At 42.5% G+C, this 1153433-nt stretch overlaps 3 protein-coding genes, 2 long non-coding RNA genes, 1 other non-coding gene and 1 pseudogene across 9 annotated transcripts; 5 read left to right on the top strand and 2 right to left on the bottom strand.

The window, feature by feature from the left end:
- Positions 1-201062: 201062 nt before the first annotated feature.
- On the bottom strand, positions 201063-343378 carry BRINP2 (BMP/retinoic acid inducible neural specific 2). Of its 2 annotated transcripts, none has more exons than XM_024976864.2 (8): positions 342535-343378; positions 260370-260719; positions 225341-225531; positions 223384-223592; positions 211049-211154; positions 207746-207982; positions 204855-205077; positions 201063-203027 (listed from the first exon to the last, which is right to left on the bottom strand). In XM_024976864.2, the coding sequence occupies exons 2-8, from the start codon at positions 260639-260641 to the stop codon at positions 201911-201913; spliced, it is 2355 nt and encodes a 784-aa protein (XP_024832632.1). In that variant the 5' UTR covers positions 260642-260719; positions 342535-343378; the 3' UTR covers positions 201063-201910. The 2 variants fall into 2 exon arrangements, with proteins under 2 accessions (XP_024832632.1, XP_059731791.1); XM_059875808.1 differs by lacking the exon at positions 342535-343378 and adding an exon at positions 335157-335610.
- Positions 343379-349964: 6586 nt separating this feature from the next.
- Positions 349965-706486, top strand: ASTN1 (astrotactin 1). Of its 2 annotated transcripts, XM_024976862.2 has the most exons (23): positions 349965-350858; positions 474469-474656; positions 509166-509559; positions 511544-511690; positions 512975-513082; positions 517714-517863; positions 519201-519368; positions 530148-530232; positions 583792-583866; positions 590714-590851; positions 591361-591511; positions 600112-600278; positions 603422-603616; positions 604961-605088; positions 613309-613413; positions 615726-615914; positions 659947-660215; positions 667495-667628; positions 671289-671440; positions 673080-673215; positions 679866-679966; positions 694443-694626; positions 701713-706486. In XM_024976862.2, the coding sequence occupies exons 1-23, from the start codon at positions 350576-350578 to the stop codon at positions 701948-701950; spliced, it is 3885 nt and encodes a 1294-aa protein (XP_024832630.1). In that variant the 5' UTR covers positions 349965-350575; the 3' UTR covers positions 701951-706486. The 2 variants fall into 2 exon arrangements, with proteins under 2 accessions (XP_024832630.1, XP_024832631.1); XM_024976863.2 differs by lacking the exon at positions 511544-511690.
- On the top strand, positions 513252-513347 carry MIR488 (microRNA mir-488). The gene has a single exon (NR_031156.1). It is a non-coding gene; the product is annotated as a microRNA mir-488 (primary transcript).
- Positions 706487-712309: 5823 nt separating the features above from the next.
- LOC112441790 (uncharacterized) lies at positions 712310-715098 on the top strand. Of its 2 annotated transcripts, XR_003029656.2 has the most exons (3): positions 712331-713358; positions 713623-713853; positions 714856-715098. It is a non-coding gene; the product is annotated as an uncharacterized lncRNA (long non-coding RNA). The 2 variants fall into 2 exon arrangements; XR_009490888.1 differs by having other exon boundaries at positions 712310-713853.
- A 6438-nt stretch (positions 715099-721536) lies between these two features.
- On the bottom strand, positions 721537-1037860 carry PAPPA2 (pappalysin 2). The gene is made up of 22 exons (XM_010813486.4): positions 1035491-1037860; positions 987284-988355; positions 924009-924154; positions 901820-902113; positions 900014-900206; positions 895020-895141; positions 890903-891392; positions 886893-887021; positions 883301-883392; positions 878819-879012; positions 876586-876732; positions 847465-847600; positions 847042-847261; positions 817880-818051; positions 814334-814511; positions 812725-812938; positions 788129-788297; positions 786619-786754; positions 783593-783702; positions 766008-766079; positions 727174-727272; positions 721537-724865 (listed from the first exon to the last, which is right to left on the bottom strand). The coding sequence occupies exons 1-22, from the start codon at positions 1036404-1036406 to the stop codon at positions 724791-724793; spliced, it is 5376 nt and encodes a 1791-aa protein (XP_010811788.2). The 5' UTR covers positions 1036407-1037860; the 3' UTR covers positions 721537-724790.
- LOC101902104 (uncharacterized) lies at positions 891148-899311 on the top strand. The gene is made up of 3 exons (XR_237853.5): positions 891148-891222; positions 894181-894264; positions 898751-899311. It is a non-coding gene; the product is annotated as an uncharacterized lncRNA (long non-coding RNA).
- Positions 1037861-1102689: 64829 nt separating the features above from the next.
- Positions 1102690-1104201, top strand: LOC112441772 (small nuclear ribonucleoprotein Sm D2-like; annotated as a pseudogene).
- The last annotated feature ends 49232 nt before the right edge of the window (positions 1104202-1153433 follow it).

Here is a 1153433-nt window from a genome sequence, read left to right as displayed (position 1 = left end):
CACTTACAGAAATGAAGTCCTTTGTCTAAAATGATACAACTGGTGAGTGTTAAACCAAACTTTGAACCCAGACAGACTGCTCTAAGACATTCACTTTTAACCTGTGTTAATTCCACTCAATGACCATACTTCTTTCTCAGTGCCCTTTGTAACACTAGCATGTTGCTGTTGTTAAGTCGGAGTCGTGTCTGACTCTTTGTGACCCCATAAACTGTTGCCTGCCAGGCTCCTATGTCTATGGGATTTGCCAGGCAAGAATACTGGAGTGGGTTGCCATTTCCTTCTCCATGGGACCTTCCTGACCCAGGGATCTAACTCATGTTTCCTGCATTGGCAGGTGAATTCTTTCTGCTGAGCTATGAGGGAAGCCCTTAATGGTAGCATACTATAAACTCAATGCGTATTTACTGAAAGGAAGTATTTATTCAAGAAAAAAAAAAACAACTGTTAGATCTCATCAGAGGAGGGTGTGAAGGATGCAGGATGCTGTCAACAGTGACTTCATCTCCTCAGGACTATAGTTTCAACTGGGTGAAGTGCTGGGTGTGGGATTTTACACAGCACTGTGGAAAGGATCAAGATGTCCCACCCCTGTCTCAAAGGTCAAAACCTCAGTTAGGACATAGCTTCTCCATTCTAGCCACTCCACACTCTTTACTGTTATTTCTTAGCCACACCTCCACACACTGGCTTTTGTCTGCATTGATTAGAATGTGCCCTTCTATTTGTCCACAGGACAACTCGATCATTGTTCAAAGATCACCACTCCTCAATCATTTTCTCTGACCCTCCGTTTGTCCTCTTGATTAAGAAGTAGCTATCTTTCCACATTTCAATTTCTATAGTTGTTTAGGTGACAAAGGTCCATATAGTCAAAGCTATGGTTTTTCCAGTAGTCATGCACAGATGTGAGAGCTGGACCATAAAGAAGGCAGAGCACTCAAGAATTGATGCTTTCGAGCTGTGGTGCTGGAGAAGACTCTCGAGAGTCCCTGGACAGTAAGGAGATCAAACCAGTCAATCCTAAAGGAAATCAACCATGAATATTCATTGGAAGGGCTAATGCTGAAGCTGAAGATCCAATACTTTGGCCACCTGATGCAAAGAGCCAGCTTATTGAGAAAGACCCTGATGCTGGAAAAGATTGAGGGCAAGAGGAGAAGGGGGCAACAGAGGATGAGATAGTTGGATGGAATCTTCAACTCAAAGGACATGAGTCTAAGCAAACTCCAGGAGATAGTGAAAGACAGGGAAGCCTGGAGTGCTGCAGTTCATGGGGTCGAAAAGAGTGGGACACAGCCTAATGATGGAACAACATCCTTTGACATTTCAGTTTCTATAGTTCTTTATAGCCAATGTTACCATTTCACAATGTAACTGTCGGTTTCCCATCTGTTTTTCCCACTCAACAATGAGCTCTTTGCAGGCAGAATCATGTTTTATTCACCCATGTATCCACAATACCGAGCACAGAGCCAGATGTATACTGGGCACTCATTAATACATGTGGTCTACAATACAAACGGGACATCCTGCTAGTTATATTTCTTTTTAAAGCTTCAAAAGCTTAGTAGTTCTGCCAGGTGTTGAGGGCCAGAACCGTTGCAGGGCATGCGTTTACCTGTACCTCTTATCTTAGCTGGCCATTGGTTACTGCATCCAAGGGATGCTCAACTTGATTTAAAGGTGCAGGATTAAGGAAGAATATGTCAGGAACTTGACTAAATGATTCTCTTAATGTGTCAGCCCATTGAGCTGTCCTTTCAATTTTTAACTGTTCCATCAGCCAAACAGCTTACTCAGCTTTTCAGAGACCTATTACTTGATCTGAAAACACTGACAACATTTTGGCTTCCAATCTGACTTTAAGCCTGTTACAGATAATGTGTTTTCTCTGGATTAGGTGAAGCATCTTGGTTGTATTGGAGAAACATCAGTTATGTCTATGTCTTGGCTAGTATCAGCCAGAATTGGGAGCGTGCCAGCTCTCACATCATTGCTAACAGACTCCTTAATTAACCTGCTAAATCTAACACACAATTCACTCTTGTTTTAGAAACGAGATGCAGAATATGCACTCTTTTTTTTCCCCACTATGTCTTTTTAAAAATTTGTTCAAGGTTGTTAGATAGTTAAATTCTCTTGGGCTGTGAGTTAAACCAGTTCAGAAAAAGCGAGGATTTGAGAAATACCCAAATGGGTTTGTTTTCTTTTGACAAGACTTACTGTTGCCATGTTTGCTGCTGCTGCTGCTAAGTCTCTTCAGTCGTGTCCGACTCTGTGCGACCCCATAGACGGCAGCCCACCAGGTTCCCCCGTCCCTGGGATTCTCCAGGCAAGAACACTGGAGTGGGTTGCCACCTCCTTCTCCAATGCATGGAAGTGAAAAGTGAAAGTGAAGTTGCTCAGTCGTGTCTGACTTTTAGCGACCCCATGGACTGCAGCCCACCAGGCTCCTCCGTCCATGGGATCTTCCAGGCAAGAGTACTGGAATGGGGTGCCATTGCCTTCTCCATGTTTACCCCTTGGTAATTGAGTTCTTCCCCCTAATCTTTAAAGCAATCAACTCACTTAATCTAAAGTGTCTACCTTCCTTATAATGTCTCCATTTCCATAAACTATTATTTGTAATATGAAAGGCTGGAGAAGCCTTTTAAGGGAGTTTTTTTTTTTACAGAGGTCTGTACATTGAGAGTAGAGGCTCTGGCTTTTCGTGTTTCTTGGACTATGCATACACATGCCTCCGTTTGTCATGCCTGAAATAAACCTGCTACCTGTATTTTTTACTTCATGCTTTGCACATAGTGCCCAAATTGCTACTCCTTGGGAGACTAAGCCAAGGACATTGTGTTCCATTTTCATGATGAAATGCAGATTTCCCATTGAACCTAATCAACCTTCATTTCAAAAGGTTGACAAGGTGGATACTTAAAGAATTCAGTTGGGTAAATTTATGGTACTGAAAAGAGTCCATTCCAAGAATATTCTCTGTTTCCAAGGCTATAGAATTTTTATTTGATTGTGAATTAAATTACATTTTCATTCACTTCAAGTTCTTGCTTCTCAATTTTGTGTCCCTCAAAGAGAGACAAACTTGTCGACAGTCACATTGGTCTCTGTAATATTTTGGCCCAGATTGAAAAGATCTACAGTGTTTTTTCAGTCTTTAATTTTCCTTTTTATTGAAGTCTAAGTAATTTACAATATTACATTAGTTTCAGGTGTGCAACATAATGATTTGATATTTTCATACATTACTAAATGGTCACCATGATAAGTCTAGTTACCATCTACTTACCATCTATTGTACACAATTATTATATTATTGACTCTATTTCCTGTTCTGTACATTACATGCCCATGACTTGCCTACTTTATAACCAGAAGTTTGTCTCCTAATCTCCCTCTCCTGTTTCACTCATTGCCCACCCCCTCTTGCAAGAGCTTGTTTGTTCCTGTATCTATGAGTCTGTTTCTGCTTCATTTATTTATTCATTTGCTTTATGGTTTTCTAGACTGCATATTTAAGTGAAGTCATGCAGTGCTTGTCTTTCTCTGCCTGACTTATTTCACGTAGCACAATGCCCTCTTGGTCCATCCGTATTGTTGCAAATGGCAAGATTTCAATCTTGTTGGTGTCTGAGTAATTTTCCTATTTATACGTATACACCCATCTTTTGCACTCATCTCACACGCTAGTCAAGTAATGCTCAAAATTCTCCAAGCCAGGCTTCAGCAATATATGAACCGTGAACTTCCTGATGTTCAAGCTGGTTTTAGAAAAGGCAGAGGAACCAGAGATCAAATTGCCAACATCCACTGGATCATGGAAAAAGCAAGAAACTTCCAGAAAAACATCTATTTCTGCCTTATTGACTCTGCCAAAGCCTTTGACTGTGTGGATCACAATAAACTGTGGAAAATTCTGAAAGAGATGGGGATACCAGACCACCTGATCTGCCTTTTGAGAAATCTATATGCAGGTCAGAAAGCAACAGTTAGAACTGGACATGGAACAACAAGACTGGTTCCAAATAGGAAAAGGAGTTCGTCAAGGCTATATATTGTCACCCTGCTTATTTAATTTATATGCAGAGTACATCATGAGAAACGCTGGACTGGAATCAAGATTGCCGGGAGAAATATCAATAACCTCAGGTATGCAGATGACACCACCCTTATGGCAGAAAGTGAAAAGGAACTAAAAAGCCTCTTGATGAAAGTGAAAGTGGAGAGTGAAAAAGTTGGCTTAAAGCTCAACATTCAGAAAATGAAGATCATGGCATCCAGTCCCATCACTTCATGGGAAATAGATAGGGAAACAGTGGAAACAGTGTCAGACTTTATGTTTTTGGGCTCCAAAATCACTGCAGATGGTGACTGCAGCCATGAAATTAGAAGATGCTTACTCCTTGGAAGGAAAGTTATGACCAACCTAGATAGCATATTCAAAAGCAGAGACATTACTTTGCAATAAAGGTTCGTCTAGTCAAGGCTATGGTTTTTCCTGTGGTCATGTATGGATGTGAGAGTTGGACTGTGAAGAAGGCTGAGCGCCGAAGAATTGATGCTTTTGAACTGTGGTGTTGGAGAAGACTCTTGAGAGTCCCTTGGACTGCAAGGAGATCCAACCAGTCCATTCTGAAGGAGATCAGCCCTGGGATTTCTTTGGAAGGAATGATGCTAAAGCTGAAACTCCAGTACTTTGGCCACGTCATGAGAAGAGTTGACTCATTGGAAAAGACTCTGATGCTGGTAGGGATTGGGAGCAGGAGGAGAAGGGGACGACAGAGGATGAGATGGCTGGATGGCATCACTGACTTGATGGACGTGAGTCTGAGTGAACTCCGGGAGTTGGTGATGGACAGGGAGGCCTGGCGTGCTGCGATTCATGGGGTCGCAAAGAGTCGGACATGACTGAGTGACTGAACTGAACTGAACCCATCTTTTTATCCATTTATTTATCAATAGACACCTTCGTTTCTTCCATCTTGGCTATTGTAAATAATGCTGCAGTGAACATAGAGGAATATATATCTTGGAAAAATCTACAGTCTTGAATCAAGGTTTCCATCACGTGATTTTTATACCAGTTGATAGAACTGAGATTTTTGGATGGAAGAGCATGGTATCTTTGTGGTCAGAAAGGGGAACTACCATACTTTGAGTTACTAGCCATGTGCCAGGGACTGTGCTAGATATCAACATATGAGAAATCATTTTTAGCAACTCCATGAGTAGCTGCTATTGTCACCATGACACAAATAAAGGTATCTGAACTCAGAGAGGCTTTTAAGCTCTTTGCCTAAAACACAAATACTAAATGGAAGAGCCAGCATTCAAACAGAAGCTTGTTTTTCTCCAAAGCAGTCACTTTCTCTTTATTCAACCAAACTCATCCTTGAAAATCCTTGATAGCATGGGAAGGCCACAAGTACTTAGAATACTAAAAGGGCCAAACTTTTACCTACTTACCCTTGATGTAACCTTAGAATCCCTCTTAACACAGCATTTAAATAGCCATTACCAGCCAATTCGTGTTATTATGCAAGTTGAGAGCTATTTGCTATTACTTTCTCTAAAGTTATCTCCAAATTCTGAAAGTATGGACTTTGCTCCTTGATTGTAAAGATGAAAACCCTAAGCCACTCTGCCAAAGAAGCAGCTCTAACGACGGTGGGGATGCTAGCACAGAATCCTAAAGTATGAAGTCCCAATGACAAGGAGAAGTAAGGTGGGTGTCAGCAGAAGGCACTGATGAAACAAACAAGAGACACAGAACAAAATAGTCTTGTTTTTTTATTCAGCCAGTTCTGATTTCCTTTTTATATGAGGTTCATTAAACCTTCAAACTATCCCAAAAGTGTATAAAAACCAGATTTCTCTCCAGTCGAATTCAATCTTTCAGGTTAATTTAAACATGGTGTATAATCATGCACTAAATCATTTGTACATGATCACACACTTCTCATATAGTTTGCCCATGCTCCCTCACATCATTGTATTCAGTGACTCACCCAGGATCCATTTTCTCTTTTCTAGCTCACACCAGCATCCCCTGGTGTGATCACATCATCTCTCACTCTAGCAGCCTCAGGATCCTAGTCATACAGCTTGTGCATCAGACCCTCACCAGCCTGGAAGATTTCTCCAGGATTCAGAACATCCTACACTATGTGTGGTGTCAGGATTCAGGACATCCTACACTATGTGTGGTGTCTACAGCTTGAGTCACAAGGTTGAACAGCACGGTTTATAGATAACATGAATAGTAAAAATACATGGTGCTTTTTTTCCCTCCATACACACACACAAACTTTAGAATGCTTGACAGAGTATAGCTGTATAACGAGAAGGTTTATTTCCCACCTTTAAGCTTGCTTCATAGCAGAGTATACTTGCTTCAACAGCAAGGCCTCAGTTTTTCTTAAGTCTAGGATAGACTTGGTGATGTGAAGTTGAAGGTACAGCCCTGGAGCCAAGGAGGATAGCTTTGCATAATAAAGAGGAAAGATGGTTGAAGGTTGGAGTCCAGGCAAGATCCAGGAGTAAGTAACAGGCAAAAGGGCAGTTGTGCAATTATTGCAGCAAACCCCCAGGATTGACATGGCTGAGAAGGGAATTTGAGGTATAGATAGATTCTAGTGGGAACGTTTAAGATATTTGTGGTGACAGGGAGCTCAGCTTGGTGCTCTGTGATGACCTAGAGGGGTGGAATGGGTGGGGTGGGAGGGAGGTTCAAGAGGTTCATATATGTATATGTATACACATATACATAAGTATGTGTATACTTATAGCTGATTCACATTGTTACAGAGCAGAAATGAATACAACATTGTAAAGCAATTACCCTCCAATTAAAAATAAACATTAAAAAAAAAAAGAAGTTTGTGGTGAGATGTATGTAAAAGTCCAACTTTATGACTTGTTGATGCCAGCCCCTGTCTTAGGGTCATTGAACTCCTTTGGAATTTGAAGAGGTTTCAACTTCTACAACCAGGATAAAGCAAAAATAGAAGGAGCTGTAGGAAAGGCAGTGCTAGAGTCGGGGAGCTCACATGTTTTCAGAGAGAGACATTTTTGAGTTTGTGTGGGATTATTTGAGTTAAGGTGTCTACACTATTAAGTATAGCCTTTCCCACCCTAATATTCCTTGTCTGAAGCATAGAGCCCTGAAAATTATTTGAGGAACTCTTTTCTCAGTTTCCTCAAAGTTTGTATAACTAGTATTATTCTAGATGCACTTAGAGGGGCTTAGTTAGTACATATTGGCTTGGCCAAAAAGTTTGTTCGGTTCCCCATACTCTCTTACAGGAAAACACCAAATGATCTCGGCCAACCTGATATATTAAACACTTCAGAGCAAGAGCTGACCAACTACTACTGGAGGCAGGCCAGTGCCTGATCTTGTAAATAAAATTTTATTGCAATGTGGCTACTCTTATTTGTTTATATATTACATATGGTGGCATTCATGCTATAATGGTAGGGTTGAGAAGCCGGGACAGAAAATCAAAGGTCCACTGTTTTGTATTCTTTCATGAAACGATCACTTAGGTGCTACCACAAGAGGAGACAGAGGAGAGGCCCAGGGAAACAAAGTGCATAATGCTTACAAGTCTTAGAAGCAGGAGGCACAACGTGCGCGCATGGTCACATGACTAGGGTGGTCAGGAAGCAGAAAACAGGAGTGAAGGGTCAGGTGTGATTGCTCTGGTCACTTGCCAACTTTACTATTAATAGGGTTTCTGTTGGGAAGGCAGAGCGAGTCAGAGTGAACAGTTTAGCGTTGGTGAGTTTGCATAATTTCAGCAGGCTTTGGGCTATTGCTGTGCTGTGCCGTGTGCTTAGTCACTCATTCATATCCAACTCTTTGTAACCCCATGGACTGTAGCTCGCCAGGCTCCTCTGTCCATGGGGATTCTCTAGGCGAGAATACTGGAGTAGGTTGCCATGCCCTCCTCCAGGGGATCTTCCCAACCCAAGGACTGAACCCAGATCTCTTACATTGTAGGTGGATTCTTTACCATCTGAGTCACCAAGGAAGCCCAAGAATACTGGAGTGGGTAGCCTATCCCTTCTCTAGGGGACCTTCCTGACCCAGGAGTCAAACCGGGGTCTCCTGCAGGTGGATTCTGAGGTGGTCTCTAATTATCTGACATCTGGTTCTGGGATAGTTAAGGCAGAGATGTATTTCCTCCAGAGGTTCACAGAAGCCAGTTTCTGAAGGGTAGCATATATATGGAAGGCCTGCTCCTGGCTGGGCCCTTTACTTTTTCTAAGAACTGGCTACTCCTGAGAGGGACAGTCTCTCCCCAACCAGAAAGAGTTTTTTAAGATGTTAAAACATCATAATATGAAGAAAATAAAAAATACGTACAGTGCACCCACAAAACCTAAATTATGTTCTCTCTGAGCCTTTAATAAAGTGTGCCCGCTTTAGAGCAGTAGATCTTCATTGGGTCTTAATATTTTTAGGGAGCTCTGGTTGTGAAAAGCTGACCTAGTACATCTAGTAGCATCTTAAACAACCAGCTTAGAACTGAGTCTGGAGTGTGTCCTCATCAGGAATGCCAAACTCTCAGATGTACACTGCCAGGGAATCGGGATTAGCTCTACAGACGATACTGGCTTCTGCCAATGACTATACCGGAGACTTAGTCATATCTGGAAGAATCTAGACCCAAAAGGGAAATTTCATAGTTGCAACTTTGCCAGGATGCCAGTCAGTTTATATACCATGACCTATGAATTTAAACCCAGCTGGGGAAAAAAAAAATTTTTTAATGGCAATGGATTTATCAGAGCTTAGGGGAAATTTGAATCTACATGTAGTCCCCTTTCTCAGAAAAACAGAGTTCTTCTTATGTAGAAATATGCAGTGGTGGCAGTCACAAGCATCACTTTTATTTGAGAACTCTTTTTTTTACCCATCCTGCATATATAAAACCTCTTACTTTGCCTTTCTTTATTGGAGTCCTTGTACCTGCCTCCTGAGAGCCACATCTGGTGTGGGCTCTGTTTAAGGAGATTACCTCTTTGAGGCTTTCTGTGCAGATATTTATCAGTCCTGTGGCCTCAACATTGCTTTTCCCTCTGGCATTATTTATCCTAAGAAATCCATCATTTAAGAAGATTTTGACCCTTGCCCTGACATCCTTTTAGCCAGAGCATTACCCTGGGAAAATGCCTAAAGACAGAAGCTGCAGTTGACATTTCTGAAGTCTGCACCTCTGAGCACATCTGCCATGTGATTCTTATTTCCCCCCTATATCTGCGTGTAAATGTTACAGGCTTTAAGTAACATTTCTTTCCCCCATATTTTTTTTTCCTGCAGTCATGGGCTAGGCCTCCAGTGCTTCATTTTCCTTGCTAGTTCTCCTGTGCCTTTTAGAAAGGCTCAGCTGAGGTTCTGACAGTTTAACCTCCTTCTGTAGTTAGTTCCTTTCCTTCTCTACCACATGGAAGGTCGGCAGCATTTACTAGACTAAGTGCTTTCTTTTCTCTCTACTTTTTGATTTCTAGCCCAGACAGGAATCATACTCAAATATTTAACCTTCAGTATAGCACAGGCACTGACCAATCAAAAGAGAGGCTGGCTGTAAATAAGGCCTATGGGCGTGTTGTTACATACCTGTGCCTTCTAGCTAAATATCCATCCGGCCCCAGATATTGGCTTTTTAAAAATTTATGCTTGTGTATTTTTTTTTTTCTTATGGGAACCCTCACTGTGAGACATGAAAAGTTGGTACATTCTGATCAATAACATCATCTATTATTCAAACAAATCCTCTTTACCTTCTACCCCCAAGTTGGTTAACCTTACCCAAGAAGTATTATTGCAGCATATCAGCATCTAAGGCAGTCCAGGACTCACTTTTCTGTAGTTTCCCCCAAGTCCCTGTTAGGATGCTTTATTTGTTCCCCACATTCCGTTGGAGGCCAAATTTCACACAATTCTGAGCATACTTCAGTAGCTGTATGCCCGCAGTGGGGTGCTGGAGTGGGCTCGCATAGGCTCACAAAAGCTAGCCGTGTGCATCTATTCCCCAACCCATGTTCAGTGATACTGAATTCCAAGTTTGAAATTGGCCATGGAGGCAGTATTCATATCACAGAAATTGGCAAATGCTACCAATAAGGTTAGGATTTTTTTCAGAGAGTGGGTTGTTATATATTAACCATCACCAAAGTGCATTCCCACCTACACTAACTGTGTTACCTTGAAACTCACCGCAATATATGCTATGAGTATTTATGCTGGTCTTTTTAAAGTTATCTACTTTTCCCCCCCTTGAAATCCTTTTCTATAGCTATCACAACTTTGTAGAGTGGTTCCTCGACTCCATTTAAAGACTAACTTCAGCTTTAAAATGGGCAGTTCCTGAATCCAAGCTCCTTTGAGGGAAAAATGACAGGTAAGACTGCACTCTTATTCTCTTGTTCTGTGGGATTTCTTTGGGTTGTAGCAATTCTTTTGAGTCTAGAACAAGTAAAACTTCTCCTCTCCTTTTCTAATCCAGGAACATCTCTTTTTCCCTGTCATATCTGCCAAATGGCCCCCAAGACTGTATTTTCACATTCAGGTATCCCTAGGCAGTCTTCTAAGATCTTCCAAGGAAAGCATTCCTTCTTTCTCCCAGAGCTCCAGTTATGATAATAAGATGATGCCTATTTTTAAAGTAAATTTGTCTTCTTTCCTGAACAAATTTGATTCCTTGAAACTCATCCAGACACAGGCCTTTCTAGTCTTTCAAACTCAAAAAACACTGATTTTTTTCAGTTCCCTAATCCAAAAAGATACTGTATCTTTTATAAACTAAGAGTTTTTAGTCTTTTAAAAATGTCCATTAATAAAATCTACCCTCTTAGAATCTAATATACAGAGTGATGAGTATAGTTAATAATACTTTATCATATACTTTCAAGCTGATAAGAGTAGATTGTAAGTGTTCTCACCATAAAAATGGTGATTATGTGTATGAGGAAGGTGTTAACTAGTGCTTTATTGGTAATCATTTTGCAATATGTAAGTATAGCAAATCAAGACATTTTATACCTTAAATTTACACAGTGTTACATGTCAATTACATATCAATAAAACTGGAAAATAAAAATTTACAGTGGGTCTTTAAAACCTGATGCCATGGTCAAAACTTATGTATTTAAGGATTAACAAATCTGAAGCCAACCTAATATCATGAAACATGGGAATCAATTGGAAACCTATGAATGTGCTATACAACCTAGAAAATTCACCCTCCCCACTTTTCATATTAGGTCCTGAATGCAATTCAAAATAACATAAAAGAACTGACTTCTAGAATGTGCCTTTAGCTCTTTCCTCCTAGTCATCTTTCAAGTTTAAGATCAAATACCACCTCTGTAAAGATCTCTCTGACTCTCCTGGCAGAATCTTTCCTCGGTACTTTGTTCATTCTGTTTAATTATACTTGTATTGTGTAATAATTGTTTCATTAATTTCATTCTTCTACAGTACGCTTAGACCAAGTAATCTTAGACCAAGATACCTTTTATTCTTTATATTTCCAGGACTTATGACAATGCCTATTGTATAGATGGAACTTCCTAATGTTTGATTGATTAATCATAGAATGCAAATGTCTTTCTAGGATTTATAAAGTTTACATAAAAAATTAAGAAGTGTGATGGAAAGCTAAAGTCAGTGGCTGCAGTGTTCCCTTTGAAAACTATTGCTCCTTTGGTGTGATCTGCAGTAGAGCAAACTGAAGGTAGTGATGCTACCGTTGAGATGAATCCTTTAGTTTTCTTGTCCTTCTCTAATGGATCAAAAATCTACTTTGAGTTTTACAACCCTGGTTATGGTAGTAGGTAGATGCAGAATCGCATCTTGCTTTGTTGATCCAATGACTTATTGTACTCATTCTTTTATACTTTAACGAAATGGGCCCAGATCTTGAAGTCAGAAAGGTTGGATTTCCACTTTTGGTGGTGCCAATTAACATCTCTGTGTCCCGAGGCAGGTCATTTAATCTTGGTGAGCTTCTGCTTCCTTATTCATAAAAATGGCCTTAATAATACCTATATTTAAGGGTTGATTTGAGGGTCATGTTTGAGACCTTGCAGACAAGGATTCCTTAGAAATCAGTGTTTTTTTATGTGAGTGATTTCAGCTAGAGTCAGCTAGAGTTAACTGTGGACTTGGATCCTGAACAATAGAGAAGCTCTGTATAATTATGAACCATTGCCATTTCTCCTCTGACATTTCAGGATATTCATCTTTCTCATCATAAAAAAGCTAGCCTGAAAATGGCCATGCTTCATGGCTCATCCTGAAGTGAGTTTTTTTTTTTCTTTTGAAAGTTTGAACTGTTACAATTTTACCAGTTTCTCTGCCACCAAGTCAGACCACACAGGCTTTTTCCTCCCTTCAAGTCTCCCTCTCAAAGAAAATACTTCAATCTCTTTCTTGTGATTGTGTAGCTCAGAAAATGTCTAAAGCTATAAGCTTCAAACTTGGCAGAGTTATCGTCTTTGCCAAGAAAGAAAAATCAAGGAAAATCTGAAGGATAAACCTTTCACTGAATTTTTTTAGGTTAGGTAAATTTGAAAAATAATGGCTATTATTTACATGTTTTCATTCTCCTTGATAATAACATTGTGTGTTACCTAAGGAGATTTCAATATCACCATCTTATTGACACATATAGGATGGAGACACATTCCTATTATAATCAGGGATCATGTGTAAAGCTTGTTATTGTCCTGCGAACAATGAATGCTTTTCGTCTTCTTTTAGAGTAATTGTACACAGGTCTTATATTGAAGTCAATGATAATAAGTAGAAGAGGTGATTATTTTTAAGGTACATCCCTACCCTAGAGGGAGGGTACTCCCCTACTTATAAGCACAAATGAAATTTTAACTTCAGATCTTCCTTTACCTAAATAGCTATACTTATGTGAAAAGACAAAAGGTGATTATTACCTAAGGACTGCTCTGAATGAATAGAGAATCTGAAAAGAGTCTTTGAAGGGAGTTGGAGGAGGTTGTATATATAGACTGTGTAAGCAAAGTTAGCAAAAAAAAAAGAGAGAGACAGACTCAGAACAAAGAAGATGAAGCAATTGCCTTTTAATTGATCTATTTTATATATGAAGGAAGGAATATACTTAACTGCAATTCACTAAACACACCAGAGGACACTCTCAAAAATATAAGAAAGAAAGGAATAGTAAGAGTCTGGGTCAAGAGTATGGGATATGCAAAGCAACATGTGGATGTGAAATGAAGAGCAGAAAGATGCCCAGAGGATTTACATCTTAGCCTGTGCTCAAGAGTGACAAACACGTGAGCCTGCATGACAGGCTTGGCTGGCTGAAGTTTGCTTAGGCATATTTGTAGTCAGCGGCCAGGTCTCCATGTGCTAAACACATAAAAGATAGAGCTCCAGGTAGTGTGCTAACCTTCACTTTACTCTTTTTCTAGATCTCCTCAACATTCACAATTTGTATGCCCTGGTGTGGCTTAGAAGTAAAAAGTCTACCTGCAGTGCAAGAGACCCAGGTTTAACCCCTGTGTTGGGAAAATCCGCTGGAGAAGGGAATGGCAACCCACTCCAGTATTCTTGCCTGGAGAATCCCATGGACAGAGGAGCCTGGCAAGCTACAGCCCACGGGGTCACAAGGAGTCGGACATGACTGAGTGAGTTTACTTCACTTCACAGAGAGAAAAAAGTAAGAGAAAGATGTTTTTTTAAAATATTGTTGTAAAAGATACAACTTATAAGTTATAAATTCTAGAATTTTATGAATGGTGAACTCATAGATGAAAAAGAGTGTTAGGCATTTTGGCTGCAGGAAACAGTTACCTTAGTAATGGAAGTTTCTAGAAAGGGCATATGAGAAAATAGAGAAGAGAGTATTCTCACAGGAATCGAAGAACATCCATTACCCGAGATCCCACATAGTCCTGAGCACTAGTGTTATATCTGTTGTCTCTGTAGGAGCAAGAATTTATAGATCTATGCTCTGATACCATTAATAAGGCTCTATTATTCTGTGTTTATACTTCTCATTGTGTCCTTTATAATTTCTCTTCCCACTATTTGGAGATCCAAAGTGATGAAGACCATAGATTCTACAATTAAAATACCTGGTTTCAAACATCAACTCTATAACTTAGTAACTGTGCAAATCATTTAACCTCAATCTCCTCATCTGTAAATGGGAATAATAATGGTACTTTCCTCATTGGTTGTTCTGAATACTTAATAAGTTCATATACTTAAAGCCCTTAAGGCTAAAATATTCTATCAGTTTCCCGTATTCTTTTTTTTTTTTTTTTAAACTTTACATAATTGTATTAGTTTTGCCAAATATCAAAATGAATCCACCACAGGTATACATGTGTTCCCCCTCCTGAACCCTCCTCCCTCCTCCCTCCCCATACCATCCCTCTGGGTCGTCCCAGTGCACTAGCCCCAAGCAACCAGTATCGTGCATCGAACCTGGACTGGCGACTTGTTTCTTACATGTAATCTGGAGAAAGATATTGAATGTCTTGGAAAATTATATTACTGCGTAGAGTTTTTCTTTTTTCTTTTTCTCCTTTTTCCTTCATTAAAAAAAAATGAGTTGATTTACAATGTTGTGCTAGTTTCAGATGTACAACAAAGTGAATCTATTATGCATATACATATATCTATTTTTTTAAGATTCTTTTCCCATATAAGTAAGTCATTATAGAATATTGAGTAGATTTCCCTGTGCTACACTGTAGATCCTTTTTATGTATTTTTGAAATTTTTATTTTATATTGGCACATAGTTGATTAACAATGTTATGTTTCAGGTATACAGCAAGTTACCTTCTTTACATATGCATACATACATATGTATATATAGATATGTGTATGTTATACATATCTCTTCTTTTTCAGATCCTTGTCTCATTTAGGCTATTACAGAATATTTAGTAGAGTTCCCTGTGCTATACAGTAGGTCCTTGTTGATTATTTATTTTAAATACAGCAGTGTGTACATGTCAATCTCAAACTCTCAGTCTATTCCTCCCCCTTACCCTGCCCCTCTGTGGAGCTTTTCTTACAAAAGTATTGGATGATTGGTGACCATTGTGCATAGATTGACCACATTTGGGTCAGATGTCTATGTTGTTCAATCAGTGGCCAATCCTTATTTATGAAACACGCCAGGGCGATTACCCTCAGGAAAAGATTGTGGTATAGATAGTTTTCCTTAGAAGGAATGGTGAGTGTGGAAGCTCCATGACTGACAAGCCCATTTTAAGAGGGATTAGTGTAAAGAGAATGCCTTACCTAATTAACTGAATCCATCCATCACGCTGCTATTAAAATCTCTGACCCTTCTTTCTTTCTCATTTAACTCCTGTAATTACTTCAATTAGGCATTTCTTCAATTATTATAATTACATATTTTATTGAAGACATTCTCAGATGCTGTGATGTTGGTGAAATGATCTCTAAGGTTCCTTCCTGTCTTGATATTCAGTTAGAATGTCTTTACAATGATGCCTGTTAGTTTTGAGGGCAAGGACCCTGTCTTCTTGTTTGCTGCCATATTCCCAGCATTAGAGTAGTGACTGACATGTGGTAAGTGCTCAATAAATATAAGTTGAATAAATGAATAGAAAGGAGACTTGGTAGAGAAAAATGGTCAAACTCGATGACTGGACATATATTTCATCAGTCTTCCCTCCATGTTTAATGTCTAATATCCTATTATAAGATAGAAAATTATCCATCACTCATATTTTACTGGCATATTTTTCTTATTAGACTAAAATAAACTTCTGGAGGTCAGTGAAGTGAGCTGCCGCTGCTAAGTCGCTTCAGTCGTGTCCGACTCTGTGGGACCCCATAGATGGCAGCCCACCAGACTCCCCCGTCCCTGGGATTCTCCAGGCAAGAACACTGGAGTGGGTTGCCATTTCCTTCTCCAATGCATGAAAGTGAAAAGTGAAAGTGAAGTCGCTCAGTCGTGTCCGACTCTTGGAGATCCCATGGACTGCAGCCTACCAGGCTCCTCCGTCCATGGGATTTACCAGGCAAGAGTGCTGGAGTGGGGTGCCATTGCCTTCTCCAGTGAAATGAGCTAGCCAAGCTTTAAACAGGAATAGGAGATGGAGATGTACTTACCTAGAGTTGAACTAGCATGATGCTGATAACTAGAAAAGCCTCCACCAAAGTTGCTCTGCAGTTGCCATGGATACTATTTTGGGTGCTCTGAGGTGTCATTACATAGTGGAAAGAGTCAGGTATAGTTGGGCTCAAATCCAAGGCCTGTTCTTCACTGGCTCTATGTCCTCGAACAAGTTATTCAAACTCTATGGAGCCTCAGTTTTCTTACTTTTAAAATGCATAGAAAGAGTTGGATTGAAGATGATAATAATGATAGTTACCATCGTTTTCCATTAAGCAACACAAACCCACCTCAGTTACTTTATAAAGTAAGTATTATTATTCCTATTAACAGAAGAGATAACCAAGGTGCAAAGAGGCAAACTAGTTTGTTAAGATCATACAGCTAACAACAGTTGGAGCTAAAATTGAAACCCAGATTTGGCCTGAAGCTCACACCTTGAGTAGAGCTCTTTTATATAAAGTGCCTGGCATATAACAAGCATTTACTAAGTGGAAATGTTAAGATTACTTTCCAATACATGCTGCCCTCTGGACTTTCTCATCTTCACATTTCTCTCCTTTTATGAGAGCTTTTAAAATCCCCCCTTCCCCTTTCTGCCCCACCTTATTTCCTTACACAAACTCATGAATTTCAAAGACCTTGTAAATGAAGTGAGAAAACAGTCAATACAACTGGCTCCTTTCTAGTCAATGTCAGAGAAAGAAAGTCTATTTCCTTAGTGTAGGATCATCCAGGGGTTAATCTGTATCTTATAGTACTGTGCTCAGACCCCCAGCATCTGGGTAAAAATGGGTCAGGTAATCTTCTCTACTCAAGTAAACACTGAGAAGTGGGTGTTAGAAGCTTTCTCCCAATCTGCATTGCTTTTTTCTAGTGTTCTGAGCTCCAGCCATGAGAGATTCTTTATAAAACCAAATTTGATTCTGTCCTCTGGATCAAAGAAATGATTACACCCTGGAGGGCTAAAACTATTATACAAGAAGAAAGGGAAGAAGAGGGTAAATGCTGAGATAGGGAATAATTACTGCCAAAGGTGAAGGAGATTGACTGGGAGTATGATACCTGTATAATTGAGGCAGAGAGAATATAAAAATCTGTGCTTGCTCATAGCATGCGCATTCAGAGGTCCTTGGTGGCCTGTATGTACAGCAGGTGGGGTGCTTAAATGTCTGCTTCTTTTGGATCTTTGCTTTTATAATCTGCTTTTACAAGGGCTATTTAAGGAGTCTACTTTACTGCTGGCAGGGGAGTAGAGCACAATAAAGCTATCTTTAAAAAATAATTCCAGTTATCTTAAATTTCTTACGGCATTCTTTGAGTATTAAATCCACAGAGGAGGGTGATGTGCAACTCTCTCTTGACCTTAAAAATAATTTCTGATAATGGTTGAGTTTCCCAATGTAAGCTCAGATGGTGGGGTGACTGGGATGGGAAATCAGAGAACCATATAGATGTGAATCTACATATGTAATTTCCTGCCTCTGTGGGTTCTGTTCTTTTCTGGAAGCTGGAGTTTTTTTCTGGTTTTTCTAGAAACCTATTTCAAGTTATCCTGGATTTTGGAGAGACTTGCATCCCCTCCAACAAGCTGTTGTTGTTGTTGTTTAGTCGCTAAGTTGTGTCTGACTCTTTGTGACCCCATGAACTGCAGCATACCAGGCTTCCCTGTCCTTCACCATCTCCCAGAGTTTGTTCAAACTCATGTCCATTGAGTCAGTGATGCTATCCAGCCATCTCATCCTCTGTCGTCTCCTTCTCCTTCTGCTCTCAATCTTCCCCAGCATCAGGGTCCTTTCCAAGGAGTCAGCTCTTTGCATCAAGTGGCCAAAGTATTGGAGCTTCAGCTTCAGCATCAGTCCTTCCAGTGAATATTCAGGACTAATTTCCTTTAGGATCAACTGGCTGGATCTTCTTGCAGTCCAAGGGACTCTCAAGAGTCTTCTCCAAGACCACAGTTCAAAAGCATCAGTTCTTCGGTGCTCAGCCTTCCTATGTCCGACTCTCACATCCATACACAACTACTGGAAAAACCATACTTTTGACTATTCAGACCTTTGTTGCCAAAGTGATGTCTCTGCTTTTTAATATGCTGTCTAGGTTTGTCATAGCTTTTCTTTCAAGGAGCAAGCTGTATTGGACCAATAAACAAGGAGCAAGGAAGAGTTGTAGCTGAGGAAATTCTAAGATCTTTACTTCCTCATTGACCTTCATTTTCTCGATTGCTAGTTTTATTTCTATGATAAGATGCATGCTCAGTTTGGATGTGATGTGGTTTGTTAGAGAGAACGTGTTGCTCTGCTTGAAGTTTAGAGCTTGTACTGGTCCTTCCTAACCCTCTTTTTTTCTCTTTTCCTCTTCTTCTTCCTCTTTGTGGTCATGTTTCTCCTTCTGCTTTCTCCTTTTCTCTTTTTCCTCCTCTTTTTCAATGTCCCCACCTGTATTTTATTTTTTGTCCATTCTATTTCCTCTGCTTCAACTTTTATTTTACTTTGTTTTCCTTCTTCCATATTTCAAACTTAACTCTTCTTTAGTTTTGTCCTGAATAGTCCCCCTTTACAATATTTTCTTTTTCTCCAAAATAAGGCTACTTGGGTATCATCTTTTCAAAAAAGCATGCATCTTTAATGGTCATCAAACCCCCAAAGGACAGAAGTAGAGGTGAAAAGCTCGATTCCTCAACATTCAGACGGGCTGATAAAGGGTTGAGAGGTGGAGTTAGAGCCTGAAGACTTAGCTGGAGCACCGAACCATTAGTTCAGGATGCACACTGCCTACTTATCTCTGGATAACTCTCTTGGTCCCACTCAATAGGAGACCATTTTGTCAACCATCTGACCATTTATACCAGAGTTTTGAATTTATATATCTGTTGATTTCTGTTCCCACTGCCCAACAAATCTGTAATTATTTTCTTTTGAAGAAAAATATTAATACAGTTAAAAGCCTCCCATAGGTGCTTACTCGCTCACCGTGCTTAGTAACATAATGGGAGTACAGCAGAGATAACACTGCAAATCATTATTAATGAGGACCCTGACTGAGAGAAGTAGAAAATCAGTGTGAGAGCTGGACAAAGTATCTGTGTATCAGTCATCAGAAGAAGAAGGGAGCATGGGGTACAGACCTTGTGAAAAGTGTTGTGAAATGTACTGCAGCCAGAATCAGTGAAGAGGCAAAAGCAAAGCCAGTGGGAGTGGTAAGGGACCAACAGATGGGTGAAGCAGGAAGAGGGAGTTTGGGGGGTAAAAGGGCTAAGCTGAAGGCTGTGATGTATACTTAGATATGCACTGCCCAGTCCTTCAAAGAAACATAGTCAACCCTTGAACAACAGAGTTTGAGTCTTGGGAGCCTTGTGGGTCCAATTACATACATGTGGATAAATACTGCAATACTACACGATCTGAGGTTGTTTGAATCTGCAGATGCAGAACCACAAATGTGGAAGAACCATATATATAATGGGGAACTGAATATGGAATTTAACTATAATTAAAGACAGGTTTTTCAACTGGGCTGAAGGTCAGTACCTCTGAGACGCACATTGTTCAGGGATCAGCAGTCATTGCCCTAGTTTCAGGGAGCACTGTCTGTAGACAGCCTTCAGTTCTCAGTCCATTTATGGATTGGATCAACTACAGAGAGCACCTTGTGTGAAATGACATGCATCTAATTACTGATAGAAGTGGGAGGAAAAGTATTTAGTCAGTGCAGAACAACTCCATTGATATATTTTAGCCCCAGGGCTCCCCATGGGACTGTCCACGGCTGAATTGCAGCTCAGCTTCTCCCTTTGCTCAATCTTCTTTCCTTTCCCCTCCACAGTTGCTTTCCTAATGAGAATCCTCCACACTAACCCTCATCTTAGTCTGTTTCCCAGAAAACTCAACCAGGGAAGTCAGTGCCAGGGTAGTCCAAGAAAGCAGGGATTAAGATGGAATTTTGGAGCTGAATGATTGACTACCCACCTGGCAATGAGTCTTCCATCACTAGCAGAGCAGAGAGAACCCCTGGCACAAGGAGAAAGTTCAGTTATTAAGAATTTTACCAGGGTTGGATGGTATACCAGTGAAGGAAATGCTATGCTTCAAATGTGAGAAATACAGGGAAAAATCTTAATTAGAAGAACAATGGAATTGAGTGGCTATTACTAAGCTTGATTTATGTAGTGAGTTAGGATATAGCAAACCAGGGCCCATGGGTGAAATTCTGCCCACTGCTTATTTTTATAAATAAAGTTTGATTGGAGCAAAGCCCTCTTTATCATTTACATATTGTTTATAGCTATTTTTGCACTACAAAGGCAAGTTGAATAGTTGTGATAGAGACTTTATGGTTTCAAAGCTTAAAGTGTCCATTATATAGCCCTGTAAAGAAAAGTTTGCTGACCTCTGCATAAGAAAAAGGAGAAAGCAATGGCACCCACTCCAGTACTCTTGCCTGGAAAATCCCATGGACGGAGGAGCCTGGTAGGCTGCTGTCCATGAGGTCACTAAGAGTCCGACATGACTGAGCGACTTCACTTTCACGTTTCACTTTCGTGCATTGGAGAAGGAAATGGCAACCCACTCCAGTGTTCTTGCCTGGAGAATCCCAGGGATGGCAGAGCCTGCTGGGCTGCCGTCTATGGGGTCACACAGAGTCAGACACGACTGAAGTGACTCAGCAGCAGCAGCAGCATAAGAAAAAAGAGGAAGAGTTAGAATGATTAACAAGCAATTTCAGAACCAAATGTGAGACCCAGAAAGCCTTTTGATAGACTACTCTCATCTCATGTAGTTGGAGGGCAGATAAAGCTATGGAGCTAAATCAGGACATCATCAGTGGAGTGACTAAACTTCAAAGAAGGTTAAACTCCCAACCAAGGAAGGTCTATTATGCTAAGGTCAGGACTCGGGTTAGGAAAGAAGGGATCACTGACACATAAGATAGAAACATATAGATTTATGCCCCTAATAAAGTTGAAACTCCAATACTTTGGCCACCTCATGCGAAGAGTTGACTCATTGGAAAAGACTCTGATGCTGGGAGGGATTGGGAGCAGGAGGAGAAGGGGATGACAGAGGATAAGATGGCTTGATGGCATCACTGACTCGATGGATGTGAGTCTGAGTGAACTCCGGGAGTTGGTGATGGACAGGGAGGCCTGGCGTGCTGTGATTCATGGGGTCACAAAGAGTCAGACACGACTGAGTGACTGATCTGATCTGATCTGAATAATGTTAAATTTCTAGATAATCCTGAATCTTTTGAGCCTGTAGAGGTGGCCCACCCATCCCTATTAATAGATAACATACTCCTTTTCTTGCTTGAAGAAAATGGAGCCAGCTGTCCCCTGAGAAACATATGCTGTCCTCAGGATCTGTCCCATCTTCCTTTTTGGTCAGTAGACTTTGTAACTGGCAGCCAGAAGTGTACAGAGCCTGCAAAGGAAGAAAAGAAGCTATACTTTAAAAGAGATGCAGGACTTAGAATGTACTGACAGGAACTGGGAGAGTATATGTGAGACTGGATTCTGAGGGTGCTTGATCAAGGGGACTAAATATATTGCTGGATAAGGGAGATTTTATTGCATTAGGACCATTCCTCTGAGATACAGGATTTAATACTATGTCAAGAACCCTAGTAATATGGCTGACTTGCTACAAAGCCTAGAAGCATGAAAAATCAATAGCCTATGCTGAGTGAGGCTGAAATGCCAGAATTTCTGTGGAAGAGGAATGAGAAAATTATTAAAAGACCCAGGAAAGGAGGCATGCTGAAATGGATATACTGTGTAAAGCCACACCACCTACCAGCTGATTATGTTCCTTGGGAAGGCCCAGAAGATATACAATTTACCAAAGTCTCAAGGAAAGCTCTGATGAGGTCACCAGCATCAAGAATTTCAGTGATACCTCTCACATATATAGGTCATGGATAATGACAGAAGAAGCTGTCACAGGACAAAACTCATTAATAGCAAAGGGATGATTGGATCCCTAAAACAAATGAGGACAGGTGGCTGTGTTTAACAGTCAGAAGCCAGGTGGATGTAATTTTCATAAAGATCAGCAAGGTTGAAATAGCAAGAAGACGGGACCTGAATGAATTGTTAACAGACTCTGGCACCCAGTAGATGTGGGTGAATAGATGTGCACTAAACAAAATTATTATTCAACTTGTACCATCAGAGGATAAGGCAGAGGATAAGATGGTTGGATTGCATTATTGACTCAATGGACATGAGTTTGAGCAAACTCCAGGAGATGGTGAAGGACAGGGAAGCCTGGTGTGCTGCCATCCATATGGTCACAAAGAGCTGGACACGACTGAGTGACTAAACAACAACCATCAGAGGAAATCAAGAGGCTGAGGGCAGTCACCCAAATAAAAAGTCATGATTCTTTGCCTGTTTTCTGGATCTGAACCAGTTTTTGGATCCTGAATTTGTTGATTGAAGAGGAAATAGGACCTCCTGAATGAAAGACTGCAATACCATAGCAAGTTACGCAGTAATGTCACTCCAAGTTTCCTCAGAGCAATATATAGCAATTTACTCAGGAACCTTGTGAAAAAAATAATACTCAACTAATTTGAAGACTGTTGGATTCCATGTTGAAGTTAACATTGACACCTGGAAACATGACATACTGTAGTCCCTCTATTAAGACAGAGACTATGGGGTCCAGGTAAAATATTGACTTTGACACAGGTATAGCTTGTTTTTTCCTTGAGTTTGTGAATCATCCAATAGCAATCTCCCCAGTCTCCAAAAGTACAGTTGCTACTTGGGGCAACCTCCACATTGGGTCCTTGGCCAACTGAGTAAGAGCTTTCTATAGTAACAGAGGTCCAAGTGCAAGTGCCTAAACTTCCCCTATCTGTGCAAAAGACATTAACTTCTAAAAAGTATTGTGTTCCAGGGGTGGGAAGAACAGAAGTTAATGCTACTATTAAGGATCTAAAGGAAATGAGTGGTGGTCTCAATTATATCTCCATGTAAGTCACCATATGACACTTATAGCAAAACCAGACTGATCCTACCACAAATCAATCAAATTGTAGTCCTTATTGCACCTGCATGCCAAGTGAGGTATCTCTTGCTAAGAAAGGTTAAAATGGCCTAGATACATGAATATAACATGGATTTAGCCAATGTTTGGTTTCCTATCCCTGTTGGAAGAGCAGATCAGAACAGTTTATATTTCTGCAGACTAGACAATAATACATTGGCATTTTATCCTCAGTTCAGTTCACTTCAGTCACTCAGTTGTGTCCGACTCTTTGCGACCCCCTGAATCGCAGCACACCAGGCCTCCCTGTCCATCACCAACTCCCGGAGTTCACTCAAACTCATGTCCATCGAGTCGGTGATGCCATCCAGCCATCTTGTCCTCTGTCGTCCCCTTTTCCTCCTGCCCCCAATCCCTCCCAGCATCAGAGTCTTTTCCAATGAGTCAACTCTTCGCATCATGTGGCCAAAGTACTGGAGTTTCAGCTTTAGCATCATTCCTTCCAAAGAACACCCAGGACTGATCTCCTTTAGGATGGACTGGTTGGATCTCCTTGTAGTCCAAGGGACTCTCAAGAGTCTTCTCCAACACCACAGTTCAAAAGCATCAATTCTTTGGTGCTCAGTTTTCTTCACAGTCCAGCTCTTATATCCATACATGACCACTGGAAAAACCATAACCTTGACTAGACAGACCTTTGTTGGCAAAGTAATGTCTCTGCTTTTGAATATGCTATCTAGGTTGGTCATAACCTTTCTTCCAAGGAGTAAGCATCTTTTAATTTCATGGCTACAATCACCATCTGCAGTGATTTTGAAGCCCCAAAAAATAAAGTCTGGCACTGTTTCCCCATCTATTTGCCATGAAGTGATGGGCCCAGATGCCATGATCTTCGTTTTCTGAATGTTTTATCCTCAGGGCTATGTTAATTCTTCTATCTTCTGATGTCAGTAAAATTTGCAAGAGTCCAGTGATCAGGAGCTTTCTTGGATATTCCCTCAAAAATAAATGCAAATAATGGCATCTTGCTCTTCCCATCACAAAGAAGGATGCATAGGCCTTTTGAGGCCCTAATGAATGGAAGTCAATCAATCCTGTCCAACTCTTTGTGACCCCATGGGTTGTAGCCTGCCAGGCTCCTTTATCCATGGAATTCTCCAGGCCAGAATACTGGAGTGGGTAGCCATTCCTTCTCTAGGGGGTCTTCCCAACCCAGGGATCGAACCCAGGTCTCCTGCATTGCAGGTGGATTCTTTACTGTCTGAGCCACCAGGGAAGCTTAAGAATACTGGAGTGAGTAGCCTATCCTATCTCCAGTGGATCTTCCCAACCCAGGAATTGAACCAGGTTCTCCTGCATTGTAGGCAGATTCTTTACCAGCTGAGCTACCAGGGAAGCCCTGGAAGTAGCATATTTTACATCCAAGAACACTGCTTCATCTATTATACAAAAAAATTTGTATAATAAAGAAAGTCCCAGCTTTGAATCAGGCCCAGAGCAGGAAAGGATTCTTCAGAAGATCTGGGCTTTGGGCCAGGTAGCCTGCCACTTGGGTCATTCAGTATGGCAGACTTTATGGTATTAGAGATCAGTGATGAGAAAACATACCATGTGGAGTTTGTGGCAACATCCAATAAAAGAATCAAAAGGCACCTTGGGGTTCTGGAGCTGGGTCCATGCTACCTTCAGTAAAAAGTTATGTGCTGTTTAGTTGCTAAGTTACGTCCAACTCATTTGTGACCCCATGCATTGTAGCCCACCAGGCTCCTCTGTCCATGGGATTTCCCAGTCAAGAATACTGAAGCGCATTGCAATTTCCTTCTCCAGGGGATCTTCCCAACCCAGGGACTGAACCTACGTCTCCTCCATTGGCAGGCAGATTCTTTACTGCTGAGCCACCAGGGAAACCATACTGTTTCCAAAAAACAACTTCTGATGTGTCTTTGGGCCCTGATAGAGACAGAATAGAGATAGAACATGGAACGTCAAATGATCATTTGTTTAGAACTGCCATTAGGATTCGAGTTTGCTCGGGCCTACCAAATCATAGGATTACAATTTATTGTAAAATTTACAGGTACATTGTCCATTTTGGATCAAGTACAGGAAGGACAGGGCATGAGCAGGTAGTGTGAACAAGTAGCCTAGATTCCATGACATTAACCACTGTTACAAGAGTGTCCTTCCATAAGTCCATGTCAGTAACCTACATGTCATCTTACAACTAGCTCATGGGAGAGAAAAATAACTTAGCTTGATTTAAGGATGGATCAGCTTTTTATATAAAGGTATGTTGAAAATGTGTACCCACTGCAAAGCATGGTGTCTCAGGAGTGAATGTGCAAAACAGTGGCAAGGAAAGTCTGTCCCAAATGCTTGTGCACTGTTGTGGGAATGTAAACTGGTACAGTCATCATGCAGAATACTATAGTTAATCATCAAAAAATTAAAAATAGAACTACCATATCATCCAGCAATCCTACTTCTGGATATCTATCAGAAAAAAATGAAAACAAATAATTCAAAAAATATATACACATCCCTGTATTTATTGCGGTATTATTTACAATAGCCAAGACATAGAAGCAACCTGTGTCCACTGATAGCTAAATAAATAAAGAAGATATGGTGATCTTTTGCCCCAGAGGGAAAACACTTTCATCATTGAACTATAAGTTATGGCTACTACCTGGGAACTTGGAATTCTTTGAGTCCAGCTACCAGCAGGCATGAAGAGGTATAATCTTCATTATAATCTTGCCTTCAAAGAGGCAAGAGTAACTGACTCTGCTCAAAAAGAAAGTCTGTGCCTGTTACAGAATCTAATCTATGAAAGTATGACATTTATTTGGCATCTAGGTGATCTATTTGGATACTTCTTTGCCTAATCATGATGGGAAACAGATAAGTGAAGACAATTTAGCCCGAGAAAAGCATAGTGATCAGGAACTCAGACCACTCAGGGATGAGGATCTGTGGTACATCATCAGATGAATCACTGGGAAGAACTGAAAAACTAGCTAAGGGTGAGGGGAATCTGGATTGAATAGTATAGTAGTGAGGTGATTAGTATCAGTTGTCACTCTGAGACTTACAGAAGTTTATTCTAGCCAGGGCCAGGACTAGAGTGAGTCAGCAAAATATCTAGGGTGGAAAATTCAGAGATGGTCTCTTTCAGGGTCATGTAAGTGCTGAATGTATACTTTATGACTCTGGGAATGAGTGTGTACTTAAGAAAGAAGAACCTACAATCCATCAGGAAGACATAGCAATTAAAAATATACATGAACATAACAGTAGAGCCCCCAAATACAGAATTAAAAGGAGAAATGTACAATTCTGCAATAATATTGGGTTGGCCAAAAAGTTTGTTTTTCATAAGCTCTTATAGAAAAGCCCTAACAAACTTTTTGGCCAACTCAATAGTTGAAAATTTTAGTACCTCATTTTCAATAATACAGCATTTGAGTACAAGCTCAACAAGGAAACAAGACTTAAACAACGCTATACTCCAATTCCCAGGGCCTCCCAGGCGGCGCTAGTGGTAAAGAACCCACCTGCCAATATAGGAAACACAGTAGATGTGGGTTTGATCCCTAGGATGGGAAGATCCCCTGGAGAAGGACATGGCAAACCACTCCAGTGTTCTTGCCTGGAGAATCCCATGGACAGAGGAGCCTGGTAGGCCACAGTCCATAGGTCACAAAGAGTTGGACATGACTGAAGCGACTTAGCCCATACTCCAAGTAGACCTAAATGATACCAACAGAGCACTCTATCAACAACGTAACACATATTCTTTTTAGCTGCATACTAAACTGTGTGGATCACAATAAACTGTGGAAAATTCTGAAAGAGATGGGAATACCAGACAACCTGACCTGCCTCTTAGGAAACCTGTATGCAGGTCAGGAAGCAACAGTTAGAACTGGGCATGGAACAACAGACTGGTTCCAAATAGGAAAGGGAGTACGTCAAGGCTATATATTGTCACCATACTTATTTAACTTCTATGCAGAGTACATCATGAGAAATGCTGGACTGGAAGAAACACAAGCTGGAATCAAGTTTGCGGGGAGAAATATCAATAACCTCAGATATGCAGATGACACCACCCTTATGGCAGAAAGTGAAGAGAAACTAAAAAGCCTCTTGATGAAAGTGAAAGTGGAGAGTGAAAAAGTTGGTGGTTGGATGGCCTCAACAACTCAATGGACATGAGTTTGGGTGGACTCTGGGAGTTGGTGATGGACAGGGAGGCCTGGTGTTCTGCAATTCATGGGGTCGCAACGAGTCAGACATGACTGAGCGACTGGACTGAATGAAACATTCTCCAGGATAGATCATATGTGAGGCATAAAATTAGTATCAATTTAATTTAAAAAGATTGAAATTTTTAATAGTGTGGTCTTCTGCTACAATGGAATGAAGTTAGAAATCAGTATCAGGATAAACTTGGGGAAATTCATGAATATATAGTAATTAAACAACACAAACAAATAATGGGTCAAAAAAGAAATCACAGGTAAGTTAGAAAATACATTGCGATGAATGAAAACAATTCAGTTCAGTTCAGTTCAGTTCAGTCACTCAGTCGTGTCCGACCCTCTGCGACCCCATGAATCACAGCACACCAGGCCTCCCTGTCCATCACCAACTCCTGGAGTTCACTCAGACTCATGTCCATCGAGTCAGTGATGTCATCCAGCCATCTCATCCTCTGTCGTCCCCTTCTCCTCCTGCCCCCAATCCCTCCCAGCATCAGAGTTTTTTCCAATGAGTCAACTCTTCTCATGAGGTAGCCAAAGTACTGGAGTTTCAGCTTTAGCATCATTCCTTCCAAAGAAATCCCAGGGCTGATCTCCTTCAGAATGGACTGGTTGGATCTCCTTGCAGTCCAAGGGACTCTCAAGAGTCTTCTCCAATACCACAGTTCAAAAGCATCAATTCTTTGGCTCTCAGCTTTCTTCACAGTCCAACTCTCACATCCATACATGACTACTGGAAAAACCATAGCCTTGACTAGATGGACATTTGTTGGCAAAGTAATGTCTCTGCTTTTTAATATGATCTAGGTTGGTCATAACTTTCCTTCCAAGGAGTAAGCATCTTTTAATTTCATGGTTGCAATCACCATCTGCAGTGATTTTGGAGCCCCCAAAAATAAAGTCTGACACTGTTTCCACTGTTTCCCCATCTATTTGCCATGAAGTGATGGGACCAGATGCCATGATCTTAGTTTTCTGAATGTGAGCTTTTTTCTGTTACTAATAGTATATTTTAATTTTTAAATCTTTATTTCTTTACTTCTCTTATGCAGTAATTCCATAGGTCTTTTACATTGCTTTAACAGTAATAAAAATAGTTAACATTATATAATGCTCACTATGTGCAAGTACCCTTCTGTATTCTTTTAAAATTTTTTAATTGAAGTATAGTTTAATTACATTGTTGTATTAGTTACAGATGTACAGCAAAGTGATTCAGATATATGTTTATATAGTCTTTTACATATTCTTTTCCTTTATCACAGAATATTAAATATAGTTCCCTGTCCTATACAGGAGGCCCTGTTGTTTATCTCTTCCATATATGTTGTTGTTCAGTCGCTCAGTTGTGTCCAACTCTGCAACCCCAAGGACTGCAGCACACCGCGCTCCCCTGTCCTTCACTATCTCCCAGAGCTTACTCAAACTCATGTCCATTGAGTTGGTGATGCCATCCAACCATCTCACCCTCTGTGGTCCCCTTCTCTTCCTGCCTTCAATCTTGACCAACATCAGGGTCTTTTCCAGTGAGTTGGCTCTTTGCATCAGATAGCCAAAGTATTGGAGCTTCAGCATCAGTCCTTCCCATGAATATTCTGTGTTGATTTCCTTTAGAATTGACTGATTTGATCTTCTTGCTCTACAAGGGACTCTTGAGTCCTCTCCAGCACGTCAGTTTGAAAGCATCAATTTCTTCAGCATTGTCTTCTTTATGGCCCAACTCTCACATCCATACACGCCTACTGGAAAACCCATAACTTTGACAATATGGACCTTTGTTGGCAAAGTGATGTCTCTGATTTTTAATACACTCTCTAGGTTTGTCATAGTTTTTCTTCCAAGGAGAAGCATCTCTTAATTTCAAGACTGCAGTCACTGTCTACAGTGATTTTGGAGCCCAAGAAAATAAAATCTGTCACTGTTTCCATTTTTCCCGATTTATTTGCCATGAAGTGATGGGACCAGATGCCATAATTTTAGTTTTTTTGCATGTCAAGTTTTAAGCCAGCTCTTTCACTTTTCTCTTTCACCTTCAAGAGGCTCTTTAGTTCCTCTTCACTTTCTGCCATTAAGGTGGTATCATCTGCATATCTGAGGTTGTAGATATTCCATATACAGTAGTTTATGTCTGCTAATTCCTCCCTGTTCCTTTCCCCTTTGGTACCACGTTTGTCCTTTTTTTTTTTACTAAAAAATAAGATAAAGAATACAATGATGATTTACAATATTGTGTTAGTTTCTGGTGCACAACAGATCAGTTATATATACATATATATATTCTTTTCATATTATTTTCCATTATAGTTTATTACAAGATACTGTATATAATTCCCAGTGCTATGTAGAAGGACCTTGTTGCTTATCTATTTTACATATAGTAGTTTATATTTGCAAATCCCAAATGTCTAATTTATCCCTGCTCCTCCCCACTCCTTTCCCCTTTGATAATCATCAGGTTATTTTTTTTCTATTTGTCAGTCTTTGTTTTTTATATAAGTTCATTTGTATGTGATATGATTATATAATTTCATATTTTAGATTCCACATATGAGTGATATGGTATGATATTTGTGTTTCTCTTTCTGACTTACTTCACTTAGTATGGTAATCTCTAGGCCCACACTTGTTGCCACAAATGGCATTATTTCATTCCTTTTTATGGCTGAGAAGTATTTGATTATAGATATATATCCCACAAATAAAGGTCTTTTTTGTGTATTCATCTGTTGGTGAACATGTAGCTTGTTTTCATGTCTTGGCTACTGTGAATGGTGTTGCTGTGAGCATGGGGATGCATGCAGTTTTTTGAAACGTAGTTTTGTCTGCACACATGCCCAGAACTGGGATTGTGGGATCATATTTTTAATTTTTTGAAGAACCCCTATACTGTTCTACATAGTGGCTGCACCAATTTACATTCTGGTTTAGAAAGGTTTCCTTTTCACTACACTCTCTCCAGTGTTTATTATTTATAAACTTTTTAATGACAGCCATACTGATGATGTGAGGTAATACCTCATTGTAATTTTAACTTGCATTTCTCTGATATTCAGCAATGTTAAGCATCTTTTTATGTGCCTGTTGGCCATCTGTATGTCTTCTTTGGAGAAATGTCTGTTTAGGTCTTCTGCCTGTTTTGTGATTGTTTTTTGTTGTTGTTGTTGTTTTTCTTATTGAGTTGTATGAGGTATTTGTATATTTTGAAAATTAAACCCTTGTCAGAAAAATTAACAAATATTTAACCAGACTGACCAAAGGAGAAAAGGAGAAGACCCAAATTACTAAAATCAAGAATGATATAGAGGACATTACTGCAACCTCATAGAAATGGAAAGGATTATAAGGAAATAATACAACTTAATATATGCCAATAAATTGCATAACCTAAATTAAATGAGTAAATTCCTACAAAGGTAAAAATTCCTATTAAAAAAAACTGAAACTGACTCAAGAAGAAATAAAATATGAATAGATGTTAAAACAAGTATGAGATTAAGTTAGCTTTTAAAAAGCCTAAAATTAAAGCCCAGGCCCAGTTGGCTTCAGTAGCAACCTCTAAAAAATTTTAAGGTAGAATTAACACCAAACCTTCACAAACTCTTTCCAAAACCTAGAAGAGGAGAGGATAGTTCTCAACCCATCCTAGGAGGCCAGCACCGCTGCTGCTGCTGCTGCTGCTGCTAAGTCACTTCATTTGTGTCCGACTCTGTGCTAACGCAATACAAAAATTATGTAAAAATTGAGGTACTACCTAAATGAAAAAGCCAAATTTTCAATAATCATTCATGGAAAAGACCTAAATTTGTCTTCAGAATGAAAGGGGGAAGGCGGCAGTCAATAAGGAAATGATTGTTGGAAAAGACCCTGATGCTGGGAAAGATTGGAAGCAGGAGGAGAAATGGATGACAGAGGGTGAAATGGTTGGATGGCATCACTGACTCGATGGACATGAGTTTGAGCAAGCTACAGGAGTTGGTGATGGACAGGGAAGCCTGGCATGCTGCAGGCCACGGGGTCACAAAGAGTTCATTACGACTGAGTGACTCAACTGAACTTATAGGTGTTAAGAGCAGCCTCAGATGCTGGCAGGGGTGGTAGACCATGGTGGGAGAGATGTGGTGTAGGCGCTGCTCTAAAGGGGCTTAGAGTCTTTTGATAGATGTGGGTGATAATCTCTCTAATCATATAACTGTTGTGCAGGATTAATGATGAGAATTTGGAACTTCTTTTCTCAGAGTATTTCAGCTACCCATTCTTATTTCTTCTCTGCTTGCAGCCTCCTCACTCACTGACTTACTCTAGATACCCTGGTTCCTACTGCACATATATTTTGCCTGAGGGTTAGGATAGCCTCCCAAAATGTCTGTAGGGCAGACGATTGCATCATGGACTTGGATACAGGTTCTGGGATAAATCTATGTGTGATGAGAAGTTGCGGGTTTTTGATGAGCAGGTCATGGACTTCAGGGCATCAGCCAAGACCCTTAGTCAACATAATGTGGTTTTGTAAAACATTTCCCACATCTCATCTCTTATTCCATGAAAGTTGCTTAAAGACTGACTCTCACTATATACTACAACCTTCTGAAAAATGAAAAGGAAAAAGAGTATGAATTGAAATTCTACTGCTTATTACTTATATGATTCTGGCAAAGTTACAAAACAACTGTGAGCTAAAGTTTTCTCAGATATAAAATGAAATGGGAATAGCTGTGCAGCCCACCTCTCAAGGATTGTTGAAAATATAAAAGTATTGAAAGTGAGCATTTCATAAACTATAAAACACTATGTAATTGTAAGGTTTATTATTTTCAGCTGTTCCTACTTCATTGTAAATATTGTAAATGATATTGCCTGTCAGTTTTCTTTCTGTATCTCAGGATACAAAAGGAAAAAAGGAAGGGATGATTTGGGAGAAGCTACATGATTTAGTTGTTAAGGCTGAATCTGAGCATGTGTCTAACTGGGAGGGAGATTGTACCGGATCAGCTTGAGAGATGTGAATTGGTGGTAGAGAAATCTGGCAGCATTAAATTAATTACCTTGCAGTTCTCCAAGAGAGAGCTATGGACCATACAGTGTCCAAAAAGATATGAGTACTGTAACTTCATTCATTCGTTCATTCATTCATTTAAAAAACATTCAGCCATATTTCACTTTGTGCTCAATCCCAGGAGACTTGAATAAGACAAAATTACTCAGAGTGATGGCGGAGACAGACCAACACCTATTTCAGTGTAACGTGTCAAAGCCAAGACAGAGGTAGCAAGGCTGTGAGAGGAGCCAGAGGAGCAGCATCTATATTGGATTAGGAAGCTCAAGGAACATTTCTTGGAAGAAGTGATGCTTGAGCTGCATTTAGAAGAATGAGTAAGTCTTAGATGACGTAGGGACAAAGAGAGTGTTTTCCTGGAAGAGGGAACAATATGTGCAAAGATTTGGAAGCCTGAAGAAGTCTGTTGTATTTTAAGGAATCACAAGTAGTTTCAAATGACTCTTTTGAAAATGTGTGGTGAAGGGTGGGCGGAAGAAGAGAGGTGTGTATGGAGGTGGGACAAGAGAGAAATAGAGGAGCACATAACCAGAATATCTGAGCTTGATCCTGAGAGCTGTGTGGGACCTGAAAACAGGGCAACAGTGACATGGTCAGAATTACATTTTAGGAAGAGGGTGGAACTGATAGGAAAGAGTTAGGTCCAGAGGCAGGAAGCTCAGTTAGACATGTGAACAGCAGGTACAAGGGCAAGAATAAGGCTGTAGGCTGGCTGTGGGACGGAGAGGAGGGAACAAAGCTAAAAGAGGCTGCACAAGTTGATAGCACAGGGTTCTGTGGTTGAATACAGAAGGACATGTGTGACAAGACAAGACAAGACAAGACAGCCTCTCAGAAGCTGGAAAGTGCAGATCATTTAAGTTTGGTCACTTAACTCCTTCTATTAAAACCTTTCTAGTATAGGTATTGGAGAAGGCAATGGCACCCCACTCCAATACTCTTGCCTGGAAAATCCCTCAGACGGAGGAGCCTGGTAGGCTGCAGTCCATGGGGTCGCTAAGAGTCGGACACGACTGAGCGACTTCACTTACACTTTTCACTTTCATGCATTGGAGGAGGAAATGGCAACCCACTCCAGTGTTCTTGCCTGGAGAATCCCAGGGACGGCGGGGCCTGGTGGGCTGCCGTCTATGGGGTCGCACAGAGTCGGACATGACTGAAGCAACTTAGCAGCAGCAGCAGCAGCGCACCATCAATCATGCCCAGTCCATTATTTACTCTAAGAAATGGAGCTCATTTAAAGCAGACCCGGGTCTCCAGGTTCTTACATTCCCTGCAAGGTCCCAGATTCTCTGCCTTGCATCCTCCATAGAGCAGTGGGCAATGACCCAGTGCAGACTTCACCAAAGGATCATCCTCTTCAGCTGATGCTCCCCCTCCCAGCATCATGCCATACTCTGTCGGAAGTGACGGATGACTATTTTGGTCTTGGGATTTCCTTTCCGGAGTGTCTGTCACTTCTGCAGTCTGTGATGAATGCATTTTAAAGAGCTTAAAGGCTGTTTGACTGGGGCTGAGGCGTCTATTTTAGGTTGAGAATTGCTGACATCTAGGAGTGTGTCTGTTTTTTTTTTTAAATAGAAAGAAGAGTATTAGAAAGAGATGCCTGCTCTTTTACACAGCAACATTTCTATGTTACCTAGTGATCTGGGATGGCATGGTGCACCTTGCAATCTGTAAATTGTGGCCCGTGGTGGATTACAGAAATGACCACAATGTCCTCCTAGAATCCACTCCCTTGCAATGTGACCTTGTGGTTCTTCCTATCAAGCCAGGAAGACTTTTTCTCATGACATTGAAAAAATGGGGATTTTAAAGGGAAAGAAGAAAGGGAATATTTGGGAGACATGATTGACTTGGCACAGTGCTCAGGGTGGGCAGGTCTTAGTGTGTGTCTTCTAACTAGGAGGCAGAATGTACTGGATCAATGTAGGAGATAGTTTTGGGGCATTTCTGGGGAAAATAACTTTTTTTGCAGTTCTCCAAGAGACAGCCCTATGCCAAACAGTGTCCAAGAGGAGCTAAGTGGAGATAACTTCACTTAGTCATCCATTAATTCATCTATTTATAAACTCAAAAAAACATCTATTAGCTTTTAATTTATACCCCCAGGCACTATGAAAGTTGAGGCAAGTTCATAGGTCATTCATTTCAATATAATGTACAATCATAACTGAGATTCAAGGAACCTACGCCAGCTGAGGCCAAAAGAATCACCTAGAAGGATTGTGAATTACATAAATGGAGATGTTTCTAAGCCTCTAAGTTTTGGGGCTGGTTGTGCAGTGAAAGCTAACTTAAGCAAGATCTAAATCTGAGGAATAAGTATTTTGGTCCTTATTTTTCTAGAAACCTCCCTAGGGCTCCCCTGAAGATGGGTGATGCCAAATTTTAAAATAAAAGCATTCCATGCACTACAGCAGAGCAGAAAATTCATGAAAGCAGATGAAAATGCTTGAGCCATCACTGTTTGAAATATAGAATACAACCAGGATTAATTTTTAAGTGATGCAAGGAAGGCTAGACCCCAGTAACCTTTAGAATTTAGAAGCTTACAAATGTAATTAAAGATACTCCTTTAATATTTTTATTTCCCCAGGTAACAATCGATTTGATGATTTTTTTCTATTGCCTCTTTATTAAACATTTTCAGCTCATAAACACCTTATGCTAAGCTTATTTATCACAGAAAAATTACCTTTCCATTTCTTCTGAGTAATCTTCAAATTCTCTGTGCTTTGCCAAAATGAACCATGTGATATCCTGGGATAATGTGAAACCTTTCAAAGGTTCTCTTTGAAAATAATAATATAAAATGTAAGAATAAAATAGCTATAGCTGTTAATATAAAGTTAATATGGATTGGACACTTGGCTTAAGACTCTACATTCACTGTTGCATTCAGTCATTTCCTTAGCTCATCTAAGGTTGAAATTACTTTCATCAGTGATTCCACTTCTCAGGTGACTGAGACACAGAGAGGAAGTTATAATAGGAGGAGGCATTTGTAGCATCCCAGGGCGTTGGATCATGGATACCATGCTCCTAGCTGTCATTTTGTATTGCCATATCTGACTGGGGTTGAATTCACACTCTGCCATTATTTTTTTGGTATAGCCATTCGCATTTTCTGCACTTCAATTTCTTCATCTATAACATTTGGTGAGAAAATACAGGTGCAGAAACGGAGGACTAAAAATGCCATTTTATATTAGTATAGTAGTAGATATGGAAGTGCTCTGAGAATATAAAACAGCTCTTTGCACACAGTAGGAAGTTCAGTTTTGTCCCTACAAAGATTGTCAAGGCAAGCAGTTAGAGCTTTGATTTCAACAGGTCTCCATATGTTTCTGTCTCTTCCCTCTTTCTCCACACTATATTTTAGAGATGTTCCAGAAATCTGAATGTCTTGAACAATTCCTGGTTCTGATCCACTAGACTGAACCCTAGCCACCTTTGACCTCAATGGAAGACAAACCTAGAAGCTCAGGGACACCAAACAATGTGGCATTCTCCTGTGAGAGTTGCAGAAACTGGTAGCAACAAGAATGTTTAGTGAGTGAGCGTGGAGGCAAGATGTCTGTGAAGGCAAATGGCACTCAGTGAGAGGGAAAGTTTAGGAACCTCGCAGATGGGGCCAGTGTGTACAGAGGAAATAGCCACTCCCTTTGTGCCTCCTGAAGAATGTCAACCTCCTTCATGCACACCGTGGATGAATGGGATGGATGCTTAGAGGAAACGATTTTTTTTTTTAATGTAGCACTAGGATTTGTCCCTTGTGTGGTTCCAAGTAGTCCCAGCCACTTAAACACACAGGCAAGTGTTCGTGCAAGGCTACATTCGTCCACACTCATACACCCTCATGTGAATAGGGACACACATGCATACAGACCCATGCACATATCACAAATGATAAGCCTCAGCAGGATTTACCTATTATAGGAAACATTTAGCAAATATGGCAGAAGCAAAGGAAAATCAGTGGCTAACACAAGGTAAAATGAAGCCTCAATTGCTTAACAAAGAAGAAGGGAAAACGCATGAAACATCAGGCTCCAAGGCCGGTGAGGAGGACTGCCCCTCTGGTCTCATAAATCCTATGTAACAAGACAGAGATTACCAGCCATAACGCATCTCTTTCTCATATGATGTCACTTCCATAAATATAGTGTTTAAAGAACACAATGATGAGTGCTAACTCAGGCCGCTGGGGGAAAGACAAATGTGTTCAGAAAGGAGTTTTTGTTGTCAAAGTGAGGTTTTAGAACTTGTCTCAAAAGGATGTTACAAAACTGCTTTGAAGAAATAAATACACACATATGCATGAATTATTATTTTTCCTTCAGTTTTCCCACATTAGCAGGAATCTAGACTGCTGAATAAGGAAGCCAAAGGGGCATGATCTTTGAGTTCATGGAAGTATTTGCTGTTTTTTTCTTTGCGTGTGCCCTAAATCAGGCCACACCTGGGTACTACTGGAATACAGTTCAGGCCTGTTGGATGACTTGTCCAGGTCACCACAGTCACCTTTGTGTTGTTGATGGTCTTTCTAATTAAGAGAACTTCCATCAACATTCCATGCCCGTGAACAAAAGGGGCACCCTCTACTCTAAAAGGAAGTGAAACCAATCTTCATGTCTGTTATCTCCTAGTGTTTCTAAGCCTTTGTCACACCTACTCTACCTGTTGTCTACCTACTACTTTATTCTTCTAACTTGAGTCTTATGGCAATAACAGACACCAGACTATGGGGCTTAGGTTGCACTCCCATCTTCCCTAAGCACTGCTTAAATTAGTTGTGAAGTGAAGTCGCTCAGTCGTGTTCTACTCTTTGCGATCCCATAGACTGTAGCCTACCAGGATCCTTTGTCCATGGAATTCTCCAGGCAAGAATACTGGAGTGGGTTGCCATTTCCTTCTCCAGAGGATCTTTCTGACCCAGGGATCGAACCCAGGTCTCCTGCATTGCAGGCAGACACTTTACCATCTGAGCTACCAGGGAAGTTTAAATTAGTTGTAGGAGGAATTATAACCAACTTAGGAAACCAGGACATTTGACAGCAGACTCATATCCCTTTCCATTTAAATCTGTGTTTCCTCCCCTCCCCACAACACCCACCTGAAATGTGTGCCATTACACACATAAACAGTCCATGTAGAGCATATAGACACCTAAGCAAGCTAGGTTTCAAGAAGGATTTCAGTGTGGGCTTACACACATCCACTAATTCTTTTACTTATCCATCCAAGGGAAATTTATCCCAGGCTGGGTGCTGTGAAGTTTCGAATATAAAGATGTTATGCCTCTGCTTTCAATAAGCTTTAAGCTCTGATAGTTATTTGGGATTCCATTATACCTGAACTTTCCTGAAATTTTTAAGGACTCATTAAAAGGGGGAAAACGCATTTAAAGGGGCCACTGATGGAAAGGACATATAAATCTGAAGGATTGGAAAATGGAGACTATTTGGGAGAACCAGAGGAGACACTATTATTTAGCACAGAAAAAAAAAAAAGAGCTGAAATGATGACTGAATAAGAACATTTAAGTATACAGAAGACAGACTCCATTATGGATCTATCATCCATGAATTTATCTAAAACCCTTTTCAATCAAATTATCTTCTTTTAGTTTGCTCTATCTCTTGGGATAATGAGTTCCTTTTTTCGGCTGCCTGCTGTGTGGAATAACATTCTTTTGTTTCTGAAATTTCTTCTTGTAAGTTTATAGGGACTCATAGGATTTGGTGAGTAGGTCATTGTGTGCCTTACCTGTACCCTGCATGATTTTGCGGGTGTCTTTCATATCCATGGGCTTCCCTTGTGGTTCAGCTGGTAAAGAATCCGCCTGCAATACAGGAGACCTGAGTTCCATCCCTGGGTTGGGAAGATCCTCTGGAGAAGGAAAGGCTACCCACTCCAGAATTCTGACCTGGAGAATTCCATGGACTGTATGCTGCTGCTGCTGCTGCTAAGTCGCTTCAGTTGTGTCCGACTCTGTGCGACCCCATAGACGGCAGCCCACCAGGCTCCCCCGTCCTTGGGATTCTCCAGGCAAGAACACTGGAGTGGGTTGCCAGTCTATGGGATTGCAAAGGGTCAGACATGACTGAGAGACCTTCACTTTCACTTTTATATCCATGGGCTTCCCTGGTAACTCAGATGGTAAAGAATCTGCCTGCAATATGGGAGACCTGGGTTTAATCCCTGGGTTGTTGGGAAGATCCCCTGGAGAAGAGAAAGGCTACCCACTCCAGTATTCTTGCCTGGAGAATTCCATGGACAGAGGAGCCTGGCAGGCTACAGTCCATGGGGTCACAAAGAGTTGGACATGACTGAGTGACTAACACTTTCATTTCTACCCTCAAGCTCCTATTTTTTCCAAAGAGTCCTTGTTTTTCCTTATAGAGGAGACCTTCTAATTTTGTTACAAAATTAGCTGCACAATTTCCTGAGATTTCCCTAGTGTGTCTTTTTGAGAGTATGCTACAAATGACAAATTTATCAATTAATCTAAGAGACATCCCCCACCCGCCTCATTTTAACATCTCTAAAATCAATATTTGTCCTACAGTTAATGTTAAGAAAGCAGTGTGTCAAATTTTGATTGGCAGATTTTTTTCCTTGATGGTAAAGAAAGATAATGGTGTGTCTTGACTGTCACTTTCAATTTCATGAAATACAATATTGATACATTGTTGGTCTTTTGGAACCATGGATGGTAGGACACAGCAGTAATGTTTATGGGATAATTCTTGGATACTCTAGGTTTAAGTTTATTTGGGTATTTGTTCAATGATTATTCAGATGTTTTTTCCCCCACTGACTTCTTTGTGGTCTCAAAGACTAGATCACCTTCTCTGCTATTTATAAGTTTTGGTATATCACCACATGGGCTTCCCTGTTGGCTCAAATGGTAAAGAATCTGCCTGCAGTGTGGGAGACCCAGGTTCAATCCCTGGGTTGGGAAGATCCCCTGGAGAAGGAAATGGCAACCCACTCCAATATTCTTGCCTGGAGAATTCCATGGGCAGAGGAGCTTGTGGGCTACAGTCCATGGGGTCACAGAATTGGACACGACCAAGTGACTAATACTTTCACCACATACCTGTAAGTACTTCAAAGATACTAACCAATAAGACTGGTGAGGAAGCCCCTGGACCCTGGCCTCAATTCCTAATCTGGCTCCCCATGCAAACCCTACAGGATTTTCCTCCCATTGGTTCTGTCTAGAAGACAGAGGCATAGAGAAAAGAGTCTCTGTCCCTCATCTTCCCAACTGGGTTCGAAGATAAAAGCTAAGACAATGTCAGGATGGTACTCCGAGTTCCTTGGGAAAAGGAATTATAGAGAACAGCATGATATCATTATTATTATCATGTTGACCATGTCCCTTGAAATCTAAGTCATTCTGGAGAATGGATTTTCAACTAAAGTACAGCTCTATAATCTGAGCTTAATTGGAAGCAGAGTCTGTTCGGCAAGCTTCTCTGCATGATTCTCATTTCTAAGGTGGATTGTATTTCACTTTGCATAATGAGGCAATCTTTCTATTTACTGATTATTTCCTTATATAACTTGATCACTGAAAAGAAGTCACCACCAAGACCTAAAACAACTGACTCACGAACATGTTCCCAACTCCTGATGTGCAGAGCACTTAAGATGCCTCTCTTGCTCGCAGATTGAAGTTTGCATGCACTGTGTATCAGAGGGTGCAGATTCCTGGCATTTTATATAGAAAGTCAGAAGGAAAAGAATGGGATAATAGCTGGCATCTGGAAGATAAGAGAAAGAATGCAAAATTCCTAGGGTTGATTAATAATGGCAAAGTCACATTTGTATACCACCTTATAATTCATATTAACTTGCTCCTCTCTTCCACTATAATAGAAAAAAGCAAAATAGGTGTTATCCACCTTGTGTGAGAAAAGCAGTAATTAAAGTTGTTGACTTGCCCTAAATCACAATTAACAATGGGCAGAACCAAGAATTGAGTCCAGCTGGACTTCCCTGGTGGCCCAGAGGTTAAGACTCCATGCTTCCACTACCGAGGGCATGAATTCGATCCCTGGAGGGGAACTAAGATCATGCATGCTGTGCAGTGCATCCAAAAGAATTGAGTCCAGATATTTTGATTCATAACCTTGAGTGTCTTGCTGCTTCTTTGTGAAAGCTGAATATGTTTCAGGCCTTACCCCAGCCCCCATGACAGCCATAGAGGCAGCTACCAATACTGTGTCGCCAGTGATTCAGATAAGGAACCAAAAGACTTATACTGGTTTCCTTAGATAATTTCCTTAGTCATCCAGTTTGTTTTGGTAGCACAGGTTGGAAACACTGCCTTTCTCCATTATTCCTAAGATTATCTCCTTGCTTGTTTTCTGTGTAGAACTTATCTTGATATATAACTTTTCTACATATTAGTGCATTTGCTTAGTGTCTCCCCTATAGAATGCAAAGGTGCATGTGGGTATATACTGTTCCATGTTCAGGGCCCGGCACAATGCCTGACACACAGTAGGTGTCCAAAAAATATTTATTAAGTGAACTAATGGAGAAAAAATGCTTGTAAAGACTAAATTTCCCAATCAACACCAAAGTTAATAGAATGGACTTTTATAAGTGACCCTTTTACTAGAGATTTTATTTTCTTGAACAACAAATCTGTGTTCAAAGGAATCATGATATTTTGTTGTGTAAACCCAGAATCTTAAATTGTGCTGCCAGGAATACCATATCATCTGCATTTAATTATACATTTACTGTATTACAAACCTTGGTTATCTCATTACAACTGGAGGGAAATTAAAAGGAATGCCAAATAGCACACTAGGGACCACTGCAGGGATATAGTCTGGACTTCAGAATAGCCGGGGCCCTATTTATGGTCTTCTTCCTGGGTTCAACTACCTTCATAATTCTTGATATTAACTCAATGAACCCTCCAATCTTCCTAAACTCATGTAAGCAACCTTGGTAATGTGGTAAGAAAAAAACCTGTATTCAATGTAGCATGCATCTTGTACATTCAGCAAAGCTGGCTCTCTTCTGCTCATAAACTATCTCTTGTAAATCTCAGCAAAGCTTCAGGAAAAATTTCTATCTTTTGCAATAGCATCAAGTCCCTCTGTGCAGACATTGTGCTGCGTTGGTCGATGTGCTTGTTAAATTGATCCAGTGCTTATGTTTTAGTTAGAACTGATGACACTGACACAAGTCAGTGTCACTTATCACTCTCCTTGATCTGCTCCTTAGGTTAGTGGCTGCATACATCTGCTTCTAACAGGTTGGACGAACATCAGTAGTAAATAATAAATTATAAATATAGATCATCTGCCACTGTCAACTATAAGCTTTCTTCCTGGACATTTGCACCAATATCTCCTTCATCCATCTTTCCAAACCACCCCCTTTCTAAGTGTATCATGTTGCTTTTTAAAGAATCTTATTCATCTCCCAGTATGAAAACACAAAATCTAAATTTCACCTCATCTGCCCCCAAGAATGTGATCCCTAATGCCAAGACACATTGGAGTGTATAGATATGTTTTTTGCTTAAAAAAAAAGTAATAATAAAGTGGCTTAGGGTCCTCAAGTTATGTGAATAAATATGAATTTTTGAATCTAAAAAAATGAAACTACACCTATCCTTGTTTTCTTAAAGCTCTATTTCATTTAGTTTTGACTGTGCTGGGTCTTTGTTGATCACACGGACTTTCTCTAGTTGCAAAGAGTGGGGGCTACTCTTTGTCATGGTGCCCAGGCTTTCCATTGCAACTATTTCTCTTGTTGAGGAGCATGGCCCCTAGAGCACATGGGCTTCAGGAGTTGTGGTGTGTGGGCTCAGTAGTTGTGTGCACAGGCTTAGTTGCCTCAAGGCATGTGGGATCTTTCCGGACCAGGGATTGAACCTGTGTTCCCTGCATTGGCAGGTGGATTCTTAACCACTGGAAAACCAGGGAAGTCCCTGTGCCTATCTTTAGAATCATATGTTTGAGGAGGAGAAATCCTTGGTCATCCATCCAATCTGATAATCCAGCGTCCTCTCATTATGGATGAGGAAATGGAGACCCGGAGAAGAGAAGTGGTTTGTCTGAGGTTGTGAGGTTACTTAAACACAGGAATGGTGCTTCTTTATGTCCAATTCAGTCTGATTTGTGGATGCCAGAAGAGAAGATACAGCTGGTTTTTTAGACTTGTCAGGTTTCGGTTTGTTCTACTCACTGGGAGCAATATTTCTAAAGTTTCTTTCTCAGTATTTGTGAAACTGTGGTTCACTGACTCCAACATCAAAGCTGCCTGGAATTAAGTTGGTCTTTGAGAACCCTAGAGGGTCTTTGTTGTCATCCTAGAATGTAGTTATCTGAGTGCATTGCCTTGGGTTGGTGGAGGGGGGGAATGATGATGGGTGAGGGGAGGGAGGAGTCAAAGGAAAATGAAGAAAGAGCAAGGCCTTTGTGGATACGGAGGAATAATCCCTGGTGGCAGAGATTGCCCATTCCTTGCCCCAGCTGTGTTACAAGAACAGACACAAAGAAAAATTCCTTATTATAGCTCCTGTTTGGCCCAACACAGGAATGCTGCTGCTGCTTCTAAGTCGCTTCAGTCGTGTCCGACTCTGTGCGACCCCATAGACAGTAGCCCACCAGGCTCCCCCGTCCCTGGGATTCTCCAGGCAAGAACACTGGAGTGGGTTGCCATTTCCTTCCCCAATGCATGAAAGTGAAAAGTGAAAGTGAAGTCGCTCAGTCATGCCCGACTCTTCACGACCCCATGGACTGCAGCCCACCAGGCTCCTCCATCCATGGGATTTTCCAGGCAAGAGTACTGGAGTAGGACTGGCTTAAAAGGAAAAGCTTACCTGTTATGTTCTGGATGACTCTCTTCAATTTCAGGCTGATTTGCAAAGACTTCATCTGCTGATCAGTGCCCTGAATTTCAAAAAGCAGCTGCTCTTTGCGGGGGAAAACTTTTTTTAGACCCACCTTCAGCATAGTTTAGTTATATCTTTGGGTTGCTCTTGAACATTTAATGAAAAATACTATTTCTGATGCTTATTAAATGGTTACAATAAAATAAAAATATTTTATTTATGGTATCCACATGAGAGGTCACCAAAAAATTAAATTTCAGTATCCTATTTAAGGATTACTCTCATGTTTAGTTTTGAGGACAGGGCAAGAGTAGAGCTTTTACGGAGGTGGATAGAGGAGAAGTTAAACAGAGATTCTTTGACACTTTGATTCATCTCTACCTGACTTTGGTCTCCTCTTATTTACCCAGAGGATTTTGCCTTTCATATTTTATGCATCTGAAATTTTAACGATTCTATCTGGTTCGCCTATTGATCCACCTTACAGTATATTGTGCCAGTGGGTTGAACTGTGTCATGGACTCTTTGAAGTTTCTTAAAATGTCAGCATCTAGTGACTTTGAGCAGGGTGATGATCAGTAAGGTGATCAAACTTGGTGTGATCAACATCTGTTAAGTCTTTCTTTAACATAAGAAAACCAGACCACCATCTAAAACATTCCAAACAATGATTACATTAAGAAGACAAAAAGCACAGCCATGTCACCAATTATTAGTTTGTGTATAGGAAAGCACCAGAATTTACACAATTCAAATCAATACAGAATTTGCCAGAGTTACTTTGCTGGTGATGAACGTCTAGGATGTGATAGGAGAAGGCAATGGCAACCCACTCCAGTACTCTTGCCTGGAAAATCCCATGGACAGAGGAGCCTGGTAGGCTGCAGTCCATGCAGTCACTAAGATTCGGACACGACTGAGCGACTTCACTTTCACTTTTCACTTTCATGCATTGGAGGAGGAAATGGCAACCCACTCCAGTATTCATGCCTGGAGAATCCCAGGGACAGCGGGGCCTGGTGGGCTGCCATCTATGGGGTCGCACAGAGTTGGACACAACTGAAGCGACTTAGCAGCAGCAGCAGGATGTAATAAATTCGTTCAGAGATATCCTTCTCTTCTGTCGTAGAGACTGGCTGGTCTTTGGCAGCCCTGGTAGATTTTGGAGAGACGATATAGCAAAGCATATAAGAACCTAGAATGAGGCTGCCAAATATGAAATGTAGACCTGCTGGCTATTAAGTATATGACTTTACATAAGTTATTTGTGCTTAAATTTCCCATCCATTGTCCATAAGACAAGAACAGTAATATCAGTAACCTCAGAGGGATGTTGAAATAATTAAATATACTAACATGTGTAAAGAATTAGAGCGATGCCCAGCACATAGTAAGTGCTAAAAAAAAAAGTTACACTTACTATTAATGATAATTAGATCCAACTGTTGAAGAAGCAGCGAACCATGAAAATTAACCAATTTATTAGCCTTCATGAGCACTGCTCCACAGGCACAATGGAAACGTCATTGACTTAGACATTACTTTTGGCTGTGCTCTCTTGGGCTCACTGCCTTACCTCTGTAAGATCCAGTTTCTTATCTGTACAATGGAGTAATAATATCTACCTCACAGCATTGGTATGAGGACTAAATCACATCCCATACAGGAAATACTGTGCCTGATACATAATGGCCAATGGATCTCATTTCCCTTCCCTTCTCCTGCTCAGCCAAACTGAGTTGACTAGGGAAAGAATGCAACACTTTTGAGTCAGAATTTTCAAAATGAGAAGGAAATTTATCTAATTATTAATCCAACGCATATTTATTAAGAACTACAGTGTGCCAGCCCTTATGCTAGTCACTTGAGGTGCTTGAGAATGGTTCCTGCTCTCTTAGAGTTTGCAATGTGCTGGGAATAGATAGCCTCAGTAGACAAGAAATCCTCACTTTGACATTCAAGGTATGGAAGGAAACATTGCTGATTGTCATCTCATAAAAGAGAAGACCAGGGAAGTTTTTGTTTGAGAAGGGAGATGTCTTTGGATTCCTCTGTCTCCTTGAATTGGACTGCCAAACCCTATCAGAGCACAGCACCTGACCTGGGGCTTCACTCTCCATGGAGAAAATAGAAATCTAGAAGAACTGCATGTCACTGATTAGGTTAATTTCAATGCCCCATCTGTCTCCATGGCTCAAGATCCTCAGTTGGAGTTCCAGAAGCCTTCAGAACTTAAGACCAAATATTCATTCTCACTAAGAGCTTACTGGCTGATTTAGCAGAAATTTGTAAAGGTGGCTACATGCCAAAGTTCTCTGTGGAGTTTCAGAATCACAAAATTCTTCCCTGTGGAGCTGAAAGTTTAACTTCAACAAAGCCATCTCAAACCAAATGAGGAGTTTATAGGAAGAAAAATTCATCTGTAAATTGGAGGGCTATGTTCATGTGGAAAAGTATGAGCCTGGAATTGGATGGACCTGGAATCAGGAGGGGAGAATAGTTAGAGATATAGACTCTGGAATTGGAAATGCCTTGTTTCCATTATCTTAAGAGCTGTATGTCTTGTAAGATGTTACTCAACCATCCTGTGCCTCAGTTTCTTGAACTGAAATGTGGGGATATTAACATTAACAACTTCATTAGGTTGTTGGGAGGACAAAGTAAATCTAATTAAGATCCACTTGAAATTGACTAGGGGAGAAGAAGGAGAAGCTGGATAGTGCAAGTAGGGAGGATGCTACAGTAGGGTGCTACAGGGGAAAGCCACATGTTTATTGAGCATCTGGTATGTATTACATTCTTTGCTGTGTGCCAATGAAAGAGGAGATACAGGGTAAAAATATTAATTGAGCATCTGAGTACCAGGCACCTTCTGCACGTTATTTAATTAAATCCAAACAACATCCTTAAATGTGGTAACTTATATGGTCTAAAGTTTGCAGATGAGCAAACAGAGACTACAAAAGCTTAAACAGACAATAAATGACAGAGCTAAAACTCTAAACGCCCAGCTCAGTTCAGTTCAGTTCAGTCGCTCAGTCATGTCCGACTCTTTGCGACCCCATGAACTGTAGCACGCCTGGCCTCCCTGTCCTTCACCAACTCTTGGAGTCCACCCAGACCCATGTCCATTGTATCAGTGATGCCATCCAAGCATCTCATCCTCTGTCACCCCCTTCTCCTCCTGCCCTCAATCTTTCCCAGCATCAGGGTCTTTTCAAATGAGTCAGCTTTCCGCATCAGGTGGCCAAAGTATTGGAGTTTCAGCTTCAACATCAGTCCCTCCAATGAACACCCAGAACTGATCTCCTTTAGGATGGACTGGTTGGATCTCCTTGCAGTCCAAGTGACTCTCAAGAGTCTTCTCCAACACCACAGTTCAAAAGCATCAATTCTTCGGTGCTCAGCTTTCTTTATAGTCCAACTGTCACATCCATACATGACCACTGGAAAAACCATAGCCTTGACTAGTTGGACATTTGTTGACAAAGTAATGTCTCTGCTTTTTAATATGCTCTCTAGGTTGGTCATAACTTTCCTTCCAAGGAGTAAGTGTCTTTTAATTTCATGGCTGCAATCACCATCTGCAGTGATTTTGGAGCCCCAAAAAATAAAGTCAGCCACTGTTTCCCCATCTATTTGCCATGAAGTGATAGGACTGGATGCCATGATCTTAGTTTTCTGAACCGTGAGCTTTACACCATTTTAAACTAAATGCCCAACTTATTCCTAAAATACATACTCTGCCCACTCTCCAAAAGATGAACAAATCTAAATCTTTCTTCCAAGGAGCTCACAGTCTAGTGCAGTAAAAAACAAAACCAGCCTACTGTAGTTATGTAGATGGCATGAATTTCATAGTTACAGACTCTACTGTATAAATGGAACTGTATTGTCTTATATCTGAGTTCACCTTAGTTCATAAATCTCAGACTCTACCAAGGGAAGAAATTTAAGGTAACAACATCATTTCTACCATTTTTTCCCTCAACTCTTTTGGATAAAGATTCCGTCAGTTCAGGATTTTTTTGTTCCCCCTTAATTGAAAGGAGGTGTAAATGTCAAGAACTCTGATAGTCTCTGGTACTTTTATTTTGGGTCTGTGGCTCTTCCCTGATCTTGCTCACCATTGTTGAGAAATTCACCCATTACTGTACCCACTGCTCCTCTGCTTATCCCCATGCTTCCATCATGGTTCACACCCCATCTTCCAGCTTTATGACACTCACATGAATGCCTTTTTCTCATTAGGCTTTTCAACTTGCTATAGTTCTTTGGGGAAATGCCAGGTTCAACACATAAGATAGTTGATGATTGGGAGTATAAACTATCAGCTCCTAAGCTGTGACTCTATGCTTCACTTGAAACACAGAGAACTCTCTAGATGCCTGCATCCATCAAAGAATTATTTTACTGTCCTGTCACATTTAATGAATGGCATGAAAGTTCTCTTTTACATCTCAGTCTGCCCCATAGAAAGTCTTCAGGATAAGGATTATGAATGTCTAGCATGAAACTGAGTGAGTGTCACATGATGAATGCTCAGTCAATTGTCTATTTTAAAACAATGTATAAATGAATTCACAAATACTGAACAAATACTTAAAAACCAAAAGTAACTTCTCCTGGGTACATATTAGTGATATATTTAGAGTTCTTCTTTGATAATCTTATTTTCAGTCATCTCAAATGAGAACATTGAGGCTAAGTTAAGGAAAACAGATAGAAAATAATAACTGGGAAGATTAATTGGGGAAAGAAACACAGAGATCAATATTGAGCACTAATTATGTTTGAGATCCAATGTCAAGTCACCTGCACTGATTTCTTTGAGGAAGCTTTGCCTGTGCTGGTCAAGTTATGATTTTTAAAATATAGCCAGCAATTTTTCATTCTTAGTTCAGAGAAAGTGATTTTGGACTTCTTTTTAAATGCCTTTTACTAAAACTCAAGGGACAACATCATGACAAACTATCTCACTTAGGGAAGGATACAGATTTTCCAAAATATAGGTGGTAATCTAATTCTGGATAAAATCTAGCTAAAACCTGGCTCTGATGTGAATACTTCCAAACTACTATACTTTAAGTCAAAATCACGAAATCCTGAAACCCAAAGGTTTTATTTCTGGGTGGATTTTCTCTGGTGAATTGTGACTCTGGGAGGAAAAGTTGTCAGAGTTAACATGAACAACCATGCTTGAATGCTAAGCAATGACCAAATAGAATATTCAAGAAAAAGAAGAAGGAAATAATGTTTCTCTGGTCCCTATTAATAACTGGGCATCTGAAGCCATCTCACCCTTAAACAACTGTATAAGATGGGCTAATTACAATGTTGTAGTGATTTTTGCCATACATTGACATGAAGCAGCCACAGGTGTACATGTGTCCCCCCGTCCTGAACCTCCCCACCTCTCTCCCCATCCCATCCCTCTGGTTTGTCCCAGAGCACGGGCTTTGAGGGCCCTGCTTTGTGCATTGAACTTGTACTGGTCATAAGATGGGTATTATTATACTTATTTTGCTGCTGCTGCTAAGTCACTTCAGTTGTGTCCGACTCTGTGTGACTCCATAGAGGGCAGCCTACTAGGCTTCCCAGACCCTGGGATTCTCCAGGCAAGAACACTGGAGTGGGTTGCCTTTTCCTTCTCCAATGCATGAAAGTGAAAAGTGAAGAGTGAAATTGAAGTCGCTCAGTCGTGTCCGATTCTTAGCGACCCCATGGACTGCAGCCCACCAGGCTCCTCCGTCCATGAGATTTTCCAGGCAAGAGTACTGAAGTGGGGTGCCATTGCCTACTCATTTTACACATAGGGAAAATAAGGGTCAGAGAGTTGAGAAAATTTGCTCAGTAAGTGGCAAAGTTTTGTACCTGAGGTCACTGTGTGGAGGGCTAAGACATGCTAAGAGTCATGGCAGGGGCTGAGGGCCTAATTTGGAAAGGCCAGTTGGACACTAAGCACAGGCAGAAATATGGCCAAAGCAGAGCTCAAGATCCAGAATCAGAATTTACGTACAGATGAAGCCTGATGAGAGGATTCAAGCTAAGTACAAGATAAAAGGGAGAATCCAGACTTCACCAGCTTGGAATACGATGCACCGGGACTTAGAACAGTCCATAGTGTATCTGCTGCACTGAGTATTAATTGCAGGGAAGAAACTAAAGAGCTCAGAAACTGGAATGAGACTGCCTAGATAGGAAATGTGAACCCACTGCCTATTAGATAAATGACTATAAATAAGTTGTTTGTGCTCAAATTTTCCATCCTCCATTCATAAGATAGGAACAGTAATATCACCAACCTCAACAGGGAAGTTGAAATAATTAAATGTATAAATACATGCAAAACATTAGAACAATACCTGGCACACAGTAAGTGCTAAGCAAGTGTTGCATGCCTTGTATGAAAGCTGCTTTCTTGACATAAACAAGTAAGGCAGGTAGGTGGATGAGGCTAGGGTCTACAAATGACCCTCCTCTTAGGAGGCCTCATACCTCTGTGGGTGACACAAAAATGAGTTTGATGATATATAGTAGTAGCTTTGGCATTAGAGATGTTAATTTAGATAAAAGCTTGTCTCCAAGTTAGGAAACAGAAATTTGGAAGTCAGGGGCAGGGCAAGGCCCATGAATTAGCTTAATGAGGGTGATGAGGAGGAGTTAGGTCAGTGATATTTAAGTCAGTGAACTTCTGACCTGGACGTGAAAGGTTCAGGGTTGTTCAATGATACTGGAGTATGGGATGTAATTTACCTATCAGGTAACTGACAAAAGAGGACATTTTTATCCTGTTGAAAATTACCTGGATTTTGAAGGTATATAAAAAGCCTGTAAAAGCCAATAACTTACTCTTTCTCCAGGGTTGGAGTCTGAATCAAATGAGTGAGCCATTTCCGTGTGAATTAGTTATAATTTGGTAGAGAGTGTTACGATATGGATCATTCACTATAGAGACAGGGGTACAGTGAAGACTAGGTTATAGGTCCAGATGCAGAAAGGAGTGCTCTCCTCACCCTTCATTTATGATGTTGAGGAGCCTTTCATTTGAGAATTACCTAGTTTTTATAAAAGACTAAACTCTTCCATTTTGCCAGGATCTGCTCCCGGGTTTTTCCTTTTGAGAAGTGAGATGGTACTACCTTTTCCTATGTCCAATAAAATACAGGAAACGCATCCACACGGCCATTTTTAAGACTCTAACACATTAGCCCACAACAGGCTTGCCTGGTACCTCCTACAGTTAGTGATGTTAGCATAAGCCTTCCTTTAATGGTGGCAAAGCTATCACCCAAAGAACATACCTTGCCCTTGGGATAAGTTTTTCAATTTTCTATGAAACATCCAACTTACAATCCAGTTTCTTCCTGATCCCCAGGCTGGGGTGTTGATATTAGTTTGACTGGAGATGTGGTGTTCTCCTCAGGTGGCGTTTGCAACCGCTGTACTGCCTTATTGAATACCAGGCAGAGCCGCAAGTCTCTGCTCTGATTCTTTACACATCTACCACCAGCATCAGGTTTTATTAACAGGGGAGACAGCTTCTAATGAAATATAGCCCTTAACTTCCTTTTATATTTGGTAATATCCTGAACACTTTATCCAAATGAAGCATAAAGCACTTACAACTGTGTTTTGCCATTGCACTGACCGAGGAATATATTCATTTGCAGTAACATGGGATTCAATGGAGTGGAAAATAAGCTCTGAAAATTGCTCTTGCCACGAAATTGTATCAATAAATAGGAAAAGCCCATTTAGATTTCACTGACCAATCTCCCCCCTGTGACAGAAATTAATTTGGCCAAGTGGTGTGTATTGAAGATAAGAAGCCAGAGGTACCAGAGGCTGGGTGAGCCATGTGTCAAGACCTGTCTGGCGCAGCTAACCCATTTGACTGCTCACAGGGCCAATGGAGGGTGGCTTTGTGGATGTTTGTTGGGGGCAATGAGTGGGAGACAGGTGAAGGAGGAGGAGAAGGGCTGGAAGTAGTCCCCTGAGGGTCATTGACCCTGCTCTTCCTAAAGTATCTCTGAGTCTGCTGAAAACTTTCCCCAAAGGAGTCCAGCCCAAGCTAAGAAAATGAAAAGTAGTACAAAATGAATATTGAACTTCTTTGAGTCAGTATGGCTTCTGGCTGTTAATTTCAATACACCATATTCTCATAATAAAATCCTAGCAGACACATTGGAAAATAAACACATGGTTGATCTGAAGCTTATCCATGTGGAGATGAATAAAACATCAAGTTCAGGTGTGAAGTAGTCAATTATGATGTTAAAATTTGTGGAAAATACAAAGACTTGTGATAGATGATATGGAAATAAAGTTAAACCAAGAGTCAGAACTGACAGTTTGTGCCTGATTTTAAACAAGCCATATAATCTCAGGAACTCAGTCACCATATTTGGAAAATGGGCTTAATAAGGATGCTTGCCTATCAGGGTTGCAATCAAGAGAAGTTGTATATGTGAAACTATGGTAATTGTAATGATCTGAAAATATTTTAGATCATCCACATTGATTTTGAACATTAATCCTGATGGTCAATTGTACTTTTTAGAACTACTTCTTTGTGCCACTAGAAGCAGATTTGTGATGAAAGATGAAGCACATGGGAATCTAAGGAGCTGGATTTGAGTACGGTACTGCCTCTCTTGCTGTAACACAGTGAGCCCTCAAGCAACTAACTTACCATCTCATTTTTCATATCTGCAAAATGAGATGGCTATATGGATAATCTTTCAAATTCTTTCCAGCACCAAATTATATATGTCTTAGATCAAAGAGGTATAATGGAAACCCAGAGAGTAAACTAGGAATAAAACAGCACATGTTGTAATTTCTAAAACAAACAAAATACCACAGCTCTCATAGTTTGATGTTAAAGGACAAGATCATGGGGGAGATTTTGGAACTGTTTTTAGACATCTGTACTCTCTAGGGTAAACTTGAACTAAAATCACATTACTTGGACTACCATCTGAAACTTTCAGATTTCTCTTTTTCCCTCTCTTTTGAATCTTCTGTTCAATGTCAGTGAAGCCTGATAGAGATTACTATCTCTAAACTTCTCTCCTTTCCAGGTACCCACTGAGATTCTTACGTTTTGGCAAAGATGTAAAAACTATGTTTTCATGTGCCCAGTGCCACCCTTGTTGAAGCTAGCTGTATTACTTCCTCTCCTTGCCAGGAGAGCTGCCTTGGGGACCCTCCTCTTACTCTGTATGTGCAGAAAAACACACAGGAGAGCATTCCCGGGCTCTTGCTTGCTAACTAAATCCCCCTAGCCCCACACCCCTGTCCTCTAAATGCTTGTCAAGGAACCCGAACAAGTGATAACTCTAAGTGGCTCCAAGTATAGCAGAACAAGGCTGTCTTCTCCCTCTGAATACTCTTGCCAGACTCTTGCCCCTTCCACCCTGCAGGGTTTCCACTGCTCTCATCAGTCAGAGTCTAGCAGATGATCACACAGAATTGTAGCAGGTGGAACATAGAGGAAAACATTAACTTGTAGTCTGTGTCCCTTTAGCAACGTGGGTGAAGAGAGTCTGTGTTCCATGGCTCCACTTGCCAGTTTCTACTCCTGGGGAAAGTGAACTCCTCCATCAAACTTTAAGAAGATCTATCAGTGCAGAGTCAATAGTGCTTAGCACAAAATGGTAGTCAGGTTTGAGGCTCCAACCTCAGCTTCCTTGGTTAAGTCACCCACGGTATCTATAGCAGCAAGCCAGTTTTCTTTTGAATTACTGAATTAAATATATAAAAACATTCTCTTTGCAAAAGCCCAAATAATACAGGCAAACTAAAGCCTATTTGGGCTTCCCAGATGGCACAGTGGTAAAGAATCTGCCTGCCAGTGCAAGAGATGCAAGAGAGGCCCGTTCAATCCCTAGGTCAGGAAGATCCCCTGGAGTCAGGAATGGCAACCCATTCCAGAATTCTTGCCTGGAAAATTCCACGGACAGAGGAGCCTGATGGGCTACTCTACAGTTCATAGTGTCACGAAGAATCAGCCATGACTCAAGCACACATACAAAGCCCATCTACCACAGCTTATCATGCCGTGTTCCTACCCAGAGAAAAACTGTCAATTATTTTTTACAAAATGTAGCTGTATGTTATAGGATGATAGGTGGGCATGCAGCTGAGGAGTCACTGGGAACCTCCCTGTGGTTTTTTAAGAAGCAATAGAACTGACCAGGTTACCACCACCCTGTAAGTCCCTCCTCAATATTTATAAGAAAAGAAGTGGGATTGTGATTTGTTAGTTTAGAGAGGGTGCTGTGGGTTTCCCGTCCATCTCTGTGGGAAATAGAGGAGGTACTTTGGCCTAATCCTCAAGTCAAAGGAGGAAAGCTCCAAGAAAACCACTTTTATATTTTGAGGATGTCTACAAGAAGAGGAAACTGACTTCTAATTTCCTGATTGGACATCTGCTCAGGGAGTGGACTTGTTGATCTTCACTCAGCACCTGTTGGGGAAAGGTGAAAATATATTGATAGAGAGGGCAAAGTGGACATGGAGGTTTCTATGCCTGAAGTGGACATGGAGGAAGGGGGCTTAAATGCTCTCGTTGCTGCTCTGACTGAAGCAGCTGACTTCCACGAGAGGAGACTCTGTCAATAGGAGAGTGTGGTTTGGACCACTTGGAAGGTGGGTCAGTAGAGGTCAAGCCAGAGCTTTTCATGTTTTTCAGGAAGACTTCTTCCTAATGCCTGTCAGCTCAGTGGCTTCAGAGGCCAGACTGTGTCAACCAAGAACATATTTCAAAGACACAGCAACTTCAGCTCCACCTCTCTACTCCAGTACACTGGAGCTGAAAGAGAGACCTAGAAGAGACAGAAGAAGAAAAAAAAGAACAGACCAGGCATTCTCCTCACTCTAAGTTCCCCAGACAGGGTCAGGCTGAATGAGGTAGAAGGAAAGATGTGAGACTGATGATTTAAAATGGGAAACAAGTTCATTTGTATCATTTTTTTAAAATTCTGCACATAAGCAGATATCATAAAATATTTTTCTTTCTCTGACTTACTTTATTCAGTGTAACAATCTTGAAGTTCGTCCATGTTGCACAGATGGCAGTATTTCATTCTTTTTAATGGTTGAATAATATTCTATTGTATATATGTACCACATCTTCTTTATCCATTCCTCTGTCAACGGATATTTAGATTGCTTCTATGTCTTGGCTATTGCAAACAACGCTGCAACGAACATTAGGGTACATATATCCTCTATAATCATATTTTTCTCTGGGTATATACCCAGGAGTGGGATTGCAAGATCATATGATAACTTTAGTTTTAGTTTTTAAGGAAACTGCATACCGTTCTCCACAGTGGTTGTACCAATTTACATTCCTACCAACAGTATAGGAGGGTTCCCTTCTCTCCACACCCTTTCCAGCATTTATTGTTTATGAATTTTTTGATGATGCCCTTTCTGACTGGTGTGCAGTGATATCTCACTGCAGTTTTGATTTGCATTTCTCTAATAATTAATGATGTCGAGCATCTTTCATGTGCTTCTTAACCATCTGTATGTCTTCTTTGGAGAAATGTCTGTTTAGGTATTCTGCCCATTAAAAAAACATGCTAGGTATACTCAGGAATATAAATCTTAAAAGATACACTCAACTTCAAAGGTTTACAAACTGTTCAATAAATAATCTCTATTTGGAGGGTCAGAATTGCTAATTAAATTGTTTGAATATTAAAAAATTAATAAACTGGGATACAGGTATAGGACTAAACTGAAGTATTAATATGTGAAAGTGATCAAAAAGCTGTGAGTTCTGTGCTGCATATCATTAAGGGTTTGAACACAGAGATTCAATGTCATTAAAGATAGCTATTGAAAAAAATAAAGCAATTCCATATTTGTATCCCAATGAACTGAACTCTTCAATAAACCAGGTAGGTGCAGAAGGATCTTGGGTTATTTTTAACATTAATAATACCATAATGTATATATCATACTGTAACTTGCTTTTTCTCATTGGGCAATATGTCTCCAAGATCTTCATATGTTAATACACTTGTATTTTGTTGTAATTTATAACTGCTGCATAGACTTCCACAGTCTGGTGTTCCTAGAGTTTGTTTAGCCATTCTGTGGTTGATGGGTTTTCAGCTGTCATGAAATAGCCTGATGATTAGCCCAGTTAGACTGTGAGAGACAGCAAAGTTTGACACAGATCTCTAAAGTAGGACCATGCCTTCTGAACCACCTAAGGACATGCCCATAATTTCTGAATCCCTGGTCCTCTCTAAGGCTAGGTTTTAAGGACATGAAGATTGGGGAAAGTGAGAACAGGTTCCCTAGGGGGAGTACTGTCTTCTTCAACTTCCTAGTTATTGTTCTTCAAAACTCTGTTTTAATGAGGTAGAGCAAGGCCAGTTATTTCAGGTCAAAACTTTTTTTTCTCACCTAAGAACTGAAGTGAATTCATTCCTTCTTCCAAATTTTGGTTCTGTGGCAATTAACCACTAATGTTAGAAAAGTATTCCTAAAATCTTGAAATAGAGATTTACTGCAAACTCAAGGATTTATTAAAACAAATTTGCTTACAGTTAGATATAATATTTAGATATAATATTTCATGTGCATTTGTCAAATACATATATTTTAACCTCTAATTTATGTTTTCAAAGTAATACATCTTCATAACAGGAGGGTATTTTTCTGGTGATACTTTGCCTCATTGCCATAATTACTGAATAGGTATAAGGGTATCCAAATAACTACATGCAATATTAAACATACATATTAAAAATTCTGAGTTCAGAATACATTAATGATTTCACATTCTGTAGGCCTTTGGTCATCATGGTCAAATATCTATAAATATATCTTAAAATTTAGTGAGCTCCTTCTCCTAAGAATTTTTGAATATAGATTCCAGGTGGTACAGCATTATAGTTCGACATCTATATACACCACAAGTCTAGTTGTAAGCCATCACCATACAGTTGACTTCCTTCACTCTCACCTCCCCCAACCCCCTTCTAACTAACAGATTCATATCTGTTCTCTGAGTTTGATTTTGTTTTATTTTGTCTTGGCTTTTTTTTTAGACTCCACATATGAGTGAAATTATACAGTATCTGTCTTTTTCCATCTGACATATATCACTTGGTATGTTTCTTTAGATTCTCTGCCCATTTTAAATTATGTTTGTCTGTGTTATTGAGTTCTTTATATTTTTGGATATTAACTCCTTATTGGATATGTGATTTGTAAATGTGTTCTCTCAGTTAGTAGGCCGGAGTCAGTTCCACAGAAGTCACCACTTACATTTTCTCATAGAAATTTTATGGTTTCAGGTCTTACATTCAAGTCTTTAATATACTGTGAGTTAATTTTTGTAAAAGGTATATGATACACATGATCTCTGCCAAAAGGCCAGGAAGCGATGCATATGGTTTAAGATTATAGCCTAGTTTCATTCTTTTGCATTTTTCCCATTGTCCAGTTTTCCCAGGACAGTTTATTGAAGGGATATGCTTTTCTGAATTGCATTATATTCCTTTTCATAATTATCTGCATTTGTGTGAGTTTATTTTGGGGATGTCAGTTCTATTCTATTTATCTCTGTGTGATTTTGGGCCAGTACCATACTTCTTGATTACTATACTTTTGTAGTATAATTTGAAATAAAGGATCATGTTACCTCCAGCTTTGATATTCTTTCTCAAGTTTGTTTTGGCTATTCAGGATCTTTTGTGATTTAATACAAAATTTAGAATTATTTGTTCTAGTTCTGTGAAATAGGCCATCAGGATTTTGGTAGACATTGCATTGACTCTGTAGATTGCTTTGGGTAGTATGGCCATTTTAATTATTTTAATTCCTCCAATCCATTAACAAGTTATTATTAACAATATTTTTTTGTTTCATTAACAATATTTTTCTTTAATTTTTTTTATCAGAAACTTTTAGTTTTCAGTGTACAAGTCTTTCACCTCCTTTATCAAAATTCACTGCTGGGTATATTATGCTTTTTGATACAATTGTAAATGGGATTGTTTTTTCACTGTGCATTATTTATGTATGGAAATACCATAGATTTATGTCTGTTGATTTTATATCCTATAACTTTACAGAATTCATTGATTGATTCTAACAGTTTTTGATGGAGTCTTAAGGGTTGTTTATACACAGTATCATGTCATCTGTGAATAATGATGGTTTTACTTCTTTGTCTCCAATTTGGGTGCCTTTATTTTTCTTGCCTAATTTTACTGGAATTTCTAATGCCAAATTGATTAAGTGTGATGAGAGTGGGTATCCTTATCTTCTTCCTGATGTTAGAGGAAAAGTTTTTAGCCTTTCACCATTGAATATGATGTTGGCTGTGTGTTTTTTACACATGGTCTTAATAATGTTGAGGTAGGTTTTATCAATACTAACTGTGTTGAGAATTTTTATCATAAATAAAAGTTGAATTTTGTCAAATGCTTTTTCTGCTTCTTTAACACATTAATGACCAGGGGAATTTTGCAGAAACTAATGCCTGTGGGTAGCAGTTTATTATCTAAGTGAATATTTAAATGTCTCCAATTAATAGCATTTCGTTAACAAAAGACATAATACATCTCTGGTCATTGATGTGTTAAGATGATCGTATGATTTTTTCCTTCATTTTGTTAATATGATGTATTATGTTGATTGATTTGTGGATGTTGAACCATCCTTGCATCCTTGGGATAAATCCTGCTTGATTGTGGTGTATGATCCTTTTAAAGTATTATTGGATTTGGTGTGCTAATATTTTGTTGAGAATTTTTGCATCTATGTTGATCAAGGATAATAGCCTGCATTTTTACTTTTTGTAGTGTCTTTGTCTGGTTTTGGTACAAGGGTAATAGTGCTCCAAAAATAGGTTTGGTAGGTTTCTCTTCTCAAGTTTTTAAAAAGAGATTTTGAAAATAGAAATTAAATCTTCTTTGAATATTTTGTAGAAACCTTAAGTGAAAACATCTGGTCCTGGGTTTTTGTATTTTGGGAAATTTTTATTACTGTTTCAATGTCCTTACTAGTAATCAGTCTATTCAGATTTCTTCATGATTTTAGTCTTAGAAGATGGTATGTTTTCCATAAACTTAGCCATTTATTTAATGTCCAGTGTATTGGCATATAATTTTGTATTAGTCTCTTATGATCATTTATAATTTTTGTGGTATCAGTTGTAACTTCTCTTTCATCCCTGATTTTATTCAAGTTCTTTCTCTCTTTCCCTTGATGAGTTTGGCTAAAGGTTTATCAGTTTCATTTTTCTTTTCAAAAAACAGTTCTTAGATCATTGATCTTTGATAAGTCTCTTTTATTTATGCTCTGATCTTTAAAATTTCCTTAATTCTACTAATTTGGGGCTTTTATTTCTAGATTCTTTAGATGTAAGGTTAGATTGCTTACTTAGGATTTTTCTTATTTCTTGAAGTAGACAGTATTGCTGTAAATTTATTTCTTAGATTTTAGCATGTAATATTTCTGTTATCATTTGTCTGTAGTGTTTTTTTTTTTTAATTTCTCTTTTGGCTTTTCAGATGGCCCATTGATGTTCAGTAACATGTTGTTTAATCTCCATTTTTTTCTTGATTGATTTCTAATTTCATAGCATATGATTGGAGAAAGTGCTTGATATGATTTTAGTCTTCTTGGACTTAACTTAAGTGATCTATTCTGGAAAATGTTCCTTGGGCACTGCAGAAGAATATATTATACTGCCTTTGAATGAAATGTTCTACATAGATCTTTTAAGTCTATCTGATCTGATGTTTCATTTATAGCCAATGTTTCCTTATTGACTTTCTGTCTAGAATGATATATCCATTGTTATATGGGATATTAAAGTCCCTTACTATTATTGTATTGCTTTCAATATTTTCCTTTAAGTCTATTAATATTTGCTTTATATATCTTGATGATCCTCTGTTGGGTGCATATACATATATAAATGTTGTATCATTTGCTGAATTGACCCATTTCTCTTTGTATTTTATTACAGTCTTCTTTTTAAAGTCTATTTAATCTGATATGAATATTGCTTCTCCAACTTTCTTTTCATTCCATTTGCTAATGGAATATCTTTTTCCATCCCTTCATTTTCAATTTGTTTTTTCTTCTGAAGTAATTCTCTTACAGGCTGCATATAGATGGATCTTAGTTTTTTACATCTGTTTGGCCACTCTATGTCTTTTGACTGGTGAATTTAGTCTAGTCAGTTTTAAAGGAATTCCTGGTAGTTATTCAGGCTTTCCTGATAGCCCAGTTGGTAAAGAATCTGCCTGCAATGCAGGAGACTTGGATTTGATCCCTGGGTTGGGAAGATCCCCTGGAGAAGGGAAAGGCTACTCACTCCAGTATTCTGGCCTGGAGAATTCCATGGACTGTATAGTCCATGGGGTCACAAAGAGTTGGACTCCACTGAGCCACTTTCACTTTCATGTACTTATTTGGGTTTCCCTGGTGGCTCAGCAGTAAGGAATCCTCTTGCCAATGCAGCAGACACAGGTTCAGCCCCTGTGTTGGGAAGATCCCCTGGAAAAGGAAATGCAACCTACTCCTGTATCCTTGCCTGGGTAATCACATGGACAGAGGGGCCTGGTAAGTTACAGGTCATGGGGTTGCACACGTACTTATTCACATTTTATTAATTATGTTTGTAGTTCCTCTCTGTTTCTTTCATTTCTTTCTTACTTTCCTTGTGCTTTGGTGGTTTTCTTTAGTTTTATGCTTAGATTTCTTTCTTATTTTCTTTTGTATATTCACTATAAATCTTTTCTTTTTGGTTACTGTGAAGTTCACATATGATATCCTATGTAAGTAGTAGCCTGTTTTAAGTTTGTTGAAACTTAAATTTGAACATTTTCCAAAGCTTTATCTTTTTACTCCCCACCATGTTTTATGTTTTTGATAATACATTTTGCATCTTTTTCTTTTATACATCCCTTAAATGATTACTGTAAATTATTTTGTTATTTCTACTACTTTTATCTTTTAGCCAACTTGATGGACATGAGTTTGAGTAAACTCTGGGAGTTGGTAATGGACAGGGAAGCCTGGTGTGCTGCAGTCCATGGGGTCGCAAAGAGTCAGACACGACTGAGCAACTGAACTGAACTGATATTTTAGCCATTATGCTTGCTTTATAAATTATTGGCCCACTACCCTTATTATATATTTATCTCTTCCAGAGAGATTTTTGTTTTTGTATTATTGATTAGTGCCATTTCTTTTCAGCTTAAAAATGTCTCATTAGTATTTCTAGTAGGGCTGATTTAGTGGTGATAAACTCCCTTAATTTTTTCTCTCTTGGAAACTCTTGATCTCTCCTTAAATTCTGAATGATAACCTTGTTTGATAGAGAAATCTTGGTTGGAAGCTTTTTTTTTTCCTTTTGGCACTCTGAATATATCATGCCACTCCCTTCTGGCCTGTAAAGTTTCTGATGAAAATCTGCTAGTAGCCGTATGGCATTTCCCTTGTACATAACAAGTTGTTTTTCTTTTGCTGCTTTTAGGATCTTCTTTTTCCTTAACTTTTACCATTTTAATTTTTATATGCTTTGGTGTGTCTATTTGAATGCTTCTCTGGGTTTCCTGGACCTGGATGTTTGTTCCCCTCCCTGAATTAGGAATGTTTTCAGCCATTATTGTTTCAAATAATTTTTCTGGCCATTTCCTTCTTCTCCTTCTGACACTCCTATTATGTGAATGTTATTCCACCTGATGTTGTCCCAAAGGTCCTATAATTTTTCTTCACTTTTTGAAAATTGAAAAAAAAAAATGCTGCTCTGCTGGGATGAGTTCCATTGTTTTGTCTTCTAGCTTACTGATTCATTCTTGTACCTCACTGTATCTGCAATTGAACCCCTCTAATGTGCTTTTCAGTTTAGTTATAACTTCTGTTTGGTACTTATTTTCTATCTGTTGAAGTGCACGCTGTGTTCAACCATTCTTCTCCTGAGTTCAGTGAGCATCTTTATGACCATGACTTTGAACCCTTTATCAGAGGGATTGTTTATCTCCATTTTGGTCAGTTCTTTTTTGAGGTTTTTTAAATTTTTTTTCTCTTCCTTTGATTGGAATATATTCCTCTGTGTCCTCATTTTGCTTAATTCTCTGTGTTTTTTCTATGTATTAGGTATATCAGTCATCTCCCAGTCTTGAAAGAGTGGCCTGACCTGTGGGGCTCAGAAGCTCAACCCTGCTTGTCCATCTTGTCCTCTTATTGTTATGGGGCTGCAGATATCATGGAGCACTAGCTGGCCCACACCAGCTATGGGGCCCAGCAGCTGCTGCCACAGCGTGCTGGAGGGAAGAGCTCTTAGTAGGGTGCCCCCACTGGCATAATAGGTTAAACGAAGACTTCCAAAATGGCTCCTGTTAGTGGCAATATTAACAAGGTAGCCTGAACGTACATAATGGCTCTCACCAGTGACCCATTCCTGGGGAGTGACCCAGCTGGCTCCTGCTTCTTTGGCAGACACTTCAAAATTAGTAAGTGGGTCACATTCATCTATGGTTCACGTGCTTTTCAAACTGGTGTTTTTGCACTGGTTTGGGTTTGAATGAGTCTGCTTGTGAACCCTTGAAGAGTGGGTTTTCTGTTCCCTGCAGTTCTATAATTTTCCTGGGCATATTTTCTGTTGGTTTTCAAAGTCATATGTTCTAGGGGCTCATCTATCCAACAAAGGATCAAAAGGTTGAGGTGTTTGATGTTGGACTCATCTCTCACTCCTTTGTGGATCACTGCAGCTGGGGTGTGGGCTTTTCCTTAGCAAGCCCATGTCTCTGCCTCTCCTACCCATCTCAATGTTGCCCTTCACCCTTTGTTGTGGAGGCTCTGTTGATCCAGTTTTCATTCCCCTCCTGAGGGGATTAATCTATATATAGTTTTAGATTTGTTGTCTCTGTGGGAGGAGGTAAACTCAGGATCTTACTACACTGTCATCTTGAACCTTCTTTCTAGGAATTTTCTATTTTTTTGGCCTTTGCAACCTACCTCATGAAACTTTAGAATGAGTGCATCACACTATTCACCCAATAGATTTTTCTTAGAAATATCTCTTCTTTGTTTTCCCCTAAGAGAAGAAAAATATGACATAATCCTTTTCTCATCTATGAATGGGGCATTTTTGTAAAAATACAATTTGAGCATTTGTATTGATTTTCTGATTGTCTCTTGTATTTGGTTCTTAGTGTTAAATTTTTAGCAACAAATACATTATTGTTATTATTATGTACCAACCCAGGTTGCCTGATGGAGTGATTGTGTTCCTAGTCACTGTTAGAAAGAATGGCTGCTTCAGATATTTTCTCCTGATTTATAATTGTATTCTAAGCTCCATTTGCAGGTGTCAGTCAAGTGGCCACTATATATTTTACAGATAATATAATATCTGTATTTTATATATATATATATATATATATATATATATATATATATATATATATAATCTGTATATATCTCCTTTCTCCCGAAAACTTGGCTCTCAGATGAACCAACTGCCAGTGGCTTTTAGCACTTTTTTCCTTTAAGGAAAAAGTAAAAACAAATCACTTAGTATATTTGGAAAATCTTCTGTTGGAAGGATTTATAGAACCACGGGACCATAAGGGAAACTAAGCCCATAGAGTCCATTCCCCTGCCCCAGGCAGGTCAGCAGTTGGTATCCCAAGTATACTGACCCTCCTCTTCTTATCGCTTTTCAGAATAAGAGATTGTATTTCTCACTCTGGATGATCCATTCTAATATTTAATAATCCTCAATGTAGGCTATTTCTCTTTTAGCCTCTCTAAGAGATAGAGTTGGAAACTATCGGTTTCTTGTCTGTATGTATCTACAGTACTTGGCTGAGACTTGGCATTGGTAGGTGAGGTAATTTGCTACATTTGAAGACATTATCTTTCTTTAACACAGTTTGTGTTTTTATCATTTGTGTGGTTTTCTTCGATGCTTTCTCCAAGTGCTCAGGGTCAGATCCAGAAAAGCTACCCGTGTCGTGTTGCTGTGGGCATATAGTGGGCCAAATGCTAAGAGGACCCTCAAGATTTCCTAACAATAGACGTGTGTGGAAAAGACAGATGGCTTCCTTTGTATCTGATAGATTCCCACTGACTGAACATCTGCGAGAGGAATGAAAGGTATTTACTTTGAGATCCCATTTGTATCAGTAGGAAATCAAATGTAAGCCTTTGAACAGTTTCCAGAAGTAAAGGCGGAAGGCTTTGCAAGTCTGTTGCTTCATTCCCCCTTCTAACCACCATTTCCCTCACTGCTTGACATTAAGCAGAGCTTGCTCTATTGTCTCATCTTTTGTGATGATACCAGCCACCTAAAGCTAGTTAGCCACAGGACACAGGTCAAACCAATAGAACATTCTGGCAGGGTCACATGGCCTACATCCTGGAGATGTATACCACAGTACAGAGTGACTTTTCCTTTTTTTTTTAACCTCTCACCTTCATCTGTTCATCACAGGGAAGCAATTCTGGGATTGATATATGGTAAGAGAGTCCTGGGAGAAGGAAATGGCAACCCTCTCCAGTACTCTTGCCTGGAAAATACCATGGACGGAGGAGCCTGGTGGGCTGCCGTCAATGGGGTCGACAGAGTCAGACATGACTGAAGCGACTTAGCAGCAGCAGCAGCAAGACAGTCCCAGATGGCCCAGTAGTAAAGAATGTACATGCCAGTGCAAGAGATGCAAGAGACACAGTTTCCATCCCTGGGTCGGAAAGATCCCCTGGAGTAGGAAATGGCAACCCACTCCAGTATTCTTGCCTGGAAAATTCCATGGACAGAAAAGCCTGGTGGGCTACAGTTTGTGGATCTCAAGGATTTAGACATGACTGAGTACACACAAGGGATTATGCATAGATTTTGTTGATAACTCAGATTATTTTTCATAATGAAAATATACATAGAATTAGGGATGCTTTTACCCTCTAGATTTCTTCCCAATATCGAGGTAACAGGGTACAGGAATAGTAACTTGAAGTTTCTCAGAAAGCACAGACTAAAAACGAGTTGAAAAGTTTTTGAAGAAATCTCACATAGTCTACAAAAGATAAGAATTCTTAAATTAAGCATATTCTTATTGAGCCTTTGTTATGGCACTGTGTTATGTGCCACACAAGATGTGGTAGCTATCTTCAATAACTTACTTAGCCTAGTCAAAGAAGACCCTTACAGTAAGTGATATTAAGTAATAACAGTTATTGCAAATCAGGTGTGCCTACATTTAGTCTTGAAAAATTAGTGAAATCCAGTTAGGTAAAAGAGAAGAGGAGGGGCAAGAGAAGGCGGTAAGAAAAAGAATAGCTTCTGCAAGGAACCACAAATTATCCAGGATGGTGGAATATATACTACAAGGAGGAGAGATGATAAGATGTCAGGATGGATAGGCATGATGGGTGGGGAACAGTTTACAAAGCATTTAGGAGTTAACCTGAAGACAATAATAAATCATTGCTGGCAAAGGCATAATCATATTTGTGGTTTAATAGTCATTTGTGTGGGTGGGAGGAGAGAGGTTTGAAGAAGAATAAATTGATGGAGACAAAGTTGGAGTCAGGGAAACCATTAGAAAAATTGTTGAAATAATTGATGAGATAGACTTAAACTAAGGTAGTATCATTTATGATGGAAAGAGTTTTATTGGAGATGGAATGTGAACCATAATTCCGAGGAAGAACAAATAGAATTTCATTGATTGACTATGGCAGTTGAGGGAGAAGAACCTCCAAATTTTGGTTTCAGAAGAGAAGACACTGAATTTAGTTTTCACTTTATGAATTGTACAGTGTCTATGGGATATCCAAGTGGCAATGGCCAGTGAGTCTGGAGCTTTCTTTGATGGTCCTCAGTATATATCTATAAATGAAGTCATAACAGTAGGTGAAATTACAAAGGAATTTTACACTGCACTTGCCTTACCCTAGAGCACACCTATCCTGGTATTGATTATGGTGTTCTACGTCTTCAGGATCACTTTTTTCTTGGACATTAGTGAGCAAATCCTTCCATTGTTTCTGCTTTCTGAACTCTATGAACTCTCACCTTCTATTATTACAATCTCATCAATATTTCATGATCCATTCTAGTTTTCATGAGGATATGGACAAATGTCATCTTCTTTGTGGCATAAATAAATGTCTTAATTTGGGTATTAGCCATGCTCATACATCAAAGTAAAATGAGATTAAAGAAAAGCCCTTCTACTGTATGTTGATGCTTCTGAGGTAGCTTCATCAGTGACAGTTCCTTGCCTTGTTACTAGATGTGGAGGCGGTTGTTTTACTTGTAATTCTATTCCTTGACTACAAGAACTAGAATCTGAAAACCTTTGTCACTGTTGTTTTCCGCAGAATAGTCTATATATCTATTCATCCCTGACCGTGAGTTGTGAGTGTTTATAGAAATGGGGGTGGGGAAGAGGAGGGGCTTTCAGAACTTGATTTTCTAAGGCCTGACAAAAGAGTAAATATTTTTAGATTAAAAAAAAAAAACCAACAATTTAGAGCAGCAACTAAATGCATCTCAGTGTTCTGATGATTTGAATGTTCTAAATGAGGAAGCACTGGAGCAGCATCTGTGCTTGTCTCCTTGCCACATCTCTGATTCCCTTTGAGTCCCTGGGAAGTAAGATGACTCTGAGCACCAATTGCTCACAAATTTCTTCTTCTCTTCTGAAATAAATCTGTGCTAGCAAGTCTCCTAATATGCAGATGCTGCTCTGTTGAGTCAAAGAACATTCTAAGTAGAGGCATTTGCATTCTGATGACGAGTTTCTGCACTTTTAAAATGAGACTCTTGAGGAGTCAGGTATGTTTCCTGAATCTATTAGAATAGATGGAATAGATTCCATGCCCATTTTTCTGCTATTTTATTTGTTCTGGGGTTAAGACCCTATTGGAGATGTATGGCTCTATATAAAAAGATGAGCTTTGCCACAAATATCTAGATGATTATACCAGTTCTCTGCTTTCTTTGACTAGTGAAGACAGAGCACAGCTCTCCTTGAACACATGGGGGATGTGGGTATGGGAGGAAGTTGCTGATGTGAACTGGATTCTCATGGTTCACCCTAGCTCATTTGATTTTAGGGGTAAGGCTTCTGTATTAGTAAAAAAAAAAAAAAAAAAAAAAGCTGCCAATTGGAGTTCATGTTGAAGGTTCCAGTACATTGTATTCAGGATAGTTTTTATTTAGATGGTAAAAGAGTCAAAAATTCTAATGAGTCTGATGGACTTATAGAACTTGAGAGAGGTAACCGTCTGGGAGCAGGAGAATGAAGGGTGAAAGAGTAGGTTTGAGGCAGAAATATGGCCATCAGGATGGGCTCTGGAGATGGACCAATCATTTATCATGGCAAGAGGGTCATGCAAACTATTTTGGAGTTCAGAGTGGTACTGAAAACAGAAATTTGAAAAATGTAAAAATTACTCAAAATTGGGTAGGATTTATCTGGTCTGGTACTTACATCAGAACATTTAACTACAAAGATTAAGAAATGACCATCTTTATAACCAATGTGAAGCTAATTCACCCAGAAGCAGCAGCCTGGTATTAATGGTGGCATTGGTGCCAAAGAAGTTGGCAGGCAGCTTTCTGGGTACTGCCATAACCAGGGGTGTTGTTAGCATGTACCTTCATAGACTTTTGCATAAGTTGTAGTAGCAGCAGTTAAGTGCAGTGACCGGAAAACTAAGAGCAGTCTCAATGAATAATTGTCTTTCTTGATGTTATTCCCAGGCTCAACCTGGCAAATTATTTTTTACCTCCATTTATCTACTGTGGTTATATGCACTGTTGTAGCAGGGCATGTTTAGGGTTCTCTCTGTCTCTCTCTTTCTTTCTTTCTCTTTCACATACATCTACAGACCCCTATAGGTCAGATGGCATTGTTTAGAGGCTGTAAGATTTATCTGATGACCCAGAATTTTGCTGATACAGGTCACCACAGAATATAATGTGGCCATTTTAGGATAGATCATGACCATCTAAACAGAAGGCAGGGGTCTGAAACACTTTTGAGCCTGGTGGACCAAGAAAAGTCAACTTAAGTGGCAAGATCAGCTCCATAAACCAGGACAGTTAGGGTACAAAATAATTCTATGGGCTCAAGTCAGAAATGGTAAGAAAACTACTGCAACTCTTTTACCTCTAAACTATACCAAGTTACATTTCATTGTCATGCTCTGGGGCAGCTATTGTTCACTGTCTCCGGTTAGGTCTCTTAAAGTCAGAGCCCAAGTCAGAGATTTGAGTGCACATGATTTATAAGGGGGATGTTCTCAGGAGAAAGGGAGAGAAGGTAGTAAGATAGTGTCAAGGAAAGAGTTAAGCAAACATTTGGGCTCAGCTTGATCCTGTGGGAGCCCTGGAACATAAAATGCACCGTGGAGTTCTACCTTGAAGGGAAGGGATTGCATTTTTGTACACTGATTCCCCCCAGTTCACTTAGCATAGGCGTAGGCATGGCCTAACACCTTGGGCGAAGTGGCTTTTGCCTGGATGTGGGCAATTACCCAGAGAGGATCACTCACAGCTGCAGGCAAAGATTCTCTGTCTATAACACAGGATAGAGGAGTTAGCAGGTAAACAGAAGTGTTGACCCCACCCTGTGTTTTCAGATGAGATAACTGAGACACAAAGTGAGGCTTTTTTAAGAAAATGTTTAATTGGAGTATAATTGCTTTAGAAGGTTGTGTTAGTTTCTGCAAAGTGAATCAGATATATGTATTACATATATCACCTCCCTCTTGAGCCTCGTTCCCAGCTCCCTCCCGCATCCCACCCTCTAAGTCATCACTGAGCGCTGAGCTGAGCTCCTTGCATTATACAGCAGCTTCCCACAAGCTGTCTGTTTTACACATGATGGTGTTTATATGTCAGTGCTGCTCTCTCAATTCAGCTCTTCCACCAGTCAGTGGCAGAGCACAGACGTATATGGAGCTATGAACATAGATTACAGGATAGAGGTTGACTGGTTTTTACCCTCTACTGTTCTGTCTATGCACGTGTCCCTGGGTATATAACTAGTGTGTGCGTGCTCAGTCACGTAGTGTCCTACCATTTGCAACCCCATGGACTGCAGCCCACCAGGTTCCTCTATCCTTGGTATTCTCCAGGCAGGAATACTGGAGAGTGTGGGTTGCCATGCCCTCCTCCAGGGGATCTTCTTGACCCAGGGATTGAACCCAAGTTTCCTGTGTCCCCTGCATCGCAGGCAGATTCTTTACCACTTGAGTCCACCAGAGAAGTAGGTACCAAAAACAGAAATTAAAGCATGGAATGGAATTCCTGGAATCTTGGATGTACCTGAGGTACACACGGAAGCACCAGCATTACTTCAGTTGGTCAAGACGCAGTTCTCCATGAATCTCTTGCATTTCCCTAAGTCTTGTGAGAAGAAGCACTGACTGCCTTTACTCCTAACTATCTTTTCAGTAATGTTGTATAGTCAAAGTCTTGGAAGATGGAGATAGTGTCTCTTTCCCTCTGAGCAGGGGCAGGCATGCTTGCTCTCTATTATATAAGGTTTGGGTTTCCTAAGCTCAGTTTTTCTCTCTGGTAATGTAAAATATTGAGTACATAGATGTCACTTGGCCCAGTATGCATTGCCTGATGAGAACTGGGCTCAGGGAACTGATGCAAAAGTGATATACTCTAGCCACTATTGCTATGAGGAATAAAACCTCCTTTGTTTCTGACCCAGAAGTCTCATGTCTTCTGCCAGTGCCCATGAAACTGTGGCGGGCTAACTTGTTACTTGTTAGCATGCAAGTAGTGTAAAATCTTAGACCTGTCAAGTGATTGACCAATATATTACCACTTCTTGATTAATGAAAGGAGCTTTAACTTTGTGATTGGTAATTTGACTGTCTAGGAAAGCTTTAGAAGTTGCTTTTCCCCCAGAAAAAAGTATTCATGACAGTGCCAAACAATGATATGTCTACAATGTGCCTTTAAAATAATTTGCTCTCACAAGGATGAAGAGCCTCTTCATTAGATTAGTCAATTAAATTAATGTAATTAGATGGATTGCTTAATGGCCCCAGTTCTTCATCCCCTAGATCAGTAAGATGTTAACAGGTGTTCCGCAAGCAGAGTTTTAAAAATGCTTGCATGATTTAGGTTTGCCCTTTTATCTCTGCCATTACCACGAAATAACAAGCCCACTAGTCCTAGGATGTAATCTGAGGCACATGGAGTCGACACTGTCCCAGGCTTACCCAGACGAGGCCAGCTGACCCCTCGCTGTCCAAAAGCATGTGAGAGTACAAGCCAAGGCTAGCCAAACATCTCTGCTAAGGCCATTCTAGATCAATCAACCTACAAACTTGACAGTTAAGTGAATGGCTGTTTTGTTTATCTTATTAATTTGGGGGATAGTTTATTACACAGAAAAAAAAAATTGTCACAGCTTTCCAAATGAATACATTGCTTTCATTTTTTTTTTTTTTTTTTAGTAGACTTGGGGGCGGTGTTGCTCAGAGTTAGCTGTTGCAGCTCCAAACTACACATCTCAACTTTCAAAGCTACATGAACTCTGCTCTCTCTCTATTTGTTTTATATGGACAGACTAGGAGGCTTCCTTCCTTCCCTGCCTCCCTCCTTCCTTCCTCCTTTCTCCCTTCTTGGCCTCCCTTCTTTCCCTCCCTCCCTTCTTTCATTTGTTGGTTAATTTATTAAAGATTAATAAACTAACTTTTAGCAGACAGGTCCTGAGCATACAAAGATGAAAAGCTCATATATATGAGTTTTTTTTGAGGCAGGCAGATTCTTTACCACTGCCCCACCTGGGAAGCCCTTTGAGGACATACACAGAGGAAAATATAAGTAGATATAAGTATTAACAGGATGTGTGCCTGCTGGGAACACAAAGGGCCAGTCAAAAGCCTCTGAGACATGGGCATGGGCAGCTTCACTAAAGAGGCATGGACTCAGGATTGAATAGGGACTGCCACAGTTACCCCTGAGTTCATGCTGGTACAATCAACATGGATTTTCCTACTCAGGAACCTACTCTATGCTATGCACTTTGCTAGGCATGACTTGTATTCAGTTCTTTCAAGGACTTTATCTTTTTAGCTTAATTGCAGTAGCTTGGCATGCCTCCTTTATTTATGGGATAGCTATCTCTGAGATAAGTTGCACTTTAATCTGATGTCAATATTTAAACCTTATTGTGAGTCTTTCAGTTCCTTCCATCCTCCCTTCCTTCCTTCAATTGTTTTTTTTTTTTTTGGAATTGATATGATCTTTATTTTTTTTTTTAATTCTCTTTTCAATTTTATTTTATTTTATTATTATTTTTTTAATTTAATTTTATTTTTAAACTTTACATAATTGTATTAGTTTTGCCAAATATCAAAATGAATCCATCACAGGTATACATGTGCTCCCCATCCTGAACCCTCCTCCCTCCTCCCTCTCCATACCATCCCTCTGGGTCGTCCCAGTGCACTAGCCCCAAGCATCCAGTATCGTGCATTGAACCTGGACTGGCATCTCGTTTCATACATGATATTTTACATGTTTCAATGCCATTCTCCCAAATCTTCCCACCCTCTCCCTCTCCCACAGAGTCCATAAGACTGTTCCATACATCAGTGTCTCTTTTGCTGTCTCGTACACAGGGTTGACAGAAAGGGTCAGACTGGATTATTGCAGGATGCACCCCTACACACACACACACACATACCACACTGGAGAAAGGCAGGGGTCCGGTGACTGATTTGCTGGGTCTAAGTAATCAAAAGGAAGGTCTCCATTATGGACTGGAAAATCTGTTTTTACATCCTTTCCCTTATGAATGTTCAAGGTGCTATAAATACACCATTCTCTGTCTTATCAACTTGGCCCCTATAATCGAGGAAGTAGTCCTCATTCTCAAACCTAAGGTACCATGAGATGGTGTCTCCGGGACTATTGTCTTGAAAGCGGGTTCCTTCACTGGTGTGCGTAACCTCAGCTCACACATTCTCTGCCCATTAATAAGACTACCTAAGGCTGTACCAATAATGGCTATTCTTAAACTTCCTTTTTTTGCTATAAAAAGATACTCATTTATTGCATTACTGGAATTATTAGAAAAATATCAGCCTCACATATTCAAGGACTCAAAAAGTGTAACAGATATTCCCATGAAATGAAAGAAATTCTCAAATACATAGTCTACTCATCACAGAAAGTTTCCTTTTTTGCCTCAGCTAATCACTAACTCCAAAACTTTATGCACCTTATTTGTTACCATTTGAAGGAATAAACACATCCTATACATACACAAATTAATTTTATTTAGTTGTAACTGGTAGAATTCTTTTAAGCAAACAAACAATAGATTGATCTACAACAACCAAATCATAAGCTGGTAGCTCTGGCCTTAGGATACACTGGAAACAGAGCTGTTGTGTGCATTTGCACATTATGTCCCTGGACAAGGGAGCAAGTAGAAGCTGGTATCCAATCCTTGCTTCATTCCCCAAGCTGTGCTCTTTAACATGATTTTATGTCAGTCCAAGGTATCTTCTGTTCATCTTCAGGGCAAGGTCTTCTCAGAGGCAGCACATTCCTCTAATTGGTTCTCTCAAAGGAGATGTCCATTTTCTCCCTCTCATCTGCTCGTTCTTTGCTCTTTTAGCTCAATAAGAGTCTCACTGTAGAGCTTAAGTCAACTAGATTCTCACAGCTCAAGCATGTTTGCAGGATATACCTCACTAGCTAACCGAGTGTGATAATTGAGTTGGCGTGGCAATAGCATTAGTGATGGTGTCATTCACAGTCATTAACTAAACTTTAATATTAGTTTAGATCATTACTGTGATCATGCTAAGAATAATCATAGCAACTGTGGGAATGAGGAAGTACAAGTCTCTTAACTATAAATCAGAATCTCCTGTAGATGGATTTGAGTCTGCATCAGAAGCACCGAGGAATAGAATTGATTCTGCAGGGGAAAAAATGTGAATCACAATTCACAAGAGCAATGTGAGAAGCTCTTCAGGTATGCAGAGGAAATAGGGGGAAGATAAGAAATATGACTATGAATGTACAGGAAAGAAGGCAACAGCTTTACCAGATAACTAAAAGTGCTTCTGAATAGGGAACCCAAACTATGGGAACCAGATTAATTTAGGAAAAAAAATATTGAAAATGTTTCTTGATTCAAGAAAAGATCTCACACTGGGGTGACCAAAAAGTCTTACTTATATTGGCAAAATTAATAAAATGATTCCTACATCTAGATATAGTCAAGCACAACTTTTGAATTATAAAGAGGAGAAAATATCCTATGGGTACCTCCAAAAAAGGAAGAAAACAAATAGAATGTTTATCCACAGAGCCATTAATAGTAGAATGGTGACAATTGATTTCCTCCAGAAATAAATGCTAGAACACAATGGAACAACATCTGGAATTTTGGTAGCTGTGAGAATAAAGATTATTAGCCCAAATTTTATACCCAACCAAACAGTTGTTCAAAATGTTTTCATATAGGAACTAGTAAATACACTACCCTTTAATCCTTTTTTAAAAAGCTACTTGAAGACCCTCTCCAACTGACTAATGAATTTGTAATAATTACATGAGAATTAATTATTAAAATACAAATCAATACAAAACTGCCAAGAGAAACTTCTGGTATTGGTAGAGTTCATAATTATGGTTTTAATACTTTTCAAGAAATCCCAAAGGCCTGTGATATGTAGCAGTTTTTAATTGTGTTAAAGCTGAAAGCTGAAGAGTGGATCACAAAGCTAAGGAGCTATTCTGATCAGTACTGCAGCATCTATAACTTTGTATGTGCAGTGTCTTCCTTAACAGAGTAAACCTAGTGTCCTAGTTTAAAATATGTCATTTCTTTGTTTTAAAAATGGACATCAGTTGAGAGAAAAATCATAGAAAAAGTCAACAAAGCAAGTAATGCTGTGAAGATTGGCTCAGAAAGAGACCTACTAGATATATGTCAATTATTTCATTCCATAAATTACTGAACACTTATTACATTCTTGTCATTGTCTTGAATCTGGGAAAATGATGATGGAGGCAGTTGGGGGCCTTTTACATTGCATGGATTTGGCATTTGTACAATCATTAAGCAAATAAATAGTGAGATACGATGACCTGGTTTACACTTTGAAAGACTACTTTGCCATAAGGATGAAGGCAAACATGGAATCTGAGTTCCATTTGCGAGATGATGACATCCACATGATAGGTAAAAAATAATGGCATAGAAAAGTGTAGTAGCAGTGGAGAAAATGAGAGAAAGTGTTCTAGTCTAGCACACAACAAATCTGAGATGTCTGTGAGACATTCAGGTGGAGATATCCATCTGAATAGTTGGGGATTCAATTCTTGAGTTCAGAAATGTTGAAGATACAAGCACAGAATATAGTTGAGAACCATCAGCATATAGATGACATTTGAACCCATAGAAATTGATGATGTCATTAAAAGAGAGAGCACAGGGAAAGAAAAGGAGACCAGAACTGATTACTGAGGACCATGAAAAACAGGACAAACAGCAATCGTATTTCATATTTCTGAGGGAAAAAGCTCTCTTGAATATAGGCATTGTAGCAGGTATTCAGGTTCCCCATTGTTTGTTACAGTCATGGTCAAGGCTCTGAAACTTAACAGGGTCAAATTCTGGGCTCCAGCCTTGGACTATGGGACTTTTCAATTGTCTGACCGAGAAAGCATAACCCCTTCATTTGGCAGTCAGTGGCATTTATTTGATAGAATGCGAGTTAGCCCAGTTCTGCCAGTTCCATGTTTAAGGGTGATAACTCACTAGCCGCACTCCTGATGTGAATAGGGAACTGGGATCTAAGACTTGGTTACAACTGTATAACTTAGTAAATTACTGGAAAGATTACCTATGTTAGCATTCTGAATTGGAGAAGCATCATACCCTCCTATGGTCTGATAAGGTTCTCGGTGTCCAAGTCTTTTGGCTGACTTGTGTTGACTGCTTGAAGCCCTGAGCTCTAGCCAGTTTCTGTGAATGTGGTTGCTAGGGTCCCACAGGAGATGCTTTCAACCTACATTCTGATTCTGAAAGTTCATGTCTATGTACTATATCCAACTGTCAGAAACATACCTTTTCAATCCTGAGAGCTATGAGGCTAGTCACTGGCATCACTTTTAGAGACACTGGAAGTTAATTAGTAATGGTCAATTGACTACCCTCAGGAGGCTGGTCCTTTTCACCTAAGGCAGCCAAAAGAGTTCGTTCCTAAGAACAGTCAGGAGAGGAATATTCTTAAGTCTGAAGAATATAGCTGGATCAATAGCATCCTCAGCTGTAGCTCAGAGGTTGAGAAAATGCTAACAGAATTCACAGCATTACTCTCAAGCCTTCTCCAGTGACTCCTGAAGAGAGATGAGACATCTTATATAGCTTTCTAGTCTCTTCTTCTATGATTCATTGTTGCTAGTTTCATTAGCAGGGTACTTGTATGTGAAATTTGGACTGTGAAGAAAGCTGAGCGCCGAAGAATTGATGCTTTTGAACTGTGGTGTTGGAGAAGACTCTTGAGAGTCCCTTGGACTGAAAGGAGATCCAACCAGTCCATCCTAAAGGAGATCAGTCCTGGGTGTTCTTTGGAAGGACTGATGCTAAAGCTGAAACTCCAATACTTTGGCCACCTCATGAGAAGAGTTGACTCATTGGAAAAGACTCTGATGCTGGGAGGGATTGGGGGCAGGAGGAGAAAGGGACAACAGAGGATGAGATGGCTGGATGGCATCACTGACTCGATGGACAGGAGTTTGGGTGAACTCCAGGAGTTGGTGATGGACAGGGAGGCCTGGCGTGCTGCGATTCATGGGGTCGCAAAGAGTTGGACACGACTGAATGACTGAACTGAACTGTTGTGGTTATAGGAATCAGCAAACTAAAATCGACTGGAATGGATGAATTTAACTCAGATGACCATTATATCTACTACCGTGGGCAAGAATCCCTTAGAAAAAATGGAATAGCCATCATAGTTAACAAAAGATTCTTAAATGTAGTACTTGGATGCAATCTCAAAAACGAGAGAATGATTTCTGTCCATTTCCAAGGCAAACCATTAAATATCACAGTAATCCAAGTCTATGCCCCAACCAGTCATGCTGAAGTTGAGCAGTTCTATGAAGACCTAAAAGGCCTTCTAAAACTAACACACAGAAAAGATGTCCTTTTCATTATAGGGGACTAGAATGCAAAAGTAGGAAGTCAAGAAACACCTGGAGTAACAGACAAATTTGGCCTTGGAGTATAGAATGAAGCAGGGCAAAGGCTAACAGTTTTGTCAAGAGAAGGCACTGGTCATAGCAAACACCCTCTTCCAACAGCACAAGAGAAGACTCTACACATGGACATCACCAGATGGGTCAACACTGAAATCAGATTGATTACATTCTTTGCAGCCAAAGATGGAGAAGCAATACACAGTCAGCGAAAACAAGACCGGGATCTGACTGTGGCCCAGATCATGAACTCCTTATTGCCAAATTCAGACTTAAATTGGATAAAATGGGGAAAACCACTAGACCATTCAGGTATGACCTAAATCAAGTCCCTTATGACTATACAGCAGAAGTGAGAAATAGATTCAAGGGATTATATCTGATAGACAGAGTGCCTGAAGAACTATGGACAGAGGTTTGTGACATTATACAGGAGAAAGAGATCAAGACCATCCCCAAGAAAAAGAAATACAGAAAGGCAAGATGGTTGTCTGAGGAGGCCTTACAAATAGCTGTGAAAAGAAGAGAAGCAAAAGGCAAAGGAGAAAAGGAAAGATATACCTATTTGAATGCAGAGTTCCAAAGAATAGCAAGGAGAGATAAGAAAGCCTTCCTCAGTGATCAGTGCAAAGAAATAGAGGAAAACAATAGAATGGGAAAGACTAGAGATCTCTTCAAGAAAATTAGAGATACCAAGGGAACATCTCCTGCAAAGATGGGCACAATAAAGGACAGAAATGGTATGAACCTAACAGAAGCAAAATATATTAAGAAGAGGTGGCAAGAATACACAGAACTATACAAAAAGATATTCACGACCCAGATAATCATGATGGTGTGATTACTCACCTAGAGCCAGACATCCTGGAATGTGAAGATTAGTTGCAGAGGTCACCACCTGTGAGAAACACACCAAAGGGCTGAGAACGGCTTAGGTGACAATCCTTTAGGAAGTATTGAAGTTAAGTTATTATGGACCCCCTCTGTCTCATGATTTCAGATATTTCCTTTTGAATAGTCAAAGGGCCTCTTCTAGAATACTCTTACTGTCTGTTCCATACTTGGAGTCAGTCACCTTGGCAGGGACCTTAGAATTGTCCCATCACCTCCATACAGCTCCTGCCCCAAGGTGCTCTGATTGCTGAATTCATACATTTGCACTCAAGGTGAACAAAGTGGCATGGTGTACCTGGAAAGCCTGTGGCAAGAGTCTGGGTCCAGAATTTCAGCATCGCATGAGATAAGGGAAATGTAGCATGGGTTCCCTTGAGTCATCTGGTTGGCTGGACTAGGACCAGTCAGGAGAAAGCAATGCCTCTCTGTGGTGTCTGCCTGTTCCTTAGCACAGTGTGTAGTTTGCAATTCGCAACCTCTGAAGGAATCCAGATTAGTCCTACTAGTGCCTCTAATTAGCAGAATCTAATTGGAAACTATCTTTTAAGTAAGTCTGAAAGATGCTATTTTAGGCTCTACAATCTTAAGTAGTGAGAAGAGCTGAGAATGGCAGCAAAGGTACAGAGTTTAATAAATAATACCTGGTACAGTCTACTTCTTCGGATTTTCAGTATCCAAACACACCCTTATATCCACATCTAACTCCTAAATAACAGCAATATCAGAATCAAGCATTCATCTAACAGTATACATTTATGTATTACATGCTGCTGCTGCTGCTAAGTCGCTTCAGTAGTGTTCGACTCTGTGCGACCCCATAGACGGCAGCCCACCAGGCTCCTCTGTCCCTGGGATTCTCCAGGCAAGAACACTGGAGTGGGTTGCCATTTCCTTCTCCAATGCATGAAAGTAAAAAGTGAAGGTGAAAGTGAAGTCGTGCCTGACTCTTTGAGACCCCATGGCCTGCAGCCTACCAGGGTCTTCTGTCCATGGGATTCTCCAGGCAAGAGTACTGGAGTGGGGTGCCATTGCCTTCTCCTAAAGAGTTATTCTACCTCTCCCCCCAAAAAGGAGATAAGAATTCCATGTCTCTATGTAGGAAGGATATTTGCCTTTTCCTGGCACAGCCAAAATTCCCTTTGAAATCCTGTACTCTAAAGACCAAATAATAATTACTACCAATATACCATGTATAAGATGGTGGGGAAGAGAGACCATCATCAAAGTGGCATAAATCATTTCTGCTCACATTGTATTGGCCAGAACGAGTCACCTAGGTCAGAACCCAGATACAACCAGCTGAAAGGAAAATGAAGATTGTTGGGTGAACAATAGCACTGCCTCTGTCATACTAAGAGTGCAGAATATTTTAGCAAAGAGGAACTTCTGATTAAACACATATATTTATCTCTCATTTCCTTAACCTTGGAATAAGCCTCTAAAATGAAAATAAAGGAATAAAAAATAAAAAGGTAGAAGTTGAGAAGGGTAAAGAGAATGTGTGGCAAACAATGAGAGATAGTAACAAAATGTGGACGTGATGATCAGATGAGTTAGATGAAAAAATGGTAAATGTTTGAAAAGACAACAAAGAGAAAATAGACGAGATTCCCACCCACCCCCAGCCCTGCTGTATTGGAGACAGCCAAGTGCATGGATTAAGTTTAGTCACAGTAAAAATGTATAACAATCCTAAAACCTCAGCAGCATGCAGGAACCTTCTGTCGTTCACACGTCTGAAGATTAGCTGGATTGCTCATGCATTTGTGGGTGGGCTGGGGGGCATTTCTCGAGGCTGGGTTTGGCTGGGGCTCCTTGAGGGGGAGGCTGTGCTCAACATCCTTTGCTCAAGGCCAGTTTACTAGCGCAGTCATGTCTTTCCCTGCCCAGGGCAGAGGCCTGGGAGCACAGGGGGCAATTCTAGACCCCCTAAGGATGGAGCTCTGAGCTGGGATGCTCACTCAGCTCTCATTGTATTGGCCAAAGCAAGTCATATAACCCAGCCTAAATTTAAGGGATGAAGAAGAGACTCTTTGGTGAGAGGAGCTGTGGCAAGGCCACGTGGCAAAGGCCATAGATCAAGGGAGGGGAGAAAAGAATTAGGTCCATTTACGGCAGCAGGACTGAGAGGATGAGCTGAAAATGAGAGAACTGCCTTGAAGTCCTGTGAAGAGCAATTAGACCCCCAGATTTTCCTCCAGCCCCATGAACAACAGAGGTGATTGCTAACACAAGGTGGGACGGTGGGAGTAAAAGCCTGCATTTTGCAAAGTGAGGCATCAGCCTCCTTTCCCTATTTATTTCCCAGAACTCTAGGAGGTCTGGAGAAGAAATCAGTAGTTTTTTCTGAAGAAACTAAATAAACCCCGAGATAAGAGCTACAGATAATGCTCACTTGGGGCTGAAATTATGGAGGTACATGAAGGAAATTTTGAAAACAAGCAATCACTAATTATATATAACTATGTAATTAATCAACAGGTGCAATTATTTAATTAAATGAATAATAAATTATGAAATGAATTAATAACAAGATATCTATAAATTATAAATACAATAATTTTTAAATAGGAATGAATTAGCGATGAAGTGGCATCAGCCTATGAAAACAATTCTCTCAAGAGGGGGATATGAGAAATGAGGTGGTAGATGGAGGACTGTGTGTGTTTAACATTTTATAAGTCTATTTTACTGTCTTTTTAATGGCATGCTGATTTATAAGCACATGGAAGTATGCTACACAAGGGGAAAAAGTGCCCCAATTATAAGTAGATTTTGTTCTTGTTATTGGATCATCACAAGTGAAAATAAATGTTGCCAGTAATGGAAAAAAACAAAGTCTATTTCGTGATGCAGAAGCAATAGGGCATAAATGAAGGCTGAAAAATCTTGGGTAGTTCTGGAGAGTACAAGGGTGTGAGGAACGCTGATTTCTATTTGGGTATTTAGAGATTCGTAAACGTTTCTGTTTGTTACTTTGCCACATCATGGATTTATCATATATATGTATGTATATATATACACACACACATATATATAGGCTTCCCAGGTGGAACCAGTGGTGAAGAACTCACCTGCCAGTACAGGAGACATAAGAGATGTGGGTTCAGTCTTTGGATCAGGAAGATCCCCTGGAAGAGAGCATGGCAACCCACTCCAGTATTCTTGTCTGGAGAATCCCATGGACAGAGGAGCCAGGTGGGCTATAGTCCATATACACATACACACACACACACATGCACACACATATACACACATAGGGAGCATGGAATCAATATATAAAATGCTAGTAATGGTAATATTTATGTGGTGGAATGAGTGATTTTGTTCATAATGGTTTTCTGTACTTTCTAAATGTTATATAATAAGCCTGCATGAATTTCAAATCTGGGGGGGGGGGGTTGGAAATATTATCTCTCTCCCTACTTATTTATTTTCTTCATAAAATAGATGTTCCTAAAAGGGCAGGTTGACTACCAGGAAAGTGGTGCTTTAACTAAGCTGGCATAATTTAAAATGCCCTGCCTTTTTTAGGAATGGTCTGCCTGAGGGGATGAATGGCTGGTTTAAGAACCCTGAAGGAGAAGCAGCCCATCTCGCCCTGGCTGCCCCTCTCCCTGCCTCCTGCCCTTTCCTCCCACATCACGGTTGTCTCCGCCTTCCTTTCACTGTCTCACTTGTTTTGTCTCTCACTCCCTCAGGCTATTTTTGGGTTGCCCCCTCCCACGGCCTGATCTATTTTCATGTAAGGAACATGATTTCTGAGAGTCCTGTTTCATTCTTTCTGGTCCCCCTGTGGACTGGCCTAAATGCAGGTTGTCAGAGAATTCTGTTGCACCAACTGCAGGGAATGGATTAAATTAGTAATAGAGCATTCTCTCTCAGGACCCAGGAAAAAATGCAAATAGACCAGCTATGTAGTCTTAGCTCCCTATGACTGCACTCTGGTGTGCTGCAGCTCCGGACTGTCTCTAATTCTCAGGCTCTCTGGCCTCCCTCTTGAGCTCTTACACCAAATGGACTTGGATAAGAAACTCTACCCCTGATTAGCTGTGTGAGGAAGTTCTTAGGCTCCCTGTCTAGGAGTCCTTTATTGTAAGATGGGCATAATTACACCCATCCCACTGACAGCTGCTCCAGTCAGAAGAGGGATTCAGCAAATGGCCATTTCATCCTTTCACCCAGCTTCTTCTCTTCCGGTTTAGTTTAACTAGCTCACTCCTGTGCTCCTGTCACAACCTAACGGGTGCCCTGCCTTCATCTCCACAACTGTGTTAGGGCTAAGCTCAGAAAGAAACCAAGGATCCTAACGGAATGACAGTAGAGAGCTGCTCTGTTAAGGGAATCGTTCTCAGTTAAAACAAACATGTAACAACCTCACTACTTCCCACACTTCCTGAAGGATCTTAGGCATTTACTTACCCACGTACCAGGATAAGTTCTTTTTATTTTGATCTTGTTTAAACTTCAGGCAATCGTATTGAGATAGCACCAGTCTGATAGAAAAGAAGGTGACGCTCAGAAAGGTTGCTCAAAGCCCAGTTGCTATAAGTTTTAGAGACATGGTTTTATCCTGCAAGAAATCTGTAGTCTGTGTAAGCTCTTGGGTAGATTCACCTGCCTGGATTTTACTGCAGTTTCCTGTGCCTGTTGCAAGTACAGCCACAATAGGAAACTGAGTTTAAAGATACTAATTAATCCAAAATACTGACATCTCTTCAGTTATTAACCTGTTCTCTTTGAAAAGGCTCTTCTTTCTCTTTGTTTCTTATTTATTACCTTCCTCTTAATACCAGCTCACTGGGAAAAAAACCTGATAATGGGAAAGATTGAAGGCAAGAAGGAGATGGGGGCGATAAATTGTGACTTGTTGGATTGGCTTTTCAGGATTATCACGGGATTTATCCATTCATCTGTTCATACCTTATACATTCATCAGCCGATGGTGTGCAGGGAACTGTACGAGACACTAAAGATATTGATGAGGTCATAGTCTGTAAATTGCTATGACATACTCCAGTGTTGGGGGGTGGGGAGCATCATGGAATGCGAACTCTCTCCAGGTTAAGGAGAGAGGATACATTATGTAGGAAGCATTCAGCTGCAAGTACCGGAAAACCCAATTCAAATTGAGTTAAACAATAAGAAAATCATCTCTCACAAAACACAACATCCAAGTCATGGAAAGCAAAAATTATAGTCTGACCAGGGTACCAGCTCCATTTCTCTGCTATTCTCTCAGCTCTGCCCTCCTTTAAAGGCTGAATGTGACCTCAGCTTCCCTAACTGGCTGCAAGATAATGGCCAGCAGCTTCTTTGTTTGTATCCGGTAGGAATGAGAGTCAAAATTCTGCTTCAACTCTAGAAAAACATTTCCTTCCTTCAGTCATTTCAGGTCATATACTCACTCTAAGGACAATAAGAGTCATCTGAAACATTGACGAGGATGGAGGTTATCTTGATGGGCTTTAACTGAAAAGGTCCTTTCCCTGAAGTGAACTTTTCTTGAGTCATATGCATGGCTTCCCAGGTGGCTCAGTGGTGAAGAAGATGCCTGCCAATGCAGGAGATGTGGGTTCAACCCTAGGTTTGGGAAGATTCCCTGCGGGAGGAAATAGCTACCCCATCCAGTATTCTTGCCTCAAGAATCCCATGGACAGAGGAGCCTGGTGGGCTATAATCCATGGCGCCTCAAAGAGTCAGATACCACTTAGTGACTGAGCACACGCATGCGTGCTGTAGGAAGTGCTATACAGGAAGAAGGAAATAGATGCTGGGTGAATAACCAACAAAGTCCACAGCAGTAGGATTCAGAGGGAAAATGACATTTGAGCTGGGTATTAATGATAAATAAGAGTTTGTGAGGCAAAGAAGGTTCAGAGTATGTTTTCAGACTAGGAAATAGCTGTGCTTTTGCCCAAGGACGAGACACGCTGGGCACCTGTGGTGGCAGCTATGAGGCAGCAAAATGGAAGGAGACAAAGAGGGCTTAAAAGAGGTGGGGGCACTCTAGGAATGGTCTTGCATCCCATGTAAGGTCTCAGTTTTCAGTCTATAGGCCATGGAGAACCAGTGGCAGATTCTGTTTTATCACAGGAAATGTGGGGTAAAATTTCTCTCAGGCTGGTTATCTCCATAAACTGGAGCATAGAAGAATGGAGAGACTAGCAGCAAAAAGACTGCAGGAAGTTTCAGGTAGAAGATACTGCATTCCTAGCTAAATCACACTGGACGTGGATGCAGTGCTAAAGAGGTAGGGTGGCCTGTGTGAGGTCACATTTCATCCTGAAGTCCCTAGCCAGGGTCGCCAATACACAGAAGTGAATTGATGGTGATGACTGGGTGGCAGAGTGAGGCTAGTTGGGCACATATCAAACCCCATGACCCAGGAGGCCAGAGCCCTCTGTGTAGGGAGGGATGAGAGGTTTGCATTCAACTTCCTTACTTCCTGGGCTTACCAGGGTTCTGTCATGTTCATCCTTTGCACAGAGACTCCCAAGTTATTAATAATTCATGGTCTCAGAAAGAGATGGAGGGAGCCTCTGCACCTCAGTGGAGCATGGAGTTCATTGTTCTCTTTCAGGGTCGGATGTTTCTTCCCTTCACTTTCACTCTGACACTGGCCAGTTCCTGATCTTGTTACCAGAGGCAGCGGCTGTTTCTGCAATTCCTGAGGCTGATGTAACAGTTGGTTAGGAAGGGTCTCGGAGTTGAGGATTGGGTCAGTTAGATCGTTTCTCAGGCAAAACCCACTGCCAGTGGGTAGCAGAGGAGAAGATGCTCATCTACTCCTGACTCATGGTCTACATAGAGGTGCCAAGACTGGAGTATTGTTCCTCGGTGGTCTTCTATTTTAGAATTCTAAGTACTGTGGAATTTTTTTTCCCACCCTAATAACTGAGCAGCTCCTACAACTCTATTCTAGGAGGGAAATTTGATGGCAAGATATTTACTAACTGGAATGGGAGTAGTGTCCCACCCATCGTGTAGCAAGGGTTCCCTGTTGACTCAGTCGTAAAGAATCTGCCGGCAATGCAGGAGCCTCGGGAGAAGTAGGTTTGATCCCTGGGTCAGGAAGATCTCCTGGAGAAGGAAATGGCAACCTACTCCAGTACTGTTGCCTGGAGAATCCCATGGACAGAGGAGCCTGGCAGGCTACAGTCCATAGGGTCCCGAAGAGTCAGACACAACTGAAGCGACTTAGCACACACATGGTGTAGCAGCAAGATGGGGTGCTCACCTGACTTCATATCTTCTCCGAGGTGGATCAGTCCTGCTGGCGTACAGACAGTCTGTTGCCTCACATGGTACAAATAACAACAACCCAAATGAATGCCTCCTAGACCACTTGTACTCTCCAACTGCCACTCCATTCCTCTTTTTCCTTCCATAGGAAACGATTCCAAAGAGTTGTGCAGACTCTGCTTCTACTTCCCTGCTCCTCATTTTCTCCTTAATCCACTCCAATCTGGTTTCTGTCTCTGTCCATATGGGAACCATCCCTGTCAGAACGTCAATCATTTCAATCTGAGAAAACAAAATGGTCAGTTCTCAATCTCATTACCTAATCTCTTGGAACATTTGACATTTTTGCTCATTTCTCTTTTTTGAACCGTTTTTCACTTAGCTTTCCTGTCAACAAACTTTTCGGACCATCTGCCTACATCACTGGCCACTTCTTGATCTCCTTGGCTATACATTTTTAGTTTAATTGACTCCTACAAGTTGCAGTGTCCCAGATCTCAGTCGACTGCTTTCCTTCTTATATGTTCTCACTCCCTGGATGAGCTCATGTAGCTCCATGGCTTTAAACATGATTCGTATGCTGAGGACTCAGAAATTACCCCTGCAGTCCTGAGCATCGTTCTTGTGTATCCAACCACCTCTAACAGCCTCCATGAGGATATCTATGAAGCCACTTGTGATATTGTCTGTCATCTGCTGTATAATACTGCAACCAAGAGAGAGTTCTCCAATACTTGCTTCAAGGTAAAGACAGTCACTCTAATCAGGACTGTGCACTACAGCTGCTTCGTTACAGAGAGGCCATTCTCCAGAGGCAGCTCCTACAAGCACTTCAGCTATCTTTAACTCTGATCAACACCAGACATTTTGCTAATTAGCATGCTGAAGTCAAAACTGGGTTTTCATTTGTGAAATTAGTGGCTTGTTAATCAGCATAATGGATGTTAGAAATGGGCTTTCATAGGTCAAATTAGAGGTAATCAAGATATGGGAATTGGCTGAAATATTTTAGGGACATTCTCTACCCATATGAAAACAAGATGTAAGTGTCTAACAAAGCTGATAGGCTGTCCCTTTAGGGATAGGACCTGATTCTTACAATCAGTTCTTAAACAGTTCTGTTTCCAGCCATTAAAGCAAAGGATTTCTGGATGTCTGACTGCCCTGAAATATGGTCTTCTGCAGGGTGAACACCCCACACAATGCAGGCCTTGGAGTACTGGGAGGCCAGTGAGTTGGGACTACATCAGGCTTACAAAGCAGGTGTATACATTGCTTTATGCCTCCTTGTTATGTCTGCATATGGGGTAAAATCTGATCTGAGCCTGCTTTCATTACAACTTGGTAATGAGGTTGCTGATTTATCCTTTGCAGCTTTTCCGAGTCTATAGTTGTGTACCGCAGTGAACCTAAGAGTTGTGCATTATCAAACTGGTTTATGTCAGGTTTCAATACAGCTCAAACGTAACATGGCCAAATTAGAACTCTTTATTCACCACCACCCTCCACAATAAATACCCGTGCTCTCCCGCAGGTTTCCCCTCCACAGTAAATGCCAGCAGAATTCATCCAGTTGCTCTGGCCCAAATACAGCGCCTTGCCTCACACCCACAGCCTTTCCACCAATGGTTGTCTGGATCCTGCCTTCAAAGAATTTCCTCAGCTTGTGCACTTTTCTCTGTGTTCACAGCTCATCTCTGCACTCTAATACTACAACAATCTCCTAGCCCTTCTTCCTGTTTCTACTCCTGCCTTTGGTCTGTTCCCAGAGGGCTGCCGGAGAGTTTGTCCAAGATATCAAAGAGATCACATTACTCTCCCTCTCTAACCCCTGCAAAGTTTCCTATCATACTCAGAATAAAATCCCAACATGTTATTGTGTCCTTTAAGATTCCTTGTAATCAGCCCCCTAACCACCTCTTCAACCTCATCCTCTCCCACTCTTCCCTCACTCCACACTCACAGTCTTCACACGTCCCTCTATTCCTTTAACTTCTCAAACTCCTTCTTGTGTCACGGCCTTTAAGTTTGCTGCTTCCTTATCCGAAGTGCTCTTTCTCTGCATCTTTATTCATGTTTCCTCTTCAGAGAGGACTTTCTTACCAAGCACCTTGTCTAAAACAGCCCCATTCCCGTCATTTTCTATCCTGCTGCCTGCTTTACTTTTATTCTTAACATATACATATATCTCATGAGATGACAAGATAATAGATCTCTGTTGTCAAATACATTGTGATATATTTCCTCCATGAGGGCAGACACTACACTGACACTTTGTTAACTGCAACCCCAGTGAAGATAACAGTGGTGGGCACATAGGAAATAAATATTCCTTCAACCTTTGTGGAATGAATTAATGCTTCCAATATTCTGACATATTTCTCCCATGTTATAATGTCCAAACCCAATGCAATGAGAAAGGCAATTGGGAGGAGATGTCTTTCTGTGAGATACGCTAATATTCACCCAATAATTGATGAAACTAAACTTTTTTACTTGCCTTCTATCAATCAGACCCTGTAGTAGGTAAGGATGCAACTGTGAGCCAACCAGACACACTTTCTACCTTCATGGGACTTACCATCCTCTGGGAATTATAAATGTTAAACAGCAACAAATAATTATGCTGTTGCTGAGAAGAGGTATAGAGTGCGGAGACAGAGAATGGTAATGGAACATTATAAAAGCTAGTTACAAGTAGCATGTCTGAAGAGATGACTTTATGCTGAGGCCTGCAGGATGAAAATGAGCAGTAAAGGGTAAAAAGTATGTCAAGGGAAAAGATTCTGAGGCAGGAAAGAGAGAAGCTTGTTCAGAGGACTAAGTGACCTACATGGCTAGACAGTTGTGACTGAGGGACAGCTAGAAATGAAAAGAGAAGCAGAGCTAGATAACCAGGGCTTACCCACAATGGGTATTATATTTTATATTAATTGTAAAACATTGAAATATTTTGGGTTTAGTGAAATCATTCTGTGGTAAATATTTCTGTGGAGGCTGGGTGAAAAAAAGGATGGGTGTGAGGCTGGGATCAGAATGAAAGCAAGGAGATCAGTTAGAAGGTGAGTGTGATGTTTGAACTGGAAATGATGGAGGCTTGAAAAAAAGTGGAGGCCAGGGAAGGGAAAGATGTAGTCACATTAGAGGTAGATTTTGGAGGTAAAATCAATAGGAGCTGGAGAAGAATGGAATGTGGGTACCCTGGGCTAGGGACATGACAGATCATCAAAAAAAATGTGTGATCAAATTGAAACCAGGGCAGGGGAGGCAGGAAAAAAAAAAAAAAAGATTTCCCAAATTTTTGGATTTCACAACAAGGAGGAAGGGTATTGTTGTTTCCAGAGAAGATGGGGAAGAAGCTTGGAGAGGAAAATTCACTTCTGATTTGAACATATAAAGTACAAGATGGCTATTGCTCATCATGTCACGTTGACAGTTGAATATGCAAGTGGGGAGCAGAAGGGAAGTCTGAACTGGAGATTGCAACTTCGTTTCCATAAGAATATAGACGGTATTTGTGGCTATGAAATGAAGGTCATCACCTAGGAAAGACTAGAGAAGAGGATACATGCCCGAAAGAGGGGCTGGGGAAGTCTAACAGCCTCGGTCAAGTAGAAGACGAGAGACGTGGGGGGTAATTTGACAAAGGTGAGTAAGAGGAAATCCAGGACTGTGTGATATCCTGGGGACAAAAGAGGAAAATGTTGCTAATGGGGAGTTTGTCAGGTTGAATACTGGTACACTCCAAAAGATGAGGAAAGAGCAGTGTCGATTGCATTTGGCAACATGAAGATTGTTAACTTTGACAAGAGTAGTTTCAGTTGAGCAATGGAGACGGAATCAGACTTGGGTGAAGAGTAAATTGCAGACATAGAGAGTGGAGATGGCTTGTGTGGAAAAACCTTTTTAGGAAGTTTGTGAAGAGGAGCAGAAAAATGTTGCAATAATAGAGAGGTACATGGGGTGGAGGAAGATTTACCAATGTTTTTTTGTTTTTTAAGATGGGAGATTATAGAGCTTGCTTTAAACTGACAGTACTGTTTCAGTAGAGAGGGAGAGCTTGTGTAGAAAATGAGGGGAGGATGCCTTTGAAACTTCACAGAGAACAGGATCCAAAGTAGAAGCAAAGTGATTAGATATGGGAAGGAGAAATTTTATTTCACTGATGCAGGGTCTCAAGAGTACTTACATCTCTTATTTTGTTGCTTAGGCCCCAAATCTGAAAATAAGAGATGGTGAATATTCCTACATTCTGAACTAAGGCATGGCATCATTTATGCAGGGTCTAGAAAGAGGCAGATCCAAGCCTGTCTTGTCCCATTAGCCCATCAACCAACTCCAGGGAATGTAGCAGAAGTTGGCAGTGAGTTTGGAATCTTGGGAGAGCGTCAATTTGCTGTTCCCCCCAGACATGAGAGGTCAGGGCATGTTTTCTTCTCCACTTCAAGTTAATGAGGGAAAGTCTTCATATAACAACCCAAGAAACTTGATATGTATTCCCTGAAGCTTGGTGCACTCAGGGGCCTACCTGACTACACCCAAAAAAGTCAACAGCTGAAAGGCTGCATGAAGTGACTGGTAGCAGCAGAATAAAGAGGGCCTCATGGAGGATGGCTTGGACTTCCATATTCACCAGATTTAAAATATTTTCCCCCCATGAGTCATATGTGCGTGCTCAGTTGCTAAGTTATGCCCGACTCTTTGCAACCCCATGGACTGTAACCACCAGGCTCTCTGTCCATGGGATTTCCCAGGCAAGAATACTAGAGTGGGTTGATATTTCCTCTTTCAGGGATCAAACCTGCATCACCTGTGTCTTCTGCCTGAGTACTCAGATTCTTTACCAGTGAACGACCTGGGAAGCCCTGTCAGTCATATATCAATCTCACAAATAAGTAGGTAGTCTTAGGATTTTGTAAGAGAAACTTTCCTATTGGGACACTCCGGAGAAATAAGGTACTATTTTCAAGAGACAAAGTCTGTGCTAATGGGCCAGGATCGAGAAATGATAAAGGAATCATAAAAATCCCTTTGGAGAAGATATCTCCCACAAATGGGAAGCCGTGGGTGGGAATTATGTGACAGACACACCCACAAATTTGACTTTTAAGGAAAAGACTCAAATGTGGGCTTCTGATACCCTAATACAAACATACCATCAAAGGAATACTGTGACCTTTTCTCTGATCACTCTTCTCCTGTGTCCAGCCTGTGAGGAGAGCACAAATAGGATTTAGAGAGTTGGAAAGAGGTAGAGAAGAAAAAAGTAGAGGAGGACAAAGAATGAAGAAAGTAATCTCAGCCTGCTTCATCCCAGGCTTTTGGACCTGAGTGAGCCTCCAGTTGATGTATAAGGCCAGCAGTGGGGCACTTCAGTTGGACAAGAAATTGAAGTTTCAGTGTCAGACTGGACTGGACTTTCTACATACTATATAAGTCAGGTTTTTCATTAATGCCTTAAAGTGATGGAAAAAATAAGGACATGCCCAAGAGTCATCCAATGGTGGGGAAGAATAATTCCACAGAGGGAGTAAAGGGGGCAGTGGTAAGAGAACAGAGCTGCTTTCTGCCTTCCCCTTTCTCATTCCAGCTGGATCAGTAAACTGAACTGGTTATCGTTTACATTCATTTCTGTCTTGAAACTCTGTTTACAGAGTTTTCTGTCTTACACTGTTGCAGTCCAAATAAAACCTGGGTATGGCAATTTATAAGTATTGCCATATTTCCTGTTTTATCATGTTTTAGACCAGGTTTGCACATTGAAAAGCATCCTAAACATAGCAGGTAGAAAAAATGAATGATTCAGGCCAAGAGCAATACAGTGGAAAAGAATAGAACCTGGACAACTCTTGGCTCCTAAATGTTTTAGGAACCTTCTGTCGGTCAAGTGCCCTAAACATGGAGACCACTGGTTGATGACTTCTATGTGAGGTGTTAGACATAACCCTTCCCCTACCCCGGACACTGCAAGCTAACACTGTGCCAAATGTGGCCGTGGGATGGGCACAAGGGACAAGGCAGTGTCACATGAACCCACCTCACATTCTGACATACTAAGCTAATGCCATTTTCTAGGTAAGTGTATAAATATTTTGGAATTTTCCAAATCTATAATTTATAATTTCTTGTCAACATTCTCAGTACAAATAAGAAAGCATCAACCTGTCATTTCCACATTAAGAGGTTAGATGAGGGAAGGAACAGAAAGTGTGCTCATCAAGATGCCTTTCCCCATCCTCTGCTAGGTCCTGGTAATGAACACCAACACAAGCCATTTGCTTTAGTAAGGAAACCACTTTTAAAAAGGTTTATGTTCAACTCATTAACTATTTACCAAGCACCTACTATGTGCAAGCAAATATTAGGTTAGTTTTGACCAAAAGGATCTGAACTCTCTAGTGTACAATTTTGGAATTATGCCTGAGTAGCAATATGCTAGCCTCCAGCGAAATCTCATGCCGGCCTAATAAGAGCTCCGTCAACCCCTCCTCCTCCCCAAAATGAAAGAAATCAAAAAACAGAATTTCAGGATGAGAATAGACATACACTAGGGAAAAATAAATAATTTTATTTCATGAAATGTCTGCTTTCAAAATGATTCCCCCAAAATGACCCAGGATTTGTTATTCTACATAGTGTCTGAAAATATCACAGAATCTTGGGTGTTGGAAGGGTCTTCAAAGGCCATCCATACTTCACCCCCATGTGGGGCAAGTGTCCTCCTAAGAGTAGGATCCTTTCCACATTCTTCATCCCACCTAAGCTTGGCCACTCATGATGATGACAACCTGGTTCTAGTGCCATGAGTAGCCCCAGACCAAATGCAACCCAGTGATGGGATCTAGAAAGATTTGTGATGCTGGGCAAAGGTTAAGGCTCTTTTACAAGACACATGACATGAGTCTGAGAGTTGGTCTATAATCAGGATGCAACCCTAATTGTAATGATGGGTTGTAATGAAGGACTTGAGAAGTTAGACCATCATAGAAGTGGTGGTGGTAGTGAGATCTGACAGCAGAAATCAGAATCTAACTGAGGGTACAGTCCTGCAATAGACGAGAAAAACCTTCCTGGGACCTGAAAACAAGGAAGGGACCCAGCTTTAGGGAAATGAGTTTCCAAGGGTTCAGTAATGTCTCTTAACAATACTTCCCAGAGGCCAAGTCTTGAACAACCAGTAAGAGTCTCTCTGTCCCTTCTTCAGCACCAGTCCTGGTCTGGGTGCTCTTTGCCTGCTGGCAAAGTTGTCTTCATCATCCAGAAGAGGAGAGATAGGGAACAGTAAGGTCTTCACAGGGGACTGTGAATTTCCTTCTACAGTAGGAAAAAATCTAATTTTCATGGAATTTTCCTTAAATAGAGTGACTTCTTCTTCAAACACTTTCTTCTTTCAATTTTCATTATTCTGTTAATACCTTCTCCTGGTTTGTCTCTTATCTCATTCAGTTCAGTTCAGTTGCTCAGTTGTGTCCCACTCTTTGTGACCCCATGAATCGCAGCACGCCAGGCCTCCCTGTCCATCACCAACTCCTGGAGTTCACCCAGACTCACGTCCATCGAGTCAGTGATTCCATCCTGCCTTCTCATCCTCTGTCGTCCCCTTCTCCTTCTGTCCCCAATCCCTCCCAGCATCAGAGTCTTTTCCAGTGAGTCAACTCTTCGCATGAGGTGGCCAAAGTATTGGAGTTTCAGCTTTAGCATCATTCCTTCCAAAGAACACTCAGGACCAATCTCCTTTAGAATGGACTGGTTGGATCTCCTTGAAGTCCAAGGGACTCTCAAGAGTCTTCTCCAACATCACAGTTCAAAAGCATCAATTCTTCAGTGCTCAGCTTTCTTCACAGTCCAACTCTCACATCCATACATAATCACTGGAAAAACCATAGCCTTGACTAGATGAACATTTGTTGGTAAAGTAATGTCTCTGCTTTTTAATATGCTATCTAGGGTGGTCATAAATTTCCTTCCAAGGAGTAAGCGTCTTTTAATTTCATGGCTGCAGTCACCATCTGCAGAGATTTTGGAGCCCTCAAAAATAAAGTCTGACACTGTTTCCCCATCTATTTCCCATGAAGTGATGGGACCAGAATACTATGATCTTCGTTTTCTGAATGTTGAGCTTTAAGCCAACTTTTTCATTCTCCTCTTTCACTTTCATCAAGAGGCTTTTTAGTTCCTCTTCACTTTCTGCCATAATGGTGGTGTCATCTGCATATCTGAGGTTACTGATATTTCTCCCGGCAATCTTGATTCAAGCTTGTGCTTCTTCCAGCCCAGCGTTTCTCATGATGTACTCTGCATAGAAGTTAAATAAGCAGGGTGACAATATACAGCCTTGATGTACTCCTTTTCCTATTTGGAACCAGTCTGTTGTTCCATGTCCAGTTCTAACTGTTGCTTCCTGACCTGCGTGTCTCATTAGTTATCCTTTTTACTGATTCTGCCTTCTGTAACTGATCTCTAAATAGTAAAAGTCCCTAAAGCTCAGTTTGGTGTCTCTTTTATTTCCTCCTATTCCTGGTCCCATGAATCATGTCTCATCTATGTGTTGATGATTTCCAATCTTTATTTCTGCAGCTGTGACCTCTCTTGTGAGCTCCAGACTCCTGTATTTGACTTCCTACATGATATATTCCCTTGAGAGTCAATTGAGATTTCAGCACAATATATCCAAAACATAACTCTTAACCCTGTTTAGTGTCCACAATTTGTTCCTCCTAGTATTTCTTCATCTTAATAAGGGTCAGCACCATTCAACTGAATAGTTTAGCCAAAAACCCAAGAGTCATCCTTAATTTTCCCTTTTCTTCACCAATACCTCCCCACAACATTGAATTCACCAGCAGCTCCTCACATTTCTATTTTTAAATGTTTCTGGAATCCATTCATTTTTCTCTTTCTACAGTATTACCAACTTGTTTCAAGCTACTGGCTTTTTTTCCCCTGGAATTCTTCCATAGCATCAACCCCCACATTCCATTCTATGCCCAATGGCCAGAGTGATCATTCAAAATAGAGTTTTGATCATTTTACTTCTTGAACAAATCCTATCCAAAACTTTCACAATACATAGTCTCCCATCACACTTGGGGAAAAAACAAAAGAGAGACTGGATGAGCATTATCTATCTAATATCTGACTTCATCTGATTCCCCATTCTCCTCCTTCAATCACATTGACCTACTTTCTTGTCTTCATGAGCTCGGGCTCAATCCTGAGTTGTAGCCTTTCACTGCATGTCGACGCTGCCCAGATAGCTCTTCCTAAGACTGGCTTCTTCTTGTCATTCTGACTTCAGCATGTCACTTCCTCGGAAGGTCTTCTCCAGCATCCCATCTAAGGAGTGTGTCCCCCATTTTGTACCCCCCCTCCACTCTCTTTCTTTGTATGCACTCCTTTCCTCATAGTTCTTACCAATACCTAAAGCCATTTATCATCTTGATTATCTGTCTAGTCCTATCACTAGAATATGGACTTCAGGAGAAAAGGGACTTTATCTATCAAGTTCCTCATTAGAGTCCTGTACCTGTACCTAGAAACAGTGCTTACTAAACATAGGCCCTTAATATTTATTTATTGAATTAATATTAACTCTTCCTGCATATGACTTTCATTCATTGATCTGCTGGAGATATGTTCAATAAACAATTGTTTCTTCTATGTGATGACCATTTAAATGTTTGGAGGATGATGGTAAAGCGTCTGCCTACAGTGCGGGAGACCCAGGTTCAATCCCTAGGTTGGGAAGATCTCCTGGAGAAGGAAATGGTAACCCACTCCAGTATTCTTGCCTGGAAAATCCCATGGACAGAGAAGCCTGGTAGGCTATAGGCCATGGGGTCACAAAGATTCGGACACGACTGAGTGACTTCACTTCACTTTTATTATATATGCAACTATCTGTGTGAGTGTTTGTGTCTGTCTGTGTGTGTGTTTCTCTGGATGAATATCTGAAAGTGTTTAAATCGATCCTAATATGAAAAGATTCCCAGATAGTTCACTATCCAGGTCACCTTCCCCTGGATAAAATTCAAGAGGAGATTCTCCAAAATTAATTCCAATGGTGTCTAAAAATAAACTGAATGACACCAAAAATAGGTAAAGGGGAAAAAAAATGCTTTCAGGCTGGGATTAACAGCCAACTCCTGTCCTGGTCTAAAGTATATTTTTCTGTACTTGAGAATCTAAGGCATAGAAAATCTTAAAAGATTTTCTTTACTCTCCTTTTCTATAGCAAATAGCTCTGTCCTTTGGCCCCGAAGAAGTCAGCCTTAAACTTGTAACATTTCCTTCCTTCCTTCCTACCTCCCAAGCTCTGATCTAAGAGAGGAGAATTAGAAGACAAGTTCTCTGCTTGTATTTCCAGCCCTAGCCTCTCCTCTGAACTTTTGACTTGTCCATCCAATATCCTATTTGGTATCTCCCACAGTTGTCTGTCGGGTGCCTCAGATTCAACACATATCCCAACGCGGACTTCTCTTCCTCGCCCTATCCTTTCTGTTCTTTCATTTCTTCCAGTGCCTGTAAATTATACCACCATCCACCTTGTCCTCCAAGCACTCAACTTCAGAGTCATTAGACTCCTTCTTCCTCAATAGTCACACCCAGTTTTCACCTCCAAAGTTTTACCCTTCTCTTCCCCTTTATTGTCACAGCCTAGCTCACATCTTCACAGTCTCAAGTGTCTGCCTACAATGCGGGAGACCCAGGTTCGATCCCTGGGTCGGGAAGATCCTCTGGAGAAGGCAATGGCAACCCACTCCAGTACTCTTGCCTGGAAAATCTCGTGGTTGGAGGAGCCTGGTGGGTACAGTCCATGGGGTCACAGAGTTGGATGCGCTAAACTTTCAACTTTCCTGAACCAAGCTCCATTTCCCACCCACTGCTTTGCTCCGTTTAACCCCATTCCCTATATTACAATCTCAGTGACTTTCAGGGCAGCTCCTCTATCATGGGACCTAAACTTCCTTCCATGGTACCAAAACCTCCTTAAGCCTGGCCCACCTATCTTTCCAGGAGCATCCACCATGTCCTGACATGCACTTCATTCAAAAAAAAATAACTAATTAGGAATCCTCCCCAAAACACCATATACATTTTTTTGGTTGATGATTTTTTGGTTGATGATTGCTTTATAATACTGGTTTGATTTCTGACACCACATACTTTTATCCTCCGTGGCTTGTCTTCCCCCTGTACCTAGACTTCCCTTCACACCTTTCTTCACCTGACCAAACCTCAAGGCCTAGAAGAACAGCTGCGTCTTCAGCAAACCTTTCAAACCCTCTGCCTGGACTATGCACTCCCTTTTTCTGCTAGGATAGTGTACTGTGTGCTTCTCTGCCTAACTATCTAACATTAGTTATTGAAATTATGTTTTTGCACCACTTGCAAGGTTGTAAACTCCTTTGAGGCAGGAAATGTGTCTTAATTATCTTAGTACCTACTCCCCAGGACCCAGCTAAATGGGCAGCTCATGGTAGGTAGTCCACAAATGTTTGCTGATCCAAAAGATGCTTTAGGAGGGAGAAACTTTGAGTTCTAGATATGGCATCTTTACACCTAAGATAACATCAGGACATCCCTAACCTACAAATTAAAAGTGTCTGTAGTTCTCCAGATTTCATAGTTTCTAATATTTCAAACCTTGTATTCAAAAACACTTTCATGACTTCTCCCCACCACCACAGCAGGATTCAGAGGCCTTAGCATATAGTTATAGCACTAACCAGGGCTTCCCAAGTGGCTCAGTGATAAAGAATCCACCTGCAATGCAGAAGACACAGGAGATGTGGGTTTGATCCCTAGGTCAGGAAGATCCCCTGGAGGAAGGCATGGCAACCCACTGCAGTATTGTTGCCTGGAGAATCCCATGGACAGAGGAGCCTGGCAGGCTACAGTCCATGGGGTCGCAAAGAGTCGGACAAGACTGTGCAGAAATTGCAGAGCACTAACTGCTCTTTTTTACCTTTTTATTTGTGGTGTCCGTACTAAGTGACTTCAGTGTGTCCAGCTCTTTGCGACTCTATAGACTGTAGCCTGCCAGGCTCCTCTGTCCATGGGATTCTCCAGGCAAGAATACTAGAGCAAGTTGACATTTCCTACTCTAGAGGATCTTCCAGACCTAGGGATGAAAGCCACATCTCTTATGTCTCCTGCATTGGCAGGCCAGGTTCTTTACCAGTAGAGCCACCTGGAAAACCCTGTGGCTAAACCTATATTAAATAAGAGGTTGGTAAGATACATGTCCATGGCCTGGGCGATGAAACTTCCCATGATCTAACTGTGTCGAGTTATTAGACAGTAGAGGCTCCAGTGTTCTCTTGTTATTTATGTAACATGTCTTAGTGTCTGCTCCAGTGTTTCCACCTGGAAGACAAGGCTCAGGACTCATTTATCCTTGAGACTCTGAGAGACTCTATCACAGTGTCCCACACAGAGAATGGCCTCCATAAATGCGGACTGAATTGAACTGAGACTACAAAGTGGGACAAAGTTACTTTGAGGTACCACTTTCGTTGCCATCAGTCATGGGAAAAAGTGGAGCGACCATTTCCTTCTCGTTACAGTGAGTTTCCTTGTCAAGTGCCTCTTTAAAAGCCAGGTAAGGATAATTGCAAGTCAGCTGGAAGTACTGCCAAGATATGACCTCTGGGAAGGCCTGGAAGACAAGTGGTATTGTGCTGCACGGCTAACACGCAATGTCTAACTGCTGCAAAGTGAAGAATCAGTTTGAAATTAAGATGAGGAATGGCATCAAGTACTTACAGTCATAGTGAAGGTCTTGGTGGCCAGGCCCTGGGGGAGAGGAGGACCCTTTCTTCCCTTCTCAGCTTCCCCTTGTGCTGTCAGACTCCAGCTGCTCAGACCCTCCCATGCTCTAAAATATCTCCTAAGTGAAGCACAGTATCTCTGCCACCTTTTGAATTCAAAAATATGAATCTTCCCCAACATTCACTCACTCATTCATTTGGTCAAAAGTCACCCATTAAATGCAAGTCACAAATGTAAATTTAAGGAATTTATGGCCGACATTCTTCATGGTATTTCCCATGGATTGTCTGAAGGCACATAATACATAAAATGAGGATACTTGTCTAAGGGACACATGCAATTAAATTAGAGAAACGAGTGACTCTGCGTTCAAAAAGTTCTCACAGTCTTCAGAGACTCCATAGACTGCTTGGAGAACACATTTTTGGAGAGTATCAATGTTAACTTACTCTCGCCTTCATGTAAGGAATTCCAGTAATGTATAGAAGAGAAACAGTGACTTTTCTGGGAAATAGAGCATAGCAAGAATTCTCAAGCTGGTAAAGCCCTATCTCTATACATCACAAAGGCAATTTGTACGCAGCACTTCCAGAGGACTTAAGAATCATACCTTTGTCCTCCTTGTCCTTAAAGTCCATGAGCACCTTTAAGTTGGTGTTATAAAATTGAAACAGAGCCGGATATGGAAACAGAACAACTCTTTACTTTTCATCCTTCTTTTGTTAAAAGCTGACAGAAATATTATTTAACTTCTCCAAACCTCAGACTTCTCATCTGCAAAATGGGATCATAAATTCACCTCACTCTGTAGCTATGAGGGTTAAATAAAAAGAAAAAAAAATTTGTTTGGTATTGAATCCTGATTTGGGGTCTGGTGACCAGTAAAACTCATTAAGATACATTGTTCAGAAATCCACAACTTTTTTTTCCTTTATTGCCAATTACTGATATTTGGTCCAGTGGCTAAGACTCTGTGCCCCCAATACAGGAAGGCTGGGTCCCATCCCTGGTCAGGGAACTAGATCCCACATGCTGCAACTAAGAGTCTGCGTGCCACAGCTGAAGATCCCAAAAAAGTTTCTGCATGCTGCAAGTAAGACCCAGCGCAGTCAAATAAATTCAAAAGAATAAATATTTTTAAATGGACTAAAACTACCTGGAATTTCTGCAAAACTGTTAGTTTGTGATAATCCATGTAAATCTCCACTTTCACGCAGGTGAATCAGAGCTCACAGCAAACTAGCCAGGCTAAGGCTTTGTTGCTGTAGTTTCTGTGGCTTCCCCAAACAAACAGGAGCATCTAACATCTAATAAGGAGAAGGCAATGGCACCCCACTCCAGTACTCTTGCCTGGAAAATCCCATGGATGGAGGAGCCTGGTAGGCTGCAGTCCATGGGGTCGCTAGGAGTCGGATACGACTGAGCGACTTCACTTTCACTTTTCACTTTCATGCACTGGAGAAGGAAATGGCAACCCACTCCAGTGTTCTTGCCTGGAGAATCCCAGGGATGGCGGAGCCTAGTGGGCTGCCGTCTATGGGGTCACACAGAGTCAAACATGACTGAAGCAACTTAGCAGCAGCTTAGCAGCAGCAAAATTTAATAAAGACATCCTCTTTGCCAGGCTCTAGGCTGTGGCCCTGATAGACATCCTCTCCTCTAATCCTCAGTATAACCCCAGGGAACTTGAGCTCCTCAGTGCAGAACCCCAGCACCCAGTGTGGCCAAGGCAGACCACAGACAGCCTGCTTGAAAAAGGAAGGTTTGTTATTCCAAGTCTGAAACTGGAAGGATGCTCATTAATGAGCAGTCTGTGTCCCTAGCTGCCTGGCTTCCTTTTTACTTTATTCTCTCTCAATCTATAGTAACCTCTTGGGTCATCAGCCTTCCTCTTATTGCCTCTTCCACAACTGCCAGGGTGACCTTCTGAACCTGGGCCCCCATGGTCCTGGGAAGGTCTCTGAAATCCTGGGTCTTTTGTCTTTCTACCCTCTGAGTGCCAGTGCACTCAGCAAAGGGCACTGTGGTTGCTTTTGTGACTTAGTCTCAGGAGAGTGAGAGATTCTGGAAGAGAGGGACTGTCCCTCATGTATCTTTATAACATCTGGACTTCCCCGATGGCTCAGATGGTAAAGAATCTGCCTGCAATGCAGGAGACACAGGAGACGTGGGTTCAATCCCTGGGTCAGGAAAATCCCCTGGAGAAGAAAATAGCAACCCACTCCAGTATTTTTGCCTGGAAAACCCCATGGACAGAGAAGCCTGGCAGGCTATGGTCCATGGACTCCCAAAAAGTCAGACACAACTAAGCTTGCAGGCAGGCTGTGCAGAATGGGGGCTCTTTTCCCCTCACTCCCTATTAGGTGATGCTCAACCCCTGATGCACATAGAATTATGAGGGGAGTTTAAAAAATTCACACCTATGCACAATCAATGTCTGATAGAATCAGAAGCTCTGGTTTGGGGGACTGAATCTATGTTTTGCTAAAGCTCCCAGGTGATCCTAACCTACAGGTGGGTCAGAGAGTCAGAGTGTTTGTGTGTATGTTCTGGTCTTTCCCTGTTACTCTCTCACTCATCTGAGTAGAAGAGGAAGACTGGCCTGTAGCCACTCCTAGCCGTCCTCTCCTCCCCTGCCCTGCTGACCTGCTCTGCTCCTGGAGAGGCCTTGAGATAAACAGTCAGGGCTCTGCCCTTGTGGGTAAGCTTGCTGTCCTCCAGTGCTGTCTGCATCAGGGCAGATGGACTTGTCTAATCCTAGAGTTTACCATTAGGAAACCCATTCTTACCCCAACCCAATAATGGATACTTGAGAATTTGTTTTCAGTAACAAATTAGGCATTTATATCTTCATTTTCCTGATCTTCACTCCATCAATTTATTTAGAATTTTGGAAGGGAAGATATTTATTATCTCCCTCTTTTTCTTGCCTGGTTCCCAGGCCATAATAGATGTTCAATAAATATTTGTTGAACGAGTCAATTCCCTATGCACCTCTAGTAATATCCATTCTCTGTATTTCAGCCTCACTTTCTCTCTGTCTCTTCCTTCCTTCGCAAGCTACAGATGGTATAAATGCTGCAGTCCTTGTGAAGACAGCAAAAGCAGTCAGACAGATGTGTTGTTCATAGCTCCCTAGTCAGGCATAACTAAACATTTACATTTATTACCAATTAGAGGGGAAACAGACTGTAGTTTTATGCACTGTATGTGGCTGGATATATTTCTTTTTGGGATCTCACTAAAAACTTCAAAATGTATCACTGCATCTCCCTCTCTTACCACCTCAAACCTCATTGAAAATGCCATTTAAATAGAGGTCTGCCAATGACAGCACAAATCTACATATAATTCTCCTATCCACCCATAGAACACCATGAAGGTGGCAAAACAATGTCGCAGAAGGGCCCCTGACCCAGTGTGATTGAGTTGAGCGCGCTCCACCAGGAGTCTGTAGCACACGCAGAATAGAGGGAGTTATGGGAGACTTTATTCAAGGCGATGCATGTTAATTTGTTGATGGTATCCAGTGTACAACACCGTGTGTGGGCACACAGTGCTTTTTGCTGTGTTTACAGCCCTTTTTCTATGTAGAACAAAAACAGAATGAGTTAAAATAGTGCTACAGATAGCTTTGGATTCATCAGTTCCACAGAACATCAGACCTGACACTGAAGAATTCACTGTTTTTTAGCTGAGTTTCACCCAATTTGCAACACATCTGACATGTGAAAAACTGACCCAACCTCATAAAAAAAAATCAATGGAAAGCACAGGCTGAGGTATAAGGCAACCCAAGTTATGGTCCCAGCAAATGTTAGCTTCTTCATCTGCAAAATCAGATGACTGCCCCCAAGAACTTTCACTAAGAAATAATGAGATTTAATTAAAGATTTATGTATTGTGTAAGGATTTCATCACTGCAGATGGTGATTGCAGCCATGAAATTAAAAGACGCTTACTCCTTGGAAGGAAAGTTATGACCAACCTAGACAGTATATTAAAAAGCAGAGACATTACTTTGCCAACAAAGGTCCATCTAGTCAAGGCTATGGTTTTTCCAGGGGTCACGTATGGATGTAAGAGTTGGACTGTGAAGAAAGCTGAGCACCGAAGAATTGATGCTTTTGAACTGTGGTGTTGGAGAAGACTCTTGAGAGTCCCTTGGACTGCAAGGACATCCAACCAGTCCATCCTAAAGGAGATCAGTCCTGGGTGTTCATTGGAAGGGATGATGCTAAAGCTGAAACTCCAGTACTTTGGCCACCTCATGCGAAGAGTTGACTTATTGGAAAAGACCCTGATGCTGGGAGGGACTGGGGGCAGAAGGAGAAGGGGATGACAGAGGATGAGATGGCTTGATGGCATCACCGACTTGATGGACATGACTTTGGGTAAACTCTGGGAGTTGGTAATGGACAGGGAGGCCTGGCGTGCTGCGATTCATGGGGTCGCAAAGAGTAAGATACGACCGAGTGACTGTACTGAACTGAACCAAAGGATTTCATCATATAGCTATTTACAGTAGGGACAATTTCAATACAAACTAAATGCCAAGAAAGGATAGGAACTGGTTAACATATTATGGAAAAACCAGTTGACATTTAAAAATTGTGGTTTTACCATAATGAGGTACCACTTAATGCCCACAATAAGAGATGGCTACTATAGATTTTTTTAAAAACATAAGATAGCAAGTAATGGTGAGGATGTGGAGAAAATATAACCCTTGTGCATTGCTGGAAAGTGTGAAAGCGAAAGTGTTAGTTGCTCAGTTGTATCCAACTGTTTGTGACCCCATGGACTATGGCCCGCCAGGCTCCTCTGTCCATGGGCTTTTCCAGGCAAGAATACTAGAATGGTTTGTCATTTCCTCCTCCAGGAGATCTTCCCGACCCAAGGATCAAACCCAGGTCTCCTGCACTGCAGGCAGATTCTTTACCATTTCAGCCACCAGGGAAGCCTCTGGTACATTGCTGGTAGAAATGTTAAATGATCCAAAAGCTATGAAAAATAATTTCATGGTTACTTAAGGAGTTAAATGGAATTATCATATGATCCTATAATACCTCTCTTCCATATTTACCCGAAAAAACTGAAAACAAGGACTCAAAGAAGTTTATGTATACACGTGTTCACAGCAGCGCTGTTCACAGTAACCAAAAGGTGGAAACAGCCCAAATACCACTAACTGGTGAATGGCAGAGTGAATTGTGATATACACATGCTGTGAACGGCTTCTCAGCCATAACAAAGTATGAAGTACTGATACACTGTACAATATGGATGAACCTCAAAAATTTTATTCTGAGGGAAGAAAGTCAGACACAAAAGGGTCACATCTTGCATGATTCCATGTATATGAAATATTCAGAATAGGTAATTCATAGGGACAGAATGTAGAGTGGTAGTGCACAGGTTATGGAAGCAGGGGAGGGCAGAATGGAGAGAGACTCTTTAATGGATGTGGGGTTTTATCTTGGAGTGACAAAAATGCGGTGGAGCTGGAGACAGGTGGCAGTTGCACAGCGTGGTGAATGTGCTGGATGCCACTAAATTGTTCATTTTCAAAAGGTTAACTTTATACTATGTGTATTTCACCTCACTTAATTATATTTTTAATTGTGGCTTTTGAAGAATATTTACTGATATAGGAAAATTCACATCATGTACGTATTGTTAAAAGCTGGACTTACAGTATAATCTCAATTTTGTAAACTTAAAAATGTGTGAGCATGTGCATATGCATATGTTTGTATATATATATATATATGCACACATATATATTTACCATATATGCAAATATTTTTATATGTATATACACCATCCTCCCACCAAAAAAACCTAAGAGGAAATTCAGAAAGGATTAGTGAATTCTAGGTTATTTCACTTTTACACTGTTTTTCATATTCCATAAAATGAGTCCATGCCAATTTTATAATTTGAGAGAAATACATGTTATTGAATAAGAATTGAGTTTTAAAGTATCTCTAAGGTTTTCTCCAGCCTACAATTCTAGGAGTCCAAATGCATTACATCTAAGTGATTGCCCATTAGATGTTGGGTCAGAGCAGATAAGCCTTTTGGGTAGGTACCTAGGAAATGGTGATTTAAGGCAGGCAGGCAATAGAGGAGCACAGAGACATTTAATATGCAAACAGTTGTATCGGCAATCTGCATGCAGAACTTCAGTCCTTGTCACATTGTTCATAAGTGGGACTGCTAGAAGGACATACACATCCGTCATCCAGCTCCATAACCCATTCTCTTTGATGGCTCCTTCAAGAATTATGGTAACATTCATGGCTCTCATGTGGACTCTTTCCATAATATGTGCATCTGAAAATAAAATAGATGTCCCTATCCTGCACAGCTACCCTAGCTGAATCCCACTCGTAAAAGGAAATTGAGTTGCTTGACTTTTTCTTTTCTTTATTTTTAAGCAATAGCATATTCCAGCTGATGTATTCCAAGTGGTGGCTTCCTAAAAGGATCATTTCATGTTTGGCTTGTCGCTCACCATAGGAAACTGAACTTTTTACATCCTCAATTCAACCCATCTCTTTCTTTTTCTGCCACTCTGTATCAAGTGACTTATTAACAATACTGAGGCTTAAGAAGGAGAGTTTGGTTAATGCTCACACAGTCTGAACATTTTAGTCCATATTAACAGATTTTTTAAATGTGTCTTTTTTTTTTTTCATTTTTGAAATCTTCAATGATTCTCTCTAAGCTAAATTTTCTTTATAGATAAAGAATTCCCACTTTTCACCCCACTACTGTTGGGTCAGTAGATATAAGAAAAAAAAAAAGCAGGGTTATTAAAATATTTGCACTGAGGTTTGTTTCCACTGGTGGAAAATCCCTGTATAGAAGGAACATGTGCTTGGACCTAAGAGAAGTGCAAAACTTCATCTAGTGTTCAGCAGAGAGAACATTCTTAAAATAGATGAATTTGGGTGCGGTCACTTTCTGACTGTGAGTCAAAAAGTGTGAAGTAATTCGTAACAGAAGAAGATACAAAAGGTTGACAGTATGTTCACAAACACCCCAAAACACAGACACTTCTGGGGTTCAGAGAAGTTCTGTGGACAGAAGGTAGGAATGTGTCCAGGCTGAGTTCTGAGCGAATGGGAGGTGAGTCAGCTGAGTATGGGTTCTACAAAACTGAGACACAATTGAGTTGAATTCCTCAGTCACTAAGAAGATTGAGGCATTGCTCTAGATTTCTACCTATAGAAAAGCCTGGAAGGAAAAACGGAGGTATCAAAAACCTGATGTGTGTGGACTTCATGGCTGCCAAACTGAACTGAATAATGAGTCATTACTTCCTATAGTCTCAGATATGGTTGTATCTCAAGTAAGATCCAGCCAGGGCAGTGGTGTGTGCCCTCTGATGTCTGGATGTGCATGTGCATCCTAAAAGTTGGGAGTGGGAGCTTCTGGTTAAAGGGAAAACCTGGGAATTTTGTTCTAAATTTTTTTTTATCACATTTGCATTTTGTCTCCTGTCTCTCAATAGATAGATCAAGCAATCAATCAATAGATTTTTTTTCTATATATTTCTTGTATGTGGAATTTGTTTATTTAAAATTTTATTTTATATTGGGGCCAAAGTACTGGAGTTTCAGCTTTAGCATCATTCCTTCCAAAGAAATCCCAGGGCTGATCTCCTTCAGAATGGACTGATTGGATCTCCTTGCAGTCCAAGGGACTCTCAAGAGTCTTCTCCAACACCACAGTTCAAAAGCATCAATTCTTCGGCACCTTCTTCACAGTCCAACTCTCACATCCATACATGATCACTGGAAAAACCATAGCCTTGACTAGACGGACCTTTGTTGGCAAAGTAATCTCTCTGCTTTTCAATATGCTATCTAGGTTGGTCATAACTTTCCTTCCAAGGAGTAAGCGTCTTTTAATTTCATGGCTGCAGTCACCATCTGCAGTGATTTTGGAGCCCCCAAAAATAAAGTCTGACACTGTTTCAACTGTTTCCCCATCTATTTCCCATGAAGTGATGGGGCCGGATGCCATGATCTTCGTTTTCTGAATGTTGAGCTTTAAGCCAACTTTTTCACTCTCCACTTTCACCTTCATCAAGAGGCTTTTTAGTTCCTCTTCATTTTCTGCCATAAGGGTGGTGTCATCTGCATATCTGAGGTTATTGATATTTCTCCTGGCAATCTTGATTCCAGCTTGTGTTTCTTCTAGTCCAGCATGCGAAGAGTTGACTCATTGGAAAAGATTCTGATGCTGGGAGGGATTGGGGGCAGGAGGAGAAGGGGATGACAGAGGATGAGATGGCTGGATGGCATCACTGACTCAATGGACGTGAGTCTGAGTGAACTCCGGGAGTTGGTGATGGACAGGGAGGCCTGGCGTGCTGTGATTCGTGGGGTCACAAAGAGTCGGACATGACTAAGCAACTGAACTGAACTGAACTGATAGTTGATTTACAATGTTATCTTACTTTCAGTTATATAGCAAAGTGATTTGGTTATACATACACATATATCCGGGACTTCCCTGGTGGCTCAGCAGAAAAGACTCTGCCTTCAATGCAGGAGATGCAGGTTCAACCCCAGGGTCGGGAAGATCCCCTGGAGGAGGGCATGGCACCCCTAGAAAAACTTGCCTAGAAAATCTCATGGACTGAGGAGCCTGGTGGGCTACAGTCCATAGGGTGGCAAAGAGTTGGACATAACTGAAGCGAATGAGCATGCACACATGCACCCATATATCTATTCTTTTCCCATTTAAGTTATTACAGATTATTGAGCAGTTTCCTGTGCCAGACAGTAGGTCTTTGTTTGTTATCTATTTTAAATATAGGAGTGTACTATGTCAATCCCAAATTCCCAATCTGTCCCTAGCCCTCACCTTTTCTCTGGTGACCATAAGCTTGTTTTCTATGTCTATGAATCTGTTTCTGTTTGTAAGTAAATTCATCTGTATCACTGCTTTTAGATTTCTCATATAAATTATATCATATGATATTTATCTTTCTCTGTCTAACTTACTTCGTTTAGTATAATAATCTCCAGGTCCATCTGTGTTGCTACAAATGGCATTATTTCCTTTTTTAATGGCTGAGTAATATTCCGTTGTATATATGCACCACATATTCTTTATCCACTCATCTGTAGATGGACATTTAGGTTGCTTCCATGTCTTGGCTGTAGTAAAGTTGTGCTGCAATAAACCTTGAGGTGCATGCAACCTTTGAACCATGGTTTTCTCTGGATATATGCCCAGGAGTAGATCATGAGGTAGCTCTATTTTTAGTTTTTTAGGGAACATACTGTTCTCCATAGTGGCTGCACCAATTTACATTCATGGCGTTTTAAAAGAGACTACATCCCTACCTAAGATCGCCCTTGAGTGACTGTTATTTGTTGAATGGTAAAGCTGTGAGCCCTCAGTTGATAAGCTGACACACTGATTTCTGTTTTTCTGGCTCTTTCTTTGAAAGGACACTAATCCAACCCCAGGGGAAATAGGTAGCACTGGGATTAACAAACAAAAGATATTTCTTCCCTCACCTTGACCCAGATCTCCAAAGGAGGTCAGCCTTTGTCTGGAGGACACTCTGGTAGTGTAACTAGCCAAGCAAAACATTCACTCATTTGCCTGGCCCACTCTGGACCCATAAACTCTCACACTGGGCTCACTCCATGTATCCCCTGCCAAAGTCAACACTTCACAGTTGTCTACACTAAATTGCCCATTGTTTTCTCCAGGCTCAGGTTACCCTGGAAAAAAAAAAAAAGATTATTTTAAAGTTCCTCTGCATTCAGCACATGGGACCTAATTAGTTGCCCCATCTGCAAGGGTAGTTTATCGGAGGAAGATTTGGTATTCTAGAGCTGATAGGCTCCTCCAGCGTCATTTCTATGGACAGGTTTTGTGAGGTGTTGTACTACAAGAATGGCATATCGCATGCTTTAAGCAACGTGAAAAGCAGTCTATGTTGTCACTTGCAGCATCATAGATGAATTCCTCTCCAGTTGCATTACTCAGGGAGCCTTCATCACTTGATTTCTGGAAACTCATTATTAAGGCAAAGAGACAGGAAGCAGTGTCAGACATGACAGCTCTGAATGGACATCACCTCAATGGTAACAAAACTTCCTCTTGTTTCCCAGGATCTCTCTGTGTTAGTAACACCAGGACATATTTCTCCCACGGTGCTGTCTTTCCATTTCGAAGAATTAGTTGAGGGCAAAGAACAAGAGAAATCTGCGAGATTTGCTTCCCCATAAAGTGTCTCGATTTTTAAAAATGAATTGGCCTGCCCTCACACAGGAGCGTGATGTGATGGGCTTATTCTTCATACAGCATGTGTTGTGCTTTGTTTTTCTAGCAGCCAGGATGGTTTTACGCAGAATCAGAAACATACTCTCCTGGTCTCCCTTGTGACCAATGCTGTAAGATAGCTGGTTGGAATTAGAGTCAGAGTATGTTATCACTGGAAGAAAGAGAAGCTGCCTTGCCCAGGCTTACACAGAAATAAGGTCAACACTATGGGATATTCAGGTGTGCCCTAGAGTACCAGAAAGATGTTGACCTTAGTTCATGATCCAAAACGCAGGGTCAAAGGGTGGGAGTGCACTGGGAGATGATGAGACAAGCCAGATCAGTCTCCAGACATAACAGGAGAAAGACCTGGGAAGCAGAAAGGGGAAAACAGCTGGGACTCTGGGAGACAGGACCTAGGGAGACCCTATGGCTCCACTTGACAGCCTCGCCTTGGCCCAGCTTGGTTTTTGATGTGCTGGATATAATTTAGCTACTGATATGTTTTTCAACATGTGGTTTTTCAACATCAGACAAGCAAGAGTGGTTAGGAGATTGGCGGCAGCAGTCAGGTCTCTGTGGGGGCGTGTGGGGTCATGAGTACCAGATTCCTGACTCTCAAGCCAAGTGTTCTGATGCAGAGCTAACCTAGGGCTGAGAGTAGAGTTTTCCTTCTGGGAAAAGGTAACATCGAAGCTCGTGGCATCTGAGGAGGTTAGTTATCTGTGGCCCAGCTCTGGAAGACCTATACATCTTTCCTCTTCCTCATAGGCAGAGTGAAACTGAAGCCTGATACTGTGTCAGAAATCTCCAGAAGCACCCTAGGGTCAAGATAGAAATGGCTGCATTTGACTCTAGATACATTTGTCTCTGATAAGCAACAAGGATACTGTGGCCAGAGAAGCCTGCTTCCTGTTCATAAGCTGAGGTTTCAAGACCCTCCCATCAGACCCTCTCTTATTTTTTCACCAGCTCTTTTTTCTCTTCTTCTCTGCCCTTCCCCCCACCTCCTGGCCTATGAGCTTGTTCTTTCCTTCTATTGATTTTTAGGCCTGGTTCCCCAAAGCTCTAAGTTTATCTTTGGATTTTAGCTTTATCACACTCTTACATCTTTTAACTCCACATTTTAATCTCTTGACTTGATAGCTCAGGGCTTTTGTTTTCTCACCAGTTATTTGGCTCCGCCTTATTTTCTAGCCCTTAATCATTTGAGATTTTTAGCCTAAACTTTAAGTTTATTGTCTTGTTGCTTCCCGTTATCTGTTATTCTTTTTAACATTTCTGGTCTTTTACTTCTAGTCTGCATTTTATCTGGGTTTTTTTTTTTTTTGGCCCTGCTGAGTCTTCATTGCTATGCGTGGGCTTTCTCTAGTTATGGAGAGCAGGGGCTACTCTGTAGTTGCTGTGGGCGGTTTTCTCACTGCAGCGACTTCTCTTGTTGTGGAGCCGGGGTTCCAGGACCCTCAGGCTTCAGTATTTACAGCACATGGGCTCTGTAGTTGTGGTTCACCACTTACTTGCCAGAACAGGAACCAAACCCGTATTTCCTGCATTGGCAGGCAACTCCCAGCCACTGGACCACCAGGGAAACCCTCATCTGTTTTTTTAAACTATCTTTTATTTTTTATTTTTTCCCTTTAAAATTTTTGTCTTTATTGATTTGTTGGTTTCAGATATGTTTATTTTTTATTGAATATAGTTAATTTAAAATGTTGTGCCCATCTCTGCTGTACAGCAAAGTGGCTCAGTTATACACATATACATATTCTTTTTCTTCCTTCTTACCATTTTCTACATTCTGTAATGCCTCAGCAGAATACCGGTCTGAAGCTATGCAGGTGATCAAGAGCTCCTGTGCTAACTTTCTCACTCCCACTTGCTCCCAGCCGCCCCTATACGTGTCTTTTCCATTTCTCTTCATAGATTTCCTAGCTTAGTTGAAGATGACTTTGTAAAGACACTTGCCTTGGGAGACTTGGGAGACTTATGGATAGAATCTCCTAAGAGCCAAAAATCCTACTGTTCAAGTAGCAGGTTTTATTTGCTGAGTATTAGTTATTTACAGCTCATGTTATCCAGGCATTTTCAGAAAAGTCAAGCATTTTAAAATCTATGTTCTCCAACATTTACGCCATTGGCTTATGAGTAAATCATCTGAGTAACTTGGGGCTGGAGCAAGTAGTACTTCTAGTCTGACTTGGTAAAGAGCCAGGTAGGGCTGAGGGGAGGGAACGAGGGTGGGTCTCTGATACCACACTGCCATCTCTCTGCTCCTCCCTGAGCTGGTTCTCTGCTCTCTCTGGGGAGGATCATTGGACAAGCCCATCTGAATGTGGGCATCATCCTTCTACCTCCTTTTCCTAATCATGAGAACAAAAAGAAGCTCTTTAGAACAGACATGATTACGAATAGGTTCCTAAGTGGGAGTAGATAGCAACCTTTCTAGGTGCTTCTTTCACACTACAGGCCCTGCGCCAGGCAACAGAGGCCTGCAAAAGGGTCTTAAGACATGGCTGTCCTCACTTTCTGATGTGGCTAGGTTTCCCAGATCTCCTGACTTCCCTGTCTCAGCATATTGCCAGTGTACAGGATTATAGTTGAAGGTGGAGATGTCCCATTCTCTTCTAGACCCTCTAACAAAGAAAGAGTGGAGGATTCCCCGTCATCTGCATATTATGACCATCTTTTTTTGTCAGTTATGGCAGTGGATGAGCAGGCTGTCTCCCCTGAAGGCTAGTACTTTTCCTCAGAATTTGACAACTAAGACACATCAAAATGAGATTCTCACAGTCGCCAGTAGATACAGTTTGCCTGTTAGAGACAGGTCTTCATATTAGGTGCCAAGGAAGTGACATAATATGTGTTTTAGTTCCTGCCTTTAGGGACCTTACGATGAAGTTGGTGATACATGAAATATGCATAACATAGTTACATGGCTTACAAATCCCTTACATCTTCAGGTGTTTCTCTCCTTCTCCCTGTATCTCACTAAAGACTTATTCATCCTCAGATCAAATTTTGTGGCTACCTTTTTGAGGAAATCCACCCTTCCTGGATTAGGTCCCCCACTTATTGGCTTTAATTGAACTCTTTTCCTACCTTCACCTTTGCACTTTGAGTTTCCTGTGTTTTTAGCTGTTTTTCTCACTAGACAGTAAGCTATTTATTTTTTTGGACACTGAATTATTTTCATCAGAGATGACCATGTTGTTTTTATCACCAGTGTACAATATAGAGAGATAATAAATATTTTTGAATGAATCAGTCAATCAACTAGGAGGTAATGTATGTCATGTGTTAAGAGCATAAGAGAAACAACATATTCTGAAAGAATTTAGAAGGGGATGGAGAAAGCAATTTCTTGAAGAACTATGGTAAAATTGTGGAGATTTTTGTGATCCTAGGCACCTGATTGCAGGCATAGTCATATCTCAAAATCTGGTGTCAGATTAAGTTATGGAGTCCCTCAATCATAAGGAAGTTGATATGAGTTGATTAACATTCTTCTGGAAAGGGTGACATTGAGATTCTGCTGCTAAGTTGCTTCAGTCATGTCTGACCCTGTGCGACCTCATAGACGGCAGCCCACGAGGCTCCCCCGTCCCTGGGATTCTCCAGGCAAGAACACTGGAGTAGGTTGCCATTTCCTTCTCCTAATGGAGGTCAATGCTTCCAGATCTGTGTGTGTGTGACAATGATAACAAGGTCAGATTACCTCTTTTAGCCAGCTTCCATCACCAGCACTTCCTGAAAGCCATTGCATGTAGCAGTCTGTGGGGTGACAGAAAGGACCTAAGTGTAACAACCCTCTACTTCTGTTCTGGTAGGAGAGTTTAGGCATTCATAAAAAAAAAAAAAAAAAAAATTTACACAGCGGGGTAGGCAGGAGGTTCAAGAGGGAGGGAACATATGTATCCTTATAGCTGATTCACATTTTTGTACAGCAGGAACCAATACAATATTGTAAAGCAATTATCCTCCAATTAAAAATGTATACAAAGACCCCTGAGTAGAACTGACACTCAGAAATCTTTACAAACAAGCAGACTGCAGAAGGAATACAGATACAAAAACAACCAGTGGGCAGCTGGCTCCAGCTGCATAAATAGATCCCATGTAAAGGTCAAAAAGAAATGGATTCATTTTGATATTTGGCAAAACTAATACAATTATGTAAAGTTTAAAAATAAAATAAAATAAAAAAAAAAGAGAATGAAAAACCAAGTGAAAAAAAAAAAAAAAAGAAATGCCTACACATGTAAGGACCTTGTAAGCCATCATAACTATCTGATGTACCCTTCTTGTATCACCAACTTCATCTTAAGGTCCCCAAAGGGGGATTAAAACACACATCAAGTAGCTTTCTTGGCATCTCATAGTAGGACCTGTAAATAACAGGCACTCAATACCAATTGGCTGCTGTGGAAGAGAGTCCCATTTTGAAATAGACCCCATGGAAGAATATTTGGGAGGGTGTTTGGAGGGGCTTCTGCTAGAGGGGACTCAAACACAGTTCTAACTGGGAGATGGGCCCATCTCTTGCTGGAGAAGACTAGGGAGGGTGGTTCTGTGGGGTGACAGCAAGCATATTGTGCAAAATGTGAAGGATAATGGATGCCTGTGTGGGATTGGTGGGTGAGGGAATTGCTGCCACCAAGCCAGGGAAGGTGATGAATAAGAGGGCAGCTACTGGTATACAGGAAAGGAGAAGAAGGGTAAATATCATGAATTACCACCCTCATTGGAGATGCCTGTATCAAGTATTTTTTTGAATACCTGCTATGAAATTTGTGGATATGAGGTGTGGCTGGGAATTTGTGAGCTTGTGTATAAGGACACAGAGGGGAAGTTGGAAGAGTGGCTGCTGTGTAGGGTTCAATCTGATTCCTCTAAGTGAATAAATTCATATCAAGGATCTAGTGGGGACTAGTACTCTGCAAGGAGATGGTAAATACAATGCTAACTGGACAGTCCCACCCCACCTAAACTCTGGGCTCTGAGAGCTGGAGAGCATCCAGTTAAAGGTTCAAATTCCATGAACGGGGCTTTTAGGAAAAGAAGCAAGCTGAAGCTGCTTGAAGGGGTTGAGAAGGGCAGTCACATGTTCACATGATGCTTGATAAAGCTAACTTAACATCAGAGTCCAGACTGGAGTGTGATAGGGGAAGGAGTCCAACTCAGAGGCTGACTGAGGGCTGCCACAGTCTTTAGTAAAGAGGAGCAGCATCTGGCCTTGAGTGAGGACAGAGACAAGAAACAACTGAAAAAATGTTTCCAATCCTGCTTTGATGTGGTGACACTGAGAGATGAGAACAGAGAAGGGAGAAAGGCAAACATTCAGCTTCTATCCTTACAACAGAATCTGCTAAATTGGCCTTCTAGGAGCTGCTTTGTGGAAGGGGTTCAGGCCAGGAGTCTGAAACGTGACTCCACTTTTGGCTGTTAGACCTTGGAACAAAATAATTTTACATCAACTTTGACTTACTTATCTTAAATGACCTGTGATATATGACAGTACTTTGGTGGGGAAAGTATGGAACACATGACATCAATTCATGGCATGCTAAGTTACATTATTGATGGCAATAATGACTGAGATTTGTACACTGTTTTACAGTTTGCAAGGCATCTTTGCATGCATTATTTAATTTCATCCCTACCAAAACCACTGAGGTAAATATAATTATTTCATTCATAATTTATAAAGGAAGAGGCAGAGACTTGGAGGCTTGTCCTAAAGACATAAGGGTATAAAGGGGCAGAGGCAAGACTCAGATCCCCCAGATCTTGGCCTTCTGTACTGTGTGAGAACTTAGAGGTCTCATTAATTGAGTATCAGCTATGAATTTCTGATGCAATGGAAAGTAGCATTATGTGATGGTGTTGGTCATGCTGATGATGCTGACGGTGATGACTGTCTTGGGATGTTGATTCACCCATCCATTTATTCATCATATGTTTTCACTGAAGCACACGTGAAAGATACTGTGAAATGGTGTGCGTACAGATCTGTTTCATCTGTGGCTGGTGCCATATGATTCCATTCAGAGGACGAGCCTCTGACAGTTGGTTCAAGGACCCCTCCTTGATCAAGGCTCCCCTGGCTTCAAGTCCCAATACTCCACTTTTTCAGAACCCTGCTGCACTCTGCCATATGGTCTATGGTGTCTTCGTTTTCATTTTCTCTTTATTTATTGTTCACTACATGTTTTTAGTACTTCTTCTGTAGAAGGCTCTGTGGTAGATATATAGTATTTTGGGGCAGGAGAGTACCAAAGCTAACATTTGTTATTTAGTCATAGCACTAGGTCTGAACATGGTAGGAAATCAATAAACATTTGTTTATTGATTAAGATTCCCAGATTGAGAATCCGCATGGTTGGGAGGTGCCAAAATGAATCCCCTAAAATTACTGCCAGTAAACCAGGAGAGCAAAGTCCAAAGCAGCTGCAGGACTATTCAGGGACATTTTCATGTGATCTCTGTAGTCCACAAGCCCACCCTTGACCCGCCTCTCCGTCCGCAGTGTCAGGGCTTAAACAATTACATTCAGAGAATATAAAGTCACCTTGTTGGGGGAAAAGGAAGAATCTGGCTCTTTAAACTCGTTTTGTGAACTAGATCTTGATCCAGTAGGGAAGATGTTAAGAAGCAACAAAAAAGAGAAAGAAATGTATTGTTATTTTTACCTGCATCCTGTTTCTGGCTATGCCACTGCTTTGTGAATGGGCCTTGGCACATATGCTGCTTTTGAGTGCCAGCTTTCCCATCTGTAATATAATCCCCACCCTTGATCTGCTGAGGCTCACAGGGGTGTTTGGAAGCCCAGGGAGGTAATATCTATTCTGTGCTTGCAGGATCCTGGACAAAGGGCATTGTAGAAATAAAGGCAGTCACTCCTATTAGAGTGTACACCATGTTCAGAAGTGTGTTTAATGCCCTGCCACCTTTTCTTGTGTCTCCTTGCCCTAAAGTCTTCCCTCTGCTTGTTCCCACAAGCACAGCTGTTCTGATCTGCCCGCAGTCAGATTAATTGAACGAGATCCTTTGAAATCCCATTTTGTTTACCCAACCTGCCCTCTTTCAGGGCTTTCACAAGCTCTTCTCTTTATTGAGAAAGAGATAAAGCTATCCCTTGGAATGACAAATCCTTGGTTCCTTTATCACGGCAGCTTTTCTCCTGAAGGGTCCCCTTGCTCCTCAAGTGAGCTCATCTCAAACTCCCTTCACACCCTGTTGGCTGGATGCAGGACTCTCTGGTGCGGTTGCCTTGGCAACAACTTCTGTTTGTTGCAAGTGCAGATGAGTGTTGGGTCACTGTTATTTTCCCCTCTGCCTCATAGTACAAGAGGGGCAAACAAACTGTGGATTAGGCGAAACAAAGGAAGTGGTCCAGTGAGTGTGAGGAGGAGGGGGAGAGCAGGCAAGGAGGCCTCTGGGAAGACGTCTGTTGGTCCTTGGGAACCTATCGGGTAGTTAGACGTTTAACAAAAATATTAACGCCAAGAAGCAATTTTTTTTTTTCCAAGAAGCAATTTATCTAGAGTGAGTTAAGGCAAACACGTAGAGACCGTGACACGAAGGACTAATTCCTATGAGACTCATAAGAAGAAGCGGCTTCATAGGCAGAGCTGAGGATCTCCTCAGGGTAGTAGAACTATACTTGGTATGTTTTTCTCATCCTCAAGGAACTTAGACTTTGGGAATCCACTGACATTTACTGAGCACCAGGGCCTGCTTTGAAGGTAGACCCTGAGGTTATTTTTTTAAATAGCATTTTATTTATTTATTTATTGCCTTACATGCAAATTATAAATGCTTCTCACATAGTAGGCATTCATAATTACTAACTGAATTTTAAAAAATTATCCTCTTTAGCAACTCCAGGAGTGACAGGGGACTCTGTACAAGGGTCCTCCAATGTATATATTATTCTAGCACTTTGCTTATTTTTTTCTTATATTGTGCACAATGTTTTCTCCCTGTAACATCCACCCATTGGACTTTGTTTTGTTACATGAAATCAATCCATTTATTATCTATGTAAATTCTTCTAAATACTTCATGTAGCTTTTGTGTCTCACCACATTTTCTGTTTTCCAAGCTAAACTTAGTTTCTTTAGCCATTTGACCTGTGTTGACTTTAAAATCCTTCTCTGACTTGCTTCTTTTTCCCTTAAAACCTACCAATTTGCCTGGTTCTCTCTTAAAGTGCAGCAATTGTTCTAGTTACATATCACAGCTACCGAGGGAAGACAGGATGAGCCGATTAACAGGAAACGTTTGGCTAGTGAATCAGAAACTTGATCCAATGTTATAAAATGTTTATCGATCACTTACATGAAACTAGTTTAATGTCTAACCAATTAAACCTAATTGAAGGCAGTCTTCTGCCAAGCCAACTATACCTTTCATTGGATTTTGAGCAATGAACCAATGTGCATATTAGTGAGAAGAGGTGAAACTAATTCTCTGTTCTTAATCACTCATAATACATGCTGGTCCTCAATAAATATGATATCAAAATAATTATAATAAGATTATGTGAAATCTAAGACATGGTAATTAATGAAGAAGTATTTGAACTGTCAGTGGTATCTTGAGTCCTTAAGGGAAAAATAATAACCTGACAATACAAGTGAAATATGAGATCAACCAATTAATTAGCAGAATAATTTAATCTGATGCTCTGAAAGTAGGTCAATTAAAATGCACTGTTACTATTTAACATTGATTAAGCAAGGTGCTAGATCCTGAACACAGTTTGAAAATAGACCTTATTTCTATCTTCTGGGAACATAAAGCTAATTTAAGCAGTTGTATATAAAAGGACAAAGGAATGAGAGGTGTGGTGTTGTCTTGGTTATGTATTGAAGCTCCTTCCTCTAGTGCTAGGCACGAGTAGGGAAAGGCTGTGAATACCATGATATTCTTCCAACCTTCTCACTTCCTCTCCAGCCTCCTCCTCTTTCTAATGTTCATTGGAGGGTGGGGAGGGATCAATTTGAGGCCAAATGAAGATCAAAGAAATGAGTTTGGGGGAAAAAAAAAAAAAGATTTCCAAAAAATACTGTTTTCTACACTTGAGAGAGTGGAAAAGAGGAACCTGGTATCATCAGTGCCTTTGTTAATTCTTTAGGAGTAATTCATTGGATATTAATGAAAGAACAATAACAATAAATACAAAAAACTGAAACCATCTTGCCTTCCAGCATCCTTAAGAGAAAACTCTCTAATTTAATGATGATACAAAGATAAAACATAAAGTAGCCCATTAACTGTTCATTTAACTTTAACAAATTCTGATCTCTGGAATAAACAATAATAATATAAATGTATTTATAATTTGAAAAAAGTTCTTTAACCTCTTATAAGCCTTTTCCTTGTGAGATATTGAAGTCTTATGGTCTCCTCTCCCATACCTTGCTTATGTACTGGATGATCAGTATGTTGGTGTTATAACACTCTCCCTGAAAAGAGAATCCTCCATTCCTTCCATCTCATGAGAAGAATATACAAAAGGGCCCCTCCCCCCCTTCCTGGATTAAAAGCATCCTATTGGGCTGCCCTTTGAATAACTTTTTAGTAGTTCAAGTAGGTATGTTGAGGCATTAATCTTCTTGTCTTCTCCTTGGGAACCAGTGGCATTTCTATCATAGAGATTGGAGAGACCTGGTTTAGCTGGACACCAACCATGGCTCTTTGAATCAAATGAGACTCACCCTAAGGCTTAGGACTGACAAGCATGCTTTTGTTAGAGTATTCCATCATGTAATATACCATAATGAATAATAATTTGCTGAAAGTTATTGTGGGTTTTTCAAACACACTAAATTATTGTGCTTAAACACAAAAGAGCTCTGCACTCACCTGCTAAAACTATTACCAATTCACTGTAGGTTAAGAAGTATGAGTATTTGCCTAACAATAGCACTCTCCTCAGCTTGACTTTATTTCTCAGTGCACATTTACATGAAAACAGGATAATAACACTATGATGATAAAGTTATGAGTAATTGGATTCTTACTAAAGTCTACTAAAGCTAAGTGCTTTCCATGCATTATTTCACTAAATCCTTACGACTTATGAGGTAGACATCATCATTAATTCCCATGTTGTAGAGATAAAGAAGCTGAAACCTAAAAATGAAGTAATATGGCAATTGGTGATGGAAAAGCACAACTCCAAGCCTGTCTGAACCTCACTGCTCTATCATCCCTTTGGGAATAAAGTGTCAGTGTGTAGAGCTTACAAACATCACTTGGACATGGATGGTTTTGACATCTGAAACATCATTGCTGTCCTAATGGATGCATCAGGCTTGTGTCCCCTGACTTAATCTTTACATACATTATATGTATAACTTGATTATTATAATAATTTTACAACAAATTGCTGAGACCCAGACCCTGATGCTGGGAGGGATTGGGGGTAGGAGGAGAAGGGGAAGACAGAGGATGAGATGGCTGGATGGCATCACCGACTTGATGGACGTGAGTTTGAGTGAACTCTGGGAGTTGGTGATGGACAAGGAGGCCTGGCGTGCTGCAATTCATGGGGTCACAAAGAGTTGGACACGACTGAGTGACTGGACTGGACTGAGCTGAAAGGTATGGAGCATCTCCTTGGTGACCACTCTTTCTCTGCTGTGTCTTTCTCTATGGTCATGTTTGCATTGTTCCCAATCATCTAACTAAATTAGTTTACTTATTTAAATCTCTACATTATCTTTCTCATCAACCTAGTCTGAAATTAGCAATTTTTACCTGTACTTCTACTCAGGAAGAAGAAATAGAAAAAAAAATGAAATAGGGGCTGCTTTGTTGTTGTTCTGAAGGTTGCAATGTATCACTTTCTTTGTCTTGAGGGATAAAATAATGTTTGAAATTGCAAGAAATTAGGATTTCAGAGCCAAATCAATCTTCCTCTGTAATTCTGTATACTTCCTTGGAATTCCTTGGGGTCTCCCATTTATTTAGTGTTGTGAATTTAAAGTCTGGATTCCCCAAGTTAACTGTCCAAAAGCCCCTCTCTACCTCAGTTCCCCAACCCAGCAGCCCCAAGCTAAACAGCCCCCAGGGAAGGCTTTGTCCGCTTATTTTTTTACCTGATGCTCTTGAATTTGAAGGGGCTTCCCTCATGTCTCAGACGGTAAAGAATCTGCCTGCAATGCAGGAGACCCAGTTCAACCCCTGGATCAGGAAGATCCCCTGGAGAAGGAAATGGCAACCTACTCCAGTACTTGCCTGGGAAATACTATGGACAGAGGAGCCTGGTGGGCTACAGTCCATGGGGGTGTAAAGAGTTGGACACGACTGAGTGACTAACACTTGCATTTTTTCACTCTACCACTCAAAGGGCACAAATGTTATGGAACATGGGGAAATTCATCAGTGTCTTCCTTGGGCTAGTGAAGTAAGAGTGCATTCAGATAATAAGGGGTAAATTATCTTGTGATTGTCTCTATTTTCTGACCCTGTGGCTGGAGAGAAATTATTAAGAAATGATGAGAAAACCTTGGCAACTGATGAAATATAGAAGAAAAGGGAAAAAGGAGTCCAGGATGATGCGCATATTGAATTTCAGTTCCTGTGAGAAGGACGATACTATTAATGGAGTACAAAAGTCAGATGGAAGAACCACAAGGGTTGAAGGGAGGAGGGGAAAGAAATGATGAATTCAGTTATAAAGTAGTTGAGTTTGAGGTCAGGCTGCAAAATTAAGTAGCAGGTGTCCATCTGGCAGTTTGAATAGTGGAAGTAGAGTTTAGAGAAAAGGTCCAGGTAGGAGATAAAAATGTGGTCATTAGTGGGAAAATGGATGATGTTTCTGGGATAGAGAAGAGACATGAGGCTTGGGCCTTGAGAAATGCTCACCCTTAAACAAGCAGCCGACACAGAAAAGCCTGTTAGGAAGTTAGAGAAGGAATGTACCATGAAAAGGAGAATAAATAGAATAGTGCCATGTGTTGGGAGCCCAGAAATGATAATGGGGTTTTTTCTGATAAGGCTGTGAGGATTCAATCAGATTAAATGTGTTGAAGCAATTCATAAGCTATCAAATGCTATACCAGCTTTTACTTATAAAGTTGTTATTTAAAACCAACATATATTGAGAAAATGTATTGAAGGAGATCAGCATCTGAACCTCTAAGACCCAGTTAGGAAACTCCAGCAAAACACATTTTATAACTAAATTGAACCATATAAAATGGCCACTTGTTTTCTCAGAGAAAAATGTACTTTTCATATGATTCATTCTGATACTTGAGCAGGGTTCTCCAAACCCACTCTGATGAGCTCAGCCACATTCAGGCTTTAGGAAGTGATTTTATCTAATCCAGATCCTTTCCCTTGGCCCTCACTTTGGTACCTCTGGTCATTCTACCTAAGGTCTTCTGAGGGATGGAGAAGGGGACATGACTGATGAGAGTTACACAGCCCAGTAGCCACAAACTTTAGATCAAAAATATATTCTCTTAACTTCTACATGGTCCACTCTTTTGGCCTCCCTTCCACACTCTTTTCCTGAGTTCAATGACTGTAGTCAAGAAATCAAGACTCAAAACTTGTGACTCTGACTCTGTGTTTCCCCAAACTAAAAGTAAGAGAAAAATCCTCAGTGATCTAGTATACTGGGTACATCACAGGGAAATAACCAAATAACCTGCAGGTACAATTTGGGCAGGGAAAGGGTTAAGATCTGTCATCATTCTGATTGACACTTAGACCCTTTTCCATGGTCTAGTGAATTTTATGGTCAGACTAAAGCAGGACACCAAGGGAATTGCTTTAATTATGCAAATCAATGACCCAATTAAGAACTTTCTTTTGTACATAGAGTCCCAGCATTTGCATGCCTGGTCAGTTGTTCAAATTACCAAATTTTACTTGGTCTCATTAATGTGTAATCTTTAAAATGCATATTCACCCAACTAATGTTGTAGCGTGGTCCCTGCAAATGGAATTCTTCCCAAATGTGTAAGTGGCTCTAAGTAGTTTTAAAAGTTTTAAAAGCACAGTAAGTACCTTGTATATAGCCTGTTGATCATTAAAAGAAGTTCTGCAAAATGGAAGTCAGCAGAAAGAACCATTAAAGTGCAAATGGGGCAATTACAGACTGCCAGCCTGACTCTCCCTGTCACTCTGCATGACTGCCGCCCCTTTGCCAACTCCACAGTAGTCTGAAGAAGCTGACATGTATTCTTGATTCTTTGGTGTGGTTTCAGGGAAGGGAGATATTCCAAGGCACAGCTTTATATCTAGGACAATACACAAGAGGTTGAGAAAATGCCTGGTTTTAAAACAAAAATTAAGCCCGGCCTTATATTTGCCCTTTGAAATGACCATTGGTTTCAAACTTTATCTTTGCCTCCTCATCTCAGATTCCTATAATACCTACCCCCATGACTGCTGATTTTCATAAATGCAATTTCTTAAGGAAAATGTGAAAAGAATGTGGCAGCGGTTGATGGCCAGCCAGGGAAGGCAGTTGCCTCTGTGTTTCTCTTCTTAGAGATACAGCAATAAAACATCAGTGAGATTTTTCATTTTAAATAATCAGAGAGAAAGATGCTTATGTAGAGAAACTGAATCAATCTCAGATATGGAATATAAAATTATCATATAATTCTATTAAGAACTGCATCTATATGCAGGTCAGGAAGCAATAGATAGAACTGGACATGGAACAACAGACTGCTTCCAAATCAGGAAAGGAGTACGTATGTTCTATATATATTGTCACCCTGCTTATTTAACTTAATATACACAGTACATCATGAGAAACGCTGGGCTGGATGAAGTGCAAGCTGGAATCAAGATTGCTGAGAGAAATATCAATAACCTCAGATATGCAGATGACATCACCCTTATGGCAGAAAGGGAAAAAGAACTAAAGAGCCTCTTGATGAAAGTGAAAGAGGAGAGTGAAAAAGTTGGTTTAAAGGTCAACATTCAGAAAACTAAGATCATGGCATCTGGTCCCATCACTTCATGGGAATAGATGGGGAAACAGTGGAAACAGTGAGAGACTTTATTTTGGGGTGCTTCAAAATCATTGCAGATGGTGACTGTAGCCATGAAATTAAAAGACGCTTGCTCCTTGGAAGAAAAGTTATGACAAACTTAGACAGCATACTAAAAAGCAGAAACATTACTTTGCCAACAAAGGTCCATCTAGTCAAAACTGGTTTTTCCCTAGTCATGTATGGATGTGAGAGTTGGACTATAAAGAAAGCTGAGCACCGAAGAATTGATGCTTTTAAACTATGGTGTTGAAGACTCTTGAGAGTCCCTTGGACAGCAAGGAGATCCAGTCAGTTCTGAAGGAAATCAGTCCTGAATATCCATTGGAAGGACTGATGATGAAGCTGAAACTCCAATACTTTGGCCACCTGATGCGAAGAACTGACTCGTTTGAAAAGACCCTGATGCTGGGAAAGATTGAAGGTAGGAGGAGACAGGGACGACAGAGGATGAGACAGTTGGATGGCATCACCAACTCAATGGACATGAGTTTGAGTGAACTCTGGGAGTTGGCAATGGACAGGGAGGCCTGGAGTGCTGCAGTCCATGGGGTCACAAAGAGTCGAACACGACTGAGAGACTGATCTGATCTGATTTTATTCCAAAGCACAGTCTTAGGAAACCCAGCAATATATTTCAGAAAATTGAATGCTAATTTTAAAACTTAAATTTTTGCACCTATGGGATACGTTAGAAAGCTAATTTTCACCACAGACTGTGGTAATTTTAATAAGAATATCCTAATATGACTGATGCTCATGAACAACTTCCATGTATTGAAAATTGGGCTTGAAATGGGATTTGAGGCTGTCATTTTTATAAATGAGATATATTTTGTGCATGTAGTCCCATTTTTAATAATTTTAAAATTGGAAATTAATAAAAAAAAAAAACTCCATAGCAGTTTTTTTAAGGGAAAGGGCACTGTTTATCTTCATTTGATTGCTTTACTTTATAAAATTCCCTTAGGGCTTCATCCAGACATTGCATCTTTTCAGCAGCCATATTGCTATTACTTTGTTAATGTATTTTATAAAGACAGCAAAGCTAAGTGTATAGATTTACCACAGGCTGAAAGTCGCCTAGTGAGTTGTCTGGCAAGTGGTAGCTTGTTTCTGAAAATATCATAATTATGCTTTGTGGCTATTCTATGTAGCTTGTTTTGTCTATATTTCTTTATTAATAATTGCAATTTTTATCATAATCAAGTACTTCTTTGTAAGGTTTGGGCTGAGATCACTAGATTGCCAGGATCACAGATGCTAATCTTTGCTCCTGAAGGTCAAAGTCTTGATTGGTAGACCAGCCTCCCTGTCTTTGCTGCAAATGAAACAAGGATGAGTCAGAAGTAGTAACCAGGCTCAGAAAGAGAACGTTTGTATGGGATTAATTTCTCAGTCTTTACAGTAACATCACACCTTTATTTTAATGATGTATGTGAAATACAAACCTGCATAGATGGCCTGTAAAGTAGGCATTGTTACTTCTGTCCTCTCCACTTCAAAATTCCTCTGGTGGCCTTCTCTCAGGATGGGTTCAGGCATTCCTGGTTTCTGGGCATGCCTACTCTTTGAGGTGGATATACCACCTCAAACCATATCAAACCTGTTTGTCTATTATATATGTATTTAATGCACCATACCTCACATGAAATCACATTTATGTATGATTATCAAAGAGAGAACTTGAATTTTCTCAGACTATTCGATATAATAACATTTGTAGATACTTAAAGCTCAACATTCAGAAAACAAAGATCATGGTATCCGGTCCCATCACTTCATAGGAAATAGATGGGGAAACAGTGGAAACAGTGTCAGATTTTATTTTTGGGGGCTCCAAAATCACTGCACATGGTGATTGCAGCTATGAAATTAAAAGACACTTACTCCTTGGAAGGAAAGTTATGACCAACCTAGATAGCATATTCAAAAGCAGAGACATTACTTTGCCAACAAAGGTCCGTCTAGTCAAAGCTATGGTTTTTCCAGTGGTCATGTATGGATGTGAGAGTTGGACTGTGAAGAAAACTGAGCGCCGAAGAATTGATGCTTTTGAACTATGGTGTTGGAGAAGACTCTTGCAAGTCCCTTGGACTGCAAGAAGATCCAACCAGTCCACTCTGAAGGAGATCAGCCCTGGGATTTCTTTGGAGGGAATGATGCTGAAGCTGAAACTCCAGTACTTTGGTCACCTCATGTGAAGAGTTGACTCATTGGAAAAGACGCTGATGCTGGGAGGGATTGGGGGCAGGAGGAGAAGGGGATGACAGAGGATGAGATGGCTGGATGGCATCACTGACTCAATGGATGTGGGTCTGGGTGAACTCCGGGAGTTGGTGATGGACAGGGAGGCCTGGCATGCTGTGATTCATGGGGTCGCGAACAGTCGGACACGACTGAGCGACTCAACTGAACTTAACTGAAACATTTATTATTTTTCCTTTTCATTTTTTCACATTTTGGAGGGATTTTTTTTTTTTTTTTGGTTTGTTTTTTGGTCCCAAATATTATGGAAGCCCTTGAAAAGCCTATCAACCCTAGATACTAAGCATAGAAGACTTCCCTTGTCTCCTATATTAGAATAAAAGTATCTTTCCTACTGGCCAAGACTAGCTCCTTCTCTTATGCCTTCAATCCTGGCCCTGCTCCCATCAACAAGCATTTGGAGAAAGTCTACCATATGATCACATGACTGGAAGCAAGTCTACATGATAATGTAGACTGAGAATTCCTGTAACAGAGAGAGGACAAGATCACTTTTTCTTAGGACCTGGCTTAGGATGGTTTCACAGAGGAGGTGGCATTCACAGTGAGCCTCATAGTTTAATTGGACTTGGATAGATGGAGGAAAGTGGAGGTGAGGTAGGCATTCTAGACAGAAACAGCATTGGCAAAAGCAACAGCTTTCTGTTAGATCTTGGCCTGTAAAATAGCTCTGCCTTCCTCATTTTCAAAGACTAGAGACAATGGACAAGTTTCAGTTTCCTTCTATTTCTCAGACTACCCTTGTTAGTCTACTCTTGCTGCTACTGCTGCTGCTAAGTCGTTTCAGTCATGTCCGACTCTGCGCGAACCCACAGATGGCAGCCCATCAGGCTCCCCCGTCCCTGGGATTCTCCAGGCAAGAACACTGGAGTGGCTTGCCATTTCCTTCTCCAAGGCATGAATTACCTCTATGAAATCAGACGTTGCCACCTAGAGCCTGCCTGTCTCCTCTTTTTCTTTCTCGTTGTAGTTCCCTTAGTAATCTGAGTTTTCTCAAGGCTAAAAACCATTACCTTTTGCAGAATACTATTTCCTATCTCCAAGGTCAAGCTTTCTTCTAAACTAAGGGTGTTTTGTTTTCATTTGTATGGTGGGCATCTCTTTGCATCCCTAACTAAGCATAGCAATTCCTCCAGATGAGTCTACTCTTTGTTCTGTGCTCCTTATTCTTGTTACTACCAGAAGTTTTTCTTGGGCATCCTTGGACCACAACATCTCCTGGCTCTTCCTTCTTATCTTTCACTCCCTTCCCACCTCACTCTCTCCTGGCTAGCTGATCATTCATTTTCCTTTCACTTAGATGATGACCAAGCCTCCTACATGGCCCTTCTGTTTCCATTCCCACCAACACAGGCTACACCCTCAAGTTACAAAATGCCCATTTCCGATCATATCTCTGCTCCATTAAGGGTGTTAAGGACATCAGTATCTAACAAATAGGTTCAAAATGCTCAGGTAATATGTGAGCTCTCTATTACCTACCTGTCCAATAGCAAATCAAATATTCACTTTTATATACTCTTTGCCTCATCAAAACAAACTTATTTGCTACTTCCCACAGTCACCTAGAATTTTTGGTTCTATCTTTTTGTGTAGAAAACTCTTGCTTCCCATGTTGAAATCTGCCTTCTCCTTTAAGGTTCAACTGGAAACTACCTCCTTTGCAGAGTATCTCTGTATGCTATACTTTCTTCCCCATCATTCATTTCCCCTCCCCCAGTCCCATAAAGTATTGGAAAGGAATTCTCCCTCTTTTGAATTCACATTTTTCTAATTAACAAACTTGACTGTGTTATTTCTCTTTATAATCCCATAGCATTTTACTCAAAACTCTTAGGGCAATTATTGTACTTTGCATTGATTCTGGAGACATTCCTCCATAAATATCTAGTGGATGAATGAGTGTAGCCTTTATAGATTTTTTTCCCCCTCTAACAAGTCTGCCTTCCCATCTCTAAGTCAATTGAAAGAATATTATACATGGAGTGAATTTATGTATGCTCGCAACAAGTTATTTTAAAGGATAATTTGAAAGGGTGCTTATTTCTGGTGTGGAATTACAATTCTCTGTGTAACTATAAAAAGAGAAATTAAACTGGTGATTGGATAATTTTCATTATATCCTCTTACAGAATATTTGAATTAAATTTTTATATGATAAAATCGGGAAGAGTCAGGACAATGAACAACAGTGATAGTAATTATTTAATAGCTATTGTTTATTAGGAACCAGATGTGTGCTACAACCTGATCATATGATATGTACACATTATTTCTATTCTCACATTTTGTAGATTTGAAAATTGAGTCTCAAAGAGACTAAATTCAATTATCTAAACACTGATGATTACTATTTAACATCCACTCTTAGATCTTATTTCTCTGGATCAGAATCAACTTCTCAAAATATTTCTGGTTACTTAAACATCAGATGATTCTAGGTGTTTTTCTTTTCTCTAGTAAAGCCTATCACAGTACTGATCAACTGTGCTTTGCCTCTACTCTGTTCATGTGAAGTTATATTTTCCTTACTTCATACATTCGTGTGGTGGTTATTCCCAGAGTCTGAAAAACATCAAGTTATCAGTGCATGAATTGAGACTCTCCTCATGATGATTCAGGGTACAGTTCCATAGTGCCTGCATCTGAGAGTGATGTGCATTTGCCCACCAAGCACTGCTCTTTCTGTAATATTGGCAGGATTTTGCCTAAAATATTAAATTTTTAAAACTTGGCCATTGTTAAAAAAAAATGTTTGCACTGATCTGTTCTAACAATAGGAGATTCCCACCTTCAGAGCTGCTTTGTGGAGCTAAGGAAGCTCAGCGTTATATTACAAGAGCTTATTTGAGGAAGTTCCATATGAGCAGGGTGGTGAGAAGAAAAAGCGTGGGCTTCAAATTGTTGCTGAAATCTGGCCTCTGTTCACAGATGCCTAATAGAAACACAAAGACAGGGTTTGGGGCAGAGTAGAGAAGAATATCTGTTAATTGCTTTGCCAGGCAAAGGGGGCCACAGTGGCCTCATGCCCTTGAGACTGTTTGACCCACCCTGGAGGGGGTAGTGAGAAGTTTTACAGTGTTCAAGGAGCAGGGTGTGATCAGCTCATGGACAGTGCTTGGATTGATTGGCATCAAAGTGAAGTTTCAAGCATCATCTACCTTCTGGTTTCAACTAGCCTGGGCTCTATGTTCTTGTGGTCAGCAGTTTCCATCTAGAGGGGGTCTGCTTCATACAAAAACAATTTAGAAATGTGTGTCAGGCCTTTATTTCTATCTTTCAGGGAACTGGGAGTTCACTGATTCTGCTATGTGACAGAATTATGGTCTAAATTGCTACCAGCTCCCCAGCCCAGTAGCTGTTGTTTGTTTCTACATCTTCACAGTTCCCAATCATTAACGCTGGAGTCAGTCTTTTCCTTTAAAAGACAAGGACACAGGGGCTGTACACAGTTTCAAAACCTTGGCTCTACTGCTTAGGAGCTGTGGGCTTCTCCATTTCCCTGTTTGTGTCATGAGTTGGCGTTAGGGGTGGGAGAAGAGATAACACCTATCATAAAAAGTTACATGTCTCCTTAATTGCTCAGTGGTGTCCAACTCTTTGTGACCCCATGGACTGCAGCCCACCAGGCTCCTCTGTCCATGGGATTCTCCAGGCAAGAATACTGGAGTGGGTTGCCCTGCCTTCCTTCAGGCAATGAGTGATATGGGGATTGGAAAAAACATATGTGCCCGGTATAAATGAAGTAGTCAACAAATTGTTTTTAGTCTCACAGGAAATTCCTATTCCCTGGAGAAGGAAGCATCCTGTGTTGGTTTTCTGTGGCTGCCATAACAAATCACAATTTATTCTCTCATAGTTCTAGAGGCCAGATTTGTCAAGGTTTGGCAGGGATGTACTTCCCCTGGAGGACCTGGAGGAAATGCACACTTTGCCTCTTCTCGCTGCTGGTGGCTGCCAGCATTCCTTAACTTAGGGCCACATCACTCCAACCTCCATCTTTGTTGTCCACGTAATCTTCTTTCGCCTCCCTCTTATAAGAATGCTCATCAATGGGTTTCAGGCCCACATGGCTAACCCCAAATTATCTCATCTCAACATCTTTAACTTGACATGTGCAAAGATACTCCTTGTACATAAGATGGCATTTATAGGTTCTGAGGATTAGGACATGAATATCTTTAGGGGGCATCATTTAAACCACTGTAGGTCCTGGAGGAATGGGTAAATTATCTTGTTTTGTTTCCTTTTGGCATGTAGAATGTGTGAGGTACACAGAAGATTCCTGAGTGGGGTTTTTGTTGTTCAGTCACTCAGTCATGTCTGACACTTTGTGACCCCCATGAACTGTAGGACGCCAAGCATCCCTATCCATCACCATCAGCTGGAGCTTGCTCAGACTCATGAGTCAGTGATGCCATCCAGCTATCTCATCCTCTGTAATCCCCTTCTCCTCCCGCCTTCAATCTTCCCCAGCATCAGGGTCTTTCCTAATGAGTTGGCTCTTCACATCAGGTGGCCAAAGTATTGGAGTTTCAGCTTCAGCAACAGTCCTTGCAATGAACACCCAGGACTGATCTCCTTGAGGATGGACTGGTTGGATCTCCTTGCAGTCCAAGGGACTCTCAAGAGTCTTCTCCAACACTACAGTTCAAAAGCATCAATTCTTTGGCGCTCAGCCTTCTTTGTGGTTCAACTGTTACATCCATACATGACTACTGGGAAAATCATAGCTTGGATTAGACGGACCTTTGTTGACAAAGTTATGTCTCTGCTTTTTAATATGCTGTCTAGGTTTGTCATGGTTTTTCTTTCAAGAAGCAAGCATGTTTTAATTCCATGGCTGCAATCACCATCTGCAGTGATTCTGGAGCCCCCACATTAAGCTCTGTCTCTGTTTCCATTGTTTCCCCATCTATTTGCCACGGAGTGGAGTAGTGCAATGATGCTTCTGACTGCCAGGGGGCAGTAAAGAGGCTGAAACAGATTATGAGAGGATCCTAATGCAGCCAGAGAAGCTGGGAGATGGCAGGAGGCCTGCAGAAGGGAAGATCTAAGCTCTAGGTGTAGCCTTGGCCTCAATTCACAGTGTAGCAGAAGATCAGACACTTCTCCATGGGCCTCAGTTTTCTTATTTATAAAATGAGAGTATTGAACCAGATAAGAAATTTAAAACTGACTGCATACAGGTTGAATGCAACCTTCCTAGGTGTTTTATTTCTACCTTTAAAATCTGAACTTTTTAAAAATTGGCAGACACCATATGAAAATTAGTACAGCTTCTTTTGACAGTTGGATGTGGCAGCCATAGGCCACTCAATCTCCTTTGCTGGCAGTAGGTTGTAGGGAGTGTGGCCGCATCATTACCATCCAGCTTGCCACCTCTCCCTCCACATCCTATTGGTTTCCAACACTGAGGCTGAGTGCCAGGGGCCCGCGGCCACTCTCTCACACTGCAGATTTCCTGATGGTAGAGAAATATTTGTCTGCATCCACATTTCCATCAATTGTGAAATCCAGATAAATGGCTTTTCCTGTGCCTAACTGGGTTCACTCACTTGGCCTGCCTAGAGTCTTGCTTCTGTGATGTCTGAGTTGGAGGCTGCTCATCTCTATGACACTGATGATCTAGATGCCAGAGAAGGAGGTTGGGGTTGCCAGGGGTGATCTGACCTGTGTCTGCAAGTAAGCTCTTCATACGCCCTTCAAGGCACACCAATCCACCATGATCCAGACCTGTTACAGGGATACCTTGCAGTTCGTAGGATGAGATTCATGACCTCTGTTATTGCTCCTTATAACCTGATCCTCCCGCCTCCCCCACCCCCAATTTTCTCAGTCCTCAGGTTTCTTGCCCTTGTCTTTCTGTACATTTCCACAACTCTCACTGCACAATGTTTTACCCTTCAACTCCTGCCGGCAGTAGCCTTCCTGAGGTTTTTCTGGGAGTTTATTACAGCAGCCTGCCCTTCGTCTGGACTTTACTGCTCTCTCTTGCATGATTCATGATTTAGTTCTGCAGAGCATTTTTAAAGCCTTGTTTGCCATGGAAGAGAACTAGGAAACAAAGCAGCATATTGCCTTCAATCTGGTCCCTCTCATAAGGGGGTTAGTTAATTTTTAAAATTGTAATCCTCCAGTAATGGACCATCTGAAAAGACAGCCTCTCTCTCGGTTGGAGCCTCCTGTGACACAGGAGCCTGTCACATGTCCTGTCCTGGGCTTGCCTGCTCACCTTTCAAGGAAGCTGTCTTCTCCCATTCCCCTGGTCTCCAAGTCTCAATGTTCCTTGTCTTTCCCAGGATATTTCTAACTGAAGGTGGACAGTGATGCCATCTCATCACCTCTCCATCCCCAACAATATTCTTAACCTCCCAGGAGCTACCAACTCACTTTGAAGACCAGGTTCTACTGAGGTAGTTACCTGAATATGCTAATAATGGAGAAGGCCAAGATCTCTCAAAAGAAACCTTGGCTTTTATTTTAGTTTCTATTTAATTTTTGATATTCTGGAGCTTCCCTAGTAGCTATCAAGCTAACAAAGTTTTAAACACTATTAAAGCTACAGAAAAGCTTGGATCTGTCTTAGATCCTTAGTTGTATGGAGTTCAAGTCAGCAAACAGCTGCTCCGGATGCCCTGGCTGTGCTTGCATTCAGTGTGAGCTAACAGACTGTGGAGATAATGCTGCCTTAACAGGAAGGGTACATGATCACTGAGGTGGGGTGCTCAAAAGACAGGATAGAAAGAGAAGCCTGGTAGACACAGAGGAAGACAGATCAAGAGATAGGAAACTGATTAAAGCATATTAGAAGCATGCTTTATTATATTCTTGGTAGTTCAAAGTGTGAATGATGGTAGACATAAGGCTTTTGCAGACTCTGAAGACAGAAAATATTTATTGAAGACCCATGTAGTTTCCTGAAAAGCATACACTTGTTTCAAATGATGTCCCATCAACTTTGCTTTCATTTTTCTCTATTATATATTTTATTTTTAATTGGAGGATAATTGCTTTACAATATTTTGTTGATTTCTGTCATACAACTTTGCAAATCAGTCTATAACTGTATATATATATATATATGTATATGTATATATATGCTCAGTTGCTCAGTCATGTCCGACTCTTTGTAACCCCATGGGCTGTAGCCCACCAGGTTCCTCTGTCCATGGGATTTTCCAGCAAGAATACTTGAGTGAGTTGCCATGCCCTGTTTATATACATATACATACACACACACACACACACACACACACACATATGTGTGTATATATATATATATATATATATATATATATATATCCACTCCCTCTTGAACCTCCCTCCCACCCATCCCATCCTGCCCCTTTGGGGGCCGCTATTCACCCAGCTGCTCAAGTCACAAGCTCAGATGCCTCCTGACGTCCACTCCCCACCTCTCTTTCCCCAGTCACCTGATTCAGTTGCCTCTGTTTACTAAGTACTGAATCCATTCCTGCTTCTTCCCACCAGTGCCCTGCTGGGTCCTACCATTCCTTCTCCTTGGGGATTTTAATCTGGTATAAAGGTCACTCAGGCAACCTGGCTTATGTCAGGATTCCTTCCAGCATCACACACACACACACACACACACACACACACACACACTTACCATCCACTCTCTCACACAACCCTCACAACACCCTCTCACATATATGCACACACACTCAGTCTCTCACACTTATTCTCACGCACACTCCCCTTCACACGCATGCTCTCACACATACCAAGGTCCCTATGATAGAACCTCACTGATGCTGTGCAGCTTATAATGGGCCCTTGAAGAAGGGCCCCGGGGCAGTGATATCCCAGAACCAGCTGTCTGTCAGCTTTTCCTTCCTCGGGCTCTCATTTGGGGGTACGTAACTTAAGGACTGGTCTTGGGTCACAGGTCAGTTTTCATGTTGCATCTGAAGCTCCTTCTGCTCACTCTGCTCTGCATGAATTCTGGTCTGTGACATTACCCTTTCTCACCTACGGCTACCTGCCTCTGAGTTCCTTTTCCCAGGAGAATAACTCTCATGTTGTGGAGAACTCCCACACCTGTGATGTATAGGGGAACCTCCACCACTGCCCTGGGAAGACTTCCGAGCACGACACTGCTCTCTGATGCAGGAACAGCTCTATTCTCTTAGAGTGGAACTCTCATTTCTGGGCTATGCCCCCACCCTGCACCCCCCACCCCCTGCCAAGAGGGCAAGGACTTTTCTGATCTGACCAAGTGACCCTGACTGGTATTATCTAGTGAAACTTCACTTCATTGACCAGAGACATTATCATCCGGTCAAGGAAGAAATGAAATTACTCCGAAGTTAGAAATTGAATTAATTAAAACAATTATCACTATCATCCCCGGGAGTGAGATGGAGCTGTTAGGTAAGATTGTGGTTGTTTTTTTTTTTTTTTTTCTTCTTCTTCTTCCTCTCTCTGGATGAAAGAAGAATCTTCTCTTTTTCTTTCCATTTTGAGCCTCAGTAAGTAGAAAAGTAGGGCCACATTTCTGAAGAGGGCTGGAAAATGGAAAAAGAACGATAATTCATTATTCAGTAATCAACTTCCCTGACAAAAGCAGCAGATTCTGCAGAGAACACAGGGCTGTGGTGGAGGGGAGGGAAGGCAAACTCAGACTCTGCCCAGCTCACACCTCTGGGGCAGATGCTCTCCACAGAGACCTTATTAAGAGGAGAAAGACGGGGAACCAGCATGGGGCACCGCTCTTCACAGCCTCTACCTCTGTACAGCACATTAATATGCAGAGTCATTGTTTTATGGGCCAGCACTCCCTCCTTCCCGAATCCCACTCTCAGATTAAGAAGTCACTGTATAATCACATGCCTTAAGGTTCCAGAATGGATTCCTCTCCACTGGGACCTCTGAGTACAGAGAAAGGGAGCATCTTTGTAAGAGGACATGCCTATGAAGCAGCTTCTGTTCTTCAGTCTCTTCTGTGCTCTCCTGCTGGGCAGGATTCCAGGATGGTCTCCAAGATCCCCATCCTCTCCCACATATTCAGGCAAGCACCGATCTAGGTGTTTGAAGGAATTGTGTTTGAAGCGTGTTGTGAAGAGATCTTGCAGACATCATTAAGGTCCAAAATCAATTGACTTTAAAGAAAAGAGTATGCTGGGGAAATCTGATCTAATCAGAGGAACTCTTAACAGGCACTGGGTTGTTCCTAAAGAGTTTGAAGTGCGAAAGGGATTTAACAGCAGGGTGGCTCTCCATCACTAGCTTTGAAAATGGAGGGGCCAGGGAATGAGAATTATGGGTGACCTCTAGGAGCTCTGAGGAGCCTGTGGCTGATAGTCAACAAGGACCCAGGGGCCTTAGTCAGTGCTGTGACCTCAAGAAACTGAATTCTGCCACAACCACACGAGCTTAGAAAAGGTCCCTGAGCTTCAGATGAGATTGCAGCCTGGCTGATACCTTGATTTTAGCCTTGAGGGACCCATGTTCAGAGAACACACCCATGCTGTGCTAGGACCTCCGACATTCAGAACTGTGAGCTAATGAATGAGTTTTTAAAACCATTAATACTGTAGTTAAATGGTTGGATGGCATCACCAACTCAATGGACATGAGTTTGAGCAAGTTCTGGGAGTTGGTGATGAACAGGAAAGCCTGGCATGCTGAAGTCCATGGGGTCTCAAAGAGTCAGACATGACTGAGCAACTGAACTGAAGACTGTGGTTGTTTGCTATGAAGCAACAGTCAACTGATTCAGCTCTCATGGACCCCCACAGCCATCTGCCAGCAGAGCCAGACCACTGACACAGTCCACTCTGTGCAATATTCCCAGGTATGTACTTGTGCCATGGCTTTCACAGGTTTGTTGTTTTTCAGTTGCTAAGTCATGTCTCTTTGCAACTTCATGATCTGCAGCAAGCCAAGCTTTCCTGTCCTTCACCATCTTCTAGAGTTTGCTCAAACTCATGTCAGTTGAGTCAGTGATGCCATTTAACCATCTCATCCTCTGTTGTCCCCTTATCCCACCTTCACTCTTTCCCAGCATCAGGGTATTTTCCAGTGAGTTGACTCTTCACATCAGGTGGCCAAAGAATTGGAGCTTCAGCATCAGCATCAATCCTTCCACTGAATATTCAGGGTTGATTTCCTTTAGGATTGATTGGTTTGATATCCTTGCTGTCCAAGGTACTCTCAAGAGTTTTCTCCAGCATCACAGTTCAAAAGCATCAATTCTTCGGCACTCAGATTTCTTTATGGTCCAACTCTCACATCTATACATGACTACTGGAAAAACCGTAGCTTTGACAATGTGGATATTTGTCAGCAAAGTGGTGTCTCTGCTTTTTAATATGCTGTCTAGGTTTGTCATAGCTTTGAAGCCCCTCAAAGTTGGGGACTATGAATGTGTCACCCAAGCGGGGATTGTGGGGTGGTTATGAACACTAAAGTCAGGCATTTTATCTGAATAGCTGGTCCTGTTCTATGAGCTACCTCAGGCAAATTCTGGGAGTTGAATACCCTGAATTTTATGTTTGTTATTCTTAAGATAAAGTAAATAACAACTACCTCTGAGGATCACTGTAAGGATTAAATGAAATAATCATAGGAAACTAAATGCTAGGATGAAATAAATTATCAACAGGTATATGGTAATTATTACTTGCTTTTAACCCATAAGCATGTATTAAGCAATTACTCTGTGCCCAGTTAGGATCCATGCTAGGTGCTAGGGTAGGATGACAAATGACCCCAAGACCCAGCCTTCAGGTATTTACAATCAGTCCAGTCTCCCACAGTGCCTGGGGAAGGGTTCTGTCCAAAGAAGGCACTCAGTGTCTTGGAGTGACTAGTATTGGGCAGTGGGCTATGGCCACACCCAGGCCTTACCTAGAGTCCTCCAGAAGGTACAACAGAAGAATCTAGGTGCTTTTATGCGTGATCCCAAGCATATTTCAGAAAGTCATAGAGTCACTGTGAAGATTAATTCTCCAACTTGTTTGAGAATATGAATCACCTGAAGGGCCTTATTAAAATATAGATTCAGGGCACCACCCAAGACAGAGGAAGCTCCTGATGTGTATTTCATTAGCACTGCACACTGGTCCTATTCCAGTTATCTCTTATTATATGACAGACTCCCCCAAAACATAGAGGGTCTATACAACAGTCATGTTATTACATGTACAGGTTTTGTGGGTCATGAATTTAGGCAAGACTTGACTAGCTAGATCTTCTGTTCCATGTGATTCTGACCGAGGATCCTTGGTGGCGGTCAGGTAGCAGATGAGCCAGTCTGGAGGGCCCAGGTGGCTTCACTTCATACATACAGATGTCTCCTATCTGGGAATTTCAGGCTCCCAGAAAGGGTGTCCCAAGAAACAGAAAGAGGGACCTGCCAATTTCTCAAGGCCTTGGTCCCAACACTGGCTTAGTACATGTCCTCAGTGTCTTATTGGAGTCACAGATCCCCCCCAGAGCCAACAGGCAGAGACACAAACCAATGGGAAGAATGTAAAAAAATTATGATCATATTTAATCTGTCACATAACCTAAGAAAAGTTAGGAAATAACTGTTTTTCAAGAATATTAAATGACTAAAGCCTCCAATATGGACAGTTTCTGGGTATTCTAGAGCAGAGATCAGCAAAGTTTTTTGTGTAAAGGGCCAAATAGTAAATATATTATGCTTTGTGAGCCACATATAGTCTCTGTCACATATTCTTTTTTGTTTTATTTTTAATTTTTTTAATGTGTGTTTAGTGACAACCTCTACCCATTGTATTCCCTGAGTAATTCCCTCAGAATCTTAGAGCCAGAAAGGACCATGAGAGTGACCTATGCCAATCTATCCATTCTACAGATGTGGAAACCAAGGTCCAGAGAGGTTAAGAGACAAGGCAGGAAAATGATGCTAATTAATGGTAGACCCACGGATGTGGGTGGACCTCCACAGATGGACCTCTTCACTTCTAATCCAGTGCTCTTCCCAATGCATCAGACTGTTCTAAAAATGCTGCTTCCCTAGTCAACAGAAATATCAGGTTTCTAGGGGTAAGGGTTAGATGTAACAGTTGGTAAATATGCTTGGACCCTAGGCCCTCAGGGAGAAGGCAATGGCACCCCACTCCAGTACTCTTGCCTGGAGAATCCCAGGGACGAGGGAGCCTGGTAGGCTGTAGTCCATGGGGTCGTGAAGAGTTGGACATGACTGAGTGGCTTCACTTTCACTTTTCACTTTCCTGCACTGGAGAAGGAAATGGCAACCCACTCCACTGTTCTTGCCTGGAGAATCCCAGAGACGGGGGAGCCTGGTGGGCTGCTGTCTATGGGGTTGCACAGAGTTGGACACGACTGAAGTGACTTAGCAGCAGCAGGCCCTTGGAGCATGTTTTTCCATGGCTGTGGTCAAAGATGTGAGTGTGGGGCAAGTTTGTGGCAGTACTGCTTGGCCTGTCGCTGCCTCAGTTGAGTTCAGCTGCTCAGTTGTGTCTGACTCTTTGTGACCCCATGGACTGCAGCATGCCAGGCTTTCCTGTTCATCACCAACTCCCAGAACTTGCTCAAACTCACATCTATCGAGTCAGTGATGCCATCCAACCATCTCATCCTCTGTCGTCCCCTTCTCCTCCTGCCTTCAATCTTTCCCAGCATCAGCATCTTTTCCAATGAGTCAGTTCTTCACATCAGGTATCCAAAATATTGGAGCTTCAGCATCAGTCCTTCCAGTGAATATTCAGGACTGATTTCCTTTAGGATAGGCTGGTTTGATCTCCTTGCAGTCCAGAGGACACTCAAGAGTCTTTTCCAACACCACAGTTCAAAAGCATCAATTCTGTGATGCTCAGCTTTCTTTATGGTCCAACTCCCACATCCATACATAACTACTGGAAAAACCATAGCCTTGACTAGATAGACCTTTGTCAGCAATGTCTCTGCTTTTTAATATGCTATCCAGGTTTGTTATAGCTTTTCTTCCGAGGAGCAAGAATCTTTTAATTTCATGGCTGCAATCACCATATGCAGTGATTTGGGGACCCAAAAAATAAAGTCTGTCACTGTTTCCGTTGTTTCTCCATCTATTTGCCATGAAGTGATGGGACCAAATGCCATGATCTTAGTTTTCTGAATGTTGAGCTTTAAGCCAACTTTTTTCACTTTCACTTTCCTCAAGAGGCTCTTTAGTTTTTCTTCTCTTTCTGCCCTAAGGGTGGTGTCATCTGCATATCTGAGGTTATTGATATTTCTCCTGGCAATCTTGATGCCAGCTTGTGCTTCATCCAGCCCGGCATTTCACATGATGTACTGTGCATATAAGTTAAATAAGCAGGGTGGCAGTATACAGCCTTGACATACTCCTTTCCCAATTTGGAACCAGTCTATTTTTCCATGTCTGGTTCTAACTGTTGCTTCTTGACCTGCATACTGATTTCTCAGGAGGCAGGTAAGGTGGTCTGGTATTCCCATCTCTTTAAGAGTTTTCCACAATTTGTTGTAGTCCACACAGTCAAAGGCTTTGACAGTCAATAAAGCAGAAGCGTATGTTTTTTTGGAACTCTTGCTTTTTTTTTTGATCCAGCAGATGTTGGCAATTTGATCTCTGGTTCATCTGCCTTTTCTAAATCCAGCTTGAAAATCTGGAAATTCACAGTTCACATACTATTGAAACCTGGCTTGAAGAATTTTGAGCATTACATTGCTAGCATGTGAGATGAGTTCAATTGTGCAGTAGTTTGAACATTCTTTGGCATTGCCTTTCTTTGGGATTGGAATGAAAACTGACCTTTTTCAGTCATGTGGCCACTGCTGAGTTTTCCAAATTTGCTGGCATATTGAGTGCAGCATTTACAGAGCATCATCTTTTAGGATTTGAAATAGCTTGATTATCTCTGCCTACTTGCTGAAAAACAGCATGCAATCTATTGCTTCTACCAGGACAGATCATCACCAGCTAGGGGTAGAGAACAGGTAAAGAAACAGGGTATGGGGGCGCGGCCGGAAAGGCGGCCGCCCCCTCGCCCGTCACGCACCACACATTCGTGGGGCGCCTGGTGCTAAACCATTCGTAGACGACCTGCTTCTGGGTCGGGGTTTCGTACGTAGCAGAGCAGCTCCCTCGCTGCGATCTATTGAAAGTCAGCCCTCGACACAAGGGTTTGTATAAAAAAAAAAAAAGAAAGAAACAGGGTATGGAGAGCTTACTTATGGATCTGCAAGAAATCAACTGGGATAACCATGCCTCCCACTGGAGAAAAGCTGTCAGGGTTTGAAGAATCATTTATGCCCTTCCCAGGTGGCTCAATAGTAAAGAATCCACCTGCCAGTGCAGGAGACACAGGTTCGATCCCTGAGCTGGAAAGTTCCTCTGGAGGAGGAAACTGAAACCCACCCCAGTATTCTTCCCTAGGAAATCTCATGAACAGAGGAACCTCGCGGGCCCCAATCCACAGGGTAGCAAAAGAGTTAGACACAGCTTAGAGACTAAACAGCAACAAATGTCCTTAGAGGGAAGAATCACATAGGGGAGATTCTCACTTTGCTAAGTTCCTTCAGAAGCCTCTGATGTACTAGGAATTGCTCTATGCACCATGCTCTTGTGTCACCATGCCTTCGTGTGTGCGGTCTCTTCTGTCTGGGAGGCAGCCTGCATGCCTTTTTGGAAAACTTAAGTAGTATCTCCTCTAAGAAGCCTTCCCTGACCTTCCTAGGAAGATTAAGGCACTTATCCTAGATTCTCATACCTTTTAAATTTTATGTAAATAATATAAATAATCTGTCCCTAAGTCACTTGCTGAGCTTAACACTAATGGTAGCTATTTCCGTTTCATGCCTTTTTTGGTAGATATTATCTAATTGTGTTGTACTATAATTGTTTATTTTCATGTCGGCTTCCATATTAGACTGTAAGCTAATTGATGGCAGAGACAAGTGTTTTTTCTTCATGTCAACATTTTTTCATTGCTGGTTTTGTAATCAATTGAAATATTCCCATGAGGAATTTATTAAGTATAGTTGACCCTTGAACCACATGACTTTGAACTGCGTGGGTTCACTTACAAGTGAATTTTTTTTTTTTTTTTTTTTTTTACTAAATGCATACTACACAATCTGAGGTTGACTGAATATGTAGATGCAGAACCCCAGCTGCCCAGAGCAGACTGTAACTCAGATTTTCACTGCATGGAAAATGGAGGGATGGGGTGCCATGTTGTCTGAAAGTAAACTGCATTCTCATTTGGGTCTTAAATGTTAGAACCATTTCTTTAAAGAGATGCTTAGGCATAATTCTGTTCCACTGGCCTTGCAAGTCTTACCTTTTAAGTTGTGATTTGGGTATACCCATATCTCGTCCTCCATGTCCTAAATATTGAGCCTCTGAACTAATCATAAAATACATTCTGTTTCTTTCAAAGGAAAGCACACGCGGTCAACAGTTGGCTTTTGATAGCTTGTTTCATGAAGTATTTGAGGACATTTGCTTAACATATAACTCATACTGTAGAGGAATATCATTACAAACTCCTGCTGGGGTCTTCTCGGATGTATCTTGGCAATCCTAGCTGCTCTTCACAGGATCATGTGCTTTGATTCAGAGTAACCAGACACTGGCCGATCATTACCCCTTTCTACATATCAGTTTTGTTGCTTACATTGATTCCTGCATCTTACTCACATGATGAGAGCTTTGATTAAATCCACCTTGACCTCTTGCAATGGCAATGCAGAGTAGCAAGGCACCTTTGTTTTTCCAACCGTTTGAGTAGATGACCAGTTGGTTAATATTGATATGGATTCTAGGCCCTTGGAGAGATGAGTTCTCATTCAAAAGAAGGACGCTTTGCTTGTCTGCTTGCAGGCAGAAGGGAGGTTTGGCGGTTGGTACAGCACTTCCCGGCTGCCCATCCCTACAGCTATGCTGCTGCTGTTTTGCTGTTGTTAAAAATAACTAGTTGGAGGGAGAGTGTGGGCTTGCAGTGATATCAGACTATGTAGAGAGATTTACAATGCTGTGAACATGTTCAGACTTTCCCCAGCTCGCAGGAACCTCCCATCGCTTATTGGCTTCTCACAGGCGAGTATCGTTAAGCAGACAACATAGATCACAGGGGAAGGACAGCACCAGAGTAGGGACGAAGACTTTTTGTTTACAACGTGTACTTGTCTTTAGTTCAGTGATTTTGCTTGTTTTAGATCTAGTAGAATTTCTCCCATTCCCAGAACCTGGGGGTGGAAGAGGGGCTGCTTCGTGTATGACATTTATTAACCTCGTGCCATTGCGTTTTGGCAAATGTCATGGCTATAGAAATGCTAGAGTGCTCACAGTGGACAAATAAAGTAACAGATATTTATACAGGACTCCTATAATAGAGACCAAGGACTGCTGATAGAGAGAAGTCTTTGTGATTTCCTACAGCAGCAGCTGTATCTCACGTTGTGACTGTGGACATTTTACTTCCTGACTTTGAACCTCAGTGTCCCTGTTTACAAATTAGGGGCAATTTAGCACTTTGCTTGGCTCCTCACATATCATTTAGCTCATTATAGCCAATTAAGGTCAGGGTTGGCCTGAGGCAAAAGTGTACCCCACGTGAAGTTCACATGCACTTTGCTTGGAGGTCCACTTCTAATGCCAATTCTGTGCTTCTGGATGAGAACTCAGAGACAAGACACAGTGAGCCTCTGAATGTCTCCACTTTACCTCCAGCTCTCGGGTGCGGAGTGAATGTCAAATCGGATTCCAGGGATTCCCCCAGCAGGGAATTGGCATGGGACATGGGTGATACGATTTGGGAATTGGTAAGACTGGTATAGGGAGCAGCTGCCCATATGGTGGTGCAGTAAAGAGTCTGCCTGCCAATGCAGGAGAAGCAGTTTCAATCTCTGGATTGGGAAGATCCCCTGGAGGAGGAAATGGCAACCCACTCCAGTATTCTTGCCTAAAAAATTCCATGGACAGAGAGCCTGCCAGGCTACAGTCCATGGGGTGGCAAAGAGTTGGCCGCAACTGAGCAACGAAGCACACACATATGTGGGTGATGGTACCTATGCTTCGTGAGTCCCTATTCAGGGGCCCAAATGACTGACCAGGTCCCCATCCTCCTCCACACACTTTCTGAAGCGCTGGCTGTGGTTGTCTGGTAGGAACATGTAGAGAAACATGGCTGATGCTAAGACACAAGATCTGTGAAGGCTTTTGCCCCCTCCCCACTCCTGAACAGGAGTAAGAGTTCCCATTCTCTGGAGGTGAGAAGAAGGAGCTTCTTTGAGAAGGGTATCTAGAAAGGTATCTCCTCAGTGTTATTTTCCCCTAGAAGAAATAACAGAAATCCCCACTCTTTGGAAATAGAATAGAGAAAAAACAGAGAAGGATTCCATAGATACACTATCTGGCATATCAGGATGCCCTTGATAACTTTTGGAGGTGAAACAGGCACAAGCTGGAGGTAGAGAAAGAAAAGAGAGAGAAGAAGTAGAGAGGGGCGAGAGAAGAGGGCAGGGCAGGGAGGGAGTTAGACAGTCGGTAAACGTCTGCAATATAACACTTGAAATCAGAGTCAGCAACCGCAGCCCGTGTGCCAAATCCAGCCCACCACCTGTTTCTCCACAGCCCATGAGCTACAAATCGTTTCTGCATATTTAAATGAAAAAAATCAACTGAGGAATAATATTTGGTGCCGTGTGAAAATTATATGAAATCCGAATATCAGTGTCCATAAATAAAGTTCTCTTGGAGTGGGGCTCTACCCATTGATTATTGACTATCACCGCCTTTGCACCTCGGCAGCAGAGTTGAGCAGGTGTGACAGGGGCCATATGGCCCCCAAATCAACACATTTACTATCTGCCCCTTTCCTGGCAGATTTGCTGTCTGCTGACCCCTGCAGTAGATAGCATCTTAAACGTTGGCCTGTCAATTGAATTTAGTAGTCTCAGTTTCCCACAGCAAGAAGCGCTTAGCAGTTCTTTGTTATTGCGTATCTTTTCTGAAAGGCCTTCCGATTCTCTCTCTGGCTCTGCCCTGCCCCTCAGCACCTGCATTCCTCGTAGGTACATCTCACACTGCTCTTTTTGGAAGCCAGCCTGCTTCCAATGTACGCGAGACTTTTATTTGAGCAGTCCCATGAGGACAATATCCAACTTCTTGAAATATCACAGAAAAATAAAGTTATATATGGAAATATGTGTGAAACGTGTTACAATGATTTCCATTTCTTACAAAGAAACTATAAGCGCAGCACAGCCATATTTGAATAATTGAATGTATATTAATCACAGTGCGATATGTCATGTTATTAAACTTCATATAATAGTGACTGTCTGATAGCATATGGTATAGATCGTCTCTGGCTAATTAATCACACTTGTGGTATATGTTTTGTATTGCTACAGTGAATACTGCTATATTTGAACAGTTGCTGTACCTCGGAAAGCACATATTAGGTATTCAAAGATGCCTCTTCCCCCCAGTGGCATTTTTCATCCTGTTAATGCTTGCAAAATGGCTGTCGGATAAGAAACTAACATTCCCCAACCTAGAACTGTCTTGATTCCCACTACTTTCCACCAACTAGATCTCTCTCTAATTAGGTTCCTATGTAAACTAGCCATTTTTTTTAATAGGTTTTTTTTTTTTTTTTTTTTGGCAGTTCGCTTTACTTTTGACTGGCTGAATCCTCATGTATTCCCTGAGGAACTTGTTACATAATCCAAAGGCAGGTTTTTTAACTCAGGGGAATCTAGTTCAGTTGGAAGGACAGGAATATATTGAGAGAGAGAGAGAGGGAGCAATAAAATAGTTATAAGACTGCCTCGCATAGAAGCTTCTTGTGAGCTCCAGGAGGAGAGTGGGCAGGTGCTGAATTGGCCGCTGAGAGGTGGAGGGAAATTAGAGCCATGGTGGAGGGTTGGGTTAGGGAAGGAAGAGAGGCAGGGATGTTTTTCTGAACGATTGTGTATGAAAAGAAGATGGGAGCAGGTTCAAGGTCAGGGAGATGAAATGGCAAATGAATGTGTGCTGAGTGCTCAATTGTGTTCGACTCCTTGCAACCCATGGCCCATAGTCCACTAGGCTCATCTGTCCATGGAATTTTCCAGACAAGAATACTGGAGTGGGCTGCCATTTCCTTTTCCAGGGGATCTTCCCAATCCAGGGATTGAATCTGCATCCATGTCTCTTCTGTCTCCTGCATTGGCAGGCAATTGTTTACAGCTGCACCAGAACCTGTTTAGACGTAAGTGTGGATGGAAAAGAAGGAAGAGTCTGTGAGTCTAGATGTGATCTGAGACGGAGAGGTCCACATGTAAATATGGTTTTTCCTGCTAGGTGTGCTCTGAGAGAACCACTGTGCAAGGAGCTTGGGTGGGCCAGAGAAAGCTTGTCAAAGAGTATTTAAGGCCAGGGATGGAGTTGGGTTTGTGAGCACGCATTGGGTAGGAGGGAGAAAATAGAAGGAAAGGGGCTGTGGGGAAAGGCATTGTTTCCCGCCTGTTCTGTAACCTGGCCATAAACACAGTTTCCCCATCAGGCTTTTTAATGGACCGTTGAGGTGGACGCGTGGCTCTGTGCCCTGTCAGGAGTGATGGTATTGAGGTGGACAGCCCTGGGGCTTTGCTTCTCCCCTGCTGTTCATCATGTCTGAATTAAAAAGGGAATTGTTTGGACAAGCCTGCTAAGTGAATGTTTTTCCAGCATTAGTGGGAGAGCATAAGGAGCTCCCATTGGATAGAAACAGCATCTAACCACCTCGGGCTGTGCTGGGAGAGAAAATTTATATAACATCATTCACATAGCATCTTTCCTTTGCTTCCCTGGTTTCCCTGCATCTCAGATTAGTCTAAAGCATCTGTCCAAAACTGCCCAGGGTTGACCTTACCCTGCATCCATCTCCTAAATTGTCCAAAACCATCAGTCCTGTTTGGACACTCTGATTTGGTCCTGCTCCAGCAAGATTGTGAGTGACCATGTTTTCATTTGAACGTGTGTGTGTGTGCGCGTGTGTATATACACGTGTGTGCTGGCAAAACACGTGTGCACTTTCAGTCCCTCAGTCATGTCTGACTCTTTGTGATTCCCTGGACTGTAGCCCACCAGGCTCTTCTCTCCAAGCAAGAATGCTGGAGTTGGTTGCCATTTCCTACTCCAGAGAATCTGCTTGACCCAGGGATTGAACCCTCGTCTCTAGCGACTTCTGCATTGGCAGGCATATTCTTTACCACTGTGCCACCTGGGAAGCCACACACAAACACACACACACACACACACACACACACACAAGTGTGTACTGCTGAAGAGAGGAACTCTGGTTGTAGAGGCTCTCCAAAGATTCAGTTCCTATAGGAAAGTGTTCAAGCAATATTATCTGCATGAGTTTTTTTCTTCTCTGTAAAAGTTACATTGAACCACAGGAACCCCTACTCCAGGGATATTTGTAGTTATTCCATCCTGTCTGTTTTCCAGCAGAATATACTGAGGAAGCCAAATAAAAGTAAGCAGAATTGTCCAAGGCTATGTTATGCAGGACAAAGTCCAGTGAATAGTTTTGGGTCTGTACATTTGGAAGGGGAAGAAGAAGCCACTTGGCAAGGGAGAGACCAGCAGCTCATCTCAGGGGAGAGGTGCTGGGATTCTTGTGTGTCTTGGAGCAGGTCTCTCTGAGGCTACCTAGTAGGTGGAGTGGGGGACCAGCGTGGAGACTACACACCTCAGCAGCAGAGAGGCCTGGAAGGAGAAGCTGACATGGGGCTGGAGAGAAACCTGCTCTGCCAGTAGAGAGGGTGGGGCCAAGGAGGAGAGAAATGGTTGTCGTGGCCAAAAGCATTCCTCGGTTCTGCTTGCTCCATTAACTCTGCGGAAGGAGGGCCTCGGTCCCAGCCAGTGCAGGTGTGAACACTCAAGTCATCAGTCGGAAAATTGGGCCCTGGAGGCGGGAGCCGCCAGCTGCTCCGTGATGGGCTCTAATGCTTTCCAAGTCAAGGCTGAGCCCAGTATCCTACCCTGGCGCCCCTTTCCCAGCAGTGTACTTGGCCCCCCACTGCCATCCTCCTCCCTCCAACCCTTTGCAGCTTCCCATGTAATTTGCTTGTAACAAGCCTCATAAAGTTTGATCGTGTTGCTAGGCTAGGACTGCAGACAGACCAGTGGACTGAGCCCGTTTCTGGCAGTGGAGCACTTGGGTTAATGCAAGTCCCAGAGGGAGCTGTCTGACTGGGCTTTTTCAGGAATGGGAGGCAATTTACCAACCTTCAGGCTTTCAGAGTGCTGGGAAAGTAAAACCTGACCTGCTCTTGGTGGGCTATATAGCCACGTTCTTTGAATTCTTATGGTTTTTCAGCTCCTTTGACAAGTCCCCTCTCTCTTCTGGACTTCCTTGGTGGCTCAGACGGTAAAGCGCCTGTCTACAATGTGGGAGACTCGGGTTCGATCCCTGGGTTGGGAAGAATCCCTTGGAGAAGGAAATGGCAATCCACTCCAGTACTATTGCCTGGAAAATCCCATGGACAGAGAAGCCTGGTAGGCTACAGTCCATGGGGTTGCAAAGAGTTGGACACGACTGAGCGACTTCACGTTCTCCTCTCTTCTCGGCCCTCATCTCCTGGGACCTTCAAATCATCATGAAACCAAACCTTTATTGTCATCTCATTGCCTTGAATCATTGGCCCAGCCAGCATTTCCCTGTCTCTTCCATCACTCTCCATCCTCCCAACCTCTCTTAATTCCTTCTTGGTATGCTGTCGTACCCGCCTCTTCCTCCTTTACCAAAAATCCTCACCTCCTACTACCCACCGCCCCCTACTCCTGTCTTCTCCCTCCTTTCCTCTCCCTCCCCCCATCTCTCTAGCTTTCCCATATCCTCTGTACTTTCCTGGACATCTGCCATAGGCTTATTGGCTTGGCATCTCAGTGGTACATGGACAGATGGACAGAGACCAGAGCAATGAAGCAGATCATTTCCCAAGGTGAACTAAAAGGCTTTACTCTTGATTCTTTCAATCCACCCAAGGCACTTCTCAATTTAGCAAACATGTGTGGTACATCATTATGAACAGCCACCATGTTAAACCCTGGGCCTTAACTCTACTGTTTACCTTGGAATCTGAATCACCACAACTTTTACTACGGATATTGTCACTAAACCACCTTTTGCAAATAATACTGCTATTAATTTTCAAGCTTATTAAATAACTCTTCCAATATCATCCATTCAAATAAATGCATCTTTGTTGGGTACCTTCTATGCGGCAGTCATTATGCTAATCATTGGAGACATAAAGTGCTCTTAATGGGACTTACAAAAATCTTTGAAATAGTCAGGCCCCAGAATTATCATTGGCTAGTCCAAGATTACAGAGCTAATGAATGTACAGCTTGGATTTTTTTCTCCATTAGAGCTAGTTTTTCAGTTAGAGCATGGTTTCTCAAACTTGGTTGTAAGACACTGGAATCACTTGGGCAACTAAAATATACTGATGTCTGGGTTCCACTCCCAGAGATTCTGATTTCACCTCGATGGGGTATAGCCTGGGCTCATGATTTTTAAAAGTTCCCCCAACCAGTTCTAATATGCAACAAAGAACTGCCATCTAGAGCACTTTGTGAACTGCACCATCTCAAATTGTTTCTGTTTTTCTAGTGCTCGCTTACACAGGAATGAGCCCTGTTCCCTCTGTGAAGCTAGAAACTTAGGTACATACCTGTGTCTCCTATATTTTCTATATGACCCATAAGGTTTAGCACAATGCTTAATGTGCCAGAAAGAGTCATCACTACTTGTTGGATGACTACGAGTAGTATAACAAGTTGGAGGGTGGGGTTTGGTGGCAGGAAAGATTAGCAAATGAGTTTTCCGCTCCTCACCTGGTGGCAATGGACCTGAGCCATCTGACAACTCTTAAAAACACCGCACAACAAAATGGCTCCTTGTTTTATTTGTTTGCTTGTTTGTTTTTGGCTGCACTGGGTCTTCGTTGCTGTGCGCAATCTTTTCTAGTTGTGGGGCACAGGCTTCTATCGTGGTAGCTTCTCTTGTTGCAGAGCATGGGTTCTAGAGCACGTGGGCTTCAGTAGTTGTGGTGAATGCGTTTAGTTGCCCCACAGCATGTGGGGGACAAGCCCTGACTAGGAATTGAACTCATGGCCCCTACATTGGTAGATGGATTCTTAACCACTGGACTACTAGGGAAGTCCCTGGCTCTCCTTTAGAGTCCATTCCTTTACTTGCCCTCTCTCTCTCAATTTTCCCCACTTTTATCTCTTGCAAGATTCCCCAGAAATTGTCTCTTTCCATTTAAAATGTTCTGTTTTCCAGACTAGACCAATTCCAAGTTAGCTTTCTAGAACACTATCCCCCTATCAAAGCTAGCACCTGGAAGCCAGGCGTTGCCACCAGCACAAGGAGGATCCAGTCCCTCTGCTTTTCCACTGTTGCCATGTTGCCCAAGGGCCTCCGTGTAAAGGAGCCATGGATGTGAGCAGATCTCAAAGCCTTTGAGGAACACAGCCACGCTCTTTGTTCCACACTGTCTGAGCCCGCACCAGAATACCTTTAACTCTCCTTTCTTGGCAATATGGGCTCTTTCCAGCAAGCACCTCAAGACTCTTCCAGTTCCTGCTCTCTGCCCAGTTCCACATCCATATTGTTAGGTACTTGTTACAGCAGTATCCCATGATCAATACCAATTTCTGTCTTAGTCTGCTGAGGCTGCTATAACAAAATACCACAGACTGGGCAGCTTATATAACAGGAATTTATTTCTCACCATTCTGGGAGCTGGGAAATCTAAGATCGAGGTGCTATCATAGTTGGTTCTGTTTGGGGAGGGCTCCCTTGCAGATGGCTGTCTTCTTGCTGTACCTCACATGGCAGACAAAGATCTCGTGTCTCTTCCTTTCCCTATAAGGGCAGTAGTCCCATCATGAGATCATAACCTCATGTAACTCTAATGCCTCTCCCAAAGGCCTTTTCTCCGAGTGCTAGTGCAGTGGGGATTAGGGCTTCAGTGCATGAATTTTTGAGGAGACACAAATATTCACTCTATACTCATAGGTAAGGGCTTCCCAGGTGGCTCAGTGGTAAAGAATCCATCTACCAATGCAGGAGATGCAAATTGAATCCCTGGATCAGGAACATCCCCTGGAGGAGGAAATGGCAACCCACTCCAGTATTCTTGCCTGAAAAATCCCAGGGACAGAGGAGCCTAGCAGACTACAGTCCATGGGGTCACAAAGAGTTGAATGCAGCTAAGCACACGTGCACATAGATAAGATATGTTCTATATCTATGGTTGGGTAATGGGATTAGAGTCTTTATCTCACAAGAACTCAAAGGACCATTTGTCAGCAAATCCTTACCCCTCAAAACTTCTTGGTTCTAGAACAAAGTACCATAGTTGCATCTTTCAAAATGTAGAGTTGTGAGAGATGGAGGTAGGGAAGGGTCGGATTTTTGCTTTTAAGGAGTTACTGGAAATGATCCATTCATTTATTCATACATTCGGTGAGGGGGACAGTGGGTTGTGGAAGAGGGGCAAGTAAAGGATAAGTTAGAGAGGAAAGCCTGTGGCATATCAGGAAAGCCCTCAGGTGTCACACTGGAGAGTCTGGGCTTCTTGTCACACCCCTACACTCAGGGAAGTGACCAGCCAGTCTCTGCCACAGAATCTCTTCTGCCACTAAGCATTTGGGATACAAGGGTGGCTTCAAAAACAACTTCTCAAGTGCCTAATTGATTGTCAGATGGCAATGCCATCTCCACCTATGAAGGCACTCAGGTCAATGCTTCAAGGACATTTCTCCCATCATATTGAGCTTGTCTGCAATAAAAGAAAAGAGTAGGCGATCTCTAGTTGGGTATTATACTCTCTTTGAGGACTGCAGTTATATCACTAACCTATTTTGAACAAGGACTCACCCACCCCACTGCCAAAAAAAAAGAAAACTTATGTTTCCAGAAGCACCTGCTGTATCTATTCTCTGTTGATGCCAGAGATTTTTAGGAATGAAGTGTTCCATAGCTGTAATTTTTAAATCCCACCTAAAACATGGCTCCATTGTTCTTCTGTCTGACACTACAGCTTCTATTCTCTCTCATAAGTCCCTTCTTAACAGAAAAAGGGCAAGAATCATTCCAGAGCTGAGGCCAGAAAAGACCTCACTGAATATATCTGTTTGCTTTTTAAACATCATTATAGGAGCCTCTAGAAATTCCATGTGTTCTGTTTGCCAAAGAGCCTTGAGTTCTCAATGAAGTTGAGTTTACAGATGCTCCGAGGGAATTTTATGTCCCTCACCACACACCCAGGGACAGGCACCACTGACTCTTTTCTCAATGTGTGTGTGTGTGTGTGTGTGTGTGTGTTAGTCGCTCATTCATGTCCAACTCTTTGTGACCCTCATGGACTGTAGCCCTCCAGGCCTCTCCATCCATGGGATTTTCCAGGCAAGAATACTGGAGTGGGTTGCCATTTCCTTCTCAAATATATATATATATATAGCTTTCGGAGAAAGTAAAACACTTATTTCTGTTAATTCTAGGCCATTTTCTGTTCACCTTAACTTTTTTCCAGTCCAATTTTGCCATTCAGTCTCTGCCATAAGACAGTCACATTCAAAAGTAGAAGAAGGAACTATTGAAAGAGAAGGAAAGGATTTCTGGGCGAGAAGACCCAGACTGCTCTGAAGGATAGCAAGAACTTTACAGGTTTCATCCTCATGACAACTGGGCTGCTAAGTCACTTCAGTCGTGTCCGACTCTGTGCGACCCCATAGACGGCAGCCTACCAGGCTCCCCCGTCCCTGGGATTCTCCAGGCAAGAACACTGGAGTGGGTTGCCATTTCCTTCTCCAATGCAGGAAAGTGAAAAGTGAAAGTGAAGTCGTTCAGTCGTGTCTGACCCTCAGCGACCCCATGGACTGCAGCCCACCAGGCTCCTCCGTCCATGGGATTTTCCAGGCAAGAGCACTGGAGTGGGGTTCCATTGCCTTAGGGCAAGTAAAAGCATCTCCATTTCACAAATGAGGTTACAGAAACTCGGAAAATTTGAATAATTTCCCTGAGATCACAAAGGTGGAAAGTAGCAGACTGGGTTCTACAGGTGTGCTCACAGGGCAGGCTCCTAATTAGTATCTGTGGATTTGCAATCCCCTGTATCATATTAGCTGGGGGAAGAGAAGGCTTTCTCTGATTAATTTGGGAGAGTGATTAATGGGGGATGTAAAATTTGATAAAAAGAATATGCCATCAGATTTGTAAAGTGCTTTTCTACCTTAGAAAACCTTCTGCAGCTCTTTTCTCATGAGACAGAAGGACCAAGTGAAATATGGATGTTCTAGGCAAAGAAACTGCCACTTGCCAGGATCATTTCATGAATTAGGGACAGACTAGGGGATGAACCCAGGCTCCTGGCACCTAAGTCAGAGACTTCAGCACTGCATCTGTGCTTCACAAGTTTTGTTATTCTTCAAAAGCAGTACAGATTTCCAGAGACCACGCCACATCTACTGTATCACTGTTTCTGGGATTGGGGATGCTTTGTCCTGGCACCAAGTTTGTGAACATTTGCACTATTTTCTTGTTTTTTGGCTACTTAGACATGTCCCCAGAGAAGGCAATGGCACCCCACTCCAGTACACTTGCCTGGAGAATCCCAGGGCCGGGGGAGCCTGGTGGGCTGCTGTCTATGGGGTCGCACAGAGTCAGACACGACTGAAGGGACTTAGCAGCAGCAGCAGCAATGCCCCTTCTGTGCACTGAGGTGAAACCCGTAAGCCTCTTCTAAGACACTGGTGTCTTTAATCCATATACTGACTATTCAAGAACAGAAACAGGAAAATACCCCTTGTTGGCTCTCATTTTCCACAAACATCACTGTTAGCTCACTCTTCCTTATGTCTAGCTAGCTCTTCTTTATTCAAGTGTTTTTTTAAATTAATTTTCTCATCATTAGGAATAGAGAACATATGATTGCCATCTTTCTTGTAATAGCAGTCCCTGTAATTGAAAGCACCTCTTCTTTCTTCAGAATCTTCTACCTCAGACTGAATTGTTGCCCTTGTAGCATTAGAGTTATGAAGTATTTTTAGACTAAGGAATTCTGAGTTCTGGATCCTGAGGAGAACTTCAGAGAGACATGCCGAAGATATACTTTTTTTTTTTTTTTGATATGATAAATTGTGATTAATATTATTAAAGATTCACACTAATTTCACTTAAGAAAACATACATTTCAATTTCCTTTTGTTGCCCTATATTTCATTTTTTAAAAACCTAACCTAAAGTTATAAAGCATATAAAATTGAAAACAATTTTTAAAATCACAGATCACAGTGATATACTACAAAAATCACTGAAAGTGACCAGACTTCTTTTACGCATTGCTCAATCCAGATTTACAGCTGCCCAATACCTAGAGGGAAGGGTGGGTCAGACAAGCTCATATGTTTTCTCACGTTTCTGTAACCTTTTCCCCCTCTTACAAGAAAGAAAGTGTCAAGTAAAAAGTGAGAAAACACCCTCTCTCTCTCTACCCCCATCCAAAATAACCCAAACTGTTTGTTTTACCAAATCCCTAGGAGATAATTTTAGTTTGGACTTAAAAAGAATGTTCTTGTGTATATTTCCTCATGTCATGAAAGATCACAGGAGTGCCCTGGGTCGGGGGAGGACATATCTTTGGGAGCTACAACAAGGTTAACAGAAAGGAGTAGAGATCTCCATCCACAATCAAGTCACTTTGACCACATGTTCCTCCTCTTGTTGTTTAGTCATTAGGTTGTGTCCAGCTCCTTTATGACCCCATGGCCTATGGCCCCTCTGGCCATGGAATTCTCCAGGCAAGAATACTAGAGTGGGTTGCCATTTCCTTCCCCAGGGGATCTTCCCTACCCAGGGATTGAACCCACATCACCTTCACTGGCAGGTGGATTTTTTACCACCTGCACCTCCTGGGAAGCCCACTCCTCTTCCAGCACTTGGATAGTAGTTGTGTTCACTTAGTCAGTGACACCTCTGGTACCACTAGGGGCTTGGGACTTTCTTGTCTCTCTTGTTGGATTCTAAAAAGTTTATTAAATGTATGCATTAGCACCAGATTCAATACCTAGTCAAATTCTAAGTTCTGAATCCAGCAAAAAAAAAAAAAAATTATAATAATTTGTAGTTAAATGCTGTTTATTTCCTTTTATTCTACCTTTTCCTTCTGCTTGTTAGAAATTTTTAAATATTTGGAAATAGCCAACTAAAAAAATAAACTCACTGAAGAAGGTGTTCATGTCAGCACAGTTTTCCTTCCCAGTTCTACCAACAGAAGCTCCACAGGCAGAATTATTCAGCAAAGAAACCTTGAAGCCCCATGGAGAAGGAAGTGGTGACATTAACACATGGGGTTGGCACACAGAGTAAGTGCCTGTCGGCAGGAAATATGTACAGACATGGTGCTTTATGACCCGTAGACGCCACTCTTCCCATCACCAGCCAACTTTATCTGGAAAGACCATTCTGCCTGATGTCCTAAATGTCACAGACAAAAAAGAGCTTTTTTGTTCCTAAAGAATCGTTTCTTTACTCAAGGCTTTGGGCTGTCAATGCATAAAATCTACAAAAGAAAAAAACAAACAAAAAAAATGTACCTGGGAAAGACATCAATGGCAACACCTTCCTCTAGCTCAGGGGATCAGAGCTGGAAAGGAAGACACGACAGACATAGCCAACCCCTTTCCATCACAGCCAAAAAGCAAATGTGCCTTGCAGATGCCTTGGACTGCAATGGACATTTGGCTCAGGACTGCCTACATTTGTTTCACAGTCAACCTCACACATACCCTGACAGGAGCAATCAAATGGTCTCTCTTCTGCTGTACTCTGAGCATATACACACTCAACTGAGCAGATCGGATGTTCCACTATCCACCCTAGGAAACTTCAGGAAGGGAAAATGCACAAACATCCCTTCCACCCAGTAAGTCTTCTTTGAGAACCATGGTTATAATGGTTTTACAGAAAGAGATGGATGATTGAAAAGCAGTTTCTTCAAATTAAGACATCACTATTCTGTTGCAGCCTAGAATGCCAATCAGATCAAGACAACACAAGCAAACTCCTTGACTCCTTAGACTATGAATTGATGAGATATTATCTGGTGTCTCCTGCTGGAGGAAATGTCTTGAATCTCCACATGCACATGTTATCACAAAAATGTACTCAAGAGGCATCCCCAAAGGTTGGCCTAATGACACACAGTTTCTGGGGGCTTTCTGCCTTCCTTTTTTGGCATTCCTCCTTTCCAGCCTACCCACCTTCTGTGTTGTTGTCCAAGAATGACTCCCTCTTTAGACCTGACCTTTTGTTCCTTCCTGTGGTGATTCCCATGGGGATCTAACTTTCTGCTTGCTTTCTACCAGCCTAATTGGAATTGAGTTAACCATGGCTGGCTGTTTCATGTTGCAAGTTTTTGTGCTGGTATCATTCCCAGGTGACATTATCCTTTAAAACTTTTGTTGATTTTGCAATCTGAAGAAATGGCGATTGTGGCTGTGACAACAGAGTTAGGTCTGTAGGAGCCTACATGCAAATGGTGATCAGGAGTTCTCATTTCTACAAAGACTCCTGAGTTCTAAAGCTTTTCTTCAAAAGATGATACCTGTATGCAATTCTTCTTTTCAATCTAATCCAGCAAATATGTTGCTGGTAGTAACAGAACTGTGTTCTGGTACATCACTGACCCAGGTGCTACAGAGGAATAAAAGAGGTATGTCTTGTTTTCTTCAAGGCACCTGTCGGTGCAGATTAGATCTGACAACACGTGAAACGGCCACAGAGCAGTAGGATAAAACTCAAAATCAGACACTAAATTCTGTTGCAGAGCTGACAATACTACACAAGTTCAAAGTGGGATCGATCGATGTGAATGGCTATTCTGGAGGGTGAGCGGGTTAGCAGTTGACAGGCAGAAGGGGCAAGCCATTCAACCTATGGAAAATGTGCTCAGCTATAGTAGGAACCAGAGCTAACCGAAAGCTGATACTCTGAGCTGTCTCTAAGCACTGAGTGAAAGGCTGCCTCTTTTGAACTGTATTTTGTACCTTCAGATGGCTCCCCAGGGGAAGGTGAGACAAGAAGCCATTTGCCCACGAGCAGGCCATCAACACTGTCCGTGCTGGTGATCTCAAAGCCTGGTTCTCCAGGCACAGCATGAGCAAATAGCTGCCCCAAATGGGAAGTGAAATATTTCCAAATGATCAAGTGCCCAAGGTCAACTGTTCAATCCTGGGTAGGCCAGTTAGCTTTGCCTGTTTCACGACATAAGTGTGTGCTTTCTAACACCAGGTCAACTGTTCCATGTTAGTTATAAGAAATCTAGAGAAGAACATAAATGAGTTGTGAAGAATCTGCCACCACTGTAAAAATATCCAGTTTTACACTGGCTGTTTACCCATGTTGTGTTGGCAATCTCAAAGCTTTTTTTTTTTATCTGTTTGTTTTTGTTTCTATAGAGCACATAATTAAAACATACTCATAATAGCAGTATAGCATAGTGGCTGAGTGTAGGCAACCCACATTGCTGGGTTAAAATCCTAGCTCTTCTTTTTAGCTGAATGACTTTAGACAAGCTGCTTGATGCAATTGTGCCTCAGCTTCTGTCAATTTGAAAAATAGGGATGATGATAATAATATTTGAATAAGATTATTTTGGGGAATAAATGAGATAGTACATGTACAAGGGTTAGAAGACTGCCCTAGTATGTTGGGCATGCAATAAATAGCAAGTCATCACTAGGATGATGGTCATTATTCATCCAGAAGGGATCTTACAGAGCATCTAGTTAAATAATACCATTTTTACAAATACAGAAACGCAATTCTCCAGAGGTAAAGTGACTTTCTGAGGCGCATTAGTTAAGTGGGTATTAGTACCCTTGGCTCCTGACTCATTAAAAATACAATGTACATGCACGCGTTATCTCATTCATTAACAAAACACACTCACATATATTATTCCCCAAACTCTCCCTGTTACACCACGTTGCCTCTCCTAAACTGAGTGCTGAAGCATTTTTCAGACACCCAAGTATCAGAGTTCCACAAGCTATGGTTCTCAGTGAGATCCGGAAAGAGGTACTTGTGTAGTGAGATGAGGGAAGGGCATGGAGAGGCCACGTCCCAACATGGCAGCAGACAAATGTGAGGCCTTTGGTGCTGTGGCAAAGTTATGTTCCATTATTAATTTGGTCCTGTGTTGCTGCTGCTGCTAAGTCGCTTCAGTCGTGTCCAACTCTGTGCGACCCCATCAATGGAAGCCCACCAGGCTTCCGCTGTCCCTGGGATTCTCCAGGCAAGAATACTGGAGTGGGTTGCCATTTCCTTCTCCAATGCATGAAAGAGAAAAGTGAAAGTGAAGTCGCTCAGTCCTGTCTGACTCTTAGCGACCCCATGGACTACAGCCTACCAGGCTCCTCCGTCCATGGATTTTCCAGGCAAGAGTACTGGAGTGGGGTGCCATTGCCTTCTCCGGCTCCTGTGTTAATTTGGTCATTTAAGGCAATGGCACCCCACTCCAGTACTCTTGCCTGGAAAATCCCATGGGCAGAGGAGCCTGGTAGGCTGCAGTCCATGGGGTCGCTAAGAGTCGGGCATGACTGAGCGACTTCCCTTTCACTTTTCACTCTCATGCATTGGAGAAGGAAATGGCAACTCACTCCAGTGTTCTTGCCTGGAGAATCCCAAGGACAGGGGAGCCTGGTGGGCTTCCGACTATGGGGTCACACAGAGTCGGACACGACTGAAGCGACTTAGCAGCAGTAGCAGCAGCATAAGCAGCAGAGAGGATTCCTTCAGGGGGAGCTGCATGAGATATGCCGTGAACCCAACTGTCCCAACAGGCTGTCAAGACAGTGCCTGTTTCTCTTTGATGATTAGGAGCCATGGCTACAATGACACCAGGTTTGCTGCACTTTTTTATTTCTTTTTTAAAAATATTTATTTAGGGTCTTGTGGCACGTGGGATCTTTAGTTGCTGCTTGTGAATTCTGAGTTGAGGCTTGTGGCATATAGTTCCCTGATCAGGGATTGAACCTGGGCCCCCTGCTTTGGGAGTGCAGAGTCCTAGCCACTGAACCACCAAGGAAGCCTTATTTCTTCTTTCTTAGAGAACTTAATCTGGCCTTCATGAAACAATATCAGCTTGTCTTTGGTCACTTGAAGTCCACCTCTTCCTCCGCCCTGTCCCTTGCCTGAATCATCCCACCTCCACCAGTGACTAACCAGCTGTGTCACAGTCATCCATTTAAGGGTGTCCTTTTGATGGAGTGTAGCTGTCTTGTACAGGCCTCAAACTCCTTGAACACTTCTATTTTTCTTCAAGTAGAAGGAGAAACTATGTTTTACCAGAACTTTTTCAAGGGAGACCATTGTGCATTTGAAACGAATCACTTAGGCTGGTGAGATGAGACTTCACATTTATGTTATATTACATAACAGCAACCTGGTGGAGTATTCAAATTAGGGGCAGAATTACATGGGACATTAGAGGAAAAAAGGGATGACTCCAGGTGTGGGAATTCTGTATGAGGCCCACAGTGGAAATATAAGAGAGTTATATCTGGTAAGAAGAGGTACTTTGCTATGGGGCGGGGGGTGAAATATAAACTCTGCTTTCTGTTTTGCTATGATTCTTCAATAAAATCTATTCACAAACATGAACAGGATTTCTTTTGAAAAACAATGAAGAAGCTGATATTGACATACAATCTGGTAAAGACAAGACAAAGACATTCTGCCCAGTTGATGGAAACCCAGGGCAGGAGAGAAGTTGAATAAAAATGAGCTGAGCTGCCCAGTGACAATGTAAACAGTAGAACTCTTCTTTCCAACAATGATTAGCTAATCCTTAGTAGGAATGACTGTCCTAATTTTGGAAACATTTTTCTTCTTTTTGTTCACAAGATGTACATTATAGATTGAACTGGGTCCTTCCAAAATACATAAGTTGAAACCTTGATCTTCAATGTGATAGAGAGTGGAGATAGAGACTTCAGTGAGGTAACCAGTTCAATGAGGTTGTAAGAGTGGGGCCCTAATCTGACAAGATTGGTGTCCTTATAAGCAGAAGAAGAGACACCAGAGAGTTCTCTTTGCACACACAAAGGAAAGGCTGTGAGAGGACAAAATGAGAAGGAGCTGTATACAAGGCAGAAGGAGGAGCCCCTTCCTAAAACCAGCCCTGACGGCAACTTGACCTTGGACTTCCAGCCTCCACAACTGTGAGAGAAGACGTTTCTATTGGTTGAACCACTAGGTCTCTGGTATTTTGTTATGGCAGCCTGAGCAGACCAATACAATGTGCTGTTCCATTTAAAGAACATGCTCTCTGTCACTGTTGGACATGGATTTATATTAATTTTTCCCACTTACTCTTTTACCTAGAATACTGTTCCAATCAGTCCTCTCCTCTCCTGTCATCTTAACTCTTTATATAAGCCTATTTAGCTGGTGGACAGCAATGGTTTTCAAATGTGCTGCAGTTCTCCTGTCTCTCAGTATTTGTATCAGAGTGCCACCAGAGGAGCTTGTGTATGTAGCTGTGTATATCTATGTATAAGTTTGTATGTATTAATCGTATACATATGATTAGTTACAAGACATAGGCTTATGTACTATAGGAGCTGGCTTCATAATCCTGAAGTCCACAGGGCAGGCAATCAGGAAGGAAGAGAGCAGTTGTAGCTCCAGCTGCTGCTTCATGTCAATGAGGTGAGTTGGCAGATCTGCAACAATGATGTGAGTGTAGAAATCTCAGAATGTGGCGATATTTTACTGTTTACTTTCTCTACTGCCTGGAATCTTTGCTATTCAAGGAGGGCTTAGTCTTCAAAAGGCTTCCACCTAATTCAGTCAGGCCCATCCACAATACTCTTGCTTTTCATTAGTTCAAAATCAACTGATGTGGGGGTTCAATTGCATCTGAAAAATCCTTTCACTGTAGCACCTAAGACACGTTTGGTTAAATAACTGGGAGCGGATGTTTGTATGTAATAAAAAGGCTCTTGTCTCCCTTTGACACTCCGGTTCTCCTGAAAGAATCTCCCTTGTAGCCCACCATGGCCAGAAGCATACTAGAAAAGGAATTCTAGGGAATGTAGTTTAGTTTAGCCAACTTGACATGTTACAAAACCATCATAAGGTTCAACACTTACATATGTTCTGCGCTCTCAGGGTTTTAATCCCACCGCAGATGGAGGGCTGGTCTATCAAGAAGAAATTCTTCCCTGAATTCCATGGGAAGAACCATTAACCTTTAGAAAGACACATTCTTCTCTCCTGTTCTTCCTTTAGTTGTCCTTCTTGGGTGTGAATCCTGCCTGGTTTCACCATGTATGTTTTTGACTCTGTTTGCTGGAATGTCCTAGAAAGGATGGGCCAATCCTCTTCTCCTTGTGGTTTGCTTTGTTGCAGTCCTTCCAGGTATGAACTGGGCTTGAATAGTGGCTTTTCCACTTACAAGCTATAAAGTTGGGCCAATCCCTTACATCCCCAGGGTTCAAAGAATAATCCCCTCTTAGGGTTGCTCTGTAGCTCAAGTGACAAAATAGAGGTAAAACACTGTGCTGCCTACACTGAGCATCATAATCATCATCTCAATACTTTTTAATTTTCTTTAAGTCTTTAAGGACAGCCATAGAATAAGTTCTTTACCCAAAGCCAGAGCTCAGAATTTCTATCAGCTGGTTTTCTCCTCACCCCACCAAGAGTTATCTCCAATTTCTAGTTACTTGAAGGGCTCTAACTGATATCAGCCCTTCACCATTTTCTCCGAAATATTGCCTACAGCACTAGCAGAGGCAGTGATAAATATAATAATGATAATTTCACAAAACCTCAGTGTGTGCTAAAGGATCCAATGACAATCTGAACAGCAGGAGAGAAAGTTTCTTCCTACCAATTAATGGGAAGCCACGTCTAATTTGCCACCTGCTCAGCACTTTTGAACCTGTCAGGAAAAAGGAAACCAGCGAACCTTGATCTTGTCACTAGTCTTCTTGGGGACTTCTCTCTAACACAAATGGAAATAGCGTTCATTAGAGTAAAAAATAGAAAGCCTGTGTCAGCTCCCTCTATTCTCTTCTTGGCTAGAAGTAAAATCCATCCTTGTCAGTGAGGAGGTGGTTCCGAAAGCCCACTGGACCCATATGCTCATCTCCTGATGCTGGAGAATGAATATCGCCTTAAACTTTCTAGAAACGTTTAGAGTGTTATTAGTTCTCCTGTGACTTATGAGTCAAGGGATATTATAAGAAAGAGTTCTACTGTTTCAAAACTTCTATATATGAGAAAATGCTCCAGAAGCCAAGATAAATTCCAAGTAAATAAGGTAGGACTTCAGAGATCATTTTTTTCTTTTGGCTCTCCTGATCATTTCAAATAATAATACAAGCCTTTATACAACCTATCATTAGTATGTACTTAGTCACTCAGTCGTGTCTGACTCTTTGTGACCCCATGGACTGTAGCCTGGCAGGCTTCTCTGTCCATGGGATCTCCCAGGCAAGAATACTGGAGTGGGTTGCCATTTCCTTCTCCGAGGGATCTTCCCGACCCAAGGATCAACACTAGTCTCCTGTGTCCCTTGCATTGCGGATGGATTCTTTACCCGCTGAGCCATTGGGAAAGCCTTCGTTAGTGTATTTCTTGTTAAACACAAACAAAAATAAAACAAACCCACAAACCCCTTGCCAGTATTATTTACTAATACGTCAATGTTATTACATTTCTTCTCATCTGGCACTTTTTGCTTACAATTAGTGAAGCAGCCAGTAGTTTCTTAGGCTACCTGGATCTCATTAGGTATATCATTTAGGCCTGTTTGTGTATTGAATCAGAACATATCATATGATCACTTGTTTAAGACTCTGGGCTACTCATGGTCATAAAACCATGAGGTTAAAAATACAGATTAGATCTTATTCATTTAGCAAGTCACTAATTCAATGGATATTTAGTAAACCTACCATGTGCCTGGAACATTGCCAGGCAAAATTACTTACATCCTAGAAATTTTGCCTGACATGAAAGTAATCATATACTTATGGCAATAATATAGAAACTTTATACTATCAATTTCTAATTTATTGATGATGCACCTAATCAGAAAGAACAGGCTCTTAGGGAGCATTTCTCACAAATTATGATAATCTAATTCTCATCTTATCCTCATACCTTGATTAAAATTGCCTCCTTCCTTTGTAATGAACTCTGAATCCCATCATGGTGCCATTCTTCGGAACTGGCATATTAGTTTGGAATCTTTTTGCAACAGCAACCCCTCAGGGGCTGGGACTCCCAGAGATTCAGGGACTTCTTTCCTTTGTCCCCTTTATTATTGGTCTATTCACCCTGTCTGCAGTTTAGAGCTGGATTCTCGGCTCAGGAGTAACCAGATGTCCTCTCTGCCAGCTTCTCCCCTGACTTACCCCATCCCATAGTGAAGAAGGGATGATGTGATATAATCAACCCAAGTCAAGGAATTTATAGAGCTGCAGTCTGAGTCTACTCATCTCTTTGGGGATCTTTCTTTCGCGGTCCTCTTTTTCATAGGATGTCAGTTAGAGTACGGACTGCTCTGAGAAGGCCTGAAGTGTGTGGCTTCCACCACTTCTAGTGTTAGGCACTGGGGGCTCTTGAATCTCACACCTCAGGAATAGCACAGGGCATAGTGGTTGAGGAAAGACAGAAGCTGAGTCCTGATTGTGTCTCTAGCTCTTTATTACCAACAACCCGACTTCTTTTAAATTAGAGGGACAAACTTCATTTGTCTTTTAAATCTGTGTCTCATATTCTTCCTGACAGCCCTGTGTGTTCTCTCCCATAGGCTAGGCTGACATAGAAAGGGTGAGAAAAGCCGCATAACAGAGCCTTAAGACCACTTCCTCTGAAATGATGATATATATATTCTCCGCCCCACCTTGGGAAGTCCTTCAAGTTTCTGTCTTTCTGATCAGTACTTTATTTGCAATCAGTGACTCAGGTTGCCTCTAGAAACAGTTTTAACTTAAGCATATCATCAGGCATACCTTCTCCTTTCAAGATTTGTTTTCCATAAGCTTGTATCTCTTACCACAGAACATTTTCCAACCTGTATAAATAGGAGACAATGAATCTTAACAAATGGGAGACAAAGTATTTTTTTTTTTTTTTTGGTCAGATCAAATTGCCATGACAGGGACATGTTATTGGACTGAAATATTTATTATAGGATTACCTCTCAATTTCATGTTATATATATATATATATGTGTGTGTGTGTGTGTATATATATATATATATATATGGAGAAGGCAATGGCACCCCACTCCAGTACTCTTGCCTGGAAAATCACATGGATGGAGGAGCCTGGTAGGCTGCAGTCCATGGGGTCGCTAAGAATTGGACACAACTGAGCAACTTCACTTTCACTTTTCACTTTCATGCATTGGAGAAGGAAACGGCAAGCCACTCCAGTGTTCTTGCCTGGAGAATCCCAGGGACAGGGGTGCCTGGTGGGCTTCCGTCTATGGGGTCGCACAGAGTCGGACACGACTGAAGCGACTTAGCAGCAGCAGGATACACACACACACACACACATATATATGTGTGTGTGTGCTCAGTAGCTAAGTCATGTCTGACTCTTTGCAACCTCATATACTGTAGCCTACCAGGCTCCTCTGTCCATGGGATTTTATATAATATTACATAAGACAATGTAAGTATTGCTTTTGCCTGTCTATAATATTAGATACAGCATGGACAAAATAGAAATAGACTCAGTTCACAAGATATTAGGATGGAAACATAAAAATTAAGGTAAAATAGGAAAAGCTAATTGAATACATTTATCTTGCTACATGTTTTCTTCATGTGTAGAGCATGAACCCAGCCAATAGTTTTCTTAGGCTACCTAGACATCATTAGGTATAACATTTAGGCCCATTTATGTATTAAATCAGCATATTCCATATTATCATCTGTTTAAGACTCTGGTCTGCTCAGGTCCAAGGAAATTCAGGGTAAGAAGGATAAGAATTTCCTGAAATTCAAAAAAGTCTACTGTTAGGGCAGTCTGTCCCTAGACCTCTCCTCTCAGGAAGGAGAGATGAAAGAAAATACTCCAAATTCAGAATACTCTAATTTGGAACACCACTTGCAATTGGAGATATAATTTTCAAATGCCATTTACAGCTCTGCCTTAAATAAGTCTCATATATGATCATATATATTTTATGATTCATATATATATGATTATATATAAATATGATTCACAGGCAGAATGCTTTTAAGGCAATGAGTCACAATGGGTAAAACCTTTATAAACTTCACATCTCAAACTAGGGAAGTCTAAGAATGACTTTGAACTACTTAAGAGCCTTACAGGTCAAGTATAGTTGGGCTAAATTCAAAATCCCATGAGAACAAAACCTCCCATGATTGGTTTTGTCCCTTGTCTTTGTCCTGGCAGGGCCATCTAAGACAGATGGTCATAGATCTTTCTAGATCCAGAGGTGGCCATTTAATCTCAGTTGTATCATCTAGCTGCAGTTTTACTCATTAACTCTGTAAGACATAGCATAGACTCTTCCTAGAACTATGGTTAAAAACTCCAGAGAATCCACCTAGACTGTGGATGAGGATTATTTCTATCAAAATATAAAACTTTTAAAAGGTATATGGATATTAATTTTTAAATGCAGAATGTCATGAGGCCTTGAAGGAGAAATCCCAAGGGAAAAATGATCTCTAAATTGAAGGAAGAGTTGAGAAGTGAGTGTTACTGCTTCCTTTTGGACAGAGAGACAGAGAGTAACAAAAGCAAACTGGAATGTGGAAGGAGTGAAGAAACGAAAGATAGGGTTGAATACACTGACATGGCAAATAATATCTGAAACGGTGCCTGGATTGTGTAGAAACTCAACACAGTCTGTGTGAGAACTCGTGTCACAGGTTGCAGAAAGGCAACAGAAAAGTCAAAATGTCCCTGGTAAGAGCCAGGTTCACATGCTAGTCTGGGAAGCCCCACTGTAATCAACATTCTGTTGATCAAGAGCTGACTGGTGATTTAATGAAGCAGAGGGAAAGAGATCCCTGGAGGAGTATTACTTGTTGAGCTATTGACCAATATTAGCAAACAGAGCTATTACATGGTTTAATACCTAAAGGTGTAACAAAAATTTTTCTTTTATAGAAAACAGTAACTTCATTAATTGATTCAACAGATACTTACAAAGGACTTGCTATGAGCAAGGCATTATGGTAGATGCTGGAAACAATAAAGAATAAGATAAAGCCCCTGCCCCATAGAGTTTTGATCATATAGGGCAGATTTAACACAATACATCAATAAATATGTAAGAATATATGCTATCATTAGCACCATAAGGATAACACACAGAGAGCCATGATTAAGAAAAATGAGTAGAGATAGGTTTATGAGATAGAGTGGTTTGGGAAGACCTCCCTGGGAGAACTGAAAAGTAACGATCAGTCATAAAAAGGGTTGTGAGGAGGGAGTTCCAAACCATGAAGGCAAAGGAGACAGCAGGCACAGTGGCCCAGAGGGTAAGACAGCTTGGTATGTTCTAGAAACTAGCAGCAGGCAGCCTGGTGGGAGATATGTGATACTGTTGAAGGATGAGGGAACAGTAGGCAGTTGGAGATAAAAATGGAAGCTTTATAGCCGAAAAAAAGGCAGATTAGAGGGTATGGCCTGGCTCTCTGGGCAAGGAGCTTGCCTATACACCTCAGAATTAAACTTGCCTATCCAAGCCTGGTTTAAAGACACCAGCATCCCACTGAAATGCGTGTACGTGCTGAGTCACTTCAGTCATGTTTGACTCTTCATGACCCTATGAACTGTAAGCCACCAGGCTCCTCTGTCCTTGGGATTCTCCAGGAACGAATACTAGAGAATTGCCATGCCCTCCTCCAAGAGATCTTCCCCACCCAGGGATCAAACTCATGTCTCTTATGTCTCCTGCATTGGCAGGCAAGTTCTTTACCACTAGTGCCCCCTGGGAAGCCCTCCTGGACCTGGATCTGCAATTTACCCCATGGAGAAACAGAGGGTGAGGCTTGCCACTGAGTAGGCTGCTAACCCCAAAAGAGAGAAAAAAGAAGACTGGACCACATACATAACTCAGTTCCTTCTCCCAAACCCACCAAACAAAGAGATCATTGTTCCTGAAAGCAGAGGCCAGGAGGCTTACGCATTTGGTAGTTTATGCATTACCAAATGAGGTCCCTTCATTTGGAAACTTGAAACCAAATAAGGTGTTTCCTCCACAACAGCTCCTTGGGTTAGTACCTCACTGTGTGTTTGGTCTGGAGAAGGCAGAAAGGAAGAAATGAGATACTGCAATGAAATGGGAAAAGACTGTGGCTTTTGATGGGTGAAATCCCTCACAATCTTCACCAATATTTTTCTCTTTGGATGGTGCCAACCAAAGGCACCCATCAGAGATGATGGCAGAGATGGATAAAGTAGAGCTCTGTTTCAGTTTTAATCCAGTTATGGCTAAACTGGATGTGCAAGGGGAAACACTGTCCATCAGGATTTAAGTTAAGTGTCTAAGATGATTCCTATGCCTACTGTGGTTATATGCATGCAGGTGTGTGCCTGGGCCACGTGCATTCCCTGTCCCTCCATTAGTGTGAAAACCTCATTGGCTGCTTTTATATCTATCCATAGTGTCTCATTCCATTATAGAAATTCCATCTTTGCTGTTTGACCTACTGATTAATAAGGTTAAGAACAGAGCTGGTCTACCTTGTTGGGCTCAGGCCAACGAGAAAAATAACCTCTTCCCTATTTCATTCAAAACATTAATCCGTCTTCCTTAGTATTGTGGTTGCTGTGAAACAACCTGCCTTGAAAGGGGAGAAAAAATCCTAGTTAGAGTGAAAAGAGCCCTTTATCCTTTGGGAAAGCAGGCCAGGCTCGCTCTGATTCACATGCAATGAAATCCTGCTTATCCCAGTGTTTCCTGTTGCGTCCCCCAGGATCCATTAGCAGTGAATTTCTTGGCATTTGTGGCTGGCAGAAATGAGATCACCCAGGCCCAGCAAGCTCCAGTCCACCGAGGGTTGAATTTCAGCACAGAGAAGCTCCCTGGTAACTAGTTGGAAGCAGTGTTCTCACAAAAGAAACTGTAGTAGTCCAGTCAAAATGACCCTTTAGTGTCCACTGGATACTGCCCTCAGTAAGACAAGTATTGTTCTTTAAAAAAAAAAAAGTTTTAATTTTGACAAGATGTACACGATTCAGAAAGCCCACATAGTTCTGTGAGGTTTACAATAGAACCCTCACTGCCCTGCCCCAGCTCCAAATTCTTACTCCCCAGAGACAATTTTTGCTTTCAATTATTTAATCCTTCCTTTGGTAGTTACCTCAGTAATTTTAAATAACATGCTTACACTGCTAGTTTTTCAATGGTATGCATAATCTACTGATTTTGCTACTACTAAACATTGAAATTTAACTCTCTGATGCATACCTATACACACACACACATGTGCTCACGAGCATGCACGTGTGTGCATACACACACACACACACACCCCTCTTCCCTTCATTATCCTACTACATTTATGGCTTTTTTTTAATTGGCAGGTAATTACTTTACAATATTGTGATGGTTTTTGCCATACATCAACATGAATCCGTCATAGGCTTACGTTTGTCCCCTCCCTCCAGAACCAGCCCCCCTACCCCTCACCTCATCCCTCCAGGTTGTCATAGAGCCCCAGCTTTGGGTGCCCTGCATCATGTATCAAACTCCCACTGGCTGTCTGTTGTACATATGGTAGCATTTATGTTTCAGTACTATTCTCTCAAATCATCCCACCCTCTCCTTCTTCCCAATGAATGGATAAGGAAGTTGTGGTATATATACACAATGAAGTATTACTCAGCTATAAAAAGGAATGCATTTGAGTCAGTTCTAATGAGGTGGATGAACCTAGAGCCTATTATACAGAATGAAATAAGTCAGAAAGAGAAAGACAAATATTGTATGTTACTATATATATGTGAATATATATATGGAATCTAGAAACATGGTCACAGTCCTACATGCAGGGCAGCAAGGGAGACACAAAGAACAGGCTTTTGGACTCAGTGGAGGAAGGAGACTGTGGGATGATTTGAAAGAATATCGTGACTTTTCATGGGATCAATACACATTGTTTACTTACTGTGAAGTTATAAATAAGATGCTTATACTGTTGAATCATATAGAACACTAGGATTTTTTTTTCTTGTAGTTTTTTCCCTAAAGTGAGTATTTTGACTAGGTTATCCTTTCAATCAGTTATACATGTAACCACCTTTAATTCATCGCCCAACCAGATCCCCTCTCAAACGTTTCAAAGCACATGGGGTATAATCTCTCCTTGTCACTCCTTTTTTTGGAAGCATCCTTCGTGGAGCCTGCATCCTCTCCTGCCATTAGATAGCTGCTCTCTGGATCTGCTTCCAGCTGCCCTCCTGACAGCATCTTTAACTTACAGTTGCACACAGGAATGACACTTTCCTCTGTGCTGGGGTCCCTGATTCCCTAGATCCCTTATTTCCCCTCTTTCTCAGTTTACTCTCAAATCTACGCAGTAGTTTTCCAAAAAGGGTACACGAATTGAAGATAAATTTTAGATAACTTTTATATCTGAAAAAAATCATTATTCTATTCAAATAGATTGAGTGCCATCTATTTGAAATAGTTTTTCCTCAAGAACTTGAACTCATCTATCTATCCATTGTCTTCTAGTTGCCTATGTCACTATCAAAAAAAATCTCAGACTGTTTTTAATCCCACTTTTTAACATTTAATCTATTTTTTTTCTTTTTGGAAAGCATTTAAGATCTTATCACTTTCCCAGAAACCCTCGCATTTCATTATAGAGTGTCTGCATGTCCTTTTTCATTCTAGTAGGTACTTTCATTCTAGAAACTCAGGCCTTTGTGTTCTGGAAAATTTTCTCAAATTACTTCTCTAATAATTTCTTCCTTTCACATTCTCTTTTCTTTTTTTGGAGTATTAATTGTTTGTTGTCCCCCCGCCCCTTTTTTTCAGATGGGGTTGCTGGGTTGGTCCTAGAGATTTAGGGGCAGGGAAGTGGGTTATTTTGTTTGTTTGTTCTTACATGTTCCCTCCTATTGTTTCTCATTCTATATCTCTGTGTTTTGCTTTCCGGAAGATTTCCTTGACTTTATTTTTCAGTAATGAATGTTTCATTTCTGCAATTGTAGTTTTAATTCCCAGTAACTCTTTTTTGTTCTCTGAATGTTCCCTTTTATGGCCTCTTAGAGCAGCATAGTTTGCATGATGGTTGAGCTCATAAACTGAACAAGCAGATTGCCTGGGTGAAAACTGCAGCTCAACTGCTTAACCAGCTGTGTTAACATTTGACAACATACTTACACCCTCTGTGGCTCAGTTTTCTCAGCTGTAAAATAGGGATAGTAACAGCATCCACTTCATGCAGGTTAGTGTGAGGACTCAGTAAGTTACTTTGAGAGTACTTGCCCAGCATATAGAGTGCTCAGTACATGTCAGCCCTTATTATGATGTATGTTATCTCTTCTTTCATCTTTGTACAAATATTAATTACAAGGACTTTTTTCCTTGAAAATTCATTTATGCTTCCTGCTTTGTCTCTGCTTTTTTTCCTGTTTGTTTTGGTTTCTCTCTCTCTCTCTCTCTCTCTTTTTTTTTTTCCATGAGGCTTTCCTCCAGCATTTCAGGATCTTGTAACAGTGAGAAATTCACATGATGATTTCATACTCTGGTGTTTATACTTGGCTTGTGCATAGGTGGGTTTCACCGTGGGTAATCTGGACATTTCGTTGTAGAGTCCCTGAGGGGTATAGGTCTTAGGCTGCTTAATCTCTTGCCTGGATTGTGGGGGTCTAAACCTGATAGCCAGAGTTCTTGACACTGAGCTGGGTAAGGGGCCCAGATGCTCCAGGGCACTCTGCTGGCTTTCCTACAGCCCACTGTGTTCCACACGTTGGCTTGTTGCCTCTGCTGAGCCTTGTATTCCTTAGCTAGACGCATCTCTTCACAGACTGCACATCTGACCACATCTGGTTTTGAGTTGACCGTCGCCTAGTTTTGCAGAGTAAGAGAGGGGCTCTGGGAACTTACCTGCTTCTTACATAGTCATTTAACAAATGCTTTTTTTGTTTGTTTTTTAGCCTTGCCTGTACTCCCACTTCTGAAAGTATCACTGCTTACTATTCCTGGGCTTTTCTAGGCTTCAGGGGTATAGACCTGCTTGCTTCTGAACTTTTCTCATGGCAAGCTCTGTTTTTGCCCTCCTCTGACATGCTAAGTTTATTACCACTTGTTCATCTATTCCCTCTAGAGCTAAAGTTTTGTGGCCTTCTTCCCCACTTTATTTTTCTTGACTCTTATGACCAAATGCTGCCTTTAAAAAATCATCTTATTTATGGGTTTTCAGGAAGATGCAGAAATATGCAAGTGTGTTTGTCTGCCACTCTTCACAATTATACTTCTCAATGCATTTCTCATGATTCTGGTTCTGCCTTTTTGGGCTATAAATAATGAGGGCTGCCATCCAGATAATTAATAAATGGGTTACCTTAGTCTATGAAGCTGCTGCTGCAAGTCATTGGTGAGGGATTTGAGCTATGAGTCTTGAGAGGGAATTTTTCTGATCAGCCGACAGGCTCTCGGTGTGTGATCAGCAGTTCACACGTGTAAACTGGTTAGCAAGGCTCAGGGGAACAGTCTGTTTTCCCATGATGGTGATTCATGTCTCTGTGACCTTGGACAATTAAAACATCTGACGTCAGTTCTTTCCCTTGTGAAGCAAACACACCTCTGCTTCCATATTTTGTGTTAGGCTTAGAAATTGTAAACTGTAATTGAAACTGAAAGTGTTAGTCGTGTCCGATTCTTTGTGACCCATGGATTGCAGGCTGCCAGGGTGCTCTGCCTGTGAAATTCTCCAGGCAAGAATACTGGAGTGGGTTGCCATGCCCTTCTCCAGGGGATCTTCCCTACCCAGAAATCAAACCCAGACCTCCTGCATTGCAGGCAGATTCTTTACCCACTGAGCTACCAGGTAAAGCTCTGTATAATTGATAGGAAACATTATATTTTCATTGCTCCCCTTTCTTGGCTCCCAAACTTATCAATCTATACACATTTATTTATTTTACAATAGAAACCACACTAGAGTGAAATGCCTATTTTCTGTCCTTCTCCTATGTTAGACTGAGCAGCTTCTGGGCAGGCATATCGGTCATGATTTACTTAGCCTGGTATCATCAAGTCCTAGCCCTGGGCATGGTATATAATAGTTGTTCACTAAAATGTTGACTGAATACAGAGGAGACAAAGCTATCTGACACCAGGATTGAACCCATAACCTTGACCTCCTTAGTTGGAACTTCTAACCATCTGCTGCTAAGTCGCTTCAGTTGTGTCCGACTTTGTGCGACCCCAGAGATAGCAGCCCACCAGGCTCCCCCATCCATGGGATTCTCCAGGCAAGAACACTGGAGTGGGTTGTCATTTCCTTCTCAAATGCATGGAAGTGAAAAGTGAAAGTGAAGTCGCTCAGTCGTGTCCAACTCCCAGCGACCCCATGGACTTCAGCCTACCAGGCCCCTCCATCCATGGGATTTGCCAGGCAAGAGTACTGGAGTGGGATGCCATTGCCTTCTCCGTCTAACCATCTACATACAGCCTTATGAGAACCCACTTCCATGACAGAGAAGATCCATTCTTCGCTGGCTCTGAGCAGTGGTAAGCTGCTTCGCACTGCCTGCCTTGAATACCTGGGGGGAAGACCTGAAAAATGATCTTCCTGCTAAGCCTGACTCCACATCCTATTACCCATCCCTTGAGCCATATGTTTAGCAACTTATATTTAATAAATACAGCAGCAGAATCCGATTAGAGTGAGCCCAGTGATAGTTAAACTCGATTGCCAGGGAAATCAAGTTAGAATCCTGAATTGTTTTTATGTATTGCAATGGGCAACTGGAATGCCTGTTCCATATGGCGCGGACTCTGTCTGCGAATTGCACAGCCCATTCCCTGTCAGATGGTCCCATTTGGGGTCAGTGACGATGGCAGGAAATAGTGTGGAGAGGCAGGTGAGCCCCAGGGGCGTCCATTAGATTTCAGTTGTCTCCCCTCCATCACTGGCCCACTGCAGACCCACGGACTCTGGCACAGTTGCACTTGCATCCTTACATTTCTAATTGGCATGTTGGTATTTACGACACTAGCTCCATCCAGGGCTTCAGAAAGGCAGAGACAATGATGGGGAGAGAACAAATGCCTCATATAAAGGTTAGTGGAGAGTGTTTCCCTGTTTCCAGAGGTAGGGTGGGCTCTTTTATCTGCACCAATCCACCTGTTTCCAGCTGTCACCATTCTGAGGCACATCCACAAAGCTGCCAAGTGCTCAGCCAGAGAGGAGGGGGTTGCCTGCTGCTCAGCCTCCAGAGTGATATTTTTTCCTTCTCTCACCACCCTCCCCGCCCCTAGAATGTACTCTCCTTCCTTCTTGAGGCTGCCTGGGGAGTTTGCCCTCCTTTACCCTGGCAGGAAGAAGTGGCTTCCTCTCCCATCATTGAATGGAAATTATAGAAACTTCTTTAAAGATGTACCCCTTGGGCTGACCTGTTCAGATTTATTAATAAAGCAATTCTGTAGCTTCTGGGGGTGAAATGGCCTTCCAGGAGCCTGAGGTCACTCTGAAAAAAGGATTCCATTCAGATCTCAAGAAGGGATGCACGCGCCTCTCAGTGCCCCTTGCTAAGGCTTTTGTGAATGCTTTTAGAGTCTATTACCAGGAGGCTGGCTTCTGCACATTACAAATATCAATCGAGTTCACATAGCCATTCTCCCTATCATAAAGGAGCATTCATAGAATATTCAGCAGCCTGGTGGAGACAATAAGTCTGTTTCCCTCCCTGGGCCCTTTCCCTTCCTTGTCAAGAGGAATCAGCTCAGTGAAGAGCATGGGCAGCCTAGCTTTAAGTAATTGTCCTGAAACCTGGCCTCTTGAGCCCTGCAGCCACTTTTCTTCTGTCTGTCACATGTCCTTTGTGGGTCCCTTCTTCTGTAAACATTCTTCCATCTTGAAGTCATCTTGCTCTGTTTCTTGCTTTCTTTCCAAATGTTTTCCTAAAAATCCATAGGCAGGAGAACTCATATAGCGGCTGCTAGAAGGTCGTGGTCAAAGACTCAGTGGCCAGGACACCAAGTCCTTTGTCCTTCACAAAAAGGCCAGATGCCTTCCAGCTGGAGTGTACAAATGTCTTGAAGTCATAACACGTTCTTATTTAAAAATCAAGTTAGGCCTCCTTGCTTGAGTGGTAAAGTCTTAATGGCCTACATAAGGCAAATGGCCATAAAGAAAACGAGTACTGCTTTATAGCCAGCCATTCATGTGAAAGAGGTGTGTAAAATAATGCTAATAGTCACAACAGCAAGCAGATATTAGAGAAGTCAGGCTGGAAACAGGGGGCTGTAATAAAACACATCTTCCCATTATTGCAATTCTGTATGTAACTCCTACAAAACAAGAGGGAGGCGTTTCCTTCCTGGGCTGGGGGACGACCACACTGACCTTATGCCTTGTGTTTTGACTTGGTCCTTGATTATGCACAGATGCGTGGTGAGGATGAGGGTGTCATCTGGAGTTAGATGAAAGGAAGGAGTGGGTTGCATTGCTTTCTGCCATGTTTATCTCTTGCACTACTACTAAAGATACCCCACCATGGTTGGACACAGTTATTATGCGAGGCCCAGCAACCACTGAACAGGTCTTGTTACTGCAGAAGAGCCGTCTCAGACAGACTCTTTTTTTTTTTTTTTTCAGGAGCTGTGCAGAAATCCTTTATTCACATGTCTAAAATATTATGAAACATCTATGCAAAGTGAAGTTTCACAGGAAAACAAAAGATGTTGACAGATTTACTTCTTTTTAGGTCATTGATAAATTTTGTCTTTCAGAAGCCCTCTGCACAATGTTGTTTTATTATTATTATTATTATTATTATTTTTTACTTTACAATATAGTATTGGTTTGCCATACATCAACATGAATCTGCCACGGGTGTACACATGTTCCCCATCCTGAACCCCCCTCCCACCTCCCTCCCCATACCATCCCTCTGGGTCATCCCAGTGCACCAGCCCCAAGCTTCCTGTATCCTGCATCGAACCTGGACTGGCGATTCATTTCTTATATGATATTATACATGTTTTAATGCCATTCTCCCAAATCATACCCCCCTCCCTCTCCCACAGAGTCCAAAAGACTGTTCTATACATCTGTGTCTCTTTTGCTGAGACGGACTCTTTTTTAAAAAATTTGTTTTATTGAAGTATAGTTGATTTACAATGTCATGTTTATAGTGTACAGCAAAATGATTCAGTTATATATATGTGTATATATATTCTTTTTCATATTCTTTTCATTATGTTTTTTTCTTTATTTTTAATTAAAGGGTAATTACAATATTATGTTGGTTTCTGCCATACATCAACATGGATCAGCCATAGGTATACATATGTCCCCTCCCTCCCATCTCCCACCCCATCCCATCCATTTTGATTTATTACAGGATACTGAATATATCAATAGTTCCCTGTGCTTTAGAGTAGGACCTTGTTGTTTACACACTCTCTCCCTTCTTTTTTTTTTTTTTTATTGGAGTATAATTGCTTTACAGTGTTAGTTTCCGCTGTACAACAAAGTGAATCAGCCATATATATCCTCTCCCTCTTGGACCTTCCTCCCTCTCCCCTCCCACCCCACCATCTAGGTCAGCACAGAGCACCTCTTTCTTTACAGGTGGGTTTTTCTCTCTAGAGCAAAGCCTAGAGGCATTTCAATATGCTCTAGGGTATTGGGTTTATATTTGGGGCCCTATGCCATTGGTAAGATACTAAGCAAGGCAATATCCCATCAGGGAACGCTGATGGACCCTCCCTGCAAAGTTCTTTGGCAGCATCATCATCTAGTTTTATGTTTATAGCCCTCTTGGTATTCTCCTTTTGTTGTCCCCAGCCTTCAGAAAGTCTTGTTTAAATACTCCCCCTGGTTTTAGCTGTGCTATAGAGTTGGCAGGACAGTATCCTGGCTCATGTTTGGTCAGAAAATGAAGTAGGAGCAGCTCTGTCCCCAGATGAGCAGTGGTGGCCCTGGTAATTAACAAAAGATTTCCCTTAGGCAGTGTTTTCCAAAGTGGGTTGCATATAATGTGAGTTCCGTTTGGATATTAATAAGCCTTGTAGGGAAAAAGAGCACCATGGCTAACCAGGTTTGGGGAATGCTGGGTAAAGCATGTTAAACGAGTTGATTCCTAGCAAGACTCCTCAAGGCTTTTTCCACTAGTTTTCTGTAGCTCCTGTAACTAACTGCTTACACTTGGTGACTTTCATTCTCACAGGTCTGGAGCTCAGAAGTCTCAAGTCAGTATAACTGACCTGAAATCAAGGTGTTGGCAGGGCTGTATCCTCCACACAAGCTCTAAGAGAGAATCTTTTCCTTGCCTCTTTCAGCTCTGGTAGGTGTCCATATTTTTTGGCTTATGTCCTCATCATTTCAATCTTCAATAGCATCTTCAAATCTCTCTCTTTTCTCTATCTTCACAGCATCTTTTTCTCTGTGTGTCCGTGTGTGTGTATTTAACCTCCCTTTGCTTCTCTCTTATGAGGATACATGTGATTGCATTTAGAGCCCACCTAAGGATAAACTACTCCTCTCTAGATCCTTAATTTAATCACATCTTTTGCTGTATTAAGTAATATTCACAGGCACCAGGGGTTTGGAAGTGAATATGTCTTTTCACAGGGTCACCATTTAACACACTAAAGCCCAGACTACATTGTAAGCAGTGTGCATCTCTAGGATGAGGTAAGTGTTGTGAAGTGTTCCTTAAACCTCTGTGATAAAACAACCCTCTTTTCAGGAAATTTTTGTAGCATCAGTGTTTTGAAGAACACACTTTAAGAAATTTTGCAAAGGGAAGATGGATCTTGGGGGAAAATGAAGGCCAATCTGTCTTGCTGCCCTTCTCCTTGTAGATCTAGGTTTTATTTTACTGAGGAAGATGGCACTTTCCTTGCCTTAGGAGATGATATTATTGCACAGATAAAATATGAAAAAAATATCAGCAATTTCACAGGGACATCTAAGCCAAACTCCACAGATGAAGTGTCTCTAGGGAATAGTTAAAATAGCATTGTATTTGGAGTTTCAAAACCTGGATTGGATTCCTGGTCCTCCTACATAAGAGCTAAATGATGCTGGGGAAGTAATTAAACTTTTCTAAGCCTTGGTTTTCTCATATATGAAGTTAGGATAATAACCATAGCTGCCTTGTTGTAACATGTAACTGCTGTGTGTAAAAGCACTTTATTAAATGTGAAAGTTTATATGATCTAACTAATTATTTCTATTTTCTGAGACCCAAAGTTGAAAAAAAAAATCTTGTCCTTTGGTTGATGATAATGATGGTGGTGGGAGTAGATTTCTCCTGGACTTCTCTGGAGGTCAGGCTGTTTTTACTCAGCGAGAGGCCGTAGAAACCTGGTTATACTTCCTTATCTACTATTGTATTTCCAATACTTGGCATCTAGTGTATGCTCATGTGGCATGAATGAACTCCCCTTGCCTGGATCTCTACCCCCAGTGTCAGTTTTACACAATTGTGGAATCCTTGGGTTGGAAAGGCCCTTGAGATGTCATCTAGAACAGTAGTTCCCCAGTGCTGATCTGGGAACTGTTAATGGATGGCTACATGAGAACCAGCTGGAAGTGTATTAAATACAGTTGCCAGGCACCACTCTGAGGATTCTGATTCAGTAGATCCAAGGTGGCACCCGGGAACCTGTACTTTTATTAAGTTCCCTGGGAGATGTGATACAGCTTGTCCATATACTAATCAAGCCTTCCCACTATCTTCATAAGGAACCACTCCTAAAGCATCACACGAAATAGTCTATTTCTTTTTAAAGATCTCCATGGAATTTTTGCAACTTCCTTTACTAGAGATGCTCTTTTTATCAAGTAGTCATATGAGTCAGCCACAGCTCAGTGCATCTTCATGATTCATGTATTCATTCATTTGTCCATTCATACAGACATTTATTTTGCACCTATGATGTGCCTGGCACAGTGCTAATTTATTCCACTGTATTCCTTTTCAGAAGCTCCTTAGTCAACATGAGGCCCATGATTTAAAGCCTTTGATTTCTTCTTTTCTGACTTGAATAAGTAGAGAAGTAAGACGACGTGACTTTCTGCTTCACTGTTTGCTTTTCTCTTTCCGGGGATTATCTTTAATGTAAGAAGGAAGCTTTTCTTCCCTTCAGTGGTGAAATCTTGAATGCCTCGGATTCATGGATCAGACAGTTGGGAGGGGCCTCAAGAGACCCAGTCCTCAAAAAGGTAAGGGACCATCAGCCTCATTTCCCCATTCACAAAATAAACTAAATAGAAGTCAGGAGCCCTAAATGATTTTCCCAGCATCAGAATCAAGAAATGTAGGGCTTAGATCTCTCCGTTTTATTTCTTAAAATAATGTTTATTCAGAACTTTTTATTCTAAAATAAAGTATGTGGAAGCAATATTCTCCCATTTAAAAAATAGTTCCTTTCATATATTCATCTAGCTGGCTTAGGGAACGGGCCTTCTTCTTCAGGGTTCATAATTACTTATCTGATATTCTCCCTGTCGGCTTATAAATAAATATCACATTCTCCCAGACTGAGCCAGCCAATGTCTATTACATGGTGGATAAGTGAAATGTTCGCTGAACCTTATTTTCCTAGGCTACACGGGGCCGCAAATGTTTTTCAGAGAGTCTCTCTAGCCCTAGAGGATGACAGTGCTTCCCCAAGCTCTGCTCCTCCCCTTTTTACTGTGTTTCTGTTCCAAGATGCTCTGCTCACCTGTCACCAGCAGTCTCCAACACTGATGCGGAAGCAGGTCTCCAGGCAGTTCCAGAAGCTGTCCGGGGTTCTGCTGGAGTGGGGCTGCAGCAGTTGGAGCCCTGCTGTCCCTGTTCCTCTGGGTCCTCAATAGGAACTTCACAGGGTCGAATGCTGCTGCCATCCTGTGGCAAATCACACCCTTTGGAGGGTGAGGGAGTGGACCCACATCTCTGACCTGTGTGTCGGGATTGAGCTAATCAGAGACTTGATATTTCTCAGTTTAAACAAAGTCTACCGTATCGCATTGTGTTCTTGTTAAAAAGAGTTTCTGGACGGAGTAGATTCTGTAAGCTGCCCTTTGCTCACATCCATCCAGACGTCAACAGGGGGATGTGTAAGCACCAAAGGCCCTGGGGCCATCAACTGTGGACTCAAATCCTGGGATAGCTTATGGGAACAGGATTGTAATGGTCTTTGTAAGGGCAATGAGAAGTTGGAGATTTGCTGCATTGTCTGAGCCAAATATAATTAGATGCCTGTTGGCCCCAGGAAAAGGCAAGATACTCTGCTTTGTGTGTGTGTGTGTGCACCTAGCTAGCATATGGAAGAGACTCTTGATTAGATGAAGGTGGATTCTTTTTTCTTTTTCTTTCAATATTTCTTTTAAATTACTGATATTTGTATACACCATTAGTATCATGAATTTTCACTCCATTTTCTGGAAATCTAATCATTAAGAATCCACCTGCAATGCAGTAGCCACAGGAGATACAAGTTTGATCCCTGGGTTGGGAAGATCCCCTGGAGGAGGAAATGGCAACCCACTCCAGTATTCTTGTCTGGGGAATCTCATGGACAGAGAAGGTTACAGTCCATGGGGTCGCAAAGAGTCGGACACAACTGAAGCAACTTAATATACATGTAGTCATTCAAAATAGTCCCTTCATGCTGTTAGCAGTGAAATCTGAAGTTCAGAGAATCTAAAGAAATTAACTGAATGCCAACAAGTAGGACCATTTATGAAACATATAAAATTCCCATCTTTTCTCTCTCTCTCCTACTCTCTCACTTCACCCAGTTTGTCCAAATCACTTGAAAGGGGATAAAACTGTTTTGTGTACAAATATACAAAGCCTTCCTTTTCTTCCCTTTCCCCAGCCCACTGTCCTCTCCCACCACCTCCCTGATCCCAAGAGAGCCTAGATTAAGCAACTTTTGGCTCTATTCGTAAACCTGTGAATTTGGGACCAGCCCAGCAGCAGACCAGTCCCTTGGTGTTTGTCTCCCAGAGTGTTCACAGAGCTATCTGCATATGTCCCGAGGGAGAAGCATTCTAGGAAGCCACCAGCGTCAGCGGCCATGGCCACCCTTCTAGGATAACTGGAGTGGAAGGACATGTCTCATGGAGTCTCAGCTTTGGATTTATTCTGATGCCAGGAAATAGGGGGTGGAAGGCGAAAGTGTCGGGCAGAAGGAAGACAGATGAATGGTTAATGGGGGCTGAAGTGGCAGATTGAGAGAGAGCACAAACACAATAGACAGAAGGATGGATTGATGGATTGGACCCGGAGATGTAAATAGGATAGTTTATCTAAGCTGTTTAGGGTCTCTCCTTCTTATCTATCCGTCTATTTATCTATCTGTCGTAAGCACGGACCAATAGGGGGACAGACAGATAACATGAGTAGGATGGATTAGTGGCGGGCACAGGTGCCTCCTGGCATCCCAGACTTCAGGACAGGGAAGGGGATTGGGGACCTGGAGGACAGGTTCCAAACACTTCCCTGAAGGATTCCCACCCTGTACCCCGAATAAAAAGACAACTAGCACCCAGACAGAGAGGGTTCCTCAGGCATCTCAGTGACCGCTCACCTTCGTACTCCAGACCTTTCCTCTAACAATCGGCAGTTGTTCTGTTCTCAGACCCGGAAAGTGGGCAGCTGTCAATCTGAATTGGGAGGCTGGGAGAGCACGGCTTGGTGCTAGCATACATTTTTATCCCAAAGCCTTGCTTTAAATTCCAGTCAGGCTTCCAGTCTTGCAACAACACCAGGGGAAAGGAAGAGCAGGAAAAAAAAAAAGAGAGAAGGAACGCTAACTGGGCTCCGGCTGCTCCGGAAAGCTGTCAGCTGTCAGGGCTGCTTAACTGACAACCAGAGCCCTGGGAGCCCAGCCCCGGGAGAGGACAGGGCTGGCTGCCAACCAGTGGGCAGTGAGGTGGGGGTGTGGTCTGTGGTCAACCAGGGGAAGCAGGGGGCTCAGGGTATAAAGGTAGCTGTGTGGAGGGGAGTCAGGACCTCTCCGGACACCCTCTCTTAGCTGGAATAGGACAGGTGCCTCAAAACTAGGGAGGGTGGAAGTGAAGGAGGCAAGGGGGCAGAGGAAGTTGAGAGATTTCCAGAGCTCACTCCAGGCACACAGCTGCAGGGACCCCACCTTTGACCCCTGTCACCTCAGGACTGAATAACAATAGCCTTCCGGTTAGCTAGCAGTCACTACAGGAAAGAGCTGGCCTTTCCCTTTTCTTATCCACACACCCCAGGATCCCTCTATCTTTCTCCTCCTCCCTTTCTTTCTGCTGGACCCAAATTCCTAGGTTTGAAATTCCAGTCAATCTCAAGATCACCTTTTGAGAGCAGACTCTTGTGTTAATTGGGAAGATGTAGCTGGGCTCTGTTCCAGTTCCCACCATGTAATGGCTCTGTGACCTTGATCCTAGTCCCCACTGCTTATTATGTGACCTTCATCCTATCCCCCAGTTTATTCACTGCGACCCTGATCCCAGTCTCCACCACTGATTTTGTGACCTTGGTCTCAGTCCCCACTACTGACTATGTGACCTTCAGCCTAGTTCCCACTACCTACTTATGTGTGATTTTGAGCAAATAAGCCTTATCTCTAAGAGGGAGATAATCCTTAATCCACTGAGCGAACAAAATACATGTACAGAGACATTTCATAAACTATAGGAGTCTTATATAAGACAGCATTCTTCCCTGATTTATCTTTGTTTTTCCCTGACAGCCCTGGCACAAAGACTTACACAGAGTAGGCACTCAATAACAGTCAAATGAGCAAATAAATAAGTGGATGAAGGGATGTAGGCGAGAAATGTTTCTCTAAATTTGATTGTGGAATGTCTGAACTCACAGAAACCCTAGACTTGGGAACTCTGAAATGGGACCTGGGAATCTGTATGTCAGCTGGTTACATGGGTAGTCAGTGTTTCAAACCTGGGAAATTTCTCCTCCAAATGGGAAAGTGGAGAATGTATAACAGGGTTTTGGGATTTTGTTGTTATTGCTGTTAAAGGGCATGGAACATCATTGTTGAATCCCCAGCACACAGCACAGTGCCTGAAAAACAACAGATTGACATTCAGGACAAATTTTTATTTTACAATGTTTTGGTGGAAAGCAGGTTTCTGGAGTTTCAGTAATGATTGATGCAAAAAACTCAGCCTCTGTGTACCAGTGCTAAATTGAATTTTGGAGACAGAGTTTTGGGCGATGAAGAAAAGAATAAGTATTGCTTTACCAGGCAAGAGGGACATAGTGGGCTTGTGCCTTCAAAATTGTGCATCCCAACCTGAGAGGTTTTGGTGAGGAGTTTTATAGCAGTGGGTCAAGGGCAGGACAGGATTGCTGATAAAGGTCAGGGTTGGTGCCGGGCATGAACTCTTTTATCTAGCCTCAGGTGGTCTCCTGATGAATTTCTGTGGTTCTCAAGGTTATCACACTGTACCATCTCTCTGGAATGAAATGTTTTATCAAGTATTAACATCTTCTGTTGGTTGGGGTTATTAGTTCTTCAGTCAGTTCAGTTCAGTCACTGAGTCGTGCCCAACTCTGCAAACTCCTGGACTGCAGCATGCCAGGCTTCCCTGTCCATCACCAACTCCTGGAACTTGCTCAAACTCATGTCCATCAAGTTGGTGATGCCATACAACCATCTCATCCTCTGTTGTCCCCTTCTCCTCCTGCCTTCAATCTTTCCCAGCATCAGGGTCTTTTCCAATGAGTCAGTTCTTCCATCAGGTGGCCAACATATTGGAGCTTTAGTTTCAGCATCAGTCCTTCCAATGAATATTCAGGACTGATATCCTTTAGGATTGACTGGTTTGATCTCCTTGCAGTCCAAGGGATGCTCAAAAGTCTTCTCCAACACCACAGTTCAAAAGCATCAATTCTTCGGCGCTCAGCTTCCTTTAGAGTCCAACTCTCACATCCATACATGACTGCTGGAAAAACCATAGCTTTGACCAGAGGACCTTTGTTGGCAAAGTAATGTCCCTGCTTTTTAATATGCTGTCCAGGTTTGTCATAGCTTTTCTTCCAAGGCACAAACGTCTTTTAATTTCATGGCCACAGTCACCATCCACAGTGATTTTGGAGCCCAAGAAAATAAAATCTGTCACTGTTTCCATTGCTTCCCCATCTATTTGGCATGAAGTGATGGGACCAGATGCCATGATCTTCATTTTTTGAACGTTGAGTTTTAAAACAACTTTTTCACTTTCCTCTTTCACTTTCATCAAGAGGCTCTTTAGTTCCTCTTCACTTTCTGCCATAAGGGTGATGTCATCTGCATATCTGAAGTTATTAATATTTCTCCCAGAAATCTTGATTCCAGCTTGTCCTTCATCTAGCCTGGCATTTCTCATGATATATTCTGCATATAAGTTAAATAAGCAGGGTGGCAATATACAGCCTTGACATACTCCTTTCCCAGTTTGGAACCAGTACATTCTTCCATGTCCAGTTCTAACTGTTGCTTCCTGACCCACATACAAATTTCTCAGGAGGCAGGTAAGATGGTCTGGTATTTCCATCTCTTAAAGAATTTTCCACAGTTTGTTGTGACCCAAACAGTCAAAGGCTTTGATGTAGTCAATAAAGCAGACATAGATGTTTTTCTGGAATTCTGTTGCTTTTTCTATGATCCAATGGCTATTGGAAATTTGATTTCTGGTTCCTCTGCCTTTTCTAAATCCAGCTTGAACATCTGGAAGTTCTTGGTTCACATAGTATTGAAGCCTGGCTTGGAGAATTTTGAACATTACTTTGCTGGTATGTGAGATGAGGGCAATTGTGCGGTAGTTTAAACATTCTTTGGCATTGCCCTTCTTTGGGATTGGAATGAAAACTGACCTTTTCCAGTCCTGTGGCCACTGCTGGGTTTTCCAAATTTGCTGGCATATTGAGTGCAGCACTTTCACAGCATCATCTCTGAGGATTTGAAATAGCTCAGCAGGAATTCCATCACTTTCACTAGGTTTGTTTGTAGTGATGCTTTCTAAGGCCCACTTGACTTCACATTCCAGGATGTCTGGCTCTAGGTAAGTGATCACATCATCGTGGTTATCTGGGTCATGAAGATCTTCTTTTGTACAGTTCTTCTGTGTATTCTTGCCATCTCTTCTTAATATCTTCTGTTTCTGTTAGGTCCATACCATTTCTGTCCTTTATTGTGTTTATCTTTGCATTAAATGTTTTCTTGGTATCTCTAATTTTCTTAAAGAGATCCCTAGTCTTTCACATTCTATTGTTTTCCTCTATTTCTTTTCACTGATCACTGAGGAAGGCTTTCTTATCTCTCCTTGCTATTCTTTGGAACTCTGCATTCAGATGGGTATTCTTTCCTTTTCTTCTTTGGCTTTCGCTTCTTTTTTTTTCTCAGCTATTTGTAAGGCCTCCTCAGACAACCATTTTGCCTTTTTGCATTTCTTTTTCCTGGGGATGGTCTTGATCACCGCCTCCTGTACAATGTCACAAACCTCCACCCATAGTTCTTCAGGCACTCTGTCTATCAGATCTAATCCCTTGAATCTGTTTGTCACTTCCACTGTTTAATAGTAAGGGATTTGATTTAGGTAATACCTGAGTGGTCTAGTGGTTTTCCCTACTTTCTCCCTTTTTGCACAAGGAGCTCATGATCTGAGCCACAGTCAGCTCCCAGTCTTATTTTTGCTGACTGTATCAAGCTTCTCCATCTTCAGCTGCAAAGAACATGATTAATCTGATTGTTCTGAGTTCTTCAGAAAAGCTCAAAGACAGTGTTCTGTTATCCCTTGAGGTGGAGCCAGGACCCTGCCCCAAGGCTACACTATTGTTTCTTGGCTGCTCCTCCCTTGTCTCTGTATTGCCCCCTTTACCTGATTAACAACTGTTTGAATCTGCCCTTTGGAACTCAGGAAAGGTCTTAGAGGTTGGAGTCTATTCCCTGCTACAAGAGATGGGAGACACAGAAAGAATTCTGTTTCCAGGACCCTGTGTCACACTGAAAGATGATTTTAAGACATGGCTACAGTGCAGCCATAGACTTACATAGGGACGTTACTCCAAGGGGGAGAATATCCAACAAGATGGTGCTGGGCTGGCTAGGCTGAGGCCAGCTGGGTGTCTGGGGCAACAGGGTTAAGGAGGCGCTCCTCTTAGATTTGTGGAACAACCCATTTACATTTTGTGCTATAGGTGCCCTACCTCCCTTACCCTAGGTCTGGCCCTGAGGTAAGGAGAAGGGTTAGAGAAGGTTTCTGGAAGGAGTCTTTCAGTCTGAAAAAATGAATAGGAAGTAGTCTTGCAAGGGTCTCTTAGGAGAAAGTTATTTCAGGCAGAAGGAAGAATATAAACAAAGCAGAGGCACTAGAAACATTATGATGTGAGTGAAGAATGACCCCCCTCGTTGAGGTAGCAGAAGCATAAAATTAAAGGTGGAGGGTGAGGAGACATGAGACAGGTGAGAAAGAGAACATGGTGGGGTCTTGTCAGTCTTGGTAATGACCTTGGGATTTATCCTGCTGGCTGTGGAAGCAGAAGAGTAACATGCTCTGTCTGTGCGTCAAACAGAACATTCTGGTCAACCTCTGTGCCATCCGATTCACAGATATTATGCACCATAAACGCAAGCCACGTGTATAAACTTAAATTTGGTAGTGGCCGCATTTAAAAAGGGAGAGGAAAAGGAGAAACTACTTTGAATATTTTATTTGACTTGACATTCAAATATAATCATTATAACCATTTCAGCATGTAATCAATATTAAACATTATTAATGAGATATTTTATATGCCTTTTTTATTGTACCAAGACCTCAAAATCCAGTGTGTAATTCATGCTTATAGCACATCTCAATTCTGAAGAACCACATTTCCAATGCTCGGTAGCTGGCTAGCGGCTACAAGGCTACAATATTGAATTATGCATGTCTCAAGGATGGACACCAGATGCTAAAATACTGAAGCAGACTTTTACAAGGTTTGGGGGAAGATGGTAGGTTTCTAATCCAGCGTGTTGCTAATGGAAATGGAGAGAAAGTGATAGATTGTCCAGTGACTTAGCTTCTTCTAGCTTCTTTTTTTGTGAAATCAGGGTACAGCATTTACCTTCCTGGATGATGCAAAGAATCTCTGAGATGATGTATATAAAGCACTGAGCTTCCCAGGTGGAGCTAGTGATAAAGAATCTGCCTACTAATACAGAAGATGCAAGAGAGGCAGTTTCGATCCCTGGGCTGGAAAGATCCCTTGGAGGGGTAAATGGCAACCCACTCTAGTATTCTTGCCTGGAAAATTCCATGGGCAGTGGAACCTGGTGGGCTACAGTTTCTGAGGCCACCAAGAGTCAGATATGACTGAGCAATTGAGCACATATAAAGCACCAGCCCAGGCAGACAGGGAAAGTAGGTTCAGCCATCATTCTTCCCACAACCCAAGCTGTATGCTCTCTCAGAAATAAGGATTGACATCTGACTTGGACAAGGTGGGGTTTTAAAGCACCGGAATGGTGCAGTAACATGCATAGACTGTGGTCCCTAAAACAAATGATGGCACAGTAACCCCACTGCACCTTCAAAGGTGTCTCCCTTGATATCACCCAAGTGAAGGGAAGTTTGTTCCTGACTGTCATGGGAAGGCTGGAAGAGTACATGAAGCCAGTCCAGAACAGGCAGAAAAGTGGAATTGCTGACATTCTGGGCAGCAGCCACTCTGACTATCAGCAGCCAGCAGTTGGCAGCAAGCTCCAGATGATTGAGAACTGAACAGCTTAATTGGAAGAGTACAGACACTGTGGAGTGTCAGCCTGGCATGGCTAAGTGCAAGTGTTTCCCTGCAGCCCACTTTCCTTGCCTTAGGTTGATAAATGTGTATTTTCTTGGGAAATACCCCCAGCCCAAAACCCTGTGAACAGATCTATGTTCCTTGGAATTATTTTTAAAAAGCAAAACAAAACCCTTTCCGGGTAGATGCAAGATACAGCCCTCCAGATAGAGCTGATTATATTGAAGAAAGGGGTGGGGCGTAGGATGGAGAGGAGATAGGTCATTCTGTGCTCCGTGAGAACTCCATCTGCATGTGGGGTGTCCAAAGAGTAAGACAGGGGCTGCACAGAAACCTCAGCCTCCTTAAGACCCTTCTCATCACAGGAAACTCCAACTTACCTCATCTTTCCACCAGGGTAACTTTCAGATGAATCTTTGTTCATTTCCAAAATGATGATTTTGATCAGCTGAAGTCACTGAGTAGGTGCTGAGGATTTTTAAAAGTGACTGAGTAATAAACACCTAGAGCTGCAGAGAAGTACAGCTCAGGTTCCTTTGGGTTCCCTCTGATTCACATGAATTGCTTATCTCTGTATTAGTCAGTGTAAGCCAACTGTTGTAACAAACAACCTCCAAATTCCACTGGGATATAGCCTAACAAATGATTGTGTCACAGTCTGATTTAGAGGAGCAGTTTCCCTGGACAGCTTTCTTCCAAGGAGACCTTACATGTCATGGCTCTAACCATCAGCCCTCAGAACAGTTTCCTGCCTTCTCATAGAAGAGGAAAGAAAAAAGAGAATTGCATTTGTGGAGTGTCCATGGGGCAGGCATGGGAGGAGGTGCATCATCTCTGCCCGATTCCTTTGTCCACAATTCAGGCACATGGGTGTGCTTAACTCAAGGAGGCTGGCAAAATATACAGACTATGTGTGAAGGAGAAATAGGAAAAGGTTTGCTAGCATCTAGTAGGTCTTTGTCACTCTTTCTTTCTCTCTTTCTCTGATGAGAATAAAATGGACAGTTTCGGGCTCTGACTTGACCCTGAAGGTTTGGGGGTCAGAAGACTGCAGGAGAGGGGCAACTTTAATTAGAGGGCGATGATCTGTAGTTTCAAGGTGATTATTAATCAGCAAAATGTCATGGGCAAGAGGTTGAAATGCCAATTTATTTTTTTCCTCGTATTCCAGACCTATTTTGTCAGTTTCTGGGCCAAAGAAAGGAAAGGTGTTGCAACCAGTGTGCCAACAGAGTGGTGGGCTGGTCTAGTCTTTCATCACTAATTGGCACCATGTTGTCATCTAGGGTTCTAGGTACTTTTGCCATAAGCATCTTTGCTGCAAATATTTTCACCACATAATTAACAGGCCATAAGGCAATTTTGCTGTAGAAGATAAGATAACTGGTTGATGGGTTTTAGCTTAACAGTTTGGTGTCAACTGATGGAAACGAGTTAGTATTTCTTCCAGTTAGCAGCTTTATTGATGGCTTTATCCAGCTGTCAAGTGATAATAAATCACCCCCCAGTTCAGTTCAGTTCAGTCGCTCAGTTGTGTCCGACTCTGCAACCCATGGACTATAGCACACCAGGCCTCCCTGTCCATCACCAACTCCCGGAGTTTACTCAAACTCATGTCCATTGAGTCAGTGATGTCATCCAACCATCTCATCCTCTGTCATCCCCTTCTCCTTCTCCTCCCACCTTCAGTTTTTCCCAGCATCAGGGTCTTTTCTAATGAGTCAGTTTTTCACATCAGGTGGCCAAAGTATTGGAGTTTCAGCATCAGTCCTTCCAATGAATATTCAGGACCAATCTCCTTTAAGATGGACTGGTTGATCTCCTTGCAGTCCAAGGGACTCTCAAGAGTCTTCTCTAATACCACAGTTCAAACTGGTTTCTTAGTTTGAAACTCACTACATTGGAGGAAAGAGAAACCAAGGGCCCCGAAGACACAGGGTTGAGCCTACATTTCCCATAGCACTTTGGAAAGTCTATGAAGTTGCCTTCATTGACAAGATGTTAAGGACAAACAACAGTTCAGAGGCTTTCACAACACAATATAAAGCTTGGTTACAAACATTCATCCTAGTATTGGGAAACTGATACCTCTTCTTAATGAAGGAAGAAATTTAAGCAAAAAAGAAAAAGTGCAATGCTGAATGAGGAGACAAATCAATGAGCAAAAAATAAATGTTTATATATACACATATATATATACACACACACAATACACACACACATATATAAAAACTAGGAACAAAAGACTTGGAAGACAACCCACAAAATAAAATCAGTTATTTACACACTCTTGCCATGAATCTTTACCCATTTAAAATATACTCAAATACTTTGTATTTTTTAATAGTCTTTTTAATTTTGTTCCTCGTTTTTCATGTTTCATTATGGCCTTCTTTTATGTTTTATTATTTTATTTTTTACAACGAAATCACTTTATGTCCAATTAGTTGTGGTGAAAATATCTGTGGCAGAAACACTCACAGTAAAAATGCTTTTGGCAAAAATACCTGATATGATCACACCCAGGACCCCTATTGCCAGCCAAGTATCTTTTGGATCCAGCCAAGTGGATCTTTTGTGATGGTACTATGGCAGCAGAGTATTTTCTTTTTACTAAAAAAAAATCTATCCTGGGGGGGAAGAAAGCACCCCAAATGTCTAGAATAAACAGCTATAGCTGCAAGGGTGCAGAGATGCCAGTCTAGTAAGATACTGTGAAATGCAGGCAGTGGTCCTGGTTGGGTGATAATAGAGATGTCATTGTAACAGATGCTGTAATGTGCCATGGAGGTTTCCTCTTCAGGGTTGATGACGTATCCCCTTACTTCTTGGGGTACTAACTGCTGGCTGCTCACAGATCACAGCTATGCCTCTCACTCAGAATTGCCTTGACCAAAGTTATGCCTCCTCCCATGCATAGCTCCTTCCAGGTAACCTGTGGCTAATGACTGTCTACCTAGAGATTTAAAAGCCTGGCTGTCTTTCCTCAATTTGGGACAACTCTGAAAGGCCATTCAAGCTCCAAAACTCCTCATAGAGTCTGCTTAGGTCTCAGTTGAAAAGTGAAAGTATTAGTTGCTCAGTTGTATCTGACTCTTTGTGACCCCATGAACTGTAGCCTGCCAGGCTCCTCTGTCCATGGAATTCTCCAGGCAAGAATACTGGAGTGGGTTGCCATTCCCTTCTCCAGAGGATCTTCCCAATGCAGGGATCGAGTCACGGCAGGCAGATTCTTTACTGTCTGAGCCATCAGGGACAACCTCATTATAAGTCATCCATTGCTTCTGCTCAAACTTTGTCTTCACTTGCTTACATATGTATCCCTCAAGAATTGCTCCCATTAAAGCTTCTGCATGAAGCTTCTACCCTAGGAATTCATTGTTACAACGAGCAGTTGTAGGAAGCTGACTTTCAAAATGGGTTTTGAAGATAGATCTGTCGTTGGATCTCTGGCAAGGAAAAACTCATCTCTGGTAGTAGATAGAGTTGAATTTACCCCTGAGATGCTGTGGCAGTACAGTTGTTAGAATCAGCGAGATTTCTGTGCAATTGTTAAGATGATCACCAGCAGTAGAATGATATGGGATATCCATAGAAGGGGATACATGCCCTGGTGCAATGTTTCTCATGATTGAAGGGATAAGGGAAATGTAATTATAAGGACCATGGAATTGGGTGCCTATTGCTGAGCACCATTGATTTTTAAAAGATAAATAATGACAGGCTCAGATGATTAATCACCATTTCAAGACAAAACATGAAAGCTAGAGGGCCTTCTTAGCTGCACTTAGAGAAACCCTGGTCTCCTACAACCAGAGTACATAGCAAGAGAATAAAAACCTAGGTTCAGGACTTAATCATTAAAGTAGTAGAACTTCAGATTGGATTGAATTCTCAGCCTCAGTAAGTCCCTATGCCAAATACAGGGCCCTAATGGGGAAGAAATAGGATGCTGAGACTTGAAATGGGCTAAGTAGATACAGTAAAGACCTTGACTTGCTAGGCCTTCAGAAGTCCCCTCCTCCCATCTGCCTTGTTAGGAGACAGTATCCCTGCCTTTGCTTGAAGATGTTGCAGAGACCTCAAATGAGACACTCACTTTATAAGGCAATGCTTGCCTGCCTCAGGATCACTCCCAGAACCCCTCTTGGCAACCAATCCAATAAGGAAGATTGAATCTCAGTAAATCAAACTAGAGATGTGCTAAGCTTGCTGTAGAAGAGAGAGGGAATATTCCAAAGGATCTGTAAGGCATGGCTAATTGATACTTGTAGTAGCTGATACCAAATGCACGGGACTGAATCCTGGAGTCCTGGGTCTAGAAGGACAGAATATAAGATTAGATAATACAGGCTAGTAAAGCTAGCCTGATTAGCTAGATTGATGAAGCTTATCAATACAGGAACAGTCTTCTTTTTATATGATTTAACACCCTTACAAAGACCTAAGAGATGTTACCAACCTATTGCTAGAAGGACTTTAGGATCTGGAAAAAGGCTGCTGCTAAGTTGCTTCAGTCGTGTTCAACTCTGTGTGACCCAATAGATGGTAGCCCACCAGGCTCCACCATCCCTGTGATTCTCCAGGCAAGAACACTGGAGTGGGTTGCCATTTCCTTCTCCAATGCATGAAAGTGAAAAGTGAAAGGGAAGTTGCTCAGTCATGTCTAACTCTTTGCGACCCCATGGACTGCAGCCTACCAGGCTCCTCTGCCCATGGGATTTTCCAGGCAAGAGTACTGGAGTAGGGTGCCATTGCCTTCTCCAGAAAAAGGCTAGGCACACGTATTGTGAATTAGAAATGCTAAAATTTCCATGGAGTTTGTTGAAGGAACAGATCAAAAATTTCAAGGAAGTTGACACATGAGACTTCATATACTATATAAGGTTGGAAACCCACCTGTTGAATATGTTCCATGAGAGGGCCTGAATGATACTCCAAGTGTCATACCAATAAGGAATACACGGGTGAAAGTCAGATCAGCTTGGTGATGACAGTTCTCTATAGATCAAGACTGATGAAACGAAAGGCTACTGTAGAGACTAGACCCCCAAACAATAAAGGTTCACATGGTGACACTCAAACCCTCTGAAGCAAGGTAGTTGCAATTATTGTAACTAAGAAAGATGCCCACAGATACCACATTATGTGGCAAAATCCAAGGGCCTTTAGATTGGGCTGGAGAGGGAATTTAATTTCCAAATAGCTAAGGAAATATTAATGGGAACTTGATGTTTTCAGAAGAAAGTTAGGGGATAATTAGGCAAAGTGGATATTTCTTAGTTAACATATACAAAAGGTATCTAGGATGGATGATAGGAAGGGATGAAGGCAACTTCTCAAATTAAAATTCTTATTTATTTTGTCATTTCCAAACTTTTTTGGGGGTTGTGCTGGGTCTTGTTGCCGTGTGTAGGCTTTCTCTAGTTGTGGCAAGTGGGGGCTACTCTTCACTGCTGTGCGTGGTTCTCATTGCAGTGGCTTCTCTTGTTGCAGAGCGCAGGCTTTAGGCGCATGAGCTTTTTGCAGCACGCGGGCTCAGTAGTTGTGGCTTGTGGGTCCTAGGGCACGTGGGTCCTAGGGCACGTGGTAGGTCCTAGGGCACGTGGGACCTAGGGCACGTGGGTCCCAGGGCACATGGGTCCCATGGCACATGGGTCCCAGGGCATGTGGGTCCCAGGGCATGTGGGTCCCAGGGCACGTGGGTCCCAGGGCACGTGGGACCTAGGGCACATGGGTCCCAGGGCACGTGGGTCCTAGGGCACTAGGGCACGTGGGTCCCAGGGCACGTGGGTCCCAGGGCACGTGGGTTTCAGTAGTTGTGGTGTGCGGGCTCAGTAGTTGTGGCAGCTGGTGGTCTCTAGAGTGTGGGTTCAATAGGTAAGTTATACAGGTCTAGTTACTCTGCAGGATGTGGAATCTTCCCGGGTCCAGGGGTCAAGTCCGTGTCCACTGCACTGGCAGGTGGATTTGTATCCACTGTGCTACCAGAGAAATCCTCAAGTTTCCAAACTGGAGTCAGTTCTCAGAACCAGAACACCAAAGGCAGAAAGAGATTCTGGTTCCCTGTGAAAAGGAATCATGCGATTGTGTTCAGTTGAAACCTCCTCTAGTCCTCTCAGGAACCATAGCTGTTTTATTTCTTGACATGCATTTGGTAGAAGAGAATACCCAGTCTTTAATGTGGTAAAAGAGCTTTTCTGTTAGAGTTGAATTCAGAGGTCAATTTGGGGAGCATTGCCATACAGTGATGCTGTATGTGCCAGAAAATAAATGAAATTCTGGAATCCTTGGTCTGGCTCACAGTGGGTCTACAGGATTTAAAGATACACCTGATGGTCATCTGCTGGTATAATTGAAATTAGCATGCTTGGCATTTGGCAGAAATTTGGATTTGGCATTCGTTCTTTAATCCATAGAGTAAGAAATATAGGGAAAAGAGTGAAGGCAGGAGGAGAAGGGGATGACAGAGTACAAAATGGCTGGATGGCATCACAGACTCAATGGATATGCGTTTGAACAAGCTCCAGGAGATGGTGAAGGACAAGGAAGCCTGGCATGCTGCAGTCCATGGGGTCGCAAAGAGTTGGACACAACTGAGTCAGTAAACAACAACAACAATGAAATATAGTAGTAAAAACTGGATGGAAGTCTCTGCAACTTCTAATCAATAGTAAATAAAACAATGATATTGCAACCTGGGGAGAAGAGCAAACATTAGTGTTATCTTAAAAGAAGTAAGGAATATAAGGGTGATGGTCTGTGACAAATCCCCATTTAATTCAATAGAATGTCCCACACAAAAATAGAATGAATTGCAACTGAATGATGCAAATCAAGTAGTGGCTCCAATTGCAGCTGCTTCCCCAGATGTGATTTTACTAAAGCAGATTAATATAGCCTCCAACACATACTAAGTGGCCATTGATCTGATGAGTGCATTCTTTTCTATCCCTGTAGGAAGAAGACCAGATACAGTTCATATTTATGTGAGATGGTCAGAAGTATACAGTTATGGGTCTTGTGTCAGTTTATATTAACACTTTGACTCCCTGTTATAATATTGCTAGTAGGGATATGAAGTGTCTGGCATTCTACAGGATATCATGTTGGCCCATTATATTGACAGCGTCATGCTAATCAGGCCAGATGAGCAAGAAATAGCAGGTATGTTGGAAGCCTTGGCAAAACAGATGTGCCCTGGAGGGTGGAGATTAAAACTTCAGAACCCCAGCACGTTAATCAACTATTTAGGGATCCAAATGTTTGGATCTGAAGAAAGCTAGACCATCCTCTCCAAATTAAACAACAAGATATTATATATCCCACTACTACTAAGTTGCTTCAGTCATGTCTGACTCTGTGCAACCCCATAGACGGCAGCCCATCAGGCTCCTCTATCCCTGGGATTCTCCAGGCAAGAATACTGGAGTGGGTTGCCATTTCTTTCTCCAATGAATGAAAGTGAAAAGTGAAAGTGAAAGTGCTCAGTCATGTCTGACTCTTTGAGACCCCATGGACTGTAGCCTACCAGGCTCCTCAATCCATGGGATTTTCCAGGCAAGAGTACTGGAGTTCTCCCACTACTAAGAGAGCATAAATGTTAGTAGCCTTTTCAGGTTCTAGAGGGAGCATATTCCATCCCTGGCAGTACTGCTTCCCTGTTTACTGAGTGACATTAGAATAGTGTCTCAGTCAGGAAAACTTATCAGAAGGGCCAGGCCGTGCACATTGGTCTTGACACTTGAGCCGTATGCCCCAGGAGACCCTATAAGACTAACAGCATCTATGGTGGGTGAAGATAGTGTGTAGAGTTTATAGAAAACCTAAATAGAAGAATCCCAATATGGACCTCTGAGGTTCTGAAGAGAGTCCCTACCATCTACAGCAGAGGACTATCAGCCTTAGGAAGCAGTTTCTGATGTGCTAATTGACTTTAGTAAATACAGAGCTGCTCACTATGAGATACCAAAGACACTGTGACCAGAGTATCCATCATGAGCTGGATTCAGTCAAAGCTGCCTCGTCCCCAGTAGTCCACTCTAATGTGGATGTGGTATACCCAAGATTGGGAACAAGCAAAGTTAAGAGAGCGCAAGTAAACCAGTTGAGTAGCTGTCCAGAGCCAAGTGGCATCCATCAGTGTTGCACTAGTGTACTTCCCATAGCTCATATCTGTGGCCTAATCGGAGGCCTTTATGACCAGATAACAGAGAAATTAAAAGGCCAATCTTAATTTGTAGGGTGGTGGTGATAGATCGTGATGAGGGCATATCCTCTTAGTGAGAAGAATTTTGATGTCAGGTGCAGTCAGTAGGTCATCAACTTTTGGTAGAAAGAGAAGTGGTCTGAGATTAAAATATAGAGAAACTCATGGGTAGTCATGAATGGCATGGTTGGTCAGACATGGTCCTGGAAGGAGAAAGATTGAAAGATCAGAGACAGAGAAGTCTAGAAAAGAGGTGTGTGGATGGATCTGTAGACGTGAACAGGAAGTGTGAAGGTTTTTGAACTACATATTAATGCTCAGCAGAGAACTACTATGGAACAGATACTATACTTTTAGACATATGAATTGGTCAGCTGGTCAAAGCCAATATCTGTCATTTGACACTCTAGTGCTGGCACAATGGCTGCATGAACTAAAGAGTCATGGGAATAAGTATGGAGGCTGTGTGTGTGATTTCCCATGCTGATCTGGTCACTGCTGCTGTTGAATGGTTCTTGGAGGCAGCTGAGAACTTTGGAGATGGGCTAAGAGTATTGATCATTCCCACTCTTTCATCATGTTAGCTTTCGGATGCATTTGTGTAGGTGTGCTCAATTGCTCAGTTGTGTCTGACTCTTTGTGACCCCAGAGACTGAAGCCCACCAGGCTCTTCTGTCCATGGGCTTCTCCAGACAAGGATACTGGAGTGGGTTGCCATTTCCTCCTCCAAGGGATCTTCCTGACCCAGGGATTGAACCCACATCTCCTGCATTGGCAGGCAGATTCTTTACCACTGAGCCACCTGAGCAGCCCTTTGGATGCATCTGTGTGCTCACAAATAGTGCTAAGAGTGATATATTTTTCTATAGACCAGTCTGACTCTGCAGTAAAACAATTTTCTCAGGTGCTCCCAGTAGGATCATAAAGAAAAAATTCTTTTGCCTTCACAGGAGGCAACAAGAACAAGAATGCATCTTGACAGCAAAAGCAAGAATGCATTGGCTGAGGAAGAGTCATTAAAAATAAGGGGCACAGTAAGACTGTGTTTGAAGATGATATGCCTTTGTAAATAGAAAATTCTGAAGGATCCACAAAAAATTAGAACTTATTAGTTCAGCAAGGTTTCAGGTTGTAAGATCAATGTATGGAAATCTATTTTAGTTCTATATATGGTACAAACACTGAACAATCCAAAAACAAAATTAAGGAAGAAAACCCATTTATAATAGCATCAAAAAGAATAAAATATTTAGGAATAAATTTAGCAGAAGTGTGAGGATTTAAGACCAAAACTACAAATTCATTTTGATATTTGGCAAAACTAATACAATTATGTAAAGTTTAAAAATAAAATAAAATTAAAAAAAAAAAAATTAAAAATTTAAATGGAAAGACGTTCCATATTTATAGACCAGAAGATTTAATGTTGTTAAGATGGCAATACTGGGCAAATTGATTTACAGATTCACCACAATTCCTATCAAATTTCAGCTGTATTTTTTATAGAAAATGACAAGGTGAACTTCAAAAAAAACCCAGAATAGTCATAATATATTGACAAAGAAAAAGTTGGAGGTCACACATTTCCTGATTTCCAAACTCAGTACAAAGTTACAGTAATGAATGCAGTGTGGTACTGGCATTAAGATAGACATAGAGATCAATCAAATATAATTGAGCTATACATATACGGTCAATAAATAAATTTTTAGCACATGTGCTAAGACAATTCCATGGGGGGAAAAAATCTTTTCAACAAATTTTGGGACAACTGGATATACACATATAAAAGTATAAAGTTGGACTCCCATCTCAAACTGTATACAAACATTAACTCAAAATGGATCAGAAGTCTAAATATAATAGCTATAAGACTCTTAAAGGAAAACACAGGTATAAATCTATATGACTTTAGATTAGGCAGTAGAGTTTTAGATACGACACCAAAGCAACAAAAGAAAAAAAACAAATTGGACTTCATCAAAATTTTAGTGTGTGCTTCAAAGGATTCTCTCAAGCAAGTGAAAAGAAAATCATACATATTATATGATTCCATTTATATGAAATGTTCAAAATAGGCAAACCCACTGAAACAGAAAAGAGATTAGTCGTTGTCAAGGGCTGAGGGTCAGGGAGGTATGCAGAGTGACTGCTGATAGTAGTCACAGGATTTCTTTCTTGGGGCAGGTGAATGTTCTGGAATTAGAGAGTGGTGCTTGATGTACAAAGTTTTGAATAAGAACTACTGAACTGTATACTTTAGAGAGGTGAAATTTATAGTATGTGAATTGTATCTCAATAAAGCTAGTATTTTGTTTCAATATTTACTTATTGGGCTGTGCCAGGTCTTAGCTGCAGCATATGGGACCTTTGATCTTCATTGCACGATGCAGGATCTTCTGGTCGTGGCATGTGAGATCTATTTAGTTCCCCAACCAGGAAACGAACCCAGGCCTCCTGCATTGGAAGCATGGAGCCTTAGCCACTGAACCACCAGGGAAGTCCCAGAGCTGGTGTTTTAAAAAGAAAAGAATGGAGGGCAGGAGGATGGGTCTGGGATGTGAACATCAGGCTGACTTGTCATTGTGTCTAGGAACATGGGCCTAGGCTCATGGTGCTACCACTTCTTAGGTACCACTTTCCCACCTTTCTGTCTATTCACATATGTCTTCTACTTCTAATGGAACTGGAGGAGACACTCTGCCTCCCTCATGTCGGTATCTAAAAATATTATGGTAGAACTATATTCTGGTTTTCCATCACGGAATTCAACTAGGAATTGCCTGCAATCTGGTACTCGCTAGAAGTGCACTTAGGATGTGCACTCTTGAAAGAGACGCACATCTTTGAAAGAGATGGTCTAATGGGAATGTTAACTAGCCATTCTCTCTGATGCTTCAAGCTCTATCATTCTAATAATTTATATCATCAGAAACAATGTACCTGGGCCATGTAACCTAGTCAGACACGGGCATTTTGGTGATAGGTGATGTTATAATATTATATTCTCTGCCTTTTTAGAGGATTTATCTAAGAAATATCTGTTTGAATGACTTATCTATGTCTGCCACAAAACTGTCATTGAAGACCTTTCTATTATATTAGCCAGTGACCCTGATGTAAGGGCCCCAGATGATAAATTTCTCTGTTTCGAGGATGAAGTTTGCTGTGAGTAGTATGAATATTCCTTTTACCTTTCCTTTGCTTCCCTTTCCTTTCTTTCCTCTAAACACGGAGACTATCTATATGTGCTGTGAGCTTGGGCCTCCCTGATGGCTCAGCAGGTAAATAATCCATCTGCAATGCAGAACATACAGAAGACATAGGTTCAATCCCTGGGTTAGGAAGATACCCTGGAGGAGGAAATGGTAACCCATTCCAGTATTCTTGCCTGAAAAATCTCATGGACAGAGGAGCCTAGGGGGCTATGGTCCATGGAGTTGCAAAGAGTAGGACACGACTTAGCAACTAAACGACAATGCACATCTAATGCAATATGTGCTGTGCACTTACTCTACCCTTTATAGGATTTACCTTATTTGACCATCACAACATCCTATGATGTACACAAAGTTATCACCCCTCTTTTACAGATGTGCAGACTGAGGCTAAAACAGAAATAATGACATATCCCGCCCTTCACAATCGTAAAGGACAGGGATGGGATTTGAACCAAAGCAGCCTGACTGCCGAAAGCATGCTAAGTTCAGCTTCTGCTTTCACTTAGCTGCATAGCCTCTCCCACGTTTCATTCTATAATTCACCTGCACAATTTTTGAATTAAGGGAATGTACATACTAAATACATGGGTGTTTTTAACTCCCCACTTCTCCTATCTGAAAATGCTCAATAAATAACACTGATTGATGCATTCCTCCAAGTTTGAGATCCTTGGAAGAATGACCCTACATAAATCCTGGTGGCTGTTTTTATTAATGATGCAAGGGCAGTAATCACACAGACTGGAGGAGAGGAGGACAGAATTGAAAAGCAGAAATAATTCATTTTATTTCTTAGATTAGGTGCCTGGAGGTGGCATGGCACCTTAGCAGTCTAAAGTCTGGGGCCTCTGGTGCTTGCACATTGCTGCTGCAGATTTAATCATCTCATCTGATGTATGTTTCTGTAGAGTGACAGGTACTCCCTATCCCACTTCTGAACAGATTTACTCTGATAGGCTTGGGGGGAAAAGCCTTTTACTCAGCCAGCATGATTCAGCCAGTCTGCGAGGCTGCTTACCTGTAAACACATTCACAAGCAGGCTAGCTCTCAGCCCATAGCATTTTGATTTAGTTAAGTTTCCTTTCTCCTTTCTCTCTTTTTTTTTTTCTTGGACTACCAGTATATATAGGTCAGGCATCTGCCCCCTAACCAGTTGAGAGATTAAAGGCTAAGGGAGCTCCAAGATTTTCATAAGCAAGTCATCACACCATTGACCCTTTGCTCCCTTAGCCCCTGTTCTTTCTTGGAGGCTCTGTTTTTTTTTTTTTGTTTTTTTTTTTTGAGTCCTGAGCACTACAGGAGGATGAGAGACATTCTCTCTAAAAGAGTGCTCCTCCAAGTGTGATCTTCAGCTCAGCAGCAGCAGCAGCAGCAGCACCTGGGAGCTGCTTAGAAGCACAGAATCTGGGCGCCTACAGACCAGCTGAGTTCAAATTACAGGTGAATCATACACACATTAAAGTCGGGGAGCCTTGATTTTAGAACTCTTCACCCTCCAGGGGAGGAGGCATCTCCTCCACAAAACAGATCTCCCAGGGCAGTGCTGTGAGTGTCTTGGAGTGCATAACAAGCTGCTGACATGGGGCTCAGGAGCTGCAAATAAGGGCACCAGCCAGATGAAGTGTGAGCCTTCAGTGAGGCTCCGCTACTGTCGTTGCTCTTCTCTGCCCTCTGAGAGGGGAGATACATGTTAGGTGCTCAGTCTTTGCCTCATAACTATGTAGATCATCTGGAGACCTGGAGTATTGCTTCCATAATTATTAGAAGGTTCATAACAGATGTCACCTATGTGTCATCCAGGAAGGGATTTGCTCTCTTCCTGTGCTCCATCAAGACTGCATATCTCCACTAGAGAATGCACCACTGTGATTGGTTTATGCATCCCCATCCCTTACTTTATATTGTACAACCCTTCATGACCCAGATGAATACATAAGAGGAGGAAAGGAAGAAAGGAGAGAGGGAGAGAAGTAATAGACTTGAGTTTTAGAGAACTGAAGGTACACATATATCCTGGATGTTGGAGAGTATGATGAAAGTATGCTGTGAAGTGAGTGTTCAGAAAGAAAAAAAAAAAAAACACCTTAGGGAGGTAGGGATGAAGCTGTTGGGTTACAGATAAGAGAATAAACTAGGAATTAAGGTCACTTGAATATAAGTGTGGAGCCAACATGGGAATCCAGGTCTGTCTGATGGATGGCTTATGTGTCTTCTGTATCACCCTGCTTTGAATGTCATAAAAGGATAGCCCTAGAAGTTTTGGCCAGTACCTGCAGAGCACACCCAACTCCCTCATCCACAGGGACACAAAATCCCAGAGAGGTGGAGTGACTTGTCCACAGTTACAGAACTGGCTGGTGGCAGAACCAGAACAAGAAACCAGAAGAAAGGTATGTGTCTTCAGCCTAGTCATACCACCTGAATTTCCCCATCTTATCTTTCCAGATCTGGAGTGCAGGCCTTAGTTCCGTGTCTTGGATGGCTCCTTCAGTCCACAGTCTCTTGCTGTTCCTCTGCAAGAAGCAAGGACTCTTAGTGCACAGCAGAGTGTTGCCATGGTGATTATATAGTTTAAGGCCTTTGGAGGTTAGTGGTACCCAGATGCCTTTAACTTTTACATGGAAGATGTTTTGCAGAAACTATCAGATTTATAAAGATATTCAAAGTCTAATTAGTGACAGGATGCTATAATTAAAAACCACTGAGCTGATAGAGTCATCAGGAAACTAGAAAGTTCATCCCTCCATCTCAGATGGAAACGTGTCTACTCTGTTTAGAGCTTCCCAGGGGAGAAACTTAAGTCTTTTGTCTTTCACTTGTTATAGCCACTGATTATTTTTGCTAGAAAAAAATCCCAGGAAAAGATGTAAGGATTCTTTCACCTATTTACTTATTTAGTCTGTGCTGGGTTTTCATTGTAGTGTACAGGGGTTTCTCTAGTTGCAGTGCATGGGCTTAGTAGCCCTGTGGCATGTGGGACCTCAATTTTCTGACCAGGAATCGAACCTGTGTTCTCTGCATTATTACAAGACAAATTCTTAACCACTGGGCCACCAGGGAAGTCCCATTCTTGCCTCTTTAGTAGTCCTCTTCTGCTTTCTGGAAAATGGTCTTTGCTTCTCCACCCTCATACTTCCAAGCCCTGAACTGAGTCCTTGTCATCTCCCAAGATGCAGATGTCATTTACTGGCAGAGAGAGAGGTAGAGAAAGCAGATCCGACTGCTATTCCTAGTCCTGTTAATAGATACAACCTTGGCAAAGTTCCGTCACCTCTTGCTTGTGTCAGAAATCAGTAGACTGGATGATCTCTAAAAAACTTCCAGTTCCAAAAATCTAATCCTCTAGTTTGCCATTGAGCTAAACTTGACTATTTCTTCCTCAGTGTTATTTTATTTTTAAACAAAAATAATAGCAAAAAGGTCTCTTTTGTATGCAAGAGAATAAACTTACATGATGAAATTACATATACTAGAAGTGCTATTTTGGGGCAAGTCACCATGTAGGCAATGTCTTCTGTCCACTCAAGGCAGTTCTGCCCATCATGACCACTATTTTCATATTTAGTGAAATTTAGAAAAAATTCACTATTTTCATATTTCATATCAGGAACCAGATCTGAACTATATTTGATACCCAGTATTAGAAGCAATCTTCATTTCTGTTTTTGGCTATGCATGCATAAGTATGCATTATATTATCAGCTGCTGCTGCAGCTAAGTCGCTTCAGTCATGTCTGACTCTGTGCGACCCCAGAGATGGCAGCCCACCAGGCTCCTCCATCTATGGGATTCTCCAGGCAAGAGTACTGGAGTGGGGTGCCATTGCCTTCTGCATATTATCAGCAGAAGATGTTAAATATATAATTTAGTATTAGTGGTTTTAGTCTTGAGTATTAGGGCAGATTAGCATTTGATGTATTAGTTCTCCAGGGGTTACAATTAAAGCTTGAATTTCCAATTGTTATATCCACTAACTGAATTGTGATTTGGCTTTTAATTCCACAATGAGTTCACCAACACTGACAACCTAGTACTAATTAGTGACGATTCTTTATTTGCAACTGTCTGAGAATAGGTAAGTCACATCTTCTGATTATTGTAGACTCTTCAGGCAGACATTTGGAGATGGCCTTTCCTTATTATGGCATTTCTCAGCCTAGCTGTCTGAGAAACACATACTGAATTCAAGCCTTTAAAAGCCTCATAAGAAAACCTACACATTGTTTACTCTCCCTCTTCTTCCCACCCGCCTTCTAGAAGCTGAGTCTTTGGTCTGCTGCTTTGATCCAAACTCTTCTATACCAGCTACCCCATCACTGTCTCAGAACAGAGGCATCAGGCATCCATCACAGATGACAGGTGAGTAGGTCAAATATAAACTTGTCTACTACTATAATTAGTAATGTCTTTTAGGCCTTCTATCAATATGGTGCTTACTTCTTGGCTCAGATGGGCACTCCTAAATACTTACCAACCTGTAATAGTACTTTGGGGCTTCCCTGGTGGCTCAGCGGTAAAGAATATACCTCCCAATGCAGGAGATGCATGTTGAATTCCTGGGTTGGGAAGATCTCCTGGAGGAGGAAATAGCAATCTGCTGTAGTAGTCTTGCCTGGTAAGTCCCATGGACAGTGGGACCTGGTGGGCTACAGTCCATGGGGCCGCATAAGAGTCAAACACAACTTAGCAACCAAACAACAAAAATAAATACTACTTTCAGATGGAGTCGATACACTCAGCTTCATGGTTTAAACCTTGATGCAAGCAAGAGTTGCAAATCTTTGTAACTGAATGCATATATTTTCAAAACCATGTCACACCAGAATCTTCCCAGAGCTTTCCTAAGACAGAGTCTGAGATACGGAGATGTAGCATCCTTCCTAATAACCCTGTAGGTGGGCTCTTCCCTGGTCTGCTCTCCAATTCAGAGACTGACAGCTGAAGTCTCCCCCACCCTCAGCTGGGACACTGGCTCAGGCGGGATGTGAGCCCTCACATGCTGACTCAGTTCCCACTGGGACAATGACCTTCATGCTACTGAGGATCCAACTGCTACTTTTGTGCACAACACTTTCTCAATTGCTGTCCTCCACACTCTGAACATTGCTGTGTACAACGTGCCTTTCATCTGTGGGTGAAACCCTCTGCCCACCCATTCTGATGGCATGCAGGCAACCAGACTCTCCTGTCTGCCTTACACCTCTCAAACCCCATCCAGGAAAGCTATCAAAGCCTTACAACTAGTTGCAATCCCTTTCTCAACAAAAGCACACTGCTCTGGCACATCCACACCCCCACTGATGAAAATGACATCTGATGGCTCCATGTTCCACAGAAGAGGAACTTGATACAAACTCCCTGGAGCAAGCAGTGATTGAAGCATTAATAGGCACCCAATACCTGCGTTCGTCCCCACATCATTCCATCACTCTGGATTTCTACACTAAAAGCCTTTAGGGGAATTGTAAAGAATGAAATGCCCTAGGCTGCTTATGTGTACCAAGGATTTCAGGTCCTCTTGGATTGATGGTATAGTAATAGAATGCTGAATTCTTCTCTCTATACAACAATAAATGTAGATAGCCCTGGGAAGAGACACATGACCATCCTTTCTGTCTCCCAGTTCATTTTGTACCAACCGAGATGTACCACAGGTAGGGAATGAGGTACTTAGTATGTACCTGGTGACTTCTGCCTGAATAAAATGGGGGTTGTCATGCCTACTCATTGTACTTGGATCACGTGGAGAATAGATAGGGAATTGTTCTCCAAAAGATTTGCTATGAAATGCTTCTCATACCACCTGAGGGAGGCACTAAGGCAGAATGATGAATTATTCTGTGTGGCTTATGTCAAACCTGCTTTTTAGGCTGGGGAAGTAGTCATCAGACAGAAGGGAGAAAACCAAGGCCATCATTGCATGGTTCCCAATTTTAGCAAAGGGAGATCCCAGACCATAAGATGCAGAGTATGGAAAAGTCTCCTGATGTCCGCAGCATGGTGGGCAAAGGCCCACCCCCCCCCCCTTGGCAGGCATCTACCCTAGACCAATAGCTGCAGTTTTCCTAGAGAGTAGGAGCTTTCATACTCTTCTCTGGATAGTAGGAGGTCTTGGTTCTAGGACCTGTGTCAGCCCTCACACCTGGGATAAAAGGTGTGGGATGAGCCGATAATTCTCTGGAAGAGTTCTGCCTCACTCCATTCTTTATCGAATGTCCATCTCAACCTGTCTCTCTTGCACACACACAGTCAAGCCAGACATGTCTTCACTTGTGTGTTCACTAATCACCCAGCCTCCTACACAGCAATATCCTCCATCCATGGGACACCCACATGTCACACACAGAGCAATTTTTAAAAATCCAAGCAGCCCAGGAAACTATCCTTTTCTTCTTTTCACTCTCATTTTTCCCCTAAAAAAAGGTCTTTTTAAAAAATATATGTATTAAACCACATCAGTTTTACCTCATATGTTCATGTTGCTGGAGCTGATTGACAAGAAAAACAATCACAAAATAAATATTTTTGTTGTTTTTTTCTTTTTTCTTAAAAAAAAGAAAAACATTTCCCTATACATGGTCTCTAACTTGACAGAGCTGCTTTCTTGGACAGAACAGATGCTGTTGGAAGAGGCGCTCTGACTGGACCATGAGCAGAACATGGAGGCAGCCAGGCCCTGAAACTGGGGAGGTCGAGGAAGCAGAGGAGCTAAGGGAGCGGGTGGGAAACACGGCTGCCTGCCTGCCCTGAGCGGTCCTCTGTGGGCAGGGGCCGGGGGTGGGGGGGCTGTCGCTTGTTTCCCAAGGGAGCCAGCTTGAGGGGCAGTCTGTGTCTGGAGAGCTCAGTGGAGGCAGCATACAAAAGAGTAAGAACCAACGTGGGGAAATCACGAAACAGCGCCATTTTAAGAAATCTGGTTAAAAAGAATACAAAAGTGACTCCACAGAGGGGGAGGTGGTGTTCCTACCCCTCCCGTTGTTCTGTGTTGTTCTCTTAAATGATAAGAATCACTTTCAAGGATTTGTGTGTTGCTGGGTTTGGCTGGTTCTTTTACTGAATCTCTCCCTTGGCTCCTCTCCTTCAACTGCATTCATTTGAGAAAGCACCGACTTTACAGCTTCAGGGCTGCTGAGTGGCCGCCTCCTGGTGCGAGTGTGTGTGTGTGTGTGTGGGCACGTGTGTTGTGCATGTGTGCAGTGGTTGCTTCTCTCTCTCCTGCCTGCTTCAGTCCAAGCCCCGAGGTCCCATCTGCTGGGTTCTGACAGTCTTCAGGGAGCACCCTGTTGGCACTAAGATCAGGGCTTGGATGAACTCCGCACCCTGGATTCATGGGTCCCTTCCCTGCCCGGTGCTGGAGTGGGTCCCCCATTAGCTACAGAGTTTGCCAGTCTCATATTCCACAGGGTTTGGCAGCTTGGAGTTGAAAGCCCTCAGAGAAGACTGGATCCTGCCCACCTCGTTGTTGGCCAGCTTGAGCCGATGCCGGAGCAAGCAGGAGAAAAGGTCAAGCCGGACCTTGCCAGGTGGAGAAAGCTGGTTGACTCGGTCCCTAAGCTCAATGAGCTGCAAGAGGGCGGAGTCCTGGGAACCTTGCGTGTATGGGTAGTCTAACTGGAGAATTAAGTCCCGGATGGCATCTGGGTCAAAGGGCAGGCTGTAACCAAAGACCTGCAAGGTGTTGATTTTCATATAGCCCAAGTTCTTGGAGGGATCGGTCATCTCCAGGGGCTCATAGTAGATTGTCTCGTTGGAGTTGTCATCCAGGGACTTGATTCGGCTCCGTAGATAAACGTGGACCGTCTCAAAGAAGGTCTTCCACCTGTTGCCCAAGGTGATAGTCCAATTTTGGCACTGGGCGGCTGCGTCCACGTTAGTCCTCTCCCAGTCAGGGAAGTTGCCCTCACTCACGGGCATGAACCAGCTCTCAGAGTGGCTGCCCCCGAAGGGGTTGACATAGATGGCCATGACAGGCTCCAGGGTGCTGTTCTTGGTGAGGCAGATCTGCAGGGACAGGGCCAGCATCACGTGCACCAGCCCAGGCTTGTACTTGTTGCTCTTGAGGGTGAGCAGCATGCGCTTCCTCCAGGAGGGGTCGAACCAGCTGCCCAGACGCATGTCGTTGCTGATGAAGATGGAGTGCACCTCGATGCGGCTGTCCCGCTTCTGCAGCAGGTACTTCAGCTCTAGGTCCTGCAGGTCTGTCTCCAGCCCCAGAAAGTTCTCCAGGGACTCGGCTACCTCGGGGCGGCACAACCCCTGGGCGAGCACGTAGCCCGGGTTGCAGCTCCCGCAGCGGGTACTGTTGTCTGGGGCACAGTGGGCACAGGCGGGCCCTTCGCCCAAGGCACAGGGGATGGGGCCCTGGCAGGAAGACTGGTCATAGGGGCAGGTGCAGCTGTGGCTCTGTTCCAGGAAGGTTCCAGGGAAGGTGCTCTCCCCACAGTAGAGGAGGGACTGGATACGGTTCCACCAGTAGGGCAAGGACCTGTGGGAGGGGAGACAGAAATGAAACAAGAGTCATAGGAAGCCACACACTGCTGCTTCCCTGAGGGTGGCAGGAGGCTGCCTAAAAGGGAAGTTGATGAGGAAGATAAGAGCCCCAGGTTCTCTGAATGAGGGAAACCCTACTGTACCACTTTGGGATGACCAGCACGGCCTGGAGCTGGGTATCTGATGGATCAGCATCAGAAAGGTCTGACATCAAATTTGCACTCATCCCTCCCAAGTACCACCTCATTCCCTCATTCAAAAGCCTGCAGAAGAGCTCAATGTCTTCCATATCCAATCTAGTTTTCAGCCTCTTACGTAAGATCTTCCAACAACTGGCTCTCCAAACTTCCCAATGATGTGCCCACCTCGTTCCCTCTTCACAATCCAGATCTGTCCTTTCTAGAACTCTCCGGTCAAGGACAGGACTTCTCTATGGTTGGCTCCCTCATTTCAGTTCTTATGATACCTCCTCAAAGAGGTCTTCCATGACTCCCCTCAAAAGCACCACCCAGCCCCTCTCTGTCATATCACGCTGCTTTGATGTGATCCACAGCCATGATCAGTATCAAAATGGATTGTGTTTGTTTACCATTGACTTGTTCAGAGATGGCTCCCCTGCAAATGCCACAAGAGCAGGGAACTACATTCTTCACCAACACATCTTCAGAAACTAGGACTGTTCCTGGTGCCTGGTAAGCATTTCTTAACTATTACTTGGGGGGGAAAAAAACCTTTCTCAAAAGCCCTTGCTGGTCTGTCCTCTCCACTCATGTGTCCCTTGTCACCTGGGCCTCAGTTAGAGGTGCACCTCTGGGTTCCTGTGAGGGCAGCACCCTCTCCTGGAAGGCTCTGGCTCACAAGCACCAGCCCACTTTCATCTCCTCCTGGACAATCTGGTCAAGACGTCCTTCTCCCAGATGGCTTTTCTCTTGGACCTTTGCTATTATTAGGACATGTCTTCGATTTATGTTCTACCAACATGAATTTGAGCTTCCCAGGTGGAGCTAGTGGGAAAGAACCTGCCTGCCAATGCAAGAGACATGAGAGATGCTGCTTCGATACCTGGGTCGGCAAGATCCCCTGGAGGAGGGCATGACAACCCACTCCAGTAGTCTTGTCTGGAGAATCCCCATGAACAGAGGAGCCTGGCGGGCTACAGTCCATGGGGTCACAAGAGTTGAATACAACTGAAGCGACTGAGCACGCAACATGAAATTAAGTAGCTGCTGCATAGTAATAATTTTCTAGCTTTGATGTTCCTATATATTTATTATATCTTTCCAATTAACAAATGCTCTCACTGCTTAATCTTAGGCCATATAAGGTAGACTCAACAAAGGCTTGTTGAATGCATGTGTGAATGAGTGATGGATGCTTGAAGGCCAGTGATGACCCAGCCCCCTCTGTTCCTAAGGACACAGCTCCCTTCGCTCCTGTGACTCAGAGCAGAGTTGCTGTTGGAAATGATCTATTGTGTGTGTTTCTCATCATACATAATCAGTGTGTGAGCTTTAACTCCACCCTTTCCTTTCCTCAAAGACTTATTAAAATGGAAATGAGTGAGTGAGAATTAGAGTATTATTAGAGTAACATTCGAATCGACTATAATTTATATAAAAGTAAAATTAGCTTCTCTCTTTTTTTCACTTCAGACACATCTCATAATTGAGACTGAAGCACAAGTAGGTCAAGATAACGGGAGCCTCTGAAAGGCCACATGTGCGTCCGCAAGCCCAGCTCTGCCGTGTTGGACAGGGGCCCTCCAGGGCCTCAGCCACTGTCGTGGGCGGCATGGCTCTGGCTCAGACACAGGGGTGCTCACCTCTCCTTGGGCAGACGGAAGCGGGGCTGCCGGTGACAGCGCTTGCAGAGGTTGAAGAGCCGGCGGACGATGCGATGGGTCTTCTTGAACAGCACTCGCAAGCTGGCTCCCAGCTGCTGGTAGCGGTGCTGGAGGCTGGTGTCCACCGCCCAGAACTGGGAGATGGCTGTGGAGTTCAGGAATCTGTCATCTGGCAGCCGCTTCAGCAGGGCCTGGAATTCCTCTGTGGTAAGGACACATGGGCTGAGCTGAGGGGGTGCCCTTCAGACCCTGGGTGGGCAAGAGCCCCCTCTACCCCCAAGACCCAGCTTGCCCATCCATCACTGTATGAGGCAGGAGGCTTCACACCATTCTCCCAGGACTTTTGATTTCCTTCTTTTTAAACAGCTTTACTGAGAAAGCTGTTTATGATTGACATACCATAAGATAAGGCTCCAGGATTCTTTCCCCTCTATCCTAATATACTTCTGAATTTCAAAAAACATCTCTGTCACCACCCATGTGGCCAGTGACCTTGGGACGCATCTCTTTTGCCATTAATACCTCCTTATAAATTATGCACAACCTTCTTGGATCACACCACAGCCCCCTTAGGGAAGCTGGTTAAGGTGAGGGTGGGCAAGACTGGCAAATGTGGGCACAGAAGACAGAACACCCACCTCAGAAGTCTTAGAAGGCTTTCAGTTCCTGAGACCAGCCTCTCCCACAACATCCTTCTCTCTGACTCTAGCACATCCTTCCTCTTTTGAGATTCACCCCTTGACCAGATTAAGGACTTCCTGTAGCTCAAACAGCAAAGAATCTGCATGTACTGCAGGAGACCAGGGTTCGATCCCTGGGTCGGGAAGATCCTCTGGAGAAGGGAACGGCAAACCATCTAGTGTTCCTGACTGGAGAATCCCATGGACAGAGGAGCCTGTCAGGCTACAGTCTGTGGGGTTGCAAAGAGTCAGACGTGACTGAGCGACGAACACACACACCTTGGCTAGATATCCATACTGTTTTGAAGTTAGTCCAGAAGCAGAGTGCTTTCTGGTTCTTAGCTCCTACTACAGGTCTGAGTTCTCCTCAGAGCTTCCTGGGAACAATGTGTTTTCTGAAGTCATGCTCAGATCTCTGTCCACAAATCTGCTTTCACTTAGGACCTGCAGCCATCAGGTCTCCTGATAGCAGTCCGAATAGCCTTCCTTCACTCGTTAGCAGTAACTCAGTGCTGAGAGCCCATAGTCCTTGCCTCCATACTCGAGCATCCCACTACCGTCTGAACTACCTTCCCATACTACCATCCCAATGCCACCACCCCGGTCCAGTGCAGCCAGGGTTGCTACTCTCCTCAGCTACTGAATACCTTGTCTAAGACTTGAGCTGGCAGTGCCTGGGTCCTCCACTCTGATTCTGATTTCTCCAGCCCCTGGTTCTTCATCCCCCACCCAGATAACTGGAAAAATCACACCTAGTAATGACATTAACAACTAGGATATGCATAATTCTTCTTATAAAACACTTAAGTATACAAAACGGCACAGAGAATATCAAAATAAACTCCCACAAGTCCACCACCTAGATCTTGCCATCTTGCTATATTGAATTCAGATTTTTTTTGAAGAAATGGGCAAAGCAAATATACTTGAAGGCCCTAAACTTCCCCTCTGTCTTTATCTAGATGTAACTACTCTCTTGAATGTTTTCTTTATCGTTATCATATATTTTTTAACATTTTCTATGAATACATTTATCCATGAAAATATTAAGTATTGGCTAGTATGTTTTTAAACATCAAGTAAATAGTACTAAATATGCATTATGTTAATAATGTATTATAGTATTATATATAAGTATTACATACATATAAATATGTAACACATAGCCTTTTTCATTTGCCTTGTTTTATCCAATATTGTTTTCTGAGACATAACTACTATTCATGTAGTAGTGAAATGTATATCATGCAGAGTTCTTTATAATTTCATCCACATTGTTCCATATGAGTCTTCCATCCACCGATTGCTATCATTTTCCTACATTTACAGATGAAGAAATGGAGGCACTGAGTGGCTGCATGGCTAAACCAGTCATACAAAGGGTCAGTAATAGAGAGTATTAGGTCTGCCCAAGATGTTACAGCAAAATACAACAGAATGGATGGCTTATAAACAACCAAAATACATTTCCAGGGGCTGGAAGTCTAAGGTCAAGAGGCTGTGGCCAGGTTCTGGTGAAGGTCCTCTCCTGAGCTGAAAATGGCCGAATTCCTGCTGGATCCTCACGTGGTGGAAGAGGTAAGGGATCTCTCTGGGACTCCTTTTATATGAGAGTGCCAGTCCCATTCATGAGGATTCTGCTCTCATGACCTAATCACTTCCCCAGGTCCCCACCTCCTAATACCATCACCTTGGGCATTAGATTTTCAACATATGAATTGGGGGCAGAGACACAGACATTCAATCTGTAACACAGAATAAGAACTCAAAACCCAGTCCTCTGAGTCTAAGTCTCAAGGTGACACTGATATCAGTTATACTGGCACTAAGTAAGCAGTCACCAGCATGAACTAGTGACTCTAGAAACATGCTATGCACCTCACTCATTCAACCAATATTCACCGTGCACCTGACGTGCAGGGACGGTGGACTCGGTGGCAAACAAGATAGATGAGGTTTATGGCCTTGATTATATTTACCTTAGCTTGAAATGGATCTCTTTGGTAGGTATTAGGTCTATTTGCATATACAACAAAAGAAAACGACTGAGACTTGGGGTGGTGATATAACCTGCTGGAGGTCACAGGCCAGTGACGTGGCTGAGTCAGGAACCAACCTGAGTGTCCCGTGGAGTACCTCATGGCCTCCTCCCATTCACAGGGAGGAAATCTGGGCCAACCCACTGCTCACCTGACTCCTCAAACTGCCGGTTGTGAGTCGCCCAGGAGTCCTGGATCTGCAGCAGGCTGTCCTCCATGGCCTGGATGTCGGCGTCAGGACAGTTGCATTCTGGGAAGGTGGGGCTGCACTTGCACCAACAGTCATTCCCCTTGCAGATGAGCTCGCCCTCGGAGCTGCAAGTGATGTAGCTGAGTGCAGCGGCCACAAAGCGCTCACGCAGGTACTCAGGCAGCAGCACCTGCAGGCCTAAGGAAAAGATGGATCAGGGAAAACTGCCAGGCAGGACCCGTGGGTACTCGCCTTCCCACACCCGAGGCTGCAGAGTCCCTGGCTGGAGTTCTGCTGACTTGTGCACCCTGGGTCCAACAACGGGCACCCCAGGCCCAATCCTGCTAAGTTGGTTGGGACAGAGGGTTACTGCTACCCCTGTGACAGATGGGGTACGTCAACGCTCAAGGCTTGGTTGAACCCCCACATCAGCCAAATTGAGAACATGCCTATCAAATGAATGGGCTTCTTGGCTACACCTCAGCATTTCTAGGATAGAAATGCAACAGTGTTTCAGATAAAGGAAGAGCTTAGAGTCCTCATGGGGGAAAAACATCAAGGCTTGTTGGACTTTTTGCTCTGCTTCCAAGGGCCATTCTATCTCTAACTTCTCTGAGATGAGCAGCGGGCCTCCTAGGATATTACTAAATGCTGACCCTCCTGGGCCTCCCACCTTAGCCCTGAAGATCAAGGAGGCTGCCCTGCTTAGGAGGTACGGACAGGTGTTGTGGGTATGTAGTGGCCAGGTATGACACCAAGTAATACTTCCCATATATGACTGCAGGTAACACTTGTGGTCATACCGAGGCTCTTACAGGTGAGGAAGTCCAATCCTCATGAGCACAGTGGTCTGCCCAAGTCACAGTGCTAGTAAAGCCACTTGGTGTCAGACTGTGCCCTTGTCCCCTTGGGTCCTACCCAAGGGGTGTCAGACTGGCTGCCCATCTCAGGCTTTCACTCTTGATGAGACATGAAAACAAGGTGGTGGTAGATGCCCCAAGTTAGATATAAATGCTCAGCTCCTTTCTAATTAGCTGCCTCTGGTCTTGAATATAATCCACTCAGTTACTCCAAGATTCAGTTTTCCTACCCATCTGTGGTGCCTGCTTGCAAAGTCACTTCAGTCATGTCTGACTCTTTGCAATCCTATGGACTGTAGCCCACCAGGCCCCTCTGTTCATAGGATTTCCCAGGCATGAATACTGGAGTGGGTTGCCATGCCCTTCTCCCAATCCAGAGATTGAAACCATGTCTCTTGTGTCTCCTGATTGGCAGGCGGGTTCTTTAACACTAGCACCGCTGGAGTGGTGGACATTGGTTTATCAGCAGCAGGATAGACTCCTAGTTGGCTTCTAGCTAGACGTGGTGGCTGTTGGAAGCCTATGAAGAGGTGAATGAATCACAGGCATGCCTTGGGATGCAAGCTAGCCACGTTCGAGGTAAGACCCACAGGAGGCTCCCTGAATAGGGACCCTAGGAGACACTGTGCCAGGAGAGTGAGGGACAAGAGGACTTCTGGATGGGATGGGCTCCCCTTTCATCAAATATCTGCCGGCTCTTTATCGTCACAACCTTGACCTTGGCAGGAAATCAGAGTCCAAAGGATGTATCCTGGTGTCAGCAGACCTTAAAATAAAACTTAGAATTGCAGCTGTAGTAGATGTTTGTTGCTCTTGTTTGAGATCTACTCCTGTTCAGAACTGCTCCTATGTTTCTCTTTCCTGACGATGTCCCTGCAGTGGCACTTGGGCAGCCCTCCCCATGTACCCTGTCCACACGTGCTTGCTTCCCACACTCACCCCTCTCCAAGCCCTTTCCTCTCACCTCCCCCATTAGCTCCCTCCTCCTCCCCATAACATTTCCCATTGCTATAAAATAAGTGCCCTGAGCAATGTCTGCATGAGTGATGGGCTATAAAATTAAATGGCATAAACTATTCCAAATGAACCACCAGACACTCTGAACTTCACTCATCGCTAATTTCCAGACACAAACCCAGTCCACCCAGGGACCTAGGAGAAGAGGGATGCTAATTGCATTGTGAGGCTTTTAAGAAAGGAGGCTTTTCCTCCTTTTTATTATGTTTCTTGATGCCTAAAGCATTCAGGGGTTGCATCTGACTTAGGTTGGCTGGAATTTGTCATCGTAGATCCTGGGTGAGGGCTATTGATTTTATAATACCAAGACAATCATATCTTAAACAGAGTTCAATTCCATTAGGCCTTAAGAAGAATGAATGTTCCCCACTGCCAAACAGCTCTGACTCCATCTACATAGCTCTGCCCCTGGGATGCTTGGGGGACACCTGAGTGCATCCCCTTATCTCCCAGCATCCAGACCTAGTGTCATTCCTGTTCCTTTTGCCTTTCTGTTTCTGCTTGTTCTGTCCCCGGTTGAGGCTCCCATTCCTTTCAAACTCTTCTCCTGGCTTTGATCTCCCATGGAAGGATGCAGACTAGTAACAAAAGGTAGGGACCATTCTCAGGATAACCAGTAGCCCCACATTTTGTGTAGCTCTTAGTTGAGCTAGAGACGATGTCCCATGATCACTCTGCAAAGACCAGCTGTTCCCCACTGTGTCCTTAGGATAAAGCAGAGGGTTCTTTGGACAACAAGGGAGATTGCCCAGCTAGATCAAGGCATAGAAGGATGGGTGTGCTCTTACAGTAGCATAGTGACAGAGATCTTGGGCAGGACTGGGAGGTAGGAGGATTCAGGCGTCAAGTGGTTTGAGCAATGATTGAGGTGTAAAGTAAACCATGAAAACCAGAAGTTTTCTCCAAAGAGTGATGGGAAGTTGTTAATTACAGGTCCCAGAACTAGGGGTTCAGTTCAATTCAGTCACTCAGTCGTGTCCGACTCTTTGCGACCCCATGAATCGCAGCACGCCAGGCCTCCCTGTCCATCACCAACTCCTGGAGTTCACTCAGACTCACGTCCATTGAGTCAGTGATGCCATCCAGCCATCTCATCCTCTGTCGTCCCCTTCTCCTCCTGCCCCCAATCCCTCCCAGCATCAGAGTCTTTTCCAATGAGTCAACTCTTTGCATGAGGTGGCCAAAGTACTGGAGTTTCAGCTTTAGCATCATTCCTTCCAAAGAAATCCCAGGGCTGATCTCCTTCAGAATGAACTAGGGGTAGTTCTTGTCTTTGGAAGGGTTTAGCCAAATGGGGCAGATGGGACCTTTTCCTTTGGGTGATCTAAACTTTTTCTTTTTTTTAACCAGCTATGGAAAGTGTGAAAATCACCACAGGGTACCTTACCGAGCAGCTGCACCTTGTTCTCTGGACTCTGTACCAGAACAGAGCTGACTGAGTCCAGGTTGTCGTAGTTGCTGCAGCCCAGGGGGCCAGTTCTGGTCTCCGTGACCTAGAGAAGGAAGGGCGGGTTTAGACAACAAGCCAAGGCTTTCCCTTTGCCCTGCTCTCTTCCGGTCAGCCATTCTCAGGCTCTGTGTCCTGTCCTGGACTGGCCCAAGGAAGGACATGGCTCGTCCTACCCTGGGAGCATGAAGCCACTTTTCCCCTTGTTCTGAGACAGGGAATATCAGTGGTGTAGGGCTGGCAGCAGCAGCTGTCCAGAAGTGCAAGCCTTTCAGAGAAGCCAGGGGGACTTTGTGTCTGAAAAAAAGAAACTCAGTGTAGGAAGAGGAAGCTGAGCCTCCACACTGGAGTTCCCCCATCTCCTCCCCCAGAGGAAGACCGGAGGCCAGATGCAGATGCTGTCAGCCCACTGGCCAGCCCAGCTGTAGCCACTTGATGTGGTGCTCACAGGCTTTAGGGATCCCAAAGATGAAACACACTAGAGAAATATGAGTTATGAGTATTATTATTAATATTAAACATTTAAGTTCCACCTCGGCACTGAGACGTCCTTAGAGAAAATCAGCCGTGGGCTTACTGCATATTTTAATAAGTATATTAAATATACATAATCTCTTATAGCTATGTAATATTCCAAAACACCACAGAGTCATGTTAAAATATTATAAAGTTGGACTATCAGTTTTTCCCTGATGTTTAAAGTATAAGATGAAAAATGGGGAGCTTTAAATGCACTGAAATAATTATGTAATAAGACTGATGGGGACCTGAGGCCCTTTCTTTTCAGGATCTCTGGAGGCTCTGCCAACAATCAATCAACCAATCAACTGGTATTTATTGGGCAGCCACTGTTCAATTCCCTGCAATTTATCAAACATTCATAGAGTGCCTTTCTCAGAGTTCTTCAAGGAAGTCGGCTCTGATACCTCTGACCTTCTCGCCTAGCTCCAGGCACCTCTGCTCTGCAGCAAGCAGATGACTTGGAGTTTTTCATCCTTTTCTGCAAGTATTTAAAGCCTGAGTCCTCCACACATGAAAGGCTCCATAGAGGTCATTCATAGTTATTTTGCTCATGAGGTTGTCAACAGCAATTAACGCAGTGGCTGGCACCTAATACATACTCAATAAATTAGAGTGTGTGTGAGTAATATGTTTCAGGCTTTGAGGGGTGGAGAGGTAGACACAAAGATGTACAGGTTATATTGTGTATCCTCCAGGAGGTTACAACCTATGGGAAGACAGGTACATACCCAACTGATTGATACACCTCCAGGTGGGGAAGAGGCAACGTGTCATAATGAGCCCTGAGGAAAGTGCAGTTCTAAGCAAGGGAAGGAGTTTCAGAGGAGAGAGGAACTGAGTTGTTCCTTCAAGATGAGTAAAACATGGACAGGAAGAGAATGGAGGGGAAGTACTCTCAGAAAAAGAAGGGGCGGCATGATCTACAACATATGGGCTTGATAGTGTGAGATGTAATGTGTCTGCCACTCTGCCAGTTATCACAGTGAATTCCAAAGTGTAAGTGACATCATTAAAGAGAATTTAGTATAGTTAGTCCTGAAAACTACATTTGGAACACAGTAAATGAGAGATGGTGTGATACTAATACAGTGAAGAGAGAAAAGGGAAAAAAACGTTGTTGCTTAAAGTAATAGGAAAAGGCTTCATGGAGGAGGTGATCCATAAATTGGTCTTAAAGGATAAGAGCAAAGAGGAGAATTGGAAGAGAAAGACTACAGGGCAAGCAATAGATCCTGGGCATGAGAAGCAGCAAGACCCAGCCTGGATGGGGAATAGGATCAAGGCCATGACAGAGGCAGGAAACCCCTCTACAGTTCCCAGGCTCATCCTCCAAGATCGTCCCATTTAACCTTCACACTAACTCTGAGACAGATTGCACTACTATCATGTTTCAGGGAAAGATACAAGGTTTAGGAAGATACTGGGCCCAAAGACTCAGCACTATTGAGTAGATGAGACAGGATTTTGACTTCTGAATCCTCAGACTTCAGTTCCTGGCCCCAGTGTCTCCTTTGAGGGCATATCAAAGGGCTGCTGAAAATGGAGTTAAATGCATGTAGATGACATCACTCTAAAAAACAAGTGTCAACAGACCAGCTCATCCAAAACATTTTAGTGATCTACCCTCTCTGCAGAAGGTGAACAAGGCATAAGACAAATTGTATAGACTTCTTTTATTTTTTATTGGAATATATTTGCTTCACAGTGTTGTGTTAATTTCTACTGTACAGCAAAGTGAATCTGCTATAAATATACCCATATCCCCTCTTTTTTGGATTTCTTTTCCCATTTAAGTCACCGCAGAGCATTGTATAGAGTTCCCTGCTATATAGTAGGTTCTCACGAGTCATCTAATTTGTGCATTGTATCAGAAGACTTTAGATATTATGATTACAGATGAGGAAATCAAGACCAGATAGGTTAAGTGATTTCTTCAAGGTCACACAGTCAGCTGCAGGGCTACGGTTCATTTGATTCACTCATTCTTTCTTTCACTCATTTATTCATTTATGAAATATTCCAGGAGAATCCAAAACTCACAGTGAGCCAGTCACAACCATAAGGAGTTTACAGACAAGTGGAAACATGTTTATACTGACATAATCCCAGTGTTACACATGAGCCTCCCTCCCTCTACAGGTGGGCACTTGGTGCTGAATAATGTCTCTGTATTGAGTGAGTTGGCGACTGGCTACTGCAGTGGGAAGGCAGAACCAGGATTATTTCAAGGTAAAGCTTTCTTTATCTATATGGTGCAAAAATTCCTATAGGAGCTGTGGCCAAGGACTAGCCCAGCTATTCGGGGAAGCCTGTCTCTCTTGGAATGGAGTGGGCTGAAAGACAGAGTGGGATGGGGGTGTGTGGTATTTGGGAGGTTTGCCTGTCCCCGCCTCCAGGTAAGCTGGCCACCACACTGCCACTGAGTTCTGCACTGGCTTTTCTACCCACCCACTCCCAGCATCGGGTCCATGCAGGGAGAAAGCTACATGCCTTATGCAGAAGTAGGACAACTCCCAAGGGGGTGAACAGAGCACAGCAACTTTCCGCTCTTTCATTCCACCCTGTCCCTCCCTCCCTACCACTGATTCATCTGCCCCCTCCCCAACCCCACCACCATCTTGTTCAACATTCTAGGGCCGGCTCCCATGCAATTTTCTGACCTTTACTTGCCCATTTCCGAAGATCAGTTCTAAAGAGAATAATCAATTAGGTGAGTCATTGAAAGGGTGTGTGTAGCTCTACTTTGTTAATTGCAGCACAAGGATGGGAACAAGGAACAGATAGAAACTGCGATCCCCCTGTTCATTTCTTGTTAGAGGGAATGATTCAAGCCAGATCTCCACAAGTGAGGAAGGCTCACTCAGGTTTTACCAGATCCCAGAGTCACTGCCCTTTCCATGGCTCCTCTGCCCTGAGCCACCTCTGACCTCCCACAGAAGCAAGGAGGTGGGAAGCAGGAGGGGAGCTGTAGAGGGTCCTCTTGCAGATGGTGCCTGAGCACTGACTTGACAAGCGGGATGAGCCAAGGACCCCCGAACCTGCGGAGTGATGAAAGTCCCAGAGTCCCTGGCAGGTTGATCCAGGAAACCCTGTGTCTCTTCCTGTAGAAGAGGCAGACAGCTTTGGCGGATTATAAAGAGGGCCAGCAGAGGTAATGGAAAGTGCAGCTCAAAGAGAGCCTCAGATAAGCTTTCAGAAAGAGAAAATAATTGTGTGCTAATTGGTCTGTTGACAGAAACCGTCCTGCCTTCAGAAAGCCCTGATGGATCTCAGGTTCATTAGCACATCCAATTTTCCATAAATGCCGGATTGTGCAAAGCCTCATTCGGGTGAGCCTGCTCTCCTCCCCTTGCCCTTCACTCTCTGGCTGCTCCCATCCTACCTGGTGGGGAGGGGGGCTGGCTTGCTGCACAGCTAAGCTCCAGTAAAATGGGCTTCTAATTGTGGCGATAGGGCTGGCCAGAGAAGCACATCTGAGAGTGTGTGGGATTCAAAGAGCTGCAAATTGAATCCCAGGCTGCTACAGGCAGGAATCTGGACAAGTCACTTTAAGGATGCTTATGAGAACAGCTCCCTCTTGCCATCCTGAGGTCTATGCAAAATTGTGTGTGGGTTCTTTTCAGGCAGTTCAGGAGCCTCTCAGACTCCCCGCCAATTCCTTCCTCAGTCTTCAATTAAGTAGAGGGTGAGTCACAACTGGGGTTTCCCAGGTGGCGCTAGTGACAAAGAACCTGCCTGCCAGTGCAGGAGATAAAAGAGGTACAGGTTCAACTCCTGGATGGGGAAGATCCCCTGGAGGAGGACCTGGCAACCAACTCCGATATTCTTGCCTGGAGAATCTCTAGGACACAGGAGCCTGGAAGGTCACAGGCCATAGGGTCTGCAAAGAGTCGGACACAACTGCAGTGACTTAGCATGCACACATGAGCTACAACTACAAAATACGCCCCTGCCCTCTTCTGGGCTTTTATCCCTTCCCAGGAATTACGGATAGGATGAATCTGTGTTCAGCCCTTTCCAGTTTGCAAAGTGTTTTCATGTAAACCATATCATTTGGTGCCACCCGATCCTACAGCAGAGTAAGGGGTGATATTCACCATATGTTATTCACAGTGTGTATCAGCAGGGAGGACAGGGGTGTGCTCACTAATCAGAAGAAGTGTCAGCTATAGGGCCATAGTGAGGTGCAATGATCCCAACGTGCATCAGTCCTCTGGTTATTATTCGAGGAGATCCTGGGGTTCCAGGGTAGGGATAAAGGTGGTTAGAGCGGCACATAGCAGACTACATGAAGATGACTCACCACTGTATGGTGGCCAAGTCAGCTGAATCTCAGTCCTGTACAGGTGAGTCAAATAGTTGGTAAATCCAGGTCATGGAGTTTAATAACTAACGTCTCAAGGTCACAGGAATAGTAAATATCAAGGCTGAAACCCAGTCCCTATCTTCTCACTTGAGGAAGTTTCTCTCCCATTAAACCGGGCAGCCTGCCAGCCCCATCAGGCACTTTAGTGGGTGTCTCACCACACACCCAGCACAGCGAAGAGACCTGGAACTGTATGCGTATGACACTCCCTGCTGCCTAAGCCCGATGTTGCGTGTGGGGAGGTGGAGACAGGCGCAGAAACAGCTGCAGTCTAACGTGACACATCCTGGAACAGAGATGCGTACTGCCCACGGCAAACCTTGCACCAGAGGGGGTGTTCAGTGGGGTCTTGGGCATGTGTTAGATAAACAAAAGGGGGTAGGGTGCCTCTTTCTTGCCGTTAGTGAAAAGAAGTTGCTAACAAAGGGTAGAAAGTAAGAGCACCTCTGCTTAGAGAAACAAGAAACCGGCAGATTGACTCGAGAGTTTTTCCTTCACCAAAATTGAGCAGGTGGGCAGACCCCCTCACCCCCACCTACCTCCACCCAGAATACTGACTGCGCTGGAAGCCAGCTCATCCCCTGCAAAGGAGCCTTCAGTAGAGGAAGCAGGTGGCAGGGGCTGCAGCACCAGCAGCAGAGTTTGAGCTCGCAAGGGTGTGCTACTGTTGGGGGGTGGGGTGTGGGGGGGTGCTGTCTGGATTTGCAAGTGCTGGGTGTTAAAGCAAAGAAGTGGTCTCCAGTGGGGTACCATTACTATCAGGATGGAATGGTCAGGTCAACCATATGGAGGGAGCAGAGCCATGGGATGGGATGCCAACACCTCCCTTTGCTCCCTAGTCTAGGGTATGCCCTTTAACAAGGACTGTGGGTTATACTGAGAGGTGGAATAAGACACTAAATGCCTTTTTTTTTTCATGGTTCTCTGAACTATATAGCCCATGGGGAGCACCCATGGTGCTCCCAAACAGAAATAACTCCAGGTCAAGTAGCCCAGTGGAAACTGAACAAGTCATCTTCCCACCTGTGACTCAGGAATTCCAAGAATAGGCTTCTGAGGATGGTGGCCCCTCTTTGGAGAAGATGGACAGCGACTCTACTTCTAGGACGTGCATCTACAGGCGTATAACAGACAGGATTTGAGTGCCTGCCCACCTCTCACTGTCACCACAGTCCTTGCTAAAGAGGTGAGTCCAGGAAGCCATGGCTGAGATAACTCCCAGTCTTTGTGCTGGACTAAGGTGAATCCTGAACCAGGTTCCTCTGGGGAATTCAGAACTATGATACTGGCCGGGTGAGGGAAAACTTAAGCAGTGATTATGGAGACTTATGAAATTCAGAGTAACTAAAGCACCTACTATGTACCAGGAGGAGAAGGCAATGGCAGCCCACTCCAGTACTCTTGCCTGGCAAATCCCATGGACCGAAGAGCCTGGTGGGCTGCAGTCCATGGGGTCGCTAAGAGTTGGACACGACTGAGCGACTTCACTTTCACTTTTCACTTTCATGCATTGGAGAAGGAAATGGCAACCCACTCCAGTGTTCTTGCCTGGAGAATCCCAGGGACAGCGGAGCCTGGTGGGCTGCCGTCTATGGGGTCGCACAGAGTCGGACACGACTGAAGCAACTTAGCAGCAAGAGCAGCAGCATGATGGGAAATGGGCTTTCCTGGTGGCTCAGTGGTAAAGAATCCACCAGCCAATGCAGGAGATGCGGGTTTGAGCCTGGGTTGGGAAGATCCCCTTGGAGAGGGAAATGGTAACCCACTCCAGTATTCTTGCCTGGAGAATCCCAGGGACAGCGGAGCCTGGTGGGCTGCCGTCTATGGGGTTGCACAGAGTCGGACACGACTGAAGCGACTTAGCAGCATGTACCAGGAACTGAGACTGCTACAGTGAACAAGAGAGGGCTCTTTGTCCTGATGGCACTGGCTGAGACAAAACAGAAAGATAACGTTCAGCCAGGTCCAGCTTCAGAGCAAGAAAAAGCTAAATGCAGGCCGAAGTCCGTGGCATACAGAAAGTCTAGAATAAACAGAGGAAAGAACTTGAACTAGAGAAGCAGGAAGGTGAAGCAGGTAGAGATGAAAATGTAGAGATGTATTACAACAAGAAACAGAGCATCTTGGGAGTGTTACTGTCCTTTTACTATGCCCATGGGTCTACACTGGATCCAGTGTCTTGTTTTTAAGAGCTCTGTTATCCTTCACCAGAATCCTCTTAGCAGACAATCCTGACATTCAAGCTACCTTTTTCTTTCAACTTAACATGCTCACATGCAGTTGCACACACACTGAGCCCAACCTTTGTGATAAGTGGGGTCCGTGACTCATTCACCCAACGAACCTTGACTCATGACCCATAATGTGGCAAGCTCTGTACTCCTACTGGGAACCAAAGATGCCTAAGACCCAGTCCCTCCCATAAGGACCTCAGAGTCTCAGAGGTCCTCTTGTTAATGAGCACTCAGTTCAAATGACAATCCCTATAAAGGAGGCATGCTTGAAATACCGAAGAGGGGCATTTAACTACCTTGGCAGTCAGGAATGGCTTCATGAAAGAGTTACCTTTTTGAGCCAAACAAAGAAGGGGTAGGAAGAGCCACTCAGGTAAACATACAACCATTGCAAGCAAAAAAGAGCAGGTGCTGGGGAAGGGAGACACAAGAAAATGGTATAAATGGTTAGTGAAGGGTTGTGACAGGGGCCAGGGCAGCGGGGGAAGCAAGGGTTGAGAAGAGTGTAAAAGGATTGCTTGGAGCTAAAACTAAGAAGACAACAGGCACAGTAGGTCTTCAATTGCCTTCCCATCTTGTTAAGCAGAAGAATTATTCCTTTTCAAGGTCCAGTTGCTCATGCTGTCTATATATTTTCTTATTAGATCTTCCCAGAAATCCTTCACAGTAGAAATTATTCTGATTGTTCAATGATTTTAGAAGGAACTAATTGGAGTTCAGAGAAGTTTGGTAAGTTGTTCAAAGCCTTGCCATGAGCTGAGCTCAGACTCTTGGGTTCTTTCCCATGCATCACACTACCTCCCTGAATGGGAGATGAGCCATACCCCATGTATAGTCAGGAACCACTGAAGGAGTTTAAGCAGTGGAATGATGATTTGTACTCATGCAAGCAGCATAGATGATGAATCAGGGAGCAGAGTGGAGAATGAGGATGGGAAGACTAATTATGCAAGAAAATCAGGTAAGAGTTGATGACATTCTGAATGGCCATGAGCACAGAGAGGAGGCAATAAGTGAGCTGAAGACATGACATGCAAGGGAGTAATTCTAGTGATGGATCTAGGGATCTAAGATGGACAACGAGGCCCTGGAGGAATGATAGAGAAAAGTTGGTCAGGTCAAAGGCTAGAAAGGGACATTAATGGGACCATGGGGTTATTCATCCAGGTCTACCTTTCATGAATGGATAAGGCCAATTCTTCTTCAACTTTAACACAGCCCACTAGAGGGTTGGAGAGGGGGCTTCTACATAGCTCTGTCTTCTTAGTAAAACCCACTCCATGCTATTACAGTCCTTCTTTTATCAGTTTAAGCTGAGACACCAGCCTCCAAAATGTACCCCAAGTCTGCCTGAACATCTGTCTTCCTCCTCTCTCAGACTCTCACCCCAGACCCTGGACATCCCCCAACCTGACCCCTCCTCTCCACTTATGCTCCATCATGCCCTCTGAATCTCATGATCAGTCCTGGCAAGAACATCTATAACCTCAATCTATTCTCAGGAGTCCACCTCACCTTTTTGTCCTAAGCACAACTTGGCAGCTTCTGAGGACATGTCTCCCCCACAGTCTTCTCTAGGACCAATGGTCCTCCTTCCTCTCTAACCTCTGGCCCCTCTGAGGTCAGAACCCTCAGGACTATCATTCACTACACCTCCATATCGCAATCTATTTTTCTTGTTACTCCCTCTCCCTCACTAAGGACTTTCAGAGTTTAGCTTGCTTATCACCATCTTTCTTACCACAAACAGATCTGAATCATTCCTGATGACTTCAGCATCCACGTAGGTGATCCTTTAATACCCTGCCCTCCCCACCTCCTCATCTTGTCCTCCAGTGAACCCCATCTTGGCCTCCCATGCCTATGGTCATGCCCCAGAACCTGACCCTCTGTAACTGCTATATTAAACATCACACACTTGTACCTCCTCTAGTCTCTTCCCTGTAACAAGTCATCAAACCTATTTAGACTTCCAATCTTTTGACCTAGTCAACTTTTCACTTTCTATCATCCCCTAATGGTTTCAAATCCCTTGATCCATCACTATAATCACTCTTTCTATATACTTTCAACTCTCTTGCCTATTTTTCCTCTCATCTTGTACACATACACACACACACACACACACATCTTGGTTTAATTCAACTCTCCATCTATCTCATGCTTGTCTGAACATGAAGGGCTGAATATAGCTGATAAAACTCACAACTCTGCTGATTGGCCTCATGTAACAATTATGACCATGGGCCTCAAATGGGCCTTTTGTGCCCCTCGACAATTCACTCCATTTATCTAGTCAATTGATAACCTTAACTCTCTGAAAAACCATTTCATACATTCTTTTCTCAGCAATTCCTTCTTCCATTTAGCCACGGACTTTGCTTGTTTCATCAAGGAAATGGAATACATCAGAAGAGGATACCGGTATCCCCCACCGTCACAGCTGTCCTCTCACTGCGTGTGTGCTGTGTGCTCTGTACTGCCTCATGCTACAAGGGATGCAGTGTCTGTGCTCCTATGTGAGGCCTGCCACGCCACTCCTGCCTGGAGTAACCACCTCTCTCACCTCCTCAATTGCTTCTGCAGTCATCTCCCGTCTCTCCTGCACCATGATTTCCCCCCTCTCTACTGAGTCATTGTAATCAACATACCAATATCTTGGAATATCTCCCATTTTTAAAACAAAAACACAAGCTCCCTTGATCCCACATCACTCTCCAGCCATCACCTATTTTACTATTTGCCTTTATAGCACAACTTTTCAAGGACTGTCTCCACGATTCTAATGCTCACTCCACTCTCTCTATTGAACCTTTTCTACTCAGCCTTTTATACCTTTCATGCCACTGAAACTACTCTTATTTAGGTTACCAGTTACCTCCACATTGCCAAGTTGAAGGTCATATTCACAATCTGACTGCTTAAGTTGCCTGCTCCTTCTTTTGGAAAGCCCTTTCTTCACATGGCTTTGTAATCCAACTTTGGTTCTCCTCTTACCTTTATGCTCTGTCTCAGCTTCCTTTGTTGAATCCTCCTCATTTGGCCCATTGCTGAAAACTGATGTACTTCATGATCCAAAGCCCTAGGTCCAGTTTATCAGCAGCATTCAGTCCTCAAGTGATCTCACTTCATCCTTTCCTATAGTTTTAAATGCCACCTACACATGTGGATATATTTGCATGCCAAACTTACATCTCCAATATCGACCTCTCTCTTGAAATCCTGGTGTGTATAGCTGATCGCCTGTTAGATATCTAATAGGAATGTCAAATCCAGTGTGTCTAAAACTGAACTCTTGATTCCTCATTTCTTTCAGATCGGCACCTCGCCCCAGTGTTATCTGTTAATGAAATCACTGTTCATCATGTTACTCAGGCCAAAAATCGTGTGGTTAATCTTGACTCCTTTCTTCCAGTTTCTTACCTGGATAGGCTCTACCATCAAGTATAACCTGAACCTGGGAGCTTCACATCAGCACTATTGCACCAACTTCATCCAAGTCACTGTTGTTCATCTTGGCCAGTGCAGTAATGGGTCCACTGGGCTCCAGGAACCCCCTTCTGTCATCAGCAATGCCCTCATGGTCTGGCCCCTGCAACCACTGTTGCCTCATCTGCCTCTTCACTCTGACTCCACTCCAGCCACACTACCGGTGCTCCTGGATCATACCAAGCACACTCCCACTTAGGGCAGTTGCACTCCCTCCCTGCTCTGTCTTGAATGCAGTCACTCAAGATACCCTTGTGACTCACGCCCTCGCTTCACTGATACCTCTGATCTGGTCTTCCCTAAAGTACCATGTTCCCATCACCCTCTATACTCGTCCCCGACTTTGTGTCTTTCCATCAATAATCCCATCCAACATTATCTATGTGTTTAATTATGTCTCCACCACTAGAATTTCAGCTTCATGAGGGGAGAGACCTTATATGTTGTAACTCACTTTTGGATTCTCAGTGTACCCAGAAGAGTGCCTGACACATAACAGGTGTTCAGTAAGGTTGAATTGGCATATGCACATTGCTGTATGTAAAACAGATAGCCAAAGAGGACCAACTGTATAGCACAAGGAGCTCTACTCAATACTCTGTAATAACTTATATGGGAAAAGGATCTGAAAAAGAATAGATATATGAATGTGTATAACTAAATCACTTTGCTGTACACCTGAAACTAACACAACATTGTGAATCAACTATAATATAAAATTTAAAAAATTTTGAATACTTATTGAATGAATGAATGAATGAACAAAACTTCCTTGTGAATCTTGGGTGGGATAAAAGCAGAGTATAAGACTGATTCTGAACAGCCTCACTCTATGTTTAGAAGTAGAATCTCCAGTGATCCCAAGTATCATCACTACTCTTCTCTTCCCTTATACAACATGAACTGTCCTAGAAATCTTCTAGAGAACATGGGATGGACGTTACAGTTATTTAAATCATAGGAAGTATTGAGCTTTTCAAATATACATGAAATCCCATCACTCCTCTGCTTGTTTTCTACTGTGCTTTGACTTATATTAAAAGTCTTATCCCAGCCATGTGAGCCGGCTCCAGCCTACCTCTGAACGTCATCTTGCACCAGCATCTTTCTTGCTCACCTCTCTGGAGTCACAGCAGTCCTGGCTTTCACCATGGTTCCTGCCTCAGCACCTTAGCACTTACCATTCCCTCCTCCTGAACACCCTTCCCTCAGATCTACACACAGCTGGCTTCTAAGGATTCAGACCCCAGTCTAAACCCCAAGTGCCCTCCCCTGCCCCTCTCGCCTCAGAAGTCTGCACCTATGACCCTGTTTTCCCCTTACATCATAACCTGGAGTGACTCTGCTGACTTTTACAAGTTTATTATGTTCATTCCCCCACTATAATGTGACCTCTGGAAAGCAGTGGCCCTGGTTGCCTTTCGCTGAGGTTCCCTCAGTGGGAGCCTGCCTTAGGGAAGATGCCATGTGGCTCTTTGCTGCAGAAGGAAGCGCCTGCCCAGGCTTTAGGGCTGGTTTAGGGCTGTGCCCACATCAGAAAGTTGCTTTCCGACTACCTTCAGTCAGGCCCGGCTGACGTGGAGCTGGCGAAGACCCAGGCCTCCGCCTGGTGTCTCTGCCTGCCTGTCTCTGCCTGCCTCCCCCAGGACCTCTCAGGCCCTTACCTTGATGGCCCCCGTGGCTATCTGGATGTGGTGTAGCCGCCGCAGGGTGCTCTCTCTGTCGATGAAGTAGGAGGCTGCCAGCTGGTGCAGGGTCTCCAAGGACACAGCGGAGCTGTTCCCACTGCCCCCGATCACAGAGGCACTTCCTGCCGTCTCCGACTTCCGGCTCAGTTTCCGCTTGTCCACAAAGATGGTCAGGGACTCTTCTCCTACAGCAAACAACATGGGTGTCCTGGTGAGGCCCCCAGCTCCCCAAGCCCCTACCCGTAAGAACATGAAACCCTCAGACTGAGCCTTAGCTCAGTCTGTGGAGCCTGTGGCCCCTGCTGACAGGCTTTTCCCATCCCTACCATGCTCGGAGCACTCTCATCAAACTGCACCACAGCAGAAGGGCATTACTGCATGAGAGGCCAGCCTCCTCCTCCTCACTTCTGTAATCTCCCAAAGCTCATCCCCCGCCCCTCCAGCTTATCCATTTAACATCCTTTATTGATCTCTGTCTCAGGCAATCTACCTCTATGGGGAAGATAAAATTCTCTCTCTCAAGTTGTTTATAAAGAATCACCATGGATATTTCTGCTCCCTAAGAAAGGGCAAAAGCCTTGAAGCTCAACCTCCCTTTTCCCCTCAAACGCTCAACACCTATGACATGTCAGCAGCTGGCCTGAATCCTTGGCGTGTTCCTTTGTAGTCCATAAGACAGTGAGCTAAATGTTATAATAAAGCCTGCTTTCTTCTTTCCAGGACAGAGAGAACTCTGCCTCTTTCCAGCTCTCAATTCTGCTCTGGGTCCTAGCCAGAGGTTGTACCACCCGACCTTTGCCTCCATCCAGCCCAGGATCATTGGAATCTGTTTGGCTGGTTACCAGTCTCTACAGAGTGGTAGCAGAGAGATCAGGAACTTAATGAACATTTACTTTTTTGCCTATGTGTCTGGGCTTCCCTGGTGGCTCAGGCTGTAAAGAGTCTACCTGCAATGCAGGAGTGCGTGGGTGCTAAGTCACTTCAGTCGCGTCCAACTCTGTGTGACCCTGTGGACAGTAGCCAGCCAGGCTCCTCTGTCCCTGGACAAGAATAATGGAGTGGGTTGCCATTTCCTCCTCCAGGGGATCTTCCCCACCAGGGATTGAACCCAGGTTTCTTATGTCTCCTACATTGGCAGGCTGGTTCTTTACCACTAGTGCCACCTAGGCTGCCATGCAGGCGACGCAGGTTCAATTCCTGGGTTGGGAAGATCCCCTGGAGGAGGAAATGGCTACTCATTCCAGTATTCTTGCCTGGAGAATGCCATGGACAGAGGAGCTTGGCAGGCTACAGTCCATGGAGTCACAAAGCACTGAACATGACTGAGCGGACATACTACTGTAGCCACAGTCAATATTAGGATATGGAGAAACTTCAGGGTTAGATGGCTCAGTCAAAAGAAAACTGGGAGCGCCCCCTGCTGGCAAGTTCTTAGTAAACGTCTGTCCCCCAACCTCCTTACGCTACAACCCCCTCCCCAAGAGGATGCTTATAAGCAAAGAGCAATGTTCTGGCAATGAAATTGGATGTCAAGAGATTACACTGTTGACAAATGCACCAGAAGGAGAACATTTCCCAGTAAAAAAAAAAAAATGATGGGGAACACATGTATACCTGTGGTGGATTCATTTTGATATTTGGCAAAACTAATACAATTATGTAAAGTTTAAAAATAAAATAAAATTAATTAAAAAAATTTAAAAAAAAATGGATGTGCCGACACTTAGATGTGTAGTGTAAACAGTTGCTTCTTGATTCACTTTTTCTTAAAAATATTATGATTAGGTTTTTAAAAAAAAAGAAAAAAAAAAAAAAAGGAAGAATAAAAGATCCAGGAAAAGTATCGAAGCTGTAGTCAATAGGTGTTAGAAAGCTATTTCCAATGGTCTGGCAACCAGCGAGTGTAGGATGGTAGGATCAAGGTACTGCTTACCTCCAAGGGTGGCAGAAAGTAGGAAGTGAGTGCCATACTTTTTGATCAGGCTTTCGGTGACCTGTTGCAGGTTGGGTCTCCTTCCCAGGAGGCGTATGTTCCGGATAAACTCTGGGGCAAGAGGCAGTGGCAAACTAAAGAAGTCCTTTCTTTCCAGAGCCAGGTTGTTCACTTTCCAACGTGCAAACTCCCTGAAGGGAAAGACAAGGGAAAGTTCATTGTATTCTGGGACAAGAGGAATAAAGTTGGGAGCAGGCGCGGTTCTTTCTTCACTCGCACAGCCTCATTTCCTCTCAGCACACATCTCTGCAGATGCAGGCACCAGTGCCTAAAAGAGGCCCTCTGGCGTCTCATTCCCAGGTGGTAAGAAATCCCTATCCCAGTTGACCTCCCAGAATATGCTCCCACCTGGCCTTCTCATTGGAGAGTGGCTTCCCTTCTCCCGAAGGCAGTCATGGTAGTAGTGTGTAGTAGGGGAAAAACAAACAATGAAAATATTGGAAGTGGTTTTCAGAAATAGGAAAATGAAAGAAAGTGTAGTCACTTAGTCATGTCCGACTCTTTGCAACCCCATGGACTGTAGCCCACCAGGCTCCTCTGTCCATGGGGTTCTCCAGGCAAATATACTAGAATGGGTTGCCATTCCCTTCTCCAGAGGATCTTCCCAACCCAGGGATCGAGCCCAGGTCTCCTGCACTGCAGGCAGATTCTTTACCATCTGAGCCACCAGAGAAGCAGAAATAAGACCTAGTCACAATTGCAACTCAGTGGATGAGTCACCTCACGACCTCTGTTACCCATTTTTGAAGTCAGAAGATTGGTTTAGAACAATAGTTCTTAAACTTTTCGGTCTCAAGATACTACCACACTCTTAAAAATGAAGAGCCCCCTGTATTCATGTGGCTTATATCTAATGATAATTACAACTTTAGAAATTTAAACTGAGAAATTTAAATCCACTTTTTCATTATAACAGAAATAAAGCCATTACAAGCAACATAAATAACATATTTGTGTGACAATCACTGTATGTTCTGAAGCAAAACAGATTTAGTAAGAAGAATGGCATTTTCTTTGCCTTTTGGCAAATCTCTTGAGTTTCTGGCTTAGCAGAAGAGAGCTGCATTCTTGTATTCTGTGTTCAATCTGTTGTGATAATTGTGAATATTCTTCTTTGGGACCACACTACACTCAACAAGCATACTTTCTTAAAGGTTAATTACTGTGTGGACTCTGAAACCATACCAATAAATTTTTCATACTCAGTTACATTAAAATCCAGTGTTCTATTATGCACTTCGAATGCATCTTTTTACTCTGTGATTTTGAAACATCATATACTGGTCATCCATCTGCAAAATATAGGACCATTGAGTTATTCAGATCTTCCATATTTTGACATTTTTTATTATATAATATCAAAACATCATATTTGTTAATATCACCACAAATCTCATCAAAAAAGTCCTTAAATATTGGAAAGCTGTCAAGCTTATGATGACAAATACAAGTTTTCCAAAATTCTAATTTTCATTTGAAAGCTTACATTTTATCACTGGTAATAAATACTGCCCGTTGTTTCCCTTAAAGAAGCAGGCTTGCTTCATTCTTTTATTTATTTATTTTTGAGAAACTGTCTGCCAAACACTACAATCTGAATAACCATAGTTTGTCTCTTGGTTGTTCAAGAAAATTTAAGTCGTTCCATGAAAAAAATGGCTATTTCAACTCAACTCAATCAGAAAACTATTTTTCTCTGAGACCACCATTCTTCAGTAACCTCAAACATGCCTTTATGTGTACTTTTCACTTTATCATACAAAATATTAAAAAGACATGAGCTCAAGGTCAAGATCCAATAAAAATAGATTTTACTGCTTTAGGGGCATTCGTGAAGCTAACACGCATGTATATGTGTATGCATTTTGGTTCAAGTATGTAATGATGACTATATGACTACCAGCATCATTGAGTGAGACTGCCCTTATTCAATTTAAGATGCCAGCAGTTTCATTCACCATTACTTTTGCACATTTACTGCAATGTCAACATGGACATCTTGAAAGGAACTAAGGGGATATGCATTTTAAGAACCTTTATACTAAATGATGGCAAAGTTCCTTTCTAGTCCCATCTGGAACGTTAATATTCATGCTTTTCTCCTCACTGAAATATTTGTATTTTAAAGGATGAAATTTAAATGAATATATCCACTAGTAAGAAGAAAAAAAAAAAAAAAAGAGGGAGTTCTTTTCCATTGCCTCCCAAATTATAGTAGAAAGGATCAGCTCCACTGCCTTAGAAAACCACAACATGTAAATAAAGTCTTAACATTCTCACTCAACTCTGCTCTTTATAATAGTGCCAAACCTTGGTCTAACCTTCCCTCCAAATCTATGAAGCAAAAATGACAAGGCCACAGAAAAAAATAATTCAGAATAAATAAATAAAGAGCATGTCCACTGGAGACTATAGAATCCTCCTATCTAATTCCAGAAACTAAGAGAGGGGGCATGTTCCAAACATTACCAGAGAAATAAAGGAAAAGAGATGACTAATAATTCATGGGTTCCCACAAAACCTTTTACAATTCCCATTGTGTGGTTTTATTTATCTAAGCAGACAAGTTCATAATAATGCATTATCATTTATTTCCTTTGTGTGGGAAATGCTAAACTTTAATTAAAGTAGGGTATTTGTGAAAAGTATTTTCTATCTCAAATCCCACTGCAGCATAATGAACAGTTGCTTGGTTTCACTTCTTACTGGCTGGACAGCCAATCAAACACATAGAGGAGCTTACTAAAAAAACAAAAACAAAACAAGACCCAGCCATGTTCTGCACACAAGACTCATTTCAGCTTTAAGGACACATATTGAAAGTAGGGCTTCCCTGGTGGCTTAGACAGTAAAGAATCTTCCTGCAATGCAGGAGATCTGGGCTCCATCCCTGAGTGGGGAAGATCCACTGAAGGAGGAAATGGCAATCTACTCCAGTATTCTTGCCTGGAGAATCCCATGGACAGAGGAGCCTGGCAGGCTGCAGTCCATGGGGTTACAGAGAGTCAGACACGACTACACACACACAAGGACTACACTGAAAGTGAAGGGATGATCAAAGATATCCCATGCAAATGGAAACTAAAAGAAAGCTGGGGTAGCTTATTTAAAAAAAAATAGGTGTAAAGTCAAAGACTATAATAAGAGACAAAGAAAGTCATTACATAATGATAAAGAGATCGATTCATCAAGAAAATATAACATTTATAAATATTTATGCACCCAACATAGAAGCATCTAAATATGGAAAGCAAATAATAATAGATCTGAAAGGAAAAATAGACAGCAATGCAATAATAGAAGGCAACTTCAGTACCCCACTTTCAAAAATGGAAAGATCATCCAGACAGAAATCAGCAAGTAAACACTGGACTTAAACTACATGTTAGACTAAGTGGACATAACAGATATTTATTTATAGAATATCCCATTCATCAGCAGAATATATTTCTCAAACACACATGGATCATTCTCCAGGATAGCGCATATATTAAGCCACTAAACAAACCTTCATAAATTGAAGAAGACTAAAATCATATCACACATCTTCTCTGACCATAATGGTATGAACTTAGAAATCAATTACCAAAAGAAAAATGGAAAATTCAAATTCACTAATGCGTAGAGATTAAACAGCAGGCTCCCAAACAACCAGTGAATCAAAGAATATATCAAAAAAATAAAATCTTGAGACAAATGAAAATGGAAACACAAATGCAAAAACCTGTGGGAAGTAGTAAGGGCAGTTCTAAGAGGAAAATTTATAGCAATAAATACCTACATTAAGAAAAAATAAAGACCTTAAATAAACAATCTAACTTTATACCACAAGGCACCAGAAAAAAAGAACAAACTAAGCCCAACGTTAGTAGAAGAAAGAAAATAACAAGATCAGAGTGGAAATGAATGACATAGTAACTAAGAAGACAACAGAAAAGACCAATGAAACTTAGACTATTTTTTGAAAGGTTAAATAGACAAATTGTTAACTAGACTAAATGAAGGCAGAACCAAAAAAAAGACTCAAATTAGAAATGAAAGAAGAGACATTAAAAATGATACCACACAAAGGATAAAAGACTACTACAGAAATTAGGCAACCTAGAAGGGATAGATAAATCTACCAATACAGAATCATTAAGAAATAGAAAACCTTAACAGTCAAATTACTAATAAAACCAAAAACAAAATTCCCAATGCACAAAAGTACAGGACCAGATGGCTTCAATGGCAAACTCTACCAAACATTTAGAGAAGAATTAACCTGATCCTTCTCAAACTCTTTCAGGCAAATAGAAGAGGAGGGAAACTTTCATACTCATTTTATTAGGCCACCTTTATCCTGATACCAAAACCAGACAAGGACATTATAAAAAAGAAAATAGCAGGCCAATATCCCCAATAAACATAGATGCAAAAAATTCTCAACAAAATGTTAGCAAACTGAATTCAATAGTACATTAAAAGGATAAAACACCTTAATCAAATGGGATTTATTCCAAAGATGCAAGGAACAATATGATACACCATATTAACAAAACAAAGGATAAAAATCATATGATTATCTCCATAGATGTAGAAAAAGCATGTGACAAAATTCAACATTCGTTTGTGATAAAAATTCTCAGCAAAGTGGGTACAGAGGGAACAAGTGAAAGCCTGCATGCTTAGTTACTCAGTCGTGTCTGACTTCATGACTCCACAGACTGTAGCCCACCAAACTCCTCTGTCCACAGGATTCTCCAGACAATAATACTGGAGTGGCTTGCCATTTCCTCCTCTAGGGGATCTTCCCAGCCCAGGGATAAAAGCCAGGTCTCCTGCTTTGCAGGTGGATTCTTTACCATCTGAGCTACCAGGAAAGCCTCAACATTATAATGGCCATCAATAACAAGCCCACAGATAATATCATATTCAATGATGAAAAGCTGAAAGCTTTTTCTCTAGCATCAGAAATAACACAACATTGTCCATTCTCTTCACTTTTATCCAAGATAGTACTGTAAGCACTATCAAGAAATAACAGGCAAGAAATAAGTCACTCAAATCGGAAAGAAATAAGTAAAATTGTCTCTACTGGTAGATGGCATAATATTATACATAGAAAACCCTAAAAACTTCACCCAAAACTGTTAGAACTAATAAATTCAATAAAGATGAAGGATACAAAAATATACAAATACAGTTGGATTTCTATAAACTAATGGTGAAATATCAGAGAAATTAAGGAAACAATCCCCATTTACATTTGCATTAAAAAGAATAAAATACCTAGGAATAAATTAAATGAAGGAGGTAAAATATTCAAACACTGCAAACTAAGTCACTGATGAAAGAAATTAAGAAGACACAAATAAATAGGAAAATATTCCATGTTCACGCATTGGAAAAATCAGTATTGTTAAAATGCCCATATGACCCAAAGCAATTGCAATCCCTATGAAAATTCCAATGGTATTTTTTACTACTTTCTACCAAAGTAGAAAAGACAATCCTAAAATTAGTATGGAACCCCCAAATACTATGACCAGCCACAGCAACCCTGAGTAAGAGGACAAAACTGGAAGTATCACACTTCTTGTTTCAAATTATACTACAAAGCTATAGTAGTCAAAACAGTATGATATTGACATTAAAAAATAGACACAATTGATTGAAGGAACAAAACAGAGAGCCTAGAAATAAACCCACACATGTAAGGGGCCAAAAATATTCAACGGAGAAAAGATAGTCTTCTTTGAGATAATGGGAATGATAATTGGAAAATCGGATAACTATATGCTAACAAATTAAACTGGACCCCTAAATTACATTATACATAAAATCAATTCAAAATGGATTACAGAATTGAACTTAAAACTTGATACTATAAAACTCTTAGAAGAAAACCTAGGCAATAAGCTCGTTGACATGAATCTTGGTGATGTTGTTTGTTTCTGGCACCAAACAATTGTCCCTGATTTGTTCAAGACCACATTTAGATGTTATTAAATAACAAAGAATTTCTATCCTATCAATTTCTATTCTATTAAATTGTTAGAGGGTGAAAAACACAAGGACTCTTCTATTTTCCACAGTTTCTTACAGTGGTGAAATACCCTCACTGAAAGGTAAAACCATCTTAAAAAAGAGGTGGCTCCCACTTTAATTAAATCTAGTAAATAAAAACTGGTGGTCACATTGCTTACTCAGTGCACTTCATTCAAGACTGCTGACTAGTATCTCCTTCAAGAAACTTGCCCTGACTACCCCATCCAAAAGGGCATCCCCATCACTCACTCTCTGTCTCTATGCTTTATAAATCTTTTTAGCACTTATCACTAGCTGAAATAATACATATTTTCAATTCTCTTTCTCTCCCGCTAGAACATAAATTCTGTGAGGGCAGGAATGATTCTGTCTTATCCAGCAGCAATAAAATAATGCTAGATATTCCAAAACAGAACAACAGTAGATATTCAGTAGATGTTGTTGAATGCTTCTCTCATTTATTTTGTTTATTTAAAATAAACAATCATTTATGTCACAGCTCTCCTAATCCTCTAGTTGTTTGCAAATTATTGACAACTTGATAAAAGAACTTACAGGATGAGAATACATAGAAGCAAAAAGCACTTAATGATTGACGTGAAATAAAAGTAAAGCATTCTAAATGTGTATGCATATCAAAGGGAAAATTAAATTTGACTTATAAAAATGTAACTTAAGGGCATACTTCTGTGACTTCTTATATATAAATCAAGGCACTGATATTTTCTTATGCTTTGGTAAACTGAGTCTGGGTCCTCTTCCATTGTTGTCAGTGGACATGGACAACTTCCGATGACTGTCCACAGTCCACACACACAAGTCCAGTGAGTACAGAGCGCCCATTCGGACTCGGCTGTGCTTTACACTCAGTGGTAATGATCTCGAGCTCCAACCCTCTATACTGTGTCTAACAACAATTTTTGCCACACTCACAGAGTTAAAGATCCCCAAAGAGGCAATGATCCTGAAGTCTTGTACTTTTCCTTAGTCTTAACCTTCTGTTGTCCAACATGAGACTTGACGTATTTTATTGTATCACGTATTTTATCCAAACCAAACCAAAGATCTGACTGTATCTTACGTAAGTTGAATATACTGAAGTTCAGAAAACTTAGTCAGTTGCCTGATGTCACAGGACTACCAAGAGGGAAACTGGGGCTGTTAGAAGAAGCATTTGAGTACGATTCGCCAATCGTTCTCCTGTCGTTGTGTACACTCACAATTCTCTGTATGTTTTGAACTGGGATCAATGAATGAGGCTTCTCAGGCCTGAGGAGACAAGCACAGGTAGTTCTGCCGCCCCAGACCCTGCCCAACTGCCCCAAGGGCTGAGGGCATCAATACATGGACACACCTGTCCATGATGCATTTGTAGCAGCACACATGCCAGCCTGCACAGAAGCTGAGACCCTCTCTTCCATTCCTCTTGCATCACAAGAAAACCATGAATTAGTTTCCCGAAAGCAATATAACCATTTGGTGTTAGAACCAGAACAAAATCTAGTGTCCTAACCCTCTCTCAGAGCTATTAACAGCAACTATGATTATGACGACAATCATAACAATGAGACCCAGAGAAGTTAATAACTTGCAAAAAATCACACAGTAAGTGGCAGAGCTGAGATCAAAACCCAGGTCAATACCATACTGCTGTTTCTATAACACAGTTTTCCTTTGTGTACTTTCAATTAAGTGTATTTTACTTTATGCTAATTCTTTTTAAGTGTTTACTGTCTTTTAACAAAATATTTTCATTGCCCAGAACACTTACTTCCTTTTATTACCTACACTAAACAGAATGTACTATATATCCAAAGCACAGTGCGAGGCATACGCCAAAGCAAAACCCTCTTTGGACAAAGGTAGTTTCAAGACACCCATTTGTGGGAGGAAAATTGAGACCTAGGAAAAAAAAAAAAATCAAGTCCATGCACCGGGTACCATGCAAGGAATCAGAGATGAAGGCCTGAATCCGGTGCCTATGCCTGCTCTGGAAATCATAACACAGAATAACAAACGACTTAGAAAATGAATGATACTGTCTTAGGAAGCTTTTTATGAGCCAATAATAAAAAAAATAATGGTTAACATTTAATGAATTCTTAGCATGTGCCAGGCATTCCAAGTATCTTGCAAGTATTAACCAACATAATAGTCAAAATAGTCAATATAATATTGAAAATATTCGATATAATATTCAAAAGACCCCTATAAGTAATAAAATATAATTATCCTCATTTTACAGACAAGGAAATTGAGGCACAGATAATTTGCCCAGTAGGTAATACCCAAAGTCAGGAATTAAACACAGGCTGCCTGGCCCCAAGATCCACAGTATTCACCAAGATGTTATACCACCTCCCCTGCGAAACTCAAAGGAGCAGTTGTGATTTTATGAGTGGAAGCACACGTGTGCAGGCAGGTACGCTGTGCGTGTGTAAGTGGTAGGAGCATGTCACTGGAGAAAAATACTCTCCCCAAACAAAAACCTCCTCCATAAACTGGTAGGGCACCGAATCAGAAATAAGCATCAGGCTTCTGCTGGTGGCAAGAAGGTTCAGGCTGCGAGGGCACCCAGCGGTTTTCCCTTCTACTTCACTAAATTTCCTGCCTGCCCTTTGGGGCCCTTCACTGAATCAAAATAATGGAGAAAACATCTGTGAATGGAGTTTGAGCCAAAGTGGTAGAAATTGTGCTTACAGAACTTATTAACCTGGTTCCTTCCAGCATCTGAAAACCTCAGAAGGCAATACTGGAAGGCAGCCTGAGCTATTCAAAGAGTAAATGTTCATTTCCAATTTTTCATTTAGTAGTGGGTTTTTTTTTTCATAATAAAATAATCAAGGCTCTTTTTTTCCCTAGGAAAAGGATGTTTTCTATATATCAATTACATTAACACATACTACTTCAATTAAGCCATCATCTTTGTTTCAATTAAGACATCAAGTAAATTTCCATTTCAATTTAGCCATTTCTCCTAAAATCTTCTCCTACTGTGACTGTTTCACAGTCAACAGTATGTGAAAGCAAACATTTTAAGCACTAGGGAAGCCCATTTGGAAAGGACCCTTAAAGCAGCAAAGGGCGAAATCAAGGGCGACCAGAGCTCTCCAGTGTGGACTCTGCCTGCAAAGGTGTACATCCAGCACTTCAAAAAGGTGCTGGAATTAACAGAAGTTTAGGCCATTTGCTATTGCATTTTAAATTAGCCTAGAGTGAATCACACATATTTCTGTAAAAGGATTTAGCATACCCATACAATCATTAATAACCAAAACAAAGTTTAGGGAAGATATGATCCAGACTGGGCTTCTGAGGTGGCACTGGTGGTAAAGAGAGTGCAAAGTCGCTCAGTCGTGTCCGACTCTTTGCGACCCCATGGACTGTAGCCCACCAGGCTCCTCTGTCTGTGGAAATTTTCAGGCAAGAGTACTGGAGTGGGTTGCCATTTCCTTCTCCAAAAGTGGTAAAGAACCCGCCTGCCAATGCAGGACACATGAGACTCGGGTTCCACCCCTCGGTTGGGAAGATCCCCTGGAGGAGGGCATGGCAACCACTCCAGTATTCTTGCCTGGAGAACTCCTTGGACAGAGGAGCCTGGCAGGCTACAGTCCATAGGATCGCACAGTCAGACACAACTGAAGTGACCTAGCAGAAGTGATTATAGTTATCTTTGCCTCAAACTGCTTAACACTACTGGTCCAGATTGCCAATACATGATGCTTCTGCTTATACATGAGTTGAGGGATTTTTCTGGGATCCAAAGGGGCCTGTGACAGGAGAGCTAAACCGGCAGCCGAGTGCCAAGCCTCAGGCGATGGGAGCTTCAGCAGGGCCTGGGGAGCAGGCCAGCTCTGGATCTGAAGAAAAAGGGCCTCTGATTAGAAGACTAAATGGCTACAAGGTGTTCCCAGTTTGAAAACTGTAAATGAAAAGGGGTGCCCCCACGTCACAGCTACCGACACGTGTGTCACCCTCCCCCGAAGTACTGTGTTCCTCTGTCACACACAAGGTCAACAAGAACTGCTAGCAAGAGTCCCCCACCCTGCAGAGTCCTGTACTCTTAGTCATGAAAGAGGCAAAGAGCACAGCTGGTGGCTTCCATCCAGGTGAGATTTCCAGCAGCAATGTGCTGAAGAACCACTTTTTGGGCTTGTAAACTGAGAATCTGAGAATCTCTTATAAATTGAGAATATCAATCCAGCCCCCTTGAAGAGTCATGATCCATGAGCTTCCCTCCCTATGAAACCTTAAGGGAGAAAGTATTTTTTAAAAAATCCATAGTTTAATCAGAAATAGAGTTAAAGATGTAGAAAATAAACTAATGGTTATCAGGGGTCAGTTGTTCAGTCACCCAGTCGTGTCTGACTCTTTGTGGTCCCATAGACTGCAACATGCCAGGCCTCCCCGTCCCTCACCATCTCCCTAAATTTGCCATTGGGGTGCCATTGAAGGTAACTAATAAGGACCTACTGTATAGCACAGGAAACTCTACTCAATACTCTGTAATGACCTATATTGGAAAATAATCCAAAAAAGAATGAATATATGCATACGTGAGCTTCCCTTGTGGCTCAGCTGGTAAAGAATTCACCTGCAGTTCTGGCAGGGTTTGATTCCTGGGTTGGGAAGATTCCCTGAAGAAGAGAAAGGCTACTCACTCCAGTATTCTGGCCTGCAGAATTCCATGGACTGTATAATCCATGGGGTCACAAAGAGTTGGACACGACTGAGCAACTTTCACTGTCACTTTCATAACTGATTTACTTTGCTATATGGCAGAAACTAACACAACACTCAGAGAAGGCAATGGCACCCTACTCCAGTACTCTTGCCTGGAAAATCCCATGGACAGAGGAGCCTGGTAGGCTGCAGTCCATGGGGTCGCTAAGAGTTGGACACGACTGGGCGACTTCACTTTCACTTTTCACTTTCATGCATTAGAGAAGGAAATGGCAACCCACTCCAGTGTTCTTGCCTGGAGAATCCCAGGGACAAGGGAGCCTGGTAGGCTGCCGTCTCTGGGATTGCAGAGTCGGACACGACTGAAGTGACTTAGCAGCAGCAGCAGCAACACAACACTATAAGCCAACTATACTCCAATAATTTTTTTTAATCCATAGTTTAAAAACAAAAACAAAACTATACCTCAGTGAGGCTGAAACTTAGTAGTAATGAGCACTGCAACCTACAATATGGGTGATGGTACTGAGACCTCATGTTAAGAGCCGATTATTATTACCAGTTTTCCACATCTTTTCCTCTGCGTGGGAAGCACATTTAGGCTCATTTCCAAGACCACTAATATGGCTGCCATTTGGAAAATCACATTTCCTGTATCCCGAGAGAGTGGCTTAGCCCAGCCCCCTCCTCAGCCCAGTCCAGCTCTGCACTCCTGCCAACTTGTTCCATCCTGTCCCAGTGTCAGTGTGCCCCTGAGTGCCCAGAGCCCATTTGTTCCCCCTAAATTAGAATCCAGCCTGGTTTTACCGGGGAGGGATTCCATGCTGTTTCCAGCAGAGCCAATTGATCATCACCTGCTCACTCAGGCAGCAGTTCTAAAAGAGGTTCTGGTACTACCTGAGAGGCTGGGAGAGGCCTTAAGGTCACCTGTAAGTTCACCTGTAAGTCCAAGATGCTCAACTCCAGCTCTACTTTGAACACAATGGCGGAAACAGTGGGCTGGTGTGGTCAGCAATGTCTCCCTTTTCTAGTCCTTATCCCTCCTTATCCATTTCCAACAACTTCTCTTTGGGGGGTAACCACCTCCGAACTTTAGTATTTAAAGGGCTGCAGTGATAATAGGGACTGAACTATCATCCTCCAAAAGGCTGTTTTGATATGAACCATACTTTTAAGAAAAAATACATAACTGATTTTCCTTGAAAAATGAAGGAAGACACAGGCCAGGTCATCAAATAAAGTAGTTAAGAACTTTGGAGAGAAAAAGATGGGTTGGCTTTAAGCCAAGTACAAAAATAGATTTCCTGTCATTTTTCCTGTGACTTGACATTGTCTATGGAAATTGTCAACCAATGACTATGGGAAAACTTCTTACATACCACCCAGTTCTAGATGAATGCAAATATCTTTGTTCTCAGAGCCCACCTATCTCTTGGAGAGTTGCCTTTTTCCGACTAGCTTGATACTAGCCAATATGACATGAGTCAACACTGAGTGTTGGACTGTTGATTTTCCTAAGGATTCTAGGAAAGAAGCATTCTCTTTCTTCATCTTTCCACCAATATTCTTTGTATTTCAGGCTATTTCTCTCTTCACAGAACTCAATCCATCAAGCTAAGGCATCATCATGTTTTCCTTTTCATAGGACTCATATTCTTTGCCTTAGGAAATTCACAGGAAAAAGAACAGCCAAAGCCAACATATACATTGAAGGATGCCTGTTATTTACCTCAGTGACTCAGTCAAGGTGGTTTCATGCTCTTAAGGTGGATATTTTAGAGACTGAGGGATATATCATGCTTTGGCTCCTGTACAGAAGCCAGTATTTCTAAATACATCATATCATCAAGAGATTTCCATCTCAACAACAGCTCACTATAATGTACTTGGCTATTAGAGTCTTTACTGCTATAATGAATAAGACATGATTAATCTGAGCTATAAAAATAAATTATAATAAAACCATAACCTCTTGTATTGGCATAGAGTTTTCCCTTAGTTTTGTAAAAAAAAAAGAAAACTGTACACAATTTTTACACAAGCTCAACAATTTTAGAAATGCAAGGACTTCAAAAAAGAGGAAATGGATTTATCACTACTTGACTTTTTATGAACTTTTTAGAGGTTAACAAACGAAGAGATAGAAATTGAGAAAAAGGACCAAGTCTCCATTGATCGGCTGTAGAGTTTGGTGAGCACCCACGTCATGGCACAAGTGGTTTTCTACCTTTGTCTATGACCTGTGTTCAAGTTCAAAGACCACTGTCCCTCTTTGTCATGTTGACACTTCCCAGGAAATTCTTTTGTCCCGTTTACCACTGTGGCTGGGAGAAATCTCCAGGCAGAAAAACTCCAGTCCAGAAGCATTTGGTTAAATAATGTCTCGGCCCCTGCAACTCTAGGAGGCACAGAAGCAGAAAGAAGTCCAGCCCACCCCACATGCTCCAGTGCCCCCAGTCCACCCACTGGAAGAATTCAAGAAGCCTGGCATGGAGGTAATTCAGCAGCCTGCTGTGTTCTCAAACAACGGTCCGTAAACAATGATTGGCCAATTTCATTCTAATCTTCCCAATTTTGCTCTAATTAAAATCAAGCTGTAGCTTTCAAACAGTTTAATTAAGGCTGATTGGGAGAAATGGGGAGGGGAGACTCAAGTTTAAAGGAGGAGGACGGGATCCCTGGTGAACCTCGCACCGCACAGTCCGGGCTCAGGGGTGTGGAGAGGGTGCTGAGAGTGGTTATGCCTGCGGAATCAATAAGATATACAGCAGACACATTGAAATGAAGGACCAGTGGATCTAGGAGACTAGAAGGAACTGAAAATGGAGCTAAGGCCTGTGTTTTCCAAGGCACAGAAACCTCAGCTCTGCCCTGACCTCCAAACCTGCTCCCCACAGCTCATCTTTTTAACTGAGGAGAAAATAGCTTTGTTCACTACTCTTCACCTCCTGTTGTGGTTGTCTTTGCTCAGCAAGCTGACAGCCCATGCCAGGCTTCTCCCCAGCAAACACCCACGGGCTTCCAATCATCTATTTAACCCCAAGAGAAATCCCCCTGACTGGCAGTTCCTTCTGTTATTTGACAAGTTTATTCCTGTTGCAATGAGAAAGCCCTTCTGGTATTTGGGTGCATTTGCTTTTTATACAGGTCACTCTTCTTTGGATTAACTATTTTTAGTTCCTTCAATACAGCTTCCAGATCCCTAGACTGTCTAGTCAAAGCTATGGTTTTTCCAGTAATCATGCATGGATGTGAGAGTTGGACCATAAAGAAGGCTGAGTGCTGAAGAATTGATGCTTTCAAACTGTGGTGCTGGAGAAGACTCTTGAGACTCCCTTGGACAGCAAGGAAATCAAACCAGTCAATCCAAAAGGAAATTAACCCTGAATATTCATTGGAAAGACCGATGCTGAAGCTCTAATACTTTGGCCACCTGATGCAAAGAGCTGACTCACTGGAAAAGAAGCTGATGCTAGGAAAGATTGAAGGCAGAAGGAGAGGGGGATGACAGGATGAGATGGTTGGATGGCATCACCGACTCAACGGGCATGAGTTTGAGCAAATTTGGGGATATAGTGAAGGAGAGGGAAGCCTGGTGTGTTGCAGTCCATCGGGCCGTAAAGTCAGACACAACTTAGCAACTGAACAACAAAAAATGTAGCTATAAGATACTGCCTTTTAGCCTGAGACCCATAATAAGCATCACTGGAGGAAAGACCTAATGGCCCTTGTGCAGACGCACAACCTGTAGTATAGATAACTCAGCCAACCTACAGGCGCTGAGTGAGCAAAATGATTATTGTTTTGAGCTACTGAGAGTGGGGGATCTTATTATATCCATGGCCATAATTAACTGATACACACCACAAACTTGTCTTATTTTATAGACAAGCTAGCTGAGACTCAGATAATTAAAGTATCTTCATCAAAGATAATAACCAACCAAAATTGAGGATAGGTCTTCCCTAGTGGTCCAGTGGTTAAGAATCTGTCTGCCAATGCAGAGGACACAGGTTTGATCCCTGGTCCAGGAAGATTCCACATGCCATGTAGCAACTAAGCCTGTGTGCCACAATTATTGAGCTCATGAAGCCACCAGAATGAGAAGCCTGCACACCACAACTAGAGAGTAACCCCTGCTCACTGCAACTAGAGATAGCTCACACATAGTAACAAAGACCCAGTGCCTGCAAAAATAGATAAATATAATTTTCTTAAAAGTGAAGATAGACTGTGATCTTTCTCCTATATACATTTCCTTCACTGATGCACCTGAATATTGCATTTTTTTTGAGACAAACATTCTGGGCTAACAGTAATCTCATGGTGAACCAGACACCTCCACATTTTTTCCAACCTTAGACATTTTTTCCACAGCTAAGCCAGGATTCCTGTACTCTATTTATGCAGTTGACATTTTGAACTTAAACTCAGGGCTCTCCATTTCCCCCTTTTCTTGCATTTCTCTCCTTTGTGGAAGAGACTGGAAAGTTGTTCTGTAAGTAATTTAATTTTCCTCCTGAACTCACAGAGAGCTTTCCCAGCTTCCTCTGCATTTTAGCATAAGCACATGACTGAGTTTTGGCCAGTGGAATATCAACCAAGATCTAGCCCACAAGACTGCCTATGAAATCATTCATGTTCTCTCTCTTTCCTTGTTTAGTAGGACCCACAGGGGAACTCTGAGGCCTGAAGTAATGACAGTGACTGGATAGACAGAAAGAGTCTTGGTTCTGAATGATTTCACAGGGCAGTCTCCTCTTAATCCAATCACAAATTGCACTGGACATGAGCAAAAATAAAAAAAATAAACAAACATGATTTAAGTCACTGAGATTTGGGGACCCTTTGTGCCAGCAGTTAGCCAACTCTAATTCCACCCTGATCGTGCAGATGCACAACTTGTGCACACACACAACCTGAGCATGGTTAACTCAGCCAACCTACAGATGCTGCATGAGAAAAATGACGGTTTTAAGCTACAGAGTCTGCGGGATATTTCTATAACCATATTCCTGGTCGCAATCTCATATCACAGCCTGGCAAGTAATCTTCACTTGATATTATTACTTACCTGGATAAGTGTGTGTTGTGTGTGTTAAGTCGCTTTAGTTATGTCTGACTCTCTGCAGTCCTATGTACTATAGCCCACGCACAGGGTTTCTCTGTCCATGGGATTCTCCAGGCAAAAATACTGGAGTAGGTAGCCATTTCCTCCTTTAGGGGATCTTCCTGACCCCGGGATCGAACCTGTGTCTCTTATGTCTCCTGCATTGGCAGGCAGGTTCTTTAGCACTAGCATCTGGATAAGGGTCCCTTTCAATTATCTAATTTTATTGCCTATGTGGTCAAGCATCCATGCTCTCATATTGCCCCAGTTCAGTAACATTCCCGTATGTGCGTCTTTCATCCTTACTTTGTGAGTCCAGATGGAAATGATGTTGGTCTTGAGGCCTTGACTTCAATGCTGTGGGATCGTGGTGCATGAGTTGTGTTCCACAGGGAAACCACCTGTCACTGTTAAGGATTTATTTGGGACTATCTACTCCTTGGAAGGAAAGTTATGACCAACCTAGATAGCATATTCAAAAGCAAAGACATTACTATGCCAACAAAGGTCCATCTAGTCAAGGCTATGGTTTTTCCAGTGGTCATTATGGATGTGAGAGTTGGACTGTGAAGAAAGCTGAGTGCCGAAGAATTGATGCTTTTGAACTGTGGTGCTGGAGAAGACTCTTGAGAGTCCCTTGGACTGCAAGGAGATCCAACCAGTCCACCCTAAAGGAGATCAGTCCTGGATGTTCATTGGAAGGACTGATGCTAAAGCTGAAACTCCAATACTTTGGTCACCTCATGCAAAGAGCTGACTCATTGGAAAAGACCCTGATGCTGGGAGGGATTGGGGGCAGGAGGAGTAGGGGATGACAGAGGAAGAGATGGCTGGATGGTATCACTGACTTGATGCACATGAGTTTGAGTGAACTCTGGGAGTTGGTGATGGACAGGGAGGCCTGGCGTGCTGCGATTTATGGGATCGCAAGGAGTTGGACACAACCTTGACTGAACTGAACTGAAACTATAAAATCATTGGATAAATTAACTCAGGATACAGTTCGGGAGAACAATATGTAGATTTGAAGTGATAAATTTGATTAATGCATGAAGATTGCAGTAGAAAGAGTTTGAAGGGCTTCCCCTTCTTTGTTACATCTTTTTCAATGAATCTTTCTTCATTTTCTCTTTCTTCCTAAGATTTTCCACTCTATTGTTTTCCATATTTATTCTCAAGAGATCCCTCACAAGAAGAATATGCACTTATCTTTAAATAAAACAAATTTATTTTTTAGTTATCACCAAATAAGCCTATAAAAAAAGTCCTATTATTCTACCCATTTGATTGATGAGAAATATGAAGCTCAGATATGAAACAACTTGTACAAGTTCACACAGCTAGAAGTAGTAGAAGGTCAGTTTAAACCCACATAGTATAAATGTAGAGCCTGAAGCCTTACCTGCTTGCTTTCTGCTTCATCTAATTCAGTCCCAGATCACCCTACTCTTAGGGAGTGACTTCGTTCTCTTATTATATCCTTACATGTGTTAGACATAGTACAGGAATCTAAAGCTACAAAGGTGAAATACATGTTTTTTGTCTTCAGGAGCTCAGAGCCAAGTGAAGAGCAAACAGAGATAGTCAAATAAATAATTAACTAAATGTACAAAATAAGTTCTAAAGCAGAAATATGAACAGTTGTCGTGGAACCAGAAGTAGGAATAACTAACTTGTCTGTGGGAGCCAAAGAAGATGCTATAGGGAGGTGATATTTGGATACGGGTTTGAAAGGTGAGTTAGAGCTTAGCTGGTAGAGAAAATGACAAGAGCTTTGCTGGAAGACGAAATGGGATATGGAAAGACACATGGGATCTTAGGAAGTCTTCTGCATCTGGGCAAATCTGGAGATGCTCACTGAGACTGAAACAGAGTTATCCTGCTTATCCTCTGCAGGAAGAAATACAGAGGATAAGCAGGTGGGGTATGATCAGTGGCACAAGGTCAGAATTCAAGGAATAACTATTGGAACAGTGAATGGATGGATTTAGAAGAGACTTTCATGTTTAGAAAGCACACTGGGTTTTATCCTTTGGGCACAGAGGGCCCAACAGAAGATTTTAGGCAGGTTGGATTAGAGAAGAGAGAAAAGGCCAAGTGGTAAATGAAGCTGCGACAAGAGAGAAGAGCCTGGCTTTGAAAGGCAGTGCTGAGATGAAAGCCGCACAAGTCAAATGGAAGATGGGGAAGAGGTGGAAGTTATAGGTGACTGGTCATGCTATGAAGCACAGCAAATAATATGGGAAATGCAATAATTGTGTAGAGAACAGGATGAGGGCCATTCTGGCTATGACTTTAACACAAATAAGCCTAGGTGTACAAAATCAAATCAAGTGGGAGGCGCAATTCTTTGAGAAGCTGAGGAAAAAAGTCAGGACTTCCTTCCCCCCGCTACATTTCACTTGAATGAAAAACCTAGATTCATTCTCTCACCATAAACCCAGAAAGAGAAATGCCAGGCTGGATGAATCACAAGCTGGAATCAAGATTGCTGGGATAAATATCAATAACCTCAGATATGCAGATGATACCACCCTAATGGCAGCAAGCAGAGAGGAAATAAAGAGGCTCTTGATGAAGATGAAAGAGGAGAATTAAAAAGTTGGCTTAAAACTCAAGATTCAAAAAACTACAATCATGACATCCAGTCCCATCACTTCATGGCAAATAGATGAATAAAAAATGGAAACAGTGACAGACTTTATTTGGGGGGAGGGGCTCCAAAATCACTGTGGATGGTGACTACAGCCATGAAGTTAAAAGACATTTGCTCCTTGGAAGAAAAGTTAGGACAAACCTAGACAGCATATTAAAAAATAGAGATATCACTTTGTCAACACAGGTCCATCTAGCCAGAGCTATGATTTTTCCGGTAGTGATGTATGCATGTGAGAGTTGGACCATAAAGAAGTCTGAGTGCCTAAGAATTGATGCATACTTTCTAACTGTGGTGCTGGAGAAGACTCTTGAGAGCCCCTTGGACTGCAAGGAGATCCAACCAGTCAATCCTAAAGAAAATTAACCCTTAATATTAATTGGAAAGACTGATGCTGAAACTCCAATATTTTGGCCACCTGATACAAAGAGCTGATCCATTGGGAAAGACCCTGATGCTGGAAAATATTGAGGGTGGGAGGAGAAGAGGATGAGAGAGGATGAGATGGTTGGATGGCATCACTGACTCGATGGACATGAGTTTGAGCAAAGTTCAGGAGATAGTGAAGGACAGCGAAGCCAGGCGTGCGGTATAGTCCATGGGGTCAGAAAGCACTGGACACGACTTAGCAGCTAAATAGCAACAAAAACCCACAACATATTTCCCACTTTTCTTGTAGAACTGATGCTTCAGGTCCTGAATAGAGTCACCACATTTTCTGAGGTGCACCATGACCTATATCACTAATTTTCAAGAACTGCACAGAATACAAGAAGTTAAAGAAAATCTGTGGAGAGGGAAAGTGCTTGGTCTGAGAAACTCCAGAATGGTGAATTGATACTGATCTGTGACAAAAGTCTTGAGCACTTTGAAAGCTGACTAAGCAAGCAAGCTCTCCAGGAGCCAGGAAAAAAAAAAAAAAAAAAAAAACCTTATGTTGACATCAATTTCTTGTTTATTATCTCTTTCCTTGTTTACCAGGGCCCAGTAAAGAACTCAGAGGCCCTAGGTGATGACAGAGTGATGGGATATGAGTCTTAGTCCTGAATGATATCATGAAGGTCCAAGATGGAAAAGAGAGAGGAGGGAAAAAAGAAACAAGGACAACAAACAAGTTTGAGAGACATAACATGAAAAAGGGGAAAGAGAGAGAAAAGAACTTCTGGAGGGAAGTCTCAGTATGCTAGTAAGTCAAAGAAGCGCGGAGAATAACAACTGTTTTCAAGCATCTGGAGAACTTTTTGTGAAGAAGAGGCATTTTCACTTATTCTAGATACACAGGAGAAAGAAGACTCAGAAACAATGAGTAGAATTATGAAAAGGAAAAAAAAGACAAAAAACTGAGATTCAGTTTCATAAAAATCTGTAGCATGTTTGGGGCTACTGGATGGAAATTGGCTTCAGGACTGGACCTCCCTGAGCCAGGTTGATCACTTTCTTGGGGATTTGTGGAGTGGTTGTCTGCCTTGGGTAGGAAATAAATGATTTTAAAGTTTGCTTCTGGAACTCTCTTCTACTGTTGGTGGGAATGTAAATTGGTACACCCACTATGTATGACAGTATGGAGGTTCCTTAAAAAAGAAAAAAAAAATAGAATTACCATATGATTCAACAACCCCACCCCTGGGCATATATCCAGAAAAATACAAAAGCTCTAATTCAAAAAGATACATGTACCCCAACATTCACAGCAGCACTAGTTACAGTAGCCAAGGCATGGAAACAACCTAAATACCCATCAACAGAGGAATGGATAGAGAAGACGTGGTACAGATGCACAGTGGAGAATTACTTGGCCCATAAAAATGAACGAAATAATGCCATTTGCAGCAATGTGGATGAACCTAGAAACTATCATGCTTAGTAAAGTCAGAAGAGAAAGACAAATACAATATACACTTAGTATACGATAACACTTATATGTAGAATCTTAAAAAGTGATACAAATGAACTTATTTACAAAACAGAAACAGACTCACAGACATAGGAAACACACGAATGGTTACCAAAGGAGTATGGCAAGGCTGTATATGTCACCCGGCTTATTTAAATTATATGCACAAAATCCTTCAAACTCGGCTTCAACAGTATGTGAACTGAGAACTTCCAGATGTACAGCTGGACTTAGAAAATGGAGAGGAACCAGAGATCAAATTGCCCAAATCTGTTGGATCCTAGGAAAAGCAAAGGAATTTCATAAAAACATCTAATTCTGCTTCATTGACTACACTAGAGCCTTTGACTGTGTGGATCACAACACACTGTGGAAAATTCTTAAAGAGATGGGAATACAAGACCACCTTACCTCCTCCTGAGAAACCTATATGCAGGTCAAGAAGCAACAGTTAGAACTGGACATGGAGCAACAAACTGGGAAAATTGGGAAAGGAGTACATCAAGGCTGTATACTGTCATCCTGCTTATTTAACTTATATGCAGAGTACATCAAGCAAAATGCTGGGCTGGATCAAGCTGGCATCAAGACTGAAATATCAATAATCTCAGATATGCAGATGATACCACCCTAATGGCAGAAAGTGAAGAGGAACTAAAGAACCTCTTGGAGAAGGTGAAAGAGGAGAATTTAAAAGCTATCTTAAAACTCAAGATTCAAAAACTAAGATCATGCATCTTGTCCCACCACTTCATGGTAAATAGATGGGGGAAAATGGAAACAATGACAGACTTTATTTTGGGGGGCTCCAAAATCACTGTGGACAGTGACTGCAGCCATGAAATCAAAAGATACTTGCTCCTTAGAAGAAAATCTATGACAAACCTAGACAGCATATTAACAAGCAGAGATATCACTTTGTAAACAAAGGTCTGTAAAGTCAAAGCTATGGTTACTCCAGTAGTCATGTACGGATGTCAGAGCTGGACCACAAAGAAGGCTGAGGGCCGAAGAATTTATCTTTTCTAACTGTGGTGCTGGAGGACTCTTGAGAGTCTCTTGGACTGCAAGGAGATCAAACCAGTCAATCTTAAAGGAAATCAACCTGAATATTCATTGAAATGACTGATGCTGAAGCTCCAATACTTCGCCCACCTGATGCAAAGAGCCAACTCATTGGAAAAAAACCCTGATGCTAAGAAAAATTGAAGGCAAAATGAGAAGGGGGCAGCAGAGAATGAAATGGTTAGATAGCATCACTGACTCGATGGACATGAATTTGAGCAAACTCAGATATAGTGAAGGATAGGGGAATCTGGCATGCTGCAGTCCATGGGGTCACAAAGAATTGGACACGACTTAGGGACTGAGCAACAACAACGTGTGGTGTGTGTGTGTAACTGAATCACTGTGCTGTACACTTGAAACTAACACAATATTGTAAATCAACTAAACTTTAATAAAAAATAAAAATAAACTTTCCTTCTAATTCACATTTCTGGGCACCTTGGCTCCATTCTGCCATCCCATGTTGCCAGGCTGCCCTACATCCTCAGACACTGTTTCTGTAGCTCTGGGCTCTTAGTCTAGACCAACCACTAAATCTGTGGTTCTTTGATTTAGTCTCCAGGGCTGCAGGCACCAGAATGGACATCACCCTACTTGGTGGAAACAGAAGGCAGACGAATGTATTATCAGCCTCTAGAGCCACATTTCCTCTATGGAGTCCCATTTGAGCATCAATTTTCAGATGACTGAGGCTGACCTTCAAGGACTTGAAAACCTCCTTTCCTCTGCATGTGGTCTTTATTAGACTCACCCTTTAGAACATAAACAGAACACAGCTAAGCAAAGCCTGGCTCATCACACTGAAGTTTACCTCTGTTACTAATACACCAACTATGTGACCCCCGTTGAGGGATCATTAGGTATTTACATGCCTCTGTGGCTTCAGGAGAGCTCACTCCCCAAAGAGTCTTCCTTCCTCTTCCTCCTCCGTCACTAGTGTGTCCCCAGTGAGGCGCAGGCACTGCCAACACGCATGGAAGATGAGAATTCTCCCAGGCAGCAAGGCTAGTAATGAAGGTCTGGTGCAAAGCTAGTTCTGGCTACCTCATTTTAATCCCTCTAGGGCCTCCTGCCTGGCCCGTGAGACTATGTGTTCATACTGACGTCCACAGCCTGTTTTTTTTTTTTTTTTTTTCCCGCAAGGGGGAGGGATAAAGAGGCACATTTCTGGGCTCAGGGGAGAACCTGGCATGGTGGCAGAACTAGGGAGCATTAAATAAGTGCAGAGGGAATCACACAGCACCAAGGAGGAGCTCTGCCTCTAAGCCATGGTCCAGGTGGCTAATCTGCTCACCCTATTCCTACAAATTCTAAAGCTGACTTGGGAGTCCCAGCCTCTAGGTCTCTTTCACTGCTTCATCTGATTCCATGATACGCTGTGGACACAAAGGGTAAGTGGGAATGACCCAGAGCATATACCAATCTTGTCGTTACATGAAACTCCACATTTACACAGTGGCCCAATAAGCAGAGGTTATATCCATCACCCATGGTTTCTTCTGGCTGGATGGAAATATTCCTTGAAATATAAGACATTTCCAAGTGGATAGTGTGTGCTTATGAATCAGTAGCTACTGGATCCTAAAGTCAGGGGCTAGAGATTGGCTTAGCACTGGATTTTTATAAGCCATTGCCAGGGAAAAAAAATAAGATACTGCATTTTGGAAATGGCATTAAGTGTTCCTCCAGTAGAGGATTTGATTTGCAGAAATTCAATTTACACCGCACCCTTAGAGAAATACACCACAGTGCAAAGCCGACACATACAAAATTCTCTGTGGGTGAGCTGCTCCAGGAAGGTTCATCTGTAGCTTCCTCCCACTAAGGGTTCCCCAGAGCCCAAGTACAGATGGAGAGCTCAGGTGGAAACACAGAACTACAGGGTCTTTGAGTGGGATGAGACACCTTCTAGCCCCCTGAGACCTAGCTCTCCATCCCAAAGATCTGCCAGAATGCCAGAAGGAAGAGTAGGAGGGGCAGAGAGCAGAAGTAGTTATAAGAGAAGGCCCCATTTCTCTTGGAGCATTAAGAATCCCAGGTTCAGATTTTATTCAATAATAATCATATAATGGTCAGATCCTCTACTGTATTGACTGCTGACTCTTCCTCTTACCAGTTGCATTAACACCCTCAAAAACCCAGTGTCTTCATCTGTAAAAATGTACACCAAAAGTATCTCCCTGGTACATTTCTCATAATGATAATTTTAACGTATATGAGACTCTTAATCTCAGGGTTGTGGGTTTGAGCCCCACATTGGGTGCATGCTTCAGGGCTTCCTAGATGGCACAGTGGTAAATAACCCACCTGCCAATGCAGGATACACAGGTGAACTGGGTTCAATCCCGGGGTCAGAAAGATCCCCTGGAGTGGGAAATGGCAACACACTCCGGTATTCTTGCCTGGAAAATTCCATGGACAGAGGAGCCTGGTGGCCTACAGTCCACAAGGTCACAAACAGTTGGACACGACTGAGCATGCACATGCAAAATTACATATTATTATGCATTTAGTATGCTTTTGAACTGTGGTGTTGGAGAAGACTCTTGAGAGTCCCTTGGACTGCAAGGAGATCCAACCAGTCCATTCTGAAGGAGATCAGCCCTGGGATTTCTTTGGAAGGAATGATGCTAAAGCTGAAACTTCGGTACTTTGGCCACCTCATGCAAAGAGTTGACTCATTGGAAAAGACACTGATGCTGGGAGGGATTGGGGGCAGGAGGAGAAGGGGATGACAGAGGATGAGATGGCTGGATGGCATCACCGACTCAATAGACATGAGTTTGAGTGAACTCCAGGAGTTGGTGATGGACAAGGAGGCCTGGCATGCTGCGATTCATGGGGTCTCAAAGAATCGGACATGACTGAGTGACTGAACTGGCACTTAATAAGATGTTAGGAACATTGTGAATATTCAATATATATAGTCAATATTTATTATTGTTATTACTACGTCACAATATAGAGAGAACACTTTCTTATAATTTATGCATTTGCCTTTCAAAACAATCTTCCTTCTTTGCCCCCTTACTCCTTTCATCCCATGAAGAAACTGGGAAGGTTAGTGACAGCCTGATGCCTGTGGCCCGCACTTTAATATTGTGTAGTCTACACCTTTCTCAGGAGGTCTAGCATTCCCATCTCTTTAAGAGCTTTCAAGAGTTTGTTATGATCCACACAGTCAAAGGTTTTGGCGTAGTCAATGAAACAGTTCTGTTGCTGAGTTGTGTTTTGCTCTTTGCAATAACATGGACTGCAGCACACCAGGCTTCCCTGTTCATCACTGTCTTCAGAAGCTTGCTCAAACTCACATTCATCAAGTTGGGGATGCCATCCAACCACCTCATCCTCTGTCATCCCCTTCTCGTCCTGCCCTCAGTCTTTCCCAGAATCAGGGTCTTTTCCAATGAGTCGGCTCTTCTCATCAAGTGTCCAAAGTATTGGAGCTTCAGCTTCAGCATCAGTCCTTCCAATGAATATTCAGGATTTCCTTTAGGACTGACTAGTTTGATTTCCTTTCAGTCCAAGGGACTCTCAAGAATCTTCTCCAGCACCACAGTTCAGAAGCATCAGTTCTTCGGTGCTCAGTTTTCTTTATGGTACAACTACTTACATCCATACAAACTACCATAGCTTTGACTAGATGGAACTTTGTCGGCTATACAGCTATATATAGTTTGTTGGCTATATATAGCTCTAAATATATAGACCTTTGAAACAGGGGTAGATGTTTTCCTGGAATTCCCTTGCTTTCTCTATGATCCAGTGAATGTTGGCAATTTGATCTCTGGTTCTGAGATGATACCAGTCTAATGGCAGAAAGCGAAGAGGAATTAAAGAACCTCTTGATGAGGGTGAAGGAGGAGAGTGAAAAGGCTGGCTTAAAACTCAATATTTAAAAAAAAACCCAAGATCGTGGCATCTGGCCCCATCACTTCATGGCAAATAGAAGGGGAAAATGTGGAAGCAGTGACAGAGTTCCTCTTCTTGGATTCTTAAATCACTGCGGGTGGTGACTGCAGTCATGAAATCAGAAGATGATTGCTTCTTGGCAGGAAATCTATGACAAACCTGGACAGTGTGTTAAAAAGCAAAGACATCACTTTGCTGACAAAGGTCTGTATAGTCAAAGCTACAGTTTTTCCAGTAGTCATGTACAGATGTGAGAACTGGACAATAAAGAAGGCAGAGTACTGAAGAATTGATACCTTACTGTGGTGTTGGAGAAGACCCTTGAGGGTCCCTTGGACAGCAAGGAGATCAAACCAGTCAATCTTAAAGGAAATCAACCCTGAATACTCTTTGGAAGACTGACACTGAAGCTGAAGCTCCAATACTTGGCCATCTGATGCTAACAGCTGACTTATTGGAAAAGACCCTGATGCTAGGAAAGATTGAAGGCAGGAGAAGAAAGAAATAATGATGAGATTGTTGGATAGCATCACTGATTCAATGGACATGGACTTGGGTAAACTCCAGGGGATGGTGAGGGACAGGGAAGCCTGGCATGTTGCAGTCCATGAGGTGGCAGAGTTGGACACGACTTGGTGACTGAACAGCAACAACAGTCAATGCTTTGAGATCCCTGTACACAGAAAGCTTCTGTCTCTTGTATACCCACACCCTCCAGTCAGCAATCCCTTCCAGGGTTTTCTCCTGCTCAGCTGGTAGAGCTCCATCTGAGGTCACCTGCCCAGCCCATCTGCAGTATCCAATGATGCCTTCTCCGGTTGCTTCATGTCGGATTGGGCAAATCAGTCTGAAAGACCAGAAAGCTGTCTTTGAGTCAGGACAGATTGTGAGAAGAGGAATTCACACAACTGTCTCAGACTCAGGTCCAAACCTTCATCTCCAGCCCTGCTTTATGGTGATAAATCTGTCCCACTGGCTTTAAGCACCTTGCGAGCACTCTCACCTGTTTCAAATCCCGGAGGAGAAAATGGATAACTGGCATTGGGAACCAAACTCACACCCAGCGTTTTGGTCGGCCGCACAGACCTCAGCCCACTTCCAACCATTTGCTCCCATGGGTCTGCCTTCCTGGAGGGCAGAGCTCCCTGAGGCCTGGGCCGCATCTCATTCACAGCTGTGCCCCCTGCCCTTGGGGAGCGGCCAGCACACAGAGGTAATAAACATACATGAGCGAATAAATGCCCCACCACATGCCACTCACTGTTCTAAACAATGTGGACTGACATAATTTTCTTGTAGGAGATGTGGGAAGCCCTGAGGTGGGATAAATGTGCCAGAAGCTGAATAGCAGGAAGAAAAACGGAGAATCCCTGACCCAGAAAAAGCTCTTCTCTTGAGGGAAAAAAAAAAAAAAATGAAAAGACCACGTGGCTAGCCAGTGTCCCTGTCTACATCTGTGTCGCGACGGTTTCTAGATGAAGCCTACCTCATTCCTTTCTACATCTACGCGCCTCTAAGTAGCAATTCATTCATGAATAAAATTAATTATTTCTCAAAGCAAAAATTAATCCTCTTTTTCTCTGCCTGACTGACTCAAGATCTGTCTACTAAATCTCATCTGAAAACAAAACTGAACTGGCTTTCTCCCCCTGGCCTTCCTGGCTTTTTCCCTGCCTTTTTTGCACTTTTTTTTTTTTTTTTACATTTTCTATTCACAGACCACCTGTGCAATCCTATTTCAATCCCATGTGAATGACCTGGATATAGCCCCCCAGAAGACATGAGAAAATTTGGGGCAAGAGTCATTTTGCCCTTGGGGAGCATGGGACTGACATCCTGAGAATTTATTCTGATACGGCATTCATGGACCAAATCTATCCATCACTCACTGAGAGTGTGCTAAATACCTTCTTCTCCCCAGAGCCTGGGATGCTACATTCTAATGTGTTTTTCCCGTGAGTGTGCTGTCACTCAAACCGGACAGCTGAACCCCTGGAAACCAGTAGAATCCTGTTTTCTTTTTGGCAGCCTGCTATGGTGCCCAGAATAATGCTTTCCACAAAGTAGATGTTCCATAAATGCTTGCAAGAGGACCAAGTGAGCAAACACACCGTGTGGGAAGCTTACTCTAAATTCAATTTTTAAAGCATGGATGACACTGGATTTTCAGTTGAACAGGTGGCTTTATAAGATCTCAAAGCACAGCATATCATTTTCTCACCGGGTGCATATTCAAAGTCCATTTTTCCCCAGGTAGAAACACAAGGAATTGCCTTTGGTCCTACTTTCTACAGATATGTAATTACTTCTACTTCATTTTACTCATCGCTAATACAGGAAAATGACATGCCACTTCAGGAAAGAGGCTTTTTAAAACTGCACCGTGAAAGAAATCAGTGTCTAGGAGACCCTTTTGGCATGTTGGAGGACAAGATATGGCAGACATAAGGCAGTGGGGCAGAACAGGTGGAGGAGGGACAGTCACATGCTTCTCGGCATTTACAATGGATAACTGGAACTGGCTGCTCAGTTTCTAAAGCATACTTGGCGCTCCCACACCGTTGGTTATACCGCTTCTGTGTCCACGGCACAGTTCCTCAAGCTCTCCACCCGGATAGCTCCCACTCAGCCATGAGAGTCCAGCCAAGGCATTACTTCATTGCAGCTTTCCTCACCTTTCTGTTTAGAGCCATCTAGCACGTTCTCCAAATGCACTGGTCTTGTGAGTTCCAGATCAAGGGCCGTGTCCTCCCCATTAATGATTATTATCAGAGTCTTATAGAAGGATAAGCACAGAGTTGGCCTTCAATAAAACGGATGGAAGGGCTTCTGCTCTTCTCACGCTCTTGAACTGCCTTTGTCTGTTTCTGTGCTTCCTCCTTTCTCCAAGTGAGCAGCACACTTCCTCATTCACATGGGTTGGCTCTACTGGTCCCAGATGTTGCCATGTTAAGATGGAGAGGAAATGCTCTCCAAGGATGAGGGTCTGCAAGGCCTGATTCCAGAGCCTGTATGCCCTTGTAGTGCTCAACCTCCAGACACTTCTGGAGTAAAATTCCTTGGGTGAAGTCCTTGGGCTGGGTCTACAGCCTAGATTAGATAGTCTATGTCAGATATTGGGCTGTACATTTAGCCAGCAGTGAACTCTTGAGGAAAGTGGATTCTAGACATTTCATTCTGTTCCCCTCCCACCTCCTCACCTCTATGGACCAAGAAAGAGTACCTGTGATGAGTCTCTAGGCTCATCACTCTGCAATGCCTCTGTTTTGCTTTGCTTTGCTCTAGTTTTCATACTATTTCTTCCTCTTCTTCCATCTCAGGAAACTCCCTTGCCAAAATAGAAACCTAGCAAGAAGGGCAGAGATCAACCAGTTTGCTCAGGTGATGGTAGTGTTTCTGGCAGAGCTCACCTCCTTCCCTGCCTGTCCCATCCGCCTGAGAACCAGGGCTTCCCTGGTGGTGCTCTGCAGCTGTGTGATAACACAACCTTTCTCTACCTCTGCAGCCGTAATGAACACCTAGGAAATCACTGGGATTTACCCAGGCAGACTGAGGTTGCCGTTTATTTATGTGGATTGTGATCTCTTAATTGGAGATGCTGCCTCTCCCAGGGTTTGCTGTTTATTCAAATCAGTGTTTGTTAGTCCGTGAGACGTGGTCCGGATGATAAATCAGCTCTGGTGCTCCCTCTGTGATGGCTTCCACAGCTGCTCTCTGCTTCCTCACCTCTCCATCTCCCACAAGGCACCCACAGGCTGGTTCTAGGCCCTCCAGCCTTTTCTGCTTTTAAAAATCTTTTCCCCCAGCTGCTTGGATCTATTCTTATGAGTTTATGTGACTTGGCACTAATAGTTCCTAAATTCAACTTCCTATGACTCCGACTCTATTTGTAGCATCTCCTGTAAATATTCTCACTACCTCAAGTGCATCATGGAGGATGCTGCCCTACCGTGAAGCCTTCTGTCCTTCTCCACTCTGGCCACTCGGCTCTCCTCTCCATCTCCCAAGCACTTAATCTAATCAAGCGTTAGTGCTATATGGTTCGTGTGGGGCGCTTGCTAAAATGCATGTTCTGATTTTGTGGGCTGGGACAAGGCTTGAGGTTCTGCAGTTTTCACGAGCTCTCAGGTAATGCCAGTGCTGCCGGTCCATAGACCACACATGGAGCAGTATGGACAAAATATTGGGTTTTGCCTGTCTCACTTCCGTCTCAGGTACTATTGCCAAGCCTTGTTTTTCATCCTGATGAATCATAAACAGATTATCTTTCCTTAAGATAACTGCTCTGGTGCCCATGGAAAGGTCCTTTTAGCGGACGTCATCGTCTGATTCTACCCCAGTTTGTCCTGTTGGATGTCTCCAGATGCACCTCCTACAACACATTTCTGTTTCTACACTGCCCACCTTTGGGTACCACTCCGACCTCTTGGTTTTAAGCTTTGCTCTACTTTGGTTCTCAAAATTTGCAAACTCTGCCCAGAATATGATAAAAAATACAAAGGTCTTTTTAAAAATGAAGATATCTATTAATTTTTTATTTGTTCTCTCAAAAGACTTCTAATACACCCCCAGACCCCTTCTTTTCTAAAAGAGAGACAGATAGAAATGCAGGCATTAATGACTAAGATCAATAATTTGGAATTATACCTGGCCTTGCTTTTTTCTTCCAACCACCATATCACACTCATTGTTCTATACTATTTCTAACTTTCTCTCTTCGTTTTAATTTATTCTTTCCAAGTTTTAAGTGTTTCATCATAGCGGCTTGGATTTTTTCCAATCCCATGATTATCTCTCTATTAAAGCCTTAATACAAAAAGAAATTAAAAAAAAAAAAAAAACCCAGACTGCTCATTACTTTGATTTGTAGCAAAGAGAGAATGGAACATTACCACTAGAGTGTTTCGAGAAACCATATTTACATTTGCATCAGCTCAATTTAGGTGCCTGATTAGGTTGCGCATTATGAAGAAGATGCATTTACCAGTCAAAGGGAAGTGGCGTGGTCTAGAGTTATGAGCAGGAGATTTCAAGTCAGGAGCCCTGAGTGTTATTTCTGGCTGTGACTGGCTACCTCTCTGACCTTGAACAAGTCCAACTCACTACTTTGAACCCTAAGAGTCCCCACCTGCCTCACAGGGCTGGTGTGAGAGCAGATCACTTAAATGTTTATTGTACTGAGGGCTAGAGTGGAGCAAATGTGGGCATTCAGGGGTCACAAATGGAGTTAAGAGACAGGATCTCTGCTCTTACAGCTCTTACCACTAGCCTGTTAAGAGACAGTGTCTGAGAAGTGGGCTGATTGCTCAGATCCTGGTCTGACAGGTCTTGAGGAGTTGCTGAGAGGTCGGCTAATGGAATTTAAAAGCTGACCAAAAATTGAGTAAGATGGCCAAGCCCCATCCTGCTATTTAGAAAGTTTTCACAAGTATGTATATCGTCTCTTTTCTCATAATGGTGCCCCTGAGACTGTTCATGTTAGCCCTGGGACCAGGGAGCTGGCAGGGACCACTGACTCCCTTCTGTAGGACACCTCAAGGCAGGCCTGCTCAGTTGGCTATCCCCGACTTTAGAAGAAAGGTCATTCTCTGTGGTGACTCTAAAACAGGCTGGAAATAAGCTAGCTCTTCATGGTAGTCCATAAGACCAGTAAGAGTGTGCCCCAGAGAAGATACATTCATTCTCCAGTTGAGAGAGAGAGAGAAGGAATTAAGGTTAATACACTTTAAAAAAGAAAGCACGAGGGACTTCCCTTGTGATTCCATTGTTTGGGTCTCTGTGCTTGCAATGGAGGGGATATAGGTTTGACCCCTGGTTGGGGAAGTTCTGCATGCTCTGAGGTAGGGCCACAAATAAATTAATTAATTTAAAAAATAGAGAAGCATGAAACACTTCTCTATTAAAAAACACAAAACATGAGAACATTTTTTTTCTCCTTCTAATGCAAGTTGTCAAATGCTAAGTCCCCAGCAGATGTTATCACAAGGAGAGTACCCATGGCTCTCATCTCATTATAACTTTTCCATTGGTTAATATTTATTGAGGATATTCTAATAACAGGTAATATTTATTAAGCACTATTCTAAGTGTTTTACGTCTATCAACTCTTTAAATTTTCGCATCAGTCCATTAGAGGTGGGCACTATACCTGTCCCAAATTTACAAATAAAGAAAGTGAGGAACAAAGAAATTAAATAATTATCCCAACATTATAAAGCTAGTAAGCTGCAGCTCCAGGATTAGAGTTCAGGTCATTTGGCTCCAGAACCTTCACTTTGAAGCACCTGTGCCTACGTGAATACAAACCTAAATGGAGAGAGCAATGATCTCTGGGGACCCACGGTTAGAGAGGCCAGAGCTATTTTAGAAAAATCAGTCATCTCCTCCAAGTGAGAGAACACTCTGATTTCCAAATAAGAATGGAAAAAATGAAAAGAAGAGGTAGGATTCGGAGTTTAATCTTAGAATTTGGTTGTGTAATTGTTATGATATGCTCACACACAGCTAGAAGAGAAGAAGGGCCTCTCTTCTGCTATGAGAGAGAGCTTCGTGAAATTCTACACCAAATACTCTAACCCCACTGGAAAGTCTTATTCTTCCCCCACTACAGTTCACCTTCTTTCTTGTATGAAAGCACATGCAGATACCATACGATCTCCAAGCACCAAAAGCTTTCTTAAAATGTTGGATAAGAGACTTCCCTGGTGGTCCAGGGGTTAATAATCTGCCTTGCAATGCAGGGGATTCATGTCCGATCCCTGGTGGGGGGATTAAGATCTCACCTGCCTCAGAGCAACTGAGTTTTTGTGCTGCAACTACTGAGCCCACTGCCCTACCGGCCGTGTGCCACCATGGAAGAGCCCACATGACGTAATGAAGATGCTGCATGCCACAACTGAGCCCCAGCACAGCCAAATACAGAAAAAAAAGTGAATAAAAGACTAATTCTGTTCAAGGCTCAATCTCTCACTGCAGAGCATTTCTGATATTCTCTGTAAACTCTTTCTCCATCTGGCCTTCTAGACAAAATGCCCTTCTAGTCATCGGAGATGACCCTCAATATATATTCTACCAGTTTTCCATGACCTGTTCTCATCCCAGTAAGCAAGGTCTTGAGTTGCTTGAGGGAATCACCACTACAGACAAAAGGGGAAGGGATAAGAGTGAGTTCTCATGGGGATAATACAGACCCCTGCAACACTTGTGTACCTGGATCCAGCATCTTGCTTAAGAACTAAAAGCAGGACTCCCAGAATGCTCCTGGAGCAGCCGTGTGGGACCCTTCTCTCATTGCCCCCTCACAGGGTTGCAAATCAGAATGACTGGTTACTGTTTCCCCAAGCACAAGTTCAGGTGCAATAACTGACCCCAGAGAAACAGAGCGGCACAGTGTACGAGCTTGTCACATTAAATGATCAAAAAACTATTACCAACTGATAGAACGTTGGTGGTGCAGAAGTGATTCCAGACACTCCTGGGGGGCCAGCTCTGAGCTGCCACCCAGGCATTCAGTGGTTGCCAGGCTTGAGGCGGGGGCCTGATGACAAGAAACATCTGTGGACGGGAGAAGGAAACTGGTGCTTTAACTCCTCTAGATCCCAGAGTCCTTAGACATGAATGGTGGTGTTGGGATTCCCAGTCTGACATTTCAGTTCCCATTTACTTGAAAAAAAAAAAAAGAATATACATATATACATATATATATATATGTATATATATATTTGGTGATAACAGTGTTTTGAAAGATTTGGGGGTAAACTGAAAAGTCTGAGATGAATTAAATCTTGTTTTCCTGGACCAGAGGAATTCACCACTAAATGAATTCTAGGGTAGATTTTCTGTTTTCCTTTTTCTTTTTTTGGAGGGATGGAAAAGGAAATTCTTTGATAAGAAGCATCACCCTGAATTTACCTTATAGAAAATCTGTGGAGGATACAGTTCTAATTTACATATTTACTGAGATTCAAGTTAACCTCTCTCCCTGGAGCAGGCTTCGCTCAGTCACTCCGCTCGAGCTGGTCTCCGCCTCAATGGCCCTGAGAGAATCCCCACCATGGTGTGTGGAGGACGGCAAGGACCAGAGCTGCTGAATCAGAGAGCATCAGCTGCAGTCCTTTCTGAGACCAGATTGGGAGAGAAATGGCTTTTGTTTCTACAAACCTCTGCACTCATAAAGCACCAGCCCCTCAAACACCTCATCTTGTCTGTCTGTCTGCATCTGCCATGTGGGAAATCATGTACTAGGAGAATGGCCCCTATACATGAATCTCTCAGTGCTGAATATGTAAAACCCTCATTTCTAAGACTCCGTACTAACCCAAACAGGTTACTGTATAAGTAAAACAACAATAAATTAAAAAAAAAAAACCTAAAAACAGAAAAATATAATTTCTTTAAATATAATTTAAGGACCCAGACTTTGGAGTCTGACTGCTTGGGAGCTAATCCTGGCTTCACCATTTACCAGCTGTGTGCCCCTGGACAAGTTCCTTAACTTCTCTGGACCTCGATTTTCTCATCTGTATAATGGGGAGAATAATTGTTCCTCCCACAGAGGATTGTTAGAAAGAGTAAGTGAGTTCACATACATAAGGCATGTTAACTGCTAGATCTAGAAAGAGGGTGAAACCTTTAGCGTGTTCATAAGACTAAGAATGCATACACTCAGCTTACAGATAGCAACCTCTACCTGAAAAAAGAATAGGTGATTTTCTGATTCTGTTTCTCTTTGTGTTTTTTCATATTCCATCTCCACTCCTTTCATTAAGAAATAATCTGTAATTGAAAAGTAAATGTCTTTAATTAAAAAGAAAATTTTAGCAAAGCTCCTAGAGTTATCTGAAGACTACAGTCAATGTGAAGAGGAAAAGGGGTTGACACTTAAGGGAGAGACTGAGCCCAGGGATGAAGGGCAAGGTTGAATTCAGGGATACACTCCAGAGAGTGCTGAGGCTCACCAAGTCGCCCAAGGTGAGGGTTTCGAGGAGCCTTGTGCTTTTGAAGTGCTGCTCCAGCAGCCGGGAATTTGTGCCTAGTCAGAGGGACCAGGTAGGTCACTTGTTTGACTTTCAGCTCTGACGCTCCTGAGGGACATGCAGAGAGAGGGCAGGAAGACACAGCCCCTTTCCTGCACAAGGCCAGCTGAGGCTGTGGTGTTGACAAGGGTGAGGGCAGGCCCCTCCCTGCCCCTGTGGGGCTCCCCCCACTTCTAAGGCAGGAACTGGAGCTGCCCTGTCTTCATTTGCAAGTCGAGGTAATTACAACTCATAAACGTATCTCACCCATTAGTTAAAACCCGTCCCGAGCATTTGACTCTGACCTCCTGCAGCAGCGCAGGCCACATGCTGACTCCATGCCGCCTGATTTGTCCTCAATTTATAAGCAGTACAACCTATAAATAGAAACCCTTTTGCTAAGTTCCCCAGGAGGCATCAGCAGGTTTTCCAGCTTGTATGTGTTTTCTTCTTGCTTTAAAAAAAAAAAAAACATGGCAAGCTTGTTCGCCCTGCCTGCTACTCCTCCAGCTCTCTCCTAGAGCAGTCTGCGGTCTGCCAGCTGGCTTGGCGGTTGGCACCCGTGCAGACACAGACTGGCTTCGGAGGGGAGCCTCACTCACCTGTAGATCCTGTATCTGGTGGTGAAACCCTGGCGGTAGCGCTCCACAAAGTCCGTGTACTCCTGCGCGCGGTGGAAGGGGCCCCGATCGGTAAGAAGCCAGTCCAGGGGCGGCTGGCCGGCCGTGGAGGCATGATGCTCGGGAACCACAGCGGCCGCCGTGGCCGAGACAGCCAGCACCCAACCAGGGAGGCCTAGAGCCAGTAGAGTTGCCCATGGGGCCGTCGCCACCGGCCGAAGCCCTCTAAACCGAGCGCTGCTCTGCCACCTCATGCTTCTCCCGGGCGGTTGGTGTCTTCATTCTCTCGCCACACTCTCCCGCTCTGTGCCGCTCCTCCAGGGCTCCTGGAACTGGAAAAGGGCCACACGGAGATGTCAGTTGCACACCCTGATCTGACCCCGTGGGCCTGAGAACATCAAACCTCCCTGGGCAGGGACCCTTCTAGGAACCCTTCATCCGAGTGATACACCTTCATTCTAGGCCTTGAGCTAAGTGTCCGTGTACATTTCATGTAATTCTTAAAACAATCCTATGGGCAACACCATCATGATCATTTTACAGATAAGAAGATAAGGTATAGTGAGATGAACAAAGCTGCTTACGTTCATGCAGCTTTTGAAACCAGAATTTTGACATCAGCTGGTCTAACTCTAACTCTTATGGTGTGTTGCTTTCTTGTTTTTTATGTAAACTCGACACCATCCACATTTGTCTTCCTCTTTCAAAAATGTAAATGCTCACGGTGTACCAGTGATAGACTCATAGACTGTGTGCTGTCTCTGGAGGCTTGATGTAAAGCAAAGAGAAACCCCGTTTTTCTGATGGTGAATTGTGGGTAGAATAGTGAACTCCCATCACTGTTATGAAGCTGGATTAACTTGGGCAAATCACCACCTTTCTCTGAGTTATCTCTTACAGAAAATAGAGAGGCTTCTATGGAGAACAGTATGGGGGTTCCTTATAAAACAAAAAACAGAGTTACCATATCATCCCTCAATCCCATTCCTGGGCATATATCCAGAGAAAACCATAATTTGAAAAGATACAGTCACCCCAGTGTTCACATAAGCACTATTTATAAGAACCAAGACATGGAAGTAACCTAAACGTCCACTGACAGGTAAATGGATAAAGAAGATGTGGTATATGTGCATAGTGGTACATTACTCCATCAAAAAAAAAGAACGAAGTCATGCCATTAGCAGCAATACGGATGGATGTGGATATTATCATACAAAGTGAACTAAGTCAGAGAAAGACAAATATATCACTTATATGTGGATAAAAAAATAAAGACACAAATTAACTTATTTGCAAAACAGAAATAGACCCACAGACATAGAAAACAAACTTACGGTTACTAAAGGGGAAAGGGGTGGGGTTGGGATAAATCAGGAGTTTGGGATTAACATATACACACTACGATATATAAAATAGATGAGCACCAAGGACCTACTGTATAGCACAGGGAACTGTACTCAATATTTTGTAACAACTTATAAGAGAAAAATCTGAAAAATTATATACATATATATATATACACGCACATGTATATATGAAATAGCTGAGCTATTTCAAATCCTAAAAGATGATGCTATTAAAGTGGTGCACTCAATATGCCAGCAAAGTTGGAAACTCAGCAGTGGCCACAGGACTGGAAAAGGTCAGTTTTCTTTCCAAGCCCAAAGAAAGGCAATGCCAAATAAATGTTCAATCTACTGCACAATTGCACTCATTTCACACGCTAGCAAGGTAATGCTCAAAATCCTTCAGGTGAGGCTTCAACAGTATGTGAACCGAGAATTTCCAGATGTACCAGCTGGATTTAGAAAAGGCAGAAGAACCAGGGATCAAATTGCCAACATCTGGTAGATCATAGAAAAAGCAAAGGAATTCCAGAAAAACATCTACTTCTGCTTCACTGACTACGCTAGAACCTTTGACTGTGTGGATCACAAGCTGTGGAAAATTCTTAAAGAGATAGGAATACCAGACCACCTTATCTGCCTCCTGAGAAGCCTATATGCAGGTCAGGAAGCAACAGTTAGAACTAGACATGAAACAACAAACTGGTTCAAAATTGGGAAAGAAGGATATCAAGGCTGTATATTGTCACTCTGCTTATTTAACTTCTATGCAGAGTACATTATCCAAAATGCCAGGAAGGATGAAGCTTGAGCTGGAAATAAGATTGCCGGGAGAAATATCAGTAACCTCAGATATGCAGATGACACCACCTTAATGGCAGAAAGTGAAGAGGAACTAAAGAGCCTCTTGATGAAAGTGAAAGAGGAGAGTGAGAGAGCTGGCTTAAAACTCAACATTCAAAAAACTAAGATCATGGCATCTGGCCCCCACACTTCATAGCAAATAGATGGGAAATAAATGGAAACAGTGACAGACTTTGTTTTCTTGGGCTGCAAAATCACTGTGGATGGTGACTGTGGCCATAAAATTAAAAGATCTTTGCACCTTGGAAGAAAAACTATGACAAACCTAGACAGCATGTTAAAAAGCAGAGACATCACTTTGCCAATAAAGGTCCCTATAGTCAAAGCTATGTTTTTCCCAGTAGTCATTTATGGATGTGAGAGCTGGACCATAAAGAAGGCTGAGCACCAAAGAATTGATGCTTTCAAACTGTGGTACTGGAGAAGATTCTTGAGAGTCCCTTGGACAGTAAGGAGATCAAAGCAGTTAATTGTAAAGGAAATCAAACCTGAATATTCACTGAAGGACTGATGCTGAAGCTCCAATACTTTGGCCACCTGATGGAAACAGCTGACTCATTGGAAAAGACACTGATTCTAGGAAAGATTGAGTGCATGAAGATAAGGGGGCAACAGAGGATGAGATGGTTGGATGGCACCATCAGCTCAATGGACATGAGTTTGAGCAAACCCCAGGAGATACTGAAGGACAGGGAAGCCTGGTGTGCTGCAGTCCATGGGGTCACAAAGAGTTGTGGACTCTTAGGGACATGACTGAGTGACTAATCAACAGCAAATATATATATGGCTTCCCTGGTGGTTCAGACAGTAAAGAATCTGTCTGCAATGCAGGAGACCTGGGTTTGCTCCCCGAGTCAGGAAGATCTTCTGAAGAAGGGAATGGCAACCCACTTCAGTATTCTTGCCTGGAAAATTCCATGGACAGAGGAGCCTGGTGGGCTACAGTCCATGGGGTTGCAAAGAGATAGACATGACTGAGTGACTAACACGCACACATACGCACTTTATAAATAAAATACTTTATATATATATATATATATATACACACACACACACACACATATATATAGATAACTAAATCCTGTGCCATACACCTGAAACTAACACACCATTGTAAATCAACCATACTTCAACTAAAAAATAAAACAATGTAGGATTAAACTATGTTTTTTATTAAAAAATAAAAATAAAAAAGGAGGAGAGAAAAAGGCTTGACTAGATAATAGTCCAGCTTTTGACTTCTAGCTGTGAACATCTGATCTGTTCTTTCACAGAAGGCCATGCAGGGATATAGCTAGAGTGGGAAATCAAACTGCCTCATTGGCATCATCAGAGAGCAAATCCAGGAACATGAGGATGACCATCACGCTTTCTCCTCACTGTGTTATATGGAAGTTCTCTGAGGTCACAGCTGTCTATCCTCCTATCCTAGCTCCTGAGGGCACACAGTAGGCCTTCAGGGATGCTTCCTGTCCTGGCCTCTCTGAGTTGGAGGGAAAGTTCCAGGAAAGAAGTAAAGTTTTGGCCTTCAAAACTCCTGGCTCCCTATGACTCACCCCAGGACTTTGCTTTCTAGTGCTTGTACTTGTCTAAGGATAACTAGTCACCTTTATAAACCTCTGGGCAAGTGCACAAGACTAACTCAATACTGTGGGGGCTTTTGCAATCCAATACATGTCTTTCACCTTCAAAGTCTAGCACATGCTGTCAGAGTCTCGCCCATCTCTACCACCTCTGTCTGTGCTAGAATGACTTCCCATCGCCAACACCTGTAATTTGTGGACTGAAGCCTTTCTCTGGCTGCCAATCTAAAGATGGGCTCCCTGGGGATGAAGCAAAAGGTATTAATTCCCTGGCATTTCCTTTAAGGTTAGGTAAAGCGGATTTCAGCACTTTACTCACGCCCACTCCACAAGGCCCCCAGATCACTCTGAAATGACTCCAATTCAGCACAACCACCAGACTTCCCTTGAACCAGTGCAAACCCTGAAGAGGCTGCCCAGAGGCTGGGCCAAGTCTTAATCCTGGATACTCTAAGCCTAAAAGCTGGCCTGAGGCTGACAGATCCAAGCCTCAGCATTTGTACAAGAGGTTTTCAAAAGATTTGCCATGTCTGCTGATAAGGATGAAGGGACAGAAGCAAAGGTGCCTGGGCCTTCAGAGTCACTCCTCCACTCCAGATAGTAGGTATTGACCATCTACTATGTACTGGATCATTCTTAGGTGTTACTCCAGTTCATTATGACAATAAGTTTCTACTCTGAACATTTCACTGCCTGTTTACATATCCCTGAGATTGAGAGGCATTGAGCTAGGAAGCTGCAAAGGTAGACTATGAACCTAGATCTGGTTCCATGTCCAGACTTTGCCAAAGAATGCTTTGCTCTCAAAAGTACTAGAGTGGGCAGCAAGATAGACCTGTATTTAATGAACTGATGGAGAGAGGGGCTGAAGGAGGAATAGTGGGGCAATACCTGACCTGCCAGATCTTAAAACATATCATAAAATTCCAATAACTAGGTGATACTGACATACAAAGTGGGTGGGCACATCAATGAAACAGAACAGCTAGCTCAGAAATACACCTTATTATACATAAGAACTTAGTGTATATGCATATATATATATATATAAGCATCACGGATTAAATGGGTAGGGGATGGATTATTTTATACATAGTATTGGGAAATTAGTTCCAGATGGATTAAAAAAGTTAAATATAAAAAATAAAACCATAGAAAGAAGCAATATTTCCAAGAGTGTTTTTATAATAAGCAAGCATTACTTTTTAAACCAGGGGGTGGGGAAAGAGCTATAAACTAAAAGGAGGAATCAGCCTTGCATATGGGGAGGTAGGCATTTATTTTTATGGGATGTAATCTGATGAGGATGCCCAAAATATTTCTCATTTAATCATCTATGCATTCATTGCATGAGAAACAGAAATTGAGGACTCCTAAGTGCCAGACACTCTGCTGAGTCCTGACAACATGAAAACAAGTACTCGTTACATTGTCTGAAACACTGCCTACCATCAGTGATTAGTTCCTCTTAAAAAATACTGTTCTCTTTCTAAAGGCACAGTGGTGGAGGCACATTCTGGGGACTGGGGCTGCTTGACACAGTAGGCCAAAGCAGCAAACACAGTAGGGTGGACAAGCACTGACATGGGAAGGACACTGCAGAATGTCAGTTTCTGAAATGGTCCCCAACATTCCTGAGTCCTTCTGTTTATGTCCCATATCATCCCCTCCTGCTGAGTACAGGCAGGCCCTGTGAATGTGATGAGACACTCTTCCCATGATCAGGTTACCAATCAGTTGACTTTGAGTTAATGAAAAGGAAAAGTATCTTGGGTAGGCCTGGCTTAATCAGATGAACCTCCAAAAGAAAGTGAAGTGTCTGAGAACATGGCTCCTGCTGGCCTGGAAGAAAGCAAACAGCTATGCTATGTATGGTCTATGGGGCTTATGCAGCAAGGGATTGTGGGTAGCCTCTAGGAACTGAATACAATCCCCAGTCAATAGCCAGTAAGAATATGGGAACCACAGTGGAACCACCGCAAGAAATCCAGTTCGGCCAACGACCTCATGATCCTGGAAGAGACCTCTGAGCCCCAGAAGAGAACTGCTACCCTGACTGATGCTTTGATTTCAGTCTTGTGAGACCCTGAGCAGAGAACCCAGTTAACCTATACCTGCACTCCTAACCCACAGAAACTGTGACACAGTGAATTCGTATTGCTTTATGTCACTAACGTTGTGGTAATTCTTAACACAGCAATCAAAAAATAATAGACACATAAAAGACAATAAGGGACTTCTGTGGTGGTCCCTCAGTGGCTAAGACTCCGCAATTCCACTGCAGGGGGCCAGGGTTCAATCCCCGGTCAGGGAACTAGATCCCACATGCCGCAACTAAGAGTTTGCATGCTGCCACTGGAAAAAAAGAAAAAAGATCCCACATGCCACAACTAAAGATCTCGCCTGTGATAATGAAGATTCTGCGTACCACAACTAAGACCCAGCACAGCCAAAAAAAGACAATGATACCTCTCCCCCATTCTGCATGCCTGTGAGGGTTCTTGGTGCTTTCTGGAGAAAAAGGTAGCATGGCAGTTTCTTGAGTGCAGTGATGATGATCATTTCCCCCTCATCTGATCATCTCCACTGAGCCATACAACATCACCCCTCATCAGGTTAAAGACCTCTCAAGGTCAGGGCCGGGTCTTTCTTTTTATAAAAAAACTCTAGCACTTACATAGTCTTTAAAAAATACAGGGTGAATCAATTCCATGCATTTCATAGAGACAGCAATTTGAGCTGGTGACAACATGTGGCCCTGGCCCAGCCATCTTGGTGGCATCTTGGTGGCCTCTGCTATAACACAGGGGATGGCAGCCACCCCCTCCTCTGCTAATCAAGGGTTTCTAAGGACAGGTGTGAGCATGTGTGTGAAAAGCTGTGTGCTCTTTGAAAGAATCCAGCTATATTAAGTCAACGTGTGCTTCTTGTCAGTCTTTGTTTGTAATTATGCTTTTTCAGGGCTCACAATGTGCTGGAACCTGCCTGGTTATAGGAGTATCAGCTTTAGAATCAGTTTTGATTGCCGGGCTGGGTCTGCTGAGCACAGCAAGAATGCCTGAATTCAGTGCTGACAGCGCTTCTGAAAAACCTGGCCTCAGAATCATATGGTTTCCATTTCATTGGTTTTTCTCAGGATCTGAAGACAAAAAAATCCTTTTTTAAGAAAAATTTTAAACATGTTTAAAGATTTTCCTTAAAAAAAGGATACCTAGAACATGTCCCTTCACCTTAAAAAAAAAAAAAAAGATGACAGAATAATTGCTGCATTGACAGCTGTGTAAAAATTGGGCTTCTCAAAGAGAAGAGCTTTTGGCCATTTCCTGTTTATGCCCACAGGTTGTAATAGCAACCTGTCAAGCAAATTTTAAATATCTAGATTCTCACGTCCTGTGCTGGTACCGCTAATATTCAGCAGCTTAAAACAATTTGCACCTTCCTCATGATGCTTCAGTGTATCCACTTTGTCCTAAAACTGGCTGTGAAAGTAAAACTCCATGTTACATGTGAGTTTATCAAAGTCACAGCTAAGCCAGCTTATTGACGAAAAAAGTAGAAATTTACTTGTGAAAGCCAAATAATTTCACTTACTTAGACTCTACTCAGGACAGTAAGGAGATCAAACCAGTCAATTCTAAAGGAAATAAGGCCTGAATGTTCATTGGAAGGGCAGATGCTGAAGCTGAAGCTCCAGTACTTTGGCCACCTGATACAAAGAACTGACTCATTGGAAAAGACCCTGACGCTGGGAAAGATTGAAGGCAGGAGGAGAAGGGGGAAACAGAAGATGAGATGGTTGGATGGCATCACTGACTCAATGGACAAGACTTAGAGCAAACTCCAGGAGATAGTGAAGGACAGGGAAGCCTATTGTGCTGCTGTCCAATTGGACACAATTGAGCGACTAAACAACTTGTACTATGGTTACAAGATGGTGGAGTAGAAGGACGTGTGCTCATCTTCTGCAAGAACTCCAAAACTACAACCAGCTGCTGAACAACCATCGACAGGAGAATGTTGGATCCCACCAAAAAAATACCCCACATCCAGGGGCAAAGGAGAAGCCCCAACAAGACAGTAGGAGGAGCAAAATTATGTTTAGAATTAAATCTCTTCCCACCAGAGACACTCGGAGGGCACAAACAAAACCTTGAGCACAGCAGGACCCAGGGACCCCACAAGAGACTGAGTCAGACCTGCCTTTGAGTGTCTGAGTGTTGCCTACAGCAGCACAGGTCAGTAGAGACCTGCAGCAGGGACAGGGGCTCTGGCTGCAGCACATCTGGGAGGCACTACATGTAGTATAAGCCCTCTTGGAGGAGGTTACCATAGTCCCACCACAGAGCTGTGGGGCAGATGACCCACAAACTGCAGAACAACTTGCTGGATCCCTAACCTAGGGATCCAGCAAAGGGACTGAGAACCCCCAGAACCTCCAGGGAATATGACTTTGAAGGCCAGTGGGACTTGATTATAGAATTTCCACAGGACTGGGGAAACAGACTCCTGGAGGGCAAAAACAAAACCTGTGCGCACCAGGACCCAGGAGAAAGGAGCAGTGACCCCACAACAAACTGAGCCATACTTGCCTGTGAGTGTCCGGGAGTCTCCTGCAGAGGCATGGGTTGACAGTGGTCTGCCACAGCATCAGGGGCACTGATTACAACAGTCCTGGGAGCCATGGAATGCTGGTATAAGTCCTTTTGAAGGAGGTCACCATTACCCCTACCACAGTCAGGGAGGGAACACAGCCCCACACATCAGCAGAAGGTTGCATTAATGATTTACTGAGCATGGCCCACCCATCAGAGCAAGACTCAGTTTTCCCCAAAGCCAGTACCTCCCATAAGGAAGCCTCTGTAAACCTCTTATCCTTGTACATCAGAGGCCAGACAGAATGAAAATCACAATCCCAGAAAACTAACCAAACTGATCATATGGACCACAGCTTTGTCTAACTCAATGAAACTATGAGCCATACCATGTAGGGCCACCCAAGAAGGACAGGTCATGGTGGAGAGTTCTGACAAAACATGGTCCAGTGGAGGAGGAATGGCAAACCACTTCAGCATTCTTGCCTTAAGAACCCCATGAACAGCATGAAAAGGCAAAAAAAAATGAAAGATGAACTCCCCAGGCCATTAGGTGCCTAATATGCTACTGGAGAAGAGTAGAGAAATAGCTCCAGAAGAAATGAAGAGGCTGAGCCAAAGTGGAAACAATGCCCAGTTGTGGATTTGTCTGGTGGTGAAAGTAAAGTCCAATGCTGTAAAGAAAAATATTGCATAGGAACCTGGAATGTTAGGTCCATTCAGTTCAGTTCAGTCGCTCAGTCATGTCCGACTCTTTACGACCCCATGAATCGCAGCACACCAGGCCTCCCTGTCCATCACCAACTCCCGGAGTTCACTCAGACCCATGTCCATCGAGTCAGTGATGCAATCCAGCCATCTCATCCTCTGTCATCCCCTTCTCCTCCTGCCCTCAATCCCTCCAAGAATCAGAGTCTTTTCCAATGAGTCAACTCTTCGCATGAGGTGGCCAAAGTACTAGAGTTTCAGCTTTAGCATCACTCCTTCCAAAGAAATCCCAGGGCTGATCTCCTTCAGAATGGACAGGTTGGATCTCCTTGCAGTCCAAGGGACTCTCAAGAGTCTTCTCCAACACCAACAGTTCAAAAGCATCAATTCTTTGGCGCTCAGCTTTCTTCACAGTCCAACTCTCACATCCATACATGACCACTGGAAAAACCATAGCCTTGACTAGACAGGCCTTTGTTGGCAAAGTAATGTCTCTGCTTTTGAATATGCTATCTAGGTTGGTCATAACTTTCTTCCAAGGAATAAGCGTCTTTTAATTTCATGACTGCAGTCACCATCTGCAGTGATTTTGGAGCCCCCAAAAATAAAGTCTGACACTGTTTCCACTGTTTCCCCATCTATTACCCATGATGTGATGGGACCAGATGCCATGATCTTCATTTTCTGAATGTTGAGTTTTAAGCCAACTTTTTCACTCTCTTCTTTCACCTTCATCAAGAGGCTTTTTAGTCCCTCTTCACTTTCTGCCATAAGGGTGGTGTCATCTGCATATCTGAGGTGATTGATATTTCTCCCAGCAATCTTGATTCCAGCTTGTGCTTCTTCCAGCCAAGCCTTTCTCATGATGTACTCTGCATATAAGTTAAATAAGAAGGGTGTCAATATACAGCCTTGACGTACTCCTTTTCCTATTTGGAACCAGTCTGTTGTTCCATGTCCAGTTCTAACTCTTGCTTCCTGACCTGCATACAAATTTCTCAAGAGGCAGATCAGGTGGTCTGGTATTCCCATCTCTTTCAGAATTTTCCACAGTTTATTGTGATCCACACAGTCAAAGGCTTTGGCATAGTCAAGAAAGCAGAAATAGATGTTTTTCTGGAACTCTCTTGCTTTTTCCATGATCCAGTGGATGTTGGCAATTTGGTCTCTTGTTCCTCTGCCTTTTCTAAAGCCAGCTTGAACATCTGGAAGTTCATTGTTCACATACTGCTGAAGCCTGGCTTGAAGAATTTTGAGCATTACTTTACTAGCGTGTGAGATGAGTGCAATTGTGCGGTAGTTTGAGCATTCTTTGGCATTGCCTTTCTTTTGGATTGGAACGAAAACTGACCTTTTCCAAAATTTTTTTTCCCAAAGTTTTCCAAATTTGCTGGCATATTGAGTGCAGCACTTTCACAGCATCATCTTTCAGTATTTGAAAGAGCTCAACTGGAATTCCATCACCTCCACTAGCTTTGTTCATAGTGATGCTTTCTAAGGCTACTTGACTTCACATTCCAGGAAGTCTGGGTCTAGGTCAGCGATCACACCATCGTGATTATCTGGGTCGTGAAGGTCTTTTTTGTACAGTTCTTCTGTGTATTCTTGCCACCTCTTCTTAATATCTTCTGCTTCTGTTAGGTCCATACCATTTCTGTCCTTTATCAAGCCCATCTTTGCATGAAATGTCCCCTTGGTATCTCTAATTTTCTTGAAGAGATCTCTAGTCTTTCCCATTCTGTTGTTTTCCTCTATTTCTTTGCATTGATCACTGAAGAAGTCTTTCTTATCTCTTGCTATTCTTTGGAACTCTGCATTCAGATGCTTACATCTTTCCTTTTCTCCTTTGCTTTTCACTTCTTTTCTTTTCACAGCTAGTTGTAAGGCCTCCCCAGACAGCCATTTTGCTTTTTTGCATTTCTTTTCCATGCGGATGGTTTTGATCCCTGTCTCCTGTACAATGTCACGAACCTCAGTCCATAGTTCATCAGGCACTCTATCTATCAGATCTAGTCCCTTTGGTCAAACAGGAGATGACAACAGTGAACATTGACATTTTAGGAAACAGTGAGCTAAAATGGACCAAAATGGGCAAATTTAATTCACACGGCCATTATATCTACTACTGTGGGCAAGAATTCTTTAGAAGAAATGGAGTAGCCCTCATCATCAACAAAAGAGTATGAAATGCAGCATTTGGGTGCAATTTCAAAAATGACAGAATGATCTCTGTTCATTTCCTAGGCAAACCATTCAGTATCACAGTAATCCAAGTCTATGCCCCAACTACTAATGCCGAAGAAGCTGAAGTTGATGGGTTCTATGAAGATCTACAAGACCTTCTAGAACTAACACACAAAAAAAGTTGCCCCCCCCCCTTTTTTTTCATAGGGGACTGGAATGCAAAAGTAGGAAGTCAAGAGATAAATGGAGTAATAGGCAAGTTTGGTCTTTGAGTACCAAATGAAGCAGGACAAAGGTTAACAAAGTTTTGCTAAGAGAACACACTGGTCATAGCAAACACTCTCTTCCAACAACACAAGAGAAGACTCTACACATGGACGTCACCAGATGGTCAATACCGAAATCAGATTGATTATATTCTTTGCAGTCAAATATGGAGAAGCTCTATGCTGCTACTGCTAAGTCACTTCAGTCATGTCCAACTCTGTGCACCCCCATGGACTGCAGTCTACCAGGCTCCTCCATCCATGGGATTTTCCAGGCAAGAGTACTGGAGTGGGTTGCCATTGCCTTCTCTGGGAGAAGCTCTATACAGTCAGCAAAAACAAGACTGGGAGCTGACTGTCACTCAGATCATGAACTCCTTATTGCAAAATTCAGACTTAACTTGAAGAAAGTATGGAAAACCACTAGGCCACTTAGCCATGACCTAAATCGAATCCCTTATGATTATACAGTGGAAGTGAGAAATAGATTCAAGGGATTAGATCTGATAGAGTCCCGGAAAGAACTATAGATGGAGGTTCATAACACTGTACAGGAGGCGGTGATCAGAACTGTCCCCAAGAAAAAGAAATGCAAAAAGGCAAATTGCTCGTCTGAGGAGGTCTTGCAAACAGCTGAGAAAAGAAGACAAGTGAAAGGGAAAAGAGATAAGGAAAGATATACCCATCAGAATGCAGAGTTACAAAGTATAGCAAGGAAAGGTAAGAAAGCCTTCCTAAGTGACCAGTGCAAAGAGATAGAGGAAAATAATAGAATGGGTAATTCTAGAGATCTCTTCAAGAAAATTAGAGATACCAAGGGAACATTTCATGCAAAGATGGGCACAATAAAGGGTAAAAATGGTATGAACCTAACAGGAGCAGAACATATCAGGAAGAGGTGGCAAGAATACACAGAAGAATTGTACCAAAAAGATCTCAATGACCCAAGTAACCATAATGGTGTGATCACTCACCTAGAGTCAGATATCTAGGAGTACAAAGTCAAGCAGGCCTTAGGAAGCATCATTACAAAGTTAATGGAGGTGATGGAATTCCAGCTGATCTATTTCAAATCCTAAAGGATGATGATGATGCTGTAAAAGTGCTGCACTCAATATGCCAGCAAATTTGGAAAACTCAGCAGTGGCCACAGGACTGGAAAAGGTCAGTTTTCATGCCAATCCCAAAGAAAGGCAATGCCAAAGAATGCTCAAACTACTGCACAATTGCCCTCATCTCACAAACTAGACTTCCCTGGTGGCTCAGATGGTAAAGCATCTGCCTACAATGTGGGAGACCCAGATTCGATCCCTGAGTTGGGAAGATCCTCTGGAGAAGGAAATGGCAACCCACTCCAGTAGTCTTGCCTGGAAAATCCCATGGACGGAGCAGTGTTGTAGTCTACAGTCCATGGGGTCGCAGAGAGTCAGATACGACTGAGGGACTTCACTTTCACTTGCTAGCAAAGTAATGCTCAAAATTCCCCAAGCTAGGCTTCAACACTATGTGAACAGAGAATTTCCAGATGTTCAAGCTGGATTTAGAAAAGGCAGAGGAGCCAGAGATCAAATTGTCAACATGATGAATCATAGAAAAAGCAAGAGAATTCCAGAAAAACATCTACTTCCGCCTCACCCACTATGCTAAAACCTTTGACTGTGTCGATCACAACAAACTGGAAATTCTTAAAGAGATGGGAATACCAGACCACCTGACCTGCCTCCTGAGAAATCTGTATGCAGGTCAAGAAGCAACCGTTAGAACTGGACATGGAACAATGGACTGGTTAAAAATTGGGAAAGTACCTCAAGACTGTATATTGTCACCTTGCTTATTTAACTTATATTCAGAGTATAACGTGAAAAATGCCAGGCTGGATGAAGCACAAGCTGGAATCAAAATTTCCAGGAGAAACATCAATAACCTCAGATATGCAGATGACATCACCATTATGGCAGAAAGTGAGGAGGAACTAAGGAGCCTCTTGATGAAAGTGAAAGAGAAGAATGAAAAAGCTGACTTAAAACTCAATATTCAAAATACGAAGATCAAGGCATCCAGTCCCATCACTTCATGGCAAATAGATGGGGAAGCAATGGAAACAGTGACAGACTTTATGTTCTTGGGCTCTAAACTCACTGCAGATGGTGACTGCAGCCGTGAAATTAAAAGACACTTGCTCCTTGGAAGCAAAGCTATGCCAAACCTAGACAGCATATTAAAAAGCAGAGAGATTACTTTGCCAACAAAGGTCCTTTTAGTCAAAGCTATGGTTTTTCCAGTAGTCAGATATGGATGTGAGGGTTGGACCATAAAGAAGGCTGAGCACTGAAGAACTGATGCTTTTGAACTGTGGTGTTGGAGAAGACTCTTGAGAGTCCCTTGGACTGCAAGGAGATCAAACCAGTCAATCTTAAAGGAAATCAATCCTAAATATTCATTAAAAGCACTGATGCTGAAAGTGAAGCTCCAAAACTGCTGCCACCTGATGTGAAGTGCTGACTCATTAGAAAAGACCCTGATGCTGGGAAAGGTTGAAGGCAGGCAGAGAAGAGGATGACAGAGTATGAGACAGTTGAATGGCACCACAGACTCAATGGACATGAGTTTGTACAAGCTCCGGAAGATGGTGAAGGACAGGGAAGCCTGGTGTGCTGCAGTCCATGGGGTCACAGATTCAGACATGAATGAGCGACTGAACAACAAAAACAACAACAACTCAGGACAGAGTTTACACCAATACAAATAATAAAGTTTTAGCCCAAAGGTACTAGTAGAATTAATTAGTCATGACTTTTCCTTTGTGTGTTAGCTCAGATCTGTCCACTAAGCCATGATTTCAATGGGCTCCAGTTTTGTCAACTGAGAAAATAAGATGCAGATGAAATCACATGACAAGTGGGCAGTGTGGTCTCCAGGGGACAGCTTATAAGAATCACATCTCCATCAAGATGTCACCCAGTTGAAGACTTATGGGGACTCTTTTCTCTCCTCCTGCTGGTCTCCATCTTCATGCACGCTAGATCTGTCTACAGAACAATCAGAATCTGGGACATCAGCTGCTCAAGTACTAAATCTTGGCAAGGGAGCTAGAGTTGACTGATAAATACCATGCAGGGGACAGGTTGCGTGTTAGAGGAGGTAAGGACATGGCTAAGCCCAGGCGGCTCAGAGGTAAAGCATCTGCCTGCCAATGCAGGACATGCAGGTCCTACCCCTGGGTCAGGAAGATTCCCTGCAAAAAGAAACAGCAACTTACTCCACTATTCTTGCCTGGAGAATCCCATGGACAGAGGAGCCTGGCTGGCTATAGTCCATGGGGTCACAAAATAGACACAATTTGGCAACTAGACAACAACAACAAGCTACTGCAAGTCAAGGATATGCTAAGCTATTGCTATTTTATTATAATTAACCAAAGAGTTAATTTGTTAACAATTATCCTTAACACCAGCAGACATCATTTTCTATCTGTGTAGAAAATAGAATATACCAATAGTTACTGCTTAAGAAGCAAAAGATAATAAAATGATGCTCGATCTTTGTTTCTCAGATTTTAGGCTCCCCCTTTAACAGATGAGAACACTGAGCCTAGGAATAGATAAGCGAGTTGCACAAGGTCATGTATGTTGGTGGCAGATTTGGGTCTACCTATTCTGGTTCCGCTAGTATTTTTACTTTGTGCACCACTCACATGATTTACAGCTACAAAAATACACAGGCTTTTCCACTTACAAGTTTGTTCCCTTGGGAGCAAGTCACTTCGCTCTGAGAGCCTCCCTATGGTCATCCGTGAAATAATCCCTATGGTCCTGCCCAATGCTGAAATCCCTTAATTCTAAGCAGATAAAAGGAGGACAAATATAAGGGATGAGGCTCTGAGATTTTAGTCTTCTTTGGGAGGAGGCTCTTTGTTTTTGAAAGGGAGTGAAGCACAAGAGAAGCGAGGGGTAAAGCAGAGATTCTTGCCTGTTGGAGCAGTGACATTTAATAAAGTGATTAGGCAGTGACATTAAATAAGTTTTCAAGTCATTTGAGTGGTTAATTGGCCAACTCTATTGAAGAGATGTTTTCTTGAATAAATCTGAGGGCATCCATGGTACAAACTCACAGAAAATGTTATTCTTTTAATCTACGGCATCTTGATGTAAAACCTCTTTTAAATCCTCCTGTTTTGACTAGAAAGGGAGAGCAGACCAGAAAAATGACAGGACATCCTGCAGTGGAGGTTCCCCAAGGGGAGGATGGTGGAAGCACTGTCAGTTCAGATGAATGACTTGCATTCTCCTCTCTTGTTGGGATGATCTGCCAGCTTCAACACACACTAACCATGGTGTTTTTACCCTTATAACACACTCCTGGTAGCACATCAGAGAGCTTCAACAGTGCCCATCATTCCTCATGTGCACCCGGGGAAGATGTCACTCCCCAACTGCCACTGTCCCCTCCAGGCTCTGGATGTGGCTTTCAGTGTCACTCACCCCACCCCCAAAGTGGCATGGAACTGGCAGGGTACACTTGATGCATTCCCCCACTGCTAAACTTAACAGAAGCATAGGGACAGCCTCCCTGCACAGAATCAGGTTAACAGTGTTAACGATGATGTGTGCAAAGGTAAGTGCTAATCATGATGACTATTGGGTTGGCTAAAAAGTTCATTGGGGCTTTTCATCAGAGGTTACAGAAAAACCCAAACGAATTTTCTGGCCAACCCAATAATTACTAAATGGCCTTGTATTCATAGGAGACCTTTAAGAGGAGAGAGTGTGAGAGGTGAAGGGACTTGATGGAGACCATTCCACAAGAAAGCAAAAATCAAACTCACATATTCGTCTCTAAAACCTATCACTCAGCTCTTCTCACCCTCCCTCACCTCTGCCCATGGAATAGACAATCAGTTAATAAGCAGTTTCTATGCACAAGGACCGTACTGGATGACAGTACAAGTTAGACCCAATACTTGCCTTCAGGGAGCAACAAAAAATATAGAACTTGAAGATTCTGTAATGAGCTTAAAAGAATAATGTTCTCTCCCTCCCTCTTTCTCTCTCACACACATACTCACACAGAACTTTACTGACATGGGACCTCATAGGCTCCATCCCCTGAGGGCCCCCAGTTTACAAGTTTTTGCTGTGTGATAAGCAGCCCTTCACTCATCAAAGACGGATTCATCTGTCAGTGGCAGAAGCTTCAGACTTGCTTGCCAGGTGTCCTTGGCACTTTCCTTGGGGAGACAAGCTAACTGAGAGCCTCACCCAGAGCCTCATGTGATAAAGCCTGGGTCACTGTGTGCAGACCCGGGAGGCCCCTCTGGCCCAGAACTTCCCTTGAGGTCACAGGGTTCTCCAGAAGAGAGAAGGCAAGGCAGACCAGAATCTCTAAGCAAAAAGCTGCACATTTCAAAGCCTTTGAAACCTGATCTCCATGCAGATTAACCTTCCTCAAAACCACTTCCATGACACTCCAGTAGCTCCTTGTGCCTGAGAACAAACCTGTCTTCCTTCCTCCCCCAGGCACTGAGCCCCCATCAGCTGCTCCGCAGTGGAGGAGTAACGAGTAGAGACCACAGAGCCAGAATGCCTGGCTTCTCAGGCTGGCTCCACCTCTCTTGGCTCAGCCTCCTCAACTGTTTAAAAAAAAGAAGAACAAAATAATACTGCCTCCTCATAGGGCTGTGGGCATTAAATGCACTAACATTTGTAAAAGCCCGAAAAGTGCCTGGCCCTGGTGAGTGCTGTGTGTGTTCACTGCTGTTTCTTCCAAGGCGTCTATATAGGTTTTTGAAGCCCAAGAGTCCAGAGCCACCACCGCATTCAATGAGCCACCACCTCATTCAATGCGGGCACATTGTTTACAGGTAAGAAGCCTGGGAAGACAAAATCTCTGCTAAAAATGTGTCCTCATCAGCCCTCCAGGGTCTCTACATGTGACTCCAGTGGCCTAACTGGTCCTCTTCCCCCAACAGTCTCTAGTTAATGACAGCAGAGGTAGACAGGCCTTTTGCCCTTCTCTGTGGCCTCTGTCACTTGACCTCTGATAGTCCGGCCATGCGTTTCACCATACACTCACTCCTGTCTTCCTTTTTTCTCTGTAAGTCTATATCTCGCACATCTTTGAGACTCATGTTCTCCAAAGAATCTGTCAACACTAGCCTGTGTGTTGATTACTTGCTTCCTTTGCCTTCCTACAGTCTTTGGTCTCTGATAAATTTGCACCTGATCAGATCATGGAACTAGAGGCAAGGAGTGAGATCCTAGAGATTGCCTGGCCCCAGTGTTCTCAGCAGCCTGGAGTGTGTGTGTGGTATGTGTGCTGGAGGAAGGAGGAGTGGCATGGAGAAAAGGAAGGAGGAGAAGAGAGGAATAACTGATATCTTGGGTTGGGGTGTATTTCTATTTCTATATTTTATAATATTTGGAAAACCTCCAAGAAGATTTTGATGTAACTCTCCAGGCTGAGCCACTGATGGAACCCCCTTCACATTGTTTGATTGATAAGAAAATGTAGGGCCACAGAAGTTCAGTGAGTTACAATCCATTATTCAAGATTTGGAACAAAAACAGGACATGAAACTGGGTTTCTTAGCACTAAGCCTAGGGCACATTTTGTCTTTATATCACTTGTGTCAGAAGTTAATTGAAATTTTAAGAAGCTGAAATCCATAAATTCCAGAGCTTCCGTCATCATCGACAATTATGTTTTGATACCAATTATTATATGCCAGACATTGATCTAAAAACTTTCCATTCATTGGCTCACTTAATTCTTAAAACACTTTATGAAGTTGATGTTGCTGTTATGCCCATTTTTACAGAGGAACAAACTCAAGAACAGAGAAGTCAGTGATGGTATCCCAGAAATGTCCTTTGGACAGTGTAAACCACCTAAGATCCATAGATGTTAATCTTATAAGGGAACTGTGGCCACAGAAGGTTATACTAAATTCCTCTTGGTCACCCTCATTTTAAAAATCTCTATGGATTGACGACAAGCCTAAAAATCTTAGAGAACAAAAGCAACACTCACCTAAAATCAATTTCTTGGCTTGGAAAAGGATGCTTAAACCTTCTGCTTTGGGGGAAGCTTTGTGGCTCCTGTTCAGATGGTCTGTCAGCATGGGCCTTATAAGAAGGTAGCTATATATCCCTTGTACTATCTTAAAAAACCATAAGGTCAGGTGTGTTTCCCCAACCTGGGCCCTGATAGACAACCAACAACTGCTGGTATCCTGCATGCCCTGAGTTACAGTGCTCTTTCCTTAGATTCCCCCCAAACCCAACTGTTGTTGATGTTCAGTTGCTAAATCCTGTCCAACTCTTTGCAACCCCATGGATTACAGCACACCAGGCTTCCCTGTCCTTCACTATCTTCTGGAATTTACTCAAACTCATGTCCATTGAGTCAGTGATGCCATCCAACCACCTCATTCTCTGTTGCCCCCTTCTCCTCCTGCCCTCAGTCTTTGCCAATGAAAGCATCTGGGTCTTTTCCAATGAGTCAGCTCTTCTCATCAGGTGGCCAAAGTATTGGAGCTTCAGCTTTAGTCCTTTCAATAAATATTCAGGACTGATTTCCTTTAGGATCATCTAGTTTGATCTCCTTGCTGTCCAACAAACTCTCAAAAGTCTTCTGTAACACCAGTTTGAAAGCATCAGTTCTTCAGCACTCAGCCTTCTTTATGGTCCAACTCTCACATCTGTATGTGACTACTGGAAAAACCATATCTTTGACTAGATGGACCTTTGTCAGCAAAGTGATTTCTCTGCTTTTTAATAGTCTGTTATTTCTGGCTCCTGCACCCCTTGCTCTCAGTTTCCCATTTCCCACTGTAGGAGACAGATCTCCAAGAATTACCTGTCCCTTTGCCCAATTTGGAATTGTCCCACCAGCTCTTGATATAGCCCTCTTTATATATTCTGTTACCAAGACTGCCTGAATCATGCCATTTGGCACCTGCCCCTGGCTATGGCCAGCCACTCTCCCTGGTCCAGCTACTGACGCTGACTTAGTCATCCCCACCATATCCCTGGCAGACAGCTGGTTCCACCCTCCAGAGAGGAAGACTTTTCTGTTCCTGCCTCCTTCCCCATGGTCTGGCTTCCATTGTTGAAGCCCCAGCTCACTTCCCAGAGGAGCCAGCCTCTGTCTACATAGGCGAATTTAAGTGTTTCTCTCAGGACTGAGAAGCTGAAAGAAGTCGAGGCCAATGACATGGAGATTGGCCACCACTGTGCAGGCTGCAGCACTGACGAGGAACTCCATTGTGATCCACAACCCTCACAGTGACTCTCGCTCTTGGCTTTCTGCCACACCTGTCACGGAATCTGAACTTTTAGCCCCAGCTCTGCCCTACTGGGGCCTTGGCACAGATCAGAATGTAAAGTGATAATGCCCTGAGCTCTGCCAAACAGTACAGAGCTCCGGAGATGTTACAGATGCAGCTGTGACCAGCAAACAACAGTGTTTCCGGGATTGTGTTTGTAAATACATGAGTTGCCCGACAGCTTGTGGAATTAAATATAGATGCTACATCACAAACTCTAGCTAAAATAAACTATATGCTGCTCAATGAATGTCAATAAGTACACTGAGAAAGAATCATTATCCCTTTCTGTAGCAGGGTCCAAGAAACCCATCTCTAAGTGATTTTTCAGTTGTTTGTTTTTTGATGAAGGCAAATTTTTTTCTCCCTCGGGCCTTGGACTGGTATTGCAGGCAGCTGGGGGAGGGTGGTGTGAAGAGACAAAGTGGATGCCATCACTAAGTCAGGTATGTTGGGAGCAGTGTGTATGGTATGGTGACAGGAGCCAGCTGGGAGGTTACCAGGTAGACAAAGAAATCACTAGTCAACTTTTTTGGGGACTGATGACCAAGGGGCACCATTTCTAAAAGTATGGCGTGAGGCCATTGGTGGTTTGGAAAGATTGTTTAAGGGAAACATGCTTACCCATCACTATACATCTGCTCTTTGGTTCTCAAACTAAATTATTCACCTTCTTTTGCTAGGATTACTACAGGTGGCTCATATATTACCAACATCTTGTATTAATAATGGCAGGTTAACAGAAGCAGGTATTCCCACACTAAAATCAGCATTCTGCAAGAGTTTACTGAGCACTCTCTCTCCATCTGGCTTAAGCTGACATGGCTTATTGCCATGCAACCCTTTGTGCTGATGCAAAGCTCACTGTGCCCTACCCAGATCACCAAACCTCCACTCTAGGAAGTGGTACAGAAGGAGGGGTGCTTTGAATCTAGGGTCTCTTCAGTATTACCCTGAGGACTTAAGGTTTTTACTTGTGTTGATCATGTCATGTAACTGCTGCTTTTATTTGTTTGCTTGCTTTTTTATGATGTTCCTTTGCTTCCCTGGTGGCTCAGATGGTGAAGAATCTGCCTGCAATGAAGAGGACCCTGGTTTGATTCCTGGGTTGGGAAGATCCCCTGGAGAAGGGAATGGCAACCCACTCTGGTATTCTTGCCTGGAGAATTCTATGGACAGAGGAGCCTGGTGGGCTACAGTCCATGGGGTGGCAAAGACTCGGATACAACTGAGTGACTAACACTTTTACTCAATTATTTAACAGCAAGTTCTATCTCCACTGAAAGGAGAAGCTATATACTTAGACTGTAGCAATTCTGGTACTATCTGGAGATCCTTGTGCAAAAAGTTTTCAGAGACTTCAGTGGAAGAACTAGAGCAAAGCTTTTAAAGTCTTAATTCACAATTCATTCTGTCTCACACTGCTACTGACTATCTAAACTATTTTTGACAAATTAAGCCTTTTGTAAAATGTGGTAGCAAGTTTCCCACTTTCTTCCTTTTAGGAAAGTTAATAAATATCTGCACATTATTCCAACTAATGTTTATTGGACAAAGAACATTCCATTTAGCTAGAATGTAAAATGCATGTGGGGACTGTGGAAGAAAAGACTAGAAGGCAGTCCTTGGATTTCTTTGAAAGCAAGGTGAGTATGAATCTTTGTTACAACTTTCTTATAACAAGCCTTCTTAGCCAAAGTCACAGTGGGAAGACTCTATGCTAAACAGAATTTGCATGTGTCCACATCTTAGGGATAACTGAGGCTTGAATCAGCAACTTCCAAATCAAAACTGAGATAAAATTATTTTCAGCCCAATTTTGAATTGTGCTATTGTCAGTCTAAATCTTTAGAAAACTGCTGTGAGAGCATTAAAATTACAACTAGCTGTTGAACAACAATCAACAGGAGAATGCTGAAACCTACCAAAAAAAAAAAAAAAAAAGCCTATTAGCCTCCTCCATCAGAGGGCAGACAGAAGAAGCAAAAAGAATCATAATGCCACAGGGACTAAAATAAAAACCACATTATAGAATGTTAATCAGCATGAAAAAGCAGAAAATCCTGTCCCAGATGAAGGGACAAGATAAAACACCAGGAAAAAACCTAAACAAAGTGGAGATAGGCAGCCTTCCAGAAGAAGAATTCAGAATAATGATAGTGAAGATGATTCAGGATCTTGGAAAAAGCATGGAGGCAAAGATTAAAAAGATGCAAGAAATGTTTACCAAAGACCTAGAAGAATTAAAGAGCAAACAAACAGATGAGTGATACACCAGAAGGAATCAATAGGAGAATAACTGAGGCAGAAGAATAGATAAATGAGCTGGAGGACAGAATGGTGGAAATCACTGCTGCAGAACAGATTATAGAAAAAAAAGAATGGAAAGAAATGAAGACAACTTAAGAGACCTCTGGGACAACATTAAATGCACCAGTCAGTTCAGTTGCTCACTTGTGTCCAACTCTTTGTGACCCCAAGGACTGAAGCAAGCCAAGCCTCCCTGTCCATCACCAACTCCTGGAGTTTACCCAAACTCATGTCCATTGAGTCAGTGATGCCATCCAACCATCTCATCCTCTGTTGTCTGCTTCTCCTCCCACCTTCAATCTTTCCAAGCATCAGGGTCTTTTCAAATGAGTCAGCTCTTCACATCAGGTGGCCAAAGTATTGGAGTTTCAGCTTTAACATCAGTCCTTCCGATGAATATTCAGGACTCATTTCCTTTAGGCTGGACTGGTTGGATATCCTTGCAGTCCAAGGGACTCTCAAGAGTCTTCTCCAACACCACAGTTCAAAAGCATCAATTCTTTGGTGCTCAGCTTTCTTTATAGTCCAACTCTCACATCCATACATGACTACTGGAAAAACCATAGCCTTGACTAGACAGGCCTTGGTTGGCAAAGTAATGTGTCTGCTTTTTAATATGCTGTCTATATTGGTCATAACTTTCCTTCCAAGGAGTAAGTGTCTTCTAGTTTCATGGCTGCAGTCATAATCTGCAGTGATTTTGGAGCCAAAAAAATAAAATCTCTCACTGTTTCCACTGTTTCTCCATCTATATGCCATGAATTGATGGGACCCGATGCCAAGATCTTTGTTTTCTGAATGTTGAGCTTTAAACCAACTTTTTCACTCTCCTCTTTCAATTTAATCAAGAGGCTTTTTAATTCTTCTTTGCTTTCTGCCATAAGGGTGGTGTCATCTGCATATCTGAGGTTGATATTTCTCCAAGCAATCTTGATTCCAGCTTGTGCTTCTTCCAGCCCAGCCTTTCTCATGATGTACTCTGCATATAAGTTAAATAAGAAGGGTGTCAATATACAGCCTTGACATACTCCTTTTCCTATTTGGAACCAGTCTGTTGTTCCATGTCCAGTTCTAACTGTTGCTTCCTGGCCTGCATACAGATTTCTCAAGAGGCAGGTCAGGTGGTCTGGTATTCCCATCTCTTTCAGAATTTTGCACACAGTCAAAGGCTTTGGCACAGTCAATAAAGCAGAAATAGATGTTTTTCTGGAACTCTCTTGCTTTTTTGATGATCCAGCGGATGTTGGCAATTTGATCTCTGGTTCCTCTGCCTTTTCTAAAACCAGCTTGAACATCTGGAAGTTCATGGTTCATGTATTGTTGAAGCCTGGCTTGGAGAATTTTGAGCATTACTTTACTAGTGTGTGAGATGAGTACAATTGTGCAGTAATTTGAGCATTCTTTGGCACTGCCTTTCTTAGGGATTGGAATGGAAACTAATTTTTTCCAGTCCTGTGGCAACAGGAGTTTTCCAAATTTGCTGCCATATTGAATACAGCACTTTCACAGCATGGTCTTTCAGGATTTGAAATAGCTCAACTGGAATTCCATCACTTTTACTAGCTTTGTTCATAGTGATGCTTCCTAAGGCCCACTTGACTTCACATTTCAGGATGTCTGGTTCTAGGTGAATGATCACACCATCGTGATTATCTGGGTCGTGAAGATCTTTTTTGTACAGTTCTTCTGTGTATTCTTGTCATCCCTTCTTAATATCTTCTGCCTCTGTTAGGTCCATACCATTTCTGTCTTTTATTGAGCCCATGTTTGCATGAAATGTTCCCTTGGTATCTCTAATTTTCTTGAAGAGATCTCTAGTCTTTCCTATTCTATTGTCTTCCTCTATTTCTTTGCACTGATCACTGAGGAAGACTTTCTTATCTCTCCTTGCTATTCTTTGGAACTCTGCATTCAAATGGGTATATCTTTCCTTTTCTCCTTTGCTTTTTTGCTTCTCTTCTTTGGGCTTAGTGCACTGGGACGACCCAGAGGGGTGGTATGGGGAGGGAGGAGGAAGGAGTGTTCAGGATGGGGAACACATGTATACCTGTGGTGGATTCATTTTGATATATGGCAAAACCAATACAATATTGTAAAGTTAAAAAATAAAATTAAATTAAAAAAAAATAAATGCACCAACATTTGCATTATTGGGGTACCAGAAAGAGAAAAGTGAAAAGACCTGAGAAAATCCTTGAAGAGATAATAGCTGAAAACTTCTCTAACATAGCAAAGGAAAGAGTCAGCCAAGTACAGGAAGCACAGAGAGTCCCAGGCAGGATAAACCCAAGAAGGAACACACCAAGACACATAGTAATCTGACAAAAATTAAAGACAGAGCTAAAATATTAAAAGCAACAAGGGAAAATTGACAAATAACACACAAAGGAACTTCTATTAGCCTCTCAGCTGATTTCTCAACAGAAACTCTCCAAGCCAGAAGGGAATGGCATGATATATTTAAAGTGATGAAAGGGAACAACCTACAACCAAGGATATTCTACCCAGCAAGTCTCTTTCAGATTTGATGGAGAAATCAAAAGCTTTCCAGACAAGCAAAAGTTAAGAGAATTCGGCACTACCAAACCAACTTTACAACAAATGCTTCAGGAACTTCTCTAGGCAGGAAACAAGAGAAGGAAAAGACCTACCTACAGAAAATAAACCCAAAACAATTAAGAAAACAGTAATAGGATCAAACATATTGATAATTACCTTAAATGTAAATGGATAAATGGATTAAATGCACCAACCAAAAGACACAGACAGACTGAGCAGATGAAAACATGTGCACGTATGGTATGTACTTCCACGTGCCACATCACTCTGCTTGACCCCCAAATTGTATGTAATTATTTTATATTGTTAGGTTAATCATGGTACAAAGTCCTATTTACTGATGGCTTATTTTCTACTGGATGCTGTGCTAAGCACTTTACTTGCAACAAAGTGGGTATTATTGATCCCTGAGCACTAACAGAAGCAGAAGATATTAAGAAGAGATGGCAAGAATACACAGAAGAACTGTACAAAAAAGACCTTCATGACCCAGATAATCACGATGGTGTGATCACTGACCTAGACCCAGACTTCCTGGAATGTGAAGTCAAGTGGGCCTTAGAAAGCATCATTACGAACAAAGCTAGTGGAGGGGATGGAATTCCAGTTGAGCTATTTCAAATCCTCAAAGATGATGCTGTGAAAGTGCTGCACACAATATGCCAGCAAATTTGGAAAACTCAGCAGTGGCCACAGGACTGGAAAAGGTCAGTTTTCATTCCAATCCCAAAGAAAGGCAATGCCAAAGAATGCTCAAACTACTGCACAATTGCACTCATCTCACACGCTAGTAAAGTAATGCTCAAAATTCTCCAAGCCAGGCTTCAGCAGTATGTAAACCGTGAACTTCCAGATTTTCAAGCTGGTTTTAGAAAAGGCAGAGGAACCAGAGACCAAATTGCCAACATCCGCTGGATCATGGAAAAAGCAAGAGAGTTCCAGAAAAACATCTATTTCTGCTTTCTTGACTATGCCAAAGCCTTTGACTGTGTGGATCACAATAAACTGTGGAAAATTCTGAAAGAGATGGGAATACCAGACCACCTGACCTGCCTCTTGAGAAATTTGTATGCAGGTCAGGAAGCAAGAGTTAGAACTGGACATGGAACAACAGACTGGTTCCAAATAGGAAAAGGAGTACGTCAAGGCTGTATATTGACACCCTTCTTATTTAACTTATGTGCAGAGTACATCATGAGAAACGCTGGACTGGAAGAAACACAAGCTGGAATCAAGATTGCCGGGAGAAATATCAATCACCTCAGATATGCAGATGACACCACCCTTATGGCAGAAAGTGAAGAGAAACTAAAAAGCCTCTTGATGAAAGTGAAAGAGGAGAGTGAAAAAGTTGGCTTAAAACTCAACATTCAGAAAATGAAGATCATGGCATCCGGTTCCATCACTTCATGGGAAATAGATGGGGAAACAGTGGAAACAATGTCAGACTTTATTTTGGGGGGCTCCAAAATCACTGCAGATGGTGACTGCAGCCATGAAATTAAAAGACGCTTACTCCTTGGAAGGAAAGTTATGACCAACCTAGATAGCATATTCAAAAGCAGAGACATTACTTTGCCTACAAAGGTCTATCTAGTCAAGGGCTATGGTTTTTCCAGTGGTCATGTATGGATGTGAGAGTTGGACTGTGAAGAAAGCTGAGCGCCAAAGAATTGATGCTTTTGAACTGTTGGTGTTGGAGAAGATTCTTGAGAGTCCCTTGGACTGCAAGGAGATCCAACCAGTCCATTCTGAAGGAGATCAGCCCTGGGATTTCTTTGGAAAGAATGATGCTAAAGCTGAAGTACTTTGGCCACTTCATGAGAAGAGTTGACTCATTGGAAAAGACTCTGATGCTGGGAAGGATTGGGGGCAGGAGGAGAAGAGGACGACAGAGGATGAGATGGCTGGATGGCATCACTGACTCGATGGATGTGAGTCTGGGTGAACTCCATGAGTTGGTGATGGACAGGGAGGCCTGGCGTGCTGCGATTCATGGCGTCGCAAAGAGTCAGACACGACTGAGCGACTGAACTGAACTGAGCACTTAATAGAAGGAAAGTGAGATTCTAAGAGATTAAGAAAATTTTGCAACTTCTTGCCTTCCTACTTTCTTTCCTAATTCAGTCACAAAGTCAATAGTCCTATATGATAGGGGTGACATAGTAAGGGTCTTAAATCATGTGAGATAGGTGGTTGAAAGGGGCAACAACTAGTGGCAGAAGAAAACTGGTTACATACAGGGGCATCTAGGGGCTGTCCAGGTGGCTTAGTCGTAAAGAATCTCACTGCCAATGCAGGAGATGTGGGTACAATCCCTGGATCAGGAATATCCCCTGGAATAGGAAATGGCAACCCACTCCAGTATTCTTGCCTGGAAAATTTCATACACAGAGAGACCTGTCAGGCTACAGTCCATGAGGTCACAGAGAGTCAAACATGACTGACAGACTGAGCATGCACACAAAGGGGGTCTAGCCAATAAGTGAATATATTGAGGATAACAAGAGCTAAGTTTCTCATGGTTAAGAAAATTATAAATATGGGAAATACAAAAGCTAGGATAAACCCTGTGGCACAGCCTTGGGATTAGAGGTATAAACTTGTAGTTCTAAACATAGGTAGAGAAATAGAGGGTTATAAAGAGATGGAAAGATTCTGGACTTGGATTTCTTTGAAAGAAATAGATGGATAGAATAAAAGTATGTGTTTGTGTGTATATGTTAAATGTAATATATTCTGGATTGAATTCTGGAACAGAAAAATGATACTAGTGGAAAAACTGATGAAATCTAAGTAGTTTGAGTTTAGTTAATAGTACTCCACCAATGTTAATTTTGTTTTGATATATATTCCTCAGTTACATAAGATATTAAAATCAAAGAAAGCTACATGGAACTAGAGATCAATCACAGAAAGAGAAATAAGGGGGAAAAATAATTATATGGAGACTACACAACATGCTGGGTTTCCCAGGTGGTTCAATGGTAAAGAATCTGCCTGGCGATGCAAGAGAGGCAGGTTTGATCCCTGGGTTGGGAAGATTCCCTGGAGAAGGAAATGACAGCCCACTCTAGTATTCTTGCCTGGGAAATCCCATGGACAGAGAAGCCTGGCAGTCTACAGTCTATGGGGTCGTAAAGAATCACACATGACTCAGCAAGTAAACACCAACAAAACAATATGCTACTAAAAAAACCATGGGTAAAAGAAGAGATCAAAGGAAATTTAACAAATACATGGAGGCAAATGACAATGAAAACACAACTATACAAAATCTATTGTAAGCAGCATAAGTGGTTCTTATAGGGAACTTCATAACAATTCAGGCCTTCCTTATAAAACACACACACAAGAAAAATCTCAAATAAACAGCCTACCTATCACTTAAAATAATTAGAAAAAGAAGAAAAAATAAAACTTAAGGTCAGCAGAAGGAAGGAAATAAATAAAATAGAGATTCAAAAAACAATACAAAAAATCAATAAAACCAAAAGCTGGATCCTTGAAAGGGTAGACAAAATTGATAAATCTCTGGGCAGACTCACCAAGAAGAAAAGAGAGAGAACCAAAATAAACAATATATGGAATGAAAAAGGAGATAAATCAACTGATATAGAAATACAAAAGAACATAAGAGAATACTATGAACAATAATATGCCAACAAATTCAACAACCTAGAAGAAATGGACAAGTTTCTAGAAACAGAGCTCACCAAAACTGAACGAAGAAGAAATTAATAATTTGAACAGACCAATCACTAGAAGTGAAATATAATCTGTAATTTAAAAATGTCCCTACAAATTTGTTGTATGCCTCAGGGAACTCAAACAGGGGCTCTGTGCCCACCTAGGGGGTTGGATGGGGAGGGAGATGGGAAGGATGTTCAAGGGGGAGGGGACATATGTATACCTATGGCTGATTCATGTGGGGTTTGACAAAAAACAACAAAATTCTGTGAGGCAATTATCATTCAATTAAAAAAAATTAATTAAATTAAAAAAAAAAAACCTCCCCTACAAACAAAAGTCCAGGACTAGATGGCTTTACAGACAAGTTCAATCAAATATACAAGAAGAACTTATACCAATCCTTCCCAAAATCTTCAAAAAAATGAAAGGAACACTCTCAAAGATATTCTATGAAGCCACCATCACCCTGATATCAAAACCAGACATGATACCACCAAAACAGGAAATCACAGGCCAATATCTCCAATATAGATGCAATAATTCTCAAGAAACTATTAGCCAACTGACTCCAATGCATGAAAAATCACGCCCCACAACCAGGTGGGATGCATCCCAAGTTCACAAGGACTGTTCAACACGTGTACAATCAACGTGATACACCACACCAATAAAGCAAGCAACGAAAAACACCAGAGCATCTCAGTTGATTCAGAAAAGCATTTGACAAAATTCAACATCCATTAATGACAAAAACTCTTACCAAAGTGGGTATAAAGGGAACATACGTCAATATAATAAAAGTTACTTATGACAAATCCACAGCCAATATATCCAACAGTGAAAAGCTGAAAACCTTTCTGCTAAAATCTGGAACAAAACAAGGATACTCTCACCTCTTCTATTCATCACAGTATTAGAAGTCTCAGCCACAATAGTCAAACATGAAAAAGAAATAAAAGTATCCAAATTAGAAGGAGAGAGTAAAAATTGTCATTATATGCACATGACATGGTACTATATATAGAAAACCCTAAGGACTTCACACAGAAACTACTAGAACTGATAAACAAATTCAGCAAGGGAGCAGGAGACAAGATTAACAGACAGAAATCAGTTGATTTCATTGCACTGACAATGAAACATCAAAAATGGAATGTTAAAAGAAATACCTTTTAAAATCACATCACCCCAAAATTAAAATACTTAAAAACAAACCTGATCAAGGAGGTGAAAAACATACACTGAGAACAATAAGACTTTACCAAGAAAACTGAAGATGATTCAAAGAAACAAAAAGTTTTTGGATTGGAAGAATTAATATTGTTAAAATGGCCTTACTACCCAAAAGCATTCTAGGAATTTAGTGTGATCCCTATCAAATTATCCATGACATTTCTGACAAAATGATAACAGATATTCCTAAAATTTATATGGAATTATAAAACACCCAGAATTGCCAAAACAATCCTGAAGAAAAGAACAAAGCAAGAGGCATAACCCTCACAGACTTCAGACAACACTACAAAGCTACAGTAATCAAAACAGCATGATACACAAAAACAGACATATGGAACAGAAAAGAGTCTAGAAATAAACCCACATACCTATGGTCAATTAATCTTCACAAAGGAGACAAGAATAAACAATAGAAAAAAGACAGTCTCTTCAGCAAGTAGTACTGTGAAAGTTGGACAGCCACAAGTAAATTAATGAAGTTAGAACACACTCTCACACCATACACAAAAATAAATTCAAAATGGCTTAAAGCCTTAAACATAAAGACATGACACCATAAAACTCCTAGAAGAGATTATAAACAAAACATTCTTAGATATAAGTCACACCAACGTTTTAGGTCAGTCTCCCAAGGCAATAGAAATAAAAACAAAAATAAACAAATTTGACCTAATTAAACATGTAAGCTTTTACAAAGCAATGGAAACCGTGAACAAAACAAGAAGATAACCTACAGAATGGGAGAAAATATTTGCAAATGATGCAACCTATAAGAGCTTAATTTCCAAAACATACAAACAGTTCATACAACTCAACAACAACAAAACCCAGTTGAAGCATGGGTAGAAGACCTAAATAGACATTTCTCCAAAAAGGAAATATACCTGGCAAATAGGCACAAAAAACGATGTTCAATATAGCTAATTATTAGAGAAATGCAAATCAAAACTACAATGAGGTACCACCTCACACAAGTTAGAATAGCCATCATTAAAAAGTCCACAAGTAACAAATACCAGAGTGAATACAGAGGAAAGGAAACCCTCCTACACTATTTACGGGAATATATTTTGGTGCGGCCACTATGGAAGACATTATGGAGGTTCCTCAAAAAACTAAAAGTGGAATTACCGTATGATCCAGCAATCTCACTCCTGGCATACATCCAAATGAAACTGTAATTCAGAAAGACACATGCACCCCTATGTTCATAGCAGCATATTCACAACAGTCAAAATACGGAAACACTCTAATGCCTGTCAACAGATGAATGGATAAAAAGGATGTGGTATCTATACACAATGGAATACTACTCAGCCATAAAAGGAATGAAATAATGCTATCTGCAGCAACATGAATGCAACTACGAATTATTAAACTAAGTGAAGGCAAAAAGAGAAAGACAAATAACATATGATATCATTTATATGTGGAATCTAAAATACACAGAAATGAACCTATTGTACAAAACAGAAACAGGCTCACAGAGAACAAACTTGTTGACAGGGTCAGGGAGGGGTGAGAGGGAAGCGGGGGTTAGCAGATGTAAGCTATTATATATAGAATGGATAAACTACTGTCTGACAGTATAGCACAAAGAAATGCATTCAATATCCTGTGATAAACCACAATGGAAAATAATATTAAAAAGAAAGTGTGTGTGTGTGTGTGTGTGTGTGTGTGTGTGTGTGTGTGTGTAACTAAATTGGGGCTTCCTGGGTAGCTTGACTGGTAAACAATCCACCTACAATACAGGAGACACTGGTTCTATTCTTGGGCTGGGAAGCTCCCCTGGAGAAGGGATAAGCTACCCACTCTAGTATTCTTGGGTTCCCTGGTGGCTCAGACAGTAAAGAATCTGCCTGCAGTGTGGGAGACCTGGGTTGGGAAGACCCCCTGGAGGAAGGCATGGAAACCTACTCCAGTATTTTTGCCAGGAGAATCCCCATGGACAGAGGAGCCTGGTGGGCTACAGTCCCTGGGGTCATAGAGTCAGGTACAACTGAGTGATTAAGCACAGTACACATAACTGAATCACTTTACAGCAGAAATAACACAGCATTGTAAATCAACTATACTTCAATCAAAAAGATACAATTAGAGGAAGCTAGGTCAAGGATACACAGAATACTGCACTCTAACTTTTCTGTAAGTCTAAAATTACTCCAAAATAAAATGTTTATTTAAAATTAGAGTGTATGCATGCATATAGGTAAATTATACATAGGTTTCATAGCAATATATGTACATATACAAATACACACAAAGCAATCTTTCCCAGTTCAGTTCACCCAAGTACATCCTGTAGAATTCACTAGCTTCAGGATCTTGGTTTCTAAGTCCTGTTCTCCACTAAAAGGAATCAAAGATTCTTGGAGAAATGGATGATTACAGGTCTGTAGCAGTTAAGGTATAAGATTAGTCTGGAACATTTTTTTGTGACAGAAACTTTTTGTGTGCTGGCAAATTTTTAACAATTAGATCTTTGGAGGGAAAAGTTCTGGTTGCAGATTTTGCCCATTTCTATGAAGTAAGTGAATACTCCCAACGTGCTTGATTCTAAGCTACCAACTTGATGTTAGCTGTGCGGTTTGAGGTGTCAGTCGTCTGACTCTTTGCAACCCCATGGACTCTAGTCTGCCAGTTTCCTCTGTCCATGGAATTCTCCAGGCAAGAATACTGGAGTGGGTTGCTGTTTCCTTCTCCAGGAGATCTGCCTGACCAGGGATTGAACCCACATCTCTATGTCTCCTGCATTGGCAGGCAGGTTCGATAACACAAGCACCACCGATGTTAGTTAGCACTCGCAAATTTCCTGAGAAATTTCAAATGGGCTCTTACAAAACAGTTTAAGCCAGTTCTTGCAAACCACTGGATTAAAAAGTACCTAAAGAATGATGAGCGCATGTCAAAAGGACACAGAGCTCCTTAAAAGGCTTCCCCTCATGAATCTTGGGACAATTCGACACAACAATAGTAATGGATTATATTCCTTTGAACAAAGCAAGGATCCAAAAAGCCATACTATATTTACACAATACATGTGGGAAAAAGTAAAGAATATTTTCTAAATGATTATACAATTAGGCAAAAATTTAGAGTATAATTTCTAATAAATGTAGAAAAACTGAATTTTAAAGTCATTATATAGAGAGAAAAATAAATATAGAAAAATAATCATAATTTATAACTGAGAATGTGTGGGCTCGGTCGCTCAGTTGTGTCCAACTCTTTGCCACCCTTTGGACTGTAGCCTACCAGGGTCCTCTAGCATTTTTCAGGCAAAAATACTGGAGTGGGCTGTCATTTCCTCCTCCAGGGGTTCTTCCCAACCCAAGGATCAAACTTGCATCTCCTATGTCTCGCATTGCAGGCAGATTCTTTACCCACTGAACCCATTGGGGAAGCCCATAATTTAGTATATAATAATTAATTAATAATTTCTAATACAGATAGAAAAATTATGGAATTAGAAAATTATACTTTAGTAATTGTCATGGTTATAATCCACTCTGGCAAGAAATACAAATCAGTATAAACTAGGAGGTAAAATTTGGTGAAGAACAGGGTATTTCATAGCCTCAAAATATCTTACTTGAAGTGTTTATCCTTTATTCAGAGGAAAAATAACATTACGGTGAACAAAACTGGCAGCCACCATCTTATTCAAGTGATCAAAGTCAACGTCACTGGAAATTGGACAAATACAAATCATATCCACTAAATAGGATCCAATGGGATCACAACATCACTTCCATGACATTCTGACCAAAAATTCATAACTTGAATTCAACATGAGGAAATTGTCAGACAAACCTAAATTTAAGGACATCCTACAAATACAGCTTCCCCTGTGGTTCAGTTGGCAAAGAATCTGCCTGCAATGCAGAGACCTGGGTTCGATCCCTGGGTTGGGTAGATACCCTGGAGAAGGGAAAGGCCACCCATTCCAGCATTCTGGCCTGGAGAATTCCATGGACTGTATAGGCCATGGAGTTGCAAGATTCGGACACGACTGAGCTACTTTCACTTTACAAATAACAAGCCTGTAATCTTCAAAAGTATTAAGATTAGGAAGGTCTGAGATCTGAGGAACTAATCATTCTGATAGAAGGGCACTGGAGCGACAAGGTAACTTTGTGCCATGCACAGTCTGGGTTGGATCTTCTGTTGTAAGAGACATTATTGGGTCAGCTGCAACGTTTGAATGGGGTGGATGGAGAAAGGGCATATGAGAGTCCCCAGTGCTCCTGCATACCTTTCCTATAAGATTGAAATTATTATAATGTACAATTAATAGACACTTGCTCCTTGGAAGAAATGCTATGACAAACCCAGACAGCATATTAAAAATCAGAGACATCACTTTGCTGTCAAGGTTTCATATCATCAAAGCTATGGTTTTTCTAGTAGTCATGTACAGATATGAAAGTTGGACCATAAAGAAGGCTGAGCACCAAAGAATTGATGCTTTCTAACTGGTTTGATCTCCAGGAGAAGACTCTGAGAGTCCCTTGGATGGCAAGGAGATCAAACCAGTCAATCCTAAAGGAAATCAACTCTGAAGATTCATTGGAAGTACTGATGCTGAAGCTGAAGCTCCAATACTTAGGCCACCTGATACAAAGAGCCGACTCACTGGGAAAGACCCTGGGTGCTGGAAAAGATTGAGGGTAGGAGGAAAAGGGGACAACAGAGGATTAGATGGTTGGATAGCATCACCAACTCAATGGACATGAGTTTGGGCAAACTCTGGGAGATAGTGAAAGACAGGGAAGCCTGGCCTGCTGCAGTCCATGAGGCTGCAAAGAGTCAGACACAACTTAGTGAGTGAACATCAACAAAGGAAAAAATGAAAAATAGGAGCATATGTTGTTAGACAGTTAATGCAGCCCACACTGAACCTCCCGTTGTTTTACTTTGACACCTATGTCATTTACCAATCCGTGATTCTAAAATACGTTTGTCTACTGAACTCAAGGAGAGATGTTTAACACATAGTTTAAAAAAGACCTTCACTGCTCATTGCTTATAAGATACAACTGGGGACTTGCTACAGGTGGCTGTGTCCAGTGTCGTCCAATCAAAATATAATGCAAATCACATAAAAATTTTCAATGGATTAGCAGCTATATTAAAAAGATAAAATTGATGCAATTAATTTTAATAGTATATTTAACCTAATGAGTCCAAAATATTTTCATTGGATCATGTAATTAATATAAGAAAATCATTATCAAGACATTTTACATTATTTCACACCAAGTTTGAAATCCGGGGTGTACTTTACACCTAAAGCACATCTCAAAGTAGAGACTAATTTTTCACCAGAAATACTTGATTCTGTATTTAGCTTTGAATAATCTATAACTGAGAAAAATTCACATGCATAAGTTATTTCAAGCATACTTAAATTTTTTTCTAATAATTGAAGTACGAATTTTAACATTTAAATTAATTAAAATTAAATTAAATCTGAAAACAGTTTTTTATTTGCAAGAATCATATGCAGCTAGGAGCTACCATATTGGACAACGCACAGCTGCATAGGGGCATATAGGTCATCTGCTCTATTATACCCCTGTGAATGCAGTTGCTTATACTGTTCCCATGAAGATTTTGAGTGAAGCATGGTTTCACACAAGTGAAGGGATCGGAAGTCCTGGCTCCTAGTTATCTACCTTGAACTACTTTTGAGTGAGTGAGTGAATGAGTAAAAGTTGCTCAGTCATGTCTGATTCTTTGCAACCCCGTGGATTACACAGTTCATGGAGCTCTCCAGGCCAGAATACTGGAGTGGGTAGCCTTTCCCTTCTCCAGGGGATCTTCCCAACCCAGGGATCAAACCCAGCTCTCCTGCATTGAAGGCAGATTCTTTAACAGCTGAGCCACAAGGGAAGCCCTTTAAATCATGGCTGCAGCTGCCTAAAAGCTAGAATACAGGTGAATAAGTATGAAAGATACAAAGCAGAATGATGCTGCAAGGGAAAGTTCTTTCCAACTGAAAAACACTAGAAAAATACTCACTGTTCAGACCATTTTTGTTATTAGAAGCCAGAACCAGTGGACAGACGCCATTGCCATCACAAAGACTTTGAACAAGTCAGTGAATTTTCTATTTTGACTTCCCCAGAATAATAATAAAAGGAAGCACTACCCACTTGCAACCAACCCTAACACACCTGCACTACAGAATGAATTAGAACATATTCCCAAAATGCCTGGCTCTCCTGAAAGGAAAAAAAATGTTGCAAGTGAATTTATATTGATAATTGTTGCCAAGTAATGCAATTATGGGTACATCTTATTGTCTTTGTTATGAGTTTCTGTTTTTCCAAAGTTTCTACAAAACAATGCATGAGTTGTATAATCAGAAAAAAAAAAAACAAAACTTTTCCTAGTTAGAAAAATTGAGTACAAGGCATCAAGAGAACTTCTGTCTCCATTTTTCTCATCACGTATCTATGTGAGACCCAAGTCTTAGCTGTTCTGACTTGAAAGCTTCAACCACCAATTAGAACAGCTGGACCGACAAACCTTCCATTTCCAACCATCTCAGCTCCTCACACTCGGTTGCTCCACTAATGTGAGGCGGAGCTGGGGTTTAGTGGAAACAAACAGAAAGGATTCATCACACTCATTCACAAATGTCGCTCCTTCAGCTCTTAACTGGCTCCACCACCCTTGACATTTTGCCAACTCCCCAGCCTCGTCAGGCTTGTTCAGTCCTCAGCCAGACAGACTGTGGGGATGGCCTTGGCAGCTCCTGGAACTCGGGTTGGTGATTCAGCAGTTCAGGGCTTTCTATCTCAGCCAATCCATCCTCATGCCCTGCCCTAATGAGCTGTCCAAAGGCTGAAACTGCCCTCCTGACATCACAGCTGGCATGGAAGGCCTGGGGAGCAATTACCCATATGCTTTCTGTGCTCACTGTCCCCTGAAGTTTCAATGAAAGATGCTCCCAGTTCCTGGTTTTGGTGTTTTTTTTTTTTTTTTTTTCATCCTGATGTAGAACCCTTTTCTCCCCAGTGAGACTATCCCGTACTGGAGTTCAGACTGAGCTTGTACCACACCAAGACACACCACGCACGTCGTGGTCTAAGCGAATGGCATCCTGCATTGTTGAAAGGAACACAACCTATGCGGTCAGCCCTTCTCAGGTCCTGTGTTTTCCCTTTACCTTCAGAATGACAATTAAGCCTCCCTCTCTGTGACATGGCACAGTTGTACAGAAGTAGGGACCATATACAAGAAAACTCAAAGGGCAAAGGAAAAGAAAGATACATTTGTCTGATCATGAAGGACAATGCTGGGTACCATCGATACACCCCAAGAGCAGAGTCCCCTGAGCTTGCCAGGATTAAAACATCTGAATCTATGGTGCAAATATAGAACACGGTGGAGGAGGGCCCAAAGAGTCACTTGCGTGGTTTATAGATTCAGTACTTCTCTGGAGGGCAGTTATCAGCAGTTAATGGGTCATACTTGCTACCACACTGTGGAGAGGGGATGGTAAGCACACTTCTTAAAATACTCATCTTCCCACTTTTGTTTGTTCAGTTTATCTCAGAGACACAGAACTATCACTCCTTAAATTGTCAGCACATAGCTCTCGAACCTACACACAAACAGCCCTGTGCTCCAGCCCACGGACATCATTAAGTTTGACTTCTGCAAACCCGCCCCAAGTTTGCAATCTCCAAACTGGAGAGACTTTTTAGTACCTGTGGCAACTACTTTTTGAGTACTAACTGGGTGCCAGATGTTGTGTTCATTGCTTTACAGACACTGTCTCATTTGATCCGCAGGACAATAAATAGCATTGTGTTCTGTTATTTCCTTTTTATGGATGAGGAAATTTGGAGCTAAAGAGATCTAGTAATTTCTCAAGCTGTCAGCATCTTATGGCCAGGGTGGGCTGTCTAGCACCAGAGGACAGGTTGTAACCCCTCAGCCCCTTTCTCCCTCATGGCCCCTCTGCCTGACTTCTCTGTTCCCCTGTGCCTGAATTTCTGCCTCCCCTAGTTGTTCCTGCCTCTTCCTCCAAATCCAGCTTCCTGATCCCCTCACTTTCTGTCATCCTCCAACCATTCAGTGAAAAAAAGTGGAAGTGTTAGTCACTCAGTCATGTCTGACTCTTTGCGACCCCATGGACTAAAGCCCGCCAGGTTCCTCCATCCATGGAATTCTCCAGGCAAGAATACTGGAATGGGTTGCTATCTCCTTCTCCAGGGGATCTTCCTGACCCAGGGATTGAAACAGGGGTCTTCTGCATTACAGGCAGATTCTTTACCATCTGAGCCACCAGGATCTATTCTAATTCTCAGCCCTGAAAATCAGCTTTCTTTAGGGAGTGGCAAAAAGGAAACAACAGGAAAAACAAAACAAAAACCTAAATGATACAGGTAGAGAAAAATCCCAGGAAGATGGCTACCACATTAGCAACTGATATTTGGAATTCTAATTTTAGTATATGTGCTGCTGAAGTGAACACTGGGATTCTAGACTTGACAAAAGGCCCTTTGCTTCACAGAGGAACACCAGAGGCCAGGGTTGGTTACAAGGAGTCCGCTTATGTGGCCTGTTGCGGGGAGATCTGAGCTTAGAATCAAGACAGGCCTTTGCCACTCAGCCCAGGGACCCTTCACTGCACCCCACCCTTCTGACAAACCTATGGTTTCAACAAACCCTCGAGGGACCCCATTATCCACACGGGACTTCCACATGCCTGTCCTTACATATTTGGATCCTAGCATAAGCCTTATCTCAGCAGCCCCACTCTTCCCTGCCAAAGCCTCTTCCTTCCCTGCATTTCTCCCCTCCTTTTGTCTCAGGTGCTGAGTTTTCTCAGACCCTATCTTCTGTCTACCTGCGATTTGGGTTTTTCCAGGCTATTAGCCACTCCAGGGTCTAGGTAACATCTTTCTTCTTCTACAGGGTTGTTTTCAGCAGGATGTAAAGGCCATTAGTAAATCAATAAGCCTTTATTTAGAAAAGGGGGAGGGAAGGACCTGGAGTTTTTAATTCAGATCTAGCAACTCCTGGGGCATTATCAAGAGTATTCTAAAATTAGGCCTTTGAAAAGCATGAGGCTGCTACCGTTGGAACTTTATAGCTTCCTGCCCATAAACAGGAGCAGCTTGCTATGGGTGGGATCATTAGCTGAAAGCTCCCTCTCCCTGTGGTAGTTATGTCTTCCTCTAACTCGAACACCATATGTGTTATCTATTGCTGTGGGGCTCTTTGTTTCTTTTATTCTTGCCTCCTCTCTCTTCTCTCCACGCATCCCTTTCCTGGGCTCTGCATCTGTCCTTTTTCTTCTTTCCAGGAATTCTGCATTTCCATCTATCTAACACTCCAAATACTTCTGTCAGTGCATCAAGTCTCATTTTTCACTGTTGCCACACACAGCATACGTAAACAGATATCTTTCTGATATATTTACAAAGGTAATCCTCCAAAAGTCACCACATGCCCTAGGACCCTTCTTGCTTCCCTTAAACCTTTTGGGGGCTCCTGTCATTGTTCTGTCCTTCCTCCTGTTCCCATCCCAATCTCTCCACACAGAAAACAAAGACACAGTCCTGCTGGCAGCTGTGCGAAGGGGAACAGAGTAGTGATGGCATGACCACACACTTTAAGGCCAATGCCGTGATGTCTAAAAGAGCACATTTAAGATTTAACCATATAACACTGGAATTCTGCATTTCCTTCCATCTAGCAAGTCTACATCTAGACAGTTATTTCAAAAATATGCAGAAAGATTCAGCTACCAAGATATTTATTGGTTGGCAATTGAAAGAGAGAAAGAGCCATTTATGTTTCCAAAGTATATTAATGATCTATTACTGTGTAGCAAATGATCAGAAAACTTAGTGGCTGAAAACAATTTTTAAAAAAATGTACTATCTCATGCAATGTTTGTGGGTCAGGAATTTGGGTGGTTCTGGCTCTGGGTCTCTTGTGAGGCTGTAGTCATGATATCAGCTAAGGCTACAGGCATCTGAAGGCTTGACTGGGGATTCAGGCTCCGTGCCTAAGTAGCGTCATTTTCAAGGCTGGCAGCTTGGTTGATGCTGGCTGTGGTTGGAGGCCTCTGTTCCTTCTCATACAGACCTCTCCACAGGGAGACTGAGGATCCTCACAACGTGAGAGCCAGCTCTCCTCAGAGTGAATGATCCAAAAGAAAGCAAGGCACAAGCTGTAATGCCTTTTATGAGCTAGCCTGGCAAGTCACACCCCATCATCTCTGCTGTGTTTATTGTTCATGGAGACCAAGCCTGATACCCTGTGGGAGGGGGTTGCACAAAAAGGGGGTGGACACCAGAAATGAGAATCTCTGGAGGCCGTCTTGAAAGCTGGCTATCACATACGGGGAAGACTTCAACAAGAGAAGTACCCTCCAGGGATTGTTTGTACTGTGATTTTGAGAGAAGAACAGAGCTGCTCTGGCCCTGTTAATTCTAGACTTCCTGTTTGCCTGCAGGGGATGTGCATTATGCCTGTTCCATCCCAGGTGGCACTAGTGGTAAAGAATCTGCCTGCCAGTGCCGGAGACACCAGAGACATAGGTCCGATCCCTGGGTCAGGAGGATCCCCTGGAGTAGGAAGTGGAAACCCACTCCAGGATTCGTGCCTGGAAAATTCCATGGACAGAGGAACCTCATAGGCTACAGTCCACGGGGCTTCAAAGAGTGGGACATGACTGAGTGACTGAGCACATCTTCCAATAAGTTAGCAAGAGCAGGCTCTGCTTCTGTGGCATGGTGGTTAGTTTGGAGAAGTTGCAGTGGGAAGGCTTGTGTTGTCTATTCCTGATTTGGTTCCAGATCTAGGCCACATTCTCTACAAACTCTTTCAGAAATAAAGCTGCTCTTTACCTGTGTCTTACTCCTAAATTAGACCCCAAATCTTGAGTGCTTTTGTGACCCCTTATATTCACAATTATGTCTTTTATTTTATACTGTCATTTTAATAATAGTGGAAAACTCAAAACAACCTAAATGTCGAATGATAGATATGCTTGAACAAATTATGGCATATCCATACAATTCAATAAAATGTGACCATTTAAAAGTGTACTCTGTAGGAATATTTAATGATATGGAAAATTGCACAGGATATATTAAGTGAAAAACATAAATTATAAGCCAGTATGCAGATTATTATTCTGTTAAAAAATAATGTGTACTTGTTTAAAAAAGAACTCCAAAGAGATAGATATATACCAAATATACTTATTGGTTGGTAGGTTTCAGTTCAGTTCAGTTCATTCAGTCGTGTCTGACTCTTTGTGACCCCATGGACTGCAGCACACCAGGCTTCCCTGTCCATCACCAACTCCTGGAGCTTACTCAGACTCATGTCCATTGAGTCGGTGATGCCATCCAACCATCTCATCCTCTGTTGTCCCCTTCTCCTGCCTTCAATCTTTCCCAGAATCAGGTGCTTTTCAAATGAGTCAGTTCTTTGCATCAGGTGACCAAAGTATTGGAATTTCAGCTTCAGCATCAGTCCTTCCAATGAATATTCAGGACTGATTTCCTTTAGGACAGACCTGTTGGATCTCCTTGCAGTCCAAGGGACTCTCAAGGGTCTTCTCCAACACCACAGTTCAAAAGCATCAATTCTTCAGCGCTTAGCTTTCTTTATAGTCCAACTCTCACATCCATACAAGACTACTGGAAAAACCATAGCTTTGACTAGACAGACCTTTGTTGGCAAAGTAATGCCTCTGTTTTTTAATATGCTGTCTAGGTTGGTCATAGCTTTCCTTCCAAGGAGCAAGTGTCTTTTAATTTCATGGCTGCAGTCACCATCTGCAGTGATTTTGGAGCCCAGAAAAATAAAGTCTGACACTGTTTTCACCCTATTTGCCATGAAGTGATGGGACCAGATGACATGATCTTCATTTTCTGAATGTTGAGTTTTAAGCCAACTTTTTCACTCTCCTCTTTGATCAAGAGGCTCTTTAGGTCTTCTTTGCTTTCTGCCATAGGAGTAGTGTCATCTCCATATCTGAGGTTACTGATATTTCTCCTGGCAATCTTGATTCCAGTTTGTGCTTCTTCCAGTCCAGCATTTCTCAAGATATACTCTACATATAAGTTAAATAAGCAGGGTGGCAATATACAGCCTTGACATACTCCTTTTCCTATTTGGAACCAGTCTGTTGTTCCATGTCCAGTTCTAACTGTTGCTTCCTGACCTGCATACAGATTCCTCAGGAAGCAGGTAAGGTGGTCTGGTATTCCCATCTCTTGAAGAATTTTCCACAGTTTGTTGTGATCCACACAGTCAAAGGCTTTGGCATAGTCAATAAAGGAGAAATATATGCTTTTCTGGAACTCTCTTGATTTTTCGATGATCCAACAAATGTTGGCAATTTGATCTCTGGTTCCTCTGCCTTTTCGAATCCAGCTTGAACATCTGTAAGTTTACAGTTCACGTATTGCTGAAGCCTGGCTTGGAGAATTTTGAGCATTACTTTACTAGCGTGTGAAATGAGTACAATTGTATCGTAGTTTGAACATTCTTTGGCATTGCCTTTCTTTGGGATTGGAATGAACACTGACCTTTTCCAGTCCTGTGGCCACTGCTGAGTTTTCCAAATTTGCTGGCATATTGAGTGCAACACTTTCACAGCATCATCTTTGAGGATTTGAAATAGCTCAACTGGAATTCCATCACCTCCACTAGCTTTGTAGTGATGCTTTCTAAGGCCCACTTGACTTCACATTCCAGGATGTCTGGCTCTAGGTGAGTGACCACAGCATCGTGATTATCTGGGTCATGAAGATCTTTTTTGTATAGTTCTTCTGTGTATTCTTGCCACCTCTTAATATCTTCTGCTTCTGTTTGGTCCATACCATTTCTGTCCTTTATTGTGTCCTTCTTTGCATGAAAAGTTCCCTTAGTAGCTCTAATTTTCTTAATGAGATCTCTAGTCTCTCCCATTCTGTTGTTTTCCTCTATTTCTTTGCATTGATCACTGAGGAAGGCTTTCTTAATTCTCCTTGCTATTCTTTGGAACTCAGATCTGAATGTTTGTCACTCTCTTTTTCCTTCCTATGGTGGACGCACTCTAAGGTGGCCCCGAGGAGTCATACTCTTATGTCACTCCCTCCCCTTGAGTACAGGGAGGATCTGTAATTTATTTCTAACCAGTAGAATGCAGCAAAGGGAACAGGCTGTCATTCTCATGATTACAGTATATTATGTAAGACTCCACATTAGCAGAGAGAAGAGATTCTTCTGCAGCTTTGAAGAAGAAAACAACCATATCCTGAACTGCCTCTGCAGGGGCCATGGGGCAGGGATCAGAGGGCAGCCTCCAGCTGACAGCCAGTAAGAAACTAGGGTCTTCAGACCTGTAACTGCCAGGAAATACATTCTGTTATCACACTGAAAGCACTTGGAAGTGGATTCTTTCCTACCTGAGCTTCTAGGTAACAATGTAGCCAGATCAACAACACCCTGACTGTAGACTTGGGAGACCCTAAGCAGAGAATCTGGCTAAGTCATGCTCAGATTCCCAACCTGTGCAAACTGTGGGATTATTAATGTGAGTTTGTTTAAGTCACTAGATTTGGGGTAATTTGTTATGCAGCTCCTTACTCTCAACGCCCAAACATATCAATCATTCCATGGCTTCCCATCACTCTTTAGATATATGTGTAAGAAATTATTAAAACAACCTGGGAAGCTATGAATGACCTGGCCTCACCCACATCTCCAGCCTCATATGTTCTACCCTGCTCCATACACCCACCATGCAGACCTTATTTAGGACCCCAGACCCGTCCAATGTCCTTCAACCAGGGGGCATTTGTACCTCATGTTGCCTCTACCTCGAAGGCTCTGTTCTAATTCTTAGTCAATTCACTTCCCTAAGGAAGCCTTCCTTAAATCTCCCTATCAGGATCAAATTCCTGATTATAGCCTCCTGCAGCATCATGTCTCTTTTGCTCATAGCACTTACGAACTATGAATTTACATAACTGTTTGCATCATTGTTTCATCAAGGTCTGTCCCCCCAGTTAGTCTATAAGTTCCATGAAGGCTAGTGTGACTCCTTTGGGCTCATCATTTTTCTCCAGTACTTAGCATATTAACTAATACATAATAGGCACTTAAATGTTCCCTGAATGAATGGACATAAATTGGATGTGACTTTTGTTTAGAGCACTGGCTCTAATTTCATCTCAATGCATCCTGATTAGATCAAAGTTTATAAGACTGACCTTCATTCCAGATTCAAGCGTGGGAGTTCTAGACATGCCATAGGCTTTGGGGGAAACTAACTACAACCAGACAAAGAGCCAATAATTTTTACTCTTCAAGCAAACTATTTTTAATGACAACCAACTGCACATAAGGTAATGTGTTAGTTATCATGGGGGCTGCCAAGAGGTACAATGCAATGCAAAGTCTCTGACTTCCTATAACAGGGAAGAAAACTGTTTTAGGTTCTCAGAAGAAAACTGAAGACATATTACACCTTCTCTTTTATTAAAGAAATAGTCCCTTAGATCTGATGGATTAAGCTGAAAGACTCCTGTTTATGCTGATCCTAATTAAATGAGGGACAAGTTAGGAGAAAATAATCTGAAAGTACAGATATATCATCATAAATTTAGGCTTCTAGAACTCTTGAATATCTAAGTTCTATTCAACACCTACGTTATACACTATGAGGCACAACAAATATTTTTGTAGCTTATATTTATCCCACAAAATACCTACTAATTGTTAAATGCAAAGTACTAATCAACTACTTCCTTAATTTGCACTCTAATAGGCAAGGGTACACTCAGCAAGCATATCAACAAATACACACACAACGGATCAGGTAATAACAATTATATGCAGACTAAAGCAGGACAAGGGGATAGGGAACACCAGTGAGGGTTGCTGTTTTATATAGAGAAAGTTTTTTGTTTTTTTTTTTTAATCTCTGCTGGTCTCATGCTGTACAAAGTTTGCCCTGAAAAAGTCATGAAAGGGACTTCTCTAGTGGTGCAGTGGTTAGGAATCCATGCTTCCAATGCAGGGGGCATGGATTGGATCCCTGGTCAGGGTACTAAGATCCCACATGCCACCTGGCATGGCCAAAAAAATCACTGTAGATGGTGACTGCAGCCATGAAATTAAAATGTGCTTGCTCCTTGGAAGAAAAGCTATGAATAACCTAGACAGTGTATTCAAAAGCAGAGACATCACTTTGCCAACAAAGGTCCATCTAGTCAAGGCTATGGTTTTACTAGTAGTCATGTACGGATGTGAGGGTTAGACCATAAGGAAGGCTGAGAACTGAAGAACTGATGCTTTCGAACTGTGGTGTTGGAGAAGACTCTTGAGAGTCCCTTGGACAGCAAGCAGATCAAACCAGCCAGTTCTAAAGGAAATCAACCCTGAATCACTGGACTGATGCTGAAGCTCCGATACTTTGGCCCACCTGATGCAAAGAGACAACTCAATGGAAAAGACCCTGATGCTGGGAAAGATTGAGGGCAGGAGGAGAAGGGGATATCAGAGGATGAGATGCCTGGATGGCATCATCGATTCAATAGACATGAGTTTGAGCAAACTCCAGGAGATAGTGAAGGACAGGGAAGCCTGTTATGCTGCAGTCCATGGGGTCACAAAGAGTCAGACACAACTGAGTGGCTGAACAACAACAACAAGTTGAGTAATAGGGTATTTGAACAAAGATTCAAAGCAAGCGAGGGCATTTGAGGATAAAAGCATGCCAGGCCCAGGTAACAGTGAGAGCAGCAGGAGCTCTCTTTGGCAGCTAGGGGAACAGTAAAGAGGCCAGAGGGGCTATAGCACAGAGAGGGGATGAGAAAGTAGGAGAACGCAAGGTCAGAGAGGCAACAGCCAACTAGATCGTGTAGACTCTGTAAGGACTCGAGCTGAAATCTGAGTATAACATTCTGTTTACCAGTCTTGTTCCAGCTACTCTATTGAGAGTAACTTCTAGGATGCCCTGGGTGGAGCAGAGACCTGTTCAGAGGTCAGGACAATTGACCAGGCAAAAGATGATTACAGCTGTGGATATGGTGAAAAACGGTCAGATCTTCTCCCTATCTCACGTGTGGAGCCATTGGTATGCACTGATACATTGATTGGTTTGAGAGAATAAGGAAAAAAAGAGGAATCTGGCCATGTTCTAGGATTCAGTGCATTAAAAAAAAATAAAGTATCCTTAAATCTCTTTCTTACTCTGCTTTCATGCAACAACATCAACAAAACAATCTTGGGACATGCCTGCATCCTAAATTTCTCAATCTCAACAAAAATTTAAGAATCAGAATGCTAAGAAGCACTTTTTACCCTGAAAATGCTGTCGTTTTTGTATCTCCCCAAAGAAAGATGAGGGAAAGGGCTTCAGCTGGAGTGTGATGGAGAGCTGATGAATACAAGGAAACCAGATCAGATGCCGTGAGCAATGATCTGTGGGACTGAATCCTTAAAAGCCCTCATTCCAGTCTGTCTGGGACATCCAGGCAAGGGGTGGTGGCCCTCCAATCTCCTCTCACCTCTGTTGACTTGGGCTTTGGAGGAGCTGACAACAGTCCTTCTCTCTCCTGGTCTCATGCTGTGCAAATTTGCTCTTTAAGAGGCAAACAGAAAAGTGCTCCCACGCACGTGACCAAAGTTGGGAGCAGAAACCACCGCCCTGCTGTTAACAGGCCATTGATTTTCCTCACGCTTCTTCCTCCTGTCTCTGAGAGAACGATCATGCTGCCAAGACTAAAAGTTTATGATTTCAACAATACAGTAAGCATGAAAGATCTTTATATACACTTACTTATACCCCCCGTCCCTATCTTACAATAAGAAAAATATCTAAGGGTGTTTTTTTTTTTCTTTCCTAAAATATTACCTCAGGACCAAAACTAGGATACCCCATTCATGTGAATCTAGGTGTGTACGACGTGTGTTTATACACCTATGAGTGTGCATTTCTTTTAGGATTAAGAAAGGGGATATCAGATGAGAAATGACAGAGAAGAAAATAAAAGCTAACCATGACTTTTCTTTTGACTCAGAAACCTAACTCACCGATTTCAAGGGTGTTTCACGGGGCTCATCTGGCTCTCCCAGTACTGTGCTGACGTTGCTCCCCTTGTGAACACATGTTCTTTCAAACTTCAGCTCTTAAGTGGCTGTGTGAGCACATGTGACCTGGCAAGAAGGCTGGGGGGACCCCGGGGAGGACGAGTCTGCTTCCCTGGGGTCATGGACTCTTCCGGCGTCCCTTCTCTGAACTCCTTCTAGGCTCCCACGCTTTCCTCACCAGGCTTTATACAGGGTAGGTCCCCGCCTGTCATTCTTAGAGGACTTTTCTGCTCAGTTCCAAGGCTGTTCAACTCCCACAGTCTTCACTGATACCCCTTCAGCCATGTCACCCCAATTTACGCCTCGAGCCAAGCTCTCACACCTGAGCTCTAGAACCACATGGACGTCTCTGCATGTGATCATTATTAGGTTTGTTAAAAAATTAATTAGGGACTGCATGCTCATTGCAACAAGTATAATGCAGAGATATGAGGAAATAGTCATTATTTTTCCTTCCCTCTCCAATTTCTCTAGTCTGAACAAGAAATATGAACAACTTACTGTGTGCATCTTTAAGCAACTTTCTCCCATCCATATTCATATAAATCAATATGTAGATCTGTTTATATGTTACACACATATATGTTTATATATACATTTCCTATAGGCATCTTAATCTCAGTTTATCTTATATTTAAACTTTAGACCCAAATTTCTATGACTTTATGCTTGCTTTGCTTTGAACCTGGAGTGAGACAGGATTTTCCTAATGCATCAATCTACCCCTCAAATCACCATATACCTATCCATACACTTCTCTCCTGATAGTGTCCTAAAATGCAAATCTGATCTACTTAAACTCAGTGGTTCATCATTGCTCCTATGAAAAAGTGGAAACACATTTCCCTTACATACAAGGGCCTTCAGTATCTGACCTCAGTCCCTCAAGCCTTAGTTTTCATCACACATCATTCTCCATCCTGGGCCCCTTGTCCAGCACCTTCTCTCCCCTCCTATTCCTGTATGCTTTGGGAAATCTCAGGCTTTCTCTTGTTTTTGCTCCTTCCCATACAATGTTCCCTCTTCCTGGGTGGAAGTATGACAGAATATCATAAGCTGGGTGGTTTAAAGAACAGAAATTTTAAATCTAAGATCAGAGTATCAGCATGGCTGGGTTCTGTTGAGAGGCCCCTTCCTGGCTGGCAGATGCCATCTTCTTTCTGTGTCCTCACACAGGGCAGAGAGAGGTTGGGGAGGGAGAGAAGAGAGAGAGGGAGGGAAGGAAGGAGAAGGGAGATTTTTGTCTCTTCTTATAAGGCCACAGTCCTATGATATTAGAGCTCCACCCTATGATTTCATTTACTCTTAACTTCCTCCTAAAGATGTGAAGAACCGACTCATTGGAAAAGACCCTGATGCTGGGAAGGATTGAAGGCAGGGGGAGAAGGGGGCGACAGAGGATGAGATGGTTGGATGGCATGACTGACGCGATGGACGTGAGTTTAAGTAAGCTCTGGGAGTTGGTGATGGACAGGGAGGCCTGGTGTGCTACAGTCCAGTCAGACACAACTGAGCGACTGCACTGAACTGAAAGATGCTCTCTCCAGATATATTCACGTTAGGGGTTAAGATCTCAGTGCATGAATTTGGGGAGGACACAATTCAGTCCACAGTAGGACTGAGGATTTTGCTTTCAGCACGGAAGTTAAGAGTGGGGACCCTGTGCCAGGCCACCTGGCTTTGAATCCTTCTGCCATTTAGTCTCTGAGTGACTCTGAGCAGGTTATTTAATCTGTATCTTAGTTTCCCTATGGCCACAGTTTTCCAGAATGTAAGTGCATCAGAATCAGCTGGAGGGCTTATTAAAACACAAGTTACTGAAGCACACCCAGAGAACAGACCAGTGAATAGGTTGGGGTGGAAGGGGACTGAGAGCTTGCATTTCTTTCGAGGTCCATAGAGATGCTCTGCTGCTGCTGTTGGAGGCACTGCATCTAGAAAAACCACTTCCCTATAATAAAATGGGGTAAATATTAGCACCTACCTCCTAAGTTTGTCATCAGAATGATTGTGTGTGTGAAAGTCACTCAGTTATGTCCAACTCTCTGCAACCCCATGGACTATAGCCTGCCAGGCTCCTCTGTTCATGGAATTTTCCAGGAAAGAATACTGGAGTGGGTGGCCATTCCCTTCTCCAAGGGGTATCTTCCTGACCCAGGGGTTGAACCCAGGTCTCCTGCATTGCAGGCAGATTACTAAGGGAGGTGGCAGGTGGATGTACCGGGGGGTACTCAGAGGGATCCCTGGCTCTCAAGAAGGTGGCTCTGGGAGCCCAGGTCTATGGCTTGAAGCCAGGAAGCCTTGAACATGGGCCTGTTTGGTCTGGATGCATGTCCTCCCCAGGAGATGCCCCCGCTCCCACAATGTTCTCCAGGTCTGTCCATGAGAGCCAGTAAGGCTGGTCCCCCACAGAGCAGGGATCGAGTACCTGCACACATGTGGCCTTGGAGATGTGTGCAGAACTGGCATTCTGAGGCACCAGAGAAGCCCAAACATAAGTTGTTCAGAGCAGTGACTGGTTATGCTAATTGCCCAATGAATGCTAGTTATAATTATTCTGTCTGGCAAAATTGTACGTTTCTCATCACTCAGTTTCTGCTTCACACTTGCGGAAAAGCTTTCCTGATATTCCCTAGTAGAATATGCAGTCTTACACCTGTAGCCTCCCAACCTCATTATAGAACTTATCACTGCTGCTGCTAAGTCACTTCAGTCGTGTCTGACTCTGTGCGACCCCATAGACAGCAGCTCACCAGGCTCCCCCATCCCTGGGATTCTCCAGGCAAGAACACTGGAGTGGGTTGCCATTTCCTTCTCCAATGCATGAAAGTGAAAAGTGAAAGTGAAGTCGCTCAGTCGTGTCCGACTCTTAGCGACCCCATGGACTGCAGCCCACCAGGCTCCTCCGTCCATGTGATTTTCCAGGCAAGAGTACTGGAGTGGGGTGCCATTGCCTTCTCCGGAACTTATCACATGGAATCGTAACTATTTACAACTTACACAAAAGCCTACGTCTTCCACAGACTGAACTGCTTAAGGATAGGAATTTTGCATTATTTACCTTTGATTTCCCAGAATATGTGTGACACAGACCAGCTGCCCAGTGAATATATTTTTATTGAAGAAATTGATGCAGAGTCCCGTGCATTTGTGATAATCTATGCAGGGTTGCCTGGACTCCGTAAGAACAGCTGTCTGGTTATCATTTAGGTTTTCCCCTCAATTCTAACACAGGAGACTTCCTCTTTTGACAGGGGTTCTCAATTATGGCAACATATTAGAAGCACCTTTTATACCACGGTGCTACTTGAGCCCCTCCCCAGACGAAGCAGTGCAGAATCTCTGGGTGGAGGCCCTGGGCACCGGTAAAGCGTCAGAGTTCATCAGGTGATTCTAATGAATAGCCTGAGTTGGAAACAAACAAGCTGGGAGAATGCAATCTACTAAAATGTGCATTTCATTCACAATTATCAGTCTTCTACTCCTGACCATAAACTTCTTTCTCTTATCCCAATATAAATTGCCAGCTTTGAACAGTTTTGAAAAGGGGTAAATAGAGAAATTAGCATTTGTAGAGCACTTTACAGTTTTCAAAGCACTTTCATACTCAGTGTGTCATCAAAATCTTAAAATAACCCAGTGAGGAAGGTATCATTATTCTTTACAAATGCTTTGAGGCAACAGCCTGGAGAGGGGGGTACACACCAAACCCTTTTAAAAGAAGCAACAATTCAGCAAAATGCCATCTGCCAGGGGTTGTTTTTTTTTTTTTTTTTCTCTTGGCCGATCTGCTATTAACAATGCTACCTATAAGCCATCTCTGCTGCTCATCTAGGACTTGGATTCCAAATATTTTTCTCCACTTGGCATTGGAGACACTTCGTTCCATGGCTGGCCAGTGATGTCTGCTCTGCCCCTTGGCAACCCTAAGCTGGCATGGCTCTCTCCTAGGTGCTTTTCACGGATTAACCTCATCCCCTGCTTACAGGTGTTGGTTTGACTTCACTCTGCCCAAAGTCAGCAACTCACAATTTCCCCAATAGTATGATTAAAGAAACTTCAGTTGAGAGCAGTTAAATGACTTGCTTAGACAAAGTCAGTGAGGGAAGGATCAGGATTCAAACCCAGATCAAGCAGGAAACTGAGGAGGACTCAGTGCTTTGAGGGAAGGAGTGGGCACAGAAGAGGAGAGGATGCGGCAAGGGAGGAGAAGGCGCTGGGCACCTGCTTTATCCTATGCAAGTCCGCCCAGGGCCACATCTGAGTATGTGGGCCTAAGACTAAACTATAAATGAATAACAATACTAGTTTTAAATGGGTGACAGAGGTCAAAAGGTTAAAAGAAAAGATGTCAATTAGTTTTCACCCAGCATAATTAAGCTTCCTTCATAGCTCAGTTGGTAAAGAATCCACCTGCGATGCAGGAGACCTGGGTTCAATCCCTGGGTCGGGAAGATCCTCTGGAGAAGGAAATGGCAACACACTCCAGTATTCTTGCCCGGAGAATCCCACAGACGGAGGAGCCTGATGGGCTATAGTCCATAGGGTCGCAAAGAGTCAGACACAACTGAGCGATTGAGTACATAGCATAATTAAGGATTCATTATTAAGCAGTAAATCTAACTCTATTGGATGCTTATTTTGATATAGTTGTTAAGTGCTAAAATAAGAAAATACTATCAGCATAGAAATAAATATAGCACAGAGATGGGGCAAATACAGAAAGAAAAAAGTCATTGTGGTACATCGGCCGCACTTTTCTTCACCTAGGAATCGAGAATAGGGTAAAAACAGGGGAAGTAGCAATAGATCAATCCATTGATTGATAGATAATAAATAAAGAAGTACTACAAATGTGTAGTAAAGCTGTTTTTTAAGGTGATACTTCCAGGATACTTTGGAAGGTTGGAAGTTTGGAGAATAAATGTGATAATTCTCTATTGTATTAGGGAAGTGTTTAAAATATATGTAATAAAGAATAAGGACAGTGTCAGACTGAGTACTGTACACTGCAGTCAAGAGCCTCGAGTGGCCCATGAACTAAGTTGGTGGGTTATGTTAGGGCTTAAAAAAAACAAACAAGAAAAATATTAGAGAGCACCCATCCTTGTAAAGGTGAGTGTTGTTTCATGACCTGTTGGAATCAGTGTTGTGTATGTGTGTGCACTCTCAGCAGCTGAAGTTCGTACAGTACAGTCAAAAAAGCATGAAAACTAATGACATACATAAATATTTAAAGATATGAAATAGTTTAAAAAATAAGATAAAACAGTAACAATAGTTTGCTAAACATGCTAGAATTTAACCATCTAAAATGAGTATTTAGCTCATCAAACGGAGAAGGCAATGGCACCTCACTCCAGTACTCTTGCCTAGAAAATCCCATGGGTGGAGGAGCCTGGTGGGCTGCAGTCCATAGAGCTGCAAAGAGTCAGACACGACTGAGCACCTTCACTTTCACTTTTCACTTTCATGAACTGCAGAAGGAAATGGCAACCCACTCCAGTGTTCTTGCCTGGAGAATCCCAGGGACGGGGGAGCCTGGTGGGCTGCCGTCTCTGGGGTCGCACAGAGTCGGACACGACTGAAGCGACTTAGCAGCAGCAGCAGCAGCAGCTCATCAAAGAAATCCCTTAAGTACACTGCTTTATTCCAGGGATGTGGCAATGACCCAAAACACTTTTGGAAGTGCTTCCAAAACCTGAAGCACATCCTTGTAAATATAATTAATGGCGGCAAATATTTGTCCTTTGAGGAAATATTTTATATTTAAATAAAAAGTCACTTAGAACCAAATATGATGAATAAAAAAGATGACAATGAAGATGAATGGGATATGTTCAGAAAAACCCTGGGCTGTAACCTCAATAACAGTGAGAATGTCATTTCTAAATTTTATACCTCAGGTTCTGCCATATTGCTTGACATACGATAACTGACCGAAAGGTGTTTGATGAAACAGTGAACAAATGAACTAGAAAATACTTTGGTATGGGGCCCAAATGTGATATTTTTAAAAGGATATCCAAGATGTTCTAATTTAGTGATGAGCCTCTCAAGGGAATCAGAGGCTGTTTGAGGGCAAATCAGAGTGAGGAATACAGTTCTTGATGCAGTGACATATGCTGTATTCACATCCAGGCGTGCTCACACATACTCATAACTTACCTTTTCTATCCATATGCAAATATGTACAAGACATTCCTATATGTATGGAAAGAAAGTTAAATCTTCTTAGTCATGGGTAGCTGTTCAGGAGAGAGGGAAAAATGAAGGCTTATTAAAATCAAAAGGGGATAGAAGCAGATTTGATACACTAAGTGGTTATACGCAAGATTCTGCCTGCAAATTGAGAATGTGTCTTATCCCTATTGCCTGATATCAGGCAAATGATTATTTCTCAACTCCTTTGTGACCCAGTCCTGGATAGCCTGGTGAGGTGGAATTGGACATAGCACAGTGTCCTCAATCTCGACCTAGATTCTCAAAAACATATTAGGGGAAAGAACCCCACTATCTATCCTCTTTGAATTGTGGATGACAAAACAGAGGCAAAATAAAATATCCTGTTTATGGAAAGAAGCAGGACTAAGTCATATGATAGAGAGATTTTTAGGGCATCAAGAAGAGTAGAAAATTTGTCTTCTACAAGTTACCACAAAAATGCTATTGGAGAAAACAGAAAAACAAAAACAACCCTCCCATGTGTCTTCTGTTGAATAACAACGGGATATTCCTTTCTGCATGGTCCAAATAATTAAGATACATAACTAAATATCTCATAAGCATCACTATATTCTTTACATGTCAAACTCTGTCTAGGCCCAACACCAGCATTTCTATTGCAATAGCAGTATGGAAAAATCTAGGGTCATATCCTGGGAAGAGTGGGATCTGGGTTCTAGTTGCAGTTTTTATCCATAATTAGCTCTGTGACCTTGAACAAGCTACTCCCCTGAGTTTTTGTAGCCTCCTGAATAATAGGGTGATTGGAGTGGATAGTAGCTGATTCTCCTTCCAGGATTGGCAGGCTAATACTTGCTAAACACAGTTTCATCATGTGATAGGAAAGACGTGCATGCAATTCATTCTATAACTTCCTCAAGAATGTCTGCTGAAAAGACCTTGCCTTTGTAGAGGGCACATGATGGACCTGGCCAGGTTCTCACTGTTATATTCTACCTGAGGGATGTTTTAGTGGCCTGGCTCAAGTTCAAGAAAGCACACACTTTCATCTCCTTCCCCATGCAAAGAAAGACTGATAAAGCTTTTGTTAAACTGCCCAACAAAGAGGAAACTACGAATTTCATGCAATTATATGGTTCCTGAAGGTTCTTCTAATTGAATTATCATAGGCGCCTATTGGGCATTCCTGGCCACGTCCCCTATAATTCCATTAGTATTCTTTCTGTGGATCCTGTAAATGCCATTAACATAAGGCAGATATTTGCTTTCAATAAGATAACACAGATGATTTTGTCTAATTGTCTCTCTAATCCCTCCCCCTCACAGCCCATGCAATCCTTTGCAATTGTTCAAATCCAGCCATTTGTTATTGTTGATCAAAACTGCTTTGGAAACATGACAGTTACTGAGGAGGTTTGGCCCCTTCGCTTCACACATCACATGCTCTTGTCTTCCAGGTGGGTGAAATGAACAACTTGTACTGAGATCCATACTTTGAAACCTACGGGGAGGAAGGAAAAGGGTGGCCAGAACCTGCCCCAGTCCTCACTGCACTGCATCTGAACACAAGACTGATCTTGTGAAGAGATTATACTTCACAGACTAGGTGGGTTTCTTCTCCCAAGATTCTTCTGTCTCACATGGGCAGTGGTTGGCTATTTCTGGGAGGTTACATCTGCTGGAATGGGCTCACCATACAGCCTTTGCAGGCTGGCTCTTACCATTTCATCAAATCTTCATTATTCTTGGGCTATGCGGTCTTAGATATCCCTAAATCTAATTGGCTTTTAAGCTATTCAAAGTCTTCACTCGCTTACCTTATAGTTTCAGTTATCTGATTGCTTATTCATTTCTGATTATTGGCTGAGCAGGGTAAAACCTGATCTCTTTTGATCCTGATCTGATATCTTCATGGCTCCAGTGAGATATCTCTAGGAAGGCTTGGGCAAAATAAGTATTTTTGTGAATTGCATTTATTCATGTCTGACCCACCACTATAAATAATCCAAAGTGGAGCATAAGGTCCAGCCACTGGTCAGTGGTAGTAATAAAAGCTGAAACTCAGGTGGACCAGGGACATGAGTGATGTTCTTAATAAGAGTAGAGCTTGGATAGCCTCATTTCCTCTCCACAAAGCAACACATATGCACAGACCCAGGCATTGCAGTAAGAGAAAAGAAAATGTTAGACTGAGTTTGGGACCAGACGGCTTTCACAGTGGGCCTCTCTAATCTCATCTCCATTTCTGCAAATCACTTCCCTCTTAGACTAATCCTTTGATAATTACCAGGCCCATCCATTCACAGCTGAAGTGGAGATCCATCAGTATACTGAGAGGCATGGTGATATATGCAGTGGGCTGTCAGTGAAAGAAGCCAAGTCTCTTGTCTCAGCTGCAAAAGGTTTACCCTTTCCATGTTAAAGAAGGTTCAAATCAGAACACTTAACTTTGCAAGACTGGTTGAGGAACCTCCATCAAAAATGAGAAGTAACGAGAGGAGATGAAGTTTGCAGGAGACCCCTATTATCTCAGCTCATAGCAGAGCAATTATTGGAATAATCGCTCTACTGTGAACATGAATCCCACACTTAAAGTTGTTTCCCCATTATTTTCATTATTCCAATTGATCGAGGCCACTTCTAAAACTATTTGAAAGAAATATGGTCTTTCATTATAGTCTTCTATTTTTTAATGTAAGATTAAACCATGATAGGCATTAAAGAAAATATAAGAAGCACTAATTATGCTTCATACCATAGAAAATAGACCTGATTTTTGTAAGGGTTATTCACTGTAGATCTGTTTGCTTCAAAATATACAGCTAGAGAACTGAAAATTTTTGGTGTTTCCAATTTGGGTTTCCTCTATACACATTAAAGGTGAAAGACACAGGAATCAAGTGAACCAGATGTAGAAAGGGGCCACCAGGCCATTAAGTCCTATGTCCCTAAGGACCACTGTAGTTTGTCCCCCTCTTCAGAGTTTTAGCCAGTTTAGTTTGAAATGTATTAAGCAGTGTATCACCCAGAGGAAAAGTTCTGGATAACAAGAGTGTGCCATTAGAACACTTTCCTGATGACTGAAACCCTGGCTGTTCTTTAAAATGTAGCCCCAGAAATGCTCTAAGTGCAAATGTTCAATTAGAACATATTTTGATAGGGCTTCTTAGTAATGAGGTCCTTGGTTAGTAAATTACCACTCTGTGGCTAAAAAGTCAAGAGAGACATAGTTTCCTGGAGGGACAATGCTCTCTGGATACTGACACAGCCAGGGTCCTCTGCAATATGAAAGTGTTCAATATTTCTCTCAACTGTTGAGAGAAATACTTGGCTTATCAGCTTGGGATGACATAATAATAAGAGCAGGGGCTTCCCAGGTAGCACAGTAGTAAAGAATCCACCAGTCAATACAGGAGATGCAGAAGACACAGGTTCAATCCCTGGGTCGGGAAGACCCCTGGAGGAGGAAATGGTAACCCACTCCAGTACTCTTGCCTGGGAAATCCCATGGAGAGAGGAGCCTGGCGGGCTATAGCCCATGGGGTTGCAAAGAATCAGACACAACTGAGCACAGCATCACAGCACAAAAATTAAAGCTAACATTTATCGGCCAGGCGACTGTGCTAAGTAAGCTCTGAATTATCTCATTAACTCCTCACCATAAGCCCTATGAAGGAGACACATATACATTTTCTATATGAGGATGCTTATATGTGTTAAGTGACTCACCCATGATCACAGGACTAGTAGAGCCCAGAACTGAAACCAAAACTGTCTGACCCTGGAGTTCACTCCTAACCCTGTGTGTATCTCTTCACCTGGGTCTAAGTAGACAGACTGGTACCCAGGGCTCACTTCCGATCCTGTGAAACTGCCATCATTAGTGAAGAGGGAACCATCAGATGGGTCCAGTTTGCCTATAGCTGCTTCACAGGGGATCCACATGCTTTTCTTGACTGACTCCCACCAGGGGAAGAAAGAGAGGAGAGAACAGGAGCCTGCCAACCTCGACAGATGGTGTGTAGGCTGTTCTGGAGATGAGGAGAGAGAGATTTTTGCTGGCTGACAAAGAACAAGGGAAAGAGATTGGAGGGAAGTGTGACATAAGCAGAAAGAGCTAAACTTGAAATATACATGGAAGAGAAGAAGATTGAGGGATGGGGACTGATCTAGGAGACAGATGGGTAAATAGACTTGAAAGAACATTTTTTAAAATGCCACATAACTCCAATCTAGTGAGGAAAAGTGAGGCAGAACACACAGTCAGAAACGAGAGAAGCAGGCTACTCTCCATAGTGTTTCTGCAGTTTCCCAGTGGAAAGATACAAAAGACTCCCCCTACAAGGAATTAAAGATCCAAATCTACGTCCAAAGATAAACTTGCCCTAGTCACTCTAGTTTGGAGTTAGCCTCGTGGAAGAACAGAAGCTCGAAACATCTTGAAGAAGCTTAGGATTATCAGTTCCCATCCATTGTCAACTGAGTTCCAGAAAGAGGACAATAAGGTAAAACGGAATTTCTGTTCAGCTGAACCTCATGGATATATATCATCTATTACTAAGCTGCAAGGATCCTCTCAAATCTTGGCTGACAGACTACTGGTGGTGTGATCAGTGTCCCACATACTTGCCTTTCCTTTTCCCTCCCAAGCTAGCTTAAATTATTTATGCACATGACTTAACATTAAGATGGTTTATTCATGAGGTCGCCTTGGGAGACAGGAGATAGACAACCTGCTTTTGTGAGGGTCTCTCTGGAGAGCGGCAGCTGTAAAACGTGCTACTCCATCCAGCTCTATGAGGACAAAATATCTCAATGTAGAGCCCTCTGTTTAAAATAATGATCAATGTTGCATAGGTCCCAAGTTGAGAAGCATTTATATTGATATAGCTGCTTGGAGAGAAAAAAAAAAAAGATTCCTCAGCACCAGACAGGGTAGGTCTGTGTTAAGGAGGACAGATCAGTACCTCTGACTGGTTGGATCTGCAACAAGCCAGAAGGTAATTTACCATCCTGAAGGTAATTTACCTTTGTCGGCCATGGTTCTTCTCTGGAAGAGATCAGGGACAACCAAATGAATCATTCTGCCATCTCTCTATACCATTTACTGTGGCCAGGGGCTTGGCCAGAGGTGAGGCTGGCTTGGGCCCTATTCTGGGAGGTTTGGTTGCTAAAGAACCTGATTACTGAATAGACTTTGTTGACAAATAGTCTCACCAGTCAGATAACTCTGGAAGAAAATCCTGCTGATTGCATCATAAGAAAATCTTTTCTTTTTCAGGTATCTTTTTTTCAGCTTTCTTAATAGCATCCTTTGGTCATTTGTTTGCCTTTTTGGAATTAAATCTAACTGGAACTACTGCTTTCAATTAAGATCACATAATGTATAACTGCAATTCTCAACATGCAGCAAGATTTTAAAATGTTTTGTCATAGTTAAAACTGCATTAAAGACATCAGTTGTGTTTCTCCCTCCTCCTATACCCTGACCTTTTCCACCTCCCTGAGAATTCTCTTGTGCTACAGATTTCCCTACAATTAACCTGTGCTTTGTCCTGAGTTAGCTTAATTGAAAACATCAAGCCAATAAAACCTAGAAAAGACAAGTGTTTTATAAAGATACAGGGGAAAGAGAAGGGTTTTATGTAAACCTATACACTTCAATTTCTGCTCTTAAAAAAAAAATGTATTCTCAGGAAGATAGGTGTGGGTTTATTTTCTACAAACAACCTACGCATAGTACTGAGTATGCAGCTCTGAACTAGCACAGATATAAAGTATAATGCATGCTCTAAGCAATCAAGGAGACTACCCGGGGAAAAGACATGCATATCTCAGAAGCTAAGTGGTAATAAAAGAGTTAAATAGGTATCAAAGAGTTACTGGACAAAATATATTCATTTCCCATTGTGTGGAAATTTTTCCAGATATTCACAAGGCTCACTTCCTCACCTTCTTGCAGTCTTTCCTCAGTGTCACCTCTTCATTGAGCCCCACCCTGACTATCCCACTTAATTTTGGAATGCTCCTGTGGTGTTCCAATCTTCCCTACTATAGTTTTCCCATAGTGCTTTCTATCTTCTAACAAAAAACCCCCCAAAAAAGCTCATTAATTTATTAGGATTTGGGTTCTTTTCTGTCTCTCCCACAAAAACATAAGTTCCATAAGGGGCAGGAATTTTAATTTTCGTCCACTTTGTTCACTGTTAAATCTTTAGCTCCTAGAAAGTGAACAGCACTTTGGAGAAACAATAAATATGTGTTATTTGTATTGCATGACCTTGAAGTTGAGTTAGATAGAATGAACATAAAACTAAAGAGTCATACACCATGATCTAGTGGGGTTTATCCCAGGGATGCAAGGATTTTTCAGCATCCACAAGTAAATCAGTATGATATACCTCATTAACAAATTGATGAATAAAAACCATATGGTTATCTCAATAGATGCATAAAAAGCTTTTGATAAAATTCAACATCCATTTATCAAAAATGGAAAGTGGGCATAGAGGGAACATTCCTCAACATAATAGAAGTCCTATATGACAAACCCACATCTAACATCACACTCAGCAGTAAAAAACTGAAAGCATTTTCTCTAAGATCAGGAACAAAACAAGGATGTTCACTCTCACCACTTTTATTCAACATAGTTTTGGGAGTCCTACCCATGGTAATCAGAGAAGAAAAATAAATTTTAAAATCCAAGTTGGAAAAGAAGTAAAATTGTCACTGTTAGCTGATGACATGATACTATACATAGAAAAATCCTAAAGATGCTACCAGAAAGTTACTAGAGCTCATCAATGAATGCAATAAAGTTTCAGGATACAAAATTCATATACAAAAACATCTGCAGCATTTCTATACGCTAAGAACAAAAGCCCACGCACCACAGCCAGGGATGCCTGGGCGCCACAACTGCTGAGCCCATGCACCGCAACTAGAGAAGCCCAAGCAACACAACGAAGATCCGATGCAGCCAGAAAGAAAAAAAAAAAAGGGACCTAATTACATTTTAAAAGTGTTTACCCAGCAAAGAAAACCATCAACAAAATGAAAAGACAATCCACATAATGGGAGAAAATATTTGTAAACAATGTGACCCACAAGAGATTAATCTCCAAAATATACAAACAACTCATGCAGCTCAATACTAAGAAACAACATAGTCGAAAGTGGGTAGAATTACTCTTCAATCAAAAAAAAAAAAATTATTTTTTAAAAATGTGGGCAGAAGATCTAAATAGACATTTCTTTAAAGAAGATATACAAATGGCCAAAAAGTACATGAAAAGATGCTCAACATCATTACTTATCAGAGAAATGCAAATCAAATCTACGATGATCTCACACCAGTCAGAATGGTAATCACTGGAAAGTCTACAAACCTCTTCAATAAATTCTGGAGAGGATGTGGAGAAAAGGGAAACCTTCTATACTGTCGGTGGGAATGTAAATTGGTACAGCCACTATGGAGAACAGGATGGATGTTCCTTAAAAAACTAAAAATAGAATTACCATATGGTCCATCAATCTCAATCCTGGGCAGATATCCAGAGAAAACCATACTTCAAAAAGATACATGAACCCCAAAGTTCAAAGCAGCACTATTTACAATATCTAAGACATGGAAGCCAGCTAAATATTCATTGATGGATGAAAGGATAAAGAAAATGTGGTACATATATATAAAGAAATATTATTCAGCCATAAAAAGAATGAAATAATGACATTTCATTATGGATGGACCTAGAGATTTCACACCAAGTGAAGTCAAAGGAAGACAAATACATGTGATATCACTTATTTGCGGAATCTAAAAATCATGATAGAAATGAACTTATTTACAAAATAGACTCACAGATTTTGAAAGCAAACTTATGGTTACCAAAGGGGAAATGTTGGTGGGGGAATGAACTAGGAGTTTGGGATTAACATATATACACTACTATATACAAAATAGATAAGCAACAAAGACCTACTGTATAGCACAAGGAACTCTACACATATTCCATAATATTCCTAAATATTCCTAAATAATAAATATAAATAATTATATTATGGAATATAATGTTATATTCCATAATAACCTAAATGGGAAAAGAATCTGAAAAAGAATAGATATATGTATAGATGAATCACTTTGCTGTACATTTGAAACTAATAAAACATTGTAAATCAACTATAATTCAATATAAAATTTAAAAAATAAATAGAAAGGAAGAATGATTAGTTAACAGAACCTGCTGTAAGGAACTCAGAATGACACTAACAATCAAGAGAAACACTAATAGCAACAACAGTGATGGTTGTTATTTATGGAGCACTTATTTGGGGCCTGTCACTGTGCTAAGCTCATTATTTAATTTCCACCATAATCCTTTTAAATAGATATTTACTCCCTTATATTGATAAGAAAACAAAGGCTCAGAAAATTTAAATCATCCGTCCCAGATAACATAGCAGGAAAGTAGCTACTGTGTTGGAGTTTCAGTACAAGACTCTTTCACCTCAGAAGCCATAACTTTTCTATTGTTTTAATTATAGAACTTTTCCAAACATATATAAAATTAGAATCATGTTATGAAACCCTCTGTATTCACTGCTCATCTTCAACCAACAACCATAAATCCATAGCCAACCTGGTTGTCAGAGGTCATGATCTTAACCACTTACTATATGAAGAAACAAATGAAACAGAAATTTGACTCCTTATGAGCAGTCTACACATGAGAGTAGTCAGGAAAGCCTCCAGAAGGTCCACGTTGGTTAAACTCCCCTCCTTTCCTTTCTCAACTCCTCCTCACCAGCTCATCATCCAGGCTTCATGTGAGGCCACAGGGGATGGACTACCCTGTCTCTTCTGTTCCTAACCCTGTGCTCAGGATTCGTGAGGCCTGATCCAAAGGAAAACTGAGTGAGCACTCGTTAGGGTGAGTAGATATGCTTAGGTTGGCAAGAAAGAACTTTCCACTAAGCCTCATTACACAGGGTTCAGAGTCCAGAGGAACAAGTTCAGGAAAGGAGACCCTTGAAGTACCCAAGGACTAAGACCAGGTATCACTTTGGGGTGCTGGTGGCTGATGGTGAGCCTGGAGGGACCATCAGTATTTAGGGGCTAAGAGGTGGGTACACAATACTATGGCTGGACACAGCAGACTTAGGAAGTCACAGAACTTGGGTATAAAAGGGGTGCTGGGAAGGCTTACTTCCTAAAGATACTGATGTAATCTTGAGCAGCTCTTTCTAACGGGAGAGCAAGTCCACAGAGGTCCCTGCTGCTGTCTTTCCTCCCCTGACTTCTCCAAGCGGTTGAGAGGAAGAATCAGGAATTTATGTTCAGTTCAGTTCAGTCACTCAGTCGTGTCCAACTCTTTGCGACCCCATGAATCGCAGCACGCCAGGCCTCCCTGTCCATCACCAACTCCCGGAGTTCACTCAGACTCACGTCCATTGAGTGGGTGATGCTATCCAGCCATCTTATCCTCTGTTGTCCCCTTCTCCTCCTGCATCCAATCCCTCCCAGCATCAGAGTCCTTCCCAATGAGTCAACTCTTCACATGAGGTGGCCAAAGTACTGGAGTTTCAGCTTTCGCATCATTCCTTCCAAAGGAATCCCAGGGCTGATCTCCTTCAGAATGGACTGGTTGGATCTCCTTGCAGTCCAAGGGACTCTCAAGAGTCTTCTCCAACACCATAGTTCAAAAGCATCAATTCTTCGGTGCTCCGCCTTCTTCACAGTCCAACTCTCACATCCATACATGACCACAGGAAAAACCATAGCCTTGACTAGACGAACCTTTGTTGGCAAAGTAATGTCTCTGCTTTTGAATATGCTATCTAGGTTGGTCATAACTTTCCTTCCAAGGAGTGTCTTTTAATTTCATGGCTGCAGTCACCATCTGCAGTGATTTTGGAACCCAGAAAAATAAAGTCTGATACTGTTTCCACTGTTTCCCCATCTATTTGCCATGAAGTGATGGGACCAGATACCATGATCTTCGTTTTCTGAATGTTGAGCTTTAAGCCAACTTTTTCACTCTCCACTTTCACTTTCATCAAGAGGCTTTTGAGTTCCTCTTCACTTTCTGCCATAAGGGTGGTATCATCTGCATATCTGAGGTTATTGATATTTCTCCCAGCAATCTTGATTCCAGCTTGTGTTAGACAGACCTAACTTGGGATCATACCCTGCCTCTCATACTTATGTGACCTCAAACCAATAAAAAAAAAAAAAAACTTGCCTAAATCTCAGCTTCCTGATCTAAAGGGGGCAGCTTGTATAGTGCATATTTCAGGTGTCTAACATGATGCCAAACTCCGATCCTTTGGCCACCTGTTGTGAAGAACTGATTCATTGGAAAAGACCCTGATGATGGGAAAGATTGAATGCAGGAGGAGAAGGGGACAACAGAGGATAAGGTGGTTGGATGGCATCACTGACTTGATGGACAGGAGTTAGAGCAAGCTCTGGGAGTTGGTGAAGGACAAGGAAGCCTAGCATGCTGCAGTCCATGGGGTCACAAAGAGTCAGACACGACTGAGCGACTGAACTGAACATGATGCCTGGAACACGTTAATTCTCTAGGAATCGGGGTTGGAATGTTCTTCCTTTCTGTCACGTGACACTTTAGCATTCATTAATGAAGACAGGGTGGAGATCCCTGGTGAAATGTGTCTATAACTGATATTATTCATATTTTTACAAAGAAGGAAACTGAAGTAACAAGGAATCCTTATTGGATTGTAAGTCCCAGTGACCCACATCCCACCCGCATTTTGGAAGAGAGCCAGGATCTTGAGCCCAATTCCCTCTCACTTCTCAATTCTTTCTCACTCTCCAGGGTCATAACTCTGACTTTCTGTTATGTCCACATTAACACCTTTGAAGGCACTGACCCGTTCTCAGTGTTCTCCTACTGTACCATGTCATCCTCAGGCTGTAATAGTACAGGAACAAGAAACTGAACATCTTCCCTGTCCATAAGTACTGTAAGCCTGAGTGCTCAGTTGCTAAGTAATGTCCCACTCTTTGTGATCCCATGGACTGTAGGCCACCAGGGCCCTCTGTCCATGGGATTTCTCAGGCAAGAATACTGTAGTGGGTTGCCATTTCTTCCTCCAGGGGGATCTTCCTGACCCAGAGATCGAACCCACATCTCCTGCATTGGCAGACAGATTCTTTACCACTGAGTCACCTGGAAAGCCCCAAGAACTGTGTTTATGTCTATAAATACATGTACACACACAGACCCACAACGTATGTATAGATAAATACACACAGTGTATGTATATATATCATATATATGTGTGTTCAGTCACTACAGTTGTGTCCAACTCTTTGCAACTCGATGGACTGTAGCCCACCAGGCTCCTCTGTCTGTGGAACTCTCCAGGCAAGAATACTGGAGTGGGTTGCCATTTCTTCTCCAATATCATATCTATCTATCTATACACACATATATAATATATACATATATTGCTTATAGCAATGTGGTATCATTAGTCTCTCTTCTCCTTTCTTTCTGTTAATATTAGAACCAAGGGCCAAGGAGGTATTGTAACTTGCCAAAAGCCAGTGTTGGAATTGTGTCATCCAGCCAGCCCACCTTGGCCCTTCAGGGGTACTTCTCATGCTCAGAAACAATGAGGGAGTTGAGAGTAGGGTAGAGACACAAGGGCCAAGCTATTGCATTCCATACCAAGGTGTCAGCAGGATGGTCAGATCTTCAACTCAGTCTGACATTCTGTAGGCACAAAATTCTACACCTAATTGCTCTCCATGAATCATCATTGTCAGGTTGTTTTGCTAAGCATATTTTGTGTTTAAGTACAGCAAAATCTTTCAGAGGTTCAGGCGGTCATTATAATAAATTCTCTGATGAATAGGGGCAATGATCACAGGCCCACATATATAGGAGAGAATCCTCAGGGGCTGAGGCAGCATGGCTCCTGAACAGGCTATGTCTGCTGGAGCTGTTGTTCCTCCCAGAAATAAATTTCCAGAGCCTCATTACTGGAGGAGAGGCTGGCTGATAGAGTGGATAACAGGGTAGGCTCTAGAGGCAGATTGCCTGGGTTCAAATCCCACTCCACCACTTTCAAACTCTGGGATCTTGAGCACATTATTAGCCTCTCAGTATGTCAGTTTCATCCTCCGTGAATGGGGATAATAAAAATATTTGATTCATGGCTTGTTCTGAGAAGTAAATGAGTTAGTGCACATTAAAAACAAAATGTAGAGTCATGCCTGGGAAATAGTAAATGCTTAACAAATAATGGCTATTATACCAAACACATCTCCAGACTATGAGATATCCCCCATGTTTAGTGATTCCCTCAACTCCACACTCAACTTTGTTCATTCTCTCCTTGAGGAATTTAATTTGTAGTTGAGCTGGGCTGCAATATCACTCTTGCCCAGCAGGTATCAGTCACCCCCTCGTGGCAATGTTCTCCATACCAAATTCGTCACAATAAGCTTTTAGCAATAAAATAAACTTAACATCCAGACATTGGAGAAGGCAATGGCAACCCACTCCAGTACTCTTGCCTGGAAAATCCCATGGACGGAGGAGTCTGGTAGGCTGCAGTCCATGGGGTCGCTAAGAGTCAGACATGTACTGGAAATATTTGGTTAAACAAAACTGAAACCATTTCTTTATTGCAGAACTTTTCAGAACATCTAACATGTTACACATATTGCAAACCTATAATCGTGAAGGAGGGGATGGGCATAAGAGGGGAAGAATACTGCTGGGTTCCCCAACTTTTCCAAACCCAGACCTTTTCTTCTACATGACATTCACTCATTGCTTAAGGGACATTAACGTTCTACGAAACTGAGTTGGATAACACTTCATCTATGTGTGCTAAGTCACTTCAGTCGTGTCCAGCTATTTGCGACCCCATGGACTGTAGCCCACTAGGCTCCTCTGTCCATGGGATTCTCCAGGCGAGAGTACTGGAGTGGGTTGCCATGCCCTCCTTTGCCTTAAAGGGTAGTTTTTATATCATCTGGTTGTTAAAAATGCAGTTTTCTGAATTTCACACATGCCCTACAGAATCAGACTCTGAAGGAAGGGCTGAAGATTCTGCATTTTAACAAGCTCCCCAGGTGCACATTAAATTTTGAGAACGACGACCTTAAAGAAAACACAGCCCTAATTTTGGAATTCTATACATCTGAAATCTTGAATACTAAATTTTCCTTAACAGGAAGAATACTCATTAAGTTCCCAGAAGCCCCTATTTTAATAAAAAGGAGGTACAGTGGGATAACTAGCGAGGTTTGTCTGTTGGTTTAATTGCATAAACAGTAACGGTTTTCCCTGTGCTCGGTACTGTGCCAAGGAGCTGGAGATACAATGCCCAGACCCTGCCTTCAAGGTGTTTGCAGTCTATAATTATAAAGGGAACTGGGGACGCTTAGGGCCCCCCAGGTAGTGTTAGTGGTAAAGAACCCACCTGCCAACACAGGAGATGTAAGAGACAAGGGTTTGCTCCCTGGGTTGGGAAGATTCCCTGGAGGAGGGCATGGCAACCTACTCTAGTATTCTTGCCTGGAGAATCCTGTGGACAGAGGAGTATGGTGAGCAATAGTTCATAGGGTTGCACAGAGTCAGACACGACTGAAGCAATTTAGCATGCACACACGGAGACACTCAGCCTCCTGCCTGGAATCACTGGAGGGCTTTGGCTGCAGTCACTCAGTAGCCAAGTTCACATAGGATTCAAGGGACTCATCCTAGCAATTAAAGTAGGGAGTATGCACCTGTGCTCAGTCATGTCTGACTCTTTGTGACCCCACAGACTGTAGCCTGCCAGGCTCCCCTGTCCATAGGATTTCCTAGACAAGAAAACTGGAGTGGGTTGCCATTTCATACTCCAGGGATTCTTCCCGACCCAGGGATCGAACTCTTGCATCTCCTGCATTGGCAGGCAGATTCTTTACCACTGCACCACCTGGGAAGCTTCAAGTAGGGAGAAAAATAATTAATTTCTCTCTTAAATGGCTCAGTCACAAATGAAGATTGGGAGGAGGGTCTGTTTTTGATATCCTGGGGGAAAATGGAGTAGGAAACAGAAGAAAGCAAATGAAGTAAACGATGAGAGTGGGAAGTAATGGGCAAGGAAACCTAATAGGGAGATGAGTTCAGGGAAGGAAAAAACAAACAAACAAACAAACAAACAAAACCCTGCTGACTCTGTTCAGTTTAAGGTGAGAAACAACAGAAATAGAATGTCAAATTGCTGAGTCCTGCAGACCTAAACCATAAGCCTTCTCTGAACTGTTCAGCTTTTTCCCTCTATAGTCGCTAATTAAATATTGCCTAAAAATAAAGAAAAAAAATACAAAGGCTTTTTTTTTGAGTCAAACAGAATGCATATCCTGAGACTATAATGGGGTTGGTATCTGGCTGACCTACACAGGCATGAATGTGGAGCAGGTCAATAGAGGGCTTATCTCTGTTTTAAACTTTTCATAATCACTCCTGAATTCATGTGTTATTTTTAGAGCATTTTATTTTCATATGTAGTCTCTTTGCCCTAACTAGCAATAAATGAAAATATATGGAATTTCCCTTTCAGTGTGGTTTATGCAGAACTATAAACCAGAGGATCAGATGATTCTAAAGGACATCCTAAGTAGTATTTGAAATCCAAAAATCATCTACGTGTACAACAGGAGAACTGAGCAGGCAAAGCTCAGGAGTTTCCCCAAATCAAGGCAGCTCAATAATTCAGTGTCCTTTGCAATATTCTCCTCGTTTATCCAGGTGATATCTTTATAATAAGCTGTTCACTCTCTTGCACATGAAGCTTGCTATATTGGTAGGTTCCTGAGTCTCTTCCTACTCCTGTCATCACAACAGCGTCTGTGTCCCCAGCTCAGTCATAGGTATCTTTATGATCAAATATCTGACTCCAGCACCTGAAGCCACAGTGAGTCCATTTTCCTTTTTCCCTCTGTTCTCTGTGGAGCAGGGCTGCCACTAAATAAGAATTTAACCGTCGGAAGCTTAAGTCATTGGTTAACCAGTGAGCTATCACTGGCCCTGCGCTCTTCTGTTGTTTGCCTGAGCAAAATCTATCACGACTCTACGTGCATATGGCATGTGTCAACTGTTTTAAAATTAGCCAATTTTCCTAAGCATAAAAATGGATTTTTGTCATATCACACGCACCATATATCACAGAAACAAACCGGTTTTTGTTGTGGCTTTTTTTTCTTTCCAAAATGCATTAAGTCTTTTTAAGTCACTGCCAAATCCATTTTGCTCACTGCATTTTTGAGATACATTTAAAGAAACCAAGCAGAGGGGCAAAAAAGAAAAAAAACCTCATACGGTGCTGTCACCTGGAGAGAAATCTAGTTCATTATCAAGCCAACCATGCCTAAGAGGCTGGGTTGCTACACCTGCTTTTCAGTAATAAATACTGCATATGTATGCTGCCCTGCACTGAAAGTTTGGGATAGGGCAAAAATAATTAAAATGGTAAAAAATTATGGTGATTAAGAAAAAGAACTGTCACTTATTGAGCACTCTCTGTGTACCCAGACAGTAAATACTAATTCTGCATTATTTCATTTCATACTCAAAACTATCCTATGAGTACACAATACATCCATTTTACAGACGTGGAAACTGAGGCTTACATAGGTAACTTGGCAAGGTCACATACTTAGCACACGGCAAGGCTTACCAATGACTTAAACCCAAGTTATAGTCCCTGAGCCTGTTCTCTCGATGATTAGGTCATCTTATCTGTAAGTTAGAGCATATTCAACTTCTGGAGAGATAATACTGAGATATCAGTAAGCATCTAGGCCAATTCTTATGCTGCAGCTTTCTCTTAACAAAGGTTATAGGGGTGTTGTCACGGGCTCAGTTGCCTTAGGTTCCGTCAAATAAATCCCCACTTAGCTTGGCAAGAGGAAGAGAAGAAGATGAGGCGTCCTATGTCCTCCCACCAGCAGCACAAGGCACTGTTTTGAAGGACTGTGGATTAGAGCAAGCCTCTGGAAAATTCTGTGCGAAGCCCTGCATAATATTTCCAAACCTTGCTAAAGTCAAGAGTGAGGCAAATGTACTGAATAGGCAGCTGTCAGTGTGGTCCCTTTTAAGGGGCCTCCAGTTCCTCTCAAAAGGGGGGGAAAACACACCAAGTCTCCTACTTAGGTTAAAATCTGTGAATTTCTCTTTCAAAATGCTCAAGTGTTAATTGAGAGGGCAGCACATTAAATCGTTATTAGTCATTAATGCTTCAGCACAAATTAGTTGATCAGGTTACTGAGAGGTGTGAAGGGCCCTGAGGAAAAGATATCATTTTGATGGAGGTGGTGGGGAGTTGAATGGGTGGGGCAGGGAGGGAGGGAAGGAGGAAGGACCATAGTATATCTCACTCACTCACTCACTCACTCACATCCACATCCACAGGCACCCACACATACCCACACACATACATACATACACATACACACACACCCTCTGCTTTCCCTTTGGAGCCTGCAGGGACTGTACTCACAGGTAAGGCTTTTAAGAAAGGTCCAGCCACTCCTCAGCATCTTCTAGACAAGAATCTTGCCTGCGCCTCCACGGCCAGAGGGCGTGTAACACAGCCGTCTGCCTCTAGGGGTCTCCAGTGCCCTGAGGCTTCAGGAGGAAGCTGACCTTCCTCTGTTATCCCGCAGGGCTCACATCCCAGAGGGCGAAGATTGCGGAAAGGGAAAGCGGCGCGTGTTGGGAGCACCCCCCAGGACCCCCTCACCCGCCGGGAACAGTGCTCATCGACCTCCCCAGCTCCTGCCTGTCGGCGCATTTATAATATGCTAAATGGCTGAACAGAGAGTGAGGGGGAGGCAGACATTAACTGCCCCCGCACTCCGTACTGAGTGCTTAAGCGTTCTTATACCTCAAGGGGATTCCAAGGACTTCCCTCTGCAGCCCCACCCCGCACTCTTCCCGGAAGCCCCATCTCAGCTACTTCAGAGCGGGAATCGCCGCAGGCTCAGCCTGAACTCGGCTGCTGCCCCGAGTGAGGGTCAGAGCAAGGTCCCCCCACCCCCCCCGCCCCTTGCTGCTGAGGCTGGACTCGGATGGCCAGACCCTCTCTGAGGTTGGGTCTGAGGGAGGGAAAGGACAGATAATGGGCGAGGACCACAGCCTGGCTCCTGGGAGACCTGGGTGTCCTATGAAAGCAAAGTCACTGAAGGCCAGAGGGTCCAGAGATTTTTTTTGGAAAATCTCACAACTGAGGAGCATCAGGAAAAGCAAGAAACTTTGAGAGAGGCACTATTCTTCCCCACCCATGCTTGAACAGGCTGCAGGGTCGGCAGCAAGACTCCAGCTCTCTAACCCATCTCGTGTCTTGGGTTTGAATCGCAGCGCCACTAGCTGTGAGATCTTGGGTAACTGACTCAACCTCTGAGTACTCTTTTTTTTTTTTTTTTTTAATCTTTATAATGGGAATAGTGATATCTATTGCATGTGCAGGCTCAGCCACTCAGTTGTGTCTCACTCTTGGTCACCCCATGAACTGCAGCCTGTCAGGCTTTTTTGCACATGGGATTTTCCAGGCAAGAAGACTGGAGTGGCTTGCCATTTCCTCCTCCAGGGGATCTTCCAGACCCAGAGATCAAACTCTCGATTCTTTACCACTGAGCCACCTGGGAAGCCCATCTATTGCAAAGGAAGTAATTATAACTAAAAGATTGCGCAGCTGGTACATTGGGTGCCTAGCACTGTGTGTGACACACCACAGGCATTTGTGCATAGGCATTGAATTTCACACATCTTCAATGACCGAGAGCAAGAGGAATTCATCCTAGGCTCCCTCCACAGGTGTGTCAGCATTAATGATAATCTTATATTTTAAAATCAATTTTAGTAAATGAATCATAAGCCCGGTGTTTTAAAGGAACTCTGTAGCATGGTGATTTTCAACGCGTTTTTGAACAGCCTTTAGGTTCCAAGGAGGTGTCTCAAGGATCACTTGCAGGTGAAGAAAGAGAACTGACAGGTGGGGAAGCTCCGGGCCCCCAGACCTGCTCCAGTCAAAGACGTCTACTTTTATCTGTTTCACATATTGGGGTTCTGGGTAAGGATTTATTTGATTAGTCTTCTACTGCTTTTAAAAAAGGTTAAAACCGCTGGCAATATACCTTTGTGTAATTCAGGGAAACCTTTCCTCCAAGCGTAAGGACACTCACCTCTTATTTCATTTGAACGTGGAGTGCACCTGTATCCAGAAACAGAGGCACTTACATCCAGCCCATACATCTTAAGTACCCAATGTGTGTAAAGCATTGCACTTAAAACTTTGTAGCTCCAGCCTTGTGACCTGCTCCAGAAATACCCGAGGGTTTAACAATGCTTCCATCCCACTCCTAACCGATTTAGCCTTGTCCTCAGAGCAGCTACCCCGACCTTGACCACAAAGGCGCCCTTTCCCCTGCATGCTGCCTAAGACAATGATCACATTGAAAGTCCAGTGTCGAAGAGCATGGGCCTGGGGATCTCACAGATCTGAGTTCAAACGTGAGCTCTGCTGACCTCAGGTTATTTTATGTCCCCGAACTTAAATTTCTTCAACTATAAACAGAAGATAACAACCTTTCTCAAAGTGTTGTTAGATGATTAAATGAGCGATGCCTGGCGAGCACTTCACATGGTAACTGCTGCCAGGTGTCCAATAGCAAATCCTGAAGCTAGTACCTGACCCTCACTGACCGTAGCTAAATGCCATTTCTGTTCTCTAAGGAAGTCAACGTCTTGTGAGATTTAATACTTAGGGATACAAAACCAGCAGCTGTCATTTTCTCAAAGCCCATTGTGTGGCAGGCACATTGCTGATGTTTTTCAAACATCATCTTTAATCTTCATGATGTTTGCACTTCATGATATAAGGGGATAGCCTCTCCATCTTACTATATGGGCAAACTGAAGCTCAGAGAGGTTGTGTAATATATCCAAGGTCACACAGCTACCGAGTGACCAGGACTAGATCAAAGCCCAATTTGTCTGACCCCGAAATCAGGAGCCTTTTCTCCCCACCTTGCTGACTCTCAGAACTTTTCCTAGGAGGAAAGCAGAGGGCATGGCACAGGGGCAAGAATCTGTGGGTTTTTCCTTCCCCAATTTCAGTCTGTAAACAGGAATGATACTTCATAAGGTTATAGTAAAAAATTAAATGAGAAAATATAGGTTTCAAAAAAAGCCTAGTACAGTGTTTATCAAGTATGCTTCAGATGTATATTAAATAGGTATGAACTTGCCCCCTCCCAGGTTTTATCTGCTCTCCAAATCATTTATTTTTTTAATCTTTTTACCAGAAATATTTATAGAAAAGATACATATGTATGTATGTGTATCTATGTGGAGTAGTGCATGTGAACATATATGTATATATGTGCATGTATATATACATATATATGAAAAATTATAGCACAGACTACCATCCAGGTCAACTGTCAGCATCTCAGAAGCACTGCCCTCTGTATACCCCTCCCTGGTCAAATTCCCATTTCTCCCTCCAGTCCAATTCACTTCTTGTCTTGTTGAAAAATAATTTTCCTTTCCCCTTTCGCTCATGCCACCGGCTTGTCTCTGGCCTTTTTGCTGTGCCTGTGCCTGTCACTTGACTAAGATTCTGAGCGACACGTCATTCACAGGAGAGGCATGAAACCAAGTGGTTCGGCAGCAGGGACACACGTGCGTGCGTGCGTGTGTGTCCACACCTCCCACCTCTGTGGAGAGCAGCCAACCAGACATCCTGTGAGACATGTCTTAACCGCAAAGAACAGAAGGACAAGTGGACTGACGGGAGACAGGCTTGCAAACATTTGGGCTGCTTCCTAGCACTTGCACTGTACCCCCCCTCCCCCAGCCTGGACCAAATCCGGTGCCTTCAGTGGTGGCGGATGCTCATTACATTACAGCCACCAGAACTTGATTACTGAGTCCACAAGGTTTTTTTTTCCCTTTAGACCCCAGATTCTATCCCACCTGGAATTTCCAGGTGGCGCTAGTGCTAAAGAACCTGCCTGCCGATGCAGGAGACATAAGAGATACAGGTTCCATCCCTGGATCAGGAAGATCCCCTGGAGGAGGGCATGGCACCCCACTCCAGTATTCTTGCCTGGAGAATCCCATGGATGGAGGAGCCTGGTGGCTACAGTCCATGGGGTCTCACAGAGGCAGACATGAGTGAAGCGACTTAGCATGCACACATGCAAACGGACAGATCCATTTCCAATTTAAATGTTCCCTTCTCAAAGACATCTTCCTCAATCACTCTCTCCTACTGTGCTCTATTTTGATGCTTTTCTTCATTATCAGCACGGAAAATATCTCATTTATTTGTCTACATATTTCTCTTTATGGATATATAGTAATAAGCAATATAGACTCAGTATCTAAACTGGGTTAGAATGTCAGCCACCTCTTACTAGCTGTGTGACTTTGGACAAATGGTTTAACCTCCCTGGGCTTCCAATTCATCATCTGTAAAATGGGAATATAAGATTTATTAAAATGAGAATGATAAAATCATGACATGAAGGCAATGAGTTAATATACGTAAAACCTTCAGTATAGGGCCTGACACATAAGTCCTACAAAGTGTAAGTACTTCTGTGTAAGACAGATAAGGACTACACATAAAGTACCTCTTTTATCAGCCATGCCAATAGTAATCATCATCATGATTATCATCCTCTAGAGTGTAAGCATCTTGATGGCAGGGTTTTTATCTGTTATTCACTGCAGAACTCCCAGTGCCTAAGAAGAGTACCTGATACATACCGTATCCATAATATTCTGAATAAATAGTTCCTGACAAATGCATCTTAGAACTCCAACCCCAACAGTGCCTCTGAGCACAGGAGAGGGCCATAGGAACAGATCACTATAGTGTGCCGGGTATAGTACAAAAACAGAGTTTGAGTGAGACGTGCAGGGGTGTAGAAGAGGAGGCAGTTAATTCCTTGTCTTGGGCAAGTCTTCTCTTCCATAAGGAGAGTATCCTTACGTAGTGTTAAAGCTTAGTAACCCTCAGGAAACAGACCACAGGGCAAGGGAAGGTTCTCCACAAAAGCAACACAGCACATCTGACAGCTTGGGATACTGAGGAAACTGCCTGGAGTTCAGGTAGCTGGACTGAGAAGGGGTAAGGAAACAGAGACATGGAGAGGCTGCTGGACCAGATTGTGAAGGGCCTCCTCTTTGTGATGCTAACAAACTTGGGTTTTTCTCCTGATAGCCGCGAGGAGCCACAGGAGAACCATACTAAAGGAAAGAGCATAATGGTGTTTACCAGTTTGAAAGATCACTCCAGCCAGAGGCTGGGTTGGCTAGTCCTTAAAAAAAGGAGACAGGGAGACCAAGTACAGGGCAAATCCAGGTGAGAGGGATGAGAGCCAGATAGATAGGGGCTGGAGGAGGAGGGAAGGGGAGGATGGCTTTGAGAGATCAGCAGGAGGTAGATCTCCTTAAGTCCAAATTGATGGAATTGATTGGGTGTGGGGGTGGATTCAGATGGGTATATCTTTCCTTTTCTCCTTTGCCTTTCACTTCTTTTCTCAGCTATTTGTAAGGCTTCCTCAACCTACCATTTTGCCTTTGTGCATTTCCTTTTCTTGGGGATGGTCTTGATCACTGCCTCCTGTACAATGTCACGAACCTCCATCCATAGTTCTTCAGACCCTCTATCAGATCTAATCCCTTGACTCTGTTTGTCACTTTCACTGTATAATCGTAAGGGATTTGATTTAGGTCATACCTGAATGGTCTAGTGGTTTTCCCTACTTTCTTCAATTTAAGTCTGAACTTGGCAATAAGGAGTTCATGATCTGAGCCACAGTCAGCTCCTGGTCTTGTTTTTGCTGCTTGTATAGAGCTTCTCCATCTTTGGCTGCAAAGAATATAATCAATTTGATTTCAGTATTGACCATCTGGTGATGTCCATGTGTAGTCAAGTTTTCTTTTGTGTTGTTGGAAGAGGGTGTTTGCTATGATCAGTGCGTTCTCTTGGCAAACTCTGTTAGCCTTTGCCCTGCTTCATTTTGTACTCCAAAGCCAAATTTGCCTGTTAATCCAGTATCCCTTGACTTCCTACTTTTGGCATTCCAGTCCTCTATGATGAAAATGACATCTTTTTTGGGTGTTAGTTCTAGAAGGTCTTGTAGGTCTTCATAGAACCATTCAATTTCAGCTTCTTCAGCATTACTGGTTGGGACATAGACTTGGATTACTATGATACTGAATGGTTTGCTTTGAAAACGAAGAGATGATTCTGTCATTTTTGAGACTGAACACACATACTGCATTTCAGACTCTTCTTTGCTGACTATTAGGGTTACTCCATTTCTTGTAAAGGATTCTTGCCCACAGTAGTAGATATAATGGTCATATGAATTAAATTCGTCCATTCCAGCCCATTTTAGTTCGCTGATTCCTAAAATGTCAATGTTCACCCTTGCCATCTCCTGTTTGACGACTTCCAGTTTGCCTTGATTCACGGACCTAACATCCCAGGTTCCTATGCAATATTGCTCTTTACAGCATCAGACTTTACTTCCACCACCAGTCACATCCACAGCTGGGCGTTGTTTTCACTTTGACTCTGCTCTGCCTCTTCATTCTTTCTGGAGTTGTTTCTCCGCTGACCTCCAGTAGCATATTGGGCACCTACCTAGCTGGGGAGTTCATCTTTCAGTGTCCTATCTTTTTGCCTTTTCATACTGTTCATGGGGTTCTCAAGGCAAGAATACTGAAGTGGTTTGCCATTCCCTTCTCCAGTGGGCCACGTTTTGTCAGAACTCTTCACCATGACCCGTCCGTCTTGGGTGGCCCTACATGGAATGGCTCATAGTTTAATTGAGTTAGATAAGGTTGTGGTCCACCGACTTGATGGACATGAATTTTAGCAAGTTCCGGGAGCTGGTAATGGACAGGGAAGCCTGGCATGCTTCAGTCCATGGAGTCGCAAAGAGTCGGACATGACTGAGTGAATGAACTGAACTGGGGGTGAAGGGAGGAGCTGTGTGAGAGAAAGCAGAGCTCAGGACAACCTGTATGTCTTAAATTTGGCCCCGGGGGATTGGTCTTCCCATTAACCAAAGCAGGGAATTTGGAGAGAGGAATCATTGTGTATGTGAAATGGGTACATAATGTGTTAACCTATGAACATTTTAATCTTGGCAATCATCAAAGTGAAATATGTTTGGTTGGAAAGAATGTTGACATTTGTCATGTGCCTGGAACTGTGTTTGGCTTCTTATGTATTTCATCTCATTTAATATTTAGAACAGATTGAGATATGGGGCATTATTTTTTTTTTATAAATGATAAAACTGAGGTTCATTTAAGATCCCTACTTTACACAGTGAACACTGAAGAACAGTAAGAAAACCAGTTTGATTAAGCAAGATTGAATGAAGTGCATATAAAGAGAGGGATCAGAAAATAAAGTTTAGGGGCAGATCATGGAAAAATTTGAATTGAGATATTAACCACCCCACAGGGATGTTGTAAAAATTGGTTGAGAGAAAGCGTATAAAGCATTTTGTAAACTATAGAAGGCTAAGCAAATATGAGGAATTCCAGTTGTGGCCAAACCTTATTGCAACAAATAATAATAAAGAACATAACAATGGGTGGACTTTAGTGTTCAAATCTGTACTTAATAAATAAAATTCAACAATTATGCCTTCTCCCCATTCTTCTTACTGATAGGTCCACAAAAGAATCTCTAACACACAGCGGTAACTTTTCTTTCTCCCCACCAAACCATCAACACATATTGTTTGAAGGAAAACTCTCCCAAGGAAAGATGATGATATGATAGGCATGAGAAGGAAGAAGGGGATTTGAAAGTCAAACAGACCCAGCTGATCCCAACTACTGTGTCCTCACATGTTAGAGTGAGACCCTAAAGATATTTAACTTGGATATTTCTACTGTCAGGCAGAACCACAAAAAAATTAGGATAAAATTCCTAGGCCTCCTACCTGCTAATTGTTTCCATGTGAACTGGGAGCAGCAATGCTCTACAAATGCTTAAGACTGGGCTGAGTCACAGTTGGTAAGGTCACCATCAAACAAGCCAGCTTCAGCTATCTGTACCCTCCTTGACTTTCAACTTTGGAAATACATGACAGACATTCTTTGGGCTGCTCACCATCTTTCCATCCAAGTTCTCTCTCTTTATGTTTCTGGCCCCTCTTGTTTTAAGCCTCTGTTCTTTCTCCACATTAGCTGTCACTGCTCTGCAAAACTAGACCAGCACTGCCCAAAAGAAATATAATGTGAGCCACATAGCCACATTAGAAAGTAAAGGGAAATGGGTGAAACTAATCATAATATATCTTATTTAACCCAAAATATACAGTATAATTTTAATGTGTAATCAATATTAAAAGAAACTGTGGTATTTGAAATTCTCTTCCTTTAAGCCACGTCTTCAAAACTCAGTGTGCATTTTTACACTTTCAACACTCACTGCAAGTGCTCAAGAGTTACATGTGGCTGGTGGCTGCCATATGAGTACTACAGCGTGGGGCAGAGCTCAGTCCTGGGAGGTATCAGATTGCCCACCCTTCACCTAATCCAGCATGCCAGGTATATTTATGTTTCACGTGAGCTTCAGTGAAAGGAATGATAGAACATTTGGCTGTTGAGAATTCCATACTCTAATGATGTTTCTCAACTTTACTTCCATCTGCACGGCAGAGCAATAGTTTACAGAGACAGCAGCCTGCATCCTAGTCACTGAAATGAGACCCATCCCTCGCAGCCCCCAGGCTGAAGGACAACTGGGCTGCCTCTCTTCACCCCCAAATGGAAGGGGCTTTGGCCCACAGTCACTAACCACATGCCCATGGGCCTGGACCTCTAGGTTAGCCCCCAAACATGGCAGGCAATACTTGAGAATAAAATAAAGGGCCTCTGTCCCACCAACCAACTCAGGGTCACTTAACATAGGAAACAAAGGTGAAAACAAGGCCTAAGGGAGAATTTTCAAGAGAAAGTACATATCCCTGAGGACTTGTCCTCAGAGTGAACTCCTGGGGCTAAGCAATCACACACCCACCAGGTTCTTGGGGACCTTCCTTTTGACCTGAGAGCCACAATGAAGTGACTTTAGGTAAGTCATTCAGTTCTCAGGGCCCCACTGGAATTTTGTCCATGTCAGAATGGGGCCACCGAAGCAACCAGTGACAGGTAGAGTGAATGAAGGTCTCAAACCAAGTGAAGGCTGAGGAATAGGGTTTCACCAGTTCTGTGTTTGCCTTGACCCCTTCGCTAGAAAACAAGGCTCATGACTGGAGTCAGTGTGTGTGGCTGTCAGGTCGGAGCCATCTCCAGGTGCCAGGCAGCCCTTGGCCCTTCCTTGGCTGGCAGATTGACTCCCCCCCTCTGCTGTTCAGCTGAGCAATCACAGTTCCTCGTGGTACAGCTGCGGGCAATACCACACCCACCCTCTTGCTTTTGTGGTCTCCTCCTTGGTGACTGCTACAGCATATGTTTTATTAAAAAGGAAAAGGAGGGAAGATGAGAGGTTATGTACATGGGCACGCTCAAGAATCTTAAGATGGAAAGTCTCCTCAATGCTAAACGCCTGAGGGCTTTGGCGTTTTGCCGGCTCCAAGTAAACCTCAATAGGGATATTTGGGTGGTGAAACAGGAAATGAAGGAAAATCAAGGCTCTCGCTCTCAGGAGATTCTCAGTCTAAAAAAAAAAAAATATGAGATTTTCTCATATTCTCTTGAAATTTGCCTACTCCCCTCCCCAATATCTTTCTCCAAAATTTTTGATATGCTGTTGAAAAGCTCTCTGACCTTGAGCACTATTTTTCCTATAATATATGGATTAGACTTGAGGGTGGGTAGAAGGCTTAGGTAATTTTCAGTGTCTAATGAGATGTCCAACATTTCAAATCCCTCCGTCTCATGTGAGGGCAGCTTCCCCTAGGCCACTCTATGCTTCAAGTAATTAACCCAGATGTATGCAGTTACCAGGATCCAAGTGGAGAAGTGGCTTAGAGCAAATCCCATGGAAACATGCAAGCCTTGAAGTTTCCAGCTTCCTCAACTGTGCTGCAGTGAGCCTCTCTGTCAACTGGGATCTTTTTACCATCTCTTCCTCTCCAAACAAATCCCACTCTATCCCAAGGCACAATTCAAATTTTCCTTCCTTGGAATATTGAGAGCTCTTGTTATCTGCACAAATCGATTGTAGATGAATTAGGTCAGCCTTGTGAATTTCTTGTATTGAATGGCTGTTTAGAATGTATGTTGTCATTTAGCTTTTCCCCAGATGTAAGCCTATTTTCCTAACTAGAATGTAAGATCATTGAGGGCAAAGACAAGGTCTTAATAAGACTTCGTATCCCTCGTAGCTCTTAGGTCAGTGCTAGAGGCGAAGTCCTAGGTTACTGCAGCCTCCCATTCCTGCGAATTATAGAACAGCTGAGTCAAATCATGGCTACCACAATTAAACCATTCCCTAGGAGATACCTGGAGAGCCTGGGAGTGATTTAGGAGTGACGAGACCCAGACCCCATTCCGTAGTTTCCCTGAATTGTTTCAGAGTAAACTAGTTCATCTTCCAAGGTCCTCTGCCCTCCTTTTTCCAAGAAGGAGGCTAAACTCATTGTAGCTCTACTTGTTAGGGTAATCAAAGATAAATGAGACCATAAGGCATGTGAAGATTAATTAGATGAACTCCCTAAAATACCTTTAGCCCTTTGGAAAAGTATGCCATTGTAAAATGTACATACAAGGTCTTATTATTTAAGAGAAAGAGTTGAATCACCAAAAATAATCTGCACAGTGGAGAAAACAAAACACTAATCAGGAACCCTCAACACTAAGCATCCCACTCAGCAGAAAGTACCCACACAGATGTCTCCAGTCCCTCCAGATTACTTCTTGTTTATGAGCTGGGGAGGGATTTTGGAGCACCGTCTCAGAGGATGTTTTTGTGCCAGGCTCCCCAGTGGCCAGCCTGTGTCTTGGGAAAGGGGATCAGAAGGAGTTGATGACGCAGGTATGTTCTTTGCCCTCTGGTCTTGCTCAGTAAACAACCTGTTAGAAGTCCAGAAGGGAAAACCCAGAGGATGATCTTAAGGGCCTAAATGGGGGAAGACATCGCCCATCTCTGAGTCTGGCCCAATGCTAACAGAGCAGGAACCCTCCTCACTCCCCAGCCCATCCCTCCTTTCCTCCTTTCTTGTGGCCACACTGCAGCACACATCCCTCCATTCTTGGAGACAAAGCCAGCCCCATTTTTGGGGAGGAGTGAGAAGCAAGAGTCCGGGATGCTACTGTCTTCTCCATGGCTGCAGAACAGCTGTTAAACCCTTTGGTGCCAGCTGCCCTCCAGCAGGGAAAACCGTGGTCTGATATTTGCTTTTTCCTCAAACATTTCACAGTATCCAGGCTCTCTACCAACTCAAAACATATCCCTCCTCGAAGAAAAAAGCATGCGTTTTTCCCCACAGTAGGCAAGTAGTCAGAAGCTAAAAAGAAGGTATACACACACACACACACACACACACATATATATGTATAGCAGCAGCTGTGATGGAAAATTTCAGGATCATTGTGACAGCAGTGCTTGGTCATGCCCCCAGTGCTGCAAAGCAACTTATTTTGGATGGAAGGGAACTCCAGAGGGTCCTGCCATCAACAAATAACATACACATAACTGTATGAAACCAAGAGGGAAAACACACAAACTCCAGAATCACTTTGCTGTCGTCTGATGTCATCAGACTGCCCCCCAGGGGATTTTGTAAAATACTTTAGCTTCTTGGTTAACACTGGCAATTGCACGTATTCTAGGAAGCATGGTCAGAAAGAGAATCTCTTCGCCCTGCACATGTCTGGAGAAGACAGAGGCAGAAATACTTGACTTACAACATACCTTTTATTCTCCTGATGGCTCTATGCTGACAGATCATTGTCCCTGCTGGACGAGGCTCAGATTGCCCAGCTAGAAGCCTGGCCTGTTATAATTGCTCTCCTTTGAACAAAAACATTTGCTTCTGCTCAGGGCACCTGACTCCGAGAGCGAGGAAGAGCACACACAGTTCTTTATGGATGGGGTCTGTTCAGTCATGTTACAGTGCATTAGCTTGATTATTAGTTGATATTTGGCTTAGGTCTATATACCCTGGATAAATATGTACCATGCAGAGGGACTGCTTGGTGAGCAGAAAACTCCTCTGGGCTGGAAGAGCAGCTCCCAAGTTCATGTTCCTACTAGGCAGAACACTCCAGGCATCTGGGGCCTGGGCAGGGAGTTGCACATGCATGCTGCTTCTAGAGGCAGCCTGCTTCCTTCATATAGCTGTTAACAGGCACACACAAACACACACACACACATACCATAGGCAGCATTAGATGAGTACCCAGAAAGATGGCCAGATAATCTCAGCGTGCCCTTCCTTCCAGCATAGCAATTCTCTCCCCAGTGTCCCCAGCAAGCTACCAGTTTCCACTCAATCAGTGGGGTTCCTGCTGCCACCCTGGGGAGACTATTTGCAACCCACAGGGTTCACTCTTCAATCTTTATTTGTTCCTGGCTGTATGTGCGTGGGAGCAAGAGACAGGCCTCTACAGACATGCCAGGGAGCTCTATGGACATGTGAATAGAGCTCTAGGAATGTGTGAATATCTGTGAACGTGTGGATCGTGTATGCCGACCTCAGCTCTTGGGGGCCCGTCCCAAACATAGGGAACCATGTACAGTCCAATCCAGCATCCGCTGGGTAGGCAGAAGTCCTTGTCATCTTCTGCAATTATGCAGCCTGACAGGTTTTCTGAAGCTAATGGGAGTTGCACTAACTTTGAGGACTTAAACCAAGCAAAAGCAATATAGGTCAGGCAGAGTGCCCAAGTCGTGTGACAGCCATGCAACCAACACCAGGAGGCAATAACAGGACGGTCTCAAGCTAAACCCCAAAGTCCACTGCTCAGCCCCACAAGACAGAAACTAAGAGGCGAGGGGGATCATTCCCTCTGCCTGCAACTGCCAGGCACCAGGACAAGAAGGCTGTAGGAGAGCAAAAGCATCCCCTTATCAAGAGACACACCAAAAAGACAACGAAAAAGGGCGGTGGAGAAAAACCACCAACCCCCTGCACTGTTACCTTGAGTCCTGCAAGAGCCCTCCTTGCTCTATCAGCTGCTCCCCAAACCTCCACCGCCTGGGAGGAGACTCCTGAAAGGTTCCAGGTTTTTGTGCAACATCTCCAATGGCAGCTTTCCAAAGTTTTTACTTCATGATGTCTCGTGGCTCCTTCTCATTTGGGGAAAACGTGAATGCCTCCCGCTCAGCGTGTGAAAGGGAGCGGATGTCTCTTTTCAAATCTTGCTCCCCGCTTTGCTGCTGCCGCTGCCGCCGCCGCGCCGCCGTCAGACCACTTGCCTGCTGCCTTCTTCCAGCTGAGCAGCCAGGATGCCTGGCATCCACAGCATGTTTGAAGTGGGGCTCGGACGCTGGGTCGGGGCGCTCGCGGGTGGAGAGGGAAGGAAAGTACCAACCCCGACCCGGGGAGTCCTCTATCCCTGCACCGAAGAGAAAGCCAAGCTCGTGCCTTCCTCCCAACTCTGTAGAGACTCACTCGCCCTGTCTGTCTCCCGGAATTACTGCCTTGCCCATGGGTAGAGACAGTTCCTCCAGCTTCACTGCTCCCTCGGCTGCCTGCAGACCTGCCCGGACGCTCGCCGCGCACGGCAGGTGCACATCCCCGGGCAAATGCTAACGGTGTCCTCTGAGCTCAGCGAAGACGCTGCCCGAGCAGCCGCGAGCAGAGCAGCTTCCGAGGCGGGCGGATTCCATCCCAGGCTGTAGCCCAGCGTGTCCCCGCTCCGACTCCGCGCTTTTCACCTAAGCAGTTTCACCTGCAGGCTCACACACCAGATGAGTGTCTTAAGATAACAATGCTCCCCTGCCTGCCTCTCGCTTTCTTTCTAATGCACGTAGGTGGGCAGCCAATGAGACGCAGCTCCACACTCCCCACGGGCGCCCATTGGCTGGGAGGCTTGACTGGGGGCGGGCTCGGGGCCTCACCGGCTGTCTTCTTTGGTTAGCTGGCTGGCTGGGGTACCAGCTCTGTTAACCCTCCCAGCTTTGCAGCAGAGACTTTTTTTTTTTTTTTGGTATGGATAAGGGAGCCTTGGATAAATTCATGACTGGGGAGTTGGATAGTCGAAGAAGGCTGAGGAACAGAAAGACGCTTGGAAGCTAATTACATTTTCTTCTATTCTTCTGAGTTTCCATAATCATTTGTCCCAGACCATTTTGTTTGCTTGCTTAACTAGAACTTGCAGAGATAAGGACCCATTTGAACCATTTTCCTTCTAATTTGAGGTTTTATTTGGTTGTTTTGTGCATTTTAGCCTCTTGGTCACGGTCCTGAATTACTTAATTAGAAATCACTGCCCAGGTGAGAATCTTTATCTTATTGTATTTTCTGCCTCTCTCACATACATGTACACACATCATAGATCAAGGAGAGAGAGAGAGAGGCAAAAGACAGCAGGAACTCAGTGAGCAGACAGAGAAAGAGATCTAGAGACTCTGAACAGCTAAATCAAGAAACATTATGTCCCCAAACCAGGACTGTGAAGACAAAGGCAAAGTAAAGAACTTTAGGTTTCTGGGGCGAAATTAAGAGGAAAAAATGTCCTGCCTCCCCCAAAGTGAACTGTTTTGCCTGTGGTGTTTTCCTTGGGCATGCCTCTTTTCACTTTAGTGTGTGTCAGGAAGAGGGAATCTCCACTTGGTTTTTAAAGGAAGACTAGAGAAGTCAGAACAGGAACAGCCTTGTTTCTGTGTTTCTGTGAAGCAGGTGCTGTTGCTGAGCCTGTGAATTGAGAGAAGAGAGAGAAAAAGGAAGAATGAAAGAGAGAGAGAGATGGGGGTGGGAAGGAAAGAGTAAAGGAAAAAATATTAACTTTGAATCAAAAAATATGAAATATAGTTCTAAATGTCCTAATGAGGGTGCAAAACCGAATTAATATTTCCAGCTAACTAGCATACTGCACTAAATTTTGGCAGAGCATGGGAGCGTAATAGTTGAAGAAAGAATCCAATTCAACAGAAGAGCTGGGGGTTGGAGCTGGCAAAGGGATGTGAGGGGTTCACACTAACTTGTGTGATGGGGAAAATATGGAGAGGAAAATACGAAGTCAGAAAGGGAGAGAAGTCTTTTGATTTAGTTTCATTTAAAAATGGAAACCAACATTAAGGATTATTTTCATAAAGAAGCATAAAAAAGAAAAGCAGACAGAGGTTTACCGAATGTTGAAGTAGTATATACCAGGATTATCTAAAAAGCATCAGGAAGCCAGCTGTTCTGAGTGAATGGGGAAAATGAGAAATATTCCTCCCATACATACCCCTTAGCTCCACTCATCTCTTTCACCTCTACTCTCTCCTCTGCATCTTTTATAGCTTTGACCTTCCCTCTCTGGATTGTAGGTATCTTTTCGCCTTAAGCTACAAAACATGTCAGAGAGCAGTCCCGAGGATAAAAACATGGAAGTGGACCAGTGAAAGTCTAAATCTGTTACTATCCAACTGCTGAGTTATTTACTCCTGCGCTTCCTAGAGACAGAGGCCCCCTGAACTTTCCCTGGTGAAAAGACACCAAATTTCGAGACTCTTATAAAAAAAAATAGTAGAAAGGAGTGGTAAAGGAAAGGGGAAGTTGAACAAATGACTACCAATCTTCAGGGAAGGAAAGTTAAAATTTCCAAAACCTCTAAAGAAGAAGGAAAGGGTATAGAGTTGGGAGACAAGAAAACAACTTGTAGAAAGAAAAAAAATTGCATCTGCTTTCTTCTTCTATAGGGTCCGCTGCTGCTGCTGCTGCTAAGTTGCTTCAGTCGTGTCCAAAGCCATGTAAAAAACAGCTTAGTTAGGTATACTAGACATTACTAGACCACAAAGAAAGCTGAGCACTGAAGAATTGATGCTTTTGAACTGTGGTGTTGGAGAAGACTCTTGAGAGTACCTTGGACTGCAAGGATATCAAACCAGACCATCCTAAAGGAAACCGGTCCTGAATATTCATTGGAAGGACTGATACTGAAGCTGAAGCTCCAATACTTTGGCCACCTGATGTGAAGAACTAACTTACTGGAAAAGACCCTGATGCTGGGAAAGATTGAAGGCAGGAGGAGAAGGGGATGACAGAGGATGAGATGGTTGGATGGCATCAACAACTTGATGGATATGAGTTTGAGCAAGCTCCGGAAGTTGGTGATGGACAAGGAGGCCTGGGATGCTGCAGTCCGTGGGGTTGCAAAGAGTCAGACACAACTGAGCAACTGAACTGAACTAGACATTACAAATTCCATCAGTGTACAGTTTGATATATTTTGCCTATACATGCATCCATGTGATCACTACCCACAGCATTTCCAAGAAGCTTGTCCTGACATTCTCAGTCCAAACTCCCTTCCCTGCAGAGATAACCACTATTCTGACTTCCAGCATCAAAGAGTAATGTTACCTTGTCATGAATTTCATAAATATTTTATCTTAGAGGATAACCTCTTCTGTGTCTGGTTTCATTCCCCTATGTCTGCAAAATTCATCCACATTGTTGCACAATATTTTTTATTGCTGTGTAGTATTCCATCACATGACTGTATGCTATTTATTCATTCTCCTATTGATGCATAGTTGAGTTGTTTCCATTTTTGTTTTACATGAGTAAACATGCAATTAATGTTCTTGTACATTCTTTTGGTGGACATATCATTTATCCTGGGTATATGCCAAAGAGTATTAGTCACTTGATTTGCTTTTGGTTACTACCTGGGAAAAAAATCTCATGAAAAAAGTTCTGAAGCCTATTTTCTTTCTGAAATAATTGAAGAGTGGCAACGGCTATCACTCATGAGCACCAACTGTCAAAATTTTAGATCCTTTATATACATAGTCTCATTTCCTTCTCACACCTATTCTAAAAAGCATGCATTATTGTTTCTGTTTTGCTAATAAAAATGTTCTATTTTGCTAATAAAAATGTAAGACACTATGTTGGGAAATGGCCATTGACCTTCTAAGGTTTTGTGTGTGTGTGTGTGTGCATGTGTGTGCATGTGTGTGCACGTGTGCACGCACATAAGGGCTCTGTGAAGGGACCTATGGGTAAAGGGAGTGATGGAAAGTCTCACTTCATAGCTAAGGGCTGAGATTCGTCTGCAGATAAGAGAGGATCTGGAGAACACTGAGTGGTGGACAGAATGGCATGGGAGGAGTAAAAATGGGTTGCGGACTTTAATTTGGTGGGGATGTGTTTGTGTGTTGCGGGGGAATGGGAACCGGACAGTGTAGTAAGCACAACATCTAACAGAATAAAGAGTATGAAATTTGGAAAAGTTTTTGAATTTCCAAACTATGGTGTTTGAACTTTATCCTGTGGGAAAAGAAAAACTAGAATGGCATGAGGAAAGTAAGATTAATAAAGATCAACCTGGTAGCTGTCTAAGAAAGAGTTCAAAAGCAGGAGAAGCATTCAAAAGCTATTATGAGTCAGGGAGCAAGGCCATTGGAGCTGGAATATGGAAGTCAGACCTCAGGAAGAAAGTCAGGATTGGAGATGACAGAACCTGCTATTTTATAGTGTCTTAGTCAATATAAGTATTTGTACTTCTATAACCTGTGGGATGGGCAGAGATCAGTGGCCCCATTTTATTGAGGGGGACAATGAAGATAAGAATAGTCCAGGTTCAAACTGATTTGTCTCTAGGATGATATGCATGTTTAAAGTGGTATTAAAAGCTGCACTGATGGATATGTAGTAATAAACCTATCTGTTATTAATATGCAAAATAATAATGTTCCAGGCTCACCTCCAAAGAAGCAAATTATGGAGTTGAGACTTGACTTCAAGTCTATTGCTTCACTACATCATGTTGCCTGATTACAAAGGTAGTTATTTAGATGTATACAAATTTCTCCCAGTCCCATTTAAAAGTAAAACATCATACAGAAGAGATGCTCTAGTTCCTGTGAACTTCAACTTCTCCCCATCTCTAGGTGTTTACTTCCCTAAGAAAAGGCCACATCACAGTGTATGCATATTTACAGGAATCCAGTGCCCTGGCGATATACTATCTCTTTTTATGTGCATAGTCCTCTTGCTCGACCCTTCCACAAATTCCAAGTCTTTCCAATTCAATTTGTTGTTGTTCAGTCACTCAGTTGTGTCCGACTCTTTGATACCCCATGGATTGCAGCACGCTGGGCTTCCCTGTCCTTCCCTATGTCCTGGAGCTTGCTCAAATTCATATCCATTGAGTCGGTAATGCTATCTAACCGTCTCATCCTCTGCCGTCCTCTTCTAAATGGACGTTTAATCCATGTACCCTTTTTCTTGTGACTGTGAATGAGAAAGTATGTAAAAATGTAATCATGTAAAAACTATAGATAGGCAAAGTAAAGTCAATATTGACTTATCAGAAAATCAAATGGTTCACTTGGGTTTTCTAAAATGACTCAATACACTTCAGAAAATGAGGAAGAAAGATTTCAAAACAATAATAGATTATATGCTACTCAAAAGCAAGAAGAGTATTTTTCCTAGAATCTGTCCATGCTTAGTCTAATGCACAGCATATGGTAGGTATGCAAATGTTTACTGAATGAATTACTGGGAGCCATTAAAGTCCAGAAATTATCCATGGGTGTACCTAGATGTCCTGTAATTGTGTAGTGGAAAGGGCCCTAGGCAAAATCTTGTTTGTGGTCTTCACTCCCCCACTCCTTCTTGGCAGATTGATCTTGGGTAAACTGCTTCACTGGGGCTTCCTCCCCTGGCTCAGAGGTGAACAGTCAGCTGGCAACACATGAAGATCCCCTGGAGGAGGGCATGGCAGCCCGTCCCAGTATTCTTGCCTGGCGAATCCCATGGACAGGGGAGCCTGGCGGGCTGAAGTCCATGGGGTCGCACAGAATCGGACACGATTGAAGTGATTTAGCATGCATGCATGCATTGGAGAAGGAAATGGCAACCCACTCCAGTGTTCTTGCCTGGAGAATCTCAGGGACAGAGAAGCCTGGTGGGCTGCCGTCTATGGCGTCACATAGAGTCAGACACAACTGAAGCAACTTAGCAGCAGCAGCAGCAGAAGCGATTGACCACACGAAAGCATGCAAACTGCTTCACTGTTTCACTGTCCTCAGCTTCCTTAATCTGTCAAATGAGAAACTGGACTAATAGATGATCTGGTAGTTTCATGCTATTTCTCACATTCTAAGACCAAGTGTATTTTCTCGTTATCACTCTAATTTTTCAATGGGAAACCTTGAGTAACAAAGTTAATACTGGTTTTTATGCTAGAGAGAGTAGGCAAAAGAGACACCCTGGGGTCTTTATCTCAGTATCTCCTATGAAGAAGAGTTTAAAAAAGTCATTAGCTGATAAATGCTTTTTGCAGTAATTTGCAATGCTACATGGTAATAGTTCTTAGATATGTTAAAAAAAAAAAAAACTGTTATAAAGTCTTTATCTCTTTTCTTATAAGCAAGACCTTCACTCCTTAAATGTGACCTTAAATATATGACTCATTTTCTTTATTCCCATTCATCAACTAGAGTAACCTTGTCAAATATATGGCAAAAGCTTTTTTTGTTGTTTCTTTAAAAGGACATACATTCAGAGATGCCAATAAATTGACACTAGGTAGAATGAGAATGAAATTGTTCTAAAGTGGAAATCCTCTTTGAAAATGGTGGTGCATTAAATTCCCAGAGATTAGAAATTATTTATAACATAGTCTTACAGCACTTAGTATTTAAGTCAGCATTGAATAAATGTTTAAGGGCAAACTTTTTTTTTTAATTGAAGTATAGTTCATTTACAATGTTGTGTTAGTTTCGGCAAACTTTTGAAATGAGTTAAAGGTTATCCTGTAAGAGAAAGTTCAGTTAATCATCAGATACTAGCACATACAAAAATCACTTTTCTATCAGTTTATTGCATACTATCATCATTTTGTTAAGACTTAAGGCATTACTGCCCAGCACTAATGGAAACAAAACTTTCAAGGGTTTTTGTTGTTAGTGACGTTTTTATTATCTACCCTGTTCTACTCTTGATTGGACTGGGTTTGACCTGGCCCATGCCCAAGGATATTTTTTTATTCCTTTTCCGTTTGTTAAGGGTGTCTAGAAACTTTGTTTTTCTCACATTTTCTTCCAGCTCTGTTCTGTTTACTGGATTCTCTATAACTAAAAGCTCAACAATTCTTTGAGCTAGCTCTACTTTTTCTATCAATTATAGCCAGCTCCAAATGATCTTTATATTGCTCACCACAGATAAGATTGGTAACAGAAATGGAACGGAAAAGGGAAAGAGAAATAGCAAATAAAAGTTCTAATTCCCTGCTTAACTGTATGCAATACACTGACTTTGTTATTTGTCATTCACACAATCTATCTATATATATGTACATACAAAATATTCCCTCTAAACATATTTCTGCATCGTTAGTGCTGAGTAATAACACACACGTGCATTTATTCCAGCACACGTTTATCCAATATAAAAATCCAATTTTAGTGGGTAAAAAAAGACAAGAATGGAACCACCTATATCTACAAAACAACTGGGGGAGTATTTGCATCTACAGACCCCCCATCACTGGCTTTGAGGAAGCACATTTAAAGGGGTGTGCGCGCGCGCCCTTCCCAAGCCATCAGGAAGATAATGCGGGAGGGAAGATTTTGCATTGGAAAAACGGCTGGGGAAAAAAAAAAAAATGCTGTGCAGGTAGTTAATAGCCAAGAGCGTGCTCCTGCTGGGGGGATGCAAAGGAGGAAGGCGGCAGCACCGGCTGCCCGCTGGGGGCTGACCTGATTCCCCAGAATCTTCAGCTCCCTTCCTCTTTCCTCCGACGTCCTTCCTTCTCCTTTCTTCTCTCCCCACTTCCCCCCCACCTCCCCTCTTGCCTTCCCCAGATAAGCAGCTCCGGGAAACAAAGAGCGCGCGGGCTCTCCTCAGCCCTGCACCAGGCCAGCGGCATCTGGGTCCGGGGGACCCGGGCTTTCCCGGCTCCGCATCCCCTCCCCAACCTCCCCCGCCTCCCGCGCTCGCTCGCTCGCTCGCTCCCTCCCCGCTCGCTGCCTCCCCCACCTTCGCAGCGCTGGGAGGAAGGCGGCCGGGGCTCAAGATGGCTTTAGCCGGGCTCTGCGCCCTGCTCGCCTGCTGCTGGGGGCCGGCGACGGTGCTGGCCACGGCCGCCGGCGACGTGGATCCTTCCAAGGAGTTGGAGTGCAAGCTCAAGAGCATCACGGTGTCGGCGCTGCCCTTCCTGCGCGAGAACGACCTGAACATCATGCACAGCCCCTCGGCCTCCGAACCCAAGCTCCTCTTCTCCGTACGCAACGACTTCCCGGGAGAAATGGTCGTGGTGGACGACCTGGAGAACACGGAGCTGCCCTACTTCGTGTTGGGTGAGTCCCGGGGGAGGTCGAGGCGGCCCGAGGCGCTGGCCCGGCGCCCCCAGCCCCCCCACTCTGGCTCGCTCTCCACACCCACTCGCCGACTACCTCCCCTCCCCCACCCTACCTCCCTGGATCCGCCCCGTACCCAGACCATTCTCCTAGCCGACCTACAGGCGGGCGCTTCAGTGCACCTGACTTCTCCCCCGAATCCGACCCGGATGCTGGGCCTCCCACCTCCCCTGCGCTGCCTTGGCCCCCAAGGAACAGGTTGCCCGAGTCCCTCTGAAACCGTCCCCGGCTTTCATTCATAAGCACACGCACCGGAGCCCTTCTTGGCTGCTCCCAGCTCAACTCCCAGAAGCCCTTTTCCTGCTCCCAGGCCACAAGCTCAGTTCTTGGCTTCAAGCCCCCTGGACCACCCCCCCTCCCCCCCGACCCCAACAGCATCTCCTGGGGACAGTTAAAAATAGGTATCTACTGCTCACCTAGCCAGGCCTGTGCAGGGCAGATTGGGTGATTCTCAAGAATTCTCTCAGTGAGAGCTCTTTATCTGTCACTAGGCTGCTGACCCTGGGTTCCATCCCTGGGTTGGGAAGATCCCCTGGAGGAGGACATGGCAACCCACTCCAGTATTCTTGCCTGGAGAATCCCATGGGCAGAGGAGCCTGGCCGGCTGCAGTCCAGGGGGTCGCAAAGAGTCAGACAGGACTAAGCACACACAGGCTGCTGACACTCTGGCCTTCCTTCGGAACACAAGTTTCTTACAGCCTTGGTGTCCAATCTGGCAAGTCCTAGCTCCATGCTTTCGTGTAACAGACACCTCCAAGTCTCCAACTCCTTGAATAAAGAAATCATCCAGACTGTGGTCTGTTAACATTGGCATCTTTTTTCTCAACCTCCTTAGAGAGATAGACACGGGCATTCCTGCACAAAGAATGGCTTCCCTGGGTCAAGAAGCTCTTCCTTCCTTTGTTTACATCTCTCTCTTGGTATCCTATTTTAATTTTCTTAGCCCACAAAACTCCTTCAGATACTCGAACTTCTACATTACTTCTAGTCCACTCCTCTTTTTTTCACTACTGAGCTGCAAAAGATACTGTGGTCCTGCTTCTGCAGCTTGCATGCACAGGTGCATGTGACTTTGTTATCCAAAATTTCCTTCACTTCTCCCTGTGCAGATCCACCTCACCTTGCAGTGCAGGCCAGCCATGCAGTCCATTTCTTTAGTGCTGCTATAAACCACCATTCTTATTTTGCCAAGGAGAGAATTAACAGACAGCCACCAGTAAGTTTCTAGATCCAAGGAAAAAAATGTGAAAATGTCCAGGAAGCTTTCCATCCGTTTGACTACCCTACCAACTAAAGTTCACTTTGTAGGGACATGGCTTCCTGATGGCTATATGTAGGTTAGAACCACAAATGGAATGGTATTTCACATCCCTTTCATGTTCTTTCCTTATGAGACATGAAACATTAAGAAGTGGATGAGTAAACCCCCACTCTCCAGTCTGTGGAAAAACAATTTCAAAAACTGCCTGGTCCTTTGAAAAGTTGGTTTATAGTTCCTGGAGTAGAGCTCGGTAGATCTCATTAAGCCCAACCTATAGTCTTGATGGTGTTTACTTTTGCATTAGAAATGTACTAATAATACAAAAACTGGGGGCTGGCTGGGAATGCTGACATTGTGGATACGCTGTTCATTGAAATGTACAATTGCTGGGTTATTTGGTGGATGTAAATTTTGTGTTGGAAGTCATGCTGATGTGCAAGTAAGTACACAGTCTGTTCATCATCCAGTGTAAGAATGAGTGTAGGGAATTATATGTTTCTAAAGAGCCTATTTGGGGGCTCTACATGCAGTGCTTACTATGCATGAGAAGGGACATGTGTGGTACATGAAAAAAGGAAGATTGGATGAGCAGATATTCAATGTTCCACTTCCTTTTTTGCAGAATCCCAAAGGCAGGGCCTGAAGCCATGATGTGCCTGCTCAGATCCAATGTGTACAGCAAAAGCCCACATGTTAAAGAATGGGTTTTCTGCACCTCTGTGCAAAGCTGCCCACTGCAGCATCCTGCTGGAGTTGCTATGGTAACCTTCTGCAACTTGGCATTGACACACAGGAGCAGACACACACTTTTATTTCAGGGGCAGATGCATTTGCTAAATGCATTGATTGTCCCCAGCCCTCCCAGTCAGTGGGGGTATGTTCAGAGCCAGAGATATGCTCGTACCTCCCCTTTTGGCTCTAAATTCCCAGGGGAAATAGGAGTGAATCTCAGCTGGGGCAGTGGGCCAAAGCAGGGGACAAAAGGAGAGGAGTCCAAGTTCACAGAAGTCAAGTGTGGTTGCTTTTGAACTTAATTTTTGTAGTCCTGTATCCTGTCACTCGTGGTCAATAGTAAGGTCTATAGTGACCTTGACTTATAGAGTTTTTCCTACTCTTATCTCTAGAACCTGGTTTGTTTAATCCACCCCTAGAAGAATTTGAATCAGTCAGTTCTGGGAATTTACTGAGCATTTACTTGCTAAGCATTTTTAAGTGCTGTTAGGGTATAGAAGTTAAAAAGAAAAAGGTTCCTGCCCTGAGAACTGAGAGTAATAACACCTGATTGTGTGGTTCTTAAAGGTTCTTAAAGGCTGTAGGAATTCGGAGGAAGACACTTGCATGGCAAGAGCAGACTCCATGGAAGATATGGGATTGACTAGGGGCCTTGATCAGATCCTTCTGTCTCCAGGATCAAGTCCTATCACTTCATTGAGGCATCAAGGGTCTTCTGACCATAGCCTTCTCCAGCCTTTTATCTCTGCAAGCCTGCTCTGGCTCTCGGGATTCTATACACGCTCTTCCCTCTCCTCCACTTGGCGGCCTTCTTCCTTCTATACCCTGCTCACATGTCACCTTTCTGTGAAGCCTTCCCTACCCCAACCAAAGTAGTTTGGGTTCATTCATCCCTTTTCTGTGCTCTTTGCATGAATTTAAAAAAGTGCACATGCGTTGCGTGCACACACATACACAGACACGAACAAAATTAAAGATAGGTTAAATTTGGCTTGGCCTAGAAGTGGTGAAGCCATTTGAGGTCATGGAAAGGATGAGCCAAGGATGGTGGCAGGAATGAGTGTGGGACTAGCATGCATATGGAGTAGTACGGAGATTAGCCTGGTGGTCTGAGAGTATAGACAACCATGTCTGGCTCTGAGAGTGGGATGTGGCCCATGGCTTAAAAGCCAGGCAGGGGAGGGTTGACTTGACGTAAGAAGCACTGAAGCCTGACTTGCAGAGGCTGTCTCAGCCATCAAAACCACTGTCAATTTTGCTTGCAGGATAACTGAGGGACAGTGAAGGAGGTGGCATTATTTCCTGTTCTCTGAATTTGCAAATAGGATTTGCAAATTCTGGTGAAAGGGCCATATGTAACTTTCAGATGTGTTTTGTTTGGCTACACATAGTTTTGAATTTGAATGTTCTTAGTGAAGCTGTGCCATCTCTAGATTGCCATACTTCCTAGGAATATTGGTTGCACTATGGCTGCACCTCTTTTTATGGCACCTATCTGGCACCTCTTAGGTCATCTCAACCCCTGTTTTCAGAAGTGTTGTAAACTTTCTATAACATGCAAAATAACTGCAGTTCCTAATTCAAGATATTTAGATACAGAAGACAGGAAACTATAAAATTTTGCTGAACTAGCCAATTAAAATTTCGTATCTTAACTAAAATCGTGCATCTTCATCTTTCAAAACAGTAGACTTTCCAGATTTGGAGGCATATCTGATATTGAGACAACTGGTTAACCTGAAGTATGGCTTCTGTGCTGAAGTGTGGTTTTCTGTGATGTGAACAGAACATATTTATCAGTCTCATTACTATTTGAAAGGGATGCTCCTCTGTTTCAGACCCAGCTATTGAGCGTGTGTAAAACTTAGTGAAGAAAGCTGTTTCTCTTGTGCCTGGGAGTTTCGCTTTAGCTGTCATGGCTTTTGATTGAAGAAGGTATGCCTCAAGATAAATCAATCAGCCTGCGGAGATGTAGTGAGTTCCTGCATGCAAGGTGCTATTCAAAGTGTCTGGAGCAGGCCAGTGTGGTGGTTAAAAGAACAGGCTTTGAAGACAGATCTGGTGTCAACTCAGGAGGACTTTCCACTTATTCCATAGTGGAGAAAAAGGAAAGGATGGAGAGGTTAAGTAACTTACTCAGGGTTACATAGCTAATAACTGATGGATCTGTAACTCGAACTCAGGTCAATATGACATTTAAGTCTTTCTCTTAGTTACTATTTCATATATCTTAAAAGTTTTAAAAATCTATTCTTTTTCATGGTTTAATAAAAGGAGCCCTGGCAATGGATAGAGTAGGAAAATATATTCAGTTTGTATAAAGGAGTCCTTTGTGGCTTCTATGTAAATACCTTTTGAATATGTGTCCATTGAGTGACTTCTCACATAAGCCTTAATGCTGAAGAGGGTGAACTTCATCAAGAAGTATTTATCTAAGTAGGTGTACTTACCTAAGCAGAATCGGGGAATTCTTGCTTCATTCATAGTTTCCAGGTCTGAGTAGTCATGTTGTATGGCATGCAATGGCATCCACAGTCATGATGAACATGGTAGGGTAGGTAGGGATTAAGGGAACACTCTCTGTGCTTTTCTGAGAAAGGCCCCACAGAAATATAAACTGGGGATCCCAGAGAGCAGGCTCCGCTGTGAAACGGAGCCATCCAGAAGGCACTGTGCTTTCGGCTTCTTGACCAAGGCCACCGAAGTTTGTAGCGGGCGATCTTGTCCTTAGAATTCACCGTCAGAGCGCAGTGATGCTGCTTGAATAGCAGTTACTGAACTTTATGATTGGCTTCAAATATAACATCAGACATAGTTTTCTACTTACCTTTGAGCTTTGCCTAATAGGAAGTATTGCACTGTTTTTTCACATATCCATCCATCTTCCCATTCAAGAAGAAACTTGGAAATTTGTTCCTTTTCCTTCTTTTTGCTCTCTGCTACAGTGAGCTGCCCAGGTAAACAGCACACACATTCATATAGAGTGGCAGCCCCATCTAAAACATGGGAGGCTGACTGGTAGCAATCCTAAGGTAGGGAATTCAGCACTCATGTAACTCATACTAGCAGAATGCACTAATTTATGGTATTGAGAGGGTTACTATTTACTGTTTCTCTACAGAACTGTGGACTTTACATCAAAGGAATGTTGAATGCAAGAGTGATGAATTTTACAATGCTTCAAATGCTCTTCTAGATATACTGAGCTGGTCTGAATTCAAGTTTTTGAAAGAAAAGTAAAATACAAGCTTAATTTCTTTATATATCTTTGAAGGCAAGATTGAGGTCTTGTTTTACAGAATATATATATATCTATATATTTTATATACATATATTTTATACTTTATTTTTGAGGAATGTAATCAAAATGTAGTAGTTTCTCAGATTAAGGCCAGTTTACAAGAACAGAACTTGGCACCTTTTCAGCAGGAATATGCCAAGTCTTTATTTCTTCACTTTTATACCAAGTTCAAATACATGTACATGGATAGCAGAAAAAGCTCTATTTTGAGCAAGTTAATCTCCAAGGACAAGTTAAAGCCTATGGTAAATTTCAATATACCAAAACTTGCCATTTATCATCACTGTTACTATAAATATTATAAATAGAGTTAATATTTTTAAAATCATATATACTTTAAAGACTGAGAGAAAAAAACAAAGTGCCTCTATTGATCTCCACGTTTCCAAGGAACAAAATTTGGAAAAATTAAATTGTTCTTGATGGCAGTCTGAATTGACATGATGACTTTTGTAGAACAATTTGGTATATATTACATAGTAAAGTTAAAAATATACATGCTTCATGACCCAGTAATTCCACTTCTAAGTTTTTATTACACAGGACTTCTTACATGTATATACAAGAACATTTGTGGTGGCATTGTTGGTAGTAGCAAAACCTGGAAGCAACCCAACCTCTGTTAATAGAAGGCTAGACGTATACAAGGCGTATAGTCACTTGATAGTGTATTATCTAGCCACATTTACCAATAATGAGTTGCAGCTACATATACCAACATGAGGAGAAGGCAATGGCACCCCACTCCAGTACTCTTGCCTGGAAAATCCCATGGACGGAGGAGCCTGGTAGGCTGCAGTCCATGGAGTCGCTAAGAGTCGGACACGACTGAGTGACTTCACTTTCTCTTTTCACTTTCATGCGTTGGAGAAGGAAATGGCAACCCACTCCAGTGTTCTTGCCTGGAGAATCCCAGGGACGGGGAAGCCTGGTGGGCTGCCGTCTCTGGCGTCGCACAGAGTCGGACACGACTGAAGTGACTTAGCATAGCATAGCATAGCATACCAACATGGGGAAACCTCACAAATGTATCATTAAGTGAAAACAGCTACTAGCTTAAAAATACAAATGATACAATTCCATTTGTATAAAATTCAAACTAACAACATGTTTAGGTATACATGCGCATGTACAATTTGTATGAAAAGCAAGGTGTCAGAAAAACACAAAGGATGGGTGTTACTTCTGGTGAAAAGGTAGATGATGTGAAGGAAGAGGGAAAGAAAAGGGGCTTCAAACATTCTGGCAGTTCTTTTGGAATTAATTTTTATTGGAATATTGTTTATTTACAATGTTGTGTTACTTTCAATTGTGCTGCAAAGTGAGTCAGGTATACATATACCTATATCTACTAGTTTTATATTCTATGCCCATATAGGTCATTACAGAGTACTGAATGGAGTCCCCTGTGCTATCCAGCAGGTTCTTATTAGTTATCTCTTTTATATCTACTAGTGTGTACATGTCAATCCCAGTCTCCCAGTTTATCCCTCCCCATCCCTTTCCCCCTTGGTAACCACAAGTTTGTTCTACATCTGTGACTCAATTTCTACAATTTCTGTTTTGTAAATAGGTTCATTTGTACCAGTTTTTAGATTACACACATAGTGTAGTAGTAGTAGTAGTGGCTCAGTCGTGTCTGACTGTTTTCGACCCCACGGACCCCTTCAGTCTCCTCTGTCCATGGGATTCTCCAGGCAAGAATACTGGAGTGGATTGCCATTCCCTTCTCCAGAGGATCTTCCTGACCCAGGAATCGAACCCTGGTCTCCTGCATTGCAGGAGAACTCTTAACCCTTTGAGCTACAGGGAAGACCCTAAGGTTACACATATAAGCAATATCATATATTTGTCTTTCTTTGACTTACTTCATTCAGCATGACAGTCTCTAGGTCCATCATGTCACTCTGCAAGTGGCATTATTTCTTTCTTTTTAATGCAGTGTGTATGTGTGTGTGTGTGTGTTGTGGGTGTACCACACTGTCTTTATCCATTCCTCTGTCAAGAGACATTTAGATTCTTCCATGTTGTGCCTATTGTAAATAGTGCTACAGTGAACACTGGGGTGCATGTATCCTTTCAAAATAAGCTTTTCTCCAATATATGGCAGTTCTCAATTTTTTTTTGCCTTTTTGAAAGAAGTAAACAATTTTTATAGCAGATTTAGATTTAGAGAAAAATTATAAAGACCATACAGAGGTCCATATACCCTGCACCCAGCTCCTCCTGTTATTAACATCTTTATTAGTATGATACATTTAACAATTAAAGAACCAATATTGACATGTCACTATTAACTAAAGTCTATACTTTATTCAGATTTCCTTAATTTTTACCTAGTTTTTATCTTTAAAAACTAAGTTTCCTTAGTTTTTATCTTCTTTCTGCCTCAAGATCCTACCTGAATCTTAACATTGAATCATCACATCTCCTTAGGCATCTTTTTACTATGAGAGTTTCTTAAACTTCTTTTTGATGATTTTGGCAGTTTTGAGGAGTATTCCCCAGGTATTTTGTAGAATGTCCCTCAATTTGTTTGGATTGTCTAATGTTTGGATCTGTCTAACGTTTTCTCATGCTTAGATTCGGACTTTGAGTTTGGGGGAGGAAGCTGTAGTGTCATTTTCATTGCATCATGTCAAGGGTGCATTTCATCATTATGACCTGTTGACCTCGATCACCTGGCTGAATTTGTCACTTTTCTACACTGAGAAGTTACTTTTCTTTCCCCTTTTCCACGTTGTTCTCTTTGAAGGGAGTTCATTACGCATATCCCATACAAAAAGAATGGGGAAGTTATGGGTCTACCTTTTTGAAGGCCAAGAATCTATATAAATTGTTTTGAATTATTCTAGGAGAGAATCTTCCCTTATGTCTCATTAATGTATTGATTTAATCATTTATTTATATCATATGAACTCATGAATATTTATTTTATACGTTGGATCATACCCAATACTATTTTATTGATTTTATTGCTCAAATTGTTTGAGCTTTAGCTAATGTGAGCTCTTTCAGTTGCCTTCTGTGTTTCTTTGACATAACCCCATTAATACATATAGATTTTTGTTGTTTTTGATTTTTAAGCACTTTGCTATTTTTGTCACTACAAGCTGCTCCAAGCTCATCTTGTATATTGCTTCCCCATCCCACCACTGTCCATTCCTGCTGCTGCTGCTGCTACGTCGCTTCAGTCGTGTCCGACTCTGTGCGACCCCATAGACAGCAGCCCACCAGGCTCCCCCTGTCCCCGGGATTCTCCAGGCAAGAACAATGGAGTGGGTTGCCATTTCCTTCTCCAATGTATGAAAGTGAAAAGTGAAAGTGAAGTCGCTCAGTCGTGTCCTGACTCTTTGCGACCCCATGGACTGCAGCCTACCAGGCTCCTCCGTCCATGGGATTTTCCAGGCAAGAGTACTGGAGGGGGGTGCCATAGAATCAGCTATTTCTCCAATGAGCCCCAAGTTTGTTCACTGGAGAAACAATACTAAAAACCAAGATCTGGGGACTAGGTATACTGATTTATACTGAGTGTTAGTTGCTTCTAGGCCCTTTGAGTTAACAGAATGAAGAAATATATGTGTTACTAAGTCATAGGGATTCCCTTGGGGCTCAGACAGTAAAGAATCCGCCGGCAATGCAGGAGACCCAGGTTTAATCCCTGGGTCGGGAAGATCCCCTGGAGAAGGGAATGGCTACCCACTCCACTTATTCTTGCCTGGAGAATTCTATGGATAGAGAAGCCTGACTGGCTGCAGTCCATGGGGTTGCAAAGAGTCGGACATGACTGAGTGACTTAACACTTCCACTTTTCTCTCACTTTACTAAGTCATATGTATACACATACCTATAAATATTTCCATATGTAACCATCTGTATGTATATTGAGCATAACTTCATACTGATGTCTCCAGCTATAATCCATTATCTAATTATCTAATAACATCTACTATGTGTATCTAGTCTGTGGATCATTCTAGCCCCCTTCCCTTATTTATTCCACTCCAACAGTGAGAAAACCTGATTCCCACTGTCTTCCATCCATTTATTTAATTGTTCTACTCCACTATACATGTATGGAAGTATCAGAATTTCACTTATATCCCCATAGGGAAAAACTTTACCAGCTAGAGTACAGCTCCTGTGTACAGTTCCTTTAGTCTTACAGATCCTACTCATTTCTTTGGTCACTTAGTTACTTAGATCAATACCTTTACCTTCCTCTACTCCTGCAGAGAAGTTGTTTCATTTATTTATGAAACGGTTCATGTTTTGTCACATTCTGCATTCCATTCTGGGATCACCCCACCTCCTAAATGATATTTCTTAATTTGTTCTTTTCTCTTAATTTGTCATTTCTTTTCTCTGAACTTTTATACAAAGTTCTATGGGGTTTTAACAAATATACAGTGTCAAACATCCACAATTACATTATCATACAAAATAGTTGTACTGCCCCACAAAATCCTTCACCTTTCACCTATTCAGCCCTTTCTTCATTACCCCCAAACTCTGGCAACCACTGATCTTTTAGTCTCACTTTGTTTTGCCTTTTCTAGAATGTCTTATAATTGAAATTACACAGTATGTGGCCTCTTCAGACTTGCTCCTTTTACTTAACGTTATGCATTTAAGATTCATTCATATAGATTTTTTATGGCTTGTTAGTTCATTTGTTTTAGTGCTGAATAATATTACATTGTGTGGATATGCCACTGATTGTTTATCTGGTCACCTAGGAAAAGGCATTTTGGTTGCTTCCAGTTTTTAACAATTAAGAATAATACTGCTATAAATATTAGCAGGTGGTTTTCTTGAATGTTGCCGCTTTTTTTGGTTTGTTTTGCTTTTGTAATCTCAATGGAGAGGTTTGAGTTGATTGTACTCCCTAATCCAAATCCATTTTATCATAGATCTGAGAGAGCCCTGCTCCTACCGTGGCTCACTTGTTTTTTGGCTTTCTTTATCCCTGGCAGGCCACAGTCCATAGGGTCACAAAGAGTGGGACACGACTGAACACACATACACAACAGATCCCTACTTCCAATTTACAGCTACTCTTTCTCACAGGCCAGCGTTCTAATTTTTTTAATGTGTATCTTTTCTTAAATTTGTTCTTGTGAAATGTGGATAGTTTTTATGTGGCCGTGTATTTTTAATTTAACTAAATGGTGATGTGATAGAATGACATTCTGATTCTTACTCTTTTCAGTCAACACTATAGTTTAAGATCCACTCATGTTACTATGTGTGAACACAGCCCAACACTCTAGTCTGTAATTAAATTTCTGCAATAATGATAATGTTCTATACCTGCCTTATTCAATATGGTAGTCCGTAGCCTATGTGTGGCTTTTTAGCATTTGAAATTTAGCTAGTGCTGCTAAGGAACCAATTTTTTCTTTAAAAAATTAAGTAATCAATGTTTAAATAACCTTATGATAGGCTAGTGACCATCATTTTGAAAGTGCATATATAGAACATTTCCATCATTGCAGAAAGGCTAATTGGACAGCATAGGTCTAGCAATCCATGATGGCCATCCACCAGATTTTACCAGTCCATTCAATGATGTATGTCCAGACTGCCTCCAACTTCTTATCTCTATAAATAATTTTGCAGTAGCCATTTTTATGCACATTTCCTCAGAGATCATTGTGAAATTTCTCTGGGATATACAGCAGGAGTAGCGTTGCTGGCTCATGAGGATTATATACACTTAATTTGACTAAGCACTGTCAGAATGGCTGCCCCACTGTATATTCTCATTAGTAGTGTTTGAGAGTTCCTACATCCCTATACTCCTGCCAACAATTGGCATTGTCCAGTGTTCTAATTTTTGTCAGTCTACTAAGTATAAAGTGATGTGTCATTGTTACTTCACTTTGCATTTTTAGCAGCACTTTAAAACCCTGAGGCACTTATCTCTTTGATTATAATATGGGTTTCAGAGAAATTGTTTTCTCAAGTGGATGTATATGTATGTCTTCTGATATCACCTCTGTTTTTGTTTAGTTGGATGGTTTTCCAGAAGCTTTTGAATTTTATGTAATTTAATGATTATTTATTTTTGGCTTCTACATCTTAAGTCTTAGGGGAAGTTTATCAAGTGGTCAAAGTATTGGAGCTTCAGCTTCAGCATCAGTCTTTCTGATGAGTATTCAAGGTTGATTTTATTTAGGATTGACTGGTTTGATCTCCTTGGTGTCCAAGGGACTCTGAAGTCTTCTCCAGCACTACAGTTCAAAAGCATCAATTTTTTGGCGTTCTGCCTTTTTATGGTCAAACTCTCAATCTGTACATGACTACTGGAAAGTCCATAGCTTTGAATATATATATATATATGTGTGTGTGTGTGTGTGTGTGTGTGTGTGTATTTTTCAACAATTATATTTGTATATATGAAGGCTACTAATGTTTGTGTTAATTTTCAACCCCCATTACATTACTAAATCTCTAACCATAGTAGTGTTTCAGTTGCTTCTTCTGAATATTTTAGCTTCATAGACATATCATATGCAAATACTGATAATTTTATATCCTTTCCTCCAGTTTCTTTACCTCTAATTTCATTCTCTTATCTAATTGCACTGGTTGAACTCCAATATAAGGTCAAAAAACAATGTGATAATGTGAATTCTTGTCTTTTCCTGACTTTAATGGCAACAGCACTGCTGTCTTGCAATAATGTTAATGGCTTTTGGATTAAGGTAAGCAAAAATTACCATATTAAGGACGAATTAAGTGTTTTTTCCCTATTGATAATTTTTTTCTAAAAATTATATTTTCTGTATCTAGAGAGATAATCATGTGATTTCTCTCCTTAGATTTATTAAAAGGATACATTATATTAATAAACTTTCAAATACTGACCTATCTGCATTCATGTAATAATTCTTCCTTGGTGAATGATGCATTATCCCTTTAATATGCTGTTGGATTCTGTTTGCTAATATTTTATTATGAGTATTTGGCTACCTGATGTGAAGAAATGACTCATTGGAAAAGACCGTGATGCTGAGAAAGATTGAAGGTGGGAGGAGAAGGGCATGACAGAGGATGAGATGGTTGGATGGCATCACCAACTCGATGGACATGAGTTTGAGTAAGCTCCGGGAATTGGTGATGGACAGGGAAGCCTGGCGTGCTGCAGTCCATGGGGTCGCAAAGAATAGGACACAACTGAGCAACTAAACTGAACTGATTTTGCGTCAGTATTCCTAAGTGAGATAGACTTGGGTTTTCTTGTCTTTGTGTGTATAGTCTTTTTCAGGATAGGTCATCAATTTTATGATGGGTTTCCCTGGTGGATCAGATGGTAAAGAGTCTGCCCAAATGTGAGAGGCACGGGTTTGATCCCTGAGTTTGGGAGATCCCCTGGAAAAAGAAATGGCAACTCACTCCAGTATTCTTGCCTGGAAAATCACATGGATGGAGGAGCCTGGTAGGATACATTCAGGTGGATCCATCCTTGGGATGGATGGTGGATACATACTTTGTGACCATGGGGTCACAAAGATTTGCACATGACTGAGCCTAGATAGCATATTGAAAAGCAGAGATATTACTTTGCTGACAAAGGTCCATCTAGTCAAGGCTATGGTTTTTCCAGTGGTCATGTATGGATGTGAGAGTTGGACTGTAAAGAAAGCTGAGCACCAAAGAATTGATGCTTTTGAACTGTGGTGTTGGAGAAGACTCTTGAGAGTCCCTTGGACTGCAAGGAGATCCAACCAGTCCATCCTAAAGGAGATCAGTCCTGGGTGTTCATTGGAAGGACTGATGCTAAAGCTGAAACTCCAATACTTTGGCCACCTCATGCGAAGAGTTGACTCACTGGAAAAGACCCTGAAGCTGGGAGGGGTTGGGGGCAGGAGGAGAAGGGGACGGCAGAGGATGAGATGGCTGGATGGCATCACCAACTTGATGGGTGTGAGTTTAAGTAAACTCCGGGAATTGGTGATGGACAGGGAGGCCTGGTGTGCTGTGGTTCATGGGGTTGCAAAGAGTCAGACACGACTGAGCGACTGAACTGAACTGAACTGAGCGACTAAGCGACACATCAGTTTTATATTTGATATATTTACACTTTTAATAAAAATAGTTTTCAAATTTCCCTTCTTTGTTTGCTCTAGAATAATTTAAATAGCATTGAAATTATGTATGGGATTTGTAATCTTAATCACTGTACCACAAAGTATGGTGAGTGTAATGAATGAATCAAGAACTGACTACTTTGTTAGTAAACAATGAACAACTATATCAGACAGGATAATAGGGAACTCCTTCTAGAGACAGTGCTCTAAGTTGAGATTCAGAGAATGGTGGGAGTTAGTCTGCTGACTGGGTATTCTGAGTTTGGAAAAGAAATTACAGCCCTAGAAAACAGAAAGGCTAAAGTGCCAATCCTTTGGCCACCTGATATGAAGAGCCTACTCATTGGAAAAGACCCTGATGCTGGGAAAGATTGAAGGCAGGAGGAGAAGGGGGCGACAGAGGATGAGATGGTTGGATGGCATCATTGACTCAATGGACATGAGTTTCAGCAAACTCTGGGAGATGTTGAAGGACAGGGAAGCCTGGCGTGCTACAGTCCATAAGGTTGCAAAGAGTCGGACACGACTGAGCAACTGAACAACAAAACCAAAGTGGGTGAAAGGAAGTACAGTGTCACATTTGGTGCTTAAGTCAAAGTTGACAATCTTTGATTGAAGGGCTATGAAGCTGAGCGTGTAAACTGGAGAAGGCAATGGCACCCCACTCCAGTACTCTTGCCTGGAAAATCCCATGGACGGAAGAGCCTGGTAGGCAGCAGTCCATGGGGTCGCACAGAGTTGGACACGACTGAGCAACTTCACTTTCACTTTTCACTTTCATGCATTGGAGAAGGAAATGGCAACCCACTCTAGTGTTCTTGCCTGGGGAATCCCAGGGACGGGGGAGCCTGGTGGGCTGTCGTCTATGGGGTCGCACAGAGTCGGACACGACTGAAGCGACTTAGCAGCAGCAGCAGCAGCAGGTAGTTTTTACAATTCTAGGTAGTGAGGGAATACTCACAGTAAATCCACTTATATAGCTCCATGAGGCACCATTCCCACTGAAACTTATGTCCACGCAGCATCACCTGGAGTTGTGCAAAGTCTGTGTACCTTTAGTGGCCTTGACTGATGACTACAGATTGTCCTGTTCTCCCCTAGATATCTACTTTCCCCCAGGTATGAATTCTGAGGATTAAAATGCTCTGACTTATTTTCCTCCATCATTATCTATCCTGTGCCTTGACCTTATTCTCCTTCCCATAGCCCTTCTCCTTTCCTTCCCAGTGTCCTCTAGATGACTCTTTTCAGTAGCACTAATCAGGGATATAACCTAAAAGGGTGCAATGACAAACAGTGGCAATTTTATCAAAAAGTGGATACTTCCTGGATAGCTTCTCGGAATATTCCCCAAACACATGGGAGGAATGGCCATTTCCTATTTTCTTCACTGATGCCTCTATATAGCCTTAGGGCCACTTTTGATCCAGAGTCTATTGTGTATAGATCTTATGTGCAGTTTCTTGGAAAGTGAGTGTGTGCCCAGTTGCATCTGATTCTTTGCCATCTTATGGACTCTAGCCCACCAGTCTCCTCTATCCATGGGATTTTTCAGGCAAGAATACTGGAGTGAACTGCCATTTCCTTCTCCAGGGGATCTTTTGGACCCAGGGATTGAACTTGCATCTCCTGAGTCTCCTGCATTGCAGACAAATTCTTTACCACCGATTCTTTACCAGGTGCCACCTGGGAAGCCCCTGGAAAGTGAGTCTATAGCTTAAATCAGATTTTAAAGGGGGTACTGTAAGTAGGGAAGGAGTTAACCTTCTGGAATGAAGAGACCTTACAAACATGACTTAAAGAAGAAAAGTTTACTGTCAGATGATGACACTTTCAAGGTGAGTAGTTCAGTTTGAAAGGGCAGCTCCCCTTCCTGCAGTTGTTCAGAAATGCAGAATCCTTTCCTCTTGTTGCTCTTTAAATCCCCAGGTCTTTATCTTTTCTATATATGAAAGCAGGCTCACCAGCTTGTGTGTTTTAGCTCACACAAAGGAGAAGGGCATGAGTTCAGAGTAACAATTTTCTTAGTGTATTTTTTTTTAATTTAAGCAAATGAAGCACAAATTGCACATATCTAGCTTTTTCCCATGTCATTGTTTACCTGAATCAAATCTTGGGAAATGATGCTGGGAAATGCAGTCTTAGGTGGGTGGTTATGTGCTTGAGTTAAATGAGAGAGAGAAGTTAAATGAGAGAGAGAGACACACACACACAGGGAGAGAGAGAAGAAGGAGGGGGGAAGGGAAGGAGGAGAAGCAGGGGTGAGGAGGGAAGGGAAGGCAAGACAAGGCAAAGATTTTTTTGGGGGGGAAAGCAGTCTTTGGCAAAAGGATCTCAAAAACAGTTAACTACCATCCTTCTAGACCCATACAATTCCACGCTCCTTTCAGGAAGCACCTCCTTCTTGGAAGGACACAGCTTCAGGTTCGTCACCATCTGCCCCTCCTAGTTGTCTCCACTTACCAGCTTCCTAGACTTCCACCACTGGTTTTGCCCCTCTGGTTTTGCTCTCTTACCCAAGAACATGTCATTAACCATGTAGACCCAGGTCAACAAACCTAGTCTTAGAGGGCAAGACAGTAAATATTTTGGGTTTTTCAGGCCATATAGTCTCCATTGCAACTACTCAAATATATCTTTGTAGGAGAAAAGCAGCCATAGACAATATGTAAATAAGTGGATGTGGCTGTGTTCCATGAAAACTTTATTTTTAAAAGTAAGCAAGTAACTCCCAGACCGTAGTTTGTCAACGCCTGATGTGGACAGTACATCCAGTATCCTATTTTATAATTCAAACCTATATGCAGGTCAGGAAGCAACAGTTAGAACTGGACTTGGAACAACAGACTGGTTCCAAATAGGAAAAGGAGTACGTCAAGGCTGTATATTGTCACCCTGCTTATTTAACTTATATGCAGACTACATCATGATAAATGCTGGGCTGGAAGAAGCACAAGCTGGAATCAAGATTGCCAGGAGAAATATCAGTCACCTCAGATATGCAGATGACACCACCCTTATGGCAGAAAGTGAAGAGGAACTAAAAAGCCTCTTGATGAAAGTGAAAGTGGAGAGTGAAAAAGTTGGCTTAAAGCTCAACATTCAGAAAACGAAGATCATGGCATCTGGTCCCACCACTTCATGGGAAATAGATGGGAAAATAGTGGAAACAGTGTCACGCTTTATTTTCGGGGGCTCCAAAATCACTGCAGATGGTGACTGCAGCCATGAAATTAAAAGACGCTTACTCCTTGGAAGAAAAGTTATGACCAACCTAGATAGCATATTCAAAAGCATAGCCATTACTTTGCCTACAAAGGTCTATCTAGTCAAGGGCTATGGTTTTTCCAGTGGTCATGTATGGATGTGAGAGTTGGACTGTGAAGAAAGCTGAGCGCCGAAGAATTGATGCTTTTGAACTGTGGTGTTGGAGAAGACTCTTGAGAGTCCCTTGGACTGCAAGGAGATCCAACCAGTCCATTTTGAAGGAGATCAGCCCTGAGATTTCTTTGGAAGAAATGATGCTAAGGCTGAAACTCCAGTACTTAGGCCACCTCATGCGAAGAGTTGACTCATTGGAAAAGACTCTGATGCTGGAATGGTTGGGTGCAGGAGGAGAAGGGGACGACAGAGGATGAGCTGGCTGGATGGCATCACTGACTTGATGGATGTGAGTCTGAGTGAACTCCAGGAGTTGGTGATGGATAGGGAGGCCTGGTGTGCTGCGATTCATGGGGTTGCAAAGAGTCAGACACGACTGAGTGACTGAACTGAACTGAATTCCTTGACTCCTACAACTCCACTGACCATCAAAACTCCCACTTTATTCTCCTATGACAATGGTCACAACCCCTTGTCCCCAGAACTCAGCTCTGAAACCGGCCCTATTCAGACCACAACCTCTTCTTTTCAGCTCTCATGCTTTCCTTTTCCCTTGACTGATCTTTCCTCTTTGCAAATTCACCATTTCATTGATCTTTTTATTTTCTCCATATCTACTGGCATGTTTCTGGCATCTCCTCCTCTTCCTGAAGTGCCTTTTGATCAGAACCCTCAATTTCAGTGCTTCTTGTCATTCTATACCATCTACCAGTTAAGTGTCCAAATGTGGATCAGTTTCCCTGAACCACATGCTTTACTTCTGCCCCCGCACTGAGCGCTGAGATCTCTGTATAAATATTCCCATTTGCATGGATTTGTGGTACTATAAATATCTAGGTTCTAATCTAGTTTGGTTCTAAACATTGCTTACTTTTTATCATCCTTGATAAACTTCTTTCATTGCCCTCAGTGACTATTTCAAACCTTTAATAACACAGTTAAGCTCCCAACTTAATATATACATCTTTATACTTAGCATAAGACCTTGCCTCATGCTTTACCTAAAAAAATTCAGGCTATCAGACATAATCTCTGTACACCTCAACTCTCAAATGTGTAGACCTACTTCCATATTCATTCTTAGCTTCTCATCTCCAACTTCCAGAATTTTCTGAGCAGCTGTTAAGTACCAGTCATGATATTAAGTTCTCAGGATGCAAGGAGAAATGAAAAAGACACAATCCTGTCCTTATAGAACCTAGAATTCTGCCTCTTCTGGGCCCTCACCGTATTTTTCATTTGTCTCTTATAGCGTTTTACTTTTTCTTTCTCCTTTTTCCTCAAGCTTTCCGTCCAGCCTATCAATATATTCATGTCTCTCCTATTTTAAAAAATCATCCATTTACTTGTGTACCTTCTTAGTGAGTACCTTATCAGCCTCTCACTGATCACAATGGCTTTTGGCTTCTTGTCTACTTCATTGCATTGAAGTTGCCATTGACAGCTAACGTTTAATCCAAGGAATACTCTGCTATTATCATCTTAATGGCCCACTGTTGCATTTGCCACTGCTGATCTTCAATGAAATTGTTCTCCTCCTTTTCATGGATACTGTACAACCTCCTTACAGGTAGGAAGGTGCCTTGTAAAACTTAAAGAAAGCCACTGCAACCTGGGCATAAAAGTAGAAAGAGTTTTTCCAAAATCAGCTGGTGGTAACTTCAAAAGCCTTATTATTTCCCAGTTTGCAGTAGTGTAATAACTCCTAGAATTTGCTGGAGATGCTCAGGATTCTTAGCAAGGCATGCAAAATACTCCTGATCTGGTTCCTCTGTCACTAGCACCATCTCAAATTAACCTCATATTAATTTAGAATTTTTCCATTGCAAGTAAGAGAAAACTGAAATTGATGTAAATGATAAAAAGGATCCATAGACTTAGGTCAGTAAAAGTGGCCACCGGGCTTTCTTCTTTCAGGGCTCCAGGTGTGTGTCTTTGCAGTTCGGTGGGCTCTGGCCTCTTGGGTGGATACGTCCTTAGACTGGTGGTTAGAGAGCTGCAGCAGTTCTGGGCATCAAATTCATATGGAAAAGTATGGAAATATGTCTGGAGGAAGGATCAGAGTTGCTCCTGAGAGTTCTTTCATAAGAGGGAGAAGGCTGTTGTCTCCTAACACCCCCCCTGCAAGCCTCTCCTTGCAATTCTTTGGCATGAGTTGACTCAGACCTGCCCAGCCCTGTACCAATCTCCTGTATCAAGACAGGAGCAATAAACCAGTCAATAACAGCTACTCAGGGCCCATTCCTGGAGCTGGAATCAAAATTCCAGACTGGATGGGGAGAAGGAAATTGAGGAGGACACCTCAAAGTCACCTCAACAACTCTACTTCCTTCTTTGGGAATGGTGACCTATTTTTATCTCTTTAAAATTTCCCCCTAATTCTTTTCAGTATTCTGTATACATCTGAGATACCACCTCCTCTTCTGAGGGTTCTCGGCCCTTTTTTTTTTTCAAAGTTTTTATTTTGGGGTATAGCTGATTAACAGCATTGTCATGGTTTCAGGTGAACAGTGAAGGGACTGAGTCATACGTATACATGTATCCATTCTCCCCCAAACTCCCCTCCCATGCAGCCTGCCACATAACATTGAGCACAATTCCCTGTGCTATACAATAGGTCCTGGTTGATGATCCATTTTAAATATAGAAGTGTGTACCTGTCCATTCCAAACTCCCTAACTATCCCTTCCTCACATCCTTACTCCCAGCAACCATAACTTCCTTCACTAAGTTTGTTTCTGTAAATAAGTTCATTTGTATCATTTCCTTTTAGATTCCACATATAAGGGATGCCATACAATATTTCTCCTTCTCTGTCTGACTTACTTCACTCAGTATGATAATCTCTAGTTCCATCCATGTTGCTGTAAATGACATTATTTCATTCTTTTAAATTCTTTGCCCTTTTCCTGTATTCTCACGTGCATACCTATAATACACTATTATTCTAAATTACTTTCTTCCCTGTTTGCTTATCCCATGATATGATAAGCTCCTTAAAGGCAGACAACTTCTTATTCAGCTCAGTATCCTCGGCTTCTAGCACAGTGCTAGTTTGGCATGGAATATGTCCTTTGTGAATGTATGTTGAACTTGGTTCCTCTGAACTTCATGGGCTAATTCCTATGGAGCCTTCAAGTCCAGCTCAGTGGTTCTCAAAGTGTTCCACAGATCTTCCCATGGATTGATGAGGTCCTTTCCAGAGGCTTTTTGAAGTGGAAACTACTTTCCTCATAATATAAAGATCTTATTTGTCTTTTCCAGTGAGTGATGATGGTACATAAGCAGTGGTGGGAAAACCTGCAAACTGCAGATGCCTTAACAGGAATTGATTCATTGACACCAAACCATGCTAGCTGTCACTGCACTTGTCACCACACCTATAGTTTTTATTTTATTTTAATCTGGTTTTGCTAGGGGTATCCTAGATGGAGCAATTTATGAAACAGTGACCCTTGAGTACATGTCCTCTTAATATTCTAACTTGAAAATGGCAAGTATGCGTACAGCACTTATGCTCCAGGCTGAAGCGTGATTATTTTGAGTTGGAAGCTAAACTATTTCCCTTTGTCATGTGCCACAATTTTTGCCTGAAAGAACAGGAAAACTATATTTATTCAGAGTTGGGTACTTGTAATAGAAATTGTAATAGATATTTGGCTGCCATTTTCTTGAAAATGAACAAAGTGTGCTTGGAAAATGACTGACAATATTTGTAGCTAATGGTAAAGTCCAAGCTTTCAAGAGAAAAAATATTTTAAAAACACTCATAAATGCCACAGTGAACTTGACAGCTTTCCAATACTTATAGACTTTTCTCTGGAGACCAGCACTGCTATTAATGAATGAGAGTTTTTGAAATTGTGTAATGAAATCTGCCAACAGTTGGAAGATCTGTGTAAATCCATTAGCCAATATTTTCGAAATGACCAGTGCCTAATGTTTCAAAACCATGAATGAGTAAAAACAGTATGTTCAGATTTCAACATGGGAATGGGTTTTGCTGAAGCATGAGTTCAATGTTCAATGTATGGCTTCTATTTCCAAACTGCAGTGCACCTTTAAGATATAGAGTTTTCGTAATATTTTACTGAGTTTTGATATAGTATCAGAGACTGACCACAATTTTTTAAAGTGGCTATGAAAATACTCCTCCCTTTTCTAACTTTGTCTCTGTGTGGGTAAGATTTTCTTCATCAGTTCAGTTCAGTTCAGTCACTCAGTCGTGTCCGACTCTTTGCAACCCCATGAATCGCAGCGTGCCAGGCCTCCCTGTCCATCACCAACTCCTGGAGTTCACTCAGACTCATGTCCATCGAGTCAGTGATGCCATCCAGCCATCTCATCCTCTGTCATCCCCTTCTCCTCCTGCCCCCAATCCCTCACAGCATCAGAGTCTTTTCCAATGAGTCAACTCTTTGCATGAGGTGGCCAAAGTACTGGAGTTTCAGCCTTAGCATCATTCCTTCCAAAGAACACCCAGGACTGATCTCCTTCAGAATGGGCCGGTTGGATCTCCTTGCAGTCCAAGGGACGCTCAAGAGTCTTCTCCAACACCACAGTTCAAAAGCATCAATTCTTCGGTGCTCAGCTTTCTTCATAGTCCAACTCTCACATCCATACATGACCACAGGAAAAACCATAGCCTTGACTAGCCGGACCTTTGTTGGCAAAGTAATGTCTCTGCTTTTGAATATGCTGTCTAGGTTGGACATAACTTTCCTTCCAAGGAGTAAGCGTCTTTTAATTTCATGGCTGCAGTCACCATCTGCAGTGATTTTGGAGCCCCCCAAAATAAAGTCTGACACTGTTTCCACTGTTTCCCCATCTATTTTCTTCATATACTTTAGCCAAAATAATAAGCCGCAGTGTATTTAATGCAGAAGTATAGATGAGAAGCCTCTTTTATTAAGCTTGATAGTTTAAAAAGTTGCACAAAAAAATGTATGACAGTGTCACTCCTCTCACTGTTCCTTTTATCACAAACAGTATTTTTTTCATAAAATATATTGTTTATGTTAACATGTAGTGAGTTTCCTATTTTCAAATGAATTAATAAATACTCAAGACATTTCTCAGACTGGCTTCAAATACGGTAAACATTGATAGATTTAACCCACATAAACAAAAAGATCTGTGTTGTTCTCAATAATTTTTAAGAATGAAAAGGGTTGCTGAGACAAGATGTTTGAGAACCATTGATCTACCTCACTGGGCACCTCAACTGGGAACTGACCCTGGCATCCTAGGGAGAATTAATTACCTTTCATATGTGTGGGACCTCACTGGGCACCTCAACTGGGAACTGACCCTGGCATCCTAGGGAGAATTAATTACCTTTCATGTGTGTGGGACAGTGCTTGGTTTACAATTTCTGTGATATATCTGTTACCTTCCTTCCTATAGAGTAACATATTAGTTTGTATGCCTGTTTTTTCTAGCCTGTGAGCCTAGTGCTGGTACATGTCGATACTTTAGTGCTTGATGAATGAATGAAAGAAGTTTCCTGGTCTCCTCCTTCTACTCCAGGTGTTTGTTACTGAATTTCAAAGAGCATTTTGTGGTTCCTTTGGAGGGCAGAGCTGTACACACATTATGCACGCATGCTCAGTTGTGTCCAACTCTTTGCAATCCTGTAGACTGTAGCCTACCAGGCTCCTCTGTCCATGGGATTATCCAGGGACCACTGCTGGAGTTGCTATTGCCTTCCCCAGACACACAGTATAACTTCTACCAATTAGAGGTGCTATGCTTGGCCCCTGTACCCTTCAGCCATGCAGGGAGTTTCTAGAGATCAGGAAGGAAAAGTGGTCAGGGGACTAATGGCTGATTCACATTGCTGTATGGCAGAAACCAACACAACATTGTACATTACCCTCCAAATAAAAATAAATTTTAAAAAAAATCTCTGAATCATGGTGCCTCAATTGCTTTCAAAGGTGCATTTGTTTAGCCACTTTCTTTGGAGTTTTGGATGTACAGTGAGCCTGGAAGATACACTGTTATCATTACCTACAGGTCACAGGGGAGGCTGATTGAGAGACTATGACATTTAAAGCAACTTAGGCTTATTTCCCAGGGGTCTTGAGACTAAATGCAAAGGGCATGGTTATTGTTTTAGAGCCACATGGAAGAGTTCAAGCCACTCTAATACACAGACTAAATCCAAGGTGTTTTCAACTTCATTTGCCACCAGAGAAATAGCTGAAAGTTGATTTCAGATTAAAGCAATCTAGTGAAAAATCCAGCTTTCTTAAATCTTGGTCCTGGACTACTCAATCCTGGGGATTAGATACTTGGAGTCTCAGAGAGGTGGGGATTTAAGGCATTCTGAAAGATTCTAGATCAGAGCTTCACAAACTTTTCCATGGCAGGAGATCTCTAAAAATGATGATATGTGTCTTCTCATGGCTACAGGTGATGGTTTAGGGACCGTGGCTTATACTAGACCCCATCAGTTACCCTAAGGTAACTGAACATCACAGCACATCTGTAATCCATTTGTAGCATACCAATATGATATGAAGGCTTCACAGGTGGCGCAAGTGGTAAAGAACCTGTCTGCCAGGTAAGAGATGCAGATTCTTTCCTGGGTTGGAAAGATCCCATGGAGGAGGGCATGGCAATCCACTCCAGTATGTTTTGCCTGGAGAATCCCATGGACAGAGGAGCCTGGTGGGCTACAGTCCATAGGATCACAAAGAGTTGGACATGACTGAACTGGGAAATTCTTTTCTAATCTAAAATGTCTTTGTGGGAAGGAAGCAGAATCTCATTATACCCTATATGGATTCCTTATGTGAAGTGAGAGATCAATAACCTTCCTAAGATCTTCCCTGGGACCTGGGTTTGATCCCTAGGTTGGGAAGATTCTCTGGAGAAGGGAATGGCTACTCACTCCAGTATTCTTGCCTGGAGAATTCTATGGATAGAGGAGCCTGGTGGGCTACAGACCATAGGGTTGCAAAGAGTTGAACACCACTGAGTGACTAACGCACACACACACACACCCCTCCAGATTGAACCAGTTGCCCCTAAACCACTGGGCTGTTATCCATTGGGTTAAACCAGCTCAGAGATAACACCAAACCTCTGGACTCTTCTCCTGCTTCTGACCTGTTTTGGTCTCAGCTTTAGGTACTGTTCATATTTAGTCCAGTAATCTAGCTTAGAGACCATGCTCCAGAATTTCTCAAGACTTCATCAACAGTAAGTTATACTCTGTGGAAACTTGTAATAACCCATAATTTCCATTGGGACTTTAAAAAGTTCTAGCCAAACCTAAAGGAAAAGAAACTTGACATTTTGTTTACCTGTGGGACTTTGTTCAATGTCAGCACTGCCCAATAAATGATAACTTATTTTTGGGAAATAATGTTAGGCATGCAGAATAGTTGCAAAAATATTAATAATTCAGAGAATGCTCATACACCCTTCACTCAGCTTCTCCTAATTTACATGTTGCTCAAGTGTAATGAATGATCAAAATTAAGAAATTAGCATTCATTGGTATGAGAATATTTTTAGGTGGTACACGGCCTATTGTTTAAAAATATAATATTTATGCATATATTAGAACATATGCATATTATAAAATAAAATGCATTTCAAACTCATAATTTCATTGATTTTTGTGACAAAAATTCAGATTAAGCAAAAAAATTTAAAGTAAATTTTGGTTTAAAAACATGAAAGTGACTACCATTTTAGGTGGTTGGTGGACATGGCAAAATTAAATCAGGAAGATATTACTTGAATGAGTGACTTTGGGACTCTCTGTCAAAGTAACTGCATGACTTAGACATTTTAAGAATTTACTTCTGTCTTCCTACTATCTTGGGAGTCACTCCTGGGATGCTGGCTTCCCAGGGCAGGCTTTATGGCTTCTGAGTGCCACCCCTGAGTGATTTGCGCTCTCCATCCAGTAAGCTGACGATGGTCAAGACTAGAATAATGTCCCTGCCCATCTCCATAGCAAAGCTGACTTCCCTAGAATCCTCACATTACAATATAGATTGATGATTATGGTGGTGATGACGGAAGTTAATGTTCTTCCTAAGACTGGACATTGACAAAAACTTGGAAATGTTCATACCAGAGGGAGATTGGAGAGGGAAATGTAAATTATCCAGTTAATGGGTTTTCCCCAATATAAATGCAAAAACTGCCTTCATCTTCAGGTCACCATCTAAATCACATAGCTGCCTGGCAGTTTTATGTTCTCCCAGGTTCTGTGCCGAGGTGATTACTAAGAACTCTGGAGCTGGGTAGCTATTTGAGGAGTTTAGACAGTCATGAGGGCATGCAGAAGGCTAGGAGGACTTGTGTTGAATCTGGAAGGGAATTTGCTGACCACATCTCTCTTCTGAAGTTCAGTGTTTCTTCTCCCTTAGGAGTCAAACTCACTTTAACTAATTTGTCCTGAAGCTCAGCCTTCCTTTTGGTATTTCCTCCTTCCTTTCTCCCTGCTTTCGCAGGCATGTTCTTGTTGCTAGTGAAAGTTAGTGAGACAGAGGGCTTAAATAAGTCCCCCACTTTCCTTGTTGGATTAATCTGTTTGGATTAATCTGTTAAACCTAATCTGTTTGATTAAATCATGACCTCCAGAAATGCAAAAGTACTTTTTGTTACATGGTGTATTTTTGAATTTTTTTTTAACCAAAAGGAAAATAGACTCAGTTTCACTGACTTTCGGATGCCCTTGCTTTTCCCCATTTTTATTTTTTATAGAACATCTTGGACATGAAGAGTGACAGTGATGTATAATGGGATATTTGATTGGTAGCTGCCACTTGGCAGCCTTCTGTATTTTTTTTTTTTCTGTTTATATTTGCCTGGCTTTCCAGACCATTCCACATCTTCCAAAGTAACCCCGACTCCTGAGCTATTCAGGAATAACAGAAGGGTTCTGATTTCTAAACATCAAGCATATGTACTGCTGGTCCTCTGTTTTTGCTAGGACTCTTATTTGTTTATTAATATAAAAAAATCACTTAAAAAATTTAAATCATTAAAAACAAATTCTTTTATTAAAAAAATTATTTATTTTTTAATGTGTAACTTATCACATTACATACAACCACTGGCATTACAAGTGTCATTTAAAAAAAGACAATGGAAATTTGACGATTGGGCCACATGCTGACTACCTTGCCCAGAATTTGTAAATTTGCTGGCAATGTGTAATGATTATTTTTATTGCTTCAAACAGCAATTGCTACAGAAGGGAGTTGTCAGCAGAGCATGTCTGCATAACCATTAGAGCTGGGGTTCGTGCTATAATGAGGTGCACTGTCTCCTATCGCTGCCATTAGTCTGGTAGACGCAGATATTGCCCCCAGGACCCATGAGGGGCGTCCAGTAAACTGGCTTATTTATTCCCACAAACTTGGCAGGTAAACCGCTACACTTACGTGCCCTGTAATGTCTTGTAACCACGGACACAGTGTTGCGTCATTTCCTACCATCAGGTGAGACGTACTGCACGCAGCTAGGCTCTGGTTATGCCTCCAGGTGCCATGGGTGAAATACTTATTGTTGGGGGTGAGTGGACCCAATGAATGACCCTCCTCTTCTTCACCCAAGTTAAGGACCAACTGAGAAGCAGAGATAGGAGATAGGCAGTTGACTATGAAAGTACCAACTTTCAGTTCAGTCGCTTAGTCGTGTCTGACCCTTTGCAACCCCATGGGCTGCAGCACACCAGGCTTCCCTGTCTATGAACTCCCGGAGCTTGCTCAGTCTCATGTCCATCAAGTTGGTGATGCCATCCAACCATCTCATCCTCTGTCATCTCCTTTTCCTCCTACCTTCAATCTTTCTCAGCATCAGGGTCTTTTCCAATGAGTCAGTACTTTGCATCAGTGGCCAAAGTACCACCTTTATTACTGATGAAACTATGCTGGGGCACATGGCTTAGAGATGGTCAAAAGGCTTGCCTGACATTCTTTCCAGCTAAACTTTCATTCCTGAATGTCAGAAGTGAAGTGAAGTCGCTCAGTTGTGTCCAACTCTTTGTGACCCCATGGACTGTAGCCTACCAGGCTTCTCCGTCCATGGGATTTTCCAGGCAAGCGTACTGGAGTGGGTTGCCATTTCCTTCTCCGGGGGATCTTCCTGACCCAGGAATCAAATCTGAGTCTCCTGCATTGCAGGCAGATGCCTTACCCTCTGAGCCACCAGGGAAGCCTGGAAGTAGAGCTGGCCTTGCTGGAAAGCACAGCAGAGGGTGCACTTTTCTCAGGCCTGCAGACTTCAAACACACACACAGCCAGGCCTGGTGGGGCTGAGTCCTGCCCGCTCAGCTCTTTCCCCGTACTCACCACTCACACAGGGAGTGCTCGGGCAGAGAGAGACCAGCAGTCCTGCCTGATGGAGACCTCTCCCACGCGGAAGAACAGATCCAGTGGAAAAGAGGGTCCCCACCATCCTGGACACTCACTGTGTACCAGGGTCTGTGCTTAACCCACCACCTCCATGATCTCAACAATCCTATGAAATAACTGCTACTTTACTAAGGCAGAAACTAAGGCTTCACAAGGGTAGTTTCCCCAAGGTCACACAGCTGGAAAATGTGGACACAATTCATTCTTCAGCAATGTTGTTGTTGTTTGGTAGCTCAGTTGTGTCCGACTCTTTGCATGGACTGCAGCCTGCCAGGCTCCTATATCAATAGGATTCTCCAGGCAAGAATACTGGAGTGGGTTACCATTTCCTCCTCCAGGGGATCTTCCCAACCCAGGGATCAAACCTGTGTCTCCTGCATTGGCAGACAGATTCTGTACCACTGAGCTACCAGAGAGGCATTCTTCAGCCTATCTGACCCCAAGCCTATGCTCATAACCAAAGTACATGAGAAATCTCAAACATTTTACATTTAATAAGACTTCTCACCTTAGCATATCTGGACACAGAGTTGCACTGTTTCTTGGTTTCACTATCCGCTCAATGGGGAAAACAATCCTGACTTTGATGAAAGAAGTCATATAAGGAATACAGAGTATAGGATGATTGTAAACTATAGTTAGCTGGCACATCTGTGGATGCCCATGGACCCCATGTATGGAGGAAGGACACACATTTTAGATGCGGGAGTGAAGGGTGCCCATGCTTTTTGCAAAATGTTCTGTATCTGAGAGCTGCCACATGCTGGGTAAAGGAGGTTAGCCTTGCTTCCCATAAAGTGGTAAACTGGGGCACTTGTGCTTATGAGATTCTTTCACGCACTTGTCCATAAAATATTTATAAGGTATCCAATCTGTACCACTGACTCAATGGAAATGAGTTTAAGCAAGCTCTGGGAGATGGTAAAGGACAGGGAAGCCTGGCATGCTGCAGTCCGTGAGGTCACAGAGTCAGACAGGACTGAGCGACTGAACAACAACAACATTCTGTACCAGGAGGCTTGGGGCTATGTTAGGGGGATGCTTTGATGGGAGAAAGGATGCTCACATGACCTAAAATTATGAGGCTGTAGACACACCCATTGGAGAAGGCAATGGCACCCCACTCCAGTACTCTTGCCTGGAAAATCCCATGGATGGAGGAGCCTGGTAGACTGCAGTCCATGGGGTCGCTGAGGGTCGGACAGGACTGAGCGACTTCACTTTCACTTTTCACTTTCATACATTGGAAAAGGAAATGGCAACCCACTCCAGTGTTCTTGCCTGGAGAATCCCAGGGACGGGGGAGCCTGGTGGGCTGCCATCTATGGGGTTGCACAGAGTCGGACATGACTGATGCGACTTAGCAGCAGCAGCAGACATACCCATAAAAGGGAAGGTTGTTTAAAAGGCCAGGTGGCACAGTGGTAAAGAATCTGTCTGCCAGTGAAGGAGACACGGGTTCAATCCTTGGATCAGGAAGATCCCCTGGAGAAGGAAATGGCAACCCACTGCAGTATTCTTGCCTTGGAAATCCCATGGACAGGGGAGCTTGGTGGGCTATAGCCCTTGGGGTTACAAAAGAGTCAGATGTGACTTAGCGACTAAACAACACCAATAGTGTATATATGTCAATCCCAACCTCCCAATTCCTCTCACCCTCCCTTTTCCCTCTTGGTATCCATATATTTGTTCTCTATGTCTGTGTCTCTATTTCTGCTTTGCAAATAAGATCATCTATACCATTTTTTCTAGATTCCATGTATATGCATTAATATACTATGTTTTTCTCTTTCTGACTTACTTCACTCTGTACAACACTCTCTAGATCCATCCACATCTCTACAAATGACCCAATTTCATTCCTATATATGGCTGCGTAATATTCCATTGTATATATGCAAGCTATGGTGGATTCTTGACAGACCTATTTTTAGCTAGCTTAATTCTCATTCTTCTCAAAAACACTCTCATTGCATTAGACTGATAAAACAGCTTTTATCCTACTCACAACACTAATGCTAAATGTGTGGGTATTTTCCCCCACATTGACCAGTTTTTCAACTCTCTGGACAATAGCTGGGTATCCTGCAGTTATGACACTGACTACCTGGAGTTACTGGAAACTCCATAAGTTGAGGGCTCAACCCTGTAAGATTGGCCCCCACAGATGCAGTCGGAAGTCCCAGGTCATCACCTGTACTTCTGAACAACCAGCTATAGACTGGGGTTCCCAAAGCCCCGTCCTCGGTTTCAATAATTTACTCTAATAGCTCAAAGAATTCAGGGAAACACTAAAATTTGCCTATTTATTATGAAGAATAGAGGAAATAGGTGAACACCCAGAGGAAGAGGTACACAAGATGGAGCCTGAGGGTCCCAAGCACAGGGGTGTCTGTTCTTGAAAGTATGGTGCATCTCTCTCCTGACACATGAATGCTCACCATCCATGAGCTCCTCAAATGGTGTACTTTAGGGATTAAAAAAAATATATTTTATTTATTTACTTGGCAGAACTGGGTCTTAGTTGTAGCATGTGAACTGTTCATTGTGGCATGTGGGATCTAGTTCCCTGACCAGCGAATGGACCCAGGACCCTTGCATTGGGAGCCACAGTCTTACCCATTGGACCACCACAGAAGTCCCACTTCAGGGATTCTTTAAATGGAGGCTTCACCATGTGGACATCACTGATAATTAACTCAATCTTCAGGTCCTCTCCCTTTGCCAGAAGACAAGGAGTAGGGCTGAAAGTGCCAAGCATTGAATCATGGCCTCCTCTTTTTAGTGACCAGTTCCCACACAGGAGACCACCAAGAGTCACCTCACTAGAACAAAAGATGCTCCAAAACCCAGAAAATTCCAAAGGATTTAGGAGTTCGGTGTGACACTCCTGTTACCCTCATCACTCAGGATATTATAAGAATTTTAGGAGCTCTGGTTCAGGAACAAGTGGCAGAGACCAACACATATTTCTTCTTATGCCACAGGTACCTCTAGCATCACCACAGTGATGGAATCCATCCATTCATTCATTTGTTCAGTTACATGTTTAAAGGTGCCAGTGGAGTTATATGTTTATTTCTCATGATTCTGCCTGACTGGGGCCAGCTGCGACAAAAATTGGAGCTTCCCCAATGGCTTAGCAGGTAAAGAATCCACTTGTGATGCAGGAGACATAGGAGCTGCATGTTCGATTCCTGGGTCATGAAGATCCCTGGGAGAAGGGCATGGTAACCTACTCCAGTATTCTTGTCTGGGAAATCCCATGGACAAAGGAGCCTGGTGGGCTACAGCCCTAATGATCGCAAAGAGTCAACATGACTGAGTGACAAAAAATGAGCTTAAAATGGCAGTTGTTTTTGAGACACTCTCACTCACTTGGTGGTTAGTGAACTTTAGCTCATTTACAAGTATATTGTTTCCTTCCTAGGGACTTTCCAGGTGGCTCAGTGATATAGAATCTGTGACCAATGCAGAAAACTCGGGTTCAACCCTGGCTTGGGAAGATCCCTTGGAGAAGCAAATGGCAACCTGCTCCGGTATTCTTGTCTGGGAAATCCCAGGGACAGAGGAGCCCGGTGGGCTATCATCCATGGGGTTGCAAAGAGTCGGACTTGACTGAGCACGCATGCACACCTGTCTCCTTTCTATGCTCTCAGCTATATATGGAAAACTCTCCTAAAAAGATTTATTTTTAGGTGATAAAAATACCCTGATAAAGTAGTGAAAGTGCTTGGGATATTTAGATGGAACAGACCAAGGACTTGTGACTCATTTTGTTGGGATTCTCAGTGGGACCCCTGGAAGGTTAACAAGAAAGATGAGTAGAGTTTTCCTGGCTTTATCATACCCTCTGGCTGTTCTCTGTAGATGAAGCCATTGGATCTCTGTCCACTTTGAAAAGTCTAGTAAAACTCTACTTGTCAAGTTAGAATAATAAATAGTATCAGATAAATCTTAAAAACTCACTAGGTTTTTCCTTCATTCCCAATAGACTTTCTGACATTCAAGATTCTGTCAGTTCCACAGTATCTGTTCTCCAGCAAGGCTGTGCTCATCATTGCATCCGAAGTGCCTTCATGGATTCAAGCTCTGAGCTCCTGTTCAGGACACCTGTCGTGGTCCTGACTTGGTTCATATCACTTCGTTTTTGTCTGGGATGTTCTTTTCTACTTCTCTGTTTCCTGAAATACTAAAAGTTATTTAAAAGTTTATTAGTTCTAAGAGAACAGCCTGCGTCTCTCTGATAAAAGCTTCCCTTAATTACACTGTCTCACATAGACATCTCTCATTTCCAAAGTCCCACAGTCCTTGTTATCTAACGTGCATCATTTTATGTGACTTAAGTATTTGCTCTGTGTTCATTTTTCCTCCCGGCTAGATGGCAAGCCCGTATTAGGAAGTAGTATTTCCCATGTGTCTTTTGTTGGAGCCCAGAACAATACTCTGCTCATCAAAGATGCTCAACAGTTACAGAGTAAATGCAGGAGTCCTCATTTGCGGAGATGCACTAAATCCTGAGTGCTTTTTGTGATTCACATCGGGAAGGGTTTTTCAATGGATTGTCCTTTTTCTTTCTAGCTTTTCTTCATGGTGGAGTAGAAAGAGCCTGAACTTTGGTGTCAGAGACTTCAGCAGTTATTCATTAAATGACCACAGCCCAGTTTTATTCAAAGCCCATAAACATTGGCTGCCTCATCTGCGTTGTCCAGATAATGCTTTTCTCGTAAGAGTGCTAGAAATCACTTTTGTAAGGAAGCTGGCACAATGTCCAGCACTGAGGCGATGCTTCATGTTGTAGATCCACTTGGACGCCACCCAGGCTGCACCTTCTCCTCTGCCTTTAATCGGGTGGCTCCCAAGTACTGGTTCTGTTCAGTGATATCCTGATTAATGAAAAGCTTTCTAAGGAAGCTCAGCTTGGTTCTAACAAACTCATAAAACCTCCTCTAAATCTTGGGAAGCAGAGCTGTCTGGGTTCATTAGCATGACAAAGCCACCTTGAGACACAGCTATTTGTCCCAGTCCAGTTGAAGAGGGAGCCCTGTTGGCTCAGCAAAATGACCAAGTGTTCTAAATTTATCTGGATCCACAGCCTTTTCTTTCTGTGCTTTCCCTCTTTCTTCCCCTCCTCAGCAACCAGAGATTCCTCAATGACTTTGCTTCCATCCCACCACAAAAACTGTAAAGGTCTGACGCAATTAATGATTTTTATTTATTTATTTTGGCCATGCTGGGGCTTCACTGCTCTGAGGGCTTTTCTCTAATTGCGGCAAATGGGGCTACTCTCTAGTTGAGGTGCACGGGCTTCTCATTGTGGTGGCTTCTTGTGTTGCAGAGCACGGGCTCTAGGGCATGCGGGCTTCAGTTGATGCAGCATGGGCTTTGCAGTTGCAGCTCCCTGGCTCTCGAGCACAGGCTCAGCAGTTGTAGCACATGGGCTTAGCTGCTCTGTGGCATGTGGGATTTTCCTGGACAGGGATCAAACCCGAGTATCCTGCATTGGCAGGTGGATTCTTTACCACTGAGCCACCAGGGAAGCCCCAATTAATGCTTTTTTATTAACTGATGGTACTTGAATGAGATTGGATTTTAGCTAATGTGTTAGCCCAACCAGCAGTTATGTTTTAAGCCTTTTTGGTTTATGGTGGTATAAGAAACTTTGGTCTCATGATAAGAGTGCTCCCCTAGCAGAGAGATTTTCTGGAGCAGGAAAATTCTGAAATCCCAATCTGTCAGTTCCAAGGTTGACCTTGAACATAAACCAAAATTTAGCGTTTTTAAGGTTATAGGATATGACTGTTTCAAAAGGGGCATATCTTCTTTCTCCATGGCTCTGTTCCCTCTTCTCCCGGGGAGAGCTGACCTGGGCTGGGTTCTAGAACTTGCTCAGGTGGCTGGCAGGTACTGAATAGAGAAGTGAGTATTGGTGTGATAGGCATCTTCCAGCCTTGCTTCCCTGATGGCTCAGATGGTAAAGTATCTGCCTGTAATGCAAGAGACCCAGGTTTGATCCCTGGGTCGGCAAGATCCCCTGGAGAAGGGAATGGCGACCCACTCCAGTATTCTTGCCTGGAAATCTTACGGACAGAGGAGCCTGGCGGGCTAGAGTCCATGGGATTGAAGCGTCGGACACAAAACTGAGTGACTAACACTTAAACCTTCTTTTTAATTTCTAGCCTCTATTCCCTGCCACTATACCCTGGAAGGCATACAACTCACTCTCCCCTGGGTGAGGTATCTTAACCTCTCTCAACCCTATTCCTCTCATTTTCTATTGGAAGACCCACAGATGCACATTTTATGTTTTCCAGTACACTAGAATGCTATTTTAATTAGCATTTCACCAACGGACTTGCCACACTCTAAAAAGCCTCCTAAGTCCCAGCAGGTAGAGGGGCATGGCAGGAAGAGTATCAGGCTGTGCGGCCAGAGATCCAGGTTCGCTTTGACTACTCAACCATCCCTGGTCCTCAGGATTCTCCAGGCCCTGCTCTGGGTGCCGGGCAACAGAGACCAACACCAAGCCTGCGCCTCCATAGACAAGTGTCCCCACTCCGCCTCGAGGTAGCTGTAACTTGGACTAGTGCATTTGCCTCTCTGGGTTATGTGCAGGATGATGGCATTGGAGGAGGTGAATCTAAGGCCCATTCTAGCTGTAGATTTTATGAATCTCTGTGCAGCACACCTGCCTCTGAGAACTAATACTTCAGAGTATTGTAACAGTATACTTCAAATACTGTAACAGTATACTGTTACAGCCCTTCTTGTCTGACATCCTTGAACTCTTCTTTGTCTCTGACATTACTTCCATCTTTGTTAATAATGTCTGTGGCTGAGAAACAGCCTGTGATCAGGAACTCTGCTCTTCAATATGAGGTGTTTGCTGGAAGTAGAGGTAGCCTGTTCCCCTTGGGTTCTCCTTTCTGGGTCATGGATCTCACTTGATTCTTCCTCCTGTCCTCCCCGGCCTGTTGACTTGCATGTGTTATGAATACCTCATTGTTTATTTCACCATTAATATAATTGCTCAGCGTGTGTGTTGTGGTTGTTTTCAGTCACATCCTCATAGACGTCTTCCTTATGCTTTCCGGGTAGTCCTCACTAGTGTTTTCTAGTCCAGTGGTTCTCCACCAGGGGTGATTGTACCCCCCTTCCCCCAAGGAACGTTTGGCAGTGTCTGGAGACATCCTGGCTGCCACAGCTGAACGGTGACTGCTTCAGGCATCTGGTGGATACGGGCCAGAGATGCTGCTAAACAACCTCCAATGCACAGGACAGCCCCCGCAACAAAGAATTGTCAGGTCCGAAACGTCAGTAGTGCTGGCATTTAGACACTCTCATATAACCATTTTTAATTCTGTAAGTGCAGGGGCCAGATATGTCCATTTCCACGTGAATGTTCTGCAGCACAGGGCTACCTAACAAGAAAGAGAGGAATCATCTATTACTGTTAGACACACGAACCCCTGGGTTGGTAAACAGAGCCACTCCACCTGCAGATTTAGTCCTGTTACAATCGGGTAGTTGCATCCAGAAAGGGAGGTTTGCCTAAAACTGCTATTTGATACCTCATATAATATTGTATTTTCACGTGTGTGAAGGCTGTTCTGTTGAAATATTTACCGAATGCACTAAGACCTTTAAGCAAGGCAGCGGAGATATGTTCAAAAGAGGACACGCTGCCTGAGAAGCACTGGGACTACAGCGGTGCCTTCTGAGGCACGGGGCGCTTGCTCTGAGTAAAACAGCGAGTCAAAGCCTGGGATAAGGCTTAATTCGATGACAAGTTTTAAAGCACAGTGTCAGGTCCTATTAATGAGCTACAGTGATACTTTTTAAAGAAGACAGGTCATCTAGTCTGGCATTTGTTTTGCTTTATAATTCTCAACTTAGGATGGATGATTCTCTATAAACCTGTGATCAAATATTCTAGAACAATAATTGTAAAACTTTAATGTGCATATGAATCACCTGGAGATACTGTTAAAATGCAGGGTCTCTTTAAGTACTTCCGGGGTAGGGACCAGGACATTCCATGTCTAATAAGCTATCGTTATACACACTGTACACATGGGTGTTGCTGGGCCCTGGGTGTACCCAGAGTGACAAATTTTTAGAATGTTAAAGCTGGAAGTATTTTAAAGGTCACTGAATCTGAGCCTATATTTTATAAATGACAAAAGTGAGGCCTGCAGACTCTAGGGCAGTCATGGAAAGAGCGTGGTGACCAGATGTCTGTGTCCAGCCCAGTGCCCACACCTTCCCCACTCTGGCTGTGCTGTGCCATCTTTCATAGCTGTTGGGTCTTGAATTTCTCTTTTTAGAAACAAGTGGGCTGTGGTCCCTGTGAAGTGTGCTGTAGCCGAGATGTCTCTGTCATTTGGAGGCTGATGGTCATCACTGCTCACATCCTTTGTCCTGATGCCTCCTGCCTTCTTGGCAGTAAATCTGGGGGATGCAGGAAGCAGGGCTGGGTGGGCAGGAGACTGGTGATGGGCTACTGGCAGGAGAAGCAGGTGCCGTTTTCATTTGGTGAGCGTACTCCTTGAGATGGGCTCTAACTTTGGTCACAGATGCTGAGTCCCAGCACCCATCACATGCTGGCTCAGGGCCACGGCTGATGTGACAAGATGCACAGAGCTTAATGTGAACTGGCACTCCTTGCTGCTGAGACACAGGCAACATAGCCAAACCAGTCTCCTGTGGCAGTAAGCACAACTTCCTGCCCCTCCACATGCAGCAAAGGTTCTCTTAGGACCCCAGGGAACTCTTTTATTAATACTGCACTGGAGGGCGGTGAGAGAGGATGAGGAAGGAGAGAGGAGACCTAGGCCTTCATTTACTTGAAACTCCTCCTTATTCATTTGCTTATTCAAGGTCTTCCCTGGCATCTTGTTGCTTTTCAGTCATCATTATCACTAACCATTATGGTTACCTTTGGATAGCCCTCTGGGAATTCCTAAGACGTTTCTCAAAACTCATTTGAAAATAATGATTCTACCTCTTCTTGTTGTTGTTTTTTTGCTCAGTCATGTCCGACTCTATTGTGACCCCATGTGACCCCCTGTAGCCCGCCAGGCTCCTCTGTCCATGGGATTCTCCAGGCAAGGATACTGGAGTGGGTTCCCATTTCCTTCTCCAGGGGATCTTCCCAACCCAGCGATCAAACTTATGTCTCCTACATTGCAGGCAGATTCTTTACCAAAGAGTGGTTATTATTGCTAAAGTTTCCTCTCCATTCTCTATGCATTCTTGATATTTCCTCTTTGCATTCTATAGTAGCATCCAGTGTAGTCATTTTTAAAATTTGAGGGGAAAAAATCAATATTTTAAGCCATAAAAATCCATTGTTTTTCACAGGATTTTTCTGTGAGGATTTTTGCAGACATCAGACCATAAATCCCCTTTGTATTCCTTTAAAGTATTAGGGAGGGTAGCTCTTATTATTCCATTTTGAATAGTAGTAAGACTGACAGGTAGCAATTTAGTGTTGACCTAAATTCAGTCCTTGGGTTGGTGGGGTGGGGACCCACATCAGGAACAGAACGAGGGTATCCGGTTGGAATCTAGACACCTGGTGATTCTCAACTCCTGCGAGGTTGCGCCCAGTAGTGAATTAGGCAGGAGACCAGTGTTCTCTAACAAGATCAGAACCGTAAGAGCTGATTAGACCTTTGAGATGGAGCAGCGGTGGATAATGAGTGGCGCAGAGGTCAGAGAGGTGCGACCGCTTTCCCGGGCCCACGTTTCAGAGGCAAGAAGGCACTCAGTGGAATGAAAGTGTAACCCGTTTAGTGTTGATGAAATGACAGTCTTATGTTTGCAATCCATTACTAATCTGTGGATCTCTGCGCTCCTTGGAAGCTCAGAGGCCAGCTTCGTACACGGAATGATGAATTTTGTAGGTGTTAGAGCAATAGATCGGAATTTGTAGATCCAGACATCGGTGCCCTCATTTCTGCCACTCTTATCTGCAATCAATAAATGCTTTCAAGGCACAGTCCCTGGGTGACTTCTGTGGGCACAGCACCATCCTAGGCACATATGATTTTGTTCCCCTAGCATCTCATATGTGGTAGGTACTCAAAATAAGTTTGTTGAATAACTCAGTATATGAATAAACTGCATATAAACGAAAGCAGCTGGACCTATTCCTTACCCTCATGCAGCTTTCTGAAGCGTGTGCATGTGTGCGTGCTTAGCTGCTCAGTCATGTCCAGCTCTTTGTGACCCCATGGCCTGTAGCCTGCCAGGTTCCTCTGTCCATGGGATTTTTCAGGCAACAATACTGGAATGGGTTACCATTTCCTACTCCAGGGGATCTTCCCATCCCAGGGATTGAACCCATGTCTCTTGCATGTCCTACATTGGTAGGAGGACTCTTTACCACTGAGCCATTTGGGAAGCCCTCAGAAGTGTGTTGTCTGTAGAAAATCAGTCACATTCTTATGTCTCACTTTCCCCACCTCAAAAATAAAAAATAACTGACCTTTACAGGGCTAACCTGTGAACTCATCCATTTGGATAAGCAGAGATGCTTTCCTATAAACTACTATTAGATGTTTAAGTGTTTATGTTTGCTGGACTGCAGGCAAGAATAATGGCGTTCACCTTTGTTCTGATGGTATTCAACATGCAAGTTATATTCATCACAAAAGAATCCCCATTCCTGCCCTGTTGTTAAGTTCTGACCGTACTATTCTTGCTTTCCTATCACCAATTAGAGGGAAGAGAGAGGCAGTGATGAGGTGTTTGGATTATAGGGTAGTATGCTTGCATAACACATGGATTTTGTATGGTGTATTTTGTTAGGTAGAAGAGAAATGTTCCAGTCTCAGAAAAAAACAGTTTTTTTTTTGAGGTCACAGAATTTGGTGGAAAGAGAAGAGATTGGGCTTTGTACCCAATCAGAACCTGTTTTGAATTCAGTCTGTGGGTGATTGTCATCCATTTACTTAACTTCCCTGGGATGGAGTATTCTTTGGATGGTGGGGAAGCTTAGAAACTGTAAATTGCCTAGCATGTAATTGCTGATGAATAGCTCTTCTTCTTCTGATTATTACCTAGGTCAGTTACTTAGGTATCCTTGCACGTACCTCAGCTGGATGACTAATTGATGTGTGTGATTAAAAACAAGGCCCAATAGGATGAGCACAGATGTTCGTGGCTCTAGGATATTAAGGCCACCCTAAAAGCTGTCTTTAAAAGTGGACTGTTTGATCAGCTGGGGGGAAATCTGCCCCAAGCCAGGTGACTTAGAGAGGGAGTATCCCAACCTTGGAACATCTCCCTCATTTGTTTACCCTCTTCTCATTTTGGGTATGAATATCCAGCAGCACCTACAATCCTACTTGGAATGTGCAGAAGCAAACACACATGACTCCAGGTCTTCAATGAGCAGCTTTGTTGGCAGCATAGCAGTTACACCTGTTAAACACAGGCAGTCTGCTTAACAAGTGCTAGAACAGATACCAAGGCAGTCTACTGGGTGGCTTTCAGAGAGGAATGACATCAGCACTGTTTCCATCAGGGCTCTAGAGTCCAAGGAGCCAGCTCTCTCCTGGCTTATACTTGGTCCTCAGGAGAATTCTGGACTAATACTTCCAGACTCCTATCTTTAATATTTTGTTGGATTTATGATCTAAATGAGGAACTGAACTCCTGTTGCTTACATACCTGCACTTTCCTTCTGATGAGTGAGATTAGGAGATGTTGGGGTCAGTAGGAGACATAGGGAATCACAAAACCATGTGAATAAAACTATAGCGTGGGGAAAGCAAACTGTCACCATACCTATTTGGTGACTTCATTTGCTCCCAGTCATTGCTCCTTGGTGATGATTAAATCCAAATGGAAGATAGTAATTGGTAGCTTGAAAGAAGTGAGTCTTCTTAGCAAAGGTAAGAATCACATTTCCTACTCAGAGGGGAAAGGAGTTGGATATCTTTATATATTTTTGTTTGTGTGCATGTTTTTAGAAATGGAATATTTCCTCTACCTCCTTCAATTATAAAAGTAATGTATACTCACGGGCTTCTCCAGTGGTTCAGCGGTAAAGAATATGCCTGCAATGCAGGAGACTTGCAGGACATGTGGGTTCAGTCCCCGGGTCGGGAGGATCCCCTGGAATAGGAAATGGCAACCTGCTCCAGTATTCTTGCCTGGACAATTCCACAGACAGGGGAGACTGGTGGGCTATAGTCCATGGGGTTGCAAAGAGCTGGACATGACTGAGCACCCATGCAAAAAAAACCATCTGTGTTCATAATATTTGTCTCAGAATAAACAGGAAAGCATAAAAAAGAAAAAAATTGCTCTTAACTTCTTCAAACAGGTAACCCTGTTGACATGTAGATATAATTTCTTCTTTTTTGGCTATGCCACATAGCATGTGAGATCTTAGTTTCCCAACCAGGGATCGGACTTTCAATCCCTGCATTGGAAGTGCGAGGTCTTGACCACTTGTCCACCAGAGAAGTCCCCAAATCTTGGGTTTCCATTTGAAACTTTAATATAAACAAATTCCCATATTATCAACATTTAAAAACACTAACTTTATAAACTCTGAGAAGGCAGTGGAGAGGTATAGATGGTTTACCACTAAATTCTCAGTTCAGTTCAATTCAGTCGCTCAGTCGTGTCCGACTCTTTGCGACCCCATGAATCACAGCACGCCAGGCCTCCCTGTCCATCACCAACTCCCAGAGTTCACCCAGACTCACGTCCATCGAGTCAGTGATGCCATCCAGCCATCTCATCCTCTGTTTCTTAGTGCCTAGTAAATAAACATTTGCTGAATAAAATGAACAACGATATTCTAACCATATGAATGTTTGGTATTCTACTAAATAATACTGATGTTTCCAATTTGTTTTCTATTATACATAATGCTGCAGTGAACATCTCTGGTACAACAAACCTCTTTTGTATTTCTGATGGTTTTCTTCAGATATATTCCCAGCAGTGTAATTATATACTCAGTCAAAAAGGATATGAGCATTTTTAAAGTTCTTAGAAGATAATACCAAGTTGCTTTCCAGAAAGGTTGCATTAATTTACACTTCCACATGAGGTATGTGAGAGGCACATTTCACTGTACTCCAGACAGATAGCGAGTTAACAGATACCAAGGACCACACAGCCTGCTCTATCCATCTAAGATGGACAAGAACAACTTCTGGTGAATTGAGGAGAAGGTGTTTTTAAATAGAATCTTGAGAGTGAAATGTCATGTAGCTTAATTAAAAAGAAATCCAATAAGTGTAAAACGGGGTTCAGAGTAGAGAACGTGTGAGGAAAACGAAAATACGTAGTTTTCTTCTGCTCAAGGGACCTAACCGGCAGCCCCTGCCAGCCTCAGAGGAGGCTCCCTGCTGGGAGCCAACAGTAACCTTGTCTGCCCTCACCACTCAGAGTCACTCACTTTAACATGGACCAGGCTTCTGCCAAGCTCTCTGGGTGACACTAATCCCTGATTTAATTACCCTTGACAGTGTGTGATAGGCCTTAACGAGCTAGGGTCCGTAATGAGCTGCATCTTGAGGATTTAGAGCATTACCTGAAGGGGGTGGTCCTCACCCAGGCTAACTCTGGTGGGTGCAGAAAACCCGTTCCCAGCTCAGGGACCTCAATGCAGCTGACAAAGCACCATCTGCTGACCTGCAGGGTGATGCTTCTAAGTGAGGAGGTGACACATCACAGTTTCCAGGCCCTAAATCATTAGCCAGTAAGTACACAGGGAGAGTTTTAAGCATGTAGGCATTACGTGGGTGCCACGCCATTTTTCCTGCCATGCAGTTGTCTTCCTGAGGACGAGGACCATATTGCTTTTGTGCTGCTCATTAAAAGTCTCCTTACTGGCAAACCATACGGCTGGGTGGGAGGGTGGGTGTGCCTGCTGGCCACTCTGGAGGGGTCTTCTGACCAGGGTTACATAGACCAACCTATCCAACAAGATTTATCCCTGGTCTTCTTTGGTAAGCATGGCAAGATGACTGTTTTAAAAAAGGAATTTCAATAGGAAGAAACATTAGAAAGTGTCAAATGAATTTGAAAAAAAAAAAAAAAATAGCTGAGTTTGCAAAATAAGGTTTAGCCATGAATGAGATTGTCTGTTCACAAGTTCTGTGACCTTGGGGCCAGTTAGTTAACTGGTGTCCTCATCTGTGAAATGGAGCTCATAGTACTCACACAGCAAGATTCTTGTTAACATTAAAAGACAGAAGCACAATGAGGAGAAAGAAATTTGGTTTTTAACACCTTCTTGGGGCGCAGCAAATGGCAGGTGCTTTTTTGTTGTTGTTTTCCTATGTTTTTTCTTTAAGAGTTAAAATTTTTTTTTAACTTTTTGGCCATGGTGGGTCTTCGCTGCTGTTCATGGGCCTTATGAATAGTTGTGCAGAGCAGGGACTACTTTGTTTGGATGTGAGGGCTCTTGTTGCAGGGCTTCCCTTGTTGAGGAGCTCAGGCTCTAGGTGTGCAGCCTCAGTAGTTGTGGTGCGTGGGCTTAGTTGCTCCATGGCACGTGGGATCTTCCCGGAACAGGGATCAAACTCGTGTCCCTTGCACGGTCAGGTGGATGCAAAACCAGGGAAGCCCTGTTTTTTCCTTTACTCAGCTCTCTCCTCAGTGCATACTCTACACAGACATCCTGACTCCCAGTCTGAGGGAGATTTGGGTTGACAGGCGCTTCCAGGTCTGGTAGCAACGTAGACCCTTTCTAACAACCTGCTTCCTTGTTTGCCGGGATCCTCAGATCCTACAAAAGCTGCTGTCCAGTTTTACCTCTGCATCCGAACCTATTTCTGTGTCTTTAAACTGATTTTTAACTTGATGCTGAAACTATAATTATCTCTTTCATTCATATCTGGTTCTCAACATTCTGAATGTAAATTTCTCCCGTGGATCAATTTGTTCTATGAAGGAAATGATTATATATCCCTGGAAGTTATACTTTCATCCCTTACACATGCTTACTGGCATTTTTCATATTTCCTGAAGGCTATTTATGAATTTCCTTCCCTAGTAAGATAATCCTATCAGCTGGTGAAATGAGGCATCGTCACCTGCTGGTCTAGTTGGGCTCACTGACCTGCTAGTAAAGCATAACGGTGGCACCATCCTTCCTTGGAGCTCATTTTCTACCTCTGACAAACAGGCTGCTGGTTCTTTCTCTGTTCTTACACTGACACTTCTTTTTTGACTGTTTATCATATTCCTAATCCATGCTGATGAGAAATTACAGCCCTCATATTATATTCAGAGCTGAGACAAGATTGCAATGTCCTCAGGTCAGTGGCCGATCCAGACTTTACTGGGTTGAGTTGCTAGTTCTATCCACTTCTCCAGTTTCTCTTCAATCCATTGTAGAAAATGAAATAACTCTTTCTCTCAAGTGCCCCCTAAGGGCACTTTTGGTTCTTATCTAATACCTAAAGAGCATAAACATACTGTTGAAATCACAGAGGAAAGAGAAGAATCATTTTATCACAGATGTTTCTTCAAGATTTTAATTTAGGAGTTGCTTACAGGATCTTGAATTGAGCTAATATGCATACAATCAGACTTGTGTCAACTTTAAAAATAGCAGTGGTACTATGAGTTCCTCAAACTAAGGGCGATGCTGCTGCTGCTGCTGCTGCTGCTGCTAAGTCACTTCAGTCGTGTCTGACTCTATGCGACCCCATAGACGGCAGACTACCAGGCTCCTCCATCCCTGGGATTCTCCAGGCAAGAACACTGGAATGGGTTGCCATTTCCTTCTCCAATGCATGAAAGGGAAAAGTGAAAGTGAACTTGCTTAGTCACGTTCAACTCTTTGCAACCCCATGGACTACAGCCTACCAGGCTCCTCCGTCCAAGGGATTTTCCAGGCAAGAGTACTGGAATCGGGTGCCAGTGCCTTCTCCGAACTAAGGGCAATAATATTTTCAAATTTGTGGAATAATATTTTCCACAAATAATATTTTCAAATTTAAAAGTAACTTGACTTTTGAAAGCAATATATGGATAATTTGAGGGGAAAAATTTAATTCTATCCTCATAATGTTTGACTTTTAGAATTTTGATTCAATTAAGCAAATATTAAACGTGTGTTTGCAGTTTTTGAATTCACTATGGAAAGGCCAGTCCCAGGCATAGAGTTCCTATTGTGCATAATAAGAAAATCTGGGGAGAGTATACCTTACAGATTCAAGAAAGATTCTCTGGAGAGGCTTGTACAAAGATACAAGGTATCTGATGAATACCTCTTCTTTGTTTTCTTTTTATATTGTACTTTGAAATTATGACTCTTCTTCAAAAGTGCATTATTTGTTCAAATCCATCTAATGGCAAGTAATTTTGTGAATAATCTTAAATTCTCATGTAGAGTTGCAATTAAGAAATGTTGAAGGCCTCCAAACCGTTTCTGCTGTTCAGTTAAACATTACATTTATGTTATTATATTTTTTATTAGAACTTAATGATTGCTTCACCAGGGCATTGCAAGTTACTATTTGTAAAGAAATTGCATCGCTCTGGAATAAAGGTCATTTTCTGTTGGTGCAGAAGTTGACATGAAAAATTACATCTACAGCAAACATTTATGTTTTGAATCATATGCGTACAGGATGTGGTTGACCTGACAAACTGTTTAAATAAATCATCAAAATGGGATGCCATCCATCCAATAGCTTTGAAAGAACTTGAGAGTGGAATTGTAAAACTGGGGGTTGAATATGTCAGATGGCTCCTGTATGAGCAGCCTGACTCACTGGATTGCCTGGGTAACTGTCAGGGATGCCCAGGGATGGGCAGGAATGGACCTCTGGGCCTCTATTCCTTCTTATTCCTGCAAGAAAGAGGTGACGTGCTTATAAATAGACGGTCAGTGAATAGATACAAAGTCATATCCAGAACTGAAGGACAGTATGGTGGTTAGGATCCTGGGTTTCAGACCCAGATGCAGTGGGTCAGATGTGCTGAAGCTGTGGAGAAGGCACTGGGTGTGGGCAGAAGGGCAGAAATTCTTCACTGTGACATGGGTGAAGAGTGGGCTTAGATATCAGGGAGACGATAAATGGGTGTTTCTTAGAATAAAAAGCATTAACCATGGGGTATTCTAGAAATGAACACTTCAGAAGTTTTAATTTAACATGTTAATAGTTTGTGTCAAGCCAGTAGAATTTCAGAGAGAAGCTTTAGGTGAGGGAATGGAAAGGTAACTTTTGTAAACACTTGAAGCTTCATTCTTTGCTGCCCACATAATTAATGACCTACCTACACAAGGTTGTCTGACAGTTCCAACGATTGTTTACCCCTCTTCATGCCTTTGATCTTTGTTGTGTGTGCTCTTTTTTTGACGTGGGGCATATGGTAGCTTTAAAACATTACCTTTTCTTGTATGTATCTTGAATCTCCAGTCACACTGTCCTTTTCCTTGTGGTATGGTATCACTACAACCTATCACAGAACCCAGAAGCCACTAGATCCTTGGTCAGCCTTTAATGGTATTCTTGATGATTACCTTAGCTCAAATTCCCAAGAAAACAGGACCTAAGAAGCAAGTTCTAATGCTTTATTTACAAGGCAAGGACCTCAAAAGTGAGGAGGAGGGGGATGAGAGAGGGAAGACTGAGAAGAGATGTGAGAGGACACATTACCGTAATGGCCGTGGCTCCATGACACTGGCCAGAAGACAGCAGGCCAGCTGGCTGGCGCACACATTTGGCTCTGCCACACGGGGAGTTTTTGGACATGGCTGCACCACTCCCTGGACCAGTCTGTGGAAGGGAGGAAGGGGAGATTATCTGCCTGGCTCCTTCCCGTCTTCTGTTTCTCATTGGTCAAAGTCTGTACCAAGGAGTTACCTTCCCTGTGCTGCGGAGTTGCATCTCCTGGCCCCTGCAGTGGCCACTCGGCAAGCTAGATCTCACACCCTAAAATGTGGTGCTCCATCTGACCCAGACATTGCAAGAGATGCCAGGACTCAAGGGGTCCAGCTGGTTAGCCGGGTTGTAAGTCCCCAGCCAAGGTGGAGGTCTGTCATTCCTAGGCAGGAACTGCCTGGTTCCGTGCTGGTTTAGGTCAGTTCATCTGCCACAAAGATAGCTGGAGATGGAGCAAGCAGCTGAGGGTCTCCGAGGCAGGTAAGGCTAAGGGAATCAGATGAAGTTAATAAGAAGAATCTGATAGGATGATGATGATGATGATGATGATAAAGAACTGCAGCCAGCAAGAAGTGGTGTTAAGAAAGCACCAGAAGAGATCCACAAGAATAAACAAATAGAAGAAATATTTAATGTAAGGATAGGTTCAACAGTCTTCCATTTAGAAAGGTGAAAGCCAAGAGAAATTCTAATTATGTGAATATGGATTTGTTCACAATGTCTTGGAATATCAGAAATTAGGGGCATCCCTTGAAGCTTGAAGGAGAGACTTAATTTGGGAGAAGTGAAAGGGGGTATTACTATGACTTAATATAGTGGGCAGTAAACACATAGAATGTATTATCCTCGGAGGTGATGCTGTCAGAAAATACAAATTGGTTGGAGAATAATTTAGGTAAGTTTATATTTTATGGCACCATAATCGGCTACTAGGAGGAAATTAAGAGTGTTTAGGGTACAAGTCCTAACCTTTTGAGATTGAGATCACAGAAGACAGTAATGTCCTTCCTTGGTGTCATTTTCAATGACTGAATCCTGGTCTGAATGGATCATTGGTCTGAGTGTTTTACATTATCTATTTTTATCACTAATATCCATGGTAATTTCAGGGACCTTTTCCCTTGGGGAAAGTGGAGGGTGCTTTAGCATTGTGGTCTTTAGATCTAGAAAAGCATCCTGCCTTCTGACAGAAGGACAATGTTCACTTTAAGGAACATTTAAGGATGACTCTGCCTTTGTCAACACTGAGTCTTTTAGCATTTAATTCTCCTCTACAAACCAGTGGGGAATTAAATGGGCCATCAATTCACTTGATCTTTGCATAGTCATTTGAAACACAAATACAATAAAGTCATTAGTTTCCTCACACTCATTCTGAACTCTAGTCCTTTGCTTGCGTTAATCTCTATACTTGGATTGTCTCCTCTCTCTGTTTATCCAAATCCATGCACTGCAAGGCTTAGGCCAATTCCCATTTCTCCGTAAAACCTTCTCTGACCACTTCGTTCTTCACAGCCTTTTGCTGCTTTAAATCATTTGACATTTATTATCGCAATCATAAATACTCAGCTTTATGCTCTCCTGAATTGGCTGCTAATCACTTTGTTTGTACATAAATCACGTTGCGCTAACTGGATTTTAAGCCCTTTTGAGAGCAGCAGTGAGGTCACCTGGTCCTCTCAGGTTGCCCCTACATGTCGCACAATGCCAGGCACTCAGTGGACGCTTGATGAACATGTGCAGGGGGTGGTGGTTTGGCAGGTGAGAAGAGCATGTGTGCGCTGCCATCCAGATAGACTCAGGACTGCAGGCAGCTCGCTGTAGCTCCAGGTGAAAATGCTTCCTCATTGCGTTTGGATAATGAAGGCAGTCCTTAATTTTCACCAAGAGTAATAAAAGTTACTGCCCCCTTTTATGGTGTTAACTCCCCCCCACTCCCTCTCCTCCTCTATCAAAACATGCTGGGGAATCCTAAAGACCTCCTAATTGATAATAAAAAGAATTTATTCTCCTATCTGATTTCAGAAAAGGAATCTGCCTTCTCTACGTTTGTCCTCTTGTTCCTCTGGGCAGTGGCTTCTGTGGTCGCTGTTAGCCAGATGCTTCAGGCAAAATACATCAGATACAGAAATCCTTCATTACTATTAATAAATTCCTTCCAAGCTCAAATCTGAGACGATACTACTGAGTTTAGCCAAAGCAACATCGAGCTTCCCCTCACACTCTCACCACATCTGTGATGGGGTCTCAAGAGCCATCATCTTTTTAGTTTTGGAGTAAATGTGGAGGGAGTGGATCCATTTGTAATAGGCAGAGGAAAGACTGGAGCGAGAATGGCCTGAGCAGTTTGGCCTGGAACATGCTACTGAACGTCTATCAGCCCCACTTTTACTATTATTTTCCAGACGCTTCAAGTGAGGATGGAGTGAGATAAAAACATATAAATGTAGGGCAAGTGAGGAAAGTTTCTGGGGCCCCGCTGGTAGGTTGAATCTCCTACCCAGGATTCTGGCTACCTGCTTTAAACTCATGTGCTCATCTGGCAGAAAAAAAAAATGCTCAACTGTGCCATGTGCTTCTTAGAAGGAGGACTGTGGTATACTTGGAAGGAAAAGTTAAGCCCACAGTGGGAGGCAGCTCACAAAGCCCTAAGATAATCAGATGTGCAGCTGGAAGGCTTCCTTGAAAACATCTCTATCAGAGAGAACAAAATTAAATGCCCTTAAATCAAACCTTTTACACAATGGACCTGTCTCTTCCTAGGCAAGATGAAAACAGTCTCGCAACTCTGGGGCTTAATTCCCTTACTTCCCGTCTCCTCACTGATCAGCCACTGGATTTGGTTTCCTGCCCGGGATTAGCTTACAAGTGGATCCTGAGGCCTCCCAGTGGCTTGGCCATGCCAGCTGCTCTCTGCATCCATGGCCAAGATGTAATCAGCTCAGAGCCAGGGCAGGTAAGATGCAGCTTGGAATGAATAGCTGCTGTCTGTGGAGAAAGGCTATTGTAGAGAACCCTGAACTCCTAGCACAAATGAAGAAGGAGCCCATGGGCCACTGGGTGCCACTGGTTTGGGGGAAGGGTAGGGAGGTGAAGGTCTACCTTCCATGATTGCCATCTTTGGGATGCTGGCTTAGGTTGTGCATTTTAGAGCCTCTGTTGCCCATTTCATCTGTAAAAGGGAAAAAATAGTACCTACCCTACTTCCTCTCCATGGTTCTGATGAGGAGTAGATGTCCCTACATCTACTCCCCACATCTAAGAACTCGAAAGGTATTGGGCAGTTGTTGGATGTTAATTATCATTAGTGGAAATGGAAGTCCAATAATGATTATTATTTAGTCAGTTTTTCTCCTTTGTTTTAAAAGAGTGCTTTGAAAATTTTGGTAGAAGTTTGTATTGATCTTCCATATCTCCCACCGACTATTGAAGCCATGTCATGTACGGTGAGGGTTTGCTCAGGGCCACTCACAATGCATTCTATTCAGCACATACTTTTCCTCGACCCCCTCTATGAAACCGTGCAAAAGAATGGTAACTGACCCTGTGGTCAAGTCCAGCTGTATGGAGTTATGTGTGGTTTTAAACTAAGTTAGGCCGAGCCTACCACACTGGGTGTTCCCTGCGATGCTGAGAGGTGTCCTGACCTTGAAGCTGGGGGCTCGTGCTCCAGGGAGTGCTTCAGCCAGGGTCATCCATGGAAGGAAGAAGGGGGAGGGGTCCAGGTGAGGCAGTGCAGTTAAGTTAATTTTGATTCTCGCTTTCTATCTCAAGGGATCTTCTCTTTCAGCCTTTTCCATAATTTACTGCAAGCAGCTTGAGAAGACCTTAGATCTGGGGCCTTTCTGACTTCAGTTCTTTGAAATAAGGAGGATAATTCCCATCACCTCTCTTGTGGGAACACAGTGAATCTGATGAGTTAGGTAATGTCTGGACAGAACACTGGCTCCTGTGAAGTAAGGAGTGTGGGGTGGCCAAGTGCAAAATAAAACTCAAGGGGTGACATGAGTGGTCACCTCACCAGGATGAGGGGTGTGGTCACAGCCTGCCCAGCAGGCATCTGAGTGGCATATGGGGTTCGGAGCAGGGAGGAGTGGGAGAGGGCAGAGAGATGGGAGTGTCCCCACTCAACTCCATAAAAAATCTCTCTAGCACCCTTGACCTTGCAAGCTGAGGCCTGGCCTTGCTGCCACATTCTAGCACTCGTCAAGTACTTCTGAGCTGCGCTGCTCCACTCTAGCGTTCCCAGATATTATGACTAATCGAGTTGACAGGAAGCAAAGACAGCTCCACTCTCTTCGTTTTGCTTTGCGTAGCATCGGGCTCTGCCTCTCAAAGAACAGGCAAGACTTGGCTCCCATCACTTCTGGTCCCTGTCTCCTCCTGCTCCAAGCCTTCTGCTGTCCACATTCTCTCAGCCCCTCGGTCACACAGGGCTTACCCTCACTATCTCTTCATATCTCTTACAACTCATTTAAAAACCACCTGGGCTCAAGGAGAATAGGCCTTGGCAGGTAACAGTAGGGTGCCCATCGATCTCTTTTTAACCCCACAACCCCAAAGTGCCCCAGGTAGCAGCGATACTGCTCTCCCTCAGCATTTATCCCTCTGCTTGAACCAAGAAATCAGACTGCCAGCTCTGTGCTAAGTGGGTCGAGAGGTCCTCTCGTGTGCCTGCCTCTGCTTCAGCCCTGTTGACAGCATCCCTGAGCCGTTCTGGGAACGATTCCCGTCCTGCCCCGGCTTCAAATTCGACACGTTTAACCTCCCTCCCGGGTTACAGCTGGGTCCTCACCACGAAACCCAGACTCTTCAAAGGGATGTGCAGAACATTCGCCATAGCCTGTCTTTTCACCTGGTGTCAAGGCGTCTCGGATGTGAGAGCTAATAGAGGCTTTGGAGGAGCTGGGGGAAGGGGAGATGGAGGCGGAAGTGCTGACTTTCACAGATCATTTCTTTTCTGCTACAAATACGGAAAGGCTGTCTCCCTTTATTTTCACCCCAAACCTGAGAAAGTGACAGAGTGAGAGGATGAGAACCTTCAGACCCAGAGGGGACAGTATCCTGGCCACCGTCACATGGCCAGCCTGCTGTATACCCAGGTCCTTCTGACTTCAAGGGCCCTGTTTCTCCACAAATGTCCTTCTCCTGACTTAAAGTTCACCTGGGCTCATCCTTCTATTTCCCTGCTGAGCAAGCAGGGTGGGTATCACCTCTTCAAGGTCTTTGGCCTTTTTTAGGAGCACAGATCTCAAGCTTTTACCTGGTGTCCTTCCAGAACTCCCTCCACCGCTGCAGGATTATGAGGATGGCTGGTGGCCCTATCTCCGAGTCATTTGATTGAAACTGGAAGCCTTTTATCCTCATAAAGCTCACAGGTAGTTTACATGGTGTGTAAATGTCAACACCGATGTCTTGACACTGACATGGCTGCTCCTTATGTGAAGATGGCAGCAGCAGCAGTGACAGTCATTAAACCAAAGACAAACAAAACCGTGACCAGAGGACAGACTGGTATTAGATCTGCTGAGCTTGGTTCAGAAGAGAGAGAAGGGTCCTGGCTAAGGATCCCCACCAGGAAGCAGGAACCTGTGCCAAGGATCTGTCTTGACCCAGTGAAGCAGGACCACATCATCTGGTCAGGCAGAAGCCCTCTTCCTAATGGCTAGACATTTCTAATGGCTGGGGTTCTCCATCAAACTCCTGCAGCTAAGAGGCAAGCTAAAGGCAGATACCAACTTAGAAAAATTGAGAGGCAGAGCCTGTGTGAGGGAGATAGGAAGGGTGAAACTCATTGGAGAAGAAAGTGCTGTCTTTCTGCAATGGAGGACCCTCCTGTGTCTGGGAGTCATGAATATTGCATCAAACGCATAAGCTTATTTAAGAAAAGGAAAAAGAAACCTAGAAGCTGAGAGAACTAAATAACTCCTGGGAACTAGCCTTAGGAATGTCTTTTCAATTTGATTGTGGAAATACGTTTCTGTCAGGGTTTTGGCCTTGGATTTCCAGCTTTGCGTGAATCCAGATCAAGAAAACCCCTTTGAGATGCCTAAGGGGAGGAGAAATCCCTTCGTGGAAAGACAGTGGGTTATGTGACTTTGTAAGCAGCGGGGCTCTGGGCACCAACAGCCTTCTCAATGCCTGGTTTCCATACTGTTTTTATGTAAAATTTCCCAGTGTTTAACTTTCACCAGGGTAGTTGAGGATGTATTGAGTATCGATGTTGCAGCTCAGCATTTTAATACTTCAATTAAATATCAAGGAATCACAGAAACACTTCGAGGAGACTTTCCAGCACGAGACCAGAGACAGGAGCTTTAAACTGCTGCTCCCTGTTCCATCTCTGAGGCCATGCTGCTGCTGCTTTTGGTGTAGCAGGGAGCAAACACACATCAGCAAAACATGGCTGCTTCCTGGTGCCTCACAGAAAAGGAGGAGAAGGAGGAGCCTGTTTCCTGGAAGACTTGGTGAGTTTTTGACCATGGATCGTACAACAAAGCACCTGGCTTCAGAACCAGAGAACGGGTTCTTTCAACAGCTCCCCATGGCCTGGCCTGCCCCATTGCTTTCCCTGCTATTTTAGGACTGAGGTGGGTGGCTTCTGGTAGACAACGAGAAGATTGTTAGTGGACATACTTGGGGTAGTTCTTTGTGATACTGAGAATGAGACAAGGGAAGGCAGAGCAAGAATGACCACAAAAGGCAGAAGGAAAAGAGAAGCACAGAAGGCATTAAAAAGTGTCCAGAACTAACTGCGTATTGTTTCATGTGGGCAAGGCCTTTCCAGGAGTATATGGAGTTCTAGGAGAACTGGCTCTCAGAACTCAGCTGGCTTCAGCATTCAAGTTGCTCAAATGAGCGGAAGGTTTGGGAAAAGAGAAGGCGGGGAACTGAAATACCCTTTGCATTTCTGCAGCTTTGTCTGAGTTGAGAAGGGCTCTTTAGCCAGAGCCTCCAACCAGAACCTTGTTTCCATGGCAACCCACTTGCAGCCTGCAAAGCTGTGACAACCCACTCTGGATCTAGTGTTGCTGAACCAGAAAATGGAATAGGAGAAGTTTGGTTTCCTGCATTATTAATATTAAACATATTCACAGAGAGGTATGTAGGAATCTGCGTATTCAGTAGTGAATGCCATTTTTCTTCCTTGACCTTAAACATGAATGCACTGGGTAGGTTCTAGGACACCGGGATGAATAAGAAATAGCCTTTGACATTGATGAGGCTACCACCCCAGGGGATCTGTGCCATTTGGCATTTACGTGCTGGGCATTGCACAAGCACAGAGGAGGGTGTAGCTAACGCATAGGGGTTGGGACGGTTTCCCAGTGATAATAACATTCAAGAACTGACAAAGAAGAAATGAACAGGAATTGTCCAGGTGGAGAATGTGAGAAGAAGGGAATTCCTGTGGGAAAAATATCTTTACAGCAGGAAATAAAGCAAATTATGACTTTGTTTCTTGACATGGCTTTGAGATCCCCCCCAACCTGTCTCCCATTAGTTCTGCCCTCTCCGGAGCTTCTGCCCATCAGCCCGTGAGCTTCTGGCTGCAGCATTACTTCTTTGGGTTGATTTTAAATCTGTGGACTGGGACTTCCCTGCTGGTCCAGTGGTTAAGAATCCACCTGCCAACGCAGGGACACGAGTTCAATCCCTGGTCTGGGAAGAACCCACATGCCTCGGAGCAACTAAGCCCAGGAGCCACAACTGCTGAAGTCCATATGCCTAGAGCCTGTGCTCCCCAACAAGAGAAGCCACCAGAGTGAGAAGCCTGTGCACCACAGCCAGAGGGTAGCCACCCACCCTCGCTGCAGCTAGAGAAAGCCCATGGCAGCAATGAGCACCCAGCACAGCCAAAAATAAATAAACAAATACGTAAAAGGCTGTAGACTGACAGGATTTCCCAGTCCTTTATGGGGCTCACTTACACACTTGTTTTAACGGGGAAATGCATTTCTAGCCTTATGTGGAAAGATAATACTAGCAAAGCAAGTATGGTGAGAGGCTCAGAGGATGGTCAGGACTGCCTTTTAAAGACAGCTTAGAGTGAACTGTTTGAAAAGCCTTTTGTTTGGGGATTAGAATACTTTCTCCCTAAGACATTCCACCATTAGTTTGACTCTGCGTAATGACTTTTTTTAAAGAAAGACATACCTGTTCTGAACCACCTAGTGGTCTTTACTTTAACTAGCTGGTTTCTTTATGCTCCTAGGGATATACTAATTTGCATACTGACACCAAGAATATCAAGACAAATTACTTCTCTCAGAGCACTGGAGAGCGAGGCTCACCTCAGTAATAGTCCATAGAGCCCCCCCTAGGATCAGCACCAGTCATCCTGTGAACAGGCCATGCATATTAATTGGTGATAATTGAAAAATAACACCCATCATCCTTAAAGAAGAAAGTTGCCTCAACTGATTGCACTTTTATACAAAAACTATTTTATTACCTAGATTCACTAAATAATCAGATTATCATTATCACACTCAGTATTATTACTAATATATATTTGGTCTTTTATCCATTCATCTAACAGCTATGTTTAACACAATGTGATGGGGAAATAAATGCAGAAAAGAACAAGTCCTGTTCGGAAGAATCTTACCATTTACTGTGTTTATGGGATGGAGGGTGGGGCATTATAAATAAATATAATACAGAAAATGAAGTAGTTGCTGTATATGTATATATATATATATATATATTTGTGTGTATACATACATAAATATATATACATAGAGAGTGAGACCTATATCTAGTACCACGCTTCACATATAACACATTCTGTAAGTGTAAAGTGATTGATAGGATAAACATGCTGTAAACATGCATAAAAGAAAGGATTGACTTTGATGGGTGCCCAGGGCTTCCAGAACAGAAAAGCTTTACAGACAAAGTAACATCTATGTTGAATCTCAAAGGATGATGGCTGTTTTGTAGGTATGGAGGAGAAGGGCAGCCCAGGCTGAGGAAACAGCCTGGACAAAGGCTGGGAGGAGGCCTGTGGTGCGTGTGCCTGGGAAATGGTGAATGGTGCAGTGACGGGAGATGCAGTGTGAGGCACCTGGAGATCAGGCCCTCGGCTTTGGAGAATCTTGAACATCATCATGCCTCACAGTTTGGATTTTATTTTATGGTGCTGGTGGGGTAGGCAGAAACGAGTAGCCAGGGAAGCTGAGGAGGAAGTCCATGCTGGATGCTTATTGCTTATCCTGTGAGCTCCCACAGGACACGGGCTCCACCAGGGGAGGCTTTTTGTCACCTTTGTCCTCTCATATATCCCGAGGGCTAACCCGGGCCTGGCACACAGCAGATCCTCAGTAGATAGCTGGTGAATGGGGTTCTACCAATCGTGTAAATTCTTAAAACAAATTTAAGAATTTGTTTCTGGGCATGATGAAAAGGGAGATGGAAAGGATTTCAGGAAGTTCAGGTGAACACCTATGAGACTGAAGCTGAGAGTGATACGAGAAAGGACAAGAACTGTGAATGGGAGGTCTGGGGAGAGCTCCAGAGGACTTGGTCACTGAGTGAATGTGAGGGTGAGGGTCAAAGATGTCCTCTGTATGTTTAAAAATAACCAGCCTGCTGTTCACCAAGGCTCAGAACTGCAAGGGAGGAGTTGCTTCCAAGTTGAGGGTGGGGAGCAGCTGAGAAGAGAAAGACAATAGCTTTGCTTTTGGAAAAGTTGAATCTGAGGTGCAGCTGGGAAATTCATGTGCATACTCAAAGGGACAGCTGGGGAGCAGAGCTCAGTTTGGGAGAGAAGGTCTGGACTGAAGGGTGTGGGAGTTGTTAGGATAAAGGTAGTAACAAATACATACAGAGCAGGGGCCCCGGGTTTCCTGGGGAGGGCATGAGGACTGATAAGGATGGGACACGGAGTCCGAGGAAGGCTTGCTTCTCATGAGTAGGAAATTCAAAAGCTTGAGAACTGGGAAGGGAAGTTAGGGCTAAAAGTAGGAGAACGGAGAGTCAAAGAAGTCAGGGGAGTGTTTTCTGATTGAGAATGTGAGCAAATAACTGAGTCTGGTGGAAAACCATGAAGGGCGAAGGCTGATAAGAACCCCCTGGATTAGACAGTCAAGAGCTACCAGTCAGGTGAGTAGAATGGTGGAGGCAGGAAACACAGGAAGATGAAAATGTTAGATGACAAAATGGGGTGCAGAATGCAGAGTGCTTTAAGAAATTTGGCAGTGAATGAAAAGAGAGAGGAGGGTTTGGCTTCAGGGGAAATCAAAGTTGAGAAAAGACATTTTTTTTAAAGAAGAGAAGTAAGTTTGTGAGCTTGTGAGAGGCAAGCTTTTATGCCACAACTTAACAATAAGCTCTTAGCTGTTTCTATAAGAAAAATATTTTGATTTTGAGAAAAGAAGCTTAAGATACAGCTTTCATCTACACATAAAATTCAGTGAAGCATCTGAGAAGTTTTAGTGTAATAATGTCAAGCATGATACATAAAAACGATATTTAGTCTTACTGATAAAGTCTCAGATTTCATCTATGGAAAGAGGGTTTCTTTCTGGAAATGGCTGTGAGGCGGAAGAGGTACTCACATCACGATCTGCCTGTCCCTGTTTCGTCATTGCCTGGTGATGGCTGCAGAGTCCGAAGTGGGAGGAAAGTCAGCTTAGACAGAGTGAGGACTTGATAGTCCTACATTTGGGTTTCATGAATTCCTAGGAATTCTGGATGTCGAGGTACTTTGGAAGGTCATTGGATCTTTCACCTTGCCCTCCAGAAGCCTTCCATGAATACTGTCTCAGAATTATAATGTCCCACCCATGTTGGCGTGCCTGGGACCTAGTAGTAGTGGTATAGTTTATTTGGGAAAGGATCTCATGCAATTTTATGCGACTGCTTTGTTTTGGCCAGCCAGAGGGTAGAACTGGCATAGAAACAAATGGAAAAACATTTTCCCCCATGTTTTCTTAACCAAATCATATAGCCAAATAGAAACAAGCACATTTTTCTTTATCCCCTTCTTGAAAGTTGAAGATTTTTACCTTGTGTTTTCAGAGTTCTAGGAAAGAATTAGTGTTAAGAAACATTGTTGGCTGAAATGGGGGCAGAAAGAATTCTACACATTTCAAGGTCCTCTACTTATTGGAATCTCACAGCAACCATGATTAGATCAACTTGGATATGTGGGTATGTTACTGAGTGGAAAACCACACTGACAATACAAAAAATTCTTAGTTTTTTGCTTTTTTTTAAAAAAAAATCATCATTCAAAAACAAGACTAAAAGACAACTGAACATAAATGATGAAAGCAGCATTGATGCAGGTACACTGAGAAATAGAAGCGGATAAAATATCTAAGCAATATCAGGGGAATAGCTGAATAAACTATGCCGCTCTAAATTCACCTTACACCGTAATTAGCAGATTCAAAACATGGAGGAAACCCAATAAGACATTCCAGGGAAAATCCTTTTCATAATATTCAATTTGGAGAAGGCTCTTTTTGAGTCCCTTGGACCACGAGGAGATCAAACCAGACAATCCTAAAGGAAATCAGCCTTGAATATGGGAAGGACTGATGCTGAAGCTGAAGCTCCAATACCTTGATCATCTGATTTGAAGAGTTGACTTATTGAAAAAGACCCTGATGCTGGGAAGGATTGAGGGCAGGAGAAGTGGGTGACAGAGGATGAGATGGTTGGATGGCATGATTGACTCAATGGACATGATTTTGAGCAAACTCTGGGATATAGTGAAGGACAGGGAAGCCTGGCTTACTGCAGTCCCTGGAGTCCCAAATAGTCGGACATGACTTAGAAACTGAACAAGGGAAAATCCAGAATACACATTGCTATGTAGTACGATTCAAGTTTTATAAAATTCAGTGTTGCACATATAGATATATTTGCATAGAAAAAACCTGAGGGAGCATTGCTGCTGCTAAGTCGCTTCAGTCGTGTCCGACTCTGTGCGACCCCTGAGACGGCAGCCCGTGAGGCTCCCCCGTCCCTGGGATTCTCCAGGCAAGAACACTGGAGTGGGTTGCTATTTCCTTCTCCATGAGGGAGCATTACACTCCAGAAATGCTAATGATAGTTATCTATGGTGATAGGATTAGGAATGATTATTATTTTGCTTTTTCTATTTTTAGAAAATAGAAAAAAGGTACTTGCCAAGTATTTTTATAATTATAAAAAACTGTTTGAACCTGAACTTCAATCTCACAAAAGCATAATTGCACATGTGTTCTCCTATATGTGTCTTTCCATTTCATTTTCACCAGAATAGGGTCTGGATTGAGGGGTGCTAAATTCATAATCCCTATGGTTTTATGTTTATATTCAGACCTCAGTATGAGTCAGAACAGGCTCCCTTTAGACTCTGGACTAGAGCAAATCAGCAAATCAGAACTGACTGATCACCAGATACTCCCTGTGGGCGAAATGGGGGTTGGCATCAAGACTGGGGAGATGGGGGTGCTTCTCCTGACCTGGGCAGGGAAGGGGCTGCCATGCCTGCTCCTCTCTCTTCTCTGCCCTCACTCTTATTCCTCCCTCTCTTCCTCTTCCTCCTCCTACCCTTTCTCCCTCTCCTCCATTCCTCCTCTTCTTTTCATGGGCTCTGAATCTTTGATGGCCAAGTGCTGCACTGCTGCGCTTGAACCGCATGCATTGGAGGATAAAGAGCTGGCTCAGGAAAAATCTGTGAGCGTCACTGATAAAATGTACTAGGAACCAGAAGAAAGGCAGAAATGAGCATTTTGACTGTGGCCACCCAAATTAGGCTGTTTAAAATCCTGATTTAAAAAAAAAATACATAGCACAGGGAACTCTCACGTAATGCACTACGGGAACCTGAATGGGATGGAAGTCCAGAATGGAGGGATGTATGCATATGTATGGCCGATTCATCCTGCTGTACGGTAGCAACTAAGACCGCGAGGTACAGCAGCTACACTGCAATAAAAATTAATTTAAAAAGAAGAAAATAAAGCTAGAGGCCAAAACATGTATGTTTGTGGTAATGAAACCTCTACGCATCTTTTTGTTTTAAATTGGAGTACTGCTGCACATCTTGATTGTGGTGGTGGATGCCTGATGCTACACATGCAACCAAACTGCACAGGATAAACACACACACACGCGCACACACGCACACACTCGCACACACACACACACACGAGTGTAAGTAAAAGAGCAATTCTGAGTGAGATCAGTGCTTTGTTTACATCATTGTCAATATCCTGACTGCCATACTCTGAAACTGTAAAATGTTCTGCAAAATGCTACCACTGGGAAAGCTGAGTAGAGGACATGTGCCATCTCTACCATTTCTCCCAACAGCATGTCACGCCACAGTTATCTCAAAATAAAGTTCAACTAAAAAATAAAAAAGTATGTGTGAGCTATTCATGTCATGTAAGAGCCACAGTTCACATGGCTCAAGAGTCTGATCTGATAATAAGAACAAAGGGTTTTAAACAAATATCCATTATGGGATTATTATGCATTAGGCACAATGCTAAACAAGCACTTTGCAGTATTCTTTTAAGAAGTTCATCCACCTTATGATGGGTATTATTGTCCTTATGTGATATATAAGGAAACTGAGCTCAAAAAAATTAAGTAACTTGCCACACTCGCCCAGCTAGTAATTGCAAAGTAATGAACCAACCCAGGTGGTCTGGCTCCAAAGCAAACACACTTAATCCCTAAGCTGTACTCCTTTTGTGTTCTGTCAAGTAACACGTTTGCTTTGAATGATATTTAACTCAGATAGGGGGTGTCTTGTGACCTCCCAGCCATCATTTCTTTGCATCAATCCTTTGGGGCTGTTCCCCTAAGAGTTTATCTAAATACTTACAACACTTTTTTATATGACCAATTTTACTATCTCCAGTTCATTATATCAAATTTACCATCAATCAAGTTTATTCCCTGCTATGCAGAGAGTTATGTGTTTTTAAATTGGAACTCACTCTCTTAGGTTTCTTTGGGAAACTCCCCAATCCCTTACCACGTACTGAATAATTATGGAGATTAGGTGGGGCTTGTCTACATACTCAGTTAATGCAGGGCATTAATGGAATACAGATGAATCCTGTAGCCGGAATTGGGAGAGTGTGGCAAGGTTGGGAGGGCCTGAAAAATGGTATCAGGGCAGAGATTAGCTTCTGGAACCAGGGTGGTGGTTGAACACATGTGAGTGAGAGCAAAGAAGTGAGTTTAAGCCAGGGAGGTGCATGGGAAGTGGGGAGACAGAAAAGATAAAAAGCCACGCAAGTCCAGCTCCAGAACTGGCACATTCAGAGGAAACAAGATGGCAGTAGAGGGTGGTGTGGACGAGAGCAAACCCAAGGTCAAAAGGGTAACAGTGGAAAATGGCTTTCCAGCTGGAATGGTCTGATATGCTTCCCATGAGAAACAATCAATTCCAGAACAGACAGTAGACGTGTCACTCAGCTCATCCTGGCTCCAAGGTGTTTTAAGACTTTAATCACTGAACCTCGAGTGTCATAATATTACACGTGTGCTGTGTGCTCCGTCGCTTCAGTCGTGTCCAGCTCTTTGGGACCCTATGAACAGTAGCCCACCAGGCTCCTCTGTCCATGGGATTCTGTAGGCAAGAAGACTGGAGTGGGTTGCCATGCTCTTCTCCAGGGGATCTTCCCAGCCCAGGGATTGAACCTGTGTCTCTTACAACCCTGCATTGACAGGCAGGTTCTTTACCACTAGCGCCACCTGGGGAGCCCCCTAATATTATATATGATCCCTTTTAGTTCTGGAGGGAAAATGGTCTCTTTTCTTCCACATGGAAACCAGAAACAGCCTTAGGTGCTGATGGCCTGATTTGGAGCAAGTGCAGTGGTTATGACTTATTGTCTCTGTGCAGTGGCTATGACTTATTGTCTCCTATGGTGAACTGGCTGCCCGGTGCCACTTGGAGGCTGAACTACTTGTGATAAAGAGGCAGTTTCCAGGCCATCTCTGGGAAAAGGCTGAATGTTTGCAGAGAAGGATGGAGATAGGAGAGGGCTGCAGGCTTCACGTGGGTCGGCTCTGTCTTATGCTTGCCTGTCCCTTTTCATGAGATGCTTTGTAGAGGCTTGGGAAAGAATTGGTCGGCTAGTTAAAGTTAGCTCTACAAAGACTGCCTCAGAAAGAGAAATGAAAGAGAACCTTCACAACCAGTCACAGGGGAGAGAGGTCATAGCAGAGGGAGGAGCAGGAGATGATGTAGGGAAAAAAAAAAATTAATGAGGAGAGCACTGGGCATGATAACAGACTGACTTGAAAAGGGGAAACAAGGAAAGGATTCTGGGCTGCCCTGGGACTGTCTAAGCTGCATGAAATGTAGAGATAAAAGGTAACACAGCTATCTTATTAGAATAGGGGGATGTCTGCACCTCATGCGTTTCTCCTCCACCCCCCCTTTTCCCGGCTACATCTCAGACCCAGGGGCATTAGGGATGTGAGATGAAGAGAAAGCAGAGCTGCCTGTTTGGGAGGGAGCAAAATCTACTCGTTGTGGCAATATTGATCAAGAGCAGTTTGAAGCCATCTCCCCCATTGGACCTCATTACCCGCGTCTGCCTTTGAGTCCGTGTTCCCAGGCTGATTGTCGCCAGGTGGCACCCACCGCTGTCAGACACAGGTGGATGCCCAGTGTCCTCGAGGAACTCACTCCCGGTGAGCAGGGCCGCAGCTGGCCCACAGAGGAGGTGTGGCAGGGAGGGGCCAGCAGTTCTGGAAGCAGCTGGTATGTGTGTCGTCAACAGAGTCCTTTTGCCTTTGATGTGAAAGATTCTCTACACAAAAGCCACTGTGAGCTGCAAAAACATGGTAATAAGTTTTTTTTTTTTTTTCTGCTGAAATGAAGCAATTATCGCAGACTAGGTAGACACCTAAGTGACCGCAGTGGTATCCAAAGCAATCTTCTATGAAGTCGGTTTCCATTAAAATAGAGAACATTTGTGGAAGCTGCCTTGATGCCTGATTCATAGACATGGAGGAGGGTCCCTTGTCATTGGGCTTCTATAAGGGAGGGAGAGAGGGAATGGGGTGGGGCAGGGAGGAAGACGTGAAATGCAAAGCAGAGCAGAGGACCACGGTAAACAGTCACAAAACAACTTTGTAACAAACATTTCCAAGTGGCCAGCCCCTCCATCCCCTTCTATGGATGTGGGCCTGTCACATGGGATCTGGCTCATTGGAGAACTGCTGCAGCCTCCAGGATCTCAGGAGACACAGGGAAATTCTGCCTTACAAAAGGAACTGCTCACAGCTGCTCTGGAGTCCTTGCTTTGCTGCGCAGCTGGCCAGATGCTTGCAGAACTGAAGTGAGGGCCTAGGGTGATACACGTGTGTGTGTGTGTGTGTGTGTGTGTGTGTGTGTGTATATGAAGTCGCTCAGTCATGTCTGACTCTTTGCGACCCCGTGGACTGTAGCCCGCCAGACTCCTCTGTCCATGGGATTCTCCAGGCAAGAGTACTGGAGTGGGTTGCCATTTCCTTCTCCAGGGGATCTTCCCAACCCAGGGATTGAACCCAGGTCTCCTGCATCACAGGCAGATGCTTTATCCTCTGAGCCACCAAGGAAGCCAAGGTGATACACATGGGGAACACTTAATCCTTCAACCCCATCTTTTCTGTGTTCCCATTCTCTATCTTAGCATCTATAGCAAGACAATCACCATCCTCTCACTTAGAGCAGGGGGTCCCCAACCCCCGGTACCCATGCACACGGCCTGTTAGGAACTGGGCTGCATCGCAGGAGGTGAGGGAGCGAAGCTTTCCCTGCCGCTCCCCATCTGTCCTGGTACTGCCTGAACCATTCCTTCAGCCCGCACTCTGTCCATGGAAAGAGTGTCTTCCACAAAACCAGTCCCTGGTACCAAAAAAGTTGGGGGCTGCTGACTTAGAGCACTAACTGGATATTCTAGAAAGCACAAAGTTTCACTGAAGCCATCTGGCGAAGCACACCCGGGTTGGGAATATACTTGTAGGAGTCGCTTCGTAAATACATTGTCATCATTTCTAGCCTTAAGAGTGGCTGCAGACCAGCAGCATCACCTGGGAGCCTCTCAGAAATGTAGATTCTAAGGCTCCATCCCACACCGGGTGAACTAGACATGTGCTTCAACAAGATCCCAGGTGGTTTATATGCACTCTGAAGGCTGAGAAGCACTGCCACAACTGTCTTCAGCAGCCTTCTCTCCATGGTATTATAACAGAGCAAGCTTGGTCTTCGCACTTAGCCCTAGATCCACACCTTAGCTCCATTACTTCATGACACTGACCAAGAAATACTAATTTCTCTGAGACACAATCTCTCCAGTATAAAGTCATAGTGCCAGGGTGGTTGTGAGAACTCAGGGAACTAATTCATATCAAGTGGCTGCCAATGAGAACGAATGAACACACGGTCTCCCCACTAACCTAGTTTTCTTGTTAAAGAACCTTTGAGTGAAATACAGTATGCCCCCATTTCTAAAAGGCTAGCTTTTATAGAAGCTGGTCTGTTCAAGTGGTATAGGAGGGTTACACAGAATTCCACTTTGCTTGATCGATCTTCCCTCTCTCAAACTCAGCCAGGCTTTCACAGCAATCTTTTTCTAAATTATGTCTACTTCATAATTAAAGGCAAGATGCTGGCTTATTTCCTGGTCTGTTGAGCCCATACTCGAAGCAAGCTGGCATCAGGGCACCTTTCACGTTTCCTTTTCTCTAAAGTGGACAGTGGTGCACCTGCTCAGGGCTTGCATTCTGACAGTTTTGAGTCCAGATTCTCAGTTCAGTTTGGTTACTCAGTTGTGTTCAAAAACTTTGTGACCCTATGGACTGCAGCACAAGAGGCTTCCCTGTCCATCACCAACTCCTAGAACTTGCTCAAACTCATGTCCATAGAGTTGATGATGCCATCCAACTATCTCATTCTCTGTTGTCCCCTTCTCCTTCTACATTTGATCTTTCCCAGCATCAAGGTCTTTTCCAATGGGTCAGTTCTTTGCATCAGGTAGCCAAAGTGTTGGAGCTTCAGCTACAGCGTCAGTCCTTCCAATGAATATTCAGGACTGATTTCCTTTAGGATGGACTGGTTGGATCTCCTTGCAGTCCAGGGGACTCTCAAAAGTTTTCTCCAAGACCACAGTTCAAAAGCATCAGTTCTTTAGAGCTCAGCTTTCTTTATAGTCCAACTCTCATATTCATACATGACTACTGGAAAAAAACCATAGCTTTGACTAGACAGAACTTGGTTTGCAAAGTAATGTCTCTGCTTTTTAATATGCAATCTAGGTTTGTCATAGCTTTTCTTCCACGGAGCAAGCATCTTAATTTCATGGCTGCAGTCACCATCTGCAGTGATTTTGGAGCCTAAGAGAATAAAGTCTGTCACTATTTCCATTCCAAATAGATGCTTCCCCATCTATTTGCCATGAAATGATGGGACCAGATGCCATGATTTTCATTTTTTGAATGTTGAGTTTTAAGCCAGCTTTTTCACTCTTCTCTTTCACTTTCATCAAGAGGCTCTTCAGTTCCTCTTTGCTTTCTGCCATAAGGGTGGTGTCATCTGCATATCTGAGGTTATTGATATTTCTCCTGGCAATTTTGATTCCAGCTTGTGCTTCATCCAGCCTGGCATTTCTCATGATGTACTCTGAATATAAGTTAAATAAGCAGGGTGACAATATACAGCCTTGATGTACTCCTTTCCCAATTTGGAACCAGTTCCATGTCTGGTTCTAACTGTTGCTTCTTGACCCACATATAGATTTCTCAGGAGGCAGGTAAGGTGGTCTGGTATTGCCATCTCTTGAAGAATTTTCCACAGTTTGTTGTGATCCACACAGTCAAAGGCTTTGGTTTAGTCAATAAAGCAGAAGTAGACATTCTTCTGGAATTCTCTTTTTCTTAATTTTCCAACGGATGGTAGCAATTTGATCTCTGGTTCCTCTGCCTTTTCTAAATCCAGCTTGAACATCTGGAAGTTCTCAGTCTACATACTATTGAAGCCTTGCTTAGAGAATTTTGAGCATTTTTTTTTGCTAGCCTGTGAGATGAGTGCAATTGTGTGGTAGTTTCAATATTCTTTGGCCTTGCTTTTCTTTGGGATTGGAATGAAAACTGACCTTTTCCAGTCCTGTGACCACTGCTGAGTTTTCCAGATTTGTTGGTATATTGAACCAGATTCTAGTTCTGCGATTTACTAAAGTAGGACCTGGAGGAGTTATCTACTGTCTATGAACTTATGTACAACACAGCACTGAAAAGTCCTTATCTACTAGGGTCACTGTAAAGAGTAAGTCAAAATCTATATACACTGAAAGCATAGAACCTTGCACAGAGTACGTGTTACTGCATATTTATTTCCTCCTGCTTTGTATCTAGAAATAATTCTAAACCTTTTTGGAGGATAATCAAAATAATGAAAACTAATATTTACTCTGGAACATCACTGGAAAAAGGAAGGTTTGCCTGTCAGTGACACATGCATAATTTTTGATCCTCTATTACTCATTGACTATTTCAGAATTGGAGTTTATGTTAGGTTAGACACTCCAGCCCATAGAGTATACTGATGAATCAGTCTTATGGTTTTAATAAATTAACCATGAAATGTTACCTATTTGTACACCTAGGAAATCATGCTAACTTAGTCCTTGTTTGATCTTTATAACTTAAAGTTTTCTTTATATGTTCTCTTTCCTCTGTAAGTTTAGTGATGGCCTTTGACGAAAAGAATTAAAATTCTGACCTAGTAAAATTCTTATTACTAATTTTTCACATATTACAATATATGGTTTAAATTTACCTACCAACTTTGAGTTCTCAAACCAATAGACTTCAGTGAAAAAAAAAATCAAATATTAGTGTGTTTTATGGATAAATAAATAAGGTAGAGAAAGGATGGAGAAGGAAGGGCAAGTAACAAGTGAATGATAATAAGTAGTGTAAGAGGGAAATATTCAGAAGTAAAATTAAAGATGAAAGATGCCTTCAACTGAGCTTTTCAAGGAAGTGGAAAAATCAGTAAGTCTGAAAAACCTGGCCAGGCTATCTATTTTAGTAGTTTGGAAAGATGAAAGCTCTTCCACCAAAAGCAGTAAAACTGGAGAACATCATATAATCTTATGAAAGGAAGGAACCATGAGAGATCTTCAAGTCTGTCTTCTTTATCTTGAATCATCCCTGCACTTACAGTACCAGACAGATGAGAACCCATTTCTGCTTTTTAAACAATGTTAGAGGAAGATATGCTATAGCCTCTTGATTTCAGTTAGCATTCTACAATTTTGAAAGTTTTAAGCAAGTTCCAATCACAGGTTGCTTTTCCTGAAATCTAACTGAGGTCTCATGGGTTGGGAAGATCCCATGGAGAAGGAAATGGCAACCCACTCCAGTCTTCTTGCCTGGAGAATGCCATGGACAGAGGAGCCTGGTGGCTACAGTCCATGGGGTCACAAAGAGTCGGACACAACTGAGTGACTAACACTTTCCTTCTTCAACCAAGGTCTCAAGTTTCTTGTTCAACAGTGATTAAAAATAAAATACTTTTTTTGGCTGCACTGGGTCTTTGCTGCTCCACTGACTTTTCTCTAGTTGCAGAGAACAGAGGCTATTCTTGGTTGTGGTGCTTGGGTTTCTCATTGTGGTGGCATCTCCTGTTGCAGAGCACAGGCTCTAGGGTGCACAGGCTTCAGTAGCTGTGGCACTTGGGCTCAGCAGTTGCAGTTCCTGGGCTCTAGAGCACAGGCTCAACAGTTGTGGCACACAGACTTAGTTGCTCCGGAGCACGTGGAATCTTCCTGGATCAGGGATCAAACCCATGTCTCCTGCATTGGCAGGCGGATTCTTTACCACTGAGCCACTATGGAAGCCCTCAACAGTGATTTTTATAGACAGTATTCTGCTAAGCACTGGAGTTCAAAAATTGTATCCTAGAGCATTCTCACATCCAATGCAGTGAAGCCTTCTGTCCCCTGGGATAGTGTATGTGCATGTGTGTGTGTGTGAAACACAATTTAGCTCCTTTAAAACCACTTTGAGAGTTTTATCAGGTGTGTCTCAAACATCTTCTAACAATGTGTCACAAATGTAACATCAGCGATTTCATGCACACTTTCCTAGTAAGTATCTATATTCTTCTACTATTTCCTGAACAAATGAATTCCTTAGATTTACTACCTATTTTCTGTGAGCTTCAAGTAAATACTTTTAAATGTAGCAAACTATATTTGAAAAATCAATATTTGTAATTTAAAGAATTTCACTTATGTCTATTCTCAATTTTAATTTTTACCAAACTGATGAGGCCTGACATCCTCTGTCTATTCTAGATGTTGTGCAGAATCAAATAACCCCACATTTTGTTGAATTTCTTCTCATTTTTCTCTATGCTGTTCTATCTCCTTTTCTTGCTCATCATTCTTTTGTGGTGGTGGTTGTTGTTTAGTCGCTAAGTCATGTCCAACTCTTTTTGTGACCCCATGGACTGTAGCCTGCCAGGCTCCTCTATCCATGGCATTTTCCAGGCAAGAACACTGGAGTGGGCTGCCATTTCCTGCTCCAGGGGATCTTCCCAACCCAGGGATGGAACCTGTGTCGCCTGCATTGGCAGGTGGATTCTTTACCACTGAGCCACCTGGGAAGCCCTCATCCTTCTCTACCTCACCACCTTCAAGACTCAGTCCTAGATCTTCTGCTTGTTCTCCATAGGTTATCTCATTTACTCTGTTGATTTTATTGCTACCTAAATGCACACAACTGCTAAGTCTAGTCCTCCAGTTCAGATATTCTTCTGAACTCAAAAGCTGTATGTATAGTATTTGTATATCAAATATGAGCATTTTTATATCTCAGAGGCACAGAATGTTAACATGCTCCAAACTAGATTTACTGTTTCTCCCTTTACCTGCCATCCCTCTTCCTTCTGTTTTTCCCAACCTAATAATTGGCACTGCCCATTATTCACAATAACCAAAAGGTGGAAAGAACCCAATTTTCCATCAGCAGATGAATAGATAAAATGTGTTATACACATACAATGGAATATTATTCGGCCTTAAAAAGAAGGAAATGCTGACACATGCTACAGCATGGATAACCCTTGAGGACGTTATGCTACGTGAAATAAGCCAGTCACAAATAAGCCAGTCAATGATTCCACTTATTCCTAGAGTGATCAGATTCACAGACAGAAAATAGAGTGATCACTGCCACGGGTTGAGAGGAAGGGGCTATAGGAAAGAGAGGGTTGCTGTTTAACTGGTACAGAGATTCAGTTTAGGAAGATGAGAATTCTGGAGATGGATGGTGGGGGTAATGATTGTACAACAATGTGAATGTACTTTAGTGTCCTGTAAATGCCGACTTAAAAATAGTTAGAGATGTTAAATTTCATGCTATATGTATCTCACTACAAACTTTTAAAAGACAAAAAAAGTAAGGCAACATGTTAAAAGACACCACATAAAGCAATCCCAGAATGTGGAACATGCTCTAGGACAAATGACCAGGTTTTAGTAAAAAATCAAAGGCATAAAAAAGGAGGAGAGAGGGAGGGAAGAATGATTATGGAATAAAGGAGGCCTAAGAGATAAAAATAAAGAAAGGAGTAAACAACACCACCTTCCATCTGGGGTCTTAAGCCAGGAACCTAGAGGTTATGCCTGAATCTTCTTGCCCCATGTATCCATTTCTGTTTGCACATGTGCTTTGCTTACAGAAACCCCCTGGTTTCAAACTTAGAAGCAAGCACCAAAAAGAATTTTGATAAAGGAGGAATTTTTAGGTTTTAAAGTTGCAGGGAAGACTTACAAAGAAGGAGCCTGCTAAGGGCCTTGAATGCTGGGTGACTTAAGAACCGGTTGCTGGTGATAAGATTCTAGCTAGAGGGACAGAATGAAGATACGGTAGGAATAAGCTTGACACCCGAGTGGCAGTTATGGATGGGCAGCTGCAGGAAAGCCTTCTTACCTGACCAGTCTGGTCATGCTGACTCCTTGTAGAGGTGGGCCCTCTGGAGCGGTGTGGGCCAAACTCCACTCAGGGAGAGTAGCATGTGGTTTTGTAGATAGGCAAATGCATGTACACGTGTGACAGTCTGTGATGTAAAGGAGTCAGAAAGAAATTAGATCGTATCTAATCCTGGAAGCTCCTGCAAAATAGGGGTCATACTAAACAAAGGAATGGGGGACCTAAACACGTTGATTGTGAGAGGATAGGTCTTACAGGGAAAGGGCGGGCTTATCCAATCAATGCTGTACTTTAGGGAGAAGGGATGGAGAGGGGACACTTTCAAGAGATGACTTATCTTCAAAGGCTGTTTGTGGATGCAGGCCAGATGAGCATCTAAAGGGATGCTGAGACATAACTAGGATGCACTTATGGATTGAAATGCAATGGAAACCCCATTTTGAGAATTAGGATATCTTAACAGAAGACGGGTAAGCTTGCTATTAAACACATTCAGAGTCTGTTTCCTGTGTTTGACATCTGTGTGCTGGAACATGGCCCTTAGTTACAATTCGTTGCTATCTCTTTCCCCTGCTGCTGCTGCTAAGTTGCATCAGTTGTGTCCGACTCTGTGCGACCCCATAGACGGCAGCCCACCAGGCTCCTCTGTCCCTGGGATTCTCCAGGCAAGAATACTGGAGTGGGTTGCCATTTCCTTCTCCAATGCGTGAAAGTGAAAGTGAAAGTGAAGTCGTGTCCGACTCTTTGCGACTCTATGGACTCCATGGATTGCAGCCTACGAGGCTCCTCTGTCCATGGGATTTTCCAGGCAAGAGTACTGGAGTGGGGTGCCATTGCCTTCTCCTCTTTCACCTGGACCATTCTTATATTTTAAGTTCCCTCCCCTATGATTGGTTAATGTTCTCCACTCTCCTTTCTTCCTTTGAACCAACAGTTTTGTCTAAATCTATCAATCAAGGTGCCAGTAGAAAACAAGTTATATACTCCAGCTGAGTCTTACAGAATTTACTGAGGGATTATTTGACAGGTGCAAAAGGGAATAGTGCAGTATGCAGAGGCTGTTAAACAGTAAAGTGTTGTGACCAGTCTCAGGCCTGAAGAACAGCAGGAGGAGGAGGGGTTACCAGAACCCCGAGATGGTGAGGGCTGTTGGGACAGAGCTGTGACTTTCACTGAGGCATGAGGGGGCCCCTGAGGAATCTCAGCCTTCTTCATCCCTCTGCTCTCACAGAGGTCAGCCTCTCTGGTCTCAGAGCAGGATGAACAGTGAATGGTGCATCAGAACAGCAAATGGAATATTCCTATTGGGTTGCCATGTAGATCTTTTGCCATCTTCTTCTTTAATACTGCAGCTTTATTCTGAGCACAATTTAAACATTTTTCACTCTTGCTTAATTTTGCTTTTATATTATCATACGTTCTTACTTCGGAGAAGGCAATGGCACCCCACTCCAGTACTCTTGCCTGGAAAATCCCATGGACAGAGGAGCCTGGAAGGCTGCAGTCCATGGGATCGTGAAGAGTCGGACATGACTGAGTGACTTCACTTTCACTTTTCACTTTCATGCATTGGAGAAGGAAATGGCAACCCACTCCAGTGTTCTTGCCTGGAGAATCCCAGGGACAGGGGAGCCTGGTAGGCTGCCATCTATGGGATCACACAGAGTCGAACACTACTGAAGCGACTTAGCAGCAGCAGCAGCATGTTCTTACTTATTCAATGAAATTGCAAAATAGACTCTACTTTATAGCTAGGTCAGACCTGCTAGTCTTAACCTGAGCTATGAGCCCCCCACCAAAACTTCTCAAGACTCAGGAATAAGCAGCTTCCAATGCTGATTCAGACTCAGGAGGTCTGGGGAGGGACCTGAGAGTCTTTGTTTCAAACATCTTCCCAAGTGATGTACATGCAGCTGGTCCATGGACCACATTTTGAAGAGCAAGGCACTGCAGGATTTTAAAATGATCTTTAGATTAACTACCAGCTGCCCTGAAATTAGTTAGGTGTGGCAGTGGGAGGGTCCACCTTTCTGCTGACGGTCTGCCATCTGCTACTTCATTATTTCTTGGCTTTACCACCAGTTCCCAGGATTCAAGTGTATGATGTACTTCTCCAAGTTTCAAAATTTCTGCCTTCTACATGGGTTTTAATGCTACTCTTTTTCCTGGACTTGTGAGGGAATGATGACAGCAAATAACTATGATTATCTTCTGGGAATGGTGTCTTCTATGACCTGCTATCTGCCTCACCACTGCTGCCATTTGTTTGAACACCATTCAGCTTGATGCTCACCTGAGCCAAATAAGCTGATGATGTTTTAGTAACTGGATCAGTGAATTGCAGGAAATAAGGAGTCTGTAATCTTAAGGTGAGCTTTCTTTTACCAGGGTAAGGTATCGCAGCCTAAAATTTTATTGTATCTTAACATATCTTACAAAACAAGGGACCAGTTTGTCAGAGGCTGAAGCTGTACAAATAGTGATGGAGGCATAGGGAGAGGGGGAGAGACGTGTTCCTCTGAGTTTTATTTCAGACAGGAAGCTGAGTGATGAAGAGGTGGAACTCTGAGAGGCGGACCTGGGGAAGTTACCAGGTGACATTGGGAGAAGGTTCATGTCGATGGACGCCACCCAGCCTTGTGCCTGTGGACTGAGATAGCAGCGAGACCAGTGGAACTAAAGACGTGGGGAGTAAAAGTGGAGAAGAGGACTAGAAAGGATAAATCTTTGTCGTCATCAATTGGGAAAAGCTGCAGCATTTAAGAAAATAGAGGTTTTAACCTAAACAGTGTAGAAATGCTGTTCTCTGTGTGCCTTCGGTATGGCCAGTTCTCTACATATTGATATATTCTTTCAGATCATCCTGCCAGCTCTGGAGAGTAGCATAATTAAAAGCCCAGACGCTAAATTGCTTGGGTTTAAATCTGGTGTGCACCGATTCCTGGAAATGTGGCGTTCTGAAGCTTTTAACCTCCCTGCGCTGTGCGTTCTTTACACAGCGAAATGGACATGAAAATAGTAACAAGCTCATAGGGTTGTCTGGAGGAATAAAGGACTTGATAAGTGAAAATTTCTCAGAACAATGCAGGCATAGACTAATTTCTCAATCAGCACTAACAATAATTATTATCTTCATCTCATTGAGTTTGATTTCCTGCTTAAATGTGAGTTCTTTCCATGAAGCCAGGTTGTGTTCTCTGGATTACAGTGGGATGACCCAGTTCGTTATAGTGGAGAGGGAGTCTTAACAGTGTTGAAATACCCACAGGATATGTTCCCTTTATGTTTATAGCACAATAAGCATCTATCTGTAAAGGAACATGGGAACAATGATTTGAGAGTGTGAAACACAGTGACTGTGATTCGTCAGTGATTCTGAGGAACTAAGGTGAAGGAAATTCATGCTCGCAATGGTATATCAAGCTTTCAGTTTGTGGCACAGTTTTTTTCAGGAGTGAAAAGGAATTAAACCCTCTTATGGAACCATTTAGTCCTTGAATCAGGAAGGTATTTCAGGTAAGTTCTGGGAGACTCAAAAGGTAATTACTACCAAGTATCCAGTGTACCATCAAGTACTGGCTAAGTCCCATACAAGTATATTATTTAATCTTCTCTCACTCCTTCATAGTAGCTAAGTATCGTCACATAATCCCCCATCAGCGAGGAAATGATGGGCCTGGAATTCCTAAGGACTCTCTGATCAAGGGCAAACGGCAAGTCAGAGAGGAAGCCATCGCTTGTCTCCGTAGCCGGTGGGCCTCCTTCTGCCTATTAACTCTGTGAGCCAGGCTAAGCAGTCGAAGAGCAAGGCCCATTTGGGAAAACAAGAAACTCATTTCAAAAAGATCCTTGACAAAAGGTAGCAGTGATCAAGGAGGGATAAAGATAAGGCCCAAGGGAGTACTATTTCACAATTGGAAAGCAGGGGAAGACATGGCTATCGCCTCATCTAAATCTTTTCAGCCTACAGATGAAGAGGGAAGGGTCTAGACCTCAAGGTCATTTGCAGTTAGTGTCAGCATGGAGCCAAGAGCCCCTTCCTGGACTATGGCTCATTTCACTCTCTCTTCCCATAAAGTGCAATTGCTTTCACTGGGAATGAGAGGCTGTCAGTATAAGTGTCTATGGCATCCTTTTTATAGGAAATAGTTAAACTGGGAAAAATCATACTTTTTAATTATTGAAATCCTTTACCGATGCTGAGACATTGTTTGTTTGGTGAACATATGTGGAGAATATTAATAGATATTATATATTACTAAAGCTCCCTCTTATTGACTTCTGCGTCATAACATAAACACATAGAGCCCAATAAAACATGACTTTGTCTTAATAGCATTATGAATAAATTATTAAGAACTTTTTTCTTCTGCAGTAACTTTACTAGTTTCTTTTTTTCTTTCCAAAAAATAATATCAAACCTTTCATAGGACTGTAATTAAAAGTAAAGGAACGTGCAGCAGATTTTAGCTGCATAAGCCTCAGGAGATTAATATAGAACTGTCAAAACTCAGACTAAAGAATATTCTCTGTTTGCTGAGGGGCTCCTTGAGAATGGCTTCCAAGGGGCTAGAACCTCCGGTGGTTGCTTATGCATCTCGCCAACTATGGCTGAGGTTTGCGCTGTGGAGCACTTGCCCAGAATGGCTACCCCACCGTGCTTGTTGGAGCTGAAGGACATCACCAAAGTCAAGGAGTCGGTCTTCTTTTGCCTGCATTATACACATCTAGCACAAGCCTGTCCCATAGCAGGCCCTCTTCAAATGCTTGTTGGATGAGTTACTGCAGTTCAGGCCATACGCTTTAACTCTAAAGCCAGGTACCATGGTTTGGATGTTTAACTGAGCTGGCCTAGGTATGTGCTTAGAGCTAGTTGACATCGTGAATAACTGTGATGAGATGGACGACCCAGTTTAATGAGTAAGGGCTCCTGTGTCAGCCAGACCTATATTTTAGTAATGATGTCATTATCTTAGGCAAGCTACTTTTTCATTTTGAACTCATTTCTTGAAAAATGATAGTACCCACTTCTCAGGGGCTGGTGAACACTGTGTGATAAACGTTTTGTTCAGTCACTAAGTCAAGTCCAACTCTTTGCCACCCCACGGACTGCAGCCCACCAGGCTTCCCTGTCCTTTACCATCTCCCAGAACTTGCTGAAACTCACGTCCATTGAGTCAGTGATGTCATCCAACCATCTCATCCTCTTCCTCTATCATCCTCTTCTCCTTCTGCCTTTTCCAGTGGTTTGGCTCTTTGCATCAGGTGGCCAAAGTATTATAGTTTCAGCCAAGCATTATAGCTTCAGCTTCAGCATCAGTCCTTCCAATGAATCTTCAGGGCTGATTTCCTTTAGGATTGACTGGTTTGATAAACATGTAAAATGGCCTAACTCAGCGTCTGGGAGTTCGTTCTTAGTATTCACTTCTGCTTGCCACCTGATGGAAGCTCTGGAGGAGACTCACCTGATCAGAAGCCAGCTACTAAGTTTGATCTATCTATTGCTTTGCTGTTTCTGCAGACCCACTGAGTACCTGCTGCTCTGTCTCTGTCACTCAGTGTATCCTCTTCTCTGTTGTCATGTTAGATGAGTTTTAATTCAGAGTCTCTGTGGCTGCTTTCTCCTGACAGCCCTCCAGTGTGGCTTCATTCAACTCTCCCAGTGCCCAGTCCTGCTAACCCTGCCAGAGAGCATGCAGAGGACACAGGGCTGCCTGTGATTTTGAGTGTAAGGACAGGGCCACTGGAGATCTCATTTAGCCTGGCAAATTGCACTCTAATTTTTTTCTGACTTCTTCATTCAGTCCCCCAGTATATCTCTACATCATCCATTTGCTTTTGTGTCTTATGATGAGTTAGGAGGTCACTCTCAAACCTTCTCTTTTGGGAGGTGAGAACACATATGATCTCTGCAAGAACAACACCAACCTGCCTTGCTCAAGGCTCCCTGAACTGGTGGTCACTTAGCCCTTACATGATGCTTCTTCCTGCAAACATTAGCGGGTTCTTTTAACATCCTTGAGGACAGGCAGGAGTTCTTATCAGCCTTTTTCAGTGTGGGAAAGCTAAGTAGGCAGAATCAGATGTTTATTCTAGGTCATAGCAATAGCCACAATGGTCAGGGAATAGCTTTCAGGCAAGGTCTGCTCCCAGTTGGAGTTCTGATACCTCAAAGCAATACATCCAGTTTATGGTTTCTCTAAAGTCTTTTGGGTTGGCACCACTGCTTTCTTCTTCCTCTTTAGATCTGGGCCAGTTCTATAGTGCTAGGAGTAATTCCTTCTTGAGTCTAAAGGAAGTTAGATGCATTAAACGTGAATGTGAATGCCTAAAATTTTGAGGACTGCCTTTTGGAAGGTATTTCATAGACCACCCCTTAGATACCATCATTTCTGAAAGAATATTGGGGTTGACTGAGAAAGTGGTCTGACCCAGTGATGACAACTGTGAAAATTTTAAACCTTCACTACTCCCAGCTATTTAAGACTTTCCCCCCCCCCCCCAGGCAAAACTCTGTTTTTTCTTGCACTTGGAATACTCCCTGGTGTTTGGATTGATTTGAAGCAGAGTTGAAAAGAATCCTTAGGTTCTTTTCTCTGAGGAATCTGATTGTTGTTATTTAATCGCTCAGTCGTGTCTGACTCTATATGACCCCAAGGACTGTAGCCTGCCAGGCCCTTCTGTCCATAGGATTTCCTAGGCAAGAATGCTGAAGTGGGTTGCCATATCTTTCTCCATAGAATACAGACATTTTGCCAAAGGGCTGTTGATCTCCATAGAAACTAGACTATATGAAAACAGCCTGAGGAGTCAATGGTCCCAAATTTGAATCTCTTTTCCCTTAGCAGCAGTACAATTTCCATAGGCTTCATCCTTTTTCAGAGTTTGTTTCCTTCTCTGTAAAATGAGGCCAGTATTACCTGCCCTGGAAAGCTACTGTGAAGATTATTTAAATGCCTAACACTGTATTGGCTCATAATAAGTACTTAAAAGTTTATTCCTTCCTCCATTTATTAAATCTTGAGGACAGACCTCTGTGTTCCCTCAGTAGTCCTTACAAATGCCCAATTAGTCCATGTCCCCAAATGATGTATGTTCCCTGAATTTATCTGATTTCTCTTTAATTAGTGGGACACAGCTCAGATAACACAGACTGCCAGCAATCAACTTGAAATGACAGACATGAACTCACTCATTACCCTAATAGGTCCATTTTTAGTTTATGAAAACTGAGACCCAGTCCTGCCTTGGGGCAAAAAGAAGCGAGTGCCTGGTTCCTGCATAAGAATGTGACATTTACACATTTGTGTTCCTCATTTGCAGGCTGATGACCAGTTTCATAAGCAATGATGAGGGTAAAACAGGGCAAGGGAGGGAAGGCTGCCTGTGGGTGCAGTCATTCTTTATCTTACTAATGGGACATCTCTTCTACTAACGTGTCACTCTCGCCCTATCTTGTTTCTATAGGAAAATGCTCAGAGCTCAATTTTTTTTAAATAACATAGATATACACTCATATTAACTTACAAATCATAAGCATAAAAGTCAGTGCATTTAAGCAAAGATAACAACCTTGTATAACCAGGACCCTGATCAAGAAAGAAAACAGAATGAGCACACACCCCCGCAAAATCCTCCTTGTGCCCCTTCTAGTCACCACCACCCCCTCCACCAGGGGAAGCATTAACTGGATTTTTAACACCACAGATTAACTGGATCACTTTGAAATTTTATATAACAGAATCATAGGGTTCAAACTTTTTGTGTGGCTTCTTTTACTCTACAATATGTTTTTGTGAAAATTTGTTTGTGTTATTGAGAGTAGCTCTAGTTCACTCACTATCACTGCAAAACAGTACTCCATTGTGTAACTATAACACAATGTATTTATCCATCCTACTCACGATGGCCATTTGGGTAGTTTCCAGTCTGGGGCAGTTTTGAATAGGGGTGTCATGAGTATTCTTGTGAATGTTTTTTGACTCATATACAAATGCATATTAGTTAGGTATACACTGGTGACTGGAATTTCTGGATACAAAGTGCTTAGCTTTCAAAGCTACTGTCAAACAGTTCTCCAAAGCTGGGTCTTTGGTTTTGAAAAGACAAGGTCATATTAGTGGTAACACTGGGAAAGGACCCTGGGATCAACCTGGCATCAGTAATCATCTTAGAAATGAAATTATCTTGCTCAGTTATAGTTTATATGCTACTCACAAATGGCGTTTCAATACCCAATTCTATCACAGTGGTTAGTTTTCCTCACCCAGGAGTAACAAGGATTTTGTCTCATCCTGGACTCTGAAAGGCAAAACATTTTTCGTGCAGGTACCAACCTTTCTCCGGATGTGAAAGCCTCAGCCTGTTCATTTTTATGGTACAATAAAAGCCCACTTTTAAAAATTGGCCAGCAGGGGATTAGGGTATCTGTGGAAAAATTCTCTATGTATGCAGTTTCTAAGCTATCTTTATCCTGCTTGTTCTGTTCTGGAAATGTATTACTAGAAGCTGTCACTTGTCTTAAATGTTTTAATGAATGATATTTAGTTGCCTAAGGCTTTTTTTTTTTTAGCAAAGTACATAGATTTTTTTTAATATGCAGAGAGAGAGAATAATAAATGTTCTGCCTTAACAAAAGCATCACCAAATGCCAGCTAACTGACCTCATTTCCCTGTTTCCAGCACAGTGAAATTTCATTATCGTCATCATCTGCATTAACTAATTTTTATTGTCTGAACATAAAGCACTAAGGGGTTTATAGTAGAATGAGGTGAAACAGAACATGTGTTGAAATTGGAATTAGTACCTGAGAACAAGTCTCTTCTGTCATTTACTACCTCTGTATCTTTGGGACTGTCACTTAACTTCTTCTACCTCAGCTTCCACAGTTTTAAAAAGGAAGGGTTATTTTCCAAGACAGTAAGAATCTTTAAAAATCCTGTGATTTGAATTTTAATCAATTTGGGTATGTTGATTGAAATGCATATAACCTAGTGTTTTGTTGTAATATATTATTACTTTTTACTTTCATAGCTAAAGAAGATAGATGCCCATACTTTCCTGAGTTCAGTGACTTTTACTTAATGGACTTTTACTCAATGGACTTTGTTAAATAAATGAGAATGCTTGTCCCAAGTGAATTAAGGACAACAGTAAGAAGAATCCTCCCACTTCCTAATGATAGTTTCCCTGAAATTGCTCTGTCTTTATTTAGTAAAGAGGAAAGTGAAGCAGATGAGGAGAAAATTCACTGGGCAATAATATTGGCAAAACATTGAATTGTCCCATCCTCAAATATCTTCTTAGTCTTTATTTTTAATATTAGTAGTTATTTATTCAGAAAAATATTCATTAAGCACCAGCTATTTGTCAGGGACTTAAGATCTAGAAATAGGTTCAATTAAAATAAATAAATTTATATTAAAAAAAAAAAGATCTAGAAATAGGTTAATAGAAACCCACACAGTCAATGAAAGTCTGCACAGTAAACTAAAGTCTCTTGTGTCTAGGAATACAACAGATCTGATATGTTGCATGATTTTCCCCTTAAAATAGCACAATAATGGAAGTTAGCATATGTTCATTGTGGAACATTTCAGACTGATTTTTTTTAAACAGCCTGTACACATCATAAAATATAAGCCAGGACTTTAAAGGAAGATTATATGTTGATTTATTCTTTTCTGCCTGCCACTTTTTCCCTGGAATATAATTATATTGAAAGGCTGGTAAGAATGAGGTTTTCAGAGAAAAAAGAGAGTACATAAAAATCAGCTTTGGAGTTTCTTCAACATAATACTTTGTGTTTAATTTTTAATTATAGAGGTATAAGAGATTATATCCAGTGTGTTGAGAATTGATATTGCTTAATGGAAATGTGTTTTCTTTCCTACTATTTTATGTATTATTCATAGGAAAAAAAAAAGTGGTCTTTTATGAAAGGGCAGCTGGTCCTTTAACAGACAGGAACTTCTTCAGTTAGAGTAGCTGCTAACAGTGGTTTTGATTTGCTGCCCAACGTGCATTTACAGGCTCATTTAACATTAATAGAAGGTGATCTGGGTTCACTTCATGACCTCTTGGAACCTAAATCACAGACTGGGTCATTTAAGAGGTTTGGGGAGAGTAGACAGCCACTTAGCAACAGTTAGAAACTTTGGCTAGAAAATAATCTCTATACAAATGAAAACCTAGCTATCAAGTTAGAGCCGGTAAAGTCCTGGTGCCGCAGCTGTATGTACCTGGAGGCCTGCTTCCAAGAGCAGCTCAGCGACACAGAGGGCGTCCTCACTCCTTTGACCAGTGGGGGAAGCACAACACCTCAGAGTTGGAGTTGCTCGGCGTAGAGGACCTGTTCTACTCCAACTGCACATTCATTCTCAAAACAGTGCTCACAATCGCAATCCTTCTGGTCCCCCGCCTGGAGTGAGAACACGCACACCAAAACCTCATCTACCCGGATGTGAAGCCCGAGAATTTTCTTGGTGGTGGTGGGTGGAGGGGGCCGCAGGGCACCAAGCAGCAGCACACCACCCACATCATCAACTTGCACTTGGCCGAGGAGTCCAGCTACCCCGAGACCAAGGATCACATCCCGTACCGCGAGCACAAGAGGTGATGGGCACGGTGCGCTGCTTGAGCATCAACACGTACCTGGGCAGGAGCAGAGCCACCAAGACGATCTGGAGACCCTGGGCCACGGGGTTCCTGTTATTCCTGTGTGGCAGCCCGCGCGGCCAGGGGTTCAAGGCCCACGTGCTCGAAGAAAAGTTCCCAGAAGATCCCGGACACCAAGCGGGCCACGCTCATCGAGATGCTCCGCGAGAGCTTCCCGGAGCAGTCGGCCTTGTACCTGACCCATGAGCGACGCCTGGACTTCTTCCCAGCGCCGGACTCCGACCATCTGCCCGGGCTTGACCACAGCCACCTCGTGGTTGGCTACGACTGAGCCGGATAGCCCCTCCCCATGCCTGTAGCACGGTCCCCATTGACCCGCCCTCGCAGCCTCCAGCGCGCAACAAGCCCTGCTACCCTGCAGAAACAAGGCACTGAACTCAATCAACAGGCACCTGAATGCCGACAACCCCACTGCTGGTCACTTCAGCGTCCCTATCACAGTCCCTGCAGAGGTGGAGGTGGCTGATGACACCAAGGTGCTGCTGTTTCTTTCAGAAGAGAACGAGAAAATCGCTGCAGCGACACATGCGACCCTGACGCCATGGCCCCTGAATCGTCCCGCTGCAGCCCCTCGGGGCCAACTTGTCCATGGCCACTTGGCCGCAGCTGGACGCGGACTGCTTGGCCGCCCATCCTGTTAGTTTCATAAAGTGCAAGTTGGTCTTCTTCCATCCGGAGCGTTTTCTCGAGGTGAGCCTGCTAGGCGTTGCTGCCAGGGGTGAGCCTCCCCCAGACCAAAGGGGAAGGCTGGGTGAGGGCAGCCCCCAATCCATACGCTACTCCCAAGCCCAGGCCTGGCAGGTGTGTCCCGGGGCAGGGGGCAGGCGGGTTGCAGCCCACCTGCTCCGGGAGTGCGCCGGAACGCGCGGCGTGGCGGCCACCAAGTGGCCTTGTGGGTCTTTTTGTGTCTGTTCTGCACTACTGGCCAAGCAGTGGGAGACAAGCGCCTTAAAACGGGCAACACCGCAGGTACGAGTGGGGCGGGTTGCGCCCCTAGTGCAGTCCCCATAGTTTCCCAACGGCCTGCATGCTACACTGAGCAACCAGAGGCATTCCCTGCGGCGTGTGCATCTAGGTCTCACTTTACAACGTGTTCTGAAATGGCACTTGGTTTCTCTGACGCTTCCTGGAAGCCAGAGAATTTAGGGGCTTTTTTTTTTTTTTAATGGAAAATGAAACCAAAATAATGGTAATAATAATACTGTGTTAGTTGTTCAGTCGTGTCCAGGTCTTTGGGACCCCACAGACTGTAGCCCGCTAGGCCCCTCTGTCCATGAGATTTTCCAGGCAAAAATACTGGGATGGTTTGCCATTTCCTCCATGGGATCATGTCGACCCAAGGACGGAATCTGAATCTATCGCATTACAGGCAGATTCTTTACTGTCTGAGTCACTGGGGAAGCCACAAATAAGAATAGCTGTAATGCAAGCTTCTCTGTGCGCCAGGCAGGCACTGTATTATTTATTTCATTTTTATGATAAACCTTTGGTATAGTTATCATTACAGCTACTTTTAGGTGAGGAAATTGAGGATTAGATTTATTAAATGAGTTGTGTTGAGACATACAGCTGATAGATGATGAATCTGGGACTGAAACCAGGTTCTAACCCTAAAGACTGTGTTCAGTGAGAGCTGCACTTGGTTAAGGCTGAACCTGTATGGAGAAATTTGTCCATGATATAAGGTGAAAGTATTGGGCAGTAGGGAAGAAACAATAATGTAAATTTTCTTTGAAAATACCACAGCTTTTTCCTAGTGGTGGTGATGATGGGAGAAATGATAGTGATGAACAAAATGATGGCAGTTTTGTCAAGGCTGAGAAAGAATGAGGAAACCATGAAGATCTCTGTATAAGTTGTTCTGGGGCTTCCTAGTGGTTCAGCAGTGAAAGAATCTGCCTGCAATGCAGGAGGCAGGAGTTTGATCCCTCAATTAGGAAGATTTCCTGGAGAAGGAAATGACAACCTAGTATTCTTGCCTGGGAAATCCCGTGGACAGAAGAATCAGCCAGACTACAGACTATGGGGTCGCAAGAGTCAGACACGACTTAGTGACTTAACCATCACCACCATGAGTTGTTCTAAATTGGGTTTACTTCTAGAAGTTAGCTATATTAGACTTGAGATGCACAAGCAGTCTTGAATTGTCTGGGATTCATGCATCTGAATGACAACGAAGTTCTCTCTCAAAGCTGGTATTCAAAAAGAGTGTGTCATAGACCGGCAAAAATTCCTGCCATTTTCTTTTTAGGGGTTGATTCATAAGAAGCAAAGATAGTAAAAAAAAAAAAAAAAAAAACCACTCATTGAGTTTTGTTCTTATTTCTCAAGATTGTTTTGGCTATCAGGATCCTCATGATTCTGTATGAATTTTAGGATATTTTTCCTATTTCTTAAAAATTTGCCATTGGAGTTTTTAATAGGCCTTGCATTGAATCTTTAGATCACTTTAAATAATATGGATATTTTAAGAATAGGAAGTCTTTTAACCCATGCACAGGGGATGTGTTTTCATTTTGACTTCAAAACATAAAGCTGTGCTGATCAAAACAGTGTGGTATTGGCATAATAGGAAACATATAGACCAATAGAACAGAATAAAGAGTGTAGATCCAAGTACATGTGGTCAAATGATCTTTAACAGTATTGCCAAGATTACACAATGGGGGAAGAAAAGTTTCTTTAATAAATGGCATTGGGAAACCTGAATATCTACCTGCTAAAGAATGAAGTTGGACCCTTATTTTACAGCATACACAAAAATCAACTCCAAATGAATTAAATACTTAAGCATAAAACCTGAAACTATAAAACTTCTTGAAGAAAACAGAAAGGAAAATCTGTATAAGGTTGGTGTTGGCAATCATTTCTTGGCTATGACATCAAAAACATAGGTAGCAAAAGCAAAGATAGACAAGTGGGATTACATCAAACTGAAAAGCTTCTGTACATCAAAGAAAACAGTCAACAGAGTAAAAAGGCAACCTGTGGAATGGGAAAATATTTGCAAACTGTGAGTATGATAGGAGGTTAATGTCCAAAATATTAAGGAACTCCAACAATGCAATGATAAAACCAAATAACTTCATTTAAAAATGGGCTAAGGACTTGGTGGCACTCGTGGCAAAGAACCTTCCTGCCAATGCCCAAGACATAAGAGACGTGGTTTCGAACCCTAGGTTGGGAAGATCCCCTGGAGGAGGGCATAGCAACCCACTCCAGTATTCTTGCCTGGAGAATCCCATGGACAGAGGAGCCTTGCAGGCTACAGTCCATGGGGTCCCAGAAAGTTGGACATGACTGAAGCGACTTAGCGTAGCATGCAAGGACTTGAATAGATGTTTCTCCAATACACACAAATGGTCAACAGGTTTATGAAAGATGCTCAACATACGTAATCACCAGAGAAGTACAGATCATAAGCTATCACTTCATACCTGTTGCAGTGGCTGTCATAAAAAAAGAAGAGTGTTGATAAGGCTGTGGAGAAATTTGAACCATCATAGACTGTTTGTAGGAATGTAAAATGGTTCAGCCACTACGGAAAAGTTTATGAAGATTCCTCAAAACATTAAAAGTAGACCTACTATATAAAACAATCTAGCAATCCCACTTCTGGCTACTTATTCAAAAGGACTGAAAACAGGATCTCACAGAGATATTTGCATTTCCATTTTCATTGCCCATTATTAACACTATCCAAGATATGGGACAATCTAAATTTCTGTTATGAATAAATGAAAATAAACATCACAGAAGGTTAAATAATATATAATTCCAGTTACATTAGGTATTCAAAGAGGTAAAATGCATAGATACAGAAAGTAGAATGGTGGATACCGGAGACCAGAGCGGGGAAGACATGGGAAGTTGCTTTTCCATGGGTGAAGAGTTTCAGGAATCCAAGATGGAAAAGTTTTAGAGCTCTGTTATACAACAGAGCTGTGTATATAGTTAACAGCACTGTACTGTACACTCAAAAACTTGTTAAAAAGATAGATGTCACACAAAATGTTTTTTGCCCCTCCCCCCCCCAAAAGCAAACATTGAGAATGAAAATACATGTTAAGAATGTGAGAAAGATGAAAAGGTAGTGGGCTTGAGATTATGAGCATTTGAATTGGCAAAGTCTAAGGCAAGGATTTAGAGAAAGAGAGGCAATTGGATTTTACTCAGGAGACAGTCATGTGCTCAGGCAGCCACTCTTTGTTTGAAACTACCCGTTGTGCATTTATAATGCATTATATTCTTTGGAGAGGTAGGATGTACAGTTTGGTGTCAGACCGACCTGGGTTTGAAACTTGGCTCCTCTGATTATGAACTGATAATTTTCTTCTCTCAGCCTTGCTGTTCTCATCTTTGCAGCAGAAGACAATATGTATTTCAATTGAGAAGATTAAATGAGGCAATTTGTGTAGCAATCTCAAATGACAATTGTGAAGATTTTTTTTTTTTTTTTTTTAGTAAGGAGGCAGCATAAGTACATAAGGCTGTAATGACTGAATTATGGAAGTTGCCTGAAAGTTCATGAGATTTCAGGCAAGGATATTTCTCTAAGTCGGGCTCTCTTGGGAGCTGATGTCAGTATCAGTATTTGTATGCAGATCTGCATGCAAAACATAAAGCCCCAAATGTAAACCTTCAATTAAATTTGGAGACCTAACAGTCCTGTATATAGACACACAGCGGAAAAGTCCACTGTCACACACAATTAAGGAAAAATTAGAACTTTAAAAATTAAAACTGGTAGTTGTTTATCTGTGGGAAAATTTGAAATGTCTCCTTTTCTTTGTTGATATTTCTCTTTTTTTGACAAAATCTACCCACTACCCAATCTTTCAGTCATTTAGGTCCCATTCAGAAATGGGGAGAGCTCTGACAGAGCCAATATTGAGGGTTGTCATTTGCTTGTTTTTCAATGTTGCTTCCTGGGCTTGCCCTTCCAAAAGGGCAAATGTGACATCTCAGAGTATCAGCTTATCAGATGGGTTCTTAAACTTTGAAATGATATGAGTGTGGTTGTCACAGGATTTTGCAGTTCTTCTAAGTTGGTAATAATGGTTTTAAAGAAATAAGTAAGAACGAATTTCCTTAAATCAGCTGCTGATGTCCTGCCTGTGCTAGGAATGGTCTAAGTCATTGTTCTTTGGGTAACTCTAAGTTGATAGATGTCACATAGGGTATTCTGACAGTGAGCATCAAAATAAATGTCCTTTAGACTTCAGCAAAATATTTGGCAAGGTCTTCCACACAAGCCTCCCAGACTTGATGGAAGGAGACAGCAGAATGTTGGCCCAAGAAGTAGATTCATGTGTGGTTGAAATTTGATAGTGATTCTAATCATATTTTTATTCAATCATTTTTCAATGTCAAAGGATATTTATTCTGAGCTTTACCATGTGTCAGACACTTCTCTAAATACTGAAGATGTACTCTTCACCAAAGTAGACAAAGCCCCTACTTTGTCTTCATGGAGCTTATATTCTAATGCCACAAGGCTCTTTCCTGTTTGTCCTACAAAGCCACAGTAATGAAGACAGCACACTACTGGCATAAGGATAGATGTATATAAATGGAATGTAATTGAGATGACAGAGATAAACCCTTATGTTTATAGACAATTTTCTGATAAGGGTGCCTGGGCCGTCCAATGGAGGGGCAGTGGAAATGGTGCTAGTATAACTGTTAAACTGCATATCCCATGCACAAGAGTGATTAGAACCCTTATCTCACACTAGTGCAAAAAATACAGTGATTTAATATATAAATGTAAGAGCTAAAACTACAAAACCTTTAGAAGAAAACACAGGTTTAAGTCTTTGTGACTTTGGATTAGGCAATGCTATGGCACTGAAACCACAAGAAACAAAGGAAAAAAATCAGATAAATTGGACTTCAAAATTCAAAACTGTTTCAAAGAATAACATGGGGCAATTGAAAATACAACCCACAGGGTAAGAGTAAATATTTGCAAATCATGTATCTGATCAAGAATCCAAAAGACTTTTAAAAATCATGTATCCAAAAAAGATATAACGAACTATAGCTCAACAATAAAGACTAGTAATCCAATTAAAAATTGGGCTAAGATTTGAATAGACATCCTCCAAAGAAAATGTACAAATGATCAATAAGCCCATAAAAAGATGCTCAACAGCATTAGTCTTTAGGGAGCTACAAATAAAAACTATAAAGAAATACCACTTCATAGCCACTAGGACAGCTAAAATCAAACACAGTAATAAGTGTTGACAGGATGTGGAGAAATCAGAACCTTCACACACTGCTGATGGGAATGTAAAATTGTTTAGCTGACACAGGAAATGATTTGGCATTTTTTCAAAATAGTTAAACATAGAGTTACCATATGACCCAGCCATTCCACTTTTAGGTATATGCCCAAGAGATTTGAAAACATCTATCAGCGAGAAAATTTACACATAAATGTTCATAGAAGCATTATTTATAACATGCAAAAATGCAAACAATCCAAGTGTACATTTTTTGAAGAATGAATAAACAAAAATGTGTTATATCCATACAATATACTAGTATTTGAACATACAAATGAAGTATTGATAAGTATTGATACAACTTGGATGCCTCTTTAAAAACATTATGCTACATGAAGGAAATCAGATACAAAAGACCATGTATGACTGCATTTATATGGGATACCCATAATAGGCAACTCCATAGAGACTCCATAGAAAGTAAATTAGTGGTTGCCAGAGGATGGGGGGATTAGGGATGGGGACTGCTAGTGGGAATAGAGTTTCTTTTTGGCATAATGAAAACTTTCTGGAATTAGATAGTAGTGCTGGTTGTATAACTTTGAAAATATAAAAAAAAAAAAACTTTGAAAATATATTAAAAATCACTATGGTACAATATACAAGCGTAGATTATAGGGTATGTGAATTATATCTCAATAAAAATGTGTGCTTATCATAATTACAGGTTACTTGAAACTAGCAAGGGGAATATTTGCATTGGATGGCAAAAATGGCAAAGTCAGTACTCAGAAAAATCTTGATGATTGGAAAGATGGGATGAATCTGACAAGGTCAAATTTCATAGGAATAAACATAGAGTCTTAAAACTGCATTCAAGAAAAACAACTAATAACAGCCCTATAAAAATAATTCCAGGCTTTACTTCACAGAGAGCTTGATGTGAGTCAACAGAATGTCACATCCTAAAAGGTTAATGTAATGTTTGCAGCATTAATAGAAGTATAGTTACTCCAATGAGAGATTAACATCATTTCTTTTGAGCTGGTCAAATGACACCCAGACTTTTGAGGTCAGTTCTGGTTGCTGTGATTCAGGAAATATCTAGTTAGTGGGTGACTCTAGGCCAAATACATGTTACAGTTGCCTTTCACAAAGCCTGTTTTCTCATTGAAGGCATTTTGGTAAGATGGGCCTCTTCTTTCACTCCCAGCCCTATGACTCCTTCATTACTATAAGCAGGGCCACACTCATACATTTATGTTACCCACCTGCTCCTTATTAACATTTGAGTTTAGTCTTCTTTCCATCCACTCTTGAAAACAAAGGCAGGTAAAAAGAATAGTAAAGGAGTCCCAGAAGATGTTGAAAGGATGAGGAACAATTGAATGAACTAGTTCTGTTTCATCAGAAAAAGATCTGGAAACCACTGGAGCAGACTTCAAATATTTGAAGGTCTTTCATGTAGATGTAGGAAAAGACTAATGAATACAAGGGATTGATGGATTGAGGCTTCAGAGAAGGAAATGTTTTGACTCAAAGTAGAGAGCATTTCAACTGAGCTCCCTGTGGATGGGTGGTCTTTATTCAAAGGTGGAGTGTTGCTTGAGCTTTGTTGGCACAAACCAGATGACCGTTTAAATGGAATTTATGATCAGATGGATATAAGATCTAGATGACTTTTGTAATCTCTTACAGTTTAAAGATTTCATCATGATATTAATTATCTCTCAAGCTGCCCTCCTGGTTCATGTATTAGACACACTACCAAGAGACTGCAAACATAAGACTGCCTCAGGAATCTTTATCCTTTAGGAAGCTCACAGTCAAAAGAGAATACCAACACCATGGAGTTCTTCTGAGGATTAAACAGTTTAATGTTAGTAAAGGAAGGTCTGTGTCTAGCACATAGCATAAACTCAGCTAAATGTTAGTGATGTTTTAAATAAGGGAAGACAGAGAAACTAAATATAGTAAATGCGTAGATATATGCATATATATAGTAGATGTGAGTGTGGATATATACATATATAGTAGATGAACAAAGTGCTATTTTGTAGGTCACTGATTGTACGGAGTGTCCTTCATCTAGGGCCTTGTCATATGGTGATGGTTGGCTCTTATAGTAAAAATGAATTGTAGAGATTATCAGTTTAACTGTGTATAGGTCATGACTTTCTAAATTGATGGGACCTTTGTCATGTGTTGTGTAGAGTTGTGTTGATTGGATTGCATTGATGCTAGTGGTGGTGATTGAGTGGTGTGGTTCACAGGTGTATACATTTAAGCTCATGTGAGCAGAGTTAAACTAATATGTGAGCAACTAGTGATTTTGGTCGTAGAAGTGAAGCTGCTGCTGCTGCTAAGTCGCTTCAGTCATGTCCGACTCTGTGCGACCTCATAGACGGCAGCTCACTAGGCTCCCCCGTCCCTGGGATTCTCCAGGCAAGAATACTGGAGTGGGTTGCCATTTCCTTCTCCAATGCATGAAAGTGAAAAGTGAAAGTGAAATCATGCCCGACTCTTAGCGACCCCATGGACTGCAGCCTACCAGACTCCTCCGTCCATGGGATTTTCCAGGCAATTAAAGGAAATCAGAGCTTTGTTCAGCTACTGACTGTTTACACCCTGGGAAAAGTGACTTGTTTTCAGTGACTTCTAATTTCTGTTTCAGTGTCTGATTTCAAGCCCTTTTCTAAGGGTCGGTTTTGATGGGGTTTGTCGGGTTGTGGAAGAACCTCAGCGAGAGCTGGGGAGAGTGTGATGTGCAAGTGCAGAGCAGGGCTTGAACTGGGGCAGTTCAGGGAAGAGGCCATAGGGTGAGTAAGAATGGATATAACTCATTCTCCATCTGTCTCTGTGTGAGTTATGAGTGTGTGTGAGAGAGGGTGGTGTGGGTAGGTATGTGTATCCTGGGGAGCACCAGATAAGGTTTCGAGCATTCTGGACTCGGGAAATTGAGAAGTGCTTGTGCTTGTTGATCTTATTTCCCTCAAATGTTTTCAGGTTGTAGTGTCGCTATGCTGCCTCGTTCTGGGTCTCTCTTTCCTTCCCATCATAGCTATGGAACAAAGATGAATACATTAACGAACAGAAATGGCTTTAACCACGCTCCATAGAAGCCTTTGTTATTGGAAGGGTCAAGTCTGGTCCCATTCAGAAACAGCTCAGAAACACTCATGGGGCCATCAAGAACCACCTGGTGGCGTGAGCGCCCCACTGAGCAGGAAGACTCTTGGCATCAGACAGAGTACAGTGATCTGGGAGCCTCCATGCCTCCACAGTGATGAGACTAGGCAAGGGCTCCTGGGTCACCTCCACTGCTCAGAAGGACTGGCTGTGTTGGTTACATAAACCAAGAAAAACCAACATCCTCTCTTGCTTGCTCACTGCCCATGGATCTGATGCCCATTGTCCCTCCCATAAAGGAGAAGGGAGTGTGGTAGGGGGAGAGAGACAAGAGACATGCAATAATTTTTTGTCTAGTTCTGACTCTAGGCCAGGCAGGGCAGCTCATATCCAATGAGTTTTCTAAACCTTAATGGAAGAATTTTGATGTTTTGACTACTGTTTTTTTTTTTTTTGAAAAAGGAAGAAAGAGAAGGAAAAAAGCAAGAGAGAAGAAAAACTCTATGTGTGCTTGTCTATATTTACAAGTTTAGAGGAGGGTGTGCAAAGATGTATTTTGAACTTTACTATTAGCTCACTCTCCAGGAGTGGAATTGCAAGATAGAGGCATAGATGTTCATTTTCTTAGACTGAGCATGCTACATTTTAAAAGAGAAACGTTTAAAATAATTTTAAAAATAAGTACTATCAGCAGTGTCTTCCCGGGTGGGTCAATGGTAAAGAATCTGCCTGCCAGTACAGGAAACAGCAGGCTCAGTCCCTGGGTCAGGAAGATCCCCTGGAGAAGGAAATGGCAACCCACTGCAATCTTCTTGCCTGGGAAGGCCCATGGACAGAGGAGCCTGGCTGGCTACTGTCCATGGGGTCTGTTCAACAAAGAGTTGAACACAACTTAGTGACTAAACAGCAGCAGCAACATCAACAGAATTTTTTTAAAAAAGATGAATGTATCACCTTTTGGCTTATTGTTAACTTAAAAATACATGTATTTTCCCCTGCGTATGTCCTGCCTGCCTCCCTGATTTTTTGATGGTGATGCTAGCTGTGCTCAGTGAAGTATCTCTTCAGGCACATGGTGGCACAGCTATGCCAGCTTATCTGTGTCTTTGGCTTATGGACCTGATTCTCAAGCTCAAGAAAACTACCTGCATTTCATCCCTTGTGAGATAGGGAGCACCGGAAAGCTTGGCTGGGCACTTAGGAGTGAGTATTATTCAACTCTGGCAGTGGAACTTTGTCTTGGTTTCTCAGCGGCGGCAGCAGCAGCAGGCAGGCCGGCATCTCTGTGGGTAGCAGTAGGAAGCCTTCCATTCTCTTTAGGTGCTTAAGTAGATTTCCAGTTCAATTCTGTCACATCTGAGGGGTTCAGATATAGTTTCAAAATCCAACTCTGAGGCACATCAGGTTGGTTCCTCATCACTAGGACTGGAGTTGAAGATTGAAAAAGATTAAGTGATAATAATACCTTACAGGTATACAACTTCTTTAATCTAAAACTCTTTGCAAACAGCTCAGCAAACCCCAGGACCCAGAGCCCCGCTCAGCCACTGTTGATATGCAGCCATGCCCTAAACGAAGCCACCTCCAGGGTCAGCAGGCCACCCTCAGAGAGACCTTAACTCCCAACGTCACTTGAAGAGGTGAAAATGAAGACTGCATCTCCCAGCAGCAGCAGGGACACTTTTTTGAAGCAAAATGCAATTACCAGAGTAGGAACTCGCCTTGCACGTGGAGATTAACACTCCCTAGCTTCCACCAGCACCTTGGGTTCTCTGAACAGCTTTGGCAAAATTTGGGGTTTTATGCTTCCATCCGAAAGCTGGCTCCACGTGAAACACGGTTGAGGGCTGCAGGCCACAGGGACATTGATTCATTGCAACGAGGGGAAAGGGTTTACCATTATTTCTTGTAAGCCTAGGCAGCTTGAGGGTGGAGGTGGGGATCAGAGATTCACAGAGTCTGAAGGTGGAAAAGGAGGCTGTGGTCACCTCCAAATAATAAATGATGTCCAGGCTCTTGCTGAACCGGCAGAATTCCGCATATGGCTTGCTGAGTGCATTGCTGAGGATGGGTGACTCCTTGTGGTCAGCATCACAGGTCCTATTTCTAGTCTTGGTATCTCAAGAACATCAGGGAAAGGTGCTTTTCTCTTCTGGGCAGGTCTCTCATGCAATCAGCTCTGGGGTATGAAAATTGGCAATTTTTGTTTTGCCCTGGTCCAGAACCCTGATGACTTCCTGCAAGTCACTGCCTCTCCCGGTGCCTGATTCTTGCGGCACAGAGAGGTTGTACTAAATCAGGATCCTGACACATGGTGTCTCACAGAGTCCTAGGGAGTTCACTAACAGGCTTCAGCTGCTCTCAGGAGGGCGGGGAGATGGAAAAGATGGGACGCTGGGCCTATTATCCCTACTGGGATGAGAACCACTTTGCTTTTATCTTTGTTGACATAGTAAGTATCTCAATAAAGGTTTCTTTTGAAGAAAGAGTTCTGCTGTTGAGAAAATGTTGAGAATAGTTGCTATTTTGTAGTTCTCTCCAGCTATAATAGCCTGCACCCATGCAAATAGCTTTGGCAGTTTTACAAACAAAACACCCAGTGTATTCACATTTGTTGCCAGAGAAGACACCTAACAATCTGTGGTGTCAAAATAAAAGCTATTATTTTCTTTTCATTAAAAACTATTTATCGATCATAGTAAAATTAGAGGAAACACACAAAACATAATAAAGAAGAAATTTAGAATCTCCCGTAACCTCACTCTCCAGAGATGAACTATAAACATTAGTTACATGTTTTGCCAACTTCCTGTTCATACAAAATTGCTTTTTAAAACCTGAGATCATCTTTTACACAATTTTTTAAAAGTCTGAAAACATTGTGTGGCAAATCACTTACAATGTAAGGTTAAATGTTCATTGAAACATGATGGTTATTGTATTTACTGTCACATCCTAGTTCATATGTCCATGCCAGCATTTATCCATCTTTTTTCTATTGCTGAGCATCTAGATGGATTCCAGCATCTGCAAGTTAAATTCTAAGAGGAACATGTTTGCAGTAATTGTTTTACCACTATATATGTATTTCAGGTTATGGCTGTTGCCCATCTTGAAGTTTGTGTTTATGTTTAAAACGAGTTGACATGAAAAGAAAGCTAAAGGTGGAGAAAGGGGTTGGTTCAATGATCCATGGGACAGTAGAGAAGATAACACCAGAGAGACAAGAAGTAGGCAAGAAAAACACTAGGAGAAGACGTGTGGAGGAAGAGGAGGGTTTCTCTGCCCTTATGGAAGACCAGAACATCTGACAACCTCAATAATACAGAAAAGCCTTTGGGTCAGATCGTAATTATTGAGTGAAAAAATATTCCATTTCTGAGAAACACAAAATTAGCCATGGAGAACCCCCCTGAGCAGTATCCTGAGGACTTTGAATAAGAATCACCTGGAGAGTGAAACAACCTTGCTGATTTTGACATTGCCACGAACTTGGGTTAAACTCTGTTATTTTATCATTTAATGAAGGAGTTCCAGTAGATCAGAACATTTCCTGAGAAAGACGCCAGACCACCTAAAAGCCACTGAGAGAGTAAAGGGTGCCTACAAGATACTTGCAGTGTTTGTTAAGAACCTGATAGAAACTTTGCCCCTGCTATTGAAGAAAAAGATAAAGAGAAAAGCAGGGAAACTCACATATTCCATTCCTCTCTGCCAACCATTCTGTGAAGCAGGCTTTTTATCTCTACCACCTCTCATAAAAATCCTTGGAGGCAGGGGTTTTGCAGGTGCCCTTTACTGCCTTAGCTGCATTTTACAGGCAAGGAATCCAAGGCTTATATCAGTTAAGTAGCCTGTCCAAGGTCATAGGGCTAGTAAGCGACAAAGTGGGATTCAAATTCATACTGCCCGTTTTCAAAACCTGTGATCCTGTCACTGGGCCACATAACCCCGGGTATCTATGTCTTTGAATAAAAAGAGAAAAAGAATAAATTAATTCCCCAATAAATATGTTTGGTAAACAGGAATATAAATATTATTCAAGGTTTCAAATCAAATTTTCTTTTTAAAAAGTGAAGAAAGAGAGCTTTAGAAACACAGGACTATTTCATCTCTAAGCTCTCCTCCAACATATACAACCAGATGCTTTTCTTTCATATCTCTTTAGGTGTCAAGGAGCATGAGAAATCCTTTAGTCACATCACCTTGTTTTATAGATGAGACACTAGGCTCCAGAAAAAGGTCATTGATTTATTCAGTATCATTTGGATGATTAAAAGCAGAACTGAATTAAGAATCAATGTTTTCTGTGATCAAAGAAGGCAAGTGTAAGTAACACCAAACACAGTGCCTGGCATGGATTAGTACCAGTCATTCAATAAAGTTCACCCCTTATGTTTCCTCTTTGCTGTCCCATCCCTTATTCATTCAGCCATCACTTGCTATGCCCAGGCCATGAATTCAAGAGGTTCTTGGCCCAGTTAGAAGACTTTCATGCCAGTGCTTTTTTGCTCACACCCTATATCTTTGGGGAAGAAACTGGATGTTAATGGGTTAAGAAGTACAAGTGAGAATGAGTAGAGTAAATGAATTCATAGGTTCAAGTTTTGAAAGATTGAGCAGTTAATGAAAGGGAGAAAATCAGAAAAGTCAGAATTAAGATCAGAAGGTTTTTTTTTTTTTTTGGCAGAGACAGAGGTGAGAAGGACTTTTAGCATTGTTTTAGACCAAGGAGGAAGAAACACTGGAAAGATAGATTGAAGGTAAAAGAGTCAGGAGAGCAGAGCAGAATCTTTAGAGGTAGCAAGTAAGGGAGAAGTTACGGGCCCAGGGAGAGGGATTGAACTTTGAGAAGAAGAAGAACAAAGAATCCCTTTAGGCCGGAAGGGGTATGAAAAGAAAAGTGCAGGTAGGAGAAGTCTTGAAGTGAAGGGCAGGGAAGGTAACCAAGTTCTCTTCTCCCGAAGATGGACTGAGATGGGGATAACAGGTTTGAGTTATGCAAGCAAGACTTGAGCTCGGATGTTCCCACTCTGGAGATTTTTATCTGGAGGGGAGCATGTTCTCTGGCACCTCTGTGATTGGGAAGATATAGAAAATATGTAAGAGCTTACATAGCAGCCTCTGCCTTTAGTGGGAGATGTGCAGGCCGTGGGACTGTGGAAGCGCTTAATTAGCTGGTTCTCTCGTCCTTGGTCCACGTGGTCCATTTGCCTTTCTTTGCTCCTGAGTGGAAACTGTGACCCCTGCAACCATTCTCTCCCTGCTGGTTTCAGAAGGATGACTGGGAGACCTTCACTCCCCCACGTGACCGGGAACGGAGGCAGCGCTGTGCTTTGCAGTCAGAGGCATATGGCGCTTCAGAGGTAGTGGTCACGTCTCTGAAGGTATTATTAGGAGGCTCCAACCTAACTACTTCCCATCTCCGCAGAAGACAGAGCTGAAAGGAGCAGGTTTAAATGACAGCAACAGGGGGATTTTCTCAGACAAAAGAAGAAAAGCATCTTAGTAAGTTAAGGTAAGTATGCTGTGGAGAGGATTTGGAGGATGTACAACACCTAGCCCTAGGAACCTCCAGGGCCTCATTTGTCTGGGTACCTGCGATGTAGAAAAGCATCCCACAGGGGTTTGCTCCAAGTGGGGTTAAGACTCCCTTACAGTTATATGTTTCATTTATAACCTTGATAACCTGACCCCAGGTGGTGATTGCTGAGAATGATCCAGTTTAAGGAGACCATGTTCCCAACAGAGGATTTGGGGGAGAGTTACACACACACACACACACACACACACACACACACACACACAACAAGGGAGAAAGAACTCTTCTATTGCTTTCCTGATGTATAAATGACTGTCTCAAGAGGAAAGTATTCTATTCCAGGGGTTAGAAACCTAATACCCCATCACAGTTTTGTATAGGGAAAGCCCATTGGTTGCATTTTCATTCGTTTCTGACTACACTTGTAATTCTTAATTTCTAATAACTAAAAACAATGTTTTTATTTTTAACTTTGAAGTGAAACATTTTTCTTAATGGCACTTGACCTAATTTGGCATGGAGAAAAGAATGATGCTGCTGGACCTACAGATTTCCTACAGCAATTTTAGAAAATCTGGAGGGTTGCCATCTTCTGATACTGAGTGGTTCCAGAAAGAAGACTATAGATTATTACTAGCGTTGAAGTTGAGTATGATCGGCAATATATTTTATGCTCTGCCCAGACAGCCAAAAATACACAGCTCTGGACTCACTAATAATAAAGAAAATATACTGATCCATGGCCAGTTGTTGTCATCAGGTCACTAAACCTATTTCTCCAAGTATAAAATGAGACTATCTTGCCTCTCAGTACAAATGTAATAAAATCTAGTAATGCAACCATGAAAATAAGCACTGGCCCATAACCCGAGGGCTTAAGAAGCCAAGGCTAATGAGAAACGGGCAGTATACAAAAATTAAATTGAATTTCTGCCTCTTTATCTTGAGTTTAATAGGAATTTGGGTGTATTTTTCTGTAGAGAACATCCTAATGTGCTTTAAGCAGGTGGGATGTGGAAAAATAGGAAATACGGTGCATTGATAAGAAGAAGAGGGGGTAAAATTATAAAAGGGGCTATGGACAATGAATATGTAACGGTCCTAATATTTCAAATCCTACTAGTACCAATACCTTCGGCCAGACTGTAGTGGCTGAGCTGCCTCCAGTGTCAGGAGAGAGAGTAATGAAGGGAAGCCAGGAGTATTTAACACAAGGTGCTGGTGTTATTCTTCTGGTTTGTATCAAAAACACCTACCCTGAACAACTGATGAGTGGGAGGGAAATACATGCTATTGTGGCTCCTTTGAAGGGACGAGAAGGGTCACGTCCTGGCACTGAGACTGGCCCTTGTTTCCACTTGCCTTTTCTTCTGCTCCAAAGTCTCCCAGCTGTACTCTTTGTATGTGTGTCCTTATGACAGAAAGATCAAGGGGCCACTTCAGAGGAGCTTAAACTTCAAACAGCCTTTTTCCAAAAATAACAAAGGAGGAAGAAAGAGCCGTCTGTGAGCGAAAGCCTGAGCCAAATAAAAAGGCATGGAATGAGACGGTGTAGAGGTGAAAGTCACCCAAGACAGCCCGGAAGCCCACCCCTCTCACTTAACAGGAGAGGAAATTGAGGCCCAGTGAGGCCTTTCCCTTAGAGGACGGTGTTGTCCCTGTTCTCATCATTGCCCCTGACCCTTACACACCGCACACTCGCAGGTAAGTTCATCCATTCCCATGGCTTCACCTTACCATCACTTGTACATGACCCCAGAGGATCTATTTCCATGCACCTGTCTATGGGGCATTCCTACATGGAGGTCCAACGTGTAATTCAAAGTCAGCATATCTGCACCTTCACTCCCCAGAAAAGCTGCTCCCCAGGCCTTGTTTCCTCTCTGGGTGAATGGCGTAAACCTCACACTGGCCTCTCAGGGTTATCCTTCCCTTCATCCCCACATCCAAGCAGTGATCCAGTCTGTTAATTCCTCCTGTCCCATTAGTCTCCTGTCTTTTCCAGCTTCTTTCCATCGGGCAAACCCTTAACTCCTCTTAGCTTGAAGACTCTGTAGTGGTTGATCTTCCTGACTTTGATCTCAGCCCATCTGGTTTTTACATTCCAAAAGCACCTTTCTAAAAGCCTGAATCAGGTCTTGTCTCTCCATTCCCTTCTTCCTGGAGGATAAAGTTCAAACTCTTAAGCATGCCACACAGTATACTCTGTAATGTGACCTCCAGTGATCTCATCAGCATACGATAGCCTGCCAAGTGCCATCTTGAAGTTCTAGGAGGTTGCCTTGCTATTATTACACGGCTCTGTAGCATGGAGTGGGCTTCCCTATGGCTCAGATGGTAAAGAATCTGTCTACAATGCAGGAGACCTGGCTTCAATCCCTGGGTCAGGAAGATCCCCTGGAGAAGGGACTGACAACCCACTCCAGTATTCTTGCCTGGAGAATTCCATGAACAGAGGAGCCTGGTGGGCTACAGTCCATGAGGTCACAAAGAGTCGGACACGACTGAGTAACTAACATGCATAGCATGGAGTACCTTCCCTTCAACACATACACTCTGCTGGGATAGCCACAATTATCTTTAAGCTTAGTGTAGATACCATCTTTTCTTTTAAACCATTCTGATGCCCTCTCCTTAGGAAGATGGGGCTACTCTTTCCTGATAACCTTACTCCATCCTGGGAGCCAACTTATTAGAAAAGACCTTGATGCTGGCAAAGATTGAGGGCAGGAGGAGAAGGGGGCAACAGAGAATGATATAGTTGAATGGCATCACCGACTCAATGGACATGAGTTTGAACAAACTCCAGGAGATAGTGAAGGACAAGGGAGCCTGGCATGCTGCACCCCATGGGGTTGGAGAGAGTCAGACACGACTTGGCAACTGAACAACAACCACCATTCTGTATATATGTCTCCCGTGGCCCCTGTATTGCATTCTTGGTTGTTGGTGTTTCCCTGTCCATTCTGGGATGTAAACTGCTTTGAAGCAAGTTTATTCATATTTGTAACCTTTAGCCTCTGGCATTAAGTTGTGTGTGTGTGTGGATGTGTGTGTGTGCACGCATGCACATGCACTCTTTGTGTGCTCAGTCACTAAATTGTGTCTGACTCTTTGCAACCCTGTGGACCATAGCCTGCCAGACTTCTCTGTCCATGGAATTTACCAGGCAAGAGTGCTGGAATGGGTCGCAATTTCCTACTCCAGGTGACATGAAGGTAGGATTCAATAAAATACTTTCCAAAGAAACAAATGAATGCAAGTACACACAGCCCACTAGTGATTCAGTCAAGAGAGAGGTCCCTGGTTTTCCTTTTTCTAGTTCCAATTTTCCTGACGATATGTATGATAGTCTTGGTAATGAAATGGGGCACTGACACGTGAATAGAGAGATCAATGGAACCTGCTGCCCAGGGAGAAGACCCTGGCATTTAAAGTGGTACCATCAATGCATTTTCTGTACAAAATTGAGCTTATTTTCAAGTTAAAATGTTGGAACTCACAAAACTAATTGGAAGTAAGTGAAGACGAATCTTCACTTTCTAGATTTGTTTTCTTTCTCTTGTGGCTCAATTATAGTTTAGTTGTCCAAGAAAAATACAGATGTGAAAGGTGCACACGTGTATTAAGTGCCTGCTGTACACTCACATATGGTTTCATTTAAGCCTCATGCACCCTTCGAAGTGTGTATTATTATCTGCCTTTTACAGATGAAGACACAAGCTCTGAGGTGATGCAACTTGCATCACGTGACCAGCAAATGTCAGAGTTGGGAGTCTAACCACGTCTGTCTGATTCTAAAGTCCATTCTCTTTCCCCTTCACTACACTTCCTCCCTAGGGAGACAGAACAGAATTAGGGACATAAAATCTCAAGAAGTTTCACTAAAAGACATTCCTCTGTGACTCCTATAACAAATTGGACTGAAGAGGCAGGAGCTGTGAGTGCTAACTCTTATCCTATTGCATGGTATGATACTGAGAAAGTCCATTAACCTCTTTTTTTTTTCTTTTATTTATTTATTTTAATTGGAGGCTAATTACTTTACAATATTGTATTGGTTTTGCATTAACCTCTTATTTCCCATCTCTTTATATTCACAAATACAGGACACACAGACTTTCCTCATCAATCACTCAGTTAATGAAAAAGAATTTCTTCATAAGTGAATTTGTATCATTTGTTCCAGAAATGCATTTGCTGCAATGATTAAGCCATAAAAGTGACCTTATTTCTCTATGAAACTAGTACTGGTCTAAAGGAGATAAGACAGCTGGTCTAGTAAAAATTAAGCAGTGGATAAAAAAAAATTGATTCCCTTTTTATTTAATTTTATAAAAAGTCTTCTTTGGGATGTGTGATGCCAATATTCTTTTACCCCTGGTGATAGGACAGAAAATGGAGAAGAGAAGAGATGCTTAAGAGGAGAAGAGGAAGGACACAAGGAGTGTGGCTGTTGAACGTTTTACCTGCCAAATTGATTTTTTCCCTAGGTTTAATAACTCCAAGGTGGAAATTGACATTTTTGCTTGAGCATTAAACACATAACATTCACAGCATTCATTGGACCTCAACAGATACTGGCTGTTGACAGAATTCGAATTTTGACAGCAATTTTATATAGTGCAGGGAGTCTAAAATTAAATATACCGGACAGAGCAATAGAGAGAATATTCGAAATAGAAGCATCTTAGAATATTTTTAAAAACCTTTTCAAATATTTTTTTGAGAGGCAGTATAACAGAAAGAGATTCTTTCTCTGGATTTCTTATGGGCTAATGCTCTGTGTGACCTTGGGCAAAATACTTAACTAAGTTTTTGTGATGTTTTAAATGAGGGGTGTGTGTGCCCATTTATGCCCTTGAAGGATTGGGCATCTATAAAATGAGGACAGCATCTCTGAGTTCCTTTGTAGTACATGTGTCTTTAGGTTTTATGATGGTGGGGATACTCAAGTTGGTTCCCAGGCACCTTTAGAGCATACCAGGTGATGTGGCAGCTGGAAGCAAGAGAAGGGATCAGATCAGATCAGTCGCTCAGTCGTGTCCGACTCTTTGCGACCCCATGAATCACAGCACGCTAGGCCTCCCTGTCCATCACCAACTCTCGGAATTCACTCAAACTCACGTCCATCGAGTCAGCGATGCCATCCAGCCATCTCATTCTCTGTCGTCCCCTTCTCCTCCTACCCCCAATCCCTCCCAGCATCAGAGTCTTTTCCAATGAGTCAACTCTTCACATGAGGTGGCCAAAGTACTGGAGTTTCAGCTTTAGCATCAAATGGGGCCCAGATAATGAAAAACAATGGGAAAATAGTGACTGGGTCTCTTCCTTAAAATTGCAATACTTCTTTCAACATAGACCCTGACAAAAGAGGCTTTTTAAGTTGGAAAGGAGAATTAACCCAAACTTCTAGAGGCTTTCTAAAGGATGAAAACTCCTTGAGACATTTTTACAGTAACCTCCATGATCAGGGGTATGAAGACTGGGAGAGACCCAGCTTGGCCCAGCACTTAGCCTTACAAACTGCTCCACACCCCACATTGCCATTCTTCTGGGACCCGGGAAAGACACCGGGCCCTTCACCAGACCCTTCACCAGGGTCTGTCGTTTTTACAGTTGGAATACTCTCTCAGTTATTCAATCCACTCTTCCCTTGTTTTATCAAAAGTCCTACCTTTATACACCTAATATGATTTAGTCCTGGTTTCATTTCCTGAATCCTTGTGTTGCTTTTTCTTCCTGGATCTCATGCTCAATGCTGCCAGTTTCTTTGTCCCTGCAGGTGCAGACAAATTAGCATAAAGAGTAAGTTGCAGAATTGGAGAACAGCAAATTTGATTTCAAAGGCCATTTCAGATTGAGGTCCATTTGGTGGCATTAGAAGCAAAACTAATAAACAAACCAGATTTTTTTTTCCTACCCAAATTGATTTTTTTGTTTTACTTGACAGTATCCCTTTCGAAGTAGAATATTTTATCAAATTCTGATTTTAGCTGTCATGTACGGTGTTTTTGTTGTTCCCTTTCTCATTATTGCTGACTGTTAAAGTTATGTGGGTTGGCAAAGGAAAATCTTTTCTTTTATAATAAAGGAGAATGCATTGCCATTCTATTGTCATTAGCTGCCTGCGTGTTTCACAACCTCACAGACGCAGCATATTGTCGTTTGCCATTGTGCTATCATGACTCCCATTTTGCAGATGGAAACAAAATTATAGAGACTTCAGGGCCATAGCTAGACTGAAAAGGCCCACTTCTGAAAAAAAAACCAGGGTTCCCGTTACTCTATCACTGTCTAAACATTTGTTTTAATGATTTCTCTCATAAAGAGTTACATGTATTTACCTGTTGTTCGGGGGTGGGGAGGGAGAGACTCTTCTGTAAACTGTGATAGGCGATCAGAGGAGGCCTGGGCTGAGTGCTGTGATCAGAGGAGAGGCCAGCATCTGGAATTCTCTGAGCATTCTCTGAGATCCTCTGAAGGGTACATCACAGCTCAGTGGGTAAGGTTCCTTTGATCGTAAGGTACAGTGACTGATGTCACTCCATGATGGAGAGTCCTCAAGAGTCACTCACATCAGCAGGAGGCAGTGATCTCGAAGGAAGGACAGAGCATGAGCCATGCTCCTCCCAGGCCTCGAGGCAGGTGGACCCAGATCCAGGATGGCACTCAGGGCTCCGTAAAGGGCTCTGGGGTCCTCCCTGTGTTGTCCTGCATGAATGTGCCTCAGCTCCTGCCAAGCATTGGCTCCTATCTGCCCCCCTGCCGGCTTGCCTAGCGTTTCCTTCTGTGCACAGTGTCTGTCCTCTACCTTGGAGCCTTACTTACTCATATGGTTTTTTTTTCTGTTTTTTCATCTCTCCAGTTTGAAGCGGCCATTATGGCCATGATCCATCTGTGCTTTTCCTGTGCATCTCTCCAAGCTTGTTTCCACTGATTTAGACTTGATCCCTGCCACATTCACTATTTCCAATTGCTAAGAGTGGGAGAATCTGGCTTGCTCAAGTTCATGGGCCGAGCTAAGTCTATAGACAGGCTGTTCTCTGATGAGGTTCCCACATTTTTTTTTCCCCCAAGGCCAGTATGTTTGTTATATTATTATTTTTGTATGACTTAAGATAGTTGGTTTCATTTTCATTTGTAAGCATTACAATAATTCCCATGCAAAAACCAAGACTGCATATGCTTGATGTCAATTGGCCAAAATCCAACTTGTGAGACTGGACATTCAGGATCACAATCAAAATGTTTCTTGACCTTTCCAGTAGTAGAAATCATGGTCACCCTTTGAGAGATCTGCAGGCCCCTGATCTCCCAAACACTGCAGGCTGTCCTCGGACTCTTCCAGAAAGAAGAGCCTGAGGAAGGGGCAGGGTGGGGGGCGGGGCAGCTTCCTGTGGGAGGAGCCTTGGGCAGGTGCTGGATTGGCCTGCCTAGTGACTGGTCTACTCATCTTTCTCAACTTTCCTAATACTATTCCTCACCTAGGAGGAGTTGGCAGCCTGTAAAGAAATGACTGGAAATTAATTCTTAGGAGCTAAAATATTTTCAAGGTCAGAAAAGGAGAAATCATTAAAGTGGCCATAGCTCCCAGACACCATATTAAGAGCTTTGCATTTATGACTTCATTCCCTGCTCACAACAGCTTTCTAAAGTAGATATCACAGTCCTCACTGGGCTTAAATAACCTGTTCAAGACAAACCAGTACTGAGTAGAAAGGCTGCTATTCAAACCAGGTCTGTCTGACTGCAAAATCAGGACTGCAAATCATATTTTTTTCACATCAAACTACATCTCTTCCACTAGCGTTTTCTTCACCTGAGTCAAATTAACCATCTATGAACTAGTTTGATTGGCATTGGAGCCCCTGAGATGGAGGGAAGCAGCTTGGGGGGTTCAGCAGCCAGGAGCCCGTGCTCCCCCATTGTAGCGGTGGAGCTGCAGCGCCGCCCCCAGGTCCTTGCGCCCCCACAGCCGTGAACGCGCCCTGCGACGCCTTCTCTGACTTAGATTAACACAGATCCATCATTAATATGACAAATAGGCGCACCTGCAGGCTTAATTGCTTCAATTTTCTTGAGTCACTGATAGGTTTATGGCCGGCCTCAATTCCAGTAAAACCGCAGCAATCTAGATGGGACGAAAAAGTGTCTTCCTCCAATCAATCTCTTGAACAGTCCCAGACTCCAGCCCTGATGACAGACTTTCTCTCTAGACAGGGTAATTAAAGAGGCCGAGCTGGCTACTTTTAGAAGCCCCTTCGTCTTAGTTTTATCATCTATAACACAATATTAGAAACTCTAGACGGGAAGAATCTTTCCCTCTCCCATCCCTCCCCAAATGATTGGCCCTCCATCTTGGCAAAGACTGTATTTCCCTCTCCATTCGTCTCACTTAAGAGGCCAGTCAGCTAGACTTTCTAGTTCACTCCCATAAGGCAAATGGAGGTGGTGAAGGGTCTCCATTGCAGTTTAGGGATCCCTCACCTAAGACGGAAAGGCCTACCCAGATAAAAGAAAAGCCGCATTTACACCAGAAGCTTTTTTCCTCCAAGTCCAGGTCTAGGCTGTTCATGAAAAACCGAAGGTAACACAGAGTAGTATGTAAACTATCCCTTAAATGATAGAAGAAACCTCTCACAAGAGGACAAAGCTATCCAGTCTGTGTTTTGTACTAAAGGGACAATTTAAGTATCAAAATTGAAAAAAAAAAAAAGGATTTGGAAAACTCTGATAGGTTATCATGTAGGAAAAATGTGTGCTAAATAGAAATTTTTTGACCAAAAATAGATTTTTATAACCATCAGGGGGTAGGATATAAGGATATAGGATAAGATATAAAGAATTGATGCCAGGTACTTCCCTGGTTAAGAATCAGCCTTCCAGTGCAGGGAACGCGAGTCTGATCCCTGGTTGGTGAAGGCAGGTGCTGCTGGACAACTAAGCCGGTGCTCCGCAGTGTAGAACCAGCACCCAGCACAGTCAAAGCAAATATAAAACAGAAACAGAGTAACATACTTCGAGAATGAACGTCCGGTTGGGGCAGGGAGGTGGGGGGAGGGATAGTTAGGGAGTTTGGGATGAACAGGTACACAGTGCTGTATTTAAAATGGATAACTAACAAGGACTACTACACAGCACAGGGAACTCTGCTCAGTGTTATATGGCAGCCTGGCTAGGAGCAGGGTTTGAAGGAGAATGGATGCATGTACATGTATGACTGAGTCCCTTTACTATTCACCTGAAATTTTCACATTGTTAATCAACTATAATATAAAATAAAAAGTAAAACGACTTGGAATGAAAAAAGTCAATTATGTGTATTTTTCACATCAGTTACACGTTGAAATAATAAGAGTTTGGATGTATTGGTATAAATAAAACCTAGCCTTAAAATTTAAATAAATAAAGTAAAATGTTTGAAAAGAAAAAAAAGGTCAGAAAAACCTTAGATTCTCTCATGATTATAAATAAGAAAATGTTAAAATTAACTGATGGAATGACTTTTCTATTTTTGTACTGAAGAATTTGTGAATTTCCAGCAAGCATGTGACTTCCTAACATTTTAATTTCTTAAACAAGTAATATTGAGGACAAAGAGCACCCTAAACTGGGTAACAAGAACAGTTAAATTACTGGTGCTGCCTGAGACACGCCCATGCATCCCAAAGAACCTCAGACATGAAGTTAAGGAAAGTGAACAAAGTAATACTTCAACCTGATCTGTCAGACCTTCCCTGTTCGTGAGGATTCTGAGCACTTACTGGGGACAAACCATCAAAGCTGACGCTAACGGATGTGATCTGTAAACACTTGTGCAGTAATTGAACCTAGCAGGCATGGAAGAGGTAAGCGCCTGTTAACAGTGGGAACCTAGAAAGGGAAGTCAAGTCTGAACGATCCTTGTTCTGTAGGGGTGTACCATACGTGTTGATCAAGGGCATCTACTTAGATTTTCAAAAAGCTCTGGCATGTGCTACCTTTGAAATGTATCTTTTTAAATGGTAAATTACTATCCTATTTGTTGGGCATGGAGTCTCAGTTATTAAAGCAGTAAATAATCAGTCTTCGTGCAAGGTTTAGAGGGTACTAACTTTATATACTAAGAAGTCGAATTGATGGAGACAGACTGCAAGAACATTAGAATCTATGTAGAGGACAGAAGAGAGTATGGTGATTTTCATGTCATCAACTTCAAGGTAACACTCTCCCAGATACAGGCTCTAGTTAGAGTTATAAAATAAAATATTCTTTTCCATACCATTAATGACTCAGGAAAATAACCTAGGGTTTATTAAAATCATTTTCTGAAAACATTGACCTGATATGCTATCCTCTCTGAAAAAAGAAGAATGAAATGGCATTATGAAGGGCTTGGGAAACACCACAGCCCTCTACACTAAAGTAGAATCACATTGATTTTTTTTTTAACTAGGAATAAAAAAGTTATTCTTGTCACCAATCTTTAATGATCATAATATTAGTAATAACTACAACTTTTATTTCTCATATTCCAAAACACCCCCATGTGCATTCTCACTTTTACGGCCCTGTGAGGTTGGTGTTTGTATTATTCTCATTATTCCCATTGAAAGACTGAGAAACTGAGGCCTACAGATTTCAGCAGTATTAGGTGTAAGAACCTTGTCTCAGGTTTTTCTATATTAAAATCCTTCCTATTTCCACTACGTTGCATGAAGCCACTCCAGAGAATGCATGTAATGAACCTAGAGAAGTGTACAGAAAGGCAGCCGTAATGGTCAGCAGAAGTCGGTGTGGTTGTGTGAAGGCGGAATAAAAAGCCTGACACATGCTAGACACGACAGCCAAATAAGGATGAAAGAAATATGAATGAGTCTGTGGATACAAAGACTAAGAGAAGAATGTGATCCATATTCATCACATGAAGTATATGTGACCTTGTTTACCAAATACTCAACTGCCAAGACTCAAAGCTCTATTTGAAACCCCAAAGAGGTGGTGCTGTTCAGTGTATAAGTCATGTCCAACTCTTTGTGACCCCATCATGTGTGAAGGTCAAATGAAAAGTTCCACTTCACCCAGAAGGTATGATTCATAGGGAACTTATTTTCCAGTGTGCGGTACAATCAGAAAATATAGATGCAGTAAACAGAAAAAGATACTGAAAATTTTGTGAATGAAAGAGACATAGTTGCTAAGGAGTTGAGATCAGCTTTTAAGGCTGATGTCAGAGTGGGTATAGGCCCTTGACAGAATTGTCTTCCAGCTCTGTGCCTTTCTGGCCACAATTTGAGAGCTAGATGAGAAGCTATCAGCTGTCCCGAAGTTCTCGTCTTTGTGTCCTGACTGAAGTCTAATCATCCACTCATATCACTTACCATCACTTGTGTTCACAGTTTAATGGCTTGATTGTGAAACATGGCTGTATTCCTTCAGAGTGTGCTCTTGCAGAAACAAGCTGAAAACCCAGCACCTTTTTTTGGTTATGCAAAACTCCACTAGCATTGTTTTAGTGGCATCTTCTAATTAACGGGCTAGAGCTACTAAGTAGTGAATAGAAATGTCAGTGCCACCTGTTAATTTCCTGATCTTTGGTTCTGGTAGGGTATGGAGGAGAACTAACCATAGGAAGTCACCTTGCAGTGGAAATATGTGTGGAGCGCTACTAAAAATTAAACTCTAGAAGAAATGCAATGCCCTTTAGGGTATGGAAACCAAGGGCAGAAAACCAAGAGGAAGGGAGCAAGGAAGACATATGAGCAAGAAGGATGATTAGAAATTAGTCTTATAGCAGAAACTATATGTTAGGGTCTTTCATAGGGAAGAGGCAGGGAAGTATGGTGTTTCAGAGCTCAGACCCTGGAGCTACACAGCCTGTTTGAACCTAGTCTCTTTCACTTGCTAAATGTATGATACTAGACAAGTTACTTTACTTTTCTGTACCTCAGCCCTCTCACTTGGAATTGGTATCCAACTCATAATTTCTGTGAAGATGAAATGAGTTAATGTATTCCAAAGCCCTTAGATAGCACCTGACATACATACTTCAAAGGCATTAGCTATATTGTATATTGGGTTAATAGACAATCTGGGGACTGGTGCTTTTTCATGTACCCAGATAATGCTTTCCCACTCTTGACTTGATCAAAGTCAAAAAAAGGGAATATATAGACAGATTATCAAGTCCTGTTCATGTGTCAGCCCTCCCCATTTTCAGGACCATGCGGATAATAACAAGGACACCGCCTCACCTCTCTCCTACCGCAGTGGTCAAGGCGGGCAAGAGTTGGAGTCGATGTGTTGGCCTGCATGCTGATGATCCTGCACTGGCCCTGTCTTTTACCCAGTGGCAAGTGGAAAGGGTAAGGGTTCAGGAAGAGTGTGTTCCCTTCCTAGAGTCACGATGCCAAAGTCATGACCAGTTACCTGACTTCTTGTGTCTCACTTCCCTAAGCCGGAGATGATGATAATAATAGTACCTGCCTTTCACCCGTCAAATAGCTTAACGAGAACATATGTGTTTAGCCCATTACCTACCACAGAGCTAGTGCTCAGTGTAAGTAGCTGTTGTGAAAAATAGTAATAATTATCCATTGTTGTGCTTTATCTTGTTAGCTTCAGCCTAATCATCACATCACTGAGAACTTTACGGACACTAAACTTGGCCTGTGCAAAGCATGAATGAGTGTAAACTCTTGTAATAGGGATTGGAAAAAAGAGGAAACCATCCTTGGCTCCATGATGTACATATGATTATCTGAACCCAGAAGTTCAAACGCACACCCACAGAGCAGTGCCTGGCACAGAGAGGAGCTGGAGGAATGCAGGAGGCGTGAGGGGTGGTGCGGTTGACCAATGCAAAGTGGAAGCCTGTTTTCTAAAATACACCCCTTGTGAGGAATACATGGTTCCCGCTTTTCACTGTCAGTCCCATAATGAGTATTTTGGGGGGACTGTAGAGGAGGGAGGGCTGTAGAATTAAGGTGGAGTAGGGAGAGGGCTTGGAGAAGGGAATGGCAACCCATTCCAGTATTCTTGCCTCGGAAATCCCATGGACAGAAGAATCTAGCGGGGTACAGTCCACGGGGTCGCAAAGAGTCGAACATGACACTCACACACGCACACACGGGAAGAAGGCTATAAGAAAGAAAGAGGAGAAAAGTGGAAAGATGTCAGCAACTGGTACTGTCAATACTTTATTCCCAGCTGAGCAGCAACGTATTTTAGCAATCAAGTGCCCTTGTATTTCCTTTAAATCATTATCTTTCATCCGGCAGAGACTAGATGGCTAGATTAATATTTCCCTGGAGATATCTGTCAGGTTACTTAGAGGTCATCTTGACCTCTTTTGTAAGGAACATTTACACAATAGCCTGCAGAAATGGGCCCAAGATAGTGTCTAGTGTCTTTAGACCAGTAGCTGGAATCCAGGAAGAAGTAGATCTGATCCCCCAGGGGAGTCTGTCACAGGGAAATCACATCAGCTTGTCATGTGATTTGTATACTAGTATGAATTGGTTAATAACTCAATTTCATTCCCAGGTCTATAAGCCCAAACTCTTCAAACTCCTGACGGTATTTATTATTGATGTGTATCTTCTGTGTATCTAATTCATTAAGCTGACATACAAGCACCGTGGTTCATGATTTCTTGGTAAAATCAGCATCGCTTTGGTAGACAGCACAGGTTGATAGAAAGAGCACTGTGGGAGTCAGAGAGCTGGATTTGAGACTTTTTATCTCTGTCACTTTACCTCTAATCCTTGAGATCATCAGTTACCCTCTTTGGCCTTCAGTCCTAATTCTGTAAAACCTACCACTGCAGAGGACTGATGAATGAACAGACAAGAGGCCTTATAAGAAAGGCCTTTTTAAGTTGAAACACAGTGGTATAATAGGAATTTTCCATGTGCCGTAGAATGCTGTCCCACTCCCCTTTCTTGCCTTGAAAAACACAACAGAGACGCAGAAGACTGCTACCACTTCTCAGCTTCACTTCATAGGAACTGATGATTCAGCCTCTTATATGGTGATTGCAGATCGAAGGAAGATAAAAAATAAAACCAGAGAGTCTTAGGGTGAGAAGAGGCTTTAGAAGCTACTTTGACCCCTCTTTTCCGTAGGAGAAAGTGGTTTAGAGAGAAGAGCTTAGGCAGATGACTGGCTGACTGTCTAAGGCTCCCTGACTGTATGTGTGCAAGAGGGCAGTGCTCAAGGTCAGACAGGGGAGCTCACAGGTCTGTAGGAATGGGGTAGAAAGCTCTGTCTCCCATGTATTAAGTTAACCTTAAAAATGCATTCATTCCAATATACAGTGGGTATAGACAAACACCGTTTGATTGCACTTATACAAGGCATATAGAATAATCAAATTCAGGGTCAGAAAGTACATTGGTAGATGCCCAGGGGCAGAGGAGGGTTTAAAGGGGTGAACAGGGGAAGTGGAAAGTTAGTGTTTAATGGGGACAAAGTATCAGTTTAGGAAGGTGAAAAATTTGTGAGATGGATGATGATGAGAGTTACACCAAAATGTGAATGTACTTAGTGCCACTGAACTGTACAGATAAACATGGTTAAAGTAGTATGTTTTATATTATGTGGCATTTACCACAATAAAAAAATTTTTAAATAAAGCTTTGTCCCCCAAGGAGAAAATGAGGATAGAAGGTTCCCCTTGAGTGCAATTCAGCTCAGTTCAGTTCAGTCAGTCATGTCCAACTCTTTGTGACCCCATGGACTGCAGCACTCCAGGCTTCCCTGTGCATCACCAACTCCCAAAGTATATCAAACTCATGCCCATTGAGTCGGTGATGCCATCCAACCATCTCATCCTCTGTCATCTCCCGTTCCTCCTGCCTTCAATCTTTCCCAGCATCAGGGTCTTTTCCAGTGAGACAGCTCTTCGCATCAGGTGGCCAAAGTATTGGAGTTTTAGTTTCAGCATCAGTCCTTCCAATGAATATTCAGGACTGATTTCCTTTAGGATGGTCTGGTTGGATCTCCTTGCAGTCCAAGGGACTCTCAAGAGTCTTCTCCAACACCACAGTTCAAAAGCATCAATTCTTCAGTGCTCAGCTTTCTTTATAGTCCAACTCTTACATCCATACATGACTATTGGAAACACCATTGCTTTGACTAGATGGACCTTTGTTGGAAAAGTAATGTCTCTGCTTTTTAATTTGCTGTCTAGGTTGGTCATAACTTTTCTTCCAAGAAGCAAGCCTCTTTTAATTTAATAGCTGCAGTCACCATCTGCAGTGATTTTGGAGCCCAAGAAAATAAAGTCTGTCACTGTTTCCATTGTTTTCCCATCTCTTTGCCATGAAGTGATGGAACCAGATGCCATGATCTTAGTTTTCTGAATGTTGAGTTTTAAGCCAACTTTTTCACTCTCCTCTTTCACTTTCATCAAGAGGCTCTTTAGTTCTTCTTTGCTTTCTGCCATAAGGGTGGTGTCATCTGCATATCTGAGGTCATTGATATTTCTCCTGGCAATCTTGATTCCAGATTGTGCTTCATCCAGCCCAGCATTTCTCATGATGTACTCTGCATATAAGTTAAATAAGCAGGATGACAATATACAGCCTTGACATACTCCTTTCCCGATTTGGAACCAGTCTGTTGTTCCATGTCCAGTTCTAACTGTTACTTCTTGACTGCATACAGATTTTTCAGGAGGCAGGTAAGGTGGTCTGGTATTCCCGTCTCTTGCAGACTTTTCCACAGTTTGTTGATATCCACACAGTCAAAGGCTTTGGCATAGTCAATAAAGCAGAAGTAGATGTTTTTCTGGAACTCTCTTGCTTTTTTGATGATCCAGATGTTGGCAGTTTGATATCTGGTTCCTCTGCCTTTTCTAAATCCAGCTTGAACATCCAGAAGATCACAGTTCATCTACTGTTTAAGCCTGGCTTGGAAAATTTTGAGCATTACTTTACTAGCATGTGAGATGAACAATTGTGTGGTAGTTTGAGTATTCTTTGGGATTGGAATGAGCACTGACCTTTTCTAGTCCTGTGGCCACTGCTGGATTTTCCAAATTTGCTGGCATATTGAGTGCAGCACTTTCACAGCATCATCTTTTAGGATTTGAAATAGCTCAACTGGAATTCCATCACCTCCACTAGCTTTGTTCATAGTGATGCTTCCTAAGACCCACTTGACTTTGCATTCCAGGATGTCTGGCTCTAGCTGACTGATCACACCATTGTGGTTATCTGGGTCATGAAGATCTTTTTTGTATAATTCTTCTGTGTATTCTTGCCACCTCTTCTTAATATCTTCTTCTTCTGTTAGGTCTGTACCATTTCTGTCCTTTATCGAGCCCATCTTTGCATGAAATGTTCCCTTGGTATCTCTAATTTTCTTGAAGAGATCTCTAGTCTTTCCCATTCTGTTGTTTTCCTCTATTTCTTTGCATTGATCACTGAGGAAGGCTTTCTTATCTCTCATTGCTATTCTTTGAAACTCTGCATTCAAATGGGTATATCTTTCCTTTTCTCCTTTGCCTTTTGCCTCTTGTTTTCTCAGCTATTTTTAAGGCCTCCTCAGACAACCATTTTGCCTTTTTGTATATCTTTTTCTTGGGGATGATCTTGATCAGGGAATGTCTTAGAGGCTGAATGAAGCCTATTTCCTATATATATATATATAAAAAAGAGTATCACTAAGAATTTTGTGTCCAGCAACCCACAGCATCAATTACTGAGTGTTTTGCCTTATAGCAAGCTCAGGGGATTTGGCTGAGCTTGGGCCATGGATAGCTTGGGCATCCATGGGCATGGATAACTTGACATCATCTGTGAAAGCCCCAGTGGCCAGATATTAAAGCAGACAGTGTAAGTGAGATTTTATCAGAGATATCTAAGGAACGTTCAATTTTTTAAGGAGCATTGGAGAGATATACAAGTATGACTTGGCCAAGTTCCTCACTGGAACTGAGCTGATTCTTAATGGTTCCTGGGCTTAGGAAGACTTTTAGGCAGCTTGTGACAGTTAAAGTTACACTTGGCTTAACTCTCCCAATGATTATTACTCAATTTTGGAATTTCTATGAGTGATACTAATGGTGAAAACAAAAAAAAACATAGTATTAATAATGACAATATTGATGTTGATGGGTATTCATTGTATGCCACATATTGCTAAGCACTTTACTTTATTATCTTGGATTGAGATGTGTAAACACCATCCTCCAACAACACAAGAGACAACTCTACACATGGACATCACCAGATAGTCAATACAAAATCAGACTGATATATTCTTTGCAGCCAAAGATGGAGAAGCTCTATACAGTCAGCAAAAACAAGACAGGGAGCTGACTGTGGCTCAGATCATGAACTCCTTATTGCCAAATTTAGACTTAAATTGAAGAAAGTAGGGAAAACCACTAGACCATTCAGGTACAACATAAATCAAATCCCTTAAAATTATACAGTGGAAGTGACAAGCAGATTCAAGGGATTAGATCCGATAGACAGAGCGCCTGAAGAACTATGGACACAGGTTTGTAACAGTGTACAGGAGGCAGTGATCACAACCATTCCCAAGAAAAAGAAATGTAAAAAGGCAAACTGGTTGTCTGAGGCAGCCTTGCAAATAGCTGAGAAAAGAAGACAAGTGAAAGGCATAGGAGAAAAGGAAAGATACAGCCATCTGAATGCAGAGTTCCAAAGAAGAGCAAAGAGAGATAAGAAAGCCTTCCTAAGTGATCAATGAAAAGAGATAGAGGAAAACAATAGAATAGGAAAGACTAGAGATCTCTTCAAGAAAATTAGAGATACCAAGAGAACATTTTGTGCAAAGATGGGCACAATAAAGGACAGAAATATTATAGACCTAGCAAAAGCAGAAGATATTAAGAAGAGGTGGCAAGAAAACACAGAATTATACAAAAAAGATCTTCATGACCCAGTTAGCCACAATGGTGTGATCACTCACCTGGAGCCGGACATCCTGGAGTGTGAGGTCAAGTGGGCCTTGGGAAGCATCACTATGAACAAAGCTCGTGGAGGTGATAGAATTCCAGCTGAGCTATTTCAAATCCTAAAAGATGATGCTGTGAAAGTGCTGCACTCAATATGCCAGCAAATTTGGAAAATTCAGTGGTGGCCACAGGACTGGAAAAGGTCAGTTTTCATTCCAATCCCAAAGAAAGGCCATGCCAAAGAATGTTCAAACTACCGCACAATTGCACTCATTCTCCATGCTATGCTTCAACAGAACAGATAACTTCAAAAAGATGTTCAAGCTGGGTTTAGAAAAGGCAGAGTAACTAGAGATCGAATTGCCAACCTCCATTGGAAAAGGAAGAAAAAGTAAGAGAATTCCAGAAAAACATCTACTTCTGCTTCATTAACTGTGGTAAAGCCTTTGGTGGATCACAACAAACTGGAAAAATTTTTTTTTCCTTTTATTTTAATATAAATTTATTTATTTTAATTGGAGGCTAGTTACTTTACAATATTGTATTGATTTTGCCATTCATCAACATGAATCCTCCACGAGTTCCCCATCTTGAACCCCCCTCCCACCTTCCTCCCCATACCATCCCTCTGGGTCATCCCAGTGCACCAGCCCCGAGCATCCTGTATCATGCATCGAACCTAGACTGGTGATTCATTTCACATATGATATTATATATGTTTCAATGCCATTCTCCCAAATCATCCCACCCTTGCCCTCTCCCACAGAGTCCATAAGACTGTTCTATACATCTGTGTCTCTTTTGCTGTCTTCATACAGGGTTACTGTTACCATCTTTCTAAATTCCATATATATGCATTAGTATACTATATTGGTGTTTTTCTTTCTGGCTTACTTCACTCTGTATAATAGGCTCCAGTTTCATCCACCTCATTAGAACTGATTCAAATATATATTTTTTTAATGGCTGAGTAATACTCCATTGTGTATATGTACCACAGCTTTCTTATACATTTGTCTGCTGATGGACATCTAGGTTGCTTCCATGTCCTGGCTATTATAAACAGTGCTGCGATGAACATTGAGGTACACGTGTCTCTTTCAATTCTGGTTTCCTCGGTGTGTATGCCCAGCAGTGGGATTGCTGGGTCATATGGCAGTTCTATTTCCAGTTTTTTTAAGGAATCTCCACACTGTTCTCCATAGTGGCTGTACTAGTTTGCATTCCCACCAACAGTGTAAGAGGGTTCCCTTTTCTCCACACCCTCTCCAGCATTTATTGCTTGTAGACTTTTGGATCTCAGCCATTCTGACTGGCGTGAAATGGTACCTCATAGTGGTTTTGATTTGCATTTCTCTGATAATGAGTGATGTTGAGCATCTTTTCATGTGTTTGTTAGCCATCTGTATGTCTTCTTTGAAGAAATGTCTGTTTAGTTCTTTGGCCCATTTTTTGATTGGGTCATTTATTTTTCTGAAATTGAGCTGCAGGAGTTTCTTGTATATTTTTGAGATTAATCCTTTGTCAGTTGCTTCATTTACTATTATTTTCTCCCATTCTGAAGGCTGTCTTTTCACCTTGCTTATAGTTTCCTTCTGGAAAATTCTTAAAGAGACGGGAATACCAGACCACCTTATCTGCCTCCAGAGGAATTTGTACGCAGGTCAAGAACCAACAGTTAGAACCAGACATGGAACAACAAACTGGTTGAAAATTGGGAAAGGAGTATGTCAAGGCTGTACATTCTCACACTGCTTATTTAACTTATATGCAGAGTACATCATGAGAAATGCCAGGCTGGATGAAGCACAAGCTGGAATCAAGATTGCCAGGAGAAATATCAATAACTTCAGATATGCAGATGATACCACCCTTATGGCAGAAAGTGAAGAGGAACTAAAGAGCCTCTTGATGAAAGTGGAAGAGGAGAGTGAAAAAGCTGGCTTGAAAATCAACATTCAAAAAACTAAGATCATGGCATCTGGTCCCCTCACTTCATTGCAAATAGATGGGGAAACAATGGAAACAGTGACAGATTTTATTCTCTTAGGCTTCAAAATCACTGCAGATGGTAACTGCAGCCATGAAATTAAGACACTTGCTTCTTGGAAGAAAAACTGTGAAAAACCTAGACAGCATGTTAAAAAGCAGAGACATTACTTTGCCAACAAAGGTTCGTCTCGTCAAAGCTATGGTTTTTCCAGTAGTCATGGATGGATGTGAGAGATGGACTATAAAGAAAGCTGACCGCCAAAAATTAATGCTTTTGAACTGTGATGTTGGAAAAGACTCTTGAGAGTCCTTTGGACTGCGAGGAGATACAACCAATCCATCCTAAAGGAAATCAGTCCTGAATATTCATTGGAAGGACTGATGCTGAAACTGAAACTCCAATACTTTGGCCACCTGATGCAAAGCACTGACTTGTTAGAAAAGACCCTGATGCTGGGAAAGTTGAAGGCAGGAGGAGAAGGGGATGACAGAGGATGAGATGGTTGGATGCCATCACCGACTTGATGCATATGAATTTGAGCAAGCTCCAGGAGTTGGTGATGGACAGGGAAGCCTGGCATGCTGCAGTCCATGGGGTTGCAAAGAATCGGACACAACTGAGCGACTGAACTGACTGAGAAGTGTAAAATGAAGGAATAGGGACTGAAGTAGTGGAAAAGAACCATAGCCTTGAAGCCAAAAGACATAGGAATTTCCCCCTGTAACTTTAGTATTTACAACTGGGTGAACTTGGTCAAGTAGGTTGACTTTTTGGAGCTCCCTGTTTGTAAAATGGGAATATAAATACCCCCATTAAAGCATCGTTGAAGATTAAATTAGCTCGTGAATGTTGAAAGGGCTTCTTTGCAGAGCCAGCTTGTAATAGGTACATCATTGCTGGTTGGGTTGAGTCACAGATGATAAGAACAGAAATACAAGGTAGGAAAAGTCATCAGAAATGGAAATGAGTCAAGACTGTTTAGGAGAAGCAGAGGGCCAGCCTCCTTATGTAAGTCATGCGCAGGTGATACTTTGTCATTATCGTCCTCTTCTCCTCCGTTTTATAAGCTGAGAGCTAGTGAGGGAACGTCGCTGTTCGAGATCAGAGAATTAGAGCAAATATTAAGCTCTTTGTCAATAAAAGACTGGAGTACAAGAGGGAGGACTAAGAGTGAACATAGCTCTCACTGGATCTACCGGACAGTTTCCTTGCAATCTCCCTGTAGCCAGTGTCCTGGTTTTCCCAAACCCATGTGTCCATATTGCTTTCAATGCTACGCTGCAGCCAAGTGGCCCCCAAGGACTTGCAAAGCTCAAATCAGCATTCCGATTGTGAGACTGCAGGCTTGAAAATGACTTATTCTCATTACAATGTACAAAATGATCCATAAATATGTATTTTAATATTACAGAGTTTAAATATTATTACACATCTTACTTGATGTCAGATTTTGTTAAATGTGTGCCGTTATCTCAATTTACAAAGGTCAGTCAGATGGCAGTGGAGAATAGAACTAGATATATTTAAAAATCTTTTTACCCGTACATCTGTAGCCCAGATAACCCTGCCTTTTTCAAAGAGCCTTGGGCTTTTTTTTTCCCCTTTCAAATGAGACTTTAATGAGTATCATGTGGATAAACTCTTTGCAGAGGTTTGAAAAGATCCAGAGAAACACTGTCATAGGAACAAGCAAAGCATTTTGGATGAAATCATAAGCCATTTGAATGTCTCCTCATCTCTCTGGTTGTGTCAGAACCTTTTGGCCGCATTTTCCCCCCACAGGAATGTTTTCATCTTCATGGCTAGGTAAATAGAATGTTCGAAGAGTTGCTCAATTGCTATTCATGCCAGCACACAGTAGCAGAGAGTGACCTACTTCCAGCAGCATCCATAGAAAGCTTCACTGCTTTCCATCAAGTCCGATTTACAAAACCACCCTCCGCTTTCTGCAGCTTCTGCCTCCACCCACCCCTAGAGGCAACATACTATATGAGTCCTTATTTCTCTCTCCCATCACTCCTTCTTTCCATATCTGTTTATTTTAGTCAGTTGTAAACCTCTCCAGAAAACAGAGAAGTGGATGGGTAAGCAGCTTTTAAGGAAGCTGACATTTCTGATTTTTAGAATATAGCTCTATAAAGGGCTATTGGTGAGGCTGCCGAGAGAGATCAGATGCAATTTTCTTCTTTAGACTACCCTTGTCCACATAAACACGAAAAGTAAAAAGTCATTTGAGACCCTTTGTTGACATCTGTAGGCTAGATAATTCTTTCTTACTGGGGGGCTGCTAATTAGAGTTCCCTCTAAGTCACTATAGTTCCCTATAGGTCCCTGTCTTGAGTTTCAATGTAACCAGTCTATAAACTGATAGGCTGGACTAAGCTGGAAGCATCCCAAAACCCAAGAGGAAAGTCTGAATTGGAAAAACTTCCAGAGACGTTTATCTCATTGGCATGCAGAAATTTACTCAGCCTGCACCTGATTTGGGGTGTGACTAGAGCCAGTGTCATTGAATACCATGGTTAGAACTGGGAGGGGTTGGTCCTCAGAGACCTCCTAGTCTCATCATTTGAAGATGAGAAAAGTGGGCTCTGGGGAAATTACAGCAACCTGATTCTCCTGCGTCCCCCACCCCCACCCCAACGCAAAGCTCTCTTTAACCTGCCATTCCATTTCTCAGCATGGGATCATTAATGATTTGAGGCTGTCTTATTTTTGCCATTGAGAGCAAATGTCACCAAGCAGAGGAAATAGAAATTCAATTATCCCTCTCCTGGTCAGAAGTGGAAATTTCTATTCCAAATCTCAGAAAGTCAAAAAGATTCCAGTTACTTGGAAAAGGAACATCTTGTTCTTCTGTTGGGCGAGAGATTCTTAAATTTTAAGCCATTTTGCTGTGAAGCTTTTGCTCATATAGTTGTGTGTGGGGGCAGAGGAGTGAGAATGAGATAATAAGCAGCAGCTCCATGGTCGACTGTGTGTTGAATAGAAGAGCCACAAAGAGAGTTCCGTTTCCAGTTGTGTTCTGGACATGTTTACAAAAGAATTACCTGGCTATGTTATCTGTCACTTGATTATTCACTTAGCCAAGCCTATGTAGGCACAAACTTCGGGCAAATCGTTGGTGTTCCTGGCATCCGTGCTGGTGGATTTTTTTAGACCTAGTAGGGCACCTTATTGTATGTGGCTGTCTCTCTGGGATGTGGGATTGCATCACTTCAGAACTCCGTACCAGATGGTACCGGCGGCAAGAGGTGTGGAGACCCAGCCAACTCAACCCATGGGATATTGTTTCTCTGGCTGGTCTCCTGTCCGTGCTTCTCCTGACTTTGTCCTTTCTCTCTGCATCCATCTCCTCTGCCTGATTTTCATCTGTCCCTTATCCTTCTTCACAGATGGCCAGGACACTAATGTGCTGCTCTCATTATGTTTATGGAACAACTTGGGGTCTTTAGAGGCTGCTGTTCCCGAAGCAATAAAGACTTGGGTCACGTTTGATACCAGAGTAAAGATTTACAGGATAATTAGTGATCCTCTGCTGTTATTAACCCCTGACCTTTAGCAGGTTATTTTCTTACAGAGGTGTTGAAAGTTACTGCCATTGTTAACAGTTTCCGTCCGAAGACCATAATGAGAGCATGTGGGAAACATAGACCTACCATTAATACCTTTCAAACTCTGAAGTCGGGGGCGGGGGCGATTAAAAAAAGAATGGAAGAAAAAGGTGTAATTCTATCACAGGCCTACCTTTGGTCGCCTTAATGTTAGTCACTGATGGACAAGACCCACTTGTTATCCTTAGTTTGGGATAATTAGCTTATCACCACTAAAGTTCTGAGCTCAATCCCTGTGGCAGAGAACAACTCAGAATGGCAGCGTAGATAGCAGAGGTTGAATGGGTGGCTAGATTCTATTTTTAGAGATGTTCCCTTTCGCTTGTAATTCTTTCATGAAGAATATGAAGCTCTTCACAATACCACACTTAATAGAATTGAAAAAACAACCAAGCAAAACTAATAACCCATAGACACTCCCCCTCCAATCCCCTAATGGCAGGGAATTTCATGGTTGTGCATTTTATTTGTCTTCCAATTGATCCAGTCCTTTTCTAACTCTGCTCTGGGGAGCCCCTTCCGAAGCCATATTAGATTTGGTTTGGAGGCAAGGTTTTTAAGATTAACAATGAATTTAAAAATCCTGATCTAAGCAAAGTCTTCTAATAGTCATGGCCATCAAGGGGTATCACCCTCAATCTTGAAAGACTGCGGGGTCAGTTCATCAGGTGCCCTTAACAAGAGGCTAAGAATGGACAAGTTAATGCTTCCTTCTGGCTTGACGTCAACACCTGAGCCACCTCATTACTACTCAGCTGGATTTAGCGTGAAACTCAGCCTTGCCAGGAGAGGGAAAGGGGACCCAGAATGCCAGGTCTGCTCTAAGCCACTCTTAAGTTATTCAGTAAATTAAAGGATCTTTGAGAATTTCCCAAGTTAAAATCCACATTTGACTTTAAATTGCCAGATTCTTTGAAAGAGGACATCATGCATCTGGTCCTCGATGAAGTTGTCCTTTGGGCAGATTCTGATACTCTGATGTGATGCGTCGTCTTAGCAGGTCAGTTCAGGGACTCAGTGTGAAGCGATGCCTAAAGAAGGACCAGGGATTTCTGCAGTGAGTTTTGGGTGTCCTAAGCTAACCCCTCAGAAAGACAGTGTGGCAAGCTCAGAGCATGCAGGCTAACATTAGAACAATGACTAAGGCCTATGTAAGAGTGAGTTCATCTCACTCTCCTCCTCTCTGCCTTTGCCCGTCCCAGGTTATTCTGTAGTATGACTTTCCTTGCCTAAGGTCCTGTCTTCCTGGTTCTCTATTGTGTGCAGAAGCTCCAAGGTTTCTTTCTTAGAATCTACATATCTATACCAGCCTGGATAAGAACCTTTCTCACCAACTTGCAGTCCAGTCTGAAGATGGGCCTGGCCCCTAAAGTCTCTGATCACATCATCCCTAACGTGTCCACTGTGTGGTCAAGAGAAAGGGGAAACGTAGAGTGAGGTTAGACTGGAGTGAAGATTTGACATTGCTTGGGACATTGAAATCATTGTCTTTTAAGGTGCTCACGTGAAGCACACCCTTTGGATTTAGAATTGTGGACTGGCAACTTAAAAAGGATCTTAAAATTCATCGACGCAGCTCCTCCGTATACAGAGAAGAAATCCCAAGCCTGATGTCTCATTTAAGGTTCCTCCAGACTGAGGTCTTAGTATTGTGGTCTCTGTGGAATAGAGGATCAGCATGACGGTGAGACTGTGACCGAGTCTCATCTGTTGCTGCTCTTTCTGTTCTTCTTCATCTCTATAATCATGGCTTTATTCATCCTTCTGTTTAATAAAGCCAAGGGTGACTTTGCATTGGGGCTCAACTCCTTAAACTGGCACTCACGACTTTTACAGTTGACCCCAGTCTGGCTTTTCAGCCCCAGTTCTCCACTACTGCCCTGCGTGTCTTCACTCTGCAGCATAACCAGACCTCCCGCGGTTCTGCAAGCATGCAGCACCTGCTGTTCCTTATACACTGTTCTCTTCATCTCGAATTGCCTCCCAACACTTCTTCCCATTTTATCCCTTCCCAAGGGAACAGGCCCAGCCAAGTTCCACCCTCTCACCCGGCACTGCTGTTACTGTTTAGAGTAGTTATTCATGGCTCTGTCTTCAGTTTCTTACTAGACCAACACCTCCCTGAGAGTAGAAAACCTGCAGCACAACTTGCTAAATGTGGCAAATAGGGTGGACTTTCCAGGTGGCTCAGTGGTAAAGAATCTGCCTGCCAGTGGAAGAGATGTGGGTTTCATTCCTGGGTCAGGAAGATCCCCTGGAGGAGGAAATGGCAGCCCACTCCAGTGTTCTTGCCTGGGAAGTCCCACGGGCAGAGGAGCCCATGTAGAGTCAGACACGGCTAAGCAACTAAACACCAATAACAGGGTGTGCTCCAAGGATCTTGGCTGAATACAAGAATAAATGGCATCCTGGTTTCTGTGTGTTTCAGACATTCAAAAATTTTGGAGGTGCTGAGATCCATAAGGTTCATGGAGGGGAAGCTTGGAAGGACTGGAACGCTAAAAGAGAGGGCAGCCCTACCTCTTTGGAGATCTCAGCCCCACACTATGATAGATGGCCATGGTGGTACCCTGAGATGACACTGGCTCCTCTTGACACTTGTTTTATTCAGTACACTGGCAAAGGCTCTGTTGGAGCCTCATCCGCAGCCCTCAGGAGGCCTTGGACTAAAGTAACTATTTGATCATGTCCCATATTTGCTGCTTCAGAGTCCCAGGTCAGGTTTGCATTGATCAAGCAATTTCTGAGCATTTATTGTTCTTGAGCCATTTTGCTGACATCCAGACCAACGTGATTACACTGATGTTCCAAGCCTCTGATCTCAGCCCCCCTGTGATGAAATTCACATTTACTGTCCCTGTGTGGTTTTTCTTTGGTTAACCCAGGCCAGATAGAGCCTAAGTAAATAACTTCCTGGTTTAGCGTTTTAGCTCTCCCATGCCAGATGTTGCCAGGAGAGGTGGGAAAAAGCCAAGGAGGAACCTATCATTCTGTAATTATGTTTAATCTAAAAAATGACAGCCACCTTCAGTGGCAGGTATGGTAACTTCCTTCTTTTGCCCTTTGCTCTCTATGATGGTTCCGGTCTGGACAGAAACAGAATATAATTTTCCAAAGGAATTTGGCATCAACTCATAGATAGGTTCAGAGGGCTGGACTGGAAGCCAAGGGTAGAGATTCTGTGTTCTCAGCCCATGTCCCCATATACCCACTGCACCTGTTCCTTGCTTGTTACTATCACCCCTAGAATCTTGAAGCAGAACTCCTTCCTTCTCAAAAACAGTCTTGGCTGCCTCTGGGTGCAGGGTTTCTTCTGGAGGGTGATGAAAAGTTTCTGGATTAGAGTGGTGATGGTCGCACAACTTTGTGAATATGCTTAAACCCACTAAATTGTATATATTTGAGAGGGTGAATTTTATGGTTTGTGAATTATATTTCAATTGTAAAATAACTCATGGAATACCAAGACTTTGTGCAAAGACTTAAAGTACTGCAGCACAAAAACTCCTGAAAGACCCCACGGACTTTAAACTCAATGTCTTCCCCCTTTATGCATGTTCGAAGGTCATGTTGTCTGATGCGTGTGTTGGAGGTTGAAGAGATCTGATAGAAGTTCCTTCATCTGTCTTAGTCCCTGTTCTGTGTCAGGCTGGGGTGACTTTGGTCTGGGTATTTACTTGTCTTTGCTTCCACAGTTAAAACAGAGCTAATGAGCCTGACCGCCTTGATGAGGGTCTCCTGGGAGATAAAAAGCCAGTTTGTTGAGTGCTTTAGAGGTATCATGTGCTGGATTCCTCTTGAATAGTTACAGGAAGGGCTAAAGAGGCACCCAGCATGTGCAGAATAAATTCCAAGGCGGGTTAGAGCAAGTGCAGGGAAGAGGCTGAATGTGTGTTGCTCTAGATGATTTAATTAGGCCATTAAGTGCTCTATTAGGGGCTGTTGCTGCTTGTAATTTTTTAATTTAAACTTATATTTCATATTGGAGTAGAGCTCATTAACAATGTCGTGACAGTTCAGGTGCATCACAAAGCGACCCAGCCGTACATATACATGTGTCTATTCTCCCCCTAACTCCCTCCCCATCCAGACTGCCACATAACACTGAACAGATTTCCCTGTGCTATACAGGAGGACCTTGTTGGTTATCCATTTTAAATACAGCAGTGTGTACATGTCCATCCCTGCCTGTGACTTTTATGTCTGTGGTGAGGAGGAGATAGAGTTTGGTTTCTACCGCAGCTGCAGGAAACAGACCTGGGAAGGGGAAGAGTGTCTCCCAGGAGGAATCTTCCAGTGCTTTGATGTGGAGGCCTGAGTGCTTAGAAAGTGTAAGTGCTGGGGAGTGGGGTTTGTGATTGCAGGGCTTGTGATGAAGCATGGTGTGGTAGCCACAGGTCGACCCAGGTACCCACGGAGGTGTGCCCAAGGGTGTCTGTTTACCCGGAAATGTTAAAAAATCCTTAGAGGAAAGGTGGATTTGGGAAGCCCGTGTCACTTCCTCACTTAACAAATGGAGTTGTGCCTGGGGGAAGGCCGGGCTGGGCTGCAGGGCATGTTCCATTCTCATACCCTCTGCCCACTGCAGTGTCCTCCGTGCCAGTCACTTCGAGAGCATAGACAGCTGACCAGCCCAACAGGCCAACTGAATCCTTCAGATAATTAGGGAGAGAGGCTGAGAATGAAGGGGACTCTTGTCTTTGCTACACCCTCACCCTCCTGCACGCTTCTAAGTGTATTCTCCTCTCTGGTCTGTAGGATGGTAGGATGAACTGGGGCAGCAGTCCCCAGCCTCTTTGGCAGCAGGGACCAGTTTCGTGGAAGACAGGTTTTCCATGGACGGGGTGGGGGGCCCAAATAGAGGGGTGGGGAGGGGATGATTCAGGTGTAATGTGAGCGATGGGGAGTGATGAGGAGCAGCAGATGAAGCTTTGCTTCCATGCGCACCCCTCACCTCCTGCAGTGCAAACCAGTACTGGCCCATGGCCCCAGGGGTGTAAACCCCTGAGCCAGAGAATCATTGCAGTGTCTTTTAGAGACAGGCTGATGACCTGTGGATCATGAATCCCTCTCACTTATCTTTTCTGAGAGGACTAGCCAATATGCCTCTTCTTGCTTCTCCGTATTCTCCTATCAGTGTCTGAATGTCCATTCCCCACATCTGTGTCTACTTAACAAAGTCCAGTCTTCAAGGCCCAACACCATAACATCTTCTTTTGGCAAATCTTCTTTCCTTCCATCGTCCACCCTCTATCCAAGCAAGATTACTCTTTCCTTCTGTCTCCACAAAGCTTTTATGCATGTGGTGTAACAGGACACATTCACTCACAGTGGGTTGCTTTGGAGAACTTGTTGAGGATTTCATTCAGTTTAGTCTCTGGGCGCCTAGAGCAGTGCCAGTGCATACGCAGCATATATCCAGTGCGTGTAGGTTAAATAAATTAAAGAATAAATATATAAGTAAATAAATACAGCAGAACATCATTTGTACACTCCCACAAATAGTGAAAGATATTTATAAACTCGATAAATATTTAAAATTGCTTTCCTCTTTATGATTGTGGTACTTGATGAAAATACTCTTCTAAATGGATCTTATTAAATCTTTTTTATGTATATTGAATTTTTTGGTCAAAGGTGATAAATTTTGGGAGAAGAAGCCATGCCTTTCAAAAAAAATGAAAATTTTAAAGCAATGGTTTGCCAAGTATGTTCAGCAGAATATTAGTTTTTGAGGACAATAGTAGTTGTTAAGGGGAAAAAAATGGTGTTAGGGCCAAATGAAGCTCAAGAATGCTGGGTTAATCAGGTTCTTTCTATAGTGGGATGTCTCAAAACTTTGATACAATACTGCTTAGGAATATTAGAGGAAGAGACATATAGCAGTATACTTCTGCAGCACAGCTGAGCTCCTATCGTGCAGAGTGCATAACTGGTTTGTGTACATTGGAATTCATTGTTGATGTTAGTTATCTCAGTGCCTGCATCTAGAGCTCAGGAAGCAGATGAGTGCTTAAGTCTGTGATAAGGGCCCACTTCTTCATCATCCTCTCATGTACATCACCTTTGCTCTGCAAAAATGAAGAGAAAAGTTAAAGGGAATTAAAACATTACCTGCCAAAAGCCGGTATCAGACATCTCCAGTGGACTAAGTAGCAGATGATGGTGGTTTTAGAAATAACCTGCCAGCTCCAGTTGCTCTGCAGTACCCTCCCAGGACTCTTCCATAAGTGCCAGTTCTCTGCACAGTAATTACTAACTCTCTCCTTGGTAGACTCACTGGTGTCTACGAGTAATTGCTAGGGAACTCACACTTTCAAATTTACAAGAGGCAAACAACCTTATGTTTACCTCAGTGGGTCATCAGGGTATTCAAACTGTGGTGAGTAAAGGATGCTGTTGATCATAGAAATATGGTGAAAAACTTGAATTTTTACCTGTGTATTTTTCTCAATGGGCAGGAGCCCGGGCCATTAGTTTATGGGGGATTAATTCTGTTCTTCTCAGGGCCTCTTCCCCTCCTTGAGATTTGAAGCAGCAGTCAGCCTGACTCAACTGTAGTTAGAAACCCTTTGTTGTCTTCAGCTGACATTGACTAATCAGAGGCAGTGTCTTAAAAGAAGATGAAACCATAGATGTGGACTGGTCCACTCGGAATTCTGACCTGTGCCTTTGGTGTCTGTGCTCTAGAGATCTCAGGGAACACGGAGGACATCCCTCTGGTGCGCTGGAGGCAGCAGTGGCTGGAGAATGGCACTTTACTTTTTCACATCCACCACCAGGATGGTGCCCCAAGCCTCCCTGGGCAAGACCCAACCGAAGAACCCCAGCATGAGTCAGCAGAAGAGGAGCTGAGAATCCTGCACATCTCAGTCATGGTAAGAGCAGTGCAACCATAGCCTCTCAGGCTATACTACCTTGACCTTAAGAACGTGGGTGCCACAGCCCTGGAGGATCCATCTCCACAATCTCATCATTGATCTTGTACATAAGTTGATTTCTCATTTATGGGAAATGTCTCCACCTGTGGTGTAAGTAAAAATTGCAGTTATTTCCACAGCACCACTCCCTGACAGTTCTCTAGGAACATGCCTAGATAGGAAGTAACTGTTACAAATCAGAGACAACCTCAGATGGGGGCATTGGATTGTCTTAGAAAGGGATTATTCAGTTAGATCAGAATATCTTCTAATAGTTTCTCCATGAATGTTTGCTGAGTGACTGGATTGCCCAATCTGCTTGCTGCTCCTGAGGTATCTTCTCCCAGCTGGGAGAAAGGTAGTCCTGGCTTTCTGTCCTCTTACAGTAAAGGACATGCCAATAAATAGAGCCTTGCCTCTCCCACTAGTCCAGCTCAGAAACATCCCATCAGCATCTCTTCTGAAAATTAGAGAATTTTCTCTAACATTCTATATTTTAGAGTCTCACTAGACAGACATTAAGTGCTATGGTGACAGGCATGGGCTTTGTTTGATATTGTTTTGTTCATTGGTATATCTTCAATACCTGGAATAATGTATTCACATAGTACTAAACAATTATTTGTGGAATAAATGAATGTGTTTCCCAGTAGAAATGAAAAATGCCTGACTCACTCAATATTTTTATTAGTAAAATCAATACATCACCTGCTCTGAGGGTAGCCTGAAAGCAAGCTGAGACTTGACTGATTGTCTGTGTATGGGAGAGGATGGGCTCTTTCAAACCAAATGAGGTCTTGGTCTAAACTGTAATTAATCTATTACTCTTGAACCATCACTATGTGCTATTTAGCTTTGTGTATTAGATTGGGGAAAACTGAGCATGTTTTAGATATATTAGAATTTCCATTATCTAACTATTTGGCATGGAAGATATCCCCATAAAATCTCAAAAGGCAAGTCTTCTGTTTCTCCTTCAGCCAGTGTCTCCAGGAATGACTTATTTGATAGATTACCTGTATATGTGTAAGCTGCTCTAGTTTGTTGAAACTATGTGGTTGAGAAGAGTCTTTCCATAGCAAATGGTCAACCTCAGATATGCCAGAAAGTGAATGGGTAAATGAGATTATTGTGCTAATTGAGGTTTACAACATAAGAGCTAGAGTACCCATACATCCTTCATTAAAGACCAGCGTTTCCTCTCTCGAGGAAGCTTGTTTTCTTCAGTGTAGCTTATAGTTTCCAGATTGTGGTGAGAACGAGCAGATCGCCAGTGGCCTCCCTGGCATTGACTAGGGAGACAGAGGTAGGAGCTGCATTGTTCTTGTGTTTATCAGATGGTCTGATTGAAAAGAAAGGCACGATGGTGGACTTCCCACCGGCCATCCACAGCCTCCCATCAATGTGGGAAGTGGTCTTTGTCTTGGATAGTTTTTGTTTGGTTTCTTTTGGTCCAAGGCCATTTCAGAGAACACCACAAAAATGTTTAGGGTGAAGAGAACTGTAAAGAGATTCCCAGGAATTCCTGTTGGATGTGGTTGTGCCTGAAAGAAAGACCCAAAGTATGAGCTTAGGACGGATGAGGTGTCAGAAGGTGTGTTTCGTGGGGATAGGGGGAGTGCTGTGAGCTTCTGAGGGAAGATAGACTGAAGCTGTCCTGGCTGCCACACCCTATCTTCACCACAGCAAGGACCCCGCCTTCTGTCCGCAGAATGAGATGCTCCAATAAGTTTGCTAGAGAAGTGTGAGTGTGGAGATGCGTATGTGTGCACATATTTATGGCGATGGGTGGCTGATCAAGGATGCCAAATAATTTGAGGAAATAGATGGTGTCCTTAGAATGTAATAACCCTTAGGAAAAGTCCTGTATTGCTAATGCTTTTTGTTGAGTTTTCCTGAGCAGAAATTAATGGACAGTGGACAAGGAGTTGGAAAGAACAAAAATCAGCCTTAAACCTGGGACTCTGAGCTCTTTCCTTCATATGCTACTGGTTACCCATGACAGACCAACAGTGACGTTCAGCTTTCCAAATAAAATGAGATTACTCCTTCAGCTTGACTTTAGTTTATGCCATGTTATTTTCAACTGAACTGGAGCGGGCAGAGCAGCCCTTAGAAGGGCTTGGGCAAAGCGTGAGGGTGGGCAAGTCTTGTATGTGTCTCCGACTTGCCCTCGGATGTGGATAGACCCACACCTCCGTGGAAAATTCAGGAAAGCCTATGACTTCTGCAGGAGCACAGGGCTCCCCAGGCAAACTGAAGACCTAAGTGCTGCCTCACATCCTTGCAGAGACGATGTGGTCAGTGGAGCCTCCCGCAGCGCCTCTTCCCATCCCACCTTCCTCCAGCCCTATTCCATCCACCCTCAGACTCGGCCTCTCCTATCCTTTACATTGTATTCTAGAAACAGTTTCAAAGTCTGAAGTTGTCTATCTGCCCTCAGCTTAGAAATCAAGCCTGAGGGTATCCTGTTTGAAGATGTCGTTCCCAGAGTCTCTGATGGTTTCTTCTTAAGAAACTCAGGGACTGGTAGACTATCTGATACTCTTTATGCAGTATCCTTTGGAAGTAAGTAGGCAGCCATTTAAGGCTCCTCCATGACAGCAGTATAAGTGTTAGAAGGTAGCAAAGTCCTTTGACTAGTAACAGTGTTGGGCAGCAAAAGGCACTTAAATGAAATCTTATTACCCAAACCCTGTTAGTTATGAAATAACAATAGCAGGGCTATTTTTCATTAACTGTAATGATCAATACTGATGAGGTTTTCAGTTGGATCCAAATAGCATAATTCAAAAAAGAGAAAAGTTAAGGTTATTATCAAAACATGAATATACCCAACCTTTTCTCTCTTGTTAAGAAAATGTATATTTAAAAGCTTAACTGATAATCCTAAATATTTCCAATATGTGCAGAGGGAATTAATGGTTCTGTGAACACCTTAAAGTTTGCATTTCTTTCATTTTGTATTTACACTTTTCTCATCCATATTACCTCAGTGCAGGGACCACTGTTTATTTTTATATTTTGCATTCACTGTTGGCTGTGTTTTGTTTTACACACAAAATGTAAGTAATGAGAGAATGAGATGCCAAGAAAAACCCTTTTGTGTATCCTTTTGACACTGTATGGATGAGAATTGGTAAGTTCCTTCTTACACTGTGCCCAGAGTAAATATACCATCAGCAAAATCTTGAGCTTACAGAAAACCAATACCTCAGCTGAGAACTTGGCAATTTAAAACTTTGAAAAACCTTTTGCTTTTCTTATTTTTCAATCATATCCTAAAACTTTTGAATTATTTTTTCCAAGGAGGTACTATTTCTTCCTTACATAAAACAATTGGATTTCCCTCCAGAAATCTTATATTATTGCTTAGAGGGTCACACGATGTATTTTAACCTCTTGCATGATTCAAACTTGGCTGAAGAGATTTATTTCGAATTTAGCCAGATAATTGACACTTAAAACTACAAAAGCGCACAAGGATACTATTTTGCAAGCTCTTGAACAAGTGAAAACAAAATCAATTGTAAACTGATATGTGAGCTTAAACCAAAGTCAAGGAATTCTTCAGTTATTAGCAAATCATTTACTCCATTGAAGATCAGGTTTTAATACAAGTTTACATTAGATAATCAGCCTATGAATTTAAATTTTCATGTTGTAATTTTGCTAATTTACCATGTGATCTACATTTTTCTTCTTAAAGTGTGCAAAAGAATTTTACAGTGCATAATGTAATTTTAATGTATTATCTACATATTTCATGTTCGTAATTAAAGATGACAGTGTTAATAGACTTCCTGTATGCATATGGGTTGGTTAAGTATATTTTTCACAGCAAGTAGCCTTTCAAAAATGCTTCAGTTTGATATATGTGTGTTTGTGTTTATATGTATACATTCATATATATATGATAACTCCCACTGTTAGATGATATCTTTTATAGTTCACTCTTCTCAGGCACAGTTCACAATTGAGGGGAAAAAAAATCTAAGCATTTGTCTATTCCTCCTGAGAGTTTTGTGAGGAGAACCCATCAATCAAGGCTGGGTGCTGCTCAGAACCACTAGCCCCTGTGTAGAGCCCTCTGGCCAGCGTCAGCCAGTTCTTACAGCCTTCAACTGCTGGCTCCTCGGGGGTCCGCAAGCTTCTTGTTTCTGGGAGCCCCAGGTAAGCCCAAGACACATAGTTTTCTTCTGGGAGAAACAATTTAGAAAATAAGGTTCTGGAAGTTCCATTCTGGGTAGGTCACTCTTCAGGCTGAGTTAGCGCAAAGCCCAGAGAACACACATGTGGGGAGCCCTAGGGCTGTGTTTCCAGGACGACAGGCCACTTGTGCCAGAAGACGCATTCTTGCTCCTACCTGAGCATCCTTAATCAAGTTCACTTCAGTTGTCTAGAGTCACATATTACTTTGCTTGAAGCTGTCTTCATTTCCCTCCTCAAGCTCAACCATTTCTAGGGCAGAGAAGAGCAGTTGTAAGCATGGTCATCGTTATATGCCACCGAGACTGTCAGGTACTTATTAAATGTACGTGCGCGAGGGAAACAGGGCAAGATGCTTTTCCTTTCAGCACCTTTAATGTTCAGCAAACCTGTTACCAAAAATTGGTTAGCAATCTCATTCTTCAGAGTCACTTTTGCATCTTTCTTTTCAATTGATATTATTTGTTTAGTTGAAGAGAGCAGGCCCTAATTTATCAGAGCTGGTCCTTCTGATCTTTAAGAACCAGATAGAGGAGTTAAGACATTTTGTGTTACCACAAAGAACAGAACTCGAGTAATAAATTGGAAGGTACAAAAAGACAGGTCCTGATTCAGTCCAAGGAGCTTATCTAGGGACTCAAGCCATCCATGATGGGGCTAGACTGACTTATTGGCCACACTGTTCCCCTGCCAAACCCATCTTTGTGTTCCTGGCCTCCCATTAGGAAAATGGTGGGCAGTTCCTAAAATAGCAAGACCCCTAAATAACACAAATGCTTTGCTTTTTGGTTGTCTCAACAGTCTGATGTGCAAGACCCCCAGGTCCATTTGAGGGCTATTCCAAAAGCCGCGGGACAATTGCCTTGCAAACCTCCCCCACCTGGCACCGTGGTCTGGCAGTGCATCTCTTGCCAAGATGCAGCAGATGCAGGAACTTGTGAATCTATTAGCCGTTGCAATTGATTAGCTATCCGTCTTGCTGGCTACCCTCCCCCATTCCTGTAGAGTGGGAACTGGGGTATAGTGGAAAGAAACCTTACATTTAGTTGGAAGGTGGTCTTCAGGTTCTGGCTTTAACATTTTATCCTTTAAAAGAAGGCTATCCTTTGGGGAGCCTTCATGACCTCATCTGTGACATGAATGTATTAATTAAACTTTTTAGCTTTAAAGACTGGAGATCTACTCAGACCATCTCTGTAATGAAGTTTTACTGTAGAAATTCATAGGGAGGTAAGGGAGACAGGAATCTTCTGATATTGAAAAAAAAAATCTTAAAAGCAAAATTTCATGAAACCTGAGACTGGTGGGTTGGGCAGGATCCAAGTCATCTTGTGAGCCCCCAGCCTCAGCACTTTGTGGTTTGGCTTTTTGCACCTGTTTCTGTTGCTCCTGTGGCCATGAATGGGAAACTTTGTCCAGTCTACACTGTAAATGTCCCCATTTTGATGCCTTTATTAAATGTTCATACTATCCATTCACTCATTAGGTCACCTCACTTCAGACCTCGCCTGACTCCTCTCAGCTTTACGAGGTTTCTCATGTTATTCCTGGGCTGCCAGCTTCCCCTCTTTCTGCCACTCTTATTCTAGCTTAGGGAAACAAGTGGATGGACCTCGCTGGTTACCATAGTTCTGTATCTTCAGAGACTTTCCTGTCGAATAGCCCATAGGTGGATGCAACCTTAACAAACCTCCTTCTGTTGGCTGTTATTATGAAGAGGTTGGCTTAGGTGACACAGAAAATGGTGGACTTCTGCTCCAGTTACAGCTTGGAACCGTTTCCTTTATTGGAGGCTGAGAAGCCATGAGTCCCTGATTCACTCATTTAACACAGTAGGCAACACAGTCTCAGTTGTAGAGATGTTGATGGATCGGAAGATCTCACCACCACCACCACCACCACCACCATCATCACGATCTTATTTTGCACTTACTATGTGTTTACTACTAAGTACTTTCAAAATGCATCCATTTATTTGTCATTCATGTCACAATATCCTTCAGATCAGATCAGTTGCTCAGTCGTGTCTGACTCTTTGCGACCCCATGAATCACAGCACGCCAGGCCTCCCTGTCCATCACCAACTCCCGGAGTTCACTCAGACTCACGTCCATCGAGTCAGTGATGCCATCCAGCCATCTCATCCTCTGTCATCCCCTTCTCCTCTTGCCCCCAATCCCTCCCAGCATCAGAGTCTTTTCCAATGAGTCAACTCTTCGCATGAGGTGGCCAAAGTACTGGAGTTTCAGCTTTAGCATCATTCCTTTCAAAGAAATCCCAGGGCTGATCTCCTTCTCAATGGACTGGTTGGATCTCCTTGCAGTCCAAGGGATTCTCAAGAGTCTTCTCCAACACCACAGTTCCAAAGCATCAATTCTTCGGCGCTCAGCCTCCTTCACAGTCCAACTCTCACATCCATACATGACCACAGGAAAAACTGTAGCTTTGACTAGACGAACCTTTGTTGGCAAAGTAATGTCTCTGCTTTTGAATATGCTATCTAGGTTGGTCATAACTTTCCTTCCAAGGAGTAAGCATCTTTTAATTTCATGGCTGCAGTCACCATCTGCAGTGATTTTGGAGCCCAGAAAAATAAAGTCTGACACTGTTTCCACTGTTTCCCCATCTATTTCCCATGAAGTGATGGGACCGGATGCCATGATCTTTGTTTTCTGAATGTTGAGCTTTTAGCCAACTTTTTCACTCTCCACTTTCACTTTCATCAAGAGGCTTTTTAGTTCCTCTTCACTTTCTGCCATAAGGGTGGTGTCATCTGCATATCTGAGGTTATTGATGTTTCTCCCAGAAATCTTGATTCCAGCTTGTGTTTCTTCCAGCCCAGCATTTCTCATGATGTACTCTGCATATAAATTAAATAAACAGGGTGACAATATACAGCCTTGACAAACTCCTTTTCCTATTTGGAACCAGTCCATTATTCCATGTCCAGTTCTAACTGTTGCTTCCTGACCTGCATACAAATTTCTCAAGAGGCAGATCAGGTGGTCTGGTATTCCCATCTCTTGAAGAATTTTCCACAGTTTATTGTGATCCACACAGTCAAAGGCTTTGGCATAGTCAATAAAGCAGAAATAGATGCTTTTCTGGAACTCTTTTGCTTTTTCCACAACATCCTTAGGTAGAATTTATTATCTCATTTTACAGATGAAGGGATTGAGGAACAGACAAGCTAAGTAACCTGCCTAAAGTGAAACCACTCTAAGGTTGCAGAGCTAAGATTTGAACTGAGGCAGTTGTCAGAGTCTATATACTCTAAGAGGGAGCTCAAGTGGTAAAGAATCTGCCTGCCAATGCAGAAGTCATGGGTTTGATCCCCGGGTTGGGAAGATCTGGAGGAGGAAATGACAACCCACTCCAGTTTCTTTCCTGGGAAATACCACGGACAGAGGGACTTGGCAGGCTGTAGTCCATTGGGTTGCAAAGAGTCAGACACAACCGAGGGACTAAGCACAATCATGATACAGTCTAAGAAGTACCCAGTTCATATCTGGTCCATGGTGAGTGCCCAAGATATTTTCATTACATGCCCTTTTACTGGGTTTTGTTATTCTGTCTGCTGGAACTCATTTGACACATGTCCCATTTTTATTCTAAAGCCAGTCACTCTATGAGTGCTGGGACCCACAGCTGGCGTGGGCTTCAGGTCTGTCTTTCTGTGGCTCTACCAGGCAGCTAAGCCGAAAGCTCAGAGTCTGTTCAGCTCTGCTGACCCCACCTGCTAACCTTGGCTTCAGCCACTCTCTCTCACAGCTGGCAGCAGGTTTATTGGCAGAGAAGGAATGAGGGAAGTTGGGAACTTCCAACTCTAAAATTGTGAAAGTCAAGTAACAGTAAATTTAGGCTTCTTCATATATATGTTCTCACACTTTTGCAGTTAATTTCTAGAAACTAAAAAAAAAAAAACACCAAAAAATATTTTTAAAGCATTACTGACCTGTCATTGATTTAAAAAAAATCATCAATGCATTCATTCATTTAGTCATTGATCCTTTCATGGCAGCCTTCAGGTACTTTTTTTTAATTATGGAGAGAGAAAATTCATAAGACAAGATTGTACTTTCAAGGAACATTCAATCATATCATTAACACTTAACATTTGACGATGATCTTCAGCAGAACTGTGTGCCAAGTGCTTTCCCATTCCATCCCATTCTTTATACCCTCTTTATAATTCTGTTCTTCTCTTTCCTGAAGCTCACAGAGGCCTTCAGTTACCCTCATTTTTCCAGACAGCAAGGAAAATAGCTAAGAGGCCAAATTTTCACTAGGATACTAATATCTTTTAAGGATACTAATATCTGTTAACAACTTGATGTAATATTCTCTTCAGCAATTTAGCTTAGTTTTGATATAGATGCCAACAATTTACTTTTAAATACTTAGTTTCAAAAATCCCTGAAGATCTATTTGAAAGCAAGCATCATGATCTCCGTGGGGTTTAACTCAATATTAAGAGTTGGTAATATTCATAGTAAAGAAGCTGTCCCTTCACTCATTCTGTTCCAGACAATGTATGGGATTATCTTCAGGAACAATAGCAATTTCTGTAGCAGCTTTGTGAAATAGACATTAATTCTCCCATATTTTGGATATGAACACTGAGACAGAAAGTAAATTACAGACCCAAGATCACGCAGGTGGAACCAGTTTTCAAGACAAGTACATCTGACTTCAGACTTGACTCTGACATTAAGACTGCAGCTTGGTGGCGTGAGAGTTGGCTGGCTTCTCCAGTTTTGCAGGCTGTGGAACAAATGTGCTTCTTTTGGGTAGCACAGCAAGAAACCTTTACTTAATGGAGGTTAGGAAGACACATAGAGAATTGGGCAAGGTATTGTTATGCTGGAGTCTCTAAGCCACTTCAAAGAGTGGAGAACTAGATTGGGCCACAAGACCAAGCATTATAGAAGCCTGAGGTTGGATCTGAGCAAAAGTCATTGAGAAGCCAAGAAGCCAGTGAAGATGGTAAGTCCTATGTGTAGTACTGTGTAGTTCTATGGTCTAGCTCTGGTAGTTTATAGCAATGGTTTTGCTACCAGAAAGACCACAAAATTAAATCCTCATTCCTCCACTGACTAGATATTCCAGTGACCTTGGCAAAAATTGCTCAATCTCTCTATTCTCACTTTTCTTATCTATAGAATGGGAATAATAATAGATTCTACCTCTTAGGGCTGGTATGATGATTAAATGAGATGATTCTTATTAAGCACTTCCTATGTGCCTGGCCCCTGGGAGATGCCTAGTAAATATCACCTAGATAAACTCTTGCGATGCCATGTAAGCTAGCTGTAACAATTTCTGTGTGCAGTGTGTTACCCAGGGGCCCTCTGCCTTGGGGAGCCAGGAAAGCAGGTGGGATCATAGCAACCTCTTAGAGGAGTCCTCGAGGAGTTTGGCTCAGGGAGAAGACTGAGGCAATTAGGGCCATCAGGGCCACAGGAGGTGCCCGTGACAAAGCTGGGACGTGGTCATATACATCCAGGGCATTGTTAAGTCAACTTCAGTTTTGTTGTTTACAGGGTTTCCTAGCAGCTATCCTGTAGTTTAGCATGATAATCTCAACTCCAAACTTCCCTGGAAGAACTTCACTCATTTATTTTTTTCATCAAACCAAATGATGTCATTATGGGAATTCCTTTTCTGCCCATGTATCCACAGATACAAAGATTGTTATTACATTCTCAACAGCCAAAAGAAGGCATATACATAATGGTGGGGGATATTCAGGTCAGCACTGGTGGAAAAACTCAGATTCTTATTCCTAATGATGTTATCTTTCCTCCAGATCTTGCTGTCTTCCCTCACCTTCTGCCCCTCCCTAAAGCTTTGGGATTCTCTCACAGACCTGAAGTTTGCCCGTATTTTTGACCACAAACTCACATCCATGGGGCTTGGTTGGAGAAGGCTAGATTTATGCCTAGTAGATAGAGCCAGCTTATGCCCACAGAGAGACCCCTAGCATGGCTAAAGGCAGAAAATTAGGCCAAGGATCTGTAAAGGGCCAAATGGTAAACATGTTCAGCTTTGAAGGCCATTTAAGCTTTGTTGCAACTATCCAACTCTTGCCATCATAGTGCCAAAGCAGCCATACACACTGTATGAATAGTGTATGCGGCTGTGTTCCAATAGAGCTTTATTTATAAAAACAGGCAGTGGGCCACATTTGGCCTGGAGGCCACAGTCTAGTGACCCTGATTAGTACATTCTCCTCATTTTGCCTGCAGATCCCAAACAGACTAGACTCTAACAATTGGTAGAAGTGATAAGGTCCTATTCGCAGAGTGAAAGATAATGGTTTGCTAGTTTTTGTTAGACTCCCATAGATTGATTACAATTGTCACTTAAGGAAGGCATTGATAAAGATTGCTCTTGCTATAATACAGGCATGTGGTGTTTACAAATTAAGGTGAAATACACTCACATTAGCCTTTCCTGAGTGGTATTGCTGGGTTTCGTGAAGATAAACATTGATGAAAACAAAAATGTGCTTAAAACTTGACAAAAGAAATATAAACAGGACACCGATTAGCAAACATGCTATCTTCTCTTCCCTGTGTCTCCTGCTTGGCTTCAACTTTGCCATATGTAGTAGAGTTGTATGTATACATGTTAGAGTATACCTTAAAGCAAAATACCTCATATAAATGTACATTCAGACATAGAAGTAGAATTATGCTTTCAGACATGTCACAATCAAGTTGGCGATATGGAAGGATTTATAAGTTGGTGGGGGCTCTCTGCCTTGCTGAGGAGTCTGAGGATGGACAAAGCAGGGGCTTCCCTGGTGGCTCAGACAGTAAAGCGTCTGCCTACAATGTGGAAGACCTGAGTTCAATCCCTGGGTCGGGAAGATCCCCTGGAGAAGGAAATAGCAACCCACTCCAGTACTCTTGCCTGGAAAATTCTATGGACAGAGGAGCCTGGTAGGCTACATTCCATGGGGTTGCAAAGAGTCGGACACGACTGAGCAACTTCACTTTCTTTCTTTTGTAAAATCAGCTGTGAGTCTTTCAAGTATCTGTGGAAGTTTATTAAAAGTCTTGACTACATGAGAGGCTGATGTCAGTAGCCCTCCCCAATATTGCTTTGGGGTCCCCATGGTACATCCAGGGAGGTCAGAAGCCTCTTAATGCTGCCCTGCTATTTATGATTCTCCTGATACCTCTTGCTGCTGCTGACGTCCATGAATAGCGACAAAGATGAGTCAAGGAGCCTTCTAACTTGGGATGAATCAGCTGTTCTGTTTGTTGGTACATTGGACTGTGGCTGACAGCAGCCAGGGCTTCACGGAACAGTATCTGAGCCCTTCTGGGCTCTGGCTCCCACTCCCAGAGTTGGCTTAGGGTGAACTTAAGGTGACGTCTGCTGTTCCAACACCATGAGGGAGACAGGGGTGTGTGGGATCCCAGCAGGAGCTCTGACACCAAACGTTTGTGGAAGGATTCAGCCTTTTGTTTCCTCCCTCCTTTTTGTCTGAGGGAGAGGGCAGAAGGCTTTGGGATTAAGATGCATAAGTGTTATGGATTTTTGAGTGAGTATGTCATAGTTTGACCTTTATGGGCTTTAAACATGGTATTACATACAGAGTGAGGTCAGTCGCTACACCAACCAAACTCAGAAGCATTATGCATCCCAGCAGTGATGTCAAAGCATCTCTCTTTGATTCTTTTTTTTTTTTTTTGTACAATTGTTAGCCTATTTTGTTATCAAATTACATGTAAGAATAAAAAAATTATATTGTTGTAGTTGCTTAGTCTCTAAGTCATTTCCAACTCTTTGCAACCCTGTGGACTGTAGCCCACCAGGCTCCTCTGTCTATGGGATTTCTCAGGCAAGAATACCGGAGTGGATTGCCATTTCCTTCTCCATGATTCTGTCTTTATTCCCCAAATTTCATGGAGTGTATGCATCCAGGTCACCATCCTTAGGCTTTACACTGGTTGTGTCAGTCTCTGGCCCCACTCTACTCAGTGCTTTGCTGATCAGAGTAAGCAGCCCCAACATCTAAAGCCTCCAGCCTCTCCAGGGCATGGTCACCTTCCTTGGACTCCACCTGGAGTTCAGATGGGGGTGTGCCCACATGTCCCAGGTGGGGCTCTGTTCAGAACTCCCATGGCAGAGTGGGGCCACGAGCCCACCTGCTCTCCATAAGAGTGGACTGGGGACTTGGTTAAGGGACTTCCCTGGTGGTCCAGTGGTTGAGACTTTGCCTTCTAATGCAGAGAGTATGGGTTCCATCCCTGTTCAGGGAGCTAGGATCCCACATGCCTCATGGCCAAAGAGGCAAGACGCAAAGCAAAAGTAATATATCATAACAAATTCAATAGAGACTTTAAAAATCAGTTCAATTCAGTCACTCAGTTGTGTCCAACTTTTTGCGACCCTATGGACTGCAGGACGCCAGGCTTCCCTGTCCATCACCAACTCTTGAAGTTTGCTCAATCTCATGTCCATCAAGTCGGTTATGCCATCCAACCATCTCATCCTCTGTCATTCCCTTCTCCTCCTGCCTTCAATCTTTCCCAGTGTCAGGGTCTTTTCCAATGGGTCAGTTCTTTGTACCGGGTGGCCAAAGTATTGGAGTTTCAGTTTCAGCATCAGTCCTTCCAATCAATATTCAGGACTGATTTCCTTTAGGATGGACTGGTTGGGTCTCCTTGCTATTCAAGGAACTCTCAAGAGTCTTCTCCAACACCACAATTCAAAAGCATCAATTTTTTGGTGCTCAGCTTTCTTTATAGTCCAGTGGCTCAGAGGTTAAAGCATCTGCCTGCAATGCGGGAAACCTGGGTTTGATCCCTGGGTTGGGAAGATCCCCTGGAGAAGGAAATGGCAACCCACTCCACTATTCTTGCCTGGAGAATCCCATGGACGGAGGAGCCTGGTGGGCTACAGTCCACAGGGTCACAAAGAGTCGGACACGACTGAGCACCTTCACTTCACTTCACTCACTTCTCACATCCATACATGACTACTGGAAAAACCATAGCTTTGACTAGATGGACCTTTGTTGGCAAAGTAATGTCTCTGCTTTTTAATATGCTGTCTAAGCTGGTCATAGCTTATCTTCCAAGGAGCAAGAGTCTTTTAATTTCATGGCTGCAGTTAGCATCTGCAGTGATTTTGGAGCCCAAGAAAAGAAAGTCTGTCATTGTTTGCATTGTTTCCCCATCTATTTGCCATGAAGTGATGTGACCAGATGCCATGATCTTCATTTGTTGAATGTTGAGTTTTAAAACAGCTTTTTCACTCTCCTCTTTCACTTTCATCAAGAGGCTCTTTAGTTCTTCTTTGCTTTCTGCTATAAAGGTGGTGTCATCTGTGTATCTGAGATTATTGATGTTTCTCCTGGCAGTCTTGATTCTGTAAGCCCTCTTGGAGAGGTTGCCATTAATCCCACCATAAGGCTGCCGAGCAGACAACCTGCAAACTGCAGAACAATTATACCAAATAAATTCTCGCACTGTTAAGAAAGTTTAGGACCCACAGCAGATTTCCCAACCTGGGAATCTGACAAAGGGATTGAGAACCCCCAGGGAATTTGACTTTGGAGGCCAGTGGGATTTGATTACAGAAGTTTCACAGGACTGGGGAAACAGACTCTTGGAGGGCACAAACAAACCTCGTGCACATCTGGACCCAAGAGAAAGGAGCAGTGACCCCACAAGAGACTCACCCAGTCTTGCCTGTGAATGCTCAGGAGTCTCTGGCCAGAGGCATGGGTCAACAGTGGCCTGCTCCAGGGTCGGGGTACGGAATATAACAGTGTGTGCACAAGACCTTTTGAAGGAGGTCACTATTATCTTCATTACCCCTACCATAGCTTGGTCTCCAGATCAAACAACAGGGAGGGAAAACAGTCCTGCCCATCAACAGAATATTGGATTAAAGATAATACTTTGGCCACTGGATGGGAAGAACTGACTCCTTGGAAAAGACCCTGATGCTGGGAAAGATTGAAGGCAGGAGAAGAAGGGGATGACAAAGAATGAGATGGTTGGATGGCATCACCAACTCGATGGACATGAGTTTGAGTAAGCTCCGGGAGTTGGTGATGGGCAGGGAAGCCTGGCAACCTGCAGTCCATGGGGTTGCAAAGAGTCAGACATGACTGAGCAACTGAACTGACTGAACTGAACTGACTGACTGAACACGGCCCTGCCCATCAAAACAAGACCCAGTTTCTCCCACAGTCAGTCTCTCCCATCAAGAAGTTTCCATAAGCCTCTTATCCTTATCCATCAGAGGGCAGACAGAATGAAAACCATAATCACAGAAAACTAATCAAACTGATTACATGGACCACTGCCTTGTCTAACTCAATGAAACTATGAGCCATGCCATGTAGGGTCATCTAAGATGACAGGTCATAGTGGAGAGTTCTGACAAAACATGGTCCAGTGGAGAAGAGAATGGCAAACTACTCCAGTATTCTTGCCTTGAGAACCCCATAAACAGTATGAAAAGGCTAAAAGATATGACACTGAAAGATGAACTCCCCAAGTTGGTAGATGCCCAATATGCTACTGGAGAAGAGACTTTAAAAATAGTCCACATCTAAATCTCTTAAAAAAAAAAAAAGGCCAAGTAGACCAGCAGCCTCATGCTGGATAAGACCACTAAGTAAGAAGTCAGGAGGTGTCCAGTCTAGTCCTTTTGAAAGTTTGTGAAACCTCAGGCAAGCTCCTTCACCATCCTGAACCTCAATTTTCTTATCTGTAAATGAATGTTTTCAAAACTTTAGGCATTCAGAGGTTTTTTTTTTTTTTTTTGGCCAAATTTTTATACAATCTGTGTTAGTGTTTTCAGAATATTTTTATTTAAATTGACTGTCTTTTTCGGTTTGAACTTATTTTAGCTTTATCTTAGATGAAACTGCCAACAAAACCATGGGTCTGAAGTAATAGTTCATTATTTCAAAATATGCTAGGAAAAAAAAAACGTTTTATGAAATAAAAATGTTTAACACTTTTACCAGCCATTGGCATGCCATCAATCAGGAACACTAGAAGGGCTTCAGGGACTGTGCCTTGGGAAGCCCAGCCTAGATGACCTTCAAGTTGTCTGCAGCTCATACCTTCTAGGAATGAGAGTGAAGGATGTATGGGATAGTAGCAATCCCTGGTTAAAATAGACTTCAGAGTAATAGATAAAGAAACTTTATTCCATCCCCTGAAGCAACTCTACTCTTCTTTTTTCCATTTATGAGTGTAAGATGAGGATCTATGGGGTCAGGGGTGGGCTTCTGTGCCTATAGGTTGGGTTGATGGATGCACTTCTGCCCTGGGAGGGAGCTGTCCCATGGTGCTGATCCATTGAAAAGAGTTTGGTCACTGTGACCCCTTTCCTGTGGCCCACTGGGACTACTCTGCAGTCACCCTGGAGTCTTGCTGAACTGCTGGCCCAGGGCCCCTGTGCTTAGCCCCCTCTGCTTCTCACAGTCCCCAGGGAGTCTCCCTAGATGTGCCCCATCTTGGCTGGCAGGAAGTGCTCCAGGATGGAGTGGTCCTTGGACCATGTGAGGGATCAGGTCATGGAAAGGGCCCCCAGTGTCCAGCTTGGGGGATTTGGTAAGGGGAAGTGTCACACAGAGCATGAGGAATCACCTCTAGAGGACTTGGGATGTTCTAAGAAGGGGATCTTTATCCTCCTATCTAAAATGACTTCAGAGGCAGCTGGATTCCTGGCGAGCACTGCTGAGCCAGTGGTTTTATATTTCCTCCTCACCTGAGGGCCTCAGTTGCCCCGTGAGCTCTGTTCTCAGGACAGCAGTTAGGTGGAAAAATCTGCTTTGGAAAGAAAAGTCCTGACAGGATAGGGGACCTTGCTTTGCCGACTGATAGTACAGGGACTTACAGGGTACCTGCCAGACTCCCCTTCATGGTGGGTTCCCTGGTCCTCAGCATGGGGACCGGGACAAGGCAATGCTGGATTTCTACCAGGAATCAGGAAGTTGCTCGAGGTCCTCTCTGAGGCACTGGGCATTCAGCTGTCTTCCTCTTCCCTGCTTCCCTCTCCTACACGCCAGTGAGTTCCTTTACCTCTTTGCTCAAGCTTGGATTCGATGTGCATTTTTACGTAGTTTTATCTAATGAAAAAAGTTGGAGTGGGAAGTGGGCCATGTAACTATTTCTGTGTGATACTGTGAGCACTTTTGAAGGGCTGTGTCTACATCCAGACATTGTTCACCAGCATTCATGCTAAATGCTGCATTACCCAAGTAACATCATTTCAGGTCACTAGGGTTGTAGGAAATGGCAACCCACTCCAGTATTCTTGCCTAGAGAATCCTGTGTATAGATAAGCCTGATGGGCTGCTGTCCATAGGGTCTCATAGAGTTGGACATGACTGAGCAACTTAGCATGCATGCATGCATCGGAGAAGGAACTGGCAACCGACTCCAGTATTCTTGCCTGGAGAATCTCAGGGATGGAGGAGCCTGGTGGGCTACTGACTATGGGGTCATACAGAGTCAGACACGACTGAAGCGACTTTGCAGCAGCAGCAGCAACAGCAGGATCACAAAGGAGAAAGATTGTCATTTTGCTTGCAAATCACCCACAGAAACAGAGCATTGTATTGTCTGGGAACAGAAGGATCTCAATCTTCCTGTTCATTCTCTGGCCCAGGATCCCCCTTTCTGCACTATCCTGTTCAGTGTACCCGCCCCGGCCTTGGCATTGTCCCCTTGTGCCCTCCATTCCCTTCCACGTGTATGTATGCAAATCGTACCTATCTTTTATGTCCTCCCTTAAACATCACCCCCTGGCACCTCCCCTAATCTCTCAACCAGAGACCGTGCCTTCTTGATTTCCTATGGCTGGACCACCAGGAAAAATTTCTCTGAGCGCCTCTCATGGCTGGTATCTATCTCTTTCCAATGTGTTCGAATTTTGATGACTCTTTTCTTCTCTACTAGGCTCCTAAATGGCAGGATCTGGTCTGAGTCTGATTCATCTTTGTATTTCTTACAGCTACCAGCACAACGCTTCACACAAGATACATCCCCAGTTGGTGTTTGTGGAATGAATATTATTTGTTTGTATCGTGTGTTTTCCCCTTGGTCTTTCCATCTATCTCTCTCTCCAGCCCTGGCTTCTCTCCCTCAAGCTTCTGACTTACAGATCTATCTGTATGCGGGTGTCTCACATACATTCTGAACTGCATGAATTTGGTGAAATGTAGCATATACCTTCCCCACCATCCTCCCCACCTCTTGTGTTCTCTGCCTCTCTTGGGCAAGGACCACCAGCATCATCCCCTCTCCTCCCTTTCCCTCCTCATTCCGTCTGGCACCAAGCTCTGCTCATTTGATTTTCCCGAAAGTCTCTAGAATCCCTCTCTTCTTTGCCTCCCTAGCACCACCGCTGATACAGGTCCCCGATCACCTCTCACCTGACTGCTGCAGGAGTTTTCTACCTGTTCACGCTGCATTCTGACTCCATCCCCTCAAAAGCCCCCTCTCACTGTCGCTGGGCCGTCCCTAGTGAAATCCAGCTTCGACAGTGTCCCCAGTGAAACGCATGGGTTTGTTCCTCCACTCTGGAGGGTAAACTCTGAGAGGTTGCAACTCTCGTGACCTGACCCTCCTCTCCCACGGCTCCTCGCTGTGTCCGCTCTCTCTTCTAGCCACACTGACTAGCTCATTCATCTTCGTTGGACCTCTCTTGCTATTTAATACATTTATTCCCAGGTGGCATTAGTGGCAAAGAACCCACCTGCCAATGCAGAAGACATAAGAGACAGGTTTCATCCCTGGTTGGGAAGATCCCCTGGAGGAGGGCATGGCAATCCACTCCAATATTCTTGCCTGGAGAATGCCATGGATGGAGGAGTCTGGCAGACTACAGCCTATGGCGTCACAAAGTCCAACAGAACTAAAGTGACTTAGCACATGATTTCACTGTACTTTTGATGTAAAACGTCTTTCGTCTTCTCCAAACCAGGTCACTTCTAATGACTGTTTTTAAAATTTGCCCATGACTTCCCCTAGGAGGCGCTCCTGAGCCCCCTTCCCTCTATGATGGGTCCTGCCTGGGCAATTCCTGGTGCATAATTCTGCCCTGGTCCCGTCCTTACGGGAGTCTGTCTCCCCAGAATGTGATGGCCTCGTGACTGTGTCCCACCCGTGGGCCTTGCCAAAAGGGACTCTGGGAATGAAGAGACGACCCCGTGAGGAAGGTGGAGCAAGCTGGGCTCACAGAGGCCAAAGGGCCAAATGCCTGGGACGTGGCACTGCCAGGACTGGGCCCAGGCGCTCAGTCGGTGCCCCTTGCTCTGTGTTGCAGGACCTTTGAGGGATGTTCTCCTCAGGGCTCCTCTCTGGTTGCTGGGGCTCCTTTCCCTCCACTAAACCCTCGCCTCTCTTCTTTCCTCCACACTGTCATGGAAAAGGAACTCAGGGAAGACTAACACACACCAGCACTGGCCAGGTCACAGGACCTTCTCTCTGTATGTGTTTATACTAAATGTTTGTTTTAACTGACACCAGGCAAGATTGCCATGAAAGATTCTCAGAGTGAGAACTTCAGTTGTGAGCATTACATGGCATATCGTGAGGACCGAGGTGGTATCACCTGGTGTTGTACGATGAAGACGCCTCACCTCCCTCCGACCCCCACCCGGAACCTGAAGCTACAACAGTCCCTGATCCAGCCTTCTGGGTAAAGCTAGGCTCCTAGGGGGAAAAAAAAAAAAACTTTTTTTCCCCCTGTCCTCAGTGGCTGTATTCACACCTCTGCAGTTTGCAGCCACAATGCCATGACCCCATCAATTGTAAAGTGTGGCAAGTGAATTTGATACTAATAATAGGTAAAGTGCTGAAATTTGTGACTGGTTTCCTTTTTTCCATTAGAGTGGAGTCAACGTTATAAATGACCTGTAATAAGGTCATTCGCACTCAACTTGCATTCTGGTGCAGCTTCTTGACAGAGAGGGAAAAAATGGAGTTCTGGCTGGTGCTGGGAGTACATCAAACCCCCGGTGTGCCTGTGAGGTCTATCCAGGGTGCGGCCCACATTTGTCATGGTGTGATGGCAGAGAGAATTGGTGCAAAGTGTTGGTCCTGACATTGTGTAGCCCTCTTGCTAAGGCAAATTTAATTTCCCCAACTGCAGAACAGAGTGAGCAAGAACTTCTCCATCTTACCTGTGGTCACTCTGCAAAACTGCAAGTACAAATGTAAACATATGTATATAATATACATTTTATATATACATATATAAATGTTGTCGTTTCGCCACTAAATTGTGTCCGACTCTTTCGCGGCCCCATGAACTGTAGCCGTGTGGGGCTCCTCTGTCCATAGAATTTTCCAGGCAAGAATACAGGAGTGAGTTGCTATTTCCTTCTCCAGGGGATCTTCCCGACCCAAGGAGTGAACCCACATCTCCTCCATTGGTAGGTGGATTCTTTATCAATTAAGCCATCTGGTAATACGAAAAATGCATATATTATTAAAAACAAAAAAATGCATAATTATTAAAAACACAAAAATTAAAACTTTAGTTTCTAGAAAAGGAACTTCTTTTTACACTATTCTTTTTGTAAAGCACACAGTATAGCTCTTCCTATGATTAGGTACTAAATAGATGTTTTATAAATGTGGTAACAGATGTCTCTGACCTCTCTGGCGATGAGACTGTATTCATGCGGAGCTCTGTGGAGGACAGAATGAACAGTCAGAACCAAGCACAGGTCGGTTCACTTTTTCTTGAAAAGCATCGTTGTCAGCTTCAGCAAGCCCTCTGCCGTCTCCTGATGGCTTGCTAATGGTACAGAAAGATCCGAGCTAGAATGAGGCTGGGTTGGTAGAAGCCGTCATGCTTTCTGAAAACACAGTTATTATCCCCTGGATGATGTATCATGGACCTCCCTTTTAAATATCTTGAGGCAGCAGATACCCTACTGCAACTGACACCGTCCTGGGAGGCTTTCCAGCCAAGGGAGCATCTGAGGGTTGGCCAAGAAGCCAGCTGAGAAAAGAGGGCTTCCAGATGGAAACCTTAATTCTGAGCTGATGGTATAGACGTCATGCTTTTTGTGCTTTATCAGCTTCACCAAGCCAGCTGAACGTGGCTCCCTGTAATGAATCAAGCACTGTACTGTTGACGGAGGGTCAGTTCTGGGTGGGGCCCTTTGCGAAGGCTGACTCTGTATTGAGTTTTTAAGCCATAGTCTCTGCCTGCAAGTCTAGTCAGAGCTATGTTATGGGAAACAGCAGAATTGGGGATTGGAGATTAATTAAGAAAAGCTCTTATGTGTTTTCAATGTTGGGAGAGAATGGCATGTCTGAGGATTGGAGTAATCAAAATAGGTTTCAGGAAGCAGATGAACTTATGCTGGGACTTATTAGGGTATGAAGGATTGAGATGGAAGAGGGTGGGAAGAGCATGTCAGAGAAGGGAGAGGGCACAGAGGCTCAGAGATGAGCATGGACGATGCTATCACCCCGTCCTGTTCTTTTTCTGCCCTTCCCTCCCTTACAGTTGAACTGAATGCTAAGAACAGGGAAAAAAAATCACTACTGTTGGGGCCTCCTTGCTGGTCCAGTGGCTAAGACTCTGCACTTCCAATGCAGGGGGACCCAGGTTCGATCCCTGGTCAGAGAACTAGATCCTACGGGACAAAACCAAGAGTTCTCATGCCTCAACTGAGACCTGGAACAGTCATATATATATTTCAAAAAATAAATAAGTCACTACTATTAAAAAAGTAGAAAAGTGAAAACTCATGAATGCCATGATTCAAATTCAGTCATAATGATGTTTCAGCCTGGCTTGGGATGGCCTCCGTGGGGTCAGGAAAACATGCCTGCTTAGGGTAGAGAATTATGCATTTGCTCGGTGGATGATGCCTGCTTCATTCAGTTGTCTTGGAAGCACGAAACCCTGACTGTTTCTGTATCATGTGAGCGTCTCTGGCCAGATCAGGCTGACCTGTGGATTCACTCTGCGTGATCAAGCTGCTGATCAGTAAATCAAAACAATAGCAGAGTTCCGCCTTTTGTCACTTTCCATGGGTGGGGTAAGACAGAGATGGGTTCAACTTCCAATTTCCCTTTACTCTGGCCCATCTTTGCTGGTGAGCACTGGGCCTGCACCCCACGTCCTGGTATGCATCACTGGCGTCTGGACAGGACCAAAGCGAGACATGATCAACTAGTGAAGAAATCAAGCTTACAGGTGTCAGGTTCCCTACTCCACCTCATCACCCTCCACACACCCACCCAAAGCCCGATACAAGAGAGAAATCCTGGGAAACCAGAAGAACAAAGCTGACAGCATGCAGAGAGGCTCTGGTGGGTGGGATGCTAGCGAGGGAGGAGGCTGATCAGGGCCGATGTTGTGTGTTTTTTAAATTAATGATGGGAAGGATTTAGAGACTTGTACAATGGCTTTGCCAGCAAAAACCTAATTAGCTGAAGACAATATGCTGCTGATGTTGGAACTGGTGGTTTAATGAAGCCTGCCCTAATGAGAACGTCAGTGTCTTGCTCGGAGATTACCTTCACAAACCAGGCCTCTTCTCCAGATTTTGTGCTTGATTAGTTCCAGAGAAATGAATTATAATAATTTTTTTAACAGGGAGAAACAAGGGCCACAGCACTTGTATGGCCCAAGAAGAGACCCTTTTGACTGTCAATCTTCCCTCTCTCTCCCCTCTTTGCTGTCAGACAAAGCTCACTGGCAAGGAGTGAGGGGTTTGGGAGGAATTTGAATGTATGATACACTAGTCGTGTTTATGTCAGCATCACCTCTAGTCTTTGATTCCCTCACCTGTTCCTTTGCTACAGTTCTTCAGCTCTGTTATGCATATCACTTGGTGCCAAGATTGAGTTGCAACTGGAGTGTTACAAGAGATGTAACAAGACCATGGAGTGTTATAAGACAATGAATGCCTGTTATTCTCCTCAGCATTGTGGGTCAAATAAGTTACAGGTTAGAAGAGCTTTATGAGCAGAAAGCCATGGATAGGAGTTTTGCTAACCTCTGTATTTGATCAGCATTAAATGAGTTGTGGATCTTCCCTGGTGGCTTAGTGGTAAAGAACCTGCCTGCCAATGCAGGAGATGTGCATTCAATCCCTGGGCTGGGAAGATTCCCTGGAGAAGGAAAGGGCGATGCACTCCAGTACTCTTGCTTGGGACATCCCATGGACAGAGGAGCCTGGCAAGCTACAGTCCATGGGGTTGCAAAGAGTCAGATACAACTTAGCAACTAAACAACAACCACCACTACAAATGATTTGCATTGGGAGTAACCATTATCATTGTTTGGGTCTTAATGCAAAACATGACCTGCAGGGTTTCACATCCCTTTTCCAAATCTGTTGGCTAGTAGTCTTTTGGATGAACTGACTGACACAGGTTCTAATTTCTCTGAAAGTGATAAAGTCCCACATTTTCTCCCCAGTCTGTCTTCTACATGTGTTGTTATATTATGGAACATGTCTACTGCTCCTCTTAGGGCTCTGACTCCAGAACAAGGGCTTGCAGACAGTAAAGAGAGACCTGAGCTTATGTGCAAGTGTGGCAGACTGTTCTCAAGGAAATAGCTGAGCATCTGTACCTGTTGACCCGGAAGATGTTTGATTTCATTTAGAAAACACCCACCCAAGAATAGATGTCCCCACTGGTTTTCCCTTCCAATGTCAAAATGACAGCCCAGTAAGTATGGCCACCCTTGGCACAACTAAAGTATTGCTTGAAATTATGCATTTGGTCAACCCAGTGATCACATTAACTGATCAGTTTAACTGAAGAAGATTGGGGGCCTCTGGGGTAGGCAGTGAAGATAGTACTGAGTGTAGACATTTGGGAATCCTTATTGAACACCCCTAAGAGTTAGGGGTAGGAGAAAGACCCCTGGGTTTAATTTAGAGAAGATGTAAAGTGGGGACATGTGGCCCAGGCTACAGTGCTGGACCCCTATCTGCTCAACAGGGTCATAAAACAGCATCGTTCAGATCAGTGATTGAGTCTCTGTTTGGCCTCATAATACCATGTAAACTTGGGCAAATGATTTAACCCCTCTGATCTTCTGTTTCCTCATCTAAAAATGAAAATGGTAATTTCTACTACATATATTTATTCGTAGGGTTAAATAATGAATGTAGTTCACCATTCACTGTGTTTGGCACACAGTAAATACTTCACACATGGTAGTTGTTATTATTTCCTTATCATACCGATACTATAGGAATAAGGCAGTGTGAACATAGAATTGCAAAATAAGGCAAGAATTCAGGGAAGGAATTACACATACGTAATGGGAGAAGGCAATGGCTCCCCACTCCAGTACTCTTGCCTGGAAAATCCCATGGACGGAGGACCCTGGTAGGCTGCAGTCCATGAGGTCGCTAAGAGTTGGACACGACTGAGCGACTTCACTTTGACTTTTCACTTTCATGCATTGGAGAAGGAAATGGCAACCCACTCCAGTATTCTTGCCTGGAGAATCCCAGGGATGGGGAAACCTGGTGTGCTGCCGTCTATGGGGTCGCACAGAGTCGTACACGACTGAAGGGACTTAGCAGCAGCAGCAGCAATGGGATTGCTATAGGAAGCTGGGAACTGCTTTTATAGTGGTTTGTAGCTTCTGAGATCTTTATAAAGCTAAGCATCAGCTCTGTAGGATTATCATCTCTCTGAGTACAGACATGGAGCCAATGGATGTTCTGCTGTGAAAGAGAACCCTGGCAGGGCTCCTGAACACTTGACTAGACCCTCCCTGCCACACCAGACCTTGTGGCAATCATGACGATAAAGTTGGACCTCTGTGTGTGGGACAGAAATATGATCGAGGCCCACACCTATGTGAAGGGCCTTCCACCTGTCCCCTCACTAGGAGGCATCTCCTGAATCCTGAAGCTTTTAATGGTCCATCTCAGTTGTTAGCTGGGGAGGGAAAAGACCTTTCAAATCTTCGCTGGTTTAGAGAGTGATAGTGGGCTTCCCTGGTGGTTCAGAGGTTAAAGCATCTGCTGGCAATGCGGGAGACCCGGGTTCGATCCCTGGGTCAGGAAGATCCCCTGGAGAAGGAAATGGCAACCCACTCCAGTATTCTTGCCTGGAGAATCCCATGAATGGAGGAGCCTGGTGGGCTACAGTCCACGGGGTCACAAAGAGTCGGCCACGACTGAGCGACTTCACTTAGGGACTTAATGATGAATATGTACCCAAGTCAGGGAGATCTGGACATGTCAGCTTTTTTCATCTAAAGTCAGTGGAGCTCCCACAGGCCATTGGAATCCCCATAGGGGTCTTGCATAAGGTCTGCTCTCAGCAACTAATGTTAATGTTGATTTTCATTTGCTCAGCCCCAGCTGCTGCCCACAGAGCTGTTAAGGTCTCTGAGACCTGCTCTTCTCGCCTTGGGCTGGGCTGCCTGATGTTTAGGGGAGATGGGAAGAAGAGGGATTTAGCTACTCCATTATGGTCAGAGAGAAAGAAGGTTAAAGTCTAGTGGTCATTAGCATAGAGGTGCCAGCTGTCTCTTCTGTTACTTGTTCAATAATTCCCTTAATGTTTGACCCTAATGGAACAGATTATTGTTATTATTTTATTTCACCAAGATCACCTACTGCATAAAAACAAAGAGGAAAGGGGGAAAGGAACGTGGCCAAGAATAGGCATGGAGCATTATCCAGCTGGAGATATTTATTTATTGGCTTCATGCTCGGCTTGTGAAGTTCTGACAGGCTGGGAGCCTGTCTCACACCGCTCTGCCCGTAGGTTGCTGAGGCAGCGACCTGGAGTGCTTTTGCTTCTGTGTGGGCCCCTTTATCTCCCAGCCTGGTCATCATGCACAATGTACACATTAGTGCACGTGTATGCACGCACATACCTACACGGTGGATCACACATGGGGCCAGACTCTCAACACAGCACTGATTGGGGGCCCATCCATAATGTTTGACTCAGCAGCAGCATCTCTCAGAAATTTGCTAAGTCTACAGCCAGAGGGAGTGGAAGACCTCAGCTTTGCCCAGTCACCTGGTCGTTCCACTCGACTCTCTCACTCTGCCAATCTTTGGAATTAGGGGATCCATGAAGGGAGCCTTGGGCCTGGAGAACCCAGTCCGTGGCAAGCTGCTTCTGTCAGCCTGCTTCATCCAGCTCCACTAGACCTCAGCCTTATTAAGGCAAACTGTCCCTTGTCCCCTCACTAGGAGGAATCTCCTGAATCCTGCAGCCTTTAATGGCCCATCTCAGTTGTTAGCTGGGGATGAAAAAGACCTTTCAAATCTTCACTGGTTTAGAGACTGATAGTGATGAATATGTACCCAAGCAGGTACATATGTACCCAGGCAGATAGCCCAAGCTACTAGTGATCAGAGAGCTCTGAGCTCCTTATGAACAAATGTACTCCCTTGCTTTCACTTTGGGACAGCAAAGTCAAGGCTCAGAGGTAAGAAAAATCCCAAGAACGAAAAAAGCAACTCTATAAAAAGAACCTGAAAGAGGACAACTTGAAATAGCCCAAGCTGACTCCAGCATGCTAGCCTCCAGACACTTTCCCTGCAGAGCTTCAGGCTCTCATTAGATGAAACTCCTGAAGCCTCATAAAGAAATTGAAGACAAAATTACCAGATTAAAGAAGAAAGACTGTGATCAAACCTAACAGAATAAAAACTTTTAGACCTGGGAAAAGAAAAAAAAAAAAAAAGCGCTAAAGTTGAGTTTCCTCTTGAAAAGAACTTCATACTCATAGCCATCTTGGATTGGGAGAGCCCTTGGATATCAACTTGCCTAACCTGGGGGGCTCTTGAGCTTAGAGTTTGTCTCTTGTTTATGTATGGAAGGTTGTCTAGTCCCTTTCTTTACCCTCAAATGGCATTTTAATGAGAAATCTTGGGGGACATCATTATGTCTTCCCTGCATTTTAGATACTTGGTTCTAGAAAGCTGGGGAAGGGGTTCTGAAGCATCTCATGGCAGCAGGACCCAGTGAGAGACTAACCATGTGGTGTGGGTCTGTCCCCTTCCAGTGGGATGTGCAATTCTCATCAGAACCCCCAGAGGAATATTGAAGCCTCTTAATTAACGTGGTGGCCCATGGCAACTGGCAAGCATTTTGACACAATTAAAGACTTCAGCAAACCCTCAAGAGGAGGTAAAGTTCCTAATAATTTATAAATTGAGCCCGTTACTTAATATGCTTAACATGTAGCTCTTGTCTTCCATTTGGGAAGCAGATGGGCAGAAGAGCTGTCTTTGTCACTTCAGTCCTGTCCGACTCTTTGTGATCCCATGGACTGTAGCCCACCAGGCTCCTCTGTCCATGGGATTTTCCCAGCAAGATACTGGAGTGGGTTGCCATTTCCTGCTCCAAGGGATCTTCCCGACCCAGCAATTGAACCCACATCTCCTACATGTCTTGCATTGCAGGAGGATTCTTTACCACTGAGCCACCAGGGAAGCCTAGACAGAGGATAGTGGATTTCTACTGATCAGCCACCACAGAGAAGAGAATCTTCCAGAAAAGCAAACCAAGGGGCTTTCTATCCTAGTTTGGGGACTCCTAGCAGTAAAGGGATCCTGACGGTCAACATGTTACTACAATTTCAGTGGCATCTTCTGATTTGCAAGGCATTATTGTGCCTTTGGGGAAGGTGGTGGGTCTGCTTATCAGGGCTTTGCTGGCTGGATGAAGTTGATGGCCCCCCTCTGAAGGATCAGTTCTTTGATCTGTAGTTTCTGGCATTGCTGGGCGAGAAGAGCTCTCAAATATTTCTTTCCACCATTAGTTTACCAGTGGGCTTCTCAGGTGGTGCTAGTGGTAAAGCACCCGCCTGCCAATGAAGATTAGACAGAAGAGACACAGGTTTGATCCTTGGGTTGGGAAGATCCCCTGGAGGAGAACAAGGCAGCCCATTCCAGTATTCTTGCCTGGAGAATCCCACAGACAGAGGAGCCCGGCGGGCTGCAGTCCATGGGCTCACAATAAGTTGGACACAACCGAAGTGACTTAGCACACACACCCACTTCACCAGTTTAGAACTGTTTCCATTTTGACAGGGGTCAGTGTTATAATAAGGAAATTTCCAATTTGGAAGAATCAGTGCATTTCTTTTAATCCTCTCCTTTGATAGATGAAGGCCAGGGTAGGTTCAAAGAGGCTGTCAGGTGCCCAGAATTGTGCTGCAGGTTAATTCTGCTGTTTTATTGGTGACTTTCCTGCTACTGGAAACCCAGTGTAGTTTTTCACTGGACTCAGAGAAGCACAGGAGTGGATGGGACCTTGAACATTCACCTTATCCATTCCTTACCCCTGGGATATTTTGATCTAGATTAGGAAGTGACCAGCATTACCATATGGGCCACACAGTTTTTCTCCTCTCAGTCTGTCTTCTTTGAAAGCTAGAGACAGACAGGAATGATCACTGTTATATATGAAAGAGGGCCTTTGCCCTAGACCTTTGGGCTTAGCTTTGGGGAAAAGTAGGTGACACAGGCCACCAAACTTGTCTATTTGATTCTTATTTTTTTTTAACCACCATTTAATTCCTATAGGAATATAATTTGAATTCAGTGTATCCAATTGCCTTGAGGGATAATTAATTATGTCTCAGATTCACTCTTCTGGTTACTCCTAGGGCCAAGCAAAGCTTTGAAATGTGAACTGATTGATTGGCTGCAGCGCCTTGACAGATGGTAGCTGGAAACTTAATCTCAGCTTTCCCATTTCCCTGCCAAGGGTCCACAAAACCCAGGTGATTCCCTAAACTTTGGTGAAATGTGATAAATCCAAATTGTTTATGATGGGATTTGCTGATCACAGGACACTGATTTAGGATAATGGAAGGGTTCTACTGGCCCCTGGCATGATACCTAGAGTATCTCCTCAGTCTGAGATGTCTTTACCTATCATACTGTCTTCTGTTATAAGAGAAGTCATGGCAATCTATTTATAGGCCTTGTGATCTGTTTTTTGTCTTCTTTTTGTGCCTACAAATTTTCAATTACCTTTAAAAACCAAATTATAAAGATTGTTTCCTCTAATGTAAACCAGGTGGCATCAGGACCTATACCTGTATTAGTCACTGCAGAATCCCCATAACAGTGACCATCAGAAAAATTCTGAAGTGAGTAAATACTTGTTGAATGATTGAGTGATGAGTTGAATGAGTGAGTCACATAAACAACGGACTCATATAAGCTTTGTTTGCAGGCATGGAAGTGATGTCCATATTGAAAGTTATTCAAAGTTGACCTTCACTTCCTTCCTTCCCTCCTTCTCTCCTTCTTTCCTCCCTCCCTTCTTCCACCTCTTCCTCCCACAACTATTGAACACCTACTTCACGGAAGGTGCTGCGATTGACCGTGGAGCTTGGTGTCCTCTGCTCCCATGAAGTCTGTAATCTAACAGATGAGAACAACAAGCAAATCAAAGATAAAAATACTTGTGGTTAGTTACGTGAAGCATTCTGTGGATGGTTCCATAACATAGAGAATTGGCTGAGTTATATCACTGACTTTGAAGGACAAGTAAGGGTTAGGGAGAGAGAAATGACCCAGACGCAGGACAGATAGGCAGGTCAGATAATGAGACAGTCTTGTGGTTGGCCTACATGACTGAGATGAGCATAAAAGGGAAATCTGCCTCGAATTTTCTATCCCTGAGCAGTCACCAGCAATGTTATATAAAACAGTTACATAAATATTCCAAAATCTGCAAATTGTCTGACAAACCTCATACTACTCTCTCAGCTAAGTGCCAGAAATGCCAGTTTCATGATGAAATAAAAGCTGATTTCATTTGTTTGATCTCTATTACGGCTGCTAGGAATGATTTATTGATTTTTTAAAGAAAAATATATTTTTAATGCCATCTTTTGTAAGCGTCTTATTAATAGATGTGGAGATCCCATAGACCCCAAACAAACTTCTAGATACAAAATTGTAACAGTTTTGAGCGAAATCAATAGAATAATCAGAAGTCTCATGAAACAATGAATAAAGAACACAATAATTCCGTATCTTGCCATTGGTGTTATTTTTTTTAAATGTTCAAAGTTTACATTTGTTACTTGTCAGTTGGGTCCACGTGTACCTTAATGCTTGTTCTGTTTGTTTTGTTTTTAATGCCATAAAAACCAAACTTAACACATAAATGAAGTACATACTCTGAGCACAGCTAAGGTGATGCCAAAGCTCAAAGCCAGGGGTAGGTATACGAAGAACTGTGCACCCTCTGTGAAGCCTGAGGGACGACCTTGCCCACAGCGATCATCTCTGTGCTCCTGTTCACAAGCCATGGGCAAGTCTACTCTAATGGGGTTGAATGCTTGGAGGAAGTTCGTTCCTCTCAACAGACTTCCTTTCTTTAAATTACAGTATAGTTGATTTACAATGTTATGTTAGTTTCAGATGTAGCAAAGTGAGTGAGTTGTATATATTTTTTTCAGATTTTTTTTACATTGTAGGTTATTATAAGACACTGAACATAGTTCCCTGTGCTACACAGTAGGACCCTGTTTATATATTTTATTTTTTACAGGTTTTTTTTTTGTTGATGTGGACTATTTTTAATGTCTTTGAGTGTCTTGAGTTTGTTACAGTATTGCTTCTGTTTTTGTTTTGGTTTTTTTGGTCACTAGGCATGTGGGATCTTAATTTCCCCAACCAGGAATCAAACCCATACACCCATTGCTTTGGGAGGCGAAGTTAACGACTGACCGCCAGGGAAGTCTGTATCTATTTTATATATAGTAGTTTATATCTGCTAATCCCAAGCTCCTGTTTTATCACTCTCCTCTTTCCCCTTTGGTAACCATAAGTTTGCCAACAAATTGTCTTTTGTCAGACAAGAAGATTGTACAACTCACCTTGCTCTTTTTGATTTGGTTATTAAGCTCCTAGCCCTTCTTGGCCTGGGCTTTCTTTCCATTCATCTACCACCTGTTGGTTTCATTAGATTATTTGAAAGAAAAGTCTTAGAGTATCTGTGACATGGAAACTGCTTGAAATCCCCAGTAGAAGTACAAGGATTAATGATAACATCAGAGAACTATGGTTTATCATGAGAATGCAAAAGCGATGGAATTTGAGCATCGGCTTTCTGAGACCTCACCATAGAAAGAACATTATCCAAGTGGCTACACCCATGCCTTTTCCCAGAATAGAGGAGGCCCTGCACATACAGTTCACCTACCTTTACCCTCCTCACTGGATAGAGCAGATAAACAGTCAGGGGATTTGTGTGTGGTGATTTTACAAATTATTATTGCAAAATATTATTATTAAATAATATTACAAATTATTATCATATAACTTATGCATATTATTATTTCGGTAATAGTCCACAATTAGCAAGTCATAGCAAGGTGTTGTGACACCTGCCGTCAGTTTGGGTTATTGATGCAGAGAGGCCTTTCCACAGCTTGAGTGACTGTGAATATTTTTTCATATGCCTTTGCTGAGTTTCACCTGATGGCTGGAGATCATTACTGGTAACAGATTATTAAAAAGCTGAGGTTATCTGAAGTCAGTGACTCTACGCAGAGGGAATGTTTTGCGAAAGCAGTACTAGACATGCTAAATGAACTGGCTTAGCCAAATGAAAACTTGTGTTCTAGCTCCCTATGGCTTATTTTTTTAAAAAATTAGTATAAAATATTGCTAATTGAGATATCTAGGCTCCTACATGGTAGAGGGGACTTTTTTAATTTTTTTAGCAATCCTTTTTGTAAAAAAAAAAAAACAATTTTATTTATTTATTTTATTTTTGCAGCAAGTAGGGGCTACTCCCTAGTTGCAGTGTGCAGGTTCTCATTGTGGTGGCTTCTCCTGTTGAGGAGCATGGGCTCTAGGGCACATGGGCTCAGCAGCTGCAGCATGCGGGCTCAGTAGTTCAGCACGTGGGCTCTAGAGTGCTGGCTCAGTAGTTGTGGTGCACAGGCTTAGTTCTCTGCGGCATGTGGGTTCCTCCCAGACTAGGATTGAACCCATGTTTCCTGCACTGGCAGGCAGATTCTTTACCACTGAGCCACTAGGGAAGCCCCTGAGGGGACTTCAGATGAGCCTGACAAAATAGGGCCGTGAAAAGATCAGTGGAAGAGGATCTGGGTGTAGAACTAGTTCTGCACTGCCAAGTTTTGTAGTTTCTCTGCCTTTATTTCTTCAGAAAAGGAGGACCTGAGTCCGAAGATTTTTACTGGATCTTGCAGTTAGGAGAGAACATAGATTTCTATGTTGAAAACGCAGCTAAGTTGAGAGTCTAATGGTATCCTCCAGGCATGTAGTAGTGTGTGATGCACAGGCTTATTTTAACACAGAGACTTTGAGATGTACCTGCTGTCTTTACCCTGCAGACTAACCTTGAGTTGGACGCTGAGTAGGTGCTTGGTGCCAGGTCCTTTGTTTGCAGTAGTGCCTCTTTGTCAGCCAGATGTGCACTTTGAGTAGTTTCTGTTTTTTCTTCAAGAAGTTAGGGTGGATCTAGGTGGAATCACCCATACTTTCTCTGTCCTCTTACAATTCATGAGATAGATGCCAGGCTGTGTATGTCTCTAGTGAGCAGAGCTCACTCAGAATGACTGCAGCTTCATGGTTAAGCAGGTAGGCTCTGGAGTGGGAGTTGTTTTGGTTCTATTCCAGTCCTATGATTCACTTGCTCTGTGGCCTTGGGCAAGTTATTCAGCCTCTGTGCTCAAGCCTTTTCAAATGTAAAATGGGGAAATTGTTGACCCTACCTTTAAAGTGTAGAGCACTGGGGGCAAATGTCTGATACATAGTAAAACCCCATAACAGACCACTGAACTTGCTTTATTCCTGCATAATATGGGGCATGAAGTTATGTCCTGGATCTTATCACAGCCCCGTTGTGAGCACCTGAAAGGAGAATCAGAGAGGAAGGGGCACCTGAAGACCTCACCCAGGGCATTAGATGGTGATTCAACCATTCCTGGGAGACTGATGTTTATGCTCCCCTTACAGCTCTTTAGGGAATAAAATTACCTCAAGCTTTAGCTAACTTAATTCAGTGTCTGACAACTTCTCTTGCTTGGGTAGTTATTCCTTCTGAGTGGCTTAATTACCTGTTGTTGCAGTTTCAGTGTGGGGTGAAGGAAAGGATAGTGGGTCTGACTCTGAGATAAAGGGTCTGCCGAAAAACCATTGGATTGGACTCAAACACTCATTCTCAGCAGATAGATGCAGAACTTCCTTCCACTGAGGACACCCAGTGAGGTGCCCCAGGGGCTCTGTGCGCACATCTGCAGGGCTGCCAGGAGGGACCAGGTTCGGTGCTTAGCCTGGACCTAGTACGTGTGGCTGTGGACTCCCACTGTAATCTGAAAGTGAAAGTCACTCAGTCATGTCCAACTCTGCGACCCCATGGACTATATAGTCCATGGAATTCTCCAGGCCAGAATACTGGAGTGGGTAGCCTTTCCCTTGGGATCGAACCTAGGTCTCCTGCATTGCAGGTGTATTCTTTACCAGCTGAGCCACAAGGAAAACCCAAGAATACCGGAATGGGTAGCCTATCCCTTCTCCACTGGATCTTCCCGCCCCAGGAATTGAACCAGGGTCTCCTTCATTGCAGGTGGATTCTTTACAGACTGAGCTATAAGGGAAGCCCACTGTAACCTGAGCAGCTTCATATTCCTGCTTTCTCTGTGTTTGCTTGAGAGATTGCACCAGGAGAAAGGGTTATGCAGATAAAATAAAAATGTGAAAACCTGGAGGCCAGTGTATGGTCCCCCAAAACCCACCTGACATGACCTGTCATTTGGGAGCTGATGGTTGCTTCTTGTCAGCTCTCTGAGCTGCCTGTGTGAAAGCAACAACATTGTGTATGTGTGTGTATGCATGTGTACACATGCTCCTTTGCTCACAGTAATGGTGGGGGGAGAGGGAGGATAAATGGGAATATTTACAGGGAGAGGAACTTTATAAATCCAAGACATAATTATTATGAGACTGGAAAAGGCCCCCTCTAATACATTCAAGGGAATCATCTTGACCCAGCCTTGTGTGGGTGGGTCCCTGGGAATTAATAGAGGGTTTTCATCTCTAGCCTATATGATGGGGTGGCAGTGATTGAAGCCCAAGGTTGAGAGCAGAACCATTTGGCACACTCCCACCAAATGAAATAGGTTCGGAGGGATATTGACCAAAATAAAGGGAGTGAATACAGATTGTGCACGGGAAGATTTATGCCCACTGAGTGCTGTGCAGTGATGTGCCTGCAAGCTTCCCTCCAAATCCTGCCCCGGGTGCATGTCAAGGCAAGAGATGTTCAGTCTCACCAAAAACTACATCCTCATCTCTGACAGAAAACTGAGTGGTGTTCAGGTTTTTAAGTGATGGCCTCAGAGGATGGCCTTGGGGCACCAGAAAGTTCAGAAGGAAACTCCTCTGCCCATCTGACAGAGAAGGTGGAGTCCCTTCTCTTGAGCGAGAGCAAGGATGAAACGTCACTCAAGACTGTGGAGTGGGAGAAAGCTGTCTCCTAAAGCAGCAGTAACCCCCAAAGTCACGTTCGAATGATGAGATTTCTCTGCACACTTGGTTGTGAGTTTCTGATGGATGTAAACTTCTCTTTGGTTAGGTCGCTGGTTTTCTCCTGACTGGGCACTTGGGAGACATTTAAGGTTGGGCTGACATCCTTGATGCCCTGTGGTACACTCCATTAGATACTCTGCATAGTTCCGTAACATTCCTTAACCCACCCTGCGAGGGTAAATGGTACCTTCTCCACTATACAGATGGGAATCTGAGGTTTCAGATTTATAGGACTTGTTGACTGTTGGTGGAGCCAGAGTTAGAATCTGTACGTGATTGATTTTAAGATGTGAAAGAGGAAGAAACTAGTTGCCATTCCACTGCCAAAAAACTGTCCTGAAACCAGCTTTACATGCAGCAGATCTACCTTAACAAACCTTCTCCCTTATTTCAGCAGCTGAAATCACACACACAGACACATACACACAATCACAAAGACTTCTTTCTTCTTTAAATTGTTTGCTAAGCCAGAAGCAACTGTGGATCACTTGAAATGATGTGTGATTACCCCAGTTCCATTTTTCTTTCACCTTGAACGCTGATCACAGCAGACTTGTCCCTGTGCTGCTGAGTGAAGCTTGCTCTAAGTACTTACTGCACCTCAGTGAATGAATGAATAAATAAATGGGTGAGTGATGGATGGTGACAATGGGAGGGGTCGACGCCTCTTGGTGGGAGGAGCTCACCTGTTTTCACTGTCCATTTGCTGTCCTCCTTCCCAGGGTGGCATGATCGCACTGCTGCTGTCTATCTTATGCCTGGTGATGATCCTGTACACTCGCCGGCGCTGGTGCAAGCGCCGCCGGGTCCCCCAACCCCAGAAGAGTGCCAGCGCCGAGGCGGCCAACGAGATTCACTACATTCCTTCCGTGCTCATTGGCGGGCACGGGCGGGAGAGTCTGCGCAACGCCCGTGTGCAGGGCCACAACTCTAGCGGCACCCTGAGCATCCGGGAGACGCCTATCCTGGACGGCTACGAGTACGACATCACCGACCTGCGCCACCACCTGCAGCGGGAGTGCATGAACGGAGGGGAGGACTTTGCCAGCCAGGTCACCCGCACCCTTGACTCCCTGCAGGGCTGTAACGAGAAGGCAGGGATGGACCTCACGCCAGGTGGGTGACTCCGTTCTCATCTCGTGGCTTTAGGGGGCGCTAGGGAACAGCTGTTCTCTAATTTCATGGTTGATTGTCATACGTACATATTGAGATGAGCCAGGGCCCTTTCCCAAGTGGGCAAGAAGAATAAGCTTTCTCTTGCTATGATGGGAGCTGTCTTCTAATATAGAAAATCAGTACAAGGATAAATTGGATTCCTCTCCATTTCCACTTGGCACTGAAAACAGAGATACTTTGAAAAAAATTTTTCAAATTTATTTTTTAATCGAAAGAGAATTGCTTTACAATGTTGTATTGGTTTCTTCCATGTAACAAGGCGAATCAGCCATAATTACACATTTATTGCCTCCCTCTTGAGCCTCCCTCCCCTGCCCCCAGCCCATCCCTCCAGGTAGTTAAAGAGCACCAGGCTCTCCCTGTGTTATAGAACAACTTCTCACCAGCTATCTGTTTCACACATGGTAGTATATATATGACAATGCTACTTTCTCCATTCATCCCACTCTCTCCTTCCCCTGCTGTGTCCACAAGTTTGTTCTCTGTATCTGTGTCTCCATTACGTCCTGCAAATAGGCTCATCAGTACCAGTTTCCTAGATTCCATTTATGTGCATTAATATATGATGTTTGCTTTTCTCTTTCTGACTTACTTCACTCTGTGTTCTAGGTTCATTCACCTCACTAGAACTGACTCAAATTTGTTCTTTTTATGGCTGAGTAATATTCCTTTGTTCATATGTACCACATCTTCTTTATCCACTCATCTGTTGATGGACATCTAGGTTGGGAAGCAGAGGTACTTTAATATCCAACAGAAGAGTGGGTTAGAAGCTTTTTCATATGCAATGAGCAGTCCTCAGGGAAATAAGAGATAGCAAGAAAGATGTGTATGACATTTTTGCAGGTCGTATGTTTGTGTGGGCAATTTAATTTTCCATTGACATGGAGGGGACAGAGGTATCTGTTCTTTTCTATGACTCCTGAGACTTTGGCCTGGGAAAGTTGTTCTGCCTTGCCTATAACCTCTGTGGTCTTTACAAGAGATGTACTTCTTCAAAGAAAATTGAGGAATGCAAGCAAACCGTTTGACCTTAGACACTTTGTATATCTGTGAAACGCTGAGTATAGAAGAGTCTTGGACCTAATGTGGCTGAGCAAGACCAAGGTCGATAAAATGCAGAGAGGAAAAGACTGTACTTTTCATTTATAGCCTCTCTCTCTCATACTTCTATAAATAACAACTATCTGTTGATAAAATCCCAAGGCAATGATCCTTCAAGGAACTGCCCAATTATCTTTGGAGAAGACATTTTTTGAAATGAATCTTGCTTACAGTGTATGGACTTTTCAGTGGGGCTTGAAAAGAGTGAAATTGCATCATGGAGGTTTCCATTCTGCTTATCTAGAGAAGATTCCCTAAGACTAGGAATCACTTAATAAGATTTAAAGTCAGAAATTCCTGGAGAGTAGGGGGACATATCTTTAATACCTCTTATTTTTCATAGCACCTGCCATAGTGCTAAGCCCACCGAGTAGCCATATGACTAGAGGCTTGGGGAACAGCAGATAGCACGAACATGTGAGAGAGCCAGCTGTCAGACGATAGGGAATGGTCCAGACTGGGATGACAGAGAGGGGGCAAGTTCTGTCTGAATGCACTGAAATTCAAATTTTTGTCAAACCTTGTTCTTACCAAAGGAAAGAAATCTGCAGTCTCTCTCTCACCAAACGGCCACACATGGTGACCCTGGCAATACAGAAGTGGTTGAATTGGATTTCCTTTCTTCACACCTTCTTTTATAACTCTGTCATCCCCTAGAAATCAAAGAGAAGTATTTTAATCTCTTCCAGTCTCTCACTTTAAAGCTTTCCCATTTCAATTTCTATGAAACCCTATCTACCTGGTTCATGCAGATTTCCTTGCTCTCACTTTCTTTCCACTTTTTCTCTTCAAGTTTCTGCCTTGACCTTTCCTTATTCAGGAAGTGACAATGCCAAGCTGTCACTGATGAACAAGTATAAAGATAATATCATCGCCACCAGCCCCGTGGACTCCAACCACCAGCAGGCCACTCTGCTCTCTCACACCTCGAGTAGCCAGAGAAAGAGGATCAACAACAAAGCAAGAGGTATCCATGTCTTATATGAGGTCTTAAAGGTGGCTTCCTTAATATCAGGGGAGGCAGGGCCACTAATATCCTTGACCCCCTCTCAAGCATGGCTAGGATGACTGTATTTGAGCAATATTTCTTTTTTTTTTTTTTTTTTATGTCTTCCAGCTCTCCTGCCTTTATTTTATTTTCTTTCCAACTACAATTTTATTTATTTGGCTGTGTCAGGTCCCAGATGCAACATGAGGGATCCTCACTGATGGCACACAGACCTAGTCTCCCCATGGTTTGTGGGGCCCCACTCCCTAACCAGGGACCAAACCCACACTCCCCAGCACTTCAAGGTGGAGTCTTAACTACTGGACCGCTAGGGAAGTCCCTGAGCAGTATTTCTGCAGGCCTGCTGAGTGCTACTTACCAAAAATGTAAATACATACAATTCTTTTGACCAAGTAATTTCACTGGTGAGAATTTATCCTTAGTAAATAACTGGACAAGTGTGCAAAGATGTGTGTAAAAGACTGTTCATCACAACATTGTTTAAAAGAGCGAAAAATTGGAAATAGCTTAAGTGTCCATCAGTGGAGAATTGCTTAACTACCTGTACATCTGTCTCCCGTCCAGTGACTTAAGATGATACTGTAGATCTATATCTGTTAATATGGAAAGTAGCCCACCATCTATTCAATGGGGGAAAATGATGTTATAAAATAGAAGGTACAGCAGGATGCCATTTTTAAGAATTTTAAAAAAACCTTTATCTGCTTCTGTATCAGAAAAAAGACAGGGTGCATTCATCAAATGTTCACAGAGTCTTTCTCCGATTTAGAGGACATCAAGGTTGTTCCTTTTATGCGTTTTGGGATCTTTTGACTTTTTTCTCTCTTTTCCACATTGAATATATATTAAACCTAGAACCAGAAAAAATATAGATATTAAGACATACAGACATGTGCCCCTTAAGACATGATTCCAATCTCTATCCACCAGAATCATGACGTGTAATGAAGACACTTTCCCTTTTCCCCTTGTCCACCTGCCATCCACACCGTCCTTCTCTGGCAGGTGGCCCTCCTCGGTAGGAGGATGGGCTGGGTGGAGATAGGGCTCCAGTGATGGCCGTCACATAAAGATCCACTTCTCCAATACATCTGTGTATCCGGAAGCTCTGGTCTCTGTGGCTAATCCTCCCAGACTGTCAGTCACCCTGCTCTCGTTTTTCCCTTGAGCTTGCCCAGTGATTTGGTGTCATGAAGACAAAACTGAAGACACTGTTTCTTTGCTCTTGTCTTTTGACTACAGCTGGTTCCGCCTTCCTGAACCCTGAAGGGGATTCTAGCACGGAGGCAGAAAATGACCCCCAACTGACCTTTTACACCGACCCCTCACGGAGCCGAAGGCGCAGTAGAGGTAGGAAGGCTGGAGGGGAAAGTGGGGAGAGAGGGGCAGTGGAGAGAGGAGGCGAGGAGCTGCAGAGGTGCTGGGTCTAGGTGGGGGCTCTGGCGACTAAAGCCAGTTTCTGCAGGAAGATTGGCATCTCCTTCTAAGGAGGAAGGAAGAGCCAGCGTGGAAGACTTCAGAGAATCATCTCTCCCAGATAATGGCACTCTCAAACAGGTTTCCAGGTTGTTTGAAAGGCTGTTTCTTGGTCAGAAGACTCTCAATTCCTTCTGGAAGCCTCAGGAGTCATAGTTTGCTGTTTAGACACAGGAAATAAAGTTGATAAAGTGTGTTATGTGAAAAATAGACAACATATGTACCCATGCTTACCCAGCCATCCTGAGATTGAGTGAGACAGACAGGCCTTAGGGGGTGGGATAGTTGAGGAACCATGTGGCCTGAAAAAACATGTGGAATGGTTTTTGGCCTTTAATCATCCACCCAGCAGAATCACAGGACCTCCACTGTCCAAGTCCCCTCCCTTCTCCTGGCAGGACCTGGCTTGGTTCGTTCATTCTCCTCAGCATTGATAGAGTTGTCCACCATGCAGCCGCAGCCCACGCCTCCCCACCCTGATGTTCAGTGGTTTCAGGTGTGGCTGTCGCAGCTGTGGCTGCCACTGCCTTTGACCTTGAGGTCTCACCGTCATCATTGCTGAGGGAGGTCTGTGTTCAGGCACCAATCAGCTTCACCATTTACTTGCTGTGTGATATTAGATAAGGACAACAACTTCTCTGAGCCTCCGTTTCCATGTTAAATGGGTGAGCAATACCTCATGCACAGGGCTAAGTTATATTAAAATGTACTCTTACGGTGACTGACAAGGCATTATGAGATCTCTACTGTGTTGCTGTTAAAACTCTTTACAGTGGAAACTTGGGGTTTCTACAGCATTTCATCTTAAGTAATTTTAGACAGGGGGTCCTCGAGATGTATTGGAGGGTATTTGACCTCACCTTGTGTTATAGTCAGTAACCTTTCCCCCAACCAGTAATCAACCGATGCCCCTTAGTAGACACCTATCTTTTGGCTCTCTCCCACCTCCACTCAAGTTCGTGACATACTGAGAAATTCTTCCCAGAGATTGAAAGAAGCTCTGTGAATTCCTTACTTCCGGTTTCTGCAGGCTCTGCTGCTATCAGTACAAAAGTTCTTCCCACCACTTTCCTCAAGAGATCAGTGGGGCTCTGGGCCACCTAATCTCTGATGTCCCAGTATCCCTGAGGTGAGAATATAGACCTTTGACCCTCATTACATATTTCTATACAGCAGAGAGTTGACCTAGACTCATCAATCCTAGGCCACAGCAAAGCAGGGTAGGTTTCTGCTTTAATAAAACCCTGCCTAGGAAAATCTATAGTAATGAATTAGAATGAGTTTCTTTGCAGCATAAAACTATTCCTTTTAAAATACCAAGCTCTCCTAGTGAATCAACTGTTTGTTGCGATTAACTAGACTGTAAGCTTCTTATGGATGGGCATGTCTAATTTATTTTTCCAAAGTGCCTAGTGAGGGATTTTGCCTGTAATAGATGCTTGCCAGTGTTTGTTGAATTGAACTGGATACATCAATCAGGCCAGCAGGAAATTTTATAACCCACACGCCATGGGTCAGGCTTTGTGATCGGTAGTAGAAACATGAAAACATGGCACAGTGATAAGGCTTAATTTAATAATATAAATAAAGTAAAATGAGTACTCAGAAGAGAGAACAGTTAATTCTACCTGGCAGCAAAAGGAGACAAAAAAAGGAGAAAATAATTAGCCTTGGTTTGTATACAATGTATAGAATTTCTTGAAAGAGAAAAATCTAGGGGAAGGGCATTTCAGTAGAGGAAAAGAGCAATACAAAGCCTTGAAAGCGCCAAAGAACATGGCATTTTCAAGCAAGGAAAAGGAGTTCAGTATGGCATAAACAGGCACACCAGGAGATGAGGGATGTGGGTGGGTAACAGGCTTGCTGCCAGAGGACCATGCAAACCATTTACTGGGTTTGCACTTGGTTCCGTAGGTCAAATGCATTTAAGCCTTGTAGCTCAGTTGGTAAAGAATCTGCCTACAATTCAGGAGACCTGAGTTCGATTTCTGGGTTGGGGAGATACTCTGGAGAAGGAGATGGCAATCCCCTCCAGTATTCTTGCCTGGAGAATACCATGGACAGAGGAGCCTGGCAGGCTACTGTCCATGGGGTGGTAAGAGTCAGACACGACTTAGCAACTAAACAGCCACCACCACTGTAGGTCAAAGGGAACCCCTGGAAATTGTGAAGTCAGGTAGAGATGCTGGGTGATGGGTTGATGCTGCAGAAGGACCAGAGAGACAAGAGGCTGGGTAGCGAGTCGTTGCTGTCACAGGAGAGCAGTGGCAAGCTCCTGTGAACAGTGACAGCAGTGTGTGAGGAGGGCTGGAACAGCAGGGTGCAGGAGGGCTGGAGGGAGAGCAAGGAATGGGTGAGAATCTCTTCTTGAAGGCTTCAGGGAAGTGTTTACAGGGAGATATTGTTTGAGCTGAGACCTGAAGAATAGGCTGACAAGGTGACAAAATGGCATTCTGTGGAGGAGGGAATAATATGTGCAGAGTCACAGGGACATAAACTATAATTGTCTAGTCAGAGCGCAGTGAATGGTTTACTAGAATCAAGCTTCCGGGGCAAGCCTGTGGTTTGCTTCAGAGACAAGGCTGGAAGATCAGGAGAAAGTCCACTGCCTCGGCTGAAGGACTTGGACCTGACACATTGGTTGGAATCATGGAAGGTTTTTAAAGAGCCAACTCCCTGGTCTGCTCAGCTTCATGAACCATCCCTCCAGGGCAGTGTGGAGGCTAGATGAGAGTAGGGGAGGGGTGGGGTGTTGACCAGGGAGACTGGGTGGAAGGCTATGGCCATAGTCTGAGGGTGAGATGATGGACACAGGTAGGGAGGCAGAGGGTGGAGTAAGAGAAATTTCAGACACAGAATGAAAAAGATCTCATGACACTGGTGTCAGGGAGGGCATGGCTTATGAGAGAAGGAAAAGTTAGACATGGTGGGGTTTTTGAACTTGGAAACCAAGGAGACGGCAGTGCCATTCATTGGGCAGTGGAAGTGGGCAGGAGAGCAGGACTGGAGGGAAAGTGGAAAGCCCAGTTCTGGGTATTGCATTTGAGTGCCTGAGGGCCATTCTGGTAGCATATCTATCTGCTGCTCGGACCTGGTGTGGGCTGGAGGTAGAGTGTGTACGTGTGGGAAACAGGCTCCACGTTGAAGGATACTCACATGAATAGAATATCTCCAGATAACAAGGGACAGGGGTTCCAGAGGCCACCTGTGATTCTGGAGTCTCTCCTTCCCGGCTTTTGCCAACACACCCACTCAGGGAACCTGCTCCCATCAAAGATGTGTGCATCCAGAGACCAAATCTTTCCCTGTGTTCCTGAGAACAGTGGTTCCAAAGACCTCACTGGGCCAGCGAGTGAATAGTGAATTGTCTGGGGGTCGTAGCCTTGCTGGACCTGTGTGCTGGTTCTGGCTCCCCTCCTGAGTAGCTGCTTGACTCTAGACTTGCCCTGTGGCCTCTCTGTGCAGTATTTCTGTGGGCGCTGCCTCATTAGGCTGCATCACTGTTAATGATGTGAACTATGGAAGACCCTGGGCACTGGTGCCTGACACATAATCACACTGCATGAGTGTTAACTGTCACTGTTAGGATGGTCGCTTTGAGCCTTATTTCCCTTATCTGTAAAGTGGGCAGTTTCTGTTCAGACTCATAGACGTGTCGTCAGGAAGCAAATGTTTAACGTCATGTATGTAAAAACACTGAGCACATTGCCTGTCAAAATAGATGCCTTTTATTGCTATCAGTAATAAATACTTACACAGACTATAATTCCATAGGATCCACACATTTTATTGGCAGCTTGCCTTGCTTTCTTAAGTTCCCACATCTATGAAAGGTCCCTCTTGTTAACTCCCAAACAGAAAACACACCCCCAAAACCTCCCTTCTGAGCCTTGTCCCTACCTACCTGGACATGTTTCTTATCCCTCAGCTTTCTTATTTTATCTCTAAGCTTCTGTTTATAACCATACCTCAAGGACTGCAGGACTAGGGAGAGCCTTCAGGTGTGACAAGAGCCAGCTTTCCTTGCTTTCCTCCTTCCAGGCCCTAGGACGCCTGCCTAGGGGTGGGAGGTGGTTTGAGCTCCAGGAGTGGAGGAGCTGGTTTGTGAGAGCACCCTCTGTGGAAAACCATGGAAAGTGCAGGGACTTCCAGCGCTGGGTGAAAGCCTTCCCACCACCCTTGAGCAAGAGGTTAGAGCCCCACCAGCCAGCTGAGTAGAGGGCGGCAGTGCCCTCCTTTATGATTTCCCTTGTGAACCTGGCTCAGGAGGCATGCACAGGAACTTGCTTGCAACTGACCGCTGTTCACACTGACGACCACCTATGGCCCAGTCCCCTCTGACTCCAGGCAATGCCATGGTGTTCCCTGAAGCTCATGGACTAGACACATCTCCCACCTGGGCTGTGTTTGCATGCTCCCTCCCCTATTTGCCAGGTTGGGCAGCAAAAGGCCCTTTACTGCCAAGATTCTTAACACCAAATGCTTTGCTCTTGTCTTGTTTTCAGTGGGCTCTCCCCGAAGTCCTGTGAACAAGACGACCTTGACATTGATCAGCATCACCAGCTGCGTGATCGGCCTTGTGTGCTCCTCCCATGTCAGCTGCCCCCTCGTGGTCAGAATCACCCTGCACGTCCCCGAGCACCTCATCGCTGATGGTAAGCCCACCTCTGAGGATGCCATTCCTCTGCCCCCACCCAGAGAGGAAGGCTTCAGGGTGGGCAGGAAAGATACAGACAAGCCAGGGTCCACTGTGACCTATTACTATTAGTGAGAAAAAAAATATACCCAGATAAGAAAGACAGAGGACAAAATTAGATTGTCCACCAATGAAATCAGATTGTTGTGTTGTTCAGTCGCCCAGTTGTGTCCGACTCTTTGTGACCTCATGGACTGCAGCACGCCAGGCCTCCCTGTCCGTCACCATCTCCTGGAGTTTGCCCAAGTTCATGTCCATTTCTGATGGAATCAGAAAACAGGTTAAAAAAAAAAAAATGAGCAGATCACTGTCTCCTCTCTGTGCCCATTTCTGTTTGCTTTTCAATAAGCACCTGTCTCAGACGGTAAAGCATCTGCCTACAATGCAGGAGACCTGGGTTCAATCCCTGGGTTGGGAAGATACCCTGGAGAAGAAAATGACAACCCACTCCAGTACTCTCACCTGAAAATCCTATGGACAGAGGAACCTGGTAGGCTACAGTCCATGGGATCAAAAAGTCAGACACAACTGAGCAACTTCACTTCACTTGGTGGATAAATACAGAGCTTACTGACTATAGATACATAGCCACCAAGATTCTCTTAGCCTTTGAATGGGGAAAAGCTAAGTGAAATAGTCAAGTGTTGAAGTATCAGTCATGTTTCCAATTGGTATGCCTGGTGAGAAATTCCTAATTGCAGTAACTTGCTATGAGCCTAGCAAGCTGAAGCAATAATTTACTTTCACCCAGGGGAACCCCAATATAATGAAGGAATAATATAGGTTTGGAGAGTCCCTGAATTAGTAAAGCCCAGAGCACCTAATTGACTTGTTAATGTCTGTTCTCTCAGTTGCTGTTAAGGCTGAAAACAGGTGGGGACTGTCCAGGGTGTTAGAGAGCCTGCTATTTCATGGCAACTGAAGACAGGCAGCAGGTCCCTGTTCCTTGGATGAGTGCCAGCGCCTGTGGCTGGGTCTGATGGAGCCATGCCACAGCCATCACAGAGCTGCTCTGTCCCTCTATCCCTTGGGACCACCCTAGTAGAGATGGGATGGGGCGAGTCAGCAAGGGATGATGTGGCAGAAGGTCCAAGAGGTGGACGAGCATCTGTCTGCTGACTCCTTGCTCTGTGACTCACTGTGGGCCAGGATTAGTAGAGGTAATGACCTTGGGTTGGGGCTAATCTGCAGAGCATCCCTTATTCTGTCTTCCATGATGCATGTGTATGTGTGTCGAGGGGTGGGTGGTGGTGTTATGTGCACACACAAGCACATCTCCTCTCTCTCCCCCTGCAGGGAGCCGCTTCATCTTGCTGGAGGGGAGCCAGTTGGATGCCAGTGACTGGCTGAACCCTGCCCAAGTGGTTCTCTTCTCTCAGCAGAACTCCAGTGGACCCTGGGCCATGGACCTCTGTGCCCGGCGGCTCCTGGACCCCTGTGAACACCAATGCGACCCCGAAACTGGTAGGCGGGAGCATCGGGCAACGGGTAACTGTCAGAGTTCATGCCTCTTGCAAGCACCCCCTCAAAATCCAGGCCACCCCTCCTGATTGGCCCATTATCATTGGGAGCCAAGGCTGTGCAGACTGGCAGCTCAGGTTGGGCCCCTGAGCGTGCTGGCTTGAAATGTGGGTCATCTTCTGGCAGAAGCCTTGGAAACATCCTGACTATAGCCACAAGCCCCACAAATATCTCAGGATGACCTCCACAGCCCATTTCCCTGCAGTCAGGGGATATCAGCTATGGGGTCTGAAATCATTATGCATGTTTATTGCAGAAAATTTGGAGAATTTAGAAAAGCATATAGAAGGAAATGATTCTCATCTATAATTCTTTCTCCTGGAGAAATCATTTAAAAATTTTAATGTCCTCCCCTCTGATCTTTTACAGTGACTGATTCTTAGAAGTTTGTAAGCACACTAAGTCCTGTAGAGTTTTCTTGATTTTTTTCACACATTCTATCACGGGAATTTTCTAGAAACACTAAATAATCCTCAATAATGTAATTTCTAATGACCATTTGGTATTCTATTGTATGTCTGTATCATAGCTCATTTAAATAGTCCTGTATTATTTGACATTTAGGATGCATTAAATTTTTAATTTTTACAAATACTATTAAAATGAATATCTTTCCACATAAATGTAAGGCACATTTGAAGTCATGTTCTTCAAATAAATCTTAGAAGAGAGATTACTGGGCCAAAGGGTATAGGCATCTTTCAGGCTGTTATATTATCCAGTGGGGCTGGGACTGCTCTGAGAGAGGGTTTGAATTCAGACACAGTATGCGTTGGGGTGTTCACAGTGCTTCTTGAGCTCCAGTATACCAGGAATATGGAGCCTTCATCCCAGGTTGCTTTGCACTTTCGTTGTAGAAGGACTTCATCTATGATATTCTTTATAAAGACCTAGTTCCAGTAGATTCAGTACACAGATAGCTCCTTCTCAGAGCCTGGTTCAGTTCAGTTGCTTGTGTCCAATGCTCTGCAACCCAATGGACTGCAGCATGCCAGGCCTCCCTGTCCATCACCAACTCCCGGAGCTTGCTCAAATTCATATCCATTGAGTCTGTAATGCCATCCAATCTTCTCATTCCCTGTCATCCCCTTTTCCTCCTGCCTTCAATCTTTCCCAGCATCAGGGTCTTTTCCAATGAGTCAGTTCTTCACATCAGGTGGCTAAAGTATTGGAGTTTCAGCTTCAGCATCAGTTCCCCCATGAATATTCAGGACTGATTTCCTTTATGATTGACTGGTTTGATCTCTGTGCAGTCCAAGGGATTTTAAGAGTCTTCTCCAACACCACAGTTCAAAAGCATCAATTCTTCAGCACTGAACTTGATTTATAGTCCAACTCTCACATCCATACATGACTACTGGAAAAACCATAGCTTTGACTAGATGGACCTTTGTTGGCAAAGTAATGTCTCTGCTTTTTAATATGCTGTCTAGGTTGGTCATAGCTTTTCTTCCAAGTAGCAAGCATCTTTTAATTTAATGGCTGCAGTCACCATCTGCAGTGATTTTGGAGCCCAAGAAAATAAAGTCTGTCACTGTTTCCATTGTTTTCCCATCTCTTTGCCATGAAAGGATGGGACCGGATGCCATGATCTTCATTTTTTGAATGTTGAGTTTTAAGCCAGGCTTTCTGCCTTAAGGGTGGTATCATCTTCATATCTGAGGTTATTGATATTTCTCCCGGCAATCTTGATTCCAGCTTGTGCTTCACCCAGCCCGGCATTTTTCATGATGTGCTCTACATAGAAGTTAAATAAGCAGAGTGACACGGAGAAGGCAATGGCACCCCACTCCATTACTCTTGCCTGGAAAATCCCATGGATGGAGGAGCCTGGAAGGCTGCAGTCCATGGGGTCGCTGAGGGTCGGACACAACTGAGCGACTTCACATTCACTTTTCACTTCCATGCATTGGAAAAGGAAATGGCAACCCACTCCAGGGTTCTTGAGAATCCCAGGGATGGGGGAGCCTGGTGGGCTGCCGTCTATGGAGTCGCACAGAGTCGGACACAACTGAAGCAGCTTAGCAGCAGCAGCAACAGCAAGCAGAGTGACAATATGCAACCTTGATATACTCCTTTCCCAACTGGAATCAGTCTGTTGTTCCATGTCTGGTTCTAACTGTTATTCTTGACCTGCATACAGATTTTTTAGGAGGCAGGTAAGGTGGTCTGGTATTCCCATCTCTTTAAGAATTTTCCAGTTTGTCATGATCCACACAGTCAAAGGCTTCAGCATAGTCAATGAAGCAGAAGTAGATGTTTTTTCTGGAATTTCCTTTCTTTTCCAATGCATGTTGGCAATTTGATCTCTGGTTCCTCTGCGTTTTCTAAATCCAGCTTGAACATCTGGAAGTTCTTAGTTCACATACTGTTGAAGCCTTGCTTGGAGAATTTTGAGCATTACTTTACTAGCATGTGAGATGAGTACAATTGTGTGGTAGTTTGAACATTCTTTGGCATTGCCTTTCTTTGGGATTGGAATGGAAACTGACCTTTTCCAGTCCTGTGGCTACTGCTGAGTTTTCCAAACTTGCTGGCATATTGAGTGCAACACTTTCACAGCATCATCTTTTAGGATTTGAAATAGCTCAACTAGAATTCCATCACCACCACTAGCTTTGTTCATAGTGATGCTTCCTAAGGCCCACTTGATTTTGCGCTCCAGGATGTCTGGTTCTAGGTGAGTAATCACACCATTGTGGTTATCCGGGTCATGAAGATATTTTTTGTATGGTTTTTCTGTGTATTCTTGTCATCTCTTCTTAATATCTTCTGCTTCTGCTAGGTCCATACCAGTTCTGTCCTTTATTGAGCCCATCTTTGCATGAAATGTTCCCTTGGTATCTCTAATCCTCCTGAAGAGATCTCTAGTCTTTCCCATTCTATAGTTTTCCTCTGTTTCTTTGCATTGATCATTTAGGAAAGCTTTCTTATCTCTCCTTGCTATTCTTTGGAACTCTGCATTCAGATGCTTATATCTTTCTCTTTCTCCTTACCAGAGGCATGGTAAAATACCTTAGAACCAGGGAAGGGGATGTACTGACATCTAAGACCCCCAGGTGAAACATTGTTGGAGTCTAGAGCCGGCTCCTCCAGCTCTCTGTACCTCATGTACCACCCCCTCTTCTTCCTCCTCCTATACACATGCACATACAGACACACACACACACACACACACACACACACACACACAGATGCATCTCAGTCAGGTGCCAGGCTGTAAGGATATCAGTAGAAGTTGCCTCCAAGAGACTTGGCTCTTACTTCTGTTATAATCCATCGTTTCAGCTCTCTGGGGGAATAACAGGTAACCGCAGCATCAAAAGTTCACCTTGTTAGGTCTAAAAGTTGTTGTTACGTGGGCCCGTCGCAGAGATTCTAGGCCCCCATATGGAGGAGAAAGCACAGCATTTTAAACATCTGATGTCTAAGACTGTGCTTACTTGCTTCTCCTCCCACGCTGTCAGGCAAACACCAAACCAGACAGATGGGCTGTGCACCATGCCCAAAAGCCAGCGTGCTCAGGAGAGAAAAGCAGGCTTATCTCAGTGGTGGGGCCTCTCCAGGCAACTGAGTAGTCTCTGGCCCCCTCTGACCTGCATGGGGAGACCCTGGCGAATCTCACTTGTTAAAGTCACTTCTGAGAGAAGCATGACATCCAGAGGGTCTTGGAAGCTTCACCTGAGGTTTTAAAGAACAGGAAGCTTTTTTGAATAACACGTGGAAAGAGGGATTGATGTTTTAAGCTTGGTCGGTCTTAGAGATAAACCCCTCCTTACTTTAGGTCAGTGCTCAAATTCCCTAAGAAGTACATGCCTTGCCTGAAGTCCCATGGCTACCGCAGGCAGAGTTGGTGTTCTATCCACCATGAAATCGGAGCAGAAGTGGGGTTGTAAAGGTCAAGGCCAACATACCTGTCACTGTAACACTATTCACCAGTCACCACTGCTGGACATCCCTGTTTCCCAAGCTGGAAGCTGAAGAAGCTACTTGTCCACAGCGAAGCTCCCATCACCTCTTCAGCCCCTCCTGATGTCTCATTGCTAATCCTCACTGCAGATGCCTTTGGGAAGCCCCTCCCCTGCCAGTGGCTTCCCAGTATTTGTGGCAATTAATGAAATTCCAACTGGAAAGCCAGGGGTGGAAGTTAAAACAAGAACCCCCAACAGAACTAAGGTGCGATATCTTCATTCAGGGTAGCCGCTGGGAAATGATGGCTGCAGAGACTTCCATTTCCATCAATGCTGGGGTTGGAAACCCTCCCCCTTCCCGCCCTGCTTCTGTCTGAGCAGGGGATGATGTGGTCATCCCACACAATCATCAGCAAGAAACTTTATCGCCTCCCACACTCTATCCTAGAGCCTTTCTCCAAGGAGCTCAGTGTGGGAATTGGCTGCAAGTCAAGCCCACGTTATTTTTGCAGTCCTTCAGCTAACTCACTTGGAAATGCCATAGTGTTGGGACATGTGCTTTCCCAGCCATGCTGAGGGCTCTGCCCATGTGGATGGGTAGAACTGTGCAAGTGCACATGTATACTTTTTCACACACACAAACACACACGCAAGCACTGGTGCTCAGTCACCTCAAAGGAGCACCCCCTCCCCCAGAGCCTGAAGCTCTCCTTAGGCACCCTTCCAACGTGTTCCAAACTTAAGTGTGTGTTTACTCATCACCCGCACAGAAATTTGGAGTACCAGGTGGGGTAGGTGTTGTAGATTGTTTAGTCGCTCAGTCGTGTCCAACTCTTTGTGACCCCATGGACTGCAGCACGCCAGGCCTCCCTGTCCTTCACTATCTCCTGGAGTTTGCTCAAACTCATGTCCATTGAGTCAGTGATGCCATCCAGCCATCTCATCCTCTGTTGACCCCTTCTCCGCCTACCCTCAGTCTTTCCCAGCATCAGGGTCTTTTCCAATGAGTCAGCTCTTTGCATCAGGTGGACAAAGTATTGGAGCCTCAGCTTCAACATCAGTCTTTCCAATGAATGTTCAGGGTTGATTTCCCTCAGGATTGACTGGTTTGATCTCCCTGTTGTCCATAGGACTCTCAAGAAAGAGTCTTCTCCAGCATCACAATTTGAAAGCGTCAATTCTTCAGGGTTCAGGTGTTGTGAAGTGAAGTGAAGTTGCTCATCGTGTCTGGCTCTTTGCGATCCCATGGACTGTAGCCTAGCAGGCTCCTCCATCCATGGGATTTTCCAGGCAATAGTACTGGAGTGGGTTGCCATTTCCTTCTCCAGGGGATCTTCCTGACCCAGGGATGGAACTCAGGTCTCCCACATTGTAGACAGATGCTTTACCGTCTGAGCCACCAGTGAAGTCAGGTGTTGTAATGGGCTCCTAAATATGTTCACTTCCTAATCTGAAGAACCTGTTAAAATGTTATGTTACCTGGCAAAAATGAATTCAAGTTGCAGGTGAAATTAAGGTTGCTGGACATCTGATCTTAAAATAAGGGGAGTATCCTGAATTAATCAAGTAGGCCCAATGAAATCACAAGAGTGCTTAACAGTGGAAGAAGAAGGGAGAAGAGGCCAGAGTGATGCCACATGAAAAGCACTCCACCAACCATTGCTGGATTTGAAGGCTGAGGAGCCAGTGAATGCAGGCATCCTCTGCTGCTGCTGCTAAGTCGCTTCAGTCGTGTCCGACTCTGTGTGACCCCAAAGATGGCAGCCCACCAGGCTCCCCCATCCCTGGGATTCTCCAGGCAAGAACACTGGAGTGGGTTGCCATTTCCTTCTCCAATGCATGAAAGTGAAAAGTGAAAGTGAAGTCGCTCAGTCGTGTTCGACTCTTAGCGATCCCATGGACTGCAGCCTATCAGGCTCCTCCGTCCATGGGACTTTCCAGGCAAGAATACTGGAGTGGGGTGCCATCACCTTCTCCGAGGCATCCTCTAGAAGGTGGCAAAGGCAAGGAAGATGATTCTCCCCTGAAGCCTCTAGAAAGGAACACAGCTCCATGGACACCTTGTTTTTAGCCCAGTGAGACTCACATCAGATTTCTGACCTGCAGAACTGCAAGGTAGTAAATTTCTCTTGTCTTAAACCACTAAGTTTGCGGTAATTTTTTTATGGTGACTATAGAAAAATAACACACCAGGGAAGGAGAAAAAGGACAGAGGAAAAATAAACATTGTTATGCCCTCTGTATGTCGCCCTGGCATGGTTTATGGAGGGTGGCTACACAGACCGAGAGATGGGTCAGGAATCTGCAGAAGGCCTAGAGCTAGAAGGAACTTGAGATCCATATTCCAGCCTCCCCTTGCCGTTCTCCCACTGTGCTATTTGGGCAGGACATTATGTACCTAAATTTACTAGCCTGGGAGCCCTCTGGCAACCACATACTGACTTTCTCTCCCAGATCCTGCCAGGTTGGTGACCCTGGGTGTGTCTCTGGTCACGTGGGGCTAACAGCACACTACTGAAATTGTATCCTGCCTGGATCCAGCCAGGTGTTGACTTTTTCTGTACTTTCTAAGGGTTTTTGTGGCAGCTATATTTTGGTTGATTGGTTTTCTGATGGCAATACAGACTGACTAGCTTCAGCAACTTCTCTCTCTCTCTGCTCCCTTCCTGGCCTTTGTTCTGCCATATGGGCAGCTGTGGAGGCTTCACACACCTGCTGGATTTCACAGCCCCCATCATTTCTGGCCACAGACCTTCATTGCCCTTTTCAGGATATGTAGCTTTTATGAGTCTGCAAGGAGGATTGGCTTCCAAGCTAAATCAAGTTTTAATCCCCATCCAAGATAGTCACTGAAATTCTTTCTGTCCCAGATCTTTGTGTAGGCCAGTCCCATCCTGGAAGAAGTGTGTAAAATCTGGTGAGGGGCATTGACTAGTTCCCAGACTCACTCTAGCCCTCCTCCCTTTTCCTTGCTCTGAAAAAAGACCTTTCTCTCTCTTTTTCTCTAGTCTTCCCTAGTTTTCAGAACCCAGTTTGGTGGGGTACCACAGCTCCCATTTTGTTCCTGCCCACTGGATTGCCCACTCACCCCAAACTCCTTTTGTGGCTCAGTTAAAGCACCTTGCTTCAGGGTGTACTTTTGGCTTATTTCCCTCTGTCTGTCCTCCCAGAGTCACCTATGGCTATTTGATTCTGAGCCTGATGTCTGCCCAGAAGAGGAGACCAGGCAATTAGATGTTATTCCCTCCCAGATGTCTTGCAAAGATTTCTCTTTTTGGATGAAGCATACCCAATTCATTTAAATAAAAGTCAGCAGCTACCTGAAGGTTGGAGATGATCAGGGCTTTTTGGCATTGATTTCTGTATTTACCTCATGAAGAACTTGTGTTCAGCCCAGTCATGTCTGAGGAGCTCTGGCTTCAAGGTCTTCCTTTAACCCTTCAAAGAGGTTTGTGCCTCCATCTGTCTGTGGAATGAGTGGGAAATGACCGAAGGCACTGCACATCACGGAAGGTACCTCGAGGTGTCTGCCTTCAGGGTGTCAAGCGCAGATCAAGTGTAAGCATCTCCAGGCCCTACATGGATCATCTCTTGGGTGGGGTTGTGCTCTCTGGCAATGTGGCTGCCTTTGAGTGCCTCCTGCAGGGCACGCTTCATCGCAGTTGGGCACTTCTCTGTGGCCGAGACACGTCTCTGCATTGGATTCCTATGAACACCACCACAGAGTCGGCACGTCATGTGTTCCCTGCCATCTGTCACAGCAGATGCAGAGACTGTAACACTTCGAGCTTAGGAGGGCATCCAACACCCTTGTGGGGTCTTTAAAATTCACAGCTAACAGTCAGAGCCTGTGCTTGCACGAAACCCCTCTTAAAGTCAAGATTTAGCTGTTGGTTGCCATAGCAACTTTCCTCATCAAGTCTGAACTCCTTTCAATGTAGATGGCCAAACTGGTTTTGAAGAGGAATACAGAAGAGAAAAGTTTGGTGAGTCCCAGAAATGAGGATGATTTAAGAGGCAAATTTTGGAAATCCTCAAACCCTAACCTGATATGTTTGAAACATCTCTCTGTTGCTCTGACTTGGGGCTGCATTTACCATTGTATGGAGAAAAGCTTTTGTTGTCAGTAGTGTCCCCACATAGTAATGAATGATGGAAACCTCATAAGGGGATAATGACTATGAAGGCAATTTGAGGAAGGTAAATGTGCTCTACAAATGGTAGGTATTGCCATCATTAGGAAAATCAAGCTCTGCTTGAACTCTGGGTTGTTACTGCATTTATTTCTACACGTTTTGTGGTAACTAGATCTCAAGTGTGGAGGAAGGATTCACTTTTTTGTCAGTCTTTAATTCTAGGCAAGGCATCCAGCCAAGAACTTTCTAAGAGTCAGAGTGATGGGTTTGACAACCTCTTGAGATTACTTCCTGTTTTGTAATATCATATCCATGCCTAAATGTCCATAAGGAAATTAAAAGGTGATCTGCTTAAGGGAGAATCATATCTGGACACTTGACCCATTAATTGGCTTGATATTGGCATCTTGGGGAGAGGTGGTGGTATCTATAAATTTAGGACACACTTTAATTTATTATTGTCCATTACACAGTATTTATACAAGGTCTATTCAAAAAGAGGAAAAACCAGCTTATTCCTCCGCTTGTGTAACTTTCAGTCTAGAGTCCATGCTTTCTTTGGAATTGATATGGTATGAAGCCCAGCTCCTGGTATTTCCCTTCTTGCCCTCCTCTGGTCCTCGTCCATTTTCTTTCCTTCTATCAGCGAAACAGCCTTCACCAGAAGCCTTATCATCAGCTGTGCTTTCTTATGTTTGACTCCCAGCTTCGTGACCATGCCTAGATTCAGCTCAGCACCTCTGAAGCCAGTAAATTGGAACCCGTTGTGAATCTGGCCCACGTGGAAGCCTAAATTTGTCATCCAGAAGACAAAGCACTGCTCTAACGCTCCCTTTGTATCCCTCACAAAGGAAGTTATTCATTTTCACTCCACTCCTGAGCACCTTGACTGAGTCGGTGCGGGAGAGGACGATGAGTGTTATCTGGTTGTGAGACTCTGATGGGCAGTAGCTTATAGGGCAATTTTGGCAAGAATGTCTGTGCTTAGAGTTTAACAAAAACTTCTTGCTCAGAGCCTACACAATCCCTGCTCTCATAACTGTAAGGCCCCTTCACTTCATTTTTATTGTTTTTTATCTTTGAAAAGAGGAAATAGCTCTCAAAGCTTTTATTCCATCTCTGTCCTTTTAGAGCATCTCTTCCCAAGGAGATAAAGAAACCTTACCCCTTGTCTCTGTAGGGCCTGGTGCCTGTATAGCAATTTCCAAGTTTTAGGGAGTCACACCCTGTTCTTTCACTGTCTACAAGTTAAAGAAGCAGTCTGTGACAGAGTCAGTACTGGTGCTGTAGTGAAACTGGTCTCAGCAGTTTAGGGATGCATAGCATCACCCGAGGAATTGTTAACAGGAGGAAACAGTTACAATTTTCTTCAAAGTCATTCTAAGTAGAGCAACGATCCTTGATCTTTTGGGGGGTCTTGGATTGGCTGGTAAATCTGATGAATGTTATGGAAGGCTGCTCAGGAAAGATGCACATAAACACACTTCAGTTTTGCATACAACTCCAGAGAAGGCGATGGCACCCCACTCTAGTACTCTTGCCTGGAGAATCCCATGGACGGAGGAGCCTGGTGGGCTCCAGTCCATGGGGTCGCTAGGAGTCGGACATGACTGAGCAAATTCATTTTCACTTTTCACTTTTATGCACTGGAGAAGGAAATGGCAGCCCACTCCAGTGCTCTTGCCTGGAGAATCCCAGGGACGGGGCAGACTGGTGGGCTGCCATCTATGGAGTCGCAGAGTCAGACACGACTGAAGTGAGTTAGCAGCAGCAGTTAGCAGCCAGAGAGGCTGTGGACCTCTTGGTACCCTATCGGAGTAACGAATGGTAATGAAACATAGTGATACCATAAACAAACATAGGTGATCCTTCTGTTTATCAGCACAAAGATGATTAGCTTTGGACTTCCCTGGATGTCCAGTGGTTAAGATGCCACCTTCCAATGCAGGGGATAAGAGCTAGATCCCTGGTTGGGGAACTAGGGTCTCACATGCCTCAGGGTGTAGCCAGAAATTAAAAAAAAAATTATAGCTATTTTCATTTAAAAACCTAGAGTTCTTATAAAATCATAATAGCTATAAGTGGCCTCCTCTAAATACAGCTGTTGTACTTGGGCTAGCTACACAGCCTGGTTGGGGAAAAAGGTCTGTAGTCAGACTGACATAGCTTCAAATGCTAACTCTGCCATTTAAAAGCTTTCTCCAAATCCCTTAATTTTTCTGAGCCTCAGTTTCCATTATCAGCATAACATCGCTAATAATACATACTTTTCAAGTTTCTTAGAAATATTTGATAAAATAACTCACTTATGTGGTCTTTGAACATGTACTGATCATCTAATACGTACCTTGCAGTATTTGGCCACTGAGAAAATAAAGATGAAAAAGTCCCTTGCTCAGTCCTTCTTGGATTTTGTGTCTGCGGAGCCCATGTAACAGGTGCTGTGTAAATGTTAGTTTCCTCCACTAGTGAAAGTCATCATGTAGTGAAAATGGACGATTGGTGCTGTGTTCCCTTACATGGGCAGTGGAGATGGGAATGTATGGCATAATGGGATTTATGGCCTCATCCCTGCCACTGTTAGAGTTTGATCTGATCATTACATTTTCTCCAACACAGACATGTCAATCAATTTCTTTGTGTTTCTTTTCCTTCTTCCTCACCCTGCTTCTAAGGGGAATGCCTCTGCTACGAAGGTTACATGAAGGATCCAGTACACAAGCATCTTTGCATTCGGAATGAATGGGGAACCAACCAGGGGTAAGTGAGGGGATGGCGAATTAGCCAGTTCCTGGATATTACCACGCCCTCAGGCAGACAGGATGCAGAGCAATTGCCTCTAGAGGGACAGAGCTAAAGGGTGGTTCTATTCTGAACATCAAATGGGTGACCTGTCACTGTGCATCCATATTTACACCATCCCAGTGACGTCCTTCTCTTCTTTCTCTCCGCTTATGAGTTCAGAGCCTTCAGCTGGGATCTGGGAATCAGGCTTCCTTTTCTTACCGCCGTCAACCATGAGGATTCCACAAACAGGACTTAGCTGATGATTTTTGTTGGAGACACGTGAAGACACACAGACTCTAGCACAGCTCCCCCAGAGCTCCACGAGCTTTGTGAGACTGACATGAGTAGAGGCTTGTTTTCACTAGCACTGTCAGAGAGGGTGAGATGCAAAGACTCGGGGAATGCAGGATTGAGATAAAGGAGTTTTGTCTGATCCCCAATTGCCATCTCTCTGTGAGACCTTTGCTTTCCCCCGAGCATAGACAACTGGGGTAAAATATTAATAGTTACCATGTCCATTGCTTTGTTTTTAAATCTATTTTACTTTTTTAAATTTTTCATGGTGATAAAATATACATAACATAGAAATGATTATTTTCCCCATTCTTAAGTGTACAATTCAATGGCATTAAGTGCACATAGTATTGCGCCACTATCACCACTGTCTATCTTCTGTTGCTTTTTTAATCTTTTTATACTTTATTCAGGGTGCTGAGAACCCATTTTCTGCCTTGACTGTGTTCAGTAGGAGAGTGTGGGGAGACAAGGGTCAATAATGCTAATAATAGCAGTCAGTGGGGCAGGGGAAACTGGAAATCAGGGCAAAAGCCCTCTTGGAGTGATTGCTTGGACTGCAGAGTTGAAATGTATTTGCAGCCTGACAAGGTGGAGAAAAGAAACCACCATCCCTTCCCATAGCACCACTGAGGACTCTTAGCCCTGAGGTCGGTGCTTAGCCTCCTCTGTATGTTTCTGATGAGCCCAAACCTAGAATATTGAATGTAGTTCTGGACTCTCAAAGCAATAAATATGGAGACAAATGGGTGAGAGTTTGGAGAAGAGCAATAAAAATGATTGAAGAGCCCGAGGGAGTGATTTATGATGAAAGGATAGAAGAACTCCACTCAGAGAACTTGGCCAGCTGATGACTAAGTCAAGGCATGATAGATGCCCGTAGACGTTCGATGAGGGCAAATGTGCTGGAACGGGTTGAAGTTGAGTGATAAGGACAAGAGAGAATGAAGTTAAGGAAAGGAAATCTGAGTCACAGGTCAGAAAACTTGGGGGAAGTCAGAATGCCATGAAATTTCTCTGTTAGTGAAAATGAAGGATGACTCCGTTTCTACTGAATTGGTGATTGTGTCAGGGAGTCAGGCTGCAAAATGTAGAGGAAGGAGTTTGGAGAAGGGTAAATGCATATGAGGTGGCCTGCTGTTGAAAGACTGGTGGGAGAGCTTGGCTCAGAGATGCCAAGCAGAGTGTGAATGGTGCACGTGTAAAGGCAGCTCAGTCCTCTTCCTCTCTGACCCCTGACATGTTTGCATGGTTGCTGGGGCACCAGGATTTTAGCCTATGGCTGAGAATCTCAGTTGACTATGATTCTTACTGAGTAAAATATTGGGAAAGCTGATGAATAACTGACAAAGAGATCTCTTAGCCAGCATACCTGCTGCTGAAGTAAACAATGACAAAAAATCATTTCACTTTGTGCCCTGAATGATCAGGGCTGGCTCTCTGCAGTGATTGGATTTGGGGGCTAATCACTCAAGCCTCCGTGCCCCTTGTCTTGTAGACAGATCATGTGAGGATGGGCCTGACTTCACTGGGTAATTGCACAAGGCTTCGTCATTCCCTCTGGCTGTGTGTAGAGACAGTCTTAGGATGTAGACAAGAGCCTCCAGGGAAATGGTGGAGGCCCCACGATGGTGTCATTTAAAATAAGACAGGCTAAAGCCCCAAGTTACAGACTGACAGGAACATTAGCCCCAGGAAACAGACAAGTAGACCTAATCTGTCATTTCCATCTCTAATTTCCATTATTCTCTGATCATCACTGTCTACGAGGTCTCGTTTTGGACACTAATAAAATAATGGAGCAACTGTTAGGAGGTGGGGGAAAAGTGACTATCTGGAGAATAATGGAGCCAGGAGTGATAAGCAGCATGAGTTTATATGTATATAAAGAAGTGCCAGACAAAGGACTGCATTTTCCTCCTAAAATGACAAGATAAATGAAAAGCAGAAGACGCCATACATCTTGATCTAAATCAGGGGTCTGATGCCATGTTTCTTTAAATTATTCTTACAAAATTAATCGAAATTGATTTCAACGTGAAAACTGTCACTTGAATTGAAAATTACCTGACGGATTGCTAACTAATGACATGTATTGGGGTATTATGGAAAAATCAATGGTAGGCCTGATTTTCCTGAATAATTTATTTAATGTTCCAGGAGGTGGAGGTGAGCTGCAAGTATGGGAATTTACATTTTTCACTTAGTATTCCTATATCGCATACGTTAAAATACCTGAACATTCTTTTGAAGTCAAACAACCAAATCCTAGGCCACTGAAAGCTAAGATGAATTCCCTTGTGAAAAATCTAGGTTAATGTACCAAAGGAAAAGTAGCAATGAAGCAGTCATGACTTTCAGACAAGGAAGAACATTGATCAAGGACGTTAATACAAAAAAAATATCCAGTGGATAATTCTGTGAGACAGAGGATTTACCTGCAACTTTATCCGGCCACTGCATTGTGCTTCAGTTTACCTGGATCTATATGTGTTCGTGTGAGTGTGGTATGTGATGTATGTGTGAGTGATATGTGTGTCTGAGTGAGCAGATTTGTTTATAGAAATCCCCTCACTGCTCCAGGATTCCCTGGTGGCTCAGACAGTAAATAATCTGCCTGCAGTGTAGGAGATCTGGGTTTGATCTCTTGTTTAGGGAGATCCTCTAGAGAAGGAAATGGCAACCCACTCCAATATTCTTGCCTGGAGCGTGGACAAGGGAAACTGGCGGGCTATAATCCATGGGGTCAAAAAGAGTCAGACACAGCTGAAGCGATTAACACACACTTTCTCACCATGCCATTCCGTCGTTTACTCTCTCACTCATTCATGTTTTCAGCAAATATTCACTGTATTACCCATTGTGGCCCAGGATAGGCTAGGTTGCTAATTATAAGAAGAAGATGTTGTCTCTGCTCTGGAAGAACTAATAGTCTAGATAGATAGGTGGGCACATAACAAGGAAATTGCAGTGAATTCTAAAACCAGTTAAAGGTTTCAGTTCAGTTCAGTTCAGTCGCTCAGTCGTGTCTGACTTTTTGTGACCCCATGGACTACAGCACGCCAGGGTTCCCTGTCCATCACCAACTCCTGGAGTTCACTCAGACTCATGTCCATTGAGTCAGTGATGCTATCCAATCATCTCATCCTGTCGTCCCCTTCTCCTCCCGTCTTCAATCTTTCCCAGCATCAGGGTCTTTTCAAGTGAGTCAGCTCTTCACATCAGGTGGCCAAAGTATTGGAGTTTCAGCTTCAACATCAGTCCTTCCAATGAATATTCAGGACTGATTTGCTTTAGGATGGACTGGTTGGATCTCCTTACTATCCAAGGGTCTCTCAAGAGTCTTCTCCAACACCACAGTTCAAAAGCATCAATTCTCGGCACACAGCTTTCTTTATAGTCCAATTCTCACATCCATACACGCCACTGGAAACACCATAAGCTTGACTAGATGGACCTTTGTTGGCAAAGTAATGTCTCTGCTTTTCAATATGCTATCTAAGTTGGTCATGACTTTTCTTCCAAGGAGCAAGAGTCTTTCAATTTCATGGCAGCAGTCACCATCTGCAGTGATTTGGTAGCCCAAGAAAATAAAGTCTGTCACTGTTTCCACTGTTTCCCCATCTATTTCCCATGAAGTGATGGGACCAGATGCCGTGATCTTAGTTTTCTGAATGTTGAGCTTTAAGCCAACTTTTTCACTCTCCTCTTTCACTTTCATCAAGAGGCTCTTTAGTTCTTCTTCACTTTCTGCCATAAGGGTGGTGTCATCTGCATATCTGAGGTTATTGATATTTCTCCTGGAAATCTTGATTCTAGCTTGTGCTTCTTCCAGCCCAATGTTTCTCATGATGTACTCTGCATATAAGTTAAATAAGCAAGGTGACAATATACAGCCTTGATGTACTCCTTTCCCAATTTGAAACTAGTCTATTGTTCCATGTCCAGTTCTAACTGTTGCTTCCTGACCTGCATACAGATTTCTCAAGAGGCAGGTCAGGTGGTCTGGTATTTCCATCTCTTGAAGAATTTTCCACAGTTTGTTGTGATCCACACATTCAAAGGCTGTGGCATATTCAATAAAGCAGAAATAGATGTCTTTCTGGAACTCTCTTGCTTTTTCAATGATCCAGCGGATGTTGGCAATTTGATCTCTGGTTCCTCTGCCTTCTCTAAAACCAGCTTGAACATCGGGAAGTTCATGGTTCACGTACTCTTGAAGCCTGGCTTGGAGAATTTTGAGCATTACTTTACTAGCATGTGAGATGAGTGCAATTGTGCTGTAGTTTGAACATTCTTTGGCATCGCCTTTCTTTGGAATTGGAATGAAAACCAACCTTTTCCAGTCCTGTGGCCACTGCTGAGTTTTCCAAATTTACTGGCATATTGAGTGCAGCACTTTCACAGCATCATCTTTTAGGATTTGAAATAGCTCAAGTGGAATTCCATCATCTCAACTAGCTTTGTTCAGAGTGATGCTTTCTAAGGCCCACTTGACTTCACATTCCAGGATGTCTGGCTCTAGGTGAGTGATCATAAAGGTCTGAGCAAAGTTTAATAGGACTACCATTTAAGGAGTTCTTTATGGGACATCCCAGAATCTGGAATATGGTTTCATGGAGAAGTTAGATCTTAAACTATTCTGTTTAATAGGTACCAAAGGTAATTTTAAACAGAAAGAACAGCATATGCCAAGGCATGGAGACTCAAGAAGCATGATTTTTCCAGGAATGACAAACAAGTAGCTCAGTGTAGCTTACAGGTGCAGTCCACAGAGACAGGAGAAGAGGCTGGTAAGGTGGATAACCACTAGATCTTGGGGACTTCCCTGGTGCTCCAGTGACTTAAGCCTATGTGCTCCCAATGCAGGGGCCTGGGTTCGATCCCTGGTCAGGGAACTAGATCCCGCGTGCCACAACTAAAGATCCTATGTGCCGCAACTGAGTCCTGGCACAGCCTAAAAATTAGACTAGATCTGAAGAGCTCTTGCTTACTAAGGCTTTGAACCTTAAAGCTCCATGTGTACACCCCTTGAATGATGAGCAGGAGGTGCCTGTATATGTGGTGGATTGTTCTCTCACTGCGTGTTATTTTTCTGGACCCTTCAAAATAAGACATCTTAAAAATAAAGCAGAACAAACACACAAGAAACCTCTCAAGACTATCTAGTTTTACTTATCTGGATTGTGCAAGTAAAACATAGTCTTAAAATTATCCTGTAGATAAAAGTTTTCAAGACCACACAGCAAAGAGTTTCAGAGAACTGGGGACCATATATGTACATGATATGTAAATTGAGGACATTGCAACCATCTTGGTGACTCTGGTTTTGCCAAAAATGCCCAAGGAGAAGTGAGGCAGGTTGAGACATTCATGTGTGAATCTTGGTAATAATGTCAGTCACTGTGGTTCACCCAAGTGACAGGATCCAGGCAGGGTGGCAGGTTGTAAAATCAATGAACTCATTACACAAGAGGCTCCGATTCACTAAAAGTAAAAATAGCTTCAAAAAGATTCAAACAAAGTCATGGATGACAGACTTCTAATGAGTTATTAAAAGAACATGGGATGTTTGAGGTTACATCCTTGGTCTCTGAGGTTGGCAACAAAATCAATCACTGCCTGACTGACCCAGCACCCCTGGTAACCTGGTGCCCAGCAGAAGTCCCAGCAGAAGTCCCAGCATGGAAGGGTCCTACCCTGACCCAGGGCTTCGCCACATCTCTGTCTAACCTGTGTGGATTCACAAGTGCTCAGCCTTCTGACCCCTGTGGCCGCATAGACACAGCCAGAGGCCTTTGTGGTCTCTATATGGTATTTGTCTGCTAGGACAACAGGGACAAATTGAAAATTTTCACAGACAAGAAAAGTGAAAGTGAAAGTCACTCAGTCGTGTCCAACTCTTGCGACCCCCTGGATTATACAGTCCATGGAATTCTCCAGGCCATAACTGGAGTGGGTAGCCTTTCCCTTCTCCAGGGTATCTTCCTAACCCAGGGATTGAACCCAGGTTTCCCACATTGCGGGCAGATTCTTTACCAGCTAAGCAACAAGGGAAGCCCAAGAATACTGGAGTGGGTAGCCTATCCCGTCTCCAGCAGATCTTTCTGACCCAGAATCGAACCAGAGTCTCCTGCATTGCAGGCGGATTCTTGAAACCAATAACGTCAATAAAGACAAGAAAGGAACCAATAGATGAGGGTGAGGGAGGCAAGAGAGATTGATTTACATGAAAATATGAGAGGAGAAAAAACAAATGTATTTAGCCACTTTGGAGGTTATTAAGAAAGGCTCTAATGATGTCTTTTGATAAAGAGTGCACCCAACAGCCTCTCGATATGTTTTTCAGAACACCACCATTAGATTACATTCATGCATTTGACGGTGTTCCCAGTAAAGAGCAGTCTGGTTTCTTATTCTGGCATCTCAGATACAGAGGGTGACACCAAGGAGAGTCCCCACTGGAGAACATAGTACTAGATTTCAGTGCTGAAGGATGGCGATGGAGCGATGATTTATGAGATGGGAAGAGACCAGCTGTGGAAAATGAACAGGTGTTTCTCAAGGTGTTAAAAGCCATTGTTAGAACTAGACCTGCTCATCAGAGCACTCCTCTCACTGCCTGCTCAGGAGGCAACTAACGTACCACGGTCTCCCCTCAGATCCGTGCCTTGTGTGTGTGTGTGTGTGTGTGTGTGTGTGTGTGTGCACACACATACCCTCACACAGCCCATGCATCTTAAGGCCTCTTCATTGTCTCAGGTGCGTACTGCTCTTTCTATTTCTACAACTCCCCACTGCTCCTCACCCTCCCAGGAGTGACTGCTTGGGGATTCTAAATCTGTACAAGAAACAAATGTCCCACACCAAAGCATCCGGTTTCCTTTTCAAGCCAAGAAGGAGGACGGTGTTTGTCATGGTTGGTCTCAGCCCCTCTGTCTTTTTCAGAAACGTCCTTGACAGAAGGTAATTTTATTTAGGTCTGTCTGAATGATGCCATCCTAAACATTTCCCTAGAGACCACTCACAGGAAAATGACCACAGCCCAGTGGGGAGGCTGCCTTTCCCTCTGGGTTCTAGGTGTTAGCAGACACTACCTACTCAGATTATTCAAAAGGATCCAAAATCCGTTCTCCCCTCCAGACCCCCTAAAACTGAGCAGGAATATTCTCTTAGCTTTCTGACCATCAAAGAGCAAATAGAACCATTGTAGGGCAGCGACTAGAATGCTGGGGGGTAGCTCTGATTCCCAGCCCAGGTCGTGGGCAGTGTTTGGCCTTCTCTGACCTGCCCGAGGTCTCATCAGAAGTGACTCAGATGGAGTCAGACAGCCCTGTGTGACACATGACATTTCCTGACTTTCTTTTGTCCATTTCTAGCTCATCATCTGGCTTTTGCGTCCCCACCCCGCTGCCTGTCTGTGTCAGTGATGCCCTATTCACCTTCCTCCAGCCACCCCCCACACCAGACAAGATTTGCAGGCCAGCCTGCTGCTGCTCTTTTATCTGTGGGCACCCTCCTCCCTTCCCTCCAGCCCTGGCTTCATTGTCTGTGCCCAGCTCCTGTCACTGCCATGCCAGGCACAAATGTGATTACCCTCCCATTAGCTCTCTTTTTATTCTCCTTTTTTCTGTGTGTGTGTGTGTGACTCCTTCTAATTACCCTCACTTATTCCCTTCTTCCTAGTGAGGGTTTCTAGTGTTTTTATTTGGCCTTTTATTTCTCATTCTCCTTTTCTTTCCCCCTCCATTTTTTTTTTCTTGCATCGCCTCCTCTTCGTCCAGGACTCAGTAGAAATGTGACTGTCCTTTCTCCCACCTATTTCAACAACAAACAGGTCATCTTAGCTCTTCAAATGAAACCTAATGTTCCTAGTTCCTTCTCTTACGAGAAGCTTTGATGTAGCCTGACTCCAGCTGAAATGTTGCCCCTTAGAAGGAGAACTGACTCCCGATGGTTACGCAGGCAGGAACTGAATGTAAAGTGGATCTCCACCTACCAAGATGACCTCAGATGGGCTTCAGGGGATCAAGTCCCCCCTGTTGGCTCAGGGAACCCTGCATCTCATTCTTAGGGATTTTCTCAAGTGGCAGCATGTTTAATTTGACCCATTTTCATGGCGAATGTGTGGTCAGTCAGCTGAGTACAGCCATATGCTTTGTGTGTTGCAGGTAGACAGCTGGCAGAAAGAGCAGCTAAGGGCTGAAACCTCGTGCCTGTGGGCCCAAGCAAAGCAAACCCTGAGACCCTGGGAGGGTGTGGGGGGGTGGGGCGGGGAGGGGACATCTGCCCTGATGCCCGCCTTTTTCTACTGTGCACCAAGGCACTTGAGGAGCTTGTACTCCCTTGGTGGTGATTGTCTTGGGTGATGCCCTTTGCTCCCCTCTTAGAGGCAACCTGAACCTTTTTAGTTACTCAGGATGATACAAGAGCAAAATATGCCCTAATAATTGACTCTCTGATGCCAGTTCATAGAGCAGATACTTAAGAATCATCTGGGGAGCTTATTTAAAATACTGACTTTCGATTGCTGCCCCATGAGATTTTAGTTTCATGGGTCTGAGCGAGGGCCCAGACTCTGTACATATGAAAAGCTCCCCCATATGCTTCTGCAGTCCAGCTAGACTTTAGAGCCCTTCCTGAGTAAGGTGTGGAGTCTCCACATCCCCCATGCCCCAGGGAGACATCCTCTTAACTGCACACCATCCCCACTGATGAAAATAATGGGCTTGTAGACTAGTGGCTTAGTGCATCTTAAAGGATTCTTGCATTTTACTGATTGGGAAATAGAGGGTCAGAGAGTTGAAGAAACTTGTTCAAGATCACATAGCCAGTAGCCAAGCATTATAGTGACAGGTGGGTACTTGAGATAAATGAGTTGAGTAAATACTGGTTTCAAAGAGGGCTCAGTGTGATAAGCATGTGACATTCTGAAAGTCAGTCATCAGCTGTAGAAGAGAGGTGGGCATTCTGTGGTTCCCTCCTGCTTCTCTACATCCTTTGCAAGGCACCAAGGGGGCTCAGCTTCATCTCACCCTCCCCCACGTGACAAGCATCTGCAGCCCCCCTACAGTACTGCCTACCCCGTGGAGGAGGGTGAAACCTCCACAGTGCTCTTTCTGACTAGTCCAGTCACAGCACCAAGAGACTTATTTTAAACAGCGCTGGAGGCGGGAACACTCATATTTCCTCCGACATGACCACCAGGGTGAAAAAAAAATCAACCTCAATTTACCCTCCCATCTGCTCAAGAATGGAAGATAAATTGTTTCAATTTTATAGAAATGAATGTTTTATGTCTGGCCCAGGCTTTCCAGATAGTGTCCTGAATTTATATATTCTACTGAATGCATGGATGTTTTCTACTAGGAATGCTCCCCGGACCTCCGGCTTCTTTGGGTTTTGGTCTAAGAATACTGGGTTTGAGAGGGCTGTCATTTTCCCGGGCTTTGGAGATCTTGGCTATTTATCTTTTTCTTCCTTTAAAATAAATAGAAAAAAATCCACTCGTTATCCCATGCTCAGAGAAAACCACTGTTAGCATTTTGGCATCTTTCTTCCCCGTTTCTTTTTCTATGAATCAGAAGTTTTATTTCCCACTGCCCTCCCCCCAGTTTTGAATGCATGTTGTTCACTTTCATTATTTGATAATGAGCGTGTATTATTTTTGTAACCACAAAATTTGGGGGAAATTTAAGAAGGGAGCTTTAAAAGTGTCATTGGGGTACATTATTTTTCTCAAAATGTTTTCTCTGGGGAAGTTATTCTTAATGTCTAACTGACAACCCTTAGTTTAAACCCTGGTTTTGGAGGAAGAAGAAAATGGTTAGAGTCTAGTGTTCAGGTCAGAGTCGTCTAAAGTACACATCGCTGTTAGTTTGTGTATAATAAAGGACTGGATGAACACCAAGAAGTGACCCTCAAATTCAGCACAGTCTTTAAAACAGTACAACTTCAATGTCACTGGAGATTTTCAGTAAGCCCTCAGATAATGCTGATTAATTGCTGCTTTTTATTAAGTGTGTAGTGGTGGGCTGTGTGTGTGTGTGTGTGTGTGTGTTTAAATATCATCACTAATCTTGATTAAAATCCTCCAAACTGGTTAAGAGGTAAGCAGTTAGTAACGTTTATTCCATTTACAATTTCTGTGAAAGCAATTTCGGTAAAAGCCATCTTAAGGTTTAGTCTTCCTAGATAAGTATTTATGAATTCTTGTTCAAACATTCACACTGCAATTTTTTCCCTAAGTTTTAACTTTATATAATTTCAGAAATTGGAGAGCAAGCATTTTGTCACTGCACATTGTGGTTTTTACTTGATCTTTTCTGTTGTTCTTATAAAAGGAATGCATATAATTAGTGGAAAATCTAAAAAAAAAAAAAGGAGAGAGAGGAAAAAAAAAACCCACAGAACAGTAAAAAGGAAGCAATCCAAGCCACCTGAAGTGGCATCTCCTAAAGGGAACACATTCTCAACTCTTTTGTTTAGGGATAATATTTTTTTAACAAAAATCACATTATATTGGCATATCTCTTGCTTTGTCTTATATAGTCACATATGCATATACACACATACACACATATATATGTATATTTAATAAGAAAAGTACCTGTTTTCATGTGGGGCTCAGTAGTGTGGTGACCAGGGTCACAGTGGTGAACAGAATTGCCTGATGCCAACATGTAGGCTCTTCTCACTAAATCACGATACAGCTCAATGGTTGGGATAATCTTTTCCTTCCCTTGTGCTCTCCTTCCCACCAAGTTTATTAACCTTTCTACACAGTTTTCCACACTGAAAGCATTATTTTTGGCTTGAGGAGAGATAGGCTGGAAACCAGGCTTTTCAGCCGAGGTTGGCTTTTGGATCTCAGATCTTTGGATGGAGCAGAGTCCCCAGATTTCTGTTGCTGAGGACTGTGAAAGGAGGCCATGAACAGCTGTTCAATGCCCTGATGCCGCACTCACCCAATTAGCCTTGGAGGTGGAGGATTTCCATGTGGCTGCCCAGACCACAGTGGTTGGCATGGGCTTCCTCTAATCCTGATGTACCCTGTGAGCAGGGTCTCCCTTGCTCACAACTAAATGAGAAAGATGGCTTTGTTTATGTGTGTATTATTTATTGACGTATAGTTGATTTATATTAGTTTCAGGTACACAGCATAGTGGTTCAATATTTTTATAGATTACCTTCCATTCAGAGGTATTACAGAACACTGGCATACATCCCTGTTTGTATAGTAGTTTGTACCTCGTAATCCCCTGCTCTCATCTCACTCCTCCCCACTTTCCTCTCCCCACTGGTAACTACTAGTTCTCTGTATCCATGAGTCTGTCTTATTATATTGCTTCCATATGAGAAGGATAACTTTAAATGGAGTGGATGCTCACCATGGGTGGAATAGGAGCATATTTCATACTGGGTGAAGCCATCTGGAGGGAAATTAACATCAGTGTTGGACTTCCCTGGTGGTCCAGTGGTTAAGAATCCACCTGCTAGTGCAGGGGACACAGGTTCAATCCCTGTCCCAGAAGATCCCACATGCCATGGAGCAACTAAGCCTGTGCACCCCAACTACTGAGCCCGCACTCTAGGGCCAGTGCTCGGCAAAAAAGAGCAGCCCAGGCACCATAACAAAGAGTAGACCCTGCTCACCACAACAAAAGAAAGCCTGTGTGCAGCAATGAAGACCCAGCACAACCATAAATACATAAATTTAAGAAACTAAAATGGTCAACACCAGTGAGCCTTAGTACTTTACATGCCTGGTGTTATAGCATTTCCCACACTCTACCCTTCAGATGCAGTAGTAGTAATAGTCATGGTACTAATACGGTAACAATAACAGCTGACACTTACATAGTTCTTGGGATGCACCTACCAGCCTTCCAAGTTCTTGTCATGTACCAACAAATTTATTTCTCATTTCAACACTTTGAGTAAAAACTCTTGTTGTCTCCCTTTTACTGGTGAATCTATTGAATATTGCAGCAATATTCAAAGTCTCATGGGAAAGAAAAGAAAATCTCAGTCCTAAAGGAGACCTTTCTCTTGCCAAACCTCTCAAAGGCTACTGTTCTGAGAGTCTCAAAATGAAAGCAGGAGAGAAACTACCATTCAACCTTGACGCTCTGGTGGTAGGGGATCCCCGTGAGTAGATGCCTTGATTAAAGCAATAAGGATGCAGTCTGTAGTTAAGCATCTCTTCCTGAATGATGAAGTGTCCCAGGGAGAGTGACAAGTCCCTCAAGGGACCTAGCTGGACCTAAACTGGGGGCTCGTAACTACTGGGGCCACGCACCTATTACTGAGCAGCTCTGTGCTATGGCTCATGTAAAATTATCACTGTGGATTCAAGTCAAGATGGTCCATTATACCAGAGGTCATGGCATACTCTTCACCATGGACCCTCTGCAGCATTTCATTTGCCCATTTACCGGTGCAAATATGAGAGACAAAAAAACCAAGGCAAGTCCTTGCTCTTGGCGAAGTTCCTAGCGCCTTTGCACAGTGTGTTGAAGCGAGGTCCTCACCTTTGAAGGATGGGGCCGTCCATTTTCTTCAGGCTACTTGCTCTAAAAAGAACATAGTCTGAGATATGCTCAGAGGTTTTTGTTTCCAAATGTAGCCTTAAATATTGTCAACCAGAGTTCGCTTAATAGCCTTGGTCAAACAGTCTCCTCGTAACCAGAAGCTGTGGACACCTCACCTCCAAGAGTAGTTTTGTTCACCTGCTCATGCTTTTTTCTCCATAGGAGGCAGCAGAGCACAATGGGAGGAGCACGGAGTTGGAGTCAGACAGGCTTGAGATTCTACTAAAAGCGCTTTATTTTTGGTTAGCTTCATAACTCTTTTGAGCCTCAATTTCCTTTTCGGTGAAAAGAATGTTGCACTCAATAATGTTACATAAAATATGTAAGCACTCAATAAGTGATGGCATTAAGTATCCCACTGATGATGTTTTGCATTGGTCATTGCCTCATTTATGTTCTTTGAACTGCCTCCAAATGATGTGATCTTAACATCAATTTGGCAAGTGGGGTTGAGAATAATCTACCTCTAGAATGTAAATTCCATGAAGGTATAAATACAGTCTCTTGTCTTGATTGCACTGTCAGACCCTATGGGGTCGCACAGAGTCAGTCACGACTGAAGCAACTTAGCAGCAGCAGCAGCAGCAACACACTGCTTGGCACATAGATAATACTCAATAAATATTTGTTAAATAAATAAAGAAACATGTTCATCTTTGGGCAAGACACACACAGACCTCTTTTCTGAACCTAATTGGATCTTTAGACTTTCTCATGAGAGTGGTGACTCGCCTCCCTAATTTCAGGGAATAGGAGTAAGAATATCAGCTGAATATCAGCCACACATTCAGAGCCGGGAGCCCACCTCAAGGCCATAGCATCTCACCTGCCACCTGGGGTAGGAATCCCTCCTACAGCCTTTCTCACAGATGGCCACCTGAATACGATCAGTGACTGTGTTCTTGGAAAAGGCGGCTCATTTCATTGTTGTAAGGCAGATTCCTAGACAGTGCTCCTTGAGGCTGAGCCAAAATGTGTTTTCCTGTAACGTCCACCCATTTGGTCAGCTCTGTCCTTTGGAAACAATACAGAATATATTGATTTGCTTCTTTTATGCTGAGGACTGCCAGCTTATATGGTGCCTTTGCGTGCATTATAAAAATGTGCCTACCTATTACAGGGTGTAGGGTGGATGCCTGTGAACAAATAGGCCACCTTATATGGGCTGGCTACATATTAATGTTTCTTTTTTTAGTATTTATTTATTTGGCGGCACCAGTTCTTAGTTGCAGCACATGGGATCTTCCGTCGTCATTGTAGCATGTGGGATATTTTAGTTTTGGTATATTGGATCTTTTGTTGTGGCATATGGGATCTAGTTCCCCAGCCAGGGATCAAGCCTGGGCCCCCTGCATCGGGAGCATGGAGTCTTAGCCACTAGACCACCAGAGAAGTCCCTAATGTTTCCAATAGTTGTGATAATCTCCCCAAGTCTTCTCTTCTGAATATACCTAATTCCTTCAGCTGTTCTTTAGATCACAATTTTCCTGAATCCCTTTAAGTCCCTACCAACTGCATGCTGCATCCCCCTAGTTTTTCAGAACGCCTTTCAGAATATGTTGCCCAGGACTAATCAAACCACCTTATAGAAAGTATCATGTCTGTTTCTTCCCCTGCATTTTCTATTAATGAATTTCAAGCCAGGTTTGTGTTAGGCCCTTTAAGAGAAGAGCTGTGGTGTTAGCTTATATTTAGTTTATGGTCAACTAAAGATCTTTTTCACAGGGACTGCTGTCAAAAAGGGAAAGTATATTTAAGACTGAAGTCAATTTTCTTAACCTAAATTCAGGTCTTATATAAAACTCTATTAAATTTTTGCTTGTAGCCATTGAAATCCTTTGGATCTTGACTTTGTCATCCTATGTATTAGCTATCTCTGCTATTTCATGTTATATATGAATTTAATTAACATACCTTTGGTGACCTTCTCCAGGTAACCGACAAAATTGTTAAAGAGAACACCACAAAGCCCTGCTCCCTTCAGAGACTTTCTTGCACGTTGACCTTGACCCCTTACTCAAAACTTGTAGGTTACATTTGTTCCATCACACAGAAATTCATCAGCTGTATAATCATTCAACCTTCATATTTGCATCTAGTCCTTATAAAAGATTTTGTCAAGTGTCTGTCCCAGAATGAGTACTCAGTACATTTTCTAAGCCAGGGAATGAGTGCCTTTCTGAAATCAGGAATAGCTAACTTTTGTGCCACCCTTTGAAATGCCGACCTGGAGGTGCCATCAGAAATGGTCATGAGCCTAGCTTGGGATTCCCCCTTGTTCATGAACCCAGTCTAGCTCTTAGACATCTTGGCATTCTTGATTTTTTTAATAATGATCTATCCTCTGTCTCTGAAGAGCCCAAAGCTGCTGAAAATTTCCCTGCACACTATCCATGTGGCTCTTAGACATCTATTTCGCCAGACCATGCAGTTTTATGTCATTCAGAATCTTGCCTCACAGAGAGTTCTAGTGATATGACCCTCAGTGGGCTCCTACCTGACTGAGTGAATGTAAAGATCCTATAAGAGCTATTATTTACTGAGAGTTTACACTGAACCGGACATATTTCTAAGAGCTTATAATAGATCTGAATCTTACCACAACTATTTGAAGCTATCCACTTTTTATAGATGGGGAGACTGAGGCAGAGAGAAGTTTACTAGCTTGCCCAAAGCTTAGACCATAGAGTGGCATAATTGGGATTCAAACCAAGGCAGTCTGTCTGGAGTCCATGCATGTAACTCTCAGGGTGCTGCCTGACAAGGAAAGGATTTACTCTGTGAACAAGCAAGTCTGTGGGCAGTGAATGCCCCCTTCACTTGTGTCTTGTCCCACCCGCCACACTCCCTTCTGTGAAGTATCCTGAGTCAGGACGCTAAGCTGACGGCAGGCACAATGATCAGGATTGCCCTCCACCTTAGTTCTCAGTTCTCCACTTCTTGGGGATTGAGCTAATGTAGCCATCTTCTCTCCACTGTCAGCCACTTTTGGGTTTCTCCCAGGTCCCAGAAGCACTTGCTCTTTGAAAGCCCACAGAGATGTGGAGTTTAGCCCAAGGGAATGAGCTACTTTCCATGTCAATGAAGTGCGCATAGAGAGATACTCGGGGTGTTCCACCTGAACAAGGTGAGGGAGTCAGGGTGTCATGAGCTCCTTCCATGGATCCAGCTCTCTTCCAGGTGTTTTATATCCATTACCTCATTTAAATAATAATAGCCAATATTTACTGAGGGCTCTCTCCACGAAGGCATCATCTGTAGGCGCTTTGTGAGTGTTCACAGCATCCCTTCCTCACACCGTGCAGATGGGAAAGTCATGGCACAGAGGGATACAGTCACTTGCTTGGAGCACGCAGTAGGAGTGGAGGACGATGGATGACCCCAGCAGTCTGGCTGAGTCTAGGCGCTTGGTGGGATGCATATGGATGAGTTTGGCCACCTCAGACTAGGGGTCCCCAACCCCTAGGCCATGGACTGGAACTAACTGATCTGTGGCCTGTTAGGAACCTGGCCACACAGCAGGAGGTGAGAAGCAAGCAAGCAAGCCAAGCCTCATGTATATTTACAGCTGCTCCGCATCACTCACATTACTGCCTGAGCTCCTCCTCCTGTCAGATCAGTGCGTGCATTAGATTCTCATAGGAGAGTGAACCTTCCTGTGAACTGTGCATGCAGGGGATCTAGGTTGTATGCTTATGAGAATCATCCTGAAACCATCCCCTGCACCTCCCCCAGCCCCCATCTTTGGAAAAACCGCCTTCCATGAAACCAGTCCCCGGTACCCAAACGTCTGGGGGATCCCTGCCATAGAGCCTCTCAGCCATAGATCCCTCCCAGCTGTCAAGGCTCCAGCATTTGTTTCCAGCCCAGCTGAACTGCTTGCTCTTGATCACGCTACCCTGTTACTTTATCTTCTGGCTACTTTTGCTCAGGACATCTCTTCTCCTGCAGTTCTCTCCCCCCAGTGCCCTTCCTCACTCCCATTCTCCTGGGTCCAGTCCAAACTCTTGCTTCTTTGTAAAGCTTTCTCTGTTCTCCAGTTGAAAGCTAACCCTTCCTCCTTTGGGCTGCCTCAGCCCTGTAACTTTCTCTTGTGGTCATTGCCACATTGGGCCTTGTTTATACACCTAGACTTGTCTTGATTCCTTGTAGACAATAAGAATTGTAGTACAAGGGATTAATTTTGAATCTTATTCTCAAGTACACAGTGTTTTGCATGTAGTAGTTGGTCAGTAAAAATTAATTGTTGCTTGTGAGGTGAGCATGATAACCACTACACTACAGAAACTGGCTTGCTGCTTGTGAGATTCCAAGCATTAAGAGAAATGAACCAATAGAAAAGATATGTATGTTGGAGGCAGGAAGGGGATCATTTTAAGATGACTCACATCACTTCTCCTGAGGACTTCTTTTGTGCTGGACACTCTATTCCACCCTCACAACAGTTCTATAAGTCCCAACCCATCAAGTGCTTAAATACATTAGGAGTTGAGCCCATAGAACATAATGGTCAAAGCTATACAAGCAAGGGACTTCCATGGCAGTCCAGTGGTTAAGACTCTGTGCTTCCAGTGCAGGGGTGGTGGGTTTGATTCTTGGTCAGGGAACTAAGATCCCACATGCTGCACAGTGCAGCCAAAATAATAATAATAATAATAATAACTATGCAAGTGGACCACCTGAGTGTCACTCCAGCCTTACCACTAACTGGCTTTCCCCCTTTTCTTGGGTAAATTGCTTAAGCTCTCTGTGCCTCAGCTTCCTCCCCTGTGAACCAAAGATGATGATATACAGTACCTCATAGTTCATTGTTGTTGCTGTTCAGTTGCTAAGTTGTGACCGACTCTTTGTGACCCCATGGGCTGCAGCATGCCAGGCTTCTGTGTCCTTCAGTCGTCTCCCAGAGTTTGCTCAAACGCATGTCCATCTGAGACTTAAAGAGTAGAACTGTGGAGAGAAGAGTGTCTAGCTCATGGAGAGTTTTGGTAATACCAGGTGGCAAGGGGATCAGACGACCCTTCTTCTAAGAGTCGGAGGATCTCGTAGCAAGGATCATAATACCTGCCAGGGGAGTGGTTTTCAGAAGGGAGGTCCTCCTTCCATGATTGAAAATCTTTCCATTTTGACCACTGGCCAGGCTGAGTCTCTTTGTTTTAGTTTGAATTTCTCTTTCTCTCTGTCAGCATTAGAGCAACATGAAGACACACCCCTGCTCTTCAAAAGCATTGTCTCTCCCTTCCCCATATTGTTCTTACCCCTAGGCAGAGGACGGTGCTGTTGGGCACACCAGCCTAAACTTGGGTCTCTTGCCTAATTACACTGCTGTCCGCTTTTCCACGCAAGCCCCTCTCATGGCAGGATGCCCTCTTTGAAGTCACTCGTCTTCACAGCAGGAAGAGCTCATCATCAAAGACTCTGGTTCCCAGCACTCTGTGCTGCGCGCTTGCTCACCAGAGGATTGCAGATTGGGAGAGTGGAGAGTCTCTGAGTGCATTAAGTCTGCTCTTCTGTCCTCTGGTCCTGAACTGAGATCCCTTTGAACTGAAGCCCAGGGAGAGGGCTGGTGATGCTATCACAAAACCTCTCCCCATTCTTTCAGTTTTAGCCATTTTAGCAATTACACTTGCTAGGGCTGGGAATATGATATGTTGGACATAGTTAAGGTTTCAGTCTGCAATCTAAGGCCCTAAGGAAAGGGGGTTGGGAAGGTAGCGAGAGTGGCTCTGAGGCTCTAGCCCCTCAGCATGCACATAACAACTATGAGGATTCTGCTGAAGTTAAAATTCTGCGTGTGTGTGTGTGTGTGTAAGACAGAGAGCAAGAATACTCCTGGACTTTGGTTACAGAAGCCTGGATTTGTGTCCTGGCCTTGCGTCTCACTCATCATTTACCTGTACAACCTCTCTATTTCTAACTTTCATTCTCAATCCCCTAGAAATTCAGTGACAGTTGTGAAAGAAATATTGTTTAACAGAGCCATTCACTTAGACCCGGATCTTAGATTTCTGCATGAACCCCGGCCTGAGGTTTCAGCACTGAAGTCTGAGGGCCACCTAACCTGCCCTGTCTTCGGAAGATCTGTAGGTGGAGCCCCATCATGGGATTCTTAAGAGGGAGGTGTTTGAGTCCAGATCTCCAGGGCCTTACCCAGGACCACAGGATGCCCCTGGTGGACTCTGGCATCTCCTCTGCACCACTGCAGTATTCATCCAGAGGCCCATCTCACACACACACACACACAGTCTCACCTACACACTCCACTCTCTCAGGCCAGCACTTTATTTCTCACCTAGACCACCATGATAGGCTCCCTGCCCTCTGACTTGGCCTCAAACCCTTCCCCTTCACTCACCAGAAAGATCTGTCCAATGAGTTTTCACTTTACACTCCGCCTAAGGCTTGCCAACACAGCCTATGGCCCTACAGAACAAATTTGGACCTTTCTAAGGAGGCTTATAGGCTCTTTCTGACCTGATTCATGCCAACCCCTTCAGCCGCATTATCTCGTCATTCCCAGGAATGTAGATTACAAGGACATTGAGTCTGTTGTAGAGCTTGTGTGTACACCATGCTGCATACTGCATGCTGTCGGCAAAGTGATGCCTGTGCTTTTTAATAATCGACTATATCCCAATATAAAATGTAAAAAAAGAACAGATAGCCCCCTCTGAGATATCTATCTGTTGCTCCCTATCTGTTGTGAAGAGGGTCTTCACAAAGGGACCCTCTTCTGTGATCCAGCGACTCCCAGGCACCATCTCCGCCATTGTTTTCACACCATATCATGATCTGATAACCCTAATCATCTGTTCATGTATCTGTCTCTGCCCCTACTATCCCAACTCACAAGTGCCCTAAGTTCAAGACTGTGTTTTACTCGTCTTTGTAGCCTTCCGAGATTTTCTGCCACATTCAGGATTAAGCACTGAGTAAATGTTTGTTGAGTGAACAAGTGAATGGTTGCACGTGAAGTTATACACGCAAGTTCTAAGCAGACCTCTGCGTGATTTTCTCATCAGTGAGTTTCTTGGTGCTTTGGTCTCTCCAGGAACAAAAGAGAAATTGGTTTAGTTGTAGTTAATGTTTAGCATAGTGTTCATTTCTGAGTTAACTCGTCTATCTACCCAGTGTCACTTAAATAAGGTACATCCATCATTTATTCATTTGAAAAACATTTACCAGTGACCTTCCATGTCTCAGAGATTGTGTTAAGTGACTGGGAAAAAAAGAGATTAATAATAATAGTCAACAATCATGTAGGGCTTATTATATGCTAGTCACTGTTCAAAACACTTAATATTAACTCATTTAATCCTCACAACTTTTGAAGTAGATACTATTACTCTACACCCATATTTTTCAGTTGCAGAAATTGAAGGATGTAGCCTGCCCTAGCCTGAGCACCCTAGAAACCAAGCATGTGTGCTGGAGTTTTATAGGAAGGCACTGCCAGGCAGGGCTTCCCTGGTGACTCAGTGGCAAAGAATCCACTTGCCAATGCAAGAGACACTGGTTCAATCCCTGGGTTGGGAAGATCCCCCAGAAAAGCAAATGGCAACCTACTCCAGCATTCTGGCCTGGGAAACCTCATGGACAGAGTGGCCCGACAGGCTACAGTGCATGGGGTTGTGAAAGGGTCGAATGTGATTTAGCGACTAAACAACAGCAGAACCCCAGGGTAGCAAGATGGAGGGAAAAAGAAATGCAATGTAGCGCACCGGTAAGCTGGCCACAGCTTTAGAAGAAGCCAGCTTTTGGACACAGTATGTAGCATCGATAAGCTTTATGGAACTCTGTAACTCTGAGCTGGCTTCCCAGGTGGCGCTAGTGGTAAAGACCCTGACTGCCAGTGCAGGAGACGTAAGAGATGTGGGTTTGATCCTTGGAACGAAAAGATTACTTGGAGGAGAGCACACCAACCCACTCTAGTGTTCATGTCTGGAGAATCCCGTGGGCAGAGGAGCCTGGTAAGCTACAGTCTATAGGGTCACACAGAGTCAGACACGACTGAAGCGACTTAGCATGCACACAAATACCTCTAAACAGTCCATAGTGGCAGAGAATAGGTAGGAATGGAGAAGAATTAGAAGAATTTGTCTACTGGTTCTTTCCAATCTGCTAGTCTTTATGGGTAGGGATGTTAACTTCAACATCCACAATATTAGAATGTATGGAACCTATGCTACCACTGCCTACACACACACACACTCACACACTCACACACACATCGTTACCACCCAGGTGAGGCTCTGATAGAGGGCAGCCTCAAGGAAGAAAATGAGTCTCCATCAAAATTATGATGAACATTTACATTCAGCATAGAACAGTGCATAATGTGCACGAAGCATAAACTACAAGAGATTTAAATATAGGAAACTTGGAGGCTGACTGTAAATAGAGTCTGTTGAATGAATGAATGAATGAGTTGAGATGAATAAAAGCATGAGAAGGAAGCATCCTGACGAAAGACTTAGATAGTTCCAACCGAAGAAAGTAGAGCCGTCCTGAAATACTCCGACTGATAACTAGAGCATTAGTACACAAGTGGGATGGTGGCTGTCACCAACCATCCGTCAGGCTAACAGGGCCCCCACTGACCCAGGTTAGGCCTCGGTGTGTGTCGGTGAGATGGGTGCAGCCAGATTTTATAGTAGGTGATGTTCTCAGAAGAGAGTGTTCCTGGGAGAGTTACTAGCTTCTTTATGATTTTTTTTTCTTTAAAGTTTGATTTATTTAGGGGATGGGAGAGTTAAGGATACATATTATCCTGCCTCTATTTACCTCCAATTCCTGTCCCAAAAAGCCTTCCCAGAACACTCTTGTTTGTGTTCTTCTCCTCCCTGCTTTAGTAGATTTAAAAGATTCTTACTTGAGATTTCCATAGCACCTGCAGATAGCTGAAAGTGTGAAAGTCACTCAGTCATGTCTAACTCTTTGCGACCCCATGGACTATACAGTCCATTGAATTATCCAGGTCACAATACTGGAGTGGGTAGCCTTTCCCTTATCCAGGGGATCTTCCCAACCCAGGGATCGAACCCAGGTCTCCCACATTGCAGGCAGATTCTTTACCAGCTGAGCCACAAGGAAAGCCCAAGAATACTAGAGTGGGTAGCCTATCCCTTCTCCAGGGGATCTTCCCCACCCAGGAATCAAACCAGGGTCTCCTGCATTGCAAGTGGATTCTTTACTAACTGAGCTATGAGGGAAGTCCAAGCAGATAGCCAAATAAGGGCCCAATTCAGTACAACGCTTGGTCTGGTTTCCCATTGGACTGTACAAGCAGGGGAAACTCCTTAAAGACTGAGGCTGTCCCTTTTTATCCTTTCTTGTCTGTTTTTGTGTTTGTATCAGCAGGCCCTCTATTAGTCATACAGTAGATGCTCAAAAGACATTAAATCAATAATGGAATCAATGAACAAATATTTCCAAGTGGTTGATAGTTCCCCTATAGTCACTTTCTGAGAGGGGAGGCTAGCAGGCATTTTTTCTTACCTGTCTGAGTATCTCTCTCTTCCTGTATCCATCCCCAAAGTAATATCCAATGAGAGGGACTGCAACAAAGATCATATTAGGAGTGATGTCAGGTCTCATTGGAAAGAGAAGGGAGACATGAGTTTCTTTCACTATTTCATTCTAGACAGTTGAGGAAGATCCTTTCTCATCTAGCCTTTTCATTTCAGGGTCCACTGGGTCCAACTCGGTGTCCTTAATGAGTTTAGAAGTAGAATTCTTACTCTCCAAGGTCATCTTTGTAACTCTCTTTCACAATGTTCAAAGTATCCAATATAATATGTGTTTTTTCTTAAATGCAGTGTTCAACTCAGGAGTTCACATCTCCCATTTTCTCCCAGCTCCTCTGGACCCTGTATTTAACACATGGGGAAGCAATGAGTCTGAATGAGATTAACTTCAATTCACGTTTCTAGATCCAGTTTAGATGCTAAGGGAGTGTTCCAGTTGGTAGCAGAATAACTGCCATTTGTTGGGTCCCTGCTCTGTATTTACCATAGCCTCACTTACACTTAACTTTCCTGATGCCTCGACTACACCCTTAAAGATTTGGGACACACAGCTGTCTTACAGGGGCACTGCAAGATATTTTAAATTATCAAGGGAAACATGAGCATATCTGACAGAGACCACATAAGGTACTTTCAATTTTTGAAAGTATTGTTTTTTTCAAATGACTACTAAGTTGTTAGAATGTGAACACCTTATTAAGTTGTTTGGACTAGACTACTTAATAAAGCTAGTAGAATTTCTTTAGGTGTAGGGGAGTCACTTCGAGTGCTACGGGTTGGGAAAGTTTGGGAACTTCTGTTTACTTCATACAGTAAGATCCCCAATCAGGTTGGCAATATTTTCTCAAGTTTACCTCTGAGGACACTCAGGGTCAGAAGAATCAAGTAAATTACTACAAGGTCAAGTGGCTTACAAGTAAACAGTGGAGCAAGATTTTAAAGCCTGTATGTGTGTTAGTTGTTCAGTCGTGTCTGAGTCTCTGCAACTCCATGGATTATAGTCTACCAGGCTCCTCTGCCCATGGAATTCTCCAGGCAAGAATCCTGGAGTGGATTGCCATTCCCTTCTCTAGGGGATCTTCCTGACCCAGGCATCGAACCCAGGTCTCATGCGTTGCAGGTGGATTCTTTACCGTCTGAGCCATCAGGGAAGCCCAGTGCCTTCACAAAGTTGTCTACTACAGAGTTAATAAAGATTAAATCTCTTAGGCTGTCAGAGCTAAAACAGGCTTTGACAGGAATCCAGCTCAACTCACAATCTGGCCCAATCACACAACGAGTTAGTAATAGAATTTAATCTGGGGATCCAGTCTCCTGACTCTTACTTCTGCATTATTTCCTCTCTCTTGCCGGCTTTGGGCAACCACCTGTTATTGTTCCTTTATTCCCTAAAGCACAGAGAAATGAAGGACTTTGGGGGAACGACCCTGAGATTCATAATGGCAGCAGAGGGTTTGGTTTACATGGAAATTGGAAAAGAAGGATCATGTAATATATAACTTGGGCGAAGCCAATGTAAGTGGGGAGTGGCATCATCTATTAATGTCTAAGCAATATAAATGTCACAAGAAAAGGCAGAGAAGTTATTCAGTGGAGAAAACTAGGAAATGGGTGAGAAAGAGAGAGAAAAATGTAAGTTGAAGATATGCTATTATTTATTAGCCAGTGTGGAGAGGCGGGAGTGGAAGATTCCATTGCCTGATTTATATAAACATTGTGGAAAATGCCTGAGAGGATGACCACACTAACCCCTGGGAATCACCTGCATAGTCTTTCCTATTGGCCACTTCTATGCTTCTTTAACAGCTGTAGTTTTTCTTGTGTCTCCTATTGTGCTCTTTGCCCTTTCTGTGTGGTCCCTTCCTGTTCATTTCCCAGCAATTCAGGTACTTCTTTCCATACTTCTTTTCTCCCTTTTGCTTCTATCTGCCCCCTCATCCTCAGAGTCGCTTTTGATGTTCTTTTTTTCTCCTCTAGTTATCCTCCCCCTGCCCATCTTCCTCCTCCTCTTTCTCTGGTCCCTGGCACATGCCAGGTTTCTGGGCCATTGCTCTTCCCCTCTCTTCTTCCCAAGGAGGAGATGAAATTTGCCCCTCTGACAAAGGGAACAAAAGCTGAAAGTCCCTGCCAAAGTTACAAGGACAGCATTTTCTCTTTTCAGGGAGTTTTAATTTTAAAAGGGAAAAAAAAAAATCGCAGTCTCTTCTCCCTCCCCACGCTGTGCCTTCTCCGCTTTCTGGGCTGCGAGCATCAGTTGAGGGACAGCCAGATAAAAAGCCCCTCCTTGGTTCGGATCATCTCTGCTTCTCTTCCTTACCAACCTCAGCCCCGCTTTACTGCATTTTTTTTTTTTTTTTTGGAAATCCAGGCAGAAAACGTTAGTATTAGCATTTTTAATAAAGAAGCTGGAGGAGAGAGAAAGGCAACTCAAGAAAGCTGAAGGAGGGGCTGAAGCCCAAATCCACTGACAGTTAAAACTCCCTTTTTGGAGTCAGAGAGAGCTCAGGATGGGGGCAGCAGAAGGCGGACAAGAGAAGTAGTAGTTTTAGGAGAAGCATTCAGGCTGATATAATTGGAGCTTTGAGCACAAGCAGACGCAGTTGGGAGGTGGGAAATTGCTGTGCTGGATTGAGTTTGGCTCAACTTGATACCGAGGCCCGGCATTGTGAAATGTTTTCTAATTTAGCCCATTTCCTCTGTCTTCCTGGAATGAGCCATTATTCCTCCATTACTGGCAAAAATCATAGTCCTGGCTAATTCCTTCTCTCCTTTTCTCTTCTTCCTGCTCTCCCTGTGCTCCGTAGGAAGGAAGAAGGAATAAACAGGAGGGAGGGGGCCACCTGTATAGTCTTGATTTAGAAAGAAAGTGAACTGTGGAGACCCAGAGTGGCTGACATCATCTTTCCCTATTTCATTTGTCTGGGGATAGGAATGCAAAAGTTTAATGGAGTTGCTAGGTTTATGTTTTGTGTGTGAGGCCACTGTACCTCTGCAGGATGAGGCTTAATTGGCTCTTTTCCCACCATTGAAAAGAGGAAAAATATCTCCTCGCAGAGGTTACTGTTCTCTAAAGAAAGTGGCAGTGATTAGATCTAATGCCTTTGACAGCTGGATAAAAAGTTGCTAAATAAGAATAAATTGAATGCCTAAATCTGAAGTCAATCAGAAGGTAACATGAATCCCAAAGATCAAAATGAGCCTTCTTGTCAAAGTATTCTTTCCCTATTCACACTTAAAACTCTATGTGAGTAAAACAGTGGCAAATCTACTTTACTTCTCCAAATCCAGTTCTGCCAAGGGCCAGGGCAGAGTTGAAATAGGGAGAATACCCCTTCTTACCCCTGAGTTTGAGCATATTAAGTGCTGAAGACCTCTCTGTTGGTGAAACATCAACCCAGATAATTGTCCACACAGCAGACACTTAGAAGTGGTGCTAATCCCATTGTTCAGAGCCTTACAGTTTTAACAAAACAGTGACTATCCCAGCCAATGTTCCTTATCCATGAAATCAATCATTTTAGCCTCATCTGAACAAACAAATAAATGTGCATATTTGTGTAGACACTGAGGTGCATCTGGGCTCTACATCCTAATGCTGTGTCTTGATTTCCTTTGCCAGATTATTCTTCTTGTCCCTTTACTCAGAGCTGTGACCTGGTACTAGATGCCAGGCATATAAATATACATACATATCAGTATCAACTGCAACTCTGAAAAATTTGCAAAATCTTTCAACCAGAATATCTTTGAAGAGTGCAGAGAGGCAAATGGGATTGTGTCTCTTAGGTTCCTTCAAGGAGTAAATGCTGCCTCCCAGCTTTATAACCATGAGAAGAACTAGCATCAGTTGGAGATTCTTAAAAACATTAAGGTTTGGATAGAATGTAGATTTATACCCAGAGCCAAGTTATTTTGAAGGAGTCGGGAATTAATTTGGAAATTGCTTTCTCACTATACCTAGGGATGAAAGTTCATTTTCTTGTATGGATTAATTTGTGAATAACCTGAAGGGATGCCTTGGCCTTCAGCTTTCCCCACACTGAAACTGTTCTGGACAAAGATTAAACATTTAAGCATCTGAAAGGGAAGCTGAAACCTCCAGGAAGAGGTTTTGGCAGGGTCTTTGTTTCCCTTCTCTTACTAGCTTGTTTTTTCCCCTAGATCATCCCCCTTCTCCCACCGTCTCAAACATGATCTATGTGCTTATTTCCCAAATCTGGCTCTCTAGCTTGAATCTCTTTTCTTGGTTTCAGACCTCCATTTCCAACTGTTTTCTGGACATTTTCTTATGGGTGTCCTACAAGTATCTCAAATTCACTTGTCCAGAATTGAAAGCGAAACCCACTCCCACCCTGATACCCAGTTCCAGCTCCCACACTTTTGGGTCTGTGTAAATAGAATCAATCACTCAGTCTCCCAGATGAGAAACTTGGGGCCATTCTCCCCCTAAGCCCCCCACAGTTCTCTCTCCTCTCTCCCGTTCACACACACCTGGTTAGCCACCAGATCCTCTTTGCTCTTCTCAGAAATGCCTCTCAAACCCAGTAGTTCCTCTCTATTCCCAAAGCTGTTGCCTTACTCTAGGACAATCCATTGCCTTCAACTTTCCTAACATCTTGCTCATTGCTTTCAGTGCCATTAGGCTCACCTATTGAAAAGGGAGAGAGAAAGAGAAGAAAGACCTAAGGAATTAGAGGATGTGCATGGTGGGGACGTGACTATGAACAGAGTCAAGGGAAGGAGGAGGGAAAGCTTGTGGCTTGTTCAGGAAATGGTGGGTATGGTGGGGCTGCAGGCCTGACAGTAGAGGCATAAAGGATAAGGGGGAAAGAGAAGCACTGGCCAGAAGGCTTTAGATTCCCAACAAGGAGTCTGGTCTTTACTTGTAGGAAATGGGAAGCTGGTAGAGTATATTTTGAACCAGGGCGGAAGTGATGAACATGATATTTAAAGAAGACACAGGAGGCATTAGCTCAGGGACCTGCAAACTACTGCCATCAAGCCAAAGCCGGTCTGCCATCTGTTTTTGTAAATAAAGTTTTGTTGGAACACAGTGGCACTCATTTGTATGTGTATGGTCCATGGCTGCTTTCTCACTGCAAAGGCAGAGTTGGGTAGTTGGAGTATGGACCATTGGACCATATGGCTGCAAAGCCAAATGTATTCATTCCCTGGCCCGCCATGGGAAAAGTCTGATGTCTCCTGCAGTAAATCAGGGTTTCTCAACCTCAACATTATCTACATTCCTTGTTGCAGGGGGCTGTCCTGTGGGTTGCAAGATGTTTAAGAATGTCCTTGACTCTAACCTTAACTTCCACCCACTACATAAAGGCAGCACCCCGACCCCTTAGATATGACAATCAAAAATGTCTCCAAACATTGCCCAATCAGGAGAGGAGTAAAAATCTCCTCCCATTAGATTATAGTGAAGCCAGCAGTATTGGAGACAATTTAATTGTCCTTATCTGTTACAACAGATAAGGATGATTTTAATAGTGACAGCAAACTGTTACATTGTATGTAGCGTGCGCCTGCCACTAAAGATACATTGTATGTATTAATTCATTTAATCTTTTCAACAGCCCTATGAACTGGCTACTATTTTGTCATTAGTCTCTTGTAAGGCAATACAGTTACTCTCATTGTTTTACATACAAGGAAATTAGGTCAGAGTAAAGTGCTTTTCTCAAGGTCACCCAGCTAATAAGTGGTAAGCCAGGTTTTGAACTCAGGTGGTCTGGCTCCTGAATTCACATTCTTAACCATAAGACTAGTGAGAAACGAAAAATAAATCTATCTTGATAGCTTAATGGACATGGAAGTGGTTAGAAAATAGGCATTTGAACTGTTTCCTTCCCCCCACTTCTAAGCTATTTTTACTTCACTCTAATCGTGAGCAGTGGGACAATCTCTTCAGGTATCCCTGCACTTTGAAGGTGCTGCCCTCAGCTTTTCCTCCCTTTTTTCCTCACACGTAGAAATGTCCCTGAGTCAGGCATGAGACCACAAGGCTTCAACTGTAAAGACGGTCATGGTTGCCTTTGTTTGGGTGTGAATATTCTTTATGATTCTACCACATTTTTATTTAAATTTTTTTGTTATTAGCATATAATTGCTTTACAATGTTGTGTTAGTTTCTGTTACACAACAAAGTGAATCATTTATAAGTATACACATATCCCTTCCCTCTTGAGACTCCCTCCCACCTCCCACCATCCCACCCCTCTAGGTCATCACAGAGCGCATGTTTTTAGAGTCGTGAATTCATATTCACTCTTATAAAGCGATTACAACCTCTTTCCTGTGGTTTGGCACTGTCTTTAACTTTATTTCTTGTTTGTACCTGGCAACTCTTCTGTCACCTTCTTGGTTATACTGTCAACGGAGAATGCAAACGTTGGGAAGACAAATGGGCAGAAGATGAGCCTGGGAAAATGAAATAAGCTGGAAGGCATTTATAAAAGGAGACAGTCCTTCTAGGGACAGAAGAGCAAGTCTGAGCATCAGCTTCAGAGGCAGTGCTGGGAGCCAGCACTGGAATTTGCCATCCAATATACTCTGCCTACAGGCTCCTGAGTGTATCAGAGTCCAAGCAATGTTGGGGTCGTCCGCTTCTGTCGTGAGAAGAGAAAATGCCTGTCTCCCTCAGGCATGGTAGATCCACTTTTATTCGGAAGATGGCCTGCATGGAAAGAAAATACTCTGTGTGTGTGTGTGTGTGTGTGTGTGTGCTGGAGACAGAATGGCAATAAAACAGCTAGGTCTCAAGGTAAGAGTGTGGGAGCCAAGTCACTCAGCTAATGGAGGACAGGGTTGAATACTGTTCCCCAGGGGGATGGCTGGGTGGATGAGTGGTCAGCCCCTGTCCAGGTAGAGGGTTTCTTGGTGCCTGGGACTTTGGGCAGGGGGATGAAATGAACAGAAGAAGCTAACACTCACAAGCTGCTTCCTTGGCTTTGAGCTGGTCCTATGGGGCTGCTGGGTGTCAACAAGCAGGGAAGGGCAATAATGAAAGCCGGATGCTGCCTTCCTGATGGCCTAAGGGTTTCTCATCCTCCCCATCCAGCCCAGACTCCTTGGTGGATCAGCTCCAGTTCTTTTATAACTGCCAGGGTGTATCAGGGGTGTGGTGACAGTCAAGAGCACGGAGCTCACAGCAGAAGGAAGAGGCTGCAGTGACTTTGAGAACTAGGAGTCGGGGGAAAGAGGATGGAGTGTGTGGAGAGGAGCAGGAGGAAGTGGGTGTAGCCAAGGGCAGAGCAGTGCTACAGGCAGCAGGCGCAGAACAGTGGGGAAAGAGGGCAGGATTCTGCGAGATGATGCAGAGTAGGCTCTGGGTCTTCCTCTCTGAGACATCCTGGCCCCAGGAAAAGGTTTTCCATGTCATCTAGGCCTTGTTTTGTCCCTTGAAGGGGACAGTGAGAGAGGGCCTGTTGTATACACAGAACAGATGATTTCTCTAGGCTGGACAGGGGTTCGGAGCACAGAAGTCCCTGGACTTGAAGCAAAAGGTGAGGACTAACAGAAGGTGAGGGCACAGTTTCTTTCTTATGAAGGCCTGAAAGCTAGGTGGAGAGGAGGTGTGTGCATGCCTACAGCAGGTCATGCTAAGGTGCTGCAGTCATGTCTGACTCTGTCCAACCCTATGGACTCAATGGACTGACGAGTTCCTCTGTCCATGGGATTCTCCAGGCAAGAATACTGGAGTGGATTTCCATGCCTTCCTCCAGGGGATCTTCCCAACCCAGGAATCTAAACCACATCTCTTACGTCTCCTGCATTGGCGATGTGTTCTTTACCACTAGTGCCACCTGAGTGTAGAGGGTCAGCTTTCCCCAGATACAGACCCCCAAGCAGGACTTGCATGTGCTGGGGAGTTCTCCTTGGGAGCAGTAACTCAGAGGGAGGCAGTGAGAGGAAACCAACTGGGCAGAGGTAGGCGGCCCACTCCAGTATTCTTGCCTGGAAAATCCCATGGATGGAGGAGCCTGGTAGGCTGCAGTCCATGGGGTCTTGAAGAGTCAGACATGACTGAGCGACTTCACTTTCACTTTTCACTTTCATGCATTGGAGAAGGAAATGGCAACCCACTCCATTGTTCTTGCCTGGAGAATCCCAGGGACAAGGGAGCCTGGTGGGCTGCTGTCTATGGGGTTGCACAGAGTCGGACACGACTGAAGTGACTTAGCAGCAGCAGCAGCAGCGGGTGGTCACATGCCAGGCAGTGATAGCAGAGGCTTTGGCCAGCCCCAGGGGAACTCTGGAGCTGGGACAGACCTTTAGAGGTATCTCAAATCGAGGCAAGGGTATCGGGCCTTGACCCCACATGGACCCATCACCAGAGGCAGGCTACATTGGGCAAAGCAGCTTCCCAGAGAGGGCCTCAGCTGAGGTCTGTCTGCAGCCACACCTTCAGGCCTGGGTCCTGAGGGAAGGTTCCCCAGAGCACCCACAACAGCGGCACAATAGTGAGAATGTGGGTGTCCTCGTCGGCCTCGGTCCCTGGGGAGTGAGAGCTGTTACCTGCCCCGTGTCTAAGGCAGCTTTGCACGGGATCAGTGCTGTCGGGATATGCAGGAAAATGTTGGGACGGTGGTGGAGGCGTGCACGAATCTTGCTCCAGGGTACCCTGGTCTGGCTATTCATAGATTTCAAGCTTTAGGTCTGGGCAGCTCAGTGACAATCTGGACAGTGCCCAGATGATTGTGACCAGAGGCTGGTCAGCCAGTTGGCAGGCTAGGTACAGCGCCTGGGGTTGTTCAGTCTAGAGAAGGCGAATTGAAGGGAGGGTGTGGTAACAGCTGCAGCAGGAAAAGTTAGACTTGCGCTGTTTTGCTCCAGAAAGGCAGACCCAAGACTAATGGGTACAGATGAGAAGGAAGCAGATTTTATTTCAATAAGAAAAGTGTTGACTGTGTAACAGCATCTCAGAACAGAATGTTCTGCCCTAGGAGGCAGTGAGTGTGTCCCATTATCTGAAATCTGGGGGCTGAGACTCGCGATGGTTCAGTGGACACATGGTGGTGGGTTTGCAGTAAGGGATATGGTCTTGAAGTCTTTTGATCTTATGATCTTCTCAAGTCCGGCCCTTCCCCGGAGGCCGTAATCATCTCGCCAGCATTCCCAAAGTATCTGACCTCTCAGCCTTCAGTGTGATGGTGACCTCATTGCCTACCCGGCTGTGGTTTTCATTTCTGGATGGTTCTAATGAAGGTAAAGTCCCCCCATTTCCTTCTCCCCAGTGCAATGCTGACCATCCCCCATCACTTAAATTGGAAGGAGAAGAAATCAAAAGCCAAACAGTACAGATGAGCACTCCTTTCTCCTTGCTGTCTGCACAGAACAATTGCTGAGCCTGGCCTTTGTTCCTGGTGCCAGCAGCAGCAGTGTGGAGGGAGAATAAAGGCCCCTTCTTGGAGGATGCTAAAAGACCCAAGAAATCGCAAAATCGCTTGCACTGAATCAATGAGTTAGGAGGACAGCCTCCGCTGCTGTGTTTTTCTCTGGCCTCTGACTGGGCCCTTACAATCGCCGGACTTGCAGTGGGCTTGACAGAATGGATTAAACTCTGGCTGGAACATTCTACAACAGCACAATCCAAGAGTGGCAGGCCCAGCAGCTGTCATTTGTATGAGTGCATTTGAGGCCAGTGGGGTCTGCAGGAGGGACAGCCACGGGAATCCGAAATCTTTTGTGAGCCCAGAGGCCTGAGGCTGCTCAACCACTGTGCCCAAGGCCAAGGTCAGAGCAAATACTCTGCAGGTTTGAGAGAGAGAAAGAGGCCCATATGTGCATCTCAAGGGCACTGAGTTACAAAAGGTAGAGAATACATCTCAAGCTGATGAGTGAGTTGCCTTCAGCAAATCTCGTCTATGAGAGAAAACAGCCCCAAACCCCAAATCAGAAAAAGTTTTGGGAGAAAACAGTAAAAAAAAATTAAAATCTGAATTTTAACCATGTCTATGAACATTTTCACAGGAGAGATAAGGGCAGTGAGTACAGAATGAGTTAATGCTGCCAAAAGGATTAAGAGGAATAAAAATGGTGTTTACAAATATACCAGGGAAAAGGCACACTTGGGAAAAATAGGTCCGTAAATAAGTAAAGGGGATTGAAATCTACTGCGAGTATAACAAGACCGAGGCGCTGAATTGCTTTTTCCTATCTGTCTTTTACATGAGAAATAACAAGAAAATGCGAGGAGTTGTCATGATTTTCAGTGGGAGGCCATAACCATGAGGCTGGGACGGGAGCCCAATGGGAAAGCCTGGGCCATTGCAGGAAGTTCTTCGCACACTCCCTGTGACCCCAGATGACCCAGAGTCTCAGCCTGGTTTTCATGCTGCTCCCTGACCTGCTCCCTGACCCGATCAGCCTCATCCCAGGCTTTAGCTTCTGTGGTCCGGGTGCCTCTGCTCCACTGAACCACTAGTGTTATCCAAGCAAACCACACTCTTGGGCTCTCTCCCCTTCCTGGACAGGCACACCACCTCAGTCAACAGCCAGCTTCACCGTCTGTGCATCACCACTGCCCTCCACCTCCCAGTGACCAACCTGGAAGGTCAAACCTCTTCTCTTTTCCAGTCTCTCTTTCCAAATCCCACCTTGGTTATCAACTCTGTGGCTTTCCCCTGCTTTCCCAAAGCATTGCACCATTGTTTTCCAAACCTCCATTACTCACTTCTCTTACCTTACATAAATATGTGCATATACATGCTTCTTCATCTAGACTCCCTTTGACCTCTGCTAGACTTAGCAGCAGAAGCAGCAGTCTTCTAACTCAGAGAAGGCAATGGCACCCCACTCCAGTACTCTTGCCTGGAGAATCCCATGGATGGAGGAGCCTGGTAGGCTGCAGTCCATGGAGTCGATAAGAGTCGGACACGACTGAGCGACTTCACTTTCACTTTTCACTTTCATGCATTGGAGAAGGAAATGGCAACCCACTCCAGTGTTCTTGCCTGGAGAATCCCAGGGACGGGGGAATCTGGTGGGCTTCTGTCTATGGGGTCGCACAGAGTCGGACATGACTGAAGCGACTTAGCAGCAGCAAATCCTTAGTAATTGTTGGCTGACTGCATGAACAAAGAAACACGTATGTTAATTTTCCTTCTAACAGACATCTCAGTTCATCAAGGTCTTCTAATTCTCCTCTACTTTAGGTGATTCCCAGCAAGGCCACTCTTTAATAGCATTATATTTTAAAAACATCTCACCATTAAGTTTTTGAACTCTGAAGTTCTCCACAGCCTCCAAGATTCTCCTTGCCCCACTCCAACCTCCCAAAGACTCTTTGACTTCTTTTTTCAATATCCATCAAATCCATTGTCTCTTTCCTGGCTCCAGGCAGCCTAGACCCCGAGGGAAGGCATCCTTGTCCTTTATTCTTTCTTCCCTGGCCCATTCCAGCCTTTATGAGAGCTTTCTATTTGCTTCTCTGCCGCTCCACATCTTCTTAGAGCTAGAGAGAATCCCGGACAAACCTGCTAATGGGTGTTCTTTCTATAATTCCAACCAGGGACTCAGAGCAGCATCGAGTCTTCTTATTCATCCCCTGTCCTGGGTCAAAAACCTTTCCCTCTCCTCAAGTACTCAGTTCTGTCCCAGACCCTGGCTCTCAGCTCCTAACCTCAGATCTGACTTAGCAAAATCAAAGCTATGCAGCACAGGCTCCCTTTCCTTCCTTCTATCTACTTTGAGTCTGTCCTCGTCATTACCCTGCTTCACGCCTGTCTTCGAAATAGCTGTGTTCTTCTCAGTGCTAAAGCTAAATTCCCTACCTTAATCCATCATTCCAACTCTTCTTACTTTCTAAGCACCCTTGCTGTCCAATCAACTATTTCTTGCATTGTTTGTATCCAGACACCTTCTGTCCTTTATTCAAATGTCAAATGATCCCTTGACCTTATTATTGCTCCCTTTTATTTTTCTCATTTACTTTCTTAAGGAAAATATCTACAAATTTTGTCTCTGCTTTTATTGTCAGTTAATTTCTTCATGAAGACTATTGATGCTGGTCTTATAATTATTACCTTGAAACTATGCTTGGTGATTCTTTTATTTTTTCTCTTTCTAATATAGATGGACACCACACACACACACACATGCTTGCTTATTTATAATCATCAAAATCATGCATTAATTTTTTTTCTTGAGAGTTTACTGTGTGTTGGGTTCTGCTAAGAATTGAATATACCATTGAGGAGGGAGGTAGGAGAGGGGTCCAGGATGGGGAACACATGAACACCCATGGCTGATTCATGTCAATGTATGGCAAAACCCACTACAATATTGTAACTTAATTAGCCTCCAATTAAAATAAATTAATTAATTAAAAAAATTAATGCAGATACCATAAGGAGTAGACTTGCAAGGCTCCTGCCCTCAAGGTATAAACAGTCTGATGAGGAAGGAAGGCACTAGAACAAACAAGAAAACAAACTCAAAACAGAGTACTTATGGGTTGTGAAAATACCGTGAGGGAAAAGAAAGGGCTAACAGAGAACAACTGAAGTGAGGGGAGGAGATGGGTAACTTGAAATCTGAGGTCTCTGCGGCTGTGTTCCCATTGAAACTGAGAGATGAGGAAGCAGCAGCCAGTTGAGGATGAGGTACAAGGCTCTGTAGGACTAGCATTCCCTGGATGGTCTCCTGGGGAGAGAAAAGCCTGGCCCCCTGTAGGAACTGTCAGGGTCCATGACTCTGGTGTAACAAACGAGGAGAGGCTGTGGAAGAAGTTGGGGAGGTAGGGAAGGGTCAGGGTCGCCCTGAGGGGCCAATCAGGACTTTAAAGGTTGAGATAGGATCAGATTTGTATGGAAAGATCTCCCCCAGGGCTTAGACCTCACCTTCTCAGACAGGCTCTCTTTAACCATATACACCCAAGGGCCACACTCCTTTCTTCAGAGCACTCGCATCAACTGTGATGACTATATATTCATTAGTATAAACTCATGATGCAGAACTTCACCATCTTCACTTCTGTTCACCTCTGTATCCCCAGAACACAGAACGTGGCCCATGCTAACTGCTGACTACATATATGCTGAGCAAATGAATGAATGAATGATGCTACTTCATCAGTCTTCCGTGTTATTTTCCACAGTGTAACCTCGCTGAGCCTCAATGATCTTATCTATTAATACGAAATAGAGGTAAATGGGGATAGTAAGTGATTGATCAGTCACTTGTTATTATCAACACTTGCTCTGCTCCTCCCATGGCCCCTGTTTTCACTCCCATTCTCTTTCTGTATTTCCTTCTCTTTTAAATGCCAGCCCTGCTTGTCTCGCTGCCTACTCCACATCTCGCCAGATGCTCTCAGTTAAAACTCAGTCTTTTCCCTCCCACCTCCTCATCTCTGCTTGGGAGTGCAGATGTGTCCTCATCTCATTAACCCTTCCAGCCAGGGCAGCCCAACAACTCCCCTTTGTCCCCCATAGCACCAGGGAGAATGATGTTCACGGAGGTTGTTGCAAGGGCTTTGGCATCTGAGAGCACTGAGCTGGAGCCTGGACTCTGCCAAGCATTAGCTGTGGGACTTTGCCACATGTTATTTATCTTTCCTAAGCCTCACTTTCCCCGTCTATCAAATGGGAATACTATAGGCTTCCCTGGTGGTTCAGTGGTAAAGAAGCCGCATGCCAATATTGGAGACCCAGATTCGATCTCTGGGTCGGGAAGATCCCCTGGAGAAGGAAATGGCAACCCATTCTTGCCTGGGAAATCCCATGCACAGAGGAACCTGGCAGGCTACATACAGGGTCACAAGAGTCAGATACGACTTAGCGACTAAAACACCAAACCTTAGTGCCTATATCTCAAAAGATTTTATGAGAATTAAGTGAAATGATAAATATAAAGCCCTTGGCTCATTGACTGCCAGTAAATGTACAGTAAATGATGATTTTTACTTGCTTTATCATAAAAATTGACAAACCAAATGTCATGGATTGTTTACCGTCATTCTTACACCATTTTACCGTGATCCCAGACAGGGACCCGCCTTTCATCTGTGTCTCAGCACTCCCCATTACATCTGGCTCATCAGAGGTGCAGAATCACTGCTCGAGGAATGACTCACTTCATAAATGAAGTCCTTGATGACAGAGACTGTGTATTAAATCATTTCTGTGTCCCTTGATGGTGTTTAGCAATGCAAGTGGTTAATTCATATTTTTCAAGTAAATAAATAAGTGAGTGAGGGATTGCATTAATAGTGAAATGTGTTAAGTAACACGTTGAATGGAAGCAAATTAGTAGATATGAAAGGACTTTGGGGAAAGGCTAAAAGCGCTGTACTCATACTAAAGACAAGTCCTTGGTGACCATTGTGATTCTCCCCTGGTTCCCCATCTTATTTACATTGTCAATTTCCCTTCAAATAAGATCACAGAAATGGAGGAAGCTGTCTCTTCTCCTGTATATCCTCTGCCTCTCGTCTGTCACTCTGCTTTCGTGTTGTGTTGTTCACTCTCCTACCTCCTCACTGAAATGGAAGGGCTGCATCTGTGGAGGAGGAGGGGCTCCCAGGTTTGTGCCCTTCTCTTACCGGGAGGTCACACTCCACAGCAAGTAAGTGTTGAGCCGTTTTTCTTGTGCAGAGATGGATTTGCGCAGATCCGTCACTAAGCTCCTGTCCTGTGCATTTGTGAGCAAAGATGGGTGTCCAGCGATATCCGGTGCAGGCTTTGCCCACAAGGCAGGAGTAGGAGAGACTAACAAGCTTTCAGGAGGATTGAACTTTAGACCCTGGCTGCATTAGCCCAGAGTGAAAAATCAACTGAGTCTGTAGATACAGTCCAGAGACAAATAAGGAAGGAAACTTACATTTAGAAAGTGACAACTGTATGTCAGTCATTGTCCTGAAACTGTGTTTATTCATTTATTCTTCTACAGCCCTAGAAGTAACAGGCAGTTACTATTATCACAATTTCACAGCGAAAGAAAGTGAGGGCTGAAAAGGGTAAATATCTGGTCAGTTTCACACCTCTGGCAAGGAGCTCAAGTCCAGACCTTGGACTTGAAGGGGGATCTGACTCCAGAGCCCACCCACAAAATCTGAGCCTTTTGGGGTAATTTATGTGAACGACTGAAGGCCCAGATGTGTCTGCAGGAGACTCTGCTATCAGGGGCTCCTCTCCCAGGTCTGCTTTCAGTGCCCACAGAAGCTGCCAGGGGGTTAAGAGAGGTGGCAGAGAACAACTGTGAATCCTACCAGCCATCTGACCAGCCCTCGCTCGGGCTCCCAAAGGAAGTGTTGCAGTAGTGTGGCAAGGTGTGTGAGTTTGTGAATGAGTGTGTGTGTCATGAACACAGACACTTGTATGTATGCATGTGTGTATGTATGTATGGGGGTGTATCTGTATTTGTGAGTGAATTTATAAACATGAAAATCTCAATGCTGTATGTGCTATGTTGTGCTTAGTCGCTCAGTCATGTCCAACTTTGTGACCCCATGGACTGTATCCCGCCAGGCCCTTCTATCCATGGTGATTCTCCAGGCAAGAATACTGGAGTGGGTTGCCATGCCCTCCTCCAGGGGATCTTCCCGACCCAGAGACTGAACTTATGTCTTTTATGTCTCCTGCATTGTCAGGCAAGTTTGTTACTACTAGCACCACCTGGGAAGCCCATTATGTTACTAATACCTAGTAATAAACTGTTAGGAGTGGACCATCTCAAGTAGGATCTGGCAGCCTTATGGGAGGGGGGTGTTTATCCTGGGACAGCATTGTGGGATGATCCAAAATTCAAAGTGATACATCCAGACAGTGGAACAAATGTCCCAAGCCCAGGGGCCGAACCCAGGTCTCCCGCATCAAAGGCAGATTCTTTACTATCTGAGCCACCAGGGAAACACATGAATACTGGAGTGGGTAGCCTATTCCTTTCTCCAGGGGATCTTCCCAACCCAGGAATAGAACCAGGGTCTCCTGCAGTGCAGGTGGATTCTTTACCAGCTGAGCTACCAGGGAAGCCACAATTTTGTATAATACTGTTTTGATGAAAGTGGCCCACTAAAATCAAAATGACAATTAAAAAAACCCAAATATACACCTTATATAATTATAATGAAATTAATTCATCAATAAAGGGAATAGGAAGGAACTCAATATGCTTTGTCCCTCATTATTATTCATAAATTTAAAAAATGGGTTCCAGTGAATCCTTAGTATAGATTGTAACTTCTGTTTTTATGGCAATCATGTTGTATAGAAAACCAAACTCATTTGTAAAGATTGACAGAGAGTATGAGTGTACATATGTTAGGTCCACAATTCTCAACCTATTGTGTGCATTAGAACCAGCTGCCTCGGAGAAGGCAATGGCACTCCACTCCAGTACTCTTGCCTGGCAAATCCCATGGATGGAGGAGCCTGGTAGGCTGCAGTCCATAGGGTCGCTAAGGACTGAGTGACTTCACTTTCGCTTTTTACTTTCATGCATTGGAGAAGGAAATGGCAACCCACTCCAGTATTCTTGCCTGGAGAATCCCAGGGACGGCAGAGCCTGGTGGGCTACCGTCTATGGGGTTGCACAGAGTCGGACACAACTGAAGTGACTTAGCCGTAGCAGCAGAACCAGCTGCCTAACTTTTAAAAAATACTGATGTCTGGCCCCACCCTAGATAGATAAATGGGAGCAACTAAAGTTTAAGAAGCATTGTGCCCGTGTGTGGTATGAATCTGATGTACCCCAGAGTTTGAGAACCATTATGCCAGATAGCACTTATGAGAGATGCAGGGGTAAATGAGATTCAGTAGCTATAAGCAGTGCAAGGACACCCAAAGAGGAAGACTGGTGACTTTAATACCACATGGTACATCACAGACTGTCCAATGAAAACACAGGCAAAGGAGCAGGTAATTCTTGGACATTATAGATAACATTTGCCCCCAGGCCCCCACCGGCACTTAGAAGCCAGCGGTGGGCAAGCCAGGTCAAAACACAGACAACATCCTTGTCTGTAGACCTGGTGCTAGTTGAAGAGGAGGCAAGGCATAGGACAAAATGCAGGTTCTGTGATCCATGATAACACTCACCTGTGCCCTTCCTTGCTGGCTGAGTGACCTTAGGCAACTGACTTAGCCATGCTCAACCTTTGTTTATCTTGGAAACCTGAGCATAATAACTATATAGCTGTGTGGCCCCCCAGGTAGCAGTGAAAGCGTGTGCTGATGTGTGTGCAGCACTGAACATGTGCCTGCCTGGCACGTGGTCAGTGGTCAATGAATGACAGCTACAATTTCCAACTTTTTCTGACCCACTCAAGATTTTCTCCTTCTGCTTTATATAATCTCTGATTTCAGAATATACAGGGGAACTGCAAGTCTCTAGGCCAGTTTTCCCCAACTGAGGACATATGGACTCAGCCTTCTAGGATGCTCCCTGAGTCTGCTGAAGCAGATGCTTATCCTTTCTCCCCATAAGGCAAGTGACAGGAATCAAGTTACAATGTCTTCTGCAAAACTGGGGCCCATGCCCATGTTTTCTCACTGCTGTAATTCTCTGACATGCTTTGTGTTGACAAAAAGGTTAAGTGTGGATTCTGTATTTATATGTACAGTATCTGTGTGGATATCGGTGTATGGGCTTCCCTGGTGGTTCAGATGATAAAGAATCTGCCTGCAGTGTGGGAGACCCGGGTTCTATCCCTGGGTCAGGAAGGTCCCTGGAGAAGGAGATTGCTATCCACTCCAGTATTCATGCCTGGAGAATCCCATGGACAGAAGAGCTTGTCAGGGTACAGTCCATGGGGTCACATTAGTGTTCTTCACAGAAACAAAACCAATAGGATGCAGAATATAAAGAAGGATGTAAAGCACTGGCTCATGTGATTATGGAGGCTGACAAGTCCCAAGGTTTGCAGTCAGCAATCAGGAAACCCAGGAGACCCAATAGGGTAGTTGGATATGATTCCAGAGGCCTGAGATCTAGGAGAAGTGAATGATGTAGTCCTAGTTGGCTCAAGACCCAAGAAAAATCAGTGTTTAACTTTGAGCTCAAAGGCAGAAAAATTGGATGTCTCAGTTTGAAGCCATCAGGCAGAAGGAATTCTCTCTTACTTTGGGGAGGGTGAGTCTTCTAATCCTATTCAGACCTTCAGCTGATTGGATGAAGCCCACCCAGATTGTGGAGGGCCATCTGCTTTACTCAGTCTATCAATTCAAATGTTAATCCCATTCAAACATCCTCACCGAAATACACAGAATAATGCATGACCAAATATCTAGGCACCCTGTGGCCCAGTCAAGTGGGCTCATAAAATCAACCATCACGATGTGTGTGTTTGTCTTCACTGCCACTTTTGGGGATCAAGGTTGTATTCCTGAATTCCAAAATTTGGGGGGAAAGTCACAATATGTGTTTATTATTGTGATTTTCAAAATCATTTTATATATTTCAAAATTTCTTGAGCAGAAAGCTCTTCAAGTTTTAGAACCAACATTCCAAACAAGATGTGAGTAATAACAGCCTACATTGATTATTCAGGACTTACTATATCCAAGGTTGTTATAAGGTTTTACAGATATTAGATTGCTTAATCCTGTTCAATCAGTGAGGTGGGTAGTAGTATTTGTTGAGGCAGTCCAAGTGTGGGTTAGAAAAGAATTTCCAGACATACCATATTACAGAAAGGAGTGAGTTTATTAAGAACAAAAAGCAGAGATATAGTGGGCATTGTGAGCACAGCAGGCCAACCTCCTGACAGACCAGGGAGAGTTGACAGTTTTCGTGGGTTAGTAACCAATTTTTATAGCCTCAAGACAAAGAAAATTCCTGCTGGAAGGTTGGTGTTAGGTGATTGGTCTGGGCGCTATAGGGTGTCTACTGGAGTGGGCATCTTTGCCTAACTGGAAGTCAGGAAGAGTGTTAGTGATGACCAGCGAGGGTTTTGGCAGGATTACAGAGAGGCTCGGTCAGCTTCGGAGGTGACCTTGGTTCTGGACTCTGCTTCTCTGGCCTTGGTGCACTGCCTTGCACCTGTGGCTTTGGGGGCAGGACTCAACATTGTTATCCCATTTTATAAGTAAGAAAACTGAGCCACAGAGAGGCAGGATCTGTGTCAGTTTTTCACCATTCTATCTTTAAATGAGATAACATGTTAAACATACACAAGCACACGTATCAATTCAGTTCAATTCAGTTCAGTCGCTCAGTCGTGTCCGACTTTTTGTGACCCCATGGACTGCAGCACACCAGGCCTCCCTATCACCAACTCCCAGAGATTACTCAAACTCAATTATGCAAAACTCAAGCACATGTATGCAAAAGAGCAAATACTGCAAAAATAAAGTTGATTAAAAATGAAAAATCAAAGATTGTTAAGCATCTGAAATGTATACACAGTTTGGTCAGCAGTATAAAGTTTTAAGTATGCTCAACTCAGGATCCCACTCTGCATCTGAAGAAACAGAGGCTCTAAGGTAGTCTCACTTGCTTGAGGTCATAATAGCAGAAGGATGTTGAACTTGTAACTTCCATCTAGGGCTTCTCCCCTTAGATCTCATTGCTTGGCGTCCAAGGGTAAGTCAAGGAAGGATTATTCTGAACAGGAGCACAAACTGTTTCTGCCTAATTATTGGAAGGAGGGCCAAGTACTGGGCACAGGAGCGGGTGGGTGGGTGGATGTGGTGGGGCCAGCTTTTAATCTGACTGCCTCTGTTTTCCCAATTATGTAGGAAGCAGACCATTAGCTGAGGGTGAGGATGGGGGAGGAGGTGTTGGAGGTGTGAGGAGAAAGAAGGTATGAGATAATGATCTTGAGAGTGGGAGGGAGAGCAGACAGGGAAGATGTAGTTTGATCAGTAGGCAGTATGCAGAGCCCACTTGAGGTCAGTGGTGTAGGACTTAAAGGGAGACCAATCAGCGTGGTTGCCAGCAACATTCATTTGTGCAGACACAGAAATGGAAGCCACGGGGTCATTGAGTTTAACCAGTGTTGGAGTGTTTCAGACAAGTATGATGAAGCAATGGAGGGCAAGAGAGTTGAGGTTCCTTGAAAGGGTGATTACAATAATGGATCACAGAATTTAATTTGAGTAAAGAGGAAAGAGGGTACATGAGGTGGGTGAGGGTCAATAAAATGGTGGTTAGATGAATGCATTTTAAGGCTCAGATGGATAGAAAATATTCTGTGGGTATAGGAAGAATGAACTGGGAGGGCAGGAAGTGTTGGTCAGATATAGGGATTCTTGAAGCTGTGACCAAGGAGAGGTTGCAGATATTGGCAATCTAGGCTACGATCATGGGAGTGAGAGTGGGGGACAGGATCGTTTGAGGAGAAAAGTCAAGGCAGTGAATGGTTTGAGAATTGGAAAGATCGTTTTAATGGCTACTGAAGTCAACAAAAATTATGAAAGGAGCCAGCCTCTGAATTGTGGATGGAGGGTGGGGGTAGGGTGGTGTTGGCATGACTAGGGCAAGTGGATAGGATCGTCTGATGGCAAAAGTCAATGACCTTAACCAAGGACCTGAGGTGAGTAAGTTGCAGTGGCAAGTTTTAACCCTACTCAGTCTGGCTCCATGGTCACACTCCAGCTGCTTTGCTAGTTACTGAGGAGTATGTTATTTTTCTGCATAAAAAAACCTCTAAGTAAACTCATTTATCAGTTCAGTTAAGTCGCTCAGTCATGTCCGACTCTTTGCGACCCCATGAATCGCAGCACACCAGGCCTCCCTGTCCATCACCAACTCCAAGTTCACTCAAACTTATGTCCATTGAGTTGGTGATGCCATCCAGCCATCTCATCCTCTGTTGTCCCCTTCTCCTCCTGCCCCCAATCCCTCCCAGCATCAGGGTCTTTTCCAATGAGTCAACTCTTCGCATGAGGTGGCCAAAGTATTGGAGTTTCACCTTTAGCATCAGTCCTTCCAATGAACACCCAGGAGTGATCTCCTTTAGGATGGACTGGTTGGATCTCCTTGCTGGAGTCCAAGGGACTCTCAAGAGTCTTCTCCAACACCACAGTTCAAAAGCATCAATTCTTCAGTGCTCAGCTTTCTTCGCAGTCCAACTCTCACATCCATACATGACCACTAGAAAAACCATAGCCTTGACTAGATGGACCTTTGTTGGCAAAGTAATATCTCTGCTTTTTAATATGCTATCTAAGTTGGTTGTAACTTTCCTTCCAAGGAGTAAGCTTCTTTTAATTTCATGGCTGCAATCACCATCTGCAGTGATTTTGGAGCCCAAAAAAACAAAGTCTGACACTGTTTCCACTGTTTCCCCATCTATTTCCTATGAAGTGATGGGACCAGATGATTAATAGGTAATAAATAATGAATAAAATCACACCAATATTTCATTTTTCTTTACATGAGATTTACATACTTAAAGATAACACAGTTTGAAAAGACAGCCTGTCATCACACTTTATGTTTAAAATGTAGTGTTAGACATGAATTTTCTATTTACCAAATGGGAATATTAATTATAATGAACAATAACATTTACTGAGTTTGTTCTGTGTGGCCGGCACTGTGTGAGGTCTCTACACGCTCCCTTAACAACTCTAGGTGCTATTTTATCCTCATTTTATAGCTTTAGAAACCAGGGCTGAAAAAATTAAGTCTTATCTGACAATGGACTGCGGATCTGTCCAACCCGAAACCTCATTTGCAATGTGGTCTGGTTCATTACCAAGTACCTGCTGTGTGATGGCTCTACGGTGGATAGTGAGGACGTGGCAAAGATGATGATAGAGTCTTTTATATCTGATGAGGGGACCATATTAACTAAATGTATAACATATTGATTATATTTATAGGTTCTATAAAGGAAAGTGCAGGGTGCTTTATATAACAAGGGAACATAACCTAGTCTTGGAGGGGAAGGTCTATTTTGGGAAGTAATTTTTAGGCTAGAATTAAAGAATAGTGTAAGTTACCCAAACAAATGAGAGAGGGAAACAATTCCAGGTAAAGAAACGTCTGCAAAGGCCTCCAGGCCCTCAAGTGTCCTGTAGGAACACTAGACATCATTATTCTTGTCATTTAACTTCTGATAAAGCTATAGCTTTACCAGATATCCGAGAAATCAGCCATTCCAGCCCTTATTCCTCCCAGAACTGGTGCTGATATGAAGATAGTGGCACATAATAATGTCATTTTATCATCATGGTAAATTGAGGTGTGGAATGTTTCACCCAACTGCATAGCTAGAAAACTCATTTTTACCAATTTTCTCTTCACCTTTTCTCCTGGATATCTCTCAAACTACCTTTTCCCAGAAACTTAAAAAAAAAATAAACCTCTATTCTCTCTGTTTCACTGCTCCTTCCTTGCAAATGCATTTACCTAGTTAAGAACAGGAACATTTTTCTCAAAAGCCCTCACATTGCATGTGGATATGACAACCTATACCAGAACCCCAGAGTGTTCTGACTGGCTGGGGGGAAACCTTGGAACCATGCTTCTGCCGGAAATCTAGCCTAGTGTGGGCCAGAAGCAAGCTTAAAAGGATGTGCTTTCATTTAACTATGGACACATTATTTTCATTTGTAAAATGATCTCTTTAAGGATAGGTAGAAGAATATATGAGTTCAGAAGAAGCTCCTTGTTTTTAAAAGTCCATCGTGAAATGCCTTTTTCATTATTGCCTCCAGATGAAATATTCTTTCCATACACTGAACTGTGTATGCACATTCATACATACATATATACATACATGTATTCTCTCTCACACTATCCCCTCACCTGTTCCATGTCTGTTTATTATCATCTATCTATCTCTCATCTGTATCTCTCCCCCTCATTCATTCCCAGGTGATGAGTCCTAAGTCCTCTACAAGGAAACCCATCACCAGACAATGCTCACCAGAAACTTTCTTTTTTTTTTTTTTTAATTTTATTTTATTTTTAAACTTTACATAATTGTATTAGTTTTGCCAAATATCAAAATGAATCTGCCACAGGTATACATGTGTTCCCCATCCTGAACCCTCCTCCCTCCTCCCTCCCCATACCATCCCTCTGGGTCGTCCCAGTGCACTAGCCCCAAGCATCCAGTATCGTGTATCGAACCTGGACTGGCAACTCGTTTCTTACATGATATTTTACATGTTTCAATGTCATTCTCCCAAATCTTCCCACCCTCTCCTTCTCCCACAGAGTCCATAAGACTGTTCTATACATCAGTGTCTCTTTTGCTGTCTCGTACACCGGGTTATTGTTACCATCTTTCTAAATTCCATATATATGTGTTAGTATACTGTATTTACGTTTTTCCTTCTGGCTTACTTCACTCTGTATAATAGGCTCCAGTTTCATCCACCTCATTAGAACTGATTCAAATGTATTCTTTTTAATGGCTGAGTAATACTCCATTGTGTATATGTACCACAGCTTTCTTATCCATTCATCTGCTGATGGACATCTAGGTTGCTTCCATGTCCTGGCTATTATAAACAGTGCTGCGATGAACACTGGGGTACACGTGTCTCTTTCCCTTCTGGTTTCCTCAGTGTGTATGCCCAGCAGTGGGATTGCTGGGTCATAAGGCAGTTCTATTTCCAGTTTTTTAAGGAATCTCCACACTGTTCTCCATAGTGGCTGTACTAGTTTGCATTCCCACCAACAGTGTAAGAGGGTTCCCTTTTCTCCACACCCTCTCCAGCATTTATTATTTGTAGACTTTTGGATCGAAGCCATTCTGACTGGTGTGAAATGGTACCTCATAGTGGTTTTGATTTGCATTTCTCTGATAATGAGTGATGTTGAGCATGTTTTCATGTGTTTGTTAGCCATCTGTATGTCTTCTTTGGAGAAATGTCTATTTAGTTCTTTGGCCCATTTTTTGATTGGGTCGTTTATTTTTCTGGAGTTGAGCTGTAGGAGTTGCTTGTATATTTTTGAGATTAGTTGTTTGTCAGTTGCTTCATTTGCTATTATTTTCTCCCATTCTGAAACTTTCAAGTTCCCTTCCCAGGTGGAAAGCTGGGTCGTGGTTTAATCCCTAAATCGGGTCTGACTCTTGTGACCCCATGGACTGTAGCCTGCCAGGATCCTACGTCCATAGGATTTTCCAGGCAAGAATACTGGAGTGGATTGCCATTTCCTTCTCCAGGGGACCTTCCCGACTCAGGAATCGAACCTGCGTCTCCTGCACTGCAGGCAGATTCTTTATCGACTGAGCTCCCAGGGAAGCCTGGAAAGCTGGGACTAGCATTTAATCAAAAAGCAAATTTAAAAATACTCTTATCCAGAGCAGGAGTGGTCCCTTTCTGCCCTAGGAGAACAGATGTGCAGGGCTCATCCCATTGGTGTGGCCATGCTGGATTCCACTCATGCAGTTGGGTCTAGGCTACATGGTGGAAGGAATGCCCAAGCAACTGGTCAAGTCAGGTCAAAGCCACGACCAACTTCTGGGCTAACCAGAAGGAAAAACTAATGGAAAAAACCCTGTGATAGCGGATATGTCTTGGGAAAGAGGATCAAGAACTGAGGAGAGAAACTGAAAGCTTAGAAATTTCCAGTGCTTAACAAAGCCTCTGCATAAACTGTTTGGAATTATGTGAGACAGGGCAGAGAAGAAAAGGCAAAGACGAGGTTATGAATAGCTCTCAGCCTATCCAGTTTGCACGTGTGTCCCAGTGGCTGATGTCTTCCTGTGACAGTGGCTCCTCTGTGGTGCAGATTATGCCTCTGCTCAAGGTAGTGAAACCCCAGATGGCTCCTGTGCTGGCCCGAGAGGACCCTGAATCTAGGCCATCTGTAGCTGCCCACACAGGAGGACCATCTTCAGGGTCTTGATTTGTCAGACTGGCGATATTGACAAACAAACAGATAAGCTCTATTCTGACTTCCAATTCTGCTAATTTTCCTAAACCAAGATGTGACTGGGTTGCCCAGCGTAAGACAGAGAATATTGCAGGCCACATTACCTAAGCTGGAGTCAAAAGGCTCAGGTTTTCTTCCAACTACGGTGTTCAGTCTCCTGCCCCGCATCTGGCCTGATGCTATCCTTGGGTTCCGAGGTGGGTACTCTTTCCCCAAAACTAATATTGGTGTAGTCTGTTCTGTAATGCCACCCATTCCTGGTGGGAGGCCGAGCTCTTGCCACCATGAGCAGAGGGAACCTGGGCTGGAAATGATCGTTTTGTTTGACACTCTCCATCCTCCTGGCTCTAGCCCTGGAAACTGAATGAGAGTTGAAGCTGTTTGGATGCTTCTGCTTCCCTGGCCCCAGAGACTGGTCCGGGTTCCTCATCTGATCTGAGATAGATCAAGCAGTTCTTCCATGGATTATTGTTTCCGTGGATGGGCAGTGTCTCTCTGTGGCCTGAGCTTGTAAAGACATGAGTTGGAGCTATGAGAGGCCAAGTCTCCACCATGTGCATGAGCCATTTTGAAAAAATGGTCCAATAGAGTGAGAAACAGAGAAGAGGGACAATTATTAGGGCCTCTAGACCTGTTGCCGGGCATCCCCGTGGCAGCTTCCATCTGAGCTTGGAAATGGATATGTATCTTGGGCTTACATGCAGAATGCCTAATGCAAAGACCTCTTCCTCTTTCAGTTGGTCTCAGGTAACTCAGCTCTAAGTGTTTTCAGCACTTTTAGGTCTAGCTCTTCATCACTTAGGGATTCCCAGGTGGTTCAGTGGTAAAGAATCTGCCTGCCAATTCAGGAGAGTCAGAAGACTTGGGTTCGATCCCTGAGTCAAGAAGGTCCCCTGGAGGAGGAAATGGCAACCTACTCCAGTATTCTTGCTGGAAAAATCCCATGGACAGAGGAGCCTGGCGGACCACAGTCTGTGAGGTTGCAAAGAGTCGGACATGACCAAGCACACATACTCCATCACTTCACCCTGCCTTTTCCTAGGTGGCCCCCTGTGGCCTCTCCACTCACATGCATCATTCTCCCCTCTGCTACCCCGCCACGCACCGCCAACACCCAGCCCTCCCGGCGCCCAGGGTGAGTGATCTGCCACTGCCAGGACCACTTAGCTTATCTGCTCCAGTCCCATGCCTCCTCCTTTTTACTCATTCCCTGCTATTTGTCTGGGCGTTCGTGTGTTTCTTCAGAAAGACTATAGATTCCTTTGAGAGCAAGAATCTCTTTATGCCGACTCCCGTTGCCTAGTATCACAGTTCACACACAATAGGCCCTCCATAAATATTTGCTAAATAAATCAAATAAGAATCCCCATCTCCCTGACAGATCATCCCTGACTCAAGGGAAGGAAAGAAGTCAATTCTCTTTTCCTTCCTCACTGAAGCAATTTGCAGACTCTCTGATTCCTCTTCCCCTCTCACAGCGTGCCCTTCTCCTCTCTGCATCTCAGGTCAGTGCTGTAGAGTCCCTGTGAAGTGGGGCCTGGGTGGGAGGTGGGAGTGGGGTCTGTCTCCCACACGCATCATTGGCTCCTCTCCAGACAACACAAATACATTTACAAGCTGAGTTAAAGCCTGGTGTGGTACTGTGTTTGCCTCTGAAGGGAAGACACTGCTTCCTCATTAAAAGCTTGGGAATCTCCTTTTTGTAGTATTTATATTGGATTCAGGTAACTAGTACATTTCACTTATGTAACAGATGCTGGTATGGCACTCACTGAATGCCGGACGCTGTTCGGAACGCTTTAATCATAGTAACTAGTTCCACCTCATGACAGCCTTGCCAGGTTGATAAAGTTATTACTCTCAGCCTCATTTCACAGATGAGGAAATGGGGACACAGAATGATTAAGGGACTTGGTCAAGGTCACACAGCAATTGATCGCTAAGCTGGAATTGGAATAGGCAGGCCAGAACCCACGGCCTACCCACTATGTCCTGCTGCCTGTCCCTGTGAACAGGGTGGGGTCCAGATGGCGCGTCTGAGTTGCCTGTTTTGACACTCAGGACTCTTGAGAGCAGGAAGTCTCTTTGCCCTGACTATCTGACAGCACGTCAACGTGTGCTTAATCAATGTTTCTGGGCTCACTGATTCTTTACCTATGGCTTGAATACAGGTTTATTTATATTATTCTATGTATTTAATTGTCTACACTGTAATCAATGCTAGTCTAAAATTTGGCTCCACAAAATATATTTCAAACAACCAAGGAATCATGCCAAGAATTAACGCTAATTACACATTATACCCATTTTGAGTACTGGAGATGACTTGAAAGGCAAAACGTGTGTTGTTTAAAATTATTCAACTGATAGTAAATAAAATATGATTTTGTCCAAAGGAGAGAGAAAGTTGCAGGTCCCTTTTCTCTTTTTATTGCCTTCTCTAGGTATCTAGAATCAGATGGGACATTTTTTTCCCCTAATTTTTAGTCTTTTTCTTGAATTAGTATGTATTTTTTAGCTGCTCTTAAGCCACACTTACTGTTCAGCGAAAAAGAATCATATTCAAACCCCACTCTGTGGCTTTTCCTCCAATGAACAAAACAAACATGAAAAACACACGTGGGCTATTTATTTGGTGCAGGGGTTATTCATAGGATGGTGTTTGGATACCTTTTGGAGCCAATTCTAGTTGCCTCAGGGTATTCCTAAGTTGAATTCCAGGAATAAAGTGTTTATAAATAATGAGCATAAAAAAGGAATGCACTCATCCCAGCCACTCCTTTATAGAGACCCAGTGGCCTTACTTTGCAGCTACCAACTCCTTCAAGTAGTTAATTGGTTAGCTGGTTGGGTTAAGTTGGTGTCTCAACGCTATCGGACCCAACACTCTATTTTATGACAAATTTAACTCTTTTTTGAATCTGTAAATGAAATCATATATAATAAAGCCTAAATAAATAAAAATTTAAAATAATATGAAGTGGTTCAGTTCAGTTCAGTTCAGTTGCTCAGTCGTGTCTGTCTCTTCATGATCCCATGAATCACGGCATGCCAGGCCTCCCTGTCCATCACCAGCTCCCGGAGTTCACTCAGACCCATGTCCATCGAGTCAGTGATTCAATCCAGCCATCTCATCCTCTGTCGTCCCCTTCTCCTCCTGCCCCCAATCCCTCCCAGCATCAGAGTCTTTTCCAATGAGTCAACTCTTCGCATGAGGTGGCCAAAGTACTGGAGTTTCAGCTTCAGCATCATTCCCTCCAAAGAAATCCCAGGGCTGATCTCCTTCAGAATGGACTGGTTGGATCTCCTTGCAGTCCAAGGGACTCTCAAGAGTCTTCTCCAACACCACAGTTCAAAAGCATCAGTTCTTTCAGTGCTCAGCCTTCTTTACAGTCCAACTCTCACATCCATACATGACCACAGGAAAAACCATAGCCTTGATTAGACGGACCTTTGTTGGCAGAGCAATGTCTCTGCTTTTGAATATGCTATGTAGGTTGGTCATAACTTTCCTTCCAAGGAGTAAGCGTCTTTTAATTTCATGGCTGCAGTCACCATCTGCAGTGATTTTGGAGCCCCCAAAAATAAAGTCGGACACTGTTTCCACTGTTTCCCCATCTATTTCCCATGAAGTGATGGGACTGGATGCCATGATCTTCGTTTTCTGAATAATTAAAAGAGAAGTGATAATAAATAATTTATAGTAATGTAGCTATTTTAATGTATAAATTCTCTGCAGTATTACAATAGGAGAAATAAAGTTGACAGACATTTGCATGTCAAATGTAGACATGTAGACTCTACTAATGTAGGGTCCCCATAATATAAAATGTGAAGTAATATGTAATACACAATATATATAAGAGCAATTGGGTTGATGTAGACATGCTGTATTGGTGACTCAAAGACCATGAACAGCACTGCAAACAATGATGTGATTTTCCAAAACTATGAACGAATCTTGGCAAAATTTCCAAGTAATCTTGTATAATCTTCTCTTAATTTACATGGTAGTTATACACCTAGACAATTCATCTTATATTAAAACAGTACAAGCTGCTTTGTGCTTGTGGGTAAATGGAGTTAGTGTCTAGGCTGAGATAATAATAAGCAGGTTTTTACCTATGTAAATGTGCAGCAAGACATTCAAAAGTTTGCAGGGCCTGGGGGAATTTTTTGTCATGCAGGGCTGTCCTGAACACTGGACAGCCTTCTAAATTCGAGACTTCTAAATGCCCTTTAAAGAATTCACCTGCAATTCTGGAGACCCCGGGTCAATTGCTGGGTCAGGAGATCCACTAAATCAGGAAGATCTTGGGTCAGGAAGATCCACTGGAGAAGGGATAGGCTACCCACTCCAGTATTCTTGGGCTTTCCTTATGCCTCAGCTGGTAAAGAATCCGTCTGCAATGTGGGAGACCTGGGTTTGATCCCTGGGTTGGGAAGATCCCCTGGAGAAGGGATAGGCTACCCGCTCCAGTATTCTGGCCTAGAGAATTCCATGGACTGTATAGTCCATGGGGTTGCAAAGAGTCAGACACTACTGAGCGACTTTCACATGCTAAATGCCAGTAATATCCTGCAGTCATTGTGTCATTCAATGACGATTGCCCTAAATTTTCCCTAAATGCCCTCTATTGTTGACACCATTGACAACAACTGGGTTAATTCCTAGTGTTGGATTTAGTCTCAAATGATTATGTCGATTTATTCTCCTGACTTTCTGTAGTCCTTGAAAGCCAAAGGCACGACGTCTGCAGTAAAATCCTCAGTAGTTAGGTTATTGGTTGGTATGATTGGTTATACATGGAGACTGTACATTCCATGAGAGCAAGGGCCCAGTTCACTGTGTACCTAGTACATACCTAGTATCCACATGAGGCTGGGCTTTATAAGTCTTGCTGGAAGGAGTAAATAATTTGGGAGTTGGACATCTGGGTTAACATAGAGATATATGCTATTGAAAAGAAATAGTTTTGGTAGTTTCAAGTATATGCGACATCCAAATGCTAGGGTGCGTGTGCATGCTTAGCTGCTTAGTGTTTGAACCCTTGTCTCTTAGTCTCCTGCATTGGCAAGTGAGTTCTTTACTACAAGCTCCACCTTGGAGGCCCACTCACTAGAGAGACTGGTGAAAAGAAAGTGTTAGTCGCTCAGTCGTGTCTAACTCTTTGCAACCCATGGACTATAGCCCACCAGGCTCCTCCGTCCATGGGATTTTCCAGGCAAGAATACTGGACTGGGTTGCCATTTCCTTTTCCAGGGGATTGTCCCAACCCAGGGATTGAGTCTCCCACATTGCATGCAGATTCTTTACTGTCTGAGCCACCAGGGAAGGTAGTTAAGTCTTATTCAAAAATACCATGGTTGTTTCTGGTTGAATGAGTGACATGGTAATGATTGAAACCATCTGGGACCTGTCAAAAACCCAGAACCTTCAAGTCATTTTGAGGGAAAGGGAGCATGATGAGAACCCACTATGAGCTGTGGCTTTGGCCTAAAAGGTTTGCTTCATCTTCATGGTGTCTATGAAGCCACTATTAACAATCCTGTTTTTAAAAATGATAAAATTAGACTCAACAAGGCAAATAATCACCCAAAGGCAAACAGCTGACTCAACAGTAGAACAGAGTTTGAACCCAGAACTGTCTGATTCCGGAGGCTTTGTCTTTCCAAGAAATCATACTCCCCCTCTTTCTTCAGTGAGACAAAGCTACTGCTGCTGCTAAGTCACTTCAGTCGTGTCTGACTCTGTGTGACCCCATAGACGGCAGCCCACCAGGCTCCCCCATCCCTGGGATTCTCCAGGCAAGAACACTGGAGTGGGTTGCCATTTCCTTCTCCAATGCATGAAAGTGAAAAGTGAAAGTGAAGTCGCTCAGTCATGTCCGATTCTTAGCGACCCCATGGACTGCAGCCTGCCAGGCTCCTCCATCCATGGGATTTTCCAGGCAAGAGTACTGGAGTGGGGTGCCATTGCCTTCTCCGGAGACAAAGCTAAGGATCTGTTAAATCTATACTTCTTGCTAAGTCACTGAAGGGCCATAAATTCTGGCTATGATATTATTATAATTTTTTTCTCTATGGAGTTCCAATTGTCATGTCTATTAAATTCCACTTTTCTGGTGGGTCAGTGATTTTTGGATTGATACTGTTCTTAATTGAGTGCCAGCATTCTGTGTCTTGTGAACTCACATTAGTGGGATTCTTGAGAACCCGGACTAGGTCCCCTCTGTCTTTGGGTCTCCAGAACCTTGGCATGGTACTAGGCACAGAGTGGACATTCGGGGAATGTTTGTTGATTGACTTTAATTGTGTGCTGTTTCTCCTTTCAGGCCTTGGCCTTACACAATATTTCAGCGAGGCTTTGACTTGGTTTTGGGAGAACAGCCTTCTGATAAAATATTCAGGTAAGTGGTTGCCTAGGGATGTGCTTACATAGGGATGTGCAAGCCCCACATCCCACTGAACTTTCTTTCCTAGTGGTAATTTATAAAATGGGAAACACATGTAGTCATTCTACCCTTCCAGTAAGAGGAACCCTTGCCCCCTTCATCCAGTGAGAGCGTGGAGTGTGTGGAGGATGAATGGATCCTGTTGAGGTCCTGGCTTCCTTCCTTGCCTGCTCTGGAACCCCCACTCTTGGAACCCCCTGATTCCACACTTGTTAAACAGAACTGCGTTGCATGCCAGGCTCTATTGTTGTGAAGAATACATGAGATAATGCGGGGAAAGCCCCCAGCAAGGGAACTGGCAAAGAACAAGCAATTAATGTTAGTTTTTGCCTCTCCATTTTGCATCTAATTTGCACCTTCCACATAAAGCCTTAAGTTGTTTAGAACAAACCCCTCCCACCTCTGCCTCTGTCCTTTCTCAGCCACACTTCATTATTATTTTCTTTAATCTACCACCTTCCTCGTCGAATTGGATGTTTCCAGTCTCTCCCAAATTTCTACCTACATACCTGGGAATGGTACGTATTAGACAAGTCAGCAGGCAGAGGAAGAATTTGGGTGCCAGCCATGAACTATGGGATTTTCATAAAGTCTAATTCCCACCAGACCTTAGCTGGAACACAAGTCTATCTCCAGGCTAAGACTGTATCTTCCATTTATTCTGTCAGTCTATTTTTCACTCAATGTGCATCTGCTGAGTACCCAGTAAGTGCCAGAGATTGTGCTTGTGCTGCCTGTGCGGACATGAGTGCACCTCCCTTCGTGAACAAGTCCTCTGGGAGAGGCATAAATAGTCCTGCCCAAGTGTCTGATGTCAGAGGAGCAATAGCTACTGCATGGCATGTTAGAGGAATGACATGCAAAGAGAAAACTTGCTTCCTGTTCACTGCAGTCAGAGGGTGTGTACAGAGTCTTGCCTATTCCCTGCCCCAGCCCCCACTATCAGCCAGTCCCAGCCTTGATGCTAATCTTTCTCCTGTATTTGCCTCCTTGAGCTGGCTCCTCTGCCTCAGCTTCTCCTGCTCCTTCTCTCTGTCTGGGATAGACTGGGCTTGGCCACTGCCACGCTCTCCTAAAGCACCTTTCTAGCTGGGAGTCCAGATTCACAGAACTGCTTTCTCCCAGAGCCTTCCCTGCCCTTTTCTCTTCCGAGTGTCTCTCCTGGGACAGGCTGGGTTATATTAATGGCCTTGGCCGCAGGCGGCTTTTGAGGATTTGTTCCACAAGAGATGTCAGCTGTATTCCTTAGACTATGACTCAAGCATTTAAACTTTCCAACAATGATTTATTATCGGGCTGACTCTTTTTTTCCTCCCGTTTTCCTACCACTTGTCTGTTGGGACCTTCGAAAGGTGATAAAGATAAGGCAGATGGGGAGTCTGGTGGGGGTTGATTAACATGGATAAGTTCCCACTCCCCTAAAAGTCAGAAAAACTAGGGCCTCCATGAAATTGCTGTTAGAGAAGAACCTGCACAAAAATCGTGTTTCTATCCCCACAAGCACCATCTGTTCAAATTTGTTAGGTACCAACTGGATGTGATACCCACTTACGACAGAAGGAGTCAGTTGTGTGGTTTGACCCATGCGGTCAACTATCTCAGAAGTCGGTGGGTTAATCCATAAGTGATTAATCATTTTGATCCTTAACAAGACAGTAACTAGGCTCTCAGATGAGAACACTGGGTCATGATCTCCTTATTTCAGATACTTAGAATTTTAATCAGAACCTTCTGTGATCTGAGTAAACCAACTACCAGTGGCCACTCTGGAAAATTCTGTGATCTGGTCAGTGACTACAATTTCTTGCTGCTGCTACTGCTGCTGCTGCTAAGTCGCTTCAGTTGTGTCCGACCCTGTGCAACCCCATGGACTGCAGCCCATCAGGCTCCCCTGTCCCTGGGATTCTCCAGGCAAGAACACTGGAGTGGGTTGCCATTTCCTTCTCCAATGCATGAAAGTGAAAAGTGAAAGTGAAGTTGCTCAGTCGTGTCCGACTCTTCATGACCTCATGGACTGCAGCCTACCAGGCTCCTCCGTCCATGGGATTTTCCAGGCAAGAGTACTGGAGTGGGGTGCCATCACCTCCTCCGACAATTTCTTAAAGGAGCTAAATAACTATTTACTTGGTACTCTGTTCACTTATGATATAGAATTTTGACACATAAACTGTATATGTGATATAGAGTCTCGGTGGGACCAGGGCATGAGTGTTTTGTAAAAACACCACGGTAATTCCAATCTGTACCTGGGATTGAGAAACACTGGCCTGGAGCTTCTCCAATCCATTGCATCAATTCACAATGACTTTCTACCTCCAGATTTGTATATATACTGACTTTACTATGTATTTGTCAATTATTTATTTCATGGTTATTTCTAATTTGTGTATTTGCTTCTCCAATGAAATGGTTGTCATCCTGAAGGGAGGGGAGTACCTGTTATGGTTTTAAATATTTAATATCTGGCACACCATTTTGAACAAGCATGTGTGTACTCAGTCACTCAGTTGTGTCCAATTCTTTGCTACCCTATGGACTGTAGCCTGCCAGGCTGTTCTGTCCATGGAATTTTCCAGGCAAGAATACTGGGGTGGGTTGCCATTTCCTACTCCAGGGGATCTTCCCAAGCCAGGAATAGAAACCACATTTCTTGCATCTCCTGTATTGGCAGGTGGATTCTTCACCACTGAGTCACCTGGGAAGCCCTTTGAACATATAGGTGGTGGTTGAGTCACTAAGTCATGTCTGACTCTTGCGACCCCATGGACTGTAGCCTACCAAGCTCCTCTGTCCATGGGATTCTCCAGTCAAAAATATTGGAGTGGGTTGCCATTTCCTTTTCTAGGGGATCTTCCTGACCCAGGATTCAAACCCAGATCTTCTGCAATGCAGGCAGATTCTTTACCAACTGAGCTACAAGGGAAGCCCTTTGAGCAAGTAGGTTTTCAGTAAATATCTGTAGATGATCATTTCAAGTATTTCCTAATTAGATTGAGAAAAGGCCTTGAAACCTAACCTTGGTAATCTGTAATCCTAAAGAATGCCTTAGAAGGGGTCCAAGCTAGACTCACAGGGTCCAGGGGAACCCTGAACCTCCAGGATGCGTCTCCTCAGCCAACTTTCCTGGTGCTGAAGATGGTCTTTCTATGGTAGCTAGGGTCACTCTATTCCACTAGACCCTCTGGTGGCAGGGGTGAGTACAGACCAAATTTTTCTCTCGAAGACCGTCCTCCCAAGTCTGTACTTGCGTTCCTTGGAATAAGACCTCCTTCTGGAATGGCCTGCTCTAGGAAAGGGTGGAGACGCCAGGCTAAGAGCGACTTTTCAGTTTTCCCACATTCCGTTTCATGCCAAGCCACAGCGAGAGCACAGGCTTATTCCGTCCAGTGCTTTCTGGCAAACATTTGCTTCTGGACAGAAATTTCAAGTGCCAGTTCAACAGGGCCATGTGCAGGGCTCAATCCACAGCTGAGCCATCAACGGTGCTGGTCACCACCAACTGTCATGCGAGAAGACCCAACCTGGGAAAGCGTTCCAGATGTTCACCCAACTTCTGTTTGGTGGCTTTTTGAAGTCCTTCCTGCCAAATCCACATGGATGAGGGACAGATGAGATTTTAGAAAGCAGCTTTTCTCTGACAGTTTGTTCTATATTTGGATTTTGGAGTCACTCAGTAGATTTTGCAGATAAAAGAAAACTTCAGAATTTCATAGGCATGAGCCAACATGGGCTGGAAAGCGGCTGTGAGCAACACTTGAGAATCAGGCTATTGCCCATCTTTCCCACTTAAGGAGAGGTGACCTTGGGAGGTTGCTAAACTTTTTAAAACATTAGTCGACACCTTGGTAGAATGGGAGAAAATGACTAATCTCAGAGGGCAGCGGTGAGGATAAATCACACAGTCCTACAGAGCACCTGCTTTAGAAAGTTCTCAATAAACGTTGGTCTCTACCCACACCTGACTTTGCTTCACCTACAGGACTTCTTCACCTTGACCCTACCAGAGAGTGGAGGTTTTCTTATTAACTTGGTAGAGTGTCATGTTTCAGAAGCTGCTGTGCATTCAGGAAGATCTTTATCCTATCAAATCCAGATCCATCTCAACCATTAAATGTATTCAAACAGAGCGATTAACCCATATCCTATTTTAAATGAACAAGAATTTCCACCACCGCCTCTATCTTTAAATTGGGAAATTGGGATTATATCCGCTAGCAGCCTGTTCAAACTAAAGAACATAACTAAATCTCCTGTTGATCAGTCAGTAAATATTCATGGAGTGACCTTCCTGGGTCAGAAATTATGTTTGGCAGTGGGGAATACAAAGATGACAAAGAACTGTCCTCTGCCATCCAAGAGAGAATGTTTGTATGAATGGTGATGGACATGTGAAAAGGTGGGTATAGATCAGCATCTCAGGGTGATAAGGTGCCATGTGCAGAAGAGAGTCCCTTACTCAGCCTAAGAGTGTGAAGGCCCTGGGGAGCTTTCAGGAAGAGGTGGGCCCTTAACTGAGTCTTAAAATGAGTCTGGCAAAGGAGAGGAAAGAAAATTCAGAAAGGAGGATTAAGAGCAAAGGCAAAGAGATGAGAAAATCAGGACAACTTTAGGAGCCATAGTCCAATTGCATTGTAGGCACAGAAAGTTTGAAGCGATTTTGGTGACAGAAGCCACTGGACACTGACATCTTTGGAGATGTGGACTGAGTTCTGTGGTTTAAAGTAAAGGGTTAATCGCTGAGTCATGTCAGGCTCTTTATGACCCCACCAGGCTCCTTTGTGCATGGAATTCTCCAGGCAAGAATACTGGAGTGGGTTGCCATGCCCGCCTCCAGGGGATCTTCCAACCCGGGACTGAACCCAGGTCTCCTGCACACACACACACCCACCAAATGCCCTCCCCAAGCATGTGTGTGTGTATATAGGAGGGGTGTGTGTGTGTGTGTGTGTGTGTGTGTGTGTGTGAAGAAGCTGGCATACTTTCACCAGGCACAATTTCTCAGAAGAGTGGGGTGGTGGGTCTCCTCTTCTGTCCCCCTAGTAATGGGCTTCCCTCATTTGGAGCAGACAGCTCCCCCACAGACATCACCCCCCCATTGCCTCTGGTTCCCATGGGTAGGGAGAACTGAGTGCCTCCTTCAGAGCAAAAGCATCTCTGCTATTTCAGTGCTGCCTAATGCAGAGGTGCCCCCACAGGTCAGAGAAGTAGGGCCCTGAGAGTCAGGCTGGGAATCGGGGAGAAACCTCCCCAGTCCTGCCCCAAACCCACGTGCTCAGTGGTTTTGCCCCCCAGCCACCCTGGGCCCCTGCTTTCTCTTCTTTCAGCTCCTCTACTACCCAGGTCTGTCCTTCAGAGAGTGGCTGAAAAAGCATGGGGCTTAGTTACTAAGTAACTCATGAGCCTTGGGCCATGGGGATTCTCTGTGGCCCACATCCTAAGCAGGGCTACATGTCTCATAAAAGATCTCACGTCATCAGTCTGCTTTCCTAGCATCTCAGGCAACCTGGAGCGGCAGGGGGTGGGGGGGGGGCGGTGGTGGAGAGAGGAGCGTGTGGGTTAGGGGAGAGAAAGGAGTGGGACCTGCAGTGGTGCTCAGCGACCAGCATGCTAATGGAGCCGGTGCTGGTTCTGTTTAATTGTACGCATCCTTCCATTGTTCCACCCTGCACATTAAGTGGGAAGGGGACGCCAGACTGCCACAGCCTCGTGATATCCCACCCACACTGGCTTTTATCCCAGGGACTATTTTTGACTGTGAACACAGAGCATTTGAATGCCTTTGGAATCAAATGAATGAATAAATAAACAAATACTCTCTCATGGTTTCCTTAAGCTCTCCCGTGAAATGCTGATTGATTCCTTTATTCCTTTTAGCCCTTGTTATAGGAAAAAAAAAAAATCTTCCTTGCCTCCAGAGGGTTAGCGCCATTAGCTAGGGGTGTGGGTAGAGAGAGAGAGCAGAGAATACATCTAGGCTTGCCTTGCTCATCTTCTTCTCTCCCCCTGGGAGGCTCCTGGCTTCAATTGTTTCCGCTCCCATCTCACAGAAGCCAGAAAAAGGGAGTTTGCTTCTTTCCTTTCCTTGGTAGGGTTCCTCCAGGCACAGAGAGAAAGCATCGCTACCAGTGTGGGTGTGCAATTTGAGGGATGGGAATGGTGGGAGGCCGGTGTGTCTTTTCAATTAAAATGCTTCCAGTTATATCTGACTTAAGATCAGGGAGAAGACAATGGCACCCCACTCCAGTACTCTTGCCTGGAGAGTTCCGTGGATGGAGGAGCCTGGTGGGCTACAGTCCATGGGGTCGCTAAGAGTCAGACACGGCTGAGCGACTTCACTTTCACTTTTCACTTTCATGCATTGGAGAAGGAAATGGCAACCCACTCCAGTGTTCTTGCCTGGAGAATCCCAGGGATGGGGGAGGCTGGTGGGCTGCCGTCTATGGGGTCGCACAGAGTCGGACACGACTGAAGCGACTTAGCAGCAGCAGCAGCAAGATCATGGAAGCCAGCTTCAAATCTGAAGGAAACTGGAACTCGATGTCTTATGGTTTGAAGAAGAGACACTTTTAGCAGCTGGCGAGTGGATAACATGTTGAGCTCTCCAATGGTCTGGATGCGTGAGCAGGGGTCAGCCTCTCTGCCTCCATCAGACTCAATTATCTCATCCATAAAATGGGAATATGCTCTCCTTTTTGGAGAGGACTACAAGGGTTGAGAAGGAAGCAGCTGGAGTTAGGGTGCCAGGTCCTCCGGTGGTGTTTATCCCCCAGCCCTAACCAGGTGGTGTTGGGTGTCCCTGCAGATTCACCTACACGCTTGGGGAGGGCATGTGGCTGCCGCTCAGCAAAAGCTTTGTGATTCCACCTGCTGAACTGGCCATCAACCCATCAGCAAAGTGTAAGACAGACATGACAGTGATGGAAGATGCTGTGGAGGTCCGGTGAGTCCAGCCTCGGGGCCCGAGGCACGCACTGAGTTTGGGAGGCTGGGTGAGAAACTACCCGAAGGTCCCGAGCGCTGGGAGAGGAATCAAGCTGGAAGGAGAAGCTGGCAGGCTGCCTTCCGCTTCCCCAGATGCAGTGCCAAGGTCTACTCTATCTGGGTCAATATTGCACACCGCAAGGCTGATGCACCGAGAGAGGACATAAAATGAGAGTTTGTAAGCACTTCCTACGGCCCCTCAGGACTGACAGGCAATAAAATGTTAATTTCTTTGCCTGAGTTTAGACCTCCTTCTTTGACCAGGTGTTACTGCCTTGGCTTATTTCCCAGAGATGGAGAACGTCTATAATTTGTTAGTTCAAGGCTCCAAGACTGGTTGATCTTTAGTATTTGTAAGAGAGAGTGAGACGTGATCTGGTCGGCCAGACAGGAAAGTGGGATGTGAAGCTACCTGTTGCACCTGGCGTCCCCTGACCTCCTCCCACCTCCTGCCACTTCTTCCCACAGAGAGGAGCTGATGACCTCGTCCTCCTTCGACAGCCTGGAGGTCCTCTTAGACTCGTTTGGACCAGTCCGTGATTGCAGCAAGGACAATGGGGGCTGCAGTAAGAACTTCCGTTGCATCTCAGATCGCAAACTGGATTCGACCGGCTGCGTGGTACGTCTGCCCTGTTGAGCTTGTAATTTCAGAAAGTGGGGCCACAGGATAAGACACAATGAAGATAGAGGTGGAAACATATTGTGAGTAAAACAGAGGGTCGAGAGTGATTCCTCCCTAGCTTTAACTACTGTCTAGTCTATGTTATGAATTTTCTTTTGACAGAGCTAAGGAGCTAATTAGAGGTATTTATGCAGAGCTAATCTAGAGGTATTTATGCAGCACCTACTGTGTGCAACTATCCAAGGAAAATGTCATGAACTGTGTAGCATGGTTCTTTCTTTCTTAATAGTCTTGCACTCTAGTTGATGAGCGATATCCTCAAACAATTTGAGAACTAATTAACTGCTCAATGGTAAAATATTGACTCCAATAGGAAATAGACTGCATTTACTACAATAGGAAATTCTAGAAGATGCCTACCTTTGTTTAGAGTCAAATTACATTGACTGTAATAGGAAATTTTAGAAGATACCTACCTAAGTCCAAAATGATAAAAGAAGTAAGTTATGCCAGGAATGGCAGAGAAACAATAAAAATACATCCCCTTTGAAACTATGGCAATGAACTCTTGCTTCACCAAAGATGGTTTCCTATTTTATTGGTTCTAGTCCATGGGGTCGCAAAGAGTCAGACACGACTGAGTGACTTTCACTTTCACTTCATGGGCTTTGACGATGTATAAGCTGTGTGATGCTATGACATACAAAGACTGGGCTGGAGTGAACTAAGCTCCATGCCATGCCATGGATGTGAAAACTGGTGGACCTGCGTAGGTGAATGGAGGCAGGAGCAGGTGGGCAAGCCTGCTGGTGCCTTTATATTGATCATTTTCTTGCCCATCAACACTATCAGTTTTCAGCCTTCCCTTCTCTTAAGGATGGAATGATGCAGTCCTCACAGAGAGGAAAGGGAATGGGGCAGAGAAGAGAGACAGGAATGCTGTACACAAAGTTGGCATGAAGGAGTGGAAGAGGTGATTAATTGAGACACATTGTTATGCAGTGTTTCCAGGCAGAGCTGGGAGCTTCCAGCTCTAGGGAGGATATAAGCTTCATCTTGCTTCCCAGTCTGGCAGCTGTGCTCTTGTAAAGGGACCCAGAGCAGGGGCAAGCTGGGAGGATGCTGGGCCAATTCCATCCTTCATACCCCCCACTTCCTTGTCTCTGAGCACCTGCTCTGTGCAGGGAGCTGTTCTCCATCAAAGATGTATATGTACTGGGTGCAGAGCCCTGAGACCTCCCCAGTCTTCATAGATTGAGCAGCAGTTGACAGGAGCCTGATTCTCCTGAGAAAGACAGAAAATGAAGAAAAAGGAAAGAGAAAGACCAGAGGGGCAGGGAGGTGGAGGACCTGGCCAGTCCATCAAAAAGAAGAGAAGGCAGAGAAGACTACCAGGAAACAAAGAAAAGTGCTCTTTAGGTCATGTCTCCCAGAAGCAGTCAGTAGTAAGTGGATGTCCCAGGGGTTCCCCAGCTTCCTATTCCACCCTCAGTTGTCTTAAGCAATGAACTTCCCAACTGGCCCCCTCGGGAGACGGTCTCACTGTCTAATGGAGTTCCCAGCCGGGACAGCTGTTGTTGTTTTTTGTTCTTTAGCTATTCAACCTGCATTTCCTCCAGATTTTAACCTTTCCATCCTTGGTGCTCTCTCGGGTGGGTCTTTCTAAGTACTGAAACCCTGCGTGTGCACCTATGTATACATCCCTCCCCTCAAGTGAGTCTGAGCGTGCCCACGCATACACACACGTGCACATGGACCTATTCCCCATCTCTTCCCGCTCCTCTGCCCCTTCTCGGAGCCCCCCAGGGTTTGCCTGTCAGCTGCCTTCTGTTGGTGATCCTAGGCCCTTCCACTTGGCATACTGCCGTGCTGATGTATTTTTGTACCTTTGACTCTGTGATCTGTGAGACAGAACTCACAGGAATAGTTACGATGAATATGCATTTGCTGTAGGGCTGCTGCATTTACAAATCAGAGCCACTGAGAAGTTGCCCAATTACACCGGAGCTTGGCATTAGCGTAAGACTTTGAAGTCAGTGGCCCACGTGGCTCTTGGAGGGAGGAGGGGGCCAGGCCCATTCAAGTGACTGCTTCTCATTGGCCATGAAGCCCAGGATCCCTGAGGCAGGAAGGCTGGGACTTGAAAGGTGACCACATCATAATCCCGTGACCCTACTGAGGACACTGAGCCTGATCTGACTCCACCGAGCAGCAGCACCCTCCTAAAGCCTCGTCATCTTAGCACGGCGGCCCTATGTCATCAGGAGGTGGGCCGGGGACAAGGGCATCAGCTGTAGCACCTGCAGTTTGGGGGGAGAATCGGCTGCCTTCCTCCTCTCCATCCACAGCAACCCTGGCATTCAGTTCTCTGGGCGCTGAACTGAAAGGCTTCCCCAGAAAGGCTTATGCTTATGAAAGGAGAGGAGGCACTCAGAGCTGGCCCTGACGGGATCTGGAAAGGGGACAGAGATGTGGGAAGAGACCATATTCAACCACAAATTTTCATGACTGAATTCAAGCCAGACAGGTGGGGTGGTCCACATTGGCTGCTCAACCTTCCTTCTTTCTAGGAAGGCAGGGCACGTCTCTCTGCTACGCATGGACTCCCACAGGGTTAATTGCTACTCAGTTAATTGCCCTGTTGTTTATATAGTCTCTGGGGACAGGAAACAAATGCCCGTGAAAGGCTCAGCCCTGTATCAGCCTCAGTCCACTCTGTTCCAAAACAAACCACACTCCATGGCAGGATTGCTAAACCCAGGAATGGTTCCCAGAGCAGAGATCCACCCTTTACCACCCCGGACAATGGGTCTTACTGCTTCCCATTGTCCCTATTGTGGCATGGTGGGTGGGAGCAGTGGTAACCACCTGGATAGCACAAAGGTTGGTGCTCTGTTTGGTGGAGCCCCAGGCCGTCCTGCAGAGTCCCTGAGTTAGTGGCCTATGGCTGCTATGACAAATTACCCCAGGTTTGATGGCCTAAAACAATAGCCGTTTTCTTATCTTGGTAGGTGAGAATCCAGTTCTGTGTCACTGGGCTAACACCGGGGTGTGAGCAGGGCTGCGTTCCTTTCTGGAGGCTCCATTCCTGGCCTTGTCCCACTTCCAAAGGTTGCCAGCATTTGGGGACTCATGGTCCCCTTCCACCATCTTTAAATCAGCTTTGTTGCATTTTCCGGACCATTCTTCTGTAGCACCTCTTCTCTTCTGCCCTCCCTCTTCCCCTTTAAGGACTCCTGTGATTCCCTTGGGCTCACTTGGATAATCCAGGATCATCTCCTCATCTCAGGAGCCTTAAAAAGCCCCTTTTGTCACAGGTTCCCGGGACTATGTCACAGACATCCTTGGAGACAGCAGTGGAGACTGGGGCTGCCTTGGTGGGTGGAACACCAGTCTCCTCTCTCCCAGCTTGAACCAGAGCATGTTCCTTATCAAGCCTACCTGTTGAGGCTTAATGTAAGGCTTTATTTGAAAGTTTGAAAATGATTTCCAACACTATAAAACTATAAAAAAACACTATAAAATGGAAAACCTGTGCTCTAATGCTTCTTCCTTATCTTCACACTCATCCTGACAGTGCCCCTCTGCCCCAAATGCCTTCTGCTTCGGGAGGTGTCTGCACATGCGGAGATGAGCAGACTGTGGCCTTGGAAGGAAGAGGTCTGCTGTCCCGCTTCTCGTGTATTGAACACATGACCTTCCTTGCCAGAGCATCGTACTCTAATGAGCTTTGAATTACCCAGTGACCCTGCCGCCCTTCTGTCCACTTGCTGTCCGCAGTGGTTTCCCATGAAATGTGTCATTTCACCTCTACTGGAGCACAGCTGTGCAGAGACCATTACAGATGACCATCTCTCTGTAGGACAGTAAGCAGAAGGGTCTGCCTCAGAGGCTTTCAGAGAAGTAAGGGCAGGATGTTGAAATATAAATTTCATTCCATAATCAAACTTTTCCCCCTTGGGAGAAGTACTGCATGGCTTGGGCTTACATGTCCCCATCAAACAGTGAGGGAAATCATTATGAGAGGAATAAGACTGCTGTGTTGTAAAAAAAAAAAAAAAAAAGCCTATTTTGGGTAGGAATTATAGTTGTGTATCTTATGAATCATCCAGGTAAAGCAAGGCAGGCTCAGCTGCAGAAAAGTGGTTCCTCTTCTCTCAGGGACCCTGAAGACACCCTGTGTCCATCCGTCATATTCATCTGCCAACAGGGCCTTCATCTCATAGTCTGGAACTGAGGTGTGTGTGTCTTAGGCTGAGTGAGATTTGACTAGACTCCCAGGTAATTAATCAACCAAAAAGCATTGGTAGAAACAGAGGGAAAAGACAGAGAAGAAAAGGAGTTGAATGGGGAAAATCATTTTAATCTCATTAGCACATCGTGCTTTAGACCAGTAATAAGTCAAGAAGCCATGAGCATCTCGTGAAAGATGATTAACCTTGTGTATTTTAGGGGTCACTGAAATATGAGCTCATTTATTAGACCCTCTTGATGGGGGAGGGTAGTTGCCATAATAAATGGAGTTTTCTTACTTGAACTGCTAAATGTAACCTATGCACAAAGACGGATTAAGATCTGACCTTGGAGCTCAATCCTGATCAAAAAGTTCTCTTTTTTTCTAAATTAAAAAAAGTTTTTGCTTTTATTTTGACTACGGGGGTCTTCTTTGTGGTGCGCAGGCTTCTCTAGCTGCAGCACAGGGTCTTTCTGTGGTGCACTGCATATGGGATCTTAATTCCCTGACCAGGGATCGAACCTGCATCCCCTTCATTGGAAGCATGGATTCTCAACCACCGGACTACCAAGGAAGTCTCCAGGCAGTTCTCTTTTAAGGAAGAAGTGGAGGGATTGTCCACAAGCCAGGAGAAGAGAGCAGCCAGTCCTTGAAGAGGGAAAATACAAACTCCTCCTGGAGGCAGGATTTCTCTCCTGACAACTTGTCTCTGGCTTTAAGGACTTCTAGGAAAAGGCCATGATTTAGAGCCTATGCTACTGCTGCTAAGTCACTTCAGTCGTGTCTGACTCTGTGCGACCCCATAGACAGCAGCCCACCAGGCTCCCCCGTCCCTGAGATTCTCCAGGCATAAGAGCCTATAGTTGCATTGTATTTACATACAGATTTTTTTTTTCATTTTTTAAAAAATTTATTTATTTTAATTGGAGGCTAATTACAATATACATGCAGATTTTGAGAATCTCAAAATGTGATGACAATAGCACAAAAAATATTCAGGCTAAAACAGAAGCAGATTTATACCATGGGAAACTTGATTGATTAGACTCCTTGGGGATGGAAGTTCTAGTTCAACAAGGGTTAAGAAGGAAACTATTTTTGGTTTCAGCTTTTTATTTTTCTGGAAATCTTTCAAAAATCTTTTACTTTGAACTGCAACCCAAGTAAGTTACAGTGCAGTAAAGATAATTGCATCTTTTTTAGTGATTGAGGATCTTGTCTTGCCTTCATGGTCATTGCTTTGAATGGTTTGCAGTGTTTTGTCCTATAAATATATGTACCCATAATACAGTGTGTGTTTGTGTGTGTGTGTGTGTGAAGAGAAGAGGAGAGAGAGAGAATATCAGACTGAATCTACAAATCCTTAATTGATTTCAGAATGTACTGTAGGAGTTGCTTAAGACAATCAGATAAACAACACATCTGCAGGATTTCTTTATTTTGTTGACACGTTGACTTATTTTTTAGTGATCCCAAGATCCAGGTTTTTTTCACACTTGAGAAGCAGCCTGGCCGAGTGGAAGAGACACAACTGAACTTTGGGGTCAGATAGAACTAGATCCAAATTCTGATTCTGCCATTTTTCACCTCTGTGACTTTAAACAAGTTACCACTTAATCCTTCAGTCTAAGTTTGTTCTTTTATGAAATGAGGGGGGAAAAGTCTAATTGTGTAGTTAGGACTGAAGATAATTTATGTAGATTGTTCTGCACATAGAATTGCTTAATTCCCAATAGCTGTTATTATTATTTTTAGCTTTGCTTAGGAGAAAAGAATATCCAGCTTGGACAAAGCAACTAACTCTGTCTTCTTTCCAAATCTCCTGAGAAAGTGTAAACATCAGGTGGTCCAATTTGGCACAGCGATGGTTATCTGACACCAGGGCCTGGCAAGATGCCCATGTGCTAGGTTTGGGGCATTTTGGAACAAAGCCTGCTCGGGTTTCTTTGGTGACATCTTTGTCAAACATTACACCTGATGGGGCATTCTGAAACAAAGCGGGTGGTTGAGAAGATGGGGAGTCCTGGCTGATGACTGAGACAGCTAGCTGGTACAAGGGTTGAAACCACATGAGGTGGGAATAACAAGAGTACTGGCTTTGTCTCTCTGATGGCTTTTCTCAAGCTTCATAGAAGGAAAAAAAAAGAACTCGTGGCAACCAGTGCAGCCCATTTAATTCCAATCAAATGTCTATGTTTCAGTACCCGCATCCATGCCTGGGCAGCCTCACAGCGGTGAAGCCAGCTCCCTTCTGGTGCCACATCTGGCCTAACAGCTGGGTGGCAAAGAAAATGGATGAGTTGGGGGGCTAACAGAATGTGGGGTGCAATCCTCAGCTGCCTCGTTTGCTTGTTTACCAGCATCTGAAACATCTGGGTTTGCATGGCACGAGGAAGCCCTTGGAAGCATCTTTAAATGCTGTCACCTTCCAGCACTCCAGCTGGCTTCGTGGGGAGAGAGGGGATGGACCAGGCTGGAAGCCTGGCAGGCCCCTGGTGGCGGGGGGGGGGGCATTTGTTTGGGAAATTGCAAAATTAGCGTCAGCAAACAGTGTGATCCTGCTGTGATCTTCAGTTGGGAAGCATGGAGGGCAGGGAGGTGGATTTTCAGGGCCACACCTGTGACAGCTCCAGGCTACTAGGTCAGGATGCTTGGCAATCAGGAGCAGTAGCTAGCCAGGCAGCAGGGCAGGAGGGGCAGTGTTTAACAGGGTTCCACTGAGTTTTTAAAGGCATTTTTTGGTTTGGTTCCAGTTTTGAAGGAGTGTGTTAGCTAGCTGATAGTAGGTCAGATCTAGACAGACCTGCCCAGCTCTGCCCCATACAGACTGCTGGACCCTGGGCAAGTTATCTGTCTCCTTCCATCCTGTTGGAAAGAATCCATTGTAATGCAGACATACAGCCTCTATTGCATAGACAGAGGAAGCAGGTTGGAAAAAAAAAATATCCTTTGGCTTTTAGATGGAGTCCAGTGAGGTGAGAAGTTTATGCATTAATTGGCAATGCTAATAGTTTCCAAGTCTGTTAAATGAGAATAATATGGGCTTCCCAGGCGGTGCTAGTGGTAAAGAATCCACCTGCCAGTGCAGGTAACATAAGAGACACAGGCTCTATCCCTGGGTCAGAAAGATCCCCTGAGGAGGGCATGGCAACCCGCTCCAGTATTCTTGCCTGGAGAATCCCATGGACAGAGGAGCCTGGCAGGCTACAGTCGCAAAGAGTCAGACACAACTCAAGTGACTTAGCACATAACAAAGCAAGAGCTACTAGTAAGTGTTCAGTTTACGGTGACTGTTGCATGAGAGCCTGATGTGGCTGTGAGGTGATGACGGAGCAACCAAGTCATGGACTCCACAGCCAGCCAGCCAGGGTTTTAGGATGGTCCTCTTGTGATCAGCCGTGTGACATTAGGAAGGTTAAGCTTTCTGTGCCCCAGTGTCTTCACATGTAAATTGAGGATGATCAGCCTGCTTACCTTATGAGATGCTGTGAGGCTTATATAAGTAAGATGTAGGAATGTTGGCCACTGCCTGGCTTACCATGGGTGCCTTGTGAGCCTTCCTACTGCTCCCCAAGCCTCCCTGTCCTCCCTGAGACCTGACCAGTTATCTCTTCCTGGATCACCTCCTTTGCTGTCATTCTTGAGACATTTATGGAGGACATGGCAGTGTAGAAAAAGCTAAATGTTTTACCCTGAGTGTCCAGGGAACTGGGATAAAGCCCAAACCCAAGTGTGGCCCCTGTGGGTCCTCGAGGTCACGCCCTTGACTGTGCATCTTCCCCAGGGCATCCTCGAGGCAGGACCATCACAAGAAGAGCCATCAAACCTCCCTTCAAGGTCATGGAGAAGGTCCACTTCCTTCTTCCAGCTCGCAGCCCTGACTCAGTCCACTTTCTCCAACACCGCCATCCATCACCAACATTGACAAAGTGCTTTGAAACATAAAAAATAAAGTCCTATCAATCCAAAGTCCAAACAGCAGCACTCCCTGCCCCTTGCCCAAAGGAATCCCTGCAAATGCATTTTAGTTCCGGCCCATCCAGCTTCCACTCTCCTGCCAGCCTAAGGCCCAGCTGGGAGGCCGGGGCACCTCGGCGCTGTCTTGCCACCGTGCTCCCTTCCAGCCTGCTTGGAGGGATCAGCTTTAATGCAGATGTGTGTGATCTGTGCCCAGGGAGAAGCAGCGAGAGGTCCCTTGCTTTTACAGGGAGTCCAGCTTAGTGGGAAATTCGTGCACGACTTACCAGTGTTGACGGCTTCAAGTCTGAGTGCTAAAAATAGGCATCAGTGGCTACACTCTGGTTCCCAGAGAACCCCGGCCCCTGGCTCACCCACCTGTGTGGATGCTTTCTGATTGTGCCAGTGTCCCTCCGGACTCAGCCCCATGAAGGACAGCTCCGGCTGCTACGACCGCCACATTGGGGTGGACTGCTCTGATGGCTTCAACGGGGGCTGTGAGCAGCTGTGTCTGCAGCAGATGGCACCCTTCCCGGATGACCCTGCCGTGTACAACATCCTCATGTTCTGTGGGTGAGTTGAGCTGCCCTCAAGGCCAACCTACTGGTGGGGATGTGGGACTTTCAGAAAAGTAGATCACAGAGAACTGGTCGACCTAGGCCAGCCCTTAGGTCTGAGGAAACTGCCTTCAGGACTGGAAGAGGAGCATTTTTAGAGTCAGAGTTGGGAGGACCCTCAGGGAGTCTCATGTCAGTACTGACAGACAATGAGGGAAAAACCCCTAAGTCATTGCCAGCTTACACTAGAATTTCCAAACTGTGTTTTGTGGTGCTGTGTTAATTGCTTTGTGACAATAGGATGCTGTGGTCCAAAAGCCTGGGGAAGATTATGTAAAGCTAATCACGTATCAAAGAAGGGACGAGGCGGGAGTGCAGGCATGGTTAAATTCTGCCGCTGAAGTCCCAGCATTTGGTGCAGCCATACTCCCTCAGACGTAGACGATCTTCAGTGTAAAGAGCCATTTCCCATGGAGCGGCTTGGTCCCGTCATTTGTTCTAAGGCTCGCCCCATGAGGGCAGGCGATGCCACACCATTTTACAGTTGATAAAAATAAGTAATGCACCTGTGAGGTTGAGACCCTCAAGACTGGGGAGTTGCTAAGTGGGAAGATGAGCACTAGAATTCAGGCCCTCTCTGGTTTTTCAAAAATTCTGCAGTTCCCTCAAAATTTAAATTTATACCACTGACTGGAATTATATTTAAAAATATTTTCATGGTGTATTTATAAAGTAAGTAAAGATTTGGCCTGTTCTTCTGCAGCCGTGGTTTCCTCCCCCTCTTCCTCCAGCTCACCTCCCCCACCTCGTTCCCTGTCTCTCCTCTCCTGCCTGTCAGGGAGAGCACTGATTTTATGCCATATACCCTGTTGGCCACAGGGCTGCAAAGATGAAGGACATGTAGTTCTTGTCCTCAAGGATCTCACAATCCAATAGGCTTGCAATGCAAATCAGTGTTTATAGGAATAAAGCTATGCTGGATTGTTGCTAAAAGCCAGTGCCTGCCTTGAATAATAATCATGAGAACATTATTCAGCGGACTAGTAATGTTATTTTATTGTATTTCATTTTATTTTCTTTCTTTGCAATTGAGCAATATTCCTGTTTAGTTTTTTTTTTTTTTTTTTTGTAAAATCCCATTCCATAAATGGAAGCTTGATCTCTATTTTAATGCCTCTATAATGGTATCATTATGATTGACCCACTTCAATTAATGAAGTAAATGTAGCCAAAGTTGCATCACACTCATTTATTTAACAAACGTGTCTGAACACCCACTCTGTGCAGACAAACGAGTTAAGTGTCACGTGTAGGAGACAGAGCAGGATGTGAGGTCTGTTCTCCTCCCTCTCAGAGGAGTTTACAGTGGGACACACAGCCAGGGCAACAGAGGATGGGATGGTTGGATGGCATCACTGACTCAATGGACATGAGTTGGAGCCAGCTCGGGGAGATAGTGAAGGACAGGGAAGCCTGGCAGGCTGCAGTCCATGGGGCTGCACGGAATCAGACATGACTGGCCAGCTGAACAGCAATGTGCAGCCATGAGCACAAAGAATGGTGGAGCTGGGGCAGGGGGAGGGCAAGTTGTCGAGATGCTCAGGGTGGACTGAGAGGGAACCTTCATTCCTTTGTGGGTCTCAAGTCAAGTCTGTTGCTTAGACCATGCAGTAGGTCCCTAACTGGACTTTTCTTTCCTATTTCATCAGGATTTGGTACACATGTATATTTAGCACTCTCCAAGCCACTATATATATAGCCTGCCAGAAGAAGTCCTTGATTTGAGGTTCTTTAGGAAGACCAAATCACATGTGCTTGTAATTAAAGCGCTCTGCTTACACCTGTTCACGCGATATATAAATGGTAAATGGAGGCTGCAACAACGTTGCCTTAACATAGGCTCCATTTGTACCTCTGCTAATGAGGATAGCAACATTTAATGAGCACCTATTAGAAGCTAGGCACCTTCTTTATCTTATGCAAACTTCTCAGTAACCCAACAAAGCAGCTACTGTTTATCCCACTTTTACAGATGTGGAAACTGGAGCTCTTGAGAGGTCAGTCAACTGATTCAAGGTCATTCAGTAAAGGGCAGCAGTATTGCCGTGATAAAATTGCTTCTCAGCACTTAAAACTGTGATTATTTGTTCCTCTCTTTAGAACAGAGGTCTTTATCTTACTGCAACATTTACTGTAGATAGCAATAAATGATGTGTTTTAATGTCATGAATATCTATAAATTCTAAATTTGGAATGCTTCTAAGGAGAGACCCAAATTAAATCAATATGCTTTTAAAATGACAGCTTTATCAAAATATTTCTTACTTGAAGGAACAAATTATGTTCTTCTCACTAGAACTACAAGTAGAGCCCCATTAATGACTTATGGGTCATTGACCCATGTTTACCAACATTAGTATTGCTCTTCCATTAAAGTAACTGCACATGCTTAATGGGGAGGACGCCCAGGAGGTGTCCACACAGCATGTCCTAGTAACTATTTCGTTCAGGAAGGCTACTCTGAATGAAGGGGAGTTAATACAGGTTGATCTTGCGTTTGGACACGTTCAAACAGAACACAGCTGCAAGATGATCAATCTTTTTAATTTCTTAGTTGACTTGTCACAGGACCAGATTAGAAGGTTATTAATTTGTTAAGTGTCATTCTTTTTGCTGCCTAATTACCCTCCAAACAAATGCAGGGTCTGACCATATAGATTGTTCTGGAGAAAGGCTCTAGAACATCTTGGATTTAAATGTGTCTACTCACATGGTAAAACAACTATACTCCAATTAAAAAAAAAAAAAGGTTTCCAAGGAGTGAGTAATAAATATGTTAATTCATTTATAAGCTTATCTCCAGTGTTTCTTACCGTATCTGGGAAATCATACATATAGAGGAGAGAGAACTGCAGAGCTCTGGAAAGCACTTATCTGCGAAGGAAAGGTGAGAGGTTCTGTATGATCACATAATGCAAGGAGACTCCATTTATAGACCTAAGAAACTGAGTTATAAAGGGGACAAAATCAATTCAGGATACTCATAATCTTTGGCTATCCAACACTCTTCTGAAGGCATCTTTTTTCCCCCAACCTAGGAGTTGGCTGCATGGCTTATTGATGGAGTAACTTCTTATCTTGAGTTTTCCACTATGCTAGATGCATCGAGGATTACAAGCTTGGTGTGGACGGACGCTCTTGCCAACTCATCACGGAGACATGCCCAGAGGGAGGTGACTGTGGGGAAAGCAGAGAGCTTCCCATGAACCAGACCCTCTTTGGGGAGATGTTCTTTGGTTACAATAACCATTCCAAGGACGTGGCGGCTGGACAGGTGCTGAAAGGAACGTTCAGGTGAACCCCACATCCACAGAGCTGGTTATTCAGGGCTGTTGATGAATCTTGTCCCTGATGGGCCATAAAGCCAGCATAAAGTCTTGTATCTTGGATCCACGTAAATGCAACCCTAAAAGGATAGGTTAATTCTGCCCCCTGGTCTTTTCTAGGTTTATACTCCTTCTTCCAGAACCCAAGAACCATGAACAGTAAAGTGTTAAGTAAATTTTTACCTTGTCCAGGCAGGGACTGTAAGATTTTCCATGGAAGCCACCACAAAGTGCCCAGGTTCTGTCATCCCTCTGAGTCTTGGCATGTGAGTCAATCTAGAATAAGTCCCCATTTTGGTCCAAGAATCCCCGAGGGACCCTGAGATCCTTACAGGGAATATTCAAGGTCCTGCCTTTTCCAACTACAGAGAGTGTGGGTTTTCTTCATATACTTTGACCCAAACAATATATCGCAATAAATTGAATGCAGAGGTGAGAATTCAGCTGTTTTCTATAAAGTCAGACATTTAAAAAATTTGCAAAAAATGTAAAGTATTGCCACTTGTCATCATTATTCAAAACAAGTTAATATTAAATGGGTTTATTACTATCATTTAAAATGGATCAATAGGTATTTTAAAATTTTTCTTTCATTTTATAATATGAAATTGATAAATGGTAAGTGTTGATAGATATACAAAAAAAACCTACTTGGAGTATTCGGTTATTTTTTAAGAGTAAAAAGGATCCGGAGAACAAAATGTCTCAAACCACTGACTTAGACTGTTTCTAGGAAATTCTCCATTTGAGCCCTGTCCTTCATCTAGCTTAGGTTATTTGAGTACATCTTCCTCAGAACCCATGCATTTCAGGTAAAGATGATGATGAAAGTGTTATAATATGGACCAGCAATTGATAGCAAGCTGGGTCTGGGTTCTTACAAGAAAAAAACCTATAGTCAATTTTCGAGCTAGTTCTTAGAGTCAGCCGCATTTTCTGTTACAGACAGTAGACTTTATAAAATTTCTCCTCTTATCCTGGGACCTCGTTTGCCAATGGCAAGCAGTGAGGTCTCATGGGAAATATTGTGGTGGCTGCATTTGCTCTGTGGAGAGGGGCTCAGGGAGTAAGAACTGGAAGGGAGGGAAGAATATTCTCTGTCTTGTAAGTAGACCTTTTCAGCAGGTTTGTTTCTCATCTCCCCCAGCCCTCACCTTACTTCTCGCACTCGAATCTTACTTGAGACATGTACACTGAGTGGGGTTCACCACGAGGGGAATATTTGGTCCACCGTGGGATGAGATACAGCTCCCCCACTGACGACTGGGGCTCACCTGAATACTCAGAGATGAAAGTCTGCCTCTGTTTTCAGGCAAAACAACTTTGCTCGAGGTTTAGACCAGCAACTGCCAGACGGTCTTGTGGTGGCCACTGTCCCCCTGGAGAATCAGTGCCTGGAGGAAATCTCGGAGCCCACCCCAGACCCCGACTTCCTGACTGGTGAGTGTACCATGCACCTTACTTAACTGGCAGAAGCAAGCAGCTCCCTGTGACCTTAGGAGCTCAAGAGTCTTGACCTTGCTTATCTTGGTTTCAAAGCCTGTGATTTCCTTGATACATGCTAAAAGCTCAGTCCTAAAACAACATCAGCAGGATTATTTGTCAGTAAAACAGCCAATATTATTACATAATTATCTGCAAAATGGCCATAATAATACCTTTCCCTGCTAGCTTTATTGGGATGCTTTGAAAACAAATGAGATAATAGATATGTAAGAGTGAAGAGTTCTCAATGGATTAGAGGAAGTGACCGGGTCAAGAGTAGAGGTAGAAAGAAGGTGGATGGCTTCCAGGCTGAATGTCTGTCATGTGGATGGCTGTGTTTCCCTGACAAGCGCCTAGAGAGCAGTGTGAGGGAATAGAAAGTGATAGAGCTTTGTTGTCAAACGACCCTGAGTCTGACTGTCAGATGAGTCCTAGCTCTGCTACATTCCAGCTGTGTGACAGTAGACAGCACAGTCTCTTGGGGTATTATGGCCCCCGTTGTAAGATGGAGATCATGGCACCTGTTCCTCAATGTTGTTTTGAGCCCAGTGGCACTCCTCTCCTGGGCTCATTATGGATGAAGTTATGAGGTGCTTGGGAGAGGTGGGCATACCTGGGGATGCTTCTCCATTCTGTGCCACTGAAGACCCCAGTGAGTGCTTCCTGGACCAAAGAAGACACTTCAGAGGTTTCCAGAGACCCATACGACGCAGCCATCTGGGAACTCGGCGTCACTTACTAGAAGACTGGACACGAGCTCGTCTGCTGTCAGCTTTGGTCATTTCTCCATGCTCCTCTTCCTTCTCCATTCTATGTCTTCCTTATTCTAGACCTTTATCCCTTTTATTACCCCCTTTTCTGAAGAATGGCTTGAACTGAATGTGAGCCTTTTTCAGATATCATGTCTGAAACATTCCTTTAGACTGGAATGGGATTAAAAGCAGGTCCATCTGAGGTAGCATAGCGCAGTGATTACTAGCTCAGCCTCTGGAGCCTGACAGCAGTTCTCAGCTCTTCACTGGCTGTACAATCTGGGACAAGTTACTTACCTTCTCTGTGCCTCAGTTTTTTTTTACCTGTAAAAAAGGGGTGTTATAACATTGCCTTTCTGATAGGATTAGTGTAAAGAACAAATATTTGTAAGGTTTTTAGAGCAGTTCCTGATGCATAGTGAGATGAATGTTTAGTAAATAAATAAATATACCAAAGGAGAAAGAAAATATGGACACTCAAGCTCCCAAATTGTGTCTCCCTTATAGCAGAAGGAAAGAGAACAAGAGAGAAAACAATTAGATATTTTCTGTACTGGAAATAAATCTAAATAACCTGCCTTCTAAAATATTGCACACATGCACATGTGCCTGCACACACACACACACACACACACACACACACACACTCCTCTGAAAAAATTAAAGTGCACCTCTGGGTGTATTACTGCAGCCTACATTGCTAGTGTTTGGCAATCTGGTTTTCTTGTTTCCATGTCATTTGCTGAGAAACACTTCCTGAGCGTGTGTAAAATGCCTTGTAAAGGAGGTGTGAGATGGCACACAGAAGCGGGACAGGCTCCACACCACCGCTAAACCACCTGGCTTCTGTTTAGTGAGTCACCAGGACAACTTGCTCACAGGTTAGAACTTACACGGAAGTGAGGAGCTGGGCTTCAGATGCCAGGCTGGAGGACGCAGTCCTGGATGCGACCTGAACTTTGGGGCTGGGGGGAGAACAGGTCTGAGAAACATCAGGAAAACATGTGTCTGAATCTCCATCTTTGGAAATAAGAAAAAGATCCAAACTTGGTTCTCATCCACAAGGGAAATATCTTTCTTCCCCATGTCCTTGGACCCCTCCTGGTTTGGCATATCTGAGGCCAAAGGAGAAGGATGTCCTGGTGGGACACTTCCTTTTTCAGGGTTTGAGGCAATGGCATTCCTAAAAGTATAGAGAGAATTTTTTGTGACCTGCTGATTTTATTCCCAGCCTTTTATTTTTTAACCTATTTTGATTAAAAAGTGATACCAGTTAGACTAAGAGTAGGTATTTCCTTTGACGTAAGAAGGAATCAGTCTTGTTTTTTCAAAGCCTGGAATAACTAGAAGAATCAGTTAAAAGGGGGACTTCCCTGGTGATCCAGTGGCTAAGATCCCATGCTCCCAGTGCAGGGGACCCAGGCTTTACCCCTAGTGAGGAAACTAGATCCCACATCCTGCAACTAATTGCGTGCTGCAGTTGCCAATGCAAGAGACACAGGTTTGTACCCTGGGTGGGGAAGATCCTCTGAAGTAGGAAATGGCAACCCACTCCAGGATTCTTGCCTGGAAAAGTCCATAGGAAGAGGAGCCTGGCTGGCGGGCTGCAGTACTGTTGTAGCCACTCATTCCGGTAAACAAACTCATTCAGAAGGACAATGCAGATAGTGGAGTGCAGCTTATTACACCGGCGGGCCCAAGGCAGAGTCTCCTCTTGGCCAAGGACCCAGACCAGTTTTTGTGAAAACTTTATATACCCTAAGTGTACTTGTTCAAACCCATCTCCCCAAATTCCTTGAAACTAGCCTGGACAAGGTAAAAGAGAGATATGATCAAAGTTAACCCATGATTCATGTGTCACAAGACTAGATAAACAGTGGGTATTTATCAAGAGGCCTGTGGTCATAGCCCGATAAACATAATGGAATTTACCACTTTGTTCTGTTACAGAGATAATTAGCATATTCTTTTAGGCAACGGGGAGTCCAAGTCCAAGTCCTGAGGCTCTTTTATCTGGGGAGTCTGGTTTTCCATTGGTATGCCATTTCTATAGACACCGGGCACAAAGTTCAGAATCCACTGGGAGGGTGACCATGCGTGTAGCCTAATGTTCGCAGCCTGGCCTAAGATGGAGTCCGGCTCTGTCTGTTTTCTCCTTCAGTACATGCGGCTGCAAAGAGTCAGACACAACTGAGAGACTGAGCACACACACACACAACTAAAAGTAAAACGATTCCCTATGTGCCACAACTAAGACCAGCCAAATAAATAAATATTTGGAAAAAAAAAAAAAGAATCAGTTAAAGAGACTATTGACCACATTTCTTCCATATTTATTTTCTAGTTCTGGTAGCATTTTAATTATATCTTTCCTGAGAGTCATACAGAGAATGTCATAGCGTGCCTCACTATGCACTATTATAGGTCTAAATCCCCATAAAACTTTAAGCTCACAAGATTTCAGAGCAAAAAATGATCTTCAAATTCTTCAATATCAGCATTTTCAAGCATTTTATTTCATTTTTTTATGAAAAAACAGTGCTCCACTCATAAGTAGGTTATCTTCAAATTCCTCTGGAAAGACTATAGCATCAACCTCTCAGCAATTTGTAACACCTGAGCATGGAAGAGATTCCAAGAAGTCCTGCCCTAAAGAAACACCTTTTACTTAGTCCAGAAATTCCCTAATCTATTTAACTAGAGAATCCTCTTACACATAACAGAATTATAGGCTTAAAGAAAGTACTGGAGGGATTTCCTTTGGTGATCCAGTGGTAAGAGTCTGCTTACCAGTGCAGAGGACACAGGTATGATCCCTGGCCCAGGAATTAAGATCCCACAAGACACCGGGCAACTAAGCCTGTGTGCCCCAGCTACTGAGCCCACGCACCCTAGAGCGTGTGTTCCACAACAAACGCCACTGCGATGAGAAGCCCACACACCACAACGAAGAAGATCTTCCCGACCTGGGATCAAACCCGAGTCTCCCGCATTGCAGGCAGGCGCTTTACCGTCTGAACCACCAGGGAAGCCCTGGTGGGCTGACTTTATAGAAGACAGCTGAATTCTCACCTCTGCATTCAATTTATTTTAATATGTTGTTTGGGTCAAAGTATATGAAGAAAACCCATGCTTTCTGTAGTTGGAAAAGGCAGGACCTTGAATATTCCATGTACGGATCTCAGGCTCCCTCAGGGATTCTTGGACCACAATGGGGACCTAGTCTAGACTGACTCACGTGCCACAACTAGAGAAGCTCTCCACAACTAGAGAAAACCTGCACACAGCGACAAAGACCCAGTGCAGCCAAAAATATATATATATATACTGGAAAGTTACTGATGTATGTGTTTTATCTTGCAGACTTCTTTCCTCCTTATCAAAACAGTTAAGAACTCAAAGCTTGACTAGCCTTTTGGGTGTTATAAGCGTGTGGAAATAAATGAAGACCAACAAAATGGGAACAAGTGAAGGCTACTTACACACAGCGAGGGGGTCAGCCACCATCACCTGCTTTTTTGCAGAGACCAAGAGACAGAGAAATAGGAAAGCTGTAAAGTGGAAAAAAAGGAGGGCTTCAGATAGGCATTGATTGGCATGTAGGCTGTTGGCAGGTAGGTGACCCAACTAACCAGGAGGGAGGTATTCTTAGGTAAATGTTTAGGAGATGTATGTGACTCTCTCTGGTGGAGCCTAACTTGCAAGCAAGAACAAAACTTAGGGAAGCTGTCAGTTATTAATCAAGTCTTAATCAAGTCCTGCTGATTTTGGCTTGATTGTTACAGGAGTTACTGTTTGGCTTGCTGAACTTCCAATAGATAGTGGTCTGACTTCCTACAAGTCTGACTTAGAGATGGTAGGCTCGCTTCTTGGGCTGGTTGCTGTAGATTGTCAGAGTTCTAGTTTTCATGTGGCCTGGCTATTGTCCATTTGATTTTCAGTCTCTCAGTTGAGAAAAGAAGAGAGTGTAGAGGCAGACCAAGGAGGTAGAGGAGGCCACATCCATGGGCATATTGGGTGCCATAATCAAGAAATCCTATGTGAAGATTCAGAGCTCTGGGCTGTTTTGGAATTTCTTCAAGTTCATCCAAAGGAAGCAGACTCTTATCTTCAGCGCTTTGGGGATTAAACATCCCCTTGACATTTCAATAAAATAACAGGAGTAGACTAAATTCCTTATTTTCTTTCTTCCTCCCTCCCTTCCTTGTCTCCTTCCTTCTTTCTGTTTTCTTTCCTCCTTATCTTCCTTGCCTGCCCGCTTGCTTTCCTTCTCTTTTCTTCCTTTCCTTCCTTCTTTTCTTCCTTTCCTCCTTTCTTTCACACAGTTCTATTAAGTCATTCTTTTTTCAAGCATATGAACAGAAAAATAATCTCCTTTCTTGAGAAAATAGATATTTTATTTGGAAAAAAAGCCATTCACAAAAGTATCCCAAACAATAATAAAAGAAAAAACTAAAACTCACTGCATTGCAAGGGCACACTGAGAAAGAACCCTATGACTCAGCAAGAAAATACATACTTTAAAATATCCCTTTCTTTTTAACTAATGGAAGTATTATCTGTAAGTGAGCACAGAACATCATTTCCCGAGCATTCACAGTTACATAACTGTTTCCCTGAGTGTGGTGTAGGTAAATGCACTCGGTAGATTGCTGTTTAGCAGTGAAGTAATGGAGTTCAGTTGTTTGGCTCAACGTGGCTGAGTGTGAGACACTGTCACCCCTGCTCACCCCCAACATCCAAGCTTACTTTCTGCTTTCCTCCCTCTGTCAACCTGAACCAAGGCCTGGGAATTTATAACAAAAAATCAGTTAACAAATGTAAGGTTCACCCAGTTAGGGGTAATGATCTGCATGATGCTTCATATTTTCTCCGTGGGCTTTTGTACCTGTAACTTTATTTGTCCTGATAACCTACCTATAAAGTAGCCTGGATGAATTCTATTATCCCCTATTTTTCAGATACAAAAACTGAAAGAAATGAGTTGCCGAGCTCCAAATCACACTGATTGGAATTACAGAATTGAAAAGGAGGCCAGGGGTCAGCTCAGCTCAGCTGCTCACTTTACAGATACAGTGCTGGGAACCACTAGATCCCCTGGCCAGGTCCCACCTCCTGATTCCCTGCCCTTTTGTTTTCCTGCTAGGAAACAATTCCCTTAAAGGGAATGTTTTCTGATATATTGAAAACAATCTTTATTTATCAGGCTTGCTATCTTTTTATTAATAGAGTTTCTGAAATAGCAGCAAGCTGATGAGCTAGCATCACTAGAGAACGTGTGCTTCATAGAACAATTTTACAAAACATGCACATTATAACTCTAAGAAAACATACCTTGGAGGCCTGTGACTGCAGTCTTATACTTGTAAAGTTAGAATTTCCTTTATATGCTTCTCCGATTAACATAAAGGCTAAAAGCCAGAGTATGCAGAAGTAAAACTGGCATCACAAAGCTTAATGCCCTAAAAGAAGAGCATCTGAAAGGAAGCATACTGAAAACCTTTTCTGAGTTTCAAGTAACTTATCTTTGATTACCTGAGATCAAATTTAAGCAATTGATTCAGTAAGCACCTCTCCTGACCTTTTTTCCCATTTTTCTTATCTATAATTATTCCCATATGATTCACACAGAAATGGAAATTTGGCAATTACTTAGCTAATTTGATTGGAGTTGACAAGCAGCTAATTAATCCCGCCCACTCTTCATCCAGTTTAGGTACTAAATTAGTTGATTTAGCTCAAAGGAAGCATGGGTCAAAATGGCAAGATAATTCACTGTGTGTGTGTTATTGCCATTATATTTATGCAGACACACTCACTATCTAAGTTTATCATACCTGTGATCATTATATCTGCATATGTACATATATATATATATACACATACACATATGTATACATTAGGCAGAGAAATGAAGCTAAAATTGACTTTCTAAAGTTAGCAAGGTGATTTCTTTGTTTCCTATGGCCTAATTATTTTGTTTCTGTAGCATTTTACATTTATAGTAATGACTAGAATTCCAGTAGAATGCCACTCTTTCTCCAAGGTGTTCAAGCAAGAACAGCTCATTATAGCATCAATAAGAAGCTATACAGGGTGTATTAATTGAGAATAACCTTGGGTAAGTAACTTGGCTTCTCAGAGCCTCAGTTTTCCCATATTAAAGAGGGACCACACATAAAGTGTCTATGGCATGTCTGGCACATTGATGACATTCAGTAGAAGGCAGTGGTCCCCAGCCTTTTTGGCACCATTTTCATGATTTCATGGAAGACAACTTTTTTACAGAGCTGGGAGGGGAGGTGGGTGAAGGGTTGTTTTCAGGATGATTCAAATGCATTACATTTATTGTGTGCTTTATTTCACAATAAAGTTATTACTATTATTAACTTTAATTATATCAGTTTGATAGTAATTATAATAATATTATCAAACAAATTATGATTATGAAATGATAAAAATAATCATCATATGCTATTGTTATTATATCAGCTCCACTTCAGATCATCAGGTATTAGATCCTGGAGGTTGGGAACCCTTGGTATAGGGCCCATTCCTGCCCCTTACTAACTTACTTATGCTAATACAGTCGCTCCTGGTAAAGACAAAACAGCATTATCAGCTTTAGAGTAATTAAAACCTTAATACTGAACACAAATCAGTTAAATAGGACACAAAAAAATCAATGTTATCAGGAACGTGAGCTGAGTCAATTACTACAGCTATTAAAGAGAGTAAAAACCTGTGTGTTCCAGTAAGCCTAGAGTTTCATATAAGTTTATTAAGGGAGTATTAGAGGAGAAGGGAGAAGGCAATGGCACCCCACTCCAGTACTCTTGCCTGGAAAATCCCATGGACGGAGGAGCCTGGTAGGCTGCAGTCCATGGGGTTCCTAAGAGTCAGACATGACTGAGCGACTTCACTTTCACTTTTCACTTTCATGCCTTGGAGAAGGAAATGGCAACCCACTCCAGTATTCTTGCCTGGAGAATCCCAGGGACAGGGGAGCCTGGTGGGCTGCTGTCTATGGGGTCACACAGAGTCGGACACGACTGAAGTGACTTAGGAGCAGCAGCAGCAGAGGAGAAAGGTTGAGAACCCAGGCCTGGTCTCAGACACACCTGGAACTCTGTCTGGCTCTGTGTAGGTCCCTTATGCAAACACCCTCTCTACGCTTCCATTTCCTCATTTATAAGATACAAACAAGAGCACCCAGCTCATAAGGATCATGTGACTATATACAAAGTGCTCAGCCAAATGCCTGCCACCGAGTAAAGGTTTATAGCTGTTGTTACTATGACTCCAGAGAGTTTCTGCATCCAAACACACTTTCTCATTTTCTCACGATTACACGCCCTAACCAGAAGACTTGGGACTTAGGAATCAACTGCCCGCGCTGAGCCCTCATCTCCTCTGTCCCTAGGGATGGTGAACTTCAGTGAGGTGTCCGGATACCCCGTGCTGCAGCACTGGAAGGTCCGCTCCGTGATGTACCATATCAAGCTCAACCAAGTGGCCGTCTCTCAGGGTGAGCGCAGCTGTGAGCCGTCATCCACCCCCAGGGTGTGGAGTTCCTTCCCCAGGGCACAAACCTTTTATCCATGGTGAAGATGCCGTCCAAAAATGTAGCCACTTCACAAGATCTATAACCTATTCACTCGATTCACCCTTCAGGGCAAATGGCTGGAATGGGATCATTTTCTTAGCATAGATTAAATTGCAAGTTCTATCTTGGATGATAGAAGAGATGGAAAGGGCAGTGTGGGAACCATGGAAGATGAGCACCTACTTTATCATTTTTCCTGGGGTCATACAAAAGCAGACTTTTTATAAATTGACAGAATAAAATTTTCCAAATGCAAAGAGTATACTTTAGAGGTTCTATCTGCTGAAAGAAATACGGGAAAGAGGGCAATAAAGGGGAAGTGGTGAAGAAAAATAGAAAACAACCCACTCCAGTATTCTTGCCTGGGAAGTCCCATGGACAGAGGAGCCCGGTGGGCTACAGTCCACAGGGTCACAAACACTTGGATACAATGTAGTGACTAAACACAGCAAAGATTTCTAAACAGTAAGTAAACAAGATAGGTAGATATAGATTTATCTACTATATATGTGTGTGTGTATACACACACACATACTTATGTCTTTATATCTGTATCTAGTAAGTTAAGAAACAGTGAATTCTAAACTTACTTAGGATAAATTATTCCAAAACAGAACAGTGAGGCATCTTGTGTAAGTATTCTTCAAACCTTAGTGATAAATGCCTTGAATCAAGTTTTTCCTAACATTTGAGCAATCCCACTGTGAAGTTTGCAAAAGAGGAAATATCTAACAAAACGGCCTTAACATGGGCTTGCATCCCTATTTCACCTCAGCCCCATGGACTAGAAGAACGTGACTCCACTCATTGCTCGGGGGCTACAAGAATGTTCCAAACCTGAGCTTTATGCTCCAGAGTCTGGCTTCGCTGTGTTGAGTGGAAGGGGGACTAGAGCTGAATGCTTTTGTTGACACAGGATGACCAGACAGGTGAGAGGACTCAGGGTCGGCAACAGGGAGGCTGAGCTTTAGGGCCAATGAGAGAGAGAGATGGAAGGTCAGGGATAGAGAGAAAGAGCAGTGAGACATATACTTGCTAAAGGTAAAGCTTGATGCGGAGAGAAAGAAGAGGCATTAAGGATATAGAATATCTCCAGAGTACACACAGGGGTTTAGATCTTTTCTATCACCAGAGTTCTTGGCAAGAAGGGATTATTAGTGAAGTAAAATCTGCTGGTGCAGAAAACGCCTAGAATGAGATAAGCTACTCTTCATTCTAGACAAACATGGCAATAGAGACCCTACCCTGAGCACATACTCCTTTGCACTCAGCCCAGATGCTATATGCCTACCAGGGGATAACAGTCGGGTATTTCTGCTGCCACATGCCTTTCGAAGCCACACATGGCATCATGGATGATATGGGTGTCTGCACTTGGGTTCTTAAGCTTCAGCCATGCTCTGCCTTGCCCTGACAGGACACAGGTGTGTCAAAAGGAAGGCTGTACAACATTGGTCAGAGAAGATACTGGGTTTGAAAAATTTGCCATAGATTATCTTGCTGATAAACATAATTCTCTTAAACAGGGAAAGCAAATCCAAGATTTGTCTGGGGAGGCGAGTGAGGCGCCAAACAGGTTCTTTGTTCCATTTGCCATTTCCCAGTCTTTATATACTTTTTTCCTAAATAGATATAAGCAGTGTTTTAGTGACTTTCCTTTTTATTCATCTTCCATTGTCTTTCCATTACCAATGTCTCTGCATGAAGAACAAAATCCTGCAGACTTTTTTGATCCCTACACACAGTTAAAATACATTTTACACTGTGACCTTGTACATACACACACCCCCACATACACACAACAGAAGTTTCATGAAGCCATATTTCATCTTCTGATGGGAAATGTTCTCTGCTGGTATTTGTGTTTCTATTTTAAACTATGCTATTCTCCTTCATTTTTAATGCTATTATTTGAGCTCACTAAGTTGATTTAATGTCATGATTGTGATTTGGAAAAAAAAAAAACTGACTTAAGCAGGTGGGTGGTAGAGATGTGACAATGTTTTACTCAACTTGTACAAAGTTAACAACCAATTGGCTTGAAGAAATATTCTTTTAGGAACTGAAATGTCTGCTTCAGCTACCTGGAAAGACTCACCCGATAGTTCCAGCCAGCTCTCCAGCATCACTTTGGGCCACGTGGCTCTTGCAGATTTGAGGCTGGAGGGCCTGAGAATCCGGGATGCCCATATTGTGAATCCTCACTCTTAATCCTGGGTGATGTTTCTCCGTAGCCCTCAGCAACGCTCTCCACTCCCTGGACGGGGCTACATCTCGTGGGGATTTTGTAGCCTTGTTGGACCAGTTTGGCAACCACTACATCCAGGAAGCTATCTATGGCTTTGAGGAATCCTGCTCTATCTGGTACCCAAACAAGCAGGTCCAGCGGCGACTCTGGCTGGAATATGAAGACATCAGCAAAGGTGAGTGACCTGCTCATTGACAAGTGCTGTGCTTTGTACAAGCCCTGGCTGCCTGCATGCATCTATGGGACCAAATGCAGGGAGTCTGGAGGTGAAGGTTTAATTCTCCTCAATGCTGTTTTCTATCCTTTGAATTGTCAAGGTTTGGTTACTAAAGCTAAATATCAAAACAGAGGAATTTGGGCAAACTTTAGATACAGCACAGAGTCAAAGCTGTCTGGTCACTGAACTGGTTAACGCAGAGAAAGTAATCTAAAGGTTTTTACCAGCCACCACTCATCCCGCTACCACAGCACAGGCAATGTATTAGATCGTTCTTCTGCAGTAGGGGGGAAAGAACAGCCTTGCAGCCTCCCTGTCACTTCCTGCCCCCAGCAATCCCATCGTGCGCTGGCTGGCAACCCCTTCCAGTAACTAACTGCATAGCAAACCCCTTCTCACTCCATCCTGCCCTGTGTTTAGGAGCATTTTTTCCTGCTGCTCTGTGCTATGAGGAAATCTCCTTTGCCCCGGGTGTTTATATAGCTGTGGATAACAGTCTCACAAATGTCCAGTGTTTGATGGCAAGTTAGTATTCAGTCCAAGTATGTATAAGGAACTGGAATTTCTCAAACCTTTTGAATTCACCTTCTAGTGGAGGAGGAGTACTGGCTGGTAAATTTGTATTCTGACTGAGCAAGACTTGGTTTAGAATTGCCATTCATGGAATTTCTTCATCTGAGCTTATCCTCACGGCATTCTGATGAGGCCAAATTATGGAGGTGTGAGTTGTTAAAGGGCAAGTGATGAAATGAGCACAATGAAAACTCAAGAAGTAGGTCAAGCTAAGATTTGATGACCGAGCTTCTCTCTGAGACTAGGGACCCTCTGCTGTCAGCAGGGCTGCAGTGGGGAAAATGTGCTCCCATGGTTTAGATGCTCTTGGTTCTCTGAGCTCCACACAGATTTCTGTTTTGTCTTGCTTAAGAGGTAGTAGAGGCACGAGAGCCTCTCCTTCCACTGGACACTTTCTTCCAAAAGAGGCAAGAGGCTTGTGCCTGGGCTGCAGACTTCCTCTCCTGTCCCCCACCAGGTCCTGATTCCTGTAAGCTCAAAGACACAACCACAGACTTCTTGTCTCCGTTCAAATGTCAACATCTTAAAATTATTCTGATTCCAGTTTGCCAAGAAAGGAGTATAATGTAAGCACATTTCGATAAGACCAGTTCCAGCTGGCAAAACTTTCTTATGTTTCCACGCCAGAGCCTCCTGATTGAACCAAAGGGCTAAACCCTCCTCCATTTCTGTTTGCCAGGGGTTCAAGGATTGCCAGGCTCTGGGACTGTTGGGAGAGGCAAGTCTGACCTTCCTCAGAACTCCTGGTTCTGCCCTTGCATCTCTCCTGAGCATTGTAATGTCCTCACTAAGCCCAAGAGGAACATTTGTCCGGCCTTGGCATTATGCCCTTATCCCTCTTGATCTCAAGCCATTCTTGCACACAGGAGCTGGTTTTGTCACAGTCCAACTGTTGGCTTTATTTTCCCATAAATATGATGTATATCAGCCCTTGCGTGTTATAGATATTAAAATCCATTCAACCACTTTAGTATGTCTATTTTGATCTGTTGTAGTTGTCCACATATACCTACCCCCCAGCTGACCCCTAAATCTGACCTCTGTGTCACCCACTTTGCGTCTCTTATCCTTGGGTCTGATTCTTACACTAAAATATATTTTTCTCTCTAGGCACTAATTTCTTTTTATTCCAAAAGCGTGAAGCCTGCTACTGATTAAGAATTATAAGTACATAAGACAAAGGAAGATTTTCTTCTGCTTTTCTGCACTCTGGGGACTGTTGTTCCAAAATGGAATTTATACACCAGTGGTGACAAGTGTTCTGAGAGGACTATACCTGCCATGACATAAAAGTGACACCTTTTTAGACTCGAGTCCTTTGATTATAGGTTCTTACCTGCTCTAACTTTAAAACTTTCCAGTGAAAAGGGGTTTTCTGTTCTTTGCTTTTGTACCTATGATTAGGTACCTAAAATTGCTTATGGATTGAATAGGAAAGGAGATTTGTCAGGGGTGAAATGAAGTGGAAAGATCATAGGACTAGGGGTTGGGAGTCTAGAATCAGCCAGGCAACTTTGTTTATTCAATTAACTATCAGCACCTTCCCTGTAAAGCTCTCATGGTGCCTTCCAGCTCTGACACTTTATGGATCCTCGGAGTCTCCCTTCATGTGAGAGGTTTTCTCAGGTCAGGCATATGAGTTAAAGACTTTCCTTCTCTTTCTTTAAATCACTATGCAGCTTCTCAAGGGTGGGTTCTATGCCTTATTCAACTTTAAAATCCCAGGGTCCAGCACAGAGCTGGGCACAGGACAATCCCTCAACAAGCGTTGGTTGTTGCTGCTGCTGCTGTTGGTGGGGGGAGTGGTGGTAAAGGCCCTTCTCATGTGATGACCTCCTATGTGGGTTTTATCACAGACACAGGAAATGGTTTAGGTATGCCTGCCTGATGAGAATAAAAGGTGGATATGAAATCTTTTTGATGTGGACCTGTTTTAAAGTCTTTATTAAATGTATCACGATATTGCTTCTGTTTTATGTTTTGGTACTTTGGTGACAAGGCATGTGGATTCTTAGCTCCCCGACCAGGGACTGAGCCCATTAGAAGGTGAAGTCTCAACCACTGGACCACGAGGGATGTCCTTAGAGATGGATATTTTTGACCAGATCTTCAAAGGGCAGCCTTTGTTTCAGTGGACACTTACGTGTCATACAAGCACTATATGGTTTGGTCAGACCAATATTTAGGACCACTTGTCTTCAGATAGGGCTTCCCTGTGGCTCAGTGGTAGAGAATCCGCTTGCAATAGAGACCCAGCTTTGATCCCTGGGTCATGGAAGATCCCCTGGAGAAGGGAATGGCAACCCACTCCAATATTCTTGCCTGGAGAATCCCATGGATGGAGGAGACTGGTGGGCTACAGTTCATGGGGTCTCAAAGAGTCAGACATAACTGAACTAACACTTCGACTGTCTTCAGACAAGTCTGACTGGAACTCCAGTCAGAAAAGATACTTCCCATTTCTCATTGTCTAAGATTAGTCTCTCTTCTTTTTTAACAGAGCATATAAAGACTATCTGAATTGAAATTTTCCAACCTTGATCTCTCCACTTCTACACTCACTTCCATCTTCTTCCTTATCCTTTGCCCTCGTGCCTCAGGAACTGTAGTGAGTTCTTCCTTTTCAGCTGAGTCTCTCCCCCTGTGCCCTTGCTTCCTTCCCTCTCTGCCTCCTCTTAGTCCTCACTCATTGGTCTCCTCCTTTTCCATCTCTACAGCCTCTTCAGCCTGAGTTTCTACTTTCAAAAAAATGAAATTTTTATAAATATGCAACTTTTTTATCACTGTTTCCTTTCAACACGTGCTGTGCTAAGTCACTTCAGTCATGTTCAACTCTGTGCCACTCTGGACTGTAGCCTGCCAGACTCCTCTGTCCATGGGATTCTCCAGGCAGGAATACTGGAGTGTGTTGCCATGCCCTCCTCCAGGGGATCTTCCCCACTCAGGGATCGAACCTGGGTCTCTTACATCTCCTACATTGGCAGACAGGTTCTTTACCACTAGCTCCAGAACACATCACAATCAAATTTCTTAAGTAAGTCGTTTGTACATCTTTTCTCTACTTCCTCAACTTCTTTTCACTCTTCAGATAATTTCTTCCAACCCTGTTACGCTACAGAAATAACTCTGGAGAAGGAAACTAAGGACTTTCTAAGCAGAGTTTCTGTTTTCTATTCTATAGAAAACTAAACCAAATTATCATTTTAGTTTAGTTTAAAACTGAACTATCATTTTATCTTATCTCGGCAGAAGAATTTGTTCCTGTTGGCCAAGTCTGCCTTTTTGTAAATTCTCTCCTTTGGTGTTCCTGATGGTATTCTGTTCAGATTCTCTTTATTAATCTTGGGCCTTCATTTCTCATTCTTTTTTGCCCTCGCTCCTCTAAAGAAATCACTTAAGTTTTGGTCATTTTTCAGGATTTCATCCTTAATGTTCATCTCATCTTCACTGATGCTGGGTGATTCTCTTCTGTATCTACCTCAACCCATATCTCAAATCCTTCCTTTCTCCCTGAAAGTAAAAAACCCATTTGTCTGTGAGTGTTTACCATTTCTACCTGGATATTCCGTGATCATCTCTTTTCTCTGTATTTGTGAACCACATTGATTCGTGAACCACATAGTTGATTCGTGAACCAGATTGATGGGCCAAAATATAAAGTGAGGAGCCCTTCTTTATATTCTCCTCCCCCCTCCACGTTCAACCATTTACAAAGTTTTATTTTTTTTAGCACCTAAATAGTTCTTTAACAGGTGTCTTCTCCTATCCATTTCTCAAAATTGCATCTCTTTATGGTATCAGCTCATAGGAAATATTGAAGTAGCATCCTCATGTGCCTCTTTTTGTTCAGTTTCATGCCTGTGTAGTCCATTCTACATTTCACCATCTGTTATCTTTTTTAAAATGCCCCTTAATGCCTGGACTCTTCAGCTTGAAGCCTTTCACTAATGCCTTACATCATGAACCTGGCTTCACTCCCTGTCTTAGTTTCCTATGGCTGCTGTAACAAATTACTATGAACTTGATGGCTTAAAACATCATACATTTATTCCCGAAAGTTCTGGGACCAGAGGTCCAAAATCAGTTTCAGTGGACTAAGCTCAAGGTATCAGTGAGGCCAGCTTCTGAAAGTTCTAGGGGAAAACCGCCCCCTTGCCTTTTTTGCCCTTTCCAGCTTGTAGTGGCTACCTGTATTCCTTGGTTGAGTCTCCTTCCTCCATCTTCAAAGGGCATCACTCCAGTCCCTGAGTGACATGGTCTTCTCTCTAACTCCTCCTGCCTTCTCTTATAAGGAGCTTTTTGATTACGTTGGACCCAACCAGATAATGCAGGATACTCTCCCCATCTCAAGACTCGTCATTTAAGCATATCTGCACAATCTCTTTTGCCAATCACGCAGAAAGTGAAGAGGAACTAAAAAGCCTCTTGATGAAAGTGAAAGTGGAGAGTGAAAAAGAGTGAAAAGTTAAGCTCAACATTCAGAAAACGAAGATCATGGCATCTGGTCCCACCACTTCATGGGAAATAGATGGGGAAACAGTGGAAACAGTGTCAGACTTTATTTTTCTGGGCTCCAAAATCACTACAGATGGTGACTGCAGCCATGAAATTAAAAGACGCTTACTCCTTGGAAGGAAAGTTATGACCAACCTAGATAGCATATTCAAAAGCACAGACATTACTTTGCCAACAAAGGTCCGTCTAATCAAGGCTATGGTTTTTCCTGTGGTCATGTATGGATGTGACAGTTGGACTGTAAAGAAGGCTGAGCACCGAAGACTTGATGCTTTTGAACTGTGGTGTTGGAGAAGACTCTTGAGAGTCCCTTGGACTGCAAGGAGATCCAACCAGTCCATTCTGAAGGAGATCAGCCCTGGGATTTCTTTGGAAGGAATGATGCTGAAGCTGAAACTCCAGTATTTTGGCCACCTCATGCGAAGAGTTTACTCATTGGAAAAGACTCTGATGCTGGGAGGGATTGGGGGCAGGAGGAGAAGGGTACGACAGAGGATGAGATGGCTGGATGGCATCATTGACTCCATGGACGTGGGTCTGGGTGAACTCTGGGAGTTGGTGATGGACAGGGAGGCCTGGCGTGCTGCGATTCATGGGGTCGCAAAGAGTCGGACACGACTGAGCGACTGATCTGATCTGGTAACATTCATAGGTTCTAGAAATTAGGACCAGGGCATCTTTGGGAGCAAACATTTAGCCTCCCATCCCCTCTGCCCTCTCTAGCTATTGTGTCACTGACCATTCCCTACCTCGAGCAGTCCTCCTCTCTGATGACACAAGATTACTTGCATCAATCCAAAAATGGTTGCATTTGATTCTATACAGTTTTAGGCTTTGAGGCTCCCTTCTTGCCTCAGTCTGAGGCCACAGGTATGTGCTCTAAAGTTTCTACAACTACTTTTCTCACTCAGAAATTTTTTCTTGGGCCCCTCTCTTGCCTCCTCCCTTGAAACTCTTTTTTCTAGTGTCTGTTCCTTTGTCTCATTTCTGGGTGGATCTTTTGCTCTGCTTAGGCCCTTAGGATCTACAGGTTTGTCTTCCTAGTTATGATTTCTGTCTCTCACTTGTGTCTTTTAATCACAGACGTCAGCTCCATAAATTGCCATCTGCAATTAAATGATACCCTGACCCAATGTCAGGCCCAAACTCTGGGTCCAGGGTCAAGATTCCCACTGGTTTGGAAGAGGGCATTGAGCTGTTCCACGCTGTTGAGCCTACCCAACCTTGTCTCCTATCTACCTACATTCTATCACCTCCTTCCTGCTCTTCAAGAGCCAGTTCTAACGTCACCACTTTCACCAAGTCTTCCATGATGCTGTAGTCAGAATCTTTGCTTCCTGTTTTATGCTCTTAGAGCTCCTTATCTATATCCTTTAGCAGTGCTCTTCACATGTCCCTGTATTGTCATTTCCCTGTATGACTGTCTCCTGTGATAATAGACTTGAAAGCATGTACCATATTTCCCTGACTTATGTAATTTAAAAAGTTTATTTAAAAAATGCAAAATGTATAAAACAGAATAAAGTGAAAAATAAATCTTCTTCTCACTCTTATTTCCCAGTAATCTAGTTCCATTCCCCAGAGGCAACCAGGAAACCATTACTACAGTTTACTATCTATCTGTCCAGAGATGCTCTATTCCTAACCATTTGGAAGTGAACAAAGCATGTTGCAGAAAAATAGATATATTAGGGTCTTGTCTGTTTCAAAAATGCTGTATATAAAAATATGCATATACCCATCTATATAAATATAATCTTTAGCCTCTCTCTCAGGGCCTTCCCTGGTGGCTCAGCAGTAAAGAATCCTTCTGCAATGTAGGAGGCTCAGGAGATGTGGGTTTGTGCCTGGGTAGGGAAGACCCCTGGAAGAGGGCATGGCAACCCACTCCAGTGTTCTTGCCTGGAGAATCCAATGGACAGAGGAGCCTGGTGGGCTACAGCCCCAAGGGTTGCAAAGAGTCAGACACTATTGAAGTGACTGAGCCACACACACACACATACATTCTCTCTCGTACCACATATGTATATTTCTGTGTGTGTGTGTGTGTGTATACACACAAATTATTTGTTTATTTCAAGATTAGGGATATGGTATAGGGTAGGGGCTTTTATTTTTGTACTAAAAGCTTCTTTTGCTTTTCCCACAATAAGCATGGGCCACTTTTCAATAAATCTTTTTTAACACATTAAAAATATATTCTGAAAAGTTTTCTATTATCTCGAGTAAAGATTTAGAAAGTTAACTGGAAAAAGAAGAAAACACACGTTGTATTTACAAAGAGCTGAACCCTAGATAGAAATCTGGGAGAAAGTGCAAAACAATAGATCATTTCTTATTAATCTTTGAGTCTTCACCCCTGACACAGTGCCTGGAGTATAATTAGCATCACTATTGTCAAACGAGTAAATCCTTTATTCTGTTCTTACTTCAGAAGAAACCAGTAAAAAGAGCCATAGATCTGTAGATTTCAGAAAAGTGACCAAAAAATAACTTCCACAGGCTTAATTTTAATCCTTAGCCTGACACATTAAGCTCAATATATTTTCTTTCTCTCTTTCTTCTTTCTTTTTCTTTTTTGGTACTCCATTTGGGAGTGGATTTCCTTGGGTCTTTCTTTTCTTTCCCAGTGGCACTTTCATTGGTACATTAGATCTGACCTTTGTCATAGCTCTTCCTTGCCATTGCTTTTGGGGCATATCCGTGGGGTTATCTGGGTGACAATTGGTGATAAGTAAGCTCTTCCTGGCAGCCCACTTCAATATTCTTGCCTGGAGAATCCCAGGGGCAGGGGAGCCTGGTGGGCTGCCATCTATGGGGTTGCACACGACTGAAGTGACTTAGCAAGCTCTTCCTTTCAGCTGTACCTTCTAGTCCATAATCTACTAGGGGTTAGGCAATGGTCAGTGGGTAGGGGCATTGATTGTTTGGTTTCCAGCCGGTTACTTCCTTTCCATGGTGAAAGCCAAGAAGAATCTTCCTCTTCTTCCAAGACGCAAGCTGAGAGTTTTTCCCTTAAGGGGACTCTCTAGCTCTGAGAGGTCTTAGGTTAGAATCAAAGAAAGAAGTAAACCACCTGAATGACATTATATTTCTACCACACAGAATGCCACCTTTCCCAATTTTCATCAATTAGTTTTTGGGTGGATAGAAGCCAAGAAAGACTCAATTGGTTCATCTTCCTAAGACAGTGAACAGATTTCGGCCATAGCTGAAGCAAAAACAATAGCTGAATCAGTCATCAGCATCTGATCCAGTCTGTGAGACTTGGTCAGCAGAGACATAGTCTGGTGTATATGATGCTGGTGTGGTCCATAGGCTAACAGGCATAACTGTGCTACATGGCACAAAACCCTGTTACATTAAAAGCAGAACATAGAAAGCCAGTGAAGAATAATAACTTACGTCTGTGTAATACTTTATGTGTTACAACCCCAGGGTTGCAAACCAGCTGCAAAGGCTCTTTTTATGTACATTTACAATGACAAAGTTAGCACTCAAATGGCAAAGTGATTATAGCATATAGCTATTTTCTTTCAATGATTAATTAATTCATTCAACAAACGTTTGCTGAGGGCCTGCTACATGCAAAACCCTGTAGTGAGCAGAGAGGGGGTTTAGAGGAAACAGCTGTTCTATGGCATTCCCAGGCAGACAGGCCTGATGAAGGTGCTACTGATGCTGAGCCGGGTGGTGTATTAAACAGCAGCTTCCAGGAGGATCTAAGCTTTTTGAAACATATGTGAGTGGATTTAATTTGAGTCTTCAAGTCCCCAGGCTCTGGTGCAGAGTCCGGAGTAAACTGGATCTGTAGGTTGAGGGAAGAAGTTATCAAAATAATATTACCAAACAGCCTGTTACGTAGCTTTTCTCATTTAATCCTCAAACGTGTGCTCAGTCACTTAGTCATGTCTGAGTCTTTTGTGACCTTGTGGGTTGTAGCTCACCAGGCTCCTCTGTCCATGAAATTCTCCAAGCAATAATACTAGAATGGAAAAAAAAAAAAAAAAAAAACTAGAACAGGTTGCCATTTCCTCCTCCAGGGGATCTTCCTGAACCAAGGACTGAATTCAAGTCTTCTGAGTCTCCTGCATTCGTAGGTGGCGTCTTTATCACTGTGCCACCTGGGAAGCCCTCCAGACAACACATCACTTAAGTCTTACCTTCCCTATTTATAGATAAGAAAGTAAAGCCACAGAGAACTTAAGTAACTTGCGTGTGGTCACCAAAGCAGTAAGTGACTGAGTGAAGACAAGAAGAATGCCTTCACCTACCAAGATACGTTGCAAATGGCGGCATGCTACTTTGCCTGCCCGTGGCACAAGAAGAGATGAAGGTGGGAAGGTTAGTGGGCAAAATGGAAGTGAGATCAAGATGGAACTAAAGCCGAGTCACTGGTCTAAAGTCACCACCACAGGGCCAGATGTCAACCGTGGTTACACTTCATGATGGACCTACTGCCTTTCACCTTGAGTTTTCTGAATGTTGGGTTGTTGGTGTTGATTTTTTGGGTGTGGGGGGAGGAGTGGTGGCCCACGATCAACGGTGACAACCCAGATTCTGGAGGAGTGTTTGTTTTCCTGTGCGGCAGTGCTTCTCAAAATTTAATATGCCTGTGTATCACCTGGGATCTTCTTGAAATGGCGATTCTGATTCAGTAAGTCTGGGTGGAGCCTGAGATTCTGCATGTCTAACAAGCTCCTAGATGACACCAAACAGCAAAGCTAGATTCTCTCCTCAGAGACCAACAGGGTGTGGGTTCCTTCATCATCCTGCTTATCCTACCTGGCGCAGGAACCTCAACACAGGAGCCACGGCATGGTGGACTCAAGGGCTGTGTCCTGGTGTCATCTCTGCAGAGGACAGTCTGTCGCAGAGAGGAGGACAAACCTGAATGGTTTTCATTTTGGACCAGGACTTTTCTCCTTAAAGCCATTGATTATTAGGCTTCTGTGCAGAATTGAACAGTCTTAAGCCTATGGGCACTGAAAGGAATTGGAAACATGCCAACAATTAGGATTAAATGAGATACGCTTTTTTTAAAAATCATTTAGTACTGTAGACAACACTATCCTCATCGTACTATCTCAAGGATTCTATTTTTTTTAAAATAGTGTTTGAGTCCCCCACTTGTTTTCCTCTCAAAATAAAAATTTATTAGAGTTCCATATTTTAACCTGGCTAGTATTTAATTGATGGGATGACAATTCTGTTGGCAATATCGAACTTCTTTCATATAATGATGAGCCTGACAATAGTGACATCTTGTCCATAATACACAAGTTAATAGTTGATTATATAGCTTTCTGGATATAGCTGCTCAAAATATGTAAGCTTTTGCCTTCACAGCTTGATGGATTGCTTCCTGAGGATGGGCTCATTCATTCATTTCCTTCTATATCTGAATATTGGTCTAGGCACTTTGCATATAATGGCAAATGACACAGAAAAACTCCCTGCTTCTACAGAGCTCGTATCTTAGTGAAGAAAGAAAGTGGCAAGTGACAAATAAATGAGAGCAATGATTCTAGACAGTGATAGATACTATGAAGAAACAAAAATCAGAGGAAGTAATAGAGGGTGACTGGACGATGGGGAAAGGGGTGCTGATTAAGACGGCAGGCATAGAGAAGGCCTCAATGATAGTGATGAAGCAGGGAGTTTGAGCTGAGATGTGGCAGACAGAGCTAATCATGCAAAGATCTAGGAACCGAACAATCCAGGCAGGGGACGTAGAAAATGCAAAGGCTTCATAAGTTTTTGAATTCTCATAGCTTCTAGCATCATGTAGCACATATAGAATTTACTTAGTAAATATCAGACTCATAACCACTATTACTCAGAAGAAAGAGGCCTGGATTCTCCGGTGGACTATGAAGAGAAGAAACTCTACTTCTAGCCATACTTGTTGTTTCCTAAATTCTGCAAGCCAGGCTGAGATCCATTTGTTTATCCCCCACTTCTTTTATCCAAAATGTAGATCAGTGCTCATTGGGCTGCCCATGGTGCTACTGATCCAAGAAAAATAAGCATATGGCAGCAGGTTTAAGAGTACAATTCCTATACTTACTAAGACTTTTATCTTGATCTTAAGTTATGGTCTCCATAACAAAACTAATAGTTTATCTCTACACAAAAAAATGGGGGGAAAATTGCAAGACAAGTAATGAGGCAATGGGAAATTCTGCACCAAGGTGAAAATTTGAACTTGACATCACTTGGGCTTTCTGCATTTGGGGGGATGGATGCCTTGTGTCTTAAGTGCAATATACCTATATTATAGTCTATCCTACTCTAAGACAGTGTGTTGAGGAAAAGAGCACTGGTGGGGGTGGGGCAGGGGACGGAGAGGGTGGGGAGCGGTCAGGAGACCCGGGCTATTGTGCTCAGTTGAGCCATTAGCCAGCCAGCTGACCTTGGGTAAATTACTTAATGCTCTTCAAAACCATCTTCCCATCTGTATAATAACTAACTTGAATTAGGTAATACTTAGAGCTTCTTTTACATTTAGTTCTCTGTGACTCTATATACACAGCAAATTATTTCTACATATTAGAAATAGAATAATAGATAGAATAATAGAATAGAACAGATAATAGAATACTATAATAATAGAATGCAGCATTTAATAAGGCCTGGATCAAGGTTCAATAGGCTAACTCAACTGATACTGCAATGGAAGGAGTTTAATACTGTTGTTTATAGTGAGAATTTAAAGTCAGACAGATAGGCATCAGAATTTTTATTAAGTTTACTTAATGGCTGTGAGCCTCATTTTCCCTGTCTGTAAAACAGGGCTATTGATACTTGGCTTACAAGTAAGGATCAGATACAATAATTATTTATGAAACAGAGTGTCTAGCATCCTGTAACTGTTCTATGCATTTTGACTTATTATTAGCATTATTATTATTATTATTACTAGCATTATTTCAATAAAATTTTCAGTTCAGTTCACTAATTTTTGAACAAAATAGCAGCTGATCAAAATGTCAGGGAGTAAAACTGGATAAATGTGTTCTTCCTATAAACACCGCTATGTCTTTTAGAAGTCACAAATCACTAACTAGCCCAGGGAACAGGGACGTCAAACCTCCATTACAAAAATCAAGACCAGAATCACATCTTTTGGGAGCTATTTTCAGTCCCAGTTATGTAGCTCTTTTGCTGAGAAAAGACCAGGAAATAAACCCCACCCATATGACAGGGATTTTTTTTTTTTTTTGATGGGGGAAGGGAGGCTATAAGACTGTGCTCTCTGTGGAAAAGAATCCCTGGGAAGCTCTGATAAGCAGCCGGTGTTGCTGCTTTTTAAGTGCAAGGGAGCTGACAGGTGCATCTTCTGCAGGGGGAAATTCATGCAGGTGTCCAGCTGCAGCAGCCTTCCCTTTACTTCTGACTCGAAACCTGAACTGTCTGGTTGCACCGGCTGCATACGGATGCAGACTGGGGTTCCCCTTGAGCCCCAGAGGGGAGACCTTGGCTCTAGTAGCAACCCAAGTTCCAGCGTAAGTGGGTGTTGGAGTTGAGAGATAATTGACTAATAGTTTCTGTGTTTTTGTTAGGCTCCTATCTTTTCCTGTTCTCTCTTAATAACGTGTTTTAGAGGAATACTCTTGTATTCTCAGAAGCACAAGGGGGTCAACAATTTCTGAAAGGTGGGGGCTACAGCTAACGAATCTCCGAGGTCACTCCCTACTCCTACCCCGTCTCTCGAAACATATAATGCCAAGCACGGCATCTAGCAGGCAATCAGTACATGTTGGTTGAATAAGTGAGTGAGTGCCATACTTTTGTCTCCTCCTTTTCCCCTTCCAAGGGAAACAGCAGCCTGTTGTCTAAGACAGCATCGCCTCAAACACCTTTTCCTTCAGCCCCTGGCTAGTCCTCTCTCTCATCATCCCTCCTCCGTATCTCCAGGTTTGATTGTTTCGTGTGGGGGACGTCATGCACTTGCCCTGTCTCGGGATCTATGTCATGTTCTAGGAATTGGCACAGGAAGAATAGGCTAGTCTTTAAAACCGAGTGACCAGCACAAGGTATTATATACTAGGAACTGGGGCAAATGCATGTGTGGACCTCCAATATGTGATGGTTATTTCAACTTTCTGGCTACCAGTTAGTGCTGTAGGAGCCAACAGTAGTTTTTCTTTTACCACCTTTCCTATCATTGCTTTTTCTAAAAGCAAGTAGGAATGCAACTTACGTAGGAATGCAACACAAGACATAAAACTACATTGACTTAAACCAACAAATCAACAAACCCCTTTCATCAAAGCTTATCCATTTGGCCACTACTTATTACTAGTTTGCATTCCTCTGTCATCGGAGACTGTCTCCCTGAATCTCATGGAACTCTTTGGAAGTTGGTTCAATTACTAAAAGATGAAAATTAAATGAAAAAATTAAAAATACATAAGAAAAAATGTCAAGGAAATCAGCAGAAAAAATAATGGATTAGGTAAGTAATTAATTTAGAAAAAAATGCGAGTAGTTGACATCATTTTTGAACGTGGCCCCAGCTGCCAGCTACACTACAAAATGAAGCTGATTAATGTTACAATAGTCAAAGGCCCCAGTATACATCATTTCTATCTCTGTTACTGAGAGGAAGATGGTTTTCCAATCAGATCAACTTCCCTCTAAGAAATTCACTAGTACCCTTTGACACAACGGCTGATATATTGGGGACAGCAGGGTCAAGGGCACATAGACCTCGATTAGCAGTACCGTGAGGGAAGGCTGAGTTCCTCTGCAAAGTAATGGTGTGTATGCCTTCATTCAGAAATGTATGTCATTTGCTGTAGATCAGTGCCGTGCTAGGCGTCAGGAGTACATGGGTAGTAAGAGAAGGCTCCTGGCCCACTGTGGGATTCTAGATGTTGAGGCCAAGCACAGCTCTTTCTTTTGCCAGCCTCGTCTTACGTCTTCTCTTCTTTTGTTTGGCTAGTCAGCATCTGTGGGCCAGCATGACTGAACTCTATGAAAACAAAGTGAAAGAAAGGGTTGGTTGTTCAGTCGTGTTCGACTCCTTGCAATCCCATGGACTGTAGCCCACCAGGCTCCTCTGTCCATGGGATTCTCTAGGCAAGAATGCTGGCGTGCCATTTCCTTCTCCAGTGGATGAATCTTTCTGACCCAGGGATCAAACCCAAGTCTCCTGCATTGCAGATGAATTCTTTACCATCTGAGCCACCAGGCAAGCCCTCTCTGGTCTTTTCTTTGACCCACAAAAGAGGCAGAGAAAGTTGTTGCAAGGTCCCAAACATATTTCCCACCCTGAGAGTTCATCCCGTTCCTTGGAAAGTTTCTTCAACCTGTGTGTATTCTGTCTACTGCCAAAGTGCCCATATTCAAGGTGGCTGCTGCTCCCAGGAGCAATCTGTGAGACACTGAAGATGGGACGCAAAGGGACAGGTGTGGAGAGCTTTAGATGGAAGACCCATGGCAGTGCCAACAATTCCTGGGGAGAGGGGCTATTGGGCTAGGTTGGACCATTCCCTGGTCATGTGTGATGGCCACACCACTGGCTGGCTGCTTTGTGCAGGGCTGTGTGCAGACCACCTGTGGTCTGGCAACCTCCCGCTGAGGCCAGAGAGGGGGATGGTACCTACCTAAACAGAGTTCATGCCCTGGGGCTCCAGGAAGGGGTCACACCAGTCTCCCCTTAAAGCCTAACGTGACTGGAAAGGGATAGAGAGCTTGGCAAAGACAACCACACAAGGCCTATCCAGTTGATCAAGTCTGGCAGGGGATGGGGTTCATTCCACAGAGTTAGAATCTAACAGCACAGAAACCCTTGGTTTAGAGCAACTGCAAAAGGCAAGCAGGTTCAAAAGACTTGAAAATATTTTCCTTTTGCTGATCAACAAAATAACAAAGAAAGAAAAAGAAAGGTCGAAGCATTTCTCCAGTGCAATTTCTCAATAAATCTGCCAGTTAAAATATGTGATTTGTAGGTAAAATGGGAGTGCCTGTGACAGGGGAAAACAGCCTAATCGGGTCAGCCAATAGCCTAGACTCCCTTGACATTTTCTTGTTTCCTTGGGGTTTTTCTTTAGTCAGCTTGATTCCACAGGGGCAGCTTATAAAGTCAGTGTGTGTGTGCCTCTGTCGCCCGCCCTGACTGCTGTGGTCCCTCTTGTCAATGTATTGCAAGTCCAGTCGATTACTGCGGTAATTGGTTCTATATATATTGATGTGTTTGGGGCATTTGTGGCTTTATGTATTTTCACTGAGTCTGATTTGCCTTCTTAAGAGAGCAGCGACTCTGCCCACATCTTTGCATCTCCCCATAGCTGTTACTTCAGACTCTGCTCACAGCACGTTCACATTCAATACTGATCATGGTAATGTGGCTGTAGATAATCAAAAGATGGCAGCCCCAAAGTTTTACTGGTCAGTCGCTGCATTCTTTTACACAGCTGGGTAGAAGGAAGTGTTATTTTTTTAGAATTTCAGAATTTCCATTGTATCTCCCTTTGAGGGTAATCCATGTGTTGGGTCCTGTGTGGATCATGAATCTTGCATTCAATGGGCTGGTAAAGATCATTCATGATCTACAGATAAATATAAAAGCAAAATTTTAAAATAAACTTATTTATTTTTAATTGGAGAATAATTGCTCCACAATATTGTGTTAATTCCTGCCATACATCCACATAAATCAGCCATGGGTGGGACTGGGTAGGAGGTGGGAGAGAGGTTGAAGAGGGAGGGGACATAAAAACAAATCGAAACCAATTATAGTTCAATCAGTCATTTGTAAAAAACTATTTTATCATTCAGTGAATATTGATTGAGGTTCTGCTTTGTGTAGACATCGGGCAAACAGCACTGTAGAAGGAACTTGATTCCTGCTCTCATGGAGAAGACGTGGATGAGACAGAATATAAACAAGTCAGTAAGGAATAAACAAAATACTAGAAACTTTGAGCTATGAGGATAATGTGGGTGCAGTGACAGGGTGGCGAGGCAGTGTCCACTTTAGAAAGGGTCATCTGGGAGGATGTGAGCGGCGTTTATGTTGAGATTGGAGGCTGAGCTGGAGGAAAGCCATCCCAGGAAAGGGGAATGGCCAGTGCAAAGTACTGAGGTAGGGAGGCCTAGCGGGGTTACAGCCTGGAGAGTGAGGAAACCTTGGCCTGGCTGGAGCTGGAAAGGATGGGGATGGCTGGGCAGTCATGGAGGCAAGTACCCCAGGCACACCTGGGGCACTGCACTGGGTAGAGAACAGCTTCGAGGGAGGTCTGAGTGGTCACATGGACACCAATAAGGACCTAAAGCAGGAACCTGGGCAGTGGACATTGGAGAGGCAAGAACAGAGCAAGGTTTGTTTATGGCATAGAGAAACTTGAAGACAGGGTGAGTCTGGGAGAGAGAGGAGCTGGGGAAGAGGAGTCGAGATAGTTTCTAGATATTTGCTTGGGCAACTGATGATGCTGGAGCACCTTTGACACATTGAGGGGTGATGGGATGGAACAGGTTGGGGAGGGAAGAGCTTCATGCAGACTTGGAGTTGCTATGGAGACAGCCAGGTGGAGAGGTCAAGTAAGCCATTAGCTGTGCAGGCCTGGAGCTCAGAGGAGAGGTCAGTGCTGGAGTTTCAAGTGGGAGCCTGCAGAGTTCAACCAGCATCCTGGATGATCTTACCCGGGGAGGAAGACAGAGAAGCGAAGTGGGCCCCAGCCCGAACTCTGAATTGCTTGCACGGTTAGAGGCCAGGTGAAGATGGCAGGTGGAGGGGTAGTTCAGCAAAGGAGACCATGAGGGATCAGCAGGGAGGCGGGAGGATCCGAGGAAGGCTGAGGTGAGGAAGAGAGTGGACGGCTGTCTTGTCCTGCTGACTGAGATCTGTAGGTCAAACATCATAGCCTTAGAGCAGTGTTCCCTTAGAAAATCATAAATTATTGCCATCACAAAGGCCCTGGTGAAATATGCACAGGAACTTCCAATGATGAGTATTTTTCACATAGCTCATACCTCTCCCCACAATTATGAAGTGAGGAGGTAGGTTCTTATTATGATCCTGTCTGGTGAAGGGTCTTTGTGAGTCGTGCTCACTCACAATGGCTTCAGTTTGAATTGTGAAGCCACGAAAGGTGCTTTGCAAAACAGAACTCTGTCCTTCAGGGCATCTCCAGAGTGAGCGTGTTGTTAGAGATCCTCGGGGCGCTGAGCGGTGGAACCATTCCCCATACGGGATGTCTGCCTGCAGAGCCTGTGCTCTTGAAGGATGCCCCCACCCCTCCCACTGACAGTCCTGCACCCCCAGTTCCGGGGGAGGAGCAGACACTAGTCTGTGGTCACATAGAGAGTAGCAGAACCAGGAGTGGAGCCCAAGCTTGGTCATTCATTGTCCTTGTGTCGCAGATCTGTGCTTTGCTTTATGAATGTATTAAAAATCAGGAGGGCTTGGGATGCTTGTACCATTGACTGGATGTGTCTTTGAATTTTGGATCATCCCACAATGCTATCTCAGGATAAACACCCCCTCCCATCAGGCTGCCAGATTCTACTTGAGATGGTCCACTCTTAACAGTTTTATTATTACTAGGCATGACTGGCATAATAGCAAACAAAATAAAATCTTTACTCTGCCCACTTCTTACTTTGCCATCCCAGTCCTGGGAAGAGAGTTCCTTTCCACAACTTAAGAAACAGTCACTGAATACCTACTGCTAAAAATATACTGAATGCCAGTTCCTATGCCAAGTGTCCAGAATACGCTGATGAATAAGAGCCAGGCCCTGCCCTCAAGCTGTTCATAAATTATGTGGGAGGGTGTCCAGTAAACCAGAAATTGCAATATAATGTGATAACGACTATAAGAGACTGGAAAACAATCAGCAGGGAAGAGAAGCTCCTAGCCCAGACTGGAGCCAATTTGTGAAACCCGCCTGGAGTGTTGCCTAGACAAAAAGATGGAGGGTGGGTGGACATTGACAGGCAACCCCTGGGGGAAAGGTGTTCTCAGTGGGAAAAGGCAGGGCATGTAAACACAAGGAATGAGATGACACAGTACCCCTGGCATGTGCAGGACAGCTGGAGGCATGGTCGGTGGGCAGGAAGGGTGGGTTGGTAGGGAGGTGTAAAGGGCCCACTGGCCAAGCGCTGTTCTCCTACTTCTATCTTAAAGAGGTTTGAAGGACCTACTTGTACTTTATGTGGTTTGGGAGTTGTTAAAGAATTCCAGCAGAGAAAGGATGTGTTCCCACCATGCTCTAGAAACTTACCCCTGGACAACATGGAGGATGACTGACATGAAAACCAGAGGTAGATTGACCAGTCAGACAGCTTTGGAGACGACCAGATGGGAACTGCTGAAGGTCTGGACTAAGGGGGAAGAAATGTTGAGTGTAGGGTAGATGTGACAGTAATTTTGGAAACATCGCTAATAGGTGACTTTTTGGATGTGGAAGGTGAGAACGTGGTCAGCCATGGCAAGGCCCAGCCCTGGAAATGTTCTAGATAGGCAGAAATGGAAAACCTGGGTCTCCTGCAGTGATTTCCCCAGTTATGGAAGGGCAGGAGTTGAAAACTCTTTAACCCAGACATTAAACTGAACTGACATGGATTGCAGAGTAGCAGAATTTTTGCTTTTCACGATAGTACAGTTGGCTTACGAATGCTGACATGGTAGAGGATGCCAAAGGTAGTAAACTCACCTTTCTCGGGTGTCCATCCTAGCAAGAGCTCCCTTTTTTGGGGCTCTTGAACTGCAGGCATGCCTTATGGAGAGGCAGGGAGGAATGAAAACCCTAACTACTCACCTGCATCCTTACGTCATGAGTAGCCTGTGCTTTGTCTGGAACCCCAAGTGGAAACACCTTGAACCCAGCTCAAGGCATGATGCGAACACTTCCTCCAACCAGCCCAGACCCAGTCATCTGGCCTAGCACAGAATAAAACACTCAGCAGTGACCTACATGATCTCTGATTTTCAGATCCAAGTTAGTCCATCCACCACAGTAAAAATCACTGCAGTTTTTCTGCTGCAAGCCATCTGGGCAGAGATGAGTTCGGGCCATGGGTGAAAGATGGAGAAGGGGTAGGGCAGGCAGGATTCAGGTTTATACAACACACCGGTGCTTTCCTACAGCAGCTGGAGGTCATATTTCCATAAACACTCAGATTTCTTACCATCCCGAGCATATGTTTCCTTGTTATCTTTTAATTGGTTTTTATTCTAAATTTAACACCGAGCAGTGTGTGATGGCGGCGACTGCAAGCACTGGAGTGGTACGTGTCAATTCCAGGGCTGCCTGAGACATCAGGACCTTATCCGCACCCTCCCTCTCCTCCCCACATCACACCAGCCCCCATTAGGAAGCTGGAGACTGTTCCTCCTGCCCTTTTCTGCCGGTGTTGTCATGTTTATAGATGTCAGGTTCTGGGGAACAAAGGAAGAGAAGTAATCTAAAATCCGAATGATTCCACCGGAAGCTGTGTGTAACGGCAGGTGAATGCCAACAGATTGGAGGCTGGTATCAGCAGTCCTGTGATGCATGAAATCCTGCATCCCAGGAAGGGACTTCAGAAATTGTCGAAAGCACCTCAGCAAAATGCAGTGATCGGGTGTTCTCGAGAAAGCTGGGGAAGTCTGATTCTGAAGATCTCGTGTATCTATGATGTGGAAGAAAGCCGGATGCAAAGGGAGGAGGACTGGGGAGTTAGAGACTCAGTGGCTGAGTGATTTTAAAACAAATCCTCATTTGCAAAGCAGGATAATGAGAATTTCGCAGAGGATTGTCAGGACTAAGTGTCTTAAGGTTGGCAGAGCCCCGGTCCCTAGTTGTTCAGTCACTAAGTCATGTCCAATTCTTTGTGATCCCGTGGACCTCCAGCATGACAGGCTCCTCTGTCCTCCACTGTCTCCCAGAGTTTGCTCAAATTCATGTCCATTGAGTTGGTGATGCTATTTAACCATCTCATTCTCTGCCTCCCTCTTCTCCTGCCCTCAGTCTTTCCCAGCATCAGGGTCTTTTCCAGTGAATCCACTGTTCGCATTAAGAGGCCAAAGTATTGAAGCTTCAGCTTCAACATCAGTCCCTAGTAGGTCCTCAAGAATGTAACCATTAGGTGATTTTCTAAGATAGGCTCTGTAGCACACAAGTCCTACAGTATTTTCTGCACGACATGAATTTCATGTTCAAGTTATTTTTGACAACACTGGCTGCTTTATTTCCTTCTCAGAGATTTGCAATACAGATGAGAATTTTAAAGGCTTTTTGAAGATTTACCAAGATTTTAAGATTTGCTTAACTTTCACTCAGGTTGCTCCCTCACATGAGAGATTGAATATCTTTTTGTCTGTCTGTTATTTTGAGTAATGATATTAACAGATCCTAAAAGAGAGAAGTTCTATGAGAACTACTTAGAAAAATTCTGAGTTTGTAGCTCGTTGTTTAGTTTCTCAGTCGTGTCCAACTCTTTGCGGCCCCAGGGACTGTAGCCCACCAGGCTCCTCTGTCCATGGGATTTCCCAGGCAAGAGTACTGGAGTGGGTTGCCACTTCCTTCTCCAGGGGATCTTCCCCACCCAGGAATTGAACCCAGGTCTACTGCATTGCCAGGCGGATTCATTACCACTGAGCCACCAGGGAAGCCCTGAGTTTATAGTTATGCTGTTTCTAATAAGGTAGAAGCTTTGCTTTTAAACTCCTTTCTCCAGACCCAGTATCAAATCCTCATTTCTTCTGAAATACTCCCTTGGTTTGCCCCTCATTCTGGGCCGCACCAGTCCAATCCCCAGACCTCCAAGTTTTTATCGTTACTATAGCCCCCTGGCTAGTCTTTTTTGCCTCTAGTTTCTCATTCATTTGAAGTCAGTCTACATTTCACCACCTGACTCATCTTCCTCAGATGTTTGCATCCTCTATGCTATTTCCTGCCCAGTTTTAGCAAAGATTGATTGCTAACTGTTGCTTCAAGCCTAAACAACCTAGTCTGCTTCTTCAGGAGCCCATTCAATATGGCCCTACTTTGTTTATGTAACTTTAATGCTCATTATTTTTCCAGTCAACAGCTCTGTGTCACAGTGTTAAACTCTTTAATGGCCTCCTTGGCTCCCATTACCTCTACTTTTGACCTTTCTGCCCCCACCGTGATACTCCACATTGTCATATCTACCTGGTCAGCTCCTCCCATTCTTCTAAACATAGCATGGCAACCCACTCCAGTATTGTTGCCTGGAGAACCCCCATGGACAGAGGAGCCTGGCAGGCTACAGCCCATGGGGTCACAAAGAGTTGGATACAACTGAGCAACTGAACATGAAGCTTCCTGAGATTTCTCTGGCCTCACTGATAACCCCTCTTCTTCAAACTCCTGTAACAAGTACTAATCTTGGCCACGTGATAAAGGACTGATTGGATACCCTGGAGTCAGACAGACCTGGGTATAAGTTTTGCCTCTTCTAGTGAGAAACTTGTGAGCGTGGGCAGAGTAATTAACCTCTCTGTTGCTCAATTTTATCATCTTTAAAAGAGGGACAATTTCCGCACCAGCCACAAAGGTCAATATGGAGTACTGATCTCATCATTAACTCTTACCTGGATATTTAAGAAATCCAGTCATCCTTTCATGTTCTGCAAGATGTCTTGCTGCAGAGAATCATCCTTCCCACTTAGGAGAGTCACAGATGCCCTCCTTGTTTTATCAATGACAAGTCCAGACACAGACCCTGGAAATTCCCATTCTTTGCCATATAAATGATTAGCTGAACTGCTGTCATCACTGATCAATCAGAACAAAATCCTTGTTAATTGGATTTTGGTTAAGCTTCTCTCCTTTCTTCAGGCTCCTGAACTTTGGCCCACCTTCAGCCTAAGCCAGTATACAGCCACTCCTGAGAATGGACTAGTCTCACACCACTTCCCTACATGTGGTTCTTTCTAGCTTTGTTTACTACTCTCCATAAAAGAAAAACTCTTTTTTTCCCCCTAACTTCAAGATACTGGCAAATCTTATCAGAGCCCGCCAGTTGTAATCATCCCCCTCTATTATGACAGTCATGTCTTGCATATCTCCCCCAGACAGGTCGTCTTCTTGTTCAGTCGCTCAGTCATGTCCAACAATACTTTCTTAACCCACAGACTGCAGCACTCCAGGCTTCCCTGTCCTTCACTATCTCCTGGAGTTTGCTCAAACTCATGTCCATTGAGTCACTGAGCCATCCAACCATCTCATCCTCTGTCACCCACTTCTCCTCCAGCCTGCAATGCTTCCCAGCATCAGGGTCTTTTCCAATGAGTCCACTCTGCATCAGGTGGCCAAAGTATTGAAACTTCAGCTTTAGCATCAGTCCTTCCAATGAATATTCAGGGTTGATTTCCTTTAGGATTGACCTTGCAGTTCAAAGGACTCTCAAGAGTCTTCTCCACCACCACAGTTCAAAAGTATCAATTCTTTAGCCCTCAGCCTTCTTACATCTGTACATGACTATGGGAAAAACCACAGCCTTGATTAGGTGGACCTTTGTTGGCAAAGTGATATCTCTGCTTTTTAATACACTGTCTAGGTTTGTCATAGCTTATCTTCCAAGGAGCAAGTACATTTTAATTTCATGGCTGCAGTCACCATCTGCAGTGATTTTGGAGCCCAGGAAAATAAAGTCTGTCACTGTTTCCATTTTTCCCCCATCTATTTGCCATGAAGTGATATGACCAGATGCCATGATCTTAGTTTTTTGAATGTTGAGTTTTAAGCAAGTTTTTTCACTCTCCTCTTTCACTTTCATCAAGAGGCTCTTTATTTCTCTCACTTTCTACCATTAGAGTGGTATCATCTGCATATTTGAGATGGTTGATATTTCTCCCAGCAATCTTGATTCCAGCTTGTGCTTAATCCATCCCAGCATCTGCCTGCAGTACAGGAGACCTGGGTTCTATCCTTGGGTTGGAAAGATCCCCCAGAGAAGGGAATAGCTACCCACTCCAGTTTCTTCCCTGGAGCATTCCATAGACAGAGGAACCTGGCAGGTTATAGTCAATGGATTCAAAAGAGTCGAACACAACTGAGCAACTAACACTTCCACTTTTTTAAAGTACAAAATGGCAACCTACTCTAGTATTCTTCCCTGGAAAATTCTATGGACAGAGGAGCCTGGCAGGCTACAGTATCTGGGGTCATAAAGAGCTGGACACGGCTGAGCATGTACAGATACCACACATAGTCAAAGGCTTTAGCGTAGACGTGTCTGGCAATAGTCTTTTTTAATAAGGCACCCTACTTAGTCTAGATTTGCCTTTTGCTTGACAGAATACATGTAGAGTGTTCTACAGAGTGCCATGATGTGTAATAGAGAGTAGCTCTGTTATCATCCTTATGTTTTCTTATCTTGCTAGCCCAGGTAGAATTGCAAATTCCTTGAGGTCAGTCTCATACTTTAGAGCTCCCCACAGGACCTAACAGAGTCCTGGGCACATAACACATCTTTAATAGCTGTAGTGCAAGTACTCCATTGTGTCCAACTCTTTGTGATGCTATGGTCAGACTGTAGCCCACCAGGCTCCTCTGTCCATGGGATTGCCCAGGCAAGACTAATGAGGTGGGTTTCTATTTCCTCCTCCAGGGGATCTGCCCAATCCAAGGATTGAACCAACATCTCCTGTGTCCATTGCAGGCCTATTCTTTATTGATGAGCCACTGGGGAAGCCCCAATAGACATAGACTGAATGACTGATGACCTTGCCATTGTCATATGTGGAACCCAGTGTGATCCTACATTTGTGAAAAACTCTACAGACGGTGTAAGGATACTTGACCTTTGTTCAGAAAAGAAGGTGACCAAAGAAGGATTGACACCACCTGCAGTCATCTTACGGAGAAGGCAATGGCACCCCACTCCAGTACTCTTGCTTGAAAAATCCCATGGATGGAGAAGCCTAGTAGGCTGCAGTCCATGGGGTCACTGAGGGTCGGACATGACTGAGCGACTTCACTTTCGCTTTTCACTTTCATGCATTGGAGAAGGAAATGGCAACCCACTCCAGTGTTCTTGCCTGGAGAATCCCAGGGACAGGGGAGCCTGGTGGGCTGCCGTCTATGGGGCTGCACAGAGTCGGACACGACTGAAGTGACTTAGCAGCAGCAGCAGCAGTCATCTTAACAGGTGATAAGAAACCATGGCAACTCTTGTTTCCCTTCCATCTTCTCTAGCTCATAAAATTGCTTTAAAACAATAGACAGTAAAGAAGCCCTGTAAGAGAGAATCATTGCTGACAATGGTGAGGAGAGAAAGAAAGGAGTTAGCAACTCGGAGAGAACTGTGTCTCTAAGCTTACCATCACCTGCAGGGTCGAGTGACACCTTCTGTGTGTGGCTCTGGGTAACCATGGGGAGGAGTGGGAGTGGGGAGGTTGGAACAAATGCTAGAAGGCTGTTCTTTTTGCTTCATGTATGGGAGGATATTATATTCTGGGCAGTAGAAGTTATTAAATATTATACCTGTGTCCTGCATGACTTGTGGAAAGAGAGAGGGTGGTGATAACAGAGGTTTAAAATGAGTTTACTCTGAGTAAGCCATGATAGCAAACCTCATATTTGTTGTTTAAAGTATTTTTAGATGAACTAAATGCCCCTGGCCAAAGGAAACATGTTCATTTCACCTTTCCCATGATTTCCTTACCATTACTGGAAGACAGTATGGCCTGGTGGTTAAAAGCAAGATCTTTGAAACCTGTATAACCTCAGTTCTCTAAGCTTTACTTTGGATAGCTAGAAAAATATCCTTATCCCTCATAGAGCAAGGTGTAAGGATTCAATGAGATCAAGTATAACAAAGCATTATATTTATAGTGAGGACTCCGTAGATCAGTTCAGTTCAGAAGCTCAGTCATGTCCGACTCTTTGCAACCCCATGAATCACAGCATGCCAGGCCTCCCTGTCCATCACAGCTCCTGGAGTCCACCCAACCCCATGTCCATTGAGTTGGTGATGCCATCCAACCATCTCATCCTCTGTTGTCCCCTTCTCCTCCTGCCCTCAATCTTTCCCAGCATCAAGGTCTTTTCAAATGAGTCAGCTCTTTGCATCAGGTGGCCAAAGTATTAGAGTTTCAGCTTCAACATAGTCCCTCCAATGAACACCCAGGACTGATCTCCTTTAGGATGGACTGGATCTCCTTGCAGTCCAAGGGACTCTCAAGAGTCTTCTCCAGTACCACAGTTCAAAAGCATCAATTCTTCAGCACTCAGCTTTCTTTATAGTCCAACTCTCACATCCATACATGACTACTGAAAAAACCATAGCCTTGACTAGACGGGCCTTTATTGGCCAAGTAATATCTCTGATTTTTAATATGCTGTCTAGGTTGGTCATAACTTTCCTTCCAAGGAGCAAGTATCTTTTAATTTCATGGCTGCAATCACCATCCACAGTGATTTTGGAGCCCAGAAAAATAAAGTCTGCCACTGATTCCACTGTTTCCCCATCTATTTGCCATGAAGTGACGGGACCAGATGCCATGATCTTAGTTTTCTGAATGTTAAGCTTTATCAGAGGTCAACAAATATGACCTACTCCCTGTGACTGGATGACCCACAAACTGAGAATGGTTTCTGCCTCTTTAAATGAATGGGAAATAATAATAAAAAGCAAAATAATATTTTATGACATGAACATTCAATAAAATTTAAATTTCAGTATCCATAAATAATGTTTTATTGGCACAGAGCCATGAACATTCATTTACGTATTGTCTGTAGCTGCTTTGACACTCAAAGGCATAGTTGTGTAGCCTGCAAAGCATAAACTATATCTGGCCCTTTGCAGGAAAAAAAAAATTGCCAATTTCTGCCATAAATGGTAGCTCTTGTTATTAAGGATGCTGTCATTCCTCAAGGGGCTTCCCTGGTAGCTCAAGTGGTAAAGAACCCACCTGCCAATGCAGGAGACGCATGTTCTGTCCCTGGGTTGGGAAGATCCCCTGGAGAAGGAACTGGCAACTCACTTCAGTGTTCTTGCCTGAGGAAGCCCATGGACAGAGAAGCCAGGTTGGTTACAATCCGTGGGGTCCCAAAAAAGTTGGCCACAACTGAGAACTAAACAATAACAGCATCCCTCAAGGCCAAGCCCAACAGCCTCCTCCTCAGTGAAGCCTCTTCTGAACTAACTGTCCTGATATCATCTGGTCCTTGTTTGATCCTCTAGAAAAACAGCACTTAAATTCTGTATGTCTATCTTATCTCCTCTATAAGGTAGTACATCCTTTGAATGTAGGGATTACACATAATTCATTTTGGTATATTCAGAAGACCTGCACAGTACCTTGTAAATAGACATTCAATAATTTAGTATTTGCTCTATTGAATTGAGTTCTTCAATGAGCCTGTGTCTTCTGACTTTTGCCTGATGTCAGCCAACTTTTTGATGGAAGGAATGTCCTGGGAGGCTAAAAACAGAAGCATAAGAAGGGGCTAAAAAGATTTGCACTCAAAAAAACTGAGTAATGGTTCAGTTCATTCAGTTCAGTCGCTCAGTCATGTCCGACTCTTTGCGACCCCATGAATCACAGCACGCCAGGCCTCCCTGTCCATCACCAACTCCCGGAGTTCACTCAGATTCATGTCCATTGAGTCAGTGATGCCAACCAACCATCTCATCCTCTGTCTTCCCCTTCTCCTCCTGCCCCCAATCCCTTCCAGCATCAGAGTCTTTTCCAATGAGTCAACTCTTCGCATGAGGTGGCCTAAGTATTGGAGTTTCAGCTTCAGCATCAGTCCTTCCAATGAACACCCAGGACTGATCTCCTTTAGAATGGACTGGTTGGATCTCCTTGCAGTCTGAGGGACTCTCAAGAGTCTTCTCCAACACCACAGCTCAAAAGCATCAATTCCTCGGTGCTCAGCTTTCTTCACAGTCCAACTCTCACATTCATACATGACCACTGGAAAAACCATAGCCTTGACTAGACGGACCTTTGTTGGCAAAGTAATATCTCTGCTTTTGAATATGCTATCTAGGTTGGTCATAACTTTCCTTCCAAGGAGTAAGCATCTTTTAATGGTAACAACCTTAAAATGAGTACATGGCACTGTACACACAGAATTTCAGCACCGGTTACTTGTTGACAGTATCCATTTCCTACTATTTCTGAAAGTGCACAATTAGATGTGCCTCAGGGGCTTTGAGAAATTAAAGGTGAATCTTGCTACCTACCATTTTAAAAGGGTCCTATTCTCTCAGGTTTCTTGACACCCTGTAAGTTCCTGGCATTGGGAGAAAGGTTTTATTTTGTGTGTGTGTGTGTGTGTGTGTGTGTGTGTGTGTGTGCGCGCGCGTGCGCACGTGTGCGTGTGCATGTACATTCTTAAGGTAGATGTTTGTTCCATTTTGTTCCTTTTTTTGTTTGGCACTAGACTAGAATAAAGACAAATATCTGAATTATCTTCCACTGTAGGAATGAAAATTAAATACAAGATCCTATAGTTGCGAGCTTTAGAAACAGACATAATTCATGACTTAATATATCTGAAGTGGCTTATTTTCTGTATTTCGCTGTGGGTTTTTGATTCCAGAGTGATACAAGGGAAAGATACCCCTGGGACGTTGCTGATACCTAAGAGGGATTTGCTTTTTATCTTTTCCATGAAAATAAAACAGAATCTAAAAATCCTAGTGCTCTTTTAGTACTAACACCTGATGCTGCTGCTGCTGCTAAGTCGCTTCAGTCGTGTCCGACTCTGTGCGATCCCATAGACGGCAGCCCACCAGGCTCCCCCATCCCTGGGATTCTCCAGGCAAGAACACTGGAGTGGGTTGCCATTTCCTTCTCCAATGCACGGAAGTGAGAAGTGAGAGTGAAGTAGCTCAGTCATGTCTGACTCTTAGCGACCCCATGGACTGTGGCCCACCAGGGTCCTCCGTCCATGGGATTTTCCAGGCAAGAGTACTGGAGTGGGTGCCATTGCCTTCTCTGACTAACACCTAAGTATTGTAAATAGTTATCTAACACATGGAATGGAGGTCCTTCAATATTACCATTTATAAAGCATCCACTCCATGTAAACACTATTTGAATAGCGTTGTATTTCAGGGATAAATATTTTGTAACTAGAAAGGCTGGTTTGGGAGATCAAAATTTCATCTTATTTCACTAGTGTTGCATCTTTATTTGAAGTAGTTAAAGCTCAATGTGGTCAACAGCTGATGTGAAGAGCCAACTGGTTGGAAAAGACACTGAGGTTGGGAAAGATTGAAGGCAAAAGGAGAAGGGGGTAACAGAGTATGCATGGTTAGATAGCATCACCGACTCAATGGACATGAGTCTGAGCAAACACCGGGAGATAGTGAAGGACTGGAGAGCCTGGTGTGCCATATGGGTTACAAAGAGTTAGACATGACTTAGCGACTGTACAGCAACAATGGTCAACAGCATCCTTTCTACGCATTTCCCCTAATACTAATTAAAGAATCACTCAACTCCCAGAGAAGTTGGCTGCAGCCTTGACGGTCCCCTTGGGACCATAGAGAGCATGTCACTCTGAACAAGCTTGCTATCAACAGCAAGGATGCCTGAGAGATGACCAGCCACATCTTTTGATCAATGTCATGCGTCAGAGCTGTACGTGGAAGCACATTGTCATAAACTAATTATAAATTTAACGGCATCTATCCCTTCCTTCTTTCCCATCCCACTGGGCTCTTGGGCACTTTGTGACTCCAGTCCTGAAGCAGTAACTCAGACTTATTCATTCTCTGCTCCCTTCTGCCAGCTCAGTAACGTCAGAGGTCTGGACTAAGTCATTGCTCTCTCAGCCTCATTTTGGGATGCAGGTAGTGGAGCCCTTCCTTGATCCTAGTATTATTTCCCCACAATGTGGGGGACTTCTGATTCCTTTACTGTGTGGGAACTGGCCTTACAGCCACCTTGGTGAGTTAAGTTCCTGCAGACTTGAAGCCTGCTGTGTGTTCATGCGTGCTAAGTCACTTCAATCATGTTGGACTCTTTTCGACCCTATGGACTGCAACCTGCCAAGATCCTCTGTCCATGGGATTCTGTAGGCGAGACTGCTAGAGTGGGTTGCCATGCTCCGCTCTAGAGGATTTTCCTGACCCAGGGATGGAACCCTTGTCTCTTACATCTACCTGCATTGGCAAGTGGGTTTTTGTTTTTTTTTTTACCACTAGTGCCACCTGGGAAGCTCTTGAACCCTGCTGGTTTAGTCCCTATTACGGGGTATTCTTGAGTATTCTGCCATCGCTAGCCCATGAAGATTCTTGGTTGTTTGTAGGTTTTTTGAGCATCAGCATCAATTTTTAAGAAATCATTATGTATTTATTGAGTACCTATTGGATGTTAAGACTGTGCTGGGCAATGGAGTTATAATGGTGAATATTGGCTCCCAGTGAGAGCTAAGATACCAGAGGTCATACCAAGGGTTCTACATGAACTATCCCATTGAATCCCAGACAATTTTATGAGATAAATTCTGTTAGAAATCCATTTTACAGATCAGGAAACTGCGGCCCAAAGAAGTCAAGTCTTAGAAGTCTCAGAGTTCTGAATCTGAACCCAAACCTAAAAGCCCCATTCATCAGATAAGGAATTCTGGGTGAACATGGATCTTGGCCAGTTGAGGTGGGGGCCTGGGATAAGACATGCTCACAGCATCTCCCTCTGCTGCTTACTGTGAGACCAGAAGGGCTACTGCACCTGTCTCTGGCCTCTCCCTTCATTTCCAGGATCAGGCATATGCTTTCCCATTTTGACAGGTAGTCCATCCTCAAGGGTCTCAGAGACTCTGGCCTCTTCATAGACCATGTCCTCATGTACCATTGGGTCTGGGAGTTTCTGCTGGCACTAGCTGGGTGGGCCACGGCTAGCTGGCTGGCTGGCTATCTGGGGCTGTGACTGTTGCTGCTCCCTAGTAGTCATTGCCCAGTAGTTTCTTTATTGAAAACAAAAACTGTGTGTGTGTGTGTCTGTGTGTGTCTGTGTGTGTGTGTATGAGAGAGAGTGAGACATTAAAGAAGACCCTGGCTTTAACGATCGGAATTACAAGATGGCCATCTGTACTGGTTATCATAACTGCCAGCTGGGCCCTGCTACACAAGTAACAGCTTCCCTTTGGCAGTGCCCTAGAAGTACATTTTAACATTTGTAATTGTTTTAGTATCTATTATTATTACAAGAATTCAGGGAAGTAACTGGTGCTGTGATTTTACGTTACTTCCCTTGGTTGGATATAATGATGAAGTTTTCCTTATGGCACTTGAATAAAATGAGGTAACAGTGGAATTTATTAATATATATGAACCTCCTCAGAGAAGGCGATGGCACCCCACTCCAGTACTCTTGCCTGGAAAATCCCATGGACAGAGGAGCCTGGTAGGCTGCAGTCCATGGGGTCGCTAAGAGTTGGACACGAATGAGCGACTTCCCTTTCACTTTTCACTTTCATACATTGGAGAAGGAAATGGCAACCCACTCCAGTGTTCTTGCCTGGAGAATCCCAGGGACAGGGGAGCCTGGTGGGCTGCTGTCTATGGGGTCACACAGAGTCAGACATGACTGAAGTGACTTAGCAGCAGCATTCACCTCCTAACTACTATCTGAAGGAGAGTATTAGATTTGGCTTCTACAATTGCTCCTCAATTTGTCACCCCCTTGAATGGAACTGTCTGCATAGATGTTGCTTCCTTTTCACTTTCCTTGACATCCTTTCTTTATGAGATGAACATGCGTGATTGAGTAGATCTATTTTTGGTCAACAGTCTAAAAGTTTTCTAATCTTCATTATTATACATCTAAAATAAGACTGACCACATGGTGCTTTTTGTCTAGCAAAACCCAGGATGCAAAGTGATTATAGATGTCTAGTTGGAATCTACTCTTTGTGGCAATAGTCTTCCTAGGGCCAGCACGGGGTCCTATTGGCTGGGGAGCACGCTTGGTTACTTCTGGAAAAGTTCAGGCCAATGTCATCAGAGTCTGAATCAGTAGTTTTCAAATTGGGCTGCTTGTACCCTGGGGCTCTGAGTAAATGCTTGAATGATTCCATAAACAATGGAGTTGTTTATTTTTACCAAACAGTAATGATATTAAATGCCTAAGCAATCTTATTCTTGACTTTTATCTCTTTTACATATTTGGATTAGTTATAGAATTTTTAAAAAGTGTCTGACAATATTTATAAAATAAATTACTCTTGGTGATCTTCAACATGTAATCTGAAGACTGCTGTGCTATCTGAAGTGAAGTTGCTCAATCATGTCCAACTCTTTGAGACCCCATGGACTGTAGCCTACCAGGCTCCTCCATCTATGGGATTTTCCAGGCAAGAGTACTGGAGTGGGTTGCCATTTCCTTCTCTAGAGGATCTTCCCAACCCAGGGATCGAACCCGGGTCTCCTGCATTGTAGGCAGATGCCTTACTGTCTGAGCCACCAGGGAAGTCCACCAGAGAAGTGTTATCTGAAGTCAGAATCTTTTGGTGTGCCTGATACCATGCATATTCCCAGCTCCACCTCACTGATGTAAGGAAACACTGAGAAGATCAGGTCACAGAATAATAGACATTTGACATTTGGCTGTTAAAAGGAACATGGAACTCGTTCTTCTGAAATGCCCCTCCCCCGCTGTGAAGTCCCTGACAAGTGGCTATCTAGTTTCCACAAGAACCCTGCTGTCAGCCAGGCTTGTCATCTCCAAGTCTGCCCATCCTGATTTGAATCAGTTATAAATTAATAGAAAAATTGTCCCTGAAGGAATCAAGAGGCTTCCTTTCACCTCCCCCACCCCAAGAGTGGGTTTCAGAGCTTCCTCCCGGTATACTCAGAGCCTGTCTTTGCTGCCTCTAATATCACCCCCCACCCCTGTCATATCATTGTCTCCTTTCCTATCCACTCCCCTCACCATGCACCTGGAAGATGACCTTTTTTTTCCTCTTATTTATCTGTGTACATTAGCACTGAGTACTCCGCTGCTGCTGCTAAGTCACTGCAGTCGTGTCCGACTCTGTTCAACCCGATAGACGGCAGCCCACCAGGCTCCCCCGCCCTGGGTACTCTACTTGACACATTATTGTTGTTCAGCTGTGAAGCCATTTCTGACTCTTATCAACTCCATGGACTGTAGCATGCCAGTCTCCTCTGTCCATGGAATTCTCCAGGCAGAATACTGGAGTGGGTTGCCATTTCCTTCTCCAGAAGATCTTCCCCACCCAGGGATCGAACCTGAGTCTCCTCCATTGTCAGATGGACTCTTTACTGCTGAGCCACCACCTGACACATAGTAGCACTCAATGAAAGTGTGGTTCAGTCAACTCATCTCCCTCTCATTTAATAAGAATACCCGCCCTGGATCTTCATTTTGCCCTCTGAAATGTACAGAATTCGTTTGATCCCTCTTCCACATGACAACGCTTCACATATTTACAGAGAGCGCTGCTAAGCCTGCTTCTAAGACTCCTTGTATCTGTTCTAACTCCCTCAATTCCTTCAGCCATTGCCCTTAAAATGCTGTCTCCAGGGTCCCCGAAATCCTGATTGCCCAGCGTTTGTCCTAGTCTCACTTGGGTCACTCAGTCCTGAACCAACTCATGGCGTGTGGCTTGACAAGACACTGTTTCTCTCCATCATCTTGGTCACCACACTGTCTTAATAAAATGTAAGATTATATTCATGGGCTGAGCAGTCATGCTCCACTCATTGCCAGCCTCTTTATCTTGTAACCTTTGCTTTCCCATGATTTTCCACAATTTAGAAACTGTTTTGCAACCAGGCGAAGTCTCTGAGTGTGCCTCACAAACCAATGTGGGTTGCAGCTCTGGGTGAAACCGAGTCATATAAAGAGACTTTCATTAAGTTTGGATGGGCAGCTGCAGAGACCTGAGAGTCTGAGAAGAGAGGGCACGGGTCACTGAGAGGTGAAAAGAACCCAGTCCACTCAGCGCATTTTTAAACTCAAGAGGACCAAGAGGTGAGGGACTTGTGTGGAATCCAAAATCACCACCAGGAGCCACAATCTATTTGAGCTGGTGGCTCCAATGGACAGAAAAGCAGCATAAATTTCAGTGAAGCAAAGCTAAGTGGTAACGGACTTTAAGTTCTGTCATATATAGTTAATTTGCAGAATAAATTGGTCAGGGCAGCAAAAGGATTTAACATCCAAATTCATTTGCAAAACAGAAGCTAGATGAGTATCAAGAGGAAAATGGAGACCGTTACAACATTCCCTCGCCGGATGGAGTAGTAGTATTATTGAATAATATTTTTATTAAACATTTCTAGACCATTTGGTAGTTAAAGATATTTATAAGCAAGCCCTTGCAGCATCTCAGCGAGGTACTGAATCTCCCGCTGTGGAATCGCACAAGCAGCAAGGACTTCCACCTGCATGGAACTCAGGTTAGCATCCTGGACACATGTACACACACACACACACACACACACACACACACACAGTACACAATGTACTGCTGAGTCTTTGTAATCTGGAGATAGGCAAGAAATGGTCATGTGTCAGTTTTTCCCATTTCATAATTCTCACGGGGTGTCTCAGACTGTGCTCCTCTTGTCCAGGTTTGAAGCCAGAAATAGAAGAGGTAATGGAGGCAGAAGCTGGAGCTGATGAGAGGAAATGGAAAAGAGTCACAAAGACAGTGTCATTGGGCTGATGGTTCAGGCAAAGCGAAGGGGGACTCCTGGGCGCCCCCTAGCGGATAAATAATGCCGTGTGGCTGACAGAGGGCAGAAGCATCATTTAATTTCACTCTGTGGATACAGCCGGAAGTTGAGAGAGGCCCCAGTCGAGCCCTCCACGATAGCAGAGGCCAAAGCTAGTTCCGGGAGCGCCCTTTCCTCTACACTCTCTCTATTTCTATTAGTTGCCTCCCTCTACCTGTCCCAGGACTATTCCGCTGTGTTTTCCTGGCTCCTTCTTGGGGAGGACCAGGAAAGAGGAACGGCTCCTGCTCCGGAGTGGTCTGGGAGTGCACACTTGGCTTCTCAGCTCAGCCTCTCAGACAGAAAAACAAGACTAGGAAAATAAAACAAAACCTTCGTCTCCAGGCAAGGGCACGGGAGATTCCTGGCGGCCCACTGAGCATGCCCACTCACTCACATGATCTTCCTGCTAATGGAGATTTGAAAATAAGTAATCCCGCAGGTGTTCCTCATTTTCACCTCTCTCCCAGACTCGTCCTCTCTGCCCCGCCCTCCCTCCATGCTGCTCTGTCTGCAGCGAATCAGCAGGGATAATCCAGCGCAGCTCTGTGCATACAGAAGGCTGTGACTCTGAATCTCTATGTCAGGTTTATTTTGATGTTGACAAGAAGATGAACACAGCTGAGGCTGGGCCGGGGATGCTGACGGAGCCAGAAACTTCTCCCCTCTTCCTGTGGCCCGTTGTCCTGGGCGGAAGTCCAGGGGGTGGATGGCCAGCTCCCAAGTGGCCAGCTAATGAATAGTCCCTGGCCACCGATCAGGGGAGGGCTGACTGTCAGTGTCACATTGGAGCACAGGATGCTCCAATGGGTTGAATACTGTCTCCCCCCAAAGCCATGCTCTTCTGGAAGCTCAGAATATGACCTTATTTGGAAATAGGATCTTTGCTGATGTAATTCGGTTAAGATAAAGTTATCCTGGATTTAGGGTGGGCCTGGTATCTTTATAAGAGAGGGAGATTTGGGAAAGATAGACAGAGAAGATGGCCTCGTTAACACCCAAGGATGAAACTGGAATGATGCAGCTTTAAGCCCAGAAATGCCAAGGATTGCAGGGAGCCACTGGAAACAAGAAGAGGCAGGAAGCATCCTCCTCTAGAGCCTTCAGAGGGCGTGCAGCCCTGCCGACACCTTGGCTTGGGACTTGCAACCCCCAGAACTGGAGAAATAAATTTTTATTGTTTTAAGTCAGTCATGTGACGTCATTTATTATGGCAGCTTTAGGAAACAGAAAGGGAAGGATTTGATGTGAACAAAAAGCTTGGTGATCCACTTAGTCACATGAGAGGCATTTAGTGAATAAAGAAATGAGACTATAACAGGCAAATGAAAAACCAGAATCCTATAAACATTACAAATGTGAGTGTCAGTGTAAACCTACGGAGTACCTGGTGCTGGCCTCTAGGGTTGCAGGGAGGAGCAGGTCCCACCCTGGAAGCGAGTAGGATGGACAAGACATAACCCCAAACTCAGTCTGATTCAGGGTGGTAGGTACCCTCTCTGGACCCTGGCACAAAGTTCCAGTGGGATGACTTCTATTAGGGGTGATGGGAGCCGAGTGGCACCAGTATATTTATGGGGAAGGATGGAAGAGTGACAGGAAGGGAGGGAGGGAACAGGAAGGAAGGAAGAAAAAGAAAGTAAAAGGGAGAGACATTTTTAGAGAGTGTGGGGACAACCACAGTCTCAGCTGGTCTCCCATGGCCCATAGACATGGGCACTGAGTAGGTACTTCTGGCCAATCTCTGTGAGCCACCTCAGGCTGCCTGGCCTGGCCTTTAGGATGTATCCTAATGAGGCTTTGGGTGGCAGTCTTGAGGAATTGCAGGCAGTCAGAGAGCTTAAATGCCTTTGCTTCTTTCCATCCCTGTGTGTTTGTTGAATGCTTATCAAGGACAGGGCATTGGATGAAAACGCACCTTCTTGCCCACTGGGGACTAGCAATCTAGTGATTAGAAGGGCTCATTTCTGTGGTCAGAGCTTTAGGGCTTCCCAGAAATGTTTGGATTTTGTTTTTGTTCCTCTTGAGATATACGGGCTGAGATGCATCTTCAGGCATCTTTAAAGTGTTGGTTGCATCACTGGGCTGCATTCATATTTCCCTTTTCACACTAAGTTGAAGATTAAAAAGAAGTCACTTTTTTTTTAAGCACTTGAAGTCACTGTTAAACAAAGGTTGGTTTTGGGTTTTTATTGATCCCTTGGTAGCTGCTGCTATCCTGCTATTTCTCGGACTCAGCCTCTCATTCCAAACATCACTATGACTGACCAGAAAAGAGGCTGACAGAGGCTTTGGCCAGCTTGTCAGTTTATTATGAAATTAAACCTGGTCCCACGTCAAAGGTGACTTAACAACTTTGGGCAAAGATAAAGCATTGCAGCTACCCCCAAGCTTCAGTTTCACGTGAACCAGGAGCCTCAACCAGGAAATTATTTGTTTGATGACATTCTTATTAAGACGGGGGCAGTCTTCAGGAAATGTAACCTTATCCTTATGTTATTGATCAGCTTTTTAAGAGCCTTTTGGGGACTAGATACCATTTTCTTTCTGTCTCCTACAGCTTCCAAATCTGCATGGTCATAATTGATGAACAAAATCAGCACCTGGAGGCGCCTTGGGGAAAGGTTTAATTCTGTTTTGTAGGCAATTCTTCATGAGGGAATTGGAAAACTGCATTTTTAGAGAAGAAAAAATGTCAACAAGGATTGGAGAAAAACTGAGCATTTTCTGGCTAAGTACCAGTTAAGAAAAAAAAAAAATCGCTTGTCCAGAAGACATCTTTTCTTCAACATCCCCATTAATGGGGCTTTGCTGAGGTGCCCAGTGGGTATTTGATGACACCTGACTGTTACTCTGGATTTTACCATACCCAGACATGCTGCTCATGCTTAAAACAAAGACCATCTGCTATTTCCAGAAGCTTTCTGAAGGAATAACAAAGAACTAGAACTGATGTGTGCAGTGACTTTAGTTTTATTGTCATTGTTGTCCTACATCACATCCTTGCATATCATTTATTTTCTATTTAGTAGTTGGTACCTCTTCATGTAACTTTAATTTTAGAATACAAGGGATACATCCTGACAAAGGATGTTTGTTTTTTAATTGTAGATTGATTTGTAAGAAAGGACAAGAGTATACGTTCTCTGGAACTGGGACTGTTTCTGATAGTTGGATAGTTGTCTAGTATTTAATCCCAAAAGAAAGTTGTGCTTCCTCTGAGCTAAGGGGTAGTGATGGATGATTGGCAGGAGAGGTGAATGGGCTCCTATGTGCAGGCTGAGGTTGGACAGAGCAGAAAAAGTGAAGAAGACGTGGTTTTCATGCTTCATCTCTGTAACCATCTTTGGGGTCCAGAGTGCCTGTCTCTGTGTCTTGTTTGTTGGTGAAGTGGTCCATGCAATGAATCCCGGTACACTGCTATCCCTCAGCTCTCAGGGCTGCCCAGAACCCGCACAAGCGATGTGACATCAGTGGCCACAACTTTCTCACATTTTCAAGTCACGAAAGAACCAGTTTTCTCTTCAGCACCACCCTTGGCTACTCCCTTTCCTATGTGTAAATCCTTAAATCCCAAAGTGATTTACCCAACGCACGTTAGTAACCTTTGAGCTACATGTGTATGCTTTAAAGTTTGCAGAATGTATTTTTGCAATATTATCTCAAATCTTTGCAACTAGATTATCTCTGGCCAATTTCTGTTTGTACATGAAAGTAGCAGAACTTACTCAGAACTGATGTCTCTCTTCCTTGAAGGAAACTAGAAAATCTCAAAAGAACCTAGGAAGTTACGGGGAAAAGTAACATTAAACTCAGCCTGTCTAGTTAGTACCTGCAGAACGCAGAGAGCAGGCACTTCGTATATAAGCCATTTAAATGATTTATTAATTGGACAGACATTTGTATGCATCCCATAAATATTTGTTTAATGAATTGTTGAATGCATTAGTTACATTACCTATTAGGCACTGTGGGATATTACAGTGGCGAAGAAGACTTAATTTCGCCCTCCAAGGAGCCTACCATTTGATGGTGTGGCTGGCCGCAGTGCAGGTAAGTAGACAGGCACTGTGAGTATCCTTCATTTTAGAGTCCTCGCTGTGTCCCGTATCTGCTAAATTCTCTTCATGGATTTTATCAGTTGATCATTACCACGGCTTACGAAATCGGCTATTATCAACTCTATTTTATGTATGAGAAGGCCCAGGCACAGAAAGGTTAAGAAGCCGCCCTGAAGTTACACAGCTAACAAGTGGTAAGGTGAGAAATCAAACCCAGGCAGTGCGACTCAGACCTCACAGAGAAGTGGATGGCTTGGGGGACCTAAATGACGGAGACTCGAGACGAATTGGGCGAGCAAGGAAGAACCCACAAAGAACCCAGGATTTCTGGCTCCAGTGACACAGAAGCTGATGCCCTTTGCTGAGGGAAGGACCGAAGGAGGAGGAAGTTCTGGGGAAAGTGTGGAGGCGTGAGGACGGTAATCTGGGACACGTTGAGTTTGCATGTTGACCATTCACATGGATTTTCAAACAAGTATCTTAAGTTTCTGTTATACTGGGGGAAGCAATCGTGGCTAGAGATGTAGCTTTGGCTGTTATCAGATGATTCTTTGTTCTTTCTGCTTGACTGCTTGAAGCTTTAATAAGGGGCTGGAGACATTTACAGATGCTGTGACTTTATTCTTTATGTTTGGCTTGTTTTCAAAATTTAAATTCATGGTTCATGACTTCTATGTTTACTCCTCCTTTCCCTCTCTCTCTCTCTCTCTGTATATATATATCTCTCCACGGATATATGGATAGACATAGAAAAATATGGACATGAAAATGGATATTTGCACCTAAACTAGGGAGAGGAGTTTCAAATATGAAGACGAAATCCTCCTACCCAAAGCACCCACTCCCTGCTGCTCAGGTGTAGAGAGAAGTGGCCGGGTTACGCCCTACCCACTTGTCCCTGATTTGGAACCCATCCTATCGTATGTTGTCCAGCTCAGTTCAGTTCAGTTGTTCAGTCGTATCCGACTCTTTGTGACCCCATGAACTGCAGCACGCCAGGCTCCCTTGTCCCTCACCATCTCCTGGAGTTTGCTCAAACTCATGCCCTTTGAATCGGTGATGCCATTCAACCATCTCTTTTGCCTTCTTCTCTTCCTCCTGCCCTCAATCTTTCCTAGCATCAGAGTCTTTTCAAGTGAGTTGGCTCTTCGTATCAAGTGGTCAAATTTTGGAGTTTCAGCTTCAGCATCAATCCTTCCAATGAATATTTAGGGTTGATTTCTTTTAGGATTGACTGGTTTGATCTTCTCACTGTCCAAGGGACTCTCAAGAGTCCTCTCCAGCACCACCGTTCAAAAGCATCAGTTCTTCAGTGCTCAGCCTTCTTTATGGCCCAGTTCTCGCATCTGCACATTATTACTGGAAAAAAACCATAGCTTTGGCATGGCAGGTCTAGGAGTTCACTTTAAGGCCATCCAGAGCAACTTGACCCTCTCTGTCTACAGACATAACCAAATGCCGTGAGAGGCTGATTTGAGCCTGGGTATGTGGGTGGAAATGTGAATTCTGGTAATTTCAAGACTTCTAATGTGAACAGAAGTGGACCAGGGTGGGGCAGGTACATGGACATTGGGGCGTCAGCTTCAGGGTACACTTCCCTGTGGCTGTGCTTCATTTACCCCATGTCAAGCCTTCTTTCCTGTGGGTCCTAAGCTGTCTCCAAAACCTGGGATCTGATGAGTTTGCGTTTGGTTTTCTGCAGCCTAATGAACTGCCTCTGTAGTTCTAGCTGTGATGTCATTAGCATCTCATTGCCTTGGGCAGCAACTCAGGAGAGAGGTTCTTAGGCAGCCCCAGAATCCTACAGGAATTGTACCAATTTACTTCATAACAACTAATTCACCCTCATGACCTGTCAGTTTCCAGCAGCAGAGCAGACCCTGCATGAGGATGGTCATACTTTTATTACCATCCTCCTAGGCTCCTGAGTCTAGGTGAGTCAATATGCACAGGCCTAAGGCCACAGGCACATCCGCAAAGAGATTTTGAACACAAAGGATGCCAATAATCTCATACCGTGATATTCTACTGGGGAAAGTCATCCGCTGTGTGCTGTAGGATACAGATTTAGCCTAAAGCAAATGGCATGTATTTATAGCAAACTGTATTTGCAAAATGCTTTGCAGTTTGGGGGTTGTTAACGACTTTCCAGGTTGGCTGTTCTTCTGCTTGTAAGAAAGCTAAGTGTGATGAGGACCCCAAAGCCTCCCCTGAGAGCAGAGGGGTAAATTTTGCAAATCGGGGTGAGTGGGGGGGGCACACGAGTGTTTTTACTCAGAAGGCACCTTTGTCAGTTACAACTTTTAAGACCTTTGTCACTGTTCAGTTACTCAGTTGCGTCTGACTCTTCGCGACCCCATGGACTGCAGCACACCAGGCTTCCCGGTCCTTCACTATCTCCCAGAGTCTGCTCAAACTCATGTCCATGGAGTCGATGATGCCATCCGACCAAGAACTTAACTGTAACTTATTTATGTCCAGAAACTGTGTGTTTGTTGAAATAGAATATTCATTTTATTAAGAGACAATATCATGTCTTGAATTACAAGAGCATTTTTACCCTTCTACCCGGGACCTAGAAGGTAGAAGAGGGGAAAGTAAGAAAAGACTGTAACTGGAGTGGGCAGCGGACGAAGGCAGGCATTGAGCCATTAGGAAATACAGTAGTGTCTCCTCCTTCCACGTCTAGACCACGCCACCACCCACTCCAGCACCCAGGATGGGGTTAAAAGCAGATGTCAAAGATCAGACTGTCCTGCAGCATTTAGGATTCGAAACTCTTCTTCCACTCACCACAGACATGATGGTTATTGGTGCTCTCTTTGGGCAAAGGGAGATTTATCTGGGCTTTCATCACCAGACTCCATCATTTTAAGGAGTATTTCCCAATTGTATCTTTAACAGTGCATGGAAAATGCATTTCCTTTTTGAAAAATCTCTCTCATACACACATCTCTATTCTTCGCTGGAGCCTGAATAGATGGCTTTGGGGAGTTAGCTGCTCGTTGCTTCTGTGTAAATCTTGCTCCTCTCCTGACAGCTCCATCCTGCATGACGAGGGGACCAGAGGGGCAGTTCGTCTTGGCCTCCAGCAGAACCTGCTCTATATGGGCCTGAATATTTTCAGGAGAAGGAAAATAAAGTTCTGATGAAACCAAGAGTTTGGTGGCCTCCCACCATCTTCCTCTGTAAACCGCTTCCTGCGTTTCTCTGTGTCCTAACCTTGCACCAATCCAGGGCTGAAGGATATCGAAGGGGATTAGTTGCATCTTGCCTTTAATTGGGAAAGCCAGAAGACAGCAGCAAGAGGAACCACCCCTCAAATGTTTACAGCAATTACAAGCCTTAATGATGGCACGCTGGAGGGCAGGGAGGCTGTCACTCAGCTCCACTGTGGTTGGGGTGCAGTGCCCTCTAGTGGCCAAATTTGTCTGCCATCTGGTGCACCCTAAGTGGTGAATGGGCAGAGCTTATATGTCATGTATTGGAGCTTCCCTCATAGTTCATTCAGTCAAGAATTTGTCTGCAAATGCAGGAGATCCGGGTTTAATTCCTGGGTGGTGAAGATCCCCTGGAGAAGGAAATGGCAACCCACTCCAGTATTCTTGCCTGGAGAATCCCATGGACAGAGGAGCTTGGCAGGCTACAGCCCATGGGGTCGCAAGAATTGGACACGACTTAGCGACTAAACCACCATCGTATGTGTATGGATGTGTGTGTAGGATCTAGAGGGAATTTCTGGGTATTGGGGAATTAAAGGTGAGAGAAAATAAATGTGATGCCATATTATTTTCCCCTTGAAGTAGTTTATACTTCACGTGAAGGATATTGAGGAGATTTTAATTTTCCCTCTGAATTTTATTCTTTTCATTATCTTATGTTTCTCCCCATTATGTCTCTCACTCTATCTTTCTCTGCATAAGTTTTATGGAATTTGTTTTACTCAACTTTTTGTTATTTGACTGAATGGAAATTGTACCATCACGTTTTTTTTTTTAAGTAGCCAGGCATTACTTTTCCATAAGTATCTCTTCTGTCCAAAGTGGCCGTGATGAATTTATCACACCTTTTCTTTCCTCTCACAGAAGTCATTTTAGACTTTATATCACCATCTAGTGGCCATTTCATAGAAGTGCTTTTCCAAGCCTGTGTTGAGTTACTTTCTCAACCTCTTGGCTGGCTGGATAATGAAATGCATGTGAGGGAGGGGCAGAGGGCCAGCAGGAGACCCTCAGGCTCTCCTTCGAAGCTTGCACAGAGAAATGTTTTAAATCTTATCTTGAAAAGAAGCATGATCTCTTTACTGATTTTTTTTTTTTTTAATTCTTTTACTTTCTCGATGAATGAGGGCCTGCTTTTCTAGAAGTCACATCATGGATTCAAAGCTCTCACCCCACCCCCCTTATTGCAGCCCAGTCCACACAGCCTGTTGAAGAAGAATGGAAGCTTGGCCAAAGGGCTGGATGGGTCCTGCCAGGTCATGGCCACTTTATGAACACTCCCAGCCGTGAGGTGGACTGAGTTGCGTGAGCCTGAGTATCAATCAAGATTTGCACATGGCTTGGAGTGACTTTGAGGTTAACTACTGTGGGCTCCTGGATCTTCCATTTGAGGCCATCATTCTTGGTTTTGGTGTGTGCAGTTACTTAGTTCTCTTATAACCTAGCAAGGGCTTGAGCTCAATCTCGGATCTGTTATTAAACAAAATGTGAGTGTGAAATAAATGATATTCCATATTTATAGTCTCTGAGTCTTTGCCTTTGCGCAAAGAAGGAGTCTGGTGTCAATGGAACTGCTGATTGAAAAATGCCTTGTCTGCATAGTGATAATGCTCATGTGGGAAATGATAGTGCTGAAATACCTCTGGACTCTTCCAAATGGTCTTACATTACATTGCAAACAAGGGGAATAACAGAGCTCCCTGAACCCTGTAAGAGGAGACTCTGCTGTAAGGCTATAAGTCATATCTCATGATCACCTTCTGGAACCGCTTTGTAGATCATTCCAAACAGTTTCCCCAAAGATCCAGTTCATTAAGGATGGCACCCTGGATGAGCTTGAGGAGCAGAAGGAATGTTCTATTATATCTGCCCATCATTTCCAAAAGCCCAGGTGTCCCCCTGAAATTTTTTCATGTTCAGGTGTACAACTGGGCACAAAGGACCAGGGGTCACCTAAGGAACACGGAGTTTGTCAGCAGATTCTACTTCCATCTTCCTTTAGACTTAATAACTTAAAAGTCATGAAGGCTTGGAAAAGAAATACCACGCAGTGCTTTCTTCTGTAAGGAGCAAACGCTTCTTTTCTGGCAGGCATTTCCACTGTTTGTCACCAAATATAAATCAAGAGCATCCCCAACTACCTTTTACTCATCAGTCAAGAGCAATATGGATCCATCTCTCAGGCTCTGGAGTACAACTCTTTTTGAAAAAGTCAAAACCCCCTTCCCATCTTCCATACCCCAATTGATAATGAAGCAGAGAATTCTTATTCTTCCCTGTGACTTAAAGGCTTTAGGGTTCAGATCTCATGATAGCTGTGTCTTCTTGAGGCTCTTGGATTTACTCTCCTCGTCTGTAAAATGGGTGTGATGATAGAATTCACGCAGAGAGCTGTGGTAGGCGTTCAGGGAGGTCTTAAACAGCTCTCACTTTCATAGTTCAGACTTGATGAATCTTACTGCTAGTTATGATTAAAACTATAATGATGGTGATTTGACACGCACTAGTCATTGTGTTTTGTGCTTGAAAAATGTTTGGCTGTTTATTTATTACACAATGCTAGGGGCAGGTATTATTGATATCTTCATTTTGGGATGAAGAGAGTGATTTATAGAATAATCACTGCTATTATTGTTTATGTTATTGATGATAGCCATAAAACCTGCACAGATACTGCAGAAGCCTCCCTCTGAAATGATTCATGGGGCTCATGACACTCAGAAAGCAAGGAAGGAAAAAAACTGTCTCACATTTGGAAGGACTATTTCCAACTCTGTGGCTTTCTGAGAGTATGGGTTCCCCAAACTGAGTGGGATGACAGCGTCACATTCTTACCCCTCACAGACACTTTCTGACTTCTCAAGAACCTGACTCCAGCACTGGGGCCAGGAGGCCATGCGAGTCCCTGCTGTCTCACCTCTCTGTTCCCTTTCATTCTGTGTCTGGCAGGCAACTCCCCATCCGACGAGTCAGAGGAGCGGGAAAGAGACCCCAAGGTGCTGACGTTCCCAGAGTACATCGCGAGCCTCTCAGAGTCTGGCACCAAGCGCGTGGCAGCCGGAGTCCGCATGGAGTGCCAGAGCAAGGGCCGATGCCCCTCGTCCTGCCCCCTGTGTCACGTGACATCCAGCCCTGACACCCCTGCCGAGCCAGTTCTGCTGGAGGTGACCAGAGCCGCCCCCATCTATGAGCTGGTGACCAACAACCAGACCCAGAGGGTAAGAGGCCTGGGACTCGTGGCTCAGGGTGGCATCAACAACAACAGAGGGCTTTGCAAATGGTCTGAGGAGGTCACAGGGGTCAGCTGAGCTCCAGGCTAGGACGTGGAGAGCAGGACTTTTTTTTTTAACTACTCCAGGCATCTAATTTTCTTAGATTTGCATATTTGCATGTTAAATCCAGTCAGTGCCTTCGCGTCACCCATGGTGATGACTCAGGAGTCACTGTTCAGCATTTGTACAAGTCTTTGAGCAACAAGGGCTAGTAGGAAAGAGGGGGATGGGGAGGCATAAGCAATTATAGTCACCAAAACAGTGTTCAGAAAGCCTCAGGAGGGGATGGTCATGGGAGGGGTTCAGCAATGCGGCCCCTTCTTGTTGGCATGGCAGGTGGACCAGCGTTCCTAACTGATCCAAACCTAGGACCAGCTGCAGCCAGATGAGAAGGAGCACCTTAGGGATTTAGGTCCCCAGGGGAAAGGTCGGCCCACCTTAGCCTGGAGGGGCTGCTTTCCTGGTGATCACTCTGACTCTAAGAGCAAAACTCCAAACCAATGCAGATCTTTCTGCCTTCTCTTATGCAGCTGGGTCATGACGTTTCCCCCAACCACTTCTCCTTTTCTTCTGCTGATCCCTCTCCCAAAGTGCTAGGAGGAAATAAATGGAGCCCTAAAGATAAGCTGAATAAGTGCAGTACAGGCAGGCTTACCTCACTCCCTAGCTCTCTGATCTCCTCAAGGATGTGAAGAACAGGGTGAGTCAAAACACAGGCAACAACAACAACATTGACAATCACAAAATAAACACAAAAGCTCAAGGTGGGGACTTCTGAGACTCCAGGCAAAGCCCACCTTGGGGACAAGGTACAGTAGTCACAGCAGTGAGCTGCTGGCAGGCCTGAGGTGTGTGTCTATCCAGGTGGGTGTTAATTGCTTTCTCTTTTCTCTTTTGAGGAACACCTGGTGTGTCACAGTTTGCTCCACAGGTGATGCTCAAACCAACAGGAAGGATTTTGCATGTGTGGGTGTTTCTCTAGCCTCTCTGCCTCCACCGCAGATATTTCACTGGGTGTTTGAAAATAAGGTTTTTCATAGGAACAAAAAGATAAATTGTTCCTTTGGCCTACAAATTTCTCTTCAATCTGATAGAAGTGACTATGGGAAGAGAAGTGGGAGAAGAGAGACCATAGGAGGTGGGCTTGAAAGGATGAAGAGAAGGCGGGGCTTGTGTCACCATGGAAACCCAAAGCTGCAGTGCTTTTACTCCAATGCCCAGCCCTCCCCTAACCTTTCCCACCCCAGGCTGCTTCAGCTGGTATCCAGGAGCTCCTGTACACTTGGCTGGAAACAGCAGAGTCACAGCGCTCAGGCACAGAACCATCCTATTAGACGGGCAGAGTGTGTGAAGCTGCAGACAGGGATGAGCTTTGTGGGAGAGTCGGGGGTGGCTAGAGCCCCTGCTTCCTGTATGGCCAACACCAGCAGAATGAGGAAGCTGGAGGAAGTTTCGTCTTTAGCAGCCCCCTTTTCTGGATCCCCTGCTAGCCTGAACTTAGCCCCTTCCTGTCTTCCTGCACTGGTCTTAGGAGGCGTCTCTCAACCTCTCTCCTATCTGGCCGTATTTTGAACCCTGAATTTCTAAGCACGTAGAAAGGTGGCTTGAACTGTAGTTCAGTCACTGCGCCCTGTTTCTCCTCACTCATCTTCCTTAGACGTCCTCTGTCCCCACCATTCTCTCTGCTCCTCTGCTTTTCTTTCTAACTGTACCCTTCCTCCCAAAGGATGGAGATGAGGAGTGACAAGCCAAGGACCAGGGGAGGGGAGCTGAGTCCTGGCATTAGTAACTCAGTGTGTCCCTATCCCCACCTCTCTGATGGATCTTTGAGCCAATTTTCCAACATCTTGGCCTTATTATCTTCCTTCTGTTGGACTAAATACTCCCTAATGCCATATTTCAGTCTAGTCTGTGATTGCAGTTTAAAAACATGTAAGTCAAACCAATATTCTTGCCTGGAACATCCTATGGGCAGAGGAGCCTGGCAGGCTGCAGTCCCTGGGATCACAAAGAGTTGGACATTACTGAGCGACTTCACTTTTTAAGTCAAGCCATATTACCAACCAGGTATCTCAAATCCAACAAACTCACCATCTTCCACCCTAAGCCATACCTGCCATGCTTCCGTCTCAGTGAAAGACATTATTTTCTACCAAGTTGCCCAGACTGGAGACCAAGGATGCTTCCTATACTTTTCTTGTCCCTGACATCTATTCCATCACCAAGGGCCACAAATATCTCAAATCCATCTCTTTTTATCAAACCCCCATCACAGCCTAACTATTATATTTCAGTCATGTTAAGTTGCTTTAGTTGTGTTCAACTCTTTGTGACCCAATGGACTGTAGCCGACTAGGCTCCTCTGTCCATGGGATTCTCCAGGCAAGAATACAGGAGTGGGTTGCCATGCCCTTCTCCAGGGGATCCTCCCATCCCATTGATTGAACCCATAACTCTTACATCTCCTGCATTAGCAGGTGGGTTCTATGCCACGAGCACCGTGTGGAAAGGAGCTCAATGGGTAATGAACCAGCCTGCAGTGCAGGAGACATAGGAAACAGGTATTCAATCCCTGGGTCAGGACATAGGAAACAGGTATTCAATCCCTGGGTCAGGAGGAAGAAATGGCAACCCACTCCAGTATTCTTGCCTAGGAAATCCCATGGACAGAGGAGTCTGGTGGGCTACAGTACAAAGGGTCGCAAAGAGTTGGCACGACTCAGTGACCGAGCACGCATGGATTGTATTTCAGTTATCCACTGTAACATCAGGCCACCATCTTATTACAGTTGCCTTCTTACTGGTTTTCCTGTTAGACCAGTCAGAGTCATCTAACTAATTAGTCTAATATGCACTTCTGATCATATAGCAGCAAAGTAATTCAGTGGCTCGGTAGAATCTCTTGACACCATCTAAAGCCTTTAGCACATCATTAACGAGGGCAGGTCACTATCGAATTTCGTCTTCACTTACATGGTTAGGCTGCGCCCACGCTATACTTTATCCTCTAAAATTTAACTCCTTGTATCTCCTTAAACACAAAATGTTTTCTCCCATGCTTCTGGTCCTTCAGATTTGCAGCTCTCTCTCCCAGAAGTGCTTTCTCCCACATTACTGCCCCTGGCAGACTCCTATTGTTACTTCCAAGTTCCAGCTCAAACATGACCCTCCCTTACTCTCCCAGGCCGACCCGGTGTTCCTTCATGTAGCCCCCATGGTACAGGTGTGTGCATCTTTTAAAGCATGCCTCACCTATTACTCTTCAGTTTATATACATGTTCACTCTCCCCTAGACTGTGAGAATCTTTCTCCTCTATGAAATCCCAATGCCTTTGAAACATGTATATTATCATATGTGAAACGAATCGCCAGTCCAGGTTCGATGCATGATACAGGGTGCTTGGGGCTGGTGCACTGGGACGACCCAGAGGGATGGGATGGGGATGGAGGTGGGAGGGGGGTTCAGGATGGGGAACACCTGTACACCCGTGGCAGATTCATGTTGATGTATGGCAAAACCAATAAAATATTGTAAAGTAATTAGCCTCCAATTAAAATAAGTAAATCTATATTTTAAAAAAATGAAATCCCAGTGCCTGACAATAGTCACACACAGATGTCATTCTGCAGAATGAATAAGCAAAAGGATCAATAAAAAGAAATGAATGGATAGATGAACTTGAAAGTTCAGCTGCTCTCCTTAGAAAAAAAATAATAAAAGTTGGAAATTAGATTTCTTTTTTAGAATCAGAATTAAATCTAATGACAAACCAGGACTCCTATGCAATGCCGGGCACATTGGAGGGACAAAGAAAAATGTAATTTTCCCTTCTCTTTCTTTCCCAAATCGTACCTTCTTGATTCTGAAATCACTTCAGCCATTTCAGGGTGTGCTCCAAGGAGATCCAGTCCTTTATGCCTTCGCACAGAAAGAACTCAGTGAGAGGCACAGCGATAGGTAAGAAGTGACCTATTAGAACAAGGTGCTTGTGAGGCTTATAAATGGGCAGGTTAGAGGGGGCTGGGCACTGAGAACTTAGTAGGCTACAGTTTTATAATCAAAGGAAGAGTGAGGAGGGGAAAAAAACCACTTTTTTCCTCATTCTTGAATAGACATCACGCTTCTATCGGCTCCTCCTCTGGGTTGAGCCGGGGAGTTTTCCTATATGAGCGGGCTAGGACTGTCGTGGCACTGTGGAAAAATTAATTTAGGTCTCATTTCAATGAGGACGGGCTTCCCAGGCGGTGCTAGTGGTAAAGTACCCACCTGGCAATGCAGGAGATGTAAAGCTGAGGGTTCGATCCCTGGGTCAAGAAGATCCCCTGGCAACCCACTCCCGTATTCTTGCCTGGAGAATCCCATGGACAGAGGAGCCTGGTGAGCTACGGTCCATGGGGTCGCAAAGAGCTGGACACGACTGAAGCAACTAAGCATTGCATGCACAACGAGGGCCTTTCACTGTGAGATGTCACTTTCCATAAATTGTTGGGTTTTGTGTGTGCAGAGAGCATGTCCTAGGAGTCAGTAACTCACTGGGCTCACTGGGCAGGATGCGGGTCTCATGCCACCACTGTTTGGTTGTTTGGGGGCATGTCCCATGCTTCCGTAGCATGGTTTTGTCGCTAACCAAGCCTGCTTGGTTTTGGTTAAGCAAAGCTGCTTTCTTGAGTGATTATTAACTTACAGGATCTCCCATACTTTTTCTTTACTTACAGTCCCCTAGTGGGATTAACTATTTAATCACTTTCCCCCTTTCCTCTGTCCCTGTCAATTCCTCTCTGGTACCCTCAACCTACCTTCACAGTTACCTCTCGCACAGAACATAAAGAGGAGGAACTTGCAGGGAATGGTCTGAAATGGCATTCAGAATGTTTGTCATCGTAAGTGACGGTCGTCACGCCTTTGGGAGGACAATCTGGTCATGTTGCTCCCTTGTGTGAAACATTCTGATGACTGCCTGTTGCTCTTAGAACATGACACCTTCCCACGCAGTGTCCAAGGACTCTCTGTAATCAACCCTGCCGCCCTCCCACTTCCTCAGCATCTCTTTGCCCCTGCTTTCTCTCACAGCCAGGTGAACTTTTTCTCAGTTGATGTTAGAAGTAAAGTCTCATACAGGCTAAAGTCTTCTTAATGTTGGTTTTTTTCCACCTGGAACACTTCTCCAACTTTTGTGACTCGATTACTCTTGACCTATCCCTCCAGTCTCTCGAAGGCATTCCCGCACTCGTCTGTGATACGGGCCCCCTCCTTGTGCCTCCTGCCACCATCTCAGCCCTTTCTGGAGTCCTTGTCACAGCTGTGGTTATTTATGGAACTTTTGTTTATTATTTGTTTATTAACTGTAAGACTTAATGCAAGCAGGGGCCGTATTTACCTTTGCATTGTATCCTTAATGCTTAGCACAGGAAATGGTCTTTATAGGTGCTGAATCAATAATAGTCGATTAAAGACTCTAAGGCAGCAGCCATGAAATCCTCTCCATTCTGCTCATCTCAAAGGTTTTCTGTTTTCCTAGTTTAAAAAAAAAAAAAATATATATATATATATATGTATCTTTATATACATATTTATATATATGTGTGTGTGTATATATATATATATGCATATTTTAATATAGTTCAGTCCAGGAAAACATGAAGTGAGCACTTAGTACGGACCAGGCTTCATCTTGGGAGCTAGTGGATATGGCATTAATCAAGACAGCTTGATGTGTCCATCTAGCCTGAGATACCAAATCCATTCTGTTGCCCATTTACTAACCTGTGACCATGAGCAAGTTCATGGTGACCCAACCTCTTGGACTCTGTAAGTGTCTTCCACTGTGAATCATGTTAATCATGGAGCTCAAATTAAAGTGTCACTGATCCAAACTCAGGTCTGCTCTCCTGCATGTGGTAAAGCCAATCTACTGACACCCGGTCATGATGAAGGAAAATGCAGCTTACATTGTGAAGGTTGCCAATACAAGGACAGTGGCTTATGCTCCAAAACCCTAAACTCCTGGAAAGGTTTCAGCAAAACAGTTTTAAAGGCCAGGTGAAGGAGGAGGGTATGTGATCAATTCGTGGTGAACAATTCTCTGAATGGCTGATGGTGAGGGAACAGGATAGTGTCTCGGGGGTTAACATTATCGATGCAGTCCTTAGGTTCCAGGAAGCCTGGTCATCAAGTAGACACATCTTCCATTTGGTGGGGGATTGACATCTGTAAAACAACTCAGGAAATGTGCATCAGATATATTATCTAGGTACTTCAGAGAGGAGCCAGAGCGAAGGATGAAGGGGAAGGCTCTACAGGGCTCCACTCTGTTACAAAGGAGTTAGCATCTACAAGGGCTTTGTAAACTTGAAAACTTTTTGAAAAAAAAATTGAATTGAAAAAAAATTCCATGGACAGAGGACAGTCCCTGGGGTCGTAAAGAGTCGGGCACGACTGAGCAACTTTTGCTTCCTTCAATTCAATGTGTGCATTAGCATGGGCACTCTGCTGTGCTCCTTGGCATAGAGTTGTTTCATTTAACTGTCACAACATCCTTATAGGGAAAGTGCTGTTTTTATCCCATTTTACCATTTTCCCAATGAGTTTATGTCATTTGCCCAAAGTCACAGAGCAGGGGTTGGCAGAGCTGGAGTTCTCACCCAGAGGGACTGCTCCAGAGCCCGGGTCTCAGCCTGTGTGTCACGTGGCTTCTACCTTCCATTAGAAAGAGAGGCATGATGCGTAGTCACAGCCCAAGGCAGAACTGCATACATATTGTAAGTGAGATACAAGACATCAACTGAAGGAGTACAGAGGAAATACTGGGGTGGGGTGAAGAGGGCAGAGGAGGATGCCCTGAGAGGCATTTGAGAAAAGGCTGAGTGCCTCTGGGCCAAGGGTAACCCTGCTGAGTGGATGGAGACGAGGTTGTGTCGCTGGAGCTAGAGTATAGAATGCTGGTGCAGAATGGGAGGGAGAGGCAAGGTGGAATAAGACTGGCTCCCAAGGTTCCGGCCCTCAACCACAGGGATGCTAATGAGACAGGGACACCCTACAAGTCCTCTGAGGTCCAGCTTTCCCAGAAACACGCCCCTGGGGTAGAAATACACGGAGACGTGGTGCTGCAGCTGGCTGGCTGGACTTATTTAGGGCCAAGCAGAGCCCTGATAACTCCGTCTCTAGAGTCTGATGACCCGGCCCTGGCACCCTGACACTCACTCTTGTCTCTGCCCTCCCTTGCAGCTCTTGCTGGAGGCCACCATGAGCTCCCTCTGGTGCTCGGGAACCGGAGACGTCATCGAGGACTGGTGTCGATGTGACTCCACTGCTTTCGGAGCTGACGGGCTCCCCACCTGCGCGCCTCTCCCTCAGCCCGTGTACGAGTCCCTCCTTTCTGGGCTTTCTCTTGCTGGCACATCTTAGCATTATCCTGCAAATGTATATTAAAGACTGTTCACTATTTTCCAGGCAATGGGCTGGGTACTGGGGAACAGAAAGAAAAAAGATGGTGCAGTGCCTGCCTTTGGGGCACTTTCAGTCTTTCAGGGGAGGCAGGTTCACAGATTTAACAGTAGTGGGGAAGGGTTTGATAAGAGTTATATGAGACAAGGACTTCCCTGGTGGTCCAGTGGTTAAGACTCTGTGCTTCCTCTGCAGGGAGCAGGGGACAGGGGGCAGGGGTTGATCCCTGGTCTGGGGAACTAAGATACCACTTTCCATGTGGTGCAGCCAAAAAAAAGGGGGATCATATGAGACATTTAAAGACAATGTGAAAAAGAAATGGTCAAGTATGAATCTGAAGAATAATGAAGCCTTCATGAAGGAGATGGCACTGGAATTTCTCCCTGAAGGTGGAGAAAGCAGGATAACATGGCTCAAAGCTAAGAGGGGAAAATGTGCTAGAAGTGGACGAAGTTAGAGATCAATTATAAGGCCCGGGCAAAAAGCACACTGACTGGGCGGCAGGCAGCGTGTAGAACGGTAAAGCAGTTATCACCCTTCCCCTTTAATAGACAGGGAAACGGACTCAGGAGGATGAAATAGTTTTTTCTAAAGTCATAGAACAGGAAGCAGAGCCATAGCTGAGAGACCGTGGTCTTAGCCATCATAGTACAGAGAGGATACCTCTGAGAGATGACTTTGGGTCAAACCAGTAGAGTTTGGTGACTGGGAGTGAGAAGGAAGGAGAAGTTGAGAATGGACTTAAGCCTTATGACTGGAGTGGCTGGGAAGATGAATAGGCTACAACTGAGAAAAGAAGCATCCCAGGAGAAGCAGGTTTGAGGAGGAGGTTGACTCCCTCCGGACCTGCCTTAGAGTTATAGTGGGACAGTCTTACAGAGATGGTCACTGGTCAGCAGGAAAGATGATCTGAGCTCTGTAACAAAGTAACCACTAGAGATAAGAAGGTTGAACTCAGCCCCGAAGAAATGAGAAACAGAACCAGAGCTAGGAGAAAGGGTGCTCCAGACTATCAACCATAAAGAGTGGCAGGTCAAGGACGCGTGCTAAGGGGTATCTGCATGTGAGGGATGAACAAATGCAAAGGGCTCAAAGGTAGCTGAGAATGAACATGTCCAGCTTCCATCCCTGGATTCCATCCCCTCCGAGGAAGGCTGAACAGAATTGGCTGGACTCATGTAAAGGGCAGGAACCCCTGTTAGTCTACAGTGGGGCTTCAACCATGGGAGTGAGGCACAGAAATACTGTGTCTACTAAAGAGGGCTGGTTGGACAAGCTAGAGAAGCCTGGCCCCATGAACTGTCACGCAAAGGGAGCCCAAAGGGAGGATCAGGACCTGGTAACTGGAGGGCTGAGTAAGTGGGAGCAAGAGGGTAGGAGAAAACAAGCAAGGGAGAGGCTGGCCTGGGTGCACACTGCCCTCTGATCTGTTCCATGCAGGTGCTGGTGGGCATTAGAGGGCCAGGACTGAGCAGGAAGAACACTGAGACTGAGGAGAGCACAGTGCTGGAGGGTCATTACAAGTCCAATGTCTCCTTAGGTCTTTTCTATTTGGGCAACTTTAGACACACCAGCCACTGGCTTCTTGCTCTTTATAGCCATGATGTGGACCTCTTAACTTGAAAGGGAATCAAGCTCATTATGAGTAAAAGCTCTTTCTTTTGGTACAAAGGGAGACCCTAAAAATGGTGCTTCTAGACTGATTCACCAACTAAAACAGCTAGCTTTGAAATACTGAAGCCACCAAATTGTTATCATCAGGCGGACACAAAATCCAGTTATTAGTGTGAGCTGATTTCATTTCTAAAGCTGCATTGACTAAATGTCACAGCAAAAAATCAAACTGGGCTAAATTTCCATAAACAGGAAAGTCTATTAAGGATTTTGCCTTCCTTGTCAACTCTAATCACTTCTTCCATCACCAGACCTTAATTTCTTGAATTTTTATCAGTAGTTAGATATAGAGATGCACTCTAAGTTCTACACAAGCCTGTGTAAATCATACACAGTCCTATTTTTCGGTAGAGGCCACAGCCTTAGTCCCTATTTTCACAGAATCTGAATTCTCAGAAAGCCTTAGTTACTTAAGCTTCCTAATGTTTTTTTTTTTTTTTTCCTTCAAAATAGCCCTGTGCATATGATTCTAATTAATGAATTTGTCAGTCTTTGCACTGTTTTGGGTCTGCTCCATCTTTACTGTCATATGCAAACTATGCACTCCTTCCTAGTAAGCCACTGAAGAGCATGTGGTTTGTATTATTTTCCCACCAGTTGAATTCCTTGCTGTCACTCCCAGAGTCTCCCATGATTTCTTGTTAGAGTTCTTATCACACGTGATTCCAATCACATGTATAATTGTGTGTTGGTCTGGTGACCACTCCCTAGAAGAAGGGACTGGAGCTGGCTCAGGCATCCTCAGCACCAAGCATATTCTTACAAGTAATGGGTGCTTAATAAACATGTGTTGAACTGAAATTGAACATTGCTTTGGTATGATCCGTCCACACTACCTTGCCTGGGAATCCTTGAGACCAGTGATACCTCTTTGAGCTCAGCAGAGACTAGAGGGCCTTGCTTATGGGTGGTCATGAGATAGAGGAGTCAAGGTTGGGAATGAATGGCAGAGACACACGTAAGGGAAGGCGGCTGGCGTGATCAAGAACTGGGAAAACTCCCCGAAGCCAGTGGTCTAGGAAGGAACAAAGACAAGAAGCAAATGAGAAACCTATAGCACACACATGAAGCCAGAACAAAGACAGAGAAGGGAAACCTCTTGGATCATTAGAAAATCCATACCAGTGGATGTCAGTAATGTTTCTTGAATCTCTACCATGCACAATCAGAGATGAGGTGGCAAAGAGTGGTCAAAATGGACGCCTGACATGACATGAGGAGACAGTGAATTGGGAAAAGCGATGAAAGACTGGAATCAGGAATCGGGATCTTCATAGGAACCCAAGAGCAAAGATAGAAACTGAAATCAGAACCTGCGTTTGCAGACGCAGGCCATCGCCCTAAGGAGAACTGGACATGTGTCCAGTGAACATGAACTCCAAACTGAGCAGATGTCGGTCCCCGTAACAAGAGGGGAAGCCAGGGTTCCCCCAGTAGGGCAGACCCTATAATGTTCTCGAAGCTGAGCCGACTGTCCTTCTTAATAAAGAGTTCTCCCAGACATTACCTTCAGTGGGCCTTGGTATGAGTCTTATAGGGACATTTTCTTATTTTCAAGAGCAAATCCAGAAATTAAAGGCCCTCTCCACTCACCCTGTGCAATATAAGTATTCGTTTATCTTTGACTTACCTGCTTATTTATTTACCAATAAATGTTGAGTTCCCAATTTGTAATGGGCTCTTAGAGGAACAAAATATAGACTTTAAGGACCTTCAAGAATCTTTACTTTTTAGTCAAGGAGACAGGCTCTCAAATACATCATTTTAGTGGCTGGTCAAGAAAAGTTAGAAAAAAGAGAGTTTACCATGTAACAGTTGGGAAGGTGGCCAGCGGTGGTATCAGGAGACATCCCAGGTCTGGGCCGGGTCCTTGTCTCACGTTTCTTCCTGTCTGCACTCAGGCTGAGACTGTCCACAGTTCACGAGCCCAGCAGCACCCTTGTGGTCCTGGAGTGGGAGCACTCAGAGCCTCCGATCGGGGTGCAGATTGTTGATTACCTCATCCGTCAAGAGAAAGTCACTGACAGGATGGACCACTCCAAAGTGGAGACAGGTGAGCGTCTCCCACTGGGCAGGCTCATCTTGCTCCAAGGTAGCAAAGAGAAAAGGAAAATGTCCTGCCTCCTGCCTTTGCCCCCGGTCCCCAGGATCCCCGGGTCACGTGGGAAGAGCAGGGAGAAGCAGCAGCAGCCGGTCTTTCCCATTTAAGAGTTTTTGCATTGTGAGTAGCTGACGAAGTCTTGTTTTGATTTTGTTTTCCTCTTTGTTTATGAAAGAGGTGTCCGTTTCATTGCCTCTAGGCACACTTACAAAGAAACAACAATATAATATGCTAGTTATCCTAGGCCACAATTAGGAAACAATTCTGTGTTAACCACTGCCATGATTACAGGAAAAAAAAATAAAATCCCTTTGCTATAACCCCCACTCCCCACCCCAGCCAGGCAAAAGCATGTAGAAACAGATGTGCTTATTACCCTGTGTCTTGTCCTAAAGCAAGGACAGGCTTTTGCCAGGTCCTAAAGCAAGCAAGCAAAAGATCCTTTTGCTTGTCCTAAAGCAAGGACCTGCTTTTGCCAGGGCCTGCTGGAAGAGGGAAGTCTTAAAGGAGTGGAAGTACCCCGTGAAAAATGTTTCATGCCTATTTACTGTCTACACATAGAGAAAAGTCAACATAAATCATTCCTAAAACTGACGCATGAACATGGGCACCAGCAGGGTGGTCTCATTCAGGGCAAATAACTTCTGGTGAAGCTATCACGGAGGCTTGGGAACATATGCACTGCCTTCGGGCATGGAGAGCTGGCTCCTGCTTCTTCTGGGCCTTTCCTTATGTGCACAGGTATTGTGAAGGTCTGAGAAAAGGTCTGGCTGTGACCACTGACCAGAACAGATGTTCTCTGCCAGAGCCAAGAACGTGTCATAAAAGGGCTTGCTGGTGTGCTGGGTCCATCGTGCCTTGGTTGTTTCTGAACTAACTCTGGACAGATGGCTCCAAACTGATTAGTTAGGTGTGAATCACTCAGAAAAGACCATTCCTTCTAGGTCTCCTTTCCCTACTGGGAATTTAAGATCAGGGATCAAGACTTCCTTGGTGGTCCAGGGGTTAAGACCCCACCTTCCAACGCCAGAGATGTGAAGTTCTATCCCTGATTGGGGAACTGAAATCCCACATGCCCTTGGGTGCAGCCAAAATTTAAAAAATAATAAATTCAGCTCAGTTCAGTCAAACAGTCATGTCCAAATCTTTGCGACCCCATGGACTACAGCACGCCAGACCTCCCTGTCCATCACCAACTCCTGGAGCCTGCTCACACTTATGTCCATCGAGTCAGTGATGCCATCCAACCATTTCATCCTCTGTCATCCCCTTCTCCTCCTGCCTTCAATCTTTCCCAGCATCAGGGTCTTTTCCAATGAGTCAGTTCTTCACATCAGGTAGTCAAAGTATTGGAGCTTCAGCTTCAGCATCAGTCCTTCCAATGAACATTCAGGACTGATTTCCTTTAGGATTGACTGGTTTGATCTCCTTGCAGTCCAAGGGAATCTATAAATTAATTAATTACAAAAAAAAAAGAAGATGGGGGACCAAATGATTTGCATATTAAGTTTTCATGGAGTTGATCATCACCAGACATTGCTTGGCCATCACTGTTTCTCATGCCTTTTCTATTACTTGCTGTTCTGGGCAGAAACGGTGCTAAGCTTCGTAGACGACATCATCTCTGGAGCGAAGTCTCCTTGTGCGATGCCCTCTCAGGTCCCAGACAAGCAGCTCACCACAATCTCTCTGATCATCCGATGCCTGGAACCCGACACCATCTACATGTGAGTGACAGACACCCACCTCGTTATTCCTTGTCTTGAACGCCCCAAGACTTTTAACTCGTTCCTTTTTACTACTTGAGCTCCTTTACAGACTTGGAAAAATGTAAGTGTTCCAAATCTTGTCTCAATCATCATTATAGTGTTTTGTGTGTTAGTCGCTTAGTCGTGTCTGACTCTTTGTGACCCCATGGACTGTAGCCCACCATGGGGTTTTCCAGGCAAGAAGACTGGAGTGGGTTGTCATATCCTTCTTCAGGGAATCTTCTGACCCAGGTAGGTCTCCCACATGGCAGGCAGATTCTTTACCGTCTGAGCCACCAGGGAAACCCTGGCATTATAAGGGACTTTCTAAACAATGGATGGGGAGGATCAAAAAAGATAATATAATCCCATCCTAATTTGCAACACAGAGGGGAAAAACATAAACAGCTAGCTTTAACATCAAGCAGAATGAAATAAAAGCTAGATATAAAAGAGCAACGAACATGTCGTAGAAGAGAAAAGAAAGTTGTGATTCATTCTAAGTAGAGTGGAAGTCATCTGAACTGGGTTGTACAGATTTAATGGCAACCCACTCCAGTGTTCTTGCCTGGAGAATCCCAGGGATGGCAGAGCCTGGTGGGCTGCCGTCTATGGGGTCGCACAGAGTCAGACACGACTGAAGTGATGCAGCAGCAGCAGCAGCAGCAGCAGCACCATGTTAGAAAAGGCACACCAGGTGGAGCCAACAGCCAGGGCAGAGGTGAAGAGGGGCGATGGCGAGAGGCCAGGAGGCGATGGGGTGGAAACAGATGGTGAAGCAAGGGGCTAGACGAAAGTGAACTCAGGAGAATAAAGTGAATGCTGAAAGTCAGAGGATAGAATACTAAGAGCTCTGCTTTAAAAAATCTAGCCTCAGCCACATTGACATAGCTTTATAGAGGTGAGAGATGGTCTTTCTTCAAAGAAAATACAGCGAGCTCCTATCTTGGGGCACTTGGACCGGCTCTATTCTTGCTGGTAGCGCTTCCCTGGTTCCCTCTGTGCTCTGGGAACAACTGTGAAGTATTTTCGAAACAAACATAAAAGACACCAAAAGAGGAAAGATAGTGATGGAATCTAAGTCATGATGGGAACACTGGGGGACGAAGGCAGAATTCATAGTGATGTAGTTCTGGGACCCTTTGACCCCATCAGTATGAAAAACATTTAGCAGTTTATAGATGAGGTCATGAGAATAGAGTTAAGGTTTCCAGAATAAATCGTTTCTATTTCCACAGTGAAAGAGTTCAAAGATGAAAAGCACAGGAAATGTGAGTGACATGGATTGCAAAATGAACTTCCATGCTCAGGCTGAATGTCTTCAGTACAGGAAAGAGAGATGTAACCAAGGGGCTGGGCTGATGACAGCAAAATACATAAAGACAAGTGATATTCTGGAGGAGCTGGAAAATATAGAGAGACATAAATGGGGATAGTAGGACAAAGGCAAGTCTGCTCAGGATTCTCATTAGCTGGCCTGTGGTTTGGGCAGCCTTGGTTCAGTGTTAAAGGCTCCTCCTGCCAATGCAGGAGATGCAAGAGTCAAGCATTTGATATCTGGGTTGGGAAGATCCCCTGGGGGAGGGCATGGCAACCCACTCCAGTATTCTTGCCTGGAGAATCTCATGGACAGAGGAACCTGATGGGATACAGTCTATGGGATTGCAAAGAGTCGGACATGACTAAGTGACTGAGCATGCACGTCCTTCATTAGTAGAGGAACCAACACGAGAAACAAAGGTTTGGAAATATGGAACACCTAACCCACTGGAAATGCCTCAAACTCGGTGCAACTGGAATTCCCATATATAATGAGGGCTCAGTAATTCCTGTCACTAAGTTACAGCTGTTAATGAGGAATTTCAAGGCTCCTATGAGCGGGAGGCTGGCCTGGGTGTCTGTTAGGAGCACCAGTCCTTACCCACCCTGGGACCCTCCTCATGTTGGCCTTGGTCTGGCTACATTTCCTGATCAAAGACATGAGTCTGATGGCTTCTCCAACTCTGCTATCCCAGGTGAGTTTTCAGTGTCTCCCACTTAAGTCTTGTAAAACACAAACGTTCTGTCAAGGTTGATTGCAGAAGAAATGATGAGACTGCAGGAGCCAGAGGGAAAAATAAACAGCCAACCTCCACTAGGTGGCGCTGCAGATCACATGCAGAGGGCACGCGGGCAGGCCTGGGAGAGAGGCTCCTCTCTGCAGAGCTATCAAGTGAACCAGAGCATCAGTCCCTGGCTTAAGGAGGGGAGCCCTGCATTAAGAGCTGAGAACACACGGGCCCCACACCTGGCTTTGTTCCTAGCCGACGAGTGATGAAGTGGGACACAACGTTTCTGCAGCTGTTTCCTTATCTGTAATACAGAGGAAGGCAGCCTTCACTTACGGCACGTTCACTAGATGTAGGTGTTTCTAGGAACCCTCCAACCTTGCGAGATTAGGGTTACTGTTCCCATTTTATAGTTGAGGAAACTGAGTTCAGCAGCACTAAGTAACTTCCTCTGAATCACACAGCTTGTCGTCTGGCAGTGGTGGGTGGTTAAGAACTGAATCAATGTTTGCACTTTCTTCACTGCATCTCACTCCCAGCCAGCCCAGGCTACTGGAAGGATAAAGCATGATCTTATTACTCACGTTAAAGCACAGAGCTGGATCTTCACCTGAGGTCCACAGAGGCAGAACATCCTTTCAGTATAACTGGCTCACTTTGTCATCCTACCCACTTTATTTGACGCATTGGAAAAGCATTATTCTGAGAAAGGCCTACAGTGCAAAAACAGCTAAGAATCCCTGGTTAACAGGGAGTGTCCGGTCCAACACCTTCATTTTACACACGAGGAAACTGAGGCCAGAGTGGGGAGATGACTCCTGAGCCTTGTAGCCCACCATCCACATCACAGTGTGTGCCCACAGGAGAGCTGCTGCCTTTGGAGGGTGGGGGATGAGACAGTGAACAGATAATTCAGAAAGAGGGAGTGGATTTGGAGCCATGTGCAGAAACCACCACGCCTGGAGCAGGCAAGGGTGAAAGTTGCAGATAGAGGCAGTCAGCCCTCGGCAGGAAGCCCAAGGATGCTCCTTGCACATTAAGTTTCAGTCCTTTAAAACATCAGCCCTGGAGCCAGAGCAGGGTTTCAGTGGTTCACAAACACACATCCTCACGATACACGTGTCATCACACAGGCTCTGACGACAGGCTGAGCAATCCCAGCAGGCAGGCAGTGGTGGAAAGGGACCGGCGGCTCTGGGCAAGGCCGTAGGAGCACCTACACATCAGCCCTCCGGACTGGGGGCAGAGCTTATCTCTTCTGCCCACTGATTCCAGCTACTTACTGTCCTATAAGTGTCCGAAAGTAGAAATGATGATGCTGACAATGAACAGAGAAGACTTCCTGAAGTAACTGCACGTGACATTTCCGCTTGAAATGCATAAAGTGTTCCCCAAGCTTGCTTCAACAGTAAAAGTAATCTGGCTACTCCTCAGGGTCCCTCCAGGACTGAGAGAGCCAGGACCCCTGAGGACAGTCTCTTAGGCCAAGAGTCTTCTTTATTTAGAAGCATGTGGGGAAGCATTGCCTTTCCTAATACCTTGCTTTGCTATTAAAAATGATAAGGGCTTAGGACCCTAAATTGTATACTAATTGCCCAGTCAGAGCAATGAGAATTAAATACAGCACACACAATTTCATCCCAGCCCAGAATCCAGTAGACTCAGTGAGAACTCACAGCAGGATGAAGCACAAAGCGAAACTCAGAGGAATGGGCCAAGTGGGGTGGGGTGAGGATTAACTGCATCCCAGGCACTGAGAGAGAGCATCCATCTGACAGCCACTGTGCTGCCTGAGACTTAGGACGTTTCAGTCCAGGGAAACTGCTAGAAATCAAGCGTCCAATAAGGTGTGCTACAAGAGGTGGCTGGAACCCATTATCGACAGTCCAGGGCAGGTGACCCCTAAACTGGTAAATATTCAGGCAGACAGCATCACATGGCCCATCAGCAGCTAGCAAGATGCCAGCCCTGACCTGGAGTCCTAAGGCGATTCTCAAGACCCTGGGAGGTGGACGGGAAAAGATGAAGCAGAGCGATCTTACAGAGGATGGGACATCAGGCAAGCTGGATCTCAGGGAGGGGGTTCAGGAGGTGGGCTCAGACACATAGTTGGGGAGGGGTCGGTGAAGGAAGAGAGCCTGGTGGTAAGAGCAGGGCACAGGGCCAGGCTCACGCTAGCAGTCCTGTGACTTTGCTGGCAGCGGGGCATTGACCTCATGGAGAATAGGATTTCCTCTTTGCTGACTCTGGTGAGAAGGGACACTGGAAATGGGGTCAGGGTAGAGTCTGCATGTGAGGGTGAGGGGGAATGCATTCATGTGGGAGTCCCTGAAAGGTGGGGCGCAGGTCTACAGTCTGCCCTGTGTACCTCTGGGCCCATCCCTGACAAACAGCTCAAGATGATCTCGAGCAGAAGGGCAGAGAAGGAAGGTGGACCTGGCCTGAGACCGGGATGTGGGGATAAGACTGCGAAACAGAGCAGGTACCAGAAGGGCAGATCAGATGTGCCAGATTCAGGTTTGGTGGCCTCAGTCACAATTCTAGAAATAGTGGCAAGAGGTTTGTGTTTGTGTGTTGCAGGGTCTAGAAGGAATGATGAAAAATTCTGGGGGCTGCATTGCTAGGGATCCAGGCAGCCCAGAGTGTGGGCCTGGATGCCAAGGGCTCAGATCTAGGAGGGGAGGGATGGTCGAGGAGAAGGGCAGCCAGCCCCTGAGTTTTGGATCAGGGTGGCAGAGGGGTTTAATACCAGGCAAGGTGCTGGATCTGAGCTAAGGAGCAAGGCAAGAAGCAGAGGGCAGTAGAATCGACAGAGTCACATGTACACCTAAGATGGGAAAGCCACACACCTGGTCCTTGTTTGATTGAAAGCAAAGAGGCGGGGCGGTCCTGAACAGCCGGTGGGGTGGGATTCCAGCATGAGACTCTGAGGAGGGCAGAGGGAGGGAAAACAGCACATCAGGACACACAGGTTCTTAGCACTGACCATTTCCCGGGTTTCTCGGCGGGTAGATGCAAGGCTGTCTTTTCTCTGCCGAGAGACTCGTGTATTTCCTGGCAGAGTCTTTAGGCAATTTCCATTTCTTTTCTGCCTCACCAGTTCAGCTGTCTGAGGCTCATTTACCTGAACAGGTACCCAAGCCCCTCTGTCTCGGGGCCTCTTTCTTCTTTTCACCTCTCTTCCCCGCTGCAGCTCTGCCCAGAGGAAAGAAGATCCAGACTTGCCAATAAATGCAACCTCCCAAGGAGACACAGCAAAAGAGAAAGAGACAAGAAAAGCAGTGTTAATGATTTGCTTTAGACTCACTAGATTAGTTGTTAGAGGCCCTGGGCACTGACACCAGGGGTTATCTTCATGGTTATATTCAAATTCCTCCCTGAGTAGCAGAGCCTGGTGTTGCTTTTTCCTCTGCATCCAGCTCCGTCACCCGAGGGGGAAGTTTTACATTCAGCCTTTGATGGCCGGGTCTTTATCCTCTTTCTGGGGTGAGTGTGTGTGTGTGTGTGTGTGTGTGTGTGTGTGTGTGTGTGTGTGTGTGTTGAAGGGTGGAGGGGGCTCTTAGAACCACATCTTCTCATTGCCAGGGCTAGCATAAGGTTTCCACTCTGGCCTCCTGGTCCATGGCTGGTAGCATCTCCATGGGTCAAAAGGAGTCTCATGTAGGAAATAGAGGGTTCAGTCATAGGCAAGTCAGGCCCCTTGATTCTGGCTGTTTCACTTCTGACTTTAAAGAGGAAAACTGTCCTCAGTGCTTGGCACAAAAACCTCAACTGAGCACAAGATGGACAGAACAGAATTGATAGTCGTGTCATTGGGCGCCAGGTACTATGTTAGGTGTTTCTGAGCCTTATTATCCTGTTTCATCTTCACAGTGATCTGCAAGCAATTTTATTATCATCCCCATTTCACAGAAAGGGAAAATAAAGCTCAGAGGTGTTAACTACAACTCCACATGGCAGGAAGTAGAGGTTTCAGACCCACATCAGACCATCTGTTTCTGTAGATGCATGCTCTTTTCCTCAGCTCAGTAGTTGTCAGGATGTAACAGTCATCAGGCGACCCACTCCAGTGTTCTTGCCTGGAGAATCCCAGGGACAGGGGAGCCTGGTTGGCTGCCATCTATGGGGTCGCACAGAGTCGGTCATGACTGAAGCGACTTAGCAGCAGCAGCAGCAGCAGCAACAGGCATCAGAGTCACCTGGAAGGCTTGTCATAGCACAGATTTTGTCCTCATGCCTAGAGTTTCTGATTCAGTAGATCTGGCATGGGGTATGAGGAATTTCATTGCTGTCCACTTCCCTGGCGATACTACTGGTCTGGGGACCCTACTTGGAGAAACACTGCCCTGTGCCATGATGGTTGCTATCATGCAATATCCTCAAGACAGCAAATGACAGCCCAGGACCTACCAGGAAGTAGTAAAAGACACTATACTACGTACTTTATGACCTGGGTGATGGTGGTAAGTGCACGACTGGGTGGCAAGAGCAGCCAGGGGAAACCCGTCCATCTGGGCAAGGCTGGGTTGTCAGCCAGAACCCGGTGAGTTCTCTCTGTTTATGCCCTCCTCTCCCTGCCAGGTTCACCCTGTGGGGCGTGGACAACACAGGGCGACGCTCCAGGCCAAGTGATGTGATTGTGAAGACGCCTTGCCCCGTGGTGGATGATGTCAAAGCTCAAGGTAAGAGACACGGAGGCCAGCAGAGTCTGCTGAGGGATGCTCCGGGGACCTCCCCTCGCCATGGGGAGCAAGGGAGTCAGACAGAACAGTCTGGAGTTCAGTGGGGAAGGGGGAGAATTCAAGGCTCAGGAGTGGAGCAACTCCTTTGCAGGAACTCCTCAACCTCTGCCTCTGGTGTGGAAATCTGCATTGCGCCCCGGTATTCCACATGGCCTGTGAGTCAGGGAGGTAGCAGACACTGGTGAAGGCCCCAGCCACACATGGCAGTACACCAGGTGCTTAGGGACGTGACGCCAGGTGCTTTAATACCTGTGACCTCTGCCCTCAGGATGCTCATCAGCTCACTTACCCTCTTCCCGTTTTTTTTTTTTTTTTGGTACATCTGAAAGATTATTCTGAATTACAGTAAAGGAAGACCACAGATTTAGAATGCATTGCTGTATGACTCCCTCCTACAAAAGATGTGTCGAAATCTTCATTCTGTATTTTGGAATTGTTATGGATCAGTTCTTTGGTAAAGAATTGTCCTTTTTCAATGCACCAGAATGAGCCCTTGTCAGTTAGGAAGAGTTGGTTTTCAGTCAAGATCCATTATATAGATAGCACATTTCTGACTGCTGCTTCTCATGAAGCTTCCTGGTGTCTGGATAGCGTCCCTTGCTCTAAGGTGTATTACATTCCCTCCACAACCAGGATTTTACCCTGCTGGGCACCCCTTCTGCAGGGCCCTGGCACTAGTTAAAGTGATCTGATCAACTACCAATATGTACTAGCACTTGGACTGCTAATGGAGCAATCAGTTCAGTTCAGTTCAGTTGTTCAGTCATGTCTGACTCTTTGTGACCCCATGAATCACAGCACACCAGGCCTCCCTGTCCATCACCAACTCCTGGAGTTCACCCAAACTCATGTCCATTGAGTTGGTGATGCCGTCCAGCCATCTCATCCTCTGTCATCCCCTTCTCCTCCTGCCCCCAATCCCTCCTAGCATCAGAGTCTTTTCCAATGAGTCAACTCATCGCATGAGGTGGCCTAAGTATTGGAGTTTCAGTTTAAGCATCAGTCCTTCCAAAGAACACCCAAGACTGATCTCCTTTAGAATAGACTGGTTGGATCTCCTTGCAGTCCAAGGGACTCTCAAGAGTCTTCTCCAACACCACAGTTTAAAAACATCAATTCTTTAGCGCTCAGCTTTCTTCACAGTCCAACTTTCACATCCATACATGACCACTGGAAAAACCATAGACTAGACGAAGCTTTGTTGGCAAAGTAATGTCTCTGCTTTTGAATATGCTATCTAGGTTGGTCATAACTTTCCTTCCAAGGAGTAAGCGTCTTTTAATTTCATGGCTACATTCACTATCTGCAGTGATTTTGGAGCCCCCCAAAATAAAGTCTGACACTATTGCCACTGTTTCCCCATCTATTTTCCATGAAGTGATGGGACCAGATGCCTTGATCTTCATTTTCTGAACGTTGAGCTTTAAGCCAACTTTTTCACTCTCCTCTTTCACTTTCATCAAGAGGCTTTTTAGTTTCTCTTCATTTTCTGCCATAAGGGTTAGCAATAGCATGTGCATATTAACAGAAATGGTGACTGATGTTAGAAGTTTAGGTTGCTCAGGTTTTGATAAGAGAAGTTTTCTTGCCAAGCTGGCCTGTCAGATCAGATCAGATCAGTCACTCAGTCGTGTCCGACTCTTTGCAACCCCATGAATCACAGCACGCCAGGCCTCCCTGTCCATCACCAACTCCTGGAGTTCACCCAGACTCACGTCCTTCGAGTCAGTAATGCCATCCAGCCATCTCATCCTCTGTCGTCCTCTTCTCCTCCTGCCCCCAATCCCTCCCAGCATCAGAGTCTTTTCCAATGAGTCAACTCATCGCATGAGGTGGCCAAAGTACTGGAGTTTCAGTTTAAGCATCAGTCCTTCCAAAGAACACCCAGGACTGATCTCCTTTAGAATAGACTGGTTGGATCTCCTTGCAGTCCAAGGGACTCTCAAGAGTCTTCTCCAACACCACAGTTCAAAAGCATCAATTCTTCGGCACTCAGCCTTCTTCACAGTCCAACTCTCACATCCATACATGACCACAGGAAAAACCATAGCCTTGACTAGACGAACCTTTGTTGGCAAAGTAATGTCTCTGCTTTTGAATATGCTATCTAGGTTGGTCATAACTTTCCTTCCAAGGAGTAAGCGTCTTTTAATTTCATGGCTGCAGTCACCATCTGCAGTGATTTTGGAGTCCCCAAAAATAAAGTCTGACACTGTTTCCACTGTTTCCCCATCTATTTCCCATGAAGTGATGGGACCGGATGCCATGATTTTCGTTTTCTGAATGTTGAGCTTTGAGCCAACTTTTTCACTCTCCTCTTTCACTTTCATCAAGAGGCTTTTGAGTTCCTCTTCACTTTCTGCCATAAGGGTGATGTCATCTGCATATCTGAGGTTATTGATATTTCTCCCAGCAATCTTGATTCCAGCTTGTGTTTCTTCCAGTCCAGCGGTTCTCATGATGTACTCTGCATATAAGTTAAATAATCAGGGTGACAATATACAGCCTTGATGTCCTCCTTTTCCAATTTGGAACCAGTCTGTTTTTCCATGTCCAGTTCTAACTGTTGCTTCCTGACCTGCATACAAATTTCTCAAGAGGCAGATCAGGTGGTCTGGTATTCCCATCTCTTTCAGAATTTTCCACAGTGTATTGTGATCCACACAGTCAAAGGCTTTGGCATAGTCAATAAAGCAGAAATAGATGATCTTCTGAAACTCTCTTGCTTTTTCCATGATTCAGCGGGTGTTGGCAATTTGATCTCTGGTTCCTCTGCCTTTTCTAAAACCAGCTTGAACATCTGGAAGTTCATGGTTCACGTATTGCTGAACCCTGGCTTGGAGAATTTTGAGCATTATTTTACTAGCGTGTGAGATGAGTGCAATTGTGAGGTACTTTGAGCATTCTTTGGCATTGCCTTTCTTTGGGATTGGAATGAAAAATGACCTTTTCCAGTCCTGTGGCCACTGCTGAGTTTTCCAAATGTGCTGGAAGCAGCACTTTCACAGCATCATCTTTCAGGATTTGGAATAGCTCAACTGGAATTCTATCACCTCCACTAGCTTTGTTCGTAGTGATGCTTTCTAAGGCCCACTTGACTTCACATTCCAGGATGTCTGGCTCTAGGTCAGTGACCACACCATCAATATTATCTGGGTCGTGAAGATCTTTTTTGTACAGTTCTTCTGTGTATTCTTGCCATCTCTTTTTAATATCTTCTGCTTTTGTTAGGTCCATACCATTTCTGTCCTTTATTGAGCCCATCTTTGCATGAAATGTGCCTTTGGTATCTCTGAAGAGATACCTAGTCTTTCCCATTCTGTTGTTTTCCTCTATTTCTTTGCATTGATTGCTGAAGAAGGCTTTCTTATCTCTTCTTGCTATTCTTTGGAACTCTGCATTCAGATGTTTATATCTTTCCTTTTCTCCTTTGCTTTTTGCTTCTCTTCTTTTCACAGCTTTTGTAAGGCCTCCCCAGACAGCCATTTTGCTTTTTTGCATTTCTTTTCCATGGGAACGGTCTTGATCCCTGTCTCGTGTACAATGTCACGAACCTCATTCCATAGTTCATCAGGCACTCTTATCTATCAGATCTAGGCCCTTCAATCTATTTCTCACTTCCAATGTATAATCATAAGGTATTTGATTTAGGTCATACCTGAATGGTCTAGTGGTTTTCCCTATTTTCTTCGATTTAAGTCTGAATTTGGCAATGAGTTCATGGTCTGAGCCACAGTCAGCTCCTGGTCTTGTTTTTGCTGACTGTACAGAGCTTCTCCATCTTTGGCTGCAAAGAATATAATCAATCTGATTTTGGTGTTGACCATCTGGTGATGTCCATGTGTAGAGTCTTCTCTTGTGTTGTTGGAGGACGGTGTTTGTTATGACCAGTGCATTTTCTTGGCAAAACTCTTTTGTCTTTGCCCTGCTTCATTGCATATTCCAAGGCCAAATTTGCCTGTTACTCCAGGTGTTTCTTGACTTCCTACTTCTGCATTCCAGTCCTCTATAATGAAAAGGACATCTCTTTTGGGTGTTAGTTCTAAAAGGTCTTATAGGTCTTCATAGAACCATTCAACTTCAGCTTCTTCAGCGTTACTGGTTGGGGCATAGGGGTACCACAAGCTGGCCTGTGTGGTACACCTCAAATCACGCCAGCTGCCTCAAGTTGGTTATGAGTTGACAGAATCCCACAATGTTCAAGGGGTGATGCCATGGTAATGCAAAATCACACTGGGAAGAGAGACCTAAACCTACTTTATTTATTTAAAAAAATATTTTATCTATCTATTTACTTTGGCTGCGCTGGGTCTTCTAGTTGAAGAGAGCGGTGGCTGCTCTTTGGCTGTGGTGCGTGGGCTTCTCTGGCTGTGGAGCAGACTCTAGGGCTTGCAGGCCTCCGTAGTTGCAGCACGTGGGCTCAGTAGTTGCTGCCCTCAGGCTCTAAAGCTTGGGCTCAGCAGTTGTGGGCTTAGCTGCTCTGAGTCATGTGGGATCTTCCTGGACTAGGGATCGAACCTGTGTCTCCTGTTGCAGGGTGGATTCTTCACCCCTGGATCACCAGGGAAGGCCTGTTGTTGTTCAGTCCCCAAATCGTGACTGACTCTTTGCAACCCCATGGACAGCAGCACACCAGGCCTCCCTGTCCCTCAGTATCTCTCAGACTTTGCCCAAGTTTCACGTTCATTGAATTGGTGATGCCATCCAACCATCTCATCTTTTGTTGCCCTCTTCTTCTTCTGCCTTCTAGGGAAACCCTAGATCTACTTAATTAGGATCCCTGATGCTGTAGCACTTTAGAACTTTTGAAAGGGAAGGACCTTCATTTACTGCCTCATTAAACATGCATCGTACTCTAAAAGCATAGTTATTTTCAACACAGAAATCTGATCATTGTAATGCCTCATCTTACAACCCTTTAATGGGTTTCCATTCTTTTCCTGATGAAGATAAAAATATGTATCAGGCATATTAGGACCTAAATAGAGGAGCCCTTGCCCACTTCTCTGGCTTCTTCTTGCCCCTGCTCCCCAGCAATCTCTGTATTTTCTGAAGCCTCACTGCATCTCTCAGTACCTCGGCACATCATTTCCAACACGGAGGCTCTGCCTACGTTGGCCTTTGACCTCAAGTGTACTCCAGCCCCACCCCTTCCACTCATCAACTCCTCTCAGTCTACAGTTCTGAGCGAGCATCCCTGCTCCGAGCAGGGGTCCAGGGCCACAGCTCAATGCCCTCGTGGTACCATGTTTCTTTCCTTCAGAACACTTATCTCAGTTTTTTATTATAATGCCTTATTCAATGCCTGGGAGAAGGCAATGGCACCCCACTCCAGTACGCTTGCCTGGAAAATCCCATGGATGGAGGAGCCTGGAAGGCTGCAGTCCACGGGGTCGCTGAGGGTCGGACATGACTGAGTGACTTCACTTTCACTTTTCAGTTTCATGCATTGGAGAAGGAAATGGCAACCCACTCCAGTGTTCTTGCCTGGAGAATCCCAGGGACGGGGGAGCCTGCTGGGCTGCCGTCCAAGGGGTCACACAGAGTCGGACACGACTGAAGCGACTTAGCAGCAGCAGCAGTATTCAATGCCTGTCTTCCTCATTAGTCAGTGAGTTCCCTGAGAGCAGAGTTCTGCTCACAATGGGGTCCCTAACACTCAGAAAGCAACATGCTGACCAACTGGTTCCAGAAAACTTAGACTGTGGAGTCGGACCATGCAAGGTCAAGTTTCTGCTCTGCCATCTAACTACTTGACCCTGAGCAGGTTATTTCACTCCATGCCTCAGCTTATTACTCTGTAAAATGGAGTGGGGATTATGATACCCTAGGTAATTAGTTTCCAGTGAGATTTCAATAAGCCTTTGACTGTGTGGATCACAACAAACTATGGAAAATTCTGAAAGAAATGGGAATACCAGACCACCAGTAGTCATGTATGGATGTGAGAGTTGGACTATAAAGAAAGCTGAGTGCTGAAGAATTGATGCTTTTGAACTGTAGTGTTAGAGAAGACTCTTGAGAGTCCCTTGGACTGCAAGGAGATCCAACCAGTCCATCCTAAAGGAGATCAGTCCTGGGTGTTCACTGGAAGGACTGATGTTGAAGCTGAAACTCCAATACTTTGGCCACCTCACACAAAGAGTTGACTCATTTGAAAAGACGCTGATGCTGGGAAAGATTGAGGGCGGGAGGAGAAAGGGATGACAGAGGATGAGATGGTTGAATTGTGTCACCGACTCAACGGACATGAATTTGAGCAAGCTCCGGGAGTTGGTGATGGATGGGGAGGCCTGGCGTGCTGCAGTCCATGGGGCCACAAGGAGTGAGACACAACTGAGCAACTGAACTGAACTGAACTGATAGTTCAGTAAGTAAATTTATGTAACTTTTTAAAAAAATTATTGGAGTATAATTGATTTATAATGTTGTGTTAGTTTCAGATGTACAGCAAGGTGATCAGTTATACGTATACATAGATCCATTCTTTAGGTTCTTTTCCCACATAGGCTATTGCAGACTATTGAGTAGAGTTCCCTGTGCTATATGGTAGGTCTTTATTCATTATCTACTTTATATATACTAGTGTGTATATATAAAGTGTATATATAAAGTCGACCCCAATCTTCGCATTTATCCCTCCTCCCTCTTATCCTGTGGTAATTCCCATTTTGCTTATAATGTTAAATTAGATATTTAGAGGGTTATTATGTAAAAGACAGAAAACCTTCCTTTGTCTCTCAATGCTAATGAAGAGAAGACCTCTATTAGAAAATAGTTTTCAGCTTTATATCAAAATAATTCCCCCTGTCAGGACTGTTGGTCTTCACTGAGATGTTGTGGCTGACTGGAGACCTTTAAGTATAAGACCAATGTGCTTCTCTCTGGAGCAAATGCTGCCTGGCTTGTAAGGTGTGGACAGAATGAGTTTTGAACATCTGAGAAATCCCTCCATGATGAAAGCATAATCTGAGGTGGAATATCCTTAGAGGAGAGACTGGGGAGGACCCATGGCACCCTTACTTTATCATCTCTTGATTTCTTACTCCAAGCCAGAGCAGGGACAGGTGGTGAGAAGGTGCCCCAGTTCTTTCTGTTTTGGAGACTTTGCCAGTGTCCTTGCTGGCAGCAGCAGGCACCCTGGACTTCCTTGCTGAGTAGGCAGTGGGCTGGTTGACATCAGTGGGTGATCAGCAGGTAGGCGAGATGCCTCATAATGCCACCTGCAGGAAGAGATGGATAGAGCAACTCTGGAATAAAGAGTAGGACTTCCCAGGTGGCACTAGCAGTCAAGAACCCACCTGCCACTGCAGGAGTCATTAAAGAGACAGGTTTGATCCCTGGGTCAGGAAGATCCCCTGGAGGAAGGCATGGCAACCCACTCCAGTATTCTTGCCTGGAGAATCCCATGGACAGAGGAGCCTGGCAGGCTACAGTCCATGGGGTCACAAAGACCTGGGCACGACTGAAGCAATTTAGCATGTACACGAGGTAGAGTAATCAGCCAGGGAGAGACCCCTGTACTATTTCTCTGTGGGGCTTCTTTGTGTTAATTCTAGTACCCAAAGCATATCAAAATATGCTTCTGATCATTTGTGCTCCCTGGCAAAGAAGACTTTCTGAAACCCCAGCAGCGTAGCTGAGAGTACAAGAGGCAATTTAATGCTGAGAGAATGAAATAATGTTTCCAGGTCCTGTTATCCTTCAGCCAGGAAGGAGTCCTGTACAGAGCAGGTGTGGAGATTAATGAATTAGACTAATTAAGGGCATCCTTGCAAATTAGTACTGGCCTAGCAGTTATCCAAAAAAAACAAAAAAATGCTTTGCCTTCTTCAAACCCAGATGGTGATCATAAATATAACTCACTTGAGTGGAGTTTACAACTAGTAACAAATGGGAATTACCTTTTAAGTGACCCAGAGCATGACCTCAGCTCCTAATTATCTAATAGAAAGCCAGACTCTATTTCTTATATGATCATTTTCCTAAACTAGGAATTCTTCTATGAAGAATTTTAGAACCTCATGACTGTAAAGCCTTTGACCAAAAAAGTTTCTACCAGTAAAACCACCCTTCTCCTAGCAGGAAAGGCTATGTTCAGTAATAAGATCAACTTAGTCTCTAGGTTTGGGGTGCGGCCTTATAGGAGTTCTTCACTAAGCAAAGGCTAGTTCTGATCCATCTTTCCTCCAGCATCCATCCTCCTCTCCTGATGTCAAGCATAAATCCTATCCATTTCTTCATTGCTACTTCCACAGCCATTTATTCATTAATAACACACCCTGGTATTAGATGCTAAAGAAACAAAAAGAACAAGGCTCAGAATCTATTTGCAAGAATTCTGTCATCAGATTTCTGAATTTATCAAATAAAACAGCTTATTTCAAGCCCTTCCTAAATATCTGACTTAGGCTTTAGCGGGGAAAAAAATCCCTTGCCTCATGGAGACTATGTTTAAGCAGGGATGACAAAGCAAAAAACCAAAAAAAAAGTTGGGAAAATAAATACTGTGTCAGATAGTGACATATGTTATGGAGACATGCAAGCAGGGGAATGGTTTAAGAGCTGCAGAGAGTAGAATTTCAACTAGAGTGGGCTGGGAAGCAGCTGAGGAAGGAAGACACACAGAAGTCTGGGGGAGGGGCCTTCTGCAGGTTTCAGCCATCGTAGGGATATGGAGGGAAGGAAGAGTGTGCCAAGGTCAAGGGCGAAGGGAGAGTTGGTTGCCATGTAGCCGTGCTGGTCCCAGAGGAAGTAAGAAAGTTTTGAGAGAGTGAATTAGTATAGAACGTGGTGGTCAAAGAGTGGTCCATACCAGCAACAGCAGCACCACCTGGGAGCTCATTGGAAATGCAGACACTCAGGTTCTATCTGAGACCTACTGGATCAGGAACTCTAGTGGGAACCAGAAACCTGGGCTTTCACAAGCCCTCCTGGCTGTGAATCAAGTTTAGTTCTCAAGTTTGAGAATCCCTGGTGTGAAGGAAGCACAGAGCAGCATAGAGAGAGAGAGGCGGGGGAGGGGACAGGCAGACTTGGAGGATGCGGGGGAAGGGACTTTGCAGTTTGGACAGTGCTAAGAAGCAGAGAAGGCAGTGGCACCCCACTCCAGTACTCTTGCCTGGGAAATCCCACGGATGGAGGAGCCTGGCAGGCTGCAGTCCATGGGGTCTCGAAGAGTCGGACACGACTAATCGGACACGACTAAGTGACTTCACTTTCACTTTTCAGTTTCATGCATTGGAGAAGGAAATGGCAACCCACTCCAGTGTTCTTGCCTGGAGAATCCGAGGGATGGCAGAGCCTGGTGGGCTGCCGTCTATGGGGTCGCACAGAGTCGGACAAGAGTGAAGCGACTTAGCAGCAAGAATGCAAAGCAGGGGACCTGGATTTGATCCCTGGGTTGGGAAGATCCCCTGGGGGAGGGCATGGCAACCCACTTCAATATTCTCACCTGGAGAATCCCCATGGACAGAGAAGCCTGGTGGGCTAGTCCATGGGGTCGCAAAGAGTCGGACACGACCGAGTGACTAAACACAGCATGCCAGAATGACAAAGATAAAAAGCCAGTTGGGATTCATGGTCCTCAAATTTTCATGTGAAATTCTATGGTCAATTACATCAGTGCAGGGACAGACCGGGGTTTTAGGTAGTTCCCCACCAAAACAATGAAACTGATGACTTAGGACCTCCATTCAGGAGACTTTCATCACAGCAGCCAAGGAAGCCATTGCAGAAGGGATAGATGCTTCCCAGGATGCTTATTTCTTAGTAAAAAGAGCAACCACTGCTGGGGGATAAGAAAGCTCCCTCCTGCCCTTGGAGTCACTCCTTTTCATTTAAATAAGACTATTTCCCCCTGCCCCGCTCTTGCCCTGTGTTTCAATCTCTGTCTCATGGCACTGGGAAAAACATGATCAAGTAGAGACCCAGTAACAGTGATTTTTTAAAAATAATATCTAGTGTTGTCCAGCTCTCTCCCTCCCTCACTTCCAAACACCATGGGTGATCACGTGTTTCAGATCTGCTGGCCACCATATCTGGGGAGCTTCTGTGCTGCTGTTCCCTCTCCCTGGTCTGCTCTGCCACAGATGTCCCCAGCTCATTCTCTCCGCTTCTCCAAGCCTCAGCTTGATTGTCATCTTTCCAGTGATTCCCTCATATTTAAAATTGCAGTGCCTCATCCAGCACTCCCAGTCTTCCTTCTCCTGTTTTACTTTTTAACACACCGTATTTTACTTATATATTATGTCTATTGCTTCACTGAACGTGTCTTACCACCAGACTGTATCCTAAAATGAGAACTTTTATCAAAGTTTCTCCCTTATGTAGCCCAAGTACATAGAAGAATGTCAAGCATGTGGTAAGCACTCAGTTAAAAATGTTTTAGAATGAATCAATGAGTCAGTAAATGTGTACTTGCTCCTTCCAGACATCATGTAAAAGAAAGGCTTTACATTCATCATCACTTTTAGCCTCACAGTACTCTTGGAAGATATGCATTATTGATCATCAATGAACAAACAAGGAAACTAAAACCCAGAGAGGTTAAGTAACTTGTCCAAGGTCACACAGCCAGTGGAGCCCAACTCCATTCGGTGCTATGGTGCCTGTTCTAAAACCATAACTTTGGGCCTGAGGCCTTTAATCCCAACCCTGTTGATTTATTCTGCTGCCCAGGAGTTCTTAACTCCCTTCTCTCTCTCTTTTTTTTTTCTTTTTTGTGATGAGGCTGCATATGTTGACATGTTGCCATCTCTTCACTGGCATTTTAACTATTCCTGAACACCCTGCATGTCAAGAGAGGAAAGACCCATATGTATTTTGGATAGCTCAAGACTTCTGGGAAGCTGAAAGCTGGGTAAATGATAACCAAAAATACCTTAGAGTCTTTAACATTCTTTGAGTTAGTGAATTCCTCAGATGCTTTGAAAACTAATGAAACAATATCCATAAATTCCCTCAGTGGAGCTAGGAAGAGCCAGAAATACTCAGTCTCTAGAAGCCTAGCATGTAGATCTTTCTGAATATAGCATCCCATTTACTGATGTAGGCTTTTAAGCACACCCTGGAGTTAGGTTACCTTGGTTTTAGGAGATTTATCATGGAACCTGGGCCTATCTCACCTGGTCTCGGACACAAATGCTGATGCTAACGGCCTTCTCTAGTTGGATATTACTGTTGTGTTGGGAGAATAGTAAATATGCCGGAAAACACCTTCTCGTCATCACTGTTCCTCAGCAGAATGTCACCACCAGGGCTGGAGCCTGGGATGCTATGTCCCATCACCAGAAATAAGAATAGACTGACATCAGTAAAAGGGAGAAGGAACCCCAGACCTCCCTGTCGGGGCCCTGATCTCATCACATGCGTTTTCCTCTATAGGTCATCCTTCTCTATGTGCGCACTCCCTGTCTCCCATTGAACACAGCACAGCTCTTAGGATAGTCCCTCTGCTTCTTTCCATCCCTACTGCAGAAATGACAGACTTCCTGCATATTGACTCAACTCTTTCTCATGTAGCATCTATGGGTCAGCCAGGGAAATGTCCTCTGCCAGAAGTAATCACTCCAGAAAACATCCCCCAAGACCCTGCCTCCTGCATGTTAAATTGGTTAAACACTGCCATCCCCTGAACATTGATACAAGAGAGCAATGGGAGATAGATAACATTTTCAACCCTGACTCCAGCCCACACGGGCTATGCAACCTTGGGCAGACAACCTGGCCTCTGTGACTGTCCTCATTTGTAGGACAAGAACATTCATAATCATTGTGCAGTGCTCGTGTGAGGATTAGAATTCATAGGTGTAACGTTCTTGGCAGTCAATAGGCTGTTAACAAATACCAGAGCTGTTTATAATCTATATAATTTTATTTATATTCTTTATATTCTATTAATATATAATAAATAACAGAGATCTTTATAGTCTAAATCACTGTCCACTTTATTTCTTGGTCTTATTTTAACAACCTGATAATTTTAAAGTCCTGAAAATCCAAATGAATTTCTGGACTAAAATTATTTTTATTGCAGCTAAAGATGCTGGTTACAAGGGTTTAACTGCTAATGGGTTGGTATAACCTGGTCTGGAGATACATCACCAGAAACCCTCCCCCAAAATAGACTCAAATGACTCCCAAAGTCATGAATTTCACCCATTGAGCTAACATTTTTGAATCTATTACAGTGTCTAGCCTTATTCTGGACTTCCTTGGCGGCTCAGATGGTAAAGTGTCTGTCTACAATGCGGGAGACCAGGGTTCAATCCCTGGTTTGGGAAGATCCACTAGAGAAGGAAATGGCAATCCACTCCAGTACTATTGCCTGGAAAATCCCATGGACAGAGGAGGCTGGTAGACTACAGTCCATGGGGTTGCAAAGAGTCGGACATGACTGAGCGACTTCACTTACTTACTTAGCCTTATTCTGGCCACTCAAGACACTAAAGAAGTAATATCTGGCTCCTGGACAATGAGCAGGATAGAATAAAAAATGAAATCACTGCAGTGTTTGGGCAGAGGTAAAAATTGTAGTCATTCCAACCCAGGAAACTCACAATGATGGCTCTGTCGTTACCAGCAGCCTTGAATTCATTTGAAATTTTGAGAAGGAATCAGGGCATTTTGGCCAACAGGGAGTCAGGTGGGCAAAGTCTGACTTCGAGGCCTGAAGAGCTTGGCTTCTCCGTCCCCAGATTTATCTCTGGGTCCAAGACAAAGCATTGCTTTCCCAGTAATCAGTTCCCAGCCGTTTAGGAAGGAAGTGTGAACAAATGTCCTTTCTGACAGGTTTAAAGAGAAAGTATTTAATGATAAAGTGCTTTGAGCTCCCCAGGAAAGAATGCCAAGACTACACAAAATCACTGCCACTCTGCCACATCACCAGCTTTGGGCTTATCAATGCATACCCTGGAGGCAGAAATCTAAGGGGTATAAATTAAAGCAAAAGATCACTCGTTTGGAACTGCGGAATGCACTGGATTCAATTCAGCACAGATCCAGCACCGTAAGCTTGCCTTCCCAGCTGTCTGGGTGGCCCTAGCAAAGGACCTGCATTCCTGTGGCCACAGGGTCAGGTTCCCTTTGGCACTGCAGCTACTCCAGGTCTTCATGTAGCTGGAACCATGACCTGGCCGTGCCTCACTTCATCCCTGAGCCACATGCTGCTCCCCACTGCTCAGGGCTTCCACACTGCTTATGCAGAATCCCATTTGTACCCAAACTATGTGGCCTAGAGGTGCAGGGGAGTTAATGTCTCCCAGGGGCAAGTGTGAAAGTCCCGTGGACTGATCCTGGATGGGAGCTGGACGTAAAGTCTTCTTCCTTTCTCCCTGTGGAGGGACTGGTGGGAACCGGGTAGCTTCATACATCCTCTCCTGCAAAACCACCATCAGTTCCTTAGAGCAATTTCTAATATTTTACTCTGCCTCCTTTCTTGCCTCATTTCTCTCTATCCTCCCTTCTGCTTCCCTGGGACTGCATTTGCCAATACAGTATCAATCTATGAGCTTTTGCCTCCGGCTCTGTATTTTTAGGAAACATGGGTGAAGACAAAGAAAATTATCACTGCAGTTCACCTTAGAGTGATTCTGTTTGAAGCCTTTCATTTTATAGACAAGAAAACTGAAACTTGATGGAGCAGAAATAAAGTAAATTACTCAAACCACTTTTCTCCAGGCTTTAGGTTGAGTATTCTTTAAGTATCAAACACACACACATATACACATGCATATATATCCAAATACACACTTATATGCATATATACACATACATGCTTATATTTATAATCATTTATATATATATATACACAAAAGTGATTTATATGTATATAAATATATACATATATATACATATATACATATATATATTTATATAGGCTTTCTCAGAGAAGGCGATGGCACCCCACTCCAGTACTCTTGCCTGGAAAATCCCATGGTCAGAGGAGCCTGGTAGGCTGCAGTCCATGGGGTCGCTCAAAGTCGGACAGGACTGAGCGACTTCACTTTCACTTTTCACTTTCATGCATTGGAGAAGGAAATGGCAACCCACTCCAGTGTTCTTGCCTGGAGAATCCCAGGGACAGGGGAGCCTGGTGGGCTGCCGTCTATGGAGTCGCCAGAGTTGGACACAACTGAAGTGACTTAGCAGCAGCAGCAGCAGCAGCATGGGCTTCCTAAGAGATGCTGGTTCAATCCCTCATTCAGGAAGACTCCCCTGGAGAAGGGTGTTGCAGCCCACTCCTGTTTTCTTGCCTGGAGAAGTCCCATGGACAGAGGAGGCTGGCGGGCTACAGTACACAGGGTCACAAAGAGTCAGACACAACTGAAGCAACTTAGCGTGCGTGCACACACACACACACCCCGACACACACATATATAAAATCTTATTTATGTGCCTTTTCTCCCCTTGTCAGAAATAGCAGACAAGATCTACAATCTCTTCAATGGCTATACCAGTGGGAAGGAGCAGCAGACGGCCTACAACACGCTTCTGGATCTGGGCTCCCCAACTCTCCATCGAGTCCTCTACCACTATAACCAGCATTATGAGAGTTTTGGAGAATTCACCTGGCGGTGTGAGGATGAATTGGGCCCCAGGTAATCAATAAGCTTCATCGTCTCTTTTATAGACCTCAGCTCTTGGAAACGTTGTACCTCTTCCACTGTAATACTGCCTTCATGAATTTGCAGATATCCTGGATAAGCCTAGGTGCCTGGAGAAGTAGGTCCCATGCTTTTAGGCAGCTCAGTTCATACAGATTCGTTATGGATAAGCTGTATTAAGGAGTCAAGTCATGAATGCATTTCCTGAACTCTGAAAAAAACCTTTGCCCTTAAGCTGTTTTACCCATTCTTTATCATGCTGATGCAGCATTCCAAAGGCTAAACTGTAGGAGCCAAAAGCCTAGTCTTTTGAAAGAAAATTAGAAATTCTATTGAAGGGGTTATCCAAAAAATTCATTGTATATGAACTTTGCAGGTGTTATGTGCATATGCAGATTTATTTTTTAAATTAGTTGATCAGTTAATTTTTATTTTTGGCTGCACTGGATCTTCGTTGCTTTGGGAGGGCTTTCTCACGTTGCAGAGAGCAGGGACTGCTCTTCCTCGCAGCGCACGAGCTTCTCGTTGCGGTGGCTTCTTCTGTGGCGGAGCACTGGCTCTAGGGCACGGGCCTCAGTAGTGGTGGCACAAGGACTTAGTTGCCCCGTGACACATGGGATCTTCCTGGGCCAAGGATCCAGCCGGTGCCCCCTGCACTGGCAGGCGGATTCTTAACCACTGGACCACCAGGGTAGTCCGTACAGATATATTTTGAGCTAAATTCTGTGTTCTCTTGAAAGGCAGAGTAGGGATAGCCAATGACCCACCCTGGCATCTAACTTGGCCAAAGTTGGGATAATGTAGTGTTTGTCAAACTACCATGGCCCCGAGGCTACAACTTCCTAAACTTCCTCTGCTTTTAGGTTATATAACTCAAGAGATAGGTTATATATACCAAATCAGATTGATTATATTCTTTGCAGCCAGAGATGGAGAAGCTCTATACAGTCAGCAAAGCAAGACCTGGAGCTGACTGTAGCTCAGATCATCGGCTCCTTATTGCAAAATTCAGGCATAAATTGAAGAAAATAGGGAAAACCACTAGGCCATTCAGGCATGACCTAAGTCAGATCCTTTGTGATTTTACAGTAGAGGTGACACATAGATTCAAGGGATTAGAGCTGGTAGACAGAGTGCCTGAAGAACCATGGATGGAGGTTCACAACATTGTATAGGAGGCGGTGACCAAACCCATCTCAAAGAAAAAGAAATGCAAGAAGGCAAAGTGGTGTCTGACGAGGCCTTACAGATAGCTGAGAAAAAGAAGAGAAGGGAAAGATATACCCACTGAATGCAGAGTTCCAGAGAATAGCAAGTGGAGATAAGAAAGCCTTCTTATGTGAACAGTGCAAAGAAATGGAGGAATACAGTAGAAAGGGAAAATCTAGAGATCTCTTCTAGAAAATTGGAAATACCAAGGGAACATTTCATGCAAGGATGGGCACAATATAGGACAGAAACAGAAAGGACCTAACAGAAGCAAAAGAGATTAAGAAGAGGTGGCAAGAATATGCAGAAGAACTATTAAAAAAAAAAAGGTCTTGGATAATCAAGATAGTATGGTCACTCACCTAGAGCCCGACATCCTGGAATGTGAAGTCAAGTGGGCCTTAGGAAGCATTACTACAAACAAAGCTAGTGGAGGTAATGGAATTCCAGTTGAGCTATTTCAAATCCTGAAAGATGATGCTGTGAAAGTGCTACACTCAATATGCCAGCAAATTTGGAAACTCAACAGTGGCCACAGGACTGGAAAAGGTCAGTTTTCACTTCAATCCCAAAGAAAGGCAATGCCAAAGAATGCTCAAACTACTGCACAATTGCACTCATCTCACATGCTAGGAAGGTAATTCTCAAAATTCTCCAAGTGAGGCTTCAATAGCCTCACTTCAGCAAACTGAGAACTTCCAGACGTATAATCTGGATTTAAAAAAGGCAGGGGAACCAGAGATCAAATTGCCAACATCTGTTGGATCATAGAAAAAGCAAAGGAATTCCAGGAAAGCATCTCTACTTCTGCTTCACTGACTATGCTAAAGTGTTTGACTATGTGGATCACAACAAACTGGAAAATTCTTAAAGAAACAGGAATGCCAGAGCACCTTACCTGTCTCCTGTGAAACTTTTATGCTGAAGCAACAGTTAGAACTGGACTTGGAACAACAAACTGGTTCCAAATTGGGAAAGGATTACATCAAGGCTGTATATTGTCACCTTGCTTATTTAACTTCTATGCAGAGTACATCATGTGAAATGCCAAGCTGAATGACTCACAAGCTGGAACCAAGATTGCTGGAAGAAATATCAACAACCTTAGATACATAGATGATACCACTCTAATAGCAGAAAGCAAAGAGGAACTAAAGAGCCTCTTGATGAGGATGAAAGAGGAGAGTGAAAAGCCAGCTTAAAACTCAACATTCAAAAAACTAAGATCATGACATCCAGTCCCATCATTTCATGCAAATGGATGGGGATTGTGGAAACAGTGACAGATTTTATTTTCTTGGGCTCCAAAATCACTGTGGATGATGACTGCAGCCATGAAATTAAAAGATGCTTGCTCCTTGAAAGGAAAGCTATGACAAACCTAGATGGCATATTGAAAAGCAGAGATACCACTTTGCTAGCAAAGGTCCATATAGTCAAAGCCATGGTTTTTCCAGTAGTCATGCATGTATGTGAAATTTGGACCATAGTCATGCCTGGATGTGAGAGTTGAGCTGTGATGAAGACTGAGTGCTGAAGAATTAATGCTTCTGAACTGTGGTGCTGGAGAAGACTTTGAGAGCCCCTTGGACAGCAAGGAGATCAAACCAGTCAATCCTAAAGGAAATCAACCCCGGATATTTATTGAAGGACTGATGCTGAAGCTCCAATATTTTGGCCACCTGATGCTGACTTATTGGAAAAGACCTTCATGCTGGGATTGAGGGCAGGAGAAGAGGGTGACAGAGGATGAGATGGTTGGATGGCATCACCAACTCAATGGACGTTAATTTGAGCAAACTCCGGGAAATAGTGATGGGCAGGGAAGCCTGGCATGCTGCAGTCCATGGGGTCGCAAAGAGTTAGACAGAATTTAGCGACTGAACAAAAACAACAATGCAGATAGAGTTCTTGGAAAGAGAGGAATGGGGGGAATGTGTAGAGTCCCCTTTCATCTGTTCCATTCATCATGGCTGTGCACTGCTGCTCTGAGAAGAGAAGATTTCCCTGGCAATAATGGAATTTTCAGATAGACACAGTGAAGAGGCTTTTCGTGTAGAATGTTGGGACTTCTATGTTCCCAAACTATGTAAGAGTTCATAAACGAGCAAAAATAAGGCAAGGAAGGAAAGAAGGAGGGGAGAGAACAAGGAAGAGAAAGAAAAAGAGGAGAAAATAAATGAAGAAAATCAACATAGTAGTATCCTCTGGCACTCAGAATTCTTGCCTTCCTGCCAATGAGATGAACAAAGGTATCACGCAGAGGTTATCCCAACCATCTGGCCTCTCATCAGACTGAAGGGTGACTTGGCCTCACGGTTTCTCTTGTGACCTGAAATTATAAACTCTCTTAGGAGACCCTCATGTAGGACATCTGTCCTCCACCACCTTTTCTCTTACTTTTGAAGGAAGGAGAGAATTTAGGATTATCTTCCTAAAATAAAATGATTTTATGTGTAAGATCAGGAAGAATCTTTTGGCATTCCATAAACTATTTCCTGAAATTTATGACGGTTGATAGTCCTTGGGTAAACAGATGCCATGGCTATGGATGGGATGCAGACAGCACTATATAAGGGCCTTTTAATTTGTTTTGTCTCAGTTTTGGTAAAAAGCAAACCCTGGGTTAGAAAGTAGATACATATTAAGAAATATCTTCCTTGTTCCATACCTTACCCTTACTCCTGCCCTCATTATTACTCATAATGGGTATCATCCCTTCTCTCCAGCTCTGTCCCCCTTTCCCTCTGTGCTCGCTGCTTTCCTTTTGGTTTCCTGCTCCCTGCCTTCTTCTCTCTGACATTTGTGGAGTGTGCATATATGCAGTTCTTTGTCAGGAAACGTAAATGTCACAATTTGAATAGCACTAACCTTGCATGCATCATCTCGATGGAAGGCAGTATGGATTGCTTTTAAAATTTCTCTCTTGTAACTCAAGAGTCAGAAGGAAAATTGGTTAATGAAAGTGAGCAGGGGAAAAAAAAGTAGATGTCACTGTAAAGTAAGGCCTGCTGCTGACTTGACACTCTTCTCAAAACTCTTCCCAGAAGATTCTCTCATGTGTAATATTGGGTTTTCAAGGCTATATATAGGGGGAAATTGTAGTTTCATTATCCCATGGAAAATAAAATTTTATTTTTCAGTGTTATGGATCCGAGGGAGAACCACAGGAAACAACAAGTCTCTTGCCTTGAGATGCATCAACCCACTTTCGAGTTAGCTGTGAGAATGAATAGAAAAGGGTCGGTGGGTACATGTGTCCTGCAAGCAAGGAGAAAGGATTGGTTCAATTCAATCCGGTTGCATCCAAATTCACGGAGGCCTCCAGATTGAGTTGAGAGTTGAACTATCTTGAGGACAGCATTGGTTGCCTCACTCTTAAGAAAGAAGAAAGCTGCAGGCTCTGAGATAGTCAAGGGCAGACCCAAATTAATTATTTTCTTTTTTTAAGCGAGTGATGATAATAGCCACAAAACTCCATGGGCTAATTGAATCCATTTGTTTGAAAGAATGGCTAGGATGTGTTCCTTTATCCATCTCCTCAAGATGCAGATGCAGAGGCTGCCCTTCGGTCTTCCTTCCCTCGCTCTTCATCCACCTCCCAAGAATGTGTCAGCAGCTAATGACATGCAGCAGGACAGATTAAGAGGAAGGCCACCAAAGACCCTGTTGCTGACGGCTTTTGGAAAGGCTGCTTGGCCAAACGGCAGAGGCTGATGGGCAGAGGAGAGACAATCTGAATAAGATGTGACTTAGTGGGCAGAGTGTTTATTTGATTTTCTCTGACCCACCACTGAAGTGGGAGAAGATGCAGCTGGCCCCCGATGACCTCACACTCCAACGGCCCCTTGACTTTGCTGCCGCAGCTCAATACCTTGCCTCCAACATCATCCCCCCCACAATCCCTCACTTGCCCTCCTAGGAATGCGGTGAGCTCACCCCTGTTGTGCTCAGAGCCAGGACGGAAGAAGAGGCTTGAAATGAACGTGCTTCTTGTTCTTGAGAGCTCATTCTAAACTCAACGTGTAAACTTCCAGTTTCTGGAGAGAGTTGTGGACTGAATTAGAAAAGAGATGATTCCTCCCATGTAAATACCGCAAGGGGTCCTGCTCCCTGAGCTTTCCAGAACAGATTTTACAGCTTTGCATGGGCTTGTTGGAATAAGAGACTATTCCTTCATGGGTCTCTGGTCACCCGTGGGTTTTGGAAGAAGGGAAAGAACAGAGCTAAATGAAGGGGACCCCATTCCTTCATTTATTCCTAAGTGTTCAGAGTCAAAGCCAGTGTGGGCTGAAAACTGGTTATCAGGGGGTCCTGTCTCTAACATCAGAAGTGGAGGCCAGGGAGAAGCTATACACCGATTAACAAGATCGTGGTGACAGCCAGCTTCCCCGGGCTACATGCAGGATCCCACTCTCTATTCTTAGCCCTGTGGGATCACTCCTTTCTAGCATGTGTGAACCTGGGGAGACCTTGCCCTCCTCTGTCTGGTTCTCTGGTTCTGGTTCTGGTTCTCTGGATCTGCAACAGCTCAGGTGCTATCTCATCACCTCCTTGTCTTCCTGCTCTTTGGATGGGGGCCTCCTGACTTTAGAGGGGGATTACAAAACAGAGCAGGCACTCACCTGGGGATTAATTAGGTGATGTGTGCTACTGAGAGTCTGCATTTTCCCAAAGAATGACCCTGTGTAGTATGCACTGAGGACTTTATTGTTGGCGCCCTTATCACACTATAATTACCTTCAGACAGGCATAATTAGTTACATTTGATATCCCCCGAGTGCAATATATTGGCTGCTTCTACTCAGTTCAGAAATAGCCTTGAAAAGGGAAATATCCAGTCAAACATATTATGTTTGTCATTTAATGATGATAAATTACTGGCTTTAAAGTAAATTGATCTGACTTGCCTTTCAAAACTGACAACTCTATGATTTTAAGAGGGCATGAATTTCTAAAGTATTAGTCATTTTTTCTTATTTGTCCTCATTGCGTTTTGTTTCTTTGTTTCATCTCGGTGCCCTACTTTGCTCACCCGGCCTTATTAATTAATTATTTCACTCATTCATTTTTCCCTTACTTATGTTTTTTTATTGGAGGATAATTGCTTTACAATATCGTGTTGGCATCTGCCATACATCAACATGAGTCAGCCACAGGTATACATATGTCCCCTCCCTCCTGAACCCGCCCTCCCATTTCCCACCCCATCCCACCCCTCTAGGGCATCATTCCACAGAGCACTGGGTTGAGCTCCCTGTGTCACACAGCAATTCCCACTTGCTATCTGTTTTCCATATGGTAATGTATGTTTCCACGCTACTCTCCCCATTCATCCCACCCTCTCCTTCCACCCCCACTCTCATGTCTATAAATGTGTTTTCTAGGTCTGTGTCTCCATTGCTGCCTTGCAAATAGGTTCATCAGTATCATCTTTCTAGATTCCATAAGTAAGCATGCATTAATGTACAGTATTTGTCTTTCTCTTTCTGACTTGCTTCACTCTGTGTCATAGGCTCTAGGTTCATCCACATCATTAGGACTGACTGGAATGCATTCTTTTTATAGCTGAGTAATATTTCATTGTGTATAAATACCACAATGTATGTATCCACTCATCTGTGGATGGACATTTAGGTCGTGTCTGTGTCCTAGCTACTGTAAAAGGTGCTGCTGCGAACATCCACTCATTCTTGATGAGCATTTATGGAAGTTCCCCCCACCCGCCCGCCCCTGTTTCTAAGCATTAAACATGGAACAGTAAGCAAAACAGACTGGGCTCTGCCCTCTTGGAGCTTACAATTTCTCACTATTTGTCCTTGCTGTCTTCTCGTCTTTCTAACTTAAGCATCCTCTGTGCTTGCTCCATAGGAAAGCTGGCCTCATCCTTTCTCAGCTTGGAGATCTCAGCGGTTGGTGCAATGGACTCCTCCAGGAACCCAAGATAGGCTTGCGACGCAGCTCCCTCAAGTACCTGGGCTGCCGCTACAGCGAGATCAAGCCCTATGGACTTGACTGGTCAGAGCTCAGCCGGGACCTCAGGAAGACGTGCGAGGAGCAGACCCTGAGTATCCCCTACAATGATTACGGGGACAACAAAGACATCTAGTGCGATGATGCCAGAGAGTGGCTGCCGAAAGGAAGCAGGAGAGAGGAGGGGAATGTCTGGGTTGGCGTGCGGATTTTTAATATTTTTTAATGGAACATTCAAACCTCCACAAGCAACATCTAAACCGGGGAGAAGGTGACCCTTGCTCCCTGCGGAACTTCTTTGGTATCATGTTCTCCATCTGCGTGGTCAGTAAGCCTGCTACCCAGGGCTTCATAAATTTCTCTTTAGGGGGTTACTTTGGGGCTTGTTTTGCAGTTAGTTTGTTTTGTTCATTTTTTGTCCAAGAGGTTCATCAGAATGCTCGAGTTCTGCCATGCTTCTCGTGAAAGGGCCACTTGGTTGGTGCACCTGTGCTGAATTCCTAAGTCCCGTGCAACTAGGGACAGAGATGAGGCCAGAAAGTTGTCAGAACAGCCTCAGGCCGTACTCTCACATGTCCTCCAGAAACTCTCATGCTGGGAACCTAATCTCTGCTCACAGAGAACGACAAGAAAGCTGGGAAGGTGGCTGCTCTGTGGGTCTTGTGATTGCTCCCCAGGCCTTCCGATTGCTCTCTTCACACCTCACAGGTGAGCTCAGCCTCCAAAAGCCTCCTGGCTTTTTGGGTCCTCCCTTATTTTAAGGAGATCAAACCAGTCAATCCTAAAGGAAATCAATCCTGAATATTCACTGGAAGGACTGATGCTGAAGCTGAAGCTCCAATACTTTGGCCACCTGATGCAAAGAGCCAACTCACTGGAAAAGACCCTGGTGGTAGGAAAGATTGAAGCAGGAGGAGAAGACAACAGAGGATGCGATGGTTGGATGGTGTCACCGACTCAACGGACATGAGTTAGAGCAGACTTCTGGAGATGGTAAAGGATAGGGAAGCCTGGTGTGCTGCAGTCCATGGGGTCGCAAAGAGTCAGACAGGACTGAGCTACTGAACAATAACAATCTTTTAAGACAGGACTGGAATTAAATCTCCTTCCAGAAGAACTCTGCCCTTTCCTCCTCCAAACAATATGATCTTTAAGAGGCAACATAATGTACCCGTGGAGCAGTCTACCTGGGAGTCTAGTTAACAGTCCACATTCTGTGGACTGAAACTATGAAAGTATAGTTTCTTCTTTTAAAAACTCCAGCACCTCCAGGGTGAGCTTCTCCAGACCAGCAGTACACATCACACACCTGGAATCTGTGGTCTCCACAGCCTTTATCCTGCACAGACCAGTCCTGGCTGATGCCTGTTTTGGTCAGGTGGGCTCCAGACCTCCATGGCAGTGTTGTAATGAACTGAAGTTATTACCCCTCAGAAAACCCTTCCATCCACTCCCCCACACCCCCTTTGCCAGATTTCCTTAATTATGTTGCTAGTTTTGCAAATCATTTCTCTGGATGAGAATTCCACCATTTTAACCCCCTTCTAGTTGCAGAAGCATTAGCAGTGCTGTGTAGGTGAGCTCCCCTGACTGCAGGTAAAGATCGGGTCATTGTTTCTGCTCGGTTCCCTGAGCATTAGCACTGGCATGAATAGGTGCCCAACCAGAGGGAAACCTAGCCCCTCAGAAAGAGCTCTGCAGGGTCCTGTGGACCAGTAACGGCCTTAACTGTCCCCACACACGCACCTCAGAGGCCTGAACACATGCTTTCAGCCAACCTGCCTTTGACCAGGACTCTGCACTTAGAAACACAAGGGAAGTAGACAAGAATCTTTAAAGCCCATTGTTGAACCCTACTGATGTTTTTCTAAGTGGTTAGAATGACATGCGTGCTAAGTTGGTTCAGTCGTGTCTTACTGTTTGTGATCCCATGGACTGTAGCCTGCCAGACTCCTCTATCCTTGGGATTTTCCAGGCAAGAATACTGGAGTGGATTGTCATGCCCTCCTCCAAGGGATCGTCCTGACCCAGGGATGGAATTGGCGTCTCTATGTCTCCTGCCTTGGCAGGTGGGTCTAGCGCCACCTGGGAAGCCCGGTTAGAATGACAGAGCTCGTTTATTGAGTGCTTACTGTGTGCCAGACACTGCTCTAAGCACTTTACTGACAGCGGATTCTCACAGCTACTCTTTCTTACCTGCCTGAGGTACCGTATGAATTCAGGCTCCGGACTCCAGAGCACAGGATTGTAAGCCCTCACCCTCCTCAGCACTGCCTTCAGTATTGCCCGGGCCCCGCTCTCCTTGGCCCCTGCCTCCTTGGCACAGATGTGCCCGCAGTGTGGTGCAGTGGGAGGGGACATGGCACCCTCGCCCTGCAGCTGGGTGCCCTTTGGGACCTCAGGGCAGGTCACAAGTCTTCCTCGCTGGTGCCTGGGAGCGAGCCTGTGACCTCACGCCCCTCTCTTTCCACAGAAAGATGGAAAGGTTTTATATCAAGTTCTGGAATGCACCTCCAGAGCAAGGGTTGGCAGAAAACCCCGAGACACCCCTCAAGTGAAACGCCTCAAGGGTCAGTGTCTCACCTTGACCAGACAGGAAGGGGTACAGGCAGCAGAGGGGGGACCCCAGCCAATGGGGTGGGGCCTGGGAAGGCCTGGTTTTGCCCCTGCTGCCATGTCTCGGTCCTTTATTCAAGTCTGCGCAGAAAACACAGGGGTTCCGCACAGCCAATGAGAGGACGTCCAGGCTGCTGCTATCTTGGGCTGGGGCAGGGCCAGGGAGTGGCATCAGGACCACCATTCCTTGTTCCTGCCCCTCCTTGTGTGTTACTGAAATGAAGCAGGCTCACACTTCCCTCCCTCTTCCTGGCCCCCCCAACAAGGTCCCTCCTTATCTTTGTCTGCTTCTCCTGCCTACGACCCTCCCCAACCCCTTCCTCTGCCTCTGCGAACCCTTCCTCCTTCAATGTCCCCTGTGCCCTACACACACACGCACACACACACACGACACAGTATATATGTGTATATATATATATATATACACACAACACACACGCACACACACGACACAGTATATATATATACACAACACACATGCACACACACACACGACACACATTATATACACACACACGCACACACACACGACACAGTATATATATATATACACACACACGCACACACACACACGACACACATTATATACACACACACGCACACATGCACACGACACAGTATATATGTATATATATATATACACACAACACACACGCACACACACACACAGCACAGTATATATATATACACACAACACACACGCACACACACACACGGCACAGTATATATATATATACACACAACACACACGCACACACACACGACACAGTATATATATATATATATATATATATATATATATATATACACACAACACACACACGCACACATAACACACATTCTACACATTATATACACACACTGCACACACATTGTACACACTCCACACAGTACACACACACCACACACTCTCAACAGAGACTGTTTACACACACACACACACATAAAGTGTGCACATACTGCAGACACACTCTCCAAACTCTACACAGTATATACACACACACACATGCACACACCACACACAACACAGTGTTTACACACACGCAGACACACTGCATGCATTATAAACTCTTCACAGTGTACACACACTACATGCACAGCACAGTGCAGACTGCATCCACATTGTACACACTCTACACACACATGCTATCCACACACTGTGTACACTGTACATATGTACCTTCTACACACACACTATAGATTACACACATTATTTACACACTACACAAATACAAGCAATAGGTACACACAGCCCCTGTGCACACACACTATATATACACACTACACATAGGCACTCACACTATATACACACACACTGCATACCCACTGTACATACACAACACACACTACAGAGAATACACACACTGCATATACTTTCTACAGACATACTGTATATATATACAGTATACACACACTATTCATGCACTACAGAAACACACAGCATATACACAAACTGTATACACTGTACACACGGCCCCTATGCCTGGGTCCCATTTACTTTCAGTTAAGATAAGATCAGTATGAATGGAGCGGGACAGCGCGTGAGGTTCCCCCGAGGATTTCACTGGAGGATTTTGCCCGAGGAAGGCCCCTGCAGTCACAGTCCGAAACACTGCCCAGTGGGAGGAACCCATTCTGACTAGAAAGGTAATGGAGGGGGCCAGTATTAAACCTCAACTTTCCAAGCTGCCAAACAGGTCTTTAGGGAGTCACTTATACCCAGCAACACGCTGCCAGCCCCAGCTCCCACGAGACCCCCCGGGGGTTCCTCCTGAATGGACATGGCCCACGGTAATGGCATTAGACCTTTAACTGAGTGTGCAATCGTTTTCCATGGAGCTTGCTCCATTCATTCTTTTTAGTTCATCGTACTTCTTGATATTTGAAAATGTTCTGTTAAAAAAACTGAGTGTGGAAAAAAACCACTTTACTACTATAGAAGGAAGGGAGATATAGTGTGACCAACTTCAGGTATAGCAGTATTGTTTAAAAGAGAATCACTGTACGATTATACAAATGGAATAATCAACTAAATAATAAACTAAGCTATTAGTAAGTGTTGGATGTGTGGATGTTACCTGTGTCTTTCAAAATCAGGCTAATCTGATCAGACCAACTGAGGAATTACTAATATTAAAGCTTTAAATGTCATACTTTAGATTCTACATGTGTGCGTGCTAAGTCACTCAGTCATGTCCAACTCTTTGGGACCCTATGGACTGCAGCCTGCCAGGCTCTTCTGTCCATGGGGTTTTCCTAGAAAGAATACTGAGTGGGTTGCCATGCCCTCCTCCAGGGGATCTTTCCAACTCAGGGGTTGAACCTGTATTTCTAACCTCTCCTGCATTGGTGACTAGGTTCTTTACCACTAGAGCCACCTGGGAAGCCTTTAGATTCTATATACATAAGCGTTATAGCCCATCAACCTAAATAGGAAAAAAGTTAAACCTTCATAGAAAATTATTGTTAGATACTAGCAGTTTTCATCTTCTTTCTACCACCATCTCCAAATAATTAGCCAATAAAATGTATTTATTGCTCATCTGCTGTATTTCAGACACTGTGCAGTGTAGGGAATACACTGCTGATTAGACAAGCTAGTTCTACCGCACTGAGTATGGCATTTATAGGAAAAGTTAGACACTGAACCCATCCTTACAAGGGTGACAAGAACTATGACAGAGATGGACAGGACACTGTGGGAGTTGTGATATTTATACATTGGGCATCTAAGAATAATATTGCAGGAGGCCCTGCCTGACGCGTTCTTATCTATAGGCACTTGGGAGAGGCTGGCTGTAATGAACTGTAGCGCAAAACCCTCAATCTTTTTCAACCCCTCCCTATGTTGTAACTTTATATAGATGTTCTTTGTGCTGCCACCAACACACATGATTCAATTCTTTAAAAGCCGGATATTTAGTGCCTGGGCACTTGTCAGCCCTCTTGAAAAGTGACTGTGAGCGCTCTGGTCTGTGTGCACAAGCGGGAATTATTAAAATAAGATGAAGACTGGTAGTTTTAAAAGACAGCCATAAATTCTTCAACACCCCTCCTGTCTAGAAGGGTATTCTGCTGCCTCTCCTCTGGAATCTGGGCAAGTTTATGAGTGTTTTGACCAATAGATGATGATGGACATGGAACGCTCTGACTTCCAAGTCTGAGTCATAAAAAGCCTTGAGGCTTCTGCCTTTTTCTCTGGAACTCTTGCTCTTGGAGTGGTAATCAGAGGCCACCGGGCTGGGGCCACCATGCTGGAGAGGTCACGGGTAAGCACCCTGGGCTAGTGGAGCCCGGCCTCCCAGACATGCCAGCAAAGGCCCCAGACACGTGAATGAAGCTGTCTTGGCCCTTCTGCCAGCAGCACACCACCCAGCAACCTCTTATCAACATCACAAGGGAGAAAAGAATCACCCACCAAGGCCCACCTGAATTCCCAGCCCTGAAAATTATGCAACGCAACAAAATGGTTATTGTTTCAAGCCACTATGGGGATCTGTCTGCTAAACTAAGGAAATCTGATGGGGGGTCAGTGACGTCTAGTCCATCCATGCAGGGATTGATCATTAAAGCAGTTCCTGTCCCGGGTGTGAACTCACCGTGAAAAGGAGAGGTGAGTTTACCCAGGCTGGGCTGCATAAGCACAATGTCCCACTCACCAGCAGGGTGAGTCTCTGCTCTAACAGAGGAGGATAAAAAAGAAGGGTGATGCTTCATCCCAGTACCTCGGAGAGGGTGAACCTCAGGAAAGTGAAAGTCGCTCAGTCGTGTCCAACTCTTTGGGAACCCATGGACTATACCATGGAATTCTCCAGGCCAGAATACTGGAGTGGGTAGCCTTTCCCTTCTCCAGGGGATCTTCCCAACACAGGGATCAAACCCAGGTCTCCCACATTGCAGGCGGCTTCTTTACCAGCTGAGCCATCAACCTCAGGAACTTAGTAGAAACTCTAGGAAAGGGGATCGTTCTTCTAGAGCCAGCAAAAGAAAATAAAAGGAAAGAAGAAGACAATTTGGGGGCGAAAAAGAATATTAGGAGGGAAGGGTTTCTTCTAATTATTTGTTTTTCTGTCTCTGTGTTTGAAACTTCCTGGATATAAGTATGTGTCCATTCCACACGTAAAGTGTGCTAGGCACTGCACTGAACACTTTAACGACATGCTCATCCTCAGTCTTCATGGTGGTTCTGTGAACTGGATACTCCTAGGGAAGAGGAAGCAAAACCACAGAGATTTTATGTAACTTGCCCTAGTTCTCAGCGGCATAGACATATAGGCATCTGCACCAAGGGCTGTCTGACTCTAACCGTTATACCATCTGGCTTCCATCATTCTTGAGTTGGCTTCTCATTGAGTTTCCTAGAAAGGGAAAAAACTCCCATGGAGATTTTTACAAATCACTTGCTGGTTACCCTATGTCAGATCATAAAGGAGAATGTGGCCGGACCCATGCAAACCTACCATGATCAGGAAAAGAACTCAGGGTTCATAGCTTGTTTGCAAGCTGGTTTGCTTGTCTCTTTGGCTTGGTCTGGGATTTGTTTGGCTTGTTTTTGTCTGTCACAGGAGGAAAACAGAGAGCCAAGAAAGACTGGGACTCCATCTGTCTGTTGAATGTAGCCTAGTGTTGGTCTTTAATGGTTGTTTTCCTCTGTTCTTGGTGTTCTGCATGCATCCATGGTTAACACCTGATACTTGAGTGAGAACTTGGGAAACAAAAGCCTCCTGTCCCTCAGGATAGCAAAGCTTAATGCGTTGATGCAGGACTCCAGCCTGATTTTGATAACCTACAGGCTCCTATCCATTTCCATTGTCAATTTCCATTTCATTGTCATTTCAACTGAACCAGTGAATGAGCAGCTTAGTGTCAAATGAAACCTCAGCATTATATGGAACAGCTGACAGTTTCTCTTTGATGCATGTAAGACTCCAGAATTTGACTCGTGTCTTTACTGTTCCAAAGTGAGAGGGAGAAAACCCTCTTTGTGCCAGGAATTTGCAGGGTGTGCTGTAATTAAACTGATGGACAGGTTTTGATATCTTATTTCATCACCCAAACTGCCTTTTCTTAGAGTTTATGAATATGTCTGTTCACACAGGGCTACAAATTAGTCTAATTGATTTCTTGCTACCTGTCCCAGGAGGAAAACCCCAGCTGTATTCTGCACTTAATAATTAAAAGCAACTTTATTCAGAAGGATTCAAATGTCAGATGACTCTGAGGCCTTTGCTGTTCAGTTAGTCAGTGTTCTGTGATCGACTGGCTTAAAGATGAAGCTGTCTCCCGCTGTGTCTTTGCGATGTCCTGGCACCTAAGAGCCTGTGGATAAGACCAGGTGGGACACGCCTTCATGGCCTTTTTGCCCCAGGGACTGTTGAGCGTAACTCAGTAATGCAAGTACTGCTCAACAGCCTACTGCCTGTTTGTCCTAAGATCCATTCCCCAGCCTTCTGCTGCTCTGCTCTGTGTCACACAGAGCTGGTTCTTTCAAGTTGCACTTCCCACACACCTTTGCCAACAGGCTTTCAGCCCCGGGGGTGGGGGCGGGCAATGGCAGGCACTGGGGGAAGATTGGAGGACAGGGAGAGGGAATAAGCCAGGGTATTTCTTCCTCTCTCTGACTGGATGGTGTCCTTAGCATCTCCTCTGTGATTCCAGCTGCCACTCTGGCTTCAGAACTCCTCCAGCACATTCCTGCCATGCTTTCATCTCCCTTTAGGTGGCTCCAAGGCCTGGGTTTCAGTAACACTATCTTATCTCCTCAAGGCAGGAGTTTTCCGCTGTCCCCAATCTTTGGGGTTGGCCCATGATTTTTCACATGCCCTTTCTGTTACTCCTAAACCTTTCTAATTGGCTTCCCTTTTTTTTTTTTTTTTCCTATTGAATTATCTAAAATGTGTTCTGCTTTCCTTACTGGGTCTTAACTAATAGATACTTTAAACTCAAAATTATTATGTATCATTTGGCATAGTAATTTTGTAACTCTTTAGGGGTCTGAGTGACAATCTGGAAGATGAATACTGATGCCAAAAGTAAAGAAATTTCCATAAACTCAAAGATTGATTGCAAGGTTGGCAAATGGGTTTTCACTTGAGTGCTAAATTTGATCGAGTGTAGTGGCTGCCTGTGATTTGAGAAGGCGTCTGAGGCTGGATCTGGATCTGGCCAGAAGGAGTGGTGAGAGGTGTGATGAATGCCTAGTATGGATATGGAAATGGTGAATGATAAGTTATGTGCCATCCATTTGCCTTCCCTAATTTACAGAAAAAGAATAGGCGCAGAATACCAAAAATCAGGACTCTCCAGAAAAATCATTTAAAAAATGTATTTATTTATATTTAGCTGCATCTGGTCTTGGTTGCAGCTGTGAGCTGCTTGTTGTGGCACACAGGCTCCAGAGCACGTGGACTCTGTGGTTTGCATCACACAGGCTTTCTAGTCGAGGTGCCTGGGCTCAGTAGTTGTGGTACTTTGGCTTGGTTGCCCCATGGCGTGGGACCTTATGTCCTGGACCAGGCATCGAACTCATGTCCCTTGCTTTAGCAGGGGGATTCTTAATCACTAGATCACATGGGAAGTCCCCCAGGAAAATCCTGTATGTATGCACTATAATATTATATATAATAATATCACATAACTTATGACATATACAGAAGTGAATGCACATTCATTGTGCACTGATAATGGAAATAGAGTAAGAACAAAAAACATTTCTGAGATCTCTGGGCCTGTTACTACACAATCACTTTCACAGCATTTTATTTATATTTTCTGAACCATTGTTTTCCATTTCTGAATCTGTCTTTTAAGATAGTCTTCATGGTTCATTTGGGATCTTAAGTGGCATGAAACAAAGGATTCCCAAAGTCTCCTTTGGTTTCTGCCTCTTGAACAGTGTGTTAGTTAAGATCCAGTGAGGATTTCCACAGAAATAATTTAATAGAGGGAATTGGTTCAAAGATAGTAGAGGATCAAAAAAAAAAAGCATAACTATTTGAAGCACTGAGATAGCACAGAGGTATGAATACCTTCAGGAAGCAGCCACTCCTCTTGGACTCAGAGGACAAAGGGAGGAAAAAGAAAGTTTCCTCAGGGAGAGGCCATTTGCCTGGTGATGGGGCTTTTTTGCAGGTCCGTCAAGGGCACCAAGACAACAGAGACTAGAACCAACTGGTGCTGCCACAGTGAAGAGCCATTGGCAGGATGATGCCGAAACGAACCACAAGCAAACCAGAAGGGACCACTCCTTTCTCCCTTCTTTCCTCCAGTCTCTCTCTCTCGTGGCCCCTATTGACAAAACCTAGCATGACCAAAAGGAACTGCAGTTTGTAGTATTTTAAAAGCAGCATTACAAAGCAGAGGCCAAAAGGGTGGGTTTGAGCTGGGAAACAGTAGCTTAGGAACTGACACAGCAGCCTGAAGATGAGATGATGGAAGGTTTTGGAAGCTCGTTAGCACAGTGCTTGGAATACACCTAGTAAATGCCCCACAGCATTGGTGCTCCCTGGTTGGGCTGTCTACTCTTCTTACACACTGAAATAGAGCCACACAGGCCACTAATATTATGGCCACTAATATTATCCTTTCCCAATTGCTTTCTCTTGATGTGGAGGAGAGCAGGGCAACCCACTCCAGTATTCTTGCTGGAGAATCCCATGGACAGAGGAGCCTGGCGGGCTACAGTCCAGGAAGCTGCAAAGAGTCAGACACAACTGAGCGACTGACCCTTTCATTTCTCTTGACCACATTATAGCATATCAAGAAAACATGTTTCAAGTTCATATTATGCATTCTTTTATTGTTTTCCTCTGGATTTTGTTTTTGAGGAAACATTGGTTTATAACATTATATAAGTTTCATGTGACAACATTATAGTTCAACTTCTGTATATGCTACAATGTGCTATCTTTGAAACCAAATTCTAAGAGGTTTCACCATTTTATGGGAGATTTGTCACTGAAGATGTAGTTTTTAATAGCAAGTGATATTGATTGCTTATTATGTGCTAGGTACCATCACTTTGACATGGCTTCTTTTGTCTAATTCTCCCAACAAGCCTGTGGACAGATATTGTTAGTATCTACATTTTAAAGATGAGGAAACTCAGAAACTTTCAGTACCTTTCCCAAGGCCATAGGGCAGGTAAGTATGGGAGCCAGAGTGTATCTTTTTAAAATTTTTATTTAACAAAAAAATTTTTTACAGGACCATTTTTTAAAAAACTTTACTTGGAGTATTAAAAAACAACAACATTACTTCACAATGTTGTATTAATTTCTGCTGTGCAACAGCTATAAGAGTGTACCCTTTTTACTGCCCTCCATTGCTGCACGTGTGCCACTTAGACCACCCTCCTTCACCCGGGACACTTGGAGCCTATGGTCAACATGGTGACTGGGTTTAACCAAGAGCACAATTTGACTGAAAATGCTTATTTTGCCTGTTATTTCGCTATGTTTTGTTTTGCTGATGAAGCGGGGAGGGGTTTCCTTGGATGCAGCAAAACTGACAAAGGAGACCCGATGATCTTTACATGTCCATGTGTTGCTGCTTCATCCTGGTCATCAGCCCAGCATCAGTCCCTGCTGTGGAGAAGGCATTACTAGGGAGCTGGGCCTATGCATTTTCAAGGATTCTTAATGACATGAGTTGACTGGTGTGCATGGACATGGAATTCCTCCCACGTCTGAGCTCACGGACTTTTTGATCTATACTGACGTTAAGAGCCATTCCCACCCTCCAGCCTGGTCGTATTCTCAGGAAGATCGTTCCAGCTATGCAGATGTCTCTACAGTTCTAGAATAGAAGCTTTCGACCACACCCACGGATCTGTTATGTCTACACCATGGTAACCCCAGAACAAGAAGGTCAGTCTAGTGCCCTTTGGATCTCTGGACCTTACGATCTCACTCTCGGGTATCTGACAGGGTAAGATGTTTTGATCCTCACCCTGTAGCCTCCATGTCCCTTGGAAACGAGGAAGGAATCTGAAAAGGCCCACCGTAGAGGTGTTGGTGATGGAGCTGACCGGTGTGGGGCAAGGAGAGGCGAGCATAAAGAGAGGGTGTATTGGTTGCCGTAGCAATCCCAGCAAACACTCAGAGGAGAGGGTGTGGCCCGAGACTTAACGAAGTGCCACTGGGTTTGAGCAGCCGCTGGAATGTCTGAGCGGAGCCTCATTCCTCCCCACAGAGCCTGGGCCCGGGCCACAACCAAAGACTGCCCTACCTCTCAGGATTCCTCAGGATGAAGACAGCCTGGAAAAGACAAGCTGACCTCCCAGGTGTGGGTTTTCCTTTCCCCCGGCCACAGACCAGGGGCCTCCCAGAAGAAATTTGGAAATCTCCACAAAGAGCCAAAAGAGACTTGATCTACAAATTATTTTTTTTTCCCCAAAAAACTCTGAGCCGGACATTCTTTAAGGTATGAGCAGGCACTTTGAAAGTTCTTCCCTGCAAAAGTTCACTTCTGTCATTCTCTTTGTTGCCTGCCCTTCCCCGGGGTGGTATTCTCACTGTGGGCATGGCCTTGGGATCCCCAAACCCTCACAGTTGGGTCAAGTAGAAGACAGATCCGTGGTGTATGTGAGCAACAGTAATGTGGGTGGCAGTGGGTTGAAGAGGCAAGTGTGCAAAGATGCTGGATCCCTGACAGACAAGACCACAAGGACAGTGAAGGCCTGGGACTGGCATGACTTGAAAAGCTGGAGTTAAGGAGCTCATGAAAGTCTGAGGTCAAGGCAGGGTCTGTGTCGGAAACCCAGTGATTCAATGTGGCTTCACTAACCAAGAGATGTGTAAGAAACCTGATTAAGAATGAGGTAGTGGCCAAGGTATTTATGACGAAGGAGGTCTGGAGCTCTCCTTAGAGCCCATAAAAGGTGTTGCAGGAATCTGACTTTGCCTTCACCTCCAGGTCTTGCCAGACTCAACCCTTCTCCAGATGCAACTCTTTTCTGTCCCATTTCCTCTTCCCCGAAGCCTTAACTAGCTTAGCAGAAACTCTGGTCTAAGCTATTGCATGAATGGAAACTGGAAGCAAGTGGTGAGATTTTTAAGTGCAATTGAAATGCTAATAGAAAGATACTGGGCACGTCAATGGAAAAGAAAGAAGGAAATCCATTCTCTAATAAATATTTATTATTAATAAGTATTTATTGAGCTCCAGCTGTGCTATGGGAAAGAAACACATGGAACATTTCACATGCTAAGTGTTTTCAAGGGTTACTAAGGTTACCCCATCAAGTGCTCATAATGGCCCTGCAAAGTTCATGCCCACATTAGAAATGGGTCCTAAAAGACTCATTGCCCAACATCTTGAATTGAGAGTCCACACTAGGTTTTCAGTCTGAAATCTACAATCTCTGAATGAGCAAGATGAATACATAAATGCCTATAATTCCTACCAATGTTCTCTTTGAGACAGTAAAGTCTTGATACCTCCAGGAACTTCATTTACATCTAGAAGAAACCTTGTTATTCTCCTCAAGCCAACACCCTTGCCTGGAGCTCTCTTTTACTTCATGAAGGTGAATTGTCTAAGACTACAATTAGTATGAGTGGATACACATTGCTTATTTGTGAGTATACTGCCAGGCAGAGCCCTAGGACATGCTCTGGCATCAACATGACCCTCTAAAATTGAGAATAAATGATGTTGTCTTGCTGACATAGTTTAAACAATTTTTTTCCTCCCCTTAATACTTGGAATCAGGGTCACATTCTAATTATTTAATTTGGGGCCTCAAACTGGCATATGACATGGTTTTAAATGAAATTATATTTAAAACATCACCAGAGGTTCACAGAACACTTAATTGCATGTGAATATGCAACCTATGTGAGTATATGGCAGAGAAGGCAATGGCACCCCACTCCAGTACTCTTGCCTGGAAAATCCCATGGACGGAGGAGCCTGGAAGGCTGCAGTCCATGGGGTCGCTGAAGGTCGGACATGACTGAATGACTTCACTTTCACTTTTCACTCTCATGCATTGGAGAAGGAAATGGCAACCCACTCCAGTGTTCTTGCCTGGAGAATCCCAAGGATGGGGGAGCCTGGTGGGCTGCTGTCTATGGGGTCACTAAGAGTCGGACATGACTAAAGTGACTTAGCAGTAGCAGTGAATATATGGGTTGTGTGTATGTGTGTGTGTGTGTGTGTGTGTGTGAGAGAGAGGAGAGAGAGTGGGGGGTGGAGTACCCATTAGAATAGTTCACATCCTAGGCCAGAAAGTGCATGGAAGCTCAAAATCCAGCTAATCACCATCTCCACTACTCTGTTTCTTCCTGGTTCCTTCTATAACAGGGATACTTCTATTGATCTTGGGTAATAATACTTATAACCACCATTTTTAGAAGTGCCTCCATGTAAGGCACTTTGTGCTTATTGCAGTAAATACACATTAAAATTCCTTAAGTTAGGAATTATCATTCCACTTTACAGATGGGAAAGTTGAATCTTGAGTCATTAAGTAACTTGCTTAATGTCACTTAACTTCATCTCAATTCTCTTATCACACCTGATCAACAGTTGCTACCTCTTCCTAATCCATGCAGATAGCACATCTAAAACCAAAATGTGAGCATCTGAGCTGAGCACACCTCAATGGAAAATTGACTGATGAACCCTGAATTCAGTGGTCAACTTCAAAATGAGTCATTTTGATACCATAGACTCACAACCACAGTGTTGTGTGTTATAATCACTGCTTAGACTATTGTTAAAGAACAAGTCAAAGCATACCACCCGAGTGTACAGACCCACCAGCCCATCTCCAGCCTCAAACACAACATCTTCTTTCCTTTTGTCTCTCACATTCATAAAAATCAGGATTGGGATTCAATTCAGCAAATTCCAAGGTTCTATTCAGGAAGGGCACTGTGTAAGGCAGTGTCAGAGATCCAAAATTGAGTAAGATAGTGTTTCTAGGGTTACCGTGTAGAGATGTGAAGTTGTGTCTTGCCCTAGCCTGCCTGTTCCAAGGAGTGAATATGGCCAGAAATCCAGCCTGGGCTACACTTTTCAGGTCATGGTTTCTGACACTGGTTTTCTTTCATTCAAATGGAGGAGTACTTTTTTTTTTTTTTTCACTTCTCAGAAATGGTATTGAATGTCTAGTAGAGCCCTGAGTTCATCTGGCTTTGAAGAGTTTACATTGAATAGGAGGGAAAGATCAGAACAGAACTATCAAAACATCAATCAGGTTGATTATCCTGCGGCTGCTAAGTCACTTCAGTCATGTCCGACTCTGTGCAACCCCATAGATGGCAGCCCTGGGAGGGGACAATAAGGTGCCATACACACAGTGTATCTCATCAGATGGGGGAGGAAGAACAACTTCATGAAACTGGAGAACCTGAGAAGGAACTGGGGAAATGAGCAGGTTTGGGGCATATGGAGATGGAGGGAGGCATCCAGGTTAGGGATTAGCACCAGCAGAAGCAGGATCTTCAGGGGCTGGGGGCACATCCTCTGGGATGGGGTGGGGGTAGACGTGAGTGGAGGACCACTAGTTCAGAAGCAGTGGGAAGCCAGTGTCACAGGTTGGCTCTGCTGAGACTGGTCTGACCCTTCAGAACAGGCAGATACCATGAACTCATTTCCCTGAGTCCTGGGTGATGGGACAAGAACTGTGCTTTAGGAAGAAATGATGTGGAAGCCGAGTGCCAGTGGACTGTGGGGGAAGAAGCAGGAGAAGGGACGTGGCTTGGTAATGTTACCATGGCTGTTGAGAAGTTGGTGGCAGCCTGAGATGGGATGAGAGGACGGCAAGCAGAAAGGAGGAGGATGGATGTGAGAGTTAGGAAAGAGATATGATGGATTATGTGCAGACACAGAGAAACTGGCTTGGAAAACAATTTCCCTCCGAGTAAAAGCCAGAGTCACTACCGTGGCTAAGGAGACCCTCTGTGACCACTCCCGATCTCCCATGCCTCTCTGCTCTCACCTACCTCCCTTGTTCTCTTCTTCTGCAGACACACTAAGTTCTCTCCCACCTCACCCCTGGTGCTCCCTGTGCTGACTCTCCCTTAGGTATCCACGGGCCTCACTCTCACTTCCTGCTGTTGAGAAGCATTCACGGACCTTCCCTAGAGACACCAGCACCTCCCTACCCCAGCTACTCCTTACCTCACTGCATCTTAGCTTTCTTTGTAACACTCATCACTGGCCACACACACACACACACACACACACACACACACACACAGTGTATTGTCTGTCTCCACCAAGAGAGAAGAAGAGAAGTCGCTCAGTCGTGTCCGACTCTTTGCAACCCCATGGACTGTAGCCCACCAAGCTCCTCGGTCCATGGGATTTTCCAGGCATGAATACTGGAGTGGGTTGCCATTTCCTTCTCCAGGGGATCTTCCCAATCCAGGGATCGAACCCGGGTCTCCCGCATTGTAGACAGATGCTTTACCATCCAAGCTACCAGGGAACCAACTTCTTTCCAAATAAGAAGCTTTGTTTGTTCACTGCTGCATCCCTTGCACTTGGCACAGAATAGTTGTTCAATAAATATTGATATCACACACTAGCTGGTGAAGAATCTACCTGCAATGTCGGAGACCTGGATTCGATCCCTAGGTTGGGAAGATAACCCTGGAGAAGGGAAAGGTTACCCACTCCAGTATTCTGGCCTGGAGAATTCCATGGACTGTACAGTCCATGGGTTCCCAAAGAGTTGGACACGTTGACTGAACGACTTTCACTTTCAAAGGCAGAACAGTCCAGATATAAAATGTGCAACCCTGACAGACAGTGAGCTTCTTAATAGTAGACTGATTCACAGTTAGGCAGGACAACCCATCGTAGGAAACATTGTGTGAATAATTCAGCCTTTTGGAGACCCTTTCAAGCCTGCAAATCTACAGATCCAAGTACTCCCAGAAAGGGAGTGTTCTGTTAGAGCACAGAGGGTCAACGCATAGACCTTGGAACCAGGGTCCAAATCCTGGCTCTGCCGCTTATTAGCTGTACCACCCCAGGTGTCTTTGTACTTCTCTCAATACTTCTCCTGTCTTGTTTTCGTTAAGTGTTTTTCTGCTCCTCAGTCACTGATTTCTCAGGGTCTCTGTAGCAGGTGACCTGGCAGAGCAGAGACGTCAAGAGCAGTGCTGAGTTCATGAGTATTTCCCAGGACATTTGAAGAAGCTGCAAGAACTCTCTTCCAGATTATTCTAAAGGTTACTGATTTGCTCCCAACAAAATCATTCCTTGGAAATTATGTCCTAATACAACTTGGCTCTACTATTCAGAAAGCACTCTGAATGGCACATGTTGAGTTGTGGTATGGGAACTTTCTTGAACTTTGATAACCTTTTGTGAGATTGAAATATTGTGACTTCTATGTGTACATTTATTTTTTTTTTAACAAAGCAGCTGTCTTCAGAGAGCAGTTCTCACAGGGAGAGGAAAGGCAAATTGATATAACGTGATGTGTATGTGTGTGTGCCTGCTCAGTCATGTCCAACTTTTGCAACCCTGTGGGCTGTGGCCCATCAGGCTACTCTGTCCACGATAGGTAGCCATTAAAAGCCAACTCTTATTTGTTTTCTGCATTTGAATAAGTGACTTTTAGGTGGACAAAGACAAAGTGAAGGAAGCTTGTCTGTATTAAGTTATCCTCAGAAGAAAATTTGATTTAAAGAACATTAGCAAACTGTAGTCTGTCTGGACTACCTTTCAAGGCTTGGGGATGTTTTTATTATACTGATTTGGAATGTTAAATAGATTTGACCTGTAGATCCTTTTAAGAATGGACTTTGCCATTGTCCCAGCAGTTCTTCCTAACACTTGGCAATGTAACCTGAGGATTTAGTGGCAGAATCAAGGGAAAAACAAATAAAACTTGAAGTCATCAACAAATCACTCACACACTTGAAAATAATCATTATTCTCGAATCAGTCTTACTTTGTTCTCAACTCACATACCCAGGGCATGTGTAGGTTTTGTGGGTGTGGACATATATTATAGATATAAGGTTTTCATCACTACCCTTTTTCCTGTGCCAACCACTGGGCAAACTGAAAGGTTAGTGGTAAAGAACCAGTGGTCTTCTTGGGATGACATGAAAAGAGATGACCCAAAGACAGTTAGCTCTAGAGATGCCCTGGAGTTATTTGTAAGTGAAAAACCATATCACACTGCTATATTTTAAATGGATAACCAACAAGGATCTACTGTATATAACACAGGGAACTCAGCTCAATGTTATGTGGCAACTGGATGGGCAGGGAGTTTGGGGGAGAATGTATACAAGTGTGTGTATGACTAAGTCTCTGTTGTGCACCCGAAACTATCACAACATTGTTCATTGACCACACTCTGATACAAAATAAAAAGTTTTAAAAAAAACCCACATTGCCCTCTTTCCCATTCCGAGCCCCTCATTATCTGGTTGGCAGGAATCAAAGAGTAGTGAGTCTCCCAGCTGATGGGTGACTCATCATGTCATTTAAGTTTGTCAGTCAATGGAAACCAGAGGTCCAATGTCTTTCTCCAGGACTCTCCCAGGGGAAGCTATTAGGGAGAAGGCAGCCTTGCCAGACGTCTCAGTTCAGCTGGCCTAACTGGCATGTGCAGGGCATCTGCTTATACTCAGGGCCTGGCATGAGCAGAGGGCCCTGGAATGATGCTCCAGAAGGTTTCCTCTCAGTTTTCCTACCACCAGCTACCAAGAAAGCCACTGGGAAGCCAATGAGCACCTTGAAACATAAACAAGCAAAAAGACATTTAACTTTCCCATTCCATTTGGTCAAGTCTGGGTTCACTCTGGGTCTACTGGGCTGAACTTAATGTAGTGGAAAGCACATCACATTTGGGAAAGAAAACTTGGATTCCTATCCCAACCTCCACTTAGTTATATGAACTTAGATTCTTCAATGGCCTCTCTAATACACAGTTTATTTGTAAAATGGAAATTTAGAAGAAGTTCTTCTGCTTAACCCATGGGTAGAATAAAGCATATGAAGGTATTTTGCAGCCCATGAAGAAAATATCAGGTAACATAATTTTCACTCTCAAATGTCTGCTTCTAGTTGTACACCCTACCATCAATTTCCAAGTTCACATATCTAACTATCTCTTCTGCAGAAGCTCCCAAACAGCTCATAGATGTACTGAGATAACCGCCCAGCCCTTCTGGCAGCCAGGTGGTGCGTGGCAGGGCCAGAGACCTTGGTGAGCTGCCCCCCAGGTGCAGAAGTCTCCTCCAGCTTGCTAAACACTACTTTATGTGAAAATTCCAACTAATTATCTCTCTGACTTTTAAAATGATTTTATCAAAAAGCAAATATATTCTCTTTCTTCAAAAGCTTCCTCCTCCCAGCTTCCCTTTTCTGTGATGGACAAAAAGAGAAGGCAGAGGCATCATTTTTGACATTTCTCTCCACTTCCACCCTTTCCCATCCTATGAACCATCATTTTTTCTTTTCTTTCTTACGTCTTGGTGTCTCGCAGAACCAAGCTTGACTCTTGGCTTATGACCATAAACAATTTTATTTACACTGACCCTTGATGTCCACATCTGTGAAATGAAACAATGAAAGTTGTAGGTCTGTCTGTGATGATTAAATCAGCTTGGGTTTGCCACATGTGGGGTACATGTGAGCTGAATTCTGCCTTCTAGCTAAGTTAGATGCCCCAAAGATGTTCACTGTCTTCCAGCCTTTTCTTTTCTACCTCCATAGTGTTATCCCTGTTTTTTACTTTGCCTGGACTCTTCTTTTTCCTGTCCCATTTCTGCCTATCAAGCTCTTGTGCATCCCTCATGGACCATCTTTCAAATACTTCCTCCCTTTGGCATCCAGGAGTGACGCTACTTCCCCTGAACTGTAAATGATTCTTGCATTTTATTCCTACAATTCATGAGGCACTTAACATGACTACTGTGTACTCTGCTTTTGTATATGTCATCTCTTCTTGTAAACGTTCATGTTTATCTTCCTTACACATACCATTTACTTAATAAATAGTTTTTAAGTGACCGAAAGAACTCATCAATCAACTGATCAATGATGGATGTCTGGACCTGGCATGAGTAAATGAAAAACAATTTGGAAGTGATGGAATGATTTAAACAAAGAATAAGGCACCAAAGATGCATCCCATTTTGTGTGCTGATTTTTTTTTAATGAACATCTTATAGTCTTACAAAATAACTGGCTGTAGCTGTTTTACGTTACAATACAGTAGATCAGCTCCTTTCACTGTGTTCCCAATCAAACCATCCCCTTGGAGTGCTAACCGATGCACTCAATAGTGATCCCACAGAGGAGAGGACGTGCCAAACCCAATGCCTTGCAATGGAGGGAAGAAGAGGAGAAAATCAAGAATAGCTCTTTGCTTTCATGTACAGGTTTGCCAGCTGACAGTTCTCACTCTGTCCTCTCATCTGTCTGCTCGGAGGCTGTCATACTAATTGCCAGAATCATTCAGCCCTGGGCAACCTGAACCCCAGAGCTCCTAGTCACTAGGAAAAAGAGGAAGCAGAGAAGCAATTTTTGAACAAGGAAACAGAGGGAAGAGCCTCTGGGAGAGGCTCTCTGTGACCCCATGTATGGGGAGGAGCAGAAGAATGCAGACCACCATGTGGACTGAGTGTGAGCTGACATCCACGGGGGATCTGGAACTGTGGTATCTCAGACCTTCAACTTTATTGTGACTGGAGGAGCTCAAAACACTAGGCTCCAGGGGAAAAGGCTGGAAGAACCTGCTGTTTCTGAATGGCCAGGGCTGACTCAGGCTGGGCAACCTGTAGTCTAAAAGGCATTCCACACACCCCCAGATCCCTCCTGTCACCTTCCTAGGGAAGTGATGAACAGCAGATGTTGCCAACAGAGACTAAATTTTTTAAAAAATGAAGTACAAAAGAGAAATGTTCTCACGGTTACTTCTGTGGGGAGACTGAGGCCAGACACACACCATCATGAACCACAGGTTCCACATTCCCATGGTGGGGGTGGGTAGCAATGGGGGCTGTAACCTTCTTGAGCTGGGCAATGCCCAGGATAACTCTCCTGCTACCTCAGCCTCAGACATGGCAGGATTCCCCTGAATGGAGTTTGACATGCTTCAGGAAATTTGGATAGTGATTTTACAGCTGTTTTAAAATGAAGAATTGAAACTTGTCTACTCTCCTTTTCCATACTGAAGCCTATCAGAATCCCGGAAATAAATATTCTTTCCTTGAGAGCACTAAATGTGAAGCCAGATAAGGAAGAATAGGTATCTATATTGTTGTTTCTGTTATGGCTGGGAATACAGAGGACAAGAGTATTTTGGACGGGTAACCTCTGGCTCTTTACCTTCCCCCATGACTCTGCCACTCTCCTTTTAGATCCCTATAGATAAATCTGTACATATCCCCTTTTCATCCCCTTAACATTCCAGAATGTTGTTCTTTCCTACATGAAGTCTGGCTCAGGTTGGAGTGGGGGAAGGTAATATTTCCTTTTTCCTATTTGCATAGCCAAGGCTTCAGTGTTGATGGAAGAGTAGAAAACTGTGGTTAGAGGCAAAGAGCAGGTGATCCAGAGAGACCAAGACTGCCCTCAACCTTTTGCCTGTTCTTCCTTTCCTGAGATGATCAGCTGGGGTGTTGAAAAAGAAACTAGCTCCTTACTCTCTTTCTCCATAAAGAAAAAGAAACTAGTTCCTTACTCTCTCTTCCTCCAAAAAGGCCTACTCCATAAATCATTACCCCCCCCCCCCAAAAAAAAAAAAACCCAAAAACAACTGCAATAGACCACATGCAGAAAGAGTCAGCCCGGGCTGTAGACAGAGGCAGGTTAACATGGTCACTTCACACATTATCCATCTATTGAGCAAGAAAGGATCACAATGACAAAATGGACTCTAAATAGTTGAAATTCTTCTCTCTCCCCACAGAGTGTCACCCTTGCTCCATGTATTTTCAGAACTCACTCAAAGGGAGCTCTCTGGGACACAGATTTGACACAAAGCACTTGAATAGACTTTATCTCCCATTCTGCATTGTTCAGAGGATCCCAGTGGTGTGCTGTGGAGACCTGAAACAAAACTGAGTCTCCTTGACTCAATTTGTCCTCCAGTCCTGGGCTCTGATTGACCCCAGTGTCTACCCTGTGAATGGCCTCTGTCAGCTCCTTCATCCCTGCCTATTCTTCCATCTACTCTCACCTTTCCCCCATGTCATTTCCTTGACATTTTCTCCCCCAGAAAGTCAACAATAGGTCATGTGGCTGTGAATGATGGCCAGGCTCAGCAAATTAGAAGATGGGAAACCACAGACCAAGTATGAGGAATGCATGAGTTCCTATAATCCTGGTGACAGGAAGGTGAGCCTGCATACAGACTTGTTGACTGGCCAAGAGCCACCCCTGGAACAGGTACCTGTGGAAATGCAGAAAACCCTGGGCCTCACCGACTGCAATTATGAGTTCTGAGAAGTGAAGAGAAGTACTTTTTGGATGGATACTCAAGACTCATAGTCTAGTTTTCCTGGACCCCTCACCAACGGATACCCCCACCCACCTTTCCATGCCCCTTAGTATTATTCCAAGTCCCCCTCTCCTCAAAGTGGGCCCATCTCTCAGCTCATAAAAAGATGATTAGCTGACATGTGATCATCAAAAACTCCATCCAATCTCTCTCTTTGCTTCCCCAGTTCTCTCTCAACCTGCTAATCCCTATGAATAGAAAGATGGTAGAAGAACTCAGTCCTCAAACCCTCAGCATTCATTTTGGATGTGAACTTCACAGCAGCATGTGTGGAACAATGGATAATTTTTAGCTTAGTAGACAGCAAAAAATATAATATATATAATATATTTATATCATTATGTTTAAATACTTATAAAGAATTAATAACTAACCTCATTATTACTAAGGGAGACTACACAAAGAAAGGAGAGAGCCAGTTTAGATTAGATGAGCCCTGAAAGATGGCAATCCATTCAAAATGGGTATTAACAGAGTGTCCCTGGCAACTGCTCTTCTAGTGTTTTGGTATTGTTTTACAAGTTGGGTGGGGCTGAATAGTTGGCAGGGTGCAGAGTAGGGAGCAGGGCAAGAGTTGAGGATGGGATTGGATAGAATATAAATGGGGGAGGAGGGTCCTTGTATATCTATCATATTTCTCTTTCCATTTTAAATCAACTGCCTCTTTGAAGAAACTTTTGCCTGTGATTCTTCCTTACTTGGGCTACTTGATACAATAGTTGGCACCTATAAACGTCCTCTTGCTTTAAGATCCTTCATGTTCTTCTTCCTTCACTTTATGCCCTTTCTTTTTCACTCATCTTTTCTTTCCTTTTGTGGAGGCCCCTCTTCTTACTGCCTCCAGGGCAGTGGAAGGAAGGGCTTGATCCTACAGTTACAGGTTTTCTTCAGCCCTGGGGTCTCGGCAGGTGCATTCATCCTGATCACAGTCAGCAGCAAATGGAATGACCTAAGGGAAGAGAAGTTGAAATCACCAAATGACCAAAGAGAAGTTGAAATCACCCATTTTTGCACCAAGCTTCACACTTTCAACCAGCCTTTGCTTTTCTCACTTGGTCCCCGAGGAAGTGTGGGATAGCATGTCAGTATCACAGAACTGAAATTAACACTCAGTTCTTTCACTTACACACCATGTCTCCTTGGGCAAGGTAAACCTTGTTTTGCTTTCTTTACACATATAAGGTGGGAGGACAACAGCATCTACCTCAGAGGGTGTTTGGATGGTTTCAATAAGATGATGGATATGAAAAACATATTCTAGGTACCTCTAACACCTGTTACTACTACTTCTAACATTACCACTAATGTTTTCACAAAATCCCTGTAAAGCAGGTAAGACGAATGTTAGTATTTTCTTCTTAGAGGTCAAGAGAGGTAGGGTGCCTTAACTCAAGGTCATGACACTACTACCTAGCTCTATAGGTAGGTAGTAGTATAACTCTACCTAAGACTCTATAACCTAGCTCTATGTTTTCTATTCCCTTGGTGTTCTTGGGGCCATAGGGTCATCTCTGCTATTTTTGTAAGTTTGAGGTTTTGCCCTTCTTGAACCTAGACTATACTTAGGCTTGGTGAAACGATGCATCTCTCTACTCATTGTTTGTGGCTAGATTGCCTTCCTGCTATGTGATTATCCCTCCTCCAGGCCAGAGATGGCCCAGCAACATTTTCTCTCTTCCTGTTTGCACTGCTACCAACAGATAACCATACAGTTTGAGTGTCCATAATTAGCTTCAGAGACAAGTGGGCATTTAGGAGACATGACATAAAAGTGACAAAGATTCTGCTCTCTGGGCATGGATGGTCAAATGAAACAAAAATAGATCAGGGTATCATTTAATAGTTCAAGTGCACTGAAGAGACAGTCTTGGTGATTGGGCAAGTGGTGGAGAATGGGTGGTAGGGTTTGAGGAAATTTCCCAGCATATTTTCATATATGAATTCACTAATTTAAGAGTCAACAAGAGTCAAATGATTTTTCAATCCCTTTTGTGTATACTAGCCACAGCCACTGAAATCCATTAAAGGCAAACCCTAGAACTGCAGAATGTGAGATGGAGACGAGGAGAGAATTGACTGCTTTCTTCTCAAGTGGTTATGCCTTCCTGGGTAGAAAAGGGACCCATGACCAGTTACTTTCTTCAAGTGAGACCAGGAACTAGTTGGCATGATTTCTTACCTGCATTCCAAGCTCTTGATCTCTTTCTCATAGTTTGGGATTTAATGGTTTTTAGAGCAAACTCAACAGTGACACAATGAGCCCTTGAGTTTTCTGCACTAAATAAGTTAATTCATGTCAGCAGTGAGAAGAATGCCTAGCACAGAGTGAGTCATCGGTAAATATTGTCTCTTAGAAGGAGTATTCAGGTCTGTGTACAGGTAATCATAGGTGTGACTTTATTGTGGAGATGAATACAAGGAAGAAAACATTATCTCTTGTGTATTTCTGATTCATCAAGTCAGCCAACTAGCATCAAATATCTTTGGAGTTCTTGGGTTTTCAATCATATTATTCCAAGTTTTCAGCCCACTCGATTTTATATGTTTAACTTGAGCATATCTTCTAATTTTATAGAGCCCAGAGCAACAGGATAAAAGGAGAAAAGAACTACTGCTCAGGATACAGTCTAGGGAGTGTTCCAGGGAGCTTGTGATGGTTGCTCAACAAATACCTGCAATATGCTTGCTAGACACTTTATAGGATTTTTAATTTAGCTATGAATATTTAATAATAGCTGGAGACATTTAAAGCACTAGGTAGGAAGCCCTGCTCTGAAGTAGGAAATGGAAACCCACTCCAGTATCCTTGCCTGAAAACTCCCATGGACAGAAGAGCCTGGCAGGCTACAGTCCATGGGGTTGCAAAGAATCAGATATGACTGAGAGACTGAGCACACACAGATACCACTTCATGGGTAATCCTGCCTCCCCAAGGAGTGGAAGCCGTTATTCTCTGCTCATAGAAACATTTCCTGGACAATGATAAGCAGGTGTGAATCTCTGAGGAGCAGCAGCATGGCTTTTCTGAACCAGCTGCAGGACTGACAATGAGAGAAGTAGTGTTTTCTAACAACTTATCCTAAAATTACAGTCCTTCATCCTGTCACCATAGAGGCTCCCGTGTTTGCTCATTGTCATTCCGTCCTCTTGACTGTTGAAGAAAAACCATGATGTGCCACAAAGTAGAGCTAGCTGAAGCCCCTACTTGTTTCTGGGGCTACTACCCTCTCTCCCCACTCCCAGGTGTCCTCACTTACCTTCTTGGAGGAGAGTGTAGAAGGGCAGCAGTCTCCCCCATCATAGTTGCAGTAGGCCCGGTTATTGATGGTGTCACACCAACCGTCCCCTTGGAAAGGCTGGTAAGGAGGTGGCAGGTCAGTGTCTAAGTACAAATTCACTCTGTTTCACCCTTTTCTCCCACTTAGCCCACCTCAATATAATCCACAGAACTCAAGATACATTATTATGGGAGCACACCCAAAGGGCAGGGTCAAAACTGACCCAACATACTCAAGAAGTTGAAAAGTCTCAAGATAAGACCCTTGGATCTAAGGAATTGTCAAATTTCATACCTAGCATCTGTTCCTGGCCTATTCTAGGGTCCAGAATGGTTCACTGAATTCCTTGATCAACTTTTTCACCTTCTTGTAATAGTAGGTCTTTATATCATGTGGTTTACAGAATATTTTTACATACAAGAAAATTAAAAAAAAAAAAATATATATATATATATTTACATGTGTTAACTCTGTTGGTCATCAAGAAAAGCTGTGCATCAGGCAAATTTGGCTTTAAAAGTCCTATTTCATTAGTGAGGAAATGGAGATAAATAGAGTTGACAAAAATCTCCCCAGGTCACACAGCTAGGGTCAAGTAGAATTTGGGATTAAAAGTCATGTATCTTGACTTTTTGCTGCTTGTTGAACCATAAAGAAGGCTGAGTTGGACCATAAAGAAGGCTGAGCACTGAAGAATTGATGCTTTCAAACTGTGGTGCTGGAAAAGACTCTTGTGAGTCCCTTGGACAGCAAGAAGATCAAACCAGTCAATCCTAAAGGAGATCAACCCTGAATATTCATTGGACAGACTGATGCTGAAGCTCCAATACTTTGGCCACCTGATGCAAAGAGCCGACTGATTGGAAAAGACCCTGATGCTGGGAAAGACTGAATGCAGAAGGAGAAGGGAGTGACAGAGGATGATATGGTTGGATGGCATCACTGACTCAGTGCACATGAGTTTGAGCAAAATCTGGGAGATGGTGATGGACAGGGAAGCCTGGTGTGCTCCAGTCCATGGGGTCACAAAGAGTTGGACACAACTGAGTGACTGAACAACAAGACAGATTAAGGACTGTAACCTCCACTTCTTCTGGTGTTTGTACTTAGAGACCCAGTTCTGGGTTGCTATATTGACTCAAATGATGTCTGTGCAGAGTGCAATGGTCCTAGGGTTTGGTATACCATGCTGGAAAACAAGTCATCCTGCTTGTACAGCTACTTCACGCATAGCGGCTAGACACAGGGTTAGAGCAGAGAAAGCCAAACAGTTTCCATCTATTCCTATTACTGCTACAAGTTAAGAGAAACCAAAATGGGAAAGGGGCCCAGGCCAAACCAGAGTTAATGGAGTGTTTCACCCCCAAAGGGAATGTATGATAAGAACAGCAACCAGTGGTTACAAAATAGCTCGGCAGCCCAATGTGTGGTTTCTCTAGAACCACTCCTGGAAGGAAACAGTGTCCCGCAGCATCCTGGAAGGCACACCAGCCAACCCAGCCCACCTACTCAATCACATCAGCTGCTCCCCATGCTGAGTGGATGCCTCATTATAAAGCTCATGAGACATCTCGTGATCAAACTCTTGGGGCCACAGACGGTCAGTAGACTCTTGAATCCTGAGACCACCTTTCAGTTCCCACATTCAAATCACTTTCTCTTTCCCCACCCTCCTTAAAGGTCAACTAGAATGACTGTTCCCTATTTCACTGTGCTTTGATGAGACAGATCACTAAACTAAAAAAAAAAAAAAAAAAAGGCCATTAAATAATTTTCAGCAATTGCGTTACATCAGAACAAGTTCATCCAAGCTATTACTTCAATGTTTTGATTTATTCTATGGGGTCCAGAGGTCACTGGAACACCATTCCAGATATATACCAGTTTGCCAACCCCTGAGAAGCTGCTACTTGTGGGGTGGAACTCAACAGCTGTCGTACAGCTGCACATACAGCAATGTCAGATGAGAGTGGGAAGTGAAAATGAATTCTGTTCTCAACATAGGCCTCGCTGGGATAAAAGACAAAGATTCTGAGATGAGCATTGTTTTCAATGCTGGAGCCCATTGCTCTGGCTCTGGAGAACTTGGAATAACTATACAATAAGCACTTAAATCTACAATTACAGCCAAATAAGAGGAGTCAAAATGCAACTAGCCACATCCTTAACACCTATAGATGCCCCAGTTCTCCTGGGAGGACCAAGTGCATCCCACTGAGATTCCCCCAGATTTTTTTTTTTTCTTTTTCGTGTGTTTGGAGTATATTTTCCTCATCTAACACTGCATCTGTTACTTTTCCTCCAACCCTGACTGACTCATTGGCAAAACTAATCTTGTTCCTTCTTTCTCTTTCATGTAATTGTCTATAAAAATCCAAAGAGCACCCAAAATACTTTTCCCACATTATAAAAGCATGGGCTTCAATATGGAGGACTAAAGGGAGAGCTAAAAAAGATCTTCCTTTTCATAAGAACCACTTAGACATTTGAATGGATTAATAAGAGATCCTTTGGAGTCTTTCTTTCCAATATCTTCCCCAAGGATGGCCTCTCTCATCTCAAGAGCATTAGGGAAGATGTGTTGAAAAGAGCAGAAATGGCCTAGGTCTAGGTTCTGCAGATCCCACTGGACAACAATGGCTATAGCCTGGACATGATTTCTAAAAATTGCTTCTGTTATGTTCTTAAAGGTCATCTGGGAAGAGAAAGGAATTTATAAAAAGGAGCATAAATACAAAGAAAAGGTTGAAAAGACCCAAGTATTTAATTTACTGTATACCTATTAGAATTAATTGTTCCTCCCCTAACCTGCCAAAAAACAACTACTCCACCCTAAACAAACAGAGTCTCCTATGGCAACATGTGCCTGGGAAGCTTGACAGCTTGAGTCCAAAATCACAATGGAAAAAATAGGAAGGGAAAAACGCCTAATTGATCCAAAATTTTTAAATTATCTGAAGACTGGATGTAGACTGGGAGACGTAAATCACACTAACGGAAAGCTGTCTGATTTGGGACGTCACTCTTCCCTACAGGAAGCTTCCCCAAGGGAGGGTACAGGATCGGTTTCTCTGCGTCCATAGGTGAAATCTTCATTACTCACTCGCGCACTTCACTTTCCTGTATCGTTACAGTGTTCCACACAAGTGAATTTTTCAAATACCTAACACTTATTTCTTTAAGAGCCACTTTTAATTTTTATTTTAACTATTTTCACAGAAGAAAAAAAACCTTTTATAAAATTCCAGTTTCTCTGTCTTTTGATAAATTAGAGAATACAAAGTCATTAACTTGAATATTTTTCATTTTTACTCACAAGGAAGCTCTTTGCATTGGGATAGTTACTTCTTTACTAAACAAGCCTCCTTCAACATACACACAACACAACACCACACACACACACACACACACACACACACAGACATCCTCATGGATCTAGTTTTGTAGAATCAACCTAAAGTAAATACGTAAATCTGAGAGAGAGGCTGAGTTGCTCTTCTTATGATGTTTGATGATACCTACAGGAAAGCTTTTGTTGCAGTTGGCTGTGTTCCAATCAGATGAAGTGGCCGTATAAATGACTATGCGTAAGTGATGCAATACAAAGAGGAAAGGCTGTCAGTCTGTCCTGTCCCTATGACTTGACTTCTTAAGAGTAAAGATAATTTCTTCTTTATGTTATATTATCTGGTGAGACAGCAAAAGAGACACTGATGTATAGAACAGTCTTATGGACTCTGTGGGAGAGGGAGAGGGTGGGAAGATTTGGGAGAATGGCAATGAAACATGTAAAATATCATGTAGGAAACGAGTTGCCAGTCCAGGTTCGATGCACGATGCTGGATGCTTGGGGCTGGTGCACTGGGACGGCCCAGAGGGATGGTATGGGGAGGGAGGAGGGAGGAGGGTTCGGGATGGGGAACACATGTATACCTGTGGCGGATTCATTTTGATATTTGGCAAAACTAATACAATTATGTAAAGTTTAAAAATAAAATAAAATTAGAAAAAAAAAAAGATAATTTCTTCTTTATGTTATATTATCTGGTGATATTTTCTGTTTAAATTGCTCTGGGGAGTTAGGTATGGGAATGGTAGCTCTATCTGTTGCCTATGGATATAGTCATTCATTCAATCACTTAACATTTATTCCACACCTATTTGTGCAAGGCATTGCTATGGGGATACAGAGAGAAATAAAACAGGGCTCCAGTCCTCAAGAAGATCCCCATTAGCAATCACAGCTGCTGCTGCTGCTGCTGAGCTAGCACAGAGATACAGACAGACGAGAAGTACCTAATTCAGATTTGGGGTGGATGAGAGCAGCGGAAGGATTGCAGGAGCTTTCAGGGGTTGGCGCTACTCCTTCTAACCCTTGTGAAAAAGAGCCTAGCGCTGGATGATGCAGAAGGACCTGAAACTGTACAAGTGGAAGGAGAGGGTGAAAATAGACAGGTAGGTGGTCCCAGATGGCTTCTCACAGAACCCAGTGTCAGGAAGAGTGCCATAAATTTAAACTTTGACTGATTGGCTGATAGTACCCCTATTTTGTGAATTAGATTAAGAACACTTTTCCTCTACAGCATGCAATGGAACACATGGCCTCACTGATGTTTTAGAAAGGTTAGTTTTGGACTTCAGACCTTCTGCTCTGCTAACTGGAAGACTGAGATCTTAGCCAAAAATGATTATATCCCCAAAGTCTGGGACAAAAGCCTTTGTATTTGTATCTTTTTGTATTTGTATCTTAAGAGGTGTTTTAGAATAGGAGAAGATGCTAATCACATTTTTGCATGCCTAACACTATTTTCTTTCTCCTACATCATTTCCCATCAAAACTTTCTCGTTATGTGAATGACAAATCAGACCCACACCCATTTCTCCATATTGATTAGGCTGCATCAGGCCAAAAGAAGCCTTTCTCCAAGGCAGCTGTGGTATCACACCCAGGGAAGTCCATGCAGCAGATGGAAGCTCTCTGATTCTCCAATGAATGGTGATCTCCAGCCTCGTTCTTTCAGCCCTTGGATCTGCCCATATGTCCATACTGCCTGGGTTTCACTGCAAGGCCTCTCAGAATCTCAGGGGCAAAATCTGAGAGATTTTTGAGCCCCCGCAGGGACTCTTAATGACCACAACACTACTTGCTTTTTCTTTAAAAAGACCACCGATACATAAAATTCTAAGGCTGATAGATCCCTGAGGACTATTTGGTACCAAACTCTTACTTTACAAATGATGAAATGGCCCTTTAATAAGGTGAAATGTCTTGTTTGAAAGGCTAGATATGGCAATCCTGGGAAGAGAGCCCAAATTTCTTAATTCTTGATCTTCTTTCTACTAAACCATGCTACCACCATCTGATTATTTCATTAACCTTTTCATTTTTGTGGACTACAGAGTAACTTAAATTCCTTTGGCACCTCTATAAGAAGGGCTTAGTTGTAGGAATGTTAATAATGAAGTGAACTCAGTGATCTAATACAGAAACCAGGAAAGGGTCATACCTATACTTGCAATTCTCCTGGGCCCCCACAACCTCACTTCAGTTTTTCTCAGTTTCAGGTTAAAGGTTTGTGCCAATAAGCAACCTGATACTATAGCTCCTTCTGATCTTGGGGCTCAATTGGTCCATGTTTCTTTCCCTAGAGCTGATTCTGCCAGGAGGAAGCAGTGCTGAGCTTTCATCTCATCAGCAGATACCTGCCACCCAGAAACATTGATTTCTGGGCCTTAGAATTGTAATCAGATCTCTCTGTTCTTCAAAATCAGGTTCCCTGGGGTTTTCTAGTCCTTTTGCCGGATCCTCAGGTTGGGAAGTCTGATGTGGGACCTAGAACCTTCACAGTAGTGTGAGAACTTCTTTGGTATTATTATTCTCCAGTTTGTAGGTTACCCACCCAGCAACTTCAAGCTGTGTTTCAGCAGTATGTGAACCAAGAATTTCCAGATGTACAAGCTAGATTTAGAAAAGGCAGAGGAACCAGAGGTCAAATTGCCAACATCTACTGGATCATATAAAAAGCAAGGGAATTCCAGAAAAACATCTACTTCTGCTTCATTGACTATGCTAAAGCCTTTGTGTGGATCACAATAAACTGTGGAAAACTCTTCAATGGGAATATTAGACCACCTTACTTGTCTCCTGAGAAACTTGTACACAGATGAAAAAGCAACAGTTAGAATTTGACATGGAACAATGGACTGGTTCAAAATTGGGAAAGGAGTACATCAAGGCTCTATATATGCATATATACTCTGTATATGTACAGAGGACATCAAATGAAATGCCAGATGAATCACAAGCTGGAATCAAAACTGCTAGAAGCAATATCAACAACCTCAGATATGCAGATGACACCACTCTAATGGTGAAAGAGGAACTAAAGAGCCTCTTGATGAGGGTGAAAGAGGAGAGTAAAAAAGTTGTCTTAAAACTCAATATTCAAAAAAATAAGATCATGACATCTGGCCCATAACTTCATGGAAAATAGATAGGGAAAAAATGGAAACAGTGATAGATTTTATTTTCTTGGGCTTCAAAATCATTGCAGACAGTAACTGCAGCCACAAAATTAAAAGATGCTTTCTTCTTGGAAGGAAAGCTATGACAAACCTAGATAGTGTATCAAAAAGCAGAGACATCACTTTGGTGCTGAAGGTCTGTATAATCAAAGATATGGCTTTTGTTTTCCATTAGTCATGTATGGATATGAGAGTTGGACCATCAAGAAGACCGAACACTGAAGAATTGATGTTTTTGAATTGTGGTGCTAGAGAAGACTCTTGAGAGTCCCTTGGACAGCAAGGATATCAAACCAGTCAATCCTAAAGGAAATCAATCCTGAATATTTATTGGAAGGACTGATGCTGAAGCTGAACTCCAATACTTTGGCCACCTGGGTGAAGAGCTGACTCATTGGAAAAGACTCTGACACTGGAAAGATTGAGGGCAGGAGGAAAAGGAGGCAACAGAGGACGAGATGGTTGGATAGCATCACTAACTCAATGGACATGAGTTTGAGCAAACTCTAGGAGATAGTGAAGGACAGGGATGCCTGGCATGCTACAGTCCACGGGGTCACAAAGAGTTGGTCATGACTTAGCAACTGAACAACAAGAAGAAAGATGATAAAGCCAGGCATTTTCTGCTCACTGCAGTCATCTGAGGAAAAGAGGGAATGGAGTCATTCCACTCTTCCTGTGTTCACCCATTGGGGTGGGAGGGTGCCAGTGATCTCACATTTGTGGGTTTGCAACAATCTTCTTGAAAATGCAAAATTCAAATTGACAGATATCCTGAGATGGATTGTGCAGGAAGAATTTCTTAGATACAATGTCCTCTGGAAAATCTCATCTGGTGTCCGAGACCCAGAGAACTCTCCGTGCCTGTGTACTATGGCATATTTTATCCATATATGCTTTATAGGACCTAACATTCAGCATGTACTGTCAAGGGCTCAGAGTCTAATCACTTCTGTAGTGCCAGGTACTAGCTCAGCGCCTGATGCACTGCAGGTTCCCAACAAATAAATAACCATGATGGTGTCTATCCACATTTTCTTAGCATACTTTATGAGCCGATTGTCCTTTTCATTAGTCCTCTCCTCCAAGGTGCACAGTATGGATACACACTTATTACTGAGTGGGAAGAGATAGTAGGATGCACTGTCTGAAAATTCTCCCTCTATAAACAATCTAGAAATACTGAACAGATTTATCAACATCGTCTTAGTTCTATAGGTGGGATAATAAGGGAAGAATCGAAATTGCCAGGGGCCAAAATCTAGAGCAGAAAGAAGGCAGTGAAACTGTGACTGCCCTTGGAATGCTTGCAAATACTATCTGTGATCAAGTGGTTGAGTTTTAACAGTTGATCAGGAACAGGGACCCAGGTCTTGGATCTTTGCAAAATGGGGATATTTTAAGTGGCTCTGTTAGCATTTTGTATGCATGCTATGCATGCACGTATACGGGTTCTTTACCTCTAGCACCATCTGGGAAGCCCATGGAACAACATATATATGGTAATGCTGCACAGGTAGCTTAACTCATCCAGAACTAAGAGATTTTCCTGTGCCTACCTACCTGACCTCAAATCTCCATGATTTAATCCAAGGAGTGGCAAGGTCACTAATCACTAAGATATTAAAGACCTCCTAGGTGCCCAGCTAACAAGTGAAACCATGAAGAGTGCCTTCTTGAAGGCCAACAGTCTACTCTTCAAACAACAGATAAGCAAGACACAATTGAGAGGGAGGCAATAAAGATACACATTCTATTGGATGAGCAGAGGGGAGCAGTCCCATTTCGTGGCCCTCAGAGAGGGGTCAGTACTCAGGTCTACTCCTGTGGTCTATTGTGCTTTACTGGTCCATATGAGGTCACTAGACCCTCAAGAGAAAACCAAGGGGGACCTTGACAAGGTCAGAAACAGAAGCCTGATTATTACCAGGTTACCTCTATCTGACACTAAAACCAAATACAATCTTAGAACAGAAATAACCAAGTAGTGCAAAAATGAATCCCTTCTGCAAGAAACAGGATACAATGGACAGGAAAAGAAAAGCAAACAAAATAAGCTCAAATTACTTCTTTCAGCTATAACACGTTTATCTGCAGTGAGGTACCCAGAACTTCAAAGCTCCTGCCCAGTAAGATGCTGTACAGTATGGTGATTCAGAACATGAGGTATACTGTGAGATAAACCTACACCCAGGTCCCAGCTCTGTTCCTCAGCAACTGTTAGAGCCTGAGCGAGTTACTGCACTTTAAGCTGCAGTATTCTCCTTTGTAAATAGGAATAACACCTATTTACAGAGTCGCTGTCAAGAAAAAATGAGTGAATGGGGATGAAATGCTTAGCCCTGTACCTGGCCCACAGTAAGTACTCGATCAATCCTAGTTTTATAAAGGTGCCAGGAATGTACCATTGCTTTTACCAGGGTGTGGGTTGGTGTCTGAGCTCCCTCCATAGAGACTCTGGTCAAAAAGACATCAAGATTCTGCCACCAACATTTTAGGATCAAAGCTGTGGACGCTTTCATCTCTGCTCCCACCACTCTCAACCATAAATGTACCTATCTGAGTCACGGAGGAGAGTCGGATGACAAGGGAAATGGGTCTGGGACTTATTAAAACCGACTGGGAAAAGTCTTCCTGGCTTCTGGAAACCAGGGCTCCCCTAAAAACCATAGTGGTGACTCGGGTGTCTTAGCCTCTGAAAAACCCCAAACCATCACAGACACCTCTTCCCTGACGGGCACTGGAGGAAAACAGGAAGGTGAGAAGACTCTGTGACTTATTTTTCAGCCAAAAAAAACCTCCTAGCAGTTCCTTCCATTTAGCTGCAAAAAAAAGACCCAGAAGCTCAGACTCCCCACTTCATTTACAAACATACACCACCTGCTTCCCCACGTGGCCCTTCTCTTGGCTCAGCACGGCCCTGGTGCTTCTCACCCACACCCGGCAGGGCAGGGGATATTAAGGTCCTGATGGGGAACCAGGGGCAGCAGGGTGTTCAGGTAGAGGCTGCACTACCCTGTGCCAGAAAATCATGGGCTCCAAGTCAGAGCTCTGCTTCTCACAGGAGAGAGGAGAAGAGGATATGTCTCCAGGGTCCTTGTCATTCTCTCTCAGGGAGCTTAATAAAAGGACAAAATCCTCCTGCAAATTTGTGATCTGTCCCTCTGCTGAGAAATGTTTACCAAATCGAACCCCTGCTGCTGGTGGGACCATGTCCTAGCCCTCAAGTGCCCAGGGAGGCCTCACGGATAGTAAGACACTCTGTGCCTCGGGCCTTTACCTCCCTCTACCTTTTACCAAAACTGTATGAGGCTGTGACAGAACCGGTACTCCACTCCCAGTGTATGTGTGCTCAGTCGCTCAGTCGTGTCCGACTCTTTGTGCCCTTCTGGACTGTAGCCCACCAGGCTCCTCTGTCCATGGGGTTTTCCAGGCAAGAATACTGGAGTGGGTTGCCATGTCCTTCTCCAAGGGATCTTCCCAACCCAGGGACTGAACCTGTGTCTCTTGTGTCTCCTGCTCTGCAGGCAGATTCTTTACCCGTTGAGCCATCAGACACCTTTCCCAAATCCCTTAACTCCCTTCTCAAATCCCTTAACTCCCTTCTCAAATCCCCATAGTTACTCACAAGGTCACTGCCTGCCCTCGGCCTCAAACCCCAACTCCATGTCCTAAACACAAGGCCCCTAAACCTTTCCTCTCCTCCGCCTTTGGTCTTACTCCTCTCTCTCATGCTTTCCTTTCCTCCAGAGCAGTTGATCCTGCACAATCAGCTTGTCCAGTTTTGATGCCAGTGGTTCCCAGTCCTTCGCTGGCAAACCAGGATTTCATGGCAGCATCACCTGTCTCATCTCCAAATTGAACCACACAGTAGTGCTTCTTAAGATACGGTCAGGTGACCCAGCAGCAGTCCTTCGGGTGGCCTGATGGCTGTGCTGAGGTTCCCAGTGGGAGATGATGACAACACACTCTCAAGACCCCACCCATGTCTCCATCACGAGGCTGGTGGACCTATTAATTCTCATGATTTTGCCTGTCTAGTTTTCATGGTAGGAGGACATTTTAGGTGGCCTACAAGCTCTCCTGATAGTCTTGCTACAGGGCATTTGGCTTTCGTCTTTAAAAGAGGAATAAGTTAACAATTGTTTGTTCATGGGAATTTCCTGCCTTGGATCCAGCTAACTGGAGCAACCTACTGTGGTTCAAGGCCAGAGGTAGAAATGTTGAACACAAGAAGTTTGATGTCTACAAGGGCCATGGGGATAGGGGCACTTCCAGTTTGTCCTCATGCAATGAGGGCCCTGCGTTAGCATAAGGCCTAACACACCACAGTAGGTACTTCCTGAATATCCAGTGGATGAGACCTGTGAGAATTGACTTTATAAGCTCAGAAAGCAGAATAGTGTTTGCTTTCTACTCCTCTGGACTTTCCTCCAAGATAAGGTATTTTCCTCTCTCTGGTTCTCTACCCTCCCCGGATATCTGTTCTCACTATCAAGGACTCTCTAAAGCATCACTTGAAATATGAGCTTGGCATGACCTTCCAGGGAGAGGTTCACCAACAGATTCTCAGGAAACCAAACTGAAAGACTCAGAAGAAGAAAGCTAAGAGCACAACACCAGGCTGCTACAGGCACCTTGCCCAGCAGGTGGGACCTTCTGCCTGGCTTCCAGGCACCTCTGTAGGTGGTCCTTCATCCCCGCTTCCTCCCTGGGCATCTGCCATCTGCGGTGCCAGTACCCCAGCCCACATGATCAAGACATGGAGCCCTATAGGCTCTGTTCACGCTCTTGGAGGACAAGGAGGTGAAAGCCAGAGGAAACAGGCAGAAGTCAGAGGTGGAGGACCTGCCGCCAGAGACAGGGACAGAACACGTGAAACCTGGAAGAAGGCCTGGGCCTGATGGTGGGGTTCCTGCTCTGACTTCCAGCCTTCACCTCCCCCTGTCCCCGTCTCCTGGTTTTTTAGCCAGCCTGCAGTTCATGGGAGGTTGAAGCAGACCAAGCCGACGACAGGAATGTTCCACCGCAGCCCCCGACACGCGTGCTCGCCCCCAGGCGCCCCCGCCACACGCACTCTCCTGCCAGGCAGCTCGGCATTTCTTGGCTCCCTAAGCCTGCCCGTGGAAGATGACTGGGAATGCAGACTGTGGGAGGAAATGACAATATTCATTGTTTGGATTAAATATTTTTCTTGGCCCTCCTGTTGTTTGCTGAGCGTCTTTTTCCCCCCCTTCCCATTCTCTCTTTCTTTCCCTCCTCCCTCCCTCTACTTCTCTCTCTCCCCCTCTCCCTTCCTCTCTCTCTCTCTCTCACCTCCTCCTCAGTAATCAAGCACACTGAGAGAAACTTCAAGGAGAAAGCAGAAACTCCTAGGGTGGGAAGAGCTGTTGAAGGAAATTAAAGTAGTTGACAAAGGCTTTTGCCATTCTGGTACCATAACCAGCTCTTCACAAGGATGTTTCACTTTGGGATAAATCTAAACCTACATTGCTTTGAGTTTGCATAAGTCTTCTTGGGATATAACCCATAGTGCTTGTTTTCTCTCTTATTCGCTCCTTCTTTCATATATGTGCAATATGTGTGTATATATATGTATACACATATATACATAGGGCTTTCCAGATGGTTCAGTGGTAAAGAATCCACCTGCCAATGCAGGAGACGAGGGTTCAATCCCTGGGTTGGGAAGATCCTCTGCAGAGGGAAATGGTAACCCACTCCAGTATTCTTGCCTGGGAAATCCCATGGACAGAGGAGCCTGGTGGGCTGTAGTCCACGGGGTCACAAAGAGTTGGACACGATGGAGTGACTGAGTATGCACATATATACACAAAAATATAATGCATAAATAACATATATCATTCTTATATAAGATAAATGTGTAAATAACAATCCCTAATATATAATGATTAGAAGACAGATACATAACCTTAAAATATGCGTTACAAGCCCGAGAAAACCATAATTGAAGACACATGTACCCCAGTGTTCACTGTAGCACTATTTACAATAGCTAGGACATGGAAGCAACCTAGGTGTCCACTAACAGATGAGTGGATAAAGCAGCTGTGATACATATGTACAATGGAATATTACTCAGCCATAAAAGGAATACATTTGACTTAGTTTTAATGAGGTGGATGAACCTAGAGCCTATTATACAGAGTGAAGTAAGTCAGAAAGAAAAATAAATATCGCACACTGACACATATATATGAAATCTAGAAAAATGGTACCGATGAACCTATTTTCAGGGCAGCAGTGAATGTGCAGACACAGAGATTTATGGACACCGTGAGGGAAGGGGAGGGTGGGAGGAATTGAGAGAGTAGCATGGAACGATATACATTATGATATGTAAAACACATAGCTAGTGGGAATTTGCTATATGACAAGCGAGCTCAAACCTGGTGCTCTGTCACAACTTAGAGTGTTGGGATGGTGTGGGAGGTGGGAGGGGGTTTCAAGAGGGAGGGCACATATGTACACCTCTGACTGGTTCGTGTTGATGTATGGCAGAAACCAACACAGTGTTGTCAAGCAATTACTCTCGAATTTAAAAACAAATGAATTTAAAAATATACGCTACATTTTATACACACACACACTCACACACACACACATTCAATTTCTCTGGAAGCCCCAGGCAGAAACAGTGACTCTTAAAGGTAAAAATATTTTTACAACTAGAAATCGACACATAGAGATAAGATACTATTTTTATTTTATATTTGACATTTTCTGTGTATCAGGAGCTGTGCTATAAGGTTTGTACTCATGATTGTATTGAACCCTCACAACAACCCATTTTATACATGAGAAAAACCAGGGATCAGAGCTGTTAAGAAATCTGTCTCTAGAAAAGATGCAGAGCTGCCATCTGACACCCAGGTCTGTGCTATAAACATCTTGGGAGGCTTACTCTGCCTCCAACATCATTCACCATAAAATAATGATACCCCTCACTTTACTTTTCAGAACCGCATACCTGGTTCAATCTCTACCATAATTATGGGCGTGAAGTAGTCACTTTCTGGATGGAAAGTCAGTGTCACAGAGGCTCCTGAGAAGTGTTATCATCTTCAAAATATACGATGAGCCAGGCATGGAGCTATTTAATGGAATTCTGGAATGTCTATTTGATAGATACTTAGTGTGTCTCCTAAATACAAGCTATGACTAAGTATCTGCCTTAAAGAAGTTTTGGCGGCATCAGCATTGAATAGGGCAGAATCTGAGACAACAGGGGAAAAAAAATCACAAGCCAATGCAGGATTAATTGCCAAAGGAATTAATGGCAACAATAAGACCTATAGAAGTTCAGAATAGGAAAGGGTCTGGGGCATTTCAGAAAGGCTTAATGGAGTAAATGGGATTAGACTTAATCTTTGAGGGTGGAGGATTTGGGCAGAGGAACCGGGAGAAAAATCCCAGCAGGAGGGCAAATATACGCCAAGATTTCAAATGGAAAAAGAAAAGATATATCTGTGGTTTTCTGCCTGGATTATTAATGGCCTAAGTTTGGAACTAGGTCAAAATCTCCATCTAGAGGAATCTAGTCCTTATCCCTGAAAAAAGTAGGGAGCAATGAAATCTGGGAGAGTGTGTGTGAGTGTGTGTGTGTGTGTGTGTGTGTGTGTGTGTGTGTGTAGAAGAAGAATATGGTAAAAGTTGTCTTTCAAACGTTGGATCTGGGGACAGTGCAGGGAATGTTTAGGAGAGAACTGGAGGGCTCCACAGTAGGTAGAAGTTGATCTCAAGCAGATAGGAACTGAGAAGAACAGAATTGTCTGGTCATAATATGCAACAGGAAAAAAGAAGGGAGGGGTCTTATGAAGGAAAATTGTCAGGACTCGGCAAGTGGCCACATTTGGTTAGAAGACCACGGTAATGAAGGTCTGTCTGTGACAATTTACTCAAATCATGATAAGCTTTTCTCAAAAAATTAGCTCATTGAGAAAACAGCTAGAAAGACTCCTCACTAAATCTAAGGACTGAGTCAAAACAAAACCTATCAGCAAACTCTATACTATCTCACAGTGAGAAGCTCTACACATCTTCTTTGTCCATTTAAACAAAGGCCCAGAGGGTCTCTCCTGCCCAACTTCTGCTAGGTTTTCCCCACAACTTGGCCGTGACTATTTTATCACCCCAAGTAATATTCAGGTCCAGCTAAGTTGAGGAATGGCAGGAGGGAGGTGGCATGTTTATTCTGGAATACTTTCTTGCCAAGAGTCATTTCTTTTAGCCCCGATCTAATTTTTAGTTCCTGTGTCTGCAAGGAGCTCAGTTTGTGTGGCTGGTTACTGTGGTTCCCATCCTCAACCTGTCACGCCATCCTGGGTTGTCAGCCTGGCTGTTCTGTTCTCCGTTAATTGGTCCATCCATCCAGTCTCACTTTCACCCATATGGAACCTATTCTCTGTGCAAGTGTCTTGTTTACATTCCCTTTATCTACGGGATGCTTGTCTGTGTATCTTATTCACTCATCCGCTGATCAGCTGCATCTGTTTCACAACATGTTCTCCAGGCTCACTTTGCTGGTCTCTGATCCTTGCTAAGCAGGCCTCCTCTTCTGGGGGCAAGCCTGCAAAGCCCAGGGAGAGATCCTAACAGGTGACCAGCACCCCACGTTCATCTCTCACCCGAGTTCCCTACAAATGCTGCATTGCTAGTTCGTGTGTTCTCTATTTGTTTATTTGTTCTTAATCTTCCTACCAGTTTAAGAACAGGGCAGGGATGGGATGGAATGGGCTGCCTGGGTTCATTTACAGCCTCACACTGCTCTAGCTGTGGGGATTTGGAAATGTAATTGAATCCTTAGCCCCCTAGTTTCCTCATCACGAAAACAAGAAGGATACGAATGGTAATAATTTCTCATAGAATGCACCTGGCATTCAATAAACATCCAATAATGTTATTAACTATACCATGGAAGCAGGAGTTATTTTTCTGTCTCCTGAGTGCAGCAAGCCTGCATACTCTGGGTATCCATGCTTCCCTATTGGTGAAAGTGGAAAGTAGTTCTTCAGAGGCGGCTACCAGAAAGCCTGGTTATTCTTCTCTTGCAACTATGACCAGTAATACCAGGGATCTTACCATTAAACTTGCCCAACTATAGGGACAGAATGACTCTACATACATAACACAGCTTTCGCTCTGTGCTCAGTTGCCCATCATGTCCAACTCTTTGTGACCCCATGGACTGTAGCTCACCAGGCTCCTCTGTCTAAGGGATTCTCCAGGCAAGAATACTGGGTGGGTTGCCATTTCTTTCTCCAGGGGATCTTCCCAACCCAGGGATCAAACCCGCATCTCCTGTGTCTCCTTCATTGGAAGGCAGATTCTTTACCACTGCAACACAGCCTTAAGGCAGGCAAATTAAGCAAAGCTATCTGAAATACAAGTCATCTCTCTTAGGTTCTGTTGGATAGCTTCCCTGGTGGCTCAGATGGTAATGAATCTGCCAGCAATGTAGGAGACCCAGATTCAATCCCTGGGCCAGGAGGATCCCCTGGAGAAAGGAATGGCTACCCACTCCAGTATTCTGGCCTGGAGAATCCCATGTACAGAGGAACCTGATGGGCTACAGCCCATAGGGTTGCAGAGTTGGGTATGACTGAAGAGTTTTAGCACATAGCACAGAGGGCTCTCATAATGGAATTATTACCCTTACTAGAAGAGACACCAGAACTTTCTATTCCTCTCTGCCAGCTGAAGACACAGTGAGAAGGTGACCGTCTGCACACCAGGAGGAGAGCCCTCTCTAGGAAATTGGATCAGCCAGCACCTTGATTTGGGATTTCCTGGCCTCCAGAACTGTGAGAAATAAGTGTCTATTGTTTAAGCCAGCTAGCCAATGCATATTGTAAACAGAAGACCAAGCAGACAAACACTCAAGATTTATTTAGTGAATTTATTACTTTAGCTTTTTTTTTTCCCCTTTACTGATTTGTCAACCTAAAGAATTCCTAGAGATTTTTGTCTGAAAAAAGGAGCATGAAAAAGAGGTAAGAAGAGGACAAACAGGCAGGAAGCAGCTCTCAGAGGGAACCTAAAGAAGTTAAAAAGACCGTTGGTTTCTGCTATGCAGTAACAAGGCAGTTTTGCATGGGTTTGACCCATGAGTTAGGCACGCAGGGCCTGAAACCAGGACAGGTGAGCGAAGCCAACAACTTGGGCAACGGTAGCCACTCCAACTCAGCTCTAGTGTCCTCAGGGTCTTGAGTGGTTCCAAGGCCAGAGACCATTCCCAGAGACCTAACAGCACTGCAGACATGCACCACCAAGTTTAATATTTCCCACATTAGAAAGACTTCAATTGAATCTAATCTCATTTTTAATTAGTCCTCACATCGCCTGGTGAGGCAGATTAATATGATTATCCATATTCCACTGATGGGGAAAATGAAACAAAGGGCCATGCCTCAAGGTCACTTAGGGAATGAGCAATAGAGGTGAAAATTAAGCATTTTAAATTTCCCAACTAGCACACAAGGGAGAGGACAGTGGGGAGTTGATTTCATCTCCTTTTGTTCAGAATCTTTCACATCTGGATAATGCATATTCAATTTACTACTTGGTTTCTCTAATTAAAAAATAAAGGACTCATTCTACTTCTGAACTCCAATATTCAATTTTCAATGCATAAGGAATTTATCAAGTATTCTATGCCAGGAGCAGCCCCAAAGAAAGGTAATAAAATGAGTATTACTTAGACAAATGTGAATATATATTGACTATTTATCCAATGCAGGAGACGTGCGTTCAATCTCTGGTCAGTAAGAGCCTCTGGATAAGGAAATGGCAACCCACTAAAGTATTCTTGCCTGGGAAATCCCATGAACAGAGGAGCCTGGCAGGCTACCGTCCATGGGGGTCACAAAGAGTCAGATATGACTTAATGACTAAACAACAACATTGACTATTTATGGAATGTTCAATATTATCCTACATTGTAGGGGGTGTATATAAACACAGAAGACTAAAACATGATTTTTGTCCACTAGAAGCTGGTCTAATTGATCTAACTGAACATTCAAAATAGTAACCAATACAAATAGTACACACCTCTAGCTACATAGCTCAATCATTAAAGAATCTGCCTGCAATACAGGAGACCCGGGTTTGATTCCTGGGTCGGGAAGATCCCCTGGAGAAGGAAATGACAACCTACTCCAGTATTCTTGCCCGGAGAATCCCTTGGACAGAGAAGCCTGGTAGGCTACAGTCCATGGGGTCACAAGAGTCGGACACCACTTAGCAACTAAATCACCACCACTAGCCGTGTAGACAGGAACCAGCTCTTTTCTTTGTTCCCCAAAGTAGATGTTTAAGCACCATGTGTTGATAAACTATTGGCTGAGCTTATTCCAGATCAAACTGAGATATTACTAGTGTGAGAGGCAAGCTCATAGTATCATCATACACCTCCCCTCCTACCATTCAGTTATTTCATCTTCAATGTCTCTCTCATAATCCATCACACCCTTCTACTGAAGAAATAATTTTGTATGCAGCCTCTTTTCACTCTTCTCTTTCTGCTTCCCCAGTTCAGTGAGGTGGCTGTTACATTATTTTAGGTGAGAGAGGATAAGGTTCTGACTTCTGTGGTTCAAATTTGCCACCATGATTTTCTTCCTTAAATAGAAATCTTATCATCTTTGTTCTGTGACTGAGATGTTTAATGCTCACCTAATATCTGTGTGTTTCCCCGAACTCAGTTGAGGCCACGAGACCATGTTCTGGCAAATGGGAAGGCAAGCAGACTTAATGCACTACTTTTCACCCAAAGGACTCAAGAGTTATTGGCCTCTCTCTATATTTCTTCTCTGCCCTTTTGGAAGAAATCATGGAGACCACATTTTGAGAAGACAGAGGTGTGAGATGGAAGAAATAAATGCGTGCTCCAGAGAGTTACACCAGACTTCATGGGAGTAAGAAACAAATCCTTTGTCACGTTCAGTCACTTGAGATTTCTAGGTTCACTGGGGACCACAGCCTATCCCAATTAATTCATATTCTATTTATAAACCTCGACACTGGCTCCAGGATAAAATCTAAACTCATTAGCTCAGCACACAAAAACTTGAGTGATCTAGCCCTAACTGAGCTCTTTAACCCCCAATCATTCCACATTCCTTCATGTTCCCCAAGATCAGCTTCACAGAGCAGATGAGTAATATTTTCTGTGATATGCCACTGGGATTTGGGGGTTGTCTGTTATAGGCTATGACTGTGGCAACATTTAAATACTATAGAGATTGGTATTAGAAGTGGGGTGCTGCCATCACAAAATCTAAAATGTGTGGCCCTGGTTCCAGAATGGTGAGTCAGGAAGCAAAGGAGCTGTTTTAAGAAGCTGGAAAAATCAGTTACTTCACTCATGTAGTGGGGAAAAAAATATTAAATGTTTCCTGTAGTTGTGAGAAAAGTTAACTGTTATAACTCGTATATCAGAAAATTTATTTAATAGCCTATTGGCTTTGGGAAAGGAGGATTTAAAGAAGAGTATTACCAGAGTTAGTTAGTGTTGGCTACCTTCATTTGATAAGGTGCTGCAAGAAGAGATGAGCTCAGAAAATGTTGCTGCTTTGCCAGCAGACTTGACAGGTAACATAAAGTACTAAAAATTCCAGGATTTGTAGTGAAAAACAAACTTATTTCTCATTTCCAACGAGCAAAAGATGAAACTGAGTAATACTTTGTATTAGAAATGCCTTCTAAGAGTGAAGTTAAGGACTAATCTCAGGCAAAGACCAAATCAAGGACTATTTCATCATTTGTTCACACTTTTAGTTGGATTTCAGTGTAGCTGAAATCCTTGTAGCTGAACAAAGCGACTTCTAGAAAAGAGACTAAAGACTTTATCAAACAAGACAAGCCTCATAAGCTCAGAATATCTATAATCAAATCGATATGAAGAGGTACATCTTGAAAAGACTGTGAGGCTAGCTCTTATAATATGGATTTGACTGAAATTAAATATATGCAAAGCCAAAAAAGTCTGTGAGAATTCAATTTCCAAAAGTAACATCAGCTTGTGTCAAAAGAGATCTGCTGCTAGAGAATTTTGATAGATTTTTGGATTCCCCATATTCTATACCAGAAGAAAGAAGTCTGAGAAAACGACTCAGTTTCCAATAGGAGGATGTTCCCTAGTGCTCTCTTCTTGTGACCCAAGAGGATAATAGAAAAGGAAGGATGTCCAAGAAAGCCAAACCAAGAGCCATAAATCAAAATGAACCTGGGAGTTTTACCTAGGGGGTAATCAATAGGCATTGAACAAGCAGCACTCTCTATTCATAGAGTATAATTTTTGCCACTTTTCTTGGAGAGATTTCAGAATTTTTGTGTTATGTGATTTTTCCTTTTTCTCCTTGAAAGGGGACAGTTACTGTGGTTTTCTTGTTTCTATTCTACTTTGCCATCAAGTCCGAGGAAGGAAGAGAATCTGTAATTTTATCACATCGGACTCGAGATTAAGAGAAGCTATCTTGTACCTGATGTAAATCATGTTATTTGAGATTTTTAAGCCTGATACTAGACTCGATAAGACATTTAGAGTATCTTGGGGTAGGGTGAAATAAATTTGAATATAACAAATGTCTGTGACCAAAGAGACTGACTGGAAGATATTGTTACATGCCCATAGCGCCTTCGGAGCTCTCTTCCTTTGCCAGGAATTCACTATCAGTAGAGTATAATTTCCCCTCCTACAAATTTTAAATGGAGCCATATGATTTGCCTTGGCCAATGGAACATGAATATATATAACAAGTGCTACATTTGACAAGAGGTTTTGAATGTCTTGGTATGCCTTTTCTGGTTTTTTCCTACTCATGCAACCCACCATGTGAAGAACATATACTGGGTATCTACTGACCCTGAAACTTTGAAGCCTGGGTCCTTGAGTGAGAGTTAGGTGGAGTAATCCAACCCCAAACCTAAGGCAGAACCACTTTAGCCAACCAGCAGATGAATGAGTGAGAAATAAATGTTCTTGATACAGGACATTGATATTTGAGGATGATTTGTTATGCAAAAGGGGCTTCCCTGGTGGTTCAGATGGTAAAGAATCTGCCTGCCATACAGGAGACCCAGGTTCGATCCCTGGGCCAGGAAGGTGATCCTCTGGAGAAAGGAATGGCTACCCACTCCAGTATTTTTGCCTGGAGAATCCCATGGACAGTGGAGCCTGGTGGGTTACAGGGTCCATAGGGTCACAAAGAGTCGGATGTGACTGAGTGACTAACACACACACATACACATGGTATAAAAAACTGGATCACGGCATCATACAATTTCCTTTCACATTTTTGCCTTTCCATATGTTTCTATTTTTCCTTCAAAATTCACCTCAGATGGTTACCCCTCTGTAAGATCTTCTTAACATAATTGAGGCAAGTTATTTGCTTTATTCTCTGTGCCCCTATGTGACTATGCTCATATCTTTGTATTATTACTCATTGAGTAGCAATTTGATCTTTTTACCTCTGTTGTATGCTGTGTTAGAAATTCCTTATTCATTTTTGTAATATTGACACATACTTGGCACTCAGAAAATGCTATTTTAAGTGAAGAAATGAATAAAGGAAACTGAAAGAGCGATCATAGTTTAGTGACCATGGTGTAAGCTGGGAGAAGAGGCTATGCAACTTGTGCAAATCCTAGCCATTGGGGGGAGCAGCAAGCTTTTAGATTGAGAAATGGTATGAAGCTCATATTAAAAAAAAAAAGAGCTAGATGAATTTGTTTTTTCATGTGTTGGAATTTGGAGCCCTAGATTCTGTAGCTAAGCTTGGAGAGGTGGGAAGATGCTTCCCATGCATGAAGTATTGTACATTCCTGGTTAGAACATGTTTTCTTTGGGGGTTGTTGTGGTTTCTTTCTTTTTTCTCTTTTTTTCCTTTTTATTTTTTTCCAGCTTTGGAAGCATCTAATGTTTGCAATAACAACAACAAAAATATGAGGCTGGCCCAGTATGAATCAGGAGACAATCTGGACATGCAGTGGATGTAAGGGGTGGGAGGTGGAGGGAGGAAAGAAGAAAGGAAAAACAGTTGCCAGGAGCTTAACAGAAGAAAATGCCATGCACGACACATGGCTGGCACAGTGGGCAGCAGCATCTGGTCTAGATAAGGACCCCCCGTGTGTGCTGCTGAGTGTACACGTGTATGTGCGTGTGCACGTGTAAGGAAACACCCAGGCTCTGGGCTTCAGGAAGCCTGCTCGTGGCTCCAGGCTCACTAGCCTGAAATGCTACCCTCCGTGGCGGCCTCTCACCGTGAGCTAGATCGGCAGCCAACTTATTCTTGCGAAGTATGTTGCAGGCTAGAATGGGCTATGGAAAACAAGCCCGAGAAAAGCCACAAGGGCCTCCTGACCCATTTGAATCTTATTCCTGCCAAGTCCTCATTACTGATCTCAAATAGGAAGGAAAACAATGTATAAGGCTGAAGAGGCTATGGAGAATCCACTGGGGAAAAAAGGCTTACTTAGGGTCGCTGGGCTAGAGGTGTCAGACAGGAAAGAGGCAATGAGTCTGTTTTCAAATTAGTGCATGGTTTGGCGTGGTTTTTTTCTGTTGTTGTTTTGCTTCATTCTTGTTTGACATTCAAAGGCTTGTTTTCTCTCTTATTCTTGTTACTCTGTGCAATGAAATAGAGGTAAAATAAGGTGGAGGCCTTATATCCTCTATGGATAATGAGCACCCTCTCAAGGCAAGTGTCTAAGGAAATTTACCCCCAGCTGATAGGCTGGAGCTGGTATGCTGCCAGCAAGACTCAGATCTGAAATGTTTTTAGCCCTTTAAATAAGGTTATGGTGCCCAAGTGGGGTGCCTACACCTGGAAAGGTAGACGGAAAGAGACACAAAAACTTAGCTCAAAGCTGCAGGCCTGGAAAAAAAAAAAAAAATCAGACTGAGTTGAAAGGAGGAAAGTGGAGGTTCTGCTTCTACTGGATTCCTGCTGAAGCTTTCTGCGTTCACCTCATGGAGAACGTTTGGCTTCCTCAGCCAGGACCTCCAGTGCGCAGCATGTAGCACATGTCACCCATCCCTGTTGGCATGCTTCAACCTGGTCTTGCTTCAGGTGACTTCTCACACAGGGATGATAACAATGATGATAATCCTATACACGTGTGTAGCACCCGAGTGTCTGTCAATGCTTTCGTAAACATCAGAGAGCCAAAAACAAAATTCAAAGTCAACCAAGGGAGATGTTATTTTCCCATAGGAGGGAAATGGCTTTGTTTGAGATCACATAGCTAAGAAGAGAAGCAATCCATGGAACCAAGCTTTCTCTACCCATTGCACAAATAGCCTTCAAAGAGTTGAAGGGAATCTAAATGTCATCACTCACCCCCCAAGTCCCAAGACAGGGCCATGCTAACTACAGGCTTCTCTCAATAAAAAAAGAGTATCCAGTAAAAAAGAGTCTTAAAGGAGTCATAAAACTCAGGGTCTCTTGGCCACCTTTTTATTCTTCACAAGTTAGCAAAATTTTCCTTTTCCCCATAGTAATCCAGTTTCTTCTCCAGATCTTTACCCGACTGCCATCTTCTTCCCAATCTGTGGCTGCCCTTAATTGCTACCTCATTCATCCACTCAAGACATATTTATTGAACATTTACCCTGTGCCAATCACTGCACCCCTGTACTAAGCACTTGAGGTTTATCAGTGAATAAAATAAACAGAAAACCCTTCCCTGTAGAGCTTATATCCCAGTGAGGAATATTGACATTAAGTGTAACAAATAAAGAAGGGGAGTGCTGAAGAATTGAGGCTTTCAAACTGTGGTGCTTGAGAAAACTCTTGAGAGTCCCTCGGACAGCAAGGAAATCAAACCAATCAACTCTAAAGGAAATAAACCCTGAATATTCATTGGAAGGACTGATGCTGAAGCGCCAATATTTTGGCCACCTGATGCATAGAGCTGACTTATTGGAAAAGACCCTGACGCTGAGAAAGACTGAAGGCAGGAGAAGGGGATGACAGAGAACAAGATGGTCAGATGGTATCACTGACTCAATGGACATAAGTTTGAGGAAACTCCAAGAGATAGTGAAGGGCAGGGAAGCCTGGCGTGCTACAGTCCATGGGGTCGAAAAGAGTCAGACATGACTTAGTGAATGAACAACATAACAAATAATTGTTTAGGGAATTAGAAAGTAACAGCCTTATTTTTATTTTTATTTATTTATTTATTTATTTTAACAGCCTTATTTTTAAAAAATAGGGCAAAGTGAGGGAGTGCTCCCTGGGCTTCCCTAATGGCTCAGATGGTAAAGATCTGCCTGCAGTACGGGAGACCTGAGTTCTATTCCTGGGTCAGGAAGATCCTGTGGAGAAGGAAATGGCAACCCACTCCAGTATACTTGCCTGGAAAATCCCATGGACAAAGGAGCCTCTAAGGCTACAGTCCATGGAGTTACAAAGAGTCGAACACGACTGAGTGATTTCACAAGGGAGTGCTCTGGGGCTTCCCTGGTAGCTCAGCTGATAAAGAATCTGCCTGCAATGCAGGAGACCCCAATTCGATTCCTGGGTCAGGAAGATCCCCTGGAGAAGGAAAAGGCTACTCACTCCAGAATTTATTGGCTTCCCTGGTGGCTCAGAAGGTAAGAAATCTGCCTGCAAAGCAGGAGACCTGGGTTTGATCCCTGGGTTGGGAAAAACCCCTGGAGAAGGGCATGGCAACCCATCCAGTATTCTTGCCCGGTGAATCTCCACAGACAGAGGATCCTGGAGGGCTACAGTCCATGGGGCTGCAGGATCGGACATGATTGAGCGACTAAGCACAGCACAGCAAGGGAGTGCTCTAGGTTGAGGGATGGGCAGAGAATGAGAGGACAGTTGTCATTTACAGTCAAATGATCAGAGAAGGGAAATTTGGAGGGCTGTGTACACCATAGCAAGGCCTCTGTATTTTACCCTGAATGAACTGAGGAATCCTGGGAGGGTTTTGGCAGAAGAGGCCCCTTTGGCTGCTGTGTTGAGAATAAAAAGTGCTAAAACAGGGGTAGGAGTGAGACCAGTCTGGAGGCTGTTGCGGGAATCCAGGTAGTAGAGGATGATAGCTCAAACCAGGGTGGCAGCAGATGAGATGGTGAAAAGCGATTGAACTGTGGATGGATTTTCAAGGCAGAACTAGTGGACTGAACTGATGAATTGGATGTGGAGAATGAGAGAGGGGGATTAAGATGACACCCAGGACTTTGTCCTGAGCCACAGGAAGGATAAAGTTGCCATCAACTAAGATGGGGAAGTCTGCACAGAGAAATGATAAACTGTTGCATATGAACTCCTTGAATTCTTAAATTCTGTTTGCTACTCTACTAAGAAATGGAAAAATACTACCACATTTACATATTTACTTCCATATCAATAAACAAGGGTGTCAGAGTCTATTGCAGCCTACCAATGTGAGCCAGTGAAGAACTCAGGAAAGGGAAGAATACCTGCCATCTAGCAGCCACTAGACTACAGCCACTTCCTAGGGTGGTGAGTCCCAAGGAATTTGCCGCTGCTGCTGCTAAGTCGCTTCTGTCATATCTGACTCTCTATGATCCCATAGACGGCAGCCCACCAGGCTCCCCCGTCCCTGGGATTCTCCAGGGAAGAATACTGGAGTGGGTCACCATTTCCTTCTCCAATGCATGAAAGTGAAGTTGCTCAGTCGTGTCTGACTCTTCAGGACCCCATGGACCGCAGCCTACCAGGCTTCTCCACCCATGGGATTTTCCAGGCAAGAGTACTGGAGTGGGTTGCCATTGCCTTCTCTACCCAAGGAACTTCGGATGTTGTAAAAACACAGGATACTGGCCCCAAATAGCTGAGGTGCCTATCAAAGGAATGACTTCAATGAGCCCAGACTCTTGCATCTTCCAATACATAGAAAAGCGTTAAATTCCTTGTCTGGGGTTATCTGGTTTTCTTTAATTAACAATAATCTTTTGATGTTCAGACTACCTACCCTTTATTATTATTATTATTTTCAAAATTTCTATATAACCGGGCTCCTCCCCCAGTCTCGGAGCAGTTCTCTCAAGGTTACTTGAGATGCTGTCTCTTGGGCTTGAAGTTCTAAAAGTCCCCGCAGAATAAAACATAACTCTCAACTTTTAGGCTGTGAATGTTTTTTAAGTCAGCACTACAAACTTTGTCTTCAGTCATTGTGCCTTCCTTCCCATCTGACTCAGAGCCAACAGTGTTTGTAATCCCTTCTATCTCCTCTTTACCTTGGGTGTCCAGACTTTTAATCAGTTTATTATCCACAGATAATATATTAAAGTTTCATTCATATCAAAAGTCTTTCCATAAACACTGTCTTCCACTTAAGTTATTGTTCATCTCACTCCTTGTACTGGCCAACTTTTGGAAACAATATTTTTATTTGCTGCATCCATGTTCTTATCTATTTCTCAACATACTTCCCTCTCTCCGGTTCCACGGTTACCACTGTGTCTGGGATTACAGCAAATGTTGAAATCATAAGCCTAATTGTCTCTTGTCAATACTCAATTCATCTGTCCGCTCTTTAGCATTTCACACCATTTGCCATCTCTCTCCTCTTCCATGGTTTTCCTCTTAATACAACCATTCTCTCCTGTATTTCTTTCTACATTTCTAATCATTCTCTATTCCCTTGACTAGTTTTACTTCCTCTGTTCTTCCCTGTATTACTTCCCTCCTCCCATGCCTTTTTTCTCCACCCCTCCCCATTCACATTTCTGGCATGATCTTATCCCCTCACCTACCTTTAATTATCATCCATATTTCCCTCATTTCTCAACAGGTCATCAACTGAGACTGTGTGACTGAACTCTAGACTTTTTATTTCCAACTCTACTAAACTCACTCTATCTAAAGCCAAGCTCATTATCTTCTCCTACAAGCCTGCTTCTTCTTCTTCTTTTTTTTTTTTTTACAGAGGTGAATGGCATCCACTATCCATCCAAGCACCAGGGAGTCAGATATAGATCTTCTTGGTCCCCATTGGCTGGGATTTTAGAATCGATTTCATATCTTAAAAGGAAAGCCCTCAGTCATGACTTCTTTCCATCCTTACCAAGTGGGGCTGAGTCTGGGTTCTCAACATCTCTCTCTTGAGATGCAAGTATTGTCTCCTAACCATTCCACTTATCACGTGTCTCTTCTGCAAGGGCTTCATTTTCAACAATTTTTCTACCTTATCTGATCTCTCAGCTTCCTGGAGATGCTCTTCAATACCATTGGAATAAAGTTGATCGTCCGAGTAGGGCAACATTCAAGCCATGTCTTCATCTAGCCTGAGCCCCATCAGCCTCATCTGTAGTCTCCAAAGGGTTCTCCAAACTTTCCCTGTGTTTCAAATCCCTGTTCCTTGTACACATACCATCCTCTCTGCCCACAGGGCTTTCAACTTTAACACCAACTAATAAAACCATCAAATCCTACAAGAGTGTCACTTTGCTCTGAAATCTTCCCCAAATCGTATGTCCCACACCCATCCTCTGCCTGTTCAGTAAGTAAATACAGTATCTTTCCTTTATTCCCAAAGAACTTTGAAAACGTGCCTCCCTCAAGTCAGAGTGGATTACCAGAGACAGGAGTTTCATCTTGATTCTTTTAACATCCCAAGAGTCATAGACTATACATGGACAATAAATGTATGTTCTGTGAATGAGTGCTTCTTTATCTAAATCCTACACTTTCAAGAGTTGAGCGCCTTGAAGACATTTCTTCTTGGCTCTAGGTTAAAATAAGAAATTAGAAGAGACAGTAGAGGGAAAAATACCAAAATAAGAAACATTGTCTCTATCAAGTGCCTCTGTTTTCCTCTATATCAGCATAAACCCTGTTGACGGGAATATTGAGGAGTGATGGTATATTGATCACTGCATATCTACTGCATTTCAGGCTTAGTGCTGGTAAAACATATGAACTGAATTTGTTTTTATATCTGCTCCTTCTGGAAGTCCCCTAATATGGGAATAAAGGAGTAAAGAAGGTATGAAATCACAAGAGCAAAGAGGACAGGCAAGACCATGACAGCCAATGGAGAATCCAACAAAGTTTAAGAAAGTGGAAAGTTCATGAAGGAGTAGTAGCTGACAGAGCAGATCTGAGAAAACAGAAACCTAAATGCCTGAAATGCACAGAACACCAGAAAAACTCAGGAATTAGGATTGTCAAGTACCTCTGCAGGCAGCTATATAGGTGAGTGTTTGTGTGTGTGTCTGTGAGAGAAAGAGAGAGAGCAAGAGAGCATGTCAGAGAGCTCAAACCCCACCTCCTATATTAAGAAGTCCGTACATAATGCCACAAACGAAAAGAAAAATCAAGATTGGCAGTACAAGCATTATTAAACAGATATATGTGTGTGCGTATCTATCTATCTATCTATATATATGTAGATATATATATAGACACAAATATACATGGGCCATTGGTGACTCAGTGGTAAAGAATCCACCTGCAATGCATGAGACACAGGAGATGAGCATTCTATCCCTGGGTCAGGGAAAATACCCTGGAGAAGCAAATGGCAACCCACTCTAGTATTCTTGCCTGGAAAATCCCATGGACAGAAAAACCTGATGAGTTACAGTCTATAGAGTCACAAAAAAATTGTACATAACTGAAGTGACTGAGCACGCACGCATGCATGCATAGATACAGATATTTATAGACATAATTTCCTGATGAAATTAAAGAATTAAAGAGGAGAAGCAAAAAAGACATGAAAGAGCTGTCTCTGCCTTGGGAGGCGAGGTTAGCCAGAGAGGGGCAGACACTGCCAGTTTTCAAAAAAAACCAGAGGAGCTAACTGGCTTTTTATACTAGGTACATGTATTACTTTTATAGAATTAAAATGAAATTAAAAAATATTACATGAAAATATGGCTAATAAGGGCAGAGCTGAGATTTAAACCCATTAGTGGTTGGGAAGATCCCCTGGAGAAGGGATAGGCTACCCATTCCAGTATTCTTGGGTTTCTCTTGTGGCTCAGCTGGTAAAGAATCTGCCTGCAATGCAGAAGACCTGGGTTCGATCCCTGGGTTGGGGAGATCCCCTGGAGAAGGGAAAGGCTACCTACTCCAGTATTCTGGGCTGGAGAATTCCATGGACTATATAGTCCATGGGGTCACATGACTTTCACTTTCACTTTCTAAAATGTGTATCCTTTCTGCTCTGCACACTATTTGCTCCAATTTGCCAATAATTACAATCAGATTGGGACTGCTACCCTTTTATTGTTCACTATGTCATTATAGGGTTAATCACAACAAACTTACAAACATACACAACCACACACACATACATGTATATAGGTATACATATGCACTTCATAAAAGGCTTCCCAGATGGTGCTAGCAGTAAAGAACATGTCTGGCAATGCAGGAGACATAAGAGACGTAAATTTGATCCCTGGGTCTGGAAGATCTCCTAGAAGAGAGCATGGCAACACACTCAGAATTCTTGCCTGAAAAATCCCATGGAGAGAAGAGTTTGGCGGGCTACAGTTCATAGGTCACAATGAGCTGGACACAACTGGAGTGACTTAGCATACACACACACATGTACTTCATATGTTTTAAAAAATTAAGTATGAGACTTAAAAAAACCTTTTATCATTCAGTTGCTACCAAAAGCAAGTACTGAAAAACAGAGATATTACCTTGCCAACAAAGGTCCATCTAGTCAAGGCTATGGCTTTTCCAGTGGTCATGTATGGATGTGAGAGTTGGACTGTGAAGAAATCTGAGTGCTGAAGAATTGATGCTTTTGAACTGTTGGTGTTGGAGAAGACTCTTGAGAGTCCCTTGGACTGCAAGGAGATCCAACCAGCCCATCCTAAAGGAGATCAGTCCTGGGTATTCACTGGAAGGACTGATGCTGAAGCTGAAACTCCAATACTTTGGCCACCTCATGTGAAGAGTTGACTCATTGGAAAAGACTCTGATGCTGGGAGGGATTGGGGGCAGGAGGAGAAGGGGATGAGAGAAGATGAGATGGCTGGATGGCATCACTGACTCGATGGACATGAGTTTGAGTGAACTCCAGGAGTTGGTGATGGACAGGGAGGCCTGGCATGCTGTGATTCATGGGGTTGCAAAGAGTCAGAGATGACTGAGCGACTGAACTGAACTGAATTGAATAAAATAATTTCACTTAAAGGAATATCTATTTTAATAGGATAAATTAGAAATGACTATTCTGAAAGAGCTTGTCAATATGACTATTTGATAAAGGATATGCAAATGACCATGAAGGTAAATGGTAAACTAATCAACATTTTATGAACTTTAAGAACAGTCTCAGTGAACATATTTGAGTCATGCTTAGACTGCATTTAAAATATATTTTAGGAACACAGTGAGAAATGGAATCTTTCCTGTCATATCAGTAAACAAGAACGTCACAGTTCAGTTCAGTTGCTCAGTCATGTCTGACTCTTTGTAATACCATGGACTGCAGCATGCCAGGCTTCCCTGTGCATCACCAACTCCTGGAGCTTGCTCAAATTCATGTCCATCGAGTCAGTGATGCCATCCAACCATCTCATCCTCTGTCATCTCCTTCTCCTGCCTTCAATCTTTCCCAGCATCAGGGTCTTTTCCAATGAGTCAGTTCTTCACATCAGGTGGCCAAAGTATTGGAGTTTCAGCTTCAGCATCAATACTACCAATGAATATTCAGGACTGATTTCCTTCAGGATTGACTTGTTTGATCTCCTTGCAGTCCAAGGAACTCTCAAGAGTGTTCTCCAACAGCACAATTCAAAAGCATCAATTACCAGTTATCAGAATCACAGTTACAAGCGATTGCAGCCCCCCACTGTGAGTGGTGAACCCTGAGGGAATTCAGAAAGGAGAATACCTGCCATCTTTGACTACACTAAAGCCTTTGACTGTGTGGATCACAACAAGCTGTGGAAAATTCTTCAAGAGACGGGAATACCAGACCACCTTACCTGCCTCCTGAAAAATCTGTATGCAGGTCAAGAAGCAACAGTTAGAACCAGACATGGAGCAATGGACTGGTTCCAAACTGGGAAAGGAGTACGTCAAGGCTGTATATTGTCACCCTGATTATTTAACTTATATGCAGAGTACATCATGTGAAATGCCAGGCTGGATGAAGCACAAGCTGGAATCAAGATTATCAGGAAAAATATCAATAATCTCAGATACGCAGATGACACTACTCTTATGGCAGAAAGTGAAGAACTAATGAGCCTCTTGATGATAGTGAAAGAGGAGAGTGAAAAAGCTGGCTTAAAACTCAACATTCAAAAAACTAAAATCATGACATCCATTCCAATCACTTCATGGCAAAAAATGGGGAAACAATGGAATTAGTGACACTCTTTATTTTCTTGGGCTCCAAAATCACTGCAGATGGTGACTGTAGCTATGAATTCAAAAGACGCTTGCTCCTTGGAAGAAAAGCAATGACAAACCTAGACAGCATATTAAAAATCAGAAACATTACTCTGCCAACAAAGGTCCAGTCAAAGCTGTGGTTTTTCCAGTGGTCATGTATGGGTGTGAAAGTTGGACAATAAATAAAGCTGAGCACTGAAGAATTGATGCTTTTGAACTGTGGTGTTTGAGAAGACTCTTGAGAGTCCCTTGGACTGCAAAGAGATCAAATCAGTCAATCCTGAAGAAAATCAGTCCTGAATGTTCATTGGAAGGACTGATGCTGAACCTGAAACTTCAATACTTTGGCCACCTGATGTGAAGAACTGACTCATTGGAAAAGACCCTGATGTTGGGATAGATTGAAGAGAGAAGGAGAAGGAGATGGAGATGACAGAGGATGAGATGACTGTATGATATCACCGACTTGATGGACATGAATTTGTGTAAGCTCCAGGAGTTGTTGATGGACAGGGAAGCCTGACGTGCTGTAGTCCATGGGGTCACAAAGAGTCGGACATGACTAAGGGAAAACACAGGGACACTGGTTCCAGATCCCTGAGGTGCATATCAAAGGAATGACTTCAGTGAGCCCAGACTCTTGCATCGCCCCATACAGAGAAAAGCTCTAAGTTCCTTGGCTTGGGATATCTGGTTCTCTTTAATGAACAAAAAAACTTTTTAAAAACTTCTGACATTCAAGCTACCTGTCTTTTGTTGCAGAGCTTCTACATAACCTGGTTCCTCCCTTTGCTTCCTCGGAGCAGTTCTATCAGGGTTATTTGAGATCTGCCTCCAAGGCTTGAAGTTCTAAAAATTTCCACATAATAAAACATAACTCTGAACTTTTAGGTTGTATGTGTATTTTCAGTCGATAACCATTAGAAATCTTAGTGGAGAAAGGCCTTATAAAAAGAGGAAAGGGATAGAGTTATTTATGGATAGAATCAGGTTTTATTTGCTCACTGCTAATTCTTATAACAGTGTCAGACTTTATTTTGGGGGGCTCCAAAATCACTGCAGATGGTGACTGCAGCCATGAGATTAAAAGACACTTACTCCTTGGAAGGAAAGTTATGACCAACCTAGATAGCATATTCAAAAGCAGAGACATTACTTTGCCAAGAAAGGTCCGTCTAGTCAAGGCTATGGTTTTTCCAGTGGTCATGGATGGATGTGAGAGTTGGACTGTGAAGAAAGCTGAGCGCCGAAGAATTGATGCTTTTGAACTGTTGGTGTTGGAGAAGACTCTTGAGAGTTCCTTGGACTGCAAGGAGATCTAACCAGTCCAATCTAAAGGAGATCAGTCCTGGGTGTTCATTGGAAGGACTGATGCTAAAGCTGAAATTCCAATACTTTGGCCACCTCATGCGAAGAGTTGACTCATTGGAAAAGACTCTAATGCTGGGAGGGATTGGGGGCAGGAGGAGAAGGGGACGACAGAGGATGAGATGGCTGGATGGCATCACCGACTCGATAGACATGAGTTTGAGTGAACTCCAGGAGTTGGTGATGGACAGGGAGGCCTGGCGTGCTGCGATTCATGGGGTCACAAAGGGTCAGACACGACTGAGCGACTGAACTGAACTGAATTCTTATAATCTCAGCATAATGATTAGAAAGCACCTGGACAGATGAAAGAAACTGTAGAATTTCCATATTATTTTTATAAGCAAGTAATATTTCAATTGTCTGCAAACCTGGATTACAAATGAAGACTCAAAAGAGCAGTACAATAAGGAAAAGTACAAAGTAAATCAGAAAACGGGTGTGGTTGGAAGAGAAATAGGGAAAGCCTATGTCACAAAGGAATTAACAGAGTGAGAAAGTGGCCCACACAGGAAGCTGGAGAAGACAAAAGGAGCAAAATGTAGAAAGCCCATCAGGCTGTCACAGCCTGGTTCTGCAGGAGACTTAGACAAACATAAATTCTCATGAATTTTGCTAATCTAGAGGAGGTTTTACAATTTGCATGGTTGTGCTTTTAATGTTTCTTTCTTTTCTTGTTTTTGGAAAGCAGAGGGGGAAAAACACAATGGTTTTAGTTTTCAATATGAAAACCTAGTCCTAATTAACATTTGCAGTCCAATTTTCAGAGATTTCAGCTGGAGGATCTAAAGTCAAGCCCTGGACCCAAAGGGGACTCTGGACAAACCTAAAGCCATGCCCAGATCTCCAGCCTGGTGCAGAGATTGCACAAAACTGGCAGAGACATTCACAAATAAATCTCAAGGGGACTGGAGTTTGGCAGCCAGTGAGCCTGTAAGACAGTTCCAATGTAAGCTAATTTTCATTTTTTTCTCTGGATTTTAGCACGTCTAACACATATTTAGATTTAGATTTGTGTGAACCCACACAATTCCTACCAGAAGTGGAGTAGCTATACTCATTATTGGCTGTTAGGTCATTATTATTTCCACCCTAATTAACTCCTTTCCACTCAGATACTGAAGAACTTGGCAAGAATGTAAAAGAAAAGTAAGCTCATATGATTTGTCTTCTGAGAATCAAGGGAGGGGTTGATTATTATGTCTGATTTGTAAACAGCTAAAATGTGGCACAGAGAAGTTTAATTGTTGGCTGTTATTTAAATGACAAAATATCAATGAAAAGGAAATAAAGAGAAGTTAAACAACTTTGCAATCACACAGTGCCTAGAGTGATAAAATCTGGATTGGAACATTTGGTTTTCTGAATACAGGTATCCTCAAAAAGACTCACTTTTCTCTTTTCAATAAGGAATTTATAAAGACATACTCAGGTGACTGTTTTTCTTTTTTTTCTCAGAAAGATCAGTAGCAATTCCATGAGTTCACACTTCAAAGATCAAGTTCTGGGCATGTATTAAAAAAATGTTGTGACTAGTGATGAAAAAGGCATTACTAAAGCACAGTAATAGAGATAAACCATACAGATAGAAAGGATAAAAGTTCAATAAAAAAATGGCTGAATAGGGGTTACTATGGGACCAAGTGAAGGCTTATATTTTTAAACCTTAGTCCGAAAGGACCACACATCAGGTAGAAACCCGTAACAATCACAATCACTTACTTCTTGGGTATTTATCACATGTAGGCTAACCTGTGAGCCTCTCCCACCCCCATCTCCCCCCACCCCATGATCAGAGATGCAGAATGGTCAGAGATGCAGGCAGGCATTCATCACCCAAATATAAAGCACATCTCTGTAAAGGGGCATTTTAGTCTGACTCTAGCTCCTCTCTACCCCTCTGGGCTTAAAGTTTGGGGAAGAAGAAAAGGTGCAATAAAAACTTGATTTTCATGCCATTATTTCTACCCCATGTATTATATATAGGCCCCCACATCCTAGAGGTACAGCAGGAAACCCAGACAGTGCCATAAGTGATCCTGAAGCACACTGACACAGCTAACAGGGCTACCATCTGGAATACGAACAACAAACGAAGGGAAGAGAGAAGGCCAAGACGACACAGAAGAAAGAATCTAAGGAATGGTGGAGCAGATGGAATGAATTAGTGATGGAAGCATTGTTGATATCAGCTACCAAATGTGTAAAAACAATACAACTGCCCACCTACACTTAAGTAAATGCAGTCAGTGAATAAGAAATAAAGGCTAACCAAGAAGGCCACAGATCTGAACTGGAGTTCGTTAAGAGAAAGACTCATGGGTATAATCAAGTTCAAAATGTATACAGAAGGGAAAAGTCCCAGTAACAAGGGAGATTTGCAGTTATTTCTGAAAAATCATCATGATCTACATTCTTCTGGGGCCACTTTGAAGGCCCCAAATGACACCTGGCCCCAGGTCCATCTCCATTGTTTACTGAACCTGGTATCTGATCAACAAGTTTAAAAGATAAATTGTATCCATCTAACTGTAAAGCTGAGGAAACAGTTCAGAAAAGTCAATGGACTTGTCCAAGAAGCATGTACCAAGGGATGAAACTGAGGTTGAAGCCTGCCTCCAGACTCCTGACAGCCTCCCTCGGCTCCTCCAGGCTGCCCTCGTTGCAAGGCTCTCCGATTCTAAGCATCACAGGGTTGTATTCTCTCCTGGTCCTTCTACTCCTTCCCTACATTTCTCTCCACTGTGCTACTCTTCAGAAAACTGATACTATCTTTCTCAATTTGAGATGCTCAACTCTCTCTGCTTGCCTGTGAAGGGGAAGAAGCAGGAGTCACTGAAGAGTTAGGCCTGTGCTTTTCAAGGAAATAACACACATCCTATCACTGCTGCTGCTGCTGCTAAGTCACTTCAGTCGTGTCCGACTCTGTGCGACCCCATAGACGGCAGCCCACCAGGCTCCCCCGTCCCTGGGATTCTCCAGGCAAGAACACTGGAGTGGGTTGCCATTTCCTTCTCCAATCCTATCCCTAGGAGCTCACAGATTGTTGGAAGGATGGACCTGTCATATAATCTTGAAATAATGTGATAAGTAAGATGACAGTCATTTACAAGGATATATATCAGAATTTATAGGAGAAACAGTAGCATGCCCAGAGAAACTTACTTGAAACATCCCCAAAACTCTTTAAAAATTTTCTACAGTTTATTGGAAGCCTCTAGAACATCAATTAACCATATCCATCTTCAGTATATAATAATACTCATAAGACTTATGGGTGTGTGAACTGTTTCTTGAGTCTTAATATTTATATATTGTTTCAATAAGATCCCATCCTTACATGCTGATGTATATTGTTCCTTAGCCAATACTGCAACAAATATGTTACATTACATACAAATTACACAGCACCTTAAAATCAGTTATTTCACTTGATTCTCACAGAAGTTTTGAGACAAAGCCAGACAGATACTGTACGCAGTTAACAAAGGTAGACTCAGAATTTGAACCTAATTCTGACATCATTCTGCTTCGTCCTCCTGCATGGCTCCCTTTTTGTCCAAAAAGAAAGAGCACAACTCTACAAGAACCTGCAAAAGGTTGAAGAGAGACTATCAGAAATTGTAAGCCAAAATGGGTGCTGCTGGGAAGCACAATGAACTTGCAAGAGATACATGCTCAAAGAAAAAGTAGAGCCAAAATGTAGCCAATGGGCACTCCATGTTAATTATCCTACAGGAAGTAAGTTAGTCCTTTCTATCCAAAGGGAGGCTGAAGTGTGGCCTTTATTTCCTTTGCATTCCCTAGAGAACAAGATGTTCTTAATTTAAGTGGAACCTAGGACTGTACATTTTGTTAGAATTCATAAATATGACTTTTGGGAAGGAAAGAAGAAAAGGAAGGAAGGAAGGGAGGGAGGGAGGGAAGCAGGAAGGGGAAAAAAGACAGAAGATAACACTTATATGATCTGACAGTATTATGTGTTCATGGATGCAATGACCACTCACTTCAATTATCACCCCACAAAATGAGGAAAACCCTCCCCGCTACAATAGGTCAGGAAGGTTCCCTGGAAAAGGGATAGGCTACCCACTCCAGTATTCTTGGGCTTCCTTGGTGGCTCAGATGGTAAAGAATCTGCTTGTAGTGTGGGAGACCTGGGTTCAATCCCTGGATTGGGAAGATCCCCTGGAGGAGGGCATGGCAACCCACTACAGTATTCTTGCCTGAACAATTCCCATGGACAGAGAAACCTGGCGGGTTACAGTCCATGGGGTCTCAAAGAGTCAGACATGATTGAAGGTCTAAGCATATTTTATATATTTATATATATATATACACACACATAATTATAATTTATTTACATTATTGCACAGCAAAAACCAAGACAACATTGAAAAGCAATTTTCCTCCAATTAAAAAAAATTAAAAAGTAATTAAAAAAAAAAAGAATAAAAAGCACAGATTGATGGGCCCCACCCCCAGAGCCTCTGATTCAATAAGTCTGGGATGGGGCCTGAGAATAGGCACTTTTAACAGGTTCCTGCTGCTGCTGCTAAGTCAGTCGTGTCCGACTCTGTGCGACCCTATAGACGGCAGCCCACCAGGCTCCCCCATCCCTGGGATTCTCCAGGCAAGAACACTGGAGTGGGTTGCCATTGCCTTGTCCAATGCATGAAAGTGAAAAGTGAAAGTGAAGGTTCCTAGATGACGCCAATTGTGCTTATCCATGGGTCACACTTTGAGAACCCCCGGAGTAGGGGTACCAACAGGTGTGTGGTGGTCAGTCCTCGTCTGTGCCTGATAGTAGTTGGGTGGTGGGGGGTCATAAGAGGGAACACAGTTTTGTTCTTCATCGCATCAGCAAAGGAGCTGAGAGCAGCCTGGGATGCTCTGGATACCACAGCATGCGCTGGGTTCAGTGTGGAGGGAGGACAAAGTGGGAAAGCTGTGTGTTGTAACCTTCTGGGAAACACCGAAGCCAGCTCCAGGGCCTGCTGTCTACCCTCCCTCTTGCGATCATGCGTGGAAGCACCAGAAGGGAATTCTCAGGATACCTTTGATCTCGTCCCAGTTCTCCAGTCTTCTGTCTGTTTATCTCCCTCCTTCCCTGGCCTCTTCTTCCCCCTTCTTACCCCCTGCTTGGGGGATGAGTCACTCCCCCTCCTCCCCTCCCCACTGCCATCTGTTTTTCTAATGATGGCAGGAGATGAGCTGTTTTGCTGGCTGACACCGTAACAAAGCACACTCCAAGCTAGCGTTTCTCCTGATGCACTCTCCCCACGCCAGTTTACTGGTATCATTTCCCCACCCAGTTTTCTCTTTGTCTCAAACCCCACCCTTTTCCCCCCTTTGGCTTCACATAGATCCCAGTTTCCCAGAATTAGATCAAGAGAAACAGAGATACAGAAGAATGGAGAGAGTTGGGTGTTTATGACTGGAGGGTGCTGAAGTCAAGGGCAGTTAAACAGCTCCCTCTGGCGCTCGAGGTGCAGCCAGAATTATCGAGTGTTGCTGCTAAGTGGCTGAATTACTTCCAGTGAGAGGTCTGGATAACAAAGGCTGTTGTGACTGAGACTAGAGTACTTGTATTTGTTACTGGCTATTCCCTGGGTACAAGAACGTGTGTGTGTGTGTGTGTGTGTGTGTATACATGTCAGGATTCCTTTGTCATGCTCTGTGAGCAAGGCTCTACCTCATTCTTGACTCTTCCTTGTAATAACTTCTCTTAATTTAGTCAAGGAATTCACAACCCCCTAACTTACCTCCTGGTAGGGGGATGCCCTGAGTGAAGACGTAAACAGGATTTCTTGAGTTGGTAAAAATCTAGTTTGGGTTAATCACCAGTGGACTACAGGTCCTCCTCAGAGGTTGCAAACTGAGATGCCTGTGTGACCCCGACAGTTGATGTCAATGAGAGAAGCCCAGGAGGTGAGAAGCTACAGGGAAAGCTAAGGACGGTGTGAACTGGAGGGCAGCGGCCCTTCTGGCATTCTAGCTGCCACTCAGATCCAGTTAATTGTTGCCATAGTTGCCAGATATTCTTGTTTTTCAAGAGAAAAATCTTTGCACAGATTTTATATTTATTTGGTGTATGTAAAATGTTACCTATACACATACGAATTTTGTGTGGAAATCCCAATTTTTAAGCATTAGCAACCAAAACAAAATTTTTTTTAAGACACTGCCCTGGCCAAACCCCTGTCTGTGGGCCATCGAGCTGCAAAACTCTGATCTAACTAAGCTCCAGTGAGGCCCAGTTAGAGAATCCCAAACCATAAATCATTCTGACTTGCGTTTAACTTTATTTTTTATTAAGTAATTTAAAATGGAACCCTGGAGATTTTGCCTTTAAAAAAAAAAGGCAAAATCAGAAATCCTAATATCTGTAATTTGGGGATTATGGAGCTACATGTAAGAGATTGAACAGAGGGCACTGGAGCAGAGAAAGGGCAAGATACTGAACCAGAAGGACTCAAATCTCTGTGAGTTGAGCAGAGCAGAGAGTGCTGGTCTGGGTTTGAGGGAGGGGGGGTACCTTACCTCGCAGGACTGGATGCAGTGGATCAGAAGGGGGTCTGGGTGCCACTGACGCCGCCCAGTACACATGATGCTCTGAAAGGGAAGAGGGAAAGAACAGAAAACCAAAGCTGAGATACCTGGTCAGTGAGAGGAGGGGCAAATTCTGAGCTTACTCCATCAGCCCAACCCCCTCCCTGAGGAACGAGCCCCAGTCAGGCTGCATGAAGAGGTCAAAGGCAGCTGCCCAGTCCTTCCCTTGTAACTGCTAATCCAGCTGGATAGAGCCAAGGTAGAAACTCTTAGCAAAGGGAAGTTTTCATCCTCTTCAATGTCTTCACCTTCCCAGAGCTATTAAAATTTCCAGGGTGGTGTCAGTGTGGTTAAAAAAAAGCATCCTCATGTTGAGGTTTGACAGAAAACAACAAAATTCTGTAAAGCAATTATCTTTCAATTAAAAAATATATAAAAATTTTAAAAAAGCATCCTCAGTACTAAAATGACTTTATTTTGGCTCTAGGCACAATATTGGTCCCACTTGTTTTGAAATTTTAATGTTGCAAGAAATTGTGAGATGGTTGTGTTGATCAGGAAGCACCATGGAGTTTTAAAGGCTGAGAAATAGAGCTTCATCAGAAGAGCCTTGAACTAAAAGTGGATTTCGGGAATCCTAGATCACTAGATGTGAGTGCCCAAGAGAGGAGTGGAGGCCAAACAGCACTCTGCAAGTCATTAGCACCATGTATCCCCTCCCTGTGAGAAATGAAAGAGGGTCTACGCACTGCACATAGACGTTCAATGTGAAACCACCAGCGTGGGCCAACTTCGGAAGATAGTGAAGGACAGGGAATCCTGGCGTGCTGCAGTCCACAGGCTCACAGAGTCAGACATGACTTAGTGATTGAACAGCACAACACCCCAACACTGGGACTCAAATGGCACCAGCACTAACTGGTGAGAGTGTAAAAGTGTGTTCCTATGTTCCTTTTAAAACACTGGTGACTCCCTCTAAATCCCAATGGCCATTTGCTAATGTGACTTTTAACAAACGGTTATCTGCTCTTTGTGAATAATAACAACTCATGTTCATGGAGGTTTTTTCCCTTCTAATTTTTGCCTTTTACACTTTCAAAAGATACGCTTCAGGAAAAGAGAAAGTCCCATGAGAAGTTTCAAAGAGAAAAAGAGATTCTCCCTATAACTGGCTACTCATCCAACCATTTGCGGACCTTCATATGCACATTTTAAATTCAGTACAACAGAAATTCAGGGAAACCATACAAAAAAAAATACACTGTGAGACATGAGTTTTACATTAAATAGACCTTTAGTAATTGAAAATTATACATTCTAGAATGCTAAGACTGGAGCAATCAGATTGAAGACATTTTCATATATTAACCTGCAGGTATATAAATATATACCTCACAGTCAGTTATGAAAATGGGAATCTGTTTTTTCTGGAGTTATGTTACTATAAACTAAAAGTCCTGCTTCACAGTTTCCAAAGAGAGGAAATAAATACTATAAATCTTAAAAAAACCTTGATATTCAAAACTCTATACTATAATAATATAGAAGATGACTTTGCTTAACTTATCATTGTGCTAAAAAAAAAAAGGATTATTAAATGTATACAGTCATAACTTGATATCCACAGGGGATTGGTTCCAGGACCTCCACAGATATCAAAATCCAAGGATGCTCAAGTCCCTTATATAAAATGACATACTATTTGCATATAACACCCTATGTATACTTTAAATCACCTCTGGATTACTTATAATACCTAAAACAATGTAGATTCTATGAAAATAGTTGCCTGAAAGCAGCAAATTCAAGTATTTTTTTTATATCTTTCTGAGTTTTTTCTCAATGTTTTATCATTAGATAATGGTAATGGCAAAACATAATAATTTGAACAGCAAATACACGGCAACTCTGTTCCTTCTTGTTCATTGAATTCACTAAGGACCCCCAGGTCGCACCCTAGTCAGTCAGTCATTCAAATCAAATGTATCAGTAGCTAGGGGCCAGAATCCCCAGGGAACACGAGAGCTCTGAAAATCCTTCGGTCCCCTCGCTGCCTCAGCGAGCTCAGAGTCTATGGGGGAGGAGGCAGCTGGAAGTCCATCAATTTCTCTACACGAAAGGAAACAGCCTTAGCATCCTTGCATGATGACTATAGCTAGAACTTGCCAGAACCCTCTGACTGGATCAGTTTCTCTTATGCCCTTCATACCTTCTACTTCATCCATCACCTTCATAGGCCAGAGCACTGATCTTCTAAACTGAAAAATTCTAAACATATTTTGCAAAGGAAAAAAAAAAGGAAGGAAAAGAGTCTGTCTTTACTTTTAACTCTTTTTCCCAGTGCTATTTTCTGTTATTACTTCCAATTTATTTTTTACCTTTTTGTATTTTTTTTTTGGCTGTGCCATGTGGCTTGTGGGATCCCAGTTCCCTGATCAGGGATTGAACCCAGGCTATAGCACTGAAAACCTGGAATCCTAACCATGGAACTCACCTACATCTTTGTATTTTTACATAATTTAATTTTATTACTATGTGATATATGTTCACTGTATAAAATATACACGGCATTAAAGGATACACATCTCCCTCCTACATCTGTTCCTCAACTACCCAATTTCTTCCATCCTATTTTTAGTTCTTGTTTATATCATTACAGAGATAGTCTATGAATATACATATGCATATTAAATTATTTCCTCACACAGGTTATAAAATACTGAAATTTTATTTAGTGCTTTATTTTATTATTGTTTGTCTGATTATCTTACTTGATTTCACTTCATAATGTTTCTTGGTGTTCTGTTCATTTTATGGTACACGGGATCCTGCATTCTATTGATTGTATATTATTCCATTTCATGGATTTACCCTAGTTTAATCACACTCATATTAATGGGTATTTAAGTTATTTTCAGTCTTTTGCTCTAACAAACAAGGCTTATGTATAAATCATTTCATACATGTGTAACCACATCTGTAGAATAAACTCATGATAGTGGAATTGACAATAGCCATTTCAATGATTTTTAAAATATTCTATGATTCAGTCTTAAGACTAATTCAGAGTGGCAACCTCTTTAATCTCTGTAAAAACCACATCAGTTTCTGGTACTTGTGTCACATACTTTGTAGACTGCAAACCCTTGTGAATAGATGCCGGGACCCAGCGTGAGGAACTCCGCCCATGACAAAGGTCATGAGGAAGGACGGCTCGACATACGCAAAGGCGGGATTGAGCCTGAGGAGTACCCCTGGAAATTCTACAGCATCTACCCCCAAAACTAGAGTCTGCCTACTTTACTACTTTGTGCTCTCTGACTTTACGGGGGGCTGTCCCCCACCACCTCTTTCGGAGAAGGAGTTAACTTAGAGCACCAGTTAGTAATAATTCCTGGGCGTGATAGGAGTGTTTCAACCTACAAACTCCTCTGAAGGTTCTCTAGCCTGCCTGACAGGCTTGTCCGGCCACATGTGATTGTTCACAGCCTCCCAACCGTGAGAGGCACGAGATGCTGTAAACCTTCTAAAAATAGGTTCTTTAGAGAAGTTAGAAAACTATTAGTATAGTATAGTGGGCTGATTAGAAATTGTATTGGTGAAGGGTTTTTCATTTGTTGAGCCAATGTTTGCTGCTAAGTCTCACATCCCCTGCCCTTATATACATTAATGAATATATAGAAGATATAAGTATTAACTTTTGATACTAATCACGTTAGACCTTAGGCTAAGCAAATTCTTTCCTTAATTAAAACCCACTACACCCTCACCCTATAGGAATGTAACTTTATCTGGTACCTTCGGAAGGTGGCATCTGTTTTAAGAATACTCACCCCTGGAGAAATAAGTGTTCTGGTTGACTGACCACTGTCACAAGGAGAGGGTCATAAATTGTCAGCAGGCCCCCTGGCCAAAAGATGATGTAACACCCCTAAGACCTCTGTATACATTTGTATAAAGCACCTGACTTTAATAAAAGTCAGGACTGCTGTCCCCACGTGACTTTTGTATAACATCTCAGTTATAAAAACAGACCCTGGAAAATGAAAAATGGGATCAGTTCCTTGAAAGACTGGTCTCCCCATGTCGTTCTTTCTCTCACCTTCTGGCTGAATTCCCATCTGAAACGTGGAGGCTCATCAAGCCTATTAATTATGCCTGGGCTTCTAAGATCTGACCAGGGAGGCCTTAGTGTCTCCTCTCCTTCCGGAGAACGGGAGTATGCCTGAGGCCTACGTAGCTGACGTAAATTCCTTGCCTTGGAATTTTATTAGCTTTCCACGTAAACCAAGTTATTCAGCCTCTTTTCTCCACTGAATTTTCCTCCTGAGCTATCCTTATTTTATTACTCTTTATATCTCTAATTAACATTTAATTAAAGCTATCGTATCCTTATCGCCGAAGCCATCTCCCCTTCTAATTCCCTGGATCCCCTGGGGCTGGACCCCGGCAAATAGAGACTGTATCCAACTCATAACCTTATCTCAGTGACTTAGAGAGAGACAATGTTTTTTAAGTATTTGTCAACCACTAAATAGGATGCTGTATTTTTAGGATTTTTCTTTATCTTCTGGCCTATGAAAATCATTCATCTCATAAGAAAAGATCTGCATACAGAATTAATTGAATAACTACTTACTAATTAAAATTGGCGGAAAATTTCAAATATTTTCCAGGTCCTACATTTTTATGTGCACATTTGTGGTGGTGAGCTGAAAGACGGATGTGAAACAGGAGGGAAGTTAGGGAGAAGCTGGCAGAGAAGGGCCAGCTCCTGGTGAGGTATGTTAAATTAACTAAACAAGAAGGTCATGCTAAGATGGCTCTAAATGCCATGGTGGCCTGTGGAAGTAAACCGGAATCTAAGCCCATCAATGCCTCAAGGTTATGAAATTGAAAACAAAGGACAACCAATTAGGCTTTACGCAATAACCAATCAATGATTTCCTTACTTTCTTTTGCCTGTTCTCTATAATCAAATCTCTCCCCAACACCTCCTGGTGGAGTACTCCTAACCAGTTCCAGTTTGGCATTGTCTAATTCAAATTGAGATTTGTTCCTATAAACTCTTAAAACCTTTAATAATATGCCTCAGTTTGTCTTTTAACAGTTCAATATGATTTTCTTACTTCCTGGAATATTTTTTTGACAAATTATAATCCTATATATTATATTTGAAAAGTTATGGAGAATAATTGAAAAAATAACCCTCTGCCCAGCTTTATCAAATTATAACATTTCACTTTATGTGCTTCTGGAGTTTAAGTCATTAGAGGTTCAGTTAAAGTCCCCTATGTGTATCCCTCTAACATCATTTTCCTTCCTTTCTCCCTTCTGGTAACAACTATTCTGACATTTTAAATTATTATTTCTACACATTAGTATATGATTATATAGCTGTTACACTGTTAGCAATCCACTTCTCAGATGAGTCAATTGGGAACAACTGAGTGCCAAGGATTTGTTTTGAACTTTTCAAAAGGAAAAGATTCATGAGAAAACCAGTTTAAAGATTTTCTTTTGATTGAGCTACTTTAATTTTTTTAAAAAAATCAAGGGAAAAGAAGAGAAGAGAGGAAGGAAGAACAAAGGGAGAGCAGATGGGAGAGAAGAAAAGAGGGTAGAGAGAGGGAGTGGGGGGAGAGAGAAGGAGACAGAGAGAGAGGGGAGGGAGGGAGGGAGGAGGGGAAGGGAAACTAGTTAGGGTTATTCAGAAGGTCATAGGGCTGTATGAAGGTTGTTGCATGTTTAAATGTGTTGCTGAAAGTCACAAGACTGATGGTTAGCCAACATTAAAGTCTAACAAAAAATTGCTCAATTGTTTTTTTTTTTTTTTTTTATCAGGAATAAGTTACTTAACAGAATGGGCAACTAATCACATCAGGCCACAAAGTTCTGCTCCTGCCCAGGTTTGTGATGGTTTCCTTATCATCAGTACTATATATGTATGCAGCCCTAAATAAAATACAGTGTTATTCTGAATATCTATTTGGACCATAGCACATTACCCTCCAGTAGGCTTTTGGTTCCTCTTCCCTCATCTTCCAAGACCCCCTTGTCTGTTCTCTAGAGAAGAGGAAATTGATGCTTGAGACTTACTCAAGCAGAGAGGGAACAATTCCATGCTTAAAACAGACGAACAAAGATCTTTGCATGACTCACATCTGAAGGATTTGTTCTCTCATGGTGTGTGGCAAGTGTCACTAGGGCTGTTACTCATAACTGCACCTCTCAAGAGGACCCTCGAGGTGAGGGGAGGGCAAGGATTAGGAGACAAGGGGACACCAGGAGGATGATACCAAATAGTAGGGAGCTATGCCACTGAAGGGTATTGTCTTTTTTTCTTCCTGCTTTTTCTTTCTCTTAAAACAGTTTGGTTTTATTTAAGATGTTATTAATCCTTCTGGGACCAACTTGGGAAAACAAAGTCAGAAATTATAAGATTTGTTTGGACTGAGCAATTCTGTTGATGAGCTGAGGAGTTGAGAGAGGAATTCCACACAGTGTTTAGAATTTTTGCAAACCTAATGAGTGTAGCCCCAGGAAAATCTCATTAACTTGGACTTCCTAATTATGATATACTAAATTATGATATATTAAATAATTCCTAATTATGATATACTGGAAAAAAGTATTATCCAATCTGAGAAAACTGAATTTATGAAACAAACCAATAGTGAAAATGAGCTGTTGTGATGGATTCTTTTGTATTTCAGAAAGAAACATTTTTTTTAAAAAATTCATTTACATGCAAACAATTGCCATACTATGTATTTTTAAGAAAAACCTCTCCATGAAATCTGGTTCTCAAAAGACCACTTCTTTATAAGGTAAGTCAAAATGCCAATTTTCCTATTTTAGAAAGGAAAGTCACAAGATATAATTAAACATTCTCCAGACACAGTGGTTAAGGACAATAATAAAAAAATTAATCTTATTATTTTTTTGTCGCTCAGGGAAAGTTGGTCAGTCGTGTCTGACTCTTTGTGACCCCATGAACTATACAGTCCATGGAATTCTCCAGGCCAGAATACTGGAGTAGGTAGCCTTTCCCTTCTCCAGGGGATCTACCCAACTCAGGGACTGAACCCAGGTCTCCTGCATTGCAGGCAGATTCTTTACCAGCTGAGCCACAAGGGAAGCCCAAGAATACTGGAGTGGGTGTCTTTTTGGAAAAACCCAAAGGTTTGCCATGAGAAATGGCCCTGGAGGGGTGGGAGCCATTCTTTTTCCAGGTCTTTGGTTTCGCACAGCAACTGCCTTCTGAGCAGCAAGTGAAATGAATCTTGCATTGAGGAGGAGGTCTAGAGATGAAGGTGGGGCTTCTCAGGTGGCATGAGTGATAGAGAACCCGCCCGCCAGTGCAGGAGAGGTAAGAGACGCTGGTTCCATCCCTGGGTCAGGAAGATCCCCTGGAGGAGGACGTGGTAACCCACTCTAGTATTCTTGCCTGGAGAATCCCGTGGACAGGGGAACCTGGTGGGCTACTGGTCTATAGGGTCGCAAAGCATCCAACATGACTGAAACAACTTGGCATGCACACATGGGGATGAAGGTAAGACATCATTCTTATCTCTAAGACTCTTGCTGCTGCTGCTGCTGCTGCTAAGTTGCATCAGTCGTGTCCGCTGTGCGACCCCAGAGACGGCAGCCCACCAGGCTCCCCCATCCCTGGGATTCTCCAGGCAAGAACACTGGAGTGGGTTGCCATTTCCTTCTCCAATGCATGAAAGTGAAAAGTGAAAGTGAAGTCACTCAGTCATGTCCGACTCTTCGTGACCCCATGGACTGCAGCCTACCAGGCTCTTCTGTCCATGGGATTCTCCAGGCAAGAGTACTGGAGTGGGTTGCCACTGCCTTCTCCCTCTAAGACTTACAGTTTGGTATTAGAGTGACAGAAAAGAGGAAGAAGAAGGGGAAAGGAAGAAGATAAAAAGCAGGGATGAGAAAAGCACACAGTGCTCTCAGTGGAAGTCCACGTGGAGCTTTTCCCATACCCTCAGCTCAGGCCCCCTAGATATGAGTGGCGACACTGAGTGCACAGTTGGCTGCTCCTGTCTGTCCCAGCTGCCAGATTCCACTGCTCAGTCACTTTAACTGGCAGGAATTTATTTGACAGCCAAGAAGCCTTTTTGTTTTATGTCCTCTCTGCAAGGTCTCTGCTGACGCCATCATTATAGAAAAGTCTATGTCTGCAGACGTAGTAGTTGAAGGAGGAAGACATTATTACAACAGCAAAGGCTCAGACAGCTCATTTGGGAATTTCAAATCCTTACTTCACGTTTCCTAAGCCACAATGCTCTCGAAACATTTAGATATAACAGAATAGTATATGTTCATCCTTACTCTCTTCTCAGACTCATAACCAAGCCATTAGACATTGCATCTTTAGTCAGAGGTATTCCAATAGGAAGCACTGAATCGCCGTTGTCTTCCCAGCCCCATTTGTAAAAGGCACAGAAAAAAAAAAAAAAAAAAAGGCCTACATACATCAATCTGTACATACACACACACACTAACAAGCAGAGCATAGAACTTGTAGAATAATATTTCTCTTTCTTATAGATAGCTGGTGATATCTTTTCATAGGTGTAGGAAATTTCCAAAGGTGAGATTTGTACTAAGTGAACACAAATTCCATTTTTACATAATTCAAAACTATGTGCAAGAAACTGAAAAACATTGCAAAAGTGTTATTTTGAATTTTTATAGCAACCCTTTGAGAGGGTAACAGGCAGAAAGGGCAGAGATCCCCAAGTGGCAGAAGGAAATGAACTGCAAGTGGCAGAAGATTTTGTTTCTGTTTTTCCTTCTCTACACAAAATTAAGAGCCTTCTTTTAATTCTGTGTTGATGATACCTGGTTCAGCCTAGAGCTAACCAATGCGTTTTTCTTATGGAAATATTTTGCTTAAGCTATGTTAATGAAACTATGTATTTGCTTGGGAATCTGCCCTTTCTTCAAAATGGTTCTGCTTAAAGCTAGCTTTTTATTTTTCATTTTTCAAACCTTGGGCTGATAATGGCTCAATAAACCAGTATTCATGTCAATCTTATTGGGGGCGGATGGATGACACACCTCGTGCTATCCTATCTCAAAAGTGCATATGATAGGAGAGGGGCCTGGTGAAATCCCTCAGCCTTGAGGTGTCTCTCTTATCTGCTTAGCAGCACCAAAAGACCCAAAGTTCAGTTCAGTTCAGTCGCTCAGTCGTGTCCGACTCTTTGTGACCCCATGAATCACAGCACACCAGGCCTCCCTGTCCATCACCAACTCCCGGAGTTCACCCAGACTCACGTCCATTGAGTCAGTGATGCCATCCAGCCATCTCATCCTCTGTCATCCCCTTCTCCTCCTGCCCCCAATTCCTCCCAGCATCAGAGTCTTTTCCAATGAGTCAACTCTTCGCATGAGGTGGCCAAAGTACTGGAGTTTCAGCTTTAGCATCATTCCTTCCAAAGAAATCCCAGGGCTGATCTCCTTCAGAATGGACTGGTTGGATCTCCTTGCAGTCCAAGGGACTCTCAAGAGTCTTCTCCAACACCACAGTTCAAAAGCATCAATTCTTTGGTGCTCAGCCTTCTTCACAGACCAACTCTCACATCCATACATGACCACAGGAAAAACCATAGCCTTGACTAGACGAACCTTTGTCGGCAAAGTAATGTCTCTGCTTTTCAATATGCTATCTAGGTTGGTCATAATTTTCCTTCCAAGGAGTAAGCGTCTTTTAATTTCATGGCTGTAATCACCATCTGCAGTGATTTTGGAGCCCAGAAAAATAAAGTCTGACACTGTTTCCACTGTTTCCCCATCTATTTCCCATAAAGTGATGGGACCAGATGCCATGATCTTCATTTTCTGAATGTTGAGCTTTAAGCCAACTTTTTCACTCTCCACTTTCACTTTCATCAAGAGGCTTTTGAGTTCCTCTTCACTTTCTGCCATAAGGGTGGTGTCATCTGCATATCTGAGGTTATTGAGATTTCTCCTGGCAATCTTGATTCCAGCTTGTGCTTCTTCCAGTCCAGCGTTTCTCATGATGTACTCTGCATATAAGTTAAATAAGCAGGTGACAATATACAGCCTTGACGTACTCCTTTTCCTATTTGGAACCGGTTTGTTGTTTCATGTCCAGTTCTAACTGTTGCTTCTTGACCTGCATACAGATTTCTCAAGAGGCAGATCAGGTGGTCTGGTATTCCCATCTCTTTGAGAATTTTCCACAGTTTATTGTGATCCACACAGTCAAAGGCTTTGGCATAGTCAATAAAGTAGAAATAGATGTTTTTCTGGAACGCTCTTGCTTTTTCCATGATCCAGCGGGTGTTGGCAATTTGATCTCTGGTTCCTCTGCCTTTTCTAAAACCAACTTGAACATCAGGAAGTTCACGGTTCACATATTGCTGAAGCCTGGCTTGGAGAATTTTGAGCATTACTTTACTAGCGTGTGAGATGAGTGCAACTGTGCAGTAGTTTGAGCATTCTTTAGCATTGCCCTTCTTTGGGATTGGAATGAAAACTGACCTTTTCCAGTCCTGTGGCCATTGCTGAGTTTTCCAAATTTGCTGGCATATTGAGTGCAGCACTTTCACAGCATCATCTTTCAGGATCTGAAATAGCTCAACTGGAATTCCATCACCTCCACTAGCTTTGTTCGTAGTGATGCTTTCTAAGGCCCACTTGACTTCACATTCCAGGATGTCTGGTTCTAGGTCAGTGACCACACCATCATGATTATCTGTGTTGTGAAGATCTTTTTTGTACAGTTCTTCTGTGTATTCTTGCCATCTCTTCTTAATATCTTCTGCTTCTGTTAGATCCATACCATTTCTGTCCTTTATCGAGCCCATCTTTGCATGAAATGTTCCCTTGGTATCTCTAATTTTCTTGAAGAGATCTCGTCTTTCCCATTCTGTTGTTTTCCTCTATTTCTTTGCACTGATCGTTGAAGAAGGCTTTCTTATCTCTTCTTGCTATTCTTTGGAACTCTGCATTCAGATGCTTATATCTTTCCTTTTCTCCTTTGCTTTTCACTTCTCTTATTTTCACAGCTATTTGTAAGGCCTCCCCAGACAGCCATTTTGCTTTTTTGCATTTTTTTCCATGGGGATGGTCTTGATCCCTGTCTCTTGTACAATGTCACGAACCTCATTCCATAGTTCATCAGGCACTCTATCTATCAGATCTAGGCCCTTAAATCTATTTCTCACTTCAAAAACTAGCAAAGGGGCACTCTTTCTGTCCCCTTACGATATCTGTGTCAGAAGCTTTCCCTGTCTCTATTATACTTTAATAAAACTTTGCTACACAAAAAGCTCCAAGTAGTCAAGCCTTGTCTCTGACCCAGAATCGAAATCCTCTCCTCCAGAGGTCACGAATCCCAGCATAACACATGGCTTTCAGCAGCAACCTTTCACCTTCAAGACAGAATACCATCCCCATTCTTGCCGCTGAGCAGGAAGAGGCTCCAAGGGGTAAGTCAAATAGTATTTGAACCCAGGAGAGCCTCACTCTTCCTTTTATGACAGTTGCCACTTGGAGTTGTTTTTCATCAAAATTCCTTACTACCTAAGTTCTTGGAAATTCTTCCTTTAACGAAAAGTATATTATTCTAGGACTCAGGTGTCATTTTCAGGAGTAAAATCCAGCAGAATCCCCAAAGACAGGCAAACAAATTTTATAGGAACCTGAAAAGTTTACTTGATTGTTCTTTAAAAACAAACTCACAATGAGGAAAAGCAGTACTATAGGGAAATATCTCTCCAAATTATTTTGTTAGACTTCACGGGGAGGGAAGGAAAGTGTGGGAACAAGGAGGCTCTCATGGTTGTGACAAGGGACTTCTTTTCTATTTGATGGGCAAAGTAATCCAAATGTACACCAGACTACAGAAAACACGGTGATTCAGGGGAAATCACTGAACTTGAAGTCAGAAAAGTTGGTTGCACTGCTCTCTCCAGTTCTTGAAAGCCATGCAACCTTGGACAGATCATCCAACAAGATCTAATTTGTCTGTGAAATAAGGATAATAAAATCTTTTTTCCCCTAGTTTATTGGTTTATGAGAAGATTCAAATGAAATTATAAATACCTAAAATATATATTTTATATATACAACTTTGCAGGCAATAAAGTGTTATCCAAATGTAAGACATCATTTTTATTATAAAGAATGAAATCATTGGAAATAGACTAGAGAAAATGATGCAATTTAATCCACTGCTCTGTTGTCTTGCCAGATACCAGGTATTTGAAGTATGGGAGATAGCAGGGGTTTACATGTAATAGGAGATCATCATTTACTAAACAAATGAGCCAGGCTCCAAATAGGTGTGCTTTTACTTAAAACATTTATGTTGCCAGAATTTTATAATAGCAGTGTTTTGTGAAGTTTTACAACAGAATTACTTGGGGTGCCTGTTAAAAAATACATACCCCAAGGCACTGCGAGCCTCTCTGAAGAGGGGAAGACAGGTCTGCTCCCTTTACAAACTGCCCAAGTGATTCTAAAGGACACCAAAACTTAAGATTGAGTATAATATGGAACATCCTTCAAGATAAATCGATGTAAGCTATGAAGCTTTTACTTGAGGAAGATTTTCATTTAATACAACTGCTTTGGTGTAATAGGCACTTCTTTGTGAGTGTTAGGTAGGTAGACTAGGGAAAGGAGTCCTAAATGGCAGTGGCTAAAAGACAAAGAAGGGAAAAGCCCTCGAAAATAGAACAAAAGAAGGTCTGAGGACCGGGGTCAGGACCTCAGGTAAAACAAGCAACACTCCTGGCTGGCTCAATTTACATAGGACAGGCCCAGGGAGAAGATAAACATATAAAAAGAGGAGCCAAAGCTAGCTCGCTCTCTCTCCCCCACATGCTGGGGCACTCTTCTCTTCGTGTCTTTGGATCAACGTGTCCTCACGCCTCAGAGATGGATTTTCCTGCTATCTTCTAAATAAAATAGAGCTGTAACACTGAGCTGTAACACTGATTTGTCTAAGAGCTATAACATGGTCCTTTCAAGACCTGAGAGCTATAATGCGGTCTATCCAAGACTTGAGAACTGTGACACGCCGAGAGGGCTTTAATGTCCGTCACTCCAAATCTTTGTTGTAACGAGACCAAGAACCGAGGAACATATACTCACGTGACATGAGGACAGGCTTAGATCTCCCGCCCCTCAAGAGCCATTGAATGCCACAAAGTGGCAGACATTATGGGTCATCTGTTTTCACTTTCATGCATTGGAGGAGGAAATGGCAACCCACTCCAGTGTTCTTGCCTGGAGAATCCCAGGGACGGTGGGGACTGGTGGGCTGCCGTCTATGTGGTCGCACAGAGTCGGACACGACTGAAGTGACTTAGCAGCAGCAGCAGCAGTGGTTAGTGCATAATCTCATTTCTATGGATCTGGGAACACAAGCGTAATAACCTCATCATTGTCTCCTGTGCTTCCATTGACTTTTTCTTGTTTTTCTGTCCTAATAAAGTTTCAGTTCCCTAAAGGTGAAGCATTCCATGTAAGCTTCATTTGTAAGCAATCCTTCTTAACTTCATTATATCTATAAAAGAGCTGAGAGAGTACAGGTAACAGCATGGTGGTTAGCGACTGTATGATAATGAATATTAACACTGGATTAACCCTCGGTTTCCTTTTGGCATAAAAAAATACTGATTTGGGCATTCAGGAAATGTCAATTATGCTTTAAACCTTTGAACTTCTGACTTTGGGGTTTTTTTTAGGAACAAGTTACTCTTTCAAGGTAGGAATGAAGTTCATTTTGTGAGTTACTTCAATTCTTCCACGACAGTGTTGGAAGCAGCTAATTTAATTATTTCACTTTATTTTCACACAGAAACATGGCACAAGTCTCAAGGGTACCACTAAAGTAATGGTGCTGCTAACCATATTGCACACTGTGACCCACCACGACATTATTTAGTTGCATCTCCAAATTATAAAAAGCATGGTGTGCCATTACAGATGAGAAGAGGCATGCAGAAGTGAGGGGAAGCAGCTTGTCTCCAGTAGGAATGACAGCCAACCAAGAAAGATTATTATGCATCAATCACAAAATTAAATTCTAGTCATATGCTTCTCATCTGATACTCATACTAACCTTATGAGTTAAGTATTACACCTATTTTACACACAAGGAAATGGAGTCACAGAACAGAAAAGCAGCCTAAAATTATGTAGCTCGTGAAGAACAGAGATTATGAATAAAAACTCAACTTTTTTTTAAACACGATTTTTTTATCCCAAGATCTACAGTGTTCCTTAGATGTTATCATCCTCAAAATTGTGCTTGGATAACCTATTTTCCAAAACCAGGAATTTACTTACTAGACCATAGTCATGATAAATGCAGTGATACAAATGATAACATTTGATGTTTGGCTTAAGAAGAAAATAAATTCTGCATTTTCTCTCTGGCGTTTGCAACTTGCAATTGACAAGGATATAATTATATATAACTGTAGGAAGCTGCAACAACATACCCAGTTTGAGGAGAAGATATGTATTTACTTCCAAAGTAGAAAATGATGCCATAGCAATTTCTTTGCTTACTCGACTAACATTTATAAGACACCTACAATTTGCCCCGTGCTGAAAAAGGAAGTAGGAATATAAACACGAACAAAATGCTATGGAATAGAGAAATAAATAATAGTGACTGCCCTGAAGGACAGTGGAGAAAGGAGAGGTTTTAATAAAACAGAAGATACTGTTTTCCAGTTTGGAAATAGTCAAGTCTCTGCTGTCTTCATGAAGAAAAGTGAACTGCTCTTTCTGAATGTCCCATTCAGAAAGTGGAAGTGGAAGAACCCCTATCACTGGAAGGCCTGCACTCTGGTCTCACAAACCCTGAATCCACCGACTATGCTCATCGGATACCTTGTTGGGCAGATGCTAAAGTAAGTGTAGAAGGGTTCCTGAAGCAGTTCATCTCTCAGGTGGAGAAAATGGATTGTAAAAGGTCCAAGCCTTTCCCCCTTTAGCTGCTTATAGAGAAAGAGAAGTCTTTCACATAAGAAGTTGAGCTAGAGGGACTGACAGGGGATACTCTGCCTGGCACCCCAGGAACACGAGGCAGAAGTCCTTTCTTCAGGTATTCTAATTCCAGCTAAACCTTCACAACAGATTGTGGGAAATGGTGCAGAAAGTCCAGAAAGGCCAGGGGATGGGAGAACCAGGCAAGGTGTTTTTCTGGCTTTCTCCTTTCCACTTCCAACTGGACTTCCCAGAGTCCCTCCCACTGGTGCAGTTTTCTCTTTGGGTTCAACATCCTTAGAGGAGTGCACCATGCACTACAGGGTCTCATCTGCCTGCCTCTGTGCTTTCCCATCTTTCTAGCTCCCATCTCCCCTCTCCCTCACCACAGCGCATACTCTGGTTTCAGACACACAGAACTTCTTACCCACTAGAATGTTCCCTTTGATCATAGTTTATGACCCAAAGGAAGAGCTTCCTGGTCTATTGCTCCTTCCCCAACTCCAAGGTCTTCCCTGGTGGCTCAGATGATAAAGAATCTGTCTGCAGTGCAGGAGACCAGGGTTGGAAAGATCCCCTGGAGAAGGGAATGGCAACCCTGGTATTCTTGCCTGGAGAACGCCATGGACAGAAGAATCTGACAGATGACAGTTCATGGGGCCCCAAAGAGTCTGACATGACTGAAGGACTAATGCACACCCCCCCAGAGTTCCCCAGCAGAAGAATTAGTTGCTTCCTCTTAGGTGTTCCTATAGTTCTCTACCACAAACAAGGCACTTCTCATGTTGCATTATTATAAATGGCCATTTTTATGGCCAGATTGTAACTCTTGTAAACAGAGGGACTCTCATTTTTCCCTCTTTATATTCCCAGCACTTAGCATAGTTCTAGGGCACACAGTAAGCTCCAGTAAGTGTTTGCTGAGTGACTGAATTGATAGGGTCACACTCCTCCCATCCCCCACCCCTGAATCATACTTATGTATTTGTTCCTTATCCTCCTGCTTTAACACACATCCTCACCAATAACACAGCACAATTAGCCTGTGAGGAAAAGGGAGCAATCTGAGAATGAATTCCAAATGAAATGTGGTACCTCTCTAGAGCCTATGTCTTGGTGACTCTGCAAGAACAAACTTCTAAGGTTTTTGCTTATTAGACAGTTTAATAAAACAAGCCATCTTCCAGGCTTTATGATAGTCCCACCCTCCCATTCTAAGAAGAAATAATGTATCACCATCTTATCCATCTTTCTCTTTTTCATTTATTCATTTCACACAAGTATTTATTGAACACTTACTACATAGTAGGTAGTATTCTAGGATCTGGGATATGGTAGTGAACCATAATTCTTCAGTGATCTTTTGATCTTTTTATTCTAGTGGCAGAAAGAGACTGATTAATATATAAGATAAATGAGTTAAATATATACTATGTATGGTCACGATAAGTCCTAAGGAGAAAAAGATAAAAGAGGGAAGAGAGACAAAAGTGTAGGGGAGTTAACATTTTAGATAGTAGAGTCAAAGGAGGCCTTCCAGACATTGAGTAAATTGAGGAAGGAAGCTGAGGAGCAGGACATGAAGATACCCAGGAGAAGAGCATTCCAGGCAGAGGGAACCACGGGGCAAAGGTCCTGAGGTGGGATCTGTCTGGCATGTTCAAGAATCAGCCAAGAGCTACTGTGGCAAGGTTAGAGTGAGCCAAGGAAGGCATGTGGGAGAGGAAGTCAGGGAGCTAAAGGTGATCAGAGGAGGCCATGGAACTGAGAACCAAGGTTTCAGAAGGACCAGATGTGTGGATGTTGAATTCAGTAAGAGTTATGCCAGTAGTATTAGGTAACGTAACTACAAGTCAAGAGCTAAAGTGGTTAAGAAACCAGGGGAGGGACATCCCTGGTGGTCCAGTGGTTAAGAATCTGTCTGCCAATTAGAGGACATGGGTTCAATCCTTGGTCTGGGTTGATCCCACATGCCTCAAGTCAACTAAGCTTGTGTGCCACTGCTTAATCCTGTGCAGCTTGGAGTCCATGAACCACAACTAGAGAAAGCCCATGCACAGCACTGAATACCCAGCACAGCCATTAAAAAATAAAATTAATTAAATAAATAAAGTCAACTTCTCTTACTTCCTTTCATCATTCTTTCCCTGTTTTCAGTTTTTTTCATTGTTTTATCTTTTCCTCTCTACCCTTCTCTTATCTTTATTCATAACTTTGGCTTATCCTACATTTTGCTGTTCTATTTTTTAAAAAGCTTTTTATTGGAATAGAATTGATTTACAATCTTTTTTTTTATTAGTGGTAATTTTCTCTTTAAATTTCCTTCCTGTATTATCATATTTTATGCCTCTAGGTCATCCTTCTATATTCTTTTAAACTTTCCTTTGGATATGGGTCATCTTTTCTCAAGCTTTTCTCTTTTCTTATTTATTTTCAGTTCTTCTCTCTAGGAATGATCCATGTGGTTGTTTGTTCTAAGGATGCTTTGAAAGCCTCTGAAATTACACCTGGGAATATGCTGCCAGTTGAGAATTGCTTAGTGTCTTACCTCCTTAGCATATAAAAATGACTCTTTTTCTTACCTGTACTCTGACGGGTTCCATCCAGTGCTCCAGAGTGTCAGTAGTGACATTCTCAGGAAGGATTACAGGATCATTAGGGAGGACGGTACACAATGGGGAACACACTGCACCTGAAGGAACAGAAATTTACGATAGACTTCATGCATCTCAGTGTTTCACTTCCTGGAATCATTAGCTTTGTTTTTCAAAAACAATTGCTTTCTATATTGTGTTGTTGTTGTTCAGTCGCTAAGTCATGTCTGACTCTTTGCAACGTCATGGACTGCAGCACACCACACTTCCCTGTCCTCCAGTGTCTCCTGGAAGTCTGCTAGAATTCATGTCCATAGAGTCCATCATTCTACATTGTAGATCACCTCATTAACATGGTCACAGGCAAGGCTGATACTCATTGACTATGCACCTGTAGGGATGCTCCTACACTCACAAGTAAAGAACCACTGCACCAAGTTAAGTCCCTGGCTCCAAGTGCTCTTCCCCTTTCTGGTCACATATACCCCTTCCTCTAGAATCCCTGAAATCTCTGTATGACCCAGCAATAAAAGATTTAATTCCTGCTCTGCAGACCTCTGAGACCCCACTCCAGGACTCTGGCCAGCTAAGGTCTATACTGATTGGTTGATGCCTTTTAAGTACTTTTAATAGCATTCCTGCTTATATGATTTCCTGAAGCTGATAATTGCAGGATCTATTATCTAAAAACTTTACTAACTGGGGAGAAAATGGCCCAGAAATCATGAAGGTGGATTTATAGTGCCTGAAACACTGAAGATCATTACTCTGGTAGCCAAGAAACCTACTGATTAAAAGAGGAAATGAGGAGAAAACAAAAGCAGAGACTTTGGTCCTGTGGTGGCCTTTCAAAGGAAAATCCCACTCTATTTCTTTGTACATGAAGCCTGAGTATCTTCTAAAATTCTATTCAAAGAAGGCAGACTCTCAAGGTTCTCTATTTCCTCATCTAAAGATTTTATGATCTCCAAGTTTCTTTTCAGTGTTATCTATACTCCTGTTTTACACTGACTTGTATAACTCAAAGAATTACATGAATCTTAAGGACTCTACACATGTTAGCATATGATACATTAATGTAGAAATTAGAGGGTGGGGATATAAGAATTTTCTCATGAGGCACCACGCAAGAAGCACAGTCTCAGCATCTAACTACTCCTTGTCTGGCCACAAGATTTTTCAGTGCAAACAGTAAATTGAAGATGGTAAAAAACAGTCTCAGAAACTAACAAGCTTTCTCATTAACTCAAGTTTTATCTACTGGCGTTACACATGTTAAAATGACTTGGAAAATTACTCCTTGCTCATGCAATTAAAAACTTAGGGTTAGTCTCAACACTTTTTTTCACAAACAGGATCTCTTTTCTATGATGCTTAAGTTCACACAGAGCCAATTTGAGTTAATTTCACTTTGAATTATCCCTGGCCACAGAGACTTTTATCTTCACTTGCTTCATAATTCGAAAAGACATATGCACCCCGATGTTCAATACAGCACTATTTACAATATCCAGGACATGGAAGCAACCTAAATATCTATCAACAGATGAATGGATAAAGAAGATGTAGCACATATATACAATGGAATATTATTTAGCCATAGAAAGGAAAGAAATTGAGTCATTTGTAGAGACATGGATCTACCTAGAGACTGTTATACAGAGTGTAGTAAATCAGAAAGAGAAAAAAAAATATTGTATATTAATACATATATCATTGGAAAAGACCTTGATGCTGGGAAAGATTGAGGGCAGGAGGAGAAGGGGACGACAGAGGATGAGATGGTTGGATGGCACTACCGACTCAATGGACATGGGTTTGGGTGGACTCTGGGAGTTGGTGATGGACAGGGAGGCCTGGTGTGCAGCAGTTCATGGGGTTGTGAAGAGTTGGACACAACTGAGCTACTGAACTGAACTGAACTGAATACTTATATATGGAATCTAGAAAAATGGTACAGACGAACCTATTTGCAGGGCAGGAATAGAGACACAGACATTGAGAATATACACGTGGACACAAGAGGCAAATGAAGGGTGGGATGAATTGAGAGAGGAGCATTGACATTTATACATTACCATGTGTAAAATAGCTAGTGGGAACCTGCTGTATAACACAGGGAGTTCAGCTTAGTGCTCTGTGATGACCTAGATAGGTGGGGTGGGGGGTGGGAGGGGGTCCAAGAAAGGACGAATATATGCATACATATAGCTTATAGGAGCAGAGAAGGCAATGGCACCCCACTCCAGTACTCTTGCCTGGAAAATCCCATGGACGGAGGAGCCTGGTGGGCTGCAGTCCATTGGGTTGGCTAAGAGTTGGACACAACTGAGCGACTTCGCTTTCACTTTTCACTTTCATGCTTTGGAGAAGGAAATGGCAACCCACTCCAGTGTTCTTGCCTGGAGAATCCCAGGAACGGGGGAGCCTGGTGGGCTGCCGTCTCTGGGGTCGCACAGAGTCAGACACAACTGAAACGACTTAGCAGCAGCAGCAGCTTATTCACTTCATTGTGCAGCAGAAAGTAACACATTGTAAAACAACTATCCCCCAATTAAAAAAGAAAAGTTGTCCCTAGGTTCTGGAGCCAGGTTCACCATAGAGAAAGAATGGCTGCTGATCCAGGCAATCAAAGACAATCTCAAATTGCTCCTTTGGGAACTCTCTGCTCAAGGTACAGCAGCAGAGAGAATGAAGCAGGTGTCCAATGCATGTGTGGTATGTGGCTACACATTCCCACCTTTCCTCTTTGAACTACAACTCCTACCAAAAATCAATCCATTTTCAGGCTATACTGGGTAACAAATCACTCAGCAGCACCACCAACATTACATGTGTGTGGAGGAGTGGGGGAAAAAAAAGTGTCATAAATTTCATTTTAACCGAAGCAGCTCAAAGTCAACTTGGATTTCTGTCCACTCCTCAGGCAGAATGATGGAGCTGATCTAAGACCCAGCCAGGCCTGATAGAAGGATTACTTGAGAGCAGAAGTCAGACTCTCTTCCCAAACATACCTATCCCGTATCCTTGTTCACACTTGTACTCCACGAGTTTCGGCTCCGAGGTGGGTGGTGGGCATTCCCCTTGCAGGTTCTCACATAACTTGAACTCCTCACTCCACACTCCCTCCTTCGTGCAGCGGATGGGAAGCTAGAATATCAAAAGTTGAAAACATGGACATTATAGTTTTGCTAACTTCTTTTAAGGTGTGGGCAAAAGTGGTCTGCTTAAATGGTAGCATTCTCCAATTGTAGAACCTGGACTAAAAGACACTATTAAGATAATAAACTATGTTGCTATTGACTTTTCCCCAAAAAAGTCAAGACAAGTTTTTTACTGTTTTGATGTGAAGGAATCATGAATAATTTTGTCATTAGAAAATCATTAACAGTGTGTCTTCCTTTGGATATAAGGATACAGTAAGCTACCAAATGGGACCCATGTATTCTGAGATAGCCTTGGGAAATTTTTTTCCCAGACGGTGTCATTTTTGCACTGATCCATTCATACTCTCCCACAAATGCTGCTTGTGGCAGATGTCAGATTTTTTGCAAGATGAGTTTGAGCCAGTGGGACTAATTCATAATTTTTCTGAAGGTGCTTTTTGCTTTTCTGTCTGGTTGAATGGACACGTCATAGCTGCTTTTCGTCTCATCAAAGTTCTATTCCCTTTTTCTACATGTGTGCTTGTTTGTGTAACTCTTGGCTTCATGTCCCCAGTAATCACTAAATATCTTATATGCAGAACATAGAGAATAGCACTAACTCACAAAGCCCAAGAAAATAAGATTTTAGAATTACAGATAAACTCTCCCTTCATCCGGCCAACTCCTTGAGCCCTTAAACAATTAGTGCGAGCAGGTGTGCTTGATTTCCCAGGGGACTCATTTCATGGAGTATTCTTTTCACATGTGTCCTGTGGGCTTTACCTTGGAGTACTGAACACTGAGATAAAGGCACGTGCCAGGAGAGAAGGTAAAGTCATTGATCTCTGCTTAGGAAGTCTGCTTAACTTCCTGTCTCTGGTTTGTGTAGGGTACTTGAAAGGCTTCTAAAATAAAATTGACTTTAGTCGCCCAACCACGATAAGACTGTGGTTTTTGTTTGAGACCTCTTGCGCCAAAATCCTAGGGAGAACAACAGTCCAACAGTGCTTTCAGCTTTGCCTTTGCTGAGGAATTTGTGTTTCTGTTCAAGACTGTTTTCTATTAAAAAGTATGATACCAGCATTTCTAGCCAAGTTAGTTTGGGGAAATCACATTGCCAAATCAGAATCTGAGCCTTTTTGCAGTTTACTCAGGTATCTAACCTATCAGGTTGTTCTTCTTATCCAAGAGGAGAGAATATTCCAAGAATGTAGCATCTTCTGAATTCCCTATTAAATGATATCAACATCTCTGGTTAGAATCCCAACTTAGCCCCTGTCTGTTGCCATTCATTTAGATTATTTTATTCAACATTCTCGGATTGGTCACCAAGATTGGAGCACAGCCTGCTCCAAAATAAAGTTCAAGTCATCCTTACCCTTTTACTTTCCTGGTTACATTTGACCAAACACTGGCTGTTGAGCTCAAAGCCATTGGTGCATTCATACATGCCTTCAAAGACAGGGGAGGGGGGCTTGCACACCACTGGGACACAGCTGCCTTGCTCCCAGATTCCACTCTCCAGGCACTGAATCTTCAGGGACTTCCTGACAAGACAAAACAAAAGAGTCCATCAGAATCCTCAAGGGGGTTATGGGAGAAGTCTGGACCCTCAGCAACATGGGACAAGGATTAGCTAATAGATGGGAGCAGTTGGTTCTTGTTAGCCCAGTGTCTTACCTCTTCATCCTAATTTCTAAGCCATGGAAGGAAAAACAGTAATAATGCACTTTACAGCAGTGATTGCATTGTTATGTAGTAATATTGATATATTCCTCTCCAGAGACCTTGTTAACTATCTGTGCAGCGTCTAGATTTTGCAATTGGGTTTTCTCTAAGGTTGTCATCTTGGAGCAGTCTCACACTTAAGTGCACTGGGAAATACCAGGTAGGATGGTGTACAGCAAAGGTTATCACACACTCAGGGGACTACCCAGAAATCATCTGAGGATCATCAGTATTAATATAGTAATGGAATCAATGAAGCTGCCAATATTTATTGGTTCTCCAGAGAGGAGAAAAGATACAGCAGTGGGGGGTCTTCTTAAAACAGAAGCTCTTACCCTGAATTTCATAAGGGCAAGAGTATTGCTGGAAATGACTATGGCCATTTTGTTTGCTGGCAAGTCCATTTTTTTTTCTTGGAAAGTATTCATAGCTTTCATCAGATTCTCAAAGTAGACATGACTCAATAGTGTCCTGGAATAACTGCCCTTCCTTCCCATGCAGAGATACGGCCTCCACCCAGAAGAACTGCATTTGAGGTAGTCGATAATCAGCAGGATTAGGTCTTACCACTTCAAACTCCATCCCGTTTCCTTCCTAACTCATTGCCAAACTGAAAGTGCTTTCCATTTGCTGTTTTAACGCATCCAGTTCTGATTCAGAACATTCCCAGTCAGATAATCTTGTGATTCTAAAATAGAAATAATCCTTTGTCCATTGATTCAAGGGCTTCCCTGGTGGCTCAGTGGTAAAGAACCTGCCTGCCAATGCAGGAGAAGCAGGTTCAATCCCTGGGTCAGGAAGATCCCACGGAGGAGGAAATGGCAACCCACTCCAGTATTCTCGCCTGGGAAATCGCATGGACAGAGGAGCCTGGCCGGCTACAGTCCACGAGGTTACAGAGTCAGACACGCCTTAGCGACTAAACAACAACAACCACTGATTCAATCACATGATGGCCTTGAATTGTTATTTTCCAGTATCATGATGCCCTTTGAAAATTTAAATATGGCCCTCACCCACACACTTTTAATGGACTTCTGTACAATGCCTCCTGCATGCTTTGCCAGTATTCTAATATTATACTAGTATAACATTTATCAAATTATTTTATAAATGTGTATATGTTTGTCTTTCCCACTAGGCTGGAAGCTGCCTGAAGGCAAGGATTGTGTTTTATTCTTAATTTCAATTCCCAAGAACAACAAAAAATCTGTCTTATATTAGGCATTAATGAAACATTTACCAAACTGAATTAGTTAACCAAAACTCACAGTGCATTAAGCACACTGCAGAGCACACAAAATATTTTAGTAAACCAAATCACCAGGATAGCTCTACTGAAGTAGTATTATCATTCCCATTTCATAGATAAAGAAACTACTCCAAGATGTTCAGTAATTTTACCAAGATCCTACAGCCCAGAATGTAGTTGATTTTGAGTAATTTAAATAAATTTTAATAGTTTAACATTATAAATTTTAGTAGTTTAACATTATATATTTTAGTAGTTTAAAGGGCTTTTCTCATATCTCAGTCAGTAAAGAATCCACCTGCAATGCAGGAGACCCGGATTCGATTCCTCGGTCTGGAAGATCCCCTGGAGAAGGAAATGGCAGCCCTCCAGTATTCTTGCCTGGAAAATCCCATGGACAGAGGAGCCTAGCGTGCTACAGTCCATGGGTTCACAAGAGTCGAATACGACTTAGCTACTAAACCACCACAGTAGTTTAACGTATTTTAACAGTATCCATTTAGATATTCATGAAGGAGTACTTAATTTATGGTTAAACAGTTATTTAGATTCATATTCATACCTTCATCCCCAGTAGTATTCTAGGAAAGAAGGCTGATTTTATGACTGGAATTCTTTAGCATCATAGTTTATGTGGACATATGTCTAGTATCTGTCAATAATAAATATTATTTTTGAGCTATATTTCAGGTGTTTGGCAAAATACCTACACACATAATTTCATCAAATCCCCCAAATATCAGTTAAAGGTAAATATTATTATCCACATTTCAGGGAAGAAAACTGAGCCTGAGAGATTTAAAGCTAGCTCAAAGATCCACAGTTAAAGCTGCAGACAGGATTTGGACCCACATCAGCCTGCCATTGAATCCTATGGTCCTTCCTGGGTCAGGTTCTTCTGCATGTTATGCTCTACAATCCACTTTGAGTATCCATAACATCTCTTCTCCACTTTGAGTATCCATAACATCTCTTCTCTACTGAACAGTCCTTTATTCAGGTGCCACATTTGTAAGTGTGACCAAAAAAAAAGAAAGAAAAGAAGATTCATTTGAAATTTTTGCATTGAGCAATAAATTACATATAGAAAACTGCATAACTTGGTATACAGCTCAAGAATTTTTACATGTGAATAACCTGGGTACTCATCACTCGGATCAAGACACAGAGAATTTCCAGTCCCCCTAAAAATCTCCCTTCACAACTGAATACCCCTGCAATCCATACTTTTCTGACTTTCATCAGTGTGGATTTATTTTGCCTGTTCTTGAACTTGATATAAATGAAATCATGCACCATGTACTACATGGCTTCTTTCCCCAAAGGAAGATGACATTTTCAAAATGTCTTCTCAAATCTATCTTCAAGGAAGTGTAGGCAGTTCTTTTTACTATAATGAAGCTCTTGTTTGTCTCTCTCCAAGACTGGATATTCTACTCCTTTTTCACGCTACAGAGTTTATATCCTCCCAGAGACTCTCCTTTCTACCACGTCCCACAGATGAAATCCGCCCCCAACCTCGGCTGAACTGACATCCCCCGGCTGCAGAGAGCAGGCAATACCATTGACACCAGGGGAGAGGCAAGTCTGTAAACCTTGCATGTCAGCATGGTTATAAAGGAAAACCCTTGCTTGGCTAGGACGACAATATTTTGACTTCGTGTGGTATTTTTCTCTGAATTGGTTGGAACGCTTAAACCATGGAAACAGTCCTGTCTTTCCTTGCCCAGAGTGAAGAGCCATTCAAGAATGTCGATTCCATATATCTCTTTGTCAGTTTAATAACCTCAGAGGTGAGGGTAGACAGATCACACTTGGCTGGGGAAGAGTGAGTTGGATGTTGTGGGTGGTACCCAGGCAACGTGACCGGCCCTGTGCTGCAAACTACCTGTCATATCAGTGACGAGGGAGGAAGAAGGCTGTGAGGTGGCCGGAAGCAGCACAGTTCACATTGATGCCCCAGAGGAGGCACTACAGGCAGGACAAGGGACAGACTGGGAGAGTCCTGATTCCCTAGGAAATATCTTTTCCTTCTTATAAGAGTTCCTATGCCCCCTCCACCTCAAGGATTCTCCTCACAGTTTCATCTCCCTTATACAGGGGCTGGCTTCTGCATGTCACCCAAGCAGATGACACAACTCAGGCTCCGCCCACACACTTCTCACAAAGCATTTGATTGGTCCGTTCCTCATAGCCCCGGCGGTCTCACAGCTCCACGGTGCATATCTATATGGGTTTATGAAATAAGAGCCCCTGGTATGGAGGTTGACACTTGAGTGCCGTAGGCTGGTTCTTTTCATTTTGTTCAAAAAGGTACTGTGATTGCAGGAGGAATTGAGGGCGTCTTGTATTTCCTCCCAGCTTCAGAAAATTTTATTTCCATGTAGGTCCCTGAAGAGGACTAAAGCCTATATAGCAAAGGCAGAACTTTAATCCCCAGTGATACCCAAACTGCCTCTGTGTTTCTTCTAGTTTGGTGATCTTGAGGAGTAGTCTCTGACACTTAAAAAATCATTATGAAAACATTGGTTTTTTTCAGAATGGTCCACCTTCTTTGTGTAATGTGTATGAATTTAAAAAAGAGAGAGAGAGATTTCTTATGTCATGAAGTGAATCAGTTTGTATTTTAAAGAAGGATGGTATTGGATATTAGACAAAGCACACAGGCAGGTCCTCACCAGGACAGATTCCAAGACTTTTTTGATAATCTAGTGCAAGTGCCTTTCAACTGAGATATTCTATTGACTCAAAGCTTTCTGCATTTTCTTTATCCTGATGGAGTAAGAGAGGCTAAAACATCTCATTTTACAGGCAGGAAACTGCACATTAATAACTATGAACTGACTTGCTCAATGCCACACAGCAAGCTAGTCACTGGCAAAAGCAAGGATAGAATTCAGAGTTTTGCAATCATAACGTAACACCCCAACCATTAGAACAATGGTTTCCAAATGACATTTGTAGACCAGCCCATCAGACTCATGTAGGAACTGTATAAAAACTAGATTGTCTAAGTTTCATGGAATTGGCCTCACACTCTTTATTTTTTAATTTGTCAGCAGTCTAATATGTAGTTAGGTTGGCAAACTGCTAAAATCTATGCTACTTTCCTATGCTAGTAAAAATAAACCATAGGTATAGAAATCAGAGTGCAAAATCACCCACCTAACAACACCAGCCAAAAGACTGGATGTTTAGCAAAGACCAAAGAGGACAGTTACAGCCAGACAACTTACTCTGTAAATGGTACGATGAAGGGTTGGGGGTCGGGGAAGGTTTATATTTATTTTCCCTCTAACTACTCCAGACAAATCACCACAATTTCCAAGTTAGAAGATGCTTTTTTCCAATTTTCAGAACATGTGGTATCCACCTAGTACTGAAAATCCAGCTGTGCTCTTTCTGCTTCTTACATCATTGCCAGAAATAAAGATCTTGTAATCAAAACTTGGCTGAAAGTTTGATTGATGTTGCTCGAGGCACACGTGAGTCTATCCCATCCTTCTATCACCACTGCAGGGTTTTCAAAAGTAATATTTATTTTCCATTGGAGAAAATAAAAGTATGATTATTGAGTCCAAGGGAATTATCATGTCTTTACTGATCAAGGGCATCTGGTGTCTCCAATGAGTAGTCCTTCATGAGTAATAATAATATTAACAGAAAAACAATAAAATACTGAGTATTGAAGTGCTAGGCATTGTACTGAAGGATATATATCTATAGCATTTCCCCTCAAACCCATTCTGTGTGATAAGATCTATCATTACCTGAGTTCTTGATTCCCTTCTCTCCACACATGCTCTTCTCCAATCATTCCTAGCTCAACAAATGATACCACCATCTATGCTGTTGCCCAAACTTGATATGTAGGAGACATCCTTGATTTCACTCTTCACCCCAATCTTATATTTTCCCCCAAGCTCCCATTTGCTCATGTTCTATCAGTAGGGCCTCTTAGTTTTACCTCCCAAATATCTCCATCTGTCCCCACATCTCTTGCATCTCTACTGCCGTGAGCACTAGCCCACATTCTTAGTGCTCATCTCCCAACTAGAGACTTCACTTCTCCTCTGGACCCCTTCCTTCCTGGTCCAGAAACACCAGTCAGAGGGATACTTTGTAAAAACAAACAAATAAATCAGAATGTCATTTTCCTGCTTAGGATATTCCAATTGCCTCCTGTTACATGAAAAATAAAATCCAAACTTTTTTGCTCACGTGGTCCCTCATGATCTAGCCCAAATTTTTCTGACCTCATCCTATGTCCTTCGAAGAAAAGCTATGACAAACCTAGACAGCATATTAAAAAGCAGAGACATTACCAACAAAGGTCCTTATAGTCGAAGCTATGGTTTTTCCAGTAGTCATGTATGGATGTGAGAATTGGGCCATAAAGAAAGCTGAGCGCCAAAGAATTGATGCTTTTGAACTGTGGTGCTGGGGAAGACTCTTGAGAGTCCCTTGGACTGCAAGGAGATCAAACCAGTCAATCCTAAAGGAAATCAGTCCTGAATATTCATTGGAAGGACTGATGCTGAAGCTGAAGCTCCAATACTTTGGCCATCTGATGCGAAGAACTGACTCACTAGAAAAGACCCTGAAGTGGAAAAGAGTAAAGGCAGGAGGAGTAGTGGACGACAGAGGATGAGATGGTTGGATGGCATCACTGACTCAATGGACATGCATTTGAGCAAGCTCTAGGAGTTGGTGATAGACAGGGAAGCCTGGCGTGCTGCAGTCTATGGGATCGCAAAGAGTTGGACATGACTGAGCAGCTGAACTGAACTGATACTATGCCCCAGTCATCTTACTTACTTTGTCCACACTGGACTTAGAATCCCAAGCACAACTCAAGCTCTTTCCTGCCAAAGGAAGTTAGTACTATTCTCTCTGCTTCTGATGCTTTTCTTTTTTTTCTTCCCATGGTGGGCTCGTCTTCCTATCTAAGGAGAATGTTTGCCACCCGAGAGTATCTTTATTTTATGCCTCTAATGTTTTGGGCTTTCATCAAAACACCTGTACATTTTTACATAGAATGCATACTGTGTGATTATTTCATTTTTTTTCCTATCTCCCCCTTTGGGTTCTGAGCTTGGCGAGGGCAAAATCTCATTTAGTGTTATATCCTCAGCTCTCAGCAAAATGTCTGGTATGGAATAGGTGCCAATAAACACAGGTTCAATGAATGTATAGATGTTCATTTTATAGATTAAGTAAGCAGGTTTAGAAAAATAAAATAACCAGCTTGAGGTTACCTAGCTGGTTAAAGGCAGAGCAGGGATCAGTACAGGCATACCTCATTTTGTTGTGCTTTGTTTACTGCACTTCATAGATACTGCAATTTTTACAAACTGAAGGTTTTTGGCAACTCCGTGTTGGCAAATGATGGTTAGCTTTTTTTTTTTGGCAATAAAGTATTTTTAAATTATGTACATTGGTTTTTAAGACATAATGCTATGGCACACTTAAGAGACTACAGTATCGTGTAAACATAACTTTTATGTGCATTGGGAAGCCAAAAAAAATTGTATGACTTGCGTTATTACAATATTTGATTTATTGCAGTGGTCTAGAACCAAATCCCAACTATTTCTGAGGTATGCCCATACCAGGATCTGTCTGATGCCAATACTTAAGTCATAATATGGAAGCACTAGAGTTACTAGAAGTGGAGCTGCACATAAATTACCTCCCTTTACTTTGTGCCTTTGCACCAAGTATCTCAAAGTCCCCCCACGCAGAATATCCTGAAAATGGAAATGTAAGAGTGAGGAGTAACCAGGTCACTCTTTCCATTACATAGGTTAGGAAACCGAAGTGTTAATTGGCCCAATGTTTTACATGGCATATGGTCTGTTTGGGGGTTAAAATTAGAAAGACTCTTCACTGAGAATATCCTCGCCCGTCTGAGTATGGCTGCAGAACAGCAGCACTGAAATCACCAGGGAGCTTGTTGCAAATGCAGAATCTACAGCTCTACTCAGACTCACTCAGAATCTGCATTTTAACAAAGTCACCAAGTGATTCCTATTCTCATTAAAGTTTAATAATTAGCCTTCTAGACCATTTTAAAAGACTCGGTCCTCTGGTATTCTACCCCACCCCAGACAGAACCATCAGCGCTTCCAAACACCAGGCCAGCTTTATTAACAAACTGCAGACCTGGTTTCTCAAGCCAGCATCCTAAACGGAGAGCAGCAGACTCCAGGCATAGCTAGTCCACAGCCGATCGCAGTTATCCTGTCTTCTCTCACACCAGGCCGCCTGAAATCCAGCCCCAGTCCACTTGACTAGAAGAGAAACAGTTCAGCAGGGCCAGCACATTGGACACATGGGCTTTGACCTTTCATTCTTCCCTGACTCATAAAAGCGCCTGTAACTTACAAAGCTCCTCTTCCATGTAAAATAGAGCCTCTCTGTGAGAATGAGCAATCTGCTGACCCCTACAATCATGTGGTCACCAGTCTCCTTTGAAGTCCCACCCCTCACTTCTATCTTTGGATTTCCTGCTGTGAACTTTCAGGTCTCCAAATTAGCAGATGCAATAATGTCCTGCCCCTAAGTCTGATCCCCTACCTCAAGTTTGGGGCCCCTTCTTCATCCCTCACTACCACTGCCTAAACTGTCCAACCTTTAGCCTCTCTCACTTCAAGTTCAGTGTGTGTGTGCGCGCGCGCGTGCACACACACACATGTGTGCAGTCAGTCATGTCTGACTCACACATGTGTGCAGTCAGTCATGTCTGACTCTTTGTGACCCCATGGACTGTAGCCTGCCAGGCTCCTCTGTCCATAAGGTTTTCCAGGCAAGAATACGGGAATGGTTTGCCATTTCCTACTCCAGGGGATCTTCCTGACCCAGGGATGGAGTTCAATAGCCCCCGATTAACCTCTTTTCTACGAGTATCTTGGCGCCTCTCATGCATTCTTCACACAGCTGACAGCTATCTTCCTACTAAATCTCCTCAGGTTACCTCCAGATCTAAAAACATCCTGAGGTTTCTCCAATGCCTACAATTTAAAGCCAAACATGTATAATAACTATTAAAATTATTCCTCAGAATTCTGTATCTGTTGCCTTCAGTGTGTGTTTGAAGAGTTAGTGATTACACTGAAATGCAGTGATGAACTGAGTTTAAAACATGGGAACATTAAATAGGAATCTCTTGATTTCGTTGTTTTTTATCATTTAGTCACAGGCATACCTTGAAGATATTGTGGGTTTAGTTCCAGACCACTGCAATAAAGTGAATATCACAATAAAATAAGTCGTAGGCATTTGTTGTTTTCCCACTGCATATAAAAGTTATGTTTACACTATACTATAATCTACTGAGTGTGCAATAGCTTTATATTTAAAAAATGTACATATATTAATTTAAAAATTCTTTATTGCTAAAAAATGCTAACCATCATTAGGACCTTTAGTAAGTCATAATCTTTTGCTGGTGGAAGATTTGAAACATTGCAAGAATTACCAAAATGTGATATAGAGACACTAAATGCCATTAGAAAAATGGTGCCAATAAACTTGCTCAATGCTCAATACAGGGTTATCACAAACATTACATTTGTAAAACAAACACAATTATCTACAAAGCATAATAAAGCAAAGAGCAATAAAATGAGGTATGCCTGTATTTGTCCATTCATATGTTCAGTCTGTGAAGAAAGCTGAGCACTGAAGAACTGATGCTTTTGAACTGTAGTGTTGGAGAAGACTCTTGCAAGTCCCTTGGACTGCAAGGAGATCCAACCAGTCCATTCTGAAGGAGATCAGCCCTGGGTGTTCTTTGGAAGGAATGATGCTAAAGCTGAAATTCCAATACTTTGGCCACCTCATGTGAAGAGCTGACTCATTGGAAAAGACTCTGATGCTGGGAGAGATTGGGGGCAGGAGGAGAAGGGGATGACAGAGGATGAGATGGCTGGATGGCGTCACTGACTCGATGGACGTGAGTCTGAGTGAACTCTGGGAGTTGGTGATGGACAGGGAGGCCTGGCGTGCTGCGATTCATGGGGTCGCAAAGAGTTGGACACGACTGAGCAACTGAACTGAACTGAACTGATGTTCAGTCAACAAATATTCATTAAGGACTAGTATGTGCTATGTATTGCATTAGGTCCTGCTATTGTAGAAACAAATATTAATACTATAATTAGGCCAGAAGACTAAACTGTGGGGCCCCAAAGAGGAACAGAAGGAAGGCTATCAGGAAGGGATCACTTAAAGATGGGTTTGTTAGAGAAGGAGAAAGGTCCTCCACACAGAAGGAATAGTGCATGCAAGGGCCAGTGATGCAAAAGGCAGTTTGTGTTTCAAGCATTGGTCTAATGTGTAAATGGAAAAAAAGGCATATATGTAACCTCTGTGGGGAAGAGGCAGGGCAGGAAGAAGAGAGCCTGGATGGGATAAAAGTCTGGCAGAAAAGAGCTGCAAATTGCATGGATTCCATTTCAGAGGGTGGGCTCTCTCATCCATAAGGAATCCCTCAGCTATCTTCATAATGCTTATAGTTGAAGAATTCTTCTCGGTGTTGTTCTATTCCTATTCCTGGTCAGTCCAACTCACAGACAGGCCTGATGAAAAGTGCTCACAGAATGTACACACATCCACACCCTCACCTGGGAGTTCATGACCCCATTCTGCCCGTCACTGTTGGTCTCTCAGAAAGCAAAGTTCCTGACATGGCTCTTGCCCAGAAGCCACAGCAGTGATGAGACCTGAGTCTACTAGTGAGTTATGAGAATGAGTGGCAAGTTGTGACCTATGTCATGACTTCAGAATTCACACAGGTAGACCCTGAATTTGCCTCATCCGTCTGATGTGGGCTGGAATGGAAAGGTTGATTAATATTGACCAGCTTTTCCTGACTGAAGAGAAGGAGTCAGAGGTCATAGTGGCCTTCAGCAGGCTGTTAGTGACCACACTGAGTAGTTCCCATCAGAAAGATGGTGTGCAGTGTGGTTAAGAGCAGACAGCAAAGTCAGGAAACCAATGCTCAAAGCCCAGCTGTGGCCCTTCCTGACTCCCTGACATTTTCTTCTCTCAGTTCTCCTATCTGAAAAATGGGGATGAGAGCTTCCTTACAGGGTCACTAGAAGATTCTATAAGTTAGTGTATAGATAGCATATAGTCCAATGACTGGCACATACAAGGCTCAAAAACCCAGGGAAATTATTAGCTCGGATGACCAAGCTCTCCACCCTTTCCCTGTGTGTATGTGATTAAAATGTGGAATGTTAACATTCTACTCAGTCTTTCCACCCTACTTAATTCTTCAGATTTTTGTCCCACCCAGAATCCTTCAGGAGACAGTTCATAAATTAGCTGGGCCTGACCTGACCCTTAAGAACAAAGCCAAGCTCACAATCAAAATGCTCACCCACTATGCTGAAGAAGGACTTGGCAGGAGCCTGAGACTGGATGGAGAAGCAAAAAGGAAGTGTAGAAAGGGCATCAGGGAGAGAAATTCTGGATTGAAGAACCTATTGGCTTCTATTTAACAACCCAGCACTTATTCTTACTAGATTTTTAAAGTTATTTTTCCTGATGAATAGAGAAATCAGTGGTCAATATAATATTAGAAGAGAAAGGGCAGTTTTTACAATAAGACTCTCCCTAGTCTGGGATTGAAGGTCACAGGGAAATTTTTAAGTTCAACAAATGCTGTGTTCAAAGTGAAGGCTGCATGCCAATCGCCTGAGCCTGTGAAGCCTACGGCAGCAAGCTGGCCTGTAGCCAGGTGTGCATGCAAGTGTCCAAGGCTTGGAGCAGAGGTTCAGTCACTTTTCTGCCAAAAGAGGCTGTAATAAATTAGCCTAAAGCTCACAGTATCCTACAATGGCAAAAGAATTGAGCATTCCAAGGATAAACTTTGAATGTATTTACTATAAACACTAATTAGAAAGCCAGACAATGTCTTAATGGAAAGAAAACAAATTTCTGTTTCTCACAGATGCATGGGTGTTCACAAAGATTACAGTGTGACCCATTAATTGGCAAATCATGGCTAGGACATGTGTCTCTATATACATAGGTTTACTCACTTCAGTATCTAGTCATGTATGTATATGCATGATGTTATGACAGAGAGCTTAAAAATTAAGTACATTATTTTACTGAATTTTTAAAATTACAAATCCAGGGTACTTAAGGTTTTTAGCATTTGCCTCAACTGAGCATTTCATTTCATTTGCCAAGACTTTCTCTCCCTTCCAATGGTAGAATAAAATCAACTGAACCTCAGAAAATCAAGCTATGGTTCAAAAAGATGAAAAGAGCCTAAAAATTTAGGCAATATCTCTAAGAACATGCCCTTCCCTTCTCCTCTGAGACCAGCTTGACCGTATTTGCCCACCCTAATTTTTGAAGTATGTCCACCTGTATTTTTTGATGAGTTAATTTCCGTTTCCTTTTCGCCACATCCCCCTTTTCCCTTTTCATGGGCTACTTGAAGCCACAGTAGTGTTTGGATAACTCAGAGTGGGGTGAGAAGCAACATTCAGAGGGGGTTCTGACTGGTGGAGGGAAGTACAAGCATTTTTCTTAATTTAATGAAGATTCTGTTTTGATGTGTGTTTTTTCCTTCATGCAGGGGAAATGTACTCCCTTACCACCCTGTAACTGAAGGCTTGTACTTCCCATTTGGAATGCCACTTTCAGTCTTTCTGGTCTCTATGTTGTTTTTCTGGGGTATAGAAACCAACCACAGAATGGGAGATGATAGCCCTTGATAAAAAATGTAGCTGAGTAGATTCCTGGCTAAAGAAAATTAGCCATTAAACACACCAAAAGCAACAGTCATTTTACAAGGAGCAGCAACCTGTTGGAGATGATGATGCTGATAAACAGCATCTATTGCTGACTTGAAGCTGAACAAGACTAAGAACTGTGCTCAGTTCATCTGTCTATTGTCTCATTCAATCCTTGTAAAAATTTGTAAGTATCCCTCTTTCTTTGATAGAGATCAATGACTTTCCCAAGATCAAAGAGCTAATAAATAGAAGAGTGGGGATGCAAATTTAGATCTCACTAACCTCAGAACCTGTGTAATTAACTATTAATACTAAGCCAAGGGACTTCCCAAGTGGTGCTAGTGGTGAAGAACATGCCGGCCAATGCAGGAGACATAAGAGATGGAGGTTCAAGCCCTGGATTGGGAAGAACCCCTGGAGGAGGGCATGGCAACCCACTCTAATACATTCTTTCCTGGAGAATCCCCATGGACAGAGGAGCCTGGAGGGCTACAGTCCATAGGGTTGCAAAGAGTCAGATACAACTGAAGTGACTTGGCATGCACGCATGCACTAAGCCAAGAGAGAAATTTTGCACAAAGGAAAATCTTCCTAAGAATTTGACTAAATTTTCTTTTTAGAAGTTTTAGAGACTTGCTTAATCTTTCAACTCAATTCTAGAAATCTTAATAAACGTATGCAATATTCTGCCTTCAAGAAAGATCTAGAACTCATCCTCTTGGGTGTGAATGGAGAACAATTCACCAAAACCCATCAAAAGGAAGAGAATAAAACCTTGGCTGTTCATCCACATCAGAATCTCTCCAAGTAGTACCTTGAATATTGCCTACTAAGATCATGTCTGTGTAGTGTTTATGTTTATAAATCACCTTGCTTCTTTTTTTCCTGGTGGTAACAAATTTCATGTACCACTTCTCTCACTGGTCTTGTACCAAAGTTATAACTCTCCTCATTGATTCTGTTGAGACAGACTTACAGAGTTTAAAGTCACTCAAGATTTTCCATTATTTTGCAGAGGTGGAAAAAAGAACCTCAGAGAAATGTAGTAATTTACTCAAGATCAAAAGTGTTGTTAGCCAAGAGCATGGGCTTTGGTCTTAGAGTGAGCTTAATTAACATCATATATTGGTTGAGTGACCATGGGATGGCTGCTTAACAATACTCTGAGTCTCTGAAAGAGGTGATAATAATGTATTTATTATTAAATTGTGGTATTATAATACTGTATTAAGTATTATATTAAGTATAAGTATTAATATAAATTAAATTAAATGTATTACTATTATTATTTCAAGTTGTATATTATCATATCATAGTATGTTATTCTACATTATACTATTATTTTATTATATAATAAGATTTATCAGTGTCATAAGAACTAAATGAGGTAATATATGTAAAGTGCTTCATATAGCATATAGTGATGAATTATCATTGTCATCATCATCATTAACCCAATAGAACAGAGTCAAGACCTTATGCTTTTTAACTCTCTGCCACACTAAACAATCTCCCTACGTGTGTAGAGATGGGTCAGGTACACACATGTAACTATAAAGCCCTCTCCCACTCTTCTCCCAAATCAGATCAGACAAACCTCACTGAAGGTGTTGACAACCAAACACTGTCAAACGATGCATAAGCACAACGTGAGGCCTTTTTACAGTATTGAGTCTGAACCTATGTTTGTGTTTATAGCCCTTCAATAGATTTAAGTTCACTGGAAAAGTGACCCTCAGAAAGACGGCTATTTACAATTACTTTTAAAAAGATCTTACTATGACACTACCTTTCAGATGGCATCGTGATGAATGACTAACTTATAGAGGGGGAGGCTATCTAAGTTAGAAGGCTGGGATAATTTCTAATTTCAATTAATTGTGGGCCCTAATGGGGTTAATCTAAACTCCACACATTAAAGATAGCAACTAATGAGAAAAACGTAACCATTGGAGCGAAAGATGAGGGAGAATAGAATATGGTCTTTTTTATAAAATATAAGTCAAGCACATTTATTTTAGCTTCCTGGGAAGTTGGGTTAATGAAACATTAACCTGACAAATGTGATTAATGATAATATGTATGTGAAAGTAAATCGCATGGGATGAAAAGAAGGGTGTGTGTGTGTGCGTGTGTGTGTGTGTGTGTGTGTGTGTGTGTATGTTATAAAATATGAACGAGAAAGAACTCCCCAAACTGTCTAACTTGACCATTTCTTTGGAGTTACCATTGTTTGTATTTTCTCTATTGACTCCAAAAATAAATAAACCCAAAGAGACGTGTGAAATCTAGCATGCAAAAGTGCTGCTATAATTAATTTTGAGAAAAGAAAGTGTTACTATGGATATTTTTAGGAAAGTATAAGTCCCATGACCGATACCGTTCTTACATGCAGAAAGGTTCTTGCTTCTAGACTGTGCTTCGTCATTTTGGCTGCACATTGGAGTGACTTAGGCAGCTTTGCAGAAGATTAATGCAAAGCACTGAGGTATTTGAACTTGTCCCAGCTGATGCTTACACACAGCCAGGTATGAGAACCACTGTTCTGGTGAGCTTGTTGAGACATCTGACCCCTTTTCTGTTACCACCAACTTCTGCAGAGTTTGCCGATCAAGTTTAAATGTCAGTTCAATGAACAAAATTAAAACTATCTCTGAAGAATGATTATTCCTTCTAGGTTGCTGACACAAACTGCTAGAAAAAAAAAAAAAAAACACAATAGTTTTAAGGGTTTCTTTCACTCTAAAGCACTTGAAATAGAAATTTCCACCCCTCATAAGAAAATAAAACTTCCCTTCACTATTTTAGCATCAAATTTAACATTAAAATTCTACCACAACTTTTCTAATAAGGCAGTCTTTTCACCCATTTAGAAAGTGTTTATTGAGTACCTATCAATAAATGTAGAAGCCACTGGCCACATGATGCTAAACAGGAATCCATGGTCTACTGAACAGGTAATCAAACCACTTCTACTCAGTGAAATAAATGATGTTGTCAGCGAAGTCTTTTGTGCAGTGGGAAACCATGGGAGGGACACTTCCTACAGACTGGGGAGATCTGGAAGGCTTTGGAAATAAAAATCACACCTATCTTAAAAATAGGACAGTAAGGCTAATGGTGAAGAATCTGCCTGCCAATGCAGGAGACATAGAGACACAAATTCAATCCCTGGGACAGGAAGATCCCCTGGAGAAGGGCATGGCAACCCACTCCAGTATTCTTGCTGGAGAATCCCATGGACAGAGGAGCCTGCCGGGCTATGGTCCATAGAGTTGCAAAGAGTTGAACACAACTGAAGTGACTTACCATGCACACACGCATGCAAGAGTTAGTCAAGCAAAAGGCCACTGTTGGGGAGAGCTCAGACCAGAAGGAATAGCATGTTTGAAAGCCCAGAGGCATGCTAGCTATGGTGCATATAAAGAAGTAAAAGAAACCCAGAGCATTAGAACCTACACTACAGAAGGTTTTGTGTGTAATAGTTGGAGGCAAGTGATCTCCCAGGGAAGATACTGATGACCCTGGAGAGGTAAGCCGGGCCTGGCAAGATCATGCAAGACCTTGAAAATATTTTTAATTTTAAGTTTTTTTAGTGTCTTAGATGAAATAGCAGAAAGGCTGGTCATTTAGTTTTATATAAGGGAAATACTATAACTGGGTTGAAATTTGTTGAAGATTGCTATTACTGCAAAGTAGTGAATGTAGTGAAGGGGGAAAGACTGGAGTCAGAAAGCTCAGTTCATACATGACAAAGGATAGTGATTTGTCATAGAGAAGTGGCAGCAGGGTGAGGAGAAATGGCCAAGAGTCAATAAGATAATGACATTTGATGGAAGCTGATGACTGATTTGACTGAGGGAGAAGGATGTTCAAGAGTCTCAGGCCAATCTGTGTTGCCATGTGGCAGAGGCCAACACAATATTGTAGAGCAATTGTCCTCTAGTTGTTCCATGTTTCTCAATAGTGTACAATTATAGTCTCGGATCATTATTAGTTACTCAGGAAGAGTTACGTTTTGTGAGTATTGTTCAATTGTCATCACCAATAGAATAATACTCAGATGTGTTCTTTCCATCAGTTCAGTTCAGTTCAGTCACTTAGTCGTGTCCGACTCTTTGCGACACCATGAATCACAGCACGCCAGGCCTCCCTGTAAGTCAGTGATGCCATCCAGCCATCTCATCCTCTGTCATCCCCTTCTCCTCCTGCCCCCAATCCCTCCCAGCATCAGAGTCTTTTCCAATGAGTCAGCTCTTTGCATGAGGTGGCCAAAGTACTGGAGTTTCAGCTTTAGCATCATTCCTTCCAAAGAACACCCAGGGCTGATCTCCTTCAGAATGGACTGGTTGGATCTCCTTGCAGTCCAAGGGACTCTCAAGAGTTTTCTCCAACACCACACTTCAAAAGCATCAATTCTTTGGCGCTCAGCTTTCTTCACAGTCCAACTCTCACATCCATACATGACCACAGGAAAAACCATAGCCTTGACTAGACGGACTTTTGTTGGCAAAGTAATTTCTCTGCTTTTCAATATGCTATCTAGGTTGGTTATAACTTTCCTTCCAAGGAGTAAGTGTCTTTTAATTTCATGGCTGCAGTCACCATCTGCAGTGATGTTGGAGCCCTAAAAAATAAAGTCAGCCACTGTTTCCACTGTTTCCCCATCTATTTCCCATGAAGTGATGGGACCAGATGCCATGATCTTCGTTTTCTGAATGTTGAGTTTTAAACCAACTTTTCAGTCTCTTCTTTCACCTTCATCAAAAGGCTTTTGAGTCCCTCTTCACTTTCTGCCATAAGGGTGGTGTCATCTGCATATCTGAGGTTATTGAGATTTCTCCCAGCAATCTTGATTCCAGCTTGTGCTTCTTCCAGCCCAGCATTTCTCATGATGTACTCTGCATAGAAGTTAAATAACCAGGGTGACAATATACAGCCTTGATGTACTCCTTTTCCTATTTGGAACCAGTCTGTTGTTCCATGTCCAGTTCTAACTGTTGCTTCCTGACCTGCATACAGGTTTCTCAAGAGGCAGGTCAGGTGGTCTGGTATTCCCATCTCTTTCAGAATTTTCCACAGTGTATTGTGATCCACACAGTCAAAGGCTTTGGCATAGTCAATAAAGCAGAAATAGATGTTTTTCTAGAATTCTCTTGCTTTTTCCATGATCCAGCAGATGTTGGCAATTTGTTCTCTGGTTCCTCTGCCTTTCCTGAAAACAGCTTGAACAACTGGAAGTCCTTTCCATAACACTTTATAAATAAAAAAAAAATAAACCCATATATGGATTAAAAAAAATGTGTCTCAGGTTATATGCAGATCTCTCACCTGACCTGTCCAACCACATGGAACACAGAAGGATGTACAGATTTGAAAGAGTTTATAATAGGCTCTGTTTTATATAGGGAGAGTTTGAAATGCATTCCAGATATCCAAGTGGCTTTATCTGCAGGCAATTGTCTTAATGAGTCTTATAGCCCTTATGGGAAGAGATTAGATAGCAGGTGTGGGTTTAAGGGTCATCAGCATGTGGAAGGTAGTGGAGGCCATTGGGGTAAATGAGCTTCAGGCCAGACAAATGTGCAGAACACAAGAGAAGAGTGAGTTCAGAGAAACACCAACATTGAAGCCATGGGCAGTGGAGGAAAAGCCAGAAAAGGAAATTGAGAAGAGGCAGAGAAGAGGAAAATCAAGGGGGTGACAGAGAGCAAGATCAAGGAAGAAGACTCAAGGAGGGCTCAGACAAGTGTGTTTTACTGAAGAGCCAGACTCTATCTTTGATGTTTGACTCTTGATAGCGTCCGAGCCCTACCATCTCCCACCTCCGAGCAAGCCTATAAGAAAGCCTGGGTGCCTTCTCTTTTGGCCTCAGCATAAAGTTCAAACCATAGCAGGTCCTGTTCACAAGCACAAGTGAAAGTGAAAGTCACTCAGTCATGTGCAACTCTGTGACCCCGTGAACTATGCAGTCCATGGAATTCTTCAGGCCAGAATACTGGAGTGCGTAGCCTTTCCCTTCTTCAGGGGATCCTCCCAACTCAGGGATCGAACTCAGGTCTCCTGCATCGCAGGCAGGTTCTTTACCAGCTGAACTACAAGGGAAGTCCAAGAATACTGGAGTGAGTAGCCTATCCCTCCTCCAGGGGATCTTCCTGACCCAGGAATCAAACCAGGGTCTCCTGCATTGCAGGCAGATTCTTTACCAACTGAGCTATTAGGGAAGCCCTCACATGCACAAACCCTCACTCAAGCCCCACACCCTAACTACCATCCAACTCCTGACCAGCCTCTTTACCCTGATTACTCAAGCTATTTGAAGACCAACCTGGGATTTTCCCCTTCTCTCCGCCAAAAGTCTCATTATGTGACTAACAACCCTCTTAACGCTCTCTTGGTCTTGTATGTATGGCATCATTACTTTCCACAGCCAAACCAAATTTGGGTGGGAGGATCCATTTTATCTCACAGGGTGATTACAACATAAGCCAAATATTCCCACGTAACGTTAGGTTCCTGGTGTCTCAGATGGTAAAGAATCTACCAGTAATACAGGAGACCCGGTTTCAATCTCTGGGTCAGGAAGATCCCCTAGAGAAGGGAAAGGCAACCCACTCCAGTGTTCTTGCCTAGAGAATTCCATGGACAGAGGAGCCTGATGGGCTACAGTCCATGCGGTCACAAAGAGTTGGACAGGTGTAGTTGGAGCAATTAACACCACATTAGGTCCAAGAAGAGTCCTTGCATTTGGCAGCGATGTTCATGGCACCCTCAGCTTTAGTGGAGAGATGGGAATGGAAACCTGAGTGTCAAAGTGTGAAGGAGAGAAAAAACTATAAGACAGGGACAGTGAATACAAATGACTCTTTTACACATTTCATAAGGAAGGGGGAAGCTGTGATAGCTGGAGAGGAACATGGGTCAAGAAAAGGCTCTGCTTGTTTGAGTTTTAATGTAGGAGAGAGCTGAGCACAATTAAAGAGAAGTAACCTGGCGTGAGGAAGAGAGAGGCTTCAGCTGCAGGAAAGAGGAAGGTGAAGAAGTTGAGGGAAATGTTTGAGAAAGATTACGGGATCCAGGGTAAAGGTGGAGGAGTTCCTTTTATTTTATTTATTATAAAATATTATTCATTAACAGAACCTCAAATCAGAAAACAAAAAAAATCTCCCTAAGTCCTGCCACTTGCCCATGGTCTTGACATTTTGCTGTTTTTTTTTTTCTTTCTAGTAAATATATATATATATATATATATACACATACATACATACATATATATATATTTGAGGTTTTTGGGTTTTTTTGAACTATAGTTGATTTACAATGCTGTGTTAGTTTCAGGTGTACAGAGTCTCGGTGAACTCCAGGAGTTGGTGATGGACAGGGAGGCCTGGCATGCTGTGATTCATGGGGTTGCAAGGAGTCGGACATGACTGAGCGACTGATCTGATCTGATACATATAATACATAAAGTATATATATATTATATATATATATATTCTTTTTCAGATTTGTTTCCCTTATAGGTTATTACAAAACAGAGTAAGTTCCCTGTGCTGTACAGTAGGTCCTTGTTGGTCTTAATTCATTTTAGACAGTAAGAAGGGGGAAAGCCCGTTTGGAGGTGTCATTTGGCTGGCACACCGGTGGGCAGACCTTTGCGCTTTGGGAGTAGGATGATCTGCTGGAAGTTAGGGAAGAGGAGTTAGGACTGGAGGAGATGAGGTCTGAGACAGCCTTCAAGAACAGAGATGGTGCTTGTATATTAAGGTATATATGTGGAATCGAGAAAAATGGTACAGATGAACCTATCTGCAGGGCAGGAATAGAGATGCAGATGCAGAGAACGGACATGTGACATGGAGGGGGACGGGGGGTGAGATGAATCAGGAGAGTGGTACTGGCGTATGCACACTGCCACTTGTAAAATAGACAGCTAGTGGGAAGCTGCTGGGTAGCACAGGAGGCTCAGCTCAGTGCTCTGTGATGAACTAGAGGGGTGGGATGGAGAGGGGTGGGAGGGAGGCCCAAGAGCGAGGCGATATATGTATACTTAGAGCTGACTCACATTATTACACAGCAGAAGCTAACACAACAGAGTAAAGCAATTATACTCCAATTTAAAAAATATAGATGAGTCTAGGAGCAGGATGCCAGTGGCAAGTTCCTGTCTTAATGCCATCTTGGACTGCTGGTCTCTGTTTGGTTTGCCTGTTTAGAAAGATGTGGCTAGTTCTCCTTTTATCACTCTCCACCTCCACAAATGGCTATGATATCCACTCCATTACTTCATTTTTAAACTATTTATCTCATTCTAAAGTCTAGAAAATTTAGCATATATAAACAGCAGAAAAATAAAAGCTATATTCCCTATAAACTTACTATATAAAGATTATGGCTGTTAATATCATCATCACTTCTAGCTACTGAAAAAGAATGCTAAAAATATACATTTAATGTGGAAAATGGGGATTGTGTCATTTATAATAATTATGTTCTTGCTTTTATCCATTTGCCATATTGTGAATGTTTTCCCATGTCCATAATATTCTTCTAAACATCTTTAATGTTTAGAAGGATACCTCACAATGTGCCTGTACCAGCCTATGATTGTACCATATAATGGGCATTTGTTTCACTGAATATTTGTCACCCCACATCCACTTAACCTCCTTCTCAGTTTTTCCCTCTATAGAATCTATATGGTTTGGGTAATACTGACTCTACTCAGGACTTCAAGATCAGAGTGCACTACCCAGGCCAAACCATTGCATTTCTCTGTCCTCAGGGACTAGATTCAGTGTGAACAGTGCATCTTCAAATCCCAGAAAGAAGGGGCAAGGGATCCAAGGGCCAAGAGAAAGGGCCTACTGTGGTCCGTGTCCACTCCTATGCTCTCTTGCAAGAAGAAATGATGCCCATGAAACAGGGAGCATGGCGGCTGTGTGCTCCTGGAGGCCAGAGCCTTGGTCCTACTCTTACAGGGGTCTTTGCTCCTAACTCCAAGGCTGACACACAGCATGCTCGTGAGAAAGTGGTAGCTGCAGCTGTGCCTTCCATGCTAACCTCCAAGTGCAATGGCACAAAACTTAAACAAGCCGGATGGAAGAGAAAAGTCAGACGCAGCACTTCTCTTTTTCTCTTTTGAAACAATATTCAACAGACTTGAGAAGAAGCAGGAAGGCAATGTACTTGGCTGATATTTTGGTAGCTGTTTCCTTCTTCCAAAAAGAAATGAACAAAAAGTTACATCTAGCACACGTATTGAACTCATAGTTTATAAAACACTTTCAGGACATTACCTACTTTGGGCATCAAAACAATACTGTTCGGTAGAAGTCATTACCGCCCCTCACATTAAGAATGCAAAGTCTGAGACACATGGCTATGATTGTGGAGTACCTTATTCAGGGTCATGCAAAGAACAAGGGGCGAACTTGACCATCAGGGGGCTTTTTCCACTTCTCAAAGAGGTGCAGAAGACTAGCGCATGCCCACTCTGTCTGAGCTGATTTCCCTGCCAACTTCTCTCAACCTCTTCTCCCCCTGCCTGCATGCCCTAGAAAGAATTTTCAGGGCTCCATTTGTACAATGCTGGGCTCCAAGTGAGGGACAAGGCTGACATAATTTGTTGGGTAAACACAAGCAGCAAGTGACAGTGATTTACTCCTGACTTGCAAACTTCTGATTACCAATCTACTGCTGTATGTAAACAGGTGTAAACTAAGACTGAAATCAGTTTACACAGTGGGGTAAATAATTTAATCTCTCCTCAGGATGGTGCTTTCAAATGTAAATGTTTAAGCTCAAACCCATGCTGACGTTGTGACGTAAGCTTCCAGTTTCTCAACCAGAAAAGAAAGTCATGCCAGCAAATGGCCCCTGTTTGCCCCTGCTGGGGCGGGGAAGCTGGTGGAGATGTGGATGCAGTAGAAGCCCATCGTCTGGGGGGGAAGCCACACTCTTCCCAATGCAAAGCTCAGCCATGGGCCTGGAGAGCTAGGAAAAATCCCTCTGCCCTGAATTCCTCCTGGTCCCGAGACTGTTGGTCTTTATTGCACTGTTCTGCAGACCCCTGAGTTGGCTGCAGGTGTGAGAGAAGGGAGGCAAGAAGAAAAGAAAAAAAGGCAAGAAAACAACAGCCTCCAGGGCTGGTTGTAATGACATTCTCACTGGAAGATGACCTGGGCCCTCCCTGCCTATCAATGTATGTTGATGCAAATTGATCTAGACCCTATGACCAGAACATGCAAATGTGTTTTTGGTTGTCAAAAACTGTAGACTGTACCTGCTAGAGTCACTGAACCAGAATGCTGCTTCCTATGAATTTTTCATCAGTATTATTCATGTTCTAATTAGTATGGCTCTTGCCTTGGGCTGAGATGAGGAGGAGGCTCCCCCCACCCCAAATATTATCTTGGGTTTTCTCAGGAGTGAAAGGCTCTGGGTGAAGCCAGACTCAATCCATCCCATACTGAGATGGCTGGATGTAGACTAGAGAAGGGCAAATGCAAGCCAGAAAGTAAGCTTCCTAATTTTCTTCCGCTCCCTTAGAAAATTCTAGTTTACAATCGAAGTTGATATCTTCTGGAATCACTGGTAATGCCATGGCTAGGATTTTGTCAATTCAAAAAAAAAATCTTTTAAAAAGAATACCTACTATGGTCAGATTTTGAATTAAGTCCTAGATAAGTAATAAGACATAATCTATGGTAGGAAAATAATAGTTACAATTTACTGAGTACAAGGAGTTTCTTCTTCTGAAAGTTTTTTGCTTGTTTTGTTTGTTCAGAAAATGTTTCTTTCTTTCTTTTTTTTTTGAAACAATTTATTGAGCATTTAGCACAAGTCAGGCACTGAGCTGTACATTATTGTATTGCGTGTGAGCTCTGTTGTACCCAACTCCATAGAATGTAGCCCCTCAGGTTCTGTCCATGGGATTTCCCAGGCAAGAATACTGGAGTGGGTTGCCACGCCTTCCTCCATCGGATCTTCCCAACCCAGGGACTGAACCCACATCTCCTGTATTGCAGGCAAATTCTTTGCCTGCTGAGCTATTGGGGCTGAATATGTATTATCTTGTTTAATCCTCAACTGAGCACTTTGATGCAGGTATTATCCCCAGTTTACAAAGGAGATGAGACCCAAAGAGTTCGGTAACTTGCCTGAGGTTACTCAGCTAATAAAATGGGTGATAACTGGATGAGAACCCCAGCACAAGTGTCTTCAAAACAGTTTCTCTTAAATTATGCAGCAAAGCTTTTATTCTTTCTGGTCCGCCATGCACTTTGAAGAAAGGTCCTCTTGATTTCTGGGTCTAGGAATGTATACACACAAAGTCCAGGAAGGATAAAGCAGAGACACTGTAATTACAATAGTAATAGATAATATGTATTGAGTTTTATGTTTTAAAAATAGATTTACTAGATTTCCCTGGTGGTCCAGTGGTTAAGAATCTGCCTGCCAATCAAGGGAACATGAGTTCGATTCCTGGTCCAGGAAGATTCCATATGCTGCAGAGCAACAAAGTCCATGAGCCTCAACTACTGAGCCCATGCTCGGCAACAGAAGTCACTGCAATAGGGAGTAACCCCCACGTGCCGCAACTAGAGAAAGCCTGAGCACAGCACTGAAGATCCAGCACAGCCAAAAATAAAATTAAAAAATTAATTCACTGACTCATGTTTTATACATATTAATTTACTTAGTTCCTACATTATTATTATCATTATCCTCATTTTACAGATGAGAGACTGAGACAGAGAAACTTCCCAGCATCACATACCTAATAAGAATCTGAGTTGGAGACTACCCTAGACAATTTCTGCCACAGCCACAATTTTAAACTTCCAATGGGCCTGATGATGATGTTCTAGGACAGAGTTGGATTCGGGTGATGTGTGTACCAGTTAAGAAGCTCCTAACACTTACTTTCAAGGAAAATAATAATATGGGCAGAGATTCTTTTAAAACACACCAAGATGAGACTCTGGAATCTGCTATGGGAAATCATATCTTTACAGGAAGCATGTCTGGCCAGTCTGCCGGTCACGACTGGGGAACACACTTGTGCAGTCGAAGAGAGATTATATAGAAAAACACACACAACAAATGGTGGACAACCCAGAAGGCCTTAATGTTATTTCCAAAACAATGGTCTTGGATTTGCAAGTGAAAGAACAGGAGCAAGGTACAAGGGTAGAGAGAACTGCAAAGACCAGGAATGTTCCAACTTACTTCCTGACTTTATTCTCTGTGCTTCCCATCACGTAGTAGCCTGGTTTGCATTCGTATCTACAGGTAGAGCCCACGTCATGGTTGCCCTTGAGGCAGCGAGGCTGGAGCAGGTTGGCATTCGGGATAACAGGAGGAGCATCACACTCCAACTTGCAGTAAGCTTCAGGGAGAGACCAGAGCCCATCTTCAAGACAGGTCAGCCACGGGCTCAGTCCTGACTCCAAGAAAGAGAAGCACAAAATGCTCAGAACAGAGAGTCCAAAAATAAAATAACAAACAGAAAGAACGAAGACCTATCAACAGACAGGCATTCTTGGAAAGTCACAGTATTTTTCATGGAGCAGCTCCTCTAAAACATCAGGTCAAATGTTTATCCTATATCTTTCTACCCACAGAGCGTCTACTGCGCTCTCTTGTGTAGCATAGAGGTCAGAAAGCTAGTTTTTGACCTGAATGAAAGAAGGGCTACCAACCAAATCCTTACCTCACTCCTCACTACAAATAATAAAAATCAAGTAGTGACAGTATTGCGGAAAGGATTATAATAATACTAGATGACACTTTTATAGGGCTCATTACATGCCAGGCACTGCTGTAAGCATTTTACATGTATCACTTGTGTGAACTTCAAACCTCAAACAATCCTGTGAAATAGATACCATCATTATCCCCTATTTTGCAGATGAGGAAATTGAGTTTAAGTAATTTGCCCAAGCTAGTAAGGGCAGAGGCAGGGTTTGAACTCGCAGTTTGATGCAAACTTCTGTACTTCAATACCATACTCCCTATGCCTCCGCGGTTTCTCTGAGTTCAATCTATGGACACCCCATAGAGTAGTATCACCAACCCACTTCAGGTTTACTAAAGCAGACTCTGTCAGCATGAGCCTAAGAATCTGCATTTGTAACAAGTCTGCTGGATCACTGTTGGGCACACCTAAGTTCATGAGGGAGAGCAAGATGTGGGGTCAGAGGGACCTCCCTGGCAATTCAGCGGTTAAGAATCTGTGTTTCCGAGGCAGGGGGCATGGGTTCGATCCCTGGTCGGGAAACTAGATCCTACATGCTTCAGGGTGTGGCCAAAATAAATTAAAAAACAAGTAAAATAAAATAGCCTATTCCCACGCTCTCTTAAACAACAACAACAAAAAGATGTGGGATCAGAAGTTCTACCACATCCTCATCTCTCCCTAGCAGTACAGCTCATACAACTGTGCTCTCATTGCTAAAACAGGACTAAAGGCACCTAACTCATAGAAGGGTTGTAAATATTACATTTTAAAATGTGCATGATAAAGGGTATCTGAATTATTAATACTCTCAGAAAACTGTTAGTTGGCTTGACTCCAGAGAACATAAACTCAAATAAAAACAGGAAAGTCTCAGTTTCTTTCATCAATGAGATCTTGAGTTAGGGGCATCCTTCCAAGTGTTTGAGACAAGGAATGTGTTGCCTCTTGCTTGTCAAAAGAGGGTGCTTCAGCAGAGTCAGGTGGGAAGGTTACTGGAGTAAAGAAAATATCCCCAAAGTACACGCCCCCTCCCCCCCCAAAAAAAGAGAGAGAACCTGAAGAGAACTTGCATATAACTCCTGCTTAGCCAGAAAATACCTTGAAGCTTGGCTGGTGGGACACAGGAGATAGAGCAGCGTTTCAGAAAGTTGGTTCCCTCTGAGCAGGAGAATTTTGCATAGTTCACCAAAGATGCGTCGGGGACACCACAGTCAAGGGGCTGGCAGCTCACAACCCAGTCCCAGTGCCCAGAGGAACATGTAAGCAGAATTTCCTTCTAGAAACAGAAAGTTTTCTGTTATCAAAGTCACACAAAAAGGCTTATCAAAATAGTTCCCAGGATTTGGCAGAGTCCTGATGATTATTTGTGCAAATATTCACAATGGGCAAAATGATTTTGCCTCCCTCCCTCTTTATGCCTTGTCTTAATGTGCAATTTCACAATACCCAAGTACATTGTTGATGAAAGGTGCATGTGAGCTCAAGGGAGTCATTAAATGAAGACGCTCCTCCAGGCCAACTCTTGGCTCTCCTCACATGCTTCTCCAGATGACTCTCCACCCTACTCTACCCTGCTGTGTGCTCTGGGCCCCTGGCCCTTGTGGACTTCATGCTTTTGACTTGTGTCTGCTGTAGCACCCAAGGTAACACTGGTAGGAGACTGAAGAGGCAGAGAAGCAAGGGAGGTCGGGGTGCTGATTCTTGCTACTCCCTCCCTTGGGTCGCTGTAGGGTGGCTGCCCCTTTGGCAGAGCTCTTCACACGCCTGCTGCACTCTTTCTCATGGGTTCTGCTAACTGCCCCTTACAGTCAACTCTTTAGGTCTAGAAGGGATATTACCCTTTCACCCTGGGATTCTGGACCATCTCTTTGCCATTTCCTATATCCTGCCCCCACTTTTATCAGCAGTCCCTTTACTGAAGTTCCTCAAATTGCCCCCTTTTGAGCATTCATCGGTTTCCTGCTGGGACCTTTACTGATAAGCTGACTGATAATGGTACATAATAAACATAATCATATTCTCTGAGAATGGTGCCTAGTCTTTAAGAACACCTGAGAATTAATGCACATGAGGCATCTTCCAAACTCTTGTAGTTAAATTTAAGAGATTCCAGCCATTTCCTTGGGGCTATGGCTTATGTAGGGGGTCCTAGAATTCATCACCATGAAACAAATGAGGAGACTTTTTTTTTGAGCACTTAGAAGGGCCAGGTACTTTCAAGTTTGGATAAACAAGACCCTTAAGGAGCTACCAGCAGAGCTCATCACAGGTTGAAGCAGTGAATCAGAAAACATCTGAAGTGGGGAGAATGGAAAGAAGAAAGAGAGAGAAGAAGGAAGGAGAAGAAGTTAAAAAGGAAAATATGGGAGATGCATTTTGGTTATATCTTACTCCCTTCTATGATGATTTGTGAGAATGTAATACAAAGAATGCAAATCATAAAATAGAAAACATGGACCAAGAAGAAGGAGAATACAAACTGTTCTACTAAATAACAGCAACATCATATAGGCATGCTTGTTTTATGGTGGTAAGATAGCACTACAGAGGCTGGAGAAGGGATTGCCCATCTTGGGTAGGAGGGAGAGTGTTTGCGGGGAGATTCACATAGTAGATAACTCAGGAACTGGTCTTTGAAAGATAAGCAAGACTTCCCAGCAGCAGAGGAGAAGCAAGGATAAGGAAGTTTCAGAGTGAGAGGAACAGGATGGGCAGGCACTCACAGACCTGGACACTCATGGCTTGTTGGGTGAAAAGTGTCACCATAGTAGGTTACCAAAAGGCAAAGGGAGAGAAGGGAGATTCTGGGGCTCAGCCAGCATCCCACCGGGAGACCACAGTGGCACCAAAGCTGAAGGTAGAACGACTGGTGGAAACACCTGTCACCCCTGACACCTACTCCTGCCTGGCTGCCCCTCCGTCCTTCCCAATGTCCCCAGGTTCCCTGCCAGAAGGCCCCAGTTCAAAGCCAGACACATTTTTCTGGTTAGTTTCAGTTCTTATGTCAACAAAAAGCAGATATCCCTGCTGTCTTGTGATCACGAGCTGGGATCATATCATTTCTTTAGGGGGGCCAGGCTCAGGTGATGGGAGCAGTCAACTGGAGAGCTGTGCTTGATGATTCCATCATATGACTGGCAAAGGGCGAGCTCCCACCTTCCTTCTCCCAACTTGGCCGCAACCGCAATGCTCACAGCCTAGAAGACTGGCTCCAATCACAGTGATCACTTACAGAATGTCTCTCAAACACTGTCTATATTGTCTGGGTTTTCTCCTGGCTCCAATAAGTATTGACTGTTCTGTTTTGAATTTGCTCCTAATTTTAATGAAATGCACACACCATCTTTTCTTCTCTCTCCTTCTTTACCTAGCACACAAATGTAGTCGGTTCCTACATTGTTTTTGTTCTTTTTCCTTCTTTCCATCTCTTTTCTAGTGTGAGGTAAGCTGAGTTAAGGACAGGTAGGTGGTAAGAGTTCTGCTTTTCTGACCAGAGCATCACAAACCAAGGAGCTGATGCCTCAAGGTATGTCAAAACGGTCTCTCTACAAAGTCTCTTTAAGCCATCTGAAACCAAAGATTGTATCTTTAAATTCTGTGTCTAAGCAAGAGAAATTCCTCCACAGATCCACAATCTGCTGAGCTGTCAACTGGTACAATATGAAAAACAATTCCAATCTTCCAAGCCATTGATACCTGACTACAAATCATGCTTCCACTCGTCCTTCATCATACCTCATCTCCCTCATATTCTTCTCAAGCACCATTTACCTTTTGCCTAATGCATCCTGTCTCTCTATCATATTGTGCTCATGTGTTCTCAAATTTCAAATTCCTCTGTAGAATATGGAAAGCTTTCTAAAGGAAAGAGGGAAAACAAAATTCTTAGTCGACAATACATCATCATTGTCATCATAATGGCAGCTTTGCAGAGAGCTAGGTGCCTACCATTTTGATAGAAGCTTATGAATTATTTCTACTCAGTCATCAAAACAGCCCAAGGACATAAATACCTCTGATCTAACTATTTTACAAATGTGGAAACAACCTTAAAGAGGTTGGCATGTTTTGCTTGTCTTTACCTAAAATTACACAATAAACAGAGGAGTCAAATTTCATTCCAAGTCTGTCTCCCAAGCCATGCTCTTCACTAATATATTCTACTACCTTCAGACCACCTTAAAGTCCTGGAAGTGGTGCCATGGTAGCTTACAGAAATTTGAAAAATTCAGTCAAAACTAGAATCTTGATATAAGTCCTACTTCAGTAGCAAAAGAAAGAAAATCATAATTTTCCCTCCAGTATTCTTATAAGGAGGGTCGGACTTGGGGGAACAGGCAGAAGATGGACCACAAAAAAGCTGATTGCATCCTATCTTGCCTGCAAATTTTGGACAGGTCTAAACTGTAATATTCTCATCTTGAAGCCAAAAGTCGGGATCATAATTTCTTACACTTCTTATATATTTCTACTTATACCTTGCATTTCTATAAATCCATGCGTCTCCTTGATTGTTAGAGTTCTCATTTTTCCTTTCAGATGATTTAAAAACACAGGCCTTTCCCCCATCCAGCCAGGAGGAGGAGCATGCATATTGTCCCTCCCCAGAGGCTTGGTCCTGATGACCACAGATTTCCAACTCACCTGTATGGGCCTGAGGTACCGCCCATTGCTGGCCTGAAGGGCAAACCCCCTCTGACAGGTGATAGAGCACTTCATGTGACCCGAGCCACCAGAGGTACAGTTCACCACATCCGCGTGATCAAGCACCAAAGGCACACAGTTGCCCTGCTCCCCACAGGGCCGATGGACACAGCTGGAGATGATAGAAGCAGAAATATCTTACATTGACTTGCTAGGTAGCAGCAAAGGCTTTGCCTCTCCCTTTGAGAAGGGTCTCTAAACCAAAGAGAACACTTTCTTGAAAACCTACATTAAACTCATCACTTCCTTCTTGTGACCTGGAACCCAGCAACGTAGAGTAAACAGAAACAGTATCAGCTGCCAAGCGATTATGAACCAGCTTTCTATGGATCTTCCAGGAAGAGAAAATGATGATGAGACAGGAGGGGAGAGTGTCCCCATAGCTCTTGATGCATAGCAGTGAATAGATCAGAGGGTAATCCTCAAAATATTTCACAGCCAGTACTGCTGAGACCCAAACAATCAGAACAGATGCAGGGCAAAGATAAGGAGTGAATTCTAGAGGCCCCTGATTGTGTCAGGCAGAAATCTTTTTGTTTTTCCATCATGGGTTGGTCTCAGGGGGCCCTGTAGAACAGGTGTTTGAGCTGGCAGAAAAGGCAACATTTATTTACTGATTGGCATGGAGTATTTTTTTAAACTTCTTATTTTGTTTTGGAGTATTAACAACCAACATTTAACAACAATTAACAACCAACGTTGTGATAGTTCAGGTGAACAGCAGAGGGACTCAGCCATACATATACCTGTATCCAGTCTCCCCCAAATCCCCGCCCATCCAGGCTGCCAAATAACACTGAGCAGAGTTCTATATGCTATACAGTAGGACCTTGATGGTTATACTCTTTGAATATAGCAGTCATGCGGCACTAGTGGTAAAGAAGCTGCCTGCCAATACAGGAGTTTTTAAGAGACATGGGTTCAATCCCTGGGTTAGGAAGACTCCCTGGAGAAGGGCATGACAACCCACTCTAGTATTCTTGCCTGGAGAATTCCATTGATAGAAGAGCCTGGCAGGCTACAGTCCACAGGGTCACAAAGAGTCAGACATGACTGAAGTTACTTAGCACACATGCACACATATACCACTGAATATCAACACTGGCTTGGAAGAAAAGCTATGAAAAATCTAGACAGCATATTAAAAAGCAGACATGTCACTTTGCCAACAAAGGTCCATATAGTCAAAGCTATGGTTTTCCCAGTAGTCACGTACAGATGTGAGAGTTGGACCATAAAGAAGTCTGATGCCGAAGAATTGGTGCTTTTAAACTGTGGTGCTGGAGAAGAGTTTTGAGAGTCTCTTGGACAGCAAAGAGATCAAACCAATCAATCCTAAAGGAAATCAACTCTGAATACTCATTGGAAGGACTGATGCTAAAGCTGAAGCCAATGCAAGGAGCTGACTCATTGGAAAAGATGATGCTGGGAAAGGTTGAGGGCAGGAGAAGCGGGTGACAGAGGATTGGATGGTTGGATGGCATCACCGACTCAATGGACATGAGTTTGAGCAAACTCCAGGAGATAGTGGAGGACAGGGAAACTGGGCATGCTGCAATCCATGGGATCACAAAGAGTTAGACACGACTGAGCGACTGAACAACAAATCAGAAATTGAGCCCATGACAGAAAGAAGAAAAAACTCACACATATTAAGCCCCTGCCACATGCCTAATGTGCTAGATGTTTCCAGGACATTATCTCATGGGAGAACTGCCGTCTGGGTCTCTAAAGCTAGCTACGAGGGAATAGGAGAGACAGTTAAACTCCCCGGGGTTCGAGGGGACCCTGTCAGGACCATGACAGCATCAAGGATGTAACAGATTCCAAAGAGGGTTACTCTTTTATCAAGGCAGAGCCACAGAGATTAAAATTTAGAGCACTGCCCTCAGGCTGGGTGAATTTGAATCCTGGCTTCACCATTTACTACCTGTGTGATATGGTTGAGCTATTTATTCCCCAGGGTTTCAAGTCCTTCCCCCATGAGATGAGGACGATAACGGTGTGTCCCCATACGCAGCTGCTGTTCCTAGGTTCGTTCTCTCTACTGCTCCACTGCAAATGGCCTTCATCCCACATTCAATGGCCTGTTTCCTATGAGTCACCCACATGTCTTGGTTTTCCTATGGCTGTACCTTTGCTCAATTTATTGAACCTTTTAAAAGGCCTTCCCATGGTATGGGGAGGGAGGAGGGAGGAGGGTTCAGGATGGGGAACACATGTATACCTGTGGTGGATTCATTTCGATATTTGGCAAAACTAATACAATTATGTAAAGTTTAAAAATAAAATAAAATTAAAAAAAAAAAAAAGGCTTTCCCACTCCAAGAAGCCCCTCCAGATATCTTCCTTCTTTGAATCTTGAAGGGAAATTTAAAAAATAACTTTGCTAACATTTCTTTTACTCTATCTGCATTATTGCCACAATTTTTAGTTAATGCATCCATTCTTTGATCCACAAGGCAATGGGTACACAAGTGTCTCCTAAATGCTGCTGAATCTCCCAACTAGACTATGATGTCCTTGAAGACAAATACTGACTTCTATCCACTTTTGTATTTACCATACCCTTCATTGTGAGAGATGCAACAAATGTTTGCTGAATTAAATATTTTCGTGTCATAGACGTCAAAGGAAGTCAATGGCTATCAAAATGGTAAATTTGTTAAATTTTATAGTGATAGATGGGGATACAAAGTTAAGAACAATCATTATCAAACAACGATTCAATCATCTTGCCCTACTGCTTCATTCATTCATAAACATTTCCCAAGCACTTAGTGCATCGGTCTCAGTATTGGGATAAAATAAGTACGCCCTTAAAGAACTCACAGTCTAGTGAGGGAAAACAGCATGATACTTCTTATACTTTCTTGCTCATGATGTTTTTGCCAGTGGTGGTAAATCTTAATCAAAATGACATCTGTGAATCCCCTCATCATTCATTTGTTTTATTTGCTCTTGAATTTTGTTAGAGGCCAAAGACTTTTATCAAGGAACTGGGCAACAGTATAAGAAAGTGGAAAACAAAATGTCATTGAATTGCACTTGAAATAATTGAGAATTGATTTAAAAAGCACTAGTCCAAGAAGTATGGATTTGATTTGAATATGCTAAAGTTGCTGCCTCTGATCTTGTACCCATGGGATTTAAACTATGTCAGTGACATTCTCATTTTTTTTTACCCATGCTTATCAGGCATAGGATGGAGGAACTGCATTTGAGTGGTATGCAGTAAATGTTTTTCTCCTGTAAACCCTGATTATTCTCTGGGATTGTGAAGTATTGCCTCAGACTCACTGCACGGAGCCTGATGAAGGGAGGAATATATGAGTTGAGGGAGATGGATTCTTCAAATTCAGCACTGCTAATTAGGTCTGCAATACAGGAAATAAAGCTTTGTCTCTGAGCCTTCATTCAGCCTAGCGGCATAAGGAATCTGAAACCTGACCATCCTTCATGGAATGAGATGAGAACCTTTCATTAGTGATGCTAAACAACTCCAAGTTCCATAGATACTACATGCCTTTGATATGCACAAGATGTAATATTTCTTCAGTGTGTTAAGCAGAGAGGACTGGAAAACAGAGAGTCATTAACAGTTCTGGCTCATGTCAGCTCACTGCCAGGAAATTAATGTGAAATAGCACGTGCTATTTTCCAGTGACCCCATCCAATTCATCCTCAGTGTCATCACTGAGGACAAATATGTGCTGAGATAAGACACAAAACAAATACTCTGAATGAGCCTCCTTCCATCAAGGTGGTGTTCCATTGACTATGGTTGCTATGACTACCTGTGTGCGAAGTCCATCAGCACTGGCAGCAAGGGAGGCAGAACAGAACAGGGGATCACAGAAGAGGGGGAAAGGCATGAAATAAGACCAAGACAAAAAAAAGAAAAAGCATCAAACACAGACCTGTTTATGAAGTGAGAAATGGTTTTAGGGCAGCCGCTGCAAATTCTTTCACTAGCTTATATTTCCATTTGCTTCCTTTTTAAGGAATTTGTTTTATGAGGACGGTGTTTGTCAGGTCGTTAGCTTCTGATGGCATCTGGTACCAATTGTAGACTTCTCTGCCTTGCACCCTATCCCCAAAACCCCTTTTGCGTTTCTCTTCCACTACAAATACACTGCTTCTCTGAGTGAAGTACTGTATTCTCCGTTTTCCCACGCTCCTGATACATTCTTCTTTCTGGCTACTACAACATTAAGCCCCAGTGTCATAATGATAATGTTGCTAGTAAACATAATTAGCCTTCAAACTTTTCAAAAGCTTTCTTCTTATGGTCTTTGGACACATGTCAATGAAAGCGGCAGCAACAAAGCCTTACCATGCGAGAGATGGGAAGTTAGGTATTTATCTTGGTTTGACATACAAAGAAACTAAAGCTGTTTGGAGTCTGGCTAAAGGCCACACAGAGAGTCAGGAAAACCCTCAAACTGGAATGCAGAGCTCTCACTCTCCAAGCCAGCTTAGACCACCAGGCCATCTCCCTGGAGATGAGTTGGGTCTCCTGTTGCTTTCTTCTTCATTCAGGAGCTAACATCATTGGCCAGGATGAGCCAAGAAGTTCCTTAGCAGGGTGGTTGGGGGGAAACGATGGATATATTTCATGGTCGTTCTTAGTTTTGAGCAGTTTACTTTTAAGTGATAGCAAGTCAAATTAACGGTCTCTGTCCAGCTGCCTTTGTCTGCAAGATGCCCTGTTAAGCCTGCTTCCTCCTTGGGCAAGCTTACTCTTTCACCCATTTTTTCCAGACCTTTCCTGACACCCCATCACAATGTGTTCTCAGGTAAGAGTATGATACACCCAGTCAGACATGATTCACAGCTATTTCCATTTTAATGGGAGACAACATTTGCAGACTGAAGAATGAGTTTTTCATGGTGGAATTTTAAGTCAATAGGTCCTTAGAGATTACACTATGTAGATGGTCCCCTTACCCATCCTTCCAGCTTTGCTCTCTGTCTCCACTTCCCCACTATGCCTCTATTCTCGCTGTCTCTTCTGGTTCTCACTCCCCAAAGTCATTGCATTTGAGGGTTTTAGAAAACGCTTTCAATAGAGAAATTCTGTTGCAAAATGTGCGTTATACCTGGACTATCCTCTTGCATAAAATCTGCTCATGGGTATCCAGGCACACTTCTAGCACCATCCTACCAAAATGATGTGTGTGTTTCCTTTATGTTTGGGCCTCCGAATGATGCCTTGGGAAATCTCTGTTGGCAGAGTTCCATAAAAGAATGGCCCTCATCTGTCACAAGGCAGACATTGTCAACCATCATTGTGTTTTTGACTCACTTAGGCAGCATTTAAAAAATACAGATACCCAGGCTTTTCCCCCTGGAGAGTTTGATTTTGTAGGCCTGTGGTGGGATCCTCACAGTGGTGATTTTATTTTGCATTTCAAAGTTCTTGATGCTCATGAGGAGTGAAACTCAGTACCACAAAGATTTGGATATGTGTAACCTGAAAGATAAGTCAACAAATTCCATAGCCCAAGACTATAAAATAATAATACTGATTCCAGAAGGAGAAACTGGTCCCACTGTTTCATCATTATGCTTTAATGTTTTCAGCACAAATTATCACATGGGAGCCATAAGACAGATCAAAAGTGTAAAACATTTCCCTAATTCTGAAGAAGCTTTCAATATAGTCAAAGAGAGAAAATAATTAAATCATGTGGTACCAATTATAAATCCATGGCTGTTCCAGAGAAATTTTATCATTGAATATGATTTGACCTCAATAAATTAATAGGATTTGGAAAGGCAAAAGAGATATGCCAGTAAGTTATCACCAATGCTTTCCAGACCAGACAGAACACAGCACAAAGCAACCCTCTAAAAACCTAGACAAAAAATCACCATTTCCTTTCCACTGAGAGCTAAAGAAAATTCAGTAGGTGTGGGTCTCTAATTTTGACTAACAAATTTAGAGAACCTATAAGAAGAAGAGTCATCATCAATATTTGATCCACTGAGAACTGAAGAAAATTCAGTAGGTGTGGGTCTCTTAAATCCTGACTAACAAATTTAGAGAACCTATACGGAAGTCCTGAATATTCATTGGAAGGACTGATGTTGAAGCTGAAATTCCAATACTTTGGCCGCCTGATTCAAAGAACTGACTCATTGGAAAAGACCCTGATGCTGGAAAAGATTGAGAGCAGGAGGAGAAGGGGATTACAGCAGATGAGATGGTTGGATGGCATCACCAACTCGATGGACATGAGTTTGAGCAAGCTCTGGGGTTTGCTTATGAACAGGGAAGCCTGGTATGCTCCATGGGGTTGCAAACAGTCAGACACAACTGAGCAACTGAACTGAACTGAACTGATATGGAAAAGCATCAACATCAGTATTTGATGATAGGCTTAGAAGCAAGTTTCCCAAATCTTCTCCTACCTTCCAAAGGTTGGTGAGGAAAGAGCATGGCTAACACCAGAAAGCAGACAGCATTCTCAGCAAAGAGCAGACAGACTCACCAACAAATCTGCCATGAGCTGTCTCCCAAGGTATGCCAAATAAGGCACATTAAAATTTTTTCCATTGCATGAGGCCACTAGAGGGAAGCTGGCCTCACTTCCAGCCAAGGGCCATACTTGGAAAGCTGGGTAGTTCCTTAGGAATGGGCAAAGTCCTGGCTTCCTCACAGCTTTGGTGTAAGGTTCCCCTGAGGGTCTGAGCTACCCATGAGGAATTTCAGGAGGTTGTGACACTATTTAGAGTCAGTCAGAATCAATAGTGAAACCTTATTTCTTCCATGTAGGAGCTAATGAGAAATTATGCACCAAAGACCCCATTTCTTGCATGTTACTGCTGGAGAGTGGAGAAGACCTTTAAAACTGATCTTAGAGGATAATTCAAGTGACCTTAATTTAAGTGACCTTAAAGATAATTCAACCTTAATTTTCCATTTTAGAGATGAGGAAACACCCTAACAGAAATGATGGGATATTTCAGAACTTCCTACCATACTCAGACTACAATATAATAACAAACAAACATCCAATTAAGCTTTAGCTCAAACTCAAAATCAGGATGACATCAGCTTGTGAACTTTTCTAAAGTCAATGTCCCACCTTCTCTCAGGCCTCCATTTTGATACTTGGAATCCAGGTTAGTTTAGGAGAAACATTCTGGTTTCTGTACCACAGTTTTTGAGAAATAGCCTAATATGATGGAGAAAGTAGTAGATCAAGGCCCACATGACTTGGGTTCAGGTCTTGGCATGTCCCTGCTTAGCTCTGTCACATTGGGTAAGTCTCTTAATCACTCTGGCCTTTTGTTTGCAAATTTATAAAATGATGAAGTTGAACTATGTTCTCTTAAAGGTCTCTTCCAGCTTTAACATGGTATTTAATATCCTAGATGAAGTGATGGTGGTATTGGGGTGGGAGTACAAAAAACCCATGAATGGGGAGGATGTGGTAGAGAACCAAGAAAAGAGTTACTCACAATCTTCCTTGCCCAGCGTAAGTTTTTTGCTTAATGTCCCAACCTTTAAGTTGTTAAGTTAAACAAAATATTGCAATTCATTTATCCAAGAAGTGTCACCATTGACCAAATAGCAATCCCAGTGGTTTCTGTAGAAACAACTCTTTGAAGGTTAAATAGTAAAAGAGGATCAGATGTCTCTGCGTTCCTTCACTGTTTTACTGATTCTTATTGAAATAAGAGGCTATGGGCTAAGAAGGAATGTATGCTCTGGATTTGGCAGCAGATGGAAGAAGAATGTACAGAATGTAGAATGGACCAGGAGAGATGGAGTCGTCATTAATCATCCCACCACCAATAGGAAAACCAAATAATAATAATAACATCCATTCTTAGAGAGCTCTGCTGTTTCTCCAAACAAATACAAAAAGATATGGCCTCCTTTTTGGCTCCCATTCTACCTCTTCCTCTCTACTGGTTCCATCTTCACTCTGTAGGACAAGAACCAGACTAAATGTCAAGTACATTTCCATTGGCCTTCTTGAACAGAACAAAGCCAGTACTTTGAGGGTTTTACTGAAAGAACATATTCACCAAGAAGAGAAAATGGATTCAAATTTTTCTCCTCTAAAGAATCTCATCTGACAGAAACAGGGGCGTCTCAGTAATAATTCTGATTCTTCTGTCATGTGACAAAGAAATTAATATTGGACTAAGTAGACTTCTCCTTCCTGTATCCTGGGAAAGCAGAGGTTTTCTCTGCCCTTCAATTGAAGTCTCTGACCCAAAGTTGGCCCCTGAAAAGACCTCTGTCAGGAGACATGTCCTAGAATGTAACCTATTCATAAGTTCAGGACTGGACTCCAGTAGCCCCAGTACTGGGTAATTTGCTTTGTTCATTTCTAGTTCTGGGCCCAACTTTTGTCATGCCTGACTGTAATGCTAGAAGTCCCGTCCAAAGGCCCCCTCTTCTTCCCTGGTGGCTCAGACGGTAAAGAATCCACCTGCAATGTGGGAGACCTGGTTGCGAGCCCAGGGTTGGGAAGATCCTCTGGAGAAGGGAATGGCTACCCACTCCAGTCATCTGGCCTGGAGAATTCCATGGACAGAGGAACCTGGCAGGCTAGAGTTTGTGGGGGTCATAGAGTCAGACACGACTGAGCGAATTTCATTTTCACTTTCTTCTAAAGTAAAACAGATTTCCATCACACAGCCAATATGTACTACCTTTCCAAAGCCGTCTCACCAAGTTTCAGAACTGACAATTTTAATGTAGTTATAAAATATGTAAAACACCAAAAAAAGAGTCAAAGCAATTTCTGGCTAAGTAGCAAAGAATGTGCACCCTAGAACAGCACCAGGGAAGCATAATCACTCATCAGAAATAACGATACTAATAACAAACATAATATATATAATACATATCTATATATCTATATAATAAACATATATAAACATTTTTTCCCACTTGCAAAGGCAGGAACGATCTCCACGTGGTGCGTTTCCTAATGAAGAGTGATCAATGGAACCCCAAAATGACCGCACTGCTGACTCCCACTGCACCATCACTTCTCCTTGGGCATTCCTCCAGTTAAAAAATAAATAATAAAAGTATCCTTGGGCCTCAATTAAACTATTAATTCAGGAGTGACACTTCCCCAGACATATTCATAAGCCATAGCTGAGGAATGGTGAAACAGGTGGAGGTAAGTGAGGGAACAGCATAGTACTGTGAATAAAGTGTAATGCGGATGAGCTTTCACATATGGCAATCCTAGAACAGTATCTAAAAGGCATGAAGAAAGGGTAGCATGGCTTCTGCATGCTATAATATACAAGCTTTGTGTTGACTGAGGTCTTAAGGAGTCACGAGCTACAACCTTGAATGAGTCCCAAATTCATATATAGAAGTAGAACATAAAACATATGTCAGCCCAGGACTCTTCCCCTTGGCTTCTTTTGCCTATAAAGTTTCTAGACTCCTCAACAGAAGCCTCACATTGTTCCTATCATCTTGTAATTCAGGAATTTATCAGTCCTGGGTTGACATCAGATTTGGAATATTACTGCCTTCTGTCCTGTTGCAAGCATTCCCAAGCCTTGCAACATCAATGGCTCATTTGCCTATGGAGATAGGAAGGCCCAAAGGAGCAAAGAGACTTCCTAAAACTGTGTGGCGAGACTAGATGATGTGGCCAGATGTGAGAGGCAGGGGTCTGGACAATAGGCTCGCTACCATTCAAATCACCGGGCTTCTGCTGCTCTTTCGGTTATGGCTACACAGAACCAGACACAGCCTGAGAGTCATTCCAACCAGAATGCAGGGTCATATCTATCAACAGCCTGTTTGGCAGGCTGGCAAAACAACAGAACCCTGGAAATATTGGTTTGTTTTATTTTCTGTGCTTTCTCCATCAGCTGCCAATAATACCATTAGCATAGGGCTAGCCCTGAGCAAAATCGGGAAGCAGGTGATATTTTAAACTAATTTCTCATTTTGGCACCACTTTTCCTGCTTCTCATACTCCCTCAAACTTCCAGATGCCTACACTAGGTTGCATTTCAGCAGGGCTCTGGTCTGATTTCCAACTGGCAAGGTCTATAAGAGAATATCTTTGACATAAATAGCTGATAATGACTTAAAACATTTCTACTTCTATTAGGTGGTTATTGACTATTTTAAAGAGGCTGCTGGAGATTATCAGGACTTAAAATAATTCCTAACCGTGGAGTTTTAGACACTATGATAAGACATTGGGAGTTAGTGTCCTGAAGTCATTGTTTTTAAACCATCTTTAGCAGTAGTCTCCAGCCTCAGGTCGTCCTAAGTTGCCTGAGCCTGTCCCTAGCACTGAAACTCAAAACCTGAAAGCTGCCACCCAACTGGCTCTAAGAATGTATCCCACTAGGAACCATGATTTTTCTAGAATGGTCTAGCCATGTTCCTCACATTGGAGGCAGACGCTTTAACCTCTGAGCCACCAGGGAAGCCCAATAAAGCCCTAAGTGAGACCATGTCCGTGACCTTTCCATTTTTCCTCTATAACCCCATGACAGCAAACAGTTGAAAAGACTCTACAGCTCCCAAAGCAGATCTGCGGTTCACCAGACGTTCTGTCATCAGTCAGGAGAACCAGAATCCTCGCCAGTGGATTCTCCTGCTTCCCTCTTATTTTATGGACAAATAATTCTGGGAAGAGGAAGTTGAGCAAGAAATCTAGGGAACAAGTGAGCAGTTATAATTCTTTTCCTGCTTAAGAAAGACAATAGATTCAATGTTAATTTGCTAAGCTGCTTTAGGGAAGAAGATAATCAAATGAATAGAAATATAATACATATTTCATTTTCTATAGTGCCTTTCCCAGCAGCAAGAGATGACACTTCCCATCATCCTGGAACATTAGAAGGAAACTCTCTGCTAAATAGAAAAGATGAAGAGCCAAAGGATAAATTGATGCTTTAACCTGCAGCCCCTAGCACAAAAAAAGGAAGTAGTCCTTTACTTTGTGAGGCTATCAGAAGGGAAGTGATTGGAATGGTTTACATAGGACTGAGTAGGGGAAGAAAGGGCCTGGCAAGGTGTAGGAGCCCAATCCAGGCAGAGAAGGAAGGGAAAGGGTCAGCATTTTAAATTTGAGCTTCAAATAACTGAAGTACAATTTGAACTGGTAAAGCAGCAGCAATGAGGGTTCCAGGGAATAATGAAGCATGAAGCAGAATGACGGACAATAGAGATGGAATGATCCTATTACCAAGACCAGGATCACAAACTGGTTATAGCAGGGATGCAGTACAAGGCGCTGAGCTGTGCTCTGGCTACATGTCCCTGGACTCAGAGCCCTCAGGGTTTTGAGGGCTCAGGACCTTATTATAATGTAGCCCTAGCTCTACCTGCAATCTACGCTGCAGCCAAGAAGACACCTTTTCACACCCGAGTCCCAACATCTTCCAAATGGAAAAACATAGCCACTTCCTCCCAGAAATTATCTGGGGATTATTCAAGTCAAGTGAATTCTATGGAAAAAGTGCTTTCCTTTCTACCACATCCCTCCAACCTCCCCCTACCCCAATCAAAATCCCATGTCTACAGAAAATTCTCCAGGGACAATGGAGGGTGACCCAGAAATCTTCTGTACTTGACTTACTGATGAAGGCCCTATCTTCACTGTCAGCAGATCTACCCTTTCAGGATTTGCTTTCTAAGGCTAAAGACATCTTTTGTGTCACAGTACAGGGATGTCATGGAAAGGGATCTGAAGACGTGATGCAGCTGAGGCAGATAGCCTGAGGCAGCTTTAACCCTGCATGTTACCAAGGTTCACAAATTGCAAGTGGAATGTTATAGGTGATTTGGTGGTAGTTGATTGTTGGTTTTTCTCCTTTGATTATTTATTGTTGCAGTCTCTGCTTCAGGAGACAGGATCTGAAGAACAGAAGCTTCACAGAGAAAACAAAAGTGACTGAACTAGTATTTGTTGTTGCTGTTCAGTCACTAAGTCATATCTGATGCTTTGAAACCGCAGGGACTGCAGCATGCCAGGCTCCTCTGTCTTCCACTAGCCCCCAGAGTTTGCTCAAATTCATGTCCACTGAGTGGGTGATGCTATCTAACTCTCTCATCCTCTGCTGCCCTCTTCTCCTTTTGTCTTCAATCTTTCCCAGCATCAGAGTCTTTTCCAATGAATTGGCTCTTTGCACCAGACTACCTTATGTGTCTCCTGAGAAACCTGTATGCAGGTCAAGAAGCAATAATTAGAGCCAGACATGAAACAACTGACCGGTTCAAAATTGGGAAAGGAGTACAAGCCTGTACATTGTCACCTGCTTATTTAACTTATATGCAGAGTACATCATGCAAAATGTCAGGCTGGATGAATCACAAGCTGGAATCAAGATTGCTGGGATAAATATGAACAACCTCAGATATGCAGATGATACCACTCTGAAGAGGAACTTAAAAGCATCTTAAGGAGGAAAGTGAAAAGCTGGCTTGAAACTCACCATTAAAAACTAAGATCATGGCATTCAGTCCAATCATTTTATGGCAAATAGAAGGGAAAAAAGTGGAAGCAAAGACAGATGTTATTTTCCTGGGCTCCAAAATCACTGTGGATGGTGACTGCAGTCATGAAATTAAAAGATGCTTGATCCTTGGAAGAAAAGTTTTGATAAATCTAGGCAATGTATTAAAAAACAGAGACATCACTTTGCCAACAAAGGTCCATATAGTCAAAGTTATAATTTTTTCAGTAGTAATGTATGGATGGAGAGTTGGACTGTAAAGAAGGCTGAGTGCTGAAGAATTAATGCTTTTTTAATTGTGGTGCTGGAAAAGACTCTTGAGAGTCCTTTGGACTGTAAGAAGTTCAAACCAGTCAATTCTAAAGGAAATCAACCCTGAATATTCACTGGAAGGACTGCTGCTGACCACACGAGTATCCATGCACACTAATTGGCAAGTCTCCGTGCATCCCGAGGCATTTGAAACCAAACCAGCTACACACTATTCTTTGATGACTCACTTTTTAATTATCTGATTCTTTTCTTCACACAAGCATGATTAACAAAGTATGGTAAGTATGTTAAGGCATATTTATGTCAAGTACACAGAAGTTGGGGCTGAACTCCAACTGATTTCCATAAGAACAGACTAATAGGAAATGTTTTTAATGCAGAAGATAAAATCTGCTTAAAAGTTGTTGCCTTGAATATAGAATCGTACAAGAGTACAATATGTGTTCATTATTTTCTCTTGACTTAAACTTTATGTGTTCATGTTCAGTTTGCTTTAAGCAAACAGGAAAGTGAAGATTTATGCAGATAAGAAAAAAAGGAAAGAAAGAGGAGAAAATCTGAGGATAACACTGCTCTTTACAAAAATATTTGTTTTTTTACTTAAAAAATAATACCTTTTTGAAAGGCACTCTCATTTACAAAGTTGCTGCTGCTAAGTCAGTTCAGTCATGTCTGACTCTGTGTGACCCCATAGATGTCAGCCCACCAGGCTCTCCTGCCCCTGGGATTCTCCAGGCAAGAACACTGGAGTGGGTTGCCATTTAAAAAGTTAAGTCACTTCTCGCTTCAAAATGTAGCTATATAATTCAGTGAACATTAATGTTTTCCAAAAGACTGCTTTGTGTATAGTAAAATATACACAAACACATTTACACACATATAACTACATTTTACTGGGCCCAAATTGCTAAAAACAATTAACTCTCAATTCTCCTATATTATGAGGAGTCAGAATGCAGGTTATTTTAATAATAATCCCATTTTTAAAGATTCTTAATAATTTTATGACTTTCTAGGAAACCCAATTAATATTACTGATTATTTTTCACTTTAATGAATACTATTAATTCCAGCTGAGCTATTGAGAAGTTGGCTCAGGCTTAGACAAAAGGGAAAATGAACTCGGGAATAAAAGGTAAAAATGGATCAGTCATGAAATGGATGTGAAGTATCTAGATACTGGAGCATAAAGAGGACATCCTCTGGTAAAAGGCTGCCTAGATAATCCACCTGCCAAGAACTGGGGAATTCCTACGAAGAAAGACCATCCTTTCAGAATCGTTGTTCTTCCCTTCTGATTTATTTCTGCATGTAAATTCCTCACATGTCCTTGTGAGCCAAGCTGTCCTGTAAGTTAAAACTACATCAATACCGTATGTGGCTCCATCAGGAGTGAGGTCCTTGTAACTCCAAGGTCTAAGCACACATCCAGCTAGTCCAGGCTAACGCATTTTGGCGCACATGATTCCAGCTTGTTGGAATCCACAATCTTGTGTAATTCCCTCAACCTGAGTGCAGGTGGGACCAATGACTTAAGTCTAACCAGTTGAATATGGCAGAGGTGACAATGTCCCTTCTGATCATTATACATAACCTAAGACTGAAAGGTACTCTTGCTGCGAAACTCTCCCTTTGCTGGCTTTAAAGAAACAAGCTGCCATGCATGAGCTGCCCAGTGGAGAGGGCTATAGGGCAAGGAACTAAGGACAGGACCTGTGCAACAGCCAGCAGGAAATGGAGCCCTTAGTTGGGCAGCCTTCTGGGACCAAATGTCAACAACTGTGTGAGCTTAGAAACTGACTTTCCCTACAGGAGCTTTCAAATGACCTGACCTTGCCGACACCTCATTATAGCCTTATAGAGGATCCAGTTGAGCCTGGCCTAGAATCTTTTTAAAATTATTATTATTTTAAACTTATTTTATATTTGGGTACAGCTGATTATTCTAAAGGAGATCAGCCCTGGGTGTTCTTTGGAAGGAATGATGCTAAAGCTGAAACTCTAGTACTTTGGCCACCTCACGTGAAGAGTTGACTCATTGGAAAAGACTCTGATGCTGGGAGGGATTTGGGGCAGGAGGAAAAAGGGATGACAGAGGATGAGATGGCTGGATGGCATCACTGACTCGATGGACATGAGTTTGAGTAAACTTCGGGAGTTGGTGATGGACAGGGAGGCCTGGCGTGCTGCAATTCATGGGATCGCAAAGAGTTGGACACGACTGAGTGACTGAACTGACTGACTGACTGACAGCTGATTAACAATGCTGTAATAGTTTCAGATGAACAGGGAAGGGACCCAGTCATACATATACATGTATCCATTCTCCCCCAAACTTCTGTCCCAGCCAGGCTGCCACGTAACATGGAGTAGAGTCCCATGTGCTATACAGTAGGTCCTTGCTGGTTATCCATTTTAAATATAGCAGTGTATACACGTCTGTTCCAAACTCCCTAACTATCCCTTCCACTCAGCAACTATAAATTCATTCTCTAAGTCTGTGAATCTCTTTCTGTTTTGTAAGTAAATTCACTTGTATCATTTCTTTTTCAGTTCCACATATAAGGTATTTCTCCTTCTCTGTCTGACCAACTTCACTCAGTATGACAATCCCTAGGTCATCCATGTTGCTGCAAATCTGGCCTAGAATCTTGAGTCTCAGAAACTGTGAGAGTGTAAATGTGTGTTGGTTTAAGCTGCTCAGTACATAGCAGTATTGCTGCATGGCAATAGAAAATGAATACACACATAAACCTGGCTTTAAGTTGTAACTTCTTTCTGGCTTATCTGTACTTCTAATCTCCAAGAGAAGGGAATATTTCTTTCTCTGATTTTCTCTCCTCTGGGGACTGAGATTCTTTTTGCCTGGGCTAGGACAACATGCTGAAGCTGAAGCTCTAATACTTTGGCCACCTGATGCGAAGAAATGATTCATTAGAAAAGACCCTGATTCTGGGAAAGATTGAAGGCAGGAGAAGGGACTGACAGAGGATGAGATGGTTGGATGGCATCACTGACTTGATGGACATGAATTTGAGCAAGCTCTGGGAGATGGTGAAGGTCATGGAAGCCTGTGCTGCAGTCCATGGGGTTGCAAAGAGTTGGACACTACTGAGTGACTGAACAAAAACAACAAGGACCCCATAGGAGCTAGGTCAAAATCTCTTTTTCTAATGACCCCAAATCCTCTGGATTCTGCCCATAAAATTGCTCCACTCCAGATAATTCATTTCCTGAATTTTCCCAAAGTTCAAAGTATTTTTTTAAAGATTTATTTGCTTTGTTTATCTTTGGCTGTGCTTTGGTTTTGACTGCTTCATACTTGGTCTTTTCTCTAGTTGCGGCGAGAGGGGGTTACTCTCTGGTTTTGGTGACCAGGCTTCCCATTGCAATAGCTTCTTTTGCTGCAGAGCACAAGGTCTAGGGCACTCGGGCTTCTGTAGCTGCAGCTCTTGGGCTCTGGAGCATGGGCTCAGTAGTTGTGGCGCATGGGTTTAGTTGCCCTGAGGCATGTGGGATCTTCCCGGAGCAGGGGTCTGACTGGTATTCTCTATACTGGCAGGTGAATTCTTAACCAGGGAAGCCCCCAAAGTATCTTTACAGTTCCATCACTTATTCACCTACTCCATCAAATGTCACAAGCTCACCTACATTACTTGGCACTCACATCTATATTTAATTTCATGTATTCCACAAAAGAAATATGCCATTTGCATAAATATATCTAAAATACAGGTGTTCTTTAATTATGCCAGCTAACCTCTTGTTATCCTCATCTTCATATGGTTGGAGGGAGAGGGTAGGATTTCCTGGGTAGTAATAGACAGGAGTATATTTATAAAATAGTTTTTCATTCATAAAATGGAAACTTTCTTTACAGAAAAACTAATTTGATTCTAGTCTTAGTTTTGCTAATTTAAAATAAAGTGAATTTGTACACACTGAGTCTCAGTTTCCTCAACTGAAAAATGATTCCTGGCATATTGTAGGCACTTAATAAACATTTTTTGAATACTTCTATATTAAAATATAGTCTGCCCCTTTCTCTATACAGACACACACACACTATATAGAATAATTAGTTTTACAAATCACTCTACATTAAATTTTTCAGAAGCCTTTCTTCTATGTGAAATAAAACACAGCAATATAAATACAATGTATACACACACACACACACACACACACACACATAAACATTCATTGTTTTAGACCTAAATTGTTACATAATTCTGCTCTCAATTATCCATAAGGATAAAAAGGATCAAACATGATTATATATAGTGAGTGAAAAAGAATGAAAGTGAGAACAAGAGAGAAAGAGAAGAAATAACTCTGGTTTCCACATGGATATTTGTTTTAAAAGATAAATGTCTTTTTCAGTTTTATAGTAGAATACTTGGTTTTAATAAGCTACAGTTTAAGGTAAACCTCAGAACCCACTACAGTTTTATATTTATGAGTATCTATTACTTGTTTTCCATCTCAATCAGAATGTGCACTTATACTGAATAAGTTAAAGTGATATTTTTACCTTATGTTTGCCTTGGACTTAAAATAAGTTCAAAACATTAAAAAGAGAAAATATAAATGTCCAGTTAGTTCAGTCTACTTAGAAGTTATATTGAAAACTGGTCTTAGCCATTGAAAAGACGGCTAACAAACAAATGAAAAGATGCTCAACATTGCTCATTATTAGAGAAAAGCAAATCAAAACTACAATAAGATACCATCTCATACCAGTCAGAATGGTCATTATCAAAAAGTCTGCCGCTGCTAAGTCACTTCAGTCGTGTCCGACTCTGTGCGACCCCACAGACGGCAGCCCACCAGGCTCCCCCGTCCCTGGGATTCTCCAGGCAAGAACACTGGAGTGGGTTGCCATTTCCTTCTCCAATGCATGAAAGTGAAAAGTGAAAGTGAAGTCGCTCAGTCATGTCTGACCCTCACTGACGCCATGGACTGCAGCCTTCCAGGCTCCTCTGTTCACGGAATTTTCCAGGCAAGAGTACTGGAGTGGGGTGCCATGTAGACTCCAAAAAGTCTACAAACAATAAATGCTGGAGAAGGTGTAGAGAAAAGGGAATCCTCTTGCACTGTTGGTGGGACTGTCAATTGATACAGCCACTATGGAAGACAATATGGAGACTCCTTAAAAAACCAGGAAGAAAACCACCATGTGACCCAGAAATCCCACTACTAGGCATATACCCTGAAGAAACCAAAATTGAAAAAGACACATGTACCCTCATGTTCATTGCAGCACTATTTACAATAACTAGAACTGAGAACAGGAAGGAACCTAGATGTCCACCGACAGATGAGTGGATAAAGAAATTGTGTTACATATATACAATGGAATGTTGTGTGCTGTGCTGTGCTTAGTCACTCACTCAGTTGTGTCTGACTGTTTGTGACCCCATGAAATGTAGCCCGCCAGGCTCCTTTGTCTATATAGATTCTCTAGGCAAGAATACTGGAGTGGGTCGCCATGCCCTCCTCCAGGGGATCTTCTCAACCCAGGGACAGAGCCCAGGTTGACCACATTGCAGGTGGATTCTTTACTGTCTGATTCTTCCCCACCAGGGAAACCCATGAGGGTAGCCTATCCCATCTCCAGGGGATCTTTTCGACCCAGAAATTGAACCGGAGTCTCCTGCATTGTAGTCGGATTCTTTACCAGCTGAGCTACCGGGGAAGCCCACAATGGTATATTACTCAGCCATAAAAAGGAATGCATTTGAGTCAGTTCTAATGAGGTGGATGAACCTAGAGCCTATTATAGAGTGAAGTAAGTCAGAAAGAGAAAAACGAATATCGTATACTAACACATATATATGGAATTTAGAAAGATGGTACTGATGAAATTGTTTGTAGGGTGGCAGTGCAGACACAGACATAGAGAACAGACTTATGGACATGGGATGTAGGGGGGAGGAAGGAGAGGGTGAGAGGTATGGAGAGAGTAACATGAAAACTTACATTACCATGTAAGTAGTCAGTCAGATAGATAGTCAATGGGAATTTGCTCTACGACTCAGGGAACTCAAACTGGGGCTCTGTAACAACCTAGAGGGGTGGGATGCCGAGGGAGATTCAAGAGGGAGGGGACATATGTATACCTGTGGTTGATCCATGTTGATGTTTGGCAGAAAACAACAAAATTCTGTAAAGCAATTATCCTTCAATTAAAAAAGGAAAGAAAGAAGAAAATTGGTCTTAGAATTCAAGCCAGGAAAATCTTAATCTGGAACATCAAAGGCAGAGAGAAAACGGGTTTCTTCATGGTTATTTGACAAAATATTTTCTGCCAGCAATCAACTTATGGCCCGTCATTTCCAAATGCCCACTCTTAGTTACCCTGCTTTGAGATACTAAAGAGGGACCATGCAAGTATTGCTCTTTTGCCAGTTAGTATAACATTATGTTTGCCCAGTAGATATAACTGGGGAGACATTGTAGGAGAAAGGGGTGTCTCTTCTTGATTCTCGTGTGCTTTTCTCTCCTTGCTTCAGCAGCATTTGATGTCTGACACAGCATCAGAGTTTCAGTGACACCCTGCATGTCCCAGAACTCCTACCAGCACCCTAGCTGGATTTCCAGCAAAGGTACCCCACTGAATGACTTCCCAGAAAGTCTCATTGGTACCCCAATGGGTGGCTTTCCATCAAGTTCATCAGTGCACAGCAGGTGACCTCCTGGACAGTTTCAGTAGCATTTGCTATGACATCTTTTCAGAAAGTCCCAATAGAACCTCAACAGACAGCTTCCTAATGAGCCTTGATCAGCACCCCAGAGGGTGGTTTCTTGATTGCCAGTCTTAGCCTACAAAACCTCAGCACCCTTCTCTGTTACCCTGCTCCACCCTGTCCAATGAGATAAAAATCACAGCCTTGGAGGGAGTGGAGCGCTCTTCCTCAAGATAATCTCCCCCCATCCCTAAAAGTAATGGTTGCCCCCTTGACCCACCATTCTTCTCTAAAATTAACTACCAAGGTGTTCTCCTTACTTCTTAAGAGTTCCTTTTCTGTTACTAGTTACTTATATTAATCTTCCCCATTCTAATTATGGTGTCCTGCTTGACCGACTGACACAGAATGGAACTGGAAATGATGGTAGAAGACAGAGTCACATAGATGGAGGGAATCGGTTTGGTTGTGCCTGTGTGCTTGAGTGACAGGCTGTGGGACCACAATTACTAAGCTGCCACCTCTAACTACCGCGGTGAAGAGCCATCTGGAGCACAAAGGCCGCCATCCTTGACCACAGGTGTCCTGCACATCACTGGTGAGCATGTCACGGCAGCCAGAGGGAAGATGGCATATCCGAACAGGAAGAGAAGCCCCTTCCTCCTGCAGTGTGTCTCCAGAACTCTCTGTTGACAAGAGTTAACACTGTGTCAGTCAGCAAACAGAATCCTATTCTTAGTACTACAAGTTAGGGTGATGAGGGTGACTTTAGAGATGAGAAGCAGTAAACTGATGGATAACTGTCACATTTTGTAAAAGGAGGGTGGTAAAAAAAGATAAGGATGGGAAATGGTGTGGAACTGGTCCCACCTGGTGCTTGAATGGGTTACAAACTCCACATAGATCATTCTCAAGCAGTCTCACAAGAATCCTCAAAGGTAGTTTCTCCCTGCTTCCCACTTAAATATCAACAATACAGAAACATAGGAAAACTCTGATTAACACCAAAAACCAAGGTGGATAGCTGGACTCTGAGGATCCCCCTGCCCTGATTTCAAAATGTATTGGAATTGAATTGAGAAACATCACTGGAAGCCAAAATGTGATTTCTGTTGTTGTTGTTTATTTTCTGAAAAAAGAAAAAAAAAAAAAAAGCACAAAGCAAATAAAGAATAGAGCTATACTAAAAAAAAAGAAACAAGTCAGTCTTTCTTCATTCCCTGGCCCCTGTAAAGACCAGGAAACTGGGCACTACTTTTCAGGGGTCACATATCTGTCCTCTATCCATCAGTCTTCAGCAGTACTCTTTCTTTACTCATTTCACAATTTCCAGTCAGAAAGTATAAGGGTCTTGATGGAGTGAGGTAGGAGTGAGTGAGGGGAAGGGAGAACCATTGACAAAGGCCACTGAGTGCTGGGAGATAAACATCCCAAAGGTAAAGATGCTACAGCATCCTAAAGAATATTATGGGCTTAGGGAACATGAGATGAAATTTCAGAATAAAAGCTTGGAGTAGTTTTACACAATGAAATCCTACTGTCTTTGTAAACAGTGCAATGAAACAATAAGCCCTGGACTCATTGGCAGTGAAGATAGAGAAAGGTTAAAAATAAAAGAAAGGCAAATATTTATCAAACAAATACAAACAAAGAGAAAGCATGGATGGAAATTTTAATTCCAGACAAAATGTGATACAAAGCCAAATCCTTTTAAAGGGGCAAAAGGGTTGGCAAGAGGTATGATCCCAATAAAGATAAAACAGTCACAAGTACTTCTACACCTAATTATGTAACACAAATTATAAAAATCCAGAACTGTTTGAAATATAAGGATAAATTGAAAGAAGCACAATTGTTTGGGAGGTTATATTCTCAACCTTTTATAAGGCAGGTAGGTAGGAAAAAAAATCAATAAAAAGAAAGTATAAATGCTGAAAAGAAATGGGTGATCAGAAGTTTCAACCATTGCTATCAGCCCAGACCCTGGAAAAGGGGACACTATTCTTCAACTTCAGAAGACTCAACACTGGGGCATTTAATGGCTATACCATCAGGCAGGGTCAGAGAAGTTGCAACTAGTATTTTAATTGTGTTCATATGACTGAAAGAACAGAATCTTGTTGCACGGGAAACACACGTCCATGAGAAATTCTTGTCTATTAGCAAATTCTGCTAGACTTGATCTTGTGAATTTCCAAGGTAGATTATATGAATCTTGATTATCTGTGAGCTAATCTACTCATTTAGGAAAATTAACCTGTTAGTGCATGGATTCTATTTTGGAAACATTCAAAACCCCACTGTATTAATCAAAAAGATGGTTCCCACTTTCCAAAGCTATCGACACAACCCTGGGATGGCTGGGAATCTGCCTGAGACTCCAACTCCTGGGATACTGTGGAAGGTTATGCAAGGCCTTTCCCAAAGGTGGCTAGAGCAAGAAATAGAGAGTAAAAAAAAAATGCAGGAAACTGTTACTGGGCACTGGTGGGGCTTCCCAGGTGGCGCAGTGGTAAACAATCCACCTGCCAATGCAGGAGACACAGGAGACATGGGTTCTTTCCCCGGGTTGGGAAGATGCCCTGGAGGAGGAAATATCAACCCACTCCCATATTCTTACCTGGAAAATTCCATGGAAAGAGGAGCCTGGCAAGCTACAGTCCATGGGATCGCAAAGAGTCAGACACAACTGACCACATGCGGGCATGAGGAGACCGAATCCTGGAACACTAAACTTGGTTTTCAAGACTAAGGATCCATTATCAAAAGACTAAGCCCAAAGGGTCATAAACTGGGTAGCCATCATGGCAAAATGGGAAACAAGATGAAGAGAGAGATCAAAGCCAAAGAGTCCAAAGTAAGCATCATGAATGTCACCGGGAAGCCAGGCTTAGGTTTACTGGAAGCTCAGCTGAGATTCTGTGGACCAGTCACACTGGTTTAAAGATGCAGTATTGTAACGCAGAGCACGGAGCATTTTCAGGGCCGTGAAACTACTCTATGACACTGTAACAGATATATGTCATTAAGTATTCGTTCAAACCTATAGAACATGCAAAACCATGAATGAACCTAATGTAAACTGTGGACTCTGGGTGATGATCATGTGTCCCTGTAGGTTCATTGATTGTGCGTCTGATGAAGGTGTGACAGTTGGGGGAGACTGTGACTGTGTGTGTGTCGGGGGTGGGGGGGCGTGGTTTATGCGAAATCTCTGTACTTTCCAGTCAGTTTTGCTGTGAATCCAAAACTGCTCTAAGAAATAGAGTCTATTTCAAAAAATAAACAGAGGTGCATTGATGTAGGAAGTTGGGCCATTGGTTACTAATGGTTAAATACAAAATGGATAACACATCTTCTACTGCCAGGCATCTGTCAGCTCTCCCTTGCCCATTTTAGTATTAATGGAATTCAGGTCATAAGGGGTAAGAGGAGGTAGCCAGGAATCCCTCTTACTATGCCCAGAATTTGAGGCTTTCATATTATGGTCTATCTACATTTACAACTGTGATTGATACAAAGATGCTAAAAGACTTCCATCCTTTGAGAATATATAGGGGTTCAGATTTTAAATCTGTCCACAAAGAAAATATGTGGGATCTATTAGGTCCCCTATATATCAAAATTTACTATATTGCACTGATTTGCTGGCTGAGAAGGAAAAGCCAATTTGCATGGCTCCTGTCAGTCAGACGTGGTTTGGACATGCTTATGCATTCCAGATACATTCTGTGTAAACTGGAGAATCATATCCTATTTCTACTGGTTTGCACGCATGCATGTAAGAAAACTTGTTTTCCCACAGTGCCAAATGAAAATAAGCAAAGAATTAGCAGCAGTGATCATAATTAATCAACTTCTTTGTCAAAATTTCACAGCTGTGATGGTGTAAGGGAATTCTTGTCCCTTGGGCCTAGAGAGGTTGTGACCTCTTTTTTGGTTTGCTTGTTCAGTTCTGTTCCGTGGAGGATTTAGAGGTAAGGTCTGTAACCATCATGCGATGTACAGTTTCCGACATCTCTGATACATCAGGGCCTCTGCTAGGTATTGAGAGATACTGAGCAGAATGTCTACTGTAGGGAGTTCAGAGTGGGAAAGAACAAGAAAATAAATAAGCTACCACCCAATGAGAAAGCTGCTTTTGTAGAGTGTGGGTTGTATGCAATGTCCTATGGAAACAAGGATGGGGCTTGCCAAAACTTCATAGAAGAAGGTGAATCCTGATGGTCAAGTGTGAGTTGAAGTGAAGAAGTACTGGACAGCATTCAAGAAAGTAGGAACATTATGTGCAAAGACATGGAGCTCATCAAGAACACATGTTCCAGGGACCTGAAAGAAATTCTGTATTGCTTGAGGCCAGAGGTAGAGCCAGTAAAGAAAATAATTGGAAAACACATGAGACAGAGGCAATCATTCTAGTAAACAATGTTATTTTAACAGTCTACATTCTTGCATTAATATTTGAAGATGTTTGCTCACTCAGGAGACTTAAAAGTCACAGATGAACTAGCTAATGTTGCAATGTCCATTACCGAGACCCCATTCCTTCCTAGCACTTACAACAATGTCTGGCACATAGTTAATACTCAATTAACATAAACTACTATCATTGCATGTGGTAAATGACCACTAATAATTTGTGCACTGATGCTCGTCCTTCCTCTTGAGTATGGGCAGGACTAATTGACTCATTTCTGATGAATAGAATATGCCAGAAGTAATGGGGTGTCAATTCCAACATTATGTTATAAAAAGACTGGCTTCCCTTTGGGGCAGATTCTCATCTACTCACCCTTTCTGGCTCTTTTTATGTTTTTGGATTATTAGCCATCATGTCATAAAGACATTCAGGCAGATTATGGAGATGCTCATGTGGCAAGGATGGGAATACCAGACCACCTGATCCGCCTCTTGAGAAACCTGTATGCAGGTCAGGAAGCAACAGTTAGAACTGGACATGGAACAACAGACTAGTTTCAAATAGGAAAAGGAGTACGTCAAGGCTGTATATTGTCACTCTGCTTATTTAACTTACATGCAGAGTACTTCCTGAGAAACGCTGGACTGGAAGAAGCACAAGCTGGAATCAAGATTGCCGGGAGAAATCTCAATAACCTCAGATATGCAGATGACACCACCCTTATGGCAGAAAGTGAAGAGGAACTCAAAAGCCTCTTGATGAAAGTGAAAGTGGAGAGTGAAAAAGTTGGCTTAAAGCTCAACATTCAGAAAACGAAGATCATGGCATCTGGTCCCATCACTTCATGGGAAATAGATGGGGAAACAGTGGAAACAGTGTCAGACTATTTTGGGGGGCTCCAAAATCTCTGCAGATGGTGACTGCAGCCATGAAATTAAAAGACGCTTACTCCTTGGAAGGAAAGTTATGACCAACCTAGATAGCATATTCAAAAGCAGAGACATTACTTTGCCAACAAAGGTTCGTCTAGTCAAGGCTATGGTTTTTCCTGTGGTCATGTATGGATGTGAGAGTTGGACTGTGAAGAAGGCTGAGCGCCAAAGAATTGATGCTTTTGAACTGTGGTGCTGGAGAAGGCTCTTGAGAGTCTCTTGGACTGCAAAGAGATCCAACCAGTCCATTATGAAGAAGATCAGCCCTGGGATTTCTTTGGAAGGAAAGATGCTAAAGCTGAAACTCCAGTACTTTGGTCACCTCATGCGAAGAGTTGACTCACTGGAAAAGACTCTGATGCTGGGAGGGATTGGGGGCAGGAGGAGAAGAGGACAACAGAGGATGAGATGGCTGGATGGCATCACTGACTCAATGGACGTGAGTCTCAGTGAACTCTGGGAGTTGGTGATGGACAGGGAGGCCTGGCGTGCTGCAATTCATGGGGTCGCAAAGTGCTGGACACAACTGAGCGACTGAACTGAACTGAACATGTGGCAAGGAACTGAGCAATGCTTATGTGACTGTGCCCACACCAGCACCTATGCGAATTAATTTGGCCACAGATCTCCCGAGGCTTGCCAATAGCCACGTGAGTGAGCTTGGAAGTGAATTCTGCAAGGCTCCACTTGAGCCTAGGTTACTGCAGCCTTGGCCAAGAGCTAATGGCAACCTCATAAGGGACACTAAGCCAGAGGCACCTAGCTGAGTTGCATCCAGATTTCTTACCAACAGAAACTGTGATAAGCCACTAAATGTTGGTATTAATATAATTTGCTACAGAGCAAAAGATAACTAAAATACTATATTAGTATCGTCTACCTCCTAATCAAGATTGGGTTTCTGGGATACCTAGGTTGGGCATGGTGGTATCGGAGTCCCTCCTTGATGGAGCACTGTCTACAACCCCAGCTTTTTGACTAGGATCCCGATTGCCTGACACTTCACTCCTTGAGGAAACAAACTCTGTTACCTGTAGTCCTACTTACCTGATTAGACCTTTCAGAGAATGAATTCAGCACAAGTGCAGCACAGATTACCGTGTCTGACTTGCTCCTTGCCTCATCAGGGCCAACCTTGACCACACCAACGTTCATTACTAGCTGTGGCTGAGAGTCCAGGAAACACTATCTACATGGTGACAGTCACAGATGTCTACAGAAGGGCACACATAGCTCATATAGTCCTGACTTCCATGCTGCTGCTGCTGCTGCTGCTGCTAAGTCACTTCAGTCGTGTCCGACTCTGTGCGACCCCATAGATGGCAGCCCACCAGGCTCCCCCATCCCTGGGATTCTCCAGGCAAGAACATTGGAGTGGGTTGCCATTTCCTTCTCCAATGCATGAAAGTGAAAAGTGAAAGTGAAGTCGCTCAGTCGTGTCCAACTCTTAGCGACCCCATGGACTGCAGCCTACCAGGCTCCTCTGTCCATGGGATTTTCCAGGCAAGAATACTGGAGTGGGGTGCCATTGCTTTCTCCACCTGACTACCATATGTAAGTCTAATTGATTACATAGCACGCCTTAGAGACTAATTGTTAAACTCACTACATACACTGTCCAGGCGGGAACAAGTGGAAAAATATACATCACCTTGGGAACATTGAGTTTTTGGCAGGGAAATTTGGCAGTTTACATAGCAACGTTGATTTGAAGGCAGTGGTTTTATATGTACAAGAGATTTTAAGACCTAGTAAAGATGATAAATATTTACATAAAAATTATTCTCAGCTAAGGAAAGAAGAGCAAAATATAAAATGCAAGTGTGCCTTCTATGAGTTGTTCTTTGCTTGGTTCTTATGTCTTTTTTAGTAGTTCTTAGACTGGAATGCAGCAGGGCAGAGGCTAATAGAGTTTTGCCAAGAGAACACACTGGGCATAGCAAACACCCTCTTCCAACAACACAAGAGAAGACTCTACATATGGACATCACCAGATGGTCAACACCAAAATCAGATTGATTATATTATTTGCAGCCAAAGCTCGAGAAGCTCTATACAGTCAGCAAAAACAAGACTGGGACTGACTGTGGCTCAGATCATGAACTCCTTATTGCCAAACTCAGAATTAAATTGAAGAAAGTAGGGAAAACCACTAGACATTATGACCCAAATCAAATGCCTTATGATTACACAGTGGAAGTGAGAAATAGATTTAAGGGACTAGATCTGATAGATAGAGTGCCTGATGACTATGGACAGAGGTTCGTGACATTGCAGAGGAGACAGGGATCAAGACCATCCCCATGGAAAAGAAATGCAAAAAAGCAAAATGGCTGTGTGAGGAGGTCTTACAAAGCTGTGAAAAGAAGAGAAGCAAAAAGCAAAGGAGAAAAGGAAAGATATAAGCATCTGAATGCAGAGTTCCAAAGAAGAGATAAGAAAGCCTTCCTCAGCGATCAATGCAAAGAAATAGAGGAAAACAACAGAATGGGAAAGACTAGAGATATCTTCAAGAAATTTAGAGATACCAAGGGAACATTTCATGCAAAGATGGGGTCGATAAAGGATAGAAATGGTAAGGACCTAACAGACGCAGAAGATATTAAGAAGAAGTGGCAAGAATACACAGAAGAACTATACAAAAAAGATCTTCATCACCAAGATAACCACGATGGTGTGATCACTCACCTAGAGCCAGAGATCTTGGAATGTGAAGTCAAGTGGGCCTTAGAAAGCATCACTACGAACAAAGCTAGTGGAGGTGATGGAATTCCAGTTGAACTATTTCAAATCCTGAAAGATGATGCTGTGAAAATGCTGCACTCAATATGCCAACAAATTTGGAAAACTCGGCAGTGCCTACAGGACTGGAAAAGGTCGGTTTTCATTCCAATCCCAAAGAAAGGCAATACCAAAGAATGCTCAAACTACTGCACAATTGCACTCATCTCACATGCTAGTAAAGTAGTGCTCAAAATTCTCCAAGCCAGGCTTCAGCAATACATGAACTGTGAACTTCCAGATATTCAAGCTGGTTTTAGAAAAGGCAGAGGAACCAGAGATCAAATTGCCAACATCCACTGGATCATGGAAAAAGCAAGAGAGTTCTAGAAAAACATCTATTTCTGCTTTATTGACTATGCCAAGGCCTTTGACTTTGTGGATCACAGTGAACTATGGAAAATTCTGAAAGAGATGGGAATACCAGACCACCTGACCTGCCTCTTGAGAAACCTGTATGCAGGTCAGGAAGCAACAGTTAGAACTGGACATGGAACAACAGACTGGTTCCAAATAGGAAAAGGAGTACATCAAGGCTGTATACTGTCACCCTGCTTATTTAACTTCTATGCAGAGTACATCATGAGAAATGCTGGGCTGGAAAAAGCACAAGCTGGAATCAAGATTGCCGGGAGAAATCTCAATAACCTCAGATATGCAGATGACACCACCCTTATGGCAGAAAGTGAAGAGGAACTCAAAAGCCTCTTGATGAAAGTGAAAGTGGAGAGTGAAAAAGTTGGCTTAAAGCTCAACATTCAGAAAACGAAGATCATGGCATCTGGTCCCATCACTTCATGGGAAATAGATGAGGAAACAGTGTCAGACTTTATTTTTTGGGGCTCCAAAATCTCTGCAGATGGTGACTGCAGCCATGAAATTAAAAGACACTTATTCCTTGGAAGGAAAGTTATGACCAACCTAGATAGCATATCCAAAAGTAAAGACATTACTTTGCCAACAAAGGTCGATCTAGTCAAGGCTATTGTTTTTTCCTGTGGTCATGTATGGATGTGAGAGTTGGACTGTGAAGAAAGCTGAGCGCCGAAGAATTGATGCTTTCAAACTGTGGTGTTGGAGAAGACTTTTGAGAGTTCCTTGGACTGCAAGGAGATTCAACCAGTCCATTCTAAAGGAGATTAGTCCTGGGTGTTCATTGGAAGGACTGATGCTAAAGATGAAACTCCAATACTTTGGCTACCTGATGCAAAGAGTTGACTCATTGGAAAAGACTCTGATGCAGGGAGGGATTGTGGGCAGGCAGACAAGGGGATGACAGAGGATGAGATGGCTGGATGGCATTACCGATTTGATGGACATGAATTTGAGTGAATTCCGGGAGTTGGTGATGGACAGGGAGGCCTGGCATGCTGCGATTCATGGGGTCGCAAAGAGCCTAACACGACTGAGCGACTGAACTGAACTGAGACCCATTTTTAGTTGGCAAACAAACACCTACTTTATATACAACAGTATGTAGAAAATGATAGCAGTTGTTGAAAAAGAAAGGGAAAAGGAAGTAAGGGGACTTTATACCTTTGTCCCTGATGATTTTGCCCCTTGTGCTCTGGGATGATGCAGCTGTTGGGAGCTGAAGGACTTATGTCGGAGGGTGTCCTTAGAGCCACCGCCGAGATGCCCACCAATGGGGTTGAGAAATTCAGCAGCACTGATGTGGCATGGTGGAAGAGGACGTTTGAGTGATGAGTTATGTTGATAACCAGCGGGTTATGCTGGCATGACAGTTCATAGGTTCCTGAAGAGAAACAAGGGGATCGAATAATATTTTAAGCCATTCGTGTAGCATCAAGTTTCCATACCTAGTGTTCATTTTATCTTCTCCATAGCTATATTATGTAACAAGGTCTCAAAGAATATCAGAGACAGACATCGAGCTGAATCCTGGGTCAAAACTGGATTTTCCTCTGGTGGCCCTAAAGGGATAACTGTCAGACTCACCAAGAGAGTGGTTGTTTCCACTGACATCGGTCAGGTAAAGGGTCACTGTTGGCTGCTGACGTTTCCCAGGTACCAGGCCATCAGATGTCAAGAAAATGAAAATTGCTGTGGCCACTCCTGGTCTATTGAAACAAACCTAGGCACAAGCACATATATGTACGAGCCATTATTTCCAGTGGGCTCTCAAGGCACATGTCACACTACTTTTATCCTTCTCAAATAGCTCGCCACTTAGAAGATAAGAACTCCCTCCTTTACAAATGGGAAAAAAAACATGGAGTAGGCACAGAAAGATAGCCATGGTCTTATCAAAAGTAAAAATTAGCTGGAAAGTAGCTAACTTTCAGCTACTGAGAGTCCCATCTTTTTCTGAGACTTTTTACTTCAACCAGTTCTTTTTCACTTGAATCTTTCTTTACACTTCTCTAAAAGATCACTCAAGGAGACCATTGTTGGAGACGGTAAACCACTGCATAGCCAGCCAATACCTCCCTATCTCCAATGTGAGAGACGTGGACAAGATGATCACCAAGCTAATGCTTTGTTCTCAAGTGGCATAGCTAATTATCCTTCCCTATCTCCTTTGTTTGGAGAAGGCAATGGCAACCCACTCCAGTACTCTTGCCTGGAAAATCCCATGGATGGAGGAACCTGGTAGGCTACAGTCCATGGGGTCGCAAAGAGTCAGACATGACTAAGTGACTTCACTTTCACTTTTCACTTTTCACTTTCATTCATTGGAGAAGGAAATGGCAACCCACTCCAGTGTTCTTGCCTGGAGAATCCCAGGGACAGGGGAGCCTGGTGGGCTGCTGTTTATGGGGTCGCACAGAGTCGGACACGACTGAAGCAACTTAGCATCTCCTTTGTTGCTGTTGTTTAGTCGCTAAGTCACATCTGACTCTTTTGCAACCCCATGGACTGTTGCCTGCCAGTTCCTCTATCCATGGGATTTCCCAGGCAAGAATACTGGAGTCAGTAGCCATTTTCTTCTCCAGGGGAATCTGCCTGACCCAGGGATCGAACTTAAGTCTCCTGTGCTGGCAGGTGGATTCTTTACCACTGAGCCACCAGGGAAACCCTCCCTGTCTCCTTGTCTCCCCCTTAAAATTGTTATCAGAACCTCTCACTTGGCATTTCAACTATGACACAGGAGAAAGGTCACTGCAGAGTCTGTTGCTTCAGAAACTAGATGCTGCCAAACTGCTTATTCTTATTCTTCTGGTGCCCCAAGCACAACATTTACCCTGTCCATGGCGGGAAAATAAGCCAGCGCCGAAAATTCACAGGGAAATTCAGTTATCTGTAAGAAATATTCTAGATGGCTAGACTAATTAACAATGAAGCAGTCTTGTCCCTAAAAATTCTTTAAAATAAAACATTTCGGAGATTGGGGAATGACATGAAGAACTTATCTTCCATTATCTGATGTTGCAATTCTACTTTTGTCTTATTTCCTAGAGCTCAATGTTGCTCTTAACACTAAGATATTGAGAGTCATCTCCCATCTTCCCCGGTGTTGCATAGTTGCTACTTTATTAGAATCTAGGGCTAGAACATACATCAGTCTGCATGTATTTCTCTAGCTTTGTATCAGGTTCTGAAAGGGATGTGCTGTGCTATGCTTAGTCTCTCACTTGTATCTGACTCTCTGCATCCCTATGGACTCTAGCCCCCCAGGCTCCTCTGTCCATGGGAATTCTCCAGGCAAGAATACTGAAATGGGTTGCCATGCCCTCCTCCAGGGGATCTTCCCAACCCAAAGATCAAACCCAAGTGTCCCACATTGCAGGTGGATTATTTACTGTCTGAGCCATGAAGGAAGCCCAAGAATACTGGAGTTGGTAGCCTCGTCCTTCTCCAGGGGATCTTGTGGACCCAGGAATTGAACTGGGGTCTCCTGCATTGCAGGCAGATTCTTTACCAGCTGAGATACCAGGGAAGCCCCCCCAAACACTGTCCTCAGTGTCAGAGCAGGGTACGACATCTAAAGGCAGAGGGCTTTTCTTAAAAGGGGAGCATGAGAGTCAAACATGTTTTCTATTTTAACGAGAATTTTTCCTTGTCCACAGACCTACTCTCCCTGAGCCTTGGTGGTATGTTTATAGAGTGTCCATTTGCACTACTGGCTTAATTAGGGTGATTTTATGATTTTCAGTGGTCAATGTAGCACACTCTCCCTTCTTGTTCTCCACCTTTGAGGAAAAGACCAGCCACGCTCTATTTTTTACAGTGTCATTTCCACCCCGCCCCCCACCTTTTCATTTCCCCTCTTTGAAGTAGTAAATATTTCTTTATAACTTAAAAAACTTCCAGACCCATAGGTTATGGCTTGCAATACGAGGTCCTTTGTTCCTTGCTAGATGAGGGCTAGACATGAAACACACCATAAGTTAACCAGGAGCCTAATGCAAAGCCCTCAACTCCAGCCCCCAGAGACATCAAAGTCCCCCGGGAATGCCCACAACCTCTTCCTTTTCATACACCACAAAAGAGACCCAAGTACTGGAAGAAAGCTCTGGGTTATTTCCTGAGCCAGGAACAAACAGAGCCCAAAGAAGTACCTGGTGGCTTTACCCGAATAGGTCTCAGAAAGAGTGGGGTGGCTTCAGTGAGGAACAGGAGGGCTCAGTTTTCCCACTTTCTGTTGGGTCCCCAAATAGACACCACCCACCTGAAACTAATTAGTAGGCCTTATGCTGTGGCTTTCTCTGTCTTGAGGGCCTGTGCCCAAAACCTCTGAGTCATTTTGCATCGCCTTGCTCTAAGGGTCTTTGAATCCCAAATCGCTTTGAACCTTAAAGCCTGTTCCTGTGGCAGTGGCAGTGTCTCTGTGCCTTGATTTGTGATTTGTGGGAAGTGGTTATGCCAGGATTTCCCGGCCATGGCTTTAGTAGGGAAACCACAAGTGAGACACTGGCAGAGGAAAGTCTGATCACGATACAGGATGCCGAGTCTTGGGCATTTCCTCTCACAGTGACACAAGGGAGGTAGCCACACCTCATTCTCATCTGAATACCGAATATGCCCCCACAGGAGCAACTCAGTGCAAAGAAGTAGAACTCTGTCGTATAATTATTGGAACCTCAAACCAGAGACCGGTTCAAGTCTGTGCAATGAATGCTAACCACGGTAAAGGGAATCTAGTAAGTGCACCATTCTGAAGGGAAGGATGGCCAGGCCGAACCCTGGGTTTAACTCTTAGCCCGTCTTTTTTATTATTGTTTAGTCGCTCAGTCATGTCTGACTCTTTTGGGATCCTGTGGACTATATATAGCCTGCCAGGCTCCTCTGTCCATGGGATTTCCCGATTGCCATTTCCTTCTTAGGGGGATCTTCCTGACCTAGAGATCGAACCCACGTCTCCTGCATTGGCAGGTAGATTCTTTACCACTGTGCCACCTGGAATAGTCCTAGCCCTATCTTTACTAGCTGGGTAAACTAAATTTGACAATCCATTTCTTCTCTCTGAGCCTAGGGTTCTTCTTTTCCACACCTGAGGAGCCGACATACTACCCATCTCACTTGGCTACTATGAGGATGAAATGAAATCATGTGAAAGCACAAAGATAATGCCTACGATCTAGTAAAGACTCAATGCTCAAGAATTTTTATTTCCAAAAAGGAATATTTTAAAAAAAATTCTGTTTACACTTCAGGAAGATCAGGATAAAGAAGAAACATTTAAATAAACACACAACTATGTATTTTGATATATAGAGAATTATGCTTTTCTGAAATTTATAGGCTAAAGAATCTCACATATGTTGTTTTAAAATGATACTTGTAGATGTGAATTGGTACTGCAGGTTCTGCTTCCATAGAAACTGGCAATATTTGAGGCTCTTGGTATAGAATGCATCTCTACTTTATATACAGAATCCATGAAAAATACATTTTGTATATATAACTTTTAATAGAGATTTTAAAAAATTCAGTTCAATATGTGTTTATTAAAAATCTACTTTTGCTGTACATATAAATAAGGACATTTCTAGAATTGACAGTATAATTAGAATACTAAAATGCATTCTTTATTTGAACAAACATTATATTTTTCAAAGCTGCTCTTTCTACAGCCAAGTCGCATCTATTTTAATTTATATAACAGTCTAGGCTATTTTTACTTTATATGAAATAAACAATGAATTTTGTGCTCTTAAACAAAAGTAGGTAGTGGCTAGAGCAGAAAATCTGGCAACACAAAATCCTGCTTATTCTCACCTCATGCCACCATGGTCACTACATAAGTAAGACATTCCTCTAATCACCACACCAAACGCACAATGCAAACAGCTGCCCTCTTCTAGACAAAATACACTAGAGGCAACTAACCGGGGACTGCGCAAATCTGAAATGAGCACCAGGCATGCCCCAAGAGAAGAGTCCAGGATGCTAAGAGGTCAAGGGAATTGTTAGCTTTATTTGTAATATTTTACTGCTTGTTTTAACAAGAAAATTGCGTTTATGTATTACAGGGCAATATAAAATTAATTTGAATGTGGCTTTTAGGAAGAGGACAAACTATAGTTAGATATCAAAACAAGGCAAGATCTTTTAGAAAAGCAATTGATTCTCAGACAGAACTGAGGAATGGCTTAAAGATAGAATGATAGCCAGTTAAATTAGCTCAGTGAATCTCTAGCAAAATACTTTGAAACAGAGAGTATGGAGTACATAGATAATAGGCAGATAGATAGATAGAAACCGACTGACAGAAAGAAATGGAAAACCAGTCTCATGCATTCAGTTGCTTTCCATCCAAAGTCTGCACATTAACAGCCGGATCTGACTTCTGGCCCCTGCTAAAGGGTAAGACTGAAAGAATGCTTCCCTGGTGTAGAACTTTTTTGGGCTTAAGAAATCCCTCTTCAGTCTGCCTGCTGGGTACAAACACACTTAATTGACTCCTAAACCAAGCATCTTGACGTTCAGGTCATCCTTTGCGGTGGTCCCTGGACAGCAAACCCTGAAACTATACCACAAACTTGAAAAGAATCTTCTCTGAGGTTTTAAAATGTTTTTGGTTAGTTACTGAGATGTTATTTTTTTCTGTGTGCCTTTCCATTTTCATTCATCTATGGCACTTCCTGATTTCAGAGAGAAAGGGAAGGCCCTTGAACAGGAGAAAGTGGGCACATACTACTTTCTCTTTATAAGTACTTTACGGTTCCCCAACCATGCTTTCCTGGAGCCTCCATTAAGCTCATTAGGTTTTTGTTCCTATCTGAGACACTATTTTTTTTTTTTTTTTTACTATAATATCCTTAGGATACAAAGGTTATATTATAGAAGTGGGAGGTAGGATTCTGAGAGCTTAAGTGACTTTCTCCAACGTGAATGTTAGACAGTTAGGAATTTGGGTTTTCTGTATTATTTTGACTGCCTAAGGGTTCCTAATTTTGGTGAGCAGAAAATCACAAAGTTCTTAGAAAATTTGTTGACATGTGTGCCCTCTCTCTCCACAAAAAGTGAAGTCACATAAATACTTAGGTATAAAAACATGATACTATTTCAGGGAGCTAAGAGAGCCCTTTGAAAGCCATTCACAGTTCAAGTAGGGTCAATAGAAATTAGATTAAGAATGCTTACACTGTTGGTGGAACCATATGCCTTTTTTTTATAGGTGAAAAATTATCAAATACTGGCAATTTTATATGGTTTACTCTAATAATATTACTGTCTATGTAGACTTCAGAAATTTGAGAATGGAGAGAATAACTCTGAAACCTTCAAGGTATCTAACCTGAAGTCCAAATCCAACAGATGAAGGGAAGGTGAGAGGCAACTAGCGTCTTGCCTCTGAGCTTGAGATCTCTTGGTGGCCTCTCTACTTGAGGGCGTGGGTCAAAATGTGGGAGGAGTTTTCAGCAGAGTTTGACTTCCTTCTGGTGCCCGGACACCTATCTCTCTGGATATTGCTTAAAGTCCAGTTGATTTCTAGCATTATTCCACCATCATACAAGTAAGGTTATAAATATCATGAGCTTATGTAGTTCTTTTTTCAGAAGAGTGAGGTCACCTTGTAAATTTTATGAAATGAAGAAATCTCCATTATGACCTCAATTATCCAGGAGGAGGCATATGCCAGGGTGTGATTTGGCAGGTCAGTGGAAGGGCTCTGACCAAAATCAATTTATTGCTTAGTTCCTTCTAATAGCAACTCCTCAGCTGTGATTTTAGATACCAGAACTAAGTCTTCAGAAACTTTGTGTTAGAAGAACTTGTGAGACTCAGAGGGGGATCATAAAGGCAAAAATCAAATCTGTAGAGAATACTGTGGTGTGCCACCAAAATCCCCTGCTTCATGACTGAGCATTCAGCTCACATCAAGTCTCTGCCTTCAGAGAAAGAAAGCCTCCAAAAGGTCATGCCACTTCCCTGGAGTAGGGGGAGAGGAGAACCCCATGTCTAATGACCTTTTGATAGGATTGTGTGGAACAAAGTGGGACAATTCTGAAGGGCCATCCTAGTTCCCTGTGGGATGCTGAAACCTTTGTGTAAATGTTTCACAGTCCTACTCCTCTCTCTGCCAACTCCTGGATCTTTCATTCTCCCCTAGGTATTGATCCCAAAGAAAGTTCTTAATAAACTTTCTGCGTGCAAATCTTTATCTCATAGTCTGAATCCTGGGGAAACTCCACTTAAGACAAAATCTGAGAATGTGAAAACATATTAAGAAATATTGATAATGAAAGGTCTCTTGGGAACTAGACTGCGTAAGTGAGGGGATGAGGGATTCACTGTGGAGCCAAGAAATCTTTCCTTCTGATTAAAAGAAAATTGCTATCCAAGTATTTATGAAACTTACAGTTTGCCAAGTTGTCATATCTAAGGCCTGGAAAAGTTTCCATGTAAAATCAATCAAGTTGTGTTAGTAGCAATCAGATAGGAAAATGGAAAATGAGTCCTTTATCTCTGGGGCTAAACTGCTTAGCCAAGGAGAGATGAAATTCTTCTTTCAATGCATTAGGCTATTCTTTGATGGAAGTGAAAATTATATATGCATAGTCATATTTGTTTTTTTTAGGATTCCCAGGGACTGTAGGAATTCACCTAGGTTAATTTTCCAAGGAGAAAATTTTATTTTGGAAAACAAGAACTTTTCAGAAGTTAAATCATGTGCATAGAAATAATCCCAATATATATATTAGAAAATTTTCTTCCCTCTTAAAAACAGGATCCTGTACTTAAGTGAATTTTCATAATTGGAGGCATCATTTTGAACATCAGTTATTTTACTGATGAGATAATAATCCTGTAGAGCTCCTTTAACCTTACAAATCTCCTGAGAATCATGTTAAACTAAAGATTCTGATTTAATACAGCTGAGATTTGTATTTCTACCTAACTCGCAGGTGACACTGATGCTTTTGGAAGCCAATCAGGTTTTAAGTAGCAAAACTCTAAAAGAATCAATAGATATGATTATCTTTGTCCTTATCACTTAATAGCCTAGGACTACAATTACTTGATTGATCATACTTATTTATTATATTATCTTTTCTATAATTCACCATCAAGCTTGAAATACAACCAGAGCTGAAAGGAATCACCTAGCCCAAACACCTCATTTTAATTCAAATAAAAATGATGCCAAAGAAGGATATATGATTATATAAGGTCATGACTGATAAATGGTAAAAACAGAGCTTACAATATTCCTCTGAGCATACATTTTTGTCAGTGTCTAAATCCCTGACTAATTGGTTTCACCTTTCCCATTAAAGATTGAAATTCAGATAACTAATATTTTTAGAAATTTATATTAAGTTAATAGATTCTGACAAAAGACCTTGCCAACTTTTCTACAAATAAAGTCAAAGAAGTTGTGGCTAGACTAGGAAACTTCTACACATGAATTTTTTCTTTTTTTGCTAAATTATGATATCTGGACAGTTTTCTGGATGGTTATAGTTTTCTGGATGAATCTTTGAATAGAGGCTTACCTTCCAATTTATGAAATAAAAAAAAAAGAATTGTCAGATCTAGCAAAATAAAAACAGCACACCATACAAACTTAAATGTCAGAGAAAAAATATTTAGTATAAGTATGCCTTGAATATAGCCTCTGACTGTAATAGATACAGAAAACCTGTAATAGATACAAAAAAGATAATGAAAAAGGAAACTAAGCATATCATTCTTAAAAGTCATCAAGCCACAAAGGAAGCAAGAGAAGAACTAGTAAAAAAAGAAACTACAAAACAGCAAGAAAACAATTAACAAAATGTCAGAAAGTACATACTTATCATTACTTTAAAAGTAAATATGTTCAATTCTAAAGCAGTTATAAGAGAGAAGTTCATAGAAATAAATGGCTGCCTCAAAATGTAACAAAAATTTCAGATAAACAACCTAACTTTACACCTAAAGGAACTAGAAAAAGAAGAAAGAACAAAGCCCAAAGACAGTAGAAGGAAGGGATTAAAGTCAGTACAGAAATAAATAATACAGAGAATAGAAAGAAAATAGAAAAAAATCAATAAAACCAAGGGCTGATTTTTTTTAAAAGATCAGCAAAACTGATAAACGTTTAGTCAGACTTACCAAGAAGAAAAATAGAGAGGGTTCAAATAAAATCATAAATAAAACAGGAAACATTACAACAGGTACCACAGAAATATAAAGGATCAGAAGAGATTACTACAAACAATTATACACTAGCAAATTAAACAATCCAGAAGAAATGGATAAATTACTAGAAACATACAACTTTCCAGAGCCAAGTAATGAAGAAATAGAAAATCTGAACAGACCAGTGACTAGTATGGCGACTGAATCATTAATTTAAAAACTCTCTACAAAAATGTCCAGGATGAGACATCTATACTGGTGAATTCTACCAAACTTTCCAAGAATTAAAGCCAATTCTTCTTGAACTCTTCAGAACACAGAAGAGGAGGGAATACTTTCAAACTCATTTCATGAGGCCAGCATTAGCCTGGTACCAAAACCAGACAAGGATACCACAAGAAAAGAAAATTACAGGTTAATATCCCCGATGAATATAAATGGAAAAATCCTTAACAAAATATTAGCAAACCAAATTCAACATTACATTAAGAGTATTATACACCATGACAGAGTGGAACATATTCCAGAGATGAAAGGATAGTTCACCATTTGCAAATCAACCAACATGATACACCACATTAAGAAAATGAAGAATAAAAACAATGTGATGCAGAAAAAACATCTGACAAAATTCAACATATATTTATGATAAAAACTCTCAAAGTCGGTATCCAGGGAATAAACCTCAACATAATAAAGGCCGTTTATGACAAATCTACAGCTAACATCATATCAGTAGTGAAAAGCTGAAAACTTCCTCCAAGATCAGGAAAAAGACAAGGATGCCCAATTTTGCCACTTCTATTCAACATAGTATTGGTTATTCTAGCCAGAACATTAGGCAAGAAAAATAAATAATAGGCATCTTAATTGGAAAGGGAGAAGTAAAACTGTCACTATTTGCAGATGATATGATTTTATATATAGAACCTAAAGATACCACCAGAAAACTATTAGAACTAATGTGAATTCAGTAAAGTTGCAGGATACAAAATCAGTACATAGAATTGGTTGCATTCCTAAACACTAAGAAACTATCAGAAAGAAAAATTGAGAAAACTGTTCCATTTCCAATTGCATAAAAAGAATAAAATACCTAGAAATAAATTTAATCAAGGTGGTGAAAGACCTGTACTCTGAAAAAATGCTAGAATGACTACTATCAAAAAGGTAAGAAGCAGCTAGTATTGACAAAGACATGGAGAAAGGGTAACTCTGTGCACTGTTGATGGGAATGTATATTGGTGCAGCCACTAAGGAAGAGAGAAGGCAATGGCACCCCACTCCAGTACTCTTGCCTGGAAAATCCCATGGATGGAGGAACCTGGAAGGCTGCAGTCCATGGGGTCGCTAGGAGTCGGACACGACTGAGCGACTTCCCTTTCACTTTTCACTTTCATGCATTGGAGAAGGAAATGGCAACCCACTCCAGTGTTCTTGCCTGGAGAATCCCAGGGATGGGGGAGCCTAGTGGGCTGCCATCTATGGGGTCATACAGAGTCGGACACAACTGAAGCGATTTAGCAGCAGCAGCAGCAGCAGCAGCAGCACTAAGGAAAGTAGTATGGAATTTCCTCAAAACATTTTGAAAAATAGAACCACCATGTGATCTAGCAATTCCACTTCTGGGTATTTAGCCAAAGAAAATGAAAAGACTAACTCAAAAATATATATGTACCCTCATGTTCACTGTAATGTTACTTACAATAGCCAATATATGGAGACAACCCAAGTGTCTAACAATGGATGAATATATAAAGAAAATATGGTGTGTGTGTGTGTATACACATATATTCAGTCATAAAAAACAAGGAGATATTGCCATTGTGACAACATGGACAGAACTTGAGGGCTTTATGCTAAGTAAAATAACAGAGATAGGCAAATACCCTATGATCTCACTTAGATATGGGATTTTTTTTAAAGGGGAAAAAAGCAAGCTCATAGATACAGAGAACAGATTAGTGTTTGCCAGAGGTGGGGATTAGGGAGTGGACAAAATAGATCAGGAGAGTCAAAATGTACAAACTTTCAGTTATAAAACACAGTCAAGGGGATGTACTGTGCAGGGTGGCAACTATGGTTAATAATGTACTACATATTTGAAAGTTGCTAAAAGAGTCGATCTTAAAAGCTCCCATCACAAGAAAAAAAACTGTAACTAAGTATGATGATGGATGTTAACTAGACTCACTCTGGTGATCATTTCCCAATATATACAAATATTGAATCATTATGTTTTATACCTAAAACGAAAATAATCTTGAATATAAGTTATGCCTCAATTAAACAATAAATAATTTGAAAATAAAGAATAAAAGTAAGAAGAGCAAAGAACACAAATTTTTAAAATAAGAAAAGAGGAAAGGAAAAAGGATTTTGTACATATTTCTGTATATTAAAAAAAAAAAAGAAAAAAATGGTAAGAGTACTGGTAAACACTTTTTGACCAGCTAGGAGAATCTCTAATACATCTCTGATACAGACTGGTCCTTAATTTCTGAATGAATAAAGGCTCACTATTTAAGTACTTCCTAATAAACTCTTGGGCCAAGTGGAAGAGGAGTAAAACTCTAATATTGACATAACTGGCACAATTAAAGTTGTTATGCTCTGAAAAATCAGGGCTAGAAACAAAATGCTATTAAAATTTTACAACTTCAAAAAGAAATTATGAGGTATAAAAAATACTTAGGACTCGTTGACAATAAAAGAACTATATATCAGTATTTATGGACTACAGTTAAAATAACATCTAGAGGGAAAATTTATGAAACAGTGACAACAAATTATCCAAGTGTCCAACATAAGAATCTAAAATAGAACATCAGAGTAAATGCAGAGAAACAGGAAGGGAGGAAATAATAAAGAGGACAGAAATCAGTGACTTGGAGAATAGTAACTAGAATAAAAACAGAAATGAATAAAACTAAAATTTGTTCTTTGAAGAAGTACCAGGCATGTGTAATTAAGAAAACAAGAGAAAAGGAAGGTTCAAAAAATTCCAGTATAAAGGGAGTGAAAACTATACCTAAACCTAACTATACCTAAAACAGAGTTATTCGTAAATATATTATGAACAACTATCTGTATTAAAATTTGAATATATAGAAGAACTATCTAGTAATCCAAAACTGGAAAAGAAAAATTGAATATATTAATAAAAATCAAAAACATTTAAATAGAAATTATAAATTATAAATGTTTCCTCAAAAAAGCCCCAGGCTCAATTGGTTTTACAGGTGGGTTCTGACAAATTTTGAAGGAACAGATAATTCTTATTTTATGCAAGTGGTTTCAAAAAATAGAAAAGGTGAAAAATTTCCCAAACAATTTTATGAGAGTTGTATATTCTGAACATTCAAAAAAGAAATATATAAACTAATTTCACATATAAATGTAAAAGTAAGAATCCAAGATTAAAAATCAATAAAATCCAAGAGTATGCTTAAATATTATATATAATAAACAAGCAAGTTCACTCCACAAAGGCAAATATGATTTGATATCTTAAAAAAGAAATCCAGCAATGTAATTCAACATAATGATGGACCAAAGAAGAGAAATCACAAGATAATATTAAACAGTGAAAATCAAGTGTTTGATTAAATTCAGCTCATATGTACCAGTATGCTTTTCAAGAAGTGGAAGAAACTATCCAAAGCTTATTATAAAATTGGAAAATAAGTGAATAATGTGAAATAAGTGAATAATATGAAATAAGTGAATCAGATCAGATCAGTCGCTCAGTCGTGTCCGACTCTTTGTGACCCCATGAATCGCAGCACTCCAGGCCTCCCTGTCCATCACCAAATCCCGGAGTTCACTGACTCACGTCCATCGAATCAGTGATGCCATCCAGCCATCTCATCCTCTGTCGTCCCCTTCTCCTCCTGCCCCCAATCCCTCCCAGCATCAGAGTCTTTTCCAATGAGTCAACCCTTCGCATGAGGTGGCCAAAGTCCTGGAGTTTCAGCTTTAGCATCATTCCTTCCAAAGAAATCCCAGGGCTGATCTCCTTCAGAATGGACTGGTTGGATGTCCTTGCAGTCCAAGGGACTCTCAAGAGTCTTCTCCAACACCACAGTTCAAAAGCATCAATTCTTCGGCGCTCAGCCTTCTTCACAGTCCAACTCTCACATCCATACATGACCACAGGAAAAACCATAGCCTTGACTAGATGGACCTTTGTTGGCAAAGTAATGTCTCTGCTTTTCAATATGCTATCTAGGTTGGTCATAACTTTCCTTCCAAGGAATAAGCGTCTTTTAATTTCATGGCTGCAATCACCATTTGCAGTGATTTTCGAGCCCAAAAGAATAAAGTCAGCCACTGTTTCCACTGTTTCCCCATCTATTTCCCATGAAGTGATGGGACCAGATGCCATGATCTTCGTTTTCTGAATGTTGAGCTTTAAGCCAACTTTTTCACTATCCTCTTTCACTTTCATCAAGAGGCTTTTGAGTTCCTCTTCACTTTCTGCCATAAGGGTGGTGTCATCTGCATATCTGAGGTTATTGAGATTTCTCCTGGCAATCTTGATTTCAGCTTGTGTTTCTTCCAGCCCAGCGTTTCTCATGATGTACTCTGCATATAAGTTAAATAAACAGGGTGACAATATACAGCCTTGACATACTCCTTTTCCTATTTGGAACCAGTCTGTTGTTCCATGTCCAGTTCTAACTGTTGCTTCCTGACCTGCATACAGGTTTCTCAAGAGGCAGGTCCAGTGGTCTGGTATTCCCATCTCTTTCAGAATTTTCCACAGTTTATTGTGACCCACACAGTCAAAGGCTTTAGCATAGTCAATAAAGGAGAAATAGATGTTTTTCTGGAAATAGATGTTTTTCCATGATCCAGCGGATGTTGGCAATTAGATCTCTGGTTCCTCTGCCTTTTCTAAAACCAGCTTGAACATCTGGAAGTTCACGGTTCACATATTGCTGAAGCCTGGCTTGGAGAATTTTGAGCATTACTTTACTAGCATGTGAGATGAGTGCAATTGTGCGGTAGTTTGAGCATTCTTTGGCATTGCCCTTCTTTGGGATTGGAATGAAAACTGACCTTTTCCAGTCCTGTGGCCACTGCTGAATTTTCCAAATTTGCTGGCATATTGAGTGCAGCACTTTCACAGCATCATCTCTCAGGATTTGGAATAGCTCAACTGGAATTCTATCACCTCCACTAGCTTTGTTCGTAGTGATGCTTTCTAAGGCCCACTTGACTTCACATTCCAGGATGTCTGGATCTAGGTGAGTGATCACACCATCGTGATTATCTTGGTGATGAAGATCTTCTTTGTATAGTTCTTCTGTGTATTCTTGCCATCTCTTCTTAATATCTTCTGCTTCTGTTAGGTCCATACCATTTCTGTCCTTTATCAAGCCCATCTTTGCATGAAATGTTCCTTTGGTATCTCTGATTTTCTTGAAGAGATCTCTAGTCTTTCCCATTCTGTTGTTTTCCTCTATTTCTTTGCATTGATCGCTGAAAAAGGCTTTCTTATCTCTTCTTGCTATTCTTTGGAACTCAATTTTGAAAAAGATGTACAAAAATTGGAAAGGGGGGAGGATATGCTCCACCAGAAATGTTTTACATAGTAAAAAGTTATAGTAAGAGAAACAGTGTATTGTATTGCTAGTGTAAGGAGTAGAAAAATAGATCAATGGAATAGAACAGAGTGTTTAAAAACTGTCTCTTGAATATTCCAGAAACTAGTATATAGTTAATGTAGTGCCACAAATTATCAGGCTAAGGATTAAAGTTTTAATGGATAGAATTAGAAAAACTGGCTTATTGTATTTAGAAAACAAAATGGGACTCTATCGTATTCTGCATATGAAAATGAATTTTAAATATGTTAAAAACTAAATTTTAAGAGGCAAAACTATAAAACAAATAGATAAGTGAAATAATTTTCAGGTTGTTTTTCTCTTTAGATGTTAATTCAGTTTATGAGAAAATGATTTAAATTTTAAGTCTTTTTTTCATGTTTTATACTTCATTTATTTTATATCTCATAAAGTGTAAAACTAAAAGTCTAATTGCACTGCTGCTATTTATAGAGAAAATAAAATAACAGTGATGATACAGGAATTTTTTTTTCCTACTTGACTGACTTTTGCTCTTTGTTATTTCCTTTTTATTTTTACTTTGGTTTTTATTTGCTCTTTTTCCAATTACTTCAGGTGAAAAATGATTATTGATTTTATAATGCTTGAAAAAAGTAGAAGTCTTAGTTACTCAGTTGCATCTGACTCTTTGTGACTCCATGGACCTTACCCTGCCAGGCTCCTCTGTCCATGGAATTCTCCAGGCAAAAATAGTAGATTGTGTAGCCATTCTCTTCTCCAGGGGATCTTCCCAACCCAGGGATTGAACCTAAGTCTTTTGCATTCCAGGCAGATTCTTTACCATCTGAACCACTGGGGAAGCCCTTAATAATGCTTTCCCTCAACCCTAACTACCTCCTCACCCCGCTACTCCCACCAAACATAGACATTTAAAGCTATAAATTTCCCTTTAACATTGCTTTAATTGCATCCCATAAAATTTGACATATTATTTTCATTCAACTCAAAATATTTTCTAATTTCCCTATAAAGTCTTCTTTGAACTATGGATTATTTGCAAGTATATAGGAACTGTGACAGAAATGTTTATTGAGGAAGCACAGAGGAGGAAGAGATTAATTACACATACTATGTAGGGTTTGGGAGAAAAATTCAGAAAAGTCTAGGCCTTATAATAGAAGTAATCCTTGAGCTAAATCTTAGAAGATTAGTATGTGTTTTTTGGAAAGTCCAAGTGGAGAAAGCACTTACCAAGAAGGAAAAACATGAACTCCTTACCTGAAAGGCTAGGGAAATATAAAAACTTTGGTGTTTTCTAGCACTGAAAGCAATCTGTTATGACTAAAATTTCTAACTCGTAGAATGTGTATATGTGTGTGGGTGGGGAGGGGTATAGAGGGGTGTGGAAGATTAGATGAATGGGGAAATTCCATTTGAGACAAAGCTATCTCTGTCTCTCTATGTCCAATCAATCACCAGGTCCTTTTGAGTCTATTTTACACTTAACAATATTTGTAGCATAGCATTTTGTCTTCTGCAGTATTGCATAAATGTGATCGCTGAGGAGTATGTACCTTAAGGGTGAAGATTCATTCCTCATCGAATCCCTCTACAATACAATATTCTGTTCATTTTAGGTAGTGGACTGGAAACTAGAAATACAGCAGAGGTCAGACTCTATAGCCCATGGGCCAAAACGGACCCATTGCCTGTTTTTTATGGTCTGTGAGCTAAGAATGACTTTTGCATTTTGAAATGGTTGAAAAACAATTCAAAGAAAAATAATGTGAATATTGTGAAAATTATATGAAATTGAAATTTTTGTGTTCATAAATATGATTTTATTATAGCACAACCATGCTCATTCCTTTCTGTATTGTCTATGCTACTTTCACTCTGTAACAGCAGTGTTAAGTAACTGTGTGTTAAGTCACTTCAGTCATGTCTGACTCTGTGCGACCCTATGGACCGTAGCCCGCCGGGCTCCTCCATCCATGGGCTTCTCCAGGCAAGAATACTGGAGTTGACTGCCATGCCCTCCTCTGGGGGATCTTCCCAACCCAGAAATCAAACCTGCATCTCTTACATCTTCTGCATTGGCAGGTGGGTTCTTTACCGCTAGTGCCACCTGGGAAGCTATAACTGTGACAGAGACCAAATGGCCCACAAACCCTAAAATATTTGTTACCTGGCTCTTCAAAGAAAATATTTCCCAACTCCTGGTATAGAAGAAAAATCATGGACTTTGAAATAACCTGGATTTGAATTTGAATTCTATCTGTACCTCTGCTGTGTTATCTGAAATGCTTAGCATCTCTCAGTTTTCAGATAATCATTTTTAGAATCAGAAAACTCATATCTCTGATAAAAATTTGTATAAGAATTGATAATAAGATATCTGGAAAAGATTAAATCACAATAAATGTGTCACTTTTTATGCTCTTTAAGCCTAGTTTTATGGATTCTCATCTTTGAAATCCAATCAATTAAATATACGCTACATTTCTGTTGAGGATTCATATGCAGAGTTTGGCTGCTGCTGCTGCTGCTAAGTTGCTTCAGTCGTGTCCGACTCTGTGCGACCCCAGAGACGGCAGCCCACCAGGCTCCCCCGTCCCTGGGATTCTCCAGGCAAGAACACTGGAGTGGGTTGCCATTTCCTTCTCCAATGCATGAAAGTGAAAAGTGAAAGTGAAGTCGCTCGGTCGTGTCCAACTCCCAGCGACCCCATGGACTGCAGCCCACCAGGCTCCTCCATCCATGGGATTTTCCAGGCAAGAGTACTGGAGTGGGGTGCCATTGCCTTCTCCGAGAGTCTGGCTAGTTAAACTCAAAGAAAAGACGGAAATCATGGTAACAGGCTTTAGGTTTTATGTAGCGAGGGTTTCCAGGCAGTGGTCCATAATTTATAACCAATGTGGAGAACCCTAGTATTTCAGATACTATGACCAACCACCTGATGGCTTCTATTAGGAATGCTAACCAGTCTAGCCTGAGTGAGGCCATTCTTAACTTTTGATTTTATAACAGCAATGAAAATAAACATGAACATGTGAGGTTTGCATATGATGATGGGCTCCATGTAAAGCCAAACAACAAGTAATTCACTGGATACTTGCTTTTCAGATTGCTTCATTGGTTGTCTATATTGCTTAGTGTCAAAGGACTTTCTGAGAAGGATCATGCCTTCTGTTTCTTTCTCTATTCCCTAATGGCACCTAGAGTTTACAATATGCACTTAATAAATCCTGTGAACTAGATCCACAGATATTGTCTTTGAAGAATTTAGAAGAAATCCAACAAAAGAAAAAAGGGAACCTTTTCTTCCAAGTCCACATATGTTTTAACTTGTTTTCTTGCTCATGTCATATTTCCCTGTTTATTCCCAGTGATTATTTATGGGTTTGGCATATCACAGGTACCTAATGAATGTTGATTGAATGATGCAACGTAGTGCAAAGAAATAAACATGGGATTAGATCAAGAGGCATGAGTCTGAACTTCAGATTTACTCTTTTATTCTTGGGTGATGTAGGAAAAAGCACTCTGAGTATTTGATTCTGATTTCCCCCATCTATAAAACAGGAAAACAACTACTTTGCCAAACTCATAGGACTATTAAGGGGTTCAAATAAAAGTGTGTGTGAGAATGTACATTGCAAACTATGAGTGGCCTTAAAGTGTACTTATTATTGTAAATAATAAAAATAATCTACACTTTATGCTATGTAAGAGATCTCATAATTTTGTCTATTGACCCAAGATGTAAGGAAATAATGATAAGGAAAACTAAAAGAGACAAGTTACCTTAGTAAATATGGACTAAAATGAAAGAAATTGTTAGGCAAGTAGCAAGGAAAGATTTTGGAAAGGCATTTTCAAGGCTAATATTTTCCAGTACAGTTGTTTCTCACTGTAATAAATTTGTCTCTGATCCACAGAATACAAATCATATTTGTATATCAAATAAAGATTAAAGTGAGATTAAAGAAATAATGAAGAATCAAAAATCATTCAGTCCTCAAAAGAACTTTGAAAAAACCTTAATCAGATTATTTTAAAAAATCACTTTCTCATTTATTTGGTATTATGTGAATTTGTGAAAACTAAATTTTTTAAATAGCTTTTATATATTAATTTTCAATTATATTAGTTACTTTTTTGTTATACAAGTATTATTACTCTTATATCACTTGTAATAACAGAGTGCAAACCTAAAATACATATGGTAGCTAACTATTATACATTAATAAAATTCCAGTTGTAGATTTTTGCTTCCAATTACAATGAAGTAATATATAGCAAAACACATACTCTTGGTAAGAACAGTTTTAAAATATGAATAAAGTAAAAAAGAAAGTTTGAAAGCATTTGAGAGCAACTAAGGCAGTCAGGACTGAAGAGACTCAAAAAGAAATCACATTGAAGGTAACCTAACATTCTGTGCCACTATTGCCACTGAGGTATTTTTCAAATTCTAAGCTATGAAGATTAAGAATATAATTAAGAATATTTTATGCATAAAATAACCAGGCTTCAGCATGGGGAACAAAAGGAATGGAAAATAGAACAAAGTAAAAAGGAACAAACAATATACAGCAGAAAGTAATTTGGTGTTCAAAAAACGAAAGAGCAAGCAAGGACATTAAGCTATAGATTCAAGAAGCTTGATAAACTCTTCGCCAGATATATGCAAAGAAAAACAGACTTAGGAATATTACAGTAAAACTGTTGAAGACAAAATATAAGAAGATTATGTTAAAAGCACCAGAGAATAAAAGACATTGCCTTCAAGGTAATATATATCAAATGTTCAGCTAAATTTCCAGAGAAAGTATGTAGGTAAAAAGGCAACAAAATAACATCTTTAAACCAGTGAAAACTACAACTGGCCACCTAGAATTTTATACCAGGCAAAGATATACTTTGAAAATAAATGTCAAGGATATTTTCAGCTATACAAAAACCAGAAGAATTCACTGCCAGAAGATTCACATTAAAAATAATAATAAATGAATTTCTTCAAGCTAAATAAAAGTGAAAAGCATAGAAATACAGAAAGGACCAAAGAACACTGGAGACGGTCAATGTTAGGTGATATTAAATCATTTTATCTTTAAAAAGCCAGGAAACAGAAAATAGAGACAAAGCATTCTAAGTTACTTATTGATTATGAAATTGTGAGAATACTAATTCATAGTAGACTCTAACCAGTTAAGTACACAGCTTGTTATCTATAGGGTAACAAAGATAGAGAATAAAAGTATTCTCTATCAACAAATTGATAGAATGGAAAATAAAATAATAAAAACACTTATTTAATCTAAGGGCTCAAAAAGGAGGGCATTGGGAAAGGCGTATGTCAAGGCTGTATATTGTCACCATGCTTAGGTAACTTATATGCAAAGTACATCATGCGGAATGCCAGGCTGGATGAAGCACAAGCTGGAATTAAGATTGCCATGAGAAATATCAATAACCCCAGATATGCAGATAACACCACCCTCATGGCAGAAAGCAAAGAACTAAAGAGTCTATTGTTGAAAGTGAAAGAGGAGAGTGAAAAAGCTGGCTTAAAACTCAACATTTAAAAAACAAGGATCATGGCATCCGGTCCCATCACTTCATGGGAAATAGATGGGGAAACAATGGAGAAGTGACAGACTGTATTTTCTTGGGCTCCAAAATCACTGCAGATGGTGATTGCAGCCATGGAAATAAAAGATGCTTGCTCCTTGGAGGAAAAGCCACGACCAACCTAGACAGCATATTCAAAAGCAGAGACAATATTTGCTGACAAAGTTCCATCTAGTCAAAGCCATGGTTTTTCCAGTAGTCATGTATGGATGTGAGAGTATTGGACGGACTGATGTTGAAGCTGAAACTCCAATACTTTGCCCACCTGATGTGAAGAGCTGACTCATTGGAAAAGACCCTGATGCTGGGAAAGATTGAGGGCAGGAGGAGAAGGGGACAACAGAGGATGAGATGGTTGGATGACATCACTGACTCGATGGACATGGGATTAGGTGGATTCCAGGAGTTGGTGATGGATAGGGAGGCCTGGCGTGCTGCAGTCCATGGGGTCACAAAGAGTTGGACATGACTGAGTGACTGAACTGAACTGAACTGAGCGCCAAAGAATTGATGCTTTTGAACTGTTGTGTTGGACAAGACTTTTGAGAGTCCCTTGGACTGCAAGGACATCCAACCAGTCCATTCTAAAGGAAATAAGTCCTGAATATTCATTGGAAGGACTGATGCTGAAGCTGAAACTCGTATTTTGGCCACCTGATGTGAAGAACTGACTCATTGGAAAAGACCCTGATGCTGGGAAAGATTGAAGGTAGGAGGAGAAGGGGACGACAGAGGATGACATGGTTGGATGGCATCACCGACTCGATGGACGTGGGTCTGAGCAAGCTCAGGGAGTTGGTGATGGACAGAGAAGCCTGGCGTGCTGCAGTCCATGGGGTTGCAAAGAGTTGGACATGACTGAGTGACTGAACTGAAATGATTTAATCTAAAAAGGGCAAGAAATAGAAAAAAACAGAGTACAAGGGAAAAGTGAGAAACAAATGATTCCCTGGTAAATATAAAACAGCTTAGTTGCTAAATTGTTTTTGACTCTTTTGTGACCCCACACACTGTAGCTTGCCAAGCTCCTCTGTCCATGGGATTTCCCAGGCAAGATTATTAGAGTGGGCTGCCATTTCCTTCCAAGGGACCTTCCTGATCCAGGGATCAAATCCACATCTCCTGCATTCCTGCACTGGCAGGCAGATTCTTTACCACTGAGTCACCAGGGAAGCATCATTAATTACATTAAATGTAACTGGACTAAATACTACAATTGGAAAATAAAGAATTTTAGATTTATATATATAGCGGTTTCTTAGATTTATTTATATTATTTACATATATATAAAGATATGTTAATTTCAAACAAAGTATATTAAATATAATTGCACAGAAGGATTAAAAGTAATAGAAGAGTAAACAATATGCAAACAAAAAAGACATATCTATACTAATATTATACAAAGTTTATAGTGCAGCAAGAAATATTCTTAGAGATAGACATTTCTTAGTGTTAAAAGAGATAATCCACAAGGAAGATATAGTTCAGTTCAGTTCAGTCACTCAGTCGTGTCCAACTCTTTGCAACCCCATGAATTGCAGCACGCCAGGCCTCCCTGTCCATCATCAACTCCCAGAGTTCACTCAGACTCATGTCCTTCGAGTCGGTGATGCCATCCAGCCATCTCATCCTCTGTCGTCCCATTCTCCTCCTGCCCCCAGTCCCTCCCAGCATCAGAGTCTTTTCCAATGAGTCAACTCTTCACATGAGGTAGCCAAAGTATTGGAGTTTCAGTTTTAGCATCAGTCCTTCCAATGAACACCCAGGATTGATCTCCTTTAGAATGGACTGGATGTATCTCCTTGCAGTCCAAGGGACTCTGAAGAGTCTTCACCAACACCACAGTTCAAAAGTATCAATTCTTCGGCACTCAGCTTTCTTCACAGTCCAACTCTCACATCCATACATGACCACTGGAAAAACCATAGCCTTGACTAGATGGACCTTTGTTGGCAAAGTAATGTCTCTGCTTTTGAATATGCTATCTAGGTTGGTCATAACTTTCCTTCCAAGGAGCACGTGTCTTTTAATTTCATGGCTGCAATCACCATCTGCAGTGATTTTGGAGCCCGCAAAAATGAAGTGTGACATTGTTTCCACTGTTTCCCCATCTGTTTCCCATGAAGTGATGGGACCAGATGCCATGATCTTCGTTTTCTGAATGTTGAGCTTTAAGCCAACTTTTTCACTATCCTCTTTCACTTTCATCAAGAGGCTTTTGAGTTCCTCTTCACTTTCTGCCATAAGGGTGGTGTCATCTGCATATCTGAGGTTATTGAGATTTCTCCTGGCAATCTTGATTTCAGCTTGTGTTTCTTCCAGCCCAGCATTTCTCATGATGTACTCTGCATAGACGTTAAATAAGCAGGGTGACAATATACAGCCTTGACATACTCATTTTCCTATTTGGAACCAGTCTGTTGTTCCATGTCCAGTTCTAACTGTTGCTTCCTGACCTGCATACAGGTTTCTCAAGAGGCAGGTCTGGTGGTCTGGTATTCCCATCTCTTTCAGAATTTTCCACAGTTTATTGTGATCCACACAGTCAAAGGCCTTGGCCTAATCAATAAAGCAGAAATAGATGTTTCTCTGGCACTCTCTTGCTTTTTTGATGATCCAGTGGATGTTGGCAATTTGTTCTCCAGTTCCTCTGCCTTTTCTAAAACCAGCTTGAACATCTGGAAGTTCATGGTTCACATATTGCTGAAGCCTAGCTTGGAGAATTTTGAGCATTACTTTACTAGCGTGTGAGATGAGTGCAATTGTGCGGTAGTTTGAGCATTCTTTGGCATTGCCCTTCTTTGGGATTGGAATGAAAACTGACTTTTTCCAATCCCATGGCCACTGCTGAGTTTTCCAAATTTGCTGGCATATTGAGTACAGCACATTCACAGCATCATCTCTCAGGATTTGGAATAGCTCAACTGGAATTCCATCACCTCCACTAGCTTTGTTCGTAGTGATGCTTTCTAAGGCCCACTTGACTTCACATTCCAAGATGTCTGGCTCTAGGTCAGTGATCACACCATCATGATTATCTTGGTCATGAGGATTTTTTTGTACAGTTCTTCTGTGTATTCTTGCCACCTCTTCTTAATATCTTCTGCTTCTGTTAGGTCCATACCATAGGAGCAACCCCACGTCCAAAGAGCTGCTGCTGCATAGGCGCAGGAGGGCTGAAAGGAGCTACTCCACGTTCAAGGTCAGGAGGGGCAGCAGTGAGGAGATACCCCTTATCCAAGGTAAGAGAAACCCAAGTAGGACGGTAGGTGTTGTGAGACAGCATCAGAGGGCAGACACACTGAAACCACAATCACAGAAAACTAGCCAATCTGATCACATGGACCACAGCCTTGTCTAACTCAATGAAACTAAGTCATGCCATGTGGGGCCACCCAAGATGGGCAGGTCATGGTGGAGAGGTCTGACAGAATGTGGTCCACTGGAGAAAGGAATGGCAAACCACTTCAGTAGTCTTGCCTTGAGAACCCCATGAACAGTATGAAAGGGCAAAATGATAGGATACTGAAAGAGGAACTCCCCGGGTTGGTAGGTGCTCAATATGCTACTGGAGATCCATGGAGAAATAACTTCAGAAAGAATAAAGGGATGGAGCCAAAGCAAAAACAATACCCAGTTGTGGATGTGACTGGTGATAGAAGCAAGGTCCAATGCTGTAAAGAGCAATATTGCATAGGAACCTAGAATGTCAGGTCCATGAAAGCAAGGCAAATTGGAAGTGGTCAAACAGGAGATGGCAAGAGTGAATGTCAACATTCCAGGAATCAGCGAACTAAAATGGACTGGAATGGGTGTATTTAACTCAGATGACAATTATATTTACTACTGTGGGCAGGAATCCCTAAGAAGAAATGGAGTAGCCATCATGGTCAAGAAAAGAGTCCGAAATGCAGTACTTGGAGGCAATCTCAAAAATGACAGAATGATCTCTGTTCATTTCCAAGGCAAACCATTCAATACCATGGTAATCCAAGCCTATGTCCCAATCAGTAATGCTGAAGAAGCTGAAGTTGATGGTTCTATGAAGACCTACAAGACCTTCTAGAACTAACACCCCCAAAAGATGTCCTTTTCATTATAGGGGACTGTAATGCAAAAGTAAGAAGTCAAGAAATACCTGGAGTAACAGGCAAATTTGGCCTTTGAGTATGGCATGAAGCAAGGCAAAGGCTAATAGAGTTCTGCCAAGAGAATGCACTGGTCATAGCAAACACTCTCTTCCAACAACACAAGAGAAGACTCTACACATGGACATCACCAGATGGTCAACACTGAAATCAGACTGATTATATTCTTTGCAGCCAAAGATGGAGAAGCTCTATACAGTCAGCAAAAACAAGACCGGGAGCTGACTGTGGCTCAGATCATCAACTCCTTATTGCCAAATTCAGACTTAAATTGAAGACAGTGGGGAAAACCACTAGACCATTCAGGTATGACCTAAATCAAATCCCTTATGATTATACAGTGCAAGTGAGAAACAGATTTAAGGGACTAGATCTGATAGACAGAGTGCCTGATGAACTGTGGACGGAAGTTTGTGACATTGTACAGGAGACAGGGATCAAGATCATCCCCATGGAAAAGAAATGCAAAAAAGCAAAATGGCTGTCTAGGGAGGTCTTACAAATAGCTGAGAAAAGAAGAGAAGTGAAAAGCAAAGGAGAAAAGGAAAGATATAAGCATCTGAATGCAGAGTTCCAAAGAATAGCAAGGAGAGATAAGAAAGCCTTCCTCAGGGATCAGTGCAAAGAAATAGGGGAAAACAACAGAATGGGAAAGATACAGTAAGTTCTAAAATCATCTACTGGCAGTAGTTTCATTTTATGTAGTTTCCATATACACAAATATCAGTTATCACAATTTAGGTATATAATACCAGATAATGTGATTCAAATTTCAACTAGCAAAAAGTATTAATTGTAACTGCAGAAAGTGTAAACTCCATGAATAGTCCTTCCGTATCACCATATAAATCACCATATAAATAACCAATGAGAATCATGATAAAGTGACCAATTACATCTCTTAATTCAAATTGTCATTGATTGGTCCCTGTGTACCTGTTATTTTGTTCACACAGAGACAGAAAAATGTGCAGCTGCACTGTCTCATCTCCCACTGACATATTACCCACATGACATTTTACAAAAATGGATAATCAAAAGAAGGGATCTCTAGGAAAGATGAAAGTGTGGCAAAGAAATAAAAAATTATAATGCTGGAGGTGAAATTTGAATGAAAGGTAAATAGAATTATAGATGAAATAATTGGGTATGGAAATGCTGCTGCTGCTGCCATTTGAGAGACTCTGTATTTGCAGCCAGAGGAACTTAGTGAAAATGAAATTATCAGCAAAAAGGAGTAAAGTGGTTGTGACAAAAAGGATAAAGATGTCCCAGAGGAAATGATGCCAAGAAAAAATTCATATCAAAAGAACTCTCAGAGATGTTTCATAACATTGAAAGTGTAAAGTACCATAAAGTATTAGAAGATAATCAAACTTGGAAAGGAATATTACAATTCACAATGGCATAGAAAAATTGCTTGCTTTGTAATATAAGTCATATGATGCAAAAAAAGGCAAGAATTGTTAAAACTATGCTTATAAATTTATTTTACAAAGAAATGAAACACTAATTCTCTGTAATGTTTTAAATTATGAGTTAAATTTTACTATTTTTTCATTTTATTTCACATATACTTCTAAAAATAAAAGTTTTTAATGTTGTGACAAACATATCATGTAACAATTGTAATTTTCACCATTGGTTATTTAGCTTGCTTTGTACAGTTTTAGGATACATGGTCATTTTGTGTTTCCACGCTACAAAGTGAGAATTGCCTGAATATTTAATAATAGTCTCAAAATGTAAATAAATCAATGCGTAGATCAACCACTGGCAAAAATAAAAGAGAAACAGGCAAATTTAAGATTATGGTAAGAAAGTCTAACACATGTATCTCAGTAACTGGTGGAAAGAGTATCAAGGAAAATATACAATATGGGAAATTTTAACAACATGATGGATGAACTTGATCTATGTTAAATATATAGAATGCTATATCCAACTATTTCAGACTACATATTTCTTTCAAAGTACATGTAATATTTATCAATATTAACCATATTGTTGTTGTTTAGTCAGTAAGTTGTATCTAACTCTTTTGTTACCCTATGGACAGTAACCTGCCAGGCTCCTCTATCCATGGGATTTTCCAGGCAGGAATACTGGAGAAGGTGGCCATTTCCTTCTCCGGGGATCTTCCCAAACCTGGGATCGAACCTGCATCTCCTATTTGGCAGGCAGATTCTTTACCACTGAGCCACCAGGGAAGCCCAATTAACCATATGTTTTTCCATAATTCAAAGGTCAACAAATTAAAAAGGCTTGACATCATACCAAATATAATCTTTAAGCACAGAAGACTCTAGCTATAAATCAAAAACAAAAAATAAATAATTTCCAAACAAATATTTGGACATTCATCAGCATATTTATATATAACTCAGGGATCAAAAAAGTAATCAAATAAAAATTAGAAAATATGTTTGAACTGAATGATAATAGAAATAAGACATATGAAATGTAATATGTTGCAAAAGTCACATTTAGAAAGAAATTTGCCACCTTAATGTTTATATTTTAAAAAGAAAGAAGCTAAAAATTAATGATCTAAGCATCATCTCAAGAGCAAATTAAATGTAAACATAAAAAGAGGCAATAATGAATATAAGAGCACACATGCATGCTACTTTCATTATTTCCTTCCTTTTATGTTTACATATGTATATTTATGTATATATGTATATATATATATAAGCATACATATATACACACATGTATAATCTTTGGTTCTATAAAAACATTAATGAAAGATTAATGTAACTGTTAAGTCTTTAGCAATACTAAGCAAAAAAATAAAAGAGAGAAGCCAAAAATTAGCCATAGAATAACTAAAAAAAGTCCTAGGGAGTATAGAAATATAAAAAATAAGAGAGCATTATGAAAAACTTAATGCCAACAAATTCAAAATTTTAGGAAAAAAATGGACAAATTATTTGGGAAAAAAAAATAACTTCTTCCAAAGTTAACCTAAGAAGAATAGAAAGCCCCAATTCTGCAATATTTGGTTTAAGATTTTAACATATATTTAAATATTTTCCTCAAAGAAAATACCAGACTCAGATAGCTTTACTGATGAAGTTCACGAAAATTTAACACCAACCTTTCACAAAATATTCCAGAAAACTGGGGAATAAAGGAAACTTACTCTAGGAGTCAAACCTGGCCTTCATCATAAACCTGACAAGATAGTAACATTTTTCTTTTTTAATGTAGGGACCAAGCTCTAATGAATATAAAAGAAAAAACACTTAATATATTCACAAAAAGTATCCAAAACTATTGGCAAAGGATTATACATTGCCTTCAAGTTGTTATTTTGGTGGCCCAGATGGTAAAGAATCTGCTTGCAATGCAGGAGACCCAGGTTTGATCCCTGGGTCAGGAAGATCCCTAGAGAAGAAAATGGCTACCCACTCCAGGATTCTTGCCTGGAGAATTCCATGGACAGAAGAGCCTGGTGGGCTACAGTCCATAGGGTCACAAGAATCAGACATGACTGAGCAACTAACATTTTCACTTTCAATGGTGGTTCTAGTTCTAGGGGGAAAAAATCTTGATCCCTACCTCACACAATATGTAAAAATTCCAGAGGATTGTAGATCTATATATAAAAGGTGAAACAATAACGTTTCTAGAAGATAACATAGGAAAGTATGTCTTTGTGGTAAGCAAAGACTTCTTAATATAGTACACGATTAGCACTAACCATAAAGAAAAAGAAAAAGAAATTGGATTGTGGTAAAATTTAGAACTCTTCATCAAATACACCACTAAGAGTAAAAAAAAAAAAAAAGTAAGCCATGAAATGCTGGAAAATATTAAATAATATACAACTGAAATATGATTTATATATTCCAAAAATTGTAAAGAAATCACATAAATTAAGAAGAAATGACAGTCCAATAGAAGATTGAGCAAAAGACTTGAATAAACCCTTCAGAAAAAAAGAGGGAAAAAGGATATATCGATACAAATGGCTGATATACATATAAACATTACAACTTCATTAGTCAAAATGTAAATGTAAATTGAAACCATAGGGAGGTACATTTACATACTTAATGGTTAAAATTAAGACTTAAAATACTAAGTAATCAGTAAAAATATAAAGCAATTGCCTCATAAGCCTCTGTTGGGAGTATAAACTAGTATAACCAAGTAGAACACCATTTGGTATTATCTACTAAAGCTGATCATCTGCCTAATTACTATCTAGCAGTTCCAAATATCGGAGAAGGCAATGGCACCCCACTCCAGTACTCTTGCCTGGAAAATCCCATGGATGGAGGAGCCTGGTAGGCTGCAGTCCATGGGGTCGCTGAGAGTTGGACACGACTGAGCGACTTCACTTTCACTTTTCACTTTTATGCATTGTAGAAGGAAATGGCAACCCACTCCAGTGTTCTTGCCTGGAGAATCCCAGGGACGGGGAAGCCTGGTGGGCTTCCGTCTCTGGGGTCGCACAGAGTCGGACACGACTGAAGTGACTTAGCAGCAGTTCCAAATATACCCAACTGTCTGTATACATTCACCAAAAGAAATGTACAGAAGTGTTTATAGCAGAACTATTTGTAATATACAATAGAGAAAAATTAGAAATAAACGAAAGTTTCATTACTATGATTAATTAAAGTATGGCCCATTGATGCACTGGAATTCTGCTCCGCAGTGGACATGAACACTACTGCTAAGTATAGCAGCCTGAATGAATCCCAGAGATAGAATGCTGAGTAAGAAAGAATCAGACACAAATACTACAGACTGTCAAATTTTTCACATAAAATACAAACAGGCAAAACTAATCTTTGGTGATAAAAGGAAAAATAGTAGATACCTCTGTAGTATAAAGAGAGGGAGAAGGACAGAGCCTTTGGGGGGTGATGTTAATTTTCTGTTTTTTGATCTCTGTGGTGGTTAGAGAGGATGATTACTTTGTAAAAATTTATCAATCCTTTCTGATTTTTGTACTTTTCTATATGTGTATTACACTTTGATAGTGTGATTGCTTATAAAGAAAAGTCCAACATTCAAAAAGAAATGAAAATAAACTCAAAACATAAAAACTTTTAGATGACAAAAGGAAATTTCCTGACATTCCAATGTATCATTTATACACACACACACACACACGCACAATCTATCCAGTTTTCACACAAAAAAAAACATTTGGGTCACTTACTTTGAGCCAAACCTCATCCTCTCTCTGCAGGCTACCTTTTGGCTGCTTACTCCCTTCATCTTCAGGTCCATTTCCACTGGGGACACAGGGAAACCAGCCAATTATGGGTCGGTGCTCTGGTAAATCTGGACGGTATGATGTGCAAACCTGAAATGCAATTTCAACCAAAAATTAGACATGAAGGGTGAGAGACAAGTAAAGATAATGAAACTCCCAGCTCAAAATCAATGTTTTCCTCTTTCTGAATGCCTAATGATGACATTATTGGCAGAAAACTTTTCTCAAGGTAGAATGTCTCAGTGCTCTCTCTTAGCCTCAATATCCAACTTTCCAGGGAGGAAGAACACACGTGACAACTTACAGCCCATCGGTGGTCCAGGGACCTTGCTCAACGAATTCTCCTGGCACATTTCAGACAACTGCTCCTAGGATTAGTTAGGGAAATCTGTTCAAGATGATGATTCTGTCCTTAACAGGAAGGATCTACTGGCCCAGGAGTGAGACAACCGAGTCAAGGAAACACTAAGATGGGAAAAGGAACCAGGAAAGAGAAATTCCAGAAAATTTTCCCACTTCACTTGGGGAAGACAGACAAGCTAGACTAAAGCCGCTTTAGAGAGCTGTTACTAACTCAGAATCACCTAACTTTCCTAACTTCCTACCACTGGGCATCAGAATGCTTGAGAAAGATGCCTTCAGAATTAGCGAAAGGAGAGAGACAGGCATGGCTAATTGGCTGTCCATATCCATACCTCCCTCTTTCTTATTAATTCTAATCTTGGTCAAGGTGACAGTGTATCCAGCTATAAATGCTCATCTCCTCAGGGTCCCTTACAGCTAAGGCTGGTGAAGTGACCTGGATCTGAACAATGGGATGTTGGTAGATGCCTATATTCCTGGAACAGCTCCCATTTTGCCACTAAAAACAGACTCAGCTCGCATGCATTTATTTCCCTTTGACCTTCCCTCTTCTTCCTGCTTGAATAATGACTTCACACCTGGAGGGCAGTAGTCGTCTCATGAGCTTGAGGAAGAAAACTGCAAGTCAAGTGTGGAAAGAGCCAAAATCTCAGAGACACTTAGGTCCTTGATGAGTTCCTTGACCTGGACCACTAGCCTTGGCTAGTTCCTCAGTCTCTTGGGCTGTCTCCTCAAGACCAAAAACCAATGATTTGCCTCTGGCCTAAAATACCTAGAGAGCTATTAACAAATCTTACTTCTGTCAAAAATGACTATATTACTTATTGTTATAAAGCATGGAAGAGTATATTTGGCAATGGAAACATCTAGAATAGCATTCAAAAACCAAAGCCCTTAATCTTTGGGTTTCCCTGATGGCTCAGATAGTAAAGAATCCACCTGCATGGCAGGAGAACCACGTTCTATCCCTGGGTTGGGAGGATCCCCTGGAGGAGGGAATGGCAACCCACTCCAGTATCTTGCCTCCCACGGACAGAGGAGCCCAGTGGGCTATAGTCCATGGGGTTGCAAAGAGTCGGACACCACTGAACAATGAACACTTTCACTTTTTTCACTTAATCTTCTTTTAGGTATTTATAATTCACAGAAGTCAGTCCTCAAAGCTCTCAGAAGATCTTCTATTTACTTAGGTAGATATTCATGGAAAATTGTGTGCCTATGGATTTGATTTGGTACTAATTCTAGAAAGTCTTTAATAATAATAATTTTTAAATCAAATTATATTTGGATCTTTAATATATATTTTAAATTTCACTTGATCCTTGCAATAAACCTTGAGTTAAATGCAAAAGATTTACATATGAGATAATTGGGGCCCAGAAAAGTTGAGTGACTTGCCAAATGTCACTTAGTAATAATCATAATGATACTGATAGATCCAACAGTGTCATCCAAGTATTCTGACTTTACTGCTCGTTTATCTTCTTTCAAGATAAATTCTTCCAAACTCAAAGCCTAAGTGTAATTTCTGACATGCATATTATAAGGCTAATTTTGAGATGCTTTTGTGTACTTTTAAGCCAGTTATTGCATAGTCAAAGGTTCCTAGATGAAAACTAGTGAAGGTAAGTGGGGTGAGGGTTGGGGAGGAGATTTAACTGATAGCCTAGAAGCTTTTCATTTAACATTATTTTATTCTGAGTTCGTTAACTAAATTTGGCATCAAAGTTAGGAGAAAAAAATGTAAGCTCAAGGTCAGTATCTGGGGGAATCACTTAACAATTTTGTTTACCCTTGACTAGTCTTAACTTACCATGGAGTGAGGTGCTCCAGTTACCAAGGAAGCAGGACATTTCTTCTTGTCTTCATGAGAAGAAAAAGCTTGGGTAGCCCACTGATCCAGGTATCCTTTGGGAGTATAGAGACCACAGTCTACAATGCTGGTTTCCTTCTCAAAAGGCTCACATATTCCATCTCCCTCATGTATATAGCACAGGCTTGGTTCCCCTGTCAAGAAACATTGTTTGACATTTGAAAAGGTATTTTTATATAAGTAAAAATAATTACATTTTTACTCCAGCTGCTAGAGAGAATCCTGTAACTACTAACCAGTCTAATGCCCACCTCAAACATATAGATATCATACCCCTAAAGAAGGATACATTTTCATGGGGAGAATGGTAAAATCCATTGAGATAATAAAAAGTCTACAAAGTGGGTGGGGTTAGGGAAAAGGAACAGGAAGGAAAAAAGCAGCTGTGGGGTGGATATAGAAAGAAACTTTAAGGAATCATTGAGCAAAGTACTAGGGGAAGCTAGGGGAAGCTAGGTAAAAGAATAAAGGAAATTTAAATAGATGGTAGGATGTGATATGTACTTGGAACCTCATCATAGTCTTTGAAATTTTAAATAAAACATATGAGGGATTTGTTTTCAATTACATTTTTGCTGCTGTATTTCTTCAGTTAACCATGCAATTTGCACTGAAATGGACAATATGGGCTCCAGGTTTATAAGGGTTACACATCTATTATTGTCTTACAATAACCATGTGAGGTATGTATTTTTTGTTTGTTTCATCAATAGACAATCTGAGACTCCATGATTATAAGTGATTTGTCAAAGTTCCCTTGATGCAGAAGCAGTACTGCTTGGCTTTGAGCCAGGCTTACAGGAAGCAGGTTCAGGGGCTTTCTCTTACTCCACAGTACCTCAACCAAGGCAGAGAGACTGTCTTCAGGAGCAAATGTGTGAGTAATGAACATATGAGAACAATCACTGGGCCTGTAAAGCAAGCTATAATTCCTTGGACAAGGTCCTTACTTGCTTGTAGGATAACTTCTACTACGTGGATAGTCCTCACTAACTATAGATATATAAACTGAGTGGGTTTACATATCTTCAGTAACTTCAGTAAACTTCAGTCATGTCCAACTCTTGGGGACCCTATGGACTGTAGCCTGCTCTGTCCATGTAGGCTGCTCTGTCTATGGGATTCTCCAGGTAGGAATATGGAGTGGGTTGCCATGCCCTCCTCCAGGGGATTGTCATGGCCCAGGAATCAAACCCATGTCTCCTGTGTCTCCTGCATTGCAGGCAGATTCTTTTCCCCTGAGCCACTTGATATGTAACTTAGCTTTCTTCAAATGTAAAAACCTGAGATGCAGTTATAAAGCCATTTATTTATTAAGTATTATTGCCCTGTCTACCCCTATTAGTAACACAATTCTAATTCTTCATTTCTACCTAAAACAATAGGACATGAAAATAAGATCAAGATTTAAAATAGATCAACCCACAGCTACATGGGCTTTCCAGGTGGCACTAGTGGTAAAGAACCCACCTGCCAACGCAGGAGACATAAAAGGCACCAATGTGATCCCTGGGTTGGGAAGATCCCCTGGAGAAGGACATGGCAACCCACTCCAGCATTCTTCCCTAGAGAATCCCATGGACAAAGGAGCCTGGCAGGCTATAGTACATATGGTCACAAAGAGTCAGACACGACGAAAGCGACTGCATAGGTCCACATTCAGTAACATCACTAAAATTAACTGTTACTATTCCATTCTTTTAATTTTAAATTCTTTACAGAAATACCACAGGACTGCTTCAGTAATTTTTCAACTGTTCATCAACATGTAGTTACTAATTATTTTCCTTCATAATCTCTTCAAGTCAAAGACGCTTCTCTAGTAAATCTATCTCTACTTGCCAGGGGTATGCTCCTGTTCCGAGGACTTGGTTCTGAGCCTATTTTGGGTTTTCAACTCCTGTATGCCATTAAATCCAAGGCCTTTCTAAGTTACTCCCCAAAGCCAATATATGTGTATTTGGAATGACTTTTCCATGATTGTTCCATATATATATATACATGCATATATATGTATAGTTTATATGTTTATATAGTTTATATACATACACACATATATTCATACATATGCATGTATGTAGAGTTTAATATGTATGTGCATATTTTGAATATACACATATGTACATATGAATGTGTTTGTTTTATAATATATATTTTATGACATTTTTATAATATACATATGTATACATGTCTTATTTTTCTATATAATCCAGTGACAGTCTCTCCTTGCTTCTTCTCTATTTTTTGTTTACCATCAACTTAAAAATTTTGCTTCTGTTTCTTCAAATCAATGCAAAAATAGCAGACCACTTTTATAACACATTTCACTATGGTTCCTTCAAACTTAGTCTCTTGAGAAATGATGGAACAGAACTATATGCTTAGCATATGCTATGAGCTTTAGAGCTATATGCTATAGAACTATAGAACTAAATAACTGAAATAAATATCTAGCTGTGGAATAGACCATTTTAACTTTGCCATGTAAAGCTAAAATAATTTAACTATGATATTCCTGGAGTTGGAGGGTAAAGGAATATGAACCAAATTTAATGGAATTAAATGTGATGGAAACAAAGTAAGGTCCACTTTTAAGACAGATGAGATGAGCTGCAGTGGCAAAGGCTGTGTGTGTGTGTGTGTGTGTATGTGTGTGTGTTTGTGTGTGTGTATCATGAGCCCATTATGTGAAAAAAGGAATGATGCAAACAGAGATGGCATTAACAAATACTGGTATACAGAAGAGGGGAGGTAATCGGTTCAGTGTATTTTACACAGCCAGACCGTATCTGGAGTATTGAATTCCTTTCTGGGCACTGACCACAGAAAGCATGCCAAGTTAGGGTAAATAGGAAAGGGCCTGGAAACCTAATCACATCAGGGGATGTTTGGACTGGAAAGGAGAATAATGGGGAGGCATTTCAAATATCTGAATGGTAGTCAAATAAAACAGGGAAAAAAAATGTAACCTCTGTAGTTTCATAGCAAGGAAAAAGCACTTGATTAAGAATTAGGAAAGCTGAGTTCCAATGCTGGCTTTGTAGACACTTCATTATATGCCCATGGACAAGTCACTAAAATGCTCTGAACATCAGTTTCCAAACCAGAAAGGGGGAGAAGAATTTTATAATAGATAAAGCCACTTTTAAACAGAATGATCTTTCAAGGTGCAATCTTTACTGCTAGATGCATGTAAGAAAAGCTCGAGAACTGATACAGCAATTTCTATAAGGTAAAGAGGCTGCACATATGAAGGGACCAGGGTCTCTATTAGACTTGTGCTATACAGAGGGCACTGAACATAGTTTGTTATACGGATAGATGTAAGACCACTAAGATTTTATAATTTTATTATTCTGCTCAGGGAAGCAGGAGCATTTGTGTGTTCTTTGTGGTATTTAATACCTTAATAAATTATACATAATTATAATCATATCCAACTTTGTCTTGAAATTTAGAAACATTAAAATATTGTTAAATGCACTGCTTTAAAAAATAACTTTGCTGAGTAAATATGTTCCACAGAATTACTTCAATGTATGCACATAGGAGGGCTTCCCTGATGGCTCAGATGGTAAAGAATCCGCCTGCAATGCAGGAGACCCAGATTCGATACCTGGGTCGGGAAGATCCCTGGAGAAGGGAAAGGCTACCCACTCCAGTGTTCTTGCCTGGAGAGTTACATGGACAGAGGAGCCTGGCAGGAGACAGCCCATGGGGTCCCAAAGAGTTGGACCTGACTGAGCGACTAAGTGTGCATGCTCATAGGAATGAAAAAATTAAAATCTACAAAGAAGCCTGTTGATGGCTTTAATCAAAATCAGGGAAAGTGTTCTGGAGGGCCTTCCTGTGTGGCAAGAGTCTAGAGTCAATGGCACCTAGCAATAACATTACCAGTGATATTCCCGGATTAAGAAATTCTGTGTGTCACTCTTCATAATTTTATCTACTAAACACAGACACCAAGAGATATCTTGTACTCTCTTTGGCTTAAAACATGTCCCATCATAATTTTTATGTTGAATCTGTGATTGTGCTACTTGGCTGACAGTCTGATGTTAGACATGAGGACCCAAGAGCAATCTTTGGTAACATTAATCTAGGAGGCCAGGTAACTTAGTAGTTTAACATGTGGATTTGCTTCCCTGGTTCAAATCCTGACTTCATCACTGCCAGCTGTGTAAGAGAAAGCAAGTTATTTAAGCTCTCTGTGCCTCTGTTTAGTCTCCTTATATTTATTGTAGGGATTAAACAGGATAATATATGTGAAACAGTTAGTGCCAGGCACATAACAGACACAGCAAATGTTATCATTATTACCACTAAATTACACATTGCCAGATATCAAGGGATCACAAGAGTAAGAATTGGAGACACCTCCAAACATAGGATATAAGCCTGGGCAGGTGCTCCTAAACTCACCTACACAGTTGAAACCTTCCTCTAACTCACATGCCCTTGAGCAGCCGTCTCCATTCAAAAGGTCTCCATCATCACACTCTTCTCCCAGGTTCCTACAAGGTAAAAGTATACATTCTGATATACAAACACACACACTTGTATACATAAAATGATTTTTCTCTTGTAGTTAACATCATTTTAAAAAGTATTTAGTTAGTTTTGGTTGCTGTGCCGGCTTTTCTCTAGTTTTAGGGAGCAAGGGGCTACTCTCTCAGTGTGGTGTGTGGGTTTCTCATTGCAGTGGCTTTTCTCATTGTAGAGCACAGGGTCTAGGGTGCGAGGGCTTCCATAGCTGCAGGTCCCAGGATCTGAAGCACAGGCTCAATAGTTGTGGTACATGGGCTTAGTTGCCCTGAGGCATATGGGATCTTCCTGGATCAGGGAACCCATGATCTCCCATGAACCCATGAACCATGTCTCCTGCATTGGCAGGCAGGGCCTTCCAAAGTCACAAGAACAAAGTATGACACTCTATAGAGAGGTGGTATAGGCAGAGTTTAAAGGAACATTTTGATAAGGAGCTTTGTGAAGCCCAGTAGCCAAGCAGGTGTCACTACAGATGAAGCTGTTTCAAGGCTCAGGCTAGAATGTACAATGTCAGATTAGGAAGATGGCCCTTATCTTGTTCTGCCCCAGAACCCCAGACAGATGTGGCATCCTGGGACATGAGAATCTTAATTGGAGGACTGCTGTAGGAGATGCTACAACATAAGATCAAATGTTTTGTTCAAGCAGGGCTCTCTCTGGGTAGTAATGGTCACCTAGTCCTGCAGACACCTTAATTAGTGGGCGGCAGGTTTAAAATGAGGTAGCCATGGAAAACATCAACAACAACCAGATTTGTTCTGTGCACACGTTGAGTCATCCCTAGGTGATAGGGACAAAAGTGAAAGTGAAGTCACTCAGTCGCATCCAACTCTTTGCAACCCCATGGACTGTAGCCCTCCAGGCCCCTCGGTCCATGGAATTTTCCAGGCAAGACTACTGGGGTGGGTTGCCATTTCCTTCTTCAGAAGATCTTCCTGACCCAGGGATCAAACCGAGGTGTTCTGCATTGCAGGCAGACACTTTTACCGTCTGAGCCACCAGGGAAGCTCAAAATAGGGACAAAGTTGGTGATTAAGTAGTTAATTCCACTAGGGGATTGTATATAGAAAAATATGGGTGACCCCTGTAAGTTACTGATTACTCAGTTGAGCAGTTTTCAGTTCAGTTCAGTCGCTCAGTCGTGTCTGACTCTTTGCAACCCCATGAATCGCAGCACGCCAGGCCTCCCTGTCCATCACCAAATCCCAGAGTTCACTGACTCACGTCCATCGAGTCAGTGATGCCATCCAGTCATCTCGTCCTCTGTCATCCCCTTCTCCTCCTGCCCCCAATCCCTCCCAGCATCAGAGTCTTTTCCAATGAGTCAACTCTTTGCATGAGGTGGCCAAAGTATTGGAGTTTCAGCTTTAGCATCATTCCTTCCAAAGAACACCCAGTACCGATCTCCTTTAGAATGGACTGGTTGGATCTTCTTGCAGGTTTACTTAACCACAAAACCAAGCTGGCTTGCTTAGCAACAAAATCATGCAACAGAAGCACGAGACACTGCCCCCAAATGATCAAATAAGTGTTGTCATGAGACCCACATCCTGCCCAGTAAGCTCAGTAAGCTAATTATCCCTAGAACATTCTCTCTGCACACATAAAAAACAATAATTTGCAGACCAAGCTTGATCAAGTAGGGATAAGAAAACTCCCCTGCTCAACCAGGAGGAAGAGCTGATGATGGAAGCATGGCATCTACTCAAGAAAGACAAAGAAGTTCTTCTCCCCCTCCCCACTTTTCCTTTGATTATAAAACTGTAGCCCAGTAAGTTCTCTGGTTGAGAACCTTCACGACTACTGCCTCCTGCCAATCCTTGCCAGCTTATAAGTCTTACAAGCATCCTAATCTAATAAATCACTTCTTATCTATCACTTTGCCTATTGCTGAATTCTTTTCTTTGCTGAGACGTAAAGGACTGTGGTACTGGAGCTCTTGCGAGCCCCTGAAATGTCACCTAATGGTTTCACAGGGAGATATTTAATTGAGATGGGGGGGGGGAGGGTAAGCTGAAACTGAGGCAGAAGGTGGCCTCAGCAAACTAGCAAGGTTTGGGTATTAAAGTGATCTCAGTCTCTTGGATGTATTTCTGAAGTCTGGGAACATTTGGTGTTTATACTACTATGAAAAGGAGTAGACTTACACTAAAGCTTAAGAATCTTAGAAGATTGAGAAGACAAACAATATTTAGTAATTACTAAACAATGGGATAAAACCCCAAGAAAGGCTATAGATTGCTTTCAATTAGGCCTTCAAGATACAAGATATTTTCACTTGATCTGGAAAGCTAAAAACAAGCCATCTTATTAGGATACAGACTCTGAGACAAATTACAGTACCTGGGCTTCCAGTCTTTTACTCCCAGCAGCTTTATATAAACAACATATTAGGTGAGCTAAGCATTTAGAATAGATTAATATAGGGTGGTCACTGGGACATGGGGATATTCAGTGAAAAATTTTGGCAAGTGCCTGGCAAATCAGAAGGAATTAAGTTGATATCACTAAAGGGCATAGAGAAAGACCATAAAGAAAGCTGAGCACTGAAGAATTGATGCTTTTGAACTGTGGTGTTGGAGAAGTCTCTTGGGAGTCTCTTGGACTACAAGGAGATCAAACTAGTCAATCCTAAAGGAAATCGGTCCTGAATAGTCTATGGAAGGACTGATGCTAAAGCTGAAGCTCCAATACTTTGACCACCTGATGCAAAGAACTGACTCATTGGAAAAAGACCCTGATGCTGGGAAAGACTGAAGGCAGGAGAAGAAGGGGACGACAGAGGGTGAGATGGTTGGATGGCATCACTGACTTTATGGAAATGAGTCTAGGCAAGCTCAGGGAGTTGGTGATGGACAGGGAAGCCTGGTATGCTACAGTCCATGGTGTCGCAAAGAGTCAGACATGACTGAGAGATTGAAATAACTAACTAAAGGGCAACAGGAAAAGGAAGGTAGTATGTTAAGAAATCAAAAGAGTGATTCCATTTTTACCTCGGTGCTTTTATAGAATAGTTGTAAATTGCATTGCAATGAGGTCTTCCAGGGATCAAATGAGCAACTGAAGCTCATAAAGCTATAGTGACTTTCCTTGGGTCATAAGACAGGCAACTGATCCAAAAGATACCCTCACATCCTCTTTTAGCATCATTTGGCAATAACCTTCTCCACCATGAATTCCTTCCCTGAATCACTGCCCAGCACTTGTTCTCTGAAACCTGAAGAAGATCCCCACAGAATCAGCCTCAATATCTTGGTACTAAATGAAAGTGGGTCCATCTTTAACTATGTAGAGATGTGAATGACCCCTCAAGATCACTACCAGGTCCCAGATTTTGTTCAATACCAGAATCACACAGTGCCTTGCCCCTTTCACTTCCCAAACCAGTCTCAAGGCGAACCCTCATGGTCCGAGCAAGGCGGGACATCCTCTGACACCCAGCCCAAGGCACCCAGTATGTCCTCACCTTGCAACCTTCCCATCTCCACAGTAAGGAGCTCCATGGATGTGGCTCAGAGGAGGTGAAGCTTCTCCCAGTTCTGCTCCAGCTGCAGCTTGAACTTGGTACCGATACATCTGCCCAGGCATGACCTCCCTGTGGAAACCAATGGGCTGTAACCATACATCTAGGAAGTGGAGCAGGCCCTGGGTCTTTTTCAGATGGTGTGAAGGAATTTTAAATAAATATTACAGGGAATATAAATGTTAAACATGTGCCATGTTGTTTGAAACAAAGAGCAGGGCATATAGTCTGACAGAGCATTTGAAACCATATTCATCTCTGTATTCCCAGTACCTTTTATATAGTCAATGTACAACAAGTGGTTGTTTAGTGAACGCTGAACCAACTAACAGTCCTACACAATCCGGGAGGATGGTATTTCGAGCATATCTTTACCATGTTACATAAACACACACACACAAACCCACCAACTTTGAAAACCTAGTCTTCTATATCACTGCATGTGTGCGTACATGCTAAGTTGCTTCAGTCATGTCCACCTCTTTGTGAGCCCTATGGACCATAGCCAGCCAGGCTCCTCTTTCCATGGAATTCTCCAGGCAAGAATACTGGAGTGGGTTGCTGTGCCCTCCTCCAGGGGATCTTCCTGATCCAGGGATCAAACCTGTGTCTCATGTCTCCTACGTTGGCAGGCAGGTTCTTTACCACTAGCCCCACCTGGGAAACTCCTCTGTATCATTGAAATGATTGTAAAGCTGAAGATGAAAGCTTCAGAGTTTGGGCTCAGCAAGGCCCTTCTTGGGTCCATGAATCATAGTTTTCTTGTCTCTCAAGAGAATTCTTGTCTCTCAAGAGAATTCTTGTCTTGAGGAGACTGAATGCTTATGAGGAAAAGCAACTTTCTCCTAGAAGGAGATGAGAAAATCTTCCATCCTTATTTTAGGGATGCAAGAAATTCCACAACTGGAAATGCATTAAATAACTCCTCAGCTCCAAAATACATATAAACCAGGAATGGAGTTTTATCAATTGACACCAGAGATGGAAGGAGTTTATTGGACTATTTGGAGCCCAAGAGCACTAATCAAGTGGAGACTGTGAGAGACTGAACGTTTGCAAGGGGGCCAGTGGTGTGGGGGTTGGAGGGGAGTTGCTGGTTCCAAAGATGAATTCTGCCTTCAACTTAATTTTTATCTAACGCTTACCCTAATTGGAAAAGTACCACTAGAGTCAAGCTAGAATGGGAGTGACTTAGGAGAATAGGATCTCAAAGGGCTATTGGTTCTCCCACAAGAGGTACCCACAGATGTCCTGCCAAAGCCCTCTCTGCTTTAGCACACTCTTCAACTCAACCACAAAGCTTCTACTCTTCTGCTTGATGCTGCAAGCAGCAAACAGGAAATGTCACGGGGTTTCAAAAACACCTTTAAACATCTCTGTACTGGTTTTTAGTTATTTTAATAGGAAAGACACCTAAATATTAAAGACTTTTAAATTTCCAAATTAGTTTTCTGTAGGGAAGCACTCTTTTCATAAGACTGCCAGGTATTTCAAAAGCAAAACAAGTTTTATATCCTAATCAATTCTGATGGCTCCCCTTTCACAGGGAGGTTTCTGTCTGACTTCTCATCCAGCCATGCATAAAAGTCTTACACTGATCTCTAGCTGGTAAAGGATTGGAAAGAAGCATCAGGACATGTTTACGCTTCTTGGGGAGAAAACTCAGCAGCAGGTAGCCCCAATCTTCAATGAGCTGAGTTTGTAAAAGTAATGTGTTACTAAGGAACCAAAATGAGATTTAGTCAGAAAATTGGATTTTATTCTTGAGTTTGCCACTTACTAGCTCTGTTCAACAAAATTAAAGTTAAGCCTTAGTTCTCTTATCTATAAAATAGAATATTATTATCCTTAAATGTTTTTTGTGTGTAAGTGTATGTGTGAGAATGTGTGTATATCAAGTTAGATAATAAATATCATTAAATAGCTCATGCTTTGAAAATCATGAAGTTAAAAAATATCACTAGATAGCTTATATTTTGAAAATCATGATGAGGGAACACAAAACTTGACTTACTAAATGTAACAAAAATAACAATAAAAAATTATTTAAAAAGATAAAAAATAACATTTTAATTGGCTTACTAAAGAAAGTCCCCCTAAATAACATTTTTTTTCTTTTCAGACCTGTCCCATGATCTATCCTCCCATTTGCACGAACTTTTTGACCATTTCACTATCCTCTAGTTCTAATTCAGAGAGCAAGTATGGAAAGAAAATTGCAGTAAAATTCAAGGTGAACACTTTTCTTGACTCATTTGTAACTATGGCAGACTGAAAAGTGGCCACAAATTCTTCCCATCCCAGATGTATGCCCTTCTGTGATGTGACTTTACTGTTTCTCTCATTAAGAGATAGAATCAATTTTGTCACCACCAGAATCTGAAATTCTTTGTGATCTGTTTTGACTAGTGAAATGGTATCATGAGTGATACAAGCAGAGGCCTGAAAAGTATGAGAATTTGGGGACTTGCCCTTCCTGCTTCTGGAAAGCCTTCTACCACCATGAGGACTTCCTGGGTGGCATGAGTGGTAAAGAACCTGCCCACCAATGCAGGAGACATAAGAGATGCAGGTTCCATCCCTGGATGGGGAAGATCCCCTGGAGGAGGAAATGGCAACCCACTCCAGTCATCTTGCCTGGAGAATCCCATGGACAGAGGAGCCTGGCGGTCTACAGTTCATAGGGTTGCAAAGAGTCAGATATGACTGAAGCGACTGAGCACGGTGAAGCACCATGAGGACAAGCCCAGGCAAAGCCTCCCAGTGAAGGAGACATGTGGAAAGAGAACTTCATCCTCCCAGCCAGGCCAGCATCTTAGCTGAGCTTCATGTGTGCATGAGGTCATCTGGGGCCATGTAGCGTTGGTCAAGCTGGTCCGGATGAGTGCACCCAGCCAACACACAGAACCATGAGAAATGTGTTTGTTGTTTTAAACCACTATGCTTTGTGATGATTTCTCATGTGGCAAAAACTAACCAATACAGCACCTCTGATAAAACTTTTGTTTTACTCAGAGTTCTGCCCTCAGGGCAGCCTCTGAAAAAATTATGAGGTGAGGAAAATTTGCCTTTGGAGACACCAGCCTCCTACTTTTGAACTCTTTAAGCCAATGATCTTATCTTAGTCTGTGTCCCCTCCACTGAGCACACAGTGCCAGGAGCACTGAAGAACACTAAATGTAGGAAGAACAGAAGAAAAAGAAAGAGAAGGGTTGTAAGAGAAGGAAAGAGAGAAGGAGGGAGGGAGGAAATAAAGGAGGAGTGAAAAATGAAATTCATGAAAGTATAGTGTTTCAGGAACCCTAGGCTTCTCTGCTTAGCTGTGGAAGAGGTGACTATAACCTTTGAATGATATAGGAGCTGTGGCAGATTATTTAAAAGTTGCGGCAAAGATCAAAAATCAGATGGTGTCACCAGATAGGAGTATCTGACTCTGATCAACTTATTTCTGGCAATTACTTTCAGCCCAACTGAAACATACATGCATGTTGCATCTGACTCTTTGCAACCCTGCAAAGAGTTGCAAGGCTCCTCTGTCCAAGGGATTCTTTAGGCAAGAATACTGAAGTGGGTTGCCATGTCCTTCTCCAGAGGATCTTCCTCACCCAGGGATGGAATCCAGGTCTCCTGCACTACAGGTGGATTCTTTACCATCTGAGCCACCAGGGGATACCAACATATCATTCACGGACCTCTTTTGTCCATAATCATAACGATGGCATCATCAATCAGGACATCCACTTTCCCTTTTCTGGGAAATATTTTTGTTCATCTCAGAGATGCCACTTTAGAATAAAAGCCCCTCCGAGGGTCTGAATGTTTCTCCAAATAAGGGCATGTTGGAATGTAAAACAAACAAAAACAAAAAAACACAACAAAGAAAAAGGAAGCAAAACCCACTTCCAAAGCCTCAGGAGGCCCCACGGTTTAGAAAGCCCTGCTGCCCAACTCACGTGTCTGTGAACTTCCGGAGAGGATGCGTCACCACCACAGGCAAGCCACTGGCAAATGGGGGCTCACGGAGGACCTGGTATTTCACAGGCCTGCAGCCAGAACACAGGGGACTGTGGGGCTGAGAAGTCAGGAGAGCTGCGTCAATCTCCATCCGCTCATCAAAGGTGTAGACTTTCACCCCCATGACCTTCCCATCAACATGCAGTTTGATAGTGAGCGGTGTGTCACAGAAAGTGTCCAAGGGGCCCAGGTGCACAGACTTCTGGTGTTCCAGCAAGATCTCCGTGTCAAAGAGCACCGGGGAAGAGCCCATGGAGAGGTAGGTGACCCATAGGGTGAGAGTGTCAGCTTGGACCGGGTGCTGAAAGAGCAGCTCCAGGCTGCAGCCTTCCGTGGGGCAGGGGACCGTCATGTTCATGTGGTACAGGTGGAGCTCGGGACTCCAGGCCTGCAGGCTCGGCTCACAAGGCCGATCCACGTCCGGAGGCCCTGAGGGAGACGAGCCAAAAGACAGATGCATCAGGAACCACCAATAAAAATCTGAAAATGAGTCACCCCTATCAATAGTCAGGAAAGAAAATGAAGAAGAAGAGAATTTGGAGCATATTCTTATAGGAACTGGTCAGCTTAGTAGGTTGGGGGATTTTCCTAGCAATAATACTGGAGTGGGTTGCCATTTCCTCCTCCAGGGTATCTTCCTGATCCAGGGATCAAACCTGCATCTCCAGCAGCTCCTTTATTGGGCAGGTGGATTCTTTACCCCTTGAGCCACCTAGGAAGCCCTTACTGAAGATAAAGCTCTAATGATTCTAAAGCACTCTGCTCCAAATCACCTCTGTCTGGTGCCCTTTAACAAGAGAAACCCAGCATGGCACTGAGAATGGAGTGACCCCAATCCTAAGTGGAAACATGAGGCTGATGGAGATAAGGTAAGCCTTAAAGAATCCTTGAGCAGGACTTCCCTGGTGGTCTAGGACTTAAGAGTCTGCCTGCCAATGCAGGGACACAGGTTCAGTCCCTGGGTGGGGAAGATTCCATATGCTTGGTACAACTAAACCCATGCACCACAACTCCTCAGCCCACGCTCTAGACCCAAGCTCTGCAACAACAGAAGCCACCGCAATGAGAAGCCTGAGCACCACAATGAAGAGTAGCCCCTGCTCGCTGCAACTAGAGAAATCCCACATGCAACAGTGAAGACCCAGCACAGCCAAAAATAAATAAATAAATAACTTTAAAATATTTTTAAAATTTAAAAAAAAGAATTCTTGAGCCAAGAAGAACTATTTGTACTTAGTTTATTAATAATTTATGATAAAGCAATGCTTCTGAAGCCCTATTTTATTAATAAGGCCAATGTTTTTTTCAGGCTGTTGCCACACTGTTTAACTGTTGCTCTTCACAAAACTTTGATTCCCTAAGATCATACCTTAGAAAGCCTTCCAAAGGACTGTAAGTCAAACTTTAAAACCATACACTGAAATTTCCCCTTTAGTTCAGATATGTGTAAGGCAGGAGATCAGGAAACTGCCCGCAGGAAATAGAAACACTTTTCTTTAGTAGAAGAAAAAGGAGATTCAGTAGCCAGGTAGCCAAAAATGTAATGGTGAAAAATCAAAGATTGCTAACATATTAAGGTCATCTCTGTGGAAATAATCTATATACAAGGTGGTTTCCTTTTATATCCCACAAAGGGAATTAAAAGAAAACTGCTAAATTAAAAAAAAAACGTAGTTTGGCTCTGCTTGGTGCTGTGCATTAGCTATGTGACTATGGCCAGTCTCTCTAAGCCTTCGTGTCCTCATTTATAAAACAAGGCCTATTTAACCCTGCCTTACTTAGTAGTTCCTGGTGGCTCAGCTGGTAAAGAATCTGCCTACAGTGCATGAGACATGGGTTTGATCCCTGGGTTGGGAAGATCCCCTGGAGAAGGGAAAGGCTACCTACACCAGTATTCTGGCCTGGAGAATTCTGTGGACTGTATAGTCCATGGAGTTGAAAAGTCAGACAGGATTGAGTGACTTTCACTTTCACTTACTTAGTATAGAAGATCTGTACGATGTTTCATAGGAATATTTGCAAACTATATGTGCAAAAATAGAATGACTTATCCCTTCAGGATTTGGAAAACAATGTTCCATATCCCAGAGGAAATAAGTTCAAGTGTGTGTGTGTGTGTGTGTGTGTGTGTTACATCTTTCAGTCCCTATTGTTTTTTCCCTATATTGTGAATCCATTCATTCATTAACTCAATAAAAATTGACTGTATACCTCTTTTATATCTAGCACTAAACTAGGTATCAGAGATTGAGTAATGAACAAGATAAAGATACTGACCACATATATCTTACTGTAGGGTGATAGGTGCAACAGTAAATAAAGAGGTGTAATTTCAAGTGGTAATGTCATCTCTGAAGAAAAATAAAGGAGGAAAAAGGACTAGAGAATGATGGGGTGAGACTGGGGGCTATTTCAGATCATGTAGCCAGGGAAGTTCTCTCCAAGAAGATGATATTTAAGCAGGGAATATATCTGGTTCAATTTTCTAATCTTTATAGTACTCATAATGTAGTTGGTGATCAATAAACGTCCAATAAGTATCATTAAATACATTTTGATCATATCTGTGTTTGTGTGTGTTCTGCTTGGGAGTCAATTCCTTTCATTTTATATATTTAAAATATGACTTGATTCTTCACCTGTTCAAAACAAAGGAATACCAGTATTTCCCAGCAGTATTTTCCAATAGTCATCCCCAAATACTAGCAGACTGCAGGCCCTTGGAAGCCAGCTCCTCAACAGTAGCACTGTCTGTCAGAAAGTTTTTATTATGATCTCATGTGAAAAGATGGAGTGGAGGCCCTAAAAGCTAATTTGGTTTGCTTGGAGACACAATACAAGAGTTAGAAACCAGAACTTCTAATTCCTTTCACCTCTACCAGATAACTTTAAATTTTTCCAAGAATTAAAAAGGAAAAAGTACAGGGCCAGACAGTCAAATAGGCATTAAAACACTAGTGCAGGACAAACTGTTTGCCACAAGAATGGCCTTTTATGAAATGCCAGTCTCTAAATGAGTCCTGTGCCGTGCCAATGTAAATTTTATAGTCACTTTCCATTCTTCCCTGAAAACTCATTTGAAAAAAGTCCTATATGATCAGTCAGGTCAATTGTCTCCCTCCAGATTTCTCCTTCAGGCTCCTGTTGTTTGAGTAACTGGGAGTCCAAGGGGACATGGTAGATTCTTAGACCAACGTTCTCCTTTTTTTCTTATCAGAGTCAAGATTGCAAACTAACTCAAATAGGACCATGCCCAACACATCTGATTGAATTGTTTTACTCAAGAGAAGATGATGACTAGGTAAGCGCTGATGGTTTGATGGACCAAACAGGACAGTCATGATGGAAAAAGTCAAGCCATTCATCAGAAGATGCTGAAACTCATGTCAACAGCATATTTGGGACTTGAATTGGGATAGCATTCACGCTCTAATTTGCTGTAAAGCACTGATACACGTATGTGAGTGAATATGTAACTGAGAAGTTGGGGGGTGGGACAGGAAAGGGGACAACAGCTAAAAACATTTTCCCCTCCCAGAGCCTAGCTTAGATCACATCCAAAGCACAACCAGCACCACAGGTTAATAGACTCATAAAATAGCATAGATGAGAACGATGAGTTTGGAACACCTAGTCCACCCCACCCCCACCCCGGCTGGCTCAGTAAGTGTGCATAAGTGTTTCCTGACAGAGGCAGGGACGAGATCAGCTTACGTCATCCAGTGGCAAGGCTGTTCCATGGGCTGGCGGGCACAAATAGCATGATGTGCTGGAGCCAGCTCATCCTGAAGTCGTCCCCAGAGTTCTCCTCCCCCGGTCCCCCATCTGTCCTCTGACTCAGCACAGCCACCACCACCTTAAGCACAGGTGGGCCATCCGCACAAAGATCCCAGCCAGAGTCACTTGCAGATCCCTGGAGGTTTCCAGCAAACCATACACACAGACACACACACGCACGCACACTGCCTTATTCTCACTGCCACCACTTCACCCTTTACCTCCACCCCCATTCTCAGTGGCCACCAAGGTGTAAATGAAAAAGCCATGGTCCTTTACCCACGGCCTCCTCTGGAGTCCAGTAACCTGAGGAGTCACACACACGCTGGGAGGAAGCCGTGTGCACGTACTGACGGAACGTGCCATCTTCAGTGCAGGCGCCACACACGCTGCCCGGGGCCCTGCGAAAACAACGTGGGGGGTGGAGACGGGAAGAATAGGTCAGATGGACTGGGACAACAAAATTCAGATGACTTTTGGGGCAGGGAAGTGACAGTGGGTATGGAGGCCCTGGGGGGTAACTGGGAACACAGCTCTTTCGCAACTCACTCCCTTCTTGTATAGACCTCACCTTTGCAAAATTCAGAGTGACATGAAAATCTCAAGGTTATGAAGCAGAAGAATTTAACTAAGTCATAAAGGAGGCCTGTGGAGATGAAAGAGGACTTCTATCCCAGCAATGGTCAACACAAAATAATTACAATCTGAATCTTTCAGCATAAAACAGCTTTTTTGCTGATTCTCAATAAGTCAGCCAGAGGCTCCTTGCATTCCCCTGAGTAAAACGAACAGCAGTTTTCACAGTAAACTTACTAGCTATATGTGGTCTTATGTTTTAACACTCCACTTTTTAATCACACATGTAAGGGTCATATGAAATATAATGCCTCTTGGTTCTCCAACACCTATGGGGATATGCCTAAATTCCTGATCATGACCCAAGATCCTTCAGAGAAGAGCTCTAGCCTTACCTCCTTCAGTTTCTTCATGAATTTTATGTTCCCATCACAATAACAAATCACCACTTCACAAAAACATCCTACCCATCACACAGTTCCATGAAACATGATGTACTCTCTCCTGCTAAGTCGACTTTCCAAGCTTCTTTATTTAGCAAGCTCCTATTCATCCCTCAAAACCTATGCAAGTGTATCCCCTGCAATGGTACTTAGCCTGACTCCTCTGGATGACCAGCACTCTCCCCTCTGGGCACCTACTACATCTTCTAGCTCCCATCTTGGGACACTGATATTTGGTATTGACAATCCCCATTCCCATTCCTTCTCCTGGAGGGGTTCCAGGCTGAGCTCTATTCTTTCTGTGCCTAGCAGTTAGGACAGAGACTGGTCTAAGCGGTCCCTCAGTGAGAGCTTGTTCTGTGGGCATCCTTGAGACTATTAATAAGACTATGAAGAGCTCTTCAAGCACCATATCTTGAAGAGTAATGTAAATAGCTAAATAGCAAGGGTAAATCACTTGATGAAGCCTGTTTCTGATACTTAGAATTTTTTTTAATTTATTGAAGTCTCAGTTCGGTTCAGTCACTCAGTCGTGTCCGACTCTTTGCAACCCCATGAATTGCAACACGCCAGGCCAGCTGTTATATAATATTATATAAGTTCTAGATATATAAACAGTGATTCAGTTTTAAAGGGTATACTCCATTTACAGTGATTATGAGATATTGGCCGTATTCCCCATGATGTACAGCATATCCTTGTAGCTTATTTTACACGTAATAGTTTGTGGAAACCCCACTGTGAATGATCCATCTGCAAACAGAGGTACCGAATCAAGGTCTCTCAAGAAGCAGCAAGAGAAAAGTAAAATCCAATAATATGGTAGAAAAACAGTATTGTCAAATAAGGGTAATGATTGTGCTACTGAAAGGTTGCTGCTGTGAGCTGTGTGTTACGCTGGGATTCGTGACCTCCAGAAGAGAGGATTTTGATTTGGGGTCAGAGACCAGGCTCGACTACTTGGACCCTTTTCTGTAGCAAAGTTCTATTAAAGTATAACAGAGATTGGAAAAGCTTCTGACATAAACATCAGAAGGGGACAGAAAGAGTGCCTGCTTGATAGTTTTTAACAAGGTGTTTTATGCTTGTTTAAAGTGAAAGTCACTCAGTTGTGTCCAACTCTTTGTGACCCCATGGACTACACAGTTCATGGAATTCTCCAGGCCAGAATATTGGAGTGGGTAGCCTTTCCCTCCTCCTGGGGATCTTCCCAGGGATCAAACCCAGGTCTCCTACATTGCAGGCAGATTCTTTACTGGCTGAGCCATTGTCTGTTAGCTTCTAATCAGATAAAGATCAGATCACATCAGTTGCTCAGTCATGTCCAACTCTTTGCGACCCCATGAATCGCAGCACACCAGGCCTCCCTGTCCGTCACCAACTCCCGGAGTTCACTCAGACTCACGTCCATCGAGTCAGTGATGCCATCCAGCCATCTCATCCTCTGTCATCCCCTTCTCCTCCTGCCCCCAATCCCTCCCAGCATCAGAGTCTTTTCCAATGAGTCAACTCTTCGCATGAGGTGGCCAAAGTCCTGGAGTTTCAGCTTTAGCATCATTCCTTCCAAAGAAATCCCAGGGCTGATCTCCTTCAGAATGGACTGGTTGGATCTCCTTGCAGTCCAAGGGACTCTCAAGAGTCTTCTCAATCAGATAAAAGAAACACCTTAAGCCTGAGGGAGTTTCACCAGGCTGCTCTTCCACGATATGCATTTTTGAGATAGGAGGGCAGGAGGTGTGTCATCCCCTGGCCATAAAACAGTTGCAATGAATACTGGTTTGTTGAGCCATTATCGACCCAAGGTTTGAGAAAAGTGAAAAAGTTAGTCTTAGGTGGAACCATTTTGAAGACAGGCAGTTCCAAAGCAGATACCATAGTTTCATTAACATAGCTTAAGAAAAATATTTCCATAAGAAAAACACATCAATTAGCTCAAGGCAGAACCAGGTGTCTTCAACACAGAATTAAAAGAAGCCTCTTTCAATTCTGTGTAGAGGAGGAAATACACTTGCTGTCTATTTCCTCCTGCCGCTTGGGGACCTCTGGCCTTCCTACCTGTTACCCTCTCACTACCAGCTGCTGTGTATTAAGCACACTATTGTGTGCTTAATACCTGGCATTGTCCCACGAGATGCTTTTCATAAATTATTTCTCATCCCTGTTTACGAGTGAGGATACTCAGGCTCAGAGAGATGAACTGCCTACAGTCAGAAATTTCTTAATTTCTCTGAGCAAATTCCCAAACACCATCAAGTGTCCAGGACTTTGGCAATGAAAAGGTGTCATTAACTGCAACCCGTGACTGCAGTCAGCACTCACGGCCGCTGCGGACACAATTCCAAACCACAGTTCCCTGATGCACTTGGCTCTTCCGGGGCCGCCGCTGAGTGCGTGGTTGGGCTCTCTCTGACATAAGGATTCCAAATACCTACTGGAGAGGAGTAAACACAACTCCAAGCATGACACAAATCCCTGGGAACGTGACGTGAGTCTCCCCGACACACGTGTCGTGAGGCCTCGGCGCTGTGGCCCACCTCGCTGAGAAAAGGAAGCCAACTGCAGCCTTTGCTGCCAACAGCCTCGCAGCCAGCCAGCAGTGATGTCTGCTTTATCGTAACGTTTGTACCAGAGAGAGAATTGAAAGATTAAATTGTTTACACGTGTTACATAAACTGATGTAAAAACGTGGGTTTGCACATACCCAGGGAGGGCCTACTGTTCAGCCAGAGCCACCCAAGGTCACATTCGCAAGAAGAGGTTTCTTCCACACATCACAGAGATATAGGTCAACTCACAAAAGGGGTCTGTGAGAGCTTGGGGGCTGATGAAAATCGAAACTGCTTTATAGGCTTGTGAGTCTTAAGTACCATCATGCAGTAAGTGCATATTGGGCTAGCAAAGTACCAAGATCCCAGAAGGCTGGGAAAGCCACTTTGCAAAATGATTCACCTGCTTCTTCCCATCCCTGTCTCTGCCTGTCCTCTCTCCTAGGTTTTCGGAAAAGCTGGAATACACGGGAACATGCTTCAGGGACACTCATCTCCTCAGCAGGGATCTGACACCCAGAAAGGTGTCACACAGATGAGGGGCTATCCACCTGCTCAATGAGAAAGCCCCAAATTCAAAGAAACAATCTATTCCACATCCTCCACTTCTGAAATTCCCGGGGATGTACCCAGTTCACCTCTACCCTGCCTTGGATTGCTCACTGATACAGCAGGGATTGGGCTCACCGCAAGAATTAAAGAAAATAATTTCAGGTAAAACATCTCATATAGTGAATGCCTCTCACACAGAAGGCCCCAGTAAACCACGACCACTGGTTATTTAGAAGACAGTGGCAGGTTTTGGGAAAATGGACAGCAGGTCGTGGATGGGGTTCCGACCCTTCCCCATTAAACGACATCCCCCATCTTCCCACCAATTGTCAGAGATCACCCTTTTCCTTCCATCTCTCTTTGCCACAGAAATGTTCCTGGTAATCATTACAGCAATATGCAGAGGATGAATAAAAACCAACTTTAGCTAGAATGATTCTCTTCACTAAATATGAATTAGGTGTTTATTGTGGCAGGCCAAGAGACCAAGATAACAGAAAGCAGTTCTGCCCCCTTGGGACTACCAGTTGAGCAGTGGAACAGACAGGAAAATGAACAGGTAATGACAATTGCACGAGATATAATAGCCATAACTGAGGCAGGCACAGGGTATAACAAGATAGAAAAGAGGCATTAGAAACACCCACCCAAACCAGTTAAGCCCCTGATACATGGCTTGAATAGGCCAGTTACCCACCCAGCCCCAGAATTGCCTGGAGGAAGACGGTGCACTTCCCTTCATCCAGACACTACTGCGCAAGTAGTAAGCCCCTTACTACTGTTCTCCATCCTTACTCCAAGCATAACAGCTGACCTGGGCAGGAAGCAAGTGCCGTCCCAGTTTTGCCAGATCATTGTTACCACGTTTGTCAACCTCTTCACAGCTCCTGGGACCATGCCAGATGTGACATAAGGAAACATCGGAGATGCCCCTAGCCAAGGAGCAGGCACACATGATGCAGTGTTGGCTTACGTGAGAGCCCCAGGAACCCTGCTCAGGAGATAAGGATGGAGCAGGGAGGCCGACGCAGCCCTGAGCAATGGTGCACACTTATTGTTACAAACTGGGGTTCCCCCAATTTCACATTCTTTCCCTCATTCATAAGAAACGCCACGGAGGAAGATACCAGCTCACCCACAGCCAGCGCCCTCTCACCTGTCATACATAACTCCACTAATAGGAGGCAGCCAGTGGATAGTGAGGGACTTTTGAGTCTGCCCGATGACCATGGGGGGGATGGGGATGGGGGTGGGCTTCTGGCTCTGGCTCCACTGCTGATATACAAGGTCCAGATAGCAGTGCATTCGGGCCACCTGGTTGGGGGTGAAGTTGTCAGTGCAGTCATCGTCTGCGGAGACAAAAAAAGGGAACAAGAGAGATGGAGGCTTTACCCTGAGAAGTCCACCAAAGTGGGGATAGATTTTGCCAGAAAGTATCTAGGCTGGAGATGGGAAAGAGAAGGCAGAGAAGAGCAGTGGCTTATCTCTAAAGCAAATTGGGCTTGATGTTTACCTTGGGCTGGGCCAGTGAGAGACTCAAGCCCTGCGGTACAGGTTGCTCTGAGCTGACACTGTTTATCCAGGAAACCACAAGATGGCAGTGTTTCAGCGTATGACCCTTTATCCATGACCGTGTGTGGAGTTAGACACCTGCTTTATGCCTGGGGACTTTGGCCAAGGTTAGTGAGCATTCAGTGGAGATGCTCGAGGAAAGAGGGCCAAAACGTCAAGGAGGCATCACAACTTGGAGTGGTGATCCCCAACTTCCTTTTGGAGCTGCAAAATTCCCCATTAGGGACACTTTTCATAAAGTTAGAAAGAGAGTTATCTTAGTTTCCAGGTCTTTTTCCATGAAAGCACACACAACACTCTCCTTACTTCTTAGGTGTTTTCTCTCTCCACTTCAAAGGTGGTGTCTAAAGAGCTCTGCCCTCCGCACCCCATTGCCTTGTCCCTCTGCCCTGGAAAGGGACACTGCTGGAGGGCTGGTCCTCATGAATTTTATGTACCTGAATCATGTGCCTAGATTAGATTTAGATAGGAATATATTGATGGGTCATGGACAGGACTAGTTCAGCACTCTCTTCCCTTCAAAGGCACGGCCAGCTTCTTATCATTTACCTTTTGGGGGGAGGGGGTGGTTCTGGAACTTATGACCAAGTCCCTGAACCTTATAGAAAAATTACTTCTTTCCTTCACCACCAGGATAAGTCATCGAATCACATCACTCCTCAATTTTAGGGATAAATGTAAGCCCATTATCAGGAGATGATGACTAGTATTGCTTTTTGACAGAAACAGGAAAGATGTGGAAGGATAAAGAAGAAGCATAATCCAAGACAACAAAACCAGACACTAAAGTTGTCCCCAGGACCAGGAAATTACCATTTTTAAGTGAGACAGCACCATTTTTTATAGGAAGACTAAGAATCAGCCCTTGGCTAGTGTTGGAAGAGGAGAATCTGATACTTTTAAAAATAACATAAAAGAAAAAGGAACTCTGAGCCTAACATTAACCAGAACCATCTTTCTGATCAACTTCAAAACCAGTAAAAACAGCCACCTTGACCCAAAAACCTCTTTCTCCATCACTTTTGGACTCTCCTTCAGAGTAAATCCCTAAGAATGTGGCAAAGAAGCAGGATAACCAAGTTCTAGAGGTCAAGGGGCTCTCAAGAGAGTGTTTGACTTTGTCTCTCTCTTTAACTATCTGTGTCAGAGGTGTGTTTTTCTTTTAGTTTTTAGTGGAGGAGAATGTAGTCAATGAGACTAATCCAAACTTCAATATTTCTGTAAGTTCTTCAAGAACATGAAAATAAATGCCATGATAAATACACTTCAATTCTCTGGCATGAGTGACTCTTGATGATACTCTCTAATTCTCATACCTCCGCCCTCCCAGCCAGCAAAGGCCTCCATGTAATCTTAACAGAAAAGAAATCCATCAGGACAGTGGTGATACCTGTATAACTCATGTAGTTGTTGAATGGAGCCCCTGGGAAGTGGGTGAAGCCACAGGTGTCATTGGCAGGCTCTGGGTTCTGGCACAGCTTACTCTTGGGAGTGGGGGCAGTGTCAGCGCAGAGGTCTCCTGTCTCCATGGATGGCACAGTCTCCCTGCAGGGGTCATCACAGGATTCTCTCTCACTGACCCCTTTGAAGACATGGTAGAGTCCCAGGACATGCCCCACCTCATGGACCATGATGTTGGTGTGGCCAGGCATGCCATAATAGGCTGGGTTGAGGACAACACCACCTGCAATGGAAGGGTTGCAAAATACCTCTAAGCATAGAATGAATAACCAGCCTCTGCCTTCTGGAAACAGTGTTCATTTCCAGCCTCTAAGGGGAACAGTTTACAACTTCTAGTGGCATTCAGCCCCTGCTCTTCCCTTTTGCCACAAACACCTTCTGAACTAATCAATAAACATGTCTCTAACCTTTGTCTTGGGTGAGTGTTGTACTGGACACCAGGGATAACAATACGACAAGGCGACATGAGAGAAGGCCAAGATTCTGAGCCCTGGTTGCACATTAAAATCACCTCACGGCGTTGAAAAATACAGATGTCCAAATGCCAGCCCCAGTGAAATGAATAGCTGAGGATAGGGTACATGACTCAATATTTTTTAAAACTTCCCAGGTTGAGAGCCATTGGTCTTAAATGAAAGCACATGCAATTCTCTGAGGACTTGAACAGCTATCTGACGTTCTAGAAGATCAGTTCTGCTGTCTGTAAAGTAGAGATAATAACACTCCTCTTTTTTTGTTTAAAGCATTTGGCATATTGAAAGAGTTCAGTAAGTGACAGTTGTACATGTTGCTTCTGATTTTATGACCCATGCTCTCAAGGAACTAACAACCACTGAGACAAAAGAGACGTCCAACTGAACTATCATGAAATTCCAAATGTCACAGGCTCTACAGGGAATATGCTCCACCCTCGTTTCCCCCAGTCTCCCCAAGAACACCAAGAGAGATATTTCAGAGAAGAGTTCATTACATCCAATATGGACTTGGACGAAACAGCCAGTGGCATCACTGTTGTTACAAAAGAAAAGGCTTAGGATCTCTGAGTGTCCTAACTTCTGTCTAGTCCCTCCTTTTCTCCTCTTCCCATGGAAGACTTTCCTTTTTCACCCCTAAACATTATCAGGATCAGACCAATTCTCATCTCCAGGACCTGAAACAGCATGTCAACAGGTCTGGACCAACCGACCCTAGGCTTCAGAGTCACCTTAGCTGTGTTTGCAGGCTGGCCCCCCGCCTTGTGTCCTAGATCCGATCCTAGTTTCCAGGACTTGCTTTATTCCTCATACCTAAGCCCTTTGTATATCAGTAGTCAGCTGAGTAGAGCAGGAGCCCCCAGAAGAATCCCTCTGCCTTTCTTTTGCCAGATGATATTCCATATGATCCACCCTGAACTCTATGCAATACCCGAGAGAGAACTACTTTACATGGTTTTATGGGCAGAACACAATCACCAGGGTATCCAGCATCATATCCATTGGTTTCTGTAATGGGCAGCTCAGTGTGCCTTTTTAGTGACTACTTAATTTGCAGGATAGTTTTTATTTTTTTTAATTTAAATTTATTTACTTTAATCGGAGGCTAATTACTTTACAATATTGTATTGGTTTTGCCATACATCAACATGAATCCGCCACGGGTGTACACAGGCTCCCCATCCTGATCCCCCCCTCCCACCTCCCTCCCTGTACTATCCCTCTGGGTCATCCCAGTGCACGAGCCCCAAGCATCCTGTATCCTGCATCGAACCTGGACTGGTGATTCATTTCTTATATGATATTATACATGTTTCAATGCCATTCTCCCAAATCATCCCACCGTCTCCCTCTCCCACAGAGTCCAAAAGACTGTTCTATACATCTGTGTCTCTTTTGCTGTGCAGGACAGTTTTTAAATCCAAGTTCTAGTTTCTTCCAGTCTAGTCAGTCATGCTGACATCAATCAAGGCATGTTTAGAATTGTCCTCAGATATACTGTCTACTTTCACATCTAAAATAAAAGTAGTCCCTTGTTTATCATTTCTATTACTTCCAGTAAAAAAAAATCAACATTAGTCCTTTATAAAAATGTATTTTGTATAATTTTATTCATTTGTACATCATTATTATGTCAATATAAAGTTAAAAAGAAGTTTGAAAACAGATCTATTTTTAAAAAATCCAGGGTGCCTAGTATTTGAATAAACCTGGGGAAGTGAAATATGTTCACTTCTCAAGATGCCTTCCCTTTCACGTTTATATATCCAGTTTTAGTAATAATCATCACTGAAGTTCATACTCCATTATGCTCTCAGTTCTCCAACAGCAATATCAACCTTCACATCAATGAAGATTGTAAGAGAATACATTTCTGTTCTCTGAAAAATACCTACATCAATTTGTCAGATATCAAACTTTGAAAGACTGTAACTTGCCGAAAGTTTTGAGTGTCTATGCTGAGTAGCCTTTCCCAAATTGTATTTATAAACTCCGGTCCTGGGTGATACTTTGCAAAAAAAAAGTAGTATCAGTGGTTAAATGTGCTTGAGAAAAATGTGCCCTACCAACCTTCTGAAGATTCACATTGTACCTGAGAACTGTTACATTAAAAGTTCTAAAAAGTCCTACAACAATGTTCTTTAATCCTTTGTCCCCATACTTGTTTGGACATGGAACTCGTTTGGGACAGAATACTTTTTGTCATCTGGAGTACTGAATTACTTGGAGCACAATTCATGAAATACTAATCCAAGGACCAAAAAGCTTCCCAATCAGTAGTTATTTTCTATCCATATTCTTGCCCCTGAGCAAATATCAAATAGCTCTCATCCTATGGTCAGTCTAGCCCAAGTCCTCTTGGGATCTCCTCCAGCAGTAGAGAAAGGAATTAGAGCTGAAAGAAAGAAGTAAGATTCCAGGAAGAAGGGCTGGCAAAAGTAGCATGTGTCAGTGACACAGGGCTGGCAGGCAGTGAGGCCCCAGGGCACTCAGAGTGGATATGAGTGTGGTCATGATAACAGTGGGCTTCTTAGCAATCTCTCAACCTCTAGAAGTCTGTGCCTCAAGTCTAGATAAGATTTCTCCAAACCCAAAAATATTTAGTCTCCTTTCAGTCAACTTGGTTATTTATAAGAGGAAGAAGAAGTGTAAAAATGCAAATCCTCAACCCTGCCAGAAAGTCTCCTCCATGCTCAAGACAACTGGCCAGAGTTCTCCTCCACTATACCTTCAAGATATATTATCAAAGAAGGAGAATATAGATTTAACTAGACAGCACTTAAATTTTAATGCAAAGCAAAAGCCTTTGAACATATTTTCTCAGAGTTACGTTTTTGATTCCAAAGACTTCTAGCCCCAAATTATCTGTATGGAATGCCTTGTAATGAGTTTAGTTACTAGTCACTGAGTCATTTCTGATTCTTTGCAACCCCATGGACTGCAGCCTGCCAGGCTCCTCTGTCCATGGAATTCTTCAGGCAAGAAAACTGGAGTGGGTAGCTAGTCTCTTCTATCTTCCCAACCCAGGGATAGAATACAGGTCTCCTGCATTGCACACGGATTCTTTACTATCTGAGCCAACAGGGAAGCCCCTTAGTTACTATATGTGGCTTAAATAGCATACTACATATTCTCATTGAGGAGTGAGTGCTGTGCACACCAATACCTGTTACAGAAAAAGTACAAGACCCTGGACCTCTTAAGGTAATTCTGCCCGCTAGATTTCAAAGTTATGCATCAGAACTTAAGGACCTTGAAATGTGACTCTGACTAGCTATGTAATGCTGGCCCTGCTCTTTAACTTTTCCCTAGACCTCCTCATCTCTAAAGTGAGGCGCCTCCACGGGCTTATGGTTGAGAGTCCTTCCTGTTCTCCTCCTGGGCCTCTGAGAGCTCACATGCAGGACTGAGTGAGACAATCATAGACACCATGTGGATAATTCATGTTATGGACTGTCACCACCTCAGCTTGGTAAACTGTGTTCCCAACTCTAAGCAGCCTGAGGGGAAGGGGAAAGGCTGGGAATGAGCAGCCACAGACAATGCATCTTGCTCTGCTGCAGACATTCAAGCGGTCCAACCACTGCCTGTTCATCCTCACACCCTTTCCGCCCCTGAATGCTCTCCTTCCTCCTTCGTGCCCTGGGGCCCCACGCTGGTCTCAGCCCCTCTTTATCCCAGCCAAGACAAACTGGTTAAGTTATTAGAGGAGTGCATTTTAGTTACTCAGACACACACACACTGATACACCCATATGGGGATGAAAGGCATTAATTTATGTCATGGTTTAGTTTATAAAAGTTCTTCCACATTTTCATAATAATTACACACACACACACACACACATACACACACAGGCTCATGCCAAAGCCTGAGGGAGGCATACAAGTTCAGAATCTAAAGAGAAATATCATCCAAAATCTGGAAAAAAAAGGTGACAACTTTTTTCCATTAAGAAGGAAATGGAAGAGGGTATAAAAAAAGGGAACCTTCTTACATTGGGAACGGTGAGAATGAGATTGGTGCAGCCACTATAGAGAACAGTATGGAGGGTCCTTAAGAAACTAAAAATAGAGTGACCATGTGATCCAGCAATCCCACCCCTGGACATATATCCAGAAGAAACAAAAACTCAGTCAAAAAGATATATGCATCCCAATGTACATAATAGCACTATTTATAATAGCCAAGACATGGAGGCAACCTAAATGTCCATTGACAGTGGAGTCGATAAAGAAAATGTGGTGTATATATATATATATATATATATATATAGTTACTCAGTCATAAAAAGAGCAAAATAATGCCATTTATAGCAACAGGGATGGACCTAGAAATTGTCATGCTGAGTGAAGTAAGTCAGACAAAGAAAACCAAATATCATATGATATCACTCATATGTGGAATATGACTTTTAAAAAGATACAAATGAGCTTATTTACAAAATAGAAATAGATTCACAAACATAGAAAACAAACTTATGGTTACCAAAGGGGAAAGGTAGGGGAGGGATAGAATAGGAGTTGGTGATTGACAGATACATACTGCTGTATATAAACCAGATGAACAACAGGGACCTACTGCATAGCACTGGGAACTGTATTCAGTATCTTGTAATAACCTATAACAGAAAAGAATCTGAAAAAGTGCACACACACACACACACGTGTGTGTGTATGGACTTCCAGTTGCTCGGCTGTAAAGAATCCACCTGCAATGCAGGAGCTTCAGGAGATGCAAGTTGGATCCCTGGGTTGGGAAGATTCCCTGGAGAAGGACACAGCAAACCACTCCAGTATTCTTGCCTGGAGAATCCTATGGACAGAGGAGATTGGCAGGCTACAGTCCATAGGGTCGAAAAAGTCAGATGTGACTGAAGTGACTTGGCAAACACATGCATGCACGTGCGCATGCACACACACACACACACACACACCTGAAACTAACACAACATTGTAAATAACTGTGTTTCAATTTTTTAAAAAGAAGGAATAAGACGTGAAATATAATAAGTAAAAACTAAGTCCAGCTGCCAGAATGGCAACTCCTTCCCGCCTTCTCTGCCATTTGGGTCTGACCAGGGAGGATCCAAGGAACTGTAAATTCTCACCCTCTCAAGGAAATGGGCAATGCTTTTCCAGGAGAAACTTAGTAGAAACAAGGAAAAGATGGTGCAAAATGCTACTTTCCAGGACTATTTTGTACTAATATTCAAACAAATCAGCACCATTTCCTGAAGCGGATACCTACGCCCCACAGTTCCTCCATTTTCATTTATTTACCAGCACCATGTGTGGGTCCGACTCTGTGTGGTTATAAGTGGGGCCTTACACCACTGCACTTTGGAGGGACCAGGGCTCCTTCTCTGGCTGTGGACTTTCACTGGGAATGTATTGGTCTTTATTTAGGGGGACATTGCTTAAAAGTGCTAGGCTCTTTGCAGATCTGTTCAGTGGTCACAACAAGAGTTCCTACCTTAAAGAGTTGTTATGAAGATTGAAGTAGCAATGTAGATTAATAAACATTTCACTTATTTTCCAGAACAAAGTAACTGAAAAAGTGTATTAGACTATTTGTCAATATTATTATAATTACATAATGCATCCTGGCCACATGCACTCATTTGCCCCCACCCCTCGCTGGCTCTCACCTAACCATCTTCATTCAACTGGAAAATGAAAGCTAAGGTCTGGCCACAAACAGGGCAAACCTCCCAGAGTGATAGCAGACATCACCAAGCAAGGCAGACAAACACCCTCACATGAGGAGCTCTGATTTGCTTCTAAGATGCTCATACTTTGCTTCCAAGTTGTTCTAATCTTGAGACCATGGGCACCCAGAAGACAGAAATGAATTGAACAGAGTTGCAAATAGACAAGTGCCCAATCTCTTCAGAGACAATATACTGGCATTCAAAACTACTTTGGCCTAAAATTAATGATCGTAAGAGGAAAGGAAATTTTAAGGGATTGGGAAAGTAAGCTGACTGCTTCATAGACCTTACTGGCAGGTCAGATTTGTACAACACACCTTTTTTTCTGTAGTGTCAATCCTTTTCCTTATCACATCTCTAATTTCAAAAAATTTAATTATCATTTCCTATATCGAAACCACTGTTCATGTTTCTTTCCTCATCTGGGAGGGTAAAAATAAAACACAGCTGATAGATAAATCTGGTGGTAGATTGGAGGGATAGGATTTCCTCTACAATAGAATTCCTTCTTTTGTGTTCTCTGATGTCACCTGCCACATTGAAACAGGAAGTAGAAAGACATACCAATATTTGTTTTAACCATACCTTGGCCCCTCAGTCTTCACTTTAAGACACTATTGGACTTTCTCTACTCTCATTCACTTTCTAATACCTGTCCCACAAAGGGCTTCTAGGAACTGATGACCAGAACAGGAGTACCTATGCAGGGGAGACTTTCAGCAACATTTTATAAATACTAACATTTCACCCAAGTGGTTCCTTGCCTCTCTCCCTCTTACTCTATTGCCAGACTCTCTTGCATACATTTATCACCTTACTAGGAGGTATATGAAAGAGTGAAAAGCAAGGAAAGCAGCAGTCCTTTTCTGGCTGTGAGATTTCCAAAGCCTATGCCACTGAGACACTGAGAGGACTCTATGGTTCAGTTAGCATGGTGGATAAATGCAGGAAAGTAATCCTTGCCTCACATTACCAACACCACCACCATCCTCTTAGCCTTGGAAAGATTCTCTTAAGCTGGAGGAAGAAAGAAGAGATAAAAAGGACATAATGGGAATGTATAGATGATGGGGGGTCCAGATAAAATGGACTGTAGTCCATCTTTTGAGACTCCAATAAAGGGATAAAGATTCAAAATATGTGCATATGATCTGACAACCAGAGGGGTCTTGCCTCATTCTAGTGATGGGTTCCTGATTAAAGCACCTGGTTCTAAAAAAGAATAGCTGCCCAGTGATGCTAAGAGGGAAGGGTAACAGAGGGCCTTCCAGGGAATCCCTGAAGGTGGAGGACTCTGTGATGGGAACAAGGGTCATTTCAGATGATCAGCATCACCTGATGACTAAGGATAAAATGAACCTTCCCTCTATGACCTTGGCATTTATAAGCCAGATCTGCAGTTAGATACAGTCCCAAGCAAAGGAAATTACGTTAAGAGTAAATTTCTACTACCTAGCAACAGAGAGGCTCAAAATAGAAATAAAATTCAATTATAGAAGAATAAACAAAGATTACATTTCTTGCATATCTGAATGTGGTACTGGACCTTGAACTCAATACGTACCAGTACCTCTGACTTATACACAGAACACAGTATGAATGAGGCTCCCTGGATTTAGCAACTGGTGGCCACGTGTGGCACAGCTGTTGCTTAATGGACTGGCGGGGAGCACAAATGCCTTCTTAGAAGACCTTTCAGCTTTGATTATAAGAGATGAACTAAAACAATAAGACAGGGTTGTTGTGTGGTCTGGAGGATGGTGCAGAGGAAGAAAAGCAAGAGAAGTTGCTGATTAAAAGATGAAATCTCAGTAGCAGGCAGCCAAGCTCCCAAAGTGATGCTGTATTCCCAAGTTCCAACTTTTCCCCACTTCAGCACAAGACCGCCAGAGTGGCGTGTGGGAAGGAAATGATTCCCAAAGTCACTTCTGTCTAAAAAAAAAAAAAAACCTCTGGCGGCTTGAGGAAAAGGACATGAGTTGAAATGACTTTAAAACTGTTCTGTAAAACTTTAAGGGCTGAATGTTATATGCCTATAAAACAAGGAAGTTGAGAGCTGGTCTGCAGGTGCCTTGTGATTACTTCCAGTTACTGGCTGAAACACACTCCTCCAAACACACCTTCTGCAAGTAAAGAACAAAGCCATCAGGATGTGTGTGGGTCCGAGGAAGGAGCACTTGTGGGCAGGGCAAGGGAGGAAAGTGGCAGACGTGGACAGACAGACAAAGGGAGAGAAAGAAATGGAAAATATTTCAAAAAGCCACTAGCACTTAGAAAATGAAGCAAATTTTTAACAGGACCAATCCAGGCATCATTCATCTCCGAGCCCTGTACTGGTCTCTTGGTTTTACAGCCTGTGGTCTCATGAGAAAGGAGTCCTTATTCTGGACAAGACTGAACTAAGAGTAGAGTGTGTAGAGGGTAAAGATTTTGCAAAGCTTGATGTTGTTTCTTGTCTCCTTTTACACTCTTTCAGCCATTTCTACCCCCCAACTCGCAAGCACTCCAGGCTTTCTAACCACTCTCATACCATGGGAGAAAAGTAATTTGATTAATGAAAACTGAAGATGTTATTACTGAGGCTTTGGAGACCTATGATGTAATCATTTCTTTGCTATTGGATGAGGGTGTTGCTTCACACACACACACACACACACACACACACATACACAACCTCATGCCAAAATCTTAGGCGCTACAGAGTATGAATGGGAAAGACATTTTCCATAATTGATTTATCAATTCAGCCTTTATTGTGCATCTATTCAGTGTCAGGTCCTGTTCTAGGGCTTCCCTGGTGACTCAACAGTAAAGAATCTGCCTACCAGTGTGGGAAACACAGGTTCAGTCCCTGAGTAGGGAAGATTCTCTGGAGGAGGAAATGGCAACTCACTCCAATATTCTTGCCTGGGAAATCCCATAGACAAAGGAGCCTTGTGTGCTATATTGCATGGGACTGCAGAAGAATGGGGCATGACTTGGTGACCAACAACACTGTTCTGGAAACAAAGGATTCAGTGATTACTAGGATATGTTCTAGTAGAGGAGATCTTTCAAGGTATCACATATAAAGGTGATTGTTTATTAATACTCCACATACTCACGAATGCATAAAACTATCTTTACATGCGTGCATGCTAAGTCACTTCAGTCGTGTCCAACTCTGTGTGACCCTATGGACTGCAGACTGCCAGGCTCCTCTTTCCATGGGATTTTCCAGGCAAGAATACTGGAGTGGGTTGCCATGTCCTCCTCAAATCTGTCTTCTGTTATTCAGTTGCTTGGTCGTGTCGGACTTTTTGTGACCTCATGGACTGCAGCACACCAGGCTTCCTTGTTCACCAACTCCCAGAGCTTATTCAAATTCATGTCCATTGAGTCGGTGATGCCATTCAACCATCTCGTACTCCATCCCTTTATCCTCCTGCCTTCAGTCTTTTCCAGTATCAGATTCTTTTTCAATGAGTTGGCTCTTTGTATCAGGTGGCCAAACTATTGGAGCTTCAACTTCAGCCCTTCCAATGAATATTCAGGATTTATTTATTTTAGGATTGGCTGGTTTGACCTCCTTGCAGTCCAAGAGACTCTCAAGAGTCTTCTCCAACACCACAGTTCAAAAGCATCAATTCTTCAGCACTCAGCTTTCTTTATAGTCCAACTCTCACATCCATACATGACTACTGGAAAAACCATAGCTTTAACTATATAGACCTTTGTCAGCAAAGTAATCTCTCTGCTTTTTAGTACACTGTCTAGGTTTGTCATAGCTTTTCTTCCAAGGAAAAAGTGTCTTTTAATTTCATGGCTCCAGTCACCATCTACAGCGATTTTGGAGCCCAAGAAAAAAAAGTTTGCCACTGTTTCCATCATTTCCCCATCTATTTGACATGAAGTTATGGGACTGGATGCCAAGATCTTAGTTTTTTGAATGTTGAGTTTTAAGCCAGCTTTTTCACTCTCCTCTTTCACCTTCATCAAGAGGCTCTTTAGTTCCTCTTCCCTTTCTGCCATAAGAGTGGTGTCTTCTGCATGTCTGAGGTTATTGATATTTCTCCTGCAATCTTGATTCCAGCTTGTGCTTTATTCAGCTTGGCATTTTGCATGATGTCCTCTGCATATCAGTAAATAAGCAGGGTGACAATACACAGCCTTGATGCACTCCTTTCCTAATTTTGAACCAGTCAGTTGTTTCGTGTCCAGTTCTAACTGCTGCTTCTTGACCTGCATACAGGTTTCTCAGAAGAAAGGTAAGGTGGTTTGGCATTCCCATTTCTTTAAGAATTTTCCACACTTTGTTGTGATCCACACAGTCAAAGGCTTTAGTGTAGTCAATGAAGCAGAAGTAAATGTTTCTCTAGAATTCTCTTGTTTTTCTTAAGATCCAACAGATGTTGGCAATTTGACCTCTGGTTCCTTTGCCTTTTCTAAACCCAGTTTGAACTTCTGGAAGTTCTTAGTTCACATACTGTTGAAGCCTAGCTTGGAGAATTTTGGGCATTACTTTGCTAGTGCATGAAATGAGTACAATTGTGTGGTAGTTTGAGCATTCTTTGGCATTGCCCTTCTTTGGGATCGGAATGAAAACTGACCTTTTCCAATTCTGTGGCCACTGCTGAGTTTTCCAGATTTGCTAGCATATTGAGTGCAGAACTTTAACAGCATCATCTTTTAGGATTTGAAATAGCTCAGCTGGAATTCCATCACCTCCACTAGCTTTGTTTGTAGTGATGCTTCCTAAGGCCCCCTTGACTTCAAGCTCAGGATGTCTAGCTTTAGGTGAGCAATTACACCATCGTGGTTATCTGGGACATTATGATTTTTTTGTATAGCTTTTCTGTATATTCCTGCCATTTGTTCAAACCTATCTTTGGGCCACCCCAATTTCAGGACATGTAGTTCATACCAGAGGATAATTTTTTCAGGGTTTCAATGTCTAAGAGTGCCCACTATGTTTGAAACCCCAAGCAACCTAAAATAACACCACTTATAGAATGTCGTCTTCTGATAATTAAATAATCTGCAGAAGCAGCCAGTGGGCAATGGCCAGTAAACGCCCTTATCCTGTTCTCGCCCTGCAGCTTTTCTCATTAATGATTCTGTAAGTCCTCATAGGAACCTGGTGTGCTCCAGTTTACATGTCTTGTTTGCTCCTAATCTCACATAAGAATCACTCCACTTTGGCACAGTGAAGAGGAGACAGTGGAGAAGAATGAAGCTGCTTTGCTCTAGCCCCATCATTTAGTGGTTTGTTGCACCAGGGTGCCCCTCTTCACCTCCTGCAGACTCTTCGACCCTTCCCACTCTGGTTCCTTCATCCACACTCCTCAGAGACAATCGGGCTGAGATTACCAAAGACTTCCCACTTGCCAAATCCATGGCTGTTTCTCGCTCACATTGTGAATGAATGTGTCACAACTGATGTCAGAGTCCAATCTCAATGCCAACTGTTTGGTTAGGAGGACGTCGAGCTTTGTCTTGCGGGGTGGGGGGATGGGGATCCCCTATGAAAATTCTAGGTGAGGGAAGTTTGTATCCCCTGTGGGCTCACATCTGCTGCTTCCGTCTTCCCCTGCCGGCCATGCAGCTCCTGCTTTGCCTTCCACCAGATATATGCCACACCCGTGCCACCACCCCCAAACTGCCAACAATCACTTATTCTTTCCTTCTGTGACTCACAAGGAGATTACTTTTGCTTCTTTTAATTTTTCTGCTTTTTTTTTTTTTTTGTAGAATAATGGCTTTACCAACTCAAAGGACATGAATCTGAGCAAACTCCAGAAGATAGTGAAGGACTGTGAAGCCTGGCATGCTGCAGTCCATAGGGTTGCAAATAATCAGACGTGAATTAGCAACTGAAGAACAACAATTGCTTTACAATGTTGTGCTGATTCCTGCTGTGTAACAACACGAATCAGCTAAAACTGAATATATATATATATATATATATATATATATACACAACACACACACACACGTGTGCGAGCTAAGTCACTTCAGTCACCATGTCCAACTCTTTGCAACCCTATGGACTATATAGTCTACCAGGCTCCTCTGTCCTTGGGATTCTCAGGCAAGAATATGGGAGTGGGGTGCCATGACCTCCTCCAGAGATCTTCTGGACCCAGGGATTGAACCCATGTCTCCTGTGGCTCCTGTATTACAAGCAGATTCTTCACCACTGAGCTACTAGGGAGGCATATATATTTATATATATATATATATATATATATATATATATATATATATATTCCCTCCCTCTTGAGCCTCCCTCCCACCCCATCCCCTATCCCTCCCTTCTCGATGGTCACAGAGTGCCAGGCTGGGCTCCTTGTGTTATAGAGCAGCTTCCTTGGGCTCCCTGTGTTATATATATTAGCTATCCGCTTTACACATTAGGTACTGTGTATATGTTCAGGCTACCTTCTCAATTAGGCCCCTCAGTTAGGCCCACCCCCTCTTTCCCCTAAGCAACCTAGATGTCCATTGACAGATGAATGGATAAAGAAATTGTGGCACATATATACAAAGGAGTATTAGCCATAAAAAAGAAAGAATGGGAGTCAGTTGAACTAAGGTGAGTTAACCTAGAGCCTGTTATTCAGAGTAAAGTGAGAAAGAGAAAAATAAATATTGCATATTACGCATATATATGGTATCTCTTTGCTTCTTATAAGTTGCTTTGCCTCTGCAAAAAGTTTGACCCTTAAAACACATTGTTTACTCTTTTACAAAGGAGCGAACATCTTTCTAGGACACTAAAATTCTCTAGGATGGAGATGAGTTAGGTGAGAGGCTAAGGGCACAACCAAGAATGTCAGCCACAGACACATGGTATGTGGAACTTCTGCTGTTGCTACTACTGCTAGTACCAGTGGGGCTAATATTTACTGAAGCCCTACTATGCACCAGGTACTTTTAAAATTCATTCATTCATTAATTTGGCTGTGCTGTGTCTTAGTTGCACCATGTGGGATCTAGTTCCCTGACCGGGGATTGAACCTGGGCCCCCTGCATTGGGAGTGCAGTCTTAGCCACTGGACCACCAGGGAAGTCCATGTGCCAGGCACTCTTCCTTTATTCCCATTTTATATATTAGGTGACTTGCTTAACATATATTTCTTCCTATCTTTTGGAAGCCATAGCCCACTCTATCACTCAAAGATATTTTTTCCTACAAGGGTCGTATTACCTGGACTCCTTAGAAGATCCTATATGTCTAAAGCCCCATTGTAAGCCAGGCTCAAGTTCCCTCCCACACAGTTCTTAGGTCGCATGTGTTGGGGCATGTTGCTTGTGATCTGATCAGTATCTCTGAATGTTCTTGGCAGTACAACATTCCCTAGGACAATTAGAAAGATGGTTGGCCCAGAACACTCTGAAGTGTTCAACGTCCATGCCAGAGAGTGACCGACTGTCCTTTCTAACCTAGCCAAGATGCCCTTGTACTTACTTCATCTTTCTGAAGCAGGCATATTTGTGGGCCTCAAGGGACTCTCTCAAACCCCTCTTTCCTTTGGTGTCTGGTACACTTCTGAATCCTGCTCCTCCTCTGCTTTTGTGGAAATCCTTTGCATGGTCAAATTAGTAGAGACCCCAAATTTAACACCTCCAAAATCAAACTACCTCGCTCTTTGCTCCTCTTTTTTTTCTATATTTTCTACCTTGGCTCCACCATCCACTCAGTCAAACACAACTCTATTTCCCTCATCTATTTATTTATGTGAAAAAAGTTTCTCAGCACTTAGAGCTAAAAAAGAAAAAAAAAAGCAATATAACTGATGCTAAATCCTGTCTTATTATAGCAGTAATTACTTTTCATCCACTGACACAAGAACTAATCTGGGACAGAAAAGCCATTCTCAACTCACTAAATGTGCATTTTCCACTTTGCTTACTAGTCATCAATCAACATTTTAAAGTATTGTTTTGATCAATTTTGGACAAGGAAACATTTCAAAAGCTAACTCAATTGAGAAGAAATTTTTAACTCATTATAACTTATGATCAGTATCAACATTAATATCCTGTTTGTGATATTGTATTATAGTTTTGCAGATGCTTCCCTTGAAGGAAAATGGGTAAAGGATATGTGGAATCTCTTTGTACTATTTCTTACAACCACATGTGAATATACAATTATCTCAAAATAAAAAATTTAATTAAAAGATATCACAAAAGAGTTGTTTTACTCAAAATCTGTTTTTAGAAGATAAACAGGTGACTTACTAAACCCACTCCAGTATTCTTGCCTGGAAAATCCCATGGATGGAGGAGCCTAGTGGGCTACAGTCAGTGGGGTCACAAAGAGTCAGACATGATTGAGTGACTTCACTTTCACTTCCTTTCATTGTTACATTAAGTGCAAAGTTCTATATGTGTGGGTGGTGTGTGTGCGCACGGGCATGCACACTCAGTCACTTCAGTCATGTCCAACTCTTTGCAACCTTATGGACTATCACTCTCCAGGCTGCCCTGTACCTAGGATTCTCCAGGCAAGAATACTGGAGTGGGTTGCCATTCCCTCCTCCAGGGATCTTTCCAACCCAGGGATCGAACCTGCATCTCTTATGTCTCCTGCACTGCAGGCAGATTCTTTACTGTTGAGATATCGGGGAAGCCCACAAACTTCTATAGGAGCAATGAAATGGAAACACAAATCCAAAGAGAAAAAAGGAGCAATGAGCAATTTCTCAATGTTAAAATAGTAGCAGATGAATGGATAAGAAAGCTATGGTACATATACACAATGGAGTATTACTCCGCCATTAAAAAGAATTCATTTGAATCAGTTTTAATGAGGTGGATGAAACTGGAGCCTATTATACAGAGTGAAGTAAGCCAGAAAGAAAAACACCAATACAGTATACTAACATATATATATGGAATTTAGAAAGATGGTAATAATAACCCTGTATACGAGACAGCAAAAGAGACACTGATGTATAGAACAGTCTTATGGACTCTGTGGGAGAGGGAGAGGGTGGGAAGATTTGGGAGAATGGCATTGAAACATGTATACTATCATGTATGAAACGAGTCGCCAGTCCAGGTTCGATGCACGATACTGGATGCTTGGGGCTGGTGCACTGGGATGACCCAGAGGGATGGTATGGGGAGGGAGGAGGGAGGAGGGTTCAGGATGGGGAACACATGTATACCTGTGGTGGATTCATTTTGATATTTGGCAAAACCAATACAATATTGTAAAGTTTAAAAATAAAATAAAATTTAAAAAAAATAAAAGAATGCTAAAATAATCTAAAAAAAAATTTTTTTTAAAAATGGGAAAAAAAGTACATGGCCATACATTTTTAAATGAATGATAGTAATTATCAAATTGTTATGTTAGTGAGGATACATTTAGTAGAGGAGATTTAAAAAGCATTTTTAAATGTCAATAATTTAGATAATATACCAGCAATATAATATAATTAAATTGCTATAATTTAAACTTATGGCTAAATTTTTAGTTGTTACTTTTAAAATCTATGAAGGGGTAAAGGGGTTTTTCAAAAGTCTTTTAGGAGTTACAAGAAAGCAAAAATGAGTTTGAAGAGCACTGTTCTAGCGATTCCAAGGACATTCCATTTCTAAGCAAGTCTAGATTTATAACAGTCTAAACATTGGCATCTACCTTTTGTTTTGCTCTGGAATGCCCTGCCATTGTCTGCCACACAAACTTCTGCTTATCTTTTAACTCTCTCCTCCAGCCTCAGCCCCTCAGCCCGCTCTCCCCTTCTTCTCTGATATTTTTGGCATAACCAAGCACTTTCTTGTCACGTTCCTACTTGCCCTCATGTGCAGCAGATTCACATAGTATGACTATAAGTTTGTATTTGCCTGTCTGTCTCCCAATTTTGCTGTGCATATCCCTACAGTGAACTTCTTCTAATTATTCTATCTTTGACAGTACCATGAAATGAATTCAATTCAATTTTCCAGTAGTCATGTGTGGTTGTGAGAGTTGGACTCTAAAGAAGGCTGAGCATTGAAGAATTGATGTTTTCAAACTGTGGTGCTGCAGAAGACTCCTGAGAGTCCCTTGGACAGTAAAGAGATCAAACCAGTCAATTCTAAAAGAAATCAACCCTGAATATTTGTTGGAAGGACTGATGCTGAAGCTGAAGCCCCAATACTTTGACCACCTGATGCGAAGAGCAAACTCATTGGAAAAGACCCTGAAGCTGGGAAAGATTGAAGACAGGAGGAGAAGGTGCAGCAGAGGATGAGATGGTTGAATGGCATCAGTGACTCAATGGACATGAATTTGAGCACTCCAGGAAATACTGAAGGACAGGGAAGCCTGGCATGCTGCAGTTCATGGGGTCATGAAGAGTTGGACTTAGCGACTGAACAATAATAACAAGCACTAACTTAAGACTTCTGCCTTTGAAGACATGTTTTCAGTTTAAGTGTTGTTGTACACTAAAGGTAGAGATAGTCAAAACACTGAGCTCAAGGGGATCTCACTTATTCATTTACTGATTAAAAAAGATTCTGCCCTGCATTACCACAGCATTGACAGTACAAAATCATGCTAAGGTCAGAAATGGGTTGACCACAGATTACCTTGGTTTTTCCACATAGTGACTTAAGCTGTTTGTAGTCAGAAATTGGCCTCAATCTTCCAACTTTCAGACTAGTGTACTTATCTGCCAGGTCACTCAAGTGACCCTCAAAATACAGAGTCTTGAATGTTGACACAGATAATCTTATCTGGAGTTTTGTAAAGACTGTGTTTAGAAAATCATAAACGTCTTCCTCTATCATGTTATTTCAGCTGTCTGTACTACTCTACACCTGATTTAGGTCAATATAGTTCCTTTATTCAATCACAGTTATGATTGAACAAGAAAAAGTAAATAAGAACATGAGAAATTTCATATTGAGTCAGACATTTCAGCTGTTCAGTCTACTCTTCTACTTCTTAAAAACAAATTAGGAAACATGTGGTGGGGAACTAGTTACTCTTAAAAGGTTTAAGAATAAAATTTAAAATCCCTAGCTTCTTTTTCAATTCATTATGAGTCAGTGACCAATGACATAATTTAAATATTTCTTTTCTCTTTTTTAAAAAAATATTTATTTTTAATTGAAGGATAATTGCTTTACAATATTGTGTTGGTTTCTGCTATACATCAACTGAATCAGTCATAGGTACACCTATGTCCCCTCCCTCTTGATACTCCCTCCCACTTCCCACCCCATCCCACCCCTTAGGTTGTTACAGAACCCTAGTTTGAACAAACATTTCTTGAAACCATTTAAATTTAATACCTTCATTCATTTATTCATTCATCCCTTCATTCAGTGAGCTTTCAAAAAGCTCTATGTGATATGTTCTATTTATGCATAGAGACTACTGACCTTATTTAGATTTCACCAGTTTCTGCATGCAGTCTGGTGTGTATGCGTGTAGTTCTGTGAAATTTTATCACATGTTCGTATACCTTGGTGTACTACCACCACAATCAAGACACTGAAACGTTCAATCACCATTAAGATTGCTCCTCTATTATCCTTCGCGCCCTCCCTCACGCATACCTCTCTCCTCAATCCTCTACTATTCCTAACCCCTGACAACCACTAGCTTGTTCTCTCTCTCTAGTCTTCTTTTTTAACTTTGAGAATACCACATGAATTTTTGAGAATATTATATAATATTCTCAAACATGCAAATTATGAGATTTCTTTCACTCCCCATACTACCCTTGAGATCCATGTAAATTGTTGCATGTATCAATACTCTGGTGTTTTTTTTTATTACTGAGTAGTGTTGTTGGCTTCGCAGGTGTCTCAGCAGTAAAGAACCCACCTGCCAAGCAGGAGGTGCAGGTTCCATCCCTGGGTCAGGAAGATCCTCTGGAGTAGGAAATGCCAACCCACTCCAGTATTCTTGCCTGGAAAATCCCATGTACAGAGGAGCCTGGTGGGCTACAATCCATGGGGTTGCAGGGTCGGACACAACTGAGCGACTGAGCACAGCAGGCACACGTGCACATTCCACTGTACGGATGTATCATTGTTTGCTTAAAGTTATCACTAAAAAATACTCTTGTCATTTCCAGTTTTGCTCTATTGCAAATAGAGCTACTATGAAGATCAATACACAGGTTTTGGAGTGGACATATATTTTCACTTTTCTGGGACAAATATTCAGTAGTCCAGTTACTGGGTCATATGGTAAGTATACATTCAATTTTACAAGAAACTGCCAAAGTATTCTCCAAACTGGTTGTGCCGTTTTACTTTTTCATTAGCAATATATGCAATATCCAGTTCTCTGCATTCTCACTAGCAATTAGTATTGTTATTATTACTTTTTAGGTCTTTTAGTAAGTGTAGCCTCATTGTGGCTTTAATTTGTTTTTCCCTAATGATATTAAATATTTTTTCATGTGCTTACTTCCATCTGTATATCTTCTTTGGCAAAATGTCTGTGCTTTGGCCCATTTTCTAACTGGAATATTTGTTTACTCTTGTTTTCAAAGTTCTTTATATATTATAGACACAAATCCTTTGTGAGATGTACGACGGTTTGCAGATACTTCTGCCAAGTCTGCCATTGCTTTGTTCATCTTAATAAGGTGTTTCTCAGACAAAAAATTTTAATTTTGATTAAGTTCAATTTATCCATTGTCATGTCTATGGACTATGCTTTGGGTGTGATATATAAGCACTCTTCACCTAACCTTGCCCTGAAGATTTTCTCTTATGATTTCTTTATGAAGTTATACAGTATTACTTTTTATATTTAAACCTATGATCTATTTTGATCTAAGAATTTTGATCTAATTCTTATATAAGGTATATATAAGCTGTCTAAAATGAATAAATCAGTAATTTTTCTAGATATTGGTATAGAAGGGGCTTAAATCATTTAATTTACTTTACTTTTTTTTGTCTTTCATGCCATTGTTGTCATGTTTTAACCACATATACTTTAAACCAAAAAAATTTTTTATTACTTTTAATATTTTTCTCCTATCTAGTGTGGTTCATTTCTTTTTGTATGTCTCTGTTTCCATTTGGGGTCATCTTCTTTCTATTTGGATAGCTTTCTTCAATATTTACTTTACTGCTGGTATTAAATTATCTATTTTTGTCTGAAAATATGTTTAATTTTTCTTTAAAAGATTTTTTTGCTGAATATAGAATTATAACTTGGCAATTATTCTTTTAGCATTTTAAAAAATCTATCAATCTGTGTTTTATGACTTCCATAGTTTCTGTTGAAAAATCAGCATGCCAATCTTACTGCTGCTTCTTTTAAAGTAACAATTTTTCTCTGGTTACTTTTGAGTATTTTCTGTTTGCCTTTGATTTTCAGCATGTTTGCTATAATGAATCAAGTTGTGATTTTCTTTCTATTTATCCTTCTTAGGGTTTGAGAAACATTTTGAATCTGTAGTTTGATATTTTTTGTCACCTTGCAAAATTCTCAGCTGCTATCTCTTTGATATTGTTTCTGCCTCAAAATCTTTCTCTTTTGCTTCTAGAACTCCAATTTACAGTAGGAATTTTTCATCAGGTCTCAAATGCTTCATGCTGTTTTCTATATTTTTACATCACTTTTTCTCTTTGAGCTTCAATATCTATGTGTTCTTTAGTTTTCTAAATCTTTTCTCCTGCTCACAAACTAATCTATTAATTTCTTAATTTTAGCTACTATATTTTTGTCCTAAAATTTCCCTTTGATTCACTAATATAGATTCTAATTCTCTGAGGACACTCTACAACTTTTTATCTATCTTGAACATATTAATCATAATTATCTTAAGCCACTATTCCATAACTCCAATATCTGGATAATCTGTGGATCTGCATTTATGGAGTGATTGCTTATTTCTTTGTTTAGTTTTGTTTACCATCATTTGATCCTGTCTCTTGGCATAACTGGAATTTTTTTTTTTTACTGGTTTCAGGACATTGTGCATGGAAATTTGTAGAGGTTTTTGATGATATTGTCTTCCTCCAGAGCATATTTAACTTTCTTTTGTTAGGCAGTTAAATATAGGCAGATGCTGCTACTGCTGCTGCTAGGTCACTTCAGTCATGTCTGACTCTGTGACTCTATAGACTGTATTCTGCCAGGCTCCTTTTTCCGTGGGATCCTCCAGGCAAGATGACCTTCCTAAAAACAGGTATTTAAGAGTGTTTCAGGCTGAATTTTATGCTTTGTGTAAGCTAGACTATTTATGTTTTCCTTCATAGAATGTCTATGAAGAGTATTTCATAGAGTGTCTCAATGCCCCTCCTTGACAGAATCTCAATTCCATTTTTTTGTCCCCCCCACTGTAAGACTCCTGATATTACTTTTCAGCTTTTTTATCTAATAGCAGCTATTTTACAGCAATTCTTGTTTTCTTGGTCACTGACTTAGAGAATGCATAGTTCAGAAATCAGAAAATATCTTAAAATTATGAGTAGAATATCACATTTATTTTTTCCATGGTTTCTATTTCTCTGGGAACTTGATCCCTCTAGTCTGGATACCTTAGAAGTTCTGACTTATAGTTTTTGTCTCCCCAGTAGTGAGACTGAAACATGCTCTGGACTGCTGCTCTCTGATCTGCTTCTATTACTTTTACTGAGAATTGGCAATTTCCCTCAAGGAGAAAAAAACAAAAACCCAAAACTGAGCTATATGTAGATCTCACGTCAATGCAGCTTTCTTCTAATTGAGGATTGGTTCTCTGAAATCCATTGTCTTGGCTGATGTCTGATGTTTTCAAGTAGCTAATTTTTTGGTATTTTGTCCATTTTTTTTATTTAAATGAATTTTGTCAATGGCCTAGTACCAGAAAAGTTAGAAAATACTCAAGGCTCTGCTCCCATCTCAACAATTCTTATTAAGGGGCCAAGATTTGTCTCCATAATGGCTAGGCAGATCTTTTTTTTTTTTTTTTTTGAAGGTTTTTTGAACAAGTAGATTCAATTCCCAATGACTGACCTAGGATTCTTAGAAACCATTATTGATAAACCTTGCTGTCATATATACTGAAACGTAACATTTGGTGAATCAGATGTGAGCCAATTTGGAGATATTTTCTTAAAGTTTTGTATGCTCCTCTGTTACCACTGTTTATCATGAGGATAATTCAAGATACTCAAACTCACTACTAAATGATTTATTGGCATATAACCTTCCAGCTTGCCTCTTACAACCATGAAGACTAGAATGACTCACATTAGTTTTGATTTGGACAGCACCACTCACCTCACAAATTTCTGACTTATCATATACTGACAACTGAAAATACAAAATTTAATGATAAAAGGAGAGCCCTAAAACTGTATCAGATGACTATAGAGCCAATGAAACCCAGGATAAACAAAGCATTCAGTTTGGATCACTACAGGTTTAACTTTTTATTATCTCTTCCTTTCTTGAGATATATAGCCCTACTGTATGCTGACCTAATTCGCTACAGGGATTTCTATGTTCTGGTTTCCTCTTGAACAGGAACAATATCTTTTCATCTATTGTTAACCTATTGCTTCTTATTCCTTCCCCAATCTTTTGGACACATCCATGCAAGATGACCAGCAATCTTCTGGCACAGTGATTATTGCAAACCAGATTTCACAGTCTAGCCACCTTTTTGCTTGGTTCCCTCTTGAGATTAATCAAGACACAAAATGGATCTTATCCCATGTCAGCAATTTATTTGCATCTAGATTATTTGGTCTAGAATCTTCTGAATATTTGATCTAGAACATTCTGAGTATTTGCCACATTGCCCTAGTACATCTTACCTGTCTTCATTAAAACATTTTGAAAAACTCTCCTCAAAGCTATTATCAGCCCAAAGAAGCTAATTTATTAAGTAAATTTATTTTTCTCTCCATTCCCCCCCAAACTAACTTTCACAGATTCCCTTCCAACCTGCTCATTTCTCCAACTGTAGTTGTTCTTCAACTTTACTTACCCAGGTGACTGATGGCTTCCTTGTCCCAAGGCCAGGTGGCAGCACCTGCAAGGTCTTCTCGTACTGAGTTGCCAAAGTAGACATTGAGGAAGTGGGTGCTGTTGAGCTGCAGTGCCTCCTTCAGCTCCTTCACACTCATGTATGCTCTGGGGAGCACATAAGAGAGGAAATGTCACACCAAAGGATCAGTACATAGAAAGGAACAGAGCCAGATCTGATCAGACTCTGGCTTCCCAACCATCATTGCCTTTTAGAGGAGAAGGGCAAAGAGGCTAAGACCAGGTATCATGGTGCTCTCAAAAAAGACACTAATACTCATTTAGAATATTTATTCCAAGATAAATAATATCCTACCTTTTTTGGCACCATAATATTTATATGAATACTCAGTATTTGACATCATACTCAGTTCCCCACTTAACGCCTAATTATTTCTTCAAGATAAACCCAATGATACTCTTAATTCTATGCCTTGAGAATTACTCTCCAGTCCATGGTGAATGAGGCCTTCCAGTTCTCAATCTCTGGTTCTATCACACTGCACGATCTTTACTATAAGAAGATTGATTAAATCTCTATTTCAGCATATGCTTGCTTTGGGCATTTTTAAAAAAGGTAAATAGTAACCAGGAAACACAAAGTTAAAGAGGAAAAAGAGATGAGTTATAGGAAGGAAAGGATAACATAAAGCTACTGCAGAAAATATTAGTTTTATATATATTTTTTCTCTTTCTAGTACCTTAATCCATAAACTCTCTAACCCTACTCTGACTACTTTATACTCACTGAGTATCTCTATTGGTGGCCTTCAAAGAACTAGGTAATATTATGTTTGTACTTATTTGCAGACTTAAAGGTCTATTAAAAACACATGCCCCATGGCCCATAGAATAAAGGGGGAAACAAGCATTCGATCTCTTTTAAAGCTCATATATAGTCAAAGACCTTCGTTTTCCTGACATGAGTGAAACTTAAAACTTCACCATGAGCAAACAGAGCCTCATCATTCTCAATGGAGAGTTATTTTAAGAAAGAACAACTAAACCAAAACTGAGTCGCCCCTTGGATTCACTGGAAATGCTGCTCCAAAAATAGCAATGATCCTATCACAGCTTCAACTATGCAGACAGCTCTCTCAACATAGTTGAAAATATCCTTTATAGATTGATGCTTTATGCTTACTACTCTGGTAGACAAGCTGCAGACACTGAAATCACTCAACCCTGAAGCTCATGTGAGAACAGCATGACCCTCTTCTCTTGCTTACTTTGCCTCCCAACTACACTGTTGATGCCATCTATTTAATCCACATGTAAGATATATTGGCAAGGAGTATCCAAGAAATAGAGATCCCAAAGAAGACTGTATTTGTGTTCTTTGGCACAGAACCAAAAAGAGGAATAAAGAAGCACAAAAAGACTTTGCTTTAAAACCAAAAGTGCTTAGGAGAAAGGGGGTTTTAAAATATCCTTTCTTATTGACTTATAATATCTTGGAAAAATAGTTCTCCTCTCCCAAGAAACCATCCAGATTCCATGAAGTGATGTCAGATGTGATCAGAAGGATATTCCTTCTTCTGCTTTCCTGGAGACTCAGTGGTTTTTGAACTGTCGCCTGGTTTTCCACAGACATTAGTCACATTCCCTTTCCTTTTCTCCTTTATTAAAAACAATTACAATTTCCTGCAATGACAAATCGATGGTTTGGAGCTATGATGACATCAAGTAACTCTTCAACATGGAGATGTTCTAATCGGTCAGACGAAAGAAGAGGCAGCATAGAAAGGAGGAAAGAAAGAAGAAAGAAAAGGAAAGGAAAAAAGAAACGATTAGAAAAGAAAGGAGAAGGACCAGTGACTGAGCCTTCACAGAGGCAGGGTACCAAGGAAGAAAAACTGCACCCTCTGTTCCTTTTCAGACAGCCCACTAAAATTAGGAATTGGGAACTTGACAGTTTTCTCTCTTTTCTCCTCCCTCACTTTCCCCAAGTCCCCCTGTTCCTGGCATGGTTTACTTGGGCTACCTGTGTGTTCCTGGCTTCCCTGTCTGCCACTTACCAACCTTGGCCACCATCCTTCTGTTCTCCCTCAACCCAGCAGTTCCAATAATTTCCTTTGAGCCATTCTCCAAGAGGCCTCCTCCTCCACCACCAACTCATCAGTTGGGTCTACTCATTTCCCTTTCCTTCCTTGCCCATCCCTCTCCCAGCCATAAATTACTCTTCCAGATGAGAGTGTTTATGTAATGCTGGTAGCAAACTGGATGCAGTCGCTCTAACTCCTGTACTCCAAAAAGACATAGGTAGAAGTCGGCAAGTATAAGGGAAAAATACATTTTTAAAAGCTAGAGACAGTAGGAAACGGTCATTAAGGAAAACTATAGAGGAGAGTCTTATTTTGTTGGAGACAAACATTTTTGTCCAGATTTTTCCCTAAACCAAAAAAGGGTAAAAGTGTAGCTATCCAAAGGGTGTTCACTTTGCACGTAGACTGCCTCACCTATTATAATACATGTATGCCATTTCAGTATTTAATCTGAGCTAATAACATAAATGTCTTAGTTTGTCCACTAATATGACCAGAGCCTGGCTCAGACCTACAGTGAAGAGAATGGACATTATTCAAAAATTCAAACTATAACATCTTGCTTCAGAAATAAGTTATTAAGAGATATACTTGTCATCCAAAATATCTTAATATTCAAAGAAGAAATGACATACATAAGTGTCATAAAATGCATAAGCTCATGAACTGACCGGGACCAATGTACATAAATGTCATAAAAAGCATAGGTTCATGAACTGTCTAGAACTATGTATTACAAGAGAGATGTGTTCAGTCACTCAGTCGTGTTCGACTCTTTGCTACCCCATGGATTATAGCCAACCAGGCTCCTGTGTCCATGGGATTTCCCAGGCAAGAATACTGGAGTGGGTTGCCATTTCCTCCTCCAGGGGATCTTCCTAGCCCAGGAATCGACCCTGCATCTCTTGCATCTCCTGCATTGGCAGGCAGATTCTTTACCACCATTCCACCTAGGACCCTGAAAAGAGAGACGAGCTGTATTAATCTACTTAATTTCTGCCAAGATCTCCCTTTACTCATCTTCTCCACACCCTAGATGGAAATACTCGCCATGAACTTCTCTCTGAGGGCTCAGACAGAGCAAAGTGAAGTTTCACCTTGATCTTCATAAACACTGTCTCAAAATCAAGCTTTCCTTGAGGCTGACATAGCAAGTTGTTCTGCCATAACTTAAGTCTTTTATTTCTGGTATGCCTCCTGGAAGAATACACACTTGTTTCACTATTTTATCACTGTCACCTACTGATTTGAGATTAACCATTGTCCAGTGTCCAGCCTACCACATTCCTTTGTTGGGCTCCACAACTGCTGACCCCTAGCCACACTCTCAGAGAAGGCAGTGGCACCCACTCCAGTACTCTTGCCTGGAAAATCCCATGGACAGAGGAGCCTGGAAGGCTGCAGTCCATGGGGTCGCTAAGAGTCGGACACAACTGAGCATCTTCACTTTCACTTTTCACTTTCATGCATTGGAGAAGGAAATGGCAACCCACTCCAGTGTTCTTGCCTGGAGAATCCCAGGGACGGGAGAGCCTGGTGGGCTGCCGTCTATGGGGTCACACAGAGTCGGACACGACTGAAGCGACTTAGCAGCAGTAGCAGCAGCAGCCGCACTCTAATATCTAACTTTCCATGAAAGTCCCAACTCTTGCTTAGTTTCCAATTAGGTAAAAGTAAAAGAATATAACAATAATGCCTCTTGTGTTCTAGTTTAATAGTCAGTCAAACAGCTCCCTTATAAACCAAGAGAAGTAATTCAGGCCAGAAAGAAGAAAAAGATCCTGAGCTGTCTGAAGGAAGTTGAATGAGCATCAAAAATTCTCATGTTAAAAAATGAGACATAAAAAGATGCATACATGTGTGCCCTAAGACTGGGACCCAGGGCACTGTTACCCACAGGCAGAGCAAGCCCCCTCCAGAGGAAGATGCTGCCTGCATGCCACAGGTGGTCAGGCAGCCTCCAGGAGAACAAAACCAGATGCCCCCAAGGACCCTCAGCCAATTCCCCTCACAGAAACAACTTGGGCCAAATCTTGGATATCTGGGTTTGGTTAAATCTAAATCTTTCTGTCACTGTTGTCCATCCGTTGGTTCTCAACACAAAATACGCAGAATGATTTCCCTCTGCCACCTGCATCTGCTAGCCACTTTGCCAGTTCTGTTTCTTCCTCTGGGCGACTATCCCCTTTGACCTGCTCCCCCAATCCTTGGGCTGTTCTCACACCATAAGGCTTACAGGTCCCCAGAGTACTAACTAGTATTCTCCTAGATGCTTAGGGCAACTTCAAAAACTTAGTGTTTTCTACCTCTGTCAAAGTGCTCCTGCTACTGTGCACGTGGCACTCTAATATGTCACTGTATCTTTCTATTTTCTTTCATTTTCCCATCCCCCAGCTGTCCCCTACACATCAAGGGCTTCACAGTCTGACTCACAGTCTTTCCCTTTGCCCAGCTCCTAGAGTCACTTGAAGAAATGTCAACACACTCCCTTACTTCCAATGACCTTTGCACACCATTCTCAATGTCACCCTAACTCAGATTGATTTTTTATTTCTGATCTAATGTGGATCTTTAGTGGCACTTGTCTAAATTGTTTATGGTCATCTCTTCTTCAGGAATTATTCAAAATATTCACCATTTTTCTTGCCCCTTCTTCCTCACCAACCTCAATCTCCTCTGACTCCTACACAAGTATGCCTCTTTCTTTGATGATAAAATGTAGGCCACTTATCATGAGCTCTATCACTCCCTTGAACAAAGCTAGTGGAGGTGATGGAATTCCAGCTGAGCTATTTCAATTCCTAAAAGATGATGCTGTTAAAGTGCTGCACTCAATATGCCAGCCAATTTGGGAAACTCAGCAGTAGCCACAGGACTGGAAAAGGTCAGTTTTCATTCCAATCCCAAAGAAGGCATTGCCAAAGAATGTTCAAACTACCATACAACTGTACTCATTTCACACACTATCAAAGTAATGTTCAAAATTCTCCAAGCCGGGCTTCAACAGTACGTGAACTGTGAACTTCCAGATGTTCAAGCTGGATTTATGAAAGGCAGAGGAACCAGAGACCAAATTGCCAACATCCATTGGATCATGAAAAAAGCAAGAGAGTTCCAGACAAACATCTACTTTTGCTTTATTGACTATGCCAAAGCCTTTGACTCTGTGGATCACAACAAACTGGAAAATTCTGAAAGAGATGGGAATACCAGACCACTTTACCTGCCTCCTGAGAAATCTATATGCAGGTCAAGAAGCAACAGTAAAAACCGGACATGGAACAACAGACTGGTTCCAAACAGGAAAAGGAGTAAGCCAAGGCTGTGTATTGTCACCCTGCTTATTTAACTTATATGCAGAGTACATCATGTGAAATGTCAGGCTGGAGGAATCACAAGCTGGAATCAAGATGTCGGGTAGAAATATCAATAACCTTAGATTTGCATATGACACCATCCTTATGGCAGCAAAGAACTTAAGAGCCTCTTGATGAAAGTGAAAGAGGAGAGTGAAAAAGTTGGCTTAAAGCTCAACATTCATAAAACTAAGATCATGGCATCCAGTCCCATCACTTCATGGCAAATAGATGGAGAAACAATGGAAACAATGAGAGACTTTATTTTGGGGGGCTCCAAATTCCTCCAGATGGTGACTGCAGCCATGCAATTAATACACACTTGCTCCTTGGAAGAAAAGCTATGACCAACCTAGACAACATATTAAAAAGCAGAGACATCACTTTGCCCTCAAAGGTCCATCTAGTCAAAGCTATTATTTTTCCACTAGTCATGTATGGATATGAGAGTTGGACTATAAAGAAAGCTTAGCACCAAACAATTTATGCTTTTGAACTGTGGTATTGGAGAAGACTCCCGAGAGTCCCTTAGACTTCAAGGAGATCAAATCAGTCAATCCTAAAGGAACTCAGTCCTGAACAGTCATTGGAAGGACTGATGCTGAAGCTGAAGCTCCAATACTTTGGCCATCTGATGTATAGAATAGACTCTTAGAAAAAGATCCTGATGCTGGGAAAGATTGAAGGCAGGAGGAGAAGGGGATGACAGAGGATGAGATGGTTGGATGGCATCACCAACTCAATGAACATGAGTTTGAGCAAGCTCCAGGAGTTGGTGAAGAACAGGGAAGCCTGGCTTGCCACAGTGCATGAGGTTGCAAAGAGTTAGACATGACTGAGTGACTGGACTGAACTAATCACTCCCTCACACACAAACACACTCCAACATTTATTTCTTTACTTATTTTTATTACCTTTCTTCTTGTCCTACAGGATGAGGCTTCTGAGAAAATCATAGCTAGGAAGAAAAAAGGGTTCTTCCTTTCTAATTCAAATCTCTTGAAAGGATAATTTCTTCATCTCCCATTTGTTTCTGTTTTCATCACATACCCCCCAATCCCACTGTAACCTGGTTTTTATGAGAACCACTTTCATGTTTATATTGTTAGTTACTTCCTGATTCTTGAAGTTCTCTGCTTTTATTGCAGTGTTCTTTCCCAATTCTTTCCTTGCTTTTGTGATCACAGATTCTCAGTCTCCATTGTGGGTTTCTCTTTCCCTTTCTGATTCTTATAAGTTATTCTCCTGGGTCATGATTGCAATCCATTCTTTTGTCATTCACCTTGTTCACCACTGGGAAATTTTCTATTCTTGAACTATGAAGTGCCTGTGTGTGTGTGTGTGTGTGTGTGTGTGTGTGTGTATCTGGATCCCCCACAGACATCTTGAAGTCAACATGTCAATGTTATGGGTGTTCTACCTGAGCAGAAACAAATTTCAGACACTGAATTTTAATTCCCATCTGAAATAGTAGTCTAATTGATGAATCTGTGGATATTTTTCCATGGATATATTTGCAAGAAGGGTTTGAATTTTGGCCAAAGGCAGAAGCAGTATGTGACGGTGTCCACAGAAAACCAAAAAGGCAAGAACAAGGGAAGAACCACAATGACATTCTGTCCATTACTTGATTTTAGAGACTGGATTTCGAGTTCTTTAGTAAGAAACAAAAAGAACTCTTTTCATAGGAAAACTGGTACAACCCAGGATACATAAGCAATACTTTAAGGTCTAATAACAAAATGAAGCACCAATTGAGGATAAGGGATACTCTCTCCATTTCTGGAAAGAATTAAGGGCTGTCAGCACCATTCTAACACTTGAAAGTTTTACAGCCTTGGGTTGCATTAGAAGCCAGCTCACTAATAAGGCCAGCTTTTCCCTAGAGAAACAGTGAGGGCAGAGCATCAGCTGGAAATGTTGAGTGTCAGCAGACAAGGTAAATACCATTGCCAGCATGCAACAGCAAACAGCAACAGAACCATAGATGCCAGTGGGCATGGATTTTTATGGCACACCAGTCTGAAGACTCCCAGAAATACTAAAGAAAGGGGCAATGTATGAAGATAAGATTTTATAGTTATACATTCTACTCGTGTAATTTGATTGTTAATAGCAGTGTGACATCATTCGTTCTCAGGGGGCATGTGGACTGGAGGATATTCAGTTTGTCTCTAACACTGAACTCATAGTCTTCTTCCCCACACTATCTTCTCCTCCAGTGCCTCTCTCTGAATTGCTGCCACTTCTATTACCCTCTCTATGACACGAGAAGAAAAGCCAGGATTCCTCCTCAATACTTCCTTCCCTCACCCTTGACTTCAGTTCTCTCAATGCTGCTGCTGCTGCTGCTAAGTCGCTTCAATCGTGTCCGACTCTGTGCGACCCCATAGACAGCAGCTTACCAGGCTCCCCTGTCCCTGGGATTCTCCAGGCAAGAACACTGGAGTGGGTTGCCATTTCCTTCTCCAATGCATGAAAATGAAAAGTGAAAGTGAAGTCACTCAGTCGTGTCCGACTCCTAGCGACCCCATGGACTGCAGCCTTCCAGGCTCCTCCATCCACGGGATTTTCCAGGCAAGAGTACTAGAGTGGGGTGCCATTGCCTTCTCTGAATTCTCTCAATAACCACCTACTAATGACCCCAGGAAGATAAGATCTCAAAATGATGATTGTTTCTCTTCTGAATGCCACAAAAGAGCCAAGATATCATCATCTCTCAGACATAATCAACTGGGAACAACATTTTTTTTTTTCTTGAAATTCAAATGTGGAGAACTTGACAACACTTTTTACACCCAAAATACTAACTCACTTCTGCTAATGCATATGGGAGTGAGTAGTACTACTGGAAATAAAATGGAATTATTCTCCTGAAATGTTTATGTATTGTAAGAACTTGAGGTTGAAATATAAGAGTTAACTGGAAATTTAAAGGATTTGAAGTCTAATGTCTTCTGTGCTAGGCAGAATAATACTCCCAAAGTTGTCCATGTTCTAATCCCTGCAATCTGGCACTATGTTACTTTACATGGAAAAGGGGACTTTGCAGTGATGCTTAGGAATGCACTTTGAGATGAGGAGACTATTCAGGATTTTCTAAGTGGGTCCAATCCAATTAGATGAGAACATTTCCCATCTGTGATCACAGAAAGAGGTGGCCATGGAAGCAGAGTCAGAGAAATATTACATTGCTGGCTTTGGAGCTGAAGGGAAGGGGATTGCAAGCCAAAGAATGTGGGCAGCCTTTAGAAGCTGGAAAAGGCAAAGAAGTGGTTTCTCCTGCAGATCCTCCAGAAAGATACACAGCCCTAACACCTTGATATTAGCTTGGTGAGACCCATGTCAAACTTCTGACCTACAGGATTGTAAGGTGATCAATATGTGTCATTTTCAGCCATTAAGCTTGTGATCACTTGTTGCAGCAGGAATAGAAAATGAATATATCTTCTCTCACTTAAATACAATATCTTTGGAAAATAAAAGAGCATACAGAGAATGAATGTCTGGCTTCCAAAGATGGTTTCAAAGCAAAGAACCTGTTTTAAAAGAAGGTGTGATTGCCTAGATAACTGGCTCAAAAGGCAGAAGAGAGTAAATTCCACCTTTCCAGTTCTTGGCAGTAGTTTATTTATCTGACCAAGAGAGTCACACCCTGAAATTTATTTGGAAGGGTAGCATAAAAATACCCATATAGCTTATTGGGTCAGGATAAGAAAAAAGAAAAGCATGAGGGAAGAAGTACCCAGTAAAACTTAAGAGAAAATGGTTGAACCAAAAGTCAGAGGTAGCATGTCAGCACCCCGAGGAGAACAGGTGCTTAAGCCAGAATGACTTGGTCTCATGTCCCACCTCTACCACTCACTGGCCATGTGGCACTGACAAGCTGCCTGTCATCATTCCTTCTCAGTTTCTTTATCTGTAAAATGAGAATAATGAAAGTATAATCTGTGTATACTTATTAGAAATAAAAATCAGGTAACATATATAAAAATCACACATAAGACATCATCAATAAACATTATATTATTAATAACAATATCTAAGGTCTCAAATGTCTACATAATCAGCAACAAAGTTCAAAAATCATAATACAGGAAAGCAAGTATCAGCTTAAAGACTCTGGGTAGCTAGTCACTTGTTGAAGACAACTATGTCTGAGGACAGGCATACCTGGTGTGACAGAAATGAAGTTAAGTGAAATAGAAGTAATACCACAGTGCAAAAAGAAAGGAAATGCAACTGAAATAAGACACCCGAAGTAAATCCACAATGGAAAACATTTAGTGAAAATAAAATAGCAATGAACATTTTCTAGGCATAAACTACTGCTGGGCATGGTCAGGCAAAGGATAGCTTTGATACATCCCAAAGGCAGTTTCTAAAACTGACACAGAATAAAAATACAGTGATAATCTAGAACTTCAGGTGAGAAAGTTTCTGCCCGAAGACAGGTGCTGCTAATAGCAATGGCAGAACTTCTGATAAATACTTTATATGACTTTCGGGTAATATCCCTCAAAAACGTTCAAGAAAAAAGCAGGGTTATGATAATTTATTTTAATTCATATTAATAAGAAAGAACTAGATGGTGACATGGCACGGGAGAGTTCTTTTAATGAAAGAAATTCTATTTTAGTTCTTGCAATGGCCAGGACTGGTAACATCAGGGATTAGAGTTCAAGAAAACAGATTTCTAAAAGGGAATATGGTATAGTCTCAAGGGGAAAATGGCCCTTTGTAGGTGAAAGTGTATAAACCTTGAAAATCAGCATAATTCTAGGTTATCCCAATAAGGCAGAAAGGAGACAGAAAGTAATAGGAAGAACGAGGTTCTGTAAAAGAACTCCTTGCTGAGCTAAAATTTTAACAGAGCATATGTAGATTTTGGAAAGAGGAACAGCACAAACTATTAAAAAATAAGGTCAAAAATAAATATAAAGCCAGCATAAACATAAAAATGCAAAGTGATAAATTTTAAAATTTACAAAATCTGCATTCAGAATAGTAAGCAAGATAGAGTATAATAATACAGAAGGGAAAAAACTGAACTCTTCAAAGTCTGCTTTGCTGCCAAGACAAATAATCATGAAGAAATGCGCTTAATAAGTCATTAACTTGGCAATAGTTTATGTATCCCTAATAATAATAGTGATCACAATGAACTGAATCCCAAATACATGCCAGATGCTTCATATATATTTTCTCATGTAAGCTCTCAAGTCTATGAAGTCAGTATTATTTTATTTTACAGATTAGAAACTAAAACTTACAGAGATAAAGTCACTCGCCCCAAACCACACCGCTTGTAAGTTTTGGAGGCAAGTTTTAAACTTGAGTTCCTTTAACTCCAAAGCCCACATTCTTTCCCCTGTTCTTCAGTTGGTCTCCCTAGGATCTGTGAGTCACTGTGTTGGGCCTTGGCAATGAAAAGATGCATAAGGCATGACTCTCGTTTTCAAGAAGTTCAGTCTAGTGAAGAAAACAACCATGGAAACAAATGATTATAATGCAAGGTGCAAGGCATTGTAACAGCAGGGTGCCCAGAACTGTATGCAAGAATGGGAGACAAAGGGAAAACCAGCTCAGAGAAGCAGACATGAGTAAGGTTTTTTGAAGTTTCTGGTGGATACTGTCAGCTGGTTTGTGCACATCAATTCTTTCCTCCTTCTAGGTATCTTCCTGTTCTGGAAAACAGGAAAGTTGAACTCTACATTGGTCCAGCTCCCTTGCACCTAGGGATCTGGATGTCATTTAGAGTCTACCAATCAGCTGGGCTCTAGTTGGCAGGTGATGCCAACATGAAGACCTCACTTCTGACTGCTGCTTCTCTCTTTGCCTCCAAGCAGGGCTGGACCATTCTGTTACAGTGCCCAGCCCAGCCACTGGCAGTGAGGGTGTGGAGAAGTAGGCTGTGAGGCAAACCCTCTTTGCTGGTGTGGGTCTAGCAGACTTGGCACGACTCAGTGATGGCAGCTGGGGTTTAGAGACTTTGTCAAAGAAGATTCTATAGAAGTTGGTGATTAAGGGGATGTTTTGTCCCAGTTTCTATAGACTCTTCTTTCACAAAGTCTCTAGAATACATTCCTATATTCCCTTTCCCACTGTCACTATCTGGAATAGAGAATTTTACTTTGTCATGTGCTAAGATGTCTTCTTATTTTTCTCGCTCTAATGATATACGTACTCCAGCCATGCCATATGATATTCGAATTGGTGTTCTGTTCCTCTTGGTTCCCTCAGCCCTACACGATAGCCCTGCAGATACCCTATAAGTTGCCACTCAAAGTTGCCCTTCATCTGACACTCAGCCTACCCTCCAGGATCACCCCAACTCCACTGTGCCATCAATTGAGCAAAACTGATTTACTCACTGATGTCAAACATGCTCCTGAGTTTTTTGTTTTGAGTCATTTTTATTCGTTTGGTTTTTTAATTAATTCATTTATTTTTTGCCTCACTGCTTTGTTTAAGGTGTACTTTCCTTACATATATAATTATCAAAAATGTATCTAATATTCAAGGCCCATTTTCTATCTTAACTTTCGCATGAATCCCACAATGATCATCCCAGACTGAAAGGAGCCCCTAAATCTGAATTTCTAAGTCATTTAGTCTAGTCTATAATAGATAGATTAGAATAGGTAATTACCATATGTAAGCCTGCTTTGGTAATATTTGCCAACAGTAGAAATCTTACCTCTAGTATATTTAACTTAAGAAGATATTTGTATGAGTTTCATATATGCATCAAAAATAATGGAACAATAGCAAAAAATATAGTGCAATAACATAGAATAGTGTAACAGGAAGCACAAGTATAATCGCAAAAAAATGTAGTGCAAACTTCCATTACCATGGATCTGGCAATATAAATTAAGAATATATAACATTCACATGAAATCATTAACAATAATTTAGATTTTTTTATTAAAATTGAAAAATGTCCCCAACATATTATTGAGTAAAAAGTCTGGCTGTACAACAGTAAGTATAATTCTATTTATTTTAAACCATATCAAATGTCAATCTAGATATTTAGAAGGGGATGAAACAGGTCATGGGATTTGAAGTAATTCTCTTTTCTTATTTGTATTCTTCTGTATTGGTCTTTACATATATATATTATATATATATATACACACACATATACACACACACACACATTTATTTATATGTATGCATATGTGTTGGAGAAGGCAATGGCACCCCACTCCAGTACTCTTGCCTGGAAAATCCCATGGACGGAGGAGCCTGGAAGACTGCGGTCCATGGGGTCACTGACGGTCAGACACGACTGAGCAACTTCACTTTCGCTTTTCACTTTCATGCATTGGAGAAGGAAATGGCAATCCACTCCAGTGTTCTTGCCTGGAGAATCCCAGGGACAGCGGAGCCTGGTGGGCTGCCGTCTATGGGATCACACAGAGTTGGACACGACTGAAGTGACTTAGCAGCAGCAGCATGCATATGTGTAACCTACACATATAGGTATGCATAGGTCTTTACATACAGATACATATACATGTGTGCATATATTTATGTATATATAATACCAAGCATTCTTTATTTTAATATTATAGAGCATTCCTAATCTCATTAGCTGGACAAAGTTCCCAGAAGTCAAGCACCACATCATTGTGAGAACAACCTAGCACATCATCTTGTGTATTATTAAGTGCTCATTTAATACTAGCTGAATATATGAATGGTGCAGATGGGCTGTAACTTGAAGATGAGGCAGAGAACACCCCACTCTTCCCACCTCCCAAGTTTGCCGATACTCCCCAGCTGCAGAACCATCCTAAGCCACAGGGCCTGTTTACATCTGAAAGAACTAGATTTCAAAGGGTAGCACACAGGAGCTGCTGCTCTGGTAGAGAACAAGAGACAAAAATACACCCAAAGCCCCAAGTGTATGCCCTTTGACATCTCTTTGTTGATAACTAGAGACAGAACAGGTTCTTGGCAAAAACAGTGTGTAATGATAAACTCTGGGGGCCTGGGTGGGAATAGGCAATGTAATTCCACAGGCATTACACTAGGTTTAAAAATAGGAAGCTTTTCCCTAGAGAAGTGGTCCTTGTGGGTGACTGGAGCAGATATGATGTGTTTCAACTTCACGGGTAAAGACCCATGAAGTCATCCCATATTTTAGTCTTTTGTGTGTGTGTTTCTCTTCTTTTCTCTTTTAGTTCTCTCTTTCACTGCTTTAGACTATTTTAAAAGGTTTATTTCAAACCCTGTTTTCAAACAAAACATTCTTTGCATATTATGTCATACACGTGCACATACACACATACATACGCCACAGAAGTCAGTTCTTTTTGATGATTCAAACTGAACTGACAGTTCAGTCAGTTCACCAAACGGAACTCTCAACTTTCTATTCTATTGACATGGGACAGGTGAATGAATTCTATAAGAACGCTGATGATTGAAAATCCTTTATACTTGGACTTTGTAAGGTGGAATAACACACTCCTCAATTCAGAAAGTATCTATGGATTTGAGGAGCACAAAACTGGAGGCAGAGAAACCTATTCAGAGGCTGTGGATATATATGAGAGATATTTAGGGAAAGGACTAATAGCAATTGGTGGTGAACTGGATGAGGTTAGGGTGAGCAAGAGGAAGAGTCCAAAATGACCCCTGGGGTTTTAAATTAAGTAACTGCTTAACACAATTCACTGAAGTGGGAAATAGAAGGAGGAACAGATATTGGTGACAGTTTGAAGTCATTGCGATAATCAAATTATAGATGCTTACTAGATGCTTGTATATATGGTTCTTTAGATCTGAGCAGTATGTAAATTCAGAAATTGGTAATAATAAAAACTGTAGAATGAATGAGATAATGCATTCCTGACCTCCTAATAGGTTTACTCAACACAATACATGCTTAGGGATCCAACAGAGGGAGAGAGAGAAAGAAAGCATGTGTTCTAGGTAGTTCATTTTCAAAAATTTATCCAGAGCTGTACGATTTAAAAGACTAGAGAGACCATATTGTTTCTCCTTTGTTTAAAAATATGTGTTTACTTCTGAATTACATATCATAGAACAGCAGAGGGTGATCTTTTCTGATGGTCTCAGAAGCTCAGACTGGTCCAGGAAAAGGTATACAGAGTGAGAAGAGAAGGTACCAAATCAAACACTGAGGAATAGTAACTTTAAGGAATAGGCAGAAGAAAGGAAATTGGCAAAGACATCTGAGAAGCAGTGATGAAGAGGTAGGAAGAAATCCAGGTGAGTTGGCATCTCCAAAGCCCAGGGTGAAGATCAATCCAAATGTTCCTGGCGATTGAAATAGCAGAAGAACAGAAAAGTCTCCACCAGAACTAGAAACAAGAAGGTCAGTAACATTGACAAAAGCAATTTCAGAAAAACAGTAGAGGCAGAAACCAGACTGCAGTGGGTTGGAGAATGAGTGGCTCTTAAGGAAGAGAAGATAATGGGCAAAGACAAGGATCTTGGCAGTGAAGGAAAAAATGTGAGGATGTAGAGGAGGATGGAAAATGTTTATGGTAGGAGATTTAAGCATCACTAAAATAGTCCACTCCAGTACTCTTGCCTGGAAAATCCCATGGGCGGAGGAGCCTGGTGGGCTGCAGTCCATGGGTCGCTGAGAGTCAGACATGACTGAGCGACTTCACTTTCACTTTTCACTTTCATGAACTGGAGAAGGAAATGGCAGCCCACTCGAGTGTTCTTGCCTGGAGAATCCCAGGGGCAGGGGAGCCTGGTGGGCTTCCATCTATGGGGTTGCACAGAGTCGGACACGACTGAAGCCACTTAGCAGCAGCAGCAGCAGCAAAATAGTTTAATAGGAAAACAGCAGTAAGGGGAGATAATATAAAAGGAAAAGAAAGATTTAATTAGTGTAATTAAATGCAGAACTCATCAGAAAAGATACATCATGCACAGAAGTGGTGGATATTGTTGGTGCTCCGCCCAAGCAGGTACCACCAACACCTAGCTACTGTGAGTACTGGCTAACAGCTTACTGCTGGTGCTTTTCTTTGGAAAAATCTCTTTTCTCCAAATAGGAGCTGCCTCAAAGCATGGTTATGTCTGCCTTTTCCCAGGGTGGCTGGCAGACAATGACCAATTGACAGAAAGTTACAAAAAGCCAGCCTTTGCCCCAAGATAGGACCAAATCCATGATGCAATTTATGCTCCAGAGCTCCCTATGGGATTGGACTGTGAGACCACATGCTTGCTTAGCCCCTCATTCTGCTTGTTTTTCTGTTTTCCTCATCCCTTTCTGCTAAAAGAAACCCTCAGTAAATTACAAAAATTCCTGTCTCTGGCATCACTTCCTGGGAATCTCCTTGAATATCAAGAGAAAATTGCTCACGAATTAGAAAGGGAGGAGGGAAGGGAGGAAAGAATGCACAAGGTTTCTAGGGTTGATGGCAGGTATTACATTGAGGAATGCTTCTCTAATTAATGCTGCTCTAGAAATAAAGGAGAAGGTGGGGGTATCTCCTGTGACACAGCGTGAGGTAATGGGGATAGGAACTTGAGAAGACTTAGAAGGTGTGAGATACTAATTGTGGGAGGAGACAGAAAAGGACACCAACCACTTACTAGAGAGATGTAGGGGGGTTAATTAGATGAGGTTCAGTAACAAATACTTTGATGCCACCTTCTCCCAAATCTAGTTAAACACCTAATTTGAAAAATCTAAAGAGCAGGACAAAGAAGAAATTCTGCTGTTATTAATGATTTCACAGTATATGATCATTCTTAGATTTTGAGCTTCCCTGGTAGCTCAGATATCTGTCTTCAATGCAGGAGACCCAGGTTCAATCCATATCAGGAAGATCCCCTAAAAAAGGAAATGGCAACCCACTCCAGTATTCTTGCCTGGAGGATTCCATGGACAGAGGAGACTGGAGGGCTACAGTCCATGGGGTCGCAAAAGGGTTGGGCATGGCTGAGCAATTAACACTTCCAGATTTTGAATTTATAAAAACTAAACAATGAAAAATTGTTAATTATAAATTGAATTCAAAATTTTCTGCTTTCATCTTCAACATTCATAGTAAAATTTCCCTCTGCAGGTCATCAATAATGTCCCAGTTTTTCTATGAAGTGGACACATTCTGTCCTTATCTTCTTGATCTTTCTAGGGCATTGACATTGTTGATCATTTTCTTCTTGAAACTTCTTCTTCCCTTGGCTTCAGTGTGTCATCATATTCCTATTCTGCCTCCTATCTCTAAGGATATTCCTTCATATACACTCTCATGTATACACCTCTTTTTCTTTTTCTCCCCGTCACTCCCCCAGGGCCCATCCTCCACTTTCTGATATATATATATAAAATGAATCATGCCTAAACATCATGCCTAAACATGCCTTATGTGCATGCTCAGTCACTTTAGTCATGTCTGACTCTGTGCAACCCTTTGGACTGTTACCCACCAGGCTCCTCTGTTCATGGGATTCTCCAGGCAAGAATACTGAAGTGGGTTGCCATTTCCTACTCCAGGGGATCTTCCTGACCCAGGGATCAAACTTGTGTCTCCTGCATTGCAGGCAAATTCTTTACCACTGAGTCACTGGGAAAGCCTTAGAGACCTCCAACTCAGCAAGTCTAAAACTCAACTCATCCTTCCATTCAATTTTCACTTTTTGAAGTCGGACTGTGAAGAAAGCTGAGCACCGAAGAATTGATGCTTTTGAACTGTGGTGTTGGAGAAGACTCTTGAGAGTCCCTTGGACTGCAAGGAGATCCAACCAGTCCATTCTAAAGGAGATCAGTTCTGTGTGTTCTTTGGAAGGACTGATGCTAAAGCTGAAACTCCAATACTTTGGCCACCTCATGCGAAGAGTTGATTCATTGGTAAGGACTCTGATGCTGGGAGGGATTGGGGGCAGGAGGAGAAGGGGATGACAGAGGATGAGATGACTGGATGGCATCACCAACTCAATGGAGATGAGTTTGGGTGAACTCCAGGAGTTGGTCATGGACAGGGAGGCCTGGCGTACTGCAATTCATGGGGTCACAAAGAGTTGGACACGACAGAGCGACTGAACTGAACTAACTGAATCATGGAGACAGACCTCACCAATACTTTGTATCTAAACCAGAACCCTATGGTGGTGGTGGTGGTTTAGTCTATAGTTACCCTAAATGCTTCTCTTTTTCTCACTTCCATATCCAATCATTTACCAGGTCCTATAAGTTATACATTCTGAATATTTCTAAAATCTCTCCCTTCCACTGTTTACTATTGCTTTACACTATCGTACTTTCTCATGTTTATGGAGCAAAATCTTTACTGCCTGGAATATCTCCCATCTTCCTCCATCTTCTTTCATCTCCCTTATGGAAATCTGAGCAAACCGTGTTCCTGTTTAAAACACATCAATGGTGTTCAGTGTATTTGAGACAAAATCCAAATGCCTTAATACATCTTCAAACCTTTCATGATCTGGCCCTTGCTATGTAACTAACTTCGTCTCTCACTGTTATTTCTCTTCTATTGTTTTTTCTGAATCCCCAAACTACTTAAAGTTCTGTGCCTCTGTTAGGCTCTCCCTTGGTTCCATGAGAGTTCACATGTATTATTTAGCCTAGAATGCTCTTTTCCAGTGTATTTTTGCAATAACTACACATTGTCAAAATTGGTACAGATGTCACCTCTCCTAGGAAGATTTCTTGACATTTGTCCCAGCAGCTGAACCCACCTTAGCTCAGTCTGTGTCCCTCATCAAAGCATTGATTTCATTATGCTGCTGACAGGTGGAGGGATGAAACTGTAACTGAGATGTTTGTGATTCTACAACAATTTCTCTATGGTACAGTATTGTCTGTCATGATAGATTAAATATTTCTCAATATTAAGAAATATTCCTAAAAAGAATTAAAACAAATCCCACTGTGGGACATACACATTGCAATGCAGAAAAGAGCCTTTTCTGTATCCATATAACTCCTTTTGATGAAACAATGAAATACAAAGGATAACTAGATAATAAAACAGATGTTTAAAAAATATTCTGTCACTCATAGACTCCAGGAAAAGTATTACTGGTTGTCTGGTCAAGGCTATGGTTTTTCCTGTGGTCATGTATGGATGTGAGAGTTGGACTGTGAAGAAGGCTGAGCGCCGAAGAATTGATGCTTTTGAACCATGGTGTTGGACAAGACTCTTGAAAGTCCCTTGGACTGCAAGGAGATCCAACCAGTCCATCCTAAAGGAGTTCAGTCCTGGGTGTTCATTGGAAGGACTGGTGCTAAAGCTGAAACTCCAATACTTTGGCCACCTCATGCGAAGAGCTGAGTCATTGGAAAAGACTCTGATGCTGGGAGGGATTGGGGACAGGAGGAGAAGGGGACGACAGAGGATGAGATGGCTGGATGGCATCACTGACTCGATGGCCGTGAGTCTGAGTGAACTCCAGGAGTTGGTGATGGACAGGGAGGCCTGGCGTGCTTCGATCATGGGGTTGCAAAGAGTTGGACACGACTGAGCGACTGAACTGAACTGAAGGACACACAGCATGGGAAGATCCAATCCACCAAAGCTTTCTGGATCCTTCTGATGGTGCTCACAACCTCTCCAGAAGTCTCATGAACCTGTAGCCAAGGCTCACTTGTCATTATCTCTCAAGGGACAGAGAAGCTTCTGCTTCTAATTCCATCCTTTCACCTAGGAAGTTCTTGAAAGCCCACAGACTCCATACGGATATTCAGTACATGTGTATCCTCTTTTGATGGGAGAGTTTTGGTTTGTCTTTTGCAAACCAAAATTATTGTTTGTAGACTTTGATTCCAGAAAGATGCCAGACCACTCCTGTCCATCTGAAATTTGCAAGTGTTGTTGTGGCTGAGGAAAGAGATGTCTGTATATACACATGGAGGCAACCTCCCCACCTTCCCTTCTTCACTCCTATCCCCTGGCTTTTCTCTCACCCTCTCCTTTCCTCTGAGAGTTGGGACCCAGAAAGGCACGCTTCTTCATCCCTTGCACTGGGCTTTCTTTCCAGAAGGTCAGGGCCAGTGTTCTATCTAAGGAACATATTTCTTTTCCTCAATCTCTCTTCCTCACCCGCCCCTGACATTAATGCTTTTAAGCCATCTGAGGATCATTTGTTGGCTGAGTGATCATGTTCAGACTATGGCCGAGTGATGACTCACACTCTTGTGGTCTCCCTGTGTTTACCATGGATATTCTATTCCAGCTGGATTTCCCTTTCCCCAGGAAATGTAGAGCTAAGTGATTTCTCCATTTTTCTCCTTCTCCTCCAGCATGCTTCATATGACCCTTTCATCACCAGTATTCTCTCTAAAAGGTGTATACATGTATGCATGTGTTTGTCTGCTATAAACCAGGGATATGCAAATTCAGCCTGTGGCTAGTTTTGTATGGCTTACAAACTAAGAATCAAGTTTATATGTTTAAAACTTGTTAAAAAAAAAAAAAACAAAACAGAAGAAGAGGATGCAAGAGAAACCATATGTGACCTGAAAGATAAAAGATATTTACTATCTAGCCATTTACAGAAAAAAAAAATGTTTGCCAACTTCTATTCTTAAAACTCAATATTCAGAAAGCTAAGATCATGGTATCTGGTCCCATCACTTCATGGCAAATTGATGGGGAGACAATGGAAACAGTGACGGACTTCATCTTGCAGATGGTGACTGCAGCCATGAAATTAAAAGACGCTTGCTCCTTGGAAGAAACGTTATGACCAATCTAGACAGCATATTCAAAAGCAGAGACATTACTTCACTGACAAAGGTCTGCCTAGTCAAAGCTATGGTTTTTCCAGTAGTCATTTATGGATGTGGACTATAAAGAAAGCAGAGCACTGAAGAATTGATGCTTTTGAACTGTGGTGTTGGAGAAGAGTCTTGAGGGTTCCTTGGACTGCAAGGAGATCCAACCAGCCAATTCTAAAGGAGATCAGTCCTGGGTGTTCATTGGAAGGACTGATGCTGAAGCTGAAACTCCTGTACTTTGGCCACCTCATGCAAAGAACTGACTCAGTGGAAAAGACCCTGATGCTGGGGAAAATTGAAGGCGGGAGAAGAAGAGGACAACAGAGGGTGAGATGGTTGAATGGTATCACCAACTCAATGGACATGAGTTTGAGTAAACTCTGGGAGCTGGTGGTGGACAGGGAGGCCTGGCATGCTGCAGTCCATGGGGTTGCAAAGAGTCAGACATGACTGAGTGACTGAACTGAACTGAACTTTTATTCTATATTAAAGTATGGTTCTAAGTTAGAGTGAAAGTCGCTCAGTTGTGTCCAATTCTTTGCGACCACATGGACTGTAGCCCACCAGGCTCCTCTGTCCATGGGATTCTCCAGGTAAGAATAATGGAGTGGGTAGCCATTCCCTTCTCCAGGGGATCTTCCCAACTCAGGGATTGAACCCAGGTCTCCCGCATTGCAGGCAGATTCTTCATCATCTGAGCCACCAGGGAAGTCCATGAGTCAATCAGACAGACATGAATTTATAGTCAAGCTCTGTCACTTACTAGCTATGTGACCCTGGACACAGTATTTAACCTTGCTGAACCTCAGTTTTCTCATCTGTAACATAAATTAATAATTAACTCCAATGACTGATGGGAAGGCAAAAATGATATGCTATATAAAGTATTTATCATAGTGTCTATGAGTAAGAAGAGTAGAATAAATAGTAGCTATTTTTGTAACTGTTATTTTTGATTGGTGGGGGAAGTCTAATACACCTTGTATGCTTACACAGGAAAAGGAGGCACACAGGAAAGGCCATGCCCTTTCAGACCAATGTGGAATGTGAAAGTCTCTCAGTTGTGTCTGACTCTTTGAAACCCCATGGACTATACAGTCCATAGAACTCTCCAGGCCAGAACACTGGAGTGAATAGCCTTTCCCTTCTCCAGGGGATCTTCCCAACCCAGAGAGCAAACCCAGATCTCCCACATTGCAGGCAGATTCTCTACCAGCTGAGCTACAAGGGAAGCCTAAGGTCGGCCCACTGAGTTGGCTGGGAATCAAAACCGGGTCAACTGCTTGGAAGGCAGCTATGCTCACCTCTATACCATCGCCAAATCTCCTAACTCTCCTGTGATTGGATCTATATCTTCACTCTCAAAAAGGAGAACAAATGCTTCCATATATGGCTCCAAACTGTTTCGATGGAAGAAGATCTCAGAGTTATATTTTCCACTTCTTTTCACCCTAGGCAGACACCTGAGAGTAATCCTTTCTCCTCCATATTTATCCTCAACCTTAATATCCATTCAATCACTGAAGCCTTACCTAATTTACCTATGAATTATTTTCAAATCTGTCCCCTTCACTCTAATGTCACTGCCATGGGCTCTCATTATCTCTTGCCCAAACAGTGGTCTTCTGTCTTCTTGCCTGTGCTGTGCTGTGCTTAGTTGCTCAGTCATGTCCGACTCTTTATGACCCCATAGGCTGTAGCTTGCCAGGCTCCTCCATCCATGGGATTTTCCAGGCAAGAATACTGGAGTGAGTTGCCATGCCCTCCTCCAGGGATCTTCCCAACCCAGGGATTGAACCCAGGTCTCCCACATTGCAGGTGGATTCTTTACCATCTGAGCCACCAGGGAAGCCTATCTTCTTGCTTCCCTTCCCCAAACTGTTACTCATATTGCTGCTGGAGTTATCCACCCAAGCCACCATTCTCACCAACCTGTGACCTTCCTTACAACCACCTCATCTCTTGTCACTGTCCAGCTCATTGCTCTACTCACAACAACATCAAACTACTTACAGCTCCCCATCCACGATCAACTATATTGTTCAGTGCCATCATCCTTTGCTTGTGTTATTCATTCTACCTAACCCCTTCTTTTTTAATAATAAAACTACTACATGGTTATAATTGACAATTAAGAATGCAAAAAGAATTAAAAGAAAATTATATAGTACCCAAATTCTAATCTTTCAGAGATAATTGCTATTAATATTTTGATTTGTTTGTTTCTATTTGTGCATATACACACAATAATTTATAGAATTTGGGGCATGCATCTTAAGCTCTTGGTATTTCACTGTTATTATTTTTTTGATCAACACAAATTTATCTTGTTCAACCAAATATGCAATAAGCTATCCTTTGCAATTATTGTCATTTAAACTGTAATAAACCATAGAAAATTGACAGTCGTGGTTTTCTCAGCCATTTACTCTTTTGGGCAACAGATTTTCTCATTTCATTCAGAGGAATTTCTGTAAAAGTAAGCATGCCTTGGGCACTGCCCAGAAAAGTGGAGCAATTATCTTTCACTGGGGCATGGAATGAAAAGAAAAATCTGGGAACATCAAATCTTTCCTTCTCACAATAAGTTTAGTTATAGAGACAAGTTGCAATTTGGTTAAAGTTAAGTGGCAATTCTGGGAGTAATGTGTATATTTGAACTGACTTTGCTGTAAATAAAATTGTACATGCATGTGTGCTAAGTCGCTTCAGTCATGTCCCACTCTTTGTGACCCTATGGACTACAGCCTGCCAGACTCCTCTGTCCATGGGATTCTCCAGGCAAGAATACTGGAGTGGGTTGCCATCCTCTTTCCAGGGGATCTTCTCAAACCAGGGATCAAACCCACATCTTTTATGTCTCCTACATTGGCATGCAGGTTCTTAACCATTAGCACTATCTAGGAAACCTATAAAATTGTACACACTAACTTAAATCTCCTTGACTTACCTCAGTGTTCATGAAAAGACTGGCGTGAGTCTCAGTAATGTCACTGTCACCATGAAGCTCTTAAGATCAATGGTCACATTTCATTATCAATGAAATTGATTCAGACTAGATTCTGTTCTGTGAGGAATAATGGCTCCTTAAATGTGTTTCACCAAAGGAATACCACAGTCAAAAAAAAAAAAGGAAAGGAGTAGACTGTCCTCTTTATTCTAAATGCAAATTATTAAATGTTCTGAGAATTCTGTACCTAATAAAACTAAAATCTGTTTAAATTCCTAGGAGATGGCATAAGTAAATACAGATTGCAGCTCTGAATTAAGATGACCTGGGTTGATTTGGGCTTTGCCAACTTCTTATCAAATGTTTTGGAGTATTATATAATCTTACTAAGACTTGGTTTCATAACTTGAAAAAATGATTGTGATTATTTTAAAAATGAACTTAAAAATAACCTAGAAAGCTGGAATAATAATAGCCTAAGGATATAAACAAGATTGACTCTTAAGACTGACTACGCAGGTTAAATGAAATAAGCAATCTTGAGAAAGAAGAATGGAACTGGAGGAATCAACCTACCTGACTTCAGGCTCTACTACAAAGCCACAGTCATCAAGACAGTATGGTACTAGCACAAAGACAGAAATATAGATCAATGGAACAAAATAGAAAGCCTAGAGATAAATCCACACACCTATGGACACCTTATCTTTGACAAAGGAGGCAAGAATATACAATGGATTAAAGATAATCTCTTTAACAAGTGGTGCTGGGAAAACTGGTCAACCACTTGTAAAAGAATGAAACTAGAACACTTTCTAACACCATATACAAAAATAAACTCAAAATGGATTAAAGATCTAAACGGAAGACAAGAAACTATGAAACTCCTAGAGGAGAACATAGGCAAAACACTCTCTGACATAACATCACAGCAAGATCCTTTATGACCCACCTCCCAGAATATTGGAAATAAAAGCAAAAATAAACAAATGGGACCTAATTAAACTTAAAAGCTTCTGCACAACAAAGGAAACTATAAGAAAGGTGAAAAGACAGCCTTCAGAATGGGAGAAAATAATAGCAAATGAAGCAACTGACAAACAACTAATCTCAAAAATATACAAGCAACACCTGCAGCTCAATTCCAGAAAAATAAATGACCCAATCAAAAAATGGGCCAAAGAACTAAATAGACATTTCTCCAAAGAAGACATACAGATGGCTAACAAACACATGAAAACATGCTCAACATCACTCATTATCAGAGAAATGCAAATCAAAGCCACAATGAGGTACCATTTCGTGCCAGTCAGAATGGCTGCTATCCAAAAGTCTACAAGCAATAAATGCTGGAGAGGGTGTGGAGAAAAGGGAACCCTCTTATATTGTTGGTGGGAATGCAAACTAGTACAGCCACTATGGAGAACAGTGTGGAGATTCCTTAAAAAACTGGAAATAGAACTGCCTTATGATCCAGCAATCCCACTGCTGGGCATACACACCGAGGAAACCAAAATTTAAAGAGACACGTGTACCTCAATGTTCATCGCAGCACTGTTTATAATAGCCAGGACATGGAAGCAACCTAGATGTCCATCAGCAGATGAATGGATAAGAAAGCTGTGGTACGTATACACAATGGAGTATTACTCAGCCATTAAAAAGAATACATTTGAATCAGTTCTAATGAGGTGGATGAAACTGGAGCCTATTATACAGAATGAAGTAAGTCAGAAATAAAAACACCAATACAGTATACTAACACATAATATGGAATTTAGAAAGATGGTAATGATAATCCTGTATGTGAGACAGCAAAAGAGACACAGATGTATAGAACAGTCTCTTGGACTCTGTGAGAGAGGGTGAGGGTGAGATGATTTGGGAGAATGGCATTGAAACATGTATAATATCATATATGAAACGAATCGCCAGTCCAGGTTTGATGCAGGATACAGGACGCTCGGGGCTGGTACACTGGGATGACCCAGAGGGATGGTATGGGGAGGGAGATGGGAGGGGGATTCAGGATGGGGAACACGTGTATACCTGTGGTGGATTCATGTTGATGTATGGCAAAACCAATACAATACTGTAAAGTAATTAACCTCCAATTAAAATGAATAAATTTATATTAAAAAAATAAAGCTTACTTAAGTTTTCAAAACTAGTAAATAATAAAAAAAAAATAAATGAAATAATGTATGTAAAGTACAAGGCAAAACATGGAGGATGCAGAAGAGCGATTGATTTAACTTGGCCTTCCTCAATCATATGTGAAAATGGCACACTTTTTATTGTTTTTCAAAGAATGCTTATTTAAAAACCAATGGAACACACTTTCACAAACTGACCTAAACTCAGAATTAGGCGTGCTTTCAAAAGTTGTGGAAAGATGGAAAGAAATAGATGGGGAAAGTAGAACAAAGACAGAACTTATAACTATTTCTTTACTGTTTGAAAATTTACAAGGAGAATGTATTATTCTAGAGGAGAAACAATTTCTAAAGAAGAAGAAGGACAAATTAGACCTTGTTAGACTATTCACCCTATACTATACCACCATTTTATACGCTAGAAAACAAAAGCTGCTTCACAGTTAAAAGGCCAGCACCCAGAGGCTAGTGCATCAAGCTCTGCAAATGAAGATAAGGTAAGGCAACACTTGCCTATGTAAGAGCTTTCCTAGGCAGAGTGTGGGCTACTTAATCTCTATTATTCTAACTCTGGCCCAGTGTTTGGAACCAGCAAAAGGGTCGACCAACAATAACTAACAGAGAAAAGAAAAACATACGAGAGTAAGGACCAACTGGGTTCATCCTAGTTTTTTCCACTTGGCATACATCCTAAAGACATTCTTGACAAGCTGAGAAGAAGGATGGATGGGTCATCTGTTAAGCCTCATCCTTTATTTAAAAAGAAAAAGTCAGCATTTCCAACTCCAAGATCTATTAACAAAGTATTTTCTACATTCAGCTTTCTCCATTGTCTCCCCTCACACACACACACACACACATACGCACACACACACAGAGGCGCAAGCACATGCACACACACATACATGCAATTTCTTAAAACCCAAGTTTATTTTTAGGCTAGAGAGATTGGGTGTTCCAGATCAGGGCCCTCTGCTCCTGAACAGACATTGTAAAAGGGCTTTCTTGCCAGATATAAAAAGGCCCCTGTATAATTTATTAGAGGAACTTTCACCAAGCCTTGATTACTTTTTAACCAGAAAGTGAAAAAAATATCCAAGAATCCTGATCAGATTCAGTATTGCACTTGGCACATGGGAATCTGTAAGGGCTAGGAATTCTCAGCAATCCTCAGCTCTACAGGCTGTTCATCCACAGCGCACCATGAAGGAAGGTTCGAGTTAACTGGCATTCAGTCTCCTCTCTTCTCTGCAAATGTGCAATTCCATTTCCCTAAATAATAGGGGAGTTTGGGCCAAAGAAAACTCAAAACAATACATTCGTTTAATAGCCCTAATGGCTCTACTAAGGCCTGCCAATGAAAATGCTGGCTAAATTGTTCCAGAGAGCCTTCTACTGGAGCTAAACAAAACCCGCCAAATCTCTACCCACCACCTCCTCCTTCTTGCCACTCAATTTTTTTTTCTTTCTTTCACTTATTTATATTTTTTTCATTTTGGCCTTTTCCAAGAGGAGAATGTAAAATACCCAAAGAATGTTCTCTTTTTTAATATGGATTATATTTGGGGTACAGATTAATGTTTACTTTTCATGGGTAGGGTGAGCATATTTTCAAACCAAAAATTAAGATGTAGTTTTATAGTATAAGTATACTTTATAAAACAATAGAATAGAATAGTTGAAATCACAAATGTTCTGAAAAACTCAAGTAGGGTCAACCTTCATTATTAAGGACAAAAACATGTCTGAGGTTATATCTTGCATTTTCTTTCAAAAATCATTTTTTGTGAACTTAACATTTCCTAGCACTGTGCAAAGCACTCGGGATGACACTGAGATAATTTAACTAAGAAAAAAGGTCTCCACCCTAGACAATGATTAACAAATAACTCTCATCCCCTCTTCTCCCAAGGAAAAGGGTCATGATGACCCTTTGGGGCAGACCAAAAGAAGAGATTGCTGGTCATAATGAAAGAAAGAAAAATGAGAAAGAGTAAAAAAGTTAGGGTCAGAACATAAAGTGAGAAAAGAAGCAAAAGAGTAGGCAAAGAAAGAGAAAATAAAGATGTTCATAATAGGGAAGGCCACCTGCCATTAAATTGCCGTTGTACATTAGACCAATCTTTTCTACCCTTATATAAGAAAAGCAATTAAAACCAGTTGGAATTAGATCTCATGCTCTCTCACCTTCCAAGTATCAAGAGAAAGTCATGAAATTCTTTCAAAAGAATGCAATGCTGTCACTACGATTTGGAACATGTCTTCAGGTTTTCTCATCCAATACAGTTTCTGTTAAAACCCCAAGAGTCTCTTATTTTTATTATAATTCATGTGACATATAAACAAACTATGGTACCACTTTCCACTGATTCAGATCCAGGTACTGAGACCTGGAGGAATCTGTCATTAATTCAGCAATTCAAAAATCACAGAAGGAGCAAGTCAAAAATGGTGTTATGTACATGTTTATAAAGGAGAGATTTTGAGCAAGCCATGGGGAAGCTTTGGCCTGAAGCAATGTATGAGTCCTGCAACCTATCTGTTTAGATCCAGGTTGTCTCCCTACCAAGCCATCCTACACCCTGCTGCTCATATCATATCAGTCTCTGCTCAGAAAACCACATGTGGCTCTTCATTTTCCAGTACCTAGTTTCAAAATCCTTAGTTTTGTGTTGAAGATCTTTTATGCTCTTGCTTTTGGCCTCTTCTTTCTCTATCTTTCTGTAAGTACCATGATCCAGTTGAATGACACTGCTCTCTACTCCCTAAATATACCTGGAAATTATCTACAAACTTTCATTCATGCTGTGTCCATTGCCAGAAATCCCAAACCTTCACCTACCAAGTCTTATCAATACATCAACACCCAGATGAATTTTTGCCCTCCTTTAGAAGTATGACCTCGGAGAAGGCAATGGCAACCCACTCCAGTACTGTTGCCTAGAAAATCCCATGGACGGAGGGGTCTGGTGGGCTGCAGTCCATGGGATTGCTAGGAGTCGGACATGACTGAGCGACTTCACTTTATTTTTTCACTTTCATGCATTGTAGAAGGAAATGGCAACCCACTCCAGTGTTCTTGCCTGGAAAATCCCAGGGATGGGGGAGCCTGGTGGGCTGCCGTCTATGGGGTCGCACAGAGTCGGACACGACTGAAGCGACTTAGCAGCAGCAGCAGCAGAAGTATGACCTAATTCCCTCCTCTTCACTCCTGTTCTACTGTATCTACAATGAAACCTCACTGCTTTGTTGCTTTTTTCCTAAGTTGCTAAGTCGTGCCTGACTCTGTGACACCACGGACTATAGCCAGTCAGGCTCCTCTGCCCATGGGATTTCCCAGGCAAGAGTACTGGAGTGGGTTGCCATTTCCCTCTTCAGGGGATCTTCCTGACCCAGAGATGGAAACTGTGTCTCCTGCATTGGCAGGTGGGTTTTTTACCACTGAACCACCAGAGCCTAATTCCCACCTTTTCACTCCTATTGTATTATCCTTACCTTATTTTAACCTGTAACCACATTTTACCTTCCTTCATGTTTATATTTGTACTTACCCCCCCACCACATTGTGAGTTCATCGACTATATGTCTTACTTTTTTTTTCTCCCATGAAGAACTGAGGTTCTCATTGGATACACTCAGCACTGACTTATTTTACAAATAAGTGAATCTAGATATTTATGTACCCAAAATGAGTCACTGAGAATTTTCAAACTTTTCTATGCACTACTATCACCTCTAAGATTTATTTTAAAATATATTTGGTTAGAGTGTAGACATGAGAATTTTTAAAAACCTGATGATTCTGGTGTACTACAAAACTTGCAAGGCCATAATCTATAAAATGTTAATGATGAAAAAATTGTGTTAGTGATCCCAAAGATTTAAGTTCAAGTCAGAAGTTGAAATTAGCCTACAGATTCTACCAACTTTCCCATCTGTGGTCCATGCTAACAAAATCTAATTTGTTTGCCCAATATTCCCCATTTGACCTTTCATCTAATTGATTACTCCAAGTAACTAACAAGTAGAGAGCCAACCTTTCTGAGAAAGTTTCTGTTTGGAGATACTTGCTAGCTATTTAAATTTAGAGCTTAACCAGTTGCCAGTCTTAAATTCTAAATTCAGGATGTCTAAACTCGTAGCTGGGGATTCTTTAGTTTAAGTCGCTTAGGACCCCAAGCCTTGGTTTCCCTGACAAAATATGGAAACAAAGAAATAAGCAAAATCAGTACCTCTTAAAAATTCTACAGTTACCTCTGCAAAATGTGATAGCCCCCAAAGAAATTCTCCATTAATTTATATAACTGTCACTTTACAATTGTGTTTGTTGTCTGAGTCCCTTTCATAGTCTCAATAGCAGAGTGCATCAACAAGAAATCTTTTTATATGGGCACCACAGAGGAAGAAAGATATTGAGGCAAAGTTGTTCCATGTTATTTACTCTGATTCCCAGGTTTCAGAATTGATGGCAAACCACTTGGCATTTCTGGATCTGTGACATCTGGGTCTCCAAGATTCATTCCTGGTAACGTCAGGTTAACTCGGGGCATTTGGCAGCACTGTACGAGGTGCTGTGAGTAACATTAGTTTTGCAACCTCATTTGTCATATAATTAAATTATTATATAATGAAAACTATGTACCACACAATAAAATGTTCATTCTCCTACTGTGGTACAGTATACTTGAGCATAAAACGGCCACAAGGGATGATTGGAAATGACATGGAAAGGTCAGCCTTAAAATTATTTTAATTCATTTAGAAAAAAACAACAATAAAAAGAAGAACAAACCCAGGAAGAATTAATTTCTAAACCGAAGGGACCAAGGAAAGTTGAGTGGAAAACAGGAAATTAAAGAAGGGGAAAACAAACCCTGGGACAGGGAAACAGAAAGAGAACGGGCCTTAGAGATGGGGCAATTGTTACAATTCCCCATGATAAATTACACAAAGTGGTCATTGAGAGTCATTAATATTTGCTATTATTCCAAGATGACTAGCCAAACTTGAGAATTCCCTATGCCCACATGTCATCGTGGTACCCTGAATGTTTGAGGGTAGCTATAGTATTTTCAAACACTGGATTGTGGACCATTATTGTTATGAAACAAATTTAGTGGGTTGCTAATCAACAAGTATTTTTTTATATTAAAAAAAAGAATAGAAGGGGAAATATCAGCACTGTTAACAGTAAGTACTGCATTTGGAAACTTTGGGTTTACACATATACATAAATATACACATATGCACATATTGGGTTGCCAGACAAAATGCTTTTTCTAACTGGGAGTCAGGGTAAAGACATGAAAGATAATATTATAGGAGTTACTGTTCTACCTCTTGAATCATTTTCTGTTTTCTTAGAGAGCTCATATTTTCCCTCCTCTCTTCTGACACATGAGCAGTCCCCAAAATTTAGTCCTCAGTTCTTTGCTCTGTTATGTATATGCTGTGCCCGCGGAAATTTTAACTACACCTACCAATTCCAAGAGGGTCTATAAGAAATTTCTGTCTCCCAAATGTATCTCTTTCCAGATTACGATCATCTGGCCTCAGGTACCTACTGAATATCACTCCCCCATCAATCCCCAAAATGAATGTACCTGGAAGTAAAATCGGAGAAGGCACTGGCACCCCACTCCAGTACTCTTGCCTAGAAAATCCCATGGATGGAGGAGCCTGGTAGGCTGCAGTTCATGGGGTCGCTAAGAGTCGGACACAACTGAGCAACTTCACTTTCACTTTTCACTTTCATGCTTTGGAGAAGGAAATGGCAACCCACTCCAGTGTTCTTGCCTGGAGAATCCCAGGGATGGGGGAGCCTGGTGGGCTGCCGTCTCTGGGGTTGCACAGAGTCGGACACGACTGAAGCAACTTAGCAACGGTAGCAGCAGAAGTAAAATCACCTGGATCCAAAGTCTGATACCATCATCTACTGACTGTGTCACTTTGGGGAAATAAATCTCTGAAAGCTTCAATTTCTTAATCTATCAAATATAGATAATAATATTTTCTTACATTAAAAATAATAATGTATATTAAGTATAATGGCCTTTTGGATACATTATGTGCTTCATAATACCTAATATTTCCCTGCCCCCTCAAACCAAATTTCTCATCAATTTCCAAATTTTTACAAAATGCAACATTTCTCCAGAACTTGAATTATTGGAATAATTCTTGATTCCTTGCCCTCCCTTCATCTCACATCATTTACTAAGTCCTATTGATCCTACCAGGTCTAATTCATTTCCACACTTCTACATCCCTTATCATCTCTATTGATCTATCAGTATCCACTGACTTCACTTTCTTTCTGGTGTCACTTGATTCTCAGACTGAGTCCCATCTAGAGTCAAGGTAGAAGAATTTACCAACAAATCATTCATCTCAGAGGTAAGCATTAAGCCACTCTCATGAAGTGCTCCAGCTACTGCTAAGCCAATTACCCCTCAGCAAGTGATTACCTCCCTATGCTTCAGTGTCCTCATCTGTGAAAACAGAGATAATAGTTTTTCTTCACTCATTTAGTTATTGTGAAGATTAGATATAAAGCACTTAGACTGGTGCCTGGTGAAAAGTAGCTGCTCATTGAGTGTTTTTTCTTCTTCCTCTTCTCTTCTACTTCCTCCTTCTCCACCTCTTCCATCTTCCTCTTGTTAGTGGTTATTGTTGTTATTGTTAATGTCATTAATCTCATATATCTTGCTTTCCTTGTTCCACTTCATTAAGTACTCCATAGACCAGTGGTTTTCAAACTCTGTTCTAAGAGCCATAGGACCCCAAGAAGCTACTCAGGGACTGCTGAAGAAGGGAAGAACATGCTGAGAGGTGTATCTCCAGGTCACTAATAAGAAAACTTTGTGTGTACTTTGGGGGGCTGTTTTTTTTTTAATTGATTTCACTAAAAAATTGATTTTTTAATTTTTTAAAATTGATTTCACTAAACAGAATAGCTCCATTGCTAAAATAAGACTTGAGCAACCCTTTTAGACCACTAGACCACTATCAGTATCCATTGACTTCACTTTCTTTCTCCCTACCCATCATGCTAATCAGCCATGTATCTTGAAATTTGATTCTCTGCTTCTCCTTGCACGCAGTGCTCTATAAATGTTCAAAGTTGAATCAATTCCAGCACTTGTTCTTCTCTCCAGGTTCCTGAGAGCTGATGATAATAAAACATACACATACTACTAATTCTGGTCTTCAGCCTCAGTGGAACATTCACTGCTGCCTAGCAATCCAATGTGTCTCAGTAAGCTCCTTCCTCCATTTCCTTCACGACTGAAAATCCTTATTCCCCACTTAAACCATCGACCAGGCTAAATGCCACTCAACCATAGAAGATTTGCTTCCCAACTTGATGGAAATATAGAACCTGCATGGCAACACTTGATTGAATTTCCTCCTTCTCAGTTACCCACAACTTCTCCTCTACCTGGGCAACAGATCCTATCACTTTCTACCTATTCATAATTCCTTTCGTTAATCACCCCTCCTCACTCCTGTATATTGAAACATTCATGTTCTCCTAGCTGTCCTCCAGTTTTAGAGAAATACTTTCATTGCTCTTAGCATTCAACTCTCTTTTCCTATCTCAGTCAAGGTTCTTCAAAAAGATCATTTTTCACCTCCTTCTACCACTGTCATCTATACTTGACACCCCCATAGCATTAAATTTGCCAATGATCTCTCGGTAGTCTCAAATTCAATTGAGATTTTTTCTATGCTTATTTTGTTAGACCTCTATGCTACACTTGATTTTACTCCATATTCTTTTTCTTTTAAAGAGATTTATTGCAATAAAATCTACATAATATGCAATTTATCCATTTGAAGGGGAAATTCAATGTTTTGAGTATAATCACAAATATGTGCAGTTTTAGAATATTTTCATTATCATGAAGAAAAACCTTATATTGCTTAGCTACCATCTCCCTATTTCCCCCATCTTCCCCAACTCTAAGCAACCACTAATCTGCTTTCTGTCTCTATAGACTGGTCTATTCTGGACCTTTTGTATAGATGGAATCATAGAATATGTGATCTTTCATGACTAGCTTCTTTCACTTAATATAATACTCCAAGTTTCATTTACGCTGTGGCATGTATACCAATACTTCATTCCTTTTTGTGTTGGATAATATTCCATTGCATGGACATACCATATTTTATTATCAACTTTGCAATCCTTTAAGAAATTATCTCCTCCTTAATTTCTGTGACAACATAACCTCCTGGATTTCCTTTACCTGTTTTCCCCCCCAGTTTCATCAAAGGCTTTTTCTTCCAACTTCTCATAATTTAACTGTCTGGTGTTTACATTCTACAGACTTTCCATGGATGAATTCATCAAAATCTATAGCATCAGCTGCCACCAATTTGTTGATGACTATTAAAGCAATACCTATGACTCACAGGCTATTCTCTAAGTTTCAAACTGCATAGCCAATTTTCTACTGGACATTTTCACCTGGGTATATTTCTCTGAATGTTTCAAATTCAGTTAGTCCAAGTTGAATTTATCTCTTACCTCCACTTCTTAATCCCTAACCAGCTATTTCTCATCAATTCTTCACTATGGTGAAATTGCCCACCACTTATTTATCTCTGCCATAAATACATGAGTCATCCCATCCCTAAGCTCCTCTTCATCTTTTATCCTTTCCCAAAGCCCATATAGACATTAATGCCCCTCACTGTTGTCGTTTAGTCCAAGTTGTGCCCGACTCTTTTGCAACCCCATGGACTATATCCTGACAGGCTCCTCTGTCCATGGGATTTCCCAGGCAAGAATACTAGAATGGATTGACATTTCTTTTCCAGGGAATCTTCCCAACCCAGGGATAGGAACCCATATCTTCTACAGTGCAGGTGGATTCTTTACTGCTGAGCCACCAGGGAAGCCCTAATGCCCTTCATACATGGCATCATTTTCTCTCAGCTTTTACTGTCACTGCCTTCTTTTAGGCTAAGCCTTTGTCATTTCCTACAAGCATTACCAAAAGAACCTTTACAATACCTGCCCCCCATCCATTCTCCTTATTTCTACAAATGCTAATCTTGTCACATAATCTACTTAAATAATCTTCAATGGTTTAGCACACGTGGTTCTTTGTTATCTTCTCCTTGCCTAATTCTCTAGCATCAAGAGCTTTTTCCCAATATATTTTTTGCTCCAGCTTGAAATTCCTTGATTGCAATTTCACATTCATGTGCTTTTGACAAACTTCTCACTTTACCTAGAATATATTTACTTATAAAAACAAACATTTATTTTACATAAATATATGAAATATATTTAGCTAGGTAAAGATCAATAGATATAAATATATTAATGCATGTATTAATAACCTTTACCTAAATAACTCTTTCTTATCACTCAAAGTTCACCACATAGGGAAGTTTCCTCTAAGACACATTCCTGGCTGATGTAAATACTCTCATCGGTGCTAACTAAGTACTGACCACATTACACTGTAAGTTTTTGAAAGCAAAACTTACCTCCCATTTAACTTTGTGTCCTTTGAGTGCCTAGTACCTTGGTTGGCATATATTTGGCCTTCAATAATGTTCAAAAATGTATCTTACATTTTCCATGAAGCTTTCTTTCCCTTTCTCCCCAGTCTTCTCTGCATGATTCACCCAAGTACTTCTAGAATATTAACTGATACATTCTGTCACAATATCTATCATATTGCAGGATAATTATTATCTTTACATACCCCAGTGTCGTCACCAGTGCTTGGCACACAGTAGATGTTCGATAAGTACTTGGTCAATTAAGGAATTCGTGAATGAAAATGAGTGCATGAACGGAAGTCTTCATCACAGGACCCAGTGTCTGCCACTCCTAATAATTGAACTTGTACTCATGTCCCTCTCCCTGGGTCCATTTCCTTATTACCTGCTGAGTAGCTTAAGCTCACACAGAATTGGATTCCAACCTGAGCCTAATTCCTACACAGATCTCTTTCAGGGACTGAAATTCTAAATTCCATCTTGATATCTGAGGTTCTAACAGTCTCATTTGGGACCAGTTGCCCAACTGTCTACCTGCATGTCTGGACTTTCAAGGAGGTATATATATTATCCATCATCCCTGTGATTACGCACTTGGATACTCCATTGTTTTACATGTTAATCCATCATTAAATGATAAATAAGGTTACATTTCCTTTTAACAGGGAACAAACTCTTATTTGATTGAAATCTTGTAAATAATGTTCTATTTATGGAATTTGGGGCATTATCAGCTGGTGGGAGGAACCACTCTCAAATGGACCAATGGCCTGCTAGAAACTCTGAATTCATTCCACTTGTGTGTCTACCTGTATTCATCTACTCAAAAGGAAGCTAACCCTGACTGTGTATAACCTTCCATTAATATCAGAGGCAGTTATTGGAGTAAATGTCTCTCGCTGGGAATATACTATAAACCACAACAGATAGGGGTCAAGTTGGCCTGTTTATACCATTTCTTGATTGCTTTTCCATTGTTGGTGAAGGTCTTAAGTTTTATGGGAAGCATAAATCGCACCTGCAGCCTAAGATTTCATATCCAGCTTTTAACATAAAAGATATGTCAAATGTAATACATCTTGTGAAGAGCAGAACCAGAAAGGAAAATTAAATTTTATCTGCATGCAAGTTATTTAAAAATAAGAGCCTGAAAATCCTTATTCAACACTGAGAGTTTCAATTCCATATGATCCACTAAATGAAAAGGCAAATACAAGATTATGTTTTTAAAAGAAATTTGAAAAATCAGCCTATGCAGACTCATTGTATCTCCTTCTACATTCCTTGCATTCATCAACTAGAGATCAGTCTGTGCTTGAATACATTCAAGAGATAGCATTTATTCAAAAAAATATCCAGTAGTGATCAAGTAATAATGTTATAAACCATATAAACACTTCTAAAAGGTTTCATTCCATATTTTATTACATTTTGTACATTATGTTCTATTTTTTGATTAGGGTATAAATCCCTTTAGGGTAGAAATCATGGCATATTTCTCTATGTTGTCCCCATAGCACTTAGCATGGTAATGCAAACTTATGATTAATAATGATTTCATTAATTGAAAATCATACTTCAGCAAATATGTACGAAGTGCCCACTATGTCCCAGTCTGAAGATAGTTCTGAATTTGGCAAATGTTTCTATAGGAAACAAAGACTTCTGAGACACAGATATCACCATTTTTCATCATTAGACTGCTCCCTTTACATACCTTCTCAACTCCTCTGCCTTGACTCTCTTATTTCAGCGCACGTCCTCGGCAAAAACCCCAAAACTAGTGAAATCTATCTTGTTGCAGGTGCTGTTTGCATCCATGTAGCTTCAGATCATCAAAGAAAAACACACAAATATGCTTCTGGTTTCAATTTAAATGCATGGCCTTTAACCTCACCTGGGCCCCTATGCTGTTCAGATCCTAACACATTTCCCTGGTCCATTCAATGTTCTGTTCACCTGGTAAGTATTTCACAACTTATTTTCTCTCTTCAAACCTTCAATACCTTCCTCTTCAAATCTTCACTCTCAATCGATTACCTTAATGCTTCCTTCATGGGGACGTAGCATGGAGAAGACCATTTAGACTAGCTCCTGCCATTTAACCTACCTGTCCACTGGACACTATGTCTCCTCTTCCTACTGTTAGGTGAGTGAATCAGTCAGGCTCTGGCCGAAAGCTAGTCCTCCTATTGTGGCCTAGATTTTAATCCCTCTTCACCGTCTCTAGGATATCTTTCAATAGTTCCCCCCAAGATGATTTAAATTTCAAAATGACATGCTCTAGCTTCCAAGAGTATCTTCCTCATAAGTTTTCCCTACAAGGAAGGATGAAACTGGCTATTTAAAGTAATGAAAATGTCATCTGTGTCTAGTTTCTCTTGAAAAGAATAACATCAAAATAAAGTTCAGTTTATACACCCTAACCAAATTAAATCAGAACTGGAGGTTGGAGAAAGAACTCTGGACCAGGGTCTAGTTCCTGTCCTTTGGGCAGTTGACTAAGCTTCTCTGTCTCAGAGGATTAGACTTAAAGATCTTTGCTGTCCCATCCAAGTGCTAGTGTCTCATCTAGCACCTGCATTTTTTTCAGTGCAATTTATGGAAAACAAATTGCTGACTTAATCCAAATAATTGTAATCAGAACAATTGGGTATTTGGTACAAATTGGGTTTGATGCCAAACCAGAGAACACATATAGACAAAGTCATAGCAAATCCATGCAGCTGAAGTTAGCTGAATAATTAACAGAAAATTCACCTTCCTTGTATCTAAATCCTTCAGAAAGCAGTGCCAATTTTTTTTTCTCTTGGTTCCCAGTAGCATGGGTCTGGATGTATTGGCCCGAATAATTAAAGAAATAGGAAGAAATACAGGAAGCTCTTCAGACAAAACAGGAAAAAATGTGTGATCTGCAGGCCACCTATACATCTAACCTCACTGAAAAAAACACAAAAAACAGCATTTTATTCTCCGAGGAAAAATAAGACACATACCTGGCCCAGAAATGTAGTGAGATTTCTTATCACCTTCTATTGTCTGGACATAAAGCTTCCAGCATCCTCCCTAATCCTTATTATAATTGTACACTCTTCTTTTATCCAACCCTCAAGTGCATTTACTTTTGTTCTCCATGTGAAATCAATTCAGGTATAACTGTATTGATAGAGATTTCTAAAACACTATCTAAGCTTTAATTTTAACCCAATAATATTTTAAATTTTAAATGGCTAGTACGGTAAATCATTTAGGAAAGAAAAGAAAACAAACTACCCTCAATATTTGTCAGTTTGGCTTTCCTGAAAGAGGGTCCTGGGTGTACATTATAGCTCATTCAAACATTTACTCAAAGGGTAGAAGGCAGGCATATTCTCCAGTCATCTCAGCAACAAAAAGGTTAAAAATAAAATCTCAACACAAATTAACACAGATTAATGAATATAGTCAGAGAAGGCAGTGGCACCCCACTCCAGTAAGGTTTAGCAGAAGAAGCCAGACACAAATGTATGCAGGAAGCTTCTCTTTAAATAAAATTCAAAACCAGGCAAATTAAATATATATTTTAGGAATACAGGCATGTGATAAAACTATGTGTTCATGCTAAGTAACTTCAGTGATGTCTGACTCTTTCTGACCCCATGGACTGCAGATCGCCAGGCTTCTCTGTCCATGGGATTCTCCAGGCGAGAATACTAGAGTGGATTGCCATGCCCTCCTCCAGGGGATCTTCCTGACCTAGGGATCAAACCCATGTCTCCTACATCTCCTGCACTGGCAGGCAGGTTCTTCACCACGAGCACCACCTGGGAAACCCCTAACTAAAAGTAAATAAATTATTGTCACAAACATTAGGATATCGGGGACTGGAGGGCTGAAGTCAGACACAGAGGGTAATCAGAGCTTTTCTAAGGCATTAGTGATCTATGTCTCAACTTGAGTGGTGGATGCTAACTTTGTAATTATTTTAAAAATCATGTACATATGCCTTACAAACCCTTCTTTAAGTATAACATTTTTATAAAAAAGAACAAATTAGCACCAACATTGTTTTAAAGTAAATTTGACTTCTTGAACTTTTTAGTTTGGGAAAACAGTGGGATTAGAAGATGGAAAGGGCACTCATACCCAAATAATTATGGATTATATAACTATGTATTGGTTTAGTATTCTCATAAACCTGATTGTGTGTATGTCTCAGGATTGTGTGTATGTGAGTGCATTTTATAGGAGCTGAGGACTGTTCATTTATCCATTAATTCACTACTTTAATCAACACCTACTGAGAACCTGATACATGTCAGGCACAGTGTTAGGCAGTAGAGAAAAAATGAATAAGATGTGAACTCTATTCTCAAGAGCATATGATCTACTGCTAGAAGACTAGCACCTTTCCAGTTTTTCAAAGTGATAATCATCCCCTGCCTCTCGCACTCTTTCTAGCTGGAGGTTTTCATGCTCTTCTGTTGTCTCATTCTCTAATTTCCAAGCCAACTACCTGGACCACAGCTCCACTGGCAGTCTCAGGAACCATTTCTTGCTCAAGTATGGGAACTGACCATGTTGTCAGACTCAGTACCCATCAGGGCAGAGTCAGTCTTAGGCTTCTTACCTCTGTGACATTGATCAGGTCCACTGTCTAGTTTCTCCTCCTAGCACAGTCTTTGAACTCCTCCAGTCGGCTGGGTTGCCACTGACCACTGATCTGAGTGATCTAACAGCATGTGGCCTCCAGACACCTCCCTCGTGTAGTATCCTGAAAGGCTCAGTGTCCTTGGCTGCAGTGTTCTTCACGACTGGGCTGCCTCTTGTTAGTATCCACACACTCATATCCACCAAGCACCCTTTCTGCCTGCCTTCTGACCCTCTTGGGGGTCCGTCATGCAACCCAGTTAAGTCTCCCAGTCCTAGACTTGCCAAGTTCTCGCTCTCTCTGCCTTTCCCCTGAGCAGTCTCAGAAGGCATAGCTCACAACCCATTGAAACTATGATGCCAATGCAATAAATAAAACCATAGAGGTGCCTACAGAGTGATACAAAAGCTCAGAGAAAGGGAACAGGATTGGAGGAAACAACTGAGCTGAGTCACAAGAAGAAGTGTACCAGATGAGGGAGCAAAGGAGTATTCCAGCAAAAAGGAACAACTTCTTCAAAGGCATAAATATGGGGAGAAGTCTGACACATTTGGAAAATGATGAGAAGTTTTGTGCGTTCAAAGAATGATGAGATATGAGAACAGAGCAGTAGATAAGATAATGAAGAAAGCTCTGTAGCGCCTCGCTAGTAAAAAATGTGTCCTATTTGGTATGCATTTAATACATTCCTGTCACAAACGATGAAGTGACCTGACCTGAACCAAAGTAATGCATTCTGTTACTTGGAGATTAGTGTGGGCTTACTCACACGTAATTTATAAGGCTTAGCATTCAAGGAACTCTGAGCTTTTTTAATACAACCTCAAACATCCACACCATTTTCTTGGGAAGGAGATAGTAGAAGAAGCTGCAGGTACAGCACCTGCTCAGAGGCACAGTGATTTTAATGAACTTATTTAAGGCGATAGAAGGAGAACAAGAGGTGTTCAGCCAATTGTTAGTGAATACATTTAAACTGAAGCAAATAAAACCCTGAGCCTTTGGGAAATCTCCCCAGAGTTCCATACACTTAATTTTATTCTTTTGAATATCAGCACAGCTCTCTCTCCGGATCCATGTAGAAAAGGTAGTTGCTCAGGAAGGGAGGTCTTCAACAAGGACAGTCCCAGGTGAAATGAGGACTGGCTGTTTTCTGGGCCCAACCAAAATGAAGACTGGCTCTAACTCTTGCTGGCACTGGGGGAGTTTACACTATTCATTTCAGGCTGCCAGGGTCTATTCACTGCCCAGTGATTTACACTGCCAATAGTGAATCATCAGACATACACAGACCTGTTCACCTCTCTGAAGTAGAGACACAGTGACTCAACCAGCCAAGAGGACTTTGTTCAGAACAGAATGAGAAAGGGAAAACTTATTAGGCCTGAAAGGGGGAATCAAAATGGAAGTTCTTGAGACAGATGTAAAATGGTTCTAATAAGAATAAAAGGAACTAAATATCTCAAGCTATCTATCTGGTCAATGAGTTTCCTTATTGCTTTACCCCATTTTTATTCCTCACAGACTTAGGCGGGCATAACTGGAGTGGATAAGAGCAGATGATTTTGGAAGTTCCATTATATCAGAGCCTGCCTTCATGGTTTACCAACTCTCTGTATCTCAAGTGTGCTCAAACTCAAAATCCCACCTCAGAAGAAGCCTCACAGTCTTATTAGAGTTTACTATGATCAAGTTTGCTAGTAAAGTATTTTGACAGCTTGATAGCAAACAAAAGGAAAACTCATGGTTAAATGGCCTCCAAGGATGGTTCTTGGTCTAAAGTTGTAATTGTAGGGCTCATTTAATCTTCAGAGATTGTCCTTGATCTCCTTATATCATAGTTTGTGTATTTATACCTTCAGCAAATTTGTTTAGCACAATTAAGAACCGATCGTATTCTCTATATGAGATTATATAAAGCAAACTGTGAGAGATTGAGTTTCATCTATAAAATGAGGATAGTATTCATCTCTCAGAATGGTAATTAAATGACACAATAAACATAAAATAGCTCAGCTCCTGGGGCTTCCTAGGTGGCCTAGTGGTAAAGAATCCGCCTGCCAATGTAGGAGACATAAGAGACTTGGGTTTGATTCCTGGGTCAAGAAGATGCCCTGGAGAAGGAAATGGCAACCCTCTTCAGTATTCTGGCCTGGAGAATCCCATGGACAGAGGAGCCTGGCTGGCTACTGTCCATGGGATCGCAGAGTCGGAAACGACTGAAGCGACTTAGCATACATGTAGTACCTACGACTGAAATGACTTAGCAGCAGCAGCAGCAGCAGTGCCCACACAAAATCAAGGCTTAATAGTCATCGCTTTCAACTGTGGCAGTACAAAGATAAATAGGCACACTTCTCTTCCTTCAAGGAACTCAGAGTATAGATCAAGACTGAAACCAACCCTGCATCCTGGAAGTACCACCTGATCCTTCCTAGGCTCTTTGAGCAGCCATGCTGGGTCAAACTTAATGCTGAGTCTTCTGGGCTGAGAGCCCCATGGAGCTTTCTACTGCATGCCTTATAGACCCTAACTCTACATCCCCTTTAGGTACTAAAAGAAAGCTATGGAATATTTTTAAGTTTAAATATAAGTGATTAGTGAGGACATCACCAGAGTGTTGTCAAATGACAATGAACTTGAATAATAGCTCTTGTCCAAGATACTTTGTAACTTGTTGAAAGTGTTCATAACTACTACTTTTTAAAAAGAGAAGGAGGGCAAGGAAGAGAGAGCAATGTTTCCTGGCATGAAGAGGTCTTGGGTCCACTAGATGCAGTTACTACGACAGAAGGCCATTGATCCCCACACTGAGTCCTTACTGACAGAGCAGGTGCCTCATGGGAGCCGCTTATGCCAGAGAAAAACCACTGCCATCGACTTGTCTTTCCTGGTGTTTTGAGTGGAATTTTAATCTTTACTCCTGAGAAGTTGGCTTTGTCAAAAGTAACTTTTTTCTCTGTTACATTTTCTTTAACATTAAGATTTCATGTGCTAAATTACTTAGAAAAGTGAAGTCTGACTGGGAAACGTGAATAAAAACTAAGGGAACTGGTCATTCCAGATATTGTGGCAGGGAGCCAGGGTGATGACCATAAGAAGAGCAGCTTTGACCACCAGGTAGGAGGTCCCCTGCTTTGTCCATGACTGCAGCCAAGGCATTTGTGTTTTAGGTGAACCCATTATATTCTTCCTCATATTAGGCTGGTATTTTTCCATTGCAATGAATGTTTGTTGAGTTTAAAAAATAAGACAATCTGGGGACATCCCAGAAGACCCCAAGCAGCTTTCAGATCCATGACTTACCAGATGTCCTTAACCTCCAAAGAAGATTGAATTATTACCATACTCATGAAGCAACATCTTTCCCCACTTACAAATATATTAAAAAAAAAAAAAGGAGGGGTCGTGCCTTCTTCTGTCTTTCAACAATCCTCTTGGCCTGGGGTTTTCTGTTGCTATTGTCTTCTCTCACTTAGGAGCCACTTTATCGCCCCACCCCACTTCCTCTCTCTCAATCCCCCATGTGGAATCTTTTTCTCTTTGTTTATATTTCCATAATTAAAGGCAGAGTGTGCCTTTAAGTAGCATGCATAGGGATATTATTATACTTTTATTATACTATGGGAAAAGAGATATTAAGTAATGACTATCTTGAGACAGTGTACATAATGCAAATTGCACTTTTTTTTTTTTTACTGTTTGTATTCAATCCCTTCTGAGCGTATTTGCTTCTAGAATAAATGTCTGTAAATCAAGTCTCCCTTGCAATGTTGCCCCCTTTTCTTCATCTAAAGAAATGTGACTGTGTCAGGCAGTAACCTGTCATCTTGAGAAGTAATTGGGTAAATACGTTTTCATAAGCCACTTCTTTACCAAAACATACATTAACAGAAACAGGTCAATAAACATCTTCCAGAACATATGTCTAGCATGTGACTTTGCAATGGCTATCAGAAAGCATTTTCATTGAGTGAACTGGCCTTCTATACACATTGCTGTATATACATAGCCCGTTTCTGGGAAAGGTAGTGAAGTCTTAAATGTATGCTAGTTTTATCTCTCTTTTCTGAGGAAGTGCACCATTTTTTTATGCGTTGCAAAGTCATCTACTTAGACTGAATAGGCTTTATTTTATTGGCCATAACAGATTAGATCAGGAATTATTATGTGAATTGAGAGCTACCGAATAACAATGTTCTATAATGGGTTGTGACTCACTGACCCAGTTGGATCTTCTCTGTTTGGGGAAGGTGAAGGTATGGGGAGGAGGAGAACACAGAACATGAAACAGAATTTCTGGAGCCACTTCTAGTACTATTTTCTGTACCACTTCTGGAACAACAGTTATATATTCACACTAATTTTCATTACTTGAGGTCACCAGAACATGAGATAGAACTAAACTCAAATAGTCCTTATGATTAATTCATTTCTCATAAAGTTCTAAAAAATTGTCTAATGAGAATCACCATAATGGAGTGTGATAGACATCATGAATCAGTGATTTTTGTCTCCTGGTATTCACAACCTTGTATAATCCCCTCTGCTTGAGTGTGCACTGGGCTTCATGACTCACTTCTAAAGAACAGGGTAGAGGCAGAAAGAATAGGGTGTGCTTCCAAGATTAGGCTATAATAAGACTGCAGATTCCATCTTGGCTTTTTGTTTGTTTGTTTTGTTTTTATTGCTGTTGTTTTTACTCACATGCTCTGATGAAAGCCATGTAGTGGAGCACCGCATGATGAAGAATGAACATCTCTTCACAACAGCCACATGAGTGAGCTTAGAAACTGACTCAGTCGAGCATCAGTGATTACAACCCAATGTGATACCTTGACTACAGCCTCCTGAGAGACCAAGCACCAGAAATACCTACCTAAGCCATTCCCAACTCCCAGTCCTCAGAAACTGTGAAACCACAAAGGTTTATCATTTCAAGCTGCTGCTGCTGCTGCTGCTGCTGCTAAGTCGCTTCAGTCGTGTCCGATTCTGTGTGACTCCATAGACGGCAGCCCACCAGGCTCCCCCGTCCCTGGGATTCTCCAGGCAAGAACACTGGGGTGGGTTGCCATTTCCTTCTCCAATGCATGAAAGTGAAAAATGAAAGTGAAGTCGCTCAGTCATGCCCGACTCTTAGCCACCCCATGGACTGCAGCCTACCAGGCTCCTCCATCCATGGGATTTTCCAGGCAAGAGTACTGGAGTGGGGTGCCATCGCCTTCTTTGCATTTCAAGCTACCAACATGTTATTCAGCAATAGATATTGGATGACAACATCTCCTTGTACAAGACAGGCCAGTGCCTCTTTTTGTAAGTAAAGTTTTACTGGAATACAACCATACATTCATATCATCTAGGACTGTGTCTAGACTACAACAGTGTGGAGTTGTTGAGCCAGAGACTGTAGTCTAAACTACTTATTATCTGTCCTTTATAGAAAAAAGTTTTCTGACACCTAGACTTACAGAAAAATGTGTTTCTCTTATCCTACCATTATTATTAACCATACCTTTTCTTTTTCAATGGTGTCCCAATCTGTATGAGAAATTATATAGTCATCTGATTGATCATCCAATTTGGAAGAGGCCTTTCTCCTTTCCCTAACATTCCTTCAGTAATTAATAGCTTAGAGTTGACAAATTATTTCACATATAATAATTATTTTAGTTTTTATTTGTGCTTTCATAATCCACTTCCCAGTCTAGATCATGAACTATGAGGGCTACTGTGTTTCACTCTACAAGGGTACTAAAATAGACATGTAGCAAACAAAATTTCAATTAATCTTTAATCCCTACTGACTCACACATACTAGACACCAAGAATCATTTGTTGAATTAACAAATTCTTAAGATCATAAGAGTTCTAATAGTTAAGTTACCCCTTACAGTGAACTTCACAGAGAAATAGTACTTTGGATACCATGTATGCCCCATAAAACTTGTTTGTGTAAATGAATAAACTAATGAATTCTCATAGGAAACTTTCTTGGCCACATTATTCAATCTTCCTCATTATGTTTTTTACAACACCATAGAAGATTATACTAACCAAATTCGTTAACTGAGATATTAGCTATGGGTTTTCCAGTAGTCATGTATGAATGTGAGAATTGGACCACAAAGAAGGCTGAGTGCTGAAGAATTGATGCTTTCAAATTGTGGTGCTGAATAAGACTCTAAGGAGTCCCTTGGACTGCAAGGAGATCAAACCAGTCGATCTTAAAGAAAATCAGCCCTGAATATTCATTGGAAAGACTAATACTGATGCTGAACCTTCAATACTTGGCCACCTAATGCAGAGAGTCAACTTATTGGAAAAGACCTTGATGCTGGGAAAGGTTGAAGGCAAGAGGAGAAGACTGAAGCCAAGGATGAGATGGTTAGAATCACTGACTCAAGGGACATGAATTTGAGCAAATTCTGGGAGATGGGGAAGGACAGGGAAGCCTGGAGTGCTATAGCCGTGGGGTCACAAAGAGTTGGACATGACTTGGTGACTGAACAGCAATAACAAATCAAAAGCAACATGTTACCATAGGGCAGAATTCCTTTTTAATTTCCTGGTGCATTTGAGTGGTTAATAGAAACATGATAACATTTCCTTGCCTAGGTATTTTCGTATGGCTAGTAGTAAATATTGGCCCATTTCTGAATAGAGGGCATGGATCTGATGACATCTGATGATCCAGGTGGCCCATTTGGAAAAGTTAGCTTGGACAAGAGGGTTCTCAGAATATGATCCATGAACAGAGGTCATCAACTTGATTCTATAGTGGCCACGAGTTCAAGGTCTAATTTGATATTAAAATATCTCAAATTTCCAAATGGAGGAGCTAGACTAGAGCTAAGAGACTACAAAAATCAGTACTTACTGGGACTAGAAATATGCTAGGGATTATCTCTCATGACACAATTATGTTTCTTAAATTCTAGCTTATGATCCGACTATCATTTTCACAGCTCCAAAGCCATTACTTATAGGTCTTAACATTCTATGAAAGGAAGAATTATGAGTACTTTTTAGGTCTTTAGCACTTGTCAGATTTTCAGACAGATCATTATAACCAATAAGATGTTCTGATTCCCTAAGAAAGAGAGCCTGTTCAGTCTCCTATGGAGTTTACTTTGACTAGGGGGCTTCTCCACACACCACAGTTAACTCAGAAATAAGACTAATTATTGTCTTAAAACCCTGCTTAGACATAATGTAAGGGTTCTAGATGCCTGAGGAGGCCCTTACATACATTTGGCAGGGAGTGAATTAAGAAGGAAATATAAACTCAAAATATTTGTTTCTGGCCAACATTTCAAGTTTTCATATGTAAGAACAGAGGTTATTCAGCAAACTTCAGGTGAGCCGAACCTAATACCAGCTCCTGCTACAGTATAGCATGTGGCCCAATTAATGGAGCTTCCATATCTCTAGGGAAATGGCTATGGTTGACCCCTCATGTGGCAATAAATGGACTAACTGATCTCCATTTAGCTCTTATTAAATTCTGGTACGGAGAAGGCAATGGCACCCCACTCCAGTACTCTTTTGCCTGGAAAATCCCATGGACGGAGGAGCCTGGTGGGCTGCAGTCCATGGGGTCGCTAGAGTCAGGCACGACTGAGCGACTTCACTTTCACTTTTCACTTTCATGCATTGGAGAAGGAAATGGCAACCCACTCCAGTGTTTTTGCCTGGAGAATCCCAAGGACAGGGGAGCCTGGTGGGCTACCGTCTATGGGGTCGCACAATATCGGACATGACTGAAGCGACTTAGCAGCAGCAGTAGCAGCAGCAAATCCTGGTAAATTAAGGAGCAAGTCACAAGGACATATCGTATAGCACATGGGGTGTAGCCAATGTTTTATAGTAACTATAAATGAAGTATAACATTTAAAAAAATTAAGATGCAAGTTCACAATTAAAGGAAAAACAAAAATGGTCTCCATACTCCGGTTCTTTGCTTCCTCCACTCATCCCCCTCTTTCCCTTCACCATCCAACCCTCTTGATCTCCCTTGCCGTTTCTCCCTGCACACCACCCTGGCTTGGGTTAATGATTTACTCATTCTTCAAGGCAGAAGAATACTGCCTTCTCTGGAAAAATGATATGGCTTTCTCAGCCCATGCATCATTGGAATTTTTCCTTATTTCCCAACCTCTGCTGTGGCAACTGCAGTGAAGCATGGGCACACTGCTCTTTGTCCTTTTAAATTGGGATTTGCATGCTGTTCTCCATGCCAATTGCAAAGAGAAGAGCTACTTGGTCACCAAGCCAGCCGCCTGCCAGGGCATCCAGCCATGGACACCACAGACTCAGTCCATTCTAATTTCATGGGAGTCACGTTACCCAAAGTCATGGCAGTTCTGGGCTTTATTCTTATTCTAAACTTTACTTCACGTCTTATTTTTCTCAATATCCCTATTTTTCTCTTTCCCAGTCATCATGTATTCCACCAATGGTTGCATTATATGAAACTATTAAACCAGATAAGCACATGGCCACATAGATAAGGGAATCCAGTAAGGAATCTGTGGCTTCAAATCTTTCCTTCTCAGCCCCCAGATAGTTTTGAGACAATGGGGTGAAGTAGACCATGGAATGAAATGAAGACACTGAGGCAGATTCACCTTCATCTGCTACCTAGCAGCTTGAGTAGTTAGGTGCAGTTGGGAAAAGAATTAAAATTATTAAATTAAAAATAAAATAAAATAATTAAATTTAAAATAAAATACTTGATCCACTCAAATTAATTGCATAAAGATGCTGTGATAGTTCCCTAAGAACTCTAAACACAGGATGGACCATGACTCCATAGGCCATTTTCACTCTGTGTTCTTTCCAAAGCTACATGTGATAGATTTTTTTTTCTATTATATTAAAATCTATGGAAAAGAAGTAGACCAAACTATTGAACAAAAGAGGTAGATTTAGATGTAATTATAAAATGTATTTAACTAAAAGTATTATGCTCCACATGGAGTCAGTCTGAAAAACTGTTCTTCCAGTATTATACTGTGAATACCAATTGATGATGTCCCATTTTCATTATTAATGGTTAGGTCATTGAATAAATGGCAACTATTATTACAGTTGTTACCCTAAATCTTATACACGTTCGTGCAAGCTCAGTCATGTCTGACTCATTGTGACCCTGTGGACTGTAGCCTACCATGGGATTTTCCTGGCAAGAATATTGGAGTAGGTTGCCATGCCCTCCTCCGGGGGATCTTCCTGACCCAGGGATAGAACCTGTATCTTCTGTGTCTCCTGCATTGCAGGAAGGTTCTTTCCCACTGAATCACCAGGAAATCCCCTTATACTATGTGATAGTTGCTGATTCTCAGTTTACCTTGAGCCTCTGCTTAGCATACTCCCCACTCTGATCTCTATTACCCAATTGAGTGCTTCCACATAAATGATTTTAGAATGATTACTCTGATGCAGGAGTTAACTGAGTTAATTTTTAGGTTAGGATGGAGAAAAACTAAAAATAGAAAGACAAGTCAGTTGATGCAGAAGTTCGGCTTTAGGGGGACCAAAGATGACTAGAGATAGCACTTAGCTGAGTGACTTCACTTCCACTTTTCACTTTCATGCATTGGAGAAGGAAACGGCAACCCACTCCAGTGTTCTTGCCTGGAGAATCCCAGGGACGGGGGAGCCTGGTGGGCTTCCGTCTATGGGGTTGCACAGAGTCAGACACGACTGAAGTGATTTAGCAGCAGCAGCGGCAGCATTACAATTATATTCATATGTGTTTGTTTCTCCCACCTGCACTCATTTGCAGACAAGAATCATATCCCTAGAGCCTGGTACTGTGTCTAAAACATAGTTGTTGTTCAGTCGCTAAGTTGCATCTGACTGTTTGCGACCCCATGGACTGTAGCCTGCCAGGCTCTTCTGTCCATGGAGTTCTCTCATCAAGACTACTGGAGTAAGTTTGCCATTTCCTTCTCCACTAAAACACAGTAGCCACCTAATAAACATTTGTTAGAAACAATGAATTAATGAATGAGTAGATGAATGAATAGAATGAATAAGATATAAAAGAGGCCGTTGTGACTTCTTAAAAAAACACATGACTATTTAGGCTTATTCCTTAGTCAAGTAGGGAAAAGTTAAAAATCCACATCTGAAGGGAAACAGGGCCATTTTACCATCTTGCTCATCATTACTCTCTTCCCCAAACTTTGGATGTCCTCCAGGTTGCTGGTGTTCCTCATAAAACCTGCTGCCCAGAACTAAGCCTAGGCTCCAGATAGAGCCTGATCAGGACTCAGAGCATCTCTTCCAGTCATCTGAACACTTTATCCCTTTTTAAGAAAGCCCCAAATTGTTGGCACACTTTTAATGGCCACATCACACTTTTGATTCATACAAAGCTTATGCTTACAATTATGTTCACATTGTAAGTTGGTGATGCCATCCAGCCATCTCATCCTCTGTCATCCCCTTATCCTCCTGCCCCCAATCCCTCACAGCATCAGGGTCTTCTCCAATGAGTCAACTCTTTGCATGAGGTGGCCAAAGTACAGGAGTTTCAGCTTCAGCATCAGTCCTTCCAATGAACACCCAGGACTGATCTTTAGAATTGGCTGGTTGGATCTCCTTGCAGTCCAAGGGCCTCTCAAGAGTCTTCTCCAACACCACAGTTCAAAAGCATCAATTCTTCGGTGCTCAGCTTTCTTCACAGTCCAACTCTCACATCCATACATGACCACAGGAAAAACCATAGCCTTGACTAGATGGACCTTTGTTGGCAAAGAATTGTCTCTGCTTTTCAATACGCTATCTAGGTTGGTCATAACTTTCCTTCCAAGGAATAAGCGTCTTTTAATTTCATGGCTGCAATCACCGTCTGCAGTGATTTTGGAGCCCAAAAAATTAAAGTCTGCCACAGTTTCCTCATCTATTTCCCATGAAGTGATGGGACCAGATACCATGATCTTCATTTTCTGAATGTTGAGCTTTAAGCCAACTTTTTCAATCTCCTCTTTCACTTTCTTCAAGAGGCTTTTTAGTTCCTCTTCACTTTCTGCCATAAGGGTGGTGTTATCTGCATATCTGAGGTTATTGATATTTCTCCTGGCAATCTTGATTCCAGCTTGTGCTTCTTCCAGCCCAGCGTTTCTCATAATGTACTCTGCATAGAAGTTAAATAAGCAAGGTGACAACATACAGCCTTGATGTACTCCTTTTCCTATTTGGAACCAGTCTGTTGTTCCATGTCCAGTTCTAACTGTTGCTTCCTGACCTGCATACAGGTTTCTCAAGAGGCAGGTCAGGTGGTCTGGTATTCCCATCTTTCAGAATTTCCCACAGTTTATTGTGATCCACACAGTCAAAGGCTTTGGCATAGTCAATAAGGCAGAAATAGATGTTTTTCTAGAACTCTCTTGCTTTTTCCATGATCCAGCGGATGTTGGCAATTTGGTCTCTGGTTCCTCTGCCTTTTCTAAAATCAGCTTGAACATCTGGAAGTTTGCAGTTCACATATTGCTGAAGCCTGGCTTGGAGAATTTTGAGCATTACTTTACTAGCGTGTGAGATGACTGTAATTGTGTGGTAGTTTGAGCATTCTTTGGCATTGCCTTTCTTTGGGATTGGAATGAAAACTGACCTTTTCCAGTCCTGTGGCCACTGCTGAATTTTCCAAATGTGCTGGCATATTGAGTGCAGCACTTTCACAGCATCATCTTCCAGGATTTTAAGTAGCTCCACTGGAATTCCATCACCTCCACTAGCTTTGTTCATAGTGATGCTTTCTAAGGACCACTTGACTTCACATTCCAACATGTCTGGCTCTAGGTGAGTGATCACACCATCGTGATTATCTGGGTCGTGAAGCTCTTTAAGAAATTATGCATGTCAGGAGTCTCCAAGAAGTAAAGATGAAAAACCAGCTTGCTCTACCCAGAGTGTTGGCACCAGTTGAGTGATGTTGCCTTGGAACCCTGAGGCGCCCTCCCTGTCATCCTGTTTTTTGGCCACAGTTGCTTAAATTCAAAGCTGGCCAGAAACCTATGATTTCTAGCCTGATGTGTAGAGATGAGTTAGGCCAAGTCACTGTTGATTATCTGCAGAATTTGAGCAACAATTTGCAAGAGGCTGAGGCAATTAGCAATTGGATATGAATCTTAAGACTCAATGAGATAAAGCAGGAGCCACAGAAAGCTGAGTTGTTTTAAACCAAAGCCATACGAGAATAGGAACTACGAGTAATCCAGCAAACTAGGACCAAGGTGTGAATGGTGCAGATGCACTAAGATGCAGAGAACCTTGCAGAGAAATGAAGCACAAAACCTGCCTTAGTCCCTAGCAGCCTTGTAGCTCCAGTCCATTTGTAATTGTACAAAAAATCCTTTTTTTTTTTTTTTAAGCTAACTTGAGTGAATTTCTGTTTTTTACCACCACAAAAGCTAAATGTTTGGTAGGAACTTGGCTAATCTCTGACATCACCTCAAAGAGGCCATTACCCATTGAAGGGCTCTGCACCCCTTTCGGAGAAGGCAATGGCACCCCACTCCAGTACTCTTGCCTGGAAAATCCCATGGACAGAGGAGCCTGGTAGGCTGCAGTCCAGGGGGTCGATAGGAGTCGGACACAACTGAGCAACTTCACTTTCACTTTTCACTTTCATGCATTGGAGAAGGAAATGGCAATACACTCCAGTGTTCTTGCCTGGAGAATCCCAGGGACTGGGGAGACTGGTGGGCTGCCGTCTATGGGGTCGCACATAGTCAGACACGACTGAAGTGACTTAGCAGCAGCAGCAGCAGCACCCCTTTGCAGAGTCTGCTCTTTCTCTCATTCACTGTCTCTCCAGCTAATGAGGATGCATCTTACTTCCTGGCTACTTTAATTGACTATTTCTCTGATTATAAACTTTACTCCATGTTTCATAGTTTCAGAGCCATCTGGGAGTTCAGTCACTCAAATAATGAGACAATGAGTAAAATGGCTTCCCAGGGGTCTTTCCTCATGGCTCAGTTGTGAAGAATCCACCTGCCAATGCAGGAGACATGGGTTCAATGTCTTGTCTGGGAAGACTGCATATGCTGCAGGCTAACTAAGCCTGTGTACCACAACTACTGAGCCTGTGCTCTAGAGCCCGGGAGCCAGACTATTGAAGCGCACACATTCTAGGGCCCGTAAGCTATAACTACTGAGCCCATGTGCTACGACTACTGAATCCACATGCCTAGAGCCTGTGCTCTGCAACAAGAGAGGCCACTGCAATGAGAAGTCTGTGCATTGCAACCAGGGAAAAGCCCTTGAACACCAGCAAAGACATGGTGCAACCAAAAATAAAATAAATAAGCAAAATTGTTTTTAAAATGGCTTACAGCCTTTCCCTCAGCTAATACATTAACTTTTCATGGGTATCTTTAGTTATTTCACTTACATCTGAATATGGCAATCCTACCACAGTAAGGGAGCCAGCAGGAAGGATGGCTAGAATATAGATTCTGAATACCCGTCTTCCTTCAATACAGAGTAGCATACTCTACCCTTCCCAAACCCTTGCCCAACACTGTCATTTCCCCCATGTCACTGATTTTGCATTCATATATATGTAAATTCATTTAAAAAATATCAATTGAGTGCTTCCTATGTTACAAGAACTATGAATAAACAGCCTAAAGTTTTGTACAAGAGACAAATAACAATGGACAATGATAATGCATGAATGCATGCACACTAAGTCCCTTCAGTCGTGTCCAATCTTTGCCATCCTATGGACCATATTTTGCTGGGCTCCTCTGTCCATGGGATTCTCCAGGCAAGAATATGGCAGTGGCTTGCCATTTCCTTCTCCAGGATCTTTCTGACCAAGGGATTGAGCCTGAGTCTCTTAAGTCTCCTGTATTGGCAGGTGGGTTTTTACCACTAGTGCCACCTGGGAAGCTTACGTAATTATAACATTGTGTGGTAAGTACATACTCAAGGAGTTGGCAAACTTTCTCTGTAAAAGGCCAAATAGCAAATATTTCAGGTTTTGTGGGCCACACAGTTTCTGTTGTAACTACACAACTCTGCCACATGAAAGCAGTGATAGACAACATGTGAATAAATGCATGTGACTTCATTCTGATAAAAATTAATTTACAAAAACAGGTCCTTAGATAAATTTAGTCCACAGGACATAGTTTGCCAACCACTATATGAGGATAAGAATATTCGTTTATTCAACAGTTATTTCTTGAACACTCATAGCATTTGTTTTTCTAAGTGCTAGGGTAAATAATAACTCAAATATACAAAAACTCTCTCTCTAATGGAACTTGCATTCTAATAGAGAATATGGACATTAAGCAAAAATTAAAAATATGTAGCCTGTTAGTGTCAGATTCTAAAAAGAAAAATAAAACAGAGAAGAAATCACGAAGAGTTAGAGGAATTGGGATTTTAAGTGAGGTCACCAGGAAAGGCTTCACTAGAAGGTGACTTTGAAAAAAAGCCTGGAAGGAAGTGGGAACACAAGCCATGTAGGAATCTGGAGGATGAACATTCCAGCAGAATGAAAAGTCACTGAGAAGTTTATGCAGCAGGAGTGTGTCTGTTAAGCCAAGGGACAATGAGAAGGCCACTATGGCTGGAATGGAGCACACAAGGGAAGCCTGGTGGGAGATGAGGCCACAGAGTAACTGGTACCAGACCAGTGAGGGCCCGGTCGGTCACTGCACTGCTGTTGGCCTTGACTCTGAGTGAGCTGGGAAGCTGCTGCAGAATCCGGGCAGAAGAATGACTGGACTGAAGTGTAGTCTACTAGGGTTACTCTGGCTGCTATGTTAAAAACAGACCCGGGCGGGGCAGAGGTGGTGTGCAAGAGCAAAAGTGGGGAGACCTCTTAGGAGACTATTGTAATAACACAGGTGAGAGACAATGGGACTAGAGCAGAGTGATGGCAATAGGGGATGAAGAGTGGTACGAATGAAATGTGTGTGTGTGTGTTAGTCGCTCAGTCGTGTCCAACTCTTTGAGACCCTATGGACTGTAACCCACCAGGCTCCTCTGTCCATGGGGTTTCCCAGGCAAGAATATTAGAGCAGGTTGCCGTTTCCTTTTCCAGGGGATCTTCCCAACCCATGTCTCCTGTGTCTCCTGCATTGCAGGCAAATTCTTTACCCACTGAGCCATTGGAGAAGCCCATCTGAAAGAGGGATCAAATGAGATAAAATGGCAACCCACTCCAGTACTCTTGCCTGGAGAATCCCATGGACAGAGGAACCTGGAAGGCTTCTAGTCCATGGGCTCACAAAAGTCGGGCATGACTTAGCGACCAAACCAACCTCTATTTGAGGACAGAGGACTATTCCTAGGAAAGAGGGAATGACATGGGAACTGGACTTAAAAGTAGGAATTAGCCAAGCATCAAGAGAAGAGAATCAGGTCTACTGCTGCAGATAGAGCTCCTGATGAGAAGTGAGAGATATGTGAGGGTTCAGAAAATAAGTGAGTCAGCATCTTCCTCCTGAAGGTGAAACAAATCTTCAGAAAAACCCATGATGGCCAAACTACATATTCCATCCACTCCCCAACCTACTTCTCTGCGACTTCCATTCAGTCACTAAAGTAAAATGCAAACAGAGTTCCTAGAGGGGGAAAAAAAGGAAAACATGTGTAAGTGTGCAGCTGTCTTTCAGATTCCTAGGCTTAAATTCTAAGAAAAGATCCCTAAGTGAAATCCTCTGAGACAGACTGGCATCTGGCCAGGGTACTAGGGCCAGAACCCCAGCTCCTAGGAAAATACCCAAGTATCTTGAACAACTGAATGTGTTTGGAGACCAGGGTCTCTCCTAAAATTTTTCTAAGAGGAAATATTTTTAACCCAGACATACCACAAGGCTCTCTCACAAGTCGGCCTATTTGGCTAGAAAATAGCCCCGAAAAGGAGAAAAACAACCTCTCCCCACTCACCTGGGGAGAGAGATTCACTGAGCCAGCTAAGTGAACAGAAAAATTGTGGATATGATTTACTCCATAAAATAGTACCTATTGAAACTATGGAGAAATTGGCCTGTAGGAAAGCAACTGAGAGACGTTTCTATTTGTTAGTATACTTTCTGAGCTTACCTGCAAGTTATTCTCCTATTCCTTCCCTTCTATTCCCTTTGCCAGGTAAAGTGCGTATGAGAAGGTGAGATTTGTTTCTTTAGAGTTTGTGTGGCCTCTGCATATTGCAGTAGAGAGGTTCAGAGGTTTTCTTGCTGTTTAGTTTTAAAGTTTCTCCTTCATTTATTTTCTCTCTGCCCTCTTCTACCCCCTTACACTTATTTTCCCCATCCATGTTTTTTTTGGCTACAGGGAACTTTGAATCCCAACTTCAAAAGAAACCTATAATGAAGCCTGGCTGATGTTTAACAGATCTGCCTCTGTAGGGGCCCAGTCCAGCCGTTCCTTTGGCTCAACAGCCACAGAAGGTGAGTGAGCAAAGCACAGCTAAACCAGAGCACCCAGCTCTGTGCAGCACCCATTTCTCCACCTGTTCCCTTGGATGTCATGTGCATCTGCCCTCCTGTCCTGAGATACACATCCAAGAGCATGCAACTGCAGGCACCACTCTCTGGCATGCTCCTTTAGGGCACCTCCCAGTCCACCCTCTTGAGGACCTGTTTAGAGGGAAGTGGACCATGCTCTGGGGCTTCCCCAGTGGTACTAGTGGTAAAGAACCTGTTTGTAAATGCAGGAGACACAAAAGACGTGGGCTTGATCCCTGGGTTGGGAAGGTACCCTGGAGGAGGGCATGGCAACCCACTCTAGTATTCTTGCCTGGAGAATTCCCATGGACAGAGGAGATAGGTGGGCTACAGGTTATGGACTTGCAAAAGAATAAGACATGATTAAAGCAACTTAGCACAAACGCAAGTCTGGACCATGCTCTAGCATTGCTATATACAATAGTCTTTCTGCCCTCAAACTCCTCACCATCAAAACTCAGGCAATGAGGCAGAGGAGAGACAATGAGGCACCAAGACACAGAGACCTCAGCCCACCACAGGCATCAGTAAACAAATGCATGCCATCGTCATCCCATTGTCTGCTTCAGAGCATAGTGACACTAGGTGGCTAATGACTCGCTTAAACTATGCTCAGTCATTTATTTTTACTTGGTGATTGTCCTCCTCCACATGATAATAGAGTGATGAAATCTGACAGAAACCAAAGCAAAGAGGTAAACGCGATGTTCTAGATTTGGTTGGATACTAAACTCATGTGAAAAGGGGAGGGAGAATGAGGGATGGAAAGTAGATTCAGCAACAAAGCACCCTTCATCTCTGGGACATAATTTTAGAGAGAAAAACAACAAAAATAAATCATGACCAAAAAAGAAACTGCAGACCGCAAAGGTCAGGAAAGCTGGGTTTCCCTTAGGGCATAGACATTCCCTTCGCTTGGCTTTCTAAGATGCATCATAGGGAGTAGCCAACGACATTTGGGATTTTACTAAAGAGGACTTTCAAGCCCTCTTTCCCACAGCAATTGTAGACCCTCTCTTAGGGTAGCTACGATGTAGAAATAGACATCTGGCCTATGTAGCCTTCACTTTCCACAAGCCAAGTTTCTCTATCTTGGTAATTCTGCTCAACTGGCTGGGTAATGTTATCTATAATTCATATCTCCTTCTGACCAGTCCCAAGTCTGATAAATACTCTGCCTTTGATAGGTGCATCTGGGTTACAGATGTTTGGTGTGGGAGTCCTCAGACTCCCTCCTCATCTCAGAGCCTTTGGGAGAGGAACTCCTTTGGGCTACATTTCTGGTTTCTTGCTGTGGGTGGGGGAAGAGGGAACACTAAGTAGGATTGGAAAAATGAAGAGGATTGTTCATAGAGCCATCACTGTGCTTGCATGTTAGTGATCTGTCTGTAGATGTGTCCCCCACTTTCCAACCAACGCTGTGAGTTCCTGAACAGAGGGATTCTGTGCCTGACACACTGTGCTCCTCAAAAAATGTCTGATAAAACATTTGTAGAAGTTGGGTTCTTCAGAGTCACAGAATAAAGGGACTGTGAACTTGAGCACTGTGATTTAATTGTAACAATACAGATGCTATGCCATGCCTTGCCGTGTGGTACCTGAATGCTTAGTCGTGTCTGACTCTCTGAGACGCTTTAAAGGATAGCCCACCAGGTTCCTCTGTCCATGGGGTTTTTCCAGGCAAGAATACTGGAGCAGGTTGCCATTTCCTTCTCCAGAGAATCTTCCCAACCCAAGAATCAAATCTATGTCTCCCATGTCTCCTGCACTGAAGGTGAATTTTTACTTGCTGAGCCATCAGGGAAGCTCCATAGAGATGCTGCTGCTGCTGCTGCTGCTGCTGCTAAGTCACTTCAGTCGTGTCCAACTCTGTGTGACCCCATAGACGGCAGCCCACCAGGCTCCGCCGTCCCTGGGATTCTCCAGGCAAGAATGCTGGAGTGGGTTGCCATTTCCTTCTCCAATGCATGAAAGTGAAAAGTGAAAGTGAAGTCGCTCAGTCGTGTCCAACTCTTCATAACCCCATGGACTACAGCCTACCAGGCTCCTCCGTCCATGGGATTTTCCAAGCAAGAGTACTGGAGTGGGGTGCCATTGCCTTCTCCGAATAGAGATGCTAGATACTGGTAATTTAGTTCAGAGACAACCACTAACTCCACTAAGTCATAGGCCCTCATAGAAATCCAGAGATCTACATCTCTGTGAATCCAAAGTCCTTTCAAACAATCTAAGCTATGGCACAGAAAAGCAGTCTACACTCTATGTTCTGCTTTTAGTGGGTCAGACTGGATTTAAACCTGGGTATTTAGATAAAATTATTAAACCCCTCCACTAAGATATGAGCACTTGTTCTATGTATTCTTTATATTTGTCCCTTTGCTTGTCTTACTGTGTCTGGCATATCAGAGAAACTTGATAAATAATTGTTTTTCAAAATATGGTTCCTGCCAATAAGAGTTATGAAAAACATTCAATGTTTTTAATAATAAAAATTTAACACAAGAAATACAAAGCAGAGAAAGTGGAGTAGAATAAAAGGTCTGTACATGAAATAAGTATAAGGGAACTGAGAAAAAAAAACCCACTGTCTTCAGGATTCTCCCCCTAAAAGAAGAAATTCACAAATAAGTATCCTTTTTTAAATCATAATAATAGGGCTATAAAAGTGTGTTTCTTATTGTGAATAAGCACTATGCACTTGAGAAAATCCACCAGCATGAAAGACAGATCAGAATTAAGAGGGGAAAAAAAGGAAAAATAAAAGTTGACTACAGATGAATCAAATATACTGCACCAGGAAAAAAATTCAGAATTCATCTTACTTTTAGCCTCAGAAAATGGCTGCACCCTTAAAAACAGACTAATATAGAAAAATCAGAGTAAAGTCTTAAATATATGATTGCTAAGATTAAAAAAAAATTCAGCAGAAGATTTAGAAGATAAACTCAAGGAAATCTCCAAAAAATAGAACTAAATAACAATGAGATAGAACATATAAGAGAAAAAGGACAGAATAAATTCAGATCATCCTCAGAAGGTTCAGAGGGGAAAAAGAGATCAGAGAATTAAGAAATATCAACCTAATAATTTCAGAAAATTTGCTAGAGATAAGGATGGCATCACTCAGTGGACATGAGATTGAACAAGCCTCGGAGATGGTGAAGGACAGGGAAGCCTGGCATGCTGCAGTCCGTGGGGCCTCAAAGAGTCGGACACGACTGAGTACTGAACAACTGATCAACAACAACGACGACAACAAGAGGCATGTGTCCAAACTGAAAGAATCATTGAATATCAACAAAAGAAGAATGAAAGGCCAACCCTTCCAAAAATTATCATAAAATCCCTAAAGTAACATGGCTAAAAATCCAAAATGATTTTTAATAGGAAAAAAATTCACCTCTAAAACACATAATTATTAGAATAGAAGCTAGAGACAATTAATGAATTTCTTCAAAAATTTAAGAGAAAATATTTCCCAACTCAAATTTTACACCAGGACAAACTATCCGTTTTGGGTAAAGGCAAAATAAAAGCATTTTGAGAAATGCTTTTCTGGAAAAGTTATCTAAAACATCCTTTCTTAGAAAGTTACTTAAGGAGGTTTTCCAGGAAAAAATTAAGCTTTAAATTAAGAGATATTCATGCAATTGAGGACACAGTGACTCCAATCCTCCCAAAAAATCAGTGATGAGAAATTTCAGGATAACAACTGTGCAGCAGAACTAAATATAACTGGTGAAGTCGGAAGAGGAGAGAAAAGTGGAATGAACTGGAAGGGAGAGCTCCAGAGGAGTGTTAAAAAAATTAAAAGACACTTTCTATAGATCTATTTATCTATTCTATAGATATGATAAAGCATTTGAAAATGAAGACATCAAAAAGGAAGGAAGATAGAAGGGAAGGAGGAAATAGAGACTCAAGGGATAGGGTCCATGTGTATGGGGAAGTGGAAGAGCTATGCCAGAAAGAAAGCATAGTAATAGAACAGAACCTTGTTCTGCAACCAAAGAAAAATATTTTATAGTCACAATATTATAAATATATATAACTGAGCCAACTACAAACAGTAAAATTAAAACATTAATTTTAAAATATATTAAAAAATGCAGATGCAATGTGGGAGTAAAGTAAAACTCTCATCGTTATAATAAAAGCAAGTCATAATATTTAAAACTAATGTTTAAACATAATGTTTAAAATGGATGAAAATAAGTTGATCCAGTGGTTCAGACTCTGCACTTTCACTGCCAAAGGCGTCGGTTTGATCCCTGGTCAGGGAACTAATGCAAGCCATGTGCATGTTCCCTGCCAAAATTTTTTTAAAAATAAAATAGATGAATCAAGTAATATAAATATAATGTTTGGATATTACCAAAAAGGCAAGTAAAATAATTAAAGATAGGAGTAAGGCTAGAGAGTAGAGAAGGACGAGGAAGAGTTAGGCAGAGGATTGCCATTCCTTATTTTTTGGTACAGTTGTCTTCAGTACATTTGATATTTTAACCAGGGACATTTATTTGGGCTTCCCTGTGGCTCAGTGGTAAAGAATCTGACTGCCAATGCAGGAGACTCAGGTTTGATCCCTGGGTCAGGAACATCCCCTGGAGAAGGAAATGGCAAGCATTCTAGTATTCTTGCCTAGGAAACCCCATGGACAGTGGAACCAGGTGGGCTATAGTCCGTGGGGTCACAAGAGAGTCAGATACAACTTAACAACTAAACAACAACAACCAAAAAAGTATGAATAGTTCCTTTTATTCCGTAAAGCAAGTTTTGCATCTAAGGGTAAGAAAGTTTGAAACACATCTGGGTCCACAGATAGAAAAGGATAAGTTACCATGGCAACTCTGAAGGAGTAAGGTGAATAAGTTATAAACCCCTGGGTACTAGCAGTGGCAGTAAGGATTCAGAGATAAGGGGCCACTCTAAGGAGAAAGATGCGTAGGTACCATGAAAGACATCTCTGTCAGTCAAGGCAGTGTGTTGTTATAATGAGCTAGTAGACAAATGAGAACAAGCCAGATTTGCCTGGAGAGCTCTCTGGAGATCCTGAGTTGGCAAACACTGTTGCTAGTGAGGTTTAGCTTCTGCTTAAGGTTATCAAAATCTAAAAACCAAACCCAAACAGAATCTTTCTTATGCAAATATTTCTGGTAATATGATCAGTTCCCTGGGTATTATTATGTAAACAAAGGCTTCCCATCTGTCAGTTCTAATAATGATAATAACTAATGTTAGTTTAGAACTATTTTTGTACTAGGAAAACTTTAGAGTTACCAAGCACTTTCCTGTACCTTGCTTCCCTGGTGGCTCAGATGGTAAAGAATTTGCCTGCAATGCAGGAGATCCGAGTTCAATGGGTCAGGGAGATCCCCTGGAGAAGGGAATGGCTACCCACTCCAATATTCTTGCCTGGAGAATTCCATGAATGGGCTACAGTTGTAAAGAGTCAGACACGACTGAGTGACTAACACATTTCCTGTACCTTATTTCATTTGCTTCACAAAATAACCCAAAGATATAGGTAACACCAAGTATTACTGCAACCCTTGTTTTACAGACAAGACATCTGGGTTTCCAAAAGTGACTTGTACAATTTACATAGCTGGTTAAGTAACAAGGGCTCTGGAATTCAACTCCGTTCCCTCTTTGCAAATCTTACCGTTTTGACATCACATGTCTGAGATATAGGAGAATCTATTAATTGGTTCTAACCACCCACACACAGGGGCATCAAGAGGACTGCCCACACACAAGACCACGAATTACCACACAAATCGTGTCCAAAAAATTCAAAGGCAGCCATTCAGGTATTGGGTGGAAACTGATATCCAATCCTCCCACCTCCCACCAACATAACACCCTAGCTCAGGTGTGAGGCATTTTATATTTCATACAAAGGTACAAGTTATAAGTAGGGAACCCTTGTCCATATGCACAAATCAACAAGTTTACCACTATCTCTATCCTTTCTTAACTCCCTCTAATAGTCCTCAACCCTGGCATCAACCATCAAGCAGAAATCCTCCTATTGGCTTCTGTCTCACAACAGATGACACATCAGATTCATTTATTCATTAAAATAAACATAAAATAGACAACTATGTTTCAGCTGATGCTCTAGGCACTGGGAATGTAACAAGAACTGATATTCCAGGCCAGGGAAAGACAAATCAACAAGTGCACAAGAAAAACACCAGAGGTGAGAAGTGTTATGGAGATAATTTAAATTAGTTGACATAATAGAGATTGACTAATCAACTTAGATTGGGTGATCAGGAAAGGTCTCGCCAGGAGGTGACATTTAAATAGATTTTGGAATGACAAGAGAAAACTCACCAAGGGAAGATTAAGGAAAAGAAGATTCCAAGGTGAAACAGCTAGTGCAAAGCTCTGGGGCAGGGACAAGCTTAATGTGTGCCATGGAACAGACTAGAGTCTGCGAGGCTGTGTAGTGTGGGTGTGGAGAACCAGGCTGGGGTGGGAGAGAGGCTGGAGAGGTAGACAGGGTTCGTGATCCAGGAGACAGGAGTGGGGCTCGGGTTTCATTCTAAGTGTAGTAGGAAAACATGTAAGGAGGCAAGTGACCGGATCTGATGCACCTTTCCAGTGGGATTGTTCCAAATACTGTGTGGAGAATGAAATTTAATGGAGCAAAAGAGGAAGCCTGCAATTGTGCTTAGATGTGAAACATCTTAGGTTCATAAAGCTGCTGAACTGCTCAGTCCACGTCACAGACTAAGCACACATGGGGCCTCCTCATGAATTTGCACTACTTTGCTGGAAACCAAAGACTGTGAAAAGAATGGAAGTGAAAGTGTTAGTCGATCAGTCATGTCCGACTCTTTGCAATACTATGGACTGTAGCCTGTCCATGCAGTTCTCCAGGCAAGAGTACTGGAGTGGGTTGCCATTTCCTCCTCCAGCGAGTCTTCCCAACCCAGGGATCAAACCTGGGTCTCCTGGCTCCTGTATGAGTGCTGTCTATCAATGTATACCCCCTTTGTTCTCTGCAAAGATGCCCTGGCTTCCTTGGACAGATAAAGTCATTCAGCTTCCCTGTATCTCAAGCACGTGGTGCATGTGCGGCTCACACCACATCCACAGTTGTGTGCTTCAAAGAAACTGAGTTTGTAAGGGTTGTGTTTTCATCTTAGTCATCCGTGTGTCCCTAATTACCCAGCACAGCATCTAGTACTTGATGAAAGCTCACCGATACCTGGTGGAGTAGATAATTGTTCTATTTGGAGGTTGCGTGAACACTCTTTTGTTTCCAGAAGCCAAAAAGATAAAATGACGTCAGGAATGCACCCTCCAAGCAGGATACCCCCTGGCCCCGGTCCCTTACCTCCTGGGTGAGTCAGGGTCAAAGCAGGTCTTGCGCACCTCGGCCACGTCTGGGTCACAGCAGTCGCCCTCGTCAAAGTCGTTCAGCATGTTGTTGCACCCCACATGGCAGCGCCCGTCCTTGCGATTCCAGGGGTAGCACCGGCCCCGCAGGCGGCAGTCACCCCCATCATAGCCCGTGAGTGGGTGCTCGCACTCGGGGTCACAGTGGTCGTTGCCAATTTTGCTGGGCTCACAGTTCAGCAGCACGATGCGGTGGCGCAGGGTGGAGTTTTGGACGCGGTGGACGCTCAGCTGCCAGCTGATGTTGTAGCGGCTGAAGGCGTCATTGAGCACCTCGTGCTGCCGACGGATCTGCTCCTCACTCACCGTGGGGTTCAGACCCTCGTCGTCATAGATGTTCACCAGCCGGTAGCGGATCACCTTCTCTCCCCGGAGGGGCCAGTGCCCATTGTACTGAGAGATCAATTCCACATTGTCACATGCTGTCTGCCCACAGAGCGGGGGCTGCAGAGGGGACAGAATCTCAGGCTCTGACTCAAAGCCCTGGAGAACCTCAAGCCGTGGGTACTTCCCATCTCTAAAGGGGACCCACTGTTCTTCCAGGGGCTCAAAACTGGCGGTCAGTAGCAGGGTGGTCAAATCCTCCACCTCCATTGGCTGCTGAGGACTGTGCTGAAGGTGGCTTTGTGAGCGGGCTGTCGACCAGAAGACCAGGATGCCCAGGTGTCCACGGAAAGAGTGCCCGTCTTCTGAGCTGTCCCCCCCAAGGAGGAGAGAGCGACAAGATGCCATGAAGGGGCTGTTCAGGGGACCAGACTGATCTGGACTACTAGCCACCTGAGTGCCATCCACATACAAGGCCATGCGCTGTCCATCGTAAGTGGCTGCCACGTGGGTCCACTTGCCCGGTTGGTAGCGACTGTGGCCCATCACAGTGGTGGCTTTCTTCACTCGATCGGTGCGAAGAGAGAAGAAGAAGCGAGCATCTCGCCTTCCCACATCCTTCCCTGAGCGGATCCCCAGGGCCCAGCCCTTGTCACTGATAGCGTGGGAGCAGTTATCAAACACACCTGGGAAAGAAGGAAGAGTCGAGGGAGAAATACCAGATGCAAAAGGGATGGAGAAAGGGAGAAGAAAACCCGTATAAATAGCAAGAATGTAGGTTTTTAATGGGAAAAAAAAATTGATACAGAGTCCCCACCTAAGATGCTTGTCCAGTACCCCATATTAGATGTTCTGGCAACAACTTTCCCCAAAGGAATTTAATTTGAGATTCCATCCAATTTAACGCATTCCAGTATTTTTAAATAACCAAAATGGAAGCTGGAAGGGGATTTGTCACAGTGCAAGTGACAAATATCCTCACTACTTTGTCACAAACATTTCTCATGCTGACTTCGCATCCATGCCTTCTTCTCTTTCCACTTCCTTAGAATTCACAAGGGCCATTGTAGTTTTTACAAAATATAGTAATCTACCCCCCAAAAAAGATTTTTTTTCTATTGAATATTGAAATGACGAATCCTGTGGGGAAAATAAGAAGACTGTAACATCCTAGACATGTTATTCCCTCTGATGCCTAAGGGCAAGAACGCCCATCTGAAGTGAACAGGTGTTCCCCTAAGTAAGCAAAGGAGTATTGCCCCATGGTCCTAGACTATAAAAACCTAGTCAAACTATAAGAATAATTGTTCTTATGACCCATAATGCCTACCACAGTGCAGAAGTGGAATCTTTCCAGATGAATGAAGCTCCTTACCACATGCTGCCTTAGCATCATATTCATTGCAGGCCCAGGACTATGAAGTCCCATAAACAAAGCAGAGAATTCCTGTAGATAACTATATCACTAAGAATTTGGCAGCAGGAAGGAGTAGTCATATGTGACAGATGAAAGAGGAAGCCTCAGACAATATGGAGGCCTCGAATGTTCCTGGCAAAGCCATCTGCAGTTATGAGTTCACCACCTCCTCCCAGTACCTCTTCCTGTACATAGGCAGAGTCTATGTAGTTAAACAGTCTTGTAATTTACGTAGAGGTAGTACATTCACACAGGAAATGCTTAGTAAATACTGCTTTAAGAATGAATGGATAATGGAAAAGTTGACTGGCCTTTAGATAGACACAGGAAGCTAACAAGTCATTCTTCCCCAGCCCCCGACACACCCCCCAGGCAAGAATTTTACTTATTCCTCTCAACTTCTATGTAATGCACTCAAATGGTACTATCCTATGGAGAGTCTGAATTTTAAAGCCATGAGTCCCCCCATTCTAATCGCAGGCAAGTATCAAAAGTAGCTATGCTTTCATAAAAGGATAGATTATCTTCTCTTCTGTCTCTGCTGCTGCTGCTGCTAAGTCACTTCAGTCATGTCCGACTCTGTGTGACCCCATAGATGGCAGCCCACCAGGCCCTGCCGTCCCTGGGATTCTCCAGGCAAGAACACTGGAGTGGGTTGCCATTTCCTCCTCCAATGCATGAAAGTGAAAAGTTAAAGTGAAGTCGCTCAGTCGTGTCTGACTCTTAGTGACCCCATGGACTGCAGCCTACCAGGCTCCTTCATCCATGGGATTTTCCAGGCAAGAGTACTGGAGTGGGGTGCCATTGCCTTCTCCCCTTCTGTCTCTAGTATAAATCAATAACTTGTGTTTTAAAAAAATAAATGTTCTTTTTAACAAAGGCAACTCCTCCCCAATCTAGTAATTCTACCAATTATACTTGCAAGTGAACACTAGGAGTAATAAAACGGTGATATTCTGGTTTTGTATTGAGAAAGTCAATTCCTAGGCAGGTTGATAAGAAGTCTAGAGGTCCCTGAGGAGAGAGAGGTCTGGGGTTCTTGAGGAGGAGGAAAAGACAAACTTTTTTTTTTTCCTCTACATTCATTTGTCTTAGTCACATAATTTTTTTTTTTTTTAAGCCTGAAACTGATGATTACACAACAAAAAACTCAGTTTAAACTCTGTACTGCTGCTGAGGCTGCTAAGTCGCTTCAATCATGTCTGACTCTGTGCGACCCCATAGACGGCAGCCCACCAGGCTCCCTCGTCCCTGGGATTCTCCAGGCAAGAACACTGGAGTGGGTAGCTATTTCCTTCTCCAATGTATGAAAGTGAAAAGTGAAAGTGAAGTCGCTCAGTCGTGTCCGACTCTAGCGACCCCATGGACTGCAGCCCACCAGGGTCCTCCGTCCATGGGATTTTCCAGGCAAAAGTACTGGAGTGGGGTGCCATTGCCTTCTCCTGTACTGCTGCTGCTAAGTCACTTTAGTCGTGTCCGACTCTTTGCAACCCCATGAATCGCAGCATGCCAGGCCTCCCTGTCCATCACCAACTCCCGAAGTTCACTCAAATTCCCATTCCTATTTGGAACCAGTCTATTGTTTCATGTCCAGTTCTAATTATTGCTTCCTGACCTTCTTGAGAAACCTGATATCTTAGAATGTATATTATGGGAGTGGGTTTGGTAGGATCTTTCTATTACTAAGTTCTAAGCCTGTTATCCTAAAATGTAAATTGTGGGAGTGGGTCTGGTAAAATTTTCACAAACTTGAGACATTCTTTTGATTTACTGTAATAATTAATTAAAAAGTATATAACTCCATAGCTAACTCTAGTGAGGGGGGTATTCTCTGTCCCTCTTCTGATGTCTGTGTCAGAAGATTTCTCTGTCCCTTTTATGTCCCCGTGCCAGGCTGCGACAGCACAGGAGCGGCCAAGAGGAGCTACCCCACGTCCGAGGTCAGGGGCAGTGGCCAAGAGGAGCAACCCCACCTCCAAGGAGCAGTGGCTGCAAGCAGGAGAGCCAAGAGGAGCTACTCCATGTTCAAGGTCAGGAGGGGCAACTTGTCCAAGATAAGGAGCAGCATCTGTGCTTTGCTGGAGCAGCCGTGAAGAAGCACCCCAGGTCCAAGGTAAGAGAAACCCAAGTAAGATAGTAGTTATTGTGCGAGGGCATCAGAGGGCAGACACACTGAAACCATACTCACAGAAAACTAGCCAATCTGATCACATGGACCACAGCCTTGTCTAACTCAATGAAACTAGCCATGCTGTGGGGCCACCCAAAATGGAAGGGTCATGGTGGAGAGGTCTGACAGAATGTGGTCCACTGGAGAAGGGAATGGCAAACCACTTCAGTATTCTTGCCTTGAGAACCCCATGAACAGTATGAAAGGGCAAAATGATAGGATACTGAAAGAGGAACTCCTCAGGTCGGTAAGTGCCCAATATGCTACTGGAGATCAGTGGAGAAATAGCTCCAGAAAGAATGAAGGGATGGAGCCAAAGCAAAAACAATACCAAGTTGTGGATGTGACTGGTGATAGAAGCAAGGTCCGATGCTGTAAAGAGCAATATTGCATAGGAACCTGGAACGTTAGGTCCATGAATCAAGGCAAATTGGAAGTGGTCAAACAGGAAATGGCAAGAGTGAATGTTGACATTCTAGGAATCAGCGAACTAAGATGGACTGGAATAGGTGAATTAACTCATATGACCATTATATCTACTACTGTGGGCAGAAATTCCTTAGAAGAAATGGAGTAGCCATCATGGTCAACAAGAGAGTCTGAAATGCAGTACTTGGATGCAATCTCAAAAACGACAGAATGATTTCTGTTCATTTCCAAGGCAAACCATTCAACATCACAGTGACCCAAGCCTATTCCCCAACCAGAAATGCTGAAGAAGCTGAAATTGAATGGTTCTATGAAGACCTACAAGACCTTTTAGAACTAAAACCCAAAAAAGATGTCCTTTTCATTATAGGGGACTAGAATGCAAAAGTAGGAAATCAGGAAACACCTGGAGTAACAGGCAAATTTGGCCTTGGAGTACGGAATGAAACAGGGCAAAGGCTAATAGAGTTTTGCCAAGAGAACACACTGTTCATAGCAAACACCCTCTTCCAACAACACAAGAGAAGACTCTACACGTGGACATCACCAGATAGTGAACACCTAAATCAGATTGATTATATTCTTTGCAGCCAAACATGGAGAAGCTCTATACAGTCAGCAAAAAAAAAGACTGGGAGCTGACTGTGGCTCAGATCATGAACTCCTTATTGCCAAATTCAGACTTAAATTGAAGAAAGTAGGGAAAACCACTAGACCATTCAGGTATGACCTAAATCAAATCTCTTATGATTATACAGTGGAAGTGAGAAATAGATTTAAGGGACTAGATCTGATAGATAGAGTGCCTGATGAACTATGGAATGAGGTTCGTGACATTGTACAGGAGACAGGGATCAAGACCATCCCCATGGAAAAGAAATGCAAAAAAGTAAAATGGTTGTCTGGGGAGGCCTTACAAATAGCTGTGAAAAGAAGAGAAGTGGAAAGCAAAGGAGAAAAGGGAAGATATAAGCAACTGAATGCAGAGTTCCAAAGAATAGCAAGGAGAGATAAGAAAGCCTTCCTCAGCGATCAATGCAAACAGAGAGGAAAACGATATAACAGGAAAGACTAGAGATCTCTTCAAGAAAATTAGAGATACCAAGGGAATATTTCATGCAAAGATGGGCTCAATATAGGACAGAAGTGGTATGGACCTAATGGAAGCAGAAGATATTAAGAAGAGGTGGCAAGAATACACAAAAGAACTGTACAAAAAAATATCTTCATGACTCAGATAATCACGATGGTGTGATCACTCACCTAGAGCCAGACATCCTAGAATGTGAAATTAAGTCGGTCTTAGAAAGCATCACTATGAACAAAGCTAGTGGAGGTGATGGAATTCCAGTGGAGCTACTTAAAATCCTGGAAGATGATGCTGTGAAAGTGCTGCACTCAATATGCCAGCACATTTGGAAAACTCAGCAGTGGCCACAGGACTGGAAAAGGTCAGTTTTCATTCCAGTTCCAAAGAAAGGCAATGCCAAAGAATGCTCAAACTACCACACAATTGCACTCATCTCACATGCTAGTAAAGTAATGCTCAAAATTCTCCAAGCCAGGCTTCAGCAATATGTGAACCATGAACTTCCTGATGTTCAAGCTGGTTTTAGAAAAGGCAGAGGAACCAGAGATCAAATTGCCAACATCCACTGGATCATGGAAAAAGCAAGAGAGTTCCAGAAGAACATCTATTTCTGCTTTATTGACTATGCCAAAGCCTTTGACTGTGTGGATCACAATAAACTGTGGAAAATTCTGAAAGAGATGGGAATACCAGACCACCTGACATGCGTCTTGAGAAACCTATATGCAGGTCAGGAAGCAACAGTTAGAACTGGACATGGAACAAAAGACTGGTTCCAAATAGGAAAAGGAGTATGTCAAGGCTGGGTATTGTTACCCTGCTTATTTAATTTATACGCAGAGTACATCATGAGAAACGCTGGGCTGGAAGAAGCACAAGCTGGAATCAAGATTGCCAGGAGAAATATCAATAACCTCAGATATGCAGATGACACCACCCTTATGGCAGAAAGTGAAGAGGAACTAAAAAGCCTCTTGATGAAAGTGAAAGAGGAGAGTGAAAAAGTTGGCTTAAAGCTCAATATTCAGAAAACAAAGATCATGGTATCCGGTCCCATCACTTCATGGGAAATAGATGGGGAAACGGTGGCAACAGTGGCTAACTTTATTTTTCTGGGCTCTAAAATCACTGCAGATGGTGATTGCAGCCATGGAATTAAAAGACGTTTACTCCTTGGGAGGAAAGTTATGACCATCCTAGATAGCATATTGAAAAGCAGAGACATTACTTTGCCAACAAAGGTCTGTCTAGTCAAGGCAATGGTTTTTCCTGTGGTCATGTATGGATGTGAGAGTTGGACTGTGAAGAAAGCTGAGCACCAAAGAATTGATGCTTTTGAACTGTGGTGTTGGAGAAGACTCTTGAGAGGCCCTTGGACTGCAAGGGGATCCAACCAGTCCATTCTGAAGGAAATCAGCCCTGGGTGTTCTTCGGAAGGAGTGATGTTAAAGCTGAAACTCCAATACATTGGCCACCTGATGTGAAGAGTTGACTCATTGGAAAAGACTCTGATGCTAGGAGGGATTGGGGGCAGGAGGAGAAGGGGATGACAGAGGATGAGATGGCTGGATGGCATCACCAACTCAATGGACGTGAGTTTGAGTGAACTCGAGGAGTTGGTGATGGACAGGGAGGCCTGGCGTGCTGCAATTCATGAGGTTGCAGAGTCAGACACAACTGAGCGACTGAACTGAACTGAAGCGTGTCACTTGCCAAAATCTTATAATTGCAATTCTGAACATTTTAACTTATTATCCTTAGAACCTATATTCTAGTAGCAACAATTTAATTGTTTCTACTTAGTTAATCTCATTGTTTAGTCTCTGAGTTGTATATGACTCTTTTGCAACCCCGTAGGACATACTCCCACCAGGCTTCTCTGTCCACAGGATTTCCCAGGCAATAATCCTGGACTGGGTTGCCATTTCCTTCTCCAGAGGATCTTCCTGACCCAGAGATTGAACAACATCTCCTGCATTGGCAGGCAGATTCTTTACCACTCTGCCACCTGGGAAATCTATTTAACGCAAGATCAGATCAAACCAGTCACTCAATCGTGTCCGACTCTTTGTGACCCCATGAATCGCAGCGCCAGGCCTCCCTGTCCATCACCAACTCCCAGAGTTGACTCAGACTCACGTCCATCGAGTCAGTGATGCCATCCAGCCATCTCATCCTCATTTAACCCAAAGGAAGCTATTAAAATTATTATAATTATAGTGTGTCTAAGATTTTATCTCTAACTTCTTGACACACTACACAGAAGATGGAATTTTCTTATTAGTTCTGATTAATCTAAATTTTAGTAACTCTATTATTAATATAAAGGATTTATTGGCCAAGGGTATTAAAATAGTTCTAGTTGGGAGTTGTAGGAAGTATATAGAGGTATTACTTTTTAAATGATTATGAAAGTAATGATTCTTTACTTTCATTTAATAAGATGTCCAAGCAGTATATGTGAAACCTCACTAGGTACCTGGACAACTGCATTTTACTTGCTATATTACCACTTTTCATATTTCATCTATAGGAAGAGGGTAAATAATTGGTGAAGCATTGCCTTGCACTCATTCCAGGAAAAAAAGAAGCATACTTAACAAATAGCATTTTCTAATCCAATTACTGTGAACTGAACATGTGTATTCCCCACCACCTCCCAAATTCATTTACAGGAACCCTACTGTCTCATGTAATGATATTTGGAGACAGAGCCTTTTGGGAGGTTATTAGGTCATAAGGGTGGTGCCCTCATGATGGGATTAGTGTCCTTTTAAGAAGGACAGAGCTAGCTCCTCTCTCTGCTCTCCACTATCTGAGGATACAAGAAGACAAACATCTGCCAACCAAGAAGAGGATTCTCACTGGATACCAGATCTGCTAGTGCCTTCATATTAGATTTCCTTGCCTCCAGAACAGTGAGAGATTAATTTCTTTTGTTTAAGACACCCATTCACCTAGAGGGTAGGATGGGAGGAAGAAGGGAGGCTTGAAAGGGAGGGGGTATATATATAATTATGACTGATTCACCTTGCTGTTTGGCAGGAACCAAGACAACATTGTAAAGCATGTGCATGCATGCTAAATTGCTTCAGTCGAGTCCGACTCTGTGCGACCCTATGGACTGTAGGCTGCCAGGCTCCTCTGTCCATGGGGAATCTCCAAGCAAGAATGCTGGAGTAGGTAGCCATTTCCTCCTCCAGGGGATCTTTCTGACCCAGGGATTGAACCTCTGTCCCTTACGTCTCCTGCACTGGCAGGCAGGTTCTTTACTACTAACGCCACCTGGGAAGCCCTTGTAAAGCAATTATCCTCTGATTTAAAAAAAAAAAAAAGACACCCAGTTATGGTATTTTTGTTATAGCAGCCTAAACGAAGACATCACTATCCTCAACACTAGCTGTGGATCAGAATCACATGTGGTACTTTCACAAATACAGATTCTTGTGAAACCATGTTGAGATCTGCTGATATTCTATATTTACAAAACAAGTCAAGCTTTTCCCTGCAGCTCAGTAGGTGGAAATGCAGAAGACAGAAGCTGGGGGTCTTAGAATTTCCACCAGTGGAAAAGCATTAGAAAATTTGTTATTAATAAGTTAAGTCAGACAGGAAAGTGGAAATAGCATCTGAGATTCTTTTAAACCATTTATTTAAGGACTAATATCAGATCAAGTATTTTAGGTTTGTCTGAGGTCTCTACATAACCATAGTGCATTCTTGCTCATTAACTCTGGAAACTAGTGGAATGAAAGGCAGTTAAAACAAACAGGTGTCTGTTATGAAGTGTACTGATATAATGCTGTTAGAGAAGATGGTTAATTGGTTGTCTAGGACTGGTAATTAATTAGAGTTTTTATTATCTATAATTCAACTCATATTTAAGACTGCTGAAATGGAAATAAATGCCCCCTGTTCTCACTAAAAAATCTATTATTCCCAGAGAAGAAACTGTGGCCCTGAAGAACAGTATGCTGACATCTCTCTGAGAATCACTGCCAGCCACACCAATCTCTTTCATGAGATCACGAGTGTGTCCTTCTGGGGATTTTCAAAATTTCCAAGGACAAAGTAGATAAATGCTTCTAGCCCCTGCATTTTCTATATTCTCATAGTCTGTAGGGGTGATAATCTGTTCCTCCAATCTGTGTGATATTGAATGGAAAAGTATCTGGTTCACTTCTACCTTGAGACTGAGTAAGCCAGACTACAGTTAGACCAGAATTGCAGTCTGTGCTCAGAAAAACACAGATTTACCCCAACGGTGAACCTCTGACCTGGAAGTGCTCTGCTTCACCCCCTGTAGCTGGTGGGAAGAGGATCCTGCTTTGTCGCTTGGGGCAGTCACCCCATGAAGCCTCAAAGGATTTGCATTTCCTCTCACTATCTTACTCCTTCTGGAAAAAGAAATTCCACTTGGAATTAGTCCTTTAGGCTCCTCAAACGTTTACTGAGCATCTTATGCATGCCAGCCATATACATTCTTCTTAGTTTGGAAATAAAGGTAGTTTTTGCCCTTCAGGAGTTATAGTCTCATGGGAGAATGAGCAACATAGGAGATAATTTTAATATAATATCAGAACTAAGCACAAGAAATACATAAAACCCTCTGATGAAATAAGATGAAAAGACAACCCTCAGAATGGGAGAATATAATTGCAAATGAAGCAACTGACAGAAGATTAATTTCCAAAATATACAAGCAGCTCATGCAGCTCAATATCAGAAAAATGAACAGCCCAATCAAAAATTGGGCAGAAGACCTAAGCAACAGATGGTCAACAAACATGAAAAGATGCTCAACATCACCCATTATTAGAGAAATGCAAATCAAAACTATAATGAGGTATCACCTCACACCAGTCAGAATGGCCATCATCACTGGATGCTTGGGGCTAGTGCACTGGGACGACCCAGAGGGATGGTATGGGGAGGGCGGAGGGAGGAGGGTTTAGGATGGGGAACACATGTATACCTGTGGCGGATTTATTTTGATATTTGGCAAAACTAATACAATTATGTAAAGTTTAAAAATAAAATAAAAATTTAAAAAATCTACAAACAAAAACTGCTGGAGAGGGTGTGGAGAAAAGGGAATCTTCATGCACTGTTACTGGGAATATAAACTGATACAACCACAGTGGAAACCAGTGTGGCAGTTCCTTAAGAAACTAGGAATAAAACCACCACAGGTATTGAAACTGTTAGTCACTCAGTTATGTCCAACTCTTTGCAAGCCCGTGGACTGTAGCTTGCCAGGCTCCTCTGTGGAATTCTCCAGGCAAGAATATTGGAGTGGGTAGCCATTCCATTCTCCAGAGGATCATCTCTACTCAGGGATCAAAGCCAGGTCTCCCACATCACAGGCAGATTCTTTATTGTCTGAGCCACCAGGGAAGTCATATGACCCAGCAATCCTACTTCTGGGCATATACCCTGAAAGTAAAAGTGAAAAGTGAAAGTGAAGTTGCTCAGTTCTGTCCAACTCTTTGTGACCCCATGGCCTGTAGCCTACCAGGCTCCTCTGTCCCATGGGATTTTCCAGGCAAGAGTACTGGAGTGGGTTGCCATTTCTTTCTCTGGGAGATCTTCCCAACCCAGGGATCCAACCTGGGTTACCCACATTGTAGGCAGATGCTTTACTGTCTGAGCCACCAGGGAAGTTTCCTGAGAAAACCATAATTCAAAAGACAATACTGGATGCTTGAGGCTAGTGCACTGGGACAACCCAGAGGGATGGTATGGGGAGGGAGGAGGGAGGAGGGTTCAGGATGGGGAACACATGTATACCTGTGGCAGATTCACTTTGATATTTGGCAAAACTAATACAATTATGTAAAGTTTAAAAATAAAATAAAATTAATTTAAATGGCACATTAAAAAAAAAAAAAAAGACACGTGTACCCTGATGCTTATTGCAGCACTATTTACAATAGCCAGGACATGGAAGCAACCTAGATGTTCACTGACAGATGAATGGATAAAGAAGATGTGGTACATATATACAATGGAATATTCCTCAGTCATAAAAAAGAACAAAATGAGTCATTTGTAGTGATGTTGGTGAACCTAGAGTCTGTCACACAGAGTGAAGTAAGTCAGAAAGAGAACAATATATATATATATATATATATATACACACACACACACACACATATATATATATGGATTCTAGAAAATATATATGGAATCTAGAAAAATGATACTGATGAATCTATTTGCAGGACAGGAAAAGAGATGCAGATGTAGAGAACAGACTTGTAGACACAGTGGGAGAAGGAGCTGCTGCTGCTGCTACTGCTAAGTCGCTTCAGTCGTGTCCAACTCTGTGCGACCCCATAGACGTCTGGCAGCCCACCAGGCTCCCCCGTCCCTGGGAGAAGGAGAGGGTGGATCAAACTGAGAGAGTAGCAATGACATATGTACACCACCATGTGTGAAACAGACAGCCCCTGGGAAGCTGCTGCATCACACCGGAAGCCCAGGCTGGTGCTCTGTGATGACCTAGAGGGATGGGATGGGGGTGGGAAGGAGGCTCCAGCTGGGGTCGGGGATATACACATTTATAGAGCTGATTCATGCTGTTGTATAGCAAAAAGTAACAAAATTTTTTAAAATAAATAAATACATCAGTGAGTGAAAACAGAACCTAATTTCAACTCATAGTTCAGAGATGATTTCCTGAGGGAATGAGACCCAAACCTACTCTTGAAAAGTGTGTAAGAATTGGCCAGGAGAAAGAACGACAGATCGTTTCACACAGTGGCAGGATGGAGAGCACCAGAGGTGAAACGTGTCAAGGTAGTTCTTGTAAACACAACTAGGGACTTGGACTGTATAAGTTAGGGAACACCTAGGGGCTTTCCTATTGCTGTCAACTGTCTCTGATATGCTAAGAGCACACAGATAAACTCTAGCCTGAAACATCACATGGTTGACCTTGCCTTGCACACTACTTCAACTTAAATTAAGAAAAATTCTCAAAGCCTGCGGATAGACAACTGCAGCACAAGGAAAACATGAACACAACAAGTTGCATGTAGTTAACTCACCCATGCACTTGTTGAATAAATATTTATGAAGCAACACTAGCTGCTTATGTCAGTACGCAGTGCTGGGGATATCTATAGTGATCAAATGGTTACTTGACATCAAAAGGAGTTGGTATAGGGAAGAATATAAACCTTAAATAAGTAGCTAAAATGAACAATGCTGACAGTTCGAAGTATAAATAGCTATGTGAACAGCAAATGAAGAAAAGTCTTCATTAAAACATGGACATAATATGGCAAAATTCTCCCTAAAGTTACTAAATGTCAACTTTCCAGCACTGGCCTATTGTGGTAATAACTTCAGATCAGATCAGATCAGTCACTCAGTCGTGTCCAATTCTTTGCGATCCCGTGAATCGAAGCACGCCAGGCTTCCCTGTTCATCAACATCTCTGGAGTTCACTCAAATTCACATCCATCGAGTCAGTGATGCCATCCAGCCATCTCATGCTCTGTCGTCCCCTTCTCCTCCTGCCCCCAATCCCTCCCAGCATCAGAGTCTTTTCCAATGAGTCAGCTCTTCGCATGAGGTGGCCAAAGTACTGGAGTTTCAGCTTTAGCATCATTCCTTCCAAAGAACACCCAGGGCTGATCTCCTTTAGAATGGACTGATTGGATCCCCTTGCAGTCCAAGGGACTCTCAAGAGTATTCTCCAACACCACAGTTCAAAAGCATCGATTCTTCGGTGCTCAGCTTTCCTCACAGTCCAACTCTCACATCCATACATGATCACAGGAAAAACCATAGCCTTGACTAGACGGACCTTTGTTGGCAAAGTAATGTCTCTGCTTTGCAATATGCTATCTAGGTTGGTCATAACTTTCCTTCCAAGGAGCAAGTGTCTTTTAATTTCATGGCTGCAGTCACCATCTGCAGTGATTTTGGAGCCCAGTAAAATAGTCTCTCACTGTTTCTACTGTTTCCCCATCTATTTCCCATGAAGTGATGGGACCGGATGCCATGATCTTCGTTTTCTGAATTTGAGCTTTAAGCCAATTTTTTCACTCTCCTCTTTCACTTTCATCAAGAGGCTTTTTAGCTCCTCTTCACTTTCTGCCATAAGGGTGGTGTCATCTGCATATCTGAGGTTATTGAGATTTCTCCCAGCAATCTTGATTCCAGCTTGTGCTTCTTCCAGCCCAGCATTTCTCATGATATACTCTGCATAGAAGTTAAATAAGCAGGGTGACAATACACAGCCTTGACATACTCCTTTTCCTATTTGGAACCAGTCTGTTGTTCCATGTCCAGTTCTAACTGTTGCTTCCTGACCTGCATACAGGTTTCTCAAGAGGCAGGTCAGGTGGTCTGGTATTCCCATCTTTTAGAATTTTCCACAGTTTATTGTGATCCACACAGTCAAAGGCTTTGGCATAGTCAATAAAGCAGAAATAGATGTTCTTCTGGAACTCTCTTGCTTTTTCCATGATCCAGCGGATGTTGGCAATTTGATCTCTGGTTCCTCTGCCTTTTCTAAAACCAGCTTGAACAGCAGGAAGTTCATGGCTCATGTATTGCTGAAGCCTGGCTTGGAGAATTTTGAGCATTACTTTACTAGTGTGTGAGATGACTGCAATTGTGCGGTAGTTTGAGCATTCTTTGGCATTGCCTTTCTTTGGGATTGGAATGAAAACTGACCTTTTTCAGTCCTGTGGTCACTGCTGAGTTTTCCAAATGTACTGGCATATTGAGTGCAGCACTTTCACAGCATCATCTTTCAGGATTTGAAATAGCTCCACTGGAATTCCATCACCTCCACTAGCTTTGTTTGTAGTGATGCTTTCTAAGGCCCACTTGACTTCACATTCCAGGATGTCTGGCTCTAGGTGAGTGATCACAACATTGTGATTATCTTGGTCATGAAGATCTTCTCTGTACAGTTCTTCTGTGTATTCTTGCCATCTCTTCTTAATATCTTCTGCGTCTGTTAGATCCATATCATTTCTGTCCTTTATCGAGCCCATCTTTGCATGAAATGTTCCCTTGGTATCTCTAATTTTCTTGAAGAGATCTCTAGTCTTTCCCATTCTGTTGTTTTCCTCTATTTCTTTGCATTGATCGCTGAAAAAGGCTTTCTTATCTCTTCTTGCTATTCTTTGGAACTCTGCATTCAGATGTTTATATCTTTCCTTTTCTCCTTTGCTTTTCACTTCTCTTCTTTTCACAGCTACTCGTATGACTTCCCTGGTGGCTCAGATGGTAAAGCGTCTGTCTAGAATGCGGGAGACCCGGGTTTGAGCCCTGGGTTGGGAAGATCCCCTGGAGAAGGAATTGGCAATCCACTCCAGTACTATTGCCTGGAAAATCCCATGGACAGAGGAGCCTGGTAGGCTACAGTCTATGGGGTCACAAAGAGTCAGACATGACTGAGCAATTCCACTTCATAACTTAATTTCAATCAAATCTGCCATGAAACTAAGGTTACCTTGATTACCAATCAGACTGTCCAGGAAGGTTAGGGAGACCCAAAACCAAAGAATTCCAAGAGATAAGTTCAGGCATTCCCAGATCAAGAATCCTTCCAATTCACTTAGAAACATTCACTGTAAAATTCCATAGAAACTACATTTATATTGAATATCCACTTTAGCTGAATCCTCTAAACTGTGATGTGGTGTTCTTTTGGTAAATATTTTTTTCCCTTCACTCCTTATCATGTAATGATATCACCCATTTATACAGTACCTGAGCTTTCCAAAGCAATCTTGTACAAGTATCATTTAAATGGTAAAGCCTCCTGTGAGTTAGGCAGGATTATTATCATCACCAGTCTTATTATATAGATGAGGACACTGAGGTTCTGAGAGGTCAGGTTATCAGGCTGGGTGTAGAGTGTTCACTAGAAGCAAGGTGTCATAATTCAGAGCCCAGAACAGTTTTCAATGCTGGGGAAGACCATAGAGCATGATGATTACATGCATGAGTCAGTCAGAAGCTTAGGTCTCCAGTCTGAATATGGAGTCTCAGTCTCCAGCTTATGCTATATGACCTCAGAAAAATTACATCTTCTTGCTGAACCTCAGTTTACTCATTTGCAAATTATACCTGTAAAATAAAAATCTGTCTGCCACTGCTCTTCTCTTCAGCATTCTTCAACTACAAGTTGAGACTACAGACCTACTTCAAGACATTGTTGTGAGAATTAAATAACACATGTGAAAGATCTTGGCACAGTGCCTAATGCATACAAAGTGATTAATAAACCATATCTGTGATAACTAAAAGGAGTTTGATGATGAACTATCAAAGGGAAGAACAAATTAGATATAAAATTAGTGTTTTGCAGATACATGTTTAACAACTGGCTCTCTGAAGAAAACCAAGTGAATACTGATTTGTAACATTTGCTAGTTTCTATGGTGTAAAATTCTAATTTACTGACATCACTGAACATGGAGTTGGGGAGAGATGTGTACAGCTGGCTCTGATGAGCTAGGCTAAGTCAGTCCCACCACTAGAAAGACTCAAAAGGAAAGCAGACGCAAGCCACTATGTGTCCCCTTCACCCCATGCTATTAAAGTAGATGTAGCTGCTTTGTGGGCCATCAGATTTTTTACAATTAAAAAGGGGTAAGTGTGAATTTGAGACTTACCATAAAGCTATAATAATCAAGATACTGTGGTATTGGTGAAAGAGCAGACAAATAGATCAATGGAACAAAATAGAGAGCCCATCAGAGATCAGATCAGATCAGTCGCTCAGTCGTGTCCAACTCTTTGAGACCCCATGAATCGCAGCACGCCAGGCCTCCCTGTCCATCACCAACTCCCGGAGTTCACAGAGACTCATGTCCATCGAGTCAGTGATGCCATCCAGCCATCTCATGCTCTGTTGTCCCCTTCTCCTCCTGCCCCCAATCCCTCCCAGCATCAGAGTCTTTTCCAATGAGTCAACTCTTCGCATGAGGTGGCCAAAGTACTGGAGTTTCAGCTTTAGCATCATTCCTTCCAAAGAACACCCAGGGCTAATCTCCTTAAGAATGGACTGGTTGGATCTCCTCGCAGTCCAAGGGACTCTCAAGAGTCTTCTCCAACAACACAGTTCAAAAGCATCGATTCTTCGGTGCTCAGCTTTCCTCACAGTCCAACTCTCACATCCATACATGACCACAGGAAAAACCATAGCCTTGACTAAACAAACCTTTGTTGGCAAAGTAATGTCTCTGCTTTTCAATGTGCTATCTAGGTTGGTCATAACTTTCCTTCCAAGGAGTAAGCGTCTTTTAATTTCATGGCTGCAATCACCATCTGTAATGATTTTGGAGCCCAGAAAAATAAAGTCTGACACTGTTTCCACTGTTTCCCCATCTATTTCCCATGAAGTGATGGGACTGGATGCCATGATCTTCGTTTTCTGAATGTTGAGCTTTAAGCCAACATATAACCAATTTATCTTGACCAGGAGCAAACTAAGTACAATGGAGCAAAGATACTCTCTTCGACAAATGGTGTTGGAACATTCAGATATTCCCATAACAACAACAAAAAAAAGAATCTAGAAACAGACCTTATATTCTTCACCACAATTAACTCACAATGGGTCATTGACCTTATGTAAAAAGTAAAACAGCAAAACTTGTAGAAGATAACATATGAAAGAAAACCTAACTGACCTTCAGTATGATGATGCCTTTTAAAATACAACACCAAAACATGATCCATAAAAGAAATAGTTTATAACCTGGATGTCATTAAAATTAAATACTATTTTTTTCTTCTAAAGACATGGTATGGTCTCACAAGGACTAGAAGACAAGCTACACATTGGGAGAAAACATTTGCAAAAAGATATGTCTAACAAAGGATTGTTATCCAAAATATACAAAGAACCCTTGAAACTTAACAATAAGAAAGAAATGGTCCATTTTTAAAATGAGCTCAAAACTGTAACAATACCTCGCTAAATAAGGTACACAGATGGCAAAAAGGCATATGAAAAAATGTGCCAAGTCACATATCATCAGGGAAATCCAAATTAAAACAACAATCAGTTCAGTTCAGTCTCTCAGTCATGTCCGACTCCTTGCGACATCATGAATCACAGCAGGCAGGCCTCCCTGTCCATCACCAACTCCTGGAGTTCAACTCAGACTCATGTACATCGAGTCAGTGACGCCATCCAGCCATCTCATCCTCTGTTGTTCCCTTCTCCTCCTGCCCCCAATCCCTCCCAGCATCAAGGTCTTTTCCAATGAGTCAACTCTTCGCATGAGGGGGCCAAAGTATTGGAGTTTCAGCTTCACCATCAGTCCTTCCAAAGGACACCCAGGACTATTCTCCTTTAGAATGGACTGGTTGGATCTCCTTGCAGTCCAAGAGACTCTCAAGAGTCTTCTCCAATACCCCAGTTCAAAAGCATCGATTCTTTGGCACTCAGCTTTCTTCACAGTCCAACTCTCACATCCATACATGACCACTGGAAAAACCACAGCCTTGACTAGATGGACCTTTGTTGGCAAAGTAATATCTCTGCTTTTGAATATGCTATCTATGTTGGTCATAACTTTCCTTCCAAGGAGTAAGCATCTTTTAATTTCATGGCTGCAATCACCATCTGCAATGATTTTGAAGCCCAGAAAAATAAAGTCTGACACTGTTTCCACTGTTTCCCCATCTATTTCCCATGAAGTGATGGGGTCAGATGCCATGATCTTCATTTTCTCAATGTTGAGTTTTAAGCTAACTTTTTCAATCTCCTCTTTCACTTTCATCAAGAGGCTTTTGAGTTCCTCTTCACTTTCTGCCATAAGGGTGGTGTCATCTGCATATCTGAGGTTATTGATATTTCTCCTGGCAATCTTGAACCAAGCCTATGCCCCAACCAGTAATGCTGAAGAAGCTGAAGAAGAATTGTTCTATGAAGACCTATAAGACCTTTTAGAACTAACACCCAAAAAAGATGTCCTTTTCATTATAGGGGACTGAAATGCAAAAGTAGGAAGTCAAGAAACACCTAGAGTAACGGGAAAATTTGGCCTTGGAATACAGAATGAAGCAGGGCAAAGGCTAATAGAGTTTTGCCAAGAGAACACAGTGGTCATAGCAAACACCCTCTTCCAACAACACAAGAGAAGACTCTACACATGGACATCACCAGATGGTCAACACCGAAATCAGATTGATTATATTCTTTGCAGCCAAACATGGAGAAGCTATATAAAGTCAGCAAAAACAAGACCAGGAGCTGACTGTGGCTCAGATCATGAACTCCTTATTGCCAAATTCAGACTTAAATTGAAGAAAGTAGGGAAAACCACTAGACCATTCAGGTATGACCTAAATCAAATCTCTTATGATTATACAGTGGAAGTGAGAAATAGATTTAAGGGGCTAGATCTGATAGACAGAGTACCTGATGAACTATGGAATGAGGTTCATGACATTGTACAGAAGACAGGGATCAAGACCATTCCCATGGAAAAGAAATGCAAAAACGCAAAATGGCTGTCTGAGGAGGACTTACAAATAGCTGTGAAAAGAAGAGAAGTGAAAAACAAAGGATAAAAGGGAAGATATAAGCAACTGAATGCAGAGTTCCAAAGAATAGCAAGTAGAGATAAGAAAACCTTCCTCAGCGATCAATACAAAGAAAAAGAGAAAACAACAATTAGAAACCACTAATGGTGAAGAATCTACCTGCAATGCAGGAGACTCCGGTTCAATCCCTGGGTTTAGAAGATCCCCTGGAGATCAGAATGGCTACCCACTCCAATATTCTTGCCAGGAAAATTCCATGGACAGAGGAGCCTGGCAGGCTACAGTCAATCGGGTTGTAAAGAGTAGAACACAACTAAGCGACTAACACCATCACTTTCATACACCTAGTAGGAAGGTCAAAATACAGAACACTGACACCATCAAATGCTTCTCAAGATGTGGGGCAACAGAAACTGTCCTACATTGCTGGTGTAATACAAAACAATATAGCCTCTTTGGAAAACCATTTGGCATTTTCTTAAGAAACTAAACATACTCTTACCATACGATCCAGCAATCATTCTCCTTGGTATTCACCCAGAAAAAATTGTAATTCTATCCACACAAAAGCCTGCACATGGATATTTATAGCAACTTTATTATAATTGCCAAATCTCAAAAGCAACCAAGACATTCTACGGTAATTGAATGGCTACGTTAACTATGATACATCCAGACAATACAATATTATTCAGTGCTAAAAATAAATGAGCTACCAACCCATGAAAAGCATGAAGGAAATGTCAATGCATTTAATTAAGGGAAAGAAGCCAATCTAAAAGAGCTAAATACTACATGATACCAACAATATGGTATTCTAGAAAGGGCAAAACTATGAAGACAATTAAAAGATTAGTGGTTGCCAGGGGTGAGGGGAGAGATATGAATAGGCAGAGCAAAGAGGATCTTTCAGACAGTGAAAATAATCTGTATGATATTATAATAACAGATACACATCATTATACTTTTGTCCAAACCCATAGAATGTACAGAACACAAGATTAAACTCTAAACTATGGTCTTTGGGTGATTATGATGCATCAGTATAGATTCATCCTAGGAAATTTAAAAAAAAAAAGATTATTTTAGTAAGTGATGTTGATAATGGAGGAGGCAAAGCATGTGTATGGGCAAGGAATACATGGGAAATCTATGTATCTTCCTTCCAATTTTATTGCATACCTAAAACTGCTATTTTAAAAAAGTGTAAGTATTTTTAAAAGACACTGGGTGGGGGAAAAGGTAAATATTACTTCCACTCTGGGTTTTGAGCCTTAAAATTACCAGAGCACACAGCAACCAACTGCGCCTATAAAATAAAATCTGCCCATACCAGGGCTGCTTTTCATATCCTTCAACCATGAACTAGGATCACAGAAAAACCTGCACAGCTCATCCACAAGCCCTCAGGAGTGATCCTCAGCCCTGCTTCCTTAACTCTGCCAAGGAGAAGCAAGACGGACTCTGATAAAAAAGAAAAATTATCAATATCCTCATTTAGGAGATTTCTCAGTCTAGCAGAGTAAAGGCTTACAAAGCCAACACAGGCTAAGCCAACACAATGTACTTGATGAAACTGAGCTTATGCAATATTGAGATTTTATAACTTTGGACGTACATGTGACAGAAGCAAATATGTTATAACTGTTGTTTACTCATCAAAACCACATTCTTGGGAGGAACAGAGGGACCAGATCATCAACATAATTTATAAAATCACTCAGCACCAAACTGAACTACAAAAGCACATGAGTTAGAAAAATCAGATCAAGTGACGTAACTCAAAAAATGATCGTGGTACTGAAGCCAAACATGTGGGTCATGTCGTCTTAAAACTTTAAGAATCATTCTTTAATAGAGAAGTTGAATGAAATAAAAAAAAAGAAGACTCTTCTATACACTGCCAACAAAGATTAACTTCAGATATAAGGATATACACAGCCTAAAAGTGAAGGAATGAAAAAAGATATTCCATTCAAATGGAAACCAAAAGAAAATTGAAGCAGATGTACTGTTATCAAAAGAAAGTGACTTTAAAAAAAACACTGTAATAAAAGACAAAGAAGAGTCTCACATAATAATAAAGGGGTCAATTCAACAAGAGGATATTATATTTGTAAATGTTTATGCAATCAACATAGGAGCACCTAAATATATAAAGCAAATAATAGTAGACCTAGAGGGAGAAATAGACAGTAATACAATAATAGTAGAAGACTTAATACCCTACTTACATCAATGGTTAGATCATCCAGACAGAAAATCAATGGTGAAACATTAGCTTTAAATGATACATTAAGCCAGATATACTTAATCATTATATATAAAACATTCCATTCAAAAGCAGCAGAATATACATTCTTAAGTGCTCACAAAACATTCTTCAGGGTGAATTATATGGCTATGAAATAAGTCTCAATAAATATAATACAGAAATCATATTATGCATCTTTTCTAACCACAATGATATAAAACTAAGTATCAATTACAAGAAAAAAAAATTTTTTTTCTTCACAAATATGTGAAGATCATGGCATCCGGTCCCATCACTTCATGGGAAATAGATGGGGAAACAGTGGAAACAGTGTCAGACTTTATCTTTTTGGGCTCCAAAATCACTGCAGATGGTGACTGCAGCCATGAAATTAAAAGACGCTTACTCCTTGGAAGGAAAGTTATGACCAACCTAGATAGCATATTGAAAAGCAGAGACATTACTTTGCCAACAAAGGTTTGTCTAGTCAAGGCTCTGGTTTTTCCAGTGGTCATGTATGGATGTGAGAGTTGGACTGTGAAGAAGGCTGAGCGCCAAAGAATTGATGCTTTTGAACTGTGTTGTTGGAGAAGACTCTTGAGAGTCCCTTGGACTGCAAGGAGATCCAACCAGTCCTTTCTGAAGATCAGCCCTGGGATTTCTTTGGAAGGAATGATGCTAAAGCTGAAACTCCAGTACTTTGGCCACCTCATGCGAAGAGTTGACTCATTGGAAAAGACCCTGATGCTGGGAGGGATTGGGGGCAGGAGGAAAAGGGGACGACAGAGGGTGAGATGGCTGGATGGCATCACTGACTCGATGGACGTGCATCTGAGTGAACTCTGGGAGTTGGTGATGGACAGGGAGGCCTGGCATGCTGCTATTCATGGGGTCACAAAGAGTCAGACACGACTGAGCGACTAAACTGAACTGATGTGGAGATTGAACAACATTCTACTGAATAATCAATGGGTAAACAAAGAAATCAAAGGAGAAATTTTAAAAATACCTTATGACAAATGAGAATGGAAATACAACACACCAAAATCTAAAACATGAAGCAAAAGAAATACTAAGTAAGATGTTCATAGTAATAAATGCCTCAAGAAACAGGAAAAAATCCCAAATAAACAACATACCCTGACACCTAAAGGAATTGTTTAACAAATTAAAAATATAATAAAGCAAGTCCAGAGTTGGTAAGAGGAAGGATATAACAAAGACCAGAGTGGAAGTAAATGAAATAGAAGCTAAAAGACAATAAAAAATATCAGTGAAACTAAGGGCAGTTTCTTTGAAAAGATAAACAAATATGACAAACCTTTATCTACACTCAGCAAAGAGAGAGAGAGGGCTCAATTAAAATCAGAAATTAAAAAATAAGAAGTTACAATTGATACCACAGAAATACAAAGGGTGGTAAGAGACTATTATGAACAATTATACACCAACACACTGGACAACCTAGAAGCAATGGATAAACTCCCAGAAACAAATGATCTTTCAAGTAGAAGAAATTTCATGAAGAAATAGTAGTTTTGAGTAGACAAGCTACTAGCAAGGATATTGAATTATAATCAAAAACCTCCCAACAAACAAAAGCCCAGGACCAGATGGCTTCTCTGATTAATTATACCACATATTTAAAAAAGATTTAATACAAATTTTCTCAAACACTTCCACAAAATTGAAGAGGAGGAGATACTTCCAAACTCATTTAATAAAACCAACATTACCATGATACCAAAAATAGACAAGAATACCACAAAAAAGAAGATTACAGGACAATACCCCTGATGTAAATAGAGGCAACAATTCTCAACAAAATATTAACAAAACAAATTTAACAACACATTTAAAAAAATCATACACCAGTGGGATTTATTCCAGAGATGATCAAAGAATGGTTCAACATCTGCAAATCAATCAGTGTGATATACCACATTAACAAAATGGAGGCTGAAAATCATGTGATCATCTCAACAGATGCAAAAAAGCATTTCACAAATTCAACCTCCATTTACAATAAAAACATTCAATAAAGTCAATATAGAGGAAATATACTTCAACACAATAAAGGTCATATATAACAAGTCCATACTTTTCACCAATAATATTCAAGGGTAAAAGGCTAACAGCTTTTCCTTAAATATCAGAAACAAGACAAGGTTGTTCACTATTTCAGTTTTATTTAACATAGTATTGGAAGTTCTAGCCAGAGCAGTTAGGAAGGAAAATGAAATAAGAGGCATCCAAACTGGAAAGGAAGAAGTAAACTGTCACTATTTGTGAATGACATGATTTTATATACAGAAAAATCCTAAAGATTACACCAAAAAATTGTTAGGACTAGCAAACAAATTCAGTAAAGTTGCAGGATACAATACCAATGTGCAAAAATCTCTTGTGTTTACGCACACTATCAGAAAGAGAAGTTAAGACAACAATGCATTTAGAATAGCATCAAGAAAAATAAAATACCTAGAAATAAATTTAGCCAAGGAGGTGAGAGATTAATTGATGAAAGAAATTGAATAGGACACATATAAATAGCAATATAGTTCATGCTTATGGGTTGGAAGAATTAATATTGCTAAAATGTATGTATTACCCAAAACAATCTACAGATTCAGTGTGACTCCTATCAAAATTGTTGGGCATTTTTCACAGAAATAGAACAAAAAACCCTAAAATTTGTATGGTTTAGGAGTCCTAAGCCACAAAAGACCCCAAATAGCCAAAGTAATCTTGAGAAAAAATCAAACAAAGTGGAGGCTTCATGCTCCCCGATTTCAAACTATTCTACAAAGCTATAGTAATCAAAAGAGAATTGCTATAAAAGTAGACATATGGATTAGTGAAACAGACTAGAGAATCCAGAAATAAATCTGCTTGTATACGATCTATTGATTTGTGACACAAGAATCAAGAACACAATGGGAACAGGACTGTCTCTTAAAAAAAAAAAAAAAAATTGCTGTTTTTTAGTCAGTAAGTTGTGTCTGATTCCTTTGCACACCCCATGGATTACAGCCTGCCAAGCTCTCTGTCCATAGGGTTTCCCAGGCAAGAATACTGGAGTGGGTTGCCATTTCCTTCTCCAGAGGATCTTTCTGACCCAGGGATCAAACCCACATTTCCTGCATTGTCAGGCAGATTATTTATCACTGAGCCACAAGTCTTCTTTTCAAAAAATGCTCTTGGGAAATCTGGATAGCACTTGTAAAGGATGAAAACAGCTATTTTACACACAAAAATTACCTCAAAATGGATTAAAGACTAGAATGTAAAACCTACAACCATAAAACGCCTAGAAGAAAAACAGAATATAAGCTCCTCAACCTTACTCTTGGCAGTGATTTTTTGGATCTGACTCCAAAAGTAAAGGCAAACCAAGCAAAAATAAATGGGACTGTATCAAACAGACAAACAAAAACCTGCACAGCAAAGGAAACCGTCAATAAAGTGAAAAGGCAACCTACCAAATAGTGAAAGTACATGTACATCTTATATGTGATTAGGGTCTAATATCCAAAATGTATAAAGAACTTGAACAATTCAATAGCAAAACAAAAGCCAAAAGAAATCTGATTTCAAAAGTGGTAGAAGATGTGAACACATATATTTCCAATGAAGACATAGTGATGACCAACAGGTATTTTTAAAAATGTTCTACATCAATCATCACCAGGGAAATGCAAACCAAAATTGCAAAGAGATATCACCCTTCATCTGTCAGAATGCCTATTAACAAGAAGCTAAGAAATAACAAATGTGGGTGAGGATGTGGAGAAAAGGGAATCCCTCTGCACTGTTAGTGTGCACAAAAATTGTTGCAGCCACTATGAAAAACAGTAGGGAGTTTCCTCAAAATATTAAAACTAGAACTAACATATGAACCAACAATTCTACTTCTGGGTGTTTATCTGAAGAAAATGAAAACAGTAATTTGGCAAGATATGTGCACCTTCATGTTCATTGCAGCATTATTTATAATAGCCAAGATATGTAAACAACCTAAGTGTTCATCGGTGGATGAATGGATAAAAAGATGTGGTAAATAGACTCAATAGAATACTATTCATCCATAAAGCAGAATGAAATCTTGCATTTGTGACAACATAGATGGATCTTGAGGATACCATGCTAAGTCAAATAAGCCAATAGTATAATAAATCATAATGGAAAAGTTTTATATATGTATATATATGTTCTCTGAATCATTTTGCTATATACCAGAAACTAACACAACATTGTAAATCAATCATATTCTCATAAAAACATTTTTTTAAGTCATGCAGAGAGAAACAAATACTGTATGATTTCACTTACATGTGGAATCTACAAACCAAAACAAACCAACAAATAAAACTCATAGATACAGAGAACAGAATGGTGGTCACCAAAAGAGTAGGAGATTGAGGGGGTAGATATAATAGGTAAAGGGGTTCAAGACGTCCAAACTTCCAGTAATAAAAGTAAGTCATGGGTATGTAATGTAGAAGATAGTGACCATAATCAATAATATTATAGTACATACTTGAAAGTTGCCAAAAAAGTAAATCTTACAAGTTCTCATCATAAAATATATATATATGTAAATTTTGTATGGTGATGGATGATAACTAGACATCGCGGTGATCATTTTGTAGTATATACAAATATCACAACATTACGTTATATACCTGAAACTAATGTTATATCAGTTATACCACAATTAAAAAAAAAATCTTTCAGCTCTTCCTTGGAACTGGCTTCCATTATTTACCAATGTTTACTAAATATAATGTTTATTAAATTTAAAATTATTCAGATACTTCACCCTGTACTTAAGTTTTGAAAGGGAAGTAAATTGAGAGAGCATAACTTTTTCATTTTATTCCTGCTCTCAACTCCAAAAGTTGTATTTAGAGACTACGGTTACTTTAACAGAGATGTATACACACTCATGTGGGTCTTCAGGAAAAATCATTTACATTCAGTTCTCTACTATTATTAATGGCCAGAATTTAGAGTTAATAGAATCAATTACTCTCCCTGGTGATAAAAGTCTAATAGTAGTGAACATCAAAGCCAGAGAGATACAGACAATTGTTTAATGTGGAAATTTTTAAATGTAACCCTTGTAGAGGAGTAAGCCTGCTTCTTTCCCTCCTGGGCTTCTTTCTCTGCACTCAGGAGATCTGCTCATGCCAAGAAGAAGTAAAAAGACACACTATCTTTTATTAAATATCTACTATACTCCAGACACCGGACATGTGCCAGCCCTTTTAAACTCTACCACAAATGTATGAACTAAATTTTATTATCTTCACTTAGAAACCAAAAAGCTGAAGATCATAGAAGTTAAGTTTTCCACAGTCTTACATTTAGGAAGAACCAGAGGCAGGGATCAAAACCAGATCTCTTTGACCCAAAAGCCCATACTCTTTCCACTGCACTGCTGTTGCTGCTGCTGCTAAGTTGCTTCAGTTATATCCCACTCTGTGCAACCCCATAGACAGCAGCCCACCAGGCTTCCCCGTCCCTGAGATTCTCCAGGCAAGAACACTAGAGTGGGTTGCTGTTTCCTTCTCCAATGCATGAAAGTGAAAAGTGAAAGTGAAGTCACTCAGTCATGTCCAACTCCTAGCAACCCAGTGGACTGCAGCCTACCAGGCTCCTCCGTCCATGGGATTTTCCAGGCAAGAGTACTGGAGTGGGGTGCCATCGCCTTCTCCGAGTCCACTGCACTAAAACATTTCAAATACTAAAATAAATAAATAAATAAGTGGTTAGTTGCTCTTTTGGAGCATGAAGAGCAAAAAAGCTGGTGAGTATAACATTAACAAATTTTCAGACCATTTGTTTAAAACTGTCTGGGATCTGATTTTCAAAAAAAAAAAAAAATGCATAAGCTGACATTTACACCTGGAAATAGTTTGGAGGTGAGAGTTAATATTAACTGAGATATCAGTTAATATCTCCAGGTTGGCCAGTATCTGAACTGACAGGCTGCCTTGTTGACATTTGATAAAACATCTGGGTGGCCCTTCAGGGTTTTCTGTGACACATGACACTCAGTAATGAATTCTAGAGGACGCTGAGAGAAAGGGAGAGCTTCGTATCCCAAAGCCAGGACAGTGACTAAAGGCTGGAGAAAGTGGGAAGGGAGCTAATATGAATACTCAACTGAAAGCTCTCCTGCAAACCTGTGGCTTCCATCTGCATTTCCTCCTTCTTCTTGGTTTCCCCACTAGGATTGTAACTGGTGGAGGAAGAGTTCGCATCAGAGACAGGAAACGAGATGGTCCAGGTAAGAGTTGCTCTCAAACAATGCAATCACACTGTTCTGACTGCTCACCTACCTTTCCATCAGAAATCTCACCTTGCTCCCCTAACTAGAAGCTTCTGTCAGGCGGTTTTGCCAGAAGAGACTCCCCTGAACACAAGACCAGAAAGAGGGAGTTGTGCTCCAACAGTGCTCTTGGCATCACAGTGAGGGGGACTGTGTCCACCCCAGGACTTATAAAGGTCAATATGAAGTGAGAACTGTCAGGAATCAACCTGTCCTTGGCATTTTGATTTTACGATAATAACAAAAGGGGGAAAGGAGCAGTTCATACCCTTTTCTTCCTCAAAGCAGAAAAGTGTCTGCGTTTCAAGAACATTATGTGGACTTCAGTTTCAGAGTGTTGAAATAAAGGCAAAGCCAAAAATATGTCCCTGTCTGAGAGGCTATGTAGGCGTAATGCTGAGAACGACGCACGACGCATTGAGACTTCATTCTTGTACACTCCCCAATTAAAATCCTGCTCTCCAGTCAACATGCCACTTTCCTAAAACCAACATCAAATACAGTCTCAACTCCCTAAATAATGCTAGAGAGCTCCCTTTATCTGAAGTGGGTCCCATCTACAGGTGTGCCCTTCAAAATTAACCTAAACTTCACTTTGTACATGAATCCTTGCTTGCTGCTAAGTCGCTTCAGTCGTGTCCGACTCTGTGCGACCCCACAGACGGCAGCCCACCAGGCTCCCCCGTCCCTGGGATTCTCCAGGCAAGAACACTGGAGTGGGTTGCCATTTCCTTCTCCAATGCATGAAAGTGAAAAGTGAAAGTGAAGTCACTCAGTCGTGTCCGACTCTTAGCAACCCCATGGACTGCAGCCCACTAGGCTCCTCCGTCCATGGGATTTTCCAGGCAAGAGTACCGGAGTGAGTTGCCATTGCCTTCTCCAATCCTTGCTTGGCCATACTTTAATCAAAGCAGTTTTCTGTTGCAGCTTGCTGACCCTCATAGCACTGCAGCTATTACATTATTCAACCAAGCAATTTGAACGTTCCTTGAGAAGAAGATCCTGTCTTAGACACCTGTGAATTTGCAAAGGGTCAAGGGAGGAACAAGTTTTAGTTCCTACCTTCTACCTTCTCTGAAAGTCAAACTAAGTCATTAGAATCTTAACTTGGGGAAGGAGGATATCCCACCATTCTTGGGGAGAGGGGACAATGGTTGGGTAGGGGGTAGGGCTGCCCACTCACCCTGCAATTGCATCTGACCTGCTCTGTCATTTATCTATAACAGAGTCTCATAGAGGAGATCACTTAACTACAGGTCAAGGTGGAAGAAGAAAAAGTCCAGATAAAAATGCTGTCCTTGGCACAGAAATGGCTGCAGAATCTCAGTTCCAGTAACTACCACAGCTGAGTTCTCCTCTGTACTTCTGGGAGGGTTAGAGTCCGGAGTGAGAGTTCTGCTTCTCTTGGAAAGCCCATTGGCTTCCAGGAAGGTGAGGTTCAGTAAAAGAAAGAAGTCACGCACAGTGTCATCAGTTCTGGTAACTGGAAAAACATGCTGTGTGGTGCAAGTTTGATTTCAGGAAAAAAAATGAGCAAAAAATAGGGCCGGGTTAGGTCATGATTATAAATCAACCTGGTACAAGGCAAGGTTCTTTCTCAGGAAGTTATGCCTATGGCCTCTCTGCACAACTATTTGCTGCCTTCTGCAGAACTACTTACCCAATACCTTACCGCCCCACCCAGGGAGAGCATGCGGGGAACAAAAAGGAACAAAGAGGAGGAGAGAGGCCATCCATCAAAAGCCGTGCAACCTGGCAGAGAGCAGGATTGTGTCAGCTGGAGAAAGTGAAAAAAAGCCCAGGGAGGTATTTTTCAGCTGTTATAGATGACTTTCCTTCAAGATAGGATTAGGCTCACTTTTTAACTATGAGTTCAAGTTTTTACAGGGCGGGGGGGCGGGGGGGGACCTCCTGAGAATATTTCACTAGCATCTTCCCAGAAAAAAATTTAAACCTCTTTACAGTCCACTCTTCATTTTAGTCATGCCTTACGATGATAGCAATCAGAATGAGATGTCCCAGGCTTTCTGTAGGCCATGCATGCATACGGTGAGTGAATGAGGCAGATTGGCAGGGAGAGGAGAGCAGAGAAACACAGAATGATAAGATGAAGGACAAAAATCCAAAGGCATGCACATCCTCAGAAGAGGTGACCCATACATAGCATCCATGGAAAGTAGTTAACAAGTTGCCTGACACAAAGCGTCACTCAATTCAGTTCAGTCACTCAGTCATGTCCGACTCTTTGTGACCCCATGGACTGCAGCACTCCATGGACTGCAGCCCCATGGACCAGGCCTCCCTGTCCATCACCAACTCCCAGAGTTTACCCAAACTCCTGTCCATTGAGTTGGTGATACCATCCAACCATTTCATCCTCTGTTGTCCCCTTCTTCTCCCGCCTTCAATCAAAGCATCACCAAATGTTAGCTAATCTCAAAGTTATTATTATTGTTATGGATGAGGGTGAGAGTGGACATGAGGAATTAAATGAAAAGCACTACTACTTTCTACCTTTAAAAGAGGTACTATTTTCTACTTGCTGAACTAGGCTAAAAGTGCACAAAGACAAGGCCAGCTCTAGACCAGAGCTGCTCAGATCTTAGTGTGTATATGAAGAACCTCCAAAGTTAATATTATCAGCAAAATTAATATTAAGAAGGAAAGAATAAATTGCTTTTCAGAAAAGCAAATGATAAAAGAGTTCATCACCACTAAACAAGGCTTACAAGAAACATTAAAAGGACTTCTTCAAGCTGAAAAGAAATGATGCTAATTAATAACAAGAACACATATGAAAGAATAAATCTCACTGGGAAGGTAAGGGTAGTGGGTTAATCTAAAGGCAAAAAGATATGACACTGAAAGATGAACGCCTCAGGTCGGGAGGTGCCCAATATGCTACTGGAGAAGAGTGGAGAAATAGCTACAGAAAGAATGAAGAGGCTGAGCCAAAGTAAAACCAATGCCCAGTTGTGGATGTGACTGGTGATGGAAATAAAGTCCGATGCTGTAAAGAACAATATTGCATGGGAACCTGGAATGTTAGGCCCATGAATCAAGGCAAACTGGAAGTGGTCAAACAGGAGATGGCAAGAGTGAGCCTCAACATTCTAGGAATCAGTGATCTAAAATGGACGGGAACGGGCGAATTTAATTCAGATGACCATTATATCTACTACTGTGGGCAAGAATCCCTCAGAAAATAGAGTAGCCCTCATAATCAACAAAAGAGTCTGAAATGCAGTATTTAGGTGCAGTCTCAAAAATGACAGAATGATCTTTGTTCATTTCCAAGGCAAATCATTCAATATCACAATAATCCAAATCTATGCCCCAACCACTAATGCCAAAGAAGCTGAACAGTTCTCTGATGACCTACAAGACCTTCTAGAACTAACACCAGAAAAAGATGTCCTTATCATCATAGGGCACTGGAATGCAAAAGTAGGAAGTCAAGAGATACCTGGTGTAACAGGCCAAGTTTGGCCTTGGAGTACAAAATGAAGCAGGGTAAGACTAACAGAGTTTTGCCATGAGAACACACTAGCCATAGCGAACACCCTCTTCCAAAAACACAAGAGATGGCTCTACATCAAGAGGTGGACCTCACCAGAGGGTCAATACTGAAATCAGATTGATTGTATTCTTTGCAGTTGAAGATAGAGAAGCTCTATACAGTCAGCAAAAACAAGACTGGGAGTTGACTCTGGCTCAGATCATGAACTCCTTATTGCCAAATTCAGACTGAAATGGAAGAAACTAGGGAAAACTGCTAGACCCCCATTCAGGTATGACCTAAATCAAATCCCTTACAACTATACAGTGAAAGTGAAAAATACGTTCAAGGGATTAGATTTGATAGAGTGCCTGAAGAACTGTGGATGGAGGTTCATGACATTGTAAAGGAGGTAGTGATCAAAACCATCCCCAAGAAAAAGAAATGCAAAAAGGCAAAATGGTTGTCTGAGGAGGCCTTAAAAATAGCTCAGTAAAGACAAGTCACAAAAGGCAAAGGAGAAAAGGAAAGATATAACCATCTGAATGCAGAGTTCCAAAGAATAGCAAGGAGAGATAAGAAAGCCTTGCTAAGTGATCAATGCAAAGAAATAGAGGAAAACAATAGAATGGGAAAGACTAGAGATCTCTTCAAGAAAATTAGAGACACCAGGGAACATTTCATATAAAGATGGGTTCAATAAAGGACAGAAATGGTAGGGACCTAACAGAAGCAGAAGATACTAAGAAGTGGCAAGAATATACAGAAGAACTAGACAAAAAATATCTTCATGACCCAGATAACCATGATGGTGTGATCACTCACCTAGAGCCAGACATCCTGGAGTGGGAAGTCAAGTGGGCTTTAGGAAGCATCACTACAAACAAAGCTAGTGGAGGTGAGGGAATTCCAGCCGAGGTATTTCAAATCCTAAAAGATGATGCTGTCAAAGTGCTGCACATAATATGTGAGCAAATTTGTAAAACTCAGCACTTGCCACAGGACTGCAAAAGGTCAGTTTTCATTCCAATCCCAAAGAAAGGCAATGCCAAAGAATGTTCGAACTACTGCACAATTGCACTCATCTCACATGCTAGCAAAGTAATGCTCAAAATTCTCCAAGCTAGCCTTCAATAGTATGTGAACCATGAACTTCCAGATGTTCAAACTGGATTTAGAAAAGGCAGAGGAACTAGAGCTCAAATTGCCAACATCATTGGATCATAGAAAAAGCAAGAGAGTTCCAGAAAATCAACTACTTCTGCTTCATTAACTACACTTAAGTCTTTGACTGTGTGGATCACAACAAACTGGGAAAATTCTTCAAGAGATGGGAATGCCAGACCACCTTACCTGCCTGCTGAGAAACCTGTGTGCAGGTCAAGAAGCAGCAGTTAGAATCAGACATGGAACAATGGACTGTTTCAAAACTGGGCCACCTGATGAGAAGAACTGACTCATTTGAAAAGACCTTGATGCTGGGAAAGATTGAAGGTAGGGGGAGAAGGGGACAACAGAGGATGAGATGGTTGGATGGCATCACTGACTCAATGGACATGAGATTGGGTAAACTCCAGGAGTTGGTGATGGACAGGGAGGTCTGGCGTGCTTCAGTCCACGGGTTTGCAAAGACATGGACACAACTGAACGACTGAACTGAACGTCAAGGCTGTATATTGTCACCCTGCTTGTTTAACTGATATGCAGAGTACATCACGCGAAATGCTGGGCTGGAAGAAGCACAAGCTGAAATCAAGATTGCTGGGAGAAATATAAATAATCTCAGATATGCAGAGGACACTGCCCTTATGGCAGACAACGAAGAGGAACTAAAGAGCCTCTTGATGAAAGAAGAGAGTGAAAAAGCTGACTTAAAACTCAATATTCAAGAAAATGAAAATCAGGACATCCGGTCCCATTGTTTCACGGCAAATAGATGGGGGAAAAGTGGAAACAGTGACAGATTTTATTTTCTTGGGTTCCAAAATCACTGCAGTTGGTGACTGCAGCCATGAAATTAAAAGACACTTGCTCCTTGGAAGAAAAGCTATGACCAACCTAGACAGCATATTAAAAAGCAGAGACATTACTTTACTGACAAAGGTCTGTCTAACCAAAGCTATAGTTTGTCCAGTAGTTGTGTATGGATGTGAGAGTTGGAGCATAAAGAAAGCTGAGCAGCGAAGAGCTGATGCTTTTGAACTGTGGTGTTGGAGAAGACTCTTGAGAGTCCCTTGGACTGCAAGGAGATCCAACCAGTCCATCCTAAAGGAAATCAGTCCTGAATATTCATTGGAAGGACTGATGCTGAAGCTGAAACTCCAATACTTTGGCTACCTGTTGCAAAGAACTGACTCACTGGATAAGATCCTGATGCTGGAAAAGATTGAAGGCAGGAGGAGAAGGGGATGACAGAGTATGAGATAGTTAGATGGCATCACCAACTCAATGGACGTGTTTGAGCAAGCTCCTGGTGTTGGTGATGGACAGGGAAGCCTGGCGTGCTGCAGTCCATAGGTTCACAAAGAGTTGGACATGACTGAGTAACTGAACTCAGCTGAAGTTAATAGAGCAGATTGTGGAGTGAGATCCACCAGACCAGCCAAACTTAATAACTCTACAGCCTAGAGCAATCCTCTCCCATTTTCCTCATCCATGAAATGGAGATAATAGTGATACCTAATTTACAGGGTTTGAGGGAGGATTAAATTAATTCACACATGTAAAATAATGAAAACAGTGCTTAACACACAATAAGCACTCAATATTATTATCCATTACTTTGCCAAATACTATTTTCTTATTTATTTATTTACTTGACTGTGCTAGGTCTTAGCTGGGTCATGCAGGATCTTTGATCTTTATTGCAGCCTGCAGGATCTTTCAGTTGTGGCATGTAGGATCTAGCTCCCTGACCAGGGATCAAACCAGGCTGCCTGCGTTGAGAGCATGGTGCCTTAGCTCCTGGAACACCAGGGAAGTCCCTCAGAGTTAATATTATCATTTTAACAGGTATAGGGCTTATGTCTTCCCTTGTATTATAAACTCCTTAAGAGCAGGTAGTCCTGTCATACACTCTGTGCTCAGTAGAGTCCTGTTGGATAAATAAATTAGTAGGTGAGTGAACGGATTAAAAAGCACTTAGAGCTATGTACTTCCTCTAAGTGTTTTATCAGACGAGATCAGGTGTGTTCAGACCTATAAGTATCTTATGTTAAAAGAATTTCACCTCCCCGCCCCCACCCCCCAAACTTTGTAATAACTCCAGATTTCGAGAAGACCACAGAAGCAAAGGCAGGAAAGACTTGGAAACTAAGGAAAGTTTCTGGACCACTGTTGACCTCTTTTCTGGATTGGCAAGATTTTTTTCTACAAACACTGCCTTCTCCCTCTTCCACAAGGAATAATGTGAGCATAAAAGAGACAATGCATACAAACCGCAAGAAGCAAATAAATAGAACAGATAATATCTGAAAGGTCAAAAATGATCGTAGTTAAATCAAGTTTTAACTATATCCAATTCTTCTAGGAGACTAGTTTCCAGTCAATATTTATCAAATAAAGATGTATTGAGGGGGGTTGAGGAAAAGGAATTCGAGGTGGAAGATAAGGGTAATCATCCCTTCTAGTTATTTTTGAGTGAATTTCAGACATATTAGTCACTTTCCAAATCAATAGGATGTAAAGGTTACCTGTGCCTACTTCCGAGTAGAAAAATTCGCTTCCCAGTTTGTAAGACTAATCGTGCCTTCTGTTTGTTCACTCATTCATTCATCCTGTTATCAAATATTTATCAGATGAGTTTCATTTGCTATCGCTGCACTAGGTCCAATGAACAAACCACAGCCTTGACCTCCAGTAGCCCAGGTGCAGAGCTAGCCAAAAGAGAAATATGGCAGTAGGGCCATGTCTGTCTAACAGTCCCCAGCACAGGGCCTGACACACAGTAGGAACTCAAAGAGTATCTGTTTAATGATTAAAACGTAAGATGGAAATTACAGTAAGTTGACCTAAGTGTTTTGATAAGGCTTAGTGCAGGATATCAGGGGCTTTCCAGGTGACTCAATAGTAAAGAATCCACCTGCAATGTAGGAGACATGTGTTCAGTCCCTGGATCAGGAAGATGCCCTGGAGAAGGAGATGACAACGCACTCCAGGATTTTGGCCTGGAGAATCCTACAGACAGGAACCTGACAGGGTCCATGGGGTCACAAAAGAGTCAGACATGACTTAGCAACTAAGCAACAATAACAACAGCAGGATATCAGTATTCATTGGAGAACAAATCTATATCAGTGAGGCCAAGGAAGGTTTTCTAGAAAAGGTGTCATATTAACTAAAATCCCAGGGAGTGACTTGAAGTAAGTTTGGTGAGTGTGGGTTTGGGGAGTAGTTTCTTGGGCTTCCCTGGTAGCTCAGACGGTAAAGAATCAGCCTGCAATTTGGGAGACCTGGGTCTGATCCCTGAGTCAGGAAGATCCCCTGGAGAAGGGCATAGCAACCCACTCTACTATTTTTGCCCAGAGAATCTCATGGGCAGAGGAACCTGATGATCTACAGTCCATGAGGTTGCAAAGAGTTGGATGTGACTGAGCAACTAACACTTTCACCTTCACTTTGATCCTAGGGACCGAGCGTTCAGGTTCAAATCTCGATGCTGCAGGAGCAGCTGTGTGTCATCCTATTCCTCTCTGTGCTATAGCTTCTCCATCCACTTCCTTGAGTTGTTCTGAGTTCATGAGTTAACATTTTCAAAGTGACCACAGTTACATGTGCTGTTGAGTAAATACTACATAAGTATTTGTCAAATAAAAATCCTTTCAATAATTTCTTGAAACACTGGAACTTGCATGGGCATGCTCTCCATTTCCGGGATCCATCTCGTATCACCTCCCTGTGTGTTATGCTGCCTTCTCTTTTATATGACTAGTGCTTTATTACAGGACGTTGGCTCTCTCTTACCTTTAAAAATTCCCTCTACACCCCTGTGTCTACTTCTGCCTTCTGTCCATGGCCAGTTTCTGAGCAGATTGTGCTGGGCCCTGTTCTGGGTCTTCATAGTCTCACATCTCACTCATAACTCCACCCGCTGTAATGTGGAGTCCCCTCTGAACCCCCAACTCCAGAGTGAAACTGCTCTCTCTAAAGTCCCTGATGATTTTCTAACAGCTGCATCCAATGGGCCCAGTTCAGGCCTGATCTCGTATCGGGTAGCTCTGTACCATCTGACACTTTGGTAAATCCATCCTTTTCTCTTTTCCCCAATTCTGCTGCCTTCAGGCCTCCTTCAGTCTCTCCAGTTACTGGCTCTCCCTTTCTAGCCTCGAGGAATTCTCGGTCTCATCGAGATAGGACTGGGATCTCCCAGAGGCCAAGCTGCAATAGTCTAATTACAGGTCAGCTCCCACCGGACAGAGAGAATCTTCCAGGTATGGCCTCTGCCTTGCTCTCTTGATTCCCCCAACATATGACTAAATGTCTAATACTTCACCTAAGAGGAACTCAATAAATGTGGGATGAATGGATAAAATAATAAACAGAACCCAAAAAAAAGTATATTTATTTTCTAACCTGTCCAAAATGCAGGGCAACAAGTTGTATGAAAGTCAGCAAATGCTGAGTCACTGCTTGAATGATGACTCACTAACTGATTGATTAACTTTTAAGCTCTGTGACTTCCCCTCTGATCAGCCACTGGATTTCTAATCCAGAAATGAGCCATGATTACTGGTCTTGATATCCCAAGCATTGCCATGGCAACGTTTCAACTTCAAAATGCTCTGAAATGTTGGGTTCCAATGACCGTTTTGTATATTTGGGCAGGACCACTTTTCTCTACGACTCACTTCTGACTCATAAAGAGAATTGGGATGTTTTTGTTTGCCCACTGGGCTTTATTTCCTGGATGCTCTCTTTTTTAAAAAAATTCAAAGCACGGGATTTTTTTAAGGCAGGTAATGAACATGAGAAGGAGGGGATGTTATTTTTGGGACACAAACTTAACATAGAGATGTGTTTTCTAGAAGGTGCCAGGGTCATGGGGTGTATGATGTGAGCAGGAAGGAATCTGATGAGTACCCAGAGTAACTGACCCTCAGAACACAGAAGCATGGAATTGATGTACTTGTTTATGGCAGCAGGAACCAAAGCTAAGGGACAGTCAGGGTATACAGGCTCAGAATACAAACTAACGTGCCGCCTTCCACTCCTATTTATTTTGCCTCCTCAAGGCATGGGCTAGGATGGGAACAGGAAGAAGCCAAGCCACCTGGCACACACATCCCAAATGACTCAGATGGGCAGCTCCAGAGGAACAATAAAGCAGAGCACGGAGGAGGGAGCAGAAGGTGAGGAAGGACAAAGCATTGCCAGTGCAGGGCAAACGGGTGAATTTACTTGGGCTGCCAAAGGTGATGCCTACTTTCCAGCTGCACCCCTATTACTCCTGAATATTTCCACCTGACAACCTGTACTCCACCCAAGAACTACACTGAGAGTGCCTGTGGGTTTCCATCTCATCTCTGAGGATGGAGAGAATATACAACCAATAGACAAAGAGAAGAGAGAAGCAGATGGTGGCACGTGGATTGGCCAAGGCTCCTCCTGACTACACTGTCATCCTGAGATTGTAGATGCCATGAAGGGGGGTAGTAACTGAAGAAGGCGATGAAGACAGGAAGGGCAGGGAGCGGTGTCAAGCAACACACCTGCAATGTGATGAGGACAATCACACAGTCATGCTCAGAGAAAGCCCCTCTGTGCTACCACCTGGAAGTGAGTCTCCTTTCCTGACCTGTACCCCAGACACCTGGGTGACTTCAGCATCCCAACCCCCTGGGAGTCAGACACAGGCCCTGAATAGTGTGGGCCACAGGGAGATGGCAATGCCTGAGCACCCAGAGCTGGAGTTCAGGGAAAAGTTCAGGTCATATTAGCAGAACTCTATGGCCTTTATTTTCCCTCCTCCCTTCTGTTTCTCTCTTTTGCTTCCTGAAGGTGCTGCTGCATCAGAATCTGAGGCACTGTGGAGGGCCTGAGTGTTCCCCATGAGCATGTCATTCTGAGCTCATGTGGTGGAAAGCCATAGAAAGTAATGCAGTTCAGGCTGAAGGGAAACTCCATCAGGCAGAGTTAGGTTCAGGGAAGAAAGGGCCCTCTTAGGATGCCCTTAAGTGGCTGAAGGAAGGAGCTTGATGATAATTTCCTTCTCAATCAGTAAGACCTTCATGTGATTGCAGAGGTCTCAGTGCAGAGATCCAGGTGTTTATTCATTGTACAAAACATCAGCACATTCCTCAAAGAAGACCCAGGTGCTACCAGATGTAAGCAGTGGCCAAGCCCTAGCCTTCAACGAGCCCAGAGAAGCCCTTTTCATTTCAGTGGGTCAAAAATATAAAACCAAACTCTCGTGCATTGCTGAGGAGTGCAAAATGGTGTAGCCATTTTGGAAAACAGTCTGTCAGTGCTTCAAAATGTTTAACACAGAGTTACCATATACAATCCCACTCTTAGGTGCCTACCCAGCAGAAATAAAAACATAAGTCTGCTTGTGCAGGGTCCATAGCAGCACTATTTGTAACAGCCCAAAAGCGGAAGCCACTAAAATGTCCATCAACTGCAGAATGAATAAACAAAATAGGACATATATAAGGAATAGTATTCAGCAATAAAAAGGAATGAAGCTCCAATACATACTAAAAAAAGCAAACCTCAAGTGAAAGAAACCAGATTCAAAAGACCACACAGAGTAAGCCTGCTACATATGAATGAGTTCCCTTCTGAGAGTTCACAAATCCAATTTGTTCATATAAGTCCAACAAAGTTAGCCTAGGTACCAGATACAATCAGCTGTATAGTACTGTGCTGAATAGATTTGTAATACTTTTCACACAAATAATGCATAAAAAACAAACACACACAAAAATAGAACATATTTAATCTCACAGCACAATACCTTGAAAAATATGCCAGGCATGTGAACTAACTTACACGATTAGACATGCAAACACAAGTTCGCATCTTTGAAGTTCTCAAGTTAAAGATTCACATGTAGGGTACTTACTGTATTACATGGAATGACCGGAGTAGCCAAATCTACAGAGACAGAAAATAGTGGTTGCAACATTCAAAAAACTAAGATCATGGCATCTGGTCCCATCACTTCATGGGAAATAGATGGGGAAACAGTGGAAACAATGTCAGACTTTATTTTTGGGGGCTCCAAAATCAGTGCAGATGGTGATTGCAGCCATGAAATTAAAAGAAGCTTACTCCTTGGAAGGAAAGTTATGACCAACCTAGATAGCATATTGAAAAGCAGAGACATTACTTTGCCAACAAAGGTCCGTCTAGTCAAGGCTCTGGTTTTTCCAGTAGTCATGCATGGATGTGAGATTTGGACTGTGAAGAAAACTGAGTGCCGAAGAACTGATGCTTTTGAACTGTGGTGTTGGAGACTCCTGAGAGTCCCTTGGACTGCAAGGAGATCCAACCAGTCCATTCTAAAGGAGATCAGTCCTGGGTGTTCTTTGGAAGGACTGATGCTAAAGCTGAAACTCCAGTACTTTGGCCACCTCATGCGAAGAGTTGACTCATTGGAAAAGACTCTGATGCTGGGAGGGATTGGGGGCAGGAGGAGAAGGGGACGACAGAGGATGAGATGGCTGGATGGCATCACCAACTTGATGGACATGAGTTTGAGTGAACTCCGGGAGTTGGTGATGGACAGGGAGGCCTGGAGTTCTGCAATTTATGGTGTCACAAAGAGTCAGACACGAGTGAGCGACTGAACTGACTAGTTATTGTGTATTTGGGAAGAAGGGGAAGGAAATGGGGAGTGACTACTAATGAGTAAGTTGTTTCTTTTGGGTAGAATGAAAATGTTCTAAAATTAGATTGTAGTGACAGTTGCACAACTCTGTAAATATTCTAAAAAACATAAATTGTAGAGTTTGAACAGGTGAAGTTTACAGTATAAAAGTTTTATCTCAAAATGCCATAAAAAGAAAATATAGTTGATGTTGCACAATGCAAGGGTTAGGGTCACCAACACTCCATGCATTCAGAAATCCATGTGCAACTTATAGTTAGCCCTCTGTATTCCCATCTCCTCCATATCTGGGTCCACATCCTCAGATTCAACAGCTCAAACTCACGTTGTTCAAGGGTCAGCTCTAAATAAATACAAACTCCATCTGGAATGTTACCATCAGGATTTGTTTTTTTTGCAGGAAATTTCTGGGAAGTTTTGTGTTTACTTGAATAAAAGGAGTTTTCCTACCCCTGATACTGTCAGTCTCTCTGTAGGCATTATCCTGCATAGTGTAGAACTAGGAAGCAAAGCAAAAGAGGATTGAGGAAGACGCACAGCATGCAGGAAGAGTCCTGGATACCAGGAGCTGGCAAATAGCCAGCCAAAATCAGATCTGCTCACAGCCAAAATCTGATCTGCCCACAGCCAAAATCAGATCTGCCACTTGTCTTCGTAAATAAAGTTTTATTGAAACACAGCTCTGCTCATTCATTTATATATTGTTTATAGGGGCTTGGACATTCTAGGAACAGAATAGTTTCAATGGAGACTGTGCAACCTGTAAAGTCTAAATTATTTACTAAATTCTTGTGCCTTTAAAGAAAAAGGCACTTTTTTGCTGACACTTCTCGAGACTCATGTGTCCACTTAAGTCCTAAGTCATGGTCCGCATGCTAGTAGCAGCAGCACCAAGGAGCCTGCTAGAAATGCAGAATCTCAGGTTCCCCCAGACCTGTGTTAGTTAGTTGCATTAGTGAAAGAAGCAGATGTCAAGATGGAGCTCAATATACACGGACTTTATTCGGAGAGATAACTAGGAGATAAAACAGGGAGGAAGCCCGAAAAGGCCAGGAGAGCCATTAGTCCACGATGCAGGTCTGACCTCGAGGGAAGGAAAGAGAGGAGGAAGATCGGGTGAAAGCATTGTAAACTGCTATACGGTCTAAAGCGTGATCTGCAAAGCCCTCATGAATCCTCAAGGCAGAGTCGGCTGTCAAAGGAGTCCTGAATCTCTCAGAAACTGGTTTTCCTTTATCCCTGCTGCACCAAGGCATCCAGCCTTAGTGTACATGCGGTGACAAATTCATAGCACAGCGCCTCTGGTCCTTCGGAAAGGAAATGCACTGTACTTGGCATTCTCATTGCATCTGCGGCAAGGTGTATTCCCATAGCAGTGAGATCACTTTGAGAAGAATTGCAGGGGATCTCTATGCACATTTAAGTTTGAGAAGCAAACTCAAGGGCAGGAGTTAGCCAACTTTCTACAAAGGGCCACACAGCACATATTTTAGGCTTTGTGGGCAATATCTTCTCTGTTGCAACTACTCTGCCATTCAAAGTAGGAGCAGCTCCAGAGAACACATAACCAATTGGGTGTGGCTAGGTTCTAATAAAACTTTCTTTATAAAAACAGACTTTTGCTTTGGACAAGATGTGGCCCATGGGCCAGAGTATACCAACCTCTGCTCTAGAGTTACAGGGTTTAAACTTTTTAGAAGCAATTAAACACTTTTGGGGGGTGGGGTGGGAGGGCGGGCTTCCCTGGTGGCTAAACAGTAAAGAATCTGCCTACAATGAGAGAGACCTAGGTTCGATCCCTGGATTGGGAAGATCCCCTGGAGGAGGGCATGGCAACCCATTCCAGTGTTCTTGCTTGGAGAATCCCCATGGACAGAGGAGCCTGGTAGGCTACGCAAGGCCTGTGGCCCACGCTGGGTCTCAAAAGTCAGACACGATTGAGTGGCTAAGCACAGCAGAAACTCTTTTTTCATATGAAACAGGTAAGAGAGGGGCTACCCATCTTGATGGTGGGCAGGAAGCCCCGTGTCCAACAGTTCCCCTCAAAAACCACTGAGACACCTCTGTAGGCAACAAAATCAGAATCTGAAAGTCACTGCCCTGGTTCCCCACAAAGAGCCTCGAGTTACAGAAAGTTTCTCTCACCTTTTTCTCATTCCTAGTGGGCATCGGCAACCTAACTTTCTACTTTATCCATTCTACAAACATAGCTGACAGTCTAACACTGTGCTAGGTACTTAGGGACGACAAAAGTGAATCAGACACGCATTTGGCTCCTGGGGAACTTTCAGTAAATAAAAACAAGACCTGTATAGAACCACGGCAGCAGGGAGCAATGTGCACCCCAGGAAGTCACAGGTCAAGGACTATGGAGACTGAGCAGTGGAGGAGATCTTTTCCACACAGGGAATCCGGAAGATTCTGTGGACAAGGGTCAGGGAGCTGTGAAAGGAGGGGGCAGACTGACCATCTGTTTTCCTTCTAAAACCAGACAATGCCTCTCTTCTGGAGGACCACACCTCCACAGGACAGACTCTTCTGTACACAGATGCTAACTTACATCCATCGGGGCACATGGCTTGCCCACACAAGCAGACTCATGGATCTCATTCCCATCACAGTGGGCATACTCACCCCCGGAGACCAACAATCTCGTGTCCACAGTTCTTTCACGCAGGGTTACTATGACTTCACTGAATGTCTGGGGCAAGATCAAGGAGCAGAACTAAGTGAGAATAAAATGGGCAATTCCTCAGGGTCCCACGAGGGCAAACACTCTGACCTTGACCACCAATGCAGTATAGGAAGAGGCAGCTGAGGAGGAGGGTAATGGAAACCTTATCTTCACAGGAGCCCTGGGAAAGGTATGGACATGGTGCTTCACATGTCACTGAGCCCTGCTGGATACTAGGGGAGGCAGCACACGTGGCCTTCCTTTTAAATTCTCTTTACATCTCTGTGGATACTTCCATGTGTCAATCTGCCTTCTGCAAAGCTCCACACCCCACATCAATAAAACTCCTCACCCCGGGGCTGCTACTCCCTTACTGAGAGAAGGGGATGTTACAGAGTCCTGTGAAATCTCATTTCTCTGGAGTCGTTCAAAACAAAAGCTATCCATATGCCTTAAACAAGGTCAGCAAATGCTGACCTTCCTACCAGGAAATCCAGAGACCTTTGAAACTTACATGAAATATGTGACTTGGGCATATTGCTAAAAAGTGAGCAGAGCTTCCATCATATTCCCAAAAGGGTGCATGACCCCAAAATAGCCTTGGACCACTGTCCAACGTATTAAATAGTATATAGGTCACTTCAGTTGTGTCCGACTCTGTGCGACCCCATAGACGGCAGCCCACCAGGCTCCCCCATCCCTGGGATTCTCCAGGCAAGAACACTGGAGTGGGTTGCCATTTCCTTCTCCAATGCATGAAAGTGAAAAGTGAAAGTGAAGTCACTCAGTCGTGTCTGACCCTCAGCGACCCCATGGACTGCAGCCCACCAGGCTCCTCCATCCATGGGATTTTCCAGGCAAGAGTATAGCCCAGGCTTAAAAAAAAAAAAAAAAAAAAGGATCAAAAACCAAAAAAAAACGGTCTTTTCAAGCCACTGACTCAATAGTGTTCTCAATCATCTTGAGACCATCTTGCAAAAAAAAAAAAAAAAAAACCCTATTTACCACCATTCCTGCTGGACAAATGAGTAAGTTAAATTCTTAAGAAATTAATACCCTACCTAAGAAAAGATTACAGGTTGACAGGTTAGCACCAAAGATGAGTAGGCTAATACACTGCTGTTAGCAATGATCACCTCCTGCTGTTATAGCACTTCATAAATGAATTTTACAGTCAAGTCTGTGTTGGGCACTTTACATACATGGCTTCTTTAAACACTATAACAACTCTTTGCGACATTTTCCCATTTCTCCAAGTGAGGAAACCAAAGCTCAGAAAAGTTGAATGGATTGCCACAGATCCCAGCACTGATAAGTGTCAGATGGAATCTGATTCCAGGTCTGACTCCCAGATTCTGCCCTGGGATCTCTACCTCAACCTGGATCCTCAGAGAAAGAAAACTCATCTTCAAGTCAGGGACAGTTTCTTAGACATCTTTGTATTCCCCCACAAAGCCTTGCCCTGCTTTGCATGGCAAAGCACTCAATAAATATTTGTTGAATGAAGAAGCGTGGGCTTGGGCTCCAATCCTGCCATGGACTTACTGACTCAGTCTCCGGCCACTTGGAGTTGCAGGTGGTTAGTCAGCTGGGCAACTTCAGGGAACATTTGAAATCAATTACGGGTGAGGAGGAACCCATTAGAAGTTCCTCTTCTGTGTGTGTTGGTGTGGAAGGAGAGGAAAGGAAGTTGAGAAGGAGGGAAACAGGGTGGTTTCAGGACTGAGTGCTGGAGCTTAAAGATTTCACACCAGGATAGGACAGCATTTGACTTATGTCCACAGCTGAGTTCCAAAAGCCCGTCCAAATGGGCTGCTGACCCCAGGCTACTCCTCGGTGGCCACAAATCCCTGAATTGCCAGGCCCCCGAGCAGTGACCTTTATGGAGGCCCTGACACTGGAGCAGCCACACACAGTCCTTTCCTGCTTGCCGGGAGTCAGAGCTACAGGAGATTGGCAACTTCAGAAGATCTAAGCTGCGGGCGGCCCAGCACCATCGCTCCCCCTCCAGGGGCCAGAGAGAAGCTAAACACCTACAGCCTGTGAGGCCCACATTGTCCTCTCAGCCCTAAATGAAAGTATTCCAGCAATCCACCCGGAATCCAAAAACTTCCTATTTTGGAAGCATGTGGGAGTTGGGGGGGGGGGGGGGGGAGGGGGGAGGTAACTCGAGTTGATTTTGTTTTCTTTACAGTTGTTACAAGTGCCGGTTAGTCATAACCCAAAGAATGCCACTTGAGCCCTTTCACATGGGCCCTGCAAAGAGACTCGTATGAAGCCGACCCTCAGGGATGCCTACCAACACGCTCTGGGAGGGAATGATCAAATACCTCCCAGAGGCCCGGGAAGGGACAGCCCTCCAAGAAACCAGACTGCATTCCCCACTGCTTGGCTTCCAAGGCACCGCCTACTCTCCTGTGCACGAAGCAACACTGCCACCTAGTGCTCTGTGTAGGAAGTATTCTCCGAGGCCTCCTATCTCTGGGGGTGGGGTGGGGGGGTGGGGGTGGGGGATGGTTCCTCTACCACGGCTAGGGCAACTGAAGCCCTTGATATCTCTGCCGAGGAGAAAATGCCCCAAGTTTGGTAGATGGAGAAAACTGGGTCTAGGTTAAGTAGGTAGAACCTGAGGTTTGAGAGCTGTTAGAAGAGTGTGGGAGCCAAGTGTTGTATCATCTTGTGTTATCCTCAGTGGGGCAGCAGAACTCCCGTGGTTGAATTGTATTTACCTCAGGAGCACAGTTCAGCTGTGGTCATTCTGCAACAGCTGAAGGCCAACCATCCCAGGAACAGGCAGGTACCGGCTAAAAGGACCAGGGCTAGGGTCAGAGAGGGAAGATGGGCTGATCTGTTGGTAAGAGTGAATAGATGAGCAAATCGGAGACTTTTATTCCTGGGGGTGACTACCCTTGGCCCTTCATGGTTCTCAGCCCAGGGGGCCCCAGGGAAAGCATATGGAGCTGACCACAGCGAGTCGACAAGGATGCCTATGTCCTGGGAACCCAGTTGCTAGAATCCTGAAGAACGAAGGCTGGGTTCTCAGCCCCTATCTCTCCCAAACTTTTACCCTAAATCTTTTCTGAATATTTTCTGAGGTGCACAAATCTGAACAAAGATACAGGGTGGGAGGTGGAGAGGAGACAGACCCGAGTATTCTCTGCTGTCCGTCTTTCCGGTGTGGACCTACAGGGGACATGCCAGCACAGCTCCGGAAATGCTTTGATTTGAAGAGAAAGAAACCTCAGAGGCTAGACTGTCTGCGAAAGATTTCCTGCCTAATTTTACATGCTTAGGGAGGTGGCAAGGGCTCAGATGGGCACCTTGGAGAAGGAGTTGAGTATGCGCTGTGGCAAGGTTGGGGGGCAGGGGGCGGCAGTGGAGGTGGGCATGGGAGGGAGAGGTATGGGCTGGCGGGGGAGGGCTGGTACATTAAGGAAAGCTGTGTAGGTGCATGCTCAGTCACTTCAGTCTTGCCTGACTCTTTGTGACCCCATGGACTGTAGCCTGCCAGGCTCCTCTGTTCATGGGATTCTTCAGGCAAGAATACTGGAGTGGGTTGCCATGCCCTCCTCCAGGGGATCTTCCCAACCCAGGGACTGAACACGCTTCTCCTGAGTCTCCAGCATTGCAGGCAGATTCTTTTACCCACTGAGCCACTTAGGAAGCCCTATGCTGCTGCTGCTAAGTCACTTCAGTCATGTCTGACTCTGTGCGACCCCATAGACAGGAGCCCTATAACTGGAACCAAATCCTGACCCTGTTCTCCTCTCTTCAGAGAATGAGAACAGAAGGATGCAGAAAGTTCAGGAACAGGGGTCAGGTACCCACTGTCCAGAAACTGTTCCCTCAGGTCTAAATTTTAACAACTCAGACCACTGGTTTCTTAGATCCTCCCTCCTATATTCCTGCTGGATCTTTCTCCAATTCTTCAGAGCCAGGGAACTGATCCCAGGTCCCTGTGCTGCTACTGCCAGAGGAGGGGTAAGTGGAGTCGTGGTCTAGACGGCAAGCACACAGTTTCCCTGGCAGATGGGTACTAGGAAGCGAGATTAGGCAGCAAGAAGATGTCATCTGGGAAAAACTGTGAAGCTGCCAACTCCGATCAGATAATCATCTCATTATTTCTTCCATTTGGCCTCAGAATAAGGATTTCCTTCTACTCTTTCTCTGCCCCAACCTATCATCCAGCCCAGCCCCTTCTCTATCCTCTCCCCTCACCCCCTTTCCCACCCCAAAATAAAATCAAGCAAAACCACAAGAGTCTAGAGTGCTCAGTGTCTGGGAATCCCAGCTTCCAAAAGAGAAATTACAGCCAAAGAGGGGGGAAGACAGCGTGTCCGGAAGGGATGTTCCAGCAACACACCATCACAAGAGGCTCCCTCCTTCCAGATTTCTTTCTCTGGTCTAAAATTTATTTGCAGGCACCCACCAGCCTGAGAAGTCTTTAATATTGGGAGCTGTCAAGCCCTTCAGGGGTTCTGGAGTTCCGCTCCCCGTCTGCCCCAGGCATACCTCTCACGACTTTGGTTTCCCCATCCATGTCATGGGACTGGCAAGCATCAAAGCGTGTTGTGTACAATCCAGATTAATAAGATGAAAATGGTTCTACTATGTACCTAGGTTTGTGTGAGGTTCTGTCCTGGGGTGGGGGCTTTGAAGGGATAAAGAGACACTGAATGATCATGTATCACTTCTAATCCCTTACCCACTCCCTGCTTGAAACCAGTATCCCCCAACCGTCCCCCACCCCCATTGAGGCAAGGGAGACAGTTATTCCTAATCCTACTCTTTTCTTTGTCCTTCTGGGTGACTTTCCATGAAAGCCAAGATCCGGGTATACTGTAAAATAAATGTGGAGAGTGTTCCCAAACACTGTTCCTAATGAAGACCATAGAATTATACAAGGTGCATTTCTGGTCCCTTTTACAACAGCCCGGGTCAGAAACCAGGGTCCTGGCTTGTGAGTGCCCATCTTTTCCAGTAGACCTTGCTAGTCCCAGGCTGGACACATGATTTTTAGGACAAGACAAAGGGGACTCCAGGACCTGGTCAAGGTAGTAGCGTTCTGCTACATTCCAGGGCTACTCGAAGAAAAGGAAACCAACCAGGACCCATTGGCTATGTAGCCGGCAGCCTTGTTTCCTCACTACCTAGTCCAGCCCAGGCATGACTCACTGCCCAGGTCTGTACACTTTCATGTCGTTTCAAAGTTGCCTGGGTTTCTCACACTGGACTATAAGAAATGGAGTGTGACACCTCTTCCCCACTGACAAAGAACCAGAGATCTTCCCCTTTAAAGAGGGATGAGAGAGTGAGCTGGAGGTCTCCTAAGTGCCAGCACAATGTATAGAAGCACACGAGATCAATACAGGGGACAAATGCTCTTGTGGTTATAGAGTCATTAATGCAGATGATGCCTGGGATTCTGCTGCGCAGATGAATAGAGGCCCTTCCCCCCCTCTGCCCGGCTAGCCCTCCCTGGCTCTTCTGTTCTGCCCCTTTCCCCTCCTTGCCCCCGATGTCTAACCTCACCAAAACCAGAAGCCAGCCCTACCCCGCGGACTACGGAAAGCCCAGGAGTGGGTGATTACCTGCAATGATGGCTGGGCTGTTCTGTCCTCCCTCCGGTCTCACCCAGGCTTCCACTGTGAACGCCTCCCGGGGAATGTCAGCCAGCACTTCTGGACGCAGCAGCAGCGGCTCCCGCCTCCCAGAGAAGTACAAGACAGGCAGTCTTCCTTGGGGGCTCACGGTCTCTGCTTCCCAGGAGGGGTCCCCTCCACCATTCCGGATGCCACTCTCTGATGGGCCGGTTCGGACCCTAGGCGTGAGGGGATGCTTAGGCCACAGCTGGAAGTGCTGGGGCGCAAACTTGGGGTCTCCCCACAGGCCTCCTGCCTGTCCCTTCACCACCTGGCGCCGACGCCTGGTCTTGGTCTGACCCTTCCTTTGGGTCTCTGGTCCGGATTCCCCTGGGCATGGGAAGGTGGTGATCATGGTGGCAGCCGAGGCTGTGCCTTCTAGAGTCCCAGCCTCACCTACAGGCTCCTTGGATCCTCCATCGCCAAGATAAGTGTCATCATCTCCCAGTAGCTCCGACTGCCCAATAGGACTGTCCCCTCCCCATGGAGCGGCTGGCCGCTCAGCCTCACTCCTCATTCTTGCACTTGCAGTTGGGTCTGGGGGCACAGAGCTCACAGCCATTCCCTCGGCATCTTGCTCACTGCATTCTGCATGGTTCCTTCCCTGATCTCCTGCAGGGTAGGGCCTCAGGTAGTCCCCAGGCAGGCTGGGATAGACCCCAAAGAGGTGATGCTGAGGAGCAACTCTGGGTCTTCGAACCTTGGCCCCCAGCCAACAGTGCTCTCCTTCCGACAGCACCTGGCTCAGGTGTCCTCTTTGGGCCAAGGATCTCTTGCGCGTCCAGCCCAGCTCCGAGCTAACAGTACTGAGCGCCCACCCAGCCAGAACTACCAGGCTTACCCTCAGAATCTTGAAGCACATCATACCTCCCCCCGGCTCTTTATACAGAACCAGAAGTCAGCTTCTGGGTACCACACCGGGGTGATGGGGTTAAGAGGAGGAGACAGCTAGCTGTGGATTTGCTGTCCCCTGGCAAATTGTTTTGTTCAGGGACCAGACTTTTCAAGCAGCCCCCAAAGAGCACCTCTCCTGGCTGCCTGCGCTGGGTGCTGTGACCGCGTAGCCTCTGTCCCTCAACCTCTCCCTATATATGTCCCTCAACCTCTCCCTTGACCTCTCTCTCTCTCTCCTTGCTCTAGTTCAGTCCTTGAAGAATGAAGTCCATTTCTCTGGGTTCATTTGAATTTCTTCCAGAGAGCTCAGGTTTCTTTCTTTTTCTTTTTTTTCCCCCTTCTTCAATAGCTCCTCCCCTCGTTGATACTAGGAGGGGGACACGTGGGCAGGAGCCAAATCTTCTCAAATACACATTTGTGCACACACATACCACTCACTACCTGAAGTTATTAAAAAGAATATTAGCCTCCAATGTTCTTTTCTTTATCCCCCTTCCTTCCCTAGGAGTTACCTTTTCTTTGTCGTCTTTAACCTCAAATACACTTACCTTCCAACAAATTGCTAGAAAAACTGGTATACAGAGAAACAGAATTTGACGCTGACTATCTAAAAAGGCAAAAAAAAAAAAAGAATCTAGGGGGCACAAAAAATGCCAGCTGGTACTTAGCCTTCACTTCCAGATGTCCTCCTCAGCCAGCTCCCCATCCAGCCTCCAGTCTGCCTGTGCAGGTCAGAATGTTTCCCTCAGCTCTGGGGTTGGTGAGTGCTGAAGGTTGTTTTTAATCCCCTTCCAACTTGTTGGTGTGTTGCAAGTCTCCGTAAAGTTCTCCTCTGGGCTGCCAGTCTGGTGCCCTAATAACCTTAGGAGTCTGAGAGCCCTTGACTTCACCTTCTGGGAGTCTTGTGGGTCCCTGGGAAGATGGAAAAGAGAATGAGAAGAAGAGCATATCCTTCAGGGGACCTGTGCTCTCCAGTCCCTCCTGCTCCCCTTCTCTCCCTTCCTCTCTGCCTATAATTATCTTCTTGTTTGTTTCATTTAAAGACAATGATGATGTCAAAGCTAATAAGTTCGGTGCATCTCTCCACCTCCTGCCTGTCCCCTCCTCCCTCCTGAAAACCTCCCCACCTCACTGAGGCACAGGGGACAGATGCTACTCTTGGTTTCCCCCGTAAACATCTCCCGCTTTCTCTTCCAGCAGCCGCAGCCTACACAATCAATAGCCAACAATCAATACTGTTTTGGAGCACTCTCTTCTGTATGTATTCTCTCTCTCTCTCTCTCACACACACTCACATACACATACTCACACATGTGTTGTGAACAGACTTGCTTCCTGCCTAATAAACCCACACCACTCTTTTAGGGACCACTTGTCTCGCTTTGTTTGTTTGTTTGTTTTGCCACATATATACTGTATTCTTTTCTTATTTCAATCATTTGGGATTTGAAAGGACAATACCCCAAATTCACTTCACATTAGCCATTGGGAGAAAGGAGAAATCAATTATCCTGCTGTAGGAAGCATTCAGAGGAAATGCCATGGATTTGCACGATATAGTTCTTATTCTCGCTCAAGTTTCTCACTCTGAAGTTACTAAAAGTCACCATATGCTGAGTGAGCAAATAAACAAATGAGATGCTCAAAATAAGTAAATTACAAATATCAGCAGCTAGACCCAAACAACTAGTTTTTTTCATTGATTTGAAATGAATGGATAAAATGGGGAAATAAATAATGTGTATTTAACCTCCAAATTTCTGTTTGCCTAGATGTAAGCTATCTCAAGGAGTCCTACCCCCTAAAATCATGTGTGTACCCACACACACACACACACACACACACACACATGCATACACACTAAGCGGGTCTGAATTCTCAATACAGGTAAGGGTGTTTGACCATGGGTGAGTACAAAGCAGGGAGAGGAATATATTGGGTCCTTCATTCAATAATAAGAAAAATCATTTACAGTTCTAAAACCACTGCTTGTGTTGCCCACGTATAAAACATGCAGCCCACATTACTTTGGAGTAAGATCACCCTGCCTCTTCTGCCTTGGGTCCCCTCATCATCTTCTAAGTTCCTCTACCCTAGCTAATCACTGATTGATGTGCTTTACAAATGCTGTATCCTAAAGCCTCCATCGCTGGTGTGCCCTGTCTCCCTATACAGCATCCACTGACACTTCAAGGCAAGTCCCTGAAGAAGATATCAATTCAGGCACGTGGATATCACTAAACAGAAATCCCTCAATCCTAGACTGTGCCTTTTCCTCTTAGCGTCTCCCTGTCTTCCTTCACTTTTCTGTCTCAGTCCTTTCCTCCACCTCCCCGCCTCCCACCAAAGCAGCTAAACAGAGATTGGGGCTTTGGAAAGGGGTAGGGGGGTTGCAGAGAAAGACAGAAAGCAGAGGAGACAGAGAGAGAGAGAAACCAGGGCAGAAAGGAGGGAAGGAAGGAGAGGAGCCTCAGTTTAAATGAAGGGAAGATACCCAGGTAAGTAAAGGAGAAGTAAACTTGCCCCTCCCTATGCCACCCCCAGGACCCTCAGAAAAAGGATTCATACCATTCATTTCAGGGAGGAGGGATACACAGCAAGGAAGAATTCCGCCGTGCGTTTGTTTCTCCCCCTTCTAGTGTGTGAATGATCTTGCATCCCCTATAGGTCTCTCTTGGTTCTCAGCTGCTAGTAATCCATTCATAAGGTTTCAAGAAGCTACACAAAACTCAAGCTTCCAGTTTAGTTTCTCTCTCTCTCCCCTTCATTCCTTTGCTCACCACTCTCCTTCAGCTCTTGGCAGTCCAAAGTTTAAAAAAAAAATGTTGAACCATTTCTGTGTTTTCCTCCTGTTGTAACTTTTGCTGTGACATCATAACCCTGCCCACCAACACCCCACCTCTCTCTCTCCTTTCCATCCCACCCCTCATCAGCCCCATGCCCCCAAAACACCCCCCACGGAGAAGAAGGGCTCCTGTCAGTTCCAACGTGTGAAAACACAAAGCTACTGGAAGGCACCCCCTCTGCACCGTCCCCCTCCTCTCTTCCCCTCCCTGCCTTACCCACCGCTCAGCCACGGCTCTCCCAAGGCTTTAACAATGATCCCATCTGTTTGACATGTGCGGAAAGGTGGGCTGGATTCAAATAATCTGTCAAGTGAATCAGATCAAAAACCCAGCAACCCCCTCCTCAATTCCATCACACACGCTCACTCGCCAGACCCCAGTCAAAGTGTGAGAGAAGTCAGACTTGCACACCACCCACCCTGGATGCCAGGGAGAAAGACACCAAACACGCCAAGGGAAACGCACATTTATATATATGTATAAATCCTGTGGCTTATTTGTTTATGACAAACACCCGCACCCCAAGTCTCCTACGCCTCTTCCCCAAGCCCTGCCACTCCACAAGTGCACAGATTTGAAAGCTGGTAGGATCTGTTTTGAAATCTCCAACGAGAGGGTTTTTCCCCCTTTTTTTCACTCCAAAGCACTATCTGTGGCGATCAGACTGGAGCAGGGTTGCCAGCAAATGCAGGAGGCCCCTTCTAGGGTACAGGCTTTCAAACCAGCGAAGCTAGAAGGAATGGATCTAAGGACACACAGCAGGAGCTGGCTGAATTTATTTTGTTTTGACGGGGGTAGTTGGGGAGGAATATCATTTCTGAAATGCCCAAGGAATGAAGGGGAGAGGATATGGATTTCTTAAACAGTTTTTGCAAGAGGAGCGGTGTCTTGTTCTGCAGGTAAATCTATAAGGCAAGAAATTGGAGCTTACAGATAAACAAGGACCGAGAGGGAGAGGGAGGGAAAGGGGAAGCAGGGGAGAGAGGAGAGAGGGAGAGGGGATGGGGAGATGGGGACGAGGAGACAGGAGGGAAGGGGAGAAGGGCAGAAGGGGGCAAGGGGAAAAGAGGAGGAAGGGAGGGATGAGGAGGGAGGGAAGAAGGAAAAGGGGAAAGGAGGGGGAGGGGAGGGATGGAAGAGGAAAAGGGAGAAATGGAAGGGGACGGGGAGGGGGGAGCAAGGGCAAAGACCAGAGCCTGGGAGGAGAAAGGACTGCAACAGAAAAGCAGCGAAGAGAGGAGGGAAGAAAGGGACAGAGAGGAAGAAAAAAAGAGAAGGGGTGGTGAGGCACATAAAATATGGAGACCAGGAAGGCAGTCAGACCCATGACAGTTAAACTTAAAGGAGTCAGAGAGGCAGGTGAAGGCAGACACGATAAAGTGGGGCAGAGGTTCGGTTTTCTGAACAGAAAACAAAGGGCATACGGTGGAGGGCTTCGCTGTTAGTGATCGGACACACGGAAAAAAGTCAGACTCCCAGGCTTCAACCTTATTTCTTTAAGTAAACCCCTTACCCCTTCCTCCTTCCCTGCCTTCATCTCTTCCTCCAATCCCCACCTCCACCTTCCTTCATGAACCTTTTTATTCCCAGTATTCCTCCCCTGGAGAATTCAGGAGTAAAATTCAGAACTCACCAACCCACCCACCCATTCACCCACCCCCAAAAAACCCACCCTTACTATCCCCTGTCTTTGCTTCTATCCTCAGAGAGTCCTGGCTCCTGTTATCTAAAGACTGAGCTGTTTGTGACAATCTGCACTTCATTTCAACCCAAATTATACTATGTTTCCTTTAAGCCCAGAACCGTCAGGGCTGTTTTGCTTGTATTTGCTGCCATAGTGGAGCTGGTCAGTTTCCATCAGCATTGTCATCATTATTATTAAGAGTCTTTGAGCAAAAGGGAGGAGCCAGTCCACGCTGGCGTCCACCTGCAGTATAGAGCCACAGTGGGGAGAGAGAGGAGGGAGAAAGACCCCTTAATATGGTCACTGATCCTTTCTGACTTTCTGATTCCAAAATCTGATCCCTTGAGGGAAAAGCTCAGCTGGGAGCCGGCCAGGGAGTGTAGTAATAAAAACCTCCCAGAACACAACCAAATGCAGTATCTATATATAGGAACCGGATCTGTTTTAGCTACTTGAAGTCTGAAATGACACCCGGAAACAAACATTTCAGCAATATGTTTATTGGAATCTTATTCAGCTAGTGCTGGAAAGAGTGAGCTTTTCTGAAGGATTTCACTTAAAGGCTCAGGGTTGTTGCTTTCTGCACCCACCCCCTTCCATACGGGCTTCCCAGGTGGCTTCAGTGGTAAAGAATCTGCCTGCCAATGCAGGAGACAGGAGATGCGGGTTCAATCCCTTGGTCAGGAAGATCCTCTGGAGGAGGAAATAGCAACCCACTCCAGTATTCTTTGCCTGGAAAATTCTAAAGACGGAGGAATCTGGTGGGCTACAATCCAAAGCGCTGCAAAGAGTCAGACATGACTGAGCATGCGTGCATACATGCACACCCTTTTCCATACACAGAGCTGGGGGTCAGCTACTCTGTCACTCATGGGGGTCACTTGAGATCCCTTCAGGGTGACCTATTATAGCCCCCTCTTCCATGGGTGATGAACAAGAGTGAAGGCACACAATTAATGGGCAGGGCCAGATAGGGTACCAGGCCTCCTGAATCCCTGTCCAGGCTTTCCCTCCTCTGGTATACACCTGTCTTGCTGTCTGCCACCCACATTCTCATTGGATGGAAGGATAATATCGAAGGCGGGCCCCTCCCATTCCACACTCAGGCAGCGATGCCCAAGGAATGTATGTTGGTCACGTGTGTTCTGTAACTCAGAATCACATGCAGACAAAAGTAGAGATCTGAATTTCAACCTCCCCCCTGTGCATTTTAAGCCAAGAGAGGCCCCTATCTTTTTGTCTAACTGTTTGTTGCTCCGTATGCTAGATAATCATATCTTTTTTCCACAATGCTATTCCCATTTTATTATCGATGTGAGTTGTAATGCCTTGCAAAGTGGCTTCATCCAAAGAGATCAGAGTAGTTCATCCACAGGTTAGGCTTCCCAACCCCATGAGAACTGCCTGATGAAGGTAACATGCCAGAGATCTATTTCCCCTAGTGATAGTCCCTGTTGGGAAGTGTTGCCGGCCACATTTTAAATCTTGGAGCCAGTTTGCACAGCCCTTTGGCAGGGGAAACGTTTAGCAGAGATGCTAGACCTTGCCCTGCTCATCAGAAAAACAAAGGCTCTGCAGGGTTTCTGCTTGAATTAGAGTTTGCTTTGTACTTGGAACCTCTTCAAGAGGCAACCTCATAGCAAGAACAACAAGTACACTTGTATATACTTGCTTTTCCTTTGAACTGGTGCACATTGGCGTGCATTCTTTCTTCCTAACCACAACAACAAAAATGCAAGGCAAGGCTATGCCCATTTTACCGATAAGAACACTGAAGCTGAAAGTTAAGCAACTCACTCAAGGACCTGTAGACTCTGAGAACGCGGCCGGGACAAATCTTAAATGTGTTGTGCTACATGGGAAAAAAAAAAGACTCAAAGGCCACATCTGGTATAATTTCATTTATGTGACATTCTAGAAGAAGCAAATCAATAGAGATAGACTAGATTAGTGGTTGCCAGGAGCTGGGTGTCAGGTCTGGTGGGGGGAAGCTGAATACACGGCGCACAAAGGGACTTGGGGTGACTGGGGTGTTCACTATCTTGATTGTGTGACAATGCGTGACTCTATGCATTTTTCGAAACTCAAAGAACTGTAAACTAAAAGAAAATAGATTACTGTTATGTAAATTATACCTCAGTAAACCTGGGACAGAAAAATGGAGCCAGAGGTAAGGCCAGGGTTTTTTTTTATTCTGAATACAGGATTCTTCTGTCTATATCCTGCAAGTGTCCAAAGATCAAAGGAGAGCATGACACTGCTTGCTGGTGGGTTGGGACCACTCTGGGCCCAAACTCTCTGCTGATCCTCTTGCTTACCGGCTGAGGGGACCCTAAGGAACCAAACTGAACAGGGCACAGCTGGCTTCTGGTCCCAGTTCCATCAACCCAAAGGATTCTAATACATCAAATAAGCAATCCCCAAATGAGCACTGGTCAATGACCTGCTCTGCCATTCAGTAGCTACCTGTCCTTGGGCAAGTTGTTGAACTTCTCTAAGCCATCTAAAATGTAAAATGAGAGCTTGGAACAGGAGACTCCGAGTTCCCTTCCAGGTCACACTTAACATTCTCTAATTTTTCAACCCCACACTTTCCTGAGATTTTGTTTGCTCAGTTATTACAAAGAAAAAATAAAGCCATTGCCCACCTCCCTAAATATCCCAGAGACTCAAGTGTACAGTAACAATGGATACATGACACTTATTTTAGTCCTTAAAGAAAACCATATATGCAAATGTATTAATAACTCCACTGGAACACCAATAGGCAAAAACAAGGATAGTGTGTGGGAAGTTTTCAAGCTCTAATACATATAGGTGTCCTCTACATATGAGCCAATACCATGTATTTAGCAAATCAAATATTAGAACACATGGTTTTAGTATGAAAACACTTACGAGGAACAAGTTTTAAATTTGATACTGTGCTAGATTCTTAAAGTCTGCTAATTTCCCACAGTGGTAATAATAAAAGTATTAATGACAGTAATAGTGATAACGAACATGTATTACTTACAATATGGCAGGCAGAGTTCTGGCCACTTTATATATATTACAACAGTTCTCTGAGTGGGTGCTTTCATTATCCTCATGCTCGCATGAAGAGAAGTAGCAGCTAACACCTATTGAGTACCTACTATGTGCTCAAAGTAGCATGTACTAAGCAATGTACATAAATTATCTCATTTAATCAAACAACTAATCTATGAGATAGCTCCACTATGATCCCCATTTTTAGGTGAAAAAACTAAGGTAATAGAGTTCAAGCAACTTATTTGAACTTATCCACCTGGAAAAGATCTACCTGTCTCCAAAGTCCTTGCTCTCCATCACTATCCTGTGTTGCCTCTCCATGGAGGACTTAAGTACATGCTGATGATGCTGTGACTCTCAGCACACCAAAACCAGACTTTCCTGCTGAGGCCATCCCAGTGGTTTCTCTGGAGTAAAGGGAAGACTTTTCTTAAATCTCTCCCTCAAGTCTCTCATTGTTGAGGGTCTAAAGCCTCCAAGAAACATGACCATGCTGATAGCAGCAGCCGGCCACAGCCTGCACCTCTGCCAGTGCTAAGGTACCGTTCACACAACCCTGTGAGTGTCTCTGCTCACTGCCCTTGCCCTCCCCCTAACCCTATCCACCATATTCACACTGAAAATCTAGGGGACTTTTAACCAACCAGCCATAAAGGAAAAACCAGTCACTTCTCCAACTCATTAACTCCATCTGGGAGGTATCAAGCAAGATGGATAAATATTGGGTTGTCTATTTATTATAACCGATACAAACTTTTAATACTAATAACAGCTATTAGTTGATGGTCTACTAACTATCATAAAATATGTACTTCCTATGTTAAGGTCAGCTCTGATACAGAACTCCAGGTTTTAGCCCAGATTCTAAATATTGAGTAGTATTCATGTCATTTAATTGCCAAAACATGGTCCATGTATAAATATTTCAAAATGGATATGTCCCCCAGATGTCTTCAGCAAAGAAAGCAGGCCTGTGTATGAGAAAGGAAAGGTACCCTTCTTCCAGCCCAGCCCAGCCCAGCTTTTGCATAGATCACAGTCAGAGCTGGAGGCAGGAACACAAACCAAGGTGGGCTGAGCCCCTAAGCTGTCAGATGCCCTTCAACTCATTCAACAGAGACCCTTTCCAGTAGGTGCCAGGAAAAGTTCAGGTTTCTCTTTTTCAGACTAAACTCTGTGGTGCATAGAGTTAAGAAGGTAGGCACTGTGGATGACAAGCATGGCCTGTGTGGTCTGGCTTAGGTTTCAGGGCCACCTCTAAGGATAAGAGCATGCCTGTGCCATTGGCGAGAGGCTGTAATAAGGAGCATTTCTCAGCAATGAATCTGACACAGAGTAAATATTAGATAAACATGAGTACTATCGAAGAAGTCAATGCCTTCAAATGTTCTACCTTACAAGCCTTACACTTTCCATCACTCCCAATGACCCATCTTGATGCCGCTTCTCACTGTACTCAAAAGATAAGCCTTTCATATGTCCCAATCGCTCTTTTGTCTGTCTAAATCTATCATCCCCATTCCTGACAGCCCCACAAGTCTCATTTTTATAGCAAACATTCCGTATTAAAAATCCAAACATAGTAGGACCTACCTTACATAATTTAAAAAAAAATTAATGTCCTATTTATATTAAAAGAAAATATTTTACATTGAATTAAAATGAATTTCAATATATAAATGTGTCTGACACAACTGCATTCAAAGAGTAAAGTAAAATGAAGCAATCAAATGCTTGAACCTACTCATGAATAGATTCAGATGTAAGAGAGAGAAGAAAATATTCACCAAACATTACAGGTGTTTTTCTCTACACTGATATTGTATTTTGAATTCAAAGTAAAGTAGTATTTTCACAGAGTCAGCATAACTGTAGTAGTTCCAAATGCAGACCAATGGAGGTGTATGTGTGGGTGACTGAATACTATAAGCGGCACTGTCATCAAGGGCGTGACTTTCCAGAACGGGAAACAACTCTTGGTAAAATTTGCAAACAAATCAAAAGGAATCTTCCTTCAAAAACATAATGGTTGCATTCCTGGGGAGTTTATTTGAAGTATACAAAACAATACTTTTGTGATTCAGCATTTATATTGAACGTAGAATTAGCTCCTAGACTCAGATCATGATAAATGAGTTTTTCGTCTACATGAATGTTTGCCCAAGCATTCAAGAATCAAACAGGATGCAGGATGATTCACTTAGTGGGACTATTCATGCACTACAGGGATGCCTGATGTCCCTGGCGCCTACTCACTGAATGCCAGCGGTAACCTCCAGTCATTGTGACACCAAAACCACCCTCGCTGTTTCCCAGAATGTCCCTAGGGGGCAGCACTTCCCCCACTGAGAACCACTCGACTAATTCGAGGCCAAAATACTATGCAGACAAATCTAATAGAACCTTATGTGTATATTTGCTCTTGACATACTGCCAACATCCATAAGGAAGGAAATCATGTGGAGGCTTCTACCTGCAATTTTTATGGTATTTGGTGATAAAGCTGAAGTGTATACTCCTTAATAGTGGTTTGAACTCTGTGTATCTCATATACACACAAAGATGTATAGAACACACATTCTGTCAAATGATCATCTTTCTAAATATCTTCCAGGGAACTTCTCCTTGCTCAAGGAGCAGTTCACTCCATTCCATTAAGCTCCCTCTACTTAAAAATAAATAGAGACCTTCAGGGTATTATGCTAAGTGAAATAAGTCAGAGAAAGACATCATATGATTTCACTCACATGTGGAATATAAAAAACTAATAAACAAACACAAACAAAATGAAACAACAAACCAAACCAAACAAAAATAAACATGGGAGTACGAAAAAAGAGAGTAGTGGTTAGCAGAGGGTAAGGGGCTGGGAGGATGGCACAATGAGCAAAGGGGACCACTGTATGATGATGGATGAAAAATACCTTTTGGTAGTAAGCACGTTGTAGGCTATAGAGAAGTAGAAAAATAATGTTGTAAACATGGAACTTACATACTCTTATAAATCAATGTTGCTTCATTTTTTTCAATTTTAAATAAATAAAGTATTATTGCAAGACATAACTCACTTGGATTAGAATGTTAGTGGTTAAATACATAATAATTAGAAACAGAGGGTTGACGACATGGTGGAGGAGTAGGTGGACATGGAGCAAATCTCCTTCCATGGATGCATCAAGAATACATCTACAGATGCAGCAGTTCTCATAAAACACCAGCTGATGTCCATGACAACTGGAAAGAAATATGTGGATCCACACACAAGTCTGTAGGATGAAGGAAAGAAGAGAGAAGGAGAGAAAGCGGGACAAGACCTGCAGCTGAGGGTTGGGAAGCTGAAGCAGGGGAGATACCCCTGCATCCGAGGCAATCGGTTGGGACAGAGGGGAAACATTTGAGGCTATCAGAGAGTGAGGCAGCTGATCTGTGACACTCTGAATGGAGTGAGAACCACACAGACCATCCGTGCCATGGCCCTACATACCTCAAGACAGGAATGCAACTCCACCAGTGTGCACAGTGGCTGGGAGCTGGAGGCAGGGATGGCAGAGCAATCCCAGGGGGGAGCCAGGGCTGTTTTTGACTATGGGGAGATGGCCTGAGGAGATGGGAGGATGGAAATCCATTGTGGGGAATGCCTTTGGAGGAAAGTGGGTGTGGAAGCAGGGTGCTACTACTGAGTCATGGGCAGGGGCTGGAGTCATCACCATAACCTCTCTCCCCCATACATGCTGGCAGCAGCAGATGAGCAGTAAAGAAAGACCCCAGTAAGAGTGGCCCTTTGAGTGCCTGATGCACTGAGCAATAGTGAAGGATCAGCCAGGGAAGCCCTTTGAATGTAAGCTCCCAGAGGCTAGAAAAGAATCCTAATAGAGCCATATGTCCTGCGCTGGTGGCCTCTGGCTCTCCTGGTGCTGCCAGGGTCCCTGCAATCCAAGCAGCCATGCCACCTCCACATCTGGTCCTCTCTGGGGCAGACCCACGTCCTCCAGGGCAGCCTCAGGAGCAAATTCCTTTGGATGACCCACATGCAGAGGTGGGCATAAAATCACAATTGAGCTCCAGGTGTGGAGCAACTAAGGAAGAGAATCAAAAAACTTTCCAGCTAAATAAGCTGCAGATTAAATTCACAAGATCAATTAGGTAGGCTCTGTGTCTTTGGAATATATAAAAGGACAATGAGTGTACCCAAAAAAGAAAACACTCTAGAGCTCTGTGAGCTGTGGACACTGGAGGCAAGGGCACACAGCAATAGGACCAGAGTCTGAGCTGTCCTCACAACAGGTCCAGAGATCAGCCCTCCCCAGCACTGGAGGGCCTCTTAGGGAGGGGGAGGTGGGCTGTGTCTTCTAGCTGGGGGAAAGGATGCTGACAGCTGAGACACAAAGAAAACATTTATTATTATTCTCATGTTTTGATTTGCTCTGTGGTTGATTCTGGCTTTTTCCCCCCCCCTCTTTTTTTTTTTTTCTCTGTTGTTTTTATTATTACTGTTTCTATTTAGGCTTTGGGGAACATTTTTAAATCACACTTTCAATTTCTTTTACATATTTCTACTTCTACTTTGGCTTTCTGCAGTTCTTTGAGGTTTTTTTGTTTGTTTGTTTTGTTGGTGGTTTTTTATTTATTTATTTATTTCGGTTCTTCTCTTGTAGCTTTTCGTTAATAGACATAGATCTTTTCTATACTTCTCTTTAATTTTGCTTTTCTATTTTTTCACCATTTCTATTTGTTTGTCTTGTTTTCTTTGCTTTATTTCTCAGTTGGCATTCTGCTTTGGTTTGTTTTCTGCTTTTTGTTTTGGTTAATTTTGTTTTTAATTGGTTGGCATGATTTTTTCGGTTTCCTTTGCTCACTGGGTCACTCTCTTGTCCTTTGTTTTCATTGGTCTCTTTTGGTTTTGTTGTGTGTGTGTGTGTCCCTTTGTTTTTGTTTCTATTTGCCTGATTTTTCTTTTGCGATTTGTCTTGGTTTCATTTTTTGTTTCTTTTGTTTGTTTTAATCCACTTTATTTCCATGACAAACAGCTGTCATGTGGGATCTTGATTCCCCAATCAGATGCTGGGTCTGAGTCTCTGGGGTGGGAGTGGAGAGTCCAGGATTCTAGACCACCAGCAAACTCCTGAGTCGCAGGTGCATTAATCAGGGAGAATGCCCATGAAGGCCTCCTCTTGAATCCAAGACCTGGCATCACCCAACTGTCTGCGGCACCTAGTGCTGGATGCCTCACCCAAAAGACCAGCAAGATAGGAAAACAGACCCAATCATCAGCAGACAGGTGGCCCATAGACACCCCAAAACACACAACCTCACAAGATCCTGCCCATCAGAGGGAAAAAACTTATCTTCTCCCACAAGAATACAGGCACAAGTCCCTCCCAACCCAAAGCCTACATAAGCCCCTGGACCATCCTCACTCACTGAGAGCAGAGATCAAAAGCAAGAACTATGACCCTATAGCCTGGGAAAAGGAGATCTTAAACACAATAAGTTAGAAAAAATGAAAAGACAGAAAAATATTGTGCAGATGAAGGAACAAGGTAAAACCCCACAAGACCAAATAAATGAAGAGGAAATAGGCAAACTACCTGAAAAAAAGAATTCAGAGTAATGATAATAAAGATGATCCAAAATCTCAAAAACAGAATGGAAAAAATACAAGAATCTTTCAACATATTTAACAAGGGCTTAGAGGAAATAAAGAATAAGCAAACAGTGACAAACAACACAATTACTGAAATTAAAAATACTCTAGAAGGAATCAATAGCAGAATAACTGAGGCAGAAGAACGGATAAGTGAGCTGGAAGATAGAATGGTGGAAATAACTGCTGAAGAGCAGAATAAAGACAAAGAATGAAAACAATTACAGGTAGTCTTAGAGACTCTGGGACAATATTAAATTGAATGCGCCAACATTCAAATTATAGGGGACCCAGAAGAAGAAAAGAAGAGATAGGGTCTGAGAAAAATTTTGAAGAGATTATAGTTGAAAACTTCTCTAACGTGGGAAAAGAAATAGTCAGTCAAGTCCAGGAAGCACTGAGAGTGCAATACAGGATAAACTCAAGGCGAAACATGCTGAATCACATATTAATAAAACTAACAAAAATTAAACACAAAGAAAAATATTAAAAGCAGCAAAGGAAAAGCAACAAGTGACATGCAAGGGAATCCCCATAAAGTTAACAGCTGATCTTTTAGCAAAAACTCTGCAGGCCAGAAAAGAATGCCAGGGTACAATTAAAGTAATGAAAGGAAAAACCTACAATCAATATTACTCTATCTAACAATCATCTCATTCAAAATTGATGGAAAAACAAAAAGCTTTACAAACAAGCAAAAGTTAAAGAGAACTCAGCACCCCCAAAGTATCTTTATAGCAAATGCTAAAAGAACTTCTCTAGGCAAGAAATGCAAGAGAAGGAAAAGACCTACAAAAACAAACCCAAAACAATTAAGAAAATGCTAATAGGAACATAAATGTCAATAATTACTTTAAATGTAAATGGACTAAACACTCCATCCAAAAGACACAGACTGGCTGAATGGATACAAAATATATATGCTATCTACAGGAGATCCACTTCAGACCTAGAGACACATACAGACTGAAAGTAAGGGGATGGAAAAAGATATCCCATGCAAGTGGAAATCAAAAGAAAGGCAGTGTCGCAATTCTCATAGATGAAATAGACTTTAAAATAAAGAATAAAACAAGAGACAATGAAAGACACTATAAAATGATCAAGGGATCAACCAAGAAGACATACCAATTGTAAATATTTATGCACCCAGCATAGGAGCACCTCAATACATAAGACAAACGATAACAAACATAAAAGGGGAAATTGACAGCAACATGTAATAATAGGGGACTTTAACAACCAACTTACACCAGAGATCATCCAGACAGAAAAGTAATAAGGAAACACAAGCCTTAAATGACACATTATGCCCAGTGGACCTAGTTTATATCATCAAAGCATTCCATCCAAAAGCATCAGAATACACTTTTTCTCAAGTGCACACTGAACATTCTCCAGGATAAATCATATCTTAAGTCACAAATCAAGCCTTGGTATATTTAAGAAAACTGAAATCATATCAAGCATCTTTTCTGGGCACAATACTGTGAGATTAGGTGTCTATTATAGGAGAAAAACTGTAAAAACACAAACACGTGAGGTTAAACAACACACTTGCAAATAACAAAGACGTCACGGAAGAAATCAAAGAGGAAATAAAAAACTACCCAGATACAAATGATAATGAAAGCATGACAACCCAAAGCCTATGGGATGCAGAAAAAGCAGTTCTAAAAGGGAAGTTTACAGCAATACAATCCTACCTCAAGAAGCAAGAAAAACATCAAATAGACAACATCACTTTACACTTAGAGCAACTAGAAAGAGAAGAACAAAAAACTTACCAAAGTTAGTAGAAGGAAAGAAATCATAAAGTTCAGAGCAGAAATAAGTGAAAAAGAAGAAAACAATAGCAAAGATTAATAAAAGTAAAAGCAGTTCCTTGAGAAGATAACCAAAATTGACAAACCATTAGCCAGACTGATCAAAAAACAAAGTCTCAAATCAATAAAATTAGAAATGAAAAAAGAGAGGTTGCAATAGACAACCTAGAAATACCAAGTATCATAAGAGACTACTATGAGTAACTATATGCCAATAAAATGGACAACCCTGAAGAAATGGGCAAATTCTTAGAAAAGTATAACCTTCCAAGACTGAACCAGAAAGGAATAGAAATTATGACCAGACCACAGAAATTGAAACTGTGACCAAAAATCTCCCAAAAATCAAATGCAAAGAACCAGATGGCTTCACAAGCAAATTCTATCAAATGTCTAGAGCAGAGCTTATGCTTATCCTTCTCAGACTCTCCTAAAAAATTACAGATGGAGGAACACTCCCAAACTGCTTTATAAGACCATTATCACACTGATACCAAAACCAAAGATATCACACAAAAAGAGAAAATTACAGGCCAATATCACTGATGAACATAGATGCAAAAATCTTCAACAAAACACTAGCAAACAGAATCCAACAACACATTAAAAGGATCATATACAATGATCAAATGGAGTTTATCTCAGGGATGCAAAGATTCCTCAATATATGCAAATCGATCAATGTGATACACCATATTAGACTGAAAGATAAAAATCATATGATAATCTCAATAGATATAGAAAAAGCTTTTGATAAAATTCAACATCAATTTATGATTTAAAGAAAAAAAAAACTCTTTAGAAAATAGACATAGAAGGAATCTACCTCAACATAACAAGGGCCATATATGGCAAACCCACAGCAAACATTCTCAGGACTGAAAAACTGAAAGTATTTCCTTTAATATCATGAATAAGACAATGGTGCTCACTCCCACCACTATTATTCAACATTGTTTTGGAAGTCCTAGCCATGGCAGTCAGAGAAGAAAAAGAAATAAAAGGAATTCAGATTGGAAAAAAAAGAAGTAAAACTCTCACTGTTTGCAAATGACATAATACTGTACATAGAAAATCCTAAAGATACCACTAGAAAATTGCTAGAGCTGAAATTAGGAAATTAGGAAAGTCACAGGATACAAAATCAATACACAGAAATCCTTTGCATTCCTATACACTAACAATAAAAAATCAGAAAGAGAAACTAAGGCGACAATCCCATTCACCATTGCAATAAAAAGAATAAAATACCTAGGAATAAACCTACCTAAGGAGACAAAAGACCTGTATGCAAAAAACTATAAGACACTGATGAAAGAAATCAAAGATGACACAGACAGATGGAGAGATATACCATGTTCTTAGATGGGAAGAATCAATATTGTGAGAATGACTATACCACCCAAGGCAATCTACAGATCCAGTACTATCTCTACCAAATTACCTATGGCATTTGCCATAGAACTAGAGCAAAAAATTTTACAATGTGTATAGAAACACAAAAGATCCTGAATAGTCAAAGCAATCTTGAGGAAGAAAAACAGCTGGAGGAATCAACTTGCCTTGCTTCAGATTATCCTACAAAGCTACAGGAATCAAGACAGTATGGTACTGGCACAAAAATTGAAATATAGCTCAATGGAACAAGATAGAAAGCCCAGAGACAAATTCATGTGTCTATGGACACCTTATTTTTGACAAAGGAGGCAAGACTATACAATGGAGAAAAGACAGCCTCTTCAATAAGTGGTGCTGGGAAAACTGAATAGTTACATGCAAAACACATATAACACTTCCTAACACCACACACATAAATTAACTCAAAATGGATTAAAGACTTAAATGTAAGACCAGAAACTATAAACCTCTTAGAGAAAAACATTTGCAGAACACTCTGACATAAATCACAGCAAGATCCTCTTTGACCCACCTCCTAGAGTAATGGAAATAAAAACAAAAATAAATGAAAGGAACTTAATTGAAAATAAGAGCTTTAAAAAAAAAAAAGCACAGCAGATGAAAAGACAAGCCTTAGAATGGGAGAAAATAATTGCAAATGAAGCAACTGACACAGGATTAATCTTTGATAAATATAAATACACACACACACACACACACACACAGTAAATCACTTCATCTGTGTCCGACTCTTTGCCACCCTATGGACTGTAGCCACCAGGCTCCTCTGTCCATGGAATTCTCCCATCAAGATTACTGGGGCTGGTTGCCATGCTCTCCTCCAGGGTATCTTTCCAACCCTGGGATTGAACCTTCATATCTTACATGTCTTGCACTGGCAGATGTGTTCTTTACCACTGGAGCTACCTGGGAAGCCCATATATATATATTTTATATATGTGTGTGTATACATATATATATATGTATATTATATATATGTGTGTGTATTATATAATATTGTGTATATTATATATATTATATATGTGTATACATCTATACATATATGGGCTTCCCTACTGGCTCAGTGGTAAAGAATCTGCCTGCCAGTGCAGGAAACGCAGATTCAATCCCTGGATCAGGAAGAACCCTCGAAGAAGGAATTAGCAACTCACTCCAGTACTCTTGCCAGGAGAATCCCATGGACAGAGGAGCCTGGCGGGCTACAGTCCATGGGATTGCCAAGAATCGTACATGACTGAGTAACTAAACAACAATACACATACATATGTATTGTTATACACACACACACACACACACGCATATATATATATAACTCAGCTGTGAGAAAGAAGGAAACTGCCATTCACAACAACATGGATGGATAAACCTGGAAGACACTATGCTAAGTGAAAGAAGTCAGACAGAGAAAGATAAATACTGTCTGATCTCAACTTATATACAAAATCTAAAAAAGTATAACTTGTAGAACCAGACAGAGGAACTGTGGTTGCCAGGGGTTGGGGGTAGGGGAAGTGGGAAGACATTGGTCAAAGGGTACCAAAACTGATGAGTATTTTCCAGGATCTAATGTACAGCATGCTGACTATAATTAATAATACTATATTGTAGACCGGAAGTTACTAAGAGAGTAGATGGTAAGCATTCTCATCCCCCTTTCCCTAAAAAATAGTACATGTGAGGTGATAGATGTGTTAATTAATTTGATTTTTAAATCATTTTGCAATGTGTATGTACAGTAAATTATCACATTTTATACCCTAAATATATATAATTTTTATTTGTCAATTAAACTTCAATAAAGCTGGAAAAAAAATTTTTTAAAGCATGGCCAAAACCAGAATGTTCTCTGACTTCCTGCCTGACATGAGGTCTCCTGAGAATGGAGCAGGACCCACATGGAGTCCCAGTGGAATGAAGGGTAGGAGATCAGGTGTCTAAAGAAATCTCTGTTCAGTAAAGGAAGAGAGATTTATTGGAGCAGCAGCACTCACTTCCAAGTGCATAAATCTCTGCTCTACCAGCTCAACACATGCCATATATCTTATGAGGAAAAACCCACATAGTACTCAGCTAGAGTCATAAGCAGCGCCCCAGACATTTCTCTCTCTTGCTATGTCTTCCTTCTGCCCCAGACTATTAGCTGCTTAAGCTCATGGACCTTTTCTCATTCAGCCCTGTGTCTTTATAACCTAGGACAGAGCCTAGACAATAAAATAGGAGCCAGGGTAAACATTTGCAGAACTGAGCAGAAATAGAGGCCATGTGCAAGGGATCTGCCCTGCTGAGCGTGGTGGCATCTGTGGCTCCCACAGTCAGGCCACCATGACCTGAGCCTGTAGTCCCCTCCAACTGCCTTCCACCTGCTCTGGCCACCTCCTCCTTGGCTAGGCCCAGAGCAGTCCAGCCAACCTCAGTGCATGCCCTGCACTCCATACCAACCCAGAAAGCCAGATGAGAAAACTGGCACAACTCTTGAGCCCTCTAGCTCTGCCATCAGAATGGCTCTTCTCTGCCTGGTTAGACCAGCACACAGGCATTTGAACTGAGAGGGTGGGGTAGGGGGCTTATCCAGCAGGGAAATAAAAGGCCTTTATTTAGCACCTATTAAACTCAAATCCCAATTTCATTCATCACCATGTAAGCCTCAGGACCCACCAAGCCATTATGATGTAGGTGAAAGAAAAAGGATTCAGAGATGACTGAAGTCTCTTCAAGAATCTGAAGGATAATCTGTAAAGGTTATGTAAACAACCATAATTTTAACCAAAACTTTTTAAACCTGTGAGGCCAAGCAAAAACAGACTGTAAGACTTTCAGAACCAGAATCTCTGCTGGCCTCTTTTATCTCTTTCAAAGACTTGTGATTGAAGAGCTGGAAGCAGGAGTTATAGCTGGCTTAAATTTGTGAAATACTGTCTAGAGATAAGGCAGAGGGATTTTGAAAAGAGATCGCACGAGTGTGAATTTTGCTTAGGGAGCTTGGACTAGCATGGACTATGGGGAGGGGGAGTAGAGAAAGGGACTGAAGAAAAGCAAGATTGACCCAAAAATGGAGTGGAGAACAGCTTGGTTTGGCTTCAGGAAGAAATCTGGAAGAGAATATAGTGAATCAAGGCACAGGCTCTGGAGTTAATCAGATGTGGTTCAGAAGCCTGGTGTCATCATTCAGTACCAGTGTGACCTTAGATAAATGTCCTGACCTCCCTGTCTTGGTTTCCACCTTTACAGAGTGGAAAAATTACCGCAGTACCTGCTGCATACGTTGTTGTGAGGATTAAACAAAAAGATGACTTGGACTTCCCTGGTGGTCCAGTGGTTAAGAATCTTCCTGGCAATGCAGGGGACGTGGGTTCTATCCCTGGTCCAGGAACAAAGATCCCACGCGCCGCAGGTTAACTAATCCATGTGCCACAACTCAGACCTGATGCAATCAAATAAATAAATAAGTAAATATTAACAAATAAATAGAAGAATGACTGTAAAGTGCGCAGCTCCAGTCTGACAGCTAACACATGTTCCAGACAAGTGAAGACTGACCGTCCGAGGTTTTGTCCTGGCTCTATGGGTTGGGGCTGGAAAAGGAGGGAGGAGATTTAGAAGTGGAATACTGTCACTTGGGAGTTTGTGTGAGTAGAGCGAAGTGTTAGGATGGGAGGATAAGAAATAATGAGACCCAAGAAAGACCACGGTGCTTTGAGTCAATGTGTTGAGATGAAGAATAAACAAAGCTGAGGCAAGAGCCTTCCTCAGAGTAAAGAAAGAAGTAGGCTTGGGCTGAACGGTTGGATTCAGGACATGGGACTCAAGTAGGAAGAAGGATTCCGTGAAACATGAGGAGGGGAAGAGGTGAAAGAATCAGCAGAGGTCCAGGCAGCCAGGAGGTGAAAAGGCAGGGTGAACAGGGTCACACTACAGGTCTAAGCAGCGAGGTCAGGATCTCAGAGTTCAGGGCATTAACAGCCAAAGATGAATGGCCCTAGGGCATGGTTGCTTATTCTGTTTGTGTTGACCAGGCTTTCAGATGCATGAGGTGAACAGAACCAGAGTCCCTTATCAAGGTGTCTCAGGAGGTAATTTCACAGAGAAATTGAAGAGTTGTCTCTCTTACATTTGCAGAAATGCTGAACTTAAGTCTTCCCCAAATTACTTTTATTCATTGATTAACCATATCAAGAAATTACAGCAGCATACACACAGACACACAACATACCTCCTCTGCTTTTAAATGATCATCTTCTCTCTTTTTTCAGTGGAAAAAAAAAAAAAAAAGATGTGGCTCCTTAAGTACTGAGCAAAGAAGGAGAATAAGACACAGAACTTGGCGCATGAACAAGGTGCAAGGTGTTTTCCAGTTTTATATGCCAATATCTGATCACTAATCTGCAGAACTTTAAAATGTCAAAATATAGAATTAATTGAGCACCTCTTGCATTTATAGAACCACTGAAAGTATATGCTAGATGAAATGGCATAAGAATAACTTAAGTCCCAAGATAATAGTCACCAAGTGGTGGACCAAGGGTGTAAGATGGTACAGCATGGATGACGACATTCAGACTTCTGCACTTTCCAATGTCTAAGTCTTGCCCACTGCCTTGGAGGAAGTGGACAGTGGAAATCTACCGAGTCACCACTGGGGAGCAGAATTGAATCTGTACAAAGTGAACTCAAAGCAAAGAAGCTATCAGACTATAAATTATTTCTACAACATGCTTTCCCCTCATTCTCAACCAGATCTACAGGAATCTATAAAGATCCCTTTAAAAAGAAACTCCCAGAAAATGAGCTATATCTTAACATGGTCATGAATGGAAGCAGTGTGGTACAGAAGTTAAATGCATGGGCTTCAGAGTTAGGTAAGTGAGGTCCAAGACTAGCTCTAGTGTGTGTGTGCGCACGCAGTCGTGTCTGACTCTTTGTGACCCCATGGCCTGTACATGACTCCTCTGTCCATGGGGATTCTCCAGACAAGAATACTGGAGTGGGTTGCCATGCCCTTCTCCAGAAGATCTTCCAGATCCAGGGATCAAACTCAGGTCTCCTGCATTGCAGGCAGATTCTTTACTCTGAGCCACCAGGAAGTCCCAAAGCCTAGCTCTGCTGAATGCTAAATCTATGACTTCTCTATGCCTCTGTTGCTCATCTACAAAATCAGGATGATACTTGTACCTCCTTCATAGGGGTAGAGGCAGATTATATGAGATAATAATGAACAGAGCTTAACAGTGTTAATGTAGACTGCATGTTTGCAACATCAGTTACTATTAATAACACTTGCTGCAATTGGTCAACACCCTCAGCTCCTTATTCTTTCCTATTTTTGTCTCAGTGGGACCCTCCCACACTGGCTCCAGGCTTGGCTGGTGGGACATTAGTGAACAAGACCAAGTAGAGGATGATTTGCCTTTTTGGATGTACTTGACCTTGCTGCTCTGCTGTATCCTTGAAAACAGAGGTTGAGCTGCTGGAGGATGAGAACTAGGAACCAGCGAGAGTGCTCTCAGTCATCCTGACTGAGCCAATTCTAGACCAGGCAGTACTCGCCAACTCCGCATACATAAGCAAATCTAACCTAGAGCCGCAGAGCACACACCCAAACTGCAGCTAACCTCAGAAGCATGAACTAGTCTAGCAGACATCAGCCAGGTCAAATCAACTAAATTCCACAAACTCCTGAGATACATAAATCTGTATCATTGTGTGCCACTGCGGTTTTGTTTGTTACAATATTGTTTCTTACACAGCATCATTGTGGCAATAGATAACGGATACACCATTATTATTAATGTGTTACTGTTATTGTTACTATTATAATCATTACTCTTTAGAGGAGCACAAGAAGGTCCCCCAACCCCCTGTGCCCTCTGTAACTGTCACAGGCAAAACATCTTTCTCACAACCTGCTGTTCTTTCCACAGAAAGAAAAGTATTAGACAAACCGAGCAGGTGGCTGCTGCTTCAGAACTTTTTGCCTTGTTTCCCTGACAGGTTGCTGCTAATGATGCTATTATTTTTCTTGTGAGTGGAAATACCCATGACAGTATTACCCCACAGGCTGCTCTGATGAATGGTTAATTAGTTTAATTAGTGACGAGCCCTTCTTCCATCAACTTAGATTCTAGCCTTATATGTTCCCACAGGGACTTTACAGTCCTAGGTCCTAAGAGTGCTTGTAGGAGACCTTCAAAATCAAAAGCACTAGATGGAATGTGTCCTCAGGGCTTCCTGCCTTCCCTTTCAAATAATAACAGGTAGCATTTACTCTGTGCCAGGCACTACGCAAGCACTTTATGTGCATTTTCTCATTGATTCCTCACAAAAATCTAAAAAGCAAGGACGATTCTTATCCCTAAAGTATATATGAGAAAACTGAGACTCAGAGACATAACGAATGTTTCTGAGGTCACAAAGCTAGTAAGTGACATAGCTGGCACTAAAATCCTAGTCTGTCTGATTCCATTCTTGTTACTGCTGTAGGTGCTGTTTCCCTGGCCCTAATTACACCCTCTCTCTCCAGCCTGGTGCTCTTCTCCTCTGTCCCCCCTAACATGCTTTGCTCTCATAAGAAACCCCAACACTAGCCCCTAGTTTTCTCACGTGCCTGTAGGCCACTGTGCTCGTTTCCCCAAGTTATATGCATTTCATGCCTCAGTGCTCAGGAGAATTAGCTTAATTGTGATAAAGAGCAATTCTGAAGAATAGTAGATTCAGCCAGATGGAAGATTTTTAATTCAGCTCTTATGAAAATGAAATCTGGAGGTCAGCGAAATAGCATAGTATGGGCTCCCCAGTCATCAAGAATAGGGTCCCTTCTCTCTTGTTGCTCCACAGTATCGACATTTCTGCCTCAAAGTCCGATATGGCTACATGAGCTCCAGACATCACATCTACATTCCAGCCAGCAATGTGGAGGAAATTGGAAGAGGGCATGCTTCTTTTTCCTAACATCTTTTCTCATATTTTATTCATTGACCCTTTACCTCTTTATCATTTCATTCTTCCTGTTTTTCTCTACCCTGTAGCAAGCTGGTCCATTCCTCTCCACTCTCCACTTTTTATCACAGCCTTCTACAATCTCCCTCTGATCTTGAGAATGGTAACAGGAGTATGAGGAACATGGTAAAGAGCAATCTCGGATCCTTTTGCACCCAAAAAGCAAGACATTTAGCAATTTACAAAAGATTTCACTGTAATTTCAAGCAGGATGCCCAAAGCAAATCATTTTCATCCCAACTGTTTGTTAACTTTCCCTCTTCTCCTTCATTCTTCTTTCTAAACCCTCTCAAAGCTGCATCACTGCATGTCTGCTTCAGGAGTCTCAATTTGCTCTGGTTACCCAGGAGAAGGCAACTGAGTTAGAGAACACTTGCTACTCCCAGAGATTAGCCCCAGTGTGGGGACTGCTTCTCCTGTGCAGACACCCACTATAAACTCGGATTCAGTTAAGCCACAGCATGCATTGAAACAAATAACCTCCTTCTAATTGTGAATCCATTGTATCTGTTGAAGTCATCAAGAACGTTCAAAAGTGTTCCTTCTTTTATTATTTTTCTCTTATCTAAAGGCAATTTGACACTTACAACATGTTCTTCCCTTGTTCTCAGTAGGAATGATTCTTCCAGTCTGGACAGTGTTGAGCCACCATCTTGCTGAGGCTTTGGGAAGTGATGAATCATGGAGATTGAGAGGGAAGTCAGAACTGTGAGAAAAGTGAGTAATTAGGTTGGGCCCTGAGAACACCCAGAAATAAGAAATCAACCTAGATCCTAATGTTAGAAGCAAGGCAAGCTAGACAGGGAGCTAATAGCAATTAAATATGCTGGGACCTCAGGACACAAATGCAGGGAGATGACCAGAGCTCAAATTGGCAATTCATCTCTCTTCTGTTGCATGGTTCTCTGGAAAGACACTGTCCCACAGAAATGTAACACAAGTCCTGGATATCATTTAAAATCGTCTTGTAGTCATGTTTCTTAAAGGTGAAATAAATAAAAATACGGTTTATGGAATAAAATATATTCAAAATACTATAATTTCAAAATCTAAACCAATATTATTTTAAAAAATTATCTCTGAGACTTCTTTACATTCTTGTTTTATATACTATGTCTTCAACATCTGGTGTGTATTTCACACTTATGGCACGTGTTTGAACCAGTCTCATCCAAAGCTCAGTAGCCGCATACAGCCAATGAGAGCTATGTTGGACAGCGAAGGTCTAGACCTACTCTGCTGAAAGCCGGCTCTAGGAACCAGCACCATCAACAGACACTTGGGAGTTTGGTGAAAACTGCTGAATCCGGGAACCTGCATTTTAACCAGATCTCCAGGAGATAGGCACATATGAGTTTGAAAAGTGCTACCACAGACACAAGCAGAAGTCTTTAGAAGAAAGTGCTTTGTGACAAATGTTTAGGAAGGTCTGAGCATCACTAAAGAAGGGGGCAGGGAGGCAGTGCAAAACGGGCTTACTCAACTCTGGCAGGTTGCTCAGAGGAAAACAGGGAAACTATCACTACAGTCAAAGAACAAATAGCTCCAACTCGAGTGGTTTAAAGAAATAAAAGACTGACCACATTTTCCGCAGCTGCAGGACCCTGCACTCAGCCTGAATAAAATGGCTTAAGATGATGGTGTCTAAAATGGCTTAAGATGATGGTGTCCCTGACCTACCTCCTTGCCAAGGCAGAACCTATAGATAGAGCCAGGGAATATTGCAAGCAGAATCACCGCTTCCCCCAAAATAGCTCCCTAGCAGCCTGCCAAGGTGGCTATAATTTTTACCATTTGAATTACACTTTAGAATTGAGGTGTTATTTTCAGAAAGCCCTAGGCAACATGACATACAAAGCTCATCCCTAGAAAGGGGTTCCCCATATAGGTTTACTTGCAACCGGATTGAGAATCTGCTTATAGCACACATGCAGGAGGAAAGGAGCAGAAAGTCGAGGCCTTGACAGGAATAGGAGGAAATGGTTTGAAGAAAGAAGCAAGTAATGAATGACCCCGAGGAAAGACAGCGGGCATGTAAAGAAGCACGAGTGGGGAATCAAACACAAATTTCACAAAGCTGCGCTTTACTTCACTGTGAATCACCTATATTATTGCCAAGGACAAATCTGAGTTAATCCCCCTAGTTGAGAGGATACTGGGGTGAACAGAGAAGCTTCTAGTCTGTCAGGGGTAGCCCCCACCCCTGGCTGGTGGGCAGTGTTCAATACACGTGTGTGGAGTCAAGTGATGATGCTGACACCGGGCACCAGAGATGGAGAAAAAAACAGAGGCCAAGATGGGTCCAGGGAGCATGGAGCAGAAAGAGTCAGGCGAGGCCATGAAGAAAATATGACGTGGGTGTTTGGATCACCTGCGTGCGTGGTGGTGGCCAGAATGACGCTCTCGCGTGTCCGGAATGAGAGGGTGACGCTGTGTTGACCCACGGCCAGGTGGGCACAGGAAGCTGGTTGCCCTTTGGGTCCTTGGCCATCATTAAAGGTGAGTGCCCAGGAAGGGTCTGGACGTAAGACTTCCCTAGTACACATTTGTCACCAGCGGCCAGAAGGAGAATCAAACAAACACCGCTGTGAGTAAATCAGTCACTGTTTGAGCAGGTGCCCTTTTCCGAATGAAATTGCGTGTGTTATTTTTAATATCTCTTGTCCATCTGCTCTGGTTGTTTCCTCTGGCCCAAATTGGAAGGCTCCGTCGCGCTACCTGGACGGAGATTTGACCATGCAGTCACCTTCGCCTAGCTGCAGGGATGTGCTTGGCTTCTCTGATACACAAACCCCAGGAAGTATAAATAGAAATGTTGCTTTTATTTGTAGACTTAATGCTCATGGGGAAGCTGGCTCAGAGGCATAAAAGCTTACCTCTTCCAATTCACTGAACTTTGGGCCCATAATTCTTGCAGTTCAGAAAATTAAATAGAGGTCAGCAATTTATGCCTAAGGTACCGGAGATGGAGAGCCTGAGCAGGGCTATTAAACCCAGCAAATGTGCTTATGTGTTTTCAATTTTCTCATGTTGTTTCTGCCGGGGTCTTCCACAACAAAATTGCTCCTGCTTTATGGACTGAAAAACCTCAGAGTGAGAGACAGCTTCTCTTTAGCACCTCTGCCAGAATGTCAGGGCAGATTCTGAGCCCAGGCAGCCCTTAATCAGGAGGTCTCTAGGGAGCCCAGTTCCCAGGATATAGATATGCTACTGTTAGCATCAACATCTATCTGTTCCCAAATGCCCCAGAGGGCCAACCTGTGTTTATTAGGTGTTCTATAATATACCAAGGACTACTTACTTCATTTTATATTTGGAGATTTTTTAAAACTGACTTGTGTACTTCCCACGCTTCAGTTGGAAAGAAGGTCCTGGGAATTATGTAAAGAGAAACACGGACACCTGGAACCCCTAAGCAAACTCGGATATCAGCTGTTTGTTAAACAGCAACCTTAGCAAATCCTTGTAAGGAACTCCTGGAAATTCTAGAAAGGAAAGCTGCTTTCCTTTCCTCTACCTTAATAAAGGTAGAACAGTAACCAGTGTGCTTGAGGAAATTCACTGAAAATCTAGATTCTTTGGGAAAACTTGAAAAGGGCAAAAATAGCACTTCAAGAAACATGATCAGTGCGATATCCCCCAGCACCTACAAAAGGTTCTCAATAAACAGTGATTGATTCTCTGACTATAATTCCAGGCTTCCACCCATCTTTACATCATGCTTAAAAACATGCTAAGCATTCTAATGCCCAGACACAGCCTTTTTCAGATTTCATCCTTTTTCAGAAAGTTGGGCATCTTGCAGCCTTAGGCTTTGACACAATACACTGAAAACCAATGATGGCGAACCTCGAACATCCCACGGATCAAGCTGGACTAACTTACATCAATAGTAATGCAGAGCTACTGGAAGCAGGCAGGATCCAAGTTGGATCTGGTCTGCCTGCCTGCTGCTAGGACCATGTTGGTGTGAATATTCCTGTTTACATCAAAAGAGCTTCATATTTGCTTGGCAAATAATTCAATACAAATTAGAACATTCAGTTCCAGTCTGGCCTGGGAGCCTCATGTAGACAGAGCTAAAACTTCAGTCGTCTTTTATGAACTACCAAAGTAGCCTAAGATATTGGGCCTAAGGAGACTTTTATGTGGTTGTAGAATTGATTCTCCCAGTTGGAAGCAAGAAGTAGAAATGCATGAAAGTGCAGAGAAAAGGAAAAGGGAAAAAAATATGTACAAACTCCTTTAAGCTCTGTAAAACTTTGGATTCCAGTTCTTAGACCCTGTTTTTCATACCAATGCAATCCCAGTAGCTGAGAGAACTCCATGAAATATAGACCCCCTAATATAGAATCATGCACTTTTCCAACTCTAATTTTATGAATAAAGAAATTAAGATCCAGAGATTTTAAGTGACTTGTCCAAGATAACAGAACTGCTTGGTGGGAGTCTGTATCACAGTCTCAGCCTCTTTATACCTACCACAGGACAGTTTAAGAGGGAAAAGGGAAGTCTCCGTAGCTCTCTAAAGATGGCAATGAGCCTTAAGCTTCACAGGTTTTACAGCTGCCGACTTAAGACAGTTCAACACCTGAGAAAAGAGTGAAGATTTTATTTCTTTTAAATGGAGTTGTGATTCCTAGGCCTGGCCACCTCACATCCCCAGGGATATCTCATCTCCAGGACTTCGGATGGCAGCAGGGACTATACTGATCCAGTTCTAAGAACAGGTAGCTCACAAGTCTCTGATGAATCGTGAGCCTCACCTTTTCACACAGCGCATGCTATGTGCCCACTTACAAATATGAAAGAGCAAAATTTCCAGAATGTGTGTGATGTAGTTGAGATTTTTCAGCCAGTTCTGTGCATCAAGCTTCGGAATCTCTCCAGCCTATTGGTATGACTTCTCCTGGCACTAAAGAGGGGATTAGAGAAGAAAAACTCTAAAGAAATATGGTACAGATGGCAAAAATCGGGGAGAAAGGAAAAGAAAGAAAACTTGGCCTTGAGAGAAAGTAAGTAGCAACATGGATGCAAACATGCTGATTAAAAAGACAAGTGGCCATCTTGCAAGGTTAAAAAAAAAAAGTCTGGTGATGGATCACCATGCCGGCAAATGTTCCACGGTATTGAAAACAGAGCTAGCCACAAAATCATTTTTTCTCCAGGTTTTTTGTTTGGGTTGGAGAATGCAACATCAAGGGCACATTTGGAGGAGATGTGTGTGGTGAGGGAAGGCAGAACCCTAGCTCTTGCAGCAGTTCTCTTGGGCTGATAGCTGTTCTCCTTCCCTCATCCTCCCCCCAGTACCCTCCCCTCACCCCAGGAGAGAAGAACATGCCATACAACTTTATATAACTGACATCCCCAGCACTTTGAAGATCAGACCTCGGTGAGTTCAGCAGCCAGGAGGTCAGATCCAGCGCATTCTCTGATTGACTGCTTTCCCTGGTTAACTGCAGGCTGGAAGCAGAGCCTTGGATAGGCTTCTACCCACAGGGAGGTGTGTCCTAACACTTGGAGGAAGGTCAGAGAGATCAATCTCTGGCTCCTTCTGAGACTTTCGGGGACACTCTTAGAATGAAATGGGCTGCTGGCCTCACTCTCTCACTTCTGTTTCTATTATCTGTTTTTTCCCCACCTGATTTTTCTCAAACATACTCCAGCAAAATTGCTTTTGTCCCAGTTCTAAGTCATACACCAGGGAAAATCTAAATTCCCTTTAATTCTCTGGACTGCATTTCAACAAGTATTTATAGAGTGTCTACTATGTACAGATTGCTGTTCTAAGATATCTTGGATATTATTAAAAAAAAATAATCTGCCTTCAAGGAACCCTCTAGTAAGCAGAATAAGTTATTATGGCACTAAGTGAATGAGGGTATGTTTAACTCAGGATATCAGAAAGGAAGGATCAATAAAGTCTTCATGGGAATTTGAAGGACAGTAGGATCTTGATAAGGGAGGTTGGGGAAAGAGCATTCCATGGTATAGGCACAGCAGAAGACACTTAGAGGGGGAAAGTGTGAAGAGCCCTGCCTGGAGGAAGCACAGGATACATGGAAGATGTCAGGGCAGTACCTCCAAAAAGGTAGGCTAGAGCTAAAGCCAGTAGTCTTGAATGTCAGACTGAGAAATTTGCATTGGGAAAGAAGGGAGAGCTGGTGCTGTAGAGGCTAAATCAAATCAATCCAATGAAACAAAGAAAAAGATAGTTATGAATGAGAGCATGTCTAAAAGTCCACTTGAAGGGACAAATTGTTACTTTTCTTTTCATTCAGTGTTTCATTCAATACCTCCTAAGGTGCTGAAGAATGGAAAGAAAACCAACATTTGGGCCAGATAGAGCTCTATTCAAGTAGTGATTCTACACTATTTAGCTCTGGGCCTTTGAGCAAGTCTTGGGTAACTACTATGAATCTGCTCATCTCCTAAGATATAAGAAACATCACATTACCCTCCTTTTCCAAGTCAAATTAAATCTCCTTCTGTATGTTTGCTAGCAAACAAGAAATGAATTCTCTATCATCGGTGGGGGTAGACGAAGATCAGTGGAAGAGCAGAATCTCAGAAGACTGGTGCAACCACAGGAAAGGGGAAAGATCTCTATTCTTTAGTTCATCTCAGCATATTGACTTCTTAACATCTGAGCCCTCAGGGTCCACTGAATGTGGAAGGTTCCATTTCCCCCAGCTACGCTTGTGTTTCGCTTAAAGTTTTACTTTCACTTTAGGTTTGAAGGATTTGTTAACAAAAGAAATCACTCATTACACATATAAACAATTTCAATGTTTTATAGAAGATTATTTGACTTAATTTCAATATGCAGTCATTAAAAGAAAAGAAATAGAAACAATAGAGAGAAGTAACAGCATGTACATCACAAAATTGGGCCAACCAACATACAGTGCAGAATTAAACAGCCCTGGGAAGTCCCTTGTTAACAGCAATCTGGGGTCCCAATTGGGAAAGGGTCTTGGGCAGTGCATCCACCTCATGGGTGAAACTTCAAATTGCAGTTTTGAGGGCTCCCACTTAAAATCTCAGGCTGTGCAAAAAATGTACCTCTGGTTTTACTTTAAACTGTTTGCAATTCCTTTTGTTTCACCTTGTCGGTCATAGGATTTTGTTAGACCCTGGGGTTGGCCAGACCTCCAGAGGCTCAAAAATTCCAAAACCCACTTCTTTTCCTATCTAAAGTGCTGCCTGACCTGCCTGCTTGCAGGTAGGCATGGAATCCAGTCAGAGGCCTGCTCTCCTGATTCTGAAGCCTGAACAAGACTTCCTCTATTTTAATTTCCCTAAGAGCTTGGCATGTTGATCTCTGATGATAGGTCCTGAAACATGGCAGTAGTGACCAACTGTCCTGGTTTTCCCAGGACTGAAGGGGTTTCCAGGATGCAAGGCTTTCAGTTTTCAAACCTGGAAAGACCAGAGCAAATTAGGATGAACTGGCCACCCTATCTGGCACTCTGTGTCCAGATCTGTGGCATTCACCTGTCCCCAACCCCACCAGAGACTCTGGTCTAACCAGAGCTCTATCAGGGAATAGGATAGGGCCAACAGATGTGGAAGAACTTGCTACTAGCTTCCCATCTATGTCTCAAAGCCAGTTCTACTTCTTTAAACCGAAGTCCTAAACTGGGTGAGGAATTTCTTCTGAATATCTGGCAATTTCTTCTTCCTTTTTTTTTTTTTTTTTTCTGAGGTGAACCAAAAACTCATCAAACAACCCCAGAAGCAAAGTTGTCCAGAAGTCTAAATATACAGGCTTGACCATTCAAACCTGCAGGAGAGAGGAGAAAGATATGAGGATAAAAGGAAAAGAACAAATCATCCTTTTGTTCCTCTGAGATGAGTCAGTCATTGAGCCGAATACAATATGTCCTGTACAAATATAGCACATGCAATGTACCAGGCTCTGGGGCTGGTGCTCCATGTACATCAGGGGAAAAGATGGCAGGCCTCTCCTCATTGAACTGACATTCTATCATTATCCTGAAACAAGAAAGAAGCAGGGGGAAAAAAGATTCAAAAAATTATTCAGATGCAAGTGACTTAGACAAGCCTACTAGAGCCATCATAGGGTCAAATGTGTTGTAATACACACAGAACCCTCACTACAGAGCTGTCATGCAGGAAGCTGCCCAGTATAACCATGGGGGTACCTCCGAATCTCTGGACTTGCTACAAACTGTTCCTCTTTGACACTTCCTTCAGTTTCTACCAGCTTTACTTATGTTTTTATTTGGCTTCATTGGGTCTTAGTTGTGACACACAGGATCTTCATTGCATCATGCAGGATCTTTGTTGCCGAGCACAGACCCTTTAGTCATGGCTTGCGGGCTTCAGCAGTTGCACACGCAGGTTCTTAAACACTGGACCACCAGGGAAGTCCCAGGTTCTGCCAAACTCTTGCTACATTTCTGAAGAGTTTTTAGATTTACTAGGCATCACGACCAGATTCTTTTATATATATCGTCTCTCATTATTCCCATTTCACAGGGGAACACTCTCTGGCTGTAACAGCAATCAGTTAAGTTCACACACTTAGACCAAGAATGAGAATGTGAACCCATTTCTTCCAGCTCCAAGCCAGTGCTTTTCCTCATGTCACATTGCCTCCTGGCAGCTCCTTTGAGAGACTGCTCACCTTTGCCCACTGCTCTGGGGCTCTCAGGTCAGAGATTGGTGTTATAGCTGCAGAGGCTATGGGCCAAAGGCAGGGCAGATGCATTAATCAGGGGAGGCTCATGGCCATCTTAACACAGTGAGAATTATTTCTCACCACAGAATTCTGACAAGGAGCCACACAATCAAGTTTTTTTCTGAATCCTCTAGGGTTTTGTTTTTTGTTTTTTTCATCTGCTGCATTCAGCTTGCCGATGGGAAAAGAGAAAAAGCCCAAAGGATAATACTGGGGCTTCTTAAGGGGCTAACCTTGGAAGTGGAGTGATCAATTTTGCCCATATTCTATTGGCCAGAACTCAATCACATGGTCACATCTAATGAAACAGGTGCTGGGAAATGTAGTGTGGGTGTACATGCATGAGGAAAAGGCAATGGGGTTTAGTGAACACAGAGCAATCTTTGCCAGAGTGGGAAAGAATATTTGAATGGCAACAATGTGGTGGAAATACTCAACTCTTGAAAAACTCCATCCACAAAATGGAGGACTCCAGAGGTATTTTCTTTGCAAGGTTATTGCAAGGACTAGAGGAATGTATACAGAGCTCCAGAGTCAGTATAAGCCCTTAGTCAACAGTCACAGAGGAGCGGCAAAGGGTATAATGAGGCAAACATGACCCTGAGTTCCCCTCACCAGCTTGAAGTCACTGGGCAGGTTTATAATCTCTGTGAGCATGGAACTCCATCTCAAAAGCGTGGATCCTAGTGGCACATCTATACTCGTGAGAATAAGAGGGAAGATTATTTGAAATAAGAACTATCTCAAAAGCCCAAGATAATGGTGCCAACTTGCATTCAGAGAAAGAGTCTGTGAACACACAATAAACACATTGTTGGTAAAAGACCAGAGAAGCACTTGGCGAATGCTTGCATTAAGAAGTATAACTTTCAGAAAGACCAGTACCTCCCTCCCAAAAGCTACCTTGGTAACTTGCAGTGGGCCTGTACTACATGATCTATTTTTGGAAAATTGCCAACAGCTAGGATTTTCTAAGTTTTGATCTTACTTTAAAGAAGATGGCAGTGGTTCTCAAACCTGACTGTGTATCAGGATCATCTGAGGAAATTTTCAAAAATACAGAAGTAAGAACCAGAAATCTGAACTGCTTCAAGTTTTCCAGCTAATAATGAGATAGCCAGATTGGCACTGTTCTATTAACCTCATTAAGAACCTCTATCCTAATTTATTAAAAGAAATCCTAAACATCTTTTTGACATACCTATTTATCCACCTTATAATTTATTAAATAAAGTAGAATTCCACTCTAACATGTTATAGCTTTTAGAGTGTTGAACAACACAAGCAAATGCACCATAATGTGAATATAAACATTTTAAACTTGACAGACAAATGCTTAAATGAAGACACAGAGTGGATCAGAAAGCAGAAAAGTTTTATTTGATTGAGTGATTGATTCATTCACTCATTCAACCAATCAGTTAGCAAATTATTATTGAGCCATTTGCCAGGTACTGTGCTAGACTCTAAGAATATAAAAATAAATATTTCCTATATTTCCAGAAGATAAGGAAAGGAAAGCTACAATCAAGCTTGCTTCCTAAAAGTACCCACCAAAATGCTTCTGAAATTTGAAGCCTGTAACATTTATTAACGTCAAGGCTGTATATTGTCACCCTGCTTATTTAACTTCTATGCAGAGTACATCATGAAAAACGCTGGACTGGAAGAAGCACAAGCTGGGATCAAGATTGCCAGGAGAAATATCAATAACCTCAGATATGCAGATGACACCACCCTTATGGCAGAAAGTGAAGAGGAACTCAAAAGCCTCTTGATGAAAGTGAAAGTGGAGAGTGAAAAAGTTGGCTTAAAGCTCAACATTCAGAAAATGAATATCATGGCATCCGGTCCCACCACTTCATGGGAAATAGATGGGGAAACAGTGGAAACAGTGTCAGACTTTGTTTTTCTGGGCTCCAAAATCATTACAGATGGTGACTGCAGCCATGAAATTAAAAGATGCTTACTCCTTGGAAGGAAAGTTATGACCAACCTAGATAGCATATTCAAAAGCAGAGACATTACTTTGCCAACAAAGGTCCGTCTAGTCAAGGCTATGGTTTTTCCTGTGGTCATGTATGGATGTGAGAGTTGGACTGTGAAGAAGGCTGAGCGCCGAAGAATTGATGCTTTTGAACTGTGGTGTTGGAGAAGACTCTTGCGAGTCCCTTGCACTGCAAGGAGATCCAACCAGTCCATCCTAAAGGAGATCAGTCCTGGATGTTCTTTGTCAGGACTGTTGCTAAAGCTGAAACTCCAGTACTTTGGCCACCTGATATGAAGAGTTGACTCATTGGAAAAGACTCTGATGCTGGGAGGGATTGAGGGCAGGAGGAGAAGAGGACAACAGAGGATGAGATGGCTGGATGGCATCACCAACTTGATGGACAAGAGTTTGAGTGAACTCTGGGAGTTGGTGATGGACAGGGAGGCCTGGCGTGCTGCAATTCATGGGGTCACAGAGTTGGACACGACTGAGCTACTGAACTGAACTGAACTGAACTGAACATTTTATTAAGAGCCAGTACAGCTCCATGAGACCATACTTCTGCTCTCTTTACTGGAGGTAACTTGTTAACTCTGCTTTAAAAGTCTGTTTAAGTGTGCTAGTCTTTTGCTCTCTTTCCTATGACCTGAGTACCAGCTGATGAGAAATAGCATGGCAGCCTGATGCCTGCACTCTTGGCCATTGGGTGTTAGTGCACCGTGTTGCAAATGCTCCCCCTCAAAAAGGATACTGTGAAGTGAAGAAGTGAAGTGAAGTCACTCAGTCATGTCCAACTCTTTGTGACCCCATGGACTGTAGCCCTCCAGGCTCCTCCATCCTTGGAATTTTCCAGGCAAGAGTACTGGAGTGGGTTGCCATTTCCTAACCAGTGCTAATCAGAGTTGAGTGTGTTCTGCAGTGGGTGTGGCTTATCCATCATTTACTCTATGTCTGCCATTTGTCTTTTTGTTTTTTGCCATGCAGCTTGTGGGATAATAGCTCCCCATTCAGGGATTGAACCTGGGCCACAGCTGTGAAACCGCTGAGTTCTAACTGCTGAACTGACGGGGAATTCCTCCATTTGTTTTACGTTTGTAGAGCAACCACTTTGACCCATAATAACTGAGGAAATGTCTGCAAATGATAGCACTAGAAAGAAAAACATGAGAGTCATATGGTGAATGTCAAAAGGTAAGTTTTGTAGGAGCTTAAAAATTCTTCAAGAAAATGATCATAGATAAGAAAAGAGAGGGTAAAAGTCAGCAGGCAAGAGACTGATGGGAGTCCTTTGACATTTTGAGGGGCCTAAACCATCAACATCCCCTTAGAGGACTAACAGACAATTGTATGAATGGGGCTGAAGGATCACAGCAGGTCATAGACTCAGACAAGCTGGAGGGTAGAGAAGAGCCATTTGCCCAGTGTACAAAGAAGGGAATGTAATTCCACAGGAACTGTACCACAAATAACTTATTGCACTGACTCAGTTAAAGCTCCCTTTTCCAAGGGGACATCAATACTGCCAAACTGGGTAGGTATTTTGTTCTTTTATTTCTCCTACTGAATCAGAAGCTCTTTCAACAAGAGATTCTGTCTCAGTCATGTTTGACTTCCTTAGAAGTCTCCTATAAAGTCATGCCAAAAAATTTTTAATGAATGAATGAATGGATTTCTAATTGAAACAAACCACTCACCATCTCTGACATGCTACTGTTGTGTGTAAGAGGGTCTCCAATTGGCTAATAACAGAAATCCTGCATAGGCTGGAGTTCTCTGGTTTATGCCTATTCCTTACTGTGCAATCTCTAGATCTCACTTTCACTCCCATTAAAATCTCCCCAAAACTGAAAATGGCACCCACCAGAGAATAGATTCAGAGATTCTTCCTTCCTCACCTAGGCAATGAAGAAGAGTTTACACAAAGAAAGCAACATCTTAAAGAGAACCTAATCTCCACCCTCTAAGAGGAAGGAAAGAGAGGCAAGGCAGTGAGTCGGGTATAGCCCAGGTTTATTAGGTTTGATTTTCCTTCAGTCAACACTCAAGAGGGACAGAGAAAGAACAACACTGGCGTACCTTCGCAGGAAACTGCAGTCATTTTAGTAGGATAGAAAATGGGAGAGTGAAATGTTATCACTATAACAACTGACATCATAATTGTTCCTCAGAGGACAAGCGTATCTACTGAGTAAATATCTTGATAAGCAGCTCAGGTTGGAGAGTGAGTCCCTGAGTGTAATAAACAGATAGATAGCTATTCTATATGAGAAGATGAGAGAAATTTGTTTCGTTCCTGAAAGATGTAAGGAAAAGAGGAATCATGACGTAGAATAAGGTTCGGCCAGCACTTGGAGTGACTGTTTGTGAAAATTCTCCAGTGCTGGGGCAAACGTATTTTTAAGAATAAGGACAAAAAAAAAAAAAAAAAAGAATAAGGACAGGAGACTTCCCTGTCAGTCCAGTGGTTAAGACTGCACTTCCATTGCAAAGGACATAGGCTTCATCCCCTGTCAGGGAACAAAGATCCTACATTCCACTCTGCATGGCCAAAAACAAAACAAAAACGCAGCTCTTTGTGAGTGTTCAACAACAAAAAAATATGAGGATGGTCTTGGGTTCAATTTGAAGTTCATATTGCTACACTTTAAAATACTCTTCACAGACTCCAGCATTTCTTATTAATATCTACTAATCACAAAAAAATGCATATTTTTTGCACAATTTCTATGCATAGAAATTGTGAAAATTAAGAGAAGATTTAATGTTTAGATTGATATTATGTGAAACAGAAAAAGCATAAAGAGGACAGTGAGACCACCCATAAAAGAAGCCAGAGTTTAGAGTTAAGGCTAAAGAATAAAAAACAATTTCCCTAGAAATCCATAGTAATCCTGGGGAGTCTTTTAGTCTTTCACAATGAGGAATTGGTGCATCAACCAAATCTTATCCAGATCTCAAGAAGAAAGAAAGGCCCAGCTAACATCAAGATTATAGATTAATAACAAAAATCCATGTATATTGGCATTCTGGGGTTCATGCTTTTGTAGAACTTATAGATCTCACTTTCACTCTCAACAAAATCTCCCCCAAATCTTTCTAGATGTTCTTTAGGTACATTGCCCATGTATGCCAGACTAAGACTGTCTGCCACCACTTGGCCATCATCATTTTTCCTCCTTGCCTGCTTGCCTTATGGGAATGCCTTCCCACTTCCAGCACTACCTCTTACCACAGATGTGGCTTCAAGTGGCTGTCCCCTTCTCTCCTGACCAAAACTGCATCCCAGTTAAGCCATCCTTTCTAAAGCGTGGAGATTCCACATGTTTTAGTTATATATGACTATGTAACAAACCACCCCAAAACTTGGTGGTTTTCGAACAAGGACTTATTATCTCTCATGTTCCTGTGGATTGACTGAGCGTCTTTTTTGCTTCATGTGGGACATGAGGATGCTAGAAGATCAAAAATGACCTCGTTCACTATGGCTGGTGGTTAGCGCTGGCTCTGCAGGCTGCAGCTCAGCTGGGTTGGAGGCTGGAGGCTTTGGTTCCCCTCCAGCAGGTCTTACTCTGTGGCTTCTTGGGCTTACTCACAATGTGGGGAGTGAGTTCCAAGAAAAGTGAAAGGAAAAGCTGTAGATCTCTTAAGGCCTGATCTCCAAAGTTATATACCATCACTTCTACAGCATTCTATTGGTAAAACCTAAAGGGAGGGGAACTATATTCTACTTCTTGATGCGGGGAATAGTTGAGCGGGGGAGAAAAGAAAGAAAGAAAACTGGAAGTCATCTTTAATATTCTATACCACCTACTCTGCCCCCCGCCATCTACACACACACTACACACACACCCTACTGCTGTACTTTCTCTTGTTGACTTTCTGAGGATCCCTCTATTTCCAACTTCTTGCCGAATCTATATGAGAACCACTCTATTTCCATTAGCATCACCCTAAGCCTTAGACATCAGAACAGGAGAGTCTGGTAGCAGGACCAGTCTAGTGAATCAATTCTTCCCTGCCAAGCAGTCTCTTTCTGCCTGAACTCCCTTTTTAGTCAACCACACTTCCTCCTTTGACTAGTCCATTTATCACAGGGTTTGTGTACCATGTCGAAGCTTGTCTTTCATTGGTTTACTCAAAAGAACATGAGTTCACCTTAATCAGAAAGATAGGCATGTGCCATCTTTGATAAGGGGCTAACTATGGAATGTCTCTGCTACGTATCTGGTATTGGCACAGAGATGACAGGCTCTTCAAAGTGTTCATGATAGTCATATATCACTGAAAGTTCCCCAAATCTAACCCAGCACAGCAATTCAGCTCTCTGAAAGTGTGCTTGAACTTCCTGAACCTGAACTACTTTAAAAAGACTCCCAGTGAGACAAGTTCCTGAACTTAACTGAATAGATGCAGTTCCAGAAGTTTCTGGTAGTTCTGGGAAGCTAAGAGGGTGAAAAACCACACAGGCCCATTCACCCCCAACAAATCTCCAGCACAGTACGGGCCCTGATCAACCTTGGGTCTGGATCCGAGGCAAGCAAAAATCCTAGGGGATAAATGTAGAAGATGAATTTGGACAAGCAGGAAAAAGAGAAGCATAACATTTCTAATTCCCATCTTATCCCACAGAAGACAAAACTGCTAACTCTGTAGAAGAATGACTTTTCTACTGTCCGTTCTCTAGGCAACCAAGATTCTGACCTGATCAACTGCTAAAATCTTGCCCCAAGGACAATTACCAACTAGACTACCAATAACCAACTTAATTACCAAATTAAATCAGAGATAAGGTACAGTCTTCCCCCAGTCCACTCTTCCAGATTCACACGGCTGTGCTTCGCCCTCACCTTACAGAAGAAATGCATCAAGAAGTAGACCCCTTGGAACTTCCCCAGTGGTCCAGTGGTTAAAAGCCTGTCTCCCAAAGCAGGGGACAGGGGTTTAATTCCTGGTCAGAAAACTAAGATCCCACATGCCATAGAGCAACTAAGTCTGCAAGCCACAAAGAGAAAGAAGTGTTTGCTGCATGCTGCAACTAAGAACCAACACGGCCAAACAAATAAATAAATAAAAAAGAAGAGTGCTTAATAAAAACCAAAGGGACAATGAATTTATTCCCATTGTAGCTTCTAGCCAACTACTGCCTTTCGGTTTCACTGTCTTACTATAAATATTAAAAAAGAAAGAGTGCCAGCAGCAAATACAGGGAGTTTGTGATAAATTACTGTCCTGGCTTATATTGATTAACTGCAATTCATTATCCAAACAGGTGATGGCCATTCATGTTGTTTCCACTTCCTGGAGATAAGCAGTGCTCAAATCTTCCAAATAGCTAGGTAGAAAAGAGGAACAACTCGGGACAGCGAATGGTGGGTTGTTGAATGCACTGTTTTATTAGTTTTTCTTATCATCATCTCATGGAGAGGCAAATTTCTAATTCAGATGAACCTTGAGCTTCATCTGAAAGCAGGAACTGCAAAATAAGTTTTTCTTTAACAAGAAACATAGTGTCAAGAAGCACACATATTATCTACCTTTGCTGCTGATACTAAGTCTGAAGGTCATGTCTTTTCCCTTCCCTGTCTCCCTCTCTCCCTCCAACCTTCTCTTGTCCACCCAAGCTCATTCTCAGACTGTATCTTCTCCGAGAACCACCCCAACCCCACAAGCGAGGTCAGTGCTGTTCTTCTGCACCCCTTTGTTTTCTGTACACACCCCTGCTGCTATATTTGCCCCAGGGTGTTACAGTTACTTGGTCATGTGTTTCCTTAAGAGGAGGCTGAAAATGAGCAGCATTGTGTCTTATTCTCCTTTGCATCATTAGATCCTAATCCCCTCTCCAGAAGGCAGCTATGCTCACCACTATACCACAAACAGTTGCCCCTAATCCCCTCTCTGGCACATAAGAAATATTGAATCCTCATTGAACTGAGCTGAATGGACATCTAACATACTGCAGTGTGACATTTATCATCCTCTATCTTCTCCTCGATATTACCAAATAAAGTACATTACTATGTTTCATAGTCGTGAGGCTAGATTAAGTGCATCTCAAAGAAGTTTTGAGCATGCCTGATCCCTGTGGCTAGAAAAATGTGTGAGAACACACAGCAGCAGCAACTGTCCATGGAATTTTCCAGGTAAGAACACTGGAATGGGTAGACCTCACCTTCCCCAGGGGATCTTCCCAAGCCCGGGATCGAGCATGCATCTCCCGCATTGCAGGAAGATTCTTTACCGTCTGAGCCAACAGAGAAGCCCACGGCAGCAATACTTTCATATTCCTTTCTTGACGTACTCTTTAAGCTGCTTCTCCAATAAGAAGTGTCCTTTGTTAAGTCATCCACATTCTCTCTCCTGAGTTCCTATTGTGCTAAAGCCAGATGTTTGGGAGCTGTGTATCCATCCTGGAAATGCTGTTCCATTGACGATAGAACCAACTTATGACTTGCTCTCCCAAAACCTATACATACACACTCCCACACACGTGTAGGTATGTGTACAGGAGAGTGCCCATCTGCAGCTGGTTTCTGAACTTATCCTTAAAAAGTCCACAAAAAGCTTTTCAGAATCATAAGGACTCTTGATTGGATTTCAACTATATAGCATTTTTAAAAATTGTGCTCAAAAGAATTATTTTCATAGTCACCAGTACTGAACGTCCAGGCCTGAATGTTCTCAGGTATCTTCTGGTGAGCTTCTTTTTTCACCTGAAAGGCTTTCAAAATCAAGGGTAATTCAAGGGTAGCTCCACTAAGTCATTGCATTCTTTTGGTGGCATTCCAGTAGACTGGGATGAATCGTGTAGCATCTCTGCAGTTGGGTTGAACTATTATGGCCCTATCAATGGATATTCTCAGATTAAAGTGTGCATAATATGCAGTTTCCTCGAATGTGTTCTTTTTTAAATTTTTATTTTGTATCGGAGTGTAGTTGATTAACAATGTTGTGATAGTTTCGGGTGGATGGCAAAGGGACTCAGCTGTATATATACATGTATCTATTCTCCTCCAGGAGAAGGCAATGGCACCCCACTCCAGTACTCTTGCCTGGAAAATCCCATGGATGGAGGAGCCTGGTAGGCTGCAGTCTGTGGGGTCGCTAAGAGTCGGACACAACTGAGCGACTTCACTTTCACTTTCCACTTTCATGCATTGGCAAAGGCAATGGCAACCCACTCCAGTGTTCTTTACTGGAGAATCCCATGGACGGAGAAGCCTGGTAGGCTGCAGTCCATGGGGTCGCACAGAGTCGGATACAACTGAAGCGACTTAACAGCAGCAGCAGCATTCTCCCCCAAACTCCCTCACATCCAGGCTGCCACAGAACATTGAGCAGATTTCCACATGCTATACAGTAGGTATTTTTGGTTATCCATTTTAAATATAGCCGTGTGTACATGTTCATTCAAACTCCCTAACTATCCTTCCCCTCTTCTTCCTATCACCCCCTCCCCAGCAACCATAAGTTTGTTCTCTCAAATGTGTTCTTATTTAAAGTTATTAATAGGAAGGCAGCAAGAGGTCTTTAAAAATCCTCCAGACTGAGGGTCAAGAGAATCCTCAGATATTTTACAGAAGGAAGTGGTACATGAATAGGTAAATAGGTAAGTAGGTAGATAGTTAAGGAGATGGATACATAAGTAAGTAGGTAGGTAGGGAAGAAAAGAGGATTCCTCTACCAGCTAAGCACTCTGTACAAGGCATTCCTCCCCTCTGGGGCTCAGTTTCTAATTCTCTAAAATGAGGAGGTTGGACTAGTGGGTCACTGAGCTCTGTTCAAGCCTTTTGAATCTGTGACGTCATCTGTGACCAGCTTTCCTTCATCCCACTTTCCCATTCTCATGGTGTGTTTCCATATTCCCTGCCATTCTCTTCCACAGACCTTCTCAAGGTGACTAGATCTATGGAGATCTGCCTGCTTAAATTTCATTTCTGTTTTGGGGGTTTTATTTATTTATTTGAGCAAATTGAATGTTTATTCAGTAACTTTTCAGCACTGTTTTTTTCCCCCTACAAAACACCATAAACAAATGCACTCTTTGAGGTTTTGACCAAAAGTCTCCATTCTCTAGAACTCAATTAATGAGGTCATATATAGCTGATCCACATGGCATGTGTGCGTTCAGTTTGGCATTATTAAAAGAATAGGGTTAAATTCACCTTGTATTGGGTGGTGTATGAAAAGTGTTGAATGGATGTGATTTTTATTTTTAATTAATTTTGATTGGTGTATATTTGCTTTACAATGTTGTGCTAGTTTCCACTGTACAGCAAAATGAATCAGCCATACATATACATATTATCTCCTATCTTTGGCCTTCCTTCCCATTCAGGTCACCACAGTGCATTAAGTAGAGTTCCCTGTGCTATAACAGTATGTGCTTATTAGTTACCTATTTTATAAATAGTATAAGTATTGTATATGTGTCGATCTTAATCTCCCAATTACTCCCACTTCACCCCTTTCCCCTTTGGTGTCCTTATATTTATTCTCTACCATTTCTTTACCGCCATGGATTTCTAACACTTCTCAGTTCATGGCCCTTTCCCCATGGTGACTGGCCACTTTTCAATCTTTAAATGCTTTTCTTCATGTTAACAAGAAGCCAAGAACTGACTTCCTTGTTTCCTGTAGCAAATGGTTTGAAAGTGACCTGAAAAGTTCATGTAACTTCCTCAAATGCCTCACTCATAGACCAGCAGTGAACCTGGGCTGCTGGGTCACCCTGGCTGCAGTCATTGGTTATTGATTGTATCAGTCCCCATATAAGCCACAGGCTTCAATTTCACAGCCTGGATGAGCAGTTCATGGGGACTACCTTCCCTGCCTTCCCCAAACACCTCCAGCCTGAAAGAAGCTGTCATAGATATCACCTCAGGTTGATAGTTTTCCTTTTAATATTTATAAACAGGAAAGTATTTCTCTCTCCCCCACTTGAAATGTATATATTCATTCATTAAAAGGCATTGACGTGGCTGAGCTAATGGCCTGTCGACAGATTTACAGCAGGAATCATCTCACTGCCTGCAGGCCTGTGCATTTTAATATAATTAAAAGGCTTCTGTTTGGAATCCTAGCTAATTAATATTCATGCTTTCCTCCTTCCACCTGCCATTCCCAATTTGCCATCTTTTAGGAGATTGATCATGGCCCAATTAATCCCACCGCCAGTCAAAGCCAGACAGGCGGGGAAGAAAGGAAGAAATGCCATTGTAGTGTTGGCTTCCTAATGAGAAAAGAGCATATTAAATAAAGGAAATCTTCTCCCAGTTTATTAGGAAAGTTGCAGAAGGATCTCTATGAATATGGGAATTGATAAGAGTGGAACTGTTGATCAGAGATTGTGGATTAATTGCTCACACTGAAGTGAGTTCAGTTTATTACTCCTTAAGAATCTTCACAAGTTTTGTTCATATCAGAAATCACAGAACAGAGAATTGGAGAAGCACATAATATATATATTTTTTAATTTTTAAAAATAATATAAAAGTGAAAAGTACAGCGATAGATAGTTCCCACTATTCAGTAGATGAGAAAATTATCCACAGATAAAAGTGTGGTCACTTATTTTTCTCTGTCTCTGCCATGCTTTAACACCAAGACTTAAAAATGGACCCTGTTTTGCCTAAAAAAAACAAAAACAAAAAACATCGTGGTAAGTGATGAGAACAAGGGTATTTGTAATTAAACTACCCTCAGATATGTGAAAGCAATGGAGCAAATTTGACCTGAATGGATAGAAATGGAAATCTTGGCAGCATCTGCAGTGAGACACCCAACAGCCACAGACCTGAGCTTGAGGGAGCTCTAAATGTCAGAGAAGGAAGAAATGGTCTCTGCCTTCCCCACACAGCTGCTCTTCCCAGGCCTGGATGTCTTGTGGACATTTGTCCAGTCCTGAGAGCAAGAGCCACAAAAGAAAGTCAGCAAGCAGCACACTTCATATTCAGGCCTGCTGACATTCGTCGGGTTACTTCACCTCTTTGAGTCCCATCCACAAAATGCTAAAACCGTACCTACACCAGAGAACTGTCATGAGAACTAAATGGGAAAAAGCCTTCGAAGTGCCTAGCACAATAGACGGTAAATATTAATTCCAATTGAATATCCATGGTGATCACACTATGCAACAAAGTGTAGAAATGACAGCTACTTTGTGTCATATAGGTAACACATCAGAGAGAAGAACATTTTTTCCAGAAAAAGGAAAGAAAATGGGTGGAGAGGAAGTCACTCTCTTGGCCACAAAATGCAAAATGAATGCAAAAAGCCAAAAAGGAGTTGATTGCATCGCCCAATGCACTGAGTATTAATAATGGAACAAAGAGAGGTTACAGAAGCAAGATAAAAATAAACCAAAAGCACTGGGTTTACGCAACAGGTACATGTAGTCTGCCCTGTTGATGAGTCACTGGCCTGAGAAATCTGTTTAGGTTCAGCAGGAAGTCCATGAACAGGCTGCAGCTTAATTGTCCTTCCATCGCGTCTGCTCCCATTGTCAGCTTAGGGCTCTTTATTTTTTTCAATGACTGAGCAGTCACATCCTCCTGGGTGAGGTCATGTATGGCCTGTATTGCTGATCCATCCAACCGGAATGCCCTTTGCCAGTTTCAGCTATCAAACTCCCACTCTCACTTCAGGGCATCACAGTTGCCCCTTACTCAGGGAAGTCAGCCCCATTAACCTGGCCAGGACTAGTCATTCCTCACTTTGGATACCTGAAGGATACTTGTGCTCTGTTGACATTTGTAATTCTCTCTCCCTCAATAATAATGATGTGACATTTGCTAACAGTTATTGAAAGGCTTTCCAACTACCGAGTACTGTGCCCATTGTTTTATGGACTCTACCTCACTTAATCCTAGGAGTATATATTTTTTATTCTCCTCATTTTGTTGATGATGAAACTAAAGTTTAGTAAATTTGGTGAATATCTTGCCCATGGTCACACACCTGATATAACAAGATTAGGGCAATGGCAGTCGAACTCCAGAGTGCTGCCTCATTCTGACTCATCATTGTCTCTTCAACAATTCTGAGTACACACTGAGAGCTCAAGAGTGATTTCTACACCAAGGAAGGACTGTTGGATGTTGGAGGCACAGGCCATGATCAATGGGGCCAGTGTGAGGTGGGCAAACCTCCTGCAGATGTGCAGGGAGAGCTCTCCCAGTCCGCCATCCTTATCACCATACTCCCACAGAGCCTCCTTTTTGGTCTTAGTCATGCCCAAGATTTAATGCAAAGCCCCAGATTTCCTTGAAACAGATCCAATCCATGTAGAAGACTGTGGAGGAACAAATTTACACCTCTTTTTGAAAGTTTTATGTTTTGTCAAAATAAACAAAGCCTGGGTGCAGTGAAGCAGAGGTTGAGTCCGAATGATTTGAAGCCTGAAGGGACTTGGGTTTTGATTTTGTCATGCCAAACCCATACGGTAAAGGGAAGGACTCCAGAAGCTGACCTGGTTAAGGTCTGGGGAGTCAAGGCATATCCTACCATCTAAGACAGTTGTCCATGACATTGTGGTGATAAACCCTGCCCACCCACTCATGTTGAGAGCCCGTGTGTGAGAGCCCTGAGCGTGAGTGTGTCGTGCTCTTTGGGGAAAATTGTATGATCATGCTTTCCCCACAGTGAGTTATCTTTAAACCAAGCCCAAGTAAGACGCTTAAAGTTTTTCCTCTTCTTCCTCCTGAGTTGCCAGCAAGACGACGTGGACTGCTCTATAACAGAGGATGCAGTTTGTAAATGACAAGGGAGTAATTGTGAGGCTTCTATCAGTCGGACTTTCAGGGAAGAACTGTGAGAAACAGAAGAGATCATAGAATTTAGCTCTCTCATTTTACAAATGAGGAACTTGAAGCCAAAATCAGAGAGTTTGTGGAATGAGAGAATGGCCAACTGGCTCAAGATAACACGGCCGATTCACAGAACAGCTAAGATGGGAAGCCAGATCTTCCGAGTTTTATTGATACCATGCTATGATTTCTCTTCTCAGAACGTTAAGTTGTATTTCCCATTTTGATAAATGTTTCTTTAGCTGAAAAGTAGAAAGGGTGAACCAGTGAGGGTAAGAGAGAAGAGGTAGATCTTCCCTTTAAAACATATGAAGAAAGAACAAGGAAAGGGGAGGAGAGGGACAAGAGAGAGAAAAAGGAAAGAGAGGGAGTGAAGGAAGGAAGAAAATGAAAGAAAAATTAAAATTTTTATCTGAAAATTTTGAAAAATATAAGCAGGTAAGAGTTTATCCAACAAGCTACAAAATATGAGAGAAAAATGAATAGGTCATAGCCATTCACAATTTTTAGAAAAACCAGGTCATCCCTAAAATTCGAAACTGTCACAATTCATCAGCATCCCACAAAACATCTGGTGAGACTGGTGCTCAAACTGTTACCCAGAAATATTGTCCTCATGACCCAGTGGCACTTTTTATGTTGCTTTTGTTTATTTGAACAGAGACTGAAATGTCAAAGAATCCATTATGTTTTATTAAAGTTTTAAAAATTGTTTTGATCAAGCTTATTGAAGAATAATTCTATAAACAAAAAGGCCCATTTTAAGCAATAGTTCAGTGAGTTTTGACACACACATATATATATGTCAATCAGTGTAATTAGTACTATAAAAAATATGGAATATTTCCATCACCCTAAAAAACCTCCATCATGCTCCTTTATAGTCAGTTCCTCCACCCTTTGTTCCATATAATGAATGACCTACTTTCTATTCCTTTGGATTAGTGTTATCTTTTCCATCAGGATCTTTTCCATTCTTACAAATGGAATGACAGCACATGTACTCTTTTCTGTCTGACTTCTTTTACTTAGCATAATTCTTCTGAGATTCATTCATGTTGCTGAGGATTTCCCTTTAGCTCAGATTGTAAAGAATCTGCCTGCGATGCAGGAGACCTGGGTTTGATCCCTGAGTGGAGAAGATCCTCTGGTGAAGGAAATGACAATGCACTTCAGTATTCTTGCCTGGAGAATCCCATGGACAGAGGAGCCAAAGAGTTGGACACGACTGAGCAACTAAATCTCATCATGTTGTTGCATTTGTTAGAAGCAGTACATTCCTTTTTGTTTTTTATGTACTTATTTTGACATGTATACATTGCTGTACATATATGTATTATTTATTTATTTTTAGCTGCGCTGAGTCTTCACTGCTACACATGGGTTTTTTCTAGTAGCAGCTGCACGGGCTTGTCATTGCAGTGGCTTCTCTTTTGTGCAAAGCACAGTCTCTAGACACACGGGCTTTAGTAGTTGGAGCTTGTGGGCTCTAGAGTGTGGGCTCAGTAGTTAGGGCACACAGGCTTTGTTGGTTGGCAGCATGTGGAATCTTCCCAGACCAGAGATCTAACCCTGTCCCTGCACTGGTAGGTGGATTCTAATTCAGTACACCACCAGGAAAGTCTTACATTCCTTTTTATTTCTGAGTGGTATTCCAGTGTATGAACATACAAGTTTGCCACATAACGATGGCTATTTGGGTTATTCCCAGTTTGGGACTGTAATGATTGAAGTTGCTATGAACTGAAACATGTTCATGTAGTAGTCCTCAAGTGGACAAGTTTTCATTTCTCTTGAAATGTGATTATTGAATCACAGGACCAAAGTATGCTAAGCTGCCAAACTGTTTTCAAAGTTGGTTGTACAACTTTCACATTCTCACCAATAATGTAGGAAAGATCTGGTTGTTTCACATTCTCACTAACCCTTAGTGGGGTTGTTTTTTTAAATGTTTTCCTAGAAGAGATGTAGTGGTACCTCACTGTGGTTTTAATTACTTTTGTTGATGAGTGTTAATATATTTTTTTATCTTGTAAAGTTTTATTTTGGGTTTTAGAGATTGATGAGTGTTAATACTGAACGTATTTTCAGTGTTTATTGGCCATTTATATATTTCCTTGTGTGCAGTGATAATAAAATATTTTGCTATTTTTAAATTCTAAGTTGTAAGTGTTCTTTGTATATGTTTGATACAAGTCCTCTGTTTGACATAGATACTGTATTTTTCTCCCAATCTGTGGCTTGAATTTTAATTTTCTTAACCTTTTAAAGATTTTAACTTTGATAATTTATAATTCGTAATTTCTTCTTATGCTTTATATGTCAAAAAATCTTTATTTCAAGGTTGTTAAGATCTTTCTCCCATTTTTTTCCCTAGAAGATTTATAGTTTTAGCCTTTATGTTAAGTTCCATGATCCATTTCAAGTAAATTAATGTTTATGAAATAAAGTAATGGTAAATGTTAATTTTTTTCTGTGTGGATATTCATTAGTTTCAGCACCATTTGTTTAAAAACTATCCTTTCCCATTAAATTTCCTTAATTCCTTTGTTCAAATCAATTGGCCATGTATATGGGGGTCTCGGAGAAGGCATGGCACCCCACTACAGTACTCTTGCCTGGAAAATCCCATGGATGGAGGAGCCTGGTAGGCTGCAGTCCAAGGGGTCGCTAAGAGTCGGACAGGACTGAGCGACTTCACGTTCACTTTTCACTTTCACGCATTGGAGAAGGAAATGGCAACCCACTCCAGTGTTCTTGCCTGGAGAATCCCAGGGGTGGGGGAGCCTGGTGGGCTGCTGTCTATGGGATCGCACAGAGTCCGACATGACTGAAGCGAATTAGCAGCAGCAGCAGCAGCAGCAGCAGCAGCAGCAGCAGCATGGGGGTCTATATCTGGATTCTGTTGTGTTTCATAAACTTGCTTACATGAATACCACCCTGTCTTGAATCCTGTAGCTCTATGGAAATACTTAAACTCCATAATGTAAATCTTCATACTTTGTTTTACTTTTTCAAAATTGCTTTGGCTCTTCTAGGTCTTTCACATTTCCATATAAACTTTAGAATAAAGTTTGTATAGAACCATCTCTGGAATTATGATTGGGATTACATTGAATCTGTAGATGAACTTAAGGAATATTTGACTTACAATATCGAGTCTTTTGATTTGCATGATGTATGGCTCCATTTATTTAAGTATTATTTAATTTTTCCATTTAATGCTTTGTAGTTTTTACTGCACAAGTATTGAAAATATTTTGCTAAATTACCCCTCAGTATTTTATAATTTCCTGTTTTTGTTATTGGGCTAGTGGCACCGCATGTTGATTTCACCATTCCAATCGGTTGTAACTATGCAGAAACACGGTTGATTTTTGTATACTGATTTTGTATCCTATCATCCTCCTAAATTTACTTGTTAGTTCTAATGCCCTTTTGCTCAAGATTACTTAGGGCTGTCTATAATGCCATCATATTAATTTGTTAGGGCTACCATAACAAAATGCCAAAGAATGGGTGACCTAACAGAAATTTATTTCTCACAGTTCTGGGGCCTGGAAGCCCAAGATCAAGGAGTCAGCAGATCTGCTTTCTTCTGAGGACTCTTTCACTGACTTGCAGCTCGCACTTCTCACTCTGTCTTCACATGAGCTCTCTCCTGTGCCTGCTCCTTGTGTCTGTGTGCCCAAATTTCCTCTTCTTATAAGGACACCAGTCAGATGGGATTCAGGGTTTCCTTAAAGGCCTTATTTTAATTTAATCACCCCTCAAAGGCCTATCTCCAAATATAGTCATATTCTAGGGTGTTGGGATTGAGAGCTTGATCACGTGAACCTGGAGGAACACAGTTCAGCCCTTAACAATCATCAGGTTATCCACAAATAAAACTATTTTCTTCTTCTTTTCTAATGATATGCCTTTTATTTACTTTTCCTGTCCTATTGTATCAGCTAGAACCATTAGTCAACTGTTGAATGGAAGTGGCGAGACCAAATATCCTTGATCTATTTATAATCTTAGGTGGAAAAGTATTCAGTTGTTCCCCATGAAGTATGAGTGTTCACTGTAGTTTTTTATAGATGCCCTGTAAATTAGGTTAAGAAAACTTACTTCTATTCCTAGTTTTGATCATGAATGGAGTTTGCATTTTTTTCAATCGCTTTTTCTTTATATTTCCTGATAACATACATACCTTGTACTAAAATCCACTTTTTCTGATGTTAATACAACCATTCCAGCTTTCATTTAATTAGGGTTTGTATGATATATCTTTTTCAATTCTTTTACATTTTAGCTATATGTGATCTTATGTTTAATGTAGGCTTTTAAAAGACAACATGTAATAACAAGAACAATGGTTCCTACACTTTCATCCATTCTGACAATGTCAGCCTTTTAGTTGAATTGTTTAGACTTTACATTTAATATTATTGATAAGGTTAGGCTTGAATTGACTAGATTGATAGTGTTTACTGTTTGTTCCTTAGATTCTTTCTTTTTTCCAGTCTTGTTCTGCCTTTTCCTAGATTAAATTAAAAATCTTTTATGATTGGATTTTATCTTTACTATTGGTTTATTACCTCTGTCTCTGTATTTTTAGGTTATGGCTTGTGCGTGTGTGTTTGTTCTAGGGTTTAAAATATACATTTTTAACTTATCAAAGTCTACCTTAAAATGTTATTATACCAATTACATTAGTATGCTTCCATTTCTTCTTTCCCAACTTTTTTGTGGTTAAATATTTTATTTCTTCAAGCATTATAAACCTCAAAATATAATCTTAATTTTGCTTCAAACAGTTGCCTTTCAATGAAATTTTAAAATGAAAAAAAAAAATTCTTTTAACCTTACCCACAATTTGCAATTTGTAGAGGTTTTATTTCTTTATATAGCTCTAAATTTCTGCCTCTACAATGTCTTTTAGCATTCCTCATAGATTAAATCTCCTGAATATAACTTCTTTCAACTTTTGTTTGCTAAAAAGTCACTACTTCACCTCTATTTTTTTGAAAGAAATACTCACTTGATACAGCAATCTAGTTTGACAGGGTACTTTTGGTTGCTGGCTTTTCTTGTTCTGTTTTTGGTTTTGTTTTTAGTTTCAGCACTTTAAACACGCTGTTCCATTGTCTTCTGGTCTGCACCATTTCGGATGAGAAAACTACCATAATTATCTTCATTCTTCCATCCATAACATGTGATTTTTCCTCTCTGGCTGCTTTTTAAGATTTTCTCTTTATCACTGGTTTTTACCAATTTGTTTATGATGTGTCTTAACGTGGTTTTCTTTGTGTTTATCATATTTGAAATTCCTTGAACTTTTCAGATCTGTGGGCTTACAGTTTTCAGCAAATTTAGAACATTTCAGCCATTATTTCTTTAAATATCTTTCTGTCCTCTCCCATCCTTCTGGAATATCGTTTACATAAATGCTAGACTGTTGGGAAAGTTTCCCAAATTTCCTGATCCTCTGTTCATTTGTTTGTTTCAGTTTTTTTCTATATGCACTTAATTTTAGATGATATTTATTGTTTATTTTCTTGTTATTATTTTTTTGTTTTTTGTTTATTGCTTTATTTTATTTTTATTGTTATGATTTCAAGTCCACTGATTTTCTTCTGCAATGTCTAATCTGCTCTGAATCTCACCCAGTGCTCTTTCATTTTGGATAGTCTACTTTTCAAAACTAGAGTTTCTGCTTTGCTCTATATACTATTTCACTTTGCTCCTCTTTATGTTCATATTTGTCTTCAAGTACTTATGCATGGAGAAGGAAATGGCAACCCACTCCAGTATTCTTGCCTGGAGAATCCCATGGACAGAGGAGACTGATAGACTGCAGTCCATAGGGGCACAGACTTGGACACAACTGAGCAATTAACATACACACATGTAACAGCTGTTTAAAATTTTTTTGATAATTCCATCATCTCTGTTACTTCTTACAGGTTTCTTTTGACTTATTTTCTATTAAATAGGGATCATATTTTCCTATTTTCACAAGATCACATGGTCAATTTTTTAATTGAACGCTGAACTTGGTTAGTCTTATGTTGTTGAATTCTGGATTTTGTGGTCTTCCTTGAAAGAGTGGTGCACTTTGTTTGGACAGAAAGTTACATTACGTAAAGCTCATCTTGATTGTTTTCGATTTGTTTTTAAGCTTTGCAAAGTGGATCTTGAGTGACTTTTACTCTACAGCTAGTTTCAGTTCAGTTCAGTCGCTCAGTCGTGTCCGACTCTTTGCACCCCCATGGACTGCGGCATGCGAGGCTTCCCTGTCCATCACCAACTCCTGAAACCTGCTCAAACTCATGTCCATCGAGTCAATGATGCCATCCAACCATCTCATCCTCTGTTGTCCCCTTCTCCTGCTGCCTTCAATCCTTCCCAGCATCAGGGACTTTTCCAATGAGTCAGTTCTTCACATCAGGTGGTCAAAGTATTAGAGTTTCAGCTTCAGCATCAATCCTTCCAATGAATATTCAGGACTGATTTCCTTTAGGATTCACTGGTTTGATCTCCTTGCAATCCAAGGTACTCACAAGAGTCTTCTCAAACACCACAGTTCAAAAGCATAAATTCTTCAGTGCTCAGCTTTCTTTATGGTCCAACTCTCACATCCATACATGACTAGTGGAAAAATTATAGCTCTGACTAGACAGATTTGTTGGAAAAGTAATGTCTCTGCTTTTTAATATGCTGTCTAGGTTGTTCATAGCTTTTCTTCCAAGGATAAAGCATCTTTTAATTTCATGACTACAGTCACTATCTGCAGTGATCTTGGAACCCCCCAAAATTAAGTATTTCTCTGTTTCCATTATTTCCTCATCTATTTGCATGAAGTGATGGGACTGACTGCCATGATCTTAGTTTTCTGAATGTTGAGTTTTAAGCCTACTTTTACATTCTCCTCTTTCACTTTTATCAAGAGACTCTTTAGTTCTTCACTTTCTGCCATAAGGGTGGTGTCATCTGCATATCTGAGGTTCTTGATAATTCTCGCAGCAAACTTGATTCCAGCTTGTGCTTCATCCAGCCCAACATTTCTCATGATGTACTCTGCATATAAGTTAAATAAACAGGGTGACAATATACAGCCTTGACATACTCTTTTCCTGATTTGGAACCAGTCTGTTGTTCCATGTCCAGTTCTAACTGTTTCTTCTTGACCTACATACAGATTTCTCAAGAGGCAGGTCAGGTGGTCTGGTATTCCCATCTCTTTCAGAATTTTCCACAGTTTATTGTGATCCACACAGTCAAAGGCTTTGGTATAATCAATAAAGCAGAAGTAGATGTTTTTCTGGAATTTCTTGCTTTTTTGATGATCCAACAGATGTTGGCAATTTGATCTCTGGTTCCTCTGCGTTTTCTAAATCCAGCTTGAACATCTGCAAGTTCACAGTTCATGTATTGCTGTAGCCTGGCTTGGAGAATTTTGAGCATTACTTTACTAGCATGTGAGATGAGTGCAACTGCAGTTTGAACATTCTTTGGCATTGCCCTTCTTTGGGATTGGAATGAAAACTGACTTTTTCCAGTGTTGTGGCCACTGCTGAGTTTTCCAAATGTGCTGGCATATTCAGTGCAGCACTTTCACAGCATCATCTTTTAGGATTTGAAATAGCTCACCTGGAATTCCACCACCTCCACTATCTTTATTCATAGTGATGCTTCCTAAGGCCCACTTGACTTCGAATTCCGGGATGTCTGGTTCTAGGTGAGTGATCACACCATTGTGATCATCTGGGTCATGAAGATCCTTTTTGTATAGTTCTTCTGTGTATTCTTGCCACCTCTTCTTAATATCATTGGCTTCTGTTAGGTCCATACCATTTCTATCCCTTATTTTTCTCATCTTTTCATGAAATGTTCACTTGTTTAGTTTAGCTAAACAAACTAAATATCTAGTTCAGCCCCACCATTTAGGCATGACCGCTCTGAGATTGCCATCAATTGTCCCAAGTTTTCAACAAGAACCCTCATTGCCCAGAACTTGAATATTTTCCAGACCTTGTGAAACATAGCTGCTTCATCATTCATAGCCCAATTTTGCAGTGTTTCTCCTTATACATGCACAGTAGAGAATTCAACAACAAACTCAAGGGAATCCCTAGGATATTTCTGAATCTTTTTTCCCCTGCAATTCCCTTCTCTCCAATGTTTCTTGTTGTTTTTCAGTTGCTAAGTTGTGTCCAACTCTTTGCAACCCCGTGAACTGCAGCACACCAGGCTTCCCTATTTTTCACTATCTCATGGAGTTTGCTCAAACTCATGTCCATTGAGTCGATGATGCCATTCAACCATCCCATCCTCTGTTGCCTCCTTCTCCTCCTGCCCTCAATCTTTCCCAACATCAGGGTCTTTTCCAATAAGTCAGCTTTTTGCATCAGTTGGCCAAAGTATTGGAGCATCTGTTTCAACATTAGTCCTTCCAATTAATATTCAGGGTTGATTTCCTTTAGGATTGACCAGTTTGCTCTCTTTGCTGTCCAAGGGACTCTCAAGAGTCTTTTCCAGTTCCAGTTTGAAGCATCAGTTCTTTGGTGCTCAATCTTCTTTATGGTCCAACTTTCACATCCATACATGACTACTGGAAAAACCATAGCCTTAACTATATGGACTTTTGTCAGCAAAGTGATGTCTCTACTTTTTAATACACTGACAAGGTTTGTCATACTTTGCTTCCAAGGAGCAAACGTTTTTTAATTTCATGACTGCAGTCACCATCTGCAGTAATTTTGGAGCACAAGAAAATAAAATCTGCCACTGTTTCCACTTTTTCCCCATCTATTTGCCAATACTATGTCCTGATAATTCCAATCACCTCAGCCATTCTGACCTCCAGTATTGATTCAGAAACTCGGAAATTTTCAGTGCTCTGCTTAGGATCCCCCTCTTTGAATCAGGGTGAGGAAAGTGCCTTCCGCCATAAAGTTGGACAGTCTTAAGCTTCCCTCACTTGTTTCTCTACTTCTCTACTTTCAGGAATCACAGTCCTTTGCCACCTGTTTTCCAACATCCAAAACAGTTGCTCCATGTATTTTGTCCAGTTTTCTAGTTGTTTACAGTGGGACGTTCTGGACCCAGTTATTCCATCAGGCTGTTAGGGAAATTAAAATAGAGGAAGTCTTGTTCAGGTTGCAGAAGCAGGAGAGCAGGTCTCTGACCTGCTTCTGCCCTGCCTGAACATTGACCGGGTTCCATGCCTGCCTGCAAGCACAGCAAGTCAGGCAGCACTTTAGACAAGAAAGGAAATGGGTCTTGGAATTTTTGAGCCCCTGAGTGTCTGGCCATTCCTTGGGGTCTAATGAAATTCTGTGACACACAGGTGAAACAAACAACACTGCAAAAAGATTAAATTGACACCAGAGCCACATTTTTGTGTGCAAACTGATGATGGTATCAGTCGTGGCCTGGGGTTATAAGCAGGAGCCTTCAAAACTGCAATGTGAGGTCTCACCCATGGTGTGGATGCACCACGCACGATCTTTTTCCCACGGGGACTCCAGATTATTGTTAACAAGAGACTTCCCTGTGCTGTTTAATTCTGCTTTGGATGTTGGTCAGCTCAATTTTGTAATGTATGTACTATTACCTTTCTCTATCGTTTCTATTTTTTTCTTTTCTTTTAGTGATTATATATTGAGATCAAGTTAAATAATTCTCTGTTCAATATTGAAGTTGTTATGTGTGTGTAGTGAGTGGTTTCTTTTGTTAAGGAATCCCTCAAACCTAAAACTAAAATAAAGCACATGGCCAGGAGCAGACATTTGCACCTTTCCCCCAAATTATTTGTTTTTAAAGTACAAGAATATTGATTACTTTGATCTGTGGACAAAATAGCCTAGAAAAATTTGAAATAGAATGAAAATAGTCTAAAAATGAATACATAGAATGAAAATATTATTAGTGAGGTTTTTTTTGGTCACTTGATTTAATGAATTGAGAAAGAAGGAATTAGGAAAAAGAGTCACTGGAAAATCATTTCATGACAGGAAAAGCTATTTTATTAAAAATGTTCACACTCTCATTGTTTCTTAGGTTGCTGCCTGTATTAGGCAGGATAAACTAAATCATTTTGTGATTCCAAGCAACTTCCTGAAATCAGTTACTTAAGATAATGAAATTTTATTTTTCACTCTTGCTACCCATCCGTTATGGGTGAGTTACAAGTTACAGCTAAGTTCCATGTCATATTCATTGTGCAACCCAGCAGAAGAAGTGGTGTCTGTCTGCGCCATAAGCTGTTAACTTCTACCTTGAAGATGACACATTTTCAACTTAATAAGCTGTTAACTTCTACCTTGAAGATGACACATTTTCAGCATTGCATTGGCTCAAGTCACATGGCCATGCATTATTCCAACAAGCTGAGGATATAAAATCTTTCTATAGGGGAAAAAATACTTTGTAAATGTTAATACAGCCTACTGTGTCTCTATACCTATCATCTTCTGTCTTGGATTAGCTCCTAACATAAAGCTAAACAGCATCAAGAAATGTAGTTAAGTATTTGAATATAGATTCCATCCTGAAACTGCACATAGTCTGTACTTAAATGACTACTATGAGCCTTCAAAAGAGTAAACGGATTCTACATCCACTGCTATGTGGACACTACCAAAATATATTAAGTGAACAAAAGTAAGATACAGACTAGAGTTTATGATATACTTTCATTTGTGTAAAAAGAAATATATATGCATATATCTGCATGTGTATGCGTAAAATATTCTAAAAGAATGCACAAGAAATAGATGTTTCTAAATATCCAGGAAATGATTCCTTAGAGTAGAACATAAGGGTCTAGTCTGGGAGAGATTTTTTTTGGGAGGGGGGGGCTTTAAACAACAGAAATTTATTCTCACGTCCCATACCAGAAGTCTGAAAACAAGGTGTTAGCAGGGCTGTACTTCCTCTGAAAGCTCTAAAGGAGACTCCTTCATTACCTTTGCCAGCTTCTGGTGGCCCTAGATGTTACTTGGCTTATGGCAGCATCACTTCACCCTCGGCCTCAGACTTCATGTGGCCTTTTCCCCCTTTCCTCTCCTACTCTTCTTTTTCCTTTTGTCTTTTATTTACTTATTTTTATTTTTAATTTTTTTTTCTTGTGATGAGAAGTCTTAGGATTTACTTTTATTTTAATTGGAGGAAAATTCCTTTAGAATGTTGTGTTGGTTTCTTCCATACAACAATACAAATCAGTTATAATTATAAATATATATATATGTAATATCCCCTCCCTCTTTTTTTTCATTTCTTTCTGTCTTCATCTTTTTAAAATTTTTTTAATGTATTTAATTTTCATTGATAGATAATTATTTTACAATATTGTGCTGGTTTCTGCCATACATCAACATGAAACAGCCATCAGTTCAGTTCAGTTCAGGCACTCAGTCGTGTCCAACTCTTTGTGACCCCATGGACTGCAGCATGCCAGGCCTCCCTGTCCGTCACCAACTCCCAGAGTTTATCCAAATTCATGTCCATTGAGTCGCAATGCCATCCAACCATCTCATCCTCTGTTGACGCTTCTCCTCCCACCTTCAATCTTTCCCAGCATCAGGGGCTTTTCAAATTAGTCAGCTCTACCCATCAGGTTACCAAAGTATTGGAGTTTCAGCTTCAGCATCAGTCCTTCCAATAAACACCCATGACTGATCTCCTTTAAGAGGGACTGTTTGGATCCCGTTGCAGTCCAAGGGGCTCTCAAAAATCTTCTCCAACACCACAGTTCAAAAGCATCAATTCTTCAGCACTCAGCTTTCTTTATAGTCCAACTCTCACGTTCATACATGACGACTGGAAAAACCATAGCCTTGACTAGAAGGACCTTGGTTGTCAAAGTAATGTCTCTGCTTTTTAATATGCTGTCTAAGGAAAGTTGGTCATAACTTTCCTTCCAAGGAGTAAGCGTCTTTTAATTTCATGGCTGCAATCACCATCTGCAGTGATTTTGGAGGCCCCAAAAATAAAATCTGCCACTGTTCCCACTGTTTCCCTATCTATTTGCCATGAAGTGATGGGACCAGATGCCATGATCTTAGTTTTCTGAATGTTGAGCTGTAAGCCAGCTTTTTCACTCTCCTCTTTCACTTTCATCAAGAGGCTCTTTAGTTCTTCTTCACTGTCTGCCATAAGGGTGGTATCATCTGCATATCTGAGGTTATTGATATTTCTCCCGGCAATCTTGATTCCAGCTTGTGCTTCTGCCAGCCCAGTGTTTCTCATGATGTACTCTGCATATAAGTTAAATAAGCAGGGTGACAATATACAGCCTTGACATACTCCTTTTCCTATTTGGAACCAGTCTGTTGTTCCATGTCCAGTTCTAACTGTTGCTTCCTGTCCTGCATACAGATTTATCAAGAGGCAGGTCAGGTGGTCTGGTATTCCCATCTCTTTCAGAATTTCTCCACAGTTTATTGTGATCCACACAGTCAAAGGCTTTGGCATAGTCAATAAAGCAGAAATAGATGTTCTTCTGGAACTCTCTTGCTTTTTCCATGATCCAGCGGATGTTGGCAATTTGATCTCTGGTTCCTCTGCCTTTTCTAAAACTAGCTTGAACATCTGGAAGTTCACGGTTCACATATTGCTGAAGCCTGGCTTGGAGAATTTTGAGCATTACTTTACTAGCGTGTGAGATGAATGCAATTGTGCGGTAGTTTGAGCATTCTTTGGCATTGCCTTTCTTTGGGATTGGAATGAAAACTGACCTTTTCCAGTCCTGCGGCCACTGCCATAGGTATACATACATCACCTCCCTCTTGAGACTCCTGCCTTTCCCCCTATTCCATCCCTCTGGGTCATCACAGAGTGCCAGGCTGGGCTCCCTGTGTTACAAAGCAACTCCCCACTAACTATTTGTTTTCCATATGATAGTGTATATATGTCAGTACTGCTTTCTCAATTGAGAGAGGTGTTCTTATAGTGTGCCCTTTTGCACTATTTAAATCTTTTCAAGGGTATTTATTATTTTCTTTTTTATTGATGTATAGTTGCTTTACAATTTTGTGTTAATTTGTTTTACTGCAAAGTGATACAGATATATTTAACCATATTAATATCTTGTGATAAATCATAATGGAAAAGAATTTTAGAAAGAATGTGTATGTGTATATATATACAAGAGTTTGATATCAGTCAACCAATTTCCCCAGCAATGTTCTAGAGGATCATAAAAAGATACGGTACCACACAGCAGAATGATCATAAGATAAAACAAAGAATCAACTGACAATGAACTCTTTTAGACCCATTTCAGGAAGTCTTTCATAGATTCTGGAGATCAACTTAATGAAAAAATATAACTATGAAATGAAACTTTCAAGTTACCTCCTTAGGTCCTGACATTGATGCTGACATTTTTCATCTTATGCTGATGAAATATTTAGTTCATGTAATCTGATCCCTGAGATCAGACAGTTTACTGCTTAATTATACAACTCCTTTCCTGCCATATTTTCCTTCTTCACATCTGTCATTATGAACTAACTATTTCAGCTCTTTCTATAGCCCCTGCCTTCTAAGCATAGGAACAAGTACATAACTTTCCAGAATGCTTATGCTTAAACTTTACAAAGAACAGACACCACTTTCCCCCAAAGCCTCTTACTTCACAGTATTGGAATAGTGACCTCTTTATCAAGAACAAGGTCAACTTTGCACCAGAACAATGACTAAGAAACTATTGCTCTTATTGTGAGAGTAAATTTCATAGTTATCTCTGTGGCTGTGTTTTGAAATTTTTAATGTTTAGATACTAAGTAGTTTAGATACTAACTAAACCTCTCTTGAAATTCTTCTTTCTATATTCATGTGGGAGACAGAACGGCCACCCAAAGATGCCTATGTCCTAGTTCTAGGATGTATAAATATGTTACGTGACAAACTGGAAACAAATTATGTTAAATTATAGTAAGACTGCAAATGGAATTAAGGTTGGCTGACTGGAGGTGGGAGGCAGAAGGAATATCTGTGTTGGAGTGATACAGTGTGAGAAAGACCCAACTTCCCTAATAGGAGACTATTAAGAATAATATACATAAGCCTACTTAGCATAACTCAACAACAAATTTTTTCCAAGACAAAAACTGATTGACACTTTCTCATGTAGATTTTATTAACCACTTCAGAGAAACAGTACATAAGAATGACCAACAATACAATGAAATTCATCTCGAGCTTTATAGCTATGGGATAGTTGCTAGTACAACATCATGTCAGACATGGGTTTTCACTAATATCATTTACACTGAAAGAAAAATGGGCCAGAACCTTGTCTGGGCATCACCTCTTTGTTCTAATGCTCTCAAACAAATGGTTAGACTTCTGAAAGGATGGTGCAAACAATTAGAATCTGTTAAATCAGATGTTTGGAGAAAAATTGATTTAAAAATTTGCATTTTTTTTTTTTTTAACATTGCTTGATAGGTCATCCCTATGTTCAACAATACGTGTTAGTCCTGCTTACTTTTTAAAACGGCTACATCCGGACATAACAGAGAACTTAGAGCAGAAGTTATTCCTTATGCCAGTCTATGTTCAACACTATTTCACTTATTTAGTCCACAAAAGATTGTTATTAGCAACTGTGAAGCTGGACTACAATGCATTCATTTTATAAATGAGATGTTGGCGTCCCTATCGCAAAAGGTTCCGAAGGAGGCTACAGAATGGGGCATCACCATGGCGACCTACTGTGATGGTGAGCATCCCTGGAGTAATCAACCACAGAAAAACCATTAGAAAGCTCTCCTCCAGGGACATATTGTTGTTTTTTACTCAACCACTTAAGGAATGATCAGGGCCACAAAGTCAAGGAAGCAATCACTCTTCTGTGACTATTACAAAGGATGAAATGGAGTCTCTGGGCTCTTCCTCAACCATTTGTACAGACATAACCTCGAGAAAGGCTTCCCCATCTCTGACTGGAAAATTACATTAGCGAGAGAGAAAAGGTTTCACAAATGCCAAGGGGTACAGTAGTTCATTATGAGTCTGTTGGTCTCATTTACACCATTTTCAATTTCTGTAGTTTTGTGTTTCATCTGCTTTAACAGAGATTAGGATGTTATTCAGGGGTTTGGAAAAGAGTGGCCTGAGGGATAAAGAGGGGGGGAAAGGGAAACGGGGCAACTTCACATAGAAGAATTTTGCAGTAATATTAGGTTCTCTTAAACAGAAACCTGTCACTTATTGTTTGTTTGCAATTACCATTCAAAATAATAGAAACAGTGTTACAGGGAGTAACTAAACCAATAGAAAGGTATTTATTAGAAGCCACATTAAAACTAACTTGTAAGGGATAATAAAACTGTAAGAAAAGACTTTTCCATCAACTGTGGGAATTTGCTTTACTGCTACTGTTTCTATGATTTTAACTTTTGGATTTTTGGATTCAGTCTTATTAAGTAGGTATCGCTTTCTTTCTTATATATTTTGTAACATATGTATATATGCATGCATACACATATTTTAAAATATATTTTACGATTAACATTTGGAAACAGGTAAGGCTGACAATAGTCAGCTGATGCTAACCTAGTCTTCCAAGTACTAACATGCTATAAAGGAAAACCAATTTGTTCAGACTGTTAGCAAAGTAAAGCACATATTAGTCAATATTTCAAATGAGCTGCCCCAGGATGACTTTTCAAGGACGTTTTAGGCATTAGCCAATTAAAACTGCTGACGTCAACAGTAACCCATGGTTTAGATTTATGTCATTAAGTACATAGGTTAGGGGAAATTGGTATTGAGTCATTATCAAAGGTTAATTCCAGTAAGAACTGTTTCTATTTGATTTATTGAATGACTATAGAATGTATGTCTCCATGAGGTACATTTCCAAATTCATATTGCTGGTCAAAGATATTTGGAATAAAGAGGCATAAATGGCAATTATTATTGTAAGACTGTATAAAACTCACAGATCAGGTGTATTAAGTCAATTGGCTATGCATAGATGGACACACATGTAGAGATAAACTTTATTTAAAATTTAACTTAAGGCAAAATATTTTTGGAAATAAAATATATCACAAATTGAATTTTTTTTTCTTTTAATGTTCTTTTAATGGGTCACATTTTTCTTTTGTTTCAGATCAAATCAGATCAGTCGCTCAGTTGTGTCCGACTCTTTGAGACCCCATGAATCACAGCACACCAGGCCTCCCTGTCCATCACCAACTCCCGGAGTTCACTGAGACTCAAGTCCATCGAGTCAGCGATGCCATCCAGCCATCTCATCCTCTGTCATCCCCTTCTCCTCCTGTCCCCAATCCCTCCCAGATTCAGAGTCTTTTCCAATGAGTCAACTCTTCGCATGAGGTGGCCAAAGTACTGGAGTTTCAGCTTTAGCATCATTCCTTCCAAAGAAATCCCAGGGCTGATCTCCTTCAGAATGGACTGGTTGGATCTCCTTGCAGTCCAAGGGACTCTCAAGAGTCTTCTCCAACACCACAGTTCAAAAGCATCAATTCTTCGGTGCTCAGCCTTCTTCACAGTCCAACTCTCACATCCATACATGACCACAGGAAAAACCATAGCCTTGACTAGACGAACCTTTGTTGGCAAAGTAATGTCTCTGCTTTTGAATATGCTATCTAGGTTGGTCATAACTTTCCTTCCAAGGAGTAAGCATCTTTTAATTTAATGGCTGCAGTCACCATCTGCAATGATTTTGGAGCCCAGAAAAATAAAGTCTGACACTGTTTCCACTGTTTCCCCATCTGTTTCCCATGAAGTGGTGGGACCGGATGCCATGATCTTCGTTTTCTGAATATTGAGCTTTAAGCCAACTTTTTCATTCTTCACTTTCACTTTCATCAAGAGGCTTTTGAGTTCCTCTTCACTTTCTGCCATAAGGGTGGTATCATCTGCATATCTGAGGTTCTTGATATTTCTCCCGGCAATCTTGATTCCAGTTTGTGTTTCTTCCAGTCCAGCGTTTCTCATGATGTACTCTGCATATAAGTTAAATAAGCAGGGTGACAATATACAGCCTTGATGAACTCCTTTTCCTATTTGGAACCAGTCTGTTGTTCCATGTCCAGTTCTAACTGTTGCTTCCTGTCCTGCATAGAAATTTCTCAAGAGGCAGATCAGGTGGTCTGGTATTCCCATCTCTTTCAGAATTCTCCACAGTTTATTGTGATCCACACAGTCAAAGGCTTTGGCATAGTCGATAAAAACAGAAATAGATGTTTTTCTGGAACTCTCTTGCTTTTTCGATGATCCAGCAGATGTTGGCAATTTGATCTCTGGTTCCTCTGCCTTTTCTAAAGCCAGCTTGAACATCAGGAAGTTCACGGTTCACATATTGCTGAAGCCTGGGGAGAATTTTGAGCATTACTTTACTAGCGTGTGAAATGAGTGCAATTGTGCGGTAGTTTGAGCATTCTTTGGCATTGCCTTTCTTTGGGACTGGAATGAAAACGGACCTTTTCCAGTCCTGTGGCCACTGCTGAGTTTTCCAAATGTGCTGGCATATTGAGTGTGGCACTTTCACAGCATCAACTTTCAGAATTTGGAATAGTTCAACTGGAATTCCATCACCTCCACTAGCTTTGTTCGTAGTGATGCTTTCTAAGGCCCACTTAACTTCACATTCCAGGATGTCTGGCTCTAGGTGAGTGATCACACCATTGTGATTATCTGGGTCGTGAAGATCTTTTTTGTATAGTTCTTCTGTGTATTCTTGCCATCTCTTCTTAATATCTTCTGCTTCTGTTAGATCCATATCATTTCTGTCCTTTGTCGAGCTCATCTTTGCATGAAATGTTCCTTTGGTATCTCTGATTTTCTTGAAGAGATCCTTAGTCTTTCCCATTCTGTTGTTTTCCTCTATTTCTTTGCATTGATCGCTGAAGAAGGCTTTCTTATCTCTTCTTGCTGTTCTTTGGAACTCTGCATTCAGATGTTTATATCTTTCCTTTTCTCCTTTGCTTTTCGCTTCTCTTCTTTTCACAGCAACCCACGCCCGAGGCCAGGGGCGGCGACGAGAGGAGTTAAGAGAGGAGTTACCCAGCATCCGAGGTCAGGGGCGGAGGCTGGGAGGAGCTACCCCACGCCCCTAAGCCCGAGGCCAGGGGCGAAGGGTGGGAGGAGCTACCCCACTCCCCTAAGCCTGAGGCCAAGGGCGGTGGCGGGGAGAAGCAACCGCAGGACCGAGGCCAGGGGCGGTGGCCGGGAGGACCAACCCCACGTCCAAGGAGCCGTGGCTGCGCGGGCGCAGGAGGGCCTAGAGGAGCTATCCTACATTGAAGGTCAGGAAGGGCAGCAGTGAGGAGATACCGCTCGTCCAAGGTAAGGAGCAATGGTTGCGCTTTGCTGGAGCAGCCGTGAAGAGATACCCCACGCCCAAGGTAAGAGAAACCCAAGTAAGACGGTAGGTGTTGCAAGAGGGCATCAGAGAGCAAATATACTGAAACCATACTCACAGAAAACTAGTTAATCTAATCACACTAGGACCACAGCCTTGTCTGACTCAATGAAACTAAGCCATGCCCATGGGGCAACCCAAGACGGGCGGGTCATGGTGGAGAGATCTGACAGAATGTGGTCCATTGGAGAAGGGAATGGCAAACCACTTCAGTGTTCTTGCCTTGAGAACCCCATGAACAGTATGAAAAGGCAAAATGATAGGATACTGAAAGAGAAACTCCCCAGGTCAGTAGGTGCCCAATATGCTACTGGAGATCAGTGGAGAAATAACTCCAGAAAGAAGGAAGAGATGGAGCCAAAGCAAAAAGAATACCCAGCTGTGGATGTGACTGGTGATAGAAGCAAGGTCCGATGCTGTAAAGAGCAATATTGCATAGGAACCTGGAATGTCAGGTCCATGAATCAAGGCAAATTGGAAGTGGTCAAACACGAGATGGCAAGAGTGAATGTCGACATTCTAGGAATCAGTGAACTGAAATGGACTGGAATGGGTGAATTTAACTCAGATGACCATTATATCTACTACTGCGGGCAGGAATCCCTCAGAAGAAATGGAGTAGCCATCATGGTCAACAAAAGAGTCCGAAATGCAGTACTTGGATGCAGTCTCAAAAACGACAGAATAATCTCTGTTCGTTTCCAAGGCAAACCATTCAATATCACAGTAATCCAAGTCTATGCCCCAACCAGTAATGCTGAAGAAGCTGAAGTTGAACGGTTCTATGAAGACCTACAAGACCTTTTAGAACTAACACCCAAAAAAGATGTCCTTTTCATTATAGGGGACTGGAATGCAAAAGTAGGAAGTCAAGAAACACCTGGAGTAACAGGCAAATTTGGCCTTGGAATACGGAATGAAGCAGGGCAAAGACGAATAGAGTTTTGCCAAGAAAATGCACTGGTCATAACAAACACCCTCTTCCAACAACACAAGAGAAGACTCTACACATGGACATCACCAGATGGTCAACACGGAAATCAGATTGATTATATTCTTTTCAGCCAAAGATGGAGAAGCTCTATACAGTCAGCAAAAACAAGACCAGGAGCTGACTGTGGCTCAGACCATGAACTCCTTATTGCCAAATTCAGACTTAAATTGAAGAAAGTAGGGAAAACCACTAGACCATTCAGGTATGACCTAAATCAAATCCCTTATGATTATATGGTGGAAGTGAGAAATAGATTTAAGGGTATAGATCTGATAGACAGAGTGCTGGATGAACTATGGAATGAGGTTCGTGACATTGTACAGGAGACAGGGATCAAGATCATTCTTTTGTTTAGGAATATATAAATACACTTTTTAATTTGGCTTGTCCTTAAAGTTGTTGTTTTTTTATCTTTTAAATATAAATACCTGGAAAACAAAAAATACATAGAAAAATTTTCCAATGTTTTTTAGGTGGGGGAGAAGCAGTGGGAGGAAGGACAAAATAACTGGAAAATTACTCTATTTTTACCAAGTTAACAAAATCTCACAACTTTCTCCACACATATAGATACTTGTAAATAAAAAGTTTAAGAAGTGTCACCTTTTTTGATTTAAGTACATTTGTCCATGTGCATCTAAACACACCCTTATTTATTGTAGGATTCCTGTTTATAATTAAATTGCAAAGGGGTATGAACATTTCAAGCTTAGAGCAAGGTGTTCTCATTAATTATTGAAAGAACACGGTGATCTCCGAATCCATACATACATAGACACAGAGAGACCCAGGGAGATGTTGCAAGCATTTGTTCAGTTGCAAGGAGCTAGGAGAGAGACAGTGACCTACTCACAGACTCAAAAGGTTATTATCAACAAAATAAATTAAAGCATGAGTTAGTCAATTGTCCATAAAGGATGGGCTGTGATAAGGCCAGTGTTAGGCAAGTTCTCCTTTATGCAGTGGTTCTTTTCAGCCTCAGAATCCCTTTCTGAGAATTGTAGAGAGGATCACAATGGAAGAGAGCTAATAAAGGGAGCTGTCCATCCCTGTCTCCCCTCCCCAGCTGGAAGCCAGATCTGAGCTAAAAGTCAAATTTGGGGACACAAATGCTCCACAGAAGCAGAGATCACAGCAACTGAAGCAATGCTGCCCATTTCTACAGTAAGATCTATTTTAATTGTACATTTCCTGGTCCAGATAAATTCAAACCACTAGTTCAAAATGAGTGTGATAAACTGCCCTGCAGACTTTGTAGTTTTCAGGATGAGGAGAATCCCGTATACATAAAGATTAAATTATGATCTATTCTGGGACCATGGCAGGACTAGCCACATATTCTAAAATTCTAATCCATTAAATTGAATCATTATTTATTATTAACTTACTACTCCTTAAATGCAAGGATTAACAAGACATTATTGAAGTCAATTTAGTAAATAATTATACCCCCAAATATGTGGTCCAGAACTGATGACTGTGGACTAGAAATCATAGGCCATTCACAGCCCATCCTAGAGTGAAACCAGTTCTCATTCAGCCAGGGAGTCATTTGTTCTTCCCCGCAGTCACATCACCTATGAGTCACTCATTTGCTAGGTAAGATTTTCTTACTTGGTTGCCAGCTAGACCAAGGCAGTTTAAATTAGACAAGACTCTTCTCAGAGGCAGAAGCAACACAAAGAAGATAGGCATAGGCTAGACCTGAGAGCGCAGTCACCACCACTGAAAGCCCCTCAGCAAGCCCCCTCCTGACACCTTCAGGGCAGAAGGGAGGAGTGGGTCCACTCTCTCTGCTCGTGCAGTTGGTCAACACCACCACTCAAGTGCTCAAGGCTGTTTCAACGAGAAGTTCCTGTGCCACGTGAAGGCCTTTGACAGGCACTACAGCATGGTGCTGGACGATGTGAAGGCCATGGGGACCAGCGTTCCCAAGAGTGGCAAGGTAAGCAGTCCAAGTGCTGCTTCATCTCCAAGGTGTTCCTGCACCGGAAATTGGTTATCACAGCCCTGCAGAACCCACTCATGGCTGCCAAGGAAGAGTCTCCTTCTCACCCTCTTATACCGCCCCCCAGTCCTGCAAGAACCTGCCCTTTGTGATAGGAATAATAAAGTCTTGTGGGGTATTTTTAATAAATAACTAAATTTTTTTCTAAAGTAGGAATGAAGAAAAGATGGAAGGAGGTGGGGAGAGGAGGAAAGGAAGGATAGTAAGAAGGAAAAAGAATACACTGGCTTAAAAAATAACACTGTGCAAAGGGCAGGCTTGGGGATGACTGGCACCAGGGACTTCAGTGACACTAACTGGTGCTTTTTTTCTTGTGATTCTGTGTGGTGGTTTCTCTCTGACCAGCATTTCCAACAGGCATGGAGGCTGGTCACCTGTAGCTTCAGATTTTCTTGTTATGATTTCAGAAAGCAAAATTTCAAGCTCTGGTTAGAAACAAATTCAGGAAAATTCCTCATTGTCTTGGTCTGTGACAGGTGCCCATCCTGGGATGAATCTCTATGGCCAAGGTCTTATCAAGCTAGCAGCTCCCAGAGTAGAGCATGGCAAGGAACAAATCCCAAAGAAGAGGAGCGGGTTATGTCTAGAAAGAAAGAAGCTGCCGTGCAATCAGAATAGAACTCATTCAATCTGTACTGCTTACCAGATTCTCATGACGTAAGAACTGGAAAGGATAATAAAAGTCTATGGTTCCAGCTTTTCACCTCTGTGCTAAGTTCTGGGTTCCATGTTTTAACAAACTGAAGAAATGTCCAGAGGAAGGATGGTGTTAGAAGCTATACAAGGTACAGTTAAAGGAACGGAAACTTAAGGAAGACGAAAGACAGGTACAGGAAAAAAGATAACTTTTTCATGTACATGAAGGGGCATATTTGCTCTGTGCTGCCTAGTTCTTGGGGTCACAAATGTGCCTACAGGACTCAGAAAGGTAACATAAGGAATAGAGCTGGCCAGATGTTAGAAAAGTAATAGTATATGCATGATAATTAATGTAAGTGACACTCAGCCATAAGATGTGGAAATCTACAGGAAGCAGATGTCTCTGGAGACCTGCAGAACTTACGCCCCTTCTGAAAAAGGCAGTTCCCACTAAGGTCCGTAAGACCTTAAGAATGTGCACAGGGGAGCCTGGCAAGCTACCGTCCACAGAATCACAGAGTCAGACTTAACTAACGACTAACACAAACACCTGTTACTGTTAAGAATGTGGCTGCAATATTACAAGATCTTTCTTTTTTAAAGAAAAGCTATAAAATCTTATTTTTACATGAAACGTCTCAATTTCTTCAATGTTGGCTGATTCTTTTTAAAAAGCAACAAGCAGGCCAAACAAAATACTATGTTGAAAGGGGTCCTCCATGGGGTGCCAGATTGAAATATCTGCTCAAGAAGGCAAATCTAAAACTCATCACTCAAAATTCTTACGAGTTAGGGTTTTAGTTTTTATCATTTATATGTAGTTTAATAGCTAGAGCTCTTCAATTGTGTGGTAGATGTTTTGTGAATTAGTGCACTGTCCCTGGATGTAGGTAAGTAGAAGCCAATGATTATCATTAAGGAATATTATGGAAATGAATCTGGTATTAGGGGATCCTGACTGGTCCACAATAAAGGTCTACAGATTGAAATTTTGGAAATGAGGTCAGAAAGTGTTCTCCAAGAGAGATTCTGAAGAAGTAGAAAACAATATTTAAGAACTCTATAATCCTCTTGGAGTTTAACACATCACTGAAAGAGACAACGGAGAGAGCCAACATGGCATGATATTTCTAACTGCAGGCAAGATCACACTGAAGATACGTATGTCACATGTGCTGGCAATGGGATAGGATTTTAATGGACATAAATCCAAATCTCTTTCCGTCTAGTTGCAAAAAACGTCTTCCTGGCCCCTATGACATGTCTTAGCATGTTTGGAATGAGGGGAGTGTGGTTTTGGGGGTTAAGTGTTCTGGATTCTTGTCCTTGTTCTGTTACTCATGAGTCACATGACCATGGACAAGTCACATTCCTCACTCTCCAAACAGCGTAACAATCTAGCATGGTTTCAAATTCAAGATTGCCAAAACAGTTCCCCTCACTGTCTTTTCTTCTCATAAGAAGAATATGTTCCTTTCTTGATTTCCTCATGTCAAGGAAAGTTGCAAAATTTGACTTTTTCTGGACTCCAGCGGCAAATCCCCTGCCCGCTATCATGAAGGAAGCTTCTAAGATGACATCAAAGAAAGGAAACTAGGCATCCTGGTGTAGGAGGACAACACAGAGAATTTCCACTTGAAACCAAAGACAATGATGTGCTCAGAATAAGAAAGCAGGTCTATTGCTGAGCCGTGGGGTTCATAAAGGTATACCATGGGCAATAGAAAAACCAAACCAAAGCTCAGAAATTACCTCCACAGGGGCCTGATAAGTTCTAGATAGGGCCATCCTCTTCCCATTTTTTTGCCAGTAGAATTTGGGCCGAGGAAGAAGATTCCATCCTCTGGTTGCAGCAGTATCCCTGAAACCTCCATGTAAAGTGAATATATGTCAAATCATATGTATCAAACTCAGCTATAACTTCAGATAGACTCTCATGAGAGAAAAGATGGCCAATGTTAAAAAACAGTCATGTGAATCCTAACATATTTAATTTTTTAAAAGTGACTACAGAAATATTAGTTGAAGGAGATAATGGTCAGTGTAATACTAAATTTTGTTTAAATGTGATACACATGCAGTTTGTCTCAAAATTCACTACAAAATTCATTTCCCTATTTGCTGAAAATTGTCAAGGATGCCATGAGACTAATATGTTTCACTAGGCTGTGAAGTTACACTATGGCTCTTAGTATTTAGAAAAACTGGTTGAAAACCAAACTCAGACAATTAAGATCACACAAATAGTTCTTGACAAGCTGTTGCTAATAAAATGTTTCTATCTTTCTCAGTAGAATTACCCAGCCATTAATAAACATTATTTGACTGGTAACTAATTAATAATAAACAATTCCTGCATTTTACTGAGAGGCAGTTTAGCAGAGTGAATAATGACCTGACCTCTGAAGCCGGATTGCCTGGATTAAAATCCCAACTCCCCCACTTACTAGCTGTTAAGTTGCTTAACTTCTGTAGTTTGCTCATTTATAAAATAGTAAACTTACATGATAGGGTGTGGTGAGAATTAAATAATTCAATATAAGCAAGACAGTGCCTGACACACAGCACTGTGTGACTGTAAGCTATTATGACTATCTCTTGCTTCATAAAATCCATTTGTCCCATAGTCATTCACTAGGCTGCATGTCCTCTGTACCAGGCAATACACCAGGCACAGGGATATTTGTAGTATTTCCTAAACCAGCAACAGAAGTCTGAGTGGTGTAGGCAGTGCTTTCTCAAGTACAAAAACTAAATAGCGGGTTGGAATAGGGGCAAGCCCCCTTCTCCTAACTGATTACATACATAGATCAAAAACTACTCGGACTATGCTTCAAGAGGAGGTCACCGATAATGTTTGTGAAATTTGCAATTAGTTACCCACTCAGGTGACTTTTGCCATATCTAAATTAAATTTGCATCTGGCTTAGATTTCTGTAGGAGATGATGCTTCTAATTTGTGTTTTGGGTAAAGGCCCAGCTCCCAGTGTGTGGAGAGAGAGTTACGAAGGAGGAGGCTGCGTTATCAGAAGGCCGGGTGGGACAGAGTTTTGATGTGAGCATGTTGTGCCAGTTCTCATATGTCTACAGCCCAGGCCAAAATCTGCCCTCAGTTATGCATGCACAGCTTTCATTGACGTCAGTAGGAACGGTGCTCATGTAACAGGAGGCAGAAGTTTGGCTCTTTGATTTTAATAGAATTACATGCCAAAATGTTTTGCTGATGCAGGTTGCAAATTTAAACCCCAGAGGGTCAGGAAAATGCAACAGAATTTTGTTCTGTTGGCAATCTCCTCTTTTGCACAGACCATGTCATTAAGCGAGTACTGAATTTCTCAAGTCTGACTTGGAAGCGCCTGATTGTATGGTGCTGATGAGTTGTGTGTGGCTGCCCGCTGCAGTGAGACCTTTAAGTACAATTCCAAGATTTTGTCTGTGGCTCCAGATAAGACTCTAACATGTAGCCCTAATTCGTTGTCAGTTACAGAATTCCATTTCTCATCTGGGCTTAACAACCATGCTGAAATCAGATGGTGGTGCCGATCAGACTCCACTCCCCACCTTAGATGTCTGGGGAATTATGTAATGAAATTTAGGGGCTTAGCATTCTTGGAGTTTTCAAACTAAATTTCAGTCTAATTTATTTTCAGGCATATCCATAGCATTGTCTTAATATATGTGTGGTTTTGTAAAAATTTTAATTTAATTTTATGCTATGATGTTAACAATTGGATCTCCCAGACCTGAGCATCTGGCAGTAAGTTTCTAAGTGGTAAAACACGATTCAACAGAAATATTAAGCCAGGCCAATGGACCAAAAAAAATCCTTTAACTGAGAGTGGAGATCCTTCTGATTCCTTTATCCAGCTACTCAAAATCTATTTCCTGCTTTGGGTCCAGAGAAGCAGGCTTTCTCTTGAATTATTTAGAACTAGGATGGGTGCCTGAGTGTGTCTCTTGAGCTGTGAGTTTCCTTATGGGTGACCTGACCTAGCAAAGCCTTTTTGGCCACTTGTCACTTCTTGCTCCCTCCTCCTTAAGGGAGAGATAGATTATATGAATGGGAAAGCTGGGAGCAAGAACAAATGTATCTCAGCTTCTCTGTCTTTGGGATCTTCCTGCCTACAGAGAACATGTTTTTTTGCTTTGCACCTGTGCCACAGATTTTGTCACTGTGAAGATTCTGCCTGTGACTGAGGATGAAGTCTTTTATATTTCAGAGACTGGTATTCACAAACCCATCTTATGTCAACCACTTTCTCCAACAGCTTCAGGAGCAACAGAGCCACCATCTTGATATCTGCCAGCTTGACATTTTAATGAAGGGGCATTGGCAGACAAGCAATAAATTATCAGCTAATGTCTAAAACTGATCAATTAATTTCTAAGAACATCACTTAGAAATAGGGGAGCAAATATCAAAGAGAAAACACATCTTAAAAGTGGCAGCCTTTGAAAATCAGATTGGGAGAGGAGGGTTGATGCGGCAAGAATCCACTGTCCTCACTCTCCTTCAAAGCTCAATTTGGTTTTGACACTTGGTGAATAATTCATGATTTAACGTTTACTATCGATATATTATGGAACTATAACACATCAGAGTGGAGAAACTCTGATAGATCTCCAGTGGTTTTCAAATTGAAAGTCAAAATTGGTGTTAGCATGCCATGAAATCAATTTATTGGATGGTGACCAAGACTTTGAAATGAAATGAAATAAACAGAATAGGTCAGAGGGCATGATAATCTGGATCATAATATAAAATACATATTTTTATCGTGGATTATGATTAAAATGTTTGAAATCTATTCAGTTTTTCCAACTTTCCACTTAACCCTCAACCACTTTCCTTAACTGTGGACCCACTCTATCTACGAAGCCAAGTAGTTCTAAAAGAGAGTATGCATATGAAAATACTTTGAAAACCATAAGGCTCAAACCACATTGAAGCTGTTGTTTTGATTTCTCAATGATAATGATGATGATGATGGGGGAAATGTCTGATCTTCAATTTTGTGCAGCTCTTCAACATGAAAGCAGTCATAGTACCAGGCCCAACCCCACACTTACACTCTTCTAAGAAGCTTGCAACTCTAGGTAAGGTGTGCACCAAGCTCCAGATCAGTCAGACTGATCCTTAGGCTGCAGGGTAAGGTAATGGCTATGGCAGACTCTGGAGTTATACAGACTGGGATCCAAATTTAGCTGTGCCACTGACTCACTATACAACTTGAGCCAAATTATTTAACTTCCCCAAGTCTTAGGATATCACCATTATTATCATCGCCATCATCAAATCAACTATTTTTGTTTTATAGTCTGAAAACATGAAAAAAAAATACTCCTTGTTTTTACTGGAGAAGCTGCAGGGCCCCTGATGAGACAGAGATGTTGCCTGAGCTGAGGGACAGCCAGGGAAGGGGGAGAGAGGGCTCTGCTTCATCTCCCATGACCTGTGTCAGGCACCCGTGAGACACACTGCACTGGGCTCTTGATCGCCCAGGGCCCTCTGAACACCACTGACTCTACCCTCTAGCTTTTCTTTTTTTTAATTTTAAATTCATTTATTCTTTTAATTGAAGGATAATTGCTTTACAGAATTGTGTTGGTTTCTGTCAAACATCAACATGAATCAGCCATAGGTATAACATTTTGCATCCCCACGTCTAATATCCTGCTCTAGCCAGTCACACACGTTTGACCCACTGGCATTTTGACTCAGGGTTCAAGACTCAGTGTTCCAAAGCATCCACTGTGCACCCAGCCACACGCTTGCCAATAACAGAAGAGCCTGGGCCCCAGCTACATTGGACAAGTGCAGGTCTTAGGGAAGGGAAACCTCAGCACATATTTCAATTCTGCCACTTTCTCTCATAACCTTGCTAAATCATTCCATTTCTCTGATCATACTTGCTTCCTCCAATGAGGTCAGACAAAGACCAAATAGAAAATCAAGAGTCAAAATGCAGTTAATGAACATTTGGAAATATTTCAACTTCCCCAGAGTGATATTAATGAGAGCAAAACAATATGTTATACTGTAACATATATTTTAGAAATGCTTTTAAGTAAATAAAAATAGTAATAAATATTGTTCTTTTTTTTCAAGTTGGCATTTACTATTTATTGGGGCTTCCCCCAGTTAAACGATCTGCCTGCAATGCAGAAGACAGGAGACACGGGTTCGATCCTTGGGTCAGGAAGATCCCCTGGAAAAGGAAATGGCAACCCACTCCAGTATTCTTGTCCTGGGAAATTCCAGGGACAAGGAAGCCTGGTGGGCTACAGTCAGTGGGGGCGCAAAAGGTCGGACACGATTGAGCGACTAAGTATGACATTACTATTTATACAAAAAGCAACTTCCTTTGATATTCATTCCCTCTCACAGTCTGGTTCTACTTACAGTTTTTATTTCATTTTCCATTGTTCCCCAACTCTGCTCACCCCATGCAGTACCCACACTCAGCCTCAGCACTTCCCAAACATGTCCACCATTTTCATAATCCCATGTTTTTGTTCATGCAAAGGTCTTGTTCCCTCCCCTAATGACACACTCGCCTTCAAGCCCAGCCCAAACGTCACCTTATCTGCAAAGGCAGCTCCCAACTTCTCCCTGAAAAAAAAGGGGGAAAGTGTTAGTTGCTCAGTTGTGTCCAACTCTCTGTGACCACATGGACTGTAGCCCACCAGGCTCCTCTGCCATGGAATTCTCCAGGAAAAAATACTGGAGTGGGTTGACATTCCCTTCTCCAGGGAACCTTCCGTAAACAAAACTAATTTTTCCCACTTCAGGACTCCCATAGCATGTAATCCCTATGGATAGCATAGGAAGTATCCCAGGATATCATCGCAGTTCTATCTGTTCTCCCCTAGACCGTCAGCCCCTTGAGGGCAGAGACTCTTCCCTCCGTGTTTGACATCCCAGCCTTTCCACAGTGCGTGGCACTTAACAAACAAATATATAGTAAATGTCTGATCAAAGAACAAGGTTATCATGACTCCTCAATATTTATAGCCTTGGACAAGGTTATGAAAGAAATTCTCATTCTTCTCCATCAGGCACCAAAGCCAGTTAGAGGCCCAGCCCTTGTGAGTCACAGGCCCTTGTGATCAGGTTATAAATCAATTTTCAGACTGAGGAGATCAGCATATGGTCACCAGACATTCTGCAGTAAGTAATGATAGTCTGTAGTTTGGACTAAGATGTGCAGTAATTAAAAAAAAAATCTTATTTAGAGAATGTTGAAAATCTTGGGGTTCACATAGGATGCAGGATTCCTGCCACAGTTACTGAGTGTCAGGAGGGGCGGTCAAGTGGCCTGGGTCCTTTGAACCTTCCCACCATCCATCATAGTGCATGGCTCTTACTAAGGAGTACTGAACCACGATGGAGCAACTGATTCCTAGTGCCTGTACTGGCTACTTTGAGCTCTGGATACTTCAGACAAACATGAACTCACAGCCATCTGCGTGGACTGATGGAGTCTTTCTGCATCCCCGAGTGGAGAAGATGAACACGTACGAAAATATATGGAAGAAAATATGTAGCAATATATAAAAAAAAATTAGTCACTCAGTCATATCCAACTCTTTGGGACCGCTCTGGAGGAAGAAATGGCAACTCACATGAGTACTTTTGCCTGGAGAATCCCATGGACAGAGGAGCCTGGAGGCCCGCAGTCCATGGGGTTGCCAAGAGTTACAACAATGACTCCTGGGGAACCACCAGCCTAAAGAGTCTGACTGTCAGTGTGTGGAACTGGTCATGTTTCTTCTGTGAATACTGACCCCAGACCTGTCCACCTACATGGCATGCCCACTCCTTTATGTCTTGGTGTGAAAGTGAAAGTGTTAGTTGCTCAGTCGTGTCTGACCCTTGGCAATCCCATAGACTGTATCCTGCTAGGCTTTTGCCCAAAACTAAAGTCAGAAGAACTAGAAAAATAATGAAAATTTAAAAGAATAATAAAAGCTTATATTTCATCTCTCTGGGATTTCTTATAACTGAATTACCAGTCACGGTTTAGAACTTTTTCTCTGAAATCTCACCAACTTGCTTCCCAGTTACATTCTGACTACCTGGCCATAGCAGCCAAGGTAGATGTGAACACCAGCAGAGAATAGCAGCTGGTCATCAACAGCTCCAGGAGTGAAGACTTTAATGCAGGAGCTTCAGGGGCAGATATGGAGGCTTGGCAGCTGCAGGCTTTCTGGATACTGCTGGAGTTAGAGCATGTTTTCAAAGGGATGCCAGTTAGGTAGTGGCTACAGGGTGGCTTTTAGTCAAGATGGTCTTGACTCGAAACCCAGCCACTGGTAACACTGACAGCCATGTTTTCAGAACTACTCATTTTGCTGCTTCTTAATAAAAAGAATCTGCCGACAATACAGGACACCTGGGTTTGATCCCTGGGTCAGGAGAATCCCCTGGAGAAGGGAATGGCAACCCACTCCAGTATTCTTGCCTAGAGAATTCCATGGACAGAGAAGCCCGGTGGGCTTGAGTCCACGGGATCACAAAGAGTTGGACACAACTGAGTAACTAACACCCACACACAAAAAACGATCATCTACATTCATATTTTCCAAGGCATGTTTTTAAATGTTTGATTATCTTGTTTAATTTGTTACATTGCTCTCCCTTAAGATGTGTGTAAGCTCTTTTGGCTGTTTTCTCCTGGTTCTTGATCTCATCCCCTTTCACCTTCTTTAGACTTGGTTCCACTTCAAGTATTTCTTATTCTTCAGCCTTCCTCCCCCTCCATATGGCAACATTTCTTCTTCTTTCTACCCGTAAACATGATCAAGATGTCTAGAGTCTCTTTCTTCAAAAACCCTCAGTGGCTCTCCAATGCCTCCTAAATTCTGAGTACACTGTCCTTATCTGACATGCAAGGCCAAGTATAATCTAGTCCCAATGTGTCTTTCCATTCTGATCTGCTGCCATCCCTATCTATAGAGATACCCCAAACGGAACCTTCACCAGTTTCAAAACACGCTCTGCGCTTTCTCATTTCTAGACCTTTGCTTGTGATGGTCCCTCCATTTGGAAGTCTTCCATTTGCTCTCCATCTAGAAATAAGATACTGCTCAAACAGTACCTCCTTCATGAAGTCTTTCCTGATTCCCTAAATTCTGTATGATCTCTCTAAGTTCCAATCCCAATAGCACTTGATACATAAGAACTTCTCTTGTAGTATGAATTGATATTCTACCTTGCACTATAAATATGTCCATACCTGTCTGAGTATTCCTACTAGACTGTACATTCCTCGAGGGTGAGGAATATATGTTATTATATGTCTGTAACATTCCAGACATGGCAAATAGAGGGTGAAACAGTGGAAACAGTGGCTGACTTTATTTTACTGGGCTCCAAAATCACTGCAGATGGTGATTGAAGCCATGAAATTAAAAGATGCTTACTCCTTGGAAGGAAAGTTATGACCAACCTAGACAGCATATTCAAAAGCAGAGACATTACTTTGTCAACAAAGGTCCATCTAGTCAAGGCTATGTTTTTCCAGTGGTCATGTATGGATGTGAGAGCTGGACTATAAAGAAAGCTGAGTGCTGAAGAATTGATGCTTTTGAACTGTGGTGTTGGAGAAGACTTTTCAGAGTCTGCAAGGAGATCCAACCAGTCCATCCTAAAGGAAATCAGTCCTGAATATTCATTGGAAGGACTGATGCTGAAGGTGAAATGCCAATACTTTGGCCACCTGATTCAAAGAGCTGACTCATTTGAAAAGACCTTGATGCTGGGAAACATTGAGGGCAGGAGGAGAAGGGGACAGAGGATGAGATGGTTGGATGGCATCACTGACTCAATAGACATGGGTTTGGGTGAACTCCAAGAGTTGGTGATGGACAGGGAGGCCTGGTGTGCTGTGGTTCATGGGGTCACAAAGAGTCAGACACTACTGGGTGACTGAACTGAACATTCCAGACCCTTGCACAGACTCCCATACATATTATCAGAGTACACATGCATTCTCTCATTATAGATACTATATAAATTCAGATGTCAGCATAGTGAGTTCTATGAAGCAAAATAAAGTGTAGTAAAAAATTCTTTTAAAACATCCAAAGAAAATTATAAGAAAATACTTCCCTAAGACGTTGACATAGAAGCAAAGAACTGAAGGAGATAGGAAAGTGAATCATGTAGCTTCTAGACACAAGGACAAACAACTGAAAAGGTCTGAAATATATATGTCTGAAGAGTCTGAGGAATAGAAAGGAGGTCAGCGTGGCTGGAATGAGACAAAAAGAAAGATATGAGGTCTAAGAGGTAATGGGGAGAAACATCATTTAAGACCTTGTAAACCATTATGAACTTTCCTAGTGGCTCAGTTAGTAAAGAATCTGTCTTCAATGTGAGAGACCACCTGCAATGTAGGAGACCTGGGTTTGATCCCTGGGTTGGGAAGATCCCCTGGAAAAGGAATTGGTAACCCACTCAAGTATTCTTGCCTAGAAAATTCAATGGACAGAGAAGTCTGGCGGGCTACAGTCCATGGGGTCGCAAAAGAATTGGACATGACTTAGCGACTAAACCACCAAACCATTATGAGGACTTTGGGCTTTTACTCTGAGTATGATGTAAACAATTCTGCTCAAGGCTTTTGAGCAGAAGAATGATGTACTCTATCTTAATTTTTTACAAAGTCTCTCTAGCTGCTGTGTTGAACTGCAATTGTGGCAGCTGAGAAAGGGCTAACACAAGGAAGCCAATTAGGAGATAATGTAATTATCCAGGTGAGAGAGAACTTTGATGTGGACCTGGGAGGTAGCAGTGGAGGTGGTCTAAGTCTGGATACATCTATATGCAGGCCCAACAGGATATGCTGAGAAATTAAGCACAGAGTGCGCAAAAAGAGACGTTGACTCTAATGTTTTAGCCTGAGCAACTCATGCGAAGAGTTGACTCATTGGAAAAGACTCTGATGCTGGGAGGGATTGGGGGCAGGAGGAGAAGGGGACAACAGAGGATGAGATGGCTGGATGGCATCACTGACTCGATGGACATGAGTCTGGGTGAACTCCGGGAGTTGGTGATGGACGCGGAGACCTGGCATGCTGCGATTCATGGGGTCGCAAAGAGTCGGACATGACTGAGTGACTGAACTGAACTGAAATGAACTACATGCAGAGTTGCCATTTACTGAGAGATAGGTTTGGATTCTGTGCAATTTACTGAGTGAGGACTGGGTTCCGAGCTCTGGAAGCCACCCCCTCGTAGTCTGCATGGATCAGCTGCAGCCCACACCCAACAGCTTCTGCCCACGGCCTCTGGCACATTTCTTCACCACTGTCAGGCTTCGTGTTCTTGGAGTGGACATGCTACCCTCAAAAAGCTCTGAATCTCAGCTGGGGGTGGATTTCTGCATTTGCTATTGCTATTTCCCTTAGAGTCCTCTTTTACTCCTTCTCTCAGCCACTTTTTCTAGTGTGTAAAATGATACACTGCTGCTGCTGCTGCTAAGTCACTTCAGTCGTGTCCAACTCTGTGCGACCCCATAGACCGCAGCCCACCAGGCTCCCCCATCCCTGGGATTCTCCAGGCAAGAACACTGGAGTGGGTTGCCATTTCCTTCTCCAATGCATGAAACTGAAAAGTGAAAGTGAAGTCGCTCGGTCGCGTCCTACTCTCGGAGACCCCATGGAGTGCTGCCTACCAGGTTCCTCCGCCCATGGGATTTTCCAGGCAAGAGTACTGGAGTGGGTTGCCATTGACTTCTCCGAAATTGATACACTAGTATGAAACAATTCTTCATATCATAATTTTTCTGTTTGAATCACTCGTGTGTTTTCTGATTGGGTCCTAACTGATACTGTCAAGGAGAGGAAAGGACCCGGCAAAGGAGCAGTCAATGACGAACAAAGACAGGTAGAAGGGGGCGGGGCCTGGAATCCCAGGGAAGAAAACATTCTGGAAATTGAGAGCCACCCAGTGAGTCAAATGGTGATGATTATAATGTAAGAGGAGGATGGAGAACTGATACTGGGATACAGCAATGCAGAGGACTTTCGGTAACCTTGAAAAGAGTGTAGACCAATTTTACCTGTCCATCAACTCCCCCCAACACACACAATTCATGGTATCAGGTCCTGATTTTGTTGGGAAGCCATCCACTGTCTTCTCTCATTACCTCTGGTCTGAGTAGGCTTGACTCCACAGCTGGGCATATGATACGCCTGGCCAGAGCAAGGCACCCATTTGTTACAATGACTGGTTCAGAGATGAGCACATAACCCAAATTGCTTCACTGAGATTGACATCCCAGGCAGCAAGACTAGAGCATCCAGGAAATAGGAATCCTTTTCCCACTGGACATGAAGCTGGGAAGACAGGTTATAAGCCCAGAGATGCTGGTATTCACTGTACCACCCAAACAGGAGAGTCTGACTGAAAATGGAGCCAATGCAAAAAAACCATAGCTAAGAAAAAACAAACCCCAATGACATGTGTGTGAGCCCTCAGATCTAGTTAGCCTGAAGCCACTCCGGGTTTTTCAGTTACATGAGATTATAAACTCCTTCTTTTCTATTCCTGACAATGGTGTTTTAGTTTTCTTCACTTACAACTGAGAGAGTCATGAGCAAAATACTGATGTTTAATTAGCGCTTGTAGAATGGAGAACAACTGATGAGAGAATTGACTTGCCTAAAGTCTCTGTGGTCAAGCTGACTTTATAAACCAGGTCTTCTATTTCTAACAGTGCTTTCCAAGTCTTCCATCTCTAGCAGTTCTTTCACTAAACCAAACTCTTTGCGAAGGAAAGCAGCAGCATTCATTATGACTGCCAGCAATCAGCTTAGGGAAGAAAGAGGACTAACACCTTTTGGTATGACTGAAGATTTTTCTGGATTGTATTGAATGGCCTTTCTCGTTTCCCTCTATGGCATGAGAATGTGTCATAGTGAAGAATGGAGAATGTCAAAGTATCAGAGGGGAATGTGACTGAGGGAACTAGTAAAAAGCTATTTTGAAATTAATTGGAAATATGTAAAAATCCTTTTAAGAACATCCATTCTTGTCTAGGGCTAGGGCAATATAAATCATAGTCTCAGTTTTCCTTTTACCCCCAGATGCTATAGTAAAGCTGATTCGCCCCCTTGATTAACTCAGTTGCAGACACAATAAGCTAATTTGACAACCAGTCCCCCTCGGCAATGGGTAGCTAGGGACATCAGCTTCCTTGATGAGTCACACGTGTGTGTTAAACCACTGTTTGCCTTCTGGAAGCCTTGCCCTGGCCACACTAGGAGATGTCCCCGGTAAGATATAAATTTAGATCCCTGTGAGGTGGACAGACAGCTCTGTCTCCAAGCTGCCACATGGCATCACCCCAGTGTGTGTCTGAGCCCCAGCACAGGAGGAGGGCACGATGGCCCTGTTGCTGAAAAGGTGCTTTGTCTGTGTCTATGTCTGTGTGTTTTAAAAATCTCAGAGCTTAAATCAACCCATGAAATATTCATGGGGATCTAAAGTAGTGGGCAAGCTAACGGCCTTCTTATGGAATATCAATATTCTTGGAGCCAGTCTTAATCCAATATTCAGAAAGCTTCTCTTCCCTCCTTCGTCACTTTGGGGTCAGACTTATTTTCAGAAACCCTCCACCCTTTCACAATCCGGCTGCATTAACAGGATGGGTGGTGGCAGATGGGCTGAGGGCAGAGCAAGACGACAAGAAGAAGGCACTCGGGGGTGTGGGTAGGGGGCCGGGGCAGAGGAGGGGCTTCCCTCCCACACGCAGTCACAGGTATGTCCAGGAGAGATGTTTAGTGCGGACACCCCGGGAAGCTGTAGAAAGTGTGCACAGTCGGGTGACTGGCTTCAGTGTTTTCGTCTAGTCTACGATTCCAGGTGTGTACGTAGGATTTTCCTTCCTGGCAAGGGCCAAAGGGAGGGGTGCGGAGAGGGAGAGAAGGAGGTCCTAACCAGTGTCATGGAAGGAAATTACTGCTGGAAAAAGAAAATATTTTCCTTCATCCATTCTCTGTCGCATCTGGGTGCCCCTATGAGCGCAGAAAGATGTACAGGATGGACGTCTACAAAGATAGACCTTGCCCAGCAGACGACTCGTGTGCTACCCAGTGACCCCTGCCTGTCCCCGACCCCACCTGGTCCTTCAGGCCTGCCCATCTCCATTCCCCGCCAACCACATGCCTGCCCTAAAGGTAGGGTGGAATTCTACCTTCGCCTTTTCCCTTCTCGGCCTCTCAGTTCAGACTGCCAAGAAGGGGGCCAGTTCAGATGGTGGTTTCCTGATGTGGGTACCTGTCCCTCAGGACTGGAGTAAAGCCTGCCAGCTCATTTCAGGTCTGCCTGCCCAGAAACCATGGAGCAGGCTGGTCCCCGGGGCTGCTCTGTGTTCCTGAGACTTATCCAGCACTGCCCTTGCGGGTGCCCCAGGAGCCGGGGAGGCAGAGAGACTTCTTGGAGACTGGTGCTCAGAGCAGTACTGCCAAGCCAAGCTGGGAACTGAGGAAGCCCAGTTACATGCCTAGTCGAGGGAGGTAGGTGTGGACAGCAGGCCTGGGGAGAGAAGGCTGCTCTCCACACACACCCCCTCTTCCACCAGCTGGCTTCTCTCCAGCAAGAGTTAGTGAGCAGCAGTGTTCAGTGCACGGCCTCAGAGGTTGTCAGTCAGCTGGAAACCCTACCCTGGGGCCAAGAGGAGGTGGAGAGGGGCCCCGGGCCATGGGCACTTCCCTGTATATTGCTCTTCCAAAAGATAAATCTTCAAATCCAGGCTTGAGAAAATAACTTTTTTTTTTTTTAACTTTCTGTGCTGATGTGCTGTAAACTCAGGGAATAAAGCAATGACGGTCAATTTTACAAATCAACTCACTGTTTTCATCTCACATGCTGAGGCTTCTTGACGCAGAATTTGGAAAAAGGGAAATGCCTCGAGTCAAAGCAACATATTTGGGTTTTCTCTAGAGAAGCTTGAAACTTACTAGGTACTAAGTTACACAGATTGACGAACAGTAAAGAGAAAAGTGCCAGGAATGAAGAGGCCGTGAGAGGACAATCCTGGTTCATGACGTTTCGCTGAGTCGGCTCCCTCTACGATTACTCAGCAAACACCTACGGGAATTCCCGAGGGTCCTCACAGACTGCTCACCCCGAGTCATGTCACCTACTGTCTAACACTTGTCCCTCTCCAGCTATATCTAAGCCACCAGGGAAGCCTTCAACCCATATCTAAGTTAAGGGGTGCTGTTTCTTAGGGAGACTTTCTTACTGTTCAGATGCTGTTGTATAATTATCCTGCAATTGCAAAGGCCAAAGAATCACTGCTCCCTATTTTTGAGTGACTCTCCTGCTACTCTCCACCATCCACCCACCACAACCTTCACAGGAGAAAGCGAAAAGCCAAAACCGGCTGGGTCCACATGTCACCTCATGTGCTTTAGTCTACTTGCTGTGTGACCCGGGGGAAATTACTTCACCTCTCTGTGCTTTAGTTTCTTCATCTTCAAAATGGAGATAATAATAGTACCTATCCCGTGGGTTTCTGTGATACATAAGTGAGATAATATATGTAAAGATTTCTAGAACACATAGTGCTTATAGATGTGTTAGCTGATATGATTACTTTAATAATTATTATCAGTGCCCCCAAAATATTAATTGAGTAGGATTCTTGTCAAGTTCTCATGGAGGAAATGTCCTCATTTGTTAATTAATGTAGAAATACTAAACAGCCAGTCAGCCCTTAAGGTCTTACATAACTTAAATCTCATCTCAGTACAGCTTGATTCAGCTCCACCAAAGGGAGAGCAGAGTTTAATTCCTATAATATGAATCTGTTGTTGTTCAGTCACTAAGTTTGGTCCAACTCTTTGCAATAATATAAATAGGTGACTGTAATATAAATAGGATAAATATAGATAGGATGAGGACCTGGCTGGAGAGGCTTCACAAGGAACTCAGCAAGACTGCACGGTATCTCTGAGCCCAGGATTGACAGAGCACAGAGAAGCCTGACCAGTCTTGCTGGCCATTCTCTGTTTCACCTAACCAGTTGCTCAAGAATACTGCAGCACAATACTCCTAGCTTAGATAAGGTCTCTGTCCACACATTCTCAAGCTGAGGTCCACATATTCTGAGGTAAAAATAAATCCACTACTTTAGCATTTGATGTGATGCAGATCATTACTGACAGGCTGTGCTTATTGCTGTGTAAAGCACCCTACCTAACACTTGATGTTCCTTCATTTGATCCTCATAATATCCCTAATGGTAAGTTGATTCTACTTACCTCCCCATTTTATTGAAACTCAGAGAGGTTAGGTAATTTACCCCAGGGCACACAGCTAGTAAGTTGAAGAGCTAGAAACCAAATCAGAGTTTATCTGGTTCCTGAGCCTGCTATCTTAACCATGAGCCTGTACTCTTAGTACATTCAAGGTGTTTTTAAAAGGAATCTATCATAGAGTTGGATGGCATCACTGAATCAATGGGCGTGAGTTTGAGCAAACTCTGGGAGGTAGTGAAGGGTGGGAAGCCTGGCGTGCTGCGGTCTATAGGGTCACAGAGTCCAACATGACTTGGCAACTGAACACCAACAACAACCACCACCATATAGGACTATAGTCCACTGGAATGCTGTTTGAAATCCATATAGATTCTTAGCAAAGATTCCTCAGTCTCCTGTTGCTGAAAATGAAGTGCCTTTGATGGCTTGTGCTCCACAGTTTGGCAAGTGCTTCTTCCTTTATAGTCTTTTCAGGAGCTGATCCCACTCAAAATATTCAGCTATAGACCCTAGCCAAGGCTAGCATGCCAGCAGTTTCCAGATAATATTGCATTAGGTATTGCCTATAAGCTCTAACTACTACATATTGAATCCACATAATTGACCCATGTCTTAAAGAGCAAATAACTAGGCTGATAATCTGTTGATAACTTGAATTCTCTGTTTTTCACTCTCTTCACACCCATATTTAAGATATAGGTCAGTCTGGGAATCCTGACAGTAGTGTTTTTCAAAACTGGGTTGAACCCCCTTTGGTTCAACCAGCTCAGTTCAGTCACTCAGTCGTGTCCGACTCTTTGTGACCCCATGAATTGCAGCACACCAGGCCTCCCTGTCCATCACCAACTCCCAGAGTTCACCCAGATTCACTTCCATCAAATCAGTGATGCCGTCCAGCCATCTCATCCTCTGTCGTCCCCTTCTCCTCCTGCCCCCAATCCCTCCCAGCATCAGAGTCTTTTCCAATGAGTCAACTCTTTGCATGAGGTGGCCAAAGTACTGGAGTTTCAGCTTTAACATCAGTCCTTCCAAAGAATACCCAGGACTGATCTCCTAAGTGGATCATAAAAACAATTTTGTAGATCTAAGCCACTTTACTTTTTAAAATTAAACAGAATAGTATATACACTAGAGACTGGAGTGTATCACATGTAGCAAGAGATCATAAACACTATGTAACCTTTCTTTAGGTATATATACTTGTAATGGGGCTTCCCTGGTGGATCAGTGGTAGAGAATTCACCTACCAATGCAGGACACGTGGGTTCGATCCCTGGTCTGGGAAGATCCTCAGGAGAAGGAAATGGCAACCCACTTCTATATTCTTGCTTGGGAAATCTTATGGACATAGGAACCTGTTGAGCTTCAGTCCACAGAGTCACAAAGAGTCAGACGCGACTTAGCAACTAAACAACAACAACAAATGTTTATAATGAGTCACAATATAAAATGCATTTCTTATTGAGAAAGCCATGATTTTAAAATTCTGGACACATTCCCCAAGTCTGTCACAGGGAATACTGACATGTACCAAAGTCACAGGAAGGAGGAGTAACAGGGCCAAGATCCTAAGAGGAAGGATAGGATGAGGGGAGGGGGGAGCGGAGATTCTGTTAGGAAGAATAAAGGAATCAAAAACTGTCTTTCTCATACAGATCTACTTTCTCTTCTTGAGAGCAGTTAGATGGGATTGAGAGGGTGTTTCTTTGGAGCTGCTCTTGAAAGCTAAAGAGGAAGAGGATAGTTATGACCTTGGAGGGGGCTGTTGAGATTTCTTAAGGATGATGACTTTGACCAACTTAAAGTTCTAATCAAACCATTTGGAGGATTTTGAGGTTCCCAGTGCCTCATCAACATGGCAACAAGGCTGAGAGCTTTCCTCAACAAATATCCAGGAGCTGAAAGTGAAAGTGTAAGTCGTTCAGTCGTGTCAAACTCTTTGCAATCATATGGACTGCATAGTCCACAGAATTCTCCAGGCCAGAATACTGGAGTGAGCAGCCTTTCCCTTCTCCAGAGGATCTTCCCAACCCAGGGATCAAACCCAGGTCTCCCGAATTGTATCAGCTGAGCCACAAGGGAAGCCAGAGCCAAAGGAGGGGCAATAGACCACTTGGTTGCAGACTGACTTCACATCAGAATCTTTTCTAAAAATACACATCCCAGGGCTTCCATCTGATAGATATAGAATTATAACCTCCAAGGAAGAACTCAGGAATCTGTCATTGTTAAAGTCTTTCCATATGATGCTGATACAGTCAGGCCATGGTTCCCGAAGTGACAACTGGGCAAACAGATCAACTGAAATAAAAAGTGCCATTAAAGTGAGAGTTCAGGGGTCTTGTTGGCTTTGCAGTGTACCCACAAAAACAAATCTTGAGCAACCACATTGTTGGGAGGGAGTTCTTGAGTCTAAGTGTCAGTGAGGGACAGGTCAGTCTTCCTCCTGGAGCCCCACTTAAGGCCACACAAGTGGGAGCCCCAGCTCACTGACTCTGGGTGCCTAAGCTAGCACCCTGTTTATGGCTCTGCTTCCAGGTGCTCTGAAGGTACCCAAGGCCCCAGGCATGTTTTGAACCACTCCAGAGTCCCTGAATCCCACACATTAGTCTTGGCAAGCTTTAAGGATGCTTTGGTTTCCAGGAGTTCTTTGTTCCAGGCACCATATTTTGTTCAACAAGAGTTACTGGAAGAAGTCAGTACAAGGAATTGGACCTGGGATTAAGGCTTCAGGGCAGCGGAACACTTCTTATCTTTCCTCTAAATAAGATCTCCAAAGTCAAGAGTGAGGTGAATTCCTTCCAAAGGCTAGCGTTCAGATAATTCTGAATAGTCTGATTCTCAGGTGTGGATGAGAAATAAAATTTCCTGCTGGGAGTCTATTCTCCCTGAGGTAGAGAAATATTTCTTTTTCTCATGCATTAAGTTCTATATGCCTGAAAAGTCTGAAACCAGGAAGGACAGGAGGGCTATTCTGCTCTGAATAATAACACAGATGCTCATTCTGGCTAGCCTGGGCACAGAAGCCATGTGGTGCCAGTAAATGGTCCCCACAATGGCATCCAGAACACACAGGGCCATTCCATTAAAAACAGTCATTGAAATTCATCTGAACCACCAAATTTCTGATTTCCAGTTCTTGTCTCCCATACCCAACTGGCTATTTTGGTTTCTAATTGTTGCTGCTGGTGGAATGAGAATGTCTGATACTTCCTTGCCATAGCTGTAAGAGACTACTCATTACCACCCTGATACCCATTCCAAATGCCACTTTGGGGGTCTCCTCAGACAAAGCCAATAGCCTCCATACTCTTGCTAACGACCTGGCCCACTCCGACTTTATCTCTGTCACATCCCATCACAAGAAAGCATGCCACTTGGAGACCAGGTCACTGATTTTAGGAAACAATGACAGTCATCATCTGTCTTCCTTATTATAATGGGAACTTGAGCCTCTACTCCTAGATTCTCAGAACCACGAGTATGGCAAAGAACACGTGACATTCAGTCAACAAATAAACATTGAGAATCGCCTGTGTGCTGGCACTGTTCTAGGTGTTGGGTCACAGGGAATAAGATGGGCAAGTTCCTTGCTCTCAAGGAACATATATTATAGACATGAGACACAAGTGTTTGTTGGTATTTTTTGAGCCACATTTTTATATCATTAAGAGATTCAGATGTTGGCAAGACTGAGATGAAAGCCTTCTTGACAATGTGTTTTCAATATTTTCCCTTTCCTGTTTTAAAAGGATACTGGCCTGGCCATCAGGAAAGATATTAGGGCAGATGATCAAAACTTTATGAAACAGTCTTTGCTCTGAAATTTTACAGAAGTCTTTTAAAGTCACAGCACCAGATAACTACAGTAACTCAGAAAATCCAATACCTTACTAACATTGCAAAATTGCACCATCTGCAAGTCTAGCAATTACTTTTGGTTTCTGTTTCCCATTTCCATTATAGGTACCACTTAGATGTCTCAAGATAGGTGACTTCTCTTTTAACATTTTACCATCCTAATTTTTCAGAATTTCCTAATGAAGTGACAGCTGGCTATCACTCTTTCCCACCTTCTCAAACCACTTCCCTCTCCCATCCTCCAAAAACCAAAGTAAAAGAACATACTAAAGTTGCTAATCTCTATTAAAAGGAATGTAAGATGTTGAGTTATTTTCTTGCCTCACCCAAGATATTGCCAAATGACCTCTTTCGATCATTTAACCTGTCTGGTGAGATTTTTAGAAAGTAGGATTTTCTGGCTTTTTTTTTTTTTTTTTCCCCAGTTCCCATCCTGGAAGGTCCATAATGACAGGAACTTCTCTTGCCAGGGCTATTCCTGGTATCAGGAGGACAAAATGACAGAACACACGGTTCTTGCTGCTGACTAAAAGAGGCAACCATGTCTTCCTGGTGTAGACCTTCCTCCTGTAAGGATGCACTGAGGCCAGGAACAACCGATGCCAGGCCAGGAATGGAGAATCTGGGCTTTTCATTTTCAGTAACACTCCATTAAAAACTCCGCACCTATACTAGGTGTTTGGTTATTTGTGAGCCAAGTCATACACACAGACACACACATACACGCACACACGTAGTCATTCAGTCAACAAATATTTATTGAGCACCTACTCTGTGCCAGCCCAGAGTTAATGACAGTGTGGCTTTCTATTGCACATGTTTCAAATGAGTCACGTGCCCCAGGAACAGTTTTATAGCATAGAACTTAGGTACTTATTTATGATGTAAATTCATTCTGTTTTTGTTTTCAACATAGGGAGTATGGAAAATACAGAAAAGGATAATAAAAAGATATTTTGCTTAAGACCACCCACCGAAGATGACTACTACATTTACACTTTTGATTTATTTTCTTTCCATTTTTTTCTGTGTTGAGCTTCTGTTGTAGTTGTTTAACGTAGATGTTTGTGTACTGCACATATAATTTTCTATCTTGCTTGTTTTGCCCTCCTATTGATATAACACATGGTTTTTCCAAGTGCAAAATCCTGTGGCTTGGAAAAAAATTCTAAGAAGATGGAGTAGGAAGCACCAGGAACCTGTCTCCTGACCTAGACAATAATTGCACTGACAGAATCTGTCTGACGTAACCATTTTGGAACTTCAGAGTCTGTTGAGGCTTGCGACTTCCAGGAGAAGGTTTGGATGGTAAATTGCGGTTAATTTTTGTGCAATTTCAGCTTTTCAAACAGTTGAAGCTGTCTACCCCTCACTTCTAGCCACACGGCAGGCAGCAATATATGTGTTCCTGTGCACACACTTTGCACAAGTCAGGACAGGAATTAAGAACCCTCTCCTCAAAATATCAGGGGTCTGTGCTTCCATCTCTGCATTCTGTGTCTAATCACTGAGATGTAGACAAGGAAATGGGCTGCCTTTGTTGTACTTCCCCTCTTTGTGTCAAGCCTCTCCCCACTGGCTGAAGTGACTTCCTGGAGATTTAAAGAGATAGTGCTCTTTTGTTTCTTCTCTTCATGTCTCTCTTTTTCCCCTTTTGGGAGCCAGACATTAAAGACTAAGATATTCAAAAGCAACTGCATATATAGAAAAATTAGAAAACGAACATGAAAACCCAGGGAAAGATGCAGGCTCAGGAAAAAGCCTGAGAAGACTAAATATACACCTCAGGATTATCCTTGGCAAAAAGACAGTATACAACAACTTAAAAATAAAAAATATATATATAACAAAACAATAGCAAAAATGTCGAACTCTTTCTCAGGGAAGAAAATCTGGTCTCCAAAATAACCACATTAGATTTAAATGTTTAGTTTTCAACACTTACACACAGAACACAAAGCATACAAAAAAACTAGGAAAGTATGGCCCATTCAAAGGGAAATTAATAAATCAACAGAAATTGTCCCTGAAAAAGATTTGATGGCAGATCTACTAGACAAAGACTTTAAAACAACTGTCTTAAAGAAAACCAAAGAACTAAAGGAATATGTAAAGTCAAGAAATGGTGTACCAACAAAATAGAAATATCAATAAAGAGATAGAAAACCTAAAAAAGAAATCAAAAAGCAACGCTGGATCTAAAAAGTACAATACCTGAAATTTAAAATTCAAAAGAGAGATTCAAAAACATATTTGAGCATGTGGAAGAAACAACTTAAAGTTCCTTGTGTAGTCCTAGTGGACTACACAAAAGGACCCCACTGATCCCTGTGAAACCAAGATCATCTTAAAGAAGAACAAGAGGTGAAGCTCTACAATCAACTGCTGCTACAAGGACTTCTTGGTATCATCTTGAGACTAACCAGAGTTTCAGTACAAAGAGGGACCTGTGCTATAATCAAAGTTGAATGTTGTACATATATTCCTGATTATCTGGCTAAATATCAGCCACCCTAGATGACATGAGGGTCAGGTAAAAGATATGTCTGATGATAATCTTCCTTTTTGGACTTCAGTCCTATCTTGGGTGAAGGGTGATTGGTGGAAAACTATATTTATAATTGTTATAGTTGCCTTGATAGTTCTGCTTTGTGGACCCTTTATTTTACAATCTATTATGAACTTTGTAACCCAAAGGTTGATGTTGTTCTCCCAAATTGGAGATCAGAGATTCAGGGTGCAATATTTCCCTACGAATGATGCTCATACTATGAGTTAAGAGCATCGGGGGGTGGGGGTGATGAAGGAGGAAACAGACAGAACAGACTCCATCTTGAAAGCAGGCTCATCTGGGCCGACTGTGGACTTTGAGCTATATGCCAGTATCTATGGAGACAAATAACAACTGGAAAACCAGGCTCCCTGGATGGAAGAGCCCGTCAGAGAGCTGGTGGCAATGACGTAGAGTCCCGACTTGTTGGACGTAATGATGACTACACTTGGGATATATAGAATTAAGGAATCTGCCTCGGTGTATCTGCTTGTCTTTGAGTAGTTTTTCCCAAAGTGGCCCCAACTCTTGTCATGGCAGAAACTCCTCACTTGGAGACAGTCCACTGGGACTACTCGAGCCTGCGTCAATCTTTGAGGGGAAGAGCCTACCCTTCTCGAAGGATTCTGCTTCCAATGCCAGACTTTCATGTTACAGGTAGTGGATGGAAGCAGGAACTGAAGCTCAGTGAGGAGAACCACCCGGAGGGTGAAAGGGCCCTCTACCCCTGGAGGATAGAAGGCACGACCCACAGGGCTATAGCAGGTGCAACGATTGCTGTACCAGGTGATGAACATGTAGGCTAGAGGAATTTGGAAGGCATTTAGGAGGTGTGTCCCGCGTCTTAAAATTCCAGCATTGCCAGGGATTAGAAGAAACTGATTTTGTGTGCTCTATTCTTCCCCCAGAAGGAGTATCTCTGGTCCTGACCCAGCTCGGAATTCTCAGAATAGAAAGGGGGATACTATGAGTACAATTGCTTTCAGAATGGCCTGGACTGGATACCATCGATTTCATCACCTGATCAAGCACAAGGCGAATGGACTTAGGGGAGAAACAGTCTTGGATCACGTGGTGTTCTGGTTCAGCTGTGCTGACTGGCAGGTGAAGACACGCTGATCCCACTTCTCCCTCTGGGATCTGGCAGGTAAGGCTCTTCTCACCCCAATTAGGAAGGAGGCAGAATGGCAATTTGAGTGTCACTGAGTGGAAATATCAGAAGTACATAGGGTACTGAGAACTTCATAGACAGAACGAAAAGGAAAAGTAGAAGAAGGTCTGAGAAGGTAAGCAAGATGGGAGGAAGTGAATCTAAGGCAACTGTATTGGAGTGCATGATTAAAAATTTAAAGAAGGGATTTGGAGGAGACTATGGGGTGAAGATGAAGCCTAACCACCTCCACATACTCTGAGGTCGAATGGCCCCCTATGGGAGTAGGATGGCCACCAGAGAACACCATGAACTTACAAAAAGTGGAAGCAGTCTATACAGTAGTCTCAGGAGAGCCAGGACACCTGGATCAATATCCATATGTTGACTCATGGCTAGGATTAGCTCAAGACGCTCCTACTTGGACAAGGTTTTGTATCCAGAAGGGAAAGGGAAAAATATTAATGGCACAAAAATTGACTGATGATAAAAAAGGAAATTCTACAGGATTTGGACGGGGATGACCTGACCCCTCCCCCATACCGGATAATGACACTCCTTGCCTCCCAGTGCTCCACCAGGACCGGAGGCCGCCTTACTGCCCCATCCAGGGCCAGGTGAAGTTCCTGCAGCAGCCACTGGTCTTCCACCAGCTCTCCCAGAGTTCGTAGAGCCGCCGTTTCAGCAGGTTCCAATCCCAGCAATGGAGACCTCTGGTCAGTGCCCCCAGAATTCCACCTCAGCTGGACCTCCTAGATTGTATCCACCTCTCCCAGTGAATACTGATAGGAAGGGGGACGAAAACACAGCAATTAGAGCCTGAGCTCCACCAAGGAACAGGGGGAAGAACCCCACTACAGATGCCCCTCAGAGAGCTACAACAGCCTCCGGTTCAGGACGCATGGGGCACTACCATCAGCCCCTGTAGCCTATTATTACCAGCCATTTTCCTCTATGGATATATTAAACTGGCAGAAACACGCTCCACCATACTCGGGGCAGCCACAAGCCATGATTAGGCTAATGGAGACTATTTTTCAAACCCACCGCCCTATATAGGATAACATAATCCAACTACTAGTCTCCCTTTTCAGCACTGAGGACAGACACAGGATCCTAACTGAGGCCAGAAAATGGTTAAGAAAAATGGCACCTGAGGGTACTGCAAACCCGCAGCGGTGGGCAGAACTAGCCACCCCCGAGGAGAGGCCCAGCTGGGACTGTAACACAGAGGAAGGGGGGGCCACCTGGAGAGTTATCCGGGTGACTATTTTACAAAGTCTCAAGAGGGAGGCCCAAAAAGCTATGAGTATTGCAAAACGCTCCGAAGTGATTCAAACAGAAATTGAATCATCCTCTGAGTTCTGAGAAAGACTGTGCAAGGCCTATAGACTTTATACACCAATAGACCCAGCCAGGGCTACTGGGTCTCAGATGGTGATAAACGCAGCCTTTGTCTCTAGCTTACCCTGAAAATGTCAGAGGGCGGGGGGAGCGGGGGGCACCAAGTGACCCACGAATTTTTATACATCCCTGAATGCCCAGTGCCTTTGTTAGGAAGAGACTTGCTGTCTAAATTGGGGGCACAAGTCACCTTTTCCCCACGAAAGACCCACTGTTCGAGTGGGCTCAACCACCTATTTACTTCCTCTCAGTAACCCCACAAGATGAAGGGAGGTTGCACGATCTCCCAGAAGGGAAACCGGACAGGCTAAATGGTCAAGAGAGAGAGTTAACTCAACAATTCCCTGAGGTCTGGGCAGAAGACAACCCCCCAGGCTTGCAAAACAAGTCCCACTGGCAATAGAACTCAAACCCAGTACAGTTACATCAGCACCCGCCTTGGGCCTGCCAGACCTTGCTTAGCCATTTACTCTTTATGTGACTGAAAAGGACAAGGTGGCTATGGGAGTGTTGTCCCAGACTATGGGGACATGGGACAGACCTGTGACTTATCTCTAATCGGCTGGACAGTGTTGCCACTGGGTGGCTGGGATGATTATGGGCAAGTGCCTTACTGGTCCGGGACGCAACCAAGCTGATTTGGTCCAAGATTTATTAGTAAATGTCCCACATGAGGTCAACTCTCTCCTGCGAGGGGACCCCCATAAATGGCTGTCAACATCCTGGATTACGTAATACCAGGGACTGTTATGTGAGAACCCCCATGTTACTACTGAGCCTCGTCAGGCCCTGAATCTGGCCACTCTCTTTCTTGTGGGAGAAGGTGGGCCCTCACGTGATTGCAAGAAAATATGCCAGCAGACCTGACTTGAGAGACCAGCCAATCCCGGACCCAGATTCGGTCGTGTACACCAACGGCACCAGCCTGGTGAAACAAGGACAGTGACTGTCAGGATATGCAGTAGTCATGGGAGAAACCATAGTTGAGGCTCCCTCTCGGCAGAACTGGTCCACTCAACAGGCCAAACTATATGCTCTAATCCAGGCCCTCTAGCTATCAAAAGGTAAGAAGACAAACATTTACACAGACTCGGTATGCTTTTGCCACACTACAGGGCTCTGTATAAGGAGAGAGGCCTTTGAAAGCTAGTGAAAAAGATATTAAAAATAAGGAAGAAATTAAGACCCTATTAGATGCTGCCTGGGAACCAGAAAGGTTGCAGTCATACACGGCTGAGAACGTCAAAAAGAGGATACCCCCCAGGCTCAGGGAACAGACTGGCAGATAAGACCTTGAAACAAGCAGCCGAGGGCTTGGGGGTGACAAGTGAAGCCCCTATTAAAGCTCTCATATTGGCAGAGCTACCTGAGCTAACGCTAGACTCTCCAAAATACACTGAAGCTCAAAACTAACTAGCCAAAGCAGAAGGGCCTATCAAGACTGAAAAGGCATGGTGGGAATTGCCAAGTGGCAAATTACGGGAGTAGCTGGCACCCACTCTGGTAGCCAAACACACCAAGCGACCCATTTAGGCCATGATAAACTGGAAGAACTAATTTAAAAATATTTCTTGGTTCCCCGCTTCTCTTCCCTAAGTGAAGTCGCTCAGTCGTTTCCGACCCTCAGCGACCCCATGGACTGCAGCCTTCCAGGCTCCTCTATCCATGGGATTTTCCAGGCAAGAGTATAGGAGTCGGGTGCCATTGCCTTCTCCGAGTGTCATGGCACATTCTCACAAATAATCCTAGCTTTATCTTACTCTATGACTTTACAAAGCCTTTCATTCATGTATTTAATTTGTGACGGAATAATCTGACCATCGATTTATTTTCCTAAAAAATATATCACTTATAATAAGTTATAAAATTGTATAAATATCAAATATGTAATAAAATATATACTGTAAATATAAACTATAATAAAATTATATATATGCATATATATGAAGTTTTAAACTCTCTAACTGAAACCCAGAACTGAAACACTATTTTCACATGCATAAGTCTCTATGTGACTTAGAAGGAAGAAACTAGGTCCTATTGTCTTCATATGAGCATCAGTAGGATAGATCACTATTAGCTATAAACCTTACTTCAGAACACATACTCCATCTTTGTTCATAGTTTACCTTTTTAAAATAATCATTCAAGATAAATCATATTATCTCAATTACCTGAGAATCTACACACTGTATACTTGAATACCAAAAATGCTAACCATTGCCACCAGGCTTCTAAATATATGACTATATCATCCTCCCACCAACTTTGAATGCCAACATGGATACCCACGTGTGACCCATTTGTCTTTATTCACTTACACATATATTTATTCATTCATGCATTCACTGATTCATTTATATCAATAAACACCATAATGAGGAGCCACTAAGACCCAAGAACAGATCCCCAATTTGTCCTAAACTCTATCCCCTAAAAGGGAAAAAACCAACTCTTTTCTTAAGCAGGACGAAGTCTCAGAACTGCACTGCCTGCTCACAGGTCAATGCTGCCTCTTGGCACAGACAGAATTCAGGGATTCAGGTAAAAGGCATGCTGACCTTTGAACACCTGGAAGTGGACTTCCCTGAAATGAAACCTCACCGACACTACCATTACCTGCTGGTCATGGTATGTACTTTCTCGGGATGGGTAGAAGGTTTTCCTACCCTGCACTGAAAGAACATCAAAGGTAGCCTGGTGCCTGCTTAGGGAGATAGTTTCCAGATTTGGATTTCCTACCAGCATTGGATCGAACAATGGCCCAGCTTTCATAGCTGATTTAGTATAACAAGTAAGCAAAACTTTAAACATCAGGTGGAAATTACATACAGCATATAGGCCCCAGAGTTCTGGGATGGTGGAAGGAACCACCCGGACACTTAAACAGACATTCTCCAAATGGATCTTAGAGACTGATGGTTCCTGGGTGGACTTGTTTCCGACAGCTCTGCTCAGACTCAGGATGACCCCACAGTCCCATGGCTCATCTCTGTACAAAATTGTGTATGGGAGGCCCCCTCCCATAATAAAACAGGTGTCAACAAATTTGCCTCAGGTAAGGGGAGATGAGATTTCACAGCAGATGGAACAACTGGGTAAGGTAATAAATCAGGTAACTAAGTTTGTATAAGAAAGGGTGCCATTCCCCCTTGGGGAACAGATTCACGAATTTGTGCCCAGGGATCGGGTGTGGTCACGGACTGGAAACACGACTCCTTGGCCCCACATTGGAAGGGTACATATGCTGTTGTTCTAACCAGCCCTAATCCAGTTAAATTTGCAGGTGTCACCCCTTGGATCCACCACATGAGACTGAAGAGAGCATACCACGCAGACCTGGAGAACACCAAGTGAACTCCACAAAGAACCCCTCTGATCCCCATGAAACCAAGATCATCTTAAATTAAAAAAAAAAGAGGTGAAGTTCTACAATCAACTGCTGCTACAAGGACTTCCTGGTATCATCTTGAGACTAACCAGAGTTTCAGTACAAAGAGGGACCTGTGCTATAATCAAAGTTGAATGTTGTACATATATTCCTGATTATCTGGCTATCAGCCACCCTAGATAACATGAAAAGTCAGGTTAAAGTTATATCTGATGAAACCTTCCTTTTTGGACTTTGGTCCTATCTTGGGTGAAGGGTGATTGGTGGAAAACTATATTTATATTGTTATAGTTGCCTGGATAGCTCTGCTTTGTGAACCCTTTATTTTACAATCTATTATGAACTTTGTAACCCAAAGGTTGATGTCATTCTCCCAAATTGGAGGTCAGAGAGTCAGGGTGCAATATATCCCTATGAATGATGCTCATACTATGAGTTAAGAGCATCAAGAGGGGGAAATGAAGGAGGAAACAGACAGAACAGACTCCATCTTGAAAGCAGGACTCCATCTTGGGCTGGACTATGGACTTTGAGCTATATGCCCAGTATCTATGGAAACAACATACCAACTGGAAAACCAGGCCCCCTGGATGGAAGAGCCCCAAGGCTCATACCTAGACTCTCTGTTGCCTAAAAGAATACCCTAATTTTCTGTGTAACCGAATAGAATCATAAACTCTATTATCCTTATTGGGGTATGACCATAGGCCTATTGATAATTGTCCACTGTTAACTATGTAGGCTTAAGGCATATGAGTCACGGATTGACTTTGATTGTATCTTTCTTTTCCTTTCTTCAGACTAGTTTCAGGGAATCTGGGGAGGTGGGTTTAGGCACGTACACTTAGGGTATATAAGGTTTTCAGTAAAACTGGTCAGGGTCCTTGGCTAAGAGGAGACTCTGCCTTGGACCTGCCAAAGTAATAAATTGCACTACACTATCTGCATTGTCCTTCTGAGTGAGTTTTTTTCCCAGAACGCGTGGCCCCAACATTTGGTGCATGGGCCAGGAAACTCCTCACTTTGAGGAGACAAGTCCCATTGGGGACTACTCTGAGGCTTTGTGGCTTGAAGCTTCTAGAGGGGGGAAGGCACCTCGCCCTTCTGGAAGGATTCTGCTTCTCAATGCCCAGACCATTCAGGTTAGCAGGTAGTGGATGGCAGCAGGGGAACTGAGCACTAAATGAGGAGGAACACACCCAGTAGGGTGGAAGAGGGGGCCTGATCACTCCCCTGGGAGGGATTAGAAGGGGCACAGAACCACCGGAGCCTGGAATCGGCAGGTGGCAATGATTTCTTCGTACACAGGTTGACGAGCGTGTTAGGGCTTAGGAAGGCAATTTGTGAAGGGCATTTAGGAGGTGGTGTCCACGCCGTCTTGGGAAAATTATTACCAAGCAATTGCCAGGGGATTTTTAGGAGAAGAAACTTGGTTTTCATGTGCTCGTATACTGCCCTTCCCAAAAAGGTGTCCCATCTGCTATGAAATTCTTTACCCCCTTGGAATTCTCAGGATTGAAGGAGGGGGATATATAAGTCAGTACAAATAGGCTTTTCCGGAGATGGCCTGGGACATGGGACCATCTATATTTTCATCCACACCTGATCAAGCCCACCAAGGCAGAATGGACTTCAAAAGTTAAAGGAGAAACAGTCTTGGATCGCGTGGTGTTCTGGTTCGGCTGGGCTGACCAGCAGGTGAAGACACTCTGGTCCCCCTTCTCCCTCCAGGATCTGGCAGGTAAGGCTCTTCTCACCCCAATTAGGAAGGAGGCAGAATGGCAATTTGAGTGTCACTGAGTGGAAATATCAGAAGTACATAGGGTACTGAGAACTTCATAGAACGAAAAGGAAAAGTAGAAGAAGGTCTGAGAAGGTAAGCAAGATGGGAGGAAGTGAATCTAAGGCAACTGTATTGGAGTGCATGATTAAACATTTAAAGAAGGGATTTGGAGGAGACTATGGGGTGAAGATGAAGCCTAACCACCTCCACATACTCTGTGAGGTCGAATGGCCCACTATGGGAGTAGGATGACCACCAGAGAACACCATGAACTTAAAAAAAATGGAAGCAGCCTATACAGTAGTCACAGGAGAGCCAGGACACCTGGATCAATATCCATATATTGATTCATGGCTAGGATTAGCTCAAGACGCTCCTACTTGGACAAGGTTCTGTATCCAGAAGGGAAAGGGAAAAATATTAATGGCACAAAAATTGACTGATGATAAAAAAGGAAATTCTACAAGATTTGGACGGGGATGACCTGACCCCTCCCCCATACCGGATAATGACACGCCTGCCTCCCAGTGCTCCACCAGGACCGGAGGCCACCTTACTGCCAGGTGAAGTTCCTGCAGCAGCCACTGGTCTTCAACCAGCTCTCCTGGAGTTCATAGAGCCGCCGTTTCAGCAGGCTCCAATCCCAGCAATGGAGACCTCTGGTCAGTGCCCCCAGAATTCCACCTCAGCTGGACCTCCTAGATTATATCCACCTCTCCCAGTGAGTACTGATAGGAAGGGGGGCGAAAACACAGCAATTAGACAGAGGCTGCACTCTGCCAAGGAACAGGGGGAAGAACCCCACTACAGATGCCCCTCAGAGAGCTACAGCAGCCTCCGGTTCAGGATGCATGAGGCACTACTATCAGCCCCTGTAGCCTATTATTACCAGCCATTTTCCTCTATGGATATATTAAACTGGCAGAAACATTCCCCACCATACTCGGGCAGCCACAAGCCATGATTAGGCTATTGGAGACTATTTTTTGAACCCACCGCCCTACATAGGATGACATAATCCAACTACTAGTCTCCCTTTTCAGCACTGAGGACAGACACAGGATCCTAACTGAGGCCAGAAAATGGTTAAGAAAAATGGCACCTGAGGGTATTGCAAACCCGCCGCCGTGGGCAGAACGAGCCACCCCCGAGGTGAGGCCCAGCTGGGACTGTAACACAGAGGAAGGGAGGGGCCACCTGGAGAGTTATCCGGGTGACTATTTTACAAGGTCTCAAGAGGGAGGCCCAAAAAGCTATGAGTATCGAAAAACCCTCCGAAGTGATTCAAAGGGAAAGCGAATCATCCTCTGAGTTCTGCAAAAGACTGTGCAAGGCCTATAGACTTTATACACCAATAGACCCAGCCAGAGGCTGCTGGGTCTCAGATGGTGATAAATGCAGCCTTTGTCTCTAGCCTACCCTGAAAATGTCAGATGGGGGGGCACCAAGTGACCCATGAATTTTTATACATCCCTGAATGCCCAGTGCCTTTGTTAGGAAGAGACTTGCTGTCTAAATTGGGGGCACAAGTCACCTTTCCCCCAACGAAAGACCCACTGTTTGAGTGGGCTCAACCACCTATTTACTTCCTCTCAGTAACCCCACAAGATGAAGGGAGGTTGCACGATCTCCCAGAAGGGAAACCGGACAGGCTAAATGGTCAAGAGAGAGAGTTAACTCAACAATTCCCTGAGGTCTGGGCAGAAGACAACCCCCGCCCCCCGCCCCCCAGGCTTGCAAAACAAGTCCCACTGGCAATAGAACTCAAACCCAGTACAGTTACATCAGCACCCGCCTTGGGCCTGCCAGACCTTGCTTAGCCATTTACTCTTTATGTGACTGAAAAGGACAAGGTGGCTATGGGAGTGTTGTCCCAGACTATGGGGACATGGGACAGACCTGTGACTTATCTCTAATCGGCTGGACAGTGTTGCCACTGGGTGGCTGGGATGATTATGGGCAGTTGCTGCAGTTGCCTTACTGGTCTGGGACGCAACCAAGCTGATTTGGTCCAAGATTTGTTCGTAAATGTCCTGCACAAGGTCAATACTCTCCTGTGAGGGGACCCCCATAAATGACTGTCAACATCCCAGATTATGCAATACCAGGGACTGTTATGTGAGAACCCCCATGTTACTACTGAGCCTCGTCAGGCCCTGAATCTGGCCACTCTCTTTCTTGTGGGAGAAGGTGGGCCCTCATGTGATTGCAAGGAAATATGCTAGCAGACCTAACTTGAGAGACCAGCCAATCCCGGACCCAGATTCGGTCGTGTACACCAACGGCACCAGCCTGGTGAAACAAGGACAATGACTGTCGGGATATGCAGTGGTCACAGAAGAAACCATCGTAGAGGCTAGCTCTCTGCCATCACACTGCTCCACTCAACAGGCCAAACTATATGCTCTAATCCAGACCCTCCAGCTGTCAAAAGGTAAGAAGACAAACCTTGACACCGACTCCAGGTATGCTTTTGCCACACTACAGGGCTCTGTATAAGGAGAAGGCCTTTGAAAGCTAGTGAAAAAGATATTTACAATAAGGAAGAAATTAAGACTCTATTAGATACTGCCTGGGAACCAGAAAGAGTTGCAGTCATACAATGCTGAGAACGTCAGAAAGAGGATACTCCCTGGGCTCAGGGAACAGACTGGCAGATAAGACCTTGAAACAAGCAGCCGAGGGCTTGGGGGTGGCAAGTGAAGCCCCTATTAAAGCTCTCGTATTGGCGGAGCTACCTGAGCTAACACTAGACTCTCCAAAATACACTGAAGCTCAAAACTAACTAGCCAAAGCAGAAGGGGCCATCAAGACTGAAAAGGGATGGTGGGAATTGCCAAGTGGCCAATTATGGGTACCGGAGGAGCTGGCACCCATTCTGGTAAGCCAAACACACCAAGCGACCCATCTAGGCCATGATAAATTGGAAGAGATAATTTGAAACTATTTCTTGGTTCCCCACCTGTCTTCCCCATGCAGGACAAAATCTCAGAACTGCACTGCCTGCTCACAGGCCAATGCTGCCTCTTGGCACAGACAGAAAACTCCAGGGATTCAGGTAAAAGGCATGCTGCCTTTTGAACACCTGGAAGTGGACTTCCCTGAAATGAAACCTCACAGACACTACCATTACCTGCTGGTCATACTATGTATGTTCTCGGGATGGGTAGAAGATTTTCATACCCAGACTGAAAGAGCATCAAAGGTAGACTGGTGCCTGCTTAGGGAGATAGTTCCCAGATTTGGATTTCCTACCAGCATTGGATCGGACAATGGCCCAGCTTTCGTAGCTGATTTAGTATAACAAGTAAGCAAAACTTTAAACATCAGGTGGAAATTACATACAGCATATAGGCCCCAGAGTTCTGGGATGGTGGAAGGAACCAACCAGACACTTAAAGAGACACTCTCTAAGTGGATCTTAGAGACTGATGGTTCCTGGGTGGACTTGTTTCTGATGGCTCTGCTCAGATTCAGGATGACCCCACAGTCCCATGGCTCGTCTCCATACAAGATTGTGTATGGGAGGCCCCCTCCCATAATAAAACAGGTGTCAACAAATTTGCCTCAGGTAAGGGGAGATGAGATTTCACAGCAGATGGAATAACTGGGTAAGGTAATAAATCAGGTAACTAAGTTTGTACAAGAAAAGGTGCCATTCCCCCTTGGGAAACAGATTCACGAATTTGTGCCCAGGGATCAGGTGTGGTCAAGGACTGGAAACATGATTCCTTGGAACCACATTCAGTTCATTTCAGTTGCTCAGTCGTGTCTAACTCCTCCCTGTCCATCACCAACTCCCGGAGTTCACTCAAACTCTTCTCCATCAAATCAGTGATGCCATCCAGCCATCTCATCCTCTGTCGTCCCCTTCTCCTCCTGCCCCCAATCCCTCCCAGCATCAGAGTCTTTTCCAATGAGTCAACCCTTTGCATGAGGTGGCCAAAATACTGGAGTTTCAGCTTCAGCGTCATTCCTTCCAAAGAACACCCAGGACTGATCTCCTTTAGAATGGACTGGTTGGATCTTCTTGCAGTCCAAGGGACTCTCAAGAGTCTTCTCCAACACCACAGTTCAAAAGCATCAATTCTTTGGGGCTCAGCTTTCTTCACAGTCCAACTATCGTGTTCATAGATGACCACTGGAAAAACCATAGCCTTGACTAGATGAACCTTTGTTGGCAAAGTAATGTGTCTGCTTTTGAATATGCTATCTAGGTTGGTCATAACTTTCCTTCCAAGGAGTAAGTGTCTTTTAATATCATGGCTGCAGTCACCATCTGCAGTGATTTTGGAGTCCCAAAAAATAAAGTCTGACACTGTTTCCATTGTTTCCCCATCTATTTCCCATGAACTGATGGGACCCCACATTGGAAGGATCCATATGCTGTTGTTCTAACCAGCCCTAATCCAGTTAAATTTGCAGGTGTCACCCCTTGGATCCACCACATGAGACTGAAGAGAGCATACCACGCAGACCCAGAGGACACCAAGTGGACTACACAAAAGGACCCCTCTGATCCCCATGAAACCAAGATCATCTTAAAGAAGAACAAGAGGTGAAGCTCTACAATCAACTGCTGCTACAAGGACTTCCTGGTATCATCTTGAGACTAACCAGAGTTTCAGTACAAAGAGGGACCTGTGCTATAATCAAAGTTGAATGTTGTACATATATTCCTGATTTATCTGGCTAAATATCAGCCACCCTAGATGACATGAGGGTCAGGTAAAAGATATGTCTGATGATAATCTTCCTTTTTGGACTTCGGTCCTATCTTGGGTGAAGGGTGATTGGTGGAAAACTATATTTATAATTGTTATAGTTGCCTTGATAGTTCTGCTTTGTGAACCCTTTATTTTACAATCTATTATGAACTTTGTAACCCAAAGGTTGATGTTGTTCTCCCAAATTGGAGGTCAGAGAGTCAGGGTGCAATATATCCCTATGAATGATGCTCATACTATGAGTTAAGAGCATCAAGAGGGGGAAATGAAGGAGGAAACAGATAGAACAGACTCCATCTTGAAAGCAGGACTCCATCTTGGGCCAGACTGTGGACTTTGAGATATATGCCCAGTATCTATGGAAACGACATACCAACTGGAAAACCAGGCCCCCTGGATGGAAGAGCCCCAGGGCTCATACCTAGACTCTCTGTTGCCTAAAAGAATACCCTAATTTTCTGTGTAACTGAATAGAATCATAAACTCTATTATCCTTATTGGGGTATGACCACAGGCATATTGATAATTGTCCACTGTTAACTATGTAGGCCTAAGGCATATGAGTCACGGGTTGACTTTGATTGTATCTTTCTTTTCCTTTCTTCAGACTAGTTTCAGGGAATTTGGGGAGGTGGGTTTAGGCACGTACACTTAGGGTATATAAGGTTTTCAGAAAAACTGGTCAGGAGACTGCCTTGGGCCCGCCGGTACTCCACTATCTGCATTGTCCTTCTGAGTGGGTTTGTTTCCCAGAACGCTTGGCTACAACAAAGGGACTATTGCAAGCTGAAATGAAAGAACACTAGAAAAAGCCATATAAAGAAATAAGTATCTTAATAAAGGAAAACAGGTGGACAATTATAAAAGTTAATATTGTTATAACAGTCATTCGTAACTTCACTTCTTGTTTTAAATATGACTTAAGAGACTAATTCACATTTTAAAAATAATCATTAGTCTAAAAGCTAGTATGATTGTAAGCATTAGTTTGTAACTACACATTTTGGTTTTTAAATAATTTAAGATATTAATGCATTTAAAAGAAGTGTTAGTTTATATTTTGGAACAATACATTAAGATGTAATTTTGTGACATCAACAACTGAGAGGGTCATCGTTAACAGAGATGTTAAAGAGGTAGAAATTTTGTATGTTATTGAAGTGAGTATAAATTCAAATTACATTGCTATAATTTTAGGATATTAAATGTTATCTGTTTTTACAATCACAAAGAAAACAGCAATAGAATATATACAAAAGAAAATTAGGAAGATACATATATGTCTCACTATAAAAATCAACCAAACACAAAATAAGACAGTAATGCAGGAAATGAGGGACAAAAAACTACAAGGCATATATAGAACAAATACCAAAATGACAAATCCTCAGGGATTACTTGAATGTAAATAGATTAAACCCTAACCAAAATACAGAGGTTGGCAGAATGGTTTTAAAAACATGATCCAACTATATGCTGTCTATAAGAGGCTCACTTTAGAGACTGAAAGTGAAAGGAAGGAAAAAAACATTCCATGAAAATAATAACCAAAAGAGAACAGAGGTGGCCATACTAATATCAGACAAAATAGACTTTAAGTTGCTTTTACAGTCACAAGATACAAAGTAGTGCATTGTATATTAATAAAAGTTTCAACAAAGCAAGAAGATAAAATAATTATAAACATGTATGCACCTAATGATCATAAAAAATATAGAAAGCAAGACTGACAGAACTGAAAAGAGAAATGCATAGTTTTACAATCAAAGCTGGAGATTTCAATATCCCATTCTCAATAATGAATAGAACAATCAGACAACATAAGTAACAAAATAGAGGACTTAACACAATTAGCCAACTAAATCTAATAGATGTAAACAGAACATTATACTCAGAACAATACTATACACATTTTTCTCAAGTGCATATGGGACATTTACTAGGATAGACCATATTTTAGGTCAAAAATGAAGTACTAATAGATTTTTAAAGACAAGTACCAAGCAAAGTATCTTCTTTGACCACAACAGGATTAAGTTAGAAATCAATAATAGAAGTAAAACTAGAAAATCCATAAATATTTGGAAACTAAATAGTACACTGTTAAACAACCAGTTAATTAAAGAAAAAAATCACAAAGAACTTAGAAAATCTTAGCAATGAATGAAAATAAAAATACAACACACCAAAATTTATGTGACACAGCAAAAGCAGCACTAAGGAGAAATTTATAGTTTTAAAAGAAACTTTTTTTACATTACATTACATTAAAAAGAAAAAAATCTCAAATCAACAACTGAACTTTACAGCCTAAAGTGCTAATAAGAGCAAACAACACAAAACTAGCAGAAGGAAGGAAATAATAGAAACTAGACTAGAGATCAACAAAGCAGAAAACAGAAAAATAATAGAAAAAACAATAAAACCGAAAGTTGGTTCTTTGAAAAGGTCAGCACAATTGACAAAACTTTACCTAGATGGACTAAGAAAAAAAGAGAGAAGATTCAAATTACTAAAATCATAAATTAAAGTGGGAACACTACTACCAATTCTATAGAAATATAAAAGATTGTATGAAAATACTATGATCAAGTACAGTGACGAATTGGGTAAGTTGTGTGAAATGGATGAACTTCTAGAAACATAAAACCTATAGAGACTAAATCAGGAAGAAACAGAAAATCTTAATAATCCTTTTCCTAAAAGGATTTTGAATCAGTAATCAGAAAATCTCCCCCAAAAATAAAAGTTGTGGACCTGATAATGTCTTCACTGATGAATTCTGCCAAATATTTAAAGAACTAACACCAACCTCTCTCAAGCTTTTCCAAAAAAAATTAAGAAAAGTGAACAACACATTTTAACTCATTCTATGAGGCCAGCATTACCCTGATAGCTGCTGCTGCTACTTAGTCGCTTCAGTCGTGTCCAACTCTGTATGACCCCAGCGACGGCAGCCCACCAGGCTCCCCCGTCCCTGGGATTCTCCAGGCAAGAACACTGGAGTGTGCTGCCATTTCCTTCTCCAATGCATGAAAGTGAAAAGTGAAAGTGAAGTCTCTCAGTCATGTCCGACTCCCACGGACCCCATGGACTGCAGCCCACCAGGCTCCTCCATCCGTGGGATTTGCCAGGCAAGAGTACTGGAGTGGGTTGCCATTGCCTTCTCCGACCCTGATAGCAAAGCCAGACAAAAGCACTATAAGAAAACTACAGACAAATATCTCTTATCAACATTGATGCAAAAAATCCTCCACAAAATATACTAGCAACTTAATTCAGTGGCATATTAAAAGAATTATACACCATGACCAAGTGGGATTTGTTCCTGGAATGCAGGAATGATTCAACATACATAAACTAATTAACGTAATACAGTACATCAACAGAATGCAAAGGGGATAAAAACTCACATGATCATCTTAGTTGATGCAGCAAAAGCATTTGACAAAACTCATGATAAAAATACAAAAAATAGGACTTCACAAAAACTACCTTATAATAAAAGCCACATACAAAAAATCTATAGTAAACATCAAACTCAATGGTAAAGCACTGAAACCATTTCCTCTAAGTTCAAGAACAGTGCAAAGATGCCTGCTTTCACCACTTCTATTCAACATAGTATTGATCTAGCCAGAACAATTAGGCAAGAAAAAGAAAGAAAAAGCATCCAAACCAGAAAGGAAGTAAAATTATCTCCAGTTGCAGATAATGTGATCTTACATGTAGAAAGTTCTAAAGCTTTCACAGGCCACACACACACACACACACAAATATATATATATATAGTTAGAATTAATTAATTTAGTAAAGTACCAGGGGAAAAGTCAACACACAAAAATCAGTTGCATTTCTATACATGAAGAATTAACAATCTGAAAAAAGAAATTACAAAAACAACTCCATTCACAATAGCATCAGAAATAATAAAACACTTAGAAATTGCCTAAACCAAGGGGGTAGAAGAATTGTACAATGACAGAACATTGTTGAAAGAAATTTTAAACAGTATAAATAAATGGAAACATATCCCATGTCTACAGACTGGAAGACTTCATATTGTTCAAGTGTCGGTTCTACACAAAGCAAGCTACAGGTTCAACGTAATCCCTATCAAAATCCCAATGATATATATATATATATATATATTTTTTTTTTTTTTTAAGAGAAAAACTCATCCTAAAATTCACACGAAATATCAAGGGACCCAGAATACCAGAACAATCTTCAAAAGAAAGAACAAAACTGGAAGACTCACACTTCCTAATTTTAAAACGTACTAAAAAGCTACAGTAATCAAAACAATGTGGTATTGGCATAAAAATAGGCAGATACACCAACAAATAGAAGAGAGCCCACAATAAACCCTGGAAAATATGGCCAAATGATTTTGACAAGGCAACCAACACCATTCAATGAGGAAAGGACAGCTTTTTCAATAAATGGTCTTGGGAAAATTAGATATTCATATGCAAAAAAATGAAAGTGGACCCTAACTTAACTCCATACACAAAAATTAACCCAAAATGAATCAAGAACATATTGTAAGAGCTAAAACCGTAAAACCCTTAGGGAAAAATACAACAAAACTTTATGACACTGTATTTGACAATGATTTTTAGAACATGACTTGAAAGGCACAAGTAACCAAGGAAAAAATCAGACTTTGCAAAATTTTTTAATTTTTGTGCATCAGTAGATGATATCAACAGAGTAAAAAGGCAATCCACAGAATGGAAGAAAAATATTTATAAATCACACATCTGATAAGGGATTAATACCCAGAATATATTTTTAAAAAACCAAAACCTCCTAAAATCAACAACATGAAACAACCTGATTTTAAAATGAGCAAAGAACTTTATTTCTCTAGAGAAAATAAATAAATGGACAATAAGCACACAGAAAAAGACGCACAACACCACTAACATTTGGGGAAATGCAAATCAAAACTAAAATGAGATACCACCTCACACCCATTAGGATGGCTACTATTTAAAAATAAGATAAAAACAGAAGATAAGTGTTAGTGAGGGTGTGGAGAAATTAAAACTCTTGTGCACTGCTGGTAATGTGAAATGATACAATCTCTGTAGAAACCAGTATGGGGTTTCCTCAAACACTTAAAAATGAAATTACTACATGATCTATCAATTCCATTTTTGTGTATATACCCCAAGTTATTGAAAACAGGATCTCGTATATGTATACCCATGTTCTTAGCAGCATTATTCACAATGGCTAAAATATGGAAGCAACCCAAGAATCTATTGACAAATCAATGGATAAGCAAAATGTGATATAAATATACAATGAAAATTGTTCAACTTTAAAAGGAAAGAAAAATCTATGTATCCTACAACATGAATGAACCTTGAGGACATTATTGTGAAATAAGTCAGTAACAAAAAAAGACAAATACTTTACGATTCCATTTATATGAGGTACTTAGCATAGTCAAAATCATAGAGATTTGGAAGTAGAATGGTGGTTGCCAGGGACTCGGGGTGAGAGAGGAATGGGCGGGTATTGTTTAATGAGTATGGAGTTTCAGTTTTACAAGATAAAAGGCTTAGGGAGTTAGATGGTGATTATGGTCCCACAACACTACGAATGTATTTTATACCACTTACCTATATACCTAAAAATAGTTACAATGATACATTTTATATTATGTGTATTTTAGAACAATTTAAAAAATGGAAAAAAAAAAAATCCTGGAACTTGAAGTCACAGTACTTTAAGAACCATGGTGAGTTACAAGTATTTCCTCTTCCTAGGACTTGTTTCACAGCTCAGGTTTGAAAACTATCATATTTTCTTGTAGCAACTTCCTCTCATTTTTGTACTATGCAAATTAAGAGGGTTGGTAATTTCAGGTTTTATATGAAGCAATAATACAATTATGAAGCTTGTAATAAGTGTGTCAGCTTTGGATAAGAACTAAATATCCTCATTTCCCTCTATTACCTGAAGTCTCCTGATAAGCATCACCTCTAATTCTCACTGGGTACCACTATTTCCTGCTGGACTCTGTCTCCAACTCTCCAAGTGAGGATTTCCATCACCTTCATTGAGTCCACACAATGGCTAACGGAGTATGGCAGAAACAGTGGAATTCACCAAACATTCCAGCTGATTTCCCACATTTTCCAGCCCTCTTGCAGTTAGGCATCCACTTGACTAGTGCTGGTCAATGGACTGTGAATAGAAAGGATGTGTGTCATTTTCAGGCTTCAATGTAGAAAAGCCAATATAGAACCTTCCCTGAGTCTGTCCCTCTAACCAAGAAGGTCATGTGTTCTACACAGTACAAACTTAAAATGATAGAGCCTTTATCAATCCGGGTCCCAGTGACTGGGGTAATGAAGCCCCCACCAATCTGCACTGACCATGTAGAATGAGAAATAAATTAATTATTCTATCCCAGTGCTATCAAGCCACTGGGATACCACACTTGGTTGTTACTGCATCACTAGCTAGCCTATTCATACTACCGGACATAGTTTTTGGTGAAATCACTCTTTTAGTTTTTATCTATAGCCAACCACATCTATAGTAATCAGACATGAGGTAAGTAGGAGTAATATACATTTTACTGCCTTCAGAATTGCTCCTAATGGATTCATCTCCAAGAAACTCTACATGCAAATAGCCTTCTATCTATCTGTTCTTCCAATTCATCAAACATCAGAAACTCATAGTGGATACATCTTAGGCTCCTGCTGAATAACTCATCTACTTGTTACTCTAATTCTAAGTATGGCACACTCAAAAGTGGGTAGAATGCAACTAAGTTAGAAAAGAGGCCAAAGACCTGAACAGATGCCTAACCAAAAACAGATAAGCAAATGGCAAATGAGCATATGAAAAGATGCCCAACGTTGTATATCATTAGGAAACTGGAAATTAAAAGAACAATGAGATACACACCTATTAGAATGGCCAAACTCCAAAACACTGAAAACATCAAATGCTGATAAGGATATGGAGCAACAGGAACTCTCATTCATGGCTGATAGGAATGAAAAATGGTATAGCCATTTTGAAAGACAAGTCAGCAGCTCCTTATAAAATTAATCATACTCTTACTATATGACCCAGCAATCATGAGTTTGGTATTTATCAAAAGGAGTTCAAAACTTATATCCACACACAGAAAAATCTATGTACAGATGTTTATAGCAGCTTTATTCATAACTGACAGAACTTGGAAGTAATTAAGATGTTCTGCAGAAAGAGAATGAATAAATAAACTGTGTTACATCTAGACAATGGAATATTATTCAGTGGTAAAAAGAATGAGCTACCATACTTAGAATTACAGTAACAGGTAGATGAGTAAATGAGCTACCAAGCCACAAAAAGGCATGGAGGAAACAAATGACATTACTAAGTGAAAGAAGCCAACCTAAAAAGGCTACATAATACATGATTTCCTTTCCTCTGGGAAAGGAAAAATAAGACAGTAAAAAGATCAAGGGGAGGAAAAAGGAGGGGTGAACAGACAGAACAGAGAGGATTTTTTAGAGCTATGAAACTATTCAGTATGACATAATGAGGAATACATGTCATTATGCATTTTTCCACATCCATATAATATATATATATCATCAGAAATAAATTCTAATGTAAACTGTGGACTTCAAGTGATAATGGTATGTCAATAATATTCACCAAATTGTCATAACTGTAGCACTCTGGTAGAGAATGTTGATAGTGGGAGAGTGTGTGTAAGTTGGAGCAGAAGAGTAAGGGGAAATCTCTGTTACCTTCTGCTTAATTTTGCTGTGAGCCTAAAACTGCTCTAGAAAATAAAATCTATTTAAAAAGTTAAAAAATAAAGCACACACATATAAAAATAGAGGCAAAAGCAGAGAACAAATTTTAAAATGTCTCTTAATTATCATATTGGTGGCCTTAGTAATAGTATAATTGTTCTGAGACTACTGTGTTTAAAAACAAACAGAAAAAAAAAAACCCTACAGCACCAAATTTGAACTGAAAATATCAAAATGAACTTATGAGGCATTTTATCTTTAAAAATATATGGATATTTCCTAGTTCCATCTGCTGAAAAGGCCTAAAAACAATAACCAACACAGTAGTAATGAACATACTTTGTGCCTGGGTTGTCACTTCAAAATACCATTGCCTTCTAAAAGAAACTGGGCTTCCCAGGTGGCTCGGTGGAAAGAATTCACCTGCCAATGCAGGAGACGAGGGTTCAATCTCTGTGCTGGGAAAATCCCCTGGAGAAGGAAATGGCAATCCACTCCAGAATTCTTGCCTGGGAAATCCCATGGACAGAGGAGTCTGGCAGGCTGTAGTTCATGGGATTTCAAAAGAGTGGGGCACAACTTAGCAACTAAACAATGACAACTAAAAGAAACCAGGGATTCTTGAAGAAATGGCAGATTCCAGGTCTAGGGCAGGAAATGTACAAGATGAACCTAGAATATTTTGTTATATCAAATAGTAAGTAAGCCATCAAAGACTACAAGGGTCATATCTTCTAGTGCCAATGGAAGAGGATCTCACTGGCCAAAGATTGGATGAATTAAAATTAAGGTAATTATAACAGTTGCTTGCAGAGAAGGCAATGGCACCCCACTCCAGTACTCTTGCCTGGAAAATCCCATGGACGGAGGAGCCTGGTGGGCTGCAGTCCATGGGGTCGCTAAGAGTTGGACACGACTGAGTGACTTCACTTTCACTTTTCACTTTCATGCATTGGAGAAGGAAATGGCAACCCACTCCAGTGTTCTTGCCTGGAGAATCCCAGGGACGGGGAGCCTGGTGGGCTGCCGTCTCTGGGGTCACACAGAGTCGGACACAACTGAAGCAACTTAGCAGCAGCAGCAGCAGCAATAGTTGCTTGAAACCTATCCAGGATGTTGAATACATATATGAACACATGGATACACCAGTTCATGATAATTAAAATGAAAAATAATCTTTGGAGGATAATAGAAAACATTCATTATTTTGACAACTGATAAAGAAAAGAATTAAGCATTTACTTTGCCTTTTCTATCTGAATTATACCGCCAATGATACAAATAATAGATGAGGGAAAATGTCTGTTATAGAAATATTCTAACTAATGAATATTAATAAAATAATAGAATTCTAATACTCTGTAGTTCACAATAAACATGGATATATACATTGAGAGAGTCAACTAGTCATTACAGTATATGCTTCCTGATGAATCACCCACCATCTTGCCTAAGAGACTGAGCTTGAGCTTCAAGCCTCCAAATCCAGCTGCAGGAAATACAGAGGACACAGGAACCTGTTGAACTGCATCAGGAGTATGCAATGAAAACGGACCCCAGGAATTTTTGCAGGTGAAATGACTTGGGTTCTTCAACAGATCAATGGTATAAAAGAGGAAACTTTGACCTGGAGAACTAAAGAGATTTAAAACACATATCGACATTTTTCTTCATGGACAAAACTATAGTGTTTAAAGATCTACTTTGTTGGTAACCACCAATTCCGCCCCCCACCCCGCCCCCCAAAAAACAACAACCACAACAGAAGAAAGTGATTCCTATAGAAGTTGGTACAGTAGTTACTTTCAGGGGCAGGGAGACCCAGGACAGAGCCCTTGGAGGGCTTCTGACATGACTGACAATGTGCTCTTTCTTTATCTGGGTGACAAGTAAGTAGGTGCTTAACAATCCACTAAGCCTTGAATTTGTTTGGTTTGGTTTTTTGCATTTGTGTTTTATTTTATGATTTTAAAAAGACTTTAACACACATACACAAACACACACACACAATGAGCTGAAGGTATCTGGAGAAGGCATTCCAGAGGTTAAGATATCTTGAACTAAGTCTTAGAAGACAAGGCAAATGCAAGTTAGGAAAATAAACTCAAAATGGATTAAAGATCTAAACGTAAGACCAGAAACTATAAAACTCCTAGAGGAGAACATAGGCAAAACACTCTCCGACATACATCACAGCAGGATCTTCTATGACCCACCTCTCAGAATATTGGAAATCAAAGCAAAAATAAACAAATGGGACCTAATTAAACTTAAAAGTTTCTGCACAACAAAGGAAACTATAAGCAAGGTGAAAAGACAGCCTTCAGAATGGGAGAAAATAATAGCAAATGAAGCAACTGACAAACAACTAATCTCAAAAATATACAAGCAACTCCTACAGCTCAACTCCAGAAAAATAAATGACCCAATCAAAAAATGGGCCAAAAAACTAAATAGACATTTCTCCAAAGAAGACATACAGATGGCTAACAAACACATGAAAACATGCTCAACATCTCTCATTATCAGAGAAATGCAAATCAAAACCACTATGAGGTACCATTTCACGCCAGTCAGAATGGCTGCGATCCAAAAGTCTACAAGCAATAAATGCTGGAGAGGGTGTGGAGAAAAGGGAACTCTCTTACACTGTTGGTGGGAATGCAAACTAGTACAGCCACTATGGAGAACAGTGTGGAGATTCCATAAAAAAACTGGAAATAGAACTGCCTTATGACCCAGCAATCCCACTGCTGGGCATACACACTGAGGAAACCAGAAGGGAAAGAGATACATGTACCCCAGTGTTCATCGCAGCACTGTTTATAATAGCCAGGACATGGAAGCAACCTACACGTCCATCAGCAGATGAATGGATAAGAAAGCTGTGGTACATATACACAATGGAGTATTACTCAGCCATTAAAAAGAATGCATCTGAATCAGTTCTAATGAGGTGGATGAAACCGGAGCCTATTATACAGAGTGAAGTAAGCCAGAAAGAAAAACACCAATACAGTATACTAACGCATATATATGGAATTTAGAAAGATGGTAACAATAACCCTGTATACGAGACAGCAAAAGAGTCACTGATGTATAGAACAGTCTTTTGGACTCTGTGGGAGAGGGAGAGGGTGGGATGATTTGGGAGAATGGCATTGAAACATGTATAATATCATATATGAAATGAGTCACCAGTCCAGGTTCGATGCACAATACTGGATGCTTGGGGCTGGTGCACTGGGATGACCCAGAGGGATGGTATGGGGAGGGAGGAGGGAGGAGGGTTCAGGATGGGGAACACGTGTATACCTGTGGTGGATTCATGTTGATATATGGCAAAACCAATACAATATTGTTAAGTTAAAAAATAAAATTTTTAAAAAAGGAAAAAAAAAAAAAAAGAAAATCTAATTGGCTTAGAAGAAAATAAATCTCCCAGAATACTGCTTGAGCTCCTCATCCCTTTGAGGGGAACACCTCAAATCCCTCAAACCCAAACCAAGCAAGCTTGGAACCAGGCATAATCCTCCTTCCTAAGTGTTGCACATTTTCACTGCCCCACATGGTTCTTATTGTGCCAAGTAAAAAAACACCTCCCTTCCTATGTTCTTCTTGGCTTAGGCATAAACTCCACCCAAATAGGTACATTCATCAGCTATAGCCAACTATCTGTAAAAGCTAGAGAAGACAAACCTGGGATGCTAGAATCAACAGCTCCCTCACATTCTGAGGGTATGTCATTTGACCAGAGAGAAACCAGGGGAGCAGCTCTTCTTTCTTTCAACCCAAAGCTGGAAAAAAAAAATCTTTAACTTTTTTTTTTTTAATTCACTGACCCAAAGTAGTGGTCTCCAGATTAGAAATCAGATCCAGCCAAGATTAGGGGAGACGCCACATGAGGAAGGCTGGCGCTAAGCTGATAAGCATAAAGTATTCTTGGAATTGTTGTGCTTTTTTTAAAATGATTGTGTTTTCATTTCACATTTTTTGTTGCTTCTGGGCCATTTTCATTAGGGGTTGAATATTTCTCTGGATTTTCTGTTTTGTCAGGGACATCAAGTCTTCTTTCAGGAACGCATTCGTTCCTCAATTCAATTCTCTTTTCCTTCTCTCCAAGTATTCCATGTAGCCTGAGCCAATCTCATTTCTGTTGACTGTCTTCCACCTGATCACCCTTCTGGATCTAGAACCTGTTGCTCTGGTTTGTCTCTCCTGCTTTCAGGTCTAGAAAAGGCCAGGTGAAAATCATAGATGTCTAGATACCTTCATTAGGAAAGTATAAAAGGCGACTTCTATACCGATGTCCATTGAAGGGAGGACCTAAGTGAGGATTCTTATCCCTAATTCACTGAGTACCAAAGAATTGACGCTTTTGAACTCTGGTGTTGGAGAAGACTCTTGAGAGTCCTTGGACTGCAAGGAGATCAAACCAGTCAATCCTAAAGGAAATAAGTCCTGAATATTCATTGGAAGGACTGATGCTGAAGCTGAAACTCCCAACACTTTAGTCACCTGATGTGAAGAGCCAACTCATTAGAAAATATCCTGATGCCAGGAAAGATTGAAGGCAGGAGGAGAAAGGAATGAGATCATTGGATGGCATCACCAACTCAATGGACACAAGTTTGAGCAAACTCCAGGAGATAGTGAAGGACAGGGAAGCCTGGAGTGCTGCAGTCCATGGGGTTGCAAAGAGTCAGACACGACTGAGCGACAGAACAACAACAAATTCACTGGGGCCACTTGGTAAGCAGAGGAAAGAGATGGAAACAGATGTCCACCGTGGGACAAGAAGAGAAGTCAGTGCAAGTTAATTCTGTGTGCTGGGTCTCTCCCTTAAAGTCGTGGTGATGTGAGCCAGCCCCACTCAGCAGCCCCCTACACTTGCACCCCAACCTCCGAAATCCAGAACCGTCCTGGGTGGTGTTGGAGTGGGGTGGTTCTCAATGACACGGTTATTGTGAATTTCGCTTAGCACTTGTATCTGGGAATTTAATCTGAAAGCTGTGCTTCTCCTTAGAGAAATTCCATCGTGTTTTCTGGAAGGCAGTTTGGAGGGTAAAGTCCCTTCTTTCTCCAGCACATAAAACTCTTTCAAGTAATTGGCAGCTTCCCCTGCAAAGGTATGTAAAGTATATGGACTCAAACCAGGACTAACTGGAGAGAACAGCAGGGAGTGCCCAGAGCACGTGTCTGTGGCGGGGGAATGTATACTGCGGGCTGTGGTGGCGAGGCCTCTGACGCACCCCGGGATTTCAGGCTCTGGGGGATGCCTGAAGTGTCTGGGGGGCCCTCCAGAGCTGGGGAGGGGGAGAGAGCAGAGTCTCGCCATGAAACAGTTCAGGACCTTTGGCCCAATGCATGTTGTCACCAGCAGTCACGCTGGGGCCAGTTCCCAAGAAATTTCAATAGTCAGCTTTTCATTTCCTCTAATAGTGGGAGCTGTTCTCCCAGACTCAGCAGGAAGTACGCAACTGCTAACGTAATCCTGAAAAGACAGCACTCCCCAAGGTGCCACCCACAGTAAGAGCCCAGTCCAGAAGTGGATAGCTGCTCTATCCACTTGTTCCCACTAGGCAATTAATCTTGGGTCTTCCGTCCTCCACTTATCATCAGAGATGTGTTCATAGGGGTGCTAGAGGGATGTGGGAGTTATAGTGTGTGCTTGGATGCCCCAAGGGCTTAACACTCACACTCAGAGAAATAAAAGAGAAGAGAGAGAAAAAGAGGAGGGAACTAGCACATTTGCCGGACGTCAGAAGGAAGTAACAAACTACTTTTCTAATAGAAAAGAACTCTTTCAGTAGTTGGGGTGTTTCTTTAAAAAGTCACAGGGAGTTGAGGAAAGAGAAGCATTTTCTGGTCAGAAGGATCTGGATTTATCACGGAAATTAAAGCAGAAATATTTGCCCTTGAGACCAACACTGTTCTTTCCAGACTGTGCTGCCCAGAAAGCTGCTGAGTACATATAATGTTTGAAAGTATTTGCAGGTGGGATGGCATAGTGGTTAGAAACAGAGTTTGAAGGGAAAAACCCAAACTTAAATCTGGATTGTTTCACTTACCAGCTACTAAAAGTTAT

This window comes from Bos taurus, chromosome 16, assembly GCF_002263795.3.
Source record: "Bos taurus isolate L1 Dominette 01449 registration number 42190680 breed Hereford chromosome 16, ARS-UCD2.0, whole genome shotgun sequence".
Taxonomy (NCBI): Eukaryota; Metazoa; Chordata; class Mammalia; order Artiodactyla; family Bovidae; genus Bos; species Bos taurus.
Note: the sequence above shows the minus strand (reverse complement) of the source record. Positions and strands in the feature narration are given on the sequence as shown.

Coding starts and splice junctions, on each gene's coding strand:
- BRINP2 (XM_024976864.2), bottom strand. CDS start 260,641: ATGAGGTGGCAGAGCAGCGCTCGGTTTAGAGGGCTTCGGCCGGTGGCG. Junction 223,593..225,340: donor ACTTTCTGCCACCCTTGGAG/GTAAGCAGTACC, acceptor TGTTTGCTGTAG/GAGAAGAGTCCCTGACCATC. Junction 211,155..223,383: donor TAGCCACGGGGGCCATCAAG/GTAAGGGCCTGA, acceptor TTCCTTCTCTAG/GTCACGGAGACCAGAACTGG.
- ASTN1 (XM_024976862.2), top strand. CDS start 350,576: ATGGCTTTAGCCGGGCTCTGCGCCCTGCTCGCCTGCTGCTGGGGGCCG. Junction 605,089..613,308: donor AGACCCCGACTTCCTGACTG/GTGAGTGTACCA, acceptor CTCTGTCCCTAG/GGATGGTGAACTTCAGTGAG. Junction 673,216..679,865: donor GAACCCGACACCATCTACAT/GTGAGTGACAGA, acceptor TCTCCCTGCCAG/GTTCACCCTGTGGGGCGTGG.
- PAPPA2 (XM_010813486.4), bottom strand. CDS start 1,036,406: ATGATGTGCTTCAAGATTCTGAGGGTAAGCCTGGTAGTTCTGGCTGGG. Junction 879,013..883,300: donor GGAAGGTTTCAACTGTGTAG/GTGAGTTTAGGA, acceptor GTTTCTTGACAG/GGGAACCAAGCCTGTGCTAT. Junction 847,601..876,585: donor AGGATGAGGTTTGGCTCAAA/GTAAGTGACCCA, acceptor GCTTGTGCCTAG/GTTTGTTTCAATAGACCAGG.